At 38.3% G+C, this 1153433-nt stretch overlaps 6 protein-coding genes, 1 long non-coding RNA gene and 4 pseudogenes across 8 annotated transcripts; 2 read left to right on the top strand and 9 right to left on the bottom strand.

The window, feature by feature from the left end:
• Positions 1 to 38419: 38419 nt before the first annotated feature.
• Positions 38420 to 38994, bottom strand: LOC145713533 (histone H2A-Bbd type 1-like). Its single transcript, XM_081792389.1, has one exon. It carries the CDS (start codon positions 38891 to 38893, stop codon positions 38540 to 38542), a length of 354 nt encoding a protein of 117 aa, XP_081648515.1. The 5' UTR covers positions 38894 to 38994; the 3' UTR covers positions 38420 to 38539.
• A 40133-nt stretch (positions 38995 to 79127) lies between these two features.
• LOC145713812 (melanoma-associated antigen B16-like) lies at positions 79128 to 79759 on the top strand (annotated as a pseudogene).
• An 81314-nt stretch (positions 79760 to 161073) lies between these two features.
• On the top strand, positions 161074 to 161455 carry LOC145713950 (large ribosomal subunit protein P1 pseudogene; annotated as a pseudogene).
• A 21068-nt stretch (positions 161456 to 182523) lies between these two features.
• Positions 182524 to 200107, bottom strand: LOC145713813 (MYND-type zinc finger-containing chromatin reader ZMYND8-like; annotated as a pseudogene).
• A 23122-nt stretch (positions 200108 to 223229) lies between these two features.
• Positions 223230 to 224871, bottom strand: LOC145713814 (ATP synthase F(0) complex subunit g, mitochondrial pseudogene; annotated as a pseudogene).
• A 103518-nt stretch (positions 224872 to 328389) lies between these two features.
• Positions 328390 to 872725, bottom strand: CFAP47 (cilia and flagella associated protein 47). The gene is made up of 65 exons (XM_081794138.1): positions 872480 to 872725; positions 868035 to 868186; positions 861036 to 861151; positions 853247 to 853385; positions 850799 to 851027; positions 850213 to 850373; positions 848203 to 848330; positions 845563 to 845798; positions 832770 to 832959; positions 831602 to 831815; positions 825936 to 826088; positions 825142 to 825346; positions 824949 to 825045; positions 817954 to 818170; positions 817405 to 817646; positions 803201 to 803331; positions 800099 to 800221; positions 798677 to 798808; positions 795842 to 795919; positions 790549 to 790693; positions 785617 to 785711; positions 763110 to 763251; positions 754187 to 754281; positions 747515 to 747674; positions 737230 to 737425; positions 722418 to 722627; positions 695246 to 695346; positions 691378 to 691503; positions 689975 to 690206; positions 678648 to 678869; positions 669028 to 669109; positions 667402 to 667488; positions 657482 to 657674; positions 638651 to 638748; positions 637994 to 638110; positions 630673 to 630807; positions 626372 to 626487; positions 604804 to 604954; positions 603334 to 603422; positions 584812 to 584898; positions 576180 to 576250; positions 574553 to 574698; positions 564334 to 564445; positions 563347 to 563573; positions 556600 to 556774; positions 528382 to 528578; positions 527342 to 527485; positions 526561 to 526734; positions 517647 to 517758; positions 496108 to 496242; positions 491268 to 491402; positions 479304 to 479401; positions 452809 to 452984; positions 452080 to 452187; positions 445616 to 445724; positions 441720 to 441824; positions 438018 to 438174; positions 431437 to 431535; positions 396534 to 396693; positions 394307 to 394401; positions 389771 to 389923; positions 372725 to 372896; positions 368492 to 368653; positions 332926 to 333094; positions 328390 to 328618 (listed from the first exon to the last, which is right to left on the bottom strand). The coding sequence occupies exons 1-65, from the start codon at positions 872672 to 872674 to the stop codon at positions 328406 to 328408; spliced, it is 9621 nt and encodes a 3206-aa protein (XP_081650264.1). The 5' UTR covers positions 872675 to 872725; the 3' UTR covers positions 328390 to 328405.
• A 132340-nt stretch (positions 872726 to 1005065) lies between these two features.
• On the bottom strand, positions 1005066 to 1017068 carry LOC145714276 (uncharacterized). Of its 2 annotated transcripts, none has more exons than XR_014136833.1 (3): positions 1016968 to 1017068; positions 1016360 to 1016448; positions 1005066 to 1005403 (listed from the first exon to the last, which is right to left on the bottom strand). It is a non-coding gene; the product is annotated as an uncharacterized LOC145714276 (long non-coding RNA). The 2 variants fall into 2 exon arrangements; XR_014136832.1 differs by lacking the exon at positions 1005066 to 1005403 and adding an exon at positions 1015382 to 1015605.
• A 1265-nt stretch (positions 1017069 to 1018333) lies between these two features.
• Positions 1018334 to 1022732, bottom strand: LOC145713815 (melanoma-associated antigen B16-like). Its single transcript, XM_081792625.1, has 2 exons — positions 1022631 to 1022732; positions 1018334 to 1019404 (listed from the first exon to the last, which is right to left on the bottom strand). Exon 2 carries the CDS (start codon positions 1019336 to 1019338, stop codon positions 1018334 to 1018336), a length of 1005 nt encoding a protein of 334 aa, XP_081648751.1. The 5' UTR covers positions 1019339 to 1019404; positions 1022631 to 1022732.
• A 27242-nt stretch (positions 1022733 to 1049974) lies between these two features.
• LOC145714685 (melanoma-associated antigen B16-like) lies at positions 1049975 to 1054871 on the bottom strand. Its single transcript, XM_081794366.1, has 2 exons — positions 1054770 to 1054871; positions 1049975 to 1051545 (listed from the first exon to the last, which is right to left on the bottom strand). Exon 2 carries the CDS (start codon positions 1051477 to 1051479, stop codon positions 1050475 to 1050477), a length of 1005 nt encoding a protein of 334 aa, XP_081650492.1. The 5' UTR covers positions 1051480 to 1051545; positions 1054770 to 1054871; the 3' UTR covers positions 1049975 to 1050474.
• Positions 1054872 to 1064030: 9159 nt separating this feature from the next.
• On the bottom strand, positions 1064031 to 1068927 carry LOC145714706 (melanoma-associated antigen B16-like). Its single transcript, XM_081794400.1, has 2 exons — positions 1068826 to 1068927; positions 1064031 to 1065601 (listed from the first exon to the last, which is right to left on the bottom strand). Exon 2 carries the CDS (start codon positions 1065533 to 1065535, stop codon positions 1064531 to 1064533), a length of 1005 nt encoding a protein of 334 aa, XP_081650526.1. The 5' UTR covers positions 1065536 to 1065601; positions 1068826 to 1068927; the 3' UTR covers positions 1064031 to 1064530.
• A 27253-nt stretch (positions 1068928 to 1096180) lies between these two features.
• LOC145714686 (melanoma-associated antigen B16-like) lies at positions 1096181 to 1101079 on the bottom strand. Its single transcript, XM_081794367.1, has 2 exons — positions 1100978 to 1101079; positions 1096181 to 1097751 (listed from the first exon to the last, which is right to left on the bottom strand). The coding sequence occupies exon 2, from the start codon at positions 1097683 to 1097685 to the stop codon at positions 1096681 to 1096683; it is 1005 nt and encodes a 334-aa protein (XP_081650493.1). The 5' UTR covers positions 1097686 to 1097751; positions 1100978 to 1101079; the 3' UTR covers positions 1096181 to 1096680.
• Positions 1101080 to 1153433: the final 52354 nt, after the last annotated feature.

Below are 1153433 nucleotides of genomic sequence, written 5' to 3' on the forward strand. Positions count from 1 at the left end.
CAAGGCTCTGGTAATCATCATGACATATTTTTCTGATATTATCATCTCATATTCACTGTGTTACTGGCAAATGCTGTCAAAGCAAGTGCTGATTTCCTATCTGATAATACCACCCTTGTACAGGCTACTTATAACACTTGTGGGGACTGTTACACTAGAACAAATAAAGGCCCACATATCATAAATCTATGTAATTAAAAGTTATAAATAATGCCAATAAAACTGTTAAGTAAAACATGTTCTATGCTCCTGCCTTCGCAAGGTACATTCCTAATCACCTGGAAGGGCAGGTTCAAATTCTGAACTCTCAGACTCTGGAGTTCTAGGTTTGAAGGTAGCAGCATAGAAAACACCATCCCTATGCAGGAGCTAGGGGCTCTCTCCCCTCCTCTTCTGCCTGCTTTGCGTCTTCCCACACTGAGAAAGTCCCTGCACTCATGTGGACACCCCCACATACAGGTTAACATCTTATTCATTAATAAATAAAATGTAACCCCCATTAATATCTGCCACTTGGTTACCCCATGGACCTACGGATGTACACACCTGAGGCAGGTCTGCATTCAGCACGATGGCCAAGGAAGAAGCCCCCACAGCCTTGGAAGTGGACTGAGTGCCAGCTAAGAAGAAAATCCTAGGACATGAGTATGCAGAGCGTGGCTAGAAGTGGATTGCTAGTTGTCCCACGGGGCCTAGTCAGAGGTTAAGAAGGGGCTTGTGTTGCCCGGGACTTGAGTCAGTATTTCTGCTCCCCAAGCAACTGCCCCTCAACACACTCTCACTCCCAAGAAGACATAATGACCATCATATGTAAACAGTAGTTCCATATACATTGTTAGGGAAAATAACATTTCTTCCTCTGAGAAAGCAACAGTTCATGAAGTACAAATAATAAACATGTGTAAAAGATTTGGAGTACTTGAAATATACAGCAGAATATTTTGTGAGTAGCTCAGGGATACAAGTAATCAAAATAATGATGATAATCATGTGTGAGACTGATTTTCTGTTAATGGATCAACCAGGAAATAAGGAAACAAAGGATTCTGGATAAATTGTTAAGAAACAATGAGAATCTCTATAAAAAACTGTAACCAAAAAAATTAAGCTGTAGAAAGTGCGGTGCCAGGATAGCTGATAGATAAATCGGTCTGTCAAGAATATCTACGGTTTCCTGATGCATTGGAAAATAACAAGTTCTTCACCTGATAAAGTAAAATCCTTTGACAGAAAGCCTGGCTCAAACTTCTTTGCATTTGCTTTAAAATAGTCGTAAAATGGAATTTGAGAGACTTTCCACTAAAACTGCCAATAGAGCTTAAGTTTGAGATAAGCCTCTGCTAATTTATGATGGCAGAAAACTGGTCATCATTCTCAATGATAACTATGAAACTATATAAAATCTAGGTTTCAAAGTACAAATGAAGTTAATGAATTCATTTTTAGGAATAATATAAATTTGGGAAAGTTACAACTTGATATCTGTGGTTGCCAATTGAGGAACAAAGGGAAAAACACTGGTTTCAGGCCCCAACTTAAGTTGGAATGCCAGCCTTCATAAGATAGATGACTTTGGGTAAGTCATTTAAACTGAATCACTTGAGGACCAATATCTCAGCCTAAAATAAGGATAATAATATTTAATATTATTTTGTGAAGACTAATTTTGGCTACACGTGAAGGTGCTTTGAAAAACACTGATGTGTGGTAGAACTGTTACACAGCAGTATTAATGTTATTTGTTTTAACTCCCTCCTGCTGTGATTTCTGACGTATGTCACAGAAAAAGGGTACATCCCTCAATAGTGGGGGTATTTCTTTTCAGCTCAGTAGCAGTTACTTCCTCAGATTTGAAACGTGCAGAACTCTGATTCAGTCATTAAAAGGACTGGTCTGAATCAACGTGTCATCTTGGTAGTTGTTGCTTTCAACTTAACAATTATGATAAGTGTTTAACAACTGAGACTTTCTGTAACTAAAATACTTATCTCAGCTGTGATAAGTCACTTTGGGTCACTTCTGTCATACTGCAAAAACCTTAACATAATTTTTTAATGAATTTTTATTCTCAAGAGAAGTGTATATGCCTTGGACAAAATAACAAAAGGTAAGCAAAGGTTTATATTATATCCTACAATGTGTATGTCTTGAGGGGAAAAAAGAGAGATTTTATATTAACAAACGTATTCTTGAAGCATAAATAAACCATCAAATGAAGCAGAGGTCGTTCAAAGGCAGGAAAGAATACATTGTTGGATAGTCAACAATCAAAGTCAAGCAAAGCCATAAACTGACCCATGAGTCGATTATGGATATGAATTAGGACAAGGATTTGAAGGGATTAATGAAGGCACAGAATTAAAAATGAGATCTCTGAAGTTGACAATAAATACAACTAAATTTTTTTTTTAATTTTCATTTATTTATTTATTTATTTATTTATTTATTTATTTACTTATTTAAGAGAGTACAAGCTGGGAAGGGGCAGAGAGAGAGGGAGAGAAATCCCAAGCAGGCTCCATGCTGTCCCCGTTAATGTGGGGCCAGAACTTACAAACTGAGATCCTGACCTGAGCCGAAACCAAGAGTTGGACACTTGACCAACGAGCCACCCAGGCACTCTTAAATACAACTAAATTTTTATTTCGTGTGACATTCATGATGATTATTTAAAAAAATTTTTTTTTATTAGTTTTCTTTATTTTTGAGAGGCAGAGAAAGACAGAGCATGTGTGGGGAGGGAAAGAGAGAGAAGCAGACACAGAACCGGAAGCAGGCTCCAGGCTCCAAGCCATCAGCACAGAGCCCAATACGGGGCCTGAACTCACGAACCATGAGATCATGACCTGAGCTGAAGTCGGACGCTCAACCAACTGAACCACCCAGGGGCCCCTCATGATGATTACTATGCAAGAGCCTGGCCGCTGTAAAATCTGTGGCACAAATAAAGGCCTTCTCTTGCTTTCACTGGTTCTCTTTCACAAACTCTATGTTGTGTCACTCTTCAAATGCCCTGGGCCCTTATAGGAGATCCTGTGATTTTAGGATAGCTTAATATCTTATGCTTATGATGTATAACTGTCTTTCTCCCCTCTCCTTTTTTGAGAACTATTTAAATTGTCTATTAAGAAGGATTTTGAACATACACAAATATATAAACAGGCTAACTCAGATATCCATTCTCTAGCCCTAAAAGCCATCACTTCACGGAAAATTCTGCCCCACGTACACTCCATCAACTTCCTCTTACAATCTGTGTATTGTTCAGTTTGCGTCTCTAAAAGAAACTTTTTTGTTTGTTTCAAGTTTTTATTTAAATTATAGTTGGTTAACATATAGTGTAATATTGGTTTCAGTAGCAGAATCTAAAAGAAACATTTTAAATAAACATAATCACAATATGATTTTCACACTTAAAACAAAGAGGTTATCTTTGTCACAAAATATGCAGCTGGTGTTCAAAATTACAGCTGCCTTGTACATCATCATTGTGTTCATATTTTGTCTGATAAAGATCTAAATAATATCTGTATATTACAATGACTGATATACATTTTATGATCTTTTAATTTACATGTTACTCCTTCATCATCCCCCTCCCATTTCCCCTAGCATTTAATAATAAAATAGTTCACTAGTTACTAAGTGCCAAGTCCTAGGGAAAATTCTACATGCATGGCTTTTAATTCTTCCAAAGCACTGCAAATTGGATACTGATTCACTCATTCCCATTTACCAAGCACCAAGTTTAAAACATAAAAGTGTCTGACTATAAAGATGGCATTCTCTCAAGTATACCAATTCCTTCCAATTTCACTTTAAAGGTACACAACTGTATCACCACTCTCATCTCTACTGATTGATGTCCTCCGTGCTACGCAATTTTTGCTCATGATCATGCTTTTCTGCCAACACGGGAGGAAGCTAATAATTTCTTTTTTTTTTTAATGTTTATTTATTTTGAGAGAGTGAGTGAACAAGCAGGCAGGGGCAGGAAAAGAGGGAGAGAGAATCCCAAGCAGGCTCCATGCTGTCAGCACAGAGCCCGAAATGGGGCTTGATCCCACGAACTGTGAGATCATGACCTAAGCTGAAATCAAGAGTTGGACACTTAACCGACTAAGCCACCCAGGCGACCTGGGATTACTTTATCTTAAGAGATGTATTAGCTGGGGCTGGTAAATGTGCATAGAAACATTTTTATTTGGGGGCACCTGGGTGGCTCAGTCATTTGAGCGTCCAATTTCAGCTCAGGTCATGATCTCATGGTTCGTGAGTTGGAGCCCCACATCAGGCTCTCTATTGTCAACACAGAGCCTGCTTTGGATCCTCTGTCCCTCTCTCTCTCTCTGCCCCTCCACTGCTTGTGCTCTCTCTCTTTCAAAACTAAATAAACATTAAAAAAAAGAAACATTTTTATCTGGGTCCTCTAATTTTTTTGGTAAGTCTAGCTAAAGGTCTGTCAATTTTTGATTATCTTTTCAAAAAAATCACCTATAAGTTTCATTAATCTTTTCTTTTTTTAATGTTTATTTCTTTTTGAGAGAGAGAAAGAGAGAGGGAGAGAGAGAGCAAGTGAGCAAGCAGGGGAGGAACAGAGAGAGAGGAGACACAGAATCAGAAGCAGGCTCTAGACTCTGAGCTGTCAGCACAGAGCCCGATGCAGGGCTTGAACCCGTGAACCGTGAGATCATGACCTCAGCCAAAGTCACATGCTTAACTGACTGAGCCACCCAGGCACCCCTCATTATTATTTTCTATTGTTTTTCTGATCTCCATTTCATTTACTTCCACTATATCTTTTTATTTCCTTCCTCCTGTTAACTTTGGGCTTAGTTTCCTGCCCCCTCCCCAGTTCCTTAAGGTATAAAGTTGTTTACTTAAGAACTTTCTTTTGTCTTAATGTAGGTGTTTTTTTTTACTAAAAACCTTTGTCTTAGTACTTCTTTTGCTATATCTCATAAGTTTTGCTATCTTGTTTTTACATTCTCATTTGTCTGAAGGTACTTTATTATTTCTCTTTTGATTTCTTCCTTGACCTATTAGTTATTCAGGAATTTGTTGTTTAATCTCCCTCTATTTGTGAGTTTTCCAGTTTTCTTGTAATTTACTTGTAGTTTCACAGCATTTTGGTCTAAAAACATGACTGATGTGATATCATTCTTCTTAATTTTAGTACTTGATTTGTGGCCTAACATATGATCTATCCTGCAGAATATTCCATGTGCCCTTGAGAAGAATGTGTATTCTGCTGCTTTTGAATGGAATAATCTATATATGTTTGTAAGGCTTACCTATAAGGTCTAACGTTTCCTTAGTTTCCTTAGTCCAATGTTTCCTTATTGATTTTTTTGTCTGGATGATCTATCCATTGTTGAAAATGGAATAATGAAGTCCCCTACTATTATTTTATTGTTGGCTATTTCTCCCTTCAGATCTGTTAATATTTGCTTTAGATATTTAGGTGTTCCTATGTGTGGTTCATAAATATTTTTAAATGTTAAAGCCTCTTTTGATCCCTTTTTCATTATATAATAACCTTATTTATCTCTTAAATGAATTAAACTCTATTTTGTTTGATATAGGTATAGTTACCATTGTATTCTTTTAATATCCATTTGTATGGAGTGCCTATTCCCATCCCTTCACTTTCAGTCTATGTGTGTCCTTACAACTGAAGTGAGTCTCTTATAAGCCACATAGGGTTGAATCCTACTTTTCCATCCATTCAGGTACTCTATGTCTTTTGACTGGAGAATTTAGTCCATTTATATTTAAAGCAACTAATGATAGGCATGGACTTACTATTACCATTTAAAACATTGTTTTCTTGTTGTTTTAACTACTTTTTCCTTTCTTCTTCTCCTGTTCTTTTCCTTTGTGACTTGATAATTTTCTACAGTGGTATATTGATTCCTTTATTTTTATCTTTTGTGTATCTACTACAGGATTTTGCTTTATTGTCAGCATGAGTCTTACATAAAAGTCATATATATTTATATATATATATTTATATTTTTTAAGGTAATAAAAACTAAAACTTTGAATTCATATGAAATTCTCCATTTTATACTCCACTGCCCTACATTTTGTTTTTGATGTCACAATTTATATCTTTTTACACTGTGTATCCATTAACAAATTATTGTGACCAGTCTTCTAACCTTCTTCCTAGTGTTATAAGTGATTTACCCAACACTACTACAACATTGGAGTATTTTGTGTTTAACTATATATTTACTTTTGCCAGTAAGTTCTGTACTTTTTATATATTTTTCTGTTACTGTTTAATATCTTTTAAGTTCAGTCTAGTGGTGATGAACCCATTTATCTTTGTCTGGAAATCTCTTTCTCCTTCAATTCTGAAGAACAAATTTGCTGGGTAGAGTATTCTCAGTTCATATATTTTTTTTTCTTTCAGCACATTGAATATGTCATTCCACTCCCTTCTAGCCTGAAAATTTTTGCTGAAAAATCTGTAGTCTCATGTGTATTCCTTTGTATTTAACAAGTTGCTTTTCTCTAGCCCGTTTGAAGATTTTTCTCCTTGCTTTTGACATTTGTTTCTCTCTGTGAGTCTGTTCAGATTCCTTTCACTGATGATACTTTGGGCTTCCTGGATCTAGATGTCTCTTTCCCCAGATTAAGGAAGTTTATGGCCATTAATTTTTAATACATTTTCTGCTCCTTTCTCTCTCGTCACTTTGTGGGACCCCATATAACACATATTGGTATATTTGATGGTGCCCCATAAGTCTTTTGAGCTATCTTAACTCTTTTTCATTTTTTTTTCCTTTTTGTTCCCTTGATTAGATGAATCCCACCATCCTGTGTTTGAGCTCATTGGTCCTTTCTTCCACTACATCTAGTCTGTTGTTGAACCCCTCTGTTGAAAATTTTGATTTAGTTATTGCATTCTTCATGATTGCTGCCCTGATTATTTTTTATTTTCTATCTCTTTGTTAAAACTCTCACATGCATTTCTATCCTGACCATAGTGAGCATCTTTATAACCATTACTGTGAACACTCTATCATGTAAATAACTTATCTCCATTTCATTAAGATCTGTTTTTTTAAAAAATTCTTTTTAATATTTATTTATTTCTGAGACAGAGAGAGACAGAGCATGAGCGGGGGAGTGGCAGAGAGAGAGAGAGACACAGAATCCGAAGCAGGCTCCAGGCTCTGAGCTGCCAGCACAGAGCCTGACGCGGGGCTCGAACTCACAAACTGTGAGATCATGACCTGGGCTGAAGTCGGTAGCTCAACCAACTGAGCCACCCAGGTGCCCCATTAAGATCTGTTTTTGTAGATTTACCTTGTTCTTTTGTTTGGAATACATTCTTCCATTTCATTTCTTTTTTCTTTTTCTCTTTGTCCTTCTCCCTCTCCTCCTCCTCCTTCTTTTTTTTTCTTTCTTTTTTTTTTTTTGCTTGACTCTGTGTTGGTTTATGCACATTAGATAAAATAGCCACATCTCCCAGTCTTAACAACATGGTCTTGTGTAGGAGATGAACCTCACCAATTAGCACAGCCTGAGCTCCTAGGTGTCTCTCAAAACGTACAGATAATCCAAGCTGTATTCTTCGTTCTTAGAGGCTCTCTAAGTGTTCTAAGGCATGTCAGTGTCCCTGAGGGGAGGATCACAGTCAGCATCTAGATGCAGGCTGATTCGAAGCTGGACCCTCAGGCAGGGAAAGTATATATTTAAGCCACTTCCAAGGAGAAAGTGGAGCACTTTTGTCTGCCTCTTCTGTGCTGTGACTGGGTTTATAGCCATAGGAGGAATCCTCCTGCACCCTTTAAGAAACTACTTCTTTATTTTGCACTTGCACAGTCATCTGGGACTTTTAAACACAAGTCATGTTGGCTCTCAGAGCTAAGTGATCCAGGGACTCATTCCTTGGGCAGCACCTGCAAAACCTGGGGTGTAGTCATGTGTACAAACTTCTTCCAGGGAGATATTGGTGACTTGGAGTGGGCTGGAGGGAGAAGGCAGGAGAGGTGTCTGCCAGCTTCCCTGGCTTCTAAGGAAGATTATAGCTAGCCTCTAGATGTGCACTAAGTGAGGAGCCTGACTGTCATGCAGCAGATTTATAAGTATGCAGAGAAGTCTCTTTCAGGGAAAGAACGGGAGATGGGTGGTTTTTGCCTGCTCTCTCTTCACTTTGTTCTGGAGGGATAGCCATAGTGAGTGCTCTCATGGCCATTAAGAACCATTCTTTGTTTGCTATAGTCTTATGAGCCTCATGGACACAAGCCCCACTGTTTTTCAAATTTAGGTGTTTTGAGGGCCCATCTCTTGGGTGGGAGTCTAAAAAGTTGGAATGCTAGATGTGGGGCCCAACCCCTTTACTCCTCTCTCCTGATTGTATGGCATGTGCTGGGGTGAAGTTTATGGTACGAGTTTGTCTCAGTCTTTCCTACCATTTCAATGTGGTATTTTCTCATTTGCTCAAAGTATTGGAGTTACTCAGCTGGTTTCTAGATCTCTTTCAAAGGGAATTGTGCCATGTGTACATTTGGTGCATCCAAGGGAGAAAGGGGCAGAATTGATGAAAGGCCCTGAGGTAGCCTAGCAGAGATGAACGCTATGCATTCAATATTTTCATACATAATTTAATTTCATAAAAAGAACATGAGACCAAATTATGTTCAGTCAATGCTTTTTGTTACATACATGTAGGGAAATCTTAAGTTACTGAGGTACTACTAATTCTCCTCAGCTCCTAGAACTGTAGACATTCTTTTGGAAATAAATAAACCATTTTTGAAGTATGAATCACACATAACCAGACCTACACAGTGATGGCAAATATCACACACAGTTTTAATAAATGTAGAAGAGAGTCAAATAAAGCATCATTGAGAGAGGATGGAAATATGCATGCTTTATTCAATTAGATTTACAGAGAACTTAGGGAAGGATGCTCTCCTGTTTGGCAAACTGAGAGAATTTCTCTCTAAAAATCACCTTAGCCTATTTTCCACAGGATCTTAGACTAAGGTAACAAACAAAACAAGAAGAAAATTATAGCCTTAGGATCTGCTTGACTAAATAGCTCTTTCTAAAAGGGCTGGTGGTTTCTTTGGGATACAGTTAAGTGCCAAGGCTATAATTTCCCATTTATTTTCTTTTGTCATTGTGTATATAGGGTATTTACCCCAATTTGATGCAATTTGCACTTTGTCAGAGGAAGACTTTGCAGATTCATATTAACCACATTTCCTTTCCTAAAACATGCTATAAAAAACTGTCCCTGTCACTCTTCTTTTGACATTGGCCTTCTCACACAGAACTCAGTCGTCAAATGATTGAAGGCCTGTGTAATTCAGCTCTAATGGATTGTAGGAGGCAAGGGTGTTTTAAACTGCTCTAGTTTAAAATGCCTTTCCTCAAATAGCTCACATATCTGAAATTGCACACACTTCAAGTAGAAAAGATCAAATTCTACTGTCATGCTACTGGAATAGCTATCTCGACAGGTTTTTATTTATAGATTTTGTTTGGAGGGTGTTTAATGTGAGGAAAGACACATAAATCACAGGTGAGTTGGAGGTCCTGGATGTGAGCTGTTGGACGTTGGCAGTTTGAACAGCAGCCTAGGCTGCACATCCTTGTCTTAAGCTGAGCTTTGATCTACTGTATGTCAGTTTCCTTTAATACGATTTTTTAAAATTTAAAATTTAACCTATTACTTAAATATTCTACCTTTTCACCAAGAGATATGGCTCTATCTTGACTACAGTACTATTGTGGAAATGGGTTCAGTTTAATGCATAGTTTATCATGGCTTTATCTTTCCAAAGGGACTATCTTATCACAAATATTAACATATAGCTCTTGAATAAATAAAACATTCTCTACTGCTATTTTACTTTTTGCCCAAAGTTCTCTTAAACCTCAGTGATACAACAACAACCTAACTAAAAACTGAACCAAGACCATAATGAACACCTTACCAAAAAGAAAATACAGATGGAAAACAAGTATATAAGAAACTCCTCATCATGTGTCATTTGGAAAATGGAAATTAAAACAGCAAAATACCACTAAACACCTATTAGAATGGCCAAAATCCTGAACACTGACAATTTCATATGCTTGTGAGGATATGGATCAACAGTAACCTCTGTACATTGCTGACAGGAATGGTAAATGGTAAGGCCACTTTGGAAGACAGTTTGCCGGTTTCTTAAAAAACTAAACATACTTTGACCATACAAACCAGCAACTGCACTCCTTAGTATTTACCAAAAAAAAAAAAAGTTAAATATTTTGTCCACTCAAAAACCTGCACATAAATGGTTATAACAGCTTTATTCACAATTTCCAAAACTTAGAAAAATACAAGATATCCTTCAGTGGTGAATGTATAAATAAACTGGTTCATAGACAATGGAATATGATTCAACGGTAAAGAGAAATAAGTTATCAAGCCATGAAAAGACATGGAGGAACCTCAGATGCATATTACTAAGGGAAAAAAGCCAATCTGAAAAGCTATATACTGTATGACTCCAACTATATGACATTCTGAAAAAGGCACAACTATGGAGACAAGTAAAAAGATCACTGGTTGCCAGGATTCAGGAGGGAAGAAATACTGAATAGACAGAGAACTGAGAATTTTTAGGGCAGTGAAACAACTCTGTAAGGTACTATGATGGTGGATTCATCTCATTATACTTTTGTCCAAAGCTACAGAATGTACACCAAGAATGAACCTTAATGTAAACTGTGTTATGTGGGTGATATGTCAATGTAGGTTCCTCGGTTGCAACAAATGTACCACCCTGCTGGGGTATGTGAATAATGGGGAGGCTATGCAGAGGTGGGGGTCTAGGGATATGGGGAAACTCTCTACCTTGTGCTCAATTTTGCTAGAATCTAAAACTGATCTTAAAAAATATGCATTTTCAGAAACAATGAAGTTTTTTATTCACATATCCATGGTTAAGATTAGTAAGAAAATGGACATTTGTCATTGAGATTGGACTGAATATTTTTATTTATTTTTATTTTTTTAAGTTTATTTATTTTGAGAGAGAGAGAATGAGCGGGGGAGAGGGGCAGAGAGAGAGGGAAAGAGAGAGAATCCCAAGAAGGCTCCACACTGTGAGCACAGAGCCCAACGTGGGGCTTGATCCCATAAACCATGAGATAATGACCTGCACCGAAATCAAGAGTCGGATGCTTAACCGACTGAGCCACCCAGGTGCCCTTGGATGGAATATTTTTAAAACTACCAAAAGCTTACCTCATGTAGGTCACTAGGTATTAGTGTGTTTGTCCATGGTTTATTACCTTCCTTTTACCAGTCTTCTTAATCTAAGAATGCCTATCCCTGCCCCCCTCCAAAAAAATTTATCACACCCGGGAAAGATTCTTACAAAATCCCTTTATTAGTTAACTATGACACAGAAGAGAGAGTTAGGAAAAGCTGTGATACAAATTAGCTTGTACAAATATAAGAGAGGAAGATGAGCAACTGCTGGCACATGCATCTGAAGACGCAGAGGAAGCAACAAATGGCAGGTGCTTACCAGCCGACTGACCTCCCCAGTCCAGACAGGCTGTACACCTCCAGTCAGCACTGAGGCAAGCACATCTGGCACACACGTGTTCTGGACACTACTGTAAGGTGCAGACGGTTAGAAGCAAGGAAGAAAGTTGACAACAGAAAAGGAAAATGTGAGAGAAAAAGATGCAAGAGGAGGTCTAAACGGGAACACTTGAGAGATGTCTGGGTTGCCCACTCGGTTAAGCGTTCGGCTTGTGATTTTGGCTCAGGTCATAATCTCACGATTCATGGGTTTGAGAGCCCCACGTCCGGCTCCTGGCTGACAGCGTGGAGCCTGCTTGGGATTCTCTCTCTATCCCTCTCTCTGCCTTTCCTCTGTTTGTGCTCTCAAAATAAATAAATTAACATTAAAAAATACCCAAAAAAAATGGGGCGTCTGGGTGGCTCAGTCGGTTAAGCATCTGATTTTGGCTCAAGTCATGATCTCGCAGTTTGTGGGTTGGAGCTCCACGTCAGGCTGTGTGCTGACAGCTCGGAGCCTGAAGCCTGCTTCGGATTCTATGTCTCCTTCTCTCTCTGCCCCTCTTTCCCTCCCTCCCTGCCTCTCTCTCTCTCTCTCTCTCTCTCTTTCTCTCTCTTCCTCAAAAATAAACACTTAAAAAAAACTTTAAAAAAATACTAAAAAAATAAATGGGAAGACTTAAAAACAGTTTAAACATGACCAATAAAAATAGAGAACAGAGTAGGAAAATGTTCTTTGTGTGGTTTGATTTAAATGAACTTACTATAGACATCTTTATCCCTGAACAATTTATAGTTACTTTTGTATATTTACTACTGACACTTTATTTTATTTATTTATTTATTAACTTGCTTTATTTTTTTTTTTTTAAATTTACATCCAAATTAGTTAGCAAATACTGCAACAGTGATTTCAGGAGTAGATTCCTTAATGTCCCTTACCCATTTAGCCCATCCCACCTACCCCAACCCCTCCCATAACCCTCAGTTTGTTCTCCAGATTTATGAGTGTCTCCTGTTTTGTCCCCCTCTCTGTTTTTATATTATTTTTGTTTCCCTTCCCTTGTGTTCATCTGTTTTGTCTCTTAAAGTCTTCATATGAGTGAAGTCATATAATTTTTGTCTTTCTCTAATTTCACTTAGCATAATACCCTCCAGTTCCATCCACGTAGTTGCAAATGGCATGATTTCATTCTTTTCGATTGCCAAGTAATACTCCATTGTGTATATATATATATATATATATATATATATATATATATATATATATCACATCTTCTTTATCCATTCATCCATCAGTGGACATTTGGGCTCTTTCCATACTTTGGCTACTGTGGATAGTGCTGCTATAAACATGGGGGTGCATGTGTCCCTTCGAAACAGCACACCTGTATCCCATGGATAAATGCCTAGTAGTGCAATTGCTGGGTCGTAGGGTAGTTGTATGTTTAGTTTTTGGAGGAACCTCCATACTGTTTTCCAGAGTGGCTGCACCAGCTTGCATTCCCAATTGACTAATGACACTTTAAAGCCAATACCACCAAAGAAACACAGATAATGATATTGATTTAAAATGCATTTGTGTCTCTCTGCCCCTCCCCCATTCATGCTCTGTCTCTATCTCAAAAATAAAAATAAAAAAATTAAAAAACGTTAAAATGCATTTGTGTGTGTTCATATGCATGCTCACATGTAAACATACTGGAGAAATAACAACTAGCAACAGAAGTGCACTGCTATGAGCTCAGACCCTGGAGTTAGATTGGTTATTTTCAAATTCTGAATTCAAACTGAGTGAGCCTAAATAAATTATTCCACCACACAGGTCCAGATTCCTAACCATTAATATGGGGACAATAAGAGTACCCACTTCAGAGGATTTTTGTAATGATTAAATGAATGAAATCATGTGACAATGCTTAGCATATAATAAGCAGTAGTTATTGCTATAGTTTTAATGACTACTCTTTATAATTATTGGAAGGCAAATACAGTCACATGAAATGATGGTATGCTCCTGAGAACTGTAAAACTGCTTCCCCCTCTTGGCCTCTGTCATCCAAAAATCACTATCACCATAAGCAGTTGGTGGTAATTCTCTAATAAGCAGAAATGGCACAGCAAAGATAAAACAGAGTGAGACGGTGGGAGACAGAAGCATTTCCCCTAAGTTCTGATTTCTACATCCCAAGGGAAGAGAGAAGAGAAAAGCCAGAACCCGAAGTCAGGGGACCTCCGCCGATCACAGCATCTGCAGCTCTGTGCTTCATATTCTGACCTCTGCATATTTACCTTCCTCCCACTTCATGCTCTGATTTGCTTCCTGAGGCAGAGCCGCTGTGTTTCATCAATTAAAACCGGCTCCTGAATCCTCAGCTGTGAGTTTCTCATGACTCCTGCTTTCAATGGGATGCATTTTTATTGTACAGTAAATGTCAGTTTTCATCAGCTCAAACGTCCTCATAACATAGTATGACTTGAAGATATGCAAATACCTTCTTACCAGATACTTCTAATTAGGCAGAGGTCTTGGGTGGGGAGGTACTCCCTAATTACTTCTGAGGTAATCAGGAGAAATCACGTTTGATTATATGCTGTACATTGGCTTCAGGAAGCTCAAAGCCAGCATTCACCGCCACAGGGCTTCGGGGAGGCAGGCTCCCAGCTTTTCTTGTCTGGAAAGATACTTCTCTCTCTTCTCAGCTTCCTCAGACCACCTCCTCCCTCTTTGTAGTCACGGTTTGCAGACAGCCAAGGACCTTGGTTGGCATTAAAAGTGGGCCACCAACCAGGCTGAGAGCACATGGCTACACAGTTCTAAAGCCACCCGATAATCAAACCTCAAAGCACACACACAGGTGCCAGGCGGCTTTAATCAGAAATCACTGGGAAATGTCACAAGTGCAGGCATTATGGTTTAAAGGGAACTTGTCAGCTACTGGGGAAATGACAATGATGGTGTCCGGCTTGTGCACAAGACAGGGCATTAGTGCTACTAACTGAATGGAAGAGAAATCCCTTAAGAACTATCACCATGAGAACTTGAGGCCATAAATCCATTTTTATGCACTTTTCCCTGTCATTCTCTTTGGGGCCATTAACTTAAACTTAGTTTGATTCATAATTGTTAAAGGTTCGTGTTCTTAAAACTGATAGGGTTTACGTTAAGCCCCACCTCTGGACTGACAGTAAGCAGTATAACTACGAAATCCAGGGAACATTCCAAATGAGTGTGTGTGGTTTGCCTGAGTCACTTCCACTGTCCTGACTCGGGTATAAATGCAGAAGGAAGGCTCCCCTCAGCGACTCAGTGAATTTTTCTACTCCTGGTTCGCAAGTGTCTGTGGGTTTTCTACTTAAATATGGGGATAAGAGGCAAATTCTCTACTGTGATTGCAGGGGTCCAGGGAAGGAGGTCAAATGTCTCTCTGCTGCTGCTGTCTACTAACGTAGAAGAGAATTCGAACCACACTGCAGTGCTCAATGCTTGCGTGACTTAAAGGGTAAAGGAGGTGGTACTGTCAGGTTTGCTTTAGGAACGGGGACTTCCCATTTACCTGGACTGACAAGGGTACAGAATGCACTTTAAGGTCAAGCAGTTGGGCTTTCTAACTCTGAATTTACCAGGTATTACACAAAGATTGCATTCTGATTTCAGAACTTGTGAACTTCTGTGTTCAAAGACAATCTAATTGCTTGTCATTGCCTTGCAGCCCTTATTTGGGCAGAGGATAGAGCCATCCACTCAAAGTCCAATCCAAAATGCTAGTCATGTAAAAGCATTCACATTTGACATGTAACAGTGGATCGGTTAGGGCCAAGGGGTAAGAAATGGTTCAAGTGTAATCTAGGATTAGGCAAGAGAAAGCGATAGGGAATGATTTAATCAACATAAACAGCCAGAAGAATACTTTCAAGACCAAATCAGAGCACTGTACTATCTCTCAAGAAAGCTGATTGGGCAAAATATTCTATTTAATTACCCAAAAGCTATTTAAATTACCTGTACTTGACAGTTATTCATTATGCAGATCAATGAATAGCATAGTAAGCAGACACCCCTCAATTCTGATGCCATTGTTTCAACAGAAACCTTTAAAACCATCAGACACCTAACATTCATTCTGTCTTACAGCCACACACCAGATAAGTACTGCTTATTCATGTTCTTGGGATCGATATAATTATCTTGTCTTTCAAGTCAGATACTTGGTCAATAATATCTATCTCGCGCCCCAACTTTATTTACTTGACGATTTAGAGAATCAAGTTGGGAAAGGGTCTTTAACTTAATTAGAATACAGAATTTACCTGCCCTTGATGCTGAAATGGTAGCAGGGAAAAGAAGTTAACAGACTGTGTTAGTAGACAGGGAACATGACTTGTGTTGGTGGTAAAGGACTCTACACATGTCCACACAAGACATGCGCACCATAACAGGTAGAATGATCTACTGGCATTTATATCAGTTTGCACTGGACCACTGGCCTACAAAGCACATAATACAAATTAGGTTCAGTTAATAATAAGCAAAATACATCATGAGATTTGTAAGATAATTCAAAGGAAATTATATAAACCAGTTAGGCTGTGAAGGCAGGAAGAAAACAGAGCAGGAGAGTCACTCTGTATAAAATTATGGTTTAAATACCCTGGGTCCATATCTCAGGTGTCAGCTCACTATAATCACAAATGGAGGAAACAAAGAGTATTCTGTGGTTTTTGATAGCTGCAGCACTGCAGGATCGAATGGAATTATAAAACAATACTAAATCACATGACCACTGCCTCAAACACCTCAAGTTGCATCATGAGCAGCATGGTTTGAATTTACTTCATTTTGTTTCTAGAACTGGCATTTAAATTTTCTGAACAAAGGAAACTATTTCAAACACAATGTTTCTGCCTGGTAGAATGTCTCCGGTTCTCAGCCAAAGTGCCCGAATAACACTTTTTTTCAGCAACTTACCAGGTGAAGATTAAGGAACTCTATAATTGGCATGTAAGGTGACAGGACCATAATGTGTATCACTAGTTGTCACAGAACACAACCGAGATTCCCCAGGGCTATGAATGAAACACATTCTTCTTTGGCTAATGAGTTCTGAGAAAGCATCACTGTCCTACAGATGTACTCTACTAATAGGATGGCACTAAGAAATAAAAGCACAAAAATTTTGGAAGCTTGTCCTAATTTTAAACATAAATTCACAAGTGTCATTGTCTACATATCACATTTAGTAGTGTAAGGTTCCACAGAGTACGCCTATTACTAATCTATTACCTTCTGTCTGCTTTGCCCCAGAAAATAGGGAGTTATGGGATGTTCAAACTGGAAACTATACTGGCGCAGGGGAATATTCAAACATGAAACACAGACTATACAAACATCATGCCTAATTATTTATTGGTTGAAAATTTTGGTAAATATGTAGTTTGCTTTTCCTTCAGTCCTCATTTGACCAGGTCATTTAAACAAAATTATTCAGACACCCTGTCTGGAATACTAGAAGAGTCCTGTGCTAACAGTAGAAATGAAGATGGTAGGGATAACCTACTTTGTGCTTCCTAACCTGTCAGTGGATCCTATACCTACCTGTTAGTTTGCTATTGGGATACATGAAGGTACTCTTAACAGGGTACCAAAAGTCCAAAATTGGATTCACCACATGAGCAGTGAAATAGGCAAATGCAGAACGAAAAAAATCATCTTACAGCTTAAAAACATCTCTTTGCTAGTATCTCCTTTACCAATATCATTCTTTTTTTTTAAGTTTATTTATTTAGAGAGAGAAGGAGAGAGAATGAGTAGGGGAGGAGCAGAGAGAGAGAGTCCCAAGCTGGTTCCACGCTTTCAGCACTGAGCCCAATGCTTGGCTTGAACTCACGAAGTGTGAGATCATGACCTGAGCCAAAAGAAGGAGTCAGACACTTAACCGAATGAGCCACCCAGACACCCCCCAATGTCATTCTTCATGATATCACCAATTATTATTCACTGATTCCCCTTCCCTACTGAATGGGTCCATGCAAACGGGGCTAAGGTAGGGCAGAGCTGCCAAGTACTTCTCACCAAATGTTGCATCAGGTGGTGTGATGAGTCTGTACTGAAAATCAGATCCTAAGACTAACTTCATAAACTCCCTCCAACTGTTATTGTTGTCGGGATGGTGGCAGTGGTGATGTTTTCCTTTATTTTTCCCTATCCACTGTGTTTGACACTTACTAGGATCTTTCATTCTAGAAAGTTATATAGTTACTTCTGGGAATTGGCATGTATTAAGTTGTTACACATCACTTACAAGGGATCCTCAATAAGATTAAGAGACAATTTCTCACCAGAAATCATGAATGACAGAGGGCAGTGGGATGACATATTTAAAACGCTCAAAGGAAAAAAAATGGCAATCAGGAATTGTACGCCAACTATACTTCAATAATATTTTTTAATAAGAAATAAAAATAAATTTTAGAAAAGCCACTGCTAAGACAATGAAAAGACAAGCCACATATTGGGAAAAATATTTACAAAATACATACCTGATAAAGAACTTGCATCCAAAATATGCGAAGAATTCTTAAAACTCAACAAGAAGAAAACAAAAACTTAAAGGGGCAAAAGATCTGAACAGACATTTCACCACAGAAGTTGCACAGATGGCAAAAAAGCAATGACATGATGTTCAACATCATTAGCTATTAAAGGAATGCCAGGTAAAATCATAATGAACTATCACTACATACCCATCAGAATGGCTAAAATTCAAAATACTAACACCAAATCCTGGTGAAGATGTGGAACAACAGAAACTTTTATTCATTACTGTGGCAATGCAAAATAATATAACTACTCTGGAAGATAGTTTGGTGGTTTCTTACAAAAATAAACATACTCTTACCCTGTCATATGATTCACCAGTTATACTACTCCATATTCATTCAAAGGATTTGAAAACGTGTACCTACGCAAAACCTGCACATGAATGTGCAGAAGCTCTATTCTTAATTGCCAAGACTTGGAAGTAATCAAGATGTCCCTCAATAAATAAGTGTATAAACAAACTGTGGTATAAGCACACATTGTAATATTATTCATTGATAAAAAGAAATGAGCTATCAAGCCATGAAAAGACATGGGGGACGGGCACCTGGCTGGCTCAGCCAGTGGAGCATCTAACTCTTGCTCTCAGGGTCATGAGTGTGAGCCCACATTAGTGTAGAGACTACTTTATAAATAAATAAATAAATAAATAAATAAATAAATAAATAAATAAATAATTACATGGAGAAAGCTTAAATGCATATTACCAAGTGAAAAAACAATCTGAAAAGGCTCCAATACTGCATGAATCCAAATATATGATGTTGTGGAAAAGACAAAACTATGGAAACAGGGGTGCATGGCCGGCTCAGTCAGAAGAGCATGTAACTCTTGATTTTGGGGTCATGAGTTTGAGCTTCACATAGAGTGTAGAGATTATTTAAAACAAACTTAACACAGAAAAACTATAGAGACAGTAAAAAGTTCAGCCAGGAGTGGGGCAGGGAAGGGGCAAACAGGCAGAGCACTGAGGATTTTTAGGGCGGTGAAACTATTTTGTAAGATACTATAATGGCAGAGACGTGTCACTATACATTTGTCAAAATCCACAGAATTTACAATACAAAGAATGAACCCTAATGTAAATTATGGATTTAGCTAATAATAATGTATCAGTGTTGGCTCATCAACTTCAACAAGTATACCACACTAATGTCTGATGTAAATAATATAAGGCGAAAATGCATAATGTATAAGGGGAGTATATGGGAAATCTACATTCTGTTCAATTTATCTGTAAACTTCAAACTGTTCAAAAAAATAAAATCTATTAATTTTTTCTAAAGTATCCTGAAAGGGGAGCCTGAGTGGCTCAGTTGGTTAAGCATCCAACTTCGGCTCAGGTCATGATCTCATGGTTCATGAGTTGGAGCCTCACATCAAGCTCTGTGCTGGGATTCTCTCTCTCTCCCCACCGCCCTCAAAATAAATAAACAAGAAAGAAAGAAAGAAAGAAAGAAAGAAAGAAAGAAAGAAAGAAAGAAAGAAAGAAAGAAAGAAAGAAAGAAAGAAAAAGGAAGGAAGGAAGGAAGAAAGAAAGAAAGAAAGAAAGAAAGAAAGAAAGAAAGAAAGAAAGAAAAAAAGAAATTCTGAAAGGTCTTAGATGAGATCGGCATACCACTGCTGTGTTCCTGCGGCAGCCAGATAGCCAGACCTGGATGCCCCGCACACCTGCAACCTGACAAGACCCACACCACTACTGTGCTCACGTGCGCACCTCAACAGCACAACTGATGCAGTTTACGGCCCAGGAGTTCATGGCTTCAACAGGGCCTTTTGTGTGTGTGCTGCCAGCGACAGCCACTGCTCATCTGCCTGGGCAGGGTCAAGGTAGTAGAATGACAGGTAGGGAGTCCTCCTGGCTGGAAGTGTAGAACCACAGGAACTTGAGAATGAGAACTCTGTGGAGAAGATCCCTCTGCAGCCTCCCGCCATGAAAAGCCCAGATAAGTTAACTTCTTCAGGGACATATAGCCAGTAAATTACTCAGTGGGGATGAGGTCCAGCTGGTTTGGCACTCACTCTGCAGGCCATAGCCATGATCGCTGTGAAACACTGTTGATTTCCTTGGCTTCACAGTCATCAAGGGCTCCCCATGAGGTTTGCCATCAGGGCAGGGTGGGGAACCCAGTTCTAGGAATGCAGAGAGCTGACCAGGCATCAGGCTCTGTTGTAGGCATTTTACTTGTTATTAAGTCATTTAATCCCCCCAGCAGCTTTATGAGTGGTCAATGCCATCAGAGGCAACTTACAGTCTAATATCAAAAGAAATTTGGTTGGCACCACCACAGTTCTGTGAAACAAGAAGACTAGAATACTTGCCCCCTTTTTTCTGACATGCACAAATTTTGCTGGGATACTGCATTAGAAGGAGGGAAAGATGGCTGCTGATCACATTAACTGCGGCTGGCACTCCAGCATTTACTAGCACGTAAAATGTACTACAGAAAATCATTTATCCACTGAAGAAAACCCAAAGGAATCATGAAGGAAGGCAAAAAATTTCACATAGTTATGTACCATGTCCATCTTTATAGTATGAATGTGACTATTCAAAGTATAAACACTTTTGTGGGCACCTGGCTGACTCAATCAATCGGTAGAGCATGCAACTCTTGATATTGTGAGTTGTGAGTTCAAGTCCCATGTTGGGTGTAGCGATCACTTAAAAATAAAAGTATAAACACTTTTATCCTACAAGATGCACACTAGCAGCCTAAGAAAAACAGATATAAAAGACAGAGAATGGAGATCCAATATGCAAATTACTGGCATGTTTGAAAGAAAATCCCTGAACAAATGGAAGAGAAGCAATATTTAAATAAGAAAATAAAGTTTTCTTGAGATGAAGAAAAACGTTGATCTTCAGATGAACACATCTTGTCATGGTCAAACAAAATTAACAAAAAACTGTCTAATATCTGAATGTGAATGGCTGGCATTTTGAATTTTAAAGATAAAGAATACAACAGGTTTTCAGGAAAAAAAATAATTTTCCACAAGGGTACCAAAGCAGGCTTCTCCTGAGTGTCATAGAGTAACAGGATACAAAAAGAACAGCATGAAATATGTTAAGGGGAAAAGGCTGTGTCTGACTCAATAATTCTATATCAAGTCATATCTGAAAGCCACAGAAATAATTCCAATTATAAATGGACTCTGAATAAACCACCCTCTCTGCAACTATTCATCAAAATTCAAATAATTAATCAAAGTAAAACCTTTGAAGTAGAAGTGCATAGTTTAAGTCCTGAAGGTGAATGTAGAAATCAATTAAACAGAGGAAGTAAGTCTGAATCGTTGCTGTAAATATGGTTGTAAAGCACTACAAATGTTAATAATTCAAATTTTAACCTATTTTGTTTTTAAAAATTCTTTTTAATAAAAACAATTTGGTTTAATTATGACTCCCCCAAAGTGTATGCTGATAACATATACTTGAAAATGGTGATTGTGTTTGTCTCATAAAACATTAAAGGTATTTCATTTTGTTGATGTTTTCACTTTATTTCTCTAATTTAAAGCAATGGTTATGACAGAAGCATTGAGTTCTTTATTAACATCTAACTCCTTACCTGCAATAGAGACTTTTCAAAGAGTATTAAAACTGTGAATCACCAATACCTCTAACAGTGCCTGGTACATAGAAATACTTAACAAATGTTTGTAGGCTGAATATATAAATGAACGAAACTTACCTGGGAAGTTCTAGGTTTCCCAGTAGGTTCCCAATCTTCGATGGTTCTTCTTATCCAAATTCCTCTGCAAATTGCACAGTAGTGTGAACTGGTGGTATCTGTAATCAGACATAAAATAAAAGTGAATTCTAGGGGCAGACAGTTGGAGAAGAAGCAACAGAAGTCACTTAGAGGGTGAAAGGGAAACCACGAGGCCACGTAGACACGTGTAAAGATAAACTTCTTTCTAATCCAGTAGTGCTTCCGGGTCTGGTTCTTGTTTAAGTTTCTCATGTGCATCGGGCCTGAAGTGTATTAGTGGAAAGCAGTGAAGAGACAAAACAGTCTGCCTGCTCATGACGGATTTGTACGTGGACATCAGTGGGCTGGAAAGAGTAGCCATTCGAGAAAGTCTCAGAGCAGTGCGACTGACCTTCTGTCTGTGATGGGAAGCACTTAGGAGCCAGCACTCCTAGGTTTTGATGGGGTTGTTAATGCGGCCCCCTCACGGACTTAGGGCCATGCAGGTGGTCGCACACAGAATAAAGGGCGTACCTCCTGCAGTTTGCCATTTTTGAGTGAACTTGTCCCTGCACCGTGTTGTCAGCAAAGGGTAAACGTGTAATAGGTGGTTTCTCCATGACAGACCTAGAAAAATACATAAATGCTGGGCTCCACAGAGCAGGAATAGTTCTAGAAAAGCATCATTTCACATACTTCATCCCATGTGAGAAAGACCTAGAGACAGGATTCTAGTCTTATTCCAGGAAACCTCCTCCATGTCAAGAGTGTGGGTGCTGGTCATAATGACTAGTGGGGCCAATCATCTGATACTGGATGTGGGCGCTGAAGTGGTAGCTGACTTTGGATTTGCTGGAAGCAGACCTGAGACCACACTGAAATGCAAGTAGTTACATTTGGGGTGGGATTGATCTCAGGCCACCCAGGAGTCGGGAGACAGGGCAGGGAAGGCAGCCAATACAAGGTACAGTATCAAGAAGTTACCACTGTGGATGATTCCTAGAGCTCAGTCCCACTGGGGAGCCCAGAGAGTCAGTGCAGCGCATGCACCTCAGTTATGTTTTCTGAGACAACGGAGGGCCGCGTCCGGGACATGAAGCCTCTGGCTCTCGCAGCTGTCCTGACTGGGCAGAGTGGGCCCTGGCAGCCGAGCAAAGCCCTCAGGCAGGTAGAAGTCGCAGAGCTTGTGCTCCTGTGCTAAGGCACCAGGGGACAGGGAAGGGGCACCGCAGCATCCTCTACAGGCAGCAAGGACATCAGCAGAAGCCCATAGCTTAGTGGCTGGTATTTCAGAGGGTCCGAGTGCATGGGTCACTGGCACTTCTCACTAGTGTGGCACTGAGATGGCCAAGGGCTGGCGGACCTGGGTGAGGACAGCCCAAAGTGGGCAGATGAAGGACTGTGCCAACCTATGTCTCTGTGGCCAAGTTTCTCTAGCCAGACTCGGAAATTTCTCTGCCTCGTCTTCCTACTGCAGGTGGGTTTGGGCTATAAAAGTCACTGTGGGAGTGTGTTTTCCGTTCTTGAGGCTAATGTTGTGGAAAAGAAAATCACAGCCTCGGGGTATCAAATGAGGTGCAAGTTACCGAGGACTGTGTTGCAACAAGGGAGGAGGGGAGGGCTGGGGAACCAGTAGCTGGGTTGCTGCGACACACGAAATTCCAAATGATCCGAATTATCGTAAACTGTCATAAAACCAAAGAGCCCATCCAAGAACTGCCTTGTGGGTGAGGTGCAGGGAGGTGAGGTCCTCAGGGAGCAGAGGGAATCCCTCAGGGAGACGTCAGCCGGAGAAAGGGGTGCTGGTAGCACACTTCTGAAAAGTGTGACAATGTCTGCTCAGGACTGTCTTAAGTATCTCTGTTTCTACTGCAACCTGCTTACTTCGTAACTCCTGACACATAACTCCTGGCACAGTCTTTCAGGCAGAGGCTGACTTCTTCAGCGGCGCTGGTTAAGAAGCCCGGCTGAGCCTCTCCCAGACAACCCCTCCGTGGCCACCTCTCAGGGATGCTGCGGCTTAGGAATTCCGAGAGAGAGTGATTGCTGACATTCAGATAGTCATGGATTCCAAGACCGGCCTAAACTAACCTGAACCGGTTAAGAAAATATCCTAGGAGACAGGGATGCAGGCTCATCGGTGTCAGATGTGCAAGTGTATTTCTGAGCCTCTGATTGAGGATGTTATGAGAATTATCGAACAACAAATATTATACATATAAAATAAATAGAAATATAAAACCACAAATATATCGGCACAAGTACTAACCGATCAGTATAACTGGAGAGGGTACATTAGGGGCCCCAGCTCTGTGAGGCACTGACTCTATAGTCACCGGATCCTGGAGAAGGGGTGAGGCTCTGTTGAACCCTGGTTACACTGCTCAAAGTTACTTTCCCCACTTTATATCCTAAACTTATTTCCTCTTCTTTCTTCCACGAGCACCATACCCGTACGTATTAAATATTGTCTAAAGGTTCAGAGTTTCTACCCATTAAAGTTGACTTGGCTTATCTTTTTCAATGTACTTTAACTTTGGCACATTTAATGTAGCACAACTATGTAGGGAGAGACATCTGGCTAACTAGGTGGCTCCGTGGCGAACACAGTGCTGCTTTCGAATGTCAGGTCCACAACCTTGAACCCGAGGCAGCCCCTCCATTCCCAGAGCAGAAGGAGCAGCAGCCAGGAATGGTGTGTGTTCCTGCAAATCAGTCCGCTAACATCCTGCAGCCAGGCCTGCAGGGGTCACTTCCAGGCATAAGAGGATAATTCAGCGTTCACAGCCCATTGATTTCCTGGCCATGCCTGCAGAAACGTCAATAAGGTGCCAACTGTGGCAGGGGTTGCTTTGTGATCCTTTCTCTTTTCGGCTGAAACTCGGTTTGTCAAGGCTGCCAGACAGTCCATGAAGACTTTCAGTCACAACAACCTGGGCTGGATTTGGGTCATTGACTTGGTTTCCATGTTAGTTACCTCATATTCTAGAGTGTAACCATCATGCATATTTATGTCAGGGTATATATCTTAAGCAATTACAATGTCTGAAAATTTAGAACCTCTGCTTTCAGAGTGTTTGGTGATATATATTACACGATACATGACAGGCTGTGAGCAGGATGGCAAGAAAATTGGTTTTCCATTAACTATCTCAGTAGTATCTGGAAGGTCACCTCAAGCTCCGAAAAGCAGATCAGCCTACTGCAGATGAAATGTTTTACGACACCGTGACCATAAATCATACCATCTTGAAGGCACACTTGTAATTCTCCTGGGGTACCGGATAACAGCACTGCAGGTCTTACTGACTTGGGAGGGCATTCAAAGCCATCCCTGGCTTCCTCCAAATAGTATAGCGGTGGGAATGCTGAGCCCATCAGAGAAGTGCACAGGTAGGGGTCTTCCCAGTTATTGCACTGCACACACACACAGTGGAGCTCTCCACAACTGCCCTGTTCACATCCCCAGCCTGGTCACTCTGCTGCATTGATGGGGTGCGGCTCCTCCTAACTGTTCTGTTCACAATGTACATTTATTTCACCACACCAATGTGATGGGGATTCTAATTGCCCTGTTTGCATACGCTGTCCACTTTACTACAGGGCACTGATGCGGCAGGGCTCCTCGTAAATGACCCACTCACATCACCTACCAGTTACTCCACTACAGTGGTGGGGCAAGGTTCAACCTAATTACCCCATGCATATACACAGCCTAATTAGTTGCTTGCACTGAGCAGCAGGAGTCCTCACAATTGTCCTTTTCACTACCTTTGTACACTTACTCCCCTATAATGAGATAGTGGGACTCATCCTAACTACCCTGCATGCATACACTATGTAGTTACTCCACTAGTGACGGGCAGGGCTCCACCTGATCGCCACATTAACACACACTGTCTGGTTACTCCACCACAGGGCTGCTCCCAATTGTCCCATTCATATATACTGTGTATTACTCTACTGTACTGATATTGTAGGACTCTTCCTAATTGCCTCATTGGCATACACCACAGTTACTCAACTGCACTGATGAGGCAGGTATTCTCCTAACATCCCCATTTGTATACACTGTCTAATCACTCTACTGCTCTTATGTGGGAGGACTCCTAAGAATTTCCTAGTTCATGTATACTGTCAGTTACTCCAGAGCACTGATGTGGATCTTCCCAAATGACTCCAGTCATAGACACTATACAGTTACTGCACTGCACCTATTGTATCTTCATTGCTCTATACGCAGCCCTTATCTAAATAAGTTGTAAGGCTCCACATCTTCATATCCATAAAATATTCTTCCCAATTACACCAATGCATGGAAGATTTAGAGCTCTGTGTATTTGCTCCATCCACACTCTCGTATCTAGTTATTCAGCTGCACTGAGGGGGTGGCGTTATTGTTTTGGGCCCAATACATATCCCCTGTCCCGTTATCCTACCACACTGGTGGTTTGGTGTTCTTGCTCTTTGTTGAGTTGGCATTTCACCACTGTCCTGACGGTGAACGGCTCCTCCTCTTTACCCCATTCATATATGCTGCTCATCAGTGCCACTGTACTGCCAGGGTTGGCATACTCCTGACTGTCCTGTTTACATTCACTGTCCAGGCCCCAGTCCCATGACTGAGCAGGGAGGGCTCTTCCTGTTTGCTCTGTTCACTCCTTCAGCCCAGTAAATACTACTTCACTGAATATTCAGAGGTCCTCCCGTTTGCCACGTCCACAACGCTGTGCAATCAGCCCATGCCAGTGATGAAGAAGGGCTCGTGCTCTTCATCCCATTCACATACATGTCTCAATGACAGCCTTGCCCTGGTGGTGTGGGCATAATCCTCTTGCTGCTGCTGAAGTCCCCCGTCCAGTTATACCATCAAGATGCCAACACAGAGATCTTTCTCTTTGACCCATTCACACCCCACTCCACTTACATAACTGGGCCAATGGGAGGGGGAGGTTCCTCTTTGCCCCGTTCTTGCCCAGTTTCCACTTGTGCCTTTTCAGTGGTGATATGCCCTTTTCACGTTCCCCCTCTACTTACGTGACTGCATTCATCTAATGAAGGTTCTCCTTTGCCCTGTCCTCATCAATTTTCCATTTGTACCACTGTAGCAGCAATAAAAGAATCTTACTCTTTGTCCCACTCCACTCCTAGGTATACATGGCAATGATGATGCATTTTTTCCTCTTTGCCCTTTTCACATTCCCTCTCCACATACACAACCACAACAGAGGACATAGGGCAGCTCCTATGTGTAGTTACTAATGCACTCAGGTCACAGCACTACACCTGTGGTCTGAGGATGCTCCTAATAGTCCTCCTTATACCTTGTGTCCAGTTACACCTATGGACTCACGTTTCAGGGTTCCTATTATTTGCCCAGTTCATATCAACTATCCAGTACAGCACTGCCGGGGTGAGACTCCTTCCGTCACTGTGTTCCCATCACCCCTCCGATTCCACCAATGCACTAAAGTGGAAGGAATCCAACTCTATCCTGTTCAACTTCCCTATATTCCATTGGGCGATATGTGGGTTTTGTCTTTGCTCCTTTTACATCCATAACAACGGAAATGATGATGTGGGGTGGCTCCTGCTCGAGCAGTTCACTTCTTCTTTCCAGTTGCCCTCCACCCTGATGGTGCACTGCCCTTGAGCTCTTCACATGCCATGCACCTCTGCACTGATGGTGTGTGACTCCCACCAGCTCCATTTTCAACCCCCGCCCAGGCAACGACTGTGTTGACGTGTGGTATCCCTCCTCATTGCCTCGTCCACACACCAGGCCCAGTCCTACCATGGTACTAGGGTGAGAGGATACTCCAGGGTGCCTCTTTCACATCCCCTGAAAACCTTCACCACAACACTGACTATGCAGGGTTGTTCTTCTCTGCACCACTCATATCACCTTTTCACGTAATGCTACTGATAGTGTAGGGATGAAATAACAGCATCAGGATTCTTTTGCTCCCCCTATTCACTTTCCCTACACCAAGGAAACCAATGTTCTTACGATGCATCCTTCCTCTTTTTACACCATTCACATCTTTTCTCTAGTTCAGCTGCCTCACTGATGGCACAGGGATACTCTTTTGCACAGATCAAATACCATGTCTACTCACACCACTGACTGACTTGCACTGACTGCAAGTCTCCTCCTGATGGGTCAGTTCACACCATCCTGGTAACAACTGTGCTCCTGGTGAGTACTTCTTCCTCTTTGCCCCCATCACACTCCCAGTCCCTGTGCAAACACAACGATGATGTGGACTGCTCTTCCCTGCACAATTACCCTTTCCAAGTTATGACCACCCTGATGGTGTAGGGATGCTCCCTTCTGCCCCGTTTATATCCCACGTCCAGTAGCACTTGTGGTACATGCTCGCTCTTTGCCAAGTCAGATCCCCTGGCCAATTACAGCAATGCATAAATGAGGTGGGGAACTCCCCTCTGGCCCACTCAGACCTCCTGTCCAGTTACAACACTGAAACGATGGTGTCAGGATCCTCTTCTTCGCTAGTCACAATCGATGCTCTTATGCTACAGCACCAATGACTTGAGATTCCTCCTCTTCTCTGCCCCGTTCACATCTCCTGTCTGCTGAAACCACTGCATTGATGATGCAGGCTACTCTGTCTTATGCCACCCATGTCCATTTTCCTGTCATACTACTGCACTGATAGTGTGAGGATGCTTCTTTGTTTTTTTCCACTTCACTTTCCCTACTGAGGTACAACAGAACACAGAGGTCAGGGGACGCTCCTCTATGAGCTGTTTACAATCCAGCGTCCAGTTCCTCCAACTGCACTGATGTTGTGAGGTTCTTTTCTTGGCCTCATACATAGGGCTTACCCCCACACTGATGGTATAGGGCTCCTTTCTGCCAGTTACTATCACCCTTCCCCCTCCACCACTGCTAATCATGGAAGGCTCTCCCTGGGCTTCATTCACTGACAGTGCAAGGCCCTCCTCTCTTCCCAGCTGCTACTCCATACCAAGTACACCGCTGCTCTGATGGTGCAGGTTTCTTCTTCAGTGTCCATTCCTGTCTCCTGCCAAGTATTCCACTGCCTTGATTATGCAAGACTTCATCTCTTTGCCTCGTCATACCCCACCTAGTTCCACCACTGTGGGGGGCCCTCCGCTTTGCTCTGTTCACACCATACACAAGTCCATCAATGCCCTGATGACGTAGGGCTCCTTCTGTTTGTTGCTTTAACAATGCCATCCACTTACACCACTGCCCTAATGATGTTGGGCTGTGCCTTTCATTCCTTTCATTCATTCACAGCCTTTTCCGGGGCAGCACTAATGATGGCACAGGGCTCTTCCTCACTGCCTTGTTCACATTCCTATCTGGGTACCCACTGCACTGATGGTATAAGGGCTCTTTCTGTTTGCAGCTTTTGGTTCCACGGTGCACTTACACCACTGTGTTGATGACGCAGGGCTTCTCCCTTTCACACACTTTGCTTTTGGAGATGCTTCTTTTTACCTTGTTCACATCCCCTGTCTCCATCACTGCACTAATGATGCCAGGATTCTCCTCTCTGCACCATTCTAATCCCCTTCCATAGAGACCACTGCCCTGATGGCGTGGGAATGTGTTTCTTTATCCCTTGCACATTCACGTGCCAGTTACGGTATTACAGTGTTCATTTAGAAATGCTCCTCTTGTCTCGTTACATCTGTGTTCAGTTGCAGGACGATTGTGACAGTGCAGGACACCTTTTCTCCTCCTCATTTGTACAGCCTACCCCCTACACCAATGGAGTGAGGATGCTCTTCTTTGGCCCGTTCATTTGCATTTTCCAGTTACTCCACTGCCCTGTTCACCTCCCCTGCCAGGTACGCACTGCACTGATGGTGCTTGCTGTCCTCCCTACCTTATGTGCATGCGCTGTCCACTTACATAAGTGAACTGAGAGGGGCATCTCCCTTTCACACACTTTGCTTTTGGAGATGCTTCTTTTTACCTTGTTCACATCCCCTGTCTCCATCACTGCACTAATGATGCCAGGATTTGCTGCGTTCAGATCCACTGTCCAGGTAATTGCTGTGCCGATGGTGCGAGGATCCTCCTCTGGGCCCCACTCACATCCCTTGCCCAAGTCACCACAATACTGAGGGTGTGGACTTCCTTCTCTTTGCCCCTTTCCTTCTTAAAAATACTGCTGCAGCAATGTGTTGGGAGCCCTGTTCACATCCCCTTTCCAGTTATAACACAACACAGACGGCCTGGGAATTCTCCTGTCTTGTTCATATCTGCGGTCTAGTTATACCACTAGCCCAACTCTTCTGGTCTTCGGGTCTCCTGTCCAAGTAACTCCACTACACTGATGGTGTGGAGCTTCTCTTCTCTGACCGGTTCTCCCTCTTTTCCCAGTTACATCACTGTACCTAGGGTGAGTGGGTCCTCCTGGGTGCCCCATGACACTGCTGTCCAGATGCACCACGGCAGTGAAGGCCCGGGTATACCACTATCCAGGTATACAACTCCACGGATGGTGTGGGTTTCCTATTCTTTGCCCTTTTCACATTCCCTGTTCAGTTACAGCACTGATTTTTTTTAATGTTTTATTTATCTTTATGAGAAAGAGCATGAGTGGGGAGGGGCAGAGAGACAGGGAGACGGAGGATCTGGAGGAGGCTCTGAGCTGCCAGTGCAGAGTTCTTTAGCTCTGGTCTGGAAGGGCTGTGAAAAGAAGAGATGGTAGGAACCAAAACACCAGCTTTTCAAAGATCTGAAATACTGGGCCTGTGGCCAGCTCTATGCTCTTGTAGGTTATATTGAGACATACTGACAATCTTAATGGGAGGTGGAAGGTTCACAGGTTCCCACTGAGCAAGTCCCATGACAACCGCTACTGATTTTGGTTTGTTCCAATTTAAGAGATTTTCCAAAATGGTGTCCATGCCTAAGGTCACATGGATCAGAGACAGACTGGCTATCAGCACAGTAAATTTACTTAATTTCATAGATCAATCATAACACCGTGTGTGTCGTATATGCTGTGAATGGGGTGACCAAATAGGCCCTGCATTTTAAATGGATGGCCATATTTTCTGAAAAGAGAAGAATTATCCAGAATAACTGACTTGTACCCAGTATCTAAAAGAGCCAGGGAAAGTTGGTTATTTTATGTTTTTGATAGGCTCTAGTAGCCTATCAGTTTCTGTGTGGCTATCTCCAGGCAGTGGGACAAAATCCGGGAAGTTGTCATCACCCTAGGGGAAGGGGCTAGGTGACAGACACTGTCTAAGGTCAGAATAGGACATGGGGCATCAGGACTCCTCAAACTAGGAACTGATAATGCCAGTCTCTGGCTGAGCAGGGCTTCCCATATCAAATGAAGGAAACTTGCTAAGATAATCTAGCAAGTTCACCAATTGTTGGATTTTAAAGGTAGACTGGCCTGAAATTTTTTCATGAGGGATGCCCAGGTCTCTAAGGTGCCCAGATATAGGTTTATCTTGGGATGATGTTTGAAAGCTCTGTAGTGCCTCAGCAGGGGCTGGTTATAGATAGGGAAAAGGTCCTAAATTAAGAAATGCCTTCTTGAGTAGTCAGAGCATTTGAAATGGCTGCACAGCGATGAGGCCTGTGCAGCCCGGGAAATGGTAGTTCCCCATGGAGAGATTTATGTGTGTGTGTGGGGGGGGGGGGGGGTCATCACCAAGGGAGAGGTTCCAGATGTAGAGGAGGTTGCCAGGGGAAACTGCTTAGAGGATCAGCCAGTGGCTGGCTCTGATAAACTAAAACCTGCATATTATTGGGTGAGTCACTTTCAGGTCAACTAGGATACTTACTCCCTCTAGTGCTTTCCTAAATGTGTGGGCATAGCCCATAAGAGAAAGGGCAGGTTTATAATTTGGCAGGGCCCTACTGAGGAAAAGTTCCTTGGATTCTGGGTCAAGGAGGGCAGACTCTGGGTATGAAATCACTTCATTATCTGCAGGATCAGGGTTTTCTACAAAACAATAAACCCACTGAACCATGCCAATCTTGAGTAATAATGTTTTGGCCTTCTCTTGCTGTTGTCATTTATCATGAGCGTGAGCAGAGATTGTGGCTATGCTAGGGTGAGCCCATTCCCAGGCCATAAAAATTCAGTGTAGTAATAGAAGGGGCTCACTCGGCATAGCAATTGTCTAGGGGGCTGCTCTGACCTCATAAGTGTCACTTTCAGCTGTTTGATAGGTATACTGAGTTAACGTACAAGTTGAGCCAGGGCACATAGGGAGCAGTCTAAACCTACGTAAAAACTTTTCAGAGAACATTAGCATTAGGAGTCCTGGGTTCTTCCCACTAATTGCCTCATTTCTTGGACCATAAGCCAGAGCTTGGAGACAGTAGTAAAGATCTTTAGAACATAGTATGCCCACTTTTCCTGAATTCTCTCTGTACAAAGTCCTGTAAGGTGGTTTATACATCTAGCCTTGTAAAATTGTGAGTCTCTGTCTCAATTTCCTGTTCACTCCCCACAGTTTTAATCCGTTGGGTATTTACAAGAAATACCTGCAGCAATGGTTTGCTATCAGCCTCCCTTTCTAAGATATCATAGTCGAACTCCAAGGGGTCAACATTCACCTCTAAGAGGTCAAATGTGGCACTTCCTGATTTGTTCTTATGCTTTGTTTCTAAAATCAAAGCACTCGGAGTGATGACATATTAAGGTGTTAAGGACCACTTAAGAGTGCCCTTGTGGTATTCTACAAGTATTAATTAAAGTGAATATATCATCAGGAGTTTTGGAGATGCTGGAACTAGATGTTCCCTGTCCTTCCATTTTTTCATTAAATATTGTGCCAAGGGCCTCTGAGAATACAAACTCTTAAAACCCACAGGGTTCAGAGACAAAGTGCAATACAGCAACAAGACAGACAAAATAGCAAAGGGGTTTGGGACCAACCCAAAAATGTGAGCAGGGAGCCACAGACTCTGTAAAAAGAGTGGACCACATCACTGGTCAGCAGGTCTCTTCAGTGTAAGGATATCTCTAGGTGGGCAGTTATCTGCTACAAGTCAGGCCAGTATGGCTACCACCTATAAGGAAGGAAGATGATTTTAGTTGAGTAGTTCCTAAAGACTTCACTCCTAGTGGAGGTTCAGTGGATCAGAACCACCTATATCAGGAGGGAGGTAACCACCTCCTGTTTCTTTGCAAGGACCTTCACACAGTGCAATGGCCAACTGCCCTAGGTTCTCTTCCTTAGATTAGGTGCACTGTAAACACTTAAGGAGCCAGATGGGGACCACCTTGCTCAGACTACAGCACCCTAAGCTAGACAACCACTTGGAGAGGACTAAGCTTTTTGAGCTCTGCTAAAATTTAGATTGCAGAGCCACTGCAATACCAGAAAGACACAACACAGTGTGATGGCCACTAAGGGACAAGCAGCCAACAGCCAGCCAGCAGTGCCTTCCCACGGTATTTGCTGTCTGTTGGATTCGTTTAGTAAACCTGGAGGCACGTCATCCCCATCTGTCATCAGACACCCTGCTCACTGCACCGACGGTTTCCAAATGTACCCAAGATTTGTTTAATCACATAAAGTAAGATTACAGTCATAAGAAACAATTGCCTTTCAAAGAACAGCTTATTACTCACAGTTCCCCAGAAGGCAGAAGGCCCGGCAAGTCACACGGCTCACTTGAAGGGAGATGCAGAGAGACGGATCAAGTGGTATTGGGACCTTTATTACTCCATGAGTGAGAAGTAACTAGGTGAAGACATCGCCTACTAGGCAGGAAGCAAAACACATTGAAGCTAGTGAGTGGCTGGAGGGTTTATAAGATGACTTCATGCTCAGGGTAACACTGGGATGATGGAGATGTAGAAAACATCGGGCTGTTAGCATAGCTCAATGACTTCATGATGCCAAATCATCAATTACAGAATATCAAAAACAGTTATTAAGTTATCACAGCCTACCACTCATAAGCCTCCGGCCGAGTACTCCCCTAGGCTGAATGCTCCTACCAGCCACACACGCCCAGTCAGATTCTCCCCTATTCCTGTCTGTACCCTCCACTTCTACAGCTCTTGCTGAATACTCTCCCAGGCTGTCTGAATCCTCCACTTATGTACATCTTACATGATACTCCCCTAAAATGGCTTTTAATTTCACCCATGCACCTCCTGTCCAGTCCTGCCATAGACTAGGTGCTACCTCTTTCCATGTACCACCTTCGGTGTCTTCTCCTAAGGCAGGTGTTCATCTACCATTTAGGTCCTTGTGAGTCCTTCCCTAGTCTGAATACCTTTTCCTCCCTTGCACTTCCTGTCAAGCCTCACCCAAGGTTACATACACCCCCCCACTCAAGGGCCTCTTGTAAGGTCATCTCCTAGGTTGGCTACACCCACCAATGCCGTACCTGTGGCTGGTTCCTTCACCAGGCTGGTTTCCCTCTATCCATGCACAGCCAAGAATCCTCCTCTAGGCCAGATGCTCCTTTCAACCATGCACAACCTTCTAGGTCTTACCACAGGCTGGATGTTTCCTCCATTCATGCAACTCCTGCCCAATCCTCCTCTAGGCTGGTTTCTCCCTCTTCCCAAGCACCTTCTAATCTATCAGGCCCTAGGATGGCTGCACCTTGCACACATGCACCACCTTCTGAGGCCTGTCCTAGAGTTGCTGCATCCTCCACTTGTGGACATCCTGATGACTCCTCACCTAACCTGGATACAGGCTTCCAGGACCGTGCACTTCCGGCTTAATCTCAGCTAGGCTTACTGCACCTCCCCCAATGCACCCTCTGACAAGTGCTTTATTTAGGTAAAAAGTTCTTGATTATTAAATGTTAGCAGCTAACTGATTCTCTTTTAAAACATCTGTGTAGGACTACCAAACCCATCTGCTGTCCAGATTAAGCCTGTGAACTGCCTTTTTATAATTTATGCTTTAGAAATGATTTACTGAAATGCTGTATAAATGATTCATAGATAGTCATGTTATTCTTGAATTCTATTTTGGGGCTCCAAAGGCCCTTTCTGAAAAGTCAGTGGTCTCCCTCTGGCCACATCCTATAGAATCTGTCAGATTCAGGGACCAAAGGAGCCTGGGCCTTCAAACGTCTCTGTTCCCGGCATACCTCAGTGGCTCAGTCAGTTCAGTGTCTGACTCTTGGTTTCAGCTCAGGTCATGATCTCACAGTTTATGAGTTTGAGCTCCGTGTCAGTCTCTGTGCTGACACTGCAGAGCCTGCTTGGGATTCTCTCTCTCCCTTTCTCTCTCTGTCCCTTCCCGGGTAGTACATCCTCTCTCTCAAAATAAATAAATAAACATTAAAAATAAAAAACACCTCTGTCCCTAAAGTTTTTCTCAGTGGGAGACTGGCCTAATACGCATGCCTTGTGCTCATGCTATGCCTGAGCCCACACAACCCTCCAGGTTTCCCCCCAGACTCAACTCTTGGGCTCATCTCTTCTCACACATTATGTTTTCTACTGTACTGACCCGTGTCTGACTCCAGCTTGCCCTGATACACTTTTTGATTCCAGACCTAGTTTGGCAGCTACACCCCCCTCCCAGCCCAGCCCCTGTCCCTACTCACTCCAGTTTTACTTTCCCATTCCCAACAGGGCACTGGTCATCAATGGTGTCCTCAATCCAGGGCCCAAGCAAGAGCTGATCCTTCCTCAACATCCCACACCTCCTACTTTTTTGAAACGCACAAAGAACCTAAACTTGGTGGTTCATTCTTTCCCAAAGGCAGCGATTCACCCTCTCCACCTGCCTCCCCTGAGTGGAGGATTCCTGTGCACGTGTAGGAGGGGGATTTGGCAGGGGCTGCATTTACAGCCATCCTGTGCTGGCCCTGGCCCCCATGTTTCCTGTGAAATCCACAAGCACAGCTGAAGCACAGTTCTTAAAGGGATGGCAGTAGTGCTCTGCCCGATTGTCCAAAGCCCCTGTGACTGAAGATGGCTTGCCAACACGAAGTCACTGAAGCTCCACCTCCAAATTCCACCTTGGATGCTGGATAGTCTGAAGGAGCCCAGGAAGTCTGGCTCCCTACAGGTGTCACAGAGACCATTAGTGTGGACTACTGCATGGACTGTAAGGTTACCACCTGACCACACAGGTCTCCTAACCAGACATGGATTATCCATCTACTCTCACATCTCCAGCCTTTAAAGAATTCCTCAGCTGTGGTTCTGGTGAAATACCCAGGGCACTATTTGTGCTAAAACAAGCCAAAGGCATGAGCCAAATCAACTGCTTCTAAAAATCAGACAGCTATTTAATCAACGTATCAAGATCTTAGCATAATGACTGATTCTCTGGCATGACCCACCCTGGAGGCAGTCCCTGTTGGCTGAAGGACACTGAAATATGAGAAACCATGCCTTGGTCACAAAGAAACTCAACTTCAGGGATGAGGTGGCAATGTGGGTGCTATCCTGTAACCAGGTGAAGGCGAATCTCCACCTGCAACTGCGAGACAGAGACAGAGAGAGAGACAGAGAGAGAGAGAGAGAGAGAGAGAGAGAGAGAGAGAGACCTGCTTGCTACTCAAATGAACACAGAGGTAACAGTTGAGCTTGGCTAAGGCAAAGAGGGCTTCCTGGCTCTCTACAATAAATCACAACTTGGAAAGGCAGACATCTTGACAGTGAGGTTTCTAGAACTATTTGGTTGAATGGCATTGTGGAGCAAGAAAAGTTTCTTGGATTTGTACGAGCACATACTCAAATCAGCTCTAAACACAACCCTGACACTATTATTGTCAGGACACTCCTATGAAGTAGGTAAAGGCTAAGCCAACTCCACACTTTAAAAGATGGTGGCAGGAAGCAGAGAGAGGGTGAGTCCCCAGGCAGAGGGGAGCAGAGAGGAAACCAGGCTGAGGCCCGTCTGGTTCCTGGGTGTACCTCTGGCTGCTTCCTCTGCGTGGCACTCTGTCTCTTCCCAAGGTTCAGCAGGCTGCGGTCTCACAGCCAGTGGCCCAGGCCCCCCGCCATCGCGTGAGATCCAGGCCAGGGGCACCTGGGGAAGCACGCCTAAGCATGTGGTCTACAGAAAGGAAGAGACGTGCAGCCACGCACTCAGGGCGCACCCCGTGCCGGGCGCTGCGCTATGTGCCAGTTGACAGGCACACAATGACTTAATCTTTGCAAAAATCCAAAGATGGGGGAACCCTTATCATCCCCATTTCACACGGGAAAGTGCTTTTCAGAGGCAACAGAGGAGTGTCCCAGATCACATGGCCACAAAGTGGTGAACTGGGATGGCCAACCCAGCTCCTCTGATCCCTTTGTCGACGCTGCCTAGGCAACCTCTGACCAGCCCTCTGTGACAGTCCAGGGGGCTGTGGGGGTGGGGGTGGGGGTGGGGGGGGCTTGAGCACATGATGAACCGGAGAAAATATTAAATGTTGACAGTCACAGGAAGGGGAAAGACTGCCAGAACACTTGACGTGACAACTCTTTTCAACCCAAAACGCCTCAAGAGTCTTTGTAAGAACTGTATGTCCTCCCGAGTCCACCACTTGGGACAGAACTTACACGGAACACACTTGTACCTCTCCAAACACGTATTCAGCCACTGATAACTCTATGTTGCTCCATCAAGTATATGATCGTAGACGGGTTAGGTGTTTCATGGAGAATGAGATTACTACAGGAGTTTATAATGGAGTATATTTCTAAATAAATCTATTAACAATAACCATTAAGAACTTCATAGGATTGGGACACCTGGGAGGCTCAGTCAAGGGTCTGACTGTTGGTTTTGGCTCAGGTCATGATCTCACAGTCCCTGGGATCGAGCCCCGCATCGGGCTCTGCGCCGGTGGTAGGGAGTTCCCTTGGGATTCTCCCTCTCCCTCTCGTTCAGCCCCTTCCCTGTATGCTCTCTCTCAAAATAGAGAAACATTAACAAATGGTTTTTAAAAAGAACGTCTAGGATCGCATGTCTTAGGCCAGATGCTACCTTTCATAGTACTATACGGTTGACCAGCGTCCGCGAGAGAGGGCAGAAGGATATACTCCACAGAGTACCGCAGCACTAGCTAATAATCCCTACCTCGAGCCCTTTTTCGGAATGAGGCGGGGTATAAGGCCATCAAATCAACCTGAGCAGAGTTCCTTCTACGTGTACCTCTTCATGGTTTCCCCGTCGCTCCTCAATCTTCATGCGAAGCCCTGGCCCGTTAAGTGCGTGTCGGCTGCTATGCCACCCTCCCCACCCACGCCCACTGCCATCACCTCCTGACTTCCACATGGTCTCCGGTCAGGAATAAGGCCTGTGGCACCTCAGTCCTGGTCTTCAGCCCCCACCCTCCTGGGCATTCAACATGCCTGGGAGAGCCACCCCCACCCCGCCAGCCTCCTGGCCTCACAAGCCTGGCCTGGCTCAGCGCCAGTGAGGAAGTCTCTTCCCCCTGACCCGCTACTCCCTCAGGGCCGCTTCCCGCACTGTCCCCAGCGAAACCGCTCCCCGAAATGCCCGAGTCCAGCATCCCACACTGACCGCCCGTCCACCCTCCACCTCCCGTGGGAGGTCTCCTCCCGGATGTCTGACAGACACCTCCAGCTACCTCCGAATGACAGAAACAGACACCGGTCAGAGGCACGGCCCTGGAGTTAACTCCTTTAATGTCACGTGCAGACACAAGGCCAGGCCTCCCTCATCTGTGGGCGGCTTCGGGGTCCGGACGAGGGGGCCGGCTCGGGGACGCGGGCATCACCACTTCCGAACTCGGGGCAGCCCATCCACCCGAGGGGAGGTGGTGTTCTCGAGGAGACCCCTGAGGTGCTGGTTGCTGCCCAGGGCTCGCTGCACGTGCTCCGGGGTGATGCGCATCTTGTGGCTGTCCAGAGCCTCCTTGCCCGCCAGCTCCAGGATGTTGGCCGTCAGGTACTCGAGAACGGCGGTCAGGAAGACCGGGGTGGACGCGCTCAGGCGCGGGGCGTAGCGACCCTCTCGCAGGAGACGCTCCACGCGGCTGACCGGGAATTGCAGCTCGGCTCTCCTGGAGCGGGACACCGCGTGCCTCCTCCGTCTGCGACGGTGCCGGCGGCGGTGCCTCCCAGACATGCCTCGTGCTGGGTTGGAACCCGATCGGCCCGGCCTGACCGTCCCGCTGGCCCGAGGGTGGCAGGATGCCGGCGCCGACTCCTACCAAGTGTGCCCCTCACTGGTCAGGGAGCTGCTTATATGACACCTCCGACATTATGATGTCACTGGTGTCGCTGATGTCACTGTGCCCTGCTCAGGACTGGCCTGGAAACATCCATGACAGAAACCTGGTCTCCCTGTTGACTGCACTGGACCCTCTTTATGAGGGAACTTGAACATTCTACTTGACTGCAGTATTCTAGCAAAAGATTTGTTTCAGTGAATTTTTTTCCTTGGCTATAGGACACCACTCCAGGTATTCCAGCCTTACGTTGTCTTCAAACTCTCTTTTGTCCCTTTTTAAGTTGTAGGTCAGTGACAGACATGCACGACCTCCAAGGCAGGCTCAGTTCATCCCCCTCTCACACAGTAATCAAACCAATTTTGCCTCCATTTATACATTCCTCTCACTATTTCTGATCAATATTCCTGCTTCTCTTCTTTGGATTCTCTTGTGAACTAGTTATGAAATCTGCCAATTTGCTCATATGATAAACAAATTTTTTCAACATGTGTTCATGTCTGTCTAAGTGCCATGATTTTATACTTCTTCCATAATTATCTTTAGCTCTGAAACACCCATATGTCCAATTGTTCCACCTAGCAGAGCCAGGTAATCTTCAATGACGGAGATGTGGACCACATGAACACTGAAAGCCCGGGCATGTCTTTTCTTGGCTCTTCAGTGTGACTCCAGTATACCAATTATTACATTGTTAAATCTTTTTATAATTTGTTTTTCTCTCTTCCTGTTTAGTGTTTCTGTTTTGTTTTGGGTTCATTTTTAGCCAGTAAGTTATTCTCGGCTATTGACAGCCATGGTTGGGAATTTGAGTTTTTGTTTTCTTTTCATTTTATTGGTAAGGTAAAGCCCACATAACATAAAATTCACCATTCTGGCCATCCATTTTTAAGTGTACAATTCAGTGTTTTGTTTTGTTTTTAAGTAGGCTCTACACCCAGCGTGGGGCCCAACACAGGGTTTGAACTGACAACCCTGAGATCACGGTCTGAGCTGAGATCAAGATTCGGATGCTTAACTGACTGAGCCACCCAGGTGCTCCCCAATTCAGTGTACTTTTAATACATTCACAATGCTGTGATGCTATCACTTCTGATTCCAGAACAGTTTCATAACCCCCAAAAGAAACCCTTTACCCATTAAAGCAGTAACTCCTTATTCCTCACTCTTTACCAGCCCCTGGCAAACAATCTACTTTCTGTCTATATTGGTTTCCCTAGTCTAAACATTTATATAAACGGGCTCATGTGAGACATTTTGTATCTGGCTTCTTTTGCTTAGCATGTTTTCAAGGTTTGTCCACATTATAATGTCTATCACTACTTCATTTTTTTTTATGGCTGGAAAATCATCCATTGTATGCATAGATCACATTTTGTTTATCCGTTTATCAGCTGATAGACATTTAGGCTGTTTCCAACATTGTGACTCTTATAAATAATGCTGCTATAAGAATTTGTGTACAAGATTTTGTGTTAACATATGGCTTCGATTTTCTTGTGTATATACCTAAAAGTGCAATTGTTTGGTCATGTGGTGACAATTCATATTTATGGTCCCACCATCTGGAGATCTTCCTAAATAGATTGATGGCTTGTAGAGATCTGGTCCCCACTGGGTGAGAGACAACAGAGAATCCGGTTTGTCAGTCTTTTTGTTTGTCTATTTTTAGTGCAAATAAATGCAGAATTTCATGCCCTCTGGGAGCAGAACAAGTACTTGATATCTGTACCAGGGAGGTTTACTGTTTCTGTGTTTATACTTGACCCATGATTAAAATTGTAGAATTGAGGCTATAACCTTTATTTCACTGTGCCTGTACATGTATGTGTCTATAATTCAGAAATGACTTCATCTCTGATTGTGTGAGTATATAAAGTTCCTACCTCCACATCTTGGAAATTAAAGAGGCTCTGTTCTGATTGATATATCTAGATGAATAATTGCTTATATAAATTGAGTATTTCTAAAATACCCTGAAAATAATGAAATTAAATTTCTGACCCTTTAAAGGTACTTGATTTAAAAAAAATTCTTGAAGAAACAAACACGAATGTATTTCAAGAATCTGAATTCAAAGTGAAATAAGTCAGAGAAAGACAAATACCATATGATTTCATTCATATGTGGAATTTAAGAAACAAATCAAATGAGCAAGGGGAAAAGAGAGAGAGAGAAGCCAAGAAACAGACTCTTAACTATAGAGAACTAATGGTTACCAGAGAGGAGGTGGGTGGGTGGATGGGCAAAATAGGTGATGGGGATTAAAGGGTGCACTTGATGAGCACCGGATGGTGCACAGAATTGTTGAATCACAATACTGTAAACCTAAAACTAATATAACACTGTGTATTAACTATATTGGAAGTAAAACAAAAAGTTTCTAAAGAATTTCAATTCATATAATTTCAATATTCAGTGAAAAGGATTACTTTAATCTTTAGTGTTTAATAAAAATAACTATATCTTCTCTGATTCATCAGTGTCAAGTACAATATAAACACATTTTTTTTCTACTTGGGCATGTTTTTCCTCAACTTATATAGGCTTACTGATTAAAGAAAGCATTACTTCTAGTTATTAACATTATAAAAATACGAATTTATTTTTAACAAAATTGAACCATTATTCCACTCATCTTTCATTACCACAGTAGTAAGGTTTTGCAGCTTGAAGAAAGGTCAAGACAAGATAAATAAAGAGAAGCATAAATCTGTTAAAATTTTGCCAAATCTGTCTCCATTTTGATGAGCTTATTCATAAGATTGTAAAACTAAGCTTGTGGTTCATTTAGAATCAAGTATTAGAGTAATACAAGGCTAGAATTTGGTTTTCTCTCTGTAAAAATTAGTTTCCTTGAAGGGCTTCTCTGCTCTTAAAATGTCATGAAAGTTCACTCTTCACCCTATATGTTAATTTGTTCAAATAGCAGAGATTTCTTTTAATAATTTTTTAATGTTTTATTTATTTTTGAGAGAGAGAGACAGAGAGAGAGGGAGAATGAGTAGGGGAGGGGCAGAGAGAGGGAGACAGGATCCAAGGCAGGCTCCTCGCTGACAGCAAAAAGCCCCGTGGAGGGCTCAAACTCACACACCAGTGAGACCTGAGCCCAAGTCAGATGCCTAACTGAGCCACCAGGTGTCCCAAATAGCAGAGATTTCTTATCTCACCAAAATAACATTGTATATTTTATTTCTAATTTACCTGTTTTCAATTATTCTCCTTAAACAAATACCCTACATTTCTACATGTGTTAAGGGTTTATTTAAATATTGTGTTTATTAAATATTACATTATCACTTTTATTAATAGGTTGCCTTCATACAGTCATTCATATTCACCCAAGTACCAGTACCAATTCACCAGTAGGGTGACTCCTCAAGGCAGGCATCCCCCTCCATTCATGCACTTCCTGATGAATTCTGCCTTAGGTGGGATTGGGATACTTCCTTCACTCTTGATGTTCCTGGTAGATTCTTCTCTAGACTGAGAATCAAACACTCGTGCAACTCCTACTTCCTTTCCTCCATGCACTTTATACCTAGTCATCCCCTAGTCTGCCTTCACACATCACCTCCTTCCAGATCCCTCATACATCACCTTCATCCAGAATTCAGTCACCAGTGGCCATGTCCAACCTATTCTGGCTGCACCCCTGGACTAGGCTAACTTAACCCTGTAGCCAAGAACATCTTGCCAAGTCCTCCACAAGGCTGGCTGCATTCTGCACCAATGCACCACCTACTATGTCCCTCTTTCTAGTTTATACACCCTGACCTGAACCTCCTGCAGAATACTCTTCCAACCTGGATACATGCAGCTCCCACCATATCCTATAGGCTTCCTGCACTCTCTATACCTATACCTACTGTGAGGCCTCACCTAGGATGGATGCACCCTTCACCTATGTACTTCTTGTTGGAACTCTCTTGGGCTGATTGTACCAATTTATGCATTTCAGCTGAATCCTCCTTTAGACTGAATTCTTCCCTCATCCATTTACTTCCTGTCAGAAAATACATTAAGCTGGCTGCAACATATGTCTATGCACCTCCTGTCATATCCCTGCCCACATCCCACCATAAGTGGTTAAATCCTCCACCCATACATTTCACACCAAGTCCTCTGTCCTCATCTATTCAGGATGCTATATTAAAATATAACAAGGTAGTTTATAAATAACAGAAACTCACTGCTCACGGTCATGGAGGCTGGAAGTCCAATATCATGGCACAGGCATGGTCATATCAGGGCCCTTTTCTGGGTCACAGACTTCTCACTGTGTGCTCACAAGGCAGAAGGGCAAGAGGTCCCTCTGGAGTCCCATTTATAGGGCACTAATTCCATTCATGAGGGCTCCACTCTCATGACTTAAATACCTCTGAAAGGTCCCAACTACTAATATCATCACATTGGGCATTAGGATTTCAAGATACAAATTTTGGAGGACACAAACATTCAGACCATAGTATCCTCCCCTAGTCTGGATACATTCTACCCCAGGAACCTCCAGCTGGGTCTTCTCTGAGCAGAATACTCCCTCTTTGAATGTCTCTATCACCGTGTCTTCTACAATCCTGAGTGCCCTCTCCACCTAAGTCCTCCTTTCCAGATATATCCTAGGCTGGCTATACTAATCATGCACTTTCTTCAATAACCTATGAATGGGTTGTTTGTGCTCTCCTCTCAAGTACTTCCTGCTGGATCCTACCCTAATCTGGCTGCATACTCCACCTCCTGCCAAGTCCTTCTCAAGGCTGGATGATCTCTATACCCATGCACTTCCTTCTAGGTGTACCCTAGATGGGCTGCACCCCACACCACTACACCCCCACCATATGCTTTCCTATGATTGCTATACCTTCCATTCATGCATCACCTGCCATGAACTCTCTCACACTGGATGTTCCCTCCTTCTAGGCATATCCTGCCCAATCCTCACCTAGGCTGGCTGTGCATTCCAACAATATACTTCCTAGACTAGAAATATCCTCTCCTAGACTTGATGCTCTATCTACTCATGTACCTCCTACTCTAACCTTCATTAGTCTGGCTGCAATCTCTATCCATGCACTATTTTAGAGTCTTCACAGAGGCTGCAAACTCTTCCACACATGAACTTCCTGTCACACTGTGCTCAGACTGGCTGTACCCTCTAGTTATGCACCTCTTGCTGAATCCTAATTTAGGCAGAATGATTTCCCCACCCATGCTTCTCCTAATTTCTGCTGTCCTAAGCTGGGTGCTTCCTCCACTCATGCGCTTCCTGTTAGAGGCTACATAAGGCTAGCTGTATCTTCCACATGTGCAACTCCTAGAGTGACCCTCTAGGCCATATACTTCTACCAACCCATCATATCTTGTCAAGCCTTCTACAGGCTGTCTGAATCCTATTTCCATGCAGCTCATCAGATTCCCTCCTATAAGCTGGGTATATTCTGCATCCACATACCCTCTGCCATGTCTTCCATAGGCTGGGATGCACCTCCACCCAGGCAATTCCTGCCATTTCTTTCCCTAGGTGCCTACACCTGCTATTCAAGCACCTATGGCAGAGTTATCTCCTAAGCTGGACACTCCCTGCACCATTTACTTCTTGCTGAATTGTCCTAGAATTCCCATAAACTTCATTCACGCATATCCTTCTAATCTTCCCCTAAGTTGGAAGCTCCCAAAACATGCACTTCCTGTCAACTTATCCCCCAAATCGGCTTCACCTTGCAAGTAAGCACCTCCCTTAAGGTCCTTCTGGACAAGGCTGATCAAACGTCGTACTTGACAAAAGTTCAGCCTGGTTTACTAGGACAGCTAAGCCCTCAACTTTAGGTGATATTCTCAAACTGTAATTTGTTTCCTCCATCTCAAAGACCAGATGTCTGTCTCATATGCATAAAAACAAACACTTCCTGCCTAGATTTTTCTGTTTTTACAATGTTCAAGAAATACTCAAGTAGTTTTCAGCATGCCCATCCTGTGACAGCCACCTATCCGACAATCTTTGCATACAATAGCTTTCTTATTTGCCCTCACTCTGAGATGTTTCTGCCTTAAGTTTTGAGCATCTCTTTATTGCAATAGTTCCTAATAAAACCTTTCTTTGCTAATAACTGGGCTTGCTTTTTTTAAATCTTGATACTATGGTGACATGACTCAGATGGAGTGGTGACTGTCTCATTAAAGCCCATCATCTTCACCCAGTTAATATGCTAGTCTCCAGGGCCCCTCAAGTCCTTTCATGGCTGGGGAAATTGAGATCCATGGTAAGTCACAACTCCGTATCCTTTGCTCTGACATTTGTCTGTTTTAGCATAGAAAAGATTTAACTTTATTTCCCCCTTACTTTCTTACTGTCCTGTTTCTCTGTCTTTCCTGTGAGTGGGGTTAATGACCCTGACTCTTTAATGGGAAATCACTTCTTGGATTTAAGACCAAGTCCTTTAGCACTGAGAGGTGTTCATTTCATTATCTTGGAAAACCTTCAAATTTACTGATATTCTCTAGACCGCTCTGACAGAGGATACATGCTCCATCATTTCAGTTTTACGTCCACCTAAATTTTCCAAAAAGAGCAAAATTTTTGATAAAGACAACACAAAACTTGAACATTCTCTTTGGGGATATTGGATGATCTCCAAACTGGTTCACTTACTAGGGGATCCCTACCTAAGTCCTCATCGAAACAATGTTCTGTTTATTTTGTCTAGTATGAAGAGGCAGAAAAGCCCATCTCCAACAATATCTTTTCAGGAACCATTATTTCCTTTAAAGACCATCTTCCTTACCCAAAGTCCTCTACCACCTCTCTCTTTCCATCATACCCCCTTTCTACTTTCCCCTTTTTAAACCACTTTTGACCTAACCTTTAGCCCCCTTGAATCCTTCATTCTGTCATCCTTCAACTCTGTACCCCAACAAAACCTTTCCCTTCCCAGTCTTCCCCACAGATACATAGAGTCACTTGAGTTTCAGGCTTCCCTCCTCCCATTGTGGACTCTCAATGAGTTCAAGGAACCCAAGATGAAACAACTGAGACAGTGATTTTCAAACCCTGGTCTCGCTCTGATATTCATGCCATCATTGAATATGTTCTGGATCACTGAACAAACCAAGAGGAATTTTCCACTCAGTTCAGGCTATTCCTTAGAACCTGTTCACCAAGGCCTCCTGACCTTTACCAACTGGTCAATCTCCTTGTGGATCCAGGATGTCACCCTTTAGTTTTAAGGGTCTAGGTGAGACACAACAAGCAAGATCATTCTGATGGCATAATTTCTTTTCATAAAGCCAAGTACATTGGTGACAATCTTCTTGTTTATATCCCCTTGGCTTTCATTTCCAAATTTGACTGGTCACAAATATAAGAATTAGACAACAATGAGACAAATCCGTCTCCAACTTTAAACACAGGTTAACAATATTTGGAAAGATTTCTCAGGTCTCTCTCCAAATGACCATATAGTTCTAGCTTTAGTCACCAGTTTTACTAATGGACTAAAGCCCCTAATAGAAAAATCATACAAAAGCAGAACATAAACTGTCATACAGATCCCCTCTCTGGATTCATGCTCTAACTCAACATCATAAGGATGCCATGCTTGAAAAATCTGAATCAATACAACATAAGCTCTTGGTTCATCAACTTAGGCAACTATAAAGAAAGGGATCTAATATTTATGGCCCTAATTCCTTTTGGAAACCCTCTACTGACAAAGATATACAAAAATTTATATATTTAAAAATAACTACTAGACTAGGAATTGTCCAGCCTTCAAGCTAAAGGGGAAACAAGAGACTAGAGCTTTTTCCCAGTAATATCCCTCTCAGGAACCAAGTCATTCACCTCCTGCCAATTCCCAAACTATGATAGATGCTTCCTTCATACATGCACATCCTGGTAAATCCTATCCTAAGCTCATTTCTCCCTCTAAACCAGAATATCATACAGGTTCTACCTTAGGCTGGCCGTACTCTGTAGCAATTCATCTTCTATTATGTCTGCCATTATGCTGGCTGCATCCTCCACTCAACAACCTCCTGCCAGTTCCTAGCCATTGACTACCTACACACTGTACCCCTAATCACCCTACCATATTCTCCTCTATTCTGGCCGAATGCTCCACATATGCCTCTTGCTGAGTCTACTCTAGGCCGTGTATTTCCTCTACCAATGCACTTCCTGCTGGATACTCCTATACACTCACTGGGCCTTCCATCCATGCACCATCTGGTGTGTCCTCCTCTAGTCTGGATGCTCACTTCACCCATGTATTCCATGAAGTGTATTCCTGTATGCTGTATTCTCTCACCACCCATCAAATCTCTTCAATATGCTCAAATTGCTAAAGAAACCATGGACAAAGACCTAAAGAAAACCAGAAGAATAATGTTTCACCAAACAAATAACAGTGATAATTAAATAGAAATTAGTAAAAGGAACCAAATATCAATTCTAAAGCTGAAAAGAACAATAACTAAAATGACAAATTCACCAGAATAGTTCAACAGTGGGTTTTATTAAGCAGAAGAAAAAAAATCAGTGAAATTAGAGATAAACCAATTGAAATTAACAAGTCTGAGAAGAGAGAAGAAAAAAGAAAAAAGACTGAAGACCAATGAACAAAGCCTAAGAGACCTGTGGAGCATCAACTTATATATCATCACATGTATGGAGTTCCAGAAGAATAGGAGCAAGAGAAAGGGGTACAAAGTATGTGTGAGAAAATAACAACCAATAGCTTTCCAAATTTGATAAAAGATATGAATCTACACTTCCAAAGGTCAACAAATTCAAACAATAAAAGCAAAGGAGATTGATATTGAGGCACATCATAATGAAACTGTCAAAAGTCAAAGAAAAAGAGACAATCTTGAAAGCAACAAGACTAATCACTTATAAGGAATCCTCAATCAGATTAGCAAAAGCCAATTTCTCATGACAAATCATAGAGGTAAGAAGGCAGTGGGATGCTATATTTCAAGAGCTTAAAGAAAAACAACTTTTAACCCAAAACACTAAATCTTACAAAACTACCCTTTAAAAATGAAGGGGATTGACATAAGTGAAAGGAGAAAAAGACAACAACACAATTATATTGCACGATTTCAATATCTTGCTTTCTGTTATGGATAGAACAACTAGACAGAAGATCAATAAGTAAGCAGAGAACTTGAAAAACACTAAAGATCAATGCATCTGACAGACATACACAGAAGTATCCATCCAATAACAGAAGAATGTATATTCTTCTCAAGTGCACATGAAACATTCTCTAAGATAGACCATATATTAGGCCACTAAACAAGTCTTGACATTCTCTTAACATTTAAGAAAACTGGAATGGTATGAAGTATTTTCTCTGACTACAATGCAATGAAACTAGATGTCAAAAGCAGAAAGAAAACAGGAAAATACACAAATATCTGGAATTTAAACAATGTACTCTTAAACAACCAATGCATTAAAGAAGAAATAAAAAGGGAATTCATAAAATATTCACAGACAACAAATAAAAAATAAAATTTTTAAAAAATTTTAAAAGAAAATATTCAGAGACAAATGAAAATGAAAACACAACATACTAGGGGCGCCTGGGTGGCGTAGTCGGTTAAGCGTCCGACTTCAGCCAGGTCACGATCTCGCGGTCCGTGAGTTCGAGCCCCGCGTCAGGCTCTGGGCTGATGGCTCGGAGCCTGGAGCCTGTTTCCGATTCTGTGTCTCCCTCTCTCTCTGACCCTCCCCCGTTCATGCTCTGTCTCTCTCTGTCCCAAAAATAAAATAAAAAATGTTGAAAAAAAAAAAATTAAAAAAAAAAAAAAAAAAAGAAAACACAACATACCAAAACTTATGGGGTGCAGTGAAAGCATGACTGAGAGAAAAGTTCATAGAGGTAGATGCTTACATAAGAAAAAAAAAGATCTCAAATCAATAACTTAATTTTATACCTCCAGGAACTAGAAAAAGAAAAACAAACTAAACCCAAAATTAGCAGAAGGAAGGAAATAATAGGTTGTAGCAGGTATAAATGAAATAAAAATAGAAAAACATCAATGAAACCACGAATTGCATTTTTGTTTTTTGTTTTTGTTTTTTTTATGAAAATATAATTTTATTTATTTATTTATTTTTTTTTTTAATATATGAAATTTACTGTCAAATTGGTTTCCATACAACACCCAGTGCTCATCCCAAAAGGTGCCCTCCTCAATACCCATCACCCACCCTGCCCTCCCTCCCACCCCCCATCAACCCTCAGTTTGTTCTCAGTTTTTAACAGTCTCTTATGCTTTGGCTCTCTCCCACTCTAACCTCTTTTTTTTTTTTTTTCCTTCCCCTCCCCCATGGGTTTCTGTTACGTTTCTCAGGATCCACATAAGAGTGAAACCATATGGTATCTGTCTTTCTCTGTATGGCTTATTTCACTTAGCATCACACTCTCCAGTTCCATCCACGTTGCTACGAAAGGCCATATTTCATTTTTTCTCATTGCCACGTAGTATTCCATTGTGTATATAAACCACAATTTCTTTATCCATTCATCAGTTGATGGACATTTAGGCTCTTTCCATAATTTGGCTATTGTTGAGAGTGCTGCTGTAAACATTGGGGTACAAGTGCCCCTATGCATCAGTACTCCTGTATCCCTTGGATAAATTCCTAGCAGTCCTATTGCTGGGTCATAGGGTAGGTCTATTTTTAATTTTCTGAGGAACCTCCACACTGCTTTCCAGAGCGGCTGCACCAATTTGCATTCCCACCAGCAGTGCAAGAGGGTTCCCGTTTCTCCACATCCTCTCCAGCATCTATAGTCTCCTGATTTGCATTTTTGAAAAGAGCAACAAAATCAATAAACTTCTAGCTAAACTAACAAAAGAAATGACTGAAATAATAAAATTAGAAATGAAAGAGGTAATATTAAAAAATAATGGGACAGAAATAAAAAGGATTATAAGAGATTACTATGAGCAATTATATGCCAACAAATGGGATAACCTAAAATAAATGAATAAATTCTTAGAAATGTATAACCAACCAAGACTGAATCATAAAGAAATAAAAACTCTGAACAGACCTATAACATGTTAGGAGATTCAATCAGTAATCAAATATCTCCCACTCCAAAAACTGCCCAGGACCAGTTGTTGACTTCATTGAGTAATTTTTTAAATGGTTATTTATTTTTGAGAGAGAGACAATGCAAGCAGGGAAGGGGCAGAAAGAGACAGACAGAAGATCTGAGGCAGGCTCCATGCTGACAGCAGAGAGCCGGATGCAGGGCTTGAACCCAAGAACCATGAGATCATGACCTAAGCTGAAGTCTGACACTTAACTGACTGAGCCACCAGGCACCCCAAATTCATTGAATAATTTTATCAAACAATTATAGAAGAATTAATACCAATCCTCCTCAAATTATTCCAAAGAACTGAAGAGAAGGGAACACTTCCAAATGCACTTCTATGAAGTCAGCATTTCTCTAATACCAAAACTAGATGAAGATTTAACAAGAAAAAAGAACTTACAGAATAATAATATTAATAGTAATGTAAAAATTCTCAACAAAATATTAGCAAACCAAATTAAATGGCAGATTAAAAATATTATACACCATGACCAAGGGGATATATACCTGAAATGCAAATATACTTCAACATATGAAAATCAGTCCATGTAATGTACCATGTTAATAAAGTGAAGGGGACAAACACACGATCATCTCAATTGATGCAGAGAAAGCAACTGACAAAATTGTACACACTTTTATGATAAAAAAGCAAGGAATAGAAGAAAACTACATCAACATAACGAAAGCAGTATATGAAAAACCTACAACTAACGTATACTCTATGAGAAAGACGGAGAGCTTTCCATCAAAGATCAAGAAGTCAAGTATGCCCACTCTCACTATCCAACATAGTTCTGGAAAACTTAGCCAAAGCAATTAGAAAAGAAAAAGAAATAAAAGGCATCCAAACTGGAAAAGGAGAAATACAATTATTTCTGTTTGCAGATGACATCTTATATGTAGAAAACTCTAAAGAATCCACAAAAGGCTATTACAAGTAATAAACAATTTTAACAGTTTCAGGATACAAAATCAACACAAAAATTCAGTTCCATTTCTATATGTTAACAATGACCAATCCAAAGTAGAAATTTAGAAAACAATCATATTTACTATAGCATCCAAAAGAATAAAATAGTTAGGAATAAACCTAACTAATAAGTTGAAACACTTGTATACTGAAAACTGTATTGCTAAAAGGAAATGAAGATACAAAGAAATGGAAAGACATCCCATGCTCATGGATTAAGACATACCATTACAATGCTCATACTACCCAAACCAATCCAACAATTCAATGCAATCTCTATCAAAATCCAATGATATATTTTGTAGAAATAGAAAACATCATTCTAAAATTAATACATAACCTCCAAGCTCCCTAAATAACAAAAATAATTTTGAGAAATAAAAACAAACCTAGACACTTCAAACTTACTGACATCAAAGCTTATTACAAAGCTACCATAATCAAAACAGTATGATATTAGCGTAAAAACAGATATATAGACTAATAGAACAGACTAGAGAGCTCAAAAATAAATGCCTGCATATACAGCCATATTATTTCAACAAGGGTTCAAAAACTACATAATGAAAGGACGATTCCTTCAGCAAACTGGTGTTGGGAAAACTGGATATCCATGTGCAAAAGGATAAAGTTGGACCCAAACGCTATACAAATACAAAAATTACTGAAAATGTATAAATACCTAAACATAAGAACTAGAAGAAACCTAGAAGAAAACAGCAGAAAAGCTGCACAACACTTAATTTGGCAATGATTTCGTGGATAGGGTACCAAAAGCAAAGGCAGGATGCCTGGGTGGCTCAGTCAGTTAAGCATCCAACTTCGGCTGAGGTCATGATCTCAGTCCAAGTTTGGCTCAGGTCATGATCTCATGGTTTGTGGGTTCGAGCCCCACATCAGGCTCTGCACTGACAACTCTGAGCCTGCTTCGGATTCTGTCTCCGTCTCTCTCTGCCTCTCTCTCTCAAAAATAAATAACTAAATGTTAAAAAAAAGCGAAGGTAACAAAAGTGAAAACAGACAAATGGGACTACATCAAAATTGAAAAATTCTGTGCATCAAGGAAACAATAAGCAAAGTAAAAAGATAACCTATTGAATGGGAAAAAAATATTTGTAAACCATGTATCTGACAAGGGGTTAATATCCAGAATCTATAAGAAACTTTTATGATTCAATATGAAAAGACAATCAAATTTAATAGTGGGCAAAGGACTGGAACAGACAACTCTCCAAGGAAAACTTATAAATAAATGCCCAAGAAGCATATGAAAAGATGCTCAACAACTAGTCACCAGAGAAATGCAAATCAAGGCCACAGTGAGATATTACCTCACACCCATTAGGGTAGCCACTATCAAAAGAAAAGAAAATAAGTGTTGGTGAGGATGTAGAGAAACTGGAACCCCTGCACTATTGGTTGGAATGTATAACAGGATAGCCACTACAGAAAACAATATGGAGATTCCTCAAATAAGTAAAAACAGAATTACCATATGATTTGGCAATCCCACTTCTGGGTATACATACAAAGACTTCACAGCAGGATCTCAAAAAGATATTTGCAGAACCACATTTTTTACAGGATTATTCACAGGAGGAAGAAAAGAGCTGTGTAGGAACAGAATTTTTTTTTAATTTTTTTATGTTTATTTTATATTTTGGGAAAGAGCGAGAGAACACAAGCAGGGAAGGGGCAGAGAGAGAGGGAGACACAGAATCCAAAGCAGGCTGCAGGCTCTGAGCTGTCAGCACAGAGCCCAACGCAAGGCTCGAACTCACGAACCATGAGATCATGACCTAAGCCAAAGTTGGATGCTTAACTGACTGAGCCACCCAGGTGCCCTGAGCAGAGTTTTTGGACACTAGTAAAACTAAGCTGATATTCATTCAAACTAATTTTCTCATAAATTTTTCAATTATAATCCCCAGGACAACTTTTAAGAAAATAACAAAATATACAGAAAAGAAAATAAGGATGGAATACAGTATAAAACAAACAAACAAAAAAACATATAAACACAAAAACAAAAGAAGGGAAGTAATGGAGGAACTCAGAAACAAAAATGAGGACACAGAGAAAACAAATAGGAAAATGGCAGAATTAAGTGTTTCCTTATTGGTAATGACTTTAATTGTAAACAGATTAAATTCTCCAATTAAAAGGCAAATTTTAGTAAAATGTATAATAAAAAAGCATAATCTGTTAGGAGCATCTGGTCTAAAGTGTTACTCAAAGCCATTGTATCCTTGCTGATTTTCTGTCTGGGTGATTTATCTGTTGATATAAGTGCAGTGTTAAAGTCCCCCATTATTATTGTATTACTGTCAATTTCTTCCTTTATGTCTGTTAATAGTTGTTTTATGTACTTAGGTGCGTCTATGTTGGGTACGTAAATATTTACAATGGTTATATCCTCTTGCTGGAGTGTTCCCTTTATCATCATGTAGTGTCTTTCTTTGTCTCTTGTTATAGCCACTGTTCTATATAATCAGAATATTCCATACAAAACCAGCAAAATACACATTCTTTTCAATTGAATGAGGAATATTCTCCAGAACAGATCACATGTTAGGCCAGGTAATGAGTCTCAATAAATTCAAAACGAGTAAAATCATATCATGCATCTTTTCCAACTACAATGGTATGAAACCAGGAATCAATCACAAGAAAAATTCTGGAAAGAACACAAATACATGGAGGCTAAATAACATGTCACTAAACAATGAATGGGTCAACCAAGATATCAAAGATGAAATAAAAATATACCTGGAAATTAAAGAAAATGAGAACACAATGATCCAAAATTTGGGGCGCTTGGGTGGCTCAGTCAGTTGACCATCCCTCTTGATTTCAGCTCAGGTCATGATCCCAGGGTCATGGGATCGAGCCCCATACCAGGCTCTGCACTGAGTGTGGAGCCTGCATAAGATTCTCTCTCTCTCTGTCACATCCCCAGCCCCACCCCACTCTCTTTCTCTCTCAAATAAAACTCTTTGGTATACAGCAAAACCTATTTTCAGAGGAAAGATTATAGCAATACAGGCCTTCAAGAACAAAGGAAATCTCAAATAAACAACTCAAATAAACCTAATCTCAAATACATCTAACCTTACACCTAAAGGAGCTAGAAAAACAAAAACAAACAAAGCCTAAATCCAGTTGAAGGAAGGGAATAGAGAAGAAATAAACAAAATAGAGATGAAATAAAATCTAATACAACAGATATAACACCTACTCTTCCCAAGCTATCCTAAAAATAGAAGAGGAAGGAAAGCTTCAAAATTCATTTTACAAAGCCAACATTACACTGGTACCAAAACCGAAAATTACACTAAAAAAAGAAATCAACATGTCAATATCTCTAATGAGCAGAGACGCAAAAATCTTCAATAGAATATTAACTGAATCTAACAATACATCAAAAAAAAATATTCACCATGATCAAGTGGGACTTATTCCAGGGATGCAAGGGTTGTTCAATATTGCAAATCAATCAATGTGACACACCACATTAATAAGAGATAGGATAAAAACCATATGATCATTTCAATAGATGCAAAAAAAACATTTGACAAAGTATGACATTTATTCATGATAAAAACCATCAACAAAATAGGCTTAGAGGTAATACACTGCAATATAATAAAGGCTGTATATGAAAAACTCACAGCTAAAATCATCCTCAATGGGGAAAAACTGAGAGCTTTTCTCCTAAGGTAAGGAACAAGACAAGGATGTGCACTTTCACCACCACTTGTAATTAACATAGTAATGTAAATCCTAGCCACAGAAATAAGACAACAAAAAGAACTAAAAGGCTGGGGTGCCTAAGTGGCTCAGTTGACTAAGCATTTGACTTTGTCTCCGGTCATGATCTCATAGTTGGTGGGTTCAAACCCCACATCGGGCTCCGCCCTAACAGTGTGGAGCCTGCTTGGGATTCTCTCTCTCTCTCCTTCTTTCTCTGCCCCTCCCTGACTCATGTTTCTCTCTCTCTCTGTCTCTGAAAATAAATAAATTAATTAAAAACAAAAGGCATCCAAATCAGTAAGGAAAAAGTAGAACTTTCACTATTTGCAGATGACATGATACTATATATAGAGAACCCAAGACTCTACTAAAAAAACTACTACAACTGATAAATGAATTCAGTAATTTCACAGGATAAAAAATCAATATACAGAAATCTGTTGCATTCCTATACACTAATAATAAAGTACCAGAGAAATTAAGAAAACAATACCATTTATAATTGCACAAAAAATAATTAAAAAATTTAGGAATAAATTAATCAAGAAGGTGAAAGATCTGTATCCTATAAACTATAAAACACTGATGAAAGAAACTGAAGAAGACTCAAACAAATGTAAATATATTCCATGCTTGTGGACTAGGAAAACTAGTATTGTTAAAATGTCCTTACTACCAAAAGCAATCTACAGATTTAATGCAATTCCTATTAAAACACCAACATTTTTCACAGAGATGGAACAAACAATCCTAAAATTTGTATGGAACCACACAGACCCCGAATAGTCAAAACAATCTTCAGAAAGAAGAACAAAGCTGGAGGTATCACAATTCCAGATGTCAAGGTATACTACAAAGCTATAATAATCAAAACAGTATGGTACTGGCACAAAAATAAGATACATAGATCAATGGAACAGAATAGAGTGTCCAGAAATAATCCTACACTTTTATGGTCAATTAATCTATGACAAAGGAAGCAAGAAAATACAATGGGAAAAAGACAGTCTTTTCAACAAATAGTGTGGGGGAAATGGACAGTTATATGCAAAGGGATGAAACTGGACCACTTTCTTATACCATTCACAAAAATAAACTCAAAATGCATTGAAGACCTAAATGTGAGACCTGAAATAATAAAATTCATAGAAGAAAACATAGTAATTTCTTTGACATCAACTATAGAAACATTTTTTTAGATGTATTTCCTGAGGCAAGGTAAACACAAGCAAAAATAAATGATTGGGACACCAAAATAAAAATCTTCTGCACAGCAAAGAAAACCATCAACAAAACAAAAGGGCAACCTATTAAAGGGGAGAAGATATTTGCAAGTGATATATCCAATAGGGGGTAAATATCCAAAATATATAAAGAACTTATAACTTAGAAGTGTTTCTAAATAAAACTAAGAAAAATTTTAAAAAGCATGATCAGGGGTGCCTGGCTCCCTCAGTCAGTGGATCATGGGACTCTTGACCTCAGAGTTGTGAGTTTGAGCCCCATGTAGGGTGTAGAGGTTACTTAAAAATAAAATCCTTTTTTAAAAAAACTCATGACCAAACTATATGTTGTCTATAAGAAATTCACTTTAGATCCAAAGATGAAATAGAATGAATGGGAAAGGATGGGAATTCCATGCAAATTATAACTGAGATGGTTATATCAGTATCAGAAAAAAGTAAACTTTAACACAAAAGTTGTTATAAAAAATAAAGGATATTACATATTGAAAAAAGGGTAAATTCATCAGGAAGATGTAACAATTAAAAACATATGCACCCAGGGCGCCTGGGTGGCTCAGTTGGTTAAGTGTCCGACTTCGGCTCAGGTCATGATCTCACTGTTCCTGGGTTTCAGCCCCACGTTGGGCTCTGTGCTAACAGCTCAGAGCCTGGAGCCTGCTTCAGATTCTGTGTCTCCCTCTCTCTCTGCCCCTCCCCTGCTGACACTTTGTCTCTCTCTCTCTAAAATAAATAAACATTAAAAAATTTAAAAATATATATATGTACCCAACAAGAGTCCAAAAGTATATGAAGCAAAATTGAACGGAATTAAAAGGAGAAACATACAGTTTCACAATAATATTTGGAGACTTCAATACCCCACTTTTAATACTGGACAGAATAATTAGACAGAAGGTCAACAAGGAAGTGGAGAACTTGAGCAACACTATGAAGTAACTAGAAGTAACAGAAATATATAGAAAACTCAACCCAACGAAAGAATATGCATTCTTCTCAAGTGCACATGGGAAATACTTCAGAAAAAAACATATGTTACACTCCAAAACAAGTCTCCTTAAATTTAAAAAAGATTGAAATCATACAAAGTATCTTCTTTAATAACAGTATAATGAAACTGGAAATCAGTAACATATGGAAAAGTGGAAAATTTACAAATATGTGGAATTAATCAACACACTCCTAAGTAACCAATGGGTTACCTTAGAAGAAATCACAGGTTGGAAAGCAATTGGAAAACAAACCAAACGAACATGGTCCTCTCAACTGATGCAAAAAATTATCAAAATCTAACACTTTTTCATCATTTAAAAACATGATAAAAAGCATTTATGAAAAACCCACAGCTAGCATCATACTCAATGTCAAAAGACTGAAAGCTTTCCCCGTTAGATCAGGATCAAGACTACCATGTCCTCTTTCACTACTTCTAGCCAATACTGTACTGTAAATTTTTGCCAGAGTAATGAGGCAACCAAAAAGAATAAAACCCAAATTGGAAGGAAAAAATAAAACAATTCCTATTTTCACATGAATATGATCTTACATATAGAAAATCCTAAAGGATCCAACAACAACGCCCCCCTACACACACCTCAAAAAAGTTAATAAACAGACTCAAAAAAGGTGCAGGACACAATGTCAACACGCAAAAATCACTTGTATGTCTATATACCATCACTGAACAATACCAAAGGAAATTAAGAAAATAATTTCATTTACAATAGTATCTAAAAGAATAAAATACTTAGGACTAAATTCAGCCAAACATGTGCAAGATTTGTATACTGAGAAACTATGAAAACATTGCTGAAATAAGTGAAGCCCCAAACAAATAGAATGATAAGCCATGTTCATGGGTTAGAAGATTTAATATTATTAAAATGGCAATACTCCCAAAACAATCTACATATTTGATGTAATCCCTATCAAAATCCCAATAGTCATTTTTAAGAAATGGAAAAGCTGGCCCTAAAATCTATATGGAATGGTGAGGCATGCCATATAACCAAAACAATCTTGAAAAAGACTACAGCTAGAGTATTCACACTTCCCGCTTTGAAAACCTACTACAAAGCTATAGTATGAAACTGTGTGATACTGTCATAAGAGCAGATATATAGATCAGTAGAGTAGAATAGAATTTAGAGTCCATAAATAAACCCATACATCTTTGGTCAAATGATTTTCGACTAGGGTACCAAGACTGTTCAATGGAGAAAGAATAGTCTCTTGAACAAAATTGTAATGGGGCAACTGTAAACACACATGTAAAAGAAAGAAGTTGCATTCTTAACTCACACCACATAAAAAAAACTCTACACAGATCACAAAATCAAATATAAGAACTAAAACTAGACACCTTCAGACTGAAATTGTATTCTTACCCTATACCATATACAAAACTCAACTTAAAATAAGTAAAGAAACTGTAAAACTCCTAAAAAAAACATAGGGGAAAAACTTCATGACATTGGTCTTGACAATGATTTCATGGATATGACACCAAAAGTAAAAATAAGTGAGGCCACATCAAACTTAAAAGCTTCTGTACAACAAAGGAAATAATCAGTACAGTGAAAAAGCAGCCTACAGAGTGAGAGAAAATATTTGCAAACCATATATCTGACAAGGGATTAACTTGTAATCCCTTGTAAAATCCCTTGTAAAATTAAACTGTGTAAGAAACTATCACCATTCAATAGCAAAACAACAAATAATGTGATCTTATAATAGGCTAAGGAGTTGAGTAGACATTTCTCCAAATAAGACATACAAATGGCCAACTGGTACATGAAAGGTATTAAAAGTCACTAATCATCAGAAAAATGCAAATCAAAATCACTATATTATCTTACAGCTGTTAGCGTGGCTATTTTATTTTAAAGACAAGTGTTGAAGATGTGGAGCAATTGAAATCCTTGTACACCGCTGGTGGGAATGCAAAGTGATATAGCCTCTATGGGAACTGTATGGCAATTCCACTACAACACAAAAACAGAACTACCACATGGACCACAAATCCCACATCGGGATATTTATCCAAAAGAAGTGAAATCAGTATCCCAAAGGATATTAGAACTCCCACATTCATTAGAGTGCTATTCACAATAGCTAACATGTAGAAATATCCTAAATGTCCATCGGTGGATGGATGGATGAAAAAATGGGTTATTTACATAAAATGGAGTATTATTCAGCACTAAAAAAGAAGGAAATCCTGCAATATGTGACAACATGGATGAATGCTGAGGACATTATACAAAATGAAATAACTCATACACGGAAGGACAAATGCTGCATGCTTCCACTTATATGTGGTATATAGAATAGTCAAAGAAGCAAAGAAGAGAATGGTGGTTTCCAGGAGCTGGGGGGATGGAGAAATGGGGAGTTTCTTGTCAACAGGCACAAAATTACAGTTATGCAAAGTGAATAAGTTCCAGAGATATGTTGTACAACATCGTATTTATAGATAACAATACTGTGTTGTACACTTAAAAATCTGTTAAGAAGGTAGATCTTATCTTACATGTTCTCAACACAATTATTAAAAAAAAAACAACCTTGGGAGAAAATATAGCAGTAAATCTTCATGACCTTGGATTTGGCAGTGATTTGTTAGTTATGACATTCAAAGCACAAGCAACAAAAGAAAAAGTAATTAAAGTGGATTACATCAAAATTTAAAACGTCTGCACATCAAAGGCCCTATTAACAGATTGAAAAGACAACCCACCGAATGGGAGAAATTAGTTGCAGATAATATGTCTAATAAGGTTCTTGTATCCAGACTGTAAAATGAATGCTTATAACTCAACAAAATAACAAAAACTCAATTTAAAAATTGGCAAAGGAGTTGAATAGGCATTTCCCCAAGCAAGATACACAAATGGCAAATAAGCACATGAAAACTACTCAAAGACCTTAATCATTAGGGAAATGTAAATCAAAGCTAATTAAGATACCACTTCACACACACTGGGATGGCTATAACATTTTAAAAAGACAATAATAAAGTTTGGTGTGGAAGTAAAGAATACAGAAATCTCATATATTCTTGGGAGAATGTAAATTGGTAGAGCCACTGTGGAAATAGTTCAGTGGTTCCTCAAGTAGTTAAACATAGAATTACCCTAAGACCCAGCACTTATGCTCATGGATATATACCCAAAAAGCTGAAAACAGATGTTCACACAAAAAGTTGTACATGTCTGTTCAGAGTAGCACTATTCACAATAGTCAAAAGGTCCAAATGTCCAACCAACCAACCAAAATGTCCACTGATGAATGGATAAACAAAATGTGGTATAGACACTCAATGAAATATGATTCAGCCATAAAAAAAGGAATGAGGTACTGATTCATGCAACAATTTAGATGAACCTGAAAACAAGGCTAAGTGAAAGAACACAAAAAGCCATATATTGTATGATTCCATTTATATAATATATCCAGAATTAGCAAATCTACAGAGACAGACAGCAGATTAGTGGTTGTCAGGGCTTGGAGGAGTGAGGAATGAGAACTGAATGCTTAAGGGATTTCGGTTTCATTTTTCAGTGATGAAAATTTTCTGGAATTAGATAGAGCTGATAATTTTACAACACTGTGAATGTACTAACATTTCCCCAAAACCCCAAGATTCAAGCGGATGAGAACAAATCATCAAGAGACATTCTCTGTATGGTATCACTGTCTTCAGGAACGTAAGAAAGAAGCAATGGCATAGCACCTGACTAACTTTATTACAGAGAACAGCAAACTAGCCAATAGGTATCTGGCCTTTCCAATAGCAGGCAAGTACAAGGAACATACCTCAAGAAGGACCAGAGGTACTGGAGAATAGCATGCATGAACTTTCAAAACTGACACCTCATAGTTCCCTTCTACGACAGGACTTCATGATTAGCATGATTAGCAGAAATACCTGGGATGAAAACAATTCAATAGGAAATTGACAAGAGAAATAAAGGAAGGGAGAAGGTCCAAAATTTTGTTGTCCACACATATGCACATGTGTGGCTATTGAGCACTTGAAATACGGCTAATCAAAATTTGATATAACAGTAAAATACTTGTCAAATTTCAGTGATTTAGTAGGAAAGGACGGAAAACACCTCATTATTTATGTATTGATTCCATATAGAAAATATAATATTTTGGATAGATGAAATTGAAAATATTTTATTAAAGTTAATTTCACATTTCTTCTTTTTAAAAATTTGATTACTAAAAAATAATTACATGTGTGACTATTATTATATTTCCAATGGACAGCACTCTATACCACTCAAGTTTGATATGCCTATTAGACATGTCAAGTGGAAAAATCAATTAGGTAGCTGGATATACACGAATGGAGTACAAGAGAATGAGTAAGAACAAACATAAATATTTAGAATTCATGGACTTAAAATGGCATTTAAAAACTCGAGACTAGATGGGATTCCCTAGAAAGTGAATGAGTGTAGAGAAAAATGACCAAACACTAAAGCCTTAGTAATCCCAACACACAGAGGTATAGAAGATAAGGAAGGTCCAGGAGAATACTAGGTAAACATAAAGAGGGAAATCTCTCAAGACCAAGGAAAAATGTGTATCAAGGAAAAGGAGTGATCAACTGTATCAAATGCTTCCAAAGCTCAAGGAAGATGATGTCTAACACATTTCCATAGGATTCTGCAGTGTGGAGGTCTCCTAGGAGATGGATGATATTGGCACCTTCTTAAGAAGGGAATATGGGAAGAATTCAAGGTCAAAGGGAGGAAGAAGAGCTTATGGCCACCTGGGGCTATGTAGATTTTGAAGTGACAGACCTGAGTTAAGGACATTGAATTAGGGTCCACACTCAGATCAAATGCCCAGGAGACTCATTAAAAAACTAGGGTGGAGTAAGGTGGTGGGATCTCTGATTCTGCCTGCAATGCTGGCTCACTAAAGGAAGGAACCAGACTTAAGGCCTGAAATACTGCTTTTCTCAGCCTCTGGGATATGAGGAGGTGTTTTGTGGTCAGGGATACCTCCAGGGATAAAGTGTAACTTCCTAAATATATATCCCTGGGTGTCCCTACCTCTCTGGGACTGGGTTACAGATCTAAGGACACATGCAGGCCCACCACTAACCTCTGCAGTGCCTACGGCAAAATTACAAATGGAGGCCCCTGGTCTATATCCTGGATCCCTTCTTCCATGGCCAGGTATGCCCTACAATATGCAGTCCTTCACACCTAACTCTGGGAGCACTTCAACCCACACTTCCAAGCTCTGTCTACCCTGTGCTATCAACAAACAGTGACCACTTGGCCACCTTTTTTGACCAAGATTGAGCACATCATAGGCCCAGCTCTTCCTTCCTTAAAAATGACTTTGAGAATAGGGCCTTGCTGGCCCTGAAAGTATCCCCAGGGAACTAGGGTACCTGATACATTTTCTATAAAAGTAGTAGGGTGTCTGGACCTGGGGCCCTCATTTCCTTGTCCCTGTGAACTCTTAGGTCTGCATGAAATGCAGATGAGGAGGGCCTGAGCAGGGCCATCCAAAATGTGGGGCTCAACACTAGGGCCCTTTTTGACCAGGTCTAATGCCAGTACTGGCCACATACCAGAAAAGCAAAAGAGAAGAGAGGAGAAATATGGGAAAGGAGAGAAAGGGAGTTCATTTTAGTGCTTTTATTATTTCCACTCCATTTATTTTAATGTGGTCTCCTACCATGTTTCCACAACTTAAATTATTAAAAAAATGACTCAGTTGAGTATTATCACAGAAGTGATATGGTCAAGACAGAAAAACAAATGGATATATATAATGTTCACAGAATGCTGTAAGCTTATCCGATTCTATACAAATGTCTACACACACATACATACTGACCCTAACAGCTCACAAACTCAGTCACAAATATTATTTATTTATTTATTTATTTATTTATTTATTTATTTATTTTAAGTGTATTTATTTTGAGAGAAAGAGAACCAGCGGGGCGGGGGGGGGGGGGTAAAGAGAGAGGGGTACAGAGGATCCAAAGCAGGCTCTGTTTTGACAGCAGAGAGTCCAATGCAGGGCTCGAACCCACGAACTATGACATCATTACCTGAGCAAAAGTCAGACACTTAACTAACTGAGCCACCCAGGTGCCCCACAAGTATTTTTTAAATAGGATTATCCATTAACATATTTTCCCACTTAACATTTGACCATTTTCTCATGTCAATCATTAACCTGAAATAGTTCCCCCAGCCCTCTACTTCCCACTCTTGCAGATTTCAGAAACCCCTGGTCCCAACACAAAGATATCTTCCTTCTCTAAAAAACCAAGACTTGGGGCATCTGGGTGGCTCAGTCAGTTAGGCAGCCAACTTCAGCTCAGGTCATGATTTCACAGTCCGTGGGTTCAAGCCCCACATGGGGCTCTGTGCTGACAGCTCAGAGCCTGGAGCCTACTTCAGATTCTCTCTCTCTCTCTCTCTCTCTCTCTCTCTCTCTCTCTCTGCCTCTCCCCCACTCACACTCTGTGTCTCCTTCAAAAACAAATATTTAAAAAATTAAAAATATAAAAATAAAAATAAAAATAAAAAACCCAGACTTTCCTCCCTCAGGCTTTTGACCTCTGCTGTTTCCTTCTTGATTCAGAGTCTTACTCCCTGCCCTTCCTATTCCTATTTGGTTATTCTCTGCACCACACTTGATCATGCATTCCTGCTTCCTGACCCTGGATACCTCCATCACCCCTCTGTTTCTCCAGTCACCTGGGTTGAGCTCTATCTACTTCTCTTGTCCAAGTTGTAAATGACCTATGCTAGGAAGGTATGAAGTGTCTAAATGGGAATTTTATGGTCCTAACTCCATTTCAAATAAAAGCAATAAATGATTACTTTCTGTCCCTCCTAAAGATTCAACTAGCATTCTACTTTCTTTCAATCCTCCAAATATAATATAAAATGAACAGTTCTGAAGATGACAATTTTTTAAATTTACATTTAAAAAAATTAAAACATTGTATTTGTTAAAAATTCATTCTATGAAGATATAATTGCCCAGAATTTTTCAAAACTGACTGAAGATATCAAGCTATAGGATTAAGAACCCCTATAGACCTCAAGCAAGATAGACACAAAGAAAACCACACCTAGAGACAGACTAAAACTACTGAGAAAATTATAAAAATGCCAATGAAACACACACACACAAATCTCTAAATTAATACAATACACTATTTTTGTGGGCAAGATGATTCACTATTACAATAATACAGACTTCCCCAAATAAGCTATAAATTCAAAGCAATTTCAACCATACCCCAATAGGATATTTTGTGCAATCTGACAAGCTGCTCCTAAGATGTACTATGAAAAACTATAGGGTCATGAAATGTGAAAAATATGAAAATATTACTGAAAGAGAATGAAAGAGTTTTAAGTTATATCCATGCACAAAGTAAAACCTGCTTCAGGGACGCCTGGGTAGCTCAGTTGGTTGAACGTCTAGCTCTTGATCTTGGCTCAGGTCATGATCTCATGGTTCCTGAGTTCGAGCTCCACACCAGGCTCTGTGCTGACAGTCCCAAGTCTGCTTGGGATTCTTTCTCTTTCCCTCTCTCTCTGTTCCTCCCCAACCTGTGCTCTCTTTCTCGCTCTCAAAATAAATAAATAAGCTTAAAGAAACCCTTTATCATTTCAGTGCTATCATGTAGATCATGTAGAAAGGAAGAAATTTTAAAATTCTAATGGGCAATAGATTATCCATATGGAAAAAGGCAATAAAGTTGGAATCTCTTCACTACATGGAAACAAATTTCAGGTGGACTGTATTCTGTGAAAAGCAAGAATTAAAGTATATAGAAAAAAATAAGACTAACGTATTAGGGTTAGTAAAGGATTTCTTAATTAAAATATAAGAAGCACAAATTGTAAAGGATAGTCAAAATCAGCTGCATAATAATTTTAAAACTTTCAGTAATTAAATAAGAGTACTTAAAAGATTCAAGAAGTAGACCAAAAACTTGGAGAGGTATTTGTCCCACATTAACCAGAAAAAAAAAGGTTACTATTCATAATGTATATTTTTAAGGCAATGAGGAAAATGAACAAAATGTATAAATAGGCATTTTAGAGAAACATAAATGCCCCAAAACAACAAAAGAAGTGTTTACTCTTCCATGTACTCATGGAAAAGCCAGAATAAGATACCATTTTAAAAATTCATTGTGTAAATGGCAACTTGGAAAAGAAAAATTTCAGCTTAGGAGTAAGGGCAGGCCATTTGAGGGAGCAGGAGTCCTGGAATCAAGGTTCAACAGCAGATTAAGCACTGTGTGGTGGAATCATAGGAGAGGCTTTAAAATTGCTCATAATGATGGTCAGTGACTAGCAGAACCTTTGGAAACCTCACAGGTAACCACCAGCAGGCAAGCCCATTCATTGCAGTGAATGGAGGTCCATTCCAACTTTGCTTTGGAGACTGCAGAGAGAGGATCACAGCACAGGAGGTAGAGGGGGTATGTGCTCTCTTTCCACCTGTTCTCCTGGACTGGCAGGCCTCAGGGCAACAAGGTGAGGCAGTGAGGCTGGCCTACCTCTAGGAGAGCTAGGCTTGGAGTTGGAGCTCAGGCAAAATCATCATCCTCATCATCATCCTATCATCATCATCATGGTAGGAGAAAGAGAAGCTCAGGACAGAAAACCCAATGGAGACGGTGGGGCTCACACCAGTAACCCTAGGGAAGGAAGCTCCCACCACATGGCCCAGCAAACTGAAAGCAGAATATATGCCTGGAGACCAGGATGAAGAGGCACTTAATGCAGGCGGCATTACTGCCAGGCTGGGAGGCAAGGTATCGCATCTCAGCATCAAGAGAGTTTGAAGGACTCCGGGGGACCAGCTTTTCCGAGGTGAACCTAGGGAGAGAAGCAGGACTAAGGCCAGCTGGCCGAGGAGGAGAAGGACAGCACTGCCGTTCTTACCTGTGTGGCATGGCTCGGGAGAATCAGGCCTGGTGTGTGTTCATGGCTGAGAAGAGCTGGGTCTGGCGGGGATGCCTGGCTTCCGCAGGCGGGGTTTGGTTTTGCTGGGCGGCTGCCAAATGCAGAGCCTGACTAAGGGGTGCGGCTTCCACGGGCAGGGCCAGGCAGGGATCCGTGGCCCTGAAGCGCAGGGCCTGGGCATGATGTTGGACTCCAGACAGAAGCCTGAGAATGTCGTCTGCTGCTGGGCTAAGGTTTTGGAGAAGATGGCAGCAAAGGCTCAGAAATCTGAGTCCCGAAAGCTCCAGAAAACAGACAGTCCCCCAGAGAGGTGGTGTCTAGGCAGGCTCTTCCTATTGGAGCGGCTTTTTGGCATGTTTTTTCCAAGCCTCGATCTGAGCTCATCCACTGACCAGGCCAATGCCCCTTGTGGATTTTCCTGTGACAGCTAGCTGCCCGGGTGCATGGTCTTGACTCTCGCCCTTCTCGGCCACCACAGGTATAAGGTCTGAACGGCAACTCTGGCAGCCTGCGAGGTCAGAACGCCTCATTGCAGGCACAGTTTATGCCGAACAAGTCATGGAAATGGAGGCTTCGGTGGAAGCTTTCGTAACGCTGGGGAGCTCAGTGGTGCTGGGTCGCTGGAGACACGGAGAATCTCTGCAGCAAGATCTGGGTTGCCAGTCTTGCCGGCACCCGAGGTGCTAAAGGCGACCTCCTTCTTAGGCGCTCCCTCTGGCTATGTCACCCTGCAAGGATTCAAACTGCTGCTGCTTCTCTTCTTCTCCTCCTCCTCCTAGTATGACCCGGAGGCCCAAATGCAAGTCTCTCTGAAACGGGAACACGGCGGCAAACACTACCTCAAGTAGAGCCGGGACTAGAGGAGCAAGGAAAGTGGGCGGGCCCTGGTGGAATCTTCGCTTCTGATTGGTGACCTGGATATCACATGACTTCTCATTTCCTGAGCCCGGGAACCCAGACCCATCTGGCAACAAACAGGAGCCGGGCAGCGCCCGGGAGTGGTCGCTGTGAGTTTCCTCAACTTTAAACATAGCCCTTAAAAGTGTGTGAGTGGGTGTAGGAGGGGGGGGCTCTGTATAAACAATCTGAGTGACCCCAAATCAGTGTCTCAGAACCATTCTCGTGGCTCAAACTCAAGAAATCACTTGAAGGAGGGGTGCCTTGGGTGGCTCAGTCAGATCAGTCACCAATTCTGCTCAGGTCATGATCTCACTGTGGTGGGACTGAGCCCCTGTTGGGCTCTGTGCCGACAGCACTGAACCTGCTTGAGATTCACTCTCCCTCTCCCTCTGCCCATCCCCTGCTCACACTCAGGCTCTGTCTCTGTCTCTCTCTCTCTGTTTCTGTCTCTCTCTCTCTCTCTCTCTCTCTCTCTCTCAAAATAAATAAACTTTAGGGGCCCCTGGGTGGCTCAGTTGGGTTAAGCCTGAGTTCTTGGTTTCAGTTCAGGTCATGATCTCCCTGTTCCTGAGTTCCAGCCCCAGGTATGGCTCAGGGCTTCTGGTGCAGAGCCTGTTTGGGGTTCTCTCTCTCTCTCTCTCTCTCTCTCTCTCTCTCTCTCTCTCTCTCTCTCTCTCCTTCTCTTTCTGCTCCTCGCCTGCTCTCTCTGTCTCTCTCAAAAATAAATAAATAAATTTAAAAAGAAAAAAACACTTGAAAGAAACCGCACACTGGTCAGAAAGAGATAATCCCCTAGATAGGTCACCCATATGGAATCTAGTCAGGACCCTGGGTGCATGGATGACCCCGGAGGGGACTGTCCTGAGACTCCTCCAGACATCTGAATCACCCCAGGCTGGGTTTAAAAGTTGGAGGGCACCTGAAAGAGGAGAAACAGGATGGGGCCCACACTGTGCTCAAAAAGTTCGGCACTGCTGCCTCCTGTAGTTCCTAGGCACCAGAAGGGAGTTAGACGTTTTCTAGGAAGATTGTTTCTTCCTGCCTGTGCCTCAGAGGCACAGGCAAGAATTGACTGAAATTAAGAGTGATTCTGTCCTTAAATATTCATTAACATTTGTGTAAGTACATAGTAATCAAATGCATGCTAATTTATTTGGCCTAGTCTTCATTCTTGGCCACGCATGTCTAATTTCTGTTAATATAAATATGTTATGATGCACAGACTTGAAGTTGAGTGTTTGGATATTTTAGTCATTACTACAAAAGGGTTGCATGTTCAGTTTCCAAAACAGAAAAAAGCAAATATAAGAAAACTTGCACTTAAATTTTCACACACCCATAGGTAACTACTAGAAATGGATTTGTTGTTGTTGTTGTTGTTGTTGTTTATTTTTGTTGTTGGTGGTGGTGTTTTTTGGGTTTTTTTTTTGCAAATGTTTAATTATATGTTGGCAGAATGGCCATTTATATATATTTCATAGTTTTTTTGCTCTGTTTTATAAAAATGGAATTATTTATCCACAAATATTGTTTTGTAACCTCTGTTTTGGATCCAGAAAACACCCTTTCCATGTCAATAAATAAATTTACACAAGGGCATTTTGTAACTAGAAAATATTTATTTATAGAGGAAGCCTACATTTTCAAGCATTGTTATATTGCCAACATTTATTTTGTTTTCAATTTTGCACTCTATCACTGTGAGTCACATCCTTCTTGCTAAAATTTGTTCATATCCTAAGTTTATTCTTATTGTGGATAAATTCCCAGAAGTGGAAATTCTTGGTATAAAGCCAGGCACATTTCTAATTTTTTGATAAAAATATTGGCAAGCAGATCTCCTGAAAGTCACTGTTATAACAATTTTGACAAAATGGAATGAGAGGTTTAGTGGAATGGATGAGCAACTGGAAATACGACACAAATCAGAATGGAATGGTACTTGGAATTATTAAATAATAAGGAATAAACAATGGGTTTTAAATGTAATGCAGAGTGGGGTGAAATGAAAACTGGTTGCAGAGGAAACTCGAATAAAATGAGGCATAGAATATGGACTTGAACAGGATATGAAATGGAAAATTGAAGAGGATGGAAATTGAATGGAATATAATGGGAAAATGGAATGGAAAGGAGGATGGAAATAAATATCTAATGGCACACAGAATAAAAGATATAATGTCATATGAGAAAAGGAATAGAATGCAATATGGAGTGAAATAAATTTTTAAAGAAAAGGAAGGAAAGTGGAATTAAAATAGGAAGGAATATAGAATGGAACTGAAATGCAATGGCATGAAATAAATGGACTATGAAATATGCACTACAGCTTTGAAGACAGCAGACAGAATAGAAAAAAAGAAATGGAATTTGGAATGAAATATAGAATACAATTTTTTGAAGGATGAAATAGAAATTGACTAAGAATGGAATGTCACATGGAAAACAAAATACTGATGAAACAGTATGGACTAAAATGAAAAATAAATTAATAGGATGCGTTTCAATCAGTTTCTGCTCTATAACAGGGTGTTGTGAAACAATATTTTATTATGCTCATAGATTCTATACTTCTGGAATTCAGACAGGGCTTGTCTCTTCCTATCTGGGCCCTCAGCTGATAAAATTTGAATGGATGTGAGGTCATGAGGTAAGAATAGTAATCTTACTACCTTTCAAATTTTCCTTTGGTTTCCTCTTGTACCATTTCCAAGATTTTTAAATTTTTTAAATTCATTTTGAGAGAGAGAAAGAGATAGAGTGAGAGCAGGAGAGGGGCAGAGATAGAGGGAGAGAGAGAATCCCAAGCAGGCTCTGCAATGTCAGCATGAAACCTGACATGGGGCTTGAACCCACGAACCATGACATTGTGACCTGAGCCGAAACCAAAAGTCGGATGTTTAACCAACTGAGCCACCCAGGCTCCCTGATTTCCAGGATTGATAGTGTTTTTGGCAAGAAAGACAATGAGAAACAGATTTATACTATCTGATCCAGACTGGAAGTTTTATTTCACTTAAAAAATTTTTTTTGATGTTTAATTTTTTTTTGACAGAGAGAGACAGAGTACAAGCAGGGAAGTTTTAATTCACTTTTTAAAATTTTTTTTCAATGTTTTTTTTTTTTTTTGACAGAGAGAGAGAGAGTACAAGCAGGGCAGTGGCAAAGAGAGGGAGACACAGAATCCAAAGCAGGCAGCACAGAGCGCAATGTGGGGCTTGAACTCTTGAACCATGAAATCATGACCTGAGCTGAAGTCGGATGCTCAACCAACTGAGCTACCTAGGTGCCCCTTTAATTCACTTAAATAAAATAATACAGGGGCGCCTGGGTGGCTCAGTTGGTCAAGCGTCCAACTTCAGCTCAGGTCATGATCTCGAGGTTTGTGAGTTTGAGCCCCGCATCGGGCCCGCGTCATCAGGCCCTGTGCTGAGACCTTGGAGCCTGGAGCCTGCTTCAGATTCTGTGTCTCCCTCTCTCTCTGCCCCTCCCCTGCTCATGCTCTGTCTCTCTCTGTCTCAAAAATAAATAAAACATTTAAAAAAAATGTTTTAATAAAAAAATAATACACTTTATTTGCAGAGATGTTTAAGTTCACAGAAAAATTGAGGGGAAAGAACAGAGTTCCCATATAGCCCCTGTCTGCACCTATGCACAGCCAACCCCACTATCAATATCCCCAACCAGAGTGGTACATTTGTTACAATCAAGTAACCTACATTAACACATTGTTGTCACTCAAAACCCTTAGGCTACCTCACAGTTCCATATTGGTGTATATTCTATGGGTTTTGACAAATGTGTAATGACTTGAATCTACCATTATAGTATGCTACAGAATAGTTTCACTGCCCTAAAAATCCTGAGTTCCATCTATGTATCCTTCCCTCCTCCTAATCTGACCTTTAGGACCTTTAGAATCACCGACCTTTTTACTGTCTCCATGGTTTAGTCTTTTTCAGAATGCTATATCATTTGAATCATAATGCATATGGCCTTTTCAGATTGGCCTCTTGTACTTGGAAATATACATTTAAGGTTCCTCCATGTCTTTTCCAAGCTTAGTAACTTCTTTCTTTTTAGCACTGAATAATATAATATTCCACTGTCTGAATGTACCACAGTACCTACTGAAGGACAATTTGGTTGCTTCCAAGTTGTAGCAAACATGAATAAACCTTCTATAAACATCCATGTGAAAGTTTTAGTGTGGACATAAATTTTCAACTAATTTGGGTAAATACCAAGGAGTGGGATTGCTAGATGATATGGTAAGAGTAGGTTTCATTTTGTAAGAAACCACCAAAGTATCTTACAAAGTGGCTGTACCATTTTGCATTTTCACCAGCAATGACTAGGAGTTCCTCTTGATCCACATCATCTCTAGCATTTGGTGGTACAGTTTTGGATTTTTACCATTCTAATAGGTGTATAGTGGGTCCCAATTCACTTTTAAATACAGATTAGTCAGACAGCCTTCATTAAAGCAGAACTGTTACAGAAATGAAATCAAATGTAAATGAGAACTAAAATGTGCCAGAGAAAAAGAGCATTAGGAAACACAGACGTCTGAGTCTGTAAGTCTTTTGTGAAATTCCTTGAGGCTATTCACAGCCAAACTTCAAAGTTGAACCAGGAAGGAGTAACGTCTGAGATCTTAAAGTTTCATTTATCCCATTAGGGAGAAAAAGCCATGTACAGCCTCTATTGGAAGGTGTAGAAAGCACACTGGAAGAAGTTTGGAATTTTCTCTTAAAATTCATAAGCAGAGCTGGAACTAAGTTGTATGAAACATTAAAGGTGGAGAAAGCAAATGCAAATAGATACCTGGGCACAGTTGTATGGACTGCACATATTTGGTAACACCCATATCTTTTTGAAAATAAACAAAAACTTTTATTAAGACATTTTTCTTGGGGGCCTGGGTGGCTCAGTCAGTTGAGTGCCCGACTTCGGCTTAGGTCATGATCTCATGGGTCATGATTCTAGCCCCACGTCGGGTTCTCTGCTGACAGCTCGGAGCCTGGAGCCTGCTTCAGATTCTGTGTCTCTGTCTCTCTCTGCCCCTTCCCCACTTGCATGCTGTCTGTCTTCAAAAATTAGTAAACATTAAACAAAATAATATGTGTGTGTATCTTTAAAAGACCTTTTCTTTACTATAAGAATCTCGATGCTCCAACAGTTCATTCAAATTAAGTTCACTCTTCTTTTATGCCTAGAGAGTCCAAGGAGGGCATTCCTGTGTTTTCACCACATAAATCCCAGAGATATTTCTTCAATCAACAGTTGGATCTGTGCTGGTTAGGAGTAAAGAATAGGTCAGTAGGGAATCTTGAGACAGTTATGGAGAATAGGAGAAGAAAGTATTTGACTCACCTCACAGGTGATATTAATTTGGGGAAACAGGGCTTCGTCTTTCATCTTTCCTGTCTTTCAAGTAGATTGAGCTCCACAGAGAAAACCTCAAGCTCTGAGGTGGAATTTCAAACTTGTTTCTTTCTCTTTCTTTTTTCTTTTTCCTTTTTTTCCTTTTGGCTGGTAAAACAGACAGAGTCTGATTTCAGGTTGCCTGAGTGTGCATCCTAGTTTTACCTTTTTTTTTAATGTTTATTTATTTATTTTGAGAGAGAGAGAGGGTGTGAGCAAGCTGAGGACGGGGTCAGAAAGAGAGAGAGAGAGAGAGAGAAAGAGAGAATCCCTAGCAGGCTCTGCACTGTCAGCACAGAGCCCAATGTGGGGCTTAAACCCAAGAACCATGAGATCATGACCTGAGCCAAAATCAAGAGTCGGGCACTCAACCGACTGAGCCACCCAGGCACTCCCATAGTTTTACCTTTTAAAAATACCAACCTGAATATTGGAAAGACAGGCACATGCAGAAAGATACAGCAGCCAAGATCAGCTTCCCAATCACGGACTTTCTCTTTAGGAACCCCACTAAGTTCTCAGGGTAAAGAGCCAAGAAAAATCGCTCCTTGCTCTGTCAGAGGGAGGGGAGAATAACCATTACTACATATCCCCTTAACCTCCTCCATAAAAAAGATCTACTCTCCAGGGTAAATTACTTGGCCAGAGCACAATTCTAAAATTTTATCCAGTCTGGGAAATGGAATTCCTCCCCTATAGCCTTTCTGGCCTCACCGAAAGGGGAAGAAGGGAACAACAGTCAGCTCGGAACAGGGCTTTTAAAAAATAGATCAGGGGTGTGGGGCAGGCAGCATCTGGGCGGCTCAGTCGGTTAGGCGTCTGGCTCTTGATTTCGGCTCAGGTCATGATCTCACGGTTCATGGGGAGCACCACATGGGGCTTTGTGCTGACAGCAGGGAGCCTGTTTGGGATTCTCTTTCTCCCTGTCTCTCTGCCCCGCCCCCATTTGCATGCTGCACACACAAACGCATGCTCTCTCTCTCTCAAATAAATATAGTTCAAAAAATTTTTTTTAATTTTCAGAAATGTTGCAACCTTGGAAAGGAGTAGCAGGAATGAGGCAAACATGATATACCACTGGAGGAGGGATAGAGACTATCGTGAATACCACAGCACTAAGACAATGGTCCTCTAAAAGACTGAGATTTAATCAGAAGGTTATGAACAGATGAACATGAGGGAAGGGAAACAAAAATAATATAAAAACAGGGAGGGGGACAAACCATAAGAGACTCTTAAATACAGAGAACTGAGGGTTACTGGAGGGGCTGTGGGTGGCGGGATGGGCTAAATGGGTGAGGGGCACTAAAGAAGACACTTGCTGGGATGAGCACTGGGTGTAATACATAGGGAATGAATCACTGGAATCTACTCCTGAAATCATTATTGCACTATATGCTAACTCACGTGGATGTACATTTTAAATAAATAATAAATAAATATTCAAGAAAGCCAAAAAAAAAAAAAAAAAAAAGAACACTATGGAACGCTTCCTGTCTCCCTCACCTACCACCACACCAACAAGGCTCCAATATAGTAATAATATTGGGTAACAGTTGAAAAAGCTGCAAGAAAGAGACTCTCCCTGAGGAACAGTACATAGAGAAGCCCTAAAGCCAAGATGGGAAACCAAAATAAGGACATTAGAGGAATTTGAAGCTTCTAGTACCCATAGCTACAAGGAACATTAAATTTAACACAGCTCTCCTCTTAGCCAGACTAATATAAATCCTCATACTAAAAGCCTATTTACCCAAGTTTTATTACCCAATACATTTACATTTCAATACACAAAAAATTACAAAGCATACCAAAAGGTGAGAAAGAGAAACAGTCTGAAGAGACAAAACTGAAGGGGTTCAGGACAGCCACCCCAAAAATATGCCACTTTGGCATGTGGATTATTTTGAGCTGAAGGCATGTGAGACCCTGGGAGTTCAGGAGAAACTTTTTCCCTACCTTAACCACACAGAAGAATCTAAATTAGGGGTCTTTCCCAGAATCAGGGTTATTAATGGAGATAAATTTTATCTGAGTGACCCAAATGTATGGCAAGGCAAACATCTAATTACCAAACATTTGCTCTTCTTATTGCCTTGTGAATTGTATTCCTTTCCTCTGAAGTCCCAGACCTCTACCTCTTCTCCTTGGTTCAGGATGACATATATATCTCATTTTGCCTGACTGTCTTTGAAATTTCTAGGTCTGTGTGTATTCCTGGTACATACGCTATTAAATTTGTTTTTCTCCTGTTAATCTAATGTCAATTTGATTCTTTTTTTATTTTTTATTTTAGAGAGAGAGAGAGAGGGAGGGAGGGAGTGGGAGAGGGAGGCAGAGGAAGAGAGAATCCTAAGCAGGCTCCATACTCAGCATGGAGCCCACAGGGGGGTCTATCCCACAACCCTGGAATCATGATCTGAGTCAAAATCAAGAGTTAGAAGCTCCACCAATGGAGCCACCCAGGTACACCCTGTCAATTTGATTCTTAGTCTAGCTAGAAGGACCTTTGAAGGCACAAGAATTCTTACTCCACAAAAGAGCAAATTATCACAACCATATTCACACATGATATAGGTGTTGAAATTATGAAACAATTTAATATGAGTAATATATTAAGGTCTTTAATGGGCAAAGTAGATAACACACAAGAACAAATGTATGATGTACTCAGAGAGATAGAAACTCTAAGAAAAGAATCAAAAACGAATTCTAGAAATCAAAAACACAGAAACAAAAAGGAAAAATGCCCTTGACTGGCTCATTAGTAGACTCAACATATCTGAGGGTAAATTTTAAGATTCATCAACAGAAACTTCCCCAAGTGAAATGCAAAGAAAACTTTAAAAGGAGGAGAAAAATAGAACAGAAATTAAAATAATTTAAAAATAAGTAAAAATGAAAATAGAACTTCTCAAAATCTGCTGGCTATAGCTATGCAACAATGCATATGGAAATTTATAGTAAAATGTATATATAAGAACACAAGAAAGATCTAAAATCAACAAGCTAAGTTTCCACCTTAGGAAATGAGAAAGCAGAGCAAATTAAAGCAAGGAGAAGAAGAACTAAGGTAATAAAAATGAAAGCAGAAATCAACAACATTGAAAATAGGAAAATAGAGAAAAATCAATGAAACCAAAAGCTGATTCTTTTTAAAAGACCATTAGGGGAGCCTGGGTGGCTCAGTCAGTTAAGTGTCTGACTTCCACTCAGGTCATGATCTCATGGTTTGTGAGTTCCGAGCCCTACAATGGGCTCTGTGCTGTCAGGTCAGAGCCTGGAGCCTGCTTCAGATTCTGTGTCTCCCCCTCTCTCTCTCTGCCCTCTCCTGCTCACGCTCTGTCATTCTCAAAAATGAATAAACATTTTTAAAAAAACATCATTAAATTGATAAGAAAATATCAGACAAATCTCAACTGAGGAACATTATGCAAAATACTTGACAAGTTCTCCTCTCCACTGTCATGGTTGTTCAAAACAAGAAAAGCCTGAGGAACTATCACAGCTAATGAAGAGTCTAAGGAGACATGACTAACTGGTATCCTAGATGGAATCCTGGAGTACATAAAGAACATTCAGTAAAAACTAAGGAAATCTGGAAGAAGTGTGGACTTCATATAATAATGTATGAATATTGGTTCATTAATTGTGACAAGCGTACTAATGGAAGATATGAATAATAGAGAAAACCGGCTATAGCATATGTATATGAGAAATCTCTGTACTATCATCACATCTTCTCTGTAGGTCTAAAACTTTCATAAAATAAAGATTTATTAAATGAAAGACTAAAAATTAGCTATTACTGGAAATCCACTTGTTACATTTACAGAAAAATGTTTCTGTATTTCAACTTTTGGTCTTCATATATAATTCTCATGAACAATACTTAGACCACCAATTATATATCTCAACACTCTCACCACTCCAAAACAAAATTTTCAGACAGTTATGCATTCATTTTAATTATAAGCTTAGTCATTTATTTGATTTTTCAAATAAAGAAAAATGCTATATAGTGAGTGCCTGTAAAGTCTGGAAATATTGGCAAATATATAAAATGCCATTGAGGACACATTCCATATGGAAAATATTAGTGAAATAATGTTATCTGAGTTTGCAGACTTTAGGGCCACTCTGAAGATTGATATAGTACATGCTTTAAGATACATTACTAATGGGGGGGAGAAAATTGAAAATCAATATGTACTTTATTACTATATATTTCTTTAATTTTTTTAATGTTTATTTATTTTTGAAGGAGAGAGAGACAGTGTGAGCAGGGGTGGGGCAGAGAGAAAGGGAGACACAGAATCCGAAGCAGGCTCCAGGCTCTGAGCTTTCGGCACAAAGCCAGATGCAGGGCTCGAACTCACAAGCTGTGAGAACATGACCTGAGCTGAAGTCAGACGCCCAATGGGCTGAGCCACCCAGGTGCCCCCTGTTTATTATTATACTTATGTAACAGTCATAAGCACATTTCTATCCATTCAGAATACATTTGTAAGGTTATATAGTGGTGGGAATGAGGGAGGAGACTGAAGATAAAAGACAATTTTGTTATGACTGTTATATTTGGAATTATTATAGTGAGGACATAGTCATTGAGCATCACTTCAATATTTTAACTTATCAGTAACAAATCACTTGCAAAACACTCCACCCCTCACTCTAATGCCTCAGTCATTCTGAGTACAAGGATGGAAACAGCTGATGTCAGTGTGAGTCCTTCTTCTGGCACAAACTGTGTGATCTTGGACATATCACCACCTCCCTGTGCTCCACACTCCCCATCCATAAAATGACAATTTCTAAGGTTTTTTCTTACTTTCCTATTCAATTATTTATCAAGTGATTACAAGTCAGAAGTCAGATAAGAGCATGATCCACCCAGTGGGCCTATGCTGATTGTTATAGCTGGTAACTGTAGATTATGTGATTGGATTAGATTACATCATATTACATTATAATGTTTCCAGTACATTACATCACAAGATTTCCAAGGGATATGGACAAAACTACCTTAAAAAATATGTCTACATGAGTCTCTATCCTGTAGAAAGTAAATCTTTTAGAAGAAAGATTCCCAAGAGTTTAAGTCTGGCTGGAGAAGAGACCTCCAATGAAAAGGGTGTGTGTGTGTGTGTGTGTGTCTTCTCTGACAGCCCAGCAGTGATTCTGGACAAATGCGTTCTGTTGCAGCTTCCTCAACAAAAATCTAGCCTGGGACTCAGACTCAATCTCTAGGAGAGTTGTAGTCTGACAAATGTGCACAGATTGATTACTTCCTTAATCAGTCAAGGCATCTTAATTGAGGAAGAAATTAATCAACAGAACTGTGGCTGAGAGAAGGACACTGAATGAGAGCTGAAGGTGGCCACGCACTCTAGAAGAGAGAGAGCCCTGCAGAGCCACGCCCCAGCTATCAGCCCTGAGGTCTGGAATTACTGTCAGACTGAGGCACCCCCTCATTTCTTGTGGGGGCAGGGTGAGGATCTCAGGGAAATGAGGATCTCGCTCCAGGGATGGGTCCCAGTTAGGCAGAGAGAAAAGTCCTAGGCCTACAAGTACAGCTGAGGACTTGGACCAAGGATTGAGGGGATTGTCCACCTCCAGAAAAGAGAAAGAGCCACACCTCTCTTGTCAGCCTTGGAAAGCTTTACAGAGATGGACACAAGTGGTGCCCCTGAGTTTCTCCTCAGGAGTCGCAGGCCTCAGGGTTGTGGAGGCCTGGTCCAAGGGAGTAGCCTCAGGTCTGCAAATAGAAGATTCCCAGGTTCTGTCAGAGTTCACGTGAGGATCTTAATTATGATTAATTAAGGAGAAGTGAGGCCTGGCCTGAGGGGGCTTGGCCTCAGGTTAACAGAGGGGAAGTGACCTAGCACCTTGCAGGGGTCAAGGTGAATGCTCTGAGGACTGAGGGGACCACCCACCCCAGGTCCCACCCCTGCTGTTAGACCGAGGAAGCTCTGGGTAAATCTGTTATGATTAGGCACTCCCTGACTTCTTACTCAGGGGTCTCAGATTAGAGATTGCTTTAGTCTAAGGGGAGCAGCCCTAGTACAGGAGAGAAATGTTCCTATCCATGCCAGGAGTCAAGGTGAAGACCCGTAGTGAGGGCTAAGATGACACACCTCAGAAAAGAAGGGACCCCATAGACCTTCACCCTCACTTGCCCTATCATAAGCCCTAAGAATGTTCAGTCTGAGATGGCTGGCTTCACCCTGAGGAGCCTTATCACTTCTTCTATCAGGTTATTATGAAACGGGTGGTTCAGGACAGGCGACCTGTGAGGCTCTAGAGCACTGCCCTCAGGAGAAGACCTGTGGAGATGGTGTCCATAAGAGCTGTTATGGTTAAGTTTGCCATATCCTCCATCTGTCTCCTAGGCTGTGGGCCTTCTTTGCCCACCCTCTTGCTGATGTTCCGGTGTGCTACCACCAACACCAGTCATCACGCCTCATGGGATAAGAGTCCATACTTCCCACACGAGCAAGATTTCAGGATTATGATGAGACCCAGGGCCTGGAGGGTGCACAGGTTCCAGTGGCTGAGAGTGAGGCTGCTTCCTCCTCCTCTTTGCTGATCCCCTGCCCCATGGAGGAGGTTTCTACTCCTGGGACACACAGTAAGTACTTCCCAGGGTCCTCAGAGTTCCTACTCCTCTTCCACTGTCATCACAGCCATCTCACTGAGCAAAACCAGATGAGAGCTCCAGCAGCCAAGAGATGGAAAACCCAAGCACTTTGCAATCCCTGCCAGACACTGAGAACTTGCCCGTAAATCCTATAGGTGAACACGTGGAATTGTTAGTCAGTTTCCTGCTGCTCTAGTATCAAATGAATGAGCCCATCAGAAAGGCAGACATGCAGAAGAATGTCATCAAAAAGTACAAAGGCCACTTCCCTGAGATCCTCAGGAGAGCCTCCGAGTGCACAGAACTGGTCTCTGGCATTGATGTGAAGGAAGTGAACCCCACCAGCCACTGCTATGCTCTTGTTAACAAACTGGACCTCACCTAGGATGGAAGGCTGAGTGGTGAAGAGGGCATGTCCAAGACTGGCCTCCTGATAATTATCCTGGGAGCTATCTCCTTCAAAGGCAAGGATGTAACTGAGGAGGAAAACTGGGAATTGCTGAATATGACGAGTATTTATTCTGGGAAAAAGCACTTTGTCTTTAAGAACCCAATAGATTCATCAGAAGCTTGGGGAAAGAAAAGTACCTGGAATACCAGCTGGTGCCCAATAGTGATCCTCCGCACTATAAATTCCTGTGGAGCCCAAGGGCCCCTATTGAAACCAGAATGATGAAAGTGCTAGAGTTTTTGGCCAAGATCCATTGGAACAGACAACCCTAGGTGCTTCCAATTCCAGTATGTGGAGGCTTTGAGAGATGAGGAAGAGAGAGGCTGGACCACAGTTGGAGCCAGGGCTGGCAGTATTGCCATGTTCCATTGCCATGGAACCCTGCATGTTTACTGCATGTTCCAGTGCCAGATCCTGCAGCTCCTCCCACCCCTAGTGAGGTTGGAGGCAGATTCTTCACTTGGTTGTTGAAGAGGGAAGTCAACGTTTGAAATAGTGAAAGGCAGGAGTGGGATTGGAGGAAAACATTATATAACATCTGTGTGTTCCTATTGTACATGGGTGACTGGGAGATTTATACCCTTCTTTGGTATTTTTCAAATGTTACTTCTTTTATAGGAAGTTTGATTAGCTTAAGAATCTAAGTTTATAAATGATGTTGTTCACACATTTATTACTGTTTATCAGATTTAAGAGTAAGAGATTTGTGGGGTGCCTGGGTGGCTCAGTTGATTACGCGTCCGATTCTTGATTTCGGCTCAGGTCATGATCTCATAGTTTGTGGGACTGAGCCCCACATAGGGCTCAGGGCTGAGTGTGAAGCCTGCTTAAGATTCTCTCTCTTCCTTTCTCTCTGCCCCTCTTCTGCTCACACTCTCCTCTCTCTCTCTCTCAAAATAAATAAACTTTGAAAATTAAAAAAAAAAAAGAGTAAGAGATTTGTTCTTTTGTCATGCAAATTGGAGGCCATCATTGTTAGTGATCTAGAATAAGGGAACATGGAACTGGAGGAGGGATTTCCTTGGAAATTTGTAAAAACTCAGCAGTAAAATGGCTGGGGTGTATAAATAGACAAAAAAGTAAAAGACGGTCAATTCTTAGCTTCTTTTGTCCCTGCTAGTCCAGTTTATAAAAGTAAAAACGACATATATATGTATTTGCTTAGCTCATTCAAGAGCATAGAAGGAACATTAATTGGACAAATATTCTCCAAACATTAACTAGGTAACTACTCTTTGGAAAGATACCACACTAGTACTGGGGACATTAGCATAAACATGACCCAGCCCCTATCCATAGTATTTTAGCATTGAGAGGCAGTAATTATATGACAATCATGGTGGGTATCCTCTAAGACCTAACTGACAAGCAAAAACAGGAGAGGATGAGAAATCCATATGGCAGCAGTCAAGTGTAAATGCCCCGAGACAGGGCATACTGGGGCCTTGTGAAATTACAAGGCCTTCAGTGGGAGATAATTTTAAATTAAGCTGAGTTGTTGGGGAGATGGAGCTGTGGGAATGGTGAGCAGGGGCCAGAGCCTCCAGTGTATCTCAGAGTTGAAAGTCAATAGCCTGGAATGCAAAACTGCAGTAGCATTACTTTGGGATCAGGGGTAAGCCAGAGAAATCCGCACCTGGGGCAGGAATGGAACTTGTCCTGTGCTCGTCCCATTGCGATTGATCATAGTGGACAAACTACTTGTTTCATGTACAGTGACTCCAAAGGGTTTCTGAGAAATAAAGGAAATATTCCTTTAAGGTGCCAGCAACTACTGATCTGGCACTATTTTCCTTGATCTTAAAGAGCCAGAACCCACTCCATTCAAAGGACATTTTTGTGAGGTTACCTTGAGTGTAATTTCCCAAACTCTAAGTGAGATCTAGATTTTTGGTGGGGGTAAAATGAATAAAAACAGGGGTGATTTGGGTAGAAGTAGAGCCAGAAGGGATGGATGGAATTGGCATTTACACAAATTCTGGATGCTTTGAGTTGCATCAACCAGAAGAAAACTCTCCACACCCAAATTATATAATACAGTATATCCTCTGAGGGGGAGAATTTACTTAGGTTTTCTTGCTAATTAGCATTTTCAATTGATTTGATGTACTGCGTCCTAGAGTGCTTTATATTCTCTGACACATTCTGGAGAAGAGGGTGGTAGGGTCTGAGGTCAAAATAACAATAGTAAAAACTGCCAATCACTAAAGACCCCAGTGCATTCCAGGCAATGTGTTAGTTGCTTGACATTCAGCACATATATTCCAATAGTCCTTTAAGATAGGACATATCAATCCCACCTCACAGAGGAATAAACTAAGGTTCAGAGCACTTAGCAATACACCCAAGTTCACATGGATAGTATGTGGAGGAGTTGGGACCAGACCCCTGATCAGAAATTGTCTGAACCCCATATTGTTTCCATTCCTCCCAGTGTGAGATCAACCTTCTGTCTCTTAATTCATTTCTCTTCTCACTACTCCTAAATGTCAATCAAATGACCAAACAAACAAAAGACCCTGTGTCCAAAGCACTAACAACAGGCATAAAGAAGGGAGGTAAAAATGAGAAGCACCATTTAGGGGTTCTCTACGGGCTTTCTTTACATAGGGTTTTGCTGCCAGCAGGCACTTGAGAGCTACCTCTTCCCAGGTGCAATTTTTGTTGAACTCCAGCTCTTTCCCACATTATGGCACCCCTCCCCTGGGTCTTCCCCAGTGTGCCCTCCTGTCTAATCTTGGAACCTAGCCTACTGACAGTTTTTTGTTTTTGTTTTTGTTTTTGTTTTGAGAGAGAGAGAGAGTTCATGAGCAGGGAAGAGGAGCAGTGGGAGAGAGAGAGAGACAGAGAGAGACAGAGAATCCAAAGCAGGCTCCACACTCAGCAAGGAGCCTGAAGTGGGGCTTTATCCCACGACTCTGGGATCATGGCCTGAGCCAAAATTCAAGAGTTCGATGCTCAACCGACTGAGCCACCCAGGCACCCAGTGACCCGCTCTTCACTGCATCATCCTCTGGAGGCTAAGCCCTGCTCCCAGTGGAACAGAAAGTCCAGAATCACCTGCCCTCCCCACTGACAGAGGATTCCAACTCCCTGCAGGTATCTCCTGGCTGATCTTCACTAGGGGACCCCTCTGAGAGCAGCCGCCCCTTCTATATAAAGTTTACTTTGGACAACAAATTGTCAAAATGTGGCCATTTCCCATCAGCATCCTCCCCACACTCAAGGTGTTTTCCAAATGAACTGGTTGGTAGAATATGATTTAGTACACAACCTGCTGCTTCTTTTTGGGATATAATTCTGAAGTCAGAAAGGAGTTTTCTGACATCACTTTAATATATGAATTAGGATTTTAATAGTGTCTGATTTGCAATTGAACATATTATACCTATAAATGAGAATACCTAAGTGGTCAAAATCAAAGCCTCTTCCTTAAGTAGTAGAAAGGAAAGACCACGGACATCACTGGCTAAGCAAATGTCTAGAGAAGCTAAATTCCTAAAAAACCTGGAGTCCTACTAGGAGGTAGAAAATGTTTCCTTGGCAGACATGCTAGCTTTGACTTAAAAAGAAAAAAATAATTCACCATCCTTCTACTGTCTCTTATCTATACACTTTCCCCAGTAGAAAACTCTGGTTTTCAATGTCTAATAGCCACTGTACAGGCAGGTGGCTCAGGCATGTCCAATCAGGTGGTGTGCAGTAGAGACTTCCAAGGGAAGATATTGACCATCACCAAAAGGAAGGAGAAAATTCTCAGTCTACTGAGATTATAGAGGCTATTGCAAAAGGTAGTGCACAAGGGTGCCCTTGAATGAAAGAAGATGAACCTTTCCTATAGATAGTTTCAGAGTCTTTTTGAAAATTAGATGTAATCCTGTATTTGAAAGCAGGTGTCACATCTTAGGCTCTGGAAGAAGTTGGTAAATTACAAGACAAGTGTACACTTCTCAGAAACTTCTCCAAGATATAAAGAGGGTTGTTGTCATAACAAGTTATATAATAGGTGCTCTTTATTGAGCACATACTATTTATTTGACACTTTGTGCAAGGGACTGTACATCTTGCCTTCCTCCGTCCCCTAGGTTCATGGAAATCCTACATTACCAAGTGCTGGAGAGGATCATATGACTAGTCCTTGCCACTGAAATATAAGGGAAGTAATATTTTTCAGTAGCTGGCTAAGACATTTTAGAGTCCATGTGACACATCAATGCTTTTTCTTCTATTCAGCACCAAACATGGAGAGTCCATGTTGAGATAGTGGAAATACAAGAAGGAAGCCTGGATCTCTAGTTCAACTGAGAGCAGAGAGTCCCTGCCAACCCCCATCCACTTTTCAGTGCAGAATGAATAAACTTTTGTTTTATTAAGCCTTTCAGATTTCAGATTTTACCTGTTTTCCCACGTAGGAGAAATTTTACTTTACTGATGCACAGCTGATCTGTCTGCTGTTAGACTTATTTAAATATTTTAATTACAAAGGTAGTAGTGCACTGTTGCAAAAAATGCCTAATACAGATAAATCACAATTCCACCCTTTATAACGTTCCTCCAAAATCCAGCCCTTTTTCAGAGTCAACTACAGTTAACAATGTAGCATGTTAAAGCTGACTCTAGGCTTTTTTTAATATATAAATGTGCTTAATAAACATATATTGTGATTTTTTAAACATACACGGGTAGTGATGTGTGTGCCATAACTTTACCATGCTTCCACTGAAAAGACATGTACCTGTTTCCCACTTGATGCTATGATCAATAGAACAGAAATAAGTGTCTGTGAACATGAATTCTTTGGAATGTGTGCATGTTTGCTTAGAGACATAGCTGGGTGAAAATCGTGTTATAGTAGAATATGTAATTATTTTCAATTTTTATAAATATTGCTAAAATTTCATTACAAGAATGCCATATCAATTGATATTCTCACTAGTTATTATATGTGAATTTCCTATGTTCTCACAGACATTTTATTTTGTCATTTTAAAAAATTTTGGTCAAATTTGGGGCACCTGGGTGGCTCAGTCAGTTGAGCATCTGACTTCAGCTCAGGTCATGATCTTGCAGTTTGTGAGTTCGAGTCCCATGTCAGGCTCTGTGCTGGCAGCTCAGAGCCTGGAGCCTGCTTCGGATTCTGTGTCTCCCTCTCTCTGCCCCTCCCCTGCTCATGCTGTATCTCTCTGCCTCTCAAAAATAAATAAACAGTAAAAAAAAATTGGGGGGGTCAAATTTAAGGGCAAAATATAGTTAGAATCATTTTGATTTATAGATCCCTGCTTTCTAATTAGACTGAACAGAAAATTAACTTGGTTAAGCTACAGTCCCTATTTATTTAAACACTAATGGGGGTGTTTCTGCATGAAAGTATTTATCTTTTTTTAAAGTTTTTATTTGTTCTGAGAGAGAGAGAGAGAGAGAGAGAGAGAGCAGGGGAGGGGCAGAGAGAGAGAGAATCCCAAGCAGGCTCTGTGCTTACAGTGCAGTGTCAGCACAGGCCTGCTTGGGATTTTTTCTCTCTCTCTCTCTTTCTCAACTAAATAATAATAATTTAAAAAGCAAATAACAAGGCACTTAATTCAAGCTGTGTGTGAGGATGGTGAGGAGGAGACAGATTTGAGAGTTTTAGTAGTCAGTAGGTGCTGAAATAGTGTGTGCGGTGTGCGGGGAGAGTCTATAATGAGAGTTCGCTGATTAGGTTGAAGCCATCCCTCTTAGCTGAGCTTGAGAACTTGGGAGGAGAGTTGGTAGCGATTTGAGTTATAGGTAGAGATGAGGAAGTGTTGGAGTCAATGTGGGCCACTTAAGGGTCTGCCAGCTGTCCGGGTGCAGGTGTCCAGCTGCAACAAAAGCATGCATCTTGGGGCACCTTCGTGGCTCAGTCGGTTGAGCATCCAAGTCTTGATTTCAGCTCAGGTCATGATCTCACAGTTTGTGAGGTTGAGCCCTGCATGTGGCTCTGCACTGACAGCATGGAGCCTGCTTGGGTTTCTCTTTCCCCCTCTCTTTCTGCCCTCCCATGTGAGCGTGTACTCTCCCTCTTCCCCCCACCCTTCCAAAATAAATAAATAAACATTAATAAAAGAAGAAGAAGAAAACATGGATCTGGCTATCAGGAGAGGGTCCCGGGCTGCATATTAGTTTTGGCTGCATCAATAGAGGTCATTTAAGGCCATAAATTTAGGTAAAATCTATAAGCTCTTCTTTGTCATCGTCTCTCCTCAAAACACAGCTAGAAAGCAAAATTACACAGGGCTTAATAAATCCAGGGAAGAGCTTAAAAAGGGAAATTTCTCACCCAGATATCCACCAATCAGAGCAAGTTTTCTCATGTTTCCTTAACCTCTTTTCTAAGCATAGATCTGTGCCTTTGCATATGCCTGTATATTTGTGGCTTACATATAAACTTAAATGTCCTGATTATTCAATTTCACATCTTTTGTGTTGGGTTCCTTTTAGGACTCTACTCGTGATAACCTTTATCCAAGGCCAAGTTGACAACCCCATACCAATACCCAGCACTTTATCTGCTGTAATTTGTGTGTTTGTCTTAGGTGGCTGGTAGCTCTCCAGGATGCGTCTCACCACATACAGAACAAGGGAGTGAAGGAAATCTGGGGCCCAGAGCCCTGAAGGTCAGAACTTCATGACACATTCTTCATCTAATTGGGAGACAGTAATTGTCCATATTTTAGCCATGTGATTAATTATTCCACCTGCAGCTTTCCCCAGAAATCTGATCCATGAACATAAGGAGGACTGAGCCATCTGGGTAAAATGGTGACTATAAGCCCAGAGTCCTGTCCACTCAGCTCCTTCTTCCCTCTGGGGGAAGACACTCACAGAGCTCTGGGGTGCCCTTGAGCACTGTTGGAAAAGCTCGGTGTTACAAGACCCTGCTTCAGACATGGACTTTATCCAGGGTTGACAGCCATTCCGAACACACAGGACATGTCTTCTATGTGATTTTGTCCTGCATTCTATATTGACTTTGTCAGGGCACCCTAAATGTCCTGTGTTTTGCTTTTTTCAGTAAGTTTTAAAATTTTTGCAGTTAGAACTATTTTTCAACCATAGTAATTGGCAATTAAATCACTTAAGGCAACACCAGCTGAAATCATACCTCCACAAATAAAGACCTGGTCTCTCCAGAGGTTTGGCCAATGGAAGATCAAAAGGGGAGATTTAGAATTAAAGAAAGAAAATAATTAAGAAAGAATACTTTTGGCCATAGTCCCAAGTCGTGAACAAGTAACCACCATTAACTACATGTAACTTCCAACCTATATAACAAGACCCTTGAGGACTGCCTCTCCCCAGTAACTAAGCTTCTGCAAGACAGCAAGTCAATGTCAGTTCCAGGCTCCTGAAACTCAGCCAATCAGTGATACTCCCACCCTGAAGATCAGCCAAACAGCGACAGCCTCACATTTCTGACAGCATCCAAGCCGCAAGTCCTCTGTCCAGGCGCCCTGCATCCCCAAGTTGGCCGGTCCCTAGCAGCCTGACTCTAGGGACCACAGGAACACCCATGAACATCTCTTGGCCCCTAAACACTCCACTTCTGAATGTCCACCAATCCCTGAATGCCCAATAGCCAAACCTCATGGAGGGTCAGCTGTGGCTTTGTTCAGAAAGACTGAGCCTTACAAGTACAGTTCTCCCTTCAGGCAAACGGGGGGTTTGCCTTTTTTGCATCCAACAGTAAGTTCAAGTTGTTCTTAGTTCACAAGTTCACAACCCTTTTGACCATTCACCCCTGTTTATGGAGTTGTTCAGACTTGTGAGTATCAGGCACACTGGCTGAGGTGGTGGAGAGAGGTGCAAATTCAATCTTTTTAGTTCTTGCAAAGGTTGTTTTCTTTGTGTATGTTGGAACCTCAACATGCCCAACACAAGTGTAAATGTTGTGACACATTTTATGGACAGTAGACATTTACTAAATGAGGAACAAGTCCTTTCAAAGCTTTTCCTACAGTATGCAACTGTTCATTCAATATAGAAAATGGTGGAAAGTCAGATCAAAACCAGCATATGCTAACAGCTGAGCATGAGCGATACAGGATTTCCTCAACTGGTACTAAAGACAGTGAAAAAATAACTTTTTTTGATTGAGAAACTCATATGAAGAAGATAAAATAGTCACAGCAGAAGTTGTAATGGCCTTCTACAACTATATATAAAAGACATCAATTTCTCCCTCAAATGATTTTTTGTACTACTACCAGAAGTATTTTCCAATTCCAAAATTGCAAGCAAATTTCGAAGTGCCAAGGAGAAATCATAAAGAATTTAATAGTTCCATTTACTGTCACAGAGATTATAAAAAATCAGAATCGCAATTCTAAATCATCCACACTAAAATATTTAAACCTTTCTATGCCATGACCACAGATCTAAGTGATAAATAACAATGCAGGAAAACATTTTCCTTTGCTTGAGTGAGTTTTCTCATGAAAAAAGCTTGCTACTGGGAATAAAATCCCTTTCACACAAAACTTCAGAAACAAGATCTTGGTAGACTCTTTAAGTTAGCAGTGGCTGAGGAAAATGCACTGCTTTTTATAGAGATAAAACAAGTCCAGGTTTTGTTGGATATTTGTATATAAGTGTAAAATTTATTAAAAACTGAAGCAGAATATGAATGATTCTATGGAAAACGTGGCTATATGTCTCATATTCTGCATGATTCTACTCAAATAGCATCTGATGTCCTTTCTATTGACATTAAGGTAATTGGCATAAAATTGTCCTCTTACTTCAGGATATGTATGGTTTGCATTTAACAGATCATTTTTGTGATTTTATTGGCATCCAATAATCTTCAATCCTCTCTCATTTGGAAACCCATTGGCTCTCCTTAACAATTACGCTTGAACAGCTCTTCAGTTTTCTTGAAACACTGAATTCATACTCTATGAAGAAAAAACCCTGAAAATTCTTCTTGACTTTTAAAATTATCCATTGAGTGAAGCCTACTTATTTCTCATTCATAGTTTTCAATATCTCTTTTGTAACAAGATTTTGCAAAGTGAAAGAACAGCAGCATTGCTGAAGTACTCCATTGCTTAAAGGAACTTGTTGAACTTGTAAAAGAAATAATTGATGAAAAAATTCATTCCTTTAAGTGTCAAGGCTTTCCTTAAAAGGGACAACATTATGTATGATTGGGAAAGAAATTATCCTGACTTGAAGTGGATAATTATTATGGCACTTGCCATGACTATATTTTGAAGTGGAATGAATTGTTCAAAGAATTTGATTCTTTCACACAGATATGACTACATACTCTTCTTCCAGCATGGGAAAAACTGAAATAATCATGTATAATGTTAAAAAAGGAATTTATGGGGGTTCCTGGTTGGCTCAGTCGGCTAAGCATCTGACGCTTGATTTCAGCTCAGGTCATAATCTTGCGGTTCGTGGGTTCGAGCCCTGCATTGGGCTCTGTGCTGACAGTGTGGAGCCTGCTTGGGATTCTCTCTTTCCCTCTCTCTCTCACTGCCCCTTCATCACTCATGGTCTCTCTCAAAAACAAATAAATAAACTTTAAAAAAAATGAATTTAGGGGCACCTGGATGGCTTAACGGGCTGTTAACGGTCTGACTCTTGATTTCGGCTCAGGTCATGATCTCAGAGTCCTGGGATCAAGCCCTATGGCAGTCTCCACACTCAGGAGCCCTAAATTTCCCTTAAAATTCTCCCTCTCCCTCTTCTGCTCACATGTGCGTGGGCAAACGAGCACTCTCTCTCTTAAAAAACATTAAAGAAAGGAATTTTAAAAACGATGACAATGTTCTGTTCTGTCAGTAGACAACAATGAAAAAATATGTTCATCGATAGGTACAACACAATCTTGAAGGATGGAAAAGCAAATTACATCATACTTAAATTAATTAGAAGAAATTCTCAGAGTTGTTAACTTCATGCCAGTACATGTGTTATATACTGGCTGACACTGCTTAACAGGGAATGCATGTTCGCATGAATGATTCAATGGACAAAAGAATGGAGTAAGTTGACAGTGACCAGTGTAGAAGCTATGCTACAATGTTCAGTACACTGTAACTGTAAGGAATTTTATAAGCAAGTTTTGTAAAACAGGGAATTGTTAAAGAAGCAAACATTCAGGGTAATATAATTCATGAAAGAGATATATAACTTAGACATATTTTTGATAAACAATAGTTTTTGTATAAGTATGTTCCATGCAATATTTTTATTTTATGTCAGTGTACATCATATACATAGGCAATTAGAAATGATTCAATTCAGGGGTGCCTGGGGAGCTTAGTTAAGTGTCTGACTCTTGGTTTTGGCTCAGGTCATGATCTCACAGTTCGTGAGATCAAGCCCTGCTGAAGATGCGGATCCTGCTTGGGATTCCCTCTCTCCCTGTCTCTCTGCCCCTCCCCCCACCAAAATAAATAAACTTAAAAATTTTTCTAAAAAAAAAAGTGATTCAACTCTCAAAGAAATCAAGACAGAAAAGGATATGTTCAATGCTATTCTGTTCATGTAAATTTCAGGCTACATGAAACAGTATATTCTTTATAGTTTCATACATATGTAGTAAAACCAAAAGGAAAAGCAAGGAAAGAATTCAAGAGTCAGAAGTTAACTCTAGTGGAAAGAGAAGGACATATGCCAAGCAATGAACCCACAAGGGGCTTCTGATGTGTTGGTGTTCTGTTTTCTTACATAGAACAGGTGTACACTACTTTCTACTTTATAATTATTCTTAAAACTATACATATGTGCATTTCCTATATGTATATTATGTATTTCAATACTTATTAAAATATGTAATTTTAAAGCTATCTCACAAATTTCAAGAGAATTAAAAGTGAGATTTTTTAAAATTACCCAACTTACTATTGATAATAAAACACAAAATTTTATAGCCACAATTTCAAAACTTGATTATCATTTAGAAAACATTTAGTGCTATAAATCCACAGAATTAATAATTTAAAGGTCAGTTTTGAAAATGAAATCACGAATTTTAAAGCAAAATCCTCAAGAGATAACTAGGATTCCTAGACACATTTAAATGTGTCCAACTTTACCTCTAAGGAGGTCCTAGTTTTAGGAAATTATAATGAACCATAACTCATTACTGCAATGTGTTAATTCAGCTTAGTATCCATATCACTGCCACATTTCTCTGTTAGTTTCACTACCACATCTTTACACCCCAAAGAGATGCATTCTATTTCAATGCCTATATGAAATTGATAACTGGAAGTGATATGTCACTCTAAAATTAGGAAAGTTGTCCAAAAGCAATTGCTTGAGTAGCTAAAAATATATTTTTTCAGCTGATGTGTTAACAGGGAAATTAACACTGCCAGTAACGTTAAATAAGAAACGCATCCTGAGCATTTTGAGAGACAGCTGGTCTCCATTTCACTTGTATTTATCCATGTTGCATGGGGACCTCTGGCCAGAGACCAGTGAGTCACCACTACTCTTTATTGTGCGGCTCCCTGTCTATTTCTTTAATAAAGAGCAGAGCACTTGAGGGGTCTGCAGGGCTTTCAAGATAAGTCTTTCTTCCTACATACCATGTGAAGCAAGAATATGGCTTTTCTGTGAAGAGAAAAGCTGCACTCTATGAACGAGCTAGGTATTGTCAATACATGCCTGAGGAAAGAAGGAAGCCTAAAAACAACAAACTAATTTGTCACTTAGAAAGCTTCCTAAGATAGGGACACTTGGGTGGCTCAATTGGATAAGCATCAGACTTGTTTCCGGCTCAGGTCATGATCTCACAGTTCACTGAGATCGAGCCCCACATCGGGCTCTGCGCTGACAGCGTGGGGCCTGCTTGAGATTCTCTCTCTCCCTCCCTCTCTGCACCTCCCCTGCTCATGCTAATGCTCTGTCTCTCTCTCTCTCTCTCTCTCTTTCTCTCCAAATAAATAAATAAACTTAAAAAAAATTTCTTAAGATATTAAAAACATCATCCTCAGTTTGGAAGCAGCCATCTCCCGCCGTTTCCCTTAAATATCTGCTAGGTAAGGAAGTGCTTGCAGCTGGAGGAACCAGTCAGCGCAGGAACGTGGGGGGAGAATCAGGAAATGGCAACACGACTCACAGATATACTGGATAAGGGGCTGAGCCATGCCTTACAGTAACAATGGCTCTTTCTTACTTGGTCCTGCACTATCTATTTTGTCTATTTCCATTGATCAAATAATGGTGTCCTTGCAAAAATTCACTACACCCATTGCTCTGTGCTCTTAGTAGAACAGATGTATCACAACATGAATCTTCAGGTCTGAGGCGGAGCACACCCACATTTTCACAGAGTAAATGAAGAGAATATATTGAATTCAGAGGAGATTCTCTTATAAATGAGGGCACCATCTTCTGGAACATTGCCTAACTGTGGATTGAGTATAAATGGCCTTGGGTGGAGTATGTAAATAATTCATTAGGCAGGAAATGAGAATCAGCCATTTTACTATTAGAAATATAGTGAGATTCTTTTTTGCTCTATAAGAAAGCTTTTCATGGCAGATGAGAATCAATCATCTGATCAAATGCCTTTTCTGCCTTTTGAAACAGTGCAGTGCTAATGCATTTTTCCTTCTTCCTCTTTATAAATGTGAATTCCTATAACACACATTTTATTGTTGGTAGAAGAAATGACTCCGGCTTCAGAGTGAGCAGGACACTCTCCAGAGGTTCAATCGAAGTACAACAGCATCCTGTCTCTTCTCTGGCCTGAGAATCCAATATTTTCAGGTACTAGGGTAGGATTTTATTTCACTACAATAGAGGATGCATTTGCCAAAAAGGGTCTGAATTATGAAATCTATACTTGAGCAGTAATCTCCTTGATTCTTTCTAGGTTTTCCAACCAATAAACAGTAGTTTCCCTAAAATTCTCTGAATCTTTCTCTTTCTCTCTTTCTCATACACACACACACACACACACACACACACACTCATACCCACACCTGGACATGCTGTGTTGTATCAACACTTTTCAAATATAATTCAAATAATGCCTGGAAGAGAAGATTCTGTTCTCTGACTTAATAGTATGTTCTTATTCCTTTAGCTTGAAGGGAGAAAAAGTCAAGAAATGAAGAAACAGAAGGATCAAGAGACAGAGAGATCGGTACACTTATTGTGATGAGCAATGTATAGAATTATTTTTTTTTTAATTTTTTTTAACGTTTATTTATTTTTGAGACAGAGAGAGACAGAGCATGAATGGGGGAGGGTCAGAGAGAGGGAGACACAGAATTGAAACAGGCTCCGGGCTCTGAGCTGTCAGCACAGAGCCCGATGCGGGGCTCGAACTCACATACTGCGAGATCGTGACCTGAGCCGAAGTCGGCCGCTTAACCGACTGAGCCACCCAGGTGCCCCAATGTATAGAATTATTGAATCATTATATTGTACACCTGAAACTAATGTAACACTGTATGTTAATTATATTTCAATTCAAAATTAATTAGTAATTATTTTTTAAGATGTAGAGATCAAGGTCAGGGAGGGAGGAAAGGAGGGAAGGTGGAATTAAGAAAAGGTGAATGGAAAAAAATAAGTATGAGAGAGGGGCAGCATGAAAGAATCTCCCCTTTTGGCCTGGAGAATCTGTCACAGTGTTGCTGGTAAAGTCTTGCATGAGAGATTTCTGGAATATGTGGCTGGAAAAGTCCTGAGGTAGCAACACTGCCTCCTTGTGGTCACCACCAGACTTAATCCAGGTGCACATGGCCCTCAGGAGCCTCCTCCAATGACATGACAACAAAATGTAGTGGTATGAAGGTGCCTGACTGGCTCAATCAGAAGAGCATGTAAGTCTTGATCTCGAATTCATGAGTTCAAGCCCCATGCTGGGCATAGGGCTGACTTTAAAAGAATGTAGTGGTGTCTGTCTTTGGATTTTGTGATTTTTATCATTCTCTTTGTGCTGTTCAACATATTTCATAATGTGGAAATTATTCAAATATTAAACACTTTAAAAATGACCATTCAGAATCCTTTAGGTACTATCATAAATCCAACTCTGTTTGGGTCCAAGAGGGGCTCACCATTTAATGAGTTACTCCTCAGAATTGTTAGTACCTTAAAAAATAGCACATTGATTTTTTATGATTATATAGACAATATCAGGGAAGTTGGATAAGCTACAGGCATAAAAACAGAATTAAAAGATGTATCTATAACCTCATCACTTCATTATTCAGTTAATCAATTAATATTTTATGTATTTTAATTTTTTGAGAGAGAGAGAGAAAGAGAGGGCACAAGTGAGCAAGAGGCAGAGAGGGAGAGAGGGGGAGAGAGAGAGAGAGAGAGAGAGAGAGAGAGAGAGAGAGAGAGAGAGAAGCGGGGCTCACCCAAAGTGGGACTCGTGTTTACCCAAAGCAAGGCTTGTGTTAACCTGAAGCAGGGCTTGAGCTCACCTGATGTGGGGATAGAGCTCACCTGATGCAGGGCTGGAACTCACAAACCGAGAGATCATGATCTGAGCTGAGGTCAGATGCTTAACTGACTGAGCTACCCAGGTGCCCATGTATTTTAATGCTTTTAATTATACAAATGCTACAACTACTACTGATGATGATGATGATGATGATGATAGTAATAATTATAATGGCTAAGTGCTCTCTTTGTGCCAGATCAGTTTTAAGTGCTAAATGTATTAGCTGCTCTTCACAGAAACCCATGTGTAGATATATCATTATCTCCATTTTACATGGGAGAAACTGAGGCCTTGAACAATTAGGTAATATGGCTAACATGGTCCCATAGTTAGAAATACTGCCAGAGTTTAACCAACCCAAGCTGCCTTAAATGTGCATGTGTGAGGGTGTGACTACAGCATGTGATCAATGTAACTAAAGGGTTGTAACATACAGCTGTTTTAATACCTAGTCAAGTGGGGTAAGTGGGTAAGTGGGGATAACGCTTCCTTGCCACGGGGAGGACATTTTGGTTATGCATCCATCTATGGATGTTTATCCATACATCGATGGATGGACATTTTGGTTGCTCTACCTCTTGCCATTGTAAATCTGCTGCTATAAACATGAGTGTGCAAATAGCTCTTCAAAACCTTGCTTTCAATTTTTTGGGATGTATATTCAGAAATAGAATTGCTGGATTATACGGCAATTTCCCTCTTACTTTGAAGACCTGCCATACTGTTTTCCATAGCTGCTGTACCATTATATTCCCCTGTGTACTGTGTACCATTACAGTACACAAGGGTTCCTATTTATCCACATCCTTTCCAACACTTACTATTTGTTATTTATTTTGATAGTAGTCATCCTAATGGGTGTGAGGTGATTTCTCATTGTGGCCAGTTTAACCTTTTGAGAGAGGCTTTCTCTCCTTCTGGGAGCCTGACAGTGTTACTAATCCCAAAGTGTTTATAAGCAAATAGACAACATAAGCTATATAAATTGAGTGATCATTAGTAGAATGCAGATTTTTAAGATATTCACGAATAACTGTGACACAGAGAGAACACATTAAATGTATTTCAAGGGAAATTTTTGTAAATAAAAGGAGCAGATTCAGAATCTCCAATCTACACACTCCCTACTCTATCTTCATGGGATCACCCACAATCAGATACGTTGAATTCTGAAGGCCTGAGATCACCTTTACATTTAATTTCTTTCCATCCACATGAATAGCCAATTGCTCTAACTAGTCATCTTTCTTTGTGGCGATGCTAGATTTTAAGCCAAACCCCTTGTCTAAGTCTGGACTCTGATTTTTCTCTAAACCAAAGCATGGTGGGCCCTGAATTTTAAATGATTTTGTTTCCCACTTCAGATACTGTGTGCTGCCACTCACAGCAATTCAGGAGCACCCCAGGGTCTGATATAAATTTCTGACTGACCTTCAACACATCCACAATTAAGATTCAGTGTTAATAACATATTTGTCCTCAACTCTGAATAATCCCCCCAAATTTATGGATACAATTCTCGATTTATTCCTGGAGAACTTCATCAATTTCTTTTCAGAATCCTGAACTGAGAATTAGAGAATGTAGGATCCTTTGGAGGAATTAATAATAGTTTAGTCCAACCATTAACATTTTATACTTTTTCCATCAAGCTTGCCTCAATGTAGCTTCCATTTTTCCAACCAGTAGAAATGTGTCTCTGCCAACAGTTTGCTAACAAGCTTCCTGTGAAGGACTCTCTGATGGTAGGAATAAGAGGAGGAAGTAGGGCTTGCCAAATGGGGTGTCACTCCTAGTAATTCTAATTCCTAAAGTGTTGTAATACAAGAAATGAGCCAAAATTGAGGAAGGAGGGGAAGAGAAGTTTAGAAGTACAAAAAAAAATCAAGAATATATCTTGGAGGAGTTAAGCAGAGGCAGGGGAAAGGAGAAGGGAAAGACAGCAATGAGGAAATGAAGCAAACGCAGAAAATCTTCAATCCTGTAGACTGCGCTGTGTGCTTCACAGACCAAGGGTGGGCTGTAAAGGGGCTGTCCTTTTGTCTGGCTCTTTTGTGAGGTGCCTGTGTATCAGTGCTTCTTCAGATCTGCTCGACAAAAGGCTGCCGGAGGGGGTCTTTAGGCTATTGCCTCATGGGCATATTACAATAAAACCTCAGGAGTCCCGAATGGTCTAAGCATTCGTTTGTATGCCTCAACATCTCTTTACTAATGAACGAGGTCAGCAGGTTGTGAAGAGGAGCATGGCTGAACAGCTATTAGTGAAGAGTTAGAATTAAGGTCCTTCAGGGCTTAACTGAAGAAAGACTAACTAGCATGCAAAACATGAAACCAGAACAGAAGCCACCTCTTGTCTATGAAACTCAAAGGTAGGGCGCATGAAGCTTGGTGAATCATTGGCATATCAGATGCAAGGCTTAGAGAAGTACAATATTTGCCAGGTCTGGGTATGAGGCTAATGTCACCAGCCTTAGTCACAATCCAGTCAAGATCAGAAACTAGAAGTGACTGAGCCCACCGCTGGAGCAATATCAGTGTGCAGCTGAGCAAAGTTCTGATAAGTCTGGGATGAATACCCACTATTAAATTGAGGAGCCCAATAAATGATTATTGGTCAATATTCATTGACAACCCAAATGAATACTAGCAATTTAATCATAATGCAAACTCTAAATTTTGGGATGACTTAAGAAATACACCCTTGGGGTCCCTGGATGGCTCAGTCCGTTAAGCATCTCTCAGTTTCAGCTCAGGTCATAATCTCACGGTTTCATGAGTTTGAGCCCTGCATCAAGCTCTGTGCTGGTGGTGCAGAGCCTGCTTGGGGTTCTCTCTCTTCTCCCCCGCTCACGCTGTCTCAGTCTCTCTCTAAACAAATAAACTTAAAAAAAATTTTTTTTAATAGAAAAAAGAAATACACACTTAACTGAACTTTTCATTCATTTTTTTTTTCACTCTCATCTCACATTTTGTCTTTTGGCATGTCAAGCTTGAGGGTACCAAGGGTTTGTCTTTGGAAAGAATTTGGGTGATTTCAGCCAGATGGGAAATTGGACCATCTGGTGTTATCTCTATATAAGTCTAAATACCGTAAGAGTGACTAGCCAACTACCCCACCCAGGTAACATCACCAATTTTCTAGATTTACTGAATTTTTCCAAGAGCTGCACTTCATCATGGGAATTTATTTTCAAGCAGAGCACTGGTTTGCTTTGCTTGGATGAAGAAAAAAAAGGGATCGATGAAGGAATAAGATTTAAAAATGCAGTATTTTATTCTTAGTGTATATCTCATATTAGCCTTTCAGCTTTCTAAAATTATTAAAATGAGCAACAGTAGGACCTCATGAAGACCCAACCTTCTAGAGAGATCTGAACACTATAATTTGGAAGTTATGTAGTATCCCTTTTCCTTATTTAATATATTATTTTTTCCAAATATGGAGATTCCTTTTGCAAGATTATCTCAGGATTGTATCAGGAGAATTCCCTTTGGATACTGTACTATAGTGTGGAAAAGAAAATTGCTTCCTCAACTTTTTTTTACCTGGTGAGTTCTCTAGGGATATATAAAATCAACAGCAACAACCACAACAAAAAAGAAGTCTAGTGATTCTAGAACAGATGTCAACAATGGGATTATTATTGCCAACTCATTTTTAAAAAAATTTTTTAACGTTTATTTTTTGAGACAGAGAGAGAGCATGAACAGGGGAGGGTCAGAGAGAGAGAGGGAGACGCAGAATCTGAAACAGGCTGCAGGCTCTGAGCTGTCAGCACAGAGCTAGACGCGGGGCTCGAACTCGGAGATCACGAGATCATAACCTGAGCCAAAGTCCGACGCTCAACTGACTGAGCCACCCAGGCACCCCACCAACTCATTTTTAAAGAAGTTCTTGAACAGTGACCCACAGGTACTTTGTCTCTTGAAAGAAATGTGTTTTGTGACTCTGATGCATTGCCTAGCTTGGACTTTAAGAGAGGCTCTAAGTAGGAGCCCAAATAAAAGACTCACCCAAGGATTGGTGGACAGAGAACATGACTTCCTTCTTCACTGGCTATTCTAAATACCTAATTCAGAGGATACAGAGTAGTATCAAAGGATAAATGAACAAACTATTTTCTTATCTGTTCCTACCTCACTCCTAACTGCATATTTTTTACTTCTTTCACCTAAACAACTCACTTTTCAAATTATATCATTCGGGTATCTGGGTAGCTCAGTTGGTTAAGTTTCCGACTCTTGGTTTTGGCTCAGGTCATGATCTCGTGGTTTGTGAGTTTGAGCCCTGCTACAGGCTCTGTGCTGACTGCATGGAGCCTGCTTGGCTTTCCCCCCCCTCCTTCTCTCTCTCTCTGCCCCTCCCCCACCTCAAAATAAAAAAATAAACATTAAAAAAAATTTTAATTTAATTAAAATTTTAAAAATTTTTTAAAAATTTTTTTTAATGTTTATTTATTTTTGAGACAGAGAAAGACAGAGCATGAGCAGGGGAGGGGCAGAGAGAGAGGGAGACACAGAATCTGAAGCAGGCTCCAGGCTCTGAGCTGTCAGCAGAGAGCCTGACATGGGGCTTGAACTCATGAACTGTGAGATCATGACCTGAGCTGAAGTCGGATGCTTAACCGACTGATCCACCCAGGCGCCCCAATTTAAAAAATTTTTAATAAATAAATTATATCATCAGTTCTTTTCATCACTGTTTCTCCTCTTAAATCTCCTCTCAAATTTCCAGAGTGTGACATCAACTGTTTTCCATAGTTACTTTTACTTTTCCATTAATGTGTGATGCATTCATAACACTTCTAGGTAATATCACTCTGGCCAAGTCCCAAGTATACTCCTTTCTACATATGTTCTTTACAGGTTGCCTATGTCCAACATTCAAAAATTAGCTTATCTAGCTTCATTGTTCCTAAAGAAGATTTAATTCTTTTATTTATTATATATGTATATATGTATGTATGTATGTATGTAATCTCTACACCCAACATGGGGCTTGAACTCATGACCCTGAGATCAAGAGTTGCATGCTCCTCTGACTGAACCAGCCAGGTGCCCCAAGAAGATTTACTTCTTATAATTCAAGTTAGTGAAGAAGGTAAATTAAGGCTTATTTTCATAAAATTCCCTTTTTGTAAGTACATAACTCCTCAACGGAACCTAGGAAGATATGATTGAGGCTAACTTTGAGATCCAATGCCATTTATTAGAACTGACACATAGGGTAAAACATGAAATGAGATATCAGCAAGTGTTAGTGGCCAACAATCTGTCTCAGAGCATTCTTAATAATTTGTTGTTTAAAAAAATGGTTACAAACAGAGGGAGGGAGACAAACCATAAGAGACGCTTAAATACAGGGAACAAACTGGGGTTGATGGGGGGGTGGGGGAGAGGGGAAAATGGATGATGGGCATTAAGGAGGGCACTTGTTGGGATGAGCACTGGGTGTTGTATGTAAGCGATGAACCACGGGAATCTACACCCGAAACCAAGAGCACACTGTATACACTGTATGTTAGCTAACTTGACAATAAATTATATTTAAAAAATAATTTGTTGTTATACTTCCACCTAAGTTTTGTGCATGTGTGAGTGTCACAGGGTATGGTTGATGTTGATATGAGTCACAACAATCACATGTCAGATGTTTCCTATTGGCAATTCCCTACATCTCAATGGAGGTAATTTCAGACACCTTTTCAGAAATGGTTATATATTTGGCTATGTGTTGCAAATAAGTGATGTAATGCAGGGATTGTAGCAACAGATATTTCATCCATTCTCTATTTTGAGAGGGGGCATTTTGATCAAATCTATCAATTAAGATTGAATCATAAATTCAGGCTTTGTGGTTAGTACCATGTATGTACAGGTAACCTGGTTTATGTTTCAATCATTTTTAGCTTTTCCAATATTAACTAATCAGAAACTTAGGAACATTCTCACATCCATCTCTTTTTCCATAAAGAGGATTATACTGCACACTGCATGTAATATAGCTTAAGAAAATGACCACTGCTTTCTTCCAAAATCAGATTTCCACCAAAAGGGCTCCATTTATGGAAAGACTATTTTGAGTGACTTGATTTCATACAGTGTTCTCTTCATTTTTACCTTCCATACACATATACGATTGCAAGTCATTTATTATTGATTTATTTAAATGAAAATGGGTCAGGTGAGGAATGTCCTCAGGTGTTGATGTGCTCCGTGGCTGACTCTGCTTACTGGATATAGTACTTTTGGTGTGAGAGCAACTGAAAGCACAAAAAGCTAATTGTTGAATGAGACTGGGGAAAGGAGATAGAATGACCAAGTTAGGAGCCTCTAGAATGATCCGGTATATCCTCAAGCTGGCCTAAGCAGTGTCCCTGGAGGACCCTATTCTTCCACTCCCATCCTCCACCCATGGCTCACAATGACCCAGGTATGTGTGTGTGTAGTACAAGGCGTGTTGCTGTATTACTTCATTCCTTCCCCACCTATGCCCCCCTCAACCTATTTGGCGTTGAAACATTTGTTTGATTTGATTGTGACCCTCTTATGACTTCATTTGAGTCAGCATATATTTTGACTGGGAAAAGCAGGCCAGACAATATCAGAAACAGTTAGGAAGGGTCTCTCCACCCTTCAAAACTATCTTCCTCTGTGGTCTACTGAGGACCCAGATTGTGAATTCCAGGAATTAGATCAAGCACTCTGCCGTCTCAAACCATTTGTTTTAAATAATGAGCATACTCCCTGTTCAACCTGACAATCACTTGCAGTTTTATAACAATAAAGAGACAAAAGTGATGACCATGTGTTGCCAACATTTTCTGAAAAATTCGATGCTTTATGTTTCCAGAAAAATATTAGCAAGTTAAGTATGTCCAAAGCAAAACAAATAACCAGCTCTTTTCCAACCAACTTCTAGTAATGTGCACCCCTCCCACCAAAGATGCACACACACGCATTGTTACTACCGAAAGCTGGGTGAGTATATCAAGCATATGAATGTGTGACTGAGCCAGGACATAAACAACTATAATCATAATCAGTGACTAACTCAATGGAAAAGTGCCTTCTCTTGAAGTTCTCTTGAACTACAGAACATATTCTTTACATCAGTAGTGTTTAACCTTGACCACACATATAGAATCACTTAGAAAGCAGTTAAAAACTGATGCTGGGACACCTGGTTGGCTCAGTCAGTAAAGCATGTGACTCTTGATCTCAGGGTTGTAAGTTTAAGCCCCACATTGGGTGTACAGATTAGTTAAAAATAAAATCTTAAAAAAAAATCTGGATGCTAGGGCCATAGCCCACACGGTTAAATCAAAATCTTTGAGGACTGAGTCCAGTATGCCATAGTTTTATAAACTCCCCAGGTCATTCTAATGTGCAGCCAAGTTTGAGACTCAGTGCTTTACAAAATAGTTTGCAACTGGGAAAACCATTGCAGGAAGTTTGTGTTTCTATAATGGACACAGATCTGACATAATGCAGATCTCCAAAAATACACACTCACTTTGATAAGATATACATTTGTGGCAGATGTGATATTTTCCTAAGTAAGATGTTTTAATATGGGCTGTGGTTCTAAGAGCAAATGTTCTTTATCCACAAACTGCTCTCATAGGGCTAGGGGTTCTGATATGATGCATTCTTCCCATGGTGCATATTAGCATATACAGTAAAGCCCACAGAGACAGGCTTCATTAGCAGGATGCCAGTGGAGTCAGGGGGAAAAAAATCAATGCAGCCCACTTACTGCCAGCATTGCAAAGCATGTGATATTTAATATTTGCGAGAGTGCAATGCTGAAATGCCATTTCCTATTGATTCGCATTCTGTGGTAAGGTGGTAGGAAGGCACAGCTGTCTTTTAAAAGCTCTCCAAACCCATCAATGTGGTTTTCATGCTATTATCATATTTAGTGTTGTTACTGGTCTCAGTTTTATATTCCCAAATTCTGATATGGTGACATATGTTGCTAATTACTTATTAAATAAGAGTTTGGTTGTACTCTTCAGGAACCTGAGTACTTCCCCAGTATAATCTTTATTTTCCCAATTTATATGCTTCTGAAATCTGCATAACTTGAGATGAAGTACTGAATCATCCCAGGTGCTTATTTTGCTAAGGTAGTTTCCCACTATTTTGCTATTTATCCTTTATTTTTCACTTATTTAAGTCAGTGTTAGAAGTCTAAAGAGCGAAGACAGGGAGATGAAATAGTGTACAGTTGATCCGTGAACAACATGGGGCTTAGGGGCACCAACCCCCTGCACAGTCAAAAATCCACATATAACTTCTGAATCTCCAAAAACTTAACTGCTAATAGCCTAACTGCTGACTGGATGCCTTACCGATAACATAAACAGTTAACACATATTTCTCATGTTTTATGTAATATATACCGTATTCTTATAGTAAAGTACTCCAGACAAAAGAACATTATTTTATTTCTTGTAAGTTTAGTTATTTGAGGGAGAGAGAGAAAGAGAGCGAGAGCGAGCGAGAGCGAGCGAGTGAGCGAGCGAGCAGGGGAGGGGCAGAGAGAAAGGGAGAGAGAAAATGCCAAACAGGCTTCATACTGTCTGTGTGGAGCCTGAAGTGGGCCTCCATCCCATGAATCATGAGATCATGACACAAGCTGAAACGGAGAGTCAGACGCTTAACTTACTTAGCCACCCAGGAGTTCCAAGAAAACATTATTTAAAAAAACATGATAAGGAAGAGAAAGTACATTTGCAGTTCTGCATGGTATTTATCTAAAAGAATCTACATACGAGTGGACCTGCACAATTCAGACCTGTATTATTGCTCAATGGTCAACTGTACACTCAGCTGGGACTGCAGTGACCATGTGTATGAGGATGCTTTAGGACCACAGCAAAGGAACTGAATAGACATTTCTCTATAGAAGACATACTGATGGCCAACAGGTTTATAAAATGGTGCTCAACTCAACTAATCATCAGGGAAATGCAACAAAACCACAATGGTATAGCCCCTCACATGTCTTAGAATGGCTATTATCAAAAAGAGAAAAGATAAATACTGATGAGGATGTGAAGTAAACGTATCCCTTGTTGGTGAGAATGTAAATTGGTAAAGCCATTATGGAAAAGAGTATGGTGGTTCTTCAAATAATCACAACCAGAACTACTGTATGATCCAGCAATCTCACTTAAGGATATACATAGAAAGGAACTGAAATAAGTGTTTTGATGACATCTGTTCAGACCTCTGACTTTGAGAACTGTAAGGTAATAACTTTGTATTTAAGCCACTAAATCGGTAGTAATTTGTTACAGCCACAATAGGAAATGAATACACATGCCATCCCTAGATTCTAGATTTGAACCTTACCTGAGATCAAGGCATCCCTACCCCAAACTCCATCAGAGTCAGCATTTATTCATAAAGAGGAGATAAAGAGGGATTACCTGTTGGATAGGTGAACATAGTGCTTGCCACAGAAGGCTTCCCATTGTACTTATCATATATTGTAAATTTGTCTGTTCATGTAGCTTCCTCTTCCCTTAAACTATGAACTCCTCATAAACATGAATGGACCAGGACATATCCATGTTTATATTTATATTGTCTATCATGGGACCTGACCTACTGTAGGTTTCAATGATTTTAAAATTAGTGGATAATAGAGTAAATATAATTATCAAAGTCATGATTTTGAAAAGCACTGGGCTAGGAGAAAAAAAAGCTTTTTCTTTCTACTGTACAGATATCAGAATGCTTTCCTTGTGGGTCTGCCACTCCTCGGCCCAATACTTTGTACAGTCAACTGTATTTTTTTGATGATTTAAAAAATCAGACATCCATAACGACCCTTTATTTTATAAAATTTAGCTAGCTTTAGGAGGGATCATGATTCAGTTTTAGAGAACAAAAGTGTCATTCTCCAAAGTATCAAAATTTCATAAATTATCTTATAAAATTGGATCATGGGCACTACAATTTTCTCTTGGGTGCTGGGAGATTGAGATACTGAAGGTTGTATTAGAATATTAAAAGTTTTGACTTCATTATCTAAAGTATACACCTTCTCAAAAATCTCAAGCAATTAATTTTTCATCAAAATGCAAAAAGTTTCTGAATGCAAAGTTTGCAAATATCTCTTCTTATCCTCAAAGAAACTAAACATAGTAAGAATAAATCTTAACCCTATTTTAATTATAATTATTGTAATTATATAATGTAGGTTGTTATTCTATATACACAATAACATTATTTACCCTTTAGATAATCCATTTGTCTGAAGAAAAAAAAATCTAAGATGCTTTGTTTTCTAGTAATTTTCAATAGTTGAGTCTATTAAAATGAAAGTATGCCTGTCTGTTATTCCTTTACAGCTAGCGAATGTATGGTCTCAGGACACTTTCCATAATGCCTGATTATAAGACCAGGAACCAATTTTAATTAAATCCAGTGATTTAACAAATCTGTCAAGAACTGAATATCTATAATTATAGTCAATATGGGAGCTTGCTATTTTCCAAATTAGAGAATAGTGGGGACAAATTTGAAGAGAAAAATTCTATCACTATCGTAAACATAATTTAAGAAGTTTTTATGTGTTAGTTCTAAAGGATCTTAGTAAAAAAAAAAAAAACAAAAAACAAAAAACAAAACACAAACAAACAGCCTATTAACCTTTTCACAGAATTCTATCACCCAAGAAAAGTAAAAGGTAAAAGACAGTAAGTGCCAATATCAAGGAGAAGAATGCTAGTGTAGAATCAAAATAAAGCAAGATATTTTGAAAATCTCTGTTAGACCCAGAGACAGAACAGCATCCAGGAGTTTTACTAGAATTCCATAGCCAGTGGGAGTAGGAAAATTATTAGTGTGTCATCATTAGAAAGGATCCAAGTGTTCAGATAGGTACTGGACCATGATATAAGAGAAACAAAGCAACAAGTATGATTGCTCCCATCAAACTACACTGGGAAGCCATGCACAGTGGGGTTTGCCCGGGCAGTCCTAGTTTTTACCCCTGTCCGGTTTTGTGTCTGTCAGCTTCAGAAATGATTGTGATAATGCAGATGCCTAAAGTCAAACCCTGACACAAATTCACATAGATCTGGTTTTTCCCCAGTAGTGCTCTTATATATGAAGCAGAACAATTTCAGTTTTGTTCTGAGAACCAAAAACCACCCCCCAAAAATCACAACTATATTATGTTTCAAATGGCTTTCTTTCTCTCAAGTGTAGAAAAGTAAAATAAAGGTAAGAAATAAGGTATTTTGGTAACATTCTGGTGTCTTAAGCAAAAGTAATCCATTAGAATGGTAGCTCTATTATGCAGAATTACTCAGAATTGATCACTGAGAGTTGGAGAAAATAACATTTGAGCAAATACATGAAAAATATTATTGAGAGTGAAACTTTTCCCCAGTGATAAAATTGCTAGCTGTATGGAAACTATGCTGGGATCATCACTACAATTCTCTACCAGTTTTTTTTTAAGTTTATTTATCTATTTTGAGAGAGAGAGAGAGAAAGAGAGAGAGAGAGAGAGAGAGAGAGAGAGAAAGAGAGAAAGGGAAGGGCAGAGACAGAGGTAGAGAGAGACAATCCCAAGCAGCCTCTGCGCTGTCAGCATAGAACCCAAGGCAGGGCTCAATCTCATGAACCATGATATCATGACCTGAGCCAAAATCAAAAGTCTGATGCTTAACGGACTGAGCCACCCAGGCACCCCTTTACCAGTTTTATGGGCAACTTAAAGTAATGAAAATATATTGAATCCAGAAATTCTTGTGGCCTTCAGCAATCCCTTTCGCACCTTTGGGTCTCAGTTCCCCACATCCAGACAAAGGGTTAGCACTCAATGATCTGTAAAACCTGTCAATCTTCCACATTCTGAGAGTCCTACTTTTTTTATACTGTTCTCTCCCTTTTCCTGTTTTGTGCTCAAATCCATCTTATTTATTCCCTCTATTCCAATCCTTGATAAGTCTCCCTACTGTTTCCTGTCATCTCTGACACAAAGGAGACAACTCTAGAGACTATTTGTCAAAATTCCACCTCATCATCATCAGTACCAGACAACCAGTCTTCATCAAGAAGAAGGGCTGAGCAAGCAAGAATGAAAGCAAGTCACTGGATTGAAATGAATGCGCAAGAAAAATCACCGAGGTAAAAATGAGTATTGCACTGGATTACCCTTGCATTCCTTTCTCTATACTCTTTTCTCTCTTGACTCTCTATTTTTCTCATCTGAGAGTTGCAAGGATATTTGGTTCAAATTATATAGAAGTGGCTCATCATAATGACGTCCTGCTCTTCCCACCTCACCTCCTAGGTAGGAGGGCGGGCGCTAATTTATTCCTAACAAACTGATCCGATAGCTAGCTACACAGGGCGCGGTCATTTCCAACCTCTGTGCTGCCTATGTAGTAAAATATGTGTGTGCATGTGTCCCCACAAACATATATATGTATTCCTGTCAGCTTTAAGGAGAAGTTAAACATTTCCTGCTAGTGTTAAAAACTTAAATAATTGATTATGATATTTAGTGGTACATAAATATAGGAATCATTTATACTGGATAGAAATAAACGTAAATTATTCTAAATTTAGTATAAATATTTTTGCTCTTCTATTAATAAAAAAAAAAACTCAATATGCTCTGTTGTCATTGAATGAGTGGTCACTCAACTGTGGTCCTTTTTAGGAGCTACAGGTCAGATATTCGGTGCACCAGATATTCGGTGCTGACTACAGAGAGATGAAGAGAAAAATCTAGCCTTTTGTTTAATAAAAAGGAATTTAAATTTCTGAAGAGCTGCAAACAAGTCACACAAGAGAATGGAGGTAGATTTAAAACAAAACACAACATTAATTTGGGGCACCTGGGTGGCTCAGTTGGTTGAGCAATCATACTACTGATTTCATCTCAGGTCACGATCTCGAGGTTCATGAGATCAAGCCCCAAGTTGGGCTATAAGCTGACAGCATGGAGCCTGCCTGGGATTCTCTCTGTCTCTCTCTCTCTGCCTCTCCCCTGCTTGTGGGTGTGCTCTCTCTCTCTCAAAATAAATAAGCATTAAAAAACACATTAATTTATGTATCAGTAGATTGTTACTACTATTCAGAACAAAAATCGGAGGGAATATTATGAACTGCTATTAATACCATTCAGGATTGGTAGCCTAAAAACCTGGAAGTGTGTAGGATATTGTTAAGCTATAATGATATTTAGAAAATGATAGTTTCTGAAGCGGTGAGAGCAACCTAAACTGGTTTGTATTGATAAGTTAATGTACCGGTTTATTCCATAGAAGACATGCTCAGTGTTGCTGTGGTACTAGGTCCATAATGTCCTAACTATCTTAACTATCAACACTCTATCACTCATGAGGAATCCAGGGCTCACTGTCATCTTAAAGGGCCTCCAATAAAATGTAACTTACATGTGAAGAAAGAAAGAATGAGGAAAAAAGTCGCTTAATATCATGGTCTTCTATTAGTTCAACCTTTTCAGATTGCTGCATTGTGATGCCTTGCAGTGTTTCACCATTTTAGAGGCTGTCTGTGACAAAAGCTAGAGGTAACTCCCAGACTCTGCTGCTACCAATAAATCTGATGTTTTCGGGTACCTGGATGGCTCAGTCGATTAAGCATCTGACTTCGGCTCAGGTCATGATCTCATGGTTCATGGGATCAAGTCCCTCATTGGGCTCTGCACTGATAGCACAGAGTCTGCTTGGGATTCTCTCTTTCCCTCTCTCCCTGCCCCTCAACCCCCTGGTTCATGCTTGCTCTCTCTCTCTCTCTCTTAAAATAAATGAATACACTTAAAAAAATTAAATTAAATTAAAAATTAAAAATTAAAATAAAGAAAATGAAATTATTAGCAAAAAATAATGAAAAATACTGAAAAGTACTTGTTCGTTCATTAAGTAAACACTTAGATATTTCCATGTTCTATACAATTTCCTAGAAATCAGAGAAAAATTCTTTTTTTTTTAAATGTTTTTGAGAGAGAGAGAGAGAGAGAGAGAGAGACAGACAGACAGACATAACACAAGCAGGAGAGGGGCAGAGAGAGAGATACACAGAATCTGAAGCAGGCTCCAGGCTCCAAGCTGTCACAACAGAGCCCAATGCAGGACTCTACCTCACAAATCACGAGACCATGACCTGAGCCAATGTCAAATGCATAAACGACTAAGCCACCCATGAACCACCATAGTTCCTATTCTGAAGGAACCTGCAATATGTAAGTTAATAAAAGACAGATATGTCAACAAATTATTTGAATACTACATGCTGTTTTTTTTTTTTTAATTTAAAAAATTTTAAGTAATCTCTATGGCCAACGTGGAGCTTGAACTCTTGACCCCAAGAACAAGAGTCGCATGCTTTACACACAGAGCCAGCCAGGTACCCCAACCATATGCTAAAGTTAGGTAATACTCACTGGTGCTGTAAAGGGATTGAAAAAGGAAGAGGGAGGGCTGGGTTAGCAGGTCATTGACATTTTCCATGATCACATTTTGTTTCCTGAAGTGTCACTTAGTAATTTACAAGACAAAGAAAAGAAAAATCACTGTAAACATTATTTGTGAGTGATTTCCATTTGCTATATTTTAGGATGGATTCAAGTTTATTTCTGCATCTTTACTTGGACTTGTTTGCCTTTGATGTTTTTCTTGAATGGAGCAAAGGAGAAGGTGTTAGAGCTAGAGGGAATGCACAGAACTTTTATTCATCCTCCTTTATCTATGTCATTGTCAGAAAGAAGTACTTTTTATGAGAGAGAGAGAGAGCAGCAGAGGGGCTGAGGAAGAGGGAGAGAGAATCTCAAGCAGGCTCTACAGAAGTGGGGCTTGATCTCACCACCATGAGATCAAGAGTCCGGATGCTTAACTGACTGAGCCACCAGGTGCCCCCAGAAAGAAGTGCTTTTTTAAAATTTATGTTCATTTATTTATTTTTGAGAGAGACAGAGACAGAGAGAGCAGGGGAGGGGCAGAGAGAGGGAGAGAGAGAGGATCTCAAGCAGGCTCCACACTATCAGTGCAGAGGCCCACATGGGGCTCGAACCCACAAAACCATGAGATCATGACCTGAGCCAAAACCAAGAGTCAGATGCTTAACCAGCTGAGCTACACAGGTGCCCCAGAAAGAAGTACTTTAATAGTAACTCCAAAGTTGCTATTTTACTTACTTCTCCTTTTTTAATTTTATAATAATAAATTTTATAATAAAATTTTAAAAGGGACAAATTCCAGTGTTACTAAAAAACAATCTGTGATTATATCTTCTTTAATCTTCTGCAAAATATTTTGGGGGAGGTTTTCATTAAATTCTGGGCATGGAAAAGAGAACATGTCACTCTTGACAGTGCCTCATGCTGGAAAAATCTGAGACCCATTGATTTATAAGATTGAAGAATGCTATAGAAGGAAGGGTCAAACTGGCAAACTGAGGAGTCTGGGTTTATCAAAATGGGATGCAAACATTTTAAGCAAGTTACTTATATGATTATATTTGCATGTTGGATCAGACTCTCTTCTGGTTGTGTGGAATTTGAGTTTGTGTTGGCTGAAAACAGCACAAAGAATATAAATAAAGAGGGGAGCCTGGATGGCTCAGTCAGTTAAGTGTCTAACTTCAGCTCAGGTCATGATCTCATGGTCCGTGAGTTTGAGCCCCACATCAGGCTCTGTGCTGACAGCTCAGAGCCTGGAGCCTGCTTCAGATTCTGTGTCTCCTTCTCTTTCTTTGCCTTCCCACTCACACTGTGTCTCTCTGTCTCTCTCTCAAAAATAAACAAACATTAAAAAATTTTTTTTAAAAGAATATAAACAAAGATACTTTTGCAATAGCTCCAGCCATGAATGAAAGTACTTAGTGCTGGTGTTGAGTGAGTCAAGGGAGTGAATCCAGACAGAAGGGGACAAAAATGAGATATATTATGATGGCAAAATGGATATACTGGTAACCAATTGGTTCCGGTTTAGATTTCTGTCTTTTTGGTCTGGGTTGTAAAGTCAGGATAGATTTGGGGGAACAAAATAATGCGTGAAGTTTAGAAAGCAGTAGTTTGTGATCTCTCCAACTAATAAAAGTGAAATGTATAGATTTATATGAAGCAGTCAGTATTAAGGCATGGGGATACAGAGAGTGGTATTGGCTGGAGGGAAATACTTGAGGGTTATTGGCTTATAGGCGGAAATATAAATAAAATATGGACTTTTACCCAGTAGGGGATTAAGAAGTCACTCCGACTAAATTGATCATTTGAGTCGGCTTGAAGAGAAAATAGTTTGGAATGACCTTGAGAAGGAGATATCTGAAATCTGAGCAAAACTCAGGAACAAATGAAAGAGTAGACAATGGGAGAACGTAAATATGAAAGGGATTGTCAGCAGTTGACAATCAAACATGGTAGGCAAGATGCATTGAGTAAAGATTGAAAAGTGTCATTAGGACCTGCCCATTAGAAATCATTGATTATAGTACTGAGAGTAGAGTTATGCAAATGCTCTGAAGATAGCAAGGTTTCCACGGGTTGAAAATTTAATGAAAGGTGATAAAGCTGAACTGAGCCATCAGGTCAAACAACTCCTGGACTTATGCTTCCTTGAGGGAACATTCACTAGAGTGACACTTTGAAATCTTTTTCTTGGGGCACCTTGGTGGCTCAGTTGGTTGAGTGTCCAACTCTTGATTTCAGCTCAGGTCATGACCTGAAGGGCATGAGATTGAATCCTGTGTTGGTCTCCAAGCTGGGTGTGGACCCTGCTTAAGATTCTCTCTTCCTCTCCCTCTGCCACTCTCCCACTCAAACATGCACGCTCTCTCTCTCTCTCAAAAAAAAAAGGAAACCTTTCTCTCAATCTCTCCTCCTCTTTAACATCAGTCACTCCTTTCCTAGGATAAATCAACAAAAAGGGTGGACCAATCAAGCACCTTCTACACTCCACCTCTTTCTTTTACTGAAGTGACTAACTTATTGAAAGAGCACCACCTTCTTCCCAGCAAGAAAAAAACTTTTCTATTTTGGCAGGAAGGTCCGGGATATATGATTGCCCATGTGTGCCTCTGCTAAAGTCTCTAAATAAGCCCTCAAGTTTCATTTGTAGGGAGAGAGAACCAGTCAGGGAAGAACGCTTCATGTATTGGGGATGCAATATTATATTTGTGGTGGTGCATTCTGGGTGGTTAACATTACTTTTTGTCACAAACAAATCTGGAGGGATTTTAAACAATAATGGTTTAATTCTCATTCATACAAAGCCTGGTTATGTGGCTCTGCTGCAAAGGCTATGGGGGTCTCCAATCTCCTTCCATGATGTGTAACTGCATTCTCAACAAATAGTTTCAAGATTTCCATTACACTACCCAGTCAGCAGAAGGTGTGGACAGTGAACATAAACCACATCCATTTTTAAATGCCTCAATCCAGAAATAGTGTATTATTTGCTTCCAATTGGCAAGAATTTACCATAAGGCTCCAAATACATTCAAGGAGGCTGAAGAATACAGTTTTAGCAATGTGCCTAAGAAGAGGGAATAGGTTTGGAGAGTATCTATATAATTTCTACCAATTACACTTCTTTCTTTTAAAAATTTTTTTAATGTTTATGTATTTTGAGAGAGACAGAGAGCATGAGCAGGGGAGGGGCAGAGAGAGGGAGAGAGAGAGAGAATCCCAGCCAGACTCCACACTGTCAGCAGAGAGCCCTATGTAGGGCTTGAACTCACGAACCATGAGATCATGACCTGAGCTGAAATCAAGAGTCTGACACTTAACCAACTGAGCCACCCAGACACCCCTCTACCAATTATACTTCTGGTCATCATGTATCTCTTTCTCTACTTCTCCACACATAGAAAACACTCCCCCATTCAGGGAGATCCCTCAAGTTCCCTCTAGCTTTTCCATTCATATGCATTTGTTCTAAGCACATTCTGTAATTCTGAGAAAATTAATCTTCCCCTTGATATGCTCATAAATTCTTCTTCTCTTCCAAACCCTTTGTATCTCATAAAGATATATAGGTTCTCTCTGATTTGTCTTCTTTTCTATTCTGATAAATCTACTCCTGATTTATGAACTCCTTTCTAATCTAATTTTACTCTCCTGCTTTGAAAAGTGATTCTTTAAGTATCCAAGACTCTGACACCCTATGAAAGTTTTCAGTTCAGAAAGGGCCTTTTTTGTTGGCCTTTTGTTGGTAATTAACTATTAATTATTATTAATTCGTTGTAATTCTAGTTTTTGCTTTTTCAAAGGCTCATAGGAATTGTGAAAACTAGAGAAAACTGCTACAGCAGAGACATAACATGTACACAGAAATAAGCAAGGATCATAGAAAAATAACAGCCAAAATAGTACCACAAATCAGAACAAACATAACAAACATAAACAAAAGATTACGTTTTCGGCAAAAGGCAGTGATTCTGTTGCTTCTTTATTTTCAGTTATTCCAATTTCAGTAAAGAGGAAAAGGAAGAAAATGAAACAAACAATTCATTTCAGAACTGAGATGAGTCAACATTTTGTTTAATGGAGATCAGAAGGTTCTGGATCTCTTTAATGAATACTACTTTGGTAGTATTATCTGATGTGTTTTATTTTGTTATTTACCTATGTTGTGTCCTGGATTCACACGCTGACTTTTAGTTTCTGAGTATGTTTCCAAGAATTATGGGAAGGTGACCAGTTTCTGCTTCAGGGTTTTGCACAATCTTTCTAATGACAAATGGAAATGAAATACATCTGGAGCCTGTTGTATTAGGGAATTAAACGGGAGTTTTATTGGCAAAGAATGCTTCCAACTGAAAAGAGAAGACAAATACTTCATTAGTCTCTAATCCCATGTTCCTTAGGCTTAATTTAACACTACCAAGAGGGGTGCTTGGGTGGCTCAGTCGTTTAAGTGACGGACTCTTGATTTTGGCAAGGTCGCGATCTCACGGTTCATGACATTGAGTGCCCCCCCCCTCCCAGTAAGGCTCTGTGCTGACAGCATGGAGCCCGCATGGGATTCTCTCTCTCTCTCTCTCTCTCTCTCTCTCTATCTCTCTGCCCCTCACCCATTCATGCTCTCCCTCTCTCTCTTGCAAAGTAAATAAACATTAAAAAAAAAGAGAGATTTCTCAATTACTGGCAAACTTTCCCTTCCTTACCAACACTGTCATTTTGCCCATTATTTCTCCCCTTATTTTTCTGTATTAATTCCCTTGCTATTCCTTTTCTTTTTCTTGATCCTATACATGAGCCAGAGATACCTATATCTTGTCCAGATTTCTTAGCAGAGAATCTAGATATTGTGAAACATAAAGCTTACATATTTTTGGTGTGGAGGACTCTTGAAGAAAAAGGATATAACATTATCATAACCAGTCAGAGTCTGGAAGTGACCTGCTCAAGTTAAGGCCCTAAGGATTGGGCTTCATTAATTTAGTGGTAAATCTGCCTCTCACAGTGCATCCCCGATCCATTGTCCTTCATATTGATCTCATCATATACTCACTACAGGCCGTATAACAGAGTTTCTACTACATTCATTCAACATCCCACTTTCACTTTCTATTTGTACAAAGAAACAGCAGCGGACTTGTCAGAAATCCTCAGAGATTTAGTTCTTCATGTAAATCTTGGCTACAAGTAAAATTGGAGCTACATGGGATTCTGAACCAGGCGGGCAATGAAACTTTTACTTTGAAGGAGAGGGTGTGGTAGTTAGAGAGGCACTGATGGAGAGAGGTGACATACAGGAATCCAGCTTTGTATTACTTATTGTGAAAAAGACTATATACATGCAAAGGGACTTTTGGAAGTGGTCGGCAATAGTGAGTTAACAGATATATCAACAAATTTTTTGTTGACCTTCAACCCCCTATTCCTATTGCTTCAGGGACAGTGTGAATTGATAGAAAGACTTCAGGCTTTAAAATTAAATAGAATTCAAACCCTGGCTCTGACCCTTACTAGCTGTGAGAGTCTAACATCTCTAATGTGCTACTGCACCAAGTATAAATGGAGAGGAGAATATCCAGCATGTTGTTAGAATTTGTCATAATATTCACGTGTTACATAAATGAAACTAAATAAATCATAGCCATCATTAAATTACTGTTACTAAGCAACCAATGTGTGTGTATAGATATATATATATATCTACACACACACACACATATATATATATACATGTATATATATAAATGACAGGTATGTTACACACAGAATACAATGGCATTAAAAAGAATTAGAAATTAAAAGTTTATAAATATTTATATTTAAGGCAAAAAATAAGCCTGTTATTTAAATGATTTACACTGTAATCTATTCTCTGAAGATCTTTTTTCATAAGGATTATTCTATTATATAATTGTAATAACTTCGTAGATTAACAAATGTGTCTTTCACTTCTTGAATTGCACAGCTTGAACCAAATTGCCACACACCATCACCTTCCCCTCTCTCAAAGTTGCATGGTAGCAAAAATAACTTAAACTTATGTTCTCTTCAACATTTGTTTTAGGGGGAAAATTTAGCAAAGTGCCAATTGTGTTTCCATTCTCATACCACTATTCTGTTTAAAGTTATGAACATCTTGAATTTGGAGTTATAAGCAGAAACTGAGTTGGACTACCTGAGATCGGAAGGTAATTTAATGGAATTTCATGCAGAGCTCACAGAATTGACAGCTACAATATTTGAAAAGAAAGGGGTAAGTAGGTAACTTCTGAGGAATAAACTGGAAAGCCACATCAGAAATCCTACATCACAGGGGCACCTGGCTAGCTCAGTCGGTGGAGCATGCAACTCTTGATCTTAGGGTCATGAGTTCAAGCCCCATGTTGGGTGTAGAGATTACTTTTAAAAAATCATTTCAAATAAAAAAAAAAAAGAGGGGTGCCTGGCTGGCTCAGTCAGTGGAGCATGCAACTCTTGATCTTGGGGTTGTAAGTTCAAGTCCCATGTTGGGTGTGGAGATTACTTAAAAATAAAGTCTAAAAAAAAAAAAGAAGAAGAAAGAAAGAAATCCTATATCACAAATAGTCTAGTCCAGTGTTTTTCACACTTCAGGTCAGGACTTACAGTGAGGTTTAAGAATCAATTTGTGAGTCCTGACCAGCACTTTAAAATGGAATGGAGGGGCACATGGTTGGCTCAGTCAGTGGAGCATGAGACTCTTGATCTTAGGGTTGTGAGTTCAAGCCCCATGTTGGATGTAGAGATTATTTTTAAAAATTCAAAAATCTTAAAAAAATTCTTTAAAAATATAAAAATGGAATGAAAACAAGAACAGCACATTACATGAATAGTTCTAATAATATTACCTCCACATCATTGGTCATTCACTAAAAGATTCAATTATCTTGAGAGAGAGGATCCAATTAAACAAACCTAGATTATGATCTTGCTCTCTAACATTTTCTAAAATTCACTTCTCTCTACTACAATAAATAATTAGGCCTGAATATAATGCAAAAGCATTAAGAGGGACTGAACTTGGGGCTTCTGAATCAGCATTACCTATTTATGCCTGGCACAAAACACACATACTTTTGGTTTGTATCTCTCATGACTCTCTCTGCTACTGGAAGTTAAATAACTTCAGCATGTAAAAACAAAAAAAAGAATTTCAGCATGTATATTCAGCCGGGAAATTCACAATAAGTTTTCTTTTTCCCCTTTTCCTAATGCACAAATGCTTGGAAAGCTCAAATACTTGGAAGGCTCAGCTTGTTTCGATACAGGCCTTAACAAGGACTTAACAGCTTTCTCCTTCGGACGGTTAATCCTTGTGTCAGCAGACCCTGCTTGGTGAAAAAGGCTAAGCTGATGTGGGTCAGGGTGAGGTCAGCCGGAAGCTCTGTTGTCTATGTTTACTGAGGCTTGTCCTGCCTGAGCCCGGTGAAAACCACCAAGGTCAAAAAATCCACAGGATGTAGGAAAGCACTGAAACCTGATGCCTCCTGCCCAAGCCATCAGAAACATGAATCTTTTCTTCCTCAAATATCAATTCAAAGTTTCCAGTCAATGACCCAAGATGTTGGGGTATTAGGTGGTGAACGAATAGCATATTCCTGTTCCTTTCAATCAAGTTAGAAACTAATCTAGTGACAAGCAAAGAAATCTAACAGAAGAAAAAAAAAGTCAAGTAACAGTTTTATTATTGATGAGGCTGAAGGAAGGATTCAACTCCCAACATCAGAAAAATATAAAAGGTATAAATAACTCCAACAAATGGCACCTAAGAATTAAATGGATAAAATTACCATTTTTAAGATTCTAGTAAGAGTTTAATAACTGGAATATGTGTCATATTCTAAAATGAGAAGACACCATAATGGGAAGATATCATTATCCCTCAACTAGTCTATAATTTTAAGACAGTTTTAATAAAAATCACACTAGTTCTCCCTTTTTTCCATCAAACTTTAGGGTATCCTTCTAAACTTATTTGAAAATGTAAGTGACTAATAATAATAAAGACAATTTGGAGGAATAAAAGAACAATGACAGTTATTACAACGTATTACAAAAATTCATTGTGGGTAAGAAAGTAAGGTTTGGGGTGCCTGGGTGGCTCAGTTGGTTAAGCATCCGACTTCAGCCTAGGTCACGATCTCACAGCTCATGAGTTCAAACCCCGCATCAGGCTCTGTGCTGACAGCTTAGAGCCTAGAGCCTGTTTCAAATTCTGTGTCTCTCTCTCTCTCTCTCTCTTTCTCCCTCTCTCTCTCTGCCCCTCCCCCACTCATGCTCTCTCTGTCTCTCTCAAAAATAAATTTAAAAAATTAAAAAGAAAGAAAGTGAGTTTTTAACAAAGGGATAGAAAAACAGACACAAAGAATACAATAGTGCAGAAAGATAGGACAGAAATAAATAATATCTGTACATGTAGAGATATAATGATTAATCAGTGGAACATGGGTTATTTATATGAAATTAATTATCCAAATGAAGTAACAAAATTAAGTTGGAATTATTATACCTAACCCACAAAGCAGTTCCAAGTGGATTTAAACATCAATATTTTTTTAAACCTAAAGACATACTGGATATATATTTGAGACTTTAAGGAAGGATTTCTTAAAATAAGCATAATCTATCAATAAAATTAATTTAAAATTTGACTGCCTTGATTTTTTTTTAAGTTTTATTTATTTAAATAATCTCTACACCCAAGGTAGGGCTCAAACTCATGACCCTGAGATCAAGAGTTGCGTGCTCAGGGTGCCTAGGTGGCTCAGTCAGTTAAGCATCTGACTCTTGGTTTCTGCTCAGGTCATGATTTCATGGACCCCGCATGGGGCTCCACGCTGACAGTGTAGAGCCTGCTTGGGATTCTCTCTCTCCTTCTGTCTCTGCCCCTCCCTGACTCTCTCTCTCTCAAAATAAATAAATAAGCTAAAGAAGAAGAAGAAGAAGAAGCAGAAGAAGAGTTGTATGTTCTTCTGACTGAGGCAGCCAGGCACCCCTTGACTGCTTTGATATCATAAATATCATTAACAGTAACCACAATCATCACAAGGATAAAAGCTGGATCACTTTTCCCAACTTGTGGCCCACAGTTCCCTCTCTGAGCCACAGATCTTAGATGCAAAAGGTGGACAAGAGCCACAGATGGAATCCTTACCACAACTTAACTGCTTGAGAAACACATTGCCATTGAATGCTATTCAAAACACTTCCTTCTCTGTCTACGGAAAAATTTATGCAGTTACTATTTACTGGAAGATCTCCACATTTCTCCTGGCAAGTCTTTATACACCTTGGATTATTTGTCACTAATAACTGCTTTCTCAATTGCATGGCTCCAAAGTGAGTTTTGTTTGAAACGGTGTTGTTCTTCTTTAAATGCAGTGAAAAGGAAGGACTTCAAAAAACCAAAAATTCCTATGTTTAATGCTAGTAGCAATGTTTTTGTCTTTTCCTCTCAGACAGAAGGTCCCCTGTGTTCACCATTTCCTGGATGCTCCACCACTTGGCTGTATCCCAATTCAGCTACCCAGTACTTGGAAGATTCACTGGTGTCGCCTGCAATTTTCCCCATGGTAGCCAGGGACAAATTGGGCAGGTAGTAATAGTGCTGCTCTAATCACTGGGCAAAATAAATGAAAACAATCCTGTGCTAAATAAAATATACCTTCCAGGAAATATTTTTCTACTCAAATTGAATAAAAAGAGGAAACTGGACAATGCTTCAGTTGTATTCTAAAAGATGTAGTTCATTTTTACATGAATAAAAAAACCTTCCTTCAAAAATAGATATTACAGTATTATCAATCATTTATGTCATTTAATCCAGGACGGAGAGTGGTAGGAAATTAGGCCCTAAGGCAGTTTTATTTCACTGCTGATGGTGGGATAGTTAGGGCAAACTGTCTCGCAACTCTCAAAAATAATGTATTAATGACTGTTGTACATATCAGCTACAATACCACAACGGCATGATGCTTTCTAATGGAATGAGACAGGGTACAAGAAAACTAGTATATCCTCCCTCACGTGCACACTGATACTTGCCTTTAAAAATCTCCATTTGGGTGCTTAAGTAATGAAAGGAATAATGAAGCTTTAAATCCACACATAAGAATAGCACCCCCAGGGATTTAGCGGGACCAAAAATTGCCTTGAGGCTGTCTTATTAAATGGATCTGGCTGTGTGTGATTAGACGCATGCAGTCACATTACCTGTTATAATTATAAAATGATGTCAGAGATTAGGAATTTGGGTTTATGACAAAGAAAAATGCATCTGTATAAACTGCAAGACTATTATGATTTCTTCTAGAATTTGCCAGCTTTCATATAGTACAGCAAGTGAAATCATCTCCTTTACCCTTTTTTATCTCCATGAGGAATACACTTTTTAAGAAGCTCTTTTAATGGGGCCCCTGGGTGGCTCAGTCAGTTGAGCATCCAACTTTGGCTGAGGTCGTGATCTCGGGGTTCAAGAGTTCGAGCTCCACATTGGGCTCACCGGTGTCAGTGCAGAGCCTGCTTTGGATACTGCCGCCCTCTCTCTCTGCCCCTCCCCAGCTCATGCTCTCTCTCTCTCTCTCAAAAATAAGTAAAACATTAAAAAAAAGCCTTAAGAAGCTCTTCTGAACAATTTCAAATTACCTTCAGTATTTCAGCATCTACTGAAATGTGTAAGGTTCCATCTAAAATGAAGCAATAATTCATGACATTTATTTTTTAGTATAAGCTCTATGCCCAATGTGGAGCTTGAACTCACAACTGCAAGATCAAGACTCGCACATTCTGCCAACTGAGCCAGCCAGGTGCCCCTTTGACACTTCTTATGCACAATGTAGTTCATCTACTTTGAAGGAAATGAATATAGCAAAGTGTGTTGAATTTTGTCTCTTTCAATTAGCCTTTGAAATTTGAGGGATTAAAATTAAATAAATACAGTCTCTGTATTTTACTCCTCAAAGAGAATATGTAAAAATGAATCAAAGTTAGATATATTTCCTCTTAAGCTTCTTTATCTCTAGTTGTATAGAATGTAGAGCTAAAATTCCCCCAACTATACAAGCTCAAAAGCTCAAAGCCAACTTTCATTTTTCAGATCAGTAATGAACTGGGCTAAGATTTGGGGAATAAAATTAGAGGATTCCTTTCCCCAAAGAAAACACTTAGGTAGACCACCACCAAGATGTTCCCCATTGATTCTCTTCTCCTTGTACCTATACCTTCCCTTGCATACTCCCCTCCAGCTTCCATTTAGGGCTGACCTAAGTGACTTTAATAGGGTTCTGCAGAAGTGATGATAAGACTTCTGAAGCTAGGGGGCACCTGGGTGGCTCAGTTGGTTAAGAATAGGACTTCGGCTCAGCTCATGATCTCACGGTTTGTGAGTTGGAACCCCACATCATCAGGTGAGCATGAGCCTTGCTACTCATGAGCCCTGCTACTCATGAGCCCCGCTTCTCCCTCTCTGCCCTTCGTGGCATTCTCTCTGCCCCTTGGTCACTTCTGCTCTCTTAAAAAAAAAAAAAAAGACTTCTGAAGCTAGGTTGTAAAAAACATTGCAGTTTTCACCTGGGACTCCTTGATCATTCCATTTGGAAGAAACAAGTTACCATGTTGTGAGGATTCTCAAACGGCCCTATGGAGAGGTCTATATGAAGAGAAACTGAAGCTAACAGCCAGCACCAATTTGCTTAAGTAAGACTTAGTTAAGTAAGACTTAGGGGTGGATTATCTGACCTAATTCAAGTCTTCAGATAACTGTCCACAACCTCATGAGGTATCCCAAGCCAGAATCACCAAGCCAAATCATTGCCAAATTCCTGACCCTCGGGAAATGTAAGAGATAATATTTATTCTTCTTTTACATCCTTAAATTTCAAGAGTAATCTGATACACACACCCCTTATTACCATCATTACCAACTAATCAGCCACCAAATATTAGAAAGTCTTTCATAGCTGATATCATCCTCTCTTTTCCATTTCTCTCATTACAGCCTGGGTTCAGAAACTCTGAATCACTCACTACACTATCACATCTGTTCCTCAAGTGGTAATGCTCGACAACACTGTCAAGATAATGTGCTGATAATGCAAGATAATGTCAAAAGTTACAAACTTTCAGTTATAAAGTAAATAATTCCTGGGGATGTAATGTAAAAAAAAAAAGAATGAAAAGAAAAATAATGTGCTGAAATTACAGTTCAATTTCATCCCCATGATCAAAAGCTTTAAAAAGTTTGCCCACTCATTTCCAAAATTGATACCCAGTTTTTTATCTTGATATTTAAAGGCTATATATTTTATGTCATCTTTTTCTGCTGCTTTGTTGCCATGCACTTGCCCAAGCCACAGCCAAAGTGATTGTAAATCCTGCCTATGAGTCTTTGTTTATGCTTTTCCCTCCATATCCAGGCTCTCTCTATCCATCTTGGATTATCAAAGAACAGATTAAATCCTTCTTTCTTGGAGCCATTTCTGAGGGTCAACACAGATAATGTTTCTGCTTCTTGATTTGCCACAGAACCTAGTACTCGTCTTATCGGAGTTTACTGTGTTCTGCTTCATTTTCTAAAATTTTGGTCCTTTTTTCTTTAGGCCAAGAATCCTATATTACTCAACGTTCTATCTCCCAAAGTGCTTAGCATGGTGACCTGTATGTAGTGGACACAGAATATTTACTAAACTGAAATTAATTTATTCTTACTTTTAAAAAAAAAGTTTATTTATTTTGCGAGAGAGAGAGCATGAGCGGAGCATGGGGAGGGGCAGAGAGAGAGAGAGAGAGAGAGAGAGAATCCCAAGCAGGTTCTGTGCTGTCAGCATGGAGCCAGACACGGGGCTTCATCTCACAAACCATGAGATTGTGATCTGAGCTGAAATCGAGAGTCAGATATTCAACTGACTGAGCCACCGTGTTTCCCCAAAATAATTTATTTTTAAATAAAATCAAAGGAATCAGTACCATTACATGACATGCAAAATTTTATATCTTGCAAGTAAATTAAATCCCTCTACGATGGACTGAAGTATATTAGATGAGTTTATATAATTAGATGAATTGTTTTACCTATAAGTCAAAGATATTTAATGATGAATATTTATTTTTATATATTATCTAGCTCTGCATTGAAATTGCATCACTTGTTAGGGCAGCAGTTTCTTTTTTTTTTCTTCTTAATTGAACTATAATTGAAACACAATGTTGGCAGCAGATTAAGTAGTTGTTCCATTCAGAAACTGTCACATAGTTGACAAGATATATTTTTTCTGTTTCCTTTGAGTATATACTCGGTTTTATAGTTCAGGTGAAAATTTGTAAGTACTAAGACCATATTTTTAATTAAGTGATGTACAGCTTCTCTCAATTTCTATAGTTAGATCATAATATATTTTGTTTGCTTGTTTGGTTTTTTAAACCTTATCACATGAAATACACAGAGTCAGAGCAACCAATATACCCTACGATCCAGCAATTGCACTATTAGGTATTTACCCAAAGGATACAAAAATACAGATTCAAAGGGGTACATGTACCCCAATGTTTACAGCAGGATTATCAACAATAACCAAACTATGGAGAGAGCCCAAATGTCCATTGACTGATTCATGGATAAAGAAGATGTGGTAATACACACACACACACACACACACACACACACACACACACCACACATACACACACCCCAACACTGGAATATTACTCAGCCATCAAAAAGAATCTTGCCATTTATAATGACATGGATGGAGCTAGAATGTATTGAGTGAAATAAATCAATCAGAAAAAGACAAACACCATAAGATTTCACTCATATGTGGAATTTAAGAAGCAAAACAGAGGAACATATGGGAAGGGTGGGGAGAATAAGAGAGGGGAACAAACCACAAGAGACTCAGTTGAGAACAAACAGATGGTTGATGGAGGGAGGTGTGTGGGAGATAGGCTAGGTGGGTGATGGGTACTAAGGAGGGCACTTGTTGTGATGAGCACCGGGTGTTGTATGTAGTGATGAATCATTGAATTCTACTCCAGAAACCAATATTGTATTGTATGTGAACTAAAATTTAAATTAAAAAATTAAAATTAAAAAAAGAATGACCAATATAATAGACATTTAGATAAGCTGTTACAATGATGGGGCACCTGGGTGGCTCAGTGGGTTAAGCATCCGACTCTTGGTTTTGGCTCAGGCTATGATCTCGTGGTTTGTGGGATCAAGTCCCATGTCCGGCTCCATGCTGAGAGCTTGGAACCTGCTTGGGATTCTCTCTCTCTCCCTCTCTCTCTGCCCCTCCCCCACTCATGCACACTGTCTCTCTTTCTCAAAATAAATAAACTTAAAAAAAGAGATTCAATGATAACAATAATCAGGGTTTGCTTGTTTTAGAAATTATCTTAAAATTGGTGCATATTTTCTAAATTTTCCTTAAGGCCTGGAATGACAATTTGTAGTAGAAAAAAAAAAAGGCCATAGGCTAGGTATTTGGAGATCCAATTCGAGTACTGGCTTTGTGAATTTATAAAAGTCTTTTGACTATTATGTGTCAATTTTTACTTCAGTTAAAAGAAAGCTCATTAGTTACTCTGCTATTGTCTAATACAGTCCTAAAGGTACCCCAAGTGTCTACCGTGTCTCCCAAGGTGTCAAGCTTGCTGAGGTCACCCTCATGATTTCTTTAGCAGCCAAATACAGGGGTTAAAGTCCTCATCCCAGATACTGAGGGAAGTCCTGGGAGTCTCTATTTCCAAGCCTTCCTTTATTGGAATGGGGGAGGGAGACTTCCACTTTCCTTTGTCTCTTTTGCTCCTATTCTTGTTCCTGAAGCATTTTCAATTGCTCTTTCCAACTGCTGTTCTCTTCTTGCCCTACATTATCCTGTGCTGGACCTCACCAATTTCCCTTCATTCTCCCAGAGTACTGTTTTTTTAAAAGCTGCTGTTTATAGTAGACCTTTACTGAAAGTCTGGGGTAGTGACAGAAGACTACGGAATACTAAGAGGTGCAGTTAATACTGGAAATGTCTCTTCTAAAAATCACGAGCAAAACCCCAGAATGTTGCTGTTTGTGTTTTTACTCTCTTAAACCCCCTTATATTGCCCTCATATCCCACCTCCTCTCTCCTTTACTGCTTTGCTCTATTTCTTTCATTGTATGCCTAAAAGTAATAATAATCACCTGCTTTTGGCTCACCTTGGAACGTACCTACTCCCTAGTAGACTTTTCTCAACCAGAAGTCCCTACCTGTCTATTCAGGATTTAAGAATAAAAGACCCATCTCTATAATACAGATCCTGCCACTCTTTGTTTTTTGTTGTTGTTGTTGTTGTTTTGTGGGGGAGGGGTGGTGGTGGTAGAGGATTCCCCATTTTTAAAATTGAGGTATAATTGACATGCAACACATTAGTTTCATGTGTACACATAGTTCAATATTTGTATATATTGAGAAATGATCACCACAATAAACCCAGGTCACATCTACCACCACACATATTCACAGAATTTTGTTTTCTTATTTTTTTTTAATGTTTATGTTTTTATTTTGAGAGAAAGAGAGAGAGACATAGCATGAGTGGGGAGAGGGGCGGAGAAAGAGGGAGAGAGAAGCCCAAGCAGACTCCGCACTGCCAGCACAGAGCCTGATGCCGGGCTCAATCACACTAACTGTGAGATCATGACCTGAGCCAAAGTCAAGAGTCATATACTTGACCGACTGAGCCACCCAGGTGCCCTGCTAAGAGAGTAGATCTTAAAAGTTACCACAAAAAAACAAAATTCTAGGATGCCTGGGTAGCTCAGTCGATTAAGTATCTGACTCTTGATTCCTGGCTCAGGTCATGATCTCACAGTTGGTGAGATGGAGCCCCACATCGGGCTCTGTGCTGAGAACTCGGAGCATGGTTGAGATTCTCTCTCTCCTGCTTTCTTTGCCCCTGCAGTGCATGTGCATGTGCTCCCTCTCTCTCTCTCAAAACTATGTAAATAGGGGCACCTGGGTGGTTCAGTGGGTTAAGCATCCAACTCTTAGATTCAGCTCAGGTCATGATCTCACGGTTTGTGAGTTCAAGCCCCACAGTGGGCTCTGTGCTGACAGGGCAGAACCTGCTCGGGGTTCTGTCTCCCTTTCTCTCTGCCCTTTTCCCACTTATTCTCTCTCTCTCTCTCTCTCTCTCTCTCAAAATAAGTAAATATAAACTTTAAAAATAAGAAAATGAGTAAATAAACTGAAAAAAAAAGATCTACTCTCTTAGCAACTTTCAAATATGCAATACAGCATTATTAACAGTAGTCACCATGCTATACATTATATCCCCAGGACTTATTTTATAAATGTACATATCTTTTGACACCATTCACCCATTTTGCCCCACCCTAATCCCTGCCTTTAGCAACCACAAATCTGTTCTCTCTATCCATAAGCCTGGTGTTTTTTTTCTTTAAATTCCACATAAAAGTGAGATCATACAGTATTTGTCTTTCTCTGTCTTATTTCCATCACATGTTGTCACAAATGGCAATACTGCATTCTGCCACTATAAAAATACTGAGACATAACAGTTAATTTTTCCCAAATAACATTTTTTCCTTTTTACCATATAAATTGTAAGAGCCCTTTTTGTTTTCATTTCTCATACTATCCTGATCTTTGACATCTTCAAATCAAAAATAGCAACCTTCTAAGTTCAATTCAGTCTTCCTCATGACAAACATTGATTGGTCGCCATCTTTGTATAAGGGGTTAACCTGAGGCTCAGTAGCCAATGAGTTAAGACTCTGGACAAGGATTCCTGACTTGTTCTAAAGTAACTTAGCATTTGTTTTCATCCTAGGTCTTTCAGGTCCTCCACTGCCTGCCTGAAATTTCTGTCTTTAAATATTTGCTGCTGATCACCTGCTCGGTGAATTTCTCTCCTCCAGGGCTGAACTCAGGATCTCTGGAAATAACTGCCCTCCCCCTTCTTGGATAGATTCTCTGGATCTTGACCATAATGGCTCTTTAGCTCATAACAAATCTTTCCTTAAGGCTGGTATGAGCTTCCAACCTAGTCTCCTTGCTTCTAGTGGATCCTCTATGAAACAGCACTTCCAGAATCACTTTTGGAAACCTTAACTCAAATCACGTCCTGCTTCTCAGAGATTTCAGCTCTTTGCCCCACCAATTAAGGCGCCAAACCTAAACTCAGGGACTGCTTAAGATCTTCTAGTGGTTTTCCAGCCTTACCCCCAGTACTCCTTTTCCTGGTACTTTAGCCTTCCTCTTTCTCCAGCAATATTTTTGGCTGGGGTGCCTTTAAGATCCCACTGAGCCTCAGACAAACTCTTCCAATCCTGTCTTTTTGTTCATTTTACCACTGTCTTACTTGGACAGTAGAGTGGCTTCCTACCATTTCAGGATGAAATACTATTTCAACTCAAGTCATCACTCCTATAAGATAGTCTTTCTCCCAAACTAGCTAGATTTATATAAGATGTGCATGCTCTATTAGCCAGTTGAATATAGATATAGATGGTTGTTTAATAAAATGCATATGGAAGTGGCTTATGATGAAATGGAGAGCTAAATAAGTGAAAAGTCAATAGCCAGGCCTACATTCATCAACAAGAAAATTTCACCAAAGGGATGTACTGTTTATTATTACCGTTTATAGAGGTGTGAGTAAAGCACTATTTGGAGAGGAAATCATTACTTCACTTTCATTATATCAGTGAAGTAGTAAGGAATCTTTGTATCTGTGTGCCCCTGTGAGTATTCAGATCTTTGGGTCAATGGAAAAAACACTGAATAAAGCTTTGGAGGAAAGGTTTTGCAGTTTCACAAAATACAATATGTGAAAAGAGGGACTTGACTTAGACTCGCCCTTTATCCCAGGCTTATCCCAATTCAGAGACCATTCTGAAAGAAAATAATCATCCAGATGGAGCTTCTCTACCTTAGGGCACTAATTGCATAACTCAACATTGCCTGATTTCTGAAATTTAAAAATCAATACTATGACTATGATTTTGGGTTGATACACCAATTAAATGTCTCTCCTTAATAATTCCCAAATGAGTTCTTATGTAGGATTTTATAGACCACAAAAAGGGTTGAGAGTAAAGGTATGAAAGCAAAGGAATGACTTGAGCTATATTCTATTAACCAACAGTCAATTAATGCACTTAAATGACTTACAGAAAATTACAAGTACATGCAAAATAAATTAATCATAGCTGGGGTACCAGCCTTGATTATTGGGAGTGATTAAAGTAGCCCCTTCATCCCACATTTCCTCTAGATCATCTTCTTTCATCAGGATTTCTCAGATTGTACATCACGTACTCCTTTGTGCAAGACTAGGCCCTCCTAGCTTTCATAATTGAAACAATAATCACAGACTTTTTAGTCTTTATTGTCCAGAATTCTGCTTCCTACAGTTTAGCAACCATGTTTTACTGTTCTAGCTATTTCTACATTCATTTTTAAGTAATGTTGTTCCAATGTATGCAATGCATAACTTCAAAGACTAGGGCATTTGCAGTCTGAAGCCTTTACATGCTTCTGTATTTTAGAAAGACATGTATTACCTCCTGGGGAATATGCTCCATAATTCAAATGCTCCTTTCTTTATGTGCATTTACTTTCTCTATACAAAGAGCCCCTCTGCAAATAAGTGCATGCCTCTGGGACTGAGTTAACCAATTCAGGTCTTTACTGCTTAACTGCTATTTTATTTCATTCATCTTACTCATTTATCTTATTTTTACTATGGTGCCAAACACCATCACATGCTATGGGGGACAAATAAAACACAGTTTTATTACAGAAGGTGAATAGAATATTCCATTACAGAAGGCAGACTATTTCAGACCTATAGAGGTGGTTCCAGAAAGGTCCTAAGTTTCCTCCTCTACAAATTAAGAGGCAGTGGAAATGAAGGAGAGAGCTTTTAAGATTTTTGGAGGAAAGCCTATTCATGCCTATTATATAAGGCTTACAGTAGCACTTAAGACAAAGACAGCTGACAACATTAGTAGTCCATACTGTATCAGACCACAGTGCCTCACAAAGGGCTGTACATCGAAGGACATGCTATTATAATACTCAGTTCATTAAATTTACTGATGTTCCATGAATGTCAGCTCTCCAACTCTGATAGGCCTGGAAAGTCAGATTCAATAAAAGGGAATGTCTTTCTGGCTGATATATATTTTCAGAATTCTAAGGGACCTTAAAGATCTTGTAGTCCAGCATTTGAACTTGCACAGAAGGGAACCGATCCTCTGGCATCATGTATAAAGAATCAAGCCATGGGTCTTTCCTTGATGATTTGTCATAGAGCTATCCTTTGTAAAATGTCACTACCCTTCCATGTGTCTTTTTATTTTTTTTACGTTTATTTATTTATTTTGGGAAAGAGCGCGCACACACATGCACACGCATGCGCGCGCGCACACACACGGAAGTGCATATGCAAGTTGCGGGCAGGGTAGAGAGAGAGGAGAGAGAGAATCCCAAGCAGGCTCCACCCTGTCAGCAAGGAGCCACATGCAGGGCACAATCACAGCTAGATCGTAACCTGAGTTGAAATCAGGAGTCAACACTTAACCTGACTGAGCCACCCAGTTTATTTTTAACTGAAGTATAGTTGACACATAATATATTGGTTTTAAGGTGTACAACATGATTCAACAATTATATACAGTACGAAACGCTCACCACAAGTACAGTCACCCTCTGTCACCATACAGAATTATTATATTATTGACTATATTCCCTATGCTGTACTTTCATTCCCATGACTTCTGTATTTTATACCTGGAATTTTGTAACTCTTAATCCCCTACACCTATATCACCCTTTCTCTCAACACCCCTCCCCTAGGGCAACCACCAGTTTCTTCTCCATATTTATGAGTCTGTTTCCATTTTTTATTGTTTTTTTAGATTCCACATGTAAGTAAAATCATATGGTATTTGTCTTTCTTTGACTTCTCTCACTTAACATAATACTCTCTAGGTCCATCCATGTTGTCGCAAATGACAAGGTTTTATTCTTTTTTATGGCTGGGTAATATGCCATTGTGTATACCTACTACATCTTCCTTATCCACTCATCTATCAATGGACACTTAGGTGGCTTCCATATTTTGGCTACTGTAAATAATGCTGCAATGAACATAGGGTTACATATATTTTTTTTCAAATTAGTGTTTTTGTTTTCTTTGGATAAATACTCAGACGTGGAATTACTAAATTATATGGTCCTCTATTTTCAGTTTTTTGAAGAAACTCCATCCTGTTTCCCATAGCAGCTACATCAATTTACATTCCCACCAACAGTGTGTAAGTGTTCCTTTTATCCACAGTCTCACCAATACTTGTCATTTCTTGTCTCTTTGATAATAACCATTCTCACTGGTGTGAGGTGATATCTCATTGTGATTTTGATTTGCATTTCCCTGATGGTTAGTGGTGATGAACATCTTTCCATGTGTCTGTTGTCCTTCTGTGTGTCTTCTTTGGAAAAAGATCTACTCAGGTCCTCTTTTCATTTTTTTTTCAAGTGTATCTATTTATTTTGAGAGAGATGGAGACAGCGTGAGTGGGGGAGGGGCAGAGAGAGAGGGAAAGAAAGAGAATCCCAAGCAGGCTCTGCACTACCAGCACAGAACCAGATGCAGGGGTCAAACCCATGAACTTCGAGATCATGACCTGAGCTGAAATCAAGAGCCAGACATTTAACTGACTGAGCCACGCAGGCATCCCGCTCTTTCCATTTTTAAACCAGAACTTTTTGTATTTTGGTCTTGGGTTGTATAAGTCCTTTATATATTTTGGGTATTATCCTTTACTGGATGTATTATTTGAAAATATCTTCTGTCGTTCAGTAGGTTGCCTTTTGTATGGCTGATGGTTTCCTTTGCTATATAAAAGCTTTTTAGTTTGATCTAGTCCCAATGGTTTATTTTTGCTTTTGTTTCCCTTGCCAAGGAGACATATCCAGAAAAATACTGCTATGGCCAATCAATGTCCATGAGTCAACTGCCTATGTTTGCTTTTAGGAGTTTTATGATTTCAGGTTTCACATTTAGGTTTTTAATTCATTTTGAGTTTATTTTTATATATGGTGTAAGAAAGTGGTCCAGTTTCATTCTTTTGCATGTGGCTGTCCAATTTTCCCAGCACCATTTATTGAAGAGACTACCTTTGCCATATGAGCATGGGTTAATTTCTGAGCTATTCTATTGCACTGATCTATGTGTCTATTTTTGTGCCAGTATCATACTGTTTTGATTACTATCTTTGTAGTAGAAGTTTCACATCTGGGAATGTGATACCTCCAGCTTTATTCTTTTTCAAAATTTCTTTGGCTATTCAAGCTCTTTATGGTTTCATACAAATTTTAGGATTTTTTGTTCTGATTCTATGAATCCAGAGTCTATCTTTATCTTCAGCCTCATCTATTCTGGGAATAAGTCTCATACCTACTAATTACTCACTCATTAATCAACTCATTCAATTATTACTTATTGATGTCACACTTTATGGTAGGTACTGAAAATAGTGGATAATACAGACCATATACCAACCTCCACAAAGTCTGGAAGAGGAGACCAAGAGTTTAAACAACTATCTGCAATAATATGTGATGTTATGTAATAGGGAGGTACAGAGAGAGATATAAGCTCACAGTAGGAGCAACTGACCTAGTCTAGATGGTTAGAGAAGATATATAGTCAGGATTGTGGCAAGAAATAAAATACACATCAGGTGGTACAAAAAAAAACTTGAAGGAAGGAATCTATGTGAATAGAGTTGAGGGAATCAACAAACCCAGAAACTATTGGCAGCAGGAGACAAATGCTATTCCTGAAGGAGAAAAGAGAGAAAACAGTGTTACTAATCCTAGTAAAATCTGGAGTCAGGAAGGGACATGCAATAGAAGCTCTAGTCAATGAAATGACCCAGGCACTTACTGAAAATGTCACGGAGAGCAGGGAAGAGGCAGAGAAGAAACATTTCGTATGCTTTCCTCTGACTGTGTTCCATTGACCTAACCCAACTGAGGCAGGGCAGCCCATGTGTTTCAGTGTCTGTAGGTCAGCTTACTAGCACTCAGAGCAGGACCGAACCGTGATAATGGATAGAGGTGGGGTGATGGTAGAAATCAGGAGGTGGAAAAAGGTATAACCAGCACAGTAGGCTTCCAGGAAAGAAGTGGCTTCTTATCGAAGAACTGAAGAATGAGTAATAGCTTGGCACAAAGAAAGTAAGGGGAGAACATTCCAAGCTTCCCTGAACTCTTGTGAGTTCTTAGAAGCTGGTACCCAGCTCTAACATACCAGAGTGAAAGACATGAGCTTTTCTTCATACAAGCCATGTTTTCATAATTCTATAAATTAGCTTGCTCTTTTTCTAGATTCTTAAGGTATAGAGTTAGGTTATTAATTTGAGATCTTTCTTCTTTTTTAATATAGACATTAGCCTATTAAAACTCAGAGGAAAAAAATCTTAGAGGACTTCTTTTTAAGTATGAAATGTCACCATGCCCTTATGTAAATATTGTCTCTTTTAACAAGACAAAGATAAGGGAATAGTATATTTTTTTCCTTTTCATCAAAGGAATAGGAAATTAGTTCAATGCCCCGATTGAAATACTAACTTAATTTTTGAATAATAACTTCACATAATTTTTCAGTAAATATTTACTAAGAAAGAAAGAAAGGAACTGACTTTTGTTGGGATATATATGCTAGATAATGAGCTACTCACATGATTTCATTTACTTCTTCTAATGTTGCACCGTATGATGCAATTTGGGTAGCTCAGAAATAGTAGGTATCCTGATAGCAAATAACACAATTAGATGTCATAGTCAGGATTTTGAACCTCCAAAGTCATAGTGTTAAGTAGTTTATATGTTTATGTATTTTTTTTTTAACTAAGCTCTACACATGTAGGGCTTGAACTCATGACCCTGAGATAAAGAAGCTCATGTTCTACTGACTGAGCCAGCCAGGTGCCCCATTAGTTCATATGTTTAAATCATTGTTGATACTGACACTGGAGTTACAACTGGAGTTACAATGGAATGAGAAATATGTCTTGTCCTCAAGGAGTGCATTATCAGGAATGGCAAGTACTACAAGAACCCTTTTGTTACGCAATGAAATGAATGTGATATATAACACTCCTCTAATAGGAAGGAATAGCTTTACAGAGAACATGGCACTAAAATACCAAGTGAATCATAAAATCCGTAAGGGTTACTATGTTAATTGTTCCATTCTCCTAGAAATGCCTTCTTTATGCTAAGCTAGGTAGGGCAAATCACAGAACTTTTAGGTCAAAGATACGCTGCATATCAAAATAAGTAAAGGGGACTACCTGGATGACTCAATCCTTAAGCATCAGACTTCGGCCCAGGTCATGATCTCGAGGTTTGTCAGTTTGAGTCACAAATTGGGTGAGCTCAAGCCCCGCTTCAGGTAAAACAAAAACAAAAACAAAAACAAAACACAAGCCCTGCTTTGGGTGAGCCCCGCTTGTAACAATTTGCAAATCTCAGAGAACTGCGAGTGGATGTGGATGAGACTTAAAAGCATGACCCAGAAAATCAGCCCATGTACAAAGTATGCTCAAATTTTCAGAAGTTTCTCTGGGGAATTAGTTTTAGATTAGCTAGAAGCAGAGGGCTTGTTTTTAAAGTAGTTTGTTTTTGTGTCAGCTTTAGTACTGAGTGACTTTCTCTTCCAATTTATAGAAATATGATGCCTGTTCAGCTCTTAGGCCCTAATCATAAGTTTTAGGTACCAACTTGGAAGGGTGGGTTGTTACCAGAAGTGTGGTCTCTTCACCATATGCTATTTGAACTACAACAGAGATTTTGACATATTTTACTTTGATGAAATTTAGGAAAAATTAATGATAAGTTTGGTTCAGGGGTTGGAATTAAAAGAACAAAGATAGTTTAAAATTATATATATATATATTTGGCTTTGTGCTGGGGGTGGACAAAATGTAGTGCTGTAAGGCCAGAGGCAGCTTTGGTCAGGACAAAGATGCCTAGGGCAGGAAGGATACATCTCTCTTTCCTAGAGGCTACGATAGTCATGAAAAAAATAAATCCACAGATAATAGAATAGGGGAAGGGGACACTTCAGGTGAAAATAAACCATCATAAAAATTTGAAATATTTTATTTTTTATTTAAAAAAAATGTTTTAATGTTTATTTATTTTTGAGAGAGAGGGAGAGAGGGAGACAGTGAGCCAGGGAGGGGCAGAGAGAGAGAGACATAGAATCCGAAGCAGGCTCCAGGCTCTGAGCTGTCAGCACACAGTCCTACATAGGGGTCAAACCCATGAACTGTGAGATCATGACCTGAGTCGAAGTCAGAGGCTTCAACAACTGAGCCACCCAGGCGCCCCAAAATATTTTATTATTTTAAAGATATTTTTTAATTTTTAAATAATCTCTACACCCAATATGGGGCTCGAACCCACACCCTGAGATCAAGAGTCACATGCTCTACTGACTGAGCCAGCCAGGTGTCCCCAAAATGAAGTATTTTAAAGAGTGATATTAAATGTCTTATTCTAGACTAGTTTAAGGTAGCTATGTACTTGTATAAATAGGAGAGCTCTTTTAATGTAGAATTTACTGTTAGATTGTAGGAATATTGGATGACATGGACTGTAGATTGCCAATATTTGTTTATCCCAGGTGCCTGATGAGGGAGCATGGGGCAAGCTGAGGGGCAAAGCACAAGCTAGCACACCCCCTCCACTCCAGGTGGGATATGTGTGATATTCCTTAGACCCTCCGGCTACCCCAAAACAGGAAACAGATGGTTAACTGATTAGAGTCTCCACCAGTTTAACAGAAAAGGACAATTCCATCATGGCCTAAAGTCCAGAAACTCCCTACTGTCTCAATGTTAATGCTTTGCTAGAAGGAAAAACAACCTTAGCTTGACAAAAGCTAGGCCTCCAATAAGTCTTTAGCATGTGAAAATCTCTTTGGAAACTCCCTCATGACTTTACCTCCCCCGGAATCCATAAAAATAGTCACCCTCCCCGCCCTCTTACAGTGCAGCTCTTCCTGCCCACAGGTCCTGTCCCTATGCTTTAGTAAAATTACCTTTTTGCACCAAAGACATCTTCAAGAATTCTTTCTTGCCCCTTGGCTCCAGACCCCATGAGCCCCACCATCACCCCAAAACTTCATCATACCCAGTACAATGTTTTATATATAGGAAACTTTCAGTTTAAGAATTTGTTGAAATGTCAGCCTTATGGCAAAAAACAAAAACAAAAAAACAAAAAACAAAAAAACTGCTCACCTCTAAATTGTATACTACAAGAAATAAATCATGTGCACAAATTGTGAGGCAGTGTAATAAACTCTGATATCCCTTCTTGTAACATTCTGAATGCAAACTAAGCCATTTTATAATATAGCCACTCCATTAAAATTACATTAATAAATATTTAAGCTACTGTTTACTGAGCACCAAGATAATGCTAGGCACTGAGCTAAGCTTCCTCCACACGTTTTCTTATTTTCTCCAAATGATTCTATAATAATATAAAATATATAAAATATAAAAACAATAGTAGTTACTATTTTTATACCTACTTTAAAAGTGAGACACTAAAGGGGCGCCTGAATGGCTCAGTCAGTTGAGCATCCAACTTTGGCTCAGGTCATGATCTCACAGTTTGTGATTTCAAGCCCTGTGTCGGGCTCTGTGCTGACAGCTCAGAGCCTGGAACCTGCTTCAGATTCTGTGTCTCCCTCTCTCTCTGCCCCTCACCCACTTGCACTCCATGTCTCTCTCTCAAAAATAAATAAACATTAAAAAAATTTTTTTTAAAGGTTAAAGTATGAAGAACACATGAAAATACTAAACAAAAAGAAAAAAAACAAACAAAAACCACATTGACTTTACAACAGATTGAGGGGTAAAGATAGACATTATTTAATGATAAAAGGTGTATTTCATTAAGAGAACATAATAACCCTAAATATTAGTCTATTCCATTAGAGAACTTCAAAATATATGAAGCAAAACTAATAGAATTGAAAAGGGAATTTTAAAACTCCATGATAATAGTTGACGCCTACAATACTTGGTAACTGGTAGTACAATAAATAATGCAGAAAACGTAAGACCTGTACAACACTGTCCATTAGCTCAAGCTAATTGATTGCTATAGAACACTATCTAATCACAGCAGAATACACACTGTTTTCTAGTGCACACAGAATATTCACAAAATTACACCACCTGCTATGCAATAAAGTATTTTACTGAATGTGAAAGGATTGAAAGCAAAGTAGGTTCTCTTACCATGAAAGAGTCATACTTAAAATCAGTAACAGAAAGCTAACATGGAAAACCCATAAATAATTAGAAACTAAGTGCCACAATTCTGAATAACTGATGTATCAAACACTAAATCACAATGAAAATGAGACAGTATTTTGAAGCAAATGCAAGTGAGTATACCAGGTATCAAAATTTGTGGGATATAGAGAAAGTCATGTTTGGAGGGAAATTATAGCATCAAATGTTTACATTAGAAAAAAAAAGAAAGATCTTGCATCAATGATCTAGGTTTCCACCTCAAGAAACTAGGAAAAAATATGGGGTGCTGGGTGGCTCAGTTGGTTAAGTGACTAACTTTGGTTCAGCTCATGATTTCATGGTTTTGGGTTTGAGCCCTGCATTGGGCTCTGTGCTGACAGCTCAGAGCCTGGAGCCTGCTTCAGATTCTGTGTCTCCCACTCTCCCTGCCCCCCCCCCCCCCAGTGTCTCTCTCTCAAAAATAAATAAAACATTAAAAAAAATTCTCAGCAAACTAAAAGTAGAGGGACTGATAATGAGCATCTATTGAAAACCTACTGAGACAAATATATTTGCAAAGAATTTTCCTGAAAATTCTTTTTGACTTGTTGACAGTTGAATTGATTTGTGTCCAGAACAACACAGTAAGAGACAAATATCCTGATTCAAAAATAACTAAAATGTTTGTACAGGCATTTTGAAAACGAAAACATACAAAACACCATTAAATACATGAAAAGATAAACAACGTCATAATCATCAGAGAAGTACAAGTTTAAACCAAAGCAAATACCATTATATATCCATGAGAACAGCTAAAATTAAAATACAACTGAGGTGCCTGGCTGGCTCTGTTGGTGGAGCATATGACTCTTGATCTTGGGGTTATAGGCTCTAGCCCCAGGTTGGGTATAGAGATTACTTAAAAATAAATCTTCAGAAAAATAAATAAAATAAAATATAAATGTTGGTGAAAACGTGGAACAGTGGAACTTTCACACATTTGTTGTGAATGCAAAATGGTATAGCCAATTTGAGAAACGCTTTGGCATTGTCTTACAAAGTTAAACATATACTTATTAAAGGACTCAGCAATTCCACTCCTAAGGATTTGCCCAAAAGAAATTGAAACACATGTCCATGCAAAAATTTTATAGAAGTATTCAAAGAAGATTTATCCATAACAGTTAAAAACTGGTAATAACCCAAATGTCCAACAACTAGTAAATAGCCAAATTGGGGTTTATTCATACTATGGTGTACTACTTAGCAATAAAAAAGAAGAAACTATTGATACAACAACATGGATGAATCTTAAAAGCATTACACTAATTGAAAGACAGACACAAAGATCCATTTTGTAATTTCATTTATATGTAATTCTAGGAAAAGCACACACACTGACAACAGTTCATTGGTTGCCAGCAGCCAGGGATGGGGTGAAGGAACTGATGGAGATAAAGCATAAGGGGATCTTAGAGGAGTAATGAAAAATTTTAATAGTTTCACTGTGGTGATCATTATACACATGTCAAAATTCACTGAATCACACATTTCAAAGGGTGCATTTTATCATATAGAAATTATATAACTCAATAAAACTGATTAAAAAGTTAATGTCCCAGGGTGCCTGGTAGCTCAATCGGTTGAACAGCCAACTCTTGATTTTGGCTCAGGTAATGATCCTAGGGATGTGGGATCAAGCCCCATGTCATGCTCCATGCTTAGCATGGAGCCTGCTTAAGATTCTCTCTCTCTCTACCCCCCTCTGTCCCTCTCCCCTGCTCCTGCTCTCTCTCTCTCTTCTCAAAAAAAAAAAAAAAAAAAAAGTTAATGTCCCAACCCCTCAAATAAAAATATTAAACACATGAGTTGGCAGGATAGCCTAATTTTTCAGAGCATAAAATCAGGAACCAAACTGTTTCAGTTTGAATCTTGGTTTTGCCACTCATTGGTTACATGACCTTGGGCAAATTACTCTTCCTGCTTTAGTTTCCTTATTTGTACCACGAGGATGATAATACCTGCCTGATTGGGTTTTGTAATCTATAAAAGTTAATACATGTAAAAGCACATAGAGGAACAACTAGCACATAGTAAATGCTCAGTGAATGCTCTGTTCTCAGTTGTTGCTTTGGATTTTGCCACCAAACTAACGACATTAATCAGGTCATTTAAATTTTATTTCATTTTCTTCAACTTTAGAAATGCAGGATTACATGGATCCCTATGGTCTTTCCAGGTTTCCTTAAAATCTATACCTTAAAGTCTATAAAGACATGGAACAGCTTTTTTACACTCTTTTAGAAGACATACTTTGCAAAATTGATTAAGGGAAAGTTTCTAAAAGTAATGACATCCTGAAAATATTTGTTTGTCAAATGGAGAAATTAATATTTATTTGGCAAAACTCTTAGGATGATATGCACCCTTTCACCTCAGATAAACCATGCTTTGCCCCACAGAGAGACTTAAAATATTAATTTCATCAAAATTTGTTTGGACAGTTTTGCCAGTAGCATACTCTTTCTGGGACAGCTTTTCTTTCATTTCTGGTAAATCACATAAAATTGTTTTTCAAGATTGATAAATGCCGGGGCACCTGGGTGGCTCAGTTGGTTGAATGTCTGACTTCGACTCAGGTCATGATCTCATGGTTCATGGGTTGAAGCCCATCAGGCCCTGTGCTGACAGCTCAGAGCCTGGAGACTCCTTCGGATTCTGTGTCTCCCTCTCTCTCTGCTCCTCTCCTGCTGGTTCTCTCTCTCTCTCTCATTCAAAAATAAATATACATAAAAGATTAAAAAAAAAGAGATTGATAAAGCCTCCTGATTTAATGCAGTGCAACTCAATAGGTCCACAAGTTCCTTGTCATGTAGGCTCCTGAAGACTTTAAGCCCAGCAGCTTGTGTCTGATTAGCACTTTTGCCCTAGATACCTAGTGTCTCCTCTCACTTTATGATGTTGTCCTTGATAATGTAGTGACAATCAACTAGCTGGAGGCCATATGCATCAAGCAGTAAAGTCTTGACAGATATTTGAAAGGATTATTAGTTTTTCCTATTCAGTATGCCTCCCTTAAAGTGATTTACAGGAGAACAAATTAGAATCTAATAGTGAGATGGCTGAACACTCAAGAGTTACAGCAATCAGCTAGTTTATAGAATCTAGGTGGAAGGTCCATTCTCGCTGAAAAACGTCAAAGGATCTTTAGCTTCCTACACGAAGAAAGGAGCCTGATTCAAGAGCTCAGCCAAGTTAAGTTCATTCATATAAATCACACATTTTCCTGCAATAAAATACAATCCCTACTTTAAAATCTCTTGCAAAGATACATCAAGATTAATTTCAATGAATGAAATTTCCTGACATATTCTTGGATTCCTCTCTATGAAAATTACTGATGATTGAGTGCATGTTTAATAAACAATAAAACCTACAGCTGTCATGTTCTTGCTAAAACTCTATTTCCCCTCTGGTAATTGAGCGAAGGGAGAGGAGTGTGATTACATTTCTTGTCAAGCATTTCCTTGAAAGGTGTTTTATGTAAGGATAGCCAAGCTCTTGAGCCTAATTCACTCATAGGCCTGCAGCCAATATAAGTGCCTGGTATACTGCTAGATACCAATGAAAGATGAAAATTCCACATTATTATTCAGCCATAAAAAAGAATGGAATTCCACCATTTGTAACAACATGGATGGACCTTGAGGACATTATGCTAAGTGAAATAAAGTCAGAAAAAAAAAACAACACATGATCTCACTTATATATGGAATCCAAAACAAAAAAACAAACAAGAACCAAGCTCATAGATACAGAAAAATGATTGGTGCTTGCCAGAGGTGGGGGGTGAGAGGTGGGAGATTGGGTAAAGGTGGTTAAAAGGTACAAACTTCCAGTTATAAATTAAATAAGTCTTAGAGACATACTGTACAGCATGGTGACTATAGTTGATAACATTGTATTGCACGTTTGAAAGTTTCTAAGAGAGTAAATCTTAAAAGTCCTCATCATAAGGAAAAAAGATTTTATTAACTACATATAGTGATGGATGTTAACTAGACTTATTGTGGTGATCATTTTGTAACATATACAAATATTGAAACATTATGTTACACCCCTGAAACTAATATAATATTATAGGTCAATTATATATTAATAAAAAAATGAAAAAAAAAGATGAAAACTTCACAATGGTTGCTCACATGAGGACTACAGGAGGCTCTCAGAGTGTGAAATCATAGCTCCAACTGCTGGGCTTGTGTGTTTTATCTTCTTTGAGTTGTTCCCATTTTTTCCAGTGCCCTGAGGAAATATCTTTCACTTTGAGACAATGCTTCTTAATACTGAAATCATGGGCGCAAGCATGGCTAGTTGGTTGAGCATCCGACTCTTCATTTCAGCTCAGGACATGATCTCATTCTTGTGGGATTGAGCCCCCTGATGGGCTCTGCAATGAATGTGGAGCCTGCTTGGGATTCTCCCTCTCTCTCCCTCTGCCCCTCTCTCCCACTCATGCTCTCTCTCTCTCTCTCTCGCTCTAAAATAAAAATAAATAAATATAAAGCAGGTGTGGTTTATATAAACAATGGAATACTACTTGGCAATGAGAAAGAATGAAATCTGGCCATTTGTAGCAACATGGATGGAACTGGAGAGTATTATGCTAAGTGAAATAAGTCAGGCAGAGAAAGACAGACACCATATGTTTTCACTCACATATGGATCCAGAGAAACTTAACACAAGACCATGGGGGAGGGGAAGGGGCAAAAAAGAATGTTACAGAGAGGGAGGGAGGCAAACCATAAGACCATAAGAGACTCTTAAATACTGAGAACTGAGGGTTGATTGGAGGTGGGGGAGAGGGGAAAGTAGGTGATGGGCATTGAGGAGGGCACCTGTTGGGATGAACACTGGGTGTTGTATGGAAATCAGTTTGACAATAAATTATATTTTAAAAATAAATAAAATAAACATGTAATAATAATAATAATAAAAAATAGTGAAATCATATATAAGAGTAGAAACGTTTCCTTCCCTCCAAAGGCTTCCATTATTCATTATATAAAAGGAAAAGCACAGAGGTATTTTTACCATGTTGCTTCCATGTGACAGTAAAATTGCATTTAAACTCAGTTCTCCCATGTTCAAGAAATTGAGATAATTAATCTTAATTAGTAATTCATCCAGAAATTAATTAGTGAACACACACTGTACATTTGATTTTTCTAGAAACTAAAATTTTCAGTGAGCTTTCAATCTAGGAGGGGACACAATTAAAGGCAATTAAAGAGTAAGCCAAGATAGAAAACACAGGTGGGTTGCAAATTTTACACAATAAACTTAACAGGTAGAGAAGTGGAGCTTCTTTATTTTTTATTTTGTAACTAATCTAGTCTTTATCTACTTCTTAGGTGGTAGAATACATACACATATATGTATATACATATGCACACACATATATATTATAAAAAACATATATATATATAATGTATACATATACATATAATATACTATATATAGTATACATATATACTATACATATACACACATACACATTTATTGTACATATGTATGTGTGTGTGTATATATAACTCAATTTAAACTTATCTGATTTCTGATTTAAATAATGCATTTTAAGGTACTGCTCCATGCGTCATTTAGATTAAACTGTATCAGGGGCACCTGGGTGGCTCAGTTGGTTGAGCATCTGACTCCGGCTTAGGTCACGATCTTGTGGTTGTTGAGTTCAAGCCGCTGCTGTCAGCATGGAGCCCACTTGGATCCTCTGTCCCCCTCTCTCTCTGCCCCTCCCCCACTTGTTCCCTCTCCCTTCTTCTCTCTCCCTCACAAATAAACAAACATTTAGATTTATTTCAGTGTCTCAGCTTCCTCTGCCCCTTGCTCTACTCCTTAAAATGAATTCCTGGTTAAGTGTCTTCACTGAGGCAGAGGGGGTGGTCTTTGGAGTTGATGCCCACCCTCTCCTCTGATATCCAGACCAATACCCTATAAGACAATAGCACTGTAAAGCAAAGATGAGAGAAGACACTGAAATAAGTTCAAGGTTCAATTTTCACTAACTGCATTATCAGGGAGGATGAATGGAGAAGCACATTCTCTAAACTAGAACAAGGCAGATGTCCCCAGAGATGGTGGAAGCCTAATTCTAGGCTTCCAGGCTATAATGGCCAGAGTAATGGGTCTCTTTTCTCCATGACAAGAGAACCAAACTATGTACCAATCATAGTCCTCTCTTCTCCCCTCTTTCATCTATTCCCTCTTTCAGATTTATTCAGAGATTTCACCTCCCAGTATGCAATTCAGAAGAAAATGGCAAGAAACTAGAAGTGATTATTTGCATCCAAATATGTTTGGTTTCCCAAGAAACAGCAATGGGACAAATACAAGAAAAGCTCTGAATGTAGTGCATGCTACAGAGGATAATATTTTATACACTTTACTTTTCAAAGCAGAATTGCAAATTGCATCTGAGTCACTTGCTGCTGTGTGGGACTTGAAATTCAAAGCAGGAAAAGATCCAGCTTCTCTCAGGCATAATCTCACTAAGTGTCTGATTTCTCTCACCAAATATCCCCCTTCTGGGTATTCTATATTGATTCAGGTGGCATGCGACTCAACCTGACCTTCAGATTTAGGCCTCAGAAAACTCACATGATTAACATCAATATTCAGTTCACTTTGGCCCAGGCCGAGGCTGCAAGAAACTGTCTTAAATACCAATGAGAGGGATGCTGAAAGAAGAAACCTCAGAGTTCTAAAGCTCCAATGAAAAGTAGATTATAATGGAAAAGTTGTAGTAAACACAAAGGTTAAGCATGGAAAGAGCTGGCTACACTGGTAAAAGGATGGGACAGGTGAAAGTTAAACCAATTGTTCACTTGTTGAGTATTTCAGAACTGAAAGTTGAAATAAGACTATGTCAAATGCCTAACAGTTTACTTGTCTGAATTCCCATTTACTTGGAAAGAAAAAAAGAATAAATTTTCCTCTTTATAAAGTAATTGAATTTATATTATGAGATACTACAGAAATCTGTTTATCTTAACCCAATATCCAAACATGTATGGAAATTTTATGCTACATTATATTATAAGCAAAAAGAATTCTAGCTACAGTCATGTGCTGTGGTTAGCTACAGAAGTGGCTCTACCCAAATGATTTTACCAACAGGAACCCGCTGCAGGGTGGTTATGTGAGAATGTGCCAGCTGTCACTGCATATCTCCAGCAGAAGGGTTTCGCTTCCTAATCTATCTGAATGATGCTGCCTGTGGTGCAAATATATTCCCATATAGATGAAGAAATCAAGTTCCTGTGGGCTTCAGAACAGAAATTAGGAGGAAAATGAGAAAACAGCAGCTTGGAATCAACAATTTGTTTCAAAAAAATTTCTGGACAAGGATCACCATTCTACAGAGGTGGAACAATTCCCAGTGTGCAATAGATCTGCTCATTACCTTGAAAGCTTTCTCGTGACGAGTCATTTTTTTTTTTAAGTTTATTTATTTTGGGGACACCTGGGTGGCTTGGTCAGTTAAGCGTCCAACTGGTGATTTCGGCTTAGGTCATGATCTAGGATTCGTGAGATCAAGTCCAACGTTGAGCTCTGTACTGACAGTGCAGAACCTGCTTGGGATTCTCTCTCTCCCTCTCTCTGCCCTTCCCCTGATTACGCTCTTTCTCTCTTAAAATAAATAAACATTTTTTAAAAGTTTATTTTTTTTTAGTAATCTGCACCCAACATGGGGCTCAAACTCATAACTCTGAGATCAACACCTGCATGCTCTACCAACTGAGCCAGCCACAGGCCCCTCAACTTGTTTCGTAATAAATGAAAAGTGACTCCAGACAGAGAGAATGAATGCCGATCTGTGTAGGTTTTACTTCAATGTCTTTCTTGGACACCAGTCTTCTGTGATGCTCCAAACTCCGCTCCCTCACCCCCCAATTTGGTCTATACATAAACCCAATGCAAGTCTGGAAAATGACTACCTGAGAAAGTTCAAGACTGCCAGGATAATTCACTGTTTGTTTCAGCTAAAACTTGGTGATAGGCAGATAGTCCTCTAACCCCCCTTTAAGCGCAGTTACTTTGAAAGCTTGTAATTATAAATCCTTTCTCTGTTCCTTTGAGATATAAATCTTCTTGCACTCAGAACTATCTCCTCAAAGACCTGAGAGCCATCTCTTTGAAATGCACACAATCAAGGAGATGACTCTTGGTCTTGATCTCAGTCCATATGGGAGAATAAAGTCCTAACTTGAGTGTGTGTACCACTGCCTCCATTCACCAAGGTTTGAGAAGTTTGTTTCTCCAGATAAGCACCAATTAGCAAGTCAAGATGGCCTAGTCACAGAGACCACACTCTCACCCCTTGCCCTTAGTGCCCTCAGTGCCTATTCTTCAGCACACCTCAGCCTGTAAAAATTCTGCCCTTTGTTTCAGTAGGGTTGAATTCAGGTGACACTCAGTCCCCTATTGCAATAGTTATTACTGGGGTGCCTGGGTGGCTCACTTGGTTAAGCATCGGACTCTTAATTTCAGCTCAGGTCATGATCTCATGATTCATGAGACTGAGCCCCACTGTAAGTGCAGAGCCTGCTTGGAATTCTCTTTCTCCCTCTCTCCCTGCCCTTCCCCTGCTCACATGTTCGCACGCGCTCTCTCTCTTGTAAATAAATAAATATTACTGAAGAAAATATTTTTTTTTTTTACATTTTTTAAAATGTTTATTTATTTATTAGAGAGAGAGAGAGAACGTGAGCAGGTGAGGGGCAAAGACAGAGGGAGACACAGAATCTGAAGCAGGCTCCAGGCTCTGAGCTGTCAGCACAGAGCCCAATGGGGAGCTTAAACTCATGAACTGTGAGATCATGACCTGAGCCAAAGTCAGAAGCTTAATCGATTGAGCCACCCAGGCACCCCAGAAAATCTTTCATTATGACTTTAGTGTCTGGCTTTATCTGTTATATTACATATAGCAATATTTTTTTATGTTGCTGAATTGAATTTCATTAAGGAATATGCCACCCATTAATTTATCCATTCCTTATAATTAGTTTTTAACTCCATCTCTTTAAGAAACAACTGTAAACTAAGCAAAGACAATTTGGTTATACTTGATTATTAGATTGTTTTGGTGAATACTGGTAATCTCTAATAGTAAAAGACAGAAAAAGAGCTCTATGTCTCCTCCCCTGGGATCTCACCACTAAATTGTACATTGTAAGTCATAGATATTATTCTGCTACATATGCAACATTTATAAGAAAAAGTAGACATAACTTTGTCCTTTCAGGCATTTCAGAAAACATTCTGCTTCAAATTTCTATATAAGACATACATGGCACTACTCAGAAATCCTTTAGAAGTGGCTACATACAGAAATCAGATATAATCATAGACCTGGAGAACCAGTCTAAAGGTATAGGATCTTGGCTTCTCTAGATCTCTTATCTCACTTCATGAAAGGCAGAAATATACACAATACTTCTAGTCAATCCACATATGTTAAAACCACTCAAGTCAGCAATTAAGATCATTCTTTAAATTTTACTGATTAACAAACCATCTGGTGCTGATCAAAGATAAAGATAGTTGAAGAGCACCCACGGAGCCTGAATTTCTGAATACAGATTCTGAAATGCTAGGTAACAAAGCCCAGTAGTGAATACTCTTGATTAGAAGACTCATATGTTCATTTAACATTCATTCATTTTTGAGAGACAGAAAGTGAGCAGGGGAGGGGCAGAGAGAGAGGGAGACACAGAATCCAAAGCAGGCTCCAGGCTCTGAGCTGTCAGCACAGAGCCTGATGTAGGTCTTGAACCCATGAACTGAGTGATCATGACCTGAGCTGAAATCGGATGCTTAACTGACTGAGCCACCCAGGTGCCCCTCACATGACTCATTTCTTCTTCACAGTGATTCCTGGTACAAGAGGGCTACGAGAAAACATGTGAGGCCTTATAGGGTCTAGATTCACAGCTGAATCTAGGTCACTTCCACCCACATGCCATTGGCCAAAGCAAGCAGGCAGGCCAAGCCAAAAGTCAAGTGTCAGAGAGGTGCACTTTTTCCATGATGAGGCCAGTGTAAGGCAGTAGGGAAAGGAAGGGCTGGAGCATTTGAGCCTGTCACTCAGCTACCACATTCTCCTCTAACCCATCACTGAATTAATGATTTCCCTTTTCATTTATAATTACTACAACATTATTCACACACAAAAAAGGACAGACTTTGCTTTTATTTTTGCTATTTTTTTCCCATTTTATGTCTAAGCCTCTGGCAAATATCAAGACCTGATTCAGATTGTTTGTTTGTTTGTTTTAAAGTTTATTTTCAGAGAGAGAGAGACAGAGAGAGAAAGCAGGGGAGGGGCAGAGAGAGAGGGAAAGAGAATCCCAGGCAGGCTCCTCACCAGCACAGAGCCTGATGTGGGTCTCAAACCCACGAAACTGTGAGACCATGACCTGAGCCAAAACCAAGAGTCAAACGCCCAACCGACTGAGCCACCCACTTGCCCCAAGGTTCTGTTTTATAAAAGTATATTTATTCATTCATTTGACAATCAGATATTGAGTACCTACTGTATAGAAATGAAGTGAAACACATGTGAGAAATAAAAAAAATGGATCAGATATAGATTCTTTCTCAATGATCTTGGGGGTTTGGAGATTGAGGCTAGAAGTTTGGGGTGGGAGTAGCATCAAATACTGAAATAGAGTAGGGTGGTTAAAACCATCAGTTTGGGGCTCAAGCAATCCTAGATTTGAGTCTCAGCCCTACCACTTCAAGCAAGCCATTTATCCTTTCTGCCTTAGTTATAACCATTGACAAATAAACAAAACAAGAATACCTACTTCAAAGATTCAGGGCTAAAAATAATTTATGCCTGTCACCTGTAAGTGTTCGATTAATAAATAGTTAGCACAAAGCAACAGATTACTTTTACCAGAGTGGACATCACCTCCCCACCAGTTAAGGCCTTTTTCAGCTAGAGTCTACCTCATCATTTCTTCACAAAAATGATTAAGAGTTGTTTATAATTGATTTCATTATAGAATATACCCCTGAAAAAGGCTGAACTTCCTATAGCTTGTATCTGTATCCTTTTTTAAATTATTTTTTTAAAGTTTATTTATTTATTTTGAGAGAGAGGGTACACTTATTTATTTTGAGAGCAGAGGAGGGGCAGAGAGAGATGGGGAGAGAGAGAATCCCAAACAGCCTCCTCACTGTGAGCGCAAAGCCCAACCTGGGGCTCAAAACTATGAATTGTGGATTCATGACCTGAGCTGAAATCAAGAGTTGTATACTTAACCAACTGAGCCACCCAGGTGCCCCTGTATCTTTTTTTATAAGGGCATAATCATATCTAATTAGAACTTTAATGATCACTTTAATGATCTCATCTTAACTTGAACATCTTGAGTTACATCCCCAAATGAATTATAGTTCCCAAGGTGCACAGGGAAAGCTCAGAAAATAAGAGAGGAGAAAGCTACTCTCTTGCTCTATGTATATTAGCTCGGCAGACCCTCATCTTACCCTCTGGGATTGCCATTCTCCAGCTCCACAACATTATCTCTCATCAGAGGGGCAACCCAAAGCCTCCAGTAATGGATGCCTATGAATGTAACCTTATTGGGAAATAGGGCCTTTACAGACATAGAAGGAAGAACACCATGTCAACTTAAAGGCAGTGATCAGGGTGATGAATCTACCAGCTAAGGAATGCCAAAGACTGCCAGCAAACCAGAGAAGCTGGGAGGGACATAAGACAGATTTTTCCTCACAGCCTTCACAAAGAGCCAACCCTGCCAACACCTTGATCTTGGACATGTATAGATTCCAGAACAATGAGACAACACATTTCTTTTGTTTAAGTCACCCAGTTTGTCACACTTTGTTATAGCAGCCCTATGACACTAAAACAGTGATAAAGATGAGGATCACCCTGATAGTCTGTGAGGTGCGCAGAGTAGTGGGGAACTCTACCCGTCCTGTCCTCCTTTTATGGTCCCTTTCTACTCCCTTCTCAAGTTCCAATGTGCTTCAGTACTCCCCTGCATTCCAGCCACCAGCCTCCTGCTCTCTCTGAATTCACTTGCAAATGCTTTGTGGTCCTAACACAGTGTCAGAATATTTGAGAGGAATGGAAGAAAGAGACACATGACATCTTTACATCTCGAGTTCATCCAGTCAGTCAACAAATAGTTTGGGTGCACCTGCTACGTGGAAGCCACTCTTCCAAGTGCTGGGAATACATCAAGGAAAAAACATGGGGAAAAAAATATTCCTGTCCCCTCAGAGCTTATATTGTAGTGGATTTATAGCCTGGAATTAAATCCAATTCTGAAATCCTATGTTTACATCAAAGCCTAAGAGTCAAATGTGTTTGTTCCCAAGATGAGTAACTACTGATTAAATCAGCATTTCTCAAAGTACCTTCTGAGGATGAACTTTATCAGAATCTCTTAACACGCTAGTCAAAACGAAGATCAATGGGCTTTGAGACAGGCCCACGCAGTTCAACTCTTTGAGGGAACCTTAACATTCAAGCAGGAATGTTCCCTAACCTTTGGGAGGGACCATCTGTTCAACTAAGAGGGTTAAGCTCAAGTAGTGGAGATTCAGGTTCTTTCGGGCAAACTGAAGTGTGAGATCTGCTGTTCAAGCAACCAGAGAAACTCAACTGGTGGAGTTTCAGACACCAGCTATAGCACTGTTTTCTCAGCTTCCCATAAAATCCCCCAGGAGAACTGTTAATATTGGAGCTTCCCTGACCCCTTTCACACATTCAGAGTCAGAGAGTCTGGGGTGGGACCACAGGTGATTCATGGGTTGGCAGCCATGTTTCAGAAACACAGAGCTTTAGAATAAAAATACAAATTAGGGACATCAGAAATAGGGGCTCCTGGGTGGCTCAGTTGGTTAAGTTTCCAACTCTTGATTTCGGCTCAGGTCATGATCTCATGGTTCATGCGTTCTGGCTCTGCACCAGGCTCTACACTGCTGGTGGGGAGCCTGCTTGGGGTTCTCGCTCTTTCTCTCTCTGTGCCCCTCCCCCGCTTGCATGCATGCACATGCTCATGCGTGCTCTCTCGCTCTCTCAAAATAAATAAGTTAACTTAAAAAAAAAAAGAACGAAATACCCCACACTTAATGAAAACTATCCAGGAGTGATGTGTTAGTTACTCTTACTTTTTTCCCCATTTATTGAGTTTTTCTTCTAACATAGATTTGACCCTTTTGCCTCTACATTTTCTTTCTCTGCTGGATATGTCTTTAAAGCTCAGCTGTGTGAGCCCTGGGCTTGAAGGAATAAGATTTCATCAAAAGATTCCTTATAAGATCTTCAAGGGTGGGGACTAAACTTGTCAACCTAGTACACACCTGCAGCCTCTCCCCAGTATGTGCCCCAAAAATAGTCAGTACTAAGCTGGTTAATAATACTCTGAGGAGTTACATGGTGTTTGGATCTAATTTAGACTGCATCTTGGAATCCTCTGGTCCTGCAGTCAATTTTCCACTCTCAATAAATGAGGCACCAAGTATCAGTTCCTTTGCAGAACACCCTGTAACACCTATTGATTCTCTCTCACGTCTCCTCTGTTCCCCCCACCCCAAGGACAATAGCAGAAGAGAGCAATATGGGCTGACGAACACGATCAGAGTTGCACCTGAAAGAGATTAAACCTTTTGGTTTTTCTGGCTGTTGACTTCAAGCTGGTTACTATACCATTGCTATGGCATTTTAGTAGTAAATAAAAATGCATTGTTTAAAGCAAATTCATTTATACTCAATCTTTTGTTACATTTTTTAAAAGTCAATAAGTGTCTCCTTTCCTTTTTATCTGTAGGGCAAACTGAGGTTTGAAATTATACATATGAAATAAATTTGGGAAAAAGATATAGGATAAAATACTGAAGTATGTCAAGCAAGTTTTAAAAAGAAAATACAGGGCATCTGGGTGGCTCAGTTGGTCAAGCATCCAACTTCAGCTCAGGTCATGATCTCACGGTTTGTGAGTTCAAGCCCCACATCGGGCTCTGTACTGACAGCTCACAGCCTGCTTGGGATTCTCTCTCTGCACCTCCACCTCCATCTCTCACTCTCTCTCACTCTCTCTCTCTCTCTCTCTCTCTCTCTCAAAAATAAATAAATAAACTTAAAAAAAATAAACAAGGAAACACAAAAGCAATGTGCCTTGAAGGTATCCTTTATGACAATCTCTCTCATGGCTTTTCTGAGCAGGATCCATGATTGAGCTTGGAGAGGAAAAAGGCAGCTCACATATGATAGGAACATTTGGCAGATGAGGACATCAGAAAGGGAAGAGGCTTTAGGGGTAGTGAGACCCTTGAGAGAGTCCAGATTTTTATTCAGAATGACCACATAATGTTGGGCACCTCACTAACCCTTCAAACATTAACAAAACACCCCTAAATTTGTTAAGTAAACATTTGTGAAGACAAATAAATAGCCATCTATCTTCCCTCCCTTTTAAATGAATTGGTGTCAAATGAATTTTTAGAAAAGGAATAATACAAAATAGATATGAGTTGCAAACTAGTCTATTGGCACAGAAAACACAGCTAATGTCTGTCATTAGCAATGATTTCAGCTAAGCAAAGCAAACAAAGTAAACAAATCCCTAATCCAGTTGAGACTCATTCAGCTATTCACATTGTTGCACGTTAAAACAAAAACAAAACAGCAAATAAAAACCACCAAAAAAAACACCCCAAAATAAAAACCAAATAACAAAACAACCAAAACACCTATTTATCACACAAGAGATTTATAAATAGATTCTTTGTTACTCTGTTTGGAATTTCAACTTAATTTGCATTTATCTCATGCCTATGTCTCTTGAAAACTAGGCTGACATTTCAGCAACTTTTTAAAGATTTTATTTTTAAGTAATCTTTACACCCAGCATGGGACTTGAACTTACAACCCTGAGATGAAGAGCCATATGCTCACCGACTGAGTCAGCCAGGCACCCCTCAGTAACCTTTGGAATAGCCTTGAAACACAATTTCTTACATAAACTCTGAGAAGTTCATTAATCACTACCCTATAGGACTATGTGCCCTTGTGTAGAGACTTCCCTACCATTTTCTCACACACAAAAGTCATCAATACAACCAAGGGCACTATATACTTAGATGTAGGGATGGCAACAAAACGTTGGGAAATCCCAGCCTCATGCCCCAAATTTAGTGGTAGTTTGGTTTCTGCTGGTAGGCGGGGGCAATTAAAAAGACAAAAGAGTTGCTCAGAACCACAGGAAATGTGCTTCAGTCCAACAATGTACTTTTGAATGTTATCATTTGACCAAAAAAAAAAAAAAAAAAGAGAGAGAGAGAGAGAGAAAGAACATAGTTGTACCCAATTTTCTCAATTACTGTTGTATCCAACGCATTGGTAATATACAGCATGAACAAGGGTGAATGATTATTTGCAAAGATGAATCATTAGCAATGAGTTGGGACACAACCTTCAAAGAATTCATATATATTCAAAGTTCATAACTTGAAGTGGAATAAATGCTTACTTCTAATCTCCCTTTGGTAACTCTGATACATATTCTGTCTTCACATGTAAAAAAGATTATAAGCAAGATTAATTGGTTTATTATGAAGAACATTCATCTTTTGCAAATAGGTCACTGTCATTCTGAAAACTATATGTACAAATATGAGTCAAAGCATGCATCTATAAAGGTAAAGGTGTTCTGGTCATCAAGTCCAATGTGGGGAGATGAGGGGGATTACCTAACACCAATAAGCAATTATCTGGACACCAGCTGGATATACTCAAGTTCAACTGAATTCTGATACTATCTACCCACAGGTTAAGGGCTTAGTCCTACAAGACCACTCCCCCCCACTGCTGGTGTAGGTCACGAGTCCAGGTCTTTACCTGTGTTTCCGACTGGCTATAGATCCAAGGTTCCAACAATCCTGTCTTTGGGTTTGCTTAATTGGCTAGAGCAGTTCACAGAACTCAGAGAAACATTTTACTTCCTAGATCATCAGTTTATTATAAAAGGATATAGATTGGGGTGCCTGGGTGGCTCAGTCAGCTAAGCCCCGACTGAGGCACTTAACTAAAGCACTCAGGTCATGATCTCATGGTTCGTGACTTAGAGTCCCACATCGGCCTCTGTGCTGACAGCTCAGAGCTCAGAGCCTGGAGCCTGCTTCAGATTCTGTGTCTCCCTCTCTCTGTCCCCTCCCCGCTCACACTCAGTCTCTCTCTCTCTGTCTCAGAAATAAACATTAAAAAAATTATTTAAAAAAAAAAAGGATATAACTCAAGAATAGCCAGACGGAAGAGATGCATAGGGCAAAGTAGGAGAGAAAGACATGGAGTGTCCATGCCCTCTCCAGGTGCGCCAGCCACCTGCCCCAAATTTCCATGTGTCCACCAACCTGGAAGCTCTCCAAACTCTGTCCTTTTGGGTTTTTATGGAGGCTTCATTACATAGCCGTGATTGATTAAATGATTCCACATCGGTGACTGACTCAACCTCCAATCCCCCTTCCCTCCCCTGAGGTCAGGGGGTTGGGACTAAGAATTCCAAACCTCTATGCTTGACTGGTCTCCCTGCCAACCAGCCCCCATTCTTGGGTGCTTTCCAAAAGTCACTCCATTAACATAAACCCACTTGTGGTGGAAAGGGGTTGTGAATAACAGATGTGCTGCTCTTTTTGCTCAGGAAATTCCAAGGGTTGGAAGGAGCCATGAGCCAGAAACCTTGGACTGGCTAAATATAAGAAATATTTCTTATAAATCACAATATCACAACAGGAAAAAATTCTTTGAAGGAGAGCCGAATTTGTCCCCAAAATATGTCTCTCTGCTATTATAAGGGTTCTTTCAGGCTGATTATTTCTAAGAAACAGCAGACATAGAAAAGGCTCTGAAAAATGAGAGGTTAGTCGTTTGTAAGAGATATTTACATTTATGAGAGAAATCTCCATTTGTAGGGGTGTCTCCCTCTCCCTACTAGGATGACTAAATATCTGAAAACTAATCAATGAAGAAGGCAAGAATTTAAATGCATATAACAACCTTACCCTTGTTTACTGTGCTTTCCTGATGACCTCCCACAACTGGCCTCCCCTCCCCACAACATCTTCTTTTATCTTTAGTTGCAGATATTACTTAAGGTGGTGCCTTGGGCCATTTCTGGGAGTTACTCAGTTTTCCTGGATATCTCCCATGTATACAAGAGGTATACATGTTATTAAACTTCTATTTGTTTTTTTCTATTAACCTGTTACAGGGGTGTCTAAGTCAAGAATCCCGAAGGATAGACAAAAAATTATTTTTTCCTCCTCCACATAGTCAAAGATCCTGCGTGCTATTTAAAATAAAATCTTCCAGGGATGTCTGGGTGGCTCAGTCAGTTAAGCATCCCACTCTTGACTTCAGTTCAGGTCATGATCTCATGGTTCAAGAGTTAGAGCCCTGAGTTTGAGCCCTGTGTCAGGCTCCACACTAACAATGAGAAGCCTGCTTGGGATTCTCTCTCTGCTCATCCTCCACTTGCATTCTATCTCAAAACAAACAAACAAACTTTAAATAAATAAATAAATATATAATCTTCAAGAAATTGGTCACATCAGAAATTACCTAGCTTGTGCCTAAAAATGTCACAGTTAATTTAAATGAAAGACTGACACCATTCAGTACAGAAATATTTCTTTCAGAGTTTCAATATCCCTGTCTGCTCTTTATGCTGCAAAGAAAATTTTAAGCATGCCCTGTGGAGGATAGTGACAAAGTAGAGAAGACAGAGAACTTTCAGCTGAATTTTTGATGTTATGCTCTGTTAAAAGAAAAAATTAAATATTTCCTTGTTAATATTTTATACTGACAAGCACAGAGTTCTTAGGAACTAAAAATGTCAACAGGGACCAAGTGGCCTTTTTTGCATGTGAATTCTCAATAATTAAGTAGGAAAATGACAGGATCTTAAACACACTAATTGCCCCATAGTCAGGAGGCAAATAGTTAAGAATTCTAACTCACTGAAATGAATCAGAAAGTAGGTTGGGTACTGATGTGAAAAATGTTGGGGTTTGGAGCCCACAGCCAAGAAAGAATTCTTGAGATGTTTTTGGTGCAAAAAGGTGGTTTCATTAAAGCAGAGGGACAGGACCGGTAGGCAGAAAGAGCTATCCTGGGGTTGTGAAAAACAAATACTTGGGAGATGGGGAGGTAAGGACAAGGAGAAGTTTCCAAAAGGTCTTTCATATGCTAGAGAAACTCTCAGGATCCTGGTGGCCTAGCTATTGTCAAGCTGAGGTTGTTTTTCCCTCTAGCAAATCATTAACATGAAAAACAGTTGGGAGGTCCTGGAGGAATGTTGTACTCTCCTGTCTCAACTATTTGTCAATGGGGTACAGGTTATAAGGAAATTTAATCTTATCTGCATTTCTTTCTTTGTTCCCCATATCAGATACTTCTTTTTTTTTAATTTGTTAATTTTGAGAGATAGAGAGATAGAGAGAGAGAGAGCACTAGCGCGAGCAGGGAAGGGCAGAGAGAGGGAGAGAGACAATCCCAAACAGGCTCCCCGCTGTCAGCCCAGAGCCTGACTCAGGGCTCAAACTCAGGAACCATGAGATCTTGCCTAGCCAAAACCAGGAGTCAAACATTTAACCACTGAGTCACCCAGGTGCCCCTCAGCTACTTCTTTATAAAGTACTATGTTAAAGATGGTATATTTATTTTGGGTTCTGAATTTCCTCCGATTATAATTTGCTGTACATCTTACCAAGGCAGATCTGGCTGCTGTTGAGGGTAGTGGGGGCTGATTTCCTAGCTATTTTGAGGAGATTGTGCTCATTATCGCACTGCCTCTACTACCTCATTGCACAGATAATCAACCAGGAAAAAGCTCTAACTGGGTAAATCCAACGTTCAGTCCAGTAAAAAGTGACAATGACTGATGTGATGGTTATTTGACATCATGGTCTCACACCCTGTCACCCTAGACTCCTCAGGCAGAGAAGTGGGTAATTTCTCTCCTTCCTCCCAGAAGTTGCCTGATGTGCACAGCCCAGTTACATATCTGAAGCCAGAAAAAGCCCTGGAAGGAAGTCCATAAAACCATTGCATAATAAAATGATTCAATCGTAAAATGCTTCCTACTTTCCTCCTTTTCTTGTTCTTAAGTGTAGAATGAAAAATTCGTAGAAACAAGGGGCATGGACATTGGAAGTTTTGTAAGGGGTGTTGTGAAGGCTCCGGAGGGCACATGTATGATGTAAGATTCATCATTTTTCGATGCGTGCTCCTGAAAGCAGGTGCCAGCTGTCACATCCCATCTTCTGGCCCAGCAAAGTTGAGAAGGTGTCCAATCAGGGCAAGTTCATTGGAATAGTCTGTGTACATTCATGAATGACTGATGGAGCAGCCACCTGTTGGGAAACAATTTTCCACGGATCTCTCACATTTCTACACGCCTTTAAATAAAGACACTGAGAGCTTTTGCTCTAGACTCTATTTTAAGGATGTTTGTATAACCAAACAGCCATGGATGATAAAAGCAGTGTCTCAGTCCTTGGTCAGAAGACAGATTTGTTAGCCCTTCAGGGCAATAAAGATAATATCTCCCTTGGGGCAAAGGCTAGGCAGGTTTGTTGGAAGTTTCCTGTAAAGAATTTGCTTCTTAAGCTCAGGATTCCTTATTTGAGACATAAACCCACTCTGCACAGTATCCATCAGGACTGTTCCATACCAATTCTAAGGAACTTGAAGGACAAGGGGAACATATGCAAATATGAAGCTCATGCTGCCTGCTGTCTTGTGAGCAATAAAGACCTTTGTCTCTGACCTTGGAGTATTGTACCTTCTGCCAGAATCCATTAAAATGTGACAGACTAACTTGTTAGCTTGGCAGTAGGATAGAATCTCAGACCAGTGATAGTTATTGCCAAATATCTCCCCTGTGGTTGCTCTTCAAACTATAGTGCAAACTGTCTTTTAAAAACTATTTCAGAGGCACCTGGGTAGCTCAGTTGGTTCGTTGGAGAAGTGGATAAAGTACACCAAAGATGGCTGATTGGACTAAAACCAAACTCTGGTCTCTAGCTTAGAGACCCCTCCTCCGGTTTCTTCTTCCTTTGTTTGCTGTGCGCAGGAAAACCCCCACAGATATGGAGGCTGTCGGCTATAAATTACCCTCCCCACTTGCATTCCGGGCTCACACCTTTGGAGAAACAGTCTTCTCTGAGCCCGCCAGTGTAAAATAAATCTCTAATCCACCAAGATCTCCGAGTGCTGCTTGGTTTTTCCACCAGCGTTCCAGCCTGGTTTCATAACAGGTTAAGTACCTGACTTCAGCTCAGTTCATGATCTCACGATTCATGAGTTTGAGCCCCACATTGGGCTCTCTGCTGTCAGTGCAGGGATCTGCACTGCTAGGGATCCTATGTCTCCCTCTTTCTCTGCCTCTCTCAAAAATAAATAAACATTAAAAAAATAATAAATAAGGGGTGCCTGGGTGGCTCAGTCAGTTAAGCAACCAAATCTTGGTTTTGGCTCAGGTCAGGTTCTCATGGTTGAGTTTGAGACCTGCATCAGGTTCTACGCTGCCAGTACGGAGCCTGCTTGAGATTCTCTCTCTCTCTCTTTCTCTGTCCCTCTCCCACCCACACTCTATCTCTCTCTCTCTCAAAATAAACTTTACAAAATAAATAAGTCAATATAAATGAATGAATGAATGAATGAATGAAAACTACTTCAGGGAGGGGCGCCTAGCTACCTCAGTTGATAGAGCTTGTGATTTGTGATCTCAGGGTTGTGAATTCGAGTTCCACATTGAGTGGAGAGATTATTTAGAAAATAGAATCTTAAAAAAGATTTCAGGAATACATGGCACTGGTGAGTACACCAGAGTGAACTTTTCGCAACCCTCCACATTGAAACAGGTTCAATGATTTAGGGATCCAGCTGTTCAGACAGTCTTTAATTTACCTAGATGTGTTGTTCTTCCTGCGAGCATCTTTTCCATATTATCCATGATATAAACATGAAATTCAATTAGAATTTTTGATGAAAGTAACTTAAAATATATCTATACATTCTCCTTGATTTGTCAGTCCTTAATACTAAGCATAAAGTTTTTGGAATGATTATATCTTATAATCTAACACCATTTCCTCATGTCTCCTTTTAGAACTATTGATGTACCTGAATTTAATTTGCTCATGGTCATATACACACAGGAATAATTATAATTGTATTTTAAGTAGATACTTTCAGTTACATACACATGTGTTTCTTTCCTTACTTTCCTGTTCCTGATGTGTGTGTGTGTGAGAGAGAAAAGGGACTTGAAACTTTGACAGTTTAGGTAGGAAACTAATGTACCAGAGACATTAAAGTGTGAGATCAAAAGTGGATTCTCCTTCCAACTCTGACATAGGCTGTTTCAATGATCTTGGTCAAGACATTTAATCTCTTAGGTCTTCTATCTGCTCATTTGAATGGGTTAGATTATTTTAAGGGCAACTTGAAACTTCATGAAACTATCTCCTTTTTTGTTGCTAAATGCTATCACTGATATATTGAGAATTTTTCAAAAACAGGGTATCAATTTCTGATATTTAAAACCTTCCCATAGGCAAAGGACATATAGTGAAGAAACTATCCCAAAGGGAGACTTTGAAAAGTGGCAATAAACTCGTCTATGACAAAGGATTTTACCAGCTTCATCACAGATATTAGATGGTAATCTTTAGGTACTTTCTTGCATTGCCCTATTACTTCTAATAGCTGATATAAGGTATTTCTTTGGTGATGAGATATTTCCTTTAAGATTGGGACACTATAACCTTCTCTATCACTGATTAAAATAGGTAACTTAAAATTTGCATCAAAAACTAATTATTTTTACAGGTTTAAAAAAAAAAAGCCAAATGTAATTTAAGATTTTATTTTTCAGTAATCTCTGCACCCAACATGGGGCTTGAACTTACAACCGAGAGATCAAGAGTCACATGCTCTACTGACTGAGCCAACCAGGGGCCCCACAGCTTGTTTAATAATAAATGAAAAATTATTCCACACAGAGGGAGTGAATGCTGATCTGTGCAGGTTTTATTTCAATGCCTTTCTGTGATGTTCCAAATTTCCCCTCCCATCTGGTCTATACTGCAAGCCCAGTGTTGTGTCATCTAACAAGACCTCATACATTGGACTCAAATATATGCCCATAGGAATTGATACATATATGTATGTGTAAACACACACACACACACACACACACACACACACACACACACACACACACAAATAAATTCACTTGATTCTAACAATCCAACCCCTAGAAAGTAGTTTCTTTTTTTAAAGATTTTGTTTTTAAGTAATCTCTACACTCAACGTGGGGCTCAAACTCACAACCCTGAGATCAAGTGTCACATATTCTACTGACTGAGCTAGCCAGGCACCCCCCTCTCAAAAGTTCTCAATGTTCTGGTTCACTGACTACCAAAACTATTTTCTGTGAGGTTGTACTGATGACCTCAAGTCATTTTTTTTTTCCTGTTATTCATTTGTAGTAGTTATCAGAGATATTTCCATGGTCAGTGATGTGAAAAATGTTGGGGTCTGGGAGGGAACGGTCAAGAAAGAATTCTTGAGATGTCTTCGGTGCAAAAATGTGGTTTTATTAAAGCACAGGGACAGGACCCATGGGCAGGAAGAGTTGCACTTGGGTTGTGAGGGGTGACTGGTTATATACTTTCAAGCTGGGAAGGGGTAGGGATAGTGTAAGTCTCTAAGGAATCTGGAAGCCAGGTTTCTAGGACCTTGAGGGGCTAGCTGCTGTTAGGATAAGGTCACTTACTACTGTCTAGTAAAACCTTAGTCATGAGACCCTTCTGATATATATCAGTGGGCCATGTGCTCAGAGGATGATTGCTAACATATACCTTGGGGGATAGAGATAAAGGAAGTTTCCAAAGGAATTTTTATATATTAAAGGAGACTTACAGGGGTGCCTGGGTGGCTCAGTTGGTTAAGTATCTAACTCTTGATTTTGGTTCAGGTCACGATTTCATAGTTCATGAAATCGAGCCCGCATTGGGCTCTGCACTGTCAGCATGGAGCCTGCTTGTGATTCTCTCTCTCCCTCTCTCTTTGCTCCTCTCCCCCACTCACACTCTCTCTCAATCTCTCAAAAATAAGTAAATAAACATTTAAGAAATTTAGAGACTTACAGGACCTGGAGATGGAGCTAATGTTAGCTAAGATTGCCTTTTGCCCTTAGCAAAGTATTAACCTCGAGGTAGTTGAGTTTCTAGAGGAAGGTCACTCTGCCCTCCTCAAGGACTTGTCCATGGGCTGCACATTGTAAGGAAATTTCATTTTTTTCCTTTTGTCTTTGTTCCTCACATCAGTCAGCATTCATTTCTACTTCGTCTGGTTAGAGCTTTTCTATTTTCCATTAAGTAACTATTCTTCACTCGACTATATATAATCATGCTATCTTTGCTTTCTCTGGCTTCCCTCCCTTCTTTCCTTCCTATTAAAAAGAACTGCAGAGGCACCTGGGTGGCTCAATCAGTTAAGTGTCCGACTTCGGCTCAGGTCATGATCTCGCAGTCTGTGAGTTTGAGCTCCGCGTTGGGCTCTGTGCTGACAGCTCAGAGCCTGGAGCCTGTTTCATATTCTGCGTCTCCCTCTCTCTCTGACCCTCCCCCATTCATACTCTGCCTCTCTGTCTCAAAAATAAACAAACGTTAAAAAAATTTAAAAAAAAAAGAACTGAAAATCTACAAATTTCATAATACACAATTACAAAAAAGAAGTGTCTAAGGTATGAACCAAAAATCAGTTATTATGACAGCATAAGATCTGATAGGATCCAATTACCATTTTAATACATTTGAATTAATGTATTTTGTTTTTATTATCTTTTTTTTTCTTTGAGAGAGAGAGAGAGAGAAAGAGAAGAAGCCAGCATGTGTGCGCTGGGGAGGGGGCAAAGGGAGAAAAAGAGAATCCCAAGCAGGCTCCATTCTCAGCACTGAGCCTGACATGGGGCTCGATCCTGGGATCATGACCTGAGCCAGTATCAAGAGTCAGTCGCTCAACCAACTGAGCCACCCAGGCGCCCCTTGTTTTATTACCACTTTAAAATATTTTAATACTGTGTGAAAATTTATAACTCAAACAATTATAGAATCCTTAACACAAAATGCAAAATCCAGGCAGCAAAGCACTGATATTACTCTTTGCTTATTCTTCTAATTGCATTTCAGAATGAAAACATTTCCTTCCTAAAACAACGCCTAGCAGCTAACAAAAGGGGCATACTAATGTGGACAATTGCAAATGTAATTCTGCCAAAAAGGAATGCAATTTGTTCTTGTTTATTTTTTGTGTTTCGCTTAATGGTATGGATCATCAAAACCTAGATAATTTTATAGCTGAAATCAAGGCATAAATGGATTAAAGATCAATGTAAAAAATCAAGTCTTTTGGCAAAATGATGTGTAAACAGGGAAAAATATTAGTTTTATAGGAAATATTTAAAAGTGAAAGCTAGGGTCTATATGATAACTTCTGAACAAACACTAAAAATGGCTAATTGTTTTTTTCTTCTTTTGTAAATAATTTTCCTGAGGGAATATTCTACCTCAACAATGAGTTAGGAAGTCTGAATTATAGTCTTGTTTAATTGCTAATTTACATATTACCTTGTAGGGGCTATTCACTTTTGCATTTCAATTTCTTTGAAGGGAAGCCAAATTTGTCCACAAAATAGGTCTCTTTGGCATAAGGATTATTTTAGGCTGATTATTTTTAAGAAACAGCAGACATAGAATGAGCTCTAAAAACTGAGTAGAGGGACACCTGGCTGGCTCTGTCAGTAGAGCATGTAGCTCTTGATCTCAGGGTCACAATTTCAAGTTCATGTTGGACTTAAAACTTACTTAATTAAAAAAGAAAAAAAAAGAGTAGAAATTACCCTTCAGTAAGAGACATCTACAGTTATAATTATTCTCTCTCTCTCTCTCTCTCTCTCTGTACCAGGATAACTAAATCTCTAGAAACTTGTCAGTTGAGAAGAGTGGACTTAAATATGCATAACAACCATACCCTGTTTACTGTGCTTTGCCTGATAACCTCCCATTACTTCTCCCCCTCCAACATCTTTTGTCTTTAGCTGGAGATGTTATTTAAGGCAGTGGCTTGGGCCATCTCTGGGAGTTACTCAGTTTTTCTGGGTCTCTCCCATATATATGGGAGGTATACATATTATTAAACTTAGTTTTTTCTCTTGTTAATCTGTGTTTTATTACAGCGTGTCTCAGCCAAGAACCTACAGAGGTAGGGGAAAAATTATTTTTCCTCCCCTACACTATACTTACAAAACAAAACAAAGAAAAATGGAATGAGGCCAACATTTACAATGAATCTAGAAAGGGCTGGGTTTTAGGTTCCCTCTCTTTCAATAATACCAATAGGAATATGTTTTTATCTCCATTTTGCAGACAAGAAAAGTGAGTTTGAAATATGTAAATTTGTCCATTAATATAGCTATTAAGAAATCCAGTTAAGGGTACCTGGGTGGCTTCATCAGTTGAGCAACTGACTTGTGATTTCAACTTTGGTCACGATCTCATGGTTTGTGGTTTCGATCCTCTCTCTCCCTCTCTCTCTGCCCCTCCCCTCCTTATGTTCTCTCTCTCTCTCTGAAAATAAATAAACTTAAAAAAGAATCCAGTTAGGAGTGCCTGGGTGGCTCAACCAGTTAAACATCCAACTCTTGGTTTCAGCTCAGGTCATGATCTCATGATTCGTGAGTTCAAGCCCTGTGTCGGGCTCTGTGCTGACTGCAGGGAGCCTACTTGGGATTCTCTCTCTCCCTCTCTTTCTGCCTCTCCCCTGCCCATTCTCTCTCTCTCTCTCTCAAAATAAATAAATAAACTTAATTTAAAAAATCCAGTTAGGGTCCAAACTGAGAATTTTCTAGCTCTGTGATAGACGTTTACCACTCCTTTACTGCACATGTATATATACAGCTAGTTAGAAAACTTGAAAGACACATGAACTGTGGATTAAGGCAAATATTATTATCATTGCTTTAAATATATTACAAACTGGGAAGGATTCTACCTCAAAAATTATATTAGCTTTCCTCTGCTGCCACTAAGGTACTCAGTATTTCTGAGCAAGGAAGCTAAGGCCATGTTGAGGTGAGCCCCTCACTTCGTCTGGCCATTAGCACCATGCCGGGCAGCACCTGCTCAGCACTCGCCTGCACCATGGTCTCCATGTTAGAGCTCGCCTGCACCTATTCTGCTGAGTGGATAAGGAGGTGATTGTCACAGAGGATAATATCAATGCCCTCATTAAAGCAGCAGGTGTAAATGTTGAACCTTTCTGGCAGGGCTTGTTTGCAAAGGCTCTGGCCAACATCAACATCTGGAGTCTCATCTGCAAGGTAGAGGCCGGTGGACCTGCCCCAGCAGCCAGTGCTGTACAAGCAGGAGGCCCTCCTTCCACTACTGCTGCCCCAGGTGAGGAGAAGAAAGTGGAAGCAAAGAAAGAAGAATCAGAAGAGTCTGATGATGACATGGGCTTTGGTCTTTTTGACTAAATCCTTTCTGTAACCTGTTCAATAAAAAGCTGAACTCTTTAAAAAAAGATTACTGTTGGGGCACCTGGGTGGCTATATTGGTTGGGTGTCTGACTTCAGCTCAGGTCATGATCTCATCACTTGTGAGTTTGAGCCCTGCATCAGGCTCTGTGCTGACAGCTTGGAGCTTGCTTGGGATTCTGTCTCTCTCTCTCTCTCTCTCTCTCTCTCTCTCTGTCCCTCCCCTAGTCATGCTCTCTCTCTCTCAAAAATAAACAAACATTAAAAAAATTATAAAAAAAAAGATTACTGTTTAATAGACACTCGAAGATAAGGAAAACATATATTATTTCACAAGTACTAAAGAGGTAGAATTTAATTAAATAGAACACAAGCATATAATGGAGAATAAAAGGAAATATTCATCTTTTGGAATATCTAACATTAATTAATGAATACTAAACATGTTTTGTCAGGTTAGGGGATAAAATTACCAATATCAGAGAAAAAGAAAGGGACATCAATACAAACCTTTAAGACATTAAAAACACATAAAAAGATATTACAAATAACTTTTCAGTAATATATTTGAGAATTTAGATTAAATTTTAAAAATCACAAATATCAATTACCAAAAGTGATAAAAGATGACATAGAAGGGGCACCCGGGTGGCTCAGTTGGTTAAGACTCTGACTCTTGATCTCAGCTCAGGTCATGATGTCAAGGTTCATGAGATCAAGCCCTGTATCAGGCTCTGTGCTGACACCGTGGAGCCTGCTTGAGATTCTCTCTCTCTCCCTCTCTCTCTCTCAAAATAAATAAATTTAAAAAAAACATTAGGGGTGTCTGGATGGCTCAGTGGGTTAAGTATCAGACTTCAGCTCAGGTCATGATCTCGCTGTTTGTGAGTTCAAGCCCCGTATCGGGATCACTGCTGTCAGTGCAGAGCCCACTTGGATGCTCTGTCCCCCACTCTCTCTGCCTCTCCCCATCCCAAATGTATGCTCTCTCGCGCGCTCTCAAAAATAAACATTTAAAAAAAAGAAAGAAGAAAAGAGACTATCTTGTAAAGAAATCTGAAGTTTCTAGTCAACATACACCACCAAGAGCTATAACAGTTAGTGTAGGACTGCGATCAGAGGGCACTGGACCAAGTATGGGCAGAACATAATGTTAGTGTAGGAGCTGAGGACAGGCACCCCTATGATGGGCCGCTTTGACATGAAGATGATTCTGAGCTGAAGGCAACTGAGACCCGACAGCCTCAAGAGAGAATTTTGCCCCTCCCTTAACTAGGTAGGAAACTCTATATTGGGGATCTTTCCCAGAATAAGGGTTATTAGCAGAGATAAATTTTATCTGAGTGACCCATCTGTATGGCAGGGCAAACATCTAATTACCAAATATCTGCTTCTTATTTCCTGTGAATTGTATTCCTTTCCTCTGAAGTCCCAGACCCCTACCCCCATCTCATTAGTTCAGGATGACATATATACTCATTTTGCCTGTCTTTGGAATTTCCAGGTTCGTGTGGATTCCCTGTACATATGCTATTAAATTTTACTTTCTCCTGTTAATCTAGCTCATGTCAGTTTGATTCTTAGTCTAGCTAGAAGGCCCTCTGAAGGGAACAGAAATTCTTGCTCCCTGACATTAGAAAATGGAAAGTTTATTGATTTGTGAGAGCTCTTCTGGGATACAGGATTTAACACCTTGACAAGGACCCACAGCTATTGTATGAATATGCTGAAGCATGGGAAAAGCAATAGTCTTTATAACTGAGTGAGAAAACCCAGACATAACACTGCAGACAGTAGGGGAAGGTAGTAAAATGCTTATTAAAGGGGTGCCTGGGTGGTTCAGTCGGTTAAGTGTCTGACTCTTGATTTCGGCTCAGGTCAGGATCTCACAGTTTGGGAGTTGGAGCCCCACATGGGGCTCTGTGTTGACAGCACAGAGCCCACTTGGGATTCTCTGCCCCTCCCCACTTGTGCACTCTCTCTTTCCCAAAAATAAACATTAAAGATAAAATAAAATAAAAATAAATGCTCATTTAAATAATTACAAAAAGGGACACCTGGATGGCTGAGTCGGTTAAGCGTACGATTTCAGCTCAGGTCATGATCTTGTGGTTTGTGAGTTCAAGCTCCAAATCGGGCTCTGTGCTGACAGGTCAGAGCCTGGAGTCTGCTTCCAATTCTGTGTCTCTCTTTCTCTCTGCCCTTCCCACACTCATATTCTCTCTCTCTCTCTCTCTCAAAAATAAACAAAAACAGGGGCGCCTGGATGGCGCAGTCGGTTAAGCGTCCGACTTCAGCCAGGTCACGATCTCGCGGTCCGTGAGTTCGAGCCCCGCGTCAGGCTCTGGGCTGATGGCTCGGAGCCTGGAGCCTGTTTCCGATTCTGTGTCTCCCTCTCTCTCTGCCCCTCCCCCGTTCATGCTCTGTCTCTCTCTGTCCCAAAAATAAATAAAAAACGTTGAAAAAAAATTTAAAAAAAAAAAATAAATAAATAAACAAAAACACCCTAAAAAAATAAAATAAAAATAAATCAATTAAAAATTTAAAAATTTAAAAAAACCTCATAAAATGCTCATAGCATACTAGACCATTTTGTTACACTATGTAATATCAGAAAAGCCACCATGATATATATGCTTCAAAGTAGGGCCCAGAGGATATACCTTATACCAAATGGTAAAAATATGGTGGTAATACAGATAATCATACCACTAAAAATTTTAGTGGCTGTTCTCCTCTGTAGGTAAGGGATGAGGAAGTAAGATATGCTATTACAGAATTGGGCTCAGGGTGCCTGGCTGGCTCAGTCAGTAAAGAATGCAACTCTTGATCTTGGGGTTGTAGGTTTGGGCCCCATGTTGGATGTAGAGATTACTTAAACATAAAATCTTTAAAAAAATTGGATTAATGATAGCAAAGGAAGTGGTAGTAACTTAAAATAATAAACAACTGGTAGTATGGAATGATCAGAGTCAGATGGATTAAATTATTATTTCGAGCAGAAAAATCAAAATGCCAGCCAGGATGGTCTGACCTGTAGAAGGTTATGAAAGTGATTAGCAGAATACAGTATCTCTCAGAGCCAAATAGATGGGCCTCTGACAAGGGTTCTTTTTGATCAGTACAATCAAAAGAAATCAAGAATAGATTATTAGGAAACTTATTACCTAATGTAAATCACCATCCCTTGCTCAGTTTCCAGAATTGAGCCAGCTTAACACCCATAACTCTTGGATTGAAAGAGAGGCCTGGTCCCCAGAAAGCAGGACCCTTCAAAATGTTGACAAGTGAATGCAATAATTCTTTCAGTGCTTTCCCAGTTAGAGCTATGTTCATTTACTTAAGTAGCTCTTCCCTGGGCTACATAAATATACAAACATTGCAAGGACTGTTGGACATAGGGTCCAAACTGATGCTGGAATCCAAAAATTCAATGCATCACATGGACCCCAGTCAGAGTGAGGACATATAATGGCCAGATAATAAATGGAGTCCTGGGGCATCTGGCTGGCTCAGTCAGTAGAGCATGTGACTCTTGATCTCAGGGTCTTGAGTTCAAGCCCCATGTTGGATGTACAGCTTACTTTGAATGAATGAATGAGTGAATGGAGTTCTGGTCCAGCCCCATCTTACAGTTAATCCTTTGGGTACACAGTGCAAAATTTGCAATTAGAATAGGTAATGTTGGTAGTTGGCCAAACCTCACATTGGTTTCTTGGCCTGTAGGGTAAGAGCTATGATAGTGTGAAAGGCCAAGCAAAAGCTTTAGAAATTACTCCCATTCTCAACCAAGACAGTAAGTAAAAATCAATCCTACATTCTAAGGGTAGCAGCACCTATAGAATGCAGGATTGGTGGTCTCTATCATATCTCCATTTAATCTGTCAGTCTCATACTTTCAAAATCCAAACACATTCCATATTGTATTAGTGGACTACTGCAAACTCAAACATTTACTATCCCCAATTGTTGCTACTGTGCCAGAAGTGGTGTCTCTGCTAGAGGAGATGAACACAACCAAAGTACATGGTAAGCAGTCCCTGAGGTGGCAAATACATATTTTTGTTTCTATCAAAAGGGAGGATTATAAATAGTATGAATTTACTGGGAAGAGATAACAATATATGTTTACAGTCCTGTCCTAGGTCTATAGTAAATTTCCTACCCTTTGATGTCATATACTCTGAAGACATCTACCTGTCTGGACATTCTACAGAACATCAACAATTTCCAACATATTGACTAGAGCTTGCTAACTAGACCAGTAAGAAGTAGCAAATATGTTGAAAGCCCTGGTCAGGTGAATGCATTCCAAAGAGAGGAGTTCACACCATTGGTAAAAATGTTAAGGGTCAGTGGTCTGAGATATGGCAACACATCTCCTCTGTAGTGAAGGGAACATGATTGCATCTCAAACATTCCTCCACAAAGAAGAAAGCTCAATTCCTAGAATGCCCTTTGGGGTTCTGCACAAAGCACAATCCATAAGTGGCAATACTGTTCCAGCCCATATATTGAGTGACACAAAATGGTCTCAGCTGTGAGTGGGGTTCAGAGCAGAAAAGGGCTCTGCCTCAGGAAAAGGCTGTAATCCAAGTGTTTCTACTGCTTGTCACATATAATCTGGGAGACTCTATGTTATTATGGGTATGAAAGTTGACAAAAGACACAACTTTTTTTTCCAGTTTTTACCTTAGTTCCAGTTAGTTAATATATAGTGTTGCATTAGTTTCAGGTGTACAATAGTGATTCAACATTTCCATACACCACTCAGTGCTCATCACGACAAGTGCACTCCTGAACCCCTATCACGTATTTAACCCACTCTCCCCCACCCACCTCCCCTCTGGTAACCATCAGTTTGTTCTCTATAATTAAGGGGCTGTTTCTTGGTTGGTCATTCTCTAAAAGACACCATTTAGAGTTTATGGCAAGCCCCAATAAAAGACTATTAATACAGATTCCTAGGACTCTGGAGTAAGACTGCACAATCTGCAGTGGAGAACTGTACACAATTCAAAAAGCAGTTTCTGACCTGCTTTATAACATCAGTATTTTTGGTGAATACAGTCCATTTGTTATGTAGAACTTCTATCACTTCTTTCCTCATTAGATCATGATATGCATTTTTTTTTTGTTAGCAATATTATAGTAGTGATATGTATCCTTTTTGGTGCAATATATCAGGAAGCATATGACTGGTAATGTTGTTTTTGACCGCTTGGTTAAAGTGACACCTTCCAGGGCTCTCTATCATAGTATCTTTTTCTTCCTTTTTTGAGGAAGTTTCTTTCTCTATTTTTCTTTTTTTTTTTTTTTAATTTTTTTAAACGTTTATTTATTTTTGAGACAGAGAGAGACAGAGCATGAACAGGGGAGGAGCAGAGAGAGAGGGAGACACAGAATCTGAAGCAGGCTCCAGGCTCTGAGCTGTCAGCACAGAGCCCGACGCGGGGCTCGAACTCACCAACCGTGAGATCATGACCTGAGCCGAAGTCGGACGCCCAACCAACCAAGCCACCGAGGCGCCCCGAGGAAGATTCTTTCAAATGATGTCACTACCTTATTGAACTGTGGACTTTCATTCACTAGTTTTAGAATCTTTTCATGATTCTTGAGGTGCCTGGGTGGCTCAATCGGTTAAGTGACTGACCCTTGGTTTCAGCTCAGGTCATGATCTCGTGATTTGTGAGTTCGAGCCCTATGTCAGGTTCCACATATGGCATCATGGAACCTGCTTGGGATTCTTTCTCTTTCCCTCTCTCTCTGCCCCTCCCCTGCTCAGGCTGTCTCTGTCTCTCTCAAAATAAATAAATAAACTTAAAAAAATTAGAATCTGGTGATGATTCTTGCCTGGATTAATTTTTATCATGATGATTACCAAATTTATTTTTTCTACATTTAGTAGTTGGCTTTCTACTATAAAGTATAATTTGCCATTCTTCCACATTTTTCCAACAAATTATTTAGGTTCTGCTTACCCAACTACAGTGTAGGGGGTGGATTCCCCGACACCAACAAGTAATTAATTTTCAAACACCAGCTGGGTGCCCTACAATTCAACTCAATTCTGACACTCTCTACCATGAGATAGCATCAGATCCCACACGTTGAGGGCTGTCCTACAAGGCTGCCCTCACTTTAACTTCAGATGCCGATCACAAACCCAGGTTATCACCTGTGCTTCTGACCAACTGGATATAGATTGGAGGTTCCAATGAACCCCACCTTGGGTTGGATTAATTTGCTAGAGCAGCTCACAAAACAGCTTAGAAACATTTTACAGTTGACCCTTAGGGGCACCAACCCTCCACATAGCTGAAAATCCCTTTATAACTTTTGACTTTCCAAAAACTTAATCATTAATAGCCTACTGTTGACTGGAACCCTTACCAATAACATAAACAGTTGATAACACATATTTTATATATGTATCATATATTGTCTTTCTATAATAAAGTAAGCTAGAGAAAATAAAATATTAGGAAAATCACAAGGAAGAGAAAATAGATCTACAGTACTGTATGATCAAAGAAAATCTGCATTTGTAAATGGACCCACACAGTTCAAATCCATGTTGTTCAAGGGTCAACTGTACTTACTAAATGACCAGTTTATTATAAAAAGATATACCTCAGGAACATCCAGATGGAAGGGATGCATAGGGCAAGGTATGCAGAAAGGACCAGTACTCTTCAGGAGCACTACTGTCCCTAAATCTCCATGTGTTCACCAACCTAGAAGTTCCCTGAACCCTGTCCTTTTGGGTTTTTATGGAAGCTTCATTGCATAAGCAAGAGTGATTAAATCATTGGCCACTGATGATTGATTTAATCTCCAGTCCCTCTCCCTTCCTGGAAATCAGGGGTAGGATGAACTGGTCTGACCTCTAATCATGTGGTTGGTTCTTTTGGCAACTAGCCCCCATTCTTAGTTGCTTCCAAAGTCACCTCATTAACATAAACTCAGGTGTGGTTGAAAGGCATTTGTTATGAATAACAAAAGACATTTTTATTGCTCCTATCACTTAGAAAATTCCAAAGGTTTTAGGAGCTCTGTGTCAGGAAATGGACAAAGACCAAATATATATTTCTTATTACAAATCAAAACATCACACACATCAATACCTATTTACAGGTTTATCTATCTAAAAGACTATCTATATATCTATACCTATATATACTCTCTTGCTTTGACTTGCTTTTTCTTGTTCTTAGAAATAATCCATTAGCTGATGAAAAATCAAGTATTTTCCCTTCCACAATTTCTTTTTTCTAAAAATATTTTACTTATTTTTGAGAAAGAAAGTGTGAGTGGGGGAGATGTACACAGAGAGGGAATAGAGGACCTTAAGTGGGCTCTGTGCTGACAGCAGTGAGCCCTATGCAGGGCTCAAACTCATGAAGCATGAGATCATGACCTGAGCCAAAGTCAGACACTCAACCAACTGACTGAGCCACTCAGGCACCCCTTCTTCCCTCCCACAATTTCAACTTTATTTTTCTTCTACTATCTAAAGCAAATATCAATACACCCTTTTCTGATTAAGTAGGAAAGGAAACCATGTAAGTTTTTTATGATCTTGTTTGCTTGATAAATATTGATTTTATCATCTTTGGCTGGAAGGGATTTTATTTCTTTCTGAGATTCCAATTTCTTTTCTATCCTCCTTTTATCCACTGAACATTATTAAATTTGTAGAATTCAAATAGATGAAATAGTAACATATAATCTCTTTCTGTGTTCTACATCCATCCTTTCCCTTCTGCTGGATGTTTGCTTATTTGCTTTCTTCAAATATACACAACGCACCATTTCACACTTTTATTGAGACTCAGTCAAACTTCTCCATAAACGTGTGTGTTATCTTTAATTTTTTATAAGAGCAGCATGATACTTTGTTCAGAGTAAAATTTTAGAAATCAGATTTACTTACCCATTGAGCCCTTATTTTCACCCACATTCTTCCTCTGACTTGTAATAACGGAAACTGAAAATTACCCAGTAAAATTCTGAGGTGGCATGTATATAAATCTAGCAAAATAAACCAAATAAGAAACAAACCAAAGATCATGATTTTTCTACGCTAGACCCTAGGGATAATTCTGGAGTCAAAGCAGACCCCTATTAAGATATTTAACATACAACTCACCTTCATATTTCTCTTAACTTTGTCCACATCTATGTCAATAGTCCTTTTATTAAGTTTCCTGAAGGTGCTAACAGAAGGAATGAAAAATCCAGAAATGTAGACTGATTGGTAACATCTGGTATGGAGCCTGTCTCCCAGTTTTGCTTAGCCCTGGCCTTTCTCTCCACCTCACTGGCAAAATAACTTTCCAGCCACTTCTGTCCTCTTAACATCAAGCAAGGGTTTCAGATGTGAACCCAAATAGGAACTAAAAGTTAAGAATATGAGGGGTGTCTTGGTGGTTCAATTGGTTGAGTGTCTGGCTCCAGTCATGATCCCAGGGTGGTTGGATGAAGCCCTGCAATGGGCTCTGCACTGGGTGTGGAGCCTGCTTAAGATTCATTCTCATTCTCTCTCTCTCTCTCTCTCTCTCTCTCTCTCTCTCTCTCCTGCTCCTCCTCCTCCTCCTCCCTCCTTCCCCTCCTCCTCTTCCTCTCACGCTCTCTCTAAAAAAAAAAAAAGAAAGAAAAAAGAGAACAAATTCTTTGGGAAAAAACCCAGTCTAAATTAATTTGGAATTAATCTTTAAACCACAGTCTAGCTTAGCATCCCTTGACCAACAGCTACTGAAGATAAGAGACCTTATTCTTTGAAACTGAGATCTTTTTATTTGACTGTAACAGCTATCTTCCTTTCTTGAAGCACCTTTGACTTTTTCTTTTTTTTTAAATTTATTTATCTATTTTGAGAGAGAAAGTGTGAGTGGGGGAGGGGCAGAGAAAGAGGGAGAGAGAGAGAATCCCAAACAGGCTCTGCAAGGTCAGTGTGGAGTGAACCCATGAACTGCGAGATCATGACCTGAGCCGAAGTCGGACGTTTAACTTGGAGAAGATCCAGATTATTGTGATCTTTTAGACATCGCTAGATGGAGTATTGATTACTACAATCACTTTGGAAAACAGCTGGCAATATTATGATAGGGAAAGATAGGATAAAATAAGGCAGAGAGGGAAAGGTTAGGAGCTGAGTTCCCTGGGTAGGGAAAAAAACATGTTTTAAAACAATACTGGGAACATCTGACCACGAGCAATCTCCCTCAAGCATAAGGTTCCTCTTAAGAATGTAACAGACACTGATTCCAGAAGATGGCGGCGTAGGAGGACGCTGGGCTCACCGCGCGTCCTGCTGATCACTTAGATTCCACCTACACCTGCCTAAAGAACCCAGAAAACCGCCAGAGGATTAGCAGAACGGAGTCTCCGGAGCCAAGCGCACACGAGAGGCCCACGGAAGAGGGTAGGAAGGGCGGCGAGGCGGTGCGCGCTCCACGGACTGGCGGGAGGGAGCCGGGGCGGAGGGGCGGCTCGCCGGCCAAGCAGAGCCCCCGAGTCTGGCTGGCAAAAGCGGAGGGGCCGGACAGACTGTGTTCCGACAGCAAGCGCGACTTAGCGTCTGGGAGGTCATAAGTTAACAGCTCTGCTCGGAAAGCGGGAAGGCTGGAGGACAAAGGGAGGGAGAGCTGCTGAGCCCCCGGACGGCAGAGCTCAGCTTGGCGGGGAACAAAGGCGCCAGCGCCATCTCCCCCGCCCATCCCCCAGCCAAAATCCCAAAGGGAACCAGTTCCTGCCAGGGAACTTGCTCCCTCCGCGCAAACACCCAACTCTGTGCTTCTGCGGAGCCAAACCTCCGGCAGCAGATCTGACTCCCTCCTGCTGCCACAGGGCCCCTCCTGAAGTGGATCACCTAAGGAGAAGTGAGCTAAGCCTGCCCCTCCTGCCCCCGTGCACCATGCCTACCCACGCCAGCTAATACGCCAGATCCCCAGCACCACAAGCCTGGCAGTGTGCAAGTAGCCCAGATGGGCCACGCCACCCCACAGTGAATCCCGCCCCTAGGAGAGGGGAAGAGAAGGCACACACCAGTCTGACTGTGGCCCCAGCGGTGGGCTGGGGGCAGACATCAGGTCAGACTGCGGCCCCGCCCACCAACTCCAGTTATACACCACAGCACAGGGGAAGTGCCCTGCAGGTCCTCACCACTCCAGGGACTATCCAAAATGACCAAACGGAAGAATTCCCCTCAGAAGAATCTCCAGGAAATAACAACAGCTAATGAACTGATCAAAAAGGATTTAAATAATATAACAGAAAGTGAATTTAGAATAATAGTCATAAAATTAATCGCTGGGCTTGAAAACAGTATAGAGGACAGCAGAGAATCTCTTGCTACAGAGATCAAGGGACTAAGGAACAGTCACGAGGAGCTGAAAAGCGCTTTAAACGAAATGCAAAACAAAATGGAAACGACGACAGCTCGGATTGAAGAGGCAGAGGAGAGAATAGGTGAACTAGAAGATAAAGTTATGGAAAAAGAGGAAGCTGAGAGAAAGAGAGATAAAAAAATCCAGGAGTATGAGGGGAAAATTAGAGAACTAAGTGATACACTAAAAAGAAATAATATACGCATAATTGGTATCCCAGAGGAGGAAGAGAGAGGGAAAGGTGCTGAAGGGGTACTTGAAGAAATTATAGCTGAGAACTTCCCTGAACTGGGGAAGGAAAAAGGCATGGAAATCCAAGAGGCACAGAGAACTCCCTTCAGACGTAACTTGAATCGATCTTCTGCACGACATATCATAGTGAAACTGGCAAAATACAAGGATAAAGAGAAAATTCTGAAAGCAGCAAGGGATAAACGTGCCCTCACATATAAAGGGAGACCTATAAGACTCGTGACTGATCTCTCCTTTGAAACTTGGCAGGCCAGAAAGGCTTGGCACGATATCTACAGTGTGCTAAACAGAAAAAATATGCAGCCGAGAATCCTTTATCCAGCAAGTCTGTCATTTAGAATAGAAGGAGAGATAAAGGTCTTCCCAAACAAACAAAAACTGAAGGAATTTGTCACCACGAAACCAGCCCTACAAGAGATCCTAAGGGGGATCCTGTGAGACAAAGTACCAGAGACATCACTACAAGCATAAAACATACAGACATCACAATGACTCTAAACCGTTATCTTTCTAAAATAACACTGAATGTAAATGGATTAAATGCACCAAATAAAAGACATAGGGTATCAGAATGGATAAAAAAACAAGACCCATCTATTTGCTGTCTACAAGAGACTCATTTTAGATCTGAGGACACCTTTAGATTGAGAGTGAGGGGATGGAGAACTATTTATCATGCTACTGGAAGCCAAAAGAAAGCTGGAGTAGCCATACTTATATCAGACAAACTAGACTTTAAATTAAAGGCTGTAACAAGAGATGAAGAAGGGCATTATATAATAATCACAGGGTCTATCCATCAGGAAGAGCTAACTATTATAAATGTCTATGCGCCAAGTACCGGAGCCCCCAGATATATAAAACAATTACTCATAAACATGAGCAACCTTATGGATAAGAATGTGGTCATTGCAGGGGACTTTAACACCCCACTTACAGAAATGGATAGATCATCTAGACACACAGTCAATAAAGAAACAAGGGCCCTGAAGGATACATTGGATCAGATGGACTTGACAGATATATTTAGAACTCTGCATCCCAAAGCAACAGAATATACTTTCTTCTCGAGTGCACATGGAACATTCTCCAAGATAGATCATATACTGGGTCACAAAACAGCCCTACATAAGTTTACAAGAATTGAAATTATACCACGCATACTTTCAGACCACAATGCTATGAAGCTTGAAATCAACCACAGGAAAAAGTCTGGAAAACCTCCAAAAGCATGGAGGTTAAAGAACACCCTACTAACGAATGAGTGGGTCAACCAGGCAATTAGAGAAGAAATTAAAACATATATGGAAACAAACAAAAATGAAAATACAACAATCCAAACGCTTTGGGACGCAGCGAAGGCAGTCCTGAGAGGAAAATACATTGCAATCCAGGCCTATCTCAAGAAACAAGAAAAATCCCAAATACAAAATCTAACAGCACACCTAAAGGAAATAGAAGCAGAACAGCAAAGGCAGCCTAAACCCAGCAGAAGAAGAGAAATCATAAAGATCAGAGCAGAAATAAACAATATAGAATCTAAAAAAACGGTAGAGCAGATCAACGAAACCAAGAGTTGGTTTTTTGAAAAAATAAACAAAATTGACAAACCTCTAGCCAGGCTTCTCAAAAAGAAAAGGGAGATGACCCAAATAGATAAAATCATGAATGAAAATGGAATGATTACAACCAATCCCTCAGAGATACAAACAATTATCAGGGAATACTATGAAAAATTATATGCCAACAAATTGGACAACCTGGAAGAAATGGACAAATTCCTAAACACCCACACTCTTCCAAAACTCAATCAGGAGGAAATAGAAAGCTTGAACAGACCCATAACCAGCGAAGAAATGGAATCAGTCATCAAAAATCTCCCAACAAACAAGAGTCCAGGACCAGATGGCTTCCCAGGGGAGTTCTACCAGACATTTAAAGCAGAGATAATACCTATCCTTCTCAAGCTATTCCAAGAAATAGAAAGGGAAGGAAAACTTCCAGACTCATTCTATGAAGCCAGTATTACTTTGATTCCTAAACCAGACAGAGACCCAGTAAAAAAAGAGAACTACAGGCCAATATCTCTGATGAATATGGATGCAAAAATTCTCAATAAGATACTAGCAAATCGAATTCAACAGCATATAAAAAGAATTATTCACCATGATCAAGTGGGATTCATTCCTGGGATGCAGGGCTGGTTCAACATTCGCAAATCGATCAACGTGATACATCACATTAACAAAAAAAAAGAGAAGAACCATATGATCCTGTCAATCGATGCAGAAAAGGCCTTTGACAAAATCCAGCACCCTTTCTTAATAAAAACCCTTGAGAAAGTCGGGATAGAAGGAACATACTTAAAGATCATAAAAGCCATTTATGAAAAGCCCACAGCTAACATCATCCTCAACGGGGAAAAACTGAGAGCTTTTTCCCTGAGATCAGGAACACGACAGGGATGCCCACTCTCACTGCTGTTGTTTAATATAGTGCTGGAAGTTCTAGCATCAGCAATCAGACAACAAAAGGAAATCAAAGGCATCAAAATTGGCAAAGATGAAGTCAAGCTTTCGCTTTTTGCAGATGACATGATATTATACATGGAAAATCCGATAGACTCCACCAAAAGTCTGCTAGAACTGATACATGAATTCAGCAAAGTTGCAGGATACAAAATCAATGTGCAGAAATCAGTTGCATTCTTATACACTAACAATGAAGCAACAGAAAGACAAATGAAGAAACTGATCCCATTCACAATTGCACCAAGAAGCATAAAATACCTAGGAATAAATCTAACCAAAGATGTAAAAGATCTGTATGCTGCAAACTATAGAAAGCTTATGCAGGTAATTGAAGAACATTTAAAGAAATGGAAAGACATTCCCTGCTCATGGATTGGAAGAATAAATATTGTCAAAATGTCAATACTACCCAAAGCTATCTACACATTCAATGCAATCCCAATCAAAATTGCACCAGCATTCTTCTCGAAACTAGAACAAGCAATCCTAAAATTCACATGGAACCACAAAAGGCCCCGAATAGCCAAAGTAATTTTGAAGAAGAAGACCAAAGCAGGAGGCATCACAATCCCAGACTTTAGCCTCTACTACAAAGCTGTCATCATCAAGTCAGCATGGTATTGGCATAAAAACAGACACATAGACCAATGGAATAGAATAGAAACCCCAGAACTAGACCCACAAACGTATGGCCAACTCATCTTTGACAAAGCAGGAAAGAACATCCAATGGAAAAAAGACAGTCTCTTTAACAAATGGTGCTGGGAGAACTGGACAGCAACATGCAGAAGGTTGAAACTAGACCACTTTCTCACACCATTCACAAAAATAAACTCAAAATGGATAAAGGACCTGAATGTGAGACAGGAAACCATCCAAACCTTAGAGGAGAAAGCAGGAAAAGACCTCTCTGACCTCAGCCGTAGCAATCTCTTACTCGGCACATCCCCAAAGGCAAGGGAATTGAAAGCAAAAGTGAATTACTGGGACCTTATGAAGATAAAAAGCTTCTGCACAGCAAAGGAAACAACCAACAAAACTAAAAGGCAACCAACGGAATGGGAAAAGATATTTGCAAATGACACATCGGACAAAGGGCTAGTATCCAAAATCTATAAAGAGCTCACCAAACTCCACACCCGAAAAACAAATAACCCAGTGAAGAAATGGGCAGAAAACATGAATAGACACTTCTCTAAAGAAGACATCCGGATGGCCAACAGGCACATGAAAAGATGTTCAATGTCGCTCCTTATCAGGGAAATACAAATCAAAACCACACTCAGATACCACCTCACGCCAGTCAGAGTGGCCAAAATGAAGAAATCAGGAGACTATAGATGCTAGAGAGGATGTGGAGAAACAGGAACCCTCTTGCACTGTTGGTGGGAATGCAAATTGGTGCAGCCGCTCTGGAAAGCAGTGTGGAGGTTCCTCAGAAAATTAAAAATAGACCTACCCTATGACCCAGCAATAGCACTGCTAGGAATTTATCCAAGGGATACAGGAGTACTGATGCATAGGGGCACTTGTATCCCAATGTTTATAGCAGCACTCTCAACAATAGCCAAATTATGGAAAGAGCCTAAATGTCCATCAACTGATGAATGGATAAAGAAATTGTGGTTTATATACACAATGGAATACTACGTGGCAATGAGAAAAAATGAAATATGGCCTTTCGTAGCAACGTGGATGGAACTGGAGAGTGTGATGCTAAGTGAAATAAGCCATACAGAGAAAGACAGATACCATATGGTTTCACTCTTATGTGGATCCTGAGAAACGTAACAGAAACCCATGGGGGAGGGGAAGGAAAAAAAAAAAAAAAAAAAGAGGTTAGAGTGGGAGAGAGCCAAAACATAAGAGACTGTTAAAAACTGAGAACAAACTGAGGGTTGATGGGGGGTGGGAGGGAGGGCAGGGTGGGTGATGGGTATTGAGGAGGGCACCTTTTGGGATGAGCACTGGGTGTTGTATGGAAACCAATTTGACAGTAAATTTCATATATTAAAAAATAAAAAAAAATAATAAAAAAAAAAGAATGTAACAGACACCGAAAGGGCGGGCCTACACCGGCAGACTCCATCTTGTTCTGTGTCCTTCACCTAGACCACGCCTCCTCCCCTTGAGTAACCTCCCGCTCACCCGTTCAAACTTCCTGATCAAAACACGCCCAGCGACCTCCGTAACAGGACTCCGACCCTTCCCCAGCCAATCGGCCGAGGCCACGACCCTTCCCCAGCCAATCGGCTGAGGCCACAGCCATTACCTCACCAACTGCCCCTAGGCCCCAATAAAACCTTTGTGCTTTTGAAACTAGCGCTCTCTCCCTGGTATCTCACCGCTGCGTCGGTGCAGGTAGGGGATTGAGCTCAAGCTAGCTTGAATAAAGGCTCTTTTGCTTTTGCATCAAACTCGGCTCCCCAGTCGTCTTTGGGGATCACGAATTCTGGACATAACAGTCCATATAACGAGATGAAGCCTGCATCAGCGCAGCGTCCTGAGTAACCTCAGTGAAACACCATCCCTACCAATCCATATTGAACATTTGGTGTGAAAGAGAAATAAACTTTTATCGTAACGAGCTACTGAGATTTGGGCATTGTTTGTTGCTAAGTTATTCAACCTGATACAGATGGCTTCAGTTCAATCTATAGTGCTTTACATCTAGCTGGATAACTTCACATCTAAGCTGGATAGCCTGTATTTAAAATTTTTTTTATACGTTTGTATATTTTTGATAGAGACAGAGCACAAGTGGGGGAGGGGCAGAGAGAAGGAGACACAGAATCTGAAGCAGGCTCCAGGCTCCGAGCTGTCAGCACAGAGCTCGACATGGGGCTCAGACTCACAAACCCTGAGATCATGACCTGAGCCGAAGTCAGACGCTTAACTGACTGAGCCACCCAGGTGCACCTGGAAAGCCGGTATTTTAAATGCCGGAAATAGTTTATAATATGTATTGATAAATAAATAGAGTGCATGAAAATATACATTTCCCCAATCTGGAGATTAGACAAAGTTAAATCAGCCAGAGTAAGAAAGAGTCAGAGGAGGGTACAGAATTGTTAGATGGTGTGACTCAGTTGGGGTCTGAAATTTCCCATTACTTCTGAGGGAAGAGTGTGTGTGTGTGTGTGTGTGTGTGTGTGTGTGTGTGTGCGCGCGCCTGTGTTAAAGAATGGTTTAAAAAAACTTAAAAAAGCTATTCTCAAAAAGAAATGGCAGCACAGAAGATCGGGACTCAGACAATCACACCCAGAATGCTTCTCGTGAAGTTGTTGCAAAAATGAATAAAGTTTTATACCATAAGATGGCCGACGGGGCTAAAACAAGCTCTGGTCTCTAGCTTGGAGGGGGTTCTTCTTGCCCTGTTTGCCATGCGTGCGAAAACCCCCACAGATGTGGAAGCTGACAACTATAAATTACCCTTCCCACTTGAATTCGGTGCTCAGATCTTCGGAGAAACAGTCTCCTCTGAGCCCACCGGTGTTAAATAAATCTCCGATCCACCAAGATCTCCGAGTGCTGCTTGGTTTTTCCGCCAGTGTTCCAGCCTGGTGTCAACAAAATAGTATCTGCAAGTTTCCCTAGCTTTGTCCTATCTCCCAATAAGGCGGTGCATCAGGGCTGAGAGATGGTGAAGGTCTGTAAAGGGCCTCGTGCCTGAGAGAAACAGGACACTCAGCAGGTGGATGGACTTACAGAGCCTGGACATGATGGCAGAACTGGGAGTCAGGTGCCAGTATAGATAGCTGCCAGTGACCAAAGGTGAGTCAAGTGCCTTCCAGAGGACATCTGCATGAAGATCGGCTGACAATACAGTTTCCAGAGTTTTCTAAAATGCCATTATTTTACATGAGCCCTTGAACGTATGTGCCACCCTAAGAGAAAGAGGGATATGCAAAAATCCTTAACCATCTGAGTTTAAAATTGATTTGGCTAAGACAATTCTATAATGGTGATGGCTGAATTCAATTTTTTGCCTTCATGTTGAATTGGGACTCAAAATGAAGGCCAAACATTTACAAAGTTAAAAGAACCATTGTTTGCTTATGTGCATTTTGTGATGAATCTGGCACTGCCTCAAAGAGCTGGTTGGGCATCGCTAGTAAATTAAACATCCTGAGAGGGAGAACACCGGGGAATGGATTAGACTTGGACAGAAGAGCAATCAGGAGTTCAGTTTCTCGACATGGTAAAATTGAAATGCAGACTAAACCTCAAAGTTGAGAAAACTGGATATCAGCAGAGAGGTTTAGGGTAGACATGTACATTTGGGGGTTTTTAGATAGGAGGATTTAAGGTTAGGGACCTGGGAATTAGATTAAATAAAGAGTAAACACAGAGAAAAGAACACATCTACAGACGTGAACTTTGAGTCATTCCAACATTTACAGATTAAGAGGATGTTATTCCAACAAAGGAGATAGAAACAGCAGCAAATAAGCAGTGGAGGGCACCTGGGCAGCTCAGTCGGTTAAGTGCTGGACTTTGGCTCAGGTCATGATCTCAACAGTTCATGAGTTTGAGCTCTACAGTCAGCAGAGCCTGCTTCAGATCCACTGTCTCCTTCTCGGTCTCTCCACTGCTCGCTCACTCTCTCCCTCAAAAATAAACAAACATTAAAAAAAAAAAAAAACCACAGTAGAATAAGAGGATTGTGTGGTGTCCTGGATGCCAAATAAAGTCTCAAGAAGAATGTGATCAACCATGTCAAATACTAAGAGGGAGGATAGGGATTGAATAAAGGCCATTCATTTGGCAATGTGGGTATAATAGATAACCTTGTAAATGCAGGTTTTGCAAGTGTTGGAAATGAGAGCATTGTGCAATCCTCCAGATCTGGGAGAGTCTATTCTTACATGATTTTTCCAGCAAAGTTTTATTGACTTGGCATGGAAAAGCTCCTTGATAAGGAAGTTATTCACTCAAATATGTCTAGAAAACACTGCATTCTACACCTCACATTGGAAGTCAAAAAGAAAAGACATAAGAAAAAAAGACATCTGTTTATTTCACCTAGAAATTCTTTCTTGATCTTTTAAAAAATTATTTTATTTTTGAGAGAGAGCGTGAGTGAGCAAGGGGCAGAGAGGGAGGGAGAGAAACAGAATCCCACACAGGCTCCTCACTGTCAGCACCCCTCACCTAGAAATTCTTAAACTTATGTCCTATAACATATCCACACATGCATGTGTGTGTGTGTGTAAGGGCCCACAATCTCTTACTCGAAACCCTTTAGGTCAGATGTAATTTGAAAACCAAAATATTTCAGATTTCAGAAAGATAATGAAGTGGATAGTGCATACTTTATGTAATTCTACCAGCAGGAAATCAAACACATGAACCTTTTTATGATTTTTTAATAAAAAGTTTCACCCCAGGGGTGCCTGGGTGGCTCAGTCAGTTAAGTGTCTGACTTCTGCTCAGGTTATGATTTAATGGTTCATAAATTAGAGCCCTGCATCAGGCCTTCTGCTGAATGCACAGAGCCCCCTTTGAATCTTCTCTCTCTCTCTGCCCCTACCCCACCTAAAGAATTGTGTGCCAAAATTTCTAAGAAAAAAATTTCAGTTTCAGAAGTTTTTGGGTTTCAGAGGTGGGCCTATGTTAGAATTCAGTGGAGGGGCACCTGGGTGGCTCAGGAGGTTGGGTGTCCCACTTTGGCTCAAGTCGTTATCTCACAGTTATTGAGTTTGAGGCCCGCTGCTTAGGATCCTCTGTACCCCCTCTCTCTCTGCACCTCCCTCACTTGTGCGCTCTAAAATAAATAAACATAAAAAAAAAAAAAAGAAAATTTCAGGGGTGCCTTGGTGGCTCAGTCAGTTAAGTCTTTGACTTCGGTTCAGGTCATGATTTCATGGTCTATAAGTTTGAGCCCCGTGTCAGGCTTTGTGCTGACAGCTCAAAGCCTGGAGTTTGCTTCGGATTCTGTGTCTCCCTCTGCCCTTCCCCCGCTTGCACTCTGTCTCTCTCTCAAAAATAAACATTAAAAAAAAAATTTCAGTTAAAAGGAAAAGAGAATTCAGTGGAAAGGTTTCCTAGAATAAAGTTTGTGCAGGGTTGACATATGACCTTGAGGTGAGGGTCAAGAACTAGTAGCAACCTTTGGGGTAAAATATGTACATGGGCATTCACTAAGTACAGTTTAATTGTGGCCGATGAGATTGCACTCAAGCAATTATATGGATTCATCTCGTGAGAAAATAACAGGTATATGCTTTACAATTTCAAAATGTTGTATGATTGTAAAGATGATGACATAAAAATGATATCAAACAGTGTTTTTGTGTTTTAAAAATGAAAGCAAAATTAATTAAAAACATTACTAGACAGGGGCGCCTGGGTGGCTCAGTCGGTTAAGTGTCCGACTTCGGCTCAGGTCATGATCTCACGGTCTGTGAGTTCGAGCCCCGCGTCGGGCTCTGTGCTGACCGCTCAGAGCCTGGAACCTGTTTCAGATTCTGTGTCTCCCTCTCTCTCTGATCCTCCCCTGTTCATGCTCTGTCTCTGTCTCAAAAATAAATAAACGTTAAAAAAAATTAAAAAAAAACATTACTAGACAATTTTGAAAAGGAAGATGAGGGGAGCAGATGGAGAGAAAGAGGGGCTCCTGAAACCCTCATTAAAATTAAGAAAACTAATAAACAATAATCAAACCCCACCCCCCCCAAAAACAAAAACAAAAACAAAAAAACAGTGATCAAATACCTATTTCTTAGAATTGTGCCTTTAGTGTTATGGGAGATAGCTTCCCTGTCCCTCTCCACTCCTCAAAAAAACAAAACAAACAAACAAAAACTACCCAAAGCTGCTATGGCTCCTCTGGAGATTGCAGCTAATGGAATATTCATCTTATAATGGGAGCAAACTCGAGCTGTACAGAGCCTACGGTTAGAGAAAACCTGGTCGTAGCAAAGCCAATGCCAATCTGCTTATGTAGGTCATCAGGCTTTCAGGCTATTCATTCTGTTCAAGTACATGGGTCATAAAGAAGAGCTAAAATATCCCATTCTTGTAATCTGTTTTTGCAGCTTCTATAAACAATTTTCCACCCAACAGCAATGAGTTGTCTTCACTCTTCAGTGAGATTCAACAGATGCAGGCAGGATGTCTAATTTACTAACCGAAGCTTAACGGAGGGAAATTCCACAGGAATCTGTGATGAATCTGGAAATAGGAGTTAAAATAACTTAGTCCCACTTAGTTTACAGGGGGTCCCTGGGGATGGCAGAGAGAACGATGGGATTGGAAGGGGAGAAATGAGGGCCTCTAGTTCCAAAATGAAATACTTTTCTATACGCATAAAATAAAGGAAAATGGGGGCCTACACGTAAGAAAACACGAGCCAGAGAGGTTGTGTGACTGAGGAACTGAAACATGGAATGACAGAATGCCGTCCCTTCCTTTTCCCCTTGTGCTCATCAGGTTGCCTGTTGTGGTCACACAACCTTCAGATACTTTCCACACATAATCATTCTGCCTGATTTGGTGCCTCCTCGTGACCACAGTCTAAATAGTTTGTGGAAAGTTCCATAGGTATAGTGAGAGGTTCAGGAAAACTGCAAGAGGCTTCAGGATGAGCCAGTCGGAAGGCGGGATTATGAGTGGTTACGGAAAGTCTATGTATGATTGAGCCTCCACTTGACGACAGTGCACTCATTGAGAAGAAATAACCTGATGTCAACACCTTCCTCAAAGGAAGAAGGTGTGGAGATATCATACTAAAAAGTAAACAATGTCAAACACCTGTGAGAAATGTTTTCACCAACAATATGCTGTACGGGGGGAATTACACATTTTAATGTGATGAATGGAATTGTATCTGGAGGTGGGTATTGACTGATGAGTGAAAGCCTCTGAAAGGACATTTGTATGGGTCCCTTTGTCACCGGTCTGTATTGTTCTCTCCTATCTCTCAGGATGCAGCACGTTTTAGTCATCCTTCGAAGACGTGGCAGCCTCATGAAAACAATCTATTGCACCGTGTGAATTACATTTTGTCTTTCCTGGAGAATATCAGAAAAGGAATGTATCTAAGAACCATTCTACAAGACATGCTCACTACATAAATTAAGTCTGATAAAGTAATGAGCAGCTTGGGGGAAGAATAACACATTTGTCAGCTTTCTTGATTCCCCAGAATGCCAATGGCATCCAGAATTCGCGCTGAGCAGGAAGAGGAGGGGAAGGTGGGGAGGAAGAAAGAGACGGCTACTCTCCTGAAACCCTCATGAGAGAGAAGAGACCTTTGGCCTGGCAAGACTTCTCCCTAATTGTTTTTGTTTTTAGTTTATTCATTTATTTTGAGAGTAAAAAGAGAGAGAGAGAGAGAGAGAGAGAGAGAGAGAGAGAGAAAGAGAGAGAGAGGGAGGGAGGCAGGGAGGGAGAGGGAGAGAGAATCCCAAGCAGGCTCCTCACTTTCGGAGCAGAGCCAGATGTGGGGTCCAATCCCACAAGGGTGAGATCATGACCTGAGTGGAAATCAAGTGTCAGGTCCTTAAGTGACTGAGCCACCCAGGCGCCCCTCCCTAACTGATCCTTAACACCATTCCAGGGGACCACCTTCAAGGCTATATTTTCTGGGGTTTTACTAGAAATCCCCTATCATTCATTTTTGGGTTGCTTGAGAGTCCAGAAGTTTAAACAGAGAGGCTAGATCAAAACCCTGTCAGACCACAACTACTGACAGCTTGTTTCCCCAACTAACTTATGAAGAGTTGAGTGGTGGTGTAGGAAGAGCACAGCCCGTGGAGCAGGAAGTGTGATATGAGGATGTGGTTCACTGTGCACTGGACCTGGTTAATGTGGACTAACTCCCAGCCCTTGCCGAGACTCAGCTTTCTTGTTTATGAAAGGACAGTATTTCTCATACCTATCTCCCAGAATTATTGTGAGATATGCATGAGAAAGTGTGAGAGAGCCACTTGTTCAGGGTAAAGCAACAAACACTCATCAGAATTTATTTTGCTATAGGGGTGCCTGGGTGGCTCAGTCGGTTAAGCATCTGACTCTTGATTTCCGCTCAGGTCATAATCTCTTGTTTGTAGATCAAGTCCCATGTTGGGGTTCTGCACGGACAGTATGGAGCCTGCTAAGGCTTCTCTCTCTTTCTCTGCCTCTCTCCCACACGCATGTGCACACACACTCTTTCTCTCTCTAAAGAAATAAACATTGGGGCACCTGGGTGGCTCAGTCGGTTGAGCGTCCGACTTCGGCTCAGGTCATGATCTCACGGTCCGTGAGTTTGAGCCCCGTGTCGGGCTCTGTGCTGACAGCTCAGAGCCTGGAGCCTGCTTCCGATTCTGCGTCTCCCTCTCTCTCTGACCCTCCCCCGTTCATGCTCTGTCTCTGTCTCAGAAATAAACAAACATTTAAAAAAATACACATTTAAAAGTTTGTTTTAAAAAAATAAAAAATAAAAAATAAAATTTGCTATAAAGCAGAACAAAGATCTGACCAGGATACAGGCAAAATGTCCCCAGAAGAAATCAAAGAATTTAATTTAGATATTACTAGTGCTTCTTTTATCATTTTTATATCAGTCTCTCCTCTACTTAATGACAAATTGATGAATTTCTTTGTGTACTATATTCATTCTCTTTGCTGATCTTTAATTCACATTCTTCTATGTTTTTCCTTCACCCTTGGGGAAATGGTACCCTAACTTCTGTCACTCACTGTCATCTGACATCTGAGTGACTTTCTTTGATCCTTGATTTTCTAATACTATCAGTACAATGTAACTGATACACAGGATCTTGAGAAAGTCTATTAGTCATGATGATAAGTGCTTACTTTTCTAGGCCCAGCCCTGTGCTGATATTGCTTCTACTTACATCACAGAACTTAGTTACATTTGTCATATGTTTACGCGCTCATATTTATACATCCTTGGCCAAGCTCTGAACTTGTGGAGGCTCAATGGTCTTATTCCTTTTTTTTTTTCCAGCTGGAATATTTTTTATTTTTTTGAAAAAATATGAGATCTTTCAAGGGACTGTATTTTCCTGTTTGCCTTGGCTATTGGGAAGCTCACAGGCAAAATGAAAGCCCAACTTTGCTTACTCTAAAGGCTGAAACAGTATGTATTTCTGTGCATACACTTTCCCACACCTTACTATTCCACCTTCATCTTGTACAGACTTCTTTACTTTCATTTTGTTTTATGGTTATATATTCTTGTCAATCTGTTACAGATTCTTTCACCTTGCTTGGGAGATGGTTATTTGGGTTCTATCTTATTTTTTTGTCCCTCTCTTAGAATGGTCTCCTAAATGTATGATGAGTTCACTCTCTGAATCGGAGTCCAGGCCCAAATGTACTTTTGGGGATCCATCTCATCTTTTACCTCCAGTTTATCCTTTATGGGATGAGGCAAGGGTTTGTTTTTTTGTTATTTTTTATTTTAGAGACAGAGCAAGTGAGCAGGGGAGAGGGGCAGAGAGAGCGAGCGAGAGCAAGCATCTTAAGCAGGCTCCACACTCAGTGTGGAGCCCAACACGGGGCTCGATCCCACAACCCTGGGATCATGACCTGAGCTGAAATCAAGAGTTGGTCACTCTACCAAATGAGTCACCGGGGGACTCCAGAGGCTTTCACTTTTTCTGAAAAGTCCTTCTCAGGCTGAGGACTTCCCTTTTTTTTGAGCCTGGATCTGCTTCCTCACTGGTTGGTCAGGTGCTTTTTAGCTCTTCCTAAGTCTCCACTGGGTTTGCCGGTTGGAGCTTTATTTGACAGCAGATGGCTCTTTGCCCATCCGACTACCCTCTTTGTCTTCTGCATCTTCTGGCTCATTCTTGGACTTCTGCTCATTGTCACTATTACACTATTGCTACTATCTGACCTCTCAGAATCTTCTGAATCGCTGTGCTATATAGCCATGTAAACATCTGAGATTTCATTTATGTCCAGTTGTGTGAGATGACAGGAACAGGTGCCACCTGCTGTTGGACCGACTCACTCAGCTCCTCTAGGTCCATCTCGGCATTGCTTCAAACCAAGTTAAGATTCAGGGTGCTTTCTGTGGTGGACTTTTTATCTGTTTTTGTTGTGAGTGGCATTGATGCTTTAGGAGAGACAGTTTTGGACTGCCAGGTAAACTCTCTGGCTTGTGTCATGTTTGCCCAGGCTGGTGAAGCTGTGCTCTTGTCCAGGAAGTTCATGGACTCCTCACTGGCGATGAAGTGGCTTGATGTGGCCTTCTTCTCAGCATCTTGCTCCATGTCAGAGCCTGTGTGCACAGAAGAGTTTGTACTCATTGGGGAGTGTGGCATTTCTGACAAGGAGATCCTGCGGCCCGTGCCCCTGCTGAGCATGGGTTTGCTCATCAGGATCTTGGAGGGCACTGTCATGTCAAAGTTGAGCTTGACCTTCTCCTGCTTGTCTATCTTGGTGGTGCTGGTGCCAGGGTTGTTGGTGTCGAGCAGCATTTGGTTGGCTGTTGGGCCTGTAGGGTTTACATAAGGAAAAGTAATTAAAATCCCTAAAATTCCTGCAGATGTTCTCTGTGTACACTTCCATCTCTTGCATTTCACTGTTGAAGATGTTTTTTAAAAAAAGATTTTGGGGTGTCTGTGTGGCTCAGATGGTTAAGTGTGAGACTCTTGATCTTGGCTCAAGCAATGGTCTCCCTGTTCATGAGATCAAGCCCTGTTGGGCTCTGTTCTGATAGCACAGAGCCTGCTTGGGATTCTGTCTCTCTGCCCCTGTCCACTTGTGCGTGTTCTCTCTCTCGCTCTGTCTCAAAATAAATAAACTTTATACAAAAAATAAAAAGATTTTATTTTTAAGTAATCTGTACACCGAATGAGGGGCTCAAATTTATAACCCCAAGATCAAGAGTTGTTTGCTGTATCGACTGAGCCAGCCAGGTACCTCTGAAGATGCATTTTGTCTTTTTCACAGAAACAGGAATTTACTTAGACATGAGGTAGCAATTATTTGTTGGAACCCAGGCCCTGTCATGTTGTCCAAAGAAATGAGCATCAACGTATCCATCTCTCTCCCTCAGAGCTTTTGCAGGCCAGAATGGAACCCCTTCAGTTTTGCCCAGACCAAAAGATGTGGATTGCTACGAGGCTCATAAAACCAGTTATCTCATCTTTTGCAAGCAGCTAGATACCTACGGGACATACTTTGATTTCATTCATGACATACTCACAGATTTTGATGAGTACTTTTGCTATCTGCATCAGTTTGTGACTTCCTCCATTATAAATGATGCAATTGTGCAAAATCTACTTTGCCTTGGCCAGGAAAGCTGCTGTGCGGCCATACATTTTATTTTTAGCATTCTTTGCCAATGTACAAAGGTCCATAGGATGGAAAATGCTTTTCACATAGTCAAGATGCTGTTCCAAGGGAACAGGCTTCTGGAATGCATCTGTCCTTGGCTGTCTCATTTTCTGAATGGCAAATGTGAGCAGGTAGGGTGAATGTTGGATGGAGAGCATTGTCATGGCTTCACCCTGAGTCTCAATGTATTCTACTACTGTAATCTTCTCTCACACTCAGAAATTCTGCACAAAGTCTGTCCCCCTTGTCCTGATGTCAGTCTCAGACACTTGGCATGATAAGCCTGGGGACAGAGCTCACAGCAAAGGACTTGGCCTTCCTGCTGACAAACCCAGCAGCAGAAATCATTGTGTCCATCCTGTGGTACAACATCAACAGGGTCTGTGGTGAGTGGCTGCTTCATATACTAAAATGGACCATCTCTTAGTTCTGACTGTTCCTTACTGTTATTGTTCAGTTAGCCAGGTTTCTTTCTTTCTTTTTTTTTAATGTTTATTTTGGTGGGGGGAAAGAAGGAGAGAGAAAGGGAGAGAGAATCCCAAGCAGGTTCCATGTTGTCAGTGTAGAGCCTGATGTAGGGCTCTATCCCACTAACTGTGAGATCATGACCTGAGCCGAAATCAAGAGTTGGACACTTAACTGACTGAGCCACCCAGGCATTCCTGTCTTTTTTATAGTTTATTTAAGAGAGAGAGAGAGACAGAGTGGGAGGGGCAGGGAGAGAGAGGGAGAGAGAATCCAAAGCAGGCTCCACACTGACAGCACAGAGCCTGATGTGGGGTTAGAACTCACAAACCATGAGATCATGACTTGAGCCTAAGTCAGAGGTTCAGCCAACTGAGCTACCCAGGCGCCCCTCCTCTTTTTCTTTTCTTTGGGACTTGTTGATGTGTCTTCTGGCTAGTGGCCATTGGAAGAATGTGGAAGGCTGGGGAACTTTCTTTTCTGGGCTCTTCTCTTGGTGGAGCCAGGATTTTTGGAGCAAGTAGAGATATCCATGCCCTCTACCACCTCCTGTTCTGCTTTTATTTCCTCTTCGGCTGGGACAAAGCAGGCAGAGTTATCAGTAGCTAAGCTTTTTATGCAGGATTCTTAAAATGGCGTCTGGCAACACTGCCTCATTCCTGTATTAGAGAAATTATATTTTTGTTCACCCCCAACAGAGCCCTGAATATTTACAATGGGTTTGGCAAAATCTGCTTTCAGAGGCCAAAAGAACAGCGTCGCAATGGATAAGCTAATTTACTGTTACAGGTATGAGAGTTGGCCTCGGAACTTCTCTAGTGCTGAGTGGGGAGTTTCAAGGTGAATGCTTTTTAGCTCAAGTGGAGAAAGGAGGGCATGGTGTCCAAGGCTGTGCCAGGGCAAGGACGGGTGGTTGGCTCCCCACCGGATGGTAGGTAGGTAATTCTGATGAAGAGGGACAACCTGGCAGGGAGGCCAGCTACAGTGTCTTATTCTTTTTATATCCTTCCTTATACTAGCTCAGCCTTCTGAACAAAGAATGCACCTAGAAATTTCCTGGAGAAATGGCCTTGAGACTAGATAGACCAAGAAGGTATCAGAGCTTGGAGGTCACCTTGGCAAAAGAAGTGAAGGAATCCAGGGTTCCAGAGGGAAGGCTGTAGAGAGCCATCAGGATGTCAGACGGGATGCTGGACCTTCTCAGTGCATCCTGTCACAAGGAGGGGCAGGATGAGAGTATGTCTCGTTACTGGCAATGCTAATCTTGATCCCTCCATTAAGGTGGTGTCTGTCAGGTCTCTTTACTGTGAAGTTACCATTTTCCCCTTTTTACTAATATGTATCTTGTGTGGAGGTACTTTGAGACTAGGCAAATATCGTGTTTACTGTCATACTTTGTCCTATTAATTTTAACATCCAATAAGGATTATCTGGGATTGACCAAGAAGTGGATATTTTCTACTTTCATCATTCCTGAGCCAATTATTAATTAGAATTCTACTCTGAGAAAGAGCTGTCCCCTCCTCACTCTTCAGCTTATGGTTTGGTTTCAAAGAAGATGAAACCTCAGAATTCATCAAACATGTTAGGACAATTTACGAAAATACTGTATCAAATGCTTTCTCATAATTCACTCTGATTTCCATACATATGGCAGTGTGTGTGGCAGGGGGTGGTATATATGTGGACCTTGCACGTATAGGTCCGTTTGAAGTCATGACTGACAAAGAATAAATTGTCACAGGTTTGGCAGATCCAAGGGGAAGTACAAGCCAGCAATGCAGGCCTTCTGTTGGGTCACATCATATAACATAATGGGAGACACAAGTCCAGCATAGTATATCCCAACACAGTCAGCAGGCAAAATTGAGAGAAAAAAAAAACAACAGCACTTTAGAAAAAAATAAATTGTTGGGCCTCAGAAAACTGTTAGTTGAATTCATTTTTTATTTCATCTCTAAAGTAATGAATGACAACTAATTTAAGCTTTTCTTCTCAAAGTACCCCTATTCTGAGAGTGTGAATTCTTTTCACAGAATCACACTCTAATTGTCTAGGACAGAGTCTTAAATGACCTCCATATTTCAGATGAGCTATCTTTGCTTCATTGAAAAGAGTGGCATCATGGGACCTGGTCTACACCTTTGATAGTTAAGAAACAAAAATACACACTTATGGTACAAATTGCCTTAGTGTAAAGCCTGAGAGAATATGGGATCTGAGCCAGAGAACTTTCTCACATTTCTGCCGCAAAAGGGTAACAAAATCACATGAAAATCTTTCCCTGGCCAAGATCACACAGTACATTAAAAGATTTTGCTACCCTGCAATTTTCCCAAAGGCACTAGTCCTTCTCAAAATATTTATTCGAAGTGCTTTGAACTTTCTCTAACAGGTGAACACACAGCAGCAGAAATTGTGGATTGGCTACTCAGAAGCCATTTACAACCCCTTCTCCCTTGCCTTCCTTTACTAAAGAAACTGGAAAGCTAAATTAGCTGCTGGTTTGCTTCTCTTTCAGCCAGTGGCCAGAGGAGAGGCAATTCTGGAGATCAATGAGATGTATATAAAGTCTTCAAAAGAAGAGAGCAAGGGAAAAGGTTTGGGAGTAAAAAGATTTTGGTTCTTCTTCCTGCTTCATGGCTGAAATATGAGCAAAGGATCATGGAGTAGGAACACAGAATGAGACATGATTCCTTGAAGACACCCTATTACACAAGCTGCCTCCTGACAGGTTAGCTGATAAAAATATTCCCCAGTGCATTTCAAGCACTGTTGCTGGGATTTCTTTTAAGATATCTCCTCACATAAGAAGGTGTTTTTTGGGGGGGGGCACCTGGGTGGCTCAGTTAGTTGAGCATCCGACTTCGGCTCAGGTCATGATCTCACAGTTCGTGAGTTCAAGCCCCACATCAGGCTCTCTGCTGTCAGTGCAGAGTCCACTTCAGATCCTCTGTCCCTGTGCCTCTCTCTCTCTCTCACTCTCTCTCTCTCTCTCTCTCTCTCAGCATCTCCCCTGCTTGTGCTCTTTCAAAGAAAGGTGTTTTGGGGAGGCTAAATTAAAAAAAAAATTGAACAACTTAATTGCTGATACAACTAATGTTCAAATTTCATCAGCATAGAGGATTCAAACTCAGATTGCTTTGGGCAAATATTTTTGTATATATTACTTCACAAATATCTATTCCATATACAAGGAATAAAAGCAGTCACAGAAAATAAAGGACTGACTGGGGCTAACCCAGTTGGTTAAGCCTCTGACTCTTGATTTCTGCTCAGGTCGTGACCTCACAGTTGTTGGGATCAAGCCCTGCACTGGGCTCTGTGCTGACAGCATGGAGCCTGCTTGGGATTCTCTCTCTCTCCTCCCCTTGCTACCCACCCCCCCACCCCAAAGTAAATAAATAAAGTTAAAAAACAAGAAAAGAACTGATTTAATAAAAGTAAAAGGTAGCAACATTTGATCAGGTAAATGTTTTGCATTCTACAAGAATATTTGAGTTACTTTTTAATAGGTAAACTAAAATGATCTCTGATTTAGCCAATCAATTTGGTGAGGCACAGTAGCTACCAGAATAGGTTCTCAGGTGTCCTTCTTTATTTTTTAAAGAATTTTTTACTGAATTTTGTTTTCACTTTTCAATGAGCGGTGTTGGCATTACAAATGAACCATATATAAATGAACCACTGACAATACATATAATTACTCAAACATTAAAAAATGAAAGTTTCACATCATTGTCAATTAGCTATGCACACTTTTGAAACGGAGGTAAAATGGAATATACTGGTTAAGAATAAATTGATGAATGTTCCTGTGATTATGAGAGAGGGAAGGGAATACAAATCTGACAAAAACTATCAAAATTGCAAAAGCGCATATCCTTGGAATCAACAATTTTACATTTAGGAATTTATTCTGAAGTTATACTTGTATGCATTCTTGGAAAATCATACATGTACAGGACTATTCTTTTTTTTAATGTTTATTTTTGAGAGAGGGAGGGAGAGAGAGAAAGAGCAAGCAGGGGAGGGGCAGAGAGAGAAGGCCTGACATGGAGCTTGAGTTCACAAACCATAAGATCTTGACCCCAGGTGAAGTTGGATGCTTAACCAAATGAGCCACCAAGACACCCCTCTTTTTTTTTTTAAAGTAGTCTTCATGCCCATTGCAGAGCCCTTTGTGGGGCCTGAACTCATGACCCTGAGAGCAAGATCTGAGTTGAGATCAAGAGTTGGATGCTTAACCAACTGAGCCATGCAGGTGCCCCTCCACAAGATTATTGCTGTAGCATAGTTTATAATAGCAACCTGGAGACAAATGTTCATTAATAGGGGATTGGATCTGTAAATTACTGTGCATTCATAGAAGAAAATATCATTGAAAAGAATAAGTCATCATGTACTTATATGAAGCAATCTCCAACTTGTTTTAGGTAAAAAAAGGAAAAAGCAGGAAAAAGAAAGGATGGGCACTATATGGATATACCATACACGGGATATACCATACATACCATAAAATATGCATATATATATTTCCCCCTGATATAGATAGAACTGTGGAAGAAAGTGACATTTGCTGCTCTTGGTGACTTTGAATGATGTGTGGGTAATGTGACTAGAGACAGGGTAGGAGAAAAAATGTGAACCTATTTTTTTGAATTATAAGTAAATGTGTAAGCTATTACTTATCTTACAAAATATATGTTAGTGAAAATCTCAAATATTCTTTTCAAAAGAAGTGAGCATGTATAAGCTCATTCTGCTCTCTCCTGTATGCAATGAATCACATCATACCGTCAAAGGAAAAATTTTAAATGCTTCAACAAATATATAAAGTCCTTCAGCTTTATTAATACAACAAATTGCTTCCTGGTGGATCTATGCTAATTCAGTGTTACAAGCAGTGTGAAAATGATTTTACTTAATGACACTTTTTACTTTTTGAATCTTTTACAAAATGGACAATTCTGTGTCAAGAAAGAGCTTATATAATAGGTCCACTTTTCAGTCATGAATACAGAATGTTGATCCAATTAATTGAGCCACCAAGTGATTTCTTCAATACATTTTGATGACCAGCAAAGTGCAAGTACCCAACAAAATTTATTTATTTTTTAAAGTTTATTTTTTTATTTTGAGAAGGAGAGAGAGAGTGCAAGCAGGGGAGGGGCAGAAAAAGAGAGGGAGACAGAGAATCCCAAGCAGGCTCCACACTGTCAGCGCAGAGCCTGACGCAGGGCTTGAACCCCTGAAAGTGAGATCATGACATGAGCTGAAACCAAGAGTCAGATGCTTAACTGACCGAGGCACCCAGGGGCCCCACCACCAAAATTTATGCTTAACTTTGCCAGCAATTTAATAAAAGCTCTCATGGGCATGTAATCTATAAAAGATACAAATGGCAGGATTAAAATATAAAAATGTGCAAAATTTCCATAACAGAAAAAGTCCTACTATGTTTCCTTCCACATGAGAGTTTCTTCTTAAATGATTTGAGGTGTGTTCCCTCACAGAACTTATAAAATGTACCCTTGTCCAAACTTATCATGTAAATCCTTTGCTCATGTAAAGAAAGAACAACGTAAGAGAAATGCACACTCCCACGTGAACCAGAGACACCATACTCTTTGAATATCCTCCAGAGTGAGCTTTCTGGTTTGAGACCTTCAAGGACTTTATTATTTTTTTAAAGCTTATTTATTTATTGAGAGAGAGAGAGAGAGAGAGAGAGAGGGAGGGAGAGGGAAAGAGAAGGCAAGTGGGGAGGGGCAGAAAGAGAGGGAGGGAGAGAAAGAATCCCAAGCAGGCTCCGCACCATCAGCGCAAAGCCTGATACGGGGCTTGAACCTACGAACCTTGAGATCATGACCTGAGCTGAAGTCAGTCACTTAACAGAGTGAGCCACCCAGGCGCCCCTCAAGGACTTCATTAACAAGCTTCACTCATTAAAAATACATGTTATCCTTGGCTCCATTTATAGAACCTAGTTATGCTCATCAAGGATGAAATCCTCAAGTATTCTTTAGTCAGCTACCCTCAATTGCCCATCCCTTCTATTCACAAAACCCAGTGTGTCAACAACTCCAGAGGCACATGGTGAATGTTCAGTAAATACTGAATGGGTGAGGAATGAGCAAACGGATAATAACACACTATATTTTTATAATACTTCACTGTTCCTAAAATGTGTTTGCATAATTACTCCATTTACTCTTCATGATACTTATGTAAAAAGGCAGGGATGTGGTGCCTGGCTAGCTCAGTCAGAAGAGCATGTGCCTCTTGATCTCGGGGTTGTGAGTTTGAACCCCAAGTTGGGTATAGAGATTACTTAAATACATACATACATATATACATACACTTAAAAAAAAAAGGCAAGACTTTTAGGTCATGTTTTACACATGATGAACTTGAGGCCCTAAGAGGTGTAAATGACTTATTCAATGTGACAGGAGTGACACAACTAAAATGCTACCAAAGCCCCATAACATGCCATTGCCACTTCAATGATCGTAGAGCATCAGTAATGGCATCCATCAGAAGCAGCAAACGGCGGCAGCGGCCCCTTGACTCCTCCATCTCTGGATATTAGTGCTTCGGCTTCCACTTTGGCTCTTAGGTTAGATATATAAAACAGCAAATGCTTTGCTTGGAACGCTCTTTGCTGTTAACATTCCTGACATCACACTCAGCTACCTGAGAGGCCAAAACATTCTCTCCAGCTTTGAGAGAATCCTTGCAGCCACATCTGAGTTCTGAAATGTTGGTATGAAGCCAACGAGCTATAATCTTAAACCCAATTCCAATACTGATAGAAATGATAGGATCATTCCCTGATAGGATGAAACCCTGTCATAAACTGATTATTTCTTTTTAATGTTTCTTTATTTCTGAGAGAGACAGAGCACGAGTGGGGGAGGTGCAGAGGGAGAGGGAGACACAGAATCTGAGGCAGGCTCCAGGCTCTGAGCTGTCAGCACAGAGCCTGACGCGGGGCCTGAACCCACGGACTGCGAGATCATGACCTGAGCCAAAGTCAGATGCTCAACCGACTGAGCCACCCAGGCGCCCCATAAACTGATTATTCTATTGGGAGGTATTAACATTAAGGTCTGCCCTCTGAGGAAGAACAATTCCCTTTGTTCTTTAATAGGTACCACTTTCTTCCCACTGGATATTGGTATTGCCCCCCAGTGTTATGAAATCTTGCAGAAATCACCAAGGATCATCATGAGTGCCAGCATTAATGTCAGCCACGGTTGGCAACAAAGCCAGCATCTGGGAATTTGCAGAAAGGGAGCAGCCCACTCAGGAAAATCAGGCAGAGTACTGTGATGTGCCTGTCAAAATTCACATCAAGACTGATGGCATTCAATAAGAAATGAAGGAAACCTAAGGGTGGGGGCATCATTAATCAGAAGAGTTAACAGATTGCCTCCCTAAACCCTCATTGTCAGTGTTGCCAGAAAATACACATATCATACAGGAAACACTGATAAAAATGATCCAATACCCTTGTCTCAATATGTCTATAATATATCATGAAGCCAGAAAATGTGAAAGTTAACCCAAAAGTTATTACAGGGGAAAAACTCTACTCAGACTACTAAGTGGAATGACAAAATGATCTATGTGACAATGAAACAGAAAGGACTAACCTCACAGGGGAAGACTGATGACAGGATTCCTTGGAAATATGTCTCTTTTATACAAATTAATACATAGAGCTTCATAAAATGTTTTATTTGTCTTACATGCATATGTTACAAAATTATATTTTGTTTCTTGCTTTTCTGACCTGTTACCACCATAACATTTATCCTACACCAGTTCCATGCTCTGCTGAATCTATGAAATATCGAACTTCTCTGCAAAGGAGCGCTCATGAAAAAGAAATTTGAAATACGAAATTCTGAATTAAGTAATGCAAAATTAAGTCCTTTTTCTTCCTGTGAAAGAGTGACATGGTTTATTACCTTATCCAAAACTTGTAATATGTTTTTAAGGTGTTCAGTTCAAAAAACCAAGGAAAAAAAGTGAAGAATAGAAAGAAAATAGAGAACTGGAGATCAGAAAATCTATGGTAAAGTTAGAATATATTTCCAAATAGAAAAGCAGGACAAAAGAGTTTTAAAGCACCTTGGATAAAGGTCTTATATCTGGGGCTCCTGAGTGGCTCAGTCATTTAAGCGCCTTTTGATTTCAGTTCAGGTCATGATTTCACAGTTTGTGAGTTTGAGCCCTGCTTTGGGCTCTGCACTGTCAGTGTGTAACCTGCTTGGGATGGATTGATTCATTCATTCATTCATTCATTCTCTCTCTCAACACAAATAAATACACTTTAAAAAAAAAGGATCTTGCAACTGTATTCATGTAAGATAATTTTATCCTAAGTGAAAATAATATGTTTACTACGGAATCTAGCTTACTATATCAGGGTTAGTGAAATGGCATGTAGCTATACCATGAATTCACATATAAATGGTACCCAATAGAATAATTAAGAACTGACCATGAGTTCCTGTCTTCCTTCCTTTTTCCCTTCCTCATCTCTTCCTTTTTCTTTCTTTTTTTTTTTTTTTTTTTGAGAGAGAGAGCGGGAGGGGGGGGGGGGTCCCAAATGAGTCAGGGGCAGAGAGAGAGAGAATCCCAGGAGGGGCAGAGACAGAGAGAAAGGGAGAGGGAGAGAGAGGGAGAGGGAGAGGGAGAGGGAGAGGAGGGAGAGGAGGGAGAGAGAGAGAGAGAGAGAGAGAGACAGAGACAGACAGGGAGAGAGAGAGGGAGAGACGGGGAGAGGGAGAGAGAAGGGGAGAGAGAGAAGGGGAGGGAGGGGAGAGAGAGGGGGGGGAGGGAGAGAGAGAGAAGCAGGGTCACCCCAAGTGAGGCTTGTGGTCACCTGAAGTGGGGCTCAAACTCACAAACCATGGGATCATAACCTGAGCCAAAGTCAGACGCTTAGTGACTGAGCCACTCAGGTGCTCTCCTCCTTTTTTTTTTTAATATTTATTTTTGAGAGAGAGAGAGCAAGCGAGTGAGCATGAGCAGGGGAGGGACAGAGAAGAATCTGAAGCAGGCTCCAGGCTCTGAGCTGTCAGCACAGAGCCTGACTTAGGGCTTGAACCCACCAACTGTGTGATCATAACCTGAGCCGAAGTCAAATGCTCAACTGACTGAGCCACCCAGGTACCCCCCTTTCCTTTTTTAAAGTTTATTTATTAGAGAGAGAGAGAGAGAGAGAGAACGAACGCATGCGTGCCTCGGGGGTGGGGGTGGTGAGGTGCAGAAAAAGGGAGAGAGAATCCCAAGCAGGCTCCACACTGTTAGTACACAGCCTGATGTGGGGCTCGAAACCATGAACCATGAACCATGAGATCATGACCTGAGCCAAAATCAAGAGTGGGACGCTTAACCTACTGAGCCACCCAGGTGCCCCTTTTCTTTTTAAATCCCCACTTAAAAGTACACTCTAGACTAGTGTGCATACCATGATTTGTGCAAGCAGTTTTTGGCAAACCTGAATGAACTAGCAATCCAAATCCAATTTATTTATTAAAAAAAATTTTTTTTAATGTTTATTTTTGAGAGAAAGAGACACAGAGACAGAGTCCGAGTGGGGAAGGTGCAGAGAGAGAGGAAGACACAGAGTCTGAAGCAGGCTCCAGGCTCTGAGCTGGCAGCACAGAGCCCCACACGGGGCTTGAACTCGTGGACTGTGAGATCCTGAGCTGAAGTCAGATGCTTAATCTACTGAGCAACCCAGGCGTCCCTTTTTGCTTTAAATCTCTACGTAAAAGTACAGTCTAGACTACCGTGCATACCATAATTTGTACAAGTAGTTTTTGGCAAGCCTGAATGAACTACCAATCCAAATCCAAGTTATTTTAGTAGTGTTTTGTCACTTCTTCATGCCATGACACCCTCCGGGAATGTGCTTTGACAGGACCAGTGCTTGATCAAATTCTGAGCAGAGAGAAGCACAAACATATGCAGCATGTGAATGCTCTAATGCAGCTAGATGCAAGATGCTATGGGATGAAAGAAAGGAGGTAACTGTTTGAACCTGGGGCAATGTGGGTAACTTCCTATAGGAGGTAATATATGCATGAAATGGTAAATAGGAATTTGCCATAGAGAAGATGGGTAGGCAAGATATTCTATATGAAGGGAAGTAGAGAAAAATGTGGTTAATCCAGTCAAGAACAACAAGAGATTAGTTGGTTTAGGAAATATTTTGTGAAACCTTACTTTAACATGTGAAGACCCTATAGTCAGGGTCTAATCCTACTTACTTGGTCCTTGCTTGAATTAAGTGAGCTATATACAAGCTCATGTGAGATCACATTCAAATAATGCCATACTTAGCTCGAAATGACAACAATGCTGGTGACCATCTCATAATATTGTTCTCATGGTGGTCTCAATGTGAGGGTGGCCTAGATTCTCCTCAAGGTGATCAAGCAAGACCCTGGCAATGTTAGCAGATCATAATAACAAGATGTTGGGGAAATATCCTGAAAATTAGCATCTGTAAGCTGTATGTGCTCTAATTTGTGAGATTTCTCAGGAATCTGAAACTACGCTCTCAGTTAAAATACCGAATAATTTGTGTAGGATATTATTTGAAGCATTCAAATATTTCCTTGCACATCCAATGATATTGATGAAAACTGTTAGCCACTGGAGCACCTGGGTGACTCTGTCGGTTTAGCGTCCAACTCTTGATTTTGGCTCAGGTCATGATCTCACAGTTCGTGTGTTCGAGCCCCACATGGGGCTCTGAGCTGACAGTATGGGGCCTGCTTGGGATTCTCTCTCTCTCCCTTTCTGCCCCTCCCCTGCTCATGCTCTCTCACTCTCCCAAAATAAATAAGTAAACTTAAGAAAAATTAAAAAAAGAAACTGTTAGCCATTTAGGCTGTTTTCTTTTAGCAGTAAGGAAGACATATTCTTCACATTCATATTTGATGTTTTCTTTTCCCCAGACTACTGGCATCTTCATATAAATACAGTTCCCAGGTTGCATGTACTATGAGTTTATTTGTTGTCTAAATGCATTTTTATATAGCATTGGTTGCCTGAATTATATTTTTCTATAAATACAGACTGGAATTCTATTCACAGAACAGGTGTGTAAGTATGCAAATTGTTTTAAAAAAGGACTTATTTCTGTATTTTCTTTACATTATTGGTCCGAAACTTGAAAACTATACATGCAGAAGTAACCTGAAATTATCTTCATGGAATGGAATTCAAATGCATTAAGTTGTGGAATTTTATAGTCTCAAGTCACCTTAGAAATGATTTCAGTCACCTCACATTGAAAATAGGAGACTTGGGTCAAATGAGATCATGACTTGTGTCTGATTCCTCAATTTTTGTAAAAATCTTGGAATTAGAATATTAGTTTCTAGATTCCCAGCACTGTGCTCCTAACCCCTGCTCTATTGTGGATGCCCCTACTTGACTACCTTTTCTTTAAATATAAGAGGCTTTAGGGGTGCCTGGGTGGCTCAGTCGGTTAAGCATCCAACTTCAGCTCAAGTCATGATCTTGCAGTTCGTGAGTTTGAGCCCCGCATCAGGCTCTGTGCTGACAGCTCAGAGCCTAGAGCCTGCTTCGGATTCTGTGTCTCCCTCTCTCTCTGCCCCTCCTCCACTCACACTCTGTCTCTCTCTCAAAAATAAACAAACGTTAAAAAAAATTTTAAATGTAAGAGGCTTTGAGGGACCCTCAAAGATCATTTGGTGTCCCTGTTCTTTGAGTGGAGAGGACTATTATGTTCTGCACAGACTCGAAACTATTAATTTCTGGAAAAACTGACATATAGTAAATGAGAGTATTACTCAAATGTCATCCCCAAATTATCATCTTTCTCTTTAAATAGATGAAAGTGAGCTTCATTCTTAAATGGGATATTATTATATCTTGACACAACATTCTTTTATATTATAGAAAAATTCAATGGAAAATGGGATAAAATTTGTCAGCAAAAATGCATTCTAAAATAGAGAAAGTGGGGCACCTGGATGGCTTAGTCGGTAGAGCATCTGTGTGTTGATCCTGGGGTTGTGAGTTTGAGCCGCAGGTTGAGTGTAGAGATTATTTTAAAAAAATAAATTAAAACAAAAAAAAAGAAATCTCATTTTATCTTTGAAAGAGCAGTATCACAAAAAGATGCTTATGGGGGCACCTGGGTCTGTCAAGGGTCAGTCTGTCAAGGGTCAACTTCAGTTCAGGTCATGATCTCAGTTTCTGAGTTCGAGCCCCATGTGGGATTCTCTGCTGTCAGTGCAGAGCCCACTTCAGATTCTCTGTGCCCTTCTCTCTCTGACCCTCTCCCGCTTATGCCCTCTCTCTCTCAAAAACAAATAAACATTAAAAAAAATAAAAAGATCCTTATGAATTGTCTCAACTGTCAAAGATTCATTTCGTCCAAATGAATGGATTTTTGCTGCGAAAGATCAGCCTGGATAGATTTCTGCAAAAAAAGAAGCAGACTACTCAGAGATCTGGTGGCATCAGTTCCCTCCCAGTTTGCAAGTCAACTCACAGAAGCACCAGGAAAAATTTCACCTACAAAATCAGTCATTCACTAGGTAATCCCAGAGTCCACTTGAACTAGATTTGCTCAATTGCCCATAGGTGGCACTGCCACATTATTCGACAAGTATCCCCTGAGACCATATTCTGAGCGGAGCCCTGTGCAACGGATGTACTTTACTTTCACACATTGGGCCTCAGACTCTACCATCATGCTGTCGTGGGCCACCCTCCCCTACATCTCTGAGAGAGGACTTTAGAAGCAGAATGTCTGGATTCCGATCCCTGCTCTGGCACATGCTAGCTGGGCAACTCCGCTCTAATCCTCAGTTTCTTTATCTGGAAAATGCAAACAAGAATACCCCATTCAGAAAATTTTAAGGAAGGTCACATAAAATATTACCTGAAAAATACCTAAGCCAACTATCCAAAATATAATGTGCAGCTGGAAATTTTCAGCCACCAAATAATGTGATTCACTTTGGTTAAAATAAAACCATAAACCAAATATTTCAGTAGTATTGAACAAGAAAACTTGATACAAGTGCTTTTGGGAATGCAGGATGCCAGCTTGTCTGTTAATCTTTGTTTAGAAGTTAATAGAGAAAGTTGGAATATATTTACAAATTAATTATCATTAAGGCTCAAGGCATAAAAGCCTGAGTTTTGTACTGATTTAACTTTATATATTATTTATCCTGTCATCAGGTTGATTTGGGGGCGAATCTGTTGTAACTGAAAGAACCTCTCTTATAACATTCTATTTTCATTTGCAAGGTTTTATTTTTATCTCTAGAGCAATATAATCCTTAACCTCAAGACTATAATTACTATAAGAGGCTTGCCGTCTCTGTTTTCTATAGAAAAATGCTGTCTGCTGGAGTATTTACTATAGGAAATTGGATTTACTTACCAAAATTGTAAAGCACACACTAGCCTTGTGATGTTTGGCTCAATATCCATTTGTCCTTGCTAAATGTCATAACACATCTACTGTATATGTGATATAGATTTACTTGTCCACAAAAAAAGCTTTTGAATTTTAAATTTCTCCTTTTATGCCTGTCCGCAACAAATAAATTCGTGACTCTAACAAGTTCGTTTTTAAACAAAACAGAGATTCTTTCTTTACAATGGTAAGTATGAAAACAGTGTTGACTATGATTAGTTATACTTTCATTACTTATGCTCTCTCCCACCATTTGACAACTACTCTAAGCCCAACAGAATTATGGAAGTGGAGCCCTATGTCTTCTCTTAGGGGAAAACAGAGTTGAACACACCAGGGTTCAGGATCAAGTTAACTGTTCTGCTGCCACCTGGGCTTTTGTCTTCATCCTTGCCTCTACCTTCCTACAACAATTGCCTGCAAGTGCTGAGGCCCCTCTTGGAATTTAGGGCCATGTCGGCCCTTGCTATTTCCTTCACTAAATACTGGTGTCCTGGAAAGAAACCCAAGCTTATGGCCACCTGCTGCGAGTTCTCCCCCAAGTCCCATTGTCTGCTGGTCTGTCTACATGTCTGAACAAAGCCTTGCACAAGATTCCCTGGGCGCTCCTGCCAAAGAAATGACAACCAGACACTGGCTTTTGTTATATTGTGCCTTGATTACATCCCACAGTGAATAAAAGTAAATGCACGATCCTGCAGTTTAAATCAGGGACCTGGTGTTGCCTTTCCCTTGAAGCGTAAGGATCATCCTAGCTCATCAAGACAGAAGGTGTCAGTCCAGTAACTGACCAGCCTCGGGAGCAGAAAGGTAAAGAGAAACTCAGTTGGTGAACTTGCTGTTTCCTTTTATCCTCACTCTTGGGAAGAACCAGGGTTCAACTGTGACATGAATAAACCTTAGTTAAAGAGCAAACACAGCCTAATAAATACAGAGATCTGACTTCAGTGTCCTACTTCAGCAAATGAAGGCTAAATTACTGACACACTAAGTTCCCATCACTAGTGTTAGAGGTGAATTTCTGTTTTCCCCTAAATCGTACTTTGCGAAGAAACTTTATAGTTCTAATATATTTATGGAAAATGAACATAACTTACTCATTTTTGAGCACAATATCATAATCAGGACACGGAAAAGAATCACCTTAGCTATTGAAGGACAAACTGGAAACTAATCTATGAATTGACTCTTGGCGTCACCGCCGTACCCCGACTGGCTCCTGGCGGCCTGAGCGCTCTTGGCCTCAGTTCCCACAAGTCACATAACCTCTTCGGGCCTCAGTCAACCCATCTGTAAAATGGCACTTTAAAACTAGTTTTCTTAAGGGACTAAAAAGCGGAAACACGCGTGAAGGGCCCTTCAGGTGCCAGGTGCTGAGTAAACCGTGCGTGAAGTCACAGACCACAGGGCTGTCACACACCTGCCCTCCGTGCGTCACACCCACGTGTCACACTCTCCACGTCTTAAGTTCTGAGGCTCCAAACGCGCTCTTCCACCTTCTGCGGTCGGCGGCCCCAGATCTCATCACCCGTCTCGTCCCTGCTTCTTACTGGACACTCTGTCGGCGCACCTGGGTTTGCACACGGGTCTTACCCCCAGGGCAGAGGAAGCTGCGGACTCAGCAAGCAGAAGCGATGCCCCTTCGAGCTGCTGAGGCTCCCAGCTCCTCTGGGTCTCACTCCTAGGCCAGTCCACTTCCCTGACAGTCAGCCTTTGAGTAGCTCGGGGGGGGGGGGGGGGGGAAGAAAAAAAGAAATTCCTGCACTCTTTCTGTTGGTTTCGCTTTTTTGTTTTGGCTTTAACAATGTTGACTTTTACCCCAATCCTATGCTCTGGGAAAACCGCAATGATTAAAGGAACTTCTCTTACCCATTTGTGTTCAAGTTGTGAAAGGTGAAATGAAACGGGTTCACTTATAAATGAGTTTTAAAATGGAGCCGGGAGGCCATTAAGGAGGTGGGCCTTCTGCACGTCCTCACTGGCAGAAGCATGAACTTGTGATCTGGACCAGACCCAACTACTTCAAGCAAATTGGTACAGTAATGCCATTTGCTTAGTGATAGCCTTAGCAACCAGTTATGTTTAGCCAAGATTAGTTTTCTGCTGCCAGTTAACAATCAAAATTCTTCGTAAACAACTTACATCAGCGTTTTTTTGTTTTTTGTCTTTAGAAACCTCTGACTTTTGCTCCCTAGTGGGACACAATTTGGGCTGCTGCTCAAACCTGTGCACCCTGAATTGCAATCCTTCCATCCCAAATAAACTCTTTTGCTCAATTATTCCCTCCTGACAATTTTAGGTTGACAAAGGAAATGGCTTACTAAAAAGAAACACTCTTCTCCATAGGACTTAGAAAAGACTCAAATGCTCGCCTTGTTTACCTAAGATGAGGCCAGACACACACCCTCCCAATTCTCATTCTTAGTCTCATAAAAGATTATCTGTTCTGCTTGTTTCTACAGATCAATGGGAACAAAATGCTTACAAAAAAAATTTTTTTTTGAGGTTTATTTATTTTTACAGAGAAAGAGAGAGAGAGAGAGCAGGGGAGGAGCAGAGAGAGAGAGGGAGAGAGAATCCCAAGCAGGCTCCACAGCATCAGCACAGAGCCCAATGTGGGGCTGGAACCATGAGACATGGAACCATGAGACATGACCCGAGCTAAAACCACCAAGAGTTGGGTGTTTAACACACTGAGCCACCCAGGCTCCTTGAACAAAATGCTTTTTAACCAAACTTCAGTTAAGTTTCTTTACCCTCCCCCCCCCCCCCCCCACACACACACACACTGGTCCCTGAACTTTGAGCTATCTCTGACTGAGTCAACATATCTGTGAATACAAGGGGCTCAGGGTAGGGGTGCCTGGGTGGCTCAGGCCATGATCTCACAGTTCACGAGTTCTGGTTCTGCATCAGGCTCTGTTCTGACAGCTCGGAGCCTGGAGCCTGCTTCAGATTCTGTGTTTCCCTCTCTCTCTCTCCCTCCCCTGCTCATGCTCTCTGTGTCAAAAATAAACATTAAAAAAAAAAAAAAAAAGAATGGCCTCAGGGTAAAAATTTCTCACATCTAATTTCCAATCGTTCCTTTCAACCTACTTCCCTGAACCTAATTATTGCTAGCATTGTTTATGCCTCCCCACAAAAGAAAACTGTTGGCCTAACACTTGAGAGGCTTGCAGATCTCATGATCATGTTTTCTGTTGTTGTTGCTTGTTTACTGGTTTGCCTTTTGGAAGAGGAGCTGGGCATTAAGGGTAGGCAGGGTATGGTTGAAAGACTAATGGAAAACAGAAGTGATGAAGGAAATTTGTGGGCTTTGCGTATTTGCTTTCAGGGACAATTTTTGCCTTGTAGAAATGAGAGGTGGGGTAGGAACAGAGTCAAAGAAAGGCATTCCCAGAAGGCTGGGGAGTAGAAGCAGGCTCTGGATCTCTTAGTCCCAAATTGGGTTCCACACTCAGATCTGTGACTGTGGGGCAATCTCTGTCGTGGAGGTAGGAGCTCTCTGCAAACACTGCCCCTCTGTGTCACTTCTCCCCCTGTGAGCTCAAGTATAAATCTCTAGGCTGAATCTATGGGTAGTAATGTTTCCTGTCAAGCCAGCAGGAGCCAGAGGAGAGAAAAGGCAATTAATCTTAAGACCAAGCTGATTAATCAAATTTCAGCAAAGGCCAGAGATGGGCTTAGGGAGAGATTTTTTTTTTTAACTCCCAATAACTCTTGTAGTTTACAGTGGTATCATTTTGAAATTCAATCTTATCAGTTCCCTCTCACTTTTGGGGGAGAAACTCATCTGAATAGATCTCTTTCTATCAACACTATAATCACAATCTATTCTCATCATTCTTGGTACTGAATTTGCAGTGTAGAGCCTAACATTGATGGTGCACTTACTGTGCTCCAGGTGCTACAGACATAGTGTTCTATTTGATCCTCGCAATAAATGAGGCATCAGTGAGGCATTATTATTTCCAATTAACAGATGAGGAAACTGAGACTCAGGAAAGTTAACTTGCAGGGGATTCTAGAGCTAGCAGGTAGTGGAGCAGAAACTTAAATCATTTCAATTAATTATATCTGACTCAAAATACCCCACTATTTCTGTTCTAGTGTAATGCTTCGCCACACACCTAAATACATCCTCACCTTCATTTTATGTAAAACGTTTTAACTTTTATTCTTTCCTCTCCATAGCTACACAAATAATACTAAAGTCATAGGTCACTAACCATTTTATAAAGCCTATTCATGCATTTTGCTCCATTAGTATTTCTCAGTAGTCCTGTGAAAAGGGCTAAATGGTCTTATTTTCTCCATTTACAGATAAATTATTTGAAATTCAGAATGAATAAGGAGTTCGGGTAAAGTGAGACAGCTACTAACACGGTAGCATCCAAATCTGAACCTAAAACTTCAATTCCAAACCCATGATCTTCAAAAAGACATCACATATTCATGATCAATTCTATGTGTGTGTCTTTGGATATTGTGGTGTCTAAGGAAAGCATCATAATTTGGTAACAACTACTTTTCATTGTGAGACAAAATATATACTAGAGAGGAAGTCTACAGGAAAATGTGTACGGTATACTCAGCCAACCATGGAACCAGAGTAAAAACAGTATATCCAAAAATATTTGACATAAAAACTGGAATTATTCTTTTAAAAATATTTAATTTTGTTAATTTTTACATATAGAAAAGCACATAAATGTAACTTTTAACAAATAATTAAAATGTAAACGTCTAGTCAAAACTGGAACATTGCCAGAACGTTTAGGTTATGGGTATATTCTACCAGAATGAAAAAGTGTTCAAGTGGAAAGTCCAGAATTCAAGAGGAGAGCAAAAACAAAAAATAGTAAATATATGTAGATTTACATTTATGTCGACTGTGTTAAAGTACTAATAATGTCTAATAGGTTTATAAATAGAATTAAATGCAGGGCAGCATCACATGTTAGGATGAGATTAATTAAAGCACATTAGTTATTATCTAGGAAAATGGTAAAAGTGTTGTCCTTATTTTTAAATTAAGCGTATTGTTAAATGCAACAAACATACAGAAAATCCATAAAACATCAAAGTGTAATTTAAAGAAATAATGGGAGTGAATACTTGTATAAACATTCCATTTACCTATTGATCACAACCTCTTCCCACAACCCAACTTCCCCTATCAGAATAAAGCCTTCTCTTTTATGGCAATCACTTCCTTTTTTTGTTATTATAATAATTATGTCTACTGTTTAGTCAATATTTGTAAGTAATCTATGTATGATCAAAAATCATGTACTGTGTTGACAGATGAAATAACTTACATGCACACATGCATTAACCATTAAGCCATGTCTGTTAATAGTATTCAAATCTTATATATTTAATTGATTTTTTTGCATGGTGATTATAAGAGGCATATGTTAAAATCTCCCACAATGCTTATTGTGTTTATCCTTATAATTTTTCATTTTGTGGATCTATTGCTCAATCTATCAATTGATTGACCAATCCATCTATCTAATCTCTTTTATCTCATTAATGAAATGAGCTTTTCATCTTTACAAACTGATTCTCTTTATCTCTAGTAATTTTATTTTTTGGTCCTAATTTATAGTAGAGCTGATTCATGGCCATGTTTGTTTGTTTGTTTTTAAAGTAATCTCTGTGCCCAATATGGGGCTCCAACTCACGGCCCCGAGATTAAGAGTCATAAACTCTACCAACTTAGGTAGCCAGACACTCCTGGTCATAATTTTTTTTTCCTTTATTTCTCCCACTCTGCTCAACACCAAGATGACTTTCCTGCAAACCTAGGGATGAGATTAGTTCTGATTTACTTAAACACTCAGGTTGTAACCCTTTTGGATCCAGGACTTTTCTGCTTGAGGCAGGCCCTAGGCTCTTCTTTTTCTCTTCTTCCTAAGTTCATTTATTTATTTTGAGAGAGAGAGAGAGTGCAAGAGGGAAAGGAGCAGAGAGAGAGAGAATCCCAAGCAGGCTCCACACCGTCAGTGCAGAGCCTGACATGGGGCTTGAACTCACGAACTGTGAGATCATGACCTGAGCCTAGATCAAGAGTTGAACACTTAACCAACTGAGCCACCTAGGTGCCCTGAGGCAGGGCCTAGGTCTTGACTTCTTTATTCCTCTTTCCTTCTTTTCCTTGAGGAGGAGAATATGCCATCCTCAAATGTGCCACTTTGGCATGTAGATTGTTTTGAGCTGAAGACAATTAAGACTGAGTAAGTAGACTCAGGAAAGCTTACCTCCCCCTTAACCATTTAAAAGAATTTAGATTGTGGTTCTGTACCAGAAAGAGGTAACTTTTTCTATCAAAAAGATTTATCTACATGGCTTGGCAAACATCTGATTACCAAACAGCTGCTCCTCTCATTTTCCTGTCAATTGTCTTCCTTCCCTTTGAAGCCCAGACCCCTACCCCCTTCTCCTTACCTCAGGATGGTTATAGGCCTCTACTGCCTGCCTGCCTGGGAGTTTCATGTCTTTGTGGGGCTCCTGTACATATGTAGTTAAATTTATTTTTCTCCTTGAGTCTATGCTATGTCAGTTTCATTATTGGACCAAAGAACCTAGAAGGGACAATATTTCTGCCCAAACACCCCCCTCCCTACTCAAGCCAGAGAATCTAACCCTCCAAAATGAAAGAAGCTCAGTCTTTGAGTGTGAGGGAGGGGAAGGTGAGACTGATTGTTCTGTGTTCTGCTAAGCTCCATTTTATTTATTTATTTTAAAAATAATCTTTACACTCAACATGGGGCTTGAACTTACAACCCGGAGGTCCAGAGTCATACACTCCTCCGATAGAGCCAGCAAGGTGCCCCTGCTAAGCTCCATTTTAGTTCTCATTTTAGAGTACCACTTTGGCCTGGAATTTTTCCAGAGTCTTATCTGCTCTTTGAGGTTTTTAAAATGATGTTTGTAAATTGTTATCTAAAGGTTTGAGTTGTTTTTAGTAGGAAGATTCATCTAAATAATTACCAGAAACTACAATTCAACAGATACATTTTTTGCAAGAAACAAAAAACAAATTTAGCTGCTTTTCCATGTAATGTAAAAAACTCAGACATATTCTCAATATCCAAGGCTTCTGACCATAAGAGATGGGCTCTTTGTACATTAAGGAAATGATTAGAAATAGTATTTTCTGCCAACACAGAAAACCTCTCCACAAAAGAAGAGGAAAAACAATAGTTTTATTATAAATAAGCAAGAAACCAAACTGCAATGTGTATTACAAGCATCAGCTAAGGTGACTATGACAAAAGCCTTACCGTTTTATACAGCCAAGCAGATATAATCCATTACGTACATATTAAGATAAATGATAACTAATCTTCACGTAAAAGGAAACAGCAGTGGCATCTGTTACACATACTTTATTCTAAATTTACCTGGTAATTAAGGTGGCTATCTCTGTTAGCTAATCGCTTTTATCCAAAGGGATAATACAACTTATATCTATATAACAGGTAAATAGTTAAAACTTGGTGTCAGATGCTTAAGTCAAACTTTCAGACAGACTAGTAGATGGCGGGTGGGGGGGGGGGGTGGAGTGGAAGGGGCAGCTATCTTTTCTGATTATTTTATTTCAAGGAGATGTCTCCAGGCCTGGGTTGTAAAACTGGCAAGAAGCTTACTTAGCCTTTACAAAACCTTATGTACATCTCAAAGAACAGAAAACATAAACAATTGCAAGTTTTCTAAAGCAAATACTCTTAAGAAAAGCAAAGGGAAACTTTCTTTCCTTTTTTATTCCATGGAGAATTAATTTTTTCCTTGGTTTTGATTTTTATTTGCCCTAAGATTTGAAGGAAAAAGTTCTTCCTTATGTTCCAAAATCTCTTCTACTGAACAGTGAGAGGTAAACCTTGAAGTCCTGAACAGATATGAAGGAATCCATAATGATGAAAGAGCTGGTCTTTCCTACACCTAGGAATACAGCCTCTTGGAAGAGAAGAGAACTGGGAGAGAGAAAGAAAGTCATTGATGTAGGCCCAGAAAGGGATGCTGTTGGGTGGAGCCAAAGAATTCTTAATATATGATGAGCTAACATCACAGACATGACTTCTTCCCCATTTCCTATCTGGCATTTCAAGAGACCACCATGCCAATGTCTAGAGTTTCACACTAAGAATGGTCCTAGGCCAAGTGTAATCGTGGAGAAATCCCGAGACTCCCAAGTTGCTTGCATTCTCAAGTTTCTTGAGGCCCAGGGTGGCTTTCTGAGAATGCTGCAGGTTTTGAACCACAGATTTATGGTGAATCTGAAAGGTGTGTGGAGATAGTCTGAGGAAGACTCAATAGATTTGAAGGGTCTCAGTGTTTTAGATGAGGAAGGTAATGGATGCCCTTTGTAGATCTGGCATCAGGGGGCAGACATTATCGTGTCATCATGGGATTGATGACCAAATCAGAGGTATCTCCTCAGGGCCATTGTGTGCAGGTGGCTGTGGATAAAATACAAAACCCAATATGGCAGTATAAAGTATTCTACTATATGGGAGGAAAATAATTTTCCCTCTACCCTTCTAGGTTCTTGGCTGAGACACCTAAACACAAACAGAAGTTTAACCACATGTATACCTCCTGGACACATGGGAGAGACCCAGGAAAACTGAGTAACTCCTCCAAATAACCCAAGCCATCATCTTAAACACTATTTCCAGTTAAAGACAAAATGTTGGGTGGGGGGGGGGGTTGTGGGGCCAGTTATGGGAGGTGATTGGGAAAGCATATTAACCAAGGGTAAGGTTGTTATGCAGATTTAAGTCCATGCCTTCTCTATGAGAAGAGTTTGTAGGGACTTAGTCATTCTCCTCTTTCTGATACAGAGAAGGAGACACTATTAAAAATGGAGATTTCCCTTATATATGTACATTTATTTTACAAAAGGGTAACTTCTCAGGTTTTAGAGCTTTTCCTTTGTTTCTAAAAACTAATCAGCCTAAAATAATCCTTACGCCAAAGACATATATTTTAAGATGGCAAATCCTTCTCCCCTTCCCACCATTCACAGTAAAAGTAATTCAGATGGAAAAAGATGATAAAGGTGAAAATTCAGCATTTCCTTACTAAATACTACTGAGAGAAATCGAGAAGTGGCTGAGTTTACCACAAGTGTTTGTTTCCTTTCCTCAGCAAATTGCAAAATGGAGGGTAAAGTTTGCTAAAATGTAACACAAGTTACATCTTTGTACATGAGATTATATAGCTTCAGTAATCATAGCATGCTAACGGGTCTAGCCTGAGTTTCCAAAGAATTTTTGTGCAGTGTAATCTGTCTCAAGGACTAACACGAACCCTGGATGGAAAGGGGGGCAAGTCAGCTTGCAGCCAAGCCTCTGACCTTGTGAGAGAAAGGAGATGGACTCTTAGAAGTCATTGCTGACTTGCAAACAATGGATTGTAATGAGATGGGGAGATTGAGTATAAGAGTATTGCATAATCCATCACATGCCCTGGTCTGACACAGGAATGTCAGCATAAGGGGAAACAGTTATGGATGGCTATGGAAAAACATGAATGCCTCTGTATGAACTCGGAGCAGCTCCTGCAAGTAATAAACTTCTTCTGAGAAAGGAAAAGCAATTCCAGCTCAGGGTATAAGTGTGCCTGACAATTTGGGCTTTCTAGAAGTAGGAGTCCACACCTGAGCTAAAAAGCCAAATTAGTTCCTCAGTGGGGAATTAAAGGTTCTGGTCACCAATCCAATGTATGGGTGTGTGTCTGGTGGGGGGTTCCCCCCCCCCCCCACCAACAAGCAATATTCAGACACCAGCAACCTGTCCTACAATTTAACTCAACTTTGACACTATCTACCTGGAGACAGCTGCAGATCCCAAGGATTAAAAGGTTCAAGTTCTGTAAGATCTGGCCCCCTCTCCATCCTCTTTGGATGCCAGCTGCAAGTAAAAGTTGTCACCTAGAATTCTGACAGACCAGTTATAGACTGGAGGTTCCTACAACCTCCTCCAGGTTCATTTAATTTGCCATTGAGGCTCACAGAACTCAGAGAAACATTGTACCTACTAGGTCGCCAGTTTATTATAAAAAGATAGAACCCAGGAAGAGATGCACAGGGTGAGGTATGTGGGAAGGGTGCAGAGCCTCCATGCCCTTTTCAGGGGCGCCACTCTCCCTGAATCTCCTTATGTTTACAAACCTGGAAGCCCTCAGAATCCTGTCCTTTTGGGTTTTTAAAAAAAATTTTTTTTAATGTTTATTTATTTTTGAGACAGAGAGAGACACAGCATGAGCAGGGGAGGGGCAGAGAGAGAGGGAGACACAGAATCTGAAGCAGGCTCCAGGCTCTGAGCTGTCAGCACAGAGCCCGACGTGGGGCTCGAACTCACAAACTGTGAGATCGTGACCTGAGCCGAAGTCAGACGCTTAACCAACTGAGTCACCCAGGTGCCCCCTGTCCTTTTGGGTTTTTGTGGAGGCTTCATTGTATAGGCATTTGATTCAATCATTGGCCATTGGAGATGGATTCAACGTCCAGGCCCTCTTCCCTCTCTGGAGGTCAGTGAGGGGAGAAAGGTCAGTGGGAACGAAGGTTCCAACCCTCTAATATGTGGTTGGCTCCCTTGGCCCATCCTTAGGTGCTTTCCAAAAGATGCCTTATTAACATAACAAAAGACACATTTTTGGCTCTCACCACTTAGGAAATTCCAAGGGTATCAGGAGCTCTGTGCTAGAAATGGGAGAGGGGCACCTGGGTGGCTCAATTGGTTAAGGTCCAACTCCTGATTTGGGCTCAGGTTAAGATTTCACAGTTCCTGAGACCGAGCCCAGTATCAGGCTCTGTGCTGACACCGTGGATCCTGCTTGGGATTCTCTCTCTCTCTCTCTCTCTCTCTCTCTCTCTCTCTCTGTGCTCCTCCCCTGTGTGCATGCTCTTACTCTCAAAATAAACAAATAAACTTAAAAAAAAAAGATCCTTCAAAAAAATGGGAAGACCAAATACATATATTATAAATTACAATATCACAGAAATGGTAGAGCATTTCCATGACAGCTGAAGCCCTCATTATATCACAAGCAACCTGTTCCCTGTTTTCTTTAAAAAATAAAAGCAAAACAAAAAAAAAATGTAGTAAGACATAACCATTAAGAAAACATGGCCTGGGGTGCCTGAGTGGCTCAGTCGGTTGAGTGCCCAACTCTTGATTTTAGCTCAGGTCATAATCCTAGGGTTGTGGAATCAAGCCCCACTTCAGGCTCTGCACTGAATGTGAAGGCTGCATAAGATTCCCTCTCTCTCTCCCTCTGCCCCTCTCCTCCACTCATGAGCTCTCTCTCTAAAATAAAAACTAAAAAAATAAAAATAAAAATCAAATGTTACCTTTAAAAAAAAAAAAAGAAAAGAAAACATGACCAGTAATATGGAAGGTGAGGCAGGATTAGGAGGTTTCTGAGGGCCAAGAGATTTCAGGAGTAGGGTGACCCTATTACTGAGAGAGCAGGAAGGTTGTCCTTCTTTATGTTTCTTTGGAGCCAATTAATGCCAAGAGATGAACCATGACTTTCCCATAAACAAGAAAGCGTGGTCAGAGATTTGCATTTTGGAATCAGATCATTTTATGTGCACTTTTCAAACAAAGACAACACTCTGTGCTGTTTTCTCAATGTTATTTAAGGCTGAGCACTACTATTACCAGGATTAAACTTTCTTTGTTGAGGGGCACCTGGGTGGCTCAGTAGGTTAAGTGTCTAACTCTTAATCTCAGCTCAGGTCTTGATCTCAGGGTCATGAGTTCAAGCCCTGCATTGGGCTCCGTGCTGGGCATGAAGCCCACTTAAAAAAACGTCTTTGTTGAGGTAAGAGGAAGACAAAGCAGGCGCTGAGAGGATGCAGTCTCCTGGGAGAAATAAATATCAACTCCCAGTGGAAGAAGTGGAGAACACAGACTCCAATACAAAGAGTTGAAAATGGCACCCAGGATCCAAATTACCTATATATGATGGCAGTGGGCAGGGGCGTTACACTGTCTATATTTAAAATTCTACACACACACAACAAACACAGATGTATATGTACGTATGTAATATGTGTATTATTTAGTTACTTCAAACACTAACTTGGGTCCAGATATCACACTAAAGAACAATGCATAGCTTAACTGTGAACAGCTGGCACTCAAATAGGAAGTCCAGAGGCAGCTACTGAAAGCACTTCTGTTCCTTGTGTTTCAATCAGCAAACTAGGCTTTGCAAATTAACATATTAAATGCCAGAAACAGTATTATTGGTGAAATAAGTGTGTTGACTACAATGATTTTTGTAAATGGACTCTTGTAGAGAAAGAAAAAGTAGTTAAGATTTATGGACTGGGTGAATCTAACGTAAGAGTTACTGCCCAACTCTGCACAAAGAGGTTTTAAGAATCTAATGAGGTTGGTAGGTTCTAAACGCGGCTGCACATTAGACGTACTTGGAATGCCTTGGGAAGCTGCAAATGCTCAAGCCATACTGCAGGACAATAAAATGAGAATCCTTGGGGGAGCTGTCAAGGCATTAGTGGTTTTAAAAGCTTTTGGGGGGGCATCTGGGTGGCTAAGTCAGTTGAGCATCCGACTCTTGATTTTGGCTCAGGTCATGATCTCATGGTTCATGAGTTAGAGTCCCAACTCCGTCTCTGGGCTGACAGTGTGGAGCCTGCTTGGGATTCTCTCTTCCTCTTTCTCTGCTTCCCCCCCCCCCCGCCCCCCACTTTTGTGCTCTCTCTCTCTCTCTCTCAAAATGAATAAGCTTAAAAAAAAAGATTTTAAAAGCTTTTTAGGTAATTCCAACATGTAGCCAAGGCTGAAAACCACTAGTTTGAGAGGACATATGGTGGCAATTACTATGTTTGCAGATTCCGGACTCTGGAATAGTTTTGGGTCTAGAGTGACCCTCTCATGCAAGGAGGTAGCTCCCCCTAAAGAGACAGAAATCTGGACTTCACAAAGCCCACAGAACAGGTTATATGAACTGTTTTTTTTTTTTTAATGTTTATTTATTTTTGAGACAGAGAGAGACAGAGCATGAACGGGGGAGGGTCAGAGAGAGGGAGACACAGAATCCGAAACAGGCTCTGAGCTGTCAGCACAGAGCCCGAAGCGGGGCTCGAACTCACAGACTGCGAGATCGTGACCTGAGCCGAAGTTGGCCGCTCAACCGACTGAGCCACCCAGGCGCCCTATATGAACTGTTTAATGTCTTTGTAATCAGTGTTTGACTAATCTATGTCTGTATATGTGCCAGCATTTGTTCTAAGATTTAGTTTATTCTCACAGAAAAGTTCAGAGAGAAGTGACTACTTTAACCCACTTCCAGTTTGGGGGCAGCATTATATACCAAAAATAAGAATTACACAGGGCACCTGGGTGTCTCAGTCAGTTGAGCATCTGACTTCGGCTCAGGTCATGACCTCTTGGTTGGTGAGTTCAAGCCCCGCATTGGGCTCTGTGCTGTCAGTGCAGAGCCCGCTTCAGATCCTCTGTCCCCCTCTCTCTGCCCCTCCCCCACTTGCACCCTCAAAAATAAATAAATCATTAAAAAAAAAAAAAAGGATTCTGCAAGACCACACTGGCCTAAGTCAGATTATAGTGGGTGCTATGGATGTAGTTTGTTATCTACCAACCATGAGCAGTTTTGCATTAGATAGTCACTATTTTAGGGTACTAAATTCTGGAGGGAGACTTAATTACCACATCCATCAAAGGGTACAGATATTGGATAATAAGTAAATAGCTTGTCTCTAATCAGGAAAGCAAAATTGTTCTGGGTGGAGAAATATTTATTTGGTACAGGCACCGACCACAGGAGGGCAAACAAGTTCCTATGTTTTGCCTCTGTAACTAAATTCTGATCTTGAATTTTCATTTCAGCGCAGTGGTAGAAAATTTAATCTCCAAATTGAAGGTACATTCAGTAAATTCCGATTTGAAACCCAGTCTTTTAAAGTAGCACTCTCTTAATTCAGGAATTTCCTGTCATTCCTTTCCTTCTATAGGGGTCCAGAGCAGGCCACTCCAAAATGTAACACAATGGCAGGCTGTTTCTTTTGAATTGAAGCTACCCAGGAAATAACTAGTGCAGGGACACTCAGCCGCTGCTCTGTCCCCCTGAAAGCAAATGGGAACAAATCTCCCATTTGAATGGCACTCTCTCTTTCCTAAGAAGTAGAAAAGACAACCTTAACACCAGAAATAGAGACTTTAAACTTGAGAAAGATACAAAAATAAACCTTGTTACCCTTTTACTAAGGTACTACTTCAGCCCAAATTCCACTTATAATTCCTTTACTAAATAAATTTCCCAAACAGTTGTTTTCTTTATCCTGTCAATTCCTCACAAATTTATGGTCTCTTTGTCTAGAATGTATAAAACCTGCCTGGGTCATTTCTTCGGGTCTCAATTTCATGTTGGGGCCTCCATGCACATGTAATAAAGTTTTGGCTTTTTCTATTAATCTGTCTCATATTAATTTAATTCCTAACCAGCTAGAGGAACCCTGGGAGGGGAGTGAGGGAATTTCTCCCTCTACAACACTTCTATTCGCACTGTTCCAGGAGGATTTACAAATAACTGACATTTGGGAATGGCTGGCTGGCTAGATTAGATAGATAATGTAGAATTTAACAGTGAAATTAAGAACCTATGCTGGCTTTGACTGACATGTATAATCTTCTTTTTAATAAAAAACATTTTTTAAGTAACCTCTATGCCCAACATGGGGTTCAAACACACGACCCTGAGATCAAGAGTTGCATTTTCCACTGAATGAGCCAGTCAGGTGCCCCTAACATGTATAATCTTAATTGATTTTATTGATTGACATCTACACACTGCTTCTGTGGCTCAAATGCCCATGTCCTCTCTGCTGTGTGATGCCTAGTTTATTGCAAACCAACGTGTGTCTTCATTTGCCTGTCATTTTGAGGGTTCTTTGAGTCCCCAGCCCACTCTTGCCCTTTTCTAGATCCCTCTGAAGGGAATAGGCTACATTTAGATGCTCTGCCACCAATCACATTGAGGGACAGGTACTGACAACTTGCTACTCTAAATTTCAGATGTTGAAATGGCTTTGGGACTTCTCTGGGGGACTTTCAGTAATCCTTTATGTTTGGGTCCCACTAACCCTGTCTAGATTTCTGTCACACACCAAACCCTCATGATCCAGGGATATTTCATCTACAACTTAACTCCCTTGATCACCTCTGCCAAATATTCTGTTTTCCCTAAAGCAAATACATGTTTCCTTTATACATCCAGAGGCAGGAAACTGTTCTCACATCCTCATGGCGTCTTTTGAGTTAAATGCATATGACATCAACTCTAGGTTTGCTTTCTTCAAGGTTGAGTTTACTGGAAGCCAGGTTTTTACAACTTTTGTGTGTCTACGAGTTTAAAAAAATCCACTCAGGAACTCATTTGATTTATTTACTCTCAGTTGAGTTAATCCTCTCTTGACTCTAGGAACCCTCTCTTGACTCTAGGATCACGAACTCAATGGATGGAGTACCCAAGATCATCCCAAATAATGGGAAAAAGAAAAGCATTGGTTACTATCAAAATATTGCCTCCTGCAATACTTGTAACAAGGACTTATGGCAAACTGGATGGCTGGGCTTGGGATAACATTTTATTAGGTTATCTGTATTAGCTTAAAGTGCCTTCTTGTGAGAAAAGCAAAGTTCTCGTATGTTAAGTGACATGTCTGAAATCACAGTGCTAATTAATAGTGTTTTCCTGTCGCTGGAAACTCTAAACTTGGGTTGGGGAAATAGAAAGTGGCTTCCAGCTAGCTCAGTATCAATGATTCACAAACATGGCAGTCCATTAGAATCAACCATAGAGCTTTTGCAAAATACATATGACTCTCCCATATCAAGCATGCAGATTCACTGGGCCTTTATTAGGTTCCACGCCTGTTTTTAATTGTACATGGATAATTTCTATGCTTTACAAAATAAAGCAGAAGGGCATGTGCAATGCACATCCAATCAGCTTCAAGTGTTGTTTTCCCTGGGCATCCTTTGAGCAGCTTTTTCTGCCCCCCCCCATCTCTTCTAGCCCCCAAACACCAAATGGGAGGCAGCTAATGCAGGCATCAGCTCTAATGTATGCACAGCTTGAGGCAATAGTTTTAACATCTCTATGTGTTTCAGGATCACGTAGGATTCTTGTCAAAAATGTAATTATTCGGGTGCCTGGGTGGCTTAGTCGGTTAAGCGGCTAACTCTTGATTTCTTGATCAGGTTATGATCTCACGGTTCATGAGATCGAGCCCCGTGATGGGTTTTGTGCTGACAGCACTGAGCCTGCTTAGAATTCTCTCTGCCCTTCCCCTGCTTTCTGTCACTCTCAAAATAAATAATAAGCATTAAAAAATGCAATTATCAGATGCCACTCCCAAGTTGCATGAATTGCTGCATGGATACTTAATAATGGATAATTAATAAGTGGATATATGTTAGAATTTGGCCTGAAGCTGGTATTTTTTATAACCTGGAAGTGAGGCTTTGGGGTCCTAGTCATCTCAAATCCGTTGACTGCTCTTGTTGTTTACCTACCAAAACCAACTTAATAAATGTGCATGATCAAGTTGAATTAGGTCATAGGGCTTATTTACCCAAGTGTTTGTCTTCTAGTAGTTGAACCCTCCTTCCCTTGGAGGCTGCAAACTGTGTCCTGGTCCTCCTTTGAAACAGCCTGGTGATGGGTAGGAAGTGAGCATATACATCTGCTGGGGGATTTGGCAGGAAGGCACGTAGAAACATTTCCGAAAGTATTTCCGAGACTGTCCATAGAAATACCAACTTTCTTCCAAACCTACAAAATGAGCTGTGATGCTTACTAAGTGTTGAGTTTGAAAGCACCAGATTTGTTGATTGATAAATACCTATTTGGAGAACAGAGAGTGCCTCCCAAGCACAATATGCTGCTCAATAACTTTCAGGAAACACAGATGGCACGCATATTTGGACCTTAAAAGCTCTGATGACCTAGAAAGTTCGTTTCCAGTTTAGTTACTTTGCAGACAAAACAGGGGATAGATGTATCACACTAGATCTAGCAGTAGGGTGAACCTAGGTATTGGCCCAAACCATTAGTTCTTGGCTCCTTGCATGAATCCCTGGCAGTAGGAAGACAAGAACGCACGAATCTCTGTAGGGAGCTCCATGTCCTGCTCTACCAGACAAAACAGATGAGAACCTTTAGGAGAAATGGACCTGTCAGGATAATTATTAAGGCAGCCTCCTTACCAGTAGATTGGCATAAAATGGGAGGAGATCCTGATGGGGGGTGGGAGGCAGTGGATTAGAGAAATAAAATCGAAGAAGAACTGGAAGATGAAACTGCAAAATTAAACTTGATCCTGGCAAGACACTAAGGAAATCCTATTGCAGCAGAAAACGGCCTACCTCCTGGTTTGTTTTGCTGTCTGCTCCAGATCCAGGAAAGCCTAAAAATAGTGGGGTTGTCAGAAAACGCAAGAGAAGTGACACCTGAAGAGCACTGAAAGGAAACAAAACAGAACAGAAAACAGAACAAAAACCACTTTCTTATGGAAAAAGTATCATCCTCATTGTGACTGATTTTATTCACTGAAGTGACACAGAGATGTATTTTTTTTTTTTTTTTTTTTACATATTACCCTAACAGCACTCTGAAAACTTTGAATGGAGGCATGATGGGCTATTTACTGTGGGATTCCCAGCACAAAGCGTAACATTTACGAATAGTAGATATTTAATACATGCTTGTTAAAAGAATGAACACAATGAACATGTGTAGGTTTAAATGGAAGAGCAGAAGGAGGCCAGGAGATGAGATATGAATTCTCGGGGGGCAGATGTGATAACACTCATGTTTCTAAAATTGGATCCCTTTGTTCCTTGTTGTTTCCTTCCTCTTGCCTTCTTTATTTTCTTCCCTTCTCTGGGCTTTCCCCACTTCTTTCTTTTCTCCCCATTCTCTCCCACCCAATCTTGCCCCTCTTTGTCCCTCTCTCTCTCCTTCTGACATTGAGAGAGCAGAGGCTGAAAGGGGCTAGAGATGATGGTTCCAAGGTCCTCCACTAAGGTGGTGGCAGGGCTGGGACAAAGACAACTTCTTTTGTCACCGAAGCCAGGGTCTCTTTTCAATACATCACACATACTCTCCCTAATTTAGATTTAGGTACAACTGAAGAGAGCCAACCTGTCACCACGGCACCAAACAAAGAGCCTCATTATGCTCTATACATCACTGTGAAAGTATTATATCTAAAGAAATTAGTGGCAGGTCCCACTCTGCTGTACCTCAGAGGAAATGCCTGACTGTGATGGCCATTAAAAGGACAGACATGATTGATACAAAATAAATTTTGTTAATAAGTAGGTGTCAAAAAATATAATAGGTATGGATTATTTCTAAAATGGACTGCTCTGAATTTCACTTATGATCTTGGGCTTTGTCACACGTCAGCTATATCTTCACAACACCCAAATTAAAATGAAAATCTGCAAAATCTGTCAGTTTGTACTTGTTTGAGTATATGGTTCCAGAAATATGCATACAGTTTTTCTAGCTAAATCGATCTGTTATTTTGCTATCATGTAGACATAGCCACAATTATAATTTTGTTTTTTGTATGGCCAAGTGATTATTTCAGAAGGCAAAGACTGGAATACTCTTAAGACTTTGACAGCCTCTCAGTAACCCGGAAACAAGTTACTTAGCAATAGTCCTACCCAGTAATATTAAAACTAATAATAAATACCAGTATAGTATTTCACAGAGGATAATGGGAGCAAATTAAGTGACATCCAATGTATACAGGAAGTTGTTCAAGGACCAATAGAAAGCATTATTCATTTAAGTGGAGTGAAATGGCAATATTTGCTGAAGAAATAGGAAGCATTATGAGGAACTGACCAACTTTAGTTTCCCTCATGCATATTCTTACTTTTCTCTGGAACTAATGAGCCCTGACAGTGGCAACAGTGAATAATACATCTGAAGTTCTACTCAAATTTTGCTCTACTGCTGATTTTTTTTTCTCATACATTTGTACTTTTCATTTAAATTTGCTTTCTCATATATGCTGCATTTATTAGAAATTGTGCTTTAGGGAACCTGCTTTAATTATTTATTATTTTATCTTGAGCAACAATTACTACTCGATGTAATTTAAAGGATTGGAAGGGAACAAGTTGTAGGCAGGGAGGGTTAATTTGGAGGCCACCAGCTTGTCAATCAGTTAAGTCCTTGGTGAGTGATAATCAAGAAAGTCACAAATTATAAACAAGAAACATAATATTGTTTATTAACGTTCTGACCCAGAATTAGTTTTTATTGGCTTTTCTGAAACATTACTGAGGTTAGTATTTTCTTTCTCCTGGAATTTTTCTTTATTTTTATTTTTTATTTTTTAATGTTTATTTCCGAGACAGAGAGAGACAGAGCATGAGTGGGGGAGGGGCAGAGAGAGAGGGAGACACAGAATCCGAAGCAGACTCCGGGCTCTGAGCTGTCAGCACAGAGCCCGACGCGGGGCTCGAACACACAAACCGTGAGATAATGTTTATTTATTTATTTGAGAGAGGGATTGAGAGAGAGGGATTGAGAAAGCGTGCGGGCAAGCACAAGTGGGGGAGAGGCACAGAAAGAGGGAGAGAGAGAATTCCAAGCAGGTTGTGCACTGTCAGCTCTGTCTGTGCCACAACCATGAGATCATGACAAAAGTCGAAATCAAGAGTCAGATGCTTCAATGACTGATCTACCCAGGCGCCCCTTTACTCCTAGAATTTTACAATACTAGTTATATCTAATGAAAATATTGGACAATGCCCCTCAGTCTTCTGAGAGGAAGTGTTGACTGCAAAAACAACACAGAAAGAGAATGCAAAATGAGTAATATACAAAAAGTAGGTGGCTGAAGACAATTTGACATAATCTGTCTTACAAATTGTTCATACTATTTGCAATAAAGAGAATATAGCAAAGTTGGATCTTGAATATCAGAAGAGATACTCCACACATTGGAAGGTGTTGGAAGATATTCCACAAATTGTGCACCATGGGAAAGTTGAATGAGGTATTAGTGAGGGGTGGTTTTGTGGGACCCTAACATGACCTCCCTGGGGGGAGCTAATTTGTCATAAATCTCTACATCTGACTGGGTATGTAAAACGACACTTGGAACACACATGGAGTTTTCCTTTGACTAAATAGATCTAGGGTTTGTTAATGCACTTTAATCCAGGCTTTCCTAATGTGCATCCAGGATTACTTCAGAGGCAGAAGTATAATCCCATGCAGAAGCTAGTGGGAATCCATTTCTCTTTGAATGGTACACTTATCAGGTTTTTTTTTAAAGTTTATTTATTTATTTTGAGAGAGGGAGAGTGAGTGAGCATGAGCAGGGAGGGGCAGAGAGAGAGGGAGAGAATCCCAAGCAGGCTCCATGCTATCAGCTCAGAGCCCAACATGAGGCTCGAACTTATGAACCAAGAGATCATAACATGAGCCAAAACCAAGAGTTGGACACTCAACTGACTGAACCACCTAGGTGCCCCAAGGTTTCAGTCAACTCGAAGCTACACATTCTTCCTCCCATAAAGTAAGAACTTCTGCAAATGTATGCAGGGTCATATTGTATTATTTAATGCTTTATTAGTTGTGGCTTTTTTGGTAGGAATGCAAAACGGGGGCAGCTGCAATGGAGAACAGTGTGGAGGCCCCTCTAACAATTAAAAACAGAATTATTATATGATCTAGAAATCCCACTTCTAGGTATATATTTAAAAGAACTGAAAATAGGATCTCCAAGAGACATTTGCATACTCATGTTCACTGTAGCATTATTCTCAATTGCCATGAGGTGCAAGCAGCTAAATATCCATCGCAAATGAATGGATAAAGAAAACATGGCATAGATACACACTGAAGTGTGTTCACCCTGCAAAAAAGGTGAAAATCTTGTTACGTGCTACAATGAGGATAAACCTGAAAAGACATTATATTAAGTGAAGTAAGCTAGCCACAAAAGGACAATTAGTGCATGATTCCACTTACAGGTGGTATCTAAATTAGTCAATCTCTTAGAAATAGAAAGTAGAATGGTAGTTGCCAGGAGCTACAGGGATAGAGAAAAGGGGGGCTGTCTTTCAAAGAGTATAGACTTTCAGTTTTGCAAGATGAAAGTTTTCTAGAGATCTGTTACACAGCAATGTACTTACATTTAACAGTACTGTACTTAAAATGGTTGAGCTTTTACATTTTTTGTGTGTTTTTATTTTTTATTTAAATGTTTATTTTGAGAGAGAATGTGAGCAGGGAAGGGGACGAGGGAGAGGGAGAGAAAGAATCCCAGGCAGGCTCCAAGCTCAGCGTGGAGCCCCACATAGGGCTTGATCTCATCATTGCAAGATCGCGACCTGAGCTGATACCAAGAGTCCACTGCTTAAAAGACTGAGCCACCCATGCACCCTTTTCATGTACTTTTTAACACAATAAAAAAAAAGGATTTCATGCTAGGATAAGCTCTAAAAATTATTTATACTTCACGTATTCTCCTCTATTCCTACAGCAGCATTTCATCATAATTTCTCTTATTGTCTCTTCTACTTGAATGTACCTACTACATATATTTCCTTTGTCTTTTGAATGTCTCATTCAGTCCCAACTTTCTAAGAAGAATAGTTTTCAAATTCCTTTAATAAGTCCTTATAAGAAAAGTACAAACCTCTGGAGCTTCAATCAACTGTTGTTGGTCTAAACCACAATTATTTCTCCGTGCTGCACCAAGATGTAGCTATGAATAGCTCTTGAGTAATCTATTGTTGGGGAGGAAAATTAATTTCCCCTTTACACCTCTAGGTTCTTGGCTAAAACACCCCTAAAATAAAAGATTAAGAGGAAAAAACACCCCAAATTTACCTCCTATGTACACAGGAGAGAGCCAGGAAAACTGAGTAACTCCCCCAAATGGCCAATGTCATCACCTTAAATACCATCTTCAGCTAAAGACAAAGATGTTGGGGTGAGAAGCCAGTTAAGGGAAGTTATCAGGCAAATCACAGTAAACAAGGGTATGGTTGTTATCTACATAACAATCCAAGGCCCTGTCTTCTCCATTGGTAAGAGTTTCTAGAGTTATAGTCATTCTCTTCTTCCTGGTATAGCCAGGGAGATACTCTTACAAACAGAGATTCCTCTTTATAAATGCAAATTTGTCTTATAAAAGGTAACTCCTACTCCATTTTCAGAGCTTCTGTGTCTGCTAATTTTTTGGATACATTATCTCATTTTATTCAAATACCAGCCTGAGCACACATGGTCTAAGAACACTCAAATAATAAACAAAATACAAATAGATGTTAAAAATTGGTCTTCAAACATTATAGTCAATGATGCCATACTTGCCTATGATCTTACCAACATAAACTATATCCAAACATTGGTGGCCACCAAACTATTCAGCAGAACTTGCTTAACTATGAGCTGTTTCAAGCTACCAGTTTGAGCACTCTTCAGTATTTTTTTTTTTTTGTTTCAAATTCTAGATACCTATAGGGATGTGACCAGGGGTTAGAGGAACCAGCTCAAGCTTGGTGTAGTGCCAAAATGTGGCCAATTGAGGCTTTGAATAAGTCATAGCAGCATTTACCAGTGCCAGGGCCTTCTCTCAGAGGTTGTCAACAAATTGGGCCAGCGTTCTAGGATGGAAAATCCATGAATAGCCACTGAGTGTCTGCTCTTTCTTGAATAACCATGTCAAAATAATCTCTGTGACAAAGAGGTACAATTTAGGGTGGCATATTTGCTCCCATTCAGTATAAACAAAAAAATTTTAATTTTATTTGAGTAATCTATACACCCAACATGGGGCTTGGACCCAAAACCTTGAGATCAAGAGTCACATTCTCCACTGATTGAGTCAGCCAGGTGCTCCCCAATTTTTTTAAACAATTCTTTTAAGATTTTATTTTTTAGTAATCTCTATACCTAATGTGAGGCTCAAACCCATAACCCCAAGCTCAAGGGTTACATGCTGTGCTAACTGAGCCAGCCAGGTGTGCCTCAGTATAAGGAAATTCTAAAACTAGGGCAGGTATAGTAAAATGTATCTCCAAAGTTAGTAAGGGCAAAAATACATTACAGTAAACAAAAACTAAACCAGAGCAAACCACCTATTGAGTATTCTCAACCTAGTGTTAGTTTCTTATCTGGATGCTTCCTCTTTCTATCAATTGCCTTCCCTATCTCTTTGAAACCTACCTTGTAGATTTCCCTTACCTTGTGTGAAAACTTGCTAAAAGAGATTGTAAATCTGACCTTCCTTTGTAAGGTTGAATTTCCCATTTCCATTTAGAAATTATTGTTTTGCTCAGATTATTAGTGGTATTTTTTAAAAGAATTTTTAAAAATGTTTATTTTTGAGAGAGAGAGAGAGAGAGAGAGAGAGAGAACGAACACAGAGGAGGGGCAGAGAGAGAGAGAGGGAAACAGAGGATCCCAAGCAGGCTCTGAGCTGAGAGCAGAGAGCCTGATGTAGGGATTGAATTTACCACCTGTGAGATCATGACCCAAGCTGAAGTCCTACACTTAACCCACTGAGCCTCCCAGGCACCCCAGACTATTAGTGGTATTTAACCTATCACTTTACCATGAATATGCATTCAAGGTAGAGGCAGCCAGGGACAGTATTCTAGTCTGCTTTTCTTTTTCTTTTTTCTTTTGAGTTTCTATTCCACACCAAACACTGTATTAGAAGAAGATCAAAACAGACAAAACAAACAAAAATAAATAAAATCCATAGTTTTTCCCCTTAAAGATCCTGTTAGGGACTACGCTAGAAACACAACTTGACCAAATTTAGGCACAAAGATGACTTTACCAGTTCCAGTAACCACAGGGAAGGTGGGCAGTGGTGCAGCCAGGCCGTGGAGACACTGGGAACAGTGGCGCCCTCTTTGCCAGCCCCCGTTTCTCTGTGGTGGTCTCTTTTCCTCCTGCAAGCTGGCTTCTTCCATGAGTTCTTCAGTCTGGCTCCAATGGCTCTTGTCCTTACCGCTTCACCATCTGAGAGGGGCTGAGCAGAGCTGAGGTCCCAGAGAAGCACTCTGACTGCCTGGCACAGAGTCTACACCGGTCATTGTGTCCAGGGAGGTGCATGACTGTGAGTCTCAGCCTCCACTAGAATCCTCTTGTTCCAGAGAAAGTGTAAATGACTGAACCGTGGGCATATACTTTACGTATTTTGTTAGATCAAAATAAATTTGGAAGAACATCCTCACCCCCGAGGCCTTGCTAGTTGAGTACAACAAAAAGGGGTAGATGGATTCTAATTTTATTCCATGTGGCATTTCTCTCCATCATTTTTCACCATATATTATTTCCTTTCAAAGAAAAAGTTTAAAACAGCCTTGTTCAGAGTAAATACCTAGTTTTCTATCTGGAAATGATCATTTTTCCTCGAAAGACTATTTATCTGTAAGTCCTTGGTTTAAAATTACTGCTTGTATCCTGCCATTTTCTCCTCCTCCTAATCCTCCTTCCAATACATGGTTGAATTTTGCCTGTGATATTTTATGTCTAGGCATCTATTCAGGTAAATTTTCTTAACTTATTCCTCCACAGGAAGGAGAAAACCACATCCCCTCCTGGCACATGGGAGGATTTTATCTCATTTTATAGAATGTTTTATACAGCATTCATTTTAATCTTCCTTCATATGATGGATTGCCGTTATCTCTTTTCTTATATAACGTCACTTTGGTACTAAAGCAAAATGTGAACATCTACAGGTACCTTTTTTAAAAAAGGTATCTTTTCAAAAGAAATATTTTCCAGGGGCGCCTGGCTGGCTCAGTCAGTAGAGCATGTGACTCTCGATCTCAGGGTTGTAAGTTCGAGCCCCACATTGGGTATAGAGATTAGTTAAAACTAAAAACTTAAAAAAAATTTTCCACTCACTCTAAAGTAATTGAAAAAAATCACTGGAGGGGTGCCTGGGTGGCTCAGTCGGTTAATCATCCAACTTTTGATTTCGGCTCAGGTAATGATCTAACCATTCGTGAGTTCGAGCCCCCCATCGGGCTCTAGCTGACAGTGCAGAGCCTGCTTGGGATTCTCTCTCACGTTCTCCTTGCCCCTCCCCTGCTCACACACTATCTCTCAAAAATAAAATAAACATTTTTTATAAAGTCACTGGAGAATGTAGCAGAGTGTGGGAGAAATCTTGATGGTGAGGAAAAATATCCCAGACATAGTATTTTGGCTTGTTTGACCAAAGGGGAACAATCTGAAAGGGTGAGCAGCAGTGTGCTGAGGGATTTGCATGACAATACCGTGCACTAAAAAGTAAATCTCCTCATTGCAGGTGTTTGACCCAGGTCATAAAGTGGCATTTTAACATGAGAGATTGATTTTTGTGTTGTGGAAACAACCAAGGAGCTTGTGCTGAGAAAACAATGTTAAAAGGCCGAATCTGCACATCTCTTACGATTGTCCACTCTGCCCTCTTGAAGCATAATCTCCTGCAGCCAAGGGACCCCCTTTTTCTCCCTGGTAATCCAACTGGCTTTGCCATGAGGTTCTGTTACTTTACCCATGATTTGCTACAGGTGGTTGTGAAAGAGGAGTCATTTGTGAGCGCCATGAGGATAGAAACCTCAAGACTCCGGTGCCTGGTTTACTGATCACTACACTCCGGGTACAGCCACCCCCAGTGGTAGCAAATGTCCAGGCGGCCTTACAGGTAAACAGAGAAAGTCCATTTTCTTCTCAGTCTTGTAGATGTGACCCCATCTTTAGCTGCTAACCACCAGGCTGTTGATGCCTGGTTAAGGTGGGGATTGCTTGCTTATAAGAAGCAAGTGATAGGGGTACCTGAGTGGCTCAGTCGGTTGAACATGTGACAGGCTCAGGTCATGATCTCGCAGTTCCTGAGTTCAAGCTCCATATAGGGCTCACTGCTGTCAGCACTGAAGCTGCCAGTGTGGGGAGCCAGCTTAGGATTCTCTGTCCCCCCCCCCACTCCACTTGTACTCTCTCAAAAATAAACATTAAAAAATGTTAAGAAAAAGAAGCAACTGATAAATGATAAGTCATAAATCCCTGCAAAAACTTACCCATAAATATGACCAGCAGATGAGGCTCCCCATTGCTTTTCTTACAAAGAAATTTAACACTCTATTCCTGGGGGATAAAATGGGATCTGGGCCCATCAATTCTAGCAATTTATGCTTTTGTGTAATCAAGCCTTTTTTTTTTTTTTTTCTGAAAAGGGTGTAGAAATGTAGCAGACTATCCCAAGCCGATTTATTAGTTGGCTTTTTTCTTCTTGTACTTCCTGTGCCTTCATTCCAAGAACACTTTGAAGATTTTTCCTTCCCCTTCACCCACAGCCTCTCGCGCTTCTGTATCGCCGGGTCACGTGCTCATTTCGTACGTAGGAAAGGCCAGGCACTGAGCGCCCTGACTTTGAAGATGCCCCGCAGTGGGAAGAGGACATGTGGAAGAAAACCAGTCATTGCAGCGCTGGACCGTGAGACGAAAGCATCTCTGGGTCAGCCTGAGGATGTTGAGGATGCCCATGAGGAGGGTTAGCATCGACTGAGCTGGTTCTTGAGCGGCAGGTAAGGCTTAGCCAGAAAGCCTTACTGCTTACAGGCAGAGGAGGAAAAGAAATCCTAACAGATGGAAGAGCATGGCCAAATACTCAGAGGTCTGAGGGCTCTTAGCACACTGAAAGAACTGAATATAGACAACGGACATGAAGCAGTGTGCGCATGCACACGCGTGTGTGTTGCGCATGTTCACACGCATGCAGCGGTGATAGCCGTGAGGACACAGTGGAAGAGAAGTCTGTGACCTTCTAGGTCATCTGGATCAATACAGTGTTCACGAGTTTTCAGGCCACAGAGGATAATCCCACTGCTAACAAGGCACATAAAAACACTTCTTTCTCTCATGATTATGAACATCAAACGGGAGAAGAAAAAAAACTGAACCAAGCATGTGATTGCCTTTATACAGGCATAAATCCAGAAACAGATAGAACAAGTTGAGGACTGAAGGAGAGGGCCAGTTTTTAAGCCCCCGTCATTCTGAATCTTTACAGTGTGGCTTCTTTATTATTATTACCGAGATTTCTTTGAAGGGCTGCACGTTTGTGCTATGTTAACTCCAATACTCAATGAAAAATTCAAATAAAGACTGACTCCAACTTAAAAGCACGTTATGTCCCCAAATTCCATTTCTAAGGTAGCTGTTTTATTCACAGCGCGTTCGCCCATAGAAGCAGCCTTTCTTTGTACTGTAAAGTTCCATGGGTTCTGACAAATCAATAGTGTGATGTACCCACAATTACATTATCATACAAAATAGTTTCATTGATGCTTCAAATCCCCTTTGCTTCTCATGTTTAATCCTCGCCGCACCCTAAACTACCAGTAATCCTGATCTATTTACCACTTCTACAGTTCTTTTTCTAGAAAGTCACATAGATAGAAACATTCAGTATGCAGCCTTTCAATGGGCTTCTTTCACCTAGCCATATGCATTTAAGAGTCTTTCAAGTCTTTGTATGACTTGATAGCTAATTCCTTTTATTTAAAAAAATTAATAGATTAAGAGTTTTAGTTTACAGAAAGATGGAGCAGAAAATACAGAAGTTCCCATGTCTCCTCAACCCCCTCCCCCAACAGTTTCCCTATTAATGTCTTGCATTAGTATAGTCCATTTTTTCCAACATTTCTTTTTAATTTTTTTAATGTTTATTTTTTGAGAGACAGAGAGAGACAATGTGAGTGGGGGAGGGGCAGAGAGAGAGGGAGACACAGAACCTGAAGCAGGCTCCAGGCTCTGAGCTGTCAGCACAGAGCCTGACGTGGGGCTCGAACTCACAGACCACAAGATCATGACCTGAGCCGAGTCAGACGCTGAACGGACTAAGCCACCCAGGTGCCCCATGGTACATTTTTTCTATAAGATGAGCCGGTATTGAGATATATATGCACACATATACATGTATATATCTGTTTTGTTATTGATACATTTTTAAAAACTAAAGTCCATAGTTTATGTCAGGGTTCGTTTGTTCTGCTTTATATTGTATGGGTTTTGAAAAATGCATAATGATGGTATTACAGTACCATCAGGATAATAATTTCACTACTGTAAAAATCTCCTGTGCTCTACCTATCATTCCCCCCCCCCCCATAAACCCTTGGTACCCAGTGATCTTTCTACTGTGTCCATAGTTTTGCTGTTTTCAGAATGTCATCAGTTGGGATCATGCAGTATGTAGCCTTTTCAGATTGGATACTTTCACTTAGCAATACACATTTAAACTTCCTCCATTCTTGTGGTAGCTTGATGGCTCATTTCTTTTTAGCACTGAGTAATGTTCCATCATGCAGATGTGCCAAAGTTTATGCATTTGTTGAAGGACATCTTGGTTGCTTCCAAGTTTTTGCAATTTTGGATAAAGTTGCTATAAATATCCACACACTGGTTTTTGTGTGGACATAAGATTTAAACTCCATTGGGAAAACACAAAGTATGATTACCAGATCTTATTTATCTATTTTGAGAGAGTGAGCGAGAGAGAAATATATATCCCGAGCAGGCCCTGCACTGTTCAGTGCAGAGCCCGATGTGGGGCTTGATCTCACGAACTGTAAGATCATGGTCTGAGAAGAAACCAAAAGTTGGACGTTTAACATACTGAGCCACCCAGGCGCCCCTGATTGCTAGATCTTATGCTTAAACTATGTTTATTTTTGTAAAGAACTTCTAAGGTATCTGCACCATTTTGCACTCCTGTCAGCAGTGAATGGAAATTCCTATTGCTCTCTCTCTTCACCAGTACTCGGTGTTGACAGTGTTTTGGATTTTAGTCACTGGTAATAAGTGTCCAGTGTTTTAATTAGCAATTTCCTAAGGACATGATGCTGAGTGTATTAAAAAAAAAAAACCATTTATTGAAGTATAGTTGACACATAAGGTTAGAGCATATTTTTATAAGATTATTTGCAACCCGTGTATCTTCTTTTGGTGAGGTGTCATCTTTTGCATATTTTTTAACTTGGTTTTCTTATCGTTGAGTTTTAACAGTTCTTTGTATATTTTATTTTAAATATTTGAGAGAGGGAGAGAGCACACGCATGGGAGGGGCAGAAAGAGAGGGAGACAGAGAATCCCAAGCAGGCTCTGTGTTGTCAGCAGAGTCTGACATGGGGCTTGAACTCATGGACCATGAGATCATGACCTGAGCTGAAATCATGAGTCCGATGCTTAACCAACTGAGCCACCCAGGCACCCCTCTTTGTATGTTTTATTTTATCATGCATATATTTTGCAAAGAATCTAAGCGTGTGGCTTTTCATCTAATAGTGCCTTTCACAGAGCAGTTTTAAATTTTTTTTTTTTTTAAATTTAAACTTTTAACGTTTATTTATTTTTGGGACAGAGAGACAGAGCATGAATGGGGGAGGGGCAGAGAGAGAGGGAGACACAGAATCGGAAGCAGGCTCCAAGCCATTAGCCCAGAGCCCGACACGGGGCTCTAACTCACGGGGCTCTAACTCACGGACCTCGAGATCATGACCTGAGCCAAAGTCGGACGCTTAACCTACTGAGCCACCCAGGCGCCCCGAGCAGTTTTAAATTTTAATGAGGTTCAATTTAGTTTTTCTTTCATGGGTCATGCTTTTGGCATTAGATCTAGAAAGTCATGGTCAAACCCAAGGTCACCTAGATTTTCTATGTTATTTTGTAGGAATTTTATAATTTTGCAGTTTATATTTAGGTGAGAGTTCATTTTGAATGAATTTTTGCGAAAGGTGTAAAATTCGCATCTAGATTGTTTCCTGCATGTGGTGTCCAAATGTTCCAGAACCATTTGTTCAAGAGATTATCTTTCTCCATTTTATGGCTTTTACCCCTTTGTCAAAGACCAGTTGACTGTATTTGTGGGCTTCTATTTCTGGGCTCTCTACTCCATTCCAATGATCTGCACAGCTATTCTCTTTCAATACCATATAGTGTCATGATTATTATAACTTTAGGTCAGACCTCAAAATTAAGCAGTGTGAGTTCTCCAACTTTGTCCTTATTATGTTAGTGATCCTAGGTATTTCACCTCTCCACATGAGCTTCAGAATCAGTTTGCCAATATCTACAAAACTGCTTGCTGGGATTTTGGGTGGGATTTAACTGAATTTTTGGATTAAGTTCAGAATAATAGATGTAACAATACTGAATCTTCTAAATCATGAACATGGGTTAGCTCTCATTTAGATCTTTTTTTCCCACCAATTCTAAGTGGTTTTCTGCATAGGATTCCTGTACATATTTTGTTAGACTTCTACCTAAGTACTTATTTGGTGCTATTATAAGTGACACTGTTTAAAAAATTTTCAGATTTCAATTGTTCATTGCTTGACTTTTTATATTGGCTTAGTACCCTGAAACCTTGCTTTACTTGCCCATAAGTTCCAGGATTTAAGAAAAAATTTTAATATTTTTGAGAGAGAGACAGAAAAAACACGAGCAGGGGAGGGGCAGAGAGAGGAGGAGACACAGAATCTGAAGCAGGCTCCAGGCTCCGAGCTGTCAGCACAGAGCCTGATGTAGGGCTCCAACTCACGAACCATGAGATCATGACCTGAGCCCAAGTTGGACACTTAACCAACTGAGCCACGCAGGTGCCCCATGTTTTTTGGTTTTAGTATTAGGGTAATTCTTCCCTCAAGAAACGAGTTATGAAGTGTTCTTGCTATTTATACTTTTCTGAAAGAGATTGTGGAGAATTGGTATTATGTTTTTCTTAAATGATAGAATTCGCCAGTGAAATCTTGTACACTTGGTGCTTTCTTGTTATTAATATTGTTTCAATGTGTTTCATATTTACTAGAGTTTTTCAGGTTATATATTTCTCCTTGCACAAGATTTGATAGTTTGTGTATTTCAAGGAAATGGTTTATTTCATTCAAGCTATCAAATGTATTAGCATTGTGTTGTTTGTAGTATTTTTAAGTTTTTAAAAAAATGGTTTAACTTTTTAAATTTTTTTTACAGAGAGAGAGAGAGAGAGAGAGAGAGAGAGAGAGAGAGAGGAGAGAGGAGAGAGGAGAGAGGAGGAGAATGACAGCGACAGACTGAGAGACAAAGACTCCTAAGCAGGCTCCATGCTCACTATGGAGCCCAGTGCACTGCTTGATCCCACAACCCTGGGATCATGACTTGAGCCAGAAATCAAGAGTCAGATGGTCAACCGACTGAGCCACCCAGGCACCTCTGTAGCATTCTTTTATTATACTTTTGATATTCTTGTATCATCAGTTAAGGACTCTCTTTTATGATACCACTAACTTATCTTTTTTCTTAGTTAGAATAACCAGAGTCTTATCAATTTTACTAATATTTTCAAAGAAACAGCTTTTGCCTTTGTTGGCTTTCTCTATCGTTTTCCCAATTTCAATTTCATTGACTTCTGCTTGGATTTTTAAAAATGATTTCTGTTTATTTTAGACTTAAATTGGTCTTCTTGCTCTAGTTTTATTAAGATCAAAGATTTAGTTATAGAATTTATATATTTCTTCTATTTCAGTATATGAATTTAATGCTACAAATTTCCCTCTGAGCATTGATTTTTCCGTATTCTACAATTTTTGTTGTGTTTTTTCAGTTAGCTCATAATTTGTTCAAATTTCTCTTTAGTCTTTTTTGCTCCATTCCTTTAGAACAGTTACTTAATTTCCAAATATTTAGGTATTTTCCTATTATGTTACTGATTTCTAGCTTAATTCCATTTTGATCTGTAAACCTATTTTGTGTTATTACCATTCTTTAAATTTGTTAAGGCGGGTTTATGGCTTAGAATGTGAACTAGGTGAATTTTTCATGTGAATTTGAGAACAATGTGCCATCTGCCTTTGTTGGATGGAATATTCTATAAATCTCAATTAGACTATGATGGTTAATAGTGCCGTTTAGGTCATCTATACTTTTTTTTTTAAGTTTATTTCGAGAAAGAGAGAGGGGGGTGCAGAGAGAGAGGGAGAAGAGAATCCCAAGCAGTCTTCCTGCTGTCAGTGCAGAGCCTGATGTGGGACTCAATCTCAGATGCCATTAGATCATGACCTGAGCTGAAATCAAGAGTCAGAAGCTTAACTGACTGAGCCATCCAGGCACCCCCTAGGTCATCTATATTAGTTTTACTTTTTAAATACTTAAGTAATCTCTATACCCAACATGGGGCTCAAACTCACAACCCCAAGATCAAGAGTCTCACACTCCACCAACTGAATGAGACTGGCACTCCTATATTCTTTTTATATTCTTGAAGTATCAATTACTGAAAGAGTTACTAAAATCTCTAAAGATAATTGTCAATTTGTTTTATTTCTCCTTTTAATTCTATCATTTCTGGCCTCATGACTTTTGATAGTTATGTACATATGTGCTTTATTATGCATGTATATATCATATATATGACACAGGGATTGAACCCACGAACATGAGATCATGACCTGAGCCAAAGTCAAGAGCCAGATGTTTGAGCCACGCAGGCACCCCTAGCATTTTTAGATCTTCTTGGAGAATTGTCAACTTTAATATTATGTAATGTTCTTCTATATCCTTAAGAATTTAACTTGTTCTGGAATATACTTTATTTTTAATCTATTTCAAACCTTAGTCTTTATATTTAACATGGGTTTCTTGTTTTTCTTTCTTTTTTCAAATCCACTCTGGTAATCTGTGACTTTTATTTGGTATATTTAGACTATTCACACTTAACATGATTATCAATATAGTTTAATATCTACCATGTGTGTGGTTTTTATTTCTTCCATTTTGCTTTTTTCCTCTTCATTTTCTACCTTCCTGTTTTTAAATGATTATTTAAGGGGCACCTGGGTGGCTCAGTCGGTTAAGCGTCTGACTTCAGCTCAGGTCACAATCTCGCGGTCTGTGAGTTCGAGCCCCGCGTCAGGCTCTGGGCTGATGGCTCAGAGCCTGGAGCCTGCTTCCGATTCTGTGTCTCCCTCTCCCTCTGCCCCTCCCCCGTTCATGCTCTGTCTCTCTCTGTCCCAAAAATAAATAAACGTTAAAAAAATTTTAAAAAAATGATTATTTAATATGATTCCTTTAGATCTCCTCTCTTAGCATATCAGTTATACTTCTTGGGGCGCCTGGGTGACTCAGTCAGTTAAGCGCCCAACTTCGGCTCAGTTCATGATCTCATGGCTTGTTTGTTTGAGCCCAGCGTCAGGCTCCATGAAGACAGCTCAGAGCCTGGAGCCTGCTTGGGATTCTGTGTCTCCCTCGCTCTCTGCCCCTCCCCCACTTCCACACATGTACACGCTCAAAAATGAACATTAAAAAAATTATGCTTAACAAAAATTAGTGGTTGTCCTTGAGTTTACAATATACATTTTTAATGATCCTAAGTCCACTTTCAAATGACACTATATTGATTCATGTGTAATGCCAGTGGCCTTAGAATATTACTAGCTCTTCCTCTCATTCCTGTGACATTGCTATCATTCATTTTATTTATACATATGCTCTAATCACCTAATTCACTATTACTATTTCTTTAAAGAGTTATTTTTTATAACAAGAAAAAATATTTTCACCTTCTTTATCATTTATCAAATCTACAGAATTTTCCTTTCTCTATGTAAATTTGAATCTGATCTTTGTAATTTTCCATGGTCTGAAAAAACATTCTCTTAACATTCCTTACAAAGCAGCTCTATTTGAGATAATTTCCCTCAGCTTTTATTTATCTAAAAAATTGTTTCTTCTCCACTTTTGAAAGAAAAGTTTTCTGGCTACAGAATTCTGGATGGTAGCTATTATTTTGACACTTTAAATATTTATATGCTTCTTCCTTACATGGTTTCTCACAAGAAGTCCACGGTCCTCCTATTCTTGTTGCTGTGAAAAGGTGTTAACACACCACCCTCTTCTTTCAAGATTTTTCTTCCCTTTGCCTTTGCTTTTGTGCAGTTTAGATAAGATGTGCTTAGGTATAGCTTTTGGGTAGTTTTGGGTTGTTGTGTTGTTTTCTTTCTGATATTTATCCTGACTGCCGTTTTCTGAGCTCCCTGGATTTGTGGTTTGGTGTCTGTCAATAACTTTTAGCAAGTTCTAGGCCTTTGATACTTCAGATTTTTCTTTTATTTTTTTCTGCTTTTGACATTCCAATTACATAACTTACACCTTTTGATATTCTCTGTTCTTGGATGCTCAGTTTGTTCTTTTTTCCCTTTGCATTTGAGAGGTGTCCATTAACTACAGATAAACCATTGAAAGTTTAACATTTGAGAGAGACAGCACGAGTAGGGGAGGAACAGAGAGAAGAGAGAGAGAATCCCAAGGAGGCTCCTCACTGCCCGTGGAGAGCCCAATGTGGGGCTTGAACCCATGAAGCTGTGAGACCATGACCTGAGCTGAAACCAAGAGTTGGACATTAAGTGACTGGCCACCCAGACATCCCTCTTCATTTTTTTTAACGTTAAAAAATGTTTATTATTTTTGATGAGAGAGAAAACAAACCATGCGCTCATGAAAGGGAGAGGGGCAGAGAGAGAGAGAGAGGGAGCCAGAGGAACCAAACTGCGCCCTGCATTTACAGCAGAGAGCCCGATGCAGGGCTTGAACTCATGACCTGTAAGATCATGACCTGAGCCCAAGTTGGATGCTTAGCTGAATGAGTCACCTAGGTGACCCTCTTCAGTTTTTTTTTTAAGTTTTATTTAAGTAATCTCTATACCCAAATGGGGCTCAAACTTATGATTCTGAGATCAAGAGTCATATGCTCTTACAACAGCCTGCCATGTACCCCTGAAGGTTTTTTAAATTTCTGATACTTGTTTGTTCTTAGCATTTACTTTTGATTTTTTCTTAGTATTTTCATCACTTTGCTTACTCTACCCATCTACATCCTTTCCTTCATACTGTCATTCCCCCCGACCCCCAACTGGAACTGTTAACACATTACTCTTAACTATTTTAAACTTAAAAAAAATGTTTTATTTTTGAGAGAGCACAGTGGGGGAGGGGTGGAGAGAGGGGGACAGAGGATCCGAAGTAGGCTCTGCACTGTCAGCAGTGAGCCAGATGTGGGGCTTGAACTCATGAACCGTGAGATCATGACCTGAGCCGAAGTTGGAAGCTCAACCGACTGAGCCATCCAGGTGCCCTAATCATCGTTATTTTAAATTTCCTTTCTGATAATTCCAACATCTGTGCCATATCTAAATCTGGTTCTGACACTTGTTTTGTTTCTTCAGACTGTTTCTCCTTGCCTTCCAGCATCCCTTTTCATCTTGTGTTGAAGTTGTACATGTTGTATCAGGTAATGGAAACTGAGGTAAACAAGCATTTAGTGTGTTATATTAATCTTGCTAGGAGTTTGCCTGTGCTAACTAGTTGGTGTAGCTGTACGTGCCAGAGATCTCTAACTCTTCTAGACTTTTTTTCCTTCCTCTTGACTTTGTTTCCCTAAGTATAGTTCCTCAGTGGGGAGTCTGTCTTGTAGCACTCTCAAGGGTCATGCACTCTTATTATACTGGAGTCCTGTTGGGGAAGTGGGAGATACAGGAATGGGAGCATATTCTACAGTTTTTGACTAAAATCTAAGTCTGTGAGGGGCCCTGTGTACTGTGGCCTTTGCAAGACTTTCTCCAGCGATAGAGCCTTCCACTCACCCCCTCAGTAACATAATGCTTTCCCTGGCTGTACCAGCACAATCTACTTCCTTGAAGCCCTGAATCTTGTTGACTGTGCATTCCTCCCCTTCTTTGAGACAGGAAGACTGGGGGAGGCTGGGATGGGAGTAATTCCCTCCCTCTACTGTGATACGGCTTTGGAATGTTTCCTTTCCCTGTAGAATTTTGTTACAGAGAGGGCTCAGAACAGATTTCAAAATGGTTGCTCTTGCCAGAGCCACGAGGGGATCTTTTTGAATCTCATCATGACAGTCTGATAAAGTTCCTGGACACAAAGCCCACAAAAGTCTGGAGGGTCTCCCAAGACTGTGGCCCTCCAAGAATTTCTTACTCTCGTGCTAATCCACATCCAGCCTCCAGCTTTCCATCAAAGTTACTTTTTACATGAGTCCAGCAGTTCATGGTTCCAGTAACTTTTCCTCCAGGTAAATAGATCTTGGCTGTGTCTCTCTGGATGCACTTGTCTCTTCAGATTTTGAGGTAGCAGTTTGCTCTGTGACCTCAGTCCTCCGATGGGTCCAAGAAAAGTCACTAATTTTCAGTTTGTCCAGTTTATTCGTGTAAGAATAGGGGCAATGAAGTGTAAACATGTTTATGTATAAATTAGGCTACTTCTATCTATGAAAGTCAAATATAAAAATGTTTTTTCCTAGTCTATTTACAAAATTAATATTCAAAGTTAAAATATTTTTAGGAAGTTGTATGTCTGAGAATATACAAGGCAAAACTGAAATATAACTATACTTGCACTAAGTTTATGCCACTATAATTGTGTCTATGTGAATTTGGTTCTCAGTAAACATTTATATGCCTTTGACTATTGTGTGCAAACTGACACTGTGCTCCACTAATGTAGAGATGAAGAGTAAAAACACCAAACTTGGGGAGCTGACATTCAGATGCAGGGAGACGAGTGAATAAAGAACACAGGTTATAAAGAAATATCAACATGATGTTACAGGAAGAATCAGATGATGCTTAATATGAAAATGCAATTTGGGCGACCTGGATGGCTCAGTTGGCTAAGGGTCTGACTTCGGCTCAGGTCATGATCTCACGGTTCATGAGTACAAGCCCCACAGCAGGCTCTGCACTGGCAGGGCCGAGACTGCTTGGGATTCTCTCTCTCTCCCTCTCCCTTTGCCCCTCCCTCACTCATGCTATCTCTGTCTCTCAAAATAAACAAGCAAACTTAAAGAAAATGCAATTTCCTATTTTTCCATATATTCATTTAGGTTTCTGTTGTAAGCACTTTGAAATGCTCTCAGTAATGGCATTTTTCCTCTGGAGACCACGTGACTTTGGAAGATGCCAGGGATATATGTTTGGAGGAGTTCTGTACATAAATTACATTAACATCAGGGTTAATCCCTAATGTTGATCCCTAATCAACTTACTGAAAAACATCTCTAATATTAACATTTCTCTATTTCCTTTTCTTATGATCTAATTTTTGACAGCAATACACATATGTAGTTCTCAAGTACATAGATTAAGATATCATAGCCTTAAAATGGTAAAAACAAAACTATTATTGCATCCTTGAAAAACGATATGCAGTCCTTTGTCTCAGAAAGTAGAGATAGGCACTCTATGAAGAATAACAGAGTCACCTGACTCGCACCAGGACACGCGTTGCCTAGCAACCTTCTGTGATTTGCATTGATTAAGTCAGCAGGCTCCATGGTACCAAGGCATAAGGAGATCTCTGTACGATTCTTCAAAACAATAATATTTGGCTTCTGAAGTTTGTACTTCTCAAGTTTGTATTCAGTTATTTCCCTTTGCTTTTATATTGTCCTCCTGACCTGGGCAGGGATTGATATGTGAACCTCTTTTGCAGTTTTGAAAACCCACACAGACCACATGCTTACAAAAAAATGCTACAACTCTGAGCTGTCTCTTGGGCCACTTACTAAAACTCATCCTTCTGAAGCCTTTTCATTTTCCTTTTCTCACACCCTCACCTCACAGACAATATGTACCTCACTTACTATGGAAGACCAGAGCCTAAAAGAAAATACTCAAGTACTACCATAATTTAAAGGAATATTATGTACATATGTACATATGTATTTAATCTCTACCTCCAACGTGGGGCTTGAACTCATGACCTAAAGATCAAGAATTGCAGGCTCTTCCAACTGAGCCAGCCAGGTACCTTGCACTACCATAAAATGGAGGAAAAAAATCTTATTTTTATCCTTTAGGGGACTACCATTTATTCTTTTTTGCCAGACCAAAAAAAATAGGACAGAGATATGTGCCCAAACGGATGACTTTTCAGAGTCCCCCTCAGGGAATAAGCAGTGGTGTTTCAGACTCAGTATTCATGCCAAAGCCCGCTGCCAAATCAGCAGGGTTCCTTCCTGCCCTCTCTTACTGCTCTCTCATAAAAAAAAGTGCAGAATTTAGAAGGACCAAAGGTTCTTATAATTCTTGGCACACTGTAGTCCTCTCTCCATATGTGTGCTCTCTTAAACGGCCTTTAAAATGTCTCTGTATCTTTAACTTTCCCTTTCTAAATGCTACAACATGAAACTTGAACAGCTTCCAAGGCAAACCCCTAGCCTTGCCTTGCAATCACTGGCCAGCTAGGGAGCGTAGTTACAGCGGGGCCTTTGTGATATTCAAAGTTCAAGGCTGTCACACTTGAGCTCGGTCTCTCAGTCTCTCCATTGGTAAGCACACTGGACACGGTAAAGGATTAGAAAATAAATCTTTACTTGTCAAGTTATAAAGAAGCATAATTCGCTCTTCATTTAAAAGGACTTGCTTAGTAATTATGAAAATGAAACCCTGTAATTCTAGTTCTTTATGCCTTTTCAAGTATCTCACGTAGAAGATGAGTGAATCATACGATGTGCTCTTCCACTGAGAAGTGAGGGCAGGTCTCCTGAAGTCAGAGCAGAATGGCAGGAGCCCAGGGCCCAACGTGCCCAGTGGAGTTAGGAATGGTCCAAGCTCTGCTGCTGACTCACTCCTCTTCTGTGGGGATCAGCACTACCAACCAATATCTAAGTCTACCTATTCCCCCTAGATCTGACATGACTTATTTGAGGTCGATTTGCAGGATGCTTAGGAAACATTAGCCTAAAACCTTAGAATATACTGTCTCCATCTGAGTGACTTTGTTATTAAAAATGTTATTGGAAGAGAGAGTGCATGAAAAAAAGCAGAAGTTAAATATATCAAATGTTCACTGAATTGTTCTAATATTTCCTTGTGAGAATAAATTAATTAACTTACAGATTGGTAAAAACAAAACAAAACAAAACAAAAAAACCTCTAATCTTTTGGAGACCACAAAAAAGCAACAAATGATCTGCTTCTTTCATTCATTTAGCATTCATTGATCATCTAAAGCACAATGTCCAATGCTTGATCAGAAATACAAATACTAAAAATAATTTCTATATGACATGTTTAAGAAAGACAGTTAACTGGAAACTAGCATGTTTATCATAGCCAATTATAGAGGCTTGTTTAATGTGCAAGATAAGTCCCTGGGATTATTTGATTTCAAGTGCTTTCACTCATACAAAAGTTACATACTTGGCCATTCCCCACCTCATTGCCCGTCATTCAGCCTATGTTACTTAAATCTGAAGAAAAACATTAAGATAAGTAAAGACATTATGTACAGTAAGCATCCTGTAAGGAACATAGGCATCAGAAAAACTTGAGGCCTGATCTCTTTGCACAAGTGAGCTACAAATGGAACAGTTAGGCAGTTCCACATGTACCAAACTCAAATACAGTTTATCTGAAATATCCAACAAATGGAGGCTATGACATTTTCTTGTCTTGAATTATTCACATGATTCCTTCCACTTTCCATCTGGCTTTGCATAAACAAACCCAACCCCAAATCTGGAAAAAACCTCTTTGCACCAAAGCATGTCCTCCACGGTCACCACTTCTACTGTGACTATTAGAACTCATAAGAGCTAGAATTGTTGATTGGGGCCATATTGTTGAAGGCAGGTTAGCAGAATGAGCTAGAAATTGTGTGAGAGTCTGTGAATAGAATGTGGCACTGCTGTGCATGGATTGGACTTAGTCTTAATTGAGGGCTCCAGAAAGGTGGGGTGATCCTCAGAGAATGTTAAATATAACTTACCAGCCTGACTTCTGATGAGATGAGAGGGGTAAAGGAGGATTTTTTTTAAGTTTGTTTATTTAGGGGGTGCCTCGGTGGCTCAGTCACTTAAGCATCTGACTTCCTTTCAGGTCATGATCTAGTGGTTAGTGAGTTTGAGCCCCACATTGGGCTCTATGCTGATGGCTCAGAGCCTAGAGCCTGCTTCAGATTCTGTCTCTGTCTCTGTCTCTCTCTCTCAAAAATAAACATTAAAAAAATATTGTTTATTTTTGAGAGTAAGTGCATATGTGTGTGGGGGGGAAGAGCAGAAAGAGAAGGAGAAAAAGAATCCCAAGCAGGTTCTGTGCTGTCAGCACACAGCCCAATGTGGGACTCAATCCCATGAACTAGGAGATAATGATCTGAGCTGAAATCAAGAGTCAGATGCTTAACCAACTGAGCCACCCAGGTGCCCCAGAATATTTAAAAAAATGGCATCATACTTATGCTACCAGTCAAGATACATTAATAAGGACCCTTGCATAAGAAACTAAAACAGCAACCAAAAAAACCAAACAACTCTCAAACATAACCCTCCCACCACCACCACCCCCGGGGCAAACTGGCCAAAAATATATGAAAAACCAAGTTTTCAAGGCATCATGCAATGAGAATGGGCAAAGAGACAGGTCAACGCAGTTATTGATGAGATGGATGGGGTAAATATATTAAAAAGTGGCAAGAGATTTCAAATGCTGGGAGATGAGACAGGTCATGTAAGGAAGCACTTAGACAAGCCAAGATTGTAACGACAGATGAAGGGTGATGCTTTAATTTGGGTTTTACCTTTATCTTTGCTTTTTTTGTGTCTGTTTTCTCCTAGACACATGCTCCAAGTTTAGAAGAGAGATAGAGAGGCCCTAAACTCAGTGAGATTTATAGCCAAAAGATCAGAAAATCAGGACCAGGAAAGAGGAATTTTTTAAAAAAAACATACACTGACTGGGGGCAGCTATACTTTAAAGGGGATAGAAGTTCTGCAAGGGAGTTCAATTCAAAACAGTTGAATGTTAAAACTGATGCATGTTCCCTAGAAAGTGTTAGAGATGTATTTCATTTTATCTTATCTTTTATCTTTATGACCCAAACTGTTGTGGAGGAGTAGAAATTGTCCCCTGACTTGAGGCAGTAAATAACTCAGCCTGAATCCCTGTAAGTCTTCAGTTTTTCATAGCAGAGTTGAAAAGCCGCTAAGAGGTAGTTCTCATTTGTCTGTGTTTGGAGGGTTTTCTTACTATTACCACTGACTTCAGCATAAAGTAACTTCACGAGCTAGTAACATTATTTAAATACACACACACACACACACACACACACACACACACACACCATACACAGTCTTTTAGTTTCAGCACAAACACATAGGCACTCCATCCCACTGAATGTTCTCCCATCTTTATGACATTTGTTTGCTCGTTTATAGCTGGGATTTCTGCCAAGCTTCTAGTGAAATAAGGCAAGTTTATGACTAAGACTTACTTTCATAGCTTTGAAAAACCTTTCAACTAGATACTTGAGGCACTTAGCAAAATCTTCCTTCCCTCAAGTCGCTATAATTCATGCAGATATCAACGTCAGGCAATTTGAATTTCTTGTACTGGCCAAGAGTTACAATCAGTATTTTATAGTTAGTGGACCTATTAAGAACACCTTTAGTTCTCTCTGGAGTTTGCCTGAAGAGTAACTTGATTTCTTTGACCTCTTTTCATACCTTCCACCTTATGGTGTTATGCCATGGGGTTTTAGATCATTTCTCCCAGTGGAGAACAGAAAAGACTTTCATACACAAGAGCCTGATATTTAAAATGTTGATTGCTCATCACATGCTTGGTTTGCACTTACTTTCTCCCATTCTTTAGGTTGCCTTTTCATTTTGTTTATTGTTTCCTTTGCTGTGCAGAAGCTTTTAGTTTGACATAGTCCCACTTCTTTCTTTCTGCTTTTGTTACCTGTGTTTTAGGGTCATATTCAAAACTTCATTGCTAAGATCAATGTCAACGAGATCTTCCCTTACGTTTTTTCTAGGAGTTTCATGGTTTCAAGTCTTAAAATTTAATTCTTTAATGGATTTTTGTGGATGGTGTAAGATAAGGATCTAATTTCATTCTTTTGGATGCAGAGATCCCATTTTCCCAGCACCATTTATTGAACAGACTATCCTTTCCCCATTGTGTCTTCGTGGCACACTTGGCAAAGCAAATACGATATAAACTCTCTCATATGTGAAATCATTAAAAAGTCACACTCATAGAATCAGTAGAACAGTGGGTTGCTAGGGGCTGGGGGAGTGGTGAGGAACATGGAGAGATACTGGTCAAAGAATACAAACTTCCAATTATACGATAAGTTCTGGGGACCTAGTGTATAGCATGGTGCCTATAGTTAATGCTCTGTCACATATTCTAAATTTGCTAAGAGTAGATCTTAAGCGTTCACACCACACCTAAGAAAATGGTAAGTACGTGAGGTGATGGATATGTTAATTAGCTTGACTGTGGTGATTATTTCACAATGTATCTGGATATCCAACCATCACACTGTACATCTTCAACATATAATTTTTATTGGTCAATTATATCTCACTAAAACTAGAATAACATAAAATAAATGTTCAGTGCTTCTTAGTGTTCCTATTTGGTAAGGAGATCCAGGATTGCAAGGTCACTAGCTATGTGGTGTGTTTGAATTTTAAAATTTCTTCCAACATGCACTGTCAAAACAATTTTGCCTTGATTTTGAACACATTACCAGCAGAATATTAATTCCTGGATGACTTAGCTCAAAGTTCAATTCCGGAAGAGCTTCTGGCAACACCCATGTACTCTTGTAACAGATTCTAATAATAAACACAACATATAACTCCTATAACCCCAAGCTTCAGGCACTACTTTGGACATACGGAAAAAATGGTAGTAAAACAAACACTATTGTATTTCCATATGGCTCCTCTACCAGGCCTACAAACTCTTATTCTGTAGGCCTAAGATCAGCCAGGACACTTTCCTGATACTTATTACATATTTTAAAATAATTTTATTCTAAAATTGATGGTTAGTAGAAAAAAATTAGAAAATCTGGAAAATTATGAGGAAAGTAAGATAACTTATAATTTTATACTTAAGAGAACTTTATTTTCTGTGTATACTATATTCTATTTCTTTTTGCTTTGTTATCACAACTATCTTTTCTTATCCTTAAGCATTCTGTAAAATCAGTTTTAATGGTTTTGTTTTATTAAATTCTAGTAATACATAATTTAGTTAACCACCTCACTATAGTTGCGAGTCTATTTTTAACATTTGTTAATATTGAAATGTGGTGCATATATTGCAAAAGAATTCTGATTTTCAGCAGATGTATGCTTTATTAACCTATTTTTTATTTTAGTCGTCAGCTATCCCAGTTTTGGCTCACCAACATTCTCCATCACACTCTTAGGAACAGTGACTAATTAGGGAGTGTTTTCATGACCTAAGTAGGTTAATCTGAGACCTTTTTTGGTCTGAGAGAGAGATGCTAGGAGAATAGGTGAAGAAGTCTTCTCCATCTGGAGGTGCACAAGCAGGATGGGAATCCGTAGCTGTTGGGGCCATGTTTTTTTCTTGAGAGGAAAACTCTCTAAAGAATGAAGTTAAGTGCAATGATAGATGGAGTCCAAGACAGTCCTGGCATATTCTGGTTATTACTGTCAGACCTTGGACCCTGGGTGGTGCAACTCTTCCTTCAATTTTGTTAACTGCCTTAGTATTCTAATTTTAGGAGAAGCCACATTTCCACTTTCTGCATGAATTATTTTGAGTTGAGTAACCATCACTTAAAACTGAGACAAAACAAGACAAACCTTATTTGGGTATCTCTTTTTTTTTAAAGGTTGAGTTTTGAGAGAGAAAGCGAGCAAGCAAGCGAGAACGCACCAGCAGGAAAGGGGCAGAGAGACAGGGAGACACAGAATCTGAAGCAGGCTCCAGGCTGTTGAGCTGTCAGCAGAGAGCCTGACACAGGGGTTGAACTTGTGAACCACAAGATCATGACCTGATCCAAAGTCGGACACTTAGCTGAGCCACCCAAGCGCCCCTCATGATTTCCTTTTGAACACTGCTTTTCTGAAGCAGAATTTAGGGCTAAAAGAATAACAGTATTTCAAAGTTCTTGATATGTGCTACATAACTGAAATCCAGAAAGTTAACATCGATTTGCACTCCATTAGTAATGACTGTATGCCACAGACAGGTTTCTGAAAAATCCCCTATGATAATGCATCTGTGAGTTTGAGGCTGTTTATAACTCCGAATCTTCATTTTATTTATATTACCAATGATTATATACCAGCTGGTATAGTGTGCCAGGAATTGTTCAGAATTAGAGTAAGAAGATGAGGAATACAAAAACCTAACTTAAAGAAGCTCATGTCCAGTGGGGGAACCAGACCTCCCATCCAAATTTATCAGTGATACAACAATCACATGCTTGAAAATGGAGTAAAGGGGAGGCTATCAGCCTCCAGGCTGCCTTTGCAGGAATGAAGAAAGGTATTTAATCTTAAGAGTTTTTCGAAAATAAGGTGGAGCAGGCATGTCCGTAATAAGATCTGAGAAAGCCTTACAATCCCTAACAGAGTTAAAGGAAAGTACCTCTCTCAAAAAGCAGTCAGTAAAAGCAGATAAAGTCCGTCGCATTTCTACACAGTAACAATGAATCATCTGAAAAATAAAACAATCCTAATTCTAATAGCATCAAAAACAATAAAATATGCAGGAATAAATCTAACCAATGATGTTAAAAAAATCCGTTTGCTGAAAATAAAACACTGATGAAAGAGATTTAAAAAGACACAAATAGGGGCTTCTGGGTGGCTCAGTTGGTTAAGCATCCAACTTCGGCTCAGGTCATGATCTCGCAGTTCCTAAGTTCAAGCCCTGCAAAAGGGCTCTCTGCTGTCAGTGCAGAGCTTCCTTCCCATCTTCTGTCCAACCCCCACCTGCTCTCTGCCCCTCCCCTACTTGTACTCTCTCTCAAAAATCAACATTAAAAAAAGACACAAGTAAATGGAAAGTATCCCATGTTCATTGTTTAGAAGACTAATATTGCTAAAACGTCCACATTATCCAGAGTCATCTACAGATTCAATGTAATCACTATCAAAATTCCAAAGAAATTTTTCACACCAACAGCAAAACAATCCTAATTCCTATGAAACTATGAAAGACCCTGAATAGAACATTCTTGAGAGAGAAAAACACAGCTAGAGACACAGCACTTCCTCATTTCTAAATATATTACAAAGCTACAGTAATCAAAACAGTGTGGTACTGGCATAAAAAACAGGGACCAATGAACAAAAGTGAGAGCCCAGAAATAAGCCCTTGTGTATGTGGTCAACCTAATATTTGACAAAGAAACCAACAACACTCAATGGGAAAAAGATAGTTTTTTCAATTGATGGTGCTGGGAAAACTGGATAGTCACATGTAACAAAATGAAATTAGACCCATATCTTACATCAATCACAAAAATTAACCTGAAATGGAATAGTCTTAAAAGTAAGACCTGAAACCATCAAGCCATAAAAAGAAGTCAACACAGACAAGGAAAAAAAAAAAAATACTTGACATGGGTCTTGACAATATTCTTTTTAAGAGATTTTTTTAAAAAATAATCTCTACATCCAGTGTGGGGCTTTAAACCCACACATCTGAGATCAAGAGTTGCAAGCACTGTTGACTGAGAAATCCTGGTGCCCTGACAACGACTTATTGCATCTGATACCAAAAGCACAAGCAACAAAAGCAAAAACAAACGTGGAATTATGTCAAACCAAAAAGCTTCTGCAAAGCAAACAATAAAATGAAAATAGAACCCATGGAATGGAAGAAAATACTTACAAACCATGTATCAGATAGAGGGTTACTATACAAGAAACTCCTACAACGCAAAAGCAAAAAAATATGACTAAAAATGGGTGGGGAACGTGCATACATATTTTTCCAAAGAAGACATTCAAATGGTCAACAGGTACATAAAAAGATGCTCCACATCTTTATAGACAATTCCCCTGAAGAATCACGAGATGCAACACAGGATTAGGTGTGGTATGTTCCAGGTATTAGTGGTCCATGGTTCCAAACAGATAACATTTAAAAGAACACGTGTGCTAGGTGAGAGAAAAACCACTGGCAGACCTGTAGATGTCAAAGCTAGTTTGAGGGTATGATGTGACAAAGAGTACATTTTGGACTTGCTTTGGGATTCAACAGAGCTTGTGAATTTCTCCTGATGGCAAGGTGGGAGGAAACAAAGACAAGACTGCATAACTTACAGCACTTTATTTTCTTTGAGAAAAAGTGGGAGGAGGGGAGGAACAGAGAAAGAGAATCACAAGCAGGCTGCACACTGTCAGCACAGAGCCTGACATGGGGCTCAAACTCACAAACCCTGAGATCATGACCTGAGCCAAAACCAAAAGCTGGATGCTTAACCTACCGGGCCACCCAGGTGCCCCAGCTACAGTACTTAAATGCCAGCAGAGGACCAACATGGAACAAGATGGAAATTAAATGCTGCCTCCCCACCAATGATATAGTAGCATGTGTGTAAGTCAGAAGAGTCTAACATCAATCCTGAAGAGTTACAGTTCAAATTCTGAATTAGAGTTAAACCTTCAATGACTGAGAGGGGCACCTAGCTGGCTCATTCGGTTAAGCATCTGACTTCGGCTCAGGTCGTGATCTCACAGTTTGTGAGTTCGAGCCCCATGTCAGGCTCTGTGCTCACAGCTCAGAGGCTGAAGCCTGCTTCCGATTCTGTATCTCCTTCTCTCTTGGCTCCTCCCTACTCACATACCGTATCTCTCTCAATAATAAATAAATTTAAAAGATGGAAAAATCGCCAAAGTATGCTGATCTGGAGGTGATAAAATCTTAATGTCATCATTGCATCAGAGAGAGCAAGGGTCTGGGGTAGACAACACTGATAGAAATTAGGTTAATTTGTGGAAAGAAACCAAAGTTAAAATCTGTCACCTAACGCCTGTGTTGGTGGTTTGTGAAATTTACATCACTAAGTTTTCTTTAACCAAGTCTATTCTAAATAGAATACTAGATGTATGACTTTCTAAATTATCATGTACTATTATAAATACCTACACAGTACTACATAAGAATTCAAGATTTCATGTATTTTACTAGCTGGACAAACATGTTTTGACTAAAATCTGTATTATGCTTTTTCAGAGTCAAATGATCAGTATTCTTTACTAATGTTCAATATCAAAAAAATAAATGGACCACCTGAAATACAGAAATAGGACTCATCTCTTTTTGTAATGTAAACTCCTTCCAATGGTTACTTATGACTACTCATTCACCCTTTAAGACAAGTCAAGTTACTCCAGGACACAGGACCACAGCCACTCTTGGATCCCACCTTCTGGTCCTTGGCCTTTTCCTTAGAGCAAGCTTACTCAGGACAGTGTCACTTCTGCCTTCTAGTCTATGCCCTTCCAGGTTATGCACAGCCACTACCCCTTTCCCTGCTTATTGGTTATTTTTGTCCCCTTCAGTGAAAAGTAGGTTTTCTTCTGGAAAATATCCTGGAGACTTTGGTCTTAGAAGTTTAATGGCTCTTACAATAACTTGTGATAGAGAGCAACAACCTAACAGTTTCCTAAACCAGCTACATGTTCTACATGATACATATATTTAGGAGTATCATTTTTTTAAAAGTTTTATTTAATCTCTACACCCAACATGGGGCTCGAACTCACAACCTCAAGACCAAGATTCACCCATTCCTCCAAATGAACCAGCCATTGGCCCCAAGAGTATCATTCTCTTTAATTTTGCTTTTTATCCCTTCTCTAATACCATGTTTTCCTTTGGAAACCTAGTACAAAGGAGGCACACAACGCTTCCAAGAGTATCTCTTGCACTGTTTATACTTCCTTGCATAGGTACACCACACCTCAAGATTCTTCTTCACGAAGAAGTCTCCCCTTAACTGCCTATCAAGCTGGCTTCAGGATCTCAGAGCAGCCCAAGTAGTAAGAACACTCTTGAGGACCTGGTCCCTCACTGATAGCTCCTTCTAAGCCTGGCCGCCTCCCCCCCCCCCCCCCCCCATCATTTTACTTCTTGGCTTTTCCTAGAATTTAACATCCACCATGAGGAATGCTTTCTTTCACCCCATTCTTGCTGCCTTCTTACAGTAGTCTACAGTAATCTACACAGTGTATTAATCCCACGAGGATAGAAGACCTTGTCTTTATGGTCCTTTGTATGTTCTGATGTTTAAAAATAAAGATTCAAAGTTGGCTTAGTTAGGACCACTATAGGGTAGGAGATAGCCTGTGTTTACTAAAATGATGGGCTCACTAAAAGGTTTTACACCAATTTGCATGGGACACAAGAGGTCTTGATTTTTATTTGCTTTTTTGTTAAATAAAACCAGAAATAACTCACAAAGTATTCATGGTCCCTGCACTCCTTTAAGAAGAAGGTAGTTTGTTAGGAAGATTTCCATGGGCATATGAATAAGCAAAGGCCACATATAAAAGTATGTACTATTGTACTAATAATTACTGTTATCATTCACACTGCCCTGTCACATAATTCTCAAGTATTTGAGTACATTGAGATACATTTTACACTCCTCTAAGAGGAAGCTTTTATCATGTTTTTTTTAATTTTTTTTAACGTTTTATTTATTTTTGAGACAGAGAGAGACAGAGCATGAACGGGGGAGGGGCAGAGAGAGAGGGAGACACAGAATCTGAAGCAGGCTCCAGGCTCCGAGCCATCAGCCCAGAGCCCGACGCGGGGCTCGAACTCACAGACCGCGAGATCGTGACCTGAACTGAAGTCAGCCGCTTAACCGACTGAGCCACCCAGGTGCCCCTCATGTTTTAATTTTTGTCTGTGATATATACCAAAGGTCTTTTCACATAGGTCTCTCATACGTGCACATCCTTCAATGCTCTCTTGGTGACTCCAATACACAGGATACTGTATTAAACACACTCAGAGCCCCGGACTTCATTGTCAGTGCTTTTGAAGTGGGTTCTCCTCATGCCTTTCCCTTCCCTCCTTCCTTCTCATTTTGAGGCTTCATCGACGCAAATATGGCCCACCTAAGATCTAAAACTGCATTGCACAGTACACATTCTGGCCCCTTCAACAGCAAGTGAATTATCTTTGCCTTAATTTCCCCCTTTTGGGTAAGAGGTAGGAGGATTAGTATATGGAAGTCAGGCCAGACAGTAAACCAAATTCCTCCACATTCCCCGTTTTTCTAAATGGATTACTAAATGCGTATTGCTAATCACATCATTTTGTGTATGGAAAACAAACCAAGAGAAAGAATCAAGATGTTGTTATCCACTGCTAATTACAGATTAGAGGATTAAGTTGGAAAGAATCTCACTGCAGGGAAATGGCAAAAGAAAAAAAAAAAAAGCCTAATATCGTTATTATTCAACAGAGACAACAAATAAAGAAAACAGTTTAAGCCTTTCTTCCAGAGGACTGTAGAAGCAATTTGATAGATTTTTACAGTCCAATTAACTGGTCTTTTTTTTCTTTTTTAACAATCACAAGTTCAAAGTGCACTGTAAGTACATTTCTGAAGCAAAAGAAGCCACCGAATGGCAACATCTCCCTCAGACCGAAAAGAAAAGGGACTCCATAATCTCATAACAATGGGTTCCTTACCATGAAATTCTGGATCCCTGTCCCCGCTGTGCTTCCATAGTATCTGCTACTCCCATGTAACATCATATGCTTTATACCCGAGCCATCTCAACAGGAATACTTTCCCAGGGAGACTTTGAAACCTTGTTGGTCATGCTAAATTAATCTTAGCCTACAAAGCAGAATACATGTTCTTGTGCCTCAGAAATGGATTTCTTCCTTTTTAGGTGTTTCAAGGAATAAATCATATCACTGCATAATGCAACAAAACAATTCCATGCCTCATTGTGCTCTTTATACTGGTTGAACTGGTCTGCTAAGAGAGGGGGTTTCAAGTTAACAGCTTCAAATCTCCAAACCCAGGGAATTGATATTATCTATCAAACAAACATGGTGTGACCTGGAGAAGTGACAAGGAAAAAGAGGTGGGCCTTTTGCTGAAAATAAATAGCATTTAAATTTCTGTAAGTCTCCATCGTTTAAGAAGAAAATGATTCTTTTAATTTAAACTAACAGTTGTTTTTTAAACTAACAGTTTAAAGTGGGATGGTAGAAAATAAATGTTTTTACCATTTTTCAATTTGTATTTGGCACACCTCATCATTTTCTTGATTCATGCCCTGTAATGTATAATGTAGCTAGCCTGTATAAAACTTCCATTATGCTTTAATCAATATAGAAATCTAGCTAATCATGAATATTTACAAAAATGGAAGTAATGTTTCTTCAGGTAAGTTAGGATCTCAGTTTTGTGGAAAAACAAGCAGAAAAACCTAAAAGCTAATGTGATGTCATTATATCTGCTAACACAGATAGATCTGCCCCTAGTAAAAGCCAGAGGTTTATTGCAAAATGCAGTTGCAGAGAACACTTGATTATGTAAATGATATAATTTTAGCTCGTAGAGGAAGCACAGATAATTGAAATCTTTAGATCATTTCCATAATTTATTTTAGATACTCATCTCTACCTTTTTCTAAATTAAATATTGTGCCATATCTATAGTGTTGTAACTCTGGAATCTAAATATAGTGATAAGAGAGTGACCTGGATGTGATTTTTAGAATTGACAAGCCATTCAATCATTTATTCTGAAGATCCTCAGGGAGCACCTACTATATGCCCCACGTGCTGAGGGGACAGGACTGGAAGACGTTCACAACCGGAGCCCTAACACAGGTTACAGCTCAGTGGTTTTGAGTAGGCACTATTTTTCCAAGTCTGACAGTCACCCCAATGTCCTTTGCCTAACAGCTGCCTCCATGCTAGACGTGTCACCTATGGCTGGGGCAGAGAATTTTCTCTTGGAGAGTCAGAGATCTCACGGGGTAGGGGCATGAACCCGTCAATGCTGTCAGCATCTCTGCCCTACAGACACAGTGACACAGTAGATCAATCCCGGCAACTTGGAATCAAAATACCACACTTTGGGCTTCATTTTCTCTTTAGGTTAATTTGCATATCAGGAGGAGATGCTAATATTCTAAGAACAACCCAAATGCCTATTATCTTCCTTCATTCTATCTCCTTCCATTCCAGATAGGTAGTGACTTCTCAGAGGACTCTGCCACACGGCTGGCTGAGTAAGAACATGCTTCAGAGGGGAGAAGATAGTACTGTTTTCTGTTTGTGCTTTGTTGGACAGGTTATGTAGTATTCTATTTGTTTTATCCAGTTTTAATGAATTGTAATTGACATAAAATAAACTCCATGTGTGGGGCGCCTGGGTGGTCATGATCTCATGGTCTGTGGGTTCGAGCCCTGCATCAGCCTCTGTGCTGACAGCTCAGAGCCTGGAGCCTGCTTTGGATTCTGTGTCCCCCCCTCAAAAATAAGTAAATATTGGGCTGCCTGCCTGGGTGGCTTAGTCGGTTGAGCATCCAACTTCAGCTCAGGTCATGATTTCACAGCTCACAAGTTTAAGCCCTCTATCGGGCTCTGTGCTGACAGCTCAGAGCCTGGAGCCTGCTTCGGATTCTGTGTCTCCCTCTTTCTCTGACCCTCCCTTGTTCATGCTCTGTCTCTGTCTCAAAAATAAATAAATGTTTTTTTTTAAAAAAAACAAAAACAAACATGATAGAGATTAATCCAATTACACACCAATTAAGACAGATTGTCAGAGTGGGACAAGAATTAAGACCTAGTGTATGTTGCCTATACAAAACCCACTTTAAATGTAAAGATACATATAGTTTAAAAGTAAAGGGATGGAAAAAACAATCTGATTAAAAATGGGTAGAGGACCTTAACAGACTTTTCTCCAAAGACCACATATGGATGGCCAACACACGAAAAGATACGGAGTATCACTAATCAAATAGTGAAATATGAATCAAAACCACAATGAGAGATCACCTCAAACCTGTCAGAATGGTTAGCTAGTCTAAGGAAGAAAACAAGTGTATCCGAGGATGTGGAGAAAAAGGAACCCTCTTGCCCTATCGGTGGAAATGCAAACTGGCATGGCCACTGTGGATAACAGTATGGAGATTTCTCAAAAAATTAAAAATAGAAATACCATAAGATCTAGTGTTCCACTAATGGGTATTTACCCAAAAATGTGGAATCACTAGGTCAAAGCATACATGCACTCATATTTATTGCATTAGTTACAATAGGCAAACTATGAAAGCTGCCCAAGTGTCCATCAATAGATGAATGGATAAAAAAAGTTGTGTGTGGGGGCGCCTGGGTGGCTCAGTCGGTTAAGCGTCCGACTTCGGCTCAGGTCATGATCTCACGGTCCGTGAGTTTGAGCCCCGCGTCGGGCTCTGTGCTGACAGCTCAGAGCCTGGAGCCTGTTTCAGATTCTGTGTCTCCCTCTCTCTGACCCTCCCCCGTTCATGCTCTGTCTCTCTCGGTCTCAAAAATAAATAAAAGTTAAAAAAAAAAAAGTGTGTGTATATGTATATGATGGAATACTATTCATCCATAAAAGAGAATGAAATCTTGCCATTTGCAATGACATGGATGGAGTTAGAGAATATAATGCTAAGTAAAATAAGTCAGACAAATACTGTACAAGGTCACAATCTGCCAAAACTCACATGATTGGAAAAACTCTGGATGCTGAATAACATTTTGGCTCTAAGCAAAGCATCCCACACAAGTTGCAAATTTATGAATGCCTCCGCCACATTCAAGAAGTAGATAGTTCTTGATCATCAATTTTAAGAGAGCACAATTGCTTTTGCTTATCTACAGTGATTTCTTCCTGTCAACAATAGAACTTATGTGGTGAATACTCCATTTGTGTGTTGTTGCCTACTATAAAAGCTTCTGGATCATCAAGTCTTCTCTGAGGACAGAAGCTGGGATCAAATCTTTCCTGTATGGTGGATTGTAGAACCCCAAGTGCCAATGCAAGCAGTGTAGCCTGCAGTGTTATATGCCACCATTTCAGTGCAAGGGAGAGATTTTCAAGATGGATACTTGATTGGTAACAGTATGATTCCTCAAGTTAATATCCCAAGCAAGTGGGATTAATAACCCTACTGGCAACAACTGCCTTTTTTGTACATGAGGCAAACATTATAATTTAAACAAATGCCATTTGAATGTTTTGAATCTGTTTGTTTTGGAGTGGCATGATCCTCTTCGACATTAGAAATGATCATTTCATTTGCCTCCTCTGTCCCTGATCATAGACATCATGGCTTCCAGCTCAAAAAGACAGAGCATCAGGGGCTGTGAAATCCATTGTGAAATAGAGTAATTCCAATTAGGGAGGTTTACAAAATAACTGTAAAAAGTTTACCCTCTTCTGTGCCCCTCTTCTGAGTATCTCTTTTACCAGCCTGCCTTAATTGTTGAAACCAATATCCTTTGGGTTAAAGTACTATCTTGTGGATGGCTCTGTGGGAAGAAATAGATAGTACGTATAGGGAATAATATAGATACTGGAATACAGCAGGGGACCAATAAATATTTGCTGAATGCTTTAAACGGCAATACTCTTACAAAGTTATAGTCTGGATGTAGCGTTGAGTTCAAGATCATAAAAATCCTGTGAGGATGCAACCCAAGGCAGAGGAGTATGAGTAAAGTGGGGCAGGACACAGAGCAGGAAGTATGTGAGCGCTGAGGACTATAACCATCTATTAGAACTAAGCTTCAAAAATGGAAGGTTCAAAATGAAGCTTCAAAAAAGTGACCTTTTCTTTATAGGTAACTAATGCCAAGGACAATGGATGGCAACCTATAAGGTGTTCAGGAGTTTTAGTAGAAGAGAATGAATTCAAAATTCACTATCAAAATTCTGCTTGAAATTAGAGGTTATCTTTCTGTTAACAAGCCTTTTCTTTCCAGATGTAAAGTTATTGACCAGCAAGTGCTTCACACATACCCTACCCTGTCCTGTGAACAACTTATTTACAATCCCTAGGATGAAGGCAGCCAATCAATCCCCAGCATATTGATTCCCTGATGCTTCTAGAGAAGCCAGCAGGATATTCAGCAAAGAGTTCAGTATTCATGATCTTTAACATCCAGGAAAAAAAAAAAAAAAAAAAAAAAAAAAAGGATAGAGAAAATATCCCAGTCAAAACATGGTATTAAAAATGTATAGAGAACTTGTGACAGAATAAATGCAAATACTCAATCAGTATACGAAGGTATGTTCAATCTTAAGCACAGAATAGTATTACAATTTAATTACATTTGCCTATAAAAATAGCAAGTATTTCATTGCTCCCTTTTGGTGGGTGATGAACGAGAGAGATGTTACAATGTCTTATTTGTTGATCATTGCTACAAATTCTCTGCAAGGCAATTCAACACATTGTCAAAAGACTTAAAAATATATTTGCCATTTAAGAAATTTAGACTGACCATTTCATCTCAGTAGATAATAATGAATGTGCACAGATTTTAGCTACAAGGTTGTTCATCACAAAAACATTTACCAAAGTAAGACAATCAGAAGCTAAATATTCAGTAAGTGACTAGCTAAATAAGAATGACAGGAATAGATTTTCTCTTTTTTAAAAAAGTTTAGAGAGCGTGCATGTGTGAGTAGGGAAGGGGCAGAGAGAAGAGAGAGAATGCCGAGCAGGGTCCCCACCATCAGCATGGAACCCAGTGCACGGCTCGAACCCATGAACTGTGAGATCATGACCTGAGCCCAAGTTGGACACTCAACTGACTGAGCCACCCAGGTATCCCAGGATTAGATTTTAATATAAGACCAAGCTTACAGAAAAATATCAAATAGTATCAAGTAAGATGCCAAATAGGGTGTGAGTACAAGAATTAACTAGAGACTAAAAATTGGAGAATGGTTTAAGGACTTCACAAGAAATTATTCCCTTTCTATTAAAAAAAAATGGGCAAAATAGTCTGTAAGCAAAGGAAAACAAGGGTGAATAGTGAGAGAAGGCAATTAGGATCTTTCTTGCAGTCTCTCGAGGCCTCACGTGAGGTGTTCGTTCCTTCAACAGTCCGTTTGTTAGCTATGCTGTACAACACTTTTGTGCATTATCTCATTCAACCCTAACAACTATGAACTTACACCTGTTATCATCTGTATTTTAAAGAGGAGTAAACAAGACCTTGAATTTCATACAGCTAATAAGGGACAGAACTGAGATGCTAGTTTTCAGAGCTTTTGAAGAGATTGAACAGAGAGTAGAGAACATGAGGACCTGTATATGTAAATAAATTCTAGGGAATGGGGATTCTGAATTTAGAGTAGGTAGGTTGAGACTAGCCCACGAAATTTAAGCAGTGCTTTGGCTTTGAGACAGAGATGGCCTGTGTCCTCAACACTAACAATGCAGAGAGGTTTTAGAAGACACTGGCATTCAGGTAAGCCAAAGTCATGGGGAGAGTTTCAGCTTTCATATACCAGTGCTGTCCTTCTATTCGTTATGTATTACTTTCTGAAAATTAAAGAAGTTAAATGTATCCAGATGAGAGCTGGTATTTGTTGGGTGGCAGGGCACATAATGACAGTGAAGACCATCTATAGGGGGACACAAATATCACTAGAAATCTACAACCCACCAAACTGCTTGCATGATTTATTTCACTTAATCCTTAAAAAAAAAATTGAAAAAGTTAAAAAGAAAATCTCCTGAAAAAGGATTTTAGTATCAAGAGTTGAAGAGATTTTGTCTCAATGCCAAAGTGCTAATAGATGGTGGAGTCAGCATTACTTTCTAAAAAAATAAATAGGGGCACCTGGGTGGCTCGAGTCGGTTAAACATCTGACTCTTGGTTTGGCTCAGGTCATGATCTCAGTTTTGAGAATCTGAGCCCCGTATTGGGCTCTGTGCTGTCAGTGCAGAGCCTTCTTGGGATTCTCTTTCCCAGCCCCTCCCCTGTGCACACTGTTTTTGTCTCTCAAAAACAAATTTTAAGAAATTAAAAAAATATAAAGATAAAAAATAAGCAACAGAATGAACAACAGAATGAACCCAAATGCCATCAACTGAGGAATAAATAAGTGTGGCCCACCTATATAAGGGAATATTATTTGACATTTAAAAGCAAGGAAGTACTGACACATGCTAAAACATAAATGAACCTTTACAACATTATGCTTAATGAAGGAAGCTGGTCACAAAATACCACATATTGTAGGATTCCATCTACGTGAAATATCCGGAATAGACAAATCTATAGACACAGAAAGTAGATTCACGGCTGCCAGGGGCTGTGAGGAGTGGGGACTGGGAAGTTGGTGCTGATGAGCACAGTCTCTCTCATTGGGATAGGGAAAACATTCTGGAATTAGGTATTGGTTATGCTTGCAGAACCTTGTAGAAATTCTTTGAATGTAGAACAATTGCTCATTTGTATACTTTAAAATGTAAGTTTTAGGGCACATGAATTATAGGTCAATAATAAAAACAAGTAGTATGAGGTGGTCTTAGGTTGAAGGATTACAAAATTTTTCCCCCCCAAATGTCTGTAATGTGGTTCATTAAGTTTCAAAGTAAAAAAGTGAAGAAAAAAAACCAAACAGATATAGGTCTAAATAGAAACAGCAGCACTGGTGACAGACACATCATAACAAGTTACCAGATTTGTTCCCAGCTAAAACTAAGAAGAGATCATCACTACACAGGAAATGAGTTTACAAGCACCTGCTCTCCATTACCATGGCAACCCAAAGGTCCTCACCTCCCGGAGATGCAGCATCAGGTAACATCTACTTAATCTATACTGGGAAATGCCTTCAGTCTTTCCAAGTAAAAAGAATCACGGTCAACAGCTTCTTCTTCCTGGAAGATATGTGCCCCAATCCTCTGATTAAGCTGAGGACAATGAGAAGTGTAAGGTGGGACACACTTTTGACTGAATGAGCTGGACAATGGTAGGGCTATAGATCCTTAAACATTATCTTGGCCCAGCACTGACCAGTTCTGAGACCCTGAACAAGTTACCTGGCTTCTCTGAACCTTGGTTTCCTCACCTGTTACCTGCAACTCAGTTGTCGTGAGGACCCAGGGCCACGTTAGCATGCCAAGTGCTTAGCTCTGTGCCAGGCCCCAAGTGAATGCTTAATAAACATGGCTGGTCCCATGATGGACTTTTATCATTTTATCAGTGTTTAGAACATTAACTCTGTGCCAGACACTGTTCTAAACACTGGGAAGACAGCAGGAAACAATACAGATAAAAACCACTTACATGCTGGTGGGGGTGCACACAAACAAGAATTTAAAATAGTGTATGTAGTAGATTAAGTAGTGTTAAGTGCTAAAGAGAAAACATTCAAGACGGGTATTAAGTGTCAGTATGGAGAGTTCGGGTGGCCAAGAAAGGCCTCACTGAGATGGGACTTATGGTCAAAACATGAAGGAAGCGATCAAGAAGCCATGCAGGTATCTCACAGAACACTTCAGGTAAAGTAAACAGCAGAAGAAAAGGGTCCTGAATCGGGGGCTTGCCCGATTCAGGCATGTTTGAAAGATAGCACAGAAACCGCCTTATTGAGATCAGACTGAAGGGGACAGAGAAGAAGTGGAGAGCTCTGTTCAGGAACAGGAATTCAGACCAGAGAAGAACTGGGACCAGGCTGGTGAAGGCGGACATGTTGAGCTGTGCTCAGATGCTGGATGTCTTCTGAAGTGTATGCTGATGGAACAGCCTCATTGTGAGACGTTTAAAGGCCAAGGCTCTATGCTCCTTTGAATCCACTTCTAGGCTGGAAATAATGACTTACTCGTGGTAGGCACTTCAGAAATATTTAACATTCTCAGAATCGGAAGATACCTTCAAGCCTTCTAGTTAAGACATGTTACTCCTTGATTTTTCTTATAACCACTCGGGGTTTAGTCAAACCACACTTCAACTAATGCCAAAGAGCTCACTATCATTAATCTATCATTCATTCTATCCTTAAGCAGTTCTGACCTCAAGGGCAAACTATTTCCCTGTAGCACTATAAAAACAAAAATATGAGGCGTCCCTGCCTGCCTGGCTCAGTTGGTGAGGCATGAGACCCTTGATCTTGGGATCCTAAGTTCAAGCCCCACACTGGGCAGAGAGAGTACTTTAAAACAAAAGCAAAAATAGGAGCATATGTAGATCCATTTCACCTTTCCAACTACTAAGAATGTTTCTGAACTTCCATTCTGCCACTGAACATAGTCTACTTCATACCAGTTATTTTGACAGGTACAGGGAAGTAAGAAACCTTTCAAGATTTCACCCCAACTACTGACAGGAAGAGGGTAGTGTTGAAGACAGTGGCCTGTACAAATGCCCCCAGAGTGGATTTCTACTGCAGCTATGCCAAATCATTTATAAGCACCATTTAAGCCATGATAAACCAACCACATAAAAAAAATCCCTGGAACATGGGATTATTTACCTTTAGTTTTATTTTTCTTTTTTCCCCTAGGAGAATAGTATATTCTAATACTTTCTTGAAATCCAGATCTATATTCTGTATTTCATGGGTCTAGTTGTTCTTCCAAAAAAAATAAATTTGGCTTTTCGTAATTTATTCTTAGTGCATCTATTCAAGATCCATGTGATTAGGGCTCTCTTTAAAAAGTATAATATTGGGGCACCTGGGTGACTCAGCCAGTTGGGGATCTGAGTTTGGCTCAGGTCATGATCGCATGGTTGGTGGGTTCGAGCCCCATTTGGGGCTCTGCATTGACAGTGCAGAGCCTACTTCGGATCCTCTGTCCCTGTCTGCCTGTCTCTCTCAAAAATAAACATTAAAAATTAAAAAAAAAAAAGTAGAATATTAAAGAGGTACTTAGGTGGCTCTGTTGGTTAAGTGCCCAACTTTTGATTTCGGCTCAGGTCACGATCTCACGGTTCTGAAGTTCCAGCCCCACGTCAGGTCTGTGGGGACTGTGTGGAGCCTGCTTGAGATTCTCTCTCTGCCCCTCCCTCGCATGAGCTCTTTCAAAAACAAAGATTTTTTTTTAAGAAGTAGAATATTAGAAAAGCTAAAATAGAATATTAGAAAAGTTAAAATATAGTATTTAAAATTCTTTTATTTATCTATAATAATGGCTGACTTTCTAGTGATACTACTCGCCCAAGGCTATAGATCATGTCATTTTTTCTCCTTTCCAACCTGAAAACTGGAAATGTAGGTGTACATATCTAACCTGATGGCAAATGTCCATGTCTTCTGGATTCTTCGGAGAATATTCAAACTTTGATAACCTCATTATATATTACTCTATAGTGCAAAATCTTGTATAAATTTGATTTTTTGGACAGTTCTCATACTTTCAAGTCTTTAGGTGCAGTTTTAATCTGACAACTTGGCAGAATACTGGGAGAGGAACAGGCAGGCTGTACACCCAGATTTTGCTTTGCATCAAAGAAACCATATATGGAAACATCCATCAAGTACTCCAAAAACATACTCCTTCTCAACCGGGAACTGTTCTCCCTGAAACACTTCACCAACTTGCAACTTGGAATTTCTTCTTAATTCATATGTTTGTTCTTTTTAATAATCACTCTACCTAATGGCGGGGGGGAACCCCGAAGTATCATGAATGAGGTATTTCCTTTCTGTTATCTATTACCATGACATCAGCCCATCTTTTCCCTTATTCTACTTACTGCAAATATAACTTAGAAGTGATTTATTCTTATCCTTCACATAGTATAGATTTTAATTGACCTGATGCTTTTCTTATGGTTACACTCTTCTTTTGGCTCTATTTTCCACATATGATCTTGAGAAGAGCAGTCTTCTTTAAATGTAGTTTTAAAAATTAACACATCTAACTTCCTAAAGGGATGAGAAATTTAGTGGATATTTGGGAAAAATCTCACTTTCCTTTCAAAATTCATTTATACTGGATGTTGGCAACCACAATTGCTTTCAAACAGATAAAGCTTTTCCTCTAATTTAAGATAGGCATGGCCATGCATATAATCTTTACAGAGCCAACATTTGAAGATTAACACACACACCCCCCCCCACCAAATATTAATGACTGATCAAGTCATTTAGGAAATCAGGTCTGCTATGAAGAAGGAAGAGGACAACACTACTTAGAATAGCAATCATGTCCTTTCCTTTATACTTGTAAACAACTTTTTTCTGAGACAACATTCCTGTCTGGAAGCCAGCCATATTACCAACCCCATGGCCCCATGGTTCCCTCTATGCAGCCTTACCAGACACCCCGGCCTCAGCCATGTGCCATCTTGGACCTCTCAACACCAGCCCTCCTTTCCCATCCTTCATTTTTTGGTTTTTATTTTTTGTAAATCTTAATTTTTGAGAGAGAGAGAATGCAAGAAAGAGGGGTGGCGGTGGGGGTGGGGGACAGAGGATCTGAAGTAGGCTCTGAGGTGACAATAGTGAGCCTGACACAGGGCTCAAAGCCACAAACCAGGAGATCGTGACCCTAGTTGAATCTGGATGCTCAATTGACTGACCCACCCTGGCACTGCTGGCTTTTATATTTAAATCCAACTTTTGGCTTGAGATCTTTGAATTTGTCCTTTCACTCAAGAATTTCTCATATACCACCCAGCCAATAATTGACTTCAGATCTATTTTCTTTGGAAAGCAGAGGGGTTGCAAAGACAAAATGAGAATGATTGTATTTTGATTTTGCCTGGCTTTAGAGAATTGTCACAGTACCTCCATACATCATAGGTTTATCCATCATTACAAACTCTCGGTTAAATAAAAGATGGATTCTCTTGCTCTAGAAAATAGACATCCGAGAGGTTTCAACGGGACTTATCCATAGCAAGGAATTTGGATGTGGAGCACAAGAAGGTAAGAGCATCAACAGGCATCACTTGTACTGGAGGTCTTTAGACTACTGTGAAAAGGAGTCCCCCTCAAGTGCTTGTTCAGCCCCAAGGCCCAAGCAATGGAAAGTGCCTTGAATTAGGGGTTTGGCAGTGGGTACTGAGGACTCCATTTCAAACGGGTTGCTGTGCAACTTAACAATGCCCCAATATTGTGGCCATTTGCTGTACAACCATTCACTCCTAACTAGACGGTTTGTTCAAGGGCCTACCTGTTCCTCCAGAGCTCCACTGACCTCTTTGTCGTGACTTTCCTTCTAGTATTTATTTTATTCCTCAATCCAGAGGAAGGCCTACAAGCCTCAACACAGAGCCTCAGCACTTCCCAGTCTCTATTTCTTAAACATCTTTCCAATCCCTATGAGACATTATGAAAATATATTCTCAGCGTTTTTCAAGTGTCTCAACAAATTTGGTGAAGCTGTTTTAAGAAAACACCAATTTTGTCTTCAAAGAGTCAAAGATTATCTTACTTTGTGGAAAATGCCACTCTGGTCCTGCTAGAAATAGACTAACATTTTCAGGGAGATGACTGACCTGTTTTCTTTTTAGGTAAGTGATTCTCAATCTGTCTGCTCATAGGAATCACCCAGGACCTTAAAAAACCCTGATGTTGGAGTTTCATCCCCAGACTGATTTAACAGATTTGGAATGAGGTCAGGAGTTTGGAGGGTTCCCCGCCCCCAAAGTTTATTTATCTTGGGGTGGGGGTAGGAGGTAGAGGAAGAGAGAACAAGCTGGAGAGGGGTAGAGATAGGGAGAGGGAGAATCCCAAGCACGGAGCTTGACATGGGGCTTGATCTCAAGAACGGTAAGATCATGACCTAAGCTGAAATCAAGAGTCAGACACTAAGCCAACTGAGCCACCCAGGCACACGGAGTTTGTTTTTTAAGTCAACTTCATGCCCAATGTGGGGCTTGAACTTACAACCCTGAGATCAAGAGTCAGATGCTCTACCAACTGATCCATCCAGACACCCCCAAGCTTTTGGAGTTTTTAAGAGCTCTAATGTGCAGTCAAGGTACACACCAGCGGTCTAGTCCATTTTTACCTGACACCCTTGAAACACAGAAGAACTATCTCAGAACCTATGTAATCTATATTTTAAGACAAATTCTATCCTACAATACAGCTGTTATTACTTTGATAAATTCCAAACAGCAATTTTTCAATGCCTCTTTGATTTCTCACAAAGGTATTCAGAGAAATGCTTGAGGGCATCAGATTTGTCTCATGGGAAAATAAAAAAAAGAGGTACATACACACTTCAGCATCTCTTTCCATGGAACTGAAGGAAGTCAATAGATAAATTTGTCTATTACTTTGATTGTGGTGGTAATTTCAAGGTATATTCACATCTCCAAACTTATCAACTTGTATGTATTAGTTTTTTCTTTCTTTTTTTTTTAAATTTTTTTTTTTAACGTTTATTTATTTTTGAGACAGAGCGAGACAGAACATGAATGGGGGAGGGTCAGAGAGAGGGAGACACAGAATCTGCAACAGGCTCCAGGCTCCGAGCTGTCAGCACAGAGCCCAACGCGGGGCTCGAACTCATGGACAGTGAGATCATGACCTGAACCGAAGTCGGCTGCTTAACCGACTGAGCCACCCAGGCGCCCCGTACGTATTAGTTTTATACACCAATTATACTCAATGAAGCTGCTTTAAAAAAAAGTTATCTCAGCTAATCCACCCAGATAGTTTTCCAGAAAGATTTACTTTATGCCTAGGTAGCAGAAAAAATTGCTGTAGGATGGACCTTTTACAGACAATCTTAATGCAACTGCTAGCTATTTATGAAACATCCATTTAAAGATTTAATTTTCAAATGTTCAAAGAAACTAAGGGGGAAATGATTTTTAGCATGCCATTGTAGATCTCTCTAGAATGGTCTTGATTCTAAACTTCACATTTGTTCTTCTGACAGTCTCCCATGGATATTCAGTAACACAATTCCTTACTTTTTTCCTTGTAACCCGAAATCTTAGAAGGTCTTAGATTCAGACTACATATTACTCCTATGTTTGGTCCCCAGTTGGGCAAAAGAAATATCTCCTAGAAACATTATAAAATTTCACATCTCAGCATCACTGAGAATTACTGAATTAGACACTCTGGATATGGGACCCAGCAACCTATGTTTAAATAAATGTATGATTCAGGGGGGCCTGGGTGGCTCAGCTGGTTAAGAATCTGACTCTTGATTTCAGCTCAGGTCATAATTTAAGGGTTGTGGGACCGAGCCCCCATCCAGCTGTGCGCCAAGTGTGAAGTCTGCTTGAGATTCTCTCTGCCTCTCTCCGCTCCTCGTGCTAAAAGAATAGAATATATATGATTTAGGTACATACTAACGTTTAAGAATCACTGGCACAGGGGTGCCTGGGTGGCTCACTTGGTTGGGCATCTGACTTTGGCTCAGGTCAGGATCTTGCAGTTCAAGGATTCAAGCCCTGTGTGGGGCTCTGTGCTGACAGCTCAGAGCCTGGAGCCTGCTTCAGATTCTGGGTCTCCCTCTCCCTCTCTGCCCCTCCCCCACTCACACTCTGTCTCTCAGTCTCTCAAAAATAAAGATAAAAAATATTAATAAAAAAATCACTGGCACAGAATATTTGTGTTTATATTTATATTCTACACCAGAGAACTTTAACTTTATTTGGCCCTAAAGAAAACTTTGGACATTAGTATATATGTTGTCCCTACACCAGGATCCAGACATGTAGAGAAAACCCCTAAAGGAGCCAAGGTCACAAGACCATTTGCACAATGCTTTTACTATTCTTTGACTTTCTGGATAGTTTTTGCTTCTTGGTGACTTTACAAGTCAATAGCCAAGCCATGCCCATATCTGCTTTATCTCAATATGTAACAGTGTTGATCCTAAAATCTGCATGGAATTCTTTTACAAAAAAATCTTCAAGGGCAAGAAGGAGGACAGATTCCGGACAGGCTGCGCTCTTCAGAGAATTCATGTTTGTTCTGGCAACAAGACTTTCATTTCCTATTTCAAATTCATTACCCTTCGGATGTCCCTAAGAAAAACCTCAAGGGAAACAATGCTTAAATCTGGTAATTTCCCTCCTTCATGATGTTCATGTTTCTGTTCTTCTGTTTCATGCATCTCACTATCGCCTGATTTCTAGGATTTCCCTTATAATGGGCTTCCTTTTCCTGTTTATGACAAGAAGTCTCCCTCATCTTCCTAGGATTCCCTCTTATATACCACCCACTGCATGCATGCACTGAGCCATTCAACATCCTCAGCTCAGGAGCACCTGTGTGGCTCAGTTGGTTGAGCACCTGACTTCGCTCAGGTCATGATACTGCAGTTTTGTGAAATGGAGCCCCACATTGGGCTTGCTACTGTCAGACTGTCAGTGCAGAGCCTGCTTTGGATCCTCTGTCCCCCTCTCTCTGCCCCTCCCCCACTTGCGCTTTACCAAAAATAAGTATTTTTAAAACCTCCTCATCTGAGTCTAAGTTCCTTAGAAAAGAGTTTCTAACAAAGCTTAAACTCTAATGTTTCATTGAGGATGGAGTAGGAGGAGTGTGAAATCCCAGGGAAGCAAGTGATGTGACAGGGGAGGAACTGAGGCCAAAAAGAAAATACACACAGAAAAATAAAGGAAAATAAATCTGAAGGACTGTACTATCAAGCGGGTCACAATTTCTTAAGAAAACGTAGCTGATTGCTTGATCTCATAAGCCAGCCCCTGAGAGGCTATAGGTCATTTTACCACAGAAGAGTATGTGAGAAGAATGATTAGAAATTAACAAAGCCTTGCTTACTGTTTCACACTACACAAGGTTGCCACACGCAACGTCAATTTCCAAAGCCTCCAGGTTGTGTTACTGAGCTCTTCCACGGAGCCACCAGGAAAAAAAAAAAAAAAAGATCAAACCCCATTTCAAGGGGCAGGATATCCTATAAACCACAAAGCAGGTGAGAGGAACAATAGCTTCTCTGGGGTATAGCCTTGGGGGTTCTGAGCTGTGGTGCCTCCTGCTCTGGGACCATGGAGAAACCTAGGATCATCCTGAGAGTCTGAGACAGCTGGGAGTGTTAAGACATGTAGCCAGGAAAATGACGGATGAGGCCATCCACTAAGGAGGTAAGTCTTTAAGTGGTGGTTATGGAGTGATGTAGGTCCAAGAGAACCTGGGGAAATGAAAAAGTGAGGGTAATCAATTGTATCCATCCTATCTACTTGCACCATGAAGGTGAAAATCCAATCCTTGTCAGCTCTAATCTCAAGATATACTTTTACAATTACTCTTATACCTAGTCTTGAGGCTGTAATAGACATACATCATCTTCCCATTGACTGGAACTAGATATTTCCATCATCATCTGCCAGTACTTAGTCTTCTCTGGGTTGCTTTCCTGGTAGTATAAACCCAACCTCATTTCCAAGGGGTCTATGCCCTTGTTAATCTTTTTCTTGTTCAGTTGGTATGTTGCTACTATTGCCCATTTACAGCAATTCCTGGGATGGAAGCAATGAGAAGTGCCTCAGTGAAAAACCTAGGTGCAAGCTACAGCCCCCTCTGCTCCTCTTGCACAGTAGCATCCTTGCTCTTCAACAAAGTATATTCTGTCACACAGGTCAGTCACTTGGACTGCTTTCCCATGGACAGAAGCAGTCCCAAATTGACAGGTGGTCGTTGTGCTTTCAATTCAGTGGAATTCTTCAGGTGTCACTGTTCGTTTATTCCCTTTCTGGAAACTATGACTTCTAATCTGGCAGAGTTAGATTCCCCAATGAGACCAGTCAAAGTGATGGTGAAACGGGCCAATGCTACTTCTGTGTACTGTAGCTACTGAGGACAAAGCACTGGATGTTGGTTGCTTCAGCATATATACTACACTTGGGGACACTGCTGTCATCCATATATGGGATGACTCCTGTTTTGAGTGGGGTCCATTTTGAAAGAGGGATCTTCAGCAAGTCCAGTGTGAGGAACAAGTTGCATTAACCCTTGGGTCACAGGACTTACATCTGGTTATGCTAGAGGTATCCAGGTTGGATAAAGCTACTGTGTGAAGTCACTGGCAAGTCCCAATAGCAAAGTTGCAGAGCAGAGTTGGAGAGTTTTGGAGATACACTATATCCCATATAACAAAGAATTATTCCTCTAAAATAAACTCCCCAAATGAGCTCCTGGTGTGCTACTGGACCCTTGTAAAGACAGAGCACCTAGATACTCGGTGGCCAAGTGACTTGAGCTGCTGATCATAAACTGGTCGTTATTGAATCCATTGAGTTTTAAATTGAAACTGATTTTAAAAATAAGTTGGGGGGGGGTTCATAAACTGGGTCCAGAATAAATCCTATTACAAGACTGTTACTGACTGTAAATTTGTCACACTAAACTTCCTATGTTGAAGTCCTAGTGCAAAATGTAATGGTACTTGGAGAGGGGCCTTTGGGAGGTAATTAAGGTTACATGATGGGCTCCTCATGACCTGATTAGTGCCCTTAGAGGAAGGGACACCAGAAAGCTTGCTATCTAGGTGTACAAAAAATAGGTCATGTGAGCTTGGGGAGAGATGGTGGCTGCCTGCAAGCCAGAGAAGAGGTCTCAAATCAACTCTACCTTGTCAGCATCCTGACCTTGGACTTCCCCATACTCCATAACTAGGAGAAATAAAATTCTCTTGATTAAGCAGTCTATGGTATTTTGTTAGCACAGCCTGAGTTGACAAATATGGAAACCAAGATAAATCACAAAAGTTTAGAGGTACAAAACATTAAATATTAGGAGATAGAAGCTTTGTGAATTTATCAGTTCACTTTACAGGTAACTTGCAGAGTTCCTCAGACTACACAGAGAAAGATGGTATTCCTGATGTTCCAAGGTCAACTAATGATTGAATAGGACCAACGCAAGGTCATCTAGTACTGTTTCCATTAAAGCACTTGGCAGCATTTAAAGACAGACAATGTGAATGAGAATCTAGAAAACTCCATTTCACAGAACCAGCTGTTGAAATAGTACATTATTCAGATTCAATTTAACACATCGTCCAGTACATTAAGACTGTTATCAAATAAGGCTCTAATAATGTCATGAAGTATACAACTGAGAATGAATGTCCTCTAATATATACAACATCTTTGTAGAAAAATTTAGAGCTCCTTTTTGCATCTAAGATGAATGGAAAGCAAAAATAAGAGGAAGTTTAGAGATTAAAAAAACTATGTAAAACTTTATCAATGCTTCATATATATTACACATTTAAGTTTATAATAAACTTATGAATCTCTATTATCATCCTCTTTTTACAAGTAAGAAAGCTTTGTGACCTAGAACAACTCCATTTTCTGGGTTTTGCTTTTCTTATCCGAGGTTGATAACTGCTTTACAGTCATGGAATCAAACGTCCTATTTTAAATTCAGGTACAAAGTGAACAAGGAGAGATTTCAGTTTTATAATTTGTACTGAATGTCATAATTCAAAAGTTTCAAAATTATCCTAAGTCAGCAAGAAGTATCACCAGACTTTAGGTTTTCATAAGATTCACAAATACTAAAGGAAGATCAGTCATAACATAATTAACTATTCTCCTCTCATAAAGCAATACTGAAATAGAACTCAGATTTGTAGCAACTGAAAGGTTAGTAAACCAGTTACAAAAACGTCTGCGGATTCCAAAAAAAACCTTCAAATTGCAGGGAAAAATGTTTACAGATATTGCAAATAGCCCATATTTGTAGTAATAAGAATAGAGTATTTTTATTTGAGTTGAATGTGTTAATATCACCACGGAGATTCATTTCTGGGGAAAAAGCTAGAACCTTTTTCCCCCTAAAGTTCGAACTCTGATAGAAAATCAACTTACAGAGACAATAACAATAATGTTGGGGAAGTTTCTCATCTGAGAGATTCAGAAAGGGAGAAAACCATCCTTCTGGCTTTTGGGACATTGCATTAAGCAGTGGACCATGATATAGAACAATGACCTACTGTGCAGGAAGCATGCCACTCAGGAATTGCCATGCACTGCAAATCTCCAGCAAGCCCATGAGAGGTCACTAGTATACTTACTGAACAACAAATTTCCTAAATGGGTGTGCGACTGTCATGGGGTGTAAAAATGACAACACATTCTGTACAACATTGTATCTGGCCTCCATCTTCAGCTACAGATATATGCTGGATCACATAGAAACAAGTGGCATCTGAATGACCTTGTAGAAGAGACTTTCAAAGATTTCTGTCACGACAATCTAGACTGTTTTGGACAGGAAATGGAAGTTAGCTTTTTTTTCAGCTGACCGGGGACCCTTATCTGAAGCTATTTGCGCTCTACTTTTGCCATTTACCTCAACATATTAAAGGCTACCTCCTGCAAACACTTGATACTCTCTGCCTCAGGGCTTTTTTGGGAACCAGATCAGTCTGTGTAGTGGGCAGACTAAAGTGCCCAGCAGAGTTCGTACACCAAAAAACAGCTCTCAACCAAAGATGGGCAGGCCAGAGGTTCTGAGTGGGTCTAAGCTCCAATTGTTTGCAGTAGTAGTTATCTTACTAACACACCATTTATACCTTCTCTTTCTTGACTCATTTTACTATTCCCCAAAGAGTTTCTAAGGAATGAAAAACTTCTAAATAAAACACTTATCTCAGGTTCTGCCTTTTAGGGAACCCCACACAGGGTTCCAGCGAAGCATTTTTAAAGTCCTTTGAATGGCGAGAAACGTCCTTCTAGGCCATCAGGCCCAGAATAAATCATGTAGATGTTATGAATGAAGTTAGTTTTTTATTTTTAGTAAACATGAGCTATGTCCTTTAAAAACCTCACCAAACAGGTACACAGCTTAAAAGATTTTTGAAAGACAGAAGTTTGGCCTGCTTTGGCGTGTTACCAGTAAGGAGCTCGTCACTTGTTAGATACAAGATATATTTATATAGGTGAACCCAGGTATTTGAAGCACCACTTATAAGAGCAATTTTTTTTTCCCATTTTCTTGACCTTTACTTTTGCACTCCTCAAATCACTTCTTCGTTGGATTCATTACAGTGTATTCAGATAAAACCAGATCTTTACCTGTCAACGTTTCTTAAGCCTTGGGAAAACCGTTGAATGGCTTCCTACCGCAGACACCGAGTTGGGAGTTTTCTCTTGTCCAGCAAGAAAAGCAGACACAGGACTGAAGAGGAAAGAAGCTAACTTTCGGGAGAAAACAAGAGACCCGACCAGGCCTTTCGTCTCCGTATTTATTGAGCTCACAAGATAATATCCATGTGGTGAAGGTGAAAAAAACAAGATCTTACACACGTGGTGAAAGTGAAGAAAACAAGATCTTACACACGTGGTGAAGGTGAAGAAAACAATCAGATAGTAATCGTTAACTTGTGTGTGTAAGAAGCAAAGGGTCTGGGGGGCAGGGGGAGTTTGTGACCAAAGTACAATAGTATGTTGGCATCAGTTGGAAAGTAATTTACTGCAGGTGATGTAACAAGTTACTTGTGATCCCATTACAGTATCTAGCTAGCTAACCTTGGGCGCTTTTGCCCTGTGGTGGGGGCTTTCCGCCCTAAGCTTTTTTCTAACCCATTTATGTAAGTAGAACTTACTTCCCCACAGCTTCCCTTGAGGAGTTGGGAGTAACATAGTCAGGGAAGACGGGTGGGCCAGGAACAAAGGAATAGATACAGATTTCCATCAGAGAATTAGGAAGGGCAATATTCCCAATGTTTAGATTTCTCAGCTTTGTTGAGATACCTCTTCCTCTCCACCCAACATTATTGCCATTGATGAATTTCAAGCCTTTTAAATTCGTGTTGGTGCTTTGAGGAGAAAATTCCATGTGTGCTTTTTTAAAGTTATGCCTTTATCACTCTGATAAATATGTCTCTAGCACTTCTTGGTGGCCAGGAAGTTGCAGACAAAATTGTAAAACAGAAAGAGCATGACCTCTTTCTTTGACAATTCACGATCCTCTCATTCAAGTACCATCTTTCTTTCCTACTTTATCTTTATTTAGACCCAATGTCAGGAGGTATCTTGACTTCAATTATTTATAAATTAGTTGCATTAGCTCTCCTAAGAGTGTTTGAATTCTCCTTAATTATGTAATGGAAAGTTTTGTATCTCATTAATGATGTTTAAACACAAGCAAGTAGGTGAGTAATGACTGTAGAAGTGGGGAATCGTCTACTTAAGATTAATTCACAATTGCCTGTTTATCAATCATCTCTAGAATTTCCCACAGCCATTTCTCCATAGAATTTATTTTTTATGGACCTTAAGTGAAAACATTCTATCTGTAATTTTGGTTCAAAGAATCGCTGTTATTTAGATATATGGCAAACTACATTGATGCAGACTGAACCATGGAAATAAAAAATGTGGTGAGGATAATCATTTCTTTAACATTTGCAACATGATTCTTCACGGTCTTTTAAAACTAATTTTATTTGAGGGTTCAAATGTTGCTTTCCTGAACAATAAAAGGCTTAGTGTGAAGTGATCCTGGCCCTTTAAAGGAGAGAACAAAATGGAGTCAGCAGGTCCTCAGGGAAAGCATGCAGAAAGATCTAGGAACACATGCCCTTCCCACACCATTTTATTGAAAACAGAGAACTGTATTGGCCCCATTTCTACCCTATGAGGCCTGGTGCTAACTGAATCTCTATTCATTGTAAGGTAAAAATTTGGAGACAGAGGTAAAAGGTATTAGTAGGAAAGATTTGTCGTCTTTCTTGCAATTCTGTAACATGGATGGTTACTAGATATTCTTTCTTACATATTCGAGTATGAGAGCACATTATTCTTTTCAAATAATGCTAGTTACAGTTGCATTAGTGTAAAGTGCTTTCTTAGTAGTTAATGTAAAGATAAACATTTAAAAATGAATAATGGTATCAGAAGTTTGTCCAGGATCCATTCCTATTGAAAAAAAATCATATTTGGGGATTTTTAATATTTAAGAAGAATTTTTATATTTCTGTGAAAATGGCATTGGAATTTTAATAGGGATTGCATTGAATCTATAGATCGCTTTAGTAGTATGGTCATTTTTTAACACTATTCTTCCAATCTAAGAACACAGGATGTGTTTCCCATTGATTTGTGTCTCCTTCAATTTCTTTTTATCAGGGTCTTAGCTTTCAGTGTACAGGTCTTTGATCAACTTGTTTAAATTCATCCCTAAGCATTTTATTGTATTTGATGCTATTGTAATTGAGATAGCTTTTTTTAAAAAAAAAAAAATGTTTATTTTGAGAAAGAGTGCAAGAAGGGGAGGGGGAGAGAGAGAATTCTAAGCAGGCTCTGAACTGTCAGTGTGGAGCCTGATGTGGGGCTTGAACTCACAAACTATGAGATCATGACCTGAGCCAGAGTCAGACACTCAACCAACTGAGCCACCCAGGCACCCTGGGATTGCTTTCTTAATTTCTCATGCAGATAGTTTGTTGTTAGTGTATTGAATTACAGGGGATTTTTACATGTTGATTTTGTATCCTGCAAATTTACTAAATTTCCTCATCAGTTCTAATAATGTTTTGGTGGAGTCTTTAGAGTTCTTTAAAAATTTTATTTTGAGAAAGTGTGTGTGCTAGCGGCGGGGGGGGGGGGGGGGAGAGGGAGGGAGGGAGAGAGGGAGAGGGAGAGAGAGAGAGAGGAACAGAGAGGAACAGAGAGAATCCAATCAGGCTCCACACTATCAGCACAGAGCCCCACACAGGGTTAGGTTTTACAAACTGGGAGATCATGACCTGAGCCAAAATCAAGAGTTAGACGTTTAACCAACTGAGACACCCAAGCACCCCTGGAATTTTTTATGTATAGGATGCCATTATCTGCAAACTGACAGTTTTACTTCTTCATTTCCAGTTTGGATGCCTTTTCTTTTTCTTGTCTAACTTCTTTGGGTTAGGACTCCCAGTTACTATATTGAATGGAAGTAGAATGGGCATCCCTTTCTTGTTTATTTTAGAGAAAAAGTTAAAAAATTAAAAATTTTTAACTTTATAAATAAAATAAAATAGAGAGCGAGTGTGAGTGAGGGGCAGAAAGAGAGAGAGGGAGAGAGAGAATCCCAAGTAGGCTCCGCACTGTCAACATTGAGCATGATGCAGAGCTCAAAACCACGAACCCTGAGATTATGACCTGAGCTGAAATCAAGAGTCAGACACTTAACCAGCCGAGCCACCCAGACGCCCCAAGAAAGCTTTTATCTTTTCATCCTGGAGTATAATGTTATCTGTGGGCTTGTTATACCAGATTTGTTGAGAATATTTTTAACCATGAAAAGATGTTGTGTTTTGTCAAATCGTCATCCTCCATCTATTGTGATGATTTTTATTCTGCCTTCTGTTATTGTTGTGTTTTTCATTTAAATTGCATTTGTTGAACCATCCTTGTATCTTAAGGATAAATCCTACTTGACATGGTATATGATCCTTTCAACATGCTGCTGCATCAGGTTTCCTGTATTGTTGAAGATTTTTGCATTCATCAGGTATAATCCTTTAATTTTCTTCTCTCATATTGTCCTTACTTGGCTTTGGTATCAGGGCAATGCTCGTCTTGTAAAATGAGGTTGGAAGTGTTCCCTCTTCTTCACATTTTTGGAAGAGTTTGACAGTGACTATTAATTCTTCTTTAAATGTTTGGTAGAATTCACCAGTAAGGTCATCTACTCCTGGACTATTAGGTTTTGGAAATTTTTTTGATTACTGATTCAATCTCTTTATTAGTTATAAAATTATTCAGATTTTCTATTTTTTATGATTCAGTCTTATTAGGTTGTATGTTTCTAGGAATTTATCCATTTCTTCTAGGTCAGAATTTGTTGGTGTATAATGATTTGTAGTAGACTCTCTTATTCTTGGTATTTCTGCAGTATCAGATATAATGACTACTCTCATTTCTGATTTTGAGTCTTGCCTTTTTTAGTCTATCTCCCTAAAGTTTAATCAATTTTGTTTACCTTTTCAAAAAACCAGCTCTTGATTGTATTGATGCTTTCTATTGTGTTTTATGGTCTCTATTTCATTTTTTTTCTTGTTTTGATCTTTATTTCCTTCTCTCTGCTAACTTTGGGCTTAGTTTTTTTCTTTTTTTAGTTTTTTCAGGTATAGATTTAGGTTGTCTGAGATCTTTATTATTGGGCATTTATTATAATCTTGCCTCTAGAATTGCTTTAAGTTCTGTTGTGATTTCATTTTTGTTTTTCTCAAAATATTTATTCCTCTTTTGATTTCCTTGACCCATTGGTTGTTTAGGAGTATATTTCCACATATTTGGGATTTTTTCCTCTTGTTAAATTTAGTTTCACACCACTGTAGTCAGAAAAGGAAGTTGGTGAGATTTCAGCCTGCTTACATTTGTTAAGACTTGTTTTGTGACCTAACATAGGATATACCCTGAAGAATATTCCATGTGTCTTTGAGAAGACTGGGTAGTCAGCTGCTGCTGGAAGAAGTGCGGTTTAATATTTTCACTTTAATATTTGGCTCCTGGAGACAGTTTATACTGCCCTGCACAACATACACTTCATTTTATAGGGAACCTGGTTGGTGTTAATGACACTTTCTTCTTAATTTGTTCAAAATAGTGTGCAGAGGCCTGTGAGGTAAAGTGGGCAGCACCCATGAATTTGTTTGCACCCCTCAATGGAAAAAAGAATCCTATTTATAATACTTTATGTAGCTTTTGGGCTAATATAACATTTGTTCTGAAAATAGTACACTGCTCACTAAAAATATTACCCAGCTATGGAAAAATCTGACATTCCCAGAGGACAAAAGTTTGAGAATTAAGTTGTTTTTAAAACAAATTATAGAAAGGGTAAATAAGACATTAAGTTGATTTATTCTTTTTTTAATGTTTATTTATTTGAGAGAGACAGAGAGAGAGAGCAAACACAAGCAGGGGAGGGACAGAGAGAGAGAGAGAGGGAGACACAGAATCCAGACTCCAGGCTCTGAGCTGTCAGCACAGAGTCCGACGCGAGGCTCAAACTCACAAACCACTAGATCATGACCTGAGCCTAAGTCGGACACTTAACTGACTGAACCACCCAGGCTTAGATCTGCTCCCAGACCTGTAAAGAACCCCAACATCTGCATCCAGCATGGTAGCCACACATTCTTTTGAAAACTCTATAAGAGCACACACAAAAGAAGAAGCAAACTGCAAGATACATTTGAGGCCTGTTGTCTGCCTTCTTCTCATCCCAGTTTCATTTCTTTGAATGATTGACCAGGGGAGCCAGGCTTTCCTGATCACTGTAGTCCAAAAGATATTCCACTGGAGAAATTGGCAACTGTCTCTACAAATGGTCCTTCACTCTGAACAGGGCCTTTCTATAGCTCATTGTGGTTTGCAACACTCTGCAGGTGAGTAGGACAGTATTTTGATTAGTTGTAGCAAAGATGATCAAAAAATGAAGCTGTTTCTACAGCAAGAAAGCTGCTAAGATTTTCTCCCCCCCCCCCCCCAAGAAGAGAAGCCATTTTAATAAAACCGAGTTGATTGGCCTTATAAAGCTTTTTCATTAGAGGCTAAACTGGTAGCTAACAGATTCTGTCCCTCCAATATACTGTCTCCTTAAGGGACCAGCAGCACATGTGATTTGAAGAAGAGAGGAGGAGGAAGAGGGGGGTATTATCTACAAAGGCTACTACTAGAAAGGCCCTAATTAATTAAGCAATCCTATCTGACAGGCCTCAGCTGTATACTTTGCAGGGAATGCCAGGAGGAATGGTGCTTTGAGGCAACATAATCTGCAGGATATACACTGCCCACAGCACCAGCTTGTTATTAGGTAAGGGCATTCTTAATAAAATTAAAAAATGCCAGTGCCTTTTCATTTCCAGGGCATTATTAGCATGAGCCTGACAATTACTGATAGCTAGTCAGAACCTTGTTTTCATCGCTCTCTGGGCATTTCCTAATTATGAATAATAATTCCATTAATCATGCACTTGAAACAAGCAAATTATCCAGCAAGTTCATCATAATCAGTTGCATCAAAGAGCCTTTAGGAAGCTCCCACATGGCTTTGTTTCAGACTACCCGTTTGCAGCGCTCCCCAAGTATTTTCTGGAAGTCAGGAGTCAATGGCTTTCCCCTAGCACCGAAAAGTATCCATCGGTAGATGACTTTGCAAATGAAGCCACCACCTTGGTTCTTAGTTATTTAGGTTTAATGGCAGCCTTCTGACTTGCCATACCGACCCTGTGGATGGCCACCAGGGGATGCTACACATTGACAGTCATCACTTGCTCCCTTTTCCAAAGCTTACAAAGGACAGGTCCTTTGGCAGCTACTAAGGGTTCCCGACATTCACGTTTCATCCCAGCTTACCAGCTGGACTTTACTTTTCCCTAGGAAAAGAAGTTTCGTTTTTGGGAGGAGTCTCAAGTGGCCATTGTCTAACAAGAAGGTTTGGTAGACACTGCCCAAGTACAGAGAGTGCAATATCTCTAGAGAAATACTAGAGAATAAACTACTAAATGTTTGTATGCACTTATCAGCACATAATATTTTTAACTAACAGTAATAAACTAGATTTCTCTGTCAGGATGGAAAGCTCCCACACCTCCCACCTGGGTACACTGTGATCTGGCTCAATTATAAATGTGAAAGTCTTTACTTTTTACTATGAAATATCAAATTTCCCCCTTTCCAGTCCATTATAAAATTTGGTAAATCTTTTATTTCGAGATATTAGGTTTTTGTGCTATTTATAAATTTTTTTAATGTTTATTTTTGAGAGATAGAGAACAAGCAGGAGAGGGGTAGAGAGAGAGGGAGACACAGAATCTGAAGCAGGCTCCCAGCTGTCAGCACAGAGCCCGATGAGGGGCTCGAACTCACGAACCGTGAGATCATGACCTGAGCTGAAGTCGGCCGCTTAACCAACTAAGCCACCCAGGCACCCCAGTTTTTTGTCCTATTTCAATTTCTAAAGATCTTACAGTTAGCATCGAGTTTGTGTGTCCAGGGAAGTGGAATGATACAGGTTGTGGTTTGTTTCCCTTCTCACTCCTACTTCCTACAACATAGTACTTTTTGTATGTATGCGTTGGAGTCTTGGATATTTCTTCCACATTGTTCTTACACATGTAGCTACTGTAGGTTTGGGAACAGGGAGGAAAATCAGGGGCATAGAAATACTCATACGTGACATTGCCTGTTGGAGGCCGGTGTCTCAGTTTAATTTGTTCTATTTCTGCCTCCGGCTACTGCTATGTAAGTGTGTGGTGGGCATCAACTTGACTCTGCAACACTCTAGCAGCAATAATGGATTATCTCCCTCTGGTCTCCCGTCAATACGTCATACTTCCAATACCTGCTCTGACTTGAGCATCCCGATGTTTAGCCCGTCAGGGGCTTGAGAAACACTGGAGCTCCTCCCAGAGCTACAGGAACCACCATTGCCCCCTTCTGCAAGAACTATGAAAAACTGGGATGGGAAGAAGAGGCTCCATATTTTTTCCAAGCCTTCCTACACCAGTTTCTAGAGTCTTTTATTTTTAGAAAGAGAGGGAAAGAGAGAGAGAGGCAGTGCATGAGTAAGGGAGAGGTGCAGAGGGAAGGAGGGAGGAGGAGGAAAGAGAAGAAAGAGAGAGGGAGAATATGTTAAGCAGGTTCCATGCTTAGTGCAGAGCCTGACACAGGGCTTGGTCCCACACCTCTGGGATCATGACCTAAGCTGGAATCAAGAGTGGGACGCTCAACCACCTGAACCACCCAGGTGCCCCCGTAATCACTGAAGTCTTACTGGTCTAAACCACTTCAGTGGGACTCGTATCTTCAGAAATGTCTAGATCAGAAAGTGGCATCAATCTTTCTATTCACAATGCCATGACCTTGCAGAGAATTCCTGTCAAACTATTCCCAAAACTCTGATCACTCCCCCTTACATCCAGCGTTATGCCCAGAATTCATGATCCCCAAAGACCACCAGGGAGCCGAGTCCGATGCAAAAGCAAAGAGCCTTTATTCGAGCTAGCTCGAGCTCAATCTCCTAGCTGCAACGACGCAGCGGTGAGATACCGGAGAAAGAGAGCGAGTTTCAAAAGTACAAAGGTTTTATAGGGATCATGGCCTTAACCGATTGGCTGGGGAAGGGTCGTGGACTCAGCCGACTGGCTGCCAAAGTGTGGTCCCAGATCAGCAATTAGCAGCATCACCTGGAACTTGTTAAAAATGCAAATGTTGGGCCTGGTGGTCACAGACCTACTGAATCAGAAACTCTGGGGGTGGTGCTCAGCAATCTGTGTTAAGAACCACTGTGTTTGAGGATCTCTAACATGTTTGGTCTCAGTGTATACAGAACGTTTCTCACTGGTCACCTATTAACCACTGGCTGTCAGCCTTGCTGTGCTATATAAATACCTAACACCAAACACCATCCCCAGAGACTCTGATTAATTGGTTTGGGGAGGGGTAAAATGCTCCCAGGTCATTCTAAGCCTGGACAGGGTTGAGGGCTCCTGCCTCTGGCCCCTACCTGAGAGAAGCCCTCCCTCTTCTACTCACACTTTCCATGCCTCTCACACTCCCCTTCCTCCCACCTCAGACTTCGGAAGAATACATCAATCCGTAGCCTGCTTTCTTAGAAAACATAAGTTACTCAAGGGGAGGAGGCGTGTTCTGAGGTTTGAGCAGGAACTTCTTTCTGCGGCCATGTCGGGGACATAGTCACTAGTCAGCTGGCCTAGGTCAGCTCTTTCACCAGTTGAGAAAGTAGGAAAAAAGAACCCAGTCTCCCCTTCTTGAAGACTCAGCCACAATTTAGAATAAATTCCCTTAGAAAAAACCCATCATTATAACCACTTGGATTTAGGAGGAGTATTTTGGAGAGGAAAAGAAGGAGCCTTTCTTTAGGCACTCTGCATTCTCTCAAAACTATCAAGCATGAGGACTCTCCTTCCTCCCATGTCACAGACTATGAGCCTGGAGTTCTCTCTCATCCAGCAGGAGAATGAACAAGAAAGAGTAATGTCCGAGAGGAGACAAGACCCCCACACAGGCCTTTCGTCTCCGTATTTATTGAGCTCATGAGCTATATTATCCATGTGGTGGACATGAAGAAAACAAGATCTTACACACGTGAACGTGGAGAAAACAATCAGACAGTAATCATTAACTTGTGTGTGTAAGAAGCAAAGGGTCTGGAGAGCAAGTGGAGTTTGTGATATTGGTACCAGATGGAAAATAATTTCCTGCAGGTGATATAACAAGTTACTTGTGATCCCATTACAATATCTGGCTAGCTAACCTCGGGCGCCTTTGCCCCAGGGTGACGGCTTTCGGCCCTAAGCTATTTTCTAATCCATTTATGTAAGTAGAACCTATTTTCCCAGACTCCCATCTCTAGGTCTTGGCTAATTTTGAGATGAGAGGGTGCATGATTAGTAGCAGATCTGATTCTGTTCCCTCTAAATGCCTTTGAGTAGATGGTCCTCATAGAAAGGCCATTTTAAGATTAATTGGATTCATAAGATCTTCTTTTTTGTTTTTTAAACCAACTGTTTTTTTTTCACCATCAAGTTTGGACTAACAGGGAAAATCCCACTCAATATCCTAGTAGTCCAGGTTCTCGCCTATTCAATTAGGGATTAGACAAAATAATCCCCCAAAATTTCTTTCAGTTCTAATAGTGTATGAGTCCAATATTTCTTACCAAAATCAGGATTAGATTTCTCCACCCCACTGAAGCTCACTTATCACACATTTATCGAATCCTAACATTTGCTCTATATCACATCACTACATAATTTGTTTACATATGTCTCTTCCTATTTTTACAGAAGCTCCTCAATGACAGAACTATGTTTTATTCTTGTTGTGTCCCTATCACAAAAGGGACTCTCAATAAATCCTGTTTGAATGAATGTTTGTTGAATGTCTTTGAAGAAATGCAAGTTACAGATAACTGTCAGTTGTGGTTTGTGGATAAAAAAAAAACTATCAGTGAAGAAACCAATGTTTGTTATTCTCTTCTTATGAGCCTAGCACCATGCCATGATTCTGGAAGACTGAGGGGAAATAAAAGACATGGTTCCTGAACTCATGAAAAACGAACTCCAACTGCAAAAGAAAAAACGCTACCAAAGCACACAGAGCTGTGTTCTGGTACATTAGCGGAGTTTTCCTAGAAAGCATATGAACAAAAAATCCAAAAGCAAATATACTTCCAGCCACATGCTCTTAAACTGCTGTGATAAGACGTGAAGTAAGTGGTTTTCCACAGTGGACGAAGATGCATTTTTAGCCGAGGATCACCACATCACAAATATCATACCCATCTGTTGTTGGTGCAGCTGGGCGATAGAATAGAATGTTGTAATTAAGCCCATACACACCTTATTTGTTTTGTTATACCGAAAAAAATTAATAACGTTGGGTCTTAGCTTCCTCATATGTAAAATGGGGACAATAGAATTCATCTCATCGGGTTGTTGTGATCATCACGTAAGTAATTACAAGTAGAAACCATGGCTTGGCTCTTAATTACCACAGTATCAATGTCTGACCTTCCTTATTACTGAACATATTACACTGCTGAGATTGTGAAGATACTAATGCAAAATGTTTGTTAATCTTAACTAAAAATCAGAGTCCTTGATAAAAGCCGTGCACGCACACACACACACATTGTTTATGCATCTCTCCGACTTCAGTGAGCATCTTTATGTTCTTTTGAATTTTATCAGGTAATTTACATATCTGTACTTCATTAGACCTGATTTATCTTATTTGGAACATACTTTCCCGTTTCATTATTTTCCTTTACTCTGTGTTAGGGTTTGTGCATCCTAATAGCCACCTCTCCCAGTCTTCACAGACTGGCCATGGACAGGCGAAGACACTAACACATCAGCCCAACCAGAAACTGTAGGTGCTTTTCAAACCTTTGTGTGATTCCAAGCCATGGTCTTGTTCATAGCAGCCCTCAGGCTTCTGGAGTACATCATGTCCCGTTGATGCTCTGAGATAGGCAAGACTGAAATCAGTTCCTTGTGTAGTAGCAAGAAATGTTGGGGTGCTCCGTGTGTGGTCCAACTTCTTTGCTCCTGATGGAAAAGCTTGGAGGTTGAGTTTATCACCCATTTGCTCCACACTGAGGGTGTGAGGGTGTGAGGAGGAACACTTGCCCCAATGCTCATTCAGGCTTCTGCTTTGTACTCTCCATAGCCTCCAGCACCTGACACAGGTCCCATCCTGTTGGCTCTCAGAGACAGGTAAGTAAGACGCCACATTCTTTTTTTAAAAAAATTTTTTTAACGTTTATTTATTTTTGAGACAGAGAGAGACAGAGCATGAACGGGGGAGGGGCAGAGAGAGGGAGAGACAGAATCGGAAACAGGCTCCAGGCTCTGAGCCATCAGCCCAGAGCCTGACGCGGGGCTCGAACTCACCGACCGCGAGATCATGACCTGAGCCGAAGTCCGACGCTTAACCGACTGAGCCACCCAGGCGCCCCAAGAAGCCACATTCTTCAGCAGCAGAAAATCTGGGGTGCTAACTGTGCAGGTTAACTTCTTCCAAGGAGAACTTGGGAGCTGGGCTTTATTACCTGCTTGCTCTGTGCTGAGACAGGGGAGGAGCTGTGGGAAGTGCCTACAAGTCTGTTTAAAATAGTCACTTTCTTCTCTGTAGCCCCTGAGGGAGTAGCAAATGCCAGCCCTGTCAGCTCCCAGAGAGGTGAATTGGAAGCCAGCTACTAGGGTACAAATAGCCAAGGGACAACATTTGAGGTATAAATAGGTAATCTGGTGTATTACTCATCAGAGGTGGACTCCCTAGGAAGCAAAATGATGCTTCAGCATCATCAGAACCTCTCAGCTGCATGGGCCTGTGGGAATGCTGGAACTTTCTGAGGAGTTGCAGAGTATTCTAGGTAGAGAGAAGGAGCTAGGTTGCAAACAGGAAACTAATTTATAAAGGCATTGCTGGAAAATTTCCTAAGGTTTCTCAGAGAAAGGAATCTGAATTCTGAAGACAACCAAAAGTTGTAGTCCTTCCTTCTCTCATTGCAAATATGTACTCAGTTTTTTGCCTAATTTTGTATTTATAATCTGGCATCATTATCCTTACATAAGGATCTCAAAATTGTATAAACTTCTTATCCCACAACACCTGGACCCAAACTTGCAACTGACCTCTTAACTTTGCACTTACTTGTATTATTTGCTCTCAGATCCTTTCTCCATCCTGCCTATCCCATTTAATTTCTGTTGGTCTGCACAATTCTAATTAGTAGAAGAAAGGTAAATATTCCCAAATTACTTCTTTTCATGAATCAGCGAAATTGATAGAAAGTCGGACTATAGATTTAATTTGGAATGTCAATGAAAGTAAGAGCTGTTGTTCTACGTTTACAGCTGCATTATATTCAAATTGGTACTGAAGTGAAAAACACACACTGATTTCACAGGTAATCTAGTTCTCCAAGGCCATACAATGTATGAATCAATTATAGCCTTTTATACTGATTTAATCCTTTCTTTAGTGGGACCTAGCACACAAAAATACAGTATTTCTCTCTACTATTTTTGATCATATAGTAGCTGACCCTGTTTTATTCCTCAAGGGCCTGAGCCTAATGTGCATCACATCCTATGCACTGAAGGAGTATGGATAATCTAGCTGCTGAAAAAAGAAGAATGTTTTTAATCAAATGTTACACATATAAAATAGTATGTATAAAACATATAACGCATTTAAAGAATAATGAAATGGTCAATCCCATCACTAGCCAATACGATGCCTTTGTATGATTAAGAGAAAGCTGTACTTCAGGCTGTGCCTTCCCAGGATCGTGGGGGAAAACATGGCAACATAGGAGAACCCAGTTTTCAGAACCCACCACAAAAACTAATGACTGGACACTATCCACAGACAACTATGGCTCTGGAATATCTCTAGAGTCAACTTAGGCAGTTTTAACAACACAGTGGAACCAAAAGGCCAGAATAATTGCTCGAGAAAAGAAGGATGATGACTTCATTTTGCCTACATTATCCCACCCCCCAAGCTGGAATTTTCAACACCAAGAAAGAACTCAGCTATAAAAAGTTCCTCTGGGCAGGAAAAGAGCAGGGTGACTGGCCAGCTTCTTGGGACACTGTGTAAAGGTCCTGCTTTGTTTTCACTGCAGCCAAGCCAGCAAAGCTGAGATACTATGAATCCAGCTAGGAACAGGGATGGCAAGCAGAGGCTGTCGTTAGCATATAATAGGAGCAATCATGATTTCCACAAACCTGCTCATCAAACTCTGCAGAATTCACCACTTATGAAGCCAAAGGTCGGTCTTCCATCGCAGATCCCTGAAAATCTCTCTAGCTCTCACCCAGTAGGTTTTCACATTTGCCGATGCCAGGTTCCCGAGTCTCTCCCTGCTTGCCCCCACCCACCCACCGGACTCCAGGACCTGCACTGGCAGAAATCCATTGTCTCTCTACCTCTGCAAATATAAGATGCCAACTGCCTGAGTCCCTCTGCCTCATCCCTACAAGCTTGGGAGCCACACTTACAGCCAGATCTAACTTCTGCAGCTATGAGGCTGAAAACACCAGCCTAGAACCCCCTGGCTGAACCCCAGCATTGGTCCCATGCTCAAGGCTAGCACATCCAGCTGTGTACCTGCACATCACCTGCCTGATGCCAGTCACTGGCATCTAGTGTGCATGCCTGGGGGAGAGTCTACATCCACAAGAGAGCACATGGACAACCAGGGCCCTGGCAGTTGCTTGTAGGTCAAAATCAGGTGTTCCTTTATCACTGGCTGACATCAGTGTGCTCATGTAGAGCTAGGCCCTCCAGCTGTGTACTTGCACACCACCAGCCAAACCTTTCTAACTGACTCCATGGTAGTATGTATGCACAGGGGGACACTGTGCATCCACAGGACAGCACGCCAACAGCTAGGGCCTTCACAACTGTCAGTGAGCCCATAGTGGGCAATGGCCCTTGCTACCTGCCCTGGCCCCTATCACTATGAACGTATCTACAACTGGCTTCTGCCACTACATAGGCACCTGCAGATTACCACCACAGCTGAATGTGTGCAAACCATTGGCTCTGGCCACCATCACCGCCTGCCCTGGTCCCTAGATACCAGACCTGAGACACATATTAGGACCCCAACAGCCCTAGTAGCCATTGTAATCCTCTAACAGTGCTCACCAAGGACCACAGAGTTGTCAAAGGTATGAACTGCAGTGACCTGAGCTGAAGAGGCCTCACACCCTCTGTGACCTGGTGTCACCAGGCGTCTCCACACTTGGCACCCTATACCACTAACCTCAAGGTCATACCACAAGCCATTATGTTCTTATGCACAGGTGAAAGGCTTCCCTTACTGAAATTAGTCCCTCAAGCCTGGAAGAGGTGACTGCTTCTTCAAGTGTGCAGGAATCACCCCAAGGCTAAAGAGATTATGAAGAATCAAAATGGGAAATAGGTCTCCAAAGGAATACAGCAAACCTCCAGCAATTAGCTCCAAAGAAATGGAGATTCAGGAATTATCCAATAAAAGAACTCAAAATAATTGTTCTATGGATGCTCAGAGAGCTACAAGAGAAAATGGACAAACAGTTTATTGATATCAGAAAACAATACAAGAATAGAATGAGAAGTTACACAAAAAAATAGAAAACAAAAAACAACCAAATTTTGGAGCTGAAGAATATAATGATTGAAGAATTCAATGCAGAGCTTCAACAGCAGAGTTAAACAAGCAGAAGAGAGAATCAGCAAGTTACAAAGACAGATCAATTGAATTACCCAATCAGAGATGAAAATAGGAAAAACAATGAAAAGAAATGATGAAAGCCTAAGGAACTTGTGGGACACCAGCAAAAGAAATAATGAATGCACTGGTTGCAGTCCTAGAAGAGAGAGATAAAGGGCTAGAATGTTTCTTTTAAGAAATAATGGCTTAGAAACTCCCAAATCTGGGGAGAGATTTGGACATCCAAGTTCATGAAGCTAGTAAGTCATCTCAAAATTCTATCCAAAGTGATCTCCTCCAAGATACAATAATAAAACTGTCTAAAGCCAAAGAGAATTTTAAAAGTGGCAAGGAAAAAAAAATCTCTCATATAAGGGAAGCCCAAAAAAGCAATCAGAAAATATTTCGGCAGAGAACTTACAGGCCAGAAAAGAATGGGATGCTATATTCTAAGTACTAAAAGATACTGCCAGCCAAGAGTACTTTACCCAGAGTTACCCTTCAGAACTCAAGGTCAAATAAAGACTTGCCCTAATAAACAAAGCTGAAGGAATTCATCACTACTAAATCTGCCTTACAAGAAATGCCAAAAATAGTTCTCCAAGCTGAAGCAAAAGATAAAAAAATAGTAAAATAAAAACGTAATAAAATATACAATACACTGGTAAAGGTAAACATATAGTCAGATTCAGAAAACCGTAATAACTGCAACCTAGTGGTATGTTAACTAATTAGCTCTAGCATAAACTTTAAACAACAAACATATTAAAAATAAGGACAATTTATTAATGGATACAAAACATAAAAAGATGTAAATGGTGACATCATAAACATAAAATAGGGGAGCAAAAGCAGAATTTTTGTATGTAATTGAAATTAAATTGCAATTAGCATACAATAGACTGATAGATATCTATGTATCTCTGTCTCTATAGGTAGGTATAGAGATATAGATAGATGTTTTATGTAAGCCTCATGGGAACCACAAAGCAAAATTCTGCAATAGATACCCAAAAGAAAAGAGGATCAAAGCATACCACAACAGAAAATGATCAGTTTATAGGGTGCCTGGGTGGCTCAGTTGGTTAGGTGTCCGACTTTGGCTCAGGTCATGATCTCATGGTTCACGAGTTCAAGCCCCATGTCAGGCTCTGTGCTGATAGCTCAGAGCCTGGGGTCTGCTTCAGATTTTGTGTCTCCCTATCTCTTTGCCCCTCCCCTGCTCATGCTCTGTCTCTGTCTCTCTCTCTCAAAAGTAATAAAAACATTAAAAAAAAAAGAAAATGATCAGTTTATAAAGGAAGGCAACAAGAAAAGAAGAAAAAATATGGCACTATAAAACACCCAGAAAACAATAAGATGGTATTAATAAGCCCTAGTCTGTCAACAACTACTCTAAATATAAACGGATTAAATTCTCCAATCAAAAGACATAGAGTGGGTAAGATGGGCAAAAACAAACAAACAAACAAAAACAAGCAAACAAAAAAAAAATCAAAACGAAAAAACTCAAACCCCCCCAAAACAATAAAACAAGACCCAGCTACACACTACTGACAAGAGACTCACTTCAGCATTAAGGACACACATAGGCTCAAAGTATAGGGATATTAAAATACATTCTGTGCAAGTAGCAACTAGAAGAAAGCAAGGTAACCATAATTCTATCATACAAAATAGACTTTAAGCCAAAAATAGTTAGCAAACAAAAGTAGTCATTATATAAGGGGGTCAATTCCTCAAAAAGGTATAATCATAAGCATATATGCACCCAACTTTGGAGCACTTAAATATATTACACAAATACTAACAAATTTGAAGGGAGAAATAGACAATAATCCAATAATAGTAGGGGACTTTAATGCCCCACTTTTAGCAATGGATAAATCATCCAGACAGAAAATCAACAAGGAAACTTGAATCATACTTTAGATCAAATGGAATTAACAGACATATACGGAACATTCCATCCAACATCAGCAGAATACACATTCTTCTCAAGCACACACAGATTATCTCTAGGATAGATCATATGATATGTCACAAAACAAGTCTTAGCAATTTTTTTTTCTTTTTTAAGATAGAGCACGAAAGGGGAGGGGGCAGGGGGAGAGAGAGAATCTTAAGCAGGTTTCACATTCAGTGTGGAGCCTGAAGTGGGGCTCAATTCCATGGCTCTGGGATCATGATCTGAGCCAAAATCAACAATCAGACATTCAACTGACTGAGCCACCCAGGTGCCCCAAGTCTTAGCAAATTTAAGAAGATTTCAATTGTACAGAGTATCTTTTCTGACAACAGTGTTATAAAAATATAAATCACTAAGAGGAGGAAAGCTGGATAAAGCACAAACATGGGGAGATTAAACAACATGCCCTTGAACAACCAACAGGTCAAAGAAGAAATAAAAAAGGAAATTAAAAAATATGTTGAGACAAATGAAAATGAAACCACCACATAGCAAAATTTATGGGATGTTACAAAAGTGGTTCTAGAGGGAAGTTTATAAGAGATAAATGTCTAGATTAAGAAATAAGAAATATATGGGGCATCTGGGTGGCTCAGTCGGTTGGGTGTCTGACTCTTGATCTTGGCTCAGGTCATGATCTCACAGTTCATGAGTTTGAGCCCCACATTGGGGTCTGCACCGACAGCACAGAGCCTGCTAAGAATTCCCTCTCCCTCTCTCTCTGCCCCTAACCCACTCGAGCTCTTGCTCCCTCTAACTAAATAAACTTAAAAAATGTTGAAAAAAAGAAATAAGAAATACATGTCAACTACATCTCAAATTAAAAAAAAAAATCAACAATAGCCAAACCATGGAAAGAATGTCTATTGCGATGAATAAATAAAGAAGATGTAGTATATATACAACAATGGAATATTATCCAGCCATAAAAAGGAATGAACTCTTGTCATTTGCAATGACGTGGATGGAGCTAGACTGTATTATGATAAGTGAAATAAGTCAGAGAAAGATAAATACATGAGGTTTCACTCCTATGTGGAATTTAACAAAACAGATGAACTTATGCAAAGGAAAAAAAAGAGAGAGAGAAAGAAACCATAAGAGACTCTTAAAGATAGAGAACAAACTGAGGGTTGATGGAGAAAGGTGGATGGGGGATGGGTTAGATGGGTGATGGGTACTGAAGAGGGCACTTGTAATGCACACTGGGTATTGTATGTAAGTGATGAATCACTGAATTCTACTCCTGAAACCAATAGTGCACTGTATGTTAGCTAACTAGAATTTAAATAAAAATTTGAAACAAACAAGAAAGTTCTCATGATCTCACAGTCCATGAGTTCAAGCCTCGCACTGGGCTCTGTGCTGACAGCGAGGAGCCTACTTGGGATTCTGTCTCTCTCCCTTCTCTCTCTGCCCCTACACTGCTCATTCTCTCTTTCTCTAAAAAATAAAAAAATAAAAAAAACTTAAAAAAAAGAACTACCATATGATCTAGCAATCCCACTTCTAGGTAATTATCCAAAGGAATGGAAATCAGAACCTTATAAAGATATCTGCACTCTTATATCCATTGCAGTATTAGTCACAATAGCCACGATATGGAAACAACCCATCCATCAATGGATGAACGGATAAAGAAGATGTAGTATATATGCAATGGAATATTATTCAGTCACAAAAAAGAAGGAAATCCTGTCATTTCCAACAAGTTGGATGAAACTTGAAGGCATTATGCTACATGAAATGAGTCAGAGAAAGACAAATACTGTATGATCTCACCTGTATGTGGAAACTAAAAAATCCAAACTCAGAAAAACAGAGTAGATTGGTGTTTACCAGGGATTCGAGGGCTGAGGAGTAATGGGGAGATGTTGGTGAAAGGGTAAAAATTTTCAGTTAAAAGATTAAAAGTTCTGGGGATCTAATGCACAGCATGGTGGTTAGAGCTAATAATACTATATGACATATTTGAAGGTTGCTAAGACAGTAGATCTTAAATGTTCTCACCACAAAAAAATGAACTGGTACTTATGTGATGAAAGAGTGCGCCAGCTAATGCTATGATGGTAATCATTTTCCAATATACAAATATATCAAATCAACACATTGCACACATGCAATGTTATATGTTGATTACAGCTTAAAGCTAGAAAAAAAAAGTTCAGGTATTCCCATGTGTCTCATTCTGAAACACAGGCTCAAAGGGCAGTGGCTGGCTACCTGGGGCATTATTCTTCCCATGGCAGAAATCTAAATTTTCCAGAAGGGTGGGAGGAGACACACAATGCCTAGGTTTGGAACTGGCAAACTGTCACTTCAAACCATTTTCTATTGGCCAAAGCAAGTCATGTGGGGAAGTTAAACATCAGTGGGCTGGGGAGAAGCCGGCATACTCCTCTCTAGGAGATATGGGAGGTAGATAATTATTTACTGAAAAATAGTATAATTTATTATAGTCATAATAAAAAAAAGAAACCCCTTTTCTTTCTTTAAAAATAATTCCAGGGATGCCTGGGTGGCTCAGTAGGTTAAACGTTCAACTTTGGCTCTGGTCATGATCTTCAGGTTTGTAGGTTTGAGCCCCACTGTTGGGCTCTGCACTGACAGAGCCTCTCTCTCCCTCTCTCTCTCTCTCTCTCTCTCTCTCTCTGTCCCTTCCTTACTGGCATTCTCTTTCTCAAAACAAAATTTAAAAAAAATGCCAATATGTCTGATAATGTCACTATCTACAGACTCTGTGAATCTTTTTATCAACATTCTTTCATGGTACTTTGTCTATGTGTTTTATTGTGGCATTATTTATCACAGAACTTTCAATGAAGTAAGTCTTGGAGTTTAAAGTAAAATCTTCCAGAGATAATTTCCTTTACTTTTGCTAAGTAATTGATGATCTATTCAGCCACAGAAGCTGTGAGAATTCCAGCTCCCATATACCTTTTTTTTAAAGTAGGCTTCACACCCAGTGTGGAGCCCAATGTGGGACTTGAACTCATGACCCTGAAATCAAGACCTCAGCTGAGATTAAGAATCGGATGCTTAACTGACTGAGCCACCCAGGTGCCCCCCAGTTTCCATAATTTTTGAAGGAAGAGGCAGTCAGTCAGAAAAAACAAATTAGCAAAGGGGCCAAATATTCTTCAGAAAAAAAGATCTATATGGGATCTGACTACTGTCTATTTTGTGATCCCACATTCTTTGAAAAACCAGGTAAGAGAGCAGTAGGAAGGAATTTGGAATGATAACTAAGTCTAAATGAGAACTTAAACTATCAGGAGGTATTAGACTAGGAAAGGTAACCACTGTAAGTATCAACCCCCAAATCTTAGCGGCTTAACAGAACTCAAATGTAGCGCTGCCTCCTGCAACACTTTAACGTGGGTGTTTGATGGATGGCCTTCAATGGAAGGACGCAGAAATCAGGCTCCTCCCTCCATAGCACTAGTACTGCATAGGACCTCAAGATCTCCTGCTGGTATTCCTTTTTCTGTCTGTCAGAACAGAGTGGAGGATAGTTCAAGAGACATTTTATTGTGTTGGACCTGGAAATGGTGTCCATCATTTCCAACCACATGGCCCCATCTGTTGCAAGGGAGGTTGGAAAAGGTACACATGAATAAAAGGAAATGGGTTTGGTAAACAACCACCCAGTGTCTCTGATGCGTGGGGTAATAAGCATCATTGGCTGGACCTGAAAACTTCCCATGACTAAATAACTCCAATACCATGGGATGGCTTGGAGATTAATGGCTGCATATTAATGGTAAAAGAACAGGTTATAATGTAGTCTGTAACATAGTTTACAATGACCCATGGTGCTCTGTGGCAGCCACAGCTGACTGTGACAATGAGAGCAGAGAGGGCATTTTATCTCTACTCTCTCCTACCCTTCTCACCTCTCAGCCCCCAGATGACAACAGGAACAGAAACCAAGAGAAAACCTGTGCCTGCAAAGGTATTAATGTATCAGTAATCAGGAATGATGTGGGACTGTTGAAATCACATGGAAGGTGACACTGTGAGGTAGGGGCAGGGTGGAGTCAAATTTGGCTCTCTGGGTGATGCTACAGTGAGTCACCTTGGCGAGCAGTAGAGGTTTGGGAACAGCCTTCCTAGATTTCTTTGCATGGCAGTTAATCTCTGGCTTCACAGTGAGCTACCGGTCACCTGCTTCCAGTGGTGGATATGGAAATGCTCAATTTCTAGTTGGGTTTCAACTCCAGACATGTTCCCACAGAATACAATATTCCAGAAAGTGATCTCTGACTCATCTACCAGGAGTGGGATGATGTTGGTGATGCGCCTATGGGAGGAGAGGTGAGTAGTCTTGCAATGCAGATATGGGACCTCAAAGAAATACTGACTTTATTAAAACCATTGTGAACTTACTTGCACCCTAAGCATGTGAAGAGGGCTTTGTCAGTTACAGTTAGAATTTGAAAAATTTTATGGCCGCCTGTTATGGGGAGAATGAAATTGATCATCCTACAATATACCCACATTTTATCACATTTTATCATAGCTGTGCACGTCCACAATTGCGTGTCTATTCGGCCTGGCTTTCATTCCTCCATAACTTCTGAGTCCTCTGAAGCAGGTGACTCACATATCTGTAGGGGAGGACTTTTCTTTACTCAGAAAAAGACTGACCTTGAACACTGCCATAAGCTGGCAAGGTAATGATCCCATTTCCTGTCAAAATAAGCTATCCATTTGCTCCAAAAATATCCGTTGTAGAAGAGAAAAAAAAAAGGTTAAAAATGCCCTGAAACAAGAAAATTCGAGTTCACAAAGAGCATGGTTTATACCCTGAAAGCTGAAGGCATGGTTTCATGCCAATCCTTTTTCTTTTGATTATCTCGCAAGGCTGACAGGGCCACGTGATAGAAGAGTGGTGAGCCAATGGTCTCTTGGAATAAATCTGGCCAAGGTCAGTTTTCATTTCATTTCCTTCATATCCTGCTTTCCATTTTCCTCAAACTTCTTACTTATGTTTTTCACAGTGATTACAAGGTGTTCTATTTGTGCTCAGTGTATCTGAAGAAAAGGCTGACTCACAGGGGCTCCTTCAACTCTGATGCTTATGCCCTAGGTTGCACGCTCTGCCTTCTAGACCAGGTTGTTAATCCTTGACTTTGAGCAGGAGATTCTTTGTCCCCATAACACCAAACCATCTTACTCACTAACCCATAGATTCTCAAGAGACTGCAGTGATTTATTATAATAAACTATTCCTTGTTTCTGACCTCTGAGACATGGCATTAGTAGATGTTGTAAATCATGTAGAATCAAGATTTGGGATCTAGAATTTGAGTTTTGCATTGTATTTTGGAAATATTCCTAAGGCAGAGAGAGGAACTAGGCAAGTATTAACCAAGCAAGGGAGATCCAGATCTCAGATTTCAGGATGAGATCCCAATGGGTGCTACATTTAAATAATAGGCTCCCCACAGTCTGAGCTCCAAGCCCTCAAGGATAAAATAAGCTGATTTTTGGAATGAAAAAAGTTTTATCACAAATGCAAACAAATATCAGGAATACAAGAAAAAAAGAGGGGACACTGGGGCTCCACCCTATGCAAAGAGCCACCAAGATATACCATCTAAATAATTCTCATGTATGGTAAAACAAGAAGGCACTGATTGCACTCCAGGTTCTGTCTTAACACGTATGCCATGGAGAGGAGAGTCAGCAACATACCTGCGCTCCTTGAATCAGGCTTTAGAGAAGGCCAAGTGAGTCCTACACAGGGTTCCTAAGAAGAAAGTTAGGATAGATTCTACATAGATGCTTTCAGGGAATAAGCCTCAAGTGAGGGCTAAGTGAGAGGGAGTCCTTTGCTGGTTTCCTAAGAGGAACATATAGGAAGTGGCCCACTTATGTGCATTCAAGGAACCATAGACCAGAGAAGGCATGGCGATGGGGCATCCACTGCAGGATCCCTAAGATGGAAGGAGGGAAAGGCACCTGCATGTTTGCATTCAGGAATCAGACTTGAAAGAAGGCCAAGTGAAAGTCTATGCTGGATTACATAGACCTTTCCTTCACAAAGGGGAAGGATAATTCCGGCATGTGTGCCCTGAAAAAGGCCCAAGAAAAGGCCAAGTGCTTTCACTTGGTCCTAACTTAGGTGACTAAGAAGTAAGGATGAGAAGTGTCCTATTTGTGCACTGAGTGATTCAGTCCCAAGAGAAGGCCAAGTGAAACTGAGTCCTAAGGATTCCTAAGAAAAATTCCTAAGGGAAAACGGTGGGAAGAGGCTTCCATGTGTGCATTCAGGAATTAGCCCTGAGAGAAAGCCAACGGAAAGGAGTCCTACACAGAATTTCTAAGTGGAAAGGGCAGGAAGGGGCATGCATGTGTGCTCTATGAAGACAAAAATCCAAGAAAGACCAATTGAATGGAGTCTTAATCCTGATTCCTAAGAAGTAAGCATAGGAGGTATTCTGGATGTGTGCACTCAAGGAATCAGCCCCAAGAGAAGTCAAGTGAAAGGGGACCTAGACTGAATTCTTCAAAGGTAAGGGCAGGAAGAGAACAGAAGGGTAGGTTCTCTCAGGCACATCTGTTATAAATTGATGAAGAGTATTTAACCAGATGTCATACAGAAAGAAAGTGAATTTGATGGAGCTCTTTCTTCTCCTCCACTTTGGCTTTGCGTCAGGGACATGAATGTCAGAGCTACTGCTCCCTTACTGTATTTATTTATGAGAGTTCACGTTATTGAAAACAATGAGGTACCTTCTCTTATAGGTCCTTGGTTAAACATAATTACACTATTCCAGGAGGCAATATATGGATAGCACATAGCCCAAGGGTAGAAAATAAGTCACAAAGAAGAGATCAACCTCAGACTGCATAGGCAATCTGTTAAGACTCAATTCTCCAAGGGTCTCATGTAGTTCTGCACATATTATTAACAGAGCCTCTAAGTACCTTTGCTCTAGACTCTTTTCAAGGATGTTTGTATAATGAACAATCTTGGAAGATAGAGTTAATGTCTCTGGAACAAAGGGCAGGTTCACTTCCTGTCCTATAATTAACACAGTATTTCCCTCCAGATCACAGGGAAGGCATGCTGATTGCCCATTATAAAGTGGCGGAGATTCTCTGATCTCAGGAATGTTCTTCTGAAATGCAACTCACTGTGCAGACATCTATAAAGTCCCATTTGTTGGCCCTACAGAACTTGGGGAAAAGGAAACTAATGCAAATATTCTGATACATTATAACTCACAGCAAATAGCATGCAAATCTCTGACACAGGAGTCTTGTGTTTTCTCACAATATCTTTGAAGCAGACTAACTTACTAGTTTGCAAGGAGTGTAAATTGTGAGACCTTTCATAGTTGTTGACATAGCCTAGGTAGAAACTCAACTCCCAAGCTCAAACAGAAGCACATTAGTGATCTAGGGTTTTCACATTAGGGTATTTTGCTGCGGTTTACAAAAATTGATTACTCACCAAGAACTCAAGATCTATATATTAGATGTATTTCTACTAGAGACTTACTTGTGGCAGTGTTGAATTTTCTGTTACCTGAATTACATCATGAAGGTGAGGATAACAGACAAGCTTAGGTCACACACAAAAATTTCCCGAGAAAACGTGAATTATTTAAGATCTCTAATATGTTCATATTGATAACTAGAATTCAAGGAAACAAAAGGGCAATTAACAGATGGAAATTCAGGTATACAAATTATATACACATTTAATTTAGGGAAATTCAATTTTATGTTTTTAGGAGGATAAAGTGACAAATTCTTATCCTAAAGGAAAAATAAGGTGAGAAGCATGAATATACTGTTACTTTGGCTGGTCCCAGGGCAGGCATGCCTCTCAAAGTATGTAGCTGTTTGAGTGTGATTCTAGTGTTTAAATTTATGTGCTTTTCATACAACATGGCTTCTAAAAGCCAGCCAATCACTTCGTTTGGTGTTAGAGAACAGCAACCTACTCCCAGGCTTAGAAAACAAATCATGTGTTGGACCCTTTAATTTTTTAAGCCCCTAATGTGTCACCTCCCCAAGGAATTTTCTTTTCTTTTCTTTTTTTTTTTTTTTTTTAACGTTTATTTATTTTTGAGACAGAGAGAGACAGAGCATGAACAGGGGAGGGTCAGAGAGACAGGGAGACACAGAATCTGAAACAGGCTCCAGGCTCTGAGCTGTCAGCACAGAGCCCGATGCGGGGCTCAAACTCACGGACCTTGAGATCATGACCTGAGCCAAAGTCGGATGCCTAACCGACTGAGCCACCCAGGCGCCCCCCCCAAGGAATTTTCAAGCATGATTTTGACTTAATGACTTTCGTTCCTAACTCTCCAAATGTTTCTTGCTCGGCATGAGATATGGATCCATGATTATCCATCAGAAATCAGTCTGCACGACAGAGGCTACCCCGAGCATCTCAAGCAGAAAGGGATTTAATATAAGAAATTAGAGTATTAATCATTGAATGCACTAGAAAAGTAAAAGAGAAATAACACTGCACTTTCAGGAAATCTGGAAGTGTAGGAGTCTGTGCAAGGCACTGATGATGGCCTCAGCTGTCTGTAGGACAAAAGCAAGTGATTCACAGGAGCTCACTCTAAGTCTTCTGCAAACTCACCTGCAATTTCCCAAGGGTTTCTTTTTAATGCTGCTGGGTAAGCACAGCTTCTATTCCTCTTCTGCCTTTCAAATCTGATATAGATGCTTCATATTGGCAAAACTTAACTCAGAACTCTGCTGGCAGTGGAGTCTTAAAAAATCTAATTTTGAGGCTTCCCCTCTGTGATACAGAAGCAAGTGTAAATCAGGGTCTGGAGCATGTTGATTTGACACAATGTGGCACATTCTGCCCCTTTGACAAGTCAACATCTATACATATCATAGTTAACTTTCAAACAGCAAAAATGGCAACAAAATCCTGCTTTCACCTAACCTCATGTGGTTATCTCTGATATAAATAAGACACCCTCACTTTCTACTCCCAATATGAAAACTTAAACTCCCAATATTCCTTTATTACTCCGTGTTATTCTTCTCTTTTAGTCAGAATTCTTTTTTTTTTGATGTTCTGAAATCTTAATATTAAATTTTAAGGTTAAGGACCATGAACACACACTATAGAAAATAGTACTTCAAGAGAAGATAGAGGCCATAAATTGGGTAATACAAATGAACATATGACAAAGCCAGCAAGAAAAAAAAAAGCTTAAATCTAACATCTTGATGTTTTATTGTTGGTCACAACATAGGTATTTTTAACTGCCTTCTTCCATTACCCAATTTTTCCTTTGCTTACAGCTGATCATGGTTTTTCATCTTTATTCCTAAAAGATGTGAGTCCTTAAAGATCCTGTCTGCCTTAGGTTGCTATATATTCCATCAATGTTTATTATTAGACACAGAAGTACAAAGAAGTCCCTCAGGGAATCTCTTGAATTCCATACCCAACTCATATTCACTTTGACCCCACTGTGAGGCAACCACCCTACTTTCTCTTCATAATCAGGGTCAACAAGTATAGGAAATAGAGTAATATTTTGCCTGTTAATTAACTGGCATGCTGAATCTTAAATGGATTATTTGGCAATTTCAGTTTTCACTTTACTGGGAGAATCCTGGCTCTGGTTCAACTAATCCTTTAAAACAGCAGAGCTCTCAAGATATAAGGTATTAATTGTAATCAACCTTCCATCTGGTAAAATTATTTCCCTCTCCCTCACAAAGGCGCCATTTTGAATTCTCAGCATTTGTCTTCACTATTGGCAGATTCATCACTCAATAGTGGAAGGAATCAGTAGAAAACCTAAGAAACTGTGACTTGCCTAAGGTAAAGGGAAAAATTAGGGCGAGCCCTTTTGTCTCATACTTAGGTATTCTTAAACCTAAATTGTTGTTCACATCATTTATATAAGGTTTTGTACCGATTAAAAAAAAAAAACCCCTGTGAATTAATGTATTTTCTTTTTTTAAATAGTTTTTTATTTTTTTATTATTTTTTATTTTCTTATTTTTTTAAAATGTTTATTTATTTTTGAGACAGAGAGAGACAGAGCATGAACGGGGGAGGAGCAGAGAGAGAGAGGGAGACACAGAATCCGAAGCAGGCTCCAGGCTCTGAGCTGTCAGCACAGAGCCCAACGCAGGGCTCGAACTCACGGACCGTGAGATCGTGACCTGAGCCGAAGTCGGATGCTTAACCAACTGAGCCACCCAGGCGCCCCTTAAATAGTTTTTTAAAATAATTATTTATTTTAAAATTTACATCCAAGTTAGTGTATAGTGCGACAATGATTTCAGGAGTAGAATCCACTGATTTGTCCCCTATGTATAACACCCAATGCTCATCCCAACAAGTGTCTTCCTGAATGCCCCTTACCCATTTAGCCCATCCCCTCTCCCACAACCGCTCCAGCAACCCTCAGTTTGTTCTCTGTATTTAAGAATCTCTTATGTTTTGTCCTCCTCTCTGTTTTTATATTATTTTTGCTTCCTTTCCCATATGTTCATCTGTTTTGTATCCTAAATTCCTCACATGAGTGAAGTCATATGATGAATTAATGTATTTTCTTCCCCATTCGCATGCATTGGCACCAAGGAATCTGGAGACAAAATTCTTTTTAAGATTGTGCAGCCAGATTATTCTACACCATCTCAAATGGCTAGATCACATGCTTTCTTCATATTGAAAGCTGGAAACTGGTCTTAAAATACTTAAGTTTTACTGGGTACAATATTGATAATGCCAAAATAATCTAATAAAGAGTAACGATTTCAAGGCACTTAAACCACTGTGAATTCTTTACATGTAATGACTCATTTAATCTTTGTAATACCCTGAAGGAGATAGGTACTAAGTCATACCCATTTAATAGACGTAAGAACTAAGAGATGATTAAGTTGCTTGTCAAAGGTTACACAGTTACAGTGTGGTGCAGTGGGCATTCAAATTCAAGCACTTTGGCTTCAAAGTGCATGCTACTGTCCTCTTATACTATATGCCTCACAATCAGCCCACAATGGCACTTTTTGGTAATCATTTTGAATTTTCATCAGTAATCTACCTCCTAGTTTGCTGATAAATTTCTCTAGGAGAAAAATCAGTACATAGTCTAAAAACCATCATGTTTAAAAGATGTTGAATTCAGGCTTCTTTTATAACTTTATTCTAAATTAAACAGTGACAAAAATTTTTGAATTTAGATGTGGATAGCCTATTGTTTTGATCATTAGCATTTCCCCCCATTCCCCTCCCCCCCCCCAAAAAAAACCCTTAGGATCTCCTCTTGGCAACGTCCAAGTTCCTTATTAATCAATTAATCAGGTATAATCTTAAACAGTATATATCCTAAGGCTTTGATTTGTCTAGGTATTTTCCTGTGTCAATTTATTCCCTCCCTTAAAAAAATCATGCAATTTTATGGTATCTTAAAACTTTTACTATTTTTAAATTTATTAAAAAAAAATTAAGCTTATTTATTTTGGAAGAGAGAGCACAAGCAGAGGAGGAGCAGAGAGGAGAGACACAATCCCAAGCAGGCTCCACACCCATCAGTTCAGAGCCCAATGATGCGCTTGAACCCATGAACTGTGAGATCACAACGTGAGCCGAGATCAAGAGTTGGTCGCCTAAGGGAATGCAACACCCAGGAGCCCCTTACTCTTTTTTAAAACTAATCTCTGAGCCCAGATATCTAAACAGGCTTGAGAAAATTAAATTGGTGAAGATGGAATAAAAGCCCTGAAACATTACTGATCACAAAAGTAAGCCTGGCTAATAAGTGTGTTGGTACTGAGTGTTGGTTGAACTTGGTATGTTAAATTAGAGGGAGAATTGATAGAATAGAAACCAAATGAATGTTTGCCAAATACATAGGATAGCTATTGGCTTCCTCACTGCTACTCTGGAGTCATTTAGCCTTTCAGTTGAATATATGGCGGGTTAAGACAGAGAGGAAAGACCTGAGAAATACATCCCCACTTTTATCAGTACATTCCATCTCTGCCTACAGATATTTACAACATAAAGACCATGCCAGGAATATTAATTGAGAACACTAGTCTAACATTATTTATCACATCTGCGGATGGTCTGAAGGAAACAATATTGGGAATGTAGATAGATCCATAGTTTCAGAGCATAATCTAAACAATACTTTAATAAAGGTATGGAATTGAATTATCCTGGGTTGTTTTTGTGCATCTATAATCACAGATCAAGTCCTCCTCTTCTCTGAAGCAGGCAAAGAGTCGTACTTTGGCGAACATAACAGCTGCACTAGCTCCTTAATTATCTATGCAATTAGCATAAAGAACTGTAACAGAACAAAATGGTCACAGCCAAGAAGCCACCTACAAACACTTAATATTCAGAGGAAGAGTACTGGCATTTAACTGTGGAGACAGTCACACTGAACAATGACATTTTAAAAATTAAAAAAAAAAAAGAAAAAAGAAAATGTGACTGATGTGTAAAAGGAAAAAAAATATCATCACCACAGACAGAACCTTCACAAGGTCAGATGGCATAAACTGGAGAGTCAATATAAGCTTCCCTAAACACCTAATGTAAAACGTTTACCCTAGATATTTGACTTAGGTTTCTCCTTTGATTACATAAAATGAAACACAATTCTCTCTTCTCTCATTTACCTATTTCTTTCCTTTCTGCTCCATAAATCTAACTTAGATTTCCCACTTTTCTTGCATCTATTTCAGGTTGAATTGTGTCTCCCCGCCAAATATATTCAAATCCTAACCCTTACTACCTGAGAATGTGACCTTATTTGGAAATAGGATCTTTCCAATTGTAATCCAGGGAAGATGAGGTTACACTGGATTAGGATGGGCCTTAAATCCTTATCTTGGTGTCCTTATAAGAAGAGTCAGAGACACAAGAAAAGACGACTCTGTGATGATGGAGACAGAGGTTACCGTCATACATTTACAAGCCAAGGAGCACCAAGGACTGACTGCTGGTCACCACAAGAAGCTAGGAGGAGTCCAGAAAGGATTCTCCCTTGGAGTGTTCCGAGGGAGCTTGGCCCTGCCAGCATCTTAGTTTTGGACTTCTAGACCCCAAAACTTTGTTTTTTTTTAAGCCATCCAGTGTGTGATATTTTGTTATGGCAGCTCTAACCAACTAATATAGCATCTATTCAATGGTTCTCTTTCCTCCCCTTGTTCTCCAAATCTTCTGGTGGATGACTATAAAAACAGACTCCAACATGGAGTTCATCCATTTCAATGTGGCCATAATCTACGAATTCCTCACTCAGTAGAATTTCTGCTGACAAGTCTCTAATTGTATCTTACTTTCATAATGTATTTTATCTGCTATTGCAGATATCACTATTTGTTGACAAAGAAAGTTACAAAAGTAAATTGGCTTCGAATCAAAGCAATGCCTCCAACCTCAACCAGGTCCTCTTTATGACTCGTTGTTTGTTGTTTTTAAATATGCATTGTTCTATAATTATCAACATTGTGTTCCTTTTATCACATACCAAATTCCTACCTTCAGTTCTCAAGCATCCAATTCTACCTCTATGAAATTCTGCTAATCACTTGAGGTTAAACCTCATGTTTTTTAAAAAAAAATTTTTTTAAACCTCATGTCTTTAATATTGCATTTTCTCCCTTGGTCTCCCTCATTTATCACCAAACATTTTTTATTGCCATAAATTTTCTCTGGACCTGCCTGTAGTCTTTTATTTTTTTCCCATTGCAGAGGGAAAATTATCCTTCCTCTTTCCCAAAGGTTTCTCCTTTCTTTTCAGTGAGAATGGTATTATTTTTTTGGTTATTCTATCTTTTGTTTAACAACTAAACAGATAAAAGTCATAGAACATAAAATTCATCTATTTAAATTTATAAAATTCAGTGGTTTTTAGTACTTTCAAAGTTGCACACTTATCAGGATAATCAATTTTAGAATATTTTCTTCATTCCAGAAGAAAAACCTGTAGCAATCATTGACAATTACACACTCTCTCCATGCCATGGTATTCTCCTACTTCTATGGGTAGGCCTGTTTTGGACCTTGCATATAAATAGAATTATGCAAAACGTGGTTCCTGTGACTGACTTCCTTCACTCAGTTTAAGGTTTTCCAAACTCACCCATTTTCCAAACTCACCCATATTGTAACATGATCATTACCTCTTTTTTATTTTTGCCAAGTAATATGCCATTGTTTGGATATACCACATTTTGCTTATCCATTCATCTGTTGATGGACGTGGAGGCGGCTTTCGCTTTGGGGCTATTAGGATTAATGTTATGAACAGTGGAGTATATAAGCATGTATGTAGGAATAGGTCTTCATTTCTCTTGGGTGTAAGTGTATGAGCGGAATCCTGGGTCACATAGTAACTGCTTGGGATTCTCTCTCTCCTACTCTCTCTGCCCCTCCTTCACTTGTGTTCATGCTCTCTCTCAAAATAAGCTTAAAAAAAAAAGATGATCATAGACCAACATCCCTCATAAATACAGACAAAATATTCTCAATAAAATACCAAGAATTGAATAGCTAGTATGTTAAAAAAAATCACAATCAGGAAGATTTTATATAAATAATGCAAAGTTTAAAACCAAAGTAATTCACTATGAAAGCAGAATAAAGAAATATCATAAAATCATTTCAGGAGACATAGAAAAAAAGTTGACAGAATTCAGTATCCATCAATGATTAAAATCATTAAGATGCTCTTGCAAACCAGGAATATAACGAATTTCTCAAAGTGATAAAAGACATCTATGAAACAATCTATACCTACAATGTTCTTATTGGTGAAGGAATATATGCACTCTCACTAAGCACAGAAAGAAACAAATATTGACCATTCTTGCCATTTCTTTTCATTATTATACCGGAGGTGTTACCAGGTACAGTAAGGCAAGAAATAGTATAATCTATCTGCATATGACACAACTGCCTAGAGAAAAATAATTAGAATTGATGAATTCAGCAGTCACAAGATATGTAGTAAGGGTTTTTTTATTTATTTTGAGAGAGTGGGTGCACATGAGTGGGGGAGGGGCAGAGAGAGGGGGCAGAGAGAGAAGCCCAAGCAGGCTCTGCACTGTCAGCATGGAGCCCAAGGTGGGGCTCCATCTCATGAACTGTGAGATCACAACCTTGCCAGACATTTAACTGAATGAGCCAGACATTTAATTGAATGAGCCACCCAGGTGACCCAAGATTGTAGTAAATTAAAAAGCCAATGTATTACTATGAACTAGCAAACAATCGGAATATAAAGATCATTAAAAAATACAAAATAACTTTGACAAAATATGGGCAAGAAATAGGACACGAAGATTCAATACTGCTAAGATGTCCAGGCTCCCTAAATTCACCTACAGATTCAACACAACTGTAATAAAAATACCAGCAGTCTAATTGTAGAAATGCACAGCTTGTTGTAAAATTATATGGAATCATAAAAGACTAGATTAGTCAAGACAATTATGCAAAACAAGGGGGAAAATATCAAATATCTCTACTGATTCAAGAGCTAGTATAAATCTCGAGTAATATGACAGTGCAGTATTGGCATAAAATAGACACATAGATCAGTACAAGAGAATACACAGTCCAGAGACACACCCACACATATGTAATCAATTCATTTTCAACAAATGTGCCCATCTATTTCAATTGGAAAAGGATAATCTCTTTAACAAATGGGGCTAAGGTGCTTGAAGAGTTAGATACCTAAAAAGGGTAAACTAAATCAACTCATACCATACCAAGAAAAAATGCCTAATAGGTTGGATCTCAACATAAAAACCAAAATTAACATTTGTCCAAAAAAAAAAAAAGGGAAAAAGTGATCCTGAGATATTTTTGTGACCTTTAGATAGAATACAAAAAGCACAAATCATAAAATAAAAAATAAACTGCTTTAGGGCACCTGACTGACACATCCAGTAGAGCATGCAACTGGCTGTTGATCTTAGGTCGTGAGTTCGAGGCCCATGGTGGGTATAGAGATTACTTAAAAAAAATTTAAAAATTAACTGCATCAAAATTGAAAACCTTGGCTCATTAATGAAAAGTATTAAGGAAACTAATTAAATAAAGTCATAACCTAGGGAAAATTATTCCCAAAGCACTCATTTGACAAAGGACTAGTATAAATATTATAAATATAAATATTTAATGTATTATCAAATATATAGTGTGTGTTTTACAATTCAATAATGACAAGACAAATGACACAAGTGAAAATTGGGAAAAATTTGAAGAGATACTTCAAAAAAGAACATAAAGGAATGGCCAATAAGCACATGTGATGACCAACATCATTAGTCAACAGGGAAATGCAAATTAAAACCACTATGTGATACCACTATGCGATACACGTCTTCCAGAAGAGCAACCACTGGTGTGGATGTGGAGCAACTGGAATTCTCATACTTTACTAGAGCCAATCACTTTGGGTAACAATTTGGCAGTTTCTTTGAACATTTAAAATATACTATGACCTACCCATTCCACTCCTAGTTATTTAGAAAAGAAAAATGAAAGCACATGTCCACATAAAATCTTGAACATGAGTATTCCTAGCACCCTATTATTAATGTCCAAAATCTGGAAACAAACTGTATCAACTGATAAATAGATAAACGTACTATATTATACACATATAAGGAAAAATTACTCAGCCATAAAAAGCAACTACTGATACACACAACAACATGGATGGATTTTAAGAACAGGTTTATTAAAAGAAGCCACAGACACACCCCCCCCCCCAACAAACAAAAACACAGACTATCTAATTTCATGTGCATGTCTTTAGAAAGTGCAAATTTAATTTATAAAGAAACCAGAGCAGGGTGGGCAGATGGGTTCAATAGGTTATGAGAATCAGGTGATGCATGGAATTATTGAATTGCTATATTGTACACCTGAAACTAATATAACACTGTTAACTGGACTTAAAATTTAAAAATAAAAATGAAAAAAAAAAAGGAATCAGAGGTTATGTGCATCAGGAGGTGGGAAGGGATGACAGCACGGAACATGGGTAGACTTGGTTGGTTAGTGAAAAAGTTCTGTATTTTGATTAAAACACTGGCCAAAATGGTATATACATTTTTTTTTTGAAACTCAAACTATATCCTTAAATGGGTGCATAAATTATATGTGAACTTTAATACAGTTTATTTAAAAAAAATAATTGGAGAGAATAACCATTTAGGTAAATATTCATCTCACCATCACTATCAAAATCAATAGAGTTGGAAAACAAACGTGTGTTCTATTAGTTTTCTAGAGCTGCTGTAACAAAGTACCACAAACTCCGTTGCTTAAACAAAAGAAACTTATTGTCTTATAGTTCTGGCTCTCTCCTACCTTTTGGTATTTCCTTGGCATGTGCCCACAGAACTCCCATCTTCCCATGGTGTTCTCCCTATGTACATGCCTATCTGTCTGAACATGGCTTTCTTTTTATATGGACACTGTCCTATTGGATTAGAAGCCCACCTTACTCCAATATGACATCATCTTAACTTATTACATCTGCAACAACCCTGCTTCCAAAAAAGGTCACAGTCTGAGGTACTGGGGGTTAGGACTTCAAAATATGGACCCCCCCTTTTTTTTTAGTGGGTGAGGGGGTGGACACAATTCAACCCATGTGTTTAAAATGATGCTGCATCTATAAATCAAATTAGCATTCAGTTTTTACAAGTCCTATTTCCCATAATTAGCGATATTATAAAATATTAATTTATGTTGTCAAACGAGTAAAATCAGATTAATATACACATACATTATAGAAATATAGGTACATATCTATTTATGTATCTATAGCATGTATGTCTGATTTTTCTAAGTACAATTTGGTGCATAAGTTAGGCACTACAACATTAATATTCTGTTATTTTTGTGGCAGTACCATTATAAGTTTCTTGAATGGGAAGCTATTTATCTTGTGAGTCCTCCTCATTCACCACAACTTCACGTGAAATAATAACAGCTAATTACTTTAGGTGACAGTTGGAAGCTATTCTATCATGCAGATATAGTCTGTATTAATAGGCTCAGTGTATCATTGTTTGAAAGAAGTTTCTCCAAATGTCTCCAGATGTTAGGAACATAATAGAAACATTTGATTTCAGACAGTATAGCAAGTGATGGACAACTGGTTCACTGATTCTAAAACTTTGGATTCTATAAACAAGTTGTCCAATCCCCTTAAAAAAGTCAATTTAAACTAGCTGTCTTATACATAATATTACTTCCACACAGACCCAAGAGTATCCAAGTTTGACAGGAAAGCAGCAACTGAGACAGAAAACATTAAAAGGACACTCTGAGCATAATAACAGCAATGACTTGATCCTATAAATGTATTCTATTTTTTATTTTTTTAAAGATTATTTATTTTGGGGTGGGGGATAGAGAGAGAACATGTGCACGCAGGAGGGGCAGAGAGAGAGGGAGAGAGAGAGAATCCCAAGCAGGCTCTGCACTGTCAGTGCAGAGCCCATTGCAGGGCTCAATCTCAATGAACTGTGAGATCATGACCTGAGCTGAAATCAAGAGGTTGACACTTTAACCGGCTGAGCCACCTAGGCGCCTCCTAAACGTACTTTAGATAGGTCACATTAATATGAATTAAGAAACTAAGAAGAAGAAAAAAAGAAACTAAGAAAAATAAAACTTTAAGGTGTAATTATATGCAATGGAAAGAAAATCTCTTTAAACTTTTAGAGAGCTCTAGGTATATTTTTAATGGAGGATTGGCGTGTAACCTGCCTCAGTTTTCTCAACAAAAGTGAGAGCAGGCCAGGTTGAGAGAGACAAGGATTCCTCAAAGTTCAAGATTTATTTAGGCACCTTCTGAGCTCATAGAAGGCAGACAGCATGGACACATGTTCACTGGTGAGCACACAGTCCCTGCATCCACACCATGAAGTTTACCGTGAATAGCACATACTTGGTAATTGCTGATATTATTTCAACTTACTTGAAAATTCATCTACACTTTCTCTGGAAGAATAGCACATATATATTTCTGGGTTTCACTGGACACAGACCAAGAGAATACCTGGGAACTTTTAACAGTTACTTTGTCAAAGACAAGACTCTATCTTGCATAACTCATGAGGTCACAAATTTAATTTCAATGTCAGCTATGGACCCATGACAAAGCCCTATTGATATACATGTTGTCCTAGGTGATGTCAGCCATCTAACTATTTTACTGAGATTATTTACTGACTCTTCACCAGGCCAAATCTCAGGTATGTAAAGCTGAGTAGTTCAGACTCATGTTAAAATACACGGACATTCCCCATCTATGAGTGGCATCTCTCTTGTGCATTTAATTTTAATTTTTACCTTTTCCCCATTTGTGCTCCCATTATATTCTCTCTTGTACTTGCTTCCTCTAATACATAAGCCATATTACCCTACATGTGTTTAATCTCATAAAAAATTTAGTGTACCTTTTTTGGAGTATCTGTGTATGTGTGCATATGTGTACTCATGCATACTTTTGAGTTCAATTTTGGACATGAGGAAATTGAGTTTTCTGTGCAGACATCTAAATGGAGGTGAAACTACAGAACTAGGTACGCAAGTTTCAAACTCAGAAGAGAGATCTTGGTTACAGAGAACATGGAGGGTTCACTTTCAGGTGACCATAGCTGACAAGGAGCTAGTGTAGAGAGAGGGAGAGAAGATACACATGCATCAAACAACGCAGTGCATTTAAAATTACACTATAAATGTTCTGTGCTCAGGTACACATGTAGAGTGAAATATGAAATTAAAGAAATGATCTGCATACTTAAGACTAAAGTAAATAATTTAAAATGATGGCTTGAATCAATCAAGTTTAAATCATTTTCTTAGATTTCAAACTGCATCATGTAAGGACCTAGCATCAGAAACTTTGATGTGTTACAACATATTTGAGAGGATTTGTTTCCAAGATGCATTAAAAATATTATCTTTGTGCCATTGCTTGTAAGTAATAATAAATTGTCAGAATAGTATTTTTCTGATAGAGAAGCTATAAAGGGGCAACCAAGGAATTTCCCTAAGATTTGGGGTAAATATAATGAGTCAAGTAAGTTAGCCCTCTATCCTGATCGTGTTTTCCCAGAAGTTGTAGCATGATCTTGTTCCCTTAGTTGGTTATATTATTGCTTCAAGAATTTGCAAGACTCTACTTCATTCTCTTTAATGTTGGTTTAGAGAAAAGATTAAGGAAAACCACTTAATATGTTCAAACAAAAGTGACCTGCCAATGTTGTCAAATGGCAAGGAAATGGCTACAAAACATGGGATCCTGCTACTGGTATGCTCTGAATTGACTTCCTCCATTAATACCCAGCTTTATCTGTAAAGAAAAGCAGTATATTTCTAGGCTATGATTTTTTTTTTTTTTTTTAGAATGGAAGGAATGATGTTTCCTGGCTAGTGTGGGGTCTCTGGCTAAGAGCACAAAAGATCAGAGTGACATCAAAGCCATATGGTTAATGGGCATTTGGAGCTTGTTGGGAGTTCCCATGCAGTGAGTGGGATTTACTCAATGTTCTGCATCAATGCATTAGCTGCTGAGGTTAACAAGAACCCTGTGGAGAACTTTCCATAAATATGACACCTTGGAGAGTGGGACTTCAAGCAAATGAGAGTAGTGCTGGTATCTATATGTTGGTTATAATGTTTCCTGGTTTTAATTATAACATTAAACACATTAGGTGAGTGGCTTAAAGCTGTATAGGGACTACAGAAACAAAATTACTTCAGCAAGTTCCTGTCAACACAGTTAACTAGCAAATGGGATTTCAAGCCAATTTTAATTTTTAAGTGTGCAAGTTTAGACAATAGCTAGATTTATCACTATTGACAAGAATGAGATACCCTTTGTTCCTGGCCACTCACTGTTCCTGACTTCATTCACGCCATGACATAGTGTTTGTAGGGAGGAGAGGTGCACTGCCCAGAGAGAGGGCAGACCCCATGGAGTTCATGGTTCAATCCAGGTTCTAACACAGAAACTCATGCCTAGAGTTTCTAGGCATGTCTAGAATGTCTAGAACAAAACATTTTTCATGGACAGACCATTGCTTGTATTTGTTTCATCAGAATTTTGAATGACAGAAGTGAGGGAATTATGAGTGATTCATAACCTTTATCACTAGATTTGTATCCTTAAGAAAAATCGTATGTTTAGCTAAGTGAGCTGACCCAGCAGAAGAACTTTCAGCTTGTGAAAGATTGTTTTTGATTGAACTTAGCTTTCCTTACATTTCATGTAATGCTGCTTTAGTACTTTTTGAAATGGTTCATACTTTTTGAAATAGCATAGGCTGTGGACCGAATGTTTGTGTACTCCCCAAATCCACTATTTAAGTTCAGGGCAAAAAGATGGCCATCTATGAACCACAAAGAGGCCCTTACTAGACACTAAATTTGCTGGTTATTTTATCTTGGACACCTCATCTTTTGGATTTCCTCCAAAACTGTGAGAAATGACTTGGTTAAGCCACCCAGTCTATGGTATTTTTGTTGTAGAAATCCAAATGGGCTAAAACAGTGTGTTACTTTAACATATTCTGAAGTCAGAGAAATCTTGATTAAAATCTTGGTTCTGTCCTTTTCTAGCTGTGTGACTTTGGGTCTCAGTTCCTTTATCTACAAGATGGAGACAAAAAGGGTACCTCCCTCATATGCCTCTGAGGATTAAAAGGTGGCTATAAACTAGTATTATTTTAACTCTAACTGATATATTCACCTTCTTGTCTTTCTTTGAACTGCAATGCATACAGAATTACTCAGATTATTTAACCTTTTTTTGGACTGTAGCCATTGAGGAACTGGTGAAATCCTCGAATTCTTCATAAATTGTGTAATTTTTCTCTATCCTAGTATCCATATCATGATTTTCCCCAATCACCCAATCACATATATTTGATTTTCAATGAAAGGGATTAATGTAGTCCAAGGAAATTCTTTAAGAAATATATATCTATTGAGCATGGAGAATGATCAGAGGCACAGGATATAAGAATGAATGAGATGTTAGGTCTCAGCTCAACAATCTTACGATGCATTGAGTGAGATGGGAATGTAAGATGTAAATAACAACACAGAGGCAGAAAGCTAACTCTTCTGGGGAAGGACAATCAATAAACTTTTCATTGAGGATGTGAAGTTTGAGTGGAGTCTAGAAGTGCCAACTTGGGCTCGTGAGCTCTCTCTTTGTCAAAAATAAACATTAAAAAAAAAAAAAAGAGGGGTGCCTGGGTGGCTCAGTTGGTTAAGTATCGAACTTCAGCTCAGGTCATGATCTCATGGTTCATGGGTTCAAGCCCCGCACTGGGCTCTGTGCTGACAGCTCAGAGCCTGGAGCCTGCTTCAGATTCTGTGTCTCCCTCTCTCTCTGCCCCTCCCCACTCACGCTCTGTCTCTCTCAAAAATAAACATTAAAAAAAATATATTAAAAAAAGAAATAAAACTATATATATATATATGTGTATATATATATATATATATACACATATATATATATATATATATAGTCAACTGATCTTTGACAAGTGTACCAAAAGTACACAATGGGGAAAGACTAAAGTCTTCAACAAATGGTGATGGGAAAATTGAATGCAAATGAATAACACTGGATCCTTATCTTATACCATACACAAAAAACAGCTCAAAATGGATTTAAACATATGATGTGAAACTGTAAAATTCTTATAGGAAAACATAAGGGAAAATATTCAGTGACATCAGTCTTCATAGTGATTTCATGGATATGACACTAAGCACAGGCAGCAAAAAACAGACAAACTGGACTACATCAAACTAAAAAGCTTCTGCATAGCAAATGAAATGGTCAACAGAATAAAAAGGCAACTTAGGGAATTGGATAAAATATTTGCAAAACATTTCTGATTAAAGATTAATTTCCAACATATATAAGAAACTCCTACAACTTATTAGCAAAGCAAATAACCTTAATTTAAAAATGGGCTGAAGATCTAAACAGACATTTTTCCAAAGACAATATGCAAATGGCCAACATGTATATGAAAAGATGCTGACCTCACTAATCACCATGGAGATGCAAATCAAAGCCACATGGACCTATCCCTTCACACCTGTTAGGATAGCTATTATCAAACAAAAACAAAAGATGGCAGATGTTGGTGAGGTGGGGGGTAAGTTGAAACCCCTTTATACTGTTAGTGAGAATGAAAAATAGTGCAGTGACTACTGAAAAGAGAAGTGCCTCAAAAAATTAAAAATAGAATAATCATAGTATCTAGCCATCCCACTTCTGAGTATTTATCCATGAAAAATTGCAAACAGGGTCTCAAAGAGGTATTCGCACTCCCACTGTAGCACTATTCACAGTAACCCAAATGTGGAAATCACCTAAGTGTGCATCCACAAATTACTGGATGAAGAAAATGTGGTATACACATACAAGAGAATTTCAACCATAAAAAAGGAAATTCTGTAATATAGGACAACATGGACGAGGCTATGCTAAGTGAAATAAGCTAGTTACAGCAGGACAAATATTGCATGATCCCACTTATAGGAGATATCAAAAATACCCGAACTCATGGAAGAAAACAGATATACAATTTCAGTTACGCAAGATGAATAGTTTATAGAAATCTGCTATACAATATTGTGCCTATAGATTATAATATTGTATCGCACATTAAAATTTCTTAAGTGCGAAGTTCTTATGTTACACATTAAGTGTTCTAACCGCAATAAAATTAATAAAAAGAAACCAAAGCTTGGTGGCACCTTGATCCTAGACTTCCAGCTTCCCAAACCGTGAGAAAATACATTTCTGTTGTTTAAGCCACCTAGTCTGTGGTATTTTGAAATGACAGCCTGAGTAGCCCAAGACACCAGTGAACTCACTGCCGTGTTATGCCTCCAGTCCAAAAGTCACTAGTCATCTCATTGCCTTTCTGACTTTCTGGGTCTTCCTATGCTTGGTGTATTAGGCTCAGCACTTTTTGTCTTAAGACTGAAGACCTGGGGGAAAAGGGGGGCTTTGCCATCTTGGCTCTAACTGGAAGTCTGCTGCTCTGTTCTTTGAATGCAATTAAGAGCCACCAGGCAGAAGTATGGGAAAACTTCAATACCTAAAACCTTTCCAATTTTTAAGGATCAAATGAAATAGGCTTATCTCAGATAGGTGTCAGGATTAGATACCTTTTCTGTGACCCTCCTCTTTATAGCACTATACTCTCAACACGAATGGGAATGAAATAAGCATCAGATTCAGTTCCCACTTGACTATTCTTTTCTCTTTTAATTTAGTCTCTAAATAACAATACCTGCCTAGAGACCCTGACCAGCTTAAACACCTAGACTTGTTTTTTCTTTGCTCATTTGTGCATCCATGGGAATTTACCTTGCTTTAAGGCACACATAAACACCTATCTGTGCCTTTGTTCCAAATCTCCATAGGTGCAGTCTTACATTTGCTCCTTGTGCTGCTTATTACTAGCCTATTGCTGTCGCTATCTACAGGTAGTAAATGATTTTTTTTAAGTTAAGCGTCTCTGTAACAGGACCGAGGTTTGCACAGAGAGTTGTGACACCAAGGCTTTTCTTTCCAGGAAGCAACTTTCTTCATACCAGCGCGGGCTCAGTGGGTTCATACCCGAAAAACTGAGTCCTGAGCACAGAAGGATGTAGCCTTTTATACAATTTCTACTTCTTTGTCTCCCATACATGGTAACATAGAGACGTACAACCTGATTGGGTGGTCTCATGGTACAGAGTCGTAAGGGATGTCATGTGTGTGCACATAGCCAGGTTGCCTTCCCTTGTCTTCAGATTTTCACCACATTTCTTTGGGAGGGGCTCTACCACATCCACCCTTTGTTGCTTGGACCCTCCTCTTTTTGGGCCAATGAGCATCATCTTGGTTTAGAGGTTTCTATTTCCATAACATCATCACTTACGGGGCCATTTTCCTTTCAACCATTGCCTCAATGAGGCTGAAGACAGACCAGGGGAGCTAGGCAAAGTAGGATTAAGCAAGCTCCCCAAATTAAGAGGATAATACCTATGAGGGTTTTGACTCCACTGGGAATTGAAAACCATCCTCCAAATAACTCCCCAGCTTTCCAACCTTTCCAGGTCTGGACCAGGACATGAGCATCCTTTCTCATTCGATCTGTGATCTCCTCTATGACTTTTCCTTCATCATCTATCTGGAGGCAGCAGTTGCTCAGGTTAATCTTTCCACAAACTCCTCCCTCAGAAGCAAGCAAGTAATCTAAGGCCAAGCGATTTTGATAGATGGCATTGCACGTTTTGGTCTGCTGCTTGGCTAGTAAGTTGAGAGCCCTGGAAGTCTCATTGGTTATACTCTCTACAACTGTGTACAGTTTGATAATGTAGTTTAGCATGTAAGTGGGAGTGCGGTAGCCCCAGGACCCATCCTCTGCACAGCTGGCAGGGCCATAATATTGGCTCTGGAGTCCATTCGTTATCTTTCCAATTGTCAATTTGTAGGGCATGTTGTTTTCTTTGAGTCTCCCTGTCCCCATACACTTGGACTCCCAAATGTTCCCCTCTGGCAAGTGGGAGCAGGAAGAAGGATGGACAACTAGTTCCCAGCACACATGACCCTGACCAGCCTGAGAGAAGTATAGGCTGTCCTTACAAATAGCCAGTATAGTCCACCTGAGGCCCGCCATTCAATGGTTGGGTCGACATTGTCCCAGGCCTCTCAGAGATGAGAAAAGTTAGACAAAGCGTGGGTATCTGGCTCAAGGTGATCTGGGAATGCCCACCATTGGGTTTCCCATGAGGTTAAGTTATAAAATCTTTGGCCTAGGCACGTTATGCTTCCAACAGAGATAGTGAACTTTCTTCCCCATCAGGCAAGGCAGTTTTTCCCCATAATTGATGTTTTGAGGAGCCAAACCCCAGGAATACGATTGGGGTATTCTGTTCCATTATAAGGTTCATGGGGATCTAATTCTTTAGCATCCCATGGCCATTGATCCCCCATGTTGGTTCCCCCACACATACAGCAAGAAGAGATCTTTAGGGTCTAGGCTATAGTTTCTGCTAAGGCAAGAAACAGGTTTCTTGTTGTGGTAGAGATGGGGTGAGGGTTACTTTCTATTTCCTCATAAAAGGAATGAAAGACTTCATGAGTTGAGGCTTGGAGTGAGACAGCAACCCTCTTGAAGTACAACATGGTTCCTGGGTCAGTGCCTTACCCATATACATATACACCAATCCTGAGGCCATTTTCCTATTTTGGATCTTCTGGATTAAAGAAAGTAAAATTAATGAGCTTAGAGGCTCCCAATTTATAGTTGGAGGTTGCAGCCTCCTTTTGGAGGAGTGCCGCTTTATCTTTACCTTTCCAATTGCCCATGAGACACAGCTCCAATAGTGGCAGTAAACCCAACAGTCACGGTAACATATGGATTGGGACAAGGCCTGTTCACACATATACTTGTCATTGAGCCTGTATCCTCGTTCCCATGGTAGAACTCTGCAATTTTGAGTGAACAGAGAGTTTTTGTTAATAGCTGCACACAGGTCAAAAAGTACTGATACTGGCATGTGGGGACTAGTAACCTTGGTTTGGCTGATTAATTCCCCCCCATCCTGGGAGTGTCAGACCTCCAAACATTCCTCAGTTGGGGAGTACTGCAAGTCAAAACAAGGGAATTGACTCTGCCTTGGGCAGATAGAAGAGGTGATCTTACTGTGTCTGCAGGTCCCCAGGACTTTTTCTTGGCATGAGAAGTAGGTATGGTATAGTAAGGTCCAAGTGACTCCCTGGCCTGACCCGGTTGTGCGAATGAAAACGTAGGTCACATGATGAGGAACCGAGGTCTACAGAAGGGGTCCAGATTAGAAGCAAACAATACCAACGAGGCATCTTATCCACCAAAGGAAGGCGAGTGCTAACAGAAACCTCTCACCACACTCCCAGATGGCCGGGGCGGCCTCTGCCAATCCTATGGCGAAAAGGAGAGCAAGAACCACAACAGCGAGGAACAAGGGGTGACAGTGCATTAGAGTAAGGAAACAGATATAGAAAATACGAACAGTCTATTTGTTCGGCCGGACCATCGATTCCTCAAGCTTCTGCTGTGGGTAGATTAGTCAGCTTCTGGAGTGACTGAAACAAGGCTGCAGTTTCCCGGAGCCTCTGGAGTTGCAGATGGCTTCTTTGGTAAGGTCAGTTTGCACGGCATTGATGGATCAGGAATGCACTCCCAGCTCCGAGATGCCAGCTTCACTCTGCTGTAGTGAATCCAGGGACCCACCTCAGCCACCTTTACTGCAGTAGGGGTGGACAAAATGACAGTGAACAGGCCCTTCCAGAGGGGTTTTAGAGGTTGGACATTTCACTCCTTCACCCATACAGCATCTCCCAGTTTAAAGGGGTGAGCATCTGTGGTGAGACTCACAGGTAATCGCTCCCTAACCCAGGGGTGTGAGGTGGTTAGGGTAGAGCCAAGGGCCCACATCTGTTGCCTTAGAGTTAGACTGTCTATCTCATTTAGAACCCCACTTATGCCCCTGATCATGGGAGGAGGGCACCCATAAAGGATTTCATAAGGGGAGAACCCCATCTGCTTAGTGGGGCTACACCTGATTCTTAACAAGACGATTGATTGGCAACACCCAATTCCAGTGTAGGTGGGTTTCCTGACATAGTTTACTTAATTGCAGCTTCAGGGTTTGGTTCGTTCATTCCACCTCCCCAGAGCTCTGGGGTCGGTGTGCTGTGTGTAACTTCCAGGTGATCTTTAACTCCTTTGCCACCAGCTTGTGAGGCTTAATGAACAATTAAGAGCTTTTTAGACGAATGCTCATTTATAGTAGCATGTGTGTCTAAGTAGTTGTGTTGTACACACATATTCACATGCATATACATTATGAGCAATACATGTGCATTTATGAATCGGTACTCAGAGAAAATGATAAAACACCTATGTTTGTCAAAATGCCACTAATCTTGAATTATGAAATCTTATCCTAAACTCCTAACCTTTGCAATATTCTATTAGTTATCACCTTTGAGACATACCTGATTGTCAATGTTGTCTGTCATATGCCTCTCTGATGATTTATGATGGACACTGTGCTGTGGACATTTTACAATTAGCAGAGAACAAAAAGTGAAAGGTTGGAAAAGCTCTGAGATAAAGCTGGACACTGACAGTCCTCTGGCCTGTGGTCATGTGATTCCGAGTTCTTTAAGTATATTAAATTGAAATAATAATGAATGGTTTCAGGGAATTTGTTAAATGACAGCTGTTTTTATCTAGATCTATAAAGAAAAATGAAAAGATCTAATTTATGTTTTATTATTATTGAGATATAATTGACATATAACATTGTAAGTTTGAGGTGTGTTGGTTCAGTACATTTATATATTGCAATGCGATTACTACAGTAGCATCAGCTGACACCTTTATCACATCACATAATTATCATTTCTTTTTTGTGTTGAGAACAGTTATGATGTAGTCTCTGGCAAACTTTGAAGTTTATAATACAGTATCACTGATTATAATCACTATGTTGTGCATTAGAACCTCAGAACTTATTCATCTACTAGCTCAAGGTTGTGCCCTTAAACATGTCCCCAGTTCCCCCACCCTGAGTCCCTGGTAACCATCATTCCAACTCTCTGTTTTCACAAGTTCAGTGTTTATAGATTCCACAGATGAGTGATATACAGTATTTTTTTTGTCTGATTTACCTCACTTAGCACAAAGCCTTCAAAAGAGGACATGGATGGACCTTCAGGGCATTACGATACTTTTTATATTAAAAGAGCTTGCTTCCAATTCACATTGCTAATTGATATATGAAAAGGTGCTCAACACCATTAGCCATCAGGAAATGCAAGTTCACACCTCAATGAGGTATCAGTAGACTACCACTAGAATAGTTAAAATTTAAAAGACTGGCAATACCACATGTTGGCAAGGATATAAAGTAAGTGAAACTCTCACACATTGGTGGTTGGAGGGGAAATTGGTAACACCACACTGGGAAACTCTGACAGCAACTAGTAAAGCTATAAAACAAACACTTTAGGATCCAGCAATTCCACTCTTGACTATATACTCAATAGAAATGTGTACCCATGTGCACCAAATAGCATCAACAAGAATGTTCTCAGCAGCTTTGTATATAATGGCCAAGACCTGGGATCAACACAAATGTCCATCCATAGGTGAAATGATAAATACACATGATATCTTCATCTAATGTGACATGGTCATCCAATGAGATATAACTAACTCAGCAATAAAAAGAAAACACTACTCATAGAAGTAAACATGTGGATGAATCTCATAGACAAATATTATGTGAAAGAAAGCCAGACAGCAAAGAGGACACACTATAGGATTCCATTTATATGAAGTTCAAAACAGCCACAACTATTCCGTATCGATAGCATTTGAAATGGGAGCAACCCGATGGAGAGAGGGTTAACTGGAAGACAGCACAGTGGAGCTTTCCTGGGAACTGGCTATGTTCTATATCTTGATCTGGGTACTGGTATCATAGGTGTATACAGAAGTAAAAACTCATTGAGCTTTACACTTGAGATCTGTTTACTAAAATATTTTTAATAGAAAATAACATTATATATTCAGAACTATAGAAGGGTCCTGTTGCAGTGACACTTCTGGACTGGCTGATTTCCAAGTACCCAATGCTTGGTCCCAGAGTGACCTTATTTCTGGAGATTCTCCTTGGGCAATGTAATTTAAATGTTGTGATTAGGAGACAGTGATGCTGAATTATAGACTTAATATCATCTCTTTTTATTATAAATCCCACTCAGTCATAGGACTCATCATTTTCTATTCTTAAACACAGAAGTTAACAACATAAAACAATTTACAGCCTGCATATGTGTATGTGGCCGCACAACTTACACAACTCCTTGTAAGCTACTATTTAAGTAATGACTAGGTATATCTATTCCTGGAGGACTGTGGTATAAGTCTAGGAGCTTTGCTTAATAAAATATTTATCTTTTTTTGAGGTTTATGAAAATAAATGTCTTTTTAAAAAGTGTGTTTATTTTAAGGGTGAGAACAAGAGCAGGAGAGGGGCAGAGAGAGAGGGAGAGAGAGCATCCCAAGCAGGCTCCATGCTGTCAGTGTAGAGCCCAATGTGGGGCTTGATCCCATGAAACATGAGAGCATGAATTGAGCTGGAATCAAGAGTCAGAGGCGTGGGGCGCCTGGGTGGCTCAGTTGGTTGGGTGTCTGACTTTGGCTCAGGGCATGATCTCATGGTTTGTGAGTTCGAGCCCCACATCGGGCTCTGTGCTGACAGCTCAGAGCCTGGAGCCTGCTTTGGATTCTGTGCCTCCCTCTCTCTCTGCCCCTCCCCACTTGTGCTCTGTCTCTGTCTCTCAAAAATGAATAAATTAAAAAAAAAGAGTCAGAAGGCTGATGGACTGAGCCACCCAGGCGCCCTAAAAATGCCTTATAAATAACTTATTTCTGAACTTTTTTCATATACATCTTATTTTCAGATGTATCACTATTTCAAAGAATGATAAATAATATGCAGACCTGGAAGAAAGGAACATGACCCACATTTCCAATTTTAGTATTTGTGCTGCCACAGGAAGCACCAACCCACATTTCCAAACCATAATCTGGATGGGACCATTTTCTACCTGAGCTGGACTATCCTACAAAGGCACACAAGGCAGGAAGGTGCTCTAGACACTGAGGATTTTCAGGCCACTAAGACTTCTACGGAGGGGTTGACTTTTGCTTTTGTTCAAGTTTTACACGGTCCTCTGTGAGTGGTTGTCCCAGATACGAAAGCACACAAGGATGAAGCTGAAGTCACAGGTTTTGTTTGTCTCTGGAAATTTCAGAATGCTTTTTCAGCACTGCATTTCTGATCTCTGAAATGGAACAAACCTTCCTACTGTGGAGATGATTTTTTACACCAGAGAATAAGCTTGCATAATCATTTTTCTCTTGGGGAGTGTCTGTTTCTTAAATGGTAACCTTGGCATATTATTAAATGTGTCACCTCTCCCAATTAAAATATCCTTCTATAAGCCAGGTGCCACTCGCAGCATTGCAATGGCTGAAACAAGTTAGAATACGGAAGATTTTTCACATCAGTGGATTCCTTTTAGATGAATCTTTTATGGATCAGCAGGTTTATTCAGAGTTACTTAAAAAGCAGTTAACATTCCATTAGCCACAAACTGTGATCTGTGTCAGCAATAAGACATTCCTCAGTCATTTATTTTAGTGCAAGAAGTCACTTCAGAAAAAATGCAAATATTGAATATCTAAGGGGCAAATAAGTATTGAGGCAAAATTAGGTCATTTTTCTCATAGAATTATGGACATTATGCTTGATTCCTTGCTTCATTTAATCAAAGCATCTGGATGTTTTATTTTTTTAAGTTTATGATCAGCAAAGAGGAAATGGTTTTAAAAGAACAGTAAAGCTAACATATTTTCACCAAGCTCACAGCAATGACCTTAGTAACAAGTGCTTGGAGCTATTGTCAAAGGGGGCAGGAGATGTTTTTTGGGGTTTCCCAAGCCTGTGTTGTGGGACAGGGCACTGCCAGACATGTAGAAAGGCCTGGACTCAAATGCTGAGTAAGCTTGCAGAGGCTAGTGTTCAGAGGCTCACTAATGCGGAGGGCCCTTTACCTTGACTGCATTGGGTGTAACCTGGAGCCCTACACTTTAGAAGTTCTATTGATATTGACAAAACGGAAGCAGATAGTAGAAAAATACCAAAGACATCTATGAGTCATGCTGAAAGTCAGCTTCCCATAGAGTAGAGAGGTTAATAGCACCAAGCTCCTTTTGACTTTTGAAATACATGGATGACAATCATGCTGAAAGCATCCACTTTTTTTTCCCCTCTGAATTAAATGAATATGAAGCTAGACCTCCTCTTCTGGGAAAATGGAGTAAATGTATTTATCCCCTGTCCTCCCAATACATACAACTTAAGTGTGTATAATAAGTTACGAATATAATTCTGAAAGATGAAGAGAAGAAGGCAGACTGGCTAAGGACAACCTTGGAACTCAAGAAAGGACTAGGACAAGGTCAGCCTCACAGACAGAAAAATCAGAAAATAACATCTTTACTCCAGCCCAAAACCATAGGAAAAACTTCACACTCACCCTCACCAATAAAGGCCACATGGAGGCACAGAATTTCACAATCATACTTGCCAGACTGTAATGAAGTGCCACAACTCCCACTAGAGTGGTGCCAGAGAAGGTTGGGTGCGGGGCAGGGCTTTCATATTTATCCCTGCCAGGAGGTAGTAAGACTCTGCTCCCAATACTGTCAGGGGAGACCACATGGAAGGCCTGGGCAGCAACGAGATGCACCTGCCCCTCCCAACTGGGGTGATAGAGAGACAGGACTTTCACCACCTCTCACTCAGGATGAAAAAAACAAAAAACAAAAAACAAAAAACAAAACAACCCTCTTTGTAGTGTCGCCATGTGAAGAGCAGGCGCGAGGCATGCCTAGCCCTTCCTGCCATAGAGATATCAGGGGAAGCCAAGTGGAAAGGAGGAACTCCTACCCCACCCAGCAGTAATGAGAAGCCCCCCACATCCTTGAGCATCAATGGAAGTTGAGTGATTCACCTGTACTTTTACCCTCATCTGGCAGTGACAAGCTGGTGTCCTACCTTCTCCTGCTGGAATGCTGTCATATGAAACCAACTGAAACAGAAGGCTTAAATACTATTCAGGATCTCATAACATAATACTCAAAATGTACAAGATTCACATTAAAATCTTTCTTCATATAAATAACTGGAAAGATCCTTATTTGAATGAAAAAGGACCATCAATAAATGCAAACAACAAAGTGGCAGGGATGTTAGAATGATTTAGCAAAGATTTTAAAGCAGCCATCTTCAACAACAAAAAATAAAAGTAATATGAACATGTTTGAAACAGAGGGTATCTCATTAAAGAAATAGAAAGTCTCAGCAAAGAAATGGATGATATAAGGAAGAATCAAATTTTAGAAGTGAAAAACACAATAAGTAAAAATTTAAAACGCCATTGGATGAGTCCAGAAGTACAAGGGAGGGGACAGAAAAAAGGACTACTGAACTGAAAGATAGAACAATTCTAACTCTAATGTGAATACCAGAGAAAAGGAGAATTAAAAAAAAAAAAAAGAACAGAGCCTCGGGGACAGAAATCTAATATTCATGTCATCAGAGTCTTAGAACGAAAGGAGAAAAAGGATAGGGCTGAAAATGCATTTGAAGAAATAATGGAGGAAAACTCTCAGAATTTGGCCTACAACAGCAGATTGAAGAAGCTGACAAAATTCTAAACAGGATAAATCCAAAGCAATCCATACCAGCCCACATCAGAGTCAAACGTCTGAAAAATGAAAACAAAGGAAAAACCTTGCAAGCATCTAAAGAAAAACGACACCCTACTTAGAGGGGAAAAACAATGATAATGGCAATGAATCTCTCATTAGAAACCATGGAGGCACAAAGGTAGTGGCACAACATTTTTTAAGCCCTGAAAGTAAAGAACTGTCAACCTAGAATCCTATATCCACTTGAAAATATTGTTCAGAAATGAAGAAGAAGCCCAGATAATCTTAGACAAGGGAATATTAGTGGAATTTGTCACCAAGAGACCTACCCTAAAATAAAGGTGAAAGCAATTTCTCTAAGCAGAAAGGATGTTATAAAAAAAGGAATACTGGAACATAAGAAGGGAAGAAAGAATACAGTGCAGAAACATATGGGTAGATACTATAGACTTTCCTTCTATTGAGTTTTCTAAATTATGGTGATGTTGGATGAAAAAATTATAACACTATCTGATATGGCTCCAAATACATGTAGAGAAAAAATTCTTTTAAGTATATAATAAAGGAGGATAAAAAGAGGTAAGGGTGAGGGGTGCCTGGGTGACTCAGTTAAGCATCCGACTTTGGCTCAGGTCATGATCTTGTAGTTCGTGGGTTCGAGCCCTGTGTTGGGCTCTGTGCTGACAGCTCAGAGCCTGGAGCCTGCTTCAGATTCTGTTTCTCCCTCTCTCTCAGCCCCACCCCTGCTCGCATTCCATCTCTCTCTCTCTCTCTCTATGTCTCTCTCCCTCTCTCTCTCCCTGTCTCAAAAATAAACATGAAAAAAAGAGGTAAGGGTGCTATACTTCACTCAAACCAATAAAATGATGATACCAGCAGACTGTGATGTTACAAATATATAAGAAAGCTACCATAACAAACTTATACAAAGAGGTACTCTTAAAAACCCTTTAGATCAATCAAAATGGGATTTAAAAAATGTACAAGTAACCCATAGTAGGCCAAGAAAGCAGAGAAACAATGGAGTAAACAGAGAAAAAATTAAAAATAACAAGAAGAAAAATAGGGAGAAACTAGTATTTTTCTAACCGTTGGAAAAAAATAGGTTGTATCATTACAGACCCTGCAGGCATCAGGTTAACAAGGGAAAAAATAATGCAAAAGAAGATCTACACATACACACATTTACCAACTCAGTTGACAAGGATGTGCATGAATCGAAAACCCTTGTGCATTGCTGTTGCAAGTGTAAAATGGTGCTGCACTATGGAGAAGAGTATGGTGGTTTCTCAGAGAACTAGAAACAGAATCACCATATGATCCAACAATTCCACTTCTGGGTATATACCCAATAAGTGAAAGCAAGGTCCCAGATATTTGTACACCCATGTTCATAGCAGCACTATTCACAACAGCCAAAATATGGAAGTGACCCAAGTGTCCATTGATGTATGAATGGATAAACAAAATGTGGTGTATGCATACAGTGGAGTATTATTCAGCTTTAAAAATAAGGAAATGCTGGGTCACCCAGGTGGTTCAGTAGGTCGAGTGCCTGACTCTTGGTTTCTACTCAGGTCATGATCGCCTGGTTTGTAGGATCAAACCCCATGTTGGGCTCAGCGCTCACAGTGCAAAGCCTGCTCAGGATTCTCTCTCTCTCTCTCTCTCTCTCTCTCTCTGCCCCTCCCCTGCTTATGCTCTCGTTCTCTCTCTCTCTCTCTCTCGTCTCTCTCAAAATAAATAAGCTTTAAAAAATAAATACAAATAAGGAAATTCTGTCATATGCTACAACATGAATGAACCTGGAGGACAATATACTAAGTGAAATAAGCCAGTAATAAAAGGATAAATGCTATATGATTCTACTTATGTGAAGAACCTAGAGTAGTCAAATTCAGAGAGACTGAAGTAGAACTGGTGGTTGCCAGGGCTCTAAGGAGTGGAGAACTGGAGTTACTGTTTAATGGGAATGCAGTTTCAGTTTGGAAAGATGAGAAGGGTTCTGGGACAGATGTTGGTAATGGTTAAACCACAATGTGAATGTATGTAGTGGTTAAAAAGGGAAATTTTATGTGTATTTTATCACACATCAACACAAACGTGTGAGAATGAAAAAAAACAAGTACTTGACTCAGATATATAAATAAGGTACTTCCTGGTATTTATTTCTGTATCTGGTTATACCTTACCTCCCTCATCCCCAACTTGATCTGACTCCAGTGAAATGTGGAGGCCATCAACCTCCTATATCCCTTATGCCATATATTAGTATTCTTGTGCTTCCTGTTTAAACAGATTCAGAGTAAAGAATTAACACCTGAATTTGAAGCGTAAAGGAGCTATCTGTCAGGATTCAGGTGTAATTCAAGGAGAGGAATATAGACCAACCTCCCCAGTGATGTGAACAAGCCACCGGAATGGTAAGGAAGATATATCATAGCATCTCCAGTTTGTCTCTCCACGAACATGTAACTTCTTTCCCCCTCTGAAGTCGGGACTTACTGACGTTTTGCCTGCTGTGTACATTGCTACCCCTCAGCACCAAAGTTTACCTAATCAAATAACTGAGACCAAAAGAGTCTCTCCAGTTCCAATGCCAAATTTCTAGAGAGGAAATCTGATGGTTTTTCCCAGATCAGTCCCTTGCTCTTTAGCCAACTGACTGTGGGCTCATGTGAGGATTAACATGGATATTGCGGACTTGTATCTAGGATCCAGTGATATTTGCCTTTTGAAAGAGGTGATGTGCAACATGGAACTACTGGTAACAGAATTATAGGCATGAATGAAGCAGGTAACTTTGGATGAACATTTTCTTGGTGTCACACAAATACTGCTCACCTGTACATGTAATAAGGATGACCTTCTCTCTCTGTTACACAGATGTCAAAAGTTCCTACATCAGTATCAGAGGATGGGGGTGATTTATTAGTTCCTGTTAGTACATCCACCATACTCTTAACACTCATTGTCCAGTACCAGACAATCCTGACTCATTGCAAGTTTCTGCCTCTCGGTTTTCTTTCACGCCTGTGAAATGTTTTGTAGTAAGCACGGCTGGGCTACTCAGATAAAAACTTAACATTCAAGAGTGAACAAGAAAATATTAAACAAGAAGTTACATTTATTAAAGAGGTAAATATAAAATACTAAGTATGAGAAATAATAATTATCAATATGGACAATAAAATCAATAGGATAAACTCTAAAAAGAACATTACTGCAGAAATTATTACTGATTTGGAAGATAGCACTGAATACTTCACCTACCACACAGCAAAGAGATAAAAGTGGTAAAATATACACACAAGCCATTACGACTCCAAGATCTACTGAAATCCTTTACACTTAAACTTTAGGCCTGGATCTCTTGGGATGCCTTTCCCAGTATACAGAATACAGGCAATGGCAGACAAGGAATATGCGATAAGATATCAACTGAGAATTTTCTGACACTGAAGAAAGATAAAAGTATTCAAATTGGTAGTGCACTTTGAGTACCAAGTAGAATAATACTAATAATAATATAACAACATGATAAATCCATTGCTAGATACATAATCGAGACTTTTTAGGAAATCAACAATGAAAGAAAAAATTCTTAAAGCTAAAAAGAAATGTAAGTTCACTTAAAAGCTAAAAACTTCACATACAGGAGACTTCTCTGAAAGGTCATAGAAAATAGCTTCAGGGGTGCCTGGCTGGCTCAGCTGGAGCAAGCGACTCTTGACCTTGGGGTCATGAGTTCAAGCCCTATGTTGGGTGTGGAGATTACTAAAAGAAACTTGAAAAAAAGAAAAAAGAAAAAGGAAAATAGCTTCAAAGTGCTTAGGAGAAAAATAATAATGAACTCAGAATTGTATACTAAGAAAAAGTGTAATTCAAAAGTAAGGACAAGGTACCTGGGTGGCTCAGTTAGTTAAATATCCGACTCTTGATTTCAGTTTCAGGCCACGATCTCACTGTTCACGAGATCCAGCCCCACACCAGGCTCCGTGCACTGACAGTGCAGAGCCTGCTTGGGATTCTCTCTCTCCCCTCTCTCTTCCTGCCCCTCGCATGCTCACTCGCTTGCTCGCGCTCTCTCTCAAAATAAATAAATAAACATTTAAAAAACAAGGAAAAAAAATGAAAGGACAAAATGAAGACATTTTTAGAAATAAAAAGACTGAAAGAAGTTGTGTGAAAGGTGAAATGAAATGGGTTCACTTACATCCAGGGGTTTTAAAATGGAGCCGGGAGGCCATTAAGGAGGTGGGCCTTCTGCACGTCCTCACTGGCAGAAGCATGAACTTTAGAAATGGACCAGACCCAAATACTCTAAGGACTCAGCCTGAACACCTGCAACTTGTTATAGGCATGCTCCTTTGCCTAGTGATAGCCTTAGCAACCAATTACAGTCAGCCCAAGATTATTAGTTTCATGCCACCAACACCAATCACAAACCTTTGTAAACAACAGATAAAAGCTTTCCCCTTTGCCTTTAAAAACCTTTCACTTTTGTTCCCTGAGGGGACACAATTTCGGTTGCTGCCCAAATCTGTGCTCCCCAAATTGCAATTCTAAGACACCAAATAAATGCTTTTATTTTAGCTCTGCCTGTGTTCCCAGTCAACAATTGCTACAAACAAAACCTTACAATATTCGTTTTGGTTAGAAGAAAAACCCTAAATGAAAAACATTTTTTTTTTTCTTCCTGCAAGTATCTTTCAACAATGTGTCAACAGGGAGGTTGGATTAGGCTCAAAACTTTCCCCAGGTTTCTTACAATCCCCCTTTAACCCTTTCTTTCCCAGTGGCAATTACCCCACCTTGTCCTGTCTGTTCTCTAGGAACTATGTTCTGTCGTTGGTTGGCTCAGCGGGGACAAGAGCCCTGACTGGTGTACCCCAAAGTCAGGAGCAGGATCCAGGTGTTTTTCCTCTCTTTAGCCAATATCTTCTTGGTTTACACCATGGCCTCTTTGCTATGCTTGCTACTCTTTAAATGTTTTTTCAGAGTTTTATCCATGCCCCTCTTCTCTTCCTCAATATTGTATCTTAATGTGCAAACGTTAGAAACACCTAAGCACATATTAAAATGCAGAGTCTTGCTTCTAGCCCCAAATATACTGAATCAGAATGAAGAAGAGTAACCCCTGTAAAAACTCCTGCCAAACAAGAAAGAACTGAGGCTGCAAAGCAAACCAAAAGTTTATTTGGGGTCCTTAGGAATTCGAATACCAGAGGCACGGATTCGGTAGGAGCCTAAAATGTGCTACGAGGAAGGAAGAGAAAGACAAAGTTTATAGAGGCAAAAACAGCAGGCTTATGTAAACTGTATTGAAAGAATTATGATTGGCATAGGCAAAAATAATTAGCATTGGTCTATATACGATAGGTTGATTACTGTGCTAGTTGCTAGGTTGTAGTAAAGAAAACTAAGCCTCATTCTGAGAATTCCAACAGCCTGTGGCAGTTTGTGACTGGCACAGTCTAAAAGTTCATGTTCCCCCCCAGGTGTGGATGTGCATAAGACCAGCCTCCCCAGTGGCCTCCCACCTCCATTTTAGGGCCCCCTGACATTCCTACTTCATTTCAAATGTTTCTGTTCACACTCTGCAGTTTTAGCAGGCAGCTCGGATCATTCTACTGCATACTAGAGTTTGAGAACCAGTGCTTTTATAAGCTTTCCCTAAGCATTATCCTGTACAGCTTTGCTTTTGACTCCTAACGATTCACCAATAAGTCATAAAACTTGTATCAGCATCAAACCCATGTTCTAAGTTCCATATGAATATATCCATCTGCTAACTGGCCATTTCAGTATACATATCCTATATTTACCTAAAGTAATGCATCCAAATTTGAATCCATTTTCTTACCCCTTCATTCCATATAGTCCCTGAGCTAAGAATGTGAGTTACTTCAAGCTCCTGTGTTCCCACCTACACTTGTCTCCACATTTTCTACCACTCCCCAAATCATTTATCCTCACCACCAACCACTGCTTGTCCCTGGGTATGCTATGTTCTGTCACATCTGTCTGCTTCGGCACATGTTCCTTCTCCCAGTCTGGGGTCATACTCCCCTTTCATACCTGGGAGACTCCAACTCCATATGGAACATCTTCCTTGAGGCCTTTTCTCACTCCATCGGCAGGGCCTTACCTCTGTGTTTTTACAAGATCTCAGTCACAGCACCTTCCATATGGTCTGGAAACTACCTGCTCACATCTGTCTTCTCCATTAGTGAGGGGGCACTTGCACTAAAGGTCTGATTAGGGCTCGTTTGTTTTTAAATCAAGGTTGAGCACAGACCCTAGCTTGGAGAAATACTTAGCACCTGTTTTATTAAGTAAAGGCATAAACACATGAGTAAATTAACAGATCTTTGACCAAGGTTCAAGGATTCTACAATGATAAATCAGCATATGTATTTCTTATTTTTATTTTTTTAAATTTATTTTGAGAGAGAGAGAGAGCAGGCGCACAAGTGGGGGAGGGGCAGAGACAGAGGGAGAGAGAGAGAATCCCAAGCAGAGTCCACACTGTGAGCACAGAGCCCTGACTGGGGCTCAAAGTCACAAACCACGAGATCATGACCTGAGCCGAAGTCGGATGCTCAACTGACTGAGCCACCCAGGTGCCCCAGCATTATGTACTTTTTAAAACATGGGGTACATGGGTGGCTCAGTCGGTTGAGCATCCGACTTCGGCTCAGGTCATGATCTCACGGCTCGTGACTTCGAACCCCATGTCGGGCTCTGTGCTGACAGCTCACAGCTTGGAGCCTACTTCAAATTTTGTGTCTCCCTCTCTCTCTGCTCCTCCCCCGCTCATGCCGTGTCTATCTCTCTCTCTCTCCTTCAAAAATAAATTAAAAAAACATTAAAAAAAATTTAAATGTGCAGTGTCAACACACATGGAACCTTTAGATTCCAGAAAAATCTTATCTTTCATTCTATAGGAAATTCACTTGCTAAAGAGAAAATTAAAGTCCCCAAATAGGAAACTCCAGGTAAAACCTCCTACTGCCTTTTTAGACTCCTTTTTCAATATAAAGCCACAAATGTCGGCACACTATAGTATGTTACTTGTCCTCTAGAGATAAGGAAGAAGTTTGTGGATATTGTTAGACTTCTTTCTGGTTATTCACTCTATTCCCCATGTAACTGCTCTAGTCTCTGAATTAATGTGATGCCTTTTGGCCTTAGGAACCATTGATAGTCACAAGTGCTGGACTAAGAAATAGTGGAAAGTGTACAGTGTGACAGTTTCAAATTATTGGAGCACTTCAGATAGGAGAGCAGTTGTGATTCTTGGAACGATCAATATAAGAAGGTTTAAGATTATGTAAATATAATGCATTACCATAAACACCAAAATATAACAGCACTTAGATCTCTTCATACATTCATGGCAAATATGATTTTACTTTCCTAAGGATTTGGAGAAGTTTTATAAAGGCTTTGTGAGAAATACACTCAGAGACTGACCAAACCCCTCCTCCCACATACGCTATGGCAGAAGAAAGGACAGACAAATAATCTATGACTCTATACTCAAAGAAACATGTTTAGAGAGCCAGAGAACAATAGAAGCTTTTGAAGACTCACAGAATTTTAGCTTTTGTCCTTTTTTGGGGAAGAAAAATCTGGGACACATGGGCCTCTACTCTCCTCTACTTGAGTATCTGCAGACAAGACTAATGGACTGCATAGACGTTTCCCTAGAATTCCACTTAACACCATGTGAAGAAATTATAATCAGTCCACTTACAGTGATTCCTAAAGGCCATTTCTGACCTAGTACAGGGTTGCCGAATTTTTCTATAAAGTACCAGAGAGTAAATATTTTAAACTTTGTAGCTTTATGGTTTCTGTCCATTGAAGCTTGCTGTTAGAGCGCAAAAGCAGGCACAGACAATACACAAAGAAATGACTGTGGCTATGTTTCCGTAAAACTTTATTTATAGACAATAAAATGTGAATTTTATGCAGTTTTCTTGTGTTACTTAATATTCTTCTATTAATTTTTTCAACCATTAAAAAATGCAAAAGTCTCTTATTTGTTAGTAGGGGTATAAAAAGAAGTGGAAGACTAGATCTATGGTTTGCAAATTCTTGTCCTGGTATAGTTCTTTTGTTTTGCACGTAAGAAAATAGGGCACAAAAAGGGGAAGCGATTTGCTTAAAATCATATGAATGACTAACTCATGGCAGAGCCAGTCATTTTGTGCCAAAGTGTCTTAAAGATGGTCCGTATTTGCTATTTATTATTATATTTTTCTGACTGACAACTATCGAGCAAAATGCTCTCTTTTACTTTGAGAAAATGAATTTTCTCCAGGATCATTTTGAAATATATCTATATTGTTTAAAGACTCACTGTAGAAGCATATGGACTACATATACTTATGTGCATGGATTTCTAAGCTGAAATCATTTTTCTTTTGCTACAAATGTACTCTGTAACTTAAAAGGGAACCAATCCCAATAATTTGCAACCAGTCTATTTTCAAAGATACACATAACAGAAATCAGGTATAACACATTCAGAGAATAGATTTAGTCAGTTTAAAAAGTAGAGAAAGCCTATTATAACTGAAATGTTACTCCTTAGAAATATTCCAGAAGACGAAAGAACAATCATGAAAATATGTTCAATTCTACTGAAGCTCAAGAAATATTTTGGGAAAAAGTATTTATTTATTCTTCAACATCAAAGGCGCACCCTTGATGGTAGAGGACACCCCTGTCCTTATGAGTTTAGCATTTTCACGGATAAAATTGTGCTGACCAACTGGCCTTCTATCAAACATCTTGTTAGTAGTGTCAACTTTGGCTTTGACATTCATCGGTGGCTTGGTAACTTGAGGTAACCCATTGATACCATACAACCAGTACATGTCCGGTGTCTGGAAACAAAGAGAGGAGAAATTTCACATGAAATATTCAAGGATTGAGAGAATACCTTCTCTCTTCTCCATGCAAGGTATGGGAAAGGTACAAAACTGAAAGTGTGCTGGTAATAGATAATTAACATGGAAAATAAATTCAGGAAAGCATTTGGTTTTATGAATTAAGAACCACGGGGCACCTGGGTGACCCAGCTGGTTAAGCATCCAACTCTTGATTCTGGCTCAGGTCACAATTTCATGGTTTGTAGGATCGAGCCCTGCATCGGGCTTTATGCTGTCACTGCAAAGCCTGCTTCGGATTCTCTCTCCCCTTCTCCTCCTCCCTCTCAAAATAAATAAACATTAAAAAAAAAAAAAAGAACCACTCACTACAAGGTCCCTCAGAGATAGAGGTCTGCACCAAGGGTGAACTCAGCATTCATATGATCTAAGGGGAAGCAATCTATTTTCTTTGCATGAAACTGTTGCCCAGCATGAACTACATAACTAATGGAAACCATGCCTTCCAAGATGAACTTATCCATGAGAATTTAACTGTGGCTATAGAATGGACTGGTAAAATATGTCGAGCTTCTGTTTTTTTAGATTATGAAAGTCTATAAATAATACAACGATTTGAAATTACTGAGCATTGTATAAAATCATTAATGACAGTCATAATCTAAATCCAAGTTAGTACCACTTAGGGATTTCTTTAAAGATCCATCGTTTTTGGTTTTTCTGTATATATGCACAGGACGGCAGAAGTGAATTACAAAGCCTAGCATTTTCTGCATGTTTATGTTCATACTTAAATCCCACTGCTCTTGCAGAATTTCCTGATGCTGTGTTTATCTAGGCCTTCTTCCCCACGATAAGATTAGGATCACGTGTGTTCCGAAAACTCATTCAGGATAAATCCAGGCTAAGTGAATATTGCAATAACATGAGTCAGGGTGTAAGGGGTAATGTGATATCCATCGAAGAATGTTAAGTGCAGGATTTTCTTGCACACCTGGAATGACCCTATTTTAATTGTTAACTGGCTCTTCCATCCAGTGCTCATAGTAATTGTGTATTCAGAATCAAAGAGGTAAAAGCGAAACCAAAAACTATACTATAACTGGGTTAAATAACATTTTCCTTCACATAAGGATGTTCGATTGGTGTAAAAACACCCCCAACTCTCTAGCCCCATTGATGTAAATAGTCTACAGTGTGTCTTCCACACTATTTTCCATAGAAATTCTGTAAGATGAAATTCCAGTTGCCCACTATGGTAATTGACTTGATAAAGGACTCTTTATTGGTTTTTATTCCTTTTCTGTCTCACATCTTGGCTTCCCTGCATCTGTTTCTTTAGATCACATAGCAAATGTGCTACTTGGATTTGAATCCTTATTTTGGATTTTTGCTTAAGAGGAAATACAAACCAAAATATATATTCTATACATAAAATATATATATATTCTATTTCTTACAGTTTTATGACAATGATTTATTCCCATAAAAGCAATGTATTTATATACATATTACTTATGTCTGGTTATGTCTCTAGCTATAACAGGTCCATCTATGTTACTTTTGCACAAGCATATGTTTTATCTTGGATAATTTTGGTAGCTTTCACATTTTTGTATAGACTACTTAAGATTTATTATGTCAACCATGGAAAGTTGAGTGGACTACCTATTCTCTTTGAGTGACATTGCTTTTTGTAAACAGTCTGACCAAGTTACTTAAGTCTCTCAAAACTAGTGATATATGCCTTCTTTAATAGTGGGGAAAAGGCAGTTTTTAATCATTCTAAATATGGTTTAATTGAAAGAGAACTTATGAAGCTTGCTAATTTAGTTGTTGAAGTTTGTGTGGGCTAATATTTAACTAAAGTGTTCTTAAAGATCCTAATTTTTGTTTCTAAGTAAAGCACAATGAAGATCATATGTTTCATATATAAGTATTAATTGATTTAATGCTTAACATCAATAGCTTAAAAGATGATACTACCATATGCAGGGTAATTTTTATTTAGATAATGAAACTTTAAAACTTCTTCACATTTATCATGGGAGACATCATGTGAGACGTCATGTGAGACATCGTGTGAGACATCATGTGACACATCATGTGAGATGTCATTAAGAGCAGGGTTTTGAGTCAGAAAGATAATGTTTTAATCATGATTTCAAAATCATTGATTTGATATCTGCAATAACTTTTATGAATCTCGAGGGCATTATGCTCAGCATAAAAAGCCAATCTCAGAAGGTCACACAGAGTATGATTCCATTCATGTAATGTTCTAGAAATTAGAAAATCATAGAGATGGAGAAAAGATTAGCAGTTGCTGCGGTAAAGGAGGAGTTATGGTATTGGACGTGACCATAAAGAGCATGACACAGTTTCCACAATGTTACCAATTCTCTCAGTTGTGTTGGAAGAGTTCTGTATGTCAGTTGTGATTGTAGTTATACAGATCTACACATGGGTTCAAATTGCCTGGAAATACACACACACACACACACACACACACACACACACACACACACACACCACATATACGTGGAGGAAGAAGACCTCTAGCTTAGTTAACAATGTTTTGTCAATGTCAATTTCCTTCTTTTGATATATTACTGTAGCTCTATAAAATCTCACCATTGGGAAAAGCTGGGAGAAGTATTCATAGGACTTTATGTACTATTTTTGCAACTTCTTATAAGTTAATACTTTTTTTAAGTTAAAAAATAAGAGACGTGTGAGTCAATTGGAAATTTGAACACTAAATGGAGATTTGATATGTTGTGATACTAAGGGATTATTGTTAATTTTCAGATGTGATAAAGGTATCATGGTTATGATTTTGGTCTTTTAGAGATTAATAGGAAATAGTTGAAGATAATATGATGTCTGGGATTTTCTTCAAAATAATATGGAATATGGGGAAGGGGGTGGGAATACACTTGAAGTGACCTTGATTTGATAAGTGTTCACCCTGGATGATGAGTGTATGTGGAGTAATTATTCACTTTCTTCATATTCACATTTGGAATTTTCAAAAATAAAAATAGAGTCAACAAAAGTGATTTCTTCAACACATTTCAATATCAATTTTTTCCCACATAAGCTTTATCAAACTGTACCACTTCAGACTAAATGAAAATTTCATATTTTCATTTGATCCCATATGTCAACTTACTCTCTCACAGAAACCCTTCAGTTCTGCTGCCAGTGATTTAATTGTCAAATCAACATAGGGAAAACAGGCACAGCTTATCTTGGGAAGGCCTCCAAAGTAATTCATTTCAAAAATGTCAACTGTGCACTAGGTAAAATAAACATCATTTTCGTTTGTAAACCTGCTTTTAAATATATCATTTAATCCCTTAGAGTAAGAGTATGTCATTATTTCTTAAGAAATAGGTACAATATGATCATTTTAAACCAAGCATCAATACAGCAAAGGGCAATGTGCGGCAAGGCCCCAGAGGCTTTGTATTGTTATTACCTGGGTTGTAAAAACTCCCAGAAAGATGAAAAATATAAACAATTTTCTCAAGAAATATTCAACATTATTCTTTTCTCTATTCATTAAAAGGGCAACAACACATCTTTCTGCCCGTTGCACTGCCTAATTAGTGTCTGATTTAGAAGTCTAGTAATCACTTTGGCACCAGTGGTTGTGTCTTGAAACATAACTACACGTCCTTTGTGTCTGTGCTACTGAAAATAGACACTGGCAATAGGCATCTTTTCATAAATAGTTTGAAAGCTGTCTTTAGCCTAGAAGCTATTAGCAAAATACATGTGTGAAATCTTATGGAGAAATTTTGCTTGCTGCATAAATTTTCAAAATTGTGTTTACCTTAACTTTATTAAGATGATCACTTGAGCAGACTTTTATATTAATGGCCCACTTTACATTGTTTTTCTCAATTAAAAATAAATTTTATCTTCTATTTAATTTTCTTCATTTTATTTATTTAAGTTTATTTATTTATTTTTAGAGAGCACAAGAGAGCAGGGGAGGGGCAGAGAAAGAGAGGGAGACAGAGAGAATCCCAAGCAGGCTCCACACTGTCAGCATGGAGCCCAACACAGGGCTTGAACCCACGAACCACAAGATCATGACCTGAGTTGCAGTCGAGAGGCAGATGCTTAACCGACTGAGACATCCAGGCACCCCTAATTTTCTTCATTTTAGACTTTAACATTTTGGCAATACCTTATGGCTTCATCAAAGATTCCAAAATCTCTATCTCAAATCACCTGAAGTTCTTGAATAGGTTATTACAGAAAACAATATGTGAATATACAAATCACTTTACCTGTATTGCTAATGTTGCTTTGTACTTCCTACTGTACATTCGGGGTTTAAAACCCACAACGATGAGAGTTCCTTCAGTGTCAAAAGGAAGAAGTTTTCCAACCTTAGGTTTTACAAAAAACTCAGGATCACTGCCAGGTAGGAAGTATGCAGTGAATGGCTCAGGATTTCTAGAACAAAAATACAAATAGTAACCTTTAAGTTTTATCATTACTCTTTGTGAGAACTTGATGGATAGAGTTTATATCCTGTTGCACAGGACTACAGTTAAACATTAATGCTGCCATGCATCTGTGAGCCTGATGCTTGTTACTTTATCATGGTGAGGAGGCATTTTTAAAATTACTGAACAATGTCATTCTTCCCAGGGTGACAAGATGGAATTCTAAAGATTTTTTTAAATTATGTCTTATGTTTTTATTGTACAAAGAATAAAATGCTGTCCCTATAAAAATGTGGAGAAGTCAATGTCCCAAATTAAAATGCAATCATTTGTAAATAAATTCATATCTAAAATGCATGGCTAGAACAGCCATCAGGAAGCCTTTGTTTTTATGACTATTCCAATGTGATTGCTCACTTTCCTTTAGCTTTCCACTTGTGAAGTGAGATGAAAGTACTTTGCAGGTTTATTAAAAGATTCTTGAGCCTGAAGAGGAGTTGCTATGATCTGAAGTGAACGGAGAGGCATTTAGGATTCAAGTGACCATTTTCACATTAAGGTTGATTATATCTGAGATGAGGACTGAGAGAGAAGTTGAGAAACTCCTCTGGTAGAATAAAGCAGGGGAGGAGCACGCTGCATGGCAGGCTGTACATGAGGAATTTTGTAACCAAAGGAACAGGGGAGATGCAAGTAGAAGGCAAAGAACGGTTTCCTAGAACAGATCCAACAATGAATCACAGAAGAGGAGGTGCGAGATTCTGGTCGGGACTCAGTGATCCACCTAGCAAATGTATTGAGTATCGTCGCAGAGGGTTTGAGAAAGTGGACTATGGATATGGATGGCCTGGACTGGAATCCCAGCTCCATCTAAGTGCATAACTTGAAACAACTTACCTTTTTGGACCTCAGTTTTCATACCTGTTCAATGAAGGTAATAACCCCTATAAAGCTATTAGCTCAGTACCTGACATGTGGCAAATGCTCTATATGGATTAATCAATATTAATACAGTCAGTCATTATGATTGTTGTTTTAAAAAATTTTTTTTTACATTTTTTATTTATTTTTGATAGAGGGAGAGACAGAGCACAAGTGGGGGAGGAGCAGAGAGAGAGAGGGAGACACAGAATCCGAAGCAGGCTCCAGGCTCCGAGCTGTCAGCACAGAGCCCGACATGGGGCTCGAACTCACAAACCGCAAGATCATGACCTGAGCCGAAGTCGGACACTCAACCGACTGAGCCACCCAGGCGCCCCTATTGTTGTTGTTTTATTTTTTTATTTTTTTAATTTTTTTTCTTTTTTTTTATTTATTTATTTTTTATTTATTTTTTTTTATTTTTTAATATATGAAATTTACTGTCAAATTGGTTTCCATACAACACCCAGTGCTCATCCCAAAAGGTGCCCTCCTCAATACCCATCACCCACCCTGCCCTCCCTCCCACCCTGCCCTCCCTCCCACCCCCCATCAACCCTCTGAGAAATATTGTTGTTGTTTTAAAACATCTTACTACCAGTGCTAGGCAATGACGCATGATGCAATAAATAAGATGAATGTATACAACAGAATACTCAGGGGTTCTGGTGGAACAGAAGACCCAGAACCTCTTTTCTCGCAAGCAACAACAATACAAAGATCAATTCCAGTTGTGAGACATTCAGAAACCAGTTGAGAGGCTTCTGTCTTCCAGGGGAGCACAAAATCAGCTGTTTGGAAGTCAGTAGAAAAATCAGTGGCATGCTCTCAGCACAGTCTGCCCTCCTCACCAGCGCAACACCACATGATTAGGAAGAAATTCTCAGTTTCCATTTCTCCCTGGGGAAGGAAACAGAAGGGTGGACCAGATATCCAACAATTGGACTTCTGGTTGGAATGTGAGGACAGCTGCCCAAGAGACTGGCTTCTGTCTTGCTTATCTTGAAGTCCTGATGGGACCTGACACACTGAAGATGCATGGGGGCTTCTAAGAAACAAAGTGGGCAGGGTGGTAGTGCTCCAGAGGTGCCAGGGTAGAGCAGACAGAAATTGTACAGCTCAAAATCTTCTCCCTAAGTGTGGAAAAAGAAGAGTGGAACATGTGTCCAATTTTCTGGATTTTCAGTGTGCTGCTCAAGGTTCTGGTTTCTATCTTGTCTCAGAAAACTGACAGAACGTGGCAAAATCTAGATGCCTGGAGGCTGCTGAGGGGGAAAATAAAGATCTGGGTGGTGTGCTGCTGCTTCAGAGTGCCTGTAGTATAGAAGACAGAGAGCAAAAGAGCAAGAAGTTAGGAACACCTGAAAAAAAAAAAAAAAAGAAACCAGCAAACTCCTTTAATTAGTAATCTTCACACACAAGTTCAGAGAGATATACTCACAAAAAAAATCTGAGAGGTCCCCAGGATCCCCACTTGGTCTAAGTGGTGAAGATCTTTCCCTGCAAGAAGCTAGTCCATAAAGACCGAGAGAGATAGCTATTTTTCCAAATGTGTGAATACCAACACGAAGTTAGAAAGAACATGAAGAAACAGGAAAAAAATTACCCAGTTAAAGGAACAAAAGAAATCTCTAGAAACACACCATAAAGAAATGAAAGTGTGGGAATTAGTGACCAATTATTCAAAATAACTGTCATGAAGATGTTCGACACTTTCAGGAAAACCATACATGAACAAAACAAAGAGGCAGAAAATATAAAAAAGGGCAAACCAATTTTAGAGCTGAAGACGGCAATAACTGACCTGAAAAATTCACTAGAGGGGTTCAACCATGGATATATATGATCAAGCAGAAGGAATTAGGGAGTTCAAAGACATGTCATTTGAAATTATTCAGTTAGAGGAACAAAAAGAAAAATAAATGAAACAGAGTAAATAAAATCTAAATGACTTATATAACAACATCAAGTGGACCACTATATATGTAATGAGTCTCAAAAGAAGAGGGAAATGAGGGCAAGAAAACTTACTAAAAGAAATAATGCCAAAAAACTCCCAAATCTGAGGAAGGAAAGAAACATAGACTCGTGAAGTCCAAACATATTCCAAATGGGATGAAACTAGAGAACTCCACAATGAAACACACAATCAAAATGTCAACAGTTAAAGACAAAAAGATAATTTTGAGAGGAGCAAAGGAAAAAAGGATTCCTCTTATATAAGGTCACCCTTGTAAGACCATTAGCAGATTCTTCAGTAGAAACCTTGTAAGCCTGAAGTGAGTGGGATGATATATTCAAACTGCTGCAAACAAACTGTCAACCCAAAATACTATATCTAGCAAAACTGTCCTTCAAAAATGAAGAAGATAAAGAATTTCTTGATAAACAAAAGCTGAGGGAGTTAATCACCATTAGACATGTCTTACAAAACATACTAAAGGGAGTCCTTCAAATTAAAATGGAAAGATGTTAAACAGCAACACAAAAGTATTTGAAAGTCAAAGCTCACTGGTAGGGGTAAATACAAAGAAAAATACACAACACTGAATACTGTAATGGGGGTATAAGAACCATTTTTTAATTGTGGCATAGAAGTTAAAAGACAAAAGTACAAAAAATAAAAATTATAAAACGTATTAATCGTACACAATATAAAATGTGTAATCTGTACATCACTAACAAAGTATAGAGATTTTGTATTCAGTTAAAGTGGTTATTAGCTTAAAAGAGATTTTTTTAACCTGTAAGTTGTTTTATGTAATCTTCATTGTAATCACAAACACCTATGGAAGATACCAAAAAGAAAAATGAGAAGGGAATCAAAGTGTGTCACTAAAAAAACCATCAAAACTACACAAGGGAAGACAGCAACAAAGGAAAAGATGGACAAAAGAACATAGAGAAAACAACAAAATGACAACAGTAAGTACTTCCCTACCAATAATTATTTTAAATATAAAACAGACACCCCAGTCACAAGACACAGAGCTAATTGAGTAAAAAACAAGTATATGCTGTCTACAAAAGACTAACTTTAGATTTAAAGATACACATAAGCTGAAAGTTAAAGGAAGGAAAGAGATATTCCATGCAAATGGTAAACAAAAGAGAGTGTGGATAGCCTTACTTATATTAGGCAAAATAGACTTAATAAAACTCTGTAACCAGAGACAAGGACATTATATAATGACAAGATCAATTCATAAGAATGATATAATAATTATACATGTCTATATATATATGCCCAACAGCAGAGCACTTAAATGTATGTACAAAAGATTGACAGAATTAAGGGAGAAATATACAAATAGAATAATAGAAATAACATCATGTTCAACACTGAAAAGCCAAAGCTTTTCCTCTAAGACCACTATCTCTGTTAGCAGATGACATAATCATATATGTAGAATGATTACACAAAAAATCTCTTAGGACTAATAAATGAATTCAGTAAAGTTGTAGGATATAAAATCAATATGTAAAAATCGGTTGCATTTTTATACAATAGCAATGAACTATTTGAAAAAAAAAATGGAGACTTCAATACCCCATTTACAATAATGGATGGAAAACTCAGAAGATCAATAAGAAAAAAGAAGACTGGAACAACACTACAGACCAAATGGTCTGACAGATATATACAGAACACTCCATCCAACAGCCACAACATTTACATTCTACTCAGGTGCACATAGAACAATCTCCAGGGCAGATCACAGGTTAAGTCACAAATCAAGTCTGAATAAACTTAAGAAGACTGAAATTATACCAGCTATCTTTTCCCACCACAATGGAATAAAACTAGCTATTAAGAGCAGAAGGAAAACTGAGAAATAAACAAATGTGTGGAAATTAAACAACGAACTCTTGAACAACCAATGAGTCAAAGAAGAAATCAAAGACATATTAGAAAATATCTTGAGACAAATGAAAATGAAAATACAACATACCAAAGCCTATATAATGCAGCAAAAGTAGCACTTAGAGGGAAGTTTGTGGTGAAAAAAAGCCTACATTAAAAAAGAACAAAGATCTCAAGTAAACAACTTAATTCTACACCTCAAGGTGGTAGAAAAAAAAGAACTCAACCCAAAGTTAGCAGAAAGAAGGAAATAATAAAGATGAGAGCAGAAATAAAACAAAGAAAGAATTAAGAAAATCAACCAAGAGTCAAACTAAGAGTAGGTTTTTTGAAAAGATCAACAAAATTGACATTGAGCTAGACTAAGAGTGAAGACTCAAATAAGTAAAATCATAAATGAAAAAGGAGATGTTACAACTGATGCTCCAGAAATAAAAAGAATCATAAGAGACTGTATGAACAATTATATGCCCAAAAAATTGTGTAACTGAGAAGAAGGGAATAAATTCCTAGAAAAATGCAATCTACCAAGACTGAATCATGAAGAAATAAAAAATCTGAACAGATCTATCAATACTAAGGAGACTGAATCAGTAATCAAAATCCTCCCAACAAAGAAAAGCCCAGGACCAGATGGTGACTTCTACCAAATATTTGAAGAAGAATTAACACCAATCTATCTCAAACTCCTCCAAGCTAGTGCAGAGCAGCGAATACTTCCAAACTTAATTTATTTATAGCAATATTATCCTGATATCAACACCAGAAAAAGACACAAGAAAAAAACTACAGGCCAACATCCCTGATGAATATAGATGCAAAAATCCTCAACAAATACCACCAAATGGAATTCAACTGCACATTAATAGGATCATATACCATGTCCAAATAGGATTTATCCATAGGATATAAGGAAGGTCCAACATAAGAAAGTCAATATGATAAACCACTTTCACAGAATGAAGGATAAAAATACATAATAATCTCAATCTATGCAGAAAAAGCATTTGACAAAATTCAACACCTTTCTATGATAAAAACACTCAACAATCTAGGAATAGAAGGAAATTACTTCAACATAATAAAGGTCACATATGAAAAGCCCACAGCTAACATCATACTCAACACTGAAAAGCCAAAGCTGTTCCTCTAAGACCACTATCTCTGTTAGCAGATGACATAATCGTATATGGAGAATGATTACACAAAACATCTGTTAGGACTCTGTTAGGATTCTGTTAGAATTCAGCAAAGTTTCAAGATATAAAATCAACATGTAAAAATCAGTTGCATTTTTATACAATAGCAAGAAACTACTTGAAAAAAAATTGAAAAACCATCCCATTTAAAAGAGCATGAAAAAGAATAAAATATTAGAAATAGATTTAACCAAGGAGGTTAGAGATCTGTACACTGCTATAAGATAATGTTGAAAGAAATTGAAGAAGAAACAAATAAATAGAAAGATGTCCCTATGTTCATTGACAGGAACAATTTAATGTTGCTAAAATGTCCATACTACCCAAAGCAATCTAAGTAATCTACAGAATCAATCCAATTCCCACCAAAATCCCAATGTCATCTTTTCAAGAAATAGGAAAAAAATTGTAAAATCCACATTTAGTGTCAAAGGATCCTGAATGGCAAAAAAAAAAAAAAAAAAAAAAAAAAGTCTTTTCAATAAATGTGGCTGGAAAAAATGGATAACCACATGCAGAAGAATGAAATTGGATCCCTATCTTACACTGCACACAAAAATCAACTCAAAATGGATGAAAGACATAAATATAAGACCTAAATCCCATAAAAACAAACTGTGAAAAAAAAAAAGAAGAAAACACTGGGAAAAAGCTTCTTGTCTTGGAAATGATTGTTTAGATACGACATCAAAAGCACTGGCAACAAAAGCAAAAATAAAGAAAGAAGTGGGACTATATCAAAAGAAAAAAATTCTGCACAGCAAAGGGAAAAATCAACAAATGAAAAGGCAACCTATGGAATTGGAGAAAATATTTGTAAATCATGTATCTGATTGGGGGCTAATATCCAAAATATATAAGAAACTGGGGCACCTGGTTAGCTCAGTCGTTAAATGTCTGACTTCAGCTCAGGTCATGATCTCATGGTTCATGAGTTTGAGCCCCATGTTGGGTTCTGTGTCGACAGCCCACATGCTGGAGACTGCTTCAGATTCTGTGTCTCCCTCTCTCACTGTCCCTTTCCCACTTATGCTCTCTCTCTCTCTCTCTCTGCCTCTCACAAATAAAAATAAACAGTAAAAAACCACAAAATATATAAGGAACTAATGCAAGTCAAGAGCAAAAAACAAACAAACAAACAAACCCTCAAATAACCTTGTTAAAAATGGGCACAGGACCTAAATAGATATTTTTGCAAAGAAGACATACATATGGCCAACAAATATATGAAAAGAATGCTCAGCATCACTAATCATCAGGGAAATGCAAATCAAAACCACAATGAGATATCACCTCACCCCTGTTGGAATGGATATTATCAAGAAGTAAAAAAATAAGTGGCATGCATATAAAGGGAACACTTGTATGCTGTTGGTGGGATTTAAAAATGGTACAGCCATTATGGAAAATAATATGAAGTTTCCTCAAAAAAGTGAAATTGAATTACCATATGATCCAGCAATCCCACTTCTGGTTATACATCTAAAGGAAATGAAATCAGTATCTTAAAGAGGTTTCTTCATTCTCATGTTTATTGCAGCATTAGTCATAATAGCCAAGATATAGAAATAACCTAAGTGTCCAGCAACAGATGAGTGGATAAAGAAAATGTGGTTTATATATAAAGTGGAATATTATTAAACCATAAAGAAAACAGTTAAACATTGTCATTGCAACAACATAGATGAACTTGAAGGACGTTATGCTACGTAAAATACACCAGATGCAGAAAAACAAATTCTACATGATCTCACATATAAGTAAAAGCTAAAAAAAGTAGAACTCATATAAGCAGAGTACAACAGTGATTGCCCAGGGGCTGGGGATTGGAAGAAAGGGGAGGATTTTGGTCAAAGGGTACAAACTTTCAGACTAGGATAAATAAATTCTGGAGATCTAATGTACAGCATGGAGACTATAGTTAATAATGTATTGTATACTCAAAATTTACTAAGACCGTGAATCATTAGTGTTCTTGCCACACACAAAAAAGGTACCTATGTGAGGTGGATAGGTTAATTACTGTGATTTGGAGAATCATTTCACAATACATATGTATATCAAATTGTTGAGTTGTACACCTTAAATATATACGATGTTTATTTGTGAATCATACCTAAGTAAAGTTGGAAAAAAATTGAAAAAAAAATTTAAAAATAACAACCTTAACAGTAAAGAATAAACTTCTGACAGAAGAATTGCAAATCCCAGTTAGGACAGATACTTACAGAAACTAACCCTTCAAGTATGCGGCATTTCTTAAATTATACTGTTCAGTAGGGTGCCTATTTTGCTTACATCTGCCAAAGTTAATGCTAGCTATAAACCTCTAAAGGAACAGAAATATTGATCAGTGTCCCCAGGGCTACCGATACTGAAAATATAGCTCGGAGGTGTGACATGTTCTCTAGCCTACCACAACTCAGAACGGTCTGAATGTGAGGTTGATAGGATACCAAGCTGAGATAGGATGTGAAGAAGGGTTTCTCTGTTGAGGTGTCAACTGGAGGAGAGGAGACAGGAGCTGAGGCATCTTATCTAAATGGACACTCTGCCTACTACACATTACCAAAGCTGGTAATTCGCTTTGTTCTTTGCAGTGATTGTGTAAAGATGTGTGTTTGTGCGTGTGTGTGTGTTTAGGTAAAGTGGATACAGTGATACCTATTTAGTAGTATCTTAAAAATTAAATACTTCTATACATGCTAAACATTTAGTAGGAATGAAACACATATTTGCTATTTTGTTTACTGTGTTGTTCTTAATGTAGAGCAGCAGAGGAATAAGAAAAATGGGGTGATAACGAATATTAACTTAAGTGGACTCATATTGTCCTGTATTTAACACAGCTCTGATCTTTACTGAAAACCCATTATTTTCAGGGGTTTTTTTTTAAAATAACAATATCACTAAGAACAATAGATAAGCTGTTTTGAATCTCTGAATTCTCCTATGTGTTTCTCTGAACTCTTCAGAACATTTTGCATCTCTAAATCATCATACCCACAATTATCCCTCAACAAACTATGGTCTTTTTAATTTTTTTAATGTTTATTTATTTTTGAGACAGAGAGAGAGAGAGAAAGAGAGAGAGAGAGAGAGAGAGAGAGAGATTGAGAGAGAGAGTATGGGGGAGGGGCAGAGAGAGGGGGAGATGCAGAATCCGAAGCAGGCTCCAGGCTCTGACCTGTTAGCACAGAACTAGATGCAGGGCTCGAACCCAGTAACTGTGAGATCATGACCTGAGCTGAAGTCAGACACTCAACCGAATGAGCCACCCAGGTGCCCCAAACTATGGTCCTTTTAAATAATGAAAATATAAAATGAACTGTATTTCTTAAAATAGCCTTTCTTGGTTCCTTCTCTTTCCTCCTTGCCTGGAGATTCTATGTTGTAGGGATTAATTTAAGAGACAGAATAGCTACCACTTCATGGCTTGCCATACAGTATTTTCTGCTCTTTTCCCTTCCCTGTATGCTCAGCAAACAAGAAAAATGGGTAGTCATTAGGGCACAGGGTCATTTACCTTCAGAACTTACTTCACTCTTGATAACTGAAAAACAAAAAAAAAACACCCCAAAAAGAACAAAAAACAGGAGATGCTGAGTTGGTTTGTGGGGAAGCTTGTCAAATGCTGAATATGGTTAGGTCAATCTGTCTTCCTGACCCATCTTGTTTCTTTTTCACACGTTCCCCCACTAATTTCATAGATCTTCTGAATGACTTGAGATTTCTAACACCTGACCAGGTATAGCCTCCTCAGAGATGGGAAGTAAACTGGATATAGTCAGTAGCTTATCTACATCAATGAGTCACCTAATATAAATGTAAAGACAGACTTGGTACAGCATAGTTTTCAAATGCCCTAGAAAATTGATCCATGAAGAGAAAATAAATTCACCCCCTTCTGCTGCTTGGTATGTTGCCCACCATGATCTGAGCCTTGTCACTCAAGAAGAATTCCAGCTGGTGATGATATCTAGGAGGAACCTGGGGAGAGTTTATTGACTTAGAAGATGCTTAAAATACTCAAGTAAGTAGATTCCACTATAGCATACTGACACATTCTTTTAACACTTCTGCCATTGAAATGTGAGGCCTACGTTCCATTCCCTTTCATAGATCCAAGCCAGCATAGTGACTCTCTTGTAACCAACAGGATGTGGCTGAAGTGATGTTGCATAACTTCTAGGTCAATGTCAGAAAATGCCATGTGGTTCTTTTGGAATGCATACTATGAGGAAGAAGTCACCATGTACAAAATCCAACTACTTGAGACACACGTTATATAGCCACTACATGTAGGCACTATTTGCCAACGAGAGCTGCACTGTTAGCCAACAACTAGCATCCACAGCCAACTGTCAGAGTTAACCATTTTGATCGGCTAGCTCAGTCATGCCTTCAGATGACTGTAGACATGATCAATATGTGATTGCACCTTCATGAGAGAGCTTCAACCATTAAAATGTACCAAAAATGTATCCCAAATCTGCACACTAAATGTGTTTAATGAGGACAATTCTATTTTCTGTTGAATCTTTAAAAAAATCCTCCTGTGTCAATAATATAAGGGTTGCATTATTACATCTTCAGAGTGGAAACTGAACAAAGTTAAAATCTATACTTTAGAAAATATTCTGTTGGCATTTTTGGATATTTCAGTAACTTTAATTCATTTACTCAATATAAGAGGGCTGTCAGAGTTCAGCACATAAGAATCAAATTTTATTTCATATTTTGAGTGCATTTGACATACATGATGAAATATCCTAAAATTTCTGAGAAATGCAATCATCCACTAGGAAAATGTTTATTGAAATCTATAAAAGTACAGGTATATTTAAGATTTCTGTTGAGACTCTCTTGGCACTTAATGCTTCTGGAAATACATTATAATAAAAGATATTAGCTGCTTCTGATTTTATTTTTATTTTCAAAAATTTTTTAGCTGCTTCTAATCTTACATAAAACACTTGAAAGAATATCTGTAATATTAATTAAAACTGAACACAGAAAAGAATTGTAAAGAAGAATGATTGTTTCCCTTTTGCTTCTTCTACACAAATACATTGCCGTAATTGCCTTATTCTCTGACTTAAAAAATATACAAGGGCATAAAAAAAGTGTATTGTTTTAGAAACTGAATCATATGCCACACAGTTTCTGTTGTAGCATTAAAAAAACAACCCTCAAGATATTAAAAAAATCAAGATGCCCAGTGAAAACACAAAAGTAAATTCAATGGCAGTTCGAAGAAATTGATTTTGTAACTGTCTTACTTTTTTCCAAACACCAACTGAAAGTATGAAAGTATGTTCCAAATCAGTTGGGATTGAATTGAGAAAAAAGTTAATGTAAAGAAATCAGGAAAGTGAGAACTGAGCTCCTAATTTATTACTTTGAGAAGGCTGAGTGAGACATAGATGCAATCTTGACCTTGTATCATAAAAAATATCAGGTTCAGCATATTTGTAAAATATTTTTACAGATATGGTCAGAGCCTATACAAACTAGGATATTTTCCAAGACATTGGGGGGAATGAATCATATTGGTATCTGAATTAAAATGGATATTCAGTAGGATGTAACATGCATAGTCTTTCCTCCTTCTGACAGTAAACATGGGCCTTGGTTGATGTCTCTCTTCCACTAACTATGCAAATGCAAGGGGTTTCCAATTAGATCTGGAGAGAAAATAGACCAATGAGAGTAATTTTTCAATTTAGACGAAATAATCATGATGCTATTCTTCCAGAAAACTCATACATTTCATTTTATATCTTTATTGACTGTTTTCCTTTATAAGTATACCCCAAATTTTCAGACTTTTAAAACTGTAATCTCTTATAACTGATTATTGAATTATATAATTGTAGCTGTCAAAAGCAATCCCAAATAAGGCAATGAAGGATGGAATTTGTGTTATTTTGAATTCAAATGCTTTCGTTTCTACCTTTTCATTAAGTTAAACACAGGATAATATTACACAGTGATTAATTAATATTAACAAGGATAGAATACAATGGCTCAGATAGTCTGAACTCTATGAATTATTTATTTCCCACAACCGGGAAAGAATAAAGATCATTTTACTCATTAAAGGCCCATACAGGTTATGAAATCAGTTCACTTTCTCATATTTTAGGGAGCAACTCTTGCTTCTCTTTAGTTAATTTTCACCTGTAAGGGAAACATGTTGTAGATCATCTAAAACAGACCTGTAATAATGAAGACTGTGGGCAAAGCCCAAGTGTTGTGCAGGCCAGATGTACATATAAAACAGGATGAAGGAAAATGGATTTCCTGCTCAAGAGGCAATTTTCTCAGAGTAAACAATTATGATATTAAAATTTCTTGCCTGCCAATAAACAGAAAGTCATTTTTGCACTCCTGATTGCAAAGGTGATAGTTTAAAACTGACCAAAATGAGAAAGTTATACAGGCCAATCAGTAAAGAATATTTATTAAGTTATTAGAAGAGCAGAGTTCTAATCATGCCCATAACTGTGTTTATTTGTAGCTGATTGAGCCATTAAAAATTTTCTTGATTACAGTAAACAATTTACTTTGCAAAGACACCAAATATATGGATGTCATGGTTTTATGCAGTAAATAGGGATACAAATAGACACTTCTTAACAAACTATGACTGAATTTTAAAAAATGTTTTTAAAAGTTTTACAAGATTTTTCAATAGAAACCACAAATAATTATGTATGCTAGTATTTACCAGAAACCTAAGAAATGCATCAAGCATTTGTTTTGTTCCTAAGTACATTTTGAGGCAAATTTATATGAAATAATCACTGTTACATATTGTCGTGGAAACCAAAATACTTGGGGATTTTCATTCTTTCAAAGCATACTTGTTAAGCATCTCTTATTAATCATCTAATAATTGTCTGGCACTGACCAAGACAGTCCTAGTCCCTCTCTTCGTTGAACTCAAGCTAATGGAGACAGTAGACATTAAATGACAAGACTCATAAGCAAACTTCTGAAAACTAAAATCAAAGAAAACATCTTGAAAGAGACTAGAGAAAATGCAATGTTACGTACAGGGGAACAACAATTTAATGACAGCACATTTCTCCTCAGAAACCATGCAAGCCAGAAGGAAGTGGCACAATATTTTTCAACTAATGAGAGAAAAGAACTCTGAACCATGAATTCTATATCAAACAAAAATATTCTTCAATAATGAAGGGAGAGTAAAGACAGGATCAGATTAAGGAAAGCTAAGTGAATGTGTCACTAGCAGAGCTAACCTTATAGAATAGTTAAAGGAAGTTCTTTTAACAAAAATAAATGAAAATAGAAGGAGGCTGGTTCTTCAGGAGGAAAGAAAAACAATGGAGTGAGGAAAAATAGGGGTAAGTACAATGGACTATCCTTCTCATGAGTTTTTACAATTATATTTTACAAGTGAAGCAAAAATTATAGCATCATCAGGCATGATGCTCAATATATATAATGACAATATTTAAGACATTTACATTTAAAAAGTGAGGAGGGTGAAGGAAGCAAATGAAAATGAAGTTTACATACTTACCTCGAGGTAGAAAAATGTCTATAGCAGTAGACTGAATTGTTGCATATGAATATGGTAATATTGACATCAACTACTAAAAACAAACTATGCAATGACACATATATTTAAAAAACTATAGGTAAATAACAACGGGTTCTAAAAACAGTTCAGATTACCAATAGAAAGGCAAGAAAAGGGAAGTAGAGGAAAGGAAGTGAACAAACAGAATGAATAATAAAATGGCAGAAATAAATTTAAGATATTAATAATTACTTTAGATATTAGTAATGCAAATTCACACCAATGGAAGATAAGAGATTAGCAAAGCGAATCAAAAATAGATGATCAGGGGCACCTGGGTGGCTCAGTCGGTTAAGTTTCCGACTCTTGGTTTCGGCTCAGGTCATGATCTCACAGTTTCATGAGTTTGAGCCTCACGTGGAGCTCTGCACTCACAGTGTGGAGCCTGCTTGGGATTCTTTCTCTCCCTCTCTCTCTGCTCCTCCCTCCCTCACTCTCTCTCAAAATAAATAAACTTAAAAAAAACTGATTTAAAAAAAACAGATGATCAAACTAGATGCTGCCTATAAGAAATTTACTTCAAATTAATGACATAGGTAGATTAAAAGTAAAAGGATGAGAAACATTATACCATGGAAACATTTATTTCTTAAAAAGCAGGAGTAGAGCAGTAGTAATATCTATATTAATATCAGGTAAAATAGTAATATCTGTATTAGTATCAGATAAAATAGACTTCAAAGCAATACATTTATCAAAGAAGATATATGATAAAGAGTAAATACACCAAAAATGATGCAGAAATCCTATGTTTGCATATCTGCATGTACCAAATATCAGAACTTTAAAAAGACATAGAGTAACACCAGAAAAAAATAAATAGATTATAAATTAGAAATACAATTATGAAACAGAAATACGATTATGCCTAGAGATTTCAATACTCCCCCCTCATCAATTTTTAGAAGCATGGGGCAGAAAATCATCAAAAAAAAAAAAAAAAACCAAAGGAAGTGAATAATATGATCGACCTCTAAGCTTTAATACATATTCACAGAACACTCCATCCAACAAAAGAAAAATATTCATTCTTTTCAATAAACATAAAAATGACTTAAATCATAGAGTATGTTCTCTGACCATAATAGAATCAAACTGGAAATCAATAACAGAAAGATAACAGAAGTCTTCTAAAATATGTGTAAAATAAACCATACTTTTCTTGATAAAAGGGAAGCCCAAAGGAAATCAAAATACATTTAGAAATGAATAAATATGAAAATATAGCATATCAAAATTTGTGAAATGCAGCTAAAGCAGTGCCTAGAGGGAAATCTATCACAACAAATACTTAAAATAGAACAAAGTACAGATCTCAAATCAATACTCTAAGCTCTGACTTCAAAAAACTAAAAAATGATAAAAACAGGAACAACATCAAAAGATGACTGAATAAGATGTCCTTCACTCATATCTTCCATAAGAACAATAATATGGTATCCATCCATAGACAAAAGTACCTTTGTGGGAGCTTTGGGATCCATGTAGGAGATTGTGCATGAAACTTTGGTGCAGTCTAAGACTGAGGGCAGCCATTTTGAGAATGCAGCTCCATATCCAGGCGACTGACTTGCTGACTGTGGTCATGGCTACAGGGAAGGAAAAAGGTCCCTACCTACCAGGACTCCCCCTGGCAGAGGAGCTGCTGGAAGAGTAAGCATAGGACTCTTAGAAGACATTAAAGGGACATGGTTACTACTATGTCACAGACTCTAAGAAACCCACACAGGGATGCCTGGGTGGCTCAGTCAGTTAAGCCTTTGACTCTGGATCTCAGTTCAGGTCATGACCTCGAGATTTGTGAGATTGAGCCCCATATGGTGCTCTGTGCTCATAGCAAGGGGCCTGCTTGGGATTCTCTCCCTCTGTCTCTCTGCCCCTCCCCAGCTTGTGCTCTCTCTCTGTCTCTCTCTCAAAAATAGACATCGAAAAAAAAAAAAAGAAAGAAAGAAAGAAAGAAAGAAAGAAAAGAAAAGAAAAAAAGCCCACACAGAACCAATGGGGATACTTCACCTGCAGATCCCCCAGCTAGCCCACAAGCATCCCTAGCACTCTGGGTGCCTTGCCCCCATACATTCTCACCCCATGGTGACTTCCTTGTGTTTGCCCCCTACAGTAGCAAGAGAGAACCTTTATAGGTGGCTAGTGAGTAATGTGCAGAAATCTGCCCAACTCTGAAGGTCTGTAAGAAACCACAAAATTGAACATTCAGCACCACCCAAGGGAAGGTGAAAGGGAGGCTGTCAGCCCTCAGAGTGGCTTGACATGGTGGACAGAATTTTGCCATAACAATAGAGTAAGAGGTATGGAGCAGACATACACATAGAAAAGCACTGAGAAAGACTCAGAATCTCAAGTAGGACTGAAAGAGGTATTTCTTTATTGAAACCAGTCAGTAAAGATGGAGGAGGTGACTGCTACCTTAAATGCCAAGAGAGCAGTATGAGTCAGGAGATTGAATCAGTAACTAAAAACCTGCCAAAAAAGAAAATCCCAGGACCAGATGGTTTCACTGGTGAATTCTACCAAATATTTTAAAAAGAATTAATACCAATCTTTCTTAAATTCTTCCAAAATAATGAAGAAAAAGAAACATTCTCCAACTTATTTTACAAGATCAGCATTACCCTGACGGCAAAGCCAGGTAAGGAAACTACAAGGAAAGAAAACTAAAAGCCAATATTCCTGATAAATATACGTTCAAAAATTCTCAACAAAAGACTGGCAAACTGAATTCAACAGTACATTAAAAGTTTCATATGCCACAATCAAGTGGGATTTATCTCTTGGATGCAAAGGTGGTTCGAATAAACAAATTAATAAATATGACACACCACATTAACAATATAAAAGATAAACATTACATGATCATTTAAATAGATACAAAAAAGGCATATGACAAAATTCAACATCTTTTCATGATAAAAACTCTCAACAAATTGGATTTAGAAGGAACAAACCTTAACATAATTAAGGCCATATATGATGAGCCCATAGTTAACATCACACTCAGTAGTGAAAGGTTGATAGCTTTTCCCCTAAGATCAGGAATAAGACAAAGGTGCCACTCTTACTGCTTCTACTCAACGCAGTACTGAAAGCCCATGTGAGAGCAATTAAGTAAGAAAAAGAAATAAAAGGCATCCAAATCAGAAAAGAAGTAAAATCACCTTTTTTCTTACAGATGATGTGATCTTACATATAGAAAATCCTGAAGACTATACCAAAAAATCTGTTAGAATCAATAAGCAAAACTTTTAGGTTACAGGATACAAAATCAACATACAAAAATCAGTTGCATTTCCTTACACTAACAACAAACTATCTGAAAAATAGAGAAAAGAGTCCCATTTTACAAGAGCATCTAAAAGAATAAAATACTTTGTAATAAATTTAACCAAGGAGGTTAAGGATCTTTACACTGAAAACTCTAAGATTTTGATGAAAGAAATAGACAAATAGGAAGGTATACTGTGTTTAGGGATTGGAAGGATTAATATTGTCAAAATATCCATACAACCAAAGCCATCTATAGAGTCCATGCAATTTCCATCAAAATCCCAATGGCATTTTTCATAGAAATAGAAAAAAAAAAAGAATCCTAAAATTTACATGAAACCATAGGAGACCCTGAATAGATAAAGCAATCCTGAGTAGAACAAAGCTGAAGGAATAACATTTTTTTTATTTCAAACTATATTACAAAGCTATCGTAATTAAAACAGAATGGTTCTGGCATAAAAACAGACATGTACAACAGAACAGAATTGAGAGGCCAAAGCCAGAAATAAACTGTCACATATGCTGTCAACTTATATTTGATAAGAGAGCCAAGAATACCCAATGGGGAAAAGACAGTCTCTTAATTAAATGGCTCTAGGAAAACTGGATAATTCTATGCAAAAGAATGAAATTGGACACTTAAGCCATTCATGAAAATTAAAAAAAAATGGATTAGAGACTTAATTTAGGACTTGAAACTCGGGCGATGGGGTGGTTCACTCGGTTAAGTGTCCGACTTTGGCTCAGGTCATGATCTTGTGGTTTGTGGGTTCGAACCCCGTGTTGGGGTCTGTGCTGACAGCTCGGAGCTCGGAGCTCAGAGCCTGGAGCCTGGAGCCTGCTTCAGATTTTGTGTCTCCCTCTCTCTCTGCCCCTCCCCCACTTGTGCTCTGTCTCTATTAAAAATACATAAATGTAAAAAAAATAAAATATTAAAAAAAAGAGACCTGAAACTATAAAACTCCAAGAAAACACAGGGAAAATGCTCCTTGGCATTGGTCTTGGCAATGATTTTCCAGTATGACACCAAAAGCATGAGCAACAAAAGCAGAAACAAACAAGTGGGATTACTTCAAACTACAAAGCTTCTGCTCAGTTTTGTAGAATTTTGAGGAACTGGAGGGAATATTTGCAAACCATCTATCTTTAAGAGGGTAATAACCAAAATACATCAGGAACTCATATAACTCAATAGCAAACAAACAAATAATTCAGTTAAAATACGGGCAGAGAACCTGAATAGACATGTTTCCAAAGAAGACATATGGACGGCCAACATGTACATGATGATTACTAACATCAGGGAAATGCAAATCAAAACCACAATAAGATATTACCTCACACCTGTTAGTCTTATCAAAAAGACAAGAGACAACAAGTGTTGGTGAGGACGTGGAAAAAGGGACCCTTTGAACACTGTTGGTAGGAATGTAAATTTTTACAACCACTATGGAAAATGGTATAGAGGTGCCTCAAAAAATTAAAAAATGGACCTATTATATGATCCAGAAATTCCACTTCTGGGTATATGACCAAAATAAATGAAATCACTACTAGAAGAGATATTTGCACTCCCATGTTCATTGCAGCATTATTCACAAAAAGCTAAGACATGGATATAATCTAAGTATCTACTGACAGCTGAATGGATAAAGATAATGTGATATATACTTACAATGGAATATTATTTAGCCAGAAGAAAGAGGAAATCTTGTCATTTTCAACAACATGGATGCACCTTGAGGACATTATGCTAAGTAAGTCAGAGAAAGACAAATACTCTATGAGCTCACGTATTATGTGAAATCTAAAAAAGCGGAACTCATAGAAACAGAGAGTAGAATGGTAGTTGAGAGGAACTGGGAGGTAGAGGAAATGGGGAGATGTTGGTCAAAGGGTACAAACTTCCATTTATAAGATGACCAAGTTCTGAGGATCCAATGTGATATGGTGACTATAGTTAAGAATACTGTATCATATACTCAAAAGTTACTAATAGAATAGATCTTAGGGGTGCCTGGGTGGCTCAGGTGGTTAAGCGTCTGACTCCTGATTTGGGTTGAGGTCATGATCTCGCAGTGTGTGGTATTGAGGCCTGCATGTATCAGTGCAGAGCCTACTTGGGACTCTCTTTCTCCCTCTCTCTCTGCCCCTCCGCCAGCTTACTCTCTCTCTCTCGTCTCTCTCTCTCTCTCTCAAAATAAATAAACATTAGAAAAAGAATAGATCTTAAATATTCTAACCACAATAAAAATAATGGTAACTAATTTTAAAAGACCAAAGTAAACCCACAGCAAGTAAAAGACAACAAAAATAAGAGAAGTCAATTAAAATCAAAACAGAAAATCAACAGAGAAAATCAATGAAACAAAAAGTTGATACTTTCAACAGGGTGAATAAAAGTGACAACCTGCTAGCACAATTCATAGTGATAAAAGAAAAGCTGCAAATAACCAATTTGAGAAATGAAAGAGGGGATACCACATAAGCACTGCAGATATAAAAAGTAAGGGGATATTATAAATAACTACACACATATATTTGATAACTTAAAAAAATTATAAAAAAAAATAACATTTATTTATTTTTGAGAAAGAGAGCGAGCATGAGTGGGGGAGGGGCAGAGAGAGGGATACAGAGGATCCAAAGCAGGCTCCATACTGTGAGCACAGAGCTGGATACAGGGCTCAAACTCACCATCTGTGAGATCATGACCTAAGCTGAAATCAAGAGTCAGCCTCTTAACCGACTGAGCCACTCAGGCACCCCTATATTTGATAAGTTACAAGAAAAGGAACAGTTACCGAGCAAGAGCCATTACAACTTACACAATGTGAAATAAATAAGCTGAATAAGTATACAACTATTAAAGTAATTAAATCAGTAATTTTAAAAAGCTAGTGAAGGGAAACTTCCAGGCCCACATGATTTCACTGGATAATTTTGCCAATCATTAAAAAAAATTTGTTTAATGTTTATTCATTTTTGAGAGACAGAGAGAGACAGAGCATGAGTGGGGGAGGAGCAGAGAGAGAAGGAAACACAGAATCCAAAGCAGGCTTCAGGCTCTGAACTGTCAGCACAGAGCCCGATGTGGGACTCGAACTCACTGACTGTAAGATCACGATCTGAGCTGAAGCCAACGCTTAATTGACTGAGCCACCCAGGTGCTCCAATTTTGCCAATCATTTAAAGGAGAATTACAGCCAACTGTAAAAAGTATCTTCCAAAAAATAGAAGAGAAAGGAGCATTTCTGAAACTCATTTTTTTTGTACCAAGCATTACCCATTTAGCAAAATGAGACAGAGACAGTACACTAATAATAGTAATGACAATAATAACAATTTGTAAGTAAGCTATAAGCCAATATTTCTCATAAACTTAGGTACAAAAATCCTGACCAAATTTTAGCAAACTAATCTGGCAATGCATAAAACACAATATATATCCAGGCCAAGTTGACTTTATTCCAGAAATGCAAATTTAGTTCAATATTTGAAATCTGATCAGTGTAATCCACCATGTCCACAAGCCAAAGAAGAAAGACAGCATGATACCATCAATTGGTGCAGAAAAATCATCTGACAAAATTCAACACCCATTCTTGATAAGGACACTTAGAAAATCAGAGTAGGGAAATTAGGAACTGTCTTCCACAAAATGTATGCTGAAGTCTTAACCCCCAGTGCCTGTGAATATGAGTGTATTTGAAAATGGGATCATTGTTTATGTAATCAAGTCAAGATGAAGACATTCTGAATTAAGGTGGGCTCTAATCTAAGATGACAGATGTTATTACAAGAAGAGATGCAGAGAAGCACACACGAAGAGCATGGCATATGACATGGCATCAGATGCGTCCACAAAGCAAGGAAGCTCAAGGTTTGAGGTCAACCCCGGAAGCAAAGAAAAAGGGATGGACCCAATTCTCCCCTAGAACTTAGAGAGAAAGCATCATCCTGCCAACACCTTGATGTCTGACATCTCTCCTCTAGAACTGTGACAGAATAAATGTCTACTGTTTAAAGCCACCCAGATTGTGGTAATTTGTAACAGCAGTTCTAGGAATCTAATGCAGAGGGAAACAACTTCAACTTGATGAGAATTCGCTGTAAAAATCCCACAGCTTACATCATAGGTAATGATAAATGACTGAATACTTTCCAGGTAAGTTTGGGGAAAAAAGGCAATGATGTCTACTGTCCCCATTCTCCTTCAGTACAGTACTGGAAGTCCTAGCCAGTGAAATAAGGCATAAAATGAAATAAAGTCATACTGATTGGAAATGAAGAAATATAACTGTCCCTATTTATAAAAGACATGACTGTCTATGTAGACAATGCCAAGGAATCAAAAAAACAAAAAACAAAAAACCAAAAACCAAACAACAAAGCTTGTAGAACAAATAAATTTCAGCAAATTCAGAGGACACAAGATAAACACATATCTGTACTTCTATATATTAGCAATAAACATTTGGAGACAAATTAAACATAATGTACCTTTTACAATCACTCTAAAATCACAGGTCATATAATCCAACATCCATGCGATATCATGATGTCTTCTACCAGATAGGTAATCCCAGGGCTCATTACTGAATAATCTCTAACAAGGTATAACGTCTTGGTCTCTAAATCCATTATTAAATTCACAGATTTAATCTCTATGAAGCCTCTCTATTCTATAGATTTTCCCTCTCTACTTCTTCCATCAAGTATCCAACCAATCCCTTATTGTCTAGACAACAGCAACAACTAAATAGCCCACCTCTTTTCATACTTATTCTTTATATACATTTCAGCTGAAGTGTTCTTTTTTCCAGATAGATCATTCCTGTGATTATAATACTTTAATAACTTTCCGTTATTCTTTGGATAAAGAGCAAAGTTCTTACCATGGCCAGTAAGAACTCTAAGTGTTGGTTTGCTCAAACCTGACCCAGCTTACTTTGTTGCCAAGCCTAATTATTAATTGAGTCTTTCATTCTCCAGTAAGTTCCCCTTTGGACAGTGAATTTTCTGGTCATTCTACCTAAAAAGCCTTGCATAGTCTGGCTCCAAATGACCTCTCCAGCATCTCCCTACCCTCCATACCCCAGAAGACACATTTTCTTATCCACTCTGGTGTTCCTTGGCCACCTGTTCATATCTAGCTCTCTCCCACTAAAGAATCTTCGCCCATATGTTTTTTATGCCTGTGATGCTCTTCCCTTCCTCTTCACCTTCTTCCTGTAAATCTTCAAACCTTTCCCCAAGGAAGTTTCCCTGGCCTCCATGCCTTAGCCAAATCTCCTCATTATATGCATTCACAACACCCTTAATTCTTGTCACAAGAGATAAACTTTCATATTTGTTTAAATGTTTGTGTGATAAACAAATCCACTGAATAAATGAATAAAAAAATTAAAAGAATGAATGACTGAAAGCAATATGTCCTATTACTGGTTTGGGTAGTGAAACTATTTTTTGGATATGAACATCATTTATATTTTGCTCCCATAGGGTAAATTTATTTGTTATCTTTTGTTTTCCAGAACTGTGGTGAGAGATTTTAGGAGGTCACCTCATTCTGTTTTTCTCATACTTCTAGATACCCTTGAGACTTTTAGTGACCCTCCTAAAATCCAAAATTCAGAATGAATAAATTATTCATAAGCTGCACCATAGCATTATAAACCTCAAAATGTCCAGATTCCCTTCCTTATTATTGTGATAATTTCTCACACTCATGACTGCTACATAATTAAGAAGTTATATCATGAAGCTAAAACTAATAGCAGAGTACAGTATCCCTTCTGATAGTAAACCTATCAGTAAGACAGGTTATTTAAATATTCTTATCAAAGATATCAAAAGAAGATATATGGATAGTGGTTGACTCTGCTTCATCTTGCTTCTTTGCCATTTTTTAAAGCAGATTTTAATTTAATTTAATTTATTTTTTAATATGAAATTTATTGTCAAATTGGTTTCCATACAGCACCCAGTGCTTTTTTTTTTTTTTTTTTTTTTTTTTTTTTTTTTTTTTTTTGCCATTTTTATCATTAGCATAAGAAGGTTATCCCCCATGGCCAGTATCCTTCTATATGACCTATAATCTTCTTTCCTTCTCTCTTCTTTAAACCTCAATCCAAAGTTCAACATGATGTTTCCACGTTTATATTCCTAGATTTTCACAGAAGTATATATTCCTTGATATAGCAGAAGTCTTTGTTTGTACTTTGTCTTAGATACTTGTTCTGAAAAAAACATATGCTTCCCTTACTTGCAAATTCTGCCAAATATTTAAATAAGAAGTAATATCAATTCTCTACAATCTCTTCTAAGAAACAGAAGCAGAGGAAACATTTCCTAATTCATTTATGAGGCTAGCATTATCCTAATATGAAAGCAGGATATATACCTTACAAGAAAGTAAAATTAAAGACCAATATCTGTCATCAACAGAGATGCAAAATTCCTCAACAAAGTATTAGCAATTCATATCCAACAGTGTATAAAAAGAATTATACAACATGACCAAGTGGGATTTATTCCTGGTATGCAACATTGCCTCAACACTTGAAAATGAATTAATTTATTTCATCACATCAACAATCCGAGAAATCAAATGACCATTTCAAAAGATACAGATAAAGTATTAGACAAAATCTAACACCCATTCATGACAAAAAAAAAAAAAAATCTCTTAGCAAACTAGGAATAAAAGTGAACTTTTTCAATTTGATAAAAAAAAAAAGTCTATAAAAAACCTACAGATAACATCAAACTTAATGATGAGAAACTCCCTAAGACTGAAAACAAGAGGAGGAAGTTCCTTCTCACCACTCCTATACAACTTCATACTGGAAGTCCTTGATAGTATAATAAAACATGAAAAGGACACAAATGGTATGCATATCAGAAAGGAAGAAATAAAACTGACCTTGATCAGATGATGTAACAAATCCCAAAAAATTTACAAAAAAAAATTACCTAGAAATAATAAGCAATTACAGCAGAGTTGCAGAATACAAAATTAATTACAAAAATCAAGCACTTTCCGGGGCTCCTGGGAAGTTCAGTTGGTTAAAAGTCTGACTTTGGCTCAGGATGTGATCTCACAGTTTGTGAGTTTAAGCCCCGGCATGGGGCTCTGGGCTGTCAGTGCTTTGGATACTCTGCCTCTCCCTCTTCCTGTCCCTCCCCTGCTCTCTCTCTCTCTCTCTCTCTCTCTCTCTCTCTCTCTCTCAAAATAAATAAACATTAAAAAAAACCAACCATTTTCCTATGTACCAGCAATGGAGAACGGGAATTTGAAATTCAACACACAACACTGTTTACATTAGCACTGAAAAATGAGGTAAATAGGTATAAATCTAACATGTACAAGGTCTAGATGAGGAAAAGTATAAAACTCTGATAAAGAAACAAAAGAAGAACTAAATAAATGGAGAGAGTTTCCATGTTCATGCCTAGGAAAACTCAATATTATTAAGATGTCAATTCTTCCAAATGTTATCTGTAGATTTAATTAAATGTCAATAAAAATATAAGAAAGTTATTTTGAGACACATAAAAACTGATTCTACAGTTTATATGAAAAAGCAAAAACCCTAAAATAGTTAATATAATAATGAAAAAGGAAGTTGCAGGACTCACATTACCCAATTTCAGATCTTACTATAAAAGTAGTACAGTATAGGGGCGCCTTGGTGGCTTAGTCGATTAAGCATCCGACTTCGGCTCAGATCACGATCTTGCAGTTTGTGGGTTTGAGCCACGCGTTGGGCTCTGTGCTGACAGCTCAGAGCCTGGAGCCTGCTTCCGATTCTCTGTCTCCCTCTCTGCCCCTCCCCTACTCATGCTTTGTCTCTTTCTCTCTCTCTCTCAAAAATAAATAAACATAAAATTTGAAAAAAAGTAGTACAGTATAGGTGAAAAACTTGGTATATACATCAATGGAACAGAGTAGATAGTCCAGATACAGGCTTGCATAAACACAGGCAACTGTTCTCTGACAAAGGAGTAAAGGCAATTTAATGGAGAAAGGATGGTCTTTCAACAAATGGCACTGTACAAATCAGAAACCAATATGCAATCAATCTATCAATCAATCAATCAATAAAGAACTTACACTCAAATCTCATACCTTTCAGAAAAACTAACTCAATGTGGATGTTAGGCCAACATATAAATGGCAAAACTGTAAGATATCTAGAAGAGAACATACAAAAAAAAAAAGCAACTTTGGGTTTGGTGATGAGGTTTTATATATAACACTGAAAACATAACCCATGAGGGGCACCTGGGTGGCTCAGTTGGTTAAGTGTCCAACTCTTGATCTCTGCTCAGGTCTTGATCATGAGTTTAAACCCTGCGTTGGGCTCTGCAGTGGGCATGAAGCCTACTTAAAAAAAAAAAAAAGTACAACCCATGAAAGAAAAAATTGATTAGGTGAACTTTATTAAAATTAAAATGTTTTTCTCTGTCAAAGGCATTGTTAAGTGCATGAAAAGAGAAGCTACAGACTGAGAGAATATCTTTTCAGAACAAGTACCTGTAAAGGATTTATATCCAGAATTTACAAATGATTCTTAAAACTCACCAAGAACAAAATCAAAAATCCAATTAAAATATAGGTAAAGAATCTTAAACTCCTCATCAATGAAGATATAGAAGTGGCAAATAAGCATATAACAACATGCTCAATGTCATTAACACTAGGCAACTGTAAATTAAAACAATGAGGTACCACTATTTTTAGAAGGGCTACAATGCAAAAAAACTGACACCACCAAATGCTGATAAAGATATAGAACAATAGGAAATCTCATTCATTGCTGCTGGGGATGCAAAATTATCCACTTTAGAGGATAATCTGGCCATTTCTTACCTACCTAATCATATGCTTACTCTACAATCCAACATTTGTAATACTAAGCATTTGTCAAAATGATTTGAAGATGTACATCCATGCAAAAACCTGCATAAATGTTTACAGCAACATTTTTTCATACTTGCCCCAAACTAGAATCTACCAAGATGTCCATTTTTCAGCTCTAAAAAGAAATGAGCTATGAAGCTACAAAAAAACACGGACCAACCTTTAATGCATATTGCTAGTGAAAGAAGGCAGTCTGAAAAAGCTACATACTATATGACCCCAGCCACATGACATTCTGGAAAAGATGAAACTACAGAGTCAGTAAAAAGATCAGTGGTTGCCAGGGGCTCAGAAAGTGGGGAGGGATAAATAGGTGAAAGATGGGGAGATTTTAGGGCAGTGACAACTATTCTGTATGATACTGCAATGTCTGACACACATTTGTCAAAATCCATATAACTGTATAACACAACAAGTAAACCCTCATGTAAACTATGGTCTTTAGTTAATAATAATATATCAATATGGGTGTGTCCATTGTAACAAATGTAACACATTGATTCAAGATGTTATTAATAGGGGAAACTGTGCTGGGGTTTAGGGATGGGGGTATACGGGAACTCTCTGTACTTCATGTGCAGTTTTTATGCATACCTAAAAAACTGGCTTTAAAAATAAAGTCTTATCAAAGATGTATGTTTTGGGGCGCCTGGGTGGCTCAGGTGGTTAAGTGACTGACTCTTAATTTCAGCTCAGTTTGTGATCTTGCAGTTTGTGAGATCGAGCCCTGCATCAGGCTCTGTGCTGACAGCACAAATCCTGCTTGGAATTCTCTCCTTCCCTCTCTCTCGGCCCATTTGGGCAATTCGCATGTGTGTGTGCTCTCTCTCTCTCTTTCAAAATAAATAAGCATTTAAAAAATATCTATAAATCTCAAAATAAATAAACATTTTAAAAAATCTCAATGGTATTATACAATACATTTCTGCTTCCTCATGGCAAAGATAATACTTTGCTCCTTCTCCAGATGCTCTATATGGCTATACTGAGCAGCTGAAGACATGAATTTCTAATAATTTTCCTTCTTAATTTGTCTTATTCCTTCAATTAATATTTATGGGGTGCCTGTTCATAAGCCAGCTACTATACTACTGGCCATGAATTTCCTGGCACTCATCCTTTCTTGTATTACAGGGGCTGCTCTTAATAATTGGCCATTTGGGGGCACCTGGGTGGCTCAGTTGGTTAAGCATCCAACTCTTGGTTTTAGCTCAGGTCATGATCTCATGGTTTATGAGTTTGAGCCCTGCGTCCGGCTCTGCACTGACAGCGCAGAGCTTGCTTGGGATTCTCTCCTCCCTCTCTCTCTGCCTCTCCCCTGCTCTTTGCTCTCTCTCTCAAAATAAATACATAAACTTAAAAAAAGAAAAACTGCAATCAGAGTGGCCAAAATGAACAAATCAGGAGACTATAGATGCTGGTGAGGATGTGGAGAAATGGGAACCCTCTTGCACTGTTGGTGGGAATGCAAACTGGTGCAGCCGCTCTGGAAAACAGTGTGGAGGTTCCTCAAAAAATTAAAAATAGACCTACCCTATGACCCAGCAGTAGCACTGCTAGGAATATACCCAAGGGCTACAGGAGTACTGATGCATAGGGGCACTTGTACCCCAATGTTTGTAGCAGCACTCTCAACAATAGCCAAATTATGGAAAGAGCATAAATGTCCATCAACTGATGAATGGATAAAGAAATTGTGGTTTATATACACAATGGAGTACTATGTGGCAATGAGAAAGAATGAAATATGGCCCTTTGTAGCAATGTGGATGGAAGTGGAGGGTATTCTGCTAAGTGAAATAAGTCATAGAGAGAAAGACAGGTTTTTCACTCTTATGTGGATCCTGATAAACTTAACAGAGAACCATGGGGGAGTGGAAGAGGGGAAAAGTTACAGAGAAGGGAGGGAGGCAAACCATAAGAGACTCTAAAATACTGAGAACAAACTGAGGGTTGATGGGGGTTTGGGGACAGGGGAAAGTGGGTGATGGGCATTGAGAAGGGCACCTGTTGGGTTGGCACTGGGTGTTGTATGGCAACTAATCTGACAATAAATTATATTTAAAATAAAAAAAGAATAATTGGTCATTTTGCAGTACTGTACATATAAGACCCTCAGCAATCTCTCACTTTCTGGTGTGAAGAAATAGATCTTTACTCCCAAAGATTAAATTAGTGTGATAATTTTATAGAAGAATTGAAAAAATATAATTGCTTTACCCATTTCCTGATCCAAATGAGTTTAGCCCTATGACCACAAAAAATTATTAATAGTGTCATTTATTGATTAAATCTCCTCTAAATATTATCCATTTTTTTAAGGAACAATCTTGCGATTTAAGGTCTTGTTCACCACATGCACTATAAACCCACTCAAAGTACGCTTTAAACTATTTACAAGGCTGCTGCTTTAACATCAAGAAATATTTATATCTCCTTCTTTATGAAGAAAAAAAGTAATATCTTTGAATTGTTATGAAAAAGGTAAAGGATATTTTTTGACTCAAGATGTGAGGATTTTATATCATGGACCCTCCTCCTTCCTTTTTTTTAGCTAATCCCAATGACTACATCTTAGGAGGGAACATTAGGGCCTTGTATACCTATCAAACTTACATCAGCAAATTACATTTCTTCCAGATAAATTGTCTCTTTTTCTTTGTTATTCACCCAAATGCATTTGTTTTGAAAGTTGATCACTTGTAAATTTTGCTATCAAAATTCTGTATCATCTAGAGATATCACATGCACTGACAAAGTGTTTTAAATGGCCATGTTAAATTTCAATTAAGGAAAATAAGGTATTACATAGAGAGATATAATATATATATTTATTTATCAGTAAACACTAAAATAGACATCAAAACTCTATATGGAACAAAAAGTTAAAATAGTGACACAATAAATATCTATTTAATATTTTATTTTCTAACTTTTGTGATTTCTAAATATTATTATCCACCTATTATAAGTATCATAAACATTTATATTTATAAATATTATAAGTATTATAAATATTTATATTTATAAGTATTATAAATATTGTAAATATTTATATTTATAAGTATTATAAATATTGTAAATATTTATATTTATAAGTATTATAAATATTATAAATAGGTGGATAACAATAATAAGGTGGATCATAAGGATAAGGTGGATCCTTGAGATGTTTCCCTTTATTCTCATTTCATGAATTTATTCATTTACTCACTAATCACTATTTACTGAACTCCTAGAATGTATAAAATACTAAATGTTGATTTTGTGCTCTAGAATCTCATGTTCTTAAAGAATGAGAGATAAAAAAAAGATCAAATATATACTCTAATTGTTGACCACACAACAGATTTATAAGCACAGAGGACTGGAACAAGGGAGATGTGCAATAACTATTGAATTAATAAATCAGAAATGGTCACTACATCATTCTGCTCTGTCCCTAATGCATGATGAATGAATAGAATCATAGAGCCCAGGAGCCCAATGGTTCTCTAGTTAAGTACTTCTGAATGGATGCCAAGCTATGTCATCTGCTCCCAGTCTCCCCATGGTACTCCTAATTCCAGCGATTCTAACTACTTTCAGTTCTTTCAATAGAACTCACTGTCTCATCCCTCTAGAACTTTGTATATATAATACCCTCCTGCTGGAACTTCTCCACTCCCTCTTCCCTAATCTGTGTTGCAAATGACAACTTAACCTTCAAGACTCAGTTTAAAATACATGTTGATTGAAATAGTTTATTGTGCACCTAGGTAGTGAGTTTACAAAGATGAATAAAACATGGTCCCATGAGGATCTCCCTTTCTTTAGAGTAAAATATAATTGGAATAAAACACCACCTTTCCATATGCTTATTCCCTAATGATATGCAATAATTGAATTTGCCTGCAGGAATCAGCTCAGTACCTTTAGTTGATTTCACAATTAAATGAATATTATTGAATACTAACTCTGATTCAAGCATTTAGAGGATAAAAACACATTAAGAATCTTATAACCCTCCAAAATGTGACCATACTATGAGTTTCATATTGGGTTTATATTTCCATATTAAGGTAGAATGTCATTTTGTTCTCTTGCACACAACAACAGTAAGTTTTCTAAGAGAATACCTGTTATTGGCCTAACTGAAATATTAATCTTTGGAAATTTTGGTGAATGAATAAAGTGAATAATTCTAAGTTATTTTCTAAGTTTGATTCATTACTAGATACTTAATGGGAACTAATTCTGAACAAAGTCTAGGACGGCAAATACAAAAGACATACAAAAGAAATACAAAAGAAGTTGCAAAAAAATCCTATATACGATGCCTAAGGAATAGATATATATGTAATGTGTGTGTATATATATATGTATATGCATATATGTGTGTACATATATGTGTATATATGTATGCATATATATATATATATGTACATACATAAGTGGTCAAGTAAGATTATATTGTGATGACAAGAGGAATGAGAAGATTTTAGAAATGTGGAGAGGAGATACGATGGAAATTTTAGAAACAGACAGAAACTGAAGACAGGTGAGGAGTAATGGATAAGAATAGTGACTCTTTTTTCCTTAAGAATGAAGCAGATAATCTGTTTCAGACAGTAGAAAGAAGAAATTGGAAAGGTCAGAGTGAGCTAGGACCATGAACAGCATGCATGATTTAGATGTCATCTTGGAAAAGCAATAGGAAACCATCAAATGCTTTTGACAAGGGAAGTCACATGTTAATAACATTGTTTTAAGGAGATTGGTTTTACAGCATTGTAGTAAGTACATTGGAATGAAAGGGACGAGAGGCAGAGAATCTAATGAGGTAATTTCAATTGTTCAAACGTAAAGTAAAAACCGTCTGAACTATTAGTGGAATAAAATATATATAAGTAGCAAAGGGTAACAACATTGGGTATAATCGAAAAGTATAATTTGGGGAGCCTATTTCCAATTGTTTCTTTCTTTCTTTTTTTTTTTTTTTTGCCAGTATTGCAATTGAGAACTTTTTAGTTATGATGAAATCATTGAAACTGTTTCACTAGTCCTGGAAAACTGTTTGAATGCATTAAATCAATTCACATGTAAACAAAAATATCTAATAATTTGAAATATCTTTGGAAGTTGTGGAATAAGACTACCCAACTTCAAGACTCAGTATAAAGCTACAGTAATCAAGACAGTGTGGTATTGGCAAACGAACAGATTGGTGAACAGAACAGAAAGCCCAGAAACAGAAATAGACAGAAGGATATAGTCAACTGATCTTTGACAAAGGAGCAAAGGTAATACAATGGAACAAAGATGGTCTCTTCAACAAATGGTGCTGGAACAAATGGACATCCATATACAAAATTAAAAAAAAATGATCTAGACAAGTACCTTATACCCATTACAAAAGTTAACTCAAAATGGATCACAAACCTAAATGTAAAACATAAAACTATAAAGCTCCTAGAAGATAAAATAAGAGAGAAAGTAGATGACCTTGGGTATGCTGATGCCTTGTTAGACAAAACAGCAAAGACACAATCCATGAAAGAAAAATTGGTAAATTGGACCCCAGCAAAATTAAAAACTTCTACTCTATGAAGGGCCATATGAAGAGAATTAGAACACAAGCTACAGACTGGGAGAAAGTACTTGTGAAAGACACATCTGATAATGGACTGCTATGCAATATAGGCAGAGAACTCTAAAACTCAAGAATAAAAAACCCCAAACAACCCAATTTAAAAAATGGGCCAAAGACCTTATCACACACTCCACCAAAGAAGATCTATAGGTGTCAAGTTAAGCCTTTGAAAAGATGTATTGCATCATATGTCATCAGGGAAATACAAACTAAAACTACGAGATACCACTACACTTCTTTTAAAATGGCCAAAATCCAGAGGCACCTGGGTAGCTCAGTCAGTTAAGCATTTGATTCTTGATTTCAGCTCAGATCATGATCTCACGGTTTGTGAGTTCAAGCCCCACACTGGGCTCTGTGCTGACAGTGTACAGCCTGCTTGGGATTCTCTCTCTCTCTCTGCCCCTCCCCCTCTCAAAATAAATTAAAATAAACTTTAAAAATAATAAATAAATAAATAAGTCAAAATCCAGAACACTGATAGCTTCATTTGCTGACGAGCGTGTAGGGCAACAGGAACTGTCATTCATAACTGGTGACAGTACAAAATGATATAGCCACTTTGGATGATAGTTTGGCAATTTCTTACAAAACTAAGCATATTTTTGCCATAAGATCCAGCAATCATATTCCTGGGTGTTTACTCCAAACAGATGAAAACACATCCACAATAAAACTTGTACCCAGATGTTTATATAAGCTTTGCCCATGATTGCCAAAACCTTGAAGCAACCAAGATGTCCTTCAGTAGGTGAATGGATAAATAAACAGTGGTACATCCAGTGAAATAGTACTCAGTGCTAAAAAACAAATGCGCTATCAAGTCATGAAAAGACATAGATAAACCTCAAATGCATATTACTAAGTAAAAGAAGCCAGATTGAAAAGCCTACACACTATATGATTCCAATTTCATGACGTTCTGAAAACAGGCAAAACTAGGAGACAATAGAAAGGTTCCAGGGGTATGAGAGAAATGAATAGGGAGAGCATGGAGGAAATTTGAGTGCAAATACTCTGTATTGTAATGATGCATATATGCCATTGTTATTCTTTCCAAATTCATAGAATATACAACACCAAGAGTGAGCCCTAAGGTAAACTATGCACTTTGGGTGATTATAATATGTCAATGTAGGTCCATCCCTGGTAAAAAAAAAAAAAAAATACCATTCCAGTGGGTAAAGTTTATAATCAGGAAGGCTACACATGAGTGGGGGCAGGAGGTATATGAGAAATCTCTATACCTTCCTCTCCAATCTGATGTAAACCTAGCACTGTTTAAAAATAATGTTTTGTTTTTGTTTTTGTTTCTTTTGTTAAAGAAAGACTACATAGTGGGTGATTTTGTTTATATGAAATATCCAGAAAAGGCAAGGTTATAGAGATAGAAAGCAAATCATTGGTTGCCTGAGACTGGGGGTGGGAACAGGGGCTTGAGGGAAATTTGGGGGGAAATGGGAGAGTTCTAAACCTTGAATGTGATTATGATTACAAATTCTATAATTTTTCAAAGAAATTATTGAAATGTATACTTACAATGACATTTTATGGCATGTACATTATATCTCAAAAACAGGTAAAAAATATGTTTTACATGTGAGATAAGTAAAAGTATCATGGTCATGCTGCCTCTGTTATAACAAGGATAGCTATGGTGGAGCAGAATAATAATACATAAAAAAGAATCAATGTAGGTTACCTGATTGTCTCTACTTAAACCACTTCATAACCCAAGCCATTAAATTGTATGGAAAAAAACATTTCATCTATCTTTAAAATTTTTCCTAGACATGTCTCCTGAGGCAAGGGAAGTAAAAGCAAAACTAAACTATTTGGGACTACATCAAAATAAAAAGCTTCTGCACAGCAAAGGAAACAATCAATGAAACTAAAAGGCAACTGACAGAATGGGAGAAGATATTTGCAAACGGCATATCAGATAAAGGGTTAGTATCCAATATATATAAAAAACTTCTATAATTCAGGACCCCCAAAACAAATAATCCTATTTAAAGATGGGTGGAAGACATGAACAGACATTTTTCCAAAGAAGACATACAGATAGCCTACAGACACATGAAAGGATGCTCAAAATCACTTATCATCAGAGAAATGCAAATCAAAACTACAATGAGATATCATCTCATACCTGTCAGAATGGCTAAAATTAATGACATAGGAAACAACAGGTGTTGGGGAGGATGCAGAGAAAGGGTAACCCTCTTGCACTGTTGGTGGGAATGCAAACTGGTGCAGCCACTTTGGAAAACAGTATGGAGGTCCATCAAAAAGTTAAAAATAAAACTACCCTATGATTCAGCAATTACACTTCTAGGTATTTACCAAAGTATACAAAAACACTGATTTGAAGAGGCACATGCATCCCAGTGTATACGGCAGCATAATCAACAATAGCCAAATTATGGAAAGAGCCCAAATGTTCATGTTCATCCATTGATGAATGGATAAAGAAAACTTGGTGTATACACACACACACACACACACACACACACACACACACACACACACACAATGATATATTACTCAGCCATCAAAAAGAATGAAATCTTGCCATTTGCAACATGGATGGAGCTAGAGTATATTATGCTAAGTGAAATAAGTTAGAGAAAGACAAATACCATATGATTTCACTCATATGTGGAATTTAAGAAACAAGACAGAGGAACATAGGTGAAAAAAAAGAGAGATCTTAACTATACAGAACAAACTGAGAGTTACTGAAGGGGAGGTGGGGGGGGGATGGGCTAGATGGGTGATGGGTATCAAGGAGGGTACTTTTTATGATGAGCACTGGGTGTTGTATGTAAGTGATGACTCACTAAACTCTATACCTGACTAATATTACACTGTATGTTAACTGGAATTTAATAAAAAATTGAAAAGAACCCTACAATGAGATATCACCTCACACCTATCAAAATGGCTAAAATCAAAACACTAGAAACAAGTGTCGGTGAGAATGTGGAGGAAAAGGAACCCTTGTGCACTGTTGGTGGGAATGTAAACTGGTGCAGCCACTGTGGAAGATAGTATGGAAATTCCTCAAAAAATTAAAAAAAGAACTACACTATGATCCAGTAATAGCACTACTGGGTATTTACCCAAAGCATACAAAAACACTAATTCAAAAGGATAAACGTGGCCCTATTTTTGTTCATTGCTGCATTAACCAATGCATAGCCAAATTATGGAAGCAGTCCAAGTGTCCATCAATAGATGAATGGATAAAAAAGAGGTTTTATATATATCATGTAATATTATTCAGCCATAAAAAAGAATAAAATTTTGCTATTTGCAACAGCAAGGATGGAAGGAGAGAGTATCATGCTAAGTGAAATAAGTTAGCGAGAGAAAGACAAATACCATATGATTTCACTCATATATGGCATTTAAGAAACAAATGAACAAAGGAAAAAAAAATAAAGAATGAGACAAATGAAGAAAGAGACTCTTAACTACAGAGAACAAACTGATGGTTATCAGAAGGGAGAGGGTGGGGGGATGGGTGAAATAGGTGAAGGGGGTTAAGATTATGATTAGCACTGAGTAATGTATAGAATTGTTAAATCACTATATTTTACACCTGAAACTAACATAAAACTGTATGTTAACTATACTGGAATTAAAATAAAGAAATAAGAGTGGGCTATAAATATACATTAATAACATCCTTTGAAAATCACATAGAAATATGATCCTAAATTTCAATATCTATTGACTTTTGTCTCTTGTTTTTGGTTTTCATTTTGTAGGCTCTGTTTTCCACTGTTTAACTAAAAATTATGAAATACATACAGCTTTGGTTCCTAGTAGCATACTTCTCTGGCTTAAAAAGCAAAAGATGACATAATAGAATTTTCCATCTTAAATTTTGTTTCCCAGTTCAGCATAAATTACATTCACAAAACCAGTTACATACTTTTGCTTGATATATTACCTCTTCTGACTTGTCAGCCTGAAGTCGACAATAGATTCCTTAAATAAACCAACCCCTTCAATATCAATGACATCATCCACATCAGGCTCAGTACCAACCAATGTTATGGGAAACTTCCAGATCCCATCTGTTATGCACTCTATTTTCAGAGTGATTTGAGTCCTTGAATAGAAAAAAAAAAAGATTATAAAGGATACTATAGGAAAACAAGCAAAAAGAGAATACGATATAGTAGATCAATATCTAGATTGAAAATGTAAGCAAACCTGGTGGTTTTAGTAAAACACTGGGACTTGTAAATCTTTAAAAAATGTAGATGACTGTTAATTACATTCTAGGAATAACTTTTAGGTCTTTGGTTATATTATCAATCTGCCTGTAAGATAATTATTTTATAGCACAGCTTATCTACTCTGTAGGTATTTACTAAGAACCAGTAAAATAAGTATAATTGACTGCAAATTTTTTGTAACGAGCACAGAGTATAATATTTAAGAATCCAAGGCGAGGCTGGCAAAAGGCCACAGGTGTTATACAAACAGGCCTTCTAGGGGCACCTGGGTGGCTCAGTCAGGTAAGTGCACAACTTCGGCTCAGGTCATGATCTCGTGGTTTGTGAGTTCGAGCCCCGCATTGGGCTTGCTGCTCTCAGTGCAGAGCTTGCTTCGGATTCTCTCTTTCTCTCTCTGCCCCTCCTCTGCTCTCTCTCTCTCTCTCAAAAAGTGAATAAACATTAAAAAAAAAAACCCAAAACCCAAATAGGTCTTTCACCATATAGAAATTTTCTGAAACATTGTGAAAAAGTTTTTCCAATTCTTGTTTCACATAGAAAAATTATATTTTCTGTGGACACTCACAAAAGCTTATAAAATTGACTTAAAGGCTTTTAAAAATTAAATTGCAATTTTAATTTAAATTAAAATACCACAAACACTTTATAATGAGATATAATTGAATGTCAGCTGAGTTAATGAAATGAATAGAGATAGCCTTTCTAAGCATTTGGCTATGAAGGAGAGTGGACATATGGAGCAACGGGTGAAACCGAGGAATGGTTACTTATTTGTTTGCTGGCTTAGGGTGGAAATAATGCAAACATGTAATGGTGTGGCTGCAATATCCTTTGTCAGGTTGGACAAAGAAATCACAATCCTTTTATATAAAACTCTCAGAAAGAACAGCAGGTAAAGAGTTTCAGGAGAAAGTTGAGCTAAGATTATTACTTCTTAAGATATCCTAAGACAAATGATATCAATTATTTCTCTATTTATTAAAAATATGTTTAGCCCTGTGTTAAGTGAGAATCATCTGACTCATGACCACAGTAACTAAAGATCTCTCACGTTTTTGTATTAGACCCTTGATTTTTATTGAAAGAAAAGGTCAAGACCTGTAGAAATAATCTTTTATTTGTTTGTTTTTGTAAAACCACCTTTTAGGGCCCTGACAATTATTTCTTTTTTTTAACGTTTATTTATTACTGAGAGACAGAGACAGACAGCAAGCACGAGAGGGGCAGAGAGAGAGGGAGACACAGAATCCGAAGCATGCTCCAGGCTCCAGCTGCCAGCACAGAGCCTGATGTGGGGCTCGAACCCGCAAACTGTGAGATCATGACCTGAGCCGAAGTCGGACGCTTAACCGACTGAGCCACCCAGGCGCCCCAATGACAATTATTTCTATTATATATAACACTATCCTGTGAAAGGATGAATGTGAAACATTACATTGTATTAACTGCTGTGAAATAATGTTATATTTTCTTTTTACCAAAACATAAAAATTTTGTTTTCTTTTTTTACCTTGCCAAACAGGAAGAATTGAACTCAATACTTATTTTACTTATCTAGCATGGTTTAGGTGTAATTATTTTCTTGTTCTTTTTCATAATTTAATCTTTTTCATAATTTTATTTTGGTTTTTCTCATTTAACTGTGTGTCTTCCAGTGAATCATCCCAAATAAATAATGAAGAAGGAATTATAAAAGTAAATGAATATACACATATATGCACAAAAGAGATTAAACTACATCAGAATGTTATAAAATGCTCACAAAAGTTTATGAATCATGCATACAAGTCGTCCCAGATCAGTTTTTCAAATATTCACCAAGAAGCTCTAAATCCACAAAATGTTGAATGAGTATAAATTCACACTGGTTGTGCTCTTAAAAATAATTTTTTTAATGTTTATTTTTGAGACAGAGAGAAAAACCGAGTGTGAGCAGGGGAGGGGCAGAGAGAGAGGGAGACACAGAATCCGAAGCAGGCTCCAGGCTCTCTGAGTTGTCAGCACAGAGCCTCACATGGGGCTCGAACCCACAAGCCATGAGATCATGACCTGAGCCGAATGACACTCAACCGACTGAGCACCACCCAGGCGCTCCTATTTGGAAGCAGTCCAAGTGTCCATCGACAGATGAATGGATAAAAAAGAGGCTATATATATCTATATATAGATATATATCTATATATATATATCTAGATATATCTAGATATATATCTATATATATCTAGATATATCTAGATATATATCTATATATATCTATATATAATGCAAAAAGAATAAAATTTTGCCATTTGCAACAGCAAGGATGGAGGGAGAGAGTATCATGCTAAGTGAAATAAGTTAGCGAGAGAAAGACAAATACCAGAGCCTGACAACTCAGAGCCTGATGCGGGGATCAAACTCATAAACCACAAGATCATGTCCTGAGCTGAAGTTGGACATTTAACTGGCTGAACCACCCAGGTGCCCCACTCCTTTTTTTTTTTTTTTTAAGTTTATTTGAGAGAGAGAGAGACAGACAGACAGGGAGACAGGGGGAGGGTCAGACAAAAAGAGAGAGATAGAATCCCAAGCAGGGCTCGATCCCACAAACCATGAGATCATGAGCTGAGCCAAGATCAAGAGTTGGCCACCTAACCAACTGAGCCACCCAAGTGTCCCCACCTCACACTGGTTGTGCTCTTATTCATTAATGGCAACATTCTCCCCTTCTGGTTGTTGCTGGTAATTTCCACATCATTAAGTCAACATAATACAAAGCTAAGTATGAAAAAAAAAAATAATCATAGAAAACTATCAACATAAAAGAGAAAATAAATGATTACAGTATACTATCTTCTTGCAGATTGGTTTTATTACCGTTTCCTGAAGATGACACTGGTATCTTTTTGTTATTGAACTACATATTCAAAGCCACTTTAAATACATGCCTGGCTGCTTCAAATACATAGTCAAACTACAAAAATTAGTAAAAGCACAGGTAATACTTCGACTGTCTTTTCATTACCAGGCTGAACTTTGTGCTTTGTGTATACTGTGGTTCTGATCGGTATCTCTGTATTAAGACACAAAGAAGGCTCTATTTCACATGTGACCTATCATACAGCATTTGCATGTGCTAAGTACCAGTTACCTAAGAAGGGAGTATAAAGACACTGGATGAGGCTTCCCAGAAGACAGACTATTCTCACAGATTCCACTATTCTCACAGATTCCACTATGATCCTCTTAAACCTTACTAAGGGCAGGGCAATGTTATGGTTTGGTGGCAAAAGCATAATGGCAGCAACTGCCAAGTAGAACACAACTGAGGCACGTTTTATCATTCGAACTGGTTCTGAGAAGTAGTATCAAGAAACATCATGCTTCCAATGCACAGTACCAAGTCAGTAATTTTTAAAAATTTTTTACAGGGGCGCCTGGGTGGCTCAGTCGGTTAAGCGTCCGACTTCAGCTCAGGTCATGATCTCACGGTTTGTGAGTTCGAGCCCTGTATCAGGTTCTGAGCTGACAGCTTGGAACCTGGAGACTGTTTCAGAGTCTGTGTCTCCCTCTCTCTCTGCCCCTCCCTCATTCATGCTCTGTCTCTCTCCATCTCTCAAAAACTGAATAAAAAGTTAAAAAAAAATTAAAAATTTTTTTTTTACAAAGTGCACTGTTCTCTTTTGTTAATATTATACCCTAATGATCTTCGGGAGGTCACAATTTGGGAAGGATTTCTTAGATTTCTAATCATTTTGGACTGCTTTTTCTCATCAGAATACTGTTCATAGTTTGATAGATGATAGGGATAATCTAGTCCAAAATATTTACCTCAACAGCATCAAAGAAGTAATACAATCCAAATATAAAGATGGAGAGAAAAATCAACACTATTTTGTTTAAAAGAGTAGTAATATATAGTTTCAAAGAGTAAAAATATTATTTAAAGAAAAAATGCTTACCTCAATGGTTTCTTTGGTGCAAATATCAAATTGAAGACCAATGTTATCACTTTAGCCATAACATTAAAAGATTTTTTGATCAAATACAAAGCCATGCAGGATTCCAAGTTAGACTTCACAACGTCAGATTCAAATTGAATTTCATATTCAAATTCACGTTTTATAGACATATCTAAGAAAATCAAGATTAAAATGCATTTCAATTTAATTCAATATACATAGGTTGAAAATCAATTACCTGTCAACACTAAAATGCACAGGTATTTAGAGGGAGGGAGAAGTGATTCACCTTTGTGTTCGCAATACCCAGTGCATTACCAGGTATATAATGGTGCTCAGTTATGATTTTGTTAAAAGGTAAATAAATAAATAAATGAATGAATAAAAAAATAAATGCAGAAGACCATTCTCACCATCCTTAATTCTTTAAAATTCAGATTTATGAAACAAGAAATAGCCAGATAGAAACTAATTATCAATATTTACCATAAAATATAAATAATATAACAAATGTATTACAAGCCTATAGACTTATAATTTATAAAGAAAGGTTTGAGTTTAAACAATATTAAAGTTTAAACAATATTAAAAACAGCATCCCAATCTATTAGGATAGAATTTTCAAGTTCTGGTATATTTTAATAAAAGAGAGAGTTCTTCATGTTTTAGTCTTGGGGTATTAGAGACAATCTGGTTAACCATATTTTCTTAACCAGGAAAGTTATAGCAGGTTTGTTGGGTACATGTGAAAAATACCTTAAATCCAATACTGGCTCATGTAAGAGAAGCACAAACATCTATTATATTAACTCTCCACATACATGTAAGGATCCCAAATGCCAAATTGAAAAGTTTGTTGTATACAGATCATGGAAGAGAGGTCAGGGAACCATAACTTGACCTTTATACACTAACTTTATAGTGTATAAAGGTAAACGTAATCCTTGGATTCATAGAACTGATGGCCACCCTTCTTTAAGCAATCTTATAGAAATCAGACCATATTTAAGAAGTAGTTGATTATAGGGGTGCCTGGGTGGCTCAGTGGGTTAAGCGTCTGACTTTGGCTCAGGTCATCATCTTGTGGTTCATGAGTTCGAGCCTCATGTTGGACTCTGTGCTGACAGCTCAGAGCCTGGAACCTGCTTTGAATTCTGTGTCTCCCTCTCTCTCTGCCCCTCCTCTGCTCACATTCTGTCTCTCTGTCTCTCTCAAAAATAAATGAACATGAACATAAAAAAGAAGTAGTTGATTATAATATCTGCTATAGAACTCTGAAAAATAGCATGGCAATAACAAGCCCCAGTCACATTTAATGATTATCTGGCAAACCTTATTAATGTAAAATAACTGGCTGACCCACAGCCTTACAAGACCTTTTTCTTCTTTTCACATGTAAAAGTATATTTCTGACATCCTGGATAGCTAGCTGGTTTTCATCCTGTTGACAAAATCAGCAAGTACGGTTCCTATCAATAACCTGTATTTGCTGTAGCAAAATCAATGTGTCTACATATAATGTGTCTATTTTGTTCTGGGAATGAGATATGGAAATGTTCCATAGGAAGCCATAATCCATACAGAGAAAGAGCATTTAAGAATTTTGAGTGTTTAATGGGAGATGAAATTTGCATTGCATTCAAATCACATAATATTTTTAAAGCAAATACCGTATGTAGTTGAGCTCTGCATCTGTTTCTACTTAATTACTGAAGCCTTTATGGGAATGCTTATGTCAGGTTGAAGACAAGAAATGAGAAGCTAAATTTAGTTTCAGAAGCATTGAACCTCCCGTGGGGAATCTGTCACTATGGATGTTATAATTGTAATCATAAGAAGATCCATTGGTACAAAATAGAGACATGATTATCAGCTAGGGGATAGGAGGTGGGACAAGTAGAAACAATATGAATATATTTTTCAAACTACACAAATCCCCCTTGTCTGTAACTGCAACATACTCATATGAGCACCTAAGGGAGAGGGAAAGAATTAGGCTGGATAAAATCACAACAAACTAACATTCTGTATTGTACCATAGAAGTAATCTGTTACAGTCTCTGCATTTTATTTGGAAAGTCTTATTACTAAGTGAGAAACATGCCTTTTGTTGTGCTCATAATTTGGAGAGGGTCTATATAGTATTCTTCTGTGGACTGGATTGATAGGAGCCCCTGATGCCAGGATAAATTAATTATCTGATTGTTGGATAAAATTAATCTCTTATGACAAACCTAGCTCATAGTTTTAAGAGAATAACTGCACATTTCTAAACACACACACACACACACACACACACACACACACACACACACAAGGCACTTAAATAAATGTAGTTTCCCATAATACACATTACAATTTCAAATTTACAAGTCAACAGTCCTTCAGACTACTTTAACACATTTTTCAATATGGAGGGAACATTCTGTTGTTTTTAGCAAATCCTTTAAAAGGCACTTGAGGGGCGCCTGGGTGGCTCAGTTGGTTAAGTATCCGACTCTTGATTTCAGCTCAGTCATGATCTCATGGTCCTGAGATTGAGCCCCATGTTGAGCTCTGTGTTGACAGCATGGAGTCTGCTTGGGATTCTCTTTCTCCCTCTCTCTCTCTGCCCCTCCCCTGTTCATACATGCATGCGTGTGCATGTGTGCTCTCTCTTAAATAAGTAAAACTTTAAAACAAAAAGGCACTTGCATTCATGATACGAATAGGATAAATATATATTTAGCTTCAATTGTGCTCTAACAGCATGTAAAAAGCTTTCCTTGAAATGGCAAGCATGGTTTTTGTCATCATGGAGCTTATGTCTGAGAGGAAAGAAATGGCAATAAACTACCAGTGATACCACTAGTTTAGTGACACCACTAATGCTATGAGAGCATTAGTCCTGGGAACCTGGCTGCTAAGGTCCTGAGGAGGAAACAAATACACCAAAACTGAAAGGTGATAAAAGGTTACCTGGAAATAGAAATTAAGAAAGTGCCTCTTAGGCATCAGAGCAGCATGGGGGAATTTTCCATGGTAGAAGCCAGCTTAGCCCCTCTGAGAAAGAGCTTGTGTGGGTAAAGGAGAGGAAGTGGCAAGAATTTGTCAAAAGACGAAGTGCAAAGTAGGCAGGACTATGGAGAGTATGGTGAGGATTTGGGACTTCTAAGAATAACAGGAGGTCACTGAGTGTTTTAAGTATGTAAGTAATGTGCCCTTTTAATAGTAAACTGAGCAAAAAGGGGTTAGGAGAGAATGCAATGAATTTTCCGCGGTAGTTCAGGCCAGGTGGTGGCTTGCACAAGGGTAAGAGGAAGATTAAGATCAAATAATGCCCTGCCATATACAAAGCAGGAGATACATAAGCAATTATGACTGTCAATAGAATCACAAGCTTATCACTTCTGTCCTGTATTCATACCCTTTACATATATACAAATTATTTCATCAAATAGGTTTCAGAGAATTGTATCTATGTATAACAGATGCCTGTATCTATGTCCATATCCATATCCATGTCTATCTATTGTGTCACAAAATAATAATGGTGATAATCATTTGGGTATGGCAGCAGAGTCATTATGTAAAACAAAAGGGGTATATCTCCCACCCAGATAGTGTCCCCGCATAATTATCATTCAGCCTAATGCCTGTATCATAGTGCCAATAAATCATGCAGCGGGAGCTATGTTGGCCAACAGTTCCTTTTACTACGGTCAATTTTCTCAGGACAAGGACTGAATTTTATTCAATGTGGAAGAACATCAGTCAATTTTTTTTTTAAAGACTGCAACTAAATGTGATAAATAATCCAAAAGTATTGAATTATAACGAATTAATTTACAAAATACACTTTCAAATGATGTATTATTAATACCATATGCATTTTAATCTGTAAGAAATACATGTCAAAGCAAACCCAACAAAAATGTCTCGGTTATGGAGAAAAGACTATCGAGGAATAATGAACGTGGTTATTCATGTTCTTTCCCTAAATTTCTGCAGTTCTCTCTTCATTAATAAGAGGCATACACATTTGTGAGAACATCCTAATCACAGGAGGAATGAATGGAGTGCTAAAGACAAATTTGAAACAGATGAAGACAGTATTCAAAGAAAATGGAGATTATTGGATAAACTACCTACAGCTATTCTCTTTGAACAGGTAATGAAGAATGAGCGACTCTTCTTATTTTTTTACAAAGTTGCAAATCTTTTGGCAGGGGTATTTCATTAACATGTTTTTACTTCACTTTCATAAGGTCATCTAATAGACCAGACATTTTGCTTAATTTAAAATAACTGCATGTTCCTCCGCTCTGGCTACAAGTACAGTAAACCACAACATGCAAAATTAAAAATTTTTTAATGTTTATTTATTTTTGACAGAGAGAGACAGAGCATGAGTGGGGGAGGGGCAGAGAGAGAGGGAGACACAGAATCTGAAGCAGGTTTCAGGCTCTGAGCTGTCAGCACAGAGCCCGATGCGGGGCTCGAACTCACAGAGTACGAGATCATGACCCGAGCCGAAGTCGGACGCTTAACCGACTGAGCCACCCAGGTGCCCCCACAACATGAAAAGTTAAAGGAAGAAAGGGGCCACGCATCTGATGCTCTTCTTACACATTTCATTCCAAACAAGGCACCAAAAAGAAAAAGTAAAGGGACTTCTTGTAACATAAATATTGATCTGAACTCTTGGCAATCAGCATCCAGCATCAGTCTCTATCCAATACTTAGGGCCCATATTTTTGTACATTTTTTTTCATAGAATACTCTTGTGTGTATTAATGAGAAAACCTACTGAATGACATTTAGAAGACCATGTTTCCATTTTAAAACATCATTTTTCAGTGACTGAAGATGGACACTCTAGTACATCACTGTCACAAAATACCCAATGAGAGCTTTGAGTGATAATAATCGTAAGATCTACCACTTATAGAACACACACTGAGAACAATATGCTTTCTAAGGATTCCACGCATTTACATATTTAATCCTCAGAAATATCCTATGAAGTAGATACCATTATTATCTCCATGTTAGAGGTGAAGAAACTGAGTTTATAGAGAGGTAAAGTAATTTTCTCAAGGGCCTAAAGAGATTAAATGGAAGAACCCAAGGTATCTGGCTCTATACTTCACCTAGGATATCAGGCCTGTCATGTGGCACAATTGCTGAGAAGATACCATTAGTAGCTTCTGGAAATGTTCAGGACATAACCTATGTACTGGTGTGTGGCAGCCCTCAGGGCAGAGCCCTTGGTCACTCCAACATTTAGATCCTGGTCAGAAGAAGATGAGCCAACAAGAGAAATGGAGAACAGACAACCAATGTGATAAAAATATTAAGACTAGTTTTGAAAACTAAAAGCAGGAAGTCCTTCAACTGGGTCAAATGGTAAATGTTGATGACAGGCTGAGTAAGCTCAGGACACAAATCTGACCACAGGCTTAGGCACACTGGATAAGGGTGATCATCTTGTCAAGGGTGGTCTCATTAGAACAGTTGGGACTGAGGCCTTAACAGAGTGAGTTCAGCAGAGAAAGTAAGATGAACAGAAACAGAGGAAAGTAGCAAATCTGGAGGCCAAGGGGAGGACCAATGACAGGTTTCTCAGGAGCTGTTTATGGTTACAGACCAAACCACAGACCAAATTTACATATGACATGCAAACAACATAGCAAGACGGCTGGAAGGAGACCAGTGTGACAAATAAACTAGCAAATGAGACACACACAAAAGATAAGAGAATAATCAAAGAAAAATGGCCTCAAGTTATAGAACATTTGGAAAATAAAAGAGGCATGAATCTGATGTGCAGTTCTAACCCTAAACAATAAAACCACTCCCACGGAAAAAGTCTCATAGAGATAGTCATTGAATGAACTAATCCCCAGGGAGGCACAAAGACTGCATAGATCAAGAATTACTTAGGAAGAACAAATACAATTAGGGGGAAATTATGCCCACGCAGAGTAACTTGTAATCTTACGGAAGTGACATTGCAAAATACAGTCTAAATATCCATGTATAATAATGTTCCAGTAGGGCAATACCAGTTGATTTAAATACTACAGGTGCACAAATTGGACAGATGTTCTTTGAATTCTTTGACAACAGTCTGTGTGACTTGTTAATTTTGGCATCTCTGGGGCTCAGGAAAGTATCTGCCAGCAAAGATGCTCGCAAGACTGTTGCTGAATGAAAAAGATATGAAAGTGATCAATCCTGGTTAACTCAATGGTGTGTGTGAGAAGACAGGGTAGAAAGAGAGCAGGGAAGTCCTGGCATTTTCATTTAATGAGGCCTGGTAGGATTTTTTTGAACTCTTAGGTAAGGATGATGAAGATAAAAGGAGACTAATGGGAAGGGAGCAGTGAGGATTCTTATCCCCTACTTATCATGTTTACCTGGAGGGGTCTATTCACTCACAAGAAGGGAAAAGTAGAGGAAGAAAAGAAAATCTCTGCATCAATCTGCCTCCTCCATTATGACCTGCCATAGGAGGAAAAGCAATGTATTTGATCAGTGAATATTGGTGAAGGAATGGAATATGAGCAGATGAGCAGAACTTTTTCTTTCTTTCCCAGTGCCTTGAATCCCAAATGTATACTTTCTCTGCTTTCTTCATGGGTAGGTTGTTTGCTCTTGCCAGGAGCCTACACAAGTGACTAGTTTGGGGGTGAATGCACTTCATTTTGGTGGCAGGTTTAATTAATAAGCCCCAATTAATAAGGCCACAGTGCCAAGGTCACGTTTCAGTTCACCTTTATAATTCATGGAGGTAACCTTTTGATCTTCATCTGCCTTATTTTTTTTTTTAATGCTTATTTATTTTTGAGAGAGAGAGAGAGACAGAGCACGAGCAGGGGAGGGGCAGAGAGAGAGGGAGACACAGAATCCAAAGCAGGCTCCAGGCTCCGAGCTGTCAGCACAGAGCCAGACGTGGGGCTCGAACTTGTGGCTCGTGAGATCATGACTTGAGCGAAAGTCAGACGCCCAACCAACTGAGCCACCCAGGTGCCCCTCCATCTGCCTATTTCTAATCCACTTCTCAGTTGGTCATAAACTTGGATGAGGGAATATAAGGGTTTAATTAGTGATCACACCTAAACCCTCATCACAGTCCAAGCCAGAGAGTTTTTAAATTTCCACCATCATGGATTTAGGAGACCAGTGGAAGGGCAAACTGGCTGAACAACATGACTCTTGTGAACACTAATGTGCTGGGTAAACTCTAATGAAATTACACAGAGAAAAAGAGCTGGTTTGCCTGTATATACACTGAAGACTAAGATAGTATGCAGACAGTGTGGTCAGACTTGTTCTTAAATAGGTGAGAAGGGAAAGCCAAGCAGGCAGACTTACAGAGAGTGCAGGCAAGTTGGTCGCATCTTTCAAACATGGGCAGGGAAAAGAACCAAGATCTTACCAAAGGAAAGGTTAATGGATTTATCAAATATTCAGGTACCATAAAGATAGAGAAAAACATTAAGTTTGGGAGGGGACCGAACAAATCTACTTCTATAGAGGACATGTTTCAGAACAGAAACATTCACAAATTAAAATGTCTTCAGCCAAAAAAATAGATGAGCTCTTTGAGTTTGGTGGTATTGAACACAGAAAAAAACTATTTTAGGGGGAATCACGGGAAGAGATAAGCCTGAAAACCTTTCAAATTGTTTTTTTTAATATTAAGTATTATTTCTCATCATGAAAAGTAATGAAGCAGTGAAATATGAGCCATATCAAAAGGTGTATTTTCAAGAGCTATTTGTGAGAGGTTGTCTTTTTTTTAATGTTTATTTTTGAGAGAGAGAGAGAGCCAGCGAGCATGAGTGGGAGAGGGGCAGAGAGAGAGAAAAGGAGACACAGAATCCAAAGCAGGCTCCAGGCTCTGAGCTGTCAGGACAGAGCCTGATGTGGGGCTTGAAGCCATGAACTGCAAGATCATGACCTGAGCCGAAGTCAGATGCTTAAACAACTGAGCCACCCAGGCACCCTGAGAAGTTGTTTTAATATGCCTTTCAAACCTCCCAACATGATATTGGCAGCTTCCTTAGAGACCCTGCTTATATAGAAGGAAGTGGATTTTTTTCAGTAATAACATTTAATCAATTTCTATGATCAGAATTATAATTTTTTTAGCTTGCAACCTGACAAAGGTATAATGCAAATAATTTAATGTAGCAAGCACATATTAAAATGGTTCTCATATATGAGTATTTCTGTACTTTGCTTCACAGTGTCACAGAAGCATCAACATTTTGCCTTCAACAAGATAAACTGCAAATAGAAATCAAGGTTTGAACACACCATTATTAAAACGTATTTAAGCACAGCAGGATGACACACAAAATAATTACTTCACTTCAGAAAGGTACTGGACATTTACTATAAGTTGGCTGTTTATTAAAATTATGTTCCATTTCAATAAAAAGTGCTTAGATTTATCATTGGAAATTGACAGTTGTGTTACACATTTGAATTCTGAGGTTAGGGGCACCTGAGTGGCTCAGTTGGTTGAGCGTCTGATTTAGGCTCAGGTCATGATCTCACAGTTCATGGGTTCAAGCCCCGCATCAGGCTCTGTGCTGACCGATTGCTCAGAGCCTGGAGCCTGCTTCAGATTCTGTGTCTCCTTCTCTCTCTGCCCCTCCCTCGTTCATGCTTTGTCTGACTCTGTTTCTCAAAAATAAATAAATGTAAATGAATAGTGAGATTAAAAACACAGTATTTTTATCCCTGATCTACATAAACAATCAGAATTTTTCATTGAAGACAAGAAAGTCAGCAGGGTTTCATTCACTTATAATTCCAACATTTCTCTAATGCTACTACGTGATTCAGTAAGGCAAAATCTGTATTAAACTTATAATAACATTTTTGAGATAAATGGAAATGGATTGCATCAGTCTGATTTCATTATGAACAGATATTCTTTAAAATTAAGAGTAATTAGGGCACCTGGGTGGCTCAGTCAGTTAAGCATCTGACTCTTGATCTCGGCTCAGGTCATGATCTCATGGTCATGATTTCATGGTCATGAGATCAAGCCCTGCTTTAGGCTCAGCACAGAGCATGGAGCCTGCTTGGGATTCTCTTTCTCTCTCTCTCTCTCTCAAATAAATAAATAAATTTTAAAAATAAAGAGCAATTGAACAGGCTTGCAATAGAAAATTTCCCTCTCCTCGAATAGGTGAACTAGAAGATAAAGTTATGGAGAAAGAGGAAGCTGAAAGAAAGAGAGATAAAAAAATCCAGGAGTATGAGGGGAAAATTAGAGAACTAAGTGATACACTAAAAAAAAATAATATACGCATAATTGGTATCCCAGAGGAGGAAGAGAGAGGGAAAGGTGCTGAAGGGGTACTTGAAGAAATTATAGCTGAGAACTTCCCTGAACTGGGGAAGGAAAAAGGCATTGAAATCCAAGAGGCACAGAGAACTCCCTTCAGACGTAACTTGAATCGATCTTCTGCACGACATATCATAGTGAAACTGGCAAAATACAAGGATAAAGAGAAAATTCTGAAAGCAGCAAGGGATAAACGTGCCCTCACATATAAAGGGAGACCTATAAGACTCGTGACTGATCTCTCCTTTGAAACTTGGCAGGCCAGAAAGGCTTGGCACGATATCTACAGTGTGCTAAACAGAAAAAATATGCAGCCGAGAATCCTTTATCCAGCAAGTCTGTCATTTAGAATAGAAGGAGAGATAAAGGTCTTCCCAAACAAACAAAAACTGAAGGAATTTGTCACCACGAAACCAGCCCTACAAGAGATCCTAAGGGGAATCCTGTGAGACAAAGTACCAGAGACATCACTACAAGCATAAAACATACAGACATCACAATGACTCTAAACCCATATCTTTCTATAATAACACTGAATGTAAATGGATTAAATGCGCCAACTAAAAGACATAGGGTATCAGAATGGATAAAAAAACAAGACCCATCTATTTGCTGTCTACAAGAGACTCATTTTAGATCTGAGGACACCTTTAGATTGAGAGTGAGGGGATGGAGAACTATCTATCATGCTCCTGGAAGCCAAAAGAAAGCTGGAGTAGCCATACTTATATCAGACAAACTAGACTTTAAATTAAAGGCTGTAACAAGAGATGAAGAAGGGCATTATATAATAATCACAGGGTCTATCCACCAGGAAGAGCTAACTATTATAAATGTCTATGCGCCAAATACCCGAGCCCCCAGATATATAAAACAATTACTCATAAACATAAGCAACCTTATTGATAAGAATGTGGTCATTGCAGGGGACTTTAACACCCCACTTACAGAAATGGATAGATCATCTAGACACACAGTCAATAAAGAAACAAGGGCCCTGAAGGATACATTGGATCAGATGGACTTGACAGATATATTTAGAACTCTGCATCCCAAAGCAACAGAATATACTTTCTTCTCGAGTGCACATGGAACATTCTCCAAGATAGATCATATACTGGGTCACAAAACAGCCCTTCATAAGTTTACAAGAATTGAAATTATACCATGCATACTTTCAGACCACAATGCTATGAAGCTTGAAATCAACCACAGGAAAAAGTCTGGAAAACCTCCAAAAGCATGGAGGTTAAAGAACACCCTACTAACGAATGAGTGGGTCAACCAGGCAATTAGAGAAGAAATTAAAATATATATGGAAACAAACGAAAATGAAAATACAACAATCCAAACGCTTTGGGACGCAGCGAAGGCAGTCCTGAGAGGAAAATACATTGCAATCCAGGCCTATCTCAAGAAACAAGAAAAATCCCAAATACAAAATCTAACAGCACACCTAAAGGAAATAGAAGCAGAACAGCAAAGGCAGCCTAAACCCAGCAGAAGAAGAGAAATAATAAAGATCAGAGCAGAAATAAACAATATAGAATCTAAAAAAACTGTAGAGCAGATCAACGAAACCAAGAGTTGGTTTTTTGAAAAAATAAACAAAATTGACAAACCTCTAGCCAGGCTTCTCAAAAAGAAAAGGGAGATGACCCAAATAGATAAAATCATGAATGAAAATGGAATGATTACAACCAATCCCTCAGAGATACAAACAATTATCAGGGAATACTATGAAAAATTATATGCCAGCAAATTGGACAACCTGGAAGAAATGGACAAATTTCTAAACACCCACACTCTTCCAAAACTCAATCAGGAGGAAATAGAAAGCTTGAACAGACCCATAACCAGCGAAGAAATTGAATCGGTTATCAAAAATCTCCCAACAAATAAGAGTCCAGGACCAGATGGCTTCCCAGGGGAGTTCTACCAGACATTTAAAGCAGAGATAATACCTATCCTTCTCAAGCTATTCCAAGAAATAGAAAGGGAAGGAAAACTTCCAGACTCATTCTATGAAGCCAGTATTCCTTTGATTCCTAAACCAGACAGAGACCCAGTAAAAAAAGAGAACTACAGGCCAATATCCCTGATGAATATGGATGCAAAAATTCTTAATAAGATACTAGCAAATCGAATTCAACAGCATATAAAAAGAATTATTCACCATGATCAAGTGGGATTCATTCCTGGGATGCAGGGCTGGTTCAACATTCGCAAATCGATCAACGTGATACATCACATTAACAAAAAAAAAGAGAAGAACCATATGATCCTGTCAATCGATGCAGAAAAGGCCTTTGACAAAATCCAGCACCCTTTCTTAATAAAAACCCTTGAGAAAGTCGGGATAGAAGGAACACACTTAAAGATCATAAAGGCCATTTATGAAAAGCCCACAGCTAACATCATCCTCAACGGGGAAAAACTGAGAGCTTTTTCCCTGAGATCAGGAACACGACAGGGATGCCCACTGTCACCGCTGCTGTTTAATATAGTGCTGGAAGTTCTAGCATCAGCAATCAGACAACAAAAGGAAATCAAAGGCATCAAAATTGGCAAAGATGAAGTCAAGCTTTCGCTTTTTGCAGATGACATGATATTATACATGGAAAATCCGATAGACTCCACCAAAAGTCTGCTAGAACTGATACATGAATTCAGCAAAGTTGCAGGATACAAAATCAATGTGCAGAAATCAGTTGCATTCTTATACACTAACAATGAAGCAACAGAAAGACAAATGAAGAAACTGATCCCATTCACAATTGCACCAAGTAGCATAAAATACCTAGGAATAAATCTAACCAAAGATGTAAAAGATCTGTATGCTGAAGACTATAGAAAGCTTATGCAGGTAATTGAAGAAGACATAAAGAAATGGAAAGACATTCCCTGCTCATGGATTGGAAGAATAAATATTGTCAAAATGTCAATACTACCCAAAGCTATCTACACATTCAATGCAATCCCAATCAAAATTGCACCAGCATTCTTCTCGAAACTAGAACAAGCAATCCTAAAATTCACATGGAACCACAAAAGGCCCCGAATAGCCAAAGTAATTTTGAAGAAGAAGACCAAAGCAGGAGGCATCACAATCCCAGACTTTAGCCTCTACTACAAAGCTGTCATCATCAAGTCAGCATGGTATTGGCATAAAAACAGACACATAGACCAATGGAATAGAATAGAAACCCCAGAACTAGACCCACAAACGTATGGCCAACTCATCTTTGACAAAGCAGGAAAGAACATCCAATGGAAAAAAGACAGTCTCTTTAACAAATGGTGCTGGGAGAACTGGACAGCAACATGCAGAAGGTTGAAACTAGACCACTTTCTCACACCATTCACAAAAATAAACTCAAAATGGATAAAGGACCTGAATGTGAGACAGGAAACCATCCAAACCTTAGAGGAGAAAGCAGGAAAAGACCTCTCTGACCTCAGCCGTAGCAATCTCTTACTCGACACATCCCCAAAGGCAAGGGAATTGAAAGCAAAAGTGAATTACTGGGACCTTATGAAGATAAAAAGCTTCTGCACAGCAAAGGAAACAACCAACAAAACTAAAAGGCAACCAACGGAATGGGAAAAGATATTTGCAAATGACACATCGGACAAAGGGCTAGTATCCAAAATCTATAAAGAGCTCATCAAACTCCACACCCGAAAAACAAATAACCCAGTGAAGAAATGGGCAGAAAACATGAATAGACACTTCTCTAAAGAAGACATCCGGATGGCCAACAGGCACATGAAAAGATGTTCAACGTCGCTCCTTATCAGGGAAATACAAATCAAAACCACACTCAGATACCACCTCACGCCAGTCAGAGTGGCCAAAATGAAGAAATCAGGAGACTATAGATGCTGGAGAGGATGTGGAGAAACAGGAACCCTCTTGCACTGTTGGTGGGAATGCAAATTGGTGCAGCCGCTCTGGAAAGCAGTGTGGAGGTTCCTCAGAAAATTAAAAATAGACCTACCCTATGACCCAGCAATAGCACTGCTAGGAATTTATCCAAGGGATACAGGAGTACTGATGCATAGGGGCACCTGTACCCCAATGTTTATAGCGGCACTCTCAACAATAGCCAAATATGGAAAGAGCCTAAATGTCCATCAACTGATGAATGGATAAAGAAATTGTGGTTTATATACACAATGGAATACTACGTGGCAATGAGAAAAAATGAAATATGGCCTTTTGTAGCAACATGGATGGAACTGGAGAGTGTGATGCTAAGTGAAATAAGCCATACAGAGAAAGACAGATACCATATGGTTTCACTCTTATGTGGATCCTGAGAAACATAACAGAAACCCATGGGGGAGGGGAAGGGAAAAAAAAAAAAAAAAAAGAGGTTAGAGTGGGAGAGAGCCAAAGCATAAGAGACTGTTAAAAACTGAGAACAAACTGAAGGTTGATGGGGGGTGGGAGGGAGGGCAGGGTGGGAGGGAGGGCAGGGTGGGTGATGGGTATTGAAGAGGGAACCTTTTGGGATGAGCACTGGGTGTTGTATGGAAACCAATTTGACAGTAAATTTCATATATTAAAAAATAAAAAAAATAAAAAAAAAAGAAAATTTCCCTCTCCTCATATAAATTTATTTCATTTTTTATAAATTTAAACAGTCTATGAGTAAGTTGACATTCCTGCAATTACAAAAACCAAAATCCAATCAAACAGAAAAAAGAAATATCTAATAAATTAACATAATTAAAATTAAATGTTTCACTGTGCAATCACATAGTTCATATTATCAATAACTAGCTAGTAAATAAAAAGATAATAATTAGTGTGAACTATTTTTTTTTGTAATTCCAAAGATTTTATGAAATGCATTGGGTACATGTAACATAGGTCCTCATTTCATAATTCCATTTCCAGATTTTAAAACATTACCTTCCAAATCTTATAATGAGATTTTGGGGGTGGGGGCTGGGGGGACAGGTTATCCTGACATTCTTGTGATTCATTTAAGAAATATTTATGATTTCCAGATCTGCTTCTATATTTACTCTCAGAATGCTTGTCTGCAAAGAACAAAACCCTAGTTTGAATGATCTATTTTGGAAGACACCAAGGGTGTTTGGAAGAGAAAGAGGATTGACTGATCATGACTGAGCCATGTGTATAAGTTGATGAATAGGAAGAGAAAGTGGGCCAGAGAAGAGACGAGAAAGGTAGGCATGCAGAGAAAAGCAGACAAAAAAAAAAAAAAAAAAAAAAACAACCAAAGAACAAAACTCCTCAGCTTTACATTTTACAACTTCAACAAACGAAGCTAAACAGTAGGACACCTGACATGTTGCCAAGAAAGTGACTGAAACTCTATCCTAAAGAGTGGGGACAGAAGTCTCATGGTAGGAGAGAGATGGGAGGTATGAATTTCCAGGCCCAGAAAAATATTTAACGTATTAAAAGTTTCCAGTAAGGACTTTGGGATGGATTGACAATAGATAGATCTTACCAGTCCATAGTAAATACACTACGGCAGAGTTGCTCCTTGTCTTCCCAATAGTTATGTTTTTCCCTTCTTCTTTTTTGGTAATTTCATCTGGGCCTGGACAAAGAGATTACATCTCCCGGCCTCAGTTGCAGTGAGATGTAGCCTTATGACTGAGTTCTGACCAATGAGATGCAAGTAGAAATGACGTGGGCATCTTCAGGTCACAGCTTTAAAGGGAACCAGCATACTCTCCACTGCAGATGTCCCTGCACAATTGACATGCAGATGAGGACAACACAGTGGATGGTGCAGCAAAGGGAGAAAAGGAACCTGGGTCCCTGGATGATCTCAGGGTACATAGGCACCACACTCCCTGGACCTCCTACAAGTCTAGGCTCTCGTGTGAAAGAGAAATAAGCCTGTCTTGTTTCTTGTTGTTATTTGGTCTTGGTTAAAATAGCTGGTTAAATTCCTGGCAAGTTTCCATCCCTCAGGTGTGGCTGGAAGCACAAGGGGTAAATATCAAATTTATTATGTTGTAACAACCACTGGAGTAGGACTGACTTGAGTTGTGGGCAGCTATCCATATCACCAGAAATTTCTTGAATTGTTTAAAATGAGCATTTATTATTTAATAGAAATAGCCACTAGGGGCTCCTTGGTTGCTCTGTCGGTCAAGCATCAGACTTTGGCTCAGGTCATGGTCTCACAGTTCGTGAGTTTGAGCCCCACACTGGGCTGTGTGCTGACAGCATGAAGCCTGCTTTGGATCTTCTGTCCTCCCCTCTCTGACCCTCCCTGGCTTGCGTGTGCATGCGCACACTCTCTCTCTCTCTCTCAAAAATAAACATTTAAAAAATAGCCACTATTATAAAAAATTAAAAACGATTTTACTCTCTTGTATACTCCTTCTATACTCATGTATTCTAGCACTCTCTTCAGTTATATCTCATTTATATTCTTTTATCACAGAAATAATTAAATCAGACACAAAGATAGTAATATTGAGAGTAAAGTAAAAAACTATAGATATGAATGAGAAAACTATGGAGGATATTTTGTTTCTGCAGAAATTTCACACTTAATTACATGGTTGGTTTGGTTTTTCAAATTATACATAAACATTGATTTTCCCTTTGATTTTAATAAAATACTGTCATAGGAAATTTCCCTTTCAACGTGAAATAGGAGAATTCTACTTTAGGTCATCTGGAAGACAGTTGAAAAACAGATCTTGCATCACTGAGATTTGATTTTGCCAGATCTTCATGTTAATTTTGTGAAAGTTTCTTTAAGACTTTAAATTTCAGAGGGATTATTATACAAAATTTATTTGAGGATTACATCTAACTTATGTCACATTTTCGATATATTTAAATAAGGAACTTGCAAAAAATTTTTTTTAATGTTTACTTATTGTTTAGAGAGGGAGAGAGAGTGTGAGCAGGAGAGGGGCAGAGAGAGAGGAGACACAGAATCAGAAGCAGGTTCCAGGCTCTGAGATGTCAGCACAGAGTCCCACACGGGGCTTGAACTCACCAACCGTGAGATCATGATCCGAGCCGAACTCAGATACTTAACTGACTGAGCCACCCAGGTGCCCCTAAATAAGGAACATTTTATTGCAGGTTGTATTTCTGAATTTAAAGCTGCAACACATGACTTGAATCATGTTCTTTAAATTAGAAAGAGAGAGTAAAGGAAGAGATTAAAACTGAAAGGGCACTGGGGCTCCTAGATGGCTCAGTCGGTTAAGTGTCCAACTCTTGATTCGGCTCAGGTCATGATCTCCAGTTCATGCCCGGAGTTGAGCTCAAGCCCCGAGTCGGGCTCCACGCTGACAGTGTGGGGCCTGCTTGGGTTTCTCTCTCTCCCTCTCTGCCCCTTGCCTGCTCTCTCTCTCTCTCTCAAAATAAATAAATAAACTTTAATAAAAAATTGAAGGGACATGGAAATTACAGTTTCTACAGTTTTTTCTCTTTTCACTGATGACAGAATCATAACTGATTCTTATAAATCCATTAACAACTATAATTATTTTCCTTTTGGAAATAGCCACTATGTGAAGAAAACAAACATCACTGAACACTTGCGGGGCACTGTTTAATGACATATTGTAACTGAAAAATACTGGGCATGGATTTTCATGTATCTGAATAATCCTGCAATTTAAGGAAACTGAATCTTACTTATTACCATTTTTGATATCCATGACTGTCGTTTTCTTACCGTCCACATCTTCGTCAAATTTACATGAATTTCTTTTTGGAATCACTACAAAATCTGTTGAATCTAAGATAGGATTTTCTCCAAAAAAATCACCAGTCAGCGTGACTTCCACTTCCTCTTCTACCCGCTTCCTGGACTGACATTTTATAACAACTACAGGAGAGAAATATTTCCAGTTGAGATGGAAGAAAATGAATTATGTCATGAAAAATATCCTTTAGCATACTTTGACTTACTGTGTCTGGCATTAATACACACACACACATACCACACACAGTCATGCAATATGTATATACATTGACATTTTAGAAGCAAATAAGAATATTAAATAATATATAAAAATAGTATGACAAGAGGTACTGGAAGGTACACACTGCATTTCAGAAGAGTATATTAGGATGTAAAATTTGATTCAGGAACTGACCTAGTTATGTCAGTAATTCAACTGGTAGTCATGAACACATGAATTTTTCAGCTATCTGTATGTTCATTGTGGTAATTACCAAACTCTACTTATAAAATTATATTACAGCAAACACCTTCAAATCATTTTTAAAAATAAGTTCTGTAACATTTATTTTGTAATAACACTTTAAAAAGATTTCCTACTATTTATTCACTTGTACCTTAAAATTCATGTTTAAATCATTTCAGTAAAATATTTTGATTCTCATTTGTGAATTGCTTTAAATTTACAAAATACACTAATAGGGGCGCTTGGCTGGCTCAGTAAGTAGAGCATGCAACTCTTGGTCTCAGGTTTGTGAGTTCAAGCCCCATGCTGGGTGTAGAGATTGCTTAAAAATAAAATCTTTACAAAAAATACACTAACAGATAAAAATAAAATTTAATGAAGTACTTAAAATTAATGTTAAAATTTAATTACATATTAATTTAACATATAGCATTAAAACTTTATATATTTTTATATAAATTAAATTTCAATGTTTTCTTATATCAAGTATAGAAGAAGTTGTCAGTGATCTTGTGAGAAACCAAAATGTTGTTTCTATGTACAACTACTCATTACACATCGGAGTATTAATGTATTCCTTTGGCATTAGCTCTATAATATCATGGGGCCAAGTATACTAGAGTCCACATGTGGGAAATCAAATAGCTATGTCCTGGGTTAGGAGATTATAGGGAATACATTGCAAAGCAGAACACTTCTTTCTGGCCTTGCTGAAAACAGCAGCCATGCCTTGCTTACCTGGTTAATGTGTATCTAGGGGTTAGGTCCTGCCTATGCTCATAAATTCCTTAGGCCATGTTATCATATGGAATATTTTACCCGGTCTTAACTTGTCTTTCTGACATTTTCTATATGTTCTTACTGGCACATAGCCCACCAACATATTGCTGATTGTTTCCCTAAATGTATGCTCAATAAATGCGGGAGCTTGGCACACCTGGGTGGCTCAGTCAGTGAAGCATCTGACTTAGGCTCAGGTCCTGGTCTCATACTTCATGAGTTTGAGCCCCGCGTCCACACATTGGGCTCTGGGCTGTCAACTCAGAGTCTAGAGCCTGCTTTGGATTCTGTGTCTCCCTCTCTGTCCTTCCTCTGCTTGAGCACTCTCTCTCTCTCTCAAAAGTAAATAAACATTAAATAAATAAATAAATAAATAAATAAATAAATAAATAAATAAGGAGCTTGAGAGCAGCTTGGGGAGACTTCCCTCTGCCTCCCTCTCACCTCTCTTGACTTGTACAGAGTCTTTGAGTAATCCTTTCTGCCATCCTCGGCTTGGCTGGACAAAGCCAAAAGCTGAACCGACATCCACATAAATAAAAATATTGTTTCTCAAAAATATATTAACTGTTATATTTTTATCACTTCAGATGCACATAAAACATAAACTTAATATAAGGGATAAAAGGGAATGATAATATAAAAGAGCCTATTTATTAAAAAAAGTTTATTTATTTATTTTGAGAAAGAGAGTGAGCAGGGGACGAGTAAAGAAGGAATCCCAAGCAGGCTCAGCGCTGACATTGCAGAGCCCGATGCGGGGCTCAAACTCACAAATTGTGAGATCATGACCAGACCGAAATCAAGAGTCAGATGCTTAACCAACTGAGCCACCCAGGCACCCCCAAAAAAGCTTTTAAAATGTATTGCACTATACTGTGTGGCACCAATAATACTATAATCATCTAAACTGTACAACTAGATAATGTCCTCCAATTTATGTGTTTTCACCATACATATCACATTTATAGTACAAAAATATATAACATCAATTTATTTTTAATTCTAAAATTTGCAGGTTGGTATTGAACATTTTAGACTTAGAATAAGTAGTGAAATACAAGATGTGGATTAAGAGGGTTGACATGACTGAGGGAAATGTACAAGCTTCTTTGGTTTTAATTAGCTTCAGTCTTAAAGCATTAAATTGGAAATTAGTGTGATCAAAGTTACAATTAGTATCATGTCACTGGTCTTGTCCCTCTAAGTCCTTTGGAAATTAGTGCCCTGGCAATGCACGGATTTCTCAATCACAGTGGATTCACATTCCATTGTCTTCACACTGTGACAGTAGAGGAGTCCTTTTCCAATTATCTGTCCCAATGGATAGGAGCAGATAGGAATACACACACAAAAAAGGTGGCTCATAGAATGACAAAAGTACCCTGGGTTTAAGAATAACCTGAATGACAGACACATAAAAACAGAGGAGAAACAATAAACATCGATGGTGATACAGCTGAGCAGAGAAAGCAATGTGTTATCTCTGATGTGTTCATAAGAATGAAGGATGGACTGTACAGAAAGGAAGCAATATGTATTTATATAATTGTACTCATTTTTTCTTCTCAAGGGCATTTGTAGATAAAAATAATTACTAGAATAGGCTTTAGAATTCTGCTAAAATGATTTAATAACTGGCATACAATCTGTTTCAGAACACTGATGTTACTACGGGGTTGTGCTAACGCGACACAGACTATTTATAGAACTCATACTTAATTTAAAAATCAAGTAATTACCAAGAGAAGTGATTTGATGGAAAATGCCTTTCTGTTTTTGCAGCATGCTTAACTTTCTTTGAAGAAAACTGTGCAAGAAATTTATGCCTTTATGTTTGCATAGGCTTTGTTTCAGACTGAAAGAAAAAAGCCTGCTTTAAAGCTTTAATCTGGGAAAAACAAAACTGTGTCTGCCATCAACATCAGCAACGCTGCTCTTAGTATTTCAACAGAGTAATGTCTAGGCTTTATTACATCACTTTGATCAGATGACTGCATCATAAATTTTGAACCGTTCAGCTCTATGGAAAGTATACAAACAATTTTCTTCTAGAAGGAAATAAAAGAAATGTTTTGGCATTTTGTGAAGCAGTCAGAAGATAATTTAGTATATTTGAAACATTTATGTGTTGATAATTTTTTAACTCAAGAGCAAAAATACTTCAAGTAAAACAAATGACATTTACTGTCAAAGGTACTGCTAGATATGTGGATTTTTACTCCCGTTGAAATTAAATGACACAAGGAAATATGTAACCTTGGCCTTCAATGTATCCAGGGAAACGCTATTATCCACAAGCAAAAGTTAGTATTTTCTCTTCTTTCTCAGTGTGGTGACATAATATACGCCAGCAGAAGACTAACTCTATTTCACTACCAAAGGTTGGTATCAGAAGGAGCAGAAAAATTCAAAATTTCAAGACTGCTTTCAGCTCATCTGTGTTGGTCGAGTGGGGGTGGGGGGGGCTCCAAAACAGATATCCCTTTGCGCTGCTGAGCAATTCAGCAATCGTTAGTTATGAAGAACTATGCCTAAGGCCTAGTAAGAGGTTGCTTTATGGATATCCAAGAGGAATTGCATTTCTTAGGCTGACTGTGGGAAGAAAATGAGAAAAGCTAGGAATGCAGAAGTGAGAAGAGTATTGAGGAAAGAGAACACAAGGAAGCTTGAGAGAAGTTTGGAGTATGTGGAGAAAAAGAGAGCTCACTGAGAAAGAGAAAGGCCTTTTAAGGGAGGGATTTTATGTTGTGTATATGGTAGTGAAGTGAACCTCCTAGAAACCCTGAGTACATTCTGACCGGTTTTTGGAGGACATCGTACAAGTTTAGTGTCTGGGACAACTGAGAATAGAGGGATCAGTGTCCCCATTGGATGGTTCTTGGATGAGACTTCAAGTTGCACAGAAGCTGGAATCTGGCAAACAATGTGACCCAAGAACCAAAGTACCTGAGGATCGGATAGATCTAGAGCAGGGCTCTGGGGGCCTCACGACTGTGGGCTACAGGGGCCTGAAGCTAATGTTATTGCAATCTTAGCTGATTTCTAGGTTTCACCAACTGGAAGAACAAGAGGACATGGTATGGTTTGGTGGAAGGATCGTTGGACTTACTGTGAGGAGACCAGAATCGGTCCCAGTGCTCCCATCAGTAGGGCTGTTCAGTTCATGACTTTCTTTGCACCTTCATCCTCTCACTTGTATAAGAAGAGGTGGGAATAAGGGAACCTCTATGATTGATCCCTTTGAATCCTGGTATTCCCGGATTCTAAAATATACCTACCTGGAGGGCATTTAGGATATAGTGCCTGTGGGAGTCCAAGAATAGGGTATATCCAGTGTATTTCTGGGATTTCTCCACTTGCTGTTCCCATTGTTCTAATGAGAAATTAAATGAGGAAGAGTGAACAAAAACTATGAACACTTTGAATACTAGCATAAAAGAGAATATTCATTTTTAACCTAATGGGATTTTAGCACAGCTCATGAATTTAAACTTTGGTAGAGAAAAACTATGAAATACAAATCATTTTCTGCAAATGTTATAAACATGTCAAAGCAAACCCTGGGAAATTATCACAAAGAAAAATGTAACACAACCATCATGAGATGGAAGTTAAAATTGAAGAACTTTCCCCCTACTTTTAAAAGTCAGTATTGGCATTTATTGATATGACTAAAACATGATTTATCAGAGGTAACACAGGTCCTGTGGGTTGTATTCTAAATTGCACAGGTGAGGCATAAAACACAAAAATGCCATTGAGTACAGGACTTCAGAAGGCGACAAGGAATTTACTTTTGGGGGGATATCAGCTAAAAGAAAGAGGGCATTTGCGAAAACCATCAAGATGACAACAGTACTAGGACATGGTTCTGGTCATTGCTGAAATGGGCTTTTCTTGTTAGAAACGAAACATAAGACACAGCAGGCAGGACCAGCTGCATGAGCATGTGACCTGTGCAACAAATAGCACGAGGACCCCATGTTTAGAATTGGTCCATGCGTGTTTAACACATAGCGATAAGTGCTTTGAAATTCTTAACCATTTTGAACAAAGGCCCCCACATTTTCATTTTACATTGGGATCCACAAATAGACAGGCAGTCCTGACTGTAGGAATGGTAAAAATTGTGGCAGAATGGACACTAATGGGTTCACAGGAAAGAATTTTCTTTTAATGTTTATTTTTGAGAGAGAGAGAGAGAGAGAGAGAGAGAGGACACACACATGCAAGCAGGGGAGGGGCAGAGAAAGAGGAGAATAGAGGATGGGAAGTGGGCTCTGTGCTGACAGGAGAGAACACGACACGGGGTTCAAACTCATGAACTGTGAGATCATGACTTGAGCTGAATGAAGTCAGACACTTAACCAACTGATCCACCCAGGCAACCCAAGAATTTTTTTAAATGTGGAAAAGAGGGGCGCCTGGGTGGCTCAGTCGGTTAAGCATCCAATTCTTAAGTTTGACTCATGTCATGATCTCACAGTTTGTGAGTTAGAGCCCCGCACTAGGCTCTGTGCTGACAGCATGGAACCAGCTTGGGATTCTCTCTCTCTCTCTCTCTCTCTCTCTCTCTCTCTCTTTCTCTCTCTCTCTCTCTCTCTCTGCACCTCCCCCATTCATGCTCTCCCTCTCTCTCAAAATAAATAAATAAAACTTTAAAAAAATGTGGAAAAGAAATAGGCACCCATAGGAAGAATTTTGTTTTAATTAAGATTTCTAGATTGTTATTTAATTAAACTATAAAAGCAGAGAAAACATAGTTTGATCATTATTGGAGTTTGCTTAAAATTCAGTGAAGTAAAGAAGGGACAGGCGGCCCACATCCTGCAAGGACACAGTATGGCAGTAGTCAGGCCAGTGTTTGCTCAGGGTGTCATACCTCCTGGCACAGTGCCATCACTTGGTAAATGCCAGTATCACAAGTCCTATAGTTGGCCAAGACAAGCTATTTCAGGTTGTTCTCTAGAGATTTATTATTTGGTGTCTCAGCAGTAACTGTTTTCCCAGTCAAAAAGGAGTCCTTTGCACGTCTCTGTGATTCACTGACATGATACTTAAGGTTGACTTTTTCATCACCCTGAACTTCAAATCACTCTGAACGTCAAGTGATATATACTATGCCCATATAACAAATGTATTTTCCTCTTCCGAACATATAAATGTCAACACTTCAGAGAATTTAAAATCATGGACTTTACGTTACATAACACAGAAAGGAAAGTGATCATGTCAATGCCAATCAAAATAAAATCATTTTCCTTAAATGTCCTTATTTAAAAGTTACCTTTTGGGGGCACCTGGATGGCTCAGTTGGTTAAGCATCCGACTTCAGCTCAGATCATGATCTCCCAGCTCGTGAGCTCAAGCCCCACATCAGGCTCGCTGCTGTTAGTGCAGAGCCCACTGGGATCCTCTGTTTCCCTCTCTTTCTGCCCCTCTCCCACTTGTGCACTCTCTCTCAAAAATAAATAAAACAATTAAAAATAAATATATATAAGTTACCTTTTCATTTCTGTGTCTAATTCTTCAAAATTGTCAATAGGCCAACTTTCTCTATTTGCCCTCATCATTTGAACAATGACCATTGTTCTGTGTAATTTCATAGTGTTGGGCATAAATAACACTGGGATATCTATATTCTCTTTAGGAGGCAATGTGATTCCTGTAAAAAACACAATTAATTTTTAATGTGGTAAACATTTTCAGAGTATAATTTTAACAGCAGAAAATAATCTCCTAATTCTTTTACTGGTTATCAGTTTTTCATAATCACTTCGGAACAAGAAAATGCATTATGCTAAATAATAAGGGCACTTCACTGGCTTCACTAATTTTCCTCAAATGCCATCAATGCTATTAAAAAAACACATTTTAACCTGAGGCAAGAAGCCTCTCCTGAAGAGGCTGGAAGGGATGAGGAAATGTTGAGAATTCTGGCTTGTGTTTCCCAGAGTGATAAAAGAACCATAAAACCCATGAGTCTTTTCAAGTCTTACTACATTTTCCAAAAGCCAAAGTACTGCAATTTTTGACACTTTAATTTTTTGTCTTTTTTTTTTTTCTAGACCATAACAGTGCCAGGTTTCTGCTTGGAGCACCAAAATTGTTACCAGCAACCTGTTCATTTATTTACTTGATCCATGAGGGAAGCTGAAGCTTATTTGTGAAAGAAAGGCCAGGTTGTAAAAACCAGAAGACAGAAACACCAACAGCATTTTCTTGTGTTCTAACGGATTTGACTTTTTCAACCTTTGCTCTGCATAAGAACCACCTGCAAAACTTGTAAGATATGAGCTTACTAAGCCCCAACTATATATTCTGATTTATTCAGACTGGGCTGGGGCCCAAAAGCTCCATGTGTAAGTAGCTCCTCACGGAATCCAGAAGCAGATGGTCATGTGACCACACTTGGAAAAAAACATGCACATCCTACCTATTGGACAAGTACTGGGATGTCCTCCTTTATTTTGAAGAATAACACTATTTCTTTATAAGAAAATAAAAGATTACTGACTACATACTGTTTTTTAAAAATTCTTTGTTATAAAATCAATGATTTTCAGCCATTTTGTCTCAGATGAAAACACTGCACTAAACTATTAAAGACATCAAGAAAGGAAACAGAAAATGGCCCCTCCGCAAAACATCCCGCCTCCAAATTCTTACAAATTTTTCTTTTCTTTTCTTTTCTCTTCTTTTATTTATTTTTAATGTTTATTTACTTTTGAGACAGAGACAGAGCATGAGCAGGGGAGCGGCAGAGAGAGAGAGAGAGGGAGACACAGAATCTGAAACAGGCTCCAGGCTCTGAGCTGTCAGCACAGAGCCTGACGCTGGGCTTGAACCCACGACTGTGAGATCATGACCTGAGCCAAAGTTGGATGCTTAGCCGACTGAGTCACCCAGGTGCCCCCAAATTTTCAAATTTTAAATTTTAGTTCTTCAGGAAATGAAAATGTTCTTATGTCTCCTATCATAGTTAATAACAATAACTAATATGATTACCACTTAGTATTTATTGAGTACTCACTATATGCCAGGCTCTGTGCTAAGTATTTTTCACACAATATCTCACTGCATTCTCAGAAAATCACTGTAAATTCTGTGCTACTATGTTTCTTATTTTAGAGGTGGAGGAATTGAGACAATTTGCCAAAGTCCCAAAGAAAGACTGTGTGGCTTACTAAGACATCTAAACAATGTCTGTCACTTTCAACGTCATCCTTATGAACTCTAGATGTTTAATGAATCATTGCAGTCAAATGGATAAAAGTAGCAAGAGCTGGAATAGGATAAAAAGAGTAAGAGCGGCATTAAATAAACCATCCCTGTATCCCTAAGGAAATCAAATTAAGAAGTGATCATTTACCCTTACAAAATTTTATGTTATCAGTAAAAATAGATTTTAGAATGACTGAAAATAAAACCTAGACATTTAGATGATATAAGGAGTCAAGACAAAGATACAAAAGAGTAATTCATTGCCAACACCATGCTTTCTTATAATGTTTGTATTGAAAGTGTGGAAAGACAGTGCTATGATAAATAAGCCCATTTAATTAAAAATCCAATAGCCTATTTGCAGCCATAATGTTTTAGCAGTCTACAAGTAGACACAGTTCTCTGCTGAAGTGATCATAAGTTTCTTTAATTATTATATGCTTGAATAGTAAGAAGCACTGTGTTGTTATTACATGAAATCACTAAAATTTAACATCAACAAGAACTTTGAGAATTTATCAAGTTCATCTTGTGTCTCACAAACGAGTTTTATTTTCGTGGTTTTCCCACTATCCTGTGCAACACTTTGAGTAGAGACAGGAAAGCTGTTCTCACTTCTATCTGCTAAAAAATCTACCCGTGGTTTCTTAATACCTATATGCTTTCATTTTTATGGTTCTTTGATCCGTTGGTAACTTATCCATACGTATGAAATGAAGAAGAACGTTTCCAAGGTTACCGATTTCCTATGGGGGACTACTTATACAAACTCACTTATTTAAAAGTTCACTGATTTGCAATGCTGCCTTCATGGCATGTGCATACATATTTGACTCTTTTCCTGGATTCCTTAGATTTCTTTGGTCTTTCTCTTCATTAGTAAGTGACACATTGTCGTAATTATAGATGCTTTATTTTCTAGTGGGACTAACTGACTCCTCCTACAACTCATTTTGTAAAATAATTTTTCTACATTTGAAATACACAGTTAGTTCCAGGAAATGGATGGGGTAGCAAATAGTACTTTTTTTTTTTAATTTTTTTTTCAACATTTTTTATTTATTTTTGGGACAGAGAGAGACAGAGCATGAACGGGGGAGGGGCAGAGAGAGAGGGAGACACAGAATCGGAAACAGGCTCCAGGCTCCGAGCCATCAGCCCAGAGCCTGACGCGGGGCTCGAACTCACGGACCGCGAGATCGTGACCTGGCTGAAGTCGGACGCTTAACCGACTGCGCCACCCAGGCGCCCCGCAAATAGTACTTTTAATGGAATCATCCTACATTTATACTTTTGGGATCACTGACATTTTGTCTATTCATGATCCATCCAAGGGCAAGAATATGGCCTTTATTTTATATTTCTCATCTGGGCATTGCATGACGTGCTTCTAAATTCTTGGAAGAGCTTTTCAGATAGTTTTACTTTTCAGACTTGCTAGAGTCTTATATTGGCATTTTCATATGTATTTAGCAGGAGGGTGAGAGAAACCATGTTAGTTTTTTCTATCTTCTGACTAGGAAATCCAGCTAGTATGATGATCACTATACTCATTAGGTTGATAAACATATTCTAAACTCAAAATATTTTCTGAACCTATCTCTGTTTTATTCCATTTCCATAGAGGAAGCACACAAACTAACTGCACCCATATTTATTTTTTTCCATTACAGTTATCATTCTTGAGGTTTGAAACCCTAATAAGGGTTTTAAAAATGCACATTTTATTTTACATAATTAATTTTATGGACTTATATATTTTATGAGAGGTTTAACATTATTTATAGAATTTTTCAAAACCCTGATAGTACTTCACGCTTAGTGTCTGGGAAACGTTACAAAGCGTGATATTACTGTTTTACCTTTAAAATCTCCTATGGCCTCATTGCACTTAGCATTCAAATTTTATTCAGTATATTTTAAAACTGCTATTTTGATTGCTCTTTTGATTAAAGGTGTTAGAAATATTTATGCACTGATCTCCCATTTGAAATATAGAAGTTGTACAATGCTTTAATGGCTATGAGATTTCCTGCCTTCTTAGAAGAAAATCTTCTCAAGAGAGTAAAATGAGCATAATCCTCATTTTAGTAATGGAAGTATTTCATCCTGGGAGAGTCATGTTTAATCACTTTAGTGGTATGACATTACTGCTTCCCACAGCATAATTTCTAATATTTAGCATGGCATTAGAAATGGCCCATGTCAGGTAATCAAAGAGATACTATGAAACATATTAGCACTCTGAGCCATGCTATTATTTTTGTTATAGTGGTTTATTTTAAATAAGAGTACAAGTTTAAAATTTTAATTTTAAATAAGAGTACAAGATGAACATGACTTTTCATTAACCATTTTCTTTTTTTTTTTTTTTAAGTTTATTTTGAGAGAGACAGAGAGAGAGAGAGAGAGAAGGGGAGGGGAGAGAGAGAATCCCAAGCAAGCTCCAAGCTCAGCGCAGAGCCTGACAAGGGGCCCGAACTGTGAGATCATGACCTGAGCTGAGATGAAGAGTTGGATGTTTAACCAACTGAACCAACCAGTCGCCCCTCATCAACCATTTTCAAACATGAAATCTATCTACTTTCTACTTGGATACTTCATACTTTCAATAACTGATTTCAAATATCTTTAAATTATGATTAATAATGGCACTGATATGGTGAAGTCCTGATTTCCTGTATCTCAGAACTTAAGGCCTTGGACTTAAGGCCTTTAAAGAGGTGGTTAAGTTAAAATAAGACTGTTAGAGTGGGCCCTAATCCAATATGGCTGGTGTCTTTATAAAAAGGTCAGATACAAAGTCAGATACAAAGTCAGATACAAAGACACACACCAGGTATGTGCACACCCCAAAGGAAAGACCATGTGAGGACACAGTGGGAAGGCAATCATACCTCAGAAGAAACCAGCCACCCCCCCCCCCCCCCCCCCGCCACTGATTGCTTGATCTTGGACCTTAATCTGTAGAACTGTGAGAAAATAAATTTATCTTGTTTAAGCCACCCAGTCTACTATTTAGTTATTGCAGTCCTAGCAAACTAATGCATGAAATTGCCTTTTCTTTTGTTATGCTAGAGGCTGAGGCATGGGATACCACTGAATTTGCTTACAGAAATTCAAATTCCAGGCTCTCAAAACATAGGGCAGATGAAGAAACTTGACTCTGTTATTTGGCTGCTATAATCACGGAAAAGCTAGAGATGAAGCATTCTTCCCTTCCTACGTGTACCTCATCAAATGAATGGGGCATCTAATGAACGGCAAGAAAAGCATTTCAGAGATTGTGTTTCCTTTGTGAAGGATTAAAGCCTGTTGCTGCTTTACTCCATCTTTTGACGAGCTAGCTAATGCTTGAGCTTTAATGAAGTTGTCCAAAGAAGACACTATCAATGGGGCTAGTATAGAAAAAGCAAGCACTAAGTGGAAGGTTATATTTGATAAAATGGGTAACTGGGGAAAAGATACAAATCCATGCTTACTAGAAAAAAAATGTTAAGTTTGAGACATAAAATGTTTTAAAAGATTTTGGAGTTATTCAACACAAATATGATTGCTAAGGTAAATTTTACACCATGAACTAAGCACCTGTAACTTCACGTTTTGTGTTTGCTTTTTAAATCCAAGAATACATTAGCAAAAATAAAAACAAAGTAATACTTAAAGAAAATATTGATTTTCATGTAAACACTTCATTGTCGGCTCAAAATGAATGAAAAATTCACTATCAGAGTCTCCCGACCAGACACACAGTGAAGGAGAGAATTTTCTATGATTGAAGGCCATCAAATACATGCCACACAAACACTGATAGTGATGACAGTGGGGTTTTGAGCTTTACGGGAGTGTGTGGAACAGAATACCTTAATGTTCTTTCCAGCTGTAATACCCTATGATAACATGTTTCCTTATAAACATAGAAAATAGAAAACATATAAAATAGAAAAGATAAGATTAAAAAAATTAATTTTAGGGAATTGAATATTTTCTTGGAAAGTACCTATTTTTAATTTCAATTAAAATTACCCACAGAAAATTTTAAAATAAAATAATGTCTACTACTACAGCAAATATACCTTATCAATCAATTACCATGTCCTCCTTGCCCCTGCACCATGCTAAGTAGTGTGTGTGTGTATGGGTGTGTGCAAACATGCATATGTGTATGTATGTGTGTGTAAGATCTCTCTCCTTACCTGCAGGAATATTCTATGATACAGTGTAGAGCATGAGCTTTAGAAGTTTAAATCTTTGCTCTGTTACTCACTAGCACTGGGAAAGTTACTTCAATTTCCGAGATTTTCCTCTCATGAAAAAGGAAGCTAATATAATATACATATCAAGGTTTTGCTATGGTGAAGGTACTACTCCAGTTCCATCCACATAATCCCATTTTGTACAGTATACATTGATTCTACATTATTTTATACTTTCACTTGTTCATTCAAAAAATACTGTGGGCCATGCACTATAATAAGCACTAGGGATAAAATAGTGAAAAAAATATATATCCCCTGCTTTCCTGAGTCATGCATTCCAGAATGCATTAGGAGTCAAATAAATAAAATGTATTTATATGTATGGTGCAAATAAAACAATAAAGGGTGAGAGAGTCAGTAAGGCCTCTCTGATAAAGTGTCATTTGCACAGAGCACCTAAGGAAGTTTGAGAAGCCTTGTGGACATCGGTAGCGGGCACTGTGGAGATAGCGCATGGCTATATGAATTGGATTTAAGGAGAGGATGAAGCTGGGTCTATCAACTTAGAAGTTCTTAGAATCTCATGTGTGATTGAATGAGGAGATCTCGTCAAGAATGAGCATGGATAGAAATGAAGAGAAGACTGAGCCTTGGGCCTCCAGGAAGTCAGGGGGACAGGAACAGGAATCTCTTTTAGAATATTTACCTGTATTTCTGCAACTAACAAAATTGCATAAAATTGCCAAAAAAGGGGGCACCGTGCCTTGGGTTCCACTTTACAAGCCCAGTCCTTATAAACTATTTTAATAAGTTCAATTTCTGTTGTCTGCATGGAAATATTCTAGTGGCATAAGTGGGTCTAAATTTCAGGTTATAGAGACTTTTCTAAGGGGCAGGCATCCAGATATTTGTGCATAAGAAAAGCTGTAGCTTTGTGTTTTACAACAAAATTAGTAGTTTCACTGCCTAGCTAAGAAATCCACCTGCTTTATGCTATAAATCATAATTACAAATCTGTGTGATTGGAACCTGTGCTTATTTGTGTGAAAAATTGGTCATTTGACATAATAGGAAGAGAAATTTTATTAAAAATGTGAAATCATGCTCAGCTGCTGACATAATTTAATAAACATTCATGATAATTATCTGGAGAACTGGGCATGCTTTACGTTAGGCAGCAGCACATACAGTAAATGTCACTAAGCACTGAGCTCTTAAAGATAGTCTCTAATTCATAAGTAGCAATAGTTTCAAAAACATATTATTACTGCAAATAACATCTTTAGTTACTACAGATATCAAACACAGTGTATGTCTTTATCCTTTAGACTATTCCCTTATAACATGATGTCATCCATATACAGTACAAAAATATTTGAAATAATTATAAACACGCAGTTGTAGAAAACGAAAGAGAGATCCCATGTACCCTTTACCCAGTTATCTCTCATGGTAACATCTTGTAAAACTATAAAACAATATAAAAACCAAAATACTTATATTGATATAGACAAGATATAGAAAAGTTTCATCACCACAAAGATCCCTCTGGTTGACCTTTTATAGACACCCTACATGAACCCCTACTCCATCCCTGAATCATTACAACCACTAATTTATTCTCTATTTCCATAAATTTTTCACATAAAGAATGTTAAATAAATGGAATCTTACCATAAGTAAATTTTTGAGGTTGGCTTTTTCACTCAGCAAAATTCCCTGGGCATTCAATCAAGTTGTGCTTATCAATGCTTCATTCTTTTGTGTTGCCATACTTTCTATTGCTGTACTTCATGTTATGGACTGACCAGTTTGTTTAACCATTCACCCATTGAAGGGCATCTAAGTTGTTTGCGGATTTAGGCTATTATAATAAATCTGCCATGAATATTCTGCACACCCTTACCATTCCCACCAGCAGTGTATGAGCGATCCAGTTTCTTTACATCTTTCCCAACATTTTATGTTGTTAGTGTTTTTTATTTTAACCATTCTAATGTGTTTGTAGTAAAATCTCATTGTGGTTTTATTCTGCATTTCCCTAAAGACTAATTGTATTGAACACCTTTTCATGTGCTTACCAACCATCAGTATATTCTCTTTGGTTAAATACGTATTCATGTTCTTTGATCATTTTTTAATTTAATTGTATTCTTATTAGTGAGTTTTCAGTACATTTTATATATTCTAGATACTAACCCTTTATCACAAGTTTTGCAAACACTGTCTCCCAGTTTGTAGTTTTCCATTTCATCACCTTCTCATGGGCTTTTACAGAGGAAAATATTTTAGTGCGATGATGTCCAATTTATTAATTTTTCCTCCTTTGGAATTTGCTATTAATGAAATATAAGAACTATTTGCTTAGCACTGTGTGCGTTAAATTTGCAGAAGGTGTGAGCATCTTGTCAGGAATTGCATTATAAACCTGTGGATGAGTTTGGATAGAACTGACATCTTTACTATATTGAGTTTTGCAACTCATGAATACAGCTTATCTCTCAATTTCTTTATATTTTGTTTGATTTTGTCATTTTCAGTTTATAGGTCATATATATGTTTTGTTAGATTTATTTCCAAGTATTTTATTTACTTGGAGAGACTGTAAATGGTGTTATGTTTTTACTCTCAGCTTCCATGTTTTCACTACCAGTATATATAAATATGATCTGTGCATGTGTGCTATGTTGTTCTTGTTTACTGTAGCCCTGCGGAACTCACCTTCTACAAATCTTTCTTTTTCTTTTTTTTAAAGATCCCTTAGGATTTCCTGGCAGACAATGATGTGATATGAAAATAAGGACAGTTTATTTCTTCCTTTGCATTCCATTTGCCTTCTGCTCCCTTTGCTTGCCTTTTTGTACTGGCTAGGACATCCAGTAGTATGCTAAATAAGTGATGAGAATGGCATCCTTGTGTTGCTGCCTATTTTAGAGAGAAAGTACTCAATGTTTTATAATTGAATTCAACATTTGCTATCATTTTATCAAGTCAGCTCTTTATCAGGTTGAGAAAATTCCTTTTTATTCTTAGGTTGTAAAGAGTTTTCTAAGAAATTGATATTGGGTTTATTCAAATGCTTTTTATATTGATCGGCATGCAGTTTCTTCTCCCCTTAATCTTTTTTTTAATTAAAAAATTTTTTTTAACGTTTATTTATTATTGAGAGACAGAGAGAGACAGCGCATGAGCAGGGGAGGGGCAGAGGGAGAGGGAGACACAGAATTCGAAGCAGGCTCCAGGCTCTGAGCTGTCAGCACAGAGCCTGATGCGGGGCTGGAACTCAAGGACCGCGAGATCGTGACCTGAGCCGAAGTTGGACGTTCAACCGACTGAGCCACCCAGGCACCCCTCCCCTTAATCTTTTTAACAGGGTGGATTACATTAATGAAATTTCAAATACTGAACCAGCCTTTCTATGTGGAATAAACCCCATCTGGTTGTGGGCATATTTTTTGTTATATGGTGATGGATTCAATTTACTGATATTTTGTTAAAGATCTTTGTGCCTAATTTCATCAACAGTATTAGTCTGTAGTTTTCTTTGATTATGGTTTTCTGGGGTTTGTGTCAGGGTAATGCTGGCCACAGAATATGTTAAAGTGTTTCTTCTTCTCCTCCTCCTTCTTTTTTATAACAGTTTGAGAACGATTAATGTTAATTCTTAAAATGTTTCAAAGAATTTGCCATTGAGGCCATCTAGGCCTAAAAATTTCTTTTTGGAAGTTTCTCGATTATGAATTCAATTTCTTTAATAGCTATATGACTATTCATATTATCTATTTCATCTTTGGTGAATTCTAGCAGTTTGGTATTCACTAGAAATGGATCATTTTTTTTCCCCCTAAGTTGTTGGGTTTATGTGTTTACAGATGCCTGTAACACTACTTTATTTCTTTCATGTCTTATGTTATGTGTGGTGACACTGTCATGAGTTACTTGAACATATTTTAGGATTCTAACTGATTTATGGTACTTTTGAGTATATTCATATTATATTCTTAGTTCTTCTCTATTTTTGTTTAAGTTTATTTATTTATTTTGAGAGAGAAAGAGTAGGGGAGGGGCAGGGAGAGAGGGAGAGAGAGAGAGAGAGAGAGAGAGAGAATACCATGCAGGCTCCACGCTGTCAGTGCAGAGCCTCACATGGGGCTTGAACTCACAAGCTGTGAGATCATGACCTGAGCTGAACTCAAGAGTTGGACATTTAACTGACTGAGCCACCCAGGAGCCCCATCTTAGTTCTTTTAAGTGATAATTTAATATACATATGCAACCCATTGCTCTCCACAGGTAACAATGTTTAGCTACTTTGAATGAAGTGTATGTAACGTACATTTTAAAACGAACCCAGGATTTGTTTTAATCACATGTGGTAACACATGCAGACACAGAAATGACTGTCATGAAGAAATTTTTATACTCACCTACCCCTAGAAACAGGAGACGTGCCATGCCACGCAGTGCCACATGAAGAAGTACCACAGTCAGTCATGAGGTGCAGGGAACAGGTGAGAGTCTTTATTGTGGTTTTCATGGGAAGTAATGGGCAAGGTAGGGTAAGTAGGCCAAGTAGGTTTAGGAATGACTAGTTTGAGTAATTTCAGTAGGCTTTGGCGTGTAGGGGTTCCCAACCCTGGAGTGATAAGGATAGGAGAATATTGGCCTAGAACGTAAAAGCCTAATAGAAGAGATGTGGGAGGCACAGGCTCTAGATTTGCTGGTTTGCATACAGAAGGTGCTCTCCCAAAAGACTCATTTACTATCTTTAGGAATTAGCTAACCCTGGGAGAGGCAGGTCCCAACAAGGTCCCAGACACCAGAATATCAAAAGTACAGAAAATAATATAGTTAATATACCTTATTTCCATTTAGATCTCTTTATCTGCTCCACATTTCAAATATAATTATCTTAAGACTTTCTTCTCTCTCTCTAGATAGATTATAGATATAGAGATAGAGATAAATAGATAAATAGATAAATAGATTCCATATCACAAAATTTTGTAATTTTTGCTTCAAACAGCAAAGATGATTTAAGGAACTCAAAAGAAGTAAGAGGGTCTATTAATATTTATTTTACCCATTCTGATATTCTTCACTTTCTGAAGTTCTAATTCTTTTTATGTTATCATTTCCTATCTGTTTAGAGGATATTCTTTAGCCATTCTTTAAGGGCTGATTTGCTTATAACAAATTGTCTTTCTTTCCCCTCATCTAAGAATGTCTATTTTCTCTTTATTCATGAAGGATATAGTCTCAGGATATAAAATTTACAGTTTACAGTTTTTCCTTTTCAGTACTTGGAAATTATGTATCATTTCCTTCTGGTCTCCACGGTTTCAGATGAGAAATCTCTTGTCATCTGAATTGCTGTTTCCCTGTAAGTAATGCACTATTTCTCTTTGGCTACTTTCAAGGTTTGTTTCTTTGTCTTCTGTTTACTGAAGTTTAATTATGATGTGTCTTGCTATGGACTTCTTTTTGCTTTAAACAGTTTGGAGTTTACTAGCCTTCTGAATCTTTAGGTTTATGTATTCCATCACTAGTTTTCAGATATTATATCTCTGAATAGTGTATCAGTCACAGGCTCTCCTCTCCCTCTGGGCTCTGATATGACAGTTATCTCTTTTATTATTTTCCTACATGTCCCTGAACCTCTGTGTATTTTTTTTTCAGTTTATGTTCTGTCTGTTGTTCAGTCTGTGTAGATTCTATTGATCTGTACTCACAGTCACTGATTCTATTCTCCATCATCTCCATTCTCCTCTTGATCACATCCAGCGAGATATCTATTTAACCTAATGTATTTCATCATTACCAATACTTCAATTTGGTTCTTTAACTCAGATTTTTTTTCTCAGATTTTCTGTTCTTTCATTTGTGTGATGAGAATTCAAAATTATTTGTTGAAGCAGAATGTGAGGCACTGATTTACATCACCTCATTGCAGAAGGGTGGAGTGGAGGTTCTGTTCCCTGATGGGCTCGAGAGAAATGACCAAGAGAAGAAAAGAGAAGGGAAGAAGCAGAGTGCCAGCTAGCTCCACCTCTCACCACTTCATTCTGCCTCACTGATGCTAGGTGGGGCTGGAGGCTCAGTTCTCCACTGGTCCTGGCTCACATGTGGAAAGAAGAGAAGCAACATGCCAACTACCCTGCCTCACATCACTTCATTTTACCTTATTGATGCTTACAAGGGGAGTAGACTGTGGTCCCCACTGGATCTCACTGACTCCAGGGAATAGGATGGAATAGGAGTGGCTGCTGGCCCTGCTGTACACCTTACTGGATTTTGCTGACACCAATGGGAAGAAATCGGACTGCTTACTAGCCCAAAATGCACCAATTTGCTCAGTCTCACTGACAACAGGTGTAGGTAGAGGTGACTAGATCCTCCAGGCACCAGCTCTTTAAGTCTCACTGTTCTTGGGTGGGGACACACTCTCAGCTTACAACAATGCTGACACCTCCCTGGTGGGATAGTTTGAACTCCACCTGCTTCTGCCAGGGAATAAAGAGAAGATAAGCTCCTCTCTTGGCTCCACCAACACCACTGTGGTGAGGCAACTGGAGCATCGCCCACTTTAGCCGGTGGGAATGACAGATTAGTTTTGCTGCTTAGCCTTATCAACACAACAGACAGGCAAGGGGGAGGGGAAGGCAATCAGAGTGTGATGTTTGTGAGGCAGGAAGGTGGGAGGGTGAAAATCATTTATCTACTAGGCCTTCCTGAGGTTATCAGGGTGGGGCACATGGGAGTTTTTCCATTGATGTTTGGCTAGAGTGGGGTGGGAAGAAAAGGACTATGCTGTCTTGGCAAAATCAGACTTCCAATAGATAGGAGCATTTTATTATGTATGAATTGTTTCAATATTTATAGACAATTCAAGACAGATCTTTCATTTTTATATTACAATTCTCTTCATTCTATAATTTCTTTTGGAATGACAAAAATATTGGTAAACATTAACATGTAAAAATCAAGGGATATAAATAAACTAATTAGAATATTCAATGTGACTATCCGGTGCCTAGGTGTCTCACTCAGTTAAGTGTCTCTTTTTGGCTCAGGTCATGATCTCACAATTCCTGAGATGGAGCCCCGTGTCCAGCTGCATGCTGTCAGTGTGCAGCCTACTTGAGATTTTCTCTTTCCCTCTCTCTACCCCTCCCCGACTTGTTCACGCATGCTCTCTCTCTCTCTCTCTCTAAATAAATATTTTTAAAAAATTTAAAAAGAATATTCAATGTGACTATCAATAACAACAACAGTGTATTTCACAGAGCTGATGAGGATTTTTCTAATTACAGGGAAACAGTATCTTGTCAGAGGAGGGTCAAGTTTCAAGATACAGGAAACATTCAGGTAAGTTGATTTGGGGATAGAGAGTATTTTCCCTAAGACAAATCATGAATTCTAGAGGATAGTGTGGTAAAGTCTTAGAGTTTGGAAAGGAGAGGATGCTGTGATAAAAAAACGTGGATGTACTGTTGAGCACCGGATATTGTATGGAAGTGTTGAATCACTATATTGTACACCTGAAACTAATATTGCACCGTACGTGAACTAACCGGAATTTAAATAAAAAACCAAAATAAAAAGTGGATGCACTGCTCTTGGGGATATGAAATGCTGAGAATGAGGGTGACTCAGAAGAACTGGTGTTCATATGGTAACAGAAATATAGAGGGCTAACTGGATAATTACATACTTCCACATGGGAGACAAATAAATGGTGGTGGTAAGATCTCACACTCCACCTATCTTTGGGGATGAGACTTTGGAAATGGGAAAGATCAGATAATTTAGCAAATATATATTACATATAAGGACTTGCTAATGGCTTGACAATAGTCCACCGATTATTCAACACTCTCTAACTACCTAAACTATATGCATATATTTAGCTATACATGAACTCAGCTTTCTTAAAACTCAGCCCTCACAAGTAACCAACTACAACTGAACCTTGTACAGTGTAGAGGCTAGAGGTGTCAACTCCCTTGCAAAGTCAAAAATCTGCATATAAATTTTGACTCCTAAAGAGTTAACTACTAAGAGCCTACTGTTGTCTAGAAGCCTTACTGATAACATAAACAGTCGATTAACACATATTTTGTGTGTTATATGTATTATATAGTGTATTCTTACAATAAAATAAGCTAGGGAAAAGAAAATGTAATTAAGAAAATCATAAAGAAGAGATGGGGCACCTGGGTGGCTCAGTCAGTTGAGCATCCCACTTCAGCTCAGGTTGTGATCTCATGGTTTGTGAGTTTGAGCCCCACATCAGGCTCTGCACTGATAGTGTGGAGCCTGCTTTTGATCCTCTGTCTCCATCTCTCTCTGCCCCTCCCTTGTTGGAGCTCTCCCTCTCAAAAATAAATAAACATTAAAGAAGAAAGAAAACCATAAGGAAGAGAAAATACATTTATAATATTGCGCTGTAAAAAACAAACAAACAAACAAAAAAAAAAAACAACCCTGCATGTAAGTGGACCTGAGCAGTTCAAACCCATGTTGTTTGAGGATCAACCGTAATGTCAAATGTGGAGACTTTGCTAATGTACTCAGGAAGTGAGTACTTGTCTGCAAGGTGTCTTCCCACTTACCTTTTCCCTTCTATCAGTTTTCTTCCTGATAGAAGCTGTGATAAATATCACAATCCCATTTACATATGATAATAAAATGAATAACATTTAATGATGGTTTCTTCTGTTCCTATCAAGGGGTCAGGGAGTCCAATATATGCCAAGTTGCACAGGAAAGGAAACCCATTATAGCTACCAGAATTCAGGTAGAATACAAGTAGCAAAAGGTAACGAGTGGTTATGCCTAGTCAAAATAGAGAAATCCTGGAATGAATGTTTTCATAAAATGCATTCATTGTGTCCCTTTTAGGATATAGCTGAAAAAAAAGTAAATCTAATCCCTCTGTAAGATTAAATTTTGACTTGCCCACAGAGCTGGTGACAGTAGAGAGTTTCAATTGTGTACTTATTTCCTACTCATGGAGATCATGACAACTTATATGCATTTGATCTTACTTTTAGACTTAAATATACATAGCATTGACAGCTAAAAGAAGAAGAAGAAAAAAACTAACAATTTCAGTTCAGGTGTAATTGGATTTTTGACATATCAGATAAAGCTCTGATTACATTTGACAGATGCATATTGATTTTCATTTTAAACTCTTCTGAGCCAACATACTTTGTTATTTCTGGAATTTTTTTTTGCTTGAAATTAAAGTTCAAAGTGATAGAAAATTTTAATCAATCTCACTGAATGTAATAAGTATTCTGGAATTGGAGTCTGATATTATATTTTTTCATACAAAAACAATGAAAAATATAATATTTGTATAGCATAAAGCAGAAATTTTGTTTTTTTTTAGAATGTACCAAACATGTCATGAGATGTACCAAATATGTCATAGAACATATTTCACTTAACAGACTCTAAGAATTAAAACAAAAATTCAAAGTCTACACAATTGCATTAAGTGTTCCAAAAGTGACCCAATGTGCTAAAACTGTCACCACCTTTACTATCTCACAACACTTTCTTTACAGCTTCCATCTCTTGAGGCTCTTGCATAGAAGCTGGTGCATTCTATGTTTTTTCATACTGGATTCTACGCCAGTGACCTTCAGTGTTTTTGCCCTGATTTCTTCTCTGTGTTATGGAGGTAGATAAATACTCAATTTTAAGCATGTTTTATCATGTTTCTCCTAAGACAGGCACTTGATCCTTGATCCCAACGTAATAAAAACATTATTAGACCAATAAAACTTGAAAGAGTATATTCCACATTACAAAACATAATTTTACTCTCTCACACCTTGTTTGATTCCAAAAGTAGTCAAAAAGTATATAATTTGTCTTTTACTTCACTATCTGAGCACTTTTATTCCAAATTTTTCTTTCTTATGGCTTTTTTAGCACCTAAGAAAAAATGCTTTCCATTTTTAAAAATGATTATTTTTGAGAGAGAGAGAGTGCATGAGCGGTGGAGGGGCAGAGAGAGAGAGAGAGAGGGACAGAGGATCTGAAGCTCTCTCTGAGCTGACCGCAGTGAGCGCAATGTGGGAATTAAACTCATGAACTGTGAGATCATGGCCTGAACCCAAATCGGATGTTCAACCAACTGAGGCACCCAAGCGCCCCCAAACCTGGCCAGTTTTTTAAGAAAGACAAAATATTGTAAACCTAGCATCAAAATGAGAATAGCTCTTCCAAAAGCAAACAAACCTACATAGGTCTGTTTTTATTAATGTCATTAACACAGAATGACAGAATCTTTGAGTTCTAATTTAATGGTCCTCACATATAACCTGCCAGTGAATATAGGAACATATTCTAAATAGTACTTGGAAGATGGCCCCTCGGCAACCACTTAAACTCATCCTCTGATGAGGGATTCTTATTTCTTAAGGTACTCAGTTCGTTCATGAAACAAAATTGGAAGGTTTTTCATTGTTTTAGGCCCTAGTTACACTGCTTAGAGCTACCAGTCTCTGGTCGAAGTTCTGCCGTCAGCAGCAGCAATATAGAATATTAAACTCCATCTTCCACATTTGGAAAAGTCACTTTTCCATGCTATCATTTATTCCCTCAAACACTAGACCTGGTTCTATATATTTGTCATGTCTTGCTAGTTATTTAAATCAAAGATTCAAGATTTTGACTGTCTTGACTGTTTTTTTAATTTTTTTTTTTTAAAGTTTATTTATTTTTGGGACAGAGAGAGACAGAGCATGAATGGGGGAGGGGCAGAGAGAGAGGGAGACACAGAATCGGAAGCAGGCTCCAGGCTCTGAGCCATCAGCCCAGAGCCCGACGTGGGGCTCGAACTCACGAACTGTGAGATCGTGACCTGAGCCGAAGTCGGACGCTCAACCGACTGAGCCACCCAGGCGCCCCTGTCTTGACTGTTTTTTGAAGTCCTTCAAGAGGCAGCCCCAAACCAGTAAGGTCAACTGTATGTTATATTTCCACCTATAATGAATGATTTCCTGGGTATCCAAATACTGTCCTTGAATTCCCATTTCCATGGCTACCTGCCCATTGGGACATCACCATTTCTACCTAAATTGTAACATGTGGACTGTTGTTGCCTTATCCATAATGGAAGATTTTCTAAATTTCTAATTTCACTCTTTCTTCACAACTGTAACTACGTGTGGTTTCTGCAGCATCAATGTAAATCCAAACAATATGTCTTGTTGGAGGTTTTGGTTATAAGCAAAGTTGTCTAGCCATTTACCAGGTATTTATTAGCCATTTCCTAAGATATGACAAAAGACCCTTCATCACTCAATATCCATGCAAAGGAGCATTTTATTGTCCAGTATCTTAATATTTGGCCTGTTTAACCGACCCAAATTATCCAGGTATGATCTAATCTGTGCAAAGCGATTTGGAACAATTACCTATTTCTAACACCTGTGAAAAGCAATTTTGCTCAAACTTACTTTAAATTTGAGATAATCTTACTACAAAGTATGTTATCAAGAATTGAGTAAGACAAGGGGTGCCTGGCTGGCTCAGTTGGTTAAGTGTCTGACTTCGGCTCAGGTTGTAATCTCACCATTCGTGAGTTCAAGCCCTGCATCGGGCTCTGCAGTGGCAGCACAGAGCCTGCTTTGAATTCTCTGTCTCCCTCTCTCTCTGCCCCTCCCCCCGTCAAAATAAATTAATAAATATTAAAAAAAAAGAATTAAGACAAAACCAAAAATGTGCTCCCAAGCTGCACACAACCCTATTCAATTTATGCTACTGATGCTTTGCACTCACATGGCAGACATTCTATTATTTCCTTAATACTTTGTCTTAAAAACTTCAGCCAAACATTATGGAATAGTGGGATTAAATATCCATTTAGCATTCTAGCATATTGGCTTTCTCTTCCTGCTTTTTGTGATACATAAATTTGCTAAGTATTCTATGGTTTTACACAAGACATAGACGGTATAGACTCAGATGAGACTCTATCAGCCATTTATAGCCATCTCTGCAGGCCAATTCATTCATGACCCGTTTCAAAACTGCACCTCCAGGGGCACCTGGGTGGCTCAGTTGGTTGAGTATCTGACTTCGGCTCAGGTCATGATCTCATGGTTTGTGAGTTCGAACCCCACACCAGGCTTGCTGCTGTCAGCACAGAGCCCACTTTGTATCCTCTGTTCCCCTCTCAGTGCCCATCCCCGCCTTGTGTTCTCTCAATAATAAATAAAAAAAATTTAAAAAGCCCTGCACCTCTAGCACCACGACCTGCCTTATCCCCCTCCCCTACCTATTTTCTCTCCTCATCCTATTTGATTATTGCCTGTCATTTCCTACTAGCATGTAAATCCCAGTAGGGCAGAGATTTTTGTCTTTTTAGCTCCCTGCTGTATCAACAGAATTTAGAACAGGATCTTAGGAGATAGTAGCTCTCAATAAATATTAGTATATGAATGAGTTGAACAAGGCACTGTTTTAGTTGCTGGGAATACTGTAGGGAGTGAGATAAAATATCATTTGTGGTGTGGAACTTAATATAAAGTGGGGGAAAGAAGAGGAGTAAATAAGTAGATAACTACACAGTAGGTTTTAAATTAATTGTTTAGGAAGAGAATTAGTGAAGGCTGTTTTCAGGGAAACTTCTCTAAAGAGAGACACTGAATGGAGGCATTTAAGGGATTTAGAGGTGGGTAATCAAGAAGATGTGGTAAGAGTGTTCCAAGCAGAAGGGTGAGCAATTTAAACTCTTGAATAGAAATCAGTTCAGAATGTTGTAGCAGCTAAGTGAAGTGTGGGAGAGATTAGAGGAGGTATGGTCAGAGAAAAAAAAAAAGCATGGACCAGATAATGGGGGGCCTCTCTGACCTCGCCTCCCAAAGTTTGGGAGGTTTAAAACCTAAAGGTTTTTATTTTCTTAAATCTTTTTATTAAAATCTTTTTTCAATGTTTAGTTTTGAGAGAGAGAGAGACAGAGCATGAGTGGGGGAGGGGCAGAGAGAGAGGAAGACACAGAATTTGAAACAGGCTCCATGTTCTGAGCTGTCAGCACACAGCCCAATGTGGGGCTCGAACCCTAACTGCGAGATCATGACCTGAGCTGAATTCAGACACTTAACTGACTGAGCCACCCAGGTGCCCCCAAACCTAAATCTAAATGGCCCTGGATGACACAGGGAGGTTTAAAACAACATAATGACAGGACATAATTTATGTTTTACAACAGACCACTCTCTTCTGTGAGGAGATCAGAGTATAGAGTGCAAGACAAATAAAACAGGCAATTGTAGTAGTTCGGGTGATATAGATGAAGGTAAAAGTGGTGGAGGTAGAAAAAAGGAGTCAGAAATGAGATACACATTTATGGCTTTGTGATCACCATTCACTGATAGTCTGGGATTTTGCAGCAAGGGAAAAAAAAAGGAATCAAGTATGACTCCTAGGTGTTTGGCAAGATGAACTAGATGAATAATGGTGCCATTAACTCAGATGGAGAAATCTTTGAGTAATAAATTAGCTTGTGAGGGGACAGGTATATCAAGAGTACTATTTAGTAAGAGATACCTACTAGATATCCATGTGAAGAAAAAAATAAGTAGTTGAAACTCAAGAGAAATTCTGGAGTTGGAGATATAAGTTAGGAGTTTACAATGAATAGATAGGATCCACAAGCCTATAAAAATGGCCAGGAAGATAGTATAACTGGGAAAGAGATAAGATTGAGCCTTAAATCAAGCTAACACCTAGAGTTCTCATAGCAGATAAAAGACAGAAAAGATGACTCACAAGGGCTAAACAATGATGGAGGAGGAAAACCAAACATCAAGTTAATACAACATTTCAAGGAGAGAAGAGTCAACTATATCAAATGCTACTGACAGATAAAGTAAGATAAGAACATAGCATTGACCTGTAGATTCTGGGACATGAAGGTCATGATTTCCTTGACAAAAGCAATTTTAGTTGAGTTGTTAAGATTAGGTTCTCACTGAAGTGAATAAGAGAATTGATAATAGAGATAAAGAAGCAGAGATGGGAGCCTAGGTAGCGCAGTCAGTTAAGCATATGACTCTTGATTTCGGCCCAGGTCATGATCTCATGGTTTGTGAGTTCTAGCCCTGCACTGGGCTCTGCGCTGACAGTGCAGAGCCTGCTTGGGATTCTGTCTTTCTGCCTCTCTGCCCGTCCCCCATGTGCACGCATGCTGTCTCTCCAAATAATAAATAAACTTAAAAAAAAAAAAAAAAAGGAAGCAGAGACAGTAAGGACAGAAAACTTTTCCTAGGAATTTTTCTTTAAAGAAAAAGAGAGAAGTGGGTTGGTGGCTGCAGGGGCCATCAGATCAAGGTGTCAATATTATGCTGGCTTGTGACAGGAACACAAATCATTCAGCCCTAATAATGAAAATAAACTCAGAGGTTTGTTTTGTTTTGTTTCTTTTTCTTTGTCTCCCACCCATATTCAGTTACCTGTGTGCATGCGAGTGAAGAAAAGACAGAGTTGGTCGGTGGCTACTGTAGGAGACTGGACCACTTTTCCTGATACTTCACTCTTCCCCTTTATTATCATTATATACTCATGGCCAGGGTTTGATTGTGATTAGACTTCAATATTTCCAATGTTAAGGCAGACAGAATATATTTCCTATCTCCAATGATACTAAGTGTGACTTGATTTGACCAATGGAATGTCAGGGTAGGTGACAGCATACAAGTTGGGACCCTAGAACTTCTCCTCATGTGCTTCTTCCAGCCACAATGAGACAATGTTCTAGGTACATCCCACAATGAGTAAACATATAGAGCAGCCCTGAAACTGATAGAAAATCTAAAGAAGAGCTACTCAGCTAATCAGCAGATTCATGAGCAAGAAAAATGAGTGTTTATGGTTAGAAAACATTGAGATTATGAGGTTGTTTGTTATACAGTATTAATGCAGCAATCATTGACTACATTCACCATGGTTGTGGGTTTGCCTAGTGAATAGAAGAGGGAAGACAAACATGGGAGCAGAAAGCATAAGGAAAGGGAGTGACTATCATGACAGAGTAAATGACCATTTATCAGGAGTTTTGGATACAAATGTTCAATATACTGGAATGCATTTACTTGTATCACAAGGATCTCATAATGGAATCTGTCTAATGCCTTGTAGAAAATGAAGAACCTAAGTATTACATATTTCTTAAGATTTGAGAGTTTAGCAAAATAGAGACCGTCCCTTGTAAGTGCAAAAGCAGTACACATTCAGTAGAAATTGTACTTTGAATTTTGAATTTTTATATTTTCCTGGGCTAGTGATATGCTGTATGACACTCTCATGATGCTGGGTATTGAGTGGCAGTGAGCCACAGCTCCCAGTCAACCACCTAATCACGAGGGTGAACAAGTGGTACGCTTTATGTTTGTCACTTTCACATTGGTATTCAACAAATTACTTGAGATATTCCATACCTTTTGTCTTACATGATTTTGCCCAACTGCAGGCTAAGGGAAATGTTCTGGTTTAAAGGTTTAATGTCCACTAGGCTACGCTTTGATGTTTGGTAAGCTAGAGGTGTTAAGTGCAGTTTCCACTTAATGTTATTTTCAACTTACAATGGCTCTGTTGGGATATAACCCCATCCTAAGTCAAGGAAGATCTGTAAAACTAGGTTAAAGTGTTAGAGTTTGCTCATAATCAATCCATGCTATTATTACTATTCGTGTTTGTTTTCATTATAAGCATTCTACCTGATTTTGATGACATAGCAATAATTTTTTAGGAATTAACATAAACTAAGCAGCTAGCATTGGAATCCTCCTTGTTCTACTTTTTTTTTTCTAATGTTTATTTATTTTTGAGAGGCAGAGCATGAGCGGGGGAGGGACAGACAGAGAGGGAGACACAGAATCCAAAGCAGGTTTCAGGCGCTGAACTGTCAGCACAGAGCCCAACGTGGGGCTCAAAACCCATGAACCGTGAGGTCATAACCTGAGCCGAAGTTGGGTGCTTAACTGACTGAGCCAACCAGGCACCCCTTGTTCTAGTTTTTGTAAATTAGCAACCAAAACTCAATTTATCATCACATTACCATCCCAAATTTACCTGACACAAAGAAAGACTCACATCGTTTTTTTATTTTATTTTATTTTTTTTAGACTCACATAGTCTTACAGAAATTGTAAAACATGCTATAGATTTTGAGTAATAAAATAAAAAGATAGTTAGTGTTTGGAATAATTCCAGAGATAATATTTTCTAACTGACTTTAAAAATAATCTTTTATGTGAAAATATAGAATTATCAAAACTAAGAAAGTAACATTGATACAACACGATTAACTAACTATATACTTTATCCAGATATCATTGGGTATTCCACTAATGTTATTTTATATCACAGGACCCAAGCCAAGATTCTGCATTGCATTTAGATGGCATGTCCCTTGAGTATCCTTCAATCTGTGACTCAGCCATTCCTTGTCTTTTATGATCTTAATACTTTTAAAGTGTACTGGTGGGGCACTTCGGTGGCTTGGTCAGTTAAGCGTACGACTCTTGATTTCGGATCAGGTCATGATCTCACGGTTCTGTTCATGGGTTTGAGCTCCACGCTGTCAGTGTGGGATTCTCTCTCTCCTCTCTCCCCTTCCCCCTGCTTATGCCCTCTCTCTTTCTTTCTCTTTCTCTTTTTCAGAATAAATAAACATTAAAAAAAAATGCACTGTTAATTTATTTTATAGAATGCCCCTCAGTTTGAATTTCTGATGTTTTCTCATAAGATTGAGGGTATGTTTTGGGGGGAATAATACCAGAGAGATTATTTCTTCTTCTCTGTGTCTGATTATCAGGGGATATATGATATTGATATATTTTATTATTGGTCATGTTAATCTTTATTTCGTTAAGATGGTATCTGCCAAGTTCTCCAATGTAAGTTAGTATTTTAGTATTTAATACACATCTAGTGGAAATACTTTGAGATGATGCAAATATTCCTTCTCTTTGAACTTTCACCATCTAATCTGATCACCTATCAGTGTACCATGCTTGTATCAATCAGGTGTTTAGTATTTCTTCAGACCCCAAACATTCAGTTAACTATATGTGTATGGGTCTAAACCTGGGTTTTCTTTCCTGTTCATTTGATCTTTATGTCCATCTTTAGTCAGTACAAATTGTCTAGATGTCTGTTTAGTCAATATAAAATAATGTAGATTTTTAGGTACAGGCATACCTCGTTTTATTGTGCTTCACTTTATTGTGCTTCTCAGATAATGCCCTGGTTTTTTTCTTTCTTTCTTTCTTTCTTTCTTTCTTTCTTTCTTTCTTTCTTTCTTTCTTTTTTTTTACAAGTTGAAGGTTTGGGCAACCCTGCATTAGGCAAGTCTATCAGTGCCATTTTTCCAACAACATTTGCTTATTTTGTGTCACATTTTGGTAATCACACATTTTAAACCTTTTCAGTATTTTTACATCTGTTAAAGTGATCTTTGATCAGTGATTATGACTCACTGAAGGTTCCAATGATGGCTAACATTTTTTAGTAATAAATCTTTTTTTGTCTTTTCAAGATTTTATTTAAATTCCAGTTAGTTAACATATAGTGTAATATTAGTTTCAGGAGTAGAATCTAGTGATTCATCACTTACATACAAAACCTAGTGTGTGCCTCTCTCTCAAAAGTAAACATTTAAAAAAAGAGTCTATAGTAATAAATTAATTTTTAATTAAGCTATGCACACTGCTTCTCAGACATAATGTTATTGTAACTTAGGAGACTACACTATAGTGTAACCGTAACTTCTATATGCACTAGGAAACCAAAAAATTCATTTGACTCATTTACTGCCATATTTGCTTTATTGCAGGGATCTGGATCCAAATCTGCAATGTCTCCAAGGTATGCCTGTACATCTTAAAATCTTCAATGTAAATCTTCCAATTTCATTCTTCCTCATCTTTTTGGAAATTCTAATTCTTTTGTCTTTTCATATATATTTTAGAATCAGCTTATCAGTATCTACAAAAATAGTCTCATGAAAAATAGATTGGAAAGGCACTGGATCTATATATCAAATTGGAGAGCACTGACATTTTAACAAAATTAGGTTTTTAGTCAATGAGCGTGATGCAACTCTATTTACTAAGGTTTATTGGATTTATTTCATCAGTGCTTTCTACTATTTGGTATATAGGTACTGTACATATTTTGTTAGATTTTTGCCTAGGAATTGCAGGGATTTGTTGTTATGATAAATGTTTTTTTAATTTTTTTAATTTTATTTATTTTTGAGAGAGAAAGACAGAGCGCAAGTGGGGGAGGGGCAAAGAGAGAGGGAGACACAGAATCCAAAATAGGCTCCAGGCTCTGAGTTGTCAGCACAGGGCCTGACACAGGACTCGAACCCACGAACTGTGAGATCATGATCTGAGCTGAAGTCAGATGCTTAACCGACTGAGCCACCCAGGCACCCTGAGAATAAAATCTTTCTAACCAAGACAGGTGACCCCGAGGATATAAAGAGAGGACAATTTAACCATAAAATAGCAGAAAAAAATATGGGAAAAACTATAATTAAACACAATAAACAAATAATAGATTAGAAGAAATATCTTTCAGGGAGGGGTGCCTGGTTGGCTCAGACTGAAGAGCACGTGACTCTTTACTTTTTTTATTTTTTATTTTTTTAACATTTATTCATCTTCGACAGACAGCACAAGCGGGGGAGGGGCAGAGAGAGAGGGAGACACAGACGCCAAAGCAGGCTCCAGGCTTCAAGCTATCAGCATAGAGCCCAACGCAGGGCTTGAACCCACAAACCGTGAGATCATGACCTGAGGTGAAGGCAGATGCTCAATTGACTGAGCCACCGAGGCACCTCAAGAGCACATGACTCTTGATCTCAGGGTTGTGAGTTTGAATCCCACTTGGGTATAGAGAGTATTAAATAAATAAATAGATAAACTTTAAAAGAAAAAAAAGAAATATCTCTCATGGAGACACCAAAAATGAATTTTAATGGATAATGTTAAAAAGTTTTACAAATTAATGACAGAGGTAAAAACAACCTAATATTGGGGCACCTCGGAGGCTCAGTCGGTTGAGCGTCCCACTCTTAATATCGGCTCAGGTCATGATCCCAGGGTCATGAGATCGAGCCCTGCCTCGGGCTTGGTTCTGAGGGGGGAGGCTGCTTTGAATTCTCTTTTTCCTCTCTCTGCCCTTCTCCCCTGCTCACGCTCTCTCTCCCTCTCTCTCTCTCTCCCTCTCTCTCTCTCTCTCAAATTAAAAAAAATTAATAAGAAAAACTCACCTAGAATCATTTAAAATGAGCAAAAGTTATGCAAATATAACTTACAAAAAGCCTGAATGGCTTCATGTTGACAACAGAGGCATTAATTGTCAAAGAACAAAGGAATGTTAACTAATATTTATCTGTCTCCCCATATATCCATATTTAAATAAAGCTAAAATAGAATACTGAAAAAATTTTAAATTACATGAAAATGACACTAACTAAAATTATATCTGGTTTGTTTTATTTATATGTAGAAAATTATGTGATAAAAAAAGGCCTGCTGATGTTTTAAAGAAAAAAAGAAATTTAAGTAGAATAGAGCAATATGGTTAAAGGGATCGTCCATATGCATTTATCGGCCAGGAATATTTGCGTAACCAGAAAGAGGCTTTCCTAATGTTGTGATTACTCTGATGACAACAAACTAAAGTGGGGCTCTAAATCTTTTCTTTAAATTAAAGATAAAATTTAATTAGTCCTTACAGAGATTATTAACATTGTGTAGAATGTTTTGAAGAGTATGCTAATCTTTTTACTACTGCATCAGAGAATACCAAGAGTACTAAAGTGATATAATAGTCATTATATAATATTTTTAATTATATTAATCTTTCTCATGAAAATGATTAAAGATTTTCTATTCTTGAGCAAAGAATACTCATATCGTTTTCAGTAAAGCCTTTATGTGTTCTAGGAAGCAATAAGAGAAAATAGTTACTTGTTGCATTTAAAATTGGTAATAAAATACTAAGTATAAATAATCACAAAAGTAGCTTACATTATTTGACAAAAAACTGTGTATTTACTGTTCCTCTAATATCACAAAAAATGAGATATATTATCTATCAGTAATATAATTATTACTATAATGGTTATATTATAATTAATATAATTTATATACTAATATAATATATAATATAATTAATATATAATTATTTTGAGCACGATTTGTCCATTAGAAACATGCAAAATATATAAAAAATATACTTGAAAATACATAAAAAAATACAGGTTAAACATTTCTGAAAACAAAAAGTTGACGAACTAGTGAAAATACATAAAATGGACGTTGAACCAAAGATTCAGTATCACAGAAATGTGATTTTTCTTACAGGTATAAAGTTAAAATTTAAATGATAAATTTAAAATAATTCCAATAAATATTCTTTCAGGTTTTCTCTGGAGGTAATTGAGTTTATTATAAAGGTCATATGGATACATAAACAAGAAAGAATAGCCAGTAAAACTCTGAAAAGGAAAAGTAATGTCAGAGAGCTATCTTCAACACATATTAAAAGACATTATAAGCCTCTCTAATTAAAATAGTGTAGTTTCAGCTCTGAAAGACAGATCAGTGGAACTTAGTGATAACTCAGAAAGAAACCAAATACACATGGCAGTGTAGTCTATGATAATGCTGACATATCAAATCAGCACAGACAAAATGGCCCTAAATAAATCTTGAAGAGGTAGGAATGCAAACTGGGGCAGCCGCTCTGGAAAACAGTGTGGAGGTTCCTCCAAAAATTAAAAATAGACCTACCCTATGATCCAGCAATAGCACTGCTAGGAATTTACCCAAGGGATACAGGAGTACTGATGCATAGGGGCACTTGTACCCCAATGTTTATAGCAGCACTCTCAACAATAGCTAAATTATGGGAAGAGCCTAAATGTCCATCAAATGACGAATGGATAAAGAAATTGTGGTTTATATACACAATGCAGTACTACGTGGCAATGAGAAAGAATGAAATATGGCCCTTTGTAGCAACGTGGATGGAACTGGAGAGTGTGATGCTAAGTGAAATAAGTCAGACAGAGAAAGACAGATACCATATGTTTTCACTCTTATGTGGATCCTGAGAAACTTAACAGAAGACCATAGGGGAGGAGAAGAAAAAAAAAAAGAGAGGGAGAGAGCCAAACCATAAGAGACTCCTAAAAACTGAGAACAAACTGAGGGTTTATGGGGGTGGGAGGGAGGGGAGGGTGGGTGATGGGTATTGAGGAGGGCACCTGTTGGGATGAGCACTGGGTGTTGTATGGAAACCAATTTGACAATAAATTTCATAAATAAAAAGAAAAAAAAAATAAATAAAATAAATCTTGAAGAAATAGACAGTCCTTTGGATAAATAGATGGAGGGAAAAGCCAAATGACTAGATTTAAAAGACTCAATCACTCAATATTTCTATCAATATTTCTAAGATGTCAGTTACCCCCAAATCAGTGCACAATTTCAATACAATTCAAATACAAAATCTAGCAGGGGTATGTATGTGTGTATGTATCTGTGTATCTGCGTGTGTTTGGAAATTACCTAGCTGATTCTAAAAGTCTGATAAAAGCACAAAGGATTTAGAGTAAAAACAAAACTCTTGAAAAACAGGAAAAATTGGAAGAGCTTATGTTACCACATATCAAGACTTGCCATATAGTTATGGTAGTTAAGGTAGTACGGTACTGGCACAAGGATAGATGAGTAGACAACTGGAACCAAATAGAAAGTCTAACAATAGACTCACATACATACTGACCCAGGTGGAACTGCTTTCCTGGGGCCGATTGCATTTAATGATAGATTAATGGAGGCATTGGGCTGGGGCAGGGGACAGGTGGGGTGGTCAAGGAGATGGAGGTATAAAATCCCAGCCTTATCATCTCCACCTGGGGCAACTCTGAAGAGCCAGCCTTTCGGTGCTTGCCATGTGTGAGCTGACACCTTTGTCCCTACCTTCTCCCTCTGTTCAGTCTTGCTTCATTCTCTTCTTCCCTAGTGGCATTGATCCTGAGAGCATTCCCTAATAAACTTCCTGAATCCTAACCTCCTTCTTAGATTCTCCTTCCCAGGAAAAGTGTTTTGCAACAATTATCCTTCAGATAATTCTGAGTGAAACTTGGGCAGATATTTAAAATTTTTATTACATTATTTACCAATAGACATTTTAAAGCTGTCTTCTATTTATAACAGTATTGTGCAGTTGGGTAGAGCCCCAGCCCTATATTCAAACCTGGGCTCCAGTATATATTGTGGGTGTGATCTTGGACATAACTCCTACATGTCTCAGTATACATATCTAACATAGGGGTATCAATACAATCTATCTCAAAGGGTTATTGTGAGGACTAAATCCATTAATATTTGCAAAGTGTTTTTTTTTAATGTTTATTTATTCTTGAGGTTAAGAGAGAAAGGGCATGAGTGCAAGCGGCGGAGGGGCAGAGAGAGAGGGGGCAGAGGATCTGAAGCGGGCTCCACACTGACAGAAGAGAGCCTGATGCAGGGCTCAAACTGTGAGAATCATTACCTAAGCTGAAGTCAGACGCTTAACTGACTGAGTCACCCAGACTTCCCTGTAGAGTGTTTGAAATAGTTCCTTGCAAAGAGTACATTGCTATTGGTCATGGCAAGTGACTCTGTTTTCCATTAAAATACTATTAAGTAAATTATTATGTAGGTGATACAATGGTATGTCAGAATTTGTGAAAGTGGTATATAAATAACTGAAATTTGGTGATTTTTTTTAATGTTTATTGATCTTTTGGGGGGGGGGTGCAGAGCATGAGCCAGGGAGGGGCAGAGAGAGAGGGAGACACAGAATCCGAAGCAGGCTCCAGCCTCTGAGCTGTCAGCACAGAGCTCAACGCGAGGCTCGAACTCAAGAACCCGAGATCATGACCTGAGCTGAAGTTGGACACTTAACTGACTGAGCCACCCAGGTGCCCTTGGTGATATTATTTAATGAAAATGTTGAATAAAAGTGGAATACATAAAGGATTAGGGGTATCAAAAGGAAGAACAAAGTTCAATAATTTAAAAAATATAGATATAAATAGGGAAATAGATAACTACTGTTCCATAAGAAATTCTTTTCTAGAAAACTAGTATTCACCTAGGGTAACAAAACTCTTTCATTAATGAGTAATTGATGAAAATTAAAATCGTTTGTTAACAACTATTTCACCTAGAAAACAAATGGATTTCAGAAGAAAAAAAAACTATTTCTTTATTCATTTTCAGAAATATATTTCCTGGCATGTACCAGCATTATGCTAGTCTTATTTATTTATTTATTTATTTATTTTTCTTATTTCTTATAAAACTGAAGAAAACCAGGAGTCCATCTTTGTGTTTACCTATTTTCTCCTATACAAATAATACTAATAACCAATACTTGTACCTAATTTTAGTGGTTACAAATATCTTCATGTACACCATTGCATGTGTTCTTCAAAAAATATCCTATTTGGTAAAACTGATTTTCATTTTTTATGATGTCCAGAATAGGTTCTAGAGAATACAGAAACTAGCTTAAGCTAATACAACTTTTTCAGGTTACAGTCAAAACCAGAATACAACAGATTCTCGGACTACAAGTCTAATGCCAGTCCGTGTATCTTGGATCTCTTCCTAGAGTCTTAGGTCTAATTTTATATACACATATATTTGTAAGGTAGTACCTTATTCTCTAGAGCTATAGCGTGATATAGAATAAGAGTAATCCCCCAACACACACAACTCAGCCCTGTTTTTTTAAATGTCACAGTCAGAGGGCCCAGGAAAATGTTACAGCTAAGATATTTCTTTCTCAAGGGCTTAATCTTGACTTTGCTTCAGTGACATTTGATTACTTCCTAAGTGAAAGAGAAAAAGAACACTTCAAGTCTTATAAATGTATCAGCTTTGCAGCAGCATATCTTCTGAGATCACAATTCACCTATACTCTTATCTCACTCTTGGTTATTCAACCTAATTAGATGTGTAGACAAGAATGAACTTCTAAGTGAAAACCTGGCAGGTTAACATTCTTCACTGACAGAAGACTCCTTCTCCCCTCCCCCAACCCCCCCACGGCCCCCTCCCCACTCTGGTCTAATTCCTGTCACTAATTTTTAGAGGATGATAACAGAAAGGACACTGAAATTATTAAAAACAAAATGAAGTACTGAGCTATCTATACCATAGCATGGAACTCATTCTAAGGAAGAAAAATTCCAGAAAAAAAAAAGTTTCCTTAGAGGAATAAAATGGATGTGAATGTCTTTTTCCAATGTAAAAAAACAGTGTCACTGGCTACAGTTATAGTCTTGGTAAATATCTTAATATACAGAGATTCAATGTTATTAAAAGATTTTATTTTTTTAATGTTTATTTATTTATTTTGAGAGAGAGAGTGTGTGCATGCATGCATGAGCAGGGGAGGGGCACAGAGAAAGGGAGAGAGAATCCCAAGCAGACTCCACACTCAGCATGGAGCCCTGTGTGGGGCTCCATCTCATGAACCGTGAGATCAGGACCAGATCTGAAATAAAGAGTCAGATACTTAACAGACTGAGTTACCCAGGTGCCCGTATTAAAGGATTTTGTGAATACAAGGGAACTAAAATTCTAGAAAGAAGTTAATATGAGAATGTTTGCAGAAATTATTTTTATCTATGTCCTTTTGCCGATTGTCAAACATTTGTCAAAATGTTCCTGAAGTCAGGTTGAGACTGGGATGATGCATAGAAGAACTAACCACAAAATGAAACAGCAGCACTCACAATGAGACACATACACTAGTCTTAGCAGCTGTCAGTGGTCTCCCTTTAATGTTGAACACTTCACTGAATTGAATTGAATGCACTGACACAGTATATGGCAAACTGGAGCGTTCACATTTAGAACCTCTCTGCGGAATCAGTTCATCTGAGAGCAATATTTACAAACATATGTTTCTCAGCCAGATATAGATTCCAAAAGCCTGTTGTTTCCTCTATATGGAAATATAAACAGCATTAGAAAAAAAAAGCCCTAGGAAACACTGCCATAAAGGGAACTTTTTTAAGCTGGTATTTCCCAAATTTAAGCATAGAACTTAGTTTTTCTTTAGGCTTTTTTTTTTTCATATCACACCTATTTTATCTCCTGAAATTAGTATTTCACTCTATACATTTAGGTGAATATTGGTCAAGAATAAGATAATCTTTGGGGCGCCTGGGTGGCTTAGTTCGTGAAGCATCCAACTCTTGGTTTCAGCTCAGGTCATGATCTCATGGTTTGGTGAGTTTGAGCCCCACACAGGGCTCTGTACTGACAGCACAGAGCCTGCTTGGGATTCTCTCTCTCCCTCTCTCTCTCTGCCCCTCCCCTGCTCATGTGGTCTCTGTCTCCCTCAAAAATAAATAAATAAACTTAAAAAAAAAATAAGATCTTTATAGTTCTCAAATATTCACCAAGGAAATGTTCCATGTAGAGGTGGAAAGACTTAGTTTTAAGGTTATAAATGCTTTACATGGTATATGAGATTATCCCTACAGTAATTTTTACAGAATGGCCGATGAATCCCTAAATCCCTAAAAATGCCAATAGCAGGGTAAGAAACAGAGCTCCCGTTTCTGTGGTACCCTTAATGTTTAAGTTCCCCAAATCATCAGAAACACTCCTAACACTAATGCCACATAAGAACACCAGAGCAAACAAAAAGTTTCTAGAGAAAGTTTCTAGAGAAAATAACCCCTTTGGAGATCTTATTATATAGAGCAGCAGGGAGTGCACCTTGAACTGTCAACCCAATGTACAGGCAGGATGTGCATAGTTTATTGAAAAAAAAAAAAAAAAAAACAAGCCACAGAAGACACTAGGGAAATCAATAAGGAATCCAGGAGAAAACCGGATTAAATTCGAAAACCATGTGAAGACAGTAAGAACAATATAAATTATAATTAACAAAGTACTTTCAGAATCTCTTTTTTGCAAAGCAGAAAATTTAAAATTGGAATACACAATGTTAGGCTCTGTGTTGACATAAATTACATTATATATAATTACTAACTGGATTACTTATTATTTAAATTTGAAAATATGCAATGTGGATGGAACTGGAGTGTTATGCTAAGTGAAATAAGTCATACAGAGAAAGACAGATACCATATGTTTTCACTCTTATGTGGATCCTGAGAAACTGAACAGAAGACCATGGGGGAGGGGAAGAAAAAAGAAGAGGTTAGAGAGGGAGGGAGCCAAAACATAAGAGACTCTTAAAAACTGAGAACAAACTGAGGGTTGATGGGGGGTGGGAGGGAGGGGAGGGTGGGTGATGGGTATTGAGGAGGACACCTGTTGGAATGAGCACTGGGTGTTGTATGGAAACCAATTTGACAATAAGTTTCATATACAAAAAAATAAAAAAATAAATTTGAAAATATGTTAAAAATCACTTGCTGAAGAATAAACAACAGGAACTCAAAAAAAAAAAACTAGCAAGGAAAGTCATTTAAATATATGAGCAGTGCAAAATTAATACAGAGAGATATAAAGTTTGTAAACTTATGAAATAAGATTCTTGACTTTGGTAAAAGAAACAATAATTTCCATACCCAACTCCACATTTAGAGTAGGCAATTCCCTGGGACTTTATTTTTATTTATGCATGTATTTACTTTACCTTTTGGCCCCTTTTACCCATTATTTGGATTATTTAAACAAAAGTACTGCCACTGGAAGCTTTATGTTTTTTGTCATACACAAAAATGAACTTTATTAACACTTATAAACATTATGCTAGAAAATGAGGAAATAAATGGTCTTGGATAAGGAGATTATTGTAAAGATGTAGTTCTCCCCAAATTTGTCTACAGGTTTAATGTAATGGCAATCAAATGTTTACTGAGATTTCTTTGAAACTTGACAAAAAAAATTATTCTAGGTTTTTTCCATAAGGATAAACAGGTGATAAAAGGAAATAAATCATTTGAAAGATCAGGAAAAGAAAGAAATAGAATAATAAAATGTAAAACTATAGGATTTAAAATGTATAGCACTGGAATAAGACCTAAAATACAGATCTATGTAACAGAATAGATTTTGTCTGAATACAGCCTGCAAAAGTAAATAGCTACAGAATGATTATTATTATTGAATGAGAAGATGGGAAACTTGCTAATTAGATGAGGGGAATCAAATTAGATTATAATTATATAGCAAAAAAGCAAAATCTGGATGAATTAAAGGAGTAAAAGAAAAAGATGTCTATTTACATGTAACTCTTTCCCCATTACAAAGAAGAATATGTAGGTGAATTTTTTGATTGATTTCATTATGTGGGAAGACTGAAAGTGTAGAACCAATGGGAGAAATTAAAAAAAAAGAAAATGTCTCATATAATTAATGGGTAAGTAAAATTAAAATATACACAGACATATAAATAATACAAATATAATAAAGTTGCTATTTGGCATTCAGGTGATTTTCAACTTTTCAGTATTATAAACAATACAATATTTTGATTCTTTCTTTAAATGATCTCAGCAGAATTGGAACTACTGGGTCAAAAGGGGGCTAATTTCTAAGTTTCTTTATGTATTACACAAACTGCTTTTCAGAAACTATGTTGTGATTTGTATTCCTTGAAGCAGTATGTGTTCAAATTTCACCATGGTTTCAATGAAAAATAAAGACAAAAAGGAAAACAAAAACTTAGGCGGCTGTCATTTAAATCAACATCTATTTGAATAATAGTGACTATGAACATATTTGCAATCATTCTTTGGCCACCTGTACCTACTCTTTGTGAACTGTTCACATTTTTTTTTTAAATTTTTTTTTTAACGTTTATTTATTTTTGAGACAGAGAGAGACAGAGCATGAACGGGGGAGGGGCAGAGAGAGAGGGAGACGCAGAATCGGAAGCAGGCTCCAGGCTCTGAGCCATCAGCCCAGAGCCCGACGCGGGGCTCGAACTCACAGACCGCGAGATCGTGACCTGAGCTGAAGTCCGATGCTTAACCGACTGAGCCACCCAGGCGCCCCTGTTCACATTTTTTTTAATGTTACAAAGAAATTGAAAACAAAGACTTTGAAGTCAGATACAAGGAGGTTCAGCTTCACCCTTAAGCAACTGTCTTGATTTTGTGTAAGTTAATTTTTCTGAATTGTAATCACCTCAATTCAATAAGAATAACACCTACATGATGGAGCTGTATCAAATGAAATAAAATAATGAGATTTAGGATGCTGACATAAATACTACAGTACACAGAAAAAAGTCAGGAACCTATTTGTATTGGGATGCTAGTAGTAGTTGCTGATTTCAGTTAGTTTTTTGGTATTAAGATAATTCATATTTTATCATCTTTATCATAATTGTTATGATTAATTTAATGGAATTTAAAAATATTATTTAAGCAAATTAATATTTTTTAAGCTGTAGATTTTTAGGCGACTTCATTATTTCTTATGCCTTAGATATTTTCCTATTCATCAAGGTGCAAGTGGGATGATTAATATAGTGTACAAAGAGATATCCTATAATAAATTTTCAGGGAATTATTAGCTTTGTAAAGATGCAATTATTTTTCATGGTTATGAATAGCTTTAGCATACTATTTATTTTTAATTTTCCAAAACCTTCTTTGACTCACACACTTACGTATTAATTAAGTGGTATGACTTTTGACCATTCACAATCTCAAAGATAAAATATTTTACAAATTGTACTTCTATGTTATGGAATGAAAGCCGGTGAAGACGTAATGAATATATATAAAGGTTATACTATCCATGTGTTTCTATCAACTTGCTAAATTTGTATCCAAGTTTTTAATTGTATAATTATTATTAAATATGTATTAAGACAACAGACATACAATTTCATCATCTCTGAAATACAAAACCATATAGAAGGACAGAATATAATGCAGAAATCCATACCTTTTGTGTGACTCAGGCCACTAAAACTGAAAGCAGAAGTCTGCCTGAAGAACTTATCCCAGTGATGGTCAAGGATGAGATGCCTGGGCTTTTCCCGACCTAATAAAAATATAAAGAGATATTCTTCAATGTCACATTCAAAAGGAAAAATAGCAGGAGAGATTGAAAGAGAATCAAAACTCCCCTCTAGTGGGAAATTTCTCAGATAATTATTTTTCCAAGTATATTTTAAGATGACATTTAAATGCCATTTTTGAAGAACATAGCCAACATTATAAATGGCTTTCTCTATAATATTATAAAATCAACTCATACATTCTTAGAATTTTAATTTAAACTACTCAAACAATAGATATGAATGAGAGCCTGTTTGAGCCCTCTATCTAAAAATGGCTGGCAGTAGTTAATATTTACATATGCATAAATGAATATGCATTGACAGTAATTTAAACCAATAAATACAAAACCAATTACCCAAAACATACTAGCTACATAACAAGTACTTGCTTTTAGTGCTACCATATATAAAAGATAAAAATTTCTGTCGGCACAAGCATTTATATATAATTTTAAATACACTGTCCTTGGAAAGAAATGTGAGTGCATGATATAACCCCCATGAAGAGGATTTTTGTAACACTTGGTAAAATTGTAAATTTATTCACCATTTTGCCCATCAATACTACTTACAGAAATACACCTTAAATACACATCTCAAACATGAAACAATATACACGTAGGGGCATTATTTGTATAGCAATACGTACTGGGGCATTACTTATATATATATGAGTATATATATGTATATATATATGTGTATATATGTATATATATATGTATATATATATGTGTATATATGTATATATATATGTATATCATGTATATTTTTATACAGCAAATTATTAGATACTCCTTTATCCCTACTTTCATTTTGTTTTGCTCTTCAATAAAACTATTGGTGTCTGGAAAAGAATCCACTTATATCTAAACATTTGAATAAAATCACTAACACTGCATTTAAATTTGAATTTAGCAAAAAGAGTGAATAATCTCAAGACTATAGCTATTTTAGTTGAAAAGAAATCAAAACAGCTATATTATATGCATTGACTACTGCGTCATTCATTTATGTAACTTTTAGGTATATAATCTGTAAGTGATATTTCACAAATAGAATACCACAATGTATATATGTTTTTGTGTATGTATATTACAGATCTAGTAGTTTTGAAATGTGCATATGACAGTTTTCTGCACAAAACAGATGATCAGTATATAATCAGTGACTGAATATTCAATTCCTGCTCTACCAACATATGCCAGCACTGAAATACTCATTTAGGTAGGAATAAAGCTATGAGTGGATATAACCCCTGCCATCAACAAGCACAAATTAGCAGGTCTGGAATGTGGTTATATGAGCAAGGGCACACACATACAAATAATGGAGATGTGTCCTTAAATTCCTAATAGGTACATCAGGCCCTAATTTGTAATGTGTTGACTCAAACCCACCCATGGCTACCTTTCCTTTTTCCACCTTTATTCCTGGCTAAATAGGGTGGAACCTTGACAGCAGGGGCTGGAGTGGAGGGCATTATTATTGATCAGAGAGGATTGTGGGAACTGAGTCCACTGATACCAGTCACTGAGCAAGGGTACATGTCGAGGCTGATCAAGGAGGCCAACACAGGAAGTCCAAGCATGTATTGATGAGGCAGAACCAGGGTCTGATGGCAGAGTTAAAAAGAGAAAGGAGAGATCTGAGGAGCTGAGAAAATGTGAAAGGAGTGGCAGTCAGAGGTATTTCCTGAGGTCCTTTGATTGGATGAAGGGAGGCCTCTTTACTGAGATCTTAAGGGGAAGAAGCAAAAAGAGAGGCAAGTGCAATTCTTTACAGCCTTATCAGTATGGGGCTTTATAAGCACCATCTGTAAGCAGACAACTTAGAATGCCAGTTAGGTGGCCCTGGAGAAGATAGCTAGACGTGATGAGTTCAAGACACTGTTCAATCACTGACTCACTGCATGGTTTTGGGAAATTTCTAAGCCTCAGGTTCCATATCTGAGAAGTCTCCAAGAGTCTTTTTTTAAAGATTGGGTATAGTCACATTTACAGAGCTCAAGCCTGGTACAAAGTGAGTGTATAACAAATGCGAGTGCCCTAGGTTATTTGAAGCTTTTGTGAAGTAGTATCCTGCTCCTCATGGGACTCATTAACGGTCTGTTTTGGAGATGTCTCTACTATTCTCTTAGCGTTTAGGCCATCTCCTCTCTAGCCTCCCTATCCCATCCATTTAAATGCATCCCATTTAAAGGTTGCATGAAGTAAGATATGAATAGACCCCTGAAATATAATCTTTTCAACACCTTGCCTTGTGTAATGTTCAACTGAAAAAAACTTAGAGACAGGGCGCCTGGGTGGCTCAGTCGGTTAAATGTCCAACTTTGGCTCAAGTCATGATCATGATCATGATCAAGTCATGATCACAGTTTGTGGGTTCAAGCCCTGCATCAGGCTCTGTGCTGGCAGCTCAGAGCCTGGAGCCTGCTTCAGACTCTGTGTCTCCCTCCCTGTCTGCTCCTTCCCCACTCGCACTCTCTCCCTCCAAAATAAATAAACATTAATTTTTTTTTTAAAAAAAGCTTACACACAACACACAATAGAATTAAAAAATTAAATAGAATTTAATGAAATAGAATAAAAGATTCTTAAATGTCAAAGGGCAGCATTTCTGAAATAAGTTATTAAAATGGAAATAGCTAAAATCTCAGCAGATGAAAAGACATTAGACAATTGGCAATATAAAAGTTTGAGAATGAGTTTGCAATTCTAAAAACATTGCCTTCTTGGAAAAACAGTGCATTCTGAAAGATATCTTTTCCTATATATCTTGTATATCTATTATATCTATCTATCTATCTATCTATCTATCTTTCTATTGAAAGAGAAATCAGGAACGCTGGATCTGAAATAGTGTGAGACTTCTCTCACTCAGCAACCACCAACTTGGTGTTATGAGTCTTGCTACCAACTTCTGTAAGGGGATTCTGTGAATTCTGTAGCATCTGTAGAAACGATGATCTCTTCTTTTGAAAGATAGCAAGGGATTGCACAGTCCTTTCATGAAATAATTTTAAGATATTTGCAAATATTTAAATTAGAAGGTCTTAATTTAGTACCCTTTAAAATTAGTATATTTGGCATACATGTTAAATATTTTTACCCTTATTGTCAGTCATGTTTTCTTGTGGTCCCTTCAATAATTCAAGCCAAATTATGAGGCCCAGTCGCCAAGAATATGAATATAAGACACGAACATGGTGGCTAGAAAAAAAACAGAACCCACAACAGAAAGAAGGAAGAGGTTATGACAGAGAGAGAGAGAGAGACAGAGACAGAGACAGGGAGAGACAGAGATATATATAGAGAGAGAGGGACTTCAGTACTGAGAAAAGGAAAGGAGAAATATTTTCATAAAGGAAGGGGTGAAAGTGAAAAAAGGAAAGATACCAGAGGTTGGTGTCATTCTTGGTCCCTGGTCTCCTCAGGTTGAAGGAAGGGGGAGTATCTGAGGGTCTAAACATTTACTCAAGAGAGAGCAAGTTTATTAAAAATACTGTTTTAAAATACAAACCGGGTGGCTCAGTTGGTTGACTGTCTGACCTTTGGTTTTGGCTCAGGCTGTGATCTCAAGGTTTGTAGGTTCAAGCCCTGCATCGGGATTTGCACTGACAGTGCAGAGCCTGCTTGGAATTCTCTCCCTCTCTTTCTCTCCCTCTCCAGTTAGTGATCTTGCTCTCTCTCCCAGAATTAATAAATACATATTTAAAAAAAATACAAAAGACTAATAAGTCTTTCATTGTCAAGCTTACTGTTTTTTCCTGTTATATATCAAAAGTGTTTCAGACCAATTAAAGAAAAAAAAAACAAGCCACAAATTACTTCATAATTTATTCAAAAAAATTTTATGTTTATTTATTTTTGAGAGAGAGAGAGACAGACAGACAGATAGACAGAACCTGAGCGGGGGAGGGGCAGAGAGAGTGAGGGAGACACAGAATCTGAAGGAGGCTCCAGGCTCTGAGCTGGCAGCACAGAGCCCGATGCCGGGCTCGAACTCACGGATCGTGAGATCATGACCAGAAGTCAGACAGTTAACCTACTGAGCCACCCAGGCACCCTACATAATTTATTTTTTAATGTTAACAATCTTGATCCAATATGTTTTTATAACATTCACATCCTTCTGAAGTGATTTGCCTGCAATTGTCTCGAAAATTCCATTTCTTGGACAGATCCATTTATCAGCCTTGTATGTTGTTCCCACACCAGGAATTCCGAACCCCAGAAGTGGTACCAACTTCAGAACGGTATTTTCTTGGTGCCTAGCTAAATTTGTAGTTTCTAATCCCAGACAAATGCCTTTTGTATTTTAATTTTGTCAGCTCCACCCTCCATTCCCTGCAGCAATTACTTTAAATCACTGTGCTACTCTTCAAATCTACTCTGTCACTGATCGGCAGATAAAAATATAAATGTAACCACACTTAATTCCAAAGCCCCTCTAGCACCCTAACAATTTATCTACAGCCACGTTTGTTTTACCCTATCTCCACCTGTCCAAAGGTAGAAACGCCTCTCTTGTTCAAGGCTATTCCTTCTCCTTCAAGTCTGATCCCGGTCCTCCCAGAGCCATACCCATCAGTTAAGCCCTACCTCTTTTACAGCTTTAACTTCTGCTCAAGCCTGTCTTCTTCTTTCTGCCTATACAAATGCTCATGTCTTCCATATTAAAATGCTGACTTCCTTGAGTCTATAATCAACTTTTTTTTTTTAAGAAAACTTTTTAAAAAAGTGTTTATTTTTGAGAGAGAGAGAGAGAGAGAGAGAGAGAGAGAGCATGTGCAGGAGGGGCAGAGAGGGAGAGAGAGGATTTGAAGTGGGCTCCACACTGATAGCAGAGCACCCGATGCAGGGGTTGAACTCAAACTGCAAGATCATGACCTGAGCAGAAGTCGGACGCTTAACTGACTGAGCCGCCCAGGCGCCCCTACAACCACCTTTTGCTAAATACTGACGTGTCTCTCCTTCTCATCACAGCCAAGGTCTTCACAAGACGATTGTACATTAGATGACAGTATGTTCTTAATTTTTACTTAATTATTTTATACCAAGAGCAGGAGGAGGTGATCAGGAAAGACAAAAACTTCAACAAGTAAACGATGCTGTTCAGCTTCAGCATTAATCAAAAAATAGTAATTTGCATTCATGATAAAATACAATCTGCCTCTGTCAGATTGATGGAGATTAAGGAGAATGCTACTAGTCAGGGTTTACAAGGTTCAGGAAAAGAGGGAATGTCTGTAATTGACTCCTCGTAGGAGCATGAATTGCAACAGTATAACCATCCTGGAGAGTAACTTGGTTATTTATATCAAAAACCTTAACATGTATGCATTCCTTTTGGCCTAACAATTGAGCTACATAAAATGAATTATGCCAGCAGTAGTAGTGTTAGTCGATGTAGTAATAATATTTGAAAAGATAAAATTAGTAATGTCCAATATTAGATTTAAAATGTGCTTCAGAAAACTCATAAAGAGTTGGTTTCAATTTCAGAACCTCATTATTTGGTCTTTTAATAAAAAGTGACGAGAAACTCTACAAGATCTAACTTAAAAACGTGTATTTGTAATATGACATGGAAAAAAACCCCAAGTTTTGTTAGACCCAGAATTTAACCCAAATATGCTATTTATAAAGAAAAGAGGGTGCACCCATTGTGGAACACAGTGTGAAGTTTCCTCAAAAAGTTAAAAATAGAACTACCCTATGATCCGCTATAATCGCACTACTGGGTATTTACCAAAAAAATACAAAACCACTAATTCAAAGGGATACTTGCACCCCTATGTTTATATGATGATGATACTGAGTGATATATGAAATTACTGAATCACTATCTTGTGCATCTGAAACTAAGAGAACACTGTATGTTAACTATATGGGAATTAAAATTTTTAAGAAGGAAGAAAAGCGGGAAATGAAACAAAATCAGAATACTAGAATTTCTAAAAACTTTTAAGGAATAAGCATTGGCATAGTTGAGTCAGGTCATAAAAAATCTTACAAATCTACTAATTTACATATTTGGTTTTACAGATTAAATTGGAAGAAATTGACTTGGTACAGAGATTTCTAATTTCCTTTTTTTAAAATTTTTTTAAATGAAGCAGGCTCCAGGCTCTGAGCTGTTAGCACAGAGCCTAATGTGGGGCTTGAACTCATGAGCTGTGAGATCATGACCTGAGCCGAAATCTACACTTAACTGACTGAGCCACCCAGGCGCCCCTAGACTTCTAATTTCTGATTCTGGCTCCACCATTTGTAAGCTGTGATTTCAGCCAAGATACTTCATCTCTCACATCTTGTTTTCTCTTTTACAAAATGATGGTGTTGAAACAGCTAATGGATTCCTAAAGTGTCCATTATCTCTAAAATGCTTGTTTTCTGTGATAAAACAGGTTTCATTAATAATTACAAAATAACATACGTAATATATATTTAAAAAAACTTACTTGTTAGTATGATATCGATTAGAACATCTTCCTTGGTGGGATTTTGGAAAGTTATAACAACAGATGATTGAAGACTGAGGTATGCGGTCATTCTTTTTATGTCTATAGGCTGGGGGAATAGTCCTATTCCAGAGAGGAAGAATCTCCATTCTGTAAACTGTTTAAAGATAAACATTCATGATACATATATCCTAATCATGTACATTTTATTTGCAACACTTAGTAAATGTAATATGCATAAAAATCTTGGCAGGTAAGAGACATTTTGTTGTTAATATTAATATGCAGTTATATTTTTCCTTTCTTTTCCAAATTCTTTTTGATTTCACTGAAATTTCAGTGTATTTCTACACTTAAAAAAAGGGGCAAAAGACCCATACTCAAAATATTAAACATATTTCTATGCATAAAAGGTTATTTATAGCAACATAAAAGAGAAATCTTAATGAAAACCTTGCATTTCTATTCAAGGTTTTTTAAGAAATCAATTTGTCTAGCAAACTGGATACTAAATACTGCATCAAGTTTCCAAAATCTTAGGGTGAATTTCAAATGAAATTCAGATAGTTATCACATGAAGGCAAAGATGGCGAGGCACAGATTGAAGCCCCATTAAAAGGAAGTGTGCACAATTGCATGCCATATTATTTATCCCCACCGTCTAGTACAGTGTACGTTCTGGTAGGACAAGATAGGGGAGAAGAGCTCAAAAATTACGTGAAGGAGATCACACGTAGCCATTGTTCTTATCTGGGTTTCGTAAGCCTGCAAAGCACTGTTTGAAAATGTTCCCTTTGTGTTCATTTAGAATGAAAGTCTCGAGAGTACAGCAGACTCTGACTCAGTTCTCTGCACTGAATACTTTGCTAATGTTACAGATGAATAAGGAGGTCACTAAATGAAAACCAACACAAAATAACCTACTTTATAATGTATTAAACTACATAGATGTGTCCAAGCCTAAATTCCAACAAAAGAGGGAAACTTTTAAGACTGTTTCGAACGAGGATAGGTGATGAAGTAAATCCATAAAATGCTGTGTCTGCATAGGAAGGATTAAAGGGAAGTTTTACCTACATATATATTCAGATGACTGCATTACTGTTAGTTAGACATTTCACTAACAACATACAAGTACACTATGTTTTCACTTATGATGTCCTTCCTTGATTACACACAACTGAATGACTGGGATTAAGCATCAGGGTTCAATTACATTAACAACTGTTTTACATAAATTACTTACTTCTTTTGGCTACTCGATAAAATTCAATCCTGAAGGACAGAAATAAAGTTACTTTAAACCACTGGGAGTGAACCAAACTACAAAAACAAGGAGGCCAATGTCAATGTGTTCATGTTTTGCCATATGGCCTGGAATACTGGAGCTTCTAAATTAAACCATATCCCATATTACTGAACGCTAGTATCCAACAACTGCTCTGGCATTGCTTAAATTATCCCCTTGGGTTCAGGGAGGGGAAACTAAAGAGTATCCAAATGAACATGTGCATTAAAAAATAGTGACATATTTAGCCCATCTTTATCTCTAACTTTTTTGAAAGAAGACACAGCAAACCCTTTAAAGATCCAATTCCCATGTTTCTGAAAGATAATTAGCGGAGGTAAAAGATAGCAAATCTCGCTTACACACTAAGCAGAGCTCAAGGACAATACAGCCTCCTAAGAATTAACAAAGTTTTCATAGACACAGGCTGCAAGAATCACAGATTCATGCTGGGTAATCAAACCAGTCTGACTTTATGTCTTCTTTCATTTTTGCTATTCTGACCTCTAGATACAGCAAGTCACACGATCAAATATGAATGAAATAATGGCAACTATGTGAAAATAAAATTAAAACAACTGAAAACCAAGAAAGAAAATCTAAGAACATCCGTCTGGTCTCTAAGAGAAGGCCTGATTGCCAGGTTTGCAGCCTACTATTGTTGCTCTTATTCTGTTACACTGTAACACAATCTCATTTAGAGACTCTGGTAGCATAAAGTAGTGAAGTCCTAGGCAAAGTAACCTCAGGATTCAAAATGCGCACAAACAACTTTAGAGCGAAGTTAGAGTTTTACAAAGCAGGGGCTCTTTACCTGGCTCCAAACCGGAAATGAATGAAATAAATGATAAACTATAGCCACTTCCTTTAGTTCAACAAGGACAAATGATCAGAAATAGTTCAAATTTATCATATAAGGACTGACATTTGTAGACTTTAGATTAAGCAGCTACTCATTTGTGTGTGCCAGGTCAACTACATAAGAGAGGGATAGAAACCTACATTAGTGTTTCCCTAATGGTTAAAAGTTACTGTGTACTCTTAGAAAAGTAAAACCTTTAACTTTATTTTTAAAAATATCTTCTTTAGATGGCTACATATAAATAATACCATATACCATATTTCCAGAAGTTCATTCAATTAATACTTTCCAAGAAACTGTTTTTGCTGGCTAAGGACGCTGTGTGGATGAATTAGATAAAAGAGGAAGTCCCGAATGATTCAGGGATAAAATGAAAAAGAATGGCAAAGAAAATAAAAAGGAAAGGCAAGAAAAATCTTAACAAGGCAGCACATTGAAAAAGTTGAAGGGGTCTGCATCTGGGAGCTGAAAGGATAAATGAATTATTGATTTAAATCTAACCACAGGTAAATCTTTGGAGATGTGCTACAACTTCGAAGGAGATGCTCAGGGTGACTGAAATCAAGCACCAGTGTTAATCTGAGTTACAAAAGTTGTGTTGATTACATACTTGTTTAAGTTCTTTTGTGTTTGATACAGAATTTCACGGGGTGCCTGGTTGGCTCAGTGGGTTAAGAGTCCGAGTTGGGTTCAGGTCATGATCTCATGGTTCACGAGTTCGAGCCCTGCGTCGGGCTCTGTGCTGACAGCTCAAAGCCTGAACCCTCCTTCAGAGTCTGTGTCTCCCTCTCTCTCTGCCCCTCCCCCACTTGTTCTCTGTCTCTGTCTCTCAAAAATAATTACATTAAAAAAATTAAAAACAAAAGAATTTGACATTCAATTTCTAGGCTAGGATTTTCTAAAGCTGAGATGGAGAACTGGAGAACTGAAAGTAGAGTTGCACTGCTGATGTGTCAGACTCTTTGAATTGATACAATTTCCACCAGAAATGCAAACAACTAAATTGTCCCTAACGATTAAGATGAAGGGGCCAGGCCCACTATGAAGCAATGATTTAAAAGATCTGCCTTGTGGGGTGCCTGGATGGCTCAGTTGGTTAAGTGTCCAGCTCTTGGTTTTGGCTCGGGTCATGATCTCATGGTTTGTGTGTTCAAGCCCTGCATTGGGCTCTTTGCTGAGAGAGAGAGAGAAACACAGCATGAGCGGGGGAGGGACAGACAGAAAGGGAGACACAGAATCTGAAGCAGACTCCAGGATCCAAGCTGTCAGCACAGAGCCCGACGTGGGGCTCCAAGCCACGAACTGTGAGATCATGACCTGAGCCGAAGTTGGACGCTTAAATAACTGAGCCATCCAGGCGCCCCTGAAAGTAGCTTCTTTAGACACCTCCACATGCACAATGTATACTGCATTTCCAAAAGTTCATTTAATTAATAATTTACAATGCACTTGTTTCACTTGCAAAAAATGTGAAATGAATGAATTACATTTACTTATTTATTGATTTTGAAATTTAATTGACTTTACTTGGTCCAAGAATACTTTGTCATACCTGAGCACAGTGGAAGATGATAGAAGCCTGATGACCAGTTCTTCCAAGAGCAGAAGGACAGAAATGAACAGATACCTCTTTGGTGGAGTGAGGAGGTATGGTCAGCTGTGTAAATTCAGAGAGAAAAAGAAAGAGAAAGAAAAATCGATACTTTTATTTGAGTCAGCACCTTTGCATGCTAGGTATATGCCAGACTGATATTCACGTGATTAGTGTGTTACCTTGTACACGTTATCCGTTCCCAGTATGCCTGCTTGGGGCATACTGGTATAACAGCCATGGTAAACAGTGTTTAGTGGTATTTGCACCATGTTCTTCTCCCAGACAATGACCACATGGAGTCACTTGCTCTATACGAGGAAATCAGGATTAGGTTTTAAAGCTGAGTAAGAACCCTGAATAGTAGAAATATTTAAGAACCCATAGCTTATTGATCATCCCGATACATGTTAAACCTCTGGAAACCTAACTTGTAGCTTTGGCGATGTCAAACGAAATGAACTGATTCTAAGCATAGATGTAAGGAAGGCTTCTTTAGTGTACAATGAAGTGTTCCTTTTTGTCCGATCACATTCACATTCCAGGTGTGACCTGTTAGAATAACTTGAGTCTGAACAGTATTAGAATGAGTCACCTCTTTAGAGATTGTGAAAGCCAGCAAGTCCATCACAATATAATAAGGATTTGAGTACCTGGGTAATCAGAATGCTATACCGTGAATAATATAATATCTAACATCAACACTTACAGAATGATAAAATGAGAGGGCACATGTCTGAAAAGTAAGTTTATTTTTTTCACTACCGTATTTTGCCAGATAACTTTTGAAAATGTAAAACTGTAAAATAGCAGTGACATTCAAATCCTTGTAGAAGGTAGTACTTAGTGCTTAATAATAATGTTCTGATCATGACCATGAAATACAAATATAAACACAAACTTAATTTTATATTTAGAACAGAGGCAGCTCCTTACTAGATATATGTATGGTTTATCTACAGCAAATATTTATATCTTAGGTTGCTCTCCCTCTGACGGTTAATCACTTAAGTTCATGCACACATAAGGAATATAAATTAATTTCAATATCAACTTTAGTAAAAAAAATAAGAGGGGCGCCTGGGTGGCTTGGTCGGTTAAGCGTCTGACTTCGGCTCAGGTCATGATCTCCCGGTCCGTGAGTTCGAGCCCCGCGTCGGGCTCTGTGCTGACAGCTCAGAGCCTGGAGCCTGTTTCAGTTCTGTGTCTCCCTCTCTCTCTGCCCCTCCCCTGTTCATGCTCTGTCTCTCTCTGTCTCAAAAATAAATAAACATTAAAAAAAAATTAAAAAAAAAATAAGAAAAGTTGTATTTCATATTTTCTTTCAATTTAACAAATATGAAAAAAGTTCTCTCTCTCTATATATACATATATATGTATAATATATATATATAAAATCATCTATTTCATTGGAAAAATTATATAGTACTACATTAACTTGGATTTTAATTCTAGTTCTACCACTTACTGACCACATGGGTTTTTTTTTAGCCTCTCTGGCCTCAGATTCCTCTTCACTAAATATATGTCAGAAGCATGCGGTGAAGATAGAGGTAGTGTATACAACCAAGCAGTAACTCAATAAAATTCCCTTATTTCCACCTGAAATTCACTGAAAAATCCCATGTTACAAGAAGGAAAGATAAACACCACTGGTTGGAATTTATCTGCAGCAAATATACTGGCTTAGTATACTGGGATATAGACAATATATTAAATATAGGACCTTTGTGAAACTTAAAAACATTTAATTACAAACAAGTGTCATCACGATAACTGATGCCAATACCTGAGCTTACACTGGATCTTAATTCAAGAGAGAAAGATAATTGAGGCAGGTGAATAAACTCAAATTTGGACAGAATACTAGATAATGTGGGAGATTAATTACACTATTAAGAAATATAATCTGAAGTATTTAGTGTTGAAATAGCACAATGCCTACAACTTACCTTCAGACTGAACATTAAGAAATGTACGAGAAAGAGAGAGAGAAAAATATAGCAAGTCATTAATATAAGAACCAAGGTAGAAGGTGTAAGTTTGTGCATTGTATTAGTCTTTCAACTTCTCTATACGTTTGAAAATTTTTATAATATATAGTTGAAGGGAAACAAGTTTTTTATATCATTATTTACCTTGATAATAAGTCCATGCTTACTTATTGAAGCATTTATGAGTAGTCATCAATATTTTAAAATCTTTACTTATGTAAACACGAATTCTATGCAACCAAGCCAAGAATAAAGTTAGATATGTGTGTGGGTGTGTGTCTCCCTTTCTAGTATATAGTTATATGTACTATATGTATTATATAGTATATATATATTATAGTTACCACTAATATGTGCTCCTATTTGTTCTATGATATATAGTAGTATTTTTCTCATCTATAAATTTATTTTTGAGTTGTTTCCCAGTATTCAAGTTAAGTACATATTCAGGGCTCATGAATATTTTATAAGTGTATAAAAGAATGAACATACTAGAAACATGGTTAAAATGTTAAAGAAGGAGATGCCTGGATGGCTTACTCAGTTAAGCATCTGACTCTTGATTTTGGCTCAGGACATGATCTCACAATTCATGAGTTCGAGCCCCGTGTCAGGCTATGTGCTGACAGCATGGAGCCTGCTTGGGATTCTCTCTCTCTCTCTCTCTCTCTCTCTCTCTCTCTCTCTCTCTCTCAAAATAAACAAATAAACATTTTAAAATGTTAAAGCAGAAGCTATATGCTTCATTATGCAATATACTGCATTTGTTTTCCCCCGGACTAAAGTTTATATTCTTCTGCAAAAACAATGATATAAAAGATATAAGAAGCACCACTTTCTAATGAGAAATTTCAGTTATTTGTAAACTATATCCTGACCACCATATTCTGGCTAATTTATGGAGAATATAGTGTTAAGTGATATAAGCATGTGTGTATAGTTATTCTGAGATTAAACTACATACAATTTTAGCAATACCATACTTAGTGATATCTCATTTGACACACTATGGCAGTTAAGAACTAATTTCATATCGTGGTATTATTAGCCGGTAACCAGTGATTTACAAGAGACAGGTATTAAGATATAAATGAAATCACATAGATTTCTTAAACAATCATTAAACAGCAAAGAGTAAAAGCCTTTACTTAAATACCATATCTACTTAGTAGGGCTTCATGATTTAGTGTGAGATCCTCTGAAGAAAATAATGTATCACAATTATCATTTTGAAGTTTACCTGAAAACACGGTTTTGGTATTCACTGTACATATTTGGTATCATATGTTTGTAAACAAAGATATTGCTGCTAAACCTTTAGATTTTGTTTTGTTACTTGTGGGAGGAGAAAAGTGACTGGGGCCCACTGACTGGTTCTAGTCGCTGCTAGGGATCAAGGAATGAGAAAATGGGATAGAGAAAGGAGAGAGGGTAAGAGCTGTTCACACTGTTTACCAGTGGGGGAGGGGAGGTGGGCAGGAACTCAAGAAGGACTGGAAGGCTGCCTCCTGGCGACCCTGGAAACACAGGACTGCTGAGTCAAAATCATACTGCTAGGAAATTATTTCCAAATCTGATTCCTAAAATGGTCAAAAATAAAGCACAACCAGTTTATTTAGAGTTCAGTGATCATGACTATGACTCTAGCATAGAGAATTTTAAAATTTTAGATGGACACGATATTGGTTTTTTTTGATAAATTAAAATTAGGGGGGATATATATGTATATAAATTCTATTTTTAAATTTTAAGCACTTAAAACCTTATGAATAAATCAAATTCTAATATTCCATGGTGTCCCAAACTCAGTATTGGAAAATGCTCTAGTAGTGGTAGGTAACTTGGCTTTCCAAATATACTTACCACTGATCCGTGAACATCCAAGACAAAATTTTCAGGATTACTGTTTGTTGCTTGCAATTCTAAGGTTTCGTGTGTGGGATTAACTAAAGAAATCATCTGAGCCATGCACCTGGGAGGAGACACAAAGCCAGTAAACTTGTTCAATGATAATTTTATAAACTTGATGACTATTAATGGGTTGAACTGCATACCCAAAAAAGATATATTTAAGTTCTCACTCCCAATAACTCAGAATGTGACCTGATCTGGAAATAGGGTCACTGCAGGTATAATTAGGTAAGATGTGATCATACTGGAGTAGGGTGGCCCTTAATACACTATGACTGGTGTCCTTATAAGAAGATAATGTGAAGACACATGAGAAAATGGCCATATAGCAATGGAGGTGGAGATTACAGTGATGCGCCCCTACATCAAGGAATACCAAAGATTTCTGGTAAGTGCCAGAAGCCACAGATGAAAGAAGGATTCTCTCTTATTGGTTTCAGGGGGAACATGGTTCTGCTGAAAACCCTGAATTCAAATTTCTAGCCTCCAGAACTGTGAGACAATACATTTATGTTGTTTTAATCTACCCAGCGGGTGGTACTTGTTATGACAGGCCTAGAAAACTAACATAATAACTTGTGTGAGTTTCAAAATAAGAATAATCATATATGAACTAATGACATTTTGCTAAATTAGTCCCTGATTTTCTATTTTTGAGACCAAATGTTATTCCACCCTGGGTATTGGAATATATCCCAGTTTTAGGAGCAATATTTACTCATTATTTTATAACTGTTAAATTCAGCCAAAAAAGTTAACATAGTCTAGACATAATAACAAAGAGTAAAAAATTCACAAAGTTCTGTCCATTACATTGAAAAGATCCAGACTAATGATGAGTAAATGCCCTCTCCCCAGAAATGTGGCTGATATTTATGCTAAAAGCAAAGAATAATCAAGAGCGTTCATAATTCTCACCCCACTATCATTTTTAATACCTTTTGATGTATAGCATGAAAATTGTCTTCTTGCAAAAATGCAAATCAAACCACACTGGGATACCACCTCAAACCTGTTAGGATGGCTGTTATTAAAAAAAAATAGTATGTGTAGGCAAGGATGTAGAGAAAATGGAATAGTGGTCCACTGATGATGGGAATGTAAACTGGTACAGCCACTATGGCAAACAATGGGGGGGGGGTTCTCAAAAAATTAAAAAATAAAACTACTATATGATCCAAAAATACCACTTTGGACTATATTTCCAAAATAAATTAAATCAGTATATTAAAAAGATATCTGCATTTCCATGGTAATTGCAGCATTATTCACAATAGCCAAGATATGGAAATAACCTAAATGTTCTTCCACAGAGGAACAGATAAATAAAATGTGATATATACAATGGAATATTATCCAAACGTAAAAAAGAAGGAAATCCTGACATTTGTGACAACATGGATGATCCTAGAGGACATTATGCAAAGTGAAATAAGTCAGAGAAAGACGAATGCAGTGTGATCTCATTTATACGTGGAATCTAAAACAGTGAAAAATAGTCTTGTGGGAATTAACATCAATTTCACTGCAAAGATTAATATAACTTGATGACATCTGAAATGGGCAAAGGTGCAAAAAGTAAGAGAGGTGTATGTAGCCTGTGATTGCCAGTGGACCAAGGGGCAAATATGTAAACTAAAGAGGTACTTGATTCATTGTTCATCCAGAAAAATGTTTTCAAAGGAACTGAATCTAATAAACCTTTTTTTAATTGCTAGTTTTCCCAATAATGAGAAATGAAGTTTATAATTATAAATGTGTATACTGAGGATTGTTTTTTTTTTTTTTTTAGTGCTTATTTATTTTTGAGAGAGAGAGAGACAGAGTGCGAGCAGGAGAGGGGCAGAGAGGGGGAGACAGAGAATCCCCAAAGCAGGTTCCAGGCTCTGAGCTGTCAGCACAGAGCCCAACGCGAGGCTCGAACTCAGGAACTGTGAGATCATGACTTGAACTGAAGTCGGACACTTAACCGACTGAGTCACCCAGGCACCCCAATATACTGAGGATTGTTGATGCACATATTATTTAGGGACAGAATTAAATTTCTTGAGTTAAAACATTGTTATAGTTTTTCCTTGGGTTCCATATTCCTCATAATAAAATATTTTGTTATCAAGATGGTTTCAAACTTGTTAATACAGAATAACAAGAGAAAACTAAAATAATATTACCTGTCAAATCAATGAAAAACAAGAAGGTAATTTTCTTAAATGTTGATTTATTTATTTTTGAGTGAGAGTGTGAGTGGGGAAGGGGCAGAGACAGAGGAAGACAGAGAATCTCAAGCAGGCTCCATGCTGTCAGCAGAGAGCCTGATGCAGGACTCAAGCTCATGAACTTTGAGATCATGACATGAGCCAAAACCAAGTCAGATGCTTAAGTGACTGAGCCACCAGGTGCCCCAACGAGAAGGTAATTTTAATGTGAACCAACTGGTAGCACCTTAAAAACCATTTCCAGAATGAAGTGTACATGTGAACTCTGCATTATTTTTTTGACTTCTTATGAGTCTTAACCTCTTTTAAAATAAAAAGACACTTAAAAAAAAAAAGACAGTGCCAAATGCTGGGGATGAGAAACTATTGTGAACCACGGAGAAGAATGAACTTTCTATAAAATAATAAAACAAAAAATGCCTCCAATATGTAAAGGTTCCTGAGGTGACTAAATTCAATTAATTTCATTAATTTAATTCTGCAAATTAATTAGTAAGTGATCACTACCTGTCATTCTGAAATTCATTAATAATCATCTGTAAGGCAAACAATAAATTAAAGCTTTCTCTGACTTATAAGTGCAGAGTCCTGGGGCGCCTGGTAGACCAGTGGGTTAAGCCTCAGACTCTTGGTTTTGGACGGCCTTCAGCTCAGGTCCCAATTTCAGGTCATGGTTTCATGGTTCACCCACGTTGGGCTCTGTGCTGACAGCGTGGAGCCTGTTTCAGATTCTCTGTCTCCCTCTCTCTCTGCCCCTCCCCCCCTCAAAATAAATAAAGATTAAAAAAATTTTCAAAATAGAAGTGCAGAATCATACTAACTCCACTCATCTTTGCTTACACTTGATACAAACCTAGGAACTACATAATGTATCTCCAATATGAATATTTCCACTGCACTGGAGGCTTTTTAGCAAACTTCATGCTCATCATTCAGATGTTTAACAGAAATCTCAAATTTACAGGTCCCAAACTGAGCTCTTGATACCTACCCTCACACCAGCTCTTCTTATAGTCTCCTCTATCTCAGTTAATGTCACATCTTTAGTTCCAGTTGGTCAGGTCAAAACCTTTAGTGTCAACCATGCCCTGCTGTTTTCTTTATGCCTCAAATAGTAGTAGTCATTAGCTCCAATTTAAAAAATAACCCATAACTGAACACTTCTCTCCACATTCACTGGTAATACTCTGGCCCAAGCCGCTATCACCTTGGTCCTGAATTAGTGTAATGACCTCCTAACTGATATTCCTCTCACATCACATACAGATATCAATTCCAGGTAGATTGTACATATAAATATAAGAGGTCGAGACAATATATTTTTCTAGAAAGAACAGTGAAGTTCTTAATGACGTTGGAGTATGGAAGAACAGGAGAAAACAAAAAGGTAGAGAAACGACATTAAAATTAAGAATTTAATTTTGTTAAAAGACTCTATTAAGGGACTGAAAGGGAAACTCACAAGATAAGAAGGAATATTTGCAACATATATAACCCACAAAGGTTTGTATCTAATATATATAAAGACTTATAAAGATATAAAGGAAAATACAAACTAACAGAAAAATGGTGAAGGGACATGAACAGGCACTTCAAAAAAGCCTATATCAAAATGGTCAATAAATACATGGCAGATACTCAACCTCATTAGTAATGAAGGAAATGTAAATGAAAGGTATATTGATGAACCACTTTATACACATCAGAATGGTCAAAATTAGTCTTACCATACCCACGTACTTGAGAATGTGAAGCAATTACAATTCACGTACGGCCGGTGGGAGTGCAAATAAATACAACCAATTCTGAACTCTGCCATTATCCACTACATTAAAGTGATATTGCATTCCTATGTTTGTACCCAAGAAAAATGGGCATAAATATGCAACAAAAGCATATACAATGTTACATACAACACATTTCATAATATACCAAACCGGGGGAAAAAACACAAAAGTCTATTAACAATAAGAAGGATTTTTTTTTTTTTGCAGGAACAAAAATAAATGAAGAATCTTACATAGAACAACATGAATGGGTCAATAAGTCCTGAATATCATTCAAATATGAGTGAAACAAGCATCAGAGAAAGTTTTGAATAGGAAAAAAGGAGTACAAAATTTATAATTAAAGAAAAAGACCATGACCTCTTAAAGTGACCATTCATATCTCAAGTATATCACAAAAAATATTACCAACACGAAATAGGAACAGAACATTATAATAAAAAAAACCACATAAATCAAACATCCAAACAACAACAACAAAAATGGTCTTGGATGTTGACAGCTGACCTGAAAATTCAACAGAAAGATTGTAAGATAAATTCAAATAAATCTAACTTAATACAAAAGCACAAATGTTGGTAAAAAAGGCCAAAATATAAGAAAATTAAAATAGCCGCCAAGTTCTAAAACTAAAACATGGCTGTTTTAGGAAGAGACAAAATAGAGAGCATAATTTGAGACTTCCAAAAACTGAAAATCATGTGTTTCCATATTGAAAGGAACCCCAACCACCTAGAAAAATGTATGAAAATAGAGCCACGCCAATTTATAGCATTAAAACATTTTAAAGACACTGAGTACAATTAATGGCCAGACAAACTTCCAAAGAGGATAAGGATCCATAATAAGGCTGGCTCACAAAATAGTTATTATCAAACATGTTTTAATAATATGTAATTTTCAATTATACACAGTACAACTTGGATCAAAAGAAATATGCTTTAGAAAACCATGTACAAAAGTAACAAGAACTTAAAAAGAAAGAGAAAAGGTGAGCACCTTTTAGTGGAATGAAAAAAAAACACATGATTGTAAAACTGGTTGAGCTAAACATTTTCACATAAGTGTATTCGATTTGTTATATACACATATAGTTTTCATACATTAATATATTTTTAAAACGAGAAAAAATATACAACTAGAAAGACATTTGTTAATAACTTGAAGTAGACACTGCTGCTGCCCTACCCAGTTCCCCTAGAAGATCTTCACCAGTTCTCTAGCCCCAGACTCCAACCTCTACATGTCGCTGTTCGCCTTCCATCTGAGACCTTCAGATGATTCCCTTGGGCCCTGCTGTCTCCTCAAGTGTACAGATAGTAGAAGTGCCTGGGAGTTTATACCTCTTCCAAGGAAGCCTATAGTGACTAGTTTGGGGAGTTCAAAAGCTCAGCATCTTGGCATCAGGACAAACTCTGAGATGTCATTTATGCTCCAGAGCTGTCTGCAGGATCAGATAAAGTCTGGGACTGTACCTGCAATCACGAGCTTGCTTACTTCCTCCCTTTTCTTATCCTGCTTCCCATATTCTCTTACTGATTTTTCTCACTGAGATCACTTCCTCAACAAATCACTTGCTAAAGATTTATTTGGCTAACAGATCTGGCACTGGGAGAAATCAACATTCTTCTGGTGTACTAAGGGAGAGAAATTAACAAACAGGTACTGATTTGCCCACTAGTGTGCATGCTCTTTAAAGGTAGGAATAGTGACTTGGTTACCCCTATGTACCAGCATCGAAACTGGTGCCAGACACGTAATAGGAACTCAACTATGTAAATATAAATGGTCATATCTCAAGGGCACAAACTATTAGCCAAGTGACCAAGTATTCTCCACTGCCCACTACTTACCCTCTGCTTTGCTTTGACCAAACTTCAGTCGGCCTTCTATCTTTCCCAAAGGCCCCTGAGCTCTGCTTGTTCCCAAGCCTGAGCAAGCACAAAAAAAGTGCAACATGCCTCCTTTCTCTGCTTCTTCTGGGAATTGGCTTACCACAGCATTGCTCCTTTTCCTATCTGTCCCCACCAGTCATTTTCCTTTCTATGTCCAGTTTTCCCTCCAAAGACTCTGCTTAACTCTTCTTGTCCCACCTTTACCTTTTACTGTTTGATTGTGAGATGCTTGCAGATTTCTGAGATCAGCATTCTCCAACTATTTCAGTAGTTCCTTTCTTTCCCTTGTAATAATCATTTTGAATAAAGGCCTCTCTATACTAAGCCCTGATTTGTTTTTCTTTCACATAAGTTTTCCATGGGGTAGTTTCAATATCAAACCTTCCCTGGAAAAGAAAATCAATGACTGAAAATATATTTATGTCTTATCAAAAAAGATCAAGTGGATTATAACAATATTCTTTTAGAAAAACTTTTTTCTTTACGTGAAATAATTTTATCTATTAAATGGAACTTACTTGCCAAGGTCACATTGTACTTCTGGTATTGTGGTTGGTTTTGGTAATTCAGTAGTTAATCTCAGTAAATACCAAAACTCCAGAGCCACATTAGGTTGAAAAACAATGCTGGTGGAGAAAAACACACAAAACCTTGTCAGTGACTTTAGTTTGTGTCATAAACCTGGCAGACAAAAATCCTAAATAGGTGGTTTCAAGTACAATATTTGACAACTGTTCTGTGACAAATTCTACTCTTGTTGTAGATATATTAAAAATTTTTCATTTTTGGTGAGAAAATCACTTTATTACTCAGAAAAACAGTGTCATCATTAATATCTGTTTAATAAATGCCTGTTGAATGAATGAAAAATGTTTAATGAATTCAAATGTCTTGCAAGAGCTATAACAAGCGAAGTCCTGCTTTCTGTGATTAAAGCCAACTTAGTTTGTTGAATAGAACGCATGTATATTTTCATGCGAAGGCTACCAAGTGACATGCAACTCTGGAGAGCTTCCCTTATAGTCTGCGTGTGCTCACCTTCAGGGGAAACAGAGACAGAACCTGTGACTGTCTACAAGTAGAACCAGAAAAAAAACTAACTAAATAAAAAAATCAATAAAACCGGGCTGGCATCTCAGCTCTGTCATCTTTTATATGAGGAGACTTGAACAAGTCACTTAAAATAATTTTGAAGGCTTAATTTCAGAGGATCGACAATAAAATATAATGCTACACTCCCACCATACCTTTCATCTCTACAGCCCGGAGTTGCTGGCGAATACCGTGCCACATACTTAGTACATTCTAGTGGATACAGCTGAAGTTTCTTGAGTCCATTAAGAGCAGCATTTGATAACTGCACATCTAAGTGAATAATTCTCTTTTTTGGATTAGAGAGAGGTATTTCAATGCAAATGCTCTCCTAGAATTACAGAACAAATATATAATCAGCTCTTAGTGTCAGCACTGAATTAGTATTCTACAAAAGCAAATGTAAAGAAAACTTTCACACAACAAAAGGCCATTTGTTTCATTTTTCTGCTTGATCTACTATTGAATATATCTCACCTTTAATCTCTTATATGTTTTCCTTGACTAGTTTTGGCAAATGGTAACATTATTATTATTTTTCAACAACAAATACTCCAAGACATCCATCTAGCTAAATGCTCAGGAAAGTGTAAAATTACTTCTAAAATATAGTTTTCTTCAATACCATTATTACCATGAGGTCCATTTGTCAATGTTTCCCCTAGCTGTGGTACTCAAACTTTAGCATGCATAAGAATCCTCTGCAGAGGTTGCTAAAACATAGATAACTGGTCCCCTACCCCAAAGATTCTGATTCAGTAGCTCTGGCATGGGGCCTGAAAATACATCTTATCTTTTCTTTTCTTTTCTTTTTTTCTTTTTCTTTCTTTCTTTCTTTCTTTCTTTCTTTCTTTCTTTCTTTCTTTGAGAGAGAGACCGAATCATAAGCAGCCTCCAGGCTCAGCATGGAGCCCCACACAGAGCTGGATCTCACGACTGAGATCGTGGCCTGAGCCGAAATCAAAAGTTGGACACTTAACTAACTGAGCCACCCAGGCGCTCCCCCACCTCTTTTTAGAAAGAGAGAAAAAATGTATTTGTTTTTTTGAAAAATTTTTAAAGTTTATTTTTGAGAGGGCGGGGGAGGGGCAGAGAGAGAGGGAGACACAGAATCCAAAGCAGGCTCCAGGCTGTGAACTGTCAGCACAGAGCCCAACATGGGGCTCGAACAAATGAACTGAGGGATCGTGACCGGAGCCAAAGTCAGACGCTCAAGCGACTTAGCCACCCAGGTGCCCAGAAAATATGTATTTCCAAAAAGTCCTATTGATTCAGAGGATATAATCTGTAACATCAGCACTGAGTACTAGGGAAAATCTGAACTAAGAAGACAAATTATGCTGATAATACAAACTATCTTCTTGTTTAGATTCCTTCCTTCTATTTTGGTTTTTCCTGTCCTGCCCCCTAGCTACATCTACTCAGCCCTGGAAGGCACTCTTTACGTTCCAAGTTCTTGATCCCCATGCTGGACTTTTCTGGCTAATGACTTATATTTCATCCCATTACAGCCGTGATCTCCATGACATTAAAGACCATTAATTGAAACAAAAGTGTTAAAGGTGATTAGCAGGCAGGACATATCTCAATCTTAAGCAAAGACCAGTTGTCTAAAATGCCTTACCCTAATGAAATAGAGAATGTTGGACATTTCATTCATAATTCAAAGCGTGGTAATGGATGTACTTTAGGACTTGGAGGTATTTTGAAACTTATCAAATTAAAGGAGTGACAAAAACAACCTTGATGTTAAGCTGGTAGGTACAGGTGGTGATGGGGAGAGAGTTATTCACAAAACATATCTTTAAGATAGACATTACAGCTTCATCCAAGGAACGAACATTTGCTTGATTACCGATATATAAATAAATGAGTGGATAAATGTAACATTTGGGGGAATAGAAATAGCATTTAGTATGGTGAACAACATCTGGTAAGGAAAGATGAAAAACAAGAATATATACAAATTTACAACTGAATTGGGATATCATTTAAAAATTTTTTTTTAACATTTATTCATTTTTGAGAGATAGAGAGAGACAGAGCATGAGCAGGGGAGGAGCAGAGAGACAGGGAGACACAGAATCCAAAGCAGGCTGCAGGCTCCAAGCTGTCAGCACAGAGCCCGATGTGGGGCTCGAACCCACGAACTGCGAGATCATGACCTGAGCCCAAGTCAGACGCTTAACTGACTGAGCCACACAGGCGCCCCATGGGATATCATTTATTACAAATCAGATTTAATTATAAATGCAATGGAAAATGGCCACTGCCAATAGTTTCAGAAGATATTAGAATCATGGATTCCTAAAATATATGGGCATTTAAATTGCTATATTAAAATAATCAATGTTCATAATCATAAAGAAGGAAAAGTAAAAATATAAAATGCAAAAAACCCAATAATGACATTATGTCACAAAGTTTATAATTTCGTGAGACTGTTATAGAATTTAGTCTTCTAGGAAGTTTCTAAGGGTCAAACAGATCAACAACTAAACCATATGACCAGGATAACAAATACCAACAACCATATATTGGCCTAGAAACTTTGCCCAAGTCTTTAGACAGAAAACTAAAATGAGACAACGTTGGACTAGACATTTGTCCTGGTCTATTACTCAGATATTTCTTAGAGATGATCGGTGTCAGTCTATAGTAATGCCATAGCTTCTTCCTCATAAAAGTAAAAAGTGATTTTCAAAATGTTTTCACCACAATCTCAAGGAATTAATTTTACATCATAACCCGGCCCACATACACGTACCACTGAAAAAAAAGATTCGCAAAACATTCCTTACTTTTCCCACACATGACATTTTCTGATACTTTCTATTTTCTTTTATTCTATTTCTTTATTTTGTAATTTTTAAAATTTTTTAATTAAAAAAAAATTAATGTTTAATTTTGAGGGAAAAAGAGAGCATGAGCAGGGGAGGGGCAGAGAGAGAAGGAGACAAAGAATCTCAAACAGGCTTCAGGCTCTGAGCTGTCAGCACAGAGCCTAATGTGGGGCTCAAACCCACAGACTGCGAGATCATGACCTGAGCTGAAGTCAGGCACTTAACGAATGAGCTACCCAGGTGCCCCCTACTCTATTCTATTTCTTAAAAAAAAGAAATAATAATAATAATAATAATAATAATAATAATAATAATAATGCTCATTTTGACCCACTCATGTTTTGAGATCTATACAATGAAAACTCTGGTCTAAAGAGGAATGAAGTACTGGAATACCAAATTGTTTCATGTCTTATCACATATAAACTTTGAGCTCAAAGTAAAACAAAACCACTTTCAATCTAGTGTGATCTCTGTGAACTACAAGCCATGTAACAGAAGCATGCCCCAGTGTTACAAATGTGTTAGGACCTTCTGCACTTGGCCAAATCTCAAGAGATGAAAATGAGGATGCAGCTCTGGGGCATTTGTGTAACAGTTCCTCTTTGATACGTCCATGGCTGAGAAGAAAAGCTGGTAAAAGCAAGATAAGAGGTACCAGCCAGATGTCCAAGGGCGGATACTCCCCTTGCATGCTCTTGGCTTCTGTAACCTTGTTTGCCTCCTGCCTCCACTAACTACCCAAGTAGCACCACTGATAAATGCCCCCTCCCCTTTTTCTTTTTTCTCTTGGACCCCCTCCCATCCCATCCCAGCCATAAAAGGAGGCCAGCCAATGCCAAGGTTCGGGACTCAGTCTTTGGAGGTGACTCCACTGGGCCGGCACCGGTGCACAATGAACAGTCTTTCCTGATTCCCCGAGTGCGTGTGGCTTGTCTCTTCCTGGGCGTGGTGTACTTGCTGTAACATTTTGGAGCATTGGCCGGGAAGCCAACAGCTGCACTAGCCCCTTGAGCCACCGTTGTCGGTGGCCAGCAGACAGGCCACTCTTCGAGGGCCCCTGTGACAGAAAAGAAGGCACACCGCTGGTGACTTCACTGGACTCTGACCCTTGCTGGGCTGGCCATAGTCCGCCCCTACTGCACTCGGATGGACTCCAGGGGGAATCAGAAAATTCTGCCAGGATGGGACATTGGACCTGGTAAGTGTCCCCAGGGACCCAGGACCGAGTTCAGGCCCGCCCTAGAGGCAGAAGGGGAGCTTGATGACCTCCCAGGTGGCACAGTCTCTGCATAGCACAGGGAAGTCCTGGGTGGAAGTCTGCAATCTGTGTGAATGTGTGCGTGAGTGCCCGTGCTCCACGGTCTCAGCTACGGAGCCTGAGTGGGTCCTACCCTGCAATTCCACGATGACCTCATACAGTTCAAGGCAGAATCAGGTTCGCAGAGGCCTCATCCGAGTCAGGGGTTTATACTGACCTGCCAATGCTAAGAGGCATCTAAATCCCCGTGAGGGGAGCGGCCAGGCAGACAAAGTGACATCTTCCCTTGTGTTTGTCCTGCAACACCATACATTGGGAAGGATTTATCTAGAATACCAGGATGGGGGAAAATTCCTCAAAACCAACTGTTTTGGAATGTATGATTAAGAATTTTAAAAAGGGATTTTCAGGTGACTATGGGGTCAAATTGACCCCCAGGAAGTTACACACTCTCTGTGAATTAGAATGGCCCATGTCTGGTGTAGGTTGGTCCCCTGCAGGCACCTGAGATGTCCCCACAATCTGAGCTGTTTATAAAGTAGTTAGTGGAGACCTTGGCCACCCAGATCAATTCCTATATATGGATCAGTGGCTGGAAATAGCCCAAGTCAAGCCTACTTGGGTCTGGGTTGATGTTAATAGTAAGGGACAATGTAGGATCTTAGTGGCACAGGCCAAGAAGAAGACCTCATAGCAGAAAATTCTGCCCTCCATCCTCCAGGAAAATTCAGAAGTCCCTCCATTTCCACCACCATATGCCCCCAGCGCCCCATCAATCAAGGGAGGGGAACCTCCCCTGCCTGATAATCCACCCCCATCGGTCTCGGCTCTGCCAGCAGTCAGACCACCCCAACCGGGGACACCTCAACTGGTAGGAAGATGCCTTAGGTCCGTGGCTCAAGGTCCAAAGCCCCCAATGGCAATGCAGATGGCATTGTGGGAGACTAGGGGCCGCCAGAGAATACGCCCCAATGGGACCCTACAGTAGGGGGGATTGTTTTTCTACTACCAACCATTCTCTACTACTGACTTCCTCAGTTGGAAATACCACACGCCGCCCTACTCTGAGAAGCCACAGGTGATGACAGATCTCCTAGAATCCATAATCCAGACTCACCGCCCTGCTTGGGTCGGCTGCAAACAGCTTCTTCTTACCCTTTTCAACATGGAAAAGCACTGACAAATTGTCCCCAAAGCCAGAAAATGGCTCCAGATTCAGGTACCAGATGGGAATCTAGATATTGAGGCTTGGGTATGGGAGGCTATGCCCGAAGAAGAGCCCCACTGGGACCCCAACACAGAAATGGGAAGGGCCAGACTAGAAAAATACTGACTCACCTTCCTCCAGGGAATAAAACCAGGGGCCAAAAAGCCCACCAACATGGCAAAGGTATCTGAGGTCTTACAAAAGCCAGAAGAGAATCTGGCTGATTTCTATGAAAGATTATGTGAAGCCTTCAGAGTTTACACTCCATTTGACCCAGAAGCCCCTGAAAATCAGTGCATGGTCAATGCTGCCTTTGTGGGACAGGCCCAAAGTGACATTAGACAGAAGCTCCAAAAATTGGAAGGATTTGATGGAAAAAATGCCACAAAATTATTGGAAATCGCCAACAAGGTTTTTGTAAACTAGGATCAAGCTGCCAGAAAGGAGGCAGACCGAAGAATGAAACAAAAGGCAGCTCTCCTGGCCGCCGCCTTGAGGTGACCACCCCCTTCGGAAGGGCCCCCACGGAAACCACGAGGGATGCAAGAACAAAGAAGAAGGGCGCCACTGGGATGGGATCAATGTGCCAACTGCAAAGAATTTGGACACTGGAAAAATGAACGCCCCAAATGCCAAAAAGGGAGACCAAACACTTCTGCTCCACCCAGCCACTACCAGCCAGGACCACCTGAGGCTGACCTGAATGGACTGGCAGGAGTGGACTCTGATAAGGAAAGACCAGGTTCTATCCAACTAGGCCCCTATGAGCCCATGGTCAAAATGAAGGTGAGGGCCAAACAATAGACTTCATGGTGGACACTGGGGCCGAACACTCTGTGGTGACATGCAAGGTGGCACCTCTGTTGGGTCGAGAAGTCACCATCGTAGGAGCACCGAGGTGTAAACCCAAAGGCCATGTTGTGGTCTCCGACAATGCCAGCTGGGGCGTCACCAAGTAGTGCATGAATTCCTGTACCCACCTGACTGCCTGGTCTCACTGTTAGGTAGAGACCTCTTAGCCAAGTTGGGTGAAGATAACCTTCTCCTCAAACAGACGGACACAACTGCGCCTAAAAGAAAAGGCCCAACCCATGATTTTGTCCCTGACGATTTAATGGGAAGAAAAATGGAAATTATATACTTACCCTCCCGGGGAGCCAACTGTGGTCCCCGAGCTAGAAGCTGAATTCCTTTCAGTTTGGGCAGAAGGAAACCCCCCTGGTCTGGCAAAAAACCATCCCCCCCTATATTAATTGACCTAAAGCCTGGGGCTGAACCTGTCAAAATACACCAATATATGATCCCACAGGAGGCACGCCTGGGGATCCAGACACACTTGGAAAGGCTACTCAAATGGGGACTTCTAAAACGATGTCAGTCCCCATGGAATATTCCCCTGCTGCCCGTGAAAAAGCCTGGGACAAATGATTACTGCCGTGTACAAGACCTGAGAGCCATTAATGAAGCAGCCTTCATGTTGCATTCAGCATTGCCTAACCCATACACTCTACTAAAACTCATACCCTCTGAAGCAGAATGGTTCACACGCCTAGATTTAAAGGACACCTTCTTCTGTCTCCAGCTAGAGCCTAACAACCAACCCCTATTTGCTTTTGAGTGGGAAAACCCTACCACATGGGCAAAAGAACAATTCACTTGGACTAGACTGCCACAAGGATTCAAAAATTCACCAATCTTAATCAGTGGGGCACTAGCATCTGATTTAGCCAGGTTTCCAAGATGGAACCTAGCATGTGCCCTCTTCCAGTATATGGACAATCTCTTGCTAGCCAGTCCCAAGCAGACCCAGTGCTGGGAGGGAACCAGAGCCCTACTCAGGCTATTAGCAGAGGCGGGATACCAGGTGTCAAAGAAAAAGGCACAGATCTGCCAAGAGGAAGTTCAATATTTGGGCTTCAAAATTACCCAAGGCAAACAGATGCTGGGAGCCAAAAGGAAACAGGCAGTCTGTGCCATTCCAGTTCCCACTACCTGCTGGCAGATCCAAGAGTTACTGGGAGCAGCAGGATTCTGTCCAATATGGATCCCAGGGTTCTCAGAGTTGGCCAGACCTCTATACAAAGCACTAAAGGGGGAAGAGAGAGCACCCCTTTTCTGGGGCCCTAATCAAGAAAAGGCATTCAAAAATATAAAAAAACTCACAGAGGCACTGCTCTTGGGACTCCCAGATATATCATGAGATTTCAACCTGTTCATACATGAGAAGAATGGGGTGACTCTGGGGGTTCTCACCCAGGAATGTGGGCCTTGGCAAAGACCAGTGGCATACCTTTCAAAGCAGATTAACTCAGTTGTGGCAGGATGGCCACCCTGTCTGAGGACCCTGGCAGCCACCACACTTTTAACCAAGAAAGCAGACAAACACGTTGGGGTAAAACCTAAACCTTAAGGTTCCCCATTCTGTCATTGCCTTGATGGATGCCAGAGGGCAACACTGGGTAACGCATGCTCGGATGATACAATATGAGGGACTGCTATGTGAGAACCCATGAATAAGATTGGAAGCCATAAAAACTCTAAGCCCTGCCGCTTTCTTGCCTGCAGTGGCAGGGCCCTCAGAGCATGATTGTCTAGAAGTACTTGATGAAGTCTCTTCTAGCTGACCAGACCTATCAGACAGGCCCTTACAAAATTCTGACTTCATCCTGTATACCAACGGTAACAGCTTCATGAATGAAGGCAAAAGATATAGTGGTTTTGCAATAGTCTCTGATTTTGAGGTCATAGAAGCAAAGGCCCTTCCATAGGACCACAATGGTCAGCCCAAAAAGCAGAACTGTGGGCCCTAATAAGAGCACTGGAACTCAGTAAAGACAAACAGGCCAACATATACACTGACTTGAGCTATGCCTTTGCCACTCTACATGTACAAGGGGCTCTATACAAGGAGAGAGGACTTGTGAGCGCATGAGGAAGAGAAATAAAAAATCGGGAAGAAATCCTAAAACTATTAAGGGCACTCTGGGATCCGAGGGAGGTAGCAGTCATCCACTGCAAGGGACACCAAAGAGGAAAGGACTCAGTGTCAGAAGGTAACCGATGAGCTGACATCACAGCTAAACAAGCAGCGGGAAAACAGACAACACCCTCAAAAATCATGCTGGCCCTGGAACTGCCAACTTCCCCTAAGTACACAATCCAAGAAACAAAACAGGCACAGCACAGCAGAAAAAGGAGGCCAGACAGAAGACGGATGGTGGGTACTTCCAGACCAAAGAGTCTATGTATGGGAGCAGCTAGCCCACCAGGGGGGTTCTCCAACAGCATGAGCTCACCCACCTAGGAAAAACTGCCCTTGAAACCTTATTAGCCGTTACTCTGTAATTGCTCAACTCCCATCCCTCTGTGCCTCTCTCAACACTGCCTCCTCCGTGCTCAAAATAATGCCAAACAAGGCCCCACTGGGCCTATGGGAATCCAACACTGTGGTCACGCATGCTTCGGCATGCTTCAAAGGTTTAGAGGTAGATTTTACCGAAATGAGACTCAGTAAGGATACAAATATCTTTTAGTAATCATCTGCACATTTTTGGGCTGAGTTGAAGCCTATCCCACACGCACCGAAAAGGCAAGAGAAATAACCAAGGCCTTGCTAAGTGATCTCATTCCCAGATATGGAATGCAATTAACCATAGGCCCAGCTTTTGTGGCCAAGGTGGTGTAACAAGTAGCCAAAACCCTAGGTATCCAATGGAACGTACACACAGCCTACCGGACCCAGAGTTCAGGGAAAGTGGAATGTATGAACTGGACCCTTAAATCAGCCATGGCAAAACTATGTCAGGAAACTAACTTGCCCTGGACAGATATACTACCCCTAGCTCTTCTCTGAATATGCTGTACACCCCAGGCAAAAATAGGATTCTCCCCATTTGAGATCCTATATGGAAGACTCCCTCCACTAGTCAAATTCAAGGGGGACCTGACAGAGCTAGGGAATTTAGAAACACAAAAACAACTCCAAGGACTAGGGAAAACTGTACTTGAGATACATTAGATGGGTGAGAGACAGGATACTTATTTCCCTAGGAATAAGTGTATACCCCCACAAACCTGGGGATCAGGTTTGGATAAAAGACTAGAAAAAGGAACCACTTAAACCTACCTGGAAGGGACCTTATTTAGTTGTGCTAACTATGCCCACAGCTCTCCAGGTTGCAGGGCTTATTGCCTGGATCCACCATTCTCAAGTAAAGGCTTTACCACCTGTCACCTGACAACCACTTGAAATGGAAAGTAACTGCTAACCAGAACAATGCTCTACAGATCACCCTTAAGAAGATAGCAACCGAAAAGCAGCCTGCAGCCAACACCTGAGAACTCTCTGTAACCAGAAGCTTGAGGAAATCACCAAGCAACTTAAATAAACTATAACAAATCATTTTCTCTCAGATTTCATCGTCATCCCCTACCTATTTCTCTTTGCATACTTGTTGCCATACTCTTTGCTGTAGGGCTGACCCAAGTTACTCCCGCAGACTGGCGCCTCAGTCACAAACTCTTGTTGGCCTTCCTCTACTTACTAGTGTCAGGATGCCTTATTCTCTTTAGATGTATATTATCTGAGTTCTGATTGATGTCTTCCTCTGCATGTTGTTCTCTGCCTTTATAACCGTCTCCTACCCCAAGATAGGATCGCCCTATCTCCTGTCCCTGCTACACATACTCCTGTTCCTAACTTGTTCAAGAGGAGTCTTCTCACTCCCACCATGCAAATGCATGAGTTATCATTTGCTCTTGTCCCCTAAAGGCACAAAGAGTCACTCTATGCTTCTAACCATTGAACCCCATCTACTGTCTTCATGAGGGACAAACATCGGGGTTGCACTGCCTGCTACCCCACTCGGCCTCCTAAAGAGGCCATTTCTCCCCATGTGCCCTTCCCGACTCTTGCTCCAACCCCTCCCCCCTGTGTCAATTCCTGCTCCTCCGGTCTGCAGAGATAAAATGACACTACCACCATGCCCCTGTGCCACTGTGTACCCCCGCATGCCGAATAGATATTATGATACCAAGGGGGTCACCCCCCGTACCAGAAATGGAAAGCTTATTGGATGGGAAAAATTTAAAAAAACACACACGCACTATTGGGGACTGCCTGATCCAACCTGCCCTGATGTACCCCATGACTGCTGGGTCACTTCTGTCCTAACCCTTCAACCTCTGACTGAACATAAATCAGACCAACTTGTCTTAGATCCCCATCTAGATCAAATGTTAAACACTACACATCGCCTCCTCAATGATACCAATCCCAGCCTGGCCAAGCCTGTTGGCTCTGCTTGTCCACAGGAACCCCCCATTACACAGCTACTCTGACAACACAGGCAACTGTAAATGTTACCCTGTTAACTAAAGACCCACACCCCCACATGGTGAGGCCTGTACTAACAGGAGTCGAACTGTCCCAAACAGCTCCCAGGTGCCTGACAAACAAAATTGGAAAAGAGCCAGTTGGCAATCTGACCGTTGGCAAATGCAACCAGACTCTTGACTGTCAGAAATTCAGTCATCTTCCTATAACCCAACCCTGGTGTCGACCCCTCCCAGGGCTTCTCTTTGTATGTGCGTCAGATGCCTACCTGTGTCTACCAGCCAATTGGATGGGCATCTGCACCCCAGCCTTCATCACTCCTCAGATAAATATTGTACCCAACAACCAGTCTTTTATAGTACTCTTCGCAGCATACACTCAGTCCAGAAGAACCATTCAAGTCATACGGCTGCTAATTGCCTTAGGAATAACGGCAGAGGTGGGCACTGGAATAGGAGGAATAATCTCCTCAACCACTTATTATCATGAATTATCCAAGGACCTAACAGATGACATAGAACAGGTTACCAAATCTCTGATGGTTTTACAAGACCAAGTAGACTCCCTAGCAGTGGTAGTCTTACAAAACAGAAGAAGGCTGGACCTGCTTACTGCTGAAAGAAGAGGACTATGTCTCTTCCTAAATGAAGAATGTTGTTTCTATGTCAACCAATCAGGGATAGTCTGAGATATGGCCCAGCAGTTAAGGGAGCAAGTCAACAAATGAAGACAGGAACTTGCAGATTCACGGAACTCTTGGAGCAACATATGGAATCGGGCATCCTGGCTCTTCCCCTTAGCTGGTCCTCTCCTAATGCTTTTCATAGCCCTCCTGTTTGGTCCTTGTATCCTTAATATGCTAACCAGGCTTGTTTCCTCTTGCCTAGAAGCTATAAAACTCCAAATGATGCTCCAGTTGGACCATTCTAGCTGTTGCTACTCTCCTTTGGATTACAAAGAACCCTAGCTGCCTCACCGCTCCCTTCAACATCCCTGTGCAGCAGGAAGAAGCCAGAAGGGTCTTTGCCCCTCTTCCCATGGCAGCAAAGGGTTCCCTGACGCCCACAAACTGATTTTTCTCTAAGTCTGCCAGAGTAGCTTGAGAATTAAGAGGGAAGAATGAGAAGAAAAGCTGGTAAAAGCAAGATAAGAGGTACCAGCTAGATGTCCAAGGCCGGATACTCCCCTTGCGTGCTTTTGGCTTCTGTAATCTTGCTTGCCTCCTGCCTCCACCAACTACCCGAGTAGCACCACTGATAAGTGCCCCCCCCTTTTTCTTTTGTCTCTCAACCCCCTACCATCCCAGCCATAAAAGGAGGCCAGCCGATACCAAGGTTTGGGGTTCAGGCTTTGGAGGTGATTCTGCTGGGTGAGCACCAGTGCGCAATAAACAGTCTTTCCTGATTCCCCGAGTGCATGTGGCTTGTCTCTTCCCGGGCACCGAGTATTTGCTGTAACATGGCAAATATCACTACTCGATCACTTCCCTCTTACACAGTAGGTCTGGACACCCCCTCACAATTGAGCAGCCTTACAGAAAGGAATCATTAATTGCTTTGAGCTACTGGCAGTAAGAAGCACTACAATCTCTAGAGAAAGCCTATAATTGAATTCTCTGGGGTCGTCTCAAAACCAGCAATAGACTCAATAGAAATAAATGTTTCATTATGGTAAAAAGCTTTAAGTTTCCAATTAACAGTGCTGTATTTCTAGGGCGCCCGGGTGGCTCAGTCGGTTAAACATCCAACTTTGGCTCAGGTCATGATGTCATGGTTTGTAGATTTGAGCCCTGCAACTGACAGTTGACAGTGCAGAGCCTGCTTGGGATTCTCACTCTCTCCTCCCTCTCTCTGCCTTTCCTCTACTTGTGCTCTCTCTCTCAAAAAAAATAACATTTTTTTAACATTTTATTTTTTAAAAATCTTTTAATGTTTTTATTTTTGAGAGGGGAGGGAGGGGCAGAGAGAGAGGGAGACAGAAGATCTGAAGTGGGCTCTTGCTGAGAGTGAAAAGCTCCATGTGGGGCTCGAACTCACGAACCATGAGATCATGACCTGAGCTGAAGTCGGACGCTTAACGGACTGAGCCATCCAGGTACCCCAATAAATAAACCTCAAAAAAAAAAGTGCTGTATTTCTAGTCTGGTAAAATATATGTCAAATTTAATTACAACATTATAAAAAAATAATTTCTAGCTTTCATTATAGTTTGAATATTTTAAGTTTAAATAGATAAAAATCCCCAAATTACACCTTTAAAATCAGTATTGTATGACTAATCCCTTTTAAATATACACCTGCCAAGATACTGTCAAAATTAATTTGGAAAAGATTAATTTTCTAACTATATTTCTTAAGGCCATAAAAATTAGATATTTTATTAAATATTTCATGCATTCAATAAGTTAAAGAGATTTCTGTCATTCATCATTTGATGAGATGATGAAAATTTGTAAGTTTATTCTCGAAATACCTTCTTTGTGTTATCTATATAATCCAAAAATGCATAACTATTTTCAGCATACAAAAGAGAAGGTATAAAGAATTCATCTGCAAAAATGGTTAATAGTCTTATTATCTAAGGCATCCTGCCACCCCCATTCCATTTTATGACAAATAACTCTCATTCAATAGGAAGTATAAAGTCAGTTGAATTTCTGTGCGTGCTTTCTCTATATAAAAAGTGTGAAATATTTGGCTGGTACATGTCTTGCCAATGTCATATTCTTCCACTTTGATTAGCTTTTTTTTTTTTTAAAGTTTATTTATTTATTTTGAGGGAGAGAGAGAGAGCACACAAAAGTGGGAGAGAGGCAGAGACAAGGAGAGACAGAGTCCCAAGCAGGCTCCTTGCCATCAGGGCAGAGCCTGATGTGGGGCTCAAACTCACGTACCCAACTGTGAGATCATGACCTGGAATGAGATCAAGAGTCGGATGCTTAACCAACTGAGCCACTCAGGTGCCCTTTAATGAGTGGTTTTATAAGGCTTTTTATAATTAAATATATATCAGTTTGGATTTTTTTTTTTTTTTTTTTTACAAATTCAAGTGAAATAGTGACTATATGCAATGATTTCAAAACTGTCTTTTGTCTTCACGTGGCCTCTTTTAGGTGCAACAATAGCATTCCTTTGTAAGGCGTCCAGTATTTTTCTCTGGATTGTACTTAAGGAATGCTTTAGCTAACATAATGACTGATTTAAGAAACTGCTTCCATTTCTCATAATTCTTTTGCAAAAGTAATAAATTATGAATATTTAATCCTGTGGAATATAAGTAAAGATTTTAAAGCATGAAGGCAGTCATAAGATGCTGAAATTTACAACACTGAAAGAATTCAAATACTCAGATAAGATTGGAATACAATTCAAAATACATACAAACAGATATGTTGAATTTTGCAAATTATAAACTTTAGCAGAGGAAGTTTGAATAGCTCTATTCATCTTAAAACAGATATAAAATGTTTTCAGCATCTAAATATAATTGATAAGTTTATTATTTTCTTAAAATAGCAGAAACATTTTGAGAGATTTAAAAACAGAAATTAGATCAGGTCATTCCCCTTCTTTCCACCCTCTAGTGGCTTCTAATTGCACATGGAATAAAATCTCTTATCTTGCCCTCTGAGGTCCTGCAAGATGTGGCCCTGCCAGCACCTCTGAATGAAAGTCACCCCTTGCCATTTCTGTCCAAGCTCCAGCCTCACAACAATCTTTTCTGCTCCTGGGATGCCTGGGCTCCTTCTTACTACCTCCCTTCCCAGCAAGCTCATTTTGTTCCAAGGGCTTGTACATTTGTTAATTGCTCTACCTGGGTACATTTCCCCAGTCCTCATGCGTCCCTCAGTGAAACTCTGGACAATTTTTGTGGGTACAATTGTCACTAAATTTAGCTAAGGCATTTATTATCATGGTAACAGATAAACTGGATGGACTCTTCCAATACTGACCTCCAAACCTGGCAGGATCTCCCTCTTCCAACCTGTTAACTCAGGATAGTTCCCAATGCTGGATCAGTCTCATTGTCAGATGTTTAAAAAGGTACAAAATCAATCAATACTTTCATTTCCTATTGAATGAATGCTTTTACCAATATTTCCTCCTGGCACCCCCTCCCTATCCCGGGGACATGTAGTAATTTTTCAGACTGCTTGTGAGGAGGAAGGTAGACATAACCTGCTGTTTTCAACTTCCTTGCTCTAACTTTTCCTGCAATCACCGCACTAATATGGCTCCTTCAGGTTACAGGATGCAGATGGGAGGTGAGGTAAAAGAACAAAGGCTATTTACCTAATTGATATGGATTGATCTTTTCCAGTTGACATTCTGGGTCCTTCTCTTTTCCCCTTTCTAGCATTACCCCATGTAGACATTTTCTCCTGGGTTCTTCTCACCCTAGCAGAATGTATCTTGAGTAGATCCTTTTAAAACAGTCCGAGCCCAGTCTCCTGGCTCCTGTCACTGAGTAGAATAGACTTTGATTTACAAGGTCTTGTCATATGCCGGTGGAAGTGCAGCTGCTGTCCCTCTAGCCATTTTCCCTCCATCCACGGTCTAGTCTTTTAGCAGGAACTCACCAAAATCCAGTGGGCATTAAGCTGTCAGTTTCTACTTTTTAAAGAAACCCCTCCCCCTGTCTTGGTGTTCTAGCCAATGTCTTGGCTGGCTGGACATGGGTGATAGCCTAAATATTTTTAATCTTCCATGATAGCAGAAATATCATCTTTCCAGCAAAACTGTGCTCCCCTTCATAACATGAAGATAACATGGGGCAGCAGCTGCCCAACCAGAGGTTACATTTCCCAAACTCTCTTGCACCCAGGCGTAACCAGGTGGTTAGTTCTCTCTAATAGTACATGAGAGAGAGTGATGTATGTTGCCTCTGTGATGAGATGATTAAGAAACCAGTGGAAATTCTTTTCTGTGTCTTTTTCTTTCTCCATCTATATGCAGGAACTGCTGACTTCCTAAAGGTTGATGGAACCACAACTGGGAGGAGCCACCAACTGGGAACAAATGCACCAGAGTGTTACAATTATTAAGAACTTTTATTGTGTTAGGCCACTGAAATTTCAGTTTGTTATGTCAGCTAAAAACATCAGAACTATTTTATTTTTTTTAAGTTGTTTAATTTTTGAGAGAGAGAGAGAGAGAGAGAGAGAGAGAGAGAACACATAAGCAGGGGAGGGGGAGAGAGAAAGAGGGAGGCACAGAATCTGAAGCAGGCTCTGGACTCTGAGCTGTCAGTGTAGAGTCAGGTATGGGCTTAAACCCATGAACCATGAGATCATGACCTGAGGTGAAGTTGGATACTTAACCAACTGAGTCACCCAGGCGCCCCTAAAAATACCATAACTAAAACATTCAGTGAGTCCTTAATAAATGGCATAGCAGCACCTTTCATAACATGGACACAGAATTATCTATGGTTTTCAGGTTTGTGTCTTTAATTAAAAATGTAAAACAATAGGGGTGCCAGGGTGGCTCAGTTGCTTAAGTGTCTGACTCTTGGTTTCAGCTCAGGTCATGATCTCACAAGTTGCTGAAATCAAGACCCACATGGGGCTCTACACTGACAATGCAGAGCCTGCTTGGGATTCTCCCTCTCTCTCTACACCACGTGCTCATGTGCACTCTCTCAAAATAAATAAACTCTAAAAAGAAAATGTAAGACAACAGAAAAATCTCCCATGAAATATCCTATTTCAATGTTATTTCTGTTTTCTGACTCTACTAGACTGTTAGCTCCATATAAATAGGGGTTTGTTTGTACTATTCATCACTGTTCCTCAGTGTGTAGAATAGTGTGAGGGATACCAGAGATAATAAATACTCTTTAAAAAATAAATGTGCAATTTATTAGAGACTTTAGTGTTTGTATATAAATCTAATAGTTAATATGTCTGGTATTCTGGATAATTAGAACTTTGAACTAAATAATACAGCAACCTTTGATAAAATCCTACTCAAAGGAATTTAAAAATCTTGAGTTAACCTAGGCTACCTCCTTTCATGCAAGTTATTGGTAAGGACAGCTGTAAGAAAGACAGTGGGTTAACTTTATCATTTGGTTGGCAGTTCACAGCTTCTCCGAACAGAAAAAATTTAATTCACTGAGTATTTGCACTGAAAACCTCATCACTTCCTATTCTAAATAGGTCAGAGTAAATCAACATTATATGTTTTGCCCATAAAAGCCTAATGGAGTCAATGACAATTCAATATGCACTAGCAGGAAGTATTTTCCACCATATTGATGAGGGAGCATAAGGCAAGCTGAGGGCAAAGGACAGGCTAATAGCATCCTCCCGCCACCCCCTGTGGGATATGTGTGATATTCCTTGGACACTCCTGGCTGCCCAAGAACAAAGGAAAGGAAAAACAAATGGTTAACTGATACAGATCACAGTCATGCAGGACAGGAATCTCCTTCAGTTTACAGATAACTTAGTAAACTTCAAGAAAAAAAGTAATCTTATCCATAGACTAATCTCCAGAAACCTACAGACTCTGTTTCCTGGAGCCCTAATATCACCCTTACCAGGATGTAAGGGGGTTTAAATGCTTGCCATGGTGATGTGGGAAACTAAAGCAAATGAAAAACTAAATTCCCTTACTGCCTACAGACCATTGACTAGTCCTTGAAACGGGCAGTGTGACCTTCCTCTAGGAGCTCAGCTGCCTCGATGATAACACTTAGCTAGGGGCAAAAGAGAATCTTAGCTTAACATTATCTTAACCTCCAAGATCCTGTAAGTCTACTTTAACATATAAAAATTCCTCTGGAAACTTCCTTTGTCTCAACTCCCCAAGATATAGGCTGGCAATCATACTCTGAGCTTACGGACTGCTGATACACATCTGAAAAGTCTCATGACTGAGGTTTTAGTAAATGGTAATAAATGATGTTTTCCTAACAACAGCTAGCCCCTCAAGGTCCTGGAAACATCGCTTCCAAAATTCCTTAGAGACTTACGTCATCCCTAACTCCCTCCCACCTGAAGGTATATCATCAATCACTCTTCACAACCCTAGTGCAGCTCTTTCTGTCCATGGGTCCTGTCCCCATGCTTTAATAAAATCACCTTTTTGCACCAAAGATGTCTTTAACAATTCTTCTTGGCTGTCACTCCCAACTGCATCTCCCCCCCCCCCCCCCCCCCCACCATTCTAAAACCCCATCAATGTCATCTCCCAGAAGATAATCATGAGTCAATTTTAAAGGAATTACTTCTGGGGTGCCTGGCTGGCTCATTCGGTACAGCATGTGACTCTTGATCTCAGGGTCATGAGTTCAAGCCCCATTTTGTGTGTGGAGCCTACTTAATTAAAAAAAATTAAAGGGATTATTTCTGATGTCCAAAACATGCAATATTAAGTTAACCATGTTATTGAGGAAATTTTCAATTTTAATTTTATTCAATTGAAAAACATCACCAAGCAATAAACAAACTGTACCAAAGGGTATTTATAAAGGTACCATGTAATTCAGAGGAAATGATAACTTATAGTATGTCTCAGTAATTTTCCTAAATTGAAAAGTAGGTGCCAACACTTCAGAACTCAGAGGAAACAGGCAGCTAGCTGTAAACTAGAAACACCATTGTCATTCTTCTGCAACTGCCACCCGCATAACCCTATACCTAAGGAAGTACCCTATATCCAACCTGAGACATACGGAATGCAGAGGTACAATCAAGGCATGCTGCTAATGCCAGAGTGGGGCATGATATGAAGGTGAGGATGTATTTGACAGACACTGAGGAGCTGTGAAAAAGTGAGAAACTCCATTCATGTGTATTCAGACATTTCCCATAACCTTGGAGGCGGGGGGTGGGGGTGCAGTAGTTATTAAAAGCAGTGACAAATAAGGGCACCTGGGTGGCTCAGTCGGTTGAACATCTGACTCTTGATTTCAGCTCAGGTCATGATCCCAGGATCATGGGAATGAGGCCCATGTCATGTTCCTCACTGAGTGCAGAGCCTGCTTAAGATTCTCTATTTCTTTCTCTCTGCCCCTTTCCTGCTTGTGCTCTCTCTCTAAAAAAAAAAAAAAAAACAACCAACCAACCAAACAAAAAAAAAAACAAAAAAGCAGTGACAAATAGAAATATGTCTAATTGCAGGTAATGATCCCTAGGAAGTACCCTCTTGCTTAACTGTTTAAGATAGGATCTCTCTCCCTTTCCTTTTGCTCTCTATATACATACACATACATATGTTTATATGTAGAGAGCAAAATGGAGTCTCTCATGTCAAGCAGGAGCCTGTGTCAAGCAATGATGCAGGCAGTTAAAAGTACCGCAGCTATGAGATGCTGATGCCAGGATCAACATCAGCTGACACACCAGAAATGATACCAAGCAGAATCAGAGCAAGTCTGCAGAGGCCTAAGACCAATTAAATCCCTTTCAAAAGGGGAGGATTTTTGTAACAAGCTGTCAGACTCTTCAGACATGACCTCTCTGTGTCTGACCACTTAAAAAAGGCAGCTGCCGTTGAAGGCTCTGCCCGATTGATCTCCAAACAGAACTGAGATCCTTCACTGCTTGAACATAATAAGCAGTAAGTACTGAGAGCAGACCTAGACAGACAGAGCGGCCTTATCTCAACTGCACGCCCACAAACTGACTTCGTGTTTGGTTTGTTAACTTCTTATACCCTTCTGTTATCTTGTTTGTGTGGCTTGTCTTATGCTCCGCTCTGTATGCTGTGTAAGAAGCCAAGTTTAATCACATGGGGAAATGTCACTGAATTTGGAATCTTGAACCTCCTTTATAATTATGATTGAATAAAACTGACATTGTGGAAAGACACAACTTGTGTGTGTGCCTTCACAGCATGTTCATGATTATATATATATATATATATATATATATATATATATATGCATATATATGTACATGTACACATAAATATACAGTCTATATTTTATTTTGTCAAGATAAATTCCAAGCAGAATGTTAACATTTTACACTAACATTTCATGAGGAAGAAAAATTTCAGTATCATGTACAACACCCATGACATATGATCTTTCACCCAGAAAAAATAAAGAATATAAAAACACAAAGAAAAGAAAAACATAACAAAATGAAATCATAAAATATATATTTTATTATGGAGGCTAAAATTTTAAGTTAAAAACTTATTTAAAATGATTGGCAATTCACATATGTTTTGTATTAATGTTTTTATGTTTGACACTAAGTGGATTAATAGTGTTTTTAACTATGCTCCTATAGGGGAGAAAATTTCACCATCCCAAGATATGCCTCTTTAGAATATTGATTATTTTAAGCTGGTTAAGAAACAAACAGACAAATGAGAAACCAAGTAGAGTTACTGACATTTATAAGGGAAATCTGAATTTGTAAGGGTGTCTCCCTTACTGTACCAGGAAGAGGGGGATGACTAAATGTCTAGAGATTCTTATCAATAGAAAAGGCAAAACTTAAATCTGCAAAAAAAGCATTATCCTTGTTTACTGTGCTTTTCCTGGTCACCTCCCAACATTTTGCTTTATCTTTAGCTGAACAAGGTATTTAAGCCCAAGGCTTCAGCCATTTTGGGGAGTTATGCAGTTTCCTGGGTCTCTCCCATGTAAACCAGAAGGAGGTATACATGTTATTAAACTTCTGTTTGACTTTCTGCTGGTAATTTGTCTCATGTCAACATAATTCTTAGATCAGCCAAAAAACCTTTAAAGATATAATAAACATCCCCCCCCCAACACTCTTCTTTCTAATATGTGTACAGACTTCTGGGTTGCACCATTAACAATATAGTGAATTTAATTAAAGGTTGATTATAAAATGAAAAAAGGAGTCATTCAATTGTCACTGACAACAGAACAAATATTATGCAGTCTATGACTGATCTAAAGCTTAAAGCATAGATTTTGTTCACACACTTAAGTTTTGTTTTCAGAATGCATTTTTAACTCATGGCTGTATGTTGAAGGTATTATCAGTAGGAAGATGGTGGATTGCTCTTATCATTCTCTCACAGCCCAACTATATGACATACAAGACATTTTTAAGGTCAAACAAAATGGAATAGCAGATATCACATGTTAAAATTTCCAGAAGAATACTAAATAATTTATACCAATTAGAGAGTGGACGACTCACAACCAATTATTGTTCAGTGTCAATATAATCTGATTTTTGGAACCTACTCTAAGAAGTAAACAAATTTATGTGCCTCGAGGATGTAAACATTTCTTACACGAAACCTATTTTAATGGAGATTCTAAACATTCATCTCTAAGGAAGATGTGAAAATTGGGTTGAATGTAACAAAAGCTGAGATACAGATGGAAAATCAGAGATGGGTTAGTATCTTGAAAGCTCCATTGCCACATCTGACGATTTAAGGTTTAAATAAAATATTTCTCAAAAGTTTTGCAAAACAGCAAATGCAGTAAAAAAATATTAGGTAAGGACAACAATTTTAGCATACTTTTGATAGTATTCAGAAAACTTCAAGAAATGCACAAAGATTTATTTGATGGGATTATTTAAAAGAATCCAGGGGCACCTGGGTGGCTCAGTCGGTTAAGCATCCGACTTCAGCTCAGGTCACGACCTCGCGGTCCGTGAGTTCGAGCCCCGCATCGGGCTCTGGGCTGATGGCTCAGAGCCTGGAGCCTGCTTCCGATTCTGTGTCTCTCTCTCTGACCCTCCCCCGTTCATGCTCTGTCTCTCTCTGTCTCAAAAATAAATAAACTTAAAAAAAAAAATTTAAAAGAATCCATACCATCTCCAGCAACTAGATCATCATGTCTGAGAGTTAATAAGTGCATACATTTTTACCTTAGGCAATTACCAGTAGAAAGGTGGGGAAACCTAATAACTGGGCAACAACATCACTGTCCTTCATAGCCCAAATGGACTGAGTTAGTCAAAAAAGACTCCCCTTCCCCACCTATCTCAGCTGAAACTGATTACTTAATATAGCACACCTGCCTGTAGTGACAAACAGAGCAATCCGGCAATTCACGATGCTAAGTTCTATTCTTGCATTACAATGTAAAACTGGTAAATGGAATGGGGGCTCAGGAACTGCGTTTTCATCTATGTAGACTTTGAAAGTAAATTATTGAATATCTTTATAAAATAACTATGTTAGCTATTCACAATGAAAAATAAAAGCAATAATAATCAGAAGTACATACACAAACGAGATGAGTTATAGGTATCACACTGTGGTACCAAAACCAGGAAAGGTTTAAATTAAGAACTGATAGGAAGTCAACACAAACTGAATTCGAATTACATGTGTTAGAAAAACAAAACAAAATCAAAAATAACCACAGACCCAAAATGGCATCACTTCAGCCAAGTCCTGAAGTGGGGGGGAAGCTTAAGCGCTTAATACATAATCTAATTGCAGTATCAACTCCCCCAGAAAAGTAGTCTTAACTGGTCAGGAATTTTCTGATGGGCACCAATGAGTGTGCCATATGCCCCCTTCTCTATCCCTCAAAGGAAGATGACCAGATCTACATGATAAGACCCCTTGCTCTTTTTCCTAGGGAAAAGCTACCTTGTCTGGAACAGTCTTTTTCTTTTACTAATAACTTTCTTACCCCACCCTCCAGCTATAAAAACCTTCCACTCTGTACATCTCTTCAGAGCTCCCTCTACTGGCTAAATGGGATGATGCCTGATTCATGAATCATTTAATAAAGCCAATTAAATATTCAAATTTACTCGGTTGAATTTTTACTTAACACACAATAATAATAAAATACATTACATAGGGAGGGGCAAGTCCTTTATAGACAATGGACAAGGGCCATTATTTATAAAAACAATACATTCCTGAAAGTGTATATGCAAATATTAATTTTAAAAATGAAAATATATTTGAAGCACATTAAATGAAACAGATGGTGTCTTTTTGTTCAGTCTTCCTACTTATCTACATCAAGTATACTGATGATGTGTGTTTCTCAGTTGGTGTGACAATCTTTACCATTCAAAGTTGAGAGTTAAAAAAAATCTCAATCTCTATCAATTTTGCTCAAAGGGTTGACAACTCTTCCCAAAAGGGGGGCACATTATATACCATTTCATGAGAAGATGTGAACAATTATTTGTCTGTAAGTATTTTAGAATCATGTCCTTTTTTTGGTTAGTTTGGGTTGCAGATCTCTGATCATCTCTGTATCTATTTTAAACATACAGTTAATAAGGAAGCCAATGTCCATCTTTTTGAGGTGCCACCTCATGGTCTCAATTTCTCCTGGACCGATTTTAAATGTTTTTTTTTCCTCCTGTGTCCTGGTAAAGAGATTGCTGTTAATACAGTAACCATTTTCCACAGCAAGTAGTTTCATAAAATTATGCCAAATTAAAAATAACCCTTAAGAAAGATTTTATTCTGCAGTGATACTAGAGTCATGGAAATGGGGCGTTTTTATTGGGTGAAATGACTCTATCATCATCATATTAAATCATTTGCCACTTAGAAGAGAACACTTTTGCAAGCTACATTTGAGTGCATCTCAATAGTCTGACCACCCGTTTTCTGACTCAGTGGAGATTTACCCAGAAATGAAGTGGGTAAGTAATTGATTTACAGACTATTTTAGTCTTTTAAAAACTTTTTATTTGTTGGAGCAAAAGTTCAAGATTCTAAATAATGATTTTTATGAAAAATCCATCTGCATGTTTAAAAATGAAAATAACCGTTATCATCAATTTAAATATTTGAGTATTAACAATAAGAAAATTAAATCAATTAAAACATGACTAATAGCCATGAATATTGTCTTCATGTTTCATTTGTTTTTTTTAATTTAGATTCAAGTTAGTTAACATATAGTATAGTATTGGTTTTAGGAGTAGAATTTAGTGATTCATCACTTACATATAACATCTAGTGCTCATCACACAAAGAGCCCTCCTTAATGCCTATCACCCCTCATGTTTCATTTAAAACAAGCCTCAACAGACTCCTAACAAACAGAGGCCAGTGGGACTCCTTTCAGGAGCCAAGGAGTACTTTGGAACAGTTAAAATATATTGCTTTAAATTGGAAGATGCTGGAGGCACTGGGATGTGATATGCCCCTCTCTCTCCCAATCAGAGCCTGTTGATGTTACAACAGGGAAAGATGTGTTAGTTTCTCACTAGAGTTTATGTCTTATATTAAATTGTATACAGTTTTTATTCTAACCACTAACTAGGTAGTATGCCCCTTCAGAACAGCAGAGTGTATCTTCTTTTTTTTTTAATTTCTCCTTCCGTTTCTTAATCAAGTATTGTGCAGATTTGTTCAACTTTGTAAATATGGACATCACTTTTTTTTTTCTTTGAAAAAACACTTGTATCAGCTTTGTGGTGTTTTCAGGGAGACAGCTATCTGTACTCCCTGTAGAAACCCAGCAATGATTGTGCACGTTAAGACATGTGCTTTTTATTTCTTAGCAGGATGTTTTATCTCTGTACATAAAGTAGAAACCAAAAGTTAGGGAAACAGATACTCTTTACACCATCATGCCACACATGTTTTTAAAACATTGTGTTTAAAAAAAAAAAAGTTACTAAAACCAAGACGCTGTGATTTTTTTAAGTTGCAATATGTTTTGGGTTTTTTTTTTTCTATTTTAATCTTGCAGTTAAGAGAAGTGAAATTTAGTTGTATTAATCTTGCAGAATGTTTGCAGGACTATCAAACTGGATGACTTCCGTTTATACCCCACTGTGTCAGTTCAAGCATCAAACACCTTACATCTGAGGCAGACTTCCTACATCAGGGACAGGTATCTGTGTGTCATTATACAAAACAGTTCGAGGGGGTTGAACTACGTAGTAAAAAATAAAATAGTACTTAGTGTAAAATAATTTTATAAATGATCTTTTGTACTTTAGGACATTAAATTGTACAACTTTTGTATATATAAAAGCTTAGGAACTTTCTGTTTAGCAGGAAGGCAACACATTCCTATACTTTTAATGTATATGTTTGTTACAATGTCCATGTAAACATGCCCTATGTTTGTGCCTTTTAATTAGTTTGTCTCAATAAACAAAATGTAGAGAAAAAAAATAAAAAATAAAACAAGCCTCAATATTTAACTTTATTAATTAATAATAATAATAATAACAGATTTAGTAACACTTTTTTTAAAATTTATTTTGAGAGAGAGAGAAAGGGCAAGCACGAGCAGGGGAGGGGCAGAGAGAGAGAGAGAGGGAGAGAGAGAATCCCAAGCAGGCTCCGTGCTGTCAGTGCAGAACCTGAAATAGGGCTTGAACTCATGAACTTTGAGATCATGATCTGAGGTCAAACCAAGACTCAGATGCTTATCCTACTGAGCCACCCAAGTGCCCCAGATTTAATAACACTTTAATAATTCACATAAGACAATCCTATTCTTAGTCACTATTATTTAAAGCCCCAAATCCATGCCAGTTACTCCAAATATGTTTCAGAGTGAAAAGCCTGCTATAGAAGCCAGGAAGAATCAGTACTGAAAGAGTGTTAGGAATAAGCCCATTGACCCAATCAAAGGAAAATGTTGATTAAAGCCTCGCTCAACATTCTTGCAAGAGTAGATGTCTCATGGACATGCACACTTGGGGCAATCACAGCAGACAATTTATCCTTGGAGTATGTACATATTTCCAATAGGTTGTAAACCTACTGTTAATTAAGACAGCACAGCTTTCATTTGGTGTTCCTGAAAAGGAATCATCTCCCTTCTCACAAGAGCCAAGAGACTGCAGGGACCTCAAGATGGCCCACTTTGGCATGAAGACTATTTTGAGTTACAAAGCAATCAAAACCCAGTAGATTGAGGAAAGTCTTTTTTACCTTCCCCACAACTGCCTAAGAAGAATTTAGACAGATCTGAGAGGCTAAGAGAAAAATTACTAGGTGTACTCACAACTGCAAAGAAAAGACCTTTCCCCTCCCCCGCCGTTCCTGAAACCAGCCAGGGCGCGCCCGGTTGTAGTCTGACATAAAGGCGGGAACCAATCAAGTTCTGCTGAATAGTTTTAAATAAAGGCGGGAACCAATCAAGTTCTGCTGAGCGTTCAAATCTAAATGTCAACCAATAACAGCTCTGTAACCTCAAAAAAATCCCTAACTTGTTTGTGCCTGTCTATAAAAGAAGCTGTAAGATCCTCGCTCGGGGCCTCTTAGCGTCACCGGCAAGGAGTGCGCGGAGGACCGGGTTCGAACCTGCAATAAACAACCCTTGCCGCTTGGCTTTGACTCTGGACTCTGGTGGTTTGTTTTCGGGGGGTCTCTCGAATCGGGGCATATCAGATCTGCTCCAGGAAGAGAGCTATCGCCACAGACAACTACATTACACTATGAACTGGGGGTGGTAGACAGGGAGGAACCTAGCAAGTCCTGTTTGGTCACAGTTCTCTGTTGTTTCTGAGAGGCCCAGCAAACATTTGCTAACCAAATATTTACACTTTTTCATCTTTCTGTAAATTGCATTCCTTCCCTTTGAAGTCTCAGACCCCTACCGTCTTCTCCTTAACTCACAATGACATATATATGTCCTTTTGCCCATTTTGGAATTTCCATGAATGTGCATTCCCCATATGTACACTATTAAATTTTATTTTCTCCTGTTAATCTGTCTCATGTCAATTTGATTCTTAGTTCAGCTAGTATGAGCCTGAGGGGACAGGATATTCTTGATCCCTTACAAGAGCATAATCCTGCTTTTATTATATGTGTGAGGGCAAGCATGTAGGCTAAAGTTAAGTTTGTTCTGGTAACTCTTAAAACATGCATGTAGAATACTCATCAGTAAAGTCACTATAAGATACTATAGAGCTAAAAGATGTTTTCCATAAACATTTAAGGTCCATATTATTGGATTTAAAACACAATTGCTATAATTTGAATAATTTACCCTAATATACTCATTTAATATGGATGCTTTTTAGGGATAGCAATTTAAGCATACAACAAAAGTTTGGTTTGCAAAAAGACAGAGCCTATGAAGATTTAATGGGTTCTTACCAGAGCAGAGCACTTCATTTCAATAATGTCTACTGGTGGTCCTGGAGAGCTATGGATCTCAAGACTGTACCAGACTCGGATATTACTAGCACCATCATCTGAAGAAAAAAACAAAAAAACAAAAAATGTAGGCTTCTTAATGTAGGCTTCAGAATACCATATTTAACGTACAAATTTGAGAAACATCAATAGATATCATTTTCAAACTCTTTTTGATGAACTAATTTGTCAAGAGAGCCAAGGGGAGGGTGAAAAGCTGATTGTATTAGTTTGTGAGTGCTAAGAGAAATGCCATTTTGCATGGCCATGAGCAGGCCCTATAAAAGCTCCCTGTCCTGTGCCTGCCCAGAAACTCATCATGTCACCCCCCACCCCACTAAAATAAGAATGCTTTACTTCTTTTAATTAAAAAAAAATTATTCATTTTTGAGAGACAGACTGTGAGTGGGGGAGGGGCAGAGAGAGGGAGACAGAATCCAAAGCAGGCTCCAGGCTCTGAGCTGTCAGCACACAGCCGGACACAAGGCTCAACCAGCTCATGACCTGAGCTGAAATCAGACGCTCAAGTGACTGAGCCACTCAGGTACCCCAACAATGTTTTACTTCTAAGAATTAATATTTCAAAAGAAATAACCAATAATTTTCCCCCTAATTGCCCAAGCATTCACATATTATACATAGAAATATCTAAGTATTGTATTACAGTTCAGTGGAACACTTCCTATACCATAAGAATCTAGTGTAAGGTCAGAATCAGGAATAGTTTACAAGATTTTTCTTTTGTTGTTGGAAGTATGAAAAAGGATCCTAGCAATTCACCCTAAAGGAAGTTGGACTAGGGAATGGATTAAATGATGAGAAGGTAATGTTTACATCTGGGTTCCCAATATTTTTTAAAAAGCAGGCATTTCTGTCACTGGTGATGTCTAAAGTCACACTCCCAAATCCTGACACTGGAACCCTGGTCCACTAAAACAGTCCTGTGTAACAGGGCTTGTACTGGCATCAAACTCAGGTTTTCTACTTGTTTAGCCTCATCTGTTCAGCTTCTACTTTGGTATTCTTTATTCTCCAGGGTTGAGCTAGTTTATGATTTAGATGTCCTCCAACTTCAGTTAATTGTATGTATATTCATATCAGTATTGTCATGTTTTAAAGATTCCAGAGACTACTATCTTTGCTGACCTTAGTCATATAAATCACTAGCCTCTTTGGGGCTCAGTTTCCTCATCTGAAATAAGGAGCCCAGACTAGTGGAATTCGCAGTCACTCTCTTCTGAAAGAGAGTGTTTTGTGTTTTGCAGAGCATAGCATGGCATTGCATTGTATTGTATTGTACGGCATCGAATGACACTGTAGTGAATTGCATTTCATGGTGGAGGGGAGTAGAATTTGCCACTCCAAACTATGTCTTTGGTATAAGGATTATTTTCAGCTGATTATTTAAAAAAAAAAAACTGCAGACACAGGAGAACTCTGAAAACTGACAAGTTACCCTTTTGTAAGAGATATTTACATTTATAAAGGAAATCTGCATTTGTAAGAGTGTCTCCCTTTCTGTATTAGGATGTTGGGAGGGCTAAATCTTAGGAATGCCTATCAGTGGAGAAGACAGTGACCTCTATCTGCATAACAACCTTATTCTTGTTAATCTTGCTTTTCCGGGTAACTTCTCCTTCTTGGCTCCTCATCCCCCAACATCTTTTTGTGTTTTTAGGTGGGGATGATATTTTAAGGTAAGGGCTTGGCTATTTCAGGGAGTTAATCATTTTTCCTGGGTCTCTCCCATGTATAGGGGAGGAATACAAGTTACTAAACTTTTGTTTTTCTCCTGCTAATCTTTTTATTATTATTATTGTTATTATTATTATCATCATCATTATTACAGGGGGGTATTGGCCAAGAATTTAGAAGGGTAGAGGAAAAATTATTCCTCGCTACCAAGAGCATTGTATCTTATGGCATTGCTTCATACCATATTATACTGTATTGTATTCCATTCTATTCTAATACTTTAGCTCACAAGAAGTACTTATAGAATTAGTGGATCTTAGAACAATTCAGACTTTCAGAACAATCAGCTAATGAGAGGGAAACAAGAGAAAGTCCTTGTGAATTTTCATCCCAAATACTTGTGAGAAGTTCCTGAGGGCGAAACTTACCTTCCCATTTTCAATTGCCTTCAGAGCTTATTTATTTTACAAACACCAGCTAACTACCTTGAAACCATTAATGCACAGAGAATAAGTTACCAACTTTATACTGATGTTTGGTTACTGAGGAAATCTCTGCTCACATTTGTATTGGCTGCTCCTTCAGTTCTATGACAGTGATTTAAATGCTTTTATGGTGTTTAAAAATCTCTTTAAAAGAGATTGATTTTAAGGAAATGGCTCACGAAATTGACCTGGTAGGTCCAAAATCTGCAGGTTAAGTCAGTAGGCTGTAGACCTAGGAAAGAAGTACAGTCCGAATCCAAAGGCAGTCTACTGGTAGAGTTCCTTTTTTGCTCTGGAGCGATCAGTTTTGGCTCTATTAAGACCTTCAACTGATTAGCCGAGAACTCCACATTATGGAGGGACATCTTCTTTATTCAAAGTTCAGCTCTAAATGTAAATTTCACCTAAAATCACCTTCACAGAAACATCCAGAATAACGTTTCACCTATTATCTAGACGCCAGAACCCAATTAGGTTAACACAAAAATTAGCTTTCACACAAGTAATAATACTTAGTATTTGTGACTGCTGTGACTATCACATAAGGCAATGTTGCGATGTAGCTAATTTAATTCCTACAGTGCTAAAAATGTACACTGAATATGAATTTATTGGTTAGAGTAAGATTGGCAAAGATTTACTGAAGAGAACAAAAATAATAATTATTAAATACTGTTTAGCTATAGGCTTTGAACATATTAAAATTTTTTTTTCTAATTATAAAATCAACAATATTCACCATAGTGATTTTAGAAATTCCTGCAAGGCTTAAAGATAAAAATTATTCATTATATCACAACTAAGAGTAAACTATTTTTTTTTTTTTTGTATAAATCTCCAGGTTTAAAGTATCAATAAAGACATAGATATTTAGACACACACACATACAAATACACTGGGGTATACAAATTGTATGATTGATATATCCATATATATGTGTGTGTGTAAACATATTTTTATCATTCAGAGAGTACTCCCTATTACAACTTTAGTTTTATTGCTAGTCATTAGGGAAAAGCAAATCAAAACCATGACGAGATATCACCTCACACCCATTAGGATGGGTACTATGAAAATAACAGAAAATAGCAAGTGTTGGGGAGGATATGGAGAAAAGGGCACCCTTGTGTTCTGTTGGTGGCAATATAAATTGGTGCAGTCACTGAAACTGCCACCAGAATGAAGTCTGCTGAAAGGCATGCAGCCATGGGTAAAGATTACTGGGAAAAATGCCAGGAAGCAACTTAGAATATGCTTTGGTTAAGCTAATAAAAATGTAGGGGTGCCTGGGTGGCTCAGTTGTTAACATCTGACTTTTGGGTCAGGTCATGATCTCGCGGTTCAAGAGTTCCATTCCCACATCGGGTAAGCACGAGCCCCACTTTGGGTGAGACCTGCTTCTTTCTCTCTCCCTCTAACACACTCTCTCTCTCTGTCCCTCCTTTCTCTCTCTGCCTCATTCTCCCTTATACCTATTCTCTCTCTCTCAAAAAAAAAAAAAAAGATAATGAAAATGTAGGGGCACCTGGCTGGCTCAGTCATAGGAGCACATGATTTTGGGGTTGTGTTTCGAGCCTCATGATGGGTGTAGCAATTACTTAAATATATAAACTTTAAAAAAAAGATAATGAAAATGTAGCCCAAGGGAACAAGAAATGAAACAGCATACACAGTCATCATAACCATCATATACATATACTCTACTTTTGGTAACAAAGATAGTATCACTCATACACAATGCTGAGATGTTTTGCAGACCTGGACCAATGAAGGAAATGACCACCCAACCACGATCTTGAAGAAACAGGTGCTGGCACCAGTTCATCAGTTTTGACGTTTACCAAATCCCTGACCAATCAGAAGAACCCATGATTCCAAACCCCTTACCCTTGATTTCTGGCCTTAAAACCATTACTTGTAAGCCATCAGGGAATTCAGGATTTTGAGCATTAGTTCCCTGTTCGCCAGGGTAGTGCCATACCAAGAAATACACTATCTTTCTTCACTAAAAAAGCTCAGGGTCAGGTTTTTTATTGGCTTGCTGTGCGTTGGATGGATAAACTCATTAGGTTCAGTTATACTACTAATGAAAACAGTATGGACAATCCTCGAAAAATTAAAAATAAAACTAACACTTTGGGGTATTTATTTGAAGAAAACCAAAACTCTTACTTGGAAAAGATGTACGTGATCTTATGTTTATTACAGCATTATTTACAATAGCCAAGATATGGAAACAACCTAAGTGTCCATCGAGGAATGAATGGATAAAGATGTTCTGAGATATCTATATATCTATACCTATATCTATAAAGGAATATTATTCAGCTATTATAAAAAACACAAGGAAATCCTACCATTTACAACACGGATAGACCTTGAAGGCATTATGCACACAGTTCATGGGATTGAACACTATGTTAGGCTCTGTGCTGACAGCATGGAGCCTGCTTGGGATTCTCTCTCTCCCTCTCTCTCTGCCTCTCCCCTGCTCTCACATGCACTCCCATGCACACACACACACACACTTTCTCTCTCTCTCTCTCTCAAAATAAATACATAAATATTTAAGAAGAAAAAGAACAACAACAGCTCAGGGGGTGCCTGGGTGGATCAGTCGGTTGAGCCAACGACTCTTGATTTCAGCTCAGGTCATGATCCCAGGGTCATGGGATCAAGCCCCCTGTCTGGCTCTGTGCTGAGCATGGAACCTGCTTAAGATTTTCTCTCTCTCTCTTCCTGTGTATCCTCCCCTACTCTTTCTCTCTCAAAGAAATTTTAAAAATTAAAAAAAAAAAGCAAAAACAACTCAGAAAAATAGATTAGACTTGTGGTTACCAGAGGCAGAGCTTGGGGCAAGGAGGAAAGGGACAAAGGTGGTCAAAAGATAAAAACTTTCAGTTACAAGAGAAATAAGCACTACAATGTAATTATAACATAATGAGTATCGCTAACACTGCCGCATGACATATAGGACAATTGTTAAGAGAGTAAATCCTAAGAGTTCTTACCACAAGATTTTTTTTCCTTTTTTCTTTTCTTTTTATTGTAACTATATGAGAAGATAGATATAAGCTGGACCTATTGTTGTAAGCTTTTCACAATATATGTAAAGCAAACCATCATACTATATACCTTAAACTTACAGTGATATATGTCAACTATTTTTCAGTAAAAGTGGAAAAAAATTATGTGCAAGTAATACATATCCAAAATTGTTTTAAATAAAATTTTAAAATGAAAAAACTTAGTTTCAGTTATTCAACATAATAAATCACATAAGGAATATTCTTACAGAAAAATACGTGTGCATATCTCTGATAATTTTTTTTATTCCAACTAATTTCTTAAAATGAAATCATTGGATCAAAGGAGATAAACAATATTAAAAATGTTAGGGGTGCCTGGCTGGCTCAGTTGGTAGAGCATGTGACTCTTGATCTCAAGGTTCTAAGTTCGAGCCACACAATGGGCACAGAGAGGACTTAAAATCTTAAGAAAAAAAAGTTTTAAACATATTCCAAATATTCTCAAATTGCCATTACAACAAGTAAGATTGCGTCATTGAAGCTGACCCTCATCAAAACTGGGTGTTACCAATATTTTTCATATTTTCCTATTTGGAAGTTTAAAAAAAAATCTTACTTAGGTGTTTTCATTTCTTTTTTGTTCCAGCTTTATTGAGGTATAACTATTAAAAGTTATATATATTTAAGGTATCACTTGATTTGATATACTATGCATTATGAAATAATCACTACAACCAAGCTAATTAACATATTCATTATCTCACGTAATTACTGATTTTTGGTGGGGGTGGTGAAGACACTTAAGATCTACCTTCTAAGTAAATCTCAAGTACACCCTACTGTACTGTTAACTATAATCATGCTATTGTAGATTAATTAGTTCTCTAGAACTTATTCATTTTATGTAATGGAAACTTCCCTAATTGAAGAGAGATACACTGCTGAGCAATCAGTAAGAAAAAGTCCCACGTTATTATAGGAAACGGAAAGGTTGATCCTGTCTGATATAGGAAGGCCTCTTTGAAAAACTAGGGATACTTGTAATATAATTCGATGCATTTTTCATAGCTCTTAATCTATCTTGCAGCTGGTCACCATGCAGATTTTTTTTATTAGGTATCACTCCATTTTAGCCCATTAACATGATACCATAATATTCTCATTTTCTTTCAAACACTTTTACCTGGCTTTCCTTCATGGTTCTTCTGCCTTAAATTCTGATGAGGGTTTCGCTCCTGGCATAATGCATCTACAACAGTGATCTAGTCTTTAACCTCGCCTGCATGATTTCAACTAAAGAAATCTTAAACCTTAACAACTATTTTTTTTCACCGTGACCCAGCTCCAAATAGTTAACTGATGACTAGGTATAGCCACATAAATGTCTTGCTGTCACATCAAAATCAGAAAGCACAAAACTGTGCCAAGCATTATAATCTCCCAGACTTTTTATATCTTCTTGTTGATGGTCCAACTAAATTACTCCATAATATTGTTTCCACCTCCATTTTGTGTTGCCAAGTGGCTGCAGGGGCCTTGAACTGACACTAGCCCTTCTGGAGAGTGCATGTACTAGATAACAGCCCACAGAGTCACAAGTAAATGTAAATTCCTGATGTGACTCCCTAACCATTCTTGTGATAAGGACTCTCCTCTGCTTCCCAGGGCCTTCCCCTTATGCACGATGAGATCCCCATGATGCGAGCCAAAACCTACCCTTTTGGGTTTGAATTGACGAATCTGGCCTCAGCCCAGGAACCTCAAAGCATTCTGCCTGAAAATCCTAATAAAGATATATGCCCCAGGTGCTTTTCTCTTTGTCTGCACCCTATTTCACCTCCCCAAGTGGTCCATCAAGGAGTGAAGTACATATCCTTCAGGACCTGTGAGTAATCAACTATTTCACTTTCCCTTGTGGCCATTTGTTGAATTAGGACACGCCATCAGACACCTCTGGGGTCTACTTAACAAATGTTATTTCAACAAAGCACCAACACTTCTAAATTAGTATCTTAATATTTTTCTCTTCACTAAGATATGGACAAACCTTGTACGTTTTTGGAATCGATCCTATCTCCTCTCTTAAGAGAGTCATATAATGCTAGCCTCTGAAATGTTTTCCATCTCTAATAGTATATCTCTTTCACTAACACCACCGTAAAATAACATTGTTCTCTTTACTTCAAAGCCAGTTTGCTGTCCCAGTGGCCTAGCTGGCCCGAAGTGTTCTTCCCTTTCCAAACCATTTTTCTTTCTTTCTTTTTTTAAATTTTATTTTTTATTTTTGAAAATTTACATCCAAATTAGCATACAGTGAAACAATGATTTCAGGAGTAGATTCCTTAATGCCCCTTACCCATTTAGCCCACCTCCCTCCCACAAACCCTCCAGCAACCCTCAGTTTGTTCTCTATATTTATGAGTCTCTTCTGTTTTGTCCCCCTCCCTGTTTTTATATTATTTTTGTTTCCCTTCCCTTATGTTCATCTGTTTTGTCTCTTAAAGCCCTCAGATGAGTGAAGTCATATGATTTTTGTTTTTCTCTAATTTCACTTAGCATAATACACTCTGGTTCCATTCACGTAGTTGAAAATGGCAAGATTTCATTCTTTTTGATTTCCAAGTAATACTCCACTGTGTGTGTGTATACACACACACACACACACACACACACACACACACACCACGTCTTCTTTATCCATTCATCCATCCATGGACATTTGGGCTCTTTTCATACTTTGGCTATTGTTGATAGTGCTGCTATAAACATGGGGGTGCATGTGTCCCTTTGAAACACCATACCTGTATCCCTTGGATAAATACCTAGTAGTGCAATTGCTGGGTCATAGGGTAGTTCTATTTTTAGTTTTTGGAAGAACCTCCATACTGTTTTCCAGAGTGGCTGCACCAGCTTGCATTGACACCAACAATGCAAAAGAGATCCTCTTTCTCCGCATCCTCGCCAACATTTGTTGTTGCCTGAGTTGTTCACGTTAGCCATTCTGACAGGTGTAAGGTGGTATCTCATGGTGGTTCTGATTTGTATTTTCCTGATGATGAGTGATGGTGAGCATTTTTTCATGTGTCGGTTGGCCATCTGGATGTCTTCTGTGGAAAAGTGTCTATTCATATCTTTTACCCATTTCTTCACTGGATTAGTTGCTTTTTGGGTGTTGAGTTTGAGAAGTTCTTTATAGATTTTCGATACTAACCTTTTATCTGATATATCATTTGCAAATATCTTCTCCCATTCTGTCGGTTGCCTTTTAGTTTTGCTGATTGTTTCCTTCGTTGTGCAGAAGCTTTCTATTTTGATGAGGTGCCAGTAGTTCATTTTTGCTTTTGTTTCCCTTGCCTCTGGAGACGTGCTTGAGTAAGAAGTTGCTGCAGGCAAGATGAAAGAGGTTTTTGCCTGCTTTCTCCTCGAGGATTTTGATGGCTTCCTGTCTTACATTGAGGTCTTTCATCCATTTTTAATTTATTTTTGTATATGGTATAAGAAAGTGATCCAGGTTCATTCTTCTGCATGTCGCTGTCCAGTTTTCCCAGCACCACTTGCTAAAGAGACTGTCTTTATTCCATTGGCTAGTTTTTCCTGCTATGTCAAAGATTAGTTGGCCATACGTTTGTGGGTCCATTTCTGGGTTCTCTATTCTGTTTCATTGATCTGAGTGTCTGTTCTTGTGCCACTACCATACTGTCTGGATGATTACAGCTTTGTAATATAGCTTGAAATCTGGGATTCTGATGCCTCCTGCTATGGTTTTCTATTTCAAGATCCCTTTGGCTATCCGGGGTCTTTTCTGGTTCTATACAAATTTTAGGATTATTTGCTCTAGCTCTGTGAAGAAGGCTGGTGTTACTTTGATAGGGATTGCATTGAAAATGTAAATTGCTTTGGGTAGTATCCACATTTTAACAATATTTGTTATTCCTATCCAGAAACATGGAATCTTTTTCCATTTTTTCGTGTCTTCTTAAATTTCTTTCATAAACTTTCTATAGTTTTCAGTGTATAGATTTTTCACCTCTTTGGTTAGATTTATTTCTAGGTATTTTATGGTTTTTTGTGCAACTGTAAATGAGATCGATTCCTTGATTTCTCTTTCTGTCGCTTCATTGTTGGTGTATAGGAATGCAACCGATTTCTGTGCATTGATTTTATATCCTGCAACTTTGCTGAATTCATGATTCAATACTAGCAGTTTTTTGGTAGAATCTTTTGGGTTTTCCATATAGAGTATCATGTCATCTGTGAAGACTGAAAGTTTGACCTCTTCCTGGCCAATTGGATGCCTTTTATTTCTTTGTGTTGTCTGACTGCAGAGGATAAGACTTCAAATATTATGTTGAATAACAGTGGTGAGAGTGGACATCCCTGTCTTGTTCCTGAACTTAGGGGGAAACCTCTGTTTCTCCCCGTTGAGGATGATATTAGTGTTGGGTCATTCATATATGGCTTTTATCATCTCGAGGTATGCTCCTTCTATCCCTACTTTCTTCAGGGTTTTTATCAAGAAAGGATGCTGTATTTTGTCAAACGCTTTATCTCTGGCTATTGAGAGGATCATATGGTTCTTGTCCTTTCTTTTATTGATGTGATGAATCATGTTAATTGTTTTGCGGATATTGAACCAGCCCTGCATCCCAGGTATAAATCCTGCTTGGTCATGGTGAATAATTTTTTTAATGTATTGTTGGATCAGGTTGCCTAATATCTTGTTGAGGATTTTTGCATCCATGTTTATCAGGGAAATTGGTCTACAGTTCTCCTTTTTAGTGGGGTCTCTGCCTGGTTTTCAAATCAAGGTAATGCTGGCTTCATAGAAAGAGTTTGGAAGTTTTCCTTCCATTTCTATTTTTTGGAATAGTTTCAAGACAATAGGTGTTAACTCTTTCTTAAATGTTTGGTAGAATTCCCCTGGAAAGCCATCTGGCCCTGGACTCTTGTTTTTTTGGCAGATTTTTGATTACTAATTTGATTTCCTTACTGGTTATGGGTCTGTTCAAATTTTCTATTTCTTCCTGTTTCAGTTTTGGTAGTGTATATGTTTCTAGGAATTTGTCCATTTCTTCCAGATTACCCATTTTATTGGCATGGAATTGCTCATAATATTCTCTTATTATTTTTATTTCTGTTGTGTTGGTTGTGATCTCTCCTCTATCACCCTTGATTTTATTTATTTGGAGCCTTTCCTTTTTCTTTTTGATCAAACTGGCTAGTGGTTTATCAATTTTGTTAATTCTTTCGAAGAACCAGCTTCTGGTTTCATTGATCTGTTCTACTGTTTTTTTCTTTGTTTGTTTTTGTTCTTTTTGTTTTTTTGGTTTCAATAGCATTAATTTCTGTTCTAATCTTTATTATTTCCTGTCTTCTGCTGGTTTTGGGTTTTAATTGCTGTTCTTTTTCCAGCTCCTTAAGGCATAAGGTTAGGTTGTGTATCTGAGCTCTTTCTTCCTTCTTTAGGAAGGCCTGGATTGCTATGCAAACCATTTTTCAATACTGCCTAAATATCACTCTTAATCCATGTATTCTGTGATGGTTAATTTTATGCTTTACCTTCGCTGCTCTGTGATGTCCAGTTATTTGATTAAACACCGGGCTTCAAACTTGCCGTATTTTTTTCCCCATTTTTTAATGTGATGAACACTTAAATCAGTGAAGTTTGAGAAAAGGAAATTACCATACATAATGTGGGTGTACCTCCTTCAATAAGTTGGAGGCCCTAAGAGCAAAGTGAGGTCATCTGAAGAAGAAGCAATTCTTAGTCAAGCCTGAAACAGAAAACCTGCCTGACCTTGCAGCCTGCCTGGCACGGCTGGGGAAGATGGACCCAAGATTGCAATACCAACTCTTACCTGATTCTCTGCCCTGCTTGCTTGACCTACAGATTTTTCACTTGCCAATCCCCACAATCGTGTCAGCCGATTCTTTAAAATCTCAATCTCTCTATCTTTCTGTCTTTGTCTGTCTCTCCATATGTGTGTATATGTATATAAGTATGTGCGTGCCTATTTACATTACATTACATTGTATTATGGTAGTGTCTGTTTTACTGAAGAATCCCGACTAAACACAAAGTGATTCCATAAAGATTTCTTCCTTGATATACCTCATTGTCTCCACAGCTTTGCTGTTGTTGACTCATTCTCTAACGCCCTCTTAAGTCCCTGCTACTCACCCTTCAGAGAATTCAGTCACCCATTCTCCAGGAAATCTGCCCTACCCTTCTAATTCTCCATTATCTCAATTTCCTTTGAATTTCTACTAAAAAGATATGATGTTTAACAACGTTCCGATAAAGCTTTAGATCACTGGAAGGAAGAATAATAGGACTGATTTTCTTCTACATATGAGGAAGGTTGCTATCATCTGTTAGGCTGAAGAAAAGCATGTTACATTGTTAAAATAATGTACTCATTAACATTTTATCAGAAATGTACTGTAATCTATTGTTTGATAAGAAATATACATAAGGTTGTTCACTTATGAAAGAGCAAGCAGCCTTCACGTGAAGTATTATAACCTTATGAATGGTAATAGCTATACAAATCTAGAAAGTAAATTATGTAAAGTTATCCGGAACTAATACAAGAAGATTCTTACAGGTATATGCAACACACCTTTGTATATATATTGTGAATGTAAAGTATTAATTAATTTAAAAGGGAATGACTGAAGAGTGATCATGAAACTCTCCTTAATCATAAACTTACCTTGGTCTTCCTCATCAATTTGGGGGGATAGTTCTGATACTGATTTCTGAAAGGAGGGTACTCGAATGTCATGTTGATCTGGTTCTTCCTGAGATTCATCCTCTTGACTTCTTTTAACAGAAAGTGAGATTGCACCTACAACACATAAGTACAAGATGCTATATTAACTAGGGATTTGTTTTCTAAAAGGAAAGGTCAATTTTAGGTATTAAACATGCTTTAGTGTGAAACTAATAAGGAACCAAACACAAATTGTAGGTGTTAGTACCAGATTTAAACCTGATGGTGGTACAGAACAATTTAATGGAAAATCCATTAATATTTATTTTAAGTATAAGTGATGGTCAGTTTTTATTTACAAAGTAGTGTCATACGTAGGTTCACAACTGGGGCTGTCTGTTACCAGCTGTGTCCCTCAGTTTGCCCAAATGTGAATTGGACGCGACACTGGTGGCAGCTGGTGACACTGGAGAGTACAAAATGTCCCTGGTATTACACTGACTCCATCTGGGGCTCCGGGAGTGCTTCCAACAGTTTACGCATCTCTGAGTGGGCAGGATTGGCCCCAGACTGTGGCTGAGATGGGCTAGAGCCAGGTCACAGACTGCTTCAGAATCTGCAGTGGGCTTGAGGTTGGCAGGCCTGACCACAGAATATGTATGGGCGTGTCACCCTCTGGGTCCCTGGGCAGGCAGGACTGCTTCCAGACAGCAGCTATGAGGGGCTGAAACTGGATTATAGGGCTGCTCTCAGATGTGCAGACAGACCCTGGTCTATGAGCCTAATTCTGGGGCATGCACAAGCACATCTCCCAAGATGAGGGTTCCCGGACCATGGCTGAGAGTGGCTGGCCAAGTTCCAAGGCCATTTCAAGATCTGCAGTTGGACCAAGACTGAAGGACCTGCCTCAGGGACATAGACAGGTGTGTCTTCTGGCAGGTCCCTAGGGGTGCAGACATCATGGCTGAGAGGGGCTGTGAGACAGATGTGAAGTGATATCTCCTTGTAGTTTTGGTTTGTATTTCCCTGATGCTGAATGATGTGGAACAACTTTTCATGTGTCTGTTTGCCATCTGCATGTCTTCTTTGGAGGAATGTTTGTTTACATCTCCTGCCCAGTTTTAAATTGGATTATTTAGATTCTGGTTATTGAGTTGTAGAAGTTCCTTATATATCTTGGATACTAACCCTTTATTGGCTATATCATTATTGTTTTTGGTACAATGGTAAGTGGTATTGTTTTCTTAAATTCTCTTTCTGCTGCTTCATTTTTGGTGTATAGGAATAAAATAGAGTCCGTCATTGATTTGGATCCTGCAAAATTAACATTTACTGAATTCATTCATCAGTTCTAGTAGTTTCTTGGTAGAACCTTTAGTGTGTTTTTACATAGAGTTACCATGGCTTCTGTAAATTACAAGAGTTCTATTTCTTCTTTACCAACTTCGATTTGTTTACCATTTGTTTCTTTTGTATTTTTAAAAATTATTTATTAATGTTTACTAATTTTTGAGAGCAAGAGGGACAGAATGTGAGCAGGGAAGGGGTAGAGAGAGAGACGGAACACAGAATCCAGAGCAGGCTCTAGGCTCTAAGCTGCCAGCACAGAGCCCGATAGAGGGGTCAAACTCACCAACTGTGAGATCATGACCTGAGCCAAAGTTGGACATTATTAAACAACTGATCCACCCAGGTGCCCCGGTTGTCACATATTTCTTTATGTTGTCTACCTGCTGTGGGTAGGACTTCTAGTACAAAGTTGAAGAAAAGTGGTGAGAGTGGAACCCCCTGTCTTACTCCTGACCTTAGGGGAAAAGCTCTCAGTTTTTCACCATTGAGTATTATGTATTATTTCCATTTTAAAGAAGGGAAATCATGTAAGAGAAAAGCCATAAACAGCGTTCCATTATAATTGAAATTTTTGTAACCACTTCACGATGTAAACATACATGAAATCATCACAGTGTACATCTTAAATGTATAGAACTTTTGTCAATTATACCTCAATAGAGCTAGAAAAAAAACCTCCGTTATTCGATGGACACCATTAAGAAAATTAAAACGAAAACCACAGACTGGGAGAAAAAATTTTTAAAGCACATGTCTGGAAAACAAAAACAAAAACCATGTACGAGAAAAAATTTTAAAAAGCCTAAATATTCAGCAATAAGAAAACAAACAACCCAATGTAGGACAAGGGATGGGAAAAAGAGTTGAAAAAGCATTTCATAAGAATACGTATAGATGACAAAGAAGCACAAGAAAACATGCTCAACATTATTATTCATTACAGAAATGTAGAGGAAATCCACACTGCAACTGAACTACACACAGATGAAAATCGATCAAAGTGCAATGGCGAATCCTACAAACCATGGTCAAGGATATAGAGAAACTGGAACTTTTATGCAGTGCAAGTGAGAATGGAAAGAGAGACAATCTCGTTGAGATACTGTTGGCAGTTACTTCTTTAAACATTGTAAATTCAACTACCATATTATCCAGGCATTCCACATATAAGTGATTTACTCAAGATGAATGAAAGTATATGCCCACACACAGATTTATGTATAAATGTTCATATCAGCTTTATTGATAACTACCAAAAAAATGGAAAAACCCAAATGTCCGTCAAAAAGTAAAAAGATCCAAATATTGTGGCGTATCTATTTCATGGACTACGACTCAGTAATAAACGGAATAAAGTATTGATACATGCACTGTGTGGATGGATCTTAAAATAATTATATTGCATAAAAGAAAACAATTCCCCAAAAGGGTTAAACCTTATGATTTCATTCATATACAATGCTATTAAATGCATATATGGTGACAGAAAACAGAAATGTTGCCGAGGGCAAAGGTATCTTATGCCATGAGGGAAGAGGAGGGTAAAAGGATTAAAAATGGACACAAGGAGACTTTTTGTGGTGACCCATATTCATTATCTGATTTGTAACCATGGATTCATGGCTGTATGCATGTGTTAAAACTCAAAATATATACTTTAAATATGCATAGCTTACTGTATGTCAGGTAAACCACAATAAAACTGTTTAAAAAGCACCCTTAGGGATTCCTGGGTGGCTCAGTTGGTGGAGCATCCCACTCTATTTCGGCTGAGGTCATGATCCCAGGGTCATGGAATTGCGCTCTGCATCCGGCTCTGTGATGAGTGTGGAGTCTGCCTAAGATTGTCTCCCCAACTCTCACTCTGACCCTCTCTCCTGGTCATGCTCTCCCTCTCTCTCTTAAAACAAACAAACAGCATACTCTATATTAGAAATTATACTAACTACTGCTGAACAGGATAACAATAGGATAGGAGAAGTGTCACCCCCAACTGAATGTACTGTATAAGCAGGATGTGTAAGGGAAGTTCACAGCCAACTATGGGTATCTTTCCTGCAGTAGGCAATATCATAAATGAGATAATAAATGCAGGAAACTTAATGAAGCCATCCTATTTAGGTATTCAGAACACTTGAATCAATCCATCCATCCATCTATCTATCTATCTATCTATCTATCGACCTATTTAATTGTCACCTCTATCCATTTATATCTCTCTGTTCCATAAATTCATGTCTATTTCACTGATATCAAATGCAACCATGTCCTCATTTGTTTGGATTCATTTTACCGTGGAGGTGACTTATTAAGTCTCCATGTAAAGCCTTCATTTATTTTGTTAATTTTACCTTAAACTTATTTTTAGAAATAATTTCTATGTAAAATAATGAATTTTCATATAAAAAAGCATCCTTAGGCTTCATCCGAGAAATAAAATGGGGAAGATTGCTTTTCACAAAGATGCAGAGTGGTAAGAAGCAAATGTTCACAAGTATTTGTAAAATTTTTTGAAGTTCCAAGCTAAGGAAAAATACCTGAGGTTACCTGAAGAAGAAGCAAATTTGGTCAAGACTGAAACAGAAAACCTGTCTGACCTTGCAGCTTGTCTGGCACAGCTGGGGAATTTAGACCCAAGACTGCAATACCAACTCTTACCTAATTCTCTGCCCTGCTTGCTTGACCTACAGATTTTTCACTTGCCAATCCCCACAATCATGTCAGCCAATTCTTTAAAAATCTCAATTTCTCTGTCTCTCCATATGTATACATACATATATATTTGTATGTGTGTATGCATGTGCCTATTTATGTTACATTACATTATATTATGGTAGTGTCTGTTTTACTGAAGAATCCCGACTAAACACAAAGTCATTCCATAAAGATTTCTTTGATATACCTCACTGTCTCCACAGCTTTTCTAACGCCCTCTTAAGTCCTTGTTACTCATCCTTCAGAGAATTCAGTCACCCATTCTCCAGGAAATCTGCCCTGTCCTTTCCAATTCTCCATTATTCTCAATTTCCTTCGAATTTCTACTAAAAAGATATGATGTTTAACAACATTCCAATAAAGCTTTAGATTATTGGAAGGAAAAATAATGGCACTGATTTTCTCCCACATATGAGGAAGGTTGCTATCATCTGGTAGGCTGAAGAAAAGCATGTTACATTGTTAAAATAATTTACTCATTAACATTTTATCAGAAATGTACTCTAAGTTTTCGTTTAGTAAGAAATACATATAAAGTGGTTCACTTATGAAAGAATAAGCAACCTTCAATGAAATATTATACTCTTATGAATGTTAATTGCTGTACAAATCTAGAAAGTAAATTATGTAAAGTTAATTCAGAGCTAATACAAGAAAATTCTTACAGGTATATGCAACACACCTTTGTATATATATTGTGAATATAAAGTATCTATTCATTTAACAGGGAATGACTGAAGAGTGATCATGAACCTCTCCTTAATCATAAATTTACCTGAGTCCTCATCATTATTTTGGGGGGATGGTTGTGATAAGGATTTCTGAAAGGAGGGTACTTGATTATCATCTTGGTCTGGTTCTTCCTGAGATTCATCCTCTTGTCTTCTTTTAACAGAAAATGAGATTGCACCTACAAAAGTACAAGATGCTATATTAACTAGGGATTTGTTGTCTAAAAGGAAAGGTCAATTTTAGGTATTAAACATGCTTTAGTGTGAAACTAATAAGGAAATAAACACAAATTGTAGGTGTTAGTATCAGATTTAAACCTGATGGTGGTACAGAACAATTTAATGGAAAATGCATTAATATTTATTTTAAGTATAAGTGATGGTCAGTTTTTATTTACAAAGTAGTATCATATGTAGGTTCACAACTGGGGCTATCTGTTACCAGCTGTGTCCCTCAGTTTGCCCAAATGTGAATTGGACGTGACACTGGTGGCAGCTGGTGACACTGGATAGTACAAAATGTCCCTGGTATTACACTGACTCCATCTGGGGCTCCGGGAGTGCTTCCAACAGTTTACGCATCTCTGAGTGGGCAGGATTGTCCCCAGACTGTGGCTGAGATGGGCTAGAGCCAGGTCACAGACTGCTTCAGAATCTGCAGTGGGCTTGAGGTTGGCAGGCCTGACCACAGAATATGTATGGGCGTGTCACCCTCTGGGTCCCTGGGCAGGCAGGACTGCTTCCAGACAGCAGCTATGAGGGGCTGAAACTGGATTATAGGGCTGCTCTCAGATGTGCAGACAGACCCTGGTCTATGAGCCTAATTCTGGGGCATGCACAAGCACATCTCCCAAGACGAGGGTTCCCGGACCATGGCTGAGAGTTACAGGGCCATTTCAAGATCTGCAGTTAGACCAAGGTTGAAGGGCCTGCCTCACTGACACAGGTGTGTCTTCTGGCAGGTCCCTAGCAGGGGCAGACATCATGGCTGAGAGGGGCTGTGAGACATGTGAAGTGGTATCTCCTTGTAGTTTTGGTTTGTAATTCCCTGTTGCTGAATGATGTGGAACAACTTTTCATGTGTCTGTTTGCCATCTGGATGTCTTCTTTGGAGAAATGTCTGTTCACATCTACTGCCCATTTTCAAATTGGATTAGTTTCTGGCTATTGAGTTGTAGAAGTTCTTTATATATCTTGGATACTAACCCTTTATTGGATATGTCATTATTGTTTTTGGTACCATTGTAAATAGGACTGTTTTGTTAATTTCTCTTTCTGCTGCTTCATTATTAGCATATAGGAATGCAACAGATACCATACATAGATTTGAATCCTGCAAAAATTAACATTTACAGAATTCATTCATCAGTTCTATTACTCTTTTGGTAGAGCCGTTCGTTTGGGTTTTCTACATAGAGCATTATGTCATCTACAAATTGCGAGAGTTTTACTTCTTCTTTACCAAATTGGATGCCATTTCTTTCTTTTCTTATTTTTTGAAATTATTTATTAATGTTTATTTATTTTTGAGAGCGAGATGGAAAGAATATGAATGGAGAAGGGGTAGAGAGAAAGGGAAACACAGAATCCAAAGCAGGCTCTAGGGTCTAAGCTATCAGCACAGTGCCCGATGCAGGGCTCAAACTCACGAACTGTGAGATCGTGAGCTGAGCTGAAGTTGGACCCTAACCCAATGAGCCACCAAGGTATCCCTGGATGCCATTTATATCTTTATGTTGTCTAATTGCTGTGGCTAGGAGTCTAGTACTATGTTGAAGAAAAGTGGTGAGAGTAGATATCCCTGTCTCACTTCTGATCTTAGGGGAAAAGCTGTTTTTCACCATTGAGTATGATATATTATTTCCATTTTAGAGAAGGTAAACTGATACAAGATAGTTCAGTAGCTTCCCCAAAGTCAGTCAGCTCAGTATAATATAGGCAGAATATGTAGACGTGCATTCTGGTTCTAAGTCCATACTTTTTAAAACTCAATTAAAACATTTAATTTTTTGAACACTTTTATGTTTACAGTAAAATGAGTGGAAAGTACAGAGTTCCCATATATCCCCCCTTACATTGCCTACTATAAACATCTTGAATTATTGTGATTTATTACTTAAATGTTGAGCCAGTAATGATATACTATTATTAAGTAAAGTCCATAGAGTGCATTCTGGCTAATTTTTTGTGTTATACATTCTATGGCTTTGGCAAATATGTAATTTCACGTATCTACCATTACAGTATCATGTAGAATAGTTTCACTGCCCTAAAAATCCCGTGTACAATACTCATTCATCCCTTCCACCCAACCTATAAAGAACTGTCAACCACTGATCTTTTACCTCTTCTAGAATGTCATATAGTTAGAATCATACAATATGTAGCCTTCTTAGATTTACCTCTTTTACTTAGCAATATACATTTACGTTTCCTCCATATTCTTTGTGGTCTAATAGGTTACTGTTTTTATCACTGATAAATAACCCAATGTATAGATATACCACTCTTTAACCATTTATCTATTATATGACATGGTAGTTTTCCCCATAATTTGGCAACTATGAATAAAGCTGTTATTAACATTTATCAGCAGATATTTGGATGGCCATAAACTTTCAATTCATTTGGGGAAATACAAAGATGTATGATTGCTATATCATGTTATGAGTATGTTTACTTTTCTCGTTTTTTTTTTTTTTGTATTTGTGTGTTTATTGGCTTACTTATATATTTTAGGAGAGTGACAAAGAGAATACCTGAGTAGGGGAGAGGGGAAGAGGAGAGAGAGAGAGAGAAAGAATCCAAAGCAGGCTCCACACTCAGCATGGAATCTGATGTGGGGCTCCATCCCACAACCTTGGGATCACGACCTGAGCTGAAGTCAAGAGTCAGATACCAATCCAACTGAGCCACACAGGGGCCCCAATAACTCTTAATGGACAGAACAACTAGACAGAATACCAATAAAGACACATAGGATGTGACCATCACTTAGAACCAGTAGACCTAACTGGCTCATATAGAACATCCACCCATCAACAATGGAGTATCCAACTTCTTAAATCAACTTTGGACACTGTCCAGAATGGATCACATGTGAGGCCACAAGGCATATCTTAATAACTGAAAAAGATTTAAATCATAGAAAGCATGTTGCCTCATCACAATGGCATGAAATTATAGTCAGTAACATAAGGAAAAAAGGAATGTCACAAATTTGGACACTAAACAACATACTTTTAACCAATATTTCAAAAAAATTTAGAAAAAAATAGAAGTCTGAAACTATATAGATGATTGACAATGAGAACACAGCATACAAAACTGGTGTGATGCAGTGAAAGCAACACTAAGAGGGCAACTCATAGCAGCAAAAGCATATGTTAAAAAGAACAACCTAAAATCAACAACCTAACTGCACACAATACAGAACTGGAAAAAGAAAAGCAAATTCAACCCAAAACTAGCAGAAGAAAGGAAATGATAAAGACCAGAGTAGAGGTAAATAAAACAGAGAAGAGAAAAGCAAAAACCAGAAAGTTTCTCTCTTTGAAAAGGTCAACATCACTGGCAGAATTTTCAAGTGATTAAGAAAAAAGAAATGAAGACTCCAATTAATAAACTCAGGAAAAAAGTGGGGACATTACATTGTTTTCTCCAAAATAAAAAGCTTTATAAGAGACTACAATGAACCATCATATGCCCCCCAAATTGGGTAACTTAGATGAAATGGACAATATCCGAGAAACACACAATCTACTAAAAATGCTCATGAATAAAAGAAAAACAGAATAGACATAAATCTAATAAGGACATTGAATTCGTAAGGAAAACTCTTCCCACAAAGACAAGCCCAGGACGAGATGGCTTCATTGTTGAATTCTACCAAATACTTAAAGAAGAATTACTATCTTCTTTTTCTCAAAAACTTAAAAATTGATAGAGGAGGGAAAACATAGCCTCATTCTAGGAGGCTAGCACTGTCCTGATACAAAAGCAGACAAAGATAGGGCAAGAAAAGAAAATTAAAATCCAATATCCCTGATGAACACTGATACAAAACTTTTCAACTAAATACTAGCAAATCGAATGCAGCAGCATACCAAAAAGATTCTATACCATAGTTAAATGGTTTTTATTTCAACAAAGAATGAAGGAATGAATGAATGGTGGTTCAACATACAAAAATCAGTGAGTGTACTGTAGCACATTGACAGAATGAAAAAAAAAAAAACACATGATAATCTTGATTGATGGATAAAAGTGACAAAATTCCACATCAAAACGTTCATGGCAAAAATAAATTAGGAATAGAACTTTCTCAAAATGATAATAGCCATATGTGAAAACAAACAGCTAATATTATACTCCCAGTGGTAAAAGACTGAAATTTTTTCCTTTAAGATTAGAAACAAGATAAGGATGTCTCTGGTTTAGGCTTCTACTCAACATAATACTGGAATTTCTAGTCAGAGCAAGTGTGCAAGGAAACGTAGCAAAGGTATCCATATTGGAAAGGAAGAAGTAAAATTATCTGTTTGCAGATGATACAATCTCATATGGAGAAAACCTTAATGATCATGGACACAAAAAGGATAGACCTAATAATAAATGCGTTCACGAAATATGCAGGATACAAAGTCAACAAACAAAAGCAGTTAAATTTCTATACACTTGTATTGAAAAATTTTAAATGGACCTAAGTAAAACAATTCAGTCAGATAAAACCATGATTTGGATAAACTTACATAATGTTAAACAACGTGCGCAAGTAATAATAAGGAAACCTAATCAATATTTCAAGTACGATGAACTAGTCTCAAGATTTAAAAGCACACATTCTCCATTCTTTCTCATTTCAGCCTACTTGTATACTCAGCACATTTCTTCTTTCTCCAATACATCCATCCAAACGTTATTACACTTTTATTGTCCCTTAACAAAGAGAAATGGAACAATCATTTGTAAAACAATTCAAAAGCCCTACAGGAGTGTAACAAGACCATATGTTAGATACCAACAAGAGAAATTAAGTATTTATCTTAAAACTTAGAAATAAGTGAAGAGAACTATGGAATTATAGGTCTATTTAGTAGCTTATCTCTTAATTGAAAGAACACTTTGAAACAATGTTTCTTAGAATTATGCCACTAATTTATGCACAGTTATTTTCCCAATAAAAAATCTTTGTTCTTGGGAATTTAATTTTAATTTTTTTCCTAAACAGTTACATTTTTAAATTGCATTTTTACTTTTGGTTATGAATTAGCTAAGGTAGAAGAGACAAGCAGTCAAATTCTTATAAACTTATTACAAAGAGTAACATTAGACTCAGTAAGTATCAGCAATGAACCTTCAAACCAAATGCCATCAATAATGATTATGAAAATATGTGTTTCAAAAGGTGATAATATTTTTCCACACTAGGCACGTGTGATTACTTTGCTCCCTATATTCCTCTGTTTGGGCCAAGGCCAACCAACCCAAAGGGAAGAAAGGTAAATAAAAGGTTGATTGTTGGTGGTTCAGTTTAAAAGCATGACAGGAAAACTAAAGGACTGCTTTGGAAAAACTATAGGTATACAGGACATAATAGTGTACAAAGCAACTCTCTAAGATACAGCATTATTGACTTAATGGAGGTTTTCAGTTTATCTGAAATGAGTGTTACCAAAAAAAATCTAATAGGGATCATAATTATAGCTATTATATTTTCAATAGATCAAGCTTTTATTCTGACAAATGGATTTTTTTCCCCTCTGCTAAACACTCTACGGGTTTGATTTTTTCAAAATGTATTTTAAACAGTCAAACCAACATTTCCTAGTATATAGTTTGGTTTTCATTAGGAATTGTTTTTCCCTAATTTCATACTATCTTGTAAAACGTCAATATCAGACTCAAGTTTAAAGCCTGAGCAATGCAATTTAGTACCAGTGGTTAGCCTTTTGAAAACAACGTGAAATCATTTATTGAACGCTTACTCTGTGTTAGGTATATGCTAAATGCCTCCCATTCATTACCTATTGAACTCCTTTAATAAACGTATAAATTAATTCCTCACTGGACTCATTTTCAAGTTCAGCAAGCTGGGCTGTAGAGAAGGTTGGGTAACTCACTCCAGGTCACATAGTAAGTGACAAAGGCATAAATAATACATAAATGTATTTACCAAACGTAGAATACGGAAAATGGCATATTAAGTCATGCCTAAATATCACCAAATACACCACAGAATAAGTGGGCTTTTGCGTGGAAAAATAGCAAAGTAACTCACATACTTACAAAACATTTATTTTTGGCCTAGAGTAATAGGTTTCAGATACTGCCCACTGATTATCTAAACTATTTCACCCCTTAGAAAACTTCCAAAAACAAGTTTCCATGACAACAGTTAAACCTGGCAAGGTCTTTGGCCTCTTTGCACTTGGTCTCCCTACACCCACCCTCTTCCTTCCATTGGCTTCATGCTTCACCACTCCCTATTGCTAATGAGGAATACTGTGTTTAAGGAAATTTTCTGTATGGCTGGGCTTTTATCAACTTGTGAATTTCTTGGAGGGACATGAATTCTGTCAAGAAGTGTTTTCATACATATCTGCTCTACGCACATTATACCACACACGATTGAATGAATTTTCATTGTTTTGTTTCTCTACTATACTATCCTATGAAATCTGAGTAGCAAGACTAAAGATGAAAGCCTGAGGAAATCTCTGCTAATCCTTCCTTCTTCTATCTTTTTCTTACTTCATTTTAACCACCTTCCTAACTCATTTTCTTTTGTTGTATTTTCTCTCTGGGGGACCAAAAGGCAAGGTGGAAAAACAAAATTTGGTGGCTAATGAAGAACAGAGATAAAGAGACCAGTGTTGTGGCCATATCTGCTTTTATTCTATGTACAATACAGCTCTTGTTTTCTACTCCATTTAAGCGCCTTATTTTTATGATAAAATGCATAGTAGTCTAGTGCCCAACTGTAGCCCTCTAGGCTCCATTTTCTTTTTCTGTGGTTTTATGCTGTTTGCTGTTTAAAAAACAAATTTTTGAAATGTGTAACATATACGACAAAAAGGATTAACAAAATCTACAGGATTCAGATTTCTGTTGTAAAGGATGGCTGATTACTTTTTTGCTTAGGAAGAACCTATGCTTTCATTACTGGGGCAGAACTTTAAAGCAGCAACAATCCAGACTGCCATTAAGGACACATGTTTCTTCCTGATTCATGCAAGAAAAAGGTGATAAATTTCATTTCATTATAAGTGAAAACTTCTGTTACCAGTTCAGGATGTATACATATATCATATCGTCACAGTGAACATCTTAAATGTATACAATTTTTATTTTCAATTATCCGTCAATATAGGTAGGAAAAAAACTTCTGTAATTCGATAGACACCATTAAGAAAATTAAAACAAAATCACAAATTGGAAGAAAAAATTTTAAACCACATATCTGAAAAAAAAAAAAACCCATGCATCCAGAATAAATTTGAAAAAGCCTAAAAATTGAGCAATAAGAAAAGAAACCACCCAACATACAGGAAATGATGGGCAAAAGATTTGAAAAAGCATATCGTTAGAAGACCTATAGATGACAAAGAAGCACAAGAAAACATGCTCAACATTATTATTCATTACAGAAATGTAGAGTAAATCCACACTGCAACTGAACTACACACAGATGAAAATCGATCAAATTGCAATGGCCAGTCCTACAAACTATGGTCAAGGGTATAGAGAAACTGGAACTTTTATGCAGTGCAAGTGAGAATGGAAAGAGAGACAATCTCATTGAAATATTGTTGGCAGTTACTTCCTTAAACATTGTAAATTCAACTACCATATTATCCAGGCATTCCACATATAAGTGATTTACTCAAGATGAATGAAAGTATATGCCCACACACAGATTTATGTGTAAATGTTCATATCAGCTTTACTGATAACTACCAAAAAAAGTGGAAAAACCCAAATGTCCGTCAAAGGTAAGTACAGCAGCATATTGTGGCTTATCCATTCCATGGACTACTACTTAGTAATAAAAGGAATAAAGTATTGATACATGCACTCTGTGGATGGATCTTAAAATAGTTATGTTGCATAAAAGAAAACAATCCCTTAAAAAGGTTAAACTGTGTGATGTAGTTTATATACAACGCTGTGAAATGCATATATAGTGACAGAAAACAGAGAAATGATTGCCTAGGGCAAGGGTAGCTTGTGGTGTGAGGGGTGAGGAGGGTAAAAGCATTAAAAAGAGACACAAAGAAACTTTGTGGGGTGACCTATATTCATTATCTGATTTGTAACAACGGATTCATGGCTCTATGCATGTGTTAAGAATCAAACTATATACTTTAAATATGCATAGCTTATTGTATATCAATTAAACCACAATAAAACTGTTTAAAAAGCACGCTTTGGGGGTGCCTGGGTAGGTCAGTTGGTTGAGTGTCCAAGTCTTTATTCCGCTCAGGTCATGACCCCAGATTGTGGGATTGAGTCCTGCATCGGGCTCTGTGCTGAGCATGGAGTCTGCTTAAGATTCTGTCTCTCTACCTCTCTCACCTGCTCATGCTCTCTCTCTCTCTCTCTCTCTCTCTCTAAGTAAATAAATAGCACACTTTGTATTTCAGATATTATACTTAACACTGCTCAGCAAGATGACAATAGGATTTGAGAAGTGTCACCCCTAACTGAATGTACTGTGTAAGTGGGATGTGTAAAGGAAGTTCACAGCCAACTATGGGTATCTTTTCGCAGTAGGCAATATCATGAGTGACATAAATAATGCAGGAAAATTAATGAAGCCATCATATTCAGGTATCCAGAACACTTGAATCAATCTATCTATCTATCTATCTATCTATCTATCTATCTTGTCACCTCTATCCATCTTCATCTCTCTGTTCCATATATTCATGTCTATTTCACTGATATCAAATGCAACTATTTCCTCATTTGTTCGAATTCACTGCTTCGTGGGGGTGGCTTCTTAAACTTCCATGTAAAGCCTTTATTTATTTTGTTAATTTTACTTTAAATTTATTTCTAGAAGTAATTTCTATATAAAATAATGAATTTTCATATTAAAAAGCATCCTTAGGCCTCATCCGAGCAATAAAATGGGGGAGATTGCTTTTCACAAAAATGCAGAGGGTAAAAGGCAAATGTTCACAAGTATTTTTGAAATTTTTTGATGCTCCAAGTTAAGAAAAAAAGAATGAAATGCCCCCCCCCAAAAAAAGAGTTTTAGTTTCAGAATTTCTGAATGATCTTCAAACCCTACTAACCTCCACTGGTTTTCCTTGATTCCTCACATATTAGAAAAGCATCTTTGAAGGGTGATTAGAATTTAAAAATTTTCATGAAAATGTATGAATAAATTATTTATATAATGCCCTATAACTGAGATTCTTTTTTTCTAGTATTTAAAATGTTTTATAATTTATTTTTATTTTTTTATGTTTATTTTTGAGAGAGAGAGAGAGAGAATACAAGTGGGGGAGGGGCAGAGAGACGGAGACAAAGAATCCGAAACAGGCTCTAGGCCCTGAGCTGTCAGCACAGAGCCTAACGTGGGGCTCGAACTCACAAACTCTGAGATCATGACCTGTGCTGCTGTCAGACGCTCAACTGACTGAGCCACCCAGATGCCCCTATTATTTATTTTTGAGAGAGAGAGAGAGAGACAGAGTATGAGTAGGGAAGGGGCAGAAAGAGGGGGAGACTCAGAATCTGAAGCATGTTCCAGGCTCTGAGCTGTCACCACAGAGCCTGTCGCGGGGTTTGAACTCACAAGCTGTGAGATTATGACCTGAGCCGAAGTCGGAGGCTTAACCGACTGAGCCACCCAGGCACCCCATATAACTGAGATTCTCATGCAAAAATCTTACATGAGAAACACCAATGACTTAGGAAATCATATTTTCCTTCTATTGTAAACAAGTCCTCATAAAATACACAAATTCTTTTGACTGGTAAAGTAGGACACAGACACACACAGACACACAGACACACACACACATACTCACACATAGAATAAGAGAAAGATTTCTTTTTGGTAACAATGCTACATATATCTTAGCAGTTCAAAATTCAAATATAAAGAACAACCTGAATTTATATGCAATAGAGCATCGACAGCCTACTTTGAACTCCCAGGAAAAACTATTTCTAATAAATAATCAAGAATTACAAGTGAGTGTTGGGCCAAATAAATGGAGGCCTCGTGACAAACACTGGAGATGCAAGAGTGTCTTCCTTTTGCTTAATAGAGTAGATGCAGTTATCGAATTTAGGTTTTTCTCCAAGTTTATAAATTTTTGTTCTCATATTTTAACTGCACTTCTGTTGCACTACCAAGTAATTTCTAAAGTATATTAGAAACAATTTTATGTTTGAAATGTATTGCTTCTTACATTCAATAGTGACCAGATACCTGGTACTGGATGCCAGATGTTGGTCTAGAGGTCAAAGGACAAATTATCTAGCATAAAGACAGAAAACAGAGCATACATCACTCACTGATCTAGCACTATGAATGAATTTATCTGTAACCAATAACCCGAGTGGGGCTTGAGACTAGAATTTGATCTGGGGGACGGGAGCAGGAAGACACAGTTGAGGGCTCCCAAGCCCTGAAGGGTAATACCACACAGATGGCTAAAGCTGTCATGAAACATCAGACCACGGGCGGCATGGGGAAGTGGAGATGGTCAAAGCAAAGAGGAGAGCCCAAGAGAGCAGGAGAGGATCCAGGCAAACCCAACTCATTCTCTCCACAAAGCCTCAAGGATCTGCTTTTGCAAAACATTTCCTTCACCTGAGAAAGCAAGAAAATGCTTCATACAACCGACATTTGTTTTGAAGACCAGTGGAATCTAATTGTTCTTCAAGCCTATACGACTATGTGGCAGGCCGTATTGCTGATGGCAACAAGCCAGTAAAATCCAAATTCAGTTTCAGTCAAGTTTCTGTCATTTTCATTGAGACAGACTAAGAAGACTGGGGATAATAGGAGCTATAAATCCTCCTGTAAATTCCTATCATATTAGGAAATTTAAAAAATGGGAGTTAGTATATTAAATAAGTGTGCTAAACATTAACTGAGCACCTACTCAATGAGCACTTTTCATATATTCTCACTTAATGCCCATAACCACCCTGAAAGATTAAACACTGTCAATATTTTACATGTATGAGAAGTGACATTCAGTGAGGTCAAGGTCACACAACCAGAGAATGATATAATCGGAGACTGAAGTCATGTTTGACTTCTGAATGTATTCCTTTGCAACACAGTAAAATAAGAAATAGAAAAATAGGAATACAGTAGTAAGTAGGAACAAAATAGGAAACAGTAAAATAGCAAAAGATATGCAATTTTGCCACCGCAATGTGGTGGTTAGCATGAATATACTGCCTAAGCTTTAAATGAAAAATGACAATTTAAGTAACACTACTTTTGCTCAGCATCACACTCTGAAGACACATGTGACAAGCAGTGCTTCTTATCACATACAGTATTAGAAATCAGATTTTGAACTTAATTTGTATGTTAAAGATGGTAACTGGTAATATACATCTTTCTGGACAGAGTATAATTTCAGAGAGTAGCAGAATGCTAAATATAAAGATGACTTCTATCTTGTTCAAACATAGGTCTAACATAGGAACTTTATTGTGCACACATTAAACGTTTTGTTTTGACACTAAACAGAAGTTTATGGCAAAAATTTTGTAAAGTCTTTAGCAAAGCTGACTAAAAGCTTGTTTCCAATTGTTTGGACGAGGCTTTCTTGTGCCAATGTCATAACAGATTTCATTCTAGTGTAAGAAATTCCGAACTGCAAATTTGCAGAAATGAATCTTAGCTGTAATTTGCAATTGTGTTGAACTGAATGAATACAATCACTTTTCAGCAAGTAAAAGAGCACTTGAAGCTCCTATTGAAAAAATACACGGGAATTGTCCGCTACATCAAAATGGATCATTGCTACCTTCTTTCTGGAGCTACCATATTATCAAGGGTCATGGATAATAAAAAAGAATTTCAGACTATACTATCATGCATGTTCAGGGTAGAGACTAAATTTACTAATATGACTGGAAACCACTTTAAATGTGGATTCTCAATATTTAGTTTTGTAATGTGGAATAAACAACACACCTTGGTGAGTGCACTGAAATGTGCTCATAGAGTGTTCTATACCATCTAAACATTTGGTAGTGTGAGTAAATGCTATATGAAAATATTCTTTAATCTTTAAAATGTTTTTACTGAAGATATAATAGATATATAACATTGCATTAGCTTTAGGTATAAAAATATTCTTGTTGGGGCACCTGGGTGGCTCGCTTGGTTAAGCATCTGACTTCAGCTCAGGCCATGATCTCACGGTTCATGGTTTCAAGCCTCGCATCAGGCTCTGCACTGACAGGGTGGAGCCTACTTGGGACTCTCTCTCTCTCCCTCTCTCTGTGCTCCTCCCCCACTTGTGCTTTCTCTCTCTCTCAAAATAAATAAACTTTCAAAAATATTCTTGCTATTTAGAGATTATTTTAGGCCAACATGCCATGATTAATACATTAAATTATTTCAGCTTAATTTTTGCTCATACAATTAAATGACTTATAATTCATTAAGTGATCCTTGTTATTGCCTTTCTCTTTTGTAGGTCTGTCAATTCTGTGGACAAAGGTAAGATACTCAACTACTCAAGTTTATCCCACCCCTTCTTTTAGTCACAAGTAAATGTCATTAATGATTAAGAATTTATAAAGACTTTTTCCTTGGAGATGAAAAAGTAAGAGTTCATAAGGGTTAATTATCAAGTCTTAGACCCAGATTAATAAAATAATTATACTAATTAACAATTAGATAAAAGTTGTTTTAAAAAATTTAGAGATTGTCTTTTCTACACTACATTGGAAGAGATGTTCAGAGAATCCTCTCTCAACTGAAAATTTTAAGTTAAATGCACACACAAGCTAGGAACAGGGATCCCCTGTTTTGGGTCATCACTGGAAATGACATTTGTTGTGGAATATGGGCTAGTCTGTGGTAGCCTGGAGTCTTGGATCTTGGGGTCATAATTGAGAATCAGGGAACAAAACCCTGAGCTAAAAAGGCCACATTTACATGGCTGGGATCCAGATTTCACATTATATTTGTGGATTTCCAAGCCCCAAATTAATTATTTAGCTTCTTAGCCCTTCATCTCTCATCAGAGAAAGGGAATCAAGAGGTATCCCTACAAGTTGAAAACGTCTCTTGCTTGTCATTAAAATTTGCTTTTTAAAGTTATATTATAATGCTGATATTCACAAGCTGGAGGGCAGTGAGCTGATCCATGTGGCAGCCTCATAAGAACCTAAGAACAGTTATTCCAGAGACACATGTGCTCTATGTAGATTATTAAAGAACTGGAGAAAATTATTAGAAAAAGTGATATGTAGGTTATATAAACTTATACAAACTTAATTTTTACACGTTCAAGTTCATTTTCTTAGTGCAATGTTAGGACTTGCTCTATATTGCCAACATGTATGATTATAGCTATCTCTAAATCATATTCATGAAACACATTGTTATTGCAATCAAAATAAATTTAAGGATTATTCTTACTAAAGTATATGCTAACCACTAAAGCCCAGTCATTTGCTTTTAAGCTTAATCATTTTCACCTAAACATTAGTCTTGTATAAAAGATCAAACTTCTATCTGAGACAAATGGAAATTTAGTTGTGTATTTCCATACTATGAACATGCAACAGGTTATTACTACATCTCTATATTTTGTTACATACTAATCCTGTAATAATGGACAGTAATATATGCTTTTTGCATTCTAGGTCACTATCTAGTTATGAAGAAGAGAATTAAGCCATCATGTTTTAATGCATTCAGTCATTAACACAGGATTTCTACCATGCCTTCATACACAGTATTTTTTGTTTGCTTGGTTTTGTCTGTCTCTATTTTCCTTTAAGATCACGTGTTTTCTTTTTTTTTCCTTTTTAAGTTTATTTCTTTATTTTGAGACAGAGAAAGAGAGTACAAGAGAAGGAAAGGGGCAGACAGAGGGAGAGAGAGAGAATCCCAAGCAGGCTCCATCCTGTGAGTTCGGAGCCCAACATGGGGCTCAAACCCATAAATTGTGAGATCATGACCTGAGCCAAAATCAAGAGTCAGACATTTAACTGACTGAGCCACCCAGGTGCTCCTAAGGTCATGTGTTTTCATATCTAGGTTGACTGACTGAATATTTTTCCATTTTTCTGAAATTTGTTGACATAAAAAGATAATTTTCAAATAAACAAAACTGGGGTTTCCTTCTCTAATAAATCGATCCTACTGATCACTTCTTTTTAATTTTTAAATTTAATTTTTAATGATTTTTTTAAATTTTTTGTCAGTTTTTCATATTAAGTTTTAATTTTAATTCCAGTACAGTTAACATACACTGTTATATTAGTTTCAGGTGTACAATATAGTGATTCAACAATTCTATAGATTACTCAGTGCTCATCAAGATAAATGTACTCTTAATTCCCTTCACTATTTCACCTATTTCCCCACCCACCTCCTTTCTGATAACTATCGGTTTATTCTCTGTAGTTAAGAGTCTGTTTCTTGGGGCACCCAGGTAGCTCAGTCAGTTAGGCATCTGACTTTGGCTTAGGTCATGATCTTGTGGTTTGTGAGTTCGAGCCCTGCTGACAGCACAGAGCCTGATTTGAATTCTCTGTACCCCTCTCTCTCTGTCCCTCCCCTGCTCATGCTCTCTCTCTGAAAAATAAATAAAAAAATTTTTAAAAAGAAACCATTTCTCGGTTTGCTTTCTTTCCCCCTTTGCGTGGTTCCTTTTTTAAAGTTTATTTGTTTATTTTTGAGAGAGAGAGAAAGAGAGAGAGAGAGAATGAACAGGGAAGAGGCAGAGAAGAGGGAAAGAGAGAGAATCTCCAGCAGGCTCTGCACTGTCAGCTTGGAGTTTGATGCAGGGCTCCAACTCATGAACCATGAGATCATGACGTGAGCTGAATCCAAGGTTCAGACACTCAACCGACTGAGCCACCCAGGTACCCTTCATTTGTTTTGTTTCTTAAATTCCACATACTTAAATCATATGGTATCTTTCTCTGACCTATTTCACTTAGCATTATACTCTCTACCTCCATCCATATCATTGTAAATGGTTAGATTTCATTCTTTCTTTATACCACTTCTTTATCCATTCATCTGTTGATGGACACTTAAGCTGCTTTCCATAATTGCCTATTGTCAACAATGCTGCTATAAACATAAGAGCGCATGTGTCCCTTTGAATTAATGTTTTTCTATTTTGTGGGTAAAAACCCAGTAGTGCCAGTACTGGATCATAGGGTAGATCTATTTTTAACTTTTTGAGGAACCTCCTTTCTGTTTTCCACAGTGGCTGTACCAGTTTGCATTCCCACCGACAGCACACAAGTATTCCTTTTCTCCGCATCCTCTCCATACTTGTTGTTCCTTGTGTTTTTGATTTTAGCCATTCTGACAGGTATGAGGTGATATCTCACTGTAGTTTTGCTTTGCATTTCCCTGATAATGAATGAGGGTGAGCATCTTTTCATGTGTCTGTTGGCCATCTGGGTGTCTTCTTTGGAGAAATGGCTGTTCATGTCTTCTGCCTAGTTTTAATCGGATTATTTACTTTTTGGGTGTTGGCTATTATAAGTTCTTCATATATTTTGGATATTCATCCTTTTTAAAAATATTTTTAATGTTTATTTATTTTTGAGAGAGAGAGTATGCGCACGAGTGAGGGAAGGGCAGAGACAGAGTGAGAGAGAGACAGTGACAGAGACAGAGAATCCCAAACTGGCTCCACAATGTTAGCACAGAGCCCAATGCAGTGCTGGATGCAGGGAAAACCAGTTTTCCCCCCAAATTTACCAGAAGATTTCATTAGTTTTAATTATACTTCTGAATAGTAAGAATCAATGTTCTTAGTGACCTGTTAAATTGTGGTTCTATATTCATAACTTCCAAAAAATAAAATCTTATAATTGAAAATAACTGAGATTTTATCAAATTAATTTAATATCTCAGTAATAACAATAAACATTCTATAACATTTCTGTTTTTTTTCTCTTAAGTTTATTCATTTATTTTGAGAGAGAGAGCGAGAGGGCCAGGGAGGGGCAGGGAGAGAGAGAGAATCCCAAGCAGGCTCTGCACTGTTAGCTCTCAGCCCAGTGCAGGGCTCGAACTCATGAAACCATGAGATCATGACCTGAGCTGAAACCAAGGGCCGGACGCTTAACTGACTGAGCCACCCAGGTGCCCCTAAGAAAACTATTTTTAAAAGGAAGTATAGTTGACATATCTCACAGTTAATTATATCACCTTCCTTAGTGTTGCTTACTCTCAGAAGCACATTCGACTCTACTTTCTCCCTCATTTCTCCATATCCAATGTTCATCACATGCAGCTGTGGTGGACCCTGTATTGCATCAACCACATTCCTTGACAGGAATGAAGGACGAACTTCTGTAGCTACAGGGAATGAAACTGGAGTATGAAAATCAGGCCAGTCCTCTTTGGGCATTGCCTTGACTTGAAAAAAAAAATGCCTCATCCAAGGTCAAATCTCCTTCCACATGTAGTCTACTTTTAATGACCAATCAACACAGCAGCATAAAGGCCCAGTCTCCTTCCCCTAACTTGGGACGACTCCAAAGGGCCATCCTAGCTTAAAAGGCCCCAAGTGAGTTGACTAAAAGCCTTCACTGGGCCTGTCAAGAAGCCCAACCTCTTTCTCCCCCTGGTCAATATGCCTTCTTACCTTTCCTTTCCCAAGGGTTGATCATAATATATACCCTAAGAAATGTCCTGCCAATCTCTCATCTCAGAGTTTGAATCTCTGGAAGCCAAAGATGTTATAGCATCATTTCCCATTTTTATTTCTCTGAAAAGTGCCCCTCTGTTTTTTAATCCACTATCATTGGTTTAGTCAGTCAGCCCTTAACTTTCACTTAAAATGATAAATCTGCACTTTTTGTTCCATTGCCAGAGAGGCATTCAAGTTCAATTCTCCACATCACACACTTGAAAACATGACTGTAGCTCACTGTAGGCTACTGTGAAAATTCCAAATCCATCCATTTTTCAAAATTTCTACCTACCAATCAATAAGACATGATCCCCACTTTAGTGGTATACTCTCAGTGCCCAACAAAAATCTCCTCTGCAGACAGTTCTCATATACAGCACTGGTTTCCTATGACTTTTCCAGTGGGGATTGAGTCACTGCCATGGGAATTTGCCCTAAGAGCAAACTTTAGCCAATGATGGATTAGAGTAAAGGGATGATTACCACAATTTGTTTGCCCTTTGGTGTGACAATTCTCTCCCAAGGTTCCCAGGGAGCTTCCCCAGGTCTCAGCAGTAGTCTCTTATCTAGCTTACTTTTTATTGACTTTGTCCCTTCAGCATCTTACCTTTCCATTCTTTCAGAGTGCTTCCTGTAATCAACTCTCATCTAAACTACTTGCCATTAAACTCTTTTCTCAAGAAGCACAAATACTGAGAACTAATCAACTAGAATATCACTAAAGGCTCCTAAAGGATCTCTCAGACCTAACTGCCCTCTCTTGTCCCTCCCATCTGTTTTATATTTTACCTCTAGATTTTTCTTTTTAACACTCTGTTGACTCATGCCCTTCAGAAATCCTCAACGGCTCCCACTGCAATAAGAAATAAAACAAAACTCTGCCCATCAAAGTCTGCCTGTATTTCTAACTGTAGTCAGCCTGCATTTCTTACCATAAGCACACACTGCAGACACACCCTTCTACTCATTATTGACATGAAGTACCTTCTCTATGTTTTCAATAAGGTTGTTTCCTCTGCTGTAATGCCCTACCCACCAGATTGGCTAATAAGTCCCAGCTTATCCTTTGAGATCCAAATCAAACCCATTATCCCCTAAAAAGATCTCTCACACCCCCACTGTTAGGGTTGATATTTCCTGCTACCATGCTCCCCAATGCCATGTTTAAACTTTTGGTATATGAGAGTGTACCTTGTACTGAGATGATTTATAGATACATATTTCCACCACCAGATACGAATTCCTAGGAGGCAGGAGCCACGATACTAATCTATGTATCCATGTCTAATACTAAAAATAATTAACAAACCTATATTCTAATCTGACCAATCAGAAAGGACATGGGATCAAAGTCCTGGGGCACCCTGATGAGTCATGTGTTAACCCTTTAATTGCCATTGGCTTGTTGGGAAGTCCTGGGGAGCCTGAGGGAGGAGTTCTGGCAGCTCTAGTGGCAAGGGTTTTACTACAGTGGAGCTCAAACAATTGAGTATTTGTCAACATATGAGGAAAAGCATCTGTTATAATATTTTAACAAACAGTGCATAATTGGTTGAATGTCCGCTTTGTTCACAACTACTAGAGTTATCAAGGCTTCCTAAATTATAGGCCTTTTGTAAATAATTGTTATATAATTAAGACCAGAACTGAAAATGAGCACAGGGTTTGGTTTTTTTTTTTTAATTTTTTTTTAATTTTTTTTTAACGTTTATTTATTTTTGAGACAGAGAGAGACAGAGCATGAACGGGGGAGGGTCAGAGAGAGAGGGAGACACAGAATCTGAAACAGGCTCCAGGTTCTGAGCTGTCAGCACAGAGCCCGACACGGGGCTTGAACTCACGAACCGTGAGATCATGACCTGAGCCAAAGTCGGACGCCTAACCGATTGAGCCACCCAGGAGCCCCTGTTTTTTTTTTTTTTTTAAAGACCACTGATACATACATGCACATGGATACATTTCTTTAATCAGCACAAATAGGAATATTTTCATATATGTATGAAAATTTTATAGTCTATTTTTTTTTTTTTTTTTAATATTGCATCAGATTAACAGTTGTTCAGAAGCAATTTCCACTGTTTCAAATGCCGGAGAACTTTTCTAACAATAATATCAACAAAAATGCGCTAGCCCTTCTTTACAGGCTTTGCTTCTTCCAATCATAATGTCAACATTGATTCAACCCTAAGGGACCGCCCTGCAAAGAGCAATCATGATAGTGTCTTCCAAATATTTTTCAAAATTATGAAGCTGGCAAAATATCTTGTGTAGGCAGCAACATTTACTAATTCATCCTCACTGAACGATGTACCCTGAGTTGCCTTTAAGTTCCCCAAATTCCTTCAAACCAGCATGTTAAATGAGTCCTGATCTGTTCAGTTAAAATATGTATGGAAATTTTATGGTCTCAGAAAGGCTGCCAAGATGAACAAAAAATGACTATCCAAAGGAAAGACATATTAAATATGATTACTTAGTGATTTGGAGCTCCATTTCCATAACTTTAAGAGTCTGATTCATAGAAGAGGGGCTTTGTTCTGTTTAAGGGAGTGATAAACATTTCTAATACAACAATGCTGAGTGTGAGGTTCCTCATATGTACTTTCTCATACACTGCAGAACTCTCTGCCTTTTGTAGAACAGGAAATGAGATTTAATATGTTTATCAAAACTAATAATGGCAAATCTGAATGATTCGTTGCCCTTTACAAAGACTAGTTAACTTTCTAAAACTAAGTGAAATCCACCAGTAAGAGAGCCGTCATTTGATGATCAAAATAAGAACGGAAATTTAGATTTCTTAAAATCGATTCAAATCTTGTGAATTACATAAAAAAATGACAAAATATGATACTTTATTGTAAAGCTAGGAAGAGATTCACAATAGCCTAAAAGCTATCATACAGAGAATTATTAATTGGCTTTGTAAAGCCAAACGTGTGAAAAGTGATGGGAAGATTTCAGAAGATGATAATAACTATGACTGTGGTGACATGGGAAGTGAAGGCAACTAGAAGCAGACAGGGGGTGGGGGGCAGGTGTGTGCATGCTGACTCTTGCTTTACAGCACATCCTATGACAGTGGTATTGACTGGATCAGTATGTTTGCCATTCTGAAGTTTCCCTTCTCCTTATTAATAGCATCAGCATACTAGGTGTAGACCCTTTCCTAAAACAGTCTTTGCTGAGGGGAGCAGGGATGAGACACTAGTTCTTCCAAGGAGCACAGGTTTGCTACCAGGTATATACTTACTATACTTCTAAAGTATATCCATTTACCTATGCTATAATGATTTCCTTGGCAGGATCCAACAGCTGTGGGACATTTAAATCCCTCCCAAATAGAACAACTTATTCCCTTAATGAATTACAGTCCTGGGGCACCTAGGTGGCTCAGTCAGTTAAGCATGTGACTTCGGCTGAGATCATGATTTTGCGGTTCATGAGTCTGAACCCTGCATCAGGACTCTGTGCTGACAGCGTGGAGCCTGGAGCCTGCTTCATATTCTGTGTTTCCCTCTTTCTCTCAGCCCCTTCCCTTCCCTCTCTTTCTCTCTCTCTCTCAAAAATAAATAAACATTAAAAAAATGAATTACAGTCTTTCAGGTCTTCCCTATTACTCTTCTACCCTTCTTTTTTTTTTTTTTTTATTCTATGCTTCTCACGCACCCTCCCTTCCAAAGCTTATAGGAATACCCTTCACCAACATTCCCATGCAACCAATTCTGTTCAGGGATCATTGGGATAATTTGCATAAATGAATGCTTTATTAGAGACAAAGGGAGAAAACTTCACACACCAAAGACTTTAACCTATTTTTTCATATATCAATTAAGTGCCTATGCTTGTTTTTATAAGACCTATTCCTATAAACAGACATTCTCATAAGATGTTGACTGGTTCATAAAGTAGTAGACATATTTAAAAGTATTTATCACATTTTAATTAATTAATTAATTAATTAATTTTTAATGTTTATTTCTTTTTGACAGAGAGAGATACAGCATGAGCGGGGGAGGGGCAGAGAAAGAGGGAGACACAGAATCCAAAGCAGGCTCCAGGCTCTGAGCTGTCAGCATAGAGCCGGATGTGGGGCTTGAACTCACAGACTGGGACATTGAGACCTGAGCCGAAGTCCGACGCTCAACCGACTGAACCACCCAGGCGTCCCATATTTATTTATTTATTTATTTATTTTTAAATGTTTATTTATTTATTTTGAGGGAGACAGGGCGAGAGTACATGTGAGTGGGGAAGGGGAAGAGAGAGGGAGGGAGGGAGAGAATCCCAAGCATGCTCCATGCTCAGCATGGAGTTGGATGTGGGGCTGGATCTCATGACTGTGAGATCATGACCTGAGCTGAAATCAAGAGTTGGATGCTCAACCGACTAAGCCACCCAGGTGCCCTTTATCACAATTTTAAAATTAAATACCCTTAACTAAATATATCTACTTCTAGAAATTTGCCCAATAAATAAATTCAAATAAATGGCCAAGAGAGTATAGCACTAGATGTAAAATGCATGTCCCAAAGCTCTGATTATTCAGAAAGCTAATGACTGAAATGGAAAACTAAACTTCCATCTGGGTCACTTATTAGAAACGGGAAATGTAATGTATATTTTTTCATTGTTCTCATCATATATCTGTCCTAATCTAGTGGTTAATAATGTTTTACTAATGGTTTTGTTACCTTTGAATATACCACGTTTCCAAGGCAAAACGTGTAGAATATATGGAATTGTGCTATCAGGGTCTATGGTGATGACTGGATTTCCCCACACCATTGGAAGATCTGAAGATACCTAGAAAAGAGAGCTCAAAGAATTACATAAAGTCAATATTTACATGAAATTCGTATAACTAAAGCATAGAAAAAACTGAAAATGTAAATACTTCCATTAAAACTGTTCACCTTTATTAAGTATTTTATTTTTAAGTTTATTTATTTATTTTGAGAGAGAGAGAGAGAGAGAAGGAGTGAGCTAGGGCAGAGAGAGAGGGAGGCAGAGAATCTGAAGCAGGCTCCACGCTGTTAGTGGGGAGCCCAATGAGGAGCTCTGAGCCAAAATCAAGAGTCAGACACTTAATCGACTGAGACACCCAGGTGCTCCAAAACTGTTCACCTTTAAATAAAAAGCAAACCAGAAAAATACTACATAAAGTAAAAGAAAAAATCTAAGGAGAGGCCTATGAAAAAGGAGAACAAAGAAAATGATTCTTAGAAAAAAAAAAGACAATGCTTATTTTCTGTTGCTACTGATGTTACCACTGATGTTTAGACAACCTGAATATCTTTTATAGGCCATGCATAATTTTCTTATGCATTTTGATGGACAAAAGATGAACCATTTCAATGAATTTTACATCAATATTAATACAGCAAACAAAGACTAAACAGCATTCTGACCATAACTCTGTTTAATCCAACTTTCAGATCACTGAGTGGTACATCTCACTACCCCCCATTTCCTAGGCAAACACTAATCTACTTTGTGTCTATAGATTTTCCTGTTCTGAACAATTCATAGCAAGGAAATATGTGGTCTTTTGTGATAAGCTTTTTTCACTTAGCATGTTTTCAAGGTTCATCTATACTGTGGTAGGTATCAGTATATCATTTCCTTTCACTGACAAATGATACTAAATTGTGTGATATGCCACATTTTGTGTACCCATGCATAAGTTGATGGAAATTTAGGCTGCCTCCACTTTTGTCTATTATGAACAATTCTGTGATGAAAACATGTACAAGCTGTTAAGTGGACGCAGATGTTTTCATTTGTAATGGACATACATCTGACTAGGAGTGGAACTGCTGGAGCGTATGGTAACTCAGTGTTTAATCTTTGGAATTATGGCTTTCCAAAACTTTTCTTTTTATTTATTTATTTATTTATTTATTTATTTATTTATTTATTATTTATTTTTTTAATTTTTTAATTTTTTTTCAATATATGAAATTTATTGTCAAATTGGTTTCCATACAACACCCAGTGCTCATCCCAAAAGGTGCCCTCCTCAATACCCATCACCCACCCTCCTCTCCCTCCTACCCTCCATCAACCCTCAGTTTGTTCTCAGTTTTAGAGTCTCTTATGCTTTGGCTCTCTCCCACTCTAACCTCTTTTTTTTCTTTTTCTTCCCCTCCCCCATGGGTTTCTGTTAAGTTTCTCAGGATCCACATAAGAGTGAAACCATATGGTATCTGTCTTTCTCTGTATGGCTTATTTCACTTAGCATCACACTCTCCAGTTCCATCCACGTTGCTACAAAGGGCCATATTTCATTCTTTCTCATTGCCACGTAGTATTCCATTGTGTATATAAACTACAATTTCTTGATCCATTCATCAGTTGATGGACATTTAGGCTCTTTCCATAATTTGGCTATTGTTGAGAGTGCTGCTGTAAACATTGGGGTACAAGTGCCCCTATGCATCAACACTCCTATATCCCTTGGGTAAATTCCTAGCAGCACTATTGCTGGGTCATAGGGTAGGTCTATTTTTAATTTTCTGAGGAACCTCCACACTGTTTTCCAGAGTGGCTGCACCAGTTTGCAGTCCCACAAACAGTGCAAGAGGGTTCCCGTTTCTCCACATCCTCTCCAGCATCTATAGTCTCCTGATTTGTTCATTTTTTCCAAAACTTTTCTAAAATGACTGCACCCTTTTCTTTTTCACCAACAAGGCATCATGGCTCCTACTGTTCTACATCTCGCAAAGTTTTTACTATCTGCCATCCTGATTATAGCCGTCCTCATAAGTGTGAAGTGGTACCTGATTGTGATTTTGATTTGCATGTCTCTAATGGCTACTATACTGAGCATCTTTTCACGTGCTTCATTGCTCACTGGGAACTCTCTATTTAAACTCCTGGCACATTTTAAAAGAAATGTTACTTCTCATTTTGTTGTAGAGTCCAATATATGGCATATGGACATTTTCTCTCATTCTGTGGGTTGTTTTTTCATTTCTTTCAAGGTATCCTTTGACGCACATTTTAACTTGGAAGTTCAATTTGTTTATTTATATTTATTGCTTTGTCACATCTGCTTTTAGTGTCATATCTAAAAAATAATTGCCTAACCCAAATTCCTGATGACTTACTCTTATGTTTTATTCTGTTTTTATAGTTTTAGTTATTAAATTTGGGTCTACAATCCATTTGGAGTTTACTTCTGCATATGATATGAGTTAGGGGTCCAAGTTCATCCTTTTGTGTTTGACAAGATAGTTGTCTCAGTACCATTTTTTAAAAAAGGCTATTCTGTCTCAATGATTCTCTTGGCATCCTTGTTAAAGACTGATTGACCATTATTATAAGGGTTTATTTCTAGACCTTCTATTGTATTCCATTCATCTATATGTCTACCTTATGCCAGTACCAAATTTTCTTTAATATCATAGTTTTGTAGTTAGGAGTTTGCAATAAGTTTTAAAATCAGGAAGTATGAATTGTCCACTTTTCTTTTTATTTCACAAGATTGCCTTGGCTGTTCTGCGCCCCTTGCATTTCTATATAAGCTTTATGATTACCTTGTCAAATTCTGCAAAAAAAAAAGTCAGTTGCGATTCTGATAGATATTGTGTTGAATCTATGTATCAATTTGGATATCAAAGCCATCATAACAATATTAAGCCTTCTGATCCATGAGCATGGAATGTCTTTCTATGTATTTGGAATTTAATTTCCTTCAATGATATTTTGCAGTTTTCAATGGACAAGTCTTGCTCTTCTTTTGTTAAACTTGTTCCTAAGCATTTTATTTATTTATTTATTTTGATGTAAATAATCATTTGCAATTGCATCAAAAAAAATAAAATGCTTAGGAACAAGTTTGACAAAAATCAATCATTTGATTATTAATTTCATTTTGAATTGTTCATTGCTACAAATGATTGATTTTTGTATATTGACCTTGTATCCTACAAATATTCTGAATTCATTTATTAGGTTTGATAATATATTTCATGGATTCCTTAGAATTTTCTATTTATAAGATCATGAAATCTATAGAGATTCTCTGATTTCTTCCTTTACAATGTAAATGCCTTTTGTTTCTTGTTCCTAAACTAACTACATTGGCTAATATCTTCAGTATAATGTTAAACAGAAATGGCAAGAGTAGAAATCCTTGACTTGTTCTTGACCACAGGGGAAAATCATTCATTGTTTTACTATTAAGTATGATGCTAGTTGTGGGATTTTCATGGATGCCCTTTAGTATGTCTCAAGTACCCACGGAATATTCTCCAGGATAGAGCATGCCTTGGGATATAAAAGGAGCCTCAATAAATTTAAAAGGGCTGGAATTATATCTAGTATGTTTTCTTTTGAGAACAATTGAATTAAATTTGAAATAAAAAATGGAAAGAAATTTGGGAAACCCTTAAATAGGGGTGCTTGGGTGGCTCAGTTGGGTGAGCAGCTGACTCTTGACTCATGACCATCCTGGTCATGATCCCAGGATCGTGGGGTCGAGCCCCTGTCAGGCTCTGTGCTGAGTGTGGAGCCTGCTTAGGATTCTCTCTCTCTCCCTCTGCTCATGCTCTCTTCTTCTCTCAAAAATAATAATAATAAAATAAAGTAAAATAAAAATAATTTTTAAAAAAGAGTCCTAAATAATCAATGTGCCAAAAAAGAAATCCCAATGAAATTAGAAAATATGCTGAGTCCCTAGAGTGAATGATTCCTCTTTTCTATTGTACTTTCAAGTCCAGAGTTTTAAAATAATCTCTACATTATTGCTATTATCTGTTTTTTGGAACTTTTCATTAACTCCTCAGAAAATATTTCTTTTAGCTCATTGAACATATTTACAAAGGCTTGTTTAAAGTCTTTGTTTAGTAGTCCTACATGTGGGCCCGTACTGAGACAGCTTTTAGTGACTGCTTATTTTCCCGTGTAGGGGCCATACTTTCCTGTTTCTTTGTCTCATAATTTTTGCTGTGGAAAAATGTGCCTTTTAGATAAGCCAATAGAGCCAGTTTTGGAATCAGATCATTAACTCCCAATGGTTTGTTTTTGTTGCTGTTTTTTCTTGTTTGTTCTTTGCTGGTTTAGTGACTTTTCTGGACCAATCCTGTATATTCTGCATTCACTAGAGCGTGTGTTCACTTAAGTCCCGCTGAGTTAGCTTAGTGGCCAGCAATAGTTTGTCCCAGGTTTCCTTACACGCCTGCAAATGGTAAATTGTCTACCCTTTGTTGAGGAGCGTTGCATATGTATTATGGCACATTTTCAGCACTCAGGGATCTGACAACTCTGCCTCAGCCTTCACTTCCAGCTCCCATAGTGCCTCTATGTCTGTGGAGACAAAAGACCTGGCACCCTCTCAGGACTTCTCTGGTCAACTGCACAATGCTACCCATGCATGTGGCCTACTTGTTCCCCAGTGATACTTCAGAGCTTTTAAATTCCCTAAGGACCTCTCACTCTTCAGATCTTCCTTTCAAGTTTTTGGCCAAACTCTTGCTGGGCACAGCTGTTTTTGCAGCCTCAGGCAACTATAGTGTCACATAATAACTGCTGACTATTTTTTTGGCAAATATCCTGAAGATAGGGCCTTTCCAACAGAGCAAGATTTGAGACAAGTCAGGTAATGGCAACACTCCGCTAGTGGGGAATTGCTAAAGAGGGAGCTGCAAGGAATGGCAAATTGTGACAATGTCCTGAGGATGGGAATTATAAGGAGATCCATACTCTGTCTGCCTCTTCCTTTGTTTGCAAGGCTGCAAGTTTTCATAGCTACTATGGTTGCAAGATTGAGGAGCTGAGGAGAGGGGGATAGAAAGAGGCCAAATAAAAATACCACAAATCACTCTGCTCTTACCAAGATTACAAGTTTTTCTTGAGCAAATATTCCTCAGATTATTTTAAGTTTTTGTTCAATTTCAAGGCCTGAAAATTTTCATTCTGACAACTTGTGCCAGTGTTTTATTGTTTTTAAGGAGAAACTGATTTATGAAACTCCTTGCTCTACCATTCTGGAAGTCCCACACCTGTTGTTTTCCTTACTGTAGAACTATTTTCCACAGCATTGTACCTGTATCTCAATTATGTTCTCTGATTTTTAATTTTCTCTTTCATATTAAGGAAGTCACAACCTCCTACTGAAAACTACTCTTAGGGCAGTAAGATGAAATATAAGTTAAAAGGATTTTTTAAAAAGGCATAAAAGTGACTACTAGCAGTAATGAAAAACAGAACAAAGAAAATATATGAAAAGAATATATTGAGCTTGAGTTGTTAGCAGATTGTCAAAGTGCAGGTGTATAGCAGTTGAGAATGAGGGGCTGAGACAACACACGTCTTGAGGAAAAGTGTGAAGCTGGCATTTGTACCTAGGTGGCAGTGTGAAGCCAAGAAACTGCCAAGTGAGACGTCGTAAAGACATAAGGATACTTTGGAAGATGTAAACCTGAAGAGACATCAGAAGGTTAGAGGAATAAAAGAACCAGATAAGTAATAATCAAAATCAAGAAATGGCAGGGAAATGAGGAATACAGAATGGTATAAAATAAACAGTGAAGAGTGTTAAGAAGACAGACTGACATTGCAAAACACTACAGGAATTGTGAGGCAGATACCTCAGTAAAATAACTGATTTTCCTTGACCAGAAGTCAAGTGTGATCTCTGTGGCAGAGGTTTTAGCCCAAAAGAAGAGCTATAAATGGATTGCCATAAATTAAGAAGTTTAGCAATCATGGACAATAAAGGTGATAATAGTTGATACATAGAACACACTGAGGGTTGCTGGAGGGGAGGTGAGCAGGGGGATGGGCTGGATGGGTGATGGGCATTAAGGAGGGCAACTGTTGGGATGAGCACTGGGTGTTGCATGTAAGTGATGAATCACTGAATTCTACTCCTGAAACCAACATTACACTATATGTTAACTAACAGGAATTTAAGAGAAACTAAAAACTAAAAAAAAAAAAAACCTAAAAAACTAAAACTAAAAAAAACTAAAAACTAAAAAAAGCCCTAAAAACTAAAAACTAAAACTAAAACTAAAAACTAAAAAAAAAAACCAAATTAATTTAAAAAAGGTGATAATAATTAAAGAAGAAATAGTGTAGAGACAAGTTTTCTTTTATTTTTTAGAAAAATGTAATGTTTATTATGTATTTTTGAGAGAGAGAGAGAGAGAGAGAGAGAGAACAGGGGAGGGACAGAAAGATAAGAAGACACAGAATCCGAAGCAGGCTCCAGACTCTGAGCTGTCAGCACAGAGCCCGATGCGGGGCTTGAACTCACAAACCACGAGATCATGATCTGAGCTGAAGTCAGATGCTTAACCAACTGAGCCACCCAGGCGTCCCTAGTTTTCTTTTATAATGGAAAAATATGAGACTATTTATAGATTAAAGAAAATAATCACACAAAGAGAAAGATATTGAAAGAGAGAAAGAGCAGGGGAAAGGAATGTGAATCAATCTTGAGTGCATAGAGGTCAAATTCATTTCATAGATGAAGGAATGAAGATGGAGAATCAGAAGCATTTCAGTGGTCCTAAAGCAAGTGTATGATTAAAGCTCAAAGTATAAAGCAAAGCTTCTCTCCCCAGCCTTTCTCCTTAGTACTACCTCAGTTGTTCCCCAACAGAATTTCTATTGAAAGGCAAGCAATAAACCAAATATTATGAATGAAATGAAAGGGCAAATTCATAGTGCTCATTATCCTGTGTTGATTAAAGACAATGGTAAATTTCAAATAAAGAAAGGTGATATTGTATCTATTGATAATATCTCTAGGAACAAATCTTTCTTAAATCTTAAATACATTTCTGTTCTTTTATAATTTTTGGAGCTTTTTAATTATAAAAATACGGGGGGAGCCTGAGTGGCTCAGTCAGTTAAGCATCCAACTCTGGATTTTGGCTCAGGTCATGATTCCACAGTTCGTGAGTTTGAGCCTTGCATCGGGTTCTGCACTGACACTGCAGAGCCTGTTTGGGATTCTCTCTCTCCCTCTCTCTCTGCCCCTCCCCCACTTGTGTTCTCTCACTCTCTCTCTCTCTCTCAAAATAAATAAATAAATAAAAACTTAAAAAAGACTTTAAATATAAAAATATGGAAAATCTTCCTTGAAAAGCTATTAGGTGCTCGATAGTATAATTTATGAAAGGTATAAATATGTAGATAAGAGAGACATGCCCCTTTTCTCAGTTTATAATCTGGTGGAAAATAATGAAAAGGTAATAGCAATATTATATAGTATGTATGATGGTGGAACAGGTAAAAAAATGTTGTCAAAGCACATGAAAGGCATCTATTCCCCAGTTTTATAATCCATAAAATTTAAAAGCTGTTCAAAAAAATTTTATTTTTATTTTATTTTTATTAAAAATTTTTTATGTTTATTTATTGATTTTGAGAGAGAGAGAGGGAGGGAGGGAGGACAAATGGGGGATGGGTAGAGAGAAGGAGAGGCAGAATCCCAAGCAGGCTCTGCACCCTCAGCGCAGAGGCTGATGCGGGGCTTGAACTCACAAACCGCGAAATCATGACCTGAGCCGAGACCAAGAGTCAGAGGCTTAACCAACTAAGCTACCTAGGCACTCCCCAATTTTTTTTGAAAATGCCTTTTATTATCATTCTTGGAAAAGTGGCATTTAAGACTTGCCCTAAAGAATTAAGAGGAGAAAGAGAAATGGAAGATAGGGAGTTGTATACAGAGCTCCAGACAGGAGCAAAAGGAAATTCTGTTTACAAAGAGCTGAGTGCTTCTGGGGCCAAGAGTGGCAGGAGATGAAAATGAGCAGATGAGCTTTTAAAGGACAGCAAAAGCCACTTCAGGGAGTATGGATTCTATCCTGAAGGTAAGAGATGACAGGACAAGTCTCAGCAGGGGAGTGTCAAGATGACATTTTCATTCTTAATATTCACTCCATTTGCCATCGAGTAAGGAAAGAAGAAAATCAAAGCACATATTATTTTCAGGATTACAAAAAAAATCAGGAGGCAAACCCAGAGAATTTCCAGACTTCTCTAATACCCTCTGAAACTCAGGCACTCATGATGGATAGATATGTGAATCTTCTTTCAAAGATTCTCTTGGGCACACAATAATTTGTAGATAAATGTGGGAGCGGGGGGTGAAAAAATTTATTTTAGGATTGACTTAAATCAAGTGAGGACAGCCAGGTGAAAGGCTTCATATAAAATAATGTAAACAATTATGCATTTCTTCACATTCCCAATATTATTTACGCTGATAAATGATAGGATACACTTTTGAAAATTTGTGTTTACAGATTTCACATTAAAATGGGATGAGCTATCCAAAATATTTTGAAAATGCCTTTTGTTATCATATACAATTTCTTCAGATCAAAGTACACGATTCAAATAGGTAGATTTTAATATGCTTTATGATTATATACTAATACCTAAATATAAAACTTGTTTGATGTTATTTCAACTTTACAATTGAAAAGAAATTTAATAGTTGTTGGCCTAATGAGAAGTAGAATTCTAAGCATGTTCTTATGTGACACTGCTTCACCTAGTTAAGTAAAATTAAGTGGTTTTAAAATTTCATATAATTCAATATAGTCCTTTTGAAAACACTTTCAGACTTAAAGAAAAAAATCTTACCTTAAATGTTTGGATGGTCTTTGTATGATTGGGCACCATTATGGGTTTATTTGTCATTTCTCCTACTTGACAGTTTATAATGATGTGTTCCAAGGCCAGGGGTCTTTTTCCAATCCCTTTTATGTCAAAGACATACTCCATACCATCTGCTTCATTTTGCACAATAAGTCTGCCCTGTGACAAATCAGCCAAATTTCAGCACTATAGAAGTCACAGTCGGATGCCCAACAATCTCTGCTATCTGATTAACTTTGAATCTGATTAATGAAATGAGCTGTCAAGGATGTGTCAGTCATTGACTTTTCCGGTTTATGTCTAAATACTTCTACTGAATGAATAAAGATGAATTTCCTGTGAAAGCTCTGTATTTCTCTGGACTTTCTCTAAATGACAGAGTTTATATAGACCTTCTTGTACATAGCAATTCCATACGTTTTTATGTCCTTGTCAAAGGAATATGTCTTAAGAAAGTATTCTCTGAAGTACCACCTACATTAATGAATAAAAACAAAGGAACAATGATTTTATTTTGTTAAACATTTTGTGTAAAAATAATCTAGACATTAAGTATTGGCAGCCAGGGGCGTTGTGAATTTCAGAAATTTTATCCCTCAAGTTAAAACATTTATTAAGGTTTCAAGCAGAGTGAATACTGATGATCAAAATCATAGAAGATATAACTTTTCTGCAAGAAGATTTATCATAAATTAGACATGTTAATATCATACATCAATTTATAGACATTATTAATACTAGGGAAAAAAGATCAATGAGTTCATACCATAATCTCACATTCCAAAATAGGTCTGAATGTGAGAGGATACTGCACAGTTTCACCTGCTCCAACATATAAAACAGAAGGTCCATAAAACCATTCTCCTTCTATAGTAACTTGACATTTCCATTCATTCTTTGTTTTGTTATTCTAAAGCGTGAAAAAAAAAGTAGAAAAATGTCAGAGGGATGATGATGATGAAGTTGAGTTACATATTAGTTCTTGGTATTTTTAATAAAATTATATATTATATTTTAAATTACATTTCAGAAAAATTACCGCTTGAAAGTCATAGTTGTTATGAACAACTATCAACAATGTGAACATAAGGCATGAGCATGACTATGCTTTCAATGTCAAATAGGCTGATCCATGGGTTATTTAATATTTAAGGAAATATTTGTTTAACTTACTAATTATTGTTAAAATTATAAAATGGTCTTAGAATCACACATTCTTCTCCTAATTATGGGCAATCTCTCTGGCAGACTGCTCAGATCACCAAGCTTATATATCCCATCAGAACAAATTTCTGTGCTTTGAGTAGACTTTTGTTATATCTTTAATAATTAAACAAACAAAAACCAATTTCTAGTCTAGAAAATTCAACATTCCTTACAAATATATAACCTTCTTCTATGCTGTAGTATCACTTTGATAGCCAAGCTACAGTCATTGTTCTTAGTGCCCATGAACCCATCTCAATTGTGAAAATCACAACGAAATTTGAAGTAGAGAGATTGGAGGCAGATCATTACTCTGCCTGGTGGAACCAGGAATTCCTTTTGAGTAGGAATGTGATGATAAGTTAAGGAAGTTAGAGTTAATTTTTTAAGGAATGAGATCCAATGGAAGTGATTAGTGAGGGAAGTAACATGGTAACATTTATATTCAGGAATATAAATTCCTGTCATCAACGTGGAAAAACAAATGGCATCAGATAATGCAATTAGAAATTCTACTAGTTCAAGATGAAGGTTTGGAGGACTTTAATTGAGACAGTAGCAGTGGGGATGAAAAAAAGTACAAAAAATGTTTGCACTTACCACTGGAATATTCTGGGTAAGGGCTTCAAATGCTGGTGTTTCAAATTCAAACCTGGCCTCTGGTTCTTCTGCATTTACTATACCTTCAATGCAATAGACACGCACATCATACCGTGATGTCAACAAAATTTTACAAGGGTAGCGTCCAGCACTGAGAGGAACAAATCGTAAAGGAACTAGAATGGATCCATCTGCAACTATCAAAAACATTTAAAAAATAGCTTAATCATCTTTAATCACATAAATCCCAAAATTCATTTTGGGGTAAAGCAATATGTAATACTATTGTATTTAATGATATTGTATCATCTAGAAGAAACTAGCTTATCCTGAAGTAACACTCTACTCCTAAATCTCAAGGGCATAATAAGCAAGTTTATTTATCAGTGACAGAATATATCTTGCATAGGTCACAGGAAGATCTACTCAGAGACGCATTCTGTGAAAGATTCCATGAGCTTGCAACTGTACTTGCAAGTACAGGTCAGGGGAAGAAAAGTGGCTGGATGTTTGTTCACGAGCTTTTCAGTGCTCAACTCAAAAGTAATACACATAACATTGGGGTGCCTGGGTAGCTCAGTTAAGCACCCAACCCTTGATTTCGGCTCAGATCATGATCTCACAGTTTGTGGGTTTAAGCCCTGTGTCGGGCTGTGGACTGACAATGTGAAGCCTGCTTGGGATTCTCTCTGTCTCTCTCTTTTTCTCTCTCTCATAATAAACAAACCAACAAACAAACAAACATACATTAAAAAAATAATACACATTACAGATGACCCTTGAATAATACAGGCTTGAACTGTGCAGGTCCACTTACACACAGAATTTTTTCAATAAATACAAGAAAGTACTGTAAATGTATTTTCTCTTCCTTAGGATTTTCTTTCGTCTAGCTTACTTTATTGCAAGAATACAGTATACAATACATATAACATGCAAGATGTGTGTTAATCAACTGTTATGCTATTGGTAAGGCTTCTGGCCAACAAAGGGGCCCAAGGGGGCTATTAGTAGTGAAGTTTTGGGGGACTCAAAAGTAGGGATTTTCGACTGTGCAAGGGGGAGTTGTTCCTAGCACCTGTATTGTTCCAAGGGCCAATTAATTGGTCAGAATCAAACCCATGGCTCTATCTAACTGAATGGAGACTGAGAAATAAGACAGATATGTGGAATATTTGGTGAGCATTATTGTCTGCCACATTTCTTATTTATTTACTTATTTATTCATTTATTTATTATTTTAAGTTTATTTTGAGAGAGAGTGTGTGCAAGCAGGAGAGAGGGGGAGAGGGAGAGGGAGAGGGAGAGGGAGAGGGAGAGGGAGAGGGAGAGGGAGAGGGAGAGGGAGAGGGAGAGGGAGAGAAGGAGGGAGGGAGAGAGAAAGAACCCTAAGAAGGATCCATGCTCAGCATGGAGCCCAATGCGGCGCTTGATCCCAGGACCCTGGGATGATGACCTGAGCTGAAATAAAGAGTTGGATGCCCAACCAAGTGAGCCTCCCAGGTGTCCCTGTCTGCCACATTTCTATGACTTAGGGATACTCTGTTCCATACTAATCAAAATAATTTGTAGCTTGACCAGCAGGTTGAGATAATTTTTCCATAGTTAAAAAACCAAGGGAAGCAGAAGGAGGCATGCCCAAATAATACTTCTCACATCACCTTGTTATACCATTAACCTTAAGTCAACAGTTAACAGCAGTTTAATGGTGGGTAGGCTTCTATGCTTGTCTTTTCCTTCTAATCAACACTAGTTTTTTTCTCTGCAGCTCACCATCCTCCATGAAATGAAGATGAATAAATAAAATATACAAAAATTTATTTATAAAATAAATAGAAATCTCATGACACTAAAATAGGATGTAGTATAAGAATATAACATAAATTTCCCCACTAATGGCAAAGTATTTAAGTAATAGATAAAAAAGAAATGATAAAAAAATGATTAAAGCCTAGTTCTGTATTAGAAAGTTCTGAAACCAAGAAAACAAATCAAGCTTATCAACCAATGACCAGATAAGTATTATGACATCAATTAGCTATAATTTTAATTCATTCACGTTTAGCACCTCAAATGTTAAAAATGGCAAACCTGTTTTCAAATACACTGAAATTTATGCAAAGAAAATCAGTCACTCCTGTAAGAACATTAATTGCTTTAAATCATTTTAAAATCGAATTGGGGATTTGTATATGTGTGGTATACATTAGGTGTTATATACTATAAAAACATATTAATTACATGCACTGTAGCATGCTGCATGCTGTATGTTTCTATGTGTCATACATAATAATGTTAGTGTTATACATTGTATACTAAAATACACTGACGATGGATCACATTTGAAATCTATATTACATCTAAGCAAAGTTCAAGATTATCAGCTGGTCTAAAGAGAAAACAAAGGCTGTCAGAATGTTGTTATTTTTATTCTATCAAATTTAATTTTAGAATAAAAATTTTCTTCTCAAAAAGGACTCCAGTCACATTTTATCATCAGTGATTCATGGACTGTTTTCATTCTGAGAGAATTATTTGAGTTGTGACAACATCATTAGAACAAACCAGGTGAGATAATCATGTGATCAAAACGTGTTGCTTTATTAACAGAAATAAAGAAACCTCATCGTTCTCTTTCACGAACAGACTGAAAGGAAAATATTTAGATTAGGTAATTTAAATAAAATTACACTGCTTAGAATAGGAAATTTAAGCAACTCAAGAGTAATTATTATTCTCATTGAAGACAGAGAATAACTGGCTATTTAATAGTAAACATGATTCAATGCACAAGTCCCAGTGTAAAGCTCCTACCAAAAGCTTTATGTTATATGCTACTCCCTTTTCCCTAAAAATATCGACTTCTTAATGATACTGAGTGTGAAAGTGAAAGCCAAGGACGTTCTTAAGTGAGCATTTTCCAACTCATGAAATGTTCATGAGTAAAGACCTTAAGGAATGCACAGTGCCAGCCTCTCTCCTTTACCAGTTGGAAAAGGAATCCATCCTAACAGTGGAATTCATGGAAATGATCACTTTTTTTAAATGTTTATTTATTTTGGGGGGGGAGGGGTAGAGAGGTGGGGATGGAGGATCCTAAGCGGGCTCTGTGGTGACAGCAGCAAGCGCAATGTGGGGCTCAAATTCACGAACCCCAAGATCATGACCTGAGCCGAAGTCAGATGCTTAACTGACTGAGCCACCCAGGCACCCATGATCACTTTATTTCTGAAGGTACAGTGATAAAACAATTGTAATTTAATTGATTCATGCCACAAACGTAAGTAGAAATATCATAAACTATCAACAGGAAGTCACTTCTGAATTAAGCCAGTATCCACATTCCCTTAAGATGTAAAATAGCAGAGGTGGAGAGGATTTGGATTTTTAAAAATTTGGAAATTTTATGGCTACATTATATCATCAAACTATCATTCTCTTTTTGGGATATGTTTTCTCAAAGTGTTTTCCAGTTCTGCATTGCAGCAGATACTGTCTATGCCCTGCCAGGTCCCCTGGGCATTTAAATCCTCCCTGTACGCAAATGGCTTTATGGAAAACTGTGACATTCTCTCCGAGGGCTTTCTCTGAACATATGAGGGTACTCAGTCTTCACATGGATCAGACCACAAATGTGTTTGTAGTCCTCAACAAATATGTAACAAATCGGTGGAAAAATAACCCAGTGTCTTTGACTTTTGGTAGGAATAACTCTAAAGTGAATTCTACACGAACTCCTAGAGATCCCCAGGGCAACTGAGCCCAAAATGTTAATAGTGGTGACTACTCATTAACAGTCCCTGAATTGGCTTCTCCTTGATGTCTCTCACTCTCTCATACTCTTACCTATGGTTTCTGAGATCACCTCTCAAACTACTTGCTCTCAAGACCTTGTTTCAGGGTCTGATGCTGGGGATCCCCAACGAAACTCACACCCTTAGACCCAGGAAAGAGAGCTTCCCATCCAGGGCCTCATGCTTTCTAGGGCCTCTGAGTCTCCTCTGGCACCATCTCTTTGGACATGCAAGGAATACGTGGGCCCAATGGTACAGGCCTACATGTAACCCAGCCCCACCCGTGTTCCTAGTTCATGGGATGCCATAATTCACAATCCAGAGTGTTTGGATCCTATTTCCAGGACCTTCACAGGACTCTTTTCTTTGACAGTTTTCTCAGTGGAACACTGCTAGAATTGAAACCTAATGTGTGGCTATCGAAGGGAGGATAGAGACCAAGATTAATTATGTGGGCTGATGCATCCACAAATTTGTACATGAGACCTCTTAAGATACATGCTGTCGAAGTTGAAGGAAGGAAGAGAACAGAGTGAGCACCTGGCCAGGGCCCAGCTATTCTGTGCTATCATATTCTAGGGCAAAACTCTGAGGTGGCCAAGAATTCTAAATTCAAACTTGGTCTTACAGGTTGGTGTAAAGTTATATTTGCCAGGGTGGAATAATAGAATATAATCTATTTAAAAATTTGTTAGTTTGACTTACCACTTAAAAACTTTAGACATATGGTACATGGGCTTCCACCTGTACTTTTGAACTGGCATCACATATGTTAGGGACAATCTGGACCTGTCCTTTCCATCCCTACTCTACTCAGATGTAGCTCACCTGGGGCCTTTCCTACACATATGATCCTAGTAACTGTGGCAGTTTCCAAGGTTCTGTAATTAAAGATAACAAAATATATCTAAATTTAACAGACTGCAGTTACTGAAGGAAATGAAGGAAATAAAGACAGAATCTCTCCAATGAAAGAATACATAATTTTATATAACATTAGCTACTAGAAGAAGTCAGTGTGATGCACAGTTTTTTAAATAATCCATAAAAATATGCTACGCTTGGATCCTAGGAAAGGTCATGGTTGGGACAATGAGTCATTACTGTTCTTTTCGTTAACAATCAGTGCAAAAACAAACTACCTTAAAACTTAGTGGTTTAAGGACACAACCATCTATTTGCTCATGCTTCAGTGGTCTGACCTCATTTGGGAAAGCTCATGTATTTTATGTGGTATTAGCTGGGCTCACTCATAATTTGGGACCTCAACTGGGAATTCTGTCCATGAGCTCTCTAACCCATGAGATGAGCCCAATGTTTCAAATAGTACATGAAAATTACTAACAGCAAAAGAGAGCCCTCATGTATGAATGGTCATCGTACATCAGTTTCTTTCACATTCCTTAACAATCCATTGGCCAAAGCAAGTCACATGGCCAAGACCAGGGTCAACAAGAGAGGAGACTACACAAAACATATGTACAGCCAGATGTGATCCACATGAGCTTTACTGAAACAATCTACCACGTCTTAACTGCAAAGGAAGATACATGTATAAAACTGGTAAGGCGAGAGTTAAAAATCCTGTTTTCTAGTTTTAGCTCCTTTCCTATATTGTGTGACCTTAGGTAAACAATTTAAAGAGGTGTTTTTTTTTAGAATTTAAGTTCTTCATCTGTTTAAATTAAGGAGTAAGATTTGATGAGTGGCTTTTAAATGTCTTATTTTTTGGCTTGGGGGCACTGTGTCTGAAAAATACCAAAGACAGAATTTCAATACGTAAATATAAAGCAAAGTAAGCTAGAGTTGATCTAGTTGAAGTAGAATGAGCAGCTAGAAGCTTCCATTCTTTTGCACAGCTTCCCTATAGACAGACAAAAGCATTTTAAAAGAACGCTAGGGCTCTATGGAATCTAATTTGATTAACTGACTTCTATTAGGTTTCTTTCTGCCTTAATGTTTCATGATTAGATGAAAGCACATCAGAAATATGGAAGAGACTAAGTGATATAGCCAAATCGTCATTATCTTCCACAGTTAATTATTTAGTATAATATTAGCAAGCATATCTTAATTCAGAAAATGAGATATCAAGAGAGTTACTATATTTATGATGTGAATTCATTTATATAAATTAATTTATAATAAATACTTATTTGTTGTGAATGAATGCACGAGTAATTATATTTTCAGAGAATTTTGTGGCCCATTTGCTAATCTCACTTCCATCTACTACTAGAAAGTTTCAGTGCAGATTCTTTTTTCTATTCTACAAACAAAAAGACCAAATCACACACTATTGGGGATTTTACCCATTTTAGTTACTTTATCATGTTCTTATTGGTGCCCGAGCATGGACCTCACAAATACTCCGGTAAATGACAGATTCATTGTATGCTAATGACTGCTCATTATTATTATTATTAATACCAGAAACATGAAGTATGCCATAGACTTCATATAAAAAAAAAGAAAAGGATTCAGCAATTACATATTTTAGAGTGTGCTTCATTTATTTTGTAAACTGTTTTCTTCAGTAGTAGTTTGGTATCATCCATTCAGGAAAAACTGTTTTCTGAAATGGCTTGCTGCTTAGATTGTCAAAGTTATTATACTATTCCATAAAGCAAAAGCAATTTTTAAAATGATAAAGACCCACACTATTTATGGACAAATTCAATTTTTGAAATACTGGTTAAAATGGATTTTGTCACTTCAAAAAAGGTTCAACCACTTTTGCTTTGCTATTACACACAAGATCTAAAATCATATAATGTTTAAGGGTGAAAAGAAAGAGAGGTATCAAAAAAGATAGAAAAAAGAAAAAAGGAAGAAAGGAAGAAGGAAGGAGGATTAAAAAAAAAAAGGAGAGATGGAAGTAGGAATCAAGGAAGGAAAAAGGTTTTCAGGGATGCTAAGAGAATGAACGGCATGTGGCCTTTTTCTCCTAACCAATTCTAAATGGCTGAGAGCACTGGACTTTTCTCCCCATGAAGTTTGTAAGTATCTGTGACCAAGAAAGACCGGTATGCAGTTCCCTGTCAGATTTCGCTGAAAGCCAATACCTGTACATGCTCACAGATGCCCTAAAGCATAGAAAGAAGCCCAGAGAGAGATCAAAGTGGTGTAATAGGTAAATGGCAAAATTTGACAATTATTTCCAGCAGAGCCACGGTAGGCTTATCAGGTAAAGGAAAACCTAATCTCATTAATTGTGTTGGTCAAGTCTAGTAGAGCTTTACTAATGTCCTGTCAGCTTGATCTTTCACTTATTCAAAGAAGTATAATAAATTCTCCTACTCTGTGGATTTGTTCATTTCTCCTTCCATATTTGTCAAATTTTGCTTCACATAGTTTGAGATTATGTGGTTAGGTGGAAATAAGTTTGGAGATTTTCTGCACATTGCAGGATTCTTTCTAAAATTAATATATTCATTAGCCTTAAAGTCTATTTATCCTAATATATTTAAGCCAGCTAATTTTTGATTGGTATATACCTAGTATATATACCTAGATATCTTACCAGGTAATTTTGTCAGCAGCATACAGCTCCATTTCACTTTCTATGCTGAAAATATCACCTTTCACCATTTGGTCTGTTTATATTTACCATGATTAATGACCTATTTGTGTTGAACATCTCATATGCTGCTTCTCTGTACTACATCCTTCTTTCAATTCTTCTCTGTTATTGTATTCTATTGGACTCATCAACGTTTTATTTCCTTTTATGCCTCTATTGGTTCAGAAATTATATATTCTATCTTTATATTTTCTTGGTTGTCCCAAGTTTTCAATATTTACACTTTATTAAAAACATCTGAAAATAATTCAAACCTCTTCCCCTCAAATACAAGAACCTTACACATCTAATGGCAATACCCATCCCCCTGGTAAAGTTATTTCCTAGTAATTGAGTTCACTTTGCTTTTAAAACACCTGAATTATTCATTAATGTTTCCATAGCCAACACTCATTGAGATTTACACACATTTATTGATGATTTTAATAACCATTCTTACTGGGTCCTAATTCTTTTTTCTGAATTCAATTTCCTTCATTGCTAAATAGGTCCTCCATTTGTTCTTTTAGCAAATATCTGTGAGTTTTAAATTGTCTCCGTCTCATTGTGGGATTGAAAATATTTGTATTTCATCCTTACTCTTGAGTGATAGTTTACTGGGATTTAAAATTCTAGGCTGACAGTTAATTTGCTTCAGCACTGTAATTCCATTGTCTTCTGGCTTCTCTTGACACTGTTGGGAATTGCGCCTTCAGTATAATTTTTGTTCCCTTGAAAATAATGTGTCTTTTTCTCTCCTTGCTTTTCAGAATTTACCCTTCTATTGTTTCACTATAACCGGATTAAGTGAATTTAGGTGTCACTCTTTTATCTTCTACAATCAAAAAAAAACCATTTCTGCCTTTTCTTTTCTCGCTTGCTCCTACAATAAGACAGGCATCTTTCCCAGGTGGCCACTTGTACAGGGTCTCATTCTCCTTTCACTTTGCAGGGACTTCTTAGACCTAAACATGGAGGTAGCTCAACACATCCCCATGGGTCAATTTCCTGTATCCAACAAGCATCCATCTATGAGCTGTAGGGAGGATATTTTCTTACATCCCTTGTCAGTTTTCAAATAATCTAGGGAAAAGCTGACATTTTAGAAAATGGCGTTATCTTCCTACTGATGGATAAACTCTCATGTCAGCAGTAACATGCACCACAAATCACTTGGCTTCTTATCACCTCTGCCACCACCACATCTACCTGCTCGATTCTATAAATCCTTGATAGAATGATGTTCCTCCACATTTTCCCCTAAGGCTCCAGTTATTTTAAGTCCAGAGGGTTTGGATTGTCAAGAGGGATGCAGAGAAAGAAATGTTAATAGAGGACCACTTTAGAAAGTACTTCACACAGATTCATTCATTAGAAAAAAAGTTTTATAACACCTACTATGTGCCAGGAGGGATGCAATGAAGAGGCAGCTTCCTAGTTTTCTGGGACGTGCAGATAATACATTTCTGAGGAAAAGACACATCATGGGACTAGACTGTTTGCTCTGTATACTTAAATTTTCTTTTAATTAGGTATGAGCTGTGGAGGCTATTAAATGTGTTTTTCAATCAGGCCACATCAGCTCAGTAATTACTGGGAATTCCTCATAGGATTTATGTAAATGGGTGGCTGTTATCTTTCCTTTCCATTGCTACTGAATTTTTGAATTTCCGTATGTATTCATGGATCATTTAATGGAAAATTAGAAGAGAGCTTATTATGGAGTAGCAGCTTGCCAATATTTTAACTAGGAAGTTGTCTTTTCTATATAATTTTTTAAGAAGACAAAATTTCCAAGAGAACTGAAACAAAATTTCTAATTAACCCCTCCATGGGGAAGGAAGCAAGGGATTACTGACGACAAATTAACTGTTTTGCATTTCCAATTCTGAATACCATAAACTTTGTCTAATTGTTATGTGTTAAAAATAAAATCTGTTTTAAACAGAGTTGATTTTCAAGTTCTCTAGATTGATATACTAAGAGTGCAAATTAAGCTGTTAGCAAGCCAATAAACAACACGTTCTCTAGGACTTAAACTAGGGGGAGAGGCTTATGCAATTTTTGATTAAATGTCATCCTAAATGTATTATTGCATAACATATGTTCACTATTGAAGATCTAATAGAAAGATTAAGACGCTGTTTGAAGTTCACATTTGTTTTTGCTTGCAGGCTCTACGTCCATAGATATAAAACAATAAAAGGCAAAGTGAGACATTGATAGAACCGAAAGTATCTTACAATAGAACTATAAGGAGAAGTAATATATACACAGTCTTGGATATTACAATTATGTTGACTTGGATATGGCAAATTATTTGACTCAAAATGTACTTTTTTTGATAATATAAGACACAATCTTGTTTCGTTATTGTATGGTGCAAAGCAGAAAGAAAGAACCTGGGGCTGACAGAACCCCCAAATGTTATGACAAGACACAGATTAACAAATGAACAAGCTGGAAACTCTGGCTCTGGGAGGACACGTATGGGAGGGCAGCCAGAGGAGAAAGGTGAATTAGTCAAACATTTGTGCCTGGGATTTTCAAAAACAGAAGCAAAATTATAATCAAGTATGTAGACCAGACATAAGAAAAACTAGGTCAGGCTGACATCAGTGACCAGTTCTACAAGTCAAGAAAGACCTAGGATCCCAAGTTCAGAGGCAAGGTTCTTGTTTGAGGGAGCTTGGGCTGTCCAGAACAAGGGTGGATGGTAGGAAGAGTTTACCGGTATCTAGGGAGGAGTCTGAAAACAACTCACTAGTATTGTAAGAAATAAAGTTGAAGTCTATAGCTGAGTACTAGAACACGAGGGATAGAGGAAGATGCAATCACAAGGATGGGATCATACAAAGAAGGGGCCCAGGCTGCCAGATTAATATTACTGTACTACTCATGAGACTGCAGGCATGACAGGGGAGCCTGGGGGACAGCACCAATGGGTGCTTACATCCCAGGTCTCAGAAGAGAATTGGCTCAGGACCTGGGATGAAGTATTTGAGCAGAGACAGTAGGGAAAAGGGAAAGAAATTGGATATTGTCTATGGAAGCTGCTGACGGTGTAACGAGAAGAATTCTTTAAAATATTAACAGTTGATAAATAAACATTTAAAAAAATTTTAAAAAGGGGCGCCTGGGTGGCTCAGTCAGTTGAGTGTCAGACTTCAGCACAGGTCATGATCTCGTGGTCTGTGAGTTCGAGCCTCGCGTCGGGATCTGTGCTGACAGCTCAGAGCCTGGAGCCTGCTTCCAATTCTGTGTCCCTCTCTCACTCTGCCCTTCCCTCGCTCATGCTCTGTCTCTCTCTCTGTCAAAAATAAACATTAAAAAAATTTTTTTTAAATATTAACAGTTGGGGTTGCCTGCGTGGCTCAGTAGGTTAAGCACCCGACTCTTGATTTTGGCTCAGGTCACAATCTCAAGGTTCATGAGATTGAGCCCCTCATCAGATTTGCTCTCTCCCCCTCTCTCTGCTCCTCCCCTGCGCACACACACACATTCTCTGTCTCTCTCTCTCTCTCAAAATAAATAAATAGGCTTAAAAAGACTAAAATATGAACAGTAAGACACCATTGCTGTGTGGGATACATTTCATGTGCTTCCTGAGATTCCCTTGGTTCCTCCACCTGCAACTTCCTCCAGAACTAATGGAGCCAACCCCTCAGCTTCTGTGTCATGGACAGGTAGATCAGTCCCATGCTCAGAATTTCTGGCTCCTCTTGCCATGGTAGCACATGGAACCTGGCATTCTGTGGGGCCAGGGAAGGCCATCTCAAAGCCTAGCCCCATTAACTCCCATGGAGTAAAATCTGGCCAATAGGTACAGGAGACAGGAGGTTAACATATACACAGAATTCCTTTCCTCCCTCTCCCACGAGGATGGCTCAGAGGCACTTTTCACACTGTTTTGCAAAAGTGACACTTGCTGAGCGACCTGTTGCATCTATTCATGGAGATAGCTAGCAGACACTGAGATAGCAGCTCAAGCGTCATTCACTGTTTCACTTTCCATCCTTCCCTTTCTTGTTTCTCTTTTTTCTCACTCTCATTGCCCTGAGTTTGCAACTCCCAAGTAAAGCATCAGTATATGATTCTTGCTTTGGGCTTCGTTTTCTAGGGGACTCAAACTAAGACAATCACCAACCTAAGAATAAAGAGCAGTGTGACTTTTTAATGCAGCATTGCAAAAAGGAAAAATCAACAAAGACTTTAGATTTGAGTGCTTACTCAAAAGACTTGATGTGACCTCTTACATGGCCTCTGAAAGGGATTTTAATTTTCTGGGATTGACTTTCTCCATTTGCAAAATGGAGACGTAAAGTGGTGGCATTATTCTGTACAGCAATGGTTCCCCAACTCTAATATGTGGATTAACTATGATGGTGATCCAGAAGGAGGCTTTTATTTTATTTTTAAACGTTTATTTATTATGAGAGAGAGCAAGAGCACAGAGGATGGGCAGAGAGACAAGGAGACAGAGAATCCCAAGCAGGTTTTGCATTGTCAGCGCAGAACCCAATGCGGGGCTCGACCTCACAAATCGTGAGATCATGACCTGAGCAGGGTCGAGAATCAGATGAGTCAGATGTTTAACCGACTCAGCCACCCAGGCGCCCCTTGAAAGAGACTTTTAAAATACAGGTTCCTAGACCTCTTCCGACCTGGGAGTGATTGAGTAGGTCTAGAGTTGGCCCTTGAAGGTGTATTTTGTAAAAGGTCCCCAGGTGCCACTGTACAGCCAGAGTTGGCAACTATCAGCAACATGGAAAGAATGCAGGCTTTGGACACTGCACCTCTCAAATCACTTTCATTTGTCAGAAGCTCAGCTAAAACTAGCAGGAACCACAGAGGTAATGTGTTGACCCAGTAAGTGGCATGCCCAAAGGGAATGACCACCTTTACAGTGACAGCATCCAGAGATGCACCTGAAATCATAAGATGTCATCCATCTTTCTCTACGTGGACCTCATTCTTGGAGACTCTACCCACTTACACCAGACTTCTATCCTCCCAGCTTGGCAGACCTGGGGAAAAATATCCCTTTTCCAGGGCACCTGGGTGGCTCAGTCATTTGAATGTCCAACTTTGGCTCCAGTCATCATCTTGCATTCGTGGGTTCGAGCCCCATATCGGGCTCTGTGCTGACACCTCAGAGCCTAGAGCCTGCTTTGGATTCTGTATCTCCCTTTCTCTCTGCCCCTCCCCTACTTGTGCTTTGTCTCTCTCTCTCAATCTCTCCCTCTCAAAAAAAAAAAAAAAAAAAAAAAAAAAAAAGTTAAAGAAAATTTAAAAAATATATATTCCTTTTCCAAAATTCCAGCAAAGATCCCAAGTCTCTCTAAACCAACTCAAATCCTGAAATAATTTCTGTAGCCAGGTGAATAAACACTCCAATGACTAGCAAGCTAAGTAGACAAGCAGTGACCAGCTTGAACTGTGTATCAGGGTTATCATGTGCCCAATTACTGTCATTTCCACTAGTTTATAAGCTTCCTGAGGACAAGAACTTAGTATGATTTCTTCATCATTTGAACCCCTTTAAAACAAATCCAGATGAATGAATTAAAGTCTCCTAAATTTTTGATAAAATATAATGAAGTTTCTCACAAAAATAGATTTTAAAAAGTAACAAAACAAATGAAGAATGGAAGAGGCATAAATGTTACAGTTAAACTATACATTTTTAGGACAAATAATTAAATGAAATGCAGCATAGTTTAGATATGGATATGCATATATAATTAAATCATTTTTATTTATTTTCTTAAATCATTTTTATATGTGAGAAAACATGCACTATGCCCAGAAAAAAAAAATCCAAGCTATCAATCCTCCACAGAAATACTTTTTTTTTTCCTCCACAGAAATTCTTTCCTAACATTTCCAGTAAGCATTTCTAGTTTTTTCTCTTCTTATTATCTTAAGACTTATTGGAATCACACAATTAGAGCTCAAATATTCTGATAAAGATTTACATATTACTACATAATTTCCATCTCAAAAATCACAATGTTAACTGCAAGTCTAAAATCTCTCTTTCTTGGGGCACCTGGGTGGCTCAAGTTGGTTAAGCATTCGACTCTTGATTTTGGCTCAGGTCACAATCTCATGGGTTTGTGGTATTGAGCCCCGTGATGGGCTCTGCGCTGACAGTGTGGAACCTGCTTGGCATTCTCTTTCTTCCTCTCTCCCACTCGCTTGCTCTCTCTCTCAAAATAAATAAATACAACTTTAAGAAATAAATAAATAAAATCTCTCTTTCTTCAGAGAAAGATAAATATGAGATGATCTCACTTATATGTGGAATATAAAAAACAAAACAAGTAATTGAACAAACAAAAAAACCAGAAAGAGACCCACAAATACCCAGAACCAACTGATGGTTGCCTGAGGGAAGAGAGTGGGGGGATGGGCAAAATGGGTGGAGAGGAGTGGGAAGATCTAGGCTTCCAGTCGCGGAATGAATAAGTCATGGGTATGGAAGGTACAGCGCAGGGAACCATTAATGATATTGTAATTGTGTTGTATGGTGGCGGAAGCTCCACTTGTGGTAAGCACAGACCTATAGCATAACACAGAGACTTGTCCAATCACTGTTATACACCTAAAAATAATGTTAACATCGTGCATCAGGTGTACTTCAATCAATCAGTGTAAAATCTCTTTTTCTGACAAAAACCAAGGTTGTTGGCTAGAAATAAAATTTAAAAAAATGACATTTCTAAAGGGGAGTTTATACAAAAGGGAGACACTCAATGTTCTAATCAGGTTATAACCACCCACAAGTGGGACAAAGAAAATAAATGAAAACATACCCTGAAATGGAAAGAGATGGAGTGAACAGTCTCAGCAGCTCGGTCATTTGTCCATTCCAGAGGCAGCTTGGGCCAAGGCCAGATTATAAGAGCACATGACCCAGTTTTCTGACTCAGCCAAGGAATCTGTGAGCAGGGTTATGAACTGAGGACAATACTTTGATCAACAGGACTGATCCCTGCACCCACTAGTGTGATTAGGGAAGAGGAGCAAAAGGTTCAGTTACTGTTCATGAACACATTCTCCAAAGGTGATGCCTTTCAATGACTCAGATTATGATAAAACATATTACAGAAAGCAGGATAATCAATAAAATATAAATATCAATGGTTAGACCTTGAAATGTGTACATAGGGTTATTAATAGGTTTACCTTTTAAGTACCCGGTCACCTGCTGACCACTAAAACTTCCATCATTTCTTCTCTCACTCCATCATCGGATTCCCCCCCCGCCCCGCCTTTTCCTAATGTTAGATCCCAGCTATGTTTCTATAGGAAGTCAGACAGTTAGGTGCAACTGGGCAGTCCTCCACATCCCAGAGTTGGTGAGGAGGCACCTCTCGGAGAAAAGACAAGATGATTATTTCCCTCCACAAGAAGGTGATCACACCATAATACTTATTAAAACACCAAAGAGAAAGATCAAAATGTTTTAACTATAAAGGACAAAATGAAAATTCTCTCAGATTCTATGCTTAAAGGTAAAATAAAGAAACTTAGTAAATGTAGGAATGGTAAATAATCATAGACGTAATGCCAAAAAGAGACTGACTTCAAATACCTTCATTATGTTTTATTACATATATGTGTGATATTACAATGGAATGTGCCACTAGTTAGCATTTGTTGCGTTCAAATGAGTACTACAGTTGCCCACAAACTTAAGAACGAAATTCTATTTCAGACACTATTTTTCCACTGACTTTTATTTTTAAAAAATGAAGTTTTATACTCTATTCACACACACACAAACACACACACAGATATAGCAGCGACAAGCAAACACATAAGATTTTCTAAATTATGTACATACACTTAACTAACTACTTTCACGATTTCTGAATTTCACTATTCTAAAGTTCGATGTATTAAATTTAATACACCTTCATTAAAATCCCTTCTGGACCCCCATGCATGAAAATAGAAAATAAATTCATAAAACAAAGCTGCACCTTCATTTTGTTTTTCTGAAAAATAAGAAAAAGTGGCTATTATACCAGAACCTTCAAATATTAGAATAAAAATTGATCAACCAAGGAGATAAGGCCATGTAATTATTTTCAATCAGATAACATGTGTATAGAAACAACTGATTTAAAATAGAAATGGCTGAAAGTTATAAGCAGACAATTATAGCAGTTATAGAGCAGACAATAATACACATTTAATATGTCAATCTAGTCACTAACAATTTGTATATCATTTGAAACTGAAAACCAGAGGTTGGGCCTTTTTTATTCAAACAATAAAAGTCAAAGGTTGGGTTAAGTTCTCATACGGCTAGTCATATTTCTTGATGCCGCGACCAGTGTCAGTACATCTAACTAGTTAGTTATCCAAAGAAGTAATACCCTGAGTCACAAGATAGACTGAAAGAATGAGCCATAGAAGAGTGACAACCTATAATGAAAATGTCACTCAAAGCATACCCCAATGATGGCAAACACTAGGGACGATTATCTACATCAAATTTCTAAAAGACTAGGATCTTTTCTATTGTGTTCACTGCTATATCTTGGGTACCTTAACACTGTTTATACACAGTAGGTTCTCAATAATAAGTATTTGTTGACTAAAGTATCCCATAATCTAGCTTCTTTGTTCAAAGAGTGAATTATGCCACTATCGACTTGATTCTAGCTGAAGTGCTTACCCTCTGTGTGTTTCAATTTTCTCACCTATAAAATGTGGAAGTTGGGCTAAATCAGGAGCTTTCAAATTGTATTCATCAGAACCCCAGCCTTCTGAGAATGTGCTTCATGAACCACTGCTGGGGATACAATAATAGGTGGGAAGAGGGCAAACAGACTTAGTTCTGAAGCATCTTCTCTGATTTTGAACAGAGAAGCTTTCCATTTACCTAATTTATATATTGGGTGTTTCAGAGCCCAGAGTGCTGACCATTACACCATGGGACCTATATTGGGTGTTTTATAATATTTCAACCTCCCTCCCAAAACAACTATTGTTACTGTGAATATACTCTTAAACAATCAGTGCATCAAGAAAAACATCTGGGGAAATTAGGAAATACTTTCAGATTAATGAAAATGAAGATAAAAACACAAAAACTTATAGGATTCAACTAACCTAGTAATTTATAGCTGTAAATCCCTATAAGGAATTTTAAACTATAAATGCCTATAATAAAGAAGAGAGATCTGAAATCAAAAACCTAAACTTTCACTTTAAGACAGAGAAAAAAGAAGAGGTACCTAAACTGAAAGTAGAATGAAAAAAATAAAGATTGAAAGAGAAATTAATGAAATAGAGAAAACAACAGAAAGAAATCTCGGAAACCAAAAGCTAGTTCTTTGAAAAGATCCACAAAATTGACAAACATTTAGCTCAATGGACCAAGAGAAAAAGAAAATATTCAAATTACTGGAATAAACTAGGAGCATTACTTCTGCCTTATAGAAACAAAATGGAATGTAAGAGAATGGTATAAACAATTGTATGGCAAAATTTACATAATTTAAATGACACAAACCATGGAAACTGATTGAAAAAAGAAAGAGACATTCTAAATAGATCTATATAAGGCACCTGGGTGGCTCAGTTGGCTAAGTGGTTAAGCGTCTGACTTCAGCTCAGATCATGATCTCCTGGTTTGTGAGTTCCACCCTGTATCAGGCTCTATGCTGACAGCTCAGGGCCTGGAGCCTGCTTCAGACTCTGTGTCTCCCTTCTCTCTCTGCCCCTGCTCACACACTCTATCTCTCTCTTTCTCTCTCTCTCTCTCTCAAAAAATAAACATTAAATTTTTTTTAAAAAAAATACATCTATATAACAAGTAAAGATATTGAATCAGTAACTAAAAATCCCCCAACAAAGAAAAGCCCATGACCAGATGACTTTACTGGAGAAATATACCAAACACTTAAAGAATCAACACCAATCCCTCTGAAATGCTTCCAAAAGAAATAAGAGGAAGGAACACTTCCTAACTCTTTCCATAAGGCCAGTATTATTGCACAGACATTTTAATAAAAACTGTAGACCAAAATTTCTTATGAATATAAAAACAAAATTAAATAGAATTCAGCAACATATAGAAGAATTATCAGCATTACTGTCTTAATGTGTTTGGGATGGTATAACAAAATAGCATAGACTACGTGGCTCATAAACAACACATTTATCACAATTCTGCAGACTCAAAGTCCAAGAATGAGGTATCAGCAGTCGGGTGAGGATGTTCTTCTGGGTTTCAGATTTCTCTTTGTATCCTCCCATAAGAGATAGGGTGAACTAGCACCCTGGGGCATCTTTTATGAGGATATTAATCCCATTTATGAGGGCTGTGTCCTCATGACCTAATCACCTTCTAAAGGCCATACTTCCTAATAGTATCACCTTGGCCATTAGGTTTTCAACATATGAATTCTGAAGGACCAAAAACATTCAGATCATGGCAATTACCAAATGGGATTTATCACAGGGATGCAAGATTTGTTTAACATCCAAAAATCAATGATATGCTTTATCAATAGAACAAAAGAATATAAAAAAATAAAAAAAAAAACTACATGCTCATCTCAATTATGCAAAAAGTAATTTAGAAAAATACAATACACTTCCGTGAGAAAAACACTCAACAAACTAGGAAGAGATGGGTAGTTCCTCAACCTCATAGAGGGTATCTATGAGCTACCTACAACTATCATGATACTTAATGATTAAACACTGGATTCTTTGTCCATAAATTCAGGAAGAAGACAAGAATGTGCCCTCTTATCACTTCTATTTAACATTGTAGTTGAAGTATTGACTAGATAAATTAGGTAAGAAAAAGAGATAAAAACAATCCATTTCAGAAGGGAAGATATAAGATGATCTCTATATGCATATAACATGATATTGTAGACAGAAAATCCTAAGGAAACCAGTAAAACATATTAGAATTAAAAAATCAATTCATCAAGGTCACATGATATAATTTTAATATACAACATCAATTATATTTCTATACATTTGCAATGAATAATCTAAAAATGAAATTAAGAAAACAATTCCATTTGTAATATCATGAAAAAGGATAAAATACTTAGGAATATATTTAACAAAAAAGTACAAAACTTATACTCTTAAAACTACAAAACACTGTTGTTGAAAGATATTAAGGGATATCTAAAGAAATGGGAAAATACTGCATGGTCATGAATCACAAGACTTAATATTGTTAAAATGACAATCTTCTCCAAATTGATTTATATATTCAATGCAATACCTATCAGGTGGCCAGTTGGCTTGCTTGCAGAAACTGACAAACTGATTCTAAAATCCATATGAAATTGTGAGAATACCAGAACAGCCAAACAATTTGGCTAAAAAAGGACAATGTAGTAGGACACACACTTTCTGATTTCAAAACTTACTACAAAGCAAAAGTAATCAGAAAAGTGTGGTACTGGCATAAGGAAAGGCATATAGATCTATGGATATAATAGAGAACCCAGAAATAAACCATGTATTTATGGTCAACTGGTTTTCAACAAGGGTATCAAGATAATTCAATGCAGAAAGAATGGTTGTTTCAACAAATGGTTCCAAGACCACTGGGACAGCCACATTCAAAAGAATGAAGTTAGACCCTTACCTCAAACAATATACAAATATTAACCCAAAATGGATGAAAGACCTAAATGTAAGGACTAAAGCTGTAACATTCTTAGAAGAAAATAGAGCTAAATCTTCATGACTTCAAATTTGGCAATGGATTCTGAAATATGACATCAAAAACAAGAGCAACAAGATCAACAACAAAAATAAATTACACTCCATTACAATTAACAACTATGCTTCAGAGAATATTATCAAGAGTGGAAAGACAACCCACAGAATGGAAGAAACTATTTGCAAAACCTATATCTGATAAAGTATTGTATCTAGAATATAGATGGAACACTTGCAAATCAATAAGAAAAAGACAGCTTAAAAATGGGTAAAAGTTCTGAATAGACATTTATGCAAATGATATGTAAGTAGCCAATAAGGACATGGAAAGAAGCTCAACATCCTGAGGCACCTGATTTGCAGGGAAATGCAAATCAAAACCACAATAGACACCATTTCTACCCACTAGGATCACTGAAATTAAAAAGTCAGATAACAAGTGTTGTTGATAATGTGGAGACAATGGAAACCTCACACACTGCTAGGGAAATATAAAATGGTATGGCCACTTTGGAAAACAGTCTGGCAGTTCCTCAAATGTTTAAACATGGTTACCATGTGACCCAACAGTTCCACTTACAGATATATATATAAACACACCCAGGAAAAACAGAAACATATGTTCAGCCCAAAAAATGTTTATAGCAGCATTATTCATACTAGGCAAAAGGTAGAAGCAACCCGAACATTCATCAACTGATGAATGGATAACCCAAATGTGTTATAGTCATACAATGGAGTATTATTTGGCCAATGAAAGGCCAATGAAATTAAGAAAACAATTCCATTTGTAATATCATGAAAAAGGATAAAATACTTAGGAATATATTTAACAAAAAAGTACAAAACTTATACTCTTAAAACTACAAAACACTGTTGTTGAAAGATATTAAGGGATATCTAAAGAAATGGAAAAATACTGCATGGTCATGAACGTGGGTGAACTAGGAAAACATTATGCTAGGTAGAAGAAGCTAATCATAAAATGCCATATATTACATGATGTCCTTTATATGAAATCTCCAGAAGAGGCAAATCCATGTAGAGACAAAGATTAATGATTAATTAGGACTGAGGGGTAGGGTGGATGATAAAGAGTTGATAGCTAAAGGGTAATGAGTTTCTTTTTGAGGTGATATAAATGTTTTAAAATTGACTGGGGTAATGGTTACATGTATTTAGGCATATATTGGAAACCACTGATTTATACACTTCAAATTGGTGAACTGCATGATATATGAATATCTCAATAAAGTTATTACAAATGAAATACATTAATAGAAGAATAAAATTTAAGATGAGTATAGGTAAATATCCTTTTATTTTTCACTTGATGTAAATTCAAATGTATATAAAGTATTTACATAACAGGTATTGCCTTTTATGATTATGATTACAAGTCTTCTCAGAAGGTAGGCTATAACGTAAACTATTACATTTATAATTTTTTAAATGTTTATTTATTTTTATTTTATATTTTATTATTTATTTATTTATCTTATTATTTATTTATTTATATTTTATTTTTTTATTTATATTTTATATATTTATTTTATATTTTATTTTTATTTATTTTTATTTTAATGTTTATTATTTTTGAGATAATGCGAGAGACAGAGTACAAGCAGCAGAGGGGCAGACAGAGGGAGACACAGAATCCGAAGCAGGCTCTAGGCTCTGAGCTGTCAGCCCTGAGCCCGACGTGGGGCTCGAACTCACAAACCGCGAGATCATGACCTGAGCCGAACGCCCAACCGACTGAGCCACTCAGGCGCCCCTACATTTGTAATTAGATATTAAACCTAAAGATTGTACATAGAATATATGGTTTTTGTTCTTAGGAGATTTTGATCTTAGGAGATTTAAATGTAGTATGTGGATCACTGATTGCCTTTTGGAATTTAATAACATTCTTTTATAGACTGTAATTGGACTTGATGGCTTACAAATGTGGCAATCCTATATGAAATATGCATTTGAATTATATTTCTAAGTGAATTAAAGACATTCTATTTCAAAAGTCCTGTGCAAATTTAAAAAGTTTTTACCAAAAACAATGTAATAAATATATCACCACAAATTTAACTATAGCTATTTTGAGAAAAATGAACTAAAGTACACTTTTAAGATTGGGTGATTTAGTGATGTGAATAGTAAAGTATAGTCAATTGCTTCAGTTTAACTCAGCTTAAGCATTAAAACTAACATTTTAACTGGTACTCTGTTAAATGAAATTTACTTTTATTCTATTTGAAATGCATGTGTGGTTATTTGATATAACCCAGAGATATTAGGTTTATTTGTCCAAGAACATTTAATAAATTTTAAGCAGGAATTTGTGTTCATTTTTAGTGCAACAATTTTTCAGTCTTATTTTCATACTGAAGGATAATTTGGCTATTACAATAATGTATTTAATCCTTATAAAATGGATAGAACTACATATAATGTAAGTTATTAATAATAAATTTCTAGTACAGTTTATAATCACATTACATATTAAATAGCTGTCACGGAAGGATTTAGTGAGTACCTGTCACCTATTAGATCACTAGTTATTAGTAAGTATTAAAGAATTAAGAAAATTGGAATCAAATGGGAGAAGGTATAGACAGAGAACAGTGTTCCTAAAATATGCACTAATATGCCTGCCATATATCCCTTGAGAGACAACAAGAAATTGAGTCAAAATAAAATACTAGAAGCTGAAGAGGTAACCGTGGAAATGAGAGTTTTGAGCTCTGTGTAAGTGATCAGCAAAACCAGCCTAGAGCCTATTTTTCATGGGTGGCACAATACACATAGGACCCTCTATACTGGGGAGGTAAGTGCTCCTGGATCCACTGGAGATTTCCTGTTTACCTCTACCCATTTAGGGTCCTCCCGCCCATATATTTCAATATACCCAAAATCACAGGTAGATGAGATTTTAAATCAAGATCTACAACCAGGCAAAAGTCTAGGCTTTATGAGGCCTGAGGCTTTGAAAATTTAGGGACCTTCTTGAAGAGAAAGAATGCAAAATTGCGAATATAAAACTAGGTACAGGGACTAACAAGTGGGGTCAAAAAAGGAAGAGTAGTAAAATTTATGTGTCTTTGGAATCATAGTAAATCTGCCTCTGAAATCACTAAATGTTTCAGTAATATCTTGTGGTCAGATTTAATAGTTCTGGTGCCTAGAGGTGAAGTACTTTAAGGGTGACAAGACTAGAATATAATGAATGGCCGCATTTATTAGGTATATCATATAGCACTTGAATTCTTCACATATGTCATCTCATTAAATCTGCATCTCATCGAGAAGAGATAGATGTGATTACTTTTTCCATTTGTGAAGTACTGATGAATACCTGAGTCATGAACAGTGGGAGTAAAGAAGGAAAGAAGAGAAGGAAATAAATTGCAAAAACTGAGAACTAAAAGATAAATTGCAGTATGACCTCAAAAAAGAGAAGCGTCAAGCAGATAGCCAGATTTCTAATATAAAACACAGGGTGGATATATGTCCCATCATACGAAAAGATGAAGATTATATGATAAGGAACAAACTCAATGGAGAATAATAATACATTCATTTTGAATCTGAGGGACAAATCTCTCTATTTGTATATATATTTGCATACATATATCTAGGTAGGCATGTCATATGCTTCTGAATATCTGAGTTGAAAACAGAAGGAAAAGGATAGGAATAGAGATAAATTTTAGTGATGTTAATGGTAGTTTTAACTATGGGAGTGTACCAAATCCCTTACAGGATACATTAAAAGTAATAATAGCCCCAATAGAACAAGTAGGACCTTGAAGACTCCCATATTGATGGAGTAAACAGAAGAACCCACAAAAAGACTAAGCAGAAATCTTGTCAAGGGGATGGAGAAGAAATGCTGGGAACAAGGTTAAAGACTTATGTCAAATGTCTAGACTTCTGAGTACATGCCTAATCATCCAGGTTAAATGTAATAGAGATACAGTAAAATGTAGACTGAGAATGGTCCATTGGCTTTGGTAATTAGAAAGCAACTGCCCATTTTACTACAGTGGTAGAGCAAAAGCCAGATTTGAGAGGTTGAGAACTACTCATGCAAGAATACAAACTGCATGTATGGATAAAGGACCTGAATGTGAGACAGGAAACCATCAAAACCCTAGAGGAGAAAGCAGGAAAAGACCTCTCTGACCTCAGCCGTAGCAATCTCTTAGTCGACACATCCCCAAAGGCAAGGGAATTAAAAGCAAAAATGAATTACTGGGACCTTATGAAGATAAAAAGCTTCTGCACAGCAAAGGAAACAACCAACAAAACTAAAAGGCAACCAACGGAATGGGAAAAGATATTTGCAAATGACATACCGGACAAAGGGCTAGTCTCCAAAATCTATAAAGAGCTCACCAAACTCCACACCCGAAAAACAAATAACCCAGTGAAGAAATGGGCAGAAAACATGAATAGACACTTCTCTAAAGAAGACATCCGGATGGCCAACAGGCACATGAAAAGATGTTCAACGTCACTCCTCATCAGGGAAATACAAATCAAAACCACACTCGGATATCACCTCACGCCAGTCAGAGTGGCCAAAATGAACAAATCAGGAGACTATAGATGCTGGAGAGGATGTGGAGAAACGGGAACCCTCTTGCACTGTTGGTGGGAATGCAAATTGGTGCAGCCGCTCTGGAAAGCAGTGTGGAGGTTCCTCACAAAATTAAAAATAGACCTACCCTATGACCCAGCAATAGCACTGCTAGGAATTTACCCAAGGGATACAGGAGTACTGATGCATAGGGGCACTTGTACCCCAATGTTTATAGCAGCACTCTCAACAATAGCCAAATTATGGAAAGAGCCTAAATGTCCATCAACAGATGGATGGATAAAGAAATTGTGGTTTATATACACAATGGAATACTATGTGGCAATGAGAAAGAATGAAATATGGCCTTTTGTAGCAACGTGGATGGAACTGGAGAGTGTGATGCTAAGTGAAATAAGCCATACAGAGAAAGACAGATACCATATGGTTTCACTCTTATGTGGATCCTGAGAAACTTAACAGAAACCCATGGGGGAGGGGAAGGAAAAAAAAAAAAAAAAAGAGGTTAGAGTGGGAGAGAGCCAAAGCATAAGAGACTGTTAAAAACTGAGAACAAACTGAGGGTTGATGGGGGGTGGGAGGGAGGGGAGGGTGGGGGATGGGTATTGAGGAGAGCACCTTTTGGGATGAGCACTGGGTGTTGTATGGAAACCAATTTGACAATAAATTTCATACATTGGAAAAAAAAATAAACGCAGGATAGCTTTACTACTCAATCATTTTCTTTAAAAAAAAAAAAAAGAATACAAACTGCAAATACAGATCACTCTACTGAAAAGTATGTTTGTCATGGGAAAAGTATGAATTTCTTTAGTTTCTGAAGCCTGAGAAGGTTTGAGGGTCAAAAGTGAAGGAACTGCTCTCAAAGAAGGAGGAGCTGTGATAAAGGATGGAGAAGAGCCCAAGAGCAGGTTATCTGGGATAAGACAAAGGTCTTGCTACACACAGCAAGGTTGATAGAGTAGAATCCTACTATTTATAGACTGAGGGGGATGGGCTAAGGGGGTTAAGGAAGAGTATGTGGTCATGTAGCCCTTTCTGCTCTAAGACAGAGGTGACAAAGTCATTTGCCCAGTGAAGGCTGGAGATGGATAAGGACTGGAGAAAAGAGGATGTTTGAGAAGACTAAAAACTGTGTGGAGAGACTGTTGTGAGCCATGCTAGAGTCCTTGGGTATGCAAGTAGAAGGATCAATGCCTAGACAGAAATATCTATTGGGAGGATTAAATGAGAAAAACTATGAAACGAACTGTCACAGTGCTTTGCATATTGTTGGTGCTCAACAAATACTAGACCTAGACCTACTCCAGTCTACCAACACAAAAGTGTCACAGGATCTCTGAGACCTATGAAGTGGGACAACACATGATGTTCCTTCCATGGGAAAATGTTGTCATATATGTACATCTGTAGAGATGGATTCACCCACTTATATGCATATGCACTCTCTCTACAGCTTTCTTTCATTCCGTTGAAAGCATTATAATGTTAAATGGTAGGATGGGAAAAATAATACCTTTCTAAATGATGGAGCTAAAATAAATATGGATTTAAGTAGATTATTTTAAATAATTTCAGTAATAGCTATTATTAATCGGAAATATGGACTTTTCATTAGGAATTTCAAAAAGGTAAAAACTGATAGGAAACATTGATATGAATGGGTTGAAGACAGCCACTTTTAATACCTCAAAACTAGTTCCAGGGGGTGCCTGGGTGGGCTCAGTCAGTTAAGCGGCCAACTTCAGCTCATGTGGCAATCTCGCAGTTCATGAGTTCAAGCCCTGCATCAGGCTCTGTGCTGACAGCATGGAGCCTGCAGCCTGCTTTGGATTCTGTGTCTCCCTCTCTGTCTGACACTCCCCCTGCACATACTCTGTTTCTCTCTCTTTCTCAAAAAAAACATAAAACATTAAAAAAAAAAACCTCGTTCCTTTTGATGACTTTAGAACTTTAAGAGATTATAAAAATGACCCTACTTGTACCTCTTTCCTGCAATTAGCAGGGACACTGGGCTATTGCTACTTCTCCAGATAAATGCTTGTCATTTCCTTCTTTCTCCATGCCACCCATAAAAAACAAGATTTAGGGGTGCCTGGCTGGTTCAGTCTGTAGAGCATGTGACTCTTGATCTCAGGGTTGTGAGTTCAAGCCCCATGTTGGGTGCAGAGATTACTTAAAAAAATAAAATATTTTTAAAAACAAGATTTGTTTCTATATTACTGTATTTATTACTAGGAATTTTATGGTTTGTTTTCTTCAAAGTGGCTTATATCCCAAAGATTAGCTTTTTATATGCTTAACTCTACTATTCTTTGTCCCAAATTCTAATAGAATGTTATTTATTAAACTTAAAAAACATCTGTTTTTTCCTTCTCATTAATCAAGTCCACCGCTTAACAATAGAATGTACACTGTTCAGGCTATGTATTTTATTCAATCTGCTACTATCCTGAGTTAGAATATTCTGTTTTTGTAAACTTAATTTATTTAAATGTATGCTGAAGGATGCTGAAACAGAAACCTGCGCTACAAGCTCTACAAAGCAAACTGCCTAGAAAATCAAGTTAGACAGGAACCACAATATGCAAATTACATTTTTAAACTTTTCTGCATGATCTTTTAAAAAATTTACAGTTCTATTTTTCTTAATTCTCACAATATCTTCTTACTCAAATACGCAGTTAACAATTATATGAGAGAAAAATATTAGCCTTTGAAAATTATCTAAGTGAAAGATTTTTAAATATAGATAACTTCATACTTATTTATAATTAAAGAGCATTTTAATATGCCAATTTTCATCATTTTTCCCAAAGGAATTGATGCTCAACAGTGTTGAGTGAATGGCTGAATAAGTGAATTGTTTGGGCTGGGAATCCTAGTTGGGCTTATAATACACAGTTTTATCCAGTTATCTCAAAGGGGTAAAAAATTATCCTAATAAATTCTCCACTTAAAAATTTAATAGCACAGGGGCACCTGGGTGGCTCATTTGGTTAAGCGTCTGATTCTTGATTTCAGTTCAGGTCATGATCTCAAGGTTAGTGAGTTCGAGATCCACATCAGGCTCTGCACTGACAACACAGAGCGTGCTTGGGATTCTCGCTCTCTACCTCTCTCTCTCTCTCTCTCTCTCTAAAAATAAATGAGCACTTAAAAATATTTAATAGTACATTGAAAAGATTAAAAAGACAAAAATTTCACTTAAGAGCTGTCACCAGCTTGACAGCTAATAAGTCAAACATGCCCTCACAGTTATTGCATAAACTCAAGCTTTTCGGTTTATTTTTTATTATTTTGAATGTTTAGACAGGGCACATACTCTCCAGTCTATGGTAGGCTCCATCATCCCTCTTGTCTGAGACAAGACCTAATTAATAAATCCTTGTTATCTGCTTGGCCACTTAGCATTTGAATCTGAGATCTTAGATCTCCTAGGAAGGCAAAATGAACAGATGATCTTGTGACGTTATGATGTGTAACCACCTTTTGGATTTAGAAACATTTTATAGTTAACACAAAGCCACAGGAGGGGTGCCTGGGTGGCTCAGTTGTTTAAGTGTCTGACTTTGGCTCAGGTCATGATCTCATGGTTCGTGGGTTCGAGCCCTGCATTGGGCTCTGCACTGACAGTGAGGAGCCTACTTGGGATTCTCTCTCTCTCTCTCTCTCTCTCTCTCTCTCTCTCTCTGCCCCTGCCCCTGCCCCATCTGCGTGCACTCTCTCTCTCTAAATAAATAAATAAACTTTAAAAAAAAGCCACAGGAAAAGAAAAAAGGAAAATTTAACAAAACCTAAGTTAGCAACAATATAAAGTAGAATCCATGACACTGGAGTTATGATACATTGTAGGAATAGCCCTAGTAAAGAAATTATAATCCTATTATTATCTACCAGCTTGGAAAGAAGTGAAAAGAAACCTAATTTTGGATAGTTTAAGTTGCTTAGTCACACTGTTTACATCTTATTGCTTGTATTTAATAATGTAAATTTATTAATAGTCTATTAAATCTGGGTTGGTCCTTCATAATTAGAATAACAGAATAAAAGGGGATCAGGAGACCAAGAGTAAGTATTCAACTACTAAAGGTCCTAGTCCAGATCAAAGATAAATTACTCATAAATAACACCTGTTCTCCTCTGATATGCCTTTGCCACCAATATCTCTCCTATTCTTAAAAGCTAACCTGAGCCTTGACTCCAGCACAACTGCTACAACCTAGTACACTGTCAAAGCAAGAGCTCACCTTTCTCAAAGTGTACTTACTATCTGTATCGGACAACCACTCCTTAACAAAGAGTAACAACAGGTCTACAAATTTCAGTATCAGCAATTTAGCACTTAAATTCAGTACATAACTTAGATTACTGTATTAGAGTATGTTGGTTATAATGCAAAATATTCAATAACATATATATACAATGAACCATCTCTTCAATTATATTATGAACATCCTATTAGTAGAGATAATCTCTAAATTTTAGTCTTTCACAGCTCCTGGGACAGAACAAAATATTGCAGTCCCCATGGTACTGATTACCTGTTTTATTTGCAGGTTGAATTCCTTGAGGCTGAGTCAATTTAGTTTGAGTTTCCGGAATCTGAGGAATGTAGATTTTCTTGGGGATATCAAAATATTCTGGAAGGCTCAGTTCTGCTGTGTATGAAATGGACTTAGGCTTCTTCAACTTTGAGGTAGTAAAGAGAGCACAAGTCTGCAAATAAACAATCATTGGAATGTAATTCTCTTAGCCTTTACCTCCAAAACACACACAAAAAAGCATTTTATACTTAGACCCCTTATTTGTGAAAAAAATCCACCAACGGATTAATTAGTTCATTTAGTTCATTTCTTTAGACACAGTATTATTTAAATGGTGGAAGAGAACACTAACATGTTTTATACAATCAATGGAATCATCCTTTATTAAGACATGCTCAATGCCCCTTGCTGTAATCCTTTCCGTATTGAATTCGTTGCTACAGGGAAAAACCAATTCCACTGGTGAATGGCATTGAAAAAGTACTTTCTTCCTTGAGTTGATCCCTGTGCTGCTTAAAATCTAACCCATCAGTTCTAGTTCTTATGAGAACTACAGTTAGGGGTGCCTGGGTGACTCAGTTGGTTGAGGGTCTGACTCTTGATTCTGGCTCATGGTTGTGAGATCCTGACCCCTGTTGGGCTCCCTGGGTGTGGGGCCTGCTTGGGGTTCTCCCTCTCCCATTCCTTCTGCCCCTCCCCTGCTCATTCTCTCTCTCTCTCTCTCTCTCTCTCTCAAGAAAAAAAAAAGAAAGAAAAAAAAACATGATCCCCTCTCTTTTGCTAATGACAATTTTGTAAGTATATGTGCATGTACATATACATATATGTATATTAGGTCCTGCCCCTCCATAGACACCCAAACCTACCTTTTTTTCTTTCTCCCTCTCCCATTCCAAACATACATTTTACACAGGTTTGATATTTTTAGTCCCTTCAGCCACTACTTATATAATGGGGGTGACAACAACTCACCATCATGCATATGATCCTCAAAACACAATCTAGTTCAATACTGTCCTTCCTAAAATGGAACACTGAAGAGAAAGCTGGCTCTCTAGGTGTGAACCAAGCAATGCAAAGCGCAGAGGTAGGTGATCATTTATTTTTATTTGGATGCTCTACTGCTAACATAGCACAACCCAATGGTTAGATCAAGCACACTTAAAGGCAGAGTAACCTGCATTTATAACCCAACTCTAAATAAGTTTGGTCAGGCTATAACCAAAGCCACAAAGCCTTCATTTGTAAAATATGGGCAATAAAAGTACACACTGCCTATCCCTGGTGTGAATATTTAAAATGAAAACAAAATCCAGGTCCTTGGAACATATTTTGAGTACTTAGTAAATGTTCGCTATTAGTAGCATCACTGTCATCATCATTATCATGATCCTGGTCAGAGTATCATTACTCAACAAAAATAAATGTTAGTGCCATCAGCAATCTTCTTCATTCACCGGGTTTGTTATCTATAAACTCCACAGGAATTTTTTTTTTTCTACAAAGTAACATTTTTCAACTACTTTATTTTGGAAACTAAAATCATGTCAATTAAAAAACAAATTAATTCATTTACATTTATCATTGTTGGTGTTTGGTTCATTTTTCGAGTCACTGTGAACAAATTATCTATTCACATCAGCAATTAGCTCTTTAATCTAAATGTATATCATCTGCCTTCTATATCTTTAAGTCATTGAGTCATGGTATATTAACATAGACTCTCTTCTTGGCCAAACTCTAGTCAGAGTCCTCCAAGCCCTTTACTCAGTAGGCCTCAACCTTGGCCTACAATAACTGCAGATTTTCAGTACAAATGATTTTTTTCTGCCTATCCCCTTCCCTCCCACATGTGCGTGCACACACACACACACACACACACACGTAGACTTGAACAAGCACTGACATAGTTTCTAACAATTCAAGGCCATACATAACCCTTGGATGATCCCACTTCCCCTTAAACTGCCTACCTCGGGCACCTGGGTGGCTCAGTTGGTTAAGCATCCGACTTCGGCTCAGGTCATGATCTCACGGTCCGTGAGTTCGAGCCCCGCATTGGGCTCTGTGCTGACAGCTCAGAGCCTGGAGCCCGCTTCAGATTCTGTGTCTCCCTCTCTCTCTGACCCTCCCCTGTTCATGCTCTGTCTCTCTCTGTCTCAAAAATAAATAAACATTAAAAAAATAAAATTAAAAAAAAAAACACTGCCTACCTGAAGGAGCTCAATGCTGCCACCAGAATATACTGTTTGTTCCAGTCAAAACCTGGTGATAGGTAGATACACCCCGAACCTCCTCTTAGAACAGTTACTTTAAAAAGCTTGCTATTATAAATCCTTTATTCCTCCTCCACCCATTGCACTGTCTCCATTTTTCTCTCTCCTTTTTGAGATAAGTTTTCTACCACCTAGAACTGTCTTTTCAAGGTCCTCAGAATCAAGGAAACAGTAATCACAGCCAGGTAGGTACCTCATTCTAATTTGTACCACTGTCTCCAGTTATAAAGATCCTAGAAGTTCATTTCTCCTGCAGATAAGCATCAATGAACAAATCCAGATCACAGTGACCAACCCCCTCCCACTTATAAATGTCCACTTCCCTGACTCTGCTCATTATTATTAAGTTCCCAGCTTCCTTCGTTAGTTTCTCACCCTCCCTTTAAAACTCTCAGTTTCTTCTGTGCAAATTTAAGTTCAGTTCATGCTGGATCCTTCTCCCTGTTTCAACAGTTAATGAATAAAGTCTCTCCTTACTGCTGTAACTAGTATCTAGCTTTGTTTATCTTTGACAGTATCAATAGGATTACTTCATGATTATAGTGCACTTAAATTATACAAATACAAAAACCATTGCCTTTACCTTTCTGAATTCTCACCAAGCAGATCTTTTAGATTTCCTTTTTTTTTAAATGCTTATTTATTTTGAGACAGAGGGAGAGAAACAGAAAGAGAGAGAGCACACAAGCGGGGAAGGGGCAGAGAGAGAGAGAGAGAGAGAGAGAGAAAGAGAGAGAGAGAGAGAAAGAATTCCAAGCAGGCTCCACAGAGCCTGACATGGGGCTCAATCCCATGAAGCATGAGATCATGACCTGAACTGAAATCAAGAGTCAGACACTCAACTGACTGAGCCACCTAGGCACCCAGATTTCCTTTTTTAAACATATTATTAAATTCTAAATTTCAATGATTTTTTCTACCATTTATCCCAGGGTATATGGCATGGCTTTTAAAACATGAACTTGAGAAAATACAAGGAAACTACCCTGTAAGTTTTCTTTCCAGTGTCTCTGAATATATCATTAGAGTTGATTTAGTAATGACCAATAGAATATGAATTCAATAAACGAATGCTAAGTGGTGAAGTGGCAGAAATTCATGGTCCTGACAAAAGATCCTGTCTCTCACAGTATATAAAGTAGATATATCAATTTGCTATTACTCTATAAATATTTCAAAAATTCAAATTCCACATGGTTCTATACAAAAAAAAAATTAGATATGCCACTTTTCTTTGGTAGAAAAGGAATTACATTTATTCAATTAGATTTAGTTCTAAACAGATTTACACCAAGATTGATTTTAGATTTTGTTATGCGGTTATTTTATGCTATAACAGCGCATTCTAGACTTTTATTTCATTAGCCAATTTCATTGACTAATGAAGTGAATATATCATTTGGACACTATACAGGGGAAGGAAAAGAGTAATGGACTGGGGGTAAAAACATGGGTTCATTTCTATTCCGTCACAAATCAGTGGTGTGACCTTAGGTTACCATCTTACTACTTCAGATGCTTGGTTTGCAGGTCTGTAAGAGGTTGGACTATGTGTCTCTGAGTGTCTTGATTCCTTTTCTCAGCTTTAAAATACAACGTCTCTACCATGATCTGGGCTGTAATTGCCATCCTGTCGGTGAGGGCAACATAAGTCTTTTTTTTGTTGTTTTTTGTTTATGCCTCAGTCATTTCTTTTTTTGTATTACAAGAGGAACTCTACCTCCTTTATGTTTCTCCATGGGGTCACTGAAATAATTTGCAAAGTGCACATAAAAGCATGTTGGAAAAAAGGTGTGAAACACTATATAAGGAGAGAGTCTTTTTAAAATTAATCTTGTTTACTGTTCCGCTGTAAAAATTATTAGCATTATTATGGTTCAAGAGTGCACTGATAATTGCACTTGAAAAGAACCCTTTATGATTAGATGTGGATGAACAGAATAAGATGCATCTGTGAGTTCCGATTTGCTGCAGCTGGTTTTCTTAAACTGGCACATTCAACCCTTCTCTACTTATTTTGTGCATCTGGTAAGTTTTGGCTGAAATCAAAGATGTGTGATATTCACAGAATTCAAAGAAAATAGTAATCTTCAGGTAAAAAAAAAAACTTTTAATTTTTAAATTTAGAGGCTATTTAAAACATTTCAATTTTAATTTTAAAAAAGGCAAGGGTTTTTCATAAATTATCATTATGTTGTTGTTATTTCCAGCAACCAATTGGGAGACGTACACACACACAGATGCCTATCCTGCAAATGTGGTAAGTAGACAAGGGTAAGTACACAAGATGGCTCGGACTGTGAAAAATCAGTCTATGAGGCAACCTGGATAGATATGAAAACCTCAGGTTTAAAACGTTATTTGTTTGTTCAAGCACATATTCAATTCAATTCAACAATGGCAGAGCACGTCTCATGCACACGACAATTAGGGGTAAATAAAAACACATCATAACGATTTTTAGATTTCTAGGAATCCACAATCCTAGAGAAACAGGTAAATATAAAAATATATACTATACAAAACATAATTTGATAAATACAATAATAAACACAAAACGTCTGGATTACAGAGATGACTAAAAGAAGAGGGAGGAAAAATAGAAACTATATACATGCATAAATAATAGAAAGGGGATCCACCGACAAAATCCATCTCCCTCCAGCATTTCTCATTTAAATAAAATGTTTTGTTAAGAGGTAAGAATGCTGAAAATAAATTTAAAAGGAAAGAGAGAGTGAGAGAACACACTGTGATAGGGTTAAAATTTGAAATGGCCACATATCAAGCATTTCTGTTGTAATACTGTACTGCAAGTTGAACAAAACCTTCCCAAATTCACTGCTCTTTCACAGAAGTAAGCATGTTGGTATGAGCTAAATAGAGCCAACAGCTTCGTGAATGGAGTCCGTAAATGGGTCAGTCCAGAGGGTGTGAGAACCTCAGGCCTTGATATTTTTGAGCTAATCAGAACTTAAAAGTTCAGGTCAACCCTAAAATACCATCAGTAAATGTTGGAGATCTGTGCTTATGCCGTACTGATTCTAGCATTCTGACAAATAAAAAAAGAAATCCTACAATGCCAAGTATTTTGTTGTAATATATGCAAATGAAGGTAATTCTCAAGCAAGGATGAAAACATTTACCATTTATTCCTTCACTGATGGAAGATTTAGTGACTACCTTTGGCACAGCACACTTTTTGAGGCACTGATGATATGAGAGTTAACTAAACAAATGTCTTTGCACAAATTCCCTTGCTGGAGATAGACAATGAGTAAACAAATAAATATATTACTGTCAGGTGATAAATGCTATCTATAGAGAAAACTGAAGGAAGTGTGGTATTTGGAAAGTGCCTGGTCGATGTAAGCAATACTTTTTAAAAAATACAAAATAATTTTTTAAAAAATACAAGCATAATCTCATAATACAAGCATAATTCTAGCAGGCCTGAAGTAATTGAGGGAAGTAGCCTGTAATGTCTAGGGAAAATAAACCTCAGAAGTGCAGGGGGCATGGGGAGCATGCCTTGGACATTTGAACATCAGCAAGGAGGCCTATGCTGAGGGAGTGACATGAATGAATGGGCTCCAGTAGAGGTGAGATCAGGGAAGAGGCGGGACTGTCCGGGAGGGTCTTGAGGACCATGCTAAGGATGTTGGGTATTATTCTGAATGAGTTGGAGAGCCAACAGAGGAATGGGTGCAGCAGAACAATGTGACCGGGTTTACATTTTAAAGAATCGCTTTGTTGCCTCTGTGGAGGTTCGACTGTACCGAACTCCATTTATAAATAGAGTTCAAGATATAACAACAGATTCCACAGTAACAGTAATAATAAGAACAACAATGCCATACATAGAGCACTTTATATAATAGGTAATGTGGTAAGCATTTTACGTGATTATCTCACTTAGCTTCCGTCAATTACCACTATCTTCAGATTAAAAGTACAAAAATTGAAGATTGATGATTTTTAAGGAATCAGCCCACAGTTACACAGGTAGACAGTGTCAGAGTCTGGATTCTCAGCCTGGTAGTCTGACCTCAGGGATGACCCTCTCTGGATGCACAGAATATCCTGGACAACTTGCAGAACATGTTTCTCCCCACCCTGCCTTCCCTTACTTTAAGTTCTTCAGGGCATTCTAATGTGTAGTCAGAACAGAGGACAACTGGGAATGAAGCGATTACACCGCAATGCCTAAAATTACTAGTATGCGAAGTCACCAGTAATCTAGTTATTACTATTAAAATTAGCACTCATGCTAACATTAATAGAACGCTTTGTTTCAGATTTATTTAATGTGGTAAAAAAAAAAAAAAAAAAAAAAAAAAAAACCTACCGAGCCATCCTTCTGGGGAAAACCAGCATTCATCATTTCTCTATGTCAAAATGTTATGATTAACAACTCTGTATATTTTTAAAAGGAGAAAAAAGTGCATCATCTGTCCTCCATTCTCACCTCAATCTTCGTCAGCCCCAGGAGGGCGATGGCCACGCGAACACTACTGCTCTCCAGAGTGCCTGTGATCAACCGTCGCTCATACTCTATATCCGACATCTGCTGCTGTGCTGCAAAAGCCAAGGCCTTCTCCTTGGCTTCATTAGTCAGTGGCAACTTAAGGTCCACATCCAAGACCTGACGGAGCTCGCATTTCAAATACAGAACAGGATTGTCCTTACTTAACACTAGGGGAAGCAAAAACATGTAAGGCTTCAATGATCACTTATGCTCTTGACCATGCTATTCAGGATGGACTTGGAAGGCTGGAAATATAAAACTGCAGGTGTGACCTTCATTAGTTAATGAAGAGTAGAGTAACACAGGTAACTCATTTTGAGTAGTCCTAATTCAGTAATTCAAGAGTAAGTCTTCAGGAATCAAAGATATTTTGCTGGTATCTCTAAAAAGAATGCTCAAAAGAACTCAAAGTGTTCTTTCATAGAAATACCAGCATGTTCAAACATGAAGCGATCATTGTGCTATCAGTGATTAGAAGCTAAGGGAAGTAGAAATAAATGTAAAGACATCTGTCAGAGACTGGCAAAAACTGTCTTTTTCTTCCACTAACAACCTTACACTTTAGAATGGAGGGTACAAATTCAGGGTGCAAGTTCAGGTAATATATTACAATATATACAATTTGGGAGTACAGTGATTTCCAAACTATTCAGGAAACTGAAAATTTGGTGAGTAAATACTTCGAATGCCAAATTTCAATATTTATCCAAAGAATGAAAAAATAAGGATTTAAAAAAAATCACCACTGACATTCATTGTTAAACTGGTGCTCTATTCCATGGATGTTGACATAATAAAGTTAAAAGGGATCCTTTTAAAACCTAATTATTTCTGGAAAAACTTGCTAGGAGTATGCTTGGATGACTATATGAGGAACAGTCCCATCCCTTGACATTTTAAATGAAATAAAACACACGTATACTCTACCTTCCTCTGGAGAACTGCTGTAGCCAAGTGGAGTTGAGGAATCCGTTGGGTGGAAGTTGGAAGGCAATGGGATCGTACCTTTTCCTTCCACAACATAAATTAATTCTCCAATCTAAAATACAACCACACAGTGATATTAAATTCCAAAAGCTCAGAAAAAATTAGGAAACATCTTTCTGCTGTGAGAAAAATCTGTATACTATAAAAACATCCATGCATTGTGCATTGCTAAGCAACGTAAGCCCTAAATGAGGGGCGAGAGGTAAGGCTTAAATATTAGTCTTCCCACAGTGTGGGGGAAACTTTGTACGCACCCAGAGCGGAGAGGAGGATTGAGAAGGCACCAGGATAGCACTGACAGCAGTTGATCTTTGTAGCTGTGAATATCCTTGGCAGACTGCTAGCTAAAATCACATAAACAACCAAGGAAGAAAGAAATATTTTTTTTCCTTCATTCTGTAATTTATTGTTGGAGGGGAGTGATATCACTTCTGCAGGATGTCTGAGTCCCCAAGTGTCTATATTTTAAAGTGCAAGCTTTCAAAATGAGCGTATGAGGGTCTGCAGACCTTTTAGAGTAATTAGGCAAGAAATGCAGAAGACTAAACAGAGAGAGTGAAAATAAAAGTGGGGTCAGTGCAGGGGCAGCAACATAATATAAGCAAATATCAGTAAAGACGGACAGGCTTGGTTTCAACTCTGGTACTGTCACTTACTAGCTACTAAGCCTCAGGCAAGTTTGCCACATCTCTGACTTTCAGTCTCGGCCTCTGTGAAATGGGATGATTAAAAAGAAAAAAAAAACAGTACATTTTAGAAATCTAGAGATTAAAAGAAAAGGAAGAGGAGACAGGGAGTCTCAAGAGACATCATACAATCCCAGTGGATGAATATTATTTAGATCTTGATTCTGAAGGGAAGCAGAAAATGTCATGCCAGAATGTGTTGCTTTGGTATATTGATAGTTTTGAGTTGTAGGCACTTGAAAGATATCAAATGCAAGGAGAGGCTTTCTTTGAACTCGCCTTATCTGCATAAAGACAGATCCTCCAAAAGAAATTCAAGTATCATAAATTCCCTTCCTAAGAGTTTCATCAACCAAGGATTAACTCTTATCAGAAGAAGAGACTAGAAGTTGACACTGTACAGTGACAACCTGTCACAAAGTATCATGTCTCCCATCTATTCTTCTAAGGGCCCATTCATCTTTCCTAAAAATTATTTACTCCCCTCTAAGTGGCCAACATCCCTTCTCCCCTTTCCCTATTTAGATGGTATTTAAGCCTGAATTCTAAGCCACCTTGAGGGGTCATTCATTTTTCCTTGGGTATCTCTCATGAATACAGGAGGTATACATGTTAATGTCTATTTTTTTTCTTGTTAATCTATCTTTTATTACAAGAGTCTCAGGCAATAATTCAGAAGGGCGGAAGAAAAATTATTTTTCCTCCCCTACAGTTCAAACAAAGACAAAGAAAGTGACAGAAAAAATGTACAATCATGAGACAATCAGGGAAATAGGAACAATGCCTTGTGGTTGGATGTTAAGAAACAAATTTACAATATATTTAGTAATAATGGTATCATGGTTATGTCAAAAAACCGAAATCTTTTTGTTATAGAGACACTTTCTGAATTATTTGTGAATAAAATTATGTGATAATTGGGATTTGAGTCATTATAACAATGTAACGTGTTAGGTCCTGCACTGTTGAAGATGAGAGAAAGGTACAGGGGGATTTACTGCAGTTTTATTTCTACAATTGTATTTTATATTTTCCATAATAAAGGCTTTAAAAAAATGCTTACATCTTAAGAAATAGAATGATAGTAAAGATGTGGTAAGGACTCAATGAGGTAACACATATCAGGAATCTAACCCTTTGAGATCACTCTAAATGGAAAGGGACCATTCTCTGAGGGCATAGCTTCCCAAACTTTCATGACATATAAATCACCTGTGAAAATGCAGGTCTGACTCTAGAGACCTGGAGTGGGGTCGAGACCTGACAGGATCAATGAAAATGAGCACTGGCAAATTTAGGGCTAAGCCATACAGTGCAGAACCTTCTACCAGAATGGCCTTACAACAGACATGCAACTAACTATGAAGAAAGCAAAAGAGAACAAACTTAGCTTCCAAGCTGGGACTTGTCACTGGTCCGAACTGCCCTACAATCTTAAAACAATATTAACTGTATGTCTGAGAGACTACTCCAGAGAGAGCGTACATAAATGATATAAAAGAAAACTGATCACATAATAAAAACACATATTCCAAAATAATGTAAATATCCTAGATAACAAGAGAAATGGCAAACACTGAAAGTGAATCTGGAAACAATATAAGAATAAACCATTTCTGGTTGTGAGGTCAATTTATTTACAGCTTCATTATTCTTCCCCAATTGGGATTTGTTTATAATAAATTAACTATCATTTACTTTCATGTGATAATGTTCCACAGAATTTTATTAATTATGACCCATAATTATCTTCACTTCATGCTGAAAAAAGAAATATGGAAAACTTTGAATGTTTTAAATTGTTTAGCATTTAAATCCATGCACTCCTGGTAATAAACAGTACATTATATGAAATTTTCATAGAGTAATATTTCCTAAGCAACCTTGTACTTTGCAAATATAAATCTAACCTAGCCATCTGAAATGGGTTTTCTGTGTATGCATGTTTTATTCCAAATACAAGTGAGTGGTCAATACTACTGATGAAATTTTCAATGATAATTCAAGTACAAAGGTTCAATAGCGACCAGAAAAAACAATATATTCAGTTTTCACTTTTATTTTACTTTTTTCTCATTTTTATCTAAAAAAATCAGTTGTTCTACCCAAAATATAGTATTCATAAGAAATTAGACTCGGTGAGTATAAAGTTATCAGAATTACATGTTTTCTTAAATGTGTGCCTGAATGAAACCTGGTCTCTAGCTGCAGAAAATAACTACCAACTCATGGGTGTTGATCCAAAAGGAGCAAAGTACTATTTGCTAGAATATTTCCCTTAAATAGAAATGACAGGGGCACCTGGGTGGCTCAGTCGGTTGAGCATCCGACTTCGGCTCAGGTCATGATCTCATGGTTCAAGGGTTCAAGTCCGGCTTCAGGCTCTGAGCTGTCAGCACAGAGCCTGAAGCCTGCTTCAGATTCTGTGTCTCCTCTGTCTCTACCCTTTCCCAATTCGCGTTCTGTCTCTCTCTCTCTCTCTCTCTCTCTCTCTCTCTCAAAAATAAACATTAAAGAAAAAAATGATAAAAAGCCTCCTAGCCATGAAATATCAGTAACTAAAACTCCATTCAATTCCATTTAATGCCACATCTTATTCAGACGATACATTATCATTTCTCAAAAACTATTTTGTCTAACTTGTTCACTTTCAGTGTTCTTTTTTATTAAAAAGTAACTTAATATAATTGAAAATAATGCCTGTGTCAGAAAATTGTTCAGGAAAATCAACTGCGGTATCGTCTAATTATTTCACTCTACTCTTCTGGCAATAAAATCAGACCAGGAAAGGAATACAAATGCAATAAACAACTCCTTTAAAGTGGAGAAGCCCTTTACATTCCAAGCCTGGAGGCTGTGACAAGGGAAATGAAATGATCTGACACATAACAGACACGTATCAATGTGAGCTATTCTAGGAGTCTATTAAATTTCCTTTCTGCCCTTAATTTCATATTTTACAGTCAGGATGTTTACTTAGATTTTTATTATATTTTCCAGAAGGATGCCAAAGCCCATTGTCCACTGTGAGAAACCCTCACAAAAGACATTTTGTTCTTCTTGTGTATCTAGTTAAATTGTAGTCCTCAAATAACACAGTTGCATGCAAATTTACAAGACCAGCTGTTAATGACCTAGAAATGAGGAACACAAACAATGAATTGGCAGAAAAGTTTTAATCCCAGCTCTGCTACTAATTAGCTGGGTAACCTTGGACATGTCATGGGTGCCCTCCAGACCCAAACAACCTTAATCTTTAGAGAAAAAATAAAAAGCATTTTATACAGAAAACCCCCATGTTGTTTCACAGGTCTTAAAATTCTACTTATTCTCTAATCTTGGGCCTAGATTTTGCTAGGTTTTATAATTTGTTTGAACTGACTGAACAATGTTATATTATTTTGACGACTAAACAGGCACGTGAGAGCTAAGTTAAAACTCTAAAATGTTAGATTCATACACTAGAGAACATTTATCATTGTAGGTGGCTCTTTGACATTACCATAATTATAATGTGAAACTGACCAGTAAGAATAATCACTGTTCTTTTAAAATACTATTCTTCATAGAATGATTGTTCTAAGAGACTCAGTAAGGGTGAAAAGAAAATGTATAAAGAGATCTGTATGCTTGCACTAAAAAGCACAACTTTCTTAACACAATTTCAACACAGTCTTAATTGCATGCTTGAGCGATTATTTCCGACATTTTGAGAAAGCAACATATATTTACACGGCACAAAATATGAATTATTTAATAAAAATATATGGTATATTGTACAAAAACATCTTGCCAAATAATAGGAAGCTGGGCCTAGACTCTAGAAGTTATGGAGGCAATGGGATTGACAATCACTCTTTGTCTTTATCACTGTCTTTCTCAGAATAGTTTCTATTGCTGTTCATTTATTTGCTATCAATTGTTCTGTAAGTAAATGAAAATTTGCTTCCCTTCAACTGTGAACATCATGCAAACTGTCATTAAGATTAATCTTTTTTAATATTAAAAATTTTTTTTAATTTTATTTTAGAGAGAGAGAGAGTGTGTGTGTGTGTGTGTGAGAGAGAGAGAGAGTGGGGTCTCAAGAGAGGCAGAGGGGGGGCGAGAGAGAGAAAGAAAGTGAGAGAGAATCCTAAGCAGGCTCCAGGCCCAGCCCAGAGCCTGACATGGGGCTCAATCCCATGACCCTGGGAACATGACCTGAGACAAAACCAAGATTTGGACACTCAACCCGGGGACCCCAATATTGATCTTGATATCATCACCTTTGCAGTTCTTTCTTGTCCCCTTGCTCCTTCCCCCAAATCCAACATCATCACCTCTTCTTTCACCATTGCTTTTTCACATCCTTCTGTCTTTATTGCTAGTATGCAAAAAGCAGAAGGCAAGAGAGAACAGAGATATGTGGAGTGGTGTCATAGATTACAAGAGTCTCTGAACCAGTCCCTTGATCTCCAGTCTCTTTCTCCAACTCTTAATCTACTCTTTGTTTTCGCTCCAGAGATGCTTTCTAAAACAAAGATGAAATCAGGTCATGCCTCTGCTCATTACCTTCCTGCTTTCAATAACAGTGATTGTAACAATATAATTAAGTTCTTCAACGAAAATTTCACTATCTTCCTCATTTTCTTCTCATGTTTTTCTTGAAAAACGCTGCAGGATTGGGGTGTCTGGGTGGCTCAGTCCGTTAAGTGTCTGACTTTGGCTTGGGTCATGATTTCATGGTTTGTGAGTTTGAGTCCCACGTGCTGACAGTGTAGAGCCTGGAGCCTGCTTCGGATTCTGAGTCTCCCTCTCTTCGCTCTTCTCCAGCTCATGCTTGTGCTCTCTCTCTCTCTCTCTCTCTCTCTCAAAAATAAATAAACATTAAAAAATTAAAAAAAAAAAAGACAAAGGTTGCAGGGCTAATTGCAGGATGATGGTCTCACAGAAAGGATGATGGGTCAAGTGGGAGAAGGCTTTGCAGCATGGAGGGGGCTCAAACTACGTGTAGTTTTGTGAACACTTACCACAATGATCTAGAGTTTAAAGTTCACTTAACCTGCCTCCAAATTGTCAGCAGGCATCATAAGATTAGTAACTGTTTCATAGTGTTTATGGCCCAGATGGGATTTCAATTTCTCTCTGCTTCCCTGGTAAAAAACTCAGGGGTATGGGGAGGAGTGTAGTTAGCAAAACAACAGCAACAACAAAAAATGCAGTTGTAGGGGCATCTGGGTGGCTCAGCTGGTTAAGTGGCCGACTCTTGATTTTGGCTCAGGTCATGAATTCCTGGTTTGTGGGTTCGAGCCCCGCATTGGGCTCTGTGCTGACAGCATAGAGCCTGCTTGGGATTTTCTCCATCCCTCTCTCTCTGCCCCTCCCCACTTGCTCTCTCTCTCTCCCTCTCAAAATGAATAAATAAACTCCAAAAAAGGGGCACCTGGGTGGCTTAATCAGTTAAGCAGTAGACTCTTGATGTTAGTTCGGGTTATGATCTCATGGTTTGTGGGTTCAAGACTTGTGTCTGGCTCTGTGCAGACAGCTCAGAACCTGGAGCCTGCTTCAGATTATGTGTCTTTCTGCCCCTCTCTGCCTCTCCCCTCTGACTCTTTCTCTCAAAAATAAATCAACATTAAAAAAATTTATAAACTTAAAAAAAATGCAGTTGTAACAAACTGAATAAAAAAATCAAAAGATGAATGAAACATGGCTTGCCTTTAAAAATCATAGAAAAGTGGGGTGCCTGGGTGTCTCGGTTGGTTAAGCATACAACTTTGGCTCAGGTCATGATCTCACAGTTCAGGAGTTTAAGCCCCACGTCGGGATCTGTGCTGACAGCTCAGAGCTGGAGCCTGCTTTAGATTTTGTGTCTCCCTCTCTCTCTGACCCTCCCCTTCTCATGCTCTGTCTCTCTCTCCCTCCCTCCCTCTCTCTCTCTCTCAAAAATAAACATTAAAAATTTTTTTTGAAAAGAAACCGCCCTCAAATGATACTCAGCCCCAGCAGTTATAAAAATAACGTTCATAAAACTGACATTAGTTTGCCTAAATTTAAATTATGTAAAGAGTTTACCATAATATAATGTTTTTACTTTCACATTCAATAAAATTAAACAAAAATCAGTATTACTAAAATCTATACAGTAATGACGATTGAAAATAGTTGCACTTTGATTATAGAATATTTAAAAATATATATGATAAAGACTTCCAGCTTAATCTCTGCAGCAGCAGAGACAGAAAGACACAGAAGACTGAGGGAGAATGAAATGAGGGACAGGGCAAAAAGATCAGTGGTCCCTTTTTTTATGCAAACATAAGGGAGACGGACAAACTGACATACGATATATTTAACAACTGGTAAGATTTAGCCTTAGACTAAATTGCTGTAGACCATAAATCAGTAAGAAGGCTTTGCCCATTCGTCTACCTAGGCATAGGCACCCTTCTTCTGTCAACTTGTTATTTGGTTTGGCAAGGCTGAAACTCTCTTTGGTGTGTGGGGCCCCAGTGTGGGAATGGGACAATCTCCATAAGTTGCTCAGATATGCTGATTCCCACCCTGGCTTCCTCAAGTCAACAATACCTGGACTTTGGTTTCTACTTGTTTTGACCAAGTTCTGTAGACAGAAAAGGACAATGAAGGACTACAAGATAAAGCTACCAGGGGGGAGAAGAAGTCTAGATTGGTTCCATATAAAAGCTCATGGGTTGGTGAAAGACGGCTGCTTGGGGCACAGCAAATGGTTGCAACTGGATAGAATCCAGTCTTAACACAGGCCCCAGATCAAGGATCCCTGCTTGATGTCTCTGCCTTTCTCACACAGATGATCCCAGCAAAAGAGATGATCACACAGGCATGACAGTAAAGACAGAACCCCAGGGTTGTATCAATACACTGCTTTGTACTTTGCAGGGTTTGTGTGTGGGTCTGTCAAGCCCTCGTCCCAGCAGATGTAATTCCTCAGGGACTAGGTCTTGTTTCTACTCCACCTTCATCTATTCAGTCTGCCCCCCCCCCCCCCATCCACGCATGAGCAGAAATGCCTTTAGATTTCTGGCATTGGATAGCTTGAATTTGTAGGGATTTTGTAGCTTTTCCCCTAGGCTAAGAATTTCTATGAACATTGATGGAAATTTTGTAAACTGTTTTTACTTTCAAACAGCTATTACATAAGTCATCTCATTTTTTTATTTGGAAGTTCAAATGGAACAGCCAAAATGAAACTAATGGCCTTTCCTTAATAGCCGTGGTAGTAGAAATGTTTCTGTTTTACACATGGAAAGCTATCAAATTGAGGCCTAATTACTTTACGGTTTTCAACAGGTGGTTCTTAATGGCAAAGCAGTTATCACACATTTAATAAGAACAGGAGCTAACTAGGTGGACTTGGATGTTTGATTATCTATTTAAGCGTGTAATTGCATTTTTCAATATAATTAGCAATAAATTGAATGTGTAAGTTAATAGATGTGTTTCCCCACATAAGTCATTGTAATTCAATGCAATACTTTAGTTTAAAGGCATTATTTCTCAGTTGATAGCAATATAACTTCATGATTACTGTTTTCCTTAATATTTTTTCTGACAACAAAATATATGTAATTAAAAGACATGTTTTAATAAGTTGAGATGCCAAGATAAGTGTAATTATATTTTGATTAATTTAGACAAAATTTATGGAAGTAAACATTCATATTCTTTTTTTTTTTTTTAATTTTTTTTTAACGTTTATTTATTTTTGAGACACAGAGAGACAGAGCATGAACGGGGAGGGTCAGAGAGAGGGAGACACAGAATCTGAAACAGGCTCCGGGCTCTGAGCTGTCAGCACAGAGCCCGACGCGGGGCTCGAACTCACGGACCGAGAGATCATGACCTGAGCCGAAGTCGGCCGCTTAACCGACTGAGCCACCCAGGTGCCCCGTAAACATTCATATTCTAATAGTTTAATTTAAATAATAAAATCAGCCTTCTTACTCTGCTATTGACAATTAACCCTAGCATTTTCTGGGACTGTATTATAAATGAATATAAAAAAGGGATTAAGAGGCATTTGATTAAACTACTAGTCACACTATAGTCACTATTTTTCACAAATTATCATGTAGAGCAGCTATTCAGTTAAATCCTGGATTCTTTTAAGGAAAATATAAAACAAGATTTAACATTAATATAAAACAGCAGTTTTTCCTCCTAAATGGTAATTTTAAGTACAGTTAAACTATTCTTTACATATTTAGTAGGCTATATTATTTTTCATGTGTAAATGATTCTGTAGACACCAGGTCAATATAATACCTCTTTCCAATTACCATTATTTCATTGTATCTGCATTCAATATAGCACATAATTGGTACACAACTGATATATGTGGGGCTATCGTCTAGGGGTTATAAATTCCCTCCTCAGGTCAACATATGGCAGTTTCTTTCTGGAAGGGGATAATACTATAAAACTTTTCCTCTAAAGGCTGTCTTGTCTTTCTCTCTCTCTCTCTCTTCCTTCCTCTGTTCTTCCATCCTTCTTTTCCTTCTCTCATCTTTCTCTCCTTTGCAGGCTTTAAAGAAGCAAGCTCCTTGGGGTGCCTAGGTGGTTCCGTTGGTTAAGCATCTGACTTTGGCTCAGGTCACGATCTTACTGTTTGTGATTTCGAGCCCCACATCGGACTCTGAGCTAACAGCTCAGAGACTGGAGCCAGTTTCAGATTCTGTGTCTCCCTCTCTCTCTGCCCTTTCTCTGCTTGTGCTCTGTCTCTTTCTCTCTCTCAAAAATAAGTAAACATTAAAAAAAAAAAAAAAAAAAAAAAAAAGAAACAAGCTCCATGATTGCCAGAGCCACTAGAAAATTAATTCTGCCAATAACCTGAGAGAGCTTAGAAGCAGCTCCTTCCTCAATGGAGCCTCTGAAGAGAATCCAGTGCTGGTAGATACCTTGATTGAAGACGTAATAGACCTTAAACAGAAGGCTCATCTAGGTCATGCCCAGACCTCTGATCTATGAAAAACATGACACAATAAATGTGTACTGCTTTAAGCCCCTCAGTGTTTGGCAATGTGTTATGCAAATACATAAAGCTAATACAGACAGAGCCACAGCAAGGTTAGGCATGCAGCCAGTCTGCTCCTATGGGACTTTCTAAGGCAGCCATTATATTTTTTCTTTAATTTTTTTTTTAACATTTACTTATTTTTGAGAGAGAGAGAGAGAGAGAGAGAAAGAATCCGAAGCAGGCTCCAGGCTCTGAGCTGTCAGCACAGAGCCCGATGTGGCGCGTGAACTCATGAACCGTGAGATCATGACCTGAGCTGAAGGTGGACGCTTAACCGACAGAGCCACCCAGGCACCCCCCACATTATAAATTTTACCCACAAATAGTGTAACTTTTTGCTTATTTGTGAGGATAAGCTCTGCCTTCATGTCACCTGCATTGATTACTCAATTAAAGTGCCAGCCCATGATGAAAGCCCTTGCCACAGTCGTGTTCTCACCGCTTTGTTTCTGAGGATGATGACACAGTAGCGCGTGTGCATGTCAAAGGGAAGAAACAGGAGCTCCAGGCTTGAAGTCCCCTTCACTCCCAGGTGAAGAGTATGAGTGGAGCAGAAGAACTCTCTGATGAAAGTGGACTTAATTGCTACCAAAACATGAAGGAGAGTTTGTTTACATATCATTTCATAAGTGCTGTTCAAATAAAGCAGCTGTTTCATTTAGTGCTTAAAGTTTTCAAATGAATTAAAAAAATATTCAAAGCATTAGCACGCCAAATTAGATGACACGCATTTGTAATGAAAGTGTGGGTGACACCGGCACAAGCTTGAGATCATAAATAATGTGTAATTATGACCCTCAATTAAAGATTCCTTAACAAATAATTTCTTTACAAAGGGAACTTCACTAGTATTTACAATTAGTCCGATATACGTATATAAATGGCAAACGGGTCATCCAACCATCTTCGACTTTTTCTGTGGGCTATGTAATAGTTCACATAACAGGGTGTAATAGCTTCAACTGGTAATAGAAGAATGTTTTATATATATATATATATATATATATATATATATATATATATATACATACATACACACACACACAAATATGTATACATACAAATATACATACACATACACACACACACACACACACACACACACATATATATATATATATAGTTGGATATATATATGTATATATTGTTGGTTTTAAAACATGTCTACATGTTCTTCAACACTGCCTTGGATGTGGTGATATGGTGGGGCAGTCTTAGTGATTTGATCTTAATGAACATTATGCTAGAATGCAGCAGTGTGATTTGTGACACTAGAGCAAAAATGTAATACAGTTTCTTCCTAATCATCTCTTTCTTGGCTAACTTGTGGTTGTCATCCTGTGAAGAACCCTATGCCACATGAAAAGGCACATGTAAGTGTCTAGGCCAACAGTCCCACTTGAGGTCCTAGCCAAAAGGTATTAACCATCAGACATGTGAGTAAGGAAGCCTTTGGGATGACTCAAGGCCCAGCCTCCATCTGACTTAACCTCACCAGAGACCCTGAGAAAGAAGAGTCTAGCTGAGACCAGTCACTGTAGAAGTGTGAGAGATAATAATGCTAACACATTACGTGTTTAATGCTACTACACTTGGGATGGCTTCTTCTGTAGCTAGAGATAACCAGAACATTCCTATATCCACTGTCCTAACCATATTCCATTCATATGTTCTAAATCTAGAGTTATTTTGCGAAACAAAGTAAATCTGTGTTCTCCTTATCATTTTAAACATGGTAAAATGGGTTTGCCATCCAAATGGGTTTAAGCAGTTCAGAATTAGCCAACAGAAACATTGAAGTCATTTATCTAAATACATTCATTGTACGGGTAAGGAAACTAGGATTGGCAGTGAAAAGAAAGATGTGGGCAGAGTCCTGCAAAGGGTCATGAACATGAGAGGCTGAGGACCAACACCTGGGCCTCTCCTTCCAACAGTGATACCTTGAACTTACCATTCTGTCTATTGTCATAACCAGGCTTTGTTGAGTATTTCATTCACTAGTACACTTTGCACATAAAAGTCAGACGTGAAGACGAATAAAAGCTTTTCCTTGAGGTACTCACAGGTTTTTAAGGCGTTTGAGAAATGCCAACAACTCTCAACATCACCACTTTCAGGGCTACTCCCAGCATCCCTGTCATAAGTAAACAGGAGAACAACATGAACCACACAAAGGAAACTCAAAAACAATTCTCAATCTTCCTTAAATCCGATAGGTCCTTAAAAATTATGGCTACCTACATGATGTGCAAAGACCACAGACACATTTCATATGTCACCTTTATGTGTATATGGTTTCAGAAATTTTAAAAGAAAAGGCAAAAAGGAAACTAACAATCATTCATATGTGCACCAATGTTTTGTAAAATTTAGTAAAAAAACACTTTTGAATACTTTGGACAGAGAAACATTTGATAATAATAATAATAGTAATAACAATAAATCCTGGGACCCCAAAGTAGTGGTCTCAACCTAGGACTACATAGGTATTCTCTCCAAAAGGGCTTCTAGAACTTGATTTCTTGAAAGATTCTCTTTTCTCAGCTGATGTTTCCAATTTGCTTCTTTCCCATAAGGACAGAAGGAGATATGGGCAGCTGTTTAATTTCCGGTTGCATTTCTGAAAATTAATTAGCAGATCATAGCCTGTGGCAACTGCCTCCCTTGAAAGGTTCCATATCTTCCAGAACCCATCAATTTTCCCCAAACTGCTCTCCTCTTAATATTCATGATTACTTTGCTCAACAAGCTGGCAATTAGCATCTAGGCTCTCAAATATGGTTTGCCTGATTTTTTTCTGAGAACATGAAAACCTTGTCATCTGCTTTCGCCTGAATATGATGCTGTAAAATATATGGACTATCTCCAAGTTCTAACCATATTGATTCCTTTTCTCCACTCCTTTTCTTTCCACAACATTCTTAATAAGGTTTACCACATCTTGTAATTATTATCAGCTTTACTTCAACTCACAGACATTCTGATTGGCCGTTCAATATTTTATGTAATTTGAACATTTGATAGATACTTTAAGGCTATCAGAGACATATTAGATAGATAATTTAGCATTTATAAGGGAGACTACACAGAGATTGGAAAGAACAACAAAGAATGCTTATTTCTCAGTGCATGGTTCCACCGCCATCTCGATAATGGAGCTCTGGGTAGACTGCCTGATTAAAATCCTCAGATAATTTCAGAACTTCATTTTGTTCAATACTTGTAACTGCTAGTCCTTCAGTCATTTTTTTCATAATGAATAGAAAAGCAGAGCAATTTGACTTCATCTCCTTTTTCTTTTCTTTACATATTTTCTTGAAGAATAGCCAATGAAAGTGCCTTTTGATTAAATAAGAGTTGCCTCATCTTCAAAGCAGACTCTCAAACCCAGAAAAATTGAGTTACCTGTACTTTTTATGGTAAAGACAGAAAAAAATTGCTGCAATTTTTGCACTAATTAGTTAATGCCTTAATTGCATTAATGATGATCATGATTAATTAAGAGAAATCAGAGAATAATTTAATAAAATAATTTGGTTCAGGAAAATTCTATTTTACCTGATCAATGTTCCTGAGTCTAGAAATTCAGTGATAAACCCAACTTGCTTACAAAACTAGTACCTTGCAGGTTCAGAGACACAACAGAAAATCAACTCTACCTTTGGTTACTCCTTGCACCTCAGTCTATGTTATCATTTTCCTAAATGGTCATCAATTATTGTTGAAGCCATGGCAGAAGGGGCATTTTTAAACCATGGGTCTTAAGGGAGAAATAGCATGAAAAGAGGCTAAAATTATATAAAATGCTATAGATCAAGCAATGGAATGCTTTCTAGTAATTTAGTAGGAGGTTAAGGTCAGGGAGTGAAACCTATCTATGAGGTATGAAGGGATGACATTCCTTTTTCCTCTGTAGTGATGGTACGCAGCTCTTTTCAAGCTATGATCAAAATGACGTTGAACTGGCTCTACTCAGAGCGTGAATAAACCCGCCTGAAGAATGACTTCCTACTCAAGCCTTTTCTAATAGGGAAAGAAGATCTTTATTATAAGCCTTCATGAAGATACTCCTGGGCCAGCATTCAGGGTGGTCTCCAAATCAAAGAAAAAATTTTCTGGTCAAAGACTAGTTTTCATGAATTATGGGAAGAAATGTAAGAGGGTCAATTTTGAGATTCATTCTGTCCTCCATGTGTCCCAAGGTTCTTCAAAAAAGGAGGGTGGTAAAAATGGGATGTTTGCTGCCGTTTGTACCACTTTGGCCCCTGAGCAATTGAGAAGTATGTAAAGCAAGGTACACAAACCTTGGGCGCAAGGACAGAGTGGATCTGTGAATTCAAATGGGGAAAAATTCCATCTTGACTTCCATTAGCTCTTAATAGCAATTTAAACCAAACCACAGTAGTATTTTCTGTACTATGACTTGGCCACCAAATAATCACAAATATGTTTATATCACATTTCAATTTATGTACATATCTTAAGCTATTATTTACATTCATAACTACTTTTAAAGTATGATAGTTATTATGTGTGCCAGTAGATCTTACTGCATATTGTGTTAATGAAGAACTATATATATTTTAATATATTACAATTTTTAATATTTTTCTATCTGCTGGTATATTAGTTTCCTCTGTGCCATAGATTGAACTGTATTGCCCTTAAATTCATATGTTGTAGCTCTAATGACCCAGACGACTGTATTTGGAGAAAGGGACTAAAAGAACATTATTAAAGTTAAATGAGGTCATAAGGGTGGGGCTCTGATACAACAGAATTAGTTTCCTTATAAGAAAAAATAGCAGTGAGCTCAGTCTCTATGTACACACAGAGGTCACGTAAACCCACAGCAAGAAGGCTGCCACCTACAAATCAAGAGAAGAGGCCTCCGAATGAAACCGACCTTGGCCACACCATGATCTTGGACTTCCAGGCTCCATAGCTGTGGGAAATAAATTTCTGTGGTTGAAGCTACCCTTCCTATGTTATTTTGTTATGGCAACCTGGATAGATTAAGATACTCTGTAACCCTTGCATCTTATTTTAAGTACTCACAAAATATTTTTCTGTAAAGTAGAATAGGCTTCATCAGGCTGCCAAAGAGTGTGATGACATTAAAAGCAGGTATGAAAAGCAGGTATGTAAAGCAGGTATATAGAACAAGAGGACCAGGGCAGATGGTTACTCTTAGCACACACATCTGGCCTTTGATTCACTCAGCTTTCCTTGGAGATATGCCTAATTCCAATTGTCACCAATTATTCATTGTAGTACAATGAAATATTTTAAAATCATGGCCATGCACAATACAGCTTTCTGAGTTTTGAGCAAGAATCAGGACTCAGAAAAAATATCTCTCGGGCCTTCTTTCAGGTGGGAGGCTATTCTGGGCCAAGCTACCCTGGAGACCAGAATGAATGAAGAAGACCCTAAGCTCATGGAGTATACAGTCTGTCATACAAAGTAGGTCTGCAACAAATAATTATAAAGCAGAAGGATAAACACTTCAACACCTTTTCGACTTTCATTCACACTCTCCTACAATCCATATGCAGAAGCATATGTCTTGTATTTCCCCTTGCCCATCCCCTCCTCCACTGCCTCAGCAATTCCTTCCTCCCAAGCTCCTTTTATACTTGTAGGAAAACTCTCCCTTGCTCTAGATTCATGCCATCAAAATCCTACTCATGTTTCAGATCCCAATTTGTAGACGATAAAGAACAGCAGAGTATTGTATATGCATGAGAAAAAAGTGCTTACTACCTCATTATTCTTAAATGCCTTGTTCTCCAGAAAGATCTCTATAATACCTAGATAGTGCTATTCCTTGCCAAAGAGCTCACAGAATTTTTTTTTTTTTGGTCAACATATATTACTGAATGCATTCTGCCCTGTACAATCACCTCCATTTATGTAGATTTGTTTTTCCTTCTCTATTTGATGGTTGGCTCCTTGAGAACCAGATCCCTGACTTATTTATCCCAGTATTTCTCTGGTACTATGAACACTGCTTGAGGGGCCACTTAGTAAGAATTTATTAAATGATAAATGATTCAATGTCACTGGAAAAAAATATCAAGTCATATCACTGTAGGATATTATTTATAAAGTGTTCATTTCTGAGCACTGTTGACCCATCATTTAAGTGTCGCTAAAGTCAGTCTCTTGTTCTGATCCCTCTTCATAATCCTGTGGATTTAATTAGAATAAAAACTTCTTAACTGCTCTTGCTTATGCTTATGGATCATTTTCCCGTAAAGTAAAATGTGTGATGAATATAAAGTTTTATCATCCATGTGGTTCCAAATGTGCTGTTTTAAAATTTTTTTTTTTAACGTTTATTTATTTTTGAGACAGAGAGAGACAGAGCACGAATGGGGGAGGGACAGAGAGAGAGGGAGACACAGAATCGGAAGCAGGCTCCAGGCTCTGAGCCATCAGCCCAGAGCCGGATGCGGGGCTCGAACTCATGGACCGCGAGATCGTGACCTGAGCTGAAGTCGGACGCTCAACCGACTGAGCCACCCAGGCGCCCCGCAAATGTGCTGTTTTATATGTATCCGTTGCCTTAAGAAGAGCAGTTTATAAAAAGAGGCATTTTTAAAAATTTTAATAAGAGACTTTACCTTTTTTTATGCCACCTTAAAGATAATTTCAGCACTTCACTGCTCATTTGAGAAGAGAATATTTATTATCTGGGGAAATAGTGACTGAAGTGATCTATGGAGGAGTATCCGCATGTGCTAGGTCATGCTGCAGGAGCATCCCATATCTCCGTGGATTAGCACAAGGTTACTTCGTGCTCACATTACATGTCCATCCTAGATAGATAGGAAGCACTCAGAGATCCTTGGTGAAGATGGACTCCGTTTCTTTTTTCTTTTTCTAATATTCTTTTTTTTTTTTTTTTGACTGTTGCCAAATGTTTATTATCTGAGTAAATCAAGCAAATGTAAACTACCTCATCACACATGGAGACTAATGAAAAGAATAAGGTGTATTTCTGTCAAGGGGACTCCATTTCTATACTTGCTTCTTTAGTAATTGTATCAGGGAAAGGGAACACGAAAAATTGTTCACTGGCTCTTAAAGCTATCCTTTGGAGAAAACGTTCAGCACTTATCCTCAGATGCCATTGGCCGATTAAGTTATATGTTCACACCTAACTCCAACTGGGGAAGTGCAATATTACCACATGCCTAAAAGGAATAAAACAGGGATATTTGTTAAACGCTTTAAAAAAAAAAGATTAATGACAGTTTATGGAATATTTTTTTTAACCTTTTCTTGTTCTCTTGCTGATTAGACCTAGCGATCAGACTGGGTTTTATTGAGATAATGCTTAATGGATGGTATATTACATACAAAAGTTATTAATGACTTCCATTCCAGTCATGATTCAAAATGTATGTCCTTAAATTTTATTTGCATATGGAAATCTATTCAAGACAAACATTAAGGAGAGCTTTAAGAAAAACAGAGTGTGTAACATCACTTAGTATTATTTTATTAAGATGTATTTAAAGACCAAAAGGCCTCAGTATGCCAGTGAAGCCAGACTGATGAAATACTAGATACCTTTGTGGTGTTTGAAATAAAACTCTCTTTTGTGTCCCCTCATGGTGGAACTTGTTGGTTGCCTATCCCAATATCCACGGGCCCTTTCCTCCTCACTGACCAAACCTTATTTTATTTTATTTTATATTTTATTTTAAAGTTTATTTATTTTGAGACAGGGACAGAGACAGCATGAGTGGGGGATGGGCAGAGAGAGAGGGACAGAGAATCCCAAGCAGGCTCCGCACTGACAACAGAACCTGATGTGGAGTGTGAACTCACAAACCCTGAGGCCATGACCTGAGGCAAAACCAAGAGCTGGATGCTTAATCAACTGAGCCACTCAGGTGCCCCAAACCCTCATTTTATTTTTGATGTGTATATGGAGAACGATGGTTTTTCAGTCTTCTTGCCAGCTAGATCTGGCCAACTGGCTACAATCAGAAATGCTGTGTGCTATTTCCGGGAAGCTTCCCTAACTCAGAAAGAAGAGGCACACTTTTATTGTGCTTCCTCCTTTCTGCTACCTATAAAGTGGATTTGATTGTTAGAGCTCTGGATACTTTAGCTGATTCTTGAGAAAGTGAATAAAGATTTGCCTGCTACATGAACTGGATCTTAGAGGTGTTATACAGTAAACAGTCAGGACCCCAAAAGAAGGAGTCATAAGTGCTTCTAATAAATCACTTCAGAAATGTCAGAAAAATAGCCTTTGGGATAAACCTGAGACTGTTCTATTTCAACCCAACATGTGGATTTGGGGCTCAGCATTTAGCTGAGGCCAGGGCTGAAATGACAAACCAAGGTCCATTTCTTCTTGAAAAACTATAGCCTTTGCCTTTTTAAATCTCACTCTTACCTTTGACCTGAAGTGCACAGGAGTAAATGCTTAATACCTTAAACAAAAGGCTCTGAAACATTCTTTCAGAGTTAATCTACAGACACGTGACTACTCTACATTGGATCGTGTTCTCTCTGACCAATACTCAATGTCACCATATCTATATGTTAATTTTATGACAAGAAACCTTGAGTAAGGAACTAAGAAAGTAAAGTTCTATAAATATGAATGGAAGAAACTATATGAGAAAGAATGATTAATAATTTTGAGACACGATAGACACACTTCTTAAGGTGTACCTCATGCTGAGTTGGCAATCACTTTGGGGGAGTATTTGTAAAGTGTCCTTTCCAGCTCAAGTTAAATTATAAAAGTCTTAATACTTGTTCATTCCATTTTAGTTTAGATTTGAGAAGAATAACATAAAAATGATGTCTTTACCTATAGCTTCAGTAATTATGGAACTTTGGATCTAATCAAAACCATTCCAGAATATTATATGAAGAAAAATTATGTTAAAATTTGGAATACAGAATTTCTATACTGCGTCCCAAATTAAGAAAGGGGAACTCAGTGTTACTGTTCATTAAACTGATCCAAATTTGAGTTACTTATGCTCACAGATACCTACAGCATTGCCTTGCGATCCAACTCCAGTTTAATATGTGATACTATAAATTATTTGTGGTTGATGTGGGAAAATTATTTCAAGCCCATTCAGGTAAAATCTATGATGCCGAACAGCTGTTTAATCAAGAAGCAAGGGACTGAAAAGATAAAAACTTAGGAAAACTATTTACTGAAGAGTGTATGGGAAAACCAGCATTTCAGACTCCAAAGAAATTAACATAAAATACCTACCATACTATGAAATTGTACTACAATTCATATGGTATCTATAATGATGTTTTATCGCTCAAGGTATTAATTCATATTTTATTATTCATTAAAGCAAAATATAAAAGGAAGACTTCGAATGCCTTAGTTAAGCATGTAATTAGCATTCAATAAAACAAAGGCAGTGAGACAAAAATGGTTTTTCCTTTAACAATTTTTCTCACAGAATAGCAAATGAAGAAATCAAACATAGTAAAGGTAATCCTTATAATCTCATGGAACTATTGGCTTAAATACAACTCGTTTTCGGAAAATAAACTATATTCATTTTAATCTTAGCAAGATTTGCATAAATCACTTTAACAGTGGTTATTCCTATGGTTTCAAAATTGCCAAATCCTTGACTCCTGACACGTTTTTGCATCTAAAAGGATGACAGTGTTGTCAGGCAATACACAGACAAAGGTATAAAATAAACTAACAACATAGTAGTCAACAGATGCATACATTTCACTAACACATACTTGCATTCTTCTCTTTTGGCTGAACTTTCTTTAACCTTGGCAATATTGTTTTTATTCTATTTCACATTAAATAGTTATTCTATAGTTAAAAATAGATAAGAAACAAAACAATCTAACTTTTAAAAGTTCTGCTTCTCTATTCCAAAGTCAAAGTTTCTTTCTAAACTAAATTCAGACTTCAGAATGTAGGTGGAATAAGCTTAAAAACAGTCAATTCTCATTATCCACAAATTAAGGTTATTTGCAAATCTGTCTCCTCGCTAAAAGTGATTTGTAACCCCCAAATCCATACTCATGGAGCTTCTCCTGCTGTTTGTGGCCATGTGGCAAACAGTTCCAGTCAATGGTCATGCAAATTTCTAGTTAAGGTCAAACAAGGTGACACTGGACCTTTCTGCTTTAGTTTTCATACACAGATGACCAGAGGATGGAGATAGTAGGAGGCAGGACAGAAGTACAAATATTCAAGAAGCTTCAGCTCTGAGACCAGGTGGACAGGGTTTGAAACAATTTGCTGGCACCTGTTAGTGGGTCAGCCTCATGCAAGTTAAACACTTCTAAACCTCATTTTCTCTGTGTGAAGAAAATAGAATCTACCAGGATAGCTTATTTTTAGGATTTACAGTTACAATCTATGTGATTACACAGACTTCTAGAATAATATCCTTCAGTCAGTATCACAATTTTGTAGAACATAATGACCACAAATAATGAGAATCCGCTGTATTTAATCAAGTACATATTTATTCAATTTTCCTGCACATAGCCTAGTAACACATAAGAGAATAGTATAACTGTGAATAACATAAGTTATATATAATATCAATATTTTAAAGAAATGAAAACTGTTGTACGTTATATAACAATTTTAGTTGAAAACTCATTTCTCAGAATTCTCAGATAATTATGAGTATAAAATATATTCATACTTACCCACTGTTCTTGTGTTTAATGAGTTGTCCAGATTCAGTTAATTGAGATGGCAAAGAGATAAATGTTGAGGATTCTACCAATGTGACACTAAATGGGAAAAAAAAAGGCTTATTTTGAATTCTATTGTAACAAAATTCAAATGACCACAAAACATTCTTTAAAAATTTTCCCTCATTCATAAAATATAATTAGAATCAGAATAAATTATAGTTCAAAAAATCCACATGTTCTCATTTTGCATCTCAAAGCATATATATTAAAAAAAGGGAAAGATCAGGGCACATGACTGTCTCGGTTGGTAGAGCACAAACTCTTGATCTCAGGGCTGTAAGTTTGAGCCCCACACTGGGTGTAGAGATCACTTTTAAAAAAAGGGAAAAATCTGGAATTGAAATATGTAAAAAAGAAAAGCCTTTTATATGGAAAGGCAATACTTAATTCTCAAAGCAAGGAAATTTGTAACACAAATGACTGCCCAAATGATACTCCAGAAACAAAATGGAATCACATACTGGTCTCAATGTATTGTCAGAGCTGTACACATTTCATAATTTCTAATCTTATTTCCAAAAAAGAGAAATGTTTCTTTCAGGACTGGACATGAGATGAGGATACCTAGTTAATCAGTGCATTAGTAATTATGCTATCTTTGGGAATTACATAGCAATTCAGTCCTCCTTATAAGATAATGCTCATTCATTCAAGAAACAATTATGGAGACTCTATTATATGTTAGATATGGGACCAGATGCTGGTTATACAAGCATGAATCCGTTATCCTCTCTGCCTTAGGTTGCCCATATTATAGTGGAGGATAGGGTGGAAATGATCCTCTTGCTGTGGGTGAAAGATATCAACAGCAGAGTTCTATCTGCAGAGTTGAAGAGAATGTGCATAATATTAAGAGCAGATTTATTCAAACTGGATTCTGTAGGGGCCAACTATAGGCTACATGAAGATGAAGCACTTTGGTGCGAAGATTATTATGAGTCAAAAGCAATCAAAACCCAGCAGATTTATGCTAAGCTGTTACCTTCTTCTCAACTTACTAAATTTACATAGGAAAAGAGATCCTATGCCAGGAAAAGAGCTATTAACAGAGATTCCTCTTTACCTAAGAAATTTATCTGAATAGGACAATCTTTGTTTTCCAGACATTTCCTCTCACCTTCTGGCTAAAGGTCTTCTTCCCCTTTGTATCCTCACACCTCTATCCTTCTCCTTAGTTCATTTTAGCCTCTTGTTGCCTCACTCTCTTTGCAATTTCGTGAGTGTGTGAATTCCCCTTATGTAAGAAACTAAGTATGATTTTTTCCTGTTACTCTGTCTCATACCAATTTGATTCTTAGTTCAGGGTCTTGAAAAGCAGAAAAAAATTCCTCCTTCCCAACAATTCATTAAAATAAATCTTTACTATGTCACAGTTATCTCATAATATGAGCTTTACAATAAAAATAGATCAATAATAAAATTAATCAAATGTTTTAGTATTGAAACACAAACACACAAACAACTGCATACAAAAACAATTAAAACATTCATACATTCTAATGTTTCAATGTTGAAGGGGTTCAGGACAGCCCCCATTCCCAGAATGTGCCTCTTTGGCATGCAGATTATTTTAAGCTTAATACAATTAAAACCTTCTGGACGCAAAAGAAACTTTTGCCCCTCCCTTAACTATACAGAAGACTCTAAATTGGGGGTCTTTCCCCTGAATAAGCTTTATTAGCAGAAATAAATTCTACCCGAGTGACCCAAATGTATGGCAGGGCAAACATCTAATCACCAAACATCTGCTCTTTTTATTGTCCCATGAGGTGCATTCCTTTCCTTTAAAATCCCAGACCCCTGTCCACTTCTCCTTAGCTCGGGATGACATATATACCTCATTTTGACTGTCCTTGGAATTTCCAAGTCTGGGTGGATTCCCCAAACTTACACTATCAAATTTGATTTTCTCCTGTTAATCTGTTTCATGTCAATGTGATACTTAGTCCAGCTAGAAGGACTCTCACAGGAAACCAGAATTCTTGCTCAATGACAATGTTAGCATCACTTTCTGTCCTTTTATTTTAGGTTGGTAGTTCTGAGAGTTTCATTTAAGGGTTATAAGGAATTACATCCATATTAAATACTAAACATTTTTTAAAGATACAAAATTAACTGTAGTAAAATGTTAACTATGAACTGTATAAGACATGTATCAGACTACCAGACTAGCTTATATCATTTTAAAGTTATAGTTAAGCAAAAGTAGGAAGAATTCCTCTCAAGAGAGTAATTTTAATTTAAATTAAGGCACTAAATTCTCATTTAAACCTCATTAAATTATGAGAGAAAAAAATGTACAATGTTTCTTTATATTTCTATAAATCCAAGGTGAATCATAAGGGCAATTTATTTTGGTCATAATTTGTTCTGGCTAAAAAACAGTCTCAAGGATAACACAATTTTACACACAAATAAAAAGACTAAACCAGTAAAATAAATATTAGATTTTTTTTTATTTTTTTTATTTTTTTTTATTTTTTAATATATGAAATTTACTGTCAAATTGGTTTCCATACAACACCCAGTGCTCATCCCAAAAGGTGCCCTCCTCAATACCCATCACCCACCCTGCCCTCCCTCCCATCCCCCATCAACCCTCAGTTTGTTCTCAGTTTTTAACAGTCTCTTATGCTTTGGCTCTCTCCCACTCTAACCTCTTTTTTTTTTTTTTTTTTCCTTCCCCTCCCCCATGGGTTTCTGTTGTGTTTCTCAGGATCCACATAAGAGTGAAACCACATGGTATCTGTCTTTCTCTGTATGGCTTATTTCACTTAGCATCACACTCTCCAGTTCCATCCATGTTGCTACAAAAGGCCATATTTCATTTTTTCTCATTGCCACGTAGTATTCCATTGTGTATATAAACGACAATTTCTTTATCCATTCATCAGTTGATGGACATTTAGGCTCTTTCCATAATTTGGCTATTGTTGAGAGTGCCGCTATAAACATTGGGGTACAGGTGCTCCTATGCATCAGTACTCCTGTATCCCTTGGATAAATTCCTAGCAGTGCTATTGCTGGGTCATAGGGTAGGTCTATTTTTAATTTTCTGAGGAACCTCCACACTGCTTTCCAGAGCGGCTGCACCAATTTGCATTCCCACCAACAGTGCAAGAGGGTTCCCGTTTCTCCACATCCTCTCCAGCATCTATAGTCTCCTGATTTCTTCATTTTGGCCACTCTGACTGGCGTGAGGTGGTATCTGAGTGTGGTTTTGATTTGTATTTCCCTGATAAGGAGCGACGTTGAACATCTTTTCATGTGCCTGTTGGCCATCCAGATGTCTTCTTTAGAGAAGTGTCTATTCATGTTTTCTGCCCATTTCTTCACTGGGTTATTTGTTTTTCGGGTGTGGAGTTTGATGAGCTCTTTATAGATTTTGGATACTAGCCCTTTGTCTGATGTGTCATTTGCAAATATCTTTTCCCATTCCGTTGGTTGCCTTTTAGTTTTGTTGGTTGTTTCCTTTGCTGTGCAGAAGCTTTTTATCTTCATAAGGTCCCAGTAATTCACTTTTGCTTTTAATTCCCTTGCCTTTGGGGATGTGTCGACTAAGAGATTGCTACGGCTGAGGTCAGAGAGGTCTTTTCCTGCTTTCTCCTCTAAGGTTTGGATGGTTTCCTGTCTCACATTCAGGTCCTTTATCCATTTTGAGTTTATTTTTGTGAATGGTGTGAGAAAGTGGTCTAGTTTCAACCTTCTGCATGTTGCTGTCCAGTTCTCCCAGCACCATTTGTTAAAGAGACTGTCTTTTTTCCATTGGATGTTCTTTCCTGCTTTGTCAAAGATGAGTTGGCCATACGTTTGTGGGTCTAGTTCTGGAGTTTCTATTCTATTCCATTGGTCTATGTGTCTGTTTTTATGCCAATACCATGCTGTCTTGATGATGACAGCTTTGTAGTAAAGGCTAAAGTCTGGGATTGTGATGCCTCCTGCTTTGGTCTTCTTCTTCAAAATTACTTTGGCTATTCGGGGCCTTTTGTGGTTCCATGTGAATTTTAGGATTGCTTGTTCTAGTTTTGAGAAGAATGCTGGTGCAATTTTGATTGGGATTGCATTGAATGTGTAGATAGCTTTGGGTAGTATTGACATTTTGACAATATTTATTCTTCCAATCCATGAGCAGGGAATGTCTTTCCATTTCTTTATATCTTCTTCAATTACCTGCATAAGCTTTCTATAGTTTTCAGCATACAGATCTTTTACATCTTTGGTTAGATTTATTCCTAGGTATTTTATGCTTCTTGGTGCAATTGTGAATGGGATCAGTTTCTTCATTTGTCTTTCTGTTGCTTCATTGTTAGTGTATAAGAATGCAACTGATTTCTGCACATTGATTTTGTATCCTGCAACTTTGCTGAATTCATGTATCAGTTCTAGCAGACTTTTGGTGGAGTCTGTCGGATTTTCCATGTATAATATCATGTCATCTGCAAAAAGCGAAAGCTTGACTTCATCTTTGCCAATTTTGATGCCTTTGATTTCCTTTTGTTGTCTGATTGCTGATGCTAGAACTTCCAGCACTATATTAAACAACAGCGGTGACAGTGGGCATCCCTGTCGTGTTCCTGATCTCAGGGAAAAAGCTCTCAGTTTTTCCCCGTTGAGGATGATGTTAGCTGTGGGCTTTTCATAAATGGCCTTTATGATCTTTAAGTATGTTCCTTCTATCCCGACTTTCTCAAGGGTTTTTATTAAGAAAGGGTGCTGGATTTTGTCAAAGGCCTTTTCTGCATCGATTGACAGGATCATATGGTTCTTCTCTTTTTTTTTGTTAATGTGATGTATCACGTTGATCGATTTGCGAATGTTGAACCAGCCCTGCATCCCAGGAATGAATCCCACTTGATCATGGTGAATAATTCTTTTTATATGCTGTTGAATTCGATTTGCTAGTATCTTATTAAGAATTTTTGCATCCATATTCATCAGGGATATTGGCCTGTAGTTCTCTTTTTTTACTGGGTCTCTGTCTGGTTTAGGAATCAAAGGAATACTGGCTTCATAGAATGAGTCTGGAAGTTTTCCTTCCCTTTCTATTTCTTGGAATAGCTTGAGAAGGATAGGTATTATCTCTGCTTTAAATGTCTGGTAGAACTCCCCTGGGAAGCCATCTGGTCCTGGACTCTTATTTGTTGGGAGATTTTTGATAACCGATTCAATTTCTTCGCTGGTTATGGGTCTGTTCAAGCTTTCTATTTCCTCCTGGTTGAGTTTTGGAAGAGTGTGGGTGTTTAGAAATTTGTCCATTTCTTCCAGGTTGTCCAATTTGCTGGCATATAATTTTTCATAGTATTCCCTGATAATTGTTTGTATCTCTGAGGGATTGGTTGTAATCATTCCATTTTCATTCATGATTTTATCTATTTGGGTCATCTCCCTTTTCTTTTTGAGAAGCCTGGCTAGAGGTTTGTCAATTTTGTTTGTTTTTTCAAAAAACCAACTCTTGGTTTCGTTGATCTGCTCTACAGTTTTTTTAGATTCTATATTGTTTATTTCTGCTCTGATCTTTATGATTTCTCTTCTTCTGCTGGGTTTAGGCTGCCTTTGCTGTTCTGCTTCTATTTCCTTTAGGTGTGCTGTTAGATTTTGTATTTGGGATTTTTCTTGTTTCTTGAGATAGGCCTGGATTGCAATGTATTTTCCTCTCAGGACTGCCTTCGCTGCATCCCAAAGCGTTTGGATTGTTGTATTTTCATTTTCGTTTGTTTCCATATATTTTTTAATTTCTTCTCTAATTGCCTGGTTGACCCACTCATTTGTTAGTAGGGTGTTCTTTAACCTCCATGCTTTTGGAGGTTTTCCAGACTTTTTCCTGTGGTTGATTTCAAGCTTCATAGCATTGTGGTCTGAAAGTATGCATGGTATAATTTCAATTCTTGTAAACTTATGAAGGGCTGTTTTGTGACCCAGTATATGATCTATCTTGGAGAATGTTCCATGTGCACTCGAGAAGAAAGTATATTCTGTTGCTTTGGGATACAGAGTTCTAAATATATCTGTCAAGTCCATCTGATCCAATGTATCATTCAAGGCCCTTGTTTCTTTACTGACTGTGTGTCTAGATGATCTATCCATTTCTATAAGTGTAGTGTTAAAGTCCCCTGCAATGACCACATTCTTATCAATAAGGTTGCTTATGTTTATGAGTAATTGTTTTATATATCTGGGGGCTCTGCTATTTGGCGCATAGACATTTATAATAGTTAGCTCTTCCTGGTGGATAGACCCTGTGATTATTATATAATGCCCTTCTTCATCTCTTGTTACAGCCTTTAATTTAAAGTCTAGTTTGTCTGATATAAGTATGGCTACTCCAGCTTTCTTTTGGCTTCCAGTAGCATGATAAATAGTTCTCCATCCCCTCACTCTCAATCTAAAGGTGTCCTCAGATCTAAAATGAGTCTCTTGTAGACAGCAAATAGATGGGTCTTGTTTTTTTATCCATTCTGATACCCTATGTCTTTTAGTTGGCGCATTTAATCTATTTACATTCTGTGTTATTATAGAAAGATATGGGTTTAGAGTCATTGTGATGTCTGTATGTTTTATGCTTGTAGTGATGTCTCTGGTACTTTGTCTCACAGGATCCCCCTTAGGATCTCTTGTAGGGCTGGTTTCGTGGTGACAAATTCCTTCAGTTTTTGTTTGTTTGGGAAGACCTTTATCTCTCCTTCTATTCTAAATGACAGACTTGCTGGATAAAGGATTCTCGGCTGCATATTTTTTCTGTTTAGCACACTGTAGATATCGTGCCAAGCCTTTCTGGCCTGCCAAGTTTCAAAGGAGAGATCAGTCACGAGTCTTATACGTCTCCCTTTATATGTGAGGGCACGTTTATCCCTTGCTGCTTTCAGAATTTTCTCTTTATCCTTGTATTTTGCCAGTTTCACTATGATATGTCGTGCAGAAGATCGATTCAAGTTACGTCTGAAGGGAGTTCTCTGTGCCTCTTGGATTTCAATGCCTTTTTCCTTCCCCAGTTCAGGGACGTTCTCAGCTATAATTTGTTCAAGTACCCCTTCAGCACCTTTCCCTCTCTCTTCCTCCTCTGGGATACCAATTATGCGTATATTATTTTTTTTTAGTGTATCACTTAGTTCTCTAATTTTCCCCTCATACTCCTGGATTTTTTTATCTCTCTTTCTTTCAGCTTCCTCTTTCTCCATAACTTTATCTTCTAGTTCACCTATTCTCTCCTCTGCCTCTTCAAGCCGAGCCATCGTGGTTTCCATTTTGTTTTGCATTTCGTTTAAAGCGTTTTTCAGCTCCTCATGACTGTTCCTTAGTCCCTCGATCTTTGTGGCAAGAGATTCTCTGCTGTCCTGTATACTGTTTTCAAGCCCAGCGATTAATTTTATGACTATTATTCTAAATTCACTTTCTGTTATATTATTTAAATCCTTTTTGATCAGTTCATTAGCTGTTGTTATTTCCTGGAGATTCTTCTGAGGGGAATTCTTCCGTTTGGTCATTTTGGAGAGTCCCTGGCGTGGTGAGGACCTGCAGGGCACTTCCCCTGTGCTGTGGTGTATAACTGGAGTTAGTGGGCGGGGCCGCAGTCCGACCCGATGTCTGCCCCCAGCCCACTGCTGGGGCCACAGTCAGACTGGTGTGTGCCTTCTCTTCCCCTCTCCTAGGGGCGGGATTCACTGTGGGGTGGCGTGTCCCATCTGGGCTACTTGCACACTGCCAGGCTTGTGTTGCTGGGGATCTGCCGTATTAGCTGGGGTGGGTAGGCAAGGTGCACGGGGGCTGGAGGGGCAGGCTTAGCTCGCTTCTCCTTAGGTGATCCACTTCAGGAGGAGCCCTGTGGCAGCGGGAGGGAGTCAGATCCGCTGCCGGAGGTTTGGCTCCGCAGAAGCACAGAGTTGGGTGTTTGTGCGGAGCGAGCAAGTTCCCTGGCAGGAACTGGTTCCCTTTGGGATTTTGGCTGGGGGATGGGCGGGGGAGATGGCGCTGGCGCCTTTGTTCCCCGCCAAGCTGAGCTCTGCCGTCCGGGGGCTCAGCAGCTCTCCCTCCCTTTGTCCTCCAGCCTTCCCGCTTTCCGAGCAGAGCTGTTAACTTATGACCTCCCAGACGCTAAGTCGCGCTTGCTGTCGGAACACAGTCTGTCCGGCCCCTCCGCTTTTGCCAGCCAATCTCGGGGGCTCTGCTTGGCCAGCGAGCCGCCCCTCCGTCCCGGCTCCCTCCCGCCAGTCCGTGGAGCGCGCACCGCCTCGCCGCCCTTCCTACCCTCTTCCGTGGGCCTCTAGTCTGCGCTTGACTCCGGAGACTCCCTTCTGCTAATCCTCTGGCGGTTTTCTGGGTTCTTTAGGCAGGTGTAGGTGGAATCTAAGTGATCGGCAGGACGCGCTGTGAGCCCCGCGTCCTCCTACGCCACCATCTTCCGGAACCCCTAGCTAAATATTAGATTTTTCATACAGTGTGCATGTGTTATTTTGGGATAAAATAGCATTTGAAAAGTCCCTCTTAATTACAGTGAAGATGCCCTCCTTAAAATAGAAATATTAACTGTAAAATGAAATACAAACTGTCATTAAAATGGAAAAAAACCCTATTTGATTAGTGCAGCTTCTGAATGGCAGTCCCCACACTTCAATGTGTATTACGATCATCTGCAGTATTTGTTCAAAATACAGATTCCCAAGCTTCTACGTGCATGAGTTAGGACTTCATCAAGTCTGGCATGGGTTCAAGAAACTTCCATTTAAAACAAGCTCTCCAGATGCTTTTTAAACAGCTTATCTATGGATTAAACTTTGAGCAATCTTGATTTAGACCTGCAGTGCTCTAACATTAATGTAAAAACAAATCCTCTGGCAATGTGGTTAAATGCAGATTCTGACTCCCATGGGTTGGAGTGGGCCTGTGATTCTATTTGTCCAAACTCCCAGGTGATGTTGATATTGCTGATTCAAGGATCATAATTTGAGAAGCAAGAGTCTGATCTAAAACAAAAACCATTTCTCAACTAATAAAACCAGGCTACCAGAAAAACAAAGGCAAGGAATGGCAGAGTTAGAACCACCATATATTTACTCCTCTATAAAAGCAACAAAAGCACTGGAAAAGATGGTAAAAATTAACTTTTTCAGAACTCTGGTAAATTAATGAAAGGCTTGCAACAATCTGAGTAGTGTTTATTCAAGAAAAACTGCCACACCTTAGTAAGAACAGCACTGTTTGTGGCCTTGTAACTTTCACGTTGTAACTCCCATGTTCCTCGCCACTGCTTAGCAGTAGGCTTAAAAACCATCAGCCTTGACACCAACGTAGTTGTAAAAACTGGCAGGCAGTAACATAAGGGGACAGATTGAGATTTGAGCTCTTTGAAAAAAGTTCCACCCGTGAGCATTGCTACTTTTTTATCTGTCTCACAACTCGCTGGAAAAAATCAGTTGGCAAGGTGATGTCTTTACTGACCTGACTCAAAGGAAGACGGCAATACTCAGGATGTTTGTTGAAAACAATCAGTAGCAATTGTACCTGAGGTTCCTACAGCAGTTGGATCAAACAAGTGTTTGCCCAAACAACAGAGGAAGATCTGAGGAACAAGATCTGGTTGAAGCAGCTTGCTAAATCCCCAGAGTACATGAAAGATCTTCTATGTCTATGGGAGATAATGATGTCCCACCAAATAAAGAGTACTAATAAAGAAAGAAATTTTTTTAAAAGAGCCAATTATAAATTTTGTACTTAGAGAGTACGATACCTGAAATAAAAAATCATTAGAGGAACTCAAGAGCAGGTTTGCAGTGGCACAAGAAAGAACCAGTATACCTGAAAATGGGCCAGATAAAATGATTATTTCTAAAGAATAAAAAGAGAAAACAATGAAGAAAAATTAAACGGTCACAGAAAACTGTAAACACCATCAAGGATAAACATAAGCCTAATCAGAATGCTGAAAAGATAGGAAAGAGGCAGAAAGAAAACGTGAAGAGATAAATGATGAAAAATTCCATTCCCAAATTTGATGAGAAACATTACTTTACACATCCAAGAAGCATAAAATTTTTTTTCAGGATAAATCCAAAGCAATCCAAAACTAGAAAATAATAGTCAAATGGTTCATGAGCCAAGACTTGGTAAGCAGCAAGACAAAACTAACTCAACACCTACGTTGTTCCTCAGTAAAATTAACGGTGAATTCCCATCTGAAACCCTTTAGGACAGAAGGCAATGGGGTGATGGAGTCAGTGAGTTGAAAGAAGACTGCCAATAAAGAATAGTATATACAGGGGTGCCTAGGGGGCTCTGTCAGTTAAGCGTCCAACTTTGGCTCAGGTCATGATCTCACAGTTCGTGAGTTCGAGCTCCGCATTGGGCTCTGTGCTGAGAGCTCGGGGCCTAGAGTCTGTTCAGATTCTGTGTCTCCTTCTCTCTCTGCCCTTCTCCTGCTTGTACTCTGTCTCTCTCTCTCTCTCAAAAATAAAATAAAACATTAAGAAAAAAAGAATAGAATATACAGGAAAACTGTCCTAAAATGAAGGAATAAATAATAAACAAAAACTGAAAAAATTAATTGCTAGCATATGTGCCCTATAAGAAATACTAACGGGAGTCCTTCAGGCTGAAATAAAAGGACACTAGAAATTAACTCAAAAACACATGAAATAAAAAACACCAGCATAGGTAACTACATAGCTATATGTATAAAACAAACTAACTAAAACTGTATTTTCTTTGCAAACTTTTACATTTTGCTTTCTGATTTAAATGAAAGGAGTGTGAAACAATAAATAAAACAGTTTTACAAGCTTGTAATGTGTAAAGATGTAATAGGTCTAACACTAATAGCACTAAAAGGGGGTACGAAAAGGCGATATACTGCAGCAAAGTTTCTGAATTATATTGAAATTAAGTTGGTATTGATTTGAACTACATTATTTTTTTTTTAAGTTTATTTATTCATTTTGAGAGAGAGAGAACACAAGCAGACAAGGCACTGTCAAAGCAGGACTCAAACTCATGAACCATGAGATCACAACCTGAGCTGAAATCAAGAGTCAGACGCTTAACTAACTAAGCCACCCAGGTGCCCTGCAAAGATTTTTTTTTTAAGTTTATTAATTTATTTTGAGAAAGAGAGAGAGTGCATTCAGGTGCATGCGAGTAGGAGAAGGGACGGGGGGGGGGTGGGGGGGAGAGGGGGAGAGAGAATCCCAAGCAGGCTTCATGCTGTCAGCACAAACCAGATGCAGGGCTCAATCTCACAAACCACAAGATCATGACCTGAGCCAAGATCAAGAGTTGGATGCTCAACTGACTGAGCTACACCACGCTACATTATTTTGAATTAGGATGCTAATTATAATCTTCAGGGTAAACTAAGAAAATAAGATACAGTAGAAGACAGAAGGAGGAATAAAAACTTTACACAAAAATAAATATATACTACAAAACCAAGAAGTAATGGAGAAAGGAAGGAACAAAGACATAAGACATAGAAAATAGGTACCAAAATGGCAGATATAAATCCTACTGTATCAGAGATTACATTAACTTTGTTTATTTATTTATGTTTTAATGTTTATTTATTTTTGAGAGAGAGAGAGAAAGAGAAAACACAAGTGGAGGAGAGGTAAAGACAGAGGAGACACAGCATCCGAAGCAGGTTCCAGGCTCTCAGCTGTCAGCACAAAGCCTGATGCAGGGCTTGAACTCACTGAGATTATGACCTGAGCCAAAGTCAGGACGCTTAACCAACTGAGCCACCCAGATGCCCCAAGATTACATTAACTTTAAATAGATTCAACACTCCAATCAAAATGCAGAGGTTGACAAAATGGATAAAAACAGATTAGAAAACTGATAAACATTAGTTCAAAGATACAAACAGATTGGGAGCAAAACATTTAAGAAGACATACCATGCAAACAGCAACAGAGACCGGGAGTGTCCATACTAATAATGGGCCAAATAGAACTGAAAGCAAACATTGTTTGAGCATGACACCATGACAGCTCCACAGACCCACTCCCCAGGAAAATGAGTAAAAGTTGTAAAAATCAACTGTAATAATTCTCTAGAAATTATCCTTAAGGGAATATAGTAAATGAAGAAAAATCTATTCAACAATATTTACTGCATTCAGTAAGAAAGGCTATAATTTGTGAACCAAAACCCCTCACTCCCTCTTCCTCCCCCACTCAGTAACACGGAAACCCTACTCCTCACTGGCACAGCTAAGAATACAAGGCTTTCAACTTACCCAGCTCCCAGTTGGAGAACTATAGTTTTCTGGGAGGTGTAGGATATCAACATTTCTCATCCTGCCCCCAGTACACACTGCTAAGTTCTGGGCAAGTGCAGCTGAGAGGAGTTGGGGGTATCCCTCTTCTGACCAGTCACAGGACAGAGACTCTACATAGGTGTGAAACTGTCCTCACCGTAGCTTACAAAGTGCTTGTCTGGTGCTGGCAGAAGCAAAATAAGAAGACCTAAAGCTGTTGTCCCTATCTCACCTAGCACTTAGCACCTCATGCACGGGCGGTATTCGGGGAAAGTGCAACACCATCCCCACTGCCAGCTACAGGGCCATGGTTTAGAGATTTTGCCTGGAAGAAGAAGATGGCCTTAAAACAGACAGTTCTTAATGTCTTCCGAAAGGAACTGATAACTAACTTCATTTTCAATAAAGTATGAAGAAGGTTAAGACCAGGGAGGCTCTTAAAAATAGTACAGGTTGAGGTAAAGGGCAATTGGGAGTAGACTGGTAGATTCAATGGAGACACAGGCTAAACTGCCTGCCTGCTACTTTGCTAGTAAACAACAGGGGAAAGGGACAGCTGGGAGGAGCCCTTGTGAGGACAGAATAAATCTTAATTAAACACTTACTTAAGAAACTATTACTTCAAAGGAGCCTAGATTTGATTGAATTTATCTTAGGAGCAATTTATGCCTCCTATTATAGAACTGGAATTAGCAAAATCTAATATATGGGTGTGGAGGCAAAAAGAGATAGTCAAAAGGAATCCTGCCAAAGCCACTGTCATCCCAGATTGACTGTGGGCATTCCCAAGGCTATGTCCCCCGCGAATTAACATCAGAGGCTTCATACTTTGTGTGTGGAGATTTTCTGGGGAGGACGCAGATATTACTAAAATAAGATGGTCAGTGAGTTAAGAAGTTAACCAACACCATTAACAATCTCATGGGAGATGGGACCGGTATTCAGCTGCTAGAATATATCTTTTAAAATGTTTAGTTTTCAACATAAAAATGATGAGACGTGAAAAGAAGTGGGCAAGAGAAACCGCATGTTAACGTAACCAGCTGTCAGATTTAACAGAACATCAATTCAAGACTGCCATTATAAATGTCTTCAAAAACTTAAGTATGGCCAAAGAAGTAAAGGAACATATGATGACAACGCAACAGCAAATAGAGAATATTAAAAAAAGAGACTGAAATAAAAGAACAAAATAATTCTGGAGATGGAAACTGCAACAACAAATATAAAAAAAAAATCACTAGAGCAGCTCGATGGTAGATCTAAACTGGCAGAAAAATAAAAAAGGATTAACAAACTGAAGACCGATAGAGATTAGGCAATCTGAAGAACACACAGAAAATAGAATAAGGAAAAAATAAACAGAGTCTAATACATATCTGGCTCACCGTTAAAAAAGCACCAACATACATGTAATGCAATTACCAGAAGGAGAGGACAAAGAGAAAGGAAAAGAAAGACTGTTTGAAAAATGAGGTGGGTGAGAGTGAAGCTGGACTGGGGCAGGGGAGTTATTCCAAAAGGTAATGTGAACACAAAGGAACAAATAGAAACAAAAATGGTAAAAAAAAAAAAAAAAAAAAAAAAAAAAAAGGCTAATATAATGAAAATTATAAATGTATCCATTCGGTTATGGGCTGAATTTTGTCCTCCCTCACATTTCATATGTTAAAGCCCTAACGCCCAGTACTCTCACAATGTGACTGTATTTGGAAACAGGACCTTTAAAATGTGATTAAGTTAAAATAGGGCCATTAGAGTGAGCCCTAATTCATTCTGGCTAGTGTTCTTCTAAGAGGAAATGTGGACACACAGAGACTCCAGGGATGTGCACACGCAGAGAAGAGATGACGTGAGGGCACAGCAAGAAGCTGGCTATCCTCAAACCAAGGGGAGAGGCCTCAGAGAAACCCAATCTGCCAATACCGTGATCTTGGACTTTTAGCCTCCAGAGCTGTGAGGAAATAAGTTTCTATTGTTTAAACCACCCAGTCTGTGGTATTTTGTTATGGGAGCACTAGCAAACTAATACACTGTCCTTCTCTCAGCTTTCTTCAGATCATAAAAATTACGCCAAAATTAAAAAAAAAGAAATACCGAAAAATGTTATGTAACATTACCGATTATTGCAACACCACTATGTCTGACAAAAACACCACAAAATAGGGGGAAATGGAATAGAGCTATATAAGAGTAACAAAAATGAAAAGGTGGGGCCCCTGAGTGGCTTAGTTGGTTTAGCGTTTGACTCTTGATTTTGGCTCAGGTCATGATCAGGTTGGTGGGTTTGAGGCCTGAATCAGGCTCCATGGCAACAGTGCAGAGCCTGCTTGAGATTCTCAATCTCTCAATCTTCTTCTCTGCCCCTCCTCCACTCACATGCATGCTCACTCTCTCTCAAAAATGAATAAATTTTAAAAAAATAAATGAAAAGGCAGCCTACTAAAAAGGAAGAAAATCCTGCAACATGTGACAACATGGATGAAACTTGGAGACATTATGTTATGTGAAATAAGCCAGTCTCAGAAGGACAAATCCTTTATGATTCCATTTATATGAGGTGTCTAAAGTGGTCAAACTCAAAAAGTAAAGAATAGAATGGCGGTTGCTAGGATTTGGGACTAGGATGAAAAGGAGAAGTGTTATATAAAGTTTCAGTGATGCAAGATGAATAAGTACTAGAGATGTAATATACAATAGACTTAATAACACTGCACTGTGTGCTAAGAGGGTAAGTCTCATGTCATGTCAAGTATGCTTACCACCAAAAAAAAAAAAAAAAGAGAGAAATTAACACAAGGAAACTCGTGAAAACGATGATGGATACGTTTATTACCTTAATTGTGGTGATAGTATTATGGCTGTATGCATGTGTCCAAAATCATCAAATTGCATACAGTAAACATATGCAGGGTTTTTTTTCTGTTGTTTATCAATCCTACCTTAACAAAGATAAACAATAGAGAATATCAAGGAAGCCAGAAAAAAGGTTCTTTGAAAAGATCAATAACACTGATAAGACTGATGTAGACTGATTAAGAATAAAGGAAAGAAGATAAAATTATTAAAATAAGGAATGGAAGAAGGGCCATCACCATTGACTTTCTAGGAAAAAAAGGATTATAAGAAAATATTATATAAACTTCTATGCCAACAAACTGATTACTTGGAGGAAATGCACAAATTCCTAGAATGGCACAAACTATCAAAAATGATTTAAGGAGAAATAGAATATGTAATTAGGCCCATAACAAATAAAGCAGTGGAACTAGCAATGAAATAAACTTCCCACAAAGCAAAGCTCGGACCCAGATGGCATTAGTTGTGAGTTCTACCGAAGATTAAAAAAATTAATACCAATCCTTCAAAAACTCTTCCAAAAAATAGAATAGAAAGGATCATTTTCCAAATCATTCTCAGAAGCTAGTACTAATGCCACAAAAAACAAAGTCATCACTAGAAAAGGGAATTACACCATTACATCCTACGATTATAAATGTAATATCTTCAACAAAATACTAGCAAATCAAATCTTACAACATATAAAATCATTATATAGCAAGAAATAGTTGCATTCTGCAAAGGAGGAATTTGAGAACTACTAATCTGGTAGACAGAGACGTGGGTAAATCCTGTCTCTGTTAAATCTAGGCCGGGTTGCCATTTTGGTTAAAAGTAATGTTAAATTTTGAGTAAAAATGATCAAATCTGGTCACTAGAGTGCATGTAATTTGGGAGGAAAACATGGACATTTTTATTTTATTGTAAAGTACGTTTCACATTCAACTGTTAATAATTAAATTCTGGTTTTTTAACTTAACATATATTACTCAGCGATCAAAAAGAATGAAATCTTACCATCTGCAACAATGTGGATGGAAACTAGAGTGTTCTATGCTAAGCAAGATAAGTCAGAGAAAGACAAATATCATATGATTTCACTCATATGTGGAATTTAACAAACAAAACAGATGAACATAAGGGGAAGGGAAGGCAAACTAAAACAAAAACACAGAGAGAGAAACCATAAGAGAATCTTAAATACAGAGAACAAATTGAGGGTTGCTGGAGGGGTATTGGGTGGGAGCATGGGCTAAATGGGTGATGGGCATTAAGGAGGGCACTTGTTGGGATGAGCACTGGGTGTTATAGGCAAGTGATGAATCACTAAATTCTACTCCTGAAATCATTAGTATACTATATGTTAACTAACCTAGATTTAAATAAAAATTTTTAAAAAGTGTAACATTAAAAACTAGGTCACTTACTGTGATGTTTATAATAATAATAAAGACTACATAAGAATTAATTGGCAGTTAAATTTCCTTTCTTTTCTATTGCATTATTTTTAAATTTTAAAATACATGCCTACTGTAAAATATTGATCTTAGAAATTTTGTAACTGGTTTTAAAAGTTTGAGTTAATGGGGTGCATGGGTGGCTCAACTGGTTAAGCATCTGACTTTGGCTCAGGTCATGATCTCATGGTTTGCGAGTTTCAGCCCTGCATGGGGCTCTCTGCTATCAGCACAGAGCCTGCTTTGGATCCTCTGTCCCTTTCTCTCTCTCTGCCCCTATCTCCACTCGTGGACATGGGCAGGCTTTCTCTAAAATAAACAAATATTTAAAAGAAAAAGTTTGAGTTTATATGTCTGTTGCCTAAGTCTGAGGGCCACATTCATATAAAGGAGAAAGGAGTCAAAATTCTCCAATTAACAATCTTGTCTTTTACCAGACAAACCATGCACTTCTCATAAGAAGCAACTATTTTAACTCAATCTGAGATAAACCATAGAGTAATAATAAAATATTATGATTTTTTGAAAAACATACAACTATAATCATCTAGCAACTCCTAGAACTTTGAGATTTCCTTTCAGTGCTACCACTAGAATGTGAGACTAATTATGTTTAATCTTGATGTCTTATGCAGAACAGTCAGTCATTTGGTTCATATAAGGGCATATTTTAATACTGGATTAATGCTATATATTCTGACATTTTTCTATTCCTTGTATTCTGATATAACACTTTAATAAAAGTACAGTAAATAAAATTCTCCCTCACATGAACACAGGAACCATAAATTCACCAATAACTGTTTTTTTATTTAAGTTTATTTATTTCTTTTGAGAGAGAGGGCGTGAGCAGGGGAGAGGGAAAGAATCCCAAGCAGGCTCCACAATGCCAGTGCAGAGTCTCACACAGGGTTCGATCTTACAACCCTGAGATCATAACCTGAGCCAAAATCAAGAGTGGGATGCTTACTCGACTGGGCCACCACCCAGGTGCCCCTCACCAATAACTGTTTTAACAACAACAAAAATTGTTTTCTAAACAACAAATGATTATTAACAAGAAATTACCAAAAGTCTTCATATATAGTGATTTTAAAAACTGGAATTTATCAAATACTAAAATAATAAGCATACATACAACTTCTAGTGTCAACACAAGTACTGTTGATGATTTGATTTCTAAAGGTGATGGAAACAGTGCACAATTGAAGCAGTACAGAGGTATCATTGACCATCTTGTCCCTCAATATGTAAGTTCATAAAGATATTTGTCTATTGTGACCTTAAATAATACTTAAGCGTTTTATTGTCTTTTCATCTCAAATTTGTGTTGTTGTAATTGTTGTTATTAAATCTCCAAATGCGTAAATGCATGGTTAACGTGCAATTTTAATTAATCGTGATGCCTTAAGTAAAAATTCATTTTCTGTTTGAATCAATATTTCACTTTTTGAAAGCAACAGATGTAATAAGATTAGGAATAAAAAAAGCCTATTAATTATAACTTTTTAAAGTAATCTCTATACCCAATGTGGGGTTCGAACTTACAACCCTGGGATCAAGGGTCACATGCTCTACTGACTGAGCAAGTCAGGCGCACCATAATTATAAATTTTAAAAAAATTAAAATAGTACATCTCAGCACACAGAAAGCTCATAAACAAAATTCATAAATTTGATATGATCAATCTTTTAGCTTTATATAGATCAAACAGCATGTCAAGAAAAATTGATTTATCTTCATTATTTATTCTGTTTTATATGATGGTGCTCATAAATTTACTATGTAACATAATATTTATTGTGTAATAGGTGTAATATCAACACAAAGTTTCTCCTCAAATGGTTCATAGTGAAAAGAATTACTTATTTCCCCTTAAGCTTGAACATGACTAATGGCAAAGAAATTATATGAAAAGAATAACTTACCTGAAGTCCCCAGCAGAATGGAAGGGATTTTTAACCTTTACAGTGATTTCTTTCCATGTGTAACATGGGGATTTACAATTTATAACTTCCTAAAGTAAAAAAAAAAATTCTATATGAAAATAACAAAAGAGTACTATGAATTGCCATATATAAACTTAAAGTATTTAAAAAACAGCCTGTTTAAATATTACAGTGATATTAATTTATATAATTCCCCTTGTCCCACAAATATTGTACTACTAAAATCTGGGTGGGAAAGAACAAAAATAGATTGATTTCACGACATTAATGATCCATAATACTTTGCTAACAAGTGAATTATTTGTCACAATAGTGTGTCCTGAATTGAGTTCTTTAAAATTGATTTCCTTAATGACTGAGAATGGTTTCTCATCTGCAAGTTAATCAATCACATACATGCCTAATATACATGACATAAAGAAGAGGCAGAGCATATGTGCACACATAGAGCTCTGTGAGTATAAACACATGCTTGTGTTTATAATGTAGTGGCTACGATGACATATTTGTACTATAATAAAAGTACAGGGGCACCTGGGTGGCTCAGTGAGTTGGGTATCCAACTTCGGCTCAGGTCATGATCTCACAGTTTGAGTTCGAGCCCCATGTCGGGCTCTGTGCTGACAGCTCAGAGCCTGGAGCCTGCTTCAGATTCTGTGTCTCCCTCTCTCTCTTCCCCTCCCCCACTCATGTTCTGTCTTTCTCTCTCAAAAATAAGTAAACAGTAAAAAAAAAAAAAAAAGCACAAATATAAAACTAAAACCTCAAACTACCCGAAGGACTTCCACAGAAAATAAGATTCTAGGAATTCTATATTTTTAGATCGGTCATGTTATTATCTTATTTTATTTCTCCATTATTATCCAATCCACACCCTGGTTTACTAAAATCATGAGTAGCCAGATGGAGAAGGAAACAGAGAGCCCACATGAGCTTCATAGTATAGATTTGATCCATGGGACATTCAAGATAAATTGATAAATGTTCCTATCAGAGAAGAGAAACATTTTCTTTACTGCATAAACCACCAACACTTAATTCAAACAAAAACATAGACAAAAGCCCAGGGATTTCTTACCTTAAAATCACAAGTCTTCAGGGAAGAAGGGGATGTAAAGTTGGTATGTGTACAGTGAATGACTCCATCATGAAAAGAACAAACATAATCCTAAAAATCTGACCTTAAAGTAACACTCAATACAAGTCCATTCAAATTCCCTTATAAAATTGAAGAATTATTTCCAGAGAAAGAGTATCAAAGCAAGAATATCAGAGACACAGAAGCCAAGAATTGTGCATATGTAAGTATGTGCACATATATGTCTATACACACACCATCTCAAAGAACAGGTGCTATATAGAGATAAAACTTGGAGGAATAGCTGTGCTTGGGACACTCCATGGCCTGCGAAGAGAAGCAGACATGTAAAATAGGGAAAATTTACTTACAATGGCCTTAAAGTTGAGGACTTCACCCTTAAGAGCAAAAGTCATTGTAGTGCCTCCTATCCCATGCTTAGGTTTTGAAATCAATAACAGTGAAGCTTCAGCAGGATGAAGGAAGCGACTGGTGAATTTCACAGTGATACTGATTTCGTTTCTATTGAGAAAAGATAAAGGGGAAATATTTTACTGAAAAAAAAAAACGCTGCAAGCATCTCTTCAGCATAGATGATGTGCCCAGTGTCTACATCCTGCAATATACTCACTTCTACAATAAAATTAAAGACTGCTGCAGATCTCAGCAAGCCTACAGTACAGTTATTGTCATCAGTTAAAACACCTTGATCCAATCTGTAAAATCTACAGTTACCTTCAAATGTATGTACAATCTACCAAATAGTGGATTTCCAGTTAGCCACAGGAAATCGTGTATATACTTTTATGTGAAATTCTTAGGACATTTCTGTGCTACTGTTTAGGTAAACTCTTAGTCATATCACTGGTTTTTTTTGTCACATGGAGGAAAAAAATGAGAAAGACTAAGAATTCAAAAAATACTTAAAGCCATGGTTGAAAATAAAATTTAAATCTGGAATCAAAATAATGGTATGTAAGTAGCAGGATTTTTATTTGAGAGAAACACATAAATAAAAGAAGGAATATAGAAAGCCATGTCTGTCTCCCTTAAACTTCAACTTTCTAGTCTAGAACACAGTAAAATGGTAAGGAGTCTGTGGACTTGGGGGAGATTCCACTTACTAGTGTGTCGGGGAATGAATACACTATGGCATCCTGGCAACCTAGCATGCCAACACATGAGCCACATATACAAGGCTTAGCTTCAGTGAATAAAAGTCTTGGCAGAAAGCCTGTGATCCTCTGGTAGTAGAAGAACATGGAGGCAGGTGAAGAGCTGCTACAAGAACCTTTTTCACTTGCCTCCCTACTGCCCTGGAGAGGGTGTCATCAGTTTCTCACTGCCCCCTAGATTCTGATGCGATATAAAGGTTGCTACCTAGCTCCCTTCAGGGTAGAGTTACAGGCTATAAAACTGCTTAGGTGCAGCATGAAATTGGCTGTCAGCAACATGGTGTCCTACTACATATGATGCATTCATCAACAAAAGCCCTTTTGATATGGTATGACCCTGCACAAGGGACATGGGTATCTAGCCCTTTTAATTTGTTTTCACTGTTTATATAACTAATGAAATCCTCATATAAAACAAATGGGCTAAGTGTTTCATAACTGGCTAAATCTTGCAGCCTGGCCTAGCCTTGCCACAAATGTGGGTGAAAAATTGTGGGGAAATTTTACCTTGGCTTTTGCTCTGGCTGTGAGCATAGTTATCACAATTATTCCTTTTACAAACTATCACCTAATGCCTTCTCTTAGAATACCCTTATTTGGAAGTGGAGATGGGAATAGATTCTCTCAGTGTTCAACTTTGACTTAACTTCCCCCAAATCCTTGTGGAATTACTGTTCAATGGGTAAGTCTAGGGAGCATCAAAAAGTAAAATGAATTAAAGATTTTCAAAATCAATAGAAATACTCTTAAAACTGCTTTTTATGAAAAATTACAACTCACATGTGGCACGAGTGGGGATGGTTTTTACTCAGGTATGTCATCACTAAATGTCCTCAACTTATACAAAGGACATTTTGTTGGCCATTATGAAAAGCTCATGGACTTGAATTTAATTAAGTAGAAAGAATATTTGAACTTGAGATCTCTTTCAGGGTGTATAGGCTCAAACTTTGTGTTAGGATACCTATGAGTGACTTAGGATTTTTTTTAGATATTCTAAAATTCATCATTAGATCAAGCCATTCATTCATTCATTCATTCATTCAGTTGATACTTATAAAGAATTTATAATGTTCCAAGCACTGTTTTAGGTTTTGGGATACAGTAATTAGAAAAAAAAAAAACCCACACTATTCCTGATATCCTGGATCTTACATTCTATAGGACAAGCAGAATATTAATTATGTTGTCACAAAATAAATGTGAAAATTACAAATGTATGTATGTGCTAGGAAGTGCTATGAGAACATCTAATAGGGAGTGTGGTATAGTCTAAAGGGTGAGAGGGAGGGATATGTTAGGTGGGATATAAAGGATGAGAACAAGTTAGCTAGAATGAGCATGGGAGGAAAGAAAGCCTCAAGGCCTCTGGTATGAGGAATTATGATGTGTTTCAAGAACTCACCAAAGGCCAGTGGTGCTAAAGTTAGAGAGCAAGAGGGTTAGCGATACAAGATATATCCAGGAGCCAGCTCTGAAAGGCCACATGTTGACATATTCAATCTATATTTTAATGGTAATGGGAAGCTATGGGAATATTTTAAACAGAGGAGTGATATAAGCAAATTTGCATTTTAAAAAATTGTTGCCATTCTAAGAGGATGAATTGCAGATGAGCCTTTTCATCTGGACTCTGATCTTTGGAGCAAACTTGGAGCAAAGAGCATACCCTTGCAACGCCCACGTCAGATTCCCCACTGGTGTTCCAGATATTACAAACAACTGACAAGGATCACCACCCACAGAACTCCACCCATGCTACTATGAGGGCTGCCTGAACGGCATGGTTTGAGATACCCATTTGGGGAGGAGAGATTGGGGTGTCACCATTTTTCTCCCCATCACCAACACAGTGGTGCTTCAGGGAACAGGTCAGTGGCAACCACTGGAGGTGGAAGCCATTTATGCCAAACCCCGCACCTCCATGCCTGGTAACTGCTATATCCACCAGAGTGAGATTAACACTGACTGAACCAGAAGACCTCTCCTCCAGACCAGCACAGGCCCCAGTCCCAAGGCACCAACAAACAACTGTCGTGTGGTTTTGTATGTTATTCTGTTTTTGTTTTAATTATATATGTTTCGCTTTCCTTCTCTTTTCCCTTTCTTTTCTTTCTATTCTCCTCTTTTTTTCTTTCCCCATTGGAATTAGCCTCATACTTCCTGATTCAATTTTTGATCAATTAATATTACATAAATATTTTTTCTTTCTTTCCTTTTTTTTTTTGTTTGTTTAATCAGGCAATTTACATTATTTTTTTAAATACCTGTTCTGTACCTCTGTCTTCTTTATTTTCCTCTCTCTGTCTCAGTATTAAGTCTAATAGTTTCTTTTCTTCTCTACCTGGTCTTTTTTATTCCACCCTGTCATTTCTCTCTTGTATAGGATAAGGCTTCTTCCCTGGCCACTTTTTCCTTCTTTCCAGAGTTACTTCAAAGAACAAATCACAGCATACCTGGGGGAAGGTCCAATCCACCAATACGAGCAGTGGGATAAAGCAACCAAAGATACAACAAGAGAGTCACACAACACACACCAAGAACACTTCCAGAAGTGCCAGGTCCTGGATAATGTGTAACCTTTTTTTTAATATAGCAGTATTCATAGGTACAGGACTCATAACAAGCTATTAAAACACATAAAAGACAGAAAACTAGCCAAAATAACAAAACAGAAGAATTCCCCTCAAAACAAATTCCAGGAAGAAAAGACAGCCAGAGAATTGCTCAAAACAGATATAAACAATGTATCTGAACAAGAACTTAGAATAACGATCATAAGGCTAACAGCTGGGCGTGTAAAGAAGATAGCGGAGAATCAACTGCTGCAGAGATCAAGGACCTAAGAAATGGTAATGATGAGTTAAGAAGTGCTGTAAGTGAGAGGCAAAATAAACTAGATGCACTGACAGCAAGGATAGGAGAAGCAGAGGAGAGAACAGGTGAAATAGAAGCTAAAATGATGGAAAATGATAAAGCTGAGAAAAAGAGGGAAAGGAAATTACTAGACCATGAGGGAAGAATTAGAGACCTAAGTGATTCAATGAAACAAAATAATATAGGTGTCATAGAAATTACAGAAGAAGAAGGAGAGAGAAAGAGGCAGAAGGTTTATTTGAACAAATTATAGCTGAGAACTTCCTTTTGGGAAGGACACAGACATCCAAATCAAGAGAGCACAGAGAACTCCCGTCAAAATAAACAATAAAAACAAAAAAAACAGGTCAAAACCAGAACATATAATAGTGAAATTGGCAAAATGCAAAGATAAAGAGAGAATTCTGAAAGCAGCTAGAGACAAAAGGGCCTTAACAAACAAGGGTAGACACATAATGGTAGTAGCAGACCTGTCCACTGAAACTTGGCAGGCTAGAAAAGAATGGCAGGAAATATTCAATGTGCTGAATAGGAAAAATATATAGCGAAGAATCCTGTATCCACCAAGGCTGTCATTCAGAAGTTACAGCCTTTCCCAGACAAAAAAAAAAAAAAAAAAAAGAAACTAAAGGAGTTCAAGACCACTAAACTAGACTTGCAGGAGATCCTGAGGTGGACTCTGTGAGTGGAAAGCAGCAAAGACTACAAAGGACCAGAGATATCGCCACACGCATAAAACCTACAGATAACACAATGACACTAAATCCGTAACTTTCAATAATCACTCTGAATGTAAATGAACTAAATGCCCCAATCAAAAGACATAGGGTATCAGAATGGATTAAAAAAAAAAAAAAAAAAAAAAGCAAGATCCATCAATACGCTGCCTATAACAATCTCATTTTAGATCTGAGGACAACTGCAGATTGGAAGAAACGGGATAGGGACCATCTATCATACTACTGGATGTCAAATGAAAGCCGAAGTAGCTGAAGTAGGTTTAAAAACAAAGACAATAACAAAAGATGAAGAAGGGTATTATATCATGATTAAGGGGTCTATCCATCAAGAAGAGCTAAAAATTGTAAATGTTTATGCCCCCAATGTGGAAACCCACATATATACATCAATTCATTACACACATAACTAAATGCATAGATAACAATACTGTGATTGTAGAGGACTTTAATACTCCACTTATAGCAACGGACAGATCATCTATACAGAAAATCAACAAGGAAACCACAACTCTGAATGACACACTGGACCAAAAGGACTTGACAGATATATTCAGAACTTTTCATCCAAAAGCAGAATACACATTCTTCTCAAGTGTACATGGAATATTCTCCAAAATAGATCACATACTGGGTCACAAAACAGCCCTCCACAAATATAAAAGGAATGAGATCATACCATGCATATTTTCAGATCATAATGCTTTGAAACTTGAAATCGACCACAAGAAAAAATTTGGAAAGCCTCCAAAAAAATGGAGGTTACAGAATATCCTACTAAAGAATGAATGGACCAACCAGGAAATTAAAGAAGAAATTAAAAAGTATATGGAAACAAATGAAAATGAAAACTTAACAGTCGAAACCCTTTGGGATGCAGCAAAGGCAGTCCTAAGAGGAAAATACATTACAATCCAGACCTATCTCAAGAAGCAAAAAAGGTTCCAAATACAGAACCTAACCTTACACCTAAAGGAACTAGAAACACAGCATCAAAATACTCCAAGTCAGCAGAAGAGAAATAATAAAGATTGGAGCAGAAATAAACAATGTAGAACCCACTCCCCAAATAGTAAAACATATCAATGATTCTAAGACCTGGTTTGTTGGGAGAAAAATAAAATTGATAAACCCCTAGCCAGACTTCTCAAAAAGAAAAGAAAGAGGACCCAAGTAGATAAAAGCACAAATGAAAGAGGAGAGAGATCACAACAAATAGCATAGAAACACAAAGAATTCTTAGAGAATACTATGAAAAACTATATGCCAACAAACTGAGCAATATGGAAGAAATGGACAAATTCTTATACACCCACCAACCTACCAAAAGTCAAACAGTAAAAAATAGAAAATTTGAACAGACCCATAACCAGCAAAGAAATTGAATCAGTTATCAAAAATCTCCAAACAAAAAATAGTCCTGGGCCAGAGGGTTCACAGGGGAATTCTACCAGACATTTAGAGCAGAGTTAATACTTATTCTTCTCAAGCTGTTCCAAAAAATAGAAATGGGAGGAAAGCTTCCAGACTCATTCTATGAAGTCAGCATAACCTTCATTCCCAAAGCAGAAAAAGATCCCACTAAAAAGGAGAATTACAGAACAATATTTCTGATGAACATGGCTTAAAAAATTCCCAACAAGAAACTAGCAAATCAAATTGAATTCTGTATTAGAATTATTCACCATGGCTCTTTCAGAAGATGGCAGTGTAGGAGGACACTGGGCCCACGGTGTCCTGCTGACCACTTAGATTCCACCCACATCTGCCTAAATAACCCAGAAAACTGCCAGAATGGACTCTCCGGAGCCAAGCGTAGATGAGAGGCTGACAGAAGAGGACAGGAAGGGCGGAGAGGAGGTGTGCACTACACGGACTGGTGGGAGGGAGCCGGGGTGGTGGAGAGGCAGCCTGCCCGGCAAGGTGGAATCCCCTAGTTTGGCGTGCAAAAGCAGAGGCGCTGGACTGCTTGAGTTCTGACAGCCAGCGGGACTTAACATTTGGAATGTTATAAGTCGATAGCTCTGCTCCGAGAGCGGGAGGGCTAGAGGACAACGGGAAGGAGGGTTGTTGAGCCCCAGAGGACAGAGCTCAGCTTGGCGGGGAACAAAGGGGCTGGGAAGCACCATCTCCCTCGCCCATCCCCCAGCCAAAATCCCAAAGGGAAACGGTTCCCACCAGGGAACTTGCTTGCACCGTGCAAACACCCAACGCTGTGCTTCTGTGGATCCATCCCTCCGACAGGTCTACCTCCCACCCAGTGCCACAGGGTCCCTCCCTAAGCGGACCACCGAAGGCAAAGCGAGCTGAGTCTGCTCCTCCCACGCCTCTGCGCCTTGCGGATCCACCCCGGCTAATACACCAGATCCCATGGAAGCAACACCACAAGCCTGGCAGTGTGCAAGTTGCTCAGACAGGGGCCACACCATTCCACAGTGAGTCCTGCCCCTGGGAGAGGAGAAGATAATGTAACACCAGCCTGACTATGGCTCCAGTGGTGGGCTGGGGGCAGACATCAGGTCTGACTGTGGCACCGCCCATCAACTCAAGTTACTCCAGACAGCACAGAGGAAGAGCCCTGCAGTTCCGTGCCACTCCAGGTACTATCCAAAATGACGACACAGAAGAATTCTCCACAAAAGAAATTCCAGGAAGTAGTGACAGCTAATGAACTGATCAAAAACAATTTAAGCAATATAGCAGAAAATGAATTTAAAATAATAGTCATAAAATTAATCGCTGGGCTTGAAAAAAGTATAGAGGAGAGCAGAGAATCTATTACTACAGAGATCAAGGGACTAAGAAACAGAAGGAGCTAAAAACTACCATAAATACTATAAATGAGCTGCAAAATAAACTGGAGGCGACGACAGCTCGGATTGAAGAGGCAGAGGAGAGAACAGGTGAATTAGAAGATAAAATTAAGGAAAAAGAGGAAGCTGAGAAAAAGAGATAAAAAAATCCAGAAGTATGAGGGGAGAATTAGAGGACTAAGTGACACAATTAAACGCAATAATCTATGCATAATTGGCATTCCAGAGGAGGAAGAGAGAGGGGAAGGTGCTGAAGGTATACTAGAAGAAATCATAGCTGAGAACTTCCCTGATCTGGGGAAGGAAAAAGGCAATGAAATCCAAGAGGCACAGAGAACTCACTTCAGACGTAACTTCAATCGATCTTCTGCACTACATACCATGGTGAAACTGGCAATACAAAGATAAAGAGAGAATTCTGAAAGCAGCTAGGGATAAACATCTCTAACATAAAAAGGGAGACCGATAAGACTCATGACAGATCTATCTACTGAAACTTGGCAGGCCAGAAAGGAATGGCAGGAAATCCTCAATGTGATGAACAGAAAAAAAAAATGCAGCCGAGAATCTTTTATCCAGAAAGTTTGTCATTTAGAATAGGAGAGATAAAGGTGTTCCCAAACAAAAACTGAAGGAATTCATCACCACTAAACCAGCCCTACAAGAGATCTTAAGGGGGATCCTGTGAGACAAAGTAGCAGAGATATCACTGCAAGCATGAAACCTACAGACATCACAATGACTCTAAACCCATATCTTTCTATAATAACACTGAATGTAAATGGACTAAATGCTCCAACCAAAAGACAAAGGGCATCAGAATGGATAAAAAAAAAAAAACAAGACCCATCTATTTGCTGTCTACAAGAGACACATTTTAGACCTGAGGACACCTTCAGATTGAAAGTGAGGGAATGGAGAACTATCTATCATGCTACTGGAAGTCAAAAGAAAGCTGGAATAGCGATACTTATATCAGACAAACTAGACTTTCAATTAAAGGCTGTAACAAGAGAGGAAGAAGGGCATTATATAATAATTATAGGTCTATGCATCAGGAAGAGCTAAAAATTATAAATGTCTATGCGCCGAATACGGGAGCCCCCAAATATATAAAACAATTCATCACAAACATAAGCAACCTTGTTGATAAGAATGTGGTAATTGCAGGGGACTTTAATACTCCACTTACAACAATGGATAGATCATAGAGACACAGGATCAATAAAGAAACAAGGGCCCTGAATGATACATTGGAACAGATGGACATGGAAGATATATCTAGAACTCTGCATCCCAAAGCAACAGAATATACTTTCTTCTCGAGTGCACATGGAACATTCTCCAAGATAGATCCCATACTGGGTCACAAAACAGCCCTTCATAAGTATACAGGAATTGAGATCATACTATGCATACTTTCAGACCACAATGCTATGAAGCTTGAAATGAACCACAGGAAAAAGTCTGGAAAACCTCCAAAAGCATGGAGGTTAAAGAATACCCTGCTAAAGAATGAATGGGTCAACCAGGCAATTAGAGAAGAAATTAAAAAATATATGGAAACAGATGAAAATGAAAATACAACAATCCAAACGCTTTGGGATGCAGCGAAGGCAGTCCTGAGAGGAAAATACATTGCAATCCAGGCCTATCTCAAGAAACAAGAAAAATCCCAAATGCAAAATCTCACAGCATACCTAAAGGAAATAGAAGCAGAAGAGCAAAGACACTGCAGACCCAGGAGAAGAAGAGAAACACAAGGATCAGAGCAGAAATAAATAATATAGAATCAAAAAAAAAAAAAACCTGTAGAGCAGATCAATGGAAACCAAGAGTTGGTTTTTTTTGAAAAAATAAACAAAACTGATAAACCTCTAGCCAGGCTTCTCAAAAAGAAAAGGGAGATGACCCAAAAAGATAAAATCAAGAATGAAAATGGAATTATTACAACCAATCCCTCAGAGATACAAGCAATTATCAGGGAATACTATGAAAAATTATATGCCAACAAACTGGACAACCTGGAAGAAATGGACAAATTCCTAAACACCCACACACTCCCAAAACTCAAACAGGAGGAAATAGAAAGCTTGAACAGACCCGTAACCAGCGATGAAATTGTTTCAGTTACCAAAAATCTCCCAACAAATAAGATTCCAGGACCAGATGGCTTCCCAGGGGAGTTCTACCAGACGTTTAAAGCAGAGATAATACCTATCCTTCTCAAGCTACTCCAAAACATAGAAAGGGAAGGAAAACTCCCAGATTCATTCTATGAAGCCAGTATTACTTTGATTCCTAAACCAGACAGAGACCCAGCAAACAAAGAGAACTACAGGCCAATATCCCTGATGAATATGGATACAAAAATTCTCAATAAGATACTAGCAAATCGAATTCAACAGCATATAAAAAGAATTATTCACCATGATCAAGTGGGATTCATTCCTGGGCTGCAGGGCTGGTTCAACATTTGCATATCAATCTATGTGATACATCACATTAATAAAAGAAAAGATAAGAACCATATGATCCTGTCAATCGATGCAGAAAAAGCATTTGACAAAATTCAGCTTCCTTTCTTAATAAAAACCCTCAAGAAAGTCGGGATAGAAGGAACATACTTAAACATCATAAAAGCCATTTATGAAAAGCCCACAGCTAATATCATCCTCAACGGGGAAAAACTGAGAGTTTTCTCCCTGAGATCAGGAACACGACAGGGATGTCCACTCTCACCGCTGTTGTTTAACATAGTGTTGGAAGTGCTAGCATCAGCAATCAGACAACAAAAGGAAATCAAAGGCATCAAAATTGGCAAAGATGAAGTCAAGCTTTCGCTTTTTGCAGATGACATGATATTATACATGGAAAATTCGACAGACTCCACCAAAAGTCTGCTAGAACTGATATATGAATTCAGCGAAGTTGCAGGATACAACATCAATGTACGGAAATCACTTGCATTCTTATAAACTAATAATGAAGCAACAGAAAGACAAATAAAGAAACTGATCCCATTCACAATTGCACCAAGAAGCATAAAATGCCTAGGAATAAACCTAGCCAAAGATGTAATAGATCTGTAGGCTGAAAAGTATAGAAAGCTTATGAAGGAAATTGAAGAAGATACAAAGAAATGGAAAAACATTCCGTTCTCATGGACTGGAAGAATAAATGTTGTTATAATGTCAATACTACCCATAGCTATCTCACATTCAATGCAATCCCAATCAAACTTGCACCAGCATTCTTCTCGAATCTAGAACAAGTAATCCTAAAATTTGTATGGAACCACAAAAGGCCCCGAATAGCCAAAGTAAATTTGAAGAAGAAGACCAAAGCAGGAGGCATCACAATCCCAGACTTTAGCCTCTACTACAAAGCTGGAATCATCAAGACAGCATGGTATTGGCATAAAAACAGACACATAGACCAATGGAATAGAATTGAAACCCCAGAACTAGACCAACAAACGTATGGCCAACTCATCTTTGACAAAGCAGGAAAGAATATCCAATGGAAAAAAGACAGTCTCTTTAACAAATGGTGCTGGGAGAACTGGACAGCAACATGCAGAAGATTGAAACTAGACCACTTTCTTACACCATTCACAAAAACAAAGTCAAAATGGATAAAAGACCTGAATGTGAGACAGAAAACCATCAAAACTCTAGAGGAGAATGCAGGAAAAGACCTCTCTGACCTTAGCCGCAGCAATTTCTTACTTGACACATCCCCAAAGGCAAGGGAATTAAAAGTAAACATGAACTACTGGGACCTCATGAAAATAAAAAGCTTCTGCACAGCAAAGGAAACAATCAACAAAACTAAAAGGCAACCAACGGAATGGGAAAAGATATTTGCAAATGACATATCGGACAAAGGGCTAGTATCCAAAATCTATAAAGAGCTCACCAAACTCCACACCTGAAAAACAAATAACCCAGTGAAAAAATGGGCAGAAAACATGAATAGACACTTCTTTAAAGAAGACATCCAGATGGCCAACAGGCACATGAAAAGATGCTCAACATTGCTCCTCATCAGGGAAATATAAATCAAAACCACACTCAGATATCACCTCACACCAGTCTGAGTGGCTAAAATGAACAAATCAGGAGACTATAGATGCTGGAGAGGATGTGGAGAAACAGGAACCCTCTTGCACTGTTGGTGGGAATGCAAAGTGGTGCAGCCGCTCTGGAAAACAGTGTGGAGGTTCCTCAAAAAATTAAAAATAGACCTCCCCTATGACCCAGCAATAGCACTGCTAGGAATTTACCCAAGGGATACAGGAGTACTGATGCATAGGGGCACTTATACCCCAATGTTTATAGCAGCACTCTCAACAATAGCCAAATTGTGGAAAGAGCCTAAATGTCCATCAACTGATGAATGGATAAAGAAATTGTGGTTTATATACACAATGGAGTACTATGTGGCAATGAGAAAGAATGAAATATGGCCTTTTGTAGCAATGTGGATGGAACTGGAGAGTGTTATGCTAAGTGAAATAAGTCAAACAGAGTAAGACAGATACCATATGTTTTCACTCTTATGTGGATCCTGAGAAACTTAACAGAAACCCATGGGGGAGGGGAAGGAAAAAAAAAAAGAGGTTAGAGTGGGAGAGAACCAAAGCATAAGAGACTCTTCAAAACTGAGAACAAACTGAGGGTTGATGGGGGGTGGGAGGGAGGGGAGGGTGGGTGATGGGTATTGAGGAGGGCACCATTTGGGATGAGCACTGGGTATTGTATGGAAACCAATTTGACAATAAATTTCATATTAAAAAAATACGAGTAAAAAAATCAAAATAATATTCACATTTGAAAACAATTTTGGGAGAAAATCTCATGGTTTTTGGCAGATTTGTACATCTTAAGAATTATTTTAGATGAAATATTAAAACTGAGACTTGGAAAAACCATAGAATGCTCATATGCTTGCTTAAATAAAGAAAAATGAAAGGAGATTTTTCTTGTGCCTATCCCCAACAGGAAGAACCTGTAGATTTATATAGTTTCAACTCTTAGAAAATTGGACTGTCAGATATGCAAAAACATAAATAAAGAACATGGAAAATGTTGCAAAACTAAAAAAAAATATTCACCATGATTAAGTGGGAGTCATTCCTGGATTGTAGGGCTGGTTCAATATTTGTAAATGGATCAGTGTGATACATCACATTAATAGAAGAAAGGATAAGAACCACATGATCCTGTCAATAGACGCAGAAAAAGCATTTGACAAATATAGCACCCTTTCTTGATAAAAATCCTCAAGAACGTTGGGATAGAAGGAACACACCTTAACATCATAAAAGCCATATATGAAAGTCCCACAGCTAGTATCATCCTCCATGGGGAAAAACTGAAAGCTTCTCCCCTGAGATCAGGAATACGAGAAGATTATCCATTCTTACCACTGATGTTTAACATAATATTGGAAGCCCTAGCCTCAGCAATCAGACGACAAAATGAAATAAAAAACATCCAAATAGACAAGGAAGAACTCAAACTTTCACTATCTGCAGGTGACATGATACTTTACATGGAAATCCTGAAAGACCACCAAAAACTGCTTGAACTGATATATGAATTCAGCAAAGTCACAGGATATAAAATCAATGTACAGAAATTGGTTGTACCTCAATACCCCAACAATGAGTCAAGAGAAAAAGATATCAAGGAATTAATCCTATCTATAATTGCACCAAGAACCATAAAATACCTAGGAATAAACCTAACCAAAAAGGTCAAAGATCTGTACACTGAAAACTATAGAATGCTTATGAAAAACTTGAAGAAGACACAAAGAAATGGAAAAACATTCCACACACACGGATTAGAAGAACAAATGTTAAAATGTCAATACTACTCAAAACAATCTACACATTCAATGCAATCCCAATCAAAATAGCACCTATACTCTTCACAGAGCTAGAACAGTCCTAAAATGTATATGGAACCATAAAAACCATGAAGAGCCAAAGTAATGTTGAAAAAGAAAACCAAATCTGGAGGCATCACAATCCCTAACTTTAGCCTGTACTACAAAGTTGTAATCATCAAGGCAGTATGGTATTGGCACAAAAACTGACACAAATACCAATGGAATAGAACAGAGAACCCAGAATTGTACCCACAAATGTATGGCCAACTAATCTTCAACAAAGCAGGAAAGAGTATCCAGTGGAAAAAATACAGTCTCTTTAGAAAATGGTGCCAGGAGAACTGGACAGCCACATGGACAGGAGTACTGGACAGCCACTTTCTTACAACATACCCAAAAATAAATTCAAAATGGATGAAAGACCTAAATGTGAGGCAGGAAATGATCATAACTATAGAGTAGAAAACAGGCAACAACGTCTTTGACCTCAGGCACAGCAACTTCTTGCTTGACATGTCTCCAAAGGCAAGGGAAATAAGAGCAAAAATGAACTATTGGGACCTCATTAAGATACATAGCTTCTGCACAGCAAAGGAAACAATCAGCAAAGCTAAAAGGCAACCAAGAGAATAGGAGAAGATATTTGCAAATAACATATTGGATAAAGGGTTAGTATCCAAAATCTATAAAGAACTTATCAAACTCAACACCCGAAAAACAAATTATCCAGTGAAGAAATGGGCCGAAGACATGAAAAGATACTTTTCCAAAGAAGACATCCAACAGACATATGAAAAGATGCTGAACATCACTTATTATCCGGGAAGTACAAATCAAAACCACAATGAGACAGCACCTCACACCGGTCAGAGAAGCTAAAATTAACAACTCAGGAAACAACGGATGTTGGTGAGGATATGGAGAAAGCGGAATCCACTTATACTGTTGGTGGGAATGCAAACTGGTGCAGCTACTCTGGAAAACAGTATGGAGGTTCCTCAAAAAATTACAAATAGAATTACCCTCGACCCAGCAATACCACTACTAGGAATTTATCCAAAGGATACAGGAGTGCTGATTCGTAGAGCCACAGGTACCCCAATGTTTATAGCAGCGCTTTTGACAATAAATTATGGAAACAGCTCAAATGTCCACTCACTGTTGAATGGAGAAAGAAGGTGTGGTATATATATACAATGGAATACTATTCAGTGATGCAAAAGAATGAAATCTTGCCATTTGCAACAATGTGGACAGAACTGAAGGGTATTACACTAAGTGAAGTAAGTCAGTCAGAGAAAGACAGATATCAGGTTTTCACTCATATGTGGAGTTTGAGAAACTTAACAAAAAACCTTAGGGGGAAGGGAAGAAAAAATAAATTACAAAGAGAGAAGGCAAATGACAAGAGACTCTTAAATACAGAGAACAAACTGAGGGTTGATGGGGGTGGGGTTTGGGGGGATGCAGTGAAAATGGGTGATGGGAGTTGGGGAGGGCACTTGTGATGAACACACTTTTCTTTGGAAAAGTGATGAGCACTGGGTGTTGTATGTAAGTGATGAATCATGGGAACCTACTCCAGAAGCCAAGACTATACTGTATACACATTATGTTAGCTAACTTGACAATAAATGATTTTTTAAAAATTTAAAAAGATTAAAATTAAATTAAAAATTAAAAGATGATGGTACATTAAATTTAGTATGGAACAGGTGAATAAGAAGAAAAGATGTCACACTTAAGATAAATTTGGTGGGGGCACCTGGGCAGCTCAGTCTGTCAAGCGTCTGACTTTGGCTCAGGTCATGTTCTCACAGTTCATGGGTTTAAGCCCCGCATTGGGCTCTATGCTGACAGCTCAGAGCCTGAAACCTGCTTCGGATTCTGTGTCTCCCTCTCTCTTTCTGCCCCTCCCCTGCTCACACTGTCTTTCTCTGTCTCTGTCTCTCTTTCTAAAATAAACATTAAAAAAAAAAAGATAAATTTGGTAAAATCAACAGGACTTGCTACCAGATTGGACTTCTGTTCAAAAAAAAAAAACAAACAAAAAAAAACCGGTGTTTTAGAATGACCATATTCTAACATGCATTCAATAAATGAACTTATACTCAAATCCTATGAAACACATTTTAAAATATAGTATCCTTTTTATGAGGTCGATGGCTGGTTTTAGGACAGTGAAGATTTGAGCCTGTCTTGAGTATAGACGTTCCTTTTGAAATTTTGTAGTCATATTGAGGCATGTAAATGACAAGGATTTCTTCCTGAATGTGTTAGAAAGTTCAGAATCAAATTCTGGTCCAGTTAGCTAAGTGTCTTAGGTCTTTAAAAATGTGTATAGCCTTCATCTTAATTTTTTTTACTTTTTATTTTCTTTTTGTTCCAATTGCTTCCCTCTCATAAAAAAATATCCTTAATGCGGTGCTTGGGTGGCTCAGTCAGTTAAGTGTCCAACTTTGGCTCAGGTCATGATCTTGCGGTTGGTGGGTTTGAGCCCTGCACTGGACTCTGTGTTAACAGCTCAGAGCCTGGAGCCTGATTCGGATTGTGTGTCTTCCTCTCTCTCTCTTTTAAAAATAAACATAAAAAAAAAGTTAAAAAATATATCCTTGATATTAAATATATTTTGTAAGCTACTTTAACTTGGCTTTTGGAATAGATGAAAAATATAACATATCAATCAATGTCAATGCTCATTTGGCTCAATGAGCATAATGAAGAAAAAAAGAAACTGAATGGTTTTCCAAAAGTATATTTTCACTTTTATGCAGTTACTCTATGGTTATAGCTAAATTTAATCATCAAATTAGATGCAAAAGTAAACATGTTTGTTTATATGTTGGTGTAGCTGTTTAATCGTTTCTATATAAATGATTTCACTGGGAATTTAAATCCACAGCTGGCAGAAAGAGCCATTATTAATCGTGATTTAGACAGACTCTAAGGATGTGGTACATATAATTATATAATATCTGATAATGATAATGCTACATTTTTTTTTAAGAAAACAAATTTTTTTCTGAGCCCTATTTGTAAAAACAAAAGACTATGAACTTACATAGTCTAGATAAAAAGATGCTTAAAGAACCACCTAATAACAGTATTTATGCCTACAAAATAAAAAGCATCTAGAAAAAGGACTAATTATTTTCCATATATATTGACAATTAAGCACCATCTCTTCTGGAAACCCTTCCATGGTTAACCCAAAACCACTTAGGTACTTTTTTCCATCTTCCTCTAATTCTATACACACAACACAAATAAAACAATTATCAGGGTATCTGGGTGGCTCAGCCAGTTGAGTGTCGTACTCATGATTTCACCTCAAGTCATGATCTCACGGTTGTGAGATGGAGCCCCACATTGGGCTCTGAGCTGGGTGTGGCGCTTGCTTAAGATTCTCTCTCTGCCCCTCCCCTCTCATGCACTCTCTTCTCTCTCTCTCTCTCTTCCTCCCTTATCCTTATTGTGTATTTGCTGTAGGGTACTCTGCTAGATTTGAATCACTTGTGAGCAGTGTTGACACATTTTCATCTGTGAATCACTAGCACTTCAAATTTAGGTGGCGGGGCGGCAAATGCTCATTGCTTCCTATATGTTCCAGTTACAGTATTAGGTGTTTTGCCTATATATTTACATTAATTACTGACAAAACTGTGGCTAAATATTCTGATCCCCTTTTTACAAACAAGAATAATGAGGCTGGATCATAGAGCCTGTACATGCCAGTATCAAAGTCCAGCACTTGTTAAATGACATGACAGCAGGGTTCTAGACCACAGTGGCATCTGAAGTCTAGATTTATCATCTAAGAGAAATATCATTAAAATTATAAAAGAGATCTTTTTAAAAGCTGCTAGTTAGAGGAAGCTATCAATGAGCATCTGAACAGAGGTTGATAAGGAAACAAAGCTGGCCTGTGGACTCCTGGAGAGGCCATTTCCAGAAATGCCCACTTACATGGAGGGTAAGATCGGATTCAGATAACCTCACTCTCCTCAGTGCAGAATGCTGGGCAATTTGGCATAAAAGCAGAATGTTCTTCATACTACAGTAAAGGTTTGGTTGTATATATAGAACCACAATATATTTTTATATTGCCATATTATTACATATAAATGGATGAACAAGTATCACAAGTCATTAGAGTAAATCCTTAAATAGGAAACACTGAAATCAAAATAAACATTAACAACTGACCTAAAAGAAGATAAATAATATAGGTCAGAGATGAGTATATAAAAGTCAGTGCAGAATGCTGGGCAATTTGGCGTAAAAGCAGAATGTTCTTCATACTACAGTAAAGGTTTGGTTGTATATATAGAACCACAATATATTTTTATATTGCCATATTATTACATATAAATGGATGAACAAGTATCACAAGTCATTAGAGTAAATCCTTAAATAGGAAACACTGAAATCAAAATAAACATTAACAACTGACCTAAAAGAAGATAAATAATATAGGTCAGAGATGAGTATATAAAAGTCAGAGACATTTATGAAGATACTAGAACCCCCATTTAAGGACAGGATGCTATGAAATAGAGACACTTAATAAAAATGAAAGCACTCATGAATATACATATTTAGGAGATTCTTGTTTTCTCTCACTCTCTCCCATTCTCTTCCCCAAAGGAAACAGTTGGAAAAGAAGGCTTGTTGATAAAGAGAGGAAAAAACAATGAGATAAAAAAATACTAGTGATAAGATACACAAAGGATGCAATCAACAGGTTCAATATTCAACAGTTAACGGTTAGAAAATGAGAACTGTGAAAAAGGAGGGGAAGTAATTATGAAAAAAAAACAAAGAATTTTCCAGTGCTTATGAAAGATAACTCCATAGTTAAAGGACTCGTTGTATACCCAGACAGTGAATAAAAAAAGACCCTCCTTGATGCACCCCGGATCACTATCAGAACACAATCAGAAAAGAAGATCCTAGAAACTTCTAGAGGTGTTGAGAAAGAGAATTATAGTAGACTTTCTCATCACAAATATTGAATACTATGAGGCAGCAAAACAATTATCTTAACACTTATAAGGAAAAAAAATATTTTCAACTTAGAATAATAAGCCAAGCAAAATATAAATCAAGTGTGAGAGTAGTAAAAAAAAAAAATGCCTAAAAATGGAAAATCTTGGAAAATTTACCTCGCCCATATTTTATTAGGTTTCATAAGGATGGTTTTAGTAAATAAGTTAGTACATAAGAAAGAGAAAGGTACTAGTTTCTATCCAAAGAAAAATAAAAATGTCCAATACTGACATCTCTTCAGTAGGTCTGGAAAGCAATCAGTCCAAATAAAAGGAACACGCAAAGTACTCTGAAAGATATACTTGAAGGAAAAAGACTTCAAGGATTATATGCATATCTTTAGAATTTATTAATATTCTCAGCTTAAAAAAGGAGTCAAAAGATACTTTTTATTCTGATGGTATAAGAAACACTTATATAATACATTTTTACTCCTTGGAAAAGTAATAAATAGAAGATAAAACTAGTGATGTTTGTAGGGAGGGCAATAAATCTGGAGATGTAAGCAAACTAGATCATTAAATATTATAGCTATACATCAAGACATTTTTTCTAAAGTTGATATAACAAATATATTGGCTAAAATAATATGGATTATTTCAATTTATGGAAGTAACCATGGGAAGAACTAAAATGAGACATAAATCAAGGAGTGAAAAGTAGGAGGCTCAAGAAGTGGAAACAGATTTGAGGTGGGGGGGGGGGGGACTTGTTTTTTATTTTTAACTCCTCTGCATATTTGACTTGTCAAACATGTATAAGTTAGATTTTTATTTAAAAAAAGATACATAAGTCAAAAACAAAAGTACAGGTGTAACATGGTGGAAATATGATGTATTTGTAATTACATGTGTGAGCAGGTATACATGAATATATGGCCAGTTAATATGCACTTGGAGTGTATTAAAACTTTACAAAGCTATTATTTATAAATATGTCTATATTTATATAGACCATAAATGGTGCAATGGTGAATAAAGAGAAAAAAAGTCACAGTGATGAGAATTTAATAGGAAGTAGCCTCTTGGCTTCACCCAAGTGAAGTATTTGCACAAACGCTCTCCTGGAGAAACAAAAACATGATACAATTACCTGCCACGGATCTTCAGGATTATTTACAAACAGTCAAAGCCACATTTTATTGAATGCTCTGTATGAATGTGATACATACACACACACACGTACACACACACACATACACAACATGTGCTGTTGTCAAGTGAGTAAATGCAAACTCTGCATTTAGACTGGCTGGTTTTGAATCTCCACTTGACCATCTAACAGCAGCGAAAATTGGGCAAATGATTTAATGTCTCTGCTCAATCTCTTCTTTTGGGAAATGGGGACACTTAGGCTATAAGGATGATTAAATATGAAAAGGTACACAAAGTACATGTTATAAAGATTTTGTACATACAAATGTTTAATAAGCATTAAGCATTTTAATATTTACATATGTAATGAGTTTATTGCGTAAATATTTAACCAGGCATATGTTATAATAAACACATATTTGTGCATATAAAAAGACCACAAAGAAATGAACTGATAAATTAACTCTGCTTATCTGATGGAGTTCTCAGTAATGGTTGTTTCCTCTTTATACTTTTCTGTAACAAATTTTCAACATGTACAGGCTTTAAACTTATAATAAAGACTATAAGTGTTAATTTCATTAATTGAAATGTGATCTTAAGGTACAATATGAGAAGTTTAGTGTGGCTGTTAGGAATAATTTCCTGAGAGCTTTGAAATACTGGAAGAGCCTACTGGGTTTATGAGTGAAAAAAAAGTGGGGGAACCTGAAACCTTTTGACTTCTATAAACCTATATGAAGGGCAGAGAATAGATCTCAATTATCAAAGTCCTAAGGGAAGAAAAATGGTACTGTGACACTGTTCAAATAAACTTGTATTACTACAGTTGTGTTTTATAACAGACATGTAAGAAGTAGGACTTAGAAAATGGGTGGGCTGTTTTTACAAGTTTTATTCTAGTCATTTAGTTTATAATATAGAAACTAAGTGAAGAATTAGTAGAGTGAAATTAAGTGAAGAATTTAGTATATAATATAGAAAGTAAGTGAAGAATTGTTTCCTCACATTCAGTTCAATCTGGATATAGTACCAATCATGAATATGCAGAATTTATAAATTGTATACTCCTTAGCATGCAGCAGTAACTGAAGAAAACAAACAGGGGCTAATGACACAAGCCAGGGGCACTTCTGCAACTGGGTTTCTGGGTATTTTAAAAGCAATTAAAATGGCCCTTATTTCTAATTATTCCTGTGTTTGATATATTAGAAATAATAATGATTACAATGTGAAAAGAAACTCAGGGTTAATGTATAGTTAAAAACCAAAAGGATAACCAGGTGAAATAACTTTAGTAGTTACACTCTGTCACTTTGCATTGGGAAAAAATAATAAAGCAAAGGCAATGACTAAAATTCAAGGTGGTTAAAGTCAATTAGTGGTTATTAAATTTGTGAACCCCTGTGATACTAACATGGCTGGACTCTTATCATCCTTGCATTTTGTAATAAGAATATTTGCTATCATTAATACTGTTGACATATCTAATAGGATTTGTTGATCTGGGAAGAGTAATATATTATACTCATATTTAACTTTTCAAGACTATGTTCTAGGGGCTTCATTTGTACTTTATTTCGGAAAGTAGGAGAGTAGTAGTAGAAACATTTAAAAAACGCATTATGAGAACAGAATCAGATAGAAATGAGACTTTAAAGAAAATCACTACGATTTGGAAGTGTGTGTTCATACATATAAACACAATGACAGCGAAGGGCAAGAGAATAATGGCAACACTGAAGGTGTTTTTCAGGTAAGATTATCAGTCTTTGACTTTTTTTGTTCTTCATACATTCATAGCTTCTAAATTTTCTGCAATGAGCACATTACTCAGAAACAACTATAGATAACATAAAAAGAACCATATAAAATGTTATCCATAATATAATCTATATAAAATATACTTAAGTAAACAATATAAATATATATATATATATATATATAAATTTAGCACACACTGGTTAGAGTTTCTTACAGGGAACAGAACTGCAGTACATAAACAACTTATAGTCTAAACTCTATGGCCTATATGCATGCAAAATAAACTCAAACTAAAAGCATATATTAAAAGCAACTGTTTTATGTTGTTAGAATTATTTTAACAAAATTGGTGAGGAATCTCAGCAACATATACATAATTTATCTATGTTTGAGTGATGATCTTTCATTATATATAAACCAGTTAAAAACAAAACCAGGTCACTCTTTTAAAATTATAATACACATTAAATCTCTAGGGCTGATATTTTCAGTGAAGTAAAATTTAAAAAGCAAAAAAACCCCCACTTACTTTGAAGATATTGTCACAATGTTCCCAGTTTGGGAAAGGGAGAAGTCAGCAGCATCTTTCCCAACAATTGTAGCATTATACACCAAGTTTTTCAAGCTTGAATTTTTCAGTAAAATCTATATTGAAGAAGAGAGTATAAATAATATCATGAACTTTAGAAATATATAATTTAACACTTATTTTCATCAAAGCAGGTTATACATTTTAATCATGAAAATTTTCCTAACGTGGAGTTAGGGGAAGATGGCAGCGTGAGAGGACGCTGCGCTCAGCGCGCATCCTGCTGATCACTTAGATTCCACTTACACCGCCTAAATAACCCAGAAAACCGCCAGAAGACTAGCAGAACGTTGTCTCCGGAGCCAAGCGCAGACGAGAGGCCCACGGAAGAGGGTAGGAAGGGTGGACAGGCGGTGAGCGCTCCACGGACTGTCGGGAGGGAGCCGGGGCGGAGGGGCGGCCCGCCGGCCAGGCAGAGCCCCCGAGTCTGGCTTGCAAAAGCGGAGGAGCCGGATGGAGTGTGTTCTGACAGCAAGCGGGACTTAACATCTGGAAGATTATAAGCTAACAACTCTGCTCAGAGAGAAGGAGGGCTGGGGGACCATGGGAGGGAGAGTTGTTGAGCCCAGGACGACAGAGCTCAGCTTGGCAGGGAACAAAGGCGCTTGCCAGCGCCATCTCCCTCGCCAATCCCCTAGCCAAAATCTCAAAGGGAACTGGTTACTGCCAGGGAACTTGCTAACACCATGCAAACACCCAACACTGTGCTTCTGCGGGTCCATCCCTCTGGCGGGTTTGACTCCCTGTGCCACAGGGCGCCTCCCGAAGCAGATCTCCTAAGGAAAAGCGAGCTGAGCCTGCCCCTCCCGCCCCTGTACACCTTGCCGATCCACCCCAGCTAATAGCAAGATCCCCAGCACCACGAGCCTGGCAGTGTGCAAGTAGCCCAGACGGGCCACGCCACCCCACAGTGAATCACGCCCCTAGGAGAGGGGAAGAGAAGGCACACACCAGTCTGACTGTGGCCCCAGCGGTGGGCTGGGGGCAGACATCAGGTCTGACTGCGGGCCCGCCCACCAATGCAGGTAATTCAAGACAGCACAAGGGAAGTGCCCTGCAGTTCTGCACCACTCCAGGGACTAACCAAAATGACGAAACGGAAGAATTCCCCTCAAAAAGACGTCGAGGAAATAACAGCTAACGAACTGATCAAAAAGGATTTAAACAATATAACAGAAAGTGAATTTAGAATAATAGTCATAAAATTAATCGCGGGGCTTGAAAACAGTATAAAGGACAGCAGAGAATCTCTTGCTACAGAGATCAAGGGACTAAGGAACAGTCAGGAGGAGCTAAAAAATGCTATCAACGAGCTGCAAAATAAAATGGTATAAAATGATATAAATCAAAACCACACTCAGATATCACCTCACGCCAGTCCGGTGATATCACGCCACCTAGGATTCCGTGCAGGGGTGGTTAAATGGTAAATGGGGATAAGGGAAAGTTGTTCAAAGGAAGGAAAGAAAGCTTGGGAGCCTCAATTCCTCTTTTTCACCTTTTGTAAGAAAAGCTTATGTTTCACTAATTAATACTTACCTTCAACTGCTGTGCTTCTCTGTGAATTTTGTTTCAAAAAGGTGGGAAAAAAGTTCAAATGCATTAAAAAATGTCTCAGAAAATCACTGCACTCTACATTTTGTTTTCACTGATCCCTCTATTTCTTACTGGTTCCAGGATTCTATGTTTCTATTAGTGACATAAAGTTAGAGAAATAGATTTTCAATTATAGTAGTAATTTCTTGAGATTATTCTTTACTTTGGAGTTGATGCATAGTGGCAAACTATGTCAAACATTCTCAGCAATTTCCAAATCAGTGATTTTCTTCCTTTTTTAATTTTTTTTAATGTTTATTCATTTTTCAGAGAGAGAGAGAGAGAGAGAAAATGAGCGGAGGAGGGGCAGAGAGAGAAGGAGACACAGAATCTGAAATAGGCTCCAGGATCTGAGCTGTCAGCACAGAGCCCAACGCCAGGCTCAAACTTGTGAACTGTGAGATCATGACCTGAGCTGAAGTCAGATGCTTTTAACCGACTGAGCCACCCAGGCACCCCTCAAATCAGTGATTTTCTTAAATGAAATTTAAAATTAAAGCTTGCTGTAACTGACAGTTTTTTTGCATTTATATTTAATTTTTGTTATCTTCAAGACATACTCTACATATGTGAAAAATAAGTTATATTTGCATAATTTCATTTGTAGTCTTTTTTTAATGTTTATTTTTGAGACGGGGAGACACAGAGTATGAGCAGGGGAGGGGCAGAGAGACAAATGGAGACACACAATCTGAAGCAGGCTCCAGGCTCTGAGCTGTCAGCACAGAGTCTGATGCGGTGCTCGAACCCACAAATGGTGAGATCATGACTCAGCTGAGGTCCAATGCTTAAATGACTGAGCTACCCAGGGACCCCAATTTAATCTATAATCTTAAGATTGGAACATTATTTCTAGTAAAGAGCTAAAGGTGGAAAGAAATGTTTCTGTTTTAATATGCATTAATTTGATTTTTAACATAATTCAAATTTATGTTTAAACATTACCTTGTGTTATTAACTAGTTTTTAAAAATAATGGCACATAAAAGGCATAAAGAAATAAAAACACATGGACAGAATTAGAGAACTGGTAATAATACCTAACAGTAATAAATCACTGCTTAATCTAATTCAGACTCCTCCTACCTTCTTCAGGCTTAATCAAAACATTTCTAACTCTTTAGAAATTTTATTTTGAAGTCAAAAGACCTCTCCAGTATAATTACAGCTCTAGGTTTTGAAAGTCATTGCAGTGAAGGAATTATCAGAGTAAATACTGTTGAAAAAATGCTCTAAAGAGTTGTATGTCTTCTTTTCCTGACCAAAAAAGAAAAAAAAATTGTGAAAAGGAATTTTATCTCATTGTTTACTAACAAAAAATCACAAGGGGCTTTCCTTACCCCAAACTGAGCCCTTTACACTTTTAGACAAGAATCTGAGTGTTTCCAGATTTTTATCTGAGTCCTTACCAACCATCACTCGTATCGTCACAGAGGCTACCTAGTTTTTTCAGAGGTTGCACTTACAAACCCAAAATCACCAAGACATATCTTCTGACGACCAAATACAGACAAGTTTTGTATCAAAAATATAAAATTACACCCTCCCAACTAAATATGAAGAGAAAGACATAAAACAGCCTGAAAAAAAGGAATAAACATGATCTGACCAAAGAGGTAAAGTAATTTTTGTAAAGAATAAGACTCTATCAGTGCATAGTGTCCTCAGAAAGGAATAAGAAGAGACCTATAAATCTGGTTGAAGATTTTATGAACACCAGTAGAAGGGACAATCTTATATAAATATAAGCTATTTAAAATTGTATCCTAGGGGTGCCCATGTGGCTTGGTCATTTGAGTGTCCAAGTCTTGATTTCGGCTCAGGTCAAGATGTCATGGTTTGTGATTTCGAGACCTGCGTCGGGTTCTGAGCTGACAGTGTGGAGCCCACTTGGGATTCTCTCTCTGTCCCTCTCTCTCTGCCCCTCCCCCCTCAAAATAAATAAATAAAACTTAAAAAAATTGTATCCTAGATGATATTTCACAAGTGTAAATATGAGACAAACAGCTTGAAAAACAAAGGTCAATGATCCTTGACAAGGTATTTCTCAAAGAGAACACTTGATAAATATGTACATATTTACATAGGTTTGTTATTATCACAGGACTTCAGATTTCATTTTTGACTTTTTTATGCAAAGTAAAAAATTCACTGTTAAACATTTAGCAGCTCCCACACACATAACATCCTTCAGTGGGAATTAGGTGGCCCTTGTCACGAGCACTTTAGTATTTTCCTCTCTATATCCTCATTTGAACAAAATCCATCTGGGTCTGTAAACTCCCTTAAGGAACGTTAAGTACATTCAGAACACAAATTTTCACTTATGGTGTCAGTCCCCTTGTACATGAAATGTGTCCCACTTTTCCTGAGAAAATTTGCCCTTCAAAGTACCTTTCATTTTCTATCTCCGCAAACCCCATTCACCAAATGAATTAGAGTCATCATTTCATTGCAGGTGGTGATTACTATTAAGCAAAAATTGTCCCTTTCACTCTGCTATACCTTTGGCTTAAGAGGAGCAACATTAGCTAAGGCTTATCTCATCATATCGATACTTGTGTTAATTTTGGGTTGCAAAAGAAATTACTAAAACCCCTGGGAAGTGTTTACCTCCACATATTTTGGCCCCAAATATATCCTTACCTGTCTTAGCACAGTGTCATGTAGAGTACAATAAAAGGGCACCACCTTCTTGGGGAGATACATAGGGAGCCTTTCATACATGTAGACACAAAGCATGAGCATCAGGATTGGGTTAGGATCACAGATGTCAGTGGCCTGGTTTCAAAGAAGTGAAATATAAATTAGAGGATATACAGATAAAATACAGAAAAAGAGCTAAAGCACTATATCAATTATTGTATTACTTTAAAACATTTTAAAATGTTACTAGTTGACAATGACACTGAATTGTAAACACAGTAAACAGATTATTGCTGTGAATCAGAAGGGCTTGACCTAGGTGTTAAGAGATGAATTAGATGTGTTCTAAGTATAACAATGACCTCACAGCCTCAAAGCCTCCACAAAAGCTAGTCAGAGGTCATAAAAATATCATGCACTAGAACTACTAATGTGACTAAGACACCATCCCTGATTTAAAGTACCATATATAGCAGAAAAGAAAACTGGGAAGTAGACCAACTACTGAGGTAAAAGAAGGCAAGAGTTTCAAGCAAAAAGTTTAAGGGAGTAGGTAGCCCATGAGATGGCCCTGAAGAATGTTTGGAGTTTATAAAGGTTATGTTTGGTGTGCAGAAAATGATATATTCCATCAGTAAGGCAAAGAACTACAGTGCAGGTGTCTAGGGAAGTAGGGGGTTTCTTTGTTAATGAAGTGTAATTTAAATCATGTGTAAGGTCTAAGGAGGGACAAGTAGCATGTGAAAAGACTAAGGAGCACCAGGGCCACACTGTGCAGGGTGTGGAAGCCAGGGTGAGGGCCTGGATTTCTCAACAAGGAATAACACAGGAGCAACAATTCAGGCAGATGCGGCACGGCAGGGGGTTGGAAAATACTTTTCCCAGAACGTACAAATTGTAATAAGTCAGAAAATGTAATTATATTGATAACCAAGATAAATTAGTGATGGTTGTTGGAACAGATTTGAGATAAAACCCAGAATTGCAAAGGAATAATAGCAGGGGCAATCAACACAGCCTGAATGTACACTGAATACAAAAAGGAGAGTCAGAAGTAGGAGGAAGGATTCTTTGTATCAGATCATGTAGTACCTACAATGTCCTTGGACAATGTGAAGGTGGTAGGAAAGAATTATTCATAACAAAAAAGTATTGAGAATGGTCTAAGGCAAAAATTCAAACACATAAAACACCACAGATAAAGAAGCAATTGTCAATGTACAGGGAGCCCTCTACACTTTCATAAAATGAAGACACACTATGATTTAATCGCATGCATTCAAGTTAGTAACTGAAAATGATCCAGTTGGAAATGCAACTATTGTGGGAGTCAAGGAGACCTAATGCTGTTATGGGGGACTAATGCACTTGACTCTGAAGTTCAGCAGCAATTACCAGCAAATAAAGACAGCTCCTATGATCACCTCCTAGTCCATATCCCCAAATACGTTCTTTTCCCTCTTTGAAAGAAGAGAAGAGTTTGTTCTTTCTTGCTTTGTCAATAATCAGTAAGACTAACCAATAAAAGTTCCTGGGGAGGGGATTATTAGTAAAAACTAAGGGAGGTGACCTACTTCTGCAGGGTAGAAAGCTGTTGGTGACCTTGATTTGAGGAAAACTGAGAAATACACCAAGACTCCAAAGTTTCTCATCCGTATTCTATGGTCTCACATTTCTTCATGAAAGACAACACTGGTCAACAGATGAAGGAAAATTATTTGAGATAGAAACAAACTAAAAAACTAAATACAGAATTTAATTCCCACAAAGTGAAAAATATGGTGCTGCTGGGCCCTTTGGAATGGGCCAGCCTATGAGTGTGATTCAAAGAGGGCTGTCTAGGGTGATGGGAAATGTGTTTGTTGGGGAAAGGGGAAGATTAGTGGCAGAACACTCTAGGCTCAAGTCTCAGGTCAATAAAAGCCTTTTGAACACTTTTTTTTAGTGATTACAGAATCAAATATATAGGTAGCAATATAGAATTATTCCCAAAAATTATCTTTGAAAAATATATAATGGGCTGAAAATGTAATAATTTGGTAATTAAAAAAAATACATTTATCTTAATGGAAAAAATGTTTCATCATTAAGATATTAGACTGAAAAAAAACAGAGAAAAGAACATCCTTACTTTCCTTATAATAAATTCCAATGAACATAATCGAAAGCAATTACACCTTAGCCAATCCCAGGCTTGAAAATCCAAATGTTAAATAAGTTAGGTTTGTTTGAAACAAGATTTTTAGGTGAAATATCTTTCAAAGATATAATCATTACTTTCTCTATACAGGGCTAACCTAGAATAACTTTAACTGTATTGGTTCATTTCCACCCTCCCCCCCAATGATAGTATTTTCCAACTAGCTTCATAAAAGATGAAGAATTAAGCAAAAAAGGTCATAATAGAGAAAAATGCTGGAGGAGAAATCTGGTAAACCTAATTCAAGTCCTGCTACGATACAGTGCCATGATCTTGATTAAATCAATTGGTTTTCCAGGACCTCAGTTTTCTCATCAGTAACAAGAAGAGCTGAGATAATATTGACCTTCATGGTCGATTTAATTTGCTACGACTTTAAGATACTACTAGCTTTCCAACTGGACACCAACCATAACTAGCAGTACCCAGTGACATACTCTAATTCGACAGAAAACACTGTTGACTACCTTCCCAGAAGCAATTTTCTCGTTTCCTTTTCCCTAAGAATCCCAATTTTTGTGCCTGTTTCATTACTTTCATCAAACACTGGGTTAGCCAGAAGCATGAGCTGTAATTACAGTCAATGACATGTAATGGGAAAGATGCTGGAGACCACTGGAAAAGGTTTACCTTATGGAAGAAGAGGTGCTACTCAACCAGCCTCAAGAATAGCTGTATAAAGGTGTTACAGGAGAATTTCAGTAGAAATTTGTGGTTATTAGTGCACATGCCTAAAACAAAGCCAGCAGGCTGAGAAGGGCTGAGCAAAAATGAATCTCTAATAGCTTTACTAAGAAACTATCCTTATAATCTCCTAATGCCTGACTTTAATGTAAAATGTTCAGTTTTTTTTTATTTGTAAAGCACTTTCACTCATTAATTCTGTTACTTAATGCTATAAGCATCCAAGTTGATAAAATCAAACAAAATTTTTAAGAGAAAAGTTAGGATATCTATTCAACATTAGCTCCCATAACTACTCAGTGAATTAGGTATACTACAACTTCTGTTAACTATCGTATTTATTTTTTAGATCCATTTCTCTACATAAGGGACAAAAATTACATTCTACACTGAGTCCAAACAATTCACACCATATTTTTGCTTTAAATATAAAGCTGTCATAAAAGGGAGAATATGTAAATAATTGTTACATTCTAGCTAGCAGGATTCCATAACAGGACACAACATAGCCACAGAAACATAGCCAGCTGATTCCACACTTGCAAAGAACACAATAAATAAGAAACTTAAACAGTAATAAATATGTCCAGTGTTGAATTTAATTTCTCTTAAATGTGAACCAGTGCTAAGCATCAGCATTCATTCACTATGGTTAAGTTAATTTCATATTTTTAAACATTGCTATTTAATGTGGTAGGCAAATCCAGGCTGATAAAAAGTTAAGGAATAGGAACTGGTTGGTAAAAACTTGGTAATTTATCAGTTAGCTGTCAATTTCGCCATTCATCAAATTTTAGACACCTTCTCTATGTTTTTATGTATTAGATACTCACATTTTAAAATATGTTTTGGCTATACAATAAAATAAAACTTTTGAGACAATGTACCTGAGGCAATAAAAAAACAAAGGAGAGAATTACAGGGTATGATGAACTATATTTTCAAAAACAAAAATATTTTCAGTTTCTTGTGAACCCATACCAAATTTTCAAGGGCCACCTTAAACATCAAATGCCCCATGCAACTCTTCTTGGTTCCTGTACCAGAATGATTCCTGTCCCTTTTGATTCCCATATCACATCTCTTCCATGTATATTGTGCATTCACTATCTGTTTTGCATCAGCTCTTTCTCATATACTTGTCACTATTAATACAGCTTTGAAGGCATAACTGTGGTTTAATCATATCTGTACCCTTTGCAGGGTCTATCCAGTGTCTTTTGTGGAGGATATTCAATTTGTTTAATTGACAGAAAATGTAGTATTTTTGTTCTCCCAAACGAAAGTCTTTCATTGCAATTTATCTTTGAAGCTCTCTTATAAAAGAAAGCTCTGGTCAAATCCTACAATACAGTTTCTCTTTACAGCTACACCAATATAAAAGAATGTAAATGTCAGACCTGAAACAAAGTGAGTTTAACATGCAAGTGACTTTAGTACAAGGAAAAGCAAGCTATTATGAAATGTTATTTCTCCAGCAGGTATAAGGAACAACTTTATACCAAGCCATATGTGGGCACTGGCATCATCAATCTCTCTTGCATCATGGAACGGAAAACTCAAGAGTTAGTTGTAATGGTCTTTCTTCTGTGCCCATCTTTTGTGACTGTTAACAAGAACTAGCAAATCTCAAATGTCTCCTATATCAGCTTATTATTTTTAGTTTCCATTTAAATGTCATGAGTAGAGAAAACACTTTTCACCTTGACTAAATGAAATTATATTTTGATTGGTCTGTGTTCCCTATCTCCAGTCCCTCTCCCATCAAGTCCATTCCGACCATAGTTATGAAAGCAATTATCTTTATGCCCATAATACCCCATCGTAAACTTCTGACTTTTTATGCTGACATCCAATATCCCAATATATACCTATATTGATTTTTTCTAATCCCAAAATTCAACTAAGGAATCTATTCACAGAATTTCCTTAATGTATGTCAAATATTCCATTCGACATTCTGTTTATGTTATTTCCTCTGAGTAAACTCCTTCCTCTCTTACCACTACCAATCCAGATCCAATCCACCCTTCAAGAACCCAAATAAGCACTGCCTTCTCCACACAGTCTTTGATGGATCAATCTAGATCATACTGATCTCTTCCTTATCTGAATTCTACACTTTATTTTTTTCATTTTATGACAATTACATGAGTAGAATGTTATTTATCATTTAATATGTATATATCTAGATTATCCAATGACTTTGTATATTCTTCAAAGTAAGAAATCATTTATTATACTATTTTATCACTCTAACAAAGAGCTTAAAAATAGTAAGCATATAATCTTTTTGATTACTGATGAGAACCTGATGTAAAAAGCCAGATGGAATTAGAACTTGGAGATCCAAATGTAGTAATATATATTGCCACTGCGATCTCTACATGAATATTTATTTTAAAACCAAAGTGAAAGTTTTTTTAGCTAAATTAATAAATGATAATGCATCTATATTCAAACAACTTTGCTCCTTTAATTAATTCTTAGAGCTTAAGTAGTGTTACTAAATCACTCAACTTCAGTCTTAGGGTTTAAGAAAACTGGAGCTATCTTTAGAGGTACCTTCTTATCACACACAGCTGGATATACATTAATTATATAGATTTCAAAATATCCAGATTTTTGTGAAGTCATATTTCAAATTCCACATTTCAGCAAGATCTTACAAAATATGAGAACAGGGAGTCAACTAACACTTTCCCAAAGAAAACATATAAATGGCCAATAGGTACATGAGAAGGTGTTCAACATCACTAACCATGAGGGAAATATAAATCAAAACCACAAGGAGATATTACCTCACACCTTTTAAAATAACTATTATCAAAAAAGAGGAGAGGTGTCATCAGGGAAATACAAATCAAAACCACACTCAGATATCACCTCACGCCAGTCAGAGTGGCCAAAACGAACAAATCAGGAGACTATAGATGCTGGAGAGGATGTGGAGAAACGGGAACCCTCTTGCACTGTTGGTGGGAATGCAAACTGGCGCAGCCACTCTGGAAAACAGTGTGGAGGTTCCTCAAAAAATTAAAAATAGACCTACCCTATGACCCAGCAGTAGCACTGCTAGGAATTTACCCAAGGGATACAGGAGTACTGATGCATAGGGGCACTTGTACCCCAATGTTTATAGCAGCACTCTCAACGATAGCCAAATTGTGGAAAGAGCCTAAATGTCCATCAACTGATGAATGGATCAAGAAATTGTGGTTTACATACACAATGGAGTACTACGTGGCAATGAGAAAGAATGAAATATGGCCCTTTGTAGCAACGTGGATGGAACTGGAGAGTGTGATGCTAAGTGAAATAAGCCATACACAGAAAGACAGATACCATATGGTTTCACTCTTATGTGGATCCTGAGAAACTTAACAGAAACCCATGGGGGAGGGGAAGGGAAAAAAAAAGAGGTTAGAGTGGGAGAGAGCCAAAGCATAAGAGACTCTTAAAAACTGAGAACAAACTGAGGGTTGTTGGGGGGTGGGAGGGAGGGGAGGGTAGGTGATGGGCATTGAAGAGGGCATCTTTTGGGATGAGCACTGGGTGTTGTATGGAAACCAATTTGACAATAAATTTCATATATTAAAATATATATATATATATATATATATATATATATATATATATATATATATATATATATAAAGAGAGGTGAAGCAGTGGCAAGGATGTGGAAAAAGGGGAATCTTTGCACACTGTTGATGGAAATGTGCCTTGTTATATAGCCATTATGGAAAACCGTATGGGAGTCCTCTAAAAAATTAAAAACAGACCTACCATATGGTCCAGCAACCTTATTTCTGGATATATATCTAAAGGAAATGAAATCAGCATCTCAGAGATATTTGCACACCCACATTCAATTGCAGCATTATTCACAATATCAAAGATCTGGAACAACCTGTCTGTCGATGGATGAATAGATAAAGAAAATGTGGTATATACTTACAATGGAATAGTCATAAAAAAGAAATCCTGTCATTTGTGACAACATGGATGAAACGGGAGGACATTATGCTCAGTAAAATAAGCCAGACACTGTAAGGCAAGTATTTTTTTTTTTTTATTTCAATTGTATGTGGAATCCAAAAAAGTCAAATCCATGGAACCTGAGAGTAGAATGGTGGTTGCCACCAGAGGGAGATGGGGGAAATGGGGAGATGTTGGATCTTAAGTGTTCTCACCACACACACATACACACACACAAAATGGTAAGTATGTGAGGGGATAGATGTGTTAATTAACTCAATTGTGGTAATCATTTCACATTGTATATTAAATCATCACATTGTACACCTACAAAAATCACATTTTATAAACTAAGAATATACAATTTTTATTTTCCAATCATACGTAATAAGATTAGAAAATAATGTGAAAACAAGAAACTCATACTTATGGACTGTGTGATATAAAGGCACCCACCTGTATGTCAGTGTCAAAGCCAATTTCACGAAGTACATTCACAATGATCAGGCAGTTGTGCAGATACTGTTCAGAACTTTTTGGTTGTGTATACATATTTATAAGATGTGACTCAATCTTGAAAAGACAACAATCAAATCTTTAGTAATAGAATAAAAATTACTGCTTTTTAACTGTTCTCTTTAGTTTAGCAAAGAATCATTTATTTTTTTTTAATTTTTAAAAGATTTTTAAGATTTTTGAGAGAGAGAGAGACAGAGTGCAAGTGGGGGAGGAGGAGAGGGAGAGACAGAGACAGAGACAGAGACAGAATCTGAAACAGACTCCAGGCTCTGAACTATCAGCCCAGAGCCCGATGTAGGGCTTTAACCCATGGACTGTGTTATCATGACTTGAGCTGAAGTCGGATGCTTAAATGACTGAGCCACCTAGGTGCCCCTAGCAAAGAATCGTTTAAATATTAACATCTGGAAATAGATTATCACAATCAAAATAACAGAATAAACAAAAATAGAATACTAGCCATTCATATTCAGGTGTGACTTTTTAAATGTTTAAAAAACATTTAAAAGAATCAGCTTATAGACAATACTTTGAATTTTAATTACTAAGTTCTTTCAAATAATAAATACCATTCTGCATAAAAATGACTCTTACCAAAAATGGACAATAGGCTCCCAATTGTGTTGCAAAAACAAGGCCATCTAAAAGGTCCTGGTCAAAATTTACTATCCATCTCTCAGAGGGAATAACTCCTGTCACAAAAAAGAGAGTAAATATAACATTAGTTTTGCTTTTCTAGAAAGATAACTTATGGTACTGTCTAAATGTATTCTGATCTTATCACTGTATAATGCAGAATATATTTAAAATTGACAGACATTACAGAAAAGAAATGCTTTCAAAATCATTCACACTATGGAGATATTTAGTGGACAGTTCAAACATAAAGGAAAAGAGAACATGTGCCTGGCTTTATTTCTCTGGTTTTCAAGGAATCACAGTCCTTGAGAGATTTTCTTCCAAAGTGACACACAAAAGAAGAGGGAAATAATCTGGAATTTTCTATTCCTTCAAAAGGAAAATGGACTGATGAAAAAAAGAAAAATGGGAAAAGTGGGGGAAAAAAGCATAAGTGCTATCTTATTAAAATTTGAGCAACAGTAAGAAAAATTGCCTTTGCTTGAAAAAGAAAAAAATACTATTTTGCAAATAAAGGCAAAATATAAAACTCAGAAGCTTAATACATGAAATATATCTGTAGGGTTTTATAAGCAACTGAAAACTGGTTTCTTCATTTTTATTTTGTTGTTTTTTATTTTTTAGATATGGAGAGAGAGCTAGCAGGGGAGAGGGGCAGAGGAAGAGAGACAGAGAGAGAGAATCTTAAGCAGGCTCCACATTCAGCATGGAGACCAACGTGGGGCTCAACCCCATGACGCTGGGATCATAACTTGAGCTGAAATCAAGATGCTCAACTGACTGTGCCACTCAGGCACCCCTGGTCCCTTTATTTCTAATTGAAGAACTCTGAAGAATATATTACCATGCAGCAATGGAAGAACATTCCAGTATTTCAACATTAGTCATTCTCTTGAGTACCCTAGCATTCAAATGTTTGATCAATGATCATCAACATGGGGAAGGCGACTCAGAAGGCATGAGGTTTCCTGTAACTCTAAAGTTTAGGTGCCAGTTTCCCTAACTGTTGAAGAAATTAATCCAGATTTGGTAGTATGTGGAAAGGGTTGGAGATTTATGGCTTAAAGAAACCAGAATTTATCTATAAAAGTTAATAGAAGATGGAGGGGTAATGAAAGGAATGGGTCAGTTACAGAGATGACTGCTACACTGAGACTAAAACCAAAGTGAAAATATCTAGATATGTGGTAAATATCTTAAAGATTGTCCTATATTAGGGAGGAAAAAACGGTGACATAAACATCAGAAAGTTTTGCTATGTTGAATGAGACATTGCCTTTTTTCTAAAAAGTTTCCAAAAGGTACTGGACAAACTAGACATTAAAACAAAGAATGTAACAAGAGACAAATAAGGATACTATATAAGAATAAGGGAAGCAATAAAAAAATAAAACAATTGTAAATATTTATGCACCCAACACAAAAGCACCCAAATACATAAAACAGTTTAATAATAAACATAAAGGAATGGATCAATAATACAATAATAGTAAGGGACTTTAGTACCCCACTTATATCAATGAACACATCATTGTGTTACATAGGTTACAAGAGTAGCTCAATATTTGCAAATCAATCAATATGATACATCACATCAATAAGATGAAGGATAAGAACCGTATGATCATTTCAATAAATGCAGAAAAAGCATTTGACAAAGAACAATATCCATTCATGATAAAACCCTTAACAAAACAGGTTTAGAGGAAACATACCTCAACATAATAGAGGCCATCTTTGAAAAACGCACTGCTAACATGATCCTTAAAAGGGAAACACTGAGAAGTTTTCCTCTATGGATGAGAACAAGACAGCTATATCCACTCTCACTACTTCTCTTTTTAAAAAAATGTTTATTTATTTATTTTTGAGGGGAGCACACATGTAGGGGAGGGGCAGAGAGAGAAGGAGAGAGAATCCCAAGCAGGCTCCACACTGTCAGCACAGGGCCTGACACAGGGCTAATTTCAAGAACCATGAGATCAGGACCTGAGATGAAATGAAGAGTTGGATGCTTAACCGAATGAGCCACCCAAGAGCCCCACTCTAACTACTTCTATCCCATAGTACTGTAAGTCCTAGCCACAGCAATCAGACAACAAAAACAAATAAAAAGCATCCACATCAGTAAGGAAGATGTTAAACTTTCACTATTTGCAGATGATATGATACTATATAGAGAAAACCCAAAAGACTCCATGAAAAAAACAGCTAGAATTGATAAATGAATTCAGTTAAGTTGCAGGACATAAAATCAATCTACATAAATATGTTGCATTTCTATACACCAATAATGAAGCAGCAGAAAGAGAAATTAAGGAATCAGCCTTATTTACAAGTACACAAAAACCAGTAAGATACCTATGAAGAAGTCTATCCAAAGAGGTGAAAGGCCTATACTATAAAATAGTGATGAAAGATATTGAAGATGACACTAGGAAATGGAAAGACATTCCATGCTCAAGGATTGGAAGTAAAAATATTATTAAGATGTCTATACTATCCAAAGTAATCTACACATTTAAATCAACCCTAATGAACATACCAACAGCATTGATCACAGCACTAGAAAAAACAATCCTAAAATTTGTATGGAACGACAAAAGACCCCAAACAGCCAAAGCAACCTTGTAAAAGAATAGCACATCTAGAGACATCACAATTCCGGACTTCAAGTTATATTACAAAGCAGTAATGATCAAAACAGTATGGTACGAGCACACACACAAAAAAGATACATATATCAAAAGAACAAAATAGGAAATCCAGAAATAAACCTACAACTGTTTGGTCAAGTAATCTTTGACCAAGCAGCAAAGAACATCTAATGAGAAAAGGATAGTTTCTTCAACAAATGGTGCTGGGAAAACTGGACAGCAGCATGGAAAAGAAAGAAACTGGACTACTTTCTTATACCATACACAAAAATAAATTCAAAATGGATGAAAGACTTTAATGTGAGACCTGAAACCATAAAAACCCTAGAAGAGAACACAGGCAGTAACCTCTTTGACACTGGCCGTAGCAACTTTTTCCTAGATATGTCTCCTGAGGCAAGGGAAACAAAAGCAAAAACAAACTTGGGACTGCATCAAAATAAAAAACTTTCTGCACAGCAAAGGAAAGAATAAACAAAACTAAAAGGCAGCCTACAGAATGGGAGAAAATATGTGCAAATGATAATTGGAAAGGATTAGTATCTAAAATATATAAAGAACATATACAACTCAACACCCAAAAACTAATTCAATTAAAAATGGGCAGAAGACATAATAGATATTTCTCAAAAGAAGACATACAGATGGCCAAAAGACACATGAAAAGATGTTCATCATCACTTACCATGAGGGAAATACAATCAAAATTACAATGAGGTATCACCTTACACCTGTTAGAATGGCTAAAATCACACAACACAAGAAACAGTAGGTGTTGGCGATCGTGTGGAAAAAAAAGACCCCTCGTGCATTATTGGTGGGAACACAAACTGGGGCAGCCACTGTAGAAAACAACATGGAGGTCCCTCAAAAAGTTAAAAATCGGACTACCCTATCATCCAGTAATGGCACTACTGAGTATTTACCCAAAGAATACAAAAACAATAATTCAAAGTGATGCATGCACCCCTACATTTATAGCAGCTTTATTTGCAATAGCCAAGATATGGAAGCAGTCCAAGTGTCCACCAACTGATGAATGTATAAAGAAGATGTGATATATAGAATATTACTCAGCCTAAAAAAAAGAATGAAATATTGCCATTTGCAACAATGTGGATGGAGTTAGTGAGTATTATGCTGAGCAAAATGGGTCAGAGAGGATTGGTTGCCATGTAATTTCATTCATGTGTAGAATGTGAAAAACAAAACAAATGAGCAAAGAGAAAAGAGAGAGAGAGAGAGAGAGAGAGAGAGAGAGAGAGAGAGAGAGAGAAACCAAGAGACAGACTCTTGATTACAGAGAACAAATTGGTGGTTGCTGGGGGAGTGAGGGTGGGGAGGTAGGTTGAGTAGTTGATGGGGATTAAGCAGTGCACTTGTCTTGATGAGCACCAGGTGATGTACTTAGTTGTTGAATCACTATGTTGTACATCTGAAGCTAGTATAGCACTGTATATTAACTAATTGGGATTAAAATTAAGAACTTGAAAAGAAAACAAAAGCAACAAACAAGTATTCCAAATGGCTTAATTCTTAAAGGTCTGAGATGATGTCTTATCTGAAATCAAGGGGAAACACTGGCAGTCTTCACAAATACCCTCAAATTCCTTGACTCTCACTTTCTGTGAAGAAGAAACTATGGTAAGATATGTTCATGATATGTATATTAACTTCACAAAACAAGATTGCTTTACATCTGGAACTGGAAGACAGATTTCCCGGGAGCAACAGATGTCCTAGATACTTCACAAAAACAGTGCCTGGTATGTTTTCATCTGAGATGCTACAACATTAAACAGTTGATCAATTGGAGTTCTATAGCATATTACTGCAAAATCAGTCTATCAAACAAAGATCACTAGAAATTTTCAACTAGTACATAGCAAACAACATTTTCTGTTATATATTTCAAAGTATTTTTTCCTGATAAAAACCTATAAATAACTGTGTATCTGATATAAGATGTGAGGCAAGGTAATGAGTTTAAAATGCTCATTTCTGGTTGACTGAATATTTATAACCTAAATGTGCTTCTCTTAAATGTATATGGACCATCTATGGCTTTTAATAAAAGCAAAGGGTCTCATTTTTTAAAAATTGGAAGCAATTCTAAGTTTAATCTGAAAAAGACAATTTACTAGGCTTTCAAGTTGATAGTGAATCAGTCATGAAGTATTTGATATGGACCATGTCCTCTAAATATCCCAATGTCATCTTGTATCAATATTAGAGAAGAGACAGAAATTCCTCTAAAGGGATTTAACATCTTGTTAAGGATAGATCACACCCATAACAGGAAAACAACTCATGAAAAATCTCCTAACTAGAAGCCAATAAATAGATTACAATATAGCAAAAACTGTTACACTGTTATTTCCAACTCCACCAACTGCAATCAGCACCAAAGGACTCATTATGACCTTCCTCTTTTCCTTATTTCTTTTTTTTTTTAATTTTTAAAGTTAATTTATTTATTTCCAGAGAGACAGAGACAGCACGAGTGGGGGAGGCACAGAGAGAGAGGGAGAGAGAGAATCCTAAGCAGGCTCCATGCTGCCAGCACAGAGCCCAACACAAGGCTCGAACCCATGAAGCAGCAAGATCATGACCTGAGCCAAAACCAGGAGTTGGACGCTTAACCCAATGAGCCACCCAGGCGGCCCCCCTTCCTTATTCCTAACTTCACTCTTCAAGAGTGAAAAACCTGGCTTTTGTTACCGACAACATATTTACTTATTTGTTCAACTCTAGTATAAATATAATTTTGGAATTGCAAACCCGTACTCCTGCAAGAAAGCAGAGTATCATGTGCATGTACAGATCTTTTTGTCTCTAGTTCTAGAGTATGCAGTTGTGATATTGCTTTCAAAAGACAATTTAGTCAGCACCTTTCTTCTCCATTATATTCAACGAGGTTGTCAAACATTTGTAATGCAGCTAGATTCATTTGACACAGTCTGCATTCAATCCTGGATTACTTCTATGTCGTGGCTGATTAAAAAAACAAAAAAAAAAAACTACATGCACTAACATTCATTCTTAGTAGTGTACACTTCTAGGATTTTGACAGATGTGTTGTCACGTATTTACCACATTTCCATACAGAAAAGTTTCATCCCCAAAACTCTCAAGTACATTTTAGGGTCAACTTATTGATACCTACTAAAAAAAGTGAGGTAGGATTTTCACTAGGGTTACATTGAATCTATAGATCAATTTGGCAAAGCCAACAAAAATTATCTTAATATTGTGTCTTCCAGTTCTATGTGCATGGTATATTTCTCTATTTAGTCCTTTTACTTTCCTATTTTTTAACGTTCAGTATATATATTCTGCATATATTTCACTGAATTCATACTTAAGTGTTTTATTACACACACACAGAGAGAGAGAGAGAGAGATACAGTTTTTATTTAAATTCTAGCTAGTTAACATATAATGTAATACTGTTTTCAGGAGTTGAATTTAGCGATTCATCATTTACATATAACACCCAGTGCTTATATTTTTTTATTGCAAATTCCAACTGTTTGCTGCCACTATATAGAAACAATTTATTTTTATATACTGATTATATATCCATCCTACAACCATGGCAAACTGTACTGATTCTAGGAGATTTCTTGTAGATTCTTTGGGATTTTCTACTTGACTGTCATATTGAATTTCAGCCCCTTTCCCAGGGGTAGAGGTGGTTTGCTGTTGGTAGTGTTGTTATTATTATTTTTCATTTCTTTTTTCAGCTCCAGTGAGATTTCACCATGGGTGCATGTGTGGTCCTTCTGCCCATAGATTACTGTTTTTGTTCTATAGGGAACAGAGGCATTGGGTGAATTGCATGCCCTTCCCCCAGGTCTATGCCAAGAGGGATACATTCTCCAGACTCACTCCATAGTCAATTCCCTGAGCAACCAGTGAGGTTTGTGGAGTAAAACCCTGCAAGAAGATGCAGACTCTCCCTAATGCTGGGGCCCCTAGGGACTTCATGCTCTCTCAGGACTGTACTCTTGGTATCTACCAATTCACCAACCATCCTACCTCATCTCTTATCAGTGCCTAGCTGTCTCTACTACAAGTAGACAATTGTTATCATGCCATTTCTTCCTGTAAACACCTCCTCCTTGAACTTTAGGCTACTTTGTTGCCCTACAACCTTAGCTTCCTAAGGGAGCTTAAAACATTTGGGAATTTGGTATTTGTATGTTTTTGGCTGATGTTATGTATATGTTTTTGCTGTTATTTTAAGGATGGAACGAAAGTCTTCCCAGTCTTCTACCTCCCTGAGTAGAAAAACAGTGGCACCTATTTTTCTTCAACCCATTACAACTTCGGAACTGCTTTGTTATTACTTCTTAAGCAGCACTTGGCATGCATTTTTGCTGTTCAAACATGGCTGTCTGTGTGAACAGGATGGCAATAATCCTCCGGAACAGTGTTGAAAAGAAGTAAGAACCACACTTTCTTAATCTGATCCCACACCTGTAGCCTGTCATTCATACACAAGGCTGCTACCACGCCCGTACCACAGCTTACCACAGGTTGAGGTATATCAAGGATTTCTCGGCTTTTTTAGTTTGCTGTTAATTCTGTTGATCTAGGCTATTCTCTCTACTATAATCCAAGATTTTGCTACTCAAAGTGTGCTATGTGAATCAGCAGCAACTTCATGAAATGGAACCTTGTCACAAACGCAGAATTTCAGGCCCCACACAAAAACTCCTAAAACATAAAAAGTTTAGCAAAAACTCCAAGTGAGTTATATTCATATTACCACCTGAGAAGTGTTGGTCTAGGGTTGTTTTTTAGAGAGAGAAGGAGCAAGCTCATCTAGTCCTCCTTTATCAGGAAAGAGAAAATTCAGAAATTTTCTTTTTTAACAGGCAAAGACGTTATTTAAGACTACTGTAAAGGGGGAGAGATATGGAACTCCACAAAGGACTGGAGGGTTTTTTTTAATGTTTATTTTATTTTTGAGAAAGAGACCAAAAGCAGGGGAGGGGCAGACAGTGAGGGAGACACAGGATCTGAAGCAGGCTCCACACTGAGCTGCAAGCCCGACGTGGGACTCAAACTCACAAACCATGAGATCATGACTTGAGCCAAAGTCAGACATCACAACCGACTGAGCCACCCAGGCATCCTCGGAAATTTTTTTAAATGGTAACTCGGAAGTTATATTTCTCCCTGTTTTTATATCATATTACTTCAGATATTCAGAAATACTAAAATAGTTCTAAATAGTGTTATGAATTAGAGATATGACTGTTAAAAATAAAACTGAATCATTTCATGCATTAAAGGTATAAATACACATACTATTTTTATAAACATGATTATTTAAATTATATTTTAGATGATTAAAATAATACAGTTTTATAACAGCTTTATTGATATGTAACTCATATAACATAAATTTCACCCAATTCAAATGTCCTATTCATTAATGTTTAATATATTTACAGAGCTGTATGATCACCACCACTATTTAATTTTAGAACATTTTTATCAATACATAAGGAAATCCCATACCTATTAGCTGTCATTCCCCCTTTCCCTCTTCTCTCTTCCACTGGAAAAACAAAAAACAAAAAACAAAAAACTGACCTATTTTCAGTCACCATGGATTTGCCTGTTCTAAACATATAGATATGGAATCAAAATATGTGCCCTTTTGTGCTATGGCTTCTTTAACTTACCATAATGCTTTTGAGGTTCATCCAAGCTATAGCATGTATCAATGTTTCATTTCTGTTTTTTAATATTTTTTAACATTTATTTATTTTTGAGAGAGAGAGAGTGCCAGCGAGGGAGAGGCAGAGAGGAGGGAGACACAGGCTCCAGACTCTGAGCTATTAGCACAGAGCCTGACACGGGGCTCAAACCCATGAACCATGAGATCATGACCTGAGCCAAAGTTGGATGCTCAACCGACTGAGCCACCCAGGTGCCCCTGTTTGATTTCTTTTTATAGCTGAGTAACATTCCATTATATATATACCACATTTTGTTTATCTATTCATCAGTTTATGGGCATTTGCTTTGCTTCCACTTTTTGGATATCATGAATAATGCTGCTATTAATATTTATATAGGAATTTTTGTGTGAATATATATTTTTTCAATAATTTTGAGTATAAACCAATGAGTGGAAATGCTGAATCAATCTATTTTTTAACACTTTAAGAAATGTTAAACTGTTGAACATTAAACTGTTTTCCATAGCAGTTTGTACCATTTATAATCTTTATAGCAGCATATAAGGTTCCAATTTCTATAAATCTTTCCCAATACTTGTTATAGTGTTTCTTTCCTTTAAAAAAAAAAAAATTAGTCATCTAAGTTGGTGTCAAGTGCTATTTCATTAGGGTTTTGTTTTGCACTTCCCTAATGACTAATGCTATTGAGTGTCTTTTCATGTGCTCGTTGGCCATCTGAGTATCTCCTTTTTTTTTTCTTTTTAATTGGGTTATTCTTTTATTGTTCAGTTGTATTTTTATATATTCTTGGTATAAGTCTCCTGCTGGATATATGATTCCATTGTTGCTGTATCCTTTGAAATGGTCTCTTTTATTTTTCTTTATATTCTATTAATGTGGAGTATCACATTGATTGGAATGTATATATTAAACCGATCTTGCACCTGGGATGAATCTCACCTAGTAATTTTGTTTAATCCTTTTAAAATGCTGTTGGATTCTATTTGCTAGTATTTTTGAGGAGTTTTGTGCTTACATTTATAACAGATAACAGTGCATTTTTAATTACTTTAAAACACTTTAGAAATACAATATAATATGTACTTTAATGCAAAAATCATTTTGCTTCTGAATTATGAAGATATGTGAATGCTAAATAATTATAAGATCAACCACATGAGATTAAGGTAATGTATATAATATTTGGTAGAACTTCCATATTAAGTGCATCATTAAACTAGAAAGAAAATAAAGAATCTCATGTAATAAGCTGATAATTACCATGGACAAAGACTGATTTAAAAAAACAAGAAGTATACTGGGGCATCTAGATGGCTCAGTCAGTTAAACTTCTGACTTCCGCTCAAGTCATGATCTCATGGTTAATGAGTTCAAGCCCCGCATCAGGCTCTCTGCTGTCAGCACAGATCCCTCTTCAGACCCTCTGTGTCTGTCTCTGTCCCTCCCCTGCACTGTCTCTCTTTCTCTCTCAAAAAGAAACTTAAAAAAAATAGAAGTATAATAAATCAATATTGAAAATAAAAAAGAATCACAGCAGTTCCATATGAGAGAACAAATACAATAAACTATGAATAATATTATGCTTATATTCTTGCAATTTAGATGAAATTCATTAATTTCATGTGTTACATAATCTTAATGGAGAGTAGAAAATAAAAATTATCCTATAACAATTAAGGAATTGGCTTAATCATTTAAAATCATCTCACAAAAGAAATAACAGGTCCAGATAGTTTTACCAGTAAATTCTATAAAATTTAAGAAACAAGCAATTCCAATTTTCTAGAAACTCTTTTGAAGTCTACAAGGAGGGAATAGGTTACAATTGTTGATATTTGCATAAAATTAAAACAAAAAACTAAAAAGTACTATAAAATAATTACAAATCTTCACTCATGTAAACTAAAGCAAAAATTTTAAACACAGTAAAACCTTGGTTTGCAAGCATAATTCATTTGAGAAACTTGCTTGTAATCTAAAGCACTTGTATATCAAAGTGAATTTCCAGAACCATTGGCTCACTTGTTACTGTGTGACGTTCAGCCTCACATACTACTTGTATTGCAAGACACTGCTCATTTATCAAGTTAAAATTTATGAGAAATGTTTGCTCGTCTTGCAAAACACTCGCAGAACAAGTTACACAATCCAAGGTTTTACTGTATTAGTAAACTAATCTAGCAAGGTATTAAAAACAGATTAGCTACTGTAACAAAATTGAATTTGTGCCAGCAATGCAGGTTAATTTGCATTTAAAAATCAATTTAACATACTATTGTAAGATAGGTAGGTAGATAGATAGATATACAGTTGACCAATGAACAATATGGGGTTTGGGGCACTAAACCCTGTGCATTGAAAATCTGTATATAACTTTTGACTCCTTCAAAACATAACTACCAATAGCCTAGTACTGACCAGAAGCTTTACTGAAAAAATAAAGAGTCAATTCACCCATATTTTGTATATGTATTATATATTGTATTCTTACGATAAAGTAAGCTAGTAAAAAGAAAATGTGATTAAGAAAATCATAAGGAAGAGAAAATACACTTACAGTACTGCATTTATCAAAAAAAGAATCCACATAGAAGTGGAGTTGCACAGTTCAAAACCATTTGTTCAAGGGTCAACTGTATATAATATATACAATTAAATAGAATACAATTAAATAGTATTCTTTATAAAAATTCCCAGAAAACTGAAAGGATATAAATTCCAGAACATAATCTACAGAGTAATTGTAGAGTGAATACCATAATTAATGATGAAATGTTGAATGTATTCTGCCTAAGTATGAAAAAGATCAGGTACAATATAAAATCATCCAAGTTAATGAAAGGTTAGAAAAAGTCTCTTCATTCTACACTTTTCTTTAAAAACAAAACAAAACAACTCATATCTCACAGTATCTTGTAAATAAAGATTAATTTCTACGATTTTCTTTAAAAAAAAAAAAAGAAAAAAGCCTCTTCATGACTCAGTTTCAACCAATAACTTTAACTTCAAAAAGAATACAAGAAATACCTCACATGCCAAATTTACAAAAGAAATGTTTTTGAGCAGGTTTCATCCTCTTGTACACGCCACCCATTTTGTGAATATAAAAAAGCTTAGAGCCAAACAAAGCAAGTCACTTATAGGGTAGGAGTTATCAGCCTGATCTCCAATTTTCCAAGCTATTTTCTAGACATAACACAATGGAATACTGTCCCTACAGCACAGAGAAAAATAAAGAATAACACTCAAATTTTATTCCCAGTCAAGATGTCAGTCACGTATTTAAAAAAAGAAGATATTTACCCTTAAAAAGAGTTTTTTTAGAAAAACAAAATAATTAAGAAATCCAGCCATCCAATATTTCAATTGAAAAATAAATAAAATTGGAGAATTCAGGTAAAATGACACATAACAGAACACTGACAGAATCGAATATAAGTGTTATAAATAGTGACAATATAGGCATAATGAACATAACAAAATGATGACACTCAGGCAGAAAGGCGAGAGGAAATGAGAGTAAGAATGATCCTACCTGTAATAGCAATGATTTTCGATGCTATGTAAAATCACAATGCATAACAACAAAACCAAAAAATCCTCAGAATTCAGAATGTTACTCATATGTTTCATCTTTTAAATTTGAGACATACTTTAGGAAATAGTATTTCTCTTGGTCAATGAATATTTATGTTACAGGGTACCTCTGCACTATTTCATCTTATTTCCTATTTCTAGATTTGCACACAGTGGAGTTTTTAACCTTCACTGTGCATCAGAACCCCTAAAAAGCTTTTAAAAGCTGCACATGTACAGACAATACCCCAAAGATTCAGTTTCAGTTGTCCTGGCGTGGGGCACCCATTTATTTATTTGTTTGTTTGTTTGTTTGTTTGCCCAGGTGATTACAAAATGGCATCCAGATTTGAAAAACCACTGTTGTGAATGAAAAAGGAAATGAGACATCTCTCTGGACATCAGGAAAGAATCTGCAAGCATTGCACAGATCTCAGCTAAAGAAGAGTTAACATTTTGAACCAGCGGCATCACACAGTGGTACTTAGCATGAGCCTTGGAGGTCAAACTGCTTGGATTCAAATCCCACATTTTCCTAGGGAAATAAATTAACCTCTCTGCTTCAGTTTTCCTGTTAATAGTAATAACAGCTATCTGATCATGTGGCTTGTTTTGACGATTAAATAAACCATTATATGTAAAAATTTTAGTCCTTTAATTGTCATACTACCAAATACTGTGAAAACGAGGAAAGGGAACTTCATTTAATATTGAGTTGGGGAAGCTTTGAAGAGGGAATCAATATATGTACCACACCACTTGCTGCAGCCTACATAACCAGCAGAAAAAGGAAGCATTTTATCTCCTGCTTTTAAGAAAAAGAAGGAAGGTGCCTCTCTGCCCCAGCAATAATGCGCTTTCGCCTGTAACCAAGGGAAACTTCCACAACCTCAAACTCTTTTTCTTCTCCAATGAATTTCTGTTCAAAACAACCCTTCCCAATTTCCTCCTCAACCTAGTAAAAGTTGACCTTACCTTTGTCTCTTCATATTTGCCTACAGTTTGCCACAGTTGGCTTGTCCAGAATTGTCATTCCTCTCCTATTCCCAAACAAACTCATCTGATCCATAACATCATCGGCTATTTTGTTTTTAAGATTGACAATACCAAACATCCCCCTCTCCTGGCTAATATGAGTGATCAGTGCTTCTCTACCAATTACAAGAATTAGCCTCACTATAGTCTTATTCCCTCTAGATAAAATTTATTAAGTTACTCATAGAATTACCACTGCCCCTTATAGCATACAGTCAAGGTGAATCCCTGTTTCCTTGAACCTGTCCCCAATTTACCTAGCCAGTGCACAAATCCCATAATGTCTTCCACGGTATCCTTTATTATGAGATTCCCCATGACTTTCCATAATGTGTGGTCTCTCTCATTGCAATGAGCATTGAAAGGAATTTGTTCAGTTGTGGATGACTTCCTAGTGGTGTCTGGCTAGAAAGCATTGACTGACTAGGTATGAAAATGAAAGACAGAGATAGAATGTTGTCTGGTTGTTGGTGAATTTTTACATCCTCCATTTTCCAGGACACGTGGCTATTGCCTGGGTTTGCCCTGATTTATTGAACCACACTGATAATCCATTGGAAATGGTTTAACTTTCTATTGTCACATTTGTTTGACTGGTTGGCATTTCTCTGAATTTATTGTTGAGCTTCACACTAATCATGACTTCTACACACCGACTGATAGTCACATTCCCAAATAAAACATTCTAGATGTAGCATTAAAATACCAGATTATACCATTTCTATTATCTATGTGCATTTCAAGCTTGCAACGTTGATGATAAATATTTATTGCTAAACATTAAAGGCCTAATTTGGAACTTGTTAAAAAATATAAAGTTCTTTGTAAATAAAAACTATTTTCTGGTTTAATGAAGTTGAACATTAGACACATTTGAAACAACCAATGCATAAAGATTTAAGACCTCAACACTACATTAGGTGTAAGAATAGATAGCATTAAAAGGCCAGTATAATTTGCCAAATGTGTATTGAATACTGTTTACTTTAACAAACTATTCCATGATAAATGAAATCAGGGGCACCTTTAGACTACATAAAATAAAAGATAAATGTTGCCAGCATATTTATAACTCTTTTCTACTAAAAATAATAATAAAAAGAAAACAGTATTTTCCATTCATAAGAACTACAATTGTTACTTCACGAAAAAAAATGTTGAGATAAGCATCAGTTAAATAATAGATACTATTTTGTAGAACAAAGCTCCTTTGAACAGACAGTTCAAAATGTTCCAGTGTCAGGATTTGGTTAAAAGTACAGTCAAATGAAAGTACTTAGTCCTCTCAGAAATTAAACTTTATGTTACAAAACTGGTCTGTTGCTGTTCTCAAAATCACCAGGTGATTACAGGATGATAAAATTTCCATTAGCAATCAAATGTAGCAATTGAAGAAAAGGGTCCAAAAGAGTAACAAAGAGGATACTTTATCACAGGCATGATCTACTGAAGAAGATGCTGTCACTAAGGTGTGAACAAAGGGTTCATCACTGAAAAACATTAACTATTGTGTTAAAGATAAAAGGCTTAAGCACATACAATACAAACAGCTAGTAGGAACAGGAGGATAAGTCTATAAGGGCAAATGTAACATCCGGCAAGCCCTAAAAAGGTCCCCTATTGACATGAGACAGGTGTTCACTTATTACACAGAAAATGCTTTTTGACGTTCACAACTCTTAGAACAAATTACACATATTAAGAATTTTCAAACAGAGGTGCCTGGGTGGCTCAGTTGGTTAAGCTTTCAACTTCGAATCAGGCCATGATCTCATAGTTAGTGGGTTCGAGCCCCACGTCAGGCTCTGTACTGACAGCTCAGAGCCTGGAGCCTGCTTCGGATTCTGTGTCTCCCCCTCTCTCTGCCCCTCCCCTACTCATGCTCTCTCTCTCTTTCTCTCTCTCTCTCTCTCAAAAATAAATAAACATTTTTTCAAAAAAGAATTTTCAAACATAAGATGGGTAACTTTATTCTTATTTTTGTTTTTGTTCACTTTTTAACAATGTCTCCCAGCAACTATACATCGTTAGGAAAGGAGACTCCCAAACTTTGGCTGCCTGGCACCATGTACTCTTGAATAAATTCATAGAAAGTGCAGGGTTAAGAAATCTCAGTCTCCCCTCAGTGCTAAATTCGGGTGTGCTGATCAAAAGCATATGACTTCAGCACACTTCACTCCATGGACTTGCTGTGGCCACCAGATCAAACACCTATTTTATCATAGCAGTCATCACCTTGGCCAACTCCCATGACTCTCCAAGGCCAACAGAATGAAGTCCTAATACATTGCACTGATACTCAAAGCCCTGGTTGGCCAGGCCTTTGAACAAACTGACTGCACCTTTACTACTCCATACTCTGCTTGACAGAGGAAGACTCCCTCACTTGTCACACCCTTCCTAGTTCCTACATCATTACAAAGAAATTCTCATGAGAAATGTATGTCAGACCTGACCTGACTGAGGTGGAGGTGTTGATAAAGACCTCAGCAGATATGTAATAAGGAAGCCACCTGTCATGTTGACAACACTGTTAAACTCTCAAGAGTTTCTGGGAAAGCCACAAACAACTAGAAAATTCATGTGCTCCCCCATCAGGCTGATCAAGGGCACAATGCCCATAAGGATGACTCTGCAGGCTGCCAACTAATCAGTTTACCCAAAAAATTTATAGGCAAGGTCCACTGTCTATTCTCTGCAATGTTTTCTCCCTCACTATTGAAAGATAATTTCACAGGGTACAGAATTTTTGGTTAGTATCTTTTATTCCATTTCAACACTTTAAATACTCTACTCTCTCCCAGAGTGCATGATTTCTGAGAAGTTGGATGTAATTCTTATCTTAGCTCCTCTATAGGTAAGATGTTTTCTTATTTTCCTCTGGATTCTTTCAAGATTCTTTATGTTTTATTTTCTGCAATTGGAATATAATACTCCTAGGTATTAAGTTCTTTTGTTTGTTTTTGTTTTTTGATATTTATCCTGCTTGGTATTCCCCAAACTTCCTGGATCTGTAGTTTGAGGTCTGACATTAATTTGGAGGAAATTTTCAGCCATTACTTCTTCAGAGGAATTGTTGTTTAAAGGAGGGGTACTTCAGAAATATAACTGGTGAGGGTCACCTGGGTGGCTCAGTCGGTTGAGCGACCAACATCAGCTCAGGTCATGATCTCACGGTTTGTGAGTTTGAGCCTCGCGTCAGGCTCCTTGCTGACAGCTCAGAGCCTGCAGCCTGCTTCTGATTCTGTGTCTCCCTCTCTCTCTGCCCCCCCCCCCCCCCCACAACTCATGCTCTGTCTCTCTCTGTCTCAGAAATAAACATTAAAAAGATTTTTTTAAAGAAATATAACTGGTGAAAAAAATACCATTCTGCGAACAATTTAAAAGCACTAATGAAACCGCTTTTTGTGATACTATAGCCTAATTGCTTCATAGGTTAGTATGCATCAGAATCACATGGAGATGGGGCACAAGGGTGGCTCAGTCAATTCAACATCCAACTATTGATTTGGGCTCAGGTCAGGATCTCACAGTTGGTAAGTTTGACCCCCGTATCCGGCTCTCTGCTGTCAGCACACAGTCCGCTTTGGATTCTCTGCCCCCCTTCTCTCTATGTCCCTCCCCTGCTTGCTGTCTCTCTCTCTCTCTCTCTCTCTCTCTCCCTCTCCCTCTCCAAAAGAAATAAACATTAAAAAAAAGAAGAATCACATGGAGGGCTTAATAAAACAAAGATTGCAGGGCCTCACCCTCAAGAGTTTCTCAATCAAAAGGTATGGGGTGCAGCCCTATCCTTTTACCCTCCACAACACCACCGCACCAAGTTGTGAGCATGGTCAGATTTTACCAGCAGAGCGATGATCTGTAGAATAAGTATCAATGTTGACGGATATAATTCTGGGGAATGGAGTAGGACTTTTTCTCAGTCTGAGTTAACCAAAGTGAAATCTTTCACAGAGCTTCTCCTCGTGCACTTCCACAGTTACTAAGCACACGGACCTGTAGTGAGGTACATATTAACATGGAAAGTGCCTCCTCCTACCCCAACCATTCAACCTGACTCCTGCAATATGTACCAGAAGGTACAAACTGGTAAGCTAATATATACTCAATTATCTGGAATAGAGTAGAAAAATGTATGAAACCTGAATGTGTCTCTTTATTCACGCATTTCTGCATTCATTTATTTCCTCAAACAGTGTTTGGTATCTGTTATCTTCCAGGCACTGTTCTAAGCTCTGAGACACCAGTGAACAACAAAACAGAGAAAAGTGTTTCTGTTAAGAAGCTTACATTCTACTAGAGGAAACAGACTCTCGATTTTATATATATAATTTGGAAAAAAAGCTATTGAGAAAAACAGAGGAAGAAAGAGAAGGATGGAAGGACATGCTATTTTAGGGAGGGTATTGCGATATCTTACAGATAAAGTGATATGTGAGGAGGGACTTGAATGAAGTGAGAAACAGAATCATGAAGATATCTAGAAAAATAATGCTCCAAGCAGAAGGAAGTAGAAGGGAACACAAAAAAAGGCTTTGTAAAGCCATAAAACTCAGAGTTTAAAAAACAAAACAAAAAAACAAGAAAGAGGCCAGTGCCTGTAATGTATTATTCTAAAAAAATGCAGCAAACTCTTTGCAATTAACTTGCATAGACAGTTTTGTTGGTAAAAACAGAATCATAAAAAATTTCCAACAAATGAATATACTAATTTCTAACATACGTACATATTTTATACTACTCTGGTTAAAGTGTTACTCCTTAGTAACCTAATTATTTGTACTTTGTTTTTTGAACAAAGGCCAGATACAGTTTTATAAGATATGAATCTTATTCAATTGTTTTGATATTATCAGCATGTCAATTAGAAGTTACTAAAATATTCTATGTTTACTGTTGCCTAATACCAATGTATCACTATATCTATTTTAATCTTGATGTCACTATGTTTGCTAAAGTAATGCCTTCAAGTTAAGAGCAACTGTAATGCAAAGCCTCATTTTAAATCACACTCTTAAATCTTCTTGCTTCTAAAGCTTAAACTCTGAGAGTTCAGCATAAAAAATAAATGATTAAAACACAACCCATCCTGAACTCAATAGGTTTGTTTGTACTTGGAAGGGGGGAGCTGAATTTTAGCCATAGAAACAACCAACATGCACTCTGTCTTCCATGTCACTACAATCGATGCTTATGATAAAGGAAAAAAATACACTATACTAGCAAATTGGAACTTTGAAAGGAAAAAAAAAAACCTGAAGTCTCTTATGATGCAAGTTTATAGAGCCTCACTCCATAAGGACAGAACCAGTGAGTGGCCACCCAAACAGTGGAGCAGGTCTCTGTATGAACACCCATTAACTAGTCTTAGTACTTGGACCTAATATGACCAACCTCCCCCTAGATTCATGAAGCATTATTGCACTTAGTGATTTCCAACATGACTATCACAGTGACAGGGAAGACATTTTCTAATCAAATTCCACTTGATATTAACTAAGTACATAAAAGATTTGATCAGTGTCACCTAAATTTATAGAGCTGAAAATGCCAGCAATGATGTTAAGGTTATCTTTCAGTTGTAGAACATCTCTATGAAATTTTTATCATTTCTTCTTCAAAATAAATTAAAGAAGCATCTTTTATTATTTCCATTTCACATGTAAGGAAACTGAACTTGAAGGTATGAAGAAATCCTTTTTGCAGAAAAGAGTCAGGTCTCGAATCCATGGATTCTGAGTCCAGTTCTATGTTGTTATACTACAATTAGTAATAATTTAAAGAAAAAAATTGCTCACCATTGGGACAGTTCTTCCATATAATATGTCGGGCATTCTCATAATTTGTGTTCATCCAATTAAGCAGAATCCTTTCAGAACTCGAATATATGTTGCTGGATACAAAACAAGGATTGACCTTTGGTGAATTTTGCACATGAATGGGGGGCAGATTACTGCTGCAGTGTGGTACAACCCGGGATAGTACCAGAACCTGAAATTGGGAAAAAGACAGAACTTTTTCTAGACCTGAATGGCAAAATTAAAAATTAATATTTGAAGAGTAAATAAAGGAAGGCATCAGTATTTTCTGGTTGATTACACCCATTCAAGAGTAAAAGAAGGCATCGGAAAAGCCCTACAATAAAGATGCAAGTCACAGCAATGCGATAACAACTCACAACTCGCCTGTCCAAATTTCACCTTTGTTTGAAATCCTCAAGGAGGCGGGCCAGCAAGCACAATGCATATGTAAATATCCTGAGCTACAATCTGTGAAGTCTCAAAGTCTGCAAGGTAACTGTCTCTCCCTTAATTTATAAAAACCTGTTTGTGCATTTTAAGTCCAAGCCTATTATTTTATAGAAAAATGATGTAAGTGGGATATCTAATTTCCCAGGCCACAAGAAATAACAATAGGAAAAGAACTACTGTAAGCAGGCACATTGATAACAGTGATGAAAAGCAAGAGAGAATAGTCAGATGACAAGAGATTAAAGACAAACTATTAAAAGGCAAAAAATAATCTAAGTGTCTGAGCACCAGGTAGAGGAGAAATTGCCCGTATAGAATCCTGTGGTAACTTCTGTACTAGATACTGAGGCAATACAAATGTTTCAAACACAAAATGCATTCTAGTTTAAAGGTAAGAAGGTGTATATCCATTCCTTCATTCAATTCTTATGTACTGAGTGCATGACACAAAGCCACTTACTGTGCTTGGAAATAGGGACATGACAACGAAGCAATGCAATCTCTAGTTAAAGTGCATTTAGAAAGATATTTAATCCAAAATGACTGAATTTCAAAATATTTAAGAAGGTAAAGTGTAAAAGGTAGAAAAACAATTTAAAACATGCTACATGAGGCATCTGGGTGGATCAGTCCGTTAGGTGTCCAACTCTAGATTTCAGATCAGTTCATGATCTCATGGTTTGTGAGTTTGAGCCCTGCATCAGGCTCTGCGCTAATAGCATGGAACCTGCATGGGACTCTCTCTTTCTCTCTCTCTGCCCCCGACCTGCTCAAGCTCTCTTCTTCTCTCTCAAAATAAATAAATAAACTTAAAAAAAATGTTACCAAAGTTAATTCCTTTTCCAAAGTTTCCAAGAACAAGGTAATATTACACCTGCATTTGTCAGTGTTTCTGTGTGGCCTAAAATTCAAGCTGTTATTCCACCAGGAAATGCCCTTATATTATTCAACCATGTTTAAAGACAATAATATTTTAAAAGTAATGATTAAGGGCACCTGGGTGGCTCAGTTGGTTAAGTGACTGGCTCTTGGTTTCTGCTCAGGTCATGATCTCACGACTCGTGAGATCGAGCCCTGTGTTGGGCTCTGCACTGACAGCACAGAGCCTGCTCTGGATTCTCTCTCTCCCTCTTTCTCTGCCCCTCTCCAATTCACTCTCCATCTCCAAACAATTAAATAAAATAAATAAACATTTTTTTAAAGTAATGATTGGTTTCATAATGAATAAATGGAATAGCAATGAAAAAATGTGATGTATTTCCCCATGAAAAAATTGAACAGCATGTAGATGACATGAGGTGAAATTTTAATTTCATTAGTCTGCTACAATTTCACAGAATGTTCTCAACTGTGTATAAATTATTCTAGTAAACCTTAACTAAAAATGTATCCCAAAAAGGCACAATTAATTTAGGAATTTGCAAAAGTTAGATAAAGTTTAATTTTTAGAAGCTTACCTTTCCCTTGGTCATACTGTTTAAATGGAAGAATATAATAAACATTGCTCAAACATACCACAAATGTTTCTCACCCTAACAAAATTTCTTGCAGTCATTTAGGTCTAAATACTATCAAGATCACAAATTTGTTGTAAAGAGAATACAATTTAATTCCATAGACTAAGAACTAGAAAAACAATAATAATTTTTTAAAAAGGAATAGAGAAAGAAAAACATTTTAATTGTTTTTTTTTTTGAGGGGGGGGAGAGAGAGGGGGAAAGAGAGGGGGAGAGAGAGGGGGAGAGAGAGGGGGAGAGAGAGGGGGAGAGAGAGGGGGAGAGAGAGCGCATGTGAGCAGAAGAGGGGCAGAGAAAGAAGGGGGCAGAGGGTTCAAAGCAAGCTCTGTGCTGACAGCAGAGAACCAGCTGCAGGGCTTGAACTCATGAACCATGAGACCCTGACTTGAAGTGAGGTCGGATGCTTGACCAACCGAGCCACCCAGGTGCTCCAGAAAAGAAAATTTTAAAAGAAGCATTCAAGCTTGTTCATCCACAGCCCCTACTAAGGAGGCCCACCTGGAAGTGATCTGGGGGTGAAGACACAAGCTTCAGTTAAGACAGGAGGTAGAGAGAAAGCTCAAAGAGGAGACAAGCTACAAGGCAGTTTGCTGGTGGTGGAAGGCACAGCAGCAATCTGACCTGGGCTCCTAGGCACTGCATAAATCATCCACAGAGATCGCTGCCAGGGATTCCAGGAAAACTGAGATGCACCTGTTTCTGATTTAAAGATAAGGCCCTGGGGCAGCTGGGTGGCTCAGTTGGTTAAGCACCCGACTTCGGCTCAGGTCATGATCTCACAGTCCGTGAGTTCGAGCCCTGCATCAGGCTCTGTGCTGACAGCTCAGAGCCTGGAGCCTGCTTCGGATTCTATGTCTCTTTCTCTCTCTGCCCCTCTTCCACTTATCCTCTGTCTCTCTCTGTCTCTCAAAAGTAAATAAATGTTAAAAAAAAAAAAAAATTAAACATAAAGCCCTGCAGGCCCAGAGATCTGTTTCCCTTGTCTTCTCACCCCTATTACCCATAGTGGCTCCCGGCTCCTTAATCATTTCTCATCAGATCTCCTTCCCTTTCAGCCTATATGCTAGTTTTTCTCAGAAGATCCCTCATCACTACTTCAAAGAGCAAAGGGCTGACATATTAAATGAGAACAGTGCAGTATCCTACCACGTGTCCCAAAGTTCTTGCATCTGCACTCACTTTTCTTCCTTCTCTACAGCAACAATGGATGAGCTATCCCTTATCTTGCACTAGATACCAAACCTACTTATCTTCTTCTGGAGATTCCTGCATCAGTTGCCTTTTTTAGCTTTTGGATCTTTAATTTATCTCTCCTCAGCAGTTCCTTTTCAGCAATATCAAAACATGCTCACTTACACTCAGCTCTCTAAAAGCTCCCAAACTTGGATTCCCCTGATTCTTCTGTCTGTTCCCTCTACCAGTTATAAATCATGAAGGCGTTTTCTACCCTTATGCTCTCCACTTTCATTCCTTTTGTTCATCAAACCAAAGTCCACCTAATAACCTTCCCCCAACACATTACTACTCCCACACCCTGAAAGTGCCTTTGTTGTCCAATACAACAGGGAATTTTTTTTAACGTTCATTCATTTTTGCGAGACACAGAGACAGAGCATGAGTGAGGGAGGGGCAGAGAGAGAGACACAGAATCTGAAACAGGCTCCAGGCTCTGACCTGTCAGCACAGAGCCCAATGCGGGGCTTCAACTCACAGCCCATGAGATCATGACCTGAGCTGAAGCCGGACGCTTAATCGACTGAGCCACCCAGGTGCCTCTACAACAGGGAATTTTTAACTATTCTCTTAAGCAACCTCTCAATTTCATTTGGTATGAATTTCATCTGATACCACGCCCTCCCTCAAAGGCTTTCTTCCCTCCTTGTTCATCATGTCATAAAGTATTAATGCTATCTTTTTGCAATATTTCAAGCTCATTTGCAGGATTCTCTTCCCTTACCTATTTAAATACTGGGTTTCTTTGATATCAGGTTTCTCATGCCATCTTTTCTTCATATTTTATAGGTGTGTTTCTCCCAATTTTATCTCCCAGAAACCACTAAATATGCATTAAGAAAGATCACTAATTGTTGTAATTAAAAAATAAAGATTCAACATAATATTCAGAACATTATGTTAGTAGTAGTAATGAGAGTAAGTGTAGCTTAATATCAATGAGATGAATGATATTGTTACACTCTATCAAGGTATTTACATCTACCTAGATGATGGATGTATTGAGCTCTATATCACTTTATATATTCAGTAATTTCTTTTCTTACTCTCTATTTCCACTAAATGAGAAAATCCTACCTCATAATTACAGGTTCATAGAATAGGTGCTCATTTTGATTGTTTTAGACAGTCAGGCCCAACATGAAGCCTGAAATTATAGAGATTATTTTTTTATTGAAATCTACTTCATCTACTTTCAAATAACAAGCAAATGCCAAGCTGGTTGATGAACATACCACACTCAAAAGCCAAAGGTAAAGAAACTCAGGCAATAGCATTAAATAGTATTCTACTCTTCAATGGCATTCATCTTTGGGAAAAGTTTCTTCAGCTTCCACTACCAGGAGCTCCATAACCTATACAGTGTCTTTGTGCAAATTAGAAAATGACACACGCTCTAAGAAACTGTCGTCCTGATGGTACCCTTATTTAAAGTAAAAATACCCCCTTCGTTTGTTGAGACACAGAGTAGAATAGTGTCCATAGCCTTCATGAGCAGCACATAGGCTGGTTTTAGCTCCCAATCATCAACTCAAGCTGTGTAGAAACTATACAATCATATTCAGTCTATCTGTCTATTCAACAGTTCAATACATTTTTTTCTCCAATAAATCTTGGAAAAAAGCCAAACTTTAGATGCTTTAGTGATTTCTCCCATATTAAAAATCATGATATTCAAATCCTATAGGTATATGTCCAAAACATGGATAGGATTACCTGGTGGATCATTTGAGCTAGCCACTTAAAATAATGAAAATGACAATACGGAAAAACATCAGTGCTATGAAGATATTATTTTTAATCTCATTCCTGTTGGAAAAATGCACGTGGGGGGCACCTGGGTGGCTCAGCTGGTTAAGCGTCCAACTTTGGCCTAGGTCATGATCTCACCATTCCTGAGTTTGAGCCCCACATTAGGCTCTGTGCTAACAACTCAGAGCCTGAAGCCTGTTTCAGATTCTGTCTCTCTCTCTCTCTGCCCCTCCCCTACTCACGCTCTCTCTCTCAAAAATAAGTAAACATTAAGAATTTTTTTAAAAATTAAAAAAAAAAGAAAAATGCATGTGAGAGTGACCTCCCCTTCATAACTAGCACATCTCAAAATTGGAGAGAAACACCTTGAATTGACAGAGATCGCGAAGCAATTAGGTAACTCAGTAGCCTAACAGTATTTATATTTTTTTCTATTTCCTTTAACAAATGACTTTGTAACTGAAGCATATTTTTAATCACCTACATTTCCCTATGAATAAGGGTTCATTTGCAACACCCTTTCTTGTGACCAATGGCTAAATGTCTATCAATATCTACCACCAACAGATTTCCTCCAGGTTACATTACAAATTAATCTTACATTAATGACAAAGAATCACTCTTCCAAGAGCATGGGCTTTCCTTGGTAAAGAGAACAAAACGTTATCATTTACTTCTTTCACATGTATTTATCACACACCTGCAAATGTGTTCGTATGCTCCCTTATATCCAAATAAAACATGCAATATTTGCTACCACATATGAGAATAACAGTTTCCACACTATATGCCACTGACATTAAGGGACATCCCGCAAAGCCATTTAAGAAAAGAACTTCACCAATTTTACTCTTCCCAATCACATTTAACTGAAGCTCATTTTCAGTTTTCCTCACAAATATGATCCCTTGTGCTATCTTTGCTTGTCTTCTACAGAGGCATGCAATTCTAAATAATGCCTCAGTAGAACTGGGGTCCTGCCTACCTTTAGCAATACTAGCAATACTCCAACTTTATAACAGAAGTTTTGAATTGGGGAAAATGTGTTTAATTAACGGGAAAGATTACTGCTGTCTGTTTAAAAATATCAAAATATTTTACAGAGTTGTGCCACTATTAAAAAAAAAAACCCCTTATGATAGGACACTGGGAACAAATGAATAAACTGTTTACCTAAATTTATTATTCAGATATTTATTATTAATCACCTTTTTGTTTTCCAGATTCTTCGGTAAAAATAGCACATGCACTTCTTTCAGCATATACAGATGTATCCTTTATATCTACATGAGAGCCCTATTTATATATTTACATTTAAAACAGCATTCTGAATTTGAGTGTTTGTGTTATTGTTTTTCATCTCGCTTGTGCTTCAATGACTCATTTTTAGCCATCAATACATTTTTGTGAATTAGGAATATAATGGAAGAAAATAGCAATAATTAAACATGGAAATTTAACAAGCAAAAATAAGCAACTGCCACAAAATCAAAATGGTTGAGACAAGCTATATTCCGTTATCCAAACTACTAGCCAAGGAGAACTGACAAAGGCAGCCGTGGAATGCATGCATGAACTTTAGGAAGGAGAAAATAAGAACCTAAAGGGATTGTGAAAATCACAATCTATTTCCAACCTGTGCAACTCCCATCAACAACACTGCTTGCTTTTACAAGAGAAATTGCCAATCCACTTCTGATTTACTGGAGCTTCTAGAGCTATCCATGCTTTAGACACAATACATGGAGAATCACAGCTCTGTGTGATTGGGCAATCTTATCTATTCCTATGACTTTATCAGCAAAGAATCCCAAACATACGTTGCCACCCAGAACTCTTTCCTGACTGAAGGATATACCCACTTCATAATGACACAGGGCACCATAATACAGCACAACGAAAATTAATTCATTATGCCCTCTTACCCTATCTCATCCTCCACACCCAACAAAGTCCTGTTAGTACCCCCACTGCCTTGTTATTTCAGTGACTGGCATCAAATTCCATTCAGTCACCTCAGCAAGACCCAATGTCATCTTTTACCTCTCTCTTTCACCCCCCCGCCCCAAGATCTAGTCACTAACCAAGTCCTACTGTTTTCTACTCCTAATATTTACAAAAGCTGCCCCTTACTTATCTTTCCCACTACTACCAGTATTCCCAGCACCAGGCTCTTAAATACAGCTCCAAACAGTTTCCACACTGTACCAGAGTGTGATTTGTCTAGAATGCAAAGCTGATTATGTCAACCTCATGTTTAAACATGAGGATGCTAACCTCATCCTTTGCTAGCTCTGTACTGACCCTGGGCTAAAATCCAAAAAGTACAGATTCCTTGGTTTGGCTTACAAAGTCAACTACAATCTAACTTGTGACTGGGATCAAAGTCAGATTAAATTGATTTTCTTCCCAGAAACCTTCCCCAAGGCACAGGAAAGGTAGGTTCTTCTCTAGGTGCACTCACCCTTAGTGCTCTGGGCTTACCTTATCATAGCATTTGTCATGCTTCCATGTAATTATAGATTTTTAGTTACTTATATACTCCAGGACACAAAATCCTGGAACAGAAAGACTGTATCCGGTTTACACCCTCAGAGCCGAGTACAGTGCCTGCACCCTAATAGTTAAGTAGCAAGTATTTATTGAGCATCTGCTATGTAGCTGACACTCTACCAAATTCTGAATTTACAAATAATATTTAGTTTTTATTTTATTTTATTTTATTTATTTATTTCTCTTAATTTTTATTTATCCTGAGAGAGAGAGAGAGAGAGAGAGAGAGAGAGAGAGAGAGAGGGAGCAGGGAGAGTAAAGAGAGAGACAATCTCAAGACAGCTCTGCCCTGTAAGCATGGAGCCCGATGCAGGGCTCAAAGTCACGAAACGTGAGATTATGACCCGAGTGGGAATCAACAGTCAAATGCTTAACCGACTGAGCAACCCAGGCACCTCAATACTTGTCTTCTAAATTCATAGACTTATAGGTTGGGAAAGACAGGTAAGATGAACTAAACATATCCATCAATGCATGAGTGAATAAATGAATGAATGAAGAAAGCCCACTACCCAATGTCAGGACTAGTTTGTCCATAAAGTAGGGCATTTTCTTCCCTTCTGTTTTAGAGTTCCTCCTCTTTATTAGTGAGCAAAATTATAGATGATACAGCCTGGAGTTAAGAAAAAAAAGAAGAAAATGTTCCAAATCTAAGTTTGGCTGAGAGTCATGAATGCCCTTGTACATTCTTCAGGGAATTACTCCAGGAAAAACAGGATTTCTGTCTTTGACATCTGGCAAAAAAATAAAAAAAAAAAGGCAGGGCTGGCTGACACAAGAACAAGAGGAGAGGAGTAAGTAGGAATCATGCAGCAGAAGGAACTCTCTAGAGGGTAGGCTGGGTAGCTGGGTGCCGTGGCGGATTTAGGCTACCAGAGAGGAGGAGCAAGGGGACCTGGGGCTTCAGTACCTGCAGAGAACAAGAAAGAAATAAGCTCCATCTACATCAGAGGGTTTTATATGGCTAAAATCAGGTGACCTTGGAAGATAGTACATGTACCTGTAGACTTTTGTTTCCTTGTCTCTCAACTGGAGATTACTGCTTGTGAAGATTAAACAATATCACATTTAAAAAGCATCTTGTGAGGCTCAGTTGTTTAAGCGTCTGACTTTGGCTCAGGTCATGATCTCACTGATGGTGAGTTCGAGCCCTGCAATGGGCTCGCTACTGTCAGCACAGAGCCTACTTCAGATCCTCTGTTCCCCTCTCTCTGCCTCAACTCCACTTGCAGCCTGTCTCTTAAAAAAATATAAAATAAAATAAACTTTTCAAAAGCATCTCATGACAAGAGTCTTACATAAACTACACACTCTCTAGTTATTAATTTTGTCCTTTCCTTTCAGTGACTGCTGCTTCTTTTTAACTTCTCCCTCATTTTAACTCCCTTGTTCCACAGCTCACCCTACTTATGGTTTCGATCTGTGAAGACAAAGAAAAAACCCCCACGAGTCTTAGTGGGCAAGATCTGTCATGCCACATTTAGAAGCCTAGGGAATGATTCTCAGGACTTTTTTGTTTATCCAAAAAAGATGCAGGATGTGAAGGCATAATTTATGCTATGTTAATCTACCTACAAATGCAACTTGGCATGAGGTAAATTGGAGAGTCTCCTCAAAACCTGGCCTTACCTACTGACGTGGATTCCTAGTGGATATCTCCCCAGAATAACGTTTATAGCAAGAGTCTAGTATGTACTAGAAGTAGAAACCATAATTGTCACTATCATCCATTCTTTAATGAATGCTTCCTTTTATTTTATTTGTTTATTTTTAATGTTTATTTTTGAGAGAGAGAGAGAGAGAGAGAGAGAGAGAGAGAGAGAGAGAGATACAGAGCATGAGCAAGACACAGAATTCAAAGCAGGCTCCAGGCTCTGAGCTGTCAGCACACAGCCCGACGTGGGGCTCAAACCCATGAACCACGAGATCATGACCTGAGCCAAAGTCAGATGCTTAACTGACTGAGCCGCCCAGATGCCCCTAATGCTTCCTTTTAGTACCAGAATATGACAGTAGCTACCTATTTTAGGGATTACATTTCTCAACATGCCCTGCAGCTAGGTACCATCATGTGAGTAAATCCTGCCCAACAGAAATGATACACTTTTTGGGTGACAGCCTTAAACAGTATTTACTTTTCCTCCACTACTCTTGCAGGTGTTCTTTCTTCCTTATTCTGAGAAATTGTACCACAATGAAAGCCCAGTACTGAGCGTGGAAGAGACACTGTACTATCCCTAAAGCACTTACTTCTCAATTGTTCCATGAGAAAGAAAAAGAAAATGTCTACCTTATTTGGGCCACTGTGCTTTTGAATTCTTTAATCAGGATCATTACCTATACCTTAACTAATACACTATTCATATAAATCAACCAAAATACCCTAGCAGTGAACAAGACTGGAAATGTTACCTTGTATATCTGAAGGAATACATCTGTCCATGCCCCTTTACTCCAGGCTTCAAACCGAGTCATCTCTATAACAATAGAAGGTTTTTCCTTAGGCGCACAGGAACACACAGGCAAGGTATTTAGTGGAAGAGTTAAAAAAAAATAAAATATTACAATATTAGTAAAAATGTAAGGCAAATATAAGTCCAAAGTTTTAACCACGTAGCATATAAGGGTTTTTTTTTTTCTTTTTACAAACTTTTGCATGTTCTATTTATACATTCATCAAGATCTCTAATTCTCCATGTACCAATAAAAGAAACTATCAACAGAGGTAACTTTCTGGAACACACAGCCCCTTACTGAGGTCAGAGATTTATCCATTCACCGTATCTACTAGCTCATTCTGTGGCAGAAGTGGCAGAATGAAATGCGAAGTTACTCTGAGCTCTGAGCCCCAAAAAGGAACATGGTCTTTGGCTAAGCCACCGGAACTCACCAGTGTCAAAGGACAGGCCCCTGGTTCTCCTGATCACGTCATGTGGTGAGAGGAGAGTCGCCTCAAAGCCTGTAGGCTTCTCCAAGCAATTCCCCTTCTCAGCAGGTTTCCGTAAAATGAACTGTGTACTTTGAAAACAACTAGGCATATTTTGCTTAATTTCTGCCTATTCTCCCCTTTAAATGAAGAAGGGAAATTAAGGGAAATGGCAAGTGGTAGGGAAATTCAACCAGTATTTCCTTAGAAGATATATACTCTAAAAATTTCCTTTAAAAAATCATTTACAAAAGAATAAACTATTCTCCATTATTAGATCCAATAAAAGAAGCAATTATATATTTAAGAAAGCCATGTAATCATTTCTGCACAGTGTAGGGTCCGAGGGGAGGCTGCCCCAAGATGGGTCACTTTGGCACAAAGATCGAGTTTGAAGGGGTTTGGGACAGGTCCCCCCAAAACCCAGGTCCTGTGGGTTCAAGAGAAATTTTTCCCCTCCCTTAACTCACAGAAGAGTCTGTATGTGGTGGTGGGAGGGGGGGGCGGGGGGGTATCTCTATCAAAATAAGGTTGTTAGCAGAGATAAATTTTTATGAGTGGCCCATCTGTCTGGCAGGGCAAACACCTAATTACCAAACATCTACTCTTCTTATCACATTGTGAAGTACATTCCTTTTCTCTAAAGTCCCAGACCCCTACCCCCTTTCTCCTTAGTTCAGGATGACTTTTATACCTCATTTTGACTCTCTTTGGAATTTCCATATCTATGTGGATTCCCCTTATGTCTGCTAGTAAATTTTATTTTCTCCTATTAATCTGTCTCATGACAATTTAATTCTCAGTCTAGCTAGAAGGACCTTGAAGGGGACAGGATATTCTTGTTCTCTGACAACAGGAACTCCATAAAAACTTTTAGACAGACAGAAAAACATGTCTGTGTGTGTATATGTATCCACATATATTTAAATGTTTGTTCTTAATATTTATATTAATATTTATACACACACACATAGGCTTCGCAGAGAAGCAGAATCCATAGGACATTTCATAAATAAAAATACCAAGATTGTAAAATGAAATCTTCTAACAAAGACCAGAAATCAGTCAATTCAATAACTGTGTAGATTGTTCTAGAAATTGTATTCCCTTACTGTAATTTCAAGCCACTTTTTATAATCTTCTGGTTCAAGCAGAAATTCTGGCAGCACATGAGAAATACATGCTCCTTGAGCGCTAAAATAAAATAAAAAGTCCAAATTATTATGATAGAATACTCAATGGTTTGTATTTCATTTGCATTTGAACATCAATTATTTCAATGTCATATAGTTTAATGTGTATTGAATTTTAATTTTCAAATTTAAAATTTGTATCGTCTTAACAGTTCCCTTAACAATGAAATGTGCATATGATGCTTTCTTTAGAGAATTAATAATGACAAAGAACTTACTCAACTCTATAATCTTAAGAATTTCACTTGCCTATAATCAGCCACATCTATCCTTAAAAAGTAACAGAACACAGAGTTATATGACTTGACTCCTATTGCCAAGACACTAACCATTTTATTGCTGTATGACATTATAAAATTGAGGGGTGCCTGGCTGGCTCAGTTGGTTAAGCGTCTGGCTCTTGGTTTCGGCTCAGGCCATGATATCACAGTTCATGAGTTTGCGCCCCCCATGCTAACAGCAAGGCGCCTCCTTGGGATTGTTTCTTTCTTCCTCTCTTTCTCTGCCCCTCCCCCACTTGTGTTTTCTCTCTCTCTTTCTCTCAAAATAAATAAACTTAAAAAAAAAACATTATAAAACTGAAAAATATCCAGGAAATGTTTGAATACAATAAAGCATCTAACAGATCATTAGTCACCCAATGCTTAGTAAATGCCTATCACAACATATACCTGAAAATAGAAAACCCCAAATATAACACAATTTATCACCTATTTTTCCAGAGAATATCCAAAAATTCTGGCTTCTCTGATTATATAAACTTGTAGTAGTATATCTGTTGCAGCAAATATCTATTTAATATTATTTTATACATTTAAAGGCATATATATTCATATGTATAGAATTTATCACATTCAAGATTATATTTTTAACTGTCATATTTCTTGAAATATTTTAATTCAAGGTCTTCATATTCATGTCTACCACCAGCAGAACCACTTTAACGAAGTTTAATCTAATACGGTTTGGGCAGGAGTGCTTCCTAGTGGGGATTTAAATGTTCAAGTCTAACTCATTTAGTGACCATAGAATGCCATCCATGATAAGTATTTGTCAGAGAATGCCACCTCTAGTACTCAGCTCTGTAGATGTTTTGCAGTCCTGTAACCACTGAAAAGTGGGAAAAAGAAAAGGTGGAAAGGAATCTCAAGATAATTCTATAAGCTCAAAGCTTGAAGGTAGCACAGATGAATGAGAAAAAAGAAGTGAGAAAGGGAACCCTAGTGGGGATGGAAGCAAAGAGCAGAGTTTTAGAGAGATTAAGTTGGCCTTGGCTTTGGGCCAGAGGAAGCTGGTGGAAGAAATTATACTGCATGCATAAAGCTCCTTTGTTCAGAAGTCAAACACCATCCATTCTGTTTGATTGTCACGCATTTCCCATCTGCATCTACATTACTCCTATGATTCCTCACTAGGCTGCAATTATTATAGAGTTAAATAATATCTAATTTTAATGGAACACTACTCCTTAGCAGGAGTAGCCCACCTAAAGCATATGTAAGAACTCAAATGAGATGACGATCCATGAAGTTGAAATCCCAGTGGTGTCTGTCTCTGAGCTGCCTGTCTAAACAAAGACAGAGACATGCAGAAGCTGGAATACTTTCTTGCATCCAAAACAAATACGGGATTCCAGAAGGAAATCATCACTTCTATTAAATGCTACCGAAAGTCTAAGAAAAATTATCAAGGAAACATTAAACTGAGAACTTCGTAAGGAAGGAGACCGTGTGGTATTCATTTCAGTATGCCATAGTGTCCAGCAGAGAATCGGCCCTCAGTAAAATGTTGAGGATAAAGAATGAAATGAATATTTTGCAATATTAAAGACAACAAGCCCCAAATGGAGTCAGTTATGCTAAACTCCATGTCCCCAAAAGTGAGATTTAACTTCATTATGATTTCGGCTCTCCCAGAAAGGGGATCTGAAAGCAGTCCCTCAGAAATGCCTGAGCAGCATTAGCTAGGTAATCTGCCTGAAAGATCCCTACCATCGCTCCTAGACAAAGTAACTTTGCAATAACCAATCTGCTTTTGTGCTGTAGGAACTGAAAACTTTTCCCTCCTAACCTTCTAGGTATTTTTGCTAATCCAATAATCAAATTGACAGACAGATGAAGAGGGGGAAAAAAAACAGATTTAATTACATACCTATGGGAGCCCCACAAAGACAGGAAGACTGAGAGGCAGTCAGGCAGTTGACGCTAAGGAGAGGGGTTAGGGGTCTGGGTCTTCCAAGGGGAGGGAGAAAATTCACAGGATTATGAAAAGAGCAAATATTTGGTAAAGAGTCATTTGTCATGCCATGTAGTTAAGTCTTTCTGATAGGAAAAGTTATCTCTGGTAATAGCTCCCTTCCTGGTACAAACTTTTATGTAAATTCGTGTAGACAGTTAAGGGTGAGGTAAAAAGCTTTTCCTGTCTGCTGGGTCTCACTTGCTTTCAGCTCAAAACAATCCCCATGCCAAAGTGGCACAGTTTGGGATGGAACATTCTGTCCCCCGCCCCCATTGCCTAAGCACAACTCCGTTGTTCTTGCTTCCTTCTGCCTATAAAATCTCTTGACTTGTACAGCTCTTCAGAGCTTTTTTCTATCTGCTAGATTGGATGCTGCCCGATTCATGAATTGCTGAATAAAACTGATAAGAGCTTTAAAATTTACTCAGGTGAATTTTATTTTTTCACCGAATTTTACAGACACTGTTAAGAAGTGAAGGTTAGCAGAATATGCCACTGGAAAATATACTTCTTTGGCACACCAATTATTTTGAGAAACTGCAGGAGAGGAGAAGCTCTAAAAACAGAGAAGTCACCCTTTTGTAAAGGAAAACATACCTTTAGAAAGGAAATTTACATTAGAAAAGGGGCCTGTACCAGGAAGAGAGCTATTGCAGGGAAATAGATAACTTTTTCAATTGAAAGATTTATCTGCATGACAGGGCAACCTTTGTGTAACAAGTATTTCCTCCTCTCACCTTTGCAAAGAATTACGTCTTCCCCATCTTGGTCCCCTTCCCTCTTGAAAGCCCTAGACTCCTATTCTTTTCCTTAGCTCAGAATGGTATAGAAGTCTCATCTTTAGGCTTTCTTTTGAGTCTCAAATCTTTGGGGGGCTACTATACTTAACATACACAATATTTTTTCCTCCGGTCTTTATATTACAGGGCAAGTTGGGGGGGAAATCTCAGCCAAGAATTTAGAAGGGTCAAGGGAAAATTATTTTTCCTCCCATGTAAGAGACTCGTTTTCTTCTTTTCATTTGGAATCTATCTTAAATCCTAACTTCATCAGTCCCTAAGACAGTATTAATGATTGTGCTTTGTCAATAGATTTTATGTCTGATCAGTATTACAGAGAGTTGACTTTCATAATTGATTTGATTACACTTTTACATGCTAGGTTTTCTATTTACATATTTCTTCCAAGTTTACACTAAGCAGAACAAAATAAATTAGATGTAATGAGTTATTAAATCCTCAACTTGATCTCCAAAGATTTTTGAATTTCTCATTTATTGCATAAAACCAATATAATTTCACTTGTATACTGTAATTGTTCACTGTAACATTTATGATTTTTTGGATTTAATGTATTTATTTCCATGATGAAACATATGCATGTATCTTGGATTAATGACCCAATTTTATTAACCATTGAAATGTTGAGGGATTTTATCATAGCCAACATATCCTGATAAGCATGTATTTGCTAATAAAAAAGCAATAAATTTGAATGGCTTGGCATTAACTCCAAAATCATTCTTCCATACTTGTGTCCTCACATCATAAAATGTCAAAACAGAAACCATCCATGTTAGTGTCAACACTACTGGGAGCTGTACCAACATCAGCGCTACAACAATAAGATGACGATTTTGAGTACCATATAATTTACTAAAGTTATCAGAAAACTGTTTCATTTCTATAATGCACAAACAATAAAGATTTATTTAAGCGTCTGACCCTTTTTCTTCTGTTCATAGGTAACACTTCAATAGATTTTAAAATACACCTTTTTTTTTGTAAATAATTATAATTAACCCCTTCTAAAAGAGATAAACACAACTAACTTTCTAAAATAAAAATGTCATTAGAATGTTTGCCTTATTGAATTAAAATATTTACTTTATTTAAATCAATCATCAAAGACCAAGAGTGGGACAGAGCAAAATTAAAACAAAAGTCATGTGCTTTCTATTTTAAAATTATAAAAACTTTTTAAAAGTTTCTATTTTATCTAATAAAGACACACTTGATAAATACTGGTTTTCTGGCAGTTTTATGTCAATAAAACTTTTCTTTCTTATAGAGGTACAGACTTTTAAAATACTCTATTTGGGGGCGCCTGGGTGGCCCAGTCGGTTAAGTGTCTGACTCTTGATTTCAGCTGAGGTCATGATCACAGGGTTCGTGGGATCGAGCCTTGTATCATGCTCCATGATGACAGTGCAGAGCCTGCTTGGGATTCTCCCTTTCCCTCTCTCTCTGCCCCTCTTCTGCTCTCTCTCCCCCACTCTCCCTCTCTCTCAAAATAAATAAACTAAACTAAACTAAAATATTGTATTTCAGTGATAATGATATCACAAGAGTCAGTTTTCCACATGTCACTAATGGCTACCATATTGAAGAAACATAAGAAAACATTTTAGCATATGAAACCCATAGATCACAACTTATTTCATTTAAATTAATCATCATCATAATCTACTATGTGTCATGTAATACATATTTAATATTTTTAATTGTTTTATCAACCAGTTAAGTTTGGGAATTATCATCTTCAACTTTACAGATATGGAAATTGAAGCTTAAACGGGTTAACTTGTGTAAATTCACAGAAGTACGAAAGAGCTAGAATTTGAGCCTATCTCTACCTAATTCAAAAGCCATGCTCTTGTACCCAATATCAGTGCATTCTTCCAGAACCACTCTTAGACTGCTGCTTTGAAATATTTTTATTCTTAGATGCCATTCCATTAAATAAGATACCATAGTGGTCATGCATAAGTAAGAAGGGTATAAAGTTTTTCAAGATAAAAGAAATGAAATAACAAATGGAATTACATTTATGTATAAAGCAGAGTGAGTTGGTTTTCTCAGCGTATTTATTTTGGTGAATGAAAAATTTATTTAAAAATCAATGGTATTGGAAAGTAACAGTTACAATAGTTTTAGATTATATGATAACCTACATTGCAGTTTCAATGCTAGGTACATAGTGTTTTTGTTCTGCTTGTTTTAGTTTTATATTATGGAAATAATAAAAAAAAGTTTATTTTTTCAGTGAAAGGTAATGACATCATAAAAACGATTAATGGTTATAAATAAATGAAATCATATCAAAGAATACTAGGCACTGTGTTAGTCTGCTCAGTCTGTCATAACAGAATACCACAGGCTGGGTAGTTTAAACAGCAGAAATTTATTTTCTCACATTTCTGGAGACAAGAAGCCCAAGAACAAAATGTTAGAAAATTTGGTTGGCTGTGAGCCCTTTCTTCCTGGCTTGCAGACAGCTTAGCATCCCATCTTTATGATATCATTAAACATAATTACATTGTTTTCTTTTTAATATTTATTTTATTTTTGAGAGAGAAAGACAGAGGGATCCCTCACATGTAGGGGAGGGACAGAGAGTGAGAATCCAAAGCAGACTCTGCACTGTCAGCCCAGAGTCCAATGTGGGGCTCAAACTCATGAACCATGAGATCATGACCTGGGCTGAACTCAAGAGCCGGACACTCAACCTACTGAACAATCCAGGTGCCCCAACCATAATTACATTCTTAAAGGTCCTGTTTCCAAATACAGTTGCACTGGGGGGTATGGCTTTAACAAATAAATTGCAGGGACACCCAATTAACTCCATAACAGGCACAAATGACAAAAAAAAATTAAGCATATTGTTTCAAATAGAGTGATAAATTTATTACAAACTATAATACCTGTTTTCAAAATAGTTTTTACAAGACATATGGCATTGTTATGGGCTGAATTGTGTCCCCTCAAAAAGTCATATGTTGAAACCCTAACATGGTACTGCAAAATTGGACTATACTTGGAGTTAAGGCCTTTAAAGAGGTAATTAAGATAAAATGAGGCCATTAGGTGGGCCCGAATCCAATCTGACTGATGTCCTTTATATGAAGATGAAATTTGGACACACAGACACCAGGGGTGTGTGTACACAAAGGGAAGACCATGTGAGGACACAGAGAGGAGGTGGCTGTCTCCAAGCCAAGCAAAGAGGCCTCAGAAGAAACCCAATCTGCCAACACCTTGATCTTGCACTTCTAGTCTCTGGAACTGTAAGAAAATATATTTCTGTTGTATAAACCTTCTAGTCTGTTATGGTAGCCAGAGCAAACTACGGGTATGAGGAAATAAGTGCTTTAATAATTAGTTAAAGAATTTATAGGTTAGTATTATAAATAAAGTTCAATGTATAACTTTCATAGTACAGACTCCACATTTTCCCAACTTGATCCTCTCTGACTGGCTACACCTCCTCTCCTGGAATGCAAATACTTTATGTTTTCTTCTCTTATCCCTAATTTTTCATATCTCACAAATTTTTTTCCATTCTTCTATGACTACCCTGAGACTCAATTTCAAAGTTTTCTTCCTGTTACCACACAAGCTCAAAAAGCAAATGTCTGTGAAAGACAATGTTAATAAATAAATATTTAATGAACATTGGTTCCATTCTGTGTTATGAAGGATGCTGGGTGTCAGAGATGCCAGATGAATGAGAAGTGCTTCCTACCCTTAACATGCACGCAAATTAGTGGGGGTACACTGACTCATAAATAAGTCAGTGGTATGAAAATAATTTACAAAGTTATACATAGCCATGCTGTTTTCCTTAACTGATATAATCTTTCTCATTCGTTCAACCAGATGGGGCACAGAGAAACAGGAAGAAAACATAGACTTGAATGTTCACATATCTTAGTTTTTCCTAAACTTAACAGTCTCTTTACAAGTAATCCTGTGCTTTGGGATAAGCAATCAATTTCAGACCTCTCGATTCCCACACAAGATGGCACCTGGGAAGAGGCAGATATATTGTCTAATAAATAAAGCTTCAATCTCAGGTTTCCCCACTTTCATGAGTCTCTTCTAAAGCCATGTATATATCCGTATATCTAAATTTTATATTTTTAATTTGATATTTTGTTAAGGAAGGATCTCCAAATTGTGTAAGGCCTCTCAGAACATGGATCAGTCCTATATTTGGGTTCACATGAAGTAGGTGAGAGGGACTTTTCTATCTGTACAAGCAGGTTTGTGATTACTTTTCTGGATCCTCAGTCTCTTTGGCAATGTTCCCTATCTCTGTCTGGAGCTTAGCTGCCATGTGGGTGGGCACTTGCCACTGAGGCCTGAGATGAAAATCTTGCGTCTCTCCTCTTAGCCCCATTGAGGACCAAGAGGTCCCTCATAACTGACTTAGCCCCATCCCAGTCCTCATATATTTGTCATTCATACTGTGGCTTCAGAGCCAGCCATCTCCTCCCCTTCTGCGTCTTCAGTGGCGTCCCTGTCATTAGTCAGCCTCTAGAACAGGAGGCCGGGTCTTAGCTCAGTTTCCTTAGGTGACTTCTTTGCTCTTCTCAGAGTGTGTCCCTGTCAGGCCTCATTCACAGAGACAACCTCTCCAGGAAGAAGCATTGCCATTTCCCTCCCGCCCCTCGGCATAAACACAGAGCCAGCCACCTGGGGAAGCAGCACAGCAAGGACACTGGCTGCCTAACTTGCTTACACTAGCCCCACCCCACATTCTTCTAGTGGAACTGCCATTCTCAGTCAAGCTGGCCTCAGTCCCAGCCTGGGAGACCCCTCCCCTGGAAGACCATCACAAACCCCAGCCCATACCACATCTCCTGACCAGAGTTTTGCAGGGTTTCAATTCTGATGGAGGTGGAGCAAATAATCGCCCCACTGTGTGCCCCAGTCACTCTTCAGCTGTTTCCACACTGTATGCCCTTGGATTGTTTGCCCAGCTTCTCTCCTAGAGCAGCACAGTGCCCTCCAAGCTCTATCACAGCCAAGACTACTGATCTTTAAAATTCCAGGGTTTAAGCCCATTGGTGGCAAGAACTCACAAAATTCAGCTCCGAAATTCAGCTTCTCTGGTTCCTCTCGTTTTCCAAACCAATGGTTAGGGGGAAACATTCTCCTTGTGTGTTTCCCTGTGTGCTCCTCTGGCTCTCACCCTTCTCGGTGACCACGGCTGCCTCCCCTCTGTAGCAGCCAGGATCTATTTCTCCCCTAAACCACCTCTCCACCCTTCCCACCTTCTTCAATATGGCCTCTTTTCTCCCCTTAGCTGTGTAGTTCTGTCAGTCTTCAGGTCAGTTTCTGGGGGATTGGGGATCATTTGATAGTTATCTAGTGTTGGTGGGACGAGGAGAGCCTAGGGTCCTCCTACTCTGCCATCACCTTCCTGTCTCTCTGTACTATGTCTAACTTTTAAGACCATAATGTTGCCAGGGACTCAAAAATTCTAATTTGGAAATTAAAAAAAAAAAAACCCTGAACACCAAATCTTTCCTTTGGGATGCCTCTTGTTACCCTCCATCCCCACCCCTGCTAAGGTAGCTGAACATCTCTGGCTAACTATGGAGTAGATTCCATACACAAATAAGAACCAATTTAAAAACTAATATATTTCAAAATATATGAATCCTATTGCATAAATAATTACAAGCAACAAATGCTATTTTAGTGGTACAGGAACATGATTAGATGGAACAGTAACACTGCTTATGGATGTTCCAGTGGTTGAGGATACTGCAAATATAGGCAGACAAAATAATATAAATCACCAACACTCTCCTCAGACTTTTAATAAACATTGCTTTTCCATTTCTTGCTCACTCACCATTTAATCTCTGCAGAGGAATACAGACATTATAATGACAAGTATTTTTCCTATATTTTCTATCAACCATTTATGGAAATTTTCACTTGCTGATTATTTTAGTACTAAAAACCTTACCAATGCAGACTAAAAATTCACAGTGTAACTTGAGCTTATACGAACAGTATTCTGAGAAATAAACTTACTGGTTTCATCACTCTTTAGTTCTATGGATTTATATATTTATCTATGTGAGAATTCTCAAAGTGAGGTCATAGATAAGAAGAATCAGTATTACTTAAAACTGTTATAAATGCAAATTCACATCATAAACTCTGTGGGTTAAGGGCCAGCAACTCACTTAACATGCTATCATAATGATTTGGATGGATGATAAAGCTTAAGAATAATTGCCTTAGACTATCAATCCCATAGCTCATGAAATATTTATTTTCTATTATTTTTCTATTATTTTATTTTTTATTACTTTTACAGATATATATATGTGTGTGTATATATATGTGTGTGTGTGTGTATATATTATATATGTAATATATATAGGAAACTTAGTAAATATTTTATAAAAAGATAAATGATACCAAAATCTACCCATCTACTTATGTATCTATCCAAGCCAATATTACATGTTTAAATTAGCATATCCATGCTCTTACTTGAGAAAGTCAAGAAGTGAAGAATGTTGAAAATGAAGTTGAATCACCCTTTCAGTATAATCCACAGGTAAAGACTGACTTGAATGAATTCCAGGTGGCAGTTTTCCACTCAAGTGTAGTATCACATCATAAATGGTCTTATTATATTTGGAAAAGTCATTCAGTCTGGAAAATTTTTGGGATGGCGAGGGTGATGAGTAAAATTGCATTTTATACACCTCCCTATGAGAAAATAATTTTGAAATTTAAAAAATCTCATAATGTTATATTATGAAAAAAATGTTCAATGACTAAATAAAATTCTATTTACAATCAAATAGGGCATTATAAAGCTCATCTTATTCAGCTACCATTTGTTAGTAAAAATTAGATGTTTTGATTACCCCAGAAGTTTCCATAATTTCTTTTATTTTTTGTTGTTGTTAAATTTTATTTTTAATGTTTATTTATTTCTGAGACAGAGAGAGACAGAGCATGAGTAGGGGAGGGGTAGAAAGAGAGGGAGACACAAAATCAGAAGCAGGATCCAGGCTCTGAGCTGTCAGCACAGAGCCCGACGCAGGGCTCGAACTCACAGACCTCGAGATCATGACCTGGGCTGAAGTTGGACACTTAACCAACTGAGCCACCCAGGCACCCCTCCATATCTTCTTTTAAACACACATTATTATCTAACATTACAATTGTCAAGTCTGTAAGATTGGATTGTGATTAGAAAATGTAAGTACTTTGGAGAAACAGTATAGGGATTAAGTCCTGGACCCAGCAACTAGTAGCTGGTTGCAAAGTTATCCAAACTCACTGAACTCAAATTTGATACCATTTAAATTAAAGAAAATAGGGGCACCTGGGTAGCTCAGTCGGTTAAGCACCTGACTTTGGCTCAGGTCATGATCTCATGGCTCATGAGGTTCAGCCCCACATTGGGCTGTGTGCTGACAGCTCAGAGCCTGGAGCCTGCTTCAGATTCTGGGTCTCCCCCTCTCTCTGCCCCTTCCCCGCTCACTTTCTCTCTCTCTCCTTCAAAAATAAACATTAAAAAAAATTTTTTTAAGATAATAATGCCTATAATAGTTTTCAAAACAGATGTCAATCAGCACACATGTATACACAAAAACAAATTTACACATAAATTTCAATTTAAATTTTAACCATTAAAAGGACACATCCTGCAAATTGGCCTCATAAGTGGAGATTTACATTTTAAAGATAATCCCAGAGAGCTATTGTTCCTATACATGTCTCTGTTCTTTATATAAGACAGTGCAATCTCTCTTACCTGATACCTCCTTCAGTGAATTATAATGCATGGTAATTTTTAAATGGAGTAAAAAAAAATCCAACCAACTCTTGCTGTCTATAGTTTATTAATTATCTAATACTACACTATCTGTTGGCTAGCCATCAAAATGTATTACTAACTTAGACTGAGAAATAAAAAGTGCTCAAGGGGCCATTTTGAATGGCAGTTGTCCAGTTTGGTAGCTAGTAGGTCTGTGTTGTATATTACAGGAGAAAGTATATTGATTTACGTAAGGGTACAACTGCCATTACTCAAACTCTGGCTCTTACTCTGTGGCTTTATAGAAGTTACTTGACATCTCTGTCATAAGTAATATATCTAATAGAGCTAGTATATCCTGAAGTTACCAACAAACAAATATGTCATGGAAAAAAATGAACACCCTAAAATATTGCTATAAAAATTATGAAAAAGATAAATGATCTAAACAGAAATAAAACATAACCAGACTATAACTAAAGAAGGAGAAAAAGCAACAAGTTGAATAAAAAGAGAAACAATACATAATATAAACAGACACAAAGGGGCCCCACAGATTATAGCTTTGCTTTTTTTTTTTAAATTTATTTATTTGAGACAGAGAGAGCATACACTCACGCATGCACACACACAAGTGCAAGTGAGGGAAGGGTAGAGAGAGAGGGAGAGAGAGAATCCCAAGCAGGTTCTACACTGTTAGAGCAGAGCCAGACACGGAGCTCAAACCCATGAACCATGAGATCAGACCTGAGCTGAAACCAAGAGTCAGAAGCTTAACCAAATGAGCCACCTAGGTGCCCCCAGATTATAGTTTTAAGACACAGATATTACTTATTTTTATTTATTTAATTTTAGAAAGAGAGAGAGAGGGAGAGTGGGGGAGAGGGGCAGAGGGGTAAGAGAAAGAATCTTAAGCAGGCTCCACATGCGGTGTGGAGTCCAACGTGAACTCTATCCTATGACCCTGGGATCATTTCTTGAGCCGTACGTTCAACCAACTGAGTCACCCAGGTGCCCAAGACACAGATTTTAAAGCAATTATATGCACTATGATTAAGATTAAGAATTTTGTCATCAGGGCATGTGGGTGGCTCCATTGGTTAAGCATCTGACTCTTGATTTTGGCTCAGGTCACGATCTTGTGATTTGTGAGTTCAAGCCCCACATCAGTCTCTGAGCAGCCTGCTTGGTATTCTCTCTCTCCCCCTATCTGTTCCTTCCCCACTTCTCTCTCTCTCTCTCAAAATAATTGAATAAACTTAAAAAAAAAGAATTTTGTCATCAAAAGCTTCAGATTCTGTGTCTCTCCCTCTCTCTGCCCTTCCCCTGCTTGTGCTTTGCCTCTCTCTCTCGCTTTCAAAAATACACAAACATTAAAAAAATAAAAAAATATATATATATAAATGGAAAATTTATACACAAATCCAGTAAGTAAAATTATGAAAGCAATGACTGAAGTTAACAGCCGACTAAATCAAGTGAAGAGAAAATTGATGCAATGAAATATAGGCCATAGGAAAGCATCCATATTGCAACACAGAGGGACAAAAGGATGAAAAATACAGAAGAGTGAGCAAAGCAGAGGGGCCCAAAAGAATGAGGGAGTCCCATAATTGAAAGGATATTGACAACTTTCCAAAATTGACAAAAAATGAAACCACAGACGAAAGAATCCCTATGAACCCCGATAACTACAAAGAACAGGCTCTTTATGATACAACATTTTCAAACAACCAAGAACATGTGAAAATTTTCTTAATATCAAGAGCAGTAAGATGTTAGTTCAAACCACATACATTAGAAGGAGGTGATACTGAAAAGACGCACAACATTAACTATTCTTAGGATAAAGAGCAAGTAGAACTTGCATATTTGACCTGTGGGAGTTGAAATTGGTACACCCATCCTGGAAAATTGCTTAGAAGTATCTTCTAAAGGTGATCATATTTCTAAATTCCTTTTTTATTTTTTTTTTTTTTTGAGAGAGAGAGAGAGAGAGAGAGAACGTGCATGAGCAGGGGGAGGGGCAGAGAGAGAGAGAGAGAGAGAGAGGGAGGGAGGGAGGGAGGGAGAGAGAGAGAGAGAGCGAGCAAGCATAAGTAGGCTCTGTGCCATCAGCACAAAGCCTGATGCGGAGCTTGAACTCACGAACCATGAGATCATGACCCTAACCAAAACCAAGAGTCAGACGCTTAACGGACTGAGCCACCCAGACAACCACCCCCCCCCCCCGTTTTTCTAAAGAAATTTTTTAAAGGTGATATTTCTATGTTGCGATCTGGCAATTTCACTTATATATATATGCCTTTCAGAAATATGTAACAAAAGACATATATCAAAATTTCCATAGTGGCATTATTCATAATAGAAAACTCCAAAAGCCAGTGAAATATCTATGAACAGAATGGAGAAATTATAGAATATTCAGACAATGGCCTAGTGTACAACATTACTACTATTCTACTACTAAATGCTAAAATGAATCACATGAACATAATACTAAGAGAAAAAAAAATCCAGATGCTACAAAAAAATGCAAACTGTATGATTCTTTCTATGTAAAATTCAGCAACACACAAAACTAATATTTGGTCTTAGAATTCAGGATAATTGTTACTACTCTGGGAGGTGGAAGGGAAGTGGAGGTGGCAGGGACTCGGGGATGTGAGCAATGGACTAGTTCCTCGTCTAAGTGGCAGCTATACACATGTTCACATAGTTGTAATTCTGTCCATATGTTACATAGTGACAAAAATTATGAAAATTCAAACAGAGAACTTAAACTCTGGAGTTTACCAATTTATGCTTGGATGATAAAACTGAAAAAATAAATAAATAAAAAGGCAAGGAAATGATTGCCCATAAAAGTCAAGCTAGTAATTTTCTTACAGTTATAGAGATTTGGTAGATTGTGAGGTTCATAAGAGGCTTCTGGGGTGCTGTCAAATTGATAGGTGCACAGGGGCTTGCTCTAGGAGTAAATTGAGGGGTTGTACTTGGTTTGTGAACCTTTCTCTATGTGTGTTTTATTTCATGATTTAAAGCATCACGAGGAAACAGCTTGGGTCTTCAAATTTCCTCTAGCACGTGAAGATTGACCAAAATTAGCTACAAAAATACTGCCCTCAGGTTTGTTAGAGGAAAAGGTGATGTTGCTCGTCAATAACTGAATTGTCCATTGGGAGCACAAATTATGATGCATAAACGAGAGTATTTTCTTTAATATCTATATGTACGCATATCCCACATATGTAAACTTCGTATCAATTAAAACCTCGATAATTAATTGTTAACCATATTCCTTGTCTTCTCGTTTACATAATAAGATGGTAAATGATTTTAAGTTTCTGTTTCAATTCTGAGAGTGCCCCTACTTTGGAAATTGAAAATATGCACAAGCAGGGGCGCCTGGGTGGATCAGTCAGTTGAGCGTCCGACTTCAGCTCAGGTCACGATCTCATTGTTTGTGGGTTCCAGCCCCACATCAGGCTCTGTGTGGACAACTCAGAGCCTGGTGCCTGCTTTGGATTCTGTGTGTCCCTCTCTCTCTGCCCCTCCCCTGCTTGTGCTCTTTCTCTCTCTCAAAAATAAATAATCATTAAAAAAATTTCTTTTTAAAGAAAATATGCACAAGCCAAAGGCTCGGTGTACCTGTGTCGTGATCTATCTTTTCATGTAAAGAAACCACCTGCCAATTACCACTATTGCCAACAAACAAGTAGTAAAATGGTTAAAGAAGGAAACTAACTGGAAAAAAATTGTAAAATGATCCCTCATTCTTAGAGTAATGTGAAGAAGTGAAAAGAACTCAGGGAAGCCAAGTCTAATCAGTTATTTAACTGGTTTCATTCTAACACTCTCAGTCTAAAGACACGTTTTTGTGACTTTTTTGGAGATGGTTGGCAGAAAGAATAGGCAGGCTGCCCAGAAATAGAGGTGAAACTTTATGTTTATATTATTAAATTTATCAGTGATCTTGCCAGCAGCTCAAAGTGGCAAAGACAAAAGCATACCATACACACACACACTCACGCTTTTTAGTAAACATCAGAAGTTCCTGCATCAAGCTGTCAAAAAATCCTGTGCAAGGGAAGGAGAAATATTATTAATGAAATATCATTTGTATGAGTGCTTGGAAAAGATGGGATTTGAATTTACTTTCCACCACCAAATAGAAGAGTTGGTGAATACAATACAGGAAGTCAGAAATATTTAACGCTACTAACATAATCCTAATTTAATTTAATATTAACAGCTAACATTTACTGAATACTTACTAGGTCCCAACCTCTGTTTTAATAAAGGTATTTCCTCTTTTAAATGTCACAACAACCCAATAAGGTAGGTATTATCATTACCTCCTTTTTACAAATAAGGACTCAGAGGCAATGAAAAATATTTTATTTGGCATGCTCTCATTATGAATGGTAGAACATTTCAATGATTCATTTGATTTCCTGTGAGAGTCTATACATTTACACTAAATGAGAACTTCTGCAATGGAATGTAGCTTTGAAACAATTTCCCCTTTGAACCTATTCCCCCAGGCTTCCTGAGAGGCATTCCCAGATGTGCTCTTAGTGTGTGGCAACTGGAAGGTGATACATGTTGGAATGGAAGTGCAGACTAGCACTGAGATGTACTGCAATCACTTCTCCCAGATGCACTGGAATTTCCAATATGATTTAAATGTTTCTGTGGTCAGTTGCATAGAGACCTTCCCAAGCAGTGTCTGGAAAAAATGTGAATTCCCACAAGTCATCCAAGTTAACGTTAGGGGACTATGATATTTAGTACATTTCCTCTGATGATTTCTGGAACATAAATTGTGCTCTCTCATAGTTTCCAATAGCTATATCCATCTTTTGGTGATTTGGGAAAGGGCTGAAAATAAATAATATCTAAGGGCCTCGAAGAACTGAAAACAGACTACTAATCAATAAAGGTAATCTCTTCAAATAATTGGTTTCTGCTATTCCACCTGAATATCTCCCAAATCAACAAATGAAATGGTCCATATTGCCTGTCTGCTGCAAATTGGTGTTTGTAAAGAGTGAAATTACCTGAGATAATACATCAATAAAGCAGCATTTCTGACAACCCATATCTTCAGGTTCAAGAAAGGTGATGCATAAATATGTCAAAAAATGTTCAATAATGTTAAAAGGAAAACAAAAAGTTTTTGATACCCACACTATAATTCACAATGAATTCTAGTCTTCCAGGTTTTATATCCTGTAGTAGATGACCCTCCAGTCGGGGGGTTAGTGCATATAAGGCCAGGCAATTCAGTTTCCCTGCTAACATGGCTGACTTCAGTAAAATTCATGGCTTGCTCAGGAATTTGAGCTTCATTTGGTCTGAAATCCTAGATGTGGCCTGTACACATTAGGGTTACATAACTCTCCTCAGTTCTAGACTACTGTATTCTTAATCTTCTTGAACTAATATACCTAACCATAGGTACATATAGTGTTCAGCCTAAAGCTAAAGACAAAAGTGGAGCTCACGTCTTTCAAGTATTAAAGTTTCCTAAATCCTATTTATTTATTTATTTATTTATTTATTTATTTATTTATTTGATTTGGGTTCACACCCAGTGTGGAGTCCAACACAGGGTTTGAACCTACAACCCTGAGATCAAGACCTGAGCTGAGATCAAGAGTCAGGCACTTAAACAAATGAGCCACCCAGGCACCCCATGAGCCACCCAGGCACCCCATAAAGTTTTCTAAATCTTAATGTGATCCTGTAATAATTGAAAAGTGGAATGATGCTTAAAAGTACTGGCACTGGGGGGGGTGGGTAGAATGGTGGGGTTCAAATCCTGGCTCTGCTATTTATCAGGTGATTGACTTTGAGAAAGTTGCTTATTCTCTCTCTGCCTCCAGTTCCTCATCGGTAAAATGGGGATAACTATAGTACCTACCTCACAGGTCATTCATTGTAAAGAACACTCACAAAGCACATATAATTATACCTTTTTCATAGTTAAGAGTCTAATACATATGAACCATTATCATTAACAAAATACCATCACAAAATTATTTTTAAATTTTTTTTAATCTTTATTTTTGAGAGAGAGAGAGAGACAGACAGAGTGTGAGTCGGGGAGGGGGCAGAGAGAAAGGGAAACACAGAATCTGAAACAGGCCCCAGTCTCTGAGTTGTCAGCACAGAGCCTGACCGTGGGGCTCGAACTCATGGACTATGAGATCATGACCTGAGCTGAAGTGGGACACTTAACCGACTGAGCCACCCAGGCGCCCCACAAAATGATTTTTACAGGAATAAGGTAGGAAACATATTTCAAAGCAAGTTCAGTAGATGGATTATTAGACCACAATAATGAAAGCAATAACAGAAATGATAGGTCATTAAGCTCGGATAAACAGAAGAGTAAAACTTCAGCAAACTACGAGAAAGAGCAACTTTCTGTTCAGGATAATAAAATGAACATATGTGCTCATCTTCTCTCCCTCTCAAAATGTTTCTGAAATGTCAGAAAGACTGGAGACCTTTAAAAACACTCAAATTGGGGAAAGAACCATTAGTATACCAACCTGAAGAATATCTATAAAATAAAGAATTGTACTGAGGAATAAGTTAAAATGATGGACTGCACAGCAGTAGGCTACAGGGGGAAAGGACGCCATTTTTCCTAAAGGAACTTAAGAGAGACACCAACATTACAGCTGGCAGATACAGAAGGAGGAAGTGACCTCTGGTACAGAAATCGTGATGATTAATTCAAATGCTATATGTGGAAAAGATATTTGAGAAGGCATGCATCCATAAAACACAAAAAAGGATGCTATTATTAAAGTTAAAGAGGAAAGAAGGGAGAACGGGAGGGAGGAAGGAATAAAGAACAGAGTTCCTGGAAAACAAAACTATAAAAACCAACTTAAAAATTTTATAGAAGACTGGAAGAGCAAGTGAAAGTGATCTACAAACTTAAGAAAGCAAAGACAGAGAAATATGTCCAGTTATATCGCAGGACATAACTGAAAGTGGTATAAAGGATCAGTCACGCAGGTCCTCCATCATTCTAAAATGAGATTGAGAGAGGGGCGCCTGGGTGGCGCAGTCGTTAAGCGGCCGACTTCAGCCAGGTCACGATCTCGCGGTCCGTGAGTTCGAGCCCCGCGTCAGGCTCTGGGCTGATGGCTCGGAGCCTGGAGCCTGTTTCCGATTCTGTGTCTCCCTCTCTCTCTGCCCCTCCCCCGTTCATGCTCTGTCTCTCTCTGTCCCAAAAATAAATTAAAAAAAAACGTTGAGAAGAAAAGAAAAAAAAAAATTAAAATGAGATTGAGAGAGACAACAGAGAAAAATAGACAAAATAGAGGACAGGAAATAGGAGGCATGGAAGAATAGTCGAAAGACGAGTTTTCTAAGTGAAAGGGCCTAAAGAATACCAAGTAGATTGAATGATATAAAATATTCCCACACTCGGATTTTATTTCATAAACTGCAGAATACATTAGCAGAGAAATGGGAACCATAAAATAATTCTGAGAGAATGAACATGGTACTCACAAAATATGACATCGGACTTCTTATCAGAAAAACTGAGTGATTTTAGATGATGGGGTGATGTAGGAAACATTGAGGTGGGGGGTTCAAAGATGGGCAACATTTGGTTTGGGGCACCTTTTTTTTCAGGGCTAGAAAGGTCCCCATATTCTCTAGAACTGTCTTCCCCCAAGCAGTACCCAATGACATGAGCTGTTTCCCACTTATCAAAATAGCAAGATACTCAAATCCATCAGGGAACAACCAGACCAGCAATGTAACTCATGACTAGGGATATAAAATAGAAAACTTACTAGAAAATCATCTAAAACTAAAATAGATTTTTAAAAGCTTTTATTATTTGATGCAGTGATCCCAACTCTGAAATCCTTCCTATGTAACATCCAGAAATATCTGCTACCACTTAAACCATACATTGGATCTTTTTTTTTTAATGTTTATTTATTTTTGAGAGAAAGAGAGCACGCGCCCACGCACACAAGTGGGGGAGGGTCAGAAAGACTGAGACACAGAATCTGAAGCAGGTACCAGGCTTTGAGCTGTCAGCACAGAGCCTGACACAGGGCTTGAACTCACAAGCGGTGAGATCATGACCTGAGCCAAAGTTGGAAGCTTAACTGACTGAGCCACCTAGGCGCCCCAGATGTATTGAATTTCAGCACCATTTACATTACGAAAATATAGAACAAAATAACCTAAGTAAATGCCCCAAAGTTAATGTGAGTGGGCAAGTATTCAAGACCACAGAAATCCAACAACACATTATACAACAATTTGGCAATCATTATAGTAAAAGTATATAGAAAATAGAAAATTAAAATTAAAATAATACACTTTATTAAAAAAAAAAAAGAAAAATGAGGGCACATGGGTAGCTCAGTCAGTTAAGCATCTGACTTCAGCTCAGGTCATGATCTTGCAGTTTGTGAGTTCAAGCTCAATGTCAGGCTCTGTGCTGACAGCTCAGAGCCTGAAGCCTGCTTCAGAATCTCTGACTTCCTCTCTCTCTGCCCCTCCCCTGCTCACATTCTGTCTCTGAAAAAATAAATAAATGATAAAAAACAACAACAACAACAACAACAACAACAAAGATGAGAATGTTTAATAGCAAAAATTCTGGGATGCACCCAACAAGGAATAATGAGATAAATTTATAGATCTGAAAATAATTAAACATACAATTCAAGTTTAAAGAAGTAAATTGTAAAGAAAAAATCAGCATTAAATAATTTAGGAAACACAGAAATGGATAAATTATTTCAAGTATTCATCATGTGAGACATAAAAGTTAAATAAATAAAAATTAAATGATGGGGCTTAGCCAGTTAAACGTTCGACTTCAGCTCAGGTCATGAGGTCATGATATCACAGCTCATGAGTTCGAGTCCTGTGTAGGGCTCTGTGCTGACAGCTCAGAGCCTAGAGCCTGCTTTGGATTCTGTGTCTCCCTCTCGCTCTCTGCCTCTCCCCCGCTCGTGCTCTCTTTGTCTCTCTCAAAAAAAAAAAGTTTTTTAAAATTAAATAAAAATTATAAATGAGCAAGAGACTATGAACATAAAAACAATAATACTAGCAGTCACTATTGTCAAATAATGAGTTGGAAATGTCTAATCAATGATTTCCCCTAAAATGAAAATACATCATTAAAATTTACTCAAAATAGGTACCATTTTCAGAACAAACACCAAAGGAGAAAACTGAAAAAGTTATTAACAGAATAACTTTTCTAAAAAATTCCCTGGAGTCAGATGATTGTATGATCAAGCCTGTACATTTTCAGTATATCTGCTGTATTAATTTTCCCCCAGCACAGGTAAAGATGAAATATTACTAACTCATTCTATGAAGCTGATATTGTCCCATTCATTTAAAAAACTGAAGAAGATAACTTATAGGAAAACTAGAGATTTAGCATAACCTACCTCGCTCCTAACTATAGAGGCAAAAATTCTACTATGGCCCTTCTAGTTACAGAGAACCACCACAGCAGCAAAGTTGCAACAAAGGTGGTGCCTAAATTCCAGTTTAAATTAACAACAGAATTAAATGATTTGATATAAACCAAGGCAGTTTATCTACTTTAGACATGCTGAGTCCTAAAAAGCACATAAAAGACTAATGTAAATGTACCGTCTACCAGGCTATACTCTAGATCGAGAGCTGGTATTTCCTTAGCTATACATGGGGAATTTCCAAACTTTTTAAAATGTACAAGGGCTTTTCCTACCCATAGTTTACCCCTTCTCATTTGACAGAGGAGGAAACTGAGGTTAAGAGATTGTCAGTACTGACCTCAAATCATAAGATGTTTAGAAGAAATTAAAAATCACACGAATACTAAAGAATCTATATTTGCACTCTTTTGCTTTTCTGAATAGCGTCCTCATAATTTATGAGTGTAGAGCAAAATAATTTAACATTGTGTTTCACCTAAAACAACCTCAAAGAATATATTACATTTTATTATATGATACAAAGCAAAGGATTTAGAGAAACACATAACTGTTACCTTCTTATAGTTTCTGGAATAGAAAGAAAATGGGGTCCTTCAGGCCAGCCAAAGAGACTGAACCAGGTCTGAGCAGCGTGTACAACCTTTTCAAACAAGTCATATGCCTTTGTTCCTTCTTCAAGAGAAGAGAAGTGCTCATTTTTCTCCTCCTTTTTCATAGATTTATCTTTGTCTTCCTTTGAGGTTTTACTTTTGCCTGAGTTCAATCTTTCAGGTATTATTTCGATTCCTAAAATTCACATTTGTTTGTAAAAAAACAAACAAACAAAAAAGAGTTACATCACCAGAGAGTAAAATATCTTGTCAGCTATTGCTATTTGCATGTAGACAAATAAAGCTCATTCTACAAATTATTCAATGCTCTCAAAGAAATTCTGAGTCAACTGATTGTATCTTAAAAATACAAAAATAGATTTGTTTGCAAAGACCTAAAAGAAATACTTTAAAAATAGATGAGTTTCAACAAAGAAAATCATTAAACTTTCTTCTTGTCATAATGGTGAAAACATTCCCCAAAATGAAACGTTTCATTTTCAATTACATATGTAAACTATTTTGACAATTCTTCAGTTCCACTTATTAGAATTAAACCTTAGCTGAAAAACTCATAGAAACAAAATATTGGTTTCATATTCAAAATGACTATATATCCAAGAGAAGTACTTCAATAAAACAAAACATCTCAAGTTATAGAAATTTTCAATATAAAATGATTTTGTTTTTTTTTTTCAAAAATATCTATGTAATGGCACAAGCACACACTCATTTAAAAACCTCACAATATTTAATTGGGTTTGGTCCATTCAGTAAACAGGAACATTTTCATTATTACTCATTCTAGAGAAAATAATATTTGAATAGTTCATTACAAATGATAATACCAAATTTGCATATTTATCTATTTCTCTGTGCTCATCTGTTTCTAAGACAGGTAATACTAGATCCAGCTCAACAAATAACAGACAAACCGCTAGTTTGGAAGTTCCCTAACTATACAGAGAGTACAGGGGATGTCACAGCAGATTCACAGGGGCTCTACAGGATATTTAACATTTTAGTTAAATATCACTACAACATATGCTGGTGATCACATGAATTACTACTCTTTGGTTTTTCAACCGAACTATTTAATAAACGGAACTGCTTGGCACATCTTCTGACCTAGGGGGAAAGTAATGAGATAGGAAGTACGCTGTGAACAAAAAACATCAGAGAATTTCTGCTCCAGATCATTGCAGACAGCTCCCAGAGCATATGACCCACTTGCAATTAATGAAAAATGCATGGTTTTCTTCATGGATTTCTTCTTACCTCATAAAGCCTAAGTTTTCAACTCAATAATATTAACTAGATCATGTTCATACTTGGTTTGCTCAGTACATTATTTATTTGCCACATACCAACAAATAATTTTTTCTTTGCAGGCTCAGCATCATTACATTTAGTGAAAGTAGAAGAGAGTAAACCAGCTTCTTGGTAGGGAAGCAACACATTTTCTCCACTCTTCACAGAAATGTCACTCTTATCTACAAATGACACATTGGAACATAGTAGGTCAACGAGCATTTGTGAAATGACTATCAAATTACTGAACCTGAATTTCATAATTATACATAAAAATATATATTATATAATAAATATGAATATATACATATATAGAATAAAATTTTTTAATGTTTTTATTAATTTTTGACACAGTGCACATGAGCAGGGGAGGGGCAGTGAGAGAGAGGGGGACAGAGGATCTGAAGCAGGCTCTGTGCTGACAGCACAGAGTCCGTTGTGGGGCTCAAACTCATGAACCTGATCATGACCTGAGCCAAAGTCGAACGCTTAACCCACTGAATCACCCAGGTGCCTCTAAAAAGTTTTTTTTTTTAAGTCTATATGTCCATTATACTTAAAATAAGATGTCAAGAAAAAACACGATAAAGGCTGATATGGTTTTCTGAGTTGAATTAATTTTATTTAACAAGGCAACTATTATGGCATATCAAAGGTTTTAGGAAATGAACAATGCTCACCTTTAGGATAAACAAAGATGTGTAAACCATTTAAAATGTTTCTACAGTGAAATTTTTGGAATTATTAAATATGGTGCTCAAAAGTGAATATTAAGAAGAACATCACTAACAGAAGTAATTTCTTCTCAATTTTCTGAAATGAAATCACTGCTTCGTTATGAGCTGACACTATTTTGCACGGCTTTCAATCTCTATTCCAGCTACAGTTGCTGTCTATACACTAGAATTTGCCAACATGGTAATATGAACCCAGCCAAAGGCAATGCTAAGAAAAGGCAATAGATGTGAAAAGACCAGATTCCCTATCTACTTATCTATCTGTTCACATATGTATATGCCTATGTATATTTGTATACATATATGCATAATGTAATCCTGTCAGAAAAACATGGCCTTTGCAGTTAGAAATTTCTAATTTGAAATCTTGGCACTACGACTCCTGAGCTATTAAACCATGGTATGTTCTACAAGATCTCTGAAACATGTTTTTATACATAAAATGAAACCAAACGTTCTGAGCTCATGAATTTGTTGTGAGGGTTACTTCACAGGCAATAACATAGATAAGTAAGCTGGTATATACGAAGTTTCTTCCATTCCTTCAATAAAAAGCCAATCAGATTTTGACAGAGAATCGTTATCGAGTAGGTGTGTATATCTCTGCAACATTACACTACTAAAGACTTCATTAAAATGAGCCTTAGAAAATTCAATGACAGAATGATTCATTGTGGATGCATTAGGCAATGTCTTTTCAACTTACTATCAAATGATAAAAAGTTCATAGTGGGGTACACACCCACATCTGTACCCTTCAACTAAAGTCAATGATTCATATAACAGTTTTTATTTAGCATATTAGCTATAAGAAATAAATCATACTGCTTTAATTTTTGATTTACTTAATATGTTTTAAGATTTCACCTTTATTGAACATATCATACTCTAGGGCACAGTAGCTAAGTGTGTAGGCTCCGAAGCCTTACAAATTTGGTTAGAATTCCCTGGGGCAAACTGTTCAAACTCTTTATGACTCAGTTTCTTAATCTGTTAAGTGAAACTAATAAGAGTATCAACTCAGTCGTTGGGGGAACTAAATGAAATAACAAATATAAGGTAGTTAGCAGAGTACCCTATGCCTAGGAAGCATTAAATATATAATACAAATTATGACTATACTTATTTCTAAAGATATTTTAGAACATTTAAAAATCACGTTTTTCTATAGTAATATTTACTGAAATGGATGCATTATTTTTAATCCACAGATTTCATACTTAATCAAACACTAAGATTCTATTCCCTTTTTTCTTTTAAAGAAATAGCAATATTTTATACAGTAACTCCTCATTTTTTTGGAGGATATTATGAAAACTATGAGTGTTAAAGCAATTATAATAATATTTATAATCGTAATAATAATGAAATGATAATAGTAACAATAATTTATAGCTATTTACTCTATTGAGTCCTCACAAAAGCCTTTTGAAATAGTTATTATTAGTATCCTATTACTCTCCTACCACGCGTATTTTGCTAAATAACAGATGTTTGAGGATTCGAGAATTAACAATGAAAGCATAAGGCAAATGGTGAGATCAGAACACAAAATAGAATTTCCACCCACGTTCTATGATACTTCATCCACTGCTCTTTCTGTTATATTATCTGAAATCTCCCCTACCCCTCAAGTATATTAGAAGAATATAAAAATATAACACCAGCATTGGTCAGAAATCTTTTAAATTTTGAGACTGTGTATAAAATTTGTAATATATATGTGCTTGGAAGGAACAGTCCGCAAGGTGAGAAGAATCCCGGGGAAGTATGGTATGTGGAAGTCCAGACAGAGTTTGAAGAGGGGTTGGGACCGGGGGTCAACAGTATAAACTATTGCTCAGTAGTGAAGTAACAGCAGTAAAGTGGAAGAATGCTCTGCCTCACCCCTGACATGTCCTTCCTGTTAAAGGAAGCTATGGTATTCTAATTATTCAGTTTCCTTTGCTATTGTTCTCCCTCTGTGTGAGAAATTGAGTGGTTTATCTGACTGGTAAATTTGCAAGGAATAAATCAGGAATGCATGGCCTAGATTCACCCTTTTTCCTCTTTGGGAACAAGCCTGTCCACTGAGAAGATATGGCCCCTGTTTCCTCCAGCTGTCATCCTGAACTGGCCCCCAAAGCAGCTAAGAGGGAGGCATAATTTGAAGGGTAAGAGCAAGCAAGATTAGCTGATTAAGTAAGGTCTGAGGATGAAGGGATTCAGATAAAGGAATGGCCTAAGGCAAGAGAGTCTGGCCTCTCTCAGGTTTGTGACAGGAAAGATGATGGGTCAGTTGCACGCTTTGGAAGTTCAGAGTGTTCCTGCCTGATGGTCTCCATTGTTCCTGAAAAGTTCCAGAAAAGGTCATGCCCTGAGACTGAGAGAGAACAGAACTAAAGAGTTTCCAAAGGAGTGGGACACATTTGGAGAAGTGGAGAACAGGAGAAAACCGGTTACAAACATAGAAAAGATATCCAATACAGCACTGAAACAAGGCCTTGACAATATACACAGATGACACGTTTTTCCCACACTTCATCCTTTCTCCTCGTCTGAGACTGATTCCATCATTCTCCTCCATGTCTTACATTGCACATATTGTTCTTAGTCTCTCACCATTTCCTCTGCCGCAACTCCCAGCTGGCCTACTGATCACTCTCCAATTTTAATTCAGCTCACATCCCCACTGTTCCCTTTCCAAATCACTGATACTCAGAAATCACAGAAGGTTCCCACTATTACAGAATAAAGGGTGCAGTGGCCCCTTTATTGCCTGCCTTGTGTCGCCAGTAAGACCCCCATGCTTTTGTTATATTGCCCTTTGCCCAGATTATCCTGTTCAAGATCATTTGTCAAGCTCTACCCAGATGTCACCTTTTCTATAAAGTCATCCCAGACCCCATATGTCAGCATTACCCTCTGCACCACACCCACATCTCCAACACTCCAACTAGCTCATGTACAATACTCTTAATTCAATCTTCTTTGTATTTATTTATTTATGAGTCTTTTACTAGATTTTCAACTTTCGCAATTAAGAGACACTGCCATATTGTACTTTCAGTGCTAAACACAGCTCTTGGAAATGGCAGGAGATTAATAAACATCAGTTAATTTTAAGGTCACTTTATCTTCAGGTGTTGGCTTGGATGACAAGAGCATATACAGTGAGAGTAGGAGATGACAGTCATATCTAACTTACCTTCCTTTAAAATAATTGTTTGTTTATCAAGATGAGTTGCCATATACGGGTAAATAGTAAGAAGACAGTTTTCTGCTGTTCCAGTAACTGGAAGCAAAAACCTAAAAGTGAAAACATTGCATTTCAATAAAATAAATTTTTGAGATGCAGTGAACACAATGAAATATTTTTTATGTATGCTGTATGCCTTAAATGATCAAGACATGAATTATTTATCGTTTTTCTTTTCACCTACTTTGTTTTTCTTAACCACCTACCATATGTATTTTAATGGTGTAAGAATATTTACTTTTAAAGCTTTTAAGAGAGATGGTAAATTTCACTGTCAAGTGTGCTCTAGAACACAGCTTATAATTATGCAGGTTCATAAATGGATTCAGGAAATTTTAGGACTGAAGGAGCCTCAGACTTAATTTAATCACCTTCTTCTTGTAAAGAATCCCTGACAAATGGTATCTGGCTTCAGATGACACTACTAGGGAGACAGTACCAGAGGAAGACCCATGACTCAGAGACAACCCATTTCGTATCTAGAGAGCAGTAACTTCAGACATTCCGTTTCAGGGCAACAGAGAACAAAATCTACAATCTGATCCCCATTATGTTCCTTCAAATACTTAAAAATGGTCACTGTATCTTCTCTAGGCTTTCTCTTTTTCACATTGAAAACATTTATAACATTCAAGGTTTCTTTCAACTACAAGGTCTCCAAAAATTGCACATACCATCTAACTTCTTCAAGTGGTCTTTTGTGTTTGTCCTTTAAATATATCTGAGAACTGAAAGCAATACTACAAAAGTTATTCAACTAGTAGAGTACTACTCCCTTCCATAAACTGCATACTATTATCCTATTTTATAAAAGCAATGTGAAATTAATAAGAACTACAAAACTCCTAGGTTATATTGGGCCTGTCCAATTTATGTGACAACTCTGTCCTTGTACAACTGATTTTTTAATAGAAGTACTATGCTTTATCCATACCACTATAAACATGGATTATTGGTTTTACTTGTGCATTATAACATTTATCAAGATGATTTTACTCTTGAGTCTGCCATGTACTGTATTAGCCCTTCTACACAGTTTACGGTCACTGGCCAAGGTGAAACAAAATCTGGTGTTATAATCCAAGTTGATACAAGTAAAATATAGGATAGGATGAGACTATAAAGAAGTTTGTAGCAATATAATGAGCTGTCAGAGACATTCAAATAAACATGTTATATGTAAATGAATTGATTTTTACCTTAGTTCTGCATATTTTCCCATAAAGAAAGCATTATATTTTTCTCTTTACAACTGATGTGCATTAAAATATTGTGCAAAATATACATATTGAGTACTGTCTTGTTTGACCAACCCTAATCATTCTATTCCATCATCCTAAACACATGTATCAGATAGCCCTATTCCAGATTAAATTGTATTTCTCTATGCAATTGTTTTTTTCTGTATGATGTCCTTTTTAAAATGAAATTGAGAATTCCTCGATAGCATGAATCATTACTTCTATATATGGTGTATTTGTGCTAAATGTAGTGATCGATCAAAATTCCATTAACTGTCCAACTCTGTTTAATTAACATTTCTCAGATTAGATAACACAGTTTACCCACAGATACCATCATCATTGTTATCTTAGAACCAAAAATGTTTTCTGCTTTAACAGTGATTACAGGAAGAGAAAACAAGGAAAAAAACAAACAAAAAAAAACATGATTCCAGCAAATGCTGTGGTGCTCTGCCCTTCTGTCCTTTTCCCCTAGGATGTAATTTCTTTGTGCGAGGCTCCCATCCTCTGGGTGGGCATGGTGGGGTAACTGTCATCTTTTTCAGAGAACCAATGTCAGATTACTAGAGCTGCTGAAAGCCTCAACTGCCTTGGAAATTTATGGTCCCCTGGGTGATGCTGCAGCCAACGCCCCGTGGTGCAGGAGTTTGAAAGCCCAGCTTCTTTGCTTCAAACGGGACAAAAACTCTGTGGTGTAACTTCATCTCCAGAGGATCCCATGGGATCAAGGTGAGGTTGGAGCTTAAATTTCATTTTATGTGGCATGACTGATTCCATGTTCTGCTTCCCTTCTCCCCTTCCTTGTTTTTTCCTGGCAGCCATTCCTTAATAAACCACATATCCATGAATCTTCATCTAAAAGTCAGCTTGGGGACAACCTTACCCAGGACAACAACCAAATGAACAAATACAACCGGTATCACTTAAAACTTTTATAAAATGATGTGGAACTAAAGAACATAAGATTGAAATAAAATTCAATCTGAGAATGAAACAGGAATAAATATATTTTTTTAATGTTTAGTTTTGAGAGACTGCAAGCAGGGGAGGGGCAGAGAGAGAGAGACGGCTATGTACTGACAGGCTGTCAGCAAGGAGCCAGATGTGGGGCTTGAACTTAGGAACCACGAGATCATGACCTCAGCTGAAGTTGGACGCTCAACAGATTGAGACACACAGGTGCCCCGGGAATAGTCTTACTTCTTTCTTGTATAAAACCAGCTCGTCGAAGGTGATAACATTGATTTTACATACTCCTCAAAGTAAAGAATAAACCAACATATACAAAATTCATTTGACGACATTCTTCTATAGAGTAGCACATGATATAGAAATTATACAACTTACACAGCATGGGAATATGGACACTTTAAACACTAACATCATTTTTATCAAACACACATGAAAATAGGGGCACCTGGGTGGCTCAGTTGGTTGAATGTCTGACTCTTGATTTCAGCTCAGGTCATGAACTCACAGTTCGTGGGACAGAGCCCCACGTATGGCTCTGCACTGACAATGCAGAGCCTACTTGGAATTCTCTCTCTCTTTCTCTCTCTGCCCCTCCCCTGCTTGCACTCTCTCTCAAAATAAATGGATAAACTTAAAAAAAAAAAAAAAAAAAAGACCTCCTTTAAAAAAATACATTAAAACAGAAAAGGGACTTGCAGTCAGCAATACTAATACTCTACAATTTAACAAAAATATTTCTGAGAAAATAGGGCACTTTATGGTACCTTATCAGAGAATAATAGTATTATTTATGGATGCTCTATGCCAATCCATATAGCCAGGAACCATTAGTGGTAGACAATTTAGTCTAAAAATATTCAATATTACAATAACAGTAAAATTACTGTAACATTGTACAGTAACAGCGAAGTGACTGTGACATTATGGGTTTCAATTCTATTTGGTAATTTATATAGCAATCTTCAGGCGTATGTGACTTAGAAGAGTTCCAACGGGCAAAAATCAGGATCGAGATACCTGGTAACAGAGGTGATACGATGCAGATGTTGGTGGTGATGGAAATGGGCTTGAACTATTGGGGGCAGCTACTGTGCTGAGCATCTAAAATACATTATTTCACTTATATAAATTTTCTCAACAGTCTTTGAGGATATAAAGTATTAACTTTCTCGACTTTGGTTACAATAACAAGGTCCAGAAAAAGTCAACAGTTGTTTAAAGTCACACAGTTAGGAAACAGAGGGCCCAACTTCAAGTTCAACCTGTCTGAAACAAAGCTATACTCTTGGCCTACTGCATGAGAATGGTTAGCTTCTAGGTCTGTCTCAGTGCACATATACTCAAAGTGACCAAGTCAGGAAAGAGTCTTAGATACGACCATGGATGTAAGCACTTACCAACATTGTTCACTACCTTCTTTTATCATCGATTATCTCATTAAACAATATCATTTTAATACTTCTAGCTGTTCTAATAATGTTAAGTTATATAAGTTCCTATGAGAAGCCAGTTTAAATAAAAGCCTTTTTTTTTTGGAAGAAATAAATATTCTCCTGTATTCTCAGGAAGAAACATTTTATTTCAGATGCTGTCCTAAGTAAATAATAACCAACATTTATAAAAGCAACATAAACACATTCTCCCATTGGACACATGAAAATTCCTACAGAGGTAGAAAGTTTGCAGGTGTGTATGGAAACAAAAGGGACTGCTGTACTCAAAGGGACAACGCAAAATAGGATAGGGAAAACTCTGGCTTCTCTCTATACCGCCACCATGTTAGATACGATTGTCATGTACAAACTATGAATATTTTAGTATGATAAATCAAACAGTAAATACCATAATGTACAGAAAGTCAAATATGGAATGCAATATTTATTTTTATACTTTGTCATTTCAGGCTCGCCTGAAATTTCTCATTAGTGATTGTTTTCCCTCTACCCCAACATTGTACTTTACATTTTTCTAAATTCACAGAATTGAAAGACTAGTAAAATAAACACATAGGTGCCCTTCACCCAGTTAAATTACTATTTCACCACATTTGTTTCTCTCTCTTCTATTAAAAATTTATTTTCTTGGGACATATGGGTGGCTCAGTTAAGTGTCTGACTCTTGATTTTGGCTCAGGTCATAGTCTCACAGTTTGTGAGATCGAGCCCCACATCAGGCTCGATGTCAGCCCTGTCAGCAGCACAGAGCCTGCTTGGAGTTTTCTCTCTCCCTTTCCTCTGCCTCTCTCTTGCTCGCTCTCTCAAAATAAATAAACAAAACAAATTTTTTTTCTTAAAATGTGTGTGTACACAAATCGACCCCCTAAATATTCAGCCTGTATCTCCTCAGAACATTATTCTATATAATCATAATCCTATCATCACTACCATCAAATTTAACATTAGTACAAGAATATTATCTAGTTTGTAGTCCATATTCAAGAGTCCCAGTAATGTCAAAGTCCAAACTGAGAAATTGATTGAAATGGTTTTCCTTTAAACCAAGACAATCTCTGTGTCATTCTTGGGTGGTCCTTCATTAATTGACATTATTTTTAAGAGTTAAAGCTACTTGTTTTTGTCTGAAATATTCTCATTGTCCTCTCATGACTGGATAATTTTTTATTTCCAACAAGAAAATCTCATATGTGCTGTGGCACAGTTCTAGCTCATCCCACCAGGGAGCTCAGCAGGTCAGTGTTCCTCCTTATTAGTGATATAGAGTCTGGTCATTTGGTTATGATAGCATCCATCAGATGTCCTCATTTTTTATACCAACATTTAAAATAATATATATATATTTTTTTTTATATATTTAAATTAAATTAATTAAAATATATATATTTATTATATATATATAATTTATATATCATGAAATCCATCTTTTTAAGATGTACAAATCAGTGGTTCTTAATATTTTACAAAGTTGTATAACCATCACCATTACTTTTTGAGTATTTTCATTGCTTACAAATGAAGCCCTATATATATTAACAGTCGGTCACCATTTGCCTCTCCCCTCAGACCCTACAAATCACTCACCTACTTTCTGTCTCTATGGATTTGCCTATTCTGGATATTTAATAATTGATTAGTAATTAGCAACGGCAAGTAAGAGCAGGTAATAAGTAATGTATGGATAAAATGTTGAGACCATGTAAACATCCCTTCCTCATCAACCTTTCATCCAGGGCATATGAAGTATATACTATGTGTTTCAGTTGGGTAAAGCCTTCTGGAAGGGCTCCTCCAAGTAGCGAGGTCAGTGGCTCTCAAGGTTGACAAGTACAGAGCCAGGTTCCAAAACTGAAAAGCCTGGTGTGAGATTTTATGAAGGATTAGCCTTGATTGCTCAAATGTTTAGTGGGATTCACCAATGAAACCCTCCAGGACTGGACTTTTCTTTGTGGGAAGATTTTTAAAATAATCATTCAATCTTTTTACTTGTTATAAAAATGTTTATATTTTCTACTTCTGGTGCGCCTGGGTGGCTCAGTTGGTTAAGCGTCTGACTTTGGCTCAGGTCACGACCTCACCGTTCAAAATTTGAGCCCCACATCAGGCTCTGGGCTGACAGCTCAGAGCCTGGAGCCTGTTTCAGATTCTATGTCTCCCTCTCTCTCTCTGCCCCTCCCCTGTTCACGCTGTCTCTGTCTCTGTCTCTCTCCCTCTCTGTGTGTGTCTCTGTCTCAAAAATAAACAAACATTAAAATCAATTTATATTTTCTATTTCTTCTTCAGTTAGTTTTGGTCTGTGTCTTTCTAGGAAATTGTTAGTTTCATCTAAATCATCTAATCTGTTGGCATACATATTATTCCCTTCTTTCTGATTTATTTGCATTTAACATGTGTTCCTTTTTTTTAGGATTTTCTAGTTTCCTAAAGTGGAAGTTTACACCACTGATACGAAATCTTTCATCTTGTTTAATATAGGCATTTAAATCTATAAATATCCTTCCAAACATTACTTTAGCTGCATCCCATAAATTTAGATATGGGGTGCTTTCATTTTCCTTTATCTCAAAATATTTTCTAATTTACCTTATGACTTCTTCGTTGATACATTAGTTATTTAGTAGCGTGTTGTTTAATTTTCACATATTTATGAAATTCCCAAATTTCCTTCTGTTAATTTTTAATTTAATTTCATTGTGTTGGAGATCATATTTTGCATGATTTCAATCATATTTAAAACATAGAAACTTGGGGCGCCTGGGTGGCTCAGTTGGTTGAGTGACCGACTTTGGCTCAGGTCATGATCTCACGGTTTGTGAGTTCGAGCCCCGCGTCAGGCTCTGTGCTGACAGCTCAGAGCCTGGAGCCTCCTTCCGATTCTGTGTCTCCCTCTCTCTGTCCCTCCCCTGCTCATGCTCTGTCTCTGTCTCAGAAATAAATAAATATAAAAAAAAAGAATTAAAACATAGAAACTTGTCTCATAGACTAGTATGTAATTATCATAGAGAATGCTTCTTATGCACTTGAAATAAAATGTATTTTCTGTTCTTATTACATGGTATGTTCTATACCTACCTATTAAGACTGCTTGGTTGACAGTGTTTTTCAAGTATTTTATATCCTTACAGATTTTGTTTAGATATTCTTTCCATTATGAACACTGAGGTGTTGAAGTCTTCAACTATTATTTTTGAAGTATCTGTTTCACCTTTCAAATCTGTCAATTTTTCCTTCATAGATTTTGGGATTATTTGTTAGGTGCAGTTCTGTTTTTAATTGTTATATAGTCCTGATGGATTAACAATTTCATCATTACAAAATGTCCATCTTTTCTTTAGCAACGTTTTTTTGTTTTAAAGTCTATTTTTCCTAATGTTATTATAACCATCCCACTTCTCTTATAGGTGCTAACTACATGGTATGACTTTTTCCATCCTTTCAATTTCAACTTATTCATATTTTTGAATCTAAAGTGTTTTGTAAACCATACACAGTTGTAGTTTGTTTTTGTTTGCTTGTTTGTTTTTTACCTGACAATTTCTGCCTTTGGACTGTTTAATCCATTTACATGTAAGGTTATTTTTTATTTTTTTGGATTTTTATCTTCTATTTTGTTTCCTGTATGTTTCATGTCTTTTTTTTTGTCTGTTTTTTATTGCATTCTTCTGTATTAAAGTGGATTGTTTCTATTATACCATGTTAATTGCTCAATGATTTTTAGCTGTTTTTTTTTTTAGTTAAAACTTTTTGGTGGCTCAGGATTACAATATGCACTTCAATTTAGCACCTATTCCAGATTTATACTAACTCAATTCCAATATGCTATAAAACATTGCTCCAATATATCTCCATTCCTTCCTTTTATTGTCACATAGAATTACATCTGTATGTGTTACAGATCCAGTAATCTGTGTTATAGTTGTTTTATACAATTTTATGCTTTGTAGGGGCAAGCGGGTGGCTCAGTCGGTTGAGTGTCTGACTCTTGATTTTGGCTCAGGTCATGATCCCAGGGTGTGGGATCGAGCCCTGGGTCAGGCTCTGCACGGAATGTGAAGCCTCTAAGATTCTCTCTCTCTGTCTTTCTCGCACACACTCTCTCCCTCTCTAAAATAAAAATTATTTTAAAAAATCTTATGCCTTTTTAAGATGTTAAGATAGAAAAAATCTATTTAGTTTTTTATATTAGATTTCATTACCATTGCTAGTTCTCATGTTTTCTTCCTGTGGATTTAATTTATTACACAGTGTTATTTCCTTACTCTGTACAAGTTCACTTCTGCCCATGGCAAAATAATTCACATGTAACTTTACTTACACACAAAAAGGGTGGATATGTTTATTTAAATACTTAATGCTTACCATAACTAGTACTTTGATGTTAGTTAGGCCAATCAATGGGACTAAATCTGGTACCGTAATGTATATTTACAACCATCGAGGTCATCCATGGTGTTGACAGAGAGAAGAATCTCTCTATCACAAGTGAGGACATCAAATATCATTTTGTTAGTCATTAATAACGTTACAGAGTTTTTAGATATTCATTTTTATTAAATCAAAACAGAATGACAAGATTCTTGATGATAATGTGATGCTCACTTATTTGTTTTTTAGTATCTTTCCTTGAGTGGAGAGAAAAGGAATAAAGTTATAGCTACTCATCTGAACACTGCAATAATCCACCATATATGTTATCTGGAGCCCATCAAGGTGCTGTTATTTACGAATATTCACAATCCTAGGAAATATATGCTATTAACCAATTTAGTGACCTTATCACTTATCTAAGTGTGCATAAATCCATGGAAGTATGTTTCACATGTGAATGTATTCCAATGATTTGTATCACAGCAAAGTAAGGGCAGAGAATTCTTCTTGAGTACATGAGAGATGCATCAATATTCATCAAGCCTAGAAATATATGTACATTTAGCAATATTTTAAACATATATCAATTTTTTTTTACTAGTATCACCTCATTTTTAGTCTGCCCAACAATCTGGAAGTAATCCCGTAATTGATGTAAACCATTTTTGAAATCTTAAAATCTCTCTTTAGGTCTAGTCTCACATTTTGAAATCATTAACTTTGATTAATATAGTATATCAGTACGTTTTATTCTTAATTTAAGTGTTCTTAGGGGAAAATATAGCGGTTACCATTTTATGGGATTTCCAGGAAAGAAATGTGACATAAAGCAAAATTTATCACCAAAATTTACCATTTGTGTCTATGCAGAGATATATATATCACTTTTTTTTTAATATTTATTTTTGAGAGAGAGAGAGGCAGACTGCAAGCAGGGAAGGGGTGGAGAGAGGGAGAGATGGAATCGGAAGTAGGTTCCAGGTTCTGAGCTGCCTGTCAGCACAGAGTCTGACACGGGGCCCGAACCCACGAATCGTGAGATCATGACCTGAGCGGAAGTCAGACGCTTAACTGACTGGGCCACCCAGGCGCGTCAAGAGATGTATATCATTAATGTACAAATAATGTGCTTGTTTTCATGAAGGTAGGTATATAAATTTATTATATTTCAAAAATACCCAGAAAAACTTTAACTTTAATCAGAAATACAAATTACTTCAATACAGTAAAGGGCACTATCTTTAGCCTCCAAAAGTAGAACTGCTAAATATGGCAGCTTGCTCTACAATGTGATTAATGCAATAATGCCTATTAAAGCTGAGTTGAAGAATTATTTGTAAGCTGAGTGAATCATTAGCTATTCTGCTGCTTGCATCATTATATACTTAATGTTTAATTCCAAAAAAACTTACTGCCGAAGCTCTAGCTATTAGATACAATATATGGGTCAGCATTTGCAACCTGATGAAACCAAACACTCAAACTCTCTCCATGAGAACATGAGCTCATATAAAACAAACAAACAAACAAAAAAGGTTATTTTTGCTAAATTATTTCTAGAATGCCATAGTGCACTTTACTTTAAAAGATAACCATGATCTAGCTAAAACACAGAGTAGGTAGTTTTTACATGTTAGTTTCATTTTCTCTCTTAGAAGATTTCTGGATATATATGTATTTTTAATGAATATAGCAAAAAAATTAAGAATTTATGATTTGAAATATCTGGAATCAATCCATTCTCAGGAAGAGGTTTTGTTTGTTTTTTTGTTTTTCTTTTTATTAACAATAACACAGACTAAGATGAGAGTTGGTCAGAGTTGGAGGCCATCAACTCTGTGTCATGGTGGAATCTCCTCTAAGAGAATGCCTTGCAAAAAATCATTTCCCTAACTATTTGGCCAAAGACCTGAAATCCCACCTTGAATATACTCGAATATAGGCTGCACTAGTATCCCATTAGTTTATGCAAGGCTGAGATCAAGATCACCTATACAGTATATGTAAGACAAGTATCATCAAAACCTAAAGTAGAATCCTGAACTACCTTTTTCATTTTAGCATGGAAAAAATGAATTCAACTTCCTGTCACTGACACTTCTTTATGGAGACTTATTTAGAAGTAATAGGAAAACACGACATCCAGCAAGACTCTGGAAGATCCCATTATCTGCAAACACCTATGTGCTGGCTGCAAAATGCGGTTGGAGACTGATTCTCACAGTTACAGGGAGTATGTTGTTAAGATCAAAGGGCAAACATGTGCTGCTGGATTTGGAAATCAGAAAAGAAAACTCTTAAAATACAATAACCCTGAGGTAAACAGTTGTCAAGACAACAACAGAGTATGAGAGGGGGAAAGACAGTCATCAAAGAAAGTATAAAACAAACAAAAAAAGTATGAAACCTAATAAATTTGCAATGGCCACTCAGTAAATTGACTGATAAGGTTGGGAGTTTTACTAGGGACTACAAAGGCTCCATTTGGGAGATTAGTAAAACAAAGGATATTTTGTTAACATATCTGACATCTGCTCAGATCACGATTTCACCGTTCCTGAGTTCGAGCCCCGTGTCAGGCTCTGTGCTGGCAGCTCGGAGCCTGGAGTCTGCTTAAGATTCTGTGTCTCCCTCTCTCTCTGCCCCTCCCCTGCTCTCTGTCTCTCTGTGTCTCTCTCTGTCTCTCTGTCTCTCTCTCTCAAAAATAAATAAAATTTAAAAAATTGATTTGATTTGCCTTTAATTCACATATATACTGCTTTTCTAAAATGTTTATTTATTTATTTTAGAGAGGGGGAGAGGCAGAGAGCGATGGGGAGAGAGAATCCCAAGTAGGCTCTGTGCTATCAGCACAGAGTCTGACACAGGGCTCAAACTCACGAATCAGGAGATCATGACCTGAGCCAAAATCAAGACTCATACGCTTGACCAATTGAGCCACCCAGGCACCCCCATATATACTGCTTTTTAATTTTCTTTCATTTCAAAGGTTTGTTGATGTCCAACATTGCCATCAGTCACCATGTCCTTATATTGATTCAATCAAAATCACTCTCGTTCACCACTTTCTTTTTCATTGTAACTACTATCACTGTAGTTCTGTGCTTCTTCAAGCGTCAGTCTGGGATAGTTTATTTATTGGGCTCTCCACTTCTAGCCTTTGTATTTTCATAGTCCCCTGACACATAAATATCTTTTCTCTCTCATCTATCTCCTTAGAGGCAAAGGCCAGTGAACAGCACATAGAAGACACTTGGAAGTTGTGAGCACATACACAGATGGATGGATGGATGGATGGATGGATGGATGCATGGATGGATAAAGTGACTGACATCTTCATTCCGGATCCATTTGAGCTAACAGAAAAGACCACTTCATAGCCATCACCAGGGACACAACAAGTATACTATTTAACTTCAAATTAACATAGTTTGGGTTTACTGGAAGAAGCCAGTCCTGGGTTTAAAAGGTTTATTAGAATCAACACCTGTGTAAGAAAGAGGGTGGAGGTAGAGTGGAGAATAAGAGCAAGAAGGTGGGCTGCAGACTGTGGAGAACAGGATGATGTAGAACAGCCTTATCGGCCTAATAAGGCCAACTGGGCAGGGAGCTTGGGATTGCCTTTCAGAATTTCTGCCATTGGTCTAAAATGTCTAGCCCTCTAAACCTGCCTGAGTCAGTCAGGGAATGCAGGCTTGCCTGGTGGAGTGTAACCTTAGACCAAGTGGAGTTGTGACAGATTCTGTAGGAACTGACAAATGGAAGTAGGTGGCTGACTTCATTCCACATGGTTGGGCAGCAAATCCTACCTTGAAGCCACAGTAGGAGGTTCAGTCCCATGGATTTCTTACTGATCAACCCACTTTTATATTGATTTCTAAATCAGAAAAATCTAACAGGTGAGATGATCATTTGCACAGCAAGATGTACAGACTGCTAACCCCAAATGCTTGGTGGTTTACAAATGAGGAGGGGCATATTGGTCAACTAAAGCAACTCTGACTAAGTGAGGAGAGACTAAGTGACTAGTCAAGGGCCTCCCATCTCTCCTAAATCTGTGGAGCCCTTTGCAGAACAGAGAATCTTGAGGCACTTGTTAGAATTCTACTGACTATAAATGTGAAATGCCCCTTCTTAGTCAATTTTCCTCTGACATAGCTCTTATCCATCAGTATGAATTCATGGTGTATGTCACCTATCACTCTTCTTTTGCAATGACTATCATCTGAATACTTAATGGCCAAGGTGATGCTGTATAGTATTTAAAGTTATGGTTTCAAGTGGGAGCCAAGTGAATGCAAGTAGACAATACTTTTACTTTGAAAGTAAGGGCATGACTGAGTCCTCCAAGATTCACTATGACGATATTCATCTTTAAATAAAATTTAAGCAGTTCAATGATTAATTTAAGCAGTCTGCTAAAATTCTGAAAAACTGTTATTAAAAGCATTTTTTCTCTATCAGTTTCTATTTGGTTGGAATACTGAAAGTGTTCAGGCTAAAGGTAAAGGTCAAAGAAATTTAAGTAGTAAAATTACATAAAATGAAGAATATTAAAATAAGATAGTTGAATACATTTAATGAAAGTGTTAAAATAAGAAACGCTTACTAATATTGTTAGTTTTAAGTTGGATGCAAATTTAAAAACAAGAAATTCCAACTAGTTGTACCATATTCTGCCTTCTTTTTAAAAGTTTTTTTTTTTGTTTGTTTATTTTTAGAGAGAAAGAGAGAGCAGAGGAGGGGCAGAGAGAGATAGAGGGAGAGAGAGAACCCCAAGCAGGGTCTGGTGCTGTTAGCATGGAGCCCAAAGAGGGGCTTGAACTCAAGAACCCATGAGATCATGACCTGAGCTGAAACCAAGAGGTGGATGCTTAACCAATTGAGCCACCCCGGTGTTTCATATTCTGCCTTTCTTTTAACTTGAGGGAAATAAATGAATTTTGATTTCTACCACCCTCTGTAAGCATACAGCATAAGTATCAATATGATCTATCTAATGTGAAATGCTCAAAAATAGAGCAATAATTATAGAAAACTAATGGCCACATAAATTAAACCAGGTTGCAATGGGAAAGAAATACATAAGAGATCTCTAGGGCAGCAGGGATGCTATATTTCTGGACCTGAGTGGTAGATACAAGAGTGTTTGTAAATTAATTTCACACAGTTTTATCTAAGTTGTTTCAAGAAGAGCAAAAACCTTTCCAAACAATTAATCAAAAAAGCAACCTCAAATTGATACTGCTGTGGTAGTTGAAAATTATCACCATGGAAGTATCATGTGCACTAAGTACAAATTTAGAAGTGTTTGGGAGTTTCTTTGCAAATGTGGAAGTGATGCTGGCATTTACAAATTGGGAATGTTAACACAAACATCTCCCTACATTATCTCCAAATTAAGATTATAATCAGCAAAGACAGCAGGAAGTAACCTTTAGTAGTCAATAGAGAAAAACCCACGCCATTCCCCAAAGTATGTGAACAAAGCCCTTCTTACTAATAACAGATCAACAATACCAATATACTTGTTTGAAGGAATCTAAAATGCAGAATGGACAAACACAGAAGTCAGGATAGGTTTAAAAACAAATCTAAGGATTTAATACAATCACAAAAGGATAAACATAACTGAGCACCAAAAGGAATATTACAAAAGGCGGGGCTAGCGTCCACAGTCCTGCCACCTTCCTCCACACACAGTTCCTACTGAAAGGACAAGTGCGCTGGCAGAAACTAGGCACCAGTGCCAGGGCCGTTCGGGCCTTGCAGAACTTCTGGTGAAGAAGACCAAATCTGCTTTTGCCTGAAAGCCTCAAATGTCTGAAATGCAATTAGAACACCAAGAGGGATTTACAGAATGTCAAACTTAATAAAATACTGGAAGTACTGAAAAGGGGAAACGGCTGTTCCTACTTCAGCTGGAATCTGCTGTGCCCAGAATCCATCCTCTTCTTGATAAAAACAGAATCCCCCTCCCAAGAGTCAACAGGCCACATAGCCATGCAGGTACACACACTTGCACCTAGGCCTGCCCACGGGACTAAGCTTGGGTCAGTGACACATTGGTAAAGGTGATGGGTGAATGTCCTAGATCATCTCCTTAAAAATTTTTGACCTACAGTCCCCGCATTCTATTCTATTAGCGTAGAGATAACAGCAGCAGACTTTGGAAGCTGTACCTTAAAGGTGACAGAGCTAGCCCACAAGTCCCAGACTACCTTCCCACTTCATTCCGTTGTGTGACTTATGCGGGGGAAAAACCCACAGACTAATTAGGCATATTATCTTAAAAACAACCTTTATTTATGTCTATATCTATGTACACATATATTTCTCCATACATACACACCTAGAATTGCATATATTTGCGTAACCAAAGGTAATATATGAAAAGATACTACATTTTTAATATAACATGTGACCATGTATGTGGAATTAAAAGGCAGAAAAGCTATTAATGGTATTTTCAACTTTTGCAATGTTTGAATTGTTATAATAAGCTCCGTTTTGTTATTTAAATGCCTGATTTTCTATGTATAAAGCAATTGAATATTATAACTGCAATCAAACATAATCCTGTTAAGGTATTTCCTTGATTAATCAATTCAAATTTACAAATAGGTAAGGGACTGAGTAGCCAGACAGGGTTTGAGTATGGCAAGTTGAAGAGAACCCGACTAATAGGTCACTAGGCAGCAACTAACTGCGTGGGGATCCGACTTCTCAGAGCTCTGCGAAGACCAGCAATCAGGCAGGTGCTCATAAACAGTAAGGGAGAGACAAAGTACAAGACATTGGAATTTCCTCTAAAATGAAAAGTCTCTAAGCAGGGCAGAGAACTATCACTGGCTCCAAAGAGAATGGGGTTAAAGAGAAGGAAAAAGGAGGAAAAGACAGAAACCAAATCATCTGTGGTTAACTTTTCTTTCTGCAACCTGTGTTAAAAGCACTATGATCTGGGGCACCTGGGTGGCTCAGGTGGTTAAACTTCTGACTTCGGATCAGGTCATGATCTCACAGTTCGTGAGTCCGAGCCCTGCATTGGGCTCTGTGCTGATGGCTCAGAGCCTGGAGCCTATTTCAGATTGTGTGTCTCCCTCTTACTCTCTGCCCCTCCCCCAGTCTCTCTCTCTCTCTCTCTCTCAAATAATAATAAAAAAAAAAACATTAAAAATAAAAAAGCACTATGATTTTCATAATCTGAGAAGACATGGTAAATACCATATTGGAAGTTCCTGGGCTTTTGAAGTTTCTGTGCAAATTTTAAGTACTAACATGTTGCTATATGTGAATGATGAACAAAGCACAATTACGAAATTTTTCTGTTGATAGTGTATTATAATACACCGGTACCCTATGTTTTGATTAAATATAAATATGCTACTTTCTAATTGAGACTGTGTTACAATCCTATGCGTTGTCTTAACAGATCTACCATGAAAATAACGTTCTTCATAGAATGAAGGTGCCATTACAAACAGCCTTCCACAGACCTAGGTCAAGGAATAAGGAACAGATGATTATATCAGAACAAAGCACAGCCCCTTATGAATTCGACTCCCCCCGTACTGCCTATTCTATCTATACACACAACATCAAGAAAGGTGGACAAATACACAGTATTATGTACAATCCAGCCCCCCAAAACATGACAGACAATGTTTCAGGGGAGTATTCCAACACTGTCTTCAGTTACGATCTGTTAGCTGGTTATTGACATATTCTTGAGATTTCCTATTGTCTGCATTTCAGCAGCCACAATGCTAAAATTCTGGATGGCTCATTGTTAATGGACAGCAGGTTTGAGCTAAGAAAGTCCTAAATAACTGCTCTTCTTAATATATAAGGGGAGTTTTGAATAACTCAGAAGCTGCTTCTAGCTTCTGTAGAGGTCCTTGGCTCACTTTATACACTTATTTTAAGTATTAATTTAAATGCCCGTTTAAGTACATATTTACAGGCTTTTTTTTTTTTTAATGTTTTATTTTTGAGAGAAAGAACACAGGTGTGCACCAAACAGGGGAGGGGAAGAGAAAGAAGGGGACAGGATCTGAAGCAGGCTCTGTGATAACAGCAGAGAGTCCCAGGTGGGGTTGGAACTCACAAACCATGAGATCATGACCTAAGCCAAAGTTCGAAGCTTAACTAACTGAGCTTATTTACAATAAGCCTGTAGGGGCTTATTATGGGGCCCTACAGGCTTATTGTAAATATTGAAATATCCCAAAAAGTCACATACAAAGCAGATATCAATATATACTACAGTTACTAAGGTCACATTGCCAACCTGAATGCATTAATGCTCTACGTGTTTGACTCTGGGTCTGATTCATTCCCTGCTAATCTCCTTTATGTGATGCAAGTTCCTGCCCCTTCAAAAACAGTAAGGTGTCTGGCAGAGGCAGACTAAGAGTACTTTTAAAAATACTAGACTCAGAACCAAAGTTTCCAGGTGCATACTACACAAATACCGAATTATGCACTGACTAAAACAATAATTAGAATCACCTTTCATTATTCCTCATTTTCTTTTTATTGTATTGAATGCTTTAAAAAACAACACAATTCCAATTTAAGTGATTGTCAATGTCAATGTGCTATTATTTTAATAAGAGTGAGCCTAACAAGGTTTATTATGCATCAAAAATGTTTTTGAATCCATAACAGGTTGATAAAATGCTACTGTATAGAGAAAAAGATATAATTAAGAGTTCTACATTCTCAGTTTTAACCAAAAGATCTGCACATTTTAAAATATATTTCTCCGCTAGTGAAATGTTCAGTATATTTGTAATTAAGACCATGGGTTTTACCTCTAAATTTAGAATGGAATAACTATCACATATCAATGAAGAAGGTAGAAAATTACAATTTGTCATTTAAACTTTATTAATGCATTAATTTATCTATATATGCAAAGTCCTTATTTTCCTTTTTTTAATGTCAGAAGACATAAAGAATCCAGTACCTTCAAACCAGCAACTTGCAAAAACACAAAAACAAAAACAAAAACAGAAACAAGACTGTGACTCATTCTTTTTCAGAAACGATCAAGACGTTTGCCACACAGTATCTTACTCCTGATTACGAAAAACCACAAACTCATATGGAGTTAAGTGACCGACTATATCAGGCAGGACCCAGGAGTCCGTGTGCCAGGAAATTCACAGAGCAGGCTTTAGTGGGAACTTCACTGCTAAAGATACTGAAGCTTCTAAACACCAGCCAATCTCAAATGTGTGGGACCACTTCTCCCAAAGTCATTAGGACTACATTAACTATGTTTTTTGGATACAAAACTGCATTTCGTACAGCAAAAAGGGTGACATTAAAATATCTATCTCTGAAGATCAGTGAATTCTACAATCTAAAAGAGAGGTGCCTATAAATATGTAATGTAAGCACCTGACAATTAGATTTTCTGATTGTAATGTTAAGTGCCTGACATTAGGCTTGATTGCAGAGGCATCCACTTCAAAGACATGCATCTGAAATAAACAAATTGCCAGCTATACAACTAGAAGAGCCAGGGTACCCAGGCCAGAGATCTCTGGTTAACCTAGGTAACTGACCCTCTGAATACTTGCTTTTCCCTTCCCTCACTTTAATTTCTGCTCTTATATTTTAAAATCACTAATAAAGAGTGAACCCCTGAAACCCTAGGTACCCCACTCTCAACCCCAATAAAGGCAGAACACCAGGCTTGCACACTCTTTCTACTGGCGGCCTCACTGTGTGGCCCCGAGTGTGCCTTATACCCTTAAAAACATGTGAGTAATAAACTGTGTTTTTTCAAACTTCCCTGCTGTTTGTTACTGAGGTGCATCTTGCAGTCATGATAAGAATCACCAAGGTCTCAGTCCAGCCACAAGATGTACTCTGAAAGGGGAAGTGTGTGTGGGGACGCAGCACAAATAGCACAGGTGCAGGTGAATGCTCCCAGCATTTCTAGCCAATAGTCACTATTGATAATGTGAGATTGACCCAAAAGAAAATAGTACAGAATCTTTCCATCTCTGGCTATGACAGGCATTAACCCTTTAATTACTAAGTCTTGAGGGGGCCCAGGGTTCAAAAGGAGCGTTGGAGGCAGGCCAGGCACCAGCGTGAGGACCTAGGACAGTGGCTGGTTACCAACCAACAGAGAAATATTTCAAAGATTTTAACCACTGGCAAAGATACGCACCACTGTGTGCCACGTAATCAGCAGCCATGATTTTAGTTCAACCTCATGTACCAAACAATCCTGCACTATTCTTCCTGTATATTTCCAATCAACCTCTCATTCAGAACATAATATGTGGTTCAACTTGCCTCAAAATACCAAAATCTTCCTCTTCAAGTAATGGGTTATATGCCACATGACATACCAAAACGTGAAAAATAATTTTATTCAATTTTCTTAGTAAACCAACCATGTTGTAACAACAAAATCCTAGGATATGAAAAGTTAAAGGGTGGGGGAGGGGCGCCTGGGTGACTCAGTGGGTTAAGTGTCTAACTCTTGATATGGACTCAGGTCATGATCTCAGAGTTCATGAGATCAAGCCCCTCATCAGGCTCTGCACTGACAGTGCAGAGCCTGTCTGGAATCATCTCTCTCCCTCTCTCTCTGCCCCTCTCCTGCTTGTTCTCCTTCTGTCTCAAAATAAAGAAACATTAAAAAAAAATTTTTTTTTAAAGAAAAGTTAACGGAAAGCAAAGTTGTGTGATAGAGATAATGGGATTTGATCTCAAATCTAGGTTATTTCCCTCCATAGCTGGGTAAGGGTTGAAAAGAGAAATAGTGCCTCAATTTCCTCTGCTATAAATTGGGAATTTATACTTTACAATGCAGATCACTTAAGCAGATTGGGTTAGATAATGTATTAGCAAATAAAGCAAACCTACTCTAAAAGAAAGATGGGTAAAGATTCTCACAGCAATGCCATTTTCTAGTGTTAATATCATTTCTTTCCAAATATTTAAGTGTTCCCCTCTTAAACCTAATCTCTCTTGATGGCATTTTCCCTCATTCAGTCCTTTTAGGTCCAGTGCTTCATGAACTTTACTGTGCACATTAATCACCTGAGGATATTTTTAAAACACAGATGTTGTTTCCTAGATCCAGAATGAGATCACAAATTCTGCCTTTTACAGGAGCTCAGTGTCTGTCCAGATCAGCAACCTCAGCATCAAATGGGAACCTGTTCGACATCCAAATGTGCATGCCCCACCCAAGACTTACTAAATCAGCCCCGGTCTGCAGATGGGCTCAGAATCTGTCCTAATAAGCCCCCTGTGTGAGTCATATCTAGGGTCAAGAATGCTCTAGAGCAAGGGTTCTCAACTTTGACTTCCCATTAGATTCAAATGGGGAGGTTTCTAAAATTTGCAATGTGCAGGCGGCCCTCCAGACAAACTATATCATAGTCTCTGGGTTGGACTGAGGCTACTATAGTTTTAAAAAACTTCCCAGTGTCCAGTTTCTACTGTCCAGTCATGAGAAGCACTGCTCTAGAAGGAAAAGAAAAAAATCACCACAACATCTATTTGATAACTAAGGAATTTAGATTTCTTTCATTTGGCTTAAATTTTAATTTTTAATAGCTCACGGTAGCTCCCTTATAAAATAAGTGAAGTTTTTCCTTTGCTCTAAAGTTATTCAAATTAAATTTGGGTATTAAAAACCCAGGGAAGATACCATTTTGAGCATAAGAGGTATGTGTTAAATGGGATTTAAAAAAATGCATGGAGTACCTCAGAGTTCTGACGTACCACATTTCCAACCATGAAGCCTCAGTTTGTATTTTCTCTTTAAAAATTTTTTTAAAAAATATTTATTTTTAGAGAGAGAGAAAGAGAGAGAGAGCATGAGCAGGGGAAGGACAGAGAGAGAGAGAGAGAGAGAGAGAGAGAGAGAGAGAGAGAGAGAATCCCAAGCAGGCCCCACATTGTCAGCACAGAGTCTGGTGTGACACTTGAACTCATGAAACGTGAGACCATTACCAGAGCCAAAACCAAGAGTCAGACGCTTAAACGATCGAACCACCCAGGTGGCCCTGTGTTTGCTATTTTAACAAAGAGGACTACTAACTCAGGTTAACCTTCTGGTCACCTGAAACATACAGGTGAAATCAACTCTTGATTTTACAAAAGTAAACACCCTATGTTGGGGATTAATCACAGTAAAATAGTAAGATGTTTTTGGCATCCTTAGGATTTCCATGAAATTAATCTCCCAAAGCCATAACCTTCATTCTTTGCAAGGTCTGGGTAAAGTGCCAGTCAAACTTACAAAGCAACACAAAGCATCAAGACTTTATTCTCAATTATAAGCTCCTTCAGGATATAATGTTCCCCTCTCCTCAACTTGCTGTGCAGAAAAAGGGATTACAACATTCTGGCATCTCTTAATCAATTTGTTCTCTGCATGAATTCCCAGATCAGATACATTTTCAAACATAAAAATAAACATCAATACTGAAACATAATATTAACGATGTGGAAATTCCCCAAAGCAATCCTTAACCCTATGATAAATGAACTGCCCCTGTCCATTCTTCCCCTCACTTCAGGGTGGATCCAATCATTCTCTTAATAGAAGAAAATTCCCATCTCTATAGTAGCCACTGGAATCATTCTGGAGATCTAAAATAGTGATTTTAAAACTAATGCCAATTCTAGAACATTTACTCAGTTATTGCAACATGCCAGCACAGGGACTGTTCTAGGCAAGTACCTTACAACTATTTTCACATTAAATTCTCACAATCACCATCTGCTCCAATCATCATATCCTCAGAAATGCTTTATCTGTCTGATACACGGAGGTACCCCTTACTTTCCATCTCATTAAACTTATATAATTTCCTCATTAATCTATGATATAATAGTATTTATCAATTTTTGTTTCTTCCATTACAATAGAAGCTCCATGAGGCCAGGAACTTTGTTTTGACCTCAATTCTAGAAGAAAACCAGGTTTATTATTGCCACTTTGTAGATACTGAATGAATGAATGAATGAATGAGAAAACTAGTCGAGAAACAAGAAGCCTTTTCATGAACAAAAGGGATAATTTTGGAAGCACAAGTTTTTGGTGGTAGGGAATGACTGGCTAACCTCATTACTGTTCAAAAGTCATGGATGTTGCATTTTTTCACTGGCTCAGAACCAAGCAATGGCTCCTCACTTCATTCAATGTAAAAATTCAAATCCTTAAAATAACCCCAAAGGTCCCATTGGGTCTGGGGCTGCTGTTACCTCTCCAACCCTTTCTCCTAAATTCCTCCCTTGGCTCCTTCTACTTAGGTTGCACAGGCCTCTTTGTAAGCATCCACCTGGATGACCCTGCATCAGCTATCCCCTTGGTCCGAAAGGATATTACCAGATATCTTTTGAACTGCACTCTCTCCTTCCCATCTCTCAGATCCCATCCTCTTAAGGGAAACACTCCTTATCACACTATACTTTACTGAGACCTAGTCACTCCCTCTCTGGTACTCCCCAAGACATTACCCTGTTCTTGTACTTTTTGCTATAACCTCCAACAATAACCACGTACCAGACTTACCCTTTATTATGTGTACTGTTTCTTGTCTCTTTTCCCCTGCTAGACTCTAAGCTCCACAGGGCAGGTATCATGTTGTGATCTATGAAGTAACCCCTAGTGCTTAGAATGGTGTCTGGTACATGGTGGACATTCAATAAATACTTGTTGAATGAAAGAATGAATGCCTCAGTCATTATTCACAATGTCAAATTGCTAACAGATAATAATGTTAAAGTTGGGGCACCTGGGTAGCTCAGTTGGTTAAGCGTCTGACTCTTGATTTTGGCTCAGGTCAGGATTTCATGGTTCGTGAATTCGAGCCCCACATCGGATTCCATGCTGACGGCACGGCGCCTGCTTGGGATTCTCTCTCTCCCTCTCTCTCTTTGCCTCCTCTCTGCTCACATGTGTGCACACACATGCACTCTCTCTCTCAAAATAAATAAACTTTAGGGGTGCCTAGGTAGCTCAGTCTGTTAAGCATCTGACTTCAGCTAGGTCATGATCTCACGGTTTGTGAGTTTGAGCACCACATCTGATTCTCTGCTGTCAGCACAGAGCCTACTTCAGATCCTCTGTCCCGTTCTCTCTCTCTACCTCTCCACTACTTGCTGTTTCTCTCAAGATAAATAAACTTAAAAAAAAAAAATAAATGTTTATCATTTAGCCAAAGAAGATGTAATTATACACCTATTACAATTTCCAAAACTGTATCTTCTCCTTCATTATTTTATATTGATTTATTGGTTAGGGGCCACGTGCAGACATTTTAGACATTCACTAATTTTACCAATAATAAGTTAAAACTTTCTCTTCAAGGTAGATTGTTTCTTAGGATGCGTTTCACAAATCTTTACCTAGGTAAGGGAATTCCTGTTATTCCATATGGGGTATATTTCTTGATCCATTCCCCAAATCTAAAGAGTATAACTTATTTAAGATCTATAAATGCACTTAATATAATTATAAACTATACTCCTTGGGGCAAAAAAGGCAATAAAGAAACTAGTGTGTCTGTGTGTATCCCTCCTTCTCTCTCTCTCCCCTTCCCCCCCCCCCCGCCATACACCCCTACATTGGTATTTCATATGCAAAAAGTAAAAATAAGAAAAATCAAGGAGAATAAGGTTGAATTAATTAGAACATAAGGAAGATAAGTTAACCTAGAATAGAGTTTGATCTGTAAAGCAGCATCCCTGACTCTCTCAAAAACCATTCTTTTTAAGTTCATTTATTTATTTTGAAAAAGAGAGAAAGCACCAGCATGGGAGGGACAGAGAAGAGAGGGAGAGAGAGAAACCCAAGCAGGCCCTGAGCTGTCAGCACAGAGCCTGATGCAGGGCTCTATCCCACCAACCATGAGATCGTGACCTGAGCTAAAGTTAAGAGTTGGATGCTTAATGAACTGAACTACCCAGGTGCCCCCCTCAAAAGCCATTCTTAATATCATTTAAGCAATTTTATAAACAGATACAAAAATTCCTCATAAAACTATATACTTCTAAAACATAATGAATTTTGTTTCAATAAACACATTTCTTTTGTAGGAAAAGAAAATATTTTAATTTCTACAAAGAATATATGGTTTCCTTTTTGAAATTTTATTGATGTGAAATGTACAACTTCAAAAAACCACTTTAGCAGTTGTTTTAATACTGGATTTCAATTTAATACATTGATTTGAAGACTTTTGCAAACACTATCAATTTAAAATATCTGAAAGGGTTACAGGATATCTCTTAACTACCCATATACGATAAGCTTATTTTTTAAAGACTTTACTTTTAAGCAATCTCTACACCCAACATGGGGCTTGAACTCACAACGCCGAGATCAAGGGTTGCATGCTCTACTGCCTGAACCGGCCAGGTGCCCCATAAGCTTATTTTTAAGTAAAAATCATGTTCTGTTGTTTACTGATAGTAATTATAACACAGGCTTTTTCATCGAAACTGTAAACATTAACCATGGACACTATTTATGAGTTTTTGACTCATCAATAAATTAATACATCAATAAAAATAACTGAATATCCAAGTTCTTATTGAGTACACTTTAATTACTATCATTACTACATGTCAGACATGAAATCTTCATTAATGGGTATGTGTCTTTGTGTGTGAGAGAGAGAGAGAGAGAGAGATGCAAAACAACAGGAGAGAAATCACACCATTCCATTTCTTATTCCTTGTAAAGTCTACATATGACAGTGCATATAAAAAAGTATAACTATAATAAAGATTTCTGTATGATTCTATACAACCTAAGTAGTGTTAAAACAAGGTGACTAAGTACATAATCATTGGAAACAGAAATTTGGTTTATCCATTATCAAGAGACAGAGAAAGAGCATGAGCATTGGAGGGGTAGAGAGAGGGGGAGACACAGAATCCAAAGCAGGCTCCAGGCTCTGAGCTGTCAGCACAGAGCTGATGCAGGGCTCAAACTCACAGACCACGAGATCATTAGCCTGAGCCAAAGTCGGATGCTTAACCCACTGAGCCACCCAGGCGCCACCAATTAACATTTGAGTGAGCTTGGACAAGTTATATCACACTATGGCCCTTAGATACCTCTTCTATAAAGCAGAGGTGAAAATCTTAAAAGCATCCACTTCCCAGGGCTGTTGTATGGATTTCATGATATCTAACCTATGATCTAGGACCTGACCTGTGTTAATAGCTGTTGACCTCATGCTTCCTGTATGTGTCCAAGCTTTGATTTGCATAACATCACCTCTCCTAGCTCTCTTCTGTCTCAGTTATGGATATCAAAGCATGCAAGACTCGCAATCTGCTCCTGCTGCTCTTTCAGCTTCTCAGTTCTGCCTTGCCAGTATCGATCCAACCAAAAACACCAAAAATATCACCCCCAAAGACAAGGCTGTTTCAACTTCCATACCTAGTATTACACACTTGTAATACTCTTTGACCACATCACCATCCCTCCCATAGATATATACAACCTTCATCCCCAGATTTTTGGGGGAATTTGGGGAAAAGGCAACTAGGGTGTGCAGCCTCTGAACTGAAGGCTCATGAGTGTGGAAGGGACCATTATTAGTGGCAGCAGACACATTAGCATGAGTAATAGTGGATATAGCTCTATATCTATAGAGCTCTATAGCTCTATAGTGGATATAACTTATAGCTCTTAGGCCAGCTGAGCCAATCTGAATGTGACAAAGTCTAAAGAAACAAAATAAGAAGCCATGCAGGTTAGCCCCCAAGGGGAACCACAGTATGAAATGGTCATGCATGAGTAAAAGAAAGCAAAACATGATGGGATGAGTGTTTTATTTTGTACTGAACCCATGCATTCCAATATGGACAAATTAGATGCCACAAAAAAAAAAAAAAAAAAAAAAGGAATCAATTTAGGACGAACACTGGCAAGTCTAATTTGTCCTTTGAGATTTTACTAAGAAACCTGAGTAAATAGCCATCCCCAATTTCCCCAAGACATTATCAGTTGCTCCTATTGCAATGCCTTTTGTATTCACCTCTTGGCACCAAAGAGTATATAAAAAACACTGTTTAAAGTTCACCTTTACTACACTGACCTCCATCTCAAAGGACCCCTTTCTAATTTATCTTTTCCCACCCAAAAGATGTGGCAGATCACACATAGATTACCCACAATAAATATAATAGATGAAAACAAATCAAAGAGTAATATTTTTTCCCAAGAGAAATTCTGAGGTGAGAGGGAAGCTCTCACCTTTCCTGGTGGAAGACCTCTTTTATCTCACTGAGATTCAAGATGGAAAGTCTACAGAAAGGCAAAGCCAGCTTTGGAGAGTTGACAGAAGACCTGATGTTATGCACTATGGGAAACTAGATGAGGAGTTAACAATGAATGCATCAGTAAAAGGTTTGCTAATATTAAGGTTCCACAGAGTTCTCATGATTCTTGTTCATCTGGGTGCACAGGAAAGCCTTTTGGAGCCCAATTATGATTTTCAAAGTTTCTAAATTACTTCTAAAAGCTCTACTTTATCCCACACTTGCTGAGGGTTGGGATGGAGCTTAGGGGTAATGAAGGTAAGCAGGGTGGGGAAACCCAGGTAAGAGCAAACAAGTCTCAAGGCTGAAAGGAAGCACACAATAACGACAAGGAAAGAAAAAAAAAAAAAAAAGATAATCAATTATAGCACTTCCTCCTTGTAGAGACTGTTTTCAGGTCTCCTTACCATCCTGTTAGTTGACCAGACGTCAATACACTGACACAGTGAAGTCTGTTCCAGCCCCTGTTAGAACCAATTATTCCCCTGTCCCAGAAACAATCTTGTCCACCCAGTATTTAGTGAAACTATTTCTCTCCTCACCCTGGTAATGAGGTCTGAGTCTTCATTAGCTTTAAGACATTCGTGGATAAATTATTCATGATTTTTATTGGTGAGTTCAAAGCTAGACCTTCCATAGCGCTCTGGGCAAAGTGTAAATTTGTGGACTGAAGTAAAGTTAAACTTTTATGAACAAGGTCAGCAATGTACAAAAAGACAGAATGTCTCCCAGGACAGAGGCACAGAGTTCAGTGCTTGACAGGAGCCTAAAGCAAAACCATTAAAATTTTGTTTTTAAATGTCAACACAAGACAGGCTGTTAGCATCAAAAGAGAAAAATGGGAGTCTGCATAGTGTAACTTAGATGATTTTACCCATCAACATATGCAAGAGACAAAGAAGCTGGAGGTCTGCAGAACTCCATGAACTGTGTCCTGGCTACGGCCACACTTTTCACTGGATGCAACATTTCCAGTACCATTTCTCTCCCTTCTAATTCCTAACACAGAAGTCAGTCTTTGACCAGGAATACACCAAAGAGTAATAACCCCACTACTAGTTAATAAATTATCACACTGAGCACATACACCAACACTAATCTTCAGCGTACAATTCCCTCCAATGCTACTTCTCATTATAAACATTTTTAACAAACTTGATTGCTCTACCCATTGGTGTCTTACAATTTGGAAAATCAAATCTGCTCAGGGTGTAATTTAAAAGTAGAATTTCCGGTCCCACACGGTAAGAAATCTAGAATCATGTTTTCACCAAGGTGTATTTGAATTTCCCTGAGTCTGTTAAAGCTACATGTAACAAAATCATATTGTTTGGAAACTCATTATGCTGATGTTTCTCATTTTCATTTAATACTTATTTAACATTTCCTTTGTGCCAGTTCCTGTCCAATTAACTCAATAGTTATTAACTCAGGGCATTTCTTACTATTACAGATGGGATTCTGTAGATAGGTTCTGCTATTGTCTCCATTTTACAGATGAGAAAACAGAGAGGCTCAAAAGAGTAAATGAGTTCACCACAGTTAACAGAGCAAGGATTCAAACCCACGTAACCTAGCTTCAGTATATGCTAGTTACCACTATCAAGCTGTTTCTCATGGGAACCATGCTGCATTTAGAACTTTTAAAAAGACCTTTAGGCCCAAAGTCATTATTTTAGATGTCTCTCCATTTAACATTTTACAAGGGTGTAAAACATAAACTCATTATTCTTCACTGTCAGATACAAAAGAATCTCTTACCAGTTATCTCTGTTATCACAGAAAAGAATATCGGTGAAAAATGACACAGGTTTAGATGATTTAAAGCTGAGGTGGCAGGTGAGCTGAGCATTTATTCCACTGGAAGACCCTGTGATGACACAGCCTTTTGGAAACGTTACAGAAAGAGGTTGAGCCTCATCACCATCAAGAAGGCTCACTGTGGGAATCTGGACATCTAAAGTGGAATCTCTGTTTAAAATTAAAAAAAAAAAAAAATAGCTCAAAATCCAAGCAAGTCACTGGATGTAAATGTGTCTCCCTCTGTTTATTGAACCATCCGAACAATTAAACAAGTATTTAAAATAATATACCCAATTATTAAAGATATTTTGCATCATCTCTTACGTTCTGGTCCCAATATAAGTAAGATGGATAATATATTAAACTGACCACATAAGATGATCCAAAGTTCCTTTTGTCCTCTAAGAACTAAAATAGAGGATTAAGACACCTGATTAAATACAATGTGCTTTTATCGATAGCCATGATATAAACAGTATTGCCCTTAAATATATCCTTATAGAAATTTACCAAAAATTACCACTTTGACAGCTAATGCTTTAATGAATATGGACTAAATATAATATTAAAAGATGCATAAACACATATAATGTTTAATGTGGATACTATTAAGCACTTGTATACATATACTATGAATATTTTCTCATCATTACTAAAAATTCCACTTAACGTTCTTCACACATTTCATTATATACCTATAATTCATTTAAACAGATCTAAAATGTTTATGATTTCTAATAACACAGTATGTAGTATACACTTTTAAATATAATACTTGAGCAACGCCTGGGTGGCTCAGTTAGTTAAGCATCCGATTCTTGTTTTTGGCTAAGGTCATGATCTCGCAGTTCTAGAGAAAGAGCCTCGCATTGGGCTCTGCACTGACAGCACAGAACCTGCTTGGGATTCTCTCTCTCCCTTTCTCTCTGTCCCTCCCCTGCTCTCTATCTCTCTCAAAATAAATAAAATTTAACAATAAATAAATACTGGATAACTTTTAGTGCTCAATAAATATTTAACCATATTACTCAAAATTTTATTGTATATGTAGGCTCCTATAGCAAATAAGAAGTATTACTAAATGGGAATCATATTTCCCTAATATGTTAATTAGAATGAAGATTATTCAGCTAATTAACTTTAAAAAGTAAAGAAAGATCCCAACTTAAATTACTCAAGCTGATCGGGTTCACTAGGTAAAAAATTAAAAATGTAATTTACAAATCAGGTTTAAATCCAATTCTGTTGTTAATTAGCTACATGTCACTGGATAAGTCATTAATGCTGTTGATTTGACCGTTCATACAATGAGGAGACTGGGTTATATCATCTCTATAGTCCCTGTTACATGTTCATTTCATTATATCATATTTTTCAAGATTCAGCTTTTGACTTGAGATCATTTTTAAATTTGTTTTTAATATTCATTTATTTTTGAGAGAGAAAGACAGAGACAGAGTGCAACTGAGGGAGGAATAGAGAAAGAGGGAGACACAGAATCTGAAGCTGGCTCAAGGCCCTGAGCTGTCAGTGCAAAGTTTGAGTTCAAGCCCCACATCATCAGTCTCTGTGCTGACAGCTCAGAGCCTTGAGCCAGCTTTGGATTCTGTCTCCCTCTCTGTCTTTGCCCCTTCCCTGCTCACATACACACTCTCTCTCTCAAAAATAAATAAACATTAAAAATAATTTTAATAAAAAGAGACTGAACTAGAGAAGCGCTGAGGTACATACAAGACCCAGACGTTTATGAAAATAATGCTTATAGGCAATTCACAATGGTGCACAATTCCTCACAATTTATATAATTTTAACATGTCAACTAGCTAATCTTTATTTCTTTATAGATAGGTGTATATTTCTAAGTAAAAGTTTGTTTGGCTTTCTTTTTTTGTTGTTTTATTTGAAGGATACCAACATACATAGTCTTGCTTGACTTAAAAAAAAATTATCTCAATATTTTGTTCCTAAGATTCCTAACATAGTTGTCTCATTAGCTGAAGTTCATCCACTTCACAGCTATAGCTATATTCATGTACACATATATCACAAATTATTATCCTTTTACCTGTCACAGGACATTAGTGCAGTTCCCAGATTTTGCTATTCTGAATAATACTACTACGAACAAAGTCAAACATATAGTACACAAGTACAAGAGGTTTTCTTGCATACACTATCAAGTGCATTTGCTGGGCTGTGAAATATGCAGATTAAACACTTTGCAGATTATTATCCAGTGTGGTCCTAACTCATTGACATTGTAACTGGGACCTGACTTCTTAATGTTTACCTACCTTTAACAGGCAAAATGCTTATCTTATTGTAGTCTCTAAATTTCATTTCCAAATTTACAAAAAGGCCAATTACATGTTTTCAGATGTTCATTATCTACTTAGGAATCTTCTTCTGTGAAGTACTTATCAAAGTTTTTTGGCAACATTTCTGTTGAGTGATTTGATTTTTTTTTAATTTTTTTTTAATGTTTATTTTCGTGAGAGAGAGACAGAGACAGAGCACAAGCAGGGGAGGTGCAGAGAGAGAGGGAGACACAGCAGCCTGGAATCCAAAGCAGGCTCCAGGCTCTGAGCTGTCAGCACAGAGCCCGATGTGGGCCTCGAACTCACAAACTGTGAGATCATGACCTGAGCTGAAGTCAGAAGCTTAACCAACTGAGCCACCCAGGCATCCCTGGTGATTTGATATTGTTCTAATTTTTATCATTTACTTTTTTATTAGCATGAATTTAAGTCTTGCAAGAAATCCTTCTCTACCTACAAATGTTAAAATTGTTTGCCAAAATATTTTCTTTAATTTTTCCTTAAATGTGAAATTTAAGACTTTACTCCATTTGTAATGGATCTTTTTGTATTATGTAAGACAGGAATCCAATTTGAAATATTCCACACAAATAATCAATTGTTCCAGTACCATTTACTGAATAGTAACTTATTTTCTTCCAAGATCTATAATACTATTTATGTCAAATAATCAGTATCTATTCATGTATGGGCTTTCTCCAAGTCTCTTTTTTCTATGCCTTTGGTCATTTTACCTATCACTACACAACTATCATATTGGTTTAGTCTTGATATTTTATAAGGCAAGTCCTTATTCTTCTTCTGGAGTGGTTTGGCTATTCTAGACCCTTGATTCTTCCATGTAAAATTTAGAATTTTCCTTGTTAATCTCCATGAAAAATTTTATTTAAATTTTTATTGCAGTCGTATGAAATATGTAAAGTGATTTGTGAAGAAATGTCTTTTTTACAATACTGAATACTCCAAGTCATGAATATGGTGTAAATCTTCATTTACTTATGAGTTCTTTGACTTAAGTTTTATAATTTTCTCTATATAGTTCCATATAGTTCTTCCACATCTTTTGTTTGATTTATTCCTATTATTGTTAATTTTTAATGTTTTTATAAACAGTAATTTTAAAGTTCCACATCGTAAATGTTGTATGCTGAAATGCCATGTATTTTATTATTGGACTTATATTTGTCTATTTTGATAAATGACCTTCATAGCTTTATCTAATCTACAGATAGTGACAGTGCTTATGTACCTACTCTTACATATTTTATTTCACTTAACTCCCTGGATGAATTAGGTTTTTCAGAAAAATGTGTTAGGGAGGCAGTGATTACAGCCATCCTTGTCTTTTCGTTTTTACTCAAAGGGAATTGACTTATGTTCCAGTATCCAACATAATACCACTTCTAGATTCATGATAGAAAATTTCAACAATTTAAAGAATATCTCTTTTATTCCTGATTAAGAATTTTATCATGAATGGTATTGTAATTTTATCAAATGCTTTTTTCTTCTGCATCTATGGAAATAATCATATCATTATTCTCTTTAATTCGTAAATGTGATAGATGAAATAAAAAGGTATTTTAGATTTTTTAACATTAGGCAAATCTTACAATACTGGGATATACCCACACTGGTCATGATTTATTAATATATTTATATAAGTAATAAATAATATATACAATTTAATTCATTAAGGATTATTGCATCTATAGTCATAAGAGAGATTGGCCTATAATTTATCTTTCTCAAACTGTCATCCTTTGATTTTATAATAAAAATTTCTGACTTCATAAAACAAATTAGACCACACTATTTTTCTATTCTATACAAGAATTTCTATAAGGTTTGAGATACCAGTTTCTTGCAAGTTGAGTAAAACTAGCCTGTAAAAAAAATCAGAAGATGGCATTTTCCTTCTAAAATGTTAAGTATTGGGGTGCCTGGGTGGCTCAGTTGGTTGGGCAGCCGACTTCGGCTCAGGTCATGATCTCATGGTTGGTGAGTTTGAGCCCCGCATCGGGCTCTGTGCTGACAGCTCAGAGCTTGGAGCCTGCTTCAGATTCTGTGTCTTCCCTTCTCTCTACCCCTCCCCTGTTCATGCTCAGTTTCTCTCTCTCAAAAATGAATAAATATTAAAAAAAATTTTTAAAAAATGTTAAGTATTAACTCAAAGACTTTCTGTTTATTCTCAGTATGGTTTTAGTAAATTATATTATTTCTACAAATTTCCCATTTAAGTTTTCAAATGTATTGGAATAAATTTCTTCATAGTATTTTAATTTTCTCATTTTTCTCCAATGCCTATATGATTATATCCCATTATTTTTAAAGTTTATATATTTTGAGACAGAGAGAGAGCACATACCTGTGCATGCAAGTGGGGAAGGGGCAGAGAGAAAGACGGAGAGAGAGAATCCCAAGCAGGCTCCACATTATCAGTGCAGAGTCCAAGGCAGGGCTCGAACCAATGAACTGTGAGATCATGACCTGAGCTGAAATCAAGAGTCAGACGCTTAACCTACTGAGCCATCAGGCACCCCATATGCATCATTATTCTTAATATTATGTAGTTGTACCTTCTCTCTTTTTGTTCCTCATCAATGTCACTGCACCAGTATCCATTGTATTAGTTCTTCAAAGAACCAACTTTTGGTTTCAGTAAACAATCTTCTATATATTTGTTTCCTATTCCTTTAATTTCTACTCTTTTTCATTTTATCTACATTCTACATTCCTTGGATTTAATCTATTATTCTTATTCTTAAGTTAGTGAATAGTTGAAACTTCTAATCATTTTTTATATACTATCAGCATTTAAGACTACACATTTCGATTCTGGGAGGAAGATGTCAGTATAGGAGGATGCTGGGCTCACCGCATCCTGCTGATCACTTAGATCCACCCACAACTCCCTAAATAACCCAGAAAACCACCAGAAGACTAACAGAACGTAGTCTCCTGAGCCAAGCGCAGACGAGAAGCCCACGGAAGACGGTAGGAAGGGCGGACAGGCGGTGCATGCTCCATGGACTGGCTGGAGGGAGCCGGGGCGGGCCAAGCAGAGCCCTCGAGTTGGGCTTGCAAAAGCGGAGGGGCCGGACAGAGTGTGTTCTGACAGCAAGCGGGACTTAAAATCTGGAAGGTAATAAGCTAACAACTCTGCTCAGAGAGCAGGAGGGCTGGGGGACAACGGGAGGGAGAGTTGTTGAGCCCCGGACAACAGAGCTCAGCTTGGCAGGGAACAAAGGTGCTCGCCAGCGCCATCTCCCTCGCCAATCCCCCAGCCAAAATCTCAAAGGGAACCGGTTCCTGCCAGGGAACTTGCTTGCACCACGCAAACACCCAAAGCTGTGCTCCTGAGGACCCATCCCTCTGGCGGGTTTGACTCACTCCCGGTGCCACAGGGCCCCTCCCAAAGCGGATCACCGAAGGATAAGTGAGCTGAGCCTCCCCCCTCTGCCCCCCCCCCGCCCCTGTGCACCTTGCCAGTCCACCCCTGCTAACACGCTAGAACCCCAGCACCACAAGCCTGGCAGTGTGCAAGTAGCCCAGACAGGCCACGCCACCCCACAGTGAATCCTGCCTATAGGAGAGGGGAAGAGAAGGAACACACCAGTCTGACTGTGGCCCCAGCGGTGGGCTGGGGGCAGACATCAGGTCTGACTCCAGCCCTGCCCAGCAACTCCAGTTATACACCACAGCACAGGGGAAGTGCCCTGCAGTTCTGCACCACTCCAGGGACAATCCAAAATGATGAAACAGAAGAATTCCCCTCAGAAAAACGTCCAGAAAATAACAACAGCTAAGGAACTGATCAAAAAGGATTTAAACAATATAAGAGAAAGTGAATTTAGAGTAATAGTGATAAAGTTAATCGCTGGGCTTGAAAACAGTATACAGGACAGCAGAGAATCTATTGCTACAGAGATCAAGGGACTAAGGAACAGCCAAGAGGAGCTAAAAAATGCTATCAGTGAGCTGCAAAATAAAATGGAGACAACCACAGCTTGGAATGAAGAGGCAGAGAATAGGTGAACTGGAAGACAAAATTATGGAAAAAGAGGAAGCTGAGAAAAAGAGAGATAAAAGAATCCAGGAGTATGAGGGGAAAATTAGAGAACTAAGTGATGCATTAAAGATAAATAATCTACGCATAACTGGTATTCCAGAGGAGGAAGAAAGAGGGAAAGGTGCTGAAGGGGTACTTGAAGAAATCATAGCTGAGAACTTCCCTGATCTGGGAAAGGAAAATGGCATTGAAATCCAAGAGGCACAGAGAACTCCCTTCAGACATAACTTGAATCGATCTTCTGCAAAACATATCATAGTGAAACTGGCAAAATACACGGATAAAGAGAGAATTCTGAAAGCAGCTAGGGATAAATGTGCTCTAACATATAAAGGGAGACCGATAAGACTCGTGACTGATCTCTCTACTGAAACATAGCAGGCCAGAAAGGAATGGCAGGAAATCATCAACGTGATGAACGGTAAAAAAAATGCAGCTGAGAATCCTTTATCCAGCAAATCTGTCATTGAGAACAGAAGGAGAGGTAAGGGTCTTCCCAAACAAACAAACTCTGAAGGAATTCATCACCACTAAACCAGCCCTACAAGAGATCATAAGGGGGATCCTGTGAGACAAAGTACCAGAGACATCGCTACAAGCATGAAACCTACAGACATCATAATGACTCTAAACTCCTATCTTTCTATAATAACACTGAATGTAAATGGACTAAATGCGCCAACCAAAAGACATAGGGTATCAGAATGGATAAAAAACCAAGACCAATCTATTTGCTGTCTACAAGAGACTCATTTTAGACCTGAGGACACCTTCAGATTGAAAGTGAGGGGATGGAGAACTATTTATCATGCCACTGGAAGTCAAAAGAGAGCTGGAGTAGCCATACTTATAACAGACAAACTAGACTTTCAATTAAAGGCTGTAACAAGAGATGAAGAAGGGCATTATATAATAATTACAGGGTCTATCCATCAGGAAGAGCTAACAATTATAAATGTCTATGCGCCAAATATGGGAGCCCCCAAATATATAAAACAATTACTCACAAACATAAGCAACCTTACTGATAAGAATGTGGTAATTGCAGGGGACTTTAACACCCCACTTGCAGAAATGGATAGATCATCTAGACACATGGTAAATAAACAAGGGCCCTGAATGATACATTGGATCAGATGGACTTGACAGATATATTTAGAACTCTGCATCCCAAAGCAACAGAATATATTTTCTTCTCGAGTGCACATGGAACATTCTCCAACATAGATCACATTCTGGGTCACAAAACAGCCCTTCGTAAGTATACAAGAATTGAGATCATACCATGCATACTTTCAGACCACAATGCTATGAAGCTTGAAATCAACCACAAGAAAAAGTCTGGAAAACCTCCAAAAGCATGGAGGTTAAAGAACACCCTGCTAAAGAATGAATGGGTCAACCAGGCAATTAGAGAAGAAATTAAAAAATATATGGAAACAAATGAAAATGAAAATACAACAATCCAAATGCTTTGGGATGCAGTGAAGGCAGTCCTGAGAGGAAAATACATTGCAATCCAGGCCTATCTCAAGAAACAAGAAAAATCCCAAATGCAAAATCTAACAGAACACCTAAAGGAAACAGAAGCAGAACAGCAAAGACACCCCAACCCCAGCAAAAGAAGAGAAATAATAAAGATCAGAGCAGAAATAAACAATATAGAATCTAAAAAAACTGTAGAGCAGATCAATGAAACCAAGAGTTGGTTTTTTGAAAACATAAACAAAATTGATAAACCTCTAGCCAGGCTTCTCAAAAAGAAAAGGAAGACGACCCAAACAGGTAAAATCATGAATGAAAATGGAATTATTACAACCAATCCCTCAGAGATACAAGCAATTATCAGGGAATACTATGAAAAATTATATGCCAATAAATTGGACAACCTGGAAGAAATGGACAAATTCCTAAACACCCACACCCTTCCAAAACTCAATCAGGAGGAAATAGAAAGCTTGAACAGACCCATAACCAGCGACGAAATTGTATCAGTTACCAAAAATCTCCCAACAAATAAGATTCCAGGACCAGATGGCTTCCCAGGGAAGTTCTACCAGACGTTTAAAGCAGAGATAATACCTATCCTTCTCAAGCTATTCCAAAACATAGAAAGGGAAGGAAAACTCCCAGATTCATTCTATGAAGCTAGTATTACCTTGATTCCTAAACCAGACAGAGACCCAGCAAACAAAGAGAACTACAGGCCAATATCCCTGATGAATATGGATGCAAAAATTCTCAATAAGATACTAGCAAATCGAATTCAACAGCATATAAAAAGAATTATTCACCATGATCAAGCCAGATTCATTCCTGGGATGCAGGGCTGGTTCAACATTCGCAAATCAATCAGTGTGATACATCACATAAATAAAAGATAAGAACCATATGATCCTCTCAAACGATGCAGAAAAGCATTTGACAAAATTCAGCATCCTTTCTTAATAAAAACCTCGAGAAAGTCGGGATAGAAGGAACATACTTAAACAACACCAAAGCCATTTATGAAAAGCCCACAGCTAACATCATCCTCAACGGGGAAAAACTGAGAGCTTTGTCCCTGAGATCAGGAACACGACAAGGATGTCCACTCTCACCGCTGTTGTTTAACATAGTGTTGTAAGTGCTAGCATCAACAATCAGACAACAAAAGGAAATCAAAGGCATCAAAATTGGCAAAGATGAAGTCAAGCTTTCACTTTTTGCAGATGACATGATTTTATACATGGAAAATCCGATAGACTCCACCAAAAGTCTGCTAGAACTGATACATGAATTCAGCAAAGTTGCAAGATACAAAATCAATGTACAGAAATCAGTTGCATTCTTATACACTAACAATGAAGCAACAGAAAAACAAACAAAGTAACTGATCCCATTCACAATTGCACCAAGAAGCATAAAATACCTAGGAATAAATCTAACCAAAAATGTAAAAGATCTGTATGCTGAAAACTATAGAAAGCTTATGAAGGTAATTGAAGAAGATATAAAGAAATGGAAAAACATTCTGTGCTCATGAGTTGGAAGAATAAATATTGTCAAAATGTCAATACTACCCAAAGCTATCTACACATTTAATGCAATCCCAATCAAAATTGCACCAGCATTCTTCTTGAAACTAGAACAAGCAATCCTAAAATTCATATGGAACCACAAAAGGCCCCGAATAGCCAAAGTAATTTTGAAGAAGAAGAGCAAAGCAGGAGGCATCACAATCCCAGACTTTAGCCTCTACTACAAAGCTGTCATCATCAAGACAGCATGGTATTGGCACAAAAACAGACACATAGACCAATGGAATAGAATAGAAACCCCAGAAATAGACCCACAAACGTATGGCCAACTCATCTTTGACAAAGCAGGAAAGAACATCCAATGGAAAAAAGACAGTCTCTTTAACAAATGGTGCTGGGAGAACTGGACAGCAACATGCAGAAGGTTGAAACTAGACCACTTTCTCACACCATTCACAAAAATAAACTCAAAATGGATAAAGGACCTGAATGTGAGACAGGAAACCATCAAAACCCTAGAGGAGAAAGCAGGAAAAGACCTCTCTGACATCAGCCGTAGCAATCTCTTACTCGACACATCTCCAAAGGCAATGGAATTAAAAGCAAAAATGAACTACTGGGACCTCATGAAGATAAAAAGCTTCTGCACAGCAAAGGAAACAACCAACAAAACGAAAAGGCAACCAACGGAATGGGAAAAGATATTTGCAAATGACATATCGGACAAAGGTCCAGTATCCAAAAGCTATAAAGAGCTCACCAACCTCCACACCCAAAAAACAAATAATCCAGTGAAGAAATGGGCAGAAAACATGAATAGACACTTCTCTAAAGAAGACATCCGGATGGCCCACAGGCACATGAAAAGATGCTCAACATTGCTCCTCATCAGGGAAATACAAATCAAAACCACACTCAGATACCACCTCACGCCAGTCAGAGTGGCCAAAATGAACAAATCAGGAGGCGATAGATGCTAGAGAGGATGTGGAGAAACGGGAACCCTCTTGCACTGTTGATGGGAGTGCAAACTGGTGCAGCCACTCTGGAAAACAGTGTGGAGGTTCCTCAAAAAATTAAAAATAAATCTACTCTATGACCCAGCAGTAGCACTGCTAGGAATTTACCCAAGGGATACAGGAGTACTGATGCATAGGGGCACTTGTACCCCAATGTTTATAGCAGCACTCTCAACAATAACCAAATTATGGAAAGAGCCTAAATGTCCATCAACTGATGAATGGATAAAGAAATTGTGGTTTACATACACAATGGAGTACTACGTGGCAATGAGAAAGAATGATATATGGCCCTTTGTAGCAACGTGGATGGAACTGGAGAGTGTGATGCTAAGTGAAATAAGCCATACAGAAATAGTACCATATGTGTTCACTCTTATGTGGATCCTGAGAAACTTAAAAGGAACCCATGGGGAGGGGAAGGAAAAAAAAAAAAAAGAGGTTAGAGTGGGAGAGAGCCAAAGCATAAGAGACTCTTAAAAACTGAGAACAACCTGAGGGCTCATGAGGGGTGGGAGGGCAGGGAGGGTGGGGGATGGGTATTGAGGAGGGCACCTTTTGGGATGAGCATTCGGTGTTGTATGGAAACCAATTTGACAATAAATTTCATATATTAAAAAAAAAAAAGACTACACTCTTCCACCTAAGTACCAATTTTGGTGCATTTCATAAGTTTGTTTATTGCTTAACCTCTGGAATTTAACGTAAGAGATGCAGTTAACTCAACAAAGATGTAGGCCTAACTCTTTTTCTAAAGAAAGCAACAGAAGTGACAAGAGGTGTTTCAAGTTTAGTCTTTAATACTCAAATACTGTTTATATCAGTGAACGTTGTTTTCATGTTTTGATACATAGTATTTTAATTATTATTTGCAGAATTCAATAGGGTATCTTCTTGAGTCTCTATAGAAGTTTTTTTCAATAGTTCCAAATATGTGGCAGATCCTGTTCATATTTTTTAATGATTTTAAAATTATAATTATTACCAGAAAACAGTCTATATGATACCAACTCTTCAAAATGTGCTAAATTTGAACTACAGAATGATACACTATCAGTTTTTGTAAATATCTCCTGTATGAATGAGAAAAATGTATATTCTACAATTGCAGGGTGCAGGATTTTATAATGCTATTCCTAATACTACTTTTTGTATTTTTCATAATATTAGTATTAAATGAAGGAGGCTTTTAATAAAATATCCTTTTCAAATTTTCTTTATCTATACAAGGGTTTTTGTCTTCTGGACTCATCAATAATTGAGATAGGTGTTGAAACATTCTACAATGATGAAGGACTGGTCAATTTCCCCCTATTATTTTAATTTGGGGTTTTCATATTTTAAGACTACTTTGGTTTTAAGACTACAATTTTAGACTTCTGACGGTTTTCAGGTGAGCTGCATATTTTATAATTATTTAATGGCTTATTTTTAGAGAGAGACAGAGTGCTCATGCATGGGAGAGGGGCAGAAGGACAGAGAGAGAGAGAATCCCAAGTAGGCTCCACGCTCAGCGCAGAGCCTGATGCAGACAGAGCTCAGTCCCATGATCCTGGGTTCATGACCTGAGCCAAAATTAAGAGTCAGTCGCTAAACTGACTGAACCACCTACTCTTTTTTATGTTAAAAAGTTTTTTTTATATTACAAATGTTTCACCTCTTTTTTCTCTAAATGTTTGACAGAGAGGGGGAGAGAGAGAGAGAGGGAGGGAGAGAGAGAGAGTGATCATGCATAAGTGAACCAGGGGCAGAGAGAGAGAGAGACAGAGAGAATTGCAAGCAGGCTCCGTGCTGTCAGTGCAGAGCCCAACATGGGGCTCAATCTCACAAACTGTGAGATCATGACCTGAGCCAGAAATCAAGTCAGAACTTAACCAACTGAGCCACCCAGGTGCCTCTGTTTTACCTCTTAAATAAGGTCATCATATGTAAAATCAATACTGCTATCCAGCTTTCTTTTGGTTATGCTACCATACATTTTCCCATGATCTTCGTTTGATAGTTCTCAACTAGGAGTAGTTTTGCATCCCTGGGGACATGTAGCAATGTTTGGAGACAATTCTTTTCTGTCATAACTAGGGAGAGGATGCTATTGGTTAGATACCAGGAAGGCTGTTAACATCCTACTACACACAGAATAGCCTCCAACAAAAAAAAAGAAACATCCTCCCCAAAATGTCAAAGGTTCTGATGTTGAGAAACCCTGCTTTACTTCAGTCTTTCTTGTCCTTATGTTTTACATATACTTCTTTTAATAGGCAGTTGGGCTTTTTTTTATTATTTACTCTAACATTCTCTGTATTTTAACTAGTCAGAATAACTTACTTTAATTGCATTAGTCAACTACATAAAGTTTTTGACATCATTTTTGTTTTAGTTTTCTCTTGCTTTTGTTGGTTTCTATGCTGTCTGTGTAGTTATATACAATTGTAGGTTTAGTGAATGCCCTTAAAATTTTACCTGACATACTTTGTTTTATAATTTCTACAAGTTACATTTGGTTCATTTTCAAGGCTATATGGTATAATTCCATGTTAATTTCTAATTTTTGTAATGCCACCCTTTAAAAATAAATTATTTATATTCTGTGTCTGATAATTCCAATATCTGAATTACTTAAGAGTCTAAATTTCAAAATAGTTGTTTGTGCTGACTCTATGGTATCTTCCCTTCTTGAGAGTTCTGTAATACTTACTCCAGCACTGATGTCCAGTTGGTAGCAACTGTGGCAACTGAAATATGAGCCCAAACTGAGGATGGCTTCATTTAGAGCAGAGGTTCACAAAGTGTGGTCCATGGATCAGCAGTATCAGTATCATTTGGAAATTTATTAGAAATAAAAATTATTACATGCCATTCCAGGCTTCCCAAATCATAAATTCTGGGGATGGAAGGCAATAATCTCTGTTTTAAAATTCTTTCAGGTGATGCTGATATACACCACAGTTTAAGAACCACTGATCTAGAGAAGATTTACTTGCTTCTGCTGACAGGTAGAAGGATTTACTCACATAAACTCTTTTAGCCTCTTTCAGTGTCCCTGGATTAATCAAGGAATTTGAGATTGTTTTCCCACTTTGAGGAAGTTGTCTCAAGTTTGGCTTTGTTTTTAATTTTTTTTAAAGTTTATTTATTTTTGAGAGAGAGACAGAAACAGAGTGGGCGTGGGGAAGAGGCAGAGAGAGAGGGAAACACAGAATCTGAAGCAGGGTCCAGGCTTCAAGCTGCCAGCACAGAGCCCAATGCGGGGCTCAAACTCAAACTGTGAGATCATGACCTGAGCCAAAGTCAGATGCTCAACAAAGTTGTATCAAGTTTTAAGAAAAAGCCTGCATTTGGCAGATTACTACAGCTCACCACTCTTACTCTGGTTTCAGCTTATATGTATTGGTTTGGTCTGTTTTGATTTGAGCCCTTTGGAGACCTCTTATATTCCTCATAAGCCAGTAATGAATGAATGAATGAATGAATGAATGAATGAACACACACACACACACACACAATCTACTTGCTCTGAGTAATTCTGAGATGGCCCCCAAGAGTCCTCTCCCCTAGTGTACATACACAAACCCTGCATTATTCCCACCCCGTGGGTAACAGAATCTGTAAGTATATCACACTGGTGATTAATTTGTGTTATACAGCAATGGTAAAGGGACTTTCCATATGTAACTGACACCTCTAGCCAAATGAATGCAAATAAAGCTAAAAGATTATCATGTGGGGATCATATTTAATTAGGTGAGATCTTAAAAGGTTTGGAGGTCAGAGACTCAGAAGTCAGAGAGATGCTCTAAAGTACCATGATGGGAGGAGGAACCACATGGCTAGGATGTGAGGGTGGTCTCTAAGAGCTGAGAGCGGTCCCAACAGCCAGCAAGAAATTATCTTAGTCCTACAACTGAAAGGATTAATTCTGGAGACCGAGCCTCAGATGAGACTGCTGCCATAGCCCGCACCTGGATTTCCACTTACTGAGACCTTCAGCAGTAAATACACCTTAACTAACCCAGAGGACTCTTGACCCAAAGAAACTTAAAAGGTAACAAATTCATGTTTTAAGGCACTAAGTTTGTGGTAATTTGTTACATAGCCATAGAAAACGTGCTTCACATACCATGAAGAGACACATATGAAAAATTTTTACAAGAAAATCAAATGACTAATTGTGAGGTAATGAAGTGGGCTTCTTAAAATTTTTAATTTAACTGAACTCTTAAATATTTTAACGGTTCGTTCCAACAACAGAAACAAGTCAGACATTGCTCATGACTCATACAACACAGACACAAACAAAAAAGCACATAAACAAACTGTGGTAAATTCACATTAAGCATTTACCTGAAATAGTTTTGAGGTAAAATGTTGACATTCATCTTAGTTGTTACGTCCAGAGGAACAGGAGCGAAAAATATGAATGGAGGGTCAAACGATAACTTGGGTGATTTTACCTCTCCAACCAAACATAACTTTCGATAGCAAATTGGATTATCATTTAGATGAATGGGAATATCGGCTGTGTATTTTGTAGGATGACCTAATGAAAAATAATTATTTTAAAGGATATTAGAATTGTTTACATACACAAAAAACTTTTACACAGTTTAAACCTTACTAAATATATAAATGTACTATGAAGGTACAGCTCCATGGAGAATAGATCACTCAAAAATTGGAATTATCCTGCCAAGGAACTATAAACATGTAATGAGGGGCGCCTAGGTGGCTCAGTCGGTTGAGGGTCCGACATTGGCTCAGGTCATGATCTCATGGTTTGTGAGTTTGAGCCCCGTGTCACGCTCTGTACTGGCAGCTCGAAGCCTGGAGCCTGCTTCGGATTCTGTGTCTCCCTCTCTTTTGCCCCTCCACCACTCACAGTCTGTCTCTCTCTCCGTCTCCCACTCTCTCCCTCTCAATAAAGAAATAAAACATTAAAAAATATTTTAAAGTGCACTATGTCTAGAAATAGAGCAGGCCTCGTTAAAGCAGATATTATTATTGGAAAATACATAAACCTAGAGCAAACAGTGCAGTAAGACTTATTTTTTTGGATTGGTTTCTATTCCTTTACAGGAGCTGCCTATCCCCTTAGTATATGCAGTACGAAGATGAGGTCAGACAGTTGCCATAAGGATCTCAGGGGACTCGTATTGAGAAATGGGTGTGCTGAGAAGAGAGGAATGTTGTTCCTCCCAGATTTTTAAGTTTATGGAAAGGTACCAGGGTTGACTGGCCAATTTCACCTCATAGGAAAAGAAAGGCAATTCCCATGTACCAACTCACCATGAGGAAAGGCAGTTTGTGTTGGAGAAAAGGGCTCAGCATCTGGGGCTGCAGGCTAGTCCCACACAACAGTCCCATCCCAGCAAGCTGCCAGTGCCCTTTTAGACCCAGATGCCCCAACACAGTGTCTTGTAGAGAGAAAGATGTGATTTGGTGAGTATGAACTCAAGGTAATATCTTAGAATGAGAAAACAGGATCAGGGCCATCAAGAGTATCACAAAAGCAGATGATGAGTGCTCTGGGCGATGCATGTTCAAAAGTGACATTGTGAACTATACACAAAAGCAATAGAATCACTGAACTGATCAGACTCACTAGATCTCTCTGTACCGGGTGCCTTTACTTGGTCAAATAAGTCTTTTCTTGTTCATATAGTCTGGGATCCTTGGAAAATGAGAGGTGACTGGAAAGGGAAGTGTATTAGTGACTTCTTACTGACAGATGAGCACAGGAAAGACTATGTGAAAACAGGACAGACTATATACATACCTTCAGTTGAGAAAATAAATTATAATAGAATTTATATATCTAAAACACTGTAAATTTATAGAGAGATGATGGTTTAATTTCATGAATCTGATATTGTTAAAATTATTTTGGGGAGAAAGAAAATCAAGTCCATTACTTCCAAAATTAGGCAAGGTTTTAAGACTTACGGAACTGTGAATGCCAAATGGGGTGTTTGGAGATTATTTCTGGGTTTCACACCTGTTAAATGTTTTGGGGTCATGGAGAATGGGGGTTCCCTGTATAACCTAAGACTACTAGGGATTCAATAACATTTTTCTAAGCTCAGCTGGGCCTTCTCGTTCATCTCAGGTTTAAGTTATATAAATGTGTTATAGGCATGTTTAATTTTTTAAGAGTTAGGTTGAAATCCTAAGAAGGCAATGCATAGATTTGACTGCTGAGGCTTAGCCCCATATCGAAGGAAAAGTCAAATGGAAATGTATCTTATTTCCTTCTAGATTGTCTATTCCATTTTATCTGGATAAAAATGTTGATAGACATAAAAGAGAAGCTCTATACAGAAATACAGATGGTGGCTTTAGCTGGACTGGCTCTCCTGCTACTTCTTTCAGAACGAGATATAGAAACTGAGAGGAAATATGCAGAACTACATAATGAAATACAATTACTTTTACAGAATAAACTTCAGAATGGGGAGAATATGTAATGTTTTCTATCATATTTTCAGAGTTCTAAACAGAGATAATAAAAGATGAAACATTTTTGAAACCTACTAATCACAGTACCCTATGTACTATTTCTCGCACACAAAGCTAGAGTAATTATAAAATGCCATGCTGAAAAAATAAAAAAAAATAAAATGCCATGCTAATAGATGCATCAGGACACTGAATTAAGGCAACATAGTGCTAATAGAATATTACTGAGAGAACACACAGCTGAATGAATTCTAAAAAGCTTAAAAGTTAGAACACATCCTTATCCTGCCTTTTCTGTTGATAACAGAGGTAGTTGCTGGTATTTTATTTAGATTGCCACATTTGTTTAGATGTGTAAAGCAGTCATGTCCCAAGGGTTCTGCTGCAAGTGATTTACTGAGTGCATGCTCTCAGGAGGAGCTTGTAGGCAAAGGGGGAGGCGAAATGGAGGAGAGCCTGAAGCTATGAAAAGTTGTAGGTTTATAATGCAGACTGAAATCGATCCCATAGGCAGCTATGGGATGTGAATTCACCAGAAAGGTTGTCCCACCTGCGGGAAAGTTAGCTGGGCCAACTAAGGTAGTGGTAGTGGTGACAATTACCCTCATAGGCATCTCTGCACATAGTATCTTCCTTCAGCCAATGGCAACCTTCTAGAGGAGGGGACAGACACAACCTATTAGGAGCCAATATCCACAACTGAGAGATGGGTGGGAAAACCCAGTAATGGGAATCTGGAAGGGCTCAAACAGCATCTATCAGAGACTGCATCTTAATGTTGCTTCAGAAGAAAGAATAATTAAGAAGAATAACAGGTAAGTTATTATAACACCCTTTTAAACAGAAATGGCATTTGGTGTGCTTATTTCATTGTGGCATATAAACTATAAAGGTACTGAAGCAGATGCTTTAAATTAAAGACAAATACCAGTATAGACTTCCTCAAAAAATAGGGGGGAGGGGAGGGAAATCTTCGTAGTTGCCTTTTCAAGCATCTTCCGTCTGTTCTTTTGCTTCAGTTTGCATAAAGAAGCTAGTAGTCAATACTTTCACTTCCTAAAGCTCATTACCAGAAAAATTCTATATTTTTATGCAGCAGGGATTCTCATGTGGAGAATTTTCTAACTTATGTGCTCAATGGGTTGCGAAACATTGAGGCTATTTAAATGAGAACTGAGAACAATCTTATCTAAGGAAAGTAAGGGTCTAACCACACAAATTAGATTCAAGAACAATGGTTTGGATTCAGAAGGGACTGGAGATTTGCTTAGAGATCAGTATGGGTCACCTACTCTACCATAGCCCCAGCCTCCATCCCTGTGCCAGTCCAAGAAAGAGATGAGAGGGAACGAAAAGTAAAAAACACCCACTTAAACTCTTGAAAGCCTTGAGAATATAAGGCAGCCCTGCTTGGTGGCCAGCATAACAAGTCTAGCCAAAGTGGAGATAAAGTATATCTACCCCACTTCAGGTGATATTGATGGCAAAGGATGCAACTACAAGGCAAAGAAAACAAATGGGACATAAAGGCCCTGACCATGGCTTGGGATAAGAGGCTTACACCACAGTCAGATTACAAGATAAGAAAATGACAGAAGAAAAGCATAATCAATTACCAATGCCTGCTAGAAGAAAATGGTAGTTGCTAAGGATAGCTCAAAGAATAAGGCCAAGATCACACCGGGTATAACTGAAAATATCCTAAGTCAATAATGAATGATCCATATACACACACAAAAAGGCTGTCAACAGAAACTGTCCCTAAGAAAATTCAAGCATTGTACATACATATGCATATATATAAGCATATATGTAAATTGTGGAGTTGAAAAATATAATGACTGAAATGAAAAATTCACTCTAGGGCACCTGGGTGGCTCAGTCGGTTGAGCGTTTGACTTTGGCTCAGGTCACTATCTCACAGTTTGTGAGTTTGAGCCCCAGCATGGGCTCACTGCTGTCAGTGCAGAGCCTGGAGCCTGCTTTGGATTCTGTGTCTCCCTCTTCCTCACTCATGCTGCCTCTCTCTGTCTCTCAAAAATACAGAAAACAAATAGCAAAAGGCAAATGTAAATCTTTGTCTTACTTCATCGCTAATTAATCAGTAAGTGTAAAATGACTCAACACACCCATGAGAAGGCTGAGATATGCAAAATAAATTTTTAAAAATGATCCAAATCCATGCCATCTATAAGAGACACTCTTTGGATTCAGAAACACAATTCAACTGAAAGTAACAGGATGGAGAAATTCTATATATGCAAATAGTAACTTAAAGACAGCTGCAGTGGCTATGCTAATATCAGACAAAATAACTATTAAAAATCAATACTGGAGACAAAGAAGGACATTATATAATGATAACAGGACAATCCACGAAGAAGATAAAACAATTATAAACATAAATACACCTAACAGAGCCACAAAGTACACAAGGAAAAAAAAACAGTAAAACTGAAACAAGAAATAACAGATATTTCAGTAATAACCCTTTGAGAATTTAATATTCTACTCTCAATTGGGGATAAGACAAATAGGTAGAAGATCACTAAAGAAATAAAATATTTTGGTCTATAAACAAAATAGATCTAAAAGACATCTATGGAACATTCTACCCAACAAGAACAGAATATATACACTTCTCAAGTGCACGTGAGGGAGCATGGCTGGCTTAGTTGGTAGAGCATGTGACTCTTGATGTCAGGGTTTTAAGTTTGAGCCCCATGTTGGGTATAGAGATTACTTAAAATTAAAAAAATCTTAAAAAAAAAAAAAAGAAATCAAGTGCATGTTGAACATTCTTGAAGGTAAATCATATTTTAGGGTATAAGGTAAGCCTTTACATTGACTGAATCCAGGGGCACTTGTGTGGCTCAGTTAAGCGTATGACTCTTGATTTTGGATGAGGTCATGATCTCATGGTTCATGAGTTTGAGCCCCGTGTTGGGCTCTGCACTAACAGTGCAGAGTCTGCTTCGGATTCTCTCTCTCCCTTTCTCTCTGCCCCTTCCCCACTCGTGTTCTCTGGGTCTTACCCTCTCCCAAAATAAATAAACAAACTTAAAAAAATAAAAAAATAAATTTATAGCATTAAAAAATAATCAAAAAAGGGGCGCCTGGGTGGCTTAGTCGGTTGAGCTTCCGACTTCAGCTCAGGTCATTATCTCACGGTCTGTGAGTTTGAGCCCCACGTTGGGCTCTGTGCTGACAGCTCAGAGCCTGGAGCCTGCTTCAGATTCTGTGTCTCCCTCTCTCTTTGACCCTCCCCCATTCATGTTCTGTCTCTCTCTGTCTCAAAAATAAATATTAAAAAAAATTTAAAAAATAATCAAAATAAAATGACTGCATCCATAAACAGTATGTTTTGTGACAACAATGGAATAAAATTAGAAATCAATAACAACGTGAAATTTTGGAAATTCTCAAATATGTGAAAATTCTACAACACATTCCCAAATAACTAAGTGTCAAAGAAGAAATAGCAAAGGAAATTTTACAAAGTAATTTGGGATGAATTAAAATAAAAACAAAACATACCAAAACTTATGGGATGTACCAGAAGCAAGGCTCAGAGTAAAATTTAGAGCCATAAATTGCTTATCTTAAAAAAGAAGATATAAGTACTTAACTTTGCAACATAAGAAACAAGGTAAAAAAGAGCAAATTACAACCAAACCAAAAAGAGAGGAAATAATAAATATTAGAACAGAAATTAGTTGAATAGAGTATAGGAAAATATTAAGAAAATCAATAAAATCAAGAGTTGGTCTTTGAAAAGCATATCAAATTTGAAAAACCTTTGGCAAGAATGACGAAGAAAAAAAGAAGATTCAAATTACAAAAGTCCCAAATAAGACAGGGAAAATCACTATTCACTTTACAGAAACTCAATAAAAAAATATAAAAGAACACAATGTAAAGTTGTATATAAACAAATTAGATAATGTAGATAAAATGGACAAATTCCTAGAAACACAAAAAGTACTTAAACTGATACAATAAGAAATATAAAATGTGAATTGACTTATTGAAAGGGATTATAACAGGGAGAAACAGCATGTCTGACTCCACACTGATTCTATTTTCCTTGCTGCTGTGACCTATAGCTTAGAAACTTCTGCTGAGCCCTGCATGTAGCCATGTTACAGCTAAGATTTGCAAAAACTGCTTTTTACCCAAATCTATCTCACCTAAGGAGATGAGGAAGCACATACAGAAATGACTACGCTATGCCTAAGATTTATAGGAATGACATGGCCAGATAGATTCCTGTATGCAAAGATCAACTGTCCAAGGACATACATTATCTCCTCAGATGTCTACAGAAGTCAGTTACCTTTTGACTCCAACCCTTCCCACTTCCTCCTTTTGCTAACATAAAAGAAACTCCAATTTCATGCTGAGGGAGATGGCTTCAGGACAACAGTCTGCCATCTCTTTGGTTTGCTGGCTTTCCAAACAAAGTGCTTTCCTTTCCCTAATGTCTTGCCTCTCCACTTACTGGCCTATGCAGTGAGGAGAATGAACTTGGACTCAGTTACAGAAGTAAAGTAGCAATCAAAAAACTTCTCACAAAGAACAGGCAAAATTCAAATGGATTCACTGGTGAAATCTACTAAACATTTCATGAAGAATTAATACATATCTATATAAAATATCTTTACATAGATTTATGTGTGTGTGTGTATGTATGTATGTATGTGTGTGTGTATGTGTGTGTATGTATGTGTGTGTGTATATATGTGTGTGTGTGTATGTGTATGTGTGTATATGTGTGTGTGTGTGTGTGTGTGTATACACACACAATTCAATGGGGAAACAATATTCTTTTCAATAAATGGTGCTGGGACAAGCAGATAGGCCCATGCAAAAGAATGAGGATGGAGCCCTACCTTATAGCATATTAAAAAGTAACTCAAGATAAGCCATTGTCCTAAATGTAAGAGATAAAATTATATGACTTTAAGAGAGAACATAAGAATAAATCACCATGACCTCGGGTTATGTGATGTTTTCATAGATAAGACACTGAAAAGCTAAACTAAAAAAAGAGAAATTGGATAAAATACTCTTCATCAAAACTAAAAGCTATTTTGCGTTAGCTGTCATCATCAGAAAGTGAAAAGAGAAATCTCAGAATGAAATAAAATGTTTTATACTTATAAAATAATTTTATCCAGAATACATAAAGAACAATGTAAACTCAAAAAGACAACCAAATTTTAAAATCAACAAAGGATCTGAACAGACATTTCTCCAAAGATGATATACAAACTGACAATAAGTACATGTAAAGATACACAACATCAGTAGTCATCCGGGAAATGCAAATAATAACTACAATGACATATTATTTCACAGTCACTAGGATAACTATAATAAAAAAGATCACAAAAGAGTTAGCAAGGATGTAGAGAAAATAGAACCCCCATTCATTGCTGGTAACATTTTAAACTGTTACAGTTGCTTTGTAAAACAGTTTGGCAGTTTCTTAAAATGTTAAACATCAAATTATCCTAAGACCCAACAATTCCACTCTAAGATATATAACCAAATAAATGAAAACATGTGTCCTCACAGAACGCTACAGGAATGTTCCTAGCTGTTTTATTCACAGGAGTCAAAAAAGTACAAATGATCCAAATATCCACCAGACGAATGTCTATGAACAAACATGTGATATATCCATACAATTATTGCTAACAGAAGGGAATTAAGTACTAATTGATGCTATAATCTGGACTAACCTTGAAATTATTATGCAAAGTGAAAGAAGCCAATCACAAGAGGACACATTATAGGAGTCTACTTATATGAAATATCCACAGTAAACATATTCCTAGAGACAACCAATAAAGGTCAGCAGTGGCTGAGTGGAGGGAGAGATGGGGAGTGACCACTAATGGGTACAGGGTTTCCTTTGCAAGCAATGAATATGTTCTAAAACTAGGCTGTTTTGATGGCTACCCATCTATGACGATCCTAAAAACCACTACACTGTACATTTTTTAAAAATATATTTTATGGTGTAAGAATCACACTTTAACAAATTTTTAATTAAGAAAACCATACTTTCAAAAATAATCACATCTGAATGTGAATTTTACCTCTATGGTATCTGATTTAAAATATAAGAATGTAAGGCAAAATAAAAGGCATCTTTTTCTTCAAGATTCCAGTAGTTTCCCCATTTTAATGAATAGTAAAAACAACTGAGAAAACCAGAAAATAAATGCACACTTGATTTGGAAAGAACTACTAAGGAAAAGTCATGAAAGCTGTATTCCGTGCCATGTGAGCCAAGAAAGATAAAAATTGTCCGTACCAGAAGAAAATAAATGAGGGTGACCAAAAAATCAAGCATAAGCTACCCTGGTTCCAACTTAAAAGGCCCCTATAACTCAATTCCAACTCCCCAAAGATCCCATTCTCCATCCAGCTGTTTGATCTTGAAGAACCCTGTACTCTCATCCAACCTGTTGGCTTTGATCTGCTACAGTCTTGCCTCCTGCTACCTCAATACCTTAGAGACGGAGAAGACTACAGCCCACTGATCCAAGCAGTGGGTGGAATGGAATGATGTTTACAAAAAAAAAACCTAACTGAAAATAAAATTCCAAAATATTTCAACAAAGTCTTGAGTAAGAAATAAATTCATATATAATTTTGTCTGTGGGAAAGTTCATTGATACTATTCCATCTTAGAACTGACAGGAAAAAATATGTCCACATAGGTGTTCCCAAAGGTCTAAAGATGACATATAGAAGGGAAATAGATGTATAGCATATAAGACAAAAATTGGATCAATACATAAAATTTATGAAAAATGATAAGAAATATAACATAAAGGAAATATAAAATGAAACTGCTTGAAAATGAAAAATATATTATAACAGAAAATATGAATAAGTCAAATTCCCCTCCTAAAAATTACATTTCAGTCTTGCTCAAGAAAAGAAGCAAAATCCTTTGTTTTACAATACTGGTCTTAAATTTAAAAAGACACAGACTGAAAATAAAATGATATATCAACCAAAGAAAGACAAAATGGCACTGTAGCACATAAAATGACATTGAAGCAAATAGCATTTAGTAGAAAAAAGAACATTACTTTAAATACATATGCTATTTATAAAAGATATATAAGACGTAATCTTTTAATAACATCCAAATATACAAAGCAAAACTACTGGAATCAAAAAAGTTTTAACAAACTGCCACCATAGTAACAGATTCAGACAGACTATAGTAACAGTTCTAGTGCAGTTGTAATATAAATGTAATGTGATTGTAACGTAGCAACATTGTATTAACAGATTCAGGAGAAGAATAAGGTAGAGGAGGAGATATTGTAAATGAAGAGAAAAATTCATTAGTTACTATGATTTTATATTATAAAACTATTTACTTAGAAAACAATACAGAATAATCTCTGAAAAACTTCCAGATCTAACTAGAGAAGTTCAGTATAGGAGCAAGGTGACAGATAAACTATAAATATATTCTTTTTATATAGTCATAGCTAATTAAAAAGATTAACTTAAAAATCTCATTCATAATAGTGATACCTATAAAATAAACTTTAATTACTAGAAAAACATGCCATTATTTGAAGGGAAAAACTCAATTATATGTCTTTTTCTAGAAACAGGAAGAAAATAATCTATAGTTCATTTGGAAAAGTAAATGTGTAAGAACCACCAAGAATTTTTGTAATAGATTTGTGATAACAGAAAATTTGTCACACCAATTAGAAAAAGGTACAATAAAGCTGTTGTAAAAAAAACATCAGTAAAGAAGTGAACGTAGAGATAAATAGACACAATGGCCAGCTTCCCCAAAGCAGGCAATCCAAGAATGCAAGCTAGACGTGGCCATGCCTTTTCTGACCTAATCTTGGAAATCATATGCCATCACATTCATAATATCTTCTGGGTGATACATCAGTCCTATGTGATGTGGGAGGAGACTATATAAGGCCATGAATACCAAGAGGTGAGAATTATTTGGGGCCATATTTGAGGCTGGTTATGAAAAAATTCTAGTATGAAACTTCTTAAAACTATTTAAAGAACACATAAAAAATAACCTAAACTTTTGTGTACAAGATAAAATTAAATAATATGTGAGAGGTAAATTGAAACATCAATAATATAAGAAAAAAGGACTTACTTGGACAGAAACTTATGGAAACATTAATTTCATTATGTGGTTGCAGAATCCCACTCAGCACACTAATCTTGAATGTGCCATCTTTGAAAAGTTTGCCAGTATTACTAATATCCAAAGTCCATTTCACATCTTGTTTTGAAGTATTATGTAAGACAAGATCCTGTTTATACACACAAAATACATAAATAAAAAGACATTTATAAAAATTATAATATGCAATATAAAATTTAGCTTGTTTTACCATGCCAAGGTGAAGAGGCTGTGTACAAAGTCAAGTGATTAAAAGTGGAATTCACATGGGGTGCCTGGGTGGCTCAGTCAGTTAAGCATCCGACTTCGGCTCAGATCGTGATCTCATGGTTCGTGGTTTCGAGCCCCGCATCGGGCTCTGTGCTGACAGCTCAGAGCCTGGAGCCTGTTTCAGATTCTGTGTCTCCCTCTCTCTCCGCCCCTCCCCCACTCGCACCCTGTCTCCATCTCAAAAATAAATAAACATTAAAAAAAAGTTTTTTAAGGTGGAATTCACAGATAGTTTTAAAAGTGATGTTAGGCAAACAAAGGGGTATGCAAATATGTTCATAGCATATTAACAACTATGAAAAATACACAAAGGATAGAGACCAGGGTAAAATAAAAATGTCAAAAAGCTATGCTAGTTAGCAAGGATGCTGAGTAACAACTTTCATTCATGATTGTGAGACTGTAAAATGGTATAGTCCTTTAGGAAGACAGTTTGGCAGTTTCTTATAATGTTAAGTATACAATACCATATGACCCAGTAATCCCCTTCCTAAGTATTTACTTAAGTGAAAATTCATGCTCACATAAAAATGTACATGTTAATGTTTATAATAGTTTTGTTCATCGCCAAGCAATGGAAGAAAAAAAAACCAACCAAGATTTCCTTCCAATAATGAATGGATAAACATTCCATACAATGGAATAAAATTTAGTGATAAAATAAATGAAGTATTAATTCACACAAAAATATAAATAAATGTAAAATATATTTTGCTAAGTGAAAGATGCCAGACCCAAATGGCCACATTTTATATAATTAAATTACCTGTCATTCTGGAAATGCAAAATCATTTGGATGAAATAAAAGAACCAGTGGTTGCCAAGTGTTGGTGGAAAGAGGAGTAGTTGACAGCAAAGGGGTTACATTGAGGATTTTTAGTGTAGTAAAACCATTCTGTCATGTATTGAAGTGGTAGGACAATTATTCTACATATTTTTCAAAACCCATAGAACTATATACCACTAAGAGTTAACTTAAATGTAAGTAACTTAAAAACAATCAACCAAGGTACTTGGAACCCCAGGATACATTGTAGATTACAACAAAGTATATTACAAATGTATGAGATAATCTCACTGAAGTTAGTGGAGACTGAGGAGGAATGGCCGAAGCAACTGCAAAACTGTGTTTGGACTGGGAATTATAGAGCTAAAGACAAAAAGTTACTCTTTATTAATAATGTACGCTAGTTGGCAAATATATTAGCAATTCTAGATACAGGTTAAAAATTCTGAAACTTCTTTACTAGTACACTAGTAAAAGTATACACTTTTACCTGTACTTTATACAGGTAAAAAAATACATAAATAAAGTATAAATAAGAGAGCCAGATTTTTCATGGTCAGAGAAAGGAGTTAAAAATAAGCAAGGAAGAAAGATTGGAATAAACCTTGTGGTGCTGGATTAAAGTCAGAGACATCAGTTTGAACCCATGTTTAAATAGATAAATAGATACATGGATGGATGATAGAGATAGAATGATAGATAGACAGGGGCACCTGGGTGGCTAAGTAGGTTGAGCGTGTCACTTTGGCTCAGGTCATGATCTCGCAGTCCATGGGTTCCAGCCCCATGTTGGGCTCTGTGCTGACAGCTCAGAGCCTGGAGCCTGCTTCGGATTCTGTGTGTGTGTCTCTCTCTGCCCCTCCCTCACTCGTGCTCTGTTTCTCTCTCTCAAAATAATAAACATTAAAACACAATTTTAAAAAAAGAATGATGGGGCGCCTGGGTGGCTCAGTTGGTTAAGCGTCCGACTTCAGCTCAGGTCATGATCTCACGGTCCGTGAGTTCGAGCCCCACATCAGGCTCTGTGCTGACAGCTCAGAACCTGGAGCCTAGTTCGGATTCTATGTCTCCCGCTCTCTCTGCCCCTCTCCTGCTCATGCTCTGTCTCTCTCTGTCTCAAAAATAAATAAAAACATTAAAAAAAATTTTTTTAAAAAGAACGATAGCCAAATTATGTATGTGTGTATTCACTAGTATACACACAAATATTTCCTGATTCTATTTGCCAAAGGGGCTTAGAACATGTGACATCCCAGTAGCAGCTAGCACATCTAGTATACAGATCTTGATTTCTAAATACCATTCTTCCATAAATGGTACTGGGGTTTCTTGAAGAAAATGTTGATTCTAGAACTGGAACAAGCAAAATAAAAGACAAGCCTGGACCATTTTATAGTGCCAGAAAGTAAGAGAATGCTTAAAAATCATGATGGAAGTATGTCAAAGGACAAGTCTAAAAGAATTCCTAATGGCCAGAGCTGGAACAATTTTAATAACAAAATAAATAATGTGATAATGTGATATTGGATTATAACTGAAAGTATGAAGTAAATATTTGTGAAGTCACATTGATATATTAATAAAATAAATAAATAAAAGGAGGGAAGGAATAATAATGCTTACAGAAAAATTCTGAATAATATATGTAAATAACCCCCCCAAAAGGTGGAGCTTGACCACCAACCCATTGAGTGTGGGCTGACATTGATGACTCACTTCCGAAATATAGAGTGTGAAAAAAGAAAAACAGTTTGTCCAACTTTTTTCCAAGTCTCCTGACATTTATCACTACCAGTAAGCCATACACAATATCATGTACACCCTTCACATGTGACAAAAGAAGACATTTCAGCTGTTACACTCTTCCCTGAAACCCATAAAAAATAAGAATGCAGTCGAGAAAGGTGTAAAGAATCAGACAAACCAAAATTAAAGAATATTCGGAAAAAATACCAAACCAGTATTCTTTAAAATTGACCAGGTCATAAAAACATAAGCGAGACTGAGAGCTGCCACAGATCAGAGGAAACTAAATACAATATGGTATCCTGGATTGGACCATGAGACATAAAAGGACATTAGTGAAAAACGGGTAAAACCCTGTGGGAGGCCGGACCCCGGTGCCAGGCTGAGACCTGGTCGAGCAACGGCTCCCCGTTGACTCAGCCAACCCGGTGGTTCCCCCTCCCATTCCCCCACTTGCAAAGGCATACGGAAGCCTTGTCAAGGCTGAGAAATCTAATTCCTGAAGCCTGTGGTCTGTGGGTGTTGGCAGTAATGTTACCCCCCTTTTCTACCCCGGGTCAAATAGAAACAAACATGGGAACTGTGTTTTGCTAGCAGTCTATCAACAAGGTCTTGTTGCGACCCGTTTAGAAAGTTCACAAGGTACACAGAACTAAATGTTTTGGTTGGCAGCGATCATATGAAACCTGTTTATTCTTAGAATGACTTGATCCATAAGAGTCTTGATATAAAAGATTGGGTACAGCAACAATAAAGCCGTCACTTGGGCCATCAGCCCAGGGGACCCTCCTGTTCCCAAACTGGCTTCTCTTCTCTTTTTTTTTCTTACATTCCCTTACCCTCAGGACCCTGATCTCGGTGTTTGTTGCGCCGGTCGCAACAAAACCCAAATAGAGTCTATTGTCTAACTTATAATTTTGTACTAATGTTAACTTGTTAGTTTTGAAAAATGTTCTATGGTTGTATAAGGTGTTAGCATGACGGGAAGTTGTGTGAAGAGTATACATAAAATCTCTGCACTGTCTTTGTAAAGTTCTGATAAATCTGGGAGCTATATGCATGACATGTGTGCAGACTTGTGCAACAGACTATTACAATAAAACCTTGAGCTAGGTATTTTTCTAACTTTACTCTTCAAAATTTGAAGAGTATACAATGATCTATGCAATTGCCACCACAACAAAATAACATACTTCCTTTCTTTCTAAAGTATGATTGATTTAAAATATTTAGGATTAAAAAAATAGGCGATTTTATTCCCAATGTCTCTCCGTACTTAAATATCTATTTAGTTCTAAAATTTGCATCTTATAAAGAAAGAAACATCTTTTAAAACAGAAGGTGAGCATGAAATTGTACTAGTCATTTGAATGCCTCATTTTTCTCATTCTGAAATGAAGAAACGGCAGATCTCTAAAATATCCATTTTCCAATCCTAGCCCAAGAATAGAACTGATACAGTCATCTATAAAGAAACATTTAGTATGTGTACCACTGTCATTTTAAAAATAATCTTATCAAAATGATACATGTTAGTAGCTTACACAAATAATTTTAAAATACTTATAAAAACCAGTTGTCCCACTCAACTCCTTCTCATCAACAGCTCTGCTTCCCTGAAACAACCAATTTTAGCTAATTCTGATTTGGATTTTCTCTGATAGTTATAGCCTTATTCTCAATATAATGTTGATATGGCTTACTTGAGGCTTTTTCATTGCTGCCATAACAAACGACCACAGACTTAGTAGTCTAAAGCCATACAAATTTATTAAACTACAGTCTTGTAGGTTAGAAGTTCAACAGGTTTATCGCCGGACTAAGATCAAGGTGAAGGAACCATGATCTTTTCTGGAGGGCTCTAGGGAAGGCTATTTGCTTGCCATTCCCAGTTTGTAGAGAGCAAACACATTCTTTGCCTGGTGGCCTCCTTTTCACCATCTTCACATCTAGCAACATCAGATCTCTCTACCTTTCTTCTGTCATCACATTTTCTTCTGAGCACAGTCAGGAAAACTTCTCTGGTTTTAACCATTCACATGAGTCAAATGGGACCATCTAGATCATCTAGGATAATCTCCCTTGCTTAGGGTCTTTAATGTCAATCACATTACACATCAGCAAAGTATCTTCTGCAATAGAAGACAGTGTACTCAAAAATTCTAGGGATTGAAATTGGATAACTTTGGGGGCCATTACTCTATCACATGGCTATGTCATGATTTATCAGACCCAGATATTGTCTCTTGAGTGCCCACTAGTGAAGATGAGGATTTAGCTCATAGATACTATCTCCACTCCCCTTTCCACCTCCCAATTGTGGATATTTAAATTATTTTAATTCTTCCATTACTCACCTGGTAACTTGAAGTAATATATTTATATCTCTAGTTCTTCTGTCAACTTTACACAATTTCCTTTAATTACCCACTGAGTAAAATGAGTTTCACTCCTTTCTTCTACCATTCCCAACCCTTCTGTCAACTTAACCTTCACATACACATTGTACATATCAAACACTTGTCATTTTACATGTAATACACTATATAGGATCAATTTGAATTCTGCCCCACAAACATATTACGACTTCTCTGCATAATATATTTTATTATGACTATGTAAATATCATTCATGGCAAATCCAAGCAGTATATTAGAATCACATTTCCTTCTCTGTGGGGCCAATATGACCACTTTGCCACTCAAGACAGAAGGCTCTTGTCTAGATCATCTTTTATTATGCCAATTGAAAACAATTCAATGATATAAAATAAAATCATATTTATAGAGGGATTGCTTTTCTTTTGGAATTCAATCCAATTCAGTTCACTAATGCTTCCTTTCTAGTCCCAACACAAAATCTTTTGCATCCTTGAAGTTATATTATAGATAGAAGTCTTACTGATAGTATGCTTAAAACCATCACATTTTAATGTCAGAAGAGATCCTTTATTGTTCTCTATAATTTCATGTAGCACTTGGCTATTATTTGACGCATAAAATGTTAAATATTTTCTCCATATAATTTGCCCTCAAAGCTACAGAGGTTCAAAATTAATTGCAGGAAATGCAATATATAAGATAATAAAGGGGCACTACAAATACAATTTTCTACTATGTATGTATGAGCTTCCTTTTTATTCATGTCACTCTTTTTTCTTTCTAGATGGATTAATTAGGAGAGAGAGAGATGCAGAGATATCTAGTAAGAAAAAAAGAGTAGATTGTCATAGAAGTCACTTTATTATATACCTGGACTTTTCCCGTTTTTATTATTACCTTCCACCACATTTCCTTACCTGTACGGAACATATTTCACATTAATTTAATCATAGCCCCATTTTATATAAGGAGAGACAGATGATTTAATTCTATTTAAAATTTTTGGGGGGTGCCTGGGTGGTTCAGTCAGCTAAGTGTCCTCCTCTCGGTTTCAGCTCAGCTCATGATCTCATGGTTTCGTGAGTTCAAGCCCCTCATTGGGCTCTGTGCCAAGCATGGAGCCTGCTTGGGATTCTTTCTCCATCTCTCTCTACCCCTACCCTACTCACACTATCTCTATGTCTCTCAAAATAAATAAATAAAACTTAAAAAAAGGAAAAGATTCTTTAAAAAATAAAATATTTTGAATAGTCCTATTAAATATATGCATATATAAAAATGGCTTTATATGTGTCCATATATTTTCATAATTACTTCTGAGAAATACAATATATAGATATGCAAGTTCTCTAAAAATGAAAGTATTCTTAAAACAAATGCTTCAGAATAATCAACTCAATAAACTAAAAACCACAGTAAAAAGAAAAGTTGTAAACTGCATCATTTCTCTATACATACCTGAGTTTTTGTGACTTTGTTATTAGGATCCATAGTATAAAATGGGATTTCAAATGTAAAATCAGTGCTGGATAATCTCAATGGTGCTTGCAATACTATAAGAAAATAAATGTACTGATAAAATATTAAGAGATATTAGCTCATAGATAATTATTACTATACTTCTCAACCTGAAATAAAAAATATTCTTTGTATTTTTATGTACCCAGAGAGAAAACAAAATCACACTTTAAAACATTCATAGAATATCATGTTTAATCACATCTATAAAATTCCAATTTTGTATTTTAATGATAATTAATTACAAGTATAACAGAAAAACTATTCTTGAGACGAGAAGAGTATAAAATATACTAAATATTAAGCTGAGAATAATGTAAACATAGTTAAAATAGTCACTATAATAGAGTTTGACCAATGCAAAAGTACAGAAGTGAAAAGAAACATGACTTTTGCAAATACACCTTTTTGGTCTTTTGACAGCGTCTTTTGAAGAGCAGAAATTTTTAATTTTAATGAAGTCCAGCTTATCAATTCTTCTTTCACAGATCTTGCCGCTGTTGTTGTATCTAAAATGTCACTGCCAAACTCAAGGTCATACAGATTTTTTCTTTTGCTTTCTACTAAAAGTTTTTACATTTTGTATTTTACATTTAGACCCGTGATCCACTTGAGTTAACTTTTGTGAAGGGTGTAAGGTCTATATCTAGATTCATTTTTCTTTGTGATGTCCTGTTCTTCAGCACCATTTTTTGAAAAGAATATCTTTTCTGAGCTATATTGCCTCTACTATGTCAAACATCATTTGACTACATATGTGGGTCTATTTGTGGGCTCTCTTTCAAAAAAATTGTTTTAATGTTTACTTATTGTTGACACAATGTGAGAGACAGAGTGCAAGTGGCGGAGGGGCAGAGAGAGGGAGACACAGAAACTGAAACAGGCTCCAGGCTCCGAGATGTCAGTACAGAGCTCTATGAGGGGCTTGAACTCACAAACCGTGAGACCATGACCTGAGCCAAAGTCAGCCGCCCAACTGACTGAGTCACTCAGGCGCCCCATGGGCTCTCTTTTCTATTCCACTCATCTATTTGTCTGTATTGTTGCCAAAACCAAAGTCTTGTGATTACTGTACCTTTGTAGAAAATCTCTAAGATGGATAGTGTCAGTCCTCCAATTTTGTTCATCACCTTTAGTAGTGTGTTGGCTATTATAGGTCTTTTCCTTCTCCATATAAACTTTTAATCAATATGGCAATACCCACAAAGTAAGTTGCTGGGGTTTTTATTAAGATTGCATTGAATCTCTGGATAAAATTGGGAAGAACTGCCATCTTAACAATATTGAGACTTCCTATGAATGAATGTGGAATATCACTCAATTTATTTAATTCTTCTTTGCTATCTTTCATCAGATAAATTTCTTAACTTTCCTTATATAGATCTTATAAATATCTTGTTATATTCATACCTAAGTACTTCATTTTTTTGGATGCTAATATAAATGGTATTTTGTATTTAATTTCAAATTCCATTTGCTCATTGCTTGTATATAGGAAAGCAATTGACTTTTGTATATTAAACTTATATCCTGCAACTTTGCTATATGAGGTTATTAGTTCCAGAAGTGTCTTTCTTAATCGATTCTTTTAGATTTTCTACATAAACAATGATATCTTCAATAAACAAAGAATTTAGTTCTTCCTTTTCAACCTGTGTATCCTTTGATTCCTGTTCATGCTCTACTGCATTAGCTAGGACTTCTAGTACAATGTTTAAAGAGTGAAAAGGGTCATCCTCGCTTGGTTTCTAATCTTACTGAGAAAGCTTTGCATTTCTCATCATTAAAAATGATGATAGCTTTAGGGTGTTTGTAGATATTTTTTATCAAGTTGAGAAAGTTATGCTCCAGTCCTCATTTACTAAGTTGTTTGCATGAAAGCGTATTAGATTTTATGAAATGCTTTTTCTTCCCCTGCATCTATTGATATGATCATGTGATATTTTCTTCTTTAGTCTGTTGATATGATGGAATGCATTACTTGATTTTTGAATGTGAACCAACCTTGCATACATGAGATAAATCTCACTTGGTCATGGTGCATAATTCTTTTTTTTTTTTTTAATGTTTTTTTTTTTTTTATTTATTTTTGAGACAGAGAGAGACAGAGCATGAACGGGGGAGGGGCAGAGAGAGAGGGAGACACAGAATCGGAAGCAGGCTCCAGGCTCCGAGCCATCAGCCCAGAGCCCGACGTGGGGCTCGAACTCACGGACCGCGAGATCGTGACCCGAGCTGAAGTCGGACGCTCAACCGACTGAGCCACCCAGGCGCCCTCATAATTCTTTTTATACACTGCTGGATTTGATTTGCAAATATTTTATTAAGGATTTTTATATCTATGCTAATGAGAGGTATTAGTCTGTTGTTTTCTATTGTTGCAATGTCTTTGCCTGGTTTGGGATTAGGGCAAAAATCACCTCCAAATGAGTTAAAAAAGTATTCTTTCTGTTTCTATCCTCTGAAGGAGATTGTACAGAATGAATTATAGAGAATCGGTATGATTTCTTCCCTAAATGTTTGATAGAGTCCACCAATGAACCCATCTGGGCCTGGTGCTTTCTGTTTTTGAAGCTTATTAATTATTGATTCAATTTCTTTAATAGATTGAGGCCTATCCAGATTGTCTGTTTCTTCTTGTATGAGTTTGGGCAGATTGTGTCTCTTAAGGAATTACTCCATTTCATCTGGTTATCAAATTTACATGCATACTGTTGTTGATATATGATCCTTATTATCTTTTTACTTTGAAGAAGCATTTTCTAGAAAAAATGAACTGCTCAAGATTAAAGTCTTACAGACTAACATTTTGATCACCTTAAATATTCACTGGGATCCAGACTGTCAGGCAATGATATAACAGTTGGTAATGAAGCCAGCACTGCAAGACTCACCAATGATCATGAGAGAATAGGCAAAAATCAACAGACATTTGAGAAACTCCTCAATATGAAGGAGAAATAATTCAGCAAAAATTGAGACAATGGATAGTCAACAGAAGAAAATTTCAAAGAAATAATAATACAAGTAGAGATAAAAGGTGTTTTTATTTTTTCAAAAGTCCATATGTAAAGAAATAATCAGAAAAAAAGTTAACCCTTGTTAGTTTAAAACTGCCAAAATAATTTCTTAAGACATAATAAAGTCAGAAAAATATCCTGGGAAGTACAACAAAAAGATAAGGAAAAGGATAATAGGAGAGAATATATAATTTAATTAAAATATATATAACATAATCCAGGAAGTACAAAATACAACAATAGAAGTCTGAACGAAAGAAATACAGAAAACAGTGGGAAGGAACTTTTCAAGGAAATAATTTATGAAAACTTTATAGAACTGGAAGACATGAATTTCCATATTGAAAAGGTCCACAAGAACTTAAGACAAAAGGTTCACACTAAAGTCACCATTGTGAAATAATGGAGTACCAGGGATAAAAAGCAGCTTCTAATAGCTTCTAACAGGGAAACGCTAGGTCCTATGTAATGGATGGGGAAGAAGAATGTCATCAGACTTCTAAACACAACAGTGGAAATTAGAAGGTAATGATAATATCTTCGAAATTTTGAGGGAAAATTATTTTCAATCTAGAATTTCATACTAAACCAAATTATCATTTAAATATGAGAGGCAAATAAAAGACATTTTCAGAGAAGGAAATTCTCAATTATCTCCCTTACACTCTTTAGAAGCTCCTGGAAGATGTAATCTACCTAAACAGTGAAGTAACCCAAGAAATAGGAAGGCAAGGGACTGAAAAAACAGGAGAGTCAAGACAGAAAAGAGAAAAGAAAATGCCCACGTTATAGTGAAAGGAAGTCTTAGACAAGAGTTCTGTCACAGGAAAAGAAAGCACTCAGTGCATGTTGGAGCAGGAGGTTGTTGTGCTCCAGAAGGGCTGCTTTCAGGGAATGAGAACTTATGACACATTATCTGACAGGGTAGACTACCATGTGGAACAGTGTCCATATAAGCATAATACAGAGCTTTGTGGCATGGAAGGATTTTGTCAAATATTTAAGGACAAATGAGGAATTAACTCCAGGGATAAATAAAAAGTTGAAAGAATGTAAATAAAATACGCAGATACACTACTTGGCTTAACAATGAACAATATATTGTCAAAACAATTAAATCTCTGATAAAAATTTTAATTGAAATTTAAACTATAATTATATTGCAAAATTTTTAAGAAGAATTAGAGTTTCAAGTGAGTGAAAATGCTTGTCATTAAATAAGTGTTTTCATTAGATAATTAATGAAAAAAGTCACTGCGTCTTGGGTGCAGGATAAGCCTTGAGAAGGAGATGATGGATTACAATTCTGGGTTAGCACTATTTTAATTTTAAAAGGAATGCATGTAATTTGGGAATAAAGAGATAACAGCAAGCTTATGAGTCCCCTACTAAGGCATCATCCTTCTATTGAGGGGATATCTCAGAGAGTAATGGACTTGACCAAGTTTCCTTGCAAACATAAAAATGGAATTGACTAAGGGTGTTTGGGTGGCTCAGTGGGTTAAGCGCCTGACTCTTGATTTCGGCTCAGGTAGTAATCTCACAGTTCATGAGATCGAGACCCAAGCCAGACACTATGCTGAGAATGTGGAGCCTGCTTGGAATTCTCCCTCTCCCTTTGTCCCTTTCCTGGTCTCACATATGTATGCATGCACTCTATCAAAATAAACATTTTTAAAAATTGGAATTGACTAGTGGACTATTTCAAAGAAAACTTTTGACACGCATTACCTGTCCAAATGGCCAACCAAAAATATCTGGAATTTATGGATTTATGAGGCAAATGACAATTCCTCATATAGACATTTCCTATATGTATAACTATTAAGAGTATAAAAATGGGAAGCTCCAAACAAAAAACAGCTTCCTTTGAGACAAAGGTTTCTACAAATGACTTTCAAAAGTCAATTCAAAAGCAAAAGGCATCTTAAGGAGGGAGAAAAGGACAATTTGGAAACCTGTGTCTAATAGATGCCAACTTCTACAAAAGAAATGTTACATCTCTGCCTGATTATATTTGTATCGTTTGAATCGTTAGTAAACTTTGGTGTTGATAAGTTATATGATACAACCAAGTCTGCTTTGACATTCCAATCCTCTCTGGAAATAGAGCAACATTTTTTTTTTAATTTTTTTTTTTTAACGTTTATTTATTTTTGAGACAGAGAGAGACAGAGCATGAACGGGGGAGGGGCAGAGAGAGAGGGAGACACAGAATCGGAAGCAGGCTCCAGGCTCTGAGTCATCAGCCCAGAGCCCGATGCGGGGCTCAAACTCACAGACTGTGAGATCGTGACCTGAGCTGAAGTCGGACGCTTAACCGACTGAGCCACCCAGGCGACCCAGCAACATTTTTTTTTAACAAATTAAATAAGTACTGGGGAGCCAGGGTGTCTCAGTCAGTTAAGCACTTGACTCTTGATTTCAGCTGAGGTCATGATCTCATGGTTTGTGACTTCAAGGCCCGCAATGGGCTCCACAATAACAGTGCAGAGCTTGCTTGGGATTCTCTCTCTCCCTCTCTCTCTTCCCCTCCCTGTTTCATGCTCTCTCTCTCAAAATAAATAAATAAAGTTAAAAATAAACAAATTAAGTATAGAAATTGTTTTTGTTTTTGTTTTTTTAGAAAATATTGAACAAGTTTTAAACCATTAAAAATAGGAAAAAAAAAACAGTATTACACATAAACCAATTCTGTAGCTAGGGAAGATGGTCTAATCTTTAAAAGAATGTTAGAAATCACAGAGGAAACAATAGCTAAATTTCACTATAAAATTATTTTAAGAGATTTATTGAAAAACAAACAAAACTAAAGGCAAACAATGAATCTTAGAAAAAATTCACCGTAAAAATGAAAAAAAGTAATATAAATAAGGAAATCAGTGACATCTATCAGACAGATACATAACCATACTGATAAAGGCAAAGTTCATGAACAGATAACTTATATATGAAATATAGAATTAATAGCAAAGACAGAAAATTTTAATCCTCATGAGTAATCAAAGAAATTGACATGAAAATTGAAATGATATACTTTTAATAACATAGAAAAATATCCAATTTCTTTAATTCAATGCTGGTTAGAGTTTACACTGAAGGAGGGTTGAAACAGCAAAACTCTTTACAAAAGCCCTTTTGCAAAATGATCTAGAGCTTTAACATGTATATACTTTAGAAGGAATGCAGCCAATGAAGAGAATATCACTGAAAAAAAATCTAAACAGGGAAAAAGTATTATACATAAAAATGTTCACTACTACAATATTTATATGAATAAGAAAATTTTTAAAAAAACAACCTAAATGCTTAGAATTATGCTTATATAACCTATAAGAGATACTTACAGGATGAAATATTCTATAATAGCTATCACTGTTAATTTATACAATTAATAAGAGTGTATAACATCTAAGTAAAAGTTTCTTTTTTTAATTTTTTTAATGTTTATTTTGAGAGTGAGAGAGATAGAGCACAAGCAGGGGAAGGGCAGAGACAGAGGGAGACACAGAATCTGAAGCAGGCTCCAGGCTCTGAGTGGTCAGCAGAGAGCCCGACACAGGGCTCGAACTCACGGACTGCGAGATTATGACCTGAGCTGAAGTCGGACACTCAACTAACTAAGCCACTCAGGCGCCCCTTTAAATTGTTTTGTTTTTTTTTTTAACATTTATTCATTTTCGAGAGAGAGAGAGAAACACAGCCTGAGCGGGGAAGAGGCAGAGAGAGAGGGAGACACAGAATCTGAAGCAGGCTCCAGGCTCCAAGCTGTCAGCACAGAGCTCGAGGCGGGGCTCGAACTCACAGACCACGAGATCATGACCTGAGCTGAAGTAGGACACTCAACCGAATGAGCCACCCAGGCTCCCCTAAATAAAAATTTCTATTAAGAATGAAGAGATTTCAACTGAACACAGGCAGGAAGATCACAACTATGTTAAAAAATAAAATAATAAAGGCATATAACAAAAGAAGAATAAAATACCAACATATTAATAATACTATGCTCTAAATATTCACATACTAGATGACATTTCTGTGTTTCTAACATTTTCCAATTTTCCATAATGATGGTACATTAATTTTTATTTGTCAAGTAGGTAAATTTTATCTTTCATGAAAATAATTTACCTAATTAGGAGAACAAAATTAGACAATGATTTTTTTCCAAAAAAGATATCTTAAAACAAGAGAGAAAACTCCACAGAGGCTCCCTACCAGCTGCAGACTTTCTAATTCTGTATTTTATTTTATTTTTTTAAATTTTTTTTTAACATTTATTTATTTTTGAGACAGAGAGAGACAGAGCATGAACGGGGGGGTGGGGGGGTGGGGAGGGGTTCAGAGAGAGAGAGGGAGACACAGAATCTGAAATAGGCTCCAGGCTCTGAGCTGTCAGCACAGAGCCCGATGCGGGGCCTGAACTCACGAACCGCGAGATCATGACCTGAGCCGAAGTCGGATGCTTATCCAACTGAGCCACCCAGGCGCCCCCTAATTCTGTATTTTAAAAAGGAATGAAATAAATCTCTGCATTGTATATGCTACTTTAATGAGGCTTCTCTTACTAGATGCCAAGTGTAATTATCAACTGAGCACTATTTTATTATTAATGACAACTTAATGTCAGAATTAAAAAACAAAATATTGCATAATATAGCATAAACTAGACTTAACTTTTCATGAAAAATACTGAAACACATGTAATAAAATGCAAAACCACCAAAGCTTGCCAAAGTAGGGTTTACAGAGTGCACTGGTTTTATATTTGAATATTTGGAGAAAATTAAGTAAATAATACAAAAAAAATTTAATATACTTACATTTATTTATTTATTTACTTACTTACTTACTTTTTTACTTCTCCTTTTATACATATGCTTAGTCCTTTAGTAACCTATTCCTTTGGGGGGGTGGGGATTTCTTAAATAAAATTTCTATCAGTGCATTATATATCTAGTATATTTTAATAATTTATATTTTAATTTAATCATTTAAAAAGTACCCACACAACAAGTAACTAAACTCATTTTTGTTTTTAATTATAACCTATATTTTTAAGCAACAGTCACTAATCTGAGATTATTATGCTACTGTCACCAGCTAGACCTGACATTTACTACCCACCTGCTTGAACTCACTAACTTTTGCCTTCCATTTTTTCCTTAAGATCTTCTTTCTGCCTTACCTCTTAACTGGAAACCACCCTGCAGGTTGCCCTGACCAGACCTCCTACCAGCCCAAGACCACACAGACCTTTTGAGCAAAACCTACAATTCATGCCTAGGCAAAACATCAAGTGACCTCTGGAATGACCTACCATTACCTTTATCTCATCATCATACTAAAATCTCCACCCAAGAAAGAACCTCGAGCTCATTTGCATAACATACAATGTATACATAGGCATGTTTCCTTAAAGCACATGGATAGCCTTATGCCCGCCTCTACATACAATGAGAAGACTTAACCATCTAAATATTCATCCTAACCCTAAACCAAAGGTATCCCTTCACCTTCTCTCAGGGAGTCACAGCTTTGGAAATCATGTCCCTGGATCTCCTTATTTGATGCAAATCAAGTTTTCTTTGCACGAAACTCACCTGATACAGTTTCTGTGACTCAGCTAGAAGCGAACTCACATAGGTTTTGTTATACTGTTTCTCAAAATTCAATCTCACAGACTCACAATTTAAGTCACACACACAGGAATCATATGATAATTGTACTTTCTAATATTTCTTTTTTTAAAAAGTAAATATCATAATCTGATTTTTAAAAACTTTTAGCTGCTCAAGTGTCAATATTTGATATATGCACACCAACTGTTTCACAGTACATACCAGTAGCTTGAACATAGCATGGTCGAATAAGTGGTGTTGTCTTTGGAATCATAGGAGATTTTGACAAACAACATTTAGTGTAAAGTTCTGAAGCCTCAAAGAAATTAATCTGAACTTGAATGCAAAAGTCATACGTTGCCACCTGATGGACAAAAAAAAATACATTACACCTGTGATTATTTGTGCTATAAGAAATCTGTGGTACTATTTTTATTGTATATATTTAAAGTGTACAACTCGATGATTTGATAGACATATAATGAAATAACACCACAATCAAGCTAATTAAAACATAGCCATCACCTCATATACTTTACCTTTCTCACCTCCCCTCCTCATTGTGAGAACATTTAGGATCTACCCTCTTAGTAAATTTCATTATGAAGTATAATATTGTTACCAGAGCTACCATATTACTCAGCAATACCACTTCTGGGTATTTATCCAAAAGAACTGAAATCAGGATCTCAAAGAGATACCTGCACTCCTAGGTTCATTGCAGCATTATTCAGAGCAGTCAAGACACGGAAATAACCTAAATGACCATCAAAGGATGAATGAATAAAGAAAATGTGGTGTATACATACAATGGAATGTTTTTCAGCTTTGAAAATAGAAGGAAATCCTGCCATTCGCAACAATATGGATGAACCTGAAGGACATTATGCTAAGTGATATAAACTAGACACAGAAAGACAAATAATATATGATTTCACTTATATGTGGAATCAGAAACAGTCAAAGTCATAGAAACAGAAAATAGAATGCTGTACATAGGGGCTATTGGGAAGGAGAGAGATATGGGGACATGGTGGTCAAGAGGAACCAAGTTTCAGTTCTGCAAGATGAGTAAGTTCTGGAGCTATAATGAGATACTACGGATTTAGCAAAACAGCAGTTAAAAAAAATACTCCTTTTTTTAGGTTTCAAACATTTTTATTTTTTGTTGTTTCAAGTTTTTATTTAAATTCTAGTTAGTTAACATGTAGTGTAACATTGGTTTCAGGAGTAGAATTTAGTGATTCATCACTTAAATATAACACCCAGTGTTCATCATAACAAGGTCCCTCCTTAATACCCATCACCCATTTAGCTCATCCCCCCACCCACCTCCCCTCCAGCAACCCTCAGTTTGTTCTCTACAGTTAAGAGTCTCTTATGGTTTGCCTCCCTCTCTTGTTTTTATTTCCTTCCCCTATGTTCATCTGTTTTGTTTCTTAAATTCCACATGTAAGTAAAATCATATGGCATTTGTCTTTCTTGGCTGATTTATTTCACTTAGCATAATACGTTTTAGCTCCAACCATGTCATTGCAAATGAAAGGTTTCATTCTTTGATGACTAATATTCCATTGTGTACACACACACAATCCATTCATCAGTTCTTCTTTATCCATTCATCAGTTAATGAACATGGGCTCTCTCTCTAGTTTGATTATTGTTGATAATGCTGCTATAAACAATGGAGTGCAAGCATCCTTCTGAATCTGTATTTTTGTATGCTTTGGGTAAACAACTAAGAGTGCAATTGCTGAATTGTAGAGTAGTTCTACTTTTAGTTTTTGCAGAACCTCCAAACTGTTCTCCAGAGTGGCTGTACCAGTTTGCATTTCTACTAACAGTGCACGAGTGTTTCTCTTTCTCCACATCCTCGCAAACACCTGCTGTTTCTTGTGTTATTAATTTCAGCCTTTCTGACAGATGTAAGGTAGTGTTTCATCATGATTTTGATTTGTATTTCCCTGATGATGAGTGATGTTGAACATAAAAAAAAAAAAAAAACAGTTTCACAGAGAAATTTATCTTGTGATGTTGAAACTGCATTTTTTTCAAATTAAGACTTGGTTTATTTTTCATAAGCCCAAAAATAATTCTTGAAAATAAGAAATAAATTTTAAAAATAATTCCTATTAATTCAAAATAGACCAAAGACTTAAATATAAAGCCTAAAACTATAAACCACGTAGAAGAAAAACCTTTGTAATCCTTGGTTAGGCAAAGATATCTTAAATGTAATACCAAAAAGATAATCTACAAAAAAATACAATTAAATGTCCTAAAATAAAACTAAAACAAGTGTTCTGTTAAAGATAATGCTTAAAAAGCCATACAGAGAAAGACAGATACCATATGGTTTCACTCTTATGTGGATCCTGAGAAACATAACAGAAACCCATGGGGGAGGGGAAGGAAAAAAAAAAAAAAAAAAAAAAAGAGGTTAGAGTGGGAGAGAGCCAAAGCATAAGAGACTGTTAAAAACTGAGAACAAACTGAGGGTTGATGGGGGGTGGGAGGGAGGGCAGGGTGGGTGATGGGTATTGAGGAGGGCACCTTTTGGGATGAGCACTGGGTGTTGTATGGAAACCAATTTGACAGTAAATTTCATATATTAAAAAATAAAAAAGAAAAAAAAAAAAAGAAAAAAAAAAAAGATAATGCTTAAAAAAATAAAATTAGAAGCCAAAAACACATTTTGGACGAAAAAAAAAATCCAATTTGTATTCAAAATATATAAAAGCATACATAAAAATCAATAAAAATCAAACTTCCTAATAAAACTAAGTAAATGATGTGAAAAGACAACTGAGAAAATAAAATACACATATGACATATTGTCACAAGAAAAGACATTTAACATCATCACACATTAGGGAAATGCAAATTGATTCAGAGGACAGAACACCCATCACACCTATCACAATGGCTTAAACAAAATGACATTACCCAGTGGTGATGAAGATGTGACCACCTAAAATATTACACACTGTTGATAGGAATGCACAATTTCATAGTCATTTTGTAAAACAGTTTTCCATTTTCTCAGAAAATTAATATGCGCTTAATATAAGGCCCACAATTCCTCATCCTAGGTGTTTACCAAAGAGAAATGAACACCTGAATGTAAATTTTATAGTGGCTTTACTATTACTAAAACCTGAAAACAAACCAAATTCCCTCCAGATCACGAATAGACAATAAAACTTTGGTAAATCCACACAAAAGAATACTTTTCAACAATGAAATGTAACATATTAGTGTTACACATAATAATATGGATGAATATGATATGTATTATTCTAAGTAAGAGAAGCCAGACTGAAAAGGCAATATATCCTATGACTTCATTTAATATGATATATAAGTGAAAAAGGTAAAATTATACAAACAAAATGAGACCATTTTTTGTCATGAAGTGGAGTTGGGGGAAAGGTTGACTGCAAATAAGTAAAAGAAAAATGTACAGGAGGTTATACAAGTGTTCTCTATATTGATTTTTGTATTTGCTATTCTACTGTACAATTTGTCAATGTTCATATAACAGAAAGAGACTTTTAGTGCATCATAATTTTTAAAACAAATGAAATGAAAAGAAGCTAAGGCTAATTCCTTAGCTCTGGTTTTAATACATCTGGCTTCAAAATCTAAAACGGACTAATAATATAGACAGCTAATGAGTCATAGAAGAAGAATGAACACTTAGAGATTCAGAACATCTTGGCAATTATACAGAGCGAGTCTCCCATTTTAAAATGAAGACTCTGTGGTCCAGCCATGACAGAAATATAACTTTGCATCAAAGAGAAAAAAAAAGAGTTCATCTTGATGTTTAGGGTTCACATCAGGAAAGGAGAGGATCATATCTGCCAAAAAATGGAAAGCAAACTCCAAATGCCCATCCCTCCACAGAAACATTGAAAAACAAGCAAAGGTTTACAGGACAAACTTTGTTAGAACTCTGGAAAATAGTCAAAGGGTATAACATGGTGATAGGTTTAGTTTGCTAGTATTCTCTTAAGGATTGTATTCAGCATGTTACAAGCATTACATACCATGACAAAGTGGGGTTTACCCCCAGAGTGCAAAGGTAGTTCAACATACAAAACTCCACCAGTATATGTGTTGTGTGCTGAATTCACAAGCTGACAGTCATTCCCTGCCTTCTGTAACTGCCAATAGCATGTACATGGGAAGTTATGCTGGACTTGCCCTCTCATACCTCACATCTTCACGGACAATTTACATAAAATGAGTTTATATCCAAGATAGCACTGTAATTATTCTGAATACAAAATTCAGAGGTTCGATGATTTCTCCATCCACATTAAGTCTTAATCTCTCAACAAAACTGTTAAGAATTCAAGATTTATCTACCTTACACAGAAACTCAGTGACACAGAGAGAGAAAAGAAACTGAGGGCTATCATTATGAAACCACTGAGGTATCTAATGAAGAGGGATTGTGACGTGTGCCACTGAAGCACTTTCATGGATGTCGTTGTTCAGAGGAGTAACTCAAATTTAAAAATGATATTCTGAAGAAGATTTCAGTCCCCCAACCAGTGTTGGTAGAAAACAATGCTTATGAATAGAAAATGGGCAGGTGTCAGTCAAATGTCCCCTTTTATTTTTAATATGAAATTTATTGTCACATTGGTTGCCATACAACACCCAGTGCTCATCCCAACAGGTGCCCTCCTCAATGCCCATCACCCACCCTCACCTCCCTCCCACCCCCCAATAACCCACAGATTGTTCTCAGTTATTAACAGTCTTTTATGGTTTAGCTCCCTCCCTAACTTTTTTTTTCCTTCCCCTCCCCCATGATCTTCTGATAAGATTCTCCGGATACACATAAGAGTGAAAATATATGGTATCTGTCTTTCTCTGTATGACTTATTTCACTTAGCATAACATGTTCCAGTTCCAACCACGTTGCTACCAAAGGCCATATTTCATTGTTTCTAATTGCCACGTAGTATTCCATTGTATATATAAACCACATCTTCTTTATCCGTTTGTCAGTTGATGGACATTTAGGCTCTTTCCATAATTAGACTATTGTTGAAAGTGCTGCTATAAACTTTGGGGAATATGTGCCCCTATGCATCAGCACTCCTGTATCCCTTGGGTAAATTCCTAGCAGTACTACTGCTGGGTCACAGGGTAGATCTGTTTTTAATTTTTTGAGGAACCTCCACTAGTTTCCAGAGTGGCTCCACCAGTTTGCATTCCCACCAACAGTGCAAGAGGGTTCCTGTTTCTCCACATCCTCTCCAGTATCTATAGTCTCCTGATTTCTTCATTTTAGCCACTCTGACTGGTGGAAGGTGGTACCTGAGTGTGGTTTTGATTTGTATTTCCGTGATGAGGAGCGACGTTGAGCATCTTTTCATGTGCCTGTTGGCCATATGAATGTCTTCTTTAGAGAAGTGTCTATTCATGTTTTCTGCCCATTTCTTCACTGGATTATTTGTTTTTCGGATGTGGAGTTTCGTGAGTTCTTTATACATTTTGGATACTAGCCCCTTGTCTGATGTCATTTGCAAATATCTTTTCCCATTCCGTTGGTTGCCTTTTAGTTTTGCTGATTGTTTCCATTGCAGTGCAGAAGCTTTTTATCTTCATGAGGTCCCAAGAGTTCATTTTTGCTTTTACTTCCCTTGCCCTTGGAGACGTGTCAAATAAGAAATTGCTGCGGCTGAGGTCAGAGAGGTTTTTTCCTGCTTTCTCTTCTAGGGTTTTGATGGTTTCCTGTCTCACATTCAGGTCCTTTATCCACTTTGACTTTATTGTTGTGAATGGTATAAGAAAGTGGTCTAGTTTCATCCTTCTGCATGTTGCTGTCCAGTTCTCCCAGCACCATTTGTTAAAGAGACTGTCTTTTTTCCATTGGATATTCTTTCCTGCTTTGTCAAAGATGAGTTGGCCATACTTCTGTGGGTCCAATTCGGGAGTCTCTATTCTATTCCATTGGTCTATGTGACTGTTTTTGTGCCAATACCATGCTGTCTTGATGATTTGTAGTAGAGGCTAAAATCTGGGATTGTGATGCCTCCTGTTTTGGTCTTCTTCTTCAAAATTACTTTGGCTATTCGGAGTCTTTTGTGGTTCCATACAAATTTAAGGATTGCTTATTCTACCTTCGAGAAGAATGCTGGTGCAATTTTGATTGGGATTGCATTGAATGTGTAGATAGCTTTGGGTAGTATTGACATTTTCACAATATTTATTCTTCCAATCCATGAGCACGGAATGGTTTTCCATTTCTTTATATCTTCTTCAATTTCCTTCATAAGCTTTCTATAGTTTTCAGCACACAGACCTTTTACATCTTTGGTTAGGTTTATTCCTAGGCATGTTATGCTTCTTAGTGCAATTGTGAAGGCGATCAGTTTCTTAATTTGTGTTTCTGTTGCTTCATTAATAGTGTATAAAAATGCAACTGATTTCTGAACATTTTGTATCCTGCGACTTTGCTGAATTCATGTATCAGTACTAGTAGACTTTTGATGGAGTCTATCGGGTTTTCCATGTATAATATCCTGTCAGCTGCAAAAAGTAAAAGCTTGACTTCATCTTGGCCAATTTTGATGCCTTTGATTTCCTTTTTTGTTGTCTGATTGCTGATGCTAGAACTTTCAACACTACGTTAAACAACAGCGGTGAGAGTGGACATCCCTGTCGTGTTCCTGATCTCAGGGAGAAAGCTCTCAGTTTTTCCCCATCGAGGATGATGTTAGCTGTGGGCTTTTCATAAATGGCTTTGATGATGTTTAAGTATGTTCCTTCTATCCCGACTTTCTCGAGGGTTTTTATTAAGGAAGGATGCTGAATTTTGTCAGATGCTTTTTCTGCATCGATTGACAGGATCATATGGTTCTTATCTTTTCTTTTATTCATGTGATGTATCACGTTGATTGATTTGCGAAGGTTGAACCAGCCCTGCATCCCAGGAATGAACCTGGCTTGATCATGGTGAATAATTCTTTTTATATGCTGTTGAATTCGATTTGCTAGTATCTTATTGAGAATTTTTGCATCCATATTCATCAGGGATATTGGCCTGTAGTTCTCTTTGTTTGCTGGGTCTCTGTCTGGTTTAGGAATCAAAGTAATACTGGCTTCATAGAATGAGTCTGGAAGTTTTCCTTCCCTTTCTATGTTTGGGAATAGCTTGAGAAGGATAGGTATTACCTCTGCTTTAAACATCTGGTAGAACTCCCCTGGGAAGCCATCTGGTCCTGGAATCTTATTTGTTGGGAGATTTTTGATGACTGATTCAATTTCGTCGCTGGTTATGGGTCTGTTCAAGCTTTCTATTTCCTCCTGATTGAGTTTTGGAAGGGTGTGGGTGTTTAGGAATTTGTCCATTTCTTCCAGGTTGTCCAGTTTGTTGGCATATAATTTTTCATAGTATTCCCTGATAATTGCTTGTATCTCTGAGGGATTGGTTGTAATAATTCCATTTTCATTCATGATTTTATCTGTTTGGGTTATCCCCCTTTTCTTTTTGAGAAGCCTGGCTACAGGTTTATCAATTTTGATTATTTTTTTCAAAAAAACAACTCTTGGTTTCATTGATCTGCTCTACAGTTTTTTTTAGATTCTATATTGTTTATTTCTGCTCTGATCTTTATTATTTCTCTTCTTCTGCTGGGTTTAGGGTGTCTTTGCTGTTCTGCTTCTATTTCCTTTAGGTGTTCTGTTAGATTTTGCATTTGGGATTTTTCTTGTTTCTTGAGATAGGCCTGGATTGCAATGTATTTTCCTCTCAGGACTGACTGCCTTCGCTGCGTCCCAAAGCGTTTGGATTGTTGTATTTTCATTTTCGTTTGTTTCCATATATTTTTTAATTTCTTCTCTAATTGCCTGGTTGACCCATTCATTCTTTAGTAGAGTGTTCTTTAACCTCCATGCTTTTGGAGGTTTTCCAGACTTTTTCCTGTGGTTGATTTCAAGTTTCATAGCATTGTGGTCTGAAAGGCTGCAGGGTATGATCTCAATTCTTTTATACTTAGGAAGGGCTGTTTTGTGACCCAGTATGTGATCTATCTTGGAGAAGGTTCCATGTGCACTCGAGAAGAAAGTATATTCTGTTGCTTTGGGATGCAGAGTTCTAAATATATCTGTCAAGTCCATCTGATCCAGTGTATCATTCAGGGCCCTTGTTTCTTTATTGATCCTATGTCTAGATGATCTATCCACTGCTGTAAGTGGAGTATTAAAGTCCCCTGCAATTACCACATTCTTATCAATAAGGTTGCTTATGTTTGTGGTTGTTTTATATATTTGGGGACTCCCATATTCGGTGCATAGACATTTATGATTGTTAGCTCTTCCTGATGGATAGACCTTGTAACAGTTATATAATGCCCTTCTTCATCTCTTGTTACAGCCTTTAATTGAAGTCTAGTTTGTCTGATAGAAGTATGGCTACTCCAGCTTTCTTTTAACTTCCATTAGCATGAGAGAGAGTCTTCCATCCCCTCACTTTAAATCTGAAGGTGTCCTCAGGTGTAAAATGAGTCTCTTGCTGGGGCGCCTGGGTGGCTCAGTCGGTTGATCGTCCGACTTTGGCTCAGGTCATGGTCTCGTGGTCCGTGGGTTTGAGCCCCGCGTCGGGCTCTGTGCTGACAGCTCAGAGCCTGGAGCCTGTTTCAGATTCTGTGTCTCCCTCTTTCTCTGACCCTCCCCTGTTCATGCTCTCTCTCTGTCCCAAAATAAATAAATGTTAAAAAAAAAATAAAAATAAATAAAATAAAATGAGTCTCTTGTAGACAGCAAATAGATGGGTCTTGTTGTTTTATCCATTCTGATACCCTATGTCTTTTGGCTGGAGCATTTAGTCCATTTACATTCAGTGTTATTATTGAAAGATATGGGTTTAGAGTCATTATGATATCTGTAGGTTTCATGCTTGTAGTGATGTCTCTGATACTTTGTGGTCCTTGCAACATTTCACTCACAGAATCCCCCTTAGGATCTCTTGTAGGGCCAGTTTAGTGGTGATGAATTCCTTCAGTTTTTGTTTGTTTGGGAAGACCTTTATCTCTCCTATTCTGAATGACAGACTTGCTGGATAAAGGATTCTCGGCTGCATTTTTTTTTTCTGTTCATCACATTGAAGATTTCCTGCCATTCCTTTCTGGTCTGCCAAGTTTCAGTAGAGAGGTCTGCCACTAGTCTTATTGGTCTCCCTTTGTAAGTTAGAGCCTGTTAATCCCTAGCTGCTTTCAGAATTTTCTCTTCATCCTTGTATTTTGCCAGTTTCACTATGATATGTCGTGCAGAAGATCGATTCAAGTTATGTCTGAAGGGAGTTCTCTGTGCCTCTTAGATTCCAATACCTTTTTCCTTCCCCAGATCAGGGAATTTCTCAGCTATGACTTGTTCAAGTACACCTTCAGCCCCTTTCTCTCTCTCTTCTTCTTCTGAAATTCCTATGATACAGATATTGTTCCGTTTGATTGCATCATTTAGTTCTCTAATTCTCCCCTCATCTCCTGGATTTTTTAATCTTTTTCTCAAATTCCTCTTTTTCCATAATTTTTCTTCTAAGTCACCTATTCTCTCCTCTGCCTCTTCAATCCGTGCTATGGCTGCCTCCATTTGATTTTGCACCTCATTTATAGCATTTTTCCCTCCTAATGACTATTTTTTAATCCCTTGATCTCTGTAGCAACAGATTCTCTGCTGTCCTCTATGGTTTTTTCAAGCCCATCGATTAATTTTATGACTATTATTCTAAATTCTTGTTCCGTTATACTGCTTAAATGTTTTTTGATCAATTCATTAGCTGTCGCTACTTCCTGGAGTTTCTTTTGAGGAGAATTCCTCCATTTCGTCATTTTGGGTAGTCACTTGGGTGGCTCCCAACTGCAGGGCACTTCCCCTGTGCTGTATGGAGTAACTTGTGTTGGTGGGTGGGGCTGCAGTCAGACCTGATGTGTGTCTCTAGCCCACCGATAGGGCCACAGTCAGACTGGTGTGTACCTTATCTTCCCTTTCTCAGGAGCAGGACTCACTGTGGAGTGGTGTGGCCCTTGTCTGGGCTCCTTGCACACTGCCAGGTTTGTGGTGCTGCTTCAATTGGATCTGTCGTATTAGCCGGGGTGGATCCGCAAAGTGCACAGGGGTGGGAAGGGCAGGCATAGCTTGCTTTGCCATAGGTGGTCCCCTGTGGGAGGGGCCCTGCAGCACCAGGATGGAGGTAGACCCATCAGAGGGATGGATCCACAGAAGCAGTGTTTGGTGTTTGCATGGTGCAAGCAAGTTCGGTGATGGGAACTGGTTCCCTTTGGGATTATGGCTGGAAGATGGGAGAGGGAGATGGTGCTTTACAGCACCTTTGTTCCCCTGCCAAGCTGAGCTCTGTCTTCCCAGGCTCAACAACACTCCTTCCCAGTGTTCTGTCACCCTCCCCGCTCCCTGAGAGCAGAGTTGTTGACTTTTAACACTCCAGATGTTAAGTCCCGCTGGGTGTCAGAACTCATGCAGTCTAGCCCCTCCACTTTTGCAAGCCAGACTTGGGGGCTCTGCCTTGCTGGGCAGGCTGTCCCTCCACCACCCTGGCTCCCTCCCGTCAGTCCGTGTAGCGCACACCGCCTCTCCGCCCTTCCTACCCTCTTCCGTGGGCCTCTTGTCTATCCTTGGCTCCAGAGAGTCCGTTCTGCTAGTCTTCTGGCAGTTTTCTGGGTTATTTAGGCAGATGTGGGTGGAATCTATGCGATCAGCTAGACGTGGTGAGCCCAGCGTTCTCCTACACCACCATCTTCCTCAAATGTCCTCTCTTTTAATCCTGAAAAGATCATCCTAGCTTCCTGTAACAATGATTGTAAATCCAGAATAACCACTACAAAAGTTTACCCAAAGGTGGCATATCCTCAAAAGACAAAGGTTGGTGGAAAGAAGAAAACAGTGAAAAAACTGAACAATTCTCCCTCATTTTCAAGAGTTTTAGGGCAAATATAGAGCAGGACAAATGAGAGCTTCAGAGCAACCAAGCCACTATAGATTAGCCTGTTCCAGAGACGAGAACCTGGGCTTTCACGTCAGGAAACGTAAGAGTAAAAACCAGGAAAGATCTACACCCGTGCTATCACATACAACCTTCTGAGAAGATGGAAAAGTTCTACACTGTCCAATAGCCATGTGCGGATCCTGAGAACTTGAAATGTTATTTTGGCTGAGTTAATAAATTTTTAATTTGATCTAACTTTAATTAAAATTTAATTTAAATATTCATTTAATTAAATGGCTAGTGACTACCACATAAGGGAACACAACTCTACACATTGGCCCAGAAGACACATGACTAGATCGCAACGAAAGAAGGGTCTCAAATGACAGTCTAAATAAGCCATTCCAGTCAAAGATGCCAAATGCACCTATAATTGCCCCCCAGCACTGTTAACTGTACCCAAATCTGGTGCGGTATAGGCACAGAACAGATACAACTAGAATGAAATCAAGCCCCTGATTGCTGGTTTTACATTTGCCTGCTACACAGGTCAACCAACAGAGCATCCATTGGCTATTTACATCTGCACACGCACGCACACACACACGCGCACACGCACACACACACGCACATGCACACACATGCAGACACAAAGATAACTTACAGCTAGCTATAGTGGAGAATATCTGAAATGATTAGAAACCAGATAATCAATGTGCCTCACTGGCACAAATTTATAGAACAAAATCTCATAGGGTATACCGACTCTGCAGGGTTTTTTTTATGTTCTTCTCAGTGGTACACTGAATTTCATTATAATACACTAAGTAAATCCCCCTTTAAAATACCCAGTAAAGGCAGAACAATTCAAAATCTTAAGGAATGTGTGGCACACTAAAGAACTAAGTACATATAATTTATTTTAGTTTTACAATAAATTTTTGGAATCCTAGAAGAGCCACAATCTAAACATTAGAAACAGATTAATAAGGGGGTGCCTGGGTGGCTCAGTGGGTTAAGCATCTGACTTTGGCTCAGGTCATGATCTCACAGTCCATGGGTTCAAGCCCCATGTCGGGCTCTGTGCTAATAGCTCAGAGCCTGGAGCCTGCTTCAGATTCTGTGTCTCCCTCTCTCTCTGCCCCTCCCCTGCTCACACTGTCTCGCTCTCTCTCTCTTGCTCTCTCTCTCTCTCAAAAACAAATGTTATTTTTTTAAAAAAATAGATCAATAAGTTTTTAATTGTCGGCAGTGTTAAATAGCAAACTGAACTCAATAAATGAAAATACCAAATTGCATATGCATCATCCCAAAACGTCATGTAACAAACTTAAATTGGATTATATCTTTCTCTAATTTTTAGTGACCCTTAACTTAAAATGCTTTTGTGGATGAATGATGATATTAAAAACACTGTATATATTTCCACTAATAAAAATATGAAATCATGATATAGACTTACTCAGAAAATATATAAATTTATCTTAACATACTTAAAAGTGTACAGATTACTGCACAAAGTAGTTTCTTTCTCTTCTTTTCCTTAGTTTCTTATTGAAGAATATCTGTGTGTAGGTGTGTGTGTGTGTGTGTGTGTGTGTGTGTGTCTGTGTGTCTGTGTGTTTGCACATTTCTGTGTACATACAAGATGCAGGCATTGGGTAGGAGAAAGACATGATGCTTTAAAATATTAACTTGTCACAAAAAGGATTATTTAGTTTTCATTGTGAGTTACTATCTTTATCACAATTACAAGAGTATAGATTTGAAAAAAATAAAATAAAAATAATCCCACAAAGCTTATATTGAAAATTACCATTCCATTCTCTCCACCATCATATACTTGCACACATACACACACTAAACACATATACAAATCCAGACGCAATCATTTTCAACTCTCTTAGTGGTTTTAGGTTTACCTCAACATAGGGAAATAATCTATATAGACTAATAAAACAAGCCTCAATGAATTTAAATTTATTTAAATAATATATAGTCCCAAGTCACAATGGGATTACATTAGAAATCAATAACACAAGGAAATCTGGTAAATTCACAAATACGTGAAAATTAAACAACACATCCTAAATAACCAATGGGTCAAGGAGAAAACTTACAAAAGAAACTGCAAAACACTCTGATGAGCAGAAATGAAAATGCAACAAATCAAAACTTTAATACAGGTAAAACAATGCTTAGAGGGAAATGTAGAGCTATAAAACCTTCATAAAAAAATGAGAAAGATCTCAAATCAATACCCTAACCTTCCATCATAAAAAAAAAAAAAAAGGAAAAAGCAAAAACAAAGCAAAGTGAAACTAAAGTAAACAGAAGGAAGTAAATGATAAAGGATGAAGTGGAAATATATGAAAGAATCAAACACACTACAGAAAATCAACTACACCAAATATTGAATCTTGAAAATATTAACCAAACTGACAAAACCTTTAGATAGGCTGACCAAGATGAAAAGAGAGATGACTCAATTCTAAAATAAAGTCAGAAATAAAAGAAGGAACATTATTACCTATCCCACAAAAATAAAAATAGTAAGAGAACATCACAAATAACTGTATACCAACAAATTAGATAACTTAGATAAAACTTCTCTAGAAGAAACAGAAAATTTGACCACTTTCACCCATTAAGTGGCTGAAGGTGGTCAAAAAATACAAACTTCCAGTTACATACAATATAAGCCCTGGGGATATAATGTATAGCATGCGGACTATTATTAACAATACTGTATTGTTATATTTCAAAGTTGCTAAGATAGATCTTAAAAGTTCTCATCACAAGGAAAAACCCTGTAACTATATGAGGTGATAGGTGTTAACCAAACTTACTGTGGTGATCACTTCTCAACATATACACATATCAAGTCATTATGTTGTACACCTAAAATTAATACATGTTATATGCCAATTATATCTCAATTAAAAAAAAAAAAACAACAGGGAAACTTGCCAGGAAGAAGTATAAGAGGAAACTATTGAGATATAGATAACAGGGGGCAGGGGAAGTAGGGGAAACTTACTGGTCTTAGTTTTCTGAAGGGAAGTCAGAGAACTGATTAGAGCAAATCACAAAGTTCCCAAGTGAGAAAACATAAATACTAAAGGAATAAAAGGTCATTTCAGAATGAACAACAGGAAATTAGATGAGCATGCAAGAGGCTCCATCCAAAGTGGGACCTAAGTCAGAGGAAACTCATATGAAATCTGGAAACAAAATCTAAAAGTCAACACTAATGAAGAATTGAAGAATTAGAAACAAGAGAAACTCTCCTTTTGTTCTGGATGCTATAAATTTTCATTAAGAGGAATATATGCAAAATTACTTTTTTAAAGTCTGCCCATGATTTGATCTCATACAGAAATGCTATTCATGCTTAAGAACTGGGATGATGGATATATTAAATAAAATGATAAAATCAAGCCACCTCCAGTGACAAGACTTTAATTTTTTGAGGTGTCTTATACAGATGCATATTTATTTCACTATAATGTTTCCCCAAACTTTACAAAATTCTGACAAATATCAATTTCTTTTCTTTTTTTCCATTGTATTGTGGGTTTTTATTTTGCTTCTATAGATACCCTTGTAGACATAATTAGTTAAGTATCTAGAAATTATCCCCCAAATAAATTTAATCCCAGAAGAAACTAATTGTGACTGCAAATTTCTTCCTACAAATATAGAAAATGGAACAGAAAAGAGATCACATAAAAATAGTAATTGACATTTTGATGAGTGTAACTATAAAATTGAAGATTTTGAGTGCTAATGACTAGGAAAAAAGTTAATAAAACCTAAAGATTAAATACAAAAATTTTGTGTCCATTGGCTAAAGGAAGATGTATTATTCTTCACCATGTTTGGATTCCTAACATGGTATCATGAAGGTCCAGTGGTCAGGAGGCTGAGGATATAACACTGTATTATTCAAGCTCTATAGCTCAACAGCAGGGAGCTTTAACAAGTCACTTAGCCTGGCTGTGCATCAGCTTGTATGACTGGAGAAGGGGGGAGGAAAATCTAAGGTCTCAATGCTTGTATTATTGGATTCATGTGGAAATAAAGTGATATTAGATATGAGAGAACTTTATAAACTCTAAGTACTATATAATTATCAATTAAAGGATTGTTACCATAATTTCAAAAAGAAATGAAAAATTTAAATAGGTATATAACAAGCAAATACATGAATTAGTAATTTAAAATAGATATGACAAAGGAAAGCCCAGGACCAGAGGACTTCAATGGAGAAATGTACCACTATATTATGAAGATTTACAATCCAATCCTTCACAAATTCTTTCAAAATTAGAAGAGAACACTTCTCAACTCATTCTACGAAGCCAATATTACTGATACTAAAACCAAAGACAGCTGAAGGAAGGAAACTACAGACCAATATTCCTTGTGAACACAGATGCAAAACCCCTCAAGAAAATATTTAGGAAACTGAATGCAGCAATATATAAAAAGGATTATACTCTAAGTAAAATGATCAAGTGGGATTTATCCCTGGAATGTAAGGTTGGTTTAACATACAGAAATCAATCAATATAATGCACCATATTAATAGAGGGTAAAATCGAGACCATCAAAATAGATGCCAAATTTTTTTACAAAATCCAACTTTCTTTCATGATCAAAATTCTCAACTAGGAATAGAAGGTATACCTTCCTCAACCTGATAAAAAAAATCTACCCCCAAAAAATGCTAACATCATATTTAAAGGTGAAAGATGGATGTTTTCCTCCTAATACCAAGGAACAAGTTCAGATGTTTGTTCTCACCACTTCTAAACCACATTATACTGGAGGTTCTAGAAATCAGGGAGGAAAAAAGTAAAAGGAATCCAGAATGGAAAGGAAGAAGTAAAATTTTCTTTATTTACAGAAATCATATTCTGGTGGACACAAAATTCTAAGATTCTAAGGAATCTACTAACAAACCATTTACAAAATACTAGGTCAACATTTAAAATCAATTGTTTATACACTTAACATGAACAATTTGCAAATAAAATTTTTAAAAATCTCATTTACAATAGCATTAAAATATTAAAAATGAAATTAATAAAGAAGTGGGAAATGTGTATACTGAAAACCACGAAACAATGTTGAAAGAAATTAAAGACCTAAATAAATGCAAAGAGACCCCATGTTCATCGATTAGATGACTTAATATTGTTAAAATGGCAAACTCCCCAAAGTGATTTATAGATTTTTCACAATCCTTATCAAAATCCAAGCTGGACTTTTTTGTAGTAATTGGAAAGGTAATTCTAAAATTCGTATGGAACTTCATAGGACACAAATTTGCCAAAACTGTTGTTGAAGGGCTCACATTTTCCAATTTCAAAAATTACTACAAAATTACTATGCTAATCAAGACATTGTGTTGTTGGAATAAGACATCTAGATCAGTGGAACAGAACTGAAACTCCACAGATAAACACTTATATTTATGTTTAACTGATTTTATTTTTTTGAAATCCGATGTCTCACTTTAAAAAGATTTTTTTAATGTTTATTTATTTTTGAGACAGAGAGAGAGAGCATGAGCAGAGGAGGGACAGAGAGAGAGTTAACACAAAATCCAAAGCAGACTCCAGGCTCTGAGCCTTCAGCACAGAACCAGACACAGGGCTCGAACCCATGAACTGTGAGATCATGACCTGAGCTGAATTTGGACGCTTACCTGACTGAGCCACCCAGGCGCCCCATTTTTTATTTTATTTTTTTTAATTTTTTTTTTTCAACGTTTATTTATTTTTGGGACAGTGAGAGACAGAGCATGAACGGGGGAGGGACAGAGAGAGAGGGAGACACAGAATCGGAAACAGGCTCCAGGCTCTGAGCCATCAGCCCAGAGCCTGACGCGGGGCTCGAACTCACGGACCGTGAGATCGTGACCTGGCTGAAGTCAGACGCTTAACCGACTGCGCCACCCAGGCGCCCCCATTTTTTATTTTAGACAAGGGTTCCAATGCAATTTAATGGGGTAAAATAATATTTTAAATAAATTCTCCTGGAACAAATGGACATTGCATGCAAAAGAATGAAACTAGACTTTTATCTTACATCATACACAAAAATAATTCAAAATGGATCATACGGATGCCTGGGTGACTCAATCGGTTAATCACCCAATTCCTGATTTCAGATCAGGTAATGATCTCACGGTAAGTTGGGAGATCAAGTCCATGTCAGGCTCTGCACTGGGTGTAGAGTCTGCTTAAGATTCCTTCTCTCCCTCTCCTTCTGCCCCTGCCTCCCTCTCACTCTCCCTCAAAAAAAAAAAAAAAAAAAAAAAAAAAGAATCATAGACCTAAACATAAGAGCTAACACAATAAAACTCCCAGAAGCAAACATAAAAACCTTTATGACTTAGGTTAGGTAATAGCTTCTTAGATATGACATCAAAAAGCACAAATGAAAAAAAAAAAAATAGATACACTGGATTTCTGTCACGTGTGTTTTACATTAGCAAATGATAATACCCAGTATAAAGAAGAAGATGTGAAGAAAAGACAGCATGGTGCTACATTAGGATGAAAGTTTTCTACTATAACTCCAAGGTCAAGAATAAGGCCAGGTAGCTAGTATGTGTGCAATAAATATTTGTTGAATGATGATTATTGATGGAAATATAAATTGATACACATTTACTGTGGCAATGTGGATATATGTGCCAATAATTAAAATGCACATCCCCTTTCCTCATTAATGTCAATTCTAACTATCCAAAAGAAAAAAGAGAATAAGCTCTCAGAAATGAATGTGCAGGTTTATGCACTGCATTTTAATTTACTTATTGAATAGGTACTTACTGATTGTCTGATGGGTGCAAAAAAATATACTAATGCTACAAATGTAATTGTTGAATTACATATCAAACCATTTTCCCCCTTTGAATAATAATATGGTTGATGGCATAAAGATATTTGACTAGATAAAAAAAAAATCTACATCTATGTTGGATTAAAATTTATTTTAAATTAGTACTAGAAAGATATTTCCCAACACGGGCTTAAAACATATGTTGCTTCACAGAAAACTAGGAATAAGATAAGCCAAGAAAATAATGTCACCTTGTTCTGGAAATTCTAAACAATGTAATGGAAGAAAAATAGGTAAAAATTATAATTATTTAATTGGAAAAGACAATAATTTTGCAGTCTATTAGAGTATTCCTAAGAAGTGTAAAATAAATTGAAAAAATAATTAAAAATACTTGAAGTTTAAAAATACACAGTTTTATAACTCACCAACATTATTTTCAAATTTAAGAACACAAAATACATAAAACCATTTACAGTGCATGAAACAGCATTGAAAAATTACTTCAAAATATTTCAAAATTTTGCTGAGTATCATAAAACACTTTCATAAAAAGGCTTATCTTAGTTGTGAATAGGAAGCTCAATTTTATACAGACATCACTTCCTTGTAATTTTTTTTAAGTTTATTTGAGAGTGCACACGTGCCTGTGTGCACACACAAGCGGGGAAGGGACAGAGAGAGAGGGGGAGAGAGAATCCCCAGCAAACTCCACACTGTTAGCGCAGAGTCCAGTGCAGGGCTCCATCTCAGGAACCATGAAATCATGACCTGAACCGAAATCAAGAGTTGGATGCTTAACTGACTGAGCCACCCAGACGTCCCTGTAATTTTTTTATTAATTTAATGCAACACATATCAAAATTCCTATATAACTTGTAGCTATGAACTTGAGAAAATGATTCGAAAGTTTATCAGGAAAAATAAAAGTGAAAAATAGCCAATAATATTTTAAAAAGAAAAGAATAGAGGCCACTTATCCCACCAGAGAGCTAAAACAATTTTAACAGTATCAACCAGGCCAAACTGTTAGCAAATAAATCACTACTGTGTTAGGGGGGTTTGTTATATGCGAAGAATCCAAGAAATGCCATTTAAAATGATCTTTCACCTATCAGATTGGTAAAATATTACATGTACATGCATATATAATTGATGCAACCTAGTTGTGCAAATAAAGACAAAGAGCAACATTTACACTGTTACTATGGTTTAATATAACTTGGTATAACCTTTTTTGGAGATCAACTTGGCAATACATATCAACAGCCTAAAATATGTACATAGGGTTTGACCCACCTATTCTCCTTCTGGAAAGATATAATCAAAATAAATAATGTGAAAGCAAACATTTATCTACAAGGATGTTTTCTACAGTATCATTCATAAAGCCAAACAACGGAAAAAATCTTAAGGGTAGAGTAAGAAGGATTAGTTAAGTGACTATAACATAATATAGCTGTTAAATAATAGGATAGATCATCCCTAAAAACCGAAATTGTATTTAGAACACTTAATGACACAAAAAGCTATCCATAACATTTTAATTGATACACTGAGTAAAAAATGCAGATTATAAATAGTTCATAAAGAGGGGTGGCTGTGTGGTGAAGTCAGTTAAGCACCCAACTCCTGATCTCAGCTCAGGTCACGATCTCACAGTTGGTGAGTTCAAGCCCACATCAGCCTCTGCACTGATGGCACAGAGCCTGCTTGGGATTCTCTCTCCTTCTCTCTGCCCCTCCCCTACTTGTACATGCTCGCCCTCTCTCTCTTAAAAAATAAACTTTAAAAATATAACAAACAGCTCAAAAAGTATTGAGCTGTATTATTTCATTCTAATTATAGATGTAGAAATACAAAAATATAGATAGAGGAAAAGGAAGAAAAACAGAGCTCTAAATATAATCAGAGGTCATTGTTAAGTAATAGGATTTATTTATTGTTTATTTTTTTCTCTCCACTCTTCTAAACTTCCCATTTAACTTTGACAGTAAACTTTAATAAGCAGGAAGAGAGTATCATTGACACACCAGATTAAAATATAAGTTGATGCTGGCAAAACTTGCAAATAGTTAGTGTATATGAGAGTTGAGTAGATATTAGAATACTCTAAAAATGAGAAAGATAAACATCTTCTGAATCTCTTAAAATCACTTGTTAATTATGCTTTTTGTCTGAATTAGAAAGACAAATTAGAAATACCTTGACAATATTTCATGAACTTCAAAGTCCTCTGCTGAAAAGATAAAAATCTAAATAATATTTACACTTCGTTATTTTCTAATAGCCTAAAGTAGGCCAAAGAAAAGTATTTGCAAGATAATTTCCAAATAAAGAAAAGATGGTCTCTCTCCTCTTGATAACCTTGCTAAAAAGTACCTATCTAGAGAGGCACCTTGATGGCTCAGTCAGTTAAGCATCCAACTTTGGCTCAGGTCATGATCTCATGGTTCATGGGTTCAAGCCCTGTGTCAAGCTCTGTGTTGACAGCTCGGAAGCTACAGCCTGCTTCGGATTCTGTGTCTCCATCTCTCTCTGCCCCTCCTCTGCTTGCACTCTATCTCTCTCAAAAATAAACAACAATAAAAACCTTTTTTTAAAGTAGCTATCTAGAGAACAAATTGGCAGTTGCCAGAGTGTAGGTGGGTGGGGGGATAGGTGATGGGGATTAAGAGTACACTTATTGTGATGAGCACTGAGTAATGTATAGAATTATCAAATCATTATACCATACACCTGAAATTAATATAAAACTGTATGTTAATTATACTTCAATTTTAAAAAATAAAAAAATTTTCTTCCAAAAATGTAAAACTATCTAAATATCACTGTTCATTAATGTAGATGAATAATTACTTTACCAAACCTATGGAAATCAAATATAGTATAGTATGCATCTGAGTATACTTAATGTTGTGTTTAAGATGAAAAATTTCATTTTCTCTAATGTCAGAAAAGTAGCTTTTGCTACCTCATTCACTACACTTGCCTCAAACTAGAAAAGACACAAGAGTGAACTCTGTAGACAATATCATTCCATGTGAATCACATGTGCACAAAACCTACAAAAAATATCCCAACTAATGTACTTTACTTAAAAAAGCAAAATTAGGGGCTCCTGGGTGGCTCAGTCAGTTAAGGGTCCGACTTCTGTTCAGATCATGAACTCAGGATTCATGAGTTCCAGCCCTGCTTCAGGCTCTGTGCTGACAACTGGGAGGCTGGAGCCTGCTTCAGATTCTGTCTCCCTCTCTCTCTGCCCCTCCCCCGCTTGTGCTCTGTTTTCCTCTCAAAAATAAATAAACATTAAAAAAAAAAAAAGCAAAATTAATCTCTAGCATTTTCTTAAATCTAACCATGTCTTCACATTTTCTTTTCTTTTTCTTCCTGAAAGCTACATGACAGCCATCATTGTTCTTAAAATAGGACTTCAATCTCAGGAAACCGTACTTCAGTGACATTACTAAGAATGGATCATTAGGCGCACCTAACCTGGGTGGCTCAGTCAGATGAGCGTCTGACTTAGGCTCAGGTCATGACCTCACAGTCTGTGAGTTCGAGCCCTGCATAGGGCTCTCTGCTGTCAGCACAGAGCCTGCTTCAGATCCTCATCCCCCCTCTCTGCACCTCCCCCACTTGCTCTCTTTCTTTCAGAAATAAACATTTTTTTAAAAATGGATCATTAAAGATAGTACTTTGCATTCAACACACTTTCTAACTGTATTATTATTTTTGCTTAGTTCTTTCTATTTTATACCTGTTGGGTACAAGGCATCATGCTAGTCATGCTGGAATAAAAAGTGTTTTGACATAAGAGTCTTATACTCTAACTGCCATAGAGAAGTCTGATTCTTGTTTAGGAGGATACAGCAATGTTGGTGAGGGAAACAAAGGCAAGAGAAACTTAGCTTAAATTAAATCTCCTTATAGCATGCAGCTCACTGACAGACACCTGAAACATGTAGAGCATGACCTTCCTCAAGCAACTCATGGCTGCCTGACTTCCTTAATGTTTTTGTTTTATTAAAGACTAAAAGTAACCTTATCTTAATAATAGCTAGCCCCTCAAGGTCCTGAAAGCCTTGCTTTCAAATTCCCTAGAAACTTATACTATCCCTAACCTATACTAACTTAAAAGTCTATCATCGGTCACTCCTCACAACCCCAGTGCAGCTCTTTCTGCCCACGGTTCCTGTCCCCGTGCTTTAATAAAATCACCTTTTTGTACCAAAGATGTCTTAACAATTCTTAGCCATGTGCTCAAGAACCCCATCAACATGACTTCTCACATTGAGAGTAGCAAGAAGCTCTCTCCTGGCACTTTTGCAAAACTTCTGAAGTAAAAATATATGAGAAATGGCTCCTGAAATTTTGCCAGTGGTACCCCTTGTTCCTGGGCATATTCCAGGAAAGGTGTTTTCTTTGATTTTGTTTGTTGTTTTGAAATTACTAAACATCAAGGGATACTATAAAAAGAACCAGAATCATAGGAACCCCTCTTAAATCCTCACAGCACATCTTTGGTAATTTCAAGTAGTGATTCTAAAAGCATTAAACATACCCATTTAAATGTAAGTACAAAGCACATGCTAGCTCAAATATAAGTGATTTTGGGGTTAGCCTCAACTTTCCTTCATAACATGCCATATACTGAACTTTGTAAAGAACGTAACTGAGACCCTAGGTTCCTTGTATGTGTTTTCTGTACCTCATGAGACTCTGGAAGCATGAGCCAGACAGCTCTAGTAATCATTTTACCGAATTAAAAGGTATACCAAGGCATGTTTACAAGTAAGAAAAAGACCCACCACAAAAAGAGCTTAGATGACCTTTGAGAGCTTCTGAGTTAGGATTATCTAATTCCACTACTCCCCAGTAAAATGAGTAATAGAAAGCTGAACATACTTCTTTGGGAGAAAATGCTATGCCACATTCCAGAGATGTCCCTTCCTCTACCTCCAGAGAATATATGTCAGGAAATGCAGGGTCTGTGAAATGCCCTAAAAGACATAAAAAAGAACATTTTTTTAAAGTCAGATACATATCTATAATACCACTGTTAAATGTGGAAAATGAAACTTTGAGAAACCTCATAGGCATGTCTATAACAATCAAAAAGCAGTTGCTAAAGTATCTGTGCAGGACTTCATAAACTTGCTGTTGGTTAAAAAATTGCTCCTAATACCATGGTTCTAATCAGCCAAATTGACATTCAAAAATGGAACAAACATATTTAATCAGCAAATGGACGGTAAACCCAGTTTTAAAAACCTCCAAAGTCGAAGCAGCATATCACAGTCATATTCAGATGAATGTAGAAAGGAATGAAGGTCAAAGTCAGGTAATGGACCGAATCGTAGATCCAATAAAGTGAGGGTCTCATTCTCCAGGAAAGACAGAGCAGCGAAGACCCAGACCTCCTCCTGATGGCTCCAAGTGTCCACAAAGAAGAAAAGCAGAATTTTATACAAGGTCACTCTTTGACAAAATGGAATCACTCTAGATACGAAAGCATTAGGTGAAGATAAAGAAACAACTGTCAAATAATAATGCAAGCTTCAGGGTCAATAATTAAAACCACTTAAATAAATTTCTAAAAGAAGTTCCTGGAAGATCAAATGTTTGTTACAGTAGAACTTCTGTCCTCACTAAACAATTCTAAAAATCCTTTTTTCTCCCTAGAGTTTTCTGATTAACCCAAGGAATGGTAATTATTTCAATCACCTGTCAGGAAAAGAACTTCGATAACTCACTGACTGCACTCTCCTTCAACTTATTCAATTTCACTCACTTTGATGTATAACGTAAAAACCATTAGATGACTGAAAAGCCCATGAAGTGTGTATTAACACCAGCACTGTTTGTAATGTGGGAAAAGATATACATATTATACAGGAAAGAGTACCCACCTAGAATGAGTATATATCTAGAAGACAGAAAATATAATAAAAAGAGGAATAAATATTCATAAATACATTAGGAATATATACAATACAAATAAATTTTCATAAATATCATTGTAATATTTATTAACATATAGTTTATGAAATGCAATAATGCAAGACAGCTTCAAAAAGTATCTCTTAAGTGCCTATAATGTACACAGCACCATATTGGGTAAGTCTAGTAGAAAAGAAAACTTACATAGTCCTTGACCTCAAAGAACTCACAGTGTGGTAGGGGAGTCAAACAGGTACACAGCTCTTTTTGATACAAGACAGAAATTGTTAGTACTATAATGAGACTTACACAATGTCCTAAGTGAGTAAAGATTAAAAAAATAATTTAAACAACTGGACAGGGATGGGGATGGGGTTAATGACTCCTAGGGACGTGTAAGGCTGAAGCTAATTTATAAAAGTGGTGGGATCGCAGGCACCAGGAACAGAAGAAGAAGCATCCTAGGAGAAGGGAACCCAGGGCCACTGGAAGGAAATGTGGAACACAGTCTGGCTACAGCAGAGAGAGAGAGAGAGAGAGAGAGAGAGAGAGAGAGAGAGAGAGGCGGGAACCTACAAGGGGAAAGATGACTGGAAAGACAAGGTGCAGTCCTACCTAAATGGCTCTCAACACTTCCTCTCCCTTAAGTCCTCTATCCAATAATTGTGAAATGACCATGAGAAAAACCGTCTAATTTGTTGCAGAAGGGTAGTTATGTGGTCAAATACTTAATAATAACAGCATACATTTTTCAGAACACTTTAAGTATAAACTTTATTGTAAATTGTTAATAATTATTAAGATCAAGGGAAGTACTCCTAGACTGTGTCAGCAGCCTGCTGCTAAGAATCACTGCTATTGGTAACAGGAAGCCAGCAAAAAGTTTTTTTTAATGTTCATTTACTTATTTTGAGAGAGAAAACATGCACGCCAGCAGAGGAGGGGCAGAGAGAGAGAGAGAGAGAGAGAGAGAGAATGAATGAATGAATCTCAAGAAGTTTCCGTGCTGTGATACCCTGACGCGGGGCTCAATCTCACAAACTGTGAGACTATGACCTGAGCAGAAATCAAGAGTCAGATGCTTAGCCGACTGAGCCACCCAGGTGCCCCCCAGCAAAACTCTGTGAGCAGAGGACATATGTGATAAGATCCTTGCTTTAAGGAGACCACTCTCTGAAAAAGGTATGAGGAGAAAAGCTTGGAGGCAAGGGAAAATTGGAAAAGATAAAGAAGTGGCCTAGAAGGAAGGCTTGACCCAGGGCTAAGGCCAAAGTGTAGAAACAAATGCCCTCTGCAGGCTAGCTTTACAGAAGAGCGAAGGGTCTGTGATCCATTGAACAAGGTGCATGAGAGTATATGAGGCAGAGGGCAAGAGTAAAGTGTTAAGCAACTGAAGTCACAATACTGAGACTGAAAAAAAAATATAGACTTCATATGTATTTCCAACTGCCTACTGTAATCATTCCTGAGCTAGGGCACAGTGTCCTCACACAGCATGCTCACCTAAACCTGATCCTCCTTCTATATTACATCAGATATGAAGTGTACTTCCAGTCACCTACCTCTTACAACCAAAAGCCGGGAAACACTGGAGCCTTGCTCCTCTTCCCTAATACCTGTGTCCACACGGTAACCAAGTCAGAGTATTTGTACTATCTCAGGACCGTGGCACTCCCTTCCTTCCCATCTCCAGCACCACTGCCTGTGCTCAGGCTTTCATCAGTTCTCACATTTAGGGCCACAATCCCTCGCTAATCTCCCTCTGGTCTTGCCCTTCTCATTTCCACATGTTCCCCCAGCCCATTCTCAACTTGGCTTCAAAAGAAAAATTAGCAAAATGTGAGCCTAAATCACACCACTGCCTGGATAATATATCCTTTAATGGTGCTGCCTAACCTCGAGGATAAAAGTCCAGAAAAGATCCTTAGTAACCTGGGTCTCACTTGCCTGTGCAGTCCAGTTCCTCCATGCTGTACACATCCTGAACTACTTGCCATATTAACTCATTTCTAGGCCTCTGCTTACACTCGTTCACATATTTCCTTTTCTTGTGTATCTCCTCCTCATTCTTCAAGACTCAGATTAGGCATCAGCTTCTCCAAGAAATCTTTCCTTACTACTGATTCTCAACGAGTTTTCCTGACATATGCTCCCTTAGCATCATGTACTGCCTTGTCTTATAGCATCTGCCATGCTATATGGTAATAACCTGATTTTCTGTCCAGCTGTCCTGTTACAGGTGGTCTTCATTTATCACTTAGATTCAATAGCCATCTTGCTCTGTACTGCTCTGTCCTGAATTCTACAGGTCGATTCAGCTAGACCCCGTTGTTCTTCTGCCTCTGATTCGGTTCAACCACAGGGAGACATAGCAGTGGGATGTCAGAAGGTAGGGGGTATTTATGCTCTCATGTCTTTACTGCATTGGCCACCGTTCTGGCAATCACTGGACTCCATTACAGCTAAAGCTCTTATCAGTTGGTCCCTCTTGCATAGTTTCACTGATCATGAGGCTCCAGTAATATCTTGCCTCCTCTTACTCCTTCAGGTGTGGAGGTAGTAGTAGCTTCCATCCCTTGTTGATTTTTTAAGTTTATTTATTTTTGGGAGAGTGAGAGATTGCACAAGCGGGGGAGGAGCAGAGAGAGAGAGGGAAAGAACCCAAAGCAGGGTGCAGAATCCGAGATGTCAGCAAAGAGCCTGACGCGGGCTCAAACCCATGTACCATGAGATCATGACCTGAGCCACATGGGTGTCCCCCCTTATTGATTTCTTTTAACCAAACTCCCACCTCCATAGATAAATTCCTTCCTTAAATTCTCTTCAGTTAAACCCTTTGAATGAGTGATCTGTTGACTACTGAGACCCTGACTGATAAACTTACTGTTCACTTCTTAAGAACATAGAAAATTTCTTTTCTTTAAAGACTCAAAGTCTAGTGTCTAGCCTATAATTGGTATTCAACAAATATTTATGGAAGAAGAAATGACCAAACCAATGGTTGGCAAGATTTTTCTGTAAGGGTCCAGATACTAAATACTGTAGGCTTTTCAAGCCATATGGTTTCTATCACAACTGTTCAACTCTGCCATTATAATATGCAAGGAGCCATAAATAATATGCAAGCAAATGAGTGGGTCTGTACTCCAATAAAACTTTATGTATAAAAACACATTTCAGGCCAGATTTAGCCACAGGCCTTACTGTGCCAACCGCTGGAGTAAACAAATGAAATGTCTTTATAGAAGCACCTATCTTTTGGAGCACATGGGTGGCTCAGTCAGTTAGTGTCCAACTCTTGACTGCAGTTCAGGTCATGATCTCACAGTTTGTGAGATCAAGCCCCGCATTGGGCTCTGTGCTGACAGCTTGGAGCCTGCTTAGGATTTTCTCTCTCCCTCTCTCTCTGCCCCTCCCCTGCTTGTGCTCTCTCTTCCCAAATAAATACATTAAAAACTTAAAAAAAAAAAATTTAAAAAAAAGAAGTGCCTATCTTTTAAACTTAATGTGACATAAAGATACTTAATACATGAGTAAACAGATAGCTCTCCACAGACATTTACCTGAAATTCTTGGGCAATTAAAATTAGCAATTAATAATTTCATTTTCATTTATAATATATACTTACACATAACAGTCTTAACTAACTATATTAAATCAACTCATAAACATAGTTATATGTTATGCATTAGCAAAATATTCTTATATTAATATTGGTATGTTTCCAGAAATAAAACCATGATGAGTTATAGAGTATAACCCATAAGAAAAGCATGCACTGAGTAATTAAAAACATTTAAGAACAATTGCCCTTGACTTACAGTATTTTTCAAAATCGTACCTTAAAGCAACTTAAAACTGTTTAAAAGAGTATTAATATAGTATAAAAAATATACCTAATTTACGTTGGAAGTCCAGAGAAAAATATTCAAAGCCTTGTAGATTAAATTCCACTCTGGCACGTGTTATACCTTTGTTTTTTATTATAAATGGAATAATCTGAGTAGCGCCAACATAGGTACCACTGAAGTTAAATACGCCCTAAAATTTAAAAAAGAGAAAGAATTAGAAAGCAGAGTAATATTCTATGAAAATAATGTAAACCAAAAATTATACTTTAAGAATCTTAAAGTTCTCATCACAAGAAAAAGTATTTAACTATGCTTGGTGAAATACATTAACTGGATTTATTATGGTGATCATTTTGCGACACATACAAATATCAGATCATTATGTGGTACTCCTAAAACTAAGATAATGTTATATGTTAGTTACACCTTGATAAAAACTTTACACTGTTATTTCTTATCAAGGACATTAACTACAGTATGCTATAAAAATTGGTCACATTTTCCTTCCTTCCCCCTACCTCCTATATGTAATCAGTTACCAAATCCTGTTCATTCTGCCTCCTTCACCTCTTATCCCTAACATAATTGTATGAAGTTAGTAACTCATCACTTTTCATTTCATTTCTGACCTGAACTTTCTCCAATTCTCCCCTCCACAACTAAGTCACAAATTAAACTAACCGTAAATCTGATCATATCACTTCCTATCTTAAAATGTGATGATTCTCCTTCAATTTCCACACAAAGCCCAAGTTTGTTAGCAGGGCTCATAAAGCTCATCTTGACCTTCCCCTGCCTCACCTAGCTCCACTCTTACCCCATGACTTCATACTTCAGCAAGCTATATGACCTGTCATTTCCAACCAATACCTGATGCTTCACCCTCTGTGTCTTTATCAATGTGTCCCTTCTGTTAGGAAGGCTTTTCTCTAACTTGAAATTGCCTGATAAAATATTATGTATCCTTCAAATCCCAGTTAGATAAACCAAAATTTATTATGCTGTGCTCAGAACTACTTCTCTTCCTTATATTTACTTACCATTACATCATAAAGACTGGTTATTTGTTTACAGATCTGTCTCTCCTAATGGACCTTAGGCCTGATTCATTTTTATATCTCTAGTACCTGAAACCTAGCTTAAATATATGTAAGTCATGTTTATCGAATGTATTGTTTTTTTAATGTGCACAACTTGGTGAGTTTAAGATGCAGCTATTTTTTGTTTTTCGTTTTTTAATTTTTTTAATGTTTTTATTTATTTTAGAGAGAGACAGAGAGAGACAGAATGCGAGCAGGGGAAGGGCAGAGAGAGAGAGACAGAATCCGAAACAGGCTCCAGGCTCCAGCTGTCAGCACAGAGCCCGATGCGGGGCTCGAACTCATGAACCGTGAATCATGACCTGGGCCGAAGTTGATGCCCAACCGACTGAGCCATCCAGGCGCCCCTGCTTCCCTTATGTTAATCTGTTTTGTATCTTAAAGTCTTCATATGGGTGAAGTCTATGATATTTGTCTTTCTCTAATTTCGCTTAGCATAATACCCTCTAGCTCCATCCACGTAGTTGTAAATGGCAAGATTTCATTCTTTTTGATTGCTGAGTAATACTCCATTGTATATATATATACCACATCTTCTTTATCCATTCATCCATCAATGGACATTTGGGCTCTTTCCACACTTTGCCTATTGTTGATAGTGCTGCTATAAACATGGGAGTTCATGTGTCCCTTCGAAACAGCATACCTGTGTCCCTTGGATAAATACCTAGTAGTGCAATTGCTGGGTTGTAGAGTAGTTCTACTTTTAATTTTTGGAGGAACCTCCATACTGTTTTCCAGAGTTGCTGCACGAGTTTGCATTCCCACCAGCAGTGCAAAAGAGATCCTCTTTCTCCGCATCCTCGACCACATCTACTGTTGCCTGAGTTGTTCATGTTAGCCATTCTCACAGGTGGGAGGTGGTATCTAATTGTGGTTTTTATTTGTATTTCCCTGATGATGAGTGATGTTGAGCATCTTTTCATGTGTCAGTTGGCCATCTGGATGTCTTTTGTGGAGAAGTGTCTACTCATGTCTTTTGCCCATTTCTTCACTGGTTTATTTGTTTTTTAGGTGTTGAGTTTGATAAGTTCTTTATAGATTTTAGATACTAACCCTTTATCTGTTATGTCATTTGCAAATATCTTCTCCCATTCCGTTGGTTGCCTTTTAGTTTTGCTGATTGTTTCCTTCGCTGTGCAGAAGATTTTCATTTTGATGAGGTGCCAATAGTTCATTTTTGCTTTTGTTTCCCTTGCCTCCAGAGACCTGTTGAGTAAGAAGTTGCTGAAACCAAGGTCAAAGAGGTTTTTGCCTGCTTCCTCCTCGAAGATTTTGATGGCTTCCTGTCTTATGTTTAGGTCTTTCAACCATTTTGAGTTTATTTTTGTATATGGTGTAAGAAAGTGGTCCAGCTTCATTCTTCTGCATGTCGCTGTCCAGTTTTCCCAGCACCACCTGCTAAAGAGACTGTCTTTATTCCATTGGATATTCTTTCCTGTTTTGTCAAAGATTAGTTGGCCATACGTTTGTGGATCCATTTCTGGGTTCTCTATTCTGTTCCATTGATCTGAGTGTCTGTTTTTGTGCCATTGAATGTATCTTAACTTCAGCAGACGTGCCAAGCATGTGCTGACATCACAAAATTCTGTAGGATTCCTCTTTTGGCAGAATTACTACATTTTAGCCTTACAGTTTCTAAGTAAAAGAATTATACATAACATTAAAGAGAAATGTTGAGGAAAATATTGCATTACGGTCAAATGGCCACTATCTGTTTCACTTATAATGTCAACCTAGTTCTACAGGTGAAATCTGTAAAATCCGATATGGGTAATAAAAGTCTGATGCTTTGTATTTGCACAAAAATCACTCCTCTTTTGCCATGCTGGTCTTGTCCATATGTTCATTCGGATAAAATTTCATAATTGTTTTTAAGATACATATTCCATGCCATACAGTTATTAAATGTATTACTGACAAAGGTGCCTGGATGGCTTAGTCGGTTAAACGTCCATCTCTGGATTTCAGCTCAGGACATGATCTCATGGTTTGTGAGTCTGAGCCCCACGTTGGGCTTTGTGCTGAGAGCGTGTACCCTGCTTGGGACTCTCTCTTTCCCTCTCTCTCTGCCCCTCCTCTGCTCACTCACTCTCAAAAATAAACTTTAAAAATCTTTTAAAAAATAAAAATAAATACATGTATTACTGATAATATCTGGTGATGCCAGAATATTATTTTTAAAAGGCAGCTAGGCAGCTATGCTTAAAATTCAACATATTAAGGAATATTGATATATATTAATATCAAGTCTTAAAAAATTACTCGATTGTACCATAACATGCAAAGCATGCCACAAATTCCTTTAGGGTGTGGAAATTAAATAGTAAAAGTCTCCATATACTTCTAATATTGTTCAAGGAGAAACACTATAGCAATGGAAAAAAGCACTCTGGATACTAAGGGTTTAGTCTCAAAGAATCACCACAGTCTTGGACAAGCTAGCCTAGTATTTGCCAATTGATGTGGACTTATCATGTCTTCAACACCAAATAAAATAAAGGTTAGAAAATTATAACTCAACGGGGCACCTGGGTGGCTCAGTCAGTTAAGTGTCTGACTTCGGCTCAGGTCATCATCTCGCGGTCCTTGAGTTCAAGCCCCCACCTAAGGCTCTGCGCTAACAGCTCAGAGCCTGGAGCCTGCTTCAGATTCTGTGTGTCCCTCTCTCCCTCCCTCCCTCCCTCTCTCTCTCTCTCTCAAAAATACACAAACATTAAAAAAAAATTAGTTAAATAAAAGAAAATTATAACTTAAAGCAAGACACTAGAATTGTGGTGATGCCATTAAAGTACAGAATAGAAATGAGGCCCTACTGGAGGCACTGGCAGCCTCATCAAGATCTGCTAAATTTAATTCAGCACCAGAATGGTGTCAGGTGCTGCAGTACTAGTGGGAGACAAAAACAGATGTGCAGATGACCTCAAAATAATAGGACAAATGCTATGATGAAGATGTTCCCAGAGTTTAAGATGTTTGTAACATGTTATAAATTCCACAATGGAGGGGCATATGAGCCTGCTTTGAAGGATTACAGTTAAATTTTTTGGGTAGATGAGACCAGACTTAATTCCTGAGAGACTTGCCAGGGGAAAAAAAAAAAAAGTATGTGTGTGTATGTACTCTGTCAATTGTAGGACAAAGTTTTAGCAGGGTACAGAGCAATGATTTAAAAAATAAATACAACTAGGGGTGCCTGGATGGCTCAGTCGGTTAAGCATCCGACTTCAGCTCAGGTCACGATCTCACAGTTCGTGAGTTCGAGCCCCACATGAGGCTCCGTACTGACGGTGTGGAGCCTGTCGCTCGCATCGAGTTCTGTGTCTCCCTCTTTCTGCCCTTCCTCCATCCCTGCACACTCTCTCTCTCAAAAATAAATAAACATTAAAAATACATACATACATATATACAACTATAGTTCAGAAAATGCAAATCAAGACCACAGTGAGATATCATTTTATACTTAATAGATAGATAAACATGAAGTCTTACAATACAACTTATGGAAAAAAAAGGATGTGGGGTATTGGAAACTTGAGAAGAAAATATGGAAACTATCTTGTGAAGCCAAAAATGCACATATTCTGCGACTCAGCAACTCCACTCCTAGAGAAACACTGGCATTTGTACCTTGTAAGATATGTACACAAATGTTCCCAGCTGTCATGTTTGTAGTAACCAGAAAACAGAAACACTTCATTGAATGGACAGCGGAATGGATCTACAAATTACAACAGGTCTACTACAACATAACGGACTACTAAGCAGAAGTGAGAAGGAAAAAAATACAGCTACACACAATTTAGATAAACTTTGCAAATATAAGTCAGTTAAAACTAACTCACCAAAGACTACACACAGCACATGTTTGTTACAAAGCTCAAAAATGAACGAGCCAGGGGCGCCTGGGTGGCTCAGCTGGTTGAGCATCCAACTTTAGCTCAGGTCATGATCTTGCGGTCTGAGAGTTCCATCCCTGTGTCAGGCTCTGTGCTGGCAGCTCAGAGCCTGGAGTCTGATTCAGCTTCTGTGTCTAGCCACCCAGCCACCTCGTTCAGTGGTAAATAATTAAACCTTCATTTCATATTCTGCTTCATCACTTATATTACATAAATAAATTTCGATGTGCCAAAGTATTATATAATAAAGTATTTTTAAACATAAATGGGTTGACTAGGGACACAAAACACAAGTCACCACACTTATAAACCAGTTCCACAAATAGGTAATGTACTCACCGGGTTAATTTCCACATCAGCAATCTCAACAGATCCACCAATCCTAAGGTCTATGACATTTGCATGGCGAATAGCAACCTTATTTAAGAGAAATATAAAACTTTGTAGAAACCGCATTAAAATCTCCTCGCATCTTGCTAAAGTGTTACCTGGCATTTCGTAATATTTTAAAATTCAAATACTCATACCATATTATAAATGTCACAAGATTTATTCTGGCAGTTGTCATCGCATTTCTTGTTATGCAGAATTTGTTCCTAAGAGGAATGAATGTTCAACTCTCAAAAACCTACACCACAAGCAGGACCAGTTCACAGCTTATGAGTTTGATGACGGAGTTCTACCCATGTGACTAGATGTTATTGCCACTCCCTGTATCCCTTTTGTATTTACCTAATTTCAAGAGATTATTCAAAATTAAAACAGGGCACTGAGTACAAACACTTCTTCCCATGGCAAGACACTAACATCCACAATGACCATAATAATTAAAGTAGCTAAAAAACATTGCTGAGTAAATGGGCCAGGAATCGTGCTAAATACATTGTCTCCTTATTATTCCTCAGTATCCTGTGAGGTCGTTAATATGAATATCCTAATTTCCAACTCAGGAAAATTGAGGCTCAGAGAGGCAGAGGATTTTGCTTTTTTCTTGATGTCTCAGAACAGCAGTGGCTAAATTTGAACAAAGGACTACCTGAACACTCAACTGCCTCCGGGAAAATTAAGATAGTGAAATAAGAATTTCGTTTCACGAATTCCTACAAAATTAGAAATGTAGATTAACTGAATATTAAAGTGTCTAAGCAAAATCTCAGAACCACAATAACAGCATTCGCTGAAAGCCTTACCTGTATAAGAATAGAGTATAACAAGTCTGGATTTAAATCTAAATATATATCTAAGAAAGAGATATGAATGTATTTTACCCTTTCTACAGAAACTCAGTGACACTATACTTTCTGTATATTGTATGATATGAATATATTGTACCCTTTCCACAGAAAGTCAGTGACAGTGTACATAGGCAAATAAACTCCAAATTATCATTTGTTCAAAATTATTGGGGAAAGCTATGTGCCATTTAATTTTATTAACTAAATCAGTATATTCATAATATTATACAACTTCCAAATTTTATTTAAAGAATATATACTATAAAAACAAAATACTTGACTAAAATCATAAAAAGCATCATTTAATGATTCAGAGGAAATTACAAATCAACATGTTCTTCATTGATGAACCCCATACATAATCTCAACTTTTCAGGGCTGTTTTTTACCCACCTCCGCATCATTTGTCATCCACTGAATCTACGACAGAAACTAACATAAAATTTGTGCCCAGGAAATATGTGTTGAGCAGATGAATAAATGAATCTTATTATATTTTGTTAAAAAGGTAAGCATTGTAAAAACAGCATAACCTTCTAAAATACAGTAGAAATTAATCTTTTAGTAAAATCTGTATTTTAGTGGCATTATTTTTTATGTTTTCCAGAATATTATATAAAAAAATTCTGCTGAAATCTCAGACCATATACCACAATATATAATTTATAAACACCCTTCAATACATATTTCTTTTTAAAAGTAAGATACAATCATTTGATGGTTTATTTGGGACAATTTTTGGTGTTTATCACATTAATAATATTGTCAAATTATTTAAAAATTAACTGTTAGGGGAAATTAAGGATAAAATAGAGAATATATCCAAAACTATTCATTTTGATTTGATAAGTGTACCTATCATTTCTAATGTAAGTAAATATACACAGTTGATCATTAGACTGAATATCAAGAGTATTCCATTCCTTGGGGCACCTGGGTGGCTCAGTCAGTTAAGCGTATGAATTCAGCTTAGGTCACGACCTCACGGTTTGTGAGTTTGAGCCCCGCATCTGGCTCTGTGCTGACAGCTCAGAGCCTGGAGCCTGCTTTGGATTCTGTGTCTCCCTCTCTCTCTGCCCCTCCCCCACTCGTGTTCTCTCTCTCTCTCTCTCTCTCTCTCTCTCTCAAAAATAAACATTAAAAATTTTAAAAAAAGAGTATTCCACTCCTTGAGTTTATAATAACATTTATCAGAGACTGATCTTATGTTTTATTTGTTCTGTTTAGCGATCACTTAGAGAAGCCTCTAAAATCAAGGTAATATCTTTTCCTATTTAAATAGCTCTAAGAATATAAACTAGTACACATTTTATGCATGCTACAAAATATAGATGTTAACACCATATAGAATTTGCCTACAATTCATAAAGTCATTGAAGCTACTTAGAATTAACATTCCAAAATTGATTAATTTTTCTTAAGGTATCTAGTTAAATCAAATATCTAATTAATGTCATGTAAAAAAGTCATCCTTTCCTCTATGACTAATGAAGACTTAGCACAACTTAGAGACACCAAACATCATTCTAATTTCATGTGAAAAATGCCTCATACTGATGAAAGGTATCCATTTCAACTTAGTAGAAATTTCCATTACTAACTTTCACCAAAATATTTTCTACAAATCCTGTTGCCAGGTTCTGCTAACCATTTCTATAAAGTTGCTTATTTCACAGACCTCTAAAAACTGCATATTTTAGAGGTAACTCAACTGTTAAAAAAAAATAACACAAATTTTAAAACCAATTGATTAGTATCATAAACCATTAAACCATTAAACCTTATTCCCATTAGAAGAAATCATTAAAACAAGTTTTCTAAGAATAAAACACACACAACATTTTACAGTATTATACCTACTATTATAAATATCTAAAAACAACCAAACAAATCCACATAGACATACATAAGGTATGAATACATATATGCATAAACATACCTTTGCTCTTGTATCAAATTTTTTTGCTACAGTTGGTGTACAGGAGATATTGAGAACAGTTAGTCCCCCAAATGGAATTATTCCTTGTGATGGAACAATATTAATGGTAGACAAAAGACTCTGGTCACAAACCTGTAAGTGAAAATTTGCAGAAATGCTACATTATCCCTTTAAAGTTACTGTTCTGAAGCTTTCATAAGAAAGCTTCCAAACTACTACCTAGAGAGAGGACCCTGGGCACAGAGCATGAGATGATTTTGTAATAAGTTTTCAAACACTAGACGCACAAATAAACTTCAAGAAGGGTTTGTAGCCCTAACCCAGGAAACAGAAATTTCGGTAGTGGTGGCATCCAATTGAAAAAAAGATGATGAAGTTTATTGTCTGGAACGTTTTCAAGACACTGCAAAACTTACAAGGATGAGACATATCTGTTAGAGAAGATGACAAAATTCTAGATACTACTTTGATAGTTTGTCTTTTTCCTGACAGTAAATACTGAAAGCAACATTACAGGGCTGGGGGGGGGGGGGGGGGTGGAGAGCAAGATGATAACCCTCCTCTTCTCTGTTATCTCCTTGATAACATAACGCCTAAGATATCATTTTGATCTTCGAAAAAGTTCTAAGCACCTTACCAAAGGATTTATGGTGTGGTTTCTCAGAGGCTAATTTAGGAGTATCTACCATGCTTGAAGCCAGAATAATTTAAAGGAAAAGTGGCTAAGGTATTTTTGGAATGAAGGAGCAAATAGACCTCAGAAGTAGTTTTCAAGCAACAGAATAGATAAAGGTATCTGGGTTTTTCTGTTTTTTTTTTTTTTTTTTTTCTTTTCATTTGGGCAGAAGAAGACATGTAGATACAAAGCCTGAATGAAAAGTTTCAAACACTAACCTCTACTGGGAGATCTTAATATATTTTTAAGCAAAAAAAATTCTATCACCACTTTAAACACCCCTCACCCTGTAATTCAAATCAGGAACAACAAGTATAAAAAGAGTATCTTTAGAAGGATCTTGCTCTAGGTCCCAGTTTCTACCATAATAGTCCTGATGATAGAGTGAAAATGAAGAAAGAAGGAAAAACATGTAATTAAATATAGAGTTGTAATAGCAACAATAGATACTTTCTGAAGTGTTATTTTTTCAAATTATCTTTTCAATAAGACAAAATGACAGGAAGAAAAAGAAGGGTAAGAAGAAAAAGGAGACTAAGGGAGGGAAAAAAAGGAGAAAAACTTATTGTGGGAAATTACAAGGACAAAGTAGATGAAATGTACTCAGATAAGTCTCATACGAAATATTATGAGACTAATATTAGCATCAGCCAATTTATAAAGCAACACTACAGTGTTCATGGCAAAAGACTAATTCAAATTATAATGTGATCTGCTCCAAACAAGATTCCAAGATTCTACATTACCTTGAAATAAGCATGGTTTTGTCCTACATTGTGTAGAATCGCTTTCCTCCAAGTTGTTAAACCTTGAGGGCTATTACTGAAGAGGATCCTTGGCTCCAAAAATACGACCTTGGTGTGGCCAACCTAATAATAAAAGAGAAGTTATGATAGAAATAATAATAAATATTTTTATCCCCTACCAAATGACTCAAATTTTTTCAGCTTCATGGAAATTTCTAGAATATGAAGTGTTATCAAATGTTATGATGTACTTAAGAGAAAGGAAAAATAGAATGGAAGATCTAAAACGTACTGCTAAACGGAGGAAGGCAGGGGGATTAAGACAACTCAATGGAGAAAGTAAATATGAGACTTAGAATCATGTAGATTAATCACTGAAGGAGATCTTAGAAATCATCTATCCAACCATGTACAGGGTGTTACCATGTGCTCTGCAAAAGTAAAGAGTTCAAGAGTCCCCTAGCATAGGAAATAGTGTGCCAAATGAAATTATATTGACACGTTTTTACTAGAAGTCTTCTCTTAGCACTTAATATGTTGATAATGCACACTTTGCTTATCTGAGAATGAGGAGGTAGTTCACTGTGATTCAGAGTTACTTAGGCACAGAACTCCTCCTTAACCCTGCACAAATAACTTCCCCAACTACAGTATCATAGGACACTCTGTGAAAATGCTGATATTATCTATCTCTCCTATTTCACAGGAAAGGAAACAATAACAAAGGGGAACTGGAACTCAAGTAGTCCAATTCCTTATTCAGTGCTCTTTATACCACATCCTATTATCTCTATCTATGATGAATTATTTATTGTCTTAGGAGGTTTTAATACTTTCTTATAATTATTTGAAGAATATGACTTGGGAAATTGGAATAATAGATTTGTAAACAAAGCTAATAGGGGCTCCTGGGTAGCTCAGTCAGTTAAGCGTCTGACTTCGGGTTAGGGTTGTGATCTCACGGTTCGTGGGTTCTAGCCCGATGTCAGGCTCTGTGCTGATAGCTCAGAGCCTGGAACCTGCTCCATATTTTGTGTCTCCCTCTCTGCCTCTCTCCTGCTCACTTCTCTTTCTCTCTTTCTCTCTCTCTCTCTCTCAAAAATAAATAAAATGTTAAAAAAAACATTTTAAAAATTAAAAAAATAAACAAAGCTAACATAACAAAGTGGTCAACTAAATACTTCATAAATTAATGACAATGAACATTTTATTTAATCACTTCATGTTCCTCCATCTTTACTTTCTTAAGAGAAACACTTCACAATTCATTTAACTTTAAGGATGTCAAGAATTTATCATAAAATAACCTAACCCATTATTGAGATCTCAGACTTTATTTTTAAGCAATCCTAGGGTAGGAAAGTGGACACATTTTAACAAAGGGTAACAGCAAAGACTGTGGAGGCAAAGAGATCTGGATAGAAATTCCATCTAGAGCATTTACTGCATGTGTGAACTCACCGTTGTTAATTACCCACCCTAATCCTGCATTTCCTCATCCATCAACTGAGTCATAAATACAGCCTTACAGAGTTGTTGTAAAGATTAAATTAGAAAATACATGAATAGCATTTAGCATCCTGCCTGACACAAAGTAACTAATAAATGACATTACTAATGCAAAGCCTAAACTACTAAATTGTTCACCTTTTATCTGTTAGAAAAAATACACATGGGGTATGTGAGCAAATTTCTATTAGTAACTTTGTCATACACAGTTATGAAAGCAACAGTTAAAGAACTATGTGCATATATTCACCAAAATACATCTATAAAAATGTCAACAGAAGCACTATTATAGTAGTGATAAATCTGAAACAATCCAAATCCCCATCAGCTGTGTGATAGAAAAATGATGGTATAGTCACACAATGGAATACTATTCAGGAATGAGAATGAATACACTGTCACCACACGTTTCAGAATAGACAAAGCCCACAAACCTAATGATGAACAAAAGAAGCCAGACATAAAAGAGAACACATGTTTTGATTACATTTAAATAAAGCTCATAACAAAGATTAATCTATGTCCTTAGAAGTAAGGATAGTGATGACTCTGGGAGGGATGGAGTGACTGGAACTGTAAATTGGGGAGGGAAGGATGGTTCTTGTGGAATATTAGTCATATGCTATTTCTTGATCTGGTTGATCTGGGTGTGAGTTACAAAGGTGCCATCAGTCTGTAAAGACTGAACAATATGGAAATCATAATATACTTTTCTGTATGTATAATATATACTGTGTGTATACTATATACTTCAATAGAAAGTTTTTTAAAGAACAGTAAGTAACTTAAACATAGGGAAAAAAGTAAGGTCCTGCTGATTTCAAGCCTAGAGCAGAGGAAAGACTGTACTGATTGATGCCATCATTAAAGTGGATGAATCTCTTATCTCTTAAGGCTATGAGCTCCTTCATAGCTAAAATATTTAAGAGCATGATCATGGCCTGGAGATAGAGACGAGATGTAATAAAACAGCATTGACTTGTTAAATTACTACCAATATTGGAAAGAAAATTTAGTACACAAGTAAAGTGGATTCTTGGTGATGACAAGGCATGAACTTAAGGCCTTCTGGGCTCTACCACAGAATGTTAAAATCAACATACTGCAGTTTTAACTTTACTCATTTTTATTATAAGCAGTATGTTCTATAAAAATAAGAATTTCCATATCTCCTTAATATGTAAATTACATGATCCATTTCACACTGAGTTATTAATTACTACTAGAATTCTAACAAGGCATTATAGTAGGACAAAAACACAATTTTTTCTATTTTTCTTTTCTTTTAATGAAGTAATTGTTAAGTGGCTCTCATGCTATTTTACGTTTATAAAGGCTCTAATAACAATCTAGTACCATTGGCACCAAAGTCTTGGATTTCTGAGTTAATTCTAGGTAACACAATACCATTTTTTAGCAAAGTCTTCATTTATGGTAGAGAAGTGGTACCAAGAGGATGGGTAATTCAGTTAAAAAAATACTGCAAGGAAAATCAGTTTTACTAATATATATATACCTAACTATACACACATATATATGCCCAACCAATTTAGAGTCTTCCAAATAAAAATCATATCCAATGGAAATCATTACTTGTGCAACACATTTTAGGGTCATTGTGTTTCCTTCATTGACGTGAAGAACAAATTCTCCCCTTTCCGGAGAACTGAAACCTGGCTGCCAAGTTACTTCACATTGCAAGGAGGAATATGGTTCAACAGTGCCTACAGAGGATTTAGAAAGAACAGATATGGACCATATTTTAATTGTATTTATTTTAATATCCAAAATAAGAGCTGGCATAAAAATGTAATGACATTATATAACAAATTATTTAAATTAAATTCAAAATATAGGGAAATACTATATGAGAGATTATCAAATGAGTACAGACCTAGAGAATTTGATTAAAAGCTAACATGCATACCTTATTTTCCAATTTTATTAAGCAGATCAAAATATTTGACAAAAAGTATGCCAGTATTTAGCAAAATTTCTCCTTCATGTTTCCCAACACTCTGAAATACTTATTAACATCACTCATTCAGTTTTCAGAGTAAAAAATTACAATTACCAGAGACTTTTTTGTTTTTATGTGTTCACAGTCCTAGAGATAGAACTTCTGATATTGCTAACAGTAATTAACACATTTCTATAATTCAAATGTATTGAGAACCCAGGAGATATTAGGCACATTTGGTGTGGGCTGCTTTATCTGTTTAAATTCATCATTTCCTTTGGAGTAAGAAAATAATATTTGATGGAAAGAATGACTTACAAGTTCTTCCTCCAAAGGAAAATTCAAATGCATGGAACATTAAACAGAATGATGAGTGAGTGTCACATATATATTTTGCCTTAGGGTTAGGTACATTTTCATGCGATGGCAGTTTCCATAAACTTAAAAACATAGTGCGTACCTCTTAGTTTTGCAGTGGTCAAGAAGAGAGATAATAAGACATGTAAAGCAATTACCATAGTGTGTGATGCCACGAAAACACCCAGTGCCAGATGTTATTGTTAATACTTCTGAGTGCCAATACTATGGTAGGCACCATAATTTATAAAGAGAAAAGAAACTGCTCAGGGAAAAACTAACAGTCTAGTGGCGTCCATCAGGATTATATTTGTCTGGGAGGAATCAAGCTGGTGGAAAAGTAGGGGGATCATTATTTCCCCCTCATCCCTCCAACACAGTTGAATTGAAGTCAGGTCATCTGGAACACCCAGGAAATCAATCTGCTGAGGGGCAGAAGGATCCCCACAGGTGGAAAGAGACAGCTTAGTGGGACAGAAGCGCGTGTTTGCAAAGTGGAAGAGATAAAACGGAGAACGGATGGCATAGGTACGGAGGGGAGGGGACCCCTTCTGTGGAGAGACAAAAGGAAGTGAGGAGAGGCTGGAGACGTGTGGGATTGTATTTGGACAAGAGAAAAACATCTCCAGACCATAGTCTGGGGAACCAAAAATATAGAGAGCGACAGTTTCTACTTTGCAAACAACCTTACAAGTGAAGATAGGGGTTTTCAGGGGTACGCAACTTTCTCTGGACCAGAGCCAGCTGTTTGCATGTGCCTGGGAGGGGAGGGGAGCCAGCCCCTGGGAGCTGTAGTGATCTCAGGGACACACTGGGCAAGAGCAGTCCCCTCCCTCGAGTACTGTAGGAAGAGGGTTTATTGCCCCTCCAAGGACAAAACACCCTGCAGGCGCCAACCAGAGGCTCTTTGTCGACTGGGCAGACTGGCGCTATTCCAGAATTGGGTTTTGTGGTGCAGGATCCTTTAAGACATCAGGTTTGAATCCGAGCAGAGCACCTAGGAGGCACAGGAGACTGTGGAGCAGGACAAGCTGCCCGCCAGCACTATTATGTGAGGGCTGCCTGAACAGCATGGTTTAAGACACCCTATCTGGGGAAGAGAGTTGGGGTGTTACCATTTTCTGCCCCATCACCAACATGGCTGGGATTCAGAGAACATCACAGTGGCCCTCAGTGGGGACAGAACCCACTTATACCAAACCCTGCCACTCTGTGCTGGGTAACTACTTATCTACCAGAGCAGGACTGACCCCAACCAAACCAGATGGCCTCTGCTCCAGACCAGAACAGCCCCCAGGCACCAAGAGACAACTGTCCTGATGTTTTGTATATTAGTCTGTTTCTTTTTTAATTCTTTTATTATTTTTTTCTCTTCTTTTACTTCTCTTTTTTCTTCTTTTTCCCTCTACCACCCCCCATTTCTTAAACCTCTTTCCACTGGAATCAGGCCCAGAGATCCTGATTTGATTTTTGATCAATTCTTATTTTGTGTCTGTGTGTGTGTGTGTGTGTGTGTGTGTGTATACATATATTTTTTTTTCATTCTCTTTTCTGGTTGTTTGCTTCATCAGGCATTTTTACTCAATTTTTTTATACCTTTTCTGTACGTTTTTCTTCTTTATTTTCCTCTCTCTCTAGATTAAGGCTTATACTTTCTTTGATTCTCTGCCTGGTATTTTTTTCGACCCCTGTCATTTCTCTCTTTGTATGGGATAAGACTTCTTCCCCTGCCCACTTATTCCTTTTTTCCAGGGTTACTTCAATGAAAAAATCAAAGAACACCTGGTGGAAAGTCAAATCCACCACAACAAGCAGTGAGAAAAAGCAACCAAAGATGCAACAATGGATAGCATGCAACACACATCAAAAACACTTTTGGACATGCCAGGCTCTAGACAGTATGACTGCATTTTAATATAGTAGTATTCACAGGTACAGGAGTCAGAACAAGCTACTAAAACACATAAAACCAGCCAAAATAATGAAATGGAGTAATTCTCCTCAAAAGAAATTCAAGGAAGAAATGACAGCTGGAGAATGGCTCAAAAGAGATATAAACAATATATGTGAACATTAAAATAGAATAACAGTCCTAAGACTAATAGCTGAGCTTGAAAAAAACATAGAAGATAGCAGAGAATCTATTGCTGCAGAGATCAAGGACCTAAGAAATAGTCATGATGAATTTAAAAATGCTGTAAATGAGATGCAAACTAAACTAGATGCAGTGACAGCAAGGATGAGAGAAGCAGAACAGAGAATAGGTGAAATAGACAATAAAATAATGGAAAATGATGAAGCCGAGAAAAGGAGAGAAAAGAAATTACTAGACTATGAGGGAAGAATTAGAGACCTAAGTGGTTCAATGAAATGAAATCAAATAATATCCTTATCAGAGGCATTCCAAAAGAAGACAGAAAGGGGAAGAAGGTTTATTTGAACAAATTATAGCAGAGAACTTCCTTAATATAAGGAAGGACACAGACATCCAAGTCCAGGAGGCACTGAGAACTCCTTTCAAAATCAACAAAAACATGCCAACACCATGACATATCTGAGTGAAACTTACAAAATACAAGGATAAAGAGAATTCTGAAAGCAGCTATGGAAAAACAGGCCTTAATCTATAAGGGTAGACACATAAGGGTCATAAGATACCTGTCCACTGAAACTTAGGAAGTCAGAAGGGAGTGGCAGGAGATACTCAATGTGCTGAATAGAAATATATGCAGCCAAGAATCGTGTATCCAGCAAAGCTGTCATTTGGAATAGAAGGAGAGATAAAGACTTTCCTAGACAAAAACTAAAGGAGTTCATGACCACTAAGCCAGCCCTGCAGGAGGTCCTAAGGGGGACTCTGTGAGTGGAAAGCAGCAAAGACTACAAAAGACCAGAGACATCACCAAACATGAAACCTACAGATAACACCAGGACACCAAATCCATAACTTACAATAATCACTCTGAAGGTAAATGGACTACTAAATCCCCCAATCAAAAGACATAAGGTATCAGAACGGATTTAAAAAAAAAAAAAAAAAAAAGATCCACCTGTATGCTGCCTGCAAGAGACTAATTTTAGATACAAGGACACCTGCAGATTGAAAGTGAGGGGATGGAAAACCATCTATCATGCTACTGCATGTCAAAAGAAAGCCGAGTAGCCATACTTATATCACACAAACTAGATTTAAAAATAGAGACAATAATAAGATATGAAGAAGGACATTGTATCATAATTAGGGGGCCTAACCATCAAGAAGAGCTAACAACTGTAAAAGTTTACACCCCCAACATGGAAACACACCCAAATATATAAATAAATTAATCACAAACATAAATGAACATACAGATAACAATACTGTGATTGTAGAGGACTTTAATGCTCCACTTACAACAATGGACAGAGCATCTAGGCAGATAATCAGTAAGGAAACAATAGCTATGAATGACACATTGGACCAGATGGACTTAACAGATATATTTAGAAATTTTCATTCAAAAGCAACAGAAAATCAGTAAGGAAACAATGGCTGTGAATGACACATTGGGCCAGATGAACTTAACAGATATATTTAGAACTTTTCATCCAAAATCAGCAGAATACACATTCTTCTCAAATGTACACATTCCTCAAAAAAGATCACATACTGGGGTCACAAAACAGCCCTCAACAAATATAAAAGGACTGAGATCATACTGTGCATATTTTCAAATCACAACACTATGAAACTTGAAATCAACCACAAGAAAAAATTTTAAAAGCCTCCAAATACATGGAGGTTAAAGAACATCCTACTAAAGAATGAATGGGCCAACCAGGAAATTAAAAAAGAAATTTAAAAATACATGAAAGCAAATGAAAATGAAAACATGACCATCCAAAACCCTTTGGGATGCAGCAAAGGCAGTCGTAAGAGGAAAATACATTGCAATCCAGGCCTATCTAAAGAAGCAAGAAAGGTCCCAAACACAGAACCTATCCTAACAGCAAAAGAAACAAGAAACACTGCAGCAAAGAAAGCCCAAAGCCAGCTGAAGAAGAAAAATAATAAATATTAGAGAAATAATAAAGATTAGAGCAGAAATAAACAATATACAGTCCAAGGAAAAAGAACAGATCAATAAATCTAAGAGTCGGTTTTTGGAAAGAACAAACAAAATTGATAAACCCCTAACCAGACGTCTCAAAAAGAAAAGAAAGAGGACCCAAATATATAAAATCACAAATGAAAGAGGAGATCTCACAACCAACACCACAGAAACACAAACTATTAGAGAATACTATGAGAAATTATATGCCAACAAAATGGAGAAAATTTGAACAGACCCATAACCAGTGAAGAAATTAAACTGGTTATCAAAAATCTCCCAACAAATAAGAGTCCTGGGCTACATGGCTTCACAGGGCAGTTTTACCAGATATTGAAAGCATAGTTAATAGCTATTCTTCTCAAGCTGATACAAAAAATAGAAACAGAAGGAAAGCTTCCAGACTCATTCTATGAAGCCAACATTACATTGATTCCCAAACCAGATAAAGACCCCATGAAAAATAAGAATTATATGCCAATAACCCCAATGAACATGGATGCAAAAATTCTCAACAAGATACTAGCAAATCAAATTCAACAGTATATTAAAAGAATTATTCACCATGAACAAGGGGACTTCATTCCTGGGCTGCAGGACTGGTTCATAATTCACAAATCAATGTGATACATCACGTTAATGGAAGAACAGATAAAAACCAAATGATCCTGTCAATAGATGCAGAATAAGCATTTGACAAAGTACAACATCCTTGATAAAAACCGTCAAGAAAGTAGGCATAGAAGGTACATACTTTAATATCATAAAAGCCATATATCAAAGTCCCACAGCTAATATCATCCTCCATGGGGAAAAACTAAGAGCTTTCCCCCTGAGATCAGGAACATGCGGGGAATGTCCACTCTCACCACTGTTGTTTAACACAGTGTTAGAAGTCCTAGTCTCAGCAATGAGACAACAGAATGAAATAAAAGCATCCAAATTGGCAAAAAAGAAGTCAAACTCTCACTTTTTGTAGATGACGTAATACTGTACATGAAAAACCTGAAAGATTCCACCAAAAAAGTGCAAGAACTGATACGTGAATTCAGCGAAGTTGCAGCATATAAAATCAATGTACAGAAATTGGTTGCATTTCTATACACCAATAATAAAGCAACAGAAAAAGATATCAAGAAATCAATTCTATTTACAATTGTATCAGGAACCATAAAATATCTAGGAATAAACCTAACCATAGAAGTAAAAGATCTATATGCTGAAAACTACACAAAGCTTATGAAAGAAATTGAAGACACAAATGGATAAACATCCCATGGATTAGAAGAAGAAATGTTGTTAAAATATCGATACTACCCAAAGCAATCTACTCATACAATGCAATCCCAATCAAATTAGCCTCAGCATTCTTCACAGAGCTAAAACAAACAGTCCTAAAATGTGAATGGAACCACAAAAGACCCCAAATAGCCATAGTAATATTGAAAAAGAAAACCAAAGCAGGAGGCATCACAGTTCCAGACTTTAGCCTCTACTACAAAGCTGTAAGCATCAAGAAAGTATTCATTGTATTGGCATAAAAAAAGACACACAGACCAATGGAGTAGAATAGAGACCCCAGAATTGGACCCACAAATGTATGGCCAACTAATCTTTGACAAAGCAGGAAAGATCATCCAATGGAAAAAAGACAGTCTCTCTAACAAATGGTGCTGGGAGAATTGGACAGCAACATGCAGAAGAACGAAATTATACCACTTTCTTACAACAAAGACAAAAATAAACTCAAAATGTATGAAAGACCCGAATGTGAGACAGGAAACCATCAAAACCCTAGAGGAGAAAGCAGGAAAAAACCTCTTTGACCTCAGCCACAGCAATTTCTTACTCAACACATCTCCAAAGGCAAGGGAATTAAAAGCAAAAATGAACTATTGGGACCTCATCAAGATAAGAAGCTTCTGCACTACAAAGGAAACAATCAACAAAACTAAAAGGCAACCAACGTTGGAAACCAATTTGACAAATTTCTTATATTGAAAAAAAAAATAAAAGGCAACCAATGGAATGGGACAAGATATTTGCAAATGACATATCGGACAAAGGGCTAGTATCCAAAATCTATAAAGAACTCACCAAACTCCACACCCGAAAAACAAATAACCCAGTGAAAAAATGGGCAGAAGACATGAATACACTTTTCCAAAGAAGACATCCAGATGGCCAACAGACACATGAAACGATGCTCAACGTCACTCCTCATCAGGGAAATACAAATCAAAGCCACACTGAGATACCACCTCATGTATATCTGAGTGGCTAAAATGAACAAATAAGGAGACTATAGATGCTAGAAAGGATATAGAGAAATGGGAACCCTCTTGCACTATTGGTGGGAATGCAAACTGGTGCAGCTACTCTGGAAAACAGTATGGGGGTTCCTCAAAAAATTAAAAATAGAATTACTCTACGACCCAGGAATAGCACTGCTAGGAATTTACCCAAGGGATACAGGAGTGTTGATGCATAAGGGTACATGTACCCCAATGTTTATAGCAGCACTTTCAATAAGAGCCAAATTATGGAAAGAGACTAAATGTCCATCAATTAATGAATGGATAAAGAAGATGTGGTTTATACATACAATGGGATACTACTTGGCAATGAGAAAGAATGAAATCTGGCCATTTGCAGCAATGTGGATAGAACTGGAGGGTATTATGCTAAGTGAAAGAAGTCAGTCAGAGAAAAACAGATATATGTTTTCACTCATATATGGATCTTGAGAAACTTAAAAGAAGACCATGGGGGAGGGAAAGGGGGAAAAAAAGTTACAGAGGGGTGCCTGGGTGGCTCAGTTGGTTGAGCATTTGGCTTTGGCTCAGGTCATGATCTCATGGTCCATGAATTCGAGCCCCGCGTCGGGCTCTGTGCTGACAGTTCAGAGCCTGGAGCTAGCTTTGGATTCTGTGTCTCCCTCTCTCTCTGCCCCTCCTCAACTTGAGCTCTGTCTCTATCAAAAAGTGAATAAACATTAAAAAAATTTAAAAAAAAAAGTTACGGAGAGGGAGGGAGGGAGGCAAACCATAAGAAACTCTTAAATACAGAGAACTGAGGGTTGATGGGGGGGTGAGAGGGAGGGGAAAGTGGGTGATGGGCATGGAGGAGGGCATTTGTTAGGATGAGCACTGTGTGTTGTATGGAAGCCAATTTGACAATAAATTATATTTTAAAAAATGTGAGACAGGAAACCATCAAAATCCTAGAGGAGATAACAGGCAACAGCCTCTTTGACCTCGGCCATAGTAACTTCCTACTTGACACATCTCCGACGGCAAGGGAAATAAAAGCAAAGATGAAGTATTGGGTCCTCATCAAGATAAAACCTTCTGTACAGCAAAGGAAACAATCAATAAAACTAAAAGGCAACTGATGGAATGGCAGAAGATACTTGCAAATAGCATATTGGATAAAGGGCTAGTATCCAAAATCTATAAGGAACTTACCAAACTCAACACCCAAAAAACAAATAATCCAGTGAAGAAATGGGCAGAAGACATGAATGGAGTCTTCTCCAAGGAAGACATCCAGATGGCCAACAGACATATGAAACAATGCTTTACGTCATTCATCATAAGGGAAATACAAATCAATACCACAATGAGATACCACCTCACACCTGTCAGTGGCTAAAATTAACAACTCAGGAAACAACAGAAGTTGGCAAGGATGCGGAGAAAGGGGAACCCTCTTCACTATTGGTGGGAATAGTGCAGCTACTGGTGCAGCCACTCTAGAAAACAGTGTACAGGTTCCTCAAAAAATTAAAAATAGAATTACCCTATGACCCAGCAATAGCACTACTAGGATTCTATCCAAAGGATACAGGGATGCTTTTTCGAAGGGGTACAAGTACCCCAATGTTTATAGCAGCACTATCAACAATAGCCAAATTATGAAAAGAACCCAAATGTTTATCAACTGATGAATGGATTAAGAAAATGTGGTGTATATATACATAATGGAATACTACTTGGCAATGAAAAAGAATGAAATCTTGCCATTTGCAATTACGTAGATAGAACTGGAATGTATTATGCTAAGGGAGTCAGTCAGAGAAAGACAGATACCATGTTTTCACTCATATGTGGAATTTGAGAAACTTAACAGAAGACCCTAGGGGAAGGGAAGGAAAAATTAGTTATGAACACAGAGGCAAACCATAAGACACTCTTAAATACAGAAAATAAACTGAAGGTTGATGGGGGTGGGGGGTTGGGGGAGTAGGAAAAATGGGTAATGGGCTTTGAGGAGGCATCTTTTGGGATAAGCACTGGATGTTGTATATCAGTAATGAATCACAGAAATCTACTCCTGAAGCCAAGACTACACTGTATGTGACCTAACTTGACAACAAATTATTAAAAGCAAGAAAAAAGGATTATATTTGTCTGTAAGTAACAAAAGACCTGCTATAGAGGGTTAGGTAAATAGGGGCTTATTTATCTTACTCAGTCAGAAGTCCATAGATAGGTATTCCAGGGCTGCCTGTGCAGGGTGACAATGCCTTCAAGGAGCAATAATCCTTCTAGTTTCCTATACTACCATTCCTTACTATGTGGCCTTCCTCAGCCTAGAAACTGCCATCTCCCTAATAAACAAACATTTAAAAAAAATGAAATCTCATTTTTAAAAAAGTACTTAAAGGTTAATGGTTTTACTCAAAAACATATTTAGAATACATGTCTTTGTGTTTTGTACTTTGAAAAATTTAACAGGTATTATGAGGAACCCAAAGAAAATGAAAAATTAAAATCTTCCCTATAAAAATAAGAATTCCAACAAGTGTCAGCATAACCATCCTTCCAGTTCATAATATTATAAACCCACTTCTCTTTTGACAAATTAAGCATCATCACTACATTTCCATGGCAGCCTCAAAGGAGAAGCCCAACCCATTCGGCCCTGCTTCAGATGGAGAAATACAAGGAAAAGGGCCATGGACTGTGCTTTCCAGACACACTCAGTGCCTTACCATGTGCTTAATCAAACCTATAACTGGAATACAGATAATATAACTACCATTGTATGATGCCTGTTCAAAAAAACTAGAGAAGGTTTATTTAGAATCCTGAAATGTGCAGAAGTATTTCCTCTCTCTTCTCTGATTATTTACTCAGCTTCTCTCTAGTACTGAGGCAGGACCCAGTCTTACCAGTGTTAATAAAAAAATTAAAAAAAAAAAAAAAAAAAAAAAAAGCTTGGTAGGGTGGCTCGGTGGCTTAGTCAATTGAGTATCTGACTTTGGATTTAGGCTCAGGTCCTAATCTCACGGTCTTGAGATGGAGCCCTGCATTGGGCTCTGCACTGAGCATACAGCCTGCTTGGGAGTCTGTCTCTCCTTCTCTCTCTGCCCTTCCCCCACTCATACTTTCTCTCAAAATAAATAAATACACTTAAAAAAAAAAGAGCTTGGTCAAATGAATCTGCTAAATATTCATGGAAGTATAACTTGAATGCTTAATAAATTATAATCTGAGATTTTTAAATCAATACAGGCTAATAACAAGATTAAATATGGTGATATCAATGATCTCTAACCCTAATGAAAGTGCAGTACTATTTTCCACTGTAGATATACACATATATATTCATACCAAAATTAAGTGAATTTAAATTAATCCTGAACTTGTTTATAACACTCCCTGTTACAACCAGTGGTAGAGTTATATAAAAAATCATTATTTGGAAATGACCGACACTCACAAGAATATACACCTATGGCAAGATTTCTACAAACCAGTACTATTCTTTAATCTGAAATATACTCTATGCAGATCCCAAATGATGACTATTCATAAATGAAAAATCAGGAAGGAAGGAAGGAAGGAAGGAGTGGAAGGGAGAAGGGAAGAGTGCAGGGAAGAAAGGAGGGAAGGAAAAAGACAGGGAAGTAAGCAGGAAGCAAGTGATTGAAAATGGGGATGGCTGGCTGGATGCATGATACGCTGTAATGCATGATAGGCTGTTATTACTCTGAGGACATTTTCAGGGAAAAAAGAAGTCCAAACAGAATTAGCAAATTTTCATAATCAAATTGTTATCTACTTCTTTTGGCATCTACTCTTTGCCAGTCTTTACAGGACTTTTCCATACATTTAATCTTTATGAGATATATTAGTCTCTTCATTCTACAAATAAGGAAACCTAGTGCTTATAGAGTATTTTTCTCAAGATCACAAAGCTAGCTAGAAGCTAAGATCCGTTTTGAAGAAATCAGGTATATCTAACCCCAAAGTTTCTTTTACTTCGCATTCAAGCAGAAATGGACTTCAGCTGGTTATGAAGTACCATGTGAGTCACTGCAGATACAAAAATCCAGAACCTTCCATTTAACTGAAAAGGCATAACATGTACATTAAAGTGGTCATTCAACTTTTAACTTGCCATATTATTTCTTTAAATGATACCTTGTGTACTCACGAGATCCTCACAGCACCTAACAATGATGTTTGCTGAATTTGAAAGGCTACTAGATAACACTTCAGCAGTAACAGGGCTCAGTTTTGTAACAGGCACATTATGGGGAATTGTAGAGTCCAGAGAATGGCAGAAACAAGGGTAACAATTAACAAATATATGGAACCATCAAGAACAGTAATTCTGAGAATACATTCTATTAATGAATTCCTTATTTAAATGACAGTCTTAAGTTCTTAATTTTATTAACTGGATATTATGACCTGTATTAAATATTGATTATAAGGAATTTGTGGATCCTTCTAAAATATTTCATGATCTAAAAAAAATGTCATTCTGAATCATATCTTATCACCATCATCAAACAGAAACTAATAAAACAATACTATGTTCATCTGTATCTATGATGATTAATTTTGTCAACTTGTCCAAACTTGACCGGGCTATGGTACCCAGTTGTTTGGTCAGTCTAGATGTTCCCAAAAGGTATTTTTTAGATGTGATGAACATTTAAATCAATAAACTTTGAGTAAAGATTACCTTCCACAATGTGGAAGGGTCTCATCCAGTAAACTGAAGGCCTGAAGAGAATAAATTGAAGTCCCTTTGGATTCAAGACTGCAACATCAATTTGTTCCTGGGTCTCCAGCCTGCCAGCCTGCTAGAGTGTCCACACAATTATATGAGCCAGTTCTTTAAAATCAACCTCTCACCTCCCTCTCTCCCTCTCCCTCCCTTTTTTTCTATACATATTTCCTATTGCTTCTTTTCTCTGGAGAACCCTAACACTGGATCCATATTTTCAAATCAAATTTACATATCATATATGGAAAAGTAAATGCCAAGGAGGAGCCAAGATGGCAGAGCAGCATGGAAGTTCTCAGCTTCTCTCGTCCCTGAAATGCAGCTAGATTAGCACCAAACCATTTTACACACCTAGAAAATTGATGTGAGGGTTAGCACAACAATCTGCATAACTTGAGCCACAAAGCTAGGGAGGTATGCAGCGCATACCAATGGAATAAAGATAGTCTCTTCAGAAAATGGTGCTGGGAAAACTAGACAGTGACATGCAGAAAAATGAACCTGGCCACTTTCTTACACCATACACAAAAATAAATTCAAAATGGATGAAAGACCTAAACGTAAGACAGGAAGCCATCAAAATCCTAGCAGAGAAAGCAGGCAAAAACCTCTTTGACCTTGGCCACAGGAACTTCTTACTCAACATGTCTCCAGAGGCAAGGGAAATAAAAGCAAAAATGAACTACTGGGACCTCATCAAGATAAAAACCTTCTGCACAGTGAAGGAAACAATCAGCAAAACCAAAAGGCAACTGACAGAATGGGAGAAGATATTTGCAACTGACATATCAGATAAAGGGTTAATATCCAAAATCTATAAGGAACTTATCAAACTCAACACCCAAAAAACAAATAATCCAGTGAAGAAATGGGCAAAAGACATGAATAGACACTTCTCCAAAGAAGACATCCAGATGGCCAACAGACACATGAAAAAATGCTCAACATCACTCATCATCAGGGAAATAAAAATCAAAAGCACAATGAGATACCACCTCACACCTGTCAGAATGGCTAACAGGAACAACTCAAGCAACAACAGATGTTGGCAAGGATGCAGAGAAAGAGGATCTCTTTTGCACTGCTGGGGGGAATGCAAACTGGTGCAGCCACTCTAGAAAACAGTATGGAGGTTCCTCAGAAAATTAAAAATAGAACTACTCTACGATCCAGCAATTGCACTATTAGGTATTTATCCAAAGGATAGAGGTGTGATGTTTTGAAGGGGCACATGCACCCCAATGTTTATAGCAGCGCTACTGACAATAGCCAAAGTACGGAAAGAGCCCAAATGTCCACCGCCAGATGAATGGATAAAGAAGACATGGTGTGTATGTATATGTATGTGTGTGTGTGTGTGTGTGTGTGTATACATATACACAATGGAGTGGTATATATATATGTATATATATATATATATTTATTTATATATTCATATATACACACACATAGACACAATGGAGTATTACTTGGAAATCAAGAAGAATGAAATCCTGCCATTTCCAACAATGTGGATGGAATTAGAGTGTATTATACTAAGTGAAATTAGAGAAAGACAAATATCATATGACCAGTCATATGTGGAATTTAGAATACAAAACAGATGAACATAAGGGAAGAGAAACAAAAATAATATAAAACGAGGGAGGGGGACAAAACATAAGAGATTCTTTTTAATTTTTTTAATGTTTATTTTTTGAGAGAGAGGACACAAGCAGAGGAGGTGCAGAGAGAGAGGGGAAGACACAGAATTTGAAGCAGGCTCTAGGCTCTGAGCTGTTAGCACAGAGCCCAACACGGGGCTCGAACCACAGACTGAAAGATCACGGCCTGAGCCAAAGTCAGGTGCTTAACCAACCGAGCCAACCAGGTGCCCCTAAGAGACTCTTAAATACAGAGAACAAACTGAGGCTTGCTGGAGGGGTTGTGGGTGAGGGCAAGGGCTAAAAGGGCAAGGGGCATTAAGGAGAATACTTGTTGGGATAAGTACTGGGTGTTACATGTATGGGATGAATCACTGGATTCTACTCCTGAAATCATTATTGCACTATACGCTAACTAACTTGGATGTAAATTTAAAACTAAATATATTTTTTTAAATGGTTACAATAGGGGGTGCCTGGCTGGCTCATTTGGAAGAGCATGTGACTCATGATCTCAGGGCTGTGAGTTCATACCCCATGTTGGGGGTGGAGATTACTAAAAAATAAACAAACTTAAAAAAAAAAAAAAGTACATGCCCCAGTGACCCTATCTGATTTGCTTCTATTTTTAGGACCATTATACAGTTCTCACTCAATAAATGATTACTGCCTGAGCCCATGATTTAGTGTCTAAATCAAACAAATAGAATAAACTATTACCTTTAGCTGGACGAATGGAAAATGCCATTCCTCTTTCTGTGTTTACTGGTTGCCATTCAAATTTGGCAAAATAATTCTGATGGTTATACAAAGCAACTGTCCCCATAAAACATGTTTTCATCGAGAAGCCATGTGGTCTCAAAACTAGCTCTTTAGAAGATAGCTCCAGTTCTACTGGCATGACAACGGCCATCACTAGGATATGCCCACCAGGTATATTGTTCACTGTAAAGGTGAATGACCTGTAACACAGCAAAAGCATCCAAACTGAACTGATAATAGCTATTTGCAATTACAGAATTCAGTTACATGCAAAAATGCATATATTATTAACATCTGCAGTTAATCCTTAGTAAGCAATACATCAAAATATTTACGGTAGGCTGTCACTGAAATATCAATCTACAAATCCTATAAACTGGTGTATGTATAGTTTCTATGTTTGAGGACCAAATGTAACATATGCTACAATTACTGAAGCAAGTAAATACATATTCTACACAAGGACACTTTAATTCTAGCATATAGAAATTAAAAAATAAATCCTACTTCCAAAATTTTCCAATGGTGGGAGATTCAAATACCATTGAAATATAAGTACTAGCTGTAGGTGGAATCACATATGAAAACTGGTTGGTTTTCTGAAGTTCTTTCAAATTAATATCTAGCTGGATCAAAATATGCATAGGTAGCATATTAACAACATGCAGTAGACGAGTATTTGTGGAGTTCACGCAAATATCACCAAAATTAAGGACAGAGGGCCCTGAAAAAATGAAAAGTTATTAGGTTTAGTGTTGGCAAATGTATTCAGATATTTTTTTTAAGTCTTCATACTGTATTTTCATCAATTAATTTATAAAAAATGATACTTAGAAAATTATTTATTGCAATATCAGAAGTTACTAACCAAGATTTTTATCTAAATGTCCATAATTTGGTGTTTGGAGATTATTGGTTAAAATTACATATATCCTAATTATGTGACAAATTATATAGAAAAATTATTAACATTCATTATAACTCATCTTGGTACATGAATTTACACTGTAACACCTTCTCCACTTCCATCAATACATTTATGTTCATTTATCCAGAATTTAGAGAAATGGGTAATTTTCCCACTAATTGGTACTTTTAAATGACAAAAGTTTTTTATATCATAACAATTTTAATAATTATAAGTCTGAGTCTACTTTTAACACCTCGATTTAATCATAACTGATATACAATAACCTGTATGCATTTAAAGTGTGGAATTTCCTAGGTGTTGACATATGTATATACCTGTGAAACCATCACCACAACGAAGAGAATGAACATCCATCACTCCAAAGTTTGCTTGTGTCCTTTTATATTCTCTCCCTCCCATCATCCTCAGTACTTCCCCCTTCCCAGACACCCACTCATCTGCTGCTTTATGCCACTGTGTATCAGTTTGCATGTTCTAGAGTTTATGAGAGGAATAATATAACATTGGCAGCTTTTCTCTGATTTCTTTCACTCTGCAAATTCCCTGGAGATTCATTCAAGTTGTTTTAAGTGTCAATAGTCCATTCCTTTATATTACTAAATGGTAGTCCATTACAGGTGAACGTTTGTCTCTTCACCTGTTAAATAACACCTGGATTGTTTCCAGGTACTGGCTATTATAATTAAAGCTGCTAAAACATTTGGGCACCTGGGTGGCTTAGTCGATTAAGTGTCCAACTCTTGATTTAGGCACAGGTCGTCATCTCATGGCTCATGAGATTGAGCCTCATATAGGGCTCCACACTGACAGCGCAGAGCCTACTTGGGATTCTCTGTCTCTGCCCCTTCCCAGCTCGCTCTCTCTCTCTCTCTCTCTCTCTCTCTCTCAAAATAAACTTTTTTTTAAAAAGCTGCTAAAACATTTGTCCACAAGTATTTGTTTGGACACATGATTTCATTTCTTTTGGACAAATATCTAGGAGTGGAATGCATGGATCATATGGTAAATGTATGTATAAATGTATAACAAACTGCCCGTTTTCAAGTGGTTAATTTCCCATTCCACTAGCAATGTATAAGAGTCCCAGCTCACTCATATCACTGGCAACAACTGAAATGGTGAGCTTTGGGTTTGCTTTTTTTTTTTTTTTTTTATGTAGCCATTCTAATAGATTTACAGTCATATCTCACTGTGGTTTTATACTGTTTCCCTAACAACTAACAATGCTGTGCATCTTTCCATGTGCTTATTTCTCATTTGTATATCTTCACTGATGAATTATTTGTTCAAATCCCTTTGCCCATTTTTTAATCCGGTCATTTGTTTTCTTAATATTGAATCTCCAAAGTTTTATACACATTCTTGTTGCAATTCCTTCATGAGATACATAATTTGCAAATAATTTTCTCTCAGCCTATGTCTTGTTTTTATCCTCTCATTAGTTGCTTTTGAGGAGCACAAACACTGAAGTTTGATCAACTCCAATTTATTTATTTGTTCTTTTGTTCTTTTTTTATCCATTTGTTCTTTTATGGATTGAGGAGTTTGGTTTATGTCATATCTAAGACACTTTGCCTTCCTCATCATCACAGATATTGTTTTTTCCCTATGCTTCCTTTTTTAAGGAAGGAAGCAAATGGCCTGCAATCTATTATTTAAGAAAATAATATATAACACACATAACATACAAACTATGTGTTAATCAACTGTTTATATTATCAGTAAGGCTTCTGGTCAACAGTAGGCTATTAGTAGTTAACTTGTGGGGGAGTCAAAAGTTACAGGCCAATTTTTCGACCATGTGGTAGGGGGGTTATCAGCACCACTAACCTCCATGTTGTTCAAAGGTCAACTGTGTATTGAACTGAAAGAAAGTGAAAACATACAAGAATATGTGAGATATAGCGAAAGTATTATTTAGTGAGAAATGTGTAACACTGGGGCATCTGGGTGTCTTGGTGGCTCAGTCGATTAAGCATCCGACTTCAGCTCAGGTCCTGATCGCACGGTTCATGAGTCCAAGCCCAGTGTCTGGCTCTATGCTGACAGCTCAGAGCCTGGAGCCTGCTTCGGATTCTCTGTCTCCCTCTCTCTCTGCCCCTTCCCTGCTCATGGTCTGTCTCCATCTCTCTCAAAAAAATAAATAAAACATCAAAAAAATTTTAAATTAAAAAAAGAAATATACATCACTAAATTATATTAGGAAAAATAAGGGTATAAATCAACAATTTAAGTTTCTACCTCAAGAAGTTAGAAAAAAAAAGAGCAATCCAAATAAAAGATACAAAGCAAACAGAAGGAAATGCCAAATATAAGAAGTCATTAAAATTAAAAACAGAAAACTACAGAGAAAAATCAATGAAACCAAACGCAAGTTCTTAATGACCAATAAAATTGATAAACCTCTACTGAGACTTAAAAGGAAAATAACAAGAAAAACATCAATTCTCAATATTAAGAAGAGAGGCTATATCACTACTGATGTTTCCAACGCAGACATTAAAAAGATAATTTGGGAATGCTTTAAACAATTCTATGCACATAAAGGGGATCGATTCCTGGAAAGCCACAAACTACCAAAAGTCTCCTAAAATGGTGTAGATTATCTGAATCGTCCTACAACTATTAAAGAAAATGAATTTGTAATTAAACATCCTCTGTAAATGAACTCTCCATTCCCAGATGGTTTCTCTGAAGAACTCTTTTAAAGAACAATATAATTCTACACAATCTCATTCAGAATATAGGAGAGGAATGAACACTTTCTGAGAAAACAAAGATAGTAAAAAAAAAAAAAAAAACTTTTAAAAAAAGGAAAATTGCAGACCAATAATACGTTTTATGAAAACAGATACAAAATTCTAGATTCTGATTTAACAATACCGTGAGGTAGACATAAAAGAAGTTGGGGAAGAATCTAAGACAGAAATACTGTACAGAAAAATACAGGTTGTAAAAGAGGAATGTAAAGAGAAACTGACACAGAAAGTGCGGCTAGAGAAACCTAATTTCAAATCCACTCCTTTCCACTAAATATTGAGCAATCTGATCAAGGTTTACCAGCTCTCTGGGCTTCACTTTACTCATCTCTAAAATGGAAATAAAAGCAATTACCTTATAAGTTGCTTACATCATTTAAAGGATTAAATAAGACCATGTTTGTACACTGTTCAACATAATGCCTGGCCTATAATATGTATTAATAAATCATTAACTAAAAACCAAAGTGACTCGTCATTTGCTGATGAAGCAAACAATACTTTGCATAATGTCCGACTTAACCCGGACTTTATAACAGTGTTCACTAACTGTCTCAATTAATCTCCAAATCCTCTATTGTGCCTCTTGACAATCACTTTAATTTTTAAAAATATAAATATTGAGCAAAACTTTCTGACACTGTAATCTCCTTTGATAGTTCCAGTCCCTGTTCTGTGCACAGGCTCAAAAAACCCCTTTAAGGTATAAAAATGAGAGTGATACAAAATTCCCACCATCACAGTTGCTGACCTTGTAAACTCACACAGGGGCCCTGTCCCCAGAGAGAGGGTCATTATTAAAATACTTAGGGGCACCTGGGTGGCTCAGTTGATTAAGCGTCTAACTCTTGATTTCAGCTCAGGTCAAGATCTCATGGTTCGCGAATTCGAGCCCCACATCAGGTTCTGCACTGATGGGGTAAAGCCTGATTGGGATTCTGTTTCCCTCTGTCTTTGTCCCTCCCCTGCTTGTGCTCGCTCGCTCTCTCTCTCTCTCTCTCTCTCAAGACAAATGAAAATAAACATAAAATACAATACAATACAATAAAATAAAATAAAATAAAATAAAATAAAATAAAATAAAATAAAATAAAATAACTTAGGACACCAGGTAAAGAAGGGAGAGAAGCTGGTGGAGGAGTTGTAGAGGAGACACTAGACACTGCCCTCTAACTTTGCTCCTTTTGAATTTTTATAGATTTGCTTATCTGATTAGTCAGTCACCAATTTGGAAGACACAGAGTATTTACCACACAATAAAGAAAGGCAAGTTCCTGGGACTATAGAGCCTAGTACCTATCACATGCCCGGCACAAAAGAGAGGCCCAGTAAATGCTGTATGACCTGAACTGAACTCCACATGCAACCCCAGACAGGCAATGAACTAAAGAGTTCCTAGTCTGCCATGCCAAAGTGCCTCACTGCCACTGTGTGGCAGGGAGGTTTAGCTCCAGTTACAGCACTGATCCTATTTCCCATTCAGAATCTCAGTGAATGGTGACAGATGCTAACTCTTTTTACCAGTCCATGTCACCTGCGTTCCCCAGAGCCAGATCCTGCTTTGGGCATTTCCCATAGTCCTCACTGATCTGAGGACTTGGCCACTGACCAGCCATACATAATAAGCTATCACCACCCAGATATTTACTCAGTTCCCATTGTGTTGCCTCTGGCCTTGTACCTCTTTGGACATCACCTTTAGTCTGGATAATTTAAGAATTGGTATTTGGTGTTTTGTGTAGTGGGTTCTCCTTAAAGGGAGAATCAGCAAATCCATGTCAATTAAATCATTCTCTGCCCACATCTCCCTCAGAGCCACCCTAACCCTGCCTAGAATGAAATGAAAACTTCCTCTTCAGACTAGTACATATATTTTTATGTACATACTCTAAAGGTACAGTATCAAAGTGTAGAACTGTTGTAAGGACAGACGTGCAGATCAATGGAACAGAACTGAGAGTCCAGAAATAAACCCTGACATATATGGTTAATTGATTTTAGACAAAGGTGCCAAGGTAATTCAATGATGAATGATAGTATTTTCAACAAATGGTGCTGGGGCAATTACATATCCACATACAGCAATATGAATTTAGACTCTTAACTTACTACCTAAAAACTCAAAAGGAATTGTAGACCATAAATACAATATCTAAAAGTACAAACATTTTAGAAGAAAACAAGAAAAAATATTTGTGACATTGAGTTAGGTACAGATTTCTTGGGCATGAAATCAAAAGCATGATCTAGAAAAGAAAAAACTTAAATAAATTTTTTTTTAAAAATCGATAAATTCAATATCATTTAAGTAAAAACTTCTGTGTGTTAAGGACCACTATTTAAAAAATAAAAAAAGGGGGCACCTGGGTGGCTCAGTTGGTTAAGCATCCGACTTCAGCTCAGGTCATGATCTTGTGGTTTGTGAGTTCGAGTCCCACATGGGGCTCTGAGCTGACAGCTCAGAGCCTGGAGCCTGCTTCAGATTCTGTGTCTCCCTCTCTCTCTCTCCCCCTCCCCCGCTCACAGTCTGTGTGTCTCTCTCTCTCTCTCTCAAAAATAAACATTAAAAAAAAAATTTAATAAACAAATAAGTAAATAAATAAAAATAAACAACAAAACCAAGCCACAGACTTTGGAAATCATGTATCTGATAAAGGACTTATGTCCAGAATATATAAATAATTGTTACAAATCTATAATAAGAAGGCAAATATTCAAATTAAAAACTGGGCTAAGAATTTGAAAGACATTTCTCCAAAGGAAATATACATTTATGTCTATTTAAATGCATGAAAATGTACTCATCATCTTAGTCATGAGGAAAATGCAAATCAAAACCACAGTGAGAACATTTCACATCACAAGGATAACTATAACCAAAAAGAAAATAACAACTGCTGGTGAGAATGTGGAGTAAATATAACCCTCATACATTGTTGGTGGGATTGTAACTTGGTGCACTTTGGAAAGTTTTTGGTAGTTTCTTGAAATGATTGACATAAATTTACCATACAACTCAGCAATTCCACTCCTAGGAATCTAACCACAAGAAATGAAAACATACATTCACTCAAAAGAATTACATGTGAACATTTATAGCAACATTATTCACAACAGCCTCAGACCAGAAACAACGTGTGTCCATCAACTGGTAAATGGATAAACAAAATGTGGTACTCCCGTAAAATGAAATGCTATTTACATATAAAAAGGAGGCGCCCCTGGGTGGCTCAGTTAAGCATCAGACTTCAGCTCAGGTCATGATTCCACGGTTGGTGGGTTTGAGGCCTGCATCCAGCTCTGTGCTGACAGCTCAGAGCCTGAAGCCTGCTTTGAATTCTGTGTCTCCCTCTGTCTCTGCCCCTCCCTGGCTCACACTCTGTGTCTCTTGCAAATAAATAAATAAATGTTAAAATTTTTTTAAAGATATAAAAAGGAACATTTATACCTATTTATACCTATTGGATGAAACTGAAAAGTAGTATGCTAAGTAAAAGCAGCCATATAAGAGAGAATACATATTGTTATGATTCCTTTTATATGAAATGTTCAGAATAGGCAAATCTATAGTGAGAGAAAATTGATTAATGGTTGCCTGGAGCTATGGCTGCAAATTGGGAGTAAGTACATATGGTCCTGAGGGTGATGGCAGCATTCTAAAATTGAATTATGGTGATGGTTGCATAATCCCATAAATTTACTAAGATTCATTGACTTGCATACTTAAAACAGGTCAATTTTATGGAATATAAATTATACGTCATTAAGCCTGTTAAAAAACAAAGGATTAGTAGGTTTTTACAGATTCTTACCAACAATTACTTGATGAATTTGCTTTGGTGTCAAAATTAAGCTGCAGTCATGTTTTTCATGGGGTGTGGATGGGTCTGATTTAAGTCCTTTGAGAACCTGTGGAAAACCATTACTCCAAAATTAATTTTCAATATTAACAAAAGATATTTTAGGAATTCTCATGGCTTCATGAAATTAAAATATCACACATGCCTTTGTTTTCAGAGCCTTTGTCTCCTTGGATGCTATATTCCTAGTATTTAGCAACTGGTTACGTCTGATCCGACGCTGTGCTGCAGATGATTCCTCTTCTATTTCCGTTTCTGAGAGCGAAGGTGACTTTAGACCTGATGCTGGCTGTAATCCTATGTCTGTATTGTTATATGAATCCATACATTCCCTATTGAAATCATAATAACTAATTGAGGCCAAGTGTTTTAGAAAATACAATAGCAAATCCAGACATTCCCCATATTGCATGCTTCTGCTGCCCCACTCAGAACCACTTAAGTAGAATGATGCGCTAATCTGCATAAAATTGCCCTTTGCTGACAAGACCCCATTCTTAAACACCTCACCAAGGAAATCACGCCCACCCCACCACACCCTAAGACAGCTCACAAGAAATGGCTGAAATGGAGCACAAAAGACGAGGCCCTTTGGTTCAACGTAGGAACAACTATATGGTATAATTTCTGCTTCAAGAGACCTTAGGCATCAGGCTGAGTGTAAGCCTTATTTGAAACACATCATCTCTCAGTTCTCTTACCTGTCCTATTTTGCTTTCCTTATCTTGTTTCTCCTTATTTCTGGGGAAACCCAACCTAAAACATTCCCAAACCAAAAGTAAGGAAGGAAATAACTGCAGAAAAAGTAGTTCAATGTTTTGCTATTTTCATATATGTAAAGGTCACTTAAATCACTGAAAAGAAACTAAGGAGTAAAGAAAAAAATTCTGTCTCTTCAGGCGCCCCAATCTGTTCCATACTGTTTGAAGTAAACTTTACCTCTCTGCCTGTTTCTGCATGCGCACATTTCTTAAATGTTTAATATATCTTTCATAATAGTTTTCATGTTCTTGCTTTCCAATTCTTTCCAATTTAGTGTACGCAAAATCAGGATCCACATAGTTATATCTTGGAATCTTTGTGAAAATCGTCCTACAAGATGAACAAGTTATGTTAATATTTATATATTTGCACTTAATCTATCAGCATTATTGAGTGTCTCCTATGCCAGGGGCTAAGCACAAAATGGTGAATAGGGCAGATTCTACTCCTTTCCCTCATATCCTCTTATATAGCAAGATATTATTACACCAAGAAATAGAATAATATCTAACTTTCTTCCCAACCAATTATTTTTTTTTTTTTTTTTACTTTCTTTTTTTTTTTTTTTTTTTTTTTTATTTTTTTTTATTTTTTAATATATGAAATTTACTGTCAAATTGGTTTCCATACAACACCCAGTGCTTCTTCCCAACCAATTAGAAAAACACTCCAAAAGGTCACTAGGATACAATGGTGTCTACCTTAAAACCACTCTTGAGGAATTAGTCAAACAGGCAATTTGAAGACTTTTAGATTTACACATGGGACTAGATCTGAATTTGACTAGTGTTTCCTAAGAGTTAATTACTTTTACATGATTATGATCAAAATTAGAAAAAAATATATGTAATAATAAATCCTTTTATTAGACACATTTTTAAAAAAATCTCAGAGCTTGGGGATGCCTGGGTGGCTCAGTCAGTTAAGCATCTGGCTTTGGCTCAGGTCATGATCTCACGGTTCGTGAGTTTGAGCCCCACATTCAGCTCTGTGCTGATGGCTCAGAGCCTGGAGCCTGCTTCAGATTCTGTGTCTCCCTCTCCCTCTGTCCCTCCCTTGCTCACGCTCTCTCTCTCTCTCTCTCAAGAATAAATAAACATAAAACATTTTTTTAAAAAATAAAAATAAAATCTCAGAGCTTATGTAATAACCATCAATGAACCATAGAAACCAATTCATAAATTAATCACAACTACTTTATGTCTCATGTTCACTCATCTAAATTCATGTTCTTCCTTTCACCCACCATATATTTTCCATAAATACAAAAATTACAATTATTCACATCTTCTGGCCCTGGGCTGCCTGAATTCTCCTCAAATTGTATTAATTATTAAGATTCTCACCCTCAATAATTAACTCAAGTATGAACTTATTAGTCATAGAGCCCAATGAAATTTAACATTTCTCCATGTTTTCAACAAGTCCTCTATGGTTACAGTAAGATAACTTTAACTGAATGAGAGTCTTTAAGAGAGTTAGACAACGAGAGGGAAATAAACGCTTTGCTATTCAAAGATAGTTGTTGAAAATACTCCCGAGAACCAAAGCAATCTTGAGAAGAACAAAGCTGGAGTCATCACAATTCCAGATATCAAGATACACTACAAAACTGTAGCCACCAAGACAGTATGGTCCTGGCACAAAAAAAGACACATAGATCAATGGGAAAAACAGAGAGGCCAAAGATAAGTCCATACTTAATATAGTCACTTAATCTTCTACAAAGGAGGCAAGAACATACAATGAGGAAAAGACAGCCTGTTCAATAAATGGTGCTGGGAAAACTGGACAGCTACAAGCAAAAAAATGAAAACGGACCACTTTCTTACACCATACACAAAAATAAACTCAAAATGGATTAAAGACATAAATGTGAGACTTGAAGCCTAAAACTCCTAAAAGAAAACATAGGCAGTAATCTCCTTGATATTAGCCTTAGCAATATTTTTCAGGATGTATCTCCTCAAGCAAGGGAAACAAAAGCAAAATTAACTATTTGACTATACCAAACTAAAAAGCTTTTGCACAATGAAGGAAACCATCAACAAAATGTAACAGCAACATACTGAAAGAGAGAAGATATTTGCAAACAATATATGCAATGAATGGTTAATATCCAAAATATATAAAGAACTCATACAAGTCAACACCAAAACAAAAACAAAAAAAGGAAACAAACAAAACAAGTAATCCAATAATCCAATTTAAAAATGAACAGAGGACAGGAATACACATTTTTCCAAAGAAGACATATAGATGGCCAACAGACTCATGAAAATGTGCTCAACTCCACTAATCATCACGGAAATAAAAAACAAAACCACAATGAGATATCACCTTACACAAGTCAGGATGGCTAGTATTAAAAAGACAAGGGATAACACGTGTTGATGAGGTCGTAGAAAAAAGGTAACCCTCCTACATTGTTGGTTTGAATGTAAATTAGTACAGCCACTGTGGAAAACAGCATGGAAGTTTCTGAAAAAATTAAAAATAGAAATACCATAAAACCCAGTAATTCCACTTCTGGGTATTTACCCAAAGAAAACAAAAGCACTAATTCAGAAAGGTACATGGACCCCTATGTTTATTGCAACATTATTTACTATATAGTAAAGATATGGAAGCAGCCCAAGGGCCCATCAAATGATGAATGGATAAAGTAGATATGGTATACATATACGGCAGAATATTATTCAGTGATAAAAAAAGAATGAAATCTTACCATTTGCAACAACATGGATGGAGCTAGAGAGTATAATGCTAAGCAACATAAATCAGAGAAAGACAAATACAGTATGATTTCACTCATATATAGAATTTAAGAAATGAAACAAGCAAAGGGGAAAAAACAGAGTGAGACAAATCAAGAAAGAAACACTTGCAGCACCTGCGTGGCTCAGTTGGTTAAGCATCTGACTCTCGATTTCATCTCAGGTCAGATCTTGTGGTCATGAGACTGAGCCCTGTATCAAGTTCCATGTTGGGTGCTTAAGATTCTCTCTCCCTCTCCCTCTACCCCCTCCCCACTCACGCTCACACACTCTCTCTCAAAAACAAACAAAATAAAAAACCAAAAAGACTCTTAGACAACAATCTGATGGTTATCAGAGGGGAGATGGGTAGAGGGGTGAGTTAAATATGTGATGGGGATTAAGGAGTGCACAGGTTGTGAATAGCACCTGGTGAGGTATGGAATTGCTAATCACTATCCTGTACACCTAAAACTAACATAACACTACATGTTAACTAACTGAAATTAAAAACTTTTAAAAAAAGAATAAACTTCATGAAATACCTCTTTAGCTTTTAGTAGGTGATATTTTTTAAGTGCAAAATAGAGGGGACAAAAATTATTATGCAAATAAAACACTGTTCCTCATTTATTAAAAAATATTTACTAGTGCCTACTATAATGCCTGACACTCTTCTAAGCACAGGACATACTATAGTAAACAGAAGTTAGACAAAAGTTCCTGGCTTCTTTTTTTTTATTTTCTTGTCAAAAATCATTAAAGAAATGCAGTAAGAAATAAAATAACCATTACAGTTACCAATAATTTATTTTTTTTAATGTGTATGTATTTTGAGAGACAGCATGAGCACGAGCAGGGGAGGAAGAGAGAGAGAGAGAGAGAGAGAGAGAGAGAGAGAGAGAGAATGAATCCCAAGCAGTGTCCACATTGCCAGCAGAGAGCTCGAGGAGGGGCTTGATCCCACAAACTGTGAGAACCAGAGCCAAAATCAAAAGTCAGGCACTTAACAAAATGAGCCACCAGGTGCCCCTGTTACCAATAATTTAATACATCATTAAATTTCATTACTTAAAATTACTAATTGCTAACCAGAAAATAACTAAATTTTGCATTTCTATTAGTATGGAAAAGAGTAAACTGAGAAAAATAATTTTGGCCATGATATAAATAGGAAATGCTTAGTCTTCTTCAAAAAAATATCTGGCATTTTTAGAACAAATGATTAAGACTGATTTAGAAACAAAATATTAATATTACATTAACATGTCTATACAAATATATTTGTGTAAGCATAGGAAAGGACTGAAAAGAATACATTAAAAAAAAGTGTTTCCAACAAATACTTCTGTATGGGATGGAGTGCAATGAGTCAGAGGGAGGGATGAGTTTTCCTTTATTATACTACATAATTACTTAAAATGGAGTCTGAGCGATTTTTACACTCCTATGTTTCAGGGTATCTGTCAAACAAAAAAGAGCGAGAGAAAGGCTGGTATGGATAAAATCTGTAAAATGAAATAATAAGACAGGCTATATAAAAACCCAGAATCTTCCAATTGTGGATAATAAAACAATTACGGCCTAAAATCAAATGATATTCCAAGAAAATGGCTGTAAAATTAAGTGAGCTTAATGACTTACCAAAGGTAAAGAGACAAGCAGAGAAAACCCAGGGATATTATCAAGTTTAGATAGTCTATAGTAGCATACAAGCAGGCAGAAAAGAAACTCATTTCAATCTTACAGGTGTAAAAACCAGGATGCCTGGGTTTCTTCTAAGCACTTGGAAAGCAGTAATTTCTTTGAGGTTTGGTGTGGGGGGTAAGCTTAGAAATTCCCTGGGCTTGCACCAATGGGTTAACAAGGCATAAACAATTACAAAGCCATAGGATGCTCACACCCAAGTTTGGGTAAACAAGATTAGGCGAATAACGATAGAGAAGGGGGGCTAAGGCCCCCAGAATAAAGCAGGGGGGGCAAAGTCCCCCCAAATGGGGGGGGGCAAGGGCCCCAATACAAACGTATATGAGATAAGCAAGATTAAGTATTCAGGGTGAAAGTGCCCCCCAATTTAGTACTATAGCAGAAAGCTGCTTTCACAGGAAGGACAAATTAGGTAAACAGGTAAATACGGCTATAGACTGCTGCCATTGGAGTGACCCAAAGAGGAGTTGATTAGCAGAAAAAAAGGTGCCTTGTTAACCCTGAGGTTATATGCTCTGTCTTATCCCCTAGGCTAGCTAAGATAAACAGACAGAGTCTCCTGTCTGCTGTTAACAACCATCTGCCCATCTGCCCAGCATCAGGATTTTGGTTTATACTGACCCAAGCCCCTAACACCGTATATCTTCAAAATCCCCTTTCCCTCATGCTCAAGAGTTAATGTTCACAAATTTATTGTCTCTTTGTGCACGCCCATGATGTCTGTAAGCCTTCTAATCTTAATAAATACAGAGCAAGAACCCTTATTCAGGGCTCTTGTCTTTTCCCGGATATTAGCCATCTCTTGCTTTTAATCCTGTGTCTGCTCTCTTGCTGGTCAAGAAAGTACTTTAGACTTAGAGTCTACAACAGTTTGAATGGATTTAAATTAAGGTTTAACATTACTTTTGATCCTCATTATTGAGGTTTTAGTTCAATTTGGGGAAGGTTATGGGAAATGTGACTTTGAGGGGAACAAAGAGGATGATGATGACGATTATGATGTTTACTTTTATCTTAGAGAAATTGAAGCTGTCAACCATACTTAATGAATAGGACTACTATAAGAGCTTGATACATTTTTTAAAGTGATTATTTCTATTATTCTATACTTGTCCACAGCATATTTTAATAATCATCTGGCAAACCATTCACTTCCTGTCAAGCACACAGTAGAGGTGACAAGAGGTTAGACGAAGCAAATACAGTAGCATTCAATAACCATCTCCTCCAATGTAAAAAAAAAAAAGGACAAAGAAAATAAAATTTTATTACTATTATTATTGTCATCATTAGTTTGTTACAGCAGGATCTGCTAAGACCTACATATCACATTGGTAATTGTGCCTTTCAAAATTTCAGGTTTTTAATATAGCATGTTACCTGTAATGTTTATGCTGGTCTCCAGACCTGATACTTGCAGCTCGATCATTGGGAAAAGCTATCAGTGCATCCTTCGGTGACTCTTTACTTAGGTGATGATTGTGAAGGTGTGTCATGGTTGATTGAAGCATTGCAACAGGTGCACAGTCCTTGTATTTTGGCAAGTCTCTGACCACAAACTGTCCCGTTGGATTACTGACCAAAGGGGATATACCTTTTATAGAATTGGATATTAAGTTAAATTTTTTTTTTTAATTTCAGCTGTCCGAATAATTTCCATGTATTAATAGACTATACCATTGATTCTACCTTAAAATGAAGTCCCTAAACAAAGAAACACATTCAAAGAAATTCAAATAATTCATTAAAAAGTTTTTTAATGTTTATTTTTTTTGAGAGAGAGAGAGTGCGTGAGCAGGGTCAGAGAGAGGGAGACAGAGAATCCAAAGCAGGCTGCAGGCTCTGTGTCATCAGCACAGAGCTCCATGCAGGGCTTCAACTCACAAACTCTGAGATCATGACCTGAGCTGAAGCCAGACACTTAACCTAGTGGGCCACCCAAGCGCCCCTACAAATAACCATTTAACAAATGAACCTACACAAAACAATTCTGAAATATAATGCATGCATAAAAAATAAAACATAGTAACTTGAAGGAATGGGTTAGCCCATATGACACAAGTTTTCATAGATTACAGAGAGCTGAATATCAGTAATTTCATATGGCTCAAAGTATAAAAGATAATTGAGGATTACATGAAACAGCAACAACGCAAAAATCCAAGGAGTGGTCAAAATTAGTTTATATTATATTACAGACTCAAAAGAAAACATAGAACATGAAAAACATTAAAATATGTAAATTTTATAGATCACTAAACCAGTACTATTACAATTATAATCCTCAAAATGGCAACATGAGCAAATGTTGGGGACATGTTAGAAATGCAAATTTTGGGGTTCTAACAAAGACCTATTTAACGATCATTTCTGGGATGTAGGACAGTGGTACCTATTTTAACCAGTCTTCCAGGTGATTTTGATGCATTCAAAGGTAAGAACCACAAGATTAGATTACATGTGATATACACAGCTAAGCAGTAAGTGTATTAAGATAATCCATATAACCTTTATTTAACAAAAAAGGTAAGGGTCAATAATAGCTTACCAGGATTAACTTTCATCACAACTTTCTTGGTGGAAGGTTTGCAGACACTCTTGAAATATAAATATATTTGATGAAAAGGTTTCAGAGATGTAGACTGAAAATTTTCATCTGCCACTGAGCCAATAATCTCTATCAATTGCTTCACTTTAAAGACTCCTACTTGATGTGGAATGAATGAACATATCACATTCTAAAAAAAGAAAAAGTAGTCAATTGCTATAGACTAAATGTCTGTGAACCCCCAAAACTCCTACATTTAAGCCTAATACTCAGTGTGATGGCATTAGGAGATTAGGGCCTTTGAGAAGGGATTAGGTCATAGTGCTCTTATAAAAGAAGCCCCACAAAGCTCCCTAGACCCTTCTACCATGTAAGAATACAACAAGAAGTCTACAACCAGGAAGAGGATCCTCACCCAACTGTGCTAGTGCCCTGATCTAGGACTTCTAGCCTCCAGAAGGGTGAGAAATAAATTTCTGTTGTTTATAAACCATACAATCTATGGCATTTTGTTATATCAGTCCAAATGGATTCTAAAAAATAATATTATACTGTTGGAAAAAATAAAAAGCAAATAAAAAACTTTATAAAATTTTACGGAGAGCTAGTTCATCACCATGACATGAAAGTGGCTTAGAAATTTGATATACGGCATTGACAAACATTTAAGATATATATTATTGGAAAATTCTTTGAGAAAATATTAAGAATGATAGTATTGAAGCGCTTGAAGGATAGCAAATTAAGGATCTCCAAATACCCCCTCCTCTACAAACAGGAAGAGACCACTGGAATAATTGTCAAAATCAACTTTACCCAAATTTAAAAATTACCTAAAAGCTTATAAAAAATCCCAGAAGTATTTATTTAAGAAAAAAATAGCTGAATTTCTGAAAGCATAACAGGCTTCATGGCATTTTTAGACACTGTGATCCAATGCTCCTATTCCCAGTTTTGTGCTGTCTTTGAAAATAGCCTTGCAACTATGGCAGCTGTGAAAACCATTAGCCGAGCAGACAGGAGGGAAAAGAACAGATTTGGAGCTCTCCAAAAGCCCCACCACCAGAGAATTGTCCCTCTATGTCCAGTCTAGAAGCTAGCCAAAAAGCCTATTATAAGGGTATAATTTTCATTGACCTGGTTCAGGGCTCATTCTTTGTGAACAATTCTCTCCACTGAACCCCCTTCTCCTCCCGGCCCATCAAAAAATCAGCAGCAGGGCACTTGGGTGGCTCAGTCGGTTAAGCAATTAAGCATCTGACTTTGGCGCAGGTCCTGATCTCATGGTTCATGAGTTTGAGCCCCACATGGGCTCTGTGCTGACAGCTCAGAGCCTGAAGCCTGCTTCGGATTCTGTGTCTCCCTCTCTCTCTCTGACCCTCTCCCACTCATGCACGCACTCTCTCTCTCTCTCTCAAAAATAAGCAAACATTAAAATTTTTTTTTTACAAAATCAGCAGCAATTGTTAATCACAGCTAATAAGAGGAAAATAAGAGGCAAAACAAAACAAAAAAGGAAAAAGAAAGGAAAAGAGAAACAAAAAACAAAAACAGAAAACATTCAGAAGGCATTTGAAAAGCTCTGACACATTCCTGGGAATCTAGATGACGGTTTACATGTCCAGGAAAGATTTGAGAAAGCTCCAATTTCTCACTTTTGCCTCACTTTGAGATGCTGTACAAGAAGGAATTAAAGGCCAAAAAGAGTTGTAAACTACCTGACAGAACAGTGAAGATTTGCCCCACCCAATACACTTACACAAAAGCTCTTAGCAAAGGCTGTGAGACTTACTGATTCAGGGAATTTAAGAGAAGCTCTGCCCAATCATTCACTGACCCCAAAATTAACTGAGAAGATCCTTGATTGGCTGCACATAACCAAGAAAACAACCTTTACAGACTCAGTCTAAAAAAAAGCACTAAAGACAAAGAACAACAGAAACAAATAGCAATGACAATAAATCTTGGGGGTATCTGATTTCCAGAGTTGCCAAATACTATCATTTAAAATGCCCAGTTTTCAACAAAAAATTACAGGGCATGAAAAGAAATAGGAAAGTATAGCCAATACACAGAAAACTCCAATCAATAGAAACTGCCTTGACGAAACTCAAATGTTAAACTTACCAAAGAGGGTAAGTTGACTATTATAGATATGCTCAAACAACTAATGGAAAATATGTCTAAAGAATTAAAGGAACAAGTGGGACTACATCAAACAAAGCCTTCTGCACAGCAAAGGAAACCATCCACAAAATGAAAAGGCAACCTAGGGGATGGGAGAAAATATCACTCATTAATCACCATCACTCAACATCACTAATCATCAGGGAATTGCAAATCAAAACCACAATGAAGTACCATGTCACACCCGAGAATGGGTATTATCAAAAAGACAAGAAATAGAAATAACAAGTGTTGGCAAGGATGCAGAGAAAAGGGAACCCTCCTGTACTGTTGGTAGGAATGTAAAATGATGCAACTACTATGGAAAACAGCATGGAGTTCTTCAAACAATCAAAAATAGAACTAGCATACAACCCAGCATTTCCACTTCTGGGTATTCATCCCAAGAAAATAACACTAATTCAAAACACTCAAAACACTAACTCATTGCAGCATTAGTTACAAGAGCCAAGACATTGAAACAACCTGACCGTCCACCAAAGGATGAAGAGATAAAGAAAATACAGTATACGTATACAACAGAATATTATTTGCCAATAAAATAACAACAAAATCTTGCTATTTTTGACAACATAGATGTACTTTGAGGGCATTATGCTAAGTGAAATAAGTCAGACACAGAAAAACAAATACCATATGAACTCACTCACATGTGGAATCTAAACACAAAAAACAAACAAAAAACCAAACTCACACATACACAGTACAGACTGGTGGTTGCAAGGGCAAGGGGAGGAGGATGGGTAAAATGGATGAAGAGGGTTAAAGGGTACAAATTTCCAGTTATAAAATTAATAAATCGAGGGATCCTGGGAAGATGGCGGTGTAGGAGGACGCTGGGCTCACCGTGCGTCCTGCTGATCACTTAGATTCCACCTACACCTGCCTGAATAACCCAGAAAACCGCCAGAAGACTAGCAGAACGGAGTCTCCAGAGCCAAGCACAGACGAGAGGCCCACAGAAGTGGGTAGGAAGAGCACAGAGGCGGTGCGCACTTCAAGGACTGGCAGGAGGGAGCCAGGGCAGAGGGGCGGCCCGCCGCCCAAGCAGAGCCCCCGAATGTGGCTTGCAAAAGCGGAGGGGCCGGAGGGAATGTGTTCCGACAGCAAGCGGGACTTGACATCTGGGAGGTCATAAGTTAACAGCTCTGCTCAGAAAGCGGGAAGGCTGGAGGACAAAGGGAGGGAGAGTTGTTGAGCCCCGGACGACAGAGCTCAGCTTGGCGGGGAACAAAGGCGCTTGCCACCACCATCTCCCTCGCCCATCCCCCAGCCAAAATCCAAAAGGGAACCAGTTCCTGCCAGGGAACTTGCTTGCACCTCACAAACACCCAACGCTGTGCTTTTGCTGATCCATCCCTCCCGAGGGTCTGACTCCCTCCCGGTGCTGCAGGGCCCCTCTCGAAGCCGATCTCCCAAACAAAAGCGAGCTGAGCCTGCCCCTCCCACCCCTGTACACCTTGCAGATCCACCCCAGCACATATGCCAGATCCCCAGCACCACAAGCCTGGCAATGTGCAAGTAGCCCAGACGGGCCACACCACCCCACAGTGAATCACGCCCCTAGGAGAGGGGAAGAGAAGGCACACACCAGTCTGACTGTGGCCCCAGCGGTGGGCTGGGGGCAGACATCAGGTCCGACTGCGGCCCCACCCACCAACACAAGTTATTCAAGACAGCACAGGGGAAGTGCCCTGCAGTTCCATACCACTCCAGGGACTATCCAAAATGATGAAATGGAAGAATTCCCCTAAGAAAAACGTTCAGGAAATAACAACAGCTAACGAACTGATCAAAAAGGATTTAAACAATATAACAGAAAGTGAATTTAGAATAATAGTCATAAAATTAATCGCGGGGCTTGAAAACAGTATAAAGGACAGCAGAGAATCTCTTGCTACAGAGATCAAGGGACTAAGGAACAGCCAGGAGGAGCTAAAATATGCTATCAATGAGCTGCAAAATAAAATGGAGACAACTACGGCTCAGATTGAAGAGGCAAAGGAGAGAATAGGTGAACTAGAAGATAAAATTATGGAAAAAGAAGAAGCTGAGAAAAAGAGAGATAAAAAAATCCAGGAGTATGAGGGGAAAATTAGAGAACTAAGTGATGCACTAAAGAGAAATAATCTATGCATAATTGGTATTCCAGAGGAGGAAGAGAAAGGGAAAGGTGCTGAAGGGGTACTTGAAGAAATCATAGCTGAGAACTTCCCTGATCTGGGGAAGGAAAAAGGCACTGAAATCCAAGAGGCACAGAGAACTCCCTTCAGACATAACCTGAATTGATCTTCTGCACGACATATTATAGTGAAACTGGCAAAATACAAGGATAAAGAGAAAATTCTGAAAGCAGCTAGGGATAAATGTGCTCTAGCATATAAAGGGAGACCGATAAGACTCATGACCGATCTCTCTACTGAAACTTGGCAGGCCACAAAGGAATGGCAGGAAATCTTCAATGCGAAGAACAGAAAAAATACGCAGCCGAGAATCCTTTATCCAGCAAGTCTGTCATTTAGAATAGAAGGAGACATAAAGGTCTTCCCAAACAAACAAAAACTGAAGGAATTCGTCACCACGAAACCAGCCCTACAAGAGATGCATAGGGGCACTTGTACCCCAATGTTTATAGCAGCACTCTCAACAATAGCCAAATTATGGAAAGAGCCTAAATGTCCATCAACTGATGAATGGATCAAGAAATTGTGGTTTATATACACAATGGAGTACTACGTGGCAATGAGAAAGAATGAAATATGGCCCTTTGTAGCAACACGGATGGAACTGGAGAGTGTGATGCTAAGTGAAATAAGCCATACAGATAGACAGATACCATATGGTTTCACTCTTATGTGGATCCTGAGAAACTTAACAGAAACCCATGGGGGAAGGAAAGGAAAAAAAACAAAAAAGAGGTTAGAGTGGAAGAGAGCCGAAGCATAAGAGACTCTTCAAAACTGAGAACAAACTGAGGGTTGATGGGGGGGTGGGAGGGAGGGGAGGGTGGGTGATGGGTATTGAGGAGAGCACCTTTTGGGATGAGCACTGGGTGTTGTATGGAAACCAATTTGACAATAAACTTCATATATTGAAAAAAAAACAAAAAAAAACAAAAATTAATAAATCATGAGGATATAATGTACAGCATGGTGAGTATAGTTAATACTGTATCACATATTTGAAAGTTGCTACAAGAGTAAATCTCAAGAGTTCTTATCACAAGAAAAAAAATTATGTCACAATATATGGTGATGGATGATAGACTTATTATGGTGATCATTTTATAATATATACAAATGTCATTACGTTGTACACCTGAAACTAAGATTATGTATCAATTATATCTCAATTAAAAAAATTTTAGAAAAGGCATGAAAATATCTCACAAAATAGAAACTATCAATAAAGTATATAAATTATTAAAAAGAACAAATAAAGGGAAGGAAATATGGGAAACTCACAAATATCTAGAAGTTAAACAATACACCCCTAAGTAACCAATGGGTCGAAGAAATCTCAGGGGAAGTTAGAGAATACCTTGATTCTGAGATACCTGGACAACTATATGTAAATGAACAAATCTGGACCCCTAAATAAACCTATATACAACTCAAAATGGATAACACATTTAAATGCATAAGCTAAATTTCTTAGAGGAAAACACAGGAACAAATCTTAATGACCTCAGATACTGTATAACTACCAAGATAGGATACTCAAAGCACAAATGGCAAAAAGAAAAACAAAGATAAATTGGACTTAATCAAGCTTCAAAATTTTTGTACTTCAAAGGACAAAAAAGGAAAGTGAGAAAACAACCCATAGAAAGGGAGAAAATATTTGCAATTTACATATCTGACAAAGGACTTGTATCCAGAATACATAAAGAACTTTTGCAATTCAACAACAAAAGGATAAATATTCCAATTAAAAATGGATAAAGAATATTGTGTTAGTTTCCTATTGTTACAATAACAAATTACAAACAACTCTGTGGGCTAAAACTGCTCAACTTATCTTCTACTTCTACAGGTCAGAAGTCTAACACAAATCTCCATGGGCCAAAACTAAGATTTCAGCAGGACAGTGTTCATTTCTGAAGGCTCTAGTGGAAAATCTATTTCTTTATCTTTTCCTACCTTCTAGATAGAGGCCATCACATTCCCTGGCTCATCACCTTTCCCTTCCATTGTCAAAGCCAGCAATGGACATGCAAATATTTTTCACATCATATCACTGACACTTTTAATGCCTCCTATTTCCACTTTTAAGTATCCCTGTGACTATACTGGGTCCACACAAACAATCCAAGGTAACCTCCCCATTTTAGAGTCAACTGATTATCAACATTACTTCCAATTAAAACCTAAATCCTCCTTTTGCCATGGAACACCACATATTCACAAATCCTACAGATTAGGATAGGGACGTTTTTAGGTGGACATTATTCTGACTATCAGAGACGTGAATAAACATTTCTCTAAAGAAGATATACAAATGCAAAATAAGCATATGAAAAAACATTCATCATTAGTCACTGGGGAAATGTAAATGAAAACTGAAATGATAAGCCACTTGGGCCCATCAGGATGAATATAACCAATAAGAAGGATATTAACAAGTATGGGCAAAGGTGTGGAGGTATTAGAACATTAGAATACATATTCTTTACTGGTAAGAGTTGTGAAATGGTGCAATTTCTTTGGAAAATAGTATGATAGTTTCTCAAAAAGTTAAACAGAGTTATCATGATTCAACAATTTCACTCACTAGTATATACTGAAGAGCACTGAAAACCTGTCCATATGAATTTCTATATTTTTTTTCTATTTCTGTAAAGAATGCAGTTGGGATTTTGACAAGGTTTATAATAAACTTGTAGATCACTTTGGGTAGTATAGATGTTTAAAATATTAATTCTCCTAAACCATGGAGATGGTTCTTCTCCACCTGTGATGTTCTTTTCTGTATCTGTGTCTTAATTCCCTTCAACAAATTTTCATAATTTTCAGTGTGTAACTCTTTCAGCTCTTTGGTTAAATTTACTCCTAGCATTTTATTCTTTTTGCTCCTAATGTAAACATGAAAGGTTCTGAATAGCTAATGCAATTTTGAACAAAACAAACAAAGCTGGACTTATCACACTTCCTGATTTCAAACTACATTACAAAGGTACAGTTATCAAAACAGTATGGTATTGGCATGAAAAAAGACACATAAACATATGAACAGAATAGAGAGCCCACAAATAAATCCATGCATTTAGAGTCAACCAGACTACAACAAAACTTCCAAGAACACACAGCAGAAAAAAGACAGTCTCCTTAATACACAGTGCTGGAAAAACTGGATATCCACATGCAGAAGAATAATGGAATATTATTCAACCTTTAAAAAGACGGAAACCCTGGGGCACTAGGTGGCTTAGTCAGTTAAGCATCCGACTTCAGCTCAGGTCATGATCTCATGGTTCATGGGTTCAAGCCCCTCATCAGGCTCCATGCTGACAGCTCAGAGCCTGGAGCCTGCTACAAGTTCTGTGTCTCCCTGGCTCCCTCTGTCTCTCCCCCACTTGCACTCTCTATCTCTCTCTCAAAAATAAATAAACGTTAAAATTTTTTAATTAATAAATAAATAAAAAGAAGGAAATCCTGACATTTGTGAAAACACGGATGAACTTAGAGAACATTATATTAAGTGACATAACCCAGACACAGAAAGACAAATACTGCCTGATCTCACTTATATGCGGAATCTAAAATAGTTAAACTGATAGAAGCAGAGTACAAGGTGGTTACCAGGGGTGGGAGGGAACAGGAAATAAGAAGATGTTGGCCAAAGGGTACAAAGTCTTACTTCTGCAAAATAAGCAAGTTCTGGAGATGGTGACTATAGTTAACAATACTATATTGTATACTTGAAATTCACTAAAAGGGTAGATCTTAAGTGTCCTCACCATAGAAAAGAATTCATAACAATATGAGATGACAAATATGTTAATTAGCTTGATTGTGGTGACTGTTTCTCATTGTATACATATATCAAACATCCAGTTGTATACTTTAAACATATACAATTCCTATTTGTCACTTATAACTCAATAAAACTACCGACAAAAATGGTGAGCATAAAATTGGGGAAGGGTAGGCAAATACAAAATGCATATTTACTGCCACATCCCTTCAGAACACTTCAATCTACACTAAAACTTTTAAATGTTTCCTTTTGTTTAATTACATACTTTGTTTCTATAGTGAAAAAACAATATACACATACACAGGAAAATCTGTCCATACAAAAACTTGTACACATGCACAAAAAAACAAACGTGTACATGAATGTATATAGCAGCATTATTTCTACAGCCATAAGGTGGAAACAATTCATATGCCCATAAACTGATGAATAGGTAAAGAAAAGGTAGTGTATCCATACAATGGAATATAATTTGGCCAATAAAAGGAATGAGGTACTGATACATACTTCAACAGTGATGCAACTTGAAAATATAATGCTGAATCAAAGAAACCAAACACAAAGTCCTTATATTGTATGATTATATTTACATACAATCTCAAAAACAGGGAAATTGATAGACCTAGAAAACAGATTCACGGTTGCCACGGGCTGAGTAATGAGAAGAAGTTAGTGCTATTGGATACAGGGTTTCTTCTTGGGGTGACGAGAATGTAGTACAATTAGTGCTAATGGTTGCACAACTCTGGGATTATACTAAATACCACGGAACTGTACATTTTAAATGTGTGAATTTTATGGTATGTGAATTATATTTTAACAAGCTACTATTTTAAAAAGAATAATCTTGGGGCGCCCGGGTGACTCAGTCTGTTAAGTGTCCAACTCGGTTTCAGCTCAGGTCATGATCTCGTGATTCATAAAACCAAGCCCCACGTCAGACTAAACTGACAGTGTGGAGCCTGTTTGGGATTCTCTCTCCCTCTCTCTCTGCCCCTTCCACACTCACGCATTCTCTCTCTGTCTCTCTCTCTCTCTCTCTCAAAATAAATAAACTTTTAAAAATAAAATATGGGGCGCCTGGGTGGCTCAGTCGGCTAAGCGCCCAACTTCATCTCAGGTCATGATCTTGCAGTTCATCAGTTCGAGCCCCATGTCAGGCTCTGTGCTGACAGCTCAGAGCCTGAAGCCTGATTCAGATTCTGTGTCTCCCTCTTTCTCTGCCCCTCGCCTGCTCACACTCTGTCTCTCTCAGTCTCTCAAAACTGAATAAACGTTAAAACATTTTTTTAAATAAATAAAATAAGGGCACCTGGGTGGCTCACTTGATTAACCGTCTGACTTTGACTCAGGTCATGATCTCAAGGTTCATGAGTTCAAGCCCCACATTGAGCTCTCTGCTGTCAGCGTGGAGTCCACTTGAGATCCTCTGTTCCTCCCCTGCCGCCCCTCCTCAGCTCATTTTCTCTCTCAAAATAAATAAGTAAACTTTAAAATAAATACATAAAATAAGAATAATCTTATCACACATCTAAATAATTAAAGGCTATTTGACCGGTCTATGGAAGTCACAATTGTCCAGCAGCCCCCCCCCACCCTCCACATTTCTTACATTCACTTTCTATTAATTTGAAACTCATGAGTGCTTGAGAAAGCCAAAAACATATAAGGTTAAAAATTATATTAGGAATTTAGCTATCAGACACATTTTAAAAGATGTACATGTCGCTGGAGAAAATAAGCTGAGTTGGTAGATTTAAGAGACTTGAACTAAAGAAAGTCTAGGAAGCAGTTAAAAAGCAAACGTTCTGCATAATGTGGTTAACATCGGTTGTTATTCTATAAAGACTGATTAAATCTATCCAAATTTGGGGGGATGGAAGTGAGTCATTCTAATGAAGCAGGAAGAGTTATAAATATGAGCTGCATGCATTTAAACATGTATACAATAGTTCCTGATTGCAACTGAGAGAAAGCTTCCATCAATAACTTTATGAGCCATATCACAATGCAGTGGAGAAAAGATGGTGACAGAAAAACCCGAACTGAAACTGAAAGCATTCATGCTTGCTACTGTTTAGAGCAAGGCTCCACTTTTTCTGTAAATGGCGAGACAGTAAATATTTTAGGTTTTATGGGCCATACAACTGTAAAAATTAATAAAGGGAAACCTCACTAAAATGGAGTTGGGAGGCCAGAAGGAGGAGCTCTCACGCCCTGACACTAGAATTCAATTACAGGAAGAATCACGGACAGGAAAGAATCATCAGTTACAGGTCCCAACAGGAAAAGATGTACATTGCGTTTCCTATGAGAAATCAACTACCCCAGCAACTCAGCCAAGAGCAAACCGTCATCACTCTGAACTCCTACTTTTCTCCAATGGACTCTCCTTCAAAATAACCACTCCCAACTTCCTCCTTCTCCATAAAATCCTCTCTTTGGTTGTCGGGCTAGCCTACGGGTTTGACCGTAGCTTGTTTGTCTAGAATTACAATTCTCTGCTATTCCCAAATAAACCCAGTTTTGCTGATAAAATAACTATCTCATTTTTAAAGTCAACACAGTTCTCTCATACCTATTCAACCTTGCCTTTGAAGTGTGAAAGCAGACAGAGACAACAGACAATAAGAGCAGCTATGTTCCCATAATAGTTTACTTAAAAATACAGGCAGCAGGCCAGATTTGGCCTGTGGACCATAGTCAGTCAACTGTGGTTTAGAGGATAAGGGCAAGAGTTATCTGAGTAGTGAGAAAGACATAACCTGACCTGGTACTCACTGGTATTCCTCAGAGATCAACTTGTGGGCTCCACACCAGCAGGAAAAGGCCTAGGTCAATTAAGTATCATCAGTTTCCAGTTTGAAAATTCTACTCAACCTTCAAGGTCAGGCTCATGTTACTATCATAGGAAGACCTTGCTACCTGGCTGGAAAAACACTGTTCTCTGAGTTTCTAGATCACCTTATTACAGACTTCTTGCAACACATTTTGCATTCTTTTTTTTTTTCTTAATGTCTACTTATTTATTTTGAGAGGGAGAATACAAGCAGGGAGGGGTGGAGAGAGAGGAAGAGGGAGGGAGAATCCCAAACAGGCCCCGCAGTGTCCGCGCATAGCCCAACATGGGGCTGGATCCCACAAACTGTGAGATCATGACCTGAGCCAAAATCAGGAGTTGGACACTTAACCGACGGAGCTACCCAGGCGCCACACATTTTGCATTCTTCTTAAACCATAACTGTTTTTATTTATGTCTTATACTTCCTTAGAACATTAAAAAAAATCCTCAGTGGGAGGAGCATTGGAGGAAAGGAGACAGCATCCTTTAATGCGGGACGGTGAACCAGCTGCCCTCGACCAAGGCAGGGGGCACCACCACCTATGTCAGAGCGGGGCTGCCACCACTAGCACGTGGCCTCTGCAGTTGGCACGCGGCCAGCAGGGATCCAGGAGGAGAGGAAGCAAGTCTACAGCAGATGCAGCCACAGCCACAAGGAGCTGAGCTTTGCATCCTGCATCCTAGTCTGGCCCCACTACACTAAGAGCAGTGCCCATGCAAAACCCCCCTCGTGACGCCACGCAAGGGGATGGTGGGGCTGTGGGCCTGCATGAGTCATTCCAGGAGTATATGCACCTGTGCAGAGACCCAAGCCCTGCGCTGGGACCTGCGCTCAGACACCTCCTACCCACCTGATGCTGGCGATGACAAACCTGAGGCGAGCCTGCCCTGACACCGGCCACCCTTCACCATGCCTCAGGCACATAATGCCCACGACTGGTGGCTACAGGGCGCCTTTCGCATCAGCCTCGGAAAAGTTGGGAGGACGAGGGGCATGCACTCATGCAAAAGGCTCAGAAAACCACCCCTCAGCAAGCAGTCAGACTACAGTGGCTGGTTTCCTCCATACCACCTCACCTCACAGGAGAGCAAGGCCTGGATCCCACATAGCCAAATCTGCCAGCCCCCTCTCTTCTGCCTTGGGTTAACTGTAGCGTGGGCTCTTGTGGCAATGGACTTCCACTTGTCCCCCACGTGTGCATCCCAGCTTGGCCAACCTTCAGTGTAGGGGTGAGGCCCAAAGCATCTTGCAGTCTTCTCAGCATCTCTGGGATTGGGACAAGTGGCTGGGTCCTACCTCCTTTTTGCTTTTTTCTGCTCTCAGCAGTTACTGGCCCAGGAGCATCCCACCTCTGGTGTCTGGTGTCCACTGTCCTAGACAAAGGCTTCAGGACCTGTGCCCACACCCACCCAAGGCAGGAGGCCAAGGCTTCATGCTGGATATTTCAGTTTTGGGGCCTACCTCCTGGGGTATAGATAAATAAATATGCCCTCAGTGCCAAAAAATAAAATAAAATAAAAAAAGTCCTTAGAGGCAATAACCATGTTTTGTACTGCTTTACATTCCCTACTGTGTCAAATTCTTTTCCTGGCACGTGAAAGACATTTAACAAATAATTATAGATACTGCATAAGTGCCAACACAGAAGTATTCATAACTAGGCCACAGAAGAGATACAATTTATAATCTTGATGGAACAAAATGAAGTTTTTAATCCTCTACATGTCTTTTTAGCAAATATTAAAATATTCAAAGCATGTGAAAGCATAGAATAATTATCTTACCTGGATACATCCTTCATCAATCGTGCCCCTTTCAGGATCAATTTTAAAATGTGCAGTTTTTTTAAAGCGGTACGTCACGGAAAGTGACTTGGATCGATTTTGCATAATACACACCGTCTTTGAATGCTCACCCATAAAACAAGGTGCAAAATTAAGGAAATTTCCAGGATCAAAGTGTAGAACGACAGGAAGTCCTGAGCCCGTCAGTGCTAATTCCACTTTCCGAAATCGATCACCTATAAAAACAATAGCTTTTTAACATAAAAAGTGTTGGGAATCCAGAATATATTTGCTCAGTCCAAATAGTGTCATCTGAAAGACCTGATGAGACATGGGTAGCTCATTCAATCTTCCATTCAACAAAATTACTGAGTGCCTTCTGTATGCCAGGTACTGCTCTAGGCCGTGGGGCTACAGCAGTGAATACAACAGACACCGTTCTTGGCTCTCATGGACTTTATATTCTAGTGAGGCAACACTGACAATAACATTTCAGAAAGGATAAGTGATATGGAGAAAGGTAATGTAGGGTGAAGGGGAGCACAACTTGGCACCCAAAAATATGCCTCTTTGGCATAAGAATTATTTTAAGCTGACTATTTTTAATAGCAGACACACGAAAAGCTCTGAAAACTACGGGGAAGAAACTCTTATCAAAGAAGGCAGACACTTAAATCTGCCTAACAACCATACCCAGCCTTACTGTGATTTATCTGAAAACTTTTATAACTGGCTCCCACACCCCAACATCCTATGTCTTTAGCTGTAGATGATATTTAAAGTGATGGCTTGGGCATTTGGGGGGAGTTACTCAGTTTTCCTGGGTCTCTCCCATGTATACCAGATATATACATGTTATTAAATTTCTGTTATTGCTTTTTTGGTTTTTTTCCCCTTTTACTCTGTCTTTTATTAAGGGAGGTCTCAACCAAGAACCCAGAGGTAGAGGGAAAATTATTTATCCTCTCCTACAAGGGTAAAACAGAGCACAATGTCTTGTGCTGCTCTTTTACATGGTAAAGTCCAAAAGGGCCTCTCTGATAGGGAGACATGTGAGCAAAAATATAAAGGAACTCAGGACAAAATTCATATTGCAAAATCATATTGCAAAAATCAGGAAAAGCATATTGCAGACAACAGAAGAGCACGTACAAAGACTCTAAGGTAGGAATTTGCTTGGCACGTTCCAAAAACCCTAAGAAACCATGTGTGGATGGATAAGAGTAGTAGAAGAAGGGTGAGAAATGGACAGATTTAACATAGGGTTTTGAGGGAAGAGTTAACAACATTTGTTGATGAACTGGATATAGAATAGGAAAGTGAACACGCGATAAATGGTTTTGGGCCTGAGCGACTGAAGTGATAAAATGGTCATCTCTTGAGACAAGGAAAGACTGTAGGAGGGACAGGTTATGGGGAAACCAGGAGGGTTTTTCTGGACATGTTAGGTTTGAGATGCCTAGTAGATACCCAAGTGGAAACGTCTGCTAGATCACTTAATGTATTTACAAGTTTAGAGTAAAGATGAAGGAGGAAGTCTTGGAGGTGTGAGGGGAGAAGGGAAGGTGTGTGATACTGATCTCATATTGTGGGACCCACTAGAGGCTAGTGATTACAGATTAAAAAGTGAAACCTCATGGCATGGTTTTGTGTTTTGCGCCAGCACAATTAGCTTCCCCGGTACTGACCCAGGGTAGGCTAAGAGTTGAATTTAATCAGGTTAGAGGTTTGCCACTCAGTCACTATGGGATATGGGCCAAGAAACTTAAGTGTACAGGGAAAAAGACGATTAAATTAATGGACAAGGGAATATAATCTGGGCAATAACATAAACACGGAGTTTTGAAGACACAAGAGAGAGAAGGTAGGAACTATACATTGTGGGCTCTAATTGGATGAAAGAACAGGTTTGTAGGGAGAGCACTGTAACTAGAATCCAAAAGAAGAGTGTGTATTTCTTCAATGATGCTCTTACTAGCCAATCCCAGACTCTACATTACAGTTAATGCAAACCTAGCATCTCCATCTCCAGCCATTCAAAACCAGATTAACTTGCAAGACTCAAACAAGTCTTCTGTCTATGACAGGCAGACAGAGTTCATGTCACAAACCATGACACAAGTAGGAGCAGATACGCAACTTCTGTGCTAGGAAAACAGTTGAACCTTGCTCAATGATATCACTCATCCTGACACACAAATCTTCTGGACTCATCTTTCTAGATTCAATCCCTCACCTGTCTCTATCTTTATTTTCTCTTTGATCTGTCTGGCTAAGCTGAACTCCCAAGTCTTGCTCCATTTTTCCTCACTAGAGCCCATCTAATATTGCCTAAGAATATAAAAAGGGCAACGCATCTTGATACATAGCCTGCAAGGCATATGCACGCTAGATATCATGTTTATCTAATGTCATTTAAAAATTATAAAGTCATCTAAATTCTAACTTGGAAAATTTTTATGGAAATGATTCTGAGGTTGACTTCTTTCTTAACATGTCACAAAAGACATTAAGATCCCTTGAATGTTTGCATTTTTGTTCTATTCAGTAATATTTTTATTGCCTCTACAAATATTATGTAAAAACTTTTAAACAATTTAAACTGTACATATTTGATGCTTATGTTCATTTTGTACTTACTTTTGATAGTTTTATTGTTATCATCTCTCAGAAATCCATCTTTACTTCCCACAGACTCAAATCTCAAAAAAAGAGCATAGTCTTGCCTATGTGAAGGCTCGCAATTCTTTTTACCATCAATAATTAGCCTGTAAAAAATTACAGTCAATTTTTTTTTAATTTTTCTAATGTTTATTTATTTTTGAGAGAGAAAGAGAAACAGAGTGCGAGCATGGGAGGGGCAGAGAGAGAGGGATATGCAGAATCTGAAGCAGGCTCCAGGCTCTGAGCTGTCAGCACAGAGCCTGATGCAGGGCTTGAACTCACAAACTGTGAGATCATGACCTGAGCTGAAGTTGGACACTTAACTGACTGAGCCACCCAGGCGCCCCTACAATCAATTATTTTTAAAGCAAAGATGATACACTCTATTACCTCTCATAAGGGATCAATACAATCCTTAAATCTATGCAAACGATGAAAAATCAGTAAAGAAAATCTAACTGTGATCCATTTTCCAAAATTACTGCCCAGGATATAGAGACCCGCCAAAAGAAGGCCACAAAAATGGAAAGATTCCGAAAATTAGTTCATGACAACATTTGCAAGTCAAAAGTAACTTAAATACAGTAAGTTGTCAGGGTCCAGCTGCAATGCCACTTTCTATGTAAAGGATTTTCTTTCCAGGCTGAGTTCATTGCTAATTAAGAACTCTGTTCAATTCTCTACAATAGTCTTTCTTACCCCTGGGTGTAACCGCAAACCTCTGTTCCTTATCTGTCTCCTCCTGTGGCCTAAGCACATATTGCTAGCCACACTGTCCACATTCTTAGAGGAGAACAAGATTTGTAACAGTCAAATCTCATCAGAGGAGGAAAGGAAAGGAAAGGAAAGGAAAGGAAAGGAAAGGAAAGGAAAGGAAAGGAAAGGAAAGGAAAAAGACCAAAGTGAGAGATGGGTTACTTCATAGACGTAAGTAAACTGTCTTTACTTGCCTTACCTAGAGGCTAACTTTTTTAGCAGTGGGTACTCAAATATACACACAAAAATAGGCTGATGTGAAATATTACAGAGATGCAAATAGCACACTAAAAACTTATTTAACTAAGACTTCCAATCATACTCATACCTATGAGTTTATGCTAGACTCTCAAATAAAGTTAACATGCTGCCATGAAAAAAAACAGAATTTCAAAGATTGTGTATTCAAGAGAATCTTACACATTGACCAAAGAAATCTCCCGCAGGCAGATACGACTCAGAAGGCAATTACAGATCGTACAAATAGAACCAACAATTACTTGATTACCCTCTTTAAATTAAAACACAATTCAGTCCTCTACAATTGATATCAACATCAAGTGGCTCTGTGGCCAGAGAGAGAAGTACATTGAACATTGCCTTCTCACAAAGGGAAGCATACAATTGGATCAGTTATTACCGCACACGGCAACCACTCAAGTAGAGCTGAAGTTGCTAGTCTATGTTTAAAACAGCATTTCCAAATATATTTTCAAACTAAATAACCAAACCAAGTACACAGAATTATAAAAAAATAGATACACTGGCAAAAGTACTAAAAGTCTGTATGAATTTCAGCAAGTAAGTATGGTTGATTCCAGCGGCTGCTATAGGCTTAATATTCATGCTACTTGGCAAATGTTCTGCTGTGGCAAGAGCATCCTCTTTGGAGGCCCCTGCACATGCGCCGTGCCGCTGGCATCACCTGACTATTCCTACAAGGACAACCAGGTCTTGGTTGCACAGACTCATTTGGAACCATAGTCAAAAACAACACAAAGCTTCCACTCCTACAAGGTCTGGAACAATTCACAATCTAACATGAAATATTTAGAACAAAATTTTTAAATATTGGAAATTATATTAACCATGTTTGAAATGTTTAGAGCCGTAATAAGAAAACACTGATTTGCACATTCTGACAAGTTGGACTCTTACAATCAATGTGATGAACGTCTGATTGATACACTTTCAATTAATAACAAACACCAGAATTGAATTTTTGCTTACTTTGGGCTGAAACAAAATGTAATTATGGTCTTTTGATAAGGTAGCAACCTCCCTTCATTAGGAATACAGGAGATAAAAGTGGTAACATCTATGTTCTTTATTCGGCTTAAGTAAGGGAGATTATTTAAAGCAACATCTGTTCTTTGTTGAATATTAGTACCCTGTAATATAAAATCAGAAATACAAAGAATATTAAGGCAGAACACAAATAAAATATTTCAAGAGGAGATCATCAAATGGAAGATCAAGGATATGTAGGTCTTTAACATATATAAATTTGACCAAGGCACATTATAAAATTTTAAAAACTGTTAAAAAATTCATGAGAACAGAAATCCCCACAACCAGCTACTAATCTATAAGAAGCATTTGTCTGGTGTACTTCAGATATATATTACTATCAATGTTAGTTTAATTTACAGAATTGTTTGAGGTTATCCTTGAAGACACATGAAAGGGAATCCTATCTATCTGCACATTAAAACATACTTAGAATAATTTAACAGCTTTTTGGTTATTAGTAAGTTCAAAACAATCTGTTTCAAAACATAATGACTGATCTTCCCCTGTTACACTGTTTACTTACCAGTTCTTCTCCAACTGAATCATCCTGTATTATGGCCACCCAATTTATGGGTTCTGGGTTATTATTGTACAGAAGTGCATGTTCAATTTTTGAAGTTCCGAAGAAAACAGAACCAAAGTGTATGCATTCCAACTTCTTGTCACCACTCATGTTTAGCAATTCAATAATCTGTTCAACCACATGAGCTTTGACCCTCAGGAGCATATCTGGACGACCTTGCAAACTTACTCTACAAGATAATAAATTATACATGTATATCTTAAGTAGAATTTTATATACTTAATTTTTGTAAGTATTTGGATCAACAGAAATTTTATAAAATCACATTATAATTAAAATTCAAAGGCTTAAGAGCAGTTCCTTTCACGTACATGCCAGAGAATGTCATGTCCTTCTGTCTGAATCTGCACAGTAGAACGGCATACATACAAACCTAATTCATTGTCCCCAAGAAACAAGAGAGTTGGAAAATAATCATATGAATTGACTCCAAAAAAGGACTTACTGCAAGGTCCATATCACCAATTATTTCATAAACACTAGAATTAGATGGGATGATTTAGATGTCCACCTATAGTTCTAGAATTCTGAGATTCTTTTCTAACTCATCCCACTCTCCCAAGTCCAACAGCCAACCTCATCCCCATCCTAATAACCCAATTCTCTATGAAGCAAAGTATGTCAGCAAAATCCCACTTGTTTGCTGAAATGAAGATCCCGCCATAAAGCTTCACTTCCCAGACTGATTTCAATTCCCTTTTGAAACAGCCCATACATGCACATTTATCCCCCTCTGGCATAAATGCAATCTTCTTAACTCTCATCCCATCAAATACCTCACATAACTGACCACTCCACAACCATCACTCAAGTCCTTATCTTACACTACATCTCCATCACGTTGGCGGTGGCTGATACCATCTATGCACATCTCTCCTCCCTTAGCTTCCTTGACACCATACTTTGCCAGTTTCCTTCTAACTTATTCAGTCTTTATCTTTTCATTCTCCTAAGACTTGGATATTTTATATATTCCATGAATAATGGTGTCTCTCTCCCACTCTTTTATACTCTATCCTCCTTGTCAAAGTTGTTTTCGACTTCATGCTTCATCTACAATTTATCCACTGACAATCCTTAAGCCAATATACCTAGACAAAATTGCTTCTGGGACTCAAGGTAGGTAAATCTAATAGGCGCCACAGGATTCTGCAAAGCAAATTAATTCCCACATTTTAAACCTGAACTCAAGATCCCCTCCCACAGACCTGTCCTTCCCCTTACCTTCCCTTTCTATAACCAGTCACTACATCTAGTTAAATCTGCCTCCATAATATTTCTCCAATCTGCACACTTCTCTCCATATGCCTGATTTGTACCTTAGCTGAGGTCTTCATCACTTCCCTTCTGTTGTACCATTACAGTTTCTAGTCAGGCTACCCCTCCACATATGTACTCCCTGATTTGTTTTGTCCACTGTTATCAGCACAACCTTTCTAAATTGCAAACTAATCACCACACTCCCATCTTAAAATCTTCCTGAGATTCCACAGCCTTCACAATAAAACCTAAGCTTCTATCAGGGCTCACAGATGTTTCTCGAACTTTTTTTTGGCTGTGACCTCCAGCAAGACTTGTACTTACACTACAAGCACACACACATGTACACACATGCATACACAGGCACACACACACACACATACCCAAAACAAGTTTTGCAAAACATTTGTCCTTACTATATGACATGCATTCTGCTATTTTCTATTTCACTGTTTTGATACTGGTGGTGACCCATTATAGTGATTGTACATGCCACTAATGGACTGAGACATACAGCATTAAAAAATGCTGTCCTATGAGGTCCTTTACCAGACCCTGCACCATTCTGGTCTCATCTCACATCACTCCTCACCTCCATCTCTGCCTTTACATCGCCTCAGCTCTCTCAGTGTCTAACACCATCTATTCACCTCCAAGATTTCAAGTCTTCTACTTGCTCTGTCTGAAATTACTCTTCTAACCCAACCCCATCACCAATACCCACCACCCCATACGTGCATGCACGCACGCATACACACACACACACACACACACACACACACACACACTCAGCTCAGATCACACCACGGCTCTCTGCCTGGCTACTTCCTACTCACCAATACTTCTTTGGGTATGCTATCACATCCTTACTGGAGCCCTTTCCTGATCTATTCCTTCACTCCCATAAAATCCAAACCAGGAGCCCCTGTTATGTGTACCCATAGGCCATCCTCTGGCTCTTCCCATTTTTGAGTCTCCCGTGCTTGGCAAACAGTTGAGACTCAATGAACAAATGTTGACTGAAAGAACAAAGAAGCTAACGTACATTCAAGACAGTAGGCATATCTGAAGAGTAAAAAAGGAAAGTATTAAGTACTACATTAGAATTAAGAACCATGGTATACTTACTTTGCCACTTCATTTACAATTCTGGGCTGGTCTGCACACAAATCCACTTTAACAATCACTGATGACTTGGACTCCACAACACCATTACTTGGAAAAATGACAATGGGCAATTGGCCCTGGTATTCTGTTTTAAATGTACCTAAGGAGAACAAGAGAAGATGGTTTACATCTGGATCCATACAGTGTTACATTCACATTCTTAATAAGGGTCAGATATACATTACAGAGTATACAGTCTATCATGGACCAAGAATCACAGTTTTAATTTTAAGTTTAGTCTCTGGGGTCACCCAACAGATGTGAACTGATTGTTAGGACTCAAGCCTCATTGATAGTTAAAATATACTGTCTGCTTACAAAGTTCAGACACTTACGGTAAGAATTTTGTATATGTTAGTCTGTATAATCCTCAGAGTGCTTCTGTGATATAGGTTTAATCATTAACTCCATTTTATAAATAAGGAAACAGAAGCTTAGACTGGTTGAATGATTTATCCAAAGACACAAGTATTATGGTAGATTAAACTGTGACCCCAATTCTTGACCTTTCTCTGCATCTTACCATTACACTACCATGGACAAAATATGTTTTCCTACCCCTTGATGTTGGGCCTGATGATGCAATTCGCTTTGGCCAATAGCATGTGGGTAGAAGGGACAACATGCCATCTCCAATCCCATATGTTCTCTTGCACTTCTACCGTGTAAAGTACTTAAGTAGCTACTGTCCCTATGGCCTGTGCTTCACAATGAGCACATGTGGAGCAGAGCCCCCAGCTGACTCACAGACTTGCAGTAACAGAACATTCCTGACTGCCTAGGTTTGAAGCAGAGCTACCCAGCAGAGCACAGCTTAGATGAGTTGAATTCTAGCCATCCTGCATATAAATAAACAATTAAAAACTAATTGCCTTTTTAAGATACAGAATTATGGGGTGGTTTGTTACATAGCGATAGCTGACTACTACAGTTAGAAACTAACAGAGCTTGGATTTTCACTTGGATACTTCTGACCTAAGGGCTCACACTCATAGCCATTGTCAGTTGTTGTTTTTTTTTTTTTTTTAAGATTTATTTATTTAAGTAATCTCTGCACCCAATGTGGGGCTCGAACTCAAAATCCCCAGATCAAGAGTCACATGCTCCGCTGACTCAGCCACCCAGGCACCCCATCACTTTTTGATAAATGAATTCATGCAGTTCACACAGGGAAAGAGTAAAAGGAATGTGTTTCTAAGAATCAAATAGCATATGAGAAGGAAGTTACAAATATGTCTTATTCTCTTATTCTGAAAACAGAAACAGTGCATAATTTGTAGTAATGTTTAGTACGTGTATTAGAGCATGCAGTCCCTGAGATCACACATTATGTCTTCCTCATCTCTGTGGTCCTAGCACTGCACACAGTGCCTAGCACCAAGCGGGGTGCTCAAAATATGCCCAACAAATGGAAGTAGCCAGTCATGTTTCCTTAATGTGCAATATAAATATTATACAATATAAACACAAATGAGCATGCTGCTAACATGAACAACTTGGCAAATTCCCAATTTACCAATTTTAAATCACATTTGATGAAATTTTCAAAAATGATTCATTTAGCTTAGGAAAATAAAATATTAGCATCATAAAAATACTGAAAATATAAGAAAGGTAATAAAACTTTTTTAAGTACAGAAATGATCTGATGGAAAAGGCAAACAAACTCACAGTAACAAAATTTGTTAATCCAATCACTTCAGACAAGTGCTAAGAACAATCTTTAAGGGTGTTTTTTTTTTCTGTTGTAAAACAAAAATTTATAAAATTATATCTGTTTCAAATAAATATTATTGACTCAATTCTCCAGAAAAGGCACATTATGTGAGTCCAGGTAAGGCTGAGTCAGTGAGATAGTTCCTATATTGTAAGCACTTTGATATAATTTGACAAAAGAATTTTAAGTATTTCAAAAGTTTATTTTAGGAACAACCCAAAACTGAAAGAACATTGTTCAGTCTTCTAAATATATTAAGAGTGGCTACACAAACACTAATGCATCTTATATAACTTTAACACCACTAGTAATAAAGAAATATTTGACTTTTATTTTTAAAAAACTAACAATAAAAGGACATCAGCTTAAAGGAAGGGTGTCATTGAAGAAAGGATGTTACAAAAGGAATTTCTGTCATCAAATTCTCATTTCTTTTTAGATAGGACCCTGGCTGATGTTCGGAGAATGAACTAGAAGGAGATAAGGGATTTCAGAGAAATCATTTCAGTTGGTTTGATTACTAAGCAAAAGATGATGATGGCCTGTTGTAGACAAGTGAGGATGCACCAGAAAAAAAGAGGATTACTGAGGTAATTAGGAAGTGAAGAGACAGGATTGAGTAACTGACTAAGGGGGTAGGAGGTGAAAAAAAGGAAGAGGTCAAGGATTTTGTTAACTTTCTGACAGGCCCAAGTACATGGTGGTGACATTTAATTAAGAAAAAGAGATAAAGAGATAGAGAGAGAGAGAGAGAGAGAGAGAGAGAGAGAGAGAGAAGTTTTGGGGGAAAGGCGAGGACTTTGGTTTTAGATGTGTTAAGTGTGAGAAACCTGAAGGAAATGTAAAGTGTGGGATAGAGCCCAGTGAGGTAACAGGAATGAGAGTGATTGCCTAAGGGAGAGCGTATAGACTGAGGTAACATGTGGGTGGGCCTAAAGCAAATCCTAAGAAACACTCACATTTAAGGAACCCAAAACAAAGGGACAGCAATCCACAAAAGAGAACTGAAGGGAGGCAGTAGGAAAAAAAATAATTCTAACATCAAAATCGAACATTTATTGAACACTTAATATATATCAGAGTGTGTGCTAAGTATTTTATCAATTACCATCCCAATTGTAGGAGGCAGGCACTATGTTTATCTCTACAATGGATGTCCAGGAAGTGTAAATACTTGCCTAGGGCCTCCTAGCCAGTAAATGTTACAAGCAAGATTTGGACCCTAGAAGACCTCACTCCAGAACCTGAACCTCCATTTTATATAAGCCAGTGAGGAGCCATAGAAGCCAAAGTTTTGGCTTTTGTGTTTTGTTTTGTTTTGTTTTTTCAAGACACCAGGGGCCAACTGTCTGAAATGTTGCTATTTAAGTCATGTAAAATAAACACTTAGCCTTGTCCACTGATGTGATTTAGGGAAGCACATGGCCTGCGAGGCTACCTACAGCTGGGACTGAGATGACGGTCCTTTGAACAGATCTGTGTTTTTTGAATGAGACTTGCTTTACCTTCTCTAGAGAAGGTGATTAAGTATACATGGTTACCTTGCCTTTATCCTTCCAAAATACTTTTAGAAACTATGAAGTAGATTTTCATGTAAAAGTATTTTTAAGATCAAGCCAGGGCACACAGTCTAGTTTTATAGGATGCTAACCAAAAATCAAGAGTCACATACCCAAGGTCATTGTTATTTCTTATGTATTTTTTTTTTTTTTTTTTTTTTTTTTTTAAGGCTTCCTTGGGTCTAAGCATACCAAGGATAAACCAGTCTCCATGTCTCCAGATGACTGTTTTGGAGACTCTTCAGAATGCTCATAGGAGATTAAGCAGGTTACTTCTAAGTTGAATAACCTTTCATTGAAAGCTTAACAGTTTATTTTTATTTTTATTTTATTTTATTTATTTATTCACTTATTTTTGAGAGAGAGATAGAGAGCACAAGTGAGCGAGGGGCAGAGAAAAAGGAATAGAGAATCCCACGAGGTGTAGAGATGGAGAGAGAGAGACAGTGTGGAGCCCAGAGTGGGACTTGAGCTCACCTGAAGTGGGGCTCGAACTCACGAACTATGAGATCGAGACCTGAGCCGAAGTCAGATGCTTAAACGACTGAGCCACCCAGACACCCCTGTTTTTTTATGTACTAAAATGACAAATCATTTTTTTCTTTTATAATATCCTGGTCCAATTATTTTTAAAGAATTTTTTTATTCAAGTACAGTTGACATACAATTAACGATTCTTTACTCATACTGAGAGATCACTGAACCAAATCAATTACACAAAGGTTTATTGAATGTCTGTGATATACCCAGCATTGTATTATGTAAGAAACTTATACTGCGATTCCATGACATCAGTTTCCAAGAAAACAAACAATATGTGTTGAGAATAAGTAGTGTGTGTTTCTCTGAGTAGTTAAGGAGGATCTCAAGGACCAGTACTGGACTTTGTCCAATTTAGCAAATTTCCTGGTTAACAGATGATGGTAGGCTTTTCTAGACAATTGAGAGTAGAGAGATGATGCTAATGATCAGGGGAAGGGGAAGAGTGGGCATTAAGAGCAACAGAAAGGTCATATAGCTAGGGCAAAATAACCCAAGTAAACCTAAAGTTTGAGGAGTTCTAAGGTAGCTGTTCAAACACGGAAATGGTATGTGAAGATCACACTAGGGACTTTAAAGACTGTTCTACATGATACCACGGGAGTAGAAAATGTCTTTGCAAATATTCAAGCTTACTGAGGGGAAAAGGGAAATGATTGCAATTCCACACATGTTAAAATAATAATGCTTTTTCCATGATGTTCTTTAAAAGGTAAAAACTGAGAAACAACAAAACCAAAGAACAGAACATGGAGTTCACCAGCTCACAAAGTACTAATAATAGAGACTTATCTTAAAGACAGAGCCACGTCTTCAGAATGAAAAGACAAGCACTAATTTGCACAGTTGGGAGTAAACTTAGCAAATATTCTTATAGAGGGCCAGAAAACAAAATGTATTCAACAATATTTGGCTAAATCCATGGATAATTATTCCATAATGGGCTATAAAAATAAAAAATCATGAAGTTGTTACATGGATCAACTAATAACCCCAGTGTCACTACCAGAGAGAGAAAACAAAGCCGTACCTACCATGAATCTGCTGAGTGTGGCTTTTTAATGTCCTCTTAAGTATGCATATAAATGTATAAACATTTGATCTTTGACTCTAAAACTATAAAATATTTGTCACAAAAAATCCTTTTTAAAAACTGTATTAAAATCATCCTTGGTTGCTAAATCTTTTTTCTGCCTAAGTGTTTTTCCTCATAAAAATACACTGTTATTCTCATGAATATTTATATACTGTGCCAGTAGGTAATAAGGACTTTATGACACCTTACAGTAACCTGCTACTGTGAATATAAAACATAAAATCAATTTTGCTAATGGTGGAAAAATAATATTCGAGTCAGAGAATGAGAAAGTCAACACTAAGAAAATGTGTTTTATTGATAACAATTTGTAAGGTAATAGTAATTAACATTTCATAGTACTCAATTATAATTTATAGAATGGGGGCATCTAGGTGGCTTAATCGGTTGAGCATCCAACTTTGGCTCAGGTTATAATCTCGAAGTTCACAAGTTCGAGCCCCACGTCAGGCTCTGTGCTAACAGCTCAGAGCCTGGAGCCTGCTTTGGATTCTGTATCTCCCTCTCTCTCTGCCCCTCCCCCACTCACACTCTGTTTCTCTCTGTCTCAAAGATAAATAAACATTAAAAAAAAATTTTTTAGGGACGCCTGGGTGGCTCAGTCGGTTGAGCGTCCGACTTCGGCTCAGGTCATGATCTCGCGCTCTATGAGTTCGAGCCCCGCGTCGGGCTCTGTGCTGACAGCGCAGAGCCTGGAGCCTGTTTCAGATTCTGTGTCTCCCTCTCTCTCTCTGACCCTCCCCCATTCATGCACTGTCTCTCTCTGTCTCAAAAATAAATAAACGTTAAAAAAAACTTTTTTTAATAAAAAATAAATAAATAAAAAATTTTTAAATATAACTTACAGAATGTAGTATTCACTACAAATAATATGCACACACAAAATATTAATACAATACTAAAAGCCAATGTGGATTACTTTTCTTAAAATGTCTGGGTCTAGATCTGAGGCTTATTTTTATTTTATTAAGTAAAATAATACTAAATATTCTTTTAAGATTTTTTTGTAATTTTGTTTTGAGAGAGAGAGAGAGAGAGAATGAGTGAGGGAGTGGCAGAGAGAGAGGGAGACAGTGAATCCAAAGGAGGCTTCAGGCTCTGGGCTGTCAGCACAAAGCCTGACACAGGGCTCTAACTCACAAACCACAAGATCGTGATGTGAGCTGAAGTCGGACGTTCAAACAAATGAGCCACCCAGGCGCCCTAAATATTAAGATTAAAACCATATATATTCATTACTTACAGTTTTTATACATAATAAAAATGTACAGTTTGGTGATATTTTATAATAAAGAAAGGATATGATCAAAACTTTGCAGGATTTGGAACGGACAAGTTAAGAAAGATTTTTGGAAAATAAATAATAAAAACAAAATTCTCTCAATTATATACCACTACTCTAAAATATAACCAGACAGTCTAAAGGACCATACAGCCTACAATCACTAGCCATGAGAGGTTCTATCTGTAACACTGGAGTCAGACCACAAACGAATCTAATATTCTACAAGCCCACAGGCACCAAAAACTTAAACATTTAAAAAATTAAAGCATGGAAAATTCAAACAAGTAACATCCGGTGAGGAACAATGATCAGTTTTATTTGTTTAACCCCAGGAAGAAATCAGTCAAGTGACAAACTGACTTTGTTATTGTTTTTTTTTAGTTTATTTAGTTATTTTAAGAAAGAGAGAGAAACAGTGCAAGTGGGGGGGGGGGGGGGGTTGACAGAGAGAGACAGAGAATCCCAAGCAGGCCCCAAGGTGTCTGCACAGAGCCCAAAGCAGGGCTTGAGCTCATAAACTGTGAGATCATGACCTGAGACGTAGAGTCAGTTACTTAACAAACTGAGCCACCCAGGCATCCCCTACCTTTGTTTTAATAATTCTCATTGCTAAAACAGCCACAGAAAATATCCTCACTTAATGTAAAAGAGGTTTGGATTTAAGACCAGTTTTATGTATTCAAGATGCAATCTCATAAAAAAATGCCCTCTCTGTGTGGACCTGGTCCTCATGTCAGCAATGGAAGCCTTGCCACCCCAGATCCTTAGTATCTAATGAGGACAATGAAGGGTAAGTGATTTTATACCTACTCTATACCATCAATGAATAGTGTGCATGAACACACACACATACAGACACACAAGCCTTTATGGAAACTCTTAGGTCACAGTAAAAATCTCGAGAAATAATCCCATCTAGAGAAGAGAAAAGCATCTACTCTCTGAACAAAAAGTTAGTAAGAGCCTTCTAGGGACCATCATGTGAATTCAAAGTTGAATACGAAAGAGAAAAAAAACAAATAGGTATTGAGTGCATATGATAAGTCAAGTGCCACACTAAAACCTTAGGTACATACATAATTAACCATAGTTCATTTTATTAACCACAGTTTATAAATGAGAAATATCAAGTTCAATGTCCTAAAAGATACTTGCCCCAGATGACACAGCTAGTAATGCATTGTGCCCTGATTCTATCCCTGGATGGCTCACTCTAAGGACTATGTCACGCCCTTAACACCATCCTGCCTTCTGTCCACAGGGAGATCACCAGTCACCTGGGAGTCAGGCTGTTAATCAGAATCATAGGGAGATGGATTCATCTTTCCTGAATTATTATCTATCATTTATAGTAATCCTGTTTAAGGGCCTTCAGTTTTGAGCTATTTCAAATGATAGACACCTTACGGGGAGAAGGAATGAATACGAGTATCCATTAATTACACAAAGTATACATTTCAAATAATACCAACTTATAAATTAATTTATATAACATTAAATTATATATATATACACATATATATAAATTAATTTATATGACAGAAAGTATTTACCTGGAGCTCTGCCATGATTAATGATATTAATCTCTTTACAATATACTTTGCTATTGGCAACCAATGTGCCAAAATTAACTTCTGACTCAATTTCCAATTGACAGGCTGGAATCAACCTAGGAGAGGAGAAAAGAGGACAACATAATTAACAATTATAACTTCATACTTAAATCTACAGGGGGACATATATAGACACTTTTATAGTAAGTCCTTGTAAGACATTTACATTTCCTTAAAAGTCTGTTGATGGCATATTTGTCAGTAAAAGGAACTGAAATAAAGACATGAAAACAAGATAATGAGATACATTTTTAACAAAGAGATCAGACTTTATGCATCTAAGGACATAGTACACCCTCTTAAGTACTCACCTTGAAAGGCTACCCACATATCTCAATATTTTTTGCCACTCAAAACATTTTTGGAATCTCCACCTAAGCCTATAATACATTCTTTGGCCCCTCCTCAGAAAGGGGGGGAATTGATCTTTACAAAGTAAAATAGTTCAGATGATGCCAAATCTGATGAAATAAAAGAAGGTGTTATGCTATAAAATATCATTTGGGGACTAAAAGAAGATCTAAGCACAAAAAGATACAATAGATTTTTCACCTGTGTCTCTAACTAAAAGGGCTCACTGTAGCATATCTATAACACAAGTTTCCTACACATTTTAAAAATCCACTGTAATTCTATATGCACATCTCACAAAGATACATATATTTTATATATGGAAAATTTATAATTTATTAACAAGTATATTATCTTGTTTGATACTAAAAACTTCATTAAAAGGAAACAAATATTATTATGGCTCCTATGTTATAGATGAAAAGCCAAACACTTCCAAAGCCTCAATGATTTATCTGAGAAATTATTTGTATATAACAGTGGTGAACTTAGCCTTGATTTTGTTAGATTTTAAGTGCATTACCCTTACGAACCTAACAATGATAACAGTGCCAATGATAAATATAGTAATAACTGATCTCTACTGAGTCCTTAGGTTATGTACCAGACACATGAATTAAGTAATTTACTCCATATAGGATATAACTTCCAAAATATAAATACATACAGACACATGCACAAAGACATAAGTAAGAATACCTGAATAAAACATTCACAAATACTGCTTTATGCACTGGTGGTCTGGGCCTTCTTTCTGAGATGTATGTTTAAATGGGAGTGTTTGTGTATTATTGGATATATAGAGACATTCCAGAGATCAGCCAGGACTATCCTGTATATGCTGCTTCTTTAAGGAATACCCATGTTCTTCTCATGAAGACGTTGTAATTTTGTAACAGGAAAAGGGAAGATCAATGACCTCATTGTACGTAATTGCATTAACAGAGTTTAAAGGATCTAAAAGAGGCACTCATTACACAAACAATATAAGATATGAAGGCGAACATTCGTTCAAACTATTTCTCTAGCTGGGTTCAGAAACGTATCTTAAAAATAATTTCTTGGATACGTTTTTCAATTTGAGCCTTGTCACCTTTTCCTTTTAAGAGCATGGTATCATCTTTAGTCACAATGACCTCTCCAATTTTTCCTAAGTCCTGAGGCTGAACATCTTCAAGATTCAGAGTCAACCATTCTTCTCCGAACACTGCACCACCAGTAGCAATAGCCCTATCTTTAAGCTGGTTCTTTCTATTGTCACCAAAACCTGGAGCTTTGACGGCTACAACCTGAAGACCAACTTTTAGCCTATTCAAAACAAGTGTACTCAGAGCTTCTCCACCAACATCTTCAGCAATTATGACCAAGGGTTTAGGGTGAGCATTGGCAATTTCAAGAACAGGTACAATGGACCAGACACTAGAAATTTTCGTTTCACTCAACAGAACATAGGCATCTTGGAATTCACATTTCTGCCCTTTTGATGTATTAATAAAGTATGGAGAAATATAACCTCGATCAAACTTCATGCCTTCAATAATTTTTAATTCATCATTTAGTGTTTTTCCATCCTTTACTGTGATAACACCTTTTCTTCCAACCTTTTCCACTGTATCAGAAATGATGTTGCCAATTTCTTTGTCTCCATTTGTAGAAATGGTAGCAACCTGAGCAATTTCTCCAGGGGTTGTCACAGGTTTAGACTGCTTAAGTTCAGCAATTACAGCATCAACAGCTAACATCACACCTCTCCTGATTTCCACTGAAAAAGTATCCAAGAAATTACTGAACAGTTAGATATCACAACTAGTGAATATGAAAAGGAAAAACTGAATGAACATCTGGCAAAACTCTCAGATGGAGTAGCTGTGCTGAAGGTTGGTGGCACAGGTGATGTTGAAGTGAATGAAAAGAAAGAGTTACAGATGTCCTCAATGCTACCCGAGCTGCTGTTGAAAAAGGCATTGTTCTGGGAGGGGGTTGTGCTCTGCTTCGGTGCATTCCAGCCTTGGATTCAATAACTCCAACTAATGAAGATGAAAAAATTGGTATATAAATCATTAAGAGAACACTCAAAATTCCTGCAATGACCATTGCTAAGAATGCAGGTGTTGAAGGATCACTGATAGTTGAGGAGATTATGCTGAGTTCCTCAGAAGTTGGTTATGATGCTATGCTTGGAGATTTTGTGAATATGGTAGAAAAGGGAATCATTGATCCAACTAAGGTCATAAGAACTGCTTTATTGGATGCTGCTGGCGTGGCCTCTCTGTTAACTACAGCAGAAGTTGTAGTCACCAAAATTCCTAAGGAAGAGAAGGACCCTGGAATGGGTGGAATGGGAGGTGGTATGGGAGGTGGCAATGTTCTAATTCCTAGAATAGCGCTTTACCATTGTTAATGAACTGTGAGAGGAAGCTCAAGGCAGTGCTCCTCAAGAATAACTTCAGAGAAGTCAGTTGAAGGAAATGAATGAAGAAAAGCCTAGCTGATGTTTAAGAAAATCACTATAACCATCAGTTACTGGGTTCAGTTGACAACATATAATGGTTTACTGCTGTCATTGTCCATGCCTACAGATAATTTATTTTGTATTTGTGAATAAAAAGACATTTGTACATTCCTGATAACTGAATGCAAGAGCCATGTACCAATGTACGGCTTTCAACTTAAATACTGAGGCATTTTTACTACTATTCTGTTAAAATAAGGATTTTAGTGCTTGCCATCACCAGATGAAAAGTTAAGAAGCAGCCTTTCTGTGGAGAGTAAGAGTAATTGTGTACAAAGTAGAGAAATATCCAATTATGTGACAACCTTTGTGTAATAAAAATTTCTTTAAAGTTAAAAAATAATAATAATAATAATTTCTTAGAAGGGGGTGGCTGGGTGGCTCAGTCTGGGTGGTGTCAGCTGTGCTGACAGCTCAGAGCCTGGAGCCTGCTTTGGATCCTGTGACTCCCTCTCTCTGCCCCTCCCCTGCTTGTGCTCTGTCTCTGTCTTTCAAAAATAAATAAACGTTTAAAAATTTTTTTTAAATAATAATTTCTTGGGGCACCTGGGTGGCTTAGTCGGTTAAGTGTCCAACTTCGGCTCAGGTAGATCTCAGGGCTCACTGAGTTTGAGCCCTGCATTGGGCTCTCTGCTGTCAGCACAGAGTCTGCCTCAGATCCTCTGTCCTGCTCTCTCTCTGCCCCTCCCCTGCTCTCGTGCACACTTGCTCTCTCTCAACAATAAACAAACATTTAAAAAAATAAAATTTAAGTCTACTCACACACGCACACACATACGTGCACATACACATATATACATTATATATATATATATATATATAAATTATACACACATATGTATGCACACATATATATGGGTTACCTTAGTAGTAAGGGCTTGGTAATAGAGTAATATAATACGTAACAGTTTTTCTGGCTTTCCTATTGGTTTCTCTTCCACCTGATTAAGAAAAGTATTTGCAATAACATTTTTCTTTTTATGTTACAGACAGTTTATGTTAACAAACAGGAGAATGGTAGTTACCAGGAGCTGGGGGGTGGGAAAATTGGTAAGTGGTTGGTCAAAATATGCACTTAGAAGATGAATTGGTTCTGAAGATCTCATGCCCAGCCTTGTGATTAGAGTTAACAACACTGCATTATGTATTTGAAAGCTGCTAAGAGACGATATCTTAAATGTTCTCACAACAAAATGAAATGATAATTATGTGATCTGATGGAGGTGTTAGCTAACACCACACCAGTAATCACATTGCAATATATAAATGCACCAAATCAACACTGTGTACAGCTTAAACTTACACAAAGTTCTTTATCAATTATATCTCAATTTTAAAAAAGGAAAAAAATTAAGTACCAAACTTGGTAATTTATATATGGAGTTAAAATAAATTTATAGTAATATAATTCATAAGAAATTCTAAAAACATGTATGGATTTATGATTGGAGTAAATCTACTTATATACATATTTGTAAACATACTGAACAAATAATACATTAGGATATGATGCTATAGTTAGAAATGGAATGAAAATACAAATCTGAGGGGGAAAAAAAGATGAGGTAAATCTTTCAACTGTTAAATTACTATGGTATTTCCACTCTACTGGATACATTTGAAAGAAGCATGTAATTATCTTATAGTAATATTTGTTATGTGTAAGTGATTACATCTTTGCAACTATTCAAGCTCATGACTAAAACTCTCAGCCATTTTTAAATGTGCAAGAGGGATGAAAAAACAAGTGCTCACAATCACTGATTATATCATTTCTGCTAAAGTACTTCTGAAAGGGCAGAGAATCCAAACTTCTGGTTTCCAGACAAGATTTCATAAATCTATTTTTCCATATTCGTCCCCACTAAATGCAACTATAAACTCTAGAAATGGTGCAAGAGACAAGCAAAGAATGTTCATAGCAGCTGTATTTGTAATGTATCATGGCATCTGCCTGATATCCTTCATCAGGCCAAAGGTTAAACAAACTGTGGTATACACATACCATGGAAGACATGACATAACAAAATTTTAGAAATGGAAGATAGATTACTGGTTTGAACAGTTCAGGGATTGTAGGTGTGAAGCAGAAGGGAGGTGGGTATGGGTATAAAAAAGTAACAGGAGATGGGCGCCTGAGTGGCCCAGTAGGTTAAGCAACCGACTCTTGATCTTGGTTCAGGTCATGATCTCACAGTTAGTGGGATGGAGCCCCACATCAGGCTCTGTGCTGAAAGTGCAGAGCCTGCTTGGGATTCTCTCTTCCTCTCTCTCTGCCTCTTCCCACCCTATAGCTCTCAAAAAATAAATAAATAAACATTTTTTTTTAAAAAAAGTAACAGGAGAAATCCTTGTCGTATTACCAGTGCTGAATATCTGGACTATGGTGGTGGATATAAAAACCTATACAGGTAATAGAATTGTATAGAACTTAAAAACTTAACACACACATACACACACACACACACACACACAGATACACACACGCCCATCCTCCTTCAGCCCTTTCCATCATAGTTTAAGGGGACAGTGTTTTCCTTATGCTGTAGCTGTGATGAGCAGCCAAACTCAGATGAGAGAGAGCATACATTACGAGGACAAAATTCCTGTTTTCAAAGGCAGAAGCATCTTCAACTCTTTTCTCCCTATATAGTACAAGCAAGCAAATCTCACTGCAACTCATAGTTACATCAACGTGCAGAATGGGCCAAAAATGGCCTTACCTAAAATAAATTATAAAATGTAAAGTAAGTATTTTTAATAGGCTAATAACATTCCTTTCCTGACAGTGTGTTAACTGATTTCTATACAGAATGCAATGTTTTGCTAAATCAGAACTTCTCAACAACATGGAGAACTAAAATAACTGCAGATCTAAATTTGGTTTATGAAAATAAAAAAACACACAAGGGAACTTATAAAAAGACATATCTAATGCCAGTATTTATATTAACATTCCAATATTAATTCTACAGATGTTAGACAAATAGAGACAAAAGAATGACATCTATGGAAGCACATTTTGCTAAGGAAAAGGAGGATCCACACATGCATGTCTATCAATTAAAAAATACTTTAAGGGGCGCCTGGGTGGCTCAGTAGATTAAGCATCCGACTTGGGCTGAGGTCATGATCTCACAGTTTGTGCGTTCAAGCCCAGCATCAGGCTCTGTGCCGACAGCCCAGAGCCTGGAGCCTGCTTTGGATTCTGTGTCTCCCTCTCTCTCTGCCCTCCCCTGCTTGTGCTCTGTCTCTCTCTCAATCTCTCTCTCAAAAATAAATAAACATTAAAAAAATTATAAGTTAACTCTTAAATACAGAGGACAAACTGAGGGCTGCTGGAGGGGTTTTGGGTGGGGGGATGGGCTAAATGGGCACGGGGCATTAAGGAGACCTATTGGGAGGAGCACTGGAAATTATACACAAGTGATGAATCACTAAATTCTGTTCCTGAAATCATTAGTATACCATACGTTAATCTACTTAGATGTAAATTTTTAAAAATTATAATAATAAATAAAATATAAAAAAAAATTTTACTCTTGGGGCGCCTGGGTGGCTCAGTCGGTTAAGCAGCTGACTTCGGCTCAGGTCATGATCTCGCGGTCTGTGAGTTCGAGCCCCGCGTCGGGCTCTGTGCTGACAGCTCAGAGCCTGGAGCCTGTTTCCGATTCTGTGTCTCCCTCTCTCTGACCCTCCCCCGTTCATGCTCTGTCTCTCTCTGTCTCAAAAATAAATAAACGTTAAAAAAAAAAAATTAAAAAAAAAAATTTTACTCTCAAAAGGTATAAAAAAAAAACACGGTCAAAATAAAACAAGATGTAAGTCAAGGGAAAAAGAGGGAATACATGCAATTGTTGAACGTTTTTATTTTAATTAAAAATACCAGAAAACCAGCCTTCCATTTTTTGAACACCCGTTTGCTAAAAATCTGACCATTAAGTTCAGCTATAAGGACACTATAGATACAAAAAGAAATCTTAGCCAGAGAAAATACAGAATATTATATTACTTTGACCCTTATTTTTATGCGAAGAGTGCTGAAAATGTCAGCACGAAATATGGAGAATACGTACCCAAGTAGAGGGATCTCTATTATTTCATTTCCTATTGAAATAAGTAGTTGGTCATAAGTGTCTTCATCCTTATCAGGATGGTATTCCACCATAGCTGTCATCTGAAGTCCAGAAGCAAGTGCTTTATCCAGATTGGTCAAAATCAGTTTGAACTTCATGGGGAGAAAAAAAAAAATCAAATTATACATCTTAACTCCTAATAAGGAAATAATGTGAGCTACGGTAGCTAGAAGTGTCCATTAGTTCAAGAGCTGTATCAAGATATAGGCAATATTCCTTCCCTGAAGGCAAACACTTAATGACTGTGTGTGTGTGTATATACACACACATATATATATATATATATATATATATATATATATATATCAGATTCTAGACCCTCCAGATACGCTTTTTTTTTAATGTTTATTTTTGAGAGAAACAGATGCTAACAGGGGAAGGGCAGAGAGAGAGGAAGACAAAGAATCCAAAGCAGGCTCCAGGCTCTGAGCTATCAGCACAGAACCTGACACGGGTCTTGAACCCACGAACAGTGAGATCATGACCTGAGACAAAGTCAGACGCCTATTGAGCAACCCAGGCACCCCTCCAGGTATGCTTTTAACAGTACATGGACTAAAACTGACAATGTAGTCAGTTGAGAAACATGTAAATGCTCACAAGCTCATTTAGAAGTATGAGGTACTTCAATACAGAACAAAGGGAGAGCAATCTAATAATTTAATAATTATCTATTATTAAATAATAGATAATCTAATAATCTTAAACACATACATTTATCATTTTATACACTTTTTGTATGGGGACTTAGAATTCAGAACTTGGAGCAAATATAAAAAAGGAATAGGATACGAGGGGAAGAAAAACCACTTTCATTCTTGTAAAACATTTGCTAGACTCCAGGACAAATATGAAGGGAGAAAGTGAAGGAGAGAATTACTATGTGTTGGAGACCCACAATACTTCAAGCATTCTACATCTCTTATCTCACATAAGACAGTTCTACAGTCCTATAAAGCTGATGTTAAGGCTCCCAGAATATAGATGAGTAAACTGGGACTTGGAGAGCATAATTAACGTCTAAGTTCACTCTAACAGTGAGGATTCAAATCACACATCTATGTGACTCTGAAACATAAGATCCTTCCCCATAAGTGGAAAAAGTCCCTCTCTGAGTACATAATCTCTTCAAGGAAGCAGACTATACACCCCTAGAAAGTTAAATAATACAAGCCAAGAACTAATTGTCTTATGAGTACTGGAGACATAGGTATCACAAAAGTACATGAGAAAGCATGATTACCATTGGGCTAGAAAGGAGTGTACTTGGCCTAAGCTTAAAGAATGGATGTAAAAGGTGGAGAACAAGCAAGTAAGGTGCTCCCTATGGGGAAGGAATATCTCGGACATAAGCCAAGAAAAGAATAAGCAGAACAGTCCTTCAGCAGGCAACTAATAAGCTAGCCTCGCTGGGCAAAGAGCTCAATCCGTAACGATGGAGGTCATGTTGAAATTAATTATTCAGGGCTTTTCATGCCAGGCTAAATCTAAGCAGTACTTTCCAGCAATGAAGGGCACAGAGCAGTGGAGTGATTTGTTGATACCAGTGGTCTGAAAGCTTCATACTTCCAGCAAACTTCTGATACCTCAAAACTATCACAGTTCAACTCTGAATCCCCCTGCAATTACAGAACAGTAAGAAAACAAGGGATAGATTTTTCCCTGCATAAGCCTTTGGGTGTTACAAGTGCATGTATCAGATGTGACTATCTTCCTTTAAAGAAGCTGTATCTTGGAGAAAGGAAACCATGGCTTCAGCAGCATGTGCTTTTGGTCAAACTACAAGTTGCTGAGCCCTGTGAATGGTATACAAAGGTGTATAAGGCACCACCCTTACTCAGGAGCTGATGGACGGTAAAACTAACATTTACTAGGAGTCATCAGGACACAAGTCCAAACTATAATCAATGCCTGATAACTGGTATCCAGCAGGGAAGAAATAATTTGGAGATAATATGATAAGACTTACAGAGAAAAAGAGAACTCAATTTGACCCTTAAAGATGGGTGGGATTTGGAAACAGGTGATTCTTGCAGGAAGTGGGAATGAAAAACACGGGTCAAAAGAAAAGGGAGTCTGAGCCATGGAGGTAAAAGGGGACAATTCCAAGTAAGACTGGCCTGACTGATGCAGAAGCCACACAAGTTAACAAAACACTAAAGATAAGGACTGTGTCTTCTTCATTTTCTACCAGCAACCCACAGTAGATGGCATATAGTACTACATATGGTTCATAATAGGTCATCAACACAAAGATAATGCAGTCTCTTGAGCCAGGGTTGCAAACCAGTACTACTGTATGTTAGAAGCATCATTTTGTAAGTAATTATAAATGGTGATGATGACAATCTTCTTTATACAGCACTTTTTCTTTTCTCCAAGATAGTTAATACATTTTTTTCTAATCTATCTTCTTCCTAATTCCCTTTATATCTATGAAGGATCAGGAGAGCACACCATGGTCTTGCAACAAAGAGAAGTTCACACTAATACTGGGCTCACGGCTTTGGCCTCTAACTGGTAAGCTTACCTGGCCATTCTCTTGTGTCCAGATTTGTGGTCTAAATAGTTTTCCTTCTTAACTCTTGATACAAACTAAAATGAATTATATCATTTATCTCCTGACTGCACAAAAACCACCCATATAAGTGTCTCCTGGACATCCATAAAATAGTGTTTGCCCACATCTGGGATTTACTGCCAGCCTGAATTTTAGAAGAAAAGTATTTTCAGGTATACATTCAATTGCTCAATAAATATGTAGTGAGGTAGTGAAATTATAAAATTTTTCCCTTATTTTACAGTATTTGGAGTAATCAGGTCATTTTTGATTTAAAAAAGAGTTAATAGCCTCTCACGATATTCCATTTTATTACAAAATACATGTTACTATTGTTAAAACATTCAAATATAAAAATGGACAAAGCAGGATTCCATTTATATGAAACTCAAAAACAAGCAAAACTAATCTGTGGTGTTAGAAATCACTACAGTGGTCACCTCCATGGGGTGATGACTCCAGGTACTGCAAGGAACCTTCTAGAATGCTGGAAAGGGAAATTCTACGATTTGACCCAAATGGTGGCTACATGGGTGTATAAACACATAAAAATTCATCAAGCTTTACTTTCGAGATTTGTGCACTTTAGTGTAGGTAAATAGTACAATTTTTTTTAAGTGTAAAAAGTAGAACATGAAAGTCCTTTTTCTCATTATCCTTCTACTCGCTACCGTACATTTTTCTATGTATATACAAATACATGTAATTTTAACAACAAAAAAAATCGTAGATACCTTTCCATTTCTGTACCTAGAAATCCAGGTGCATTCAATACTACTTATCGTTAAGAATGTCCCACAAAAAAAAAAAAAAAAATACTAATAAGGCTATTTATCACTTACATATCAAAAATTCTTATCACCTTTCCTATATCAAAAGTCTCCCTGACAGCAAACTAATATTCATCCTCTCACACACATGATCTAAAATAACAGCGAGATTGAAATAGAATTCTGTCAACTTTGGGGGCCTGGAAGGTTCAGCTGGTTAAGCATCCGACTTCGGCTCAGGTCATGATTTCGCAGTTAGCAAGTTCGAGCCCCCACCTAGGACTCTGTGCTGACAGCTCGGAGCCTGGAGGCTGCTTCAGATTCTGTCTCCCTCTCTCTCTGCCCCTTCCCCGCTCACACTCTGTTTCTCTCTCCCTGTCTCAAAAATAATAAACATTAAAAAATGTTTTAATTTAAAAAAAGAATTCTTTCAACTTCTAAGTCAGAAGATGGAGACGGCCTCTCGGAACATTAATTTTACTCATGATCTTTACTGACTCCCCCAGTTTCTAAGTCCTGTAAGGGTAGGGTTGTGTTCATTTTAGATTCCTCACACCTACAGCCTATTATACAGTAGGTGCTCAACAAATGTTTGTTGGAACATGAAATAATAAACCTTTCCACTATCCTACTGCATCTAGAGTAATCAGGCACTTTATGACTAAAGGGTACTTTAGAGAATTTTGTTGATGTAATTCTACAGTATACAAGCACAAATTCTGGGGTTAGGAGACAGACATGGAACCCCCTTTCCCTTCTTTCCAAACCCAAGATGAAGAAGTTGGAAGGTTCTAGATCAACTTTTCCCCACTGTGTCTCCGTAACCAAACAAAAAGTAAAAACAAAAAAACAAAACAAAACGGCTAGCACGCGTATGCCCTGAGACCTAAATGGCTGCTCCCTGGGAAGCTCAATCCTGCCCCCCCCCCCCCCGCCCCCCACTCCCGCAGAAGCCGGCGTCTACTCTCCGGGACAAAGCAGGCGCCCAGGTGGGGAGGCGGTCTCAGAGCCCTGACGCTCGGGAGGTCCTGCTCCTGCGCCCCCGAGGGTGTTACCTGTGGCTTGAGTGGTTCCTGAAACCGGATTTTCTGGTTGCAACGGCCGAGGTTGTGTACGGTAACCGGCAGGCGGTACACCCTCCCGGCCAGCGTGTCCAGGAACTTCACCTCCGAAGGGGTCACCCGCAGCTGCACCTCCTTCTTTGGGGTCTCCACGTCCCGGGAGATGAAGGAGCCCCTCTCAGTCTCCATGGCGGCCTTGTAGGTAGCCGGCGAACAGTAGCTGACTTGATTTACAGAGGGCTAGTGTGGACGCCGTCGCTAGGCAACCGACAGACGCCGCACGCTCGCCTCAAGCTCCACCCTCATTGGCTCAGCCCAAACTTTGTGCGTTGGCTTATAGAATGCAGGCACTTGGGGAAGGAAAGAACCCAGGGATCGCAAGTGTCACCAGAGAAGCTGGAAAACCTTCTGTGACAGCCCAAATCTCACTTCGTTCTGGCCTGTCAGGATTTTAAGATGGCATTGGCAGGGTGGGGTAATTTTCCTGGACCTCTCTTAAGACTAAACTTAAAGAGCAAAGGAAGTGATGTGCCCGCCAAGTCAATTAAAGCAGCAAAACTAACAGTTAACAGAGGAATTCAATGGAAGCAGAGTCAGGACCCCCTAGGTGCCCTGCTCACTGGCCTTTAGGCTATCGTTTCTCAAAAGGTAATAGCAAGCCTCTAGATCTTTTGTTTAAAATGCAGATTCTGTTTCAGTAGATCTGGGGCGGGGCCTAAGATTCTGTATTTGTAGCAAGGTCCCAGGTGATTCCAATGCTGCTGCAGGTCCTGGGACCATACACTGAGTATAGAAGCTTTAGAAGTTTTGTTAATTACTCCAGGTGTTAAGTTTCTTCATTTGTGAAACCAAGGGGCTGCTCAAAAGGTTGAGATCAAACCTCTTATCTAGCTAGATGAGCACCCTCCCAACAGTCCTAGATTCACACTGCCCAATCATTAACTTCATCCTTGATCTGCTGTGATGGTCTTAGGGTTTCAAAACATAGTAGGTCAGTGGCATTTCCCTGCCTTAAATCTGCTTATCACTTTACAACAAGCTGCTTTCTACGGACTTTTATTAATTTGGAGTCAAGCTCTACAGATATATCCATATACTGTGTAATTATATATATAATACTTATGTTGAGGGGCTCCTGGGTGGCTCAGTCAGTTAAGCGTCCAACTTTGGCTCAGGTAGTGATCTCCTGATTCATGGGTTCCAGCCCTGCCTCAGGCTCTGTGCTGACAGCTCAGAGCCTGGAGCCTTCTTTGCATTCTGTGTCTCCCCCTCTCTCTGCCCCTTCCCCACTCACTCTCTCTGTCTCTCAAAAATAAATTCAAAAAATAGTTATGTTTATAACGATATATAGACATATATAAATATATTTGTATACTCATATTGCATATATATATATATATATATATATATATATATATATATATATTTGCTATTTTCATTTCTTCCTTGCCACTGCACATAATTTCCACTCTGAGAGGACTGGCCTTTCCATCTGCTGGCCAGTTATTGATCCTTCAAAACCACTGTTTTTCCTTTCTCATCCAACTGTCCTTTAAACAGGTCTCAAAGTAAATATCAAAAAGTTCTACTAGGAATCATTCTCCTTACTTCCTCACTGTTATCCTTTCCTTGCTGTTCAGAAACTCTACCCACCATTAGAGTTTCCACTAAGTATGAAGTAAGACTTCTGATTTCTAGTTCACATGGCAAAATGTGAAGTCAATATAGAGCAGTTATATTTTCCTCTTAAACTCGGAGGAGAAGAATGGCAACTCTGCAGGGGACATTTAGCATAGCTCTCCATAACCTCCAAGTCTCCCCAACAGTATAGTTCCTCATTAATTATAGTGAGGCTTAACTTATTTATCCTATTGGTACTGTGGGACTCTTGTAAAACACTTAGGGGAAGGCTTTGAAACTTTTTTTTTGAAAAAAGAGTCTGGAGCACCCGGGTGGCTCAGTCGGTTGAGCTTCCCACTTCGGCTCAGGTCCTGATCTCACAGTTTGTGAGTTTGGGCCCCTTGTGGGCCTCGGTGCTGACAGCTCAGAGCCTGGAGCCTGCTTCGGATTCTGTGTCTCCCTCACAATCTGCCCCTCCCCTGCTTGCACTCTCTCTCTCTCTCTCTCAAAAATAAGTAAATATTAAAAAAAAAATTTTTTTTTTTAAAGTACAGAAAAAAGAGTCTGAATGCAGACCAGGAAAACCTATTATAGTGCTTAGAGTAACGACTTAGAAACAAGATCTATTGAGGTGGCTCAGTTGGTTAAGCCTCTGACTCTTGATCTTGGCTCACTCATTGATCTCACCGTGCATGAGATCAAGCCCAGAGTTGGGCTCTGCGCTGACAACATGGAGCCTGCTTGGGATTCTCTCTCCCTCTCGCTCTCTGCCCCTCCCCCACTCACTGTCTTTCTCTCTCTCTCTCTCTCTCAATAAATAAGTACACATTCTTAAAACAAACAAAAAAAAAGAAACAAAGAAATAAGCTATTGAAAGAAAATAAACAGAACTTCTCTGAACACAGGAGTGTTAAAAGTGTAGCAACTGATGTGTTTCAAAAATAATTTGAAAGTGGGTAGTATATAATGAAATTCACGAAAGTTACATATGATGAAAATTTCATCCAGATGATGAAAAGCCACACCAATGAGAATAAAGTGATGACACTAAGGCCCAATAAAGTAGAACTGCATGACTTGGATGGCCATGACTAGGACCAAGAATTCTTGTCCCCTTCAAGGTGCACCCAGCTAGACTAAAAATCAAATTGACAAGAGACAAATTAACACGAGAAAATCAAATTTAAAGCATACATATGGGGAACCCACCCAGACATGAAAATTCCAAAGACATCCGGCAAAATGAGGCATAATATCATCCTGAACTGAGGAATGGGGGTAGGGGTCTGGGACTTCAAAGGGAAGGAATGCACCTCACCAGGTGGTAAGTAGAGCAGATGTTTAGAAATACATGTTTCTCCTGCCATATATATAGCTGGATCACTCAGATAAAATTTATCTCTGCTCATAACCATTATTCTGAGAAAAACCTTCCATTTAGATTCCTCTACGTCACTAAGAGAGGGGCAAAAGTTTCCCTTGAGCTCCTAAGGTCTCAATTACCTTCAGCTCAAAATAATGTTCAGGCCAAAGTGGCTGTCATGGGCAGCCTGCCCTCAGACCCTACAGTTTCTTACTCTGAAACTTACCTGAAGTTTCACACATTAGAAGTTAAGCTGGTAGGTTGTTTCATCTCACTGAACCACCTCTTACTCCTGAAAATAAGTCAATTTGGTCACACTTATTTCAGGAGGCAGTGATGCAGGTATATTCTGAAAGGTAGGCCCATGGTTCAAGTAATCAGGTATTAAATAAGATGTGTTTCTGTGGAAACAAAAGAAAAATACTGGTTACTGATTGGATCAAATGCTAAGCCACTTTCTGGGTTCTGAGGGTAGCCAGTTGAGAAGATGCCTAGATGTCAGATTCAAAGCATCTTCAGTAGAGTGAGGACAGGTAGTAGAAATCTCACAGATCTTCCTAGTTTGCAGTTGATATGTCTCTGGTGATTTCTGAATGGCCCTCTGAGCAATAAACACGAAGATTGTCTATATATGAGCTATTGTGGCAATTTCTCTGAAGTTTATATCAAGTCATTTATGTTTAGTTTGCAGGGCTTCAGGAAAAAAGGCAGTTTTAGTTCTCAAATGATTCTAAGTCAGAAAAATGGGAACAAAGTCAAAATGTTAGTTTGGAGAGTTCTGGCCAGGCATTGGAGGACACTAGAAGAAATCAGGATCTAGTCCACTTTATAATAAATAGTTTTAAATCTACAAAGTTATATTATTGAAACATATTTTCTCTCTACAAATCACCCTCATTTTTACCAAAGCCAGCCAAATTAACATTGTTTGCAAAATAAGTCTAATTGCAAAAAATTGGCCTGATTATTTACATAAGTCCAGTAAGAATAGTGGTTCACCGTACAGGCTTTTTAAAACCTTTGTTGCTTGAACTTTTCATAAGGAATCTCTAGAGTGAACTTTTAATGGAATCTCGAGGCCAAAAGCCAAGCTAAATATTTGCCATCAGACTTCACCTGCAATACCTATGGATTTGGGTAGATCCCTCTCTTTTGGAAGTCCTCAAAGGATCCTGAGTTTCCCACACCTGCCAGGAAGTGTCTTTCTTTACTCACTGGGTAAGGCTGCTGGGAATTTTGTAAACAAGGTATCAGGCTAAGATTTCCAAGGCGTTTCATTGATATCATAAAGTAAAGAAGCTGTCTGGTCATATCTGAGTCTATACATGTCTTTCTTAGATAAGACATTCCAGTCAAAGCCTTGGTGAAATAACCTGTGTTTCCAATTGTTCCCTGTTACAAGGAGAACAGATTCTTGCAACGCCTGGGTGGCTCAGTGGGTTGAACATCTGACTCTTGGTTTTGGCTCAGGTCATGATCTCACAGTTGTTGTGTTTCAGCCCTGCATCGGGCTCTACAGCTAACACTGCACAACCTGCTTGGGATTCTCTTTCTCTCTCTCTCTCCCCCTCCTTTCCTCTCCCTCTCCCCCTCTGTCTCTGTCCCTCCCCCATTTACCCTGTCTCTGTGTCTCTCAAAATAAATAAACTTTAAAAATATATTTTCATAAAATAAAATAAAAATATATATCAAAATATATTTTAACCAAATAAAATAAATAAGTTCCATGTTGAATTTATGCAAATAAACATATTGCCATAAAAATATAAGAATACTCACTGAGAGTTTCTGAATTCTGGAGGGTTCGGGTAGGGAAAAATATAAATGTTTCAATTTGTTCAAAAAGGTATATTTTGTCAAATTGCTCTAAGTCAGCTTAAGAGAAAACATTTTCTTAAATCTGGAAAAAAGAAAACATTTTTAAAGAGTCAGCAATGTTTCAAACAAAAAGTCATAAAAAGTATAATTATCTTCCTCAGTTTATTCAGTCCCATGTTATTATTTCTGGTTCTGCTTAAATCTAATTTTTCTACTACCTGCAAAAGTTTTTACCTAGTTCAGTTTTATGATCTTAAGGTTATCAGAAGCCTTTACTCAATTTTTTCCTTAGGTCTCACAAAAGATGAAGCACATGTGCAAGAAACTTTTATAGAGGCATGTAAGTACAACTGTCTATAAATGATAAAAGACTTAAAAATGGCCATGGTTAAAGATCTGATTAGAGTTCTTTGCAATGCAATTGAAAAGGAAATTTGGTTATTTTTGTGACACATATAACTTCAAGATAATAATATACCAAGACATCAGATTGCTAGAAGTTTCATATAATTCTTAGAAGATTTGTGGGGTTTTTTAATGTTTTATTTACTTTTGAGAGAGAAAGCACGAGAAGGGGAAGGGCAGAGAGAGACAGGGACAGAGGATCTGAAGTGGGTTCCTCCCTGACAGCAACAAGCCCGACGCGAGGCTCAAACTCACAAAATGAACCATGAGATCATGACCTGAGCTGAAGTCGGACGCTCAACCAACTGAGCCACCCAGGAGCCCCCAAAAAACGGCTTTAATAACATATCTACATAAATATAATCACTTATTAGACAATGTTTCCTGTGTAATCTAACATACCCAATAAGCCTACTTGGTTTAATTTCTCACATTTTTAATTTTTTTAAAATGCTTATTTATTTTTGAGAGAGATACAGACAGACCTCGAGCAGGGGAGTGGCAAGGAGACAGGGAGACACAGAATCAGAAGCAGGCTCCAGGCTCTGAGCTGTCAGCACAGAACCCAGTGCGGGGCTTGAACTCAGGGGCTTTTGAGCCGTGAGATCATGACCTGAGCCGAAGTCGTCCGCTTAACCAACTGAGCCACCCAAGTGCTCCACATTTTTTTTTTTTTTTTAATCTTCCAGTGGCCCACTGGAAACTTTCAGTTAGATTGTGGTCAAAAGACTTTATTTTATAATTTAATTTTGGGAAGTATGTGAAAAAAATATCAAAAATTTTGAACATTTGATTGAATAGGATCACAAATCATTATGAACCAATATTTCATTATCCATTTAACCAAAGAGACAATAAAAGATATCAAAGGCAAATACAGGTTACATAGTTGTGAGCAAAATTTTGCTCTTTTAACATTCAGATTCAGTTTTCTTAAGTACCAAAGACCTGAAAAATATAGAAAATTATTTTGGCAAACATAGAATCATTGTTTTTTAGACAAATAACTTAAAAGGTAAAGAAAAACTTTTATTTATAATTTCTTATGAAGATATTGGGTAGGAAGAATTTACTTTGCCTTTCAACATCCCTCTAGTTGGACTAAGAATTAAATTGACATAAGACAGATTAACAGGAGAAAATCCAATTCCATCGCGTACATATGTACGAGGAATCCACACAGACATGGAAATTCCAAAGACAGGCAATGCGATGCCTATATGAGCTAAGAAGAGGGGTAGGGGTCTAGGAATACCAAGGGGAGAAGACCATTAGCAAGAAGGTGAAAGGTGATGCATGGAAAACAAAGGTTTCCCTATTCTGCAGGTAAGTTTCTTAGGCAAAAAGGAATGTGTGTTAATACTTTTCTTCCTGATACAAGCAACTAGTTGAGAGAGAGCTAAAGAGCTTTTCCTGAATCTGCTGGGTTTTCATTACTTTTAATTTAAAAAAATGTTCATGCCAAAACGGCTAATCTTGACACTATCTACTCTTGGTCCCTAGAAAGCAAATCGATAGTTCAAAAAAACTTTGTACTTTTAACAAAAAGAAAACAAAAACTCTGCACTATTGTACTTTTGTTTTTTTTTTCTTTTTTTTTTCTTTTTTTTTTTTTTATTTTTTAATATATGAAATTTACTGTCAAATTGGTTTCCATACAACACCCAGTGCTCATCCCAAAAGGTGCCCTCCTCAATACCCATCACCCACCCTGCCCTCCCTCCCACCCCCCATCAACCCTCAGTTTGTTCTCAGTTTTTAACAGTCTCTTATGCTTTGGCTCTCTCCCACTCTAACCTCTTTTTTTTTTTTTTTTCCTTCCCCTCCCCCATGGGTTTCTGTTATGTTTCTCAGGATCCACATAAGAGTGAAACCATATGGTATCTGTCTTTCTCTGTATGGCTTATTTCACTTAGCATCACACTCTCCAGTTCCATCCATGTTGCTACAAAAGGCCATATTTCATTTTTTCTCATTGCCACGTAGTATTCCATTGTGTATATAAACCACAATTTCATTATCCATTCATCAGTTGATGGACATTTAGGCTCTTTCCATAATTTGGCTATTGTTGAGAGTGCCGCTATAAACATTGGGGTACAGGTGCCCCTATGCATCAGTACTCCTGTATCCCTTGGATAAATTCCTAGCAGTGCTATTGCTGGGTCATAGGGTAGGTCTATTTTTAATTTTCTGAGGAACCTCCACACTGCTTTCCAGAGCGGCTGCACCAATTTGCATTCCCACCAACAGTGCAAGAGGGTTCCCGTTTCTCCACATCCTCTCCAGCATCTATAGTCTCCTGATTTCTTCATTTTGGCCACTCTGACTGGCGTGAGGTGGTATCTGAGTGTGGTTTTGATTTGTATTTCCCTGATAAGGAGCGACGTTGAACATCTTTTCATGTGCCTGTTGGCCATCCGGATGTCTTCTTTAGAGAAGTGTCTATTCATGTTTTCTGCCCATTTCTTCACTGGGTTATTTGTTTTTCGGGTGTGGAGTTTGATGAGCTCTTTATAGATTTTGGATACTAGCCCTTTGTCCGATGTGTCATTTGCAAATATCTTTTCCCATTCCGTTGGTTGCCTTTTAGTTTTGTTGGTTGTTTCCTTTGCTGTGCAGAAGCTTTTTATCTTCATAAGGTCCCAGTAATTCACTTTTGCTTTTAATTCCCTTGCCTTTGGGGATGTGCCGAGTAAGAGATTGCTACGGCTGAGGTCAGAGAGGTCTTTTCCTGCTTTCTCCTCTAAGGTTTTGATGGATTCCTGTCTCACATTCAGGTCCTTTATCCATTTTGAGTTTATTTTTGTGAATGGTGTGAGAAAGTGGTCTAGTTTCAATCTTCTGCATGTTGCTGTCCAGTTCTCCCAGCACCATTTGTTAAAGAGACTGTCTTTTTTCCATTGGATGTTCTTTCCTGCTTTGTCAAAGATGAGTTGGCCATACGTTTGTGGGTCTAGTTCTGGGGTTTCTATTCTATTCCATTGGTCTATGTGTCTGTTTTTATGCCAATACCATGCTGTCTTGATGATGACAGCTTTGTAGTAGAGGCTAAAGTCTGGGATTGTGATGCCTCCTGCTTTGGTCTTCCTCTTCAAAATTACTTTGGCTATTCGGGGCCTTTTGTGGTTCCATATGAATTTTAGGATTGCTTGTTCTAGTTTCAAGAAGAATGCTGGTGCAATTTTGATTGGGATTGCGTTGAATGTGTAGATAGCTTTGGGTAGTATTGACATTTTGACAATATTTATTCTTCCAATCCATGAGCAGGGAATGTCTTTCCATTTCTTTATATCTTCTTCAATTACCTGCATAAGCTTTCTATAGTTTGCAGCATACAGATCTTTTACATCTTTGGTTAGATTTATTCCTAGGTATTTTATGCTTCTTGGTGCAATTGTGAATGGGATCAGTTTCTTTATTTGTCTTTCTGTTGCTTCATTGTTAGTGTATAAGAATGCAACTGATTTCTGCACATTGATTTTGTATCCTGCAACTTTGCTGAATTCATGTATCAGTTCTAGCAGACTTTTGGTGGAGTCTATTGGATTTTCCATGTATAATATCATGTCATCTGCAAAAAGCGAAAGCTTGACTTCATCTTTGCCGATTTTGATGCCTTTGATTTCCTTTTGTTGTCTGATTGCTGATGCTAGAACTTCCAGCACTATATTAAACAGCAGCGGTGACAGTGGGCATCCCTGTCGTGTTCCTGATCTCAGGGAAAAAGCTCTCAGTTTTTCCCCGTTGAGGATGATGTTAGCTGTGGGCTTTTCATAAATGGCCTTTATGATCTTTAAGTGTGTTCCTTCTATCCCGACTTTCTCAAGGGTTTTTATTAAGAAAGGGTGCTGGATTTTGTCAAAGGCCTTTTCTGCATCGATTGCCAGGATCATATGGTTCTTCTCTTTTTTTTTGTTAATGTGATGTATCACGTTGATCGATTTGCAAATGTTGAACCAGCCCTGCATCCCAGGAATGAATCCCACTTGATCATGGTGAATAATTCTTTTTATATGCTGTTGAATTCGATTTGCTAGTATCTTATTAAGAATTTTTGCATCCATATTCATCAGGGATATTGGCCTGTAGTTCTCTTTTTTTACTGGGTCTCTGTCTGGTTTAGGAATCAAAGGAATACTGGCTTCATAGAATGAGTCTGGAAGTTTTCCTTCCCTTTCTATTTCTTGGAATAGCTTGAGAAGGATAGGTATTATCTCTGCTTTAAATGTCTGGTAGAACTCCCCTGGGAAGCCATCTGGTCCTGGACTCTTATTTGTTGGGAGATTTTTGATAACCGATTCAATTTCTTCGCTGGTTATGGGTCTGTTCAAGCTTTCTATTTCCTCCTGATTGAGTTTTGGAAGAGTGTGGGTGTTTAGAAATTTGTCCATTTCTTCCAGGTTGTCCAATTTGCTGGCATATAATTTTTCATAGTATTCCCTGATAATTGTTTGTATCTCTGAGGGATTGGTTGTAATCATTCCATTTTCATTCATGATTTTATCTATTTGGGTCATCTCCCTTTTCTTTTTGAGAAGCCTGGCTAGAGGTTTGTCAATTTTGTTTATTTTTTCAAAAAACCAACTCTTGGTTTCGTTGATCTGCTCTACAGTTTTTTTAGATTCTATATTGTTTATTTCTGCTCTGATCTTTATTATTTCTCTTCTTCTGCTGGGTTTAGGCTGCCTTTGCTGTTCTGCTTCTATTTCCTTTAGGTGTGCTGTTAGATTTTGTATTTGGGATTTTTCTGGTTTCTTGAGATAGGCTTGGATTGCAATGTATTTTCCTCTCAGGACTGCCTTCGCTGCATCCCAAAGCGTTTGGATTGTTGTATTTTCATTTTCGTTTGTTTCCATATATATTTTAATTTCTTCTCTAATTGCCTGGTTGACCCACTCATTCGTTAGTAGGGTGTTCTTTAACCTCCATGCTTTTGGAGGTTTTCCAGACTTTTTCCTGTGGTTGATTTCAAGCTTCATAGCATTGTGGTCTGAAAGTATGCATGGTATAATTTCAATTCTTGTAAACTTATGAAGGGCTGTTTTGTGACCCAGTATATGATCTATCTTGGAGAATGTTCCATGTGCACTCGAGAAGAAAGTATATTCTGTTGCTTTGGGATGCAGAGTTCTAAATATATCTGTCAAGTCCATCTGATCCAATGTATCATTCAGGGCCCTTGTTTCTTTATTGACTGTGTGTCTAGATGATCTATCCATTTCTGTAAGTGGGGTGTTAAAGTCCCCTGCAATGACCACATTCTTATCAATAAGGTTGCTTATGTTTATGAGTAATTGTTTTATATATCTGGGGGCTCGGGTATTTGGCGCATAGACATTTATAATAGTTAGCTCTTCCTGGTGGATAGACCCTGTGATTATTATATAATGCCCTTCTTCATCTCTTGTTACAGCCTTTAATTTAAAGTCTAGTTTGTCTGATATAAGTATGGCTACTCCAGCTTTCTTTTGGCTTCCAGGAGCATGATAAATAGTTCTCCATCCCCTCACTCTCAATCTAAAGGTGTCCTCAGATCTAAAATGAGTCTCTTGTAGACAGCAAATAGATGGGTCTTGTTTTTTTATCCATTCTGATACCCTATGTCTTTTAGTTGGCACATTTAATCCATTTACATTCAGTGTTATTATAGAAAGATATGGGTTTAGAGTCATTGTGATGTCTGTATGCTTTATGCTTGTAGTGATGTCTCTGGTACTTTGTCTCACAGGATCCCCCTTAGGATCTCTTGTAGGGCTGGTTTCGTGGTGACAAATTCCTTCAGTTTTTGTTTGTTTGGGAAGACCTTTATCTCTCCTTCTATTCTAAATGACAGACTTGCTGGATAAAGGATTCTCGGCTGCATATTTTTTCTGTTTAGCACACTGAAGATATCGTGCCAAGCCTTTCTGGCCTGCCAAGTTTCAAAGGAGAGATCAGTCACGAGTCTTATAGGTCTCCCTTTATATGTGAGGGCACGTTTATCCCTTGCTGCTTTCAGAATTTTCTCTTTATCCTTGTATTTTGCCAGTTTCACTATGATATGTCGTGCAGAAGATCGATTCAAGTTACGTCTGAAGGGAGTTCTCTGTGCCTCTTGGATTTCAATGCCTTTTTCCTTCCCCAGTTCAGGGAAGTTCTCAGCTATAATTTCTTCAAGTACCCCTTCAGCACCTTTCCCTCTCTCTTCCTCCTCTGGGATACCAATTATGCGTATATTATTTTTTTTTAGTGTATCACTTAGTTCTCTAATTTTCCCCTCATACTCCTGGATTTTTTTATCTCTCTTTCTTTCAGCTTCCTCTTTCTCCATAACTTTATCTTCTAGTTCACCTATTCTCTCCTCTGCCTCTTCAAGCCGAGCCATCGTGGTTTCCATTTTGTTTTGCATTTCGTTTAAAGCGTTTTTCAGCTCCTCGTGACTGTTCCTTATTCCCTCGATCTTTGTGGCAAGAGATTCTCTGCTGTCCTGTATACTGTTTTCAAGCCCAGCGATTAATTTTATGACTATTATTCTAAATTCACTTTCTGTTATATTATTAAATCCTTTTTGATCAGTTCATTAGCTGTTGTTATTTCCTGGAGATTCTTCTGAGGGGAATTCTTCCGTTTGGTCATTTTGGAGAGTCCCTGGAGTGGTGAGGACCTGCAGGGCACTTCCCCTGTGCTGTGGTGTATAACTGGAGTTAGTGGGCGGGGCCGCAGTCTGACCCGATGTCTGCCCCCAGCCCACTGCTGGGGCCACAGTCAGACTGGTGTGTGCCTTCTCTTCCCCTCTCCTAGGGGCGGGATTCACTGTGGGGTGGCGTGTCCCGTCTGGGCTACTTGCACACTGCCAGGCTTGTGTTGCTGGGGACCTGGCATATTAGCTGGGGTGGGTAGGCAAGGTGCACGGGGGCTGGAGGGGCAGGGTTAGCTCGCTTCTCCTTAGGTGATCCACTTCAGGAGGAGCCCTGTGGCAGCGGGAGGGAGTCAGATCCGCTGCCAGAGGTTTGGCTCCGCAGAAGCACAGAGTTGGGTGTTTGCGCGGAGCGAGCAAGTTCCCTGGCAGGAACTGGTTCCCTTTGGGATTTTGGCTGGGGGATGGGCGGGGGAGATGGCGCTGGCGCCTTTGTTCCCCGCCAAGCTGAGCTCTGCCGTCCGGGGGCTCAGCAGCTCTCCCTCCCTTTGTCCTCCAGCCTTCCCGCTTTCCGAGCAGAGCTGTTAACTTATGACCTCCCAGACGCTAAGTCGCGCTTGCTGTCGGAACACAGTCTGTCCGGCCCCTCCGCTTTTGCCAGCCAGACTCGGGGGCTCTGCTTGGCCGGCGAGCCGCCCCTCCGCCCCGGCTCCCTCCCGCCAGTCTGTGGAGCGCGCACCGCCTCGCCGCCCTTCCTACCCTCTTCCGTGGGCCTCTGGTCTGCGCTTGACTCCGGAGACTCCCTTCTGCTAATCCTCTGGCGGTTTTCTGGGTTCTTTAGGCAGGTGTAGGTGGAATCTAAGTGATCGGCAGGACGCGCTGTGAGCCCCGCGTCCTCCTACGCCGCCATCTTCCGGAACCTCCTGCACTATTGTACTTTTGACATTAAAACACATTTATGTATTTAAACTTATCTTAGAGCCAGTCTTAACCACACATAAAAATTCATTTTCTAAGATTCTTTCTCCATAAACCTCCTACAACTTTCTTTTTTACATTCAGATTTTGTCCTGAGTTTTTCCTCTTTATTTTCTAATGTTTATTTTTATATTCTGAGAGACAGAGAGCACACGCGCGCACATGGGAGAGGGGCAGAAAGAGACTCCCAAGCAGGCTCCACATAGTCAGCACACAGCCCAACGCGGTGCTCAAACTCACTAACTAATCATGACCTGAACTGAAATCAAGAACTGGATGCTTAACCCATTGAACCACCCGGATACCCCCAATCGTTCCGCTTTAAGTCACCAGTGTCACTTTAGCACAAAATTATTTTCTTTTCACTCCACTAACATATATTTCTATTCCTCATATTTTTTCTTACCAAAACACGTATTTTACTTTCCTCACATATAGAGTTGTTTCCCCTATTATTTCCGGTAGTCTTGATTACACATATTGAATTCTTAATGCTTACAAACCTTAATTTCTAGTAAAAACTAAGTAGTAAGCAAGTGTAAACTCCGTTACACAGAAATTCTTTAGATTGGCAAATTTATGAATATATTTTAAAATTTTTAGAAATGTTTTTCATAGTACAATCCCTCAGCAAAGCATAAAACGTGTTTACTAACAGTCTCAAATTTATCTTTAGTTTCTCTATAAAAAGACAAAAGTTGGGGTGCCTGCGTGGCTCAGTCAGTTAAGCATCCAAATTCAGCTCAGATCATGATATCACAGTTCATGGGTTCAAGCCCAAGTCAGCTGTGCTGACAGCTTGGAGCCTGCTTCAGATTCTGTTTCCCTCTGTCTCTGCCCCTCCCACGCTATCTCTCTCTCTCTTTCTCTCTCTCTCAAAAATAAATAAATAAACACTTAAAAGCAAAATAAAAAGACAAAAGTGTATAAAATACGTTCAGTACTTAATGTTTCATTATTTTATCTTACTGGAAAGGATCTAAATTATCAATGAATTTACTCATCATTTAACTTAGCAAAACCTTATAGTTTAAGTTACCAAAGATTCTGGAAGCTATTTAAAAGTTGACCTACAAATCTTTTAACCTATTTAATTAATTTGTTCTTAACAATTATGCTTAAATTACCCACAAAACTTCATGAGGCATTAAAGTCAAATATTTTTCAGGGGTGCCTGGGCGGCTCAGTTGGTTGAGCTTCTGACTCTTGGTTTTGGCTCAGGTCATAATCTCATGGTTTGTGAGTTCAAGCCCTTTGTTGGGCTCTGCACTGACATTGTGGAGCCTACTTGGGATTCTCTCTCTCCCTCTCTCTGTACCCCTACTTCGAGTGCACCTGAGCCCTCACTCTCTCTCTCTCTCAAAAATAAATAAACTTAAAAAAATAAAGAAATAAATAAAATATGTGACAAAATTTATTATTTCAAGGGACAGCAAAAGATCGTAAAAATGTGCTTTAAGTTTCAGGGTGGGGTGCCTGGGTGGCTCAGTCGGTTGAGCGTCGCACTTCAGCTCAGGTCATGATCTCGCAATCTGTGGGTTCGAGCCCCGCGTTGGGTTCTGTGCTGACAGCTCAGAGCCTGGAGCCTGCTTCGGATTCTGTGTCTCCCTTTCTCTGTGCCCCTCCCCTGCTCATGCGCTGTCTCTCTCTGTCTCAAAAATAAATTAAAACATTTTTAAAAAATTAAAAAATTAAAGTTTCAGGGTAATTGCTATTTAAAATTTACCTTTTTGTGTTCATTTTTATTTTTATTTTTTTAAGTGTATTTATTTTGAGAGAGAGAGAGAGAGAGAGAGTGGGGTAGAAGCAAAGAGAGAGGCGGGGAGAGAGAGAATCCCAAGCAGGCTCCACACTGTTAGCACAGAGCCCAATGTGGGGCGCAAACCCACAAACCATGAGATCATGATCTGAGCCAAAATCAAGAGTTGGATGCTTAACCGACTGACCCACCCAGGTGCCCTTGTATTAATTTTTAACAGACAATACAGATACATGCTACAAAATTCAAAAAGAATATAGATTAAAAAGCAAATTTCCAGGTCAACTAGTTCCCCTTGTTAGAAGTAGCTGTCATTTCCAGTGTTTTTATTATCATGCCGGACTGTTCTATGCCCATATAAGCATATGTCTCTATGTTTTAAGAACGTTTATTTTTTTAAGTTTTTATTTAAATTCAATTTACTTAACATACAGTGTAATCTTAGTTTCAGGTATACGAGATAGTGATTCAACACTTCTGTACATCACCCAGTGCTCATCACGACAAGTGCTCGCCTTAATCCCCTTCACCTATTTCACCCATCCCCCATTAACTCCCCTCTGATTAACCATCAGTTTGTTCTCTATAATTAAGAATCTGTTTCTTGCCTTGCTTCTCTTTCTTTTTCCTTCTGCTCTTTTGTTTTGTTTCGTAAATTCCACATGAGTGAAATCATATGGTATTTGTCTTTGGCTGACTTATTTCACTTAGCATGATACTAACTCTATCCATGTAGTTCCAAATGGCAAGATTTCATTCTCTTTTATGACTGAGTAATATTCCATTGTATATATACATATACACCACTTCTTCTTTACCCACTCATCAGTCGGTGGACACTTGGGTTGTTTCCATAATTTGTCCGTGCCCCCCAGGCTCCATCCTAACCAAGCTTGCTGACCTATAAACTATAGGCTTTAGGCCCACTGCTTGCAAGAACTCACAAAATTCAGCCCCTCCCATTTTCCTAGTCAGTGGCTATAGGGAAACATTCTCCTTGTGTGTTCCCCTGTGTGCTCCTCTCCTTCTCTCTCTCTCTCTCTCATATCTTTCTCCATGAGCACCAGTGCCTCCTTCTGCAGTAGCTAGGATCTGTTTCTCCCTTAAACCACATCTCTGCACTTCCTACCTTCTTCAATGTGGCCTCTTCTCTCCTTTTAGTTGTGGAGTTTGTTCTGTCATTCTTCAGGTCGATTTCTGGGGTATTTAGGATGATTTGATAGTTGTCTAGTTGTGTTCATAGGATGAAGGGAGCCTAGGGTCCTCCTAGTCCACTACCAGCTTCCTGTCTCTTCCCTCTGTTTTTTAAAGTACAGAACACTTTTGTTCCAATACAATGATCTTTTATAATGTCTACAAATATTTGGAAAGAAATAGGTGAAGTTTGGAGATTGGTAAAGATAGGTGGACTTTAACTTGTTTCTAGAGTTGTAGTTCTGGTTTTGTAGAAATTGTGAAATAAGCTGTTTCTCCTAATTCCCTAAAGACCTAGATTACAGCTTGAAAATCAAGGGACTGGCCCATCTTCTTAAATAAATTTGCTTCTTCATATCAGGGAGAATTTTTAGCTAAAATGGAAACTGAAAGACTTACGCCTTTGTAAAATCTGCATAAAACATTTTAACAAAAGCCTTGTTTCTGGGTACACAATTTAACCTTAGCTTCTATTAGCGTCTGAAAATTAGCCTTTTGCCAATCATGTGTAGAAAGGCCTAGGGCAAGTTTTGGTCATTACTATCCTCTGTGAAGGGAAAATTGTAAATATGGTCAAATAATCTAACTGCTCTCTAAATTCGGTAGGATCTTTTGAAAGAGAGGTAAAAGGGCTTAATAACTGAAAAGCTTTGTAGCTATCCAGGGAACATGAATTTCTTGGCAGTGGGAGGGGCCTATGATATTCCTCCAAAGGACACTGTTTAAGAGGAATACCTGCATGGGGCCGAGCCTGATTACAGAGCCCTGGAAAGTAGGAGCAAAGCAAGCTTTATGGCCAGTCTTGGGTCCTTTGTTAAATTCATTTTCTGGCTCTCAGCATTTACAGGAGCGACCTGTATAATTTAAACCTAGAGATTTGGCCAGAGTGATCTCTGTCAACCTTGAGGAAAAGGGAAATTAAAAGGAGCACATGTGGCCAGATTTTAAGAAGGGGAATTTACATTGGATGGGGACATTTCCTTGTGTCTTGTGTCTTATGTCTACATTCTATTCTTTCATCTTTTCAAGGGAATCCCTAAGGCTAGCCATTATATTAACAAAACAATTGAGAGTTCTTTATTTACATATGTATATTATATAATATATATAGGAGGGGCAGAGAGAGAGGGAGAAAGAATCCCAAGCAGGCCCTGTGCTGTCAACATAGATGCTGACATGGGGATTGAACCCATGAATTGTGAGATCATGACATGAGCCAAAACCAAGAGTCGGAAGCTTAACCGACTGAGCCACTCGTGTACACATAAGTCTTGGGTTTCTTGAAACTGCACTAATACCTAGGAGGGATGTGCTGCATGGTTGGGGACTCTGTTGTTTTACACTGTACCATATTACACAGATGTTTTCTTGAGGTTGATGAGTGTGGATGCTTCGTTCCTGGACCTGTTTTGAAAGCATAAGCAGGGGCGCCTGGGTGGCGCAGTCGGTTAAGCCTCCGACTTCAGCCAGGTCACGATCTCGCGGTCCGTGAGTTCGAGCCCCGCATCAGGCTCTGGGTCGATGGCTCGGAGCCTGGAGCCTGTTTCCGATTCTGTGTCTCCCTCTCTCTCTGCCCCTCCCCCGTTCATGCTCTGTCTCTCTCTGTCCCAAAAATAAATAAAAAAACGTTGAAAAAAAAAAAAAATTTAATGAAAGCATAAGCAGCAGAGCACCTTGGGGGCTCAGTCAGTTAAGTGCCCGACTCTTGATTTTGGCTCAGGTTTGACTCAGGTCATGATCTCATGGTTCGTGGGTTTGAGCCCCACATTAGGCTCTGAACTGACAGTGCAGAGCCTGCTTGGGATTTTCTCCCACCCTCTCTCTCTGCCCCTCCCCCCTGCCTCTCTCTCTTTCAAAATAAAAATAAATAAACTTTAAAAAAAAGCATAAGCAGAACTATAGTTGTATTAGTTGGATTATTAATTTAGCTCCATGTTTTGTCTTTTTCCCTACTTAACTATATATTTTTTTAATTTTTTTTTAACGTTTTTATTTATTTTTGAGACAGAGAGAGACAGAGCATGAACAGGGGAGGGTCAGAGAGAGGGAAACACAGAATCTGAAACAGGCTCCAGGCTCTGAGCTGTCAGCACAGAGCCCGACGCGGGGCTCGAACTCACGGACCGCGAGATCGTGACCTGAGCCAAAGTCGGCTGCTTAACCGACTGAGCCACCCAGGCGCCCCTTTTTTAACTATATTTTATATTCCTCTTAACCTCATGCACGATCAATCATTAACTTTGCCATTTTCTGCCCCTACTCCGTATTTACTCACCAATTGTAGAAGCCTAATGGGGACTACACAGTAACATTTGTTTTAAAATTATCTGGGAGGAAGATGGTGGCATAAGAGGACACTGGGCTCACCCCCACACCTGCCTAGATTCCACCCACACCTCCCTAAATAACCCAGAAAACCGCCAGAAGACTAGCAGAATGGATGCTCTGGAGCCAAGCGCAGAGAGGCCCATGGAAGAGGGTAGGAAGGGCGGAAAGGTGGTGAGCGCTACTGGGACTGGCAGGAGGGAGACGGGTCAGAGGGGCAACCTGCTAGCCAAGCAGAGCCCCTGAGTCTGGTTTGCAAAAGCGGAGGGGCCAGACACAGTGTGTTCGGACAGCAAGTGGGACTTAACATCTGGAAGGTTATAAGTTAATAGCTCTGCTCGGAGAGTGGGAGGGCTGGAGAACAACTGGAGGGAGAGTTGTTGAGCCCCAGACGACAGAGCGCAGCGTGGTGGGGAACAAAGGCGCTCGCCATCGCCATCTCCCTCGCCCATCCCCCAGCAAAAATCCTAAAGGGAACCGGTTCCTGCCAGGGAACTTGCTTGCACCGCACAAACACCCAACGCTGTGCTTCTGCGGATCCATCCCTCTGGTAGTGGGTCTGACCCCCTCCCTGTGCCACAGGGCCCCTCCCCAAGAGGATCACCAAAGGATAAGCGAGCTGAGCCTGCCCCTCCCGCCCCTGTTCACCTTGCCGATCCACCCCAGCTCATACACCAGATCCCCAGCACTACAGGCCTGGCAGTGTGCAAGTACGGCAGATGGACCACACCACCCCACAGTGAATCCCGCCCCTAGGAGAGGGGAAGAGAAGTTACACACCAGTCTGACTGTGGCCCCAGCAGTGGGCTGGGGGCAGACATCAGGTCTGACTGCGGCCCCGCCCACCAACACAAGTTATTCAAGACAGCACAGGGGAAGTGCCCTGCAGTTCCACACCACTCCAGGGACTATCTAAAATGATGAAATGGAAGAATTCCCCTCAAAAGAATCTCCAGGAAATAACAACAGCTAACGAACTGATCAAAAAGCATTTAAACAATAAAACAGAAAATGAATTTAGAATAATAGTCATAAAATTAATCGCTGGGCTTGAAAACAGTATAAAGAACAGCAGAGAATCCCTTGCTACAGAGATCAAGGGACTAAGGAACAGTCAGGAGGAGCTAAAAAATGCTATCAACGAGCTGCAAAACAAAATGGAGACAACTACGGCTCAGATTGAAGAGGCAGAGGAGAGAATAGGTGAACTAGAAGATAAAATTATGGAAAAAGAAGAAGCTGAGAAAAAGAGAGATAAAAAAATCCAGGAGTGTGAGGGGAAAATTAGAGAACTAAGTGATGCACTAAAGAGAAATAATCTACGCATAATTGGTATTCCAGAGGAGGAAGAGAGAGGGAAAGCTGCTGAAGGTGTACTTGAAGAAATCATAGCTGAGAACTTCCCTGATCTGGGGAAGGAAAAAGGCATTGAAATCCAAGAGGCACAGAGAACTCCTTTCAGACGTAACTTGAATCGATCTTCTGCACGACATATCATAGTGAAACTGGCAAAATACAAGGATAAAGAGAAAATTCTGAAAGCAGCTAGGGATAAATGTGCTCTAACATATAAAGGGAGACCGATAAGACTCATGACCGATCTCTCTACTGAAACTTGGCAGGCCACAAAGGAATGGCAGGAAATCTTCAATGTGAAGAACAGAAAAAATATGCAGCCGAGAATCCTTTATCCAGCAAGTGTGTCATTTAGAATAGAAGGAGACATAAAGGTCTTCACAAACAAACAAAAACTGAAGGAATTCATCACCACCAAACCAGCCCTATAAGAGATCATAAGGGAGATCCTGTGAGACAAAGTATCAGAGATATCGCTACAAGCATGAAACCTACAGACATCACAATGAATCTAAACCCATATCTTTCTGATAATAACACTGAACGTAAATGGACTAAATGCGCCAACCAAAAGACATAGGGTATCAGAATGGATAAAACAACAAGACCCATCTATTGTGCTGTCTACAAGAGACTCATTTTAGACCAGAGGACACCTTCAGATTGAAAGTGAGGGGATGGAGAACTATTTATCATGCTACTGGAAGTCAAAAGAGAGCTAGAATAGCCATACTTGTATCAGACAAACTAGACTTTAAATTAAAGGCTGTAACAAGAGATGAAGAAGGGCATTATATAATAATCACAGGGTCTATCCATCAGGAAGAGCTAACAATTATAAATGTCTATGCGCCAAACACGGGAGCCCCCAAACATATAAAACAATTACTCACAAACATAAGCAACCTTATTGATAAGAATGTGGTAATTGCAGGGGACTTAACACCCCACTTACAGAAATGGATAGATCATCTAGACACACAGTCAATAAAGAAACAAGGGCCCTGAATGATACATTGGATCAGATGGACTTGACAGATATATTTAGAACTCTACATCCCAAAGCAACAGAATATACTTTCTTCTTGAGTGCACATGGAACATTCTCCAAGATATATCACATACTGGGTCACAAAACAGCCCTTCATAAGTATACAACAATTGAGATCATACCATGCATACTTTCAGACCACAAGGCGATGAAGCTTGAAATCAACCACAGGAAAAAGTCTGGAAAACCTCCAAAAGCATGGAGGTTAAAGAACACCCTACTAAAGAAGGAAGGGGTCAACCAGGCAATTAGAGAAAAAATTTAAAAATATATGGAAACAAATGAAAATGAAAATACAACAATCCAAAAGCTTTGGGATGCAGCGAAGGCAGTCCTGAGAGGAAAATACATTGCAATCCAGGCCTATCTCAAGAAACAAGAAAAATCCCAAATGCAAAATCTAACAGCACACCTAAAGGAAATAGAAACAGAACAGCAAAGACAGCCTAAACCCAGCAGAAGAAGAGAAATAATAAAGATCAGAGCAGAAATAAACAATATAGAATCAAAATAAAACTGTAGAACAGATCAATGAAACCAAGAGTTAGTTTTTTGAAAAAATAAACAAAATTGATAAACCTCTAGCCAGGCTTCTCAAAAAGAAAAGGGAGATAACCCAAACAGATAAAATCATGAATGAAAATGGAATTATTATAACTAATCCCTCAGTAATACAAGCAATTAGCAGGGAATACTATGAAAAATTATATGCCAACAAACTGGACAACCTGGAAGAAATGGACAAATTCCTAAACACCCACACACTTCCAAAACTCAATCAGGAGGAAATAGAAAGCTTCAACAGACTCATAACCAGCGAAGAAATTGAATCAGTCATCAAAAATCTCCCAACAAATAAGAGTCCAGGACCAGTTGGTTTCGCGGGGGAGTTCTACCAGACGTTTAAAGCCGAGATAATACCTATCCTTCTCAAGCTATTCCAAAACATAGAAAGGGAAGGAAAACTTCCAGACTCATTCTATGAAGCCAGTATTACTTTGATTCCTAAACCAGACAGAGACCCAGTAAAAAAAGAGAACTACAGGCCAATGTCACTGATGAATATGGATGCAAAAATTCTCAATAAGTTACTAGCAAATCGAATTCAACAGCATATAAAAGGAATTATTCACCATGGTCAAGTGGGATTCATTCCTGGGATGCAGGGCTGGTTCAACATTCGCAAATCAATCAACGTGATACATCACATGAATAAAAGAAAAGATAAGAACTATATGATCCTGGCAATTGATGCAGAAAAGGCCTTTGACAAAATTCAGCAACATTTCTTAATAAAAACCCTTGAGAAAGTCGGGATAGAAGGAACATACTTAAAGATCATAAAAGCCATTTATGAAAAGCCCACAGCTAACATCATCCTCAATGGGGAAAAACTGAGAGCTTTCTCCCTGAGATCAGGAAGACGACAAGGATGTCCATTCTCACCGCTGTTGTTTAACATAGTGTTGGAAGTGCTAGCATCAGCAATCAGACAACAAAAGGAAACCAAAGGCATCAAAATTGGCAAAGATGAAGTCAAGCTTTCACTTTTTGCAGATGACATGGTATTATACATGGAAAATCCGATAGACTCCACCAAAAGTCTGCTAGAACTGATACATGAATTCAGCAAAGTTGCAAGATACAAAATCAATGTACAGAAATCAGTTGCATTCTTATACACTAACAATGAAGCAACAGAAAGACAAATAAAGAAACTGATCCCATTCACAATTGCACCAAGAAGCATAAAATACCTAGGAATAAATCTAACCAAAGATGTAAAAGATCTGTATGCTGAAAAGTATAGAAAGCTTATGAAGGAAATTGAAGAAGATATAAAGAAATGGAAAAACATTCCATGCTCATGGGTTGGAAGAACAAATATTGTCAAAATGTCAATACTACCCAAAGCTATCTACACATTCAATGCAATCCCAATCAAAATTGCACCAGCATTCTTCTCAAAGCTAGAACAGGCAATCCTAAAATTCATATGGAACCACAAAAGGCCCCGAATAGCCAAAATAATATTTAAGAAGAAGACCAAAGCAGGAGGCATCACAATCCCAGACTTTAGCCTCTACTGCAAAGCTGTAATCATCAAGACAGCATAGTATTGGCACAAAAACAGACACATAGACCAATGGAATAGAATAGAAACCCCAGAACTAGACCCACAAATGTATGGCCAACTCATCTTTGACAAAGCAGGAAAGAATATCCAATGGAAAGAAGACAGTCTCTTTAACAAATCATGCTGGGAGAACTGGGCAACAACATTCAGAAAGTTGAAACTAGACCACTTTCTCACACCATTCACAAAAATAAACTCAACATGGATAAAGGACCTGAATGTGAGACAGGAAACTATGCAAACCCTAGAGGAGAAAGCAGGAAAAGACCTCTCTGACCTCAGCCGTAGCAATGTCTTACTTGACACATCCCCAAAGGCAAGGGAATTCAAAGCAAAAATGAACTACTGGGACCTCATGAAGATAAAAAGCTTCTGCACAGCAAAGGAAACAACCAACAAAACTAAAAGGCAACCAACGGAATGGGAAAAGATATTTGCAAATGACATATCGGACAAAGGGCTAGTATCCAAAATCTATAAAGAGCTCACCAAACTCCACACCCGAAAAACAAATAATCCAGTGAAGAAATGGGCAGAAAACATGAATAGACACTTCTCTAAAGAAGACATCCGGATGGCCAACAGGCACATGAAAAGATGCTCAACGTCACTCCTCATCAGCAAACTACAAATCAAAACCACACTCAGATATCACCTCACGCCAGTCAGAGTGGCCAAAATGAAGAAATCAGGAGACTATAGATGCTGGAGAGGATGTGGAGAAACAGGAACCCTCTTGCACTGTTGGTGGAAATGCAAATTGGTGCAGCCACTCTGGAAAACAGTGTGGAGGTTCCTCAAAAAATTAAAAATAGACCTACCCTATGACCCAGCAGTAGCACTGCTAGGAATTTACCCAAGGGATACAGGAGTACTGATGCATAGGGGCACTTGTACCCCAATGTTTATAGCAGCACTCTCAACAATAGCCAAATTATGGAAAGAGCCTGAATGTCCATCAACTGGTGAATGGATAAAGAAATTGTGGTTTATATACACAATGGAGTACTACGTGTCAATGAGAAAGAATGAAATCTGGCCCTTTGTAGCAACGTGGATGGAACTGGAGAGTGTGATGCTAAGTGAAATAAGCCATACAGAGAAAGACAGATACCATATGTTTTCACTCTTATGTAGATCCTGAGAAACTTAACAGAAACCCATGGGGGAGGGGAAGTAAAAAAAACAAAAAAGAGTTTAGAGTGGGAGAGAGCCAAAGCATAAGAGACTGTTAAAAACTGAGAACAAACTGAGGGTTGATGGGTTGTGGGAGGGGAGGGTGGGTGATTGGTATTGAAGAGGGCACCTTTTGGGATGAGCACTGGGTGTTGTATGGAACCCAATTTGACAATAAATTTCATATACTGAAAAACAATAAATAAAATTATCTGACATATTTATTGTACCAAGTCCCAAAAGGCACCGCATTATTCCTAAGAATGCATAGCTCCAGACTATTTCAAGGGGCCGTCTCTCAAGGTTTCAAGAGATGCCACACATTCCTCTCATGTATTCACCTTCTTCCCCAAACATATGGAAGCTGTCTCTAGGCTCAACAGGGCAAGGCAGCCTGGGAATGACCCCCTGCCTTTTTCTTGGGCTGTCTTCCTGACAATAAAACTCTCTTTGCTTCAAAATGGGCATTTTAGACATTGGCTTACTGTACATCAGGTGCATGGACAAGGCGAAGTTCAGTAACAGTTGGCAGGTGACCTAGTGTCAATCTAATCTGTTCTGTGACCAATTTATCTTATCACAGCATCTTCTTGAGGTGGCCAGTGCTCTAATGGCTCTTAAGTGTTCAACTCATGCCCACCAATTTTGTGGCTTTGGCTTCCAAGATGTCCCTCAGCAACAGATGACAAACAACATAAAAGACACAAACAAAGGAAAACAAATTCTATCTCTGGTAGGAACGGGATCAACAAACAAAGAATACTCTAACAAATTTTAGCCAGTCACTTAGCTCAAGGAACCAGTTCAACAAATATTTTCTCTGGTAATCTAAATTTAGAAAGAGAGAAAAGGTACTTTTACCAACTCTTGCTATATCGACTCTGCAGATAGAGATTCTGGGAGGCTGGCACGGTAAGAAATCTTACTTTCTGGCTGCCATGTGTCTGATATCCCAAGTATTTCTCAACTACAACAATGTCCAGGGTGAGCAGTGTCCAGTGAGTTAAAGTATCCTCTCTCCTGCATTGACCATTGGGAAGCAAGAATTCTTATCCCCATTAAGGTACCTTCTAGCTGGACTAAGAATTAAATTAACATGAGAGTGATTAAAAGGAGAAATTCATATTCAATAGTGTTTGTTCAGGGAATTCGTATGTTTGTGTGGATTCCCCATATGTATGCTATGAAATTTGTTTTTCCCCTGTGAATCTGTCTCATGTCCATTTGATTCTTAGTCCAGCAAGAAGGACTCTGGAAGGGGACAGGAATTCTTGTTCCCCAACAGCAGTAACATAAAGTAAGAGAAAAATGATCCATTATTTTCACAGGGCAGATTGAGAATGACAGAAAGCCACAAACTGACCCTGGCCAAAGGATACAAGGCTTCTCAATTTTTAGTAGCAAGTGTGTCTTACTACCTACAGACATCTATTCAGAGACTGCTAATAGTGCTCCAGAATCCATTTTCCCCTTCTTTCACGGCAGCAATTTTCAATATGAATATGGCTATACAGATTATGACTACATTTGTTACATTTTATGGCCTCCTTTGCTGCTGGACATGACCATGCAATTACATTCTGAGTATGAATGGAACTGATGTGTGTCACTTCTGAATCGTACCCTTAAAGTCGTGTCTCAAAATGATGATAAATGCCTTCTCCTTCTTATCCTGCTTTTCTGGCTCACTGTAAATATTGCAGTGGGCCATCCCATTTCTTTAAGATTAAATAAGAATATAGAAGGAGACTGAGCCATGATAAAACTGCATAGCAAAGCCCCAGCCCCGCTGGGATTTTTGAGAGAAAATTAAAACTAAATCTTTAATCCATTATTGGTTTGAGTCCCTTTAGAAAAATTGAACCTGCTCAATATAGACAACAACCCAGGGCAGGAACCGAGAAGAGCATATTCCCATGAAGGGGGCCACTTGGAATAACACCACTTTATTAGATTAAGCATTGTGACTTTTGCAAAACCTTGTGGGTTTTTTTTTTTGTTTTTCATTTTTAATCTTTTTAATGTTTATTTATTTTTGAGAAAGAGAGAGACAGAGTGTGAGTGGGGAAGGGGCAGAGAGAGAGGGGAGACAGAGAATCCAAAGCAGGCTCCAGGCTCTGAGCTGGCAGCACAGAGCCCGTCGCAGGGCTCAAATACATGAACCATGAGATCATGACCTGAGTGGAAGAAATCGGATGTTTTGCCCCTGCAAAACCTTGTTTTAGCCCTCTGAATCTTGCCAGCCCATCCCACCTCTAAACTCCTGTGGTGATTCTGCCTTTGCCCCTCATGCCCACTGGGCATTAATACCCGGTGGCAAGTAATATTTTTGGTTCCTGAGGAATTACAGGTTCCTGAGTGAAACAATGAATTTGAAGCACAAAGAAGGATTTAATGCACCATGGCTGTTTTGAAGATGGAGGTATCCACCCGAGGAGGAATGGATGGCCATAACGGGCTAAGAGGGAGGTCCTGTGTGAACAGCCAGGTATTAGTGTTGCTTTGCTACCTGAAATGTCGAAATTGGCCCTAGTACAGAGAAGGCAAGGGGAGAGGGAAGAAAGAGGCAGACCACCCCGGATGGGTAGGGGGCAGGTTTAAGAAGCAAGGGAAATTCCGAGGCTTGTCTTGGACTGCCACAAGACAAGTAGACCTCTGTACCTGCCCACCAGAATCTTAAAGTCTATATAGCTAAAAGCATTCAGTATTCCACTTGTACCCACAATTGCATTTCTCTGTTATGATTTTATATATAGGAAATTGCTCCAGATTTTTAATATTATTATTTTAATTATTTTTCACTCTGATTTTTTTCCATTTCAACATGCCCTGCATTTTTGCCCTTTCCCTTTGTCCTATCTTTTCAATTCTACGTTCCTCATTTCTCTCTCTAAGTTTATGCTTTTGCTGAAGTAAAAAATGTCATTTCTTTCTAGCCTTTATTTAAGAGTTCAGTATTTGATTGGTGAACCACATAACACCAGTGTTTTAGACAGGGCTAGTTTCATAGTAAAGGCTCTGTATCAAATTTTATTGAACTGTAAGATATTGATGTCTATTGAGTTATAAAATGCAACCACCATGGAATCAGGACCTGATAAATGTGACTAGTTGATGGCTGAAATCAGTGTGAAAAAGGTCCCAAAGCGGTGATTATGAAAGCTATTGTTCATCAAATGATTCAAGACTCTTTCAATCCTCAATTCATTTATCTTGCTATATGTACTTTATTTCCTGTTTGACCCCAGTGAATCCCAGAACCTCTTTTGTATTACTTATTTGAAATAGAATAAAAAATATGTTTCCAAAGGACTTCTGAGAGTGGCAAAATAAATGAGACAATTAAAAAGCCCATTCTGTAACCAAAAGGGAGGAAAAACCTGTAAAACAGGTAATGAAAAAAATCTTTCCAATTACAGATTCTAAAAGAAATATATAATCTATGTATATATAATTTGATATATTCCTTCTCAGCATGCTTTCCTTATCTATGAGTTCCTAAAGAGCTGATTTTTCATCATAAAGAGCAAGTCTTTAAAAAGACACTGACTTTTTGAAACTAAAGTATGCCAGGAATTCCAGCAATTCCTGTTTTCTGGCAGGGCCTGGGAGGTGGGGGGTGGGAAGAGCAAAAGTTTGTTCCTGTTCAATAGTTGGAGAAAATACTACTTGTTGGTATTATATTCCAATTATATAAGTATTTGGTATTATATTCCAATTCCATTATATAACTCAATATTGCATAAACTGCCTTTTTCAACCCTGTAGGTATATACCAGGAACTCTCCCCTATGCCTGACTCCTTGAAGGAGCTTTTGAAAGATTTCTTATTTTGTCTCTGCCTCCTCATCTCTAACACTCCCCACTCGCCCTTCTCCTCCTTATTCCTCTTATTTTTTTCAGCTTAACCCTCAATAAACTCTCCTTGCAATCAGATTTACATACAGTTTCCACAAATAACAGGTATTTCTTTTATATTAGTGAAATAATAAAAAGAGATCTGATACCAAGATGTTCTTGTGTGAATGGAGGCTAAGAAATGAGAGACTAAAAAAAATTATCAGGTGTACCCACAACCGCAAAAAAAGACCCCACCCCCCCTTCTCTGCCGTTCCTGGAACCAGCCAGGGCGTGCCCGGTTGTGGTTTGACCTAAAGGCGGGAACCAATCAAGTTCTGCTGAGTGTTCAAATTTAAATGTCAACCAATAACAGCTCTGTAACCTCGAAAAATCCCTAACTTCCCCATAACCTGTTTGTGCCTGTCTATAAAAGTGCTGTAAAAACCTCGCTCGGGGCCTCTTAGCGTCACCGGCAACGAGTGCGAGGAGGTCCGGGTTTGAACCTGCAATAAACGACCCTTGCCGCTTGGCTTTGACTCTGGACTCTGGTGGTTTGTTTTCGGGGGTCTCTCGAATCGGGGCATATCAGAAACATGTTCAGAACAATTTAAATTTCTGATAAAAAAATAAATAAAAGGCATTGGCTTTTGATGTCATGTGGAAAACGTTGGGCTTCAGAGCCGAGGGTCAAGAAAGTATTGTTGAGACGTCTTCGGTGCAAAAAAAGTGGTTTTATGAAAGCACGGGGATGGGACCTGTGGGCAGAAAGAGCTGCATTGGGGTTGTGACAGGTCACTGATTATATACCTTTAGGTTGGGAGGGGGTTAGGGATAGTGTAAGTCTCTAAGGAATTTGGAAACAAGGTTTCCAGGATCTTCAGAGGCTAGCTTTTGTTAGGATAAGGTCACTTACTGCTGTCTAGTAAAACCTTCCTCATGAGACCCTTCAGATGTATATCAGCTCAGCGGGCCATGTGTTTGGAGAATGATTGCTAAAATACATTTTGGGGAAGTAGAGCTAAATGAAGTTTCCAAGGGGATTTTCATATGCTAAAGAAGACTCACAGGATCCTGGGGGGTTGGGCTAAGACTGCCTTTTGCCCTTAGCAAAATGTCAACAGCAAGGCAGCTGAGCTCCCACAGGAAGGTCATTCTGCTTGTTTCAAGGACTTGTCAATGGGCTGTAGGCAGTGAGGAAATTTAATTGTATCTACATTTCTTTCTGCCTTTGTTCCCCACATCAGAAGATTCAAAATTTAGTTCACTCACTTGCCAATATGTACAACAGAAATATGTGTTTGTATGTGTTGCATGTACATTGTTGGGGGAGAAGAATTTCCTATACCCTTCAAGATCCTTCCAGCTAGACTAAGAATCAAATTGACATGAGACAGACTAACAGGAGAAAAGCAAGTTCAATAGCATACACACTGAAGAGGAATCTACACAGACATGGAAATTCCAAAGACAGGCAACATGATGCTTATATGAGCTAAGGAGAGGGGTAGGAGTCTGAGGATATAAAGGGGAAAAGGACTATTAGCAAGAAGGTGAAAGGAGATGTTGAGAAAACAAAAGTTGCTTTATTATGTAGATAAGTTTCTTAGGTAAAGTGGAATCTTTGTTAATACCTTTCTTCCTGGTCCAAGCAGTTGAGGAGGAGATGAAGAGCTTTTTCTAATCTCCTGGGTTTCGATCACTTTTAACTCAAAATAAAGTTCAGGTCAAAGTCGCCCATCTTGGGGCTTCCTGCCCTTGATACCTACAGTTCCCTCCTCTGAAACTTCTCTGAAGTTTCACACATTAAATCTTGAGCTGGTCAATTGGTTTTATGTTTCATTTTATTGAACCAGTCTGTTAGTCTTGTCACTAGGTCAGTTCGGTTTAACTCATTTCAGGAGGCAGTGATGCAGACATGTTCTCAAATTGAGGCCTGGGGTTCAAGAAATCAGGTATTGAAAAGACATTTCTATGGCAACAAAAGAAAAACAGTGGATGATGACTGAGTCAAAGTATAAATCAATTTCTGAATTCTGAGTATAGCCAGTGGAGATTTCTAGATGTCAAGCTGGAAGCATATTTAGATAGAGTGAGAGCAGGCAATGACAATCTGATGGATCTTCCTGGTTTGCAGTTCAAAGGTGTCTGGTGATGTTTGAGTGGCCCACAGAACAACAGGCATGAAGATTGTCTCATACATGAGCTGTTGTAGTGATTTCTCTGCAGTTGACATCAAATTGTTCATATTTAATTTCCAAGGCTTTGGGAGAAAGGGCAGTTTTAGTTCTCAAATGTATCCAACTCAGAAAGATGAGCAAAAAATTAAAGTTTGGAGAGTTGTAGCTAGACATTGGAGGAAACTAGAAAAAATCAGGATCTAGTCTAATTTATAATAAACAGTTTTAGAATCTCATATTTACACAGGTGTGTTATTAAAACATTTCTCTCTCCATATAATCACCCTCCTTTCTACCAAAAATAGCCAAATTAATATTAATTTGTTAATGAAATATGTCTAGTTCCAAAAACACTTGGCCTGATAATTTATGTAAGTGCAGCAAGAATAGTGGTTGACCATATAGGCTCTTTAAAACCTACTTTGCTGAAGCTTTTTATAAAAATTTATAGATTGAACTTTATTCTAAATTTATCATTTTTTTTTTTTAGAGAGAGAGAGCAGGTGAGCAGAGGAGAGGGGCAGAGGGAGAGAGAGAGAGAGAAAGAGAGAGAGAGAGAGAGAGAGAGAGAGAATCTTAAGCAGGCTCCACTCAGTGTGGAGCCTAATGCAGGGCTCAGTCCCACAACCCTGGGATCATGACCTGAGCTGAAATCAAGAGTCAGACCCTCCACTGACTGAGCCATCCAGGCACCCCTATAGATTGAACTTTTAAGTTTACTTATTTATTTTGAGAGAGAGAGAGAGAACACACACACAAGCAAGGAAAGAGCAGAGAGAGCGGGAGAGAGAGAGAGAATCCCAAGCAGGCTCTGTACTGTCAATGTAGAGCCCAATGTGGGACTTGAACTCACGAACCGTGAGGTCATGACCTGAGACAAAATCAAGAGTGGGACACTTGACTGACTGAGCCACCCAGGCACCCCTGAACTTTTAATAGCCTCTTAAAGCCAGAAACCAAGCCAAAACTTGGGCCAAATACTTGCCAGACTTCACCTGCTATGCCTACAGATTTTCATGAATCCTCTTCTAGAGGTCCCAATATATCCTAAGGTTCCTGGACCTGCCAAGAAGTGACCTTCTTTACTCATCTGGTAAGGCTGCTGGGAACTCTGTAAACAAGGGATCAAGCTGAGATTTCCAAGGGACTTTATTGGCTCCATAGAGTCAACATTAGTTTCTTAAAGCTGTCTGATCATATCTGATTCCATGCATGTCTTTCCCAGATATAACATGCCAGTCAAAGCCTTGTTGATATAACCAATGTTTCCAATTGTATCCTGTTACAAGAACTGATTCTTATTGAATTTGTGCAAATAAATATATTGCCATTAAAATATAAGTATACTCACTGAGAGTTTTGAATTCTGGAGGGTTTAGGTAGGGTAGAAAAGATAAATTCTGCTTACAACAATATAATTTATCAGCTTGCTATATGTCAGTTTGTCAGCAAGTCTTCTTGCTCAACTATAGACCTCAACAGTTAAAACCAGAAATAGACAAGACCACTTAGCCCATGCTCTAACTAAAATACATTGTTCTTATTTCTTATTGCACTTTCTTGAGGCATTGAAGAAGAGATTTTGCAATGACCAGAATATTCCAACTACTATCAGAAAAGCCCTGATAGCAATGGAATGCCTGGAAGACCACACTCCACAGGTCCCCTTCCCTGCCCATGACCACCAGTGAAGACATACAAGCCCACATATCATGTGTTCTCTGCCTGCTCTCTTGCATGTGCCCCCCTCCCATTCTCTCCTTAAAAACTCTAGGTGTCCATCTTGCTGTTAAGGCCTGAGCTTGTCACCATCTCTGGTTGCCAGCACCCAAAATAAATTTCTCCCTTTCTCTTTTCCAAACCCTCATCTCTTGAGCTATTGGCTTCTCTTACAATGAGTTTGTTTGTTTGTTTGTTTGTTTGTTTTGTTTTATTTTTAAGTAGACTCCATGCCCAGTGGGGGGCTTAAATTCATGACCCTGAGATCAAGACCTGAGCTGAGATCAAGAGTCAAACATTTAACCAGCTGAGCCACCCAGGCGCCCCTCTTGCAATGACTTTTATCAGAGTTTGTTCGGCAACAGAATTGTCAAACTCAGCCAGGAACTATGCTTTTGATTTGTCCAGCCTCCTCAGGATTTCCCAGGATGGAGCAGTTGGCCATGGCAGCATTCCAGGGCTCATATACCCCAAGTTAGTGACTATGATAGATTGATCAATAATAGTTTTGGGCAAGCCAGCCAGGAAGGGTATGGTGCTTTGTTTAGGGACCATATTCACAGACTCTTGATCAAGTAAATGCCTTGACCCCTCCCAATGGTTGGATTGCCTCAGAGGGGTGGCCAAAATGTAGAAGCTGAAGAGACCATTTGCCTCAGGGAAGCTCCCCATCCTCCCCTTGCTGATGCAGCTGCCACTTCACATATAGTTTGAAAAGAGAAACAGATTTGGGAAGCACCCAGCTTCATTCTCCTGGGTAAGTAGTATTGCTGTGCTTGCCAGAACCCTCTGATTTCCACTTTTGGACTAACCTGTCTAATACTTGATACCAAGTAATGTGAAATCATGGTATAAGACTAGTAGTCTCCACTTCCTCTCACCGAGGAATTTGGCTTTTCTTTTCTGGAATTTGGAAGAGTACTCTGTTTAGTTTGTTTTCTTTCATTTCCTACTCATTCTTTTCTTCTCTCTCCAGGATGGGAAATGCTACTTCCCTCCCCTCTGACAGTCCATTGGGGTGCATTTTGGCAGCATGGTCTACATATTACTATAAGGCTATCCCTAAGAAGAAGATGACTTTTTACTGCAACACCACATGGCCCATGGATGCACTAGAATCAGGAGAAAAATGGCCTTTGGGTCTTCAAATTGTCATACTACCCTCCAATTAGAATTATTCTGTCAAACATCTGGTAAATGGGATAAAATTCTATATATTTGGGCTTTTATGGTGTTATATAATAAAGATTCAGCACATAAAGGCTCTTAGCTCATGATGCAAAGAAAGCCAGAGGTTAATGTATGTGAAGACAGTAGGCCTCGTGAGGAAAAATAAAATGAGGAACTCATCTTGCTACAATCTTTGAGCTCCCCTGCCCCCTGAATTCTACTGGCCCCGACCATAGATAATCACAGAGCCCCATCTGCCCCAGTTTCTCCCCTACCTAGTTAGGCTCTAGGGTCAGGAATGGTCTCCCCTATTAAGCCCCACCAGAGCACCCAATTTGATCAGGAGGCACCCTGATTTGGAGCAGAGCAATTTCATTTACAGCAATATCCTGTAGGGAAGAATCCCCAGGGACTGCTTGCCAGATATTATTGGACACACAGTCCTTTCTCTACCTCAGACTTTTTTTTTTAAATTTTTTTAATGTTTATTTATTTTTGAGAAAGAGAGAGACAGAGCACGAGCAGGGGAGGAGCAGAGAGAGAGAGACACAGAATCCGAAGCAGGCTCCAGGCTCTGAGCTGTCCGCACAGAGCCCGATGTGGGGCTCGAACTCACAAACTGCGAGATCATGACCTGAGCCAAAGCCAGAGGCCTAACCGACTGAGCCACACAGGCGCCCCTACCTCAGACCTTTTAAATTGGAAAAATTCAAACCTTACTTATAGAGACAATCCTCAGAAAATGTCTGAATTGTTCACTATTATTTTTGCCACTCATAAGCCTATCTGGACAGAGGTGCAGACTGTTTTCTCCTTACAGCCAATAAGTGGCACCTAGTGATTGATAAATCACATGAGCAGGTTGGCATCTGTATGGTAAAAACCCAGGTAATACTCCATTACTGGCAGGGCAAGCCCAGTGGTCAAACCTGGTTGGGACACAAATGTTGATGAAGAGCTGGTTTATCCAAACCATTATCACAGGTGTATGTTAGCAGGATTGAGGGAAGGAATCCCAAAGCAAAATAGTCTTAAAATCTAGGAAATTCAACAAAAATTAAATGAAGATTCCTCCAAATTTCTGGAGAGGATTTATCAAGCCTATTGAAAATATACTGATGAGGATCCTGAAGCTCCCAAAAATCTCAGAATGGTTAATGTGACCTTTCTTGGACAAAGTGTCCCTGGTGTAGGAAAGAAGGTGCAGAAGGTCGAGGGAGAAGTAGGTATGAACTCTTCTTAGTTGCTTTTCAAGCATTCAATTATAGGGATAAAAAGCATATGAAACAGGCTACTCTGTTTCTCAGAGCTCCACCACCTCCCAAAAGGGCCAAACCCAAAAGAATTGAAGATCCACCCAGCCCCCACCACCCTGCTGTTGATCAGTGTGCCTATTGCAGGGAGGAACAAGAGCACTGGAAAAGAGAGTGTCCCAAACTTAAAGAGGTAAAAACAGGTAAAAGTGACCTCGAAAGCAGATTATCTCATGAGTCCCGGACTAGGATGAGGATTGAGGTCTCCCAAGGGCTCTAATGGCTCGAATGGCACTGATTTCCATCTCTCCACAGTACTGCTGGGTACAACTGACAGAGGAGAACCAATTGGTTGACTTCCTAGTCAATACAGGTGCTACTAATTCAGTTTTAAATTCAAAGTTGACAAAGGAAAGTGGCAGTTCTGTAGCTGTTGTAGGCATAACCAGACAGCCCCAATGACATCTGTTGTTGCAATCCTTAGAACATCAAATGGGGGGAAAGATATCAAAACATAGTTTCTTGTCTGTACCTGATTGCTGAATCCCACTGTTGGGGAGAGACATGCCATGCAAATTAAATGCCCAGACAACATTCTTGCCAAAACAACAGCAGTTCCACTGACAGGTGCCTCCCGAGCAAGCTCTTTATTTCGAGTTGCTCCTCACTCAACAGGACATAAACGAAGACCTGTTTCCACCTAAAACCTATGAAGTGTAAGTAATGCCTTGTGGATCGAGGGAATCCCAGGATAAGCAAAGAATGCTACCCCTGTCCCTGTACAATTAAAATAACATGAAAAACAGTCCATAAGAGACAGTACCTCTAATTTTTTTTAATTTTTATTTATTTTTGAGAGATGGAGAGACAGAGCGCAAACTGGAGAGAGGCAGAGAGAGAGGGAGACACAGAATGTGAAGCAGGTTCCAGGCTCTGAGCTGTCGGCACAAAGCCGGATGCAGGGCTCGAACATGCGAACTGTGAGATCATGACCTGAGCCAAAGTCAGATGTTTAACCAATGCCATCCAGGTGCCCTGAGACAGTTCCCTTTAAAACAGGAAGTGCTAAAGGGTATCCAGTCTGTTTTACCTAAGTTTTTTCTTTAGGTTTATTTATTTTGAGATAGAGAGAGAGAGAAAGTGGACACATGAGCACGAGTGGGAGAAGGGGCAGGAAGAGAGGAGAGAAAGAATTCCAAGCAGGCTCGGCATGCTGTCAGCGCAAAGCCTGATGTGGGACTCGAATTCACAAACCATGGGATCATGACCTGAGCCAAAATCAAGAGTCGAACACTTAACCAACTGAGCAAGCCAGTCACCCCTTACTTAAGTTTTTAAAACATGGACTCATCCAACCCTGCCAGCCATACAATACACCCATACTTCTGGATTAAAAGCCTCATATTACCAAGCATCAGTTTGTGCAGGACCTTAAGACAATTAATGACATTGTGCAGGATATTCACCCTTCTGTACTTAATCTGTATGCCCTCTTGACCATCACACTGGAAAATTATGGCTAGTGTTCTGTTATAGACCTATAAGATGCCTTTTGGGGGGGGTCCCATTGGATTCTGAATCTCAGCTATTGTTAGCCTTTGAATGACAAGATCCAAAAACTAAAACAATTTCCCAATACTATTGGACCATACTACTTCAAGGGTTTAAGAATTTGCCCACTTTACTTGGTGAGGTACTGTCCAAAGATTTAAGAACACTACAGTTAGATCAAGGGATACTCCTCCAGTACATGGATGATTTGATAATACCAGCCCTCATTTTGAACACTGTCTCTCAAATCTAATCCTGATGTTAAACCACCTGGCAAACTGGGGGTATAAAGTATCTCTTCAAAAGACCCAGATATATAAACAACAGGTGTCCTGCTTGGGCTTCCAATTAAGTCAAAGGATTCATAGCTTAATGATGGATCAGAAACAAGCCATTGTGAACATCAAAATACCCACAAATTGGAGGCAATTTTGTAGATTTTCAGGAATGGAAAGTTTTTGTCATATTTGGATACCTAATTTTGCCTTCATATTTAGGCCCCTTAATAAATGTTTTAAAGAAACAGACTCAGACCCTATGATTTGGATACCTGGATGCCGAAAAGCTTTCAATGCATTAAAAGAAAAGCTGATGACAATTCTTGCCCTGGGCCTGCTGAATTCAAATAAATCTTTTATGCCATATGTTCATGAAAGAGTCTAGGACTAGGAATGTTGCTTCAGATATTGGGGACTACTTCCCAACTCACTGCCTATTTTAGTAAGCCATTGGATGCAACTATAAAAGGTTGGCCCCCATATCTTTGAGCAGGGGCAGCTACCTGTGACATACTCAAAGAAGCTGAAAAGTTTACTTTGGGACAGCCCATAACTGTATCTGTATTACATCAAGTTTTAACATTACTGGAGCAAAAGGGAAGTTATTGGATTATTGCAGAGCACAAAGGCAAATATCTAGAAGTTCTCTTGGATAATTCTAATGTAACATAACCCTAAGATTTTCAGGAATATTAAATCCTACCACTTCGCTTCCAATAGCAGAGGACTCAAAGGCAGATTATGACTGTTTGGAGATTCTCAAGACTGTTTTCTCAAGCAGGATGGATTTAACAGATCAGCCTCTACATGATATGGATTGGGACCTGTTCAGTGACAGTACAGTTTCATGGAAAATGACCAATGAAAAGCCAGGTATGCCATAGCTACTATGGAACAGGTAATAGAAGCTAAGGCTATTTTCCCAGGGACTTCTGCCCCAAAGGTCAAGCTGATTGCATTGAGCTCAGCCTTGCAGCTAACTTCAAGAAAAAAGGTGAACATTTATACAATTTGTCAATATGCCTTTATGATAGTTCATGCCCATGAAAGAAAGAAAGGGGGTTCCTCACTTCCAGGAACAAGGACGTTAAGTTTTCTCTGGAAATCTTGGCTTGGTTAGAAGCAGAGGCATTACCATCTGAGGTGGCTATTGTGCATTGCCCAGGCTGTCAGCAGACCAATTCTTACGAAGCAAAATGGAACCAAGCTGCAAATAAAGCAGCCAGACAACAGCAATTAGAACTCGACCATTCCTTGGAGCACTGATCCCTAGTTTTGACTTAAGTGGATTTTTAAAAATGTTTATTTATTTTTGAGAGAGACAGAGACAGAATGTGACAAGGGTAGGGGCAGAGAGAGAGGGAGACACAGAATCTGAAACAGGCTCCATGTTCTGAGCTGTCAGTACAGAGCCTGATGTGGGGCTTGAACTCACAAACCATGAGATCATGACCTGAGCCCAATTCAGATGCTCAACCAACTGAGCCACCCAGGTGCCCTGACTTAAGTGGATTTAAACCCTGCTACACTGAGGTCAATGAAAAGCATACCCACAACTGGGGTTTTACTAAATGAGATGACATCTCTACTTGGAGAGTCAATATACATGGTCTGATTCTCTTACCAGAAGGGCTTGTTCACTCGGTCCTTAAACATCTGCATGAGAGCACCCACTGTGGACAAGATGCCCTACTGGATATAGTACACCCTCATTCATGTGAACCAAGTCTCCAAAAGACTGAACAGCGAATAACTTTCTATTGCCTCTCGTGTGTCTGGAACAATGCTAAGACTCGGAGCACGCTAGTCCAGTATTCAGGCACGTCCCTTTTGAAGAATGGCAAGTGGATTTTACCCAAATGCCTAAGGCTCCAAGAAATTTTAAGTACTTACTTGTGTTTGTGGGTACTTTTCCTGGGTGGGTCGAGGCTCTCTGCAGACAAATGGAAAGAGCTTCTGAAATAGCCCCAGTTCTCCTGAAGGATTTGATATCCAGGTATGGCCTACCAAACTCCATTCAGAGTGATAATGGGACTTCATGCATTTCTGAAGTCACTCCACAAGTGAGTAAAATGCTACAAATAAAATGGAAACTCCATGCTTCATAGAGACCACAGTCAATGGGAAAAACAGAGAAAATGAACCATACTTTGAAAAAGACCATTGCAAAGTTGTATCAAGAAACTCATTTAACATAGAATAGAGTGCTACTGCTTACCCTTCTGCATCTAAGGGTGGCACCTAGACATAGGCTCAGATTGAGCCTCTATGAAATTGCACAAGGGAGACCATCCCTGACCTCTTGTATTCTGCCTCTTCCCACCCAGATAGGGGAGAAATAAAAATTAAACAATATGTACAACATTTGAACCAAATATTAACCCTTATTCATATGTTTGCTTCCTCTAGGACAGCCCCCTTGCTGGGAGAAACATTGAACCTGTTTCAACCTGGGGACAAGGTCTTGTTAAACACTTGGTAGAGCATGGACCTGACCAACAATTAACTGAAAAATGGACTGGACATTAAGCCGTCCTACTAACAACCCATTCCTCCTCAAAATTAAACAGAGTGAAACCATGGATATGCCATACAAGAGTTAAATGGTGCCCATATGCAGAAAAGGAGCACACAGAAGAAGAGACCACTGAACATCCCCACACTGGGAAAGCCACCCTATGCAGGACTTAAAATATTTCTTTAGGAAAAAAGAACCCATAACATCTACATTCATTCTGTGCTATGCATTAATCATGTCTTATTTCTCCCTAGGTAGGAAAGACAATGCCCTAGTTTGGCTAACTCAGATTTTGGCCACAGCTACCCGTGCTGTCAAATATTGGACATGTTGTCCAGAAGGCCATTAGGTGTTGGACCATGGAGATCCCTTGGTCCACCCCATTTACAACACCTCAGGAGTTTTTGAAGATTATTGGTTTCCAATCATTAAGACCCAGACAATAATGTATAGGATTAGAATAAATTTAAACTTACAGCTTTTGTTCTTACTGATATTTGTTGAAAGGATGTTACAGCAAATACTCGGTGCCCAGGAAGAGACAAGCCACACACACTCGGGGAATCAGGAAAGACTGTTTCTTGCGCACCGGTGCCGGCCCAGCGGAATCACCTCCAAAGCCTGAGCCCTGAACCTTGGCATTGGCAGGCCCCCTTTTATGGCTGGGATTGTAGGGGGTTGAGAGACAAAAGAAAAAGGGGAGGGGGCACTTATCAGTGGTGCCAGGCAGGCAGTTGGTGGACAAAGGAGGCAAGCAAGATTACAGAAGCTAAAAGTATGCAAGGGGAGTATCCAGCCTTGGATATCAGGCTGGTACCTTTTATCTTGTTTTTACTAGCTTTTCTTCTCAAGGACATTAAAGGCCCAATTTCCAACACCTCCCCTCTTTTTTTTTTTCCTTTCAGAAAAAGGTTGGTCCCAGAGAAAATAGGGGTAGGAACTTTACATCACAAATGCACAAGTATCCACATTTTCTCCAAGGTGGAGATTTGGTACATATTTTTTATGAGAGATGTTAATGTCTGGACATAAGAGCTCTTCTAGCAGTTCTTTTTGTTTTCAGTCTTAGACAATGGTGGGCTGTGTTTGTATTTCAGAGACATTAGATTTATAATTTTAAGGAACGGAGAAAGAATGTAATTTTTTTCTTAGAGTTTCAGGGTAATTGCAATTTAAAATTTACCTTTTTCCCTACTTAAGTATGAACAATTTTGTTCCAATATTTTGATTTTTCATAATATCCACAAACATTATGTAAGATAAATAGGCATGGTTGGGGAATTGGTAAAGATAGGTGGCCTCAACTTGTTTCTGGTTTTGTAGAGACTTGTAAGACAAAGAGTTATTTCTGATCCCCCAAAGAACTAGATTATAGCCTAAATATCAAGGGACTGGCCTGCCCTTTTAACTAAATTTGCTTTTTTATATTAGGGATATTTTTAACTAAAATGGGAATCAAAAGATTTTTATCTTTGTGAAGTCTGAAGTCTGTATGAAGCATTTTAACAAAAGCCTCCTTTCTGGATACACAATTCAACCTTGGCTTGTATTACTCTCCAAATATTGGCCTTTTGCAGGTCTTCTATAGGAGTGTCTAGAAAAAAATTTTGGTCCTGTTTCCTCTGTAAAGTGGGTAGTGAATAGTCATTAACCTTCCAAATTTCTAAGTTTGTTAGGATGTTTTCAGAGTGAAGGTAATTTAAAAGATTTTGCTAATGTCCAGGAGACTCAAATTCTTTTTCAGGTGAGAGGGGGGTGTCTAGGATACCTCTGCAAAGGGAATTGCATAAGAATTGCTAAAGCTGGCAGAGCCTGATTATTCATCCCTGAAAGATATGAGCAAAGCAAGCCTTATTGACAGTCTCAAGTGCTTTTTATTTTCTGGCTATCAACATTTACATGAATAATCAGTATACTGAGAACCTAGAGAATAAGTCTGAGTGTTCTCTGTAAATCTTGTAGGAAAAGGTAAGTTAAAACAGTCAGATGAGGCCAGATTTTAAGGGGAATTTATGTTGGATCCGGATATTTATTTTTAAGTCTTAAGTCTAATTTCTGTGATTTTATCTTGTCAAGGGGTCCCTAAGGCTAGCCATTATACTAATAACACAATTAAAAGTTCTCTTTAAAGAATATTTTCTTTTACATAAAGGCAATTTAAAGGATCCTTCTACTGGCCATTGGTAAGTAGGATCTATAAATCGTGACTCAAACCCATAAACCTTAATGGCATAACCAGGCAGAAGAGGCATCCAAAGGGGGCATAGATGATGCAACCCGAGGATCTGAAAGTTTAGTTTCAGAATTAGTCTAAGAAAGCAAAAGCGTTTGTTGCAAAGGTGGTAAGGATGTTGTAGTGAAAAAGGTGTTTCTGGTCTCCCATAAAAATGTGAGACACCTCCAGTCATAGACGTGCTAATCTGTGACACTGGGTAGGTGATCCCGGAATGGGACTTTCCAGCACTAATCAAGCAATGAAGGTTGAGATGACAAAGTTCCCATGGACTGGAACGTCATGATAAACACCCCAGAAAGCTGGCACAACCATGGTGGGAAAACGGGGGAAAGACAGAGAGAATCAGAGTTAGATCCCCAGTCTGTTGGACTGGCCACCAAGGTGCATCTCAGTAAGTGCACCATGTAGATGGTGGAGAACAAAGAGAATGTTCTCATTGGTTTCAAAGCTAAGCTCTTAGAACATAGAACAAGGCAAAAGGAAAAATATATGCACATTAACAGCCTTGGTTAAACTTTGGCTCTCTTGGATCCAAACTAATACTGAAGAGGAATGTACCATGGGTTGGGGATTGTGTGCTGTCTTATAGTATACCTTGTTACACGAAGTATTCTGGTGGGTAACCTAGTGCCAATCCAATCCATTTGATGACCAACTTATCCTATCACAGGCATCTTCTTGAGGTGGTGGGTGCTGTAACAGCTTTTAAGTGCTCAACTCATGCCCACCAATTTTGCAGCATTGGCTTCCAAGATGTCCCTTAGCAACAGATGACAAACAACATAAAAGACACAAACAAAGGAAAACAAAGTCTATCTGTGGGAGTAAATAGATCAGTAATCAAAGAGCACTCTACCAAATTTAACCAGAGTTGCTTAGCTCAAGGAACTACTTCCACAAATATTTTCTTCTGCTAATCTAAATTAAGAAAGAGAAAAAAGGACTCTTACCATTCTTGCTCTATCAGATTCTGGAGACAGAGACTCCAGGAGGCTGACATGTTAAGAAATCTTACTTTCTGCTGCTGGTATTTCAGATTTAAGGATCTCTCAGATGTAGCAGTGTCCAGGGAGTTAAAAATATCACCAATGACACCAACTGTTGGGGAGGAAGAATTTGCTCTGCCCTTCAAAATCTGTCCTTGCAGGCAGACTGAGAATCAAATTGACATGAGACAGATTAACAGAAGAAAATCAAATTTATTAGGATACATATATACAGGGAATCCACACAGACATGGAAATTCTAAAGACAGGCAACATGATGCTTATATGCGCTAAGGATAGGGGTAGGGGCCTGATGACACAAATAGGAGGAAGATGATCAGCAGGAAGATGAAAGATGTTTGGAAAACAAAGGTTGCCCTATTATGTGGATAATTTTCTTAAGTAAAAAGGAATCTCTGTCAATAGCTATCTTCCTAATACATGCAGGTAGTTGAGGGGGAGGTAAAGAGCTTTTCCTAAATCTGGTGAGTTTCAATTGCTTTTAACTCAAAATAATGTTCATGCCAAAGTGGCCCATCTTGGGGCAATCTCTTCTTGGCCCCTACAGTATACATACAAACATACAACAAGGGAGATTGGGGAAAGAGAATGAGTTGAATTATCAAATGATAAGAATATGTTTATTCATAGTATCACATTTCAAAATGATCTGCAGATATCATTTTCTATGTGTGCCATGATATGAAAACAATTTGGAGAACACTGTTCGTAGGGAATTTCTGAACCAGTGAGACAGTCCTTTTTCAAACTGAGATGTTAATTCCTTGATTTAGTAATGGGAATTATGTGAATCTGTCCCTCCTAAACTGGAATTTTTCCCCTATAATCTGCCCTTGACCTAAAAAATGTTGTTCATTCTTGGGAAATATGTGAGTGTGTGTGTGTGTGTGTGTGTGTGTGTGTGTGTGTGTGTATTTGTGCATGCTCTTGCCCGTGTATTTGATTAGAGGAGATAAGGATATTTCAGTAGTACATCTCAAAGTGTGGTCTATGGAAGGGTGTCAGTCTATGAAAACTTTGTTCCTGATAAATGTAGAATTTAAAAGGCAGAGTTTGGACACATTAACACCAATTTAGTATTGTCGGGCCTTATGTTCTCTTTCCTCATGATGAAGGAAAGCTTCTGACAAGATATTTGACTGGATTTGTTACAGGACATTATTTTTTGGACTGTTGATGTTCCATGCATTGTTTAACTTAAATCCAAATAAAGCCACATTTTTGGAAATGCATTGTTGATTTCTGTAATTGTCCTAATCAGCCCATGAATGGGCCTAGCCGCATCCCATGGAAAAGTGGCATGTCCTTAAACCTTTATAATGCTAGTACAAAGGAGAAGGTGAGTTCTGACAGCAGAGAGGGAAAATTTTACATGTTTCAGTTTGGCAAAATTGCAGATAGACCTGTACTTCCAAGAGAGTGGGGCTGACTAGAGAATTTTAAGGGTGAGAACTGAGGCTGTACCCTTTGTGGAGGGTGAAGCTTAAGAATAGGTCAGAGTTGGGGCACCTGGTTGTCTCAGTCAGAAGAGCATGCAACGCTTGATCTCATGGTCATAAGTTTGAGCCCCATGTTAGGTGTAGAGATTACTGAAAACGTAAACTTAAAAAAAAAGAATAGGTCAGGGTTATAGGGGCCAAAGGTAGGCCACCCCAAGATTGCCACTTTGGCATGAAAAATATTCTGAGTTGAAGGCAATCAAGACAATACAGGCTCACAAGAAACTTTTGTTCCTCCCTTAAGTACGTAGAAGAATCTAAGTTGGAGATCTTTCCCACAATAAGGATTATCAGCAGAGGTAAATTTTATCTGAGTGGCCCATCTGTCTGGCAGGGCAAACATCTAATTACCAAACATCTGCTATTCTTACTGCCCTATGAGGTGTATTTCTTTCCTCTGAAGTCCCAGACCCCTACCTGCTTCTCCTTAGTTTAGAATGGCATATATATCTCATTTGGCCTGACTGTATTTAGAATTTCCATGTTTGTGGGGATTCTCTGTATGTATGAAATTACATTTTATTTTCTCCTGTTAATTCATCTCTTGTCAATTTGATTCTTTGTCTGGCTAGAAGAACCCTTGAAGGTGACAAGCATCCTTGCCCCCTAACAGTTAGCTTATGCAGTGGGATACTTTAATTCACTGGATACCACTTGCCCCAGCCACTGCTGCAGCTGAGAGATCCTTGGGACATCTGACATATAGCAGGCAGAAGATGAGATTTCTTACCTTGTCAGCCTCCCAGAATCTCTCGCTGCAGACTCTGTTGGAGTGAAAGTGGTGAGAATCCTTTTTCTCTCTTTCTACATTTCGATTAGCTGGAAAAAATATTTGGAATGAGTTCCTTGGGCCTAGCAACTCTTTGCTTAAATTTGGTAGAGTACTGTTTATTTACTGTTCCATTTCCTTCCAGAGATGGTGTATGTTTTCTTTTGTCTGTGTCTTTTATGTTGTGTGTCGTCAGTTGCTAATGGACATAGCCAAAGCTGCAAAGTTGGTGGGCATGGGTTGAGCACTTAAAAACTGTTAGAGCACTCACCACCTCAAGAAGATTTCCGTGATAGGATAAGTTGATCATCAAATGAGTTAGATTGACACTAGGTCACCCACCAACCTTAAGAAAACTTCTGCACAATGAGGTGTGCTACAAAAAAACACACAGTCCCCAACCCCATGACATATCCCTCCTGGGTATTAGTTTGGCTCCAAGAGAACCAAGATTTAGATAAAGCTATATGATTTTTCCTTTTGCCTTGTTTTATGTTTTAAGAATTTGGCTTTGTGACCAATGAGAACATTCTCTTTGGTCTTCACCATCTGAATGGTGCATTTACTGGGGTGCAACTTGGTGGCCAAATAGACTGGGGATCTACATCTCCTTCTCTCTGTCCAGCTGAGCCAATTCTCACAGGTGTTTATCATGAGAGCTTCCAACCCATAGTACCCTATTTCATCTCAACCTTTGTTGCTTGATTAGTGCTGGAAAACTAAGCATCTGCTCAATGTCACAGATTAGTGGGTCAATGGTAGGAGGCCTGTCATGTTTTCATGAGAGACAAGACACTATTTTCTCTACACCATCCTTACTGCTTGTGTAATGAAGGCCTTTGCTTTCTTCGACTAATTTCTGAAGTAAACTTTTAGATCTATGCCTTCTCTGGACACCTCTTGTGTCTTTGGTTAAGCCAATAAAAAGCTTACTATTTAAAGTTGTTCTGTATAGATCTTAGTAATCAATGGCCAGATGACGGATTCTTTAAATTAGCTATATTTTAAATACATATATATATTTTATAAAAAGCTCTCAATTGTCTTACCAGTATAACGGTTAACCTTAGGGACTCTCTTGACAAGATAAAAGAACTGAAAGTAAACATAAGACAGAAAGAAATGTCCACATCCAATGCAAATTTTCCTTCCTAAAATCTGGCTTCATCTCCCTGTTTTAACTTCCCTTTCCCTACAAGATTGACAGAGATCACTCTGGCCAAATCTCTAGGTTCAAAGTATACAAATTGCTCCTGTAAATGTTGAAAGCCAGAAAATGAATTTAACGAAAGCACCCAAGACTGGCCATAAGGCTCCCTTTGCTCCTATTTTCCAGGCTTCTATAATCAGGCTCTGCCAGCCTAATGCATTCTTACACAATGTCCCTTGCAAGAGTTTCCTAGGCCTTCACACACCACAAAAGCAATCATGTCCCCTGGATAGCAGCAGATCTTTTAAATTATCTCTCCTTTCAAAAGATCCTACTGAATTTTTCAGAGCAATTAGAAATATTATTTGACTATATTCACAGCCTTCCCTTCACTGAAGAAATAAATGACTAAAATTTCTCCTAAGCCCTCTTACACATGGTTTGTAAAAGACCAATATTCAAGGGCAAATAGAAGCTAAAGTTGTGTATGCAGAAAAAGGATTTTGTTAAAATGCTTTATACAGACTTTACAAAGACATAGATCTTTTGGTTCTAATTTTAGTTAAAATTCTCCCAGATACAGGGGCACCTGGGTGGCTCAGTCAGTTAAGCATCCAACTCTTGATTTCGGCTCAGATTATGATCTCACAGTTTGTGAGTTCAAGCCCCACAGGGGCTCTGAGCTCATAGCATGGAGCCTGCTTGGGATTCTCTCTCTCTTTCTCTCTTTGCCCCTTCTCTGCTTGCTTACACACATACTCCCTATCTCTCTCAAAATAAATAAATAAACATTAAAAAAAAATTCTCCCTGATATAAAGAAGCAGAGTTAAACAGATGGGCCAGTCCCTTGATATCCAGGCTGAAATCTAGGTCTTTGGACAACTAGGAACAACTGTCTTTATTTCACTAATTTCTATAAAACCAGAACTACAACTCTAGAAACAAGTTAAAGCCTGCCTATCTTTACCAATATCCAAACCTCACCTATTCCTCTCAAAATGTTTGTAGATATTATAAAAGATGAGGATATTAGGACAAAGTTGTTCTGTAACTTTAAAAAAAAAAAACGGTAAAGGTTAAATAGAAATAATCCTGAAATGCTAAAAAAATTTTTTTTTGCATTCATTCTCTGTCCCTTACAATTATAAATCATATGTCTTTGAGATGTCAACACAGCTATGATGTCCTGAGACTGACAATAAATAAATAAATAAATAAATAAATAAATAAATGGAAGTATTTAAAAATTGGGCCTATAATGTCCTCTCCACAAATATTAGTAGAAACAAAATTAAGATTATGTTTGCATCTTGTCTGTGTAATTGTGTGGGCTTGTGTGTATCCATGTATGTTGTAAATATGAGGTATTTTCTCTGTCTCTGGATGATATTGCTAAAATTAATTTGTAAAAGAGCTTTATTTAGTTGGTTTGAAGTTAAGTGCTTGTAAGGGTATTTAAAACTCAGAAAGATAGAACCTAACACATATGTTTTTTCAAGCTTATGTGATCTGGGACAACATATGATACTAAAGCTAATTTAAGATTGTTGGATTAATTAAAATAAAACTGTCCCTAGAGTTATGCATTAAATGTAACACTTTTCTGTTTTATTTTAGTTGACACACAATATAAATGTAAGGCTTATACTACTCATGTCTAACAAGAGCCATATAAGTTCATGGTATCTCTGTTGCAAAATTTGTCAAAAATGAAACAACTTAGAATAATGATTGACATTGGGGGGCCTGGGTGGCTCAGTGGGTTGGGTGTCTGACTCTTGATTTTGGTTCAGGTCCTGAGAATATACCTGCATTACTGCCTTCTGAAATGAGTTTGACTAAATTGACCCATTGTTAGGACTAAGAGACTAGCTCAGTGAGTTGAAACAACCTACCAGCTCAACTTTTAACATGTGAAACTTCAGGTAAGTGTCATAGGAGAGAAATGTAGGGGCAAAGGGAAAGCCACTCCAAGATGGCCACTATGGCATGAAGATTATTCTGAGCTGAAAGCATTTGAGACTCTAGGGGCTGAAGAGAAACTTCTGCCTTTCCCTTAACTACATAGAAGAATCTAAATTGGGATCTTTCCCAGAATAAATGTTATTAGCAGAGATAAATTTTATGCATGACCCATCTGTATGGCAGGTTAAACATCTAATTACCAAACATTTGCTTTTCTTATCGTCCCTGAGAAATGCATTTTTTTTCTTCAGAAATCCCAGAATCCTACCCTCTTCTCCTTAGTTCAGGATGACTTATATTCCTCACTTTGCCTGACTGTCTTTGGACTTTACATGTCTGTATGGAATTCCCCATACGTATGCTATTAAATTGGTTTGTCTCCTGTTTATCTGTCTCATGTCAATTTGATTCTTAGTCCAGCTAGAATGGCCCTTAAAGGGAATAAGAATTCTTGCTCCCTGACAGGGTCTTTGGGCCCTTAAAGGGTTTTTTGTTTGTTTGTTTGTTTGTTTGATTTTTTTCCAGAAAACAGGAAAGCAATCTCCCCTAACAATAGTCTTCAGTAGAATCTAGTTAAAAATTACAGCCTAGATCTCCTTTGTGGTGCTGGAAATTAATTCATCTGAAGTTGAACTTCAGCCTAAGGGGGTTTCATTCTGTCATATATTCTGATTCTTGCTGTACCAAAAATTATATATTCCAAATATCACCTATGGCAGTTTTCCTTCCGACTTCCTGAGGGGCTTCAGAGCAAGACAGCAGAGACCAGCTGTTCTCTCTTAAAGACTATCCTCAACTTTGACAAGAAGAATGCAAACAAGACCTGAGGAGAAGAAACTAAGATTGTTTTGGAGCATAGGAGGCAATATACTTGACAGTTTTGCCAAACAGCTGGAGAGGTGGTATTTTTATGGGAGATTGTTTTAGGTTAGATTCTCACACTATGTCCAACAAGTGACTATGTTCTGAGATTTGGGTTCTTTTTGGGAGGTGTGTGTGTGTGTGTGTGTGTGTGTGTGTGTGCATGTGTATGTACACATGCATGCATGTGTGGTATAATAATTTTAATATAAAATTTCATTGGTTTCATCATTCTTTAAGAAGAATATATATGTCATGCCATATGTCTTTGCCTGATGATTTTGCTGAGATACCCAGGTCTTCTCTCTTCCTTCACCCACTCTGTCCCCTTATGGAATTTTTCAGCCCTCAAAATAAACTTAAAAGGGTCTTCTCAGACCCTAAGTTCATATCTTGGTAATAAGTAAGGTGATTATCCACAAATGTTCACTAAGTTTGATTCCAGTGGACTAAGTAAGATAGTTATTATTCCACTTAAATGCACTGTATTAGAAGAGTTCACTATATTCTTTTAATTCTTCTTCAATGAGATGTTACAGATGGAAACAATCTGTTGATGAAATCAGTGCTTTTGGCAATTCAATTACAAATATATTCCAAAAGTAATCTACATAAATGGGAAATATATAATATATCTTATTAAGGCTGGGATCCTATAAAGGCAGCTTTTTCATTTGGAATTTGACTCCAAACCCCAGGTGAGTGATGGAAAAAGCACTCAACTGAGAGGTCCCAATTACTGACTGTAAACCTTAACAAGAGTTACCAGTGAACGATCTTTTAAATTTCATTTTCTTTTAACAAATATTTATATGGTGCTTACTATGCAGGAAGGCATTTATTTAAGTACTTTATGAAAAATAATCCTTTTAATCTTCTATAAACCCCTAGAGAGGTACTATTATTATATTACAGAAGAGGAAACTGAAGCACAAAAAGGTTAAATACATTGCTTCAGGTTATACTGCTAGTAGGTAGCAAAGCCAGGATTTGTACCTGGATGGTATGGCTCCACAGTTGTTCTCCATAATCACTGCATCATGCTGCCTACCATAGTGTAACCGCTATGCTAGAGCAGAGTAAGAGCACTCTATTAGCATCTCATAAATCATGCTATATGGGTGGCTAGATACTTAGCATGTGAAGAAAACCAGTTGGAAAGGTCAGTATAGTCTGATACATTATAAGTATATATATAAAGTAAAATCTTGGATTGCAAGTAACTTGTTCTGCAAGTGATGTGCAAGACTAGTAAATATTTCTAATAAATTTTAACTTGATAAATGAGTGATGTCTTGTAATACGAGTAGTAAGTGATGCCAAATGTCACATAATCACAACTGTGCTAATGGTTCTTGAAATTCGGTTTGATATACACATGCTTTGGATTGTAAGCATGTTTCTGGAAAGAATTATGCTCGCAAACCAAGTTTTACTGTATGTATGTATTTGTGTGTACACATATATTATAATATGCATTCACATATGTGCTCTTATATATACATAGCATGTAATGCAATATTCCTATTAATAATATATGAATATATATTATTAATGTATATTTTTATGCATTAACATATATACTACTTTTGATCACTTAACATGGTTATAATAGCCTTTGCTTCTATTTGGGTATTTTAAGGTTGTAACATATTAAATCTCAAGACTGCCAAAGCATTCTCAGTAGTAGTGTTCAAATATTACTGACCTTTTTTTTTTTTTTTACATTTCTCTGTCTTGCATTACACATCTTGTATGTTATGTCTTCTTGTGTTGGACAGAGGTCATTAAATGTAACACATGCAATTTTTGACCACTAATTATGATATACAATAAGCTTACTTGATGCTTAAGATCATATGGTAATAAAAACAGGCATATACCATATAATTAAAAAATGACTTAATAACATGAATAACCTAAGCCATTTTTTTATATTATACACACAAATCCAGACTAAGAAAATATCTTCCCTTCTTTAACCACTTGCGAGTGAAATATTTATCTGTCAGGTACCATGACCCAACCAAGGTGAAAGTTATGCAAGCCCTTGGAATTTAGCCTCACTCAATACCTAAGCAAAAGTAGCCAACATTATTATTTGCTTACTCAGTAGTTATTAATTGATAACAAACTTCTTCATTGCTAATTTATTTGCTTCATTATTTTTAAAGTTTATTTTATTTATTTTTGAGGGGGCAGGGAGGAACAGAGAGAGATAATTCCAAGCAGGCTCCACACCATCAGCAGGGAGCCTGCCATCAGCGGGGAGCCTGATGCTTGAACAATTATATGTTTGTTTGAATTCACCAGGGAAAGCACATTACCTTGGGGTTTACTTTGGGGGAGGTTTTTAAACTACAAATTCCATTTTTAAATAGGTATAGAGTTATTCAGATTACATTTTTCTTTCATGAGCTTTTGTAGTTTCTGTCTTTCAGAAATATACACAATCATATGTTATTGAGTTTATTAGCATAAAGCTGATTATAACCCCTTATTTTAATATCTGTAGGGTTGGTAGTGATGCCACCTCTCCCATTCTTGACATCGGAAATTTGTGTCTTTATTTTTCTGATCAGCCTGGACACATATTTATCTATTTTACTGAGCAGCTCAAATAATCCAATTTTAGTCTCACTGATTTTCTTTACTTTTTTCTTTTAAATTTCATTTATTTCTGTTCTGATATTCATTATTTCTTTTCTTCTGCTTATTTTGTGATTCATTGGCTTTTATTTTTCTAGTTTTTTAAAGTGAAACTGAAGACATTGATTGGAGACATTTTATCTTTTCTAATACAGGAATTTAATACAATGAATTTTTCACTAAATACTACTTCTGCTGCATTGCATAAGAATAATATTTTATTCCCCTATAAGTCAATATGCTTTCTAATTTCTCTTTTGAGTTCTTCTTTGATACATGGATTATGTAGGAGTATATTACTTAGTTTTCAAATATTTGGAGATTTTTCAAGACTTTTTTTGTTACTGATTTCTGGTTGAATTTTATTGTGGTCAGAGGACATATTTTATATGACTGGCATCCATTGAATTAGACATGTTTTATGATCCATAATATGGTCAAGCTTGGTAAATATTCCATCTGTGTGTGAAAAAAACTGAGCAGTCTGCTGTTGTTGGGTGCAGTGCTCTATAAATGTCAATTAGTACAAGTTGGTTGATTGCATCCTCCAGATCTTCTATATCCTTACTAATTTTCTGTTTACTTGTTCTTTCAATTGTTGGTAAAGAAGTATTAAAATGTCCACCTATAATTATTGATTTGGAGAAAGATGAGAAGTGAATATTGTCATTATTCCCACATATACATTTCTTTCTACCCCATTATGCCATTGTGTAAAAATTACTTGATTTAGGAGGTAGTGATCTCATCCCAAACACTAGGCATAGACAGCAAGTGGTCTAAGCCAATCAGTATTATCCTACTTCCTTGTCAAAGTGACTGATTCAGGTATTCCAGGGAAAGTCAATTAATGTGTGATACTCTGCTACTTAACAAGATTGTTTTAAGACTCTTAGTATTTCCCTAATAAAATACTCCTACTAGATCCTCATTTGGGAAAGCCCACAATTTACAACATTCACCAACGTATATAGAATTTTGAGCATTTTTGTAACACTTAAATATGAGCAGGTGGTCAAGTCTCTCCTATCATCTTATAAAAAATGCTGACATTACAAAGACCAAAGAAAAAGGCAAAAACAACTTAAAAGAGAGATCATACTGGATGATAAAATCTTAAGAACAGAGAAAAGATTATTTATATCTTTAGAAAGATAATAGTAATATTATGGCCACAAATTAAGAACACAATACTCTAAATGGAACTAATGGAAGTTGAAACTAGGAGCACCGATATAAGAAATTCAATAGAAAATTTAGAAAACAAAATTGAAAAAAATCTCTTAGAAGAGATGTCCACAAATTTGTTATTAAATGATCAGGCATTAAGTATTTTAAACCCACAGGACATATGGTCTTTGTTGCAACTATTCAATTCTTCCATTTTAAGAGAATGTATGTAGCTGGGTTCCCACAAAATTTTATTTTGAATAAGGGGTGGCTATTCCACAGGCTGTGGTTTGTTAATCCCCAACCTAGAAGATACCTTTAAAAGTTTAGGGGATGGAAAAACAGGCAGAAAAACATAAAAAGATTGGAAGACATCCAGGTGTGTCCAATTGCCAAATAATAAGTGTTCCAGAAAGAGAAAAACAAAGTTAACATGGAAATATTTAAGACAATTTTACATAATGTAAGGATATGATTTTACTGATTTATTTATTTTTACTATTTATTTATTTATTTATATTTTTTAGAGAGAAAGTGCATAGGAGCTGGGGAGAGGGGCAGAGGAAGAAGGGGGGGGAGAGAGGGGGGGAGAGAGAGAGAGGGAGAGAAAGAGAATGTTAAGCATTCTCCATGCTAAGCAGGGAGCCCAACACAGTGCTCAGACTCCACAACCTCCGAATCCTGAGTTGAGCCAAAATCAAAAGTTGGATGCTCAACTGACTGAGCCACCCAGGTGCCCAAGATTTTCCTGAGTTAAAGGTCCTGTTTCTTCTCAACACCATGGATCCGAATACATTTATAGTAAGGTAAAACTATGGAAGTTTCAAAGAAAAGGGGTAAAGAGAATATGCCAAGAGCTTCCAAAGAGGCAAAAAAAAAAAAAAAAAAAAAAAAAAAAGTCACACATGCAGAACACAAGAAGTCATAATAGCTTTGGTGTTCTTCAGCAGAATATTGCATTGTAGAAAACGTTATAGCAATGGCTGTAAGATTTAAGAGAAAATTGTTTAACTTATGTCAAGTTAAACTATTGTTGTTTTTTTCTTTTTGTATGGGTTAATTAATGACATTTTCTGATAATCAAGGCCTCAAAACTTTAACTCACAGGCCTTTCCCCAGGAAACTCCCTGAGATAATGTGTTCCAGTTAAACGAGGCCAAGAAAAAGGAAAATAGTATTCAGGAAACAGGGCATCCAAGTCAAGAGAGTGGTGATAATAAAACCCCAGGATGATGGTGAAGAGATGACAAGAATGTAACAGACTTGGCAAGTAACCAGTGAAGACTGGAGCGGGTCATAGGGCTACAGTGGAGACATCTCCAAGAAGACTGAATGGAAGGAGTACTTGATGAGTTTGAATGTGTTGAGAAATGATTTAGACAATCAGGGGAGTTTGGGGAAGAATCTACTAGTGAAAAACACAGAGAAGCAAACTAAAAACAAAACAAAAATATTAACTTGAAAAAATGACAAGCTCTGCATGAAATATAAATTATTACTTGGCTTAAAAGTGAGCATCATTTATTAATACAAAATAACGTAAAAGCAGAATATTGATCCAAACAAAATTATGATATAAGTATATCAGGAAGATGGTGTGTGTATGTGGCAGTGAGCTGTTGGTGAGAGATCATTAAAGCATCAACTTCTAAAATAAAAAATGACAACACAAAATGCTGGTGAGGATGTAGAGCAACTGGAAATTCATAAATTTCTAATGGGAATGTAAAATAGTACAGCCACTCTGGAAAACAGTTTGGCATTTTCTTATTAAACTAAATCCATAATTACCATATGACTGAACAATTGCACTCATGGGCATTCATCCTAGAGAAATGCAAACTTATGTTTACACAGAAAATCAATATTCATAGCAGCTTTTCTCATAATAGCTAAAAACTGGAAACAATCCAGATGTACTTCAACAGGTAGTTAAACTGTGATATATCCACACCATGGAATACCACTCAGCAATGAAAGGAACAAACTCTTGATACACAAAACAATTTGAGCAAATACCCAGAGGATATTTGCTTATCTCAAAAGGTTACATAATGTATGATTCCTTCATATAACAGGTTTAAAGTGATAACATTTTAGAAATGGGGGACATATCTAGTAGTTTACAGGGTGAGGCAGAAGAGAGCTGAGTGTGGTTCTAAAAGAGCAGGAGAGACACTGTAGTGTTAGAATTGTTCAAGATCTTTACTGTAGTGATAGATACATGAACCTACACAGGTGATACAATATTATAGAATTGAATACACACACACACACACACACACACACACGTATCAGTAAAACTGGCAATCTGGATACTATCAGTGCATTATTTCATTGTCAATATGCTGATTATGATACTCACCACAGTTTTGTGAAATGTTACCATTGAGAAAAACTGGAAAAAAATTACATGAGATAGTGCTGTATTATTTCTTACTATTGCATATAAATCTACAATTCTCTTAATACAAAATTTAAATTTTAAATAAAATGAAATTATTAAAAATTCATGTAAATAAAATTTTTATGGAATTCCTTACTTCCCAAAATGTTACCATTGGGATACCTGGACAAAGTATACATGAGATCCAAGAATAAAAAAAAAAAAAAAATATATATATATATATATATATATATATATGTATAAAACCCACACGGTGTTTGTTCACAATACCCTATATGGCGAGTGTCACACTTTTACTCAAAATTCTAAATCATTTCATTTTTGTTGTGCACTTAAAGTGAGATTTACTTCGTGTAAAGGAGTGTAATTCAGCCAGACACTGAGAAGAACATATAAAATCCTGCAGAGACAGTGCACCCTGTGAGAATTTGCTCACTAAATTTGTGCCAGCGAGGCAGATTGATTATCTGGCTTCTAGTCATTTCAAATGTCCTCCACTATATTTATAGCTAGCTGTAAGTTGTCTGTTGTTTTCTTGTGGAAATGTAAATAGCCAGTGGGTGCTCTCTCGGTTGACCTGTGCAGCAGGAAAATGTGAAATCAGCAATAAAACGCTTGATTTATTTCTAGTTGTAACCCTTCCTTTCCTATGCAGTATCAGGTTTGGGTACAATCAAAAGTGCTTGTGGGCAACTGCGGTTATATTTGGTATCATGGCTGGACCAGTTTGTTTACACTAAGTCCCTCAAGCCCCTCCTTTCCTTGTGGGCCACTCGCATGTCTTCTTGGTCAGTGTACACAGTTGTGTTTTCTATGTGGTAGCCACTAGCTTACATATGACTATTTAAATTAAAGCTTAAATTAATTACAATTAAGTGAAATGAAAAATGTAGTTCTGCCATCACAATAGCCATATCTACACAGCTAGTAATAAATGCTCTGATACTTTATGTTTCTATAATTGTTATGAGAACAAATTATTTTCAAAAGATTGTATGACAAGAGAAGGAAGGAACTGACAGTGGTATGACCAGTTTATCCTAAATAAAAACAAAATGAGGGGCACCTAGGTGGTTCAGTCCGTGAAGCATCTGACTTCAGCTCAGGTCATGATCTCACGGCTTGTGGGTTTGAGCCCTGCGTTGGGCTCTGTGCTGACAGTTCAGCAGAATTCGAAACAGGATTCTGTGTCTCCTTCTCTTTCTCCCCCTCCCCGCTCATGTTCTGTCTCTCTCTCTCTCAAAAATAAACATTAAAAAAATTAAAAAAAATTTTTTTTAACATTTATTCATTTTTTGAGATACAGAAAGAGAGCACAAGCATGGGAGGAGCAGAGGGGGAGACACAGAATCCGAAGCAGGCTCCAGGCTCTGAGCCGTTAGCAAAGACCCCGATGTGGGGCTTGAACTCATGAAACACGAGATCATGACCTGAGCCAAAGTTGGACACCCAACCGACTGAGCCACCCAGGCACCCCCCCCAAAAAATTTTTTTAAACAAAATGAAAATTCAAATGCCTTGCCCAGTATGGTAATATACATGACTGGGGCTGAAAGTAATCTCTTTATATTATTTAACTCTTCTTTTTATTTTAAAAACTTTCAGACTGTTACCATGAAATGTATGAGTATACGCTAGGTATATGTATCTCTGAAACCATCAGTGCTTGTCATAATCTTTTTTTTTAATGTTTCTTTATTTATTTTGAGAGAGAGAGAGAGAGAGAGAGCAAGCAGGAGTAGGGGCAGAGAGAGAGGGAGACAGAATCCCAAGCAGGCTTCCCACCATTAACGTGGAGCTCGATGCAGGGCTTGAACCCATGAACCGTGAGATCATGACCTGATCCAAAATCAAGAGTCAGACACTTAACCAAGTGAGCCACCCAGGCACCCCAGTACTTGTCATAATCTTGGAGGCTTAGGAGTGTCAATGGTACCATTATTCTTCCTTTTCCCACTCTTGAAATATTTGTCATCCTTTCTTATTTTCCTCCTGTTACTTTTAGACTCTGACCAAGGAACCATAATGGGGAAAGGTACAGAGTTGATTTTTTAAAAAACTTGTTATTATTTTTTTATTGCAAAGGCAAGAATAAAAGAATCTTTATACATAACATGATCTTCTATATAGAAAATCTGGTGTATTAAAAAAAAACTACTAGAACTAATTAGTAAGCTTGGGAAGGTTGAGTACACTAGATCAATATATAATTAACAGCTGTATTTCCATAAATTATCAACAAATAAAATGATTAAAATTTAAAACATCTATATAATTTCTTTTTTAAATTATTTTTTAATTCCAGTGTAGTTAATATACAGTGTTATATTAGTTTCAGGTATACAACAATTCCATACATTACTCAGTGCTCATCAAGGTTAAGTGTACTCTTAATTACCTTCACGTATTTCATCCATCCCCCACCAACTCCCCTCTGATAACCATCAGCTTGCTCTAAAGTTAAGAGTCTGTTTTTTGGTTTGTCTCTTTTTTTCCCCTTGTTCATTTGCTTTGCTTCTTAAATTCCACATATGAGTGAAATCACATGGTATTTGTCTTTCTCTAAATGACTTGTTTCACTCAGCTTTATGCTCTAGATCCGTTCATATTGTTGCAAATGGCAAGATTCCGTTCTTTTTTATGGCTGAGTAGCATTCCATTGTATATATACACCACATCTTCTTTATCCATTCATCTATCGATGGAAACTTGGGCTGCTTCCATAATTTGGCCATTGAAAATAATGCTGCAATAAACATAGCAGTGCAGATATCCTTTCAAACTAGTGTTTTCATATTCTTCAGGTAAATATCCAGTAGTAGGATTACTGGATCATATGGTAGTTCTATTTTCAATTTTTTGAGGAACCTCTGTAGTGTTTTCCACGGTGGCTGCACCAGTTTTGATTCCCACCAACAGTGCACAAGGGTTTCTTTTTCTCCACATCCTCACCAATACTTGTTGCTTCTTGTGTTTTTCATTTTCGTCATTCTGACAGATGTGAGGTGATATTTCATTGTGGTTCTGATTTGCATTTCCCCTATGATGAGTGATATTGAGCATCTTTTCATGTGTCTGTTGGCCATCTGCGTGTCTTCTTTGGAGAAATGTCTGTTCATGTCTTCTACCCATTTTTAAATGGATTGTTTTGGTTTTTCTGGTGTTGAATTGTGTAAATTCTTTATATATTTTGGATACCAATCCTTTATCATATATGTCATTTGCAAATACCCTCTTCCATTCAGTAGGTTGCCTTTTAATTTTGTTGACAGTTTCCTTTGTCAGAAGGTTGTGCAGAAGGTTTCCATTTTGATGTAGTACCAATAGTTTAGTTTTGCTTTTGTTTCCCATGACTCAGGGGACATATCTAGAAAGATGTCATTATGGCTGATGTCAGAGAAATTACTGCCTGTGCTCTCTTGCAGGATTTTTAAGGTTTAAGGTCTCCCATTTATTTTTTTTTTAATTTAAATTTTAGTTAGTTAATATACAGTGCAATATTGGTTTTAGGAGAATTCAGTGATTCATCACTTAAATATAACACCCAGTACTCACCACAAATGCCCTCCTCAATACCCATCTCCCATCTAGTACATCTGCTACCCACCTTCCCATATCAACCCTCAGTTTTTTCTTCATTGTTAAGAGTCTCTTGTGATTTGTTTCCTTCTCTTTTCTTCCTCCCACCTTTCTCATGTGTTCATCTGTTTTGTTTCTTAAATTCCACATATGAGTGAAATCATATGATATTTGTCTTTCTTTGACTTATTTCACTTAGCACAATACATTCTAGTTCCATTCACGTTGTTGCAAATGGCAAGATTTCATTGTTTTTGATGGCTGACTAATATTCCATTATATCTCTATTGATGTAGATATCGATATAGATATATACCACATCTTCTTTATCCATTCATCAGTCGATGGACTCTCTCCATACTTTGGCTATTGGGCTCTCTCCATACTTTGGCTATTGTTGATAATGCTGTTATAAACATCAGGGTGCATTTACCCCTCTGAATCTGTATTTTTATATACTTTGGGTAAATACCTAATGGTGCAATTGCTGGATTGCAGGGTAGTTCTATTTTTAGTTTTTTGAGGGAACTCCATACTGTTCTCCAGAGTGGCTGCACCAGTTTGCATTCCCACCAACAGTGAAAGAGGTAAACTTATTTTTTTTTTAAGTTTATTTATTTATTTTGAGAGAGACAGAGAGAGAAAGAGAGAGCAGGGGAGAAGCAGAGAGAGGGGGAGAATCCCAAGCAGACTCCACATGGTCAGCACAGAGCCTGAGGCAGAGGACAAACTCATGAAACTGTGAGATCATGACCTGAGCTGAAATCAAGAGCCTGACACTTAGCTGACTGAGCTACCCAGGTGCCCTGATGTAAACTTATTTTTAAAATAATCTAATACCGCGGTGTCTGGGTGACTCAGTCAGTTGAGTGACTGACTTCGGCTCAGGTCATAATCTCACGGTTTGAGTCCCACATTGGGCTCACTTGCTGCTTGCTGTCAGCAGAGCCCACTTCAGATCCTCTGTCCCCCTCTCTAAGCCTCTCCCCCACTCACTCTCTCTCTCTCAAAAATAAACATTTAGGAGGTTCCGGAAGATGGCGGCGTAGGAGGACGCAGGGCTCACAGCACGTCCTGCCGATCACTTAGATTCCACCTACACCTGCCTAAAGAATCCAGAAAACCGCCAGAGGATTAGCAGAAGGGAGTCTCCGGAGTCAAGCGCAGACCAGAGGCCCACGGAAGAGGGTAGGAAGGGCGGCGAGGCGGTGCGCGCTCCACAGACTGGCGGGAGGGAGCCGGGGCGGAGGGGCGGCTCGCCGGCCAAGCAGAGCCCCCGAGTCTGGCTGGCAAAAGCGGAGGGGCCGGACAGACTGTGTTCCGACAGCAAGCGCGACTTAGCGTCTGGGAGGTCATAAGTTAACAGCTCTGCTCGGAAAGCGGGAAGGCTGGAGGACAAAGGGAGGGAGAGCTGCTGAGCCCCCGGACGGCAGAGCTCAGCTTGGCGGGGAACAAAGGCGCCAGCGCCATCTCCCCCGCCCATGCCCCAGCCAAAATCCCAAAGGGAACCAGTTCCTGCCAGGGAACTTGCTCGCTCTGCGCAAACACCCAACTCTGTGCTTCTGCGGAGCCAAACCTCTGGCAGCGGATCTGACTCCCTCCCGCTGCCACAGGGCTCCTCATGAAGTGGATCACCTAAGGAGAAGCGAGCTAAGCCTGCCCCTCCAGCCCCCGTGCACCTTGCCTACCCACCCCAGCTAATACGCCAGATCCCCAGCAACACAAGCCTGGCAGTGTGCAAGTAGCCCAGACGGGACACGCTACCCCACAGTGAATCCCGCCCCTAGGAGAGGGGAAGAGAAGGCACACACCAGTCTGACTGTGGCCCCAGCGGTGGGCTGGGGGCAGACATCAGGTCAGACTGCGGCCCCGCCCACCAACTCCAGTTATACACCACAGCACAGGGGAAGTGCCCTGCAGGTCCTCACCACTCCAGGGACTATCCAAAATGACCAAACGGAAGAATTCCCCTCAGAAGAATCTCCAGGAAATAACAACAGCTAATGAACTGATCAAAAAGGATTTAAATAATATAACAGAAAGTGAATTTAGAATAATAGTCATAAAATTAATCGCTGGGCTTGAAAACAGTATACAGGACAGCAGAGAATCTCTTGCCACAAAGATCGAGGGAATAAGGAACAGTCACGAGGAGCTGAAAAACGCTTTAAACGAAATGCAAAACAAAATGGAAACCACGATGGCTCGGCTTGAAGAGGCAGAGGAGAGAATAGGTGAACTAGAAGATAAAGTTATGGAGAAAGAGGAAGCTGAAAGAAAGAGAGATAAAAAAATCCAGGAGTATGAGGGGAAAATTAGAGAACTAAGTGATACACTAAAAAAAAATAATATACGCATAATTGGTATCCCAGAGGAGGAAGAGAGAGGGAAAGGTGCTGAAGGGGTACTTGAAGAAATTATAGCTGAGAACTTCCCTGAACTGGGGAAGGAAAAAGGCATTGAAATCCAAGAGGCACAGAGAACTCCCTTCAGACGTAACTTGAATCGATCTTCTGCACGACATATCATAGTGAAACTGGCAAAATACAAGGATAAAGAGAAAATTCTGAAAGCAGCAAGGGATAAACGTGCCCTCACATATAAAGGGAGACCTATAAGACTCGTGACTGATCTCTCCTTTGAAACTTGGCAGGCCAGAAAGGCTTGGCACGATATCTTCAGTGTGCTAAACAGAAAAAATATGCAGCTGAGAATCCTTTATCCAGCAAGTCTGTCATTTAGAATAGAAGGAGAGATAAAGGTCTTCCCAAACAAACAAAAACTGAAGGAATTTGTCACCACGAAACCAGCCCTACAAGAGATCCTAAGGGGGATCCTGTGAGACAAAGTACCAGAGACATCACTACAAGCATAAAGCATACAGACATCACAATGACTCTAAACCCATATCTTTCTATAATAACACTGAATGTAAATGGATTAAATGCGCCAACTAAAAGACATAGGGTATCAGAATGGATAAAAAAACAAGACCCATCTATTTGTTGTCTACAAGAGACTCATTTTAGATCTGAGGACACCTTTAGATTGAGAGTGAGGGGATGGAGAACTATTTATCATGCTCCTGGAAGCCAAAAGAAAGCTGGAGTAGCCATACTTATATCAGAGAAACTACACTTTAAATTAAAGACTGTAACAAGAGATGAAGAAGGGCATTATATAATAATCACAGGGTCTATCCACCAGGAAGAGCTAACTATTATAAATGTCTATGTGCCAAATACCCGAGCCCCCAGATATATAAAACAATTACTCATAAACATAAGCAACCTTATTGATAAGAATGTGGTCATTGCAGGGGACTTTAACACCCCACTTACAGAAATGGATAGATCATCTAGACACACAGTCAATAAAGAAACAAGGGCCCTGAAGGATATATTGAATCAGATGGACTTGACAGATATATTTAGAACTCTGCATCCCAAAGCAACAGAATATACTTTCTTCTCGAGTGCACATGGAACATTCTCCAAGATAGATCATATACTGGGTCACAAAACAGCCCTTCATAAGTTTACAAGAATTGAAATTATACCATGCATACTTTCAGACCACAATGCTATGAAGCTTGAAATCAACCACAGGAAAAAGTCTGGAAAACCTCCAAAAGCATGGAGGTTAAAGAACACCCTACTAACGAATGAGTGGGTCAACCAGGCAATTAGAGAAGAAATTAAAATATATATGGAAACAAACGAAAATGAAAATACAACAATCCAAATGCTTTGGGATGCAGCGAAGGCAGTCCTGAGAGGAAAATACATTGCAATCCAGGCCTATCTCAAGAAACCAGAAAAATCCCAAATACAAAATCTAACAGCACACCTAAAGGAAATAGAAGCAGAACAGCAAAGGCAGCCTAAACCCAGCAGAAGAAGAGAAATCATAAAGATCAGAGCAGAAATAAACAATATAGAATCTAAAAAAACTGTAGAGCAGATCAACGAAACCAAGAGTTGGTTTTTTGAAAAAATAAACAAAATTGACAAACCTCTAGCCAGGCTTCTCAAAAAGAAAAGGGAGATGACCCAAATAGATAAAATCATGAATGAAAATGGAATGATTACAACCAATCCCTCAGAGATACAAACAATTATCAGGGAATACTATGAAAAATTATATGCCAGCAAATTGGACAACCTGGAAGAAATGGACAAATTTCTAAACACCCACACTCTTCCAAAACTCAATCAGGAGGAAATAGAAAGCTTGAACAGACCCATAACCAGCGAAGAAATTGAATCGGTTATCAAAAATCTCCCAACAAATAAGAGTCCAGGACCAGATGGCTTCCCAGGGGAGTTCTACCAGACATTTAAAGCAGAGATAATACCTATCCTTCTCAAGCTATTCCAAGAAATAGAAAGGGAAGGAAAACTTCCAGACTCATTCTATGAAGCCAGTATTCCTTTGATTCCTAAACCAGACAGAGACCCAGTAAAAAAAGAGAACTACAGGCCAATATCCCTGATGAATATGGATGCAAAAATTCTTAATAAGATACTAGCAAATCGAATTCAACAGCATATAAAAAGAATTATTCACCATGATCAAGTGGGATTCATTCCTGGGATGCAGGGCTGGTTCAACATTTGCAAATCGATCAACGTGATACATCACATTAACAAAAAAAAAGAGAAGAACCATATGATCCTGGCAATCGATGCAGAAAAGGCCTTTGACAAAATCCAGCACCCTTTCTTAATAAAAACCCTTGAGAAAGTCGGGATAGAAGGAACACACTTAAAGATCATAAAGGCCATTTATGAAAAGCCCACAGCTAACATCATCCTCAACGGGGAAAAACTGAGAGCTTTTTCCCTGAGATCAGGAACACGACAGGGATGCCCACTGTCACCGCTGCTGTTTAATATAGTGCTGGAAGTTCTAGCATCAGCAATCAGACAACAAAAGGAAATCAAAGGCATCAAAATCGGCAAAGATGAAGTCAAGCTTTCGCTTTTTGCAGATGACATGATATTATACATGGAAAATCCGATAGACTCCACCAAAAGTCTGCTAGAACTGATACATGAATTCAGCAAAGTTGCAGGATACAAAATCAATGTGCAGAAATCAGTTGCATTCTTATACACTAACAGTGAAGCAACAGAAAGACAAATGAAGAAACTGATCCCATTCACAATTGCACCAAGAAGCATAAAATACCTAGGAATAAATCTAACCAAAGATGTAAAAGATCTGTATGCTGCAAACTATAGAAAGCTTATGCAGGTAATTGAAGAAGATATAAAGAAATGGAAAGACATTCCCTGCTCATGGATTGGAAGAATAAATATTGTCAAAATGTCAATACTACCCAAAGCTATCTACACATTCAATGCAATCCCTATCAAAATTGCACCAGCATTCTTCTCGAAACTAGAACAAGCAATCCTAAAATTCATATGGAACCACAAAAGGCCCCGAATAGCCAAAGTAATTTTGAAGAAGAAGACCAAAGCAGGAGGCATCACAATCCCAGACTTTAGCCTCTACTACAAAGCTGTCATCATCAAGACAGCATGGTATTGGCATAAAAACAGACACATAGACCAATGGAATAGAATAGAAACCCCAGAACTAGACCCACAAACGTATGGCCAACTCATCTTTGACAAAGCAGGAAAGAACATCCAATGGAAAAAAGACAGTCTCTTTAACAAATGGTGCTGGGAGACCTGGACAGCAACATGCAGAAGGTGGAAACTAGACCACTTTCTCACACCATTCACAAAAATAAACTCAAAATGGATAAAGGACCTGAATGTGAGACAGGAAACCATCAAAACCTTAGAGGAGAAAGCAGGAAAAGACCTCTCTGACCTCAGCCGTAGCAATCTCTTACTCGGCACATCCCCAAAGGCAAGGGAATTAAAAGCAAAAGTGAATTACTGGGACCTTATGAAGATAAAAAGCTTCTGCACAGCAAAGGAAACAACCAACAAAACTAAAAGGCAACCAACGGAATGGGAAAAGATATTTGCAAATGACACATCGGACAAAGGGCTAGTATCCAAAATCTATAAAGAGCTCATCAAACTCCACACCCGAAAAACAAATAACCCAGTGAAGAAATGGGCAGAAAACATGAATAGACACTTCTCTAAAGAAGACATCCGGATGGCCAACAGGCACATGAAAAGATGTTCAACGTCGCTCCTTATCAGGGAAATACAAATCAAAACCACACTCAGATACCACCTCACGCCAGTCAGAGTGGCCAAAATGAAGAAATCAGGAGACTATAGATGCTGGAGAGGATGTGGAGAAACAGGAACCCTCTTGCACTGTTGGTGGGAATGCAAATTGGTGCAGCCGCTCTGGAAAGCAGTGTGGAGGTTCCTCAGAAAATTAAAAATAGACCTACCCTATGACCCAGCAATAGCACTGCTAGGAATTTATCCAAGGGATACAGGAGTACTGATGCATAGGGGCACCTGTACCCCAATGTTTATAGCGGCACTCTCAACAATAGCCAAATTATGGAAAGAGCCTAAATGTCCATCAACTGATGAATGGATAAAGAAATTGTGGTTTATATACACAATGGAATATTACGTGGCAATGAGAAAAAATGAAATATGGCCTTTTGTAGCAACATGGATGGAACTGGAGAGTGTGATGCTAAGTGAAATAAGCCATACAGAGAAAGACAGATACCATATGGTTTCACTCTTATGTGGATCCTGAGAAACATAACAGAAACCCATGGGGGAGGGGAAGGGAAAAAAAAAAAAAAAAAAAAAAGAGGTTAGAGTGGGAGAGAGCCAAAGCATAAGAGACTGTTAAAAACTGAGAACAAACTGAGGGTTGATGGGGGGTGGGAGGGAGGGCAGGGTGGGTGATGGGTATTGAGGAGGGCACCTTTTGGGATGAGCACTGGGTGTTGTATGGAAACCAATTTGACAGTAAATTTCATATATTAAAAAAAAAAAAAAAAAACTGAAAAAAAAAAAAGACTAAACAACAAAGTAATAAATAATTTCATTTTTCTATTTAATACATTTTATAATTCAATGGGCATAGTAGTAAATACAGTTGTAAAATCACAAAAAATAAAAAATAAAAATAAAAAAAATAAATAAAAAAAAAAACAAAGGCATCCATTACACAGATCTCTTTGCTCTTCTCGCCTATCTACTTATCTAGGTGAAACAAAAGCTATAGAATAAATTTCCTGGCTTCAAGATTTTGAACTTTATGATTTTGAACTGGGATGACTTTATATATATAATTTTGAGAAAACTGATATATTTATGATATTGAGTTTTTCCATTCAAGAAATATAATGTTTTTCTACTTATTTAAGTTTACCTTATGCATAAGTAGTACTGTGAGAATAATTTTCCATTATTCTTCTAAATTTGTTATCACTAGTGTAAAAGGTAGCCTAATATTAATTTCCATTTCATCTTGCATCTGGTTCCCTTACTCCACTTCTCTGATTGGTTCTAGCATATTTTCAGTCGCTCTTCAAGATTTTCTAAGTAAACAGTTTATCAATCTCCTACAATGGTAACTAATAAATGTTTATCTTCATGTCAAGCATTTATACATCTATATCATCATCATCATCATCATCACCATCGTCATCATCACCATCTCCTTTCTTATGGTTAGAACACCAGAATTATGTTGCATCCATGTGTTGCTGTAAGGCATTCTGACCTCGTTCTGGCCCATAAGTGCTTATAGTGTTTACCGCGCCAGTTGAGGAAATACTTTGCAAACACACGGGGAGTAATTTATTACAGCTGAGTTTATTTACTACAGTCTGTATCCTTACCTCATCACCCATTCCATCCTCTACTCCACTCGACTCAAACCACTCCTGCAAGGTACCAAGGACAAATCCAGTGGACATTTTTCAGTCTTTTCTGCTAATGGAATTTACTGCATTATTTGACATCATTGAACCTTTCTGTGGTTTATAAATACTCTCCTACCTGGGCTTTCCCAATACTCCTTTCTCCCATTTCTCCATTCTCCTAAAGGTTCTTCCTCTATTCATCCCACAGAGGACAGTCCTCCTTTCTCCTCACAAGAGATGTTCTCTCTCAGAGTTTTCTTATCCACTGACAGTCTTCTAGAACTGATCCTATGAAGTGATCGTTTACAACTCTGAATGTGTTCAAGAGCATTCCAGGTAAATAAAGTATGCAGCTCATGGTCCCTTTCATCACAGGCATCTCTAGGCCAGGCTTGTTGGTTCTTGTCCACAGCTTTTGTGTTGAGTGCTTTAGAAAGCCCAAGACTGGAGCTTGAAATGGTCTGTTTCATATGGATCCAACCAATTGGTTTCAGTCCAAGTTTCCAGATCTCACGCTTTTCTAATCAGTGCCCAAACTTTAACATGAGGAACTGGGCAAGGTTGTAACTTTAACTGTCATTGTAATTCAGGAATCCACACATTTAAATTTTGCGTTTAATTTCCAGCAGCATCAGCCCTGTAACTACAAGAAGTAGGAATTTCTTTTAGGACTGACAGGGAAACTCTTTGATTCTTGGAATATAACTTGAGCTGGAATTTAACAATCTTCAGCTTGTCATTTTCTCTTTGTGAGCACTCAACTGAACTCAAAAGAATCTGTTCCATATCACAGTCCTTTCAGTTGTCATCATTGCCATAATAATCAAGTGCAACAGCCACCTGGGCTCCCAAAGCACAATCAAATTGATTAATTATGATGTTATCACATGCTGTTTTACTAGGATCCCATGTCCCATTGGCAAGGAACTCAGCACTGTTCTCAAGCCCAAAGGCATGCCCTGACCAACATTTTCTCTTTGAGAGTCTATCTCCTGGGACCACTACTAGTACCAATTGTTTATTGGTCTGGATCCAACCGACAGAGAGAAGCAACATGGTAATTTGAACAGGGAAAGATTAATGTACGGAGTCACCAACAACAATGGGATCAGCATGGTGATGGATTGGCTAGCAAGAAGGAACAATAAAGAATATAGAAATGACAGATACGAGGAGTAGTTAAGGTGGAGCATACCAGTTAGCTGCCTCTACCAACAGAGCTGTGATCCAGACTTCTTTGAGAGGGCAAAGGCATCGTTCACCAAGTGGCAGAGATTCTGTTGTGGTACCACACTAGAAGAACTTGCAGGAAATAATTCCCACTAGAGTGAAGAGAAAAACAGTTCATGGGGAAGGGTGTCATCAGAGACACTCTGCTACAAAACTGCTTGAGGAAGGGTGTCAACAGAAGCTACTTACTGCTGGCTGCTGTTGGCCACCACATACTGCAAGAGCTGGGCCTTGGAGAAAACTGCCTGCACCATTGGAGCCTGATGTTGGAGAAAGTCATGCGAGTTGTACAAGTCAGTCCAGCAAGCGGACTAGAACCAGGAAGCAAAATGCTTTCCCCCTGCAATATATGTCTGCACACTCTATTGACAAAGACTCTGTGTGTCAGTGGGCAAAGAAATTCTCTTTGAAGAACCTAGATTCATTTTCACAGAGCAGTTAAAATGGTGCATTTGGAGCTGAGAGGCAATAAATTAAAATTGCTAACCGGTACCAGAATATATAACACAGAAAGGATTAACAACACAAAGATTTTCCTCCGGTGTGTTTCGTGTTTTAAAACTTTGTTTAGAGGATTTTTTCACCTTGAAAAAGTTAAGTTTATAGACTATCAGAATTATGTGTTTTTTTTCTTTATGATTTATGGAAAGCTTTAATGTTTGAAAAGGGTTTATCATACGTAAAGATTACAAAATTATTCTCCAAACTCCTTTCTCTGCATTTTAAGCTTAATTATAGTGATATTTGTTACATTACGCATATTAGATTTAATCCCAGCAAGCTACTTAAGCTTTAGGAGTTTCATTTTCCTCATCTGCAATAGTGGAATGATAATACTTCCCTAATAGGGTTGTTATGAGGATTAGATATATTTTATCTAAAACACTTTTTAGAGTACCTGGCACATATTAGGGGCCCTAGTATATACTATTGATCATTGTTTTATAGCAATAGTTAACATCATTATTATTATCACTGACTTTATAATGTATGTATATAATTTTGCATGTACTATTTTTCACTCAAAATTACATGTTATTTTAAAAATGCTTCCTAGGGGCACCTGGGTGGCTCAGTCAGTTACGCGTTTGACTTTGGCTCAGGTCATGATCTCGCAGTTCCTAACTTCTAGCCCCTCATCAGGCTCTGTGCTGACAGCTCAGAGCCTGGAGCCTGCTTTGGATTCTGTGTCTCCCTCTCTCTCTGCCCGTTCCCCGCTCATACTCTGTCTCTTTCAAAAATAAACATTAAAAAAATTTTTTTAAATAAAAAATAAAAATGCTTCCTAAATGTAATTATGTTTCATTTAGTTTTTAAAATTAATTTTTTAAAAATATTTTGAACTTCCTAGATTATCTGATATATCTACACTAATTTTGATAAAAAGATAGCTAAGGCAATATTATTTATTACAAAGATAATTGTTTTTTTTTTCAATATATGAAATTTATTGTCAAAATGGTTTCCATACAACACCCAGTGCTCATCCCAAAAGGTGCCCTCCTCAATACCCATCACCCACCCTCCCCTCCCTCCCACCCCCCATCAGCCCTCAGTTTGTTCTCAGTTTTTAAGAGTCTCTTATGCTTTGGCTCTCTCCCAGTCTAACCTCTTTTTTTTTTTTCCTTCCCCTCTCCCATGGGTTTCTGTTAAGTTTCTCAGGATCCACATAAGAGTGAAAACATATAGTATCTGTTTTTCTCTGTATGGCTTATTTCACTTAGCATCACACTCTCCAGTTCCATCCACGTGGCTACAAAGGGCCAGATTTCATTCTTTCTCATTGCCACGTAGTACTCCATTGTGTATACAAACCACAATTTCTTTATCCATTCATCAGTTGATGGACATTTAGACTCTTTCCATAATTTGGCTATTGTTGAGAGTGCTGCTATCAACATTGGGGTACAAGTGCCCCTAGGCATCAGTACTTCTGTATCCCTTGGGCAAATTCCTAGCAGTGCTACTGCTGGGTCATAGGGTAGGTCTATTTTTAATTTTCTGAGGAACCTCCACACTGTTTTCCAGAGTGGCTGCACCAATTTGCATTCCCACCAACAGTGCAAGAGGGTTCCCGTTTCTCCACATCCTCTCCAGCATCTATAGTCTCCTGATTTGTTCATTTTGGCCACTCTGACTGGCATGAGGTGATATCTGAGTGTGGTTTTGATTTGTATTTCCCTGATGAGGAGCGACGTTGAGCATCTTTTCATGTGCCTGTTGGCCATCCGGATGTCTTCTTTAGAGAAGTGTCTATTCATGTTTTCTGTCCATTTCTTCACTGGGTTATTTGTTTTTCGGGTGTGGAGTTTGGTGAGCTCTTTATAGGTTTTGGATACTAGCCCTTTGTCCAATTACAAAGATAATTTTGTAGTGATTTTTCATATCATCTTCCCGTTTTTAAGAGGAATCTCAAAACTAGAAGATAATATGTTACCCCAGAATCCAATTTGATTCCTGTTCTACCCTGTACACTCATAATGATTAAATAACATAATTATATAGTAACAATTTGAACATAAGCAATTCTCTGACACAATTTTGATATTTTGCTTTGAAATACATCATTAGCCACAGCATAAAATTGTGTATTAGATTACTTAGTGTGTTGTCTTTTGGATATGTCAGCTTGGCTAGGGTAATGTCCACAGTTATTTAAACACTAATCTGGGTATCTTTATAAAGGTATTTTGTAGATGTGATTTAAGATGTGATTTTGTAGATGTGACTTTAAATAAAATAGATTATCAAAGACAATTGGGATGGGCCTGACACAGTCAGCTCAAGACCTTAAAAGCATAGCTGAGGCTTCCTTAAAAAAGAACAGATCCTGCCTGTGCACAGCAGCTTCAGCTCATGGTCCAGAGTTCTGGTCTGCCCTTCTTGATGGCCAGCCCTATTGATTTTAAACTTGTCTAGGTAGCCCCTACAATTGTGTAAGCCAATTCCTTGCAATAACTCTCTTAACATTAACTCCTAATTGTTCCCTCTCTCTAATCGGACCTTGACTGACACACCCAGAAAAAGACAGAGTGTTTTAATTCTTTAAAAATATCTACCTTCTCAAAAGAAAAGTCAACTGTGATCTGCTAAATAGAGAACTGGCACTTACAGTGGTAGGAAAGTAAACAATCTGTGCCTAGTGAAAGAGTATTTAGGGGCACCTGGGTGGTTCAGTTGGTTAAGTGTCCGATTTCAGCTCAGGTCATGATCTCACAGTCTGTGAGTTCGAGCCCCATGTCGGGCTCTGTGCTGACAGCTCAGAGCCTGGAGCCTGCTTCAGATTCTGTGTCTCCTTCTCTCTCTGCCCCTCCCCTGCTCATGCTCTGTCTCTCCCTGTCTCAAAAATAAATAAAAACATTTTAAAAAATTAAAAAAATAAAAAAGATTATTTAGATATGTAAAAACAATAAAACACTTTTAAAACACACTATGCACATATCCAAACTCATCAAACTATATACACTAAAATATGTGCAGTTTGTTGTGCGTCAGTTATACTTCGATAAAGTGGTTAAAAAACAACTTAATTTTGTCTTCAAAGAGTAATATAAATGTCACAGCTCTGTTAACAGCTCTCCCTGTGTGCATCCGTGGGTATGTGTGAGTTGTCACCAAAGGGCAAATATAATTTTGTAGTTTTTTTTAATGTTTATTTATTTATTTTGAGAGAGAGAGAGAGAGAACACACAGGGTAGGAGCAGAGAGAGAGAAAGAGAGAGAATCCCAAGCACAGTCCATGCTGTCAGCACGGACACCAATGCAGGGCTTGATCCCATGAATTGCAAGATCAAGAGTCAGATAGTTAACTGAGTGAGCCACCCAGACACTTTTTTTTTCAATATATGAAATTTATTGTCAAATTGGTTTCCATACAACACCCAGTGCTCATCCCAAAAGGTGCCCTCCTCTATACCCATCACCCACCCTGCCCTCCCTCCCACCCCCCATCACAGACACTCTTAATTTTGTTTTTTAAAAGCATATTTGGGGGCTCCTGGGTGGCTCAGTCAGTTAAGTGTCCATCTTTGGCTCAGGTCATGATCTTCTGGTTCATGATTTCAAGCCCCACATCAGGCTCTGTGCTGACAGCTCAGAGCCTGGAGCCTGCTTCAGATTCTGTGTCTCCCTCTCTCTCTCTGTCCCTCCCGCACTCGTAATCTCTCTCCATGTCTCTCAAAAATGACTGAACGTTAAAAAAAAAAAAGCATATTTGGACTTCCAATTCTGGAAAAGTTAAAATGGATGGATTTCACTCTGTTATTCCTATTAAATACAGCTAAAACCCCTATATATAAAACAAATATACAAAGACCTTCCAAAATTTTGGGGAGAATGAGGTAAATTTTCTAGGGTCCCGAGGACTTGAATAAAAATATGGCAGTGAGTTCCTTGGGTTTTAGGTTTTCTTTTTGCCTTCTATGTATCCCAAATTAGATGCTAGTGAAGTTCACAGCCCAGAAATGCCAACAAGCACACAGAAAATGTTAAACAGTGTGTGATTACAGTTACATAACATTCTTGAAATGACAAAGTTATACAGATGAAGCATTGATTAATGGTTGTCAGGGGTTGGGGCAATATATGGGAATGGGACTATGAAGGGGTAGCACAAAGGAATTTGTTTGGGATGATGGAGCTGTTTATCTTGATTTTTAAGATGATTACATGAATCTATATATTTGGAAAAATGCATAGGGCCATACATACACAAACACACACACACCACAAAGCAATGCATATAAAAACTGGTGAAACATAAATAAATCTATAGTGTCATTAATTGCATTGCACCAATGTTAACTTCTTGGTTTTGATACTGTATTTTAATTATGTAATATATTACCACTGTGAACAGCTGGATGAAGGGTACACAGACCTTTGTATTATTTTTGCAACTTCCTGTGTGTCAATAACTATTTCAAAATAAAGATTTTTAAAAATAAAAACATATTGCTTGTGGAGTGCCTGGGTGGCTCAATCAGTTGAACATCTGACTCTTGATTTCTGCTCAGGTCATGATCCCAGGGTTGTGGGATTGAGCCCCACATTGGGTTCTGTGCTGAGCATGGAGCCAGCTTAAGATTCTCTCTCTCCTCTTCCTTCTGCCTCTCTCCCTTGCTTGTGCTCTGTATCTCTCTCTCTCTCTCTCTCTCTCCCAAAATGAAATTAAAAATTTTAAAAAAACATACTGTTTGTTCACATATTCAGGTCATAGCAATTCCCACTTGAACATCATTATATGTTCAAAAGAAAAGTCAAATATGATACATGTTTATAGTGTTAGGAAACAAGGTGTCATAATATCTTGACACCTAAATAATTTTGGATGCAATTAGCAAACCAGTTTGTTAGATTCTAATACAATAATTTCTTTAGGTGTAAATATAGAATAAAAATAACTTGTAATTATTGTGAATGATAAATCATTCAAGATCTCAGTCACTTTGACCATATAGTGTGCCAGTAACTTGTTTAATTTGTGTGTACATTACTATGAGTATTGGAGGGGTAGGGGGGGTGGTCTGTAGAGAAAGAAGGAAGAAAGAATTTTATTTTGGCTTTAATAATGTTCATAATTCATTGCTATTACAAGGCAGAGAAAATACCATTCAACCTAAGTGACTATGGATGAATGAATAAAGAAAACATTGGTATATATTATATATAAACAGTGGGATATTATACAGCCATAAAAAGAAGGAAATCCTGCCACTTGTAACAACATGGCTAAACCTGGAGGACATCACACTAAGTGAAATAAGCCAGTCACAGAAAGATAAAAGTTGTTTGATTTCACTTATATGTAGAATCTAAAAAAATCAAACACAGAGAAGTAAAGAGTAGAATGTGGTTGCCAGGGACTACAGGAAAGGGGAAATGGTGGGGGGGGAAGGGGGTATGATGACTATAGTTAATAATACTGTGTGATATACTTGAAATTTTCTAAGAGGGTAAATCTTAAGTGTTCTTACCACACACACACATGCACAAGAAAATGATAATTATGTGAGTTGCAGGATATATTAACTAACTTAATTGTGGTGGCTGCTTTACAATACATATGTATTTTATTTATTTATTTATTTATCTATCTATCTATTTCTTTCTTTATTTATTTAGTAAAAAGCGTGAATCACATATACATTTTTTTAAATCTATATTTTATTTAGAAAGAGGTGGTTTTTATTATTTTATTTTTTTAAGTAAACTCTACCCCCAAGATAGTGCTCAAACTCACAACCCTGAGATCAAGAGTTGCATGCTGTACTGACTGAGCCAGCCAGTCAGGTTACATATGTATTCTAAATCATGACATTGTACACCTTAAATATATACAGTTTTTAACTGCCAATTATACCTCAATAAATCTAGAACAAAAGAAAGTACAATTTGTTGTTGGGGAGGAAGAATTCCTATACCCTTCAGGATCCTTCTAGCTACACTAAGAATCAAATTGGCATGATACAGATTAACAGGAGAAAATCAAATGTAATAGCATATGTACAGGAAACCCACACAGACATGGAAATTTCAAAAACAGTCAGGCAACATAATGCTGATATGAGCTAAAGAGAAGGGTAGGGGTCTGAGGATACAAAGGGTAGATAGACCATTAGCAAGAAGTTGAGGGGAGATGTTTGAAAAACAAAAGTTGCCCCTTTATGTGGATAAGTTTCTTAGGTAAAGAGGAATCTCTATTACTAGCTCTCTTCTTAATATAAGCAGACAGTTGAAAGGGAGATAAAGAGTTTTTTCTGAATCTTAGTGGTTTGGATTGCTTTTAACTGAAAATAATGTTCATGCCAAAGTAGCCCATCTTGGGACAGCCTACTGTTTGCCTCTACAAACCTCAGATCCTGGAAACCTGGTCAGGCTACCAAATACAATGGATTGATAAAAGAATCAAGATTAAAATCTGACAGATTGGAATAATGGACTGAAACTAACAAGGCAAAAAACAGAAAAACGAAAACAAAATAAAATAACAACAACAACAACAACAACAACAACAACAACAAAAAACCCTACAGAAAACCAGAAAAAATCCTGGGAAGATAATCTTTGCCTTCTGTGTTCCAGTCTTGGTGACTAGCCTGCCAGGGTTTGAATCCTAGTGCCACCAATAACTGACAATGACACTTAACCTCTCTGTGCATCAGTTTCCTCATTTACTAAGTGTGAATGATGATGATGAGGGTGATGTTTGATGACGATGTCTGCATTGGAGGATGATTGTGAAGATTAAGCCAAATAACAATGGAAAAACACTTATAACTAACTCTGGCACACAGTAACTCTCAATAAACATTCTGTGTTTTTGTTTTCACTGCATGAAACATTTTTACTTAAAAGTATAGCCTTTAAAGTCACATACAGATAAAATTGAAAGAAATGAAGAAACTGTTACCAAACTCAGACTTGTCTGTGCATCATCCAATACACAGTAAGTGAAGGTCTGAGACACTTGATTTGAAGCAAAGAAAGGTTATTATCAGAAGGGCAGCCCAATGAGAACACAGGGGATCATTTCCAAAGCTGTCTTACCCTGTTGACCCTAGGAACAGCTTCTATATATTTGGGGAAGGAGATGAATACATGAGAGGAGGTTGAAGGGTTTCTTGAAACCTTGAGGTGGGGAGTTTGAAACAATCTGAAGGTATGCATTCTTGTGGACAACAAGACACTTGTTGGGAACCTGGTACAATCAGGTATATCAGATAAATTCAAGATAAGTGTTACCATCTGGCCCCCATTAGGTTTCTACTGTGGGTAAAGAGGGTGTAGGAGTGAAAAAGGCAAAGTTAATGATTGATCATGTATGAGGTTAAGAGGTTCATAAAACATAATTGAGTAGAGAACAAAACAGAACATGGAACTAAGTTGATAATACAACTAATACAACTATTGTGCTGCTTATGCTTTCAAAACAGATGCAGCATCCAAGCATCTGGACTGAAAACCATGAGGGACACTACCATTTCCATTTGAGCCAATCACCTGGTGCAACATGGGAAGTATAAAAATTACAAGGGCTTTGGAGTAGGAGTGACCCAGAATCAAGTCCTGGATCTGATATTTATCAGATATGTGACTTTAAAAAAAAGTCATAAACCTCTCTAAGTCAAGCCTTGTTTCTTCATTTGTAATAGGGGGCAATAGCCATGACTGCATCTTAGAGCTGTTACGTGGATTCAGAGACATTGTACAGACCTGGAGCAGAGCAATGGCTCAACAATACCGACTTTTATTACCATTATGTGACTGCTGTAAACTCTGTTCTTTATTTCCAGAATACAGACTAAGACTTGAAAGTCACAATATTCTGGGAAACTTTTCAAATTTTCTAATCTAGAGAAAAAATATTTCCTTTAGTACTAGTCTGTGAGCTATGCTAACCAATATTTCTGGAATAGAAAATCCTTTCTTCCTTCATTAACTTTCTTGGTTCCATTCCTGGGTCTATTCCTAATGTTACCTCCTGTATTCAGTTTCAGTTCTTGACAGCTTTGGCCTGAACAATGGCAAATTCCTTCTAAATCTTTTTCCCAACTACTATTAGTGAATCTAACTTTGGAGGACAAGCTGGGGGTTGAGTGTGAGAATCAAAATTTTCAAAGGAGCAGGTTGACTGTTAGCAGATTATATCCATAAAACCACCTCCATTCCTCTTACATCTGTCAAATTCTTTCCCTATAGCATCTTTCAGCAACTCAGTTTGTATATTGCATGTTGTTGGCAGGATGTGATAAAAGTCTCTTCTTACTGTTGAACCAAAGATTTTCTTCAAATGCTTTTGGGTATGTCTTTGTAGGCTAATAGCACATTTATTGACCACTCACTATTTGTCAGGCTTACAGTGTCACATTATAGCCTGATGAGAATAATTCTTCTGCACATTTTAGTCATGAGGAAACTGTAACTTGGAGACATAACACTACTAAAAGGGAAGAAGCTAAGATTTAGTGCCAGGTCTTTCAGCCCAGATCAGTAACTATTTCCTGTGTGTAAGGGAGGAAAAAATAACTTCCCCTCTATCCTTCTAGGTTTTTGGATGAGAATCCCCTGTAATAAAGTACAGATTGACAGGAGAAAACAAACAGAAGTTTAATAACATGTACACCTCCTATACACATGGGAGAGACCCAGAAAAACAGAGTAACTCCTCAAATTACCAAAGTTAGCACCTTAAAAACTATTTCCAGCTAAAGACAAAGTAAGATGTTGGGGGAAAGTGGGGTTCAGGGCTGGGGGGAAGACCAGTTATATAGGAAGTTACCAGGAAAGCACAATAAACCAAGGTGTGGCTGATTTGCAGATATGAGTCAAGGCTTTCTCCATTGATAAAGAGTTTCTAAAGATTTAGTCATCTTTTTCTTCCTCTTACACAAGGGAGACACCCTTACAAATGGAGATTTCTCATATAAATGTCAATGTATCCTTCAAAAGGGCAACTTTTCAGTTTTCAGACCTACTCCTGTGTCAGTTGTTTCTTAAAAATAATCAGATCATGATAATCGTTATGTCAAAGAGGCATATTTTGGAGTGACATATTCTGTTCCTCTTCAATCTAGTGGAGCTTGCACTGTATTAGGTTTCATAGAGATCACAACACATGTATAAGATACAGCCATTGTCCTTTTCCTCCTGATGTTTTTAAATAAATTGGTGCATGACTAAATAACTTGAAATACCCAGCATACTTAGTTGCTATTGTGTGCAGCATTTTCTCATAACAACGGAAGGAGTACAGGGAAGAAAGAGTTCAGTTTATCAGGGATGACCTACCAAAAAGTTTGGAGTTTGGACAGGATGTGGAAGGTGGCAAAAATAACTTGGGCAAGTTTTTAAGCAGTCTTAAAGTGGAATAGGTAGAAGCAACTTGGCAATGGGCTTGGTGATAATAAATATTAGAGTCTGAGAAATGGGAAATAAATGTAATTAGGAATTATTGAACCATTTCATTGCCATACTTGATTGGTAAGCACTAGGGAGTCATTTCAAATTCTTGAGCAAAAGAATAAAAGGTTTATGGTATGTTTTCAGGATTAAAATGCTGGAGAAATAGAACAGAGGGGAACAGGATAGCACGGACACTGGTGGAAGCTGTTATAATAAACTATGTTGGTGCTGAGGAGGAAGAAATCTTCTCTGCTCTTCAAGATCTCTCTAACTGGGCTAATAATCAAGTTGACATGAGACAGATTGACAGGAGAAAATAAAATTTAGTTTCATATGTATGGGGAATCCACAGACATAAAAATTCCAGAGATAGTGAGGCAATCTGAGGCTTGTAGCATATCCTGAGCTAAAGAAAGGGGTAGAGGTCTGGGGAACAAAGGGGAAGAAGATCATTAGCAGGAAGGTGAGAGGAGGTACTTGGAAAACAAAGGTTTCCCTGTTATACAGGTAAGTTTCTTAGGTAAAGAGGAATCTCTGTTAATAGCTCTTCTTGGGACAGGCTACACTTTCCAATGTAAATTTAGGCAGTTGAAGGGAAGAGGTAAAATTTTTTTCCTGAATCTGCTGGGTTTTGATTGCTTTGAAGTCAAAATTATCTTCATGGCAAAGTGGCCCATCTTGGGGTAGCCTGACCTTGACTCCCATACTGTTTACCATAGTGAAGGTAAGGCAATAATACAACCTAGAGTCAGGATGGGGTGACCTGTGTGACTTCCTTTCTCACTAATCTCAGTAGTATTGCCATAGTTTAACAAACTGGACATTCATTTTATTTTTAGCATATACTTATACTCACTAGGATTTTGAAGAATTGATCCATCATCTTTCGCATTAAAAACTGCAGCAATAAATTTCCTTCCAAGCAACGATTTCCTTCAAAGTTACTTTTTAAAGTACAGAAACAAACAAACAAATAAAAGTACAGAAACTGGAAATATTTCTGTGCCTCTGTAACTTCAGATGAATCAAAATTGCTATAATTATTTATTTTGGGAAACAGAATCAAAGTTCTTAGACTAGACTAGTTCTCTACTTAACAACCTTCAACAGTACCATTCTGCTTTTTAAAATTAAAATCTGGTTTTCTAGTTCCTTAAATCCTACCTATCCCCAGCCCCTTTATATGATAACTGACTTATATTCAAATCATGATTCCACTAACATTATAACTTTGCTTTTTCACCTCTAAGTCACAAGATGTAAGGTTGGTAAATATAGCATCATACATAACACAGAAAAGAGCTTGTTTACTTTCTTCCTTTCTCTTATAATCCAAGACTGTGGGTTTCTACTTTGACTTAAAATTTCTTCCATTTATACTTGGTGGGGTCTTACTCTTGTTCTTTGAGGTTTCCCTGTAGCATCTGTCATTTTCTTCTGGCATGTACTGATGACTAATTACACTTCTGTTCTGCCATTTTTTCTTCCTGTAATCTGGCTGTGATGTGATCCTCCTGTCCCACCCATGATGAAGCCACCATCCATCTGGTCAGTTCATATCACCCCCAGGCATGGCTGGACAAGCCAGGAACACATAGGCCTATGCTCAAGACACAGGAATCCTTGCTTATCATTCAAAGGAACATGTAAGAATGCAACCCCACTAGCTTACAAGTAGTTAATCAGTAGTGCCCTAAAGATATAATCACCAAATGTACCTAATGAAATATCTAACATAAAGAGTAAAGATAGGGCCATCTGGGTGGCTCAGTCAGTTAAGCACTCAACTCTTGATTTCAGCTTTGGTCATGATCTCACAGTTCATGAGTCTGAGCCCCAAGTCAGGCTCTGCACTGACAGAGTGAAGCCTGCTTGGTATTCTGTCTCTTTCTCTCTCTCCCTCCTTATCTTTCTGCACCTCCCCCACTCATGCACACACACACACAGTCTCTTTCTCTCTCTCAAAAATAAATAAATAAACTACAATAAAAAAGAATAAAGGTATTTTTCAGATTCCAAGTCTCTTGAGATGGAATAGACCTCTGGGAGACAAGAAAAGTGACACCAGAAATTAAGTAACATCTGCTAACATGACCTCATGGGCCTCCAATCAATGGTGCCCAACTTCTTAGGAGATCCATGCTCCAAATTTTGCCCTTAAAATCCCTCACTTGCAAGCCATTGGGGAGTTTAAGACTTTTGAACATTAGCTCCCTGTTCTCCAGGGTGGCACCACAAGTATAAATCAGAAAGATCTGATATCTTTCTTCACTGCAAACGTTCAGTGTCTGTTTTTTATTGATTACTGCACATCAGGAAGACAAACTTGTTTGGTTTGGTTACAAAGATCAGGGCTTTGATATTCCCTTCCATTTTGTTTGCCATGTAGATTCAACCCTTGCCATTAATATTACCCTAAGGGAGGGCAGATATAATTTATCTCCAGTTTGGCTTGACCTTTATACTGGCCACGGAGCAGAGCTGCTTATACTGTTGGGGCTTTCAGGAGTTTAAGTGAAGTGAGCTTTACTTTTCACTCCCCCTTTCTTGTTCCTTCATTGGATTCCTACAAGGATTAGAATGTTGGGACTGGGATAGTATATGTGATGCACATTGAGTTCTATTCAAATCTCCACTCTTTCTGACTCTGAACTATTGCTTAGTGCTTTAAAAGTTTATAGACCATACCAGAATAAGCATGTTAACTGCTATTTTTCAGATTATTTTTCTACTTGAAGAATTGGTATAATAACTTATTTGTTATTCTTCATAGTTACTCTTATGAAGAGATACATGGATTGCCATCTCTTACACATGTACCTTCAGTCCATCAGATTTCCATTATTGGTGTTTTACATTGGAAAGGTAATAGAATATGCCACCCCCAAATATCTTTCTTTGGCATAAGGATTATTTTGAGCTGACTATTTTGAGAAACAGCAGACATAGGAGAAGTTCTGAAAACCAAGGAAAAGTTACCTTTGGTAAGGGATATTTACATTTACAAAAGAAATCTCAGATTATAAGGGTGTATTCTTCTCTGTACTAGGAAAAGAAGACTCTAAATCACAAGAGAATTTTATCAATGGAGAAGGCACCAACTTGGATCTGATAACAAATCTTACCCTGGTTTTCCTGCTTTTCTTGCTAATCCTCCATAACTGGACCCCAAACCCCACTTCACTCAGCATCTTCTTTTGTTTTTGGCTGGAAATATTGAAGGTGATGCTTTGAGCCCTTTGGGGGAGTTATTCAATTTTCCTTGGTCTTCCCTATGTATACAGGAGGTATACATATTATTAAACTTCTGCTTGTTTTTCTCCTGTTTAGCTCTTATTTTTTTATTTTTTTCAATGTTTATTTATTTTTGAGAGACAGAGAGAGATAGCATGAGCAGGAGAGGACATTGAGAGAGAGAGAGAGGGAGACCCAGAATATGACGCAGGCTCCAGGCTCTGAGCTGTCAGCACAGAGCCCAATGCGGGCCTGGAACTCATGAGCCATGAGATCATGACCTGAGCCAAAGTCGGACGCTCAACCGACTGAGTCACCCAGGCACCCCATAAGCTATCTTTTATTACAAGGGGGTATCAACCAAGAACAAAAGGGTAGAAGGAAAATTATTCTTCCTCCTGTCCCTACAGTTTTATGCTTATTAAGGGTGTAAACAGCAATAAAAACTCGTTTATTTCCCTCAAGTTAAATATAAAGGTAGAATATGATAAACTAAAGGAAATACTTTGTTCTATTTATAAGTTTTTATTCAATATAAAACCAAATGCATTTTTCCATTCTTTTTTCAATTAATTTTATTAAAAATATTGAACTATCTTAATATCTTTAATTTTACTTAAAAACAGTATTTAATTTTGTTTCACCTTTACCTATAACCTGAACATTTTGAGTATTTCAATCAAATAGAAACTAGGGGACTAAGGCAGGCTGCCCCAAGATGGGCCACTTTGGCCTAAAGATTATTCTGATCTGAAGGCAATGAAGACTCTACCAGCACAGGACAAATTTTGATCCTCCATTAACCACATAGAAGAATCTAAACTGGGGGTCTTATGTCATAAGAGCAAAAATGAACCATTGGGACTTCATCAAGATAAAAAGCTTCTGCACAGCAAAGGAAACAATCAATAAAACTAAAAGGCAGCCTACGGAATGAGAGAAGGTATTTGCAAATGACATATCAGATAAAGGGTTAGTACCCAAAATCTCCAAAGGACTTATCAAATTCAACACCCAAAAGACCAAATAATCCAGGTAAGAAATGGGCAGATGACATGAATAGACACTTTTGCAAAGATGACATCCAGATGGCTAACAGATACATGAAAAAAATGCTCAACATCACTCATAATCAGGGAAATACAAATCAAAACCACGATGAGATACCACCTCACACATCTCAGAATGGCTAAAATTAACAATAAATGAAACAGCAGGTGTTGGTGAAGATGCAGAGAAAGGGGAATCCTCTTGCACTGTTGGTGGGAATGCAAACTGGTACAGCCACTCTGGAGAACAGTATGGAGGTTCCTCAAAAAGTTAAGAATAGAACTACCCTATGATCCAGCAATGGTCCTACCAGGTATTTACCCAAAGAGTACAAAAGTACAGATTCAAAGGGTACATGCACCCTGATGTGTATAGCAGCATTATCAACAATAGCCAAACTATGGAGAGAGCCCAAATGTCCATCGACTGATGAAAGGATAAAGAAAATGTAGTATACATATACAATGGAATATTACTCAGCCATAAAAAAAACAATGTGTATGGAGCTAGAGTGCATTATGCTAAGAGAAATAAAAGAAAGACAAATTCCATGTTGTTTCACTCATATGTGGAATTTAGGAAACAAAACAGATGAACATATGGGTGGAGGAAAAAAGAGAGAGGGAGACAAACCATTAAGAGACTCTTAAAGATAGAGAACAAACTGAGGGTTGATGGAAGGTGGTGAGTCGGGGGTTGGCTGGATGGGTGATGGATATTAAGGAGGGCACTTGTTATGATGAGCACTGGGTGTTGTATGTAAGTAATGAATCACTGAATTCTACTTCTGAAACTAATATTGCACTGTATGTTAACTAACTAGAATGTAAATGAAAATTTGAAAAGAAAAGACATTGGGGGTCTTTCCCAGAATAACTTTTATTGGCAGAGATAAATTTTATCTGAATGATCCATCTGTATGGCAGGGCAAACATCTAATTACCAAACATCTGCTCTTTTTATTGCCCCGTGAGTGCATTCCTTTCTTCTGAAGTCCCAGACCCCTACCCCTCCTCCTTATTTCTGGACAACATATACCCCATTTTCCTTGACTATCTGCGGGGATTCCCTGTACATATGTATGCTATTAAATTTGATTTTCTCCTGTTAATCTCCCTTATGTCAATTTGATTCTTAGTCCAGCTAGAAGGACCTTTAGAAGATAGGAATTCTTGCTCCCCAACAAACCCACTACATAAAATACTTTAATAAAAGTGTTTCAGAATCTCAGCAGACTACTTAAAATCCATTGTTTAAATGCTTGGATTCTACTTAAAGATGGATGTCATTTTAATGAAACTTGGAGGACTTATTCATGCCCTGAATATGTATTATCTATTTGCATTGTTGTTTTCCCATGTAATAAAACCGTAATTTTAAACACTGGATCATGTCAATCATTAGGTATCCAAATAATATTTATTGTAATACTTGAGTAATATGTGACATATACAGTGGGGTTGACTTACAAATAAGAGCTGAACATGAGAATATTTGACTAAGTCCCAGACCCCTACCCCTACCCCTCTCCTTAGCTCATATAAGCGTCATGGTTCCTCACTATCTTTGGAATTTCCATGTCTATGGAGATTCCCCATATAAACGCTATTAAATCTTATTTTCTCCTGTTAATCTATCTCATGCCAATTTGATTCTTAGTCCAGCTAGAAGGATCTTAAAGGTCAGAAGAAATTCTTCCTCTCCAACACTGCAGTAGACGGTCATCTCACCTGCTAGATTGTTCTGATTTGCAAATCAAGATAAAAATGGATTAATTAGCATGGAAGACATGGAGCTGTACCTCCTAGTGTCCCTTCAGGTTAGGACACACTGCCTGACCATATGAAGTGTAGTCAAGTGACTGCTTCCATTTGTCAACTCCTATAGTGTCTGTCTCACCAACCTGACCGTAGATGGCACCCCACCAGGGAAACCTGCATCCTCTGACTAATTAAGTCAGGGTTAGAGGCTCAGAAATTCTAGATTGATGCCAAAAATTCTGAAGGGCAATTCAGAACTCCTTGTCATGCTGGCCAAGGCCTCATGGGGCCTGTATAGCTCTTTTATTTTGTTCTTACTCTGTCCAAATCTGCTTCTTCTCCATCCCTTACACAGAAATTGATCCCTAATAAATCTCTTATACTTCAGACTATCTGCTTGTAACAAACTCAATTTGTGACAATTAGGGATTGAATATTATACTTTTGGGGTCCCTACTGATAGTTACAAAGTTATATTTCCTAATTGTTCAAATTTATCTTGAATGATGATATCAGACTCTTTCTGTCTCTCTATCTATCTTTGATCCATGTATGTAGTCAAAAATTTTAAGTATCTTTTATGTGTTTTGTGTAGGTCTTTTACTTTAAGGAGCTTCCAGCCAGATGAACAGATAAAATATTGATGTACAAGGTGCCTCGGTAGCTCAGTCAGTTAAGCATCCAACTCTTGGTTTCTGCTCTGGTCATGATCTCACTGTTCATGGGGAACCGAGCCCCACATTGGGTCCACTCCGGACCCTGCTTGGGATTCTTTCTCCCTGGCCCTCCCCCACTCATTCACGTGCACTCTCCCTTTCTCTCTCTCTTTCTCAAAACAAATAAATAAACTTAAAAAAAATAGAAACTTATGTGCAAGTTGACTATAAAAGGGAAAATGGCAGTAGTAGGACAATCTGTAAATAAATAAACCAGAATGATGGAAAAACCAAATTGATAATGTAAAGAGATTTAGAACTACAGTGGTTGTGGTTAACCTCAGGGTTTATCATATTTTAAGGGATTTATCTTCTAATATTTAAGTTTTGCAGCAAATGTTAGCTCCATGATCTTAAAAAACATGTCCCCTGTAACCGTGAGAATCAGTCTCCAACTGCATCTTGGAGCCAGCACATGGTTGTTTGTAGATACTGAATCTGACCTTTTCAGGTGCTTTGCTGGACATCTTGCTTTCTCACTACTGGATATGTCTATAGAAATAAGTATCAATGAAAGGAAGTTGAATTCATTTCTCCCCTACTAAAATGCAAAAGATAGTTCAGAATTCTACTTTAATGCTTGCAATGATATTTGTCATTATTCTATTCTAAATGGTCTTTATCTGTCTTCCACAAACTCGTGGAAGTCCACTGTGCTCTATTTTAGATTTTTTTTAAGCTAAGGAGAGATGATTCCATGTTTTTCAAGATCTGCAAGAGTTTTTAACCTCAAACGATTTCCTAGACCTTTTACATTAGAGTCACTTCGTTTTATTCTCTGTTGTTTAAGAAAACATGACCAAATGTTACTCTTAATTCATCAACACCTGAAAATAAACTTTCATTTTATTAATTATTGGAGCAGGCACTGACATTTATAAGATCATATTTAAAAACATGTATTTGGAAAATTATTGTTTGCTGGTTGTGCATAAGGATAGACAGTGCCTCAACTGCTTCTTTTGTTTTTTTAATTTTTTAAAATGTTTGTTTATTTTTGAGAGACAGAGCACAGGCGGAGGAGGAACAGAGAGGGAGACACAGAATCTGAACCAGGCTCCAGGCTCTGAGGTGTCAGCACAGAGCCCTACATGGGGCCTGAAGCCAGGAACCGTGAGATCATGACCTGAGCGGATGTCAGATGCTTAACCGACTGAGCCACCCAAGTGCCCCTCAACTGCTTCTTATGTTTCTGCAGTCCCTCCTCTGTCCTTCCTCAGCCTAGAGTTAGAGATCCATATTTATAAATTATGGAAACCTGTCAGTAATTTTACCATTACAAGTTTGTTATTGATATTGACCAGAGATGTTTTACAGACATTTTAATTGATATCTTATGTAAAATGTTCAAAACAATGTAATACAAATAAAGTATGTCTATTTTGCTATAATTGGACTTAAAACAATGGGAATATTCTGAAAGAGATCATGTAACTTTGAAGTATTAAATAGGCCAACACTGCCTTATGCTGTACTTGGCACATCATAGTTCCTGGCTAATTTACTTTTTCCCTTGCCTTCATAGCCATTCCTTTATTCTTAGGGGCCTCCAGCTGACCCCACCCAGGGCAACCATATTCTGTATGAAAGTGATGCCAGACCATGTTGTTTACCAAACCTCTGTGGTCATTTTATCATGGCTTAGTTGTTCCCTTGTCTAGGTATCAATATTTAACCTTCAAGTTAATAATTTATTCTCAACCAAAATTTTTTCTTTAGCATTGCTCTAACCAGTGAGAACACACATTTCATGGTGATTTAACCAGATGATTAAGGAAATACATTTTAACAAGGAATTCCATCAGAAGTAATTCCACCTTTACATGGTATCGATGGCTTCCTTTAATAACTTGTATGGCCAGCTATGACCTTAGTCCCTGTTATTGTTTATAAAAATCCCTGAATTACAATAGATTGATTCCACATATTTCAAAACATAGCTATCCCTTCTTTCTTTATGCCCATGAAAAACATCCAGAAATCTTCTAAGAGATAAAATGGAAATGACCTATAAAAATCACCTAGGCTATGTTTAAGCTAGTTCATAGCTATCTTCTGAAATAAGTACATAACATATTTCTAAAGAATGGTTTAATGAAAATGAACTTTCTGTGTTTATATGGGTTCATGCCATCACTGTGGGAGTTTTAGTTTTTGGTTATCAGCAGGCTGCGGATGTTGATTCACATAATATATTTAATGACTATTGCCTCTGCTCAGAATTCTTTGGAATTAACCATTATAGATGTAAATAGCAGAACAGCTAATGGTCCCTATGGTTTACAAATAAATTTTCGACTCAGCCTTATTAGGCATTATAAGGCTAATTGCATTACCAGAGTAATTTGCCATATATAAAAGTTCTACTTTTTGGTTGTTAATGGTGCTATTTACTATTTTGTACTTTACTATTTTGTAATCTCTATACTTTTCTGAATGTTTTGTACTTGTATATTTTTATAATCGTATTTATTTATATATATATTCATTAAATCAAAAAGTTTATAAATTTGACTTCTGCCCAAACTTAAGTAGGTCTAGGGAATGGTTGTTTTTTAATTTTGCCACAATTCATTCCTAGAAACAGTACTTTAAACTGTGTTTAACAATAGATTACAGATTTTTTTTCTATAGGTCTATTCTCCTGAAAAGAAAATATGCATTGATAGATATTAATCAAAGGTACTGATTTAAAACAGTGAAAGTAGGCCCTAATAGACATTTTCCAGTTTCTCAAATGCTCTATAGAAATTGAATTCTCTGCTTCTCTTACCAGATTATTGGGTATCCAACAAGTGAAAGTATTTATGTGAAAATAATTTATACAAATTTATAGTTTTGATAGTGGACATATATTTCTATACATTTGAATATTTATGGAACTTTTACATGGTCTAAAGACATGTCCTAAGATCTTATCCTGCTATCATAAAATCATTGGAAGATATTCACTTGCAAGGACTTAATAAGCATACTTAGATCAAACTTTAAAACCATTTTAGGGCACTAGATTAATTCAGTAACATTTAGTCTAGAAATATTCATGTTCATAAATACAGTGGCATTTTGGGTTTGAGATAACACATATTCTGGGTTATTGCAATGCCCAGAAGAGTATTTATAACTCTACTCCTGTTCCCCTCTTTGAAGGATATTGAAACACAATGAATAACAGTTACGTTATGATAGGAAACCTTGGGTCTTTGATTCATTAGAAATAAATAAAGAAATTCAAGCTCTAGAAGTTTATCACCGACTAAAAAAACCAAACTTTTGATGTCCTCACATGTGATACAGACATTCTTGTGTGTCGCAACATCATGGATGAGCTTGTAGGGGCCCAGAGTAAGCAGACCCAAGATGGGCCACAATGGCCCAAAGATTATTCTGAGCTGAAGGAAGTCAAGACCCTACCAGTACAAGACAAACTTTTGTCCCTCCCTTAACTACATAGAAGAATCTAAGTTGGGGATCTTTCCCAGAATAAGTTTTATTGGCCGAGATAAATTTTACCTGAGATAAATTTTACCTGAGTGACACATTTGTATGGCAGGGCAAACATCTAATTACCAAACATTTGCTCTTATTGTCTTGTGAATTGCATTCCTTTCCTCTGAAGTCCCAGACCCCTACCCCTTCTCCTTAGTTCAGGATGACATATATATTTCATTTTGCATTACTGTCTTTGGAACTCCCGTGTTTATGAAGATTCTCCATACATATGCTATTAAATTTGATTTTTCTCCTGTTACTCTGTCTCATGTCAATTTGATTCTTAGTCCAGAGAGTCTCCCTTGAATGGGATAGGAATTCTTGCTCCCTGACAAGCTTCACCTTCATAAATATATAAAGTAGAGTACTGGCATTAAAATTCACTTGTCCCATAGATTGACCTAATCAACAAAATATGCTAGCTATAGTAAACAGTAGATATATATATTTATTAATTTTATTTATTTATTTTTCAGAGAGAGAAAGAATGGGACCAGGGGGGAGGGGCAAAAGGAGAGGAGAGAGAGAATCTTAAACAGGGTCCATGTACAGTGCAGAGCTTGACGCGGGGCTCTATCTCACAATCCTGACATCATGACCTGAGCTGAAATCAAGAGTTGGTCGCTTAATCGACTGAGCCACCAAGACACCACTGCATAAGATATTTAAATGAACAAAATAATTAAATGTTTTTATGTCAATAAGGTTAGATACAAATAATCTTATTACCAGTTATTAAATTAAGAAATATGGCTAGGTATAAATAGTATAAGCTGCTTTAGAAAGTTTGCTAAAGGAAGTTCGTTTTCTGGAATAGCTTTCTCTGAAGCAAGTACAGTCTTTCAAAATTATTCCATTGATTGTAAGTCTTTACTTAATACTAGATGGAGAGTAAAAAGCACTTGTTTTAGATGGTTATGTTGGCAGTAGTAGGTTTCACAATGAGTAGCAATTTCTAAGGGCTGATCCAGCATCTTTTCTTCTTTTTCTCCAATTTTTCACTTTATTCAGCTCTATAAATAGAGCTGTAGGTCATTAATCCCAAGGAGTGTTAGCAGTAAATTCTTTCTTTGATTCTTCATAGCCACAACCAGCTCTGCCAACATGTAACTTTTGGTCTAGCAGACTTGAAGAGAAAGGTTTAGGCAGGCAACCACATCAAAATTAGAGGAACTTGATCCTAGAAACCACACTATGACTCCTTGCCCCTCTCCTTCACTATGCCAGTTTCTCTGAATTAGATCCATTTTCAGTAGAACTGCTTTTTGAACATAGGTCCGTTTACCAATAATATATGTAGGCACATAAACTTAGTTACAATCATAAAGACATATATAACAAAATAATTTTATGGCACTAGGCATATCATTACAACGACATCACAGTATTTCATCCGGCAATGGAAATGCCATTTATCAAATAAATTTAATATAACTTCAAAATTCCACCCCTAAAATAATTTGTGAAGACAAGGATAAAAGTCTTTTATTTTCACTAACGGCGGAGACAGGCCCAGACATTTGAGATTTGAGTGTTCACATTCGTCTGCTAATGAATGAGGTGATGAATAAGGAGACTCTAATTGTTTTAGATATGGTATATAGGAGGAAAACTTATTTTCCTTCTACCTTTCAGTTTTCTTGGGTGAGACCCCCTGGAATAAAAGACAGATGAACAGAAATAGAAGTTTAATAACATGTATACCACCAGTATACTATAGGAGTATCCAGGTCAAATTACTAACTCCCCAAAGGGCCCACCTTAAATACCATCTCCAGCTAACGGCAAAAGACAGATGTTGGGGAGAGCAGTTTCAGGAGGTTTTTAGGCAAAGCACAATAAATAAGGGTAAGATTTAAAATGGAGATTTAAGGCTGTGCCTTTTCAAATGATAAGAGTTGCTAGAGATTTAGAGTCATTCTTGTCTTTCTGGTACAGAGAGACACCTTTACAAATGGAGATTTCCTTTACAAGTATAAATGTCTCTTACAAAAGAGTAAATTTTATTCTGTTTTTAGAGGTTCTACAGTGTCTGCTTTTCTTCAAAATTAATCAGCTAAAAGTAACCCTTAAGCCAAAGAGGCATATTTGGTGAGTAGCATACTCTGCTACCCTTCAATGATCATCATGTTACACAGTTTCAAAATTATGATTCTTAAAACTATCACTTGTATTTTATTGGTTATAGTCTATGGTGTACTTAAAGTTCTTGATTGAATTACCTTATTTTTTTTCACTTAAATATTTTTGTCTGCTTTCCCTTTTATGATAGACAGTGACTTCTCCACTATCCAGCAGTAGGGAGAACTGGAATATAGAATTGAGACAGTAACAGATGTAAGGGGCAAAAATGTTTATCCATTTGGTGAAAGATTGATAAAGAAAGGGATGTTCACACAGTGTCAATGTTTTATCCACAGATTATGCATTGATTACCTACTAATCATTGAAAGACAATATTAGTATCTCTACACTGTTAAAAAACAAAATTCAACTGAGTAAATTTTAAAGATCTTATTTGTTTTGTTCAATGATTGATACATCAGGCAGCTTCTAATCTAGCAAAAGGAAAGGAGCTCTGAGGAGCTGTACAAAATGAAAGGTTTTTGTAGGCCAAGGGGATTGGGAACAAGAGATTTATACCAGGCAAAAAAGTATGTAGGTTGTTGCAAGGTTACATTACTTTACGGGATGGCAGGAGTCTAACAGTCAGATTACCTACCAGTGTGGATCTAGTTGTTTTTTTCTTTTCTTTTTTTTAATTTTTTAAAGTTCATTTATTTATTCGGAGAGATAGAGAGATAGAGAGAGAATGAGAGAGAGAGAGAGAGAGAGAAAGGGAGAGAGGCAGATAGAGAATCTCAAGCAGGCTCTGCTTTGTCAGTGCAGAGCCCGATGAAGAGCTCAAATTCAAAAACTGTGAGATCATGACCTGAGCTGAAATCAAGAGTTGATGCTTAACCAACTGAGCCACCCAGGCACCCCCAAACGGATTCTGATTGACAGGTTCAAAATTCCATTTTTGGGAAAGCCAAAATTGTAATTGAATCTCTGATGATGTAGTGGTTAGCCTAAGCAATTCCATTTTGGGCTTGTTGTCTTGTTTTTTTTGTTGTTGCTGTTTGTACCTTCTAATCCCCTTCCCCTATTTTGCCCATCCTCCCACACTTCTCCCCTCTGGCAACCACCAAACTGTTCTCTGTATCCATGAGTTTGTTTCTTTTTTGGTTGTTTGATGGTCTTGTTTTTTAGATTCTGCATATAAGTGAAATTATACAGTATGTCATTCTCTAATTTATTTCACTTAGCATAATACCCTCTAGGTTCATCCATGTTATTGTGAATGGCAAGATTTCATTCTTTTTAAAAATTTTTAAAAAATGTTTATCTTTATTTTTGAGACAGAGAGAGACAGAGCATGAGCGGGGGAGGAGCAGAGAGAGAGGGAGACACAGAATCTGAAGCAGGCTCCAGGCTGTGAGCTGTCAGGGCAGAGCCTGACACAGGGCTTGAACTCATCAACTGTGAGATCATGACCTGAACTGAAGTCGGACACTCAACCTACTGAGCCACCCAGGCACCCCAAGATTTCACTCTTTTTTACGAATGAGTAATGTTCCTTTATATATGTGTGTGTGCTGTGTGTGTACACATACCACTTCTTCCTTATCCATTCTTCTATAAATGCACACTTAGGTTACTTCCATACCTTGGCTATTGCAGATAATGCTACAATGAACATAGGGGTGCTTATGTCTTTCAAATTAGTGTTTTTATTTTCTTAGGATAAATACCCAGATGAGGAATTGCTGGACCATGTGATAGTTCTATTTTTAATTTTTCAAGTAATCTCCATACTATTTTCCACAGTGCCCGCACAATTTTGCATTCTTACCACCAGGGAATGTACAAGCGTTCCCTTTCCTCTACATCTTCACCAACACTTATTATCTCTTGCCTTTTTGACAATAGCCATTCTGAGAGGTGCAAGGTGATACCTCATTGTGATTTTGATTTTCATTTCCTTGATGATTAGTGCTATTGAGTATCTTTTCATATGTCTGTTGGCCATTTGTATATCTTCCTTGGAGCAATGTGTATTCTGGTCTTCTGCCCATTCCTAACTGCATTATGTGTGGGTTTTGATGTTGAGTTGTATAAGTTCTTTGTATATATTAGATTTTAACCCTTTACGGGATATATCATTTGCAAATATCTTCTCCCATTCAGTAGGCTGCCTTTTTGTTTTGTTGACACTTTCCTTCACTGTGCAGAAGCTTTCTATTTTGATATCTTCTCAAAAGTTTATTTTTGCTTTTGTTGTCCTTTCCTGAGAAGACAGATCCAAAAAGAATACTGTTCAGAGCAATGCCCAAGAGTTTAGTACCTAGGTTTTCTTTTAGGAATTTTATGGCTTCCTGTCTTACATCCAAATCTTTAGTCCATTTCAGAGTTTATTTTTGCATATGGTGTGAGAAAGTGGTGGAGTTTTCCCAATACCATTTATTGAAGAGATTTTTTTTTCACCATTGTATGTTCTTGCCTCCTTTGCTGAAAATTAATTCACTGTATAAGCGTGTGTTTATTTCTGGACTCTCTATTCTGTTCTATTAAAATATATGTCTATTTTTGGGCCAGTACCATACTGTTTTATTTACTACAACTTTGTATTATAGTTTACAATCAGGAATTGATAGGCACTTAGCCACATATGAGCAGGGAACAGATGTTTTTCCAACTGTTAGGGCAGAAACCAAGTTTCAAACAGCTGGGAAAAACCCCAGGGAACACACATGGACTTTTCCCTGTAACTTCTGCCCTACAGTAACCTATAGGCTCCTAATAATACATTTACATTGTAGTTTTGATCCCCTTGTGGGGGATGGCTGCCATGACAGTTCTGGTAAGGACCAGTAGGGCCAAAAACTTCCCTGTCTGACCTGTAGGAGGAGACCCTTAGATGATTGGAGGAACCCCAGTCAGAGACGGCCCTAGCTATGACCCATAACCCTTGCAGGCATAAAAAGGAAAGACCACCCTGACCCTCCCCATGTAGTTGCCATCTCTACATTTGCCCACTTGTCCTCCTTGAGGGTGTACTTTCACTTTAACTATTAAACTCATGCTTACTTGAGTGTTTGGCTCTGAATTCTTTCTTGGCTGAACTCAAGAACTGAGGTGAGGGGCAGGGGAGGAATGGGACAGGCCATTGACAGGATCAGGATGCATTCAGCTTTGTTCTTCGTTCTCAAGATTCCTTTGGCTATTTGGAGCTATTTGTGATTCCATACTAATTTTAAGATTATTTGTTCCAGTTCTGTGAAAAATGCCACTGATATTGTGAAAGGGATTGCACTGAATGTGTAGATTGTTTTGAGTAGTATGGACATTTTAACAATATTAAGTCTTCTAATCCATGAGCACAGTATATCTTTCCATTTATTTGTGTCATCTTCAGTTTCTTTCATCAATGTCTTATAGTTTTCAGAGTATATGTCTTTCATCTCCTTAATTAAATTAATTCCTAGATATTTTATTCTTCTTGATGTAATTGTAAGTAGAGTTGTTTTCTTAAGTTCTCTTTCTGATAGTTCATTAGTGCATAGAAATGCACTATATTTCTGTATATTAATTTTGTATCCTGCAACTTCACTGAATTCATTTATTAGTTTCAGTAGTTTTTTTTGATGGAGTCTTCAGGGGTTTCTATATATTGTTGTCTCGTTTTCACCAATAAACAATTTTTGGTTAAGATTTACATAGACATTAGAATAATATGTTAAAGGAGTTGGAGGGAAGATGGAGGCATAGGAGGACGCTGGGCTCACCGCGCGTCCTGCTGATCACTTAGATTCCACCTACACCTGCCTAAAGAACCCAGAAAACCGCCAGAGGATTAGCAGAACAGAGTCTCCAGAGCCAAGTGCAGACTAGAGGCCCACGGAAGAGGGTAGGAAGGGCGGCGAGGCGGTGCGCGCTCCACGGACTGGCGGGAGGGAGCCGGGGCGGAGGGGCGGCTCGCCGGCCAAGCGGAGCCCCCGAGTCTGGCTGGCAAAAGCAGAGGGGCTGGACGGACTGTGTTCTGACAGCAAGCACAACTTAGCGTCTGGGAGGTCATAAGTTAACAGCTCTGCTCGGAAAGCGGGAAGGCTGGAGGACAAAGGGAGGGAGAGCTGCTGAGCCCCCTGACGGCAGAGCTCAGCTTGGCAGGGAACAAAGGCGCTCGCCAGCGCCATCTCCCCCGCCCATCCCCCAGCCAAAATCCCAAAGGGAACCAGTTCCTGCCAGGGAACTTGCTCGCTCCGCACAAACACCGAACTCTGTGCTTCTGTGGAGCCAAACCTCCGGCAGCGGATCTGACTCCCTCCCGCTGCCACAGGGCCCCTCCTGAAGTGGATCACCTAAGGAGAAGCGAGCTATGCCTGCCCCTCCTGCCTCCGTGCACCTTGCCTACCCACCCCAGCTAATACGCCAGATCCCCAGCAACACAAGCCTGGCAGTGTGCAAGTAGCCCAGATGGGCCACGCCACTCCACAGTGAATCCCGCCCCTAGGAGAAGGGAAGAGAAGGCACACACCAGTCTGACTGTGGCCCCAGGGGTGGGCTGGGGGCATACATCGGGTCGGACTGCGGCCCCGCCCACCAACTCCAGTTATACACCACAGCACAGGGGAAGTGCCCTGCAGGTCCTCACCACTCCAGGGACTATCCAAAATGACCAAATGGAAGAATTCCCCTCAGAAGAATCTCCAGGAAATAACAACAGCTAATGAACTGATCAAAAAGGATTTAAATAATATAACAGAAAGTGAATTTAGAATAATAGTCATAAAATTAATCGCTGGGCTTGAAAACAGTATACAGGACAGCAGAGAATCTCTTGCCACAGAGATCAAGGGACTAAGGAACAGTCACGAGGAGCTGAAAAGCGCTTTAAACGAAATGCAAAACAAAATGGAAACGACGACAGCTCGGATTGAAGAGGCAGAGGAGAGAATAGGTGAACTAGAAGATAAAGTTATGGAGAAAGAGGAAGCTGAGAGAAAGAGAGATAAAAAAATCCAGGAGTATGAGGGGAAAATTAGAGAACTAAGTGATACACTAAAAAGAAATAATATATGCATAATTGGTATCCCAGAGGAGGAAGAGAGAGGGAAAGGTGCTGAAGGGGTACTTGAAGAAATTATAGCTGAGAACTTCCCTGAACTGGGGAAGGAAAAAGGCATTGAAATCCAAGAGGCACAGAGAACTCCCTTCAGACGTAACTTGAATCGATCTTCTGCACGACATATCATAGTGAAACTGGCAAAATACAAGGATAAAGAGAAAATTCTGAAAGCAGTAAGGGATAAACGTGCCCTCACATATAAAGGGAGACCTATAAGACTCGTGACTGATCTCTCCTTTGAAACTTGGCAGGCCAGAAAGGCTTGGCACGATATCTTCAGTGTGCTAAACAGAAAAAATATGCAGCCGAGAATCCTTTATCCAGCAAGTCTGTCATTTAGAATAGAAGGAGAGATAAAGGTCTTCCCAAACAAACAAAAACTGAAGGAATTTGTCACCATGAAACCAGCCCTACAAGAGATCCTAAGGGGGATCCTGTGAGACAAAGTACCAGAGACATCGCTGCAAGCATAAAACATACAGACATCACAAGGACTCTAAACCCGTATCTTTCTAAAATAACACTGAATGTAAATGGATTAAATGCGCCAACCAAAAGACATAGGGTATCAGAATGGATAAAAAAACAAGACCCATCTATTTGCTGTCTACAAGAGACTCATTTTAGATCTGAGGACACCTTTAGATTGAGAGTGAGGGGATGGAGAACTATTTATCATGCTACTGGAAGCCAAAAGAAAGCTGGAGTAGCCATACTTATATCAGACAAACTAGACTTTAAATTAAAGGCTGTAACAAGAGATGAAGAAGGGCATTATATAATAATCACAGGGTCTATCCACCAGGAAGAGCTAACTATTATAAATGTCTATGCGCCAAATACCCGAGCCCCCAGATATATAAAACAATTACTCATAAACATAAGCAACCTTATTGATAAGAATGTGGTCATTGCAGGGGACTTTGACACCCCACTTACAGAAATAGATAGATCATCTAGACACACAGTCAATAAAGAAACAAGGGCCCTGAAGGATACATTGGATCAGATGGACTTGACAGATATATTTAGAACTCTGCATCCCAAAGCAACAGAATATACTTTCTTCTCGAGTGCACATGGAACATTCTCCAAGATAGATCATATACTGGGTCACAAAACAGCCCTTCCTAAGTATACAAGAATTGAAATCATACCACGCATACTTTCGGACCACAATGCTATGAAGCTTGAAATCAACCACAGGAAAAAGTCTGGAAAACCTCCAAAAGCATGGAGGTTCAAGAACACCCTACTAACGAATGAGTGGGTCAACCAGGCAATTAGAGAAGAAATTAAAAAATATATGGAAACAAACGAAAATGAAAATACAACAATCCAAACGCTTTGGGACGCAGCGAAGGCAGTCCTGAGAGGAAAATACATTGCAATCCAGGCCTATCTCAAGAAACAAGAAAAATCCCAAATACAAAATCTAACAGCACACCTAAAAGAAATAGAAGCAGAACAGCAAAGGCAGCCTAAACCCAGCAGAAGAAGAGAAATAATAAAGATCAGAGCAGAAATAAACAATATAGAATCTAAAAAAACGGTAGAGCAGATCAACGAAACCAAGAGTTGGTTATTTGAAAAAATAAACAAAATTGACAAACCTCTAGCCAGGCTTCTCAAAAAGAAAAGGGAGATGACCCAAATAGATAAAATCATGAATGAAAATGGAATTATTACAACCAATCCCTCAGAGATACAAACAATTATTAGGGAATACTATGAAAAATTATATGCCAACAATTTGGACAACCTGGAAGAAATGGACAAATTCCTAAACACCCACACTCTTCCAAAACTCAATCAGGAGGAAATAGAAAGCTTGAACAGACCCATAACCAGCGAAGAAATTGAATCAGTTATCAAAAATCTCCCAACAAATAAGAGTCCAGGACCAGATGGCTTCCCAGGGGAGTTCTACCAGACGTTTAAAGCAGAGATAATACCTATCCTTCTCAAGCTATTCCAAGAAATAGAAAGGGAAGGAAAACTTCCATACTCATTCTATGAAGCCAGTATTACTTTGATTCCTAAATCAGACAGAGACCCAGTAAAAAAAGAGAACTACAGGCCAATATCCCTGATGAATACGGATGCAAAAATTCTCAATAAGATACTAGCAAATCGAATTCAACAGCATATAAAAAGTATTATTCACCATGATCAAGTGGGATTCATTCCTGGGATGCAGGGCTGGTTCAACATTCGCAAATCAATCAACGTGATACATCACATTAACAAAAAAAAAGAGAAGAACCATATGATCCTGGCAATCGATGCAGAAAAGGCCTTTGACAAAATCCAGCACCCTTTCTTAATAAAAACCCTTGAGAAAGTCGGGATAGAAGGAACATACTTAAAGATCATAAAAGGCATTTATGAAAAGCCCACAGCTAACATCATCCTCAACGGGGAAAAACTGAGAGCTTTTTCCCTGAGATCAGGAACACGACAGGGATGCCCACTCTCACTGCTGTTGTTTAACATAGTGCTGGAAGTTCTAGCATCAGCAATCAGACAACAAAAGCAAATCAAAGGCATCAAAATTGGCAAAGATGAAGTCAAGCTTTCGCTTTTTGCAGATGACATGGTATTATACATGGAAAATCCGATTGACTCCACCAAAAGTCTGCTAGAACTGATACATGAATTCAGCAAAGTTGCAGGATACAAAATCAATGTACAGAAATCAGTTGCATTCTTATACACTAACAATGAAGCAACAGAAAGACAAATGAAGAAACTGATCCCATTCACAATTGCACCAAGAAGCATAAAATACCTAGGAATAAATCTAACCAAAGATGTAAAAGATCTGTATGCTGCAAACTATAGAAAGCTTATGCAGGTAATTGAAGAACATTTAAAGAAATGGAAAGACATTCCCTGCTCATGGATTGGAAGAATAAATATTGTCAAAATGTCAATACTACCCAAAGCTATCTACACATTCAACGCAATCCCAATCAAAATTGCACCAGCATTCTTCTCGAAACTAGAACAAGCAATCCTAAAATTCATATGGAACCACAAAAGGCCCCGAATAGCCAAAGTAATTTTGAAGAAGAAGAGCAAAGCAGGAGGCATCACAATCCCAGACTTTAGCCTCTACTACAAAGCTGTCATCATCAAGACAGCATGGTATTGGCACAAAAACAGACACATAGACCAATGGAATAGAATAGAAACCCCAGAACTAGACCCACAAACGTATGGCCAACTCATCTTTGACAAAGCAGGAAAGAACATCCAATGGAAAAAAGACAGTCTCTTTAACAAATGGTGCTGGGAGAACTGGACAGCAACATGCAGAAGGTTGAAACTAGACCACTTTCTCACACCATTCACAAAAATAAACTCAAAATGGATAAAGGACCTGAATGTGAGACAGGAAACCATCAAAACCTTAGAGGAGAAAGCAGGAAAAGACCTCTCTGACCTCAGCCGTAGCAATCTCTTACTCGGCACATCCCCAAAGGCAAGGGAATTAAAAGCAAAAGTGAATTACTGGGACCTTATGAAGATAAAAAGCTTCTGCACAGCAAAGGAAACAACCAACAAAACTAAAAGGCAACCAACGGAATGGGAAAAGATATTTGCAAATGACACATCGGACAAAGGGCTAGTATCCAAAATCTATAAAGAGCTCATCAAACTCCACACCCGAAAAACAAATAACCTAGTGAAGAAATGGGCAGAAAATATGAATAGACACTTCTCTAAAGAAGACATCCGGATGGCCAACAGGCACATGAAAAGATGTTCAACGTCGCTCCTCATCAGGGAAATACAAATCAAAACCACACTCAGATATCACCTCACGCCAGTCAGAGTGGCCAAAACGAATAAATCAGGAGCCTATAGATGCTGGAGAGGATGTGGAGAAACGGGAACCCTCTTGCACTGTTGGTGGGAATGCAAATTGGTGCAGCTGCTCTGGAAAGCAGTGTGGAGGTTCCTCAGAAAATTAAAAATAGACCTACCCTATGACCCAGCAATAGCACTGCTAGGAATTTACCCAAGGGATACAGGAGTACTGATGCATAGGGGCACTTGTACCCCAATGTTTATAGCAGCACTCTCAACAATAGCCAAATTATGGAAAGAGCCTAAATGTCCATCAACTGATGAATGGATAAAGAAATTGTGGTTTATATACACAATGGAATACTACGTGGCAATGAGAAAAAATGAAATCTGGCCCTTTGTAGCAACGTGGATGGAACTGGAGAGTGTGATGCTAAGTGAAATAAGCCATACAGAGAAAGACAGATACCATATGGTTTCACTCTTATGTGGATCCTGAGAAACGTAACAGAAACCCATGGGGGAGGGGAAGGAAAAAAAAAAAAAAAGAGGTTAGAGTGGGAGAGAGCCAAAGCATAAGAGACTGTTAAAAACTGAGAACAAACTGAGGGTTGATGGGGGGTGGGAGGGAGGGGAGGGTGTGATGGGTATTGAGGAGGGCACCTTTTATGATGAGCACTGGGTGTTGTATGGAAACCAATTTGACAGTAAATTTCATATATTAAAAAATAAAAAAATAAAAAAAAGAATAATATGTTAAAAATGATAAATTCTATAGATAAAAATAAAACAAACTAATCAGAATTTCATAACAGCAGTGTAAAATGACTTGCTGATTTATATAGCTTTTGAATTTCATTCAGAAACCATGTGTTACTGATGTGACTTGAAATATATTTCAATTTTTATACTTTAATCTCTTCTTACATTATTTATGTTAAAAAAAATCTCAGGCATGGGAGATCTAAAGGCTGCGTCCATTAACTATAGATTTCCAAGTTTCATAGGAGATTGAGAACATCCATGCTGTGAAAACATAGGCATTATAGAAGTAAATTTTTGGAATTATGATATTAGAACTGTCATCCCAGCTGTGCATCAATGGCATTTATTGTATACTGACTTATACCAGAAACCAAAAGATTCTTATCATTAGAATTTTAGCAGACATTAGCTAAGTGATTTGGTTGGATGAACTAACTTGAATCCTATAAAGTACAAACCAACAAAAGGTTAGTATGTTACAAAGTGAAGTTATACAAAAAGGATGCATGCATCATAGTAAAAGTATTAACATAAGAATAATTGATTTGCATAGAAATAGATCAGTTATCACTATGTTTCTTACTTTTATATGGTTCTAAAATAGTGCTATCCTTAGGCAATTCCTTGGAGGAATGTAGAGAAGTTGCAGAGGTCTGCATGCATGGCCTGAAGTTTGTAAAAAAGAGCAATAATAATTTCTGACTGTTTTCCAAGTTAACACATTCACTTTTTCATAATGCTGCAGAAAATATCTGGATTCTTTTTCATCTTGTGATACAGCTGTTCTGCGCTGTGCTTGTCAGTTTGGGAACTTGACCCATTTCTTGATCCTACAAACCAGCCACCCTAAGAACCAGCACAGTATCTGGCATGAATCACACAAGCTCATTTCTATCAATTTCATTAACATCTGTGTCAAATTATTAACCCTCTTGTCACCAGGAGTGTCCACCTTGATTTATGCTCTGTGAAACCGTTCTAAATCATTAATGCCTGAGATTGATATTTAAATTCCAGAATGGTATTGAAATCCTTAATGTCAGAATGTGTTCTTATTTCACTGTCACTCTACATTAAATATTTGTATAGTAAAGATCCTACTGCTAATGTTCCATTCTGTTTGGATTAGCATAGGGAAATAGGGAGTCCATTACCACTGTTTTCTGAATCAGGATCATATTTTCTAGGAAATCTTTTTATTAAAATAGAGTATTAGTATTATCAACTACAGGGTACCTTTCTGTTTATATATATCTAAATATATATATATATATTATATATATATATATATATAAAATATATATATATGTATGTATAGATATAGATGATATAGATACAGATATAGATATAGATATACATATAGATATATATTAGTAGAGTTGACACATGGTGTTACATTCATTTCAGGTTTATCACATACGGGTTCAATAACTTTATAGTCATGCTATGCTCACCATAAGTGTAACTACCATCTCTCACCATGCAACACTATTACAAAACTGTTGACTATATTCCCTATGCTGCACTTTTTATTTCTGTGACTTATTCATTCCATAACTGGAAGCCTGTATCTCCCACTCCCCTTTAGCCATTTTGCCCATCCCCTGAGAGACTAAGAGAAAAATTACCAGGTGTACCCACAACTGCAAAGAAAAGACCTCCCATCAATTATACAGCTACAGCATTCATCTAGCTGCAAAATCACACAGTGAACCATTCTAATAAATTCATCATTTCTCTGTTCAGTTACAAAATCCATCAACCAGTGCTTGATATATTCCCAAACTGGTAAAATAGATTATGCTTATATGAGGAGAAAGAGGAAATAGAGCTCTTAAAAGTATGTTCTAGATGTTAACAGAATTAAAAATTTTTCACGATGACAGCATCAGTGCCTCCTAAAATATTTGAAACTTTAATGATGCTTTATTTAACAAGAAAAACACTTTTATTAGCTGTCATCCAACGAAATGTGAGGAACGGAATAGAACGTGCCTCCAAATAAAGGACAAGCAAATGGTAGGGAAAGTAATCTTCAATTAATAAGAGGAGGACAATGAAATCACTCAAGTCTCAGTAAATTGCATCCTTCAAATGATTATGTGAGAAATCTGGCTAATGTATAGGTCTATGTTTTAATGTCAATTAGTTAATAGAATAATTCTTATAAAATTCAATGGACTGGTAGTAATTGGAGGGGATTTGAGGAAAATACTGAATCAGGAATATAAGAGGAATGGTAAGAATTCAGAATTTGGTTGATAAAGGAAGAGGAAGCCCTAGAAAATAATTATTTTGATCTGCTGTGGTTAAGTCCCTGTTTCTGTGAATCATTAATTTAATTATATTTTTCTAATGAATGTATATTATAAAATATAAATTAAAATTTTTATGCTTTACAGCTTCTTTAAAGAAAAAACCTCTATAATGGAAAGGTAAACCCAGAGTGATATAATTCTGTTCATCCAAAAAGAAAAAGAAAATAGATGTCATACATGAAAAAGAGAATGGGGAATTTGTGATACAATGGCAAAATGCTGGGATCCAGATGCCATGATAGCAAAGGTCAGGAACAACAAGTTTTCAATTTCTGGGTTAATTCTGTAATAAGCTATGTTCATTAGCACTCAATACTCAGCAGACACTTAATCTAGATTGAGTTTAAATGAATGGTTTTCATTAATTAGGGAGCATCCCCATCTCCATCCTGATGACCATAAAAAATGAAGAATGTTTTGACAAAGCACCTGAAGTGGACTTGTCAAGTTTATTATCTGAAGGATGGCTTAGCATATTCAAATAATTAAGGGATTTGGAAACTAGAAGTATACAAAGAAAAAGAATAGGTTAAGCAAAAAATGCAAATAATTTTAGTTATTTTATGATTATAACTACTAAATGTAATACATTCCCTGAGTGATTTACAAGCACATATAAATATGTTCTATTTGGATAGCATTTATCATATACCCTTATGTGGTTTACATGCATATCAAGTGCTTTTGACTTAGTTAAAACAAAGTTAAAGTCACCGGTCTTATTCATGGTATTGTTATGGACACTCATAAATATAAACTTAAAAAAAACCTTGGCATTACTTTTCTGGTTTTACAAGTAGTATATACTCATTGTAAAGAATTAGGAAGTTTACAGAAAACTATAGAGGACAATTTCGTCATAATACTACCTTTCTAAGATATCTACTGTTAATATTTTAGTATTTATCTTTGCCTATCTGGACATGCTTATCTATTTATACAATGTTTATGGGCACACGCAGATATTGAATTTAAAAATACACATGTGTATGTAAGCCAACTGTTCTTCAAATTTTTATGGAAAGTTCCTTCCACTCATCCCACTCCCCTCCAGGCTCCTCTACAAGGATACATGCCACCTTCTCATAAGGTGAGTATTTTGTCTCCTACACCCCAGGTATCTTATGTCAAGAGGTAAGGTCAGTTTTTTCTTTAAACTTCATTGACAGTTCTAGATAACCCCTCCTCCACCTTTATCTAAATTCTCTTTTTGGGGCACTTGGGTGACTCAGTCTGTTAAGCATCTGACTTCGGCTCACGTCATGATCTCATGGTTCTTGGGTTGGATCCCAGTGTCAGGCTCTGTGCTGACAGCTCAGAGCCTGGAGGCTGCTTCGGATTCTGTGTCTCCCCCCCTCTCTCTGCCCCTCCCCTGCTTGTGTTCTCTCTCTCTCAAAAACAAATAAATAAACATTAAAAAAAATTCTCCTATTGCATTTGCTCCCAAGCCATCCAGCTCTATTGTCATCTACATATCACATTCCTGGATTCAACCAACTGGTCTCTTCACTCCATTCATTGACCGACTAGTTCCATATTCACTTTTGTTATCTTCATGCAGATTCCTATCATACCCTAGATGGCTGCAACTTTCAGGACTCTAATGTCAGTTTCTCAAATTCTTAACTGTAAATATCTCTTATCTATGTTCTACTTCACCACCAATTCCATGGCTGTATCATAGAGCCTGTCTTTCTCAAGCTTCTCTACTTCTAACATAAGATATTCATACTTCTCTTCTATGACCCCAACACTTGTCTTCTCACTCACACTGGGGAATTCCCGTTTTATCTGCCCTCTGACCTATGGGCCTCTTGCTTCTAAGTCCATTTCCTGCCAAGTTAGACTCAATTATCTATCACTTTACTGTCTCTCTGACAGTCCTGAGGCCACTTGTTTCACAGTCTTTATTCACCAGCTGTCTGGAAAAGCCCCACCCAAGGTTCTTTGCAAATCTAGACCTTCTCCCAACTGCTGAGAATGAGAGAAAATTCCATTTGCATAGATTGTGAAGGCCTGAATGTTCTGTGTTGATGGAAGGTCTCTGTATTCTTATCCATGTTTCTTTGACTGTGTTATGCTTGCTTCTTCAAATCTTTACCACTCTTGTTAAACCTATCCCATCCTTCTGCCTCAATCTCAGGAGGATGTCCTATTATCTAAATTTTAGAATAGAAACCACTAGGCAGGAAGATTCTTGCTTTCCAAGTACCAAATATGAATTGGAACCCATCATCTGTCCTTTGGCTCCTGTCACAAAGCGGGAGCCTGTTACTTTAGGCCACTCCTTCCTTTCTCTAATGGAATGAATACCTTTATCCAGGGGTCTCATTTCAAATATTCTTTCTTACTCTTGATCCCCAGCTTCTGCCTCCCTCTAGGCTTCTTTGGGAGAGTGTCCAGATGTGTCCGTAGAAAGGAGGTCACTTTATTCTCTCAGTGGACAGGCTCATTCCCACGCAGGAAAATGGGCTGATCCAGACTATACATGCCCAATTTACTCTTTCTAAATTTATCAATCAGATAAATCACTCCACTTCCCAGGAAGAGAAGGAAAAGTAGCAGAGGATACTAGGCAGTTAGAATACTTTAGCTCCCTCTAACTGGAAGGAAATGTCAGAAGTGAGAAAGCAACATTCCTTCCTTCTACTTTTGTAACTTGACTTCTGAGCAGCATTTGATACTGTGACTATTCTCTCTTCAAACTCCCTCCAGGCTTCCACATACTATACTGCCCTGGGTCTCATCGCTGACTGTTGCTTTTGAGCATCCCTCATGGAATCCACTTCCTCTGTATGTCCTCCAAAATTCTTTGGGTCAAAGTGAATTCTCTTCTAGCTCCTTTTCTCCTCTCCCTTCGCTAGTTTCAACTCTAATCTGCGGGCTATATCTCCAACCTAGATTCTATGTAGAGATTCAGGAACTATATTCAGCTACCTCCTGTGTATCTTTCATTGGACTCCAACAGGTGCTTCAGGAACAACATGGCACAAACTGAACTTTCCTTTCTGAAATCATCTTCTCCTTCCAAATGCCCTGTCTCTGTGTTTGTACCTACCATCTATCCCAGTATCCAACAAGAAATCGGAGTGCCATCCTGAACAAAGTTATCTCTCCTACACTCCACTTCTAGTCTCCCAATTCCCATCCCTTTTGTCTCCTAAACATCTGTCAAGTCCATTCACTTCTCTCCCTCTCTACTACAACTAGTCACATTCAGGTAGCCATAACAACTTCCCAGGATTATCACAAAAGTCTCTAAACTGTTAAAAATAACAGACATCTATGATGCTCCCCCCTTTCCCAAACCATCCTTCACACTGTGGCCACATTGGTCTTTCTAAATTGAAAATCTAATCTTGTCCTTCCCAAGCCTAAAATCTGTCCACAGAACCCCACTGCTATTAGGATGAAGTCTATAAGGCCCCACTGTCCAATGTCACAGTCCAGCCATTGGCTTCATTTTCATTTTTAGATATCTTTTACTTTATATCAAAGCCACATTATACTTTCTTGAATTCTTCCAGCATTTATATTTTTGCTGATGGTCTTTCTTATAACGGGGGCATTTTCCCCGACCACAACCTACATGCATAGAGGAGATCCATGCCTTTGCATGTAGGGGTTTTGTTTCTCTGGTGTATTCTCATAGTTCTGCAATTCTCCTGTCATGGCCCTTAACCACATTGAGACTTAGCCTTCCTATTATCCATATCAATTTTAAATATTGATATTTATAAGGTCAGTGAGAATAGGAATCATTCTTTACGACCTTGAATCTGCAGTGCTTAGCACGGTGTCTGGCATATAAAAGGTATTCAATCAATACTATAGAATGGATAGTCTGAATTATGAACCACCAGGAAGGTATATTGGAGCAATACAGTTTTATAAGAGAGTAGATTTTATGTGGCATAGTATATTTTGAATGTTGAGAAATTGTTTTTAATTTATTGAATAATCCTGTTGATGACATGGGAACTTTATTGTTTAAGGTAAGGGGTTAATTTCTGTTTTTCTTTTTTTTTAATTCCAGTATAATTAATGCATAGTGATATATTAGTTTCAGATGTACAATATAGTGATTCAACAATTCCATACATTAGTCAGGGCTCATCACAGTAAGTATACACTTTTTTCCCCATAAATTCAAACAATGTGTATTTGAGATATCATACTTTAAAATTAAATTATGCTTTATGAAAATGTTAATTACATTGTTTTCAATATAATTTCTATAATTTCTATACTTATTTCTACTATTCCTGTTTTTTTTTTAAATTCCAGTATAATTAATGTACAGTGTTATATAATTTCATGTGTACAATATAGTGATTGAATGATTCTATGCATTACTCAGTGCTCATCATAATAAGTGTGCTCTTAATCTCCTTCATCTATTTCACCCATCCTCCTACCCACTTCTCTGGCAACCAATAGTTTGTTCTTTATAGTTAAGAGCCTGATTTTTTGATTGTCTCTTTTTTTCTTTGTTTGATTTCTTAAATTCCAAATATGAGTGAAATCATATGGTATTTGTCTTTCTCTGACTGACTTATTTCACTTAGCATTATACCCTTCATTTCTCTTAGCATTATATTCTCTAGGCCCATCTATATTGTTGCAAATGGCAAGACCTCATTCTTTTTTCTGGCTAAGTAATATTCTATTGTTTGCATGTATATATAAACATATACAATCTTCCAATCTACAAACAATGGAATATATATATATATATATATATATATATATATACCACTTTTTCTTTATCCATTTGTCTATTGATAGACACTTGGGCTACTTCCATAATTTGGTTATTGTAAATAAAGTAGCAATAAACATAGGGGTTTTTAAATTAGTGTTTTTGTTTCTTTGGGTAAACTCCCAGTAGTGGAATTACTGGATCCTATGGTAATTCTATTTTTAATTTTTTGAGGAATCTCCCTACTGTTTTCCCCAGTGGCTGCACCAGTTTGCATTCCCACCAACAGTGCACAAAGCTTCCTTTTTCTCCACATCCTCACCAACAATTGTTTCTTATGATTTGAGTTTAGTCATTCTGACAGGTGTGAGGTGATATCTCATTATAGTTTTGATTTGCATTTCCCTGATGAGGAGTGACGTTGAGAATTTTCTCATGTGTCTATTGGCCATCTGTAGGTCTTCCTCAAAGACAATTTCTGTACATGTCTTCTGCCCATTTTAAATTGGATTATTTGGGGTTTTTGGTGTTGAGTCGTATAAATTCTTTGTATATTTTGGATACTAACCCCTTATCAGATTTATCATTGGTAAATATTTTCTCACATTCAATATGTAGTCTTTTTGTTTTGTTGATGGGTTTCCTTTGTTGTGTAGAAGCTTTTTATTCTGATGTAGTCCCAATAGTTTATTTTTGCTTTTGTTTCCCTTGCCTTAGGAGACAAATCTAGAAAAATGGTGCTACAGTCAATGTCAGAGAAATTACTGCCTGTGCTCTCTTCTAGGATTTTTATGGTTTCAGGTCTCATGTTTAGGTCCTTTAATCCATTTTGAGTTTATTTTTGTGTATGGTATAAGAATGTGGTCCAGTTTCATTCCTTTTCATGTTGCTGTCCAGTTTTTCCAGCACCATTTGTTGAAGAGACTGTCTTTTTCCCATTGCATATTCTTGCCTCCTTTGTTGAAGATAAATTGATCATATAATTGTGGGTTCGTTTCTGGGCTTTACTCGCTCCTTGATCTATGTGTCTATTCTTGTGCCAGTATCATAATGTTTTTATTATTACAGCTTTGTAGTCTATCTTGAAATCTTGGATTGTGATACCTCCATTTTTGTTCTTCCTTTTCAAAACTGCTTTGGCTCTTTGAGGTCTTTTGTGGTTCCATACAAGTTTTAGGATTATTTGTTCTAGTTCTGTGAAAAATGCTATTGGTATCTTGATAGGGATTGCATTAAATCTGTAGATTGCTTTGGATGGGATGGACATTTTAACAATATTTGTTCTCCCAATCAATGAGGATGAAATGTATTTCCACTTCTTTATGTCAGCTTTAATTCCTTTCATCAATGTTTTATAGTTTTCAGAGTAAAAGACCTCTTTTACCTTTTTGGATAGGTTTATTCATGGGTATCTTATTTTTGGTGCAATTGTAAATGGGACTGTTCCCTTAATTTCTCTTTCTGCTTCTTCATTTTTAGTGTATAGAAATGTAACCGATTTCTGCACACTGATTTTGTATCTTGCAACCTTAATGATTTTATTAATCAGTTCTAGTAGTTATTTGTTGGAGTCTTTGGGTTTTCTACATATAGTATCATGTATCTGCAAATAGTGAAAGTTTTGCTTTGTCCTTGACAATTTGGATGCCTTTTATTCCGTTTTGTTGTCTGATTGTTGTGGCTAGAACTTTCAGTACTATGTCAAATAAAAGTGTTAAGAATGGACATCCTTGTCTTTTTCTAATCTGAGAGGAAAAGCTCTCAGTGTTCTACCATGACTATGATGTGAGATGTGTGTTTTTCATAAATGGCCTTTATTATGTTGAGGTATGTTCCCTCCAAACCTACTTTGTTGAGGGTTTTTATCATGAATGGATGTTGCACTTAATCAAATATTTTTTCTGCATCTATTGAAATGATCATATGGTTCTATTCTTCTTCTTGTTGATGTCATGTATCACATTGACTGATTTGTGAATACTGAACCACCCTTACATCCCAGGAGTAAATCCCACTTGATTGCGGTGAATGACTTTTTTAAAGTATCGTTGGATTTGGTTTGCTAATATTTTGTTGAGGACTTTTGCATTTATGTTCATCAGAGATATTGGCCGGTAGTTCTTTTTTTAGTGTCTTTAACTGGTTTCATCATTAGAATAATGCTGACCTCATAGAATTAATTTGGAAGTTTTCCTTCCTCTCCTATTTTTTGGAATAGTTTGAGAAGAATAGGTATTAACTGTTCTTAAATGTTTGGTAGAATTCACCGGTGAGGCCATCTAGTCCTGGAATTTTGTTTTTTGGGAATTTTTGATTACTGATTCAATTTTATTGCTGGTAATCAGTATGCTCAAATTTTCTACTTCTTCAGGAAGGGAATTTATATAACTATATCTATATATCTATATATTTATTTCTATATATATATCTATATATTTATAACTTTATACATATATATACCTATATCTATATATATCGCAATTTTACAAACATTGTCAAAATTAAAAGGATTTTCTAAATAACCCTAATGTATTCTAATATACTAAGAAGGAAGATTTCAAATAGCATAACATAGTGGTAAGAGTGGTAGATGAAAAATTACAGAATCTGGATGAAAACTCTATTTCGTGTGTTAACCTCAATAATTTGCTATATAATTTTATCTTTATGTCTTAGAGCCTCAAATTTCTTACCTGTTATTAAAAGAATATGTGTGCATTGGTAGGGAGGACAGCAGGATATTAACAATGTTTGTTTTATTTGTTTGAAGACTTTTGTGAGGACACATAGACTGCTAATATCTGGAAGGTGTTATTATTACTCTCATTTATTATTATTGTAGTTATAATTTTTTTACTGTTTTTTTATATAGATCTTTCCACACACAAAAAAAAGGAATTGCAGTGCAATAAATATTATTATAATATGAATAAAATCTGTGTTTTTCTTAGATTATTGGGCAAAAAGTCTATGGGTTAAAAATAATGCATCCATTTGGGAAATATTTCTAAAGATGTGCATCATGATTCTTAAATGTGTTCAGATATCTTTAGAAATATGTGTGATAGTAATCACTAATATATACTTAGTGTTTTCCTGGTATATGGTGCTGTGCTATGTAAATTACATTCATTGTTTCACTTCATCCTCCCAACAACTCTGAATTAGATAACCTTAATGAGCCCACTTTACAGATGAAGACACTGTATCCTGGAGTGGTGAAGAAGGTTATACTTAGAGCTGCCATGACCTAGCTGGATAGAAGACTGCATGTCTTGTGAAAAGATGGTTGTGCGTCTGTGTGTGTATACTTTGTGGGGAAATCATGTTTTGGTCTTGAAAATATTATTAACTGAGAAATGTTCTGCTTCAACTAAAGTGTTTCATCTGGATATAAAATTATTTTGAATCTGAAGCCATTTTTGCCATCAGGTCTGCAGCCAAAGTTGTATTTATGCTATTTAGGGATGCAAAGCATTTTCACGATGTTGTAAATGTAGTTGAAAATTTAAAAAGTGTATTTCAAAGGGGATGTTTCTACATACTATTCAGAAGATAAGAAAAATTAAGCTGTTTTGTTTGTGGGAATTCATCTGTTTTCTGGGCATTGCTATTATATCCTTGAAAAGAAATAGAGTCCTTTTAATATATAGTTAATGGACTCAGAATGTCTTCTTTGACAGCACAGAATAAGTAGGATGGGATCTATTTGTCTGCACACAAGTAGTAAAAACAGAATATTTTCCAATATTCAAGAAATCTTACTTGACCAATATTTATGAGTGTTCAGTGTGGATATATTAAATGAAAATTTGAATTTGAAGGAAAACATATCATCAGAGCAAGAAGGTCTTGGATCAATGGAAGAGGTAAAGAAAAAAACCCAAAAAGACATATAATTTCTTTCGGAAGCCTTTAAAAACACAGCTCAGTTCTGCTTTAGTCACTTTGGCCTTGATTCCCTTTGTAATCTAGAAACAATAAGAAGGTGACTTACATCTTTCCCAAATTCCTTGCCTTATGTCATAATAAAATATAATGCATTCTTTAGAATTAAAATAAGTATGTTCCACATTTTATTCTAAAATGCATTCTAAAGTCATGAGGGGGTTGTTAATAAAAGCAAAAATCTGCAAATATAAATTGTTCAGTTTATGCACTTTTCATTTTTTCTAAACATCTGATGATTTAGGCAAGCACTGGAAAAACTCTGAGCTTCAGTTTCCTTACCTGTGAAATGAAGAAGTTGAACTATCGCAAATTTTTATACAGGCAAAATTTAGAAGCTACACATTTCTATATAAATAAAATATCAACCTGAGATCTAGCATATAGTCAAATAGACACATATTAGTATTAATGAACAGGGAAGGCTTGCTTTTCTTTGACACTATCTCCTCTTTGACAATATATTTGCCTCACTCCATTCGTGTTTTGTTTTATTACTCAGCATGTCAAAAATAATTAAATTATATTGGTCAAATCAAGTGGTGTGTGTTTGTTAATTCAAATATGAATTTAGGTCTGTTGGGAGTTACAACACAGCAGGTGTGGCATTTTGTCAGAAATTCTCTAGCATCATCCTCACCCACAGGGTAATTTCCTGGCACAATAGAGGTGGGTCTTGATCACTGTAAATAGAAAAGCTGTATTCAGAAGGTCTGCATTTGTATTGAGGAGCAAGCTAGACTGAATGAAGTTTATGTTTTCCATTATTCTTTTCAGTTTTTTGAACAAGATAAACCTCATTCCATAGAATTCATTAGTTAATATTCGAGATTTCTATACAGTGAAAAATTTAATACAGTAGGTATCTTGAAAATTTTACAGATTTCATTAGAAAATCACCTTAATCTGATCATTTTTTTTCAGAAATTAATTCTAACTTCAATTTTCTGCTTGATTTATTGAAAATGTCACCTATTTTAAGTAAATTTTAATAAATTAGTTTTATTGGGGGGGGGAATCATTCGTTGGGCCTTCAAAATTCATTATTTAACAGTTGTGACTTACCATCTGTTCTATATAGAACTTGTTTGTGTGACTTGTCATGCATTTCTGCCCAGAGCCACACATACACAGTCCTGGGGGTTTACTTGGCTTGTGCTCCTTATGGGGCCTCAGGATCAGAATTGGCCCTTCAGTTCTTGACACCAAGAGGGATTAACTTGCCTCACCTCCTTGAGCCAGATAAGGCTGGCTCCCTGGAATGGATCAGGGAGGGAAGAGAAATATGCAGATGTCCAGACTCCTAAGATTGTGAGATATGGTAAGAGAAATAGAGGGGAAAAAAAAACCCAGCTTGTTCAGGACTGCACTTATGCAAACTTCATGACTTAACAGAGATCACTCTGTTATATATAACAGAGTGTATATATCACCTTGGCGGGAATAGTTAGTTGGAAGTCTCACCTGGGAGGCGGAACACTCTGCCCAGGACCCTCATTCGGGACTCCAACCAGGCTGTTCACTGGGGGGCATCCTCAGCCAGAAGGTTGGATGTTGTGAGTACCTGATTTGATGTATTTATCCTTCTTTGTTCTTCTCTATACCTCTCTCCCTCTTTATGTGTATTATAATTGTTTGATTCCATATATTGCCTTTCCTTTATAATTCATAAAGCTTCCCTCCAGAAGCAGAAAGTATGGCTATCGTGAATTATTATTATTCAGAGCGTTGTCTCATTTTAAAAATTATTGCTTGTGTATTTATGTGTTTTTTCCCTAATACAATGGATGAGAGGGAGGAATTAGAAATATTTTATTATCATAATGTACTTGCATTACCTATGAAGTGGTAGAGTGTTATTTGAAAATTAAGCTGGGTTGGCTATACATGTGTATTGCAAATTCTAGGGAAACCACTAAAAGAAGTTTAAAAAAAAATAGGTATAATTGATGTGCTAAGAAAGAAGAGAAAAAGCAATAATACAAAATGCTTAAATAAAACCATAAGAGGCCACCTCACACCTGTTAGAATAGCTATTATCAAAAAGATAAGAGATAACAAGCATTGGTGAGGATGTGGAGAAAAGAAAACCCTTCTACACTGTTAGTAGGAATGTAAATTGATGCTGCCACTATGCAAAATGATGTAACATTTCTTCAAAAAATTAAAAATAGAACTAATGTACAATCCAGTAATTCTACTTCTGGGTATCCGAGGGAAACAAAATCACTACCTCAAAAAGATATCTACATCCCCATGTTTACTGCAGCATAATTTACAATAGCTAACCAACATGGTAACAACCTAAGTGTCCATTGATAGATGAATGGAGAAAGAAATGTGGTTTATATATACACAGTGGAATATTACTCATCCATTAAAAAGGAAATCCTGCCATTCATGACAACATGGATGAATCTTGGGGACATTATGCTGAATGAAATAAGCCAGATATATCGCGGAACAGATACTAAATGAGGAACTTATAGGAGGAATCTAAGATAGCAGAGAGTAGAATGGTGGTTGACAGGGCCTGTGGGGTGGGGAAAATGAAGAAGAGCAAAGTGTACAAAGTTTGTAGATGAAAAAGTCCTAGAGAACTTATTCTGTGTACAACACAGTGCCTGTAGTTAATAATATTGTATTGTACGGTTATAAATTTGCTAGAGGGTAGAAGTTAAGTGTTTTTATCATGCAACAATAATAATGAGGGCCGGAGGAAACTTTTGGAGGTGATGGATATGTTTATGGCATATATTGCAGTGATGATTTAGTGGATGTATACTTACCTTCAAAAAATCATCAAGTTCTATAAATTAAATATGTCCAATTTTTACATATCAATCATACTTCAATAAAGTGTTGTCTTAATGTTTATTTTTGAGAAAGAGAGAGAGTGTGTGTGTATAGGGGAGGGGAAAAGAGAGAGGGAGACAGAGGATCCCAAGCCAGCTCTGTGCTGACAGCAGAGTGCCTGATGTAGGGCTCAAAATCATCTATTGTGAGATCATGACCTGATTTGAAGTTTGATGCTTAACTGACTGAGCCATCAAACGCCCCTAAAGTGGTTTTAAGAAAAAGAAATAAAATGTTGTTTCATACAAATCCTTTTAGGTTCTAATTGCCTCATTCCCAGAGATTATGCATGCACACCAGGATGGCTATTGTCTGTTCTTCTTGGCTAATAGTTTAAATAACAGGATATAGCTTATCTCCCCCAATTTGATTTTGTGTGATTTGGTTATTTTTGCTTGTTAAATTTGTTTGTTCAGTTGTAGCTATTGTCTTGAATTATATTCCAAAATGTACCAAAAAAAATACATTGATGGCTGAAAAATTGTATTTTGAAACACGAGAGATGAAAAAAGGATAATAGAAACACTCCAACTCAGAATGTAAATGTAAACAGCACTACCAAATACATAGAAAGGATAAGTCTATGTGATAAAGAAGAGGGTCTGTGTATATAATGATTTTACAGAAGAAGCTAGATAGGGAATATAGCTATAAATGTCTGAAAAGCAGGTTTAATTGGATTGGTAATAAATTTCTTTCAAGTATTGTCTGCCATAAAGTTTTGTCAAATAGTGTCGCAATTCCATCACAAAATTTGACATTTTCAAACAAAGAACAGGGATCCCTCTGGTAAACCAATAAAGTTTCCTCAGAGCAGTATAAAATTATGCTTTATAAAATTAAATCGATGTTTTTTGTTGTTAAACGGAAACTGCAGAGGCATATTGAGAGGTGTATGAAAATGCAGCAAAAAATAAAATGAAACAAAATAAAATAATATTAATACATGGATTTCATATTGGAGAAGAGCTTACAATATCAATTCCAGAATACAATTATAGAAATAAGACAAAATTGGTGGGGCACCTGGGTGGCTCAGTAGGTTAAGCATCTGACTTTGGTTCAGGTCATGATCTCATGGTTCCTGAGTTCAAGCCCGGCCTGGGGTGAGCTTGAGCCCTGCTTTGGGATCCATGCTGACAGTGCAGAGCCTGTGTGGGATTTTCTTTCTCCCTCTCTTTCTCTCTCTCCTTCTGCCCCTCATGGGATTCTCTCTTTCTCTCTCTCCCTCTGCCCCTCACTCACTTGTACCCTTTCTCCCTCAAAAATAAAAACAAATAAATAAATAATTTTTTTAATGTTAAAAAAAAGACAAAATTGGTGAAAGCATTTTCTTAAATGTCTCTATAGAATGACCCACATGTGGAAGAACAAGTAGTCATTTCACAGGATAAAACATCAAAAAGTGAATATATCAATAACTTTACATGTGTGTGGTGTATATAGGTGAGAGAATTGTCTGTTGACATTTTGTTCTGTTTATTACTAAAAGCCCATGATACAAAAGGAATAATTTTGGTCATTAAGTTAGAAATTAACTCAAGATACAAACAAAAGACTTTGGGATAAGTGTGATAGAGCACAGGCATGGGGAGACTAAGGAAGAGAGTGTTTGTGAATAAGGGAGGTTGCAAGTGAAACCTTATTCACAAGGAAATGTGGGCAGTTAGTTTTATCCTCTCCATTCAATGTTAATGAAATAAGAAAATTACAAATGTTGTTAAATGATGGCCACTAAGTTACATGTTTTTATTTTTGCTGCAAAGATAGAAGCTATAAGCTCCAAATGTTGAACGGATATAACTGTTATTTATCAGTATGCCATTTAGTCACAAGTGACGTTATAAATGTTGGTATGTAGCCTGCATGCTACTTGCTAAGCCAATAAACATATTCAAAGCTGTACCTGCCTAGAGGAACAGATGACCTTTTCTTTGCATGAGGATACCATCAGCTAAAACCATATACAGCCAGAACTATGTCCTTTTTCATGGGAGGAAGGGGGGCATATTTTTTAAATGTATACAAAGGCTCAGTACAAGCTAGTGACGTTCTCATAACAGAATCTGAAGAAACCTTGAATAACACTGCAAATTATTCTCATCTTTGCCACTCTCTCTCAAGTCATTGTGTTGGGAAAATGAATAGTTTTACACCATAAGATGGCCGACAGGACTAAAACAAGTTCTGGTCTCTGGCTTAGAAACCCCTCTTCCGTGTTCTTCTTGCCCTGTTTGCTACGTGCATGAAATCCCCCCCCCCCCCCCCCAACACACACAAATATGGAGGTTGACAACTATAAATTACCCTTCCTGCTTGCATTTGGTGCTCAGATCTTTGGGAAAATGGTCTCCTCTGAGCTCTCCGGTATTAAATAAATCTCCAGTCCACCAAGATCTCAGAGTGCCACTTGGTTTTTCCACCAGCGTTCCAGCCTCGTTCCATAACAATTGTACCTTCTGCTATTAAGTGTAATAAACTTGTCAGGACAGCTTAGCTTCTGAGAATTTGGACAGTAGATTTCCATGATAAACCTTGATAGAATGTCTCACTTCATATTTCATTTAAGTATCCAGAACTATCTTACAGAATCACCATTCTTGTTGACCCATAATTGTGAAATTGTATTTTCTCATGATAAATAGAAATAGAGTATGTGAAAATCAACAATTGAAAATGTAGCGTGCTCTATAAGCTCAATGTATTCGCCATATAGGTAAATAAAATTATTCTTTTTTTAAGACTGTAACAGTATCATCCCTCCCATTGATATGAAGCTATTATTATTGTCACCGCTATTTATAGAACAATTCTTTTTCCTACATTTTAAAGTTATATTGTCTCTTATTTTAATTACCAAAATTTACAGTCTTTGTGGCTATTGAATACATATTAAGTGACCTATGTTGCTAAACTTTGGAATAGGAAACCACACAGAATGTACAAATGGAGTGTGTATGACTCAGGGTATAGTTTCTTGTTGTCTCACTTATTCCACACTCAAGTCAGAAATGATCATAAGAGATGGCACTGAGTGGGCAGAGATCATTTCAATTCAGGTAAGTCTTCAGGTCTGAGATCCTTTAAGTTTTTATTCTTATGGTCAAGCATCACCCTGACAGTAATCAGAAATTATCCATTACTCAGTAAACAATCTTGACAATGAGATGTGGGTACTTTGGTCCAGCACACAATCCTCTACTGGATTCTCAATTAACTTGGATTTGGCATACTACCATATATTCCTTGAGTTAATGGTGTAAAGAGACTCCAACCAAATGTCAAGCCCTCAGGCATCCCTAAGTCTGAAAGAAAGGTCACAAACTGAGTATTAATCATTTTCTTGTGGTCAAAGACTATTCAAGACAGTATCACTGATTCAAGCCAGCTTTTTGTTGGAAAAGAAACAATGGGCCCAAAATGGAGTCATTTGCCCCCATGACTGGAAGCAAAGACTCAGTTTTAGTTTCAATAACTCTCAGAAATGTGACCTTCAAGTAGTCAATTTGAAATTTGCTGATCAGTACAAGTGAGGCAATCTGCATAATAAGACCCCTGCTGTTTGCTTCCCCACAAAAGATGATGATCTGATCTGTTTCACAATCCTTTCTTTTCTTTTGTTAATTACTTCTTTGTTCCACTCTCCTTTTGCCTATAAAGACCTTCCATTTTGGGGCACCTGGGTGGCTCAGTCAGTTAAGCCTCCTACTTCAGCTCAGATCATGATCTCAAGGTTCATGAGTTCGAGCCCCACATTGGGCTGTCTACTGTCAACAGAGAGCCCACTTTGATCATCTGTCCCCCCTCTCACTGCCCCTTCCCTGCTCATGTGTGTGTGTTCATTCTCAAAAATAAATAAGCATTAAAAAAAAAAAACATTTCATTTTGCACAACTCTTCAGAATGTCTATTTACTAGAAGGGACACTGCCTGATTCCTGAATCATTAAGTAAAGCTAATTAGATCTTCAAATTTACTTCATTGAATTGTTCTTTAACATATCTAAATAGTCTAAATAAAGGTAGAGAGTTTTATTGACAATACAAAGATAAAAATCATCTTTTTTCTTTGCTTATTTACAAAACAGATTTTTAAAGTAACTTTAAAAACTTGTCATTGCATAATGTCACAAAATATGGAGGTGTAGGGAGATCCAAGGATCCATCTCTCTACTCAAGAAACCCATAATCTGAATTGACTGAATATAAATAAACCTATAACAAGCAAAGGGATCAAATCAGCATTCAAATAAAATTTCCAATAAAGAAAAGCCCAGTACCAGATAGACAGCTTTACTAGTCAATTCTATCAAATATTTAAAGAAGAATTCACAGAAATCCTTTTCAGAGTCTTCCAAAAAATTGTGGAATATTTTCTTCATTAATCTAAGAGGCTAGTAATACAAAATCCAAACAAAGACATCATTAAAAAAACTTACAAGCCAAAAATCCCTAAGACTATACATGCAAACATCTTCCACATCATACTAGTCGACTGAATACAGCAGCATATGAAAAGGATTATATACCATGACCATTTATAGAGGATTTATCTCTATAATACAAGGGTACATCAACATATGAAAATCAACCAATTTAATACTCCCTATTAATAAAATAAAGGAAAAATATAATTTCAATTGAGGTAGAGGACACATGTGCTAAAATTCAACCTACTTTATTGATAAGAAAACAAAAAATAGGAATAGAAGACATTAAAAAGAAAAACCACAGGTCCAAAATGGAGTCACTCATAATAAGAGCCCCAACTCAGCAAACCAAAATTTAACATCTAACCTGACTGCAGTTTCAAACCCCCACCCTTAAATGTAACCTTTAACCAGTCAAATTGGAATTTCCTGGTCCACACTAGGAAATTTACTGATAGACTGCTTCCATTCCCCTTAGGAATGACCTTCCCAAAAACAATAGATTCTATACTAGCAATTTCCTTTTCTTCTATCTCCTCTGTACTTTTAAAAACCTTTCATTTTCTGCAGCTGAATGGAGCTCCTTTCTATTTGCTAGGTGGGATGCTGCCCAATTCATGAATCATTTAATAAAGCCAATTAGATCTTCAAATTTACTTGGTTGAATTTTGTTGTTTAACAAAGGGAACATTCTCAACTGGATAAAAGGTATCTATAAAAAACCCACAGCTAACAACATATTAAATGGTGAAACATGAAAAATTTTCCCTGTAATATCAGAATCAAGACAATGACACCTACTTTTGCCATTCTATTCAGCATTGTACTAGAAGTTCACAGCAGGGAAATGAGGAAAGAAAAAGAAATAAAAGGCATCCAAAATGGAAAGTAAAAAGTGAAACTATTTCTATTTGAAAATGACATGATCTTATATAAAGAAAATCCTGGGGGTGCCTGCGTGGCTCAGTCAGTTAAGCATCTGCCTCTTGATTTTGGTTGGGGTTATGATCTCACGGTTCAGTTCGTGAGATTGAGCTCTGCATCAGGCTCTGCACTGAAAGAACAGAGCCTGCTAGGAATTCTCTTTCTCTCTCTCTCTCTCCCCCTCCCTCACTCATACTCTCTCTCTCTCAAAATAAATAAACATTTATCTTAAAAAAAGAAAGTCCTAAAGGGTCCACTAAAAATAAATTAGAAATAATAAAAAGTTTTTAGAGGTAATAGATAAACACACATAGTGGGAGTATATAAGATCAACATACAAAAATCAGGTTTATTTCTATACATTAATAATTAATGATCTAAAGGTGAAATTTTAAAAATGCCACTTAAAATAAAAAACTACAATACTTAAGAATAAATTGAAGATGAAGATGCAAACTTAGTATACTGAGAAGTACAAAACATTGTTGAAAGAAATGAAAGAATAAATGGAAAGACATCTCATATTCATGGATTAGAAGACTTAATATTGTTAAAATGGTAATACACTCCGAAACTTACCTGCAGATTCAATGCAATCTCTACCAAAAAACATTCCAACTGTTTTTTTTATCAAAATGGACAAGCTGACCCTAATATTTGAATGGTATTACCAGGGATTCTGAATAGCCAAAATAATCTTTAAAGAGAAGAACAATGCTGGAGGACAGATGCTCCTAAATTTTAAAACTTACCACAAAGCTCTAATAATCAAAACATGGTCAAAACGTGGTCATGGCATAAGGTAAACATATAGATCAGTAGAGTAAAATTGGGAGTCCACAAATAAAGCCATACATCTATGGTCGGTTGACTATCAACAAGAGTGACAAGAAAATTCAATGGGGAAAGAATAGTCTTTTTAAATAAATGTTGCTCAGACAACTGATATTCACATGGAAAAGAATGAAGTTGGACCCTTACCTCCCACCATATACAAAAATAAATTAAAGATCTAAATATAATAGCTAACACTCTTAAACTCTTAAAGAAGAATAGAAGTTAACATTCATGACAATGGATATGACAATGGAGTCTTACATATGACACTAAAAGCACAGTCAACTAAAGTAAAATAGATAAAATGAATGTCATCAAAATCAAACATTTTTGTGTATTAAAGGATGTTATCAAGAGAATGAAAAAACAATTCACAAAATTGGAGAAAATATTTGCAAATGTTACATTTGATAGTGATCTAGTATTCAGAATATATAAAGAACACTTCCAATTCAACAATAAAGGCCAGTCACAGAAGGACAAACACTGCATGAATCCACTTATATGAAGTTCCTAAAGTAGTCAAATCCATACAAGCAGAAATTAAAATGGTGATTACCAGGGGCTGGGGTGGAGAGGAATTGAGGGAGAAATGGATAACTATTGTTCAGTTTGTACAGGAATACCTTATTTTATTGTACTTTGTAGATATTGTGCTTTTATAAACAGTAGGTTTGTGACAACCTTGCATAGATCAAGTCTATCATTTCCATTTTTCCAACAGCATTTGCTTACTTTGTGTCTCTGTATCACACTTGGTAATTCTCATAATATTTCAAACTTTTTCATTATATTATATTTGATGTGGTTATCTGTGATCAGTGATTACAACTCGCTGAAAGCTCAGATGATAGCATTTTTTAGCAATAAAGTAGTTTTTAATTAATATATGTACAATGTCCTTCTAGACATAATGCTATTGCACACTTAATAGACTATAGCAGAGTACAAATGCAACTTTTATATGCACTGAGAAACCAAAAAAATTCATTTGACTTACTTTTTTTGATATTCACTTTACTGCAGTGGCCTGGAACCAAATCTGCAATATCTCCAAGGTATACCTGTAAAAGGTTTCAGTTATGCAAGATAAATTAGTTCCAGAGATCTGTACAGCACAGTCCTACAGTCAACAATACTGTATTGTGCACTTAAAAATTTATTAAGGGGGTGGATATCATGTTAAATATTCTTATGACAAAAAAACAGCAACCAAAAAACCCAAAAGGACACAAGGAAAGTTTTTGAGGTGATGGATGTGTCTATTACCTTGATTGTGGTGATAGTTTCATGGGTATGTGCATATGCCAAAACTCATCATATTATATACATTAAATATGTGTGCTTTTGTATATCAATAAAACTGTTTTTAAACACAAAAATACCAATTAAACATGAGCAAAGGACTTGAATAGACATTTCTCCAAAGAAAATATACAAATGGCCAAAAAACACATAAAAAGATGCTCAGCAATATTTGTCATTGGGGAAAAGCAAATAATCAAAACCACAATAATCTCCCACTTTACACCCATTAAAATGGCTACAACAATTAAAAACAAAAAGTAACAATTGTGGGTAAGGATGTAGAGAGTTGGAACCCTCATACATTGCCTGTGTGAATGTAATATGGTGAAGTACTCTGTAAATTTTAGAATTTTCTCAAAAAGTTAACCATAGAATTACCATATGACTGAGAAATTCCACTCTTAGTATACACCCAAGAGAATTGAAAACACGAGTTCAAACAAAAAATTATACACAAATGGTCACAGCTGCCTTATTCATAATAGCCAAAAGTAGAAACAACCAACTGATAAATGGGTAAACAAAACACGGTATATTCATAGAGTGGAATATTATTTAACTGTAAAAAGGAATGAAGTAGTGATACATGCTACAGCATAGGTCAACCTTGGAAATAGTATGCTAAGTGAAAGAATCTAGCACATCAAAGGACACATCACTTATGATTTCATTTATATGAAATGCCCATTAGAAGCAAATTCATAGATAGTGAATATAGATTAGTAGTTATAAGGAGCTGAGGAGAGGGGAGGAATGGGGGGTGACTGTCTAATGAGTATAGGTTATCTTTTCTGAGTAATGAAAATATTCTTGAATTGGATGGCAATGATGGTTGCACAACTAAAACACTAAATCTTGCACTTTAAAATTATTTAAATAGTGAATTGTAAGTCAGGTGCATTTTACCCCAGTAAAAAATGGATGATAGATAGATAGATAGATAGATAATGTTAAAGAACACGTTCACATATCTTGGTGTCTCTCATTTTAAAAACTATAGTGAAGGTAACAAGCACCAAACAAGTCAAGATAATTCGGTAAGGTACTGCACCAGCACAGTGTCTTTAATGAGGAGAAATTGGGGTAGACTTTGACCTGTCATGTGCTGCATTAAGCCATACAACCTGTCAGGGATTCTGACAGGTAAATTTGGAAAGTGGCACCACCAGGATGAAATTATGGTTCCTCATTGTTAAGAATATCTACAAATGGCAGGAAATACAGAATAATATTGCAAGCAAGTTTAGCTCTAAGAAAGGCTGATACTTAAAACGTGGATTTATATACAAAAAGAGCTAACATATAAAAATTAGGAAGACTGTTATCTTTACTGGAGCCATTGATAGCATCTCTGTATACTTACAATATGAATGTCCTCACAAAAACGGATTCATTACAGATTTTGCAGAAAGGTAAGTACATGTAATAAGAGATAAATCTATACTTTGCCATCTAGAGATAGAAATAAAATAACTCTCTGACCTTTTCTTTAGAGGTTGAACAAGTCTTAGTCAATCTCTCCCTTTCTGTCTCTCTTACTTCTCTCTTGTCAAATGCTTTGACAAAGGCCATGTAGTATATATTAAGTAAAACTTGTTCCAGCCAAAACTGTTGCAGTTACATTTTATAATTATCAATTTCAATATATGTGTCATTAAAATACATTTAACTATGAACTAATTAAAGAGCCCAGCTGTGTTGGCAAGATGCCAGCTGGAGACACTATGGGTCACATTACAAAATACAATGATTAGACAGTTCAAAATTTTTGTCCAGGGGACATTTAAAAATGTTATAGAATGACATTCAAATTGGTTCTTTATGAACATTTCTCCATAACCCAAAACCAAATACAGTTCCAACAACAAAGTAAAAGACGCCAAATCAGGTCTGTGGCCAACACCAGCTATATCTATTGCCCATTTTAGAGTATAGCTACATAGAACCTTTAGAAAAATCACTGATAGTCCTTAGTATACACACATGAAGGTTTTTTTTTTTTAAATTAGATCACGAGTTTATCATAAGACGATATAACTCAGGAACAGGTGGATGGAAGAGATGCATTGGGCAAGGTGTATTTGGAAAGGGCACAGTTTCCACACTGTTCTTGAGGTTTCCAGTGTACCCAGTTCTGTGTATATTTACCAACCTGGAAGGTGGTGAATTTTTGATATATGGCATCAGTATATTAGTGGAAATCAGCTTAAAAACTTAAACCTAAGATGTATCTCCACATAAATAGAATCGTTTCTGTTACTTACATATGCCTGGTGTTGACCTTAGAAGGTGCTGATGTGAGAATTAGTGCAAAGCCAGAAACTGTAAGTAATTGAACTCAAAATATGAGCCCAAACCTGAGGCCCAGAATCACCTGAGAATGCCTGTTAAAAATGCAATTCTGAGGCTTTACCCAGGATGGCCTAAATTAGAATTTCTGGGCTTACTACCGGGTAATCTCCTCTTTAACAAACTTACCTTTGCATTACTGTGCACATTCAACTTTGAGCACCACTTTTGCCCCAGATGTAACAGCATTCATTCTCTCGCTCATTCTCTCTCTTCCTCTCCCCTCCATCTCCCAGCAACCCCTCCTGGTTTTCAGTCAGCCACTAAAGTGTTTCCGGTGGTTTTGCTGCTGATTACTTTAACCTGTGGTCATATTTTGAAATTCATGGCAGTATGGGGGGTGGGGGGGAATCATGGTAGGAGGGTAAATTGTTATTATTTTTCCCTATTAGAATAATTGTAGGAGAAAGAGTTTAAATATTCCTTTGAAATAAGGTGTTCATTGATACTCTTATTAAATGAACTCAGGCCACAGAGTACTTGAGAAGAATGGATACTCGAAGCCACTACTCTAATTCCCTAAAGGCCATAGGGAACAAAAGACTACAGAGGCATCCTATTCAGCAGAAATTCATTGGGTTGGAATCATTTTTGCTTCGAAACAACCAGGATTAGAGCTGAGTGCCAAGATAGGACTGCTTAGAAGGACCAATTGTAATGATTGAGAACTCAGGAACTCTCGGTCACAAGTAGATTCTCAGGAACGTCAGGAACTATCTACATCTATCAAACCTAGTGTTGCTACAACATTCACCCACTTGCCTTAAATACACAATAGTGTGATTGTTTTAGTTGCATTTCCAGTTTGGCAGGCCAAGTGACACTCTCAAACTTTATGTCCCTATGCCTTCTGATTTTCTCTCCAACTCTTCCTTCTGAGAAAAAGACTTTCATTTTCCTCTTGAAGTACAGGACATTTATCATCCATTTTTCTAGTATATTTTTAGTACCCTCTATTTCAACATAATAAAATCTTCCAATATGAGGAACTATGCAAGGTCCTGTAGGGTCTTGAAAAATGAGTGAGTTCCCAGGCATCTCTATCAGAAAAAGAAAAACCCAAGACAAAATATTTACCTGAAAAATATAATATATAGAAAATACAATGAATGTTGAAAGGGTAGAGAAAAAGAACTAGAGAATCAAAGGAGACCTGCCTGGAAGGAGCCTTGGTGGGATTTTGACATGTGGAGATTACACAGAAATCATTTGAGGGTGAAAAATCAATATAAGCAAAGAGCAAGAGGTGAGTAAATTGGCAGTGTATTGAAATGGCAGCTCAGAATACAGATTAAGATATTTCATAAATATGGGAAGTAGTGAAATATAAGATTTCAAATATTATGGAGATTATGGAAATCACTGAAGAGTATTTTTTTTTCAATTACTTATTAGGAAGGCACAGGATCAGTCACATTTTAGAGTAACTAGTCCACTGGCTATAAGAAGGAGAAATTAGATGGGGGTTGTATTATGCAGTTCAACAACTATTGAATAAGTGAACATGTACTGATGTGGGGCTCATGGTGGCATTGGAGATAGAGAAGAGAGGACAGTTGTGGGTGTGGTTTTAAGTCTAGATCTATGGATCATTACCACTGATTGGATACAGAATATGAAGGAGAGTAAATATATGTTTAAGATATCTGAACTGAGTCCCTGTAAAGAGTGAAAGAAAGGAATTGACTTGGGAGTGAAGATCATGAGCTCCATTTTGGCCATGTTAAATTAGAGAGAGAACCATGCAGTGACATTTTGAGAAGTGGGAATGAGGTTGAAGTTATTGAAATGGATTTGGGAGTCATTTGACAAAGGCCAAGTAAAGACTCTTGGATGAATAGACAGAGTGAGAAGCTGGAAAGGATAATTCCATAAAGGAGCGCAAAAGAAAAGGTGAAGTGGTAAAAGTAGGAAGGAAATAGTAGAGCAGTCTCATAGAAGATAAGAGATAATATGCCAAAAAAAAAAAAAAAAAAAAAGAATACAGGCTGAGGAAGGTGATAATAAAAAACAACTGCATCAGAAATCCTGATCTCAGATTTATTTCGAAGACTCAATTTTTCTTAAGTTTATTTACTTATTTTGAGAGAGAGAGAGGGAGAGGGAGAGAGAATCCCAAGCACTAGTAGCACTAATAGTGCAGAGCCCCATATGGAACTTGAACTCATGAACTGTGAGATCATGACCTGAGCCTAAATCAAGAGTTGGCCACTTAACTGACTGAGCCACCCAGGTGCCCCTCAGATTTGTGTTGAATATCACTTCAAATTGTAGAGATAGATACAAAATGTCTTAATATATAGTCTCTACTATCTGCAATTCAGTCAGGGACTTAACTATACACAGTAAACAGCTGAATGATCATTTAAGGTTGTATATTTGTTAAGTCTCTAAAGCAAGGGGCAGAAAAGGAAAACACTAAAGAAATCCAGAGAATGGAGGTGGTCCGCGTGGATGGGAAAGCTTGGAGGATGTCTCTGAAGGATAGTTTGGAATGTTAAGCAATAACTCATAGACCTGCAGTTATTTTAAGCACACTGTTTACTTGCATACAAGGAAAACCGATTGTTAAAATGTCAGCCTCGAAAAGTCATGGGTGATGAATGAGGCAGGGACTGTATAACACCAGCATTTGATCTGGCAGCAGAACTGAGACTCACTGAAATGTCCTTGGCCTGAGCCTTCTGTGAACTTGCCCAAGAGCACAAAGTACAGGCAATCAATCACAGTTTGGAGAAATTTCTTTTCCTAACCACAGATGGTTGCAGGGAGCCATGTTAAAAAAACAAAAACAAAACAAAAACCCTAGTCTGTGTTTGAAAATTCATAACGTGGTGATTTGTTTTAAATGTAGTGAAAGTAAAATATATATATATATTTTCCGTTTAATAAATAGACACCTGCTTGTGTGGAAAAGGGGCCTTTGTGATACTTTGCCAGTGCATGCTCTGACCTACTCATCCTTCTGTTCCCAGCTCATTGCATTGTGTATGCATAAACCCTTGTAGCATTAACTCTATGGTTAACATTCTTCACTGATTAACATTTTCTCACACGTGAGTGACAGTATCTTTTTCAATAGATTATGGCTGTGATAGCATTTTCCATGTGATTCCTTTGGACCCTTTGCTTCAATTGCTACATTGGATTGCTAATGGAAATTTTGTCATCATATAATCGCCTAGTGGTTCTGAGAGCAACAACAGATCATTTGGTAACATCAAGCGGAATTTCTAACAGAACTAAATATTTCCACTTGGCTACACTCTTCACAAAATCTGGCAATTGGGGCATTTTGAACTGTCTGTTCCAAGAGCTACTGTTCTACAGAATAAAACATTACCATTTACCTTATGCCTATTTAGACATCTTTGATGAAATCAGAAATGCAGTTCTTACGAATGAAAGATGCCTTTAGAGGAGCAGAGCTTTCAGTATATTTGGTAACATTTATGTCTAATTTTATGTACCATCTAAAGATTCCCTTCACTTTCTGAATGAAATGTAAGTGCTCATTTTGTAATAGTTTGAGAAGGTAAAGAATATTTGTGGACACCTGGGAGGCTCAGTTAAACATCTGACTTCGGCTGGGGTCATGGTCTCACAGTTCATGAGTTTGAGCCCCATGTCGGGCTCTGTGCTGACAGCTCAGAGCCTGGAGCCTGCTTCGGATTCTGTGTTTCCTCTCTCTCTACCCCTCCCCTGCTCGTGCTCTCTCTCTCTCTCTCTCAAAAATTAATAAACATTTTTAAAAAAAGAATATTCGATAAATGTTTGGGACATTGTGGTGGCCTTTTAGTCATTTTATGTATTCTTAAAATTAACGTGGTGCTGAAGTCTTAAATCTGTATGCACAGAGTTCTTTCAGTGTGTCTAATTTTCAACTTCATGGAATCAGGAAGGAATCATTATTTACAAAGAAGTGTGTGTTTCTTTCAGAGGCTACAAATTATTTCCTTAAATTTCGGCATTAAGTATTTATCATTGATGTTGCAAGATTGAAATGCATGTGGACAATAGGGTAATCTGACATTGTTGCATTAGGTTTACACTTGTATTTCAGTAGTGTGACCATCAGTCAATAGGTAGATGGTGTGATTAGTGTGAAGCTCAGCAATAAATTCAGAGAAGTGCCAAGGAAACAAAATGAATGTCGGAAAAGAAAGGCAAACCATCTCCAGTAGACTAGGGGCATTCAATAAGCACTGATCAACAAGGCAATAATCGTGCTCCTAGAAAATGGAGGCTGTAAAATAGACCAATCACCAGATGCCATTCTCACTCTTACATGCATACCTACCTGTTACAACCAAGTACAATGAATCAAGGATTCTAAGTATGACTCCATCTGCCTGAATCATTAGGATGTGTAAGCAATAACAAATGACTACATTAATAAATACTAAAAAATTTTAAATAAATTACGGGGCAGGAGATACATGGGAAATTTCTGTGCTTTCCCCTTAATTTTTCCAGTAACCTAAAAGTGCTCTAAAAAAGAAAGTTTTTAAAATAAAATAGATGAGGGGTTCTATTATTACTAAAAGAACATTATCAGCATTATTCATTAAGATGAAATGACCAACATTAAATTTTGCCAGTAATTATAGCTTCAATCTTAACTCTTCCCCTATGGACAGAATAGGGGATGTAGCCAAATACTGAATGGGATGCTTTCCAAGTTTTGTTTGAGGATGTAAAGGTCAAGAACCAAGCAATTGTGCCACATATCCTAAAGGTAACAAAGGTTGTAGCTGATGAGTGGGGGTGACTTTGCTTTGAGAGTTATCCATGTGTTGTTGTTTGTGTACATCTCCCACGGGGGGAGGGAGAGGATGCATCCATTTCACCCTAACCCAAATGGGAGAAGGGACTCTAAGAGACCACATAGGGAAGTTTACCTGAGATAGTCCTCAGGACATGGGGATCATAAATACTGGTATTAGAAAAAATAACTAGAAGGTCTGAAAGGATTTAGTAAAGGGAGAGTAGGAAGGTTGCTTTGAAAGGCAACAGCATTCCAGTGACGGTAGTGCCGGGATGCCTGAGTGGGTTTTCATATGTGGAAAATGTCAGAGAAAACAGGTGTAATGCTGTTTGGATCCCTCCCAAGAGAACTGCCTGAAGAAGCAAGGGGTCCCCATTGGAAAGTCGGTATAACATAGACCATGAAATGTGCAGGAGTTATGGGTTGAAGGACTAAGAGAGCAGGAGGAGAAAACGCATTGCCCATACTTTGAAAAATATAACTGGAAGTTTCTAATGGGTGTATGTGAGGAATCCACAGAACTCCTATAGGCAAGCAAACTTAACACTACAAAACAGCCATTGTGGATAACCCTGGGATTCTCTCTAGACTACTCAAGAAATGATTTTTGGTTTTTGTTGTTGTTGTTTTTTGTCTCTTCTTTCTCTTTATTCTTCTGACTCTGGAGAGCTAGAGTCAGTGTCTCTAGTAGGGAGTGGGGTTGAGGTGGAGTGGGATGAAGGGGGGAATAAAAGGGAGTGAAAGATAAAGGGGACCTCCTGCTAGATTGCAGGCCTTAGGGATTGAGACAGATCTGAGCCAGAGGAGGAGAAATATTTCCATTGAATGGGAAATATTTCCATTGGATAAGATCAGGTTTATGTGTTTATTACACTAAAGTGGATATTTAATTACTGAAGTTAGATTTTCCAGGAACCGAAAGTGCTTGAAGGACATTCTATTATTTAGGAGCTACCAAAAACTTTTATAGGACTTTCTGAAGTTTTACCAAAAGACACAGAAAGAACCAGCACACAGAATGGGTTTGAAAGGGCAATGGAAAGAAAAAATTGTTTTCTGATTTTACTCTGATGAGTATAACCCATTCAGTATGTGACCATGGCAACAAAGAAAGATTAGGGGAGACATCATTGGCTAGTGTTGCCTAGCTTTTGGTAGAGCCCCTCCCTAAGGAATGTGGTGAAAACCTCAAGACAAAGGAAGGCAACCTGGCTATGTGCCCTTGCACAACATCCCTCATGACTCTGTAACATAGACCACCCATTCAGACTGTATCTTGCCACATATGGGAGACAAAGGAGCAAAAATTGTACAAAAGGCAATCCCCTGCTGCGCTCGGGGCTCAGTCTTTTGGATCTTTTGGGGTTGAGCCCGTGCTGGCACGAATAAAGCTGCTTCTAGAAAGAAAAGCTTTGGTGTCCCAACTCTCTATGTGTGACTCACTGCTACCAACTCATTTTTGTCTGGGGTGAATTCCGACCCTTTCTACATTTTCTGGTTTTTAAATTCTAAAAACTTATTTACAAATGATTCAACACACCACTGTAAGTAGCAGCACTGGTCATTGTCCTGCAAGCAAGTCTTTTAGTCATTACTAGGGGAAAACAGAGCCCTCTTTTTACCTCAGAAATAACAGCAATATAATTCAATCTCATTAATTTTTATTTAGGACCTGCAGTATACCTACTATATGATTGGAAGTTGATATTGTATTATATAAACCATATATGGAAAAGTATCAATTTTATGTTTTTCTTCCACCCATAATTTGAAGTACAGTGACCTCTATATCAAATTTACAAGTGTGGTTATATAAAGAAACCTTTAAAAGGCTATATATTTTTTCATATATTAAATATATTTTAACGTCAAGTTGGTTTCCATACAATATCCAGTGCTCATCCAGAGGCTATATTTTAATATTTTAAAATAGCAAAATATTAAAAACACTTTTAATAATGTTAAGATATTAAGATATCTTAAAATTTAAGAACTAATGTGCATAAATAAGGGAAAATATAAATCAAAATGATAATGGCTTGTGAATTATTTGCTTGTCCACCTAGGAAACCCAGAATTAGTCACTGAAAACCATTAGAACTCAGAAGACAGCTTAGCGATATTGCCATTTGTTAAATAAACTGGTAAAAATCAATAGCTCTCCTATATGCCAGCAATAAACAGGCAATTTAGTAAAAATTTCTACTTCAATAGCAAAAGCATATAAAAATAACTAGAATAAGCTTAATAAGATATGGACCAATACTACATGACGAAAGCAAACAAAATAACTTTCATATTGGTATAAAAGAAAGCCTAAATAAGTGGAAATACATAAAATATTTCATTGTGGGTAAACTCAAATGTGTAAATGTCAATTGGCTCCAAGTTAATTTGTAAAATTTATGAAATTTGATACCAATAGGAGTTTTATGGAAGCTGGTAAAATAATTTTAAATTTGACTTGGAAAAGCAGGTTGTGAAAACAAGACAACATTGAGAATAAACAAATAGTGGAATGGGTAGCGACTTATTACTAAAAATATTTTAAAATATATTATGAAGTGAAAACGGCTTAAAACTTTTGCACAAATAGGTATAAAAATAGAACATAATATCCAACTCAGAACAATGCAAGTACATATAATAGAATTTAAATGTCATAGTGCTTCTCTCCAAAATAATTAAGCTTCTAAGAACAGTGATACTTTTTAAATCATGATAGAGGTTTCATTGCTTGTAGTATCCATTGAAAACAGAAAACAGGGAATGAGGCAGACAACCAACCACCACATTCCAGGATAATCAGTTTTTGTGTAGAAAATGTATCTTTTGGTGAGTTCTTATATATTTGTTTTGGTTTTATTATATATCATATTCTAGCCTGCAAAATTGTGGGTTTCTTCCATCAATCTCAGGCATTAGGCACCCTATAGGTATTCTTACAATATTTAGCTTTTACTCAAAATGCTTTAACAAATCCCAAATGTCCTTGAGTTCTTTGATGGGGAGTAGACTCAGGGCTATTTACAAAAGAACAAGAGCTATTCTACAGTATTATGTAAGGAAAACATGTCTGGATAAGACAAAATGACACAGAGATTTCACTTATATTCTGTTCTTTGATATTGTTAAAAAGAAAAACCACAGGCTCAAAATGGAGTCACTTATGTTATGAGCCCCGTAAGCAAACCATGACTTAATACCTGAACTTGACTGTTTCAACCCCCCCTCCCAGGAATGTATTCCTTACCAGTCAACATGGAATTTCCTGATCATATCAGCACTAGGAAATTTATTGATAGACCTTTTCCGTTCCCCTTAGGAGACCGACCTTGCCTAAAACAATGCATTCTTTGCTAATAATTTCCTCCCTCCCCTCACCCCCATCTCCCTGGATACCTTTAAAAACCTTTCCTTTTCTACAGCTTGATGGAGCTCATTTCTATCTGCTACTTGAGATGCTGCCTTATTCACAGATTGGTCAATAATGCCAATTTAATCTTTTAAATTACTCAGTTAAACTTTCGTTGTTTAACAATATAATTTGCCCTAACTTTGATTGAATTATCTGACAAACCCATGATTAATAATATAACAATAACCCGCATTTGTTGAATGCCAGGAAAGGACTAAGCATGTGACATATATTTGTTTCATTTAGTCCGTACAACAAACAACATGATTAAATATTATCACTACTATTATTAAACATATGGAGAAAATGAAGCACAAAGAGTTTAAGCGACTTTCCTGGAAACGTACAATTGATAAAAAGTATACCTGGGTTTACATTCAGGCAGTTCGACTACAGAGCCCATGATTTTTATGTGGGTTACTGCTTCTTTGTAATATTAACGTTAGACTTCCTTAACTTAGACCTCTGGAGTTCTCACAAAGTCTCTTCCCGTTGTGGCCACAGAAGTGTTTTTTCAAACCTGGGTGCATATAAAAATCATCTGGAGAGATTAAATAATTATAGATGCCTTGGGACCTATTCCCAACCAACTGAGATTGGTAAGGCGCATTTTCAGCATTTACAATTTTTTAAAGCTGCCCAGATGATTATGATGCACAGTGAGGGTTGCAAAACACTGACTCAAACAAATATATGATTAGAGATAAAATTAAATAGTAATTTCCTGGTTGCTTTATAAGATAATTTATGTATACAATAAATTACATAGCTTATATCTTTAATACTTGTAATGTGATATACTTATTATTTATTTTTCATTAATCCCCCATATGTACCTAGGCCTAAATATTTGTTTTAATATTGGTAAAATTATATGCCCATCAAGACAGCCCAAAATGATCTCTTCCTCCCTTGATCTCCTCTAGCAATTATTGTCTTCACTATATAGCAGCTAATTATGTAAGGTCTTGCAACTACTCTTCTGTTTCATTTGGAACAAAATTTGGGGGGCAATTTTAAAAATTGGAAGAATAACTCTGAAAATATAATGCATACTCAATATTTACAATTCAAAGATGGCAGAAAAGTAAAAAAAAAAAAAAAAGGATGTGAAAAATCTCACCATGCGTGATTCATCAACTTTTAATACTGAGTGAACAGCATTATAGGCTGTTCCTCTGCTTATATACAAATGGATGAGTGGATGGATGGAAACCTAGATTTCTTTTTCTTTTATTTTCTTTTTTCCAGCTTTACTGAGATATAATTGACATATAACATGGTGTAAGTTTAAAGTGTACAGCATAATGATTTGATACATGTATATATTGTGAAATGATACCATAATGAGGCTAGTTAACCCATATATCACCATGTAAGTACAATTGTGTGTATGGTGAGATCATTGAAGATCCAATCTCTTAGCAATTTTTAAGTGTATAACAGTATTGTGAACTGTAGTCACCATGCTATATATTAGATCTGCAGAACTTCATCTTACAACTGCAAGTTTGTTCCCTTTGACCAACATCTTCCTATTTCCCCCACCTCCCAGCCCCTGGCCACCACCATTTCTGCTCTCTAAGAGTTTATTTTTAGATTTCACCTATAAGTGAGATCATACATACAGTATTTATCTTTGTACTCAGGAGAGGTGTGGGGGAAAAGGTATCTTTGGCAAAAAGCTACATTTCAGTTAAGTATCATTGCTAAAAAAAAAAAAAAAGTGTTTCCTGGGTTTCAATATATCTCCATGAAACCTGAATTTTAGTAATTCAAAATCTTACCTTTGAGGTTTTTATTTACTTGTTTGTGTGTTTGTGTTTCTCACTCCCTCTCCAGAGAGGACAGTAACATTGTTGGTGGAGGTAAGGCTGTACTGGCCATTGTGAGAATAATATTTCATATATACACCAGGATCAGACCATTAGAACCCACCTCACTTTGCTCCCCGACTGCTGCTTTGCGTAGAGCATTCTTCATGTCCCAGTTTGACCCCCAGATGTGTTGGCCATAGTTTATTTCAATATTTATATGTCTCCTTTGAGGACACATCGTTTTCATCCACATTTTTTACACTATATTGTTAAGTTTGCGTATCCCATGAGTACTAATGGCTTTTAATGTGATATACTGTAAGTACAAGGGGTAGAGAAAATGTATTCCTGCCAGAGCTGGAGATTCATGAAAAAAATGTTGCTTACATTTGGGATCCTAGCATAAGAACAAGCCTTGGGAAGTTATAAGTCCAGAGAAATTTAGCTAAATCAAGAGGTGTATATTTGCATGTCAACAGAAAACGAGACTTTGGAGACATCTCTAGGTTCGAGAGTCCTGGAACATCAGGGCTTGTCTGGCACTGGGAAAGGTGTATTTGTATCTAAAGGTAAGAGTGAGAACTCGGGTTTTTTTTTTCCCATTCCATCTCCATAAAGCAAAGGTTTTTCTCTATCATTGCAAGAAGAGGAGAAAAGGTAGCTGCCTCTTGCTCCTGTAAATAAGCAGAAAAAAAATCCATTTTTTTCTCCATTCATCACTGATTATAATAACTTCAAAGTTTGTAAGTATAGGACATTTGACCTGGCTTTCAGCAGGTGACCCCAGGAGTAAGAATCAGGGTGTGACAGAGAACATGGTTATTATTTGCATTTAAATGAGTTTGTGTTTTATTTTTTTCAAAATGTTTATTTATTTTTGAAAGAGAGAGAGCATGAATGGGGGAGGGACAGAGAGAGAAAGGAACAGAGGATCTGAAGTGGGCTCTGCACTGACAAAAGTGAGCCCCATGTGGGGCTTGAACTCACGAACTGTGAGATTGTGACCTGAGCCAAAGTTGGATGCTCAATTGACTGAGCCACCCAAGTGCCCCAGGTAAATTTGTGTTTTAAATGAATAAGTCTGTGTCTGATCCAGAACATGTTATGTGAGCATTCAGGATGAAATTAATAAAAGTGATTATTAAAAAGCACAGTGGTGAGTTTTATTCCCATTTTCTCTGTGTGTGTACATGACTGAACAATCCTGAACAACGCTGCATAATTGCCAAGTTATTAATGAAGTTCTTCATGAAACTGTATTTCATATGGCCATATACAATTGAGTGCCTTTATAGCGTGGATTCGAGAACCATTTTATGAATAATCTTTGTTACTTTACTCCTTTGTATTATTGCTTTGTTCATACATTTTTAATGTATGAATTGAAAAAAAATTTTCATGGGATATTATTACAGAGTGGAAACTAAAATATGGATTCATATAAATCTACTGCATTTCTAAAAATATGTAGAAGTGTATATACACCCACGTGTGCTTAATTAGAAAGTAGTCCTAATAGGAGGTCAGGATTTCATAAGCCAAGAGACCGAAGGTTGAGTACTTTATTAGCATTGCTCATACTCTAAGAATAAATTTTAAAAGCACAATGGCATTCGTATAGATGTATTATCATTTTCTTTTTTTTTTTAATTTTTTAATATTTATTTTTGAGAGAGAGAGAGAGAGACAGAGTGCAAGCAGGTGAGTGGCAGAGAAAGGGAGGCACAGAATCCGAAGTAGCCTCTACGCTCTGAGTTGTCAGCACATCTGTCAGCCCATCGCAGGGCTCAAACCTACTAACCGCGAGATCATGCCGTAAACGGAAGTCGGGTGCTTAACGGACTCAGCCACCCAGGCGCCCCTATCATTTTCTATTTTAGTAGTAAAATGAAAGTTTTCCATTTTTGTTTAATTAAGTATATGTGTGTCAATCTCTATAGTAGTAGCATATGTTCTTGTCTTTGGGCCTCTTTGTTAGAATTCTACTTGGCCTTTCACATCAAGTCGCTAAGAGTAATTATCAAAAATTTTCCATATTTATGCTCACTATTTTTGAACCTTTTGTTCTTTTGGGGGAATTTGGTGACATAAAAATAATTTGCCTTTGAAGTATATACAAACTGACTGGGAGACTTGCAGGAGAGTAGAATTAAGATAAGGAAAGAGATCAATATAATCTAAATTTATCAGCCAAAGACTTTTTGATGAGGCAGGAATTATTTGGGTTCTTAAGGGATGTATTAGACTTGGATCAGAAGTGGAGAGACAAGATGTTTGCTAGGAGGAAATGGCATGGCTAGAATATAGAACATGCACAAGTGATACACATTTAGAAAATTGTGTAGGTTGTTGTAGTTGAAGTTTGGATTAGAAAATTACATATGACATGACATTTTAGATCTCCTCAGCTCTTGCACCATTTGTGTTTCCAAGGCCAGGCCTAGATTATTTTCAACTGGTAACTTGACTATATGTCATTAAGATGTAACAGATCTTCATTTCATGGAAGCGCAGAGTTTCCTGTACATTGACAATGACAGAGTTGATGAAGTGTTATGTCTTTGAATCCCTGTTTCACATCATTTGCAAAGCTTCTTTGCTATAAATAATCATCCTCCACTAGCTCCACCCTTTCCTAGGAGATCCTAGGCTCCTTATGAACTGATAGAAAGAGCACCTCCTTTTTCTGAAGCTGGCACTCTTTTTGACTGCAACTTACATTCTGGTTATTTATTGTTTCTGATGTTATTCCTCTGCATTTTTTGAATTTTATCTCAAATACAATCCCCTCTATAATTTATCTTATCAGTTTAATTATCTCTCCTGCATTATTATAATATCTTTGATGACAAAATTACTTTCCTCAGACTCTCCTGTCTAATCTACCTGAATTGTTGTCCTTCTCCTGTCATCTCTTGTCCACAAAGTCCCCTGTGCGGGCATCCAAACCACCCACTTGTCTCCTTGTTTCTTTCTCATGAGCCAAATGGTACTTCTTCCATGAACAAATACTATCTCTTTGCCTTATCCTGCGTTCCCTTTTTGATAGAAGAGACCTTTTCCTTTGCTCCAAACACAACCATTTCAAAATGCTAGCATTATTATTCTGGGTCCCTGTCTCAGTTGGTGGAGCATGTGACTTTTGACCTCGAGGTTGTGAGTTCGAGCCCCACATTGGGCATAGAGATTACTCAAAATGCTAGCTTTCTTCAGTGACCCTCTGAAAGGCCACTTCCTCCCTTCGGCTTTTGCTTCAATACCCTTGTCATCTTTTACCTAACGATACAGTAGTTTGTCTACTTGTCATTGTCTTTTATTTAATTACATATTTCTTTAAAGCAGAGATGATGTCCTAGTCACTTTAATCATTATTTATAGTGTACAATATTCTTTCTGACATCTGACGAGCTTTTATGGGGTCTTTGAGACTTTGAGGTCAGTGTTATTTTTAGAATACTCCTTATTTATATTTTAACCACTCTGATTTATCTTTTAACACTGAGGCTAAGGTCTTGTGATTCATCTAAATATACTGTTTGCTGTGTCTATATTTCATGACATTGCCAATTAGTGACTTTTTAAAGTAATGCAATGTTTCAGCTCTTTTAATATATTTTAACTAATCTGTATATGCTATTGGTTTATTTATTTATTTTTTTTTGAAATTAGGCCACTCATACCTGTGACCCAAATCTCATCCTGATGCTCATGCTTTTTGTCTCCATTTATGGAAGTTTCCCTATATACTTCCCAAGAAGGGGAAACCTTTTCATTTCACTTTCCCACCTCCATGCTGATACAGGTGTAGCTACTTCTAGGCCCCAAGACACATTTTTTTTTTTCAGATTTTATATTTAGATTTTTTTTTTTATAAGCCCAAATTCACTGTAAGTACCTATATGTTGTTCCCTGTAGGTGAAAGGTTTGGAAGTATGAAAAAAAAATTTTTTTTATTATTTTAAAAAAGCTTTACTAAGATATAATTGATATACAAAGAGTTGTACGTAGTTAGTGTTTATAATTTGATGAGTTTTGACAAATGCAAACACCTGTGATACCACCACTACATTCAAGGAAATGCACATATCCAACATCCAACCGGTATAAAGTTTCATTTATGTTAGATGAATAAGTTCTAAAGATCTGCTGTACAACATGTTGCCTATAAATAACAATATGGTATTATGCTTGCAATGTCTGTCAAGAGGGTAGAATCTCATGTTAAATGTTCTTCCCACAATAAAAGAAAAGACATAATAAAAGAAAATGTTTCACTTAATAAGAATCACCACCTGCAATTAAGTAACCATTTTTTCATTTTCATGCATGAAATGGATGGGTTTGCAGAAACGGAGGATCTAAGTTCAGCAGTTTTAAAAGTTCCATCCTTCAAGACCACTCAAGATCCATTTTATGCACTAGAGGACTGGCACCCTAAGTGGAAACATGTGATCTGAATTCTCCTTTGGGGAGCAGTTTATATATCCAATTAGATAGATTCAGCTGATGATATAAAAGGGAAATAATAATGGAAGTGTTCTTAAACTGGGTTAATTAACCACTGAAGATTTTTAAAAATATTTTTTTTTATTTTATTTTTGAGCGCGCGAGAGAGAACATGCGTGCAAGCAGAGGAAGGGCAGAGAGAGAGGGAGACAGAGGATCCAAAGTGGACTTTGCACTGACAGCAGAGAACCCTATGCGGGGTGCAAACTCACCTACCACGAGATCATGACCTGAGCAGAAGTCAGAGGCTTTACCAACTGAGCCACCCAGGTGCCCTACCACTAAAGTTTTTTGTATGTGCTGGAGCTGCTGTGTAGAAATATGCTTTTCAATTCACAGGAGAAATTGAAAGTACAATTTGTGACTCACAATTATAGGTGTCTTCTTTGGTGGGAAAATCTCTTATCAAGGAACATTGATCTCAATTTTCTTCCAACCATGTGTACCTTACTAACACTTATGAAATATTTTCTAGCGTAATTTTAAAATTGCTCATCTAAGACTGTCCCTTCACTAGTTTTTGTAAAATCATCAACCAGATTTATAGGTCTCTTCATACTGCTTTCTCAGGACAGAAAGGGCTGATATAGCCTTTTTCTGTGTAGTAATTCTGTGTAGTAATTAATTTATTCTGTGTAGTAATTAATTTACCATACTAGTCCAATTCATGTTTATTCCTTTCCTTAAGACTATATTGTATATTTACTCATATTTTATAGGGAGGAAAATAATTTTACACCTTTGTTGCAAAACTTGTCAATATTTTTTCTGATGACCTTTTATTTGTAATTGTCACTGTCTTCAAAAATAATTGTGTAGCCTCTGTGAGGTGGTGTTGATGGTTTACAAGTTTTAAGTTATAAACTGGGAAAAAAAAAAACACATTCCTATCTAAAAAGGGCTTAGTTTAGGAAAAGAGCAACCACCTTCTGATTTTTTGCTAGCAAACATTAAGATGTATTTTCTTATATGGAATTTTTTCCCATTTTAGTTGGAGGAAAAGATATAATATTTATTAGAAATTTTTTTTCAGCAGCACTTCCTAGGATAATTTGTTAAATGCTATACTAGTTAAGGACTTTGGGTCCACAGGCTAACTGGCCTAGAGCTGCAGTTACATTGCAGAGGGCTTTTGACTTGAAGCAATTCTTCAGAAGAATTAGAAGTATTCTTAAACTTGTGAGGGACTGGAGAAGACTGATCATATTAGGAAATTAAGGAGGCAAATGGAGGCTCAGCTGGTTAAGCAATGGACTCTCGATTTAGGCTCAGTTCATGATCTCACAATTTGTGAGATCGAGCCCCATGCTGGGCTCAGCACTGACAGCACAGAGCCTGCTCAGGATTCTCTCTCTCCCTTTCTCTCTGCACCTCCCTCACAACAAATAAATAAACATTAACAAAAAGATTAAGAAATTAAGTATTATTACAGTTAATTTATTACAAGTTCTCTATTGCTATCTACATATTTGCATTTCTTTTTATCATTAAAACATTTAATACTCATGTTAGCTAATATTTAATCTTAAATTCTAGCTGTGATGTTAAAAATCAAATTAAAGCATATTTAGGTGGAAACATGCTTTCTTTCCCCATTTATCTTTTTACTAGAAATAATGTTTGGGCTTTAAGACTACAGATGAAAGCACCGGGTGGTGTATGGACATGTTGAATCACTATATAGTACACCTGAAACTGATATAACACTGTATGTTCACTAACTGGAACGAATATAAACACTTTTTAAAAGTTAAAGAGAGAAAAATAAAAAAAAAGATAATATGCGAGAGTATACAGACATGGCTTTTATTTTTCACAAATACAGATGAAGTTTCTTTGAAAGAAAATTTAAAAATTGAAAATAAATGTCATATAGAGCATCAATTACAACACCTTTTGACTTTAAATTCCATTTAAAAAATAACCTTTTTGGAAATTGCTAACTGAAGTGTTGGGTACAGTTTGCCCTGTGAACCAACATCATAAAATGACAGTACCTAAGTCATAGAATGTCATTATTTACCAACACTTTCAACCAAATCTCTAGGATACAGAAAAATGTCAAAAAGTAGCTATTATAATTGAAAAAGTATTTCTGTACATATGTATTACTAGTGGAAATATAAAATGTTGGCCTCAGAAAAAAAAATAGTTATCATATTGTTCAGTGGTTTTCATAGTGGTTTTCTAAAAGCTGATTTTTTCCTTTTTAAAACAAAATTTACACGGAAGCCCAGTAGTTAAAATAAAAATGTCTTTCATTGCAAAAGAGGAATGGAGACCACATTTTTTTTTCCTCCTTATTTTGAACAGTTTCCTTTCTCCCTATCTACCTCTCACCACTACTCCATGAAATACTAAAGTTTTGTGGAACAGATGTGTTCATTGTCTTTGTGTTAGTAGACATAATTAGACCAAATGACTTCCTTAAGGTCTCAGGGCTCGTTATGGGAGTTCCAGGGCTATCAACTAATAATAATTCATGTTGAGCCTACTATGGTTTTTTTAAGTTTATTTATTTATTTTGAGAGAGAGAGAGAGAGAGACTGAGAGAGAGAGAGAGAGAGAGAGAGAATCCCAAGCAGGCTCCACACTGTCAGCACAGAGCCTGATGCAGAGCTCCAACTCACAAACCCCAAGATAATGACCTGAGACAAAATGAAGAGTTGGATGCTTAAACAACTGAGTTTTTTTCTTTTTTTAATTTCCTTCCTAAGAATGGAAAACAGCAACTTAAATCATGTTACAGATAAATATGAGAATTAAAATTAAAATCTGGTATCATAATGAACATTAGAAATTAATTAATTAAAAGAAAAAATCCTGCCCCCATTATAAATGGTATATATAGTTATTTGAGCAACCTGTGGTGGGTGCAGGCTCAAACACTGTCTTGGAGTTGGGAATGCTCACAATAGGATGGTATGTGATGCTTCCTGCATTGGACTCTTTTTTTTTTTTTTTAATTTTTTAAAATTTATTTAATGTTTTTAATTATTTTGAGAGAGAGAGAGAGAGAGACAGAGCGTAAGCAGGGTAGGGGCAGAGAGAGAGGGAGACACAGAATCTGAAGCAGGCTCCAGGCTCTGAGCTGTCAGCACAGAGCCCGACGTGGGGCTTGACCCCACAAGCAGCAAGATCATGACCTGAGCCGAAGTTAGGCACTCAACTGACTGAGCCACTCAAGCGCCCCCTGCATTGGACTCTTTACATTCCCATCACCAAGTCGATTCAGAAGGCAAGAGTACAATCACCACAGGTCCTGAATCCAACCTACAAATCTCTGCACCTCAGGTTAACCCTCTCCCTGAGCCAGTATCTGTTGGTAACATAGGCCAGTGATCAGAGTCTGAAGATACCCACTCTCTGGTGGATGCCACAAACTCAGGAAACATGAGAATCAGTCTGTGATGGGGACACCATCTGGATTATTTTAGGACACATGTCCACAGCTAGGCTTTTACCTGAAGAGCAACTGAGGAAATTAGTACTAGGGTACCCCCTTTAAATTTCCTTCTCATTGTACTTGCATGCTGCCTTCCACTACTCATTGGTACTTCTTTCCTGTCTCAGCTGTCTATCACTACACACTAACATTCATGTAGCCTAGACCTCAGTGGAGAGGACCCACCATACACAGATCCCAGGCCCGATACATGGGCAAAGGTTCAGTGGACCACCAGAAGAGTTAAGACATGTAGCTTTCCCAAAATCCACTAGTAACATCCTCCAGTAACATTACTGGATGATGCAGTAGAGACAGCTATATTTGGTCTAACAGTATCTTCAGGAATTCAACAGAATGGCAGTTATCTCTTGTCCTTCCATCCAGTAATCTCCCCACTCAGATAACCATATAATTTCCATCTGTTAGTGGTGATTCAGGGATGTCCCAAGCCTATTCATGAGAGTTGTCCTGGACTCCACACAGATTCCCCACTATCTCTCCTTCTGGTCCTTTCTCCATCGTACACTGAACTCTGGTTTCAGAATTTTGACTACCAGCCTGCTCTAGGCTGTCTGGACTTGGATTTACATGTAGTCTCTCTCATGGACCCTGGGCATTGCTCTTTCTCTGGATCTTCATCCCTCATTAAACGTGTCTTGTCTGGTCCCATTCCCTGTCAACTGGTCATTTTGATTAAATCCTTCCTTCTCAAATTGAGTACCTTTAACTTATAAAATAATAAATTTGTGAGTGTTTATGCCATTAACATGCATTAATTTGTGAGAATATGAATTGGTACAGTATTTGGGGATGAAATTTTGGCAATATTTATAAAAATCTACAATCTCCATACACTCTCCCCTTTAACCTAATTTTCATCTTCTCTCAGAACAATATACTTTAGTCCAATAAGCCATGTTCAAAATATTTCAGTTTTATAAGTCATAGCAAGAAATGAGAAAAAATTATGTGCCTGTCAGAAGATGATTAAATTAATTATGGCACATGCATACTATGGGAGCAGTTATAAAAGTGAAATACATTCATATGTATTGTCATGGAAAGATCATGCATTCATATTAAGTGTGAAAGACTTATGGCAGTATAATATGTATATAATGACCCATTATATTTTAAAATCACAAATAATTTTATAACAGAGCTATGTATGAGAAAGCCTACAATTAGCTGTAAAATAATATATTAGATTCATCGTGGCTATCTCTGAGAATGTGGCTGAATTATGAAAGACTATTGTAAGGGTAAAGATTGTGATTTGTCTGTATTTTTAACATTTTTGCACCAAGAATATGTGCACTATCAGCTTTGTCATTAAAATATTTAAATAGGCCTAACAACAGAAATAGTAGCTGTGTATGAGTTAGATAAAGCTTATGCTAGTTGATGGAAGTGACAATACCTGAAAACTAAATGGCTTAGCATAACAAAAGTGTCTACCTTATGCACATAAAATCTAATTTTGATTTGGCAGGGAATCTTGGTTACCAGGTAACAGAGATCTAGGCTGCTACCATCTTGTACTTCCACATCTCAGCATATAGTCCCCACGTTTGCTGCTGAATGGATGGAAGACATTATGGTGGCATACTGGCTCTCAAATAGGTTGGCCTGTGACAAACATCATTTTTGTTCATATTTCATTGGCAAGGGCTCGTCACAAGATGCTTTGTGAACTTTGTGCAAGTGAGCTTGGCACGGTAGTCTTCCCATGTACCCAGGAAAGAGTGGAAGACAAGTTGTTGATGAGCACTTGTAGTCTCTCCCATAAACTCTTACACAGTAGGGGCCTAGTAGAGAGTGGCCACTAGAATTTGTTACATCCATAACCTTCTTCATTTTCTGGTGGAGTTCCCGAGGAGGCAAAATGTTTTTGGGATTCTCCAACTTTGTGAGATCTTACTTTGTAACAGGTGTTTTCCAATACAGAGTCAGATATATTTTTCAAAAGGACCTTGTATATCTTTGCAGGAAGTGTTGGTCATACTTGACTCAAAAGCACCATTATGCACAGTCCTTTTCAATAACCACTATGATCACAGTACACTGAGAATTTTCTCCTTACTCTTGGTGCATTGACAAAACTTTACCTTTCCATTCTCTGCTATCATCTGACTGAAAATGCCTGGATATCTGCACAAATGCAATTATGTGCATTGAAAACCAAGATTCTAACTATCTATCTATCATCTATTATCCAAAGATAAGTCCAAAGAACCATATTGTACTTCTTAGAAGGACTCCAGAAATTACAGAAACTGAGACACTGCAGATGTTTGCTTACTTAGTTACTTCAATGTTCTTTCCTCATCTAACACTTACAGGAAAGGTTTTGGTTTTTAACCAAGTGAAGCTCACTCATTGGTTTGTGTCCAGTAGCTCCCTCAGTCCCCTCTGCCTCATCTTGCTCTATATTCAAATTTAACCTAAAATGTACTCTCATTGAAGAAATGGGAGGATTTTTTTCTTGTTTTTAAATTAAAAATCCCATTAAAATTCTACCACAAACGTCAAAATCCTATCTCTTAGAGATATAGTACCGAAACTAGTAGCTTCTTTGTCAAATCAGAGTATACTCACTGGATCATTTGGAAATCATTTTGAGAATGTGATAAAGACACCCAGTAGTGATGACCAGGTCTAAATATTATTGTCAAAATTATCTTTTACTGGAACGGGATATTGCTAAGTCAGGGAAAGGGCAAATGATTCTGGGCTATTCAACTGGAACCAGGATGTCAATGTCAGAGGAGGATGCAATGAAGATCTGGTCAACAGATTTAGGTTCAAATTTGGATAAAAGAATACACTGGAGAACACCGAGGAGAAGGGCATTGTCATGCACATGCAGGAGAGGAAAAATAATTTATCTTTTACCCTCCAGGTACTTGACTAAGAAGCCTCCTGTAATAAAAAGAGATTAAAAGAAGAAAAACCAAATTTAATTACATACATAGGTATGTATGGGAGCCCTACAAAGATGTGAGACTAAAAGAGGAAACCAAAGCAGGAAGCTTTTAGACAAACACTAATTCTGTGAAGAATTGATAGGGCAGAGGGGTTCGGGCTAGGGGAAGTAAATGGTGAAGAATTAACAAGATTTATTTATATAGCCTTCTTGGCTCCCAATTCCCTATCTCTGGTGATAAAGATGCCTTCTATCCTCCTGGTACAGGGAGGGCATCTTTCACATGGGAGATTTCTCTCCTTCTTTTAGGGGGATAAAGGGGAGTTGTAATGTCCCTCCTGCACCGGCTGTTTCTCAGGTACCTTTAATTGAAAATAACCAATATGCCCCAGTGGCATATTCTGGGGTGACATATTCTGAACCCCTACACACAAACAAGGTGGAACTGGACAAAAATTCTAGCCCCTGGGCAGCCAGATCTGAACAAACCCTGGGGTTAAGGGCAGCAGGACCCTAGGTAAGTGAAGCCTACAGACAATTCCCAAATTGCATTTGATTATCATTTTTCACCTTTGTTCTTGACATGTGTGTTTAGTACTTGAGATTCAAAGTCCTTTTTATCCTAAGAGGCAATATGGAATAGTGAGAAGAGAAATAAATCTAGAGTATGAGCCTCAGGCAGGAGGAGTGGAAGCAAGTGGGCTCCAGAAGAACTCAGACCACAACTCTAGCCTCAGTTCTGTCACATACCAGACCTGTGCACTTGGGCACATTCCCAAGCATTGTAAATCTTAGGTTCTTCATCTGAAGAGTCGATAAGCCTTGTCATATGGAACTGTCTGAAAGAATTCAATATATATGTAAGGCACCTGTTATAGTGTCTGACATAACTTAGGTCTTTAATCAATGACAGTTATTACTGCAATTATTTTAACCACAGATCCCATCAACCTCACCTAAGTGATTTTTTAAAAATCTAGTTTGTTTCAAAAAACATGAAGTACTACAGGGCATGGAATGTCAGATCAACCAAAATGCTACTTAGCAAGTAAACCTCAGTAAATATATCCCCTCTGATGTTGTGTTCTTTAATAATAGAGAATTTCTTCTCCATCTGGATGCAACTCAAAATTCCTAGAATTTGTGACAAGGACCAAGTACTTGCCTCCCTAGCTTCTGTTCCATTCAAATCACTCCTATTCTCATTAATTTCACAGTCATAAAAATATAAGCATTTCTTAGACTATGCAAAATCACACTGAAAATAACTTATTTAAAGTATGCCTTAAATGGAGTAGTCTCAGGCTCTCCCAGGCCAGGGCAACAAAAGCCAACCCAATGGTTTCCTGGTATCTTACCTCAATGAAGTATCAGTTATCTCTCAAAACTCTTCGAAGACTATGTGTATAAAAATTAGTTTGTGGGGGTGTTTGGGTGGCTCACTCATTTGAGAGTCCAGCTCTTGGTTTAGCTCAGGTCATGATCTTGAGGTTTATGAGATCATAAAGGCTCTGTGTCAGGCTCTGCACTGACAGCATGGAGCTTACTTGGGTTTCATTCTCTCCCTTTCTCTCTGCCACTCCCCATCCCACACACCACCCCCCCCCCCCCAAATAAATAAACATTTAAAAAAGTGTTTAAAAACTTCATTTGTGAATTATGTTCAATGGCACAGGAACAATATCACAGAACAACTTGTATTCCTGCCCCAATGGAGATTTATGTCTTTTTTAACCATTACCCAAAGTAAATAAAAGAACAGTTTTGCAATCAGGATTTGTGAGTCTCAATTCAGTGACAAACTATCTGAAGCTCTAATATCTGATCACCACCCCCCGCAGGCTCAGCTTGCCTACATCCAAATTTAAGTTAAAAATTAACACTCACTATAGGAATTCCAGGTTCCCCAATCCCCAAATTTACTTTCTCCAGGGCACTAACATTTTACAGTCTCAAATGGAACACCTCCACTCACATACTAACTCCTTCTTTTACTTGCCCCTTAGATATGAGAAGATATCCCACCATAATTACAGGATTGCTGATCCTATAGATAAAAATTAAAAGGGCAGGTCGTAGGTCTTGTTAATGCTAGAATCTCCAAGACCACCATAGTGATTTCCAAAAGCAAATGTTCAGTTAAGGCTTGGGGAATAAAAGAAACAAACAGGGGGTCTAATTTATTGACATTTATTTTTATATATCCATAAACAAGTTCAGCATATTAAAGAATATATAATCTAATTTTATAAAAAAATATAAAAGGCAAAAGGGGGCCACAGATTGACAATTTTTTTTTTCCATTTATTGAACTCAACCACCTTAAAACTGATCACTCTCAGATTTGTAGTAAATACCTACTGCAGTTCCAAGTTATCTTTTCCAAGTAATTATTTAAGATGGTTTCACAATTAGTTTAATAAAATAACAAAACTCACACTATATTAAACCTCATCATAGCATTAAATTTGTGATCTATACTTTCATAAACTTGGAGATTTTAACTAATTGAATCTATATCAAAAGAAACACTATTTAAACAAATGCGTAAGTTTAAAAAATAATTTTCAAGTTACACAATATAGGAACACATAGGCATATAAACTATTGCTTTCACCTTATCACAGACCTAAATTCTATGAACACTAACTGACCTTCTCAAAGACAAAGTGAAATACCTGCCTCAGGCTTCACTAGGGGCAAGAGAAGTGACTGGACTTGGCACTAGAAACTTGTGGTGGCCACAGAAGTAGAGATAGCCATGGCTGACATTCTGGCTCGGGTTCTCTCTTCTTCTTCTTGCAAAGCCTCCTCATACTGAGATGGGAAAGAACTCGGGTCAGTCCCATGAACCTTGGCCAGAAACTCCAGGACTTTCATCTTGGTGGTTTCAGCGTGGGCTCTTGAGCCCCAGAGGAATTCAAATTGTGCGGGATCACTGTTGGCCACCTGGCGGTATTCCAGGTACTTTCCCTTCACGAAATCTTGGGTGATGAGCTTCCTGGGGTCCCCAAAGAGGGAGTGCTTCCTCCCGGGATATATCCCCGTCAACTTCAGAACTTCCCAGACTTCCTTTTCAGTGGCACTGTTGCCCTTCATGAAGATCACACCCAGGATAAGTATCAGGACACCCGTCTTGGGTATGCCCTCTTTACCATGCAGCACCCCATCATAGGTGAGGCCCAATTTGATGAAGAAGGCATAGCAGTGGTTGATGGGATCCACTTCCTTCACATCAAGGCCGAAGACCATCTCCATGCGCTCAGAGGCTTTCAGGAAGACCTCAGCGAAGTGCTCTTCATACCCTTTGATGATGATCTTCATATCTGCCTTCGTCATGAGCTCTTTCTTTAGATACTTGAACAGCATGAAATCCACCAACAAAGCCACCATCTTATCTAGAGCATCTATGGGCACATTCTTGGCATCTGGCCCAGCCCCTGAGGTGCTATCCTCCTCTTCTTGGCTATCGGAGCCCTCATTCAGCTCACTTGTTGAGGTGGTTGTGATGGCAATGGAAGAGGAGCAGAAACTCTGAGGATTCTCAGGGTTGCTGGGTATACCAGCACCTGGAGCCTTCTTCGAAGTGCCAGGCATTAGAGGATGGGAGGAGAGACAGGTCTCCTCCAGAGCCTTGGAGTCGTGTGCATCCTCCAGGCCCTGGGTCACAGTGCGGGCTGGAAGGCATCGATCACATGAGTATTGTGGACTCTTCTGGGGCAGAGGCATGATATTTCTTGTGGATGGCAGTAGGCAGGAGTGTGGACAAAAAGGTAGGCAATGGGGAATCGCCACCTAAGAGGAAGAAGGCAGATGTGAGTAGCCTCAGCTGCTAAACTCAACTGGGGTGGCACTGATTAAGAGCTGTCTCCAATGGACTTCTCCTGACAACACTGCTATAGGGCCTCACAGGTTTCCTGACTCCTGGTCGCTGTGTCCCAGAAGGGCATGAAGGAGGAAGTCTTAATGCTCCGGAGGATGCTGCTAGTAAACCCAGGCTGAGAATTCTCAGGGATCACACTAGGCAGGTGTGGTTGGCTCTACAGAGCCATTTCTGTTCTGAGGGTGCTCCCATCAAACCTCACTCAAGTTCATTACCTTGGCATTCAACAGGGCTTGGCTCATCTCCCCATGCTACTATGAGGTGGTGCCCCTAAGACCAAAGTCACATCTCCTAAGACCAGGAACCCTGGAGGTACCTCCTCCAGAAAGCCTACCTGGGGTTTCCCAGGGCTGACAACAGGAGCTAGATTCTGTGGATGCTATTTGTACTGGTGTCAGTGCCCACCTCCCCCCCACCCCCACCCCCCCAGTTTTCACTCCGTTGCCCTGCTTTGAATCCAGGCAAATCCTGGGATCTCTTCATTTCCTGAACTAGCACTGCCCCCTGAGACCAAAGGCTTCACCTCAAGATGGGGAAGAGGTAATTAGTGGTCACGACTACCATAGAGCCTTGCCCATAGCCTCTCAGCACTGAACAGGGCCAGGCTAGGCTTGTCTTCCCCATTCTCTTGTGGTCAGCAGTACCTCAGTATGCACTCAAAGTACTTGCCTTGGCTACTGGTAGGGCCTCAGGCAGGACTAGTCTGCCAAGTGATGTTAATCACTCATGATACAAGAGTGCTTTATTTTCCTGAGTCACCCCAAGAAGTTTAGGGAGGATGCCATGTATCCACCTTTATTGGGTTTTTCCTGGAGTAATAGGAGGAGCTAGGCATTCTAGGGGTCCCTCTGTTCTCAGGTGAGTAAGCCCTTTGGACCTCATTCAGGATGCTTGCTGTGACTGTTGGCAAGCCCTGGGATCCTTCCTTTGAGGACCTCGTGTAACGTGGGCACGTAGGCCAAGGACCTCAACCGCCTGAAATGCCCAGGAAGGAAGAGAATACACAATTTAGCATGGGATACTTGCCCAGTTACCCTGATCCAATAAAGGTATGGGGGCTCCCCAGTGATCGTATGTTCTGGGCTGGATTGTTTTCGCTCTTTACTGTGAGTTTCTATACAAATTCCTGCATTGTCTGGTCACTCTATCCACTGATAATCTGAACCCGCCCCCTGCAGACCAAGACTGCCACCTCCCTAGGACCACAGTGTATAACCTGTAGTGCTAAGAATTCTGACAGGGGCGCCTGGGTGGCTCAGTCAGTTAAGCATCTGACTCTCGATTTCGGCTCAGGTCATGATCTCACGGTTTGTGGGTTCAAGCCCCACATCAGGCTCCATGCTGGCAGTGAGGAGCCTGCTTGGGATTCTCTGTCTCTCTCTCTCTCTCTTTCTCTCTCTCTCTCTCTCCCCCTCTCTCTCTGCCCCTCTTGTGCTCTCTCAAAATAAATAAAATAAACTTAAAAAAAAGAGATTTCTGACCATTTTTGTCTGCGGCTTTTCAGGAAACAAGTATAGGCGTAGGGCAGATATCATGGGGTCCCCTCTGCATTCAAGTGGATGGTCAAGTGTTTGCTCAATCACGATCTATATCTTGAATCTTGACAGTGTATAAGACTCTTGCCCTGGGAGGAATTAGGGGCCCATCACATCCAATTTTGCAGGTGTGACAAAGGGACACAGTTCTGTAGCTATCAGTCTGTTCTGAAGTGGGTGTCTCCATCAGTCTCACTTGGGGTGCTTTCTTCAACTACTGGTAGGGCCCGGGATCTGATATCACTTCCCCGGATGAACTTTCATCACCCTCAGTTCACTACCCAGGAAATGAGGGAATGTCTCAGCGTGAGCGCTCTGCCCAGAACTTCCAAGGGCTGTCACGGGAACTAAGTAGGGTTATGATAGGTTCCAGTCTTCTGGGATGGGTAGTTCTCTCAGCCCTCACTCAAGGTCTTTACTGTGGCTAATGGTTGGGCCTCAGACAGAACACGTCTGATTCCTAATGCCACTCTTGCTCCCCAAAGGCCTGTTCTCCCTTAGACAAGTGAGAAAGCATGAAAAGTCTCATCTAGTCACCATAGCCAGGCTTACCAGTATTCACAGTAGGGGCTAGACACTCTGGGACCAGTATGTTCTGTGGTGGGCAGGCCCCTCAAACCTCTTTCAGGAAACTCACTTTAACCCATTGACAATAAAAGCCCTCACATTTCAGTGAACGCCATGGAGGAGTGATTGGGTGTCTCCTCTGGCTATCACTGCTCAGAATCTCCCAAGGGTTCCCAGTGATCTGTGCAACTACACTCGTATGTGGCGAGTTTGCCCTTGAAATATGGCTCAATGACCTCTGCCAGGGCCTGGAACTCCTGCTGACTTAACAAATCCTTTAACCTCCTGAGCCCCAGAGGAGGAAAGGAAAAGTAGCCTCCGCCCACCATCCCTTCCCTGCGCCTCGCAGGGCTGACAACAGGGGAAGGGCTCCGTGGAGCTCCTCCGCCATCAGTTGGTCGAGCCCACAATCCTCACATGCGCTAGGCAACCTGAATACCGCTTGGTGTTATGCCCGCTGCCATCTATCACCTGACGCTCCACCTTCCAATCGAGGCCCCACAAGTCTTAGACACCCAGAAAGGAAGTGAAGAGCCACCCCATCCACCGGCATCAAGAGCTGACAACACAGGCTTGACGCCGTGCCACAACTGCTACCCGGGATCAGTGGAAGCATGAGAACTCACGCGGGGTCCTCGCCGGGACTCCTGCCTTTGCCGACGTGACACCAACTACCTCAGACTAAGCTCTCACCTCCCTCAGACTCTGGAGGCAGAAGTCAGCCACAGTTCCCATCGCCCCTGCCCGAAGTCTGTCAGGGCTGACAGACTGGCTGAGGCTCGGTGAGCCCGCCGCTGTCTGGGGTGAGTGGTCCCCTCAGCACTCACTCGGGAGCCTCTTCTGGACTAGCAGTAAGTCAGGGGACTCTTAGCGCCCCCCACAGAAAGCTTTCACCTCAAACAGATCCAAAATGGAAGTGCATGGTAGATCAGCCTGACTGGTCTGGCGCCTCCCTGGGTTGGACTGGGGCTCTCATCTAATGGGTCCCCTCATTTCTGTGGCAGGAGGTCCCCTCAGTCCTCATTTGGAATCTTACTTGCTGCCAAGGCGCAACCGGGACTCTATCGGCGGCGGACTTGGTTCCACCGGCCTAAGATGGAATCCCGCACAGCCGAAAGATCTGTGGGAGGAAGTCAGGGGGTGGGACATCCGGTTACGCCTGCGGGGCTGGGCGTAGGGGGGGAGGGGGTAGGGAGGGCGTGGAGGGGCGTGGAGGGGCATGGGAGGCGTGGCCAACAGCAGGGGCGGGGCTCTGTGCACAGAGCTGTTTCACAGTGGAGATTGTTGCACGTCCCTACGGGTCACGTTGTCTTCCTGTTGACTTGTGTCAGCCCTGGAATCAGTCCTCTCTTGTTCCCCACTGATTCCTCTCATGACGATGTCCTTACTTTCTTAGAGACATTGAGAGGAACTGAGGAAATGCCACAGATGGTGGATATTTAGAGCTCAAATATGGCACCGGCCCATGTGTGTGACCTCCTTTTATTCTTTGCTGTTTGTCTCCTCTGACGTCACTCAAAAACTTTTTAAAAATATTTTTTATTGAATAAATTTGAAATACATAACATTGTGGAAACTAAATGTGTACTGTGCATTAATTTGGTATATTTACATGTCGGAAAATGCTGTTCTCGTGTTACTGGTTACATTGCATAAGAAGGGTATTTTGGTGTCTGCATTATATTGTGCATTAGATTTCTATGTCTTATTTATTCCCGGTTGCAACTTTATACCCTTATTCAATATCAGTGTTACCTCTCCTTCCCCCATCCCTTGGTAACCACCATTTTACTCTGTTTTTTACTGGTTTGACCCTTTTAGATTCTACATAGAAGTGGTGTCATATAGTTTTTGTCTTTCTCACTTATCTCACTTAGGATAATGTGCTCAAGTTCCATCCATGTTTTTACAAATGACAAGATATCTTCCTTTCTCACGGCTGAATAATATTCCATCATATATATTTTTATCCATTCATCCCTTAATGTACATTTGCATGTTTCCACATTCTTCTGTCTTCATTCATGGAGTTCTCCTCATGGCTTCTTTCTCTTTTATTAATGCTTCTTAGAAAATGTCATATCCCAGCAAACTCTTTATAAGATTTCTTACTGAAACCCTTGCAGAGCTTGGATTGAGTCATGTCCTACCCTTAATGGGAAATGGGATAATTGGAGTGTAATACAGGCAGGGACGAGGGCAGGTGGTGGGCTGTCTCAGAAACATCACACTATCTATTCCTTTTCTTCACCAGTCAGATTTATTTTTTTACATAAATTGTATTCTGAATACTTAATTTATGCATGGAAAGGACTGTGATGAATGATTTCGAAAGCTGCTGACTTTCAGAGGTCATATGAAGTTACATATGCAAGTGATCATATTTTCACTGAATATTATCTCTGTGCATTTTTCCTACTTCTTGTCATTTTTCTATGCTTTTTGTTTTCAGGATGTCTTTAGTTTCAGTTTGTATTTGTTGATAAAATACTCAGTTTCTAATGAACTCCTTTGTAATTTACACTTTGCTAAAAGATAGCATTTTCACTTGAGTATTTGATTTTTAAGGTACATTTTAAATACATTTACAATAAGTCATTTTTCACAGAAATTCTCAAGCATACAGTATAGTGCACAAAACAGTACAATGTACCCTGTTTATATGACACTCAGCATAACAATCACCAATAATTTTAAGCAGAAGCTTGATCAGATTAGTGTTTTGTTGGTTTTTGTTGTTGTTGTTGTTTTCTGTTTTTTTAATCAAAATGTTTGTTCTTATGGAGGACCACACCACAGGTGATGGTTTAGACTTCCATTAGTGTACTGTCTGTGTATCTTATTTTTTGGTAATCCTGGGATTCTGCTAATTATGACTGTTACCCATTCCCTGTTATGGACTGTAGAATTATAATTCTCTCATTCTCCAATTTTTAAAAAAGTAATTACTTGAAATTCTCCTTTAGGTAGAAATATTTCCTTGTCTGCCCTTTGTTTATCCTGATATATTTTTATAGCATATTTCTAGTGTTCACTTATAATATTTAAATCACCTCTGCACCTATATTTTACGGAATATTATTTAACAAATACCACTTTCTCTTTATTTTGAAATTGATAATATTTATAAAATAATCTGTCATAAATATCTTTTTTAAGAACTAGCATTTTTCAGGGCACCTGGATGGCTCAGTCAATTAAGCATCCAACTATTGATTTCAGCTCAGGTCATAGTCTCACAGTTTGTGAGTTTGAGCACCACGCTGGGCTCTGTGCTGTCTCCCTCTCTCTCTCTCTCTCTCTCTCTCTCTCTCTCTCCCCCTCCCCTGCTCACTCTATCTCTCTGTCTGGGATTTCTGTCTCCCTCTCTCTCTCCCCTTCCCCTGCTCACTGTCTGTCTCTCTCTCTCAAAAGAAATAAACAAGCATTAAAAAAAAAAAGAATTGGCATTTTTCAGTTACCTGTACTGTGTCTTCTAACTCATTGGTTTTATATTTATCTCATTATTTCTTACCTTTTCTTTGAACGTGAAGTTCAATTCTTTCTCTAGCATTTTGAAATATTTTGATATTTAATATGTGTCCTTTAAAAAAAATCTGTTTAAGGCTATAATATCCCTGAATATCACCTGACTGCTTCAGGCAATTGGTTCTGTGGAACATATAACTTATAATTTAAACATTTTTACATTGTGAGGCGCCTGAGTGGCTCATTCAGTGAAGTGTCTGATCTTGATTTTGGCCCAGGTCATGATCTCACAGTTGAGCCCCAAGGCAGGCTCTGTGCTGGGCATGGAGCCTGCTTGAGATTCTCTCTTTTTCCCCCTGGAGAACCTGCCCCAGGTACTCTACCTACATCAAATCTCTGGTGATGAGCTTCATGGGCTCCCTCCAAGTTAACTACTTCCTCCCAGCATATATCCTTACTATGTTCAAGAACTCTAAGTGAGGCACCTGGGTGGTTCAGTCAGTTAAGCGTTCGACTTTGGCTCAGGTCATGATCTTGCAGTTCCCGAGTTCAAGTTCAAGACCCATGTTGGGCTCTCTGTTGTCAGCATGGAGCCTGCTTCAGATCTTCTGTCCCTTTTTTCTCTGACCCTCCCCTGCTTGCACATGTGCTTTCTCTGTCAAAAATAAGTAAAACATTAAAAAAAAAAAAAAAAAGATTTCCGAGATCTCTTCCTCAGTGGCACAATTTCCAGTCATGAAGATTACACCCAGGAATGGGATCAAGAGTGCAATCTCGTGCAACCCCCTCCAACATTCACTCTCCCTTTGCTGGTAATACCCAACTTGGTGTCAAGGGCACAGGAGTGGCTTCTAGGGCCGACTTCCGTCACATTAATGCGAAAGATCAGCTGCATGTTCTTAGACATCCTCGTGAGGTCTTCAGGGTACTGGTGCTTGTACTTTGTGTTGACAATTTTTAGCATGTCTGCTTTTGTAAAGGGCCTTTCATCTTATACTTGTACAGCAGGAAGTGGACCATCAACTACACTCCTCTTTCTTGTTAGAAGCCTTCAGTGTGAGCTCTTAATTGAGTGTGACCTCAGAGGTGCTTAGTCTTTCCTCATCTTGGCTCTTGGCACCTTCATCTCATTTCATACATGAAACACTTGCAAGAGCAGTGGTAATACACGTGGCTTTCTGAGGTTCCTGGGGGAATACCAGCAGCGGGGAAGCTCTGGGGAATACCCCCCCAAATTGAAAGGGGGGGGGTTTCACTTTGAGTCTTGTGTTTCTCATAAGCACATTGCTTATTCCTGTGACTTCAAGGCATGGTGACACTGGTCAAGGGCATCAGGCAGAAGTGCAGGCAGGTGAACAGGTAATGCCAGCCCACAGGAGGTGTGAGGATGAGAGGGTGTGTTCATCTTCAGAAGGGAAATACTTCCCTGGCTGTAATAAGGACCTCTTCTGAAGGTTTCTTTGAACTTGCTTTTCTAGGAACCCACAGGGATGTCTTCTGTTCTCTTGATCAGCCTGTCCCCTGAGAACTCTGATGTAGTGGATTGAACTATTTGTGTGCCCCCAAAAGATGTTTAAGCCCTATCCTCCAGTACCTACAAATGTGACTATATCTGGAAATAGGATCTTTGCAAATGTAATGAGGTCATACTGCAATAGAGTGGGCCATAAATATATGGATTGGTATCTTTATAAGAAAAAGGAGAGTGAAATTTGGATACACGTAAAAGACACAGAAAAGACACACAAATGGAAGAAGGCCATGTGATGGCAGAGGTGGACATTGGAGAGATGCATTCACAAGCCAGGAATGCCAAGAAATGCTAACAAACCACCAGCAGTGAGAAGAGAAGCATGGAACAGTTTCTCTCTCAGAGCCTGCAAAAGGAACCAACACTGCCAACAAGTTGATTTCAGATCTCGAGCCCAAATAACTGATGGAATAAATTGCTGGTTATTTTAGCCACCAAATTGTAGTAATTTGTTATGGTAGTTCTGGAAGTTAATACACCGATGAGGGAAGTGAGCCTTAGGGGTGAGGTTTTCCATCACTGTCTGAGGTGTACTGGGGTGGCAGCAGGGGCTGGAAGTGGGACACCCTCTGCTCTGGAGTGGGTTGTCCTCTTAATTCACATTCAGGATTATCATATCAACTACTAACTAGGCTCAGGTCCCCTCCCCTCTACTGCTCAAAATTTGACTATTTATTGATGTATTTTTAAAGTTTATTTATTTTTGAGAGAGAGAGAGAGACAGAGTGTGAGCAGGGGAGGGGCAGAGAAAGAGGGAGACAGACACGGAATCCATAGCAGGCTCCAGGCTCTGAGCTGTCAGCAAAGAGCCCGACCTGGGGCTCAAACTCACCAACCACAAGATCATGACCTGAGCTGAAGTCAGATGCTCAACTTACTGAGGCACCCAGGTGTTCCTCAAATTTGACGCTTTAAACCAAGCTACTTAATTCCCTGGGGCCTCAGCTACCATCCTTACCATGGGGTACCTGGTGTTGACTGTTCTGTGAGGCACTCTTCATTCTGGGACACTTTGAGTCAGAACTCAGAAAGGGTCCTCACCTTTTCTCCAGGTAGGATCTGGGACTACTTGCTCCCTTTGGTGACCAGTGGCTACACCTTCAGACCAAGGATCTCATGCCCTTAGACCTGATATAAAGAAGTGAATAGGACCCTCAGACTGACAGTCTGGCTCAGGGTCTCCAAGAGCTGACCAAATAAATGGTAATATAATAATTTTGTGTTATTTTAAGCCACTAAATTTGTGGTAACTTGTTACTGCAGCAATAAAAAAAACCTATTATGCTAATCAAAAGACAACTGGATTAAGTATATTAATATCAGACAAAGTCTTCAGAACAAAGAAAATGATTAGTGACAAAGGAGACTATTATATAATAAAAGGATTGATCCACCAAGAAAATATAACAATCTTGATATGTATACCCACACAGAAGAGCTTCAAAAACATGATAAAATCTGAGAGAACTGAATGGGCTTTTAGATAAATCCACATTTATAGTTGGGGATTTAAACACCTCTATGGGATCAACAGTAGTAATAGAATGGAACTCATCAAAGATTTAGAGGATAAAAATATAAGATAAAGGTATAGAACTAAACAGTACCATAATCCAACAGGATATAATTAATGTTTATAGAACACAACTCAACACATCAGAACACATGTTGTTTTCAAGCACACATAGAATATTCAACAAGTTATACCATATGTTGAGTAAATAAAAAAACTCAATAAAGGTAAAAGAATGTATTTATTGTTAACATAAGTAACAAACAGTTGATATTCACAACAAAGAAGGACCTAAAAATCATTTCAGAAAAAGACAATCGCATAGCAAAAAAAAAGTCTAACAACATGAATAATCATTTACCAGAGAAGTAAATGAGTGAATGGTTAGAAAGCCTGATAAGAGGTGTTCATAAGGAATATTGTTGATGGTGAATAAATTGATAGAAACATTTCTTAGATCCATTTGCCAGTAACATGTTCATTTGAATATACAATTTCCTCTGACATATTGAATCCACTTTTGGGTATGTATCCTAATTACATGTTTGCAAAAACAGAAATGTAATAGAATGCTCTTAGCAACACTCTTTGTGATACTAGAAAACTTGAAAGCAAAGTCCGTGTCTTTCAGATTAAGAATGTGCTAAATTATATAATGGAGTATTAAATATAAGTAAATGAATTAATTGAAATTCCTAGTGTCAATATGGATGATGGCTGTAACTTAATATTGACATAGAAGTCAAACTCCAGAAAAATAGAGTTCAGAAACATTCAAATACTGTGTATTATTTATGGACACCTCCATATATAAAAGCATAAAAATATAATGGGAATATTTAACACATAATTCAGGAAAATACTTTTCTCTGAAAAGGTGACCAGGGGAGAGGGTATAATTGTGGAGAGGTACAGAGGGTACGTAAACAATATTGATGGGGTGCCTGGGTGGCTCAGTTATTTAAGTATCTGACTCTTGATTTCAGCTCAGGTCATGATCTCACGGCTGTGAGATGGAGCCCCGTTTTGGGCTCCGTGGTGAGTGTGGAGCCTGCTTGGGATTTTCTCTCTCTCTCTCTCTCTCTCTCTCTCTCTGCCCCTCCCCCACTCACATGCACTCACACACTCTCTCTCTCAAACTAAATAAATAAACTTAAAAAAACAATATTGGCAATGTTTTATTTCTTCATTTTTTAGTGTTGGTTATATAGGTGCTTAATATTCTGTGTATGTATTTGTGTCAAATATTTAATAATAAATTAAAATAAAAGAGCAAATTCACCAAAATGCAAAATTTATGCTATTAAACTAATGAAAATTAAATACATTTAAAAATAAAGTATGCATAAGAATCCCAGGAAATAGACATATTTACTTATATATGAGCATTACATATGGCCCTTCCATGGTCAGTAAACCTCAAATGATTTACCAAATAAGCACTAAAGATGACAAATACTCTTATTAAATAATATAAGGGTGATAGAAGAACAGCAGTGTCAGTACCAGAAGGGTTGACAAATTTCATAACCATTTAATGGTCTTTAACCAGCGATGAATTTTAGAACACATATGAATTCAATTCTTTTTACCTGCTCAGAAAAACAGATTGGTAAAAAGTACTTTATCTAACTATCTCTTTGGTCTTTATATATTAGGCTGTATTTTTTTAAGTTTATTTATTTAAGTAATCTATATACCCAATGTGGGACTCAAACTCACAGCCCTGAGATTAAGGGTGGCATGTTCTACTGAATGAGCCAGCCAGGCACCCCAGGCTATATTTGTTTTTTAACTATAATCTGTATTACTTATACCAGATCAAATGTGGTAATTATAAGATTGGGGTCAGGCTTAAATTACATTTAAAATACCCAAGTATCCATTTGTAATAATTTTCTTCATTTGTCTTTAGGCTGTGGTTGTTTTCTTCAGTGGATGCTCCTTGCTAAAGGGCATATGTCTGGTCAAATCTGAATATCTATGGTCAGAAGTATATCCAATCTGAGTTAAATCTGAGGGGAAAAAATGCTCACCTGCCTCCTTATCATCAATCAAATCCCAGAAGAAAACACCTTTTAAAAAAAAGCCCACATCAATTTTCTAGGTACATTAGTAGTTATGTTTCCTATTTATTGATTATAAAACATAACTTCTATAATAGGAGTTAACTTGTATGTCATCACAGAACCACCAGGCTTGCTGTCAGGACTTTGAAAACCCGAGGTCTACTCTCTCCACTTCAATTAGGATTAAAAAGTGAAAAGTGTTAAGGAACAACAAAAAGCAGAATTCCATAAACCTAGTAGTCTATTCCAGTATTTAAAAACTCTCATTATGAAGAAATTATTCTTTATAACCACACTCTCTGATGGTTCAATTCAAGATCACCTTTTTCAAAGTGAACAAATATTTATCTTTATCTTTTTTTCCATTATAAATGTAATAACTGCAAATTTGAAACTGGAAATTTGAAATGTGCAGCCAAGTATAAAGAAAAATACAAACTCCCATCAGATAAACACAGCTACATTAACACATTGGTTAATTTCTCTCTGATCTTTTTACATGTACATGTCGGTGTTTATTATACATTTGTGTATATATATATATATATATATATATATATATACATATATACATGTGTAATATATGTAAATACACGTTTAAAACACATGTATATATGTATATATACACATGACATGCTGTATACACACCTTAATATCTATTGCTTAACATTTACTACAGACCAGGTATTAAAAATAAGCACTTTATGTACATTTTCATATTTAACCCTCATTAGAAACTTATGCCTCCTCATGTTTAAAACAAATTGAAGCAGAGAAGCTTTAAGAAAATCTCCTAGTAACAGCTGTTAAGTTACTAAGTGTTGGAGAAGAGGTTCAGAACGGTACTCTGATTAGCCTGCCTGTTATACAATAGACATGTGACTGTCACATAAATGCACACGTATAGAGGCACACACCTGAATATATCCCAGAAAACTTGGCATTACTTTAAAAAAACTGTTGACTTAACTACCTGTAGAAAGTCCTGAAAGGTCCATGGTCCTGGACATGTAATTTACAGAAACAAAACTTAATCAAGTTTTTTGCAGAGGTGGTTTACAAAAATAGATCACTTATGTGAACCTAGCAGACTAATTGCCACCAAGTGTATCATGGATGTAGAGGGAAAGGTATCCAGAGCTGAGAATGAAGCCATGAACTGGGGACATGCAATGGGGACTCATAACAATGGGAATCCATAAACATAACAAATGTTAACTACAGGGAGGTATATGATAAATGCCATACAAATGGAAAATGTCTGAGCTTTTAAATTACAGAGAATGAATTATATTTTGTATTTCTAATTACAAAATAAATAATACATTATTTGCATCATTTGGTTAACCTAATAGATTCTTCTTTGCATATTTCTAGTTTCCAAAGATCCTGATGATTTAAATAGTCTAAGTCATCCATCACATAATAAACATGACCAGTCAACCTCATGTACTTCATAAAAACATTTTTCTTTCTTAATGATCATTGGGAGGGATATGGAGACACTCTAATCATTAAAGCCCATTCATTTAAACTCAATCTCAGTGTTCTAATTGTCTGCAGGATATTGAGTCCTTATCAACATTACTTCAGAATTAATGCAGAAATTGAAAACTTGTTATTCCTGACCTTTGCTATCATAACATCTGGATACTATTGCATCACAAAGTGTCCATTTATGTAGGACATCTAATTTTTTATTTTAGTGTCAACTAAATTTACCCACTGTTGCTTTACCTTTACTTTAGATTTTTTAAGGAAGCTCTAGGGTATGAGAACTTTAATTATATTTTAGGAGAGAATATAATTTGGTTAGAAAAATGTAATTAATATGATGGATCATGGAAACAGATGCATCACAGCAGATCAAATTAGTCATTTCTTTTCTAGGGCCTCCTCTTTCTTTAACAACCCATCTCCAAGTCTCTTTTATAGCTCTACTGCACTCTTAAAGTTTTTCTTAGATCCTTGATTCACCAATTGTCCTCTAATCTCCTCCAACTACTATCAGCCCATCAAATTTTATAGCAATTAGTCTATTAACTAATTTACATTATGACACAGGATACATTAGCCAGATTTCTTACCATTGCAATTATTTGATCACAACATTTCACTGAGATTTTAGTGATTATCATTGCCCTCCTCCAATTAACTGATGGTTGCTTCCCCTGCCATTATTTGTCCTTGATTTGGAGTGAGATTCTATCCCAGTCCTCATAACTCTTTGGATGATAGTTGATAGGGTTCAGGGCAGGTCACCGAAGAATATGCCACTTTGGCATATTGATTATTTTGAATTCAAGTTACCTGACAAACACCAGTGCAAAAAGAACATTCTGACCTTCCTTTGTCCCCCTGAAAGCAGGAAATGAATCCCCAATGTGAAAGGCACCTTCTCTGCACCAGGAGGTAGAGAGACATCCTTATCACCTAAGATAGGGAATTCGGAGCTGAGAAGACTGTATAAACCATCTCTGCTTGGATTCTTCACTAGTGAATACCCAAACCTACATTTCTTTGTTTTGTTAATTCCTCGAAAATTTATTTATTTGTCTAAAAAGTATAAAAAGCTGCCTGCTTTCATCCCTTCTTAGGTCTCATATCAATGAGATCATATCATATCATATCAATTACTAATTAATTTTTTCTCCTGTTAATCTGTCATTTGTCCATTTAATTATTAGAAGAGCCAAAAGAACTCAAGAGGGGTAGGAGGGATAATTTACCTCTCCCTTACAAAGCTAATAAGTTCTTTGGTGATTGAAATATTTGCTAAAGAATTTTCTCTCTACCTTTCCAGTTTCCTGGGTGAGACCTTCCACCTCCCGCCCCCATAATAAAAAACAAAGTAACAGGAATAAAATAAACAAAAGTTTACTAACATGTATACCTCCTATATACGAGGGAAAGACCCAGGAAAACTGAATAACTCCCCAAGTGACCCATCACCACCTTAAATACCATCTTCAGCTTAAGACAAAGGAAAGATGCTGAGTTTGAGGGCAATTCATGGAAAGGTGCAAAGAGGACAGATTTGATGCACAAAGGTTGCCTTGCCATGATATAAATCTCTCACATGGAAAAGGTATTTGTGGTAATAGTGGTTCTCCTTTTTTTTTTTTTTTAATGTTTATTTATTTCAAGAGAAAGAGAGAGAGAGCACGGGTGTAGGAGGGACAGAAAGGGAGATACACAGTATTCGAAGCAGGCTCCAGGCTCTGAACTGTCAGCACAGAGCCCAACGCAGGATTCGAACTCACAAACCACAAGATCATGACCTGAGCTTAATCGTCTTAGGCACCCAGGTGCCCCAATAGCGGTCTTTTTGGTAAGGACCCATTTCTGATATAAATATCCTTTATAAATGTAGGTTTTCCTTACAAAGAAGTAACTTCTCTGTTCAGAGCTTCTCCTATGTCTACAGTTTCTCAAAGCTATCAGCTCAGATTAATCCTTACGTCAAAGAGGCATATTTTGGAGCAGCATATTCTGCTCCCCTTCAAAAGCATCATTGGACTTTCAAGTGTTTTCAATGTTGTTGTTGCCATGATGAAAACTTTCAAATTCTGTTCACATTGCTCCTCTAGAACATTTCTTTCTTTGATTTCAATCATTTCTCTTTTTCCTTACATGAACATAATCTATTTTTCCAGTTATGGACTATGCCAAGCACTGGTTGATGGACTTTGTAACTGAGCAGAGAAGCAACTGTATTTGTTGGAATATGTCACTGAATGATTTTACAACTGGATGCCATGCTATAGCTGTGTAATTGATGGATTAAGAAACTTTTTTTGTGTTCCAGTTCATACATGTGTATGCACGCAAATGTATGCATGAGTCCACATCTGCGTGCACATGTACGTATGACTGGTGTCCGTACATAGCAGAGAAGAGGAAGGGGGCCAGTACACATCATGCACAAGGAAAAGGATGTAAGCTTATTTTATCAATTAATTTTAGGACTAAATTATCCTCACTAATTTCTGACCACTATACTAACTCACTTATCACAGAGCCAAGAAAAATATTACAGCTCCAATATAAGAAGTTCTCAATGATACTAAGCCTACACATTTGCTCCATGTAACTAAACTGTTATTTCTATCATGGTCCTACATATGCTATTTCTTGCAGAGTGCCTTATCCGTTTATTTAACATTTAAAAATCTTTAAAATTTTATGCAAAAAAATAAAAATAAAAAATAAAATAAAAAACAAAATTTTATGCAAAATACACATACTAGGTTTTCTTTTTAAACCGTTTATCTGAACCAATCATGCCATTAACTGTAGCCTAAGCACATACATTGGATTTCCTTGTTGACTGTTCACTTGCATTTGTATGCTGTCATAGGCAGAATTGTAAGAATGGCCCCCCAAGATTCCAGGCCCCTAGTTGTTAAATCAAACCCTGAGCTATGTCTTGCTAGGAAGAGATTTCACAGAGGTAATTAAAAGTTCCAAATCAGTTTACCTTAAATTACGGAGATTATCTGGGTGGGCCTGACTCAATCAGGTGAGAAGCTAAACAGCTGAGTTTCTCTGGATGTGCAGAAGTCAGAGGGATCTACTCCTGCTGGCCTAAAGGAAGAAGGAATAAGGTACCATTGAAACCATGCCCTATATACTTAATGAGGTTAAAAATGTCACCAGCAAAACCCTCATTGACCCCTTTACTCTTCACAGGAATGTTCACCTTATCTTTTAGAGGCAAACAACAAGAAGACCTCTGGCCAGCCTAGACCAGTTTGAGCTTGGCAACCTGCTCACACCTGCACAGATGGACCATGGAATGCCAGACACCTACCTCTACCTCATTATAAAGTTAAAATCCCCGCCCAAGGAGGAGCATAAACCTCACTAACATAATATATAATGCATGTATAGGGATGTTTCGTAAGTATGCATGTGCAACCTTTATACCCACCTCTACATGCAATGATAAAACTCCCCTTTCTGGGGGTGTCTGGGTGTCTCAGTCACTTAAGCGTCTGACTCTTGATTTTGGCTCAGGTCATTATCTCATAGTCATGAGATTGAGCCCCACATCCAGCTCCGTGCTGGGCATGGAGCCTGCTTGGGATTCGCTCCCTCTCTCCTCTCTGTCCCCCACTTGCGTATGCATGTCTGCATGCTCTCCTCTCTCTTTCTCTCTCAAAAAATAAAAAACATAAAATTTCTTTATTTCTTTCTAAACATTCATCCTAATCCTAAAACAAAACAAAACAAAACACCCACCCCTGCTTTGGGAGTCACAGCTTTGAAAATTAATCCCCATGATCTCCTTTTTTGTGAAAATAAGGTTTCCTTTGTGTGACAACTCCACCTGATGTAGTGTCTATCTGTAACTCACCAAGGAATGAGCTCATTTTAGCTTGGTTACACCATGTTGTGGGGTGGCTTGTGAGTATGAAGCCTATAAGAGCTGGCAGCTGCCCCTGCCTCACAACCAGCAAGAAAATAGGGCCTTAGTCTTACAACCACAAGGAAACAAATTCTTGTAACAACCATTGTGTTTGCAAAAGGAGCTAATGGAGACTTAGATGAGCACTGCCATCTGGATGATACCTTCATTTCAGCCTGTGGGATCTGAGCAGAGATCCCTGCCATGCCATGTTGGAATTGGATGGACAGAACTGAGATAATAAGTGGTATTATTTTAAGCCACTGAGTTTATGTTAAGTTGGTGTTGGGGAAGAACTTCCTCTGCCCTTCAAGGTTCTTCAAGCTAAACTAACAATCAAATTGATGTGAGACAGATTAATAGGAGAAAGTTAAATTTAATAGCATATGTACTTAAGGGGAATTCATCAGACATGAAATTCCAAAGACAAGGAGGCAACATGACGCTCATATGAGCTAAGGAGAGGGGTAGGGGTGTGAGGATCTAAAGGGCAGAAAAACCATCAGCAGGAAGCTGAAAGATGTTTGGAAAACAAAAGTTTCCCTATTATGTGGATAAGTTTCTTAGGTAAAGAAGAATATGCTAATAGCTCTCTTCCTGGTACAAGAAGGCAGTTGAGGGGAAGGCAAAGAACTTCTGAATCTGCTGGGTTTGAATTGCTTTTAATTCAAAATAATATTTATGCCAAAGTGGCTGATTGTGGGGCAGCCTGCCCTAAGCCCCTACAAAAGCATTGTCAAATAAGTGATATCAAACCCACTTAGATTATATTTTTGTAAGTATGTTATTAAACTAAGTGTTCTAAAAATTATATGAAACTCCTAGAAATCTGATGTCCTGGTATGTTATTATCTTGCAGTTTTGTGTGTCACTGAAATAATGTAATTTCCTTGTCAATTGCATTCTAATCAGATATTTAACCATGCCCATTTTTAAGTCTTTTATCATTTACAGACAGTCGTACTTTTACTCAGTTGCCTTTATAAAAATTCTCTCCAAGTGTGCTTCATCTTCAGTGAGACTCATGGAAAAAAAAAACCTCTGAGTACAGGTTTCTGATAACCTTAAGATCATAAAACCAAACTAGATAAAAATTTCCAGAACTAATGGAAAAATTGGATTCAAGCAGAACAAGAATTAATAACATGGGACTGAATGAATTGAAGAAGATAATTATACTTTTTATGACCTTTTGCTTGAAACATTGCTGACTTTTGAAAAAATGTTTTATTTTTTCCAGATTCAATAAAACTATTTCTCTTAAGCTAACTGACTTACAGCAATTTGATATGAACAAATTGGAGCATTTACCTGCTCTCCCTACCTGAACCCTCCAGAATTCAGAAACTCTCCAAGTATTCTTATATTTTTATGGCAACATATTTATTTGCATAAGTTCAGTAAAAATCTGTTCTCCTTATGATAGGGCACAATTGAAAACATTGGTTATATTACCAAGGCTTTAACTACAATGTCATATCTGGAAAAGACATGTATCAACTCAGAAATGACCAGACAGCTTTAAGGAACTAAAGTTGACTTTATGGAGCTAATGAAGCCCCTTGGACAACTCAGCAATCCCAGCAGCCTTACCAGGTGAATAAAGAAGGTCACTTCCTGGCAGGTGCAGGAAACTCATCATATTTTGGGGACCTCCAAAAGAGAGGAATTCACCCAAATCTATAGGTATATTGCAGGCAAAGTCTAATAGCAAATATTTGGCTTGGCTTTTGGCCTTGGGAGGCTGTTATAAGTTCAATCTAGAGATTCCTTATAAAAAGTTCCAACAATGCAGGTTTTAAAGAGTCTTTATGGTGAACCACTATTCTTACTGCACTCACGTAAATAATCGGGCCAACTTTTTTGAAACTAGTCTTACTTTGCAAACAAATTAATATTAATTTGGCTAGCTTTGGCAAAAATGAGGGTGATTTGTACAAAGAAAATATGTTTCAGTAACACACCTTTGCAGATATTAGATTTTAATACTATTCATTATAAAGTAGACTGGATCCTGATTTCTTCTAGTGTCCTCCAATGCTTGGCTATAACTCTCCAAACTAACATTGGGATTTTTCTCTCATCTTTCTAACTTGGAATCATTTGGGAACTAAAACTGCCTTTTCCCCTGAAGTCCTGCAAACTAAATTTAAATGACTTAATGTAAACATCAGATAAATTGCTACAATATCTTATAGACAATCTTCATGCCTATTTTTTAGTGAGCCACTCATAGATCACCAGAGACATTTGAACTGCAAACCAAGAAGATCTGTCAGATTGCCAGTACCTGCCCTCACTCTATCTGAAGATACTTTGAGTCTGTCATCTGGATGATACCTTGATTTCAGCTGGCTACCTTCAGAACCCAGAAACTGGCTTAACATCTGACCCAATCCATTTGGATTGGATTTGATCTATTGATCAAACATTTGATCCCTTGTTTTTCTCACGTTTTCATAGAAATGCCTCTTATTGAATATCTGAGTACTTAAACCACAGTCCTGAGTCTGCTTTGATCTTTATGACTAGCATTGTGATGTTTACTAGGTGTTCTTAAGTTTGTATGATTGATTTATTAACACTCTTTGTGGATGTATAAATCTTACATTCCTTTTAGAAGGAGAACAGAAAGACCATGCAAGTTACAGAACAGAAATTAGACCTCTTGTGCAACCCTCAAGCACTGACATAACATCTAACAGCTGTAAATAAGCACCATTAAATCTACACGGAGTCAGGAAATGTTACAGGCCACTGCACACAGCTCACTGAATAACGACCCTCTGTCTCTTTAAAACCCTCTTGGCCAGCAAAAAACTTTGGAGAGTCTTTTGGAAAAGATTCTACCTTCTTCCCAGGTGGCTGGCCTTCTGAATAAAGCTCATATTCCCTTCCAATCAACGCTTGTCTCTTGACTATCAGCCTTTCGAGCAACAGGTAGCCAAATTTGGGATTTGGTAACAGGCCTAACTTTGAGAATACACCTACATCATTGCCTCCTGAAATGATTTTGACTAAACTGACCTATTGTCAGGACTAAGAGACTGGTTCACCAAGGTAAAACAACCCACCAGTTCAACTTTTAATGTGTAAAACTTTAGGAAAGTTTCAGAGAAGGGAACTGTAGGAGCTGAGGGCAGGCCTCCCTAACACAGCCATTTTGGCATGAAGATTACTTTGAGCTGAAGGCATTCGAGACTCTGGGGACTCAAGAGAAACCTTCTGCCCCTCCCTTAACTACACAGAAGAATCTATGGGGGGGTGTCTACTTGGAGGGCTCTTTTCCAGAATAATGGTTATAAGCAGAGATAAATTTTATCTGAGTGACCCAACTGTATGGCACGGCAAACATCTACTTACCAAACATCTGCTCTTCTTCTTATTGCCCTGTAAGGTGCATTTCTTTCCTCTGAAGTTACAGCCTTTACCCTCTTCCTTCTCCTTAGTTCACGATGACATATATATCTCATTTTGCCTGACTGTCTTTGGAATTTCTATGTCTGTGTGGATTTTCCATACATATGAAATTAAATGTGATTTTCTCCTGTTAATCTGTGTCATGTCAATTTGACTCTTAGACCAGTTAGAAGGACTTTTGTAGAGTACGGCAAATTCTTGTTCCCTGACAGTATTTTTTTAAAAAAATGTTTATTTATTTATTTTGAGAGAGAGGGAGTGAGCATGAGCAGGGGAGGGGTACAGAGGGGAGAGGGAGAGTCCCAAGTAGGCTCCGGGCTGTCAGTGCAGGGCACGACGTAGGGCTTGATCTCATAAACCATGAGATCATGACCTGAGACAAAATCAAGAGTCAGACACTTAACTGATTTAGCCATCCAGGCACCCCTCCCTGACGGCATTTTAATTTAATTTTAAATAAATTATTATTTTATATTATTGTATTTGTAGTTATTTTACATATAATGCCATAATATATTATTATTATAAATAATAATAAATACTAAATTTTTTAAAAAGTTAAATTTAAGTAAAATAGTTTATTTTAATAAAAACGTTTCCTGAAATAAAGGACAATTTGTGATACCTTATCAGGAAGCAGCGGTAATATTTATGGATTCCCTATGGCAATCTATACAGACGGGAACAGTTAGTGGTAAGGAATTTATTCTAAAAATGCTCCATATTAGAGTGACAGTAAAATGAAAAGGCACAGGAAACCATGAATTTCAACTCCATTTTGGGACTTAAATAACACTCTTGTGACATTAATGATTTAGAATGTTTCTGCTGGGCATAAATGAGGATGGACATTACTAGGGACAACAGGGAGGATGATCTGGCACGGATTTTGATGAAAGTGATGGTAATAGGCTTGTACTATTTGTGTCAGGTACTGTGTTGAATACCTAATGTGCATTATCTCATTCCTATAAGTCCTCTCAACACTCTCATAGGGTAGATGTTACTGTCTTTCTCAGACTTTGTTTAAAACAAGGCCCTGAAATAGTCATTAATTGTTTAAAGTCACACAATTAGAAGATAGTGGGGCCAAGTTCAACTTTAATCTGACTGAAACAAAGCTTTGTTCTTAGTCACTGAATGAAAATTGTTAGTTTCCAGAACTATCTTTCTGCACAAATGTTTAAATTTAGGAAGTCTGTGTAAAGCCATACAGACAATAATAAATGTAGGCACTTACGACCTTTTTTCACTAACTTATTTTCTCATTTATATTATTAACACACACTTCAGTAATTTCTAGCTGTTCTGAAAATGCACAATTGTATATAGTCATAGTAGAAAGTAGTTTAAATAGTAGCTTTCTTGGAAGCTATAAAAATATTCCCCTGGTTGTCAGGAAGAAACACATTTGATTTAAATGCTCCCCAGAGGAAAGAATAACCCATACTTACAAAATTGACCTGACCAAATACTTCTATGGAGCACATAAGTTCTTACAACAGCAGAAAGTTTGAAGTTTTGCACAGAAAAAAAAGGTACTCTTGAATCTTAAGGAACACTATAAAGTGTAACAATAGAGAAGAAATTCTGGACAATTTCTGTCTAATGTTGATTTAGATGTGATTCTCATGTACAAATTCTTGATATATCAGTGCAATAAATCAAATAATAAATACCATAATTCAGAAAGACATATCTGGAACGTACTATTTACTTTTTATCCTCTTTATGTTCAGACACACTCAATACTACTAATGATTTCTTCTCCCTACCCCAACTCTCTACTTTAAAATATTCTAAGCTTACATAAGAATTGAATACTAGAACAATAAACACATACACGTCTTTCATTAGTTCACCAATTACCATTTTGCCATAGCTGCTTTCTGCTGTTGGGGAGCAAGAATGTCTTATCCCTTCAAGACCCTTCAAGATCAAGATTAACAGGAAAAGATCAAATAGTGTACATATGGGGAATCCACACTGACATGGGAATTCCAAATACAGGCAAAATGAAGTATATATGTCATCTTAAACTAAGGAGAAGGAAATGGGTAGGGGTAAGGGACTTCAGAGGAAAGGAATGCACCTTACAGGTCAATAAGATGAAGAGCAGATGTTTGGTAATTAGATGTTTGCCCTGACATACAGATGGGTCACTTGGATAAAATTTACCTCTACTAATAGCCCTTATTCTGGGAAAGGCCTATTAATTACCATCCCCCCCCACAGATTCTTTTATGTATTTAAGGGAGGGGCAAAAGTTTCTCTTGAGCCCCCAGTATCTTGATTGCCTTCAGCTCAAAATATTCTTCATGCCAAAGTGGCCCATCAAAGTGGCAGTCTTTCCTTGGCCCCTATAATACCTTCCTCTCATTTTTGTCCTTTTATTTGCAATGTACTTTCTTAAGGTATATGCTTAACACACACACATGCACACCTGTAAATAGTTAGCATGCATCTCCTAACAAAATAAATTCTCCTATATAACAGCAATTCCATCACTATGGCCAAGAAATTTAACAATTATATAATTTGTAGAACATACTCAAGAGTCCCAGTGATGTCTTAGTCCAGACTAGGATCTCCCACTGAATTTAGTCTTCTTTAATCTAGGGCAGCCTTCTTTGGTCCTTCATGGCATTGGCATATTTTGAGGGTCAGGGCCAACTGTCTGAAATCTCTCACTGCCCTTTCATGTCTGGGACTTTAAAATTTTCCTGCAAGAAAAATTTTTATGTACTACAGTATAGTTCTCAATAAGAGAACCATCCAGAAGCACAACAGGTCACAGTGCCAAGTCATTAGTAATGCTGAGTCTGGTCATTTGGTTATGATGGTATCCACCAAATGTCCTCATGTTAAGTCTCCCTCTCTCTTGGTAATTAATAAGTCATCTGTAGGTGAGACTTCAAGACCAGGTGAACATCCATTTCCTTATCAACCTTCCCCTTAATGGTCCTGCATTTGGATTGTGTAAAGCCTTCTGGAAGAGCTCCTCCAAGCAGCTACGCCAGTACTTCTCAGAACTAAAAACTACTGAGCTAGATCCTCAAACTGAAAAGTGGAGTGCAGTACAGCAGCAACAGAAGATGAAAAAGAAACCAGATGCCTTTTGCAGCAGTAAGAGGAAATAAACATGTAAATTTGTTTTATATCCTGTAGGTACAAATTTACAGAATCAGTACATCTCCTTTCAAGTAACACAGTCAGAAATTATTGTCCCTCTGTACAAACTTCAGGCCATGCATGCAAAACTCTGAGAACTATAGGAAATAAACTCTTTCACATTCCTCCAAGGAATGTGGCTTTCAGAGCCACAAGAAACTAAGAATTAGGGAGATAATTGATCTTATTCAGTACAAACTATTTTTATGTTAATACTTTTAATATGATGCAAACTTTTTGTATAACTTAATTTCTAAATACAGCACATTAATCTTTTATTGGTCCACATTTTGTAGGGTTTAAGTTAGTTTATTCAATAAAATCATTTGGCTAACTTTTACTAAAGATTCTATGACAAAAATCTGTTGATCTCTGGTATAAATCAGTATACAAAAAATATCACTGATTCACAGTTGGCATGATAGTTCTAATATCATGATTCTAAAAAATGAACATTTATAATGACTATGTTTTCACAGCATGGATGCTTTCAATCTCCTATTAAACACAAAAAAACTAGGATTATGGACACTGCCTTTATAATTTCCATGTATCTCAGAGAGTTCTATTGTTTCTTTTATATAAATAATCAAGGAAGTAATTAAAGAATGATAATTCAGATCTGTTTCAGATTCTTTAAACTTCATTAACAGCTTCTGAATCAAATTTAAGAGCTATTATTATTATTATTATTATTATTTTAATTTACATCCAAGTTAGCATATAGTGCAATAATGATTTCAGGAGTAGAATCCGGTGATTTATCACCTACATATAACACCCTATGCTCATCCCAACAAGTGTCCTCCTTCATGTCTCTTGCCCATTTAGCCCTTCCTCCCACCCACAACCCCTCCAGCAACCCTCAGTTTGTTCTCTATATTTAAGAGTCTCTTATGTTTTGTCCCCATCCCTGTTTTTGTATTATTTTTGCTTCCCTTCCCTATGTGCATCTGTTTTGTATCTTAAATTCCACATGAGTGAAGTCATATGATATTTGTCTTTCTCTGACTAATTTCACTTACCATAAAACACTCTAGTTCCATCCATGTTGTTGCAAATGGAAGGATTTCATTCTTTTTGATTGCTGAGTAATACTCCATTGTGTGTGTGTGTGTGTGTGTGTGTGTATATATATACGTATATATATATATATGTATATATATATATACCACATCTTCTTTATCCATTCATCTGTCTATAGACATTTGGACTCTTTCCATATTTGGCTATTGTTGATAGTGCTGCTATAAATACTGGGGTGCATGTGTCCCTTTGAAACAGCACACCTGTATCCTTTGGATAAATACCTAGTAGTGCAATTGCTAGGTCATATGGTATCTCTATTTTTAATTTTTAAGAATTTTCTTAAATATTTATTTTTGAGGGAGAGAGACAGAGCACAAGTGGGGGAGGGGCAGAAAGCAAGGGAGACACAGAATCTGAAGCAGGCTCCAGGCTCTGAGCTGTCAGTGCAGAGACCGATGCGGGGCTCAAACTCACGAGCCGTGAGGTCATGACCTGCGCGAAAGTCGGACACTAAACCAACTGAGCCGCCCAGCCACCCCTATTTTTAATTTTTTGAGGGACGTCCATACTGTTTTCCAGAGTGGGTACACCAGTTTGCATTCCCACCAGCAGCACAAAAGGATTCCTTTTTGTCTGTATCCTCGCCAACATCTGTCATTGTCTGAGTTATTAATTTTAGCCACTTTGACCAGTGTGAGGTGGTATCTCAATGTGGTTTTGATTTGTATTTCCCTGATGATGAGTGATGTTGAGCATCTTTTCATGTGTCTATTAGCCATCTGTATGTCTTCATTGGAAAAGTGTCTATTCATGTCTTCTGTCCATTTCTTCACTGGATTATTTGTATTTCAGGTGTTGAGTTTGGTAAGTTCTTTATAGATTTTGGATACTAACCCTTCATCTGATATATCATTTGCAAATATCTTCTCCCATTCCGCTGGTTGCCTTTTAGTTTTGTTGATTGTTTCCTTTTCAGTGCAGAAGCTTTTATCTTGATGAGGTGCCAATAGTTCATAGTTAAGTAAGAAGTTGCTGCGACTGAGGTCAAAGAGGTTGTTGCTTGTTTTCTCCTCTAGGATTTTGATGGTTTCTTGTCTCACATTTAGGTATTTCATCCATTTTGAATTTATTTTTGTATATGGTGTAAGAAAGTGGTCCAGTTTCATTCTTCTGCATGCTGCTGTCCAGTTCTCCCAGCACCATTTGCTAAAGAGATTTTTTTCCATTGGATATCTTTCCTGCTTTGTTGAAGATTAGTTGACCATACATTTGTGGGTCCAATTCCAGGTTCTCTATTCTATTCCATTGATCTGTGTGTCTGTTTTTATGCCAATACCATACCATCTTGATGATTACAGTTTAGTAATACATGTTAAACTCTGGGATTGTGATGCCTCCCACTTTGGTTTTCTTTCAACACTACTTTGGCTATTTAGGGTCTTTTGGGTTCCATACAAATCTTAGGATTGTTTGTTCTAGCTCAGGGAAAAATGTTGGTGCTATTTTAATTGGGATTGCATTGAATGTGTGGATTGCTTTGGGAAGTATCGACAGTTTAACAATATTTGTTCTTCCAATCCATGATCATGGAATAGAAACTGCAATTTCTATAAAACATTTGAGAAATCTGAATATCTCTCTTAGGGGTTATCTTCACTATTTTAAAACATTACCTCTGATTAGTATCTACCAATAAAAATTTTTAAGAGTGTTCCTAGGGCAAAACACTATAGTTTATTGTTAACAAAGTACAAAATGTGCTCTTTAGGAATGAATTGTGAGAAAAAATGAGAAATTATCAATCCTTAAATATATTTATGTTGTGGTAAAATCAGATAAATATATATATACCCTAAAACTTACAAATTTTTGTCTTTACAAAGATATATATATATTATATATATAATATATATATATATAAATAAGTATCAATGCAAAGAGATACAAAGGTAAAATTTAAATTTTAAGTAGTCTGAAAGATATACACAGTACTTTAACATGGTAGTAAATAAAACTGTCTTGAAGCCCAAAGAGGAGGAATATGATATATGGTAGATTGCTCGGTTAATGTGATCAGCCTTAAAACCCCTAATGAATCTGAACGTAAAAATTATTTGTAAACTATCTGATAGAATAACTTTTCTTCTGTTTACATCCTTACATCTTTAATAGTTAATCCCAATGATTTGGAGAAGAGGCAAAGCCATTAAATATATTATGTGAATCAACATCTGCATCCTGCTGGTAACCAAAAGCTAAAACTCCCACTGTGATGACATATACTCATATGATCACAGTAAGATCATTTTCATTAAATTGTTCCTTCAAACTTGTTAACGCATTTTATTTTAAGGCAGCCATGATCTAGCTAAAACATAGAGTAGGTAATATTTATAGGTTATTCTCATTTTATCTCTCAGAATATTTTAGGACTTTTTAAAAATGAGCATAACAAAAAGAAGGCATAGTTATGCTTGAAATACCTAGACTTAAACTATTCCATTCGAGAGGCTTTTATAAACAGATAGTGATACAGGCTAAAGTCAGAGCTGGCCTTATAAGTTATTAAATGAGGTTATCAATTCTGTATCATGGTAGAAATTTCTCTGATAGAGACTCTCATCGGGGTGCCTGGGTGGCTCCGTTGATTAAGCTATGATGCTTGATTTCAGTTCAGGTCATGATCTCACAGTTCGTGGGTTCCAGCCCCCATGTTGGGCTCCCCTGCTTGGGATTCTCTGTCTCCTGTCTCCTTCTCTCTCTGCCCCTCCTCTACTCTCTCTCACTCTCTCAAAACTAAATAAACATTTGAAAAAAGAAACTCTTATTAAAATGTATTTCCCCAACCATCCAGTCCAATGTCTGAAATCTCACCATGAAATGTGTGCTGTCACTGATTAGAGAAATACTGAAGAAGAATAATTGTTGATTATAAATTTGTAGCTCCAAGGTTAAATATTGATATCTAAGTAAGAGCACAGATATTAGAGATCAACTAGGCTATAATGAAATGACTACAGCAACTTGGGAAGCCAGCAGATAGTCTGACGTCACTTTCAGGAGAAATATGGTTGCAGAGGGTGGTATCACCTGGCGACTCCTGCCCATCTAGGAGTGGCTCAGCAGGGAAGCAAAAAATAAAATTAACCAGAAACTACAATGTACAGGGTATAGCATAAGGCAGGCATATCTCATTAAGTTTTTCAAAGATAGATGATCTTTTTCAGAATATTCCCATTGGATGCATGTCCAATGACAGGAAAACAGACAAACTATGTATTGCATTGTTTTGTTCCTTTCCAATAAAAGGACAGTGAAATGCATCCAAAACATCTGTGCTGAATATCAGTTATAGATTTGCGATGATAACATTACCAGCAGATTTCCATCATCTTTGAAAATAGTTCCTAATCCCTGGGCTGCAGATAGCTAAGGGGCAGCAGAAACCTAGGAAACAGCTTAGGTTCTGGATTGCCTTATGTACATTAAACAGCCTGACAAATAATTTGCCTAACATATGTCTTTAAACATGATCTTATGGGTGTCAATGAATGCTCTCATAGCTGTATGGAATAAACTTAAGAATCCCTTGGGCTAACACCAATGGGTTAACAAGGCATAAAGAAGTACAAAACCATAGGATGCTCACACCTGAGTTTGGTACACAAGATTAGGAACCCCAGGATAGAGCAGGGAGGTGCAAAGGCACCCAGGAGAGAGGGGGTAAGGCCCCCCAATACAAAGGTATATGAGGTAAGCAAGATTAGTCACTCAAGGCGAAATATGCCCCCCAATTTAGTACTATAGCAGAAAGCTGCTTTCACGGGAGGGAAGAACCAAGTTAGGTAAGCAGGTAAATAGGGCTATAGACCACTGCACTGCACTGTGCTGTGGGTGATGCTGCCCAGAGCAGAGCTGATTAACAAAAGAAAAGGTGCCTTGTTAACCCTCAGGTTATCTGCTCTGTCTTATTCCCTAGGCTAGCTAAGATACACAAACACGGTGCCTCCTGTCTGCCATTAACAACCATCTGCCCATCTGCCCGGCGCCAGGATTTTGTTTTATATTGACCCAAACCCCAAACACTGTATATCTTCAAAACCCCCTTTCCCTCACACCCCTAAGTTAATGTTCACAGATTCATTGTCTCTTTGTGCACACCCATCACGTTTGTAAGTCTTCTGATCTTAATAAATATGGGGCAAGGACCCTTATTCGGGGCTCTTGTCTTTTCCTGGGCATTAGCCATCTTTTGTTTTTCATCCTGTGTCCTGTTCCCTTGCTGGCCAAGAGAAAACTTTAGGCTTAGAGTCTATGACAAATAGCTAATAAAATGAAGTTTTTGCTTTAAGGAGTTGCTGAATTTAGAGTAACCTTGGTTACATTTTCTCAAAAAAAAAGTAAAATAGAAGTACACTCAGGTAGAGGGTCTGGTAATTGGCTTGAGGTTAAAACAATTTGCAGTACTTGAAAAGTATGAATCCACTGCCCTTCAGCTTGAATGTCATCTACAATGGAGCACACCAGGATCACATTAGTTTAAGCAAGACTGAGATGAAGCTCAGTTCAAGTGCATGGAAGACAGGGATAGCTTTAAGCCCAAAACTAGTATTCTGAACTACCTTTTGCATTTCAGCAGCAAAGAAATGAATTTAACTTCTTGATGTCAATGCTTCTTTTTTTGTAGACTTTTCCCATAGTAATCAGAAAGCAGTATATCTAACAAGTTATATCTATCAGTATATCCATATCTAAATCTATATCTATATCCACTGATATATAGATATACTGATATATATCAGTATATCTAACAAGTTAGTGGAAAAGGTCAGATTTGAATGTTTACAAACATCCATGTGATGGCTACAAAGTCCAGTTTGAGACTGACTTTCATTGTTACAGGGACTAGCTTATTAAAGTTGTGGAGCTAAAATTTACTGCTGGACAGGGAAACTGGAAAATAATCCCTTAAAATATAATAAACATTGAATTTAACAGGTATCAAGAAAATAACAGAGTGCAGGAGTGCAGGAGTAACCCTGGGGTTAAGGGCAGCAGGACCCTAGGTAAGTGAAGCCTACAGACAATTCCCAAATTGCATTTGATTATCATTTTTCACCTTTGTTCTTGACATGTGTGTTTAGTACTTGAGATTCAAAGTCCTTTTTATCCTAAGAGGCAATATGGAATAGTGAGAAGAGAAATAAATCTAGAGTATGAGCCTCAGGCAGGAGGAGTGGAAGCAAGTGGGCTCCAGAAGAACTCAGACCACAACTCTAGCCTCAGTTCTGTCACATACCAGACCTGTGCACTTGGGCACATTCCCAAGCATTGTAAATCTTAGGTTCTTCATCTGAAGAGTCGATAAGCCTTGTCATATGGAACTGTCTGAAAGAATTCAATATATATGTAAGGCACCTGTTATAGTGTCTGACATAACTTAGGTCTTTAATCAATGACAGTTATTACTGCAATTATTTTAACCACAGATCCCATCAACCTCACCTAAGTGATTTTTTAAAAATCTAGTTTGTTTCAAAAAACATGAAGTACTACAGGGCATGGAATGTCAGATCAACCAAAATGCTACTTAGCAAGTAAACCTCAGTAAATATATCCCCTCTGATGTTGTGTTCTTTAATAATAGAGAATTTCTTCTCCATCTGGATGCAACTCAAAATTCCTAGAATTTGTGACAAGGACCAAGTACTTGCCTCCCTAGCTTCTGTTCCATTCAAATCACTCCTATTCTCATTAATTTCACAGTCATAAAAATATAAGCATTTCTTAGACTATGCAAAATCACACTGAAAATAACTTATTTAAAGTATGCCTTAAATGGAGTAGTCTCAGGCTCTCCCAGGCCAGGGCAACAAAAGCCAACCCAATGGTTTCCTGGTATCTTACCTCAATGAAGTATCAGTTATCTCTCAAAACTCTTCGAAGACTATGTGTATAAAAATTAGTTTGTGGGGGTGTTTGGGTGGCTCACTCATTTGAGAGTCCAGCTCTTGGTTTAGCTCAGGTCATGATCTTGAGGTTTATGAGATCATAAAGGCTCTGTGTCAGGCTCTGCACTGACAGCATGGAGCTTACTTGGGTTTCATTCTCTCCCTTTCTCTCTGCCACTCCCCATCCCACACACCACCCCCCCCCCAAATAAATAAACATTTAAAAAAGTGTTTAAAAACTTCATTTGTGAATTATGTTCAATGGCACAGGAACAATATCACAGAACAACTTGTATTCCTGCCCCAATGGAGATTTATGTCTTTTTTAACCATTACCCAAAGTAAATAAAAGAACAGTTTTGCAATCAGGATTTGTGAGTCTCAATTCAGTGACAAACTATCTGAAGCTCTAATATCTGATCACCACCCCCCGCAGGCTCAGCTTGCCTACATCCAAATTTAAGTTAAAAATTAACACTCACTATAGGAATTCCAGGTTCCCCAATCCCCAAATTTACTTTCTCCAGGGCACTAACATTTTACAGTCTCAAATGGAACACCTCCACTCACATACTAACTCCTTCTTTTACTTGCCCCTTAGATATGAGAAGATATCCCACCATAATTACAGGATTGCTGATCCTATAGATAAAAATTAAAAGGGCAGGTCGTAGGTCTTGTTAATGCTAGAATCTCCAAGACCACCATAGTGATTTCCAAAAGCAAATGTTCAGTTAAGGCTTGGGGAATAAAAGAAACAAACAGGGGGTCTAATTTATTGACATTTATTTTTATATATCCATAAACAAGTTCAGCATATTAAAGAATATATAATCTAATTTTATAAAAAAATATAAAAGGCAAAAGGGGGCCACAGATTGACAATTTTTTTTTCCATTTATTGAACTCAACCACCTTAAAACTGATCACTCTCAGATTTGTAGTAAATACCTACTGCAGTTCCAAGTTATCTTTTCCAAGTAATTATTTAAGATGGTTTCACAATTAGTTTAATAAAATAACAAAACTCACACTATATTAAACCTCATCATAGCATTAAATTTGTGATCTATACTTTCATAAACTTGGAGATTTTAACTAATTGAATCTATATCAAAAGAAACACTATTTAAACAAATGCGTAAGTTTAAAAAATAATTTTCAAGTTACACAATATAGGAACACATAGGCATATAAACTATTGCTTTCACCTTATCACAGACCTAAATTCTATGAACACTAACTGACCTTCTCAAAGACAAAGTGAAATACCTGCCTCAGGCTTCACTAGGGGCAAGAGAAGTGACTGGACTTGGCACTAGAAACTTGTAGTGGCCACAGAAGTAGAGATAGCCATGGCTGACATTCTGGCTCGGGTTCTCTCTTCTTCTTCTTGCAAAGCCTCCTCATACTGAGATGGGAAAGAACTCGGGTCAGTCCCATGAACCTTGGCCAGAAACTCCAGGACTTTCATCTTGGTGGTTTCAGCGTGGGCTCTTGAGCCCCAGAGGAATTCAAATTGTGCGGGATCACTGTTGGCCACCTGGCGGTATTCCAGGTACTTTCCCTTCACGAAATCTTGGGTGATGAGCTTCCTGGGGTCCCCAAAGAGGGAGTGCTTCCTCCCGGGATATATCCCCGTCAACTTCAGAACTTCCCAGACTTCCTTTTCAGTGGCACTGTTGCCCTTCATGAAGATCACACCCAGGATAAGTATCAGGACACCCGTCTTGGGTATGCCCTCTTTACCATGCAGCACCCCATCATAGGTGAGGCCCAATTTGATGAAGAAGGCATAGCAGTGGTTGATGGGATCCACTTCCTTCACATCAAGGCCGAAGACCATCTCCATGCGCTCAGAGGCTTTCAGGAAGACCTCAGCGAAGTGCTCTTCATACCCTTTGATGATGATCTTCATATCTGCCTTCGTCATGAGCTCTTTCTTTAGATACTTGAACAGCATGAAATCCACCAACAAAGCCACCATCTTATCTAGAGCATCTATGGGCACATTCTTGGCATCTGGCCCAGCCCCTGAGGTGCTATCCTCCTCTTCTTGGCTATCGGAGCCCTCATTCAGCTCACTTGTTGAGGTGGTTGTGATGGCAATGGAAGAGGAGCAGAAACTCTGAGGATTCTCAGGGTTGCTGGGTATACCAGCACCTGGAGCCTTCTTCGAAGTGCCAGGCATTAGAGGATGGGAGGAGAGACAGGTCTCCTCCAGAGCCTTGGAGTCGTGTGCATCCTCCAGGCCCTGGGTCACAGTGCGGGCTGGAAGGCATCGATCACATGAGTATTGTGGACTCTTCTGGGGCAGAGGCATGATATTTCTTGTGGATGGCAGTAGGCAGGAGTGTGGACAAAAAGGTAGGCAATGGGGAATCGCCACCTAAGAGGAAGAAGGCAGATGTGAGTAGCCTCAGCTGCTAAACTCAACTGGGGTGGCACTGATTAAGAGCTGTCTCCAATGGACTTCTCCTGACAACACTGCTATAGGGCCTCACAGGTTTCCTGACTCCTGGTCGCTGTGTCCCAGAAGGGCATGAAGGAGGAAGTCTTAATGCTCCGGAGGATGCTGCTAGTAAACCCAGGCTGAGAATTCTCAGGGATCACACTAGGCAGGTGTGGTTGGCTCTACAGAGCCATTTCTGTTCTGAGGGTGCTCCCATCAAACCTCACTCAAGTTCATTACCTTGGCATTCAACAGGGCTTGGCTCATCTCCCCATGCTACTATGAGGTGGTGCCCCTAAGACCAAAGTCACATCTCCTAAGACCAGGAACCCTGGAGGTACCTCCTCCAGAAAGCCTACCTGGGGTTTCCCAGGGCTGACAACAGGAGCTAGATTCTGTGGATGCTATTTGTACTGGTGTCAGTGCCCACCTCCCCCCCACCCCCACCCCCCCAGTTTTCACTCCGTTGCCCTGCTTTGAATCCAGGCAAATCCTGGGATCTCTTCATTTCCTGAACTAGCACTGCCCCCTGAGACCAAAGGCTTCACCTCAAGATGGGGAAGAGGTAATTAGTGGTCACGACTACCATAGAGCCTTGCCCATAGCCTCTCAGCACTGAACAGGGCCAGGCTAGGCTTGTCTTCCCCATTCTCTTGTGGTCAGCAGTACCTCAGTATGCACTCAAAGTACTTGCCTTGGCTACTGGTAGGGCCTCAGGCAGGACTAGTCTGCCAAGTGATGTTAATCACTCATGATACAAGAGTGCTTTATTTTCCTGAGTCACCCCAAGAAGTTTAGGGAGGATGCCATGTATCCACCTTTATTGGGTTTTTCCTGGAGTAATAGGAGGAGCTAGGCATTCTAGGGGTCCCTCTGTTCTCAGGTGAGTAAGCCCTTTGGACCTCATTCAGGATGCTTGCTGTGACTGTTGGCAAGCCCTGGGATCCTTCCTTTGAGGACCTCGTGTAACGTGGGCACGTAGGCCAAGGACCTCAACCGCCTGAAATGCCCAGGAAGGAAGAGAATACACAATTTAGCATGGGATACTTGCCCAGTTACCCTGATCCAATAAAGGTATGGGGGCTCCCCAGTGATCGTATGTTCTGGGCTGGATTGTTTTCGCTCTTTACTGTGAGTTTCTATACAAATTCCTGCATTGTCTGGTCACTCTATCCACTGATAATCTGAACCCGCCCCCTGCAGACCAAGACTGCCACCTCCCTAGGACCACAGTGTATAACCTGTAGTGCTAAGAATTCTGACAGGGGCGCCTGGGTGGCTCAGTCAGTTAAGCATCTGACTCTCGATTTCGGCTCAGGTCATGATCTCACGGTTTGTGGGTTCAAGCCCCACATCAGGCTCCATGCTGGCAGTGAGGAGCCTGCTTGGGATTCTCTGTCTCTCTCTCTCTCTTTCTCTCTCTCTCTCTCTCCCCCTCTCTCTCTGCCCCTCTTGTGCTCTCTCAAAATAAATAAAATAAACTTAAAAAAAAGAGATTTCTGACCATTTTTGTCTGCGGCTTTTCAGGAAACAAGTATAGGCGTAGGGCAGATATCATGGGGTCCCCTCTGCATTCAAGTGGATGGTCAAGTGTTTGCTCAATCACGATCTATATCTTGAATCTTGACAGTGTATAAGACTCTTGCCCTGGGAGGAATTAGGGGCCCATCACATCCAATTTTGCAGGTGTGACAAAGGGACACAGTTCTGTAGCTATCAGTCTGTTCTGAAGTGGGTGTCTCCATCAGTCTCACTTGGGGTGCTTTCTTCGACTACTGGTAGGGCCCGGGATCTGATATCACTTCCCCGGATGAACTTTCATCACCCTCAGTTCACTACCCAGGAAATGAGGGAATGTCTCAGCGTGAGCGCTCTGCCCAGAACTTCCAAGGGCTGTCACGGGAACTAAGTAGGGTTATGATAGGTTCCAGTCTTCTGGGATGGGTAGTTCTCTCAGCCCTCACTCAAGGTCTTTACTGTGGCTAATGGTTGGGCCTCAGACAGAACACGTCTGATTCCTAATGCCACTCTTGCTCCCCAAAGGCCTGTTCTCCCTTAGACAAGTGAGAAAGCATGAAAAGTCTCATCTAGTCACCATAGCCAGGCTTACCAGTATTCACAGTAGGGGCTAGACACTCTGGGACCAGTATGTTCTGTGGTGGGCAGGCCCCTCAAACCTCTTTCAGGAAACTCACTTTAACCCATTGACAATAAAAGCCCTCACATTTCAGTGAACGCCATGGAGGAGTGATTGGGTGTCTCCTCTGGCTATCACTGCTCAGAATCTCCCAAGGGTTCCCAGTGATCTGTGCAACTACACTCGTATGTGGCGAGTTTGCCCTTGAAATATGGCTCAATGACCTCTGCCAGGGCCTGGAACTCCTGCTGACTTAACAAATCCTTTAACCTCCTGAGCCCCAGAGGAGGAAAGGAAAAGTAGCCTCCGCCCACCATCCCTTCCCTGCGCCTCGCAGGGCTGACAACAGGGGAAGGGCTCCGTGGAGCTCCTCCGCCATCAGTTGGTCGAGCCCACAATCCTCACATGCGCTAGGCAACCTGAATACCGCTTGGTGTTATGCCCGCTGCCATCTATCACCTGACGCTCCACCTTCCAATCGAGGCCCCACAAGTCTTAGACACCCAGAAAGGAAGTGAAGAGCCACCCCATCCACCGGCATCAAGAGCTGACAACACAGGCTTGACGCCGTGCCACAACTGCTACCCGGGATCAGTGGAAGCATGAGAACTCACGCGGGGTCCTCGCCGGGACTCCTGCCTTTGCCGACGTGACACCAACTACCTCAGACTAAGCTCTCACCTCCCTCAGACTCTGGAGGCAGAAGTCAGCCACAGTTCCCATCGCCCCTGCCCGAAGTCTGTCAGGGCTGACAGACTGGCTGAGGCTCGGTGAGCCCGCCGCTGTCTGGGGTGAGTGGTCCCCTCAGCACTCACTCGGGAGCCTCTTCTGGACTAGCAGTAAGTCAGGGGACTCTTAGCGCCCCCCACAGAAAGCTTTCACCTCAAACAGATCCAAAATGGAAGTGCATGGTAGATCAGCCTGACTGGTCTGGCGCCTCCCTGGGTTGGACTGGGGCTCTCATCTAATGGGTCCCCTCATTTCTGTGGCAGGAGGTCCCCTCAGTCCTCATTTGGAATCTTACTTGCTGCCAAGGCGCAACCGGGACTCTATCGGCGGCGGACTTGGTTCCACCGGCCTAAGATGGAATCCCGCACAGCCGAAAGATCTGTGGGAGGAAGTCAGGGGGTGGGACATCCGGTTACGCCTGCGGGGCTGGGCGTAGGGGGGGAGGGGGTAGGGAGGGCGTGGAGGGGCGTGGAGGGGCATGGGAGGCGTGGCCAACAGCAGGGGCGGGGCTCTGTGCACAGAGCTGTTTCACAGTGGAGATTGTTGCACGTCCCTACGGGTCACGTTGTCTTCCTGTTGACTTGTGTCAGCCCTGGAATCAGTCCTCTCTTGTTCCCCACTGATTCCTCTCATGACGATGTCCTTACTTTCTTAGAGACATTGAGAGGAACTGAGGAAATGCCACAGATGGTGGATATTTAGAGCTCAAATATGGCACCGGCCCATGTGTGTGACCTCCTTTTATTCTTTGCTGTTTGTCTCCTCTGACGTCACTCAAAAACTTTTTAAAAATATTTTTTATTGAATAAATTTGAAATACATAACATTGTGGAAACTAAATGTGTACTGTGCATTAATTTGGTATATTTACATGTCGGAAAATGCTGTTCTCGTGTTACTGGTTACATTGCATAAGAAGGGTATTTTGGTGTCTGCATTATATTGTGCATTAGATTTCTATGTCTTATTTATTCCCGGTTGCAACTTTATACCCTTATTCAATATCAGTGTTACCTCTCCTTCCCCCATCCCTTGGTAACCACCATTTTACTCTGTTTTTTACTGGTTTGACCCTTTTAGATTCTACATAGAAGTGGTGTCATATAGTTTTTGTCTTTCTCACTTATCTCACTTAGGATAATGTGCTCAAGTTCCATCCATGTTTTTACAAATGACAAGATATCTTCCTTTCTCACGGCTGAATAATATTCCATCATATATATTTTTATCCATTCATCCCTTAATGTACATTTGCATGTTTCCACATTCTTCTGTCTTCATTCATGGAGTTCTCCTCATGGCTTCTTTCTCTTTTATTAATGCTTCTTAGAAAATGTCATATCCCAGCAAACTCTTTATAAGATTTCTTACTGAAACCCTTGCAGAGCTTGGATTGAGTCATGTCCTACCCTTAATGGGAAATGGGATAATTGGAGTGTAATACAGGCAGGGACGAGGGCAGGTGGTGGGCTGTCTCAGAAACATCACACTATCTATTCCTTTTCTTCACCAGTCAGATTTATTTTTTTACATAAATTGTATTCTGAATACTTAATTTATGCATGGAAAGGACTGTGATGAATGATTTCGAAAGCTGCTGACTTTCAGAGGTCATATGAAGTTACATATGCAAGTGATCATATTTTCACTGAATATTATCTCTGTGCATTTTTCCTACTTCTTGTCATTTTTCTATGCTTTTTGTTTTCAGGATGTCTTTAGTTTCAGTTTGTATTTGTTGATAAAATACTCAGTTTCTAATGAACTCCTTTGTAATTTACACTTTGCTAAAAGATAGCATTTTCACTTGAGTATTTGATTTTTAAGGTACATTTTAAATACATTTACAATAAGTCATTTTTCACAGAAATTCTCAAGCATACAGTATAGTGCACAAAACAGTACAATGTACCCTGTTTATATGACACTCAGCATAACAATCACCAATAATTTTAAGCAGAAGCTTGATCAGATTAGTGTTTTGTTGGTTTTTGTTGTTGTTGTTGTTTTCTGTTTTTTTAATCAAAATGTTTGTTCTTATGGAGGACCACACCACAGGTGATGGTTTAGACTTCCATTAGTGTACTGTCTGTGTATCTTATTTTTTGGTAATCCTGGGATTCTGCTAATTATGACTGTTACCCATTCCCTGTTATGGACTGTAGAATTATAATTCTCTCATTCTCCAATTTTTAAAAAAGTAATTACTTGAAATTCTCCTTTAGGTAGAAATATTTCCTTGTCTGCCCTTTGTTTATCCTGATATATTTTTATAGCATATTTCTAGTGTTCACTTATAATATTTAAATCACCTCTGCACCTATATTTTACGGAATATTATTTAACAAATACCACTTTCTCTTTATTTTGAAATTGATAATATTTATAAAATAATCTGTCATAAATATCTTTTTTAAGAACTAGCATTTTTCAGGGCACCTGGATGGCTCAGTCAATTAAGCATCCAACTATTGATTTCAGCTCAGGTCATAGTCTCACAGTTTGTGAGTTTGAGCACCACGCTGGGCTCTGTGCTGTCTCCCTCTCTCTCTCTCTCTCTCTCTCTCTCTCTCTCTCTCTCTCTCTCCCCCTCCCCTGCTCACTCTATCTCTCTGTCTGGGATTTCTGTCTCCCTCTCTCTCTCCCCTTCCCCTGCTCACTGTCTGTCTCTCTCTCTCAAAAGAAATAAACAAGCATTAAAAAAAAAAGAATTGGCATTTTTCAGTTACCTGTACTGTGTCTTCTAACTCATTGGTTTTATATTTATCTCATTATTTCTTACCTTTTCTTTGAACGTGAAGTTCAATTCTTTCTCTAGCATTTTGAAATATTTTGATATTTAATATGTGTCCTTTAAAAAAAATCTGTTTAAGGCTATAATATCCCTGAATATCACCTGACTGCTTCAGGCAATTGGTTCTGTGGAACATATAACTTATAATTTAAACATTTTTACATTGTGAGGCGCCTGAGTGGCTCATTCAGTGAAGCGTCTGATCTTGATTTTGGCCCAGGTCATGATCTCACAGTTGAGCCCCAAGGCAGGCTCTGTGCTGGGCATGGAGCCTGCTTGAGATTCTCTCTTTTTCCCCCTGGAGAACCTGCCCCAGGTACTCTACCTACATCAAATCTCTGGTGATGAGCTTCATGGGCTCCCTCCAAGTTAACTACTTCCTCCCAGCATATATCCTTACTATGTTCAAGAACTCTAAGTGAGGCACCTGGGTGGTTCAGTCAGTTAAGCGTTCGACTTTGGCTCAGGTCATGATCTTGCAGTTCCCGAGTTCAAGTTCAAGACCCATGTTGGGCTCTCTGTTGTCAGCATGGAGCCTGCTTCAGATCTTCTGTCCCTTTTTTCTCTGACCCTCCCCTGCTTGCACATGTGCTTTCTCTGTCAAAAATAAGTAAAACATTAAAAAAAAAAAAAAAAAAGATTTCCGAGATCTCTTCCTCAGTGGCACAATTTCCAGTCATGAAGATTACACCCAGGAATGGGATCAAGAGTGCAATCTCGTGCAACCCCCTCCAACATTCACTCTCCCTTTGCTGGTAATACCCAACTTGGTGTCAAGGGCACAGGAGTGGCTTCTAGGGCCGACTTCCGTCACATTAATGCGAAAGATCAGCTGCATGTTCTTAGACATCCTCGTGAGGTCTTCAGGGTACTGGTGCTTGTACTTTGTGTTGACAATTTTTAGCATGTCTGCTTTTGTAAAGGGCCTTTCATCTTATACTTGTACAGCAGGAAGTGGACCATCAACTACACTCCTCTTTCTTGTTAGAAGCCTTCAGTGTGAGCTCTTAATTGAGTGTGACCTCAGAGGTGCTTAGTCTTTCCTCATCTTGGCTCTTGGCACCTTCATCTCATTTCATACATGAAACACTTGCAAGAGCAGTGGTAATACACGTGGCTTTCTGAGGTTCCTGGGGGAATACCAGCAGCGGGGAAGCTCTGGGGAATACCCCCCAAATTGAAAGGGGGGGGGGGTTTCACTTTGAGTCTTGTGTTTCTCATAAGCACATTGCTTATTCCTGTGACTTCAAGGCATGGTGACACTGGTCAAGGGCATCAGGCAGAAGTGCAGGCAGGTGAACAGGTAATGCCAGCCCACAGGAGGTGTGAGGATGAGAGGGTGTGTTCATCTTCAGAAGGGAAATACTTCCCTGGCTGTAATAAGGACCTCTTCTGAAGGTTTCTTTGAACTTGCTTTTCTAGGAACCCACAGGGATGTCTTCTGTTCTCTTGATCAGCCTGTCCCCTGAGAACTCTGATGTAGTGGATTGAACTATTTGTGTGCCCCCAAAAGATGTTTAAGCCCTATCCTCCAGTACCTACAAATGTGACTATATCTGGAAATAGGATCTTTGCAAATGTAATGAGGTCATACTGCAATAGAGTGGGCCATAAATATATGGATTGGTATCTTTATAAGAAAAAGGAGAGTGAAATTTGGATACACGTAAAAGACACAGAAAAGACACACAAATGGAAGAAGGCCATGTGATGGCAGAGGTGGACATTGGAGAGATGCATTCACAAGCCAGGAATGCCAAGAAATGCTAACAAACCACCAGCAGTGAGAAGAGAAGCATGGAACAGTTTCTCTCTCAGAGCCTGCAAAAGGAACCAACACTGCCAACAAGTTGATTTCAGATCTCGAGCCCAAATAACTGATGGAATAAATTGCTGGTTATTTTAGCCACCAAATTGTAGTAATTTGTTATGGTAGTTCTGGAAGTTAATACACCGATGAGGGAAGTGAGCCTTAGGGGTGAGGTTTTCCATCACTGTCTGAGGTGTACTGGGGTGGCAGCAGGGGCTGGAAGTGGGACACCCTCTGCTCTGGAGTGGGTTGTCCTCTTAATTCACATTCAGGATTATCATATCAACTACTAACTAGGCTCAGGTCCCCTCCCCTCTACTGCTCAAAATTTGACTATTTATTGATGTATTTTTAAAGTTTATTTATTTTTGAGAGAGAGAGAGAGACAGAGTGTGAGCAGGGGAGGGGCAGAGAAAGAGGGAGACAGACACGGAATCCATAGCAGGCTCCAGGCTCTGAGCTGTCAGCAAAGAGCCCGACCTGGGGCTCAAACTCACCAACCACAAGATCATGACCTGAGCTGAAGTCAGATGCTCAACTTACTGAGGCACCCAGGTGTTCCTCAAATTTGACGCTTTAAACCAAGCTACTTAATTCCCTGGGGCCTCAGCTACCATCCTTACCATGGGGTACCTGGTGTTGACTGTTCTGTGAGGCACTCTTCATTCTGGGACACTTTGAGTCAGAACTCAGAAAGGGTCCTCACCTTTTCTCCAGGTAGGATCTGGGACTACTTGCTCCCTTTGGTGACCAGTGGCTACACCTTCAGACCAAGGATCTCATGCCCTTAGACCTGATATAAAGAAGTGAATAGGACCCTCAGACTGACAGTCTGGCTCAGGGTCTCCAAGAGCTGACCAAATAAATGGTAATATAATAATTTTGTGTTATTTTAAGCCACTAAATTTGTGGTAACTTGTTACTGCAGCAATAAAAAAAACCTATTATGCTAATCAAAAGACAACTGGATTAAGTATATTAATATCAGACAAAGTCTTCAGAACAAAGAAAATGATTAGTGACAAAGGAGACTATTATATAATAAAAGGATTGATCCACCAAGAAAATATAACAATCTTGATATGTATACCCACACAGAAGAGCTTCAAAAACATGATAAAATCTGAGAGAACTGAATGGGCTTTTAGATAAATCCACATTTATAGTTGGCTATAACTAGGCTATAATGAAATGACTACAGCAACTTGGGAAGCCAGCAGATAGTCTGACGTCACTTTCAGGAGAAATATGGTTGCAGAGGGTGGTATCACCTGGCGACTCCTGCCCATCTAGGAGTGGCTCAGCAGGGAAGCAAAAAATAAAATTAACCAGAAACTACAATGTACAGGGTATAGCATAAGGCAGGCATATCTCATTAAGTTTTTCAAAGATAGATGATCTTTTTCAGAATATTCCCATTGGATGCATGTCCAATGACAGGAAAACAGACAAACTATGTATTGCATTGTTTTGTTCCTTTCCAATAAAAGGACAGTGAAATGCATCCAAAACATCTGTGCTGAATATCAGTTATAGATTTGCGATGATAACATTACCAGCAGATTTCCATCATCTTTGAAAATAGTTCCTAATCCCTGGGCTGCAGATAGCTAAGGGGCAGCAGAAACCTAGGAAACAGCTTAGGTTCTGGATTGCCTTATGTACATTAAACAGCCTGACAAATAATTTGCCTAACATATGTCTTTAAACATGATCTTATGGGTGTCAATGAATGCTCTCATAGCTGTATGGAATAAACTTAAGAATCCCTTGGGCTAACACCAATGGGTTAACAAGGCATAAAGAAGTACAAAACCATAGGATGCTCACACCTGAGTTTGGTACACAAGATTAGGAACCCCAGGATAGAGCAGGGAGGTGCAAAGGCACCCAGGAGAGAGGGGGTAAGGCCCCCCAATACAAAGGTATATGAGGTAAGCAAGATTAGTCACTCAAGGCGAAATATGCCCCCCCAATTTAGTACTATAGCAGAAAGCTGCTTTCACGGGAGGGAAGAACCAAGTTAGGTAAGCAGGTAAATAGGGCTATAGACCACTGCACTGCACTGTGCTGTGGGTGATGCTGCCCAGAGCAGAGCTGATTAACAAAAGAAAAGGTGCCTTGTTAACCCTCAGGTTATCTGCTCTGTCTTATTCCCTAGGCTAGCTAAGATACACAAACACGGTGCCTCCTGTCTGCCATTAACAACCATCTGCCCATCTGCCCGGCGCCAGGATTTTGTTTTATATTGACCCAAACCCCAAACACTGTATATCTTCAAAACCCCCTTTACCTCACACCCCTAAGTTAATGTTCACAGATTCATTGTCTCTTTGTGCACACCCATCACGTTTGTAAGTCTTCTGATCTTAATAAATATGGGGCAAGGACCCTTATTCGGGGCTCTTGTCTTTTCCTGGGCATTAGCCATCTTTTGTTTTTCATCCTGTGTCCTGTTCCCTTGCTGGCCAAGAGAAAACTTTAGGCTTAGAGTCTATGACAAATAGCTAATAAAATGAAGTTTTTGCTTTAAGGAGTTGCTGAATTTAGAGTAACCTTGGTTACATTTTCTCAAAAAAAAAGTAAAATAGAAGTACACTCAGGTAGAGGGTCTGGTAATTGGCTTGAGGTTAAAACAATTTGCAGTACTTGAAAAGTATGAATCCACTGCCCTTCAGCTTGAATGTCATCTACAATGGAGCACACCAGGATCACATTAGTTTAAGCAAGACTGAGATGAAGCTCAGTTCAAGTGCATGGAAGACAGGGATAGCTTTAAGCCCAAAACTAGTATTCTGAACTACCTTTTGCATTTCAGCAGCAAAGAAATGAATTTAACTTCTTGATGTCAATGCTTCTTTTTTTGTAGACTTTTCCCATAGTAATCAGAAAGCAGTATATCTAACAAGTTATATCTATCAGTATATCCATATCTAAATCTATATCTATATCCACTGATATATAGATATACTGATATATATCAGTATATCTAACAAGTTAGTGGAAAAGGTCAGATTTGAATGTTTACAAACATCCATGTGATGGCTACAAAGTCCAGTTTGAGACTGACTTTCATTGTTACAGGGACTAGCTTATTAAAGTTGTGGAGCTAAAATTTACTGCTGGACAGGGAAACTGGAAAATAATCCCTTAAAATATAATAAACATTGAATTTAACAGGTATCAAGAAAATAACAGAGTGCAGGAGTGCAGGAGTAACCCTGGGGTTAAGGGCAGCAGGACCCTAGGTAAGTGAAGCCTACAGACAATTCCCAAATTGCATTTGATTATCATTTTTCACCTTTGTTCTTGACATGTGTGTTTAGTACTTGAGATTCAAAGTCCTTTTTATCCTAAGAGGCAATATGGAATAGTGAGAAGAGAAATAAATCTAGAGTATGAGCCTCAGGCAGGAGGAGTGGAAGCAAGTGGGCTCCAGAAGAACTCAGACCACAACTCTAGCCTCAGTTCTGTCACATACCAGACCTGTGCACTTGGGCACATTCCCAAGCATTGTAAATCTTAGGTTCTTCATCTGAAGAGTCGATAAGCCTTGTCATATGGAACTGTCTGAAAGAATTCAATATATATGTAAGGCACCTGTTATAGTGTCTGACATAACTTAGGTCTTTAATCAATGACAGTTATTACTGCAATTATTTTAACCACAGATCCCATCAACCTCACCTAAGTGATTTTTTAAAAATCTAGTTTGTTTCAAAAAACATGAAGTACTACAGGGCATGGAATGTCAGATCAACCAAAATGCTACTTAGCAAGTAAACCTCAGTAAATATATCCCCTCTGATGTTGTGTTCTTTAATAATAGAGAATTTCTTCTCCATCTGGATGCAACTCAAAATTCCTAGAATTTGTGACAAGGACCAAGTACTTGCCTCCCTAGCTTCTGTTCCATTCAAATCACTCCTATTCTCATTAATTTCACAGTCATAAAAATATAAGCATTTCTTAGACTATGCAAAATCACACTGAAAATAACTTATTTAAAGTATGCCTTAAATGGAGTAGTCTCAGGCTCTCCCAGGCCAGGGCAACAAAAGCCAACCCAATGGTTTCCTGGTATCTTACCTCAATGAAGTATCAGTTATCTCTCAAAACTCTTCGAAGACTACGTGTATAAAAATTAGTTTGTGGGGGTGTTTGGGTGGCTCACTCATTTGAGAGTCCAGCTCTTGGTTTAGCTCAGGTCATGATCTTGAGGTTTATGAGATCATAAAGGCTCTGTGTCAGGCTCTGCACTGACAGCATGGAGCTTACTTGGGTTTCATTCTCTCCCTTTCTCTCTGCCACTCCCCATCCCACACACCACCCCCCCCCCCAAATAAATAAACATTTAAAAAAGTGTTTAAAAACTTCATTTGTGAATTATGTTCAATGGCACAGGAACAATATCACAGAACAACTTGTATTCCTGCCCCAATGGAGATTTATGTCTTTTTTAACCATTACCCAAAGTAAATAAAAGAACAGTTTTGCAATCAGGATTTGTGAGTCTCAATTCAGTGACAAACTATCTGAAGCTCTAATATCTGATCACCACCCCCCGCAGGCTCAGCTTGCCTACATCCAAATTTAAGTTAAAAATTAACACTCACTATAGGAATTCCAGGTTCCCCAATCCCCAAATTTACTTTCTCCAGGGCACTAACATTTTACAGTCTCAAATGGAACACCTCCACTCACATACTAACTCCTTCTTTTACTTGCCCCTTAGATATGAGAAGATATCCCACCATAATTACAGGATTGCTGATCCTATAGATAAAAATTAAAAGGGCAGGTCGTAGGTCTTGTTAATGCTAGAATCTCCAAGACCACCATAGTGATTTCCAAAAGCAAATGTTCAGTTAAGGCTTGGGGAATAAAAGAAACAAACAGGGGGTCTAATTTATTGACATTTATTTTTATATATCCATAAACAAGTTCAGCATATTAAAGAATATATAATCTAATTTTATAAAAAAATATAAAAGGCAAAAGGGGGCCACAGATTGACAATTTTTTTTTCCATTTATTGAACTCAACCACCTTAAAACTGATCACTCTCAGATTTGTAGTAAATACCTACTGCAGTTCCAAGTTATCTTTTCCAAGTAATTATTTAAGATGGTTTCACAATTAGTTTAATAAAATAACAAAACTCACACTATATTAAACCTCATCATAGCATTAAATTTGTGATCTATACTTTCATAAACTTGGAGATTTTAACTAATTGAATCTATATCAAAAGAAACACTATTTAAACAAATGCGTAAGTTTAAAAAATAATTTTCAAGTTACACAATATAGGAACACATAGGCATATAAACTATTGCTTTCACCTTATCACAGACCTAAATTCTATGAACACTAACTGACCTTCTCAAAGACAAAGTGAAATACCTGCCTCAGGCTTCACTAGGGGCAAGAGAAGTGACTGGACTTGGCACTAGAAACTTGTAGTGGCCACAGAAGTAGAGATAGCCATGGCTGACATTCTGGCTCGGGTTCTCTCTTCTTCTTCTTGCAAAGCCTCCTCATACTGAGATGGGAAAGAACTCGGGTCAGTCCCATGAACCTTGGCCAGAAACTCCAGGACTTTCATCTTGGTGGTTTCAGCGTGGGCTCTTGAGCCCCAGAGGAATTCAAATTGTGCGGGATCACTGTTGGCCACCTGGCGGTATTCCAGGTACTTTCCCTTCACGAAATCTTGGGTGATGAGCTTCCTGGGGTCCCCAAAGAGGGAGTGCTTCCTCCCGGGATATATCCCCGTCAACTTCAGAACTTCCCAGACTTCCTTTTCAGTGGCACTGTTGCCCTTCATGAAGATCACACCCAGGATAAGTATCAGGACACCCGTCTTGGGTATGCCCTCTTTACCATGCAGCACCCCATCATAGGTGAGGCCCAATTTGATGAAGAAGGCATAGCAGTGGTTGATGGGATCCACTTCCTTCACATCAAGGCCGAAGACCATCTCCATGCGCTCAGAGGCTTTCAGGAAGACCTCAGCGAAGTGCTCTTCATACCCTTTGATGATGATCTTCATATCTGCCTTCGTCATGAGCTCTTTCTTTAGATACTTGAACAGCATGAAATCCACCAACAAAGCCACCATCTTATCTAGAGCATCTATGGGCACATTCTTGGCATCTGGCCCAGCCCCTGAGGTGCTATCCTCCTCTTCTTGGCTATCGGAGCCCTCATTCAGCTCACTTGTTGAGGTGGTTGTGATGGCAATGGAAGAGGAGCAGAAACTCTGAGGATTCTCAGGGTTGCTGGGTATACCAGCACCTGGAGCCTTCTTCGAAGTGCCAGGCATTAGAGGATGGGAGGAGAGACAGGTCTCCTCCAGAGCCTTGGAGTCGTGTGCATCCTCCAGGCCCTGGGTCACAGTGCGGGCTGGAAGGCATCGATCACATGAGTATTGTGGACTCTTCTGGGGCAGAGGCATGATATTTCTTGTGGATGGCAGTAGGCAGGAGTGTGGACAAAAAGGTAGGCAATGGGGAATCGCCACCTAAGAGGAAGAAGGCAGATGTGAGTAGCCTCAGCTGCTAAACTCAACTGGGGTGGCACTGATTAAGAGCTGTCTCCAATGGACTTCTCCTGACAACACTGCTATAGGGCCTCACAGGTTTCCTGACTCCTGGTCGCTGTGTCCCAGAAGGGCATGAAGGAGGAAGTCTTAATGCTCCGGAGGATGCTGCTAGTAAACCCAGGCTGAGAATTCTCAGGGATCACACTAGGCAGGTGTGGTTGGCTCTACAGAGCCATTTCTGTTCTGAGGGTGCTCCCATCAAACCTCACTCAAGTTCATTACCTTGGCATTCAACAGGGCTTGGCTCATCTCCCCATGCTACTATGAGGTGGTGCCCCTAAGACCAAAGTCACATCTCCTAAGACCAGGAACCCTGGAGGTACCTCCTCCAGAAAGCCTACCTGGGGTTTCCCAGGGCTGACAACAGGAGCTAGATTCTGTGGATGCTATTTGTACTGGTGTCAGTGCCCACCTCCCCCCCACCCCCACCCCCCCAGTTTTCACTCCGTTGCCCTGCTTTGAATCCAGGCAAATCCTGGGATCTCTTCATTTCCTGAACTAGCACTGCCCCCTGAGACCAAAGGCTTCACCTCAAGATGGGGAAGAGGTAATTAGTGGTCACGACTACCATAGAGCCTTGCCCATAGCCTCTCAGCACTGAACAGGGCCAGGCTAGGCTTGTCTTCCCCATTCTCTTGTGGTCAGCAGTACCTCAGTATGCACTCAAAGTACTTGCCTTGGCTACTGGTAGGGCCTCAGGCAGGACTAGTCTGCCAAGTGATGTTAATCACTCATGATACAAGAGTGCTTTATTTTCCTGAGTCACCCCAAGAAGTTTAGGGAGGATGCCATGTATCCACCTTTATTGGGTTTTTCCTGGAGTAATAGGAGGAGCTAGGCATTCTAGGGGTCCCTCTGTTCTCAGGTGAGTAAGCCCTTTGGACCTCATTCAGGATGCTTGCTGTGACTGTTGGCAAGCCCTGGGATCCTTCCTTTGAGGACCTCGTGTAACGTGGGCACGTAGGCCAAGGACCTCAACCGCCTGAAATGCCCAGGAAGGAAGAGAATACACAATTTAGCATGGGATACTTGCCCAGTTACCCTGATCCAATAAAGGTATGGGGGCTCCCCAGTGATCGTATGTTCTGGGCTGGATTGTTTTCGCTCTTTACTGTGAGTTTCTATACAAATTCCTGCATTGTCTGGTCACTCTATCCACTGATAATCTGAACCCGCCCCCTGCAGACCAAGACTGCCACCTCCCTAGGACCACAGTGTATAACCTGTAGTGCTAAGAATTCTGACAGGGGCGCCTGGGTGGCTCAGTCAGTTAAGCATCTGACTCTCGATTTCGGCTCAGGTCATGATCTCACGGTTTGTGGGTTCAAGCCCCACATCAGGCTCCATGCTGGCAGTGAGGAGCCTGCTTGGGATTCTCTGTCTCTCTCTCTCTCTTTCTCTCTCTCTCTCTCTCCCCCTCTCTCTCTGCCCCTCTTGTGCTCTCTCAAAATAAATAAAATAAACTTAAAAAAAAGAGATTTCTGACCATTTTTGTCTGCGGCTTTTCAGGAAACAAGTATAGGCGTAGGGCAGATATCATGGGGTCCCCTCTGCATTCAAGTGGATGGTCAAGTGTTTGCTCAATCACGATCTATATCTTGAATCTTGACAGTGTATAAGACTCTTGCCCTGGGAGGAATTAGGGGCCCATCACATCCAATTTTGCAGGTGTGACAAAGGGACACAGTTCTGTAGCTATCAGTCTGTTCTGAAGTGGGTGTCTCCATCAGTCTCACTTGGGGTGCTTTCTTCGACTACTGGTAGGGCCCGGGATCTGATATCACTTCCCCGGATGAACTTTCATCACCCTCAGTTCACTACCCAGGAAATGAGGGAATGTCTCAGCGTGAGCGCTCTGCCCAGAACTTCCAAGGGCTGTCACGGGAACTAAGTAGGGTTATGATAGGTTCCAGTCTTCTGGGATGGGTAGTTCTCTCAGCCCTCACTCAAGGTCTTTACTGTGGCTAATGGTTGGGCCTCAGACAGAACACGTCTGATTCCTAATGCCACTCTTGCTCCCCAAAGGCCTGTTCTCCCTTAGACAAGTGAGAAAGCATGAAAAGTCTCATCTAGTCACCATAGCCAGGCTTACCAGTATTCACAGTAGGGGCTAGACACTCTGGGACCAGTATGTTCTGTGGTGGGCAGGCCCCTCAAACCTCTTTCAGGAAACTCACTTTAACCCATTGACAATAAAAGCCCTCACATTTCAGTGAACGCCATGGAGGAGTGATTGGGTGTCTCCTCTGGCTATCACTGCTCAGAATCTCCCAAGGGTTCCCAGTGATCTGTGCAACTACACTCGTATGTGGCGAGTTTGCCCTTGAAATATGGCTCAATGACCTCTGCCAGGGCCTGGAACTCCTGCTGACTTAACAAATCCTTTAACCTCCTGAGCCCCAGAGGAGGAAAGGAAAAGTAGCCTCCGCCCACCATCCCTTCCCTGCGCCTCGCAGGGCTGACAACAGGGGAAGGGCTCCGTGGAGCTCCTCCGCCATCAGTTGGTCGAGCCCACAATCCTCACATGCGCTAGGCAACCTGAATACCGCTTGGTGTTATGCCCGCTGCCATCTATCACCTGACGCTCCACCTTCCAATCGAGGCCCCACAAGTCTTAGACACCCAGAAAGGAAGTGAAGAGCCACCCCATCCACCGGCATCAAGAGCTGACAACACAGGCTTGACGCCGTGCCACAACTGCTACCCGGGATCAGTGGAAGCATGAGAACTCACGCGGGGTCCTCGCCGGGACTCCTGCCTTTGCCGACGTGACACCAACTACCTCAGACTAAGCTCTCACCTCCCTCAGACTCTGGAGGCAGAAGTCAGCCACAGTTCCCATCGCCCCTGCCCGAAGTCTGTCAGGGCTGACAGACTGGCTGAGGCTCGGTGAGCCCGCCGCTGTCTGGGGTGAGTGGTCCCCTCAGCACTCACTCGGGAGCCTCTTCTGGACTAGCAGTAAGTCAGGGGACTCTTAGCGCCCCCCACAGAAAGCTTTCACCTCAAACAGATCCAAAATGGAAGTGCATGGTAGATCAGCCTGACTGGTCTGGCGCCTCCCTGGGTTGGACTGGGGCTCTCATCTAATGGGTCCCCTCATTTCTGTGGCAGGAGGTCCCCTCAGTCCTCATTTGGAATCTTACTTGCTGCCAAGGCGCAACCGGGACTCTATCGGCGGCGGACTTGGTTCCACCGGCCTAAGATGGAATCCCGCACAGCCGAAAGATCTGTGGGAGGAAGTCAGGGGGTGGGACATCCGGTTACGCCTGCGGGGCTGGGCGTAGGGGGGGAGGGGGTAGGGAGGGCGTGGAGGGGCGTGGAGGGGCATGGGAGGCGTGGCCAACAGCAGGGGCGGGGCTCTGTGCACAGAGCTGTTTCACAGTGGAGATTGTTGCACGTCCCTACGGGTCACGTTGTCTTCCTGTTGACTTGTGTCAGCCCTGGAATCAGTCCTCTCTTGTTCCCCACTGATTCCTCTCATGACGATGTCCTTACTTTCTTAGAGACATTGAGAGGAACTGAGGAAATGCCACAGATGGTGGATATTTAGAGCTCAAATATGGCACCGGCCCATGTGTGTGACCTCCTTTTATTCTTTGCTGTTTGTCTCCTCTGACGTCACTCAAAAACTTTTTAAAAATATTTTTTATTGAATAAATTTGAAATACATAACATTGTGGAAACTAAATGTGTACTGTGCATTAATTTGGTATATTTACATGTCGGAAAATGCTGTTCTCGTGTTACTGGTTACATTGCATAAGAAGGGTATTTTGGTGTCTGCATTATATTGTGCATTAGATTTCTATGTCTTATTTATTCCCGGTTGCAACTTTATACCCTTATTCAATATCAGTGTTACCTCTCCTTCCCCCATCCCTTGGTAACCACCATTTTACTCTGTTTTTTACTGGTTTGACCCTTTTAGATTCTACATAGAAGTGGTGTCATATAGTTTTTGTCTTTCTCACTTATCTCACTTAGGATAATGTGCTCAAGTTCCATCCATGTTTTTACAAATGACAAGATATCTTCCTTTCTCACGGCTGAATAATATTCCATCATATATATTTTTATCCATTCATCCCTTAATGTACATTTGCATGTTTCCACATTCTTCTGTCTTCATTCATGGAGTTCTCCTCATGGCTTCTTTCTCTTTTATTAATGCTTCTTAGAAAATGTCATATCCCAGCAAACTCTTTATAAGATTTCTTACTGAAACCCTTGCAGAGCTTGGATTGAGTCATGTCCTACCCTTAATGGGAAATGGGATAATTGGAGTGTAATACAGGCAGGGACGAGGGCAGGTGGTGGGCTGTCTCAGAAACATCACACTATCTATTCCTTTTCTTCACCAGTCAGATTTATTTTTTTACATAAATTGTATTCTGAATACTTAATTTATGCATGGAAAGGACTGTGATGAATGATTTCGAAAGCTGCTGACTTTCAGAGGTCATATGAAGTTACATATGCAAGTGATCATATTTTCACTGAATATTATCTCTGTGCATTTTTCCTACTTCTTGTCATTTTTCTATGCTTTTTGTTTTCAGGATGTCTTTAGTTTCAGTTTGTATTTGTTGATAAAATACTCAGTTTCTAATGAACTCCTTTGTAATTTACACTTTGCTAAAAGATAGCATTTTCACTTGAGTATTTGATTTTTAAGGTACATTTTAAATACATTTACAATAAGTCATTTTTCACAGAAATTCTCAAGCATACAGTATAGTGCACAAAACAGTACAATGTACCCTGTTTATATGACACTCAGCATAACAATCACCAATAATTTTAAGCAGAAGCTTGATCAGATTAGTGTTTTGTTGGTTTTTGTTGTTGTTGTTGTTTTCTGTTTTTTTAATCAAAATGTTTGTTCTTATGGAGGACCACACCACAGGTGATGGTTTAGACTTCCATTAGTGTACTGTCTGTGTATCTTATTTTTTGGTAATCCTGGGATTCTGCTAATTATGACTGTTACCCATTCCCTGTTATGGACTGTAGAATTATAATTCTCTCATTCTCCAATTTTTAAAAAAGTAATTACTTGAAATTCTCCTTTAGGTAGAAATATTTCCTTGTCTGCCCTTTGTTTATCCTGATATATTTTTATAGCATATTTCTAGTGTTCACTTATAATATTTAAATCACCTCTGCACCTATATTTTACGGAATATTATTTAACAAATACCACTTTCTCTTTATTTTGAAATTGATAATATTTATAAAATAATCTGTCATAAATATCTTTTTTAAGAACTAGCATTTTTCAGGGCACCTGGATGGCTCAGTCAATTAAGCATCCAACTATTGATTTCAGCTCAGGTCATAGTCTCACAGTTTGTGAGTTTGAGCACCACGCTGGGCTCTGTGCTGTCTCCCTCTCTCTCTCTCTCTCTCTCTCTCTCTCTCTCTCTCTCTCTCTCCCCCTCCCCTGCTCACTCTATCTCTCTGTCTGGGATTTCTGTCTCCCTCTCTCTCTCCCCTTCCCCTGCTCACTGTCTGTCTCTCTCTCTCAAAAGAAATAAACAAGCATTAAAAAAAAAAGAATTGGCATTTTTCAGTTACCTGTACTGTGCCTTCTAACTCATTGGTTTTATATTTATCTCATTATTTCTTACCTTTTCTTTGAACGTGAAGTTCAATTCTTTCTCTAGCATTTTGAAATATTTTGATATTTAATATGTGTCCTTTAAAAAAAATCTGTTTAAGGCTATAATATCCCTGAATATCACCTGACTGCTTCAGGCAATTGGTTCTGTGGAACATATAACTTATAATTTAAACATTTTTACATTGTGAGGCACCTGAGTGGCTCATTCAGTGAAGCGTCTGATCTTGATTTTGGCCCAGGTCATGATCTCACAGTTGAGCCCCAAGGCAGGCTCTGTGCTGGGCATGGAGCCTGCTTGAGATTCTCTCTTTTTCCCCCTGGAGAACCTGCCCCAGGTACTCTACCTACATCAAATCTCTGGTGATGAGCTTCATGGGCTCCCTCCAAGTTAACTACTTCCTCCCAGCATATATCCTTACTATGTTCAAGAACTCTAAGTGAGGCACCTGGGTGGTTCAGTCAGTTAAGCGTTCGACTTTGGCTCAGGTCATGATCTTGCAGTTCCCGAGTTCAAGTTCAAGACCCATGTTGGGCTCTCTGTTGTCAGCATGGAGCCTGCTTCAGATCTTCTGTCCCTTTTTTCTCTGACCCTCCCCTGCTTGCACATGTGCTTTCTCTGTCAAAAATAAGTAAAACATTAAAAAAAAAAAAAAAAAGATTTCCGAGATCTCTTCCTCAGTGGCACAATTTCCAGTCATGAAGATTACACCCAGGAATGGGATCAAGAGTGCAATCTCGTGCAACCCCCTCCAACATTCACTCTCCCTTTGCTGGTAATACCCAACTTGGTGTCAAGGGCACAGGAGTGGCTTCTAGGGCCGACTTCCGTCACATTAATGCGAAAGATCAGCTGCATGTTCTTAGACATCCTCGTGAGGTCTTCAGGGTACTGGTGCTTGTACTTTGTGTTGACAATTTTTAGCATGTCTGCTTTTGTAAAGGGCCTTTCATCTTATACTTGTACAGCAGGAAGTGGACCATCAACTACACTCCTCTTTCTTGTTAGAAGCCTTCAGTGTGAGCTCTTAATTGAGTGTGACCTCAGAGGTGCTTAGTCTTTCCTCATCTTGGCTCTTGGCACCTTCATCTCATTTCATACATGAAACACTTGCAAGAGCAGTGGTAATACACGTGGCTTTCTGAGGTTCCTGGGGGAATACCAGCAGTGGGGAAGCTCTGGGGAATACCCCCCAAATTGAAAGGGGGGGGGGTTCACTTTGAGTCTTGTGTTTCTCATAAGCACATTGCTTATTCCTGTGACTTCAAGGCATGGTGACACTGGTCAAGGGCATCAGGCAGAAGTGCAGGCAGGTGAACAGGTAATGCCAGCCCACAGGAGGTGTGAGGATGAGAGGGTGTGTTCATCTTCAGAAGGGAAATACTTCCCTGGCTGTAATAAGGACCTCTTCTGAAGGTTTCTTTGAACTTGCTTTTCTAGGAACCCACAGGGATGTCTTCTGTTCTCTTGATCAGCCTGTCCCCTGAGAACTCTGATGTAGTGGATTGAACTATTTGTGTGCCCCCAAAAGATGTTTAAGCCCTATCCTCCAGTACCTACAAATGTGACTATATCTGGAAATAGGATCTTTGCAAATGTAATGAGGTCATACTGCAATAGAGTGGGCCATAAATATATGGATTGGTATCTTTATAAGAAAAAGGAGAGTGAAATTTGGATACACGTAAAAGACACAGAAAAGACACACAAATGGAAGAAGGCCATGTGATGGCAGAGGTGGACATTGGAGAGATGCATTCACAAGCCAGGAATGCCAAGAAATGCTAACAAACCACCAGCAGTGAGAAGAGAAGCATGGAACAGTTTCTCTCTCAGAGCCTGCAAAAGGAACCAACACTGCCAACAAGTTGATTTCAGATCTCGAGCCCAAATAACTGATGGAATAAATTGCTGGTTATTTTAGCCACCAAATTGTAGTAATTTGTTATGGTAGTTCTGGAAGTTAATACACCGATGAGGGAAGTGAGCCTTAGGGGTGAGGTTTTCCATCACTGTCTGAGGTGTACTGGGGTGGCAGCAGGGGCTGGAAGTGGGACACCCTCTGCTCTGGAGTGGGTTGTCCTCTTAATTCACATTCAGGATTATCATATCAACTACTAACTAGGCTCAGGTCCCCTCCCCTCTACTGCTCAAAATTTGACTATTTATTGATGTATTTTTAAAGTTTATTTATTTTTGAGAGAGAGAGAGAGACAGAGTGTGAGCAGGGGAGGGGCAGAGAAAGAGGGAGACAGACACGGAATCCATAGCAGGCTCCAGGCTCTGAGCTGTCAGCAAAGAGCCCGACCTGGGGCTCAAACTCACCAACCACAAGATCATGACCTGAGCTGAAGTCAGATGCTCAACTTACTGAGGCACCCAGGTGTTCCTCAAATTTGACGCTTTAAACCAAGCTACTTAATTCCCTGGGGCCTCAGCTACCATCCTTACCATGGGGTACCTGGTGTTGACTGTTCTGTGAGGCACTCTTCATTCTGGGACACTTTGAGTCAGAACTCAGAAAGGGTCCTCACCTTTTCTCCAGGTAGGATCTGGGACTACTTGCTCCCTTTGGTGACCAGTGGCTACACCTTCAGACCAAGGATCTCATGCCCTTAGACCTGATATAAAGAAGTGAATAGGACCCTCAGACTGACAGTCTGGCTCAGGGTCTCCAAGAGCTGACCAAATAAATGGTAATATAATAATTTTGTGTTATTTTAAGCCACTAAATTTGTGGTAACTTGTTACTGCAGCAATAAAAAAAACCTATTATGCTAATCAAAAGACAACTGGATTAAGTATATTAATATCAGACAAAGTCTTCAGAACAAAGAAAATGATTAGTGACAAAGGAGACTATTATATAATAAAAGGATTGATCCACCAAGAAAATATAACAATCTTGATATGTATACCCACACAGAAGAGCTTCAAAAACATGATAAAATCTGAGAGAACTGAATGGGCTTTTAGATAAATCCACATTTATAGTTGGGGATTTAAACACCTCTATGGGATCAACAGTAGTAATAGAATGGAACTCATCAAAGATTTAGAGGATAAAAATATAAGATAAAGGTATAGAACTAAACAGTACCATAATCCAACAGGATATAATTAATGTTTATAGAACACAACTCAACACATCAGAACACATGTTGTTTTCAAGCACACATAGAATATTCAACAAGTTATACCATATGTTGAGTAAATAAAAAAACTCAATAAAGGTAAAAGAATGTATTTATTGTTAACATAAGTAACAAACAGTTGATATTCACAACAAAGAAGGACCTAAAAATCATTTCAGAAAAAGACAATCGCATAGCAAAAAAAAAGTCTAACAACATGAATAATCATTTACCAGAGAAGTAAATGAGTGAATGGTTAGAAAGCCTGATAAGAGGTGTTCATAAGGAATATTGTTGATGGTGAATAAATTGATAGAAACATTTCTTAGATCCATTTGCCAGTAACATGTTCATTTGAATATACAATTTCCTCTGACATATTGAATCCACTTTTGGGTATGTATCCTAATTACATGTTTGCAAAAACAGAAATGTAATAGAATGCTCTTAGCAACACTCTTTGTGATACTAGAAAACTTGAAAGCAAAGTCCGTGTCTTTCAGATTAAGAATGTGCTAAATTATATAATGGAGTATTAAATATAAGTAAATGAATTAATTGAAATTCCTAGTGTCAATATGGATGATGGCTGTAACTTAATATTGACATAGAAGTCAAACTCCAGAAAAATAGAGTTCAGAAACATTCAAATACTGTGTATTATTTATGGACACCTCCATATATAAAAGCATAAAAATATAATGGGAATATTTAACACATAATTCAGGAAAATACTTTTCTCTGAAAAGGTGACCAGGGGAGAGGGTATAATTGTGGAGAGGTACAGAGGGTACGTAAACAATATTGATGGGGTGCCTGGGTGGCTCAGTTATTTAAGTATCTGACTCTTGATTTCAGCTCAGGTCATGATCTCACGGCTGTGAGATGGAGCCCCGTTTTGGGCTCCGTGGTGAGTGTGGAGCCTGCTTGGGATTTTCTCTCTCTCTCTCTCTCTCTCTCTCTCTCTGCCCCTCCCCCACTCACATGCACTCACACACTCTCTCTCTCAAACTAAATAAATAAACTTAAAAAAACAATATTGGCAATGTTTTATTTCTTCATTTTTTAGTGTTGGTTATATAGGTGCTTAATATTCTGTGTATGTATTTGTGTCAAATATTTAATAATAAATTAAAATAAAAGAGCAAATTCACCAAAATGCAAAATTTATGCTATTAAACTAATGAAAATTAAATACATTTAAAAATAAAGTATGCATAAGAATCCCAGGAAATAGACATATTTACTTATATATGAGCATTACATATGGCCCTTCCATGGTCAGTAAACCTCAAATGATTTACCAAATAAGCACTAAAGATGACAAATACTCTTATTAAATAATATAAGGGTGATAGAAGAACAGCAGTGTCAGTACCAGAAGGGTTGACAAATTTCATAACCATTTAATGGTCTTTAACCAGCGATGAATTTTAGAACACATATGAATTCAATTCTTTTTACCTGCTCAGAAAAACAGATTGGTAAAAAGTACTTTATCTAACTATCTCTTTGGTCTTTATATATTAGGCTGTATTTTTTTAAGTTTATTTATTTAAGTAATCTATATACCCAATGTGGGACTCAAACTCACAGCCCTGAGATTAAGGGTGGCATGTTCTACTGAATGAGCCAGCCAGGCACCCCAGGCTATATTTGTTTTTTAACTATAATCTGTATTACTTATACCAGATCAAATGTGGTAATTATAAGATTGGGGTCAGGCTTAAATTACATTTAAAATACCCAAGTATCCATTTGTAATAATTTTCTTCATTTGTCTTTAGGCTGTGGTTGTTTTCTTCAGTGGATGCTCCTTGCTAAAGGGCATATGTCTGGTCAAATCTGAATATCTATGGTCAGAAGTATATCCAATCTGAGTTAAATCTGAGGGGAAAAAATGCTCACCTGCCTCCTTATCATCAATCAAATCCCAGAAGAAAACACCTTTTAAAAAAAAGCCCACATCAATTTTCTAGGTACATTAGTAGTTATGTTTCCTATTTATTGATTATAAAACATAACTTCTATAATAGGAGTTAACTTGTATGTCATCACAGAACCACCAGGCTTGCTGTCAGGACTTTGAAAACCTGAGGTCTACTCTCTCCACTTCAATTAGGATTAAAAAGTGAAAAGTGTTAAGGAACAACAAAAAGCAGAATTCCATAAACCTAGTAGTCTATTCCAGTATTTAAAAACTCTCATTATGAAGAAATTATTCTTTATAACCACACTCTCTGATGGTTCAATTCAAGATCACCTTTTTCAAAGTGAACAAATATTTATCTTTATCTTTTTTTCCATTATAAATGTAATAACTGCAAATTTGAAACTGGAAATTTGAAATGTGCAGCCAAGTATAAAGAAAAATACAAACTCCCATCAGATAAACACAGCTACATTAACACATTGGTTAATTTCTCTCTGATCTTTTTACATGTACATGTCGGTGTTTATTATACATTTGTGTATATATATATATATATATATATATATATATATACATATATACATGTGTAATATATGTAAATACACGTTTAAAACACATGTATATATGTATATATACACATGACATGCTGTATACACACCTTAATATCTATTGCTTAACATTTACTACAGACCAGGTATTAAAAATAAGCACTTTATGTACATTTTCATATTTAACCCTCATTAGAAACTTATGCCTCCTCATGTTTAAAACAAATTGAAGCAGAGAAGCTTTAAGAAAATCTCCTAGTAACAGCTGTTAAGTTACTAAGTGTTGGAGAAGAGGTTCAGAACGGTACTCTGATTAGCCTGCCTGTTATACAATAGACATGTGACTGTCACATAAATGCACACGTATAGAGGCACACACCTGAATATATCCCAGAAAACTTGGCATTACTTTAAAAAAACTGTTGACTTAACTACCTGTAGAAAGTCCTGAAAGGTCCATGGTCCTGGACATGTAATTTACAGAAACAAAACTTAATCAAGTTTTTTGCAGAGGTGGTTTACAAAAATAGATCACTTATGTGAACCTAGCAGACTAATTGCCACCAAGTGTATCATGGATGTAGAGGGAAAGGTATCCAGAGCTGAGAATGAAGCCATGAACTGGGGACATGCAATGGGGACTCATAACAATGGGAATCCATAAACATAACAAATGTTAACTACAGGGAGGTATATGATAAATGCCATACAAATGGAAAATGTCTGAGCTTTTAAATTACAGAGAATGAATTATATTTTGTATTTCTAATTACAAAATAAATAATACATTATTTGCATCATTTGGTTAACCTAATAGATTCTTCTTTGCATATTTCTAGTTTCCAAAGATCCTGATGATTTAAATAGTCTAAGTCATCCATCACATAATAAACATGACCAGTCAACCTCATGTACTTCATAAAAACATTTTTCTTTCTTAATGATCATTGGGAGGGATATGGAGACACTCTAATCATTAAAGCCCATTCATTTAAACTCAATCTCAGTGTTCTAATTGTCTGCAGGATATTGAGTCCTTATCAACATTACTTCAGAATTAATGCAGAAATTGAAAACTTGTTATTCCTGACCTTTGCTATCATAACATCTGGATACTATTGCATCACAAAGTGTCCATTTATGTAGGACATCTAATTTTTTATTTTAGTGTCAACTAAATTTACCCACTGTTGCTTTACCTTTACTTTAGATTTTTTAAGGAAGCTCTAGGGTATGAGAACTTTAATTATATTTTAGGAGAGAATATAATTTGGTTAGAAAAATGTAATTAATATGATGGATCATGGAAACAGATGCATCACAGCAGATCAAATTAGTCATTTCTTTTCTAGGGCCTCCTCTTTCTTTAACAACCCATCTCCAAGTCTCTTTTATAGCTCTACTGCACTCTTAAAGTTTTTCTTAGATCCTTGATTCACCAATTGTCCTCTAATCTCCTCCAACTACTATCAGCCCATCAAATTTTATAGCAATTAGTCTATTAACTAATTTACATTATGACACAGGATACATTAGCCAGATTTCTTACCATTGCAATTATTTGATCACAACATTTCACTGAGATTTTAGTGATTATCATTGCCCTCCTCCAATTAACTGATGGTTGCTTCCCCTGCCATTATTTGTCCTTGATTTGGAGTGAGATTCTATCCCAGTCCTCATAACTCTTTGGATGATAGTTGATAGGGTTCAGGGCAGGTCACCGAAGAATATGCCACTTTGGCATATTGATTATTTTGAATTCAAGTTACCTGACAAACACCAGTGCAAAAAGAACATTCTGACCTTCCTTTGTCCCCCTGAAAGCAGGAAATGAATCCCCAATGTGAAAGGCACCTTCTCTGCACCAGGAGGTAGAGAGACATCCTTATCACCTAAGATAGGGAATTCGGAGCTGAGAAGACTGTATAAACCATCTCTGCTTGGATTCTTCACTAGTGAATACCCAAACCTACATTTCTTTGTTTTGTTAATTCCTCGAAAATTTATTTATTTGTCTAAAAAGTATAAAAAGCTGCCTGCTTTCATCCCTTCTTAGGTCTCATATCAATGAGATCATATCATATCATATCAATTACTAATTAATTTTTTCTCCTGTTAATCTGTCATTTGTCCATTTAATTATTAGAAGAGCCAAAAGAACTCAAGAGGGGTAGGAGGGATAATTTACCTCTCCCTTACAAAGCTAATAAGTTCTTTGGTGATTGAAATATTTGCTAAAGAATTTTCTCTCTACCTTTCCAGTTTCCTGGGTGAGACCTTCCACCTCCCGCCCCCATAATAAAAAACAAAGTAACAGGAATAAAATAAACAAAAGTTTACTAACATGTATACCTCCTATATACGAGGGAAAGACCCAGGAAAACTGAATAACTCCCCAAGTGACCCATCACCACCTTAAATACCATCTTCAGCTTAAGACAAAGGAAAGATGCTGAGTTTGAGGGCAATTCATGGAAAGGTGCAAAGAGGACAGATTTGATGCACAAAGGTTGCCTTGCCATGATATAAATCTCTCACATGGAAAAGGTATTTGTGGTAATAGTGGTTCTCCTTTTTTTTTTTTTTTTAATGTTTATTTATTTCAAGAGAAAGAGAGAGAGAGCACGGGTGTAGGAGGGACAGAAAGGGAGATACACAGTATTCGAAGCAGGCTCCAGGCTCTGAACTGTCAGCACAGAGCCCAACGCAGGATTCGAACTCACAAACCACAAGATCATGACCTGAGCTTAATCGTCTTAGGCACCCAGGTGCCCCAATAGCGGTCTTTTTGGTAAGGACCCATTTCTGATATAAATATCCTTTATAAATGTAGGTTTTCCTTACAAAGAAGTAACTTCTCTGTTCAGAGCTTCTCCTATGTCTACAGTTTCTCAAAGCTATCAGCTCAGATTAATCCTTACGTCAAAGAGGCATATTTTGGAGCAGCATATTCTGCTCCCCTTCAAAAGCATCATTGGACTTTCAAGTGTTTTCAATGTTGTTGTTGCCATGATGAAAACTTTCAAATTCTGTTCACATTGCTCCTCTAGAACATTTCTTTCTTTGATTTCAATCATTTCTCTTTTTCCTTACATGAACATAATCTATTTTTCCAGTTATGGACTATGCCAAGCACTGGTTGATGGACTTTGTAACTGAGCAGAGAAGCAACTGTATTTGTTGGAATATGTCACTGAATGATTTTACAACTGGATGCCATGCTATAGCTGTGTAATTGATGGATTAAGAAACTTTTTTTGTGTTCCAGTTCATACATGTGTATGCACGCAAATGTATGCATGAGTCCACATCTGCGTGCACATGTACGTATGACTGGTGTCCGTACATAGCAGAGAAGAGGAAGGGGGCCAGTACACATCATGCACAAGGAAAAGGATGTAAGCTTATTTTATCAATTAATTTTAGGACTAAATTATCCTCACTAATTTCTGACCACTATACTAACTCACTTATCACAGAGCCAAGAAAAATATTACAGCTCCAATATAAGAAGTTCTCAATGATACTAAGCCTACACATTTGCTCCATGTAACTAAACTGTTATTTCTATCATGGTCCTACATATGCTATTTCTTGCAGAGTGCCTTATCCGTTTATTTAACATTTAAAAATCTTTAAAATTTTATGCAAAAAAATAAAAATAAAAAATAAAATAAAAAACAAAATTTTATGCAAAATACACATACTAGGTTTTCTTTTTAAACCGTTTATCTGAACCAATCATGCCATTAACTGTAGCCTAAGCACATACATTGGATTTCCTTGTTGACTGTTCACTTGCATTTGTATGCTGTCATAGGCAGAATTGTAAGAATGGCCCCCCAAGATTCCAGGCCCCTAGTTGTTAAATCAAACCCTGAGCTATGTCTTGCTAGGAAGAGATTTCACAGAGGTAATTAAAAGTTCCAAATCAGTTTACCTTAAATTACGGAGATTATCTGGGTGGGCCTGACTCAATCAGGTGAGAAGCTAAACAGCTGAGTTTCTCTGGATGTGCAGAAGTCAGAGGGATCTACTCCTGCTGGCCTAAAGGAAGAAGGAATAAGGTACCATTGAAACCATGCCCTATATACTTAATGAGGTTAAAAATGTCACCAGCAAAACCCTCATTGACCCCTTTACTCTTCACAGGAATGTTCACCTTATCTTTTAGAGGCAAACAACAAGAAGACCTCTGGCCAGCCTAGACCAGTTTGAGCTTGGCAACCTGCTCACACCTGCACAGATGGACCATGGAATGCCAGACACCTACCTCTACCTCATTATAAAGTTAAAATCCCCGCCCAAGGAGGAGCATAAACCTCACTAACATAATATATAATGCATGTATAGGGATGTTTCGTAAGTATGCATGTGCAACCTTTATACCCACCTCTACATGCAATGATAAAACTCCCCTTTCTGGGGGTGTCTGGGTGTCTCAGTCACTTAAGCGTCTGACTCTTGATTTTGGCTCAGGTCATTATCTCATAGTCATGAGATTGAGCCCCACATCCAGCTCCGTGCTGGGCATGGAGCCTGCTTGGGATTCGCTCCCTCTCTCCTCTCTGTCCCCCACTTGCGTATGCATGTCTGCATGCTCTCCTCTCTCTTTCTCTCTCAAAAAATAAAAAAACATAAAATTTCTTTATTTCTTTCTAAACATTCATCCTAATCCTAAAACAAAACAAAACAAAACACCCACCCCTGCTTTGGGAGTCACAGCTTTGAAAATTAATCCCCATGATCTCCTTTTTTGTGAAAATAAGGTTTCCTTTGTGTGACAACTCCACCTGATGTAGTGTCTATCTGTAACTCACCAAGGAATGAGCTCATTTTAGCTTGGTTACACCATGTTGTGGGGTGGCTTGTGAGTATGAAGCCTATAAGAGCTGGCAGCTGCCCCTGCCTCACAACCAGCAAGAAAATAGGGCCTTAGTCTTACAACCACAAGGAAACAAATTCTTGTAACAACCATTGTGTTTGCAAAAGGAGCTAATGGAGACTTAGATGAGCACTGCCATCTGGATGATACCTTCATTTCAGCCTGTGGGATCTGAGCAGAGATCCCTGCCATGCCATGTTGGAATTGGATGGACAGAACTGAGATAATAAGTGGTATTATTTTAAGCCACTGAGTTTATGTTAAGTTGGTGTTGGGGAAGAACTTCCTCTGCCCTTCAAGGTTCTTCAAGCTAAACTAACAATCAAATTGATGTGAGACAGATTAATAGGAGAAAGTTAAATTTAATAGCATATGTACTTAAGGGGAATTCATCAGACATGAAATTCCAAAGACAAGGAGGCAACATGACGCTCATATGAGCTAAGGAGAGGGGTAGGGGTGTGAGGATCTAAAGGGCAGAAAAACCATCAGCAGGAAGCTGAAAGATGTTTGGAAAACAAAAGTTTCCCTATTATGTGGATAAGTTTCTTAGGTAAAGAAGAATATGCTAATAGCTCTCTTCCTGGTACAAGAAGGCAGTTGAGGGGAAGGCAAAGAACTTCTGAATCTGCTGGGTTTGAATTGCTTTTAATTCAAAATAATATTTATGCCAAAGTGGCTGATTGTGGGGCAGCCTGCCCTAAGCCCCTACAAAAGCATTGTCAAATAAGTGATATCAAACCCACTTAGATTATATTTTTGTAAGTATGTTATTAAACTAAGTGTTCTAAAAATTATATGAAACTCCTAGAAATCTGATGTCCTGGTATGTTATTATCTTGCAGTTTTGTGTGTCACTGAAATAATGTAATTTCCTTGTCAATTGCATTCTAATCAGATATTTAACCATGCCCATTTTTAAGTCTTTTATCATTTACAGACAGTCGTACTTTTACTCAGTTGCCTTTATAAAAATTCTCTCCAAGTGTGCTTCATCTTCAGTGAGACTCATGGAAAAAAAAAACCTCTGAGTACAGGTTTCTGATAACCTTAAGATCATAAAACCAAACTAGATAAAAATTTCCAGAACTAATGGAAAAATTGGATTCAAGCAGAACAAGAATTAATAACATGGGACTGAATGAATTGAAGAAGATAATTATACTTTTTATGACCTTTTGCTTGAAACATTGCTGACTTTTGAAAAAATGTTTTATTTTTTCCAGATTCAATAAAACTATTTCTCTTAAGCTAACTGACTTACAGCAATTTGATATGAACAAATTGGAGCATTTACCTGCTCTCCCTACCTGAACCCTCCAGAATTCAGAAACTCTCCAAGTATTCTTATATTTTTATGGCAACATATTTATTTGCATAAGTTCAGTAAAAATCTGTTCTCCTTATGATAGGGCACAATTGAAAACATTGGTTATATTACCAAGGCTTTAACTACAATGTCATATCTGGAAAAGACATGTATCAACTCAGAAATGACCAGACAGCTTTAAGGAACTAAAGTTGACTTTATGGAGCTAATGAAGCCCCTTGGACAACTCAGCAATCCCAGCAGCCTTACCAGGTGAATAAAGAAGGTCACTTCCTGGCAGGTGCAGGAAACTCATCATATTTTGGGGACCTCCAAAAGAGAGGAATTCACCCAAATCTATAGGTATATTGCAGGCAAAGTCTAATAGCAAATATTTGGCTTGGCTTTTGGCCTTGGGAGGCTGTTATAAGTTCAATCTAGAGATTCCTTATAAAAAGTTCCAACAATGCAGGTTTTAAAGAGTCTTTATGGTGAACCACTATTCTTACTGCACTCACGTAAATAATCGGGCCAACTTTTTTGAAACTAGTCTTACTTTGCAAACAAATTAATATTAATTTGGCTAGCTTTGGCAAAAATGAGGGTGATTTGTACAAAGAAAATATGTTTCAGTAACACACCTTTGCAGATATTAGATTTTAATACTATTCATTATAAAGTAGACTGGATCCTGATTTCTTCTAGTGTCCTCCAATGCTTGGCTATAACTCTCCAAACTAACATTGGGATTTTTCTCTCATCTTTCTAACTTGGAATCATTTGGGAACTAAAACTGCCTTTTCCCCTGAAGTCCTGCAAACTAAATTTAAATGACTTAATGTAAACATCAGATAAATTGCTACAATATCTTATAGACAATCTTCATGCCTATTTTTTAGTGAGCCACTCATAGATCACCAGAGACATTTGAACTGCAAACCAAGAAGATCTGTCAGATTGCCAGTACCTGCCCTCACTCTATCTGAAGATACTTTGAGTCTGTCATCTGGATGATACCTTGATTTCAGCTGGCTACCTTCAGAACCCAGAAACTGGCTTAACATCTGACCCAATCCATTTGGATTGGATTTGATCTATTGATCAAACATTTGATCCCTTGTTTTTCTCACGTTTTCATAGAAATGCCTCTTATTGAATATCTGAGTACTTAAACCACAGTCCTGAGTCTGCTTTGATCTTTATGACTAGCATTGTGATGTTTACTAGGTGTTCTTAAGTTTGTATGATTGATTTATTAACACTCTTTGTGGATGTATAAATCTTACATTCCTTTTAGAAGGAGAACAGAAAGACCATGCAAGTTACAGAACAGAAATTAGACCTCTTGTGCAACCCTCAAGCACTGACATAACATCTAACAGCTGTAAATAAGCACCATTAAATCTACACGGAGTCAGGAAATGTTACAGGCCACTGCACACAGCTCACTGAATAACGACCCTCTGTCTCTTTAAAACCCTCTTGGCCAGCAAAAAACTTTGGAGAGTCTTTTGGAAAAGATTCTACCTTCTTCCCAGGTGGCTGGCCTTCTGAATAAAGCTCATATTCCCTTCCAATCAACGCTTGTCTCTTGACTATCAGCCTTTCGAGCAACAGGTAGCCAAATTTGGGATTTGGTAACAGGCCTAACTTTGAGAATACACCTACATCATTGCCTCCTGAAATGATTTTGACTAAACTGACCTATTGTCAGGACTAAGAGACTGGTTCACCAAGGTAAAACAACCCACCAGTTCAACTTTTAATGTGTAAAACTTTAGGAAAGTTTCAGAGAAGGGAACTGTAGGAGCTGAGGGCAGGCCTCCCTAACACAGCCATTTTGGCATGAAGATTACTTTGAGCTGAAGGCATTCGAGACTCTGGGGACTCAAGAGAAACCTTCTGCCCCTCCCTTAACTACACAGAAGAATCTATGGGGGGGTGTCTACTTGGAGGGCTCTTTTCCAGAATAATGGTTATAAGCAGAGATAAATTTTATCTGAGTGACCCAACTGTATGGCACGGCAAACATCTACTTACCAAACATCTGCTCTTCTTCTTATTGCCCTGTAAGGTGCATTTCTTTCCTCTGAAGTTACAGCCTTTACCCTCTTCCTTCTCCTTAGTTCACGATGACATATATATCTCATTTTGCCTGACTGTCTTTGGAATTTCTATGTCTGTGTGGATTTTCCATACATATGAAATTAAATGTGATTTTCTCCTGTTAATCTGTGTCATGTCAATTTGACTCTTAGACCAGTTAGAAGGACTTTTGTAGAGTACGGCAAATTCTTGTTCCCTGACAGTATTTTTTTAAAAAAATGTTTATTTATTTATTTTGAGAGAGAGGGAGTGAGCATGAGCAGGGGAGGGGTACAGAGGGGAGAGGGAGAGTCCCAAGTAGGCTCCGGGCTGTCAGTGCAGGGCACGACGTAGGGCTTGATCTCATAAACCATGAGATCATGACCTGAGACAAAATCAAGAGTCAGACACTTAACTGATTTAGCCATCCAGGCACCCCTCCCTGACGGCATTTTAATTTAATTTTAAATAAATTATTATTTTATATTATTGTATTTGTAGTTATTTTACATATAATGCCATAATATATTATTATTATAAATAATAATAAATACTAAATTTTTTAAAAAGTTAAATTTAAGTAAAATAGTTTATTTTAATAAAAACGTTTCCTGAAATAAAGGACAATTTGTGATACCTTATCAGGAAGCAGCGGTAATATTTATGGATTCCCTATGGCAATCTATACAGACGGGAACAGTTAGTGGTAAGGAATTTATTCTAAAAATGCTCCATATTAGAGTGACAGTAAAATGAAAAGGCACAGGAAACCATGAATTTCAACTCCATTTTGGGACTTAAATAACACTCTTGTGACATTAATGATTTAGAATGTTTCTGCTGGGCATAAATGAGGATGGACATTACTAGGGACAACAGGGAGGATGATCTGGCACGGATTTTGATGAAAGTGATGGTAATAGGCTTGTACTATTTGTGTCAGGTACTGTGTTGAATACCTAATGTGCATTATCTCATTCCTATAAGTCCTCTCAACACTCTCATAGGGTAGATGTTACTGTCTTTCTCAGACTTTGTTTAAAACAAGGCCCTGAAATAGTCATTAATTGTTTAAAGTCACACAATTAGAAGATAGTGGGGCCAAGTTCAACTTTAATCTGACTGAAACAAAGCTTTGTTCTTAGTCACTGAATGAAAATTGTTAGTTTCCAGAACTATCTTTCTGCACAAATGCTTAAATTTAGGAAGTCTGTGTAAAGCCATACAGACAATAATAAATGTAGGCACTTACGACCTTTTTTCACTAACTTATTTTCTCATTTATATTATTAACACACACTTCAGTAATTTCTAGCTGTTCTGAAAATGCACAATTGTATATAGTCATAGTAGAAAGTAGTTTAAATAGTAGCTTTCTTGGAAGCTATAAAAATATTCCCCTGGTTGTCAGGAAGAAACACATTTGATTTAAATGCTCCCCAGAGGAAAGAATAACCCATACTTACAAAATTGACCTGACCAAATACTTCTATGGAGCACATAAGTTCTTACAACAGCAGAAAGTTTGAAGTTTTGCACAGAAAAAAAAGGTACTCTTGAATCTTAAGGAACACTATAAAGTGTAACAATAGAGAAGAAATTCTGGACAATTTCTGTCTAATGTTGATTTAGATGTGATTCTCATGTACAAATTCTTGATATATCAGTGCAATAAATCAAATAATAAATACCATAATTCAGAAAGACATATCTGGAACGTACTATTTACTTTTTATCCTCTTTATGTTCAGACACACTCAATACTACTAATGATTTCTTCTCCCTACCCCAACTCTCTACTTTAAAATATTCTAAGCTTACATAAGAATTGAATACTAGAACAATAAACACATACACGTCTTTCATTAGTTCACCAATTACCATTTTGCCATAGCTGCTTTCTGCTGTTGGGGAGCAAGAATGTCTTATCCCTTCAAGACCCTTCAAGATCAAGATTAACAGGAAAAGATCAAATAGTGTACATATGGGGAATCCACACTGACATGGGAATTCCAAATACAGGCAAAATGAAGTATATATGTCATCTTAAACTAAGGAGAAGGAAATGGGTAGGGGTAAGGGACTTCAGAGGAAAGGAATGCACCTTACAGGTCAATAAGATGAAGAGCAGATGTTTGGTAATTAGATGTTTGCCCTGACATACAGATGGGTCACTTGGATAAAATTTACCTCTACTAATAGCCCTTATTCTGGGAAAGGCCTATTAATTACCATCCCCCCCCACAGATTCTTTTATGTATTTAAGGGAGGGGCAAAAGTTTCTCTTGAGCCCCCAGTATCTTGATTGCCTTCAGCTCAAAATATTCTTCATGCCAAAGTGGCCCATCAAAGTGGCAGTCTTTCCTTGGCCCCTATAATACCTTCCTCTCATTTTTGTCCTTTTATTTGCAATGTACTTTCTTAAGGTATATGCTTAACACACACACATGCACACCTGTAAATAGTTAGCATGCATCTCCTAACAAAATAAATTCTCCTATATAACAGCAATTCCATCACTATGGCCAAGAAATTTAACAATTATATAATTTGTAGAACATACTCAAGAGTCCCAGTGATGTCTTAGTCCAGACTAGGATCTCCCACTGAATTTAGTCTTCTTTAATCTAGGGCAGCCTTCTTTGGTCCTTCATGGCATTGGCATATTTTGAGGGTCAGGGCCAACTGTCTGAAATCTCTCACTGCCCTTTCATGTCTGGGACTTTAAAATTTTCCTGCAAGAAAAATTTTTATGTACTACAGTATAGTTCTCAATAAGAGAACCATCCAGAAGCACAACAGGTCACAGTGCCAAGTCATTAGTAATGCTGAGTCTGGTCATTTGGTTATGATGGTATCCACCAAATGTCCTCATGTTAAGTCTCCCTCTCTCGGTAATTAATAAGTCATCTGTAGGTGAGACTTCAAGACCAGGTGAACATCCATTTCCTTATCAACCTTCCCCTTAATGGTCCTGCATTTGGATTGTGTAAAGCCTTCTGGAAGAGCTCCTCCAAGCAGCTACGCCAGTACTTCTCAGAACTAAAAACTACTGAGCTAGATCCTCAAACTGAAAAGTGGAGTGCAGTACAGCAGCAACAGAAGATGAAAAAGAAACCAGATGCCTTTTGCAGCAGTAAGAGGAAATAAACATGTAAATTTGTTTTATATCCTGTAGGTACAAATTTACAGAATCAGTACATCTCCTTTCAAGTAACACAGTCAGAAATTATTGTCCCTCTGTACAAACTTCAGGCCATGCATGCAAAACTCTGAGAACTATAGGAAATAAACTCTTTCACATTCCTCCAAGGAATGTGGCTTTCAGAGCCACAAGAAACTAAGAATTAGGGAGATAATTGATCTTATTCAGTACAAACTATTTTTATGTTAATACTTTTAATATGATGCAAACTTTTTGTATAACTTAATTTCTAAATACAGCACATTAATCTTTTATTGGTCCACATTTTGTAGGGTTTAAGTTAGTTTATTCAATAAAATCATTTGGCTAACTTTTACTAAAGATTCTATGACAAAAATCTGTTGATCTCTGGTATAAATCAGTATACAAAAAATATCACTGATTCACAGTTGGCATGATAGTTCTAATATCATGATTCTAAAAAATGAACATTTATAATGACTATGTTTTCACAGCATGGATGCTTTCAATCTCCTATTAAACACAAAAAAACTAGGATTATGGACACTGCCTTTATAATTTCCATGTATCTCAGAGAGTTCTATTGTTTCTTTTATATAAATAATCAAGGAAGTAATTAAAGAATGATAATTCAGATCTGTTTCAGATTCTTTAAACTTCATTAACAGCTTCTGAATCAAATTTAAGAGCTATTATTATTATTATTATTATTATTTTAATTTACATCCAAGTTAGCATATAGTGCAATAATGATTTCAGGAGTAGAATCCGGTGATTTATCACCTACATATAACACCCTATGCTCATCCCAACAAGTGTCCTCCTTCATGTCTCTTGCCCATTTAGCCCTTCCTCCCACCCACAACCCCTCCAGCAACCCTCAGTTTGTTCTCTATATTTAAGAGTCTCTTATGTTTTGTCCCCATCCCTGTTTTTGTATTATTTTTGCTTCCCTTCCCTATGTGCATCTGTTTTGTATCTTAAATTCCACATGAGTGAAGTCATATGATATTTGTCTTTCTCTGACTAATTTCACTTACCATAAAACACTCTAGTTCCATCCATGTTGTTGCAAATGGAAGGATTTCATTCTTTTTGATTGCTGAGTAATACTCCATTGTGTGTGTGTGTGTGTGTGTGTGTGTGTATATATACGTATATATATATATATGTATATATATATATACCACATCTTCTTTATCCATTCATCTGTCTATAGACATTTGGACTCTTTCCATATTTGGCTATTGTTGATAGTGCTGCTATAAATACTGGGGTGCATGTGTCCCTTTGAAACAGCACACCTGTATCCTTTGGATAAATACCTAGTAGTGCAATTGCTAGGTCATATGGTATCTCTATTTTTAATTTTTAAGAATTTTCTTAAATATTTATTTTTGAGGGAGAGAGACAGAGCACAAGTGGGGGAGGGGCAGAAAGCAAGGGAGACACAGAATCTGAAGCAGGCTCCAGGCTCTGAGCTGTCAGTGCAGAGACCGATGCGGGGCTCAAACTCACGAGCCGTGAGGTCATGACCTGCGCGAAAGTCGGACACTAAACCAACTGAGCCGCCCAGCCACCCCTATTTTTAATTTTTTGAGGGACGTCCATACTGTTTTCCAGAGTGGGTACACCAGTTTGCATTCCCACCAGCAGCACAAAAGGATTCCTTTTTGTCTGTATCCTCGCCAACATCTGTCATTGTCTGAGTTATTAATTTTAGCCACTTTGACCAGTGTGAGGTGGTATCTCAATGTGGTTTTGATTTGTATTTCCCTGATGATGAGTGATGTTGAGCATCTTTTCATGTGTCTATTAGCCATCTGTATGTCTTCATTGGAAAAGTGTCTATTCATGTCTTCTGTCCATTTCTTCACTGGATTATTTGTATTTCAGGTGTTGAGTTTGGTAAGTTCTTTATAGATTTTGGATACTAACCCTTCATCTGATATATCATTTGCAAATATCTTCTCCCATTCCGCTGGTTGCCTTTTAGTTTTGTTGATTGTTTCCTTTTCAGTGCAGAAGCTTTTATCTTGATGAGGTGCCAATAGTTCATAGTTAAGTAAGAAGTTGCTGCGACTGAGGTCAAAGAGGTTGTTGCTTGTTTTCTCCTCTAGGATTTTGATGGTTTCTTGTCTCACATTTAGGTATTTCATCCATTTTGAATTTATTTTTGTATATGGTGTAAGAAAGTGGTCCAGTTTCATTCTTCTGCATGCTGCTGTCCAGTTCTCCCAGCACCATTTGCTAAAGAGATTTTTTTCCATTGGATATCTTTCCTGCTTTGTTGAAGATTAGTTGACCATACATTTGTGGGTCCAATTCCAGGTTCTCTATTCTATTCCATTGATCTGTGTGTCTGTTTTTATGCCAATACCATACCATCTTGATGATTACAGTTTAGTAATACATGTTAAACTCTGGGATTGTGATGCCTCCCACTTTGGTTTTCTTTCAACACTACTTTGGCTATTTAGGGTCTTTTGGGTTCCATACAAATCTTAGGATTGTTTGTTCTAGCTCAGGGAAAAATGTTGGTGCTATTTTAATTGGGATTGCATTGAATGTGTGGATTGCTTTGGGAAGTATCGACAGTTTAACAATATTTGTTCTTCCAATCCATGATCATGGAATAGAAACTGCAATTTCTATAAAACATTTGAGAAATCTGAATATCTCTCTTAGGGGTTATCTTCACTATTTTAAAACATTACCTCTGATTAGTATCTACCAATAAAAATTTTTAAGAGTGTTCCTAGGGCAAAACACTATAGTTTATTGTTAACAAAGTACAAAATGTGCTCTTTAGGAATGAATTGTGAGAAAAAATGAGAAATTATCAATCCTTAAATATATTTATGTTGTGGTAAAATCAGATAAATATATATATACCCTAAAACTTACAAATTTTTGTCTTTACAAAGATATATATATATTATATATATAATATATATATATATAAATAAGTATCAATGCAAAGAGATACAAAGGTAAAATTTAAATTTTAAGTAGTCTGAAAGATATACACAGTACTTTAACATGGTAGTAAATAAAACTGTCTTGAAGCCCAAAGAGGAGGAATATGATATATGGTAGATTGCTCGGTTAATGTGATCAGCCTTAAAACCCCTAATGAATCTGAACGTAAAAATTATTTGTAAACTATCTGATAGAATAACTTTTCTTCTGTTTACATCCTTACATCTTTAATAGTTAATCCCAATGATTTGGAGAAGAGGCAAAGCCATTAAATATATTATGTGAATCAACATCTGCATCCTGCTGGTAACCAAAAGCTAAAACTCCCACTGTGATGACATATACTCATATGATCACAGTAAGATCATTTTCATTAAATTGTTCCTTCAAACTTGTTAACGCATTTTATTTTAAGGCAGCCATGATCTAGCTAAAACATAGAGTAGGTAATATTTATAGGTTATTCTCATTTTATCTCTCAGAATATTTTAGGACTTTTTAAAAATGAGCATAACAAAAAGAAGGCATAGTTATGCTTGAAATACCTAGACTTAAACTATTCCATTCGAGAGGCTTTTATAAACAGATAGTGATACAGGCTAAAGTCAGAGCTGGCCTTATAAGTTATTAAATGAGGTTATCAATTCTGTATCATGGTAGAAATTTCTCTGATAGAGACTCTCATCGGGGTGCCTGGGTGGCTCCGTTGATTAAGCTATGATGCTTGATTTCAGTTCAGGTCATGATCTCACAGTTCGTGGGTTCCAGCCCCCATGTTGGGCTCCCCTGCTTGGGATTCTCTGTCTCCTGTCTCCTTCTCTCTCTGCCCCTCCTCTACTCTCTCTCACTCTCTCAAAACTAAATAAACATTTGAAAAAAGAAACTCTTATTAAAATGTATTTCCCCAACCATCCAGTCCAATGTCTGAAATCTCACCATGAAATGTGTGCTGTCACTGATTAGAGAAATACTGAAGAAGAATAATTGTTGATTATAAATTTGTAGCTCCAAGGTTAAATATTGATATCTAAGTAAGAGCACAGATATTAGAGATCAACTAGGCTATAATGAAATGACTACAGCAACTTGGGAAGCCAGCAGATAGTCTGACGTCACTTTCAGGAGAAATATGGTTGCAGAGGGTGGTATCACCTGGCGACTCCTGCCCATCTAGGAGTGGCTCAGCAGGGAAGCAAAAAATAAAATTAACCAGAAACTACAATGTACAGGGTATAGCATAAGGCAGGCATATCTCATTAAGTTTTTCAAAGATAGATGATCTTTTTCAGAATATTCCCATTGGATGCATGTCCAATGACAGGAAAACAGACAAACTATGTATTGCATTGTTTTGTTCCTTTCCAATAAAAGGACAGTGAAATGCATCCAAAACATCTGTGCTGAATATCAGTTATAGATTTGCGATGATAACATTACCAGCAGATTTCCATCATCTTTGAAAATAGTTCCTAATCCCTGGGCTGCAGATAGCTAAGGGGCAGCAGAAACCTAGGAAACAGCTTAGGTTCTGGATTGCCTTATGTACATTAAACAGCCTGACAAATAATTTGCCTAACATATGTCTTTAAACATGATCTTATGGGTGTCAATGAATGCTCTCATAGCTGTATGGAATAAACTTAAGAATCCCTTGGGCTAACACCAATGGGTTAACAAGGCATAAAGAAGTACAAAACCATAGGATGCTCACACCTGAGTTTGGTACACAAGATTAGGAACCCCAGGATAGAGCAGGGAGGTGCAAAGGCACCCAGGAGAGAGGGGGTAAGGCCCCCCAATACAAAGGTATATGAGGTAAGCAAGATTAGTCACTCAAGGCGAAATATGCCCCCCAATTTAGTACTATAGCAGAAAGCTGCTTTCACGGGAGGGAAGAACCAAGTTAGGTAAGCAGGTAAATAGGGCTATAGACCACTGCACTGCACTGTGCTGTGGGTGATGCTGCCCAGAGCAGAGCTGATTAACAAAAGAAAAGGTGCCTTGTTAACCCTCAGGTTATCTGCTCTGTCTTATTCCCTAGGCTAGCTAAGATACACAAACACGGTGCCTCCTGTCTGCCATTAACAACCATCTGCCCATCTGCCCGGCGCCAGGATTTTGTTTTATATTGACCCAAACCCCAAACACTGTATATCTTCAAAACCCCCTTTCCCTCACACCCCTAAGTTAATGTTCACAGATTCATTGTCTCTTTGTGCACACCCATCACGTTTGTAAGTCTTCTGATCTTAATAAATATGGGGCAAGGACCCTTATTCGGGGCTCTTGTCTTTTCCTGGGCATTAGCCATCTTTTGTTTTTCATCCTGTGTCCTGTTCCCTTGCTGGCCAAGAGAAAACTTTAGGCTTAGAGTCTATGACAAATAGCTAATAAAATGAAGTTTTTGCTTTAAGGAGTTGCTGAATTTAGAGTAACCTTGGTTACATTTTCTCAAAAAAAAAGTAAAATAGAAGTACACTCAGGTAGAGGGTCTGGTAATTGGCTTGAGGTTAAAACAATTTGCAGTACTTGAAAAGTATGAATCCACTGCCCTTCAGCTTGAATGTCATCTACAATGGAGCACACCAGGATCACATTAGTTTAAGCAAGACTGAGATGAAGCTCAGTTCAAGTGCATGGAAGACAGGGATAGCTTTAAGCCCAAAACTAGTATTCTGAACTACCTTTTGCATTTCAGCAGCAAAGAAATGAATTTAACTTCTTGATGTCAATGCTTCTTTTTTTGTAGACTTTTCCCATAGTAATCAGAAAGCAGTATATCTAACAAGTTATATCTATCAGTATATCCATATCTAAATCTATATCTATATCCACTGATATATAGATATACTGATATATATCAGTATATCTAACAAGTTAGTGGAAAAGGTCAGATTTGAATGTTTACAAACATCCATGTGATGGCTACAAAGTCCAGTTTGAGACTGACTTTCATTGTTACAGGGACTAGCTTATTAAAGTTGTGGAGCTAAAATTTACTGCTGGACAGGGAAACTGGAAAATAATCCCTTAAAATATAATAAACATTGAATTTAACAGGTATCAAGAAAATAACAGAGTGCAGGAGTGCAGGAGTAACCCTGGGGTTAAGGGCAGCAGGACCCTAGGTAAGTGAAGCCTACAGACAATTCCCAAATTGCATTTGATTATCATTTTTCACCTTTGTTCTTGACATGTGTGTTTAGTACTTGAGATTCAAAGTCCTTTTTATCCTAAGAGGCAATATGGAATAGTGAGAAGAGAAATAAATCTAGAGTATGAGCCTCAGGCAGGAGGAGTGGAAGCAAGTGGGCTCCAGAAGAACTCAGACCACAACTCTAGCCTCAGTTCTGTCACATACCAGACCTGTGCACTTGGGCACATTCCCAAGCATTGTAAATCTTAGGTTCTTCATCTGAAGAGTCGATAAGCCTTGTCATATGGAACTGTCTGAAAGAATTCAATATATATGTAAGGCACCTGTTATAGTGTCTGACATAACTTAGGTCTTTAATCAATGACAGTTATTACTGCAATTATTTTAACCACAGATCCCATCAACCTCACCTAAGTGATTTTTTAAAAATCTAGTTTGTTTCAAAAAACATGAAGTACTACAGGGCATGGAATGTCAGATCAACCAAAATGCTACTTAGCAAGTAAACCTCAGTAAATATATCCCCTCTGATGTTGTGTTCTTTAATAATAGAGAATTTCTTCTCCATCTGGATGCAACTCAAAATTCCTAGAATTTGTGACAAGGACCAAGTACTTGCCTCCCTAGCTTCTGTTCCATTCAAATCACTCCTATTCTCATTAATTTCACAGTCATAAAAATATAAGCATTTCTTAGACTATGCAAAATCACACTGAAAATAACTTATTTAAAGTATGCCTTAAATGGAGTAGTCTCAGGCTCTCCCAGGCCAGGGCAACAAAAGCCAACCCAATGGTTTCCTGGTATCTTACCTCAATGAAGTATCAGTTATCTCTCAAAACTCTTCGAAGACTACGTGTATAAAAATTAGTTTGTGGGGGTGTTTGGGTGGCTCACTCATTTGAGAGTCCAGCTCTTGGTTTAGCTCAGGTCATGATCTTGAGGTTTATGAGATCATAAAGGCTCTGTGTCAGGCTCTGCACTGACAGCATGGAGCTTACTTGGGTTTCATTCTCTCCCTTTCTCTCTGCCACTCCCCATCCCACACACCACCCCCCCCCCCAAATAAATAAACATTTAAAAAAGTGTTTAAAAACTTCATTTGTGAATTATGTTCAATGGCACAGGAACAATATCACAGAACAACTTGTATTCCTGCCCCAATGGAGATTTATGTCTTTTTTAACCATTACCCAAAGTAAATAAAAGAACAGTTTTGCAATCAGGATTTGTGAGTCTCAATTCAGTGACAAACTATCTGAAGCTCTAATATCTGATCACCACCCCCCGCAGGCTCAGCTTGCCTACATCCAAATTTAAGTTAAAAATTAACACTCACTATAGGAATTCCAGGTTCCCCAATCCCCAAATTTACTTTCTCCAGGGCACTAACATTTTACAGTCTCAAATGGAACACCTCCACTCACATACTAACTCCTTCTTTTACTTGCCCCTTAGATATGAGAAGATATCCCACCATAATTACAGGATTGCTGATCCTATAGATAAAAATTAAAAGGGCAGGTCGTAGGTCTTGTTAATGCTAGAATCTCCAAGACCACCATAGTGATTTCCAAAAGCAAATGTTCAGTTAAGGCTTGGGGAATAAAAGAAACAAACAGGGGGTCTAATTTATTGACATTTATTTTTATATATCCATAAACAAGTTCAGCATATTAAAGAATATATAATCTAATTTTATAAAAAAATATAAAAGGCAAAAGGGGGCCACAGATTGACAATTTTTTTTTCCATTTATTGAACTCAACCACCTTAAAACTGATCACTCTCAGATTTGTAGTAAATACCTACTGCAGTTCCAAGTTATCTTTTCCAAGTAATTATTTAAGATGGTTTCACAATTAGTTTAATAAAATAACAAAACTCACACTATATTAAACCTCATCATAGCATTAAATTTGTGATCTATACTTTCATAAACTTGGAGATTTTAACTAATTGAATCTATATCAAAAGAAACACTATTTAAACAAATGCGTAAGTTTAAAAAATAATTTTCAAGTTACACAATATAGGAACACATAGGCATATAAACTATTGCTTTCACCTTATCACAGACCTAAATTCTATGAACACTAACTGACCTTCTCAAAGACAAAGTGAAATACCTGCCTCAGGCTTCACTAGGGGCAAGAGAAGTGACTGGACTTGGCACTAGAAACTTGTAGTGGCCACAGAAGTAGAGATAGCCATGGCTGACATTCTGGCTCGGGTTCTCTCTTCTTCTTCTTGCAAAGCCTCCTCATACTGAGATGGGAAAGAACTCGGGTCAGTCCCATGAACCTTGGCCAGAAACTCCAGGACTTTCATCTTGGTGGTTTCAGCGTGGGCTCTTGAGCCCCAGAGGAATTCAAATTGTGCGGGATCACTGTTGGCCACCTGGCGGTATTCCAGGTACTTTCCCTTCACGAAATCTTGGGTGATGAGCTTCCTGGGGTCCCCAAAGAGGGAGTGCTTCCTCCCGGGATATATCCCCGTCAACTTCAGAACTTCCCAGACTTCCTTTTCAGTGGCACTGTTGCCCTTCATGAAGATCACACCCAGGATAAGTATCAGGACACCCGTCTTGGGTATGCCCTCTTTACCATGCAGCACCCCATCATAGGTGAGGCCCAATTTGATGAAGAAGGCATAGCAGTGGTTGATGGGATCCACTTCCTTCACATCAAGGCCGAAGACCATCTCCATGCGCTCAGAGGCTTTCAGGAAGACCTCAGCGAAGTGCTCTTCATACCCTTTGATGATGATCTTCATATCTGCCTTCGTCATGAGCTCTTTCTTTAGATACTTGAACAGCATGAAATCCACCAACAAAGCCACCATCTTATCTAGAGCATCTATGGGCACATTCTTGGCATCTGGCCCAGCCCCTGAGGTGCTATCCTCCTCTTCTTGGCTATCGGAGCCCTCATTCAGCTCACTTGTTGAGGTGGTTGTGATGGCAATGGAAGAGGAGCAGAAACTCTGAGGATTCTCAGGGTTGCTGGGTATACCAGCACCTGGAGCCTTCTTCGAAGTGCCAGGCATTAGAGGATGGGAGGAGAGACAGGTCTCCTCCAGAGCCTTGGAGTCGTGTGCATCCTCCAGGCCCTGGGTCACAGTGCGGGCTGGAAGGCATCGATCACATGAGTATTGTGGACTCTTCTGGGGCAGAGGCATGATATTTCTTGTGGATGGCAGTAGGCAGGAGTGTGGACAAAAAGGTAGGCAATGGGGAATCGCCACCTAAGAGGAAGAAGGCAGATGTGAGTAGCCTCAGCTGCTAAACTCAACTGGGGTGGCACTGATTAAGAGCTGTCTCCAATGGACTTCTCCTGACAACACTGCTATAGGGCCTCACAGGTTTCCTGACTCCTGGTCGCTGTGTCCCAGAAGGGCATGAAGGAGGAAGTCTTAATGCTCCGGAGGATGCTGCTAGTAAACCCAGGCTGAGAATTCTCAGGGATCACACTAGGCAGGTGTGGTTGGCTCTACAGAGCCATTTCTGTTCTGAGGGTGCTCCCATCAAACCTCACTCAAGTTCATTACCTTGGCATTCAACAGGGCTTGGCTCATCTCCCCATGCTACTATGAGGTGGTGCCCCTAAGACCAAAGTCACATCTCCTAAGACCAGGAACCCTGGAGGTACCTCCTCCAGAAAGCCTACCTGGGGTTTCCCAGGGCTGACAACAGGAGCTAGATTCTGTGGATGCTATTTGTACTGGTGTCAGTGCCCACCTCCCCCCCACCTCTACCCCCCCAGTTTTCACTCCGTTGCCCTGCTTTGAATCCAGGCAAATCCTGGGATCTCTTCATTTCCTGAACTAGCACTGCCCCCTGAGACCAAAGGCTTCACCTCAAGATGGGGAAGAGGTAATTAGTGGTCACGACTACCATAGAGCCTTGCCCATAGCCTCTCAGCACTGAACAGGGCCAGGCTAGGCTTGTCTTCCCCATTCTCTTGTGGTCAGCAGTACCTCAGTATGCACTCAAAGTACTTGCCTTGGCTACTGGTAGGGCCTCAGGCAGGACTAGTCTGCCAAGTGATGTTAATCACTCATGATACAAGAGTGCTTTATTTTCCTGAGTCACCCCAAGAAGTTTAGGGAGGATGCCATGTATCCACCTTTATTGGGTTTTTCCTGGAGTAATAGGAGGAGCTAGGCATTCTAGGGGTCCCTCTGTTCTCAGGTGAGTAAGCCCTTTGGACCTCATTCAGGATGCTTGCTGTGACTGTTGGCAAGCCCTGGGATCCTTCCTTTGAGGACCTCGTGTAACGTGGGCACGTAGGCCAAGGACCTCAACCGCCTGAAATGCCCAGGAAGGAAGAGAATACACAATTTAGCATGGGATACTTGCCCAGTTACCCTGATCCAATAAAGGTATGGGGGCTCCCCAGTGATCGTATGTTCTGGGCTGGATTGTTTTCGCTCTTTACTGTGAGTTTCTATACAAATTCCTGCATTGTCTGGTCACTCTATCCACTGATAATCTGAACCCGCCCCCTGCAGACCAAGACTGCCACCTCCCTAGGACCACAGTGTATAACCTGTAGTGCTAAGAATTCTGACAGGGGCGCCTGGGTGGCTCAGTCAGTTAAGCATCTGACTCTCGATTTCGGCTCAGGTCATGATCTCACGGTTTGTGGGTTCAAGCCCCACATCAGGCTCCATGCTGGCAGTGAGGAGCCTGCTTGGGATTCTCTGTCTCTCTCTCTCTCTCTTTCTCTCTCTCTCTCTCTCCCCCTCTCTCTCTGCCCCTCTTGTGCTCTCTCAAAATAAATAAAATAAACTTAAAAAAAAGAGATTTCTGACCATTTTTGTCTGCGGCTTTTCAGGAAACAAGTATAGGCGTAGGGCAGATATCATGGGGTCCCCTCTGCATTCAAGTGGATGGTCAAGTGTTTGCTCAATCACGATCTATATCTTGAATCTTGACAGTGTATAAGACTCTTGCCCTGGGAGGAATTAGGGGCCCATCACATCCAATTTTGCAGGTGTGACAAAGGGACACAGTTCTGTAGCTATCAGTCTGTTCTGAAGTGGGTGTCTCCATCAGTCTCACTTGGGGTGCTTTCTTCGACTACTGGTAGGGCCCGGGATCTGATATCACTTCCCCGGATGAACTTTCATCACCCTCAGTTCACTACCCAGGAAATGAGGGAATGTCTCAGCGTGAGCGCTCTGCCCAGAACTTCCAAGGGCTGTCACGGGAACTAAGTAGGGTTATGATAGGTTCCAGTCTTCTGGGATGGGTAGTTCTCTCAGCCCTCACTCAAGGTCTTTACTGTGGCTAATGGTTGGGCCTCAGACAGAACACGTCTGATTCCTAATGCCACTCTTGCTCCCCAAAGGCCTGTTCTCCCTTAGACAAGTGAGAAAGCATGAAAAGTCTCATCTAGTCACCATAGCCAGGCTTACCAGTATTCACAGTAGGGGCTAGACACTCTGGGACCAGTATGTTCTGTGGTGGGCAGGCCCCTCAAACCTCTTTCAGGAAACTCACTTTAACCCATTGACAATAAAAGCCCTCACATTTCAGTGAACGCCATGGAGGAGTGATTGGGTGTCTCCTCTGGCTATCACTGCTCAGAATCTCCCAAGGGTTCCCAGTGATCTGTGCAACTACACTCGTATGTGGCGAGTTTGCCCTTGAAATATGGCTCAATGACCTCTGCCAGGGCCTGGAACTCCTGCTGACTTAACAAATCCTTTAACCTCCTGAGCCCCAGAGGAGGAAAGGAAAAGTAGCCTCCGCCCACCATCCCTTCCCTGCGCCTCGCAGGGCTGACAACAGGGGAAGGGCTCCGTGGAGCTCCTCCGCCATCAGTTGGTCGAGCCCACAATCCTCACATGCGCTAGGCAACCTGAATACCGCTTGGTGTTATGCCCGCTGCCATCTATCACCTGACGCTCCACCTTCCAATCGAGGCCCCACAAGTCTTAGACACCCAGAAAGGAAGTGAAGAGCCACCCCATCCACCGGCATCAAGAGCTGACAACACAGGCTTGACGCCGTGCCACAACTGCTACCCGGGATCAGTGGAAGCATGAGAACTCACGCGGGGTCCTCGCCGGGACTCCTGCCTTTGCCGACGTGACACCAACTACCTCAGACTAAGCTCTCACCTCCCTCAGACTCTGGAGGCAGAAGTCAGCCACAGTTCCCATCGCCCCTGCCCGAAGTCTGTCAGGGCTGACAGACTGGCTGAGGCTCGGTGAGCCCGCCGCTGTCTGGGGTGAGTGGTCCCCTCAGCACTCACTCGGGAGCCTCTTCTGGACTAGCAGTAAGTCAGGGGACTCTTAGCGCCCCCCACAGAAAGCTTTCACCTCAAACAGATCCAAAATGGAAGTGCATGGTAGATCAGCCTGACTGGTCTGGCGCCTCCCTGGGTTGGACTGGGGCTCTCATCTAATGGGTCCCCTCATTTCTGTGGCAGGAGGTCCCCTCAGTCCTCATTTGGAATCTTACTTGCTGCCAAGGCGCAACCGGGACTCTATCGGCGGCGGACTTGGTTCCACCGGCCTAAGATGGAATCCCGCACAGCCGAAAGATCTGTGGGAGGAAGTCAGGGGGTGGGACATCCGGTTACGCCTGCGGGGCTGGGCGTAGGGGGGGAGGGGGTAGGGAGGGCGTGGAGGGGCGTGGAGGGGCATGGGAGGCGTGGCCAACAGCAGGGGCGGGGCTCTGTGCACAGAGCTGTTTCACAGTGGAGATTGTTGCACGTCCCTACGGGTCACGTTGTCTTCCTGTTGACTTGTGTCAGCCCTGGAATCAGTCCTCTCTTGTTCCCCACTGATTCCTCTCATGACGATGTCCTTACTTTCTTAGAGACATTGAGAGGAACTGAGGAAATGCCACAGATGGTGGATATTTAGAGCTCAAATATGGCACCGGCCCATGTGTGTGACCTCCTTTTATTCTTTGCTGTTTGTCTCCTCTGACGTCACTCAAAAACTTTTTAAAAATATTTTTTATTGAATAAATTTGAAATACATAACATTGTGGAAACTAAATGTGTACTGTGCATTAATTTGGTATATTTACATGTCGGAAAATGCTGTTCTCGTGTTACTGGTTACATTGCATAAGAAGGGTATTTTGGTGTCTGCATTATATTGTGCATTAGATTTCTATGTCTTATTTATTCCCGGTTGCAACTTTATACCCTTATTCAATATCAGTGTTACCTCTCCTTCCCCCATCCCTTGGTAACCACCATTTTACTCTGTTTTTTACTGGTTTGACCCTTTTAGATTCTACATAGAAGTGGTGTCATATAGTTTTTGTCTTTCTCACTTATCTCACTTAGGATAATGTGCTCAAGTTCCATCCATGTTTTTACAAATGACAAGATATCTTCCTTTCTCACGGCTGAATAATATTCCATCATATATATTTTTATCCATTCATCCCTTAATGTACATTTGCATGTTTCCACATTCTTCTGTCTTCATTCATGGAGTTCTCCTCATGGCTTCTTTCTCTTTTATTAATGCTTCTTAGAAAATGTCATATCCCAGCAAACTCTTTATAAGATTTCTTACTGAAACCCTTGCAGAGCTTGGATTGAGTCATGTCCTACCCTTAATGGGAAATGGGATAATTGGAGTGTAATACAGGCAGGGACGAGGGCAGGTGGTGGGCTGTCTCAGAAACATCACACTATCTATTCCTTTTCTTCACCAGTCAGATTTATTTTTTTACATAAATTGTATTCTGAATACTTAATTTATGCATGGAAAGGACTGTGATGAATGATTTCGAAAGCTGCTGACTTTCAGAGGTCATATGAAGTTACATATGCAAGTGATCATATTTTCACTGAATATTATCTCTGTGCATTTTTCCTACTTCTTGTCATTTTTCTATGCTTTTTGTTTTCAGGATGTCTTTAGTTTCAGTTTGTATTTGTTGATAAAATACTCAGTTTCTAATGAACTCCTTTGTAATTTACACTTTGCTAAAAGATAGCATTTTCACTTGAGTATTTGATTTTTAAGGTACATTTTAAATACATTTACAATAAGTCATTTTTCACAGAAATTCTCAAGCATACAGTATAGTGCACAAAACAGTACAATGTACCCTGTTTATATGACACTCAGCATAACAATCACCAATAATTTTAAGCAGAAGCTTGATCAGATTAGTGTTTTGTTGGTTTTTGTTGTTGTTGTTGTTTTCTGTTTTTTTAATCAAAATGTTTGTTCTTATGGAGGACCACACCACAGGTGATGGTTTAGACTTCCATTAGTGTACTGTCTGTGTATCTTATTTTTTGGTAATCCTGGGATTCTGCTAATTATGACTGTTACCCATTCCCTGTTATGGACTGTAGAATTATAATTCTCTCATTCTCCAATTTTTAAAAAAGTAATTACTTGAAATTCTCCTTTAGGTAGAAATATTTCCTTGTCTGCCCTTTGTTTATCCTGATATATTTTTATAGCATATTTCTAGTGTTCACTTATAATATTTAAATCACCTCTGCACCTATATTTTACGGAATATTATTTAACAAATACCACTTTCTCTTTATTTTGAAATTGATAATATTTATAAAATAATCTGTCATAAATATCTTTTTTAAGAACTAGCATTTTTCAGGGCACCTGGATGGCTCAGTCAATTAAGCATCCAACTATTGATTTCAGCTCAGGTCATAGTCTCACAGTTTGTGAGTTTGAGCACCACGCTGGGCTCTGTGCTGTCTCCCTCTCCCTCTCTCTCTCTCTCTCTCTCTCTCTCTCTCTCTCCCCCTCCCCTGCTCACTCTATCTCTCTGTCTGGGATTTCTGTCTCCCTCTCTCTCTCCCCTTCCCCTGCTCACTGTCTGTCTCTCTCTCTCAAAAGAAATAAACAAGCATTAAAAAAAAAAGAATTGGCATTTTTCAGTTACCTGTACTGTGTCTTCTAACTCATTGGTTTTATATTTATCTCATTATTTCTTACCTTTTCTTTGAACGTGAAGTTCAATTCTTTCTCTAGCATTTTGAAATATTTTGATATTTAATATGTGTCCTTTAAAAAAAATCTGTTTAAGGCTATAATATCCCTGAATATCACCTGACTGCTTCAGGCAATTGGTTCTGTGGAACATATAACTTATAATTTAAACATTTTTACATTGTGAGGCGCCTGAGTGGCTCATTCAGTGAAGCGTCTGATCTTGATTTTGGCCCAGGTCATGATCTCACAGTTGAGCCCCAAGGCAGGCTCTGTGCTGGGCATGGAGCCTGCTTGAGATTCTCTCTTTTTCCCCCTGGAGAACCTGCCCCAGGTACTCTACCTACATCAAATCTCTGGTGATGAGCTTCATGGGCTCCCTCCAAGTTAACTACTTCCTCCCAGCATATATCCTTACTATGTTCAAGAACTCTAAGTGAGGCACCTGGGTGGTTCAGTCAGTTAAGCGTTCGACTTTGGCTCAGGTCATGATCTTGCAGTTCCCGAGTTCAAGTTCAAGACCCATGTTGGGCTCTCTGTTGTCAGCATGGAGCCTGCTTCAGATCTTCTGTCCCTTTTTTCTCTGACCCTCCCCTGCTTGCACATGTGCTTTCTCTGTCAAAAATAAGTAAAACATTAAAAAAAAAAAAAAAAAGATTTCCGAGATCTCTTCCTCAGTGGCACAATTTCCAGTCATGAAGATTACACCCAGGAATGGGATCAAGAGTGCAATCTCGTGCAACCCCCTCCAACATTCACTCTCCCTTTGCTGGTAATACCCAACTTGGTGTCAAGGGCACAGGAGTGGCTTCTAGGGCCGACTTCCGTCACATTAATGCGAAAGATCAGCTGCATGTTCTTAGACATCCTCGTGAGGTCTTCAGGGTACTGGTGCTTGTACTTTGTGTTGACAATTTTTAGCATGTCTGCTTTTGTAAAGGGCCTTTCATCTTATACTTGTACAGCAGGAAGTGGACCATCAACTACACTCCTCTTTCTTGTTAGAAGCCTTCAGTGTGAGCTCTTAATTGAGTGTGACCTCAGAGGTGCTTAGTCTTTCCTCATCTTGGCTCTTGGCACCTTCATCTCATTTCATACATGAAACACTTGCAAGAGCAGTGGTAATACACGTGGCTTTCTGAGGTTCCTGGGGGAATACCAGCAGCGGGGAAGCTCTGGGGAATACCCCCCAAATTGAAAGGGGGGGGGGGTTTCACTTTGAGTCTTGTGTTTCTCATAAGCACATTGCTTATTCCTGTGACTTCAAGGCATGGTGACACTGGTCAAGGGCATCAGGCAGAAGTGCAGGCAGGTGAACAGGTAATGCCAGCCCACAGGAGGTGTGAGGATGAGAGGGTGTGTTCATCTTCAGAAGGGAAATACTTCCCTGGCTGTAATAAGGACCTCTTCTGAAGGTTTCTTTGAACTTGCTTTTCTAGGAACCCACAGGGATGTCTTCTGTTCTCTTGATCAGCCTGTCCCCTGAGAACTCTGATGTAGTGGATTGAACTATTTGTGTGCCCCCAAAAGATGTTTAAGCCCTATCCTCCAGTACCTACAAATGTGACTATATCTGGAAATAGGATCTTTGCAAATGTAATGAGGTCATACTGCAATAGAGTGGGCCATAAATATATGGATTGGTATCTTTATAAGAAAAAGGAGAGTGAAATTTGGATACACGTAAAAGACACAGAAAAGACACACAAATGGAAGAAGGCCATGTGATGGCAGAGGTGGACATTGGAGAGATGCATTCACAAGCCAGGAATGCCAAGAAATGCTAACAAACCACCAGCAGTGAGAAGAGAAGCATGGAACAGTTTCTCTCTCAGAGCCTGCAAAAGGAACCAACACTGCCAACAAGTTGATTTCAGATCTCGAGCCCAAATAACTGATGGAATAAATTGCTGGTTATTTTAGCCACCAAATTGTAGTAATTTGTTATGGTAGTTCTGGAAGTTAATACACCGATGAGGGAAGTGAGCCTTAGGGGTGAGGTTTTCCATCACTGTCTGAGGTGTACTGGGGTGGCAGCAGGGGCTGGAAGTGGGACACCCTCTGCTCTGGAGTGGGTTGTCCTCTTAATTCACATTCAGGATTATCATATCAACTACTAACTAGGCTCAGGTCCCCTCCCCTCTACTGCTCAAAATTTGACTATTTATTGATGTATTTTTAAAGTTTATTTATTTTTGAGAGAGAGAGAGAGACAGAGTGTGAGCAGGGGAGGGGCAGAGAAAGAGGGAGACAGACACGGAATCCATAGCAGGCTCCAGGCTCTGAGCTGTCAGCAAAGAGCCCGACCTGGGGCTCAAACTCACCAACCACAAGATCATGACCTGAGCTGAAGTCAGATGCTCAACTTACTGAGGCACCCAGGTGTTCCTCAAATTTGACGCTTTAAACCAAGCTACTTAATTCCCTGGGGCCTCAGCTACCATCCTTACCATGGGGTACCTGGTGTTGACTGTTCTGTGAGGCACTCTTCATTCTGGGACACTTTGAGTCAGAACTCAGAAAGGGTCCTCACCTTTTCTCCAGGTAGGATCTGGGACTACTTGCTCCCTTTGGTGACCAGTGGCTACACCTTCAGACCAAGGATCTCATGCCCTTAGACCTGATATAAAGAAGTGAATAGGACCCTCAGACTGACAGTCTGGCTCAGGGTCTCCAAGAGCTGACCAAATAAATGGTAATATAATAATTTTGTGTTATTTTAAGCCACTAAATTTGTGGTAACTTGTTACTGCAGCAATAAAAAAAACCTATTATGCTAATCAAAAGACAACTGGATTAAGTATATTAATATCAGACAAAGTCTTCAGAACAAAGAAAATGATTAGTGACAAAGGAGACTATTATATAATAAAAGGATTGATCCACCAAGAAAATATAACAATCTTGATATGTATACCCACACAGAAGAGCTTCAAAAACATGATAAAATCTGAGAGAACTGAATGGGCTTTTAGATAAATCCACATTTATAGTTGGCTATAACTAGGCTATAATGAAATGACTACAGCAACTTGGGAAGCCAGCAGATAGTCTGACGTCACTTTCAGGAGAAATATGGTTGCAGAGGGTGGTATCACCTGGCGACTCCTGCCCATCTAGGAGTGGCTCAGCAGGGAAGCAAAAAATAAAATTAACCAGAAACTACAATGTACAGGGTATAGCATAAGGCAGGCATATCTCATTAAGTTTTTCAAAGATAGATGATCTTTTTCAGAATATTCCCATTGGATGCATGTCCAATGACAGGAAAACAGACAAACTATGTATTGCATTGTTTTGTTCCTTTCCAATAAAAGGACAGTGAAATGCATCCAAAACATCTGTGCTGAATATCAGTTATAGATTTGCGATGATAACATTACCAGCAGATTTCCATCATCTTTGAAAATAGTTCCTAATCCCTGGGCTGCAGATAGCTAAGGGGCAGCAGAAACCTAGGAAACAGCTTAGGTTCTGGATTGCCTTATGTACATTAAACAGCCTGACAAATAATTTGCCTAACATATGTCTTTAAACATGATCTTATGGGTGTCAATGAATGCTCTCATAGCTGTATGGAATAAACTTAAGAATCCCTTGGGCTAACACCAATGGGTTAACAAGGCATAAAGAAGTACAAAACCATAGGATGCTCACACCTGAGTTTGGTACACAAGATTAGGAACCCCAGGATAGAGCAGGGAGGTGCAAAGGCACCCAGGAGAGAGGGGGTAAGGCCCCCCAATACAAAGGTATATGAGGTAAGCAAGATTAGTCACTCAAGGCGAAATATGCCCCCCCAATTTAGTACTATAGCAGAAAGCTGCTTTCACGGGAGGGAAGAACCAAGTTAGGTAAGCAGGTAAATAGGGCTATAGACCACTGCACTGCACTGTGCTGTGGGTGATGCTGCCCAGAGCAGAGCTGATTAACAAAAGAAAAGGTGCCTTGTTAACCCTCAGGTTATCTGCTCTGTCTTATTCCCTAGGCTAGCTAAGATACACAAACACGGTGCCTCCTGTCTGCCATTAACAACCATCTGCCCATCTGCCCGGCGCCAGGATTTTGTTTTATATTGACCCAAACCCCAAACACTGTATATCTTCAAAACCCCCTTTCCCTCACACCCCTAAGTTAATGTTCACAGATTCATTGTCTCTTTGTGCACACCCATCACGTTTGTAAGTCTTCTGATCTTAATAAATATGGGGCAAGGACCCTTATTCGGGGCTCTTGTCTTTTCCTGGGCATTAGCCATCTTTTGTTTTTCATCCTGTGTCCTGTTCCCTTGCTGGCCAAGAGAAAACTTTAGGCTTAGAGTCTATGACAAATAGCTAATAAAATGAAGTTTTTGCTTTAAGGAGTTGCTGAATTTAGAGTAACCTTGGTTACATTTTCTCAAAAAAAAAGTAAAATAGAAGTACACTCAGGTAGAGGGTCTGGTAATTGGCTTGAGGTTAAAACAATTTGCAGTACTTGAAAAGTATGAATCCACTGCCCTTCAGCTTGAATGTCATCTACAATGGAGCACACCAGGATCACATTAGTTTAAGCAAGACTGAGATGAAGCTCAGTTCAAGTGCATGGAAGACAGGGATAGCTTTAAGCCCAAAACTAGTATTCTGAACTACCTTTTGCATTTCAGCAGCAAAGAAATGAATTTAACTTCTTGATGTCAATGCTTCTTTTTTTGTAGACTTTTCCCATAGTAATCAGAAAGCAGTATATCTAACAAGTTATATCTATCAGTATATCCATATCTAAATCTATATCTATATCCACTGATATATAGATATACTGATATATATCAGTATATCTAACAAGTTAGTGGAAAAGGTCAGATTTGAATGTTTACAAACATCCATGTGATGGCTACAAAGTCCAGTTTGAGACTGACTTTCATTGTTACAGGGACTAGCTTATTAAAGTTGTGGAGCTAAAATTTACTGCTGGACAGGGAAACTGGAAAATAATCCCTTAAAATATAATAAACATTGAATTTAACAGGTATCAAGAAAATAACAGAGTGCAGGAGTAAGGGAGGCATCAAAAACAATATCAAAATCCATTTGTATTTCCATTTCAATAAATTGAATAATTAATTAGGTTTGAGTTTTTACCAGCTACTGCAAGGGTTTTATTTGGGAGTTTAGTAACATAGAGATTACGTTAATAAAATAAAATAAAATAAAATAAAATAAAATAAAATAAAAGCAATACTTTATTAATTGCAACAAACAAACCAACAGGAAAAAAAAAATTAAGCCATTTTGAAACCATGTACTAATTACAACCAGATCATGACTTCTGTTATCAAGGCTTAAACTTTGTTTTAATGACTAAGTTTTCTAGGTGTTTAAAGCAAGCTACAAAGATTGGTCTATGATTGCACAGGGCCCTATTCACATGTATATATGGTGCTGTTTAGTTCTATTTCCTTTCAAAAGATTTTAGATGCCATACACATTGCCATCAGTCCACACATCCTGTGGTTTACTCCATCGTAAATTACTCCTTTTCCATACATCCTTTTTTTATTCTTTTGAACTCCCACCACTGTAGATCTCACCTCCTAACAGCATGTATCTGGTAGTTTATTTACTGCTCTGGACTTCTGCCCTTTCTCCTTCCATAGCCACTTTCACAGAAACATCTTACAGCTTTCATCTCGTTGGAAGTGCCTTAAAGGGAAAAACCAGCACACAGCACATAAAAGATACTTGGAAGTTTTGACTGCATATATGGAATTAGATGGATAAGATGGATGGATGGATGCATGGATGGATGCATGGAGAAGGAGTGACATTCCCATTTAAGATACATTTGAACTACCAGAAAAGACTGCTTTGTAGTCATCAGCATAGACCCAAAAAGTGCCACACTCAATCCTTAATTGTGATGGAAATTTGCATAAGTAGGATTAACCTCAGGCCAGGTGGCTGGGATGTTGTAAGATGGACAAATAGAGGCAGTTAGCTAACCATGCTCCACATGGCTGGGCAGCATGTCCCACACCTTGAAGAGGCACTAAGAGATGCACTAATCAGCCCACTTTTAAATATTGTGATAAAAACACATAATTTCAATTTACCCAAAACAATTTTTACATATACATTACAGTGTTTTTAACTTGATGCACAATATTGCATAATAGATCTTGAATTTTCTAATCTTGCATTACTTAAACTATACTCCCAATGAACAACTCCCTGTTTCCTCCTCCCCCATTCTCTGGAAACCACTATTCTACTTCCTGTTTCTAGGAGCTTAATTATTTTTGATATCTCATAGAAGTGGAATCATGCAGTATTTACTTTTTGTAATAGGTTTATTTCATTTAGCATAATGTCCTCAAGGTTCATCAATGATATATAGAATTTCTTCTTCTTTAAGGCCAAATAATGTTCTATTATATTTATATACCACATTTTCTTTATACATTCATCTATCAATGGACTTTTTCTAAAATGTTCATTTTAATTCCAGTTAGTTAACATATAGTATTATATTAGTTTTAGGTTTATAATATAGTACTATTCAACGCTTACATAACATCACCCAATGCCCATCACGACAAATGCATCCGTAATACCCCTTCACCTATTTAACCCATTCCCCACCTACCTTCCCTTGGGAAATCATCCATTTGTTCTCTATAATTAAGAGTCTTTTTCTTGATTTGTCTCTCTCTCTCTTCTTTTTTTCCCTTTGCTTGTTTGTTTTATTTCTTAAATTCCACATATAAGTGAAACCACATGGTATTTATCTTTCTCTGACTTATTTTGGTTAGCATTATACTCTCTAGCTCCAACCATTTCCTTGCAAATGGCAAGATTTCATTCTTTAAATGACTGAATAATATTCCATCATGTATATATACCACATCTTCTGTATCCATTCATCAGTCGATGGACATTTGGGTTGCTTCTGTATCTTGGCTATTGTAAATAATGCTGCTATAAACATAGGGGTGCATGTATCCGTTTGAATTACCATTTTTTTATTTGGGGATAAATACCCAGGAGTGCAATTGCTGGATCATATGGCAGTTCTATTTTTAAATTTTGAGGAACCTCCATACTGTTTTCCACAGTGGCTGCATCAGTTGCATTCCCACCAACAGTTGCATGAGTGTTCCTTTTTTTCCATATCCTTGCTAACACCTGTTGCTTCTTCTGTTGTTGATTTTAGCCATTCTGACAGGTGTGGGGTGATATCTCATTGTAGTTTTGATTAGCATTTTCCTGATGGTAAGTGATGATGAGCATCTTTTCATGTGTCTGTTGGCCATCTGGATGTCTTCTTTGGAGAAATGTCTCTTTATGTCTTCTGTTCATTTTTAATTGGATTATTCATTTTTTATGTATTGAGTTTTACAAATTCTTTGTATATTTTGCATACTAATCCTTTATCAGATATGTCCTTTGCAAATACCTTTCTCATTCTGTAGGTTGCCTTTTACTTTTGTTGATTGTTTCCTTTGCTGTGCAGAAGCTTTTTATTATGATGTAGTCCCAATTGTTTATTTTTGCTTTTGTTTCCCTTGTCTCAGGAGACATATCTAGAAAGAAGTTGCTATGGCCAATGTCAAAGAAATTACTGTCTGTGTTCTCTTCTAGGATTTTTATGGTTTCAGGTCTCACATTTCATTCTGGTTCTTAATCCATTTTGAGTTTATTTTGGGGTATGGTATAAGAGAGTGGTCCAGTTTCTTTCTTTTGCGTGTAGCTTTCCACTTCTCCCAACACCATTTGTTGAAGAGACTGTCTTTTTCCCATTGGATTGTCTTTCTTGTTTTGTCAAAGATTAATTGACGATATAATTGTGTGTTCATTTCTGGGTTTTCTATTCTGTTCTATTGATCTATGTGTCAATTTTTGTGCCAATACCATACTGTTTTGATTACTACAGGTTTGTAATAGAACTTGAAATCTGGAATTGTGATGCCTCCAGCTTTTCTTTTTCAAGATTGCTTTGGCTATTTGGGTTCTTTGTGGTTCCATACAAATTTTAGGACTGTTTGTTCTAGCTCTGTGAACAATGCTGTTGGTATTTTGATTGCATTAAATGTGTAGATTTTTTGGGTAGTATAGATATTTTAACAATATTTGTTCTTGGGGTGCCTTGGTGGCTCAGTTGGTTAAGCATCTGACTTCGGCTCAGGTCATGATCTCACGGTTGGTGGGATCAAATGCTGCATCAGGCCTTGCGCTGACAGTGTGGAGTCTGCTTGGTATTCTCTCTCTCCCTGTCTCTCTCCCCTCCCCAACTCGTGCTTTCTATCTAAATAAATAAACTTAAAAAAAAACACACAATATTTGTTCTTCTAATTCATGAGCATGGAATGCCTTTCAATTTCTTTATGTCATCTTCAATTTCTTCCATCAGTGTTTTATAGTTTTCAATGTACAGGTCTTTTACCTCTTTGGTTAGGTTTATTCCTAGGTATCTTATTATTTTGGGTGCAATTGTAAATGGGATTATTTTCTTAATTTCTCTTTCTGCTGCTTCATTATTGGTGTATAAATGTGCAACAAATTTCTGTACATTGATTTTGTATCCTGTGACTTTACTGAATTAATTTATTCATCCAGCAGTTTTGTGGTGAAAACTTACAGGTTTTCTATATACAGTATCATGTAATCTGCAAATAGTGAAAGTTTTACTTTTTCTTTGCCAATTTGGATGCTTTTTATTTGTTTCTGTTGTCTGATGTGGCTGGGATTTCCAGTACTATGTTGAAAAAAAGCGGTGACAGTGGATATCCTTGTCTTTTTCCTGATCTTAGGGGGAAAGCTCTCAGTTTTTCCCCCTTAAGGATGTTATTAGCTATGGGTTTTTCATAGATGGCCTTTATTATGTTGAGGTATGTTCCCTCTAAACCTACTTTGCTGAATGTTTTTATCATGAATGGATGTTCTTTGTCAAATGCTTTTTCTGCATCGATTGAAATGTTCATATGGTTCTTATCCTTTCTATTATTAATGTGATGTATCACACTGATTGATTTGAGAATATCAATACACCCTTGCAACCCAGGAATAAATCCCACATGATCATGGTGAATGATTTTTTTAATGTATTGTTGAATTCAATTTGCTAGTATTTTGTTGAGAATTTTTGCATCTATATTCATCAGGGATATTGGCCTGTAGTTCTCTTTTTGAGTGGTTGCATATCTCTTTATCTAGTTTTGGTATCAGGGTAATTCTGACCTCATAGAATGAATTTGGAAGTTTTCCTTCATTTTCTGTTTTTTGAAATAGCTTAGGAAGAATAGGTATTAGTTTTTCTTTAAATGTTTGGTAGAATTCATCTCTAAAGTCATCTGGTCCTGGACTTTTATTTGTTGGGAATTTTTTTATTACTGACTCAGTTTCTTTGCTGGTTATTCGTTTGTTCAAATTTTCTATGTTTTGGTAGTTTATATGTTTCTAGGAATTTATCCATTTCTTCTAAGTTGTCTAATTTGTTGGCATGTAGTTTTTCATAATTGATGTGGAAATGTTGGGGTTTGGAGTGAATGGTTGAGAAATAATTTTTGAGACATCTTTGGTGCAAGTAGGTGTTTTTTTTAAAGCATGGGAACAGGACCTGTGAGCAGGAAGAGCTGCACTGGGGTTGTGACAGGTGACTGATTATACACTTTCAAGTTGGGAGGTACTTAGGGATAGCATAAGCCTGTAAGGAATTTGGAAGCAAGGTTTCCAGGACCTTGAAGAGGTAGCTGTTTTTAGGAAAAGGTCATTTACTACTGTCGAATAAAACCTTAGTCATGAGGGGTGCTTGTGTGGCTCAGTCGGTTAAACGTCCAACTCTTGATTTTGGCTCAGGTCATGATCTCACAGTTCACGGGATCAAGTCCCATGTTGGGCTTGTGCTCACAGTGTGGAGGCTGCTTGGGATTCTCTCTCCCCCTCTCTTTGCCTCTCCCCTGCTCGTGTGCATGCTCTCTCTGACTCTCTCAAAGTAAATAAATAAACTTAAAAAAAAATTTAGTCATAAGACCCTACAGATTTATCAAGGGCTATATGCTTGGAGGATGATTGCTAACATATCTTGGGGGTGGGGGAACAGAGAAAAAGGAAGTTTCCATAGGAATTTTTATATGTTATAGAAGAGTTACAGGATCCTGGAGGTCAAGCTAATGCTAAGCTAAAATTGCCTTTTGCCCTTAGCAAAGTATTAACATCAAGGCAATTGAGTTCTTAGAGGAAGGTCACTCTGCTGTCTCAAAGACGTGTCAATGGGCTATAAGTTATAAATAAATTTACCTTTTTTTCTTTTGTCTTTGTTCTCCATGTCAATGATACTCTATTATATTGTTTGTAATCCTGTAGTGTTGGTTGTTATTTCTTCTCTCTCTTTTGTGATTTTATTTGAGTCTTTTTTTTTTCTTCATAAGTCTGGCTAGAAGTTTATCAATTTTGTTGATTTTTTCAAAGAACCAGTTCTGGTATTATTGATCTGTTCTATTGTTTTCTTAGTTTTTATATTACTTATTTGTGGTTTGAACTTTATTACTTCCTTCCTTCTGCTGGTTTTAGGTGTTGTTTATTGTTCTTTTTCTAGCTTCTTTAGGGGCAAGATTAGGTTGTTTATTCTAGATTTTTCTTGCTTCCTGAGGTAGACATGTACTGCTATATACTTCCCTCTAAGGACCACTTCTGCTGCATCCCAGAGGTTTTGGACCCTTTTGTTTTCATTTTCATGTGTTTCCATGTACTTTTTTATTTCTTATTTTATGTCCTGGTTGACCCATTCATTGTTTAGTAGCACGTTATTTAACCTCCATGTATATGTGGTCTTTCCAGATTTTTTCTTGTGGTTGACTTCTAGTTTCATAGCATTGTAGTCAGAAAATATGCATAGTATGATTTTGATCTTCTTGAATTTTTGAGGTTTGTTTTGTGGGATAATATGTAATCTATTCTGGAGAATGCTCCACGTGCACTTGAAGAATGTGTATTCTGCTGTTTAAGGATGGAATGTTCTGAATATCTCTGTCAAATCCATCTGTTCCAGTGTGTCATTTAAAAACCATTGTTTCCTTGTTGATGTTCCATTTATATGATCTATCCATTGATGAAGTGGGGTGTTAAAGTCCCCTACTACTATTGTATTATTATTAATTCCTTTATGTTTGTTATTAATTGTTTTATATATTTGGGTTCCTCCATGTTGGGTCTATAACCATTTACAATTGTTATATCTTCTTGTTGAATTGTCCCCTTTATGATCATATAGTATCCTTCTTTATCTTTTGTTACAGTCTGTGTTTTAAAGTCTAGTTTGTTTGATATAGGTATTTCTTTCTTTTGATATTCATTTGCATGACAGATGTTTCTCCATCCTCTCACTTTCAATCTGCAAGTGTCTTTAGGTCTCAAATGGGTCTCTGGTAGGCAGCATATAGATAGGTCTTGTTTTTTATCCATTCTGTCACCCTATGTCTTTTGATTGGAGCATTTAATCCATTTACATTCAATGTAATTCTTAATAGATATGTATTTATTGCCATCTTATTATTTGTTTTGTGGTTGCTTCTGAAGATTTTCTCTGATCCTTGTCTTTCTTTCATGTTTTGCTGATTTCTTTAGCAATATATTTGGATTTATTTGTCTTTATTTTTTGCATGTTTATTAGTGGTTTTTGATATATGGTTACCATCAGTTTTGTATATAAACTCTTCCACATATAGCAATCTATAGTAAGTTGATGGTCATTTAAGTTTGAATCCATTCTTTTCTCCTCTCCTCCCCATATTTTAGGTATATGTTATTATATTTTATATCCTTTTTTTGTGATTTCCGTGTCTAATTTTTTACAGACATATTAATTTTTACTGCTTTTGTGTTTTCTACTGTCAATTTTGTTGTCTTCTTTCCACTCAAAGTATCCCTTTTCATATTTATTATAGAGCTGGTTTAGTGGTTATGAACTTCTTTAGTTTGTGTTTGTCTGGGAAACTCTGTATCTCTCCTTCTATCCTGAATGATAGCTTTGCTGGGTACGGTATTCTTGGAAGCAGATTTTTGCCATTCAGCACTTTGAATACATAACGCCACTCCTGGGTTGCCAAGTGTCTGTTGAAAAATCTGCTAGCCTTATAAGTTTTCACTTTTAAGTCGCTGAGATCTTTTGTCTTGCTGCTTTTAAGATTTTTTTGTTTATCACTATATTTTGCAAATTTCATTACAATGTGTTTTGGTGTTGGTCTGCTTTTGTTGATTTTGATGGGACTTCTCTGTGCCTCCTGGATCAGGATGTCTGTTTTCTTCCCCAGATTAGGGACATCTTCAGCTATTATTTCTTCAAATAAATTTTCTGTCTCCTTTTCTCTGTCTTCTTCTTCTGGAACTCCTATAGTACAAATGTCATTATGTTTGATGAAGTCACTGAATTCCCTAAGTCTATTCTCATTTTGCATAATCTTTTCTCTCTCTTTTGTTCAGCTTGATTACCTTCCATTACTCTGTCTTCCAGGTCACTAATTTGTTCCTCTTCTTCCTCCATCTTGCTGTTTATTTCATAAAGCATGTTTCCATTTCATTTATTGAGCCCTTTATCTCCATTATGTTAGTCCCTATCTCTGTGTTAAGGGTCTCAGTCATGTCTTCCTGTCTTTTCTCAGGTCCAGTGAGTATCCTTATGATCATTGCTTTAAATTATCTATCAGGCATGTTACTTATATCTGCTTTTCTTAGATCTCTGGCTGTGGCTTTGTCCTGTTCTCTCATGTGGGATAAATTTCTCTGACTCTTCATTTTGTCCACCTCTCTGTGTCTGTTTCTGTGTGTTAAGAAAGTCTGCTGTGTCTTCTGTTCTTGAAAGTAGTGACTTTACAAAGAAGAGGTCTTGGGGTGCCCTGCAGTGCAGTATCCCCTGTTGACCAGGACCTGGCACTTCAGAAGATTATCCTGTGTGTTGCTTATGCCCTGGTGTTGTGTTTGAGTCCGTTTTCCTTTCAGTGTAGTTGTCTACACTGACTCTTAGCCTCTTGTGGGCTGTGCTTACTCTCTGTGGTGTTAGTAGGACCCAGGCAGGCCAGCTCTGAGGGTGTGTGCTCACTGGGGAACTGGGGCATGGGGCAGAGGTGTTAGCAAAATTTACACTGGGCCTTTAGTCCTATCTCAGATCTCCTGAAGTGCTGCAACAGCTGGAGGCTATGCGCTCAGCTGCTGGGGGCAGAAGGCTGGGTGTGGTGTGGGACAATGGCTGGGAGCAGTGGCATCCAGCACACCTATCAACCGGCTTTTAAGTTGCTTCCACATCTTGTCTGTTAATAATGCTGCATGAATGTTAGTGTGCAAATATCTCTTCAGCATCCTGCTTTTGATTCTTTTGTGTATATAGCCAGAAGTGGGATTGCTGAATCATACGGTAGTTCTATTTTTGGGGGAAACTCCATATTGTTTTCCATAGTGGCTACACCATTTTAAAATCCCAACAAGAGTGCACCAGGATTCCAGTTTCTCTACATCCACATCAAAACTACTACTACTACTACTACTACTACTACTACTTTCTTCTTCTTCTTCTTCTTCTTCTTCTTCTTCTTCTTTTCAAAACAAGTAGCTATACTAATGAATATGAGATGATATTTAGTTTTGATTTGTATTTTCCTGCTGATGAGTGATGCTCAGCACTTTTTCATATGCATGTGGCATTTGTATATCCTTTTTGGAGAAATCTCAATGGAACTTTTTTGCCTACTGTTAATTGGGTTAGTTGTTTTTCATTGTTGTTGGGTTATAGGAGTTCTTTATATATTTCTAGATATTAATCTCTTATTTGATATATGGTTTGTATTTTCTCCCATTTTAAAGTAATTTGTGATTTGTAGTAATCACTTTGTTGATTACTTCCTTTGCTGTGCAGAAGTCTTTTGTAGTCACATTTGTCTACTTTTGCATATACTGCATGTGCTTTTACCATCATACCTCAAAAACCATTGCCCACGCCAATGTCATGAAGCTTTTCTCCTGTTTTCTTGTAGGAGTTTTATAGTTTCCATTCTTAGTCTTTAATCCGTTTAGAGTTAGTTTTTGTATATGATGTAAAATAAGGGTCTCTCTTGATTCTTTTACATATGTACCCAGTGTTCTCAACATTGTTTAAGAGACTATTTTCTCCTAATTGGATAGTCATGGCACTATATTCAAAGATCAGCTGATCAAATGCAGAAGCTCTCTACTCTATTCCATTGGTTTATTTATCTATCTTATACCAATACTATACTAATAGCTTTCTAATATGTTTTGAAATCAGGAAGTGTGAGGCCTCCAGCTTAGTTCTTCTTTCTCAAGACTGTTTTAGATATTCAGGTTACTTTCAGATTCCACACACATTTAAGGATTTTTTTCTATTTCTGCTGAAAACACCAATGAAATTTTTTGATTGATAATTTTTAGAGCATTTTTAGCTTTACAGCAAAAATTAAAAATATTTTCAGCCATAAAAAAGAATGAAATCCTGCCATTTGCAATGACATGTAAGGAGCTGGAGAGTATAATGCTAAGCAAAATAAGTCAGAGAAGGACAAATATTATATGATTTTACTCATATGTAGAATTTAAGAAACAAATCAAACAAGCAACAAAAAACAAGAGTGAGAGAGAGAGAGAGAGAGAGAGAAAGAAAGAAGCCAAGAAACAAACTGTAAACTACTGAGAACAAACTGATGGTTACCAGAGGGGAGGTCGGTGGGGAGATGGGTGAAACAGGTGAAAAGGAATTAAGAAGGGCACTTGTTGGGGGCGCCAGGTTGGCTCAGTCAGTTAAGCATCCAACTCTTGATTTCGGCTCAGGTTTCTCAAAGTTTTGTGAGTTTGAGCCCTGTGTCGGGCTTAGGACTGACAGTGTGAAGCCTGCTTGGGATTCTCTGTCTCCCTCTTTCTCTCAAAATAAATACATATTAAAAAAAAAAAAAGAGGTGCATTTATCACGGTGAGTGCTTTGGTTGATGTATGGGATTGTTGAATCACTATATTGTACACCTGAAACTAATATAACACTGTATGTTAACTATACTGGAATTAAAATAAAGAGAATAAAATAATTTAATTTAATTTAATTTAATTTAAAAATAGAAATTAAAAAAATTAAAAGGCAGGTACAGAGATTTCCTATATACCCCCTACCTCCACACATGTATAATCTCCCCCATTATCGATATCCCACATCAGAAGATATATTTGTTGCACATGATAAATCTATATTGACCACAATCACCCAAAGTCCATAGTTTATCTTAGGGCTCACTCTTGGTATTACACATTTTATGAGTTTGGACACATACATGACATATATCCATCATTATTATACCCTGGGACTCCAGACCCTCCATAATTGTGTAAGCCAATTTTTTAATGTATGTTTGTATGCACAGATACACATATAGATATATAACCATACCTATTTTATATATGCACATCCTACAGGTTCTGTATCTCTGGAAAATTCTGATTAATACATCACCTCTCTTACATGAAATGCCCAAAATTATAGAAAACAATAGTTGAAAATAACCAATAACTACAGAATTTATAACATACTTTGGTTGAAAAAGGATATACAGTAGACCTCTGGAGTGCCAGTGGTGTTCCACTGTCTGACAACAGTTGTAGATACAGGAGTATTTACTTAAATATTTGTTAAAATATACAAATAAGTTTTACATTTTCTCTATATTGTTTCAAGGAAAAAACTTTTTATTTTTAATTTTAATTTAAAAAAATTTTTAAGTTTATTTATTTTGAGACAGAGAGAGCGAGCATGAGTGGGGTAGGGGCAGAGAGAGAGGGAGAGAGAATTCCAAGCAGATTCCATGTTCCCAGCACAGAGCCCAATGTGGTGCTCAAACTCATGAACCATGAAATCATGACCTGAGCTGAGATAAAGAGTTGGTTGCTTAACCAACTGAGCCACCCAGGTACCTCAAAAACTTTTTAAAATAAGCAAAAAAAGTATTCAATAAAATAACAATATATCAAGATGCCCTTAACTCATACTCCTCTGTTGTAGAAAATTAAAATTGGTATGGCTTCCACTGAGTATAAATTTAGAAGTGTTTGGAAATTTCTTTGCAGATGTGAAATTATTGTTGGGGGTTCAGAATTTGGAAATTTTAGCATAACTATATCCCTACATTATCCCCAAACCAATATTATAATAAAAAACCAAAGACAACATAAAGCTAATTTCACTAGTCAATGAATCCAATATGTCTTACCTAAAGTATCTGAACAAAACTCCTTTCTTAATAATGGATCAACTATACAAAGTAATGTGTCTGGAGGAATTTGAAATTCAGAGCAGACAAACCTAGAAACCAGGATGTTTAAAAGCAAATCTATGGCACAAAAACAGACATATAGACCAATGGAATAGAATAGAAACCCCAGAACTAGACCCACAAACATATGGCCAACTAATCTTTGACAAAGCAGGAAAGAACACCCAATGGAAAAAAGACAGTCTCTTTAACAAATGGTGCTGGGAGAACTGGACAGCAACATGCAGAAGATTGAAACTAGACCACTTTCTCACACCATTCACAAAAATAAACTCAAAATGGATAAAGGACCTGAATGTGAGACAGGAAACCATCAAAACCCTAGAGGAGAAAGCAGGAAAAGACCTCTCTGACCTCAGCCACAGCAATGTCTTACTTGACACATCCCCAAAGGCAAGGGAATTAAAAGCAAAAATGAACTACTGGGACCTTATGAAGATAAAGAGCTTCTGCACAGCAAAGGAAACAACCAACAAAAGTAAAAGGCAACCAATGGAATGGGAAAAGATATTTGCAACTGACATATCGGACAAAGGGTTAGTATCCAAAATCTATAAAGAGCTCACCAAACTCCACACCCAAAAAACAAATAATCCAGGGAAGAAATGGGCAGAAAACATGGATAGACACTTTTCTAAAGAAGACATCCAGATGGCCAACAGGCACATGAAAAGATGTTCAACGTCGCTCCTCATCAGGGAAATACAAATCAAAACCACACTCAGATATCACCTCACGCCAGTCAGAGTGGCCAAAATGAACAAATCAGGAGACTATAGATGCTGGAGAGGATGTGGAGAAACAGGAACCATCTTGCACTGTTGGTGGGAATGTTGGTGGGAATGTTTTCCACTCTGGAAAACAGTGTGGAGGTTCCTCCGAAAATTAAAAATAGACTTACCCTATGACCCAGCAATAGCACTGCTAGGAATTTACCCAAGGTATACAGGAGTACTGATGCATAGGGGCACTTGTACCCCAATGTTTATAGCAGCACTCTCAACAATAGCCAAATTATGGAAAAAGCCTAAATGTCCATCAACTGATGAATGGATAAAGAAATTGTGGTTTATATACACAATGGAGTACTACGTGGCAATGAGAAAGAATGAAATATGGCCTTTTGTAGCAACATGGATGGAACTGGAGAGCGTTATGCTAAGTGAAATAAGCCATACAGATAAAGACAGATACCATATGGTTTCACTCTTATGTGGATCCTGAGAAACTTAACAGAAACCCATGGGGAAGGGGAAGGGAAAAAAATAAAAAAGAGGTTAGATTGGGAGAGAGCCAAAGCATAAGAGACTCTTAAAAACTGAGAACAAACTGAGGGTTGATGGGGGGGTGGGGGGGTGGATGATGGGTATTGAGGAGGGCACCTTTTGGGATGAGCACTGGGTGTTGTATGGAAACCAATTTGACAATAAACTTCATATATTGAAAAAAAAAAAAAAGAAAAAAGCTCCTAGCATAACACCACATACATAATAAATTTTAGTTGGTAGGGTTGACTAACAATTAAAAATCATCTTCATTTGAAAAAAATAAATAAATAAAATAAAAGCAAATCTAAACATTCGACACATTCTTAGTTCTAAGAATGAAGTTTCCAAAAGATGAAAATGCCATTGAGTGATGCTCTTCTTAATCCTTAAGAAATTACCTCAATCCTTTTTATTTTTAACGTTTTATTTATTTTTGAGAGAGAGAGAGAGAGAGAGAGCGAGCGAGCATGGGGGGGGAGGGGCAGACAGAGAGGGAGACACAGAATCTGAAGCAGGCCCTCACAAACCATGAGATCATGACCTGAGCCAAAGTCGGACACTTAACCTACTGAACCACCCAGGTGCCCCTACATGCTCAGTTTAAACATTGGATTTACACATTTTAAAATATATTTCTCATCAGCATAATATTCTGTACTTTTAAGATAAAGGATCAGCATTGCTTTAGCTTTAAAGTTAGACTAGAATGCTTCATTACTGTATTAACAAATGAGGTATAAATTATAATTTAATTATCATTTAAACCCCCTATTAACACATTAAAATACACGTGCAAGGTCCCACTTATATGTGTTTTAAAGTCTGAAGAAATTTCTATAATCCAGCAGTTTAAACCTACCAAACACCAAAATAAACAGGATTGTGCCAAATTCTTTTAAAGAAAAGCCCAAGAATTCTGTAAAACGTATCTTGGCCATAATTAGAAAACCACTAATTGTTATTAGTTTAGAGTGGGTTACTAAATCAGGCATAGCACAGGAATTTGTGTGCCAAGAAACTCATAGAAGAGACATTTTAGTGACAGCTTTGCTGTTAATGTCACTGAAGCTTTTGAACACCAGCCAATCCCAAATGTGCAGGACCACTGCTCCTGATGTTATTAAAATATAATAACAATGCTTTTTGGAAATATTATCATGTTTCATATGGGAAAAGGGTGATATTCAGAAGAGTTAGCTTCCATTGCTAGTGAATCTTACAAGTAAAAGGGAACCACAGGTACACAGCACAGGATTCTGAAGAATCCTGACTGTGCCAGGCATTAACCTATTGGTTACTAGGCCTTGAATAGGTTATGGGGTCCAGAGGGCATATCTAGACACCCCAGGCATCAGGTGTGGGCAGTGAAGACCGTGGGCAGTTACCAACTAGCAAAGAAGTACCTCAAGACTTTATCCACTGGCAAATATATACCAACTGTGTGCCAATGGAACACCAGCCCTGAATTTATTCAACCTCATCTACCAAACATCCCCTGTACTATTCTTATTTTGCATCTCTAATTGGCCTTTCATTGAGAACATAATATTTAGACTAACATTCACTAAAACATCAAAGTTTTACTATATAAGTAATGGATCTGTACAACTTAAATATAATTTTATACAAGTTTCTTAGTAAACTGATCATGTATTTAGCAATAAAAACTTGGTTAATAGAGTTGGTTCCCATGGTGTTGCAAGTTGCCAATACCAGAAGCACTACACATGTAAACCAAATTTAACAATTAAATATATGGAGGATAATGGATACAGGTCCCTCACTGTTGGATTGGGAGGTTACAGAAAAGCAATGGGGAGAGGTTAGAATGATCAGCTGGGAATGTTTCAAAAATACAGATGCTGCTAATTCCTTACATCTGGAGTAGGACCTGAAATTCTGCCTTTAAAACAAGCTCAAAGTCTGTCCTCAAACTAGCAACCTCAGCTTGCAAGTGTATAGGTCCCACCACAGGCTTACTCAACCAGGAACTCCAAGGGAGGCTCAGAATACATTTTAACAAGTTCCCCAGGTGAGTCATATGCAGGGTAAAGTTTGAGAACTAGCATTGAAGAACAAGGGTTCTCAACTTTGGAATCTTATCAGAATCACCTGGGGAGCATTTAAAACTTTCAATGCCCCATCACTCTCAAAATAAAGAATATCAGTTTTGGGGTGGCAAGAACACATTTGCAGTTTCTGAAAACTCCAACTGAACCACCCAAGGTGAGGCGCTTTGGTGGTTCAGTTGGTTAAGTATCTGACTCTTGATTTCAGCTGAGGTCATGATTTCACAGTTGTGAGACTGAGGCCCACATTGGGCTCAGTGCTGGGTGTGGAGCTTGCTTAAGATTCTCTCTGCTCCTCTCCCTCTGCCCTTCCCACACTCACACTTTTGCTATCTCTCTCTCAAAATAAATTAAACAAACAAACAAACAAACAAACTCTCCAGGTGATTCTAATGCACCAAAGTTGAAAACAACAGCTCTAGAAAGGATGTGGAACTTCCATGTCCTCTCCAGGTGCACCACTCTTCTCAAATATCTATATATTCGCCAATCCAAACTGAACCCTGTCGTTTTAGGTTTTTTATGAAGGCTTCATGGCATAGGCATGATTGATTAAATCATTGGCCATTGGCCTGAATTAAACCTCCAGCCACTCTCCCCTTCTTTGAGGTCAAGGTATAGAAATGAAAATTCCAGCCCTCTGTTCATGATTGGTTCTACTGGCAACCAGCTATAGGCGCAGTCCAAAATTCATCTATTAACATAAAAAAAGACACCATTGTCATTCTTATCACTTAGGAAATTCCAAGGGTTTTAGGGCTCTGTGCCAGAAACTGAATGAAGATCAAATATATATATATGGATCTCTGAAGGATCTCTGAAAAGCATGAAGCAGTCCAATAAATACATTAACCACCCATGAGGATGTGCAGCAGAATTTAGAAAAACCGCTTGCAAAGTGAAGCTTATGAAAGAATATGAAGACTAGAACAAGAGAAACTGGAACTGAGTAGGAAGTTACCAGAATGCACAGACTCTACATTCCTTTTGTTCAATTAATGTCATAGAAACTCAAACCCAGAAAGAGAAATAAAAAAAATTAAATGAAGAAAGTGTATATTTGAAGAATAAATAACTGATTCAAATAGTCTCAAGAAACTTGAGGATACAGTGACATTTGCCAAGAACGTGAAGATCCACACCTTGATTTAAAGGACTAGAAAACTAGGATTGTGGGGCACCTGGCTGACTCAGTTGATACAGCATCCAGCTCTTTTTTTTTTTTAATGTTTGTTTATTTTTGAGAGAGAGAGAGAGACAGAGTGCAAGCAGGAGGAAAGGCAGAGAGAGGGAGACACAGAATCCGAAGCAGGGTCCAGGCTCTGAGCTGTCAGCACAGAGCCCGATGTGGGGCTCGAACTCACGGACCAGGAGATCATGACCTGAAATGAAGTCGGATGCTTAACCGACTGAGCCACCCAGGTGATCTGAGCATCCAGCTCTTGATCTCTGGCCATGAGTTCAAGCCCCGCATTGGGTGTGGAGATTATTTAAAATAATGATGATAATAATAATAATAATAATAACAACAAAATAATGATAAACTCTTAAGAAAAAAAAAAAAAACAGGACTGCATCATGAGGCAGGAACAGTAAGATTTTCAGAAACAACTGGTTGAACCTTCAGACAGCCCAAAATCCCAGGCAAAAAACCCCCCACAAAGATACCTATCAGTAGTAAAAGATGGCCCTGCAGGAATTCTCAGACATGAGACCATGTTTGGCTTACAGAGGCTGATTTCCAGAAAGCTTAACGACAAAGATGAGGAAATGGCCTTGCAGAAAAGTGACTCCATGAAACAGGAAATCTTTGAATTCAAGAAAGAACTGTTTGGGAAAGAACTGGCTCAGTCAGAGAATAATTTTGCCAAGGCTTCAAAGGAACACAGGCCTCATGAGTGCAGACAGAACTTCAAAACAAATAAGAGGTGAGTTTGAGGTCCCCATGATGAAGCAAGGAGGTTAAATTCCAGGTGCCACTTTAGAACATTAGCAAGAGACTTCTTTTTTTTTTTTTTTAGCAAGAAACTTCTAAAATAATATTTGAACTTGAGAAGAAAGTCTTGTTTTATGAAATGTGTTGGATGTGAAGCCACCAGTGTCTTAGAAGCAAAAAAGTAAAATGCAAAAAATGAGACGTGTGATTCAAATCCATAAGCTTATCCTGAAGAAAGAAATATTAAAGTTAAAAGAGAAATTATAAAAGTGAAAACAAGACTGTCATGATAAAATGGACGAGGCAAAAAACGAGGTAAAAGGTATACATTGAAAGAGAAAGCACAATGAGGTGTGAAGAAAACAAGAAATTAACTGGGGAAACTGAAAAACTTTGATCTGTTGTGGATAACCTAACAGCTCAAATTAAAAAATATGAACGTGAGTCTAAGAATTTGGCAGCTAAGTCGGTAAAGCCCCCAACTTTGGCTCAGGTCATGATCTCACGGTTCGTGAGTTAGAGCCCTGAGTCCGGCTCTGTACTGACATTTCAGAGCCTGGAGCCTGCTTGGGATTCTGTCTCCCTCTCTCTCTGCCCCTCCCACACTCATGCTCAGGCTCTCTCTCTCTGTCTCTGTCTCTGTCTCTCTCTCTCTCTCAAAAATAAACAAACATTATGGGGCACCTGGGTGGCTCAGTTGAGTGTCCAACTTCAGCTCAGGTCATGATCTCAAGGTTCACGAGTTTGAGCCTGCGTTGCACTCTGTTCTGACAGCTCAGAGCCTGGAGCCTATTTCAGATTCTGTGCCTCCCTCTCCCTCTCTCTCTCTCTGCCCCTCCCCTGCTCATGCTCTGTCTCTCTCTCTCTCTCTCTCTCAAATATAAATAAAACATTTAAAAATAAATAAATAAACAAACAAACATAAAAAAAAAAAAGAAAAGATCTGTTAAGAGAAGGTTGCCTGGAGGAAGTTTAGATCACAACAACCATGCATTGGATCAGCAATGAGAAGATGTCCAGGAGTATTTTCAAGCTCTTGTTTCTGAGATGACCAAAGAGCGCAAGCCTGAAAAGTTGTAGTGTGAGATCAAGAATGCCGGATCCATTTTGGGAAAGTCAGGCTAGTTAGAAGCTGGACATGTATGTAGGGTTTGCCATCTGCTCTTGTAGCAGGCAACCAGGCCCGGCAACTGGTTCAAAATTAACTGAGAAAAGTCAAAGATACATATCTCTCTCATGGAAACAAGCTAAAGGATTCTGAAGCAACAAGTAGAGATTAGACGACATGGACATTTTCAAGAAGGTAACAGAAGAATTTAGAATATGCACAGAGTTCAAATTCTAGATTTTCAAGATTTTCTAAGTATTTAAACATTGCACCTCATGCAGATGACCTGAAATTCAGAACTAGCTCAGCTAGGGAGAAACATAAACTGCAAACCCAGAAGAGTTCCCATGAATTTTCATGCCCGTAAGTCTAGAAGAGCAACACATGTCTCAGCTGCAGCAAAGACCAGCTGCTGTGCCATTGACACCACATAGGGTCTCTTGCCAGCTGGACCAAAGTCAAAAGCTCACTGATTCAGCATCCTGTTATTTTCCAGTCCTATTCACTGCAGTCATTGCACCTCACTTACAGTTGGACTAATTCGACAAGCCTATGGCTTGGAAGTTTGCTTATTCACATGCCAGTCATCCTGCAAAGACAGGGCTCCCAACCTCTGTCCAACTTCTAGGTGGTCCCAGAGGCCTCTTGAAAGTGGGCATGCAGAAAGGCATAAGAACACCCTACAAAGTTTACATCAAGCTCCAAAATATACCAGTGTGGAGAAAGAATGGCAAAGGTTCATGTGTTGGTATATAACTGTACACAGTTTACATATGATTTGCTTGAAGGCAAATCCACCAAGCCTGACTTTATTGTGAACTAATCTTTTACTTTAGAGATAAAGATTTTCTGGGAGGCCTGGGTAGCTATGTCAGTTAAGTGTCCAGCTCTTTTTTTATTTTTAGAATATTTTTTTAATGTTTATTTATTTTTGAGAGAGAGACAGACAGACAGAGCATGAGTGGGGGAAGGGGAGAGAGAGAGGGAGAGGGAAACACAGAATCTGAAGCAGGCTCCAGGCTCTGAGCTGTCAGCACAGAGCCTGATGTGGAGCTTGAACCCACAAACTGCAAGATTATGACCTGGGTGGAAGTCAGACTCCTAACCAACTGAGTCACCCAGGCACCCCAAGTATCTGACTCTTGATTTCAGCTCAGGTCAGGATCTCTCACAGTTCTTGAGTTCGAGCCCTGCATAGGGCTCCCGGTGACAGTGCAGAGCCTACTTGGGATTCTCTCTTTCTGCCCTCCCACACTCTCTCTCCCTCTCTCTAAAAATATACAAATAGAATTAAAAAAATAAAAATAAAAAGATTTTCCAATGAGCTCTGTCCTAGCTTTACATGATCTGAGCTGAGATATTCATTGTATATTCAGGGTGACAGTTTCTCTCTTAGGTACAACTTGATAGACCAGTTCCCTAACCATTCTAACAGAAAATAAGAAAGCAAAGAGGAAATTGGCTAGGATTCTAGAAAAACTTCAATCTATCCTACCGAAAAACAGACTGAGAAATAAAGTTGTGCATAGTCTGCAAAAAGCCTATGACAATATATTACCTTTTATTAAACTAATTCTGATAGCCAATATCAAAAATCATCTTAATACCTGTTGGGATGAGCACTGGGTGTTGTATGGAAACCAATTTGACAATAAATTTCATATTAAAAAAATCATCTTAAGATTGCAGTTGGTTTAAAAGACTGTATTTAATAGAGATTACTTGTGATGTGATCATTCAAGCTACTGTTTGTAAGAAAGTGTACCATATTGAAGCTTGTTCCCAGAGAGAACATTACAGCCCTTCAGTTACTGGAATAGCTGTGTTGCTAGAACCATGCTGCATTTTTTCCATACTCTTCCTTTGAGAGAGTGGAAGGAGGCTTTGACATCAAGTTCCCAGAAATAAAAGGCTGCCTACTCGTTGCAACTTCAACACTTAAGAAGAGTTCTTCAACCTGTCCATACCAGTGAAATGTCTGATCTTCTGCTATGAAATCCACAGAACTAAAATTTCTGACAGAAAGTTCAATGAAACTGCATCTCCAGGAACTGTACAGTGGATGGCAATGTTCAAAGAAAAAAAAAAAGCTCCGTGTTGCTTGCCCTTCTGGGTTCTCTTTGTTGAGTGTCCATGAAGATCTCTAAGCCTAGTAAATTCCAATTGCCCCTCTATTATATTCTTGTCACCTTAATCTTTTGATGCCCTTCATTTTGTGGAGCTCAGTAATGAGGAATACCTACTTTACTTCAGCTATATGGGATTTTACATGGACTTACATCAAAAGTCATACATGAAGGAGCTAGCATGTCCTGCAACCTATAGTTACCCATAGTTACAGCTCTCCCCATATCACAGTATACAGTGAATGTGGTGTCAATACACCATAATGATGATAAGACTATGGAATGAGTTCAAATCACTGGGCTGAGAAGAATAAGACCACTAAACTCTGAATGCAGCCTAAATCTCCTCAACTGTGAGCTTCCATGCTTAATCTACTTTAAGAACAAGTTCCCTGGAACAGTTCTAAAGGTACCAGAAACTTGCAAATGTGATTTGTCTTTAAGGTTCCAGAACATGAGAGATTACAACATGGGTGAACAAGGTCTAAGCAAGAATGAGCTTCCAAATTATATTAACCCAAGCAATTCCAATGTATGTGACTCACACAGGGCCTGGTGATGGAATGCAAGTCCACATGGCTCTCAGTCTGAATGTTTTGCTTCCCTCACTGGAGGATCGGCTGTGTTAGCCAATCTTTCTTTGTAGGCTCAGTCTAGAAAAAAGATGTACATTTCAAGGCTCTCAATGGATGGATGAGAGGTGGGAGAGGCCATGCAGCTGAGAAGTATGTCTGGTTCTGGCCAGGAATTGGACAAAAAGTCTCATTCATATTCCATCAAACACTCAACTCCAGAAAACAGCTCCAACCCCAGCAGCCCACTGAACTCCACTTTTTCTGAGAAAAGCCAGCTTCTACTAGAAGGCATGGAGCAGTTATCCTGTGACACCTGAAGTTCCTTTTTGTGTCATCTCATGATCACTTCCCATGTCAGTGCCAAGACCAATGTTGAACTTTTATTGTTGTCTAAGGAAAAGTAGAAATGAATTTTAAATATTTTAGGAAGAAACTATTATTGTGATGATGAGTTTTAGATCACACTCTTCCATAATGGTAGGCAAAATCCATTCTGTACAGCTATGAGACAACAAAGTTATGTTTGCTCTTAAAAGGCTGCCGTGCATATCTTCTATTCAGAACACACTAAGATACCTAGTAGGGCATATGCTCAACTGTGCCTATAGATGATCCCATGTCTCATTTGGAGGAAACTCTTTTATATTACATGTGGCCTCTCTGAATAACGCCTCAGATAGTATACTCTTGCCTATTTTCTGATTGTTCTCATCAACACTAGTATTTTGAAGACAAAGTGGTTGGTTTGTGGTCTTTTTACGCACTTAGTTATATGCATATTAAGCTGCAGAAATCTTTTAACAACTTTTTAGTCATGGGTAGATGACCCCTACCAGTGAGTCTTATACTTATCCCTGCCTCCTTATCCACCATTCTGGTTCCCTTGCATATGTTTGTCCATCCTTCATCACAAATCAAGAAGTTTCACCACTACTTGCTACTGGGAAGTAAGTCTGGCTGAATGCTCTTGTTTTTCACTTACACCCAGCTTCTGATTCCTGTCATAAAAATACCTATTCTCAGTCAATGAGTATCCCAGGGGTCTTAGAAGACAGTGGGGTATCGCTTTCTTAAATCTGTATTTTCCTAGCCCCACTCTCCAACTGGTTGACATATTCTTGGCAATACCAATGTGCACAAACCTTGACTGTGCCTGGGAATGTTCCACATCTGACAACTTCCTGCTCCATCCTGTTCTACTTCTGTGGAACTGGCATGTGCTTAGGGTTCTAGTTTTTGTTTTCTAAATGTAAATTGTATCTTTGTAATTATTGGATCATGAGATAATTTTCAAACAATTTACCTCTCAATAAAGCAGAAGACAGCAGGTTAAGTTAAAGCAGTTAATGTTTTTAAAGTAATCACTTACATATATTAATTAGTGGTCACCCTATTTCTTCATAATCTCAGAACCATGCAATAGCTCCTTATTTCATTCATGGGAAAAGCATAAGTCCTTACAACAACCTCAACGTCCCTACAAGGTCCAAGTGTTCTGTTATCCTTCTAACCCTTTATCCTACCTTCCTCCCCTTTTGCTCATTCCACTTAAGCCACATAGGCCTCCTTGGAAAATCTACCCTGATGATCTCACAGCATCTGTTTCCGCTTCCTGGAAGAATATTCCACCAGATTATCTAACTCCCTCCATTTCTTCAAATCTTTGCTCAGTTGTCATCCTAAGGTAATCTCTCCTTACCACTCTATATTATACTGTAAACTATGCTCACTCCCTGGTGCTATGGCCCTTACCCTGCTCCTTTTCTTTTCCCTGTGGCCTCTATCACTTATCACACACAAGAAAACTTACCTTTTATTATGTGTACTGTTTATTGTCTGTATCCCCTCGCCAGATTCTAAGATCTGTAGGGCAGGGATCTTTGTTTTGATCTCTGATGTAAACTGAGTGCTTAGAGTACAATCTGGCACACAGTAGCCAATAATTATTTGTTAAGTGAATGAATGAATGAATGAATGCCTCACATCTTACCTACAGTGTCAGATAATAACTGAGAATTAGAGCAGAGAGATTTGGGTGACCCAACTGGAAATTTGCTTTGAATGTTCAAGGCTACCACTGTCTTTGGGCTGTGCTAAATTGAACACCTGGGCATTCTTATTATCCAGCTCCAATTTAAATGTTTATCATATATCTAAAGCACTAATCATTAAAGACATAATTTCCAAAACTATACCTCTCCCTAGTTATTTTATATTGATGACTTCATTAAAAAAATTTTTTTTAATGTTTATTTATTTTTGAGAGAGAGACAGAGCGTGAGTAGGGGAGGGGCAGAAGGAGAGGGAGACACAGAATCTGAAGCAGGCTCCAGGCTCTGAGCTGTCAGCACAGACCCCGACATGGAGCTCAAACCCATGAACCGTGAGACCATGACCTGAGCTGAAGTCAGACGCTCAATTGACTGAGCCACCCAGGCACCCCTGATGATACTAAAGGTCATCTGGAAACATTCAACATGTTCACCAATTTTTATCCACAATTAGAGTAAATTATTTACTAGGATATTTTCCACAACTTCTATATATAGGAATCCCCATTATCCTAGTCAGGTAGATATTTCTGGGCTCATTCCTCAATTTTTGAGTATACTCTATTTGAGACATGTACCACAGGTCAGACTTGGAGTCTAGAAGACCAATTGCATTTTCAAGTTTTTCAAGTTTTAAAATTTAAAATTTTTTTAAAGATTAAAATATTTTTTGCTCTATTGTTCTAAATTTTCACAATAGTTGTTTTAGTTAAATGCATAATTGACAATAGATACAAAGGAACTTGGACTTAAAAATATCCAAGTAACAGATTTTCAAATAGAAATCATTTCACCTTGATTTAAAATTCAAAACTATCTTAATACACCACAGGTTTCATTAGTGCTTAGCAAGCTTATATTTTAAGTTTCATGTTAAGTCAGTTCTATCTATCTGTAGTTACATTTTAAATTCTCAACATGAAACTCTTTAAAATTTGAGTTGTTCTATATAACCAGCTGTATTAATTATTAGTTTTATTTATAAACACATTCCTTATAACTGACTCTCTCTCAATAGGACTTAGCCCATTGAATTATAAGAACTACTTATCTGTGAGACCTCCAAAGCGAAAACTACTGCAATTTCATCAGTTTGCCCAAGAGAATTGATGTTCAATAATGTTCAATGAATGGCTGAATAAGTGAATGGTTTGTTATGACAATTCTCTAGTTTTAAAATATACAAATCTTGGGGCGCCTCGGTGGCTAGGTTGGCTAAGTGTCCGACTTCGGCTCAGGTCATGATCTCGCGGTTTGTGAGTTCGAGCCCCGCATTGGGCTCTGTGCTGACAGCTCAGAGCCTGGAGCCTGTTTCAGAGTCTGTGTCTCCCTCTCTCGCCGCCCCTCCCCCGCTCACGCTCTGTCTCTGTCTCTCAAAAAATGAATAAATGTTAAAAAAAAATTAAAAAAATAATAAAATAAAATAAAACAATACAAATCTTTCTCCATTTACTTCAAATGGGATTACAAAGTTGTCCCAAAAAATTCACTTAAAATTCTAATAGCACATGTATGGTTTCCTGTCACATTTAGGTCTTTAATCCATTTTGTGTTTATGTTTTTGTATGGTAAAGGAGAGTGGTGCAGTTTCATTCTTTTGCATGTTACTGTCCTGTTTTTCCCAGCATCATTTATTGAAGAGACTGTCTTTTTACCATTGCATAATCTTGCCTCTTTTGTCAAAGATTAATTGACCATATAATTGTGCGTTCATTTCTGGGTTTTCTGTTCTGTCCCACTGATCTATGTGTCTATTTTTGTGCCAGTACCATAGTGTTTTGATTACTACAGCTTTGTAATATAACTTCAAGTTCAGAATTGTGATGCCTCCAGCTTTTATTTTCTTTTTCAAGATTGCTTTGGCTATTTGGGGTCTTTTGTGGTTTTATAAATTTTAGGATTGTTTGTTCTACCTCTGTGAACAATGCTGTTGGTATTTTGCTAGGGATTGCATTAAATGTGTATATTACTTTGGGAAGTATAGACATTTTAACAGTATTTGTTCTTCAAATCCATGAGCATGGAATGTTTTTCCATATGTTTGTGTCATCTTCAATTTTTTCATCAGTGTTTTTTAGTTTTCGGAGTACAGGTCTTTTGCCTTTTTGGTTAGATTTATTCCTAGGTGTCTTATTATTTCAGGTGCAATTGTAAATGGGATTGATTTCTTAATTTCTCTTTCTGTTGCTTCATTATTGGTGTATAGAAATGCAACAGATTTTTGTACATTGATTTTATATCCTGGGACTTTCGAATTTGTTTATCAATTCTAGCAGTTTTTTGGTGGTCTTTTAGGTTTTCTATATAAAGTAGCATGTCATCTGCAAATAGTGAAAGTTTTACTTCTTCCTTACTGATTTGGATGCCTTTTATTTCTTTTTGTTGTCTGATTGCTGTGGCTAGGACTTCAAGTACTATGTTGAATAAAAGTGGTAAGAGTGGACATCCTTGTCTTGTTCCTGACCATAGAGGAAAAGCTCTCAGTTTTTCCCCATTTAGGATGATATTAACTGTGTTTTTTTTCATATATGGCCTCTACTGTCATAGACTCTAAGTCTAAAGTTCTCATTTGTCTAGCAAAAGAGTGGATGCAGGATTAAAACGAGAGATGGTTAATGTCTGGGAAAAAAAGATAAGAGCCCCGAATAAGGGTCCTTGCCTGGCATTTATTCAGATCAGAAGGCTTACAAATGTGATGGGGGTGCACAAAGAGACAAAGAAACTGTGAACATTAACTTGAGAATGTGAGGGGGAAAAGGGGGTTTTGAAGATATACAGTGTTTGGGGTTTGGGTCAATATAAAACAAAATTCTGGCACTGGGCAGATGGGTAGATGGTTGTTAACAGAGACAGGAGACGCCATGCCTGTCTATCTTTGCTAGCCTAGGGGATGAGACAGATAGGGGGAATAACCTCAGGGTTAACAAGACTCCTTTTCTTTTGTTAACCATCTCTGCTCTGGGCTGCTTTGCCTGCAGCACAGCTGGCCAAAGTCCAATTCACCAAACACTAATTTACCTAACCTAGCCCTATTCTCCTATGAAAGCAGCTTTCTCTTATAGTACTAAACTTAGGGTGCTTTCACCCTGAATATCTAATCTTGTTATTCCTATGTATTGGGCACCTTTGCGCTGATTCTATTTCAGGCGTTTGCTTCTCTCTCTCTATTTTTGGGGTCTCAGCACCCCCTCCTTATTTTAGGGTGCCTTTGCACCTCCCTTTTCTTGGCACCTTTGTGCCTCCCTATTCTTGGAGTGCCAATCTGGTTACCCAAACTCGGGTGTGAGCATTTTATGACTTTGTGTTTTTTTATGCTTTGTTAACCCATTGGTGTAAGCCTGGGGGATTCCTAATCTTATCCCCCACATTCTATTACGTTGAGGTATGTTCCTTTTAAACCTACTTTGTTGAGGGATTTTATCATGAATGGATATTGTACTTTGTCAAATGTTTTTTCTGCATCTACTGAAATAATCATATGGTTGTTTTCTTTTATTAAAAAAATTTTTTTCTTTTTAAATTTTTTTAACGTTTATTTATTTTTGAGACAGAGAGAGACAGAGCATGAACAGGGGAGGAGCAGAGAGAGAGGGAGACACAGAATCTGAAACAGGCTCCAGGCTCTGAGCCGTCAGCACAGAGCCCGACGCGGGGCTCGAACTCACGGACCGCGAGATCACGACCTGGGCTGAAGTCGGCCGCTTAACCAACTGAGCCACCCAGGCGCCCCTAAAAAAATTTTTAATGTTTTCATTTACTTTTGAGAGACAGAGAAAGACACAGTGTGAGTGAGGGGGGTGGGCAGAGAGAGAGGGAGACAGAATCTGAGGCAGGCTCCAGACTCTGAGCTGTCAGCACAGAGTCTGATGTGGGGCTCGAACTCAACGACTGTGAGATCGTGACCTGAGCCAAAGTTGGATACTTAACCAACTGAGCCACCTAGGCGCCCCAAGGTTCTTTTCTTTTATTAATGTGATGTATCATGTTGATTGAAAAGATAAAGAAAATGCGGTATATATACAATGGAATATTACTCAGCCATAAAAAGAGGGAAGTCTTGCTGTTTGCAACAACATGGATGGACCTAGAGAGTATTATGCTAAGCAAAATAAGTCAGAGAAAGACAAATACCATATGACTTCATTCATATGTGGAATTTAATAAACAAAACAAATGAGCAAAAGGGAAAAAGAGAGAGAGAGAGAGAGAGAGAGAGAGAGAGAGAGAGAGAGAGGCAAACCAAGAAACAGACTCTTAACTATAGAGAAGAAACTGATGGTTACCAGAGGGGAGGTGGGGGGGGCGGGGGGGAGATGGCTGAAACAGGTGATGGGGATTAAGGATACGCTTGTTGTGATCAGCACTTGTTGAATAACTATATTGTACACCTGAAACTAATATAACACTGTATGTTAACCAACTAGAATTTAAATATAAACTTAAGAAAAAAGAAAAAGGAGAAGAAAAAAAAAGAAAACAAATTTAACAGCATATTTAAAAACTGAAGGTAATAAGGATCAAAACAAAAACAAAACAAACAAAAACCAGCTGAATATGGGGGATCCCAAATTTGGCTCATAGTTGTTTGGCTGGCTCAAGTTTTGAATTTTTCTTTAAATTAGAATATTCAGCCTACGCATATAGCTTCTAATTTGCCATTTGCCCATGAATCACCCCTACTGTTTATACTAGAGTTGATTCTAACATTTTTAAAAAATCTACTTGGCCACTAAGCATTTGAATCTGTGATCCTACTTCTCACATGATGAGTACCCTATAACTTACAATTTGTAGCCTTCATACTTTCAGACTTTAAGATTATATTATGGTTAACATAACTCATCAATGAAGATTTAACAAAAACAAATTAGCAAAAAAAATAACTTAGAATCCATATATACTGGCTATACTATACATTCTAGGACTAGCCCTAGAGAAGAAATTACATTCCTGTTATGATGCAGCAGTTTGGAAGAAACTGTAAAAAAAAAAAGAAAGGTAATTTTGAATAGTTCAAAACATTTAGCTACCTTGTTTATGTCTTATCACTTGTATTTAAAAATATAAGTGCATCCACATTCATATAAAATCTGGCTTATTTCTTCTTGATCACAAAAACGGAACAAGGAGTACCAGGGGTCTCTTGAGTAAGTACTCAGAAAATAGAGGCTCTAGTCCAGATCACAGATAAATTACTCATAAATTACACATTGTTGTCTTCTGATATGCTTTTGCTATCAATATCCCTCCTTTCCTTTAGAGCTAGCCTGAGCCTCAACTCCAACACAACTTCTGTAACCAAGTTCACTGTCAAAGCAAGAATTCGCCTTTCTCAAAGTGTACTTACTGTCTTTGTCAGGTAACTACTTTAACAAAGGCAAGTCTGCAAATTTCAGTACCAGTATTTAGCACCCAAATTCAGTACATAATTTAGATTACTGTGATATAATATGTTGCTTATTTATAATGTAAAATATCATTTAGTATTTGGTATACATGTAGCTGAACCTCTCCTCAATTATATTATGAAAATCTTGTTAGTAAGGATAATCTATTTTTTAGTACTGTGCAGTATTTGAGACAGTGCTAAATAATGCAGTTCACATGTAATGATAATCTGTTTTATTTGAAGTTTACCTTCTTGAGATTGAGTCAATGTAGGTTGAATTTCCAGAATCTGAGGAATGTCGACTTTCTTGGGGATATCAAAATATCCTGGAAGGCTCAGTTCTGTTATGTAGAAAATAAACTTAGGCTTCTTCAACTTTGAGGTGTTAAAGAGCCTAAAATACTGCAAATAAACAGAGTAAAGTAAAAATGTAATTATCTTAACTTTTACTTCCAAAACACAAAACAGAGCATTATGTATTTTAGACATTATATTTGGGGAAAGATCCACCAAGAGATTGAGTTTGATCATTTCTTTAGCCAAATTTTTATTTAGTCAAGGATAACACAAACACATCTGTTTACATAACCAGTGGAATCACCCTTTATTGAGATGAGAGATGGTTAATGTCCCCTGCCCTAATGTTTTCAGTATTGAAAAATTCATTGCCTTGGGAGGAAACCATTATGCTGATGAACAGCATTGAGAAAATGTCCTTCCTTGAGTTGAAACTTACACTCCTTAATATCTACCCATCAGATATATTCTTAGTAGCAGTACAGAGTGAGTCCTCTCTCTTTTACTAATGACAGTTTTGTGAATATATAAAAACAATCAGTTCCCACCTCTCCACAGTTGTCCAAAATCTTTCTTATCTAGGTTAGACACTTTTACTTCTTTCAGTCATTACTCATTATACCACCATACGCATGCTTCTCTAGACATAATCTAGTACAAAGCAGTTCTATCAAAAATGGCACACTGGAGATAAATCCAGCCTTCCAAGTATGAGTCAAGCAGGTTAAAAATGCTATTTTTTGTTCAGTTGTTTGTTCAATTAAACAACGACAGAGCCTATATCATGTGCAAGACATTGAGAGACTGACAAAAAATACCTAAGAGATGTTCTTTAGATTTCTAGGAATTCACAATCTGGTGGGATATACAGGTAAATATAAATCAATACAAAACATAATTTTGTAAATGCGATAAATATTAACTAACACAATACATGTACCAGGTTCCAAGGAAAGAGCCAAAGGGTAAGGAAGATAAATTTGCACTAAGTGCATTCATAATAGAAAGTTGGTCCCTTGTACAAAATCTACCTACTGCAACCATTATTGATGTCAATAAAAATCTCTTGAAAGGCGTAAGAATGAAGAAAATGAATTTAAAATGGAAGGGGGCACCCTAAGATAGGCTTGAAGTTTGAAATGGCCCATCAATGAATATTTTTATTATAATAGGGTACCAAAAGTTGAACATAAACCTTCCTAGATTCACTGTTGTGTAGTAGAAGTAGGCTTTTTGAGATGAGCTGCAAAGAGCCACCAGCTTCTTAGAAGTACAGTATGGATGGGTCAAGAGGGCATCAGAACCTCAGGCCTTGATGTTTTGGTGCCAAAACAAACTTAAAAATTCAGAACATCCTTTTTTTTTTTTTTTTCCCGTGTTTATTTATTTATTTTGAGATAGAAAGAGAGCATGAGAGTGGGGTAGGGACAGACAGAGAGGGAGAGAGAGAATCCCAAGCAGGCTCCATGCTGTTAGTGCAGAGCCAGACCAGGACACCCTTAAAAGGCCATCACTAATTGTTGGGAAGACTTTTTTTTTTCTTTTGTGTCGATTCTAGCATTCTCACAAATGCAAAAGAAATTATCCCTATAATGCCAAGGCTTTTGTTGTAATATGTGTAAATTAAAGTTAACACTGAACAAGCAGGATGAAACCAGTTGTTATTTATTCCCCATACGGAACACAAATTTAGTGACTACCATGGGCACAGCACACTTTTCTGGGCACTGGAGGTATAACAGCTAACTAAACAAATATCTTCTCACAAATCTCCTTGCTGGAGACAGAGTAAATATATTACTTTCAGGAGAAAAATGCTGTCTATAAAGCAAGTTGAAGAAAATTTAGGGTTTAGAGAGTGGCTGATAGAAGTATGAGATGTGGAAAAAAAATTCAGTTGGTATAGAAGAACCTCTTTGGTGGCATTCTAGCAGACCTGAAGTAATTAAGGCAAGCAGCCTCTAATGTCTAGAGAAAAGCAGGAGAGAAAGTGCATGGGCCATGGGTGTGTATGCCTGGCACATCTGCAAAAGAGCAAAGAGGTCCATGCTCAGGGAGAGACATGAGTGAATGGGCTTCAGTGATGCTGGAAACCAGGGAAGGGGATGGGACTGACCAGGAGAGTCATGAAGACCATCCTAGGAATGTTGCTTTTTATTCTGTCATGTGCTGGAAAGCCAGTAGAGGTGTAATATGAGCAGGTTTACATTTTAGAAGAATCACTTTGGCAGCTTTATGGATACTAGACTGAGCCTTATTTAAATTATAAAAGAGTTCAAGCTATAAGAGAGTCTACAGTAATAGTAACAACGGAAACAATAATGCCATACACATAGAGAGCACTTACTATATACCAGCTGATATGTTTGCATTTTACATGATTATTTCATTTGGTTTTCATTAATACCCCATGTCTCTTAATAGAGATGTAAAAATTGAGGCTTCAGGCATTTTAAGTAACCAGCTCACAGTCAGACAGCTGAAGTGTTAGAGTCTGGCTTTTCAGCCTGGTAATCTCAACCCAGGGACAATCCTCTCTGGTTGCACAGTAGAATATCCTGGGCGGCTTTTAAAATATGTTCCCACCCATCCCCTTGCAGAGATTCACATTTAATTGTTTGGGGGTAGGGTCTGGACGTGTTTTTGTTTTAAGTTCTCTAGGGCACTCAAATGTGCTGCCAGAATTGAGAACGCCTGTGAAATAATGGCTACACTGTAGCACGTAATATGACACAGCAGAACACTTAGTTTCAAAGATATTATTTAGTGAGGCTAAACAACCAAACCAAACCAAACCAAACCAAAACACCAACCTGATCTATCTTTCCAGGGCGGAAAAAGCCTTCAGTGCAAACCCCAACTTTTTCTATGGAAAATACTGGTACTGGTTAAGTAGTGACAGCTGTGTACACATTTCAAGAGAAAGTAATTTAAACGCATCATCTGTCCTCTGTTCCCACCAGGACCTTGGTCACCCTCAGAAGGGCAATGACCACTCTGACACTACTGCTCTCCATAGGCCTGTCACCAACCTTTGCTCATACTTCATATCTGACATCTGTTGCTGTGCTGCAAAAGCCAAAGCTTTTTCCTTGGCTCCATTAGTCAGTGGCAATTTGAGCTCCACATTCAGGATTTAAAGGAACTTGCACTCCAAATACAGAATTAGGTCTTCCTTACTAAACACTAGGGGAAGCAAAAATATTTATGACTTCAATGATCATTTATGTTATCCAGCACAGACTTGGGAGATATGAAACATAAAACTGCAGTTATAAATTTCATTAAACAGGGTAAAATAAATGGGTAACACATTTCTGTTTGCTCTAATTCAGTGACTGAAGATTTAGAGAAGAGGCATTTCACTGATAATATCAAATATGTTTTCTAGTCGAATGCTTCTCTCAAAGAAACACCAAAACACTTGTTAGTGACCACTAATGCTTATGCCTTAGAAGGCAAAGGAAATATAAACAAATGTGAAGAAACACACCAAGTCAGAGAAACTAACAAGTGTCAAATAAAAACAAATCTGGACCTAGATAAGGAGAGACTTTATTCAAAAACAGTACTGAAATAGGGAGAATGTTAGTATCTGAGTATATCTCAAAATCAAATTTAAAAACACTTCTTTTAAAGGATGAGATAAACAGAGCTAGCAGCAACTTTTCTTTTCTTTTCTTTTCTTTTCTTTTCTTTTCTTTTCTTTCTTTCTTTTCTTGCTAGCAGGAACTTTTGAAGGGAAATTGGGCAAATGAAAGGGAGTGAGCAGATTGCATGATTAGAGCTATTTCTCACTGTGGTCAGCTAACCATCAGGATGAGATGCTAAGGTGTGGGATGTTCTGTATTTTAACGTTTAATCAAACTTGAGGATAAGCCAAAATTAAGGAGACTGTAGGGCAGAGAAAATCCTGACTAAAGGTTGGTTAAGCTAAGGGAAGTGAGGGGCAATAGCAAACACTTGGTCATAACTTTATCACTTAATACTTAATGTTTTAGTGGTTACTAATCAAGAAAATAGAACACAGAATTCCAGGTCATATTGTAATACATAGATTATGAAAGTATAGTGGCTTCTGAATCATTTGAGAAGTGGAAAGTTTTGCTGAGTAAATATTTTGCACATCAAGTTTCAACAGTAATCTCAAGATTGAAAATTAAAGTTTTAAGGGCACCATAATCAACATTTTTAGTTGATAATATGTTGCTCTATTACATACATGCTGGTATCATAAAGTTAAAAGTGTGCTTTCCAAAATCCAATTGTATACTGGAAAAGCTTACTATGAGGATGGTTAGGTGACTCTATGCAGAATAGCCCCATCCCTTAGCATTATAAGTGAAATATAATGTATATATACTCTAACTTATTCTGGAATACTGATTAGTTAAGCAGACTTAAAGAATTTATTGGAAGGAAGGTGGAAGGCAAGGGCATCATATTCCACAATATACAATGTAATGACAAAAATTTTTTAAAGTTCGTAACAATTGTATTAAGTCATAAAACAAAACTGTTTCCATATTGAAGGCAAAACTAAATGGTTGCCAAGGATGACTAAGGATACTACAATAACATCCATATGTTGTGCAACATAGACCCTGAATGGGAAGACATAACTATAGCCCTACCATAGTGTGGAGGAAACTTTGCAGCTACATATAATCTTTGAAAGAATTCAATATTAAAATTAATGTACAATCAAGAAAGCAAAAAGACTAATTGTATTTCCTCATTCAGTAACTTATTGTTTGGGGGTGTATCTGACTCTTCAAGAGTCTGGGGTATACATTTTGGGCTTTCCAAGTGGACGCGTGTGAATATGAAAAATCTTTTAGAATGAGTAGGAATGCAAGAAGTCAGTGAGCTAAATGAGAATGAAAAATAAAACAGGACAATGTAAGGACAGTAACATGACACAGGGAATCAGTGGAGGTGGACAGACCTGGTTTCAATTCTGGTACTGCCATTTACTAGCTACTTAGCCTCAGAAAAATTTACTTAATTACTGAGCTACAGTTCCCTCCTTTGTAAAGTGCAATAACAATATGTTCATTTATAAGAGCCTAGATATTAAATGAGAGTTAGGGAGAGTATTTACAGTCTTTGCACCCAATTTCAATGTGTGTGTGTGTGTGGTGGTGGGGGCTCCCACACTACCAGGCAATGCTTGGGACACCAGCTGGGTGTCCTACACTTTAGCTCAATTCTGACACTATCTACCTGGACATAGCATCAGATCCCACAGGTTAAAGGCTTAGTTGTACAAGATCCTACCTCCTCCTCCCACGCCCCCCAACCCCCCCCCCCCCTCCCCACACACACACACACTACAGATGCTGGTCAAAAGCCCAGGTCATCACCTGTACTTCTGACTGACCAGCTATAGATCTGAGGTTCCAATAACCCGCCCCCCCCCCCCCCCCCCTTAGGTTTGATTAATTTGCTAGAGTGTAACAGGACTGACGTTTGCACAGAGAGTCATGACACCAAGGCTTTTCTTTCCAGGAAGCAATTTTATTCATGCCCGCAAGGGCTCAGTGGGTTTTTACCTGAAAAAGTGAGCCCTGAGCACAGCAGGGTGGAGCCTTTTATACAATTTCTACTTCTTTGTCTCCCACACATGGTAACAAACAAACATACAGTCTGAATGGGTGGTCTACATTACAGAGTCGTGAGGGATGTTGCGCACATGCACATAGCCAGGTTGCCTAGAGGCTGTCTTGAGGTTTTCACCACATTCTGTAGAGAGGGACTCTACCACAAGAGCACCTCAGAGAACTCAGAGAAACAGTTTACTTACTATATCACGGGTTTATTATAAAAGGATAGAACTCAAGAACAGCCAGATGGAGGAGATGCACAGGGCAAGGTATAGGGAAAGGGCAGGGAGCTTCCATGCCCTCTCAAGGCACATCACTCTCCCCACATCTCCACGTGCTCACTAACCCAGAATTTCGCCAAACCCCATTCTTTTGGTTTTTTTTTTTTTTGGAGGCTACATTACATAGGTGAGATTTTTCAACCTTCAGCCCCTCTCCCCGCTCTTGGGGTGGGGGTGTGGGGTAGGACTGGAGTTTCCAAACCTCTAATATGTGGTTGGTTGTCCTTGAACCAGCCCCCATCCTTAGGCACTTTCTTAAAGTCACTTCATTAACATAAACCCAGCTGTGGTGGAAAAGGGCTTGTTATGAATAATGACACCATTCTGAAGTGATTTTAGGAACTGAAGACAAGAGACCAAATATTAGGGCAAAAGATACTCCCACTGATGGAACTCCGAAAGTTCCAAAGGTTTTGGGAGCTATGACCTGGGAACAGTGGGCAAAGACCAACTATATATGAGAAATACATTTTTATCATCCCAATGACTCAATATATATTTCTTACGTTAAAAAGAAAAAAAAAAAAAGTAACAGGCCCCGGGTGGAGTCACTTGCCATCCAGAACAACAAAACAAAACTTAATTGCAGTTTCAATCTCTCCCAGAGGTGGAATTTTAAACCAATCAGCCCTGATCAGCACTACTGAAGTAATCTGCTGGATGAAACCCCTCCCTTTCCCTTTGGGAAGGTAACCTGAACTGAAATGATCGTTTCTTGGGGCACCTGGATAGCTCAGTCGGTTGAGCATCTGACTTTGACTCAGGTTATGATCTCAGGGTTAGTGAGCTCCAGCCCCAAGTTGGGCTCTGTACTGACAGCTCAGAGCTTGGACCCTGCTTCTGTGTCTCCCTCTCTTTCTGCCCCTCCCCTGATCATGCTCTGTCTCTCTCTCTCTCTCTCTCCAAAATAAATAAACATTAAAGACTTTTTAAAAAAAGAAGAAATAATCCTTTCTTTTCTTTGTTCCATTGTATATCTGCCTATAAAATCCTTCTATTTTGTACAGCTCCTCTGGGTGCCTGTCTATTTATTAATGGGATGCTGCCTGATTCCTGAATCATTGAATAAAGCCAATTACATCTTTAAATTTACTCAGCAGAATTTTGGCTTTTAACATTTATAAATCATAATATTACATAGAGAGATAGTCAAAAGATATATCATATAATCATAATGGATGAACCTTATTTAGATGCTAATTGAAACAAAAGTGCTTGGAAATAGCAACAAACACACAAACACAATTAGGAGACAACTAGGGAAATATGAACACCGCATGGATGTTTGACGATAGTAAAGAATAATTTAAAAAATATTTTTAGTAATAATGGCATCATGGCTGTGTCAAAAAAAAGAGAGTCTGTTTATTTTAGAAACACTGAACTGTTTAAGGATAAAATGATGTGATGATTGGGATTTGATTCGAATTAATCATGAAAAATGTTTGGGCCTGCACTATTGAACCTGGGGGGAGGATACAGGGGAGATCTACTGTTAGATTTTATTTCTAAAATTGTATATATTTTATATTTTCCATAATAAAAAAAAAAGTTTTAATCCCTATATCTTAAAAAATGGAATGAGAGTAAGGATGTGGTGTAGACTATATGAGGCAACACATATCAGAAAACTAATCCTCTGTCTGACACTCACCAGTGAAGGGGTTCAGGATAGGCCTTCCCAGAATGTGCCACTTTGGCATGCAATTATTTTGAGCCAGAGGCAGTGAAGACCCTGTGGGCTCAAGAGAAACTTCTGCCCTTCCCTTAACTACACAGCAGAATCTAAACTGGGGGTCTCCCCCAGAATAAGTGTTATTAGCAGAGTTAAAGTTTATCTGAGTAACAGGGCAAACATCTAATTAGTAAACATCTGCTCTTCCTACTGCCCCTGTGAAGTACATTTTTTTCCTCTGGAAGTTCCAGACCCCTACACTTTTCTCCTTAGTTCAGGACAACGTATATTATCTCATTTTGCCTGTCTTTGGAACTTCCATGTCTATGTGGATTTGAGACCAGACGCTTGGTTCCTGGACTTGTTTTGAAAGCATAAGCAGAATTATAGTTGTATTAGTTGCATTATTAACTTAACTCCATGTTCTGTTTTCTTCCCTGCTTAATTATGTTTATTCTCTTCTTAACCTCACGCAAAATCAATCATTAACTTTGCCTTTTTACCTCTACTCCCTGTTTACCCACTGATTACAGAAACCTAACAGGGACTGAATGGTAACATTTGTCTTGAGGTATCTGATCATACCAGGTCCCAAACAGTGCCTCATTGTCTGGAAGAATGCTTACCTCCAAATTGTTTTAAGGCCCCCTGTCTCAAGGTTTCAACAAACTCTCTACCCTCCTCTCATGTATAGAAGCTGCCCTGAGGCTCAACAGAGCAAGGCAGCTTTGGGAATGATCCCCTGACTTCTTGTTGGGCTGCCTTTCTGATAATAAAGCTTTCTTTGCTTCAGAGGTAGTGTCTGAGACATTGGCTTACTGGACATCAGGTGCACAGACAAGTTTAAGTTTGGTAACAGATTCTCCGTAGGTATGATATTAAATCTGATTTTCTCCTATTCTGTCTCATGTCAATTTAATTCTTAGTCTGGCTAGAAGGATCTTTGAGAAGGGAGGAATTCTTGGTCCTCGACACCAGGCACTTACAAGATCCATCTAAATGCAGTGGGACCATTCTTTGAGAGCAGGGCTTCTCAAACTATCATGAGCATACACATCAGCTGGGGATCTTGTCAGACTCAACTTCTGACACAAAATGTCTAGAAAGATCAATGAAAACAAAGGGCAGAAATCTGGGGTTTGGCTCCACAGTGCAGAATCTTGCAGCTGAATGGGCTTGTGACAGGGATACAAATAACTAGGAAACCAAAGGGTATCAAATTTAGCTTTGAAGAAGAAATGTAACATGTTTAAGTGCCCCACAACCTTAAAATACTATTAACTGCATGCCTGAGAGATTATTAAAACAGATATCTTTAAGTAGGCAACCAATTTTTAAATGCATCATGTATAAAATATTCCTAAGAATATAAATATTTTAGATAGGTGAAATGGTGGAAACTGAAAATTAAATAGGAAAACAATGTAGAAATAAATAATTTGTTTGTAAGATCATGTTGTTCCTAGCTTCATTACCTTCTTCTCAAATTGATATTTGTTTATAGTATAATTCATTTGGTGGTCTGCTTCCACAGGATAAAGTTTCTTAGAATTTCATTAATTAAGATACACAATTATCTTCAGTTCAGTTACTCCAGGAAATAAATAATATTTTTATATAATTTGCATATAGTATATTTCCTAAGCAGCCATGCATGCATTTTGAGGGAACAAAAACCATTTTTTTAGTACAAATACAGCTGAGTGATCAACGCCAATGATGGAAAATTTTCAATAGTAATTAGAGGACAAAATGCATCAGCTCAACAAAGCAAAAGCTTGAGAAAACAAGAAATCATTATTTTACTTTTATTTGAATTATCTTGCCATCCTTATTTTAATTTAAAATTCAGTTATTTTCAGTCCCAAAAATAGTATTCATAAGCAATTAGACTCAGCGATTATAACATTATCACAATTTTCAGTGTTTTTGTGTGTGGCTGAAAGAAGTCTGAACCGAAGGTTGTCTCCCCCAGGCAAATGACTATCAAGCCATGAGAGTCTATTTAAAAGGAGAGAACTGCGCTGCCTGGGTGGCTCAGTCAGTTGAGGGTCCGACTTCAGCTCAGGTCATGACCTCACAGTGTGTGGGTTGGTTCATGGGTTTGAGCCCTGCATCGGGCTCTCAGCTATGGGTACAGATCCTCTGTCCTCTCTCTGCAGCCCCCCAACCCCCTTCTCATGCTTGCTCTCTCTCTCTCAAAAAAAAACTTTTCTTAAAAAAGAGGAGAAAACTATTTGCCAAAATGTCTTTCTCTAATATAAATTACAAACAGCATCCCAATTTTTATTAAGGTATCAATAAATTCGTCTCTGTTCAATTCCATTTGTTTCTGTATCTTACACAGATGGCAATGTAGAGGCCAAGGTCAGGTCAGCCCAAGATGGGCCACTTTGGCATGAACATTATTTTGAGTTAAAAGCAATCCAAACCCAGCAGATTCTGAAAAAGGTCCTTACCTCCCCCTCAACTGCCTTCATTTACCAGGAAGAGAGCTATTAACAAAGATTCCTCTTTATCTAAGAAATTTACCTGCACAATAGGGCAAACTTTGTTTTCCAAACATCTCCTCTCACCCTCCTGCTAATTGTCTTTCTCCCCTTGTATCCTAAGACCTCTACCCCTCTCTTTAGCTCATAGGAGCTTCGATTGCCTCATTGTCTTTGATATTACCATGTCTGTGTGGATTCCCTATAAGTATGCACGCTATTAAATTTGATTTTCTCCTGTTAATCTGTCTCAATTCAGTTTGATTCTTAATCCAGCTAGAAGGCCTTCGAAGGACAGAGGAAATTATTCCTCCACAACTGTGTATTACCGTTTCCCTAAAAATTATTTTATCTAACTTGTTCGTTTTGAATATGTTCTCTTATTTATTACATAACAACACTAAAAATAATCCTTGTTTTGTTTATATCAGAGAATTTATTCAGGAGACTGTAATCTGTAGTCTAATGTTATTATTTTTCTCTACTTTTCTTGAAACAAAATCAGACCTGTAAAAGAGTGCAAATGCAATAAGTAATGTTGTAGGTTAGAAGATGAACAAGTCCTGAGGAAGTAACATACAGCATAGTGACTATAATTAATACTGTGTTGTACATTTAAAAGTTGCCAAGAAGTTAGGGGTGCCTGGATGGTTCAGTTGGTTATGCGTCCGACTTCGGCTCAGGTCAGGATCTCACAGTTCCTGGGTTCAAGCCCTGCATTGGGCTTTGTGCTGACAGCTCAGAGCCTGGAGCCTGCTTCAGATTCTATCTCCCTCTCTGCCCCTCCCCGGCTTGTACTCTGTCTCTCTCTTGAAAATAAATAAACATTAAACAATTTTTTTTAAGTTGTTAAGAGGTTAGATCATAAAAGTTCTCTATACACACACACATACACACAATTGTGGTAATTATTTTGCAATATATACGTATATCAAAACATCATATTGTACACCTTAAATTTACACAATGTTATCCCAATTATATCTCAGTAAAGCTGGAAAAAAGGAGAAACTCCTTAATTTTCAAGTTGAGACGTTGTAACCAGAGAAATGAAATTCTCTGAGAGATAGCAGACACTTACCATTGTGAGATATTCTTATAGTCACCTGAACCAGTTCTTTCCTGTTCTTAATTTCCTATTTGTAGTACACGTGGTTAATTATAATTATATTTTCCTGGGAGAAACTAAGAAACACTCACAGAAAATATTTTCTTCATTCTGTAATTGTATTCCTCAAATAGCACGATTGCATGCAACTTTGCAAAAAGACCAACTACTAATGACCCAGAAAGAAAGGACACAACACTGATTTGGCAGGAAAGGTCTAATCCCAGCTCTGTAACTAATTAGCTGAGTAACCTTGGACATGTCATGGATGCCCTCTAGATACAAATAACCTCAATCTTAAAAAAAGATGTTGACCTAGATAGATAATATCAATATTGTCTTTTAGATCCTAAATTCTACTTATTCTCTTATCTTGAGCCTAGATCCTGTTGGGTTTTGTAAATTATTTGTTTTAACTGTATAGGCAAATTATATGAGTTTGAAGGCTAGATAGGCAAATGAGAGGTAAACTGAAATTATAAAATTGTTAAACTGTATAACCTAGAAAGAAGTCATTAATCATTCAAGATGATTATTTGACTTTTAAAAATTATACAATAACCTGACCAGGGAAGAATAATTGCTGTTATTTTGAAAAAAAATTTAGTTGAAGAACTAATAATAATTAAGTCAGAGAGATATGCTAGAAGACTCAGTGAAGGTTAAAGACTCAAAGATTTATATGCCTGCACTGAAAATTTCAGTCATTTTAACATAATCTTATCTATATGCCTGAGAGATTATTCCACAGATATTTTGAAAAGGTAATATATATTTAAATGTGATAACATACAAATGGATTGCTTAATAAATATACTGTACTATATGACATCATGTCAGCAAATACCAGGAAGCTGTGCCTCGAATCTAGAACTGCAGCAATGAAATTAATAGTTTTCCTCCCCACCATTTCTATATCTGTTGGAAAGGAGTTTCTGTTCCAAAATTCGCCACCAACTTTCTCTGCAAGTAAATCGAAATTTGCTTTCCTTTAAGTGTGAATATCACCAAAACCATCAAGATTGGTCTTTACATCCAGATTCTTAACAGTTCTCCCCATCCTCTTTCCTTCTTCCTATTCCCTCCCTCAAGTGCAATATTGTCACCTCTTTTCTCACTATTGCTTCTCACATCCTTCTTTCTGTTACTAGGCTAGTAATCAAATATTGGCCCTTGGGTAGCCCTTGCCAGAATCACATAAGGAAAACCAGAAAACAGTAGACATAAGTTGCCAGATCTAATTAGCCAGTATGCCTGACTCTGGTTTCTATCTCTAACTCTTAATGTACTCTCCAGAGACTCTTTAAAAACAAAGATGAAATCAGATTTTACCTGTGAGTTTCTGCCTTCAATAAAATAAAACTTAAGTTATTAAACTTAAAATCTACTGGCCTCCTCAGTATCACTTGCCTCATCCATGCAACTAATTTATTTTCATTTCTTACAAACCATTCTCAAAATTGGCCACTGAAGTATCCATGAAATGTCATGCTTAGCTGCTCTTTTTGCAGGCTTTTCTCAAGCACATCTGTCCCTTGCCATTTCATTAATTTACTGGCAAATTTCTACACATCTTCCTTGATCAAGCTCTTTTGTTAACCAATTATCCCTGTAGCTATCATCATATAGAAATGCATTCTTTTAAAAATTTTTTTTTTACTATTTATTCATTTTTGAGAGACAGAGAGACAGAGCACAAGTTGGAGAGGGGCAGAGGGAGAGGGAGACACAGAATCCGAAGCAGAATCCAGGCCCCAAGCTGTCAGCACAGAGCCCAACGTGAGGCTCAAACTCACGAACTGTGAGATCGTGATCTGAGCCGAAGTTGGACGCTCAACCGACTGAGCCACCCAGGCGTCCCTAGAAATGCATTCTTTACTCTAGAAATTGTTAGTATGTGTCTAACACTACTATAGAAAGAAATGAGTTCTATGTTCTATGTTCTGGGACACCATGTATACTAGTAAAAATTCTGCTTTACAAGGGGCATCTTGTTGAGGGCAAGGTTGTTCTAGCACACGGCTGCACTCACTGATGCAAGAGCTGCATTTCTCTAATTCTTACAAATGTGACATATGCTCAGCAAGCTTTTCTCATCCACCTGGAGGGGGAACTTACTCCATGGGGCAGCCCTATATAAGTTTGCTTCCTTCACTTGATTGTAACTATCTTGAGTGCAAGAATTATACCCTTCCTCATGCATTTACTCTCCCCATGACTAGAAAATTTGCTCTCTATTGTTGGTGAATTAGTGTTAGGAGGAGTGAACACAATAAGAAATTTAACTTATTGAGACCTCAGCCTGAAAGTGGCAAACCTTAAAATTTGCAATTGTCTTTCTCCATATCCTACAGTTTTCTTCAAACGTAAGTAGGTTGAAAAAATGATACTAAGTGGGTCCAGATAATTAACATTGTTAAAGAACAAAAATACAGCTGAGTTAATTTTAAAGATCTAATTGGCTATATCAATTAACTCATGAATTGGGCATCATCGCATCTAGAAAGTAGAGAGATGCTCCAAAGGGTTACAGAAAGGAAAAAGTTTCTAAAGGCAGGACAAGGAAGTCATAAAAAGAAAAAAAAGATTATTTAGGGTGAGGTCACCTTCCTTTGGGGACAAAAGGATCGTATTAGATGGATTATCTCATCTTCCTTTAGAGGATGGAGAGGGTCCATATGACAGATGACCTAACTGGTGGTGATCAGAAAATTCAGGACATTGGATAAGGCTACATTTCTGGGAGAGGTCAAAACTGCAATTAGGCTAGGTACTAAGCCCAGGTTTGGTGACGTAGCCTAGCATAAGTGACTCCATTTTGAGCCTGTGGTTTCGCTTTGTTTTGTTTTTAGCAACATCAGCATTGGAAAACAGCACTTACTCTTTCTTTATCTGGTATAAGGCATTTGAGATGTCCATTTGTGCTATAATATTAGTACCCTCAAGGCATGTGGCATCTTACAGACTAAATACTAGTGCCATTGATAAGAACTCAGATGCAGTCTCCAATAATAAGTAAATACCAATTGGGTGCAAGTTTCTCATTTCCAGATTTTCTCCTCACATTGTTCTTCAAAAAGCATGCAGTTGCTTACTATGGGATGATAAATTATGATAAAGGGAAAGGAGGGTAGCTGAAGTGGGAGAGGCTACTTCATGGGGATAGGATTTGTATTATATCTAATTTTATGAATATTTACTGCTTTAAGACTTTAGCTTTCATGAAATCTCCTCCTAAATTCCAGCAGTCACCATGAAATCAATGACTGTTTTCAGGTGTTTGATAGCCAGATGAGAATTCATCTTTATTTTACCCAGATAATTCACTGGTTTGGACATGTGGAGAGGAGTGTGGCTACAAAATAAAGGAACAGTAATCATAAATTGAATCAATATTAAAGAGCATATAGATGGGAGCTTATCATTAAAATTATGGAGAAAGGAGAAACCATCCTCAAATAATACTTAGTTCCTTTAGATATAAAGATAGCTTTTGTATATAATCAAAAAGAGGAGTTGGAAACTTCAAAATTTTGTCCCCTCACAAAAGTAATGAATGGGCTGATTTAAATTCTCAAAATCAAATCTTTTAAAACTCTGCAATCTAAGTTAAAAACTTAAAAAAATACAGGGAAACTCAATGGAAAAAGAAGCTGCTGAGTTTTCCTAGGAAAATGCTCTGATGTTTTAACTGTTTACCATAACCTACTCCCTAGCTTGACAGCAGCCATGAACACAAAAGCCCACATTTCTGGTAAAAGTTCCTGGTGCCAGAGAGAACAATATAAACCTCAGTGTCAAAGAGAAGTGGCTGTGTGTCTTGAATGGTGGTGGATACCTGAAAGTTCAACTTAAGCACGTGCATTTGTTTCACTTGTGTACAGTATGTCCAAGGCTGATTTTGCTTTCTGAGCATTTGTTGAAAGGCAATGTTAAATGCAAATGTAGTAACAGAAGCCACTTGGGGTAAAGGACAAAAATCTGTATAAACAATAGAATGAAATCTTGGTAAAGAAGAAGCTACTGAAGAAGATATTTGGAGCAATTAAAACTTTTAAAAGTTCCCACAAGTGCTGGGAAATCTAGGAGGCTATGTACATGTGCAGGGTCAGGGGAATACTCAGAACACTCCTAAGAAGATCATGATCTTCCTCTAGTGGCTAATATGTTGGCTCCATGCAAGCAGGAATTGAACACTATGGTACAGTTGTAAAAAACATGGCTAAGCTCTGAAGGAGTATCCCAACAGAGACCCAACCTGCAAAGAATGGAAGGTATAAATGGTAGATAAATAGAGGGTGGAGAGAGACAGAGAGAGAGAAAGAGAGAGAGCGAGAAAGAGAGAAAGAAAGAAAGAAAGAAAGAAAGAAAGAAAGAAAGGTAGATCTGTTTTGGGTATTGCTGTTTCAAAAAAATAGCTGACCTCTAAGCTAGAGGAACAAATAATCAGTAGCCACACACAACAAAGAATGTAGGTTTTAAAAAATTTACTTCAATGATTCTCAACTCTTATGAAAACAGAAAAGGAGGGAAAACTTCCTAACTCTTTCCATAATACCAGCATTAGTCTGAAACCAAAGCCAGACAAAGACATCATAGGAAAATAAAACTACAAATGGATGTATAACTCTTAAACAAAATATGAGCAAATCAAATGCAGTAGCAAATGAAAAGAATTATGTATCATGACTAACTGGAATTTATCCCAGGAACTCAAGGGTTGTTCAACATAAGAAAATCAACCAATGGAATATACCACATTAATAGGATAAAGGAAAAACTATATGATCATCTCAATGAATAAAAAAAAATGCACAAGAGAAAATCCAACAGCCTTTCATGAAAATACTCGTACTACTAGAAATGGAGTGAAATTTCCTGAACTTGGTATAGAGCATTTAAGAAAAAGCTGTATCTAACATTACAGTTAATAATGAAAGATTGAAAGCTTTTCCTGTAAGATAAGGGACTTCTGCCACTCCTACTTAACATTGGATTTAAAGCATTAGAGAAAGTAGGCAAGAAAAATAAATAAAAGACATCCAAATTTGACAGGAAGAAGTAAAACTAATACTAAGTTTAGATGACATTATCTAATATATAGTAAATCCTGAAGAATTTATAAGGAAATATTAGAGCTAATGATTAATTCACCAAAGTTGCAGGATACATGATCAACTCAAATATCAGTTGTATTCTATCTACTAATAACGAACAATTGAGAAGGAAATTAAGAAAACAATGCCATTTATAATAACATCAAAAAGAATAAAATATCTAGGAATAAATTTAAGCAAGTGGTACACTGAAAACTGCAAACACTGCTTAAAGAAATTACATAAGGTCTAAATAAAAGAAAGACATTCTGTGTTCATTAACTGGAAAACTTAATATGCTTAAGATGACAATATTACTCAAAACAATCCATGCATTCAATATAATATCTATCAAAATCCCAATAGCCTCTTATACAGAAAGGAAAGGCTGATCCTAAAATTCATATAAAATTTCAAGGAGGTTGGGTAGCCAAAATGATCCAGAAAAAGAACAAAGTTGTTGGACTCACACTTCTCAACTTCAAACTCACTATAAAGCCATAATAATCAAAACAGTGTGGTACTGGCATAAGGGTAGCCATATAGTCCAATGAGATAGAAACAGAAATAAGAGTCAAGAAATAAATGTATGTATCTATGGTAAACTG

The sequence above is a fragment of the Panthera onca genome, chromosome X (assembly GCF_046562875.1).
Source record: "Panthera onca isolate mPanOnc1 chromosome X, mPanOnc1 haplotype 2, whole genome shotgun sequence".
NCBI classification, from domain to species: domain Eukaryota; kingdom Metazoa; phylum Chordata; class Mammalia; order Carnivora; family Felidae; genus Panthera; species Panthera onca.

Coding starts and splice junctions, on each gene's coding strand:
- LOC145713815 (XM_081792625.1), bottom strand. CDS start 1,019,338: ATGCCTCTGCCCCAGAAGAGTCCACAATACTCATGTGATCGATGCCTT.
- LOC145713533 (XM_081792389.1), bottom strand. CDS start 38,893: ATGTCTGGGAGGCACCGCCGCCGGCACCGTCGCAGACGGAGGAGGCAC.
- CFAP47 (XM_081794138.1), bottom strand. CDS start 872,674: ATGGAGACTGAGAGGGGCTCCTTCATCTCCCGGGACGTGGAGACCCCA. Junction 825,046..825,141: donor CAAAGGCTCTGAAAACAAAG/GCATGTGTGATA, acceptor GGTTTTCCACAG/GTTCTCAAAGGACTTAAATC. Junction 479,402..491,267: donor AATTGATGAGGAAGACCAAG/GTAAGTTTATGA, acceptor TTTTTTCTTCAG/ATGATGGTGCTAGTAATATC.
- LOC145714685 (XM_081794366.1), bottom strand. CDS start 1,051,479: ATGCCTCTGCCCCAGAAGAGTCCACAATACTCATGTGATCGATGCCTT.
- LOC145714706 (XM_081794400.1), bottom strand. CDS start 1,065,535: ATGCCTCTGCCCCAGAAGAGTCCACAATACTCATGTGATCGATGCCTT.
- LOC145714686 (XM_081794367.1), bottom strand. CDS start 1,097,685: ATGCCTCTGCCCCAGAAGAGTCCACAATACTCATGTGATCGATGCCTT.